This window comes from Sus scrofa, chromosome 12 (genome assembly GCF_054392235.1).
Source record: "Sus scrofa isolate SSC_HxYL_T2T_F1_AM1 chromosome 12, Sscrofa_HxYL_maternal_Yorkshire_Landrace_v2.0, whole genome shotgun sequence".
NCBI lineage: Eukaryota > Metazoa > Chordata > Mammalia > Artiodactyla > Suidae > Sus > Sus scrofa.
The window spans coordinates 55,136,405-56,035,629 of record NC_139394.1 but is presented as its reverse complement, the minus strand read 5'-3'; the positions used below and the strand labels follow the sequence as shown (position 1 = coordinate 56,035,629).

Sequence of the window (899,225 nt, the reverse complement as noted above, 5' to 3'; positions counted from 1 at the left end):
ACCACGTGCCTATTTATCTAAGGCAGAAGCAAAGCAGTAGTACCCACCAGAGGAGAAGTGCGGGTGCGGGCGCCCTCCTGAGGAGGAGCGCGCCAATGGGGGGATTTCACGCACTTTTGCAGGGAAGTTCTTCCAGGTCTTTGTCTCCCTTTGGCCAATTATCTTGCTGTATCTTTCACACCTGCCCAGACCCAGGGCCCCGCCCCTGACCTGCGCGCGCATCTCTGGGCCAAGATGGAGTCAAAAGCAAAGCTTGCGGGCGGGTTACTCAGACGCTGGCCTGGCACCTTCTCCTTTTCTGACCCAGAGGGGGGGTCTCTCAGCGCGTGTGTAGTTGGGGTCTCCCTGACTCTGAGGATGGGGGTACGTGACTTATTTGTTCCGTCCAAGCAGGGCCCAGCCCCTCTTTTGACCCTGTCATTACCGTTTTTTAAGAAGTTTACAGAAGACAGCTGTTACCGAAATGCAGAGACAGAATTTTGGGTGAAGGAGAAAAAAGTAGCTTTATTGCTGGTTTTTGGGGCAACAAATGTGGGGGACTTGTCGGGGTCTGGCCGTGGGCAAGTGGCCCCGCAGGGCTCTCGGCTTGATGGACACTCTGAGGTTTCTCTCCACGTCAGCGTCCCTTTGGGCGAGCAGAGAATTGGAGGACTCTTTCGGAGGCCAGGTCGCTGAGAGTTTCCTGCCTCAGGACTGGGCCCGGAGAAGACCGACTGGCCTACTCGGATGTTGGAACCCTGGGGTGGAAAAGCTGTCGGAAGACAAGGCCGGCCCCAGCCGCTGCCGAGGCTCCATTGGCCTTGGGGGGACTCTTCCTCTCCCTCTGCTCCTGACCACCCGAACTTCAAGGAACCTTTTTGGGAAGAAGAAGACGTAGCGTCTGGGACGTCGCGACACCTCTGCCAGCATGTGGGTAAGTCCCAGGGGCGCCCTCCGAGGCCCCTTGGAGCTTGTCTGTCTGGGGAACTTTTGGTTCCTGTTTGGGGATCTTCCTTTTGGCAGATCCCATCTGCAAGGCGCCGCTTGGACTCAGGTCCCGGGCTTGGCGGGCCCCCTGGACCGCGTCTGTATGGAGGGTTTTCATTTTGGGAGATTCCGTTTGTAATTCCGTGGCTTCTTTTGGACTGGCAAGGATTCGGTTTTGCTTTCAGTTTTGTGCTGAATTAATTCCATCTGATGGTACCCTAGAAGAGATTTTGACAGAGGTTCTAGCCTAGGCCTCGGTTTTGCGAGCTAAGGGAAAACAAAGCCAATATGGGAAACATCTCTGAAATCCCATCAGGCACTTCCCTGGGGAAGATTGCAGGCAACTAGTCAGCTTATAGCTGCAAACCGAAGACTACCAATGCCCTGGTTTGCTTAGTTGAAAGACTGAGGTGTCTGGGCTGAATGTTTAGGTAAGAGGCTGATGTGACACTTTTCCTCAGTTCGGCTGCGTTAATGAGATTCGTGGGGATAAAGGCGGAGGTGTTACATGAGAGCCTTTGCTCTGAAGAAAAGGGACAAGGCTCCTCCCAGCTGGTTCCAGTTTTCTCAGGTGACTGAGAAATTTAACAGGGGTGTTGGAGGCTGGGTCTGCAGCCGTGAAGTGGTCCCATAGGGAAACGCACTCATCAATTAAAGTTTGCTCAACTGGGGACTCGAATGAGAACTGGCCATTCAGGGATCTGAGCACCCGTGGTGTCCTAGATGCCACTGGGAGACCAGAGACAGGTAAGAGAGAGCTGAAGCAACTCCGGGCTAAAAGTCAGAGGAATTAAGCGCTCACGCAGCACACGGGCCCACCACACAATGTCTTGAGTAAACTTTATCCCTGAAAAATTCAACTTTAAAATGGGAAATGGAGTCTCAAAAGAAAAACAATGAATGCCTGAAAGCCAGCCTCCAACACCCCAGCCAGATTTATGTACATAGAAAACTTATACTTGCGAGTATCTACTTACTTAGTAGCAAAAGAAAATTTTTGCTCTAAAAATAGTCAAAATGGGCTCTTTTGTTGCATATGCAGTTATTAGAGAAAGCTAGCTTGGGAAAAAAAAAGGTCTTTTCAGAATTCACCACTCTGACATCCCGACCCCTCGGGGTACTTGGGGACCAGCTCCCCCGCTGATGGACCAGACCAGGTGGCCACAAGCTGGGACCCTTTGTCCCTGGTCTCCTCCTGACGCAGACGACTAGCTAGAGTGCTCCGACCCGGTAAGGGATTTTGTTGAGCTTTCCCCCGTCTTCTCCCAAGCTAGCCTCTTTGCCTCCCTTTGAAACCTTTGAAGACCTAAGATATTTCTGTTTCCCTTTTTATGAGTGCTTGGATCCGAAGGTTCTGTGTCTGGAGGTTTTCTGAGAGACTCCAACCTTGCATTTAAGGGAGTGTCTGATGAAGACGACCATGCCTGTGTGATTTGTACTTTATGTTCTGTGTTGTCATTTGTGATGGCCATTCTGCCTTGTGAACGAGGAGATTCTGGTTCGGTTCCACCACAGAGCCCTCTTGGGTTAATTCTGTCTGATGGGAAAGAGACTAAGAAAAAAAATATTTTAACATTGTATGTCCACAATATTCTTTAGACTCTAGAGAAAGTTAGTTTTGGTGAGACTCTTTTGAAAGTTCTCAAGCTGGTTCTTCTTGCATATACAATTAAAAAAAAAAAAAAAAAAAGCAAGCCTGAGAAAACATCTTTTCAGAATTCTGACCTTGAAGGATTAAGTCCTTGTAGGAGAACTTGCTTTTCTCACACTACTGTGCCTTGAGACCTGGGCCCTCAGGATCACTTATCTAGATCATCTCTAATTCCTGGGACTGAAACAAGGAAAGAAGACTTTTATAAACTAGTGAGTTTTATATTGTAGTATCTGAATCATGATAAAGTTTAGAAAATGGAGCTGTGAGATTTCTGCTTGTGTCTGCGTGTATTACGTATATTTCCTCACCTTTGGATGGTATTAAAATTTGTCAATGAGCTCTAATTAATTGGCTTAAAAATTAAGCACTTATAGAAAATCTCAAAAAATACAGAAGGTAACTGGCTAGAATTAATTTTAGGTTCATGTGAACGGGGAAATATTCGGTATTAAATTAAAATCTAGCAATAAAGCTAAAAGTGTGTTGATCTAATTAATACAGACATGTCTTTAGAGTTATCAGCATTAACTATAATAACTTATTGTACCTAGGTTTAATAGATGTCAAATGAGACACTGAGACATCATTTGCTAAACAAACTAAAGGTATTTAGGAGTATTAATCAATATGCTAGGTACCATCCTGAGATGTTCTCTAAAAGAAAAACACATGTTTTTAGAAGTTATAAAAAACAGTCCATGGTTGTTTTAGAAAAGTAGGATGTGTGTTTTCTATAAAGAAGGAATGAGGAAGGGAATTGCATATTATTAAGGGAAAAGAAAGATAGCCTGTCTTATAGCTTGTTGCTCTGGATGGAAAAATAAGGGACAGATTAATATGGATACCGAAAGTGATGCAAGGTGTGTGGGAAGTGGACACTAAGAAAAGAGTTTTGGGAGTTCCTGTCGTGGCGCAGCGGAAATGAATCCGGCTAGGAGCCACGAGGTTGCAGGTTGGATCCCTGGCTTTGCTCAGTGGGTTACAGATTTGGCGCTCCTGTGAGCTGTGGTGTAGGTCGCAGATGGGGCTCAGCTGACATAGTTGTGGCTGTGGTGTAGGCCGGCAGCTGTAACTCCTATTTGACTCCTAGCCTGGGAACCTCCAGGTTCGGCCCTGAAAAGCACAAAAAAAAGAAAAAAGAGTTTTGTGCATGGTTGGGACTAAGCTTGGAATAAACTTAATTGAGTAAATTAATTTTAAAAGTAACCTGGTGCAAAACTTGAATTTGGCTTCTCTCTGCTAAGACAACAAAGCCTTCTCAGAAGCCTACTTTTTACAACAGACTATGGGATGCTCTTTGCCTTGTGATCTGTGTTTGCTTGAGATCTCTTGTAACTTTGGGAAAAGCATTATCCACAGTGGCCTAATAATAACTCTCTAAAGGAAACAGGACCTGGTCCCAAGGCAGCACTATTGTCTCTGGATTGCTCCTCCGTGGTCTCTGCATCCCCTCCCTTCCCTGATTAGCAACGGCCCTTTGGAATTCAGGAGAGGTGATGGAGGCTGAAGCTTATTCCCTGAAAACAAGGCATGGAGGACACAGCAAGCCTCGTGTGCCCAGCAGTTTACAGGGCCCTGCTCCATTACACCAGCATCAGTTACTTGTTTGTGCCTGTTGTTATTCCATCTTGAAGTATAGATTGGAGGCTGGTTATAATTGTTGGTCCTGGAGCCTCAGGAAGTGTGAACAAGAGGCTGGTTGCAGTTGTCTCTCCTGGAGCCCATGTACCTCTGGCCTCACTCATAATAACCCCAGTCCTATTATGATCCCCGTATTCTGGACCAGGAAAGGGAGGCAACAGAGAAATTAGCTTTCCCCACTTTATACAACCAGTAAGTGGCGGAGCTGGGGTGTGAACCCAGGCAGTCTGACTCTAGCTCTGGGGGCTCATAATTGCTATGCTCTGCAGCCCTCTGTAGGTGAATTTTCCCATTTACCATCGTTCTGGGAAGCTTTTGGGGGGGAGGTTGCTGTTTGTTTGCTTTTCTTTTTCGGGCAGCATCCGTGGCATATGGTAGTTCCCAGGCTAGGGGTTGAGTGGGAGCTATGTCGGGGACATGGACACTATGTTGGGTTCTTAACCCACTGAGCCACAGTGGGAATTCCCGAGCAGGTGTTTCTAATGGGAGGGCAAAGCTGGTGTAAGCTACCAATCTTGTTATTCCCAGGTTGTCTGTTTGCAGGGCTAGTAGGTTGTGGACTGTTTCCAGTGGAGGAATCTCCACCCTTTAATACACCTTCAGTCAAGTCATAGGTGAGGCTTCTGCTGGTGGGGGGACAGGGGGTCCAAGCATGGACAGCTAAGGCAGCCCCCACCCCCCATACTCCCAGGAAGGCTGCCCTGGGGCGAAAGCCTGGATCTGGGCATCTGGAGGAGAGAGATTTCCTGCTGAGGCATTTGTCTGGGCAAAGAGGATGTGAGATGCTCTGAACACAGAGGCTGGGCTGAGGTACCTCTCTGAGATGCTTATCACACAGGTGTTTCAGAACCTGGGTACCTGGCAATACCCCAGGTGATGAAAGCAGTACCCCTGCCTTCTCTTCCTCAAAAGGTCTTCCGACTCTCTTGGAGAACATCTGTGTGTGGTCTCTTCCAGACCTTCAGACACTGCTGGACTTGGCCACTCACTCTCCAGACAAGTTCTCTCTCTCTCTCTCTCTCCCTCCCCCCACCCTCCCCCCTCTCTTGTACCCCTGACATTGGTCCAAGTGGGTTCTTGATGGCTTCTTTGTGTCCCACACCCTCACCCACACACCACCCAGGCTCTTGGACTATTATGACAAGTGCTTTCGATAGGGAAGGAGTAGGAGCGTTACACAGGTAGTTGTAGGAGTCCCAGTAGGGGACCACAGACAGAGGGAAACCTAGGGCACTTCGGGAGGCCACCTGCAAGTTGTTAATCACTCAGGAAAGCCATCAGAACGAAGCAGGCTTGCTTCACTACAAAACCATAAGTAAAAGCATGAGATATGCCTCGGGTCATTGAGTGAAAGATGAAATGGGGCCTGCATTCAAGTTTGGCAAGATAATGATCCTTAGAACCAAGGACAGGCGTTTAAGGGACAGATAACATTCCAAAGGAGGAGACCCTCATGATAGGGAAACTTGAGATGATCCAACATATTTCAACATATGTTACACCCTTGGCTGATTTGAATGAGCACCTGACTGTCATAGTTTGACTCATAGGGTCAAATACTCCCTTACTGGATATGAAGGAGGAGCTAATGATATAAGCCTGATATCTACTCAAAGACTGAGGAAGAAAGGTCTTTTCCCCTCCGCATTTTCCTTGGATTATAAAAATGTAGCTCACCTAATCTTCGGGTCAGTGATTCTTTGTCTGCCTGCGGGGGTGGGGGCTAGACATGTGGGACCAAAGCCAGGGATATTAAGAGCTGAAGAAGCCCTGAGACATCCTTGCTTCCTCCAGGGAGAACTCATTGCCTTGTGATATAAAAAACTATGGACTTGCAAGCTCTGAGGCTGCCAAATTTGCAAGATACCAGCTGAGATTTGATGGTTTCTGCAGGGAGGGGTGTTGGCTGGGGTGGGGGAGGAAAGGGGCAGACACACCTTAGTGGGGGGGGCGTCAAGGAACATGGTCCCACGAAGGCTTGACTTAGCAGCTGCTGGAGACCCTCCCCTCTCCTCTCTTCCTGGCCCCTACACCCTGCCCTTGTAAGACCTTGGAACAATCTCCTAATCCTCACAGTAAAGTATTCCTCGGACACGAGGCAAGGAAGGAGAGACAGGGTGGGGTCTCCTGGCCAAGGGGTCAGGGAGCATCCTTCCTGGGCAGCGGGGGGTGGCGGGGGGGAAGGATGTCTTGTCTGGAATGGCAAGAGGGTCACTGCGTGAGCACAGCCAGATTCCCCAGGCTGGGGACCCACATTTAGCAATGCATCAGCGCATTGCTTCTGGGGACTCCCCATATTTATTTATACAACTTTGTGTATTTTAAAATACATTTTATTGGCGTATAATTGACTTGCAATGTTGTGTTAGTTTCAGGTGTCCAGCAAAGTGAATCAGCCATACCTATGCATATATATCCATTCTTTTTCAGATTCTTTCCCCATAGAGGCTATCACAGAGTGTTGAATAGATTTCCCTGTGCTATAGAGTAGGTCCTTGTTACCTACGATTTTGCATCTGGTAGTGTATGTATGGCAATCCCAACCTCCCAGTCCATCTCTCCCCCCCAACATTTCCCCTTTGGTAATCATAAGTTTGGTTTTGAAGTCTTTGGATCTGTTTCTGTTTTGTGAATAATTTCTTTTGTATCATTTTAAATTAGATTCCACATATTAGTGATTGCATATGGTATTTGTCTTTTTTTGTCTGATCTACTTCACTTGGTATGATAATCTCTCAGTCCATCCATGTTGCTGCAAATGGCATTGTTTTGTCTTTTTTATGGCTGAGTGATATTCCATTATATATATATTTTATTTATCTGTCAGTGGATATTTAGGTTGCTTTTATGTCTTGGCTGTTGTAGATAGTGCTGTGATTAATATTGGAATGCATGTGTTCTTTTGAATTAATGGTTTTCTCTGAGTATATGCGCAGGAGTGGAATTGCTGGATCATACGTAGTTCGGTACTTAATTATTTTTGTGCCATCTCGGCCTCAAACGTCTACATAGCAGCCCTTCTATGGTTTGGGTTCAAGAACCCCAGCCCCCTCCATGGCCCCCATCCTGCAGCCCAGACAGAGTTCAGAGTCTTGGCTCGTACTGCTCAGCCAGGGGCTGGGAATCACATTCCAGATTGGAACGATTTTTTTCCTAACCCTTGTGGAATGCCCAGTTGCTTATTTTTGAGTCTTCTGTGCTCAGTCTTATCCCTCATTTCCAGGAATTGCACTGGCACCCGAGGCTCTTGCAAGCAGCAATTTACTAGAACAAAACTGAGTCCCTAGTCAGATTCAAAAAGCAATGAAATAAATAGAATTGCATTTTTCATTCCGTGTCAGGACGGTGGAGACACACCTAGGCAGGGGCTTAAAAGCACTTTGTGGGCTGTCCTTCTAAAGAGACACTGCTGATCAATTGCTCAGCTGCTTTCATTTAAACCCGGAGCACAGGGGAAGAGATGGAGAACAAAAGCTGCTTTTCTCCTTCCGGGAGTCTCTGAAACCAGCTGTTCCTATTTCTTAAATCTGCAGACCCCCTGCTCCCATCCTCTGAACCTTTCTCCTACTTCTTTTCCTCGGGAAATATTCAGTGGGAAAGGAGCATCTGGAAATGCAGGTTTCCATGGAAAAGAGCAGGCGGGGCTTTGTTCTCATCTCCCATTGATGGAGCCGAGCCTTTGTGAAAGTGGCAGGGAGCTGCTGTCGGGGTCACCAAGTGCCAGGAGCCTCCTCTGCCCTCCAGCTCATTCTCTTTATGCCACACTGTCCTACACGCTGACTTCCCCCAGACCTGGCTTTATTTCAGCGGGCTGCAAAGAACCAGTCCAGGAGCTTTCCCGATAGTTTGCCACGTCTCCAGCCTCTGCTCCATCCCACACGGCACCACTTCTCTCAACTTGCCCAGGAATATAATTTCAGTCCATTTGTGACTCTGGAAGGGGTGGTGGTCAGGCTCTGGCCATGAGCAGGACCACGATGGCCATTTCCTCATTTGGGACCTGTTGAAAAGGGGTTGTGGACATTGTAGGTAATACAGTCCAGCTCCTTCCCTTAGAGGTGAAGACCCACAGGCTCAGATAGACTCAGCTGGCCCAGGGTCACACAGCAAGTGAGACACCACCAGGTCTTCTGGCCCTGGTTTGGTGCTCTGTCCGTTGATCCATGGAAGCCATGATTTGAGCTGGTCCTTCTGAGCCATGTCCTTGGTAGGGAAAGTGGAATGAGATGTCTGGCAGAGCTGAGCTCTGTGGCAGAATGACAAATGGCCCCTGGCATTGCTAGGAAGTGGGTTCTGGGAACAAGGGCAGCCAACAGAGCCATTTATCCACCTCCCAGTCAGCCGTCGGCCAGCAGTGGGGGAAATGAGAGAAAGCAGGGTGGGTATAAAGGCTATGAGCTCTCCTACTCATTACTGCCACTGGGGGTGGACCAGGGCTTCCGACGTGAGGTCTGTCTGTCCTAAAAGCCAGGGCTGGGCCAAGCACATCGTTTTACTTTAAAATTAAAATCCGAGCTTTAAAATTTATGTTAATTGCAACTCTGAGTCTTGAAATTTCGTGTGTGTTCATGTGTATAAAATATATATAAATTTTTAATGGTATAGGATACAGGCTATGATAAGACAGGAATTCTCAGACACTGGCGATAGAAGAATAATTATGTAGAGGACATGTGGCAATTGTCTATGAAAGCCTTACAATATTTATATTCTTTGTCTTAGGAACTCCATTTCTAGAAATACATCCTAAGAAAATGATTCTAGATAGAGACAGAGATGTTTATAGCGGTATTAGATTAGATTCCATCTTAATACTCAGCCATTAAAATACAATGGTAAACTATGGTATATCCATTTGGTAAATTATTATGAATCATTTAAAAGTGATATGAGGAATTCCAATGATAGCAGAAATGCTTATGATATAATGTCAAATGAAAAAAGGCAGGGCATTGTTGTGGAAGTCCTGACTGATTTTTTTTTTTACCTGTTTTTTTTTTTTTTTTTTTGTCTTTTTGCTATTTCTTGGGCCGCTCCCGCGGCATATGGAGGTTCCCAGGCTAGGGGTCCAATCAGAGCTGTAGCCACCGGCCTACGCCAGAGCCACAGCAACGCAGGATCCGAGCCGCGTCTGCAACCTACACCACAGCTCACGGCAACGCCGGATTGTTAACCCACTGAGCAAGGGCAGGGACCGAACCCGCAACCTCATGGTTCCTAGTCGGATTCGTTAACCACTGCGCCACGACGGGAATTCCTCAGTCTCTTTTTAAAATGTGTACATAATATTAGAAAGGTGGGCAAGAAGGAGCCAGATCAGATGTTTACAGCAGTTTTTCTCTGGAAGGAGGCGATTTGGGGTGATTTTAAATACTTTACTAAATTTTTCATGCTGGTCTTGTGTTATTGCATTTTTTTTCTTTTTCTTTTTTTTTCTTTTCCTTTGTCTTTTTAGGGCCGCACCCGCAGCATATGGAGGTTCCCAGGCTAGGTGTCGAATCAGGGCAATGCTGGATCCTTAACCCACTGAGCAAGGCCAGGGATTGAACCCGCAACCTCATGGTTCCTAGTCAGATTCGTTTCTGCTGAGCCATGACGAGAAATCCTATTGAGGTGTTTTTTTTTTTTTTTTTTTTTTTTAATTTTAATTGTAAACATGCAGCAGAGATTGCAGCAGGGCTGGGGCTGAGGTTTGGGTTCTCTGATGGGTGAAGATAGGTGACAGCCTTTTGGATATCAGTTTACCGCCCCCCCCCCCCCATTTCTAGGAAGCCTGCAGTTGTTTGACTGGCATTTGCACATGTCTGGGTGTGTCTGATGACCCTAGGCTGGGGTCCCAAGGTGTCCCCCCCCCACCTCAGATGGCAAGAGGCCATCTATGTCTAGCAAAGTCAATGATACTTAGTAAGAAAGAGGCTCTTCTCAGCAGCTTTGTGGTTGGCGGCTGGTACTTGAAAGTCTGACCTCCCCCTATCTGTTGACCCAGTCACCATGGCAACTTGTGGGCACACTGGAAAGAAAGACGCTATTGTCAAAAAAGAACTCCAGGGGGCCCAAGCAGCCCAGCTGTGGGACCTATTTGGGTGTCCAGCGTCAGTGGAGGGAGAGTGCGTCTTAGCCACTCATCAGAGGTGATGATAAAGCCAGAATTAGGGGACATCAGGGCAGCCTGGGCCTGGGGCAGGGGAGGAGTGGCCAGCCGACTTCTCAGTGGTGCAGCAGAGAGAGGGGGAAGAGCAAGGCGCTGAGCTGGGGACCAGGATCCACTGCAGAGGAGACCATGAGAGCAAGGCAGAGGGAGGGGACTTAGGAAGACGCCTTGGACCGAGATGATGCTGTGCCCAGAGTGGGGAGGTGTGGAGGGGGTGCCCAGCTGGCCACGACCTGTCTTTGTACAGTGAATAGATTTGACAGATCTTAGTGCTTGTGCCATTGCTACTGTCATTGTGCCATGGGATGCAGGTAGGGCATAGCACCGGGGTTCGGGAGAACTGGCTCCTGGGCTGGCTCTGCCCTTGGCCGTCCCTCCCTCTCTCTGCACCTGCCTCCTCCCAGGGCGAGGGGCGGGATGGGTGGGATCCATGTTCTTAGAGACTCTTCCAGTTCGCCCATGGCTCTCCTCTTGCTGCTTTTGAGACTGCTCTGGAGCTAAGCTTCCTGTGTGGATGGAAGAATGAGGCAAGCTGAGAGCAACCCCACCATCTCCTGCGTCTTCTTAATGAGCCCAGCTCTCTCTGTGGGTGTGGAGCAGCCTGGGCCCCATTGGGTGTGGGGGCTGGCCCCCTTCCTGCCCTTCAGGGGCCAGCTCATCTCCAGTGGGCAGTGTAATGCTGACTCTAGGCTAGGCCTCATCCTTAGGGAACTCAAAGCCGCTTTATACTTCAGGGCACTAAGTGGAGTGGGGGCCAGGCAAGTGGGGGCACGGTGGAGGGGAAAGTGTGATCCCAGCTTGGGGGCACAGGGAGACCTTCAGGAGGAAGTAGCAGTGAATCCTGCAAGTTGGGTAGGAGGCAGTCAGAAGAGGGGAAGGCACTAGGCGTCCAGGACTGGAAGTGTGAGGAGGGAGCTGGAAACTCCCTGCTGTCCACCAGGCTGGTGGCAAAGTGCCCTGACCACCCCCTCCCAGGCTGGGGTAGGAATATGGGAAGCTGAGCCCCTGCCTCTCTGGTTTCAAGCCCTGTCCAGCCTGTCTTGGAAAACCAAATGCATTCGTGTCAGGCATCCCCTCCATGGAAGGTGGGCTTTAAAAACACGTTAAGCATCTCATTCCCAAAGCCCTGGACCGTTAACGATGGGCGTCCCTGCAGGGCTGCTGAGTAGTACCCCCTCCACCCCAGCCACCTGGACTTGGCATTGCTCAAAGGAGGTTCCATAAGCCTGGCTTTGTTCAGCCGCAGAGCCAGTGGGGGCCTGGGAGGCCGGCTGAGCCTGTGCAGACAGCTAACTTTGCTGCCCCTGGGTCTGCTTGGAGCTGAGCGAGGGGGGCCCGGCCCTGCCTTTCTGAGTCCTCACATTTCCTACCATCTGTTTAGTCGGACCCCCCTGTTTAAATTCTCCACTTGTCTCTACTTCCACAAAATAATTAGCATCCATTTGTTCCTAGAGCTCGCTTGGCGACATTAGTCATTGTAGGAGCTTTCAGCGTAGCTCACAGAAATTTCCATTTGATGCAAAGTTGAAAATGGCTTTCGTGGGACTCTGCGGGGGCCCCCCTCACTTCTGCTCGCTCCCCAGCATCTGGCGCCTCCGTTTGTTCCCTCCCACCCGTTTCTTTGTTGCCATCTGAGTGATGATGACGGGAGTGGAGGGCACTGTGGTGAGAGGGGACGGTGTCCTTTGGGGACACGGTGGGGAAGGAGACTCATGGGGGGAGGGGACTTGCCAGGGGTGGGAGGAGGGCCGGAGCTCTGATAAGGGAGCAATTTATGCGCTGGGCTGTGGAGGACCTGGCCAGTCCAGCTCCGGCTGCTGCAGAACAGCTCTCGGACATATTTGCTGTACAAAACTAAGTGCTCTCACAGGGCAACTTGCTCCTTGCCTGAGTGGTTCACTGTCCTTGGTTTTTTTATTTTTATTTTTTTGGCCCACGCCTGTAGCATGAAGTTCCAGGAAGTTCCTGGGCCAGGGATCAAACCTGTGACATAATACCTGTGCCATAGTGGCGACCTGAGCCACTGCACTGACAACACGGGATTCTTACCCTGGCTGCTCCACAAAGGACTCCTTTTTCTTTTCTTTTCTTTTTTTTTTTTTTTTTTTTTTGGCTTTTCTTGAGAGTGGTCACTTTCCCTCTCTAAGAACCTGGCTACTCCAGCATAGGCTAATTTCTCTTTTCCTGGGCCTGTGTCCTGGCTCTCCTGTGGGAAGGGAATGTTAGGCAAACAAACAAACAAAAAACCCTGAAATCACACCCATGCTCTCTGGGCTGCAAAACCTGTGCACATACATGGTCTTCCTTGATTCCCCAAACAACCTGTCAGGTGGGCAATAAGGTCGCTCCTGAGACCCAGGGGGATGGAGGCACCTGCTTTGTGATTCTGGACCTCTCTTTGCCCACTTGTGAAATGGCCAGGCTGGACAAGATGCCCTCTGAGAGTCTGACCACATTCGGCCTCTCCCTTCGTGGTGTGTGTTGCGACTGAGGGTTTCATTCCTGTGCTGGTGCTCGGGGTGGACCACGCTGGTGGTTACTAGACGGTGGCAAGCTGCAAGGCATGGTGGGATACTTTGATCCAAGGTGTAGGACAGATCTGCTTCGAACTCTGGTTCGGCTCCTCTTTAGCTGTCACTTGACCTTGGGCAAGTCCCTTGAGTAGAGTGCTCTGTGCTACACAGCAGGTCCCCATTGACCATCCATTCCATACACATGTGCCTGTTCCAAACCCCCAATCCAGCCCCTCCCCCACCTGTCCCCTTTGGTAACCCTAGGTATGCTTTTGAAGTCTGTGTCCATTTCTGTTTTGTAAATAAGCTCATTTGTATCCTTTTATTAGATTTCACATATAACTGCTATCGTACAATGTTTGTCTTTCTCTAAGATCCTTTTTCTGGTCCAAGATCTCATCTAGGATCCCACACTGTTTTTCATAGTCTGTCTAGTCTCCTTTGATCTAGGACAGTTCCTAAGGCTTTCTTTATCTTTCGTGATCTTGATACTTTTACAGAGAACTGAGGAGTTATTTTGTAGACTGTCTCTCGGTTTGGGTTTCACATGTATATCACAGAAATGATGTTTGCTCTACTCATTGCATTATTTGGGGGGGAGTGTGCCTGATGTCACTATATCTTGGGGACATACGAATGGCTGAGGTTTGGGAAACCCTTCCGTAGGCAGAGTCCGTTTGTGGCTCTTCCCTGGTAGCATTTGTGACGTGAATTCCTGTCTGCAGAGCCGTCCCCCAACCCTGGCCTCCCATGGAAGGTGGACCATCCTTGGCCTGTGTCATCACTCACGGTCCAGCTCTGCGGCGGCCCTTGTGGAAAGCGGGGTCTGCCTCCCCACCCCCTGCTCCCTGCGGCTGGTCCTGAATGGTGACTGGGCCAAGACTACTGAGCTTTGATCCCCCTGCTTTCCGAGACACTCTCCTACTGGCTTGGATGAATGGCACCAGACAGCTCTTTGGATTAGATCTTTCCTCGGATGCAGCTTTTTAGGTTAGAAAATAAAGACGTCCCAGGCAGGTGGGAGCCGTGACACCCTCGACAGAGGCGTCTCTGCAGTTTTTCCTTTCAGCCCCCAAGAGATTTTCCCATCTGATCCTGCTCATCATCTGTGGCCAAACTATTGCTTTGTTTGACTTTCTTTCCCTTCATGCCCGGGAACATGTGCTATGAAATCACGAACTCTCTCTCCCTCTGTGATCTGAAGAAACACACTCTTTTGGCCTCTTTCCCACCTGGATTCTCCCTGGAGCTTAGAGGACCTGCTGAGGCCTTGGATCTGCTGCTGGCTCCTGGGCAGCCTGCATTAGTTCAGGTCTTAGATAACAGTGTCCCGAGGCGAAAAGCCAGTTACCCCAAACTATGACTAATTAACAACCCCAGAGGGCTGAGTCTCAGAAGAAAACACCTGACTCTCTCCGGGGTTTGGTTAATGAGAGGATGGCTCCACAGGGTGTGCCTTGGACCATTTCACAGCCTGAAATGGATCCCACCACTCAACTCACATGAATCTGGGCCCCAGCATCACCTCGGCCTAATTTCTGGCTCGCACGCAACTGGTATGCTGTCAAAGCCGACAGACAAGGATGAGAAAGTAGTTAGCTATGATTTTTTGCCCGATTGAGTCATTCCCTCATTTTCCTCTCCTGTGTGCCAAGTCCTGATCTAGGTCCTGGAAATGCGCAGGAGGCTTTGCGGACAGTGTTGTTTGTTTTTTTGCTTTTTAGGGCCGCACCTGTGGCATATGGAAGTTTCCAGGCTAGGAGTTGAATTGGTGCTACAGCTGCCAGCCTACATCACAGCCCCAGCAACGTGGGATCCGAGCCGCATCTGATGCATACACCAGAGCTCAGCATTGACGTCATCGCCAGATCCTTAACCCACTGAGCAGGGCCAGGGATTGAACCCTCAACCTCATGGATCCTAGTAGGTTTGTTAACCACTGGCCCACGAAGGGAACTCCTTTTCGGGCAGTCTCTCAAGTGGAGGAGATCAGGGAGGCAAAGGGGGCACAAGAGAATACGGCTGACTGCTCTAAGGGCGTGATTAACTCAGCAGCTATTTATTGAGTATTTACTATGTGTGGGGCACTGTGTTGGCTGCAGAAGGGGAGCAGAGAATGGGGCATAAATATGACCCCTGCCCTCTCAGCACCTGGAGCTTAGCTGGGAATTCTAGAAAATATCAGTTAAGAAGGAAGAGATTTAAGAGTGTGCTGTGGGAGTGAGAAGGAAGAGCCCCCATTCAGTGTGGGGCTGAAGAATAAATTTCAGGCAGGGACTTGAATGGTGGATAGGAGTCACATGGCTGGGAGACCCAGAGATGGAGGGGGCTGTGTGTTTCAGGCAGGGGCAATAGGACACGCTGCTCAGAGGTGAGACAGCCTGGTGCAATGGAGGAGCTATGGGAAGGTGAAGTTGAAACCCAGAATTCAAGGAGAGTGGAGGGAGGTGAGAGGCTGGGGATGAGGCAGGAAGGGCCTTGTAAATGTGGCTGTTCTGACTCTTTCCAATCAGAAACACTGCAGGGTTTATAGGAGAGTGATGGATTCAGATTTTCATTTCATGTCATTTCATTTTTGTCTTTTTATGGCTGCACCTGTGGCATATGGAAGTTCCCAGGCTATTGGTGGAATTGGAGCTGTAGCCGACAGCAATGCAGGATCCAAGCCTCATCTGCAACCTATACCATAGCTCACAGCAACGCTGGATACTTAACCCACTGAGCAAGGCGAGGGATTGAACCTACATCCTCATGGACACTAGTCAGGTTCATTACCACTGAGCCATGAGAGAAACTCCCCAGATTTTCATTTTGGAGCAGTCAGCCTGGCTGCCTTGTACACGATGGAAAAGAGAAGGCAGGAATGAGGGGAGGGAGAACCATGGTGCAGATACTGCAGAAGACTTGGGATGAGATCATGTGGACTTGGGTGGGATGGAGAAGAGGGAATGGCTGGAGGAGAGGTTTTCAGTACCACCCCCAACCCCAGGAATGACAGCATGGGAAATACACTGAGTCCTGATAGACCCTATACTTTTTTTTTTTTTTGAAACATTCGTATTTCTCTCTGAGGTCAGAATTTGCTCTTTGTGGCAAAGCCACTGTTGTTGATCACACAATGCATTCTAATCAATGGAATTATGGGCAGAAGTGATGTAAGCTGTTTCCAGGACTGGTTTGAACACATCCCACACCACCCTCTAGTCTTCCTGTGGGGTGGTTTTATAAAATGGAAAGAGCCTGGATCCCTGAGTCCCCACTTGGAGGAGAGTCCCAAGGATAACTACCTAGCTTGTTTTAGCTGTGACAGGAACAAGAAACCAACCTGTGTTTGTTTAGTCACTGAGATTTTTTTAAAAAATTGAGTATAGTTGATTTATGATGTTCTATTAGTTTCTGGTATATAGTCAAGTGATTCCATTATATATGTAAAAAATGGAATATATATATATATGATTTTTTCAGATTCTTTTCTATTAGAGGTTATTATAAGATATTGAATATAGTTCCCTGTGCTATATAGTAGGTCCTTGTTTATCTATTATATATGTAGTAGTTTGTATTTGCTAATCCCAAACTCCTAATTTATCTTTCCCCCTGCTTTCCCCTTTAGTAACCATATGTTTGTTTTAAAAATCCGTGAGTCTATTTCAGTTTTGTAAGTAAGTTCATTTGTATCACTTTTTATTTTATTTTTTTGTTTTTTTTTTGCCTTTTCTAGGACCGCTCCCTGGACATATGGAGGTTCCCAGGCTAGGGGTCTAATCGGAGTTCTAGACGCCAGCCTATGCCACAACCACAGCAACGTGGGATTCGTGCCACGTTTGCGACCTACACCACAGCTCATGGCAACACCGGATCCTTAACCCACTGAGCAAGTCCAGGGACCGAACCCGCAACCTCATGGTTCCCCATCAGATTCGTTAACCACTGCGCCACGATGGGAACTTCCCATTTGTATCATTTTTTAGATTCCACATAATAAACAGTGTGAGCTTCTGTCTGACTTCCCTTGGTATGATAATTTCTAAGTCCATCCATGTTGCTGCAAAATGCACTGTGTCATTCTTTTTATGGCTGAGTAATATTCTATTCTATATATATATAATATATATTATTAATATATCATTAATATTCCATTCTATATATAATATATATCATTATATATTATATAAATATATAATAATCTTTATCTATTCATCTTCTTTATTCATTTGTTGATGGACATTTAGGTTGCTTCCATGTCTTGGCTCTTGTAAATAGTGCTGCTATGAGCATTGGGTTGCATGTATCTTTTCAAATTATGCTCTTTTCCATGTATATGCCAAGGAGTGGGATTGCTGGATCACATGGTAACCCTGTTTTTAGTTTTGTAAGGAACCTCCACGCTGCTCTCCATAGTGGCTGTATCAGTTTACATTCCCACCGACAGCGTAGGAGGGTTCTCCTTTTTCCACACCGTCTTCAGCATTTGTTCTTTGTAGATGTTTGAATGATGGCCATTCTGACCAGTAGGAGGTGATACCTCATTGTAGATGTTTCATGTGCATTTCTCCAATAATGAGTGATGCTGAGCACCTTTTCATAAAGTCACTGAGATTTTGAAGTTGTTCATTACAGAAGCTGAGGTTACTTACCAGGCCTACCCTAAACCCACTGGGCGTTCCCAGCTCTCTTCAGCCAGGGAAGAAGGAAGGGTCACATTTGAGGCACAGATGGAATAGGACAAGTTGGGCATCAGTAGGTGGGGAAAGAAGTAAGGGCAGCTGTACAGATGCAGAAATGTATTCACACATAGATATGTGGGACCTCATCAACCAAGCTACCTACACAGGCCTGGAGGATCCTACAGTAAGAATGAGAAAGATAATAATAGAATTCAGGTTCCATTGGTGTCAAGGACTGTGCTAATATTTCATGAAACTGCATGATAATCTACCAGATGGGTACTATTAAGATTTTTTTTTTCAGATGAGAAAACTGGGGCCTGGCAAGGGTGAGGAATTTGCTGAGGCCACACTGAATTGGAATCCAGCATCCTGACCTAGGAGTCTGACCTCTTAGTCACAACACAGAGGCAAAGACACAACAACAGAGGGCCAGGAATGGGGACATGTGTGTGCATGCACGAGCGTACACACACGCGCGCGTGCGCGACGGAGACAGAGTCTTGACTGCCCTTGTCCCTAGCGTGAGGACCATTCCATTTTCGGGAAAGAGATGGCCCGATTGCAGCATGACAAGAACAGAATATTACTTTTAACAAAGACTTACTTTAATGAAATTTGCAGCCGGCTCAGGACATTTTGTTTCTCTCTAGATAACTTCCCGATGCTATCATTTTTGCATGCCCTGTTTATTTCACCTGCTCCGTCTCTCCCTGGCCCATAAAGGAGCCACTGCCAGTGTGTTTGATGTTCCTTAGATATAAATACTCCCTCCCTGAATAACAAATAGGGTGCACCCTTCAGAGGAATTTATGATTCCCCTCTTGTTCTTCTAGTTTCTAAAGGGGGATACATCCCAGAAGGGGATTCTTCCAAGCCAAGGCCTGACATTTCCTCTGCCAACAGGTGGTCTGCTGAGCATGTGGGCTTAGGGGTTCAGATCCTGGGCCTGAGGGGTCACTCAGACTCTGGCCTCGGAAGCACTGGAGTCTCCTGTAGTGGAGAGGTAATTAGCAATGAGCAGCCCTGCCTTGGTATATCTGTGGGTGTGGAAACAGTTCCCGTGGGAAGCGACTGGGCTAAGAGTTTCCAAGTTGGACATGACCTTGAAGATCCCCTCTTCCAACACCCATCAGTTCCAGTGGCTCAGGCTGCAAAACCAAATGATGCAATGCAGCCATTCTATTGTGCTTAAAGATTCTGGGAGTTCCTGTCGTGGTGCAGTGGTTAATGAATCTGACTAGGAACCATGAGGTTGCGGGTTCAGTCCCTGCCCTTGCTCAGTGGGTTAACGATCTGGCGTTGCCGTGAGCTGTGGTGTAGGTTGCAGACGCGGCTCGGATCCCGCGTTGCTGTGGCTGTGGTGTAGGCCGGTGGCTACAGCTCCGATTTGACCCCTAGCCTGGGAACCTCCATATGCCGCGGGAGCGGCCCAAGAAATAGCAAAAAGACAAAAAAAAAAAAAAAAAAAAAAAAGATTCTGTGGGTCAGGAATTTGGACAGGACCTGGCAGCGTTGGTGTATCTCTCCTCCAGGGTGTCTGGGCCTCAGTCAGGCCGGTTTGAAGGCTGGTGGAGGGGGGATGGGTTGCCACTGAGCCTTGGAGTTGTCTTCATTCAGATCTGACCTTGACCCTGGCTGTCATCTGGGCTTTGTACCACAGCACCTATCCTTGGCTTCCCCATGTGGTTTCCTTAGATAGGCTGGTTTGGAGTCACACAGCATGGTGACTGGGCTCCAAGAGTAAGCAAAAGTGGGGTACATGGCACGTATGTCCTAGCCTTGGAGGTCACATGTTGTTACTTTGATCCTACTCCGTGAGCTGAGACAGTCGCATATCTGCCCAGGTCCAAGTTACACACCTGACCTCAGCACCCAGAAGCAGCAAGATTCTGAAGCCATTTTGAGCTTCTAGAATTGTTTCAGCTGTCTTTGGAAAATAGTGTCACACACCACTTTACATGTGAATGAATCCCTTCCCCATAGCCCACACCCTGTGCACATAGCCCCTGCTCCTCTGATGATGAGTTAACTACCTCGACCAGTGAGGAGTCTTTGGTTGTAAGCAACAGAAGCCCATTCTGGCTAACTTAAGCTACAGGGTATTTATTGGCACAAGGTTGGGGATATTGAAGGCTCAGCATCAAGAAAGACCATTGCAACGCCAGAGGCAAAAGAGCAAGGATATCTTGTCTAGGCTCTGCCTGGGTGGGGGGTGGGGGAGTTAAATGAGTCTCAACTCATGTTTGTTTGTTTGTTTCTTTTGTTTTTGCTTTTTAGGCCCACACCCTTGGCATATGGAGGTTCCCAGGCTAGGGGTCCAATCGGAGCTGCAGCTGCCGGCCTATACCACAGTCACCGCAACATGGGATCTGAGTCATGGCTGTGACCTACACCACAGCTCATGGCAACAACGGGTCCTTAACCCACTGAGTGAGGCCAGGGAATTGAACCTGCGTCCTCATGGATACTAGTCAGATTTGTTTCCGCTGAGCCACGATGGGAATTCCCAAAGGCATCTTTGGACACTTTTTGTGACTAAATCAGCAGAAGAGAAATCAACCTCTGGGAATCTCAGTGTATTTAAATTTTGGATCCACCCTCCTTAGTAATGGTTTTCTACCTCTCCAGTCCTCACTCCAAAAAATAATCCCTGGGACGGCTCCTTGCCCGAGTCCTTCACAAATGCTGCAAACAATAAACAAAGGACTGCATCCCGAGGAGGTGAATAATATGCCGACGGGATTGCATTCCACATCAATTCTTGTGTCAGATTTGATTAATTTTGTATCTAGCTTCATTATGTCTCATCCCTCATTTCAAAGGTGTCCTTCAGACGGGACACCGGAGGAGGCAGAGAGGGGAGACTGAGCAGGGGACAAACGGACACAGAAGATTCACGAGTGCCCCCAAAGAGGAGTGATTGGGAAATTTAACACCCTCAGAGTCTCACGGGAGCTCACGGATGAGCTCATTGCTGGCAGTGGGGCATCGCCCAAGCTTGAGTCACGGTGCCCCGGCCGCCACGTGAGAGAGATGGCCACTTTGCACACTATTAATCAGCAGAGTGGCCGGGAAATGCTGACCCACTTAGCTGTGATACCCAAGCAGGTGACATGTCCTGGAGCTGACAGAGTCTGGCCCCAGGGCCCGTGTCTCCAGGCGCGCCGTCTGGGGCTCTGTGATCTCTGCGTGGGTGACCCTGCAGCTGAAGGTAGCAAATCGAGATCCTTGGCCAGGAAGTTGCTTAAATGGGTCAGGGCAAGATTTAACTTTCTGTACACCAGAATTCTGGACCCTCATATATATATATGTTATTTTAAAAAAATATTATTTTCTATCATGGTCTATGCCAGGAAATTGGATATAGTTCCCTGTGCTATACAGGAAGACCTTACTGTCTGTCAGTTGTAAATATAATAGTTTGCATCTATAAAGTCCCAGTCCATCTCACTCCCTCCCCACCCCCTGGCGTGTCTATTTTCCATGTTTGTCAGTCTGTTTCTATTTTGTAGATAGGTTCATTTGTGCCATATTTTAGATTCTACATGTAAAACATAGGGTATTTGTCTTTCTTTTTATGACTTATTTCAGTTAGTATGATAATCTCTAGTTGTATCCATGTTGCTGCAAATGCCATTATTGGTTCTTTTTTATGACTGAATAGTATTCCATGGTATATATTTACCATATCTTCTTAATCTATTCATCTGTTGATGGACATTTAGGTTGTTTCCACATCTTGGCTATTGTGAATAGTGCTGCTACCAGCATAGGGGTGCATGTATCTTTTAGAATTAGAGTTTTGTCCAGATATATGCCCAGGAAAGATACCGCTGGACCATATCGTAGTTCAATATTCAGTTTTCTGAGGTACCTCCATACTCTTTTCCACAGTGGTTGTACCAATTTACATTCCCACCAACAGTGTAGGAGTGAACCCTGATTCTGATCGCAGACTGAGCCCTAATCATGGTCCTGGACTGAACCTCAACCATTACACGTACACAGGCTGAGCCACAATTCTCATCATGGGCTGAGCTCTCATCCTGGTCACAAACTGAGCCCTGATCACAAGAGAACACAGCAAGGGAAGGATTGAGGATGGCTTGGCTCAGGGCACCCCCACTCTGTACTCACAGGTGGGATCCATATCCTTTTGGTGGGATTGAGGGAAAAGAAGAATCAGGGTAACCAGGCCTCCTGCTCATGACCAAAGATAGTGACAACGGCAGCAGCCTGCATTCTCAAGTTTCTGTCTCAGAAAAAGCCACTGTAGTTTCAGGCAGAGCCTGATGAGGTTTTCAGAGCTGCATCTTGTTTCCTTTAGCTTCTAGAGGTTATTGTGTTTTGCAGGAAAATTAACTGGCAATTAAATTTCTGAAAAAGTATCTGAAACTCCTACAAGCTGTGCCTCATTGTTTTGCAAGATTGGGTACACAATGTAATAATTCCATCTGCAAATTAATTTTTTCTCACTTGCAGCTTCTGATGTAACTGCAATGTCATTCATTTAGTTATTCATTCATCCTTTTATTCCATGCACACATTGACTACGTACCTCATGTGAACCCGGCAGCGGGGGGAAGACAGAGGTGGGTCAGACATAGTCTCTGTCCCCCAGGCAGCGCCCTGTCTAGAAGGAAGCCAGAATTTCCTAAGAAATGAAGGTCACAGGAGGCAGAATGTGAGCATCCCATTTGAAGGAGATGGACAGTGCTTTGGATTTCCAGATGGGGAAAATAAATAACTCTTGACTTTGTGTCTGTGGACAAAGAATAAAAAGAAAGCTGAAGATAGGGACTAACATTTTTTTTTCTCCTTTTTAAAGTTGCAATATAGTTGCTGTTGAATATTATATAAGTTAGAATAGAGTGAGTCACCATTTGTAAAGGTTATACTCCATGTAGTTACTATAAAACATTGGCTATATTCCCCATGTTGTACAATATATCCTTACAGCTTAGTTTGTACCTAATAGTTTGTACTTCTTAATCTCTTACCCCTTTATTTCCCCTCCCCTCTTCCTTCTTTCCACTGATGACCACCAATTTGTTCTATCTGTGACACAGTACTTCCAATAAGTTTAAACGGATTCAGTTCATACAAAGCATGCTCTCTGATGATCATGGCATTAAATTAGAAATCAATAATGAAAAGATATTTGGAGAATCCTCAAATGCTTGGAAACTAAATGACATACTTTGAAATAACCCAAAGGTCAAATAGGACATCGAAAGTGTAATTAAAAAGTATTTTGAATTGAATGAACGTGAAAACACATATAACACAACAGCATGCCGCCAAAGCGGAATCAGAGATGTTACAAGAAAATTGCAGAGCAATATTTTTCATGAACCTTGATGCAAAATTTCTAATGGAAATTTTAGCAAATTAGATGGTGAAAAATGAAAAAGACTCACCCTACCAAGTGTTGGTGAGGATATGGAGGAACCGGAACTCTCCTACACTGCTAATGGGGATGTAAAATTGTACGACTACATTGAAAAGCAGTTTGACAATTTCTTTTTTTCTTTTCTTCTTTTTTTTTTTTTTTTTTTTTTGTCTTTTTGCCTTTTCTAGGGCCGCTCCTGCGACATATGGAGGTTCCCAGGCTAGGGGTCAAATCGGAGCTATAGTCACCAGCCTACGCCAGAGCCACAGCAACGTGGGATCTGAGCCGCGTCCGCGACCTACGCCACAGCTCACAGCAACGCCAGGTCCTTAACCCACTGAGCAAGGCCAAGGATCGAACCCACAACCTCATGGTTCCTAGCCGGATTCGTTAACCACTGCACCATGATGGGAACTCTTGACAGTTTCTTAAAATGTTAAATATACTATGTAGTCATTCCATTCCTAGGTATTTACTCAAGAGAAATGAAAGATGATACTCATATAAGAACTGTACATGAATATTCCTAGCAGTTTTGTTTGTAATGGCAAAAAGCTGGAAACAACTCAAACACACCTCAGTGGATGAGTGGTTAAACAAATTGTGGTACATCCATCCAATGAAATACTACTCAGCAATAAAAAGAAACAAATTATCATCAACAACATAGATGAAACTCATGTTGAGTGAAAGAAGGCTGAAAAAAAGAGCATACATTTTATCTGTTCATATGAAATTATAAAAAATACGAGTCATAATGTCAGAAAGCAGATCAGTAGTTGTTTGCAGAGGGGTGGGTGTCGGGGAATAACAAGAGGCAAAGGAAACTTTTGAAGGAGGTGGATGTGTTTATCATCTTGATTGCAGTGATGGTTTCATGGATGTGTGCATACATATGTCACATTGGACACTTTAAATATGGGCAGTTTAGGGAGTTCCCGTCGTGGCGCAGTGGTTAACGAATCCGACTAGGAACCATGAGGTTGCGGGTTCGGTCCCTGCCCTTGCTAAGTGGGTTAACGATCCGGTGTTGCCGTGAGCTGTGGTGTAGGTTGCAGACACGGCTCGGATCCCGCGTTGCTGTGGCTCTGGCGTAGGCCGGTGGCTACAGCTCCGATTCAACCCCTAGCCTGGGAACCTTCATATGCCGCGGGAGCAGCCCAAGAAATAGCAACAACAACAACAACAAAAAGACAAAATACATAAATATGGGCAGTTTATTGAATGTCAATTATGCCTCTAATGAGCTGTTGAAAAAAACCCGATAAAAGATTTCTCTCTTGAGTAGGACTAGAAGGATGAAGAGACCTATGGGACATGTGGTTTGTATGCTGATATATGGTATTTCCAGGACATTTTAAAGGTTGATATGAATGGCATGTTTGGAATTAGGACTGTTGCCTCTGGGGCGGGGGGGTGAGTTCCCAGGGATGTTGGAGCACAGAAAGGAGGTGACTCTAAGTCCCCTTTACTGGGCATCCAGCTCAAAGTCCTTACCCTTGAGGGGGTCTGGATTGGTATTAGCATATTATGCTTGCCCACTGGGGCTTCCCTGCCTCCTGGATATTTAGCTAAACTTGGTTCTCCCCTGTTAATTCATAGCCTGTGAAAGGCCAGGGCTTCCCCCACAATCCTGGAGAAGTCCTAATGGCCTAATCCTCAGCATCCGAGTGTGCAGCCTCCTGCCATCTTGGAGGCAGAGCTCAGCGCCTGTGTTGGGTTCCACAGAAGGTTGCTCAGCACAGACAATTCGAGAGTGTGATGTATTTACTCAAGATCTGAGGTGACTTCCAAGCAGTCTGCCAGGCTCTGCAGGGTCTTCTAACGTTTCTGTTTTATTTATTTCAACTAAAGAATAGTTGATCTACAATGCTGTGCTATTTTGCTCTCCCTCTCTCCTTTCTTCCCTCTCCTCCTCTCTTTTTCAGGATCAACAGTTTCCCTCTCCAGGTTCTCAAGCTCCTTTGAGTCCACTGTGGGAACCCACTTGGAACCCCAGAGTTAGCATGAAGATTATTTTAAGTTGAAGACATTTGAGATTTCACTGAGACAGACAAAACCCCCTTTTTTTTTTTTTTCTTTTTCTTTTTCTTTTTTTGGCTGCTGCATGGCAGAGGGAGTCCTGGGCCAGGAATCAGATTCCATCCATAGTTGTGACCTATGCTGCAGCTGTGGCAATGTGAGATCCTTAATCCACTGTGCTGGGCTGGGAATCGAACCTCCATCCCAGGGCTCCCAAGACACCACTGATCCTGTTGTGCCATAGTGGGAACTCCAGAAAAAAAGGCTTCTTGGAGCTCCCTTTATCTGACTAAGAGCAGCAGCTTCTGGAAAATGGGGCTACCATTAAATCCTCTCTCCTGTGAGAGTTTTATGGTCCTGACAAGGGCCAGCCAGTCAGACCTAGATGGCAAAGATTACCATAAACTCTCTCTCTCTTTTGTTTTTTTTTAATAAACTCATTTGTTTTTCCTAAAGAAACCTGTTTGTACTTCCCACAAGAGCTTTTTTCATCTCTTCCCTTTCCCCTACCAAGTAAGGTACCTAAGCCCCCAGTTCTAATCAATCACCTCTTTGAATTACTTCTCCCTGGGCACTGTGGCTTGCCTGAGGATTACATGTGTAAATAAACTCCTTTCTCATGCTGATCTGTCCCTTGTTTAATTTAATTTGTGTGTCCCCCAAGTATTGACTGTCAGAGGATAGAGGAAAAAGTTTTCCTTGGGATTTCCTGGTGGCCTAATGGTTAAGGATCTGGCATTGCCACTGCTGTGGTGCTGGTTCAATCCCCTGCCTCAGGCATAGCCAAAAAAAATAAATTTTTCCTTCCTTAAGAGATAACTTAACTTCAGCCCTCGCCTCCAGAGTTTCAGCCTCTGTCCCAAGTGGGATTATCCAGAAATTGCCTCCACAAAGATGAGTTTGCTAGACCTATCAGAAATTCTTGTACTAACCACTGAGAGAAAAACGGTATTTCCTTTTATCTGCAGAGGGACATGAAAATCAGGGCTTGCTTGCTTCTTGACTGGTCGGGGGCGGGGATGGGTTAGGATAAACCCAACATATTTAAAAGAATATTCATATATTTAAGTCAACCACTATCCACAGTCTCTTTGGGCTTAAGAAAAATTATTCCTTAAGGAAAGTACAAGAAGGAAATTGCAAAGCTTTTGTCAAAATATTTGGCTGCCCAAACATTCCCGTTTGCTTAACAGAGACAAGTGCAGGGATGCCACCGTATTATCTGTTCTCTGTTTTATGATCCTCCCCCAGATAACAGCCTCTGTTGATATGAGTTGCAATTTGAGAATATCAGAGTTTAAAAAGTAACTAGGAGTTCCTGTCGTGGCGCAGTGGTTAACGAATCCGACTAGGAACCATGAGCTTGCAGGTTTGGTCCCTGCCCTTGCTCAGTGGGTTAACGATCCGGTGTTGCCGTGAGCTGTGGTGTAGGTTGCAGATGCGGCTCAGATCCCGCGTTGCTGTGGCTCTGGCCTAGGCCGGTGGCTACAGCTCCGATTTGACCCCAGCCTGGGAACCTCCATATGCCACAGAAGCGGCCCAAGAAATGGCAAAAAGACAAAAAAAAAAGTAACTATATACACGAGTTAAAGGTGGTAGCTAATGTACGTGCTGCAGCCCCGCTGCCCTGCCGAACTGAACTTCTGAGAAGAGACAGACATAATTATCTTACAACAATATTTGTTCCTTTTTGGGGCCACACCTGCAGCATATGGAAGTTCCCAGGCTAGGGTTGAATTGGAACTGCAGCTGCCAGCCTACACCACAGCCACAGCAACACTGGATTTGAGCTGCATCTGTGCGTATGTTGGCTATCGTGAATAATGCTGTAGTGAACATTGGGTGTGCAAATATCTCTTGAGATACTCTTTTTGTTTTCTTTGCCCAGGAATGGGATCGCTGGATCAGCTGGTATTTCTACTTAAAAAACTTTGAGGAACTAACGTACTGTTTTCCATAGTGGCATCACCAATTTATGTTTCTACTAATGGTATACAAGAGTTTCATTTTCTTTTTTTCTTTTTTTTTTTTGTCTTGTTAGGGCCACACACACAGCATATGGAAGTTCCCAGGCTAGGGGTCAAATCAGAGCTGCTGCTACCAGCCTATGCCACAGCTCGCAGCAACACTGGATCCTTAACCCACTGAGTAAGGCCAGGGATTGAACCCAAGTCCTCATGAATACTAATCAGGTTCGTTACTGCTGAGTCACCAAGGGAACTCCCTTAGGGGTTTCATTTTCTACATATCCTCACCAACACTGTTTATCACTTGTCTTTTTTAAATTTAATTTAATTTATTTATTTATTTTGTGTGTGTTATGTGTTCTTTATTTTTTTAAATATTACTCAATGAATTTATTACATTTATAGTTGTGCAATGATCATCACAACCCAATTTTATAGTATTTCCATCCCAAACCCCCAGCGCATCCCCCCACCCCCGCAAACTGTCTCCTTTGGAGACCATAAGTTTTTCAAAGTCTGTGAGTCAGTATCTGTTCAGCAAAGAAGTTCATTCTGTCCTTTTTTTAGATTCCACATGTAAGTGATAGAATTTGATGTTGATGTCTCATTGTCTGACTGACTTCACTTAGCATGATAATTTCTAAGACCATCCATGTTGCTAAAAATACCATTATTTCATTCTTTTTAATGGCTGAGTAATATTCCACTGTGCATATGTACCACATCTTCTTGATCTTAGGTCATTTCCATGTCTTGGCTGTTGCAAATAGTGCTGCAATGAACATCGGAGTACCTGTGTCTTTGCGAGCCATGGTTTTCTCTGGATAGATGCCCAGGAGTGGGAGTGCTGGATCAAATGGTAGTTCTCTTTTTAGTTTTCTGAGGAATCTCCATACTGTTTTTCACAGTGGTTGCATATCTCTTGTCTTTTTGGTAATAGCCATTCTAACACGTTCGAGGCAATATCTATCTTGTAGTTTTGATTTGCGTTTCCCTGATGATGAGGGATGCTGAGCACATTTTCATACACTTATTGGCCCTTTGTATATCTTTGGGAAAAATGTCTGTTGTAGTCCCTTGCCCATTTTAGAATTAGATGATTTGCTTTTTTTGCTATTGACTTATATGACTTCTTTATATGTTTTGGATATTAACCCCTTATTGGATATATGTGTTACAAATGTTTTCTCCTATCCCGTAGTTGCCTTTTCAGTTAATTGAATGTTTCCTTTGCTGTGTGGAAGTACTTGAGTTTGATGTAGTCTACTTGCTTATTTTAGCTCTTGTTGTCTGTGCTGTTTGTGTTTTCTCCAAGAAATCATTGCCAAGACCTATGTCAAGGATCATTTTCCCTATGTTTTCTTCTTTTATGTAATGATAGTAATTAGCGTTAGAAAAATGTTTTTTGGGGTGTTCCCATTGTAGCACAGTGGAAATGAATCTGACTAGGAACCATGGGATTGCAGATTTGATCCTTGGCCTCACTCATTGGGTTGAGGATCCAGTGTTGCTGTGAGCTGTGGTGTAGGTTGCAGACTCAGCTCTAATCTGGCATTGCTGTGCTGTGGCCATGGCTGGCAGCTGTAGCTCCAATTGGAACCCTAGTTTGGAAACCTCCATAGGCTGTGGGTGCGACCATAAAAAGCAAAAAAAGAAAAGAAAAGAAAAATGTTTTTCAAAAAATCAATTTATTGAGGTATGAACTGTCCTATTTGTACATATTTAATGTGTACAACTCAGTGGGTTTGGGGATAGGTGTACATCTATGAAATCATCACTAGCATCGAGGCCACAAACATGTCCATCACCTCCCAGAGTTTCCTTTCACTCCATTGTTATTATTAAGAAAAATATAAGTTTAAGTAAGTGTGATTAAAAGCTGGGAGTTCCCGTTGTGGCTCAGCAGGTTAAGAACCCGACGTTGTCTCTGTGAGGAATGCAGGTTCAATCCCTGGCCTTACTCAGTGGGTTAAGGATTATGTGTTGCGGAGTTCCTGTCGTGGCACAGTGGTTAACGAATCCTGCTAGGAACCATGAGGTTGCGGGTTCGGTCCCTGCCCTTGCTCAGTGGGTTAACGATCCGGTGTTGCCGTGAGCTGTGGTGTAGGTTGCAAATGCGGCTCGGATCCCGCATTGCTGTGGCTCTGATGTAGGCCGGTGGCTGCAGCTCCTATAGACCCCTAGCCTGGGAACCTCCATATGCCGAGGGAGCGGCCCTAGGAAAGGCAAAAAGGTAAAAAAAAAAAAAAGGATTATGTGTTGTCATGGCTGTGATGTAGGGATGTAGGCCTCAGCAGCAGCTCCAACAATTCAACCCCTAGCCCGGGAACTTGCATATATGGCAGGGGCGGCCGCTGGAAAAAAAAAAAAAAAAGTTAAGAGTACTAGTGGGAGAATAAATAAAATATATACATTCCAAACCTGGAAGAAAAATGAAGCAAATCAGATTTCATCAATTCTACCAAAGCCAGAAAGGGAAAAATAGGAACAATAAAAAAGTGCAGAAGACGCAAAATCATTTGTCAGAAGTAATCATACCAATGTGTTCAATGAACTTATTAAAAGAAAGAGACTCACAGAATTAGTAAAAAAGCTAAAATCCAGATATATGTTGTTTACATGAGAAATTCTTTTTTTATTTTATTTTTTTGTCTTTTCTAGGACCATTCCCGCAGCAAAACTAAAACAGAAATGCAAGCAAAAATTGACAGAGCCTCATATTTTACTCATAAATTGACATAGCAAATAGATAAAAAATAGTTAAGGAAATAGGAAATTTGAGTAGAAAACCCAAACTTTGATTTTGTTAGTTTTGTGCCTAACAGAGAATATAGTTTTCAATTACATTACTTGTAATTATATTTTAGATTAAAAATCAACCCAAGTAGGACCACAAAAGAAATCTCAATAAGTTCTAAAAGGCAGAAGCAGCCTATTTTCACATAGGCTGATTTAAACAGGCTATTTCCATATGCAAAATGAAATAGAATTAGATATGAACATCCAAAAGATAACCAAAGAATATTATATATGTGAAAGTTTTAGAAAACTCTGCACACATTTTGAAATACTCATAGGTTAAAGAAGAAATCGGAATGAAAATCTCTTTATATATTGATAAAAACAATATTGTGGAGCAAAATTTGTGAGTTACAGAAAAAGTAGTATTCTAAGGAAAAAATATAACCATAAATTCTACTTTTATAAAATGAAAGAGCTTAAAATCAAATTAAGCTTTTAGCCTAAGAAGCTAGATAAAGTCCAAATACAAAATAAGACTCCATTCCCTGTTAAAAATTATCTCCTCAGAAGTTTCCTGGTGGCCTAGCGGTTAAGGATCTGGCATTGCCACTGCTGTGGCTCAGGTTACTGATGTTGGGCGGCGGGGTTTGATTCCTGGCCTAACAAATGTTTCTGAGATTCCTAATAAGTCAGGAACGAGCTGAGGTTGCTATCACCTTGACCTCTCAGTGATGTACCTGAGCCTCCTGGTTCAGTGGTCCTCAATTCAGGTCATCTATGAGGATCATGTGGGAGTAAAAATAGTGCACGTGAGCACGTACACACACACACATCTATGAGGATCATGTGGGAGTAAAAATAGTGCACGTGAACACACACACACACACACACACCCCAAATCACAAAACAAGGATCTGAATGGTTTGATTCAGTCAATATGTATCTATCTGTTTGTGGATCTATACACAGTGTTCAGGAAGTGTAGTCATCAAACTGAGAATAGTGATATCTTTGGAGAAAGAGTTTGAAATTAAAGGTCATGGTCAAGGGAACTTTGCTTTATTTTCACTGTTAATTATTCTTAATTACTTGTATAATCAAGAAGATAGAAAAAGAATGTAAGGGAGTTCCCGTCGTGGCACAGTGGAAACGAATCCAACTAGGAACCATGAGGTTGTGGGTTTGATCACTGGTCTCGCTTAGTGGGTTAAGTATCCAGCGTTGCCATGAGCTTGGATCATGGATCTATAGGTTACAGACGTGGCTTGGATCTGGTGTTGCTGTGGTGTAGGCCAGCAGCAACAGCTCTGATTAGATCCCCTTGCCTGGGAACCCCCATATGCTGTGGGTGAGGCTCTAAAAAGGACAAAACACACACACACACAAAGAATGTAAGAAGGTTGGAGCTGAGGTTAAAGATAAAAATGGGCTTGACTTGACATCTGCAGTCAGGGTCTGGTTTCCAGTTCAATCTCTGGATAGCCATTTATGTTCTCTGAAACAGTTGGATGGTGATAACCCATCCACAGAAGAGTTGTCGAGATCATGTAGGACAATTTATGGACAAATGTTTTGTGTATTTTATTGGTGCACACAAGTTGTGATAAACTATAATTATGTCTACATTATATTGTATAATTTATTATATGGTTGTATCACAATGTACCACCATGTAGTTGTAGCACTTTAGAGTGAAAGCAGAGTAGAAGACAAAGAAATGCTAGACTTTGATGTTTGTGAAAGTGCCAAGTAAAGGGCTTGTTATTTCAAAGCTCAAACTCAAAGCCACAAAGTTGAGTTTTAAACAGATGTCACCTGACTCTAAGCTCAAATCTCTTTCCTTGTGACTTAAACATTTTATCTGGTCTGCCCTCCCTTCAGTATTATTTTCATTTTAGGGCTATACCTGCAGCACATGGAAGTTCCTGGGCCAGGGGTCGAATTGCAGCTACTGCTGAGGCCAATGCCACTGCCACGGCCACAGCAACACGGATTCCAGCAGCATTTGCAACCTACGCCACAGCTTGTGGCAACGTTAGATTCTTAAACCGCTGAGCAAGTCAAGGGATTGAAGCCTCGTCCTCACAGGGACAACACATTCTTTTTTTGTTTTTTGTTTCTGCTTTTTAAGGCTGCTCTTGCTGGCATATGGATGTCCCCAGGCTAGGGGTCTAATCAGAGCTACAGCTGCTGGCCTACACCACAGTCACAGCAACGGAGCATCTGAGCTGTGTTTGCAAACTACACCACAGCTCATGGCAACATGGGATCCTTAACCCACTGAACACAGCCAGGGATTGAACCCAAAACCAATGATTCCTATTTGGATTCCTTTCCGGAGTGCCACAACAGGAACTCCAAGAGACAACCCATTCTTAACCTGCTGAGTCACAGTGGGAACTCCCAGTCTAAGTATTATATCACATGTTCACTGACTTGTTTTTCTTTTTCTTTAGGTTTTATTTACCCTTACCACTTGTTATATCAACATTGGAATTTCTTAGATTGCCAGTAAATTGTCATTCATTTAGTACAACACAAAGCTGTTGATTAGTTCATTCGAACCTAGGACCAATTCATCTTTCCTGAAATAGGAGGTTAGATTATTTAATTTATAGATTTATTAGTATCTACAGAAAATATGAATGTTTATTTTGCAAGGCTTAATTAATTATGTCCTTTGTGTTGGACATAATTGTTAATATTTTTCCTGTGAATTTGATATTTAAAAAGTTATCTGGAGTTCCGTTATGGCTCAGTGATTAATGAATTCTGACTAGGAACCATGAGGTTGTGGGTTCGATCCCTGCCCTTGCTCAGTGGGTTAAGGATCCGGCGTTGCCGTGAGCTGTGGTGTAGTTTGCAGATATGGCTTGGATCCGGAAATACTGTGGCTGTGGTGTAGGCTGACAACAATCTGAGCAACAGCTCAGATTTGACCCCTAGCCTGGGAACCTCCATATGCTGTAGGTGCAGTCCTAAAAAGCCGAAAAAATAAAAAATAAAAATAACTAAAGTAAAATAAAAAATTATCTGGAAATAATATGGATTGGATGAGCTTCCAGGATCTGTCTTAAAGAGAGGGATCAGAGTTTGTGATTGGTGGCTGGAAACTGATGCATAGGATGAGTGTAAAATCACAGGGGATGTAGAGGAGCTTAAAATAGAAGACTTTTTGGTCAAATGTCCAGATGCATGAGCTAAGCCCTGTGCATGGAGAATTCAGTCTGGGAGCAAGGAACTTCCACGTTGAGAATTTATTAATCATTATTTACTGAACTTAAAAAATTGCTATTGTCTCACTCTTAGTATTCACAACAGAGCAATTGAGTAAATTAAATGCATCTTCAATGATTCAGAGCTGCTCCTACAGAATTATTACACCTAAATAGTGTGTTTTAATGAACTGTACTTAATTTCAACACAATCAAGTGACCATCTAGGCTGCATCTTCCTCCCACGGGTGAGACTGTCTGGTGACATGTGATTGCCAAAGTCATTCTTTTTTTTTTTTTTTGTCTTTTTTTGCTATTTCTTGGGCCACTTCCGCGGCATATGGAGGTTCCCAGGCTAGGGGTTGAATTGGAGCTGTAGCCACCAGCCCACGCCAGAGACACAGCAACGCAGGATCCGAGCCGCATCTGCAACCTGGATCGCAGCTCACGGCAACGCTGGATCGTTAACCCACTGAGCAAGGGCAGGGACCGAACCCGCAACCTCATGGTTCCTAGTCGGATTCGTTAACCACTGCGCCATGATGGGAACTCCCCAAAGTCATTCTTAAAGCCCCCTCCTGCTCCCATCCTCCTGCTCTCCTACTAAGCCAACCTCAGCATTACTCTTCTTATTTATTATGTAAGGTTCTAGAAGGTGAGTGGGGGCTGGGGCAGGGATGCTGCTAGTGATGCCCAAACTGAGAGATCTTTATCCTGGAGAGAATAAAGGACAAGTCTGGAAACAGTGAACACCAGTCTGTGCTCTCAGGCTGCAGAAATGGGAAGAACAGATTCCTGCCCCTCCCCGTTCTGCTCCTCAGGGATTGAAGTCTGGAGACCTTGAGATCCAAGCCCAGGAATGGGAAGAAAGTAAGGAGATGAAAAGGGCACAGTTCAAAGTCAGCCCGCTTTCATCACCCACCTTTCTGCCCCAGGTAGGAGGCAAATTCATGTCAGACATCTTGGATGGAAAGCCTCCCTTCCCCAGCTCAGCTCAGGCACTGTCTGGCCCAGATGTCTCCCTCATTAATCTGTGGACGGACTCTGCTCTCAGAAGCCAGAGCTGCAAAATCCACTGAAGGCCTTGACAGCTTCTTCTTCCTTTCTCAGGGTTTCTTGCAGGGGCGGGGAGGTTCTCCTGGCAAGGCCAGGAGAAATACCATGACCTTGGCCCATTCTTGGAGCCCCTTCTGCCCATTTTCTGTTAGAGCCTAACCGTACAACTGCTGTTGGCTGGGGTTACAGCTAAGATATCTTATTATTTTCCCTAACACTGATCGTCTTCCAAAATACTGTTTAATTTTATTTATTGTATGTCTCTCTCGCCCTAGAATATAAGCTCCATAGGATCTGCATTTTGATTGTTTTCTTCACCAGTGGATCCCTTGTATCTGTCCCATAAAAATGTATTGGATAAATGGATTGAATGAATGAATACCTACCTATGCTCATTTATTGCCTCACATTTTCACCACTCAGACACCCACCCTCCCCAAACCACTGCATTAACCGAACATAGGTCAGGTGGCAAGGAAAATCAACCCTGAAATCTCAGCAGTTTTCGGGTCTGTTTTTTTGTTATTTTTGTTTTGTTTGTTTTTTATGGATGCACCTTTGGCATATAGAAGTTCTCAGGCTAGGAGGTGAATCAGAGCTGCAGTTGCCAGCCTATACCATAGCCACAGCAACACCAGATACAAGCCACATCTGTGACCTAGGCCACAGCTTGCAGCAATGCAATTCCCTTAACCCACTGGGCAAGGCTAGGGATTGAACCCAAATCCTCATGGAAACTATATCGGGATCTTAATATGCCTTTTTTTTTTTTTTTTTTTTTTTATTCCCTTTTGCTGAGTCATGTGGCAATTCCTCAGTCAGGGACAGAACCTGAGCCACAGCAGTGACCCAAGAGGCTGTAGTGACAATACTGGATCCTTAACCCACTGTACCACAGAGAAATCCTGAAATCTCAGTGGTTTAAAAGAGCTACAGTTTATTTCTCATTCATGCTGCACATCCAACTTTGGTTAGCAAGGGGCAGGGGGTGAATTCGTGCAGTCACTCAGGGACATGAAGTTCCGAGGTCTGGAATGGTTGCGGTCACTGTAGCACCAGGAGAGACAGCTAGAGGGTCACACATTGGCTCTTCCATGCTTTAGCCTATTGAATGGTCACACGAGTCCTGTCCAACTGCGAGAAGAGGCTGAGAGGTATGGAGGTGGAGAGACCATTGGGGGAGCATCACCATGTCTGCACACTCAAGCCGGTTCACTCTTATTTATATACACGCACACTCACCCACACCCATTCACTCCCACTCATGCTCACTCGGACCCAGAGCTGTTTTTACCCACCCCCACACCCCTGTGGGATGCCTAACTCATACCTCACCTGGTCTCCCTACCCACCTTACCTACCATACCTCCATGTTGATTCATAGCCAATCATATCTAAGTCCTCAGACCATAGTTAATTCCCTTTGCTTCTTCCAAAACAAATGGCTCTGTGGCACAGGGGGACCTCTCTAGGTAGAGCAATGGAAGCTGTCTTTTGGGATGTGAGCACTCCTTTTTTTTTTAATCAAAAAATGTCATGGACACATGTTAGCAACAATATTTGTAGTGAATTTTTTAAAAAAATTTATTGGAGGATAGTTGATTTACAAGGTTGTGCTAGTTTTAGGTGTACAGCAAAGTGATTAAGTTATATATATACATGTATCCACTCTTTCAGTTTCTTTCCCATATAGGTTATTACAAAGTATTTAGTAGAGTTCTTTGTGCTATACAAGAGGTCCTTTTTTTCTGCTTTTTTTTTTTTTTTTCTTTGCCTTTTGAGGGCCGCACCCAAGGCATATGGAGGTTCCCAGGCCAGGGGTTGAATCTGAGCTACAGCTGCCAGCCTACACCACAGTCTCAGCTTCATGTGATCCAAGCCGTATCTGCAACCTGCACCACAGCTCACGTCAACGTCAGATCCTTAGCCCACTGGGTCAGGCCAGGGATGGAACCTGTGTCCTCACAGATGCTAGTCAGATTTGTTTCCCCTGAGCTATGATGGGAACTCCTTGTTGGTTATCTCGTTTACTTATTATAGTGTGTATGTGTTAATCCTGAACCCATAATTTCCCCCCTCCCCCCTTATTATAAATTTGTTTTTGAAATCTGTGAGTCAACATCGGTTTTGTAAATAAGTTCATTCATATCATTTTAAGTTAGATTCCCCTTATAAGGGATATCATATGATATTTGTCTTTCTCCCTCTGACTTAGTATGATCATCTCTAGGTCCATCCATGTTGCTGCAAATGGCATAACTGCATTCTCTTTATGGCTGAGTAATATTCCATTGTATATATGCACCACATCTTTATCTATTCCTCTGCTGATGGGCATTTAAGTTGCTTCCATGTCTTGGCTATTGTAAACAGTGCTGCTGTGAACACTGAGGAGCCTGTATGTTTTTGAATTATAGTTTTCTCCGGATATATGCCCTGGAGTGGGATTGCTGGATCATATGGTGACTCTATTTTTAGTTTTTTAAGGAACCTCCATACTGTTCTCCATAGTGTTTGTGCCAATTTATATTCCCACCCACAGTGTAGGAGGGTTCCCTTCAGCAGTATCTGTAGTAATTCTTTTTTTTTTTAACTAGAAATAAATTTAATTCAGATTCACATTTAACTCTGAATTTATTGCACATTTCGTTGAACACTTATTTCATCTACATATATGTATATATTTTTATATTACATATAGTATATATATACAATAGTGTTCTCTAAGTAGTATATACATTTTTAAAAATTAGGAAAACAGCCTTATACTCCCCATTTTATGGATAGAAAATATCTGAGTAATTCTTTTTTTTTGGTCTTTTTGCCATTTCTTGGGCCGCTCCCGTGGCATATGGAGGTTCCCAGGCTAGAGGTCCAATTGAAGCTGCAGCCACCGGCCTACACCAGAGCCACAGCAACGCGGGATCCTAGCCACATCTGCAACCTACACCACAGCTCACGGCAATGCCGGATCGTTAACCCACTGAGCAAGGGCAGGGATCGAACCCACAACCTCATGGTTCCTAGTCGGATTTGTTAACCACTGCACCACAACGGGGACTCCTAAGTAATTCTTGATTGAGCAAACATTTACGTTAACAAAGCTGCCTTGAATTCAGCCCTCTGAGTCATCTGTACCTGCTGGAAACATCATTGCGCACTGATACATAAGCAAACAATTTATCAAGGTTGCAGAAGTTCTTCGAGTACATGCGGACTCAAGGGTCCTTTGCGATATGCCATGGTTTCTGAATTGGAAGCCGCTGAGGTAGAATCTGCTAATGAGCTTGCTGGCCACTGAAGCTGACTTCAGGGCACGAATCCAATGCTTCACTCCAAAAGTGGATGGTGGTTGGTTGTAATCCTCCGTCAAGCAGCCGAAACTTGACTTGAGCCACGTTGCTTGCTCTCTCCTCATGCACAAACACCATTTGCAATACAGACCTCGACTTGCAGCAAATAGAAACTGATATCTAGAAAGTGTGACCCCCACTATCTCCCCTGGTGTGGTCCGCTCACCTCCGGGATTTCATTTAGCATTCGAGGGCGCCAGAAGATGCTAACACTGTGCCGAGAATTTTCTGAAAATGCAAAGGATTCCTTTAGGAAGCCCTGCGAAAGCTGAGAAGAGATTCCACGCCATGTGGGCATGAAGCGTCCAGACAACAAATCCTGGGCTACTGGACTCCCATCGCCTGGGGCTGACTTCATATCTTTCTCCCATTCTCCCTCCCATTCCCCCCCTGTATCACCCAGATCACCTATCTCATCAGTCTTAAGGACTTCTGCCTCTGCCCAAGGCAGTGAAGGATGGTTCTAGAAACCATTACTGCTTCTTAGAAGTTACCAAATCCTCGGTCTGCCCAAGGTTCTTTTGTCAAGAGTTAGGTCAAATTGGTTGTACATGTACTTGTCATGTACAGTGACTCTTGACCATGTGCCCATCTTCAGGCTTGAGCTTTCCCCTTCAGCTGTTGGGCAGCCCACGTGGGGCTGAGTAGGAAGCTGGCCCTTTTGAATGAGCCCTGTGGATGAATGGTTGGGTCAAGGCACCAGGTAGGGCACCTTGGTGGCTGGTCTTCTGGAAGTGGGTGATCCTTGTTCATCCAAGGTCAACTGCCCAGGGCACTGCTCTCTGCACCCAAGCCCCCACATTCACTGCATTGAGTAGAGGCAGTCCGCTTTTCCATTTTCCTCTTGCATGACAATTTCTCCCGCGTGCTCCTGAATGCCAGCAGGCTACGCGGCCCTCTTCAACTTGGCAATGAAGATCCCTACCACATCTTTCCTTCCCCTACAAACTCTTCTCAGTTTCCAGATTTCAAACAAGTCCCTCCCCAGTTTCCAAGTGTGGCTCTGTCTGTACACACTTATTTTTATGTTGTCTGTCTTCTTATTTTTAACATTTTAATTGGGATTTATTTTTTAGAGCAGTTTTAGGTTCACAGTGAAATCAATCAGAAAGCACAGAGAGTTCCCATCTACTCCCCACCCCCACACATGCAGCGTGTCTATCTTTATACCATCGCATAACGTCTATGGATGTGGAGGTGGGGAGGACAGGATGCAGCCTGGGCTGCCATCTTGAGACCAGAAGTGTATCTGTTGCGTGGGAGGAAACCCAGCATCCCTCTGAACAAACACCTGAAGGATTCTTGGATGCAGGTGCTAAGCCTTAGCCTCTGCTAAGTTCCTGGTCACCCTAGGGCATTCCTGAATGTCCTTTCCCTTTTCTCCAACTGAAATTGCCTCTCTGGGGAATCACATCACCTCGCTGGGCTCTTCCTCAGCTTCTTCACTGCCCCAGAATTCCAAGGGGTTAAGGCGTGTGAAACATAATGCTCATTGCTGGGACAATGGGGAAGGTTCTTTCTGAGGGCAGAACAGTAAAGGATGGAACGTCGGTGTTAAGAAAGAATCCTTGAGCACAGAAGTCCCAGGGCTGTTCCTGGATGATAAGGAATATCTGCTCATATCCTGCCTCATTGGGCCCCAGGCTTTGTTACCTTCCTTCCTTCTTCCCTCTGGCCCCATCCCCCAGATCCCCACTTTCCCTGTAGTTCACAGAGAGCCTGTCAGCTGTGTCTTTATCTGGGTCCTGACCTTCCAGGTTACGCACAGAGGGCCTGCGTTTCAAAACCCAATACTCACGGAGGTGTGCTTCTGCACAAAGATGCTCCTCTCTTTTGTCTCTTGAGGGCCACACCCATGGCACATAGAAGTTCCAAGGCTGAGACGAATTGGAGTTGCAGCTGTCAGCCTATGCCACAGCCACAGCAATGCCAGATCTGAGCCGAGTCTGTGATCTGCACTATAGCTCGTGGCAATACTGGATACTTTAACCTACTGAGTGAGGCCAGGGATCAAACCTGCATCCTCATGGATACTAGTAGGACTCAACCCCCCTGAGCCACAATGGGAACTCCTAAAGATGCTTCTCTTTGTGAGAAGAAGTCGTGATCAGCTCTATGTCCTTCTTTCCCTTTGTTTGTGATACTTTGAGCCATAGAGTCACAGAAACTGGGGCTGAGTGAGATTGCAGAGCCCACCTGGTTAAATGCCCCATTTTATGCCTGCAAGACCACCCCCCCACCCCCCTGCATCCCTCCAGCCTCCAGGGTGAGTGGTGGTCCACCTTCTTATGCCATAAGGACAGTTTATGCATCTTCTTGAGCTTCTGCTTCCTAATCTGTAAAAGGGAGACAATAGACGAGTATCTGCCTCCGGCGTTGTCATGGGAATGGGATGAGGTGTCAGAGCCTGGCATGGACTCAGCGTTGCCGGGTACTTGTTCACTATTGCTGTCCCATCTTGGAGCAGATCTGTTGGACCTAAGGAAGCACTCTCACAAAGGGAACTGAAATGTCCTCGAACCTGTTCGTTTCTAGCTAGAACCACCGTGGAGGATGTCTGCCATGGCATGACAGGCTGGGCAGTCGGAGACAAAAGGGCTCCTTCCTGGAACTTCTGTGGGTAACAGTGCCTGTAGTTGGGCACTTTTGATTCTGTAAAACTAGAGCCTTTCTGGGAGATTGGTGGCAGAGGAGAGGCAGGGGCTGGGAGGAGGAGCTCTCTGGGACGTCCAGGGCAAGTGATGTGAGCCTGATGAGGCGCAGGCCTGGGTATCAGCCTTGACTGGATCTCAGTTACATGGCATAACAGGAAGGTGATGCTGCTGGGCCAGGACAGGGCTCCTGAAGGAATCTTTGTGGCCTCCTGACTTGACCTTTGAAAGTGAATTCTGCTTGGCAAATGACATTGGCCACAAAGCTGCTACCGTCACAGGCTGAACCCTGATCTGACCTCTCCATCAGGCCATCCACATGGTGGCTCTTACCTCTAGATGAAAGACCGTTGTCACTCGGAGTCCCTTCCCACCCCTGCCAGGGGCTGATACCACTGACTGTTGGCAGCAGCTCTGAAGCTGGCAGATGGCACACGTCTGCCTCAGAAGGGTTCCCAGTTCCGTTGACAGCTCCCCTAGGATACCACTGATGTTCTTAAGAGGGGCTGTGAAATTCTCAGATAATTCTCAAAATAAAAATTTTAATACATTTTCATTTAAAAATAATAAGTGCTAGACAGAACCAGAAAGTTGGTTGCAGATGGAAGTCAGGCAGTGAAGCCAGTCATCATGGACCACCGCACCTGGGAGGGTGGGCGAGATCCCTATCCTCACAGCCACCCTTTAGGTGCCAGATCCCCAGATCCAGCGGTGGGGACCACCCCCCCAGACCCCATCACACTCCTGTGGTTTGGGGACCTGAGCTCTAAACTCCCTGAAGACAGAGCCTGTCCTTTGTGACTGTTGAGACCTGTTTATTGCAGAGCAGAGGGGCGCAGGGACCCCAGACATAAATATGCCGATGCCCTCCTCCTCCTCCCCTGGTATTCCCCCTCCTTCTCTGCCCCACTCCACTGACATCCCTCTCTTGTCCCCTCCTCCTTTCTCCCCACAGCTCCTTCCTGGCTCAGCCTGCCCCTTGCAATCTTTCTTCCCATAGAACCCTTCCTTCTGTCTTCTTTCCCCTCCTTTAAAGTAGGAGAAACAAGGATTCTGAGGACCAGGCAGAAACGTGCAGATTTTCTGGTCCAAACCCACCCTGCTCTCAGAGCATTTCTCTCCCCTCCCATCACTGTATTTCATTCTCCTGGGCTTCGTCCTTTGTCTGCTTTGACTTCTCTCTGTCCCTGTCCCTATTGCTGAGCCTTGTCCTGCACCTTCCCCCCTCTATCCCCCCCTTTTTCCTCCCCTTCATCTCTGTCTCTGTTACAACCCAGTCTTTGTCCCCACATCCCAGAGGCTCTAAAGCTTTACCTGTCCCTGCCCCTGCTGTCACCTCCTCCATCTCCATCCATATCACCTGTGCTGTCCTTGTCTCCCCCTTTCTGTCTCTCCTAATTCTATCTCTCTGTGTCTATCTCTGGCTTGTCCCTGTTGGTGTTTCATGGGCTTTCTGACTGGGGGGCCTATAGAAGTCATGGGTTTAGCCCTTGTTTCTTAGTCATTTGGGAGACTTTGAGAGTTGGAGGTTTCAGTGACCTCTAGCAGGGTAAGGAGTCAGGTCCTAGGACTTTGGCTCAGTCCTGCAGGTGCCTTTTCATTGTCCCCCATCCCTCCCCACCTCCAGCCACCCCTGGATGGGACCTGCACGGTCATCATTTTTCTCATACTAACTTCCAACATGTTTTATCCCAAGAGATTGGATATAGTTCTCTGTGCTATGTACCGTAGGACCTCATTGCTTATCCATTCTAAATGTAATAGTTTGCTTCTATTAAATCCCAAACTTCCAGTCTATCTCGCTTCCTTCCCCATCCCCCCTTGAGAACATAAGTCTGTTCTCTATGTCTGTTAATCTGTTTCTGCCCTGTAGACAGGTTCATCTATGCCATATTTTAGACTCCACGTATAAGTGACATCATATGATATATGCCTTTCTCTTTCTGACTTACTTCACTTAGTATGAAAATCTCTGGTTGCATCCACGTTGTTGCAAATGGCAAGATTTTATTCTTTTTTATGGCTGAGTAGTATTCCATTGTGTATATGTGCCACGTTTTCTTAATCCATTCATCTGTAGATGGACGTTTAAGTTGTTTCCCTGTCTTGACTATTATGAACAGTGCTGCTGTGAATATAGAGGTACATGTATCTTTTTGAATTACAGTTTTGTCTGGATATATGCCCAGGAGTGGGATTATATAATATCATATGATAGTTCTATATTTAGTTTTCTGAGGAATCTCCATACTATTTCCCACAGTGATTGTACCAATTTACATTCCCACCAGCAGTATGGGGGGGGGTTCCCTTTTCTCCACACCCTCTCTAGCATTTTTTATGTGTAGACTTGTCAATTTATCCTGTCTATTTGTCAGACTAAACTTCACTTCCTCCAAAGGAGCACTAGCACAGAACCTGGGTGTCATGGCATTTTATCAAAGGTGTGGGAGGGATGGAGGGGTGTTATTAAATTGCAACCCTGCATAGCAAACAAGTTTGAATATTGGACATTTCTGGTGTTTGGGGGAGGGAAGTTTCTGTTCAAAATTTTAAAACCTTTTTCATTTTGGAACAGTTTTAGACTTGGAAAAATGCTGCAATAGTAGTACAAAATATTTCCATGAACCTTTAATCCAGATTCCCCAAGTGTTAACATCATACACAGCCACAGTACAATGATAGAAATCAGGTAATTAATACTGATCCAGTGTGGTTATTCAAACCAGAGACCTTATTTAAAATTTCCCAATTGTTCCATGATGTCTTCGGTATGGCCCGGGGCCAATCCAGGATCACATCTTGAATTTGGTGGTCCCACCTGCATAGCCTCTTTTAATTAGTCTCTCTTTGGTGAGCTGTTCTATAAAATGTCCCTTGATTTGGATTTATCTGATGTTTCCTCCTGATTAATTCAGTTTATATATTTTTGGCAAGAATAGCACAAAAGTGACATTAGGTCCTTCTTGGTTCTTCCTCTCAGGAGGCACAGGGTGTTTAGATGTCCCATCGCTACCGATGTCAACTTTGATCCCTTGGGTTTACGTGGTGTCTACCTGGCTTCTCTGCTGTAAAGTTATCATTTTCCCCTTATGGCTTAATAAATATTTTTGGGAGGATAAATATCCTTTGGGAGACTGTAAATATCCTCCTTCTCATCATATTTTTACCCTCTAGCTTTAGTATCCACGAATGATTCTTAACAAAAAAATTTTACTATTACGGTGTTGGTCAAATGGCGATTTTATATTTCCATAGTTCCTTCTATTTTTATGAGTTGGAATTTCATTGAAAGAAAGGGCTTCTCCTGGAATTACCACTATGACACAGAGGGTTAAGGATCGAGTGTTGTCTCTGCAGTGGCTTGGGTTGTTGCTGAAGGTCCGGTTTGATCCCCAGCCTGGTGCAGCGGGTTAAGGATCTGGTGTTGCAGCAGCTATGGTGTAGGTTGCAGCGGCAGCTTGGCTTCGATCTCTAGCCCGGAAATTTCCATATGCCGTGGGTGTATCCAAAAGGAAAAAAAAAAAAAAAAAAAGAAAGGGCTTCCCCTTGTTCATTCATTCGTCTTTTAACCATGTTAGTATTGGCTCATGGACACGTATTATATTTTACAGACTATAATCCATTATGATCATTATTTATCTTTTTCAAGTTATCTTAGATTTGACCATTTTGAGTCTCTTCAAATTAGCACTGATGTCCAATACGTGCTCCACCAGTGTTCGAACATTTCTTTCTGATGATCCCAGGATCGTCTTGTTCTTTTCCTCGCCCAGCTCTGGAGTCAGCTATCCTTCAAGGGGCCTTGGTTTTCTAGAGGATGTTATGCTAAGTGAAATAAGCCAGACACAGGAAACAAATACCATAGTATGCCTGTGCTAGACCTGGTGGTTCCCTCCCCAAAGTCCCTCCATCTGTCGCCCATGGTTGAAATGGCTACATGCAATGACCGTGCTGATTTTAGAGCATTTACCCAACTCTAGTTCCAAGAGTTTTATTTTGATTATTTTTATTCAGTCGCATTCCTAATCTCACTCCTCTTGCTATTGTGTCTTATTCAATAACCCAGGCTTAAGCTCGTCAGTTAAGAGATTAACTCAGGGATGGGCATATGACCCAAAATGGGACATCAGAATGTGAGGAGATGTTTCCCAGGGGGTTATGGGAAAGGAGAGTCCTTACTGGCCTGAGCAATCTGTTGAAAGATAATCTTCCTCTCTCTGGATGTTAGGATATAGAAGGGATACCCAAAACTACTGCAGCCATTTTGCCACCATGAGGAAAGCTGATACCAAAGAAGGCAGAAAGGAGAAATAGAAAGTACCAGGTCCTTGATGACACTGTTTAGCCACTGAATCCAACCAACTCTGAAGTCTCTCTTATGTTAAGAACTTCCAGGTCCTGAGCAAATAAATCCACATGTTGTTTAGTCCAGTTTGACTTGGGTTTCTGAACAAAGATTCCTGAAAGGATCAGGGTCTGCAGAGATTTCTAGTGATTGACTCCTCAATCTCTGCTCTCCACGTGACTCCTCTCTGTCCCATGTATGAGACTCTACTCTGCTGCTGATGCAGCACCAACCTGCGCATGTGGAGGCTTTGGATCAGATGCAAGTAGGTGTTCAAATTCCATCAGTGTCCCTCACAAGCTATGTGGTCTTGGGCAAGTCAACTAACCTCTCTGTTTAAGTTTAATTCCCTGTAAAGTTGGGACCCTCCCACCCCAGATCAATCCCATCTTTCTCAAGGCTCTTGTGAATGAGGCCATGCATAGGAAACCTGGTGCACAGTAGGACCACAGCTATTGTGGCCTCCACTTCCCTCTGCTCCTGCCTCTTCATCACAGAGCATGCCTTCCTGTGCATTGGGCATTAAAGGGGACACTGGCCCCCTGGATGTAGGCCTCTCCAACTTAGGCTCCCAGTGACTTCCTGATAGGAAAACAAATCCCCTTTGCCAGAGAAGATGAACAGCTCAGCCATTTGCTAAAACAAATATTAGCTCAGTGCTGTCTGGGGAGAGCAGACAGCTCTAAGCACTGTTTGTGTTTGTAGCCTTGGAGGTGCTGATGAATATGCCCCTGAGGACAAACACCTTGGGGGGCGGCGAGAGGAGGGGCAGCTGCTCTGGCAAGGTGGTGAGGGGCTCCTGTCTCACCTCCTGTTCCTCCTGCAGGCGTCACTGTCATTTATCTGGCACTGGGGCATTTAACCATCACTGCCCTCTCTTTGTTAGGGCTGGTCCTCCAGCTGCCAGCCTCTCTTCCTGCACCCCCCTACTTGGACCCTGGAGCTGGCTTCACTGGTCAGACTGGCTGTGCATTCAGATAAAACCTGAGAGTTTCAGGGGGATTTGAGCCCCTGCTTATGGTGTTTATGGCACACATGCCAACCTGGGGCTCATACACACTGGTGCCATGTGAGGGTGTGTGACAGCACCCCTCATGTCCCCGCTAGAGACCTGGAACATCCCTCCCCTCGTTGTGACAACCAAAAATGTTGCCACATGTGCTTGGGGAAAGACCTTGCTTTTGTTCAGGCACCACTGTTTGAGCCGAAGGCAGGGGAGAATCTGGAGTTAGCAATATCTTGGCTCAAATTCTGGCCTGAGCACTCACCAACTGTGCTGGTTGGCTGGTTAACCTAACTCCTCTGAGTTTCGATTTGTAACTTGTAAAGTGGGAACAACCACAGTACCTGTTTCATAGGACAGTTGTAAGAGGATGAAGTGAGCTCATTTATGAGGAAGTCCCGCATCCAGTCTCCTTGAGCCTGGATTCTAAACTGCATGAGAGCAGGGATCCTGGCTGGATTGTTCACCGCTGTCTCCAGCACCCTGCACTGAGCCCGTGTACAGGTGGAGCTCAGAAAATGAATGTTGTGCTTTGGGCTGCGCTGGACCACTGAACATCTTTACCGTTATCCTCTTGGCGAATCCCTTTAGTTCCTGGCCTCCCCAGGGGAGGAAATCTTTTCTCCCTCCCATCTGGGTTTTATATACTTTTCCTAAGCTCAGACTTGGCTCTTTGGCCCTCCCCAGGAAACCCTGAGCCTGAAGGAAGGCTCTAGAAAGTCTGCTTTTCCCCTGACCCCTTCTTACCTCTCTTGTCTCAGTTTGCATGACACTTGGGGAGCATCTCTCTCTGAAATCCAATTGCTGATTCCCAGGGCATCCTCCAGATCATGGCTTATTGGCAGAGCAGAGGTGATCGACTGATCTTATGTTCAATGAACGATCACATCTTTTCCCACTCAACTGACTAGTCCCACCCACTAACCAGTTTCCTCTGGATGACTCCTAAGTAATTACCTGCATTTGTGGACTTAAAATCATTTCTGTAATCTAAAAGCTAATTGAAGAAGCATAACTATATCCCCAGAATTATTTCTATCAAAGGAAGAAGGGCATTTCCCTCGAGTGATGTGTGTCTAGACCTGTAGTAGATCTTATGGGGACTGTGGAGGACAAGACAGGCTTCGTTCGCTCTGAAGGGACTGACAAGTAAGTAAGGAAGCCAAGGCTAATAAGGTGACAGTTAAGGACAGCTAAGCGCTAAGCTGATTGCAAGATGTTGTAAGGGGAGAGGGAGAAGCCGTTCAGGTGGCTAGTTTTTCTTATCCTTCTTCTCTACCTGCTCCCCTTCCACTGCCAACGCTGAGATTTAGGCTTCATCATCTCTAACCTGAAATAGTCCAACCAGGTCCAGCTGGTCTTGCTGCTCCCATCTTCATTGACTCTGCCTCCACAGAGCTGCACAGATTTTAGATTTTTCTAAAGTCCTAATATGATTACATCACAGCACGCCTGGAATCTGTTTCAAGTTTATCGTGGTGTTAACGGTAATCATGGAACATTGGAATCAACTGGGGAAAGGGTAAATAAATACTGGTGCTGATGAGGAAATGTTTCACAGCCATTAAAACTCATGTTTTGAAGACTAACTCGAAGCGTAGAAAAATACTTGTACCATGATGAGAAAAAAAATTGGATTCAAAACTCTATGATGCAATACAGAATTAGTAACTGGATATGTATATAATTGCCTGGAATCAAAAGATTGGGATTATAGGTATTTGGATAAAATAACAATGGCTATTTCTAATTGGTAACATACAGAAGATTTTTAATTTCTTCTAGACTATACATTTTAGGAGGTTTAGAGATAATGCATCTGGCTCAGAATTAATTCCCAATGCCAGCAGAGTACCTGGCAGACAGTAGGCACTCAAAACCTTTGCTGAGGGGCATCGAGTATAATTTTTTTTTTCCTAGCTCTGTGGGCCATGGCTCCAACAGCTACTGTTTCACGGTTGAAGCTTTTGGGTTTTCCCAGTGTCCATCCAAATCAAGGGGAGAAAGTCTTTTCTTTTTTCTTCTTCTTTCTTTTTTTTTTTTTAGGGCTGCAACCATGGCAGAGGCATATGGAGGTTCCCAGGCTAGGGGTCAAATCAGAGCTGTAGCCGCCGGCCTACGCCACAGCCACAGCCACACAGGATCCAAGGCACATCTGCAACCTATACCACAGCACACGGCAATGCCAGATCCTTAACCCAGTGAATGAGGCCACACCTTGACATCCAACCCTGACTGCCAACTGAGCCCTGACTCTTATCAAAGACCCACACTCTGGCTATACACTGACCTTTGACCCAGACCCCCAGGCAGGTACCAGGAAAGCTGTCCATGGCTCTTAACTGCATATCTTCTGTAATGTAGTTTAGTTTATTGTAACTGCATTTTCTGCTCCTTTTCTCAGCCTGTCTTAAGGGACTTAAGTATTGTAATTAATTTGCTAAAATTTAGTAACACAGGAAATCCACCATTATGAAGGGAAATGAGCATGGCCAAATTTCCAGCTTTATGAGATCCTGAGTGGCAAGCAATCCAATGATAGTTGTCACCATTTTGATCTCAAGGTAGTTAGTGGTGGAGTTCCCTGGTGGCTCAGCAGCTTAGGGACCTGGCGTTGTCACTGCTGTGGCTTGGGTCATTACTGTGGCGTGGTTTCGATCCCTGGTTCAGGAACTTCTGTATGCCTCAGGCGTGGCAAAAAAAGAGACAGTTAATGGCTTACATAAATGGTACTAGCTAGGCCTGGTTTAAGCTCAAAGTATAAAATAACATTATTTTAGGGTCAACCATATTTTAAGCTGAACATTTATTTATTTCAAATTTTCGTGTATGGTTTGGAGGGGGGTGGGGAAGGCGTGCCTAGACCCTGGGCACAGATGACTGTCAGCCCCGCCTGTTCTGTTAGCGAGAAGAGGTCTCTCAAGCGCAGTTTCTGTGCCAGTTTGTCCTTGGTTACCATAATGATGCTGCCAGAGGAGGATGCTCAGAAGTGAGCATAGGTTAAGCTGGAGGGGTCCCCAAGGCTTGGACCCCTTAGCCCAAGTCCTCACCTCTGTCCTGCCCTGAAGTTTTACAATATCTCAACCTGAGTTTAGCCCTCATCCCGCCTGCAGCCTCAGCTCCTCTGAAAGCTCTGGGATGGAGCCTGGTTCCAGCTAGAAGGGGTCTTAAAGCTTCTCGCCCCTGTGAGAGCAGACAGGGCAGTTCCGTGTTTGCGCCCCAGCTCCACTGCATTCTCCCAGCCTCCGAGAATGCCCCAATTACCAGTACATTGAGAACACTCGAAGAAACTCTCTCTGCATATTAATTCAGCAAGAGCCTGGCATCAGGTAACCCGGGCCCTCGAGTGCCCGCTGCCATTATTTGCTCCGCAGAGCTAGGTAATTTCCTTGCTGGACCTTGGTGGGAAATTGAAAAGCAGGGTCAGCTTCTCCCGCTTTTAATGAGGGCTGGGCTTTCTCCGGTAAATCACTGATCATTACAACAATCTTGTAATTTTATGTCCCAGAATTAGGGGCTGATGATGAAAGAGAACACTGAGGGGCTGCCGTGCGGGTCCAGCTTCTGTAGATCTGGGCATTCTTTTTATCTCCATAATTTATTCCACTGTGACCTTTTCCCTACAGCTTCACTGAGACTTTGCCAATTGCAGCATCTCTTCTTTGGAAAGGGGAGGGCGGCTTCCCCTTGACCTTGGGCAGCGGCCACCCCTCTTGGCTAGTGGGGATTGAGCTGGTGGTGTGTCTGGCCTTTGCACAAAAAGGTTGCACAAGGGGATGGCCCGGGAACTCTCTCCCTTCTGTGTCGCTCCCTCCTGGTCCTGGCTGAAGCCTAAGGCTCTAAGTTCCCTGCTGGGGCGGTTGTCTGCAGGGGCAGAACTCATGTAGCTTCATCAGTACCACAGCAAGACAGCACAAGCCTTGGCCTCTCTGGGCTTAGAAACTCCATTGGGTCCCAAAGCCCATGCCCCTCTGTGGGGGTAGAGCTGTTCGTTTTACCTGCATCCACTCCCCTTTCCTCTGCCACGGCACCCCATTCCACCTCCTCTTCAGTCCTCTTCTTTCAGTTAGGGTGACATCTCCCCCCACTTTCAGGGACAATCTTGGGGCTCAACCCCACTGCCCACCATGTGGCATGCCTCCATCCTTGGTTTTTGACTTATTGAATCTTGAGCAAACTGAGGCTGAGACCCCAGGCCCAGCTTTCTGTGGGCCCTGCTTCAGTGTCAGAAGAGGCTTCATGAGCACAGCATATGAGTGGCTTCTGAGCCAGTTGGTCCTTGGTTACCGTAATGATGCTTCCAGAGGAGGAAGCTCAGAAGTGAGTAAAGGTTAAGCTGGAGGGGGCCGCAAGCCTAGGACCCCTTAGCCTGAGTCCTCACCTCTGTTCTGTCCTGAGTCTCGCAATCTCTGAAGTTGGGCTCAGCCTTCATCCTACTTGTGGACTCAGCTCCCCTGAAGCTCCAGGATCAATCCTGGTTCCAGTGAAAAGGGGCCTTCAAGCTTTCATCCCCTGTTCTGGGACAGTGTCCAGTTCCAACTGCGTGTACCACTTCCTATCAGAATCTTCTGCTGATTTTGTTCCCCATGGTGGTGGCCCCTTCTGGAATCTGATTCCATTACCCCTACGACTTGAGACATGTTTCATCTGATCTCAGATCTCATATGTATTTTAGCTCCTCTGGAAATCTGGAGGCTTTTTGTCCCCTAGTCCTAGTCTGTTCATATTTTGATCTTCTAGTTAATCTTTTGCTGAGTTCAGGTGCCATTACTAGACAGAAGGGGTGTTTGGTAAATAGTAACTGGAGGGATGGGTGGAAAATGGCTTGGTGGAAGAATGGCTGGGTGGCCGGGCAGGGTATATGAAGTGGTGATGGATGGATGATGAGCTGGCAGATGGATACCTAGGTGGGGTTCATTTTGGCAGCAATGATCTTGGCTTGCAGCCCCAGATCCCTTCACGATCAGGCTCCAGTGCTTTGTCCTGGCATTTCTGGTCCAAGCCCACCTGTCCCCTGCTCCTGTCCACCTGCCTTACTTTGCCTGAGGCCCCCAGTCAGCTGCCTGGGGTGTGCTGGCTGGTCTGGCTGGTTTCTGGTCCCTGCCATCCTCAAATTTGGCCTGCCCTGTGCCAGGCACCTCCAGGAGTGCCACTCATGATCAAATCTGGGGAAATGCACGGACGAGGGCCAGCCTGGGGGAGGAGGCGTGGAGCAATGCCCTAAAACGCTGCAAGAGTCTGCCTAGGGCCCACCCGCCATTCTCCATTCTTTTCTCCAGAGGGGCAGGCTCCTTCCCTCTGACAACTTGCTCTGCTTTTTCCTTTATGAAAAAATAATCAAAGCCCAAATGCTGCTGGCAGAATTTCTGAAAGTCGATAGAAAAGAAGCAAAGGAAAGGAGCCAGCCGAGATGGAGATAACGTTCAAGGCCTCTGACTGCGGCGGGCTTAATTAAAACAAATCTTTCAAGCGCAGAATTTGGAAGTTGGCCCCCAGAGGGAATGGAAATCTCTGAGATGGACCTTTTTCCAGAGGTGAGCGGCTGGTGATGCTGGGCTATGCACCACAGGGTCTCCTCCCCCTGCTTCTCCCCAAGCAGGCTGGCTGCTGAGGCAAAGGGCTCGGGTTTCAGATCCTGATCGTTCTTTACCCCTCACCAGGAACCTGGACCCAGGGCTTTGGGGAGGCACAGGGCACAGGCTGCCAAGACCTCGTGAAGCAGGCCGCTCAAGGGCAGGGCCTCGCCTTCCCAAGGCTTCCGAAGGGCTTTCTGGGTCCAAGCCCACATTCCTTTGGAACATTCAGTGCCTGTCCTTCAAGTGTGACTATTACCCGCCCACCTCTTCACCTCCCCCTTAAAACTTGGATCTGGTGTCAGCCTCCTGTGGGGTTTTCTGCCTCTCCTACACCGCTCCTGGCCTTCTTGTTGGCAGCCCCGGGAAAGGACCTGTCTGAAAGGATGTCACTCCTCTGGCTGAAAGTTCTAAGGCTGGGTTGAGGTCCTCAGGAGCCCCTCAGCACCCCCAAGGCAAAGGCAGCAGCATGGAAGAAGCTTGGAGATTTGGCCCTGCCCCACCTCCCCCTGGGAAGCTGAACCTCTGCTGTGGTTTCTCGCCTTTTTTTTTTAAATTTTATTTTATTGAGGTAAATATCACATAACCTAAATGTAGTGACTAACCATTAAAAAATGCACAATTTAGTGGCATTTAGCACAGTCACAGTGTTGTACCACCATCACCTCTATCCAGTTCCAAGACATTTTCATCCGCCCAAAGGGAAACCCCTTCCCCACTGGCGGTCACTCCCCCCCCCCCCCCAGCCCCCGCCTCGCAACCACTAGTCTGCTTTCTGCCTCTTTGGATTTGTCTGTTCTGGACTTTCCATATGTATGTGACCTTTGGTGCCTGGCTTCTTTCATATAAAACAACATTGTTTTTTGTTTTGTTTTTAGGGCTACACCTGCAGCATATGGAAATTCCCAGACTAGGTGTTGAATCGGAGCTACAGCTGCTGGCCTATGCCACAGCTGCACCAGATCTGAGCGGCATCTGTGACCTATGCCACAGCTTGCAGCAATGCCAGATCCTTAACGCACTGAGTGAGGCCAGGGACTGAACCCGCATCCTCGTGGACACAATATCGGGTTCTTGACCCACTGAGTCACAACGGGAACTCGAGAATGTTTTTGAGATTCACCCATGTTCTAACACGTATCAGCACTTCACTCTTTTTTGAGGTTGAGATGCGCTCCACGGTGTGGCTAACCTCATGCTTCCGCTGATGGACATTTGGGTCTCAGAAGTTGCGTTGCAGTGAACACTTTCATACAAGTATTTGGGTCCCTGCTTTTGGCTCTTTGGGGTCTCTATCTAGGAGTGGAACTGCTGGGTTGTTGGGCAGTTCTGTGTTTAACTTTTTGAGGAACCCCCTTGGCCGTGATTTCCTAATGTTGTTGAGACCCCCTGCCCCCATGCCCCTCCACCTCAGTGCCTCCCACCCTGCCATCCCGCCGAATATGCCATCCAGCTCATGCTCCCTTCTTCACCTGAAGAATTTTATTCATCTTTCCAGACTCTGCCCAAATGTAACCTCTGTGGACCCAACCCCTCTGCACTCCACATGCAGACTTAAATGCAGGTGCTCTGGACTCTGGTGCTGGGTGCTGGAACTCGTGTATTGCATTATAGTTTTCTGTCTGTTTGTTCTCCCCTTCTGCCCAAACTGGGTGCCCTTTGGATGCAGGGATCCTGTGTGGGTCAGTGCCCAGACAGGTGCTTTTGAGACTGTTTTCTGCAGAATGAGTGAGTGGGGGTTTGTGTTGGGGGTGCTGGGTGAAGGTCTCTGCAGTCTCCATCCTGGAGGTTGTGGGAGCCTGGGGCTGTGCTCTTGGGGGGGCCCACGGGGCCCCTGAGTGGTTCTGCTCTTGGCAGATCTAACATTTGTGTCCCTTCCTCTTGGATGCAGTGGTTGGAGTCTGGCTGGCTCCACACCTAGAGGCATTGTCACGCCTCGTTAGGTTTGCTTTTGTTGCTACGGCTGAGGTTTCCACCGTTGCTAGGTTGTCTATTGTTTCATATATTTCTCCTCCCCCCACCCCACCCCCCCACCCCCTGGCAAATAATCAGCACTCAATTAAATTCTGAATTTCTCACTGTTTGTTCCAGTTGTCGAGCCCCTTGCGTGAGCAAAGATTGATCGTTCAGTGTTTTCCCTGCACTGAACCGGGAGAGGCGACCGGGTCACCCCTGGTCTTGAGGAGAAAAGTGAGTGAGAGAGAGGAAGACAGACACAGAGGCAGCCACAGGGACAAATGGAGAGATTTGAGAGAGACAGAGAGAGAGGGGAATAGAGAGAGACACGGAGGAAGAGAGAGGCAGAGACACAGACAAAGAGAAAAAATGATTTAGAAAGAGATGCACAGATAAATGAGAGCTGCAGTCAAATATGGACAAAGAGAGAAGGACAGAGAAAAACACACTCACAAAGACAGAGACACACACATAGACAGAACGATAGAGACAGGAAAACACACTTGCAAAGACAGAGAGGTGGGGACAAAAGACAGAGAGACACACAGAGAGAGACAGAGCCAGCGAGCTGGCCAGGAGGAGAAACCTGGAGGGTCGGCCTCCTCCCTCTGGACAGAGAACCAGAGCTGTGCGGGGAGGTGGGCAGGGTGGCCCCATTATCGGGCAAAGAGACAGCAGTGCGGGCCAAGGAAGGCCGCCTGCCTTGCCTCAGAGGGAGACCAGGCTCTGGGAGAAGAAGGGCCACAGGCTCGGACCTCCTTTTCCATCAGAGGCGGGCCTCTGAGGAGGGCTTCGGGCTGGCCAGCAGTGGGCTTTTTCACACGGAGGAGCGGCACTCCATGTTTGTGCCACCCCCTCAGGGGCACAGAGACACGCATGGCTGGGCTGTGAATGAATACGGCGGGGTCCGCGCACCATCGATTTTGGACCAAGCGGGAGCACCCCATAGGAGAAAGGCCAGGGAGCTTGTTCTCTATTAGAAGTCCTACCTAAGGACAAGCAGTGGAGGGCTTATATTGTGCGTTTCTAACAACAATTAAAAAAAAAAAGGGGGAACTGACATGTAGAAGTCCAGTTAAAAATAAAAGGGCAGTGGTCCCGCCTGGGCAGTGGATTGTGGGCTGAGAGGGCGGGAAAAGGTTCTCAAACACCAGGAGGGAGACCCTGGATGGATGGGGGCTTGGGGTGCCCAGAAGGATGAGGAAGACAGATCCAGGTAGAAGCTAAGTTTCCTGCCCTCACCGTGCACCCTCGGGTGTGAATTTTAAACATGTTTAAAACAACAACAACAAAAATCTTAAAATGATGTTTTTGGAGTTCCCGTCGTGGCGCAGTTGTTAACGAATCTGACCAGGAACCATGAGGTTGTGGGTTCAATCCCTTCCCTTGCTCAGTGGGTTAAGGATCTGGCATTGCCGTGAGTTGTGGTGTAGGTTGCAGACTCGGCTTGGATCCCGAGTTGCTGTGGCTGTGGCGTAGGCTGGTGGCCACAGCTCCTATTTGACCCCTAGCCTGGGAACCTCCATATGCTTCAGGTGCGGCCCTAGAAAAGACAAAATAATAATAATAATAATAATAATAATAAATAAATAAAATAGAAGAGAATCCTCTCACAGGAAAAAAAAAACTTCTGCTATCGAAAAACAAGCAAAAAATAAACCAAAATGATTTTTTTTTTTGTCTTTTTAGGGCCCCACTGGTGGCGTATGGAGGTTCCCAGGCCAGGGATTGAATCCAAGCTGTAGCCACTGGTCTACACCACAGCTACAGCAATGCCAGATTCAAGCTGCGTCTGTGACCTACACCACAGCTCACAGCAACACCGGATCCTTAACCCACTGAGCCAGGCCACAGATCGAACTTTCGTTCTCATGGATGCTAGTTGGGTTCGTAAAATGCTGAGCCATGAGGGGAATTCCAAATCAAAATGATTTTTATTTCAGAAGAAAGAAAAAGCAAGGTCCATAGATAACTTCCTTACCCAAGTGAATCTGTGGCATGAAAATATGAACAGTGTTTTAAACAGGTTTTCAGGGGAGTTCCTGTCGTGGCGCAGTGGTTAACGAATCCGACTAGGAACAATGAGGTTGCGGGTTCGATCCCTGCCCTTGCTCAGTGGGTTAATGATCCGGCGTTGCTGTGAGCTGTGGTGTAGGTTGCAGACGCGGCTCGGATCCTGCGTTGCTGTGGCTCTGGTGTAGGCCGGCGGCTATAGCTCTGATTCGACCCCTAGCCTGGGAACCTCCATATGCCGCTGGAGCGGCCCAAGAAATGGCAAAAAGACAAAAAATAAAAATAAAAAAATAAACAGGTTTTCAGGGAAAAGGAGGCACCTGAGTGTGTCTCTTGGTGAATCAAGCAAATAAAACCAACCACCACCTTCCCATAGCTTGGGAAAACCTCCAAGGTGCCCCACCCTGAGATATTCATTAATGTGGGGCCTTGAACCCACTGTCTCGCTTGGGTCCTCAGGGAGTCAGGGGGTCAGTATTTAGAATTTATTTGCCTTCATCAGGATGGCTTGTAACCTTCAGGTTTCCTTCAGCGATGGCCACATTTTGCTATTTTGTCATCCAGAGCTTGCATTTGAAGATTAAAAAAGAAAAAGTACCTTGGTGGGAGGAAAGGGGCGGGAGAGGGGGGAGGGGGAGAGACTGTGTTAGCTGTATCCACATATTATGTAATTCAGCTCTTTAAAAAATGACTCCTGATGCCATTTTATGGGTAAGGACACTGAAGTAACAGGCAGAATCTGAACTTGCGGCTCACATGACTCCACAGCTCCTGCAGTTCCCTCTAAATGGCACTTCTGTAGCTCTTGGGTGGATGGTATTAGATAGGGTTGGATGCAGACTCCAGAGAAAGAGAAGACGGAGGGGCTTGGAGATTTCAGCCTTGGTGGTGGGTCTTTACTCTGAGAGAGGGGAGTCTGGACTCAGAAGGACATCCCAGTGGCCACATGAGCCAGCATCTGGATGCTAGGGTCCTGGCGCCTGGGGATCCTGGGTGTGAGGCTGGGTTGAGTGTCTTCAGAGTAGAGGTGGTCTTTGCAACAGTGGGGTGGGGGGAGGGAGGAGAGACGAGGGAAGGAAGAGGGAAGAGAGCAGAGGAGAGGGGAGATGAAGAGACGCTGTGAGGACCTCAAGGAGGCCCACACCTGGGGTCAGAGGGGGGAGGAGGAGGGAGACAGCAAAGGAGACTGAAGGTGGCCAAAAGACAGGGAGAAGGGCCACAGGAAGAGAAGAAGGTGACCACAGCCAGATGCTGCCGAGTGGGGCGAGGGAGGAGGCAGAAGGACGCCTCTTTTTTTTTTTTTTTTGTCTTTTCTAGGGCCGCTCCCGCGGCATATGGAAGTTCCCAGGCTAGGGGTTGAATCGGAGCTGTAGCTGCCAGCCTATGCCAGAGCCACAGCAACGCAGGATCCGAGCCACATCTGCAACCTACACCACAGCTCACAGCAATGCCGGGTCCTTAACCCACTGAGCAAGGGCAGGGATTGAACCCACAACCTCATGGTTCCTAGTCGGATTCGTTAACCACTGCGCCACGATGGGAACTCCCAGAAGGACGCCTCTTGATTGACCATCATATCGTTGTCATCGTCGTCATTGTCGCTGCCGTAGCAGCATCCAGGGGGTCATTGGCCTTGGGGAGTCGGGAGGAGGGTGCCTGGATGTGAGCTGCCTGGAGCATCCCCTGAGGGTCTCCCATGAGGATTCGAACCAGGGCTGTATAGACAACATCTTTCCGTGCAAGTTATTTTTGCTGTTAACACACGTGGTCGTGCCTGGTAATTATAGGGTAAAGGGAATTAAGAAAGACATAATTTCTCCCCATCAAAGCCTGACTGTTTTACATCTCCACCTCATGCTTGCAGCCAGGCTTTCTGCCTTCACAGGTGCCACTTTGATTTCAGTCACGTAGGAAGGGAATTTGAAACACTTTCAAAGTGATTAAAGAGAGGAAGCTATTGCACATTTGGGCTAAATGCAATAATCACATTAACTGTTTGTGGCCACGGGGCTTTCGGGAGGGGAGTCCTTGCGTTAGCGGGGGGCTGGGGTTGGGGCTGGGGCTGGGGTTGCCATGGCATTGCAGATGCAGGTGGGGGTCTAATCAGAACATTGATTCTTATTATTGCAGCTGTTCTTTGCTGAGTGCTTACCCCTCACCCCACACTCTCCCCTTTAACCTTCACCAAAGCCCCATGACTGGGCATTATCGTCTGTATAATAAGGAAACTCAGGTCCAGAGATGTTCAGTCTCTTGCTTTAGATACACGGCTGGGAAGCGGCTGGGTTTGGATCTGGAGGCGGTCCTGTCCCGTCATTGAAACTGCTCTGTGTTCCACCTCACTGTGTGGGGTCTCTCTGTCCTCCACAGCTTTCCAAGGTGTCGCTTTTTCATTTTCAGCAAAATAGACCTGGACTGAGTGGGTGGGATCTGGTCGCCACCAATGGTTTCCCTGATGCTCCTGGACTTGAGGGAGTTTGCGTGGCTCACCCCTCAGGGAGGGATGAAACAGAGGCTGAAAGTATCGTCTAGAGGAAGGAGGGAGCGAGGCCACTGAATGAAGAGCCAGGGGACCAGGTCGTGATGTGGACCAGAAGAGATGATGTGACAAAGCAACATCTTCTCCTGTGGGATCTCCCCATGGCCACCGTGATGGCATCTCTGAGCCCCAGCTGTGGGTCCCAGGAGCCCCTCTCTCCCCCACATCCTCCCCACGTTGGGATCAAATCCGCATATCTCTCTCCTTCACTGACAAGTCCTAGCACTGATATTTTCCAGAATGAGCAGGAGTTTTGGACCCCATCATAAAGCAACTTCTGTTTTTCCCCTTTAAACCCTCTCTGTGGGCCTGACACCCCTCTGCTCCTGATGAGCTCTCCAGGAAACCCACACTTCTCTGCTAAATTTGGTTCATAAAATATCCTCTGCTATGATGGAGCATGATAATGTGTGAAAATAGAATGTGTACATGTATGTGTAACTGGGTCACCATGCTGTTCAGTAGAAAACAAAAAATTGTATTGGGGAAATAACTTAAAAAATAATAATTTTTTAAAAATTGTGGGAAAAAAATATCCTCTGGAGTTCCCTTGTGGTGCAGTAGTTTGAGGATCCGGTGTGGTCCCTGCAGTGGCTCACTCAGGTCGCTGCTGTGGCAAGGGTTTGATCTCTGGCTGGGGAACTTAAAGTTGCTGTGGGTGTGACCAAAAATATTTACATATGGATATGTCCTCTGTACCTTAGCCCCCAAGACAGTTTCAGTTCAGTAATTAAAATGTCTAGCCTGGGAGTTTTGGTCATGGCTCAGTGGTAACAAACCAGACTAGGATCTGTGAGGACTTGGGTTTAATCCCTGGTCTCGATCAGTGAGTTAAGGATCCAGCGTTGCTGTGGTTGTGGTGTAAGCTGGTGGCTGCAGCTCCAATTTGACCCCTAGCCTGGAACTTCCATATGCTACAGGTGTGGCCCTAAAAAAGACAGGAAAAAAAAAAAAAAAAAAAAAAAAGCCCAGCCTGGAGTAAAACTCAAAGCTACAAACTGCATTTCAAGCTTATAATCGGAAAAAAGAGTTGAGGGAGATTTTCCTCTTTTTGTTTCTCTGTGTTAGTTTCCTACTGCTGCTGTAACAAATGACCAAAAGTTTAGTGGCTTGAAACAACGCAAATGTATTATCTTACAGTTCTGAATTTATGATCTCACAATTCAGACATCTAAAATGGGTTGGTGGGGAGTTCCCATCATGGCTCAGCAGTTAATGAACCTGATGAGTATCCATGAGGACTTGGGTTTGATCCCTGGCCCCTCTCAGTGGGTTAAGAATTTGGCATTGCCATGAGCTGTGGTGTAGGTCGCAGACACAGCTCTGATTCGACCCTTAGCCTGGGAACTTCATATGCTGCAGGTGCGGCCCCAAAAAGACAAATAAATAAATAAATAATTTTAAAAATTAAATAAAATAGGTCGGTGAGACTGCATTCCTGGTGCTGACTCTTGGGGAGAATCCATTTCTTGCCTTTTCCACTTTCTAGAGGCTGCCCTTCCTTGGCTTGTGGCCTCACATCCTGCCAGCCTCTGCCTCCACGGTCACACCTCCTTCTCTCCAGGGTGTGCTTTCCTGACAGCAAATCCTCTAATTTTATCATCATGAATAGGCTGAGATTTTCCCAGATCATCTTTCTGAATAGTTTGTTTCCTCAATCTCTCTCTTTCCCCTTGCCTTGTACTAGAAGCAGCCAGAAGAAACTAGGCTGCACCTTCAACACTTTGCTTGGAAATCGCATCTCAACGTCCACGCTCATCGCTAACAAGTTCTGCTTTCCACACCCTGTAGGACACAATTCAGCTAAGCTGTCTGCCACCAGACAGCAAAGATCCCCTTTCGTGCCGTTTCCAGTAATGTGTTCCTCATTTCCTTCCGAGCCCTCACTGGAAACATCCTTAACATTCGTGTTTCTGCCAACCGTCTGTTCGCGATGATATAAGCGTTCACTAAGAAGATAGAAGTGTCTTACCATGCTCCTCACTTCCTGCTAGACCCTCACTGGCAGAGTCTTTAACACCCATATTTCTACGAACAGTCTGTTCCAGACAATCCTGGCTTCTTCTATCATGCTCTTCAATATTCTTCTACCCTCCGCCCACCATCCAGTTCCAAAGCCCCTTCAGCATTTTTGGGTGTTTGTTGCAGGGGCACTTTACTTCCAGGCACCAAAATCTGTGTCCATCAGAATTCAAACAGAGAAACAGAACCAGGGTTATTGCACAGAATTGGTTCATGGAACTGGGGGGCTGTTGGGCAAGGTTGAAATCTGCAGGGCAGGCCATCAGGAAGAGCAGGGCGAGTTCCCTGGCATGGGCTCTCTGCTCTCTGGAGGTGGACTTTCTTTTCCTTTAGGGAAGTCTCAGCACTGCTCCTAAGGCTTTTAACTGATGGAACCAGGACCACTCAGATTATCTAGGACAGAATCCGTCAAAGTCAACTGATGGTAGAGTTTAATCACATCTACAAAATACCTTCATGGAGGAGCTCCCGTCATGGTGCAGTGGAAATGAATCCAACTAGTATCCATGAGGATGCAGGTTTGATCCCTGGCCTTGCTCAGAGGGTTGGGGATCCAGTGTTTCCATGAGCTGTGGTGGATCCTGTGTTGCTGTGACTGTGGTGTAGGCGGGCAGCTGGAGCTCTGATTTGACCCCTAGCCTGGGAACTTCCATATGCTGCAAGTGTGGCCCTAAAAAGCAAGAAAAGAAAGAAGGAAAGAAGGAAGGAAGGAAGGAAGGAAGAAACCTTCATAGCAACCCCTCGATTAGTACTAGAATAACGGGATTGCTGTCTAGCCAGGCTGGTACCTAACCCAGTCCATCACACTCTCCCACTCTCCCCTCCTCATCCCACCAATGGGATGGGTTAATGAGGCACCTGAGTGGGGTGGGATGGGGCAAGAGAAGAGGGCAGAGGGCAGAAATGGTCCTCATAATTGGTGGGGAAGCTGGCAATTTTTTCCTCTATTGTTGGCTGCTATTTTCAGCTGACCCTTTTCCCCCCAGGTGCTTTTGAGGGCTTTCAGAACCCTGGTACATCAACCTTTTCTGGATAATGCTGCATAGCGTATGGTTCCAAAACTCAGTGGCCTAAAAACCAGCATTTAGTCTGATGGTCATGGGCCTGCGGGTGACTGTGGTCCTGTTAACTGTGCTGGGTTGGTTGTCGGCTCCAGGCTGTGGGTCCGGTTCATGGCTCCTCCATATTCATTCTGGGGCCCAGCTTGAGGGCCACTGTAAAGGAGAGAATAGGAGTTCCCATTGTGGCTCTGGGTTAAAGACCCAAGATATCTCTGTGTAGATGCCGGTTCAGTCCCAGGTCTTGCTCAGTAGGTTAAGGATCCAGCATTGCTGCACACTGTGGCATAGGTCACAGACGTGGCTCGGATCCCACGTGGTTGTGGTGAAGGCCAGCAGCTGCAGCTCCCTTCCATATGCCGAAGGTGCAGCCCTAACATAAATAAATAAATAAAGGAGTGAATAATTGGAGCCGATAATTCATATGTCTCCCTCATACCCAATTCTTTTTTTTTTTATTAATTTTTTTTTTTTTGGTCTTTTTTTGCTATTTTTTGGGCCGCTCCCGCGGCATATGGAGGTTCCCAGGTTAGGGGTTGAATCGGAGCTGTAGCCACCAGCCTACGCCAGAGGCACAGCAACGCAGGATCCGAGCCGCGTCTGCAACCTACACCACAGCTCACGGCAACGCCGGATTGTTAACCCACTGAGCAAGGGCAGGGACCGAACCCGAAACCTCATGGTTCCTAGTCGGATTCGTTAACCACTGCGCCACGACGGGAACTCCCCCTCATACCCAATTCTGTGGGCAGTTATGGCATCCCCTTGGCCTCTGATTCCTGCTGATTTCCTTCCTCATAGACTGACCTTTGTGGTCCCATTGCCCCTCCAGGGGGCTCTCTCCACATCTTTTTTAAGACCTCCTGAGCTGTCTCACCTCAGCTTTCTGTAATGCTGTTGAGGGCCAATTCAGTCGAGCTTCAGCCCTTTAGATTTTTCAGACGCGAATCAGGTGCGCCAGTCCACTGCATCCCCCAAACTCCACAGGGATGCATAGCAGGTAGTCTTGAACCCCTCTCCCTAGCGGCCCCTGTCCCTCTCCGGAGACATCCCTCTGGTCCCCATGCCCAGCCCAGGTTCCATTTATGCAGGAAGGACCAGCTGCCACGTTTGGGGTCATTGGGCTTTTTCCTCCCCTCACAGGCATTTTTTTCTTTCTTGGTCAAGCGTGTCCCCCTAGCTGCCTGCTTTTTGCTGGACGTGGGTGGCATTTGTGTGTAGAGATGAGACATTTCCTGTCAGGTCCACATGCTCCACTGAGCTGGGTGTTGTGAGTGCTGTTCATTAGGGCTGCTTCTTATCTCCGATTCCCTTCAGTGACTGAGGACAGTTGGTTCTGCTGAGGGACCAGAATCTTGGCTTCCACCCCGCCCCTGCCCACCCCAAACCTGAAATGCAGAGGTTTTGGCCACCCGCACCATAAGATTAGGGCAGAAAGTCCTAGCTGGTGGCTGGGTGTGTGTTTTACACCACGTCACTCAGAGAATTAGGTCGGGTAATCACAGGGGTGAATGTGAACACTGATTACATCTGCAGGTACCAGCCGAATGAAATGAAGTGTAACTCTGTAATGTTAGGCAAATTTAAAGGATTGTTATTTCTGCTGGGCCAGACTGATACTTCCCAGCGTCAAAGAGTCACCTCTGAGGTCAAGCCCAAATTGCCTGTTTTATGCTTCTGTGAATCCAAGTACAATGCAAGAATGCTTTCGGCTGAAGAAGCAGGTCCTGCCAACCAGCCATCTGTGCCCCTGTCCTGCTCCCCACTGTTAAGCCCCCTCTGAGTGGTGGCCTGGCCATGGCCCAGCTGGCTAAGTTACGTCTTTCACCCGTGACAGGAGGAGAGGCTGGCCGTACCCCAGGAGGGGGAGGTAGGACTCGGGGGCTTCCCACCCTGCTTCTGAGGAAGACTCAGCAGGGCCTCAGCAGTCTGCAAATGGCCTCACCCTGCCTGAACTGGCCACTCATCCTTCAAGTCCCAGCAAGCGGGGGTTCAGTCCTTGCTGAAGCCTCCGTGCTGACATGGATGTGTCTTTATCTGGGCTACCAGTGTCTGCTTACCTGTGTGCAGTGACCAGAGCCATGTGGTGCTGCAGTAACTTGTAGATTAGAATAAATGTTTCTTCTTCCAAGCTGTGGACCACAGCAGGCCTGGCTCGGGAGTACCTCTGGGTCCCCTGACATAGCAGCGGAGGCTCACCGGATGCAGGGTAAGGAGATGGAGATGAGATGAGAGGCAAAGAAACATCTTTCCCCCTCAGCATCCAAGGGGCCCAACTCAGGGTTCTGGGTGAGGCTGAAACACAGCCGTGTTGCAGGGTTTCTGTGGAGATGCTAGAATGCTGGGTGTTTGGCCATGACTTTGAGGTGATGAACTGGACACTGCTCTTCTCTGCTTCCGGACATTGTGGCATTAGCCCGTCCCATCATAGCTTCACCGGCCTGGTGGCAAAGCCCTCCGCTGGTTCCCCGACTTTCCTGTTGGAACATGGACCACTGGATGGAACATTCTGGCAGAAAAAACTATCAAGTCATTCAAATGATGAGCTGACTCTTGAAAAAAAATTATTTTGACTTCCTCCAGAAGTTCACTGTGTTTTAGCAGTGAGACCTGGGGAAAGTTCCTTTTTCTGCAACATGGGGCCCACAGTGGATCTACCTCATAGGGGAGTAGTGAGAGTTAAAGGGTTAGTACATACAAAGTGTTTAGGAGCAAGCCTGGCACATAGTGAGTGCCAAGTGTCTGCCATGGGTCTCTTTGGAGTTCCTGCTATGGCTCAGCGGTAATGAATCTGACTAGTATCCATGAGGACTCGGGTTCGATCCCTGGGCTCACTCAGTGGGTTAAAGATCCGGTGTTGCCACAAGCTGTGGTGTAGGTAGGTCAGAGACATGGCTCAGATCTGGTGTTGCTGTGGCTGTGGCGTGCCAGGGGCTACAGCTCCGATTCGACCCCTAGCCTAGGAACCTCCATATGCCACGTGTGCTGCCCTAAAAAGCAAAAATAAATAAATAAAAATAAGGAAATGTAGTAAGTCTCTTCATTATCATCATCATCACCATCAGCCTCATCACTGGAGCGGGGTTGTGGGCAATGGGAGAGCACTAAGGGCATCTGAGGAGGGGAAGGGGAGCTGTCCAGATCCGTGATTTACAGAAATTCCTGGATGGCTTTGTCCCCTAGTCTGGTACTGATGCTCCCTCCTCCTCTTTCTTTTCTTTCTTTTTTTTTTTTGGCCACCAGACTGATTCTGAACCAGAGCGATTCATGACAGACATCATCGGGCAGCAGCACGGGGCGGCCTGATGGCTCCAGCCTCTCACAGGCTGCCTCTCTGACAGCAGGCGGGCCGTTAGGGGCTCCCTGGCTTCGGAAAATGCCTCGTTAGCGCATTTAAGCCCTTTGTAGGAGGCACTCCTCTGCTGTAATTGGGCCTTCCCTCTGCTGCACTTGCTGGCCGCAGAACTTATTAGCTGTCAGGCAAGGCTGTGAATTCGTGGAACGGCCAGCAAGACCCATCTTCCACAGGCAGCCCCTTCCCACGAGCACCCAGGGGACTCTGGTGACCCAGGAGGGTGCCCTAGAGTGGAGGAGAAGAGAGGGATTAGGGTTCGAGTTGGGATCGGGGCACATGGCAGAGTGGAGGTCTCAGTTCAGTTCCAACCACGTTGGCTGAATGTCTGTCTAACGCTGCTGTAATGGGTTTGCGGCCAACACGGTTGCCACAAGGCAACAATGACAGTGTCTTTTAGTTCCAGGCTGCCTCTCCCTGGGCGTTTTTTAGAAGGAACGTACTTGGGCTGTGCGTAAGCACGAGGGGAGTCACCTCCTTGGAAAGGGGGCTGGCAGCAGCGGTGGGCTCACAACCCAGCTCAGTGGAGAAAGCTTCCGTGGTTTTGGCACCATGGTGCAGGGAACATTGTAGAGCCCTGTACCTATCCTGGGATCCCAGATTCTGAATTACCAGAGTGGGTTTTTTTTTTTTCTGCTTCTTTATGGATGTTACCTACGTGCCTGAGGGGCCACAAAGCTGACGTAGACCAGATATTTAGGTAAAAAGTATGGGAGGGAATGATGGGAATCTTTGTAAAAAGAGAGTAGAAAAGAACTTGCAAGGAGAGGAAGAGAGAATAGGAAGATCCTGCATGCGCAGGTTTGCCGTGGACCTGCAGACTGAGCGTGGGCAGATGAACAGGATGGCCGAAGCAGAACAAAGGGTGAAGGGCAGTGGATGGCCCCACCACCCTTGGGGGGGTAGAGAGGGGGGCTAGGGGAGTACATGTTTCTAACTAGACTTGTCTGGTGCTCGTTAATCTCTGTCTTCTTCACCTACCCAGCCCTACACCCCAGATCCAGACTCTGCCTGTCTCTGATCTGTTTTGTGCTCCAGGAGGCTGATGCATGGAGAGCATAGAACCCAGAGGTTGCTTGTGGTCCAGCTCCCTGAGGGGTTTGGCCCACGGGGAACTCATAGAAGATTGGAGAACATGGGGAAAGAGAGAGGATGGGGTGTGTCCTCCTCAGACATTCCTTGTTTGGGGCCACATTTCTGGAAATTACTGGATCCCTCCATGTCCTGCCTGGTGGCCTCTTCAATGGCTCCAGCTCTCGCTGGGCTCCAGGAACCTTATTTCCTTCCTCTGCCCCTCTGGGCCCACAAGGGGCAATGCCTTCCCACTGTTGTCAGACTTTGGATAGCTTGCCCTTCTTGCCCATGATGCTAGGAAAAGTCCCTTCCTTTGCATCATCTCAAGTGGGATCTGTGACCAGCTGGGACTTGACTGATACAGGGCTTCCCGTTTGTTGCGTATTGGGCTTGGCTTTGTTCCTCAGACGGCCAGCTGGGGGTGGCTTGCTCTGACCCTGGGGAAGTTCTTGGCCTGATGGAGGGGTAGGGTGGAGGCTGTGTGGGGAAGGAGCGATTCGTGGAGGAGAGCTGGAGGGAGAAATGCTCAATGGGGTTCACACAGCACATCTCAAGAGGGGGCTATGCGATGCTCCTGCTTTGGGCAGGCTCGGTTGTTATAGTGACGATCTTTGTGATAGAGACTAGATCAGAGCTACCCTACGAGAAAGACACAGTTGGCACTGCAGTTTGCCAGTTGGGGGCGCTAGAGGGGGCAGGAGAAGGGAGAAAAGACACAGTCCTCATTTCACCTGAAATCTCTTGGGACACTTCATAATGTGGTCACCTTTCAGCCCAGCTGCCACAGGTGCTAAATGTCCCCCAGGCTGGTTCTCCAGACCCTGGGACCTTCTCCAAAGAACCAGGGGTCTCCTCTCCTCCCACAACTGTGTGGCGAGTTCACTCGTTTTCTTAATTTCTGAAATCGCCTCAACTTGTCGGTGAAGAGCTCCTCAGAAACACCCTTCTCATTACAATGTTAAATTAAAATTTAGTAGACGAGGCACACAGCAGAATAAACTTTCAATTAAAATATACACACTGCAATGGGGAAGGGAGGCGGGTGAGAACTCGCAGGCATCTCTGCCGCTGATGTGCTCGAGATTTAATTTTACTATGACATCTCCTTGGAATTACACCGCTAATTGATCACATTGTGTCTGTCTGTTATTTAAACTTTCAATAAAACGGAGATTAATGGAAGGTGTAATCCTCCCGGGCAGAACAAATATTCCCATTGCTCATGTCAGGTACGGAAATGGAAATGCTCAGCTAACAGCTTTTTGCATTCAATCTGCGAACATGAAGTTAATCATGAAAAATGCAGTGATTCTTTAATTGCTTAAATGAAATTTTTTCTGCCTGCCCCATTTCTCACCCAAAATAGCCGCCCTTGTTGGAGACTGGCGTGAAGTGGCAGAGAGAGACAGAGGCAGGTTTCAGAGGCTGGGGCTCTGGCAGGGGCTGCCTGGGGTGGCCAGTGGCCGGCATCCTGCAGAGCCGTGTGGCTGTCAGGTGGGACTGGGGTGGGAAGGGACAAAACCCCGCCACTGCAGGGGCCAAGGGCACCCCCTGCCAATTTGTGCCTTTGATGAGAGTGTGTGGTAAGACATGGGGAAAGGGTGTGTTTGTATCTGAGACTCCTAAGTGGTGAGTGACAGGTGCTGGAATCTAGAAGGCCACTTAGCTAGAGACCTTCAAGTCAGGTGGGGGACAGGGCAGTGTTGCAGTTAAGAGCCCTCCAGTCCACCACTTGCTAACCAGTGACCTTGGACAAGTCACTTAAATCTTCCATGCTTCTGTTTCCCCTCCTGGAAGTGGGATTGATAAAAATCACTGTCTCTAGAGTTGTAATAAGTGTTGTGATATATGTAAAACACCCAGAATCTGAAAAAGTATACATATAGATGTACATGTCTTCAAATCACTTTGCTGTACACCTGAAACTAATACAATATGGTAAATCAACTATACACCAATTAAAAAAAAAAAAGAATTGGGCCCATCCCATCCTACCTGCCATGTGGGCATTGGCTATAACCATTAGGATGCTCTCAGCTGCTGCTTCTGTCTTTTTCGTGCACCTCTGCCAAGTTCAGTTACATTTAAGCACATACTTCGAAGTCAGAGGTTAGAATCTTGGTTCCCAGATCTTCCACCATCTAGTTGTGTAACCTCTCCAAGCCTCAGTTTTTTTTTTTGTCTTTTGTCTTTTTTGTTGTTGTTGTTGTTGTTGCTATTTTTTGGGCCGCTCCCGCAGCATATGGAGGTTCCCAGGCTAGGGGTCGAATCGGAGCTGTAGCCACCGACCTACGCCAGAGCCACAGCAACGCGGGATCCGAGCCGCGTCTGCAACCTACACCACAGCTCACGGCAACGCCGGATCGTTAACCCACTGAGCAAGGGCAGGGACCGAACCTGCAACTTCATGGTTCCTAGTCGGATTTGCTAACCACTGCGCCACGACGGGAACTCCCTCAGTTTCTTTCATTGTAAATGGGACCTATCTCCTGGGGTTGCTGCAGAGACAAAATATATGTAGAGTGCTTATTTCAGCACCCACATGCAGAAAGCACTCGACAAGCGGGGGCTGTTATAGTTGGGATCATTTTTTCTGTCCAGGCTCTGCAGAATCCAGCCAGCCCCCTTCCTTTGAAGGCTTTAAGCCAAGAGTATGGGACACCCAGACTCAGATTTAGCTGTGATTCGTCTCTCTGTGGATTCTACCTATTTGGATTCCTTAACTGGGTCTGGGTCAGGAGGTCCCACAGCTGAAGCCTGTTCCCTCTGACTCTTGACAGCCCTTCAGATCCTTGAAGCTGGTGCTTCTGTGCCCCTCTGTCTTCTCTTCTCTGGGAGGAGCATTCCCAACTCCTCCAAATGTTCTTCCATCACAGTGGATTCTGGTTATTGATTTCTCTTAAGCCACTTTCATTTGGTCAAGTCTAAATGCCCATGTCCCCTCTGAGAGTGTCAGAAGCTCAGTACCTCACGTGAATCAAAAGTGATAAGAGGAGAGTAAGTGACATGGTCACCTCCCATATTCTGGACTCCATGCTTCTGTTGATGTGACCCAGATGGCACTTATTTCTTGGTAGCTATCTCATACTTCTAATTCAATGAAATAAAAGTTAACTTTTTTTTCCTGAGCTCTTGTCTATACTTGTTGATGCAGAGTCACTTTCTTGCATCCTGTGCTGACACAGCCAGATTTCTGGACTCAAATGTAAGTCTTTACTTTGTTCTTCAGGGACTTTCTTGCCTACTAGACTGCTAGCATTACTTGGGCTGCTAATTCTGACATCCATCATGCAAATGTCATGCTTTTCAAATATTTCAAAGCATAACATTAAACCTCTTCTGCTACAGATGAGAAAAATACGACCTAAATTGAAGAAAAGGGTTTGCTTAGGGGATCCGTATCCTGCGTGGCTTTCTGGGAGCTGAGGGAGGGAAGAGGCTGGGTTGGGTCAGCATCAAACAGGTGAACTTTGACTCATCCTCTCTGCTCTCAGATGTGCTAGTCCCCGTTTTTGTTTCCCCAGAGAACAGACCTTCCAGAGGCTAAGCTTTCAGTCCTCTGGGGGAGTGAAGAAGGGTCTTGGGCTCTAGCTACTGCTTCAGTAGACTTTCAGCCAATGGCTTTGTTTTAATCGCATTTTAACCTCTGTTTTCAGGGGCACAGGGTAGTGATGGTGTCTGATTACTTCTCAGCTTTCCTTACTCCTAATTGAGAATTCAGATGTCTTATTTACAACTCCACCAGCTCTTCCAACTTCTTTCAAGCCTCCAACCTTTTGTGGCAATTGTGTCCTTTCACTTAAAAAACAAAACCAAAAAAATTTATGGGCTTATCCTTAGAGGAAAATCATTTTATGGCTGTTTTAGTGGGTTGTGAAACAGAACAGAACTCAGTGGTCTTTATCCACCATCTTCCATGGGAAGTTTCTTTTTTTTAATTCTTCATTCAAAAGTTTTTTTGGCCATGCCGATGGCATGCAGAAGTTCCCAGGCCAGGGATTGAACCTGAGCCACAGCAGTGACAATACCACATCCTTAACTGCTAAGCCACCAGGGAACTCCCAAGGAAGTTTCCTTTTTAAATCGTATGAGTTTACTGCTGAAAAACTAGAAAATACAGTTCAGAAAAAAGAAGAAAATGCGATCAAAATAATAATGCCTTTGTCTAGGAAAACCAATGTTAATATCGTAGAAGCTGATTCATTTTTTCACATATATGAATTACATATGTATTATGTATATATACAATGATTAGGAATCAATATACTTTTTTTCCATTTTTTTTATTACTCAAATGAATTTATCACATCTGTAGTTGTATAATGATTCATAACAATCTGATTTCACAGGATTTCCATCCCACAGCCCAGGCACATCCTCCCACCCCCCAAACTGTCTCCTCCTCCAAGTTTTTCAATGTTTGTGATCAATATACATTTTTTAAGTTGTTTCCTCACATACCAATATATTGTGAACACATTTCCAAATCACCAAATGTGTTTCTAAAATTATTCTAATGGTCTGTAAAATTTCACAGAATTGTATTTTGGTTCAGTTCTGTATTATTGGACATTTCAGTTCTGTTTCCCAATTTTTTAGACTCATAATAATAAAAACTCTGATGAACAAGCCCATTCCCAAAGCTTTCTGTAATCCGTGTCTATTTTCTTAGGTTAAATTCTTAGAATTGCTACACCAAATGTCTGTTCATTGTAATTCTTTTAATTCTCAGTACCCAGGTGTCCCTGCAAAAGACGACGTGTATTTCATCATCAATACAGCAGAGCCTGGTTTCTTTGCCTTTGCCAACACAGGCATCAGATGTTAAGACACCTCCCATCCAGGGACCCAAATAGTGTATTACTGGTGTTTTGATTTGTGTTTCTTGTATTACTGCTGAGGGCCAGCATCACTTCCTATTCATTGGGGCTTATATTTCTTTTCCAGATAGTCTAGATGGACCACAGAGTGGGTTTAAGATTTTACAGTTACACTCAGAGGTGCAGGAATGTAACTTTCTCCATTTTTTTTATAACTAAGCTTCACTCCTTCCTGGGCTCCCGCATTTCCACTCAGCAGAAACAAAGCAACTTTTGATTCAAAGTAACTCAGTGCTCGGTGGCCTGGAGGTGAAGCATGCCTTCTGGTCCTCTCCCCCATCCCCTTGCAGGAAGTGTGCTTGGTCTCCTTACTACTCTTAGGTGCCTTGGTCTCTGGGTGGCAGCTTCTGTATCTGCTGCTGGTGTCCCCTCCTGTCCTCCTGATGTCCTGCTTGAGGCAGGACATTGCAGAAGGTGCAGAAGCCTGTGAGTTTCTGTTGCAATAACAGTCTTTAGATGCAGGCTGGGGACAGGTCTCTGGGCCACTTGAGAGGGGAGAACAACTCAGGAGGGCTCTCGCTGCCACCACTTCTGTCTGTCCCATTGATGTCACTCCTGTAGGGGGTTGCCAAGGTTCCAGGTAGGTAACATCTGAAGACCCTCTGCCCTTCGCCTTGTTTGGTGGCGAGGGACATTCACTCATGGCTCTCTTGCTTGGTCTCCTTTCTCATTTCTCCTAAGAGTATTTAATTTTCCTTTGGAGTGGAAAAATTGCTCTCGTCTCCTGTCCAGCATCCTTCCAAATCTGTTTTCTTGGCCCTCCAGGCTTTGATCTTTTTTGGTGACATTAAAAACAAAACAAAACTGTTTCTTTTGCAAATCAACAATGCTCCGACTGTTGTTACATGGTGGTATCTATGAGCTCTGTTCTGAAGTTAAAGCTAAGTGATAACTTTTTTTCTAAGCCAGTGGTTCACACCCTTGGGTGCTCGTATGCTCACCCCTGAGCTTTTAAAAATCCTGATGCCTAGGCAGCAGTCCAGAATTCAGACCACCTAGAGGGGTGTCTCGGGCATTTGTATCCTGTATGCTCCGCCCCCCTCCCCGCCTACCGGTGACCCTAGTGTGAACAGAACTGCTGTTCCCAGGCTGTGACAGTTTTCTTCATCCTTGGGGCAAAGGATTTGACCTCTCTGTCCTTGTCCAGGGCTCCAGGCATCTGGGGGACAAAGCTGGGCTCTGCCACTGGAGGATACTGAGAGCTGTCAACAGCTGGGGCTTACACCTGCATCTGTTGGGGGCGGGGCGGAGGCAGAAGAGACCCTCAGCTGAGATCGGAGTCCTTCTCAGCTGGTTTGACAGGCCTGAGATGGAGGCTCTGCAGATGGATCCACACGGGGGGGGGGGGTGGGGGGGGAGAAGATGACTCAGGCCCCCAGGCGGGTGGAACAGGTTGTCATTAACCTGGCCTCAGCCAGTGCTCCAGGGAAAGGCTTTCCTTGTTGTTAGAGCCTGTCAAGGACCAATATGTTACAACATATGTTTTACAGCTTCCTGGGGTCTCTGATAAATCTCCGGAGACTTCTTTATTTGTCTTTTTCACCCCCAAGGTTATGAAGCCAACTGTTACCCTCCGCTTACAGATGTGCAGAGGCAGGGAGCTCATTTCCATTAGAAAGTGGCCTCAGAGGAGGAAAGCTTCTGCAGGAAGCTGGCCCTCCTTCCAGGAGACAAGGTTGCTGGGGGCACAGCAGGTAGTGGTGGGGGGTGGGGCGGAGGCCCTCCTTGGCCATGATTTTCTGCATCCAGACTCAGAACCCCAGAGAGAAGCCTCTTCCCCACAGCGAACCCCCTCAAAGCTTGATAGAAGCTACTTTGTTCTTTCCTTCCCAGCTGCTTACTGTGTGTAAGGCATTTCAGTGGAGCAGTTAGGCACATACCCTGCTCTCAGGGGCGCTGGCCAGGTAGCAGGGGAGGTAGAGCGTATTGATACTCACTTTCATTGCTTCCACCATTTACTGCATGTCAGGTACAGGTGATAGAGATAATAACAGTATTTAAAAAAGCCTCCAACTTGAGCCCCTAATATGGGCCTGGCCCTTTAGAACAGTCTGTATTCCTCACAGGAACTGAATATTTCATGTCTTCCTATTGGAAGTGTGGCCCTGGACCAGTAGCCATGGCATCACCTGAGACCCTGTTCAAAATACAGAATATCAGGCTCAGTCCCAGACCCACTGCATCTGAGGCTGGGTTCTATCAAGATCCCCAGGGGATTTTTGGGCAGGTTGTTACTTACCCCCATTTTACAGACAAGGAAACAGAGGCTCAGTGAGACTTGAGTGACATGTAGAAGACCACAGCGTAGCCAGAAGGCAAGGAGGGATATAAACCTGCATTTGGTTCTGAGACCTGCCAGCTTCCCTCTCGGCAGCGCCGTTCACAGGACTTAAGTGACGTGGGTAGAGGCTAGACCGTGGCACAGCTCGGGAGCTGAGTACTAGAGAAAGGACTCCCTAGATTTCAGATGGAGGGACAGTCAGATGGCTTCCTGGAAGAGAGGGCATTTGAATGAGAAAGGTGGACAGGACCTGAAGAGAAGGGAGTGAGTCTACCTGAGGTGGAGGAAACAGCATGATTACAGACTGGGAGGTGGAGGAGTGAGCATCACTCACCAGAACCTTCCCTTGGTGGCTGCTGCTAAGTGGGTTAAACAAGAGGCCATCAGACTGGGGTGGTTTTCACGCCTGGGCAGTGTATATAAGCAAACTGAAACCGAAGCCTGTTAACTGCCTTGAGGTTAGGCAATCAAAACCTAAGGACAACCAATCACAAACAGCCAACTGGATTTTCCCAAATCAGACAACCCCTTAACTATAGCCAAATCGTCCCCTTGCTTTGCTTCTGTGTCTTCTCAAAAAAGTCTTACTTGTAGCTCCTGTTGGTGGAACGCTGCTATTTTCTATTTGATGCTGCCAGGTTTGAATTGATTTTTGCTAAGATAAACTCTTAAAAATTTATACATGTCTCAGTTTATCTTTAGACACTGTGGTCTCCTAGGTTTAGAAGCAACAAAGGATGAGGCAGGATGGTGGTGATTCAGGAGAACTTGGATTTCCCCTTTGATCTGTGGCTAACCACACAGCTTTCGCTTGGGCTGCAGGATGGTGGCACAGACCTGCTTTGAGAGGTTCCTGGCCCTTGGCCCCTGCTTTTCTGGGTCTGGTGACCCATTTTCTCCCCTGATTCTTTGCCATAGCAGCCCCCTCAACTGCCCATGCGCAGAGAGAGGCTCACATAGCCCTGGTCCGTGGGCACAGAACCCCTCTTCCTGGCAATAACCAGTGGCCCAGTTGGAAGCTTGTCTCCTATCCCTGTTCTCACCTCCCGGCCTCTCCACTCAGCCCAGAACTTGCTGTTGGCTTTCCCCTGACTGGCACATCCTTCTTGTCCTGACTCAAGGTCACCATCTTGGGAAGCCTTGCCTGATCTTCCCAGGCTGGGTTGGGAGCTTCCATTCTGTGATTCTGCAGCCCCTATCCTCCCCACCCCGCTGAGGGGTGTTTGTCACGGGTACCGCAAGCATCTAGTCTCAGTATCCCCACCAGACTCTGGTCCCTCCTCAGTGGCAGGTTCTGGTCTTTCTCCTGTGCTCTCAGCATCCAGGGGAACAACTAACGTAGGAAGTGCTCGGTGAAAAACCATTAGGTTTCTCTGCCTCTTGGTGTCCCAGTGTGGAGAGCTGATGGGAGCATCACCATGGTGGCTTCCATCCCTGCAGCTGTTGCTTTTAAGATACTCTCCTTTCAGCTCCTCACCTCCCACCCACCTCCCAGCCTCTTCATTGTCTCCCCTTTGGCTTTAATGCTTGCGAGACCATCCAGGATAATTAAGAGAAAGAAGTTTTATGCTGTTTATGGGGCTTCGATCAAAGATTTTAATTAACCTACCTTGCTTTAAGCCTTTAAAAGTTCATTCTCCAGGGCTGACCATTTGATAATGGAATTAATGCTTCAAGGCAGAGTGAGGGGAGCGGGGAGGCTCTAACGAGGAGAGCCTAGTGATTGTCTCATTAACTCTTCCCAAGATGGAGAGATTTCAGCACAGCCATAAAAGACTGATCACAATCTGGATGAATGAGATGCTTGGAGTGGTGGTGAGAAGCCCATCCCTGGAGGCATGCTAACAGATGTTAGACAAGCTCCGAGGAGGGATCTTAAAACCGTGAGTCAGTCATTGCATCGCTAATCAGTCTGGGTCACCTTAAGGGACTTACCGGCCCTGGGAGTCATTCTTTCTGTCCCCAGGCTGTGCTAGCGCAAGGCAGGGCAGAACAGCCTCAGCCTGACTTGCAAACACACACCTGTGGCTCTGGTATGAGGCCGGTCCCACATTTCTGCTAAGAAGACGCAAATCAAAGATAGCAAACCCATGCAGCCAAAATCCCTACAAAAATCACCCTTCCAACCAGCCTCCATTGGAGCTGCAGCAAAAGTACTACCTCAGGGATGGGAATCAACAGCGGAGGAAGTGGGACTCACTGAAATGCAGCTTCCCAGGTTCAGAGGGATGTCGGATGGGGCAAAAGCAGGTTTTAAATGAATATCCCCAAGTAATTGTGAGGCCATTTCCTTAGATGGCAGCCCCCCCCCCCCCCCGCCAGGAGACACGTACATGGGTTCAAGAGCTCCCTCCCAGAGCTGACATCCTCCTTGGCTGAGAGGACCTTGAAGGCCCCGGGTTTCTAATCAGGGTCCCCAGTACCCTGACTCTGAGCTCAGCTAAGCCCTGACCAGGAACATAACTGAGTCTCTGGCCACAGAAGGAAACATAGGCGGAGCCTTATCTTGGCCATGTATTTATCCCTAATCCTTACCCACACACCCAGGACCTCAGCCTCAATCCTGACCGCAGTCACTGATTAAGTCCTGATCTCAAACACAGGCTAACCCTTTCCTGGGACCCTCTGCAGACACAGCCCCAGACAGAGTCCCCAGCTCAGCATCTACTCTCACCTCGAGGGGGATGGCGGGGGCGGGGTGATGATTGCACTGTGCAGGTGTCTTCCTCCCCCACCGCTGGCAACTCAGAGGAGAGTCCACGGCCACAGGTGGCCTCTGGGAGGGGTGGCAGAAGGCTCCAGAACTTGGGGCTGCGCTTGACTTTCCAGGCCCTGCCTGGCTTGACATGCAAGGCTGATTACTACACACCACGGCTCCCTCCCTCCCCGAGCGCCTTCTCCAGATCATTGCTTCGCTGATTAATTCCTCAGAACAAAGCGCGGGCACTTCTGTACAGAATGAATGGAAGATCCCAGAGGCCCTTCCCAGGGCTGGCTCCACAGCTTTCCTGAGTGCTTGTTCCGTTGAAGTGTCTGAGGGGCCAGGGGGTTGGTAACTGGACCAGAAAGCAGGTAGCGTTCTGCCTCTGGGATGTCGGGCTTGCTAATTATTGGGAGAGAGTTTCAACCTAGAGCCAGCTTAAGAAAGTGACGCCTGACATTCTGACTGACTGATGTATTGGGTGAAACTGGCGGTAGGTGAAAGTGACCCTTCTTTACAAAGGCAAGGTAAATGCAGCCAGTGTCTTGCCACGAGCATGGCTATCCTCATTGCCACCAGCACCAGCATCACCACCACCGTCGTCATTATAGCGTCTTCCTGGCTCTGTCTGGGAAATGCTTTACCTGGATTATTTCATCTTGAAATTCCAGGAGTAACTTTGTGCAGATGAGTGTCACTATGTCAGGAGAGGCCACGTCACTCCATTGAGTTCAAGACCAGGAAAGCAAATTCCTCAGTGAAACTGTACGTTTCCCATTACCAGACTGAGAAGCATGTAATTTTCATATGATTTCCCTTGTTTCCTTGGCTGCAAGGAAATTCTGGCAGTTCTTTCAGTTGCTGAACCTTTTCTCAGCTGGGAGATTCTCAGTGTACCTTTCCTCTACCCATTTGCCTTTATTTTTTGGTCCCTTCCTTCCAGCTCCGCCCCCCCCCCCCCCGGCCCCAATTTATTTTTATGCCATTTGACTCTATACTACAAAGAAGTATGTGTATAAACAAACTAATATATCAAATATTATTCTAAAGCTAATGTGTTGATTATGTTTGGGTTTTTCTTCCAGTATGGTAGAGTAAGTGCCTAGCAGACCAATCTTCCTTCAGATAAAATATAAAAATCCTTCAGTTTCCTTGTGGCACAGCAGGTTAAGAATCTGGTCTTGTCATGGCAGCGGCTGTGGTGTGGGTTTGATCCCTGGCCCAGGGACTTCCATATGCTATGGGTGTGACCCTCCCCCCCAAAAAAAACCCAAAAAAACCAAAACCCTGAAGGCTCTGAGGAATGAACAAAAGCAGCAGATTGTGTAGGGTCTTTGAAACTGTGATGAACAGGAGGAGAGACCGGGAAGACAGCTGCTAGAAAGTGAGGGAGGATTTCTAGAAATGAGAGAATCTGAGAGGGGAGCCCTGATTCTGCAAATAAATTCGACCGCAAGGCTCTGGCTGATCAGTGTGGCTTGCAGTTAAGGCCAAAAGAACTGAAATGAAAGACACTTTGTGGTTTGAGCCTAACCAAGTTAGATGCCTGTTAAACAGACGTTAACATTTTCTGGAGTAATGTAAAGACTCCAGAGTCTTCAAAACATAATCCACAAAATTTATACCCAATGCAGAATTACTTGACCTATGAAGAGCCAGGAAGATGGGACCTGTTTTCAAAGGAAAACATAATCAGTGGAGGCCCACTTTGAGATTCCCTAGATATTGGAATTCCCAAGCAAAGGCATTAAGGCAACTATTACCATCATGGGAAACGTGTTTATAAATAAATAAAAAAAGGGAAATATACATATTTTTTTTTTCTTTTTCGGCCCTGTCAATGGCCTATGGAAGTTCCCAGGCCAGGGATCGAATTCAAGCTGCAGTTGCAACCTACATCTCAGTTGTGCGATGCTGGATCCTTAACCCACTGCACCATAACGGGGACTCCAGAAAAGGGAAATCTTGGCAAAGGTAGAGAAGCTAGAATAATGAGCCGAATGCAGATTCTAGAACCAAAAAGAAAATAGGTAAAATTAAAAGTTCTCAAGTTCTCATCTGGTGTAGGCCGAGAAGCAGAGGGGCTGGACCTGTCCTCCTCCACTGCAGGTGCTTTGGAGGAGGCAAGGTCCCATTGCCAGGGCTTTGGATGCTCTTCCTTTTTTTTTTTTTTTTTTTTTTTGCTAAGGGCCGCACCTGCAGTATATGAAAGTTTCCTGGCTAAGGGTCAAATTGGAGCTGCAGTGGCTGGCCTACGCCACAGCTACAGCCACTCAGGATCCATGTTGCATCTCTGACCTGCGCTGCAGTTTGCAGCAATGCCAAATCCTTCACTCACTGAAGGAGGCCAGAGATTGAACCTACATCATGGATACTAGTTGTATTCTTTTTTTTTTTTTTGTCTTTTTTGCCTTTTCTTGAGCCACTCCCGTGGCATGTGGAGGTTCCCAGGCTAGGGGTCCAATCGGAGCTGTAGCCACCCGCCTTCGCCACAGCCACAGCAATGCTGGATCTGAGCCGAGTCTGCGACCCACACCACAGCTCACGGCAACGCCGGATCCTTAACCCACTGGGCAAGGCCAGGGATCGAACCCGAAACCTCATGGTTCCTAGTCAGATTCGTTAACCACTGCGCCATGACAGGAACTCCCACTAGTTGTATTCTTAACCTGTTAAGCTACAACGGGAACTCCCTGGATGCTCTTCTAAAGTGCAAGGGGAGTCATAGAAGCTTTTAAGCAGAGGGGTGAAAGGACCTGCGTTAATTGTAAAATTCAGGGAGGTGCAAACTCCCAGAGAAGGTGAGGGGAGGTGGAGCCCAGGGCATTCTGGCCCCTGAGGGGAGAGACATCCTTTACTGAGACAGCAGTGAGGGTCCCCCTTGGGAACCTGGTGGCAGGTTTCGCAAGGGGAGGGGCTTTCTTTGAACCGTTTACTTTTTGTCCTCTGGGAAGAGTGAGGCGCCTGGCTCCCAGGCTGAAACGGGGGTGGGAGGAGGTTAACGAGGAGAAAATGTTGAGGCCCATTTTCTGCAGGGCTCACCTCCCCTGCTCAGCTCCTGTTTGAATTTTGTCCGGTGGCGTGAATCTAAATTATAACTAATCAGTTCATTTAAAGTGATTTTCTCTGGCCAGCTTTTAGCTGCCCCAGTGCTGGCAGACAGAAGTGAAATAATTGAGTTCAATCAGACTGGGGTTTTGCCAGGAGAGCACAGCCCTGAAACGGAGGAAAGAGGAAAGGGCTGGGAGGTGACGTGGGGTGGGGGGAGCTGCAGGAGGGGCGTGATCTGTAGGCCCCAGAATCAGGATGCTGGCTGACATCCTACGGGCAGCAGGTGGCATGTCTGCATGTTCAGGGTGTAGGAGGATGTGCGCCTCAGAGGGAGTCAGGCTTTGGGGACGGTCCTTCCCTTTGGGGGGATTTATGCTCCACAACTGAAAATTCACGTATTTCCACACCATCCTCTTTCCACTCCCTTTCATCCACTAGAAGAGTAGTAAAAAAATACGTGCTTGAACCAGCCCAGCACGCCCTGCTGAATCGCAAAAGCCTATTTTTCCCATCCAAATGTTTTCTGAACTTCCAGATGAGAGAGTGGTTTAATAGCCGTGGAGCAAGGAGATAGCTCATAAGAAGCTAGACTTTGGGGACATTTATTTATCTAATTATATATTTCATAGGTATTATGTTAATACGTTCTTACTTTTATAAGGTTTAAGCTGTACAGAGCAAACCATGGTAAATTAAAATTTCCAGACGTGAGTCAAGGTTTATCGTGCGTTAATGAAAGCTCTTTCCTTGCTGGAGGGTAAAGGGAGGGAGCCAGTCCATACACCCCGGGAGAGACCTACCTTGCTGAGCCAGACACAGACCTCTTCTTCCTCTGGAACCATCATCAGACATGCTCATTAATCACAAATATCAAGTCACGGAGCTGAGAAGTAAAGGATAACAAATCGATTTGGGGCTATGAATTGCATGTTCCAAGCACCAAGGCTTATTCTCTGCCAAGGACCCACTCACGGAGGTGGGGGGCGGTCAACGCACAGAGGCCCACGGCCTCAAAACTCTCAGGAAAGGTCTCCAGCTTGCCCTCAAAGATGCTGAGCATACAGTTTGCTTCCATCTCAGTTTTGGGCAGAAAAATTTCTTCCACATGTGAAAGCCAGCCTTTCTTGGCTCAGTGCTCACCCCCCTTCCCCACAGATAACCACTGTTAACACCTTGACCTCTTTTTTTTTTCCTTTTTTGTGTGTGTGCTATTTGAGGGCTGCACCTGTGGCATATGGATGTTCCCAGGCTAGGGGTCGAATCGGAACTGTAGCTGCCTACACCACAGCCACAGCAATGAGGGGTCCCAGCTGCGTCTGCGACCTATATCACAGCTTGTGACGATGCCAGATCCTTAACCCACTGAGCGAGGCCGGGGATTGAACCTGTGTCCTCATGAATCCTAGTTGGGTTCACTAACTATAGAGCCGCAAAGTGAACTCCATTCACCTCTATTTCTAATGTCCTCCTTGTCCTTTGTGTCCTTTGTGTAGGAGGGTGTATAAATACAAGTGATATCACAGTATACCAATTATTATTACTGTTTTTAGGGCTGTACCTGTGGAAGTTCCTGGGCTAAGGGTTGAACTGGAGCCGCATCTACTGCTTACACCACAACCACAGCAACACTGGATCTGAGCTGCATCTGCCACCTACGCCGCAGCTTGAGGCAACACTGGATCCCTAACGCACTGAGTGAGGCCAGGGATCAGACCCTCATTCTCATGGATACTAGTCGGGTTCTTAACCAGCTAAGTCACAGCAGGAACTCCTGCAAATTATTTTCTTCAACTTGACTTGACTTGATGATATGTCTCGAACATCTTTTGGTACTAGTCCATGAAAGTCCATGGCCTGATTTTAATGTTTGGGGAGAATTCTGTTGTTCCATAATTTATTTAGCTGCTCTCCTATTGACGTACGTTTATGAATCCACTCCTCACCCCCGTACGGTTTTGCTATTACAAACCAGGCTCCAACAGTATCGTTGTATGTATATCTTTTGCACATAGGCCAGGATTTCTTGAGGCTGGGTTTCTAGAAGTGAAATTGCTGGGGTAGGAGTTCCTGTTGTAGCGCAGTGGTGACGAACCTGACTAATATCCATGAGGAGGAGGGTTTGATCCCTGGCCTCGCCCAGTGGGTTAAGGATCCAGCGTTGTCATGAGTTGTGGTGTAGGTCGCAGACATGGCTTGGATCCTGGGTTGCTGTGGCTGTGGTGTAGGCTGGTAGATCCAATTCAACACCTAGCTTGAGAACTTCCATATGCCGTGGGTGTGGGCCTAAAAAGCAAAAAAAGAAAGAAAGAAACTGCTGGGTGAAGGGATGTACATTTAAACACTGGTCGATGATGCCTGATGACTTCCAAGTGACCTCACAGTTGACACTGCCTCCAGCAAGTATCTGAAAGCATCTGTTTCTCTATACTCCTGCTAACATTTGTTATCAGTCTTTTTGATTTTTGGCAATAAAATCAGTGCAAAATCATCTCTCATTATTGTTTTAATTTCCATTGCCCTGGTTACTAGTGGAAGCTGTGTATCTTCGCATGGTTATTGACATTTGTATTTTTCTCCTGTGAATTGCCTATTCATATGCTTTGTCCAATTTTTATTGTGTTGTGTGTCTTTTTTATTGATTTGTATAAGATCTTGATGTATTCTGACTATAAATTCTCTGTGTTAAATGTGTTATGTAAAATGTCTCCTCATTTACTGCTTGTAATTTAACTTTGTACATAAGGTATCATTTTTCCACAAAGTGTTTTAAATTTTATGAGATTAAATATGCTAATCTTTTTATTATGTGGCTTCTGGGCTATGTGTCTTGTTTTGGGAAAATCTTTCCCATATCAAGATTATAGGAATTACTTTGTAGTTTTATTCCATTTTATTCCAATTTCTTATGTGTAGCTTTTTTCTTTTTCTTTTTTTTTTTTTTTTAAGGCTGTACCTGCAGCAGATGGAAGTTCCCAGGTTATGTTGAATCACAGCTGCAGCCATAGCAACACCAGATCTGAGCCAAGCCTGCGACCTACACCACAGCTCATGGCAATGCCCGATCCTTAACCCACTGAGTGAGGCCAGGGATGGAACCCCTGTCCTCATGGATACTATTTGGGTTCATGACCGCTAACTCCCTTCTTAGCTTTTCAAATCGTCCTTGAGCAGGCCCTCTGTGTGTGTGTGTGTGGGGGGGGGGACATCTTCTGACCCCTTTTTCCTAGTTTCTTTTCTCTGAGCATCTTCTGTTCACTTGGGTTCTCTGCCTTGATGTTTGTCTCAACTGATAATGATTAGCACAGAAGTTGCAACCTGGAGGGTTGAGAGAAGAGAATATCCAAAGGGAAAGGCCCTCTGACATTGCTGCTGGTCTCTTTTGTGGGCGAGAATACCTCCAACTTGTCAAGATCTTGGCAGACTAAAGATTACTTTTACATATCTGAAGAGCAAAAATGATCCCCAAGTTACCAGAAGTCCTGGAAATAAAGTCAGTGTTCTTTAATCAGAAGGATGCTTGGGGGAAGGAATTTCAACCTCTCCATCAGCACTAGGGATTTCTGCTCCATCATCCCCAAAAGGTGGTCACTGGACCTCTGCTCACACAGCCCAGGTGATGGAAAGCTCATTACCACTGGAAACAACTCATGTGATTTCTGGGCATCTCCAACAGTGTCCATTTCTTCCATCCACAGAGCCAAGATCAGTTTCCTTTAGGGGGTGCCCATCTGTAGATGAATATTGGGTCACCCACTGGACTACAGAGATTTGGTGAGTGTATAACCCACTCATCAGAATCTTCTTGTCTCCAGACTCAATGGCTCTTTTTAGCACGTGAATTCCAATTCCTCTCTTCTTTTGGAGGGCTCTGCTAGGACTCTATTTTTCAGTCCTGGCCTGACTCGCACAAAATAGGCTGTGGGGAACTTCTCTCTAAATCTGAAATGCCTTTAGAAAGCTGTTCGTGCACGAGTACTTGCCAAGGGCAGACAGGGTGTGTTCCAAACACCTGGGTTCTGGGCAGGGCATACAGATCTAATAACCTGTTGAGAACCGGCTGGTCTGGCTCTGAACCTCTGGGCCAAAACCAATGCCCCATTTGCCATCATCCCTTTCCCGGGCAACTTCTTAGAGAATGTTGGAGCAAAAATAGCCCTTGGAAATAACCTGCTTCAACCTCTTTTTCCATTTGACACGTGGGGAAGACTGAGTCCCAGGGGACAGTTTTGGCCAGTGTCATCCCGTGGAAGAAGAAATTGGAGCCCAAATCTCATGCTTCTCAATTTCAGTGAGATTGCATTTCACCTACAAGACAAATGCTGCAGACATGGAGAATAGACCTGTGGTTGCCAAGGGGGCAGGGGAGGGAGTGGGATGGACAGGGAGTTTGGGGTTAGTAGATAACATCTGTTACATTTCAAATGGATAAGATACGAGGTCCTGCTGTGTAGCACAGGGAACTATGTCCAGTCTCTCGGGATAGATCATGATGGAAGAGAATACAGGAACACATATGACTGGGTCACTTTAGTATACAGCAGAAATCACAACCTTGTAAATCAACTACATTTTAATTTTTTTAAAAAAGGAAAAAAATAGAAATGCTGAAGATCCTATGCGTCTTTGGTTCCAGGGGTCCTCAGAGAGCTTCGTCCCCAAAAATGACCACTTCTGCCCATTGTCTGTGTTTTCCCTGTGTTGATCCTGTGTCTGTGTCCTGAGCTCAGGGGGCACTGCCTTAGCCTTGAGCACTCCCCCCATCCCTGAAAGTCTGGAACACAGCACCTTCCTAACTCATGACCCCACCCCCACCCCACCCCCACCCTGCCAGGGCTTATCATTGCAAAGGTACGATGAAAAGAAAATCTGTTACTATTCAAGCAAATTTGCTAAACAAGCAACTCTTTCAGGGTGACTATTTATTGCTATTTATGATGACAGATTATCTTTCTGATTTCCCCCAGCACATGTCTCCAGAGGAAATTAGATACAGTAGTTTCCTTAAGCAGGACCAGGAGAGGATGTTTCTATAAATACTTAACAACTTGTCAGGGGAGATTACAAATATTGGCACGTCCTTCACAATGTCATGCTGGTTATTGAAGCTGTTGTAAGAAATCAGGATAGTTTATTTTCTTCCTGCTCCAAGGTACTGCTACATTTTTCTGAGGCCAGAGGAGGAGCTTCTAGAGGCAGAAGTGCCAGGACCAGACTCAAGGACAAGATCTTGGCATTCCTCCAGCCTTTCCCAGGAACTCCCAAGAGCCTGGGCTTTGGGGTCAGATGTCTGAGTTCACCAGCTCCACTATTTTCCAGCTCAGGAAACTTGGGCAAATCCCTCCACTGTTCAGAGCCTCCATTTTCTCTTCAAAATGATGACGCTATTTTTGCCTCATCTCACGGTGTTGATGATGGATGACAGTCCCCTGACCTGTGGTTAGTGCTTTACAAATACAGTGCTCGTTCTAGCCTCTTTCTAGTTCACCAAGAGGACCTCCTGCATTAGCAGACAGAGGTGGCTCTAAATCCCATTGTCTTTTGAGGTCCTGTGTCACTTAGGAGAAATTTGACAATGATGAGAATAATAAATACAGCCAATAAATGCTGACATTTCTCAATCTCTTGCCATTGGTCAAGAATGGCTCTAAGGGTGTCCCATGGATTCTGTCACTGAGGAAGGACAAGGTTCTAGTAGCAACATCTTTTACAGAGGAGGAAACCGAGACAGAAAAATGAGTTCAAGGTCACACCCTCAGAAAGGACGGAGTTGCGGAGTTCCCGTCATGGCTCACCGGAAACGAATCCCACTAGGAACCATGAGTTTTCGGGTTCAATTTCTGGCCTCCCTCAGTGGATTAAGGATCCGGCATTGCCCCGAGCTATGGATCCAGATGTGGCTTGGATCCAGTGTTGATATGGCTGCGATGTAGGCCAGTGGCTGTAGCTCCAATTCGATCCCTAACCTGGGAACCTCCATATGCTGCGGGTGTGGTCCTAAAAAAAAAAAAAAGAAAAAAAAAAAAGAAAAGAAAGGATGGAGTTATGATTGGCTTCAGGCACTCAACCACCCAAAGGAAAGGAGGGTCTCTTCTTTCCTTTTTTTTCTTTTTCAGCCCCACCTGCAACATGAAGTTCCCAGGCCAGGCATCCAACCGGCACCACAGCGGCCACCTGAGCCACATAGCAGTAACAACACTGTCTCCTTAACCCCTCCTTTCTAGTAATCTCTCTCTTCAGTACCCTTAGGAATATTTTATTAATCCTATATGACCTAAGTTTAACCATCATGGGTCTAGGTATGGATTTTTTATTTATCCTGCTTAACACTTGGTAGAATTTTGAGATCCGGGGACTCATGGCTTATTTAAGTTCTGTGACATTTTCGGCTGTTATCTCTTAAAGCGCCGATTTCTCTGTTAGCTCTGATCAGACCTACTTTGGGGCTTTTGGAGTCATTTTCCCTGTCTTTCAATGTTGTCTTTCATATTTTTAAATCTTGCATTGCTGTTCGGCTCTGTTCTGTTTGATCTTTGCCTTCTCAATTTCCTCTCTTCCGCTCTGTCGAATTCTTTTCCATTTCTCTATTGCATTTTAAAATTTCATGAACTCTTTTTTTCATTTCTAAGATCTCTAATTGGTTCCTTTTCATACGCACTTCCTTTGTATCTCATCATTTTATTTCTTGTGTTGCGGTTGTGCTTTCTTTCTTGACCTCTGTCAGTCTATTATGATGCTTGTTGCTTAAGTTGGCCTTCTTGGGAGGGCGGGCTGTTTGATCCTTTTTTTCCTTCAAAGGTAAGTGATTTCATTGGCAGAGTTTGTGGTTAGTCTCTCGTGGTGGTGATTCTCCTTGGTTTCTTTGTGCCTCCTGTTTTTGAATTCACCTGCTCGGTCCCTCTGCCCCATCTCCAAGTCATGTCTTCTTGGTAACCAGGTGTGGGGCATCTCAGTGCAATCTTGGATGGACAGGAAGTGGGTTTCTGATCCTTGGCATTCCCTGGGAGGTGTCCTTCTGCCCCTGTGGCCCAGGGACATCGTGTGGTTTTAGTCTCGTTTGCTGCTCTCCAGTGCAGTCCAGTGTTTCTCTTAGGAGTCTTGCTTTTAAAAACTACAGGGGAGTTCCTGTCGTGGCTCAATGAATCTCAATGAATCTGACTAGGAACCACGAGGTTGTGGGTTCGATCCCTGGCCTCACTCAGCGGGTTAAGGATCTGGTGTTGCCGTGAGCTGTAGTGTAGGTCACAGATGCAGCTCGGATCCAGGGGTTGCTCTGGTATGTGCTGGCAGCTACGGCTCTGATTAGACCCCTAGCCTGGGAACCTCCATATGCAGCGGGTGTGGCCCTAGAAAAGGCAAAAAGTTAAAAAACAAAAAACAAACAAAAAACCCCAGATCTTATGGAGTTTCTGTCGTGACAGAGAGGAAACGAATCTGACTAGGAACCATGAGGTTGCAGGTTTGATCCCTGGCCTCACTCAGTGGGTTAACGATTTGGCTTTGCTGTGAGCTTTGGTGTAGGTCACAGACTCAGCTCGGATCTCGCGTTGCTGTGGCTGTGGTGTGGGCCGGTGGCTGTGGCTCGGATTGGACCCCTACCCCGGGAACGTCCATATATTATTCTGTGGCCCTAAAAAGGACAAAAGACAAAAAAATAAAAATAAAACAAAAACTATGGGGATGGGAGTTCCCTTGTGGTGCAGCTGGCTAAGGATCTGGGGTTGTCATTGCAGTGGCTCGGGTAGCTGCCGTGGTGTAGGCATGGCCAAAAACAAACAAACAAACAAACAAACAAACAAAAAAAGAAACTACAGGGATCTCTCTTATTTTTTAGCATGTCTGCGTGCATTTTCCCTTAGCACTAGGAGTTTGGAGCAGAAAGTAGGGGTTTTAGCAGCATCTTAGTCCAACATCTTGAACCAGAAAGCTTCTTTCATTATTACTCTTTACTAAAATGAAATAATGGACATATACAAAAAAGAGCTTATATAATATTGACTATAAAGCATAATAATAAAACATAAACCTGTGAACCTACCCCCGCTAACGGAATAGAACATGACCAGCGTTGTTGAAGCCAATGTAAGTTCCTTCTATACCCTTAGGAATCTCTAAGTCCCTCTCTTTTTCTCCCCCACCCCTAAGTGACCACTCTTGGGTATTTTCTGTTTATCTTTCTCTTGTTTCCCCCTCCATTATTTTTCACCATTTTTTTTTTTTCCTGCAGGGACGTGCCATCATAATATTGGCTTCTTAGAATTGTGCTATGAAGCTCCAAAAATAATCAAAACACATTAACACGTAAATGGACCAACAAATCAATGGAACGGAATAGAGAATTTAGGAACAGACTCAAGTTTGTAAGGGGATGTATTAGACAATAACGGAGGTATTCTAAATCAAGGGCAAAAAAGATGATTTAGTCAATAAATTGGTGTTGGGCAATTTGTTATCACCCTGGAACAAAATACATCTTAGATCCTTATCTTACACCTTACCTAGAAGTGAATCCCTAATGGATGAAAACAAATCTAAATTAGAAAATAGGCCCAAATCATAATAGAACTAAAGGAAAATTTAGGAGAATAATTTTGTAATCTTGGGGTAGGGATACCTTTCTAAGCAATACACAAAAGCTCAAATCTGTGAAGGAAGAGATTTGTATGCTTAACTACACAAACATTTAAACTTTTTGACATAGCCAAAGATGCAAATAAAATCCAAACACAAACACCCAAGAGCTTGATGATAATTGGGTCATCTCTTTGTCCAGGAGCTGGTGTCCACAGTGCCCTTCTGATGAGCCCAGTTATTTTCAGCTGTAATGAGAGATAACGTCCGGGACTCCATTTTTGCTCATAGATGCACAAGCATTTTTTCCCCTAATTATTAAACCGACTACAAAAACTTTTAAATTGGGGGATATTGCCAGTGTTCACAGAGGAAGCCACCCTAACATTCACAGGGGATGACAGGTAGTCAATGAGGAGAAAAAAAACCCCACGCTGGCTCTGCCGATCTGTCTGTTCTTGCTGCACTAAATTACAGAATTAATAGGCTCTTAGAAAAGACTGACACACAGTGACTGTGAGAAAGACAATTAAATGTGGAAACCCACTTTTCTTACCGCCACGAATTTTAACGGGAGGCTTTGAGACTCAATAAATCGCTTTCCTCTTTTTTCTCCCCTGTCCCCTAGGTTCCTCACAAAAGCATCTAGAACACAGAAGAGGTGTCTCCCTCTTGATCCTCTCCAACTCCTCGTTAAGGTTACCTTTCCTTCCAGAAAGTTCCTTTTGAAATAAAGGAGAATTATAAAGACCCTTGTGGTTCTATCCTCTCCCAGATGGTCATCTTGTTCTCATTTTTACCTCTCCCAGGCAACCTAGGACAGATTCATTCATTGATTCACTTGTTTATTCACTTGGCAAATGATCCTTTGATCTTGCTGTCTCTAGGTGCTAAAGCAAGTGGTAGGTCTGAGCTTGATTTGATTCCATCTAAGGGAGAGAGAGAGGGAAGTGGCTGATTATATACCCGGGGTAAGAGGTTCAGAGATGGACGGAAAAGGCGCAGGAACCCCCAGAGGAAGAGTTAGTTCACACCCAGGTACCCACCCTCCTGCCCCCTGTACCCACACCACCCAGAGCATCATGGCCTCTGCAGGTCCTCAGTCCTCACCTGGCATGAAACAGGCACTTGCTAAATGTATCCCGAATTGACTCAACTTGTTAACCTTTCAGCTGAGTCCTCCCAAGGTTAGATATCCAACTCAAATTAGTCTGCACTCTGCCCCAGAGGCTCTCATGATTAATTGCGAAAAAAAATCCCTTTTGAGGGGAAGAGGAGGAATTCTTTTTTTTTTTTTTTTTTTTTTTAAATCCCGATTTTCTCCCAGCTTCAGCTGTTCTGCAGTCAAGCATTTGTCATATTTGAGTCCTTTAACCACTAGTCATTTCTGACTAATACCCGGCAGGCCGACATGGGGTGCGATTTCCAAGATGATAAATGCTTCCCTTCTTATCTTTTGATATCTGGAAGTAGAAAATTTCAAGGAAAAAGGGTTTTACACCAAGACGGCCATAAATCTCATTGTGTTCACAACAGAAGGCTGACCAGAAGAGTTTATTAAATCCGTAAAGGATTTGATGTATATCAAACTGTTACATAAAGTCAATACTTTGGAGAGAAGCAGACAATAAATACTCGGCAAGAGGCAATATTTCCATCGGGGAGAAGGCAATCGCATAAAGATTAGGGGAGCAATTTCAATATGGCCCGTCTCTCTGCTGTAAGGAGACATGTCTTGTTTTCCAGAATGATCACAGGGGAAGGAGCGGGGGGGTGGGGCAGGCAACCTTCCAGACTTGGCTAATCTCGGCATCAAGCCTAAACTGGATGTTGAGGACTGAATACATAGTGTTGTACCCCCTCCCCTCGCATTTGTCTGCTGAAGCCCTGCCCCCCAGGGTGGCTGTATGTGGAGACTGGACCTTTGAGGAGACAAGTTAGGTTAAATGAAGTCATAAGGATGGGGGCTCTGATTCAATGGGATTGGTATCTTTATAAGAAGAGACACCAGGAGTTCTCGTTGTGGCTCAGTGGGTTAAGAACCCAACCCGGATCCATGAGGATGAGGGTATGATCCCTGGCCTCCATCGGTGGGTAAGGATCAGTATTGCCATGAGCTGTGGTGTACATCCCAGACGAGGCTCAGATCTGGTGTTGCTGTGGCTGTGATGTAGGCCAGCAACTGAAGCTCTGATTCGACCCCTAGCCTGAGAACTTCCTTATGCTGTGTGGCCCTAAAAAAAAAAAAGGCAAAAATAAAAATAAAAAAATTTTTAGAAAAAGAGAGAGACACCAGAAGGCTGTCCTTTCCCCACCCTCATACAAAGTGGAGATCATGTGAGCACACCTGGCTCTTGAGGGACAACTGCCTTCACTGGATGAGCACTTGGCTTTCCGGATGGTTATTTCCTCTTGTCTGTATTACGTTCCATTTTTCCACCCACTCTCGGAGTAAGTTGGGGGAGGGGGCAGGGCACGGCTTTGCGTCCCATCTTGGCTGAGACTTCCTTTCCTCCCTGATGCCCCTTTCAAGGCTGCTCCCCTGCAGGCCAGGCTGGCTTACCCATGATTGGAACTCACTGACCCTTCGGGTTCGGAAGCTATTCTTCTAGCTGTCCTTCCCTGGAAACTTGCTGCCCCCACCTAGGTCAGTGCCAGGCAGTGGAGCCCAGGAAGCCACCGCACCAGGGCCACAGGCCGCTCTTCCCCTTCCAGCTCAAGAGACTCTTTCTTACTTGCATGAGGCATCCTTCTAGTCCCAAATTCCACCCACCATCCCCAGCGCACACCCAGGGATGGCTGAGCGTGTGTGTAACATATCTGAGGACTGAACCAGGGAGCAAGGTGCATCTCATCTGATGTCCACTCCCAGGTGTGCCGGCTGTGAAGGGTGGCATCACCAGCTCTTGCTTTTCCACCCTTCATCCTGCCTCACCCCTTCCCCTTGGGGTCCTGTCCTGTCCTCCCCCCAAGGTCTTTGCTGTTAGAATGTTAACCTTAAAAGCAACCCCAGAAGGGAGAGCTGCCAGTTAGTTCAGAGGTTGGACCATGGTGCTAATGAAGGCAAATGATAAACAAAAGGGAGAAAGGACAGCACTGCCCACACTTACAATTCGTGCTTTCAAAGGGAGACTCCCAGGGGCCGGAAATGGGAAGGTGTCCCCGAATTGCTCCACATTGTCAGCGTTTCCGGAGGCCATCTGTGCATGTTAGGATTTCTGGGATGCAAGTAACAGAAAATCCAGCTGGTTAAAGCTGATGTCTTGGCTCTCAATAGAGCGAGTCCTCAGGGGCTTCTTGACAGTGATGTGACGAGGACCCAGCTTCTCTTTTTATTGCCGCCTCCTCCTCCTCTGTGATGGGTTCTTTCTCATAGGCCCCTCCTTTTGTGACACCTGCCCATTGAGAGGACGGTTTGCTCCCTGGTTCATGTTCCCAGCGAAGGAGGCTGTTTTTGCCTCCAACCAGCAAATAAAATCCCTAGGCTTCAGCTGGCTGAACTCACTTAGTGACATACCTCCCAGGGTAGGGAACACAGGGCACCCTGGTGTTGGGTGGCCCCTGGTGATGGGTGGTGGAGGGATTGAGAGCTGGGGATGGAGTCAGCTTCCTCTGAAGCCCCCAGGGTGTGTGTGGGAGGGTAGATGCCCCAGGTTGTCAACCAAGAGAAGGAAGGGTGGTGCTGGAAATCCCCCAAACAGCATATCCAGGGATGGGGATGGGAAGAAAGGGGACGAGGATGTCAGAGGCTACCTCGTCCAACATCCTCGTTTTACAGAAGGGAAAGTAAAGGGTCAGAGAGGAGATGAAAGGGCCCCTGGACTGCAAACAGCAAGCCCATGTTGGAAGAAACCAACGCCTTTCTATGAAAGAGACTTGGGACCCAAGTCTTCCTTTTTTATTTTGCGGGAGTCCTTGGGAAAAAGACCCTGACATAACCACTCCTCGGTCCAGGATAAATGAACACAGAAAATGCTTCAAGAAGGCAGTGCGACTGATAGATTTTATTGATTGGCTCTTCCTTGGGCTTCCCCGGGAAATGCTCCAGTTCCCTCATCTCAGCCCCGTCGACACGGACACGATTGCTTTCATTACAGGAGGGCATTTCCTTGGAATGAAATGTGAAGCGGGGTGCGTTCCACTCTCACCTCGGGCCGGTGTGGTGCCTGGGCTCCAGACAGACATTTCATTATTTCCAAACAAATATCACCTTCCATCAAATATTGGTTTTATATGAAACCAGAGTGATCACGAGCACTTTTTGTCACCAGAGTAAAGAAACAACGAGCAGCCCCGGGGTCATTAGTTTCTTCCCAGAGAAGCAATGATGTGTGGGTGTGTGGGTGTGTAGATGTGGGGTGAGTCAAAGAACAAGGTGAGTTAGATTAGAAAAGCCGTCACCTTTTTATTCTGACTCAATGTTTCTGTCTTTCTCCTGGCAGGTGGGGTCCCAGCCCTTGCTGTCTGTCATCCTATCTGGAGGGAACAGACATGCCAGGAGGTGCGGATTTGGAGTGGGGTCTGGGAGGCAGGTGGGATGGTCTGGGAGTCAGCTTCTTTGTTCCTGGGATCTAAAAGCTTTAAACAGACTTGCTGTGTGTCTCCAGGACACACCTGCCCTCTCTGAATCTCCATTTCCTCTTTGGTAACAGGAGGATAGGAGCCTAAATGGCCTCTAGGGTCCTCTGGCTCTTGTGTTCTATGGCACTGATGACAGCTGACTTGTGGGACTTGTCCCTTTGGTGAGAGCCCCCAGGGCTGAGGAGTGGGCCAGGCTCTAGGAACTTGAGGAGGGGATCTCTGGGGCCACTGAAGCTTCTGACCCCAATCTGGCACCTGTTCATCGTATCTCTGCCACATCTTGATTTTCTTTCAGTCTCCTTCTTAGTATCAGAGAACCACAGCTCTGACCTGGGCTTGCATCCCTCCAGTGACAGGGTGCTCACCACTTTCCATCTATTGTTGGAAAATCTTAGTCTTAGAGAGTCTTATAAAGAGACGATTTCCCTTTGCTGTTTAACCTGCTCTCTGCCAGCGCACAGAGCAAGGATCATTTTCCTCACAAATGACAGCTGTCATGTGATGAAGCATGGGGATCAAGAGTTTTTAGTCTGCCCATCTCCAGACTCAGCAGTCCGGATTCTGAATCATTTATGGACGCAGTCCTGGGACTCTTTATCGTGCTGGTTTGCTTCTTATAAATAACTTATGCAGCTGAAAATGTCCCTTCTTAGGTATGTAAAAATTGACCATAAAGGAAATTTACTACCACTATAGAAAATTTGTTGATTAGGGGATAAGAAAAAAGTCACCAAAGTTCTCATTTTAACCCACTTATTATTCAGATTTTGGTATATGCCTTTCTATCTTTTTCTTGGTCATGTGTCTAAATTTGAGCACTTTTTATCCCTTTCTCCACTTAACATCACATCAGAATTGGTTTTCATATTTCCTCCTAGGCTTTATAGTCATCATTTTGAAAGGACGTGGACTCTTCCATCAATTGAGGTACTAGAATTTTTAAATTCTTTTTCTTTTTTCCTTTTTGGCCACTTCACAGCATATGGGGTTCCTGGGCCAGATCTGAGAGGTATTATAATTTGTGTAACCAATCTCACACTGTTGGACATTTAGATGTTTCTATCTTTATGTTATTATAATGAATGCTGTGGTGGGCATTTTTGCGTGGAGCTTCTTCAAGAAAAATGTCAGTGAGCTGCATCATTGGGTCTGGAGGTTTAGCGTTTTTGGTTTACCACGTACGGCCTCAGTCCTTTGCAGAAGGGTCCCCAGGTGCCCGCAATAGGGAGATCCAGCGTCTAGGCCAAGCTCTGGAGAGAATGGTCTCTGAATGGGCTGGACCCGTGCTGGGCAGTGAAGGATGGTCAGTTCCCTGGTGCTGGACCCTGGGTGTCTAAGGATGGAGACAGTGTCAGATAACGGGTACGAATTTGGGCTTTAGAACCTGAAAGGGCAGGGTTGGACACCAGTCCTGTCATTTACTTCTTGTGTGCTCTTGGGGGATTTACAGAGACTTGATTTCCTCATCTGTAAAATGGGCACAACACTGACCTTCATACCTGCATTTAGCATGGGTACTAGTTTCTGCTTTAACAAATTTCCACAGACTTGATGGCTTTATTTTTTTTTCATTTTTTTTAATACTCAATTTATCACATCTGTAGTTGTATAATGATCATAACAATCTGATTTCACAGGATTTCCATCCCACAGCCCAAGCACATCCCCCCACCCCCCAAACTGTCTCCTCCAGAGACCATAAGTTTTTCATTGTCTGTGAGTCAGCATCTGTTCTGCAAAAAAGTTTCGTCTGTCGTTTTTTCAGATTCCACATGTCAGTGAAAGCATTTGATGTTGGCGCCTCATTGTATGGCTGACTTCACTTAGCATGATAATTTCTAGGTCCATCCATGTTGCAAAAAATGCTGGTATCTCGTTCTTTTTAATGGCTGAGTAATATTCCATTGTGTACATGTACCACATCTTCTTGATACAATCCTCTGTCGATGGACATTTAGGTTGTTTCCATGTCTTGGCTATTGTAAATAGTGCTGCAATGAACGTTGGAGTACATGTGTCTTTGCGCGTCGTGGTTTTCTCTGGATAGATGCCCAGGAGTGGGATTGCTGGATCAAGTGGTAGTTCTATGTTTAGTTTTCTGAGGAATCTCCATACTGCTTTCCACAGTGGTTGCACCAGTTTACAATCCCACCAACAGTGTACTAGTGTTCCTTTTTCTCCACACCCTCTCCAGCACTTATTGTTTGTAGACTTTTGGATGATGGCCCTTCTGGCTGGTGTAAGGTGGTACCTCAGAGTGGTTTTGATTTGCATCTCTCTGATAATGAGTGACGTTGAACATCTTTTCATGTGTTTCTTGGCCATCTGTATGTCTTCTTTGGAGAACTGTCTGTTTAGATCTTCTGCCCATTTTTTGATGGGGTTGTTTGTTTTTTTGGTATGGAGCTGCAGAAGGTGTTTATGAATTTTGGAGATTAATCCCTTGTCAGTTGATTCACTTGCAAAGATTTTCTCCCATTCTGTGTGTTGTCTTTTTGTGTTGTTTAGGGTTTCCTTTGCTGTGCAGAAACTTTGAAGTTTGATTAGATCCCATTTGTTTATTTTTCTTTTTATTGTCAATACTCTGAGAGGTGGATCTGAGAAGATGTTGCTCTCGTTTATGTCAGAGAGTGTTTGGCCTATGTTTTCCTCTAGGAGTTTGATAGTGTCTGGTCTTATATCTAGGTCTTTAATCCATTTGGAGTATATATTTGTTTATGGTGTTAGGGAGTGTTCTAATTTCATTCTTTTCCATGTGGCTGTCCAGTTTTCCCAGCACCACTTATTGAACAAGCTGTCTTTTCTCCATTGTATATTCTTGCCTCCTTTGTCATAGATTAGTTGGCTATAGGTGTGTGGGTTTAATTCTGGGCTTTCTATCCTGTTCCACTGATCTATATTTCTATCTTTGTGCCGGTACCATGCAGTTTTGACGACTGTTGCTTTGCAGTATAGTCGGAAGTCCGGGAGCCTGATTCCTCCAGCTCCATTTTTCTTTTTCAGGATGTCTTTGGCTATTCTGGGTCTTTTGTGCTTCCAAACAAACTTTAAAATATTTTGTTCAAGTTCTGTGAAAAATGTCCTTGGTAATTTGATAGGGATTGCATTGAATCTGTAGATTGCCTTGGGTAGTATAGTCATTTTGATAATGTTAACTGTTCCAATCCACAAGCATGGTATATCTTTCCATCTATTTGTGTCATCTTTGATTTCTTTCATCAGTGGCTTGTAGTTTTCAGAGTATAGGTCTTTTGTTTCTTTAGGTAGGTTTACTCCTAGGTATTTTATTCTTTTGGATGCGATGGTAAACGGGATTGCTTCCCTAATTTCCTTTTCTGCTTTTTCATTGTTAGTATATAGAAACGCTGTCGATTTCTGTGTATTGATTTTGTATCCTGTGACTTTGCCAAATCTGTGGATGAGCTCTAACAGTTTTCTGGTAGAGTCTTTAGGATTCTCTAGGTATAGTATCATGTCATGCAAATAGCGATAGTTTTACTTCTTCCTTTCCAATTTGGATTCCTTTTATTTCTTTTACTTCTCTGATTGCTGTGGCTAGGACTTCCAGAACTATGTTGAAGAGTAGTGGTGAGAGTGGACATCCTTGTCTTGTTCCTGATCTCAGCGGGAATTCTTTCAGCTTTTCACCATTGAGAATGATGTTCGCTGTGGGTTTGTCGCATATGGCCTTTATCATGTTGAGGTAGGTTCCCGTTATGCCCACTTTCTGAAGGGTTTTTATCAGAAATGGGTGTTGGATTTTGTGAAAGGCTTTTTCCGTGTCTATTGAGAGGGATCATATGTTTTTGATTCTTCAGTTTGTTAATGTGGTGTATCATACTGATAGATTTGTGGATATTGAAGAACCCTTGCATCCCTGGGATAAATCCCACTTGATCATGATTTACAATCCTTTTAATGTATTGTTGGATGTGGGTTGCTAGTATTTTGTTGAGGATTTTTGCATCAATGTTCATCAGTGATATTGGCCTGTAGTTTTCTTTTTTTGTGGAGTCTTTGTCTGGTTTTGTTCAGACTTGATGGCTTTAAACAACAGAAAAGGTATTCTAACAAATTTCTGCAGACTTGATGGCTTTAAACAACAGAAAGTATATTGTGTCACAATTCTGGAGGATTTGGTGTTGTCCATGTTCCAGATTTTGGCTATTCCATAAGATGTGTGTAGTGCTATCTCCTTGTTGTTGAATTTACATTTCCCTGATGACATAGTCTATGGAGCATCTTTCTCATGGGTGTATTTGCCACCTTTGTGTCTTCTTTGGTGAGGTGTCTACTAGGGTCTTTGGCCCATATTGTAATTGGGTTGCTTGTTATCTCATTGTTGAGTTTTCGGAGCTCTTTGTATATTTTAGATAACAGTCTTTTATCAGATGTATCTTTTGCAAATATTTTCTCCCAGTCTGTGGCTTGTCTTTTCATTCTCTTGACATGGTCTTTCCGAGCTCATTGTATGTTTTTGGTGTTATAAAGTGAACCACCAAAATAACCAAAATAAGGCTTTCGTCTCAACTACTAAAAGATAAAGGGAAAAGGAAAGACGAAGTGTGTATCAATTTCTCATCTTTTAGAGCCAAAGTAGGCAAGTGAAGGCCCACTGGGGAGATTCTACTTGTCACCGCTTCTCAGTCGCTCTCTTTTTACCACCCTGTGTTGTTGTTGTTTTAAACCACCTGGCTTTGTAAAGTTCTATTGGAATACAGACATGCTCATTCATTTGCTTATTGTCTATGGCTGCTTTCAGGACACCACAGCAGAAGTGAGTAATTGTGGCAGAGACCATAATGGCCTGCAAAGCCTAAAATATTTACTCTCTGGCCCTTTATTTAAAAAAAAAAAAAAAAGGTGTGGTCACTGTTTCAGAGCAAGACCTCAAGACCTCCAAGAAGCAGGAATTAAATGTCATTCATAAGACACTAAAGACAACGACTAGAGTGTTAGAACAGAGTTCATGTACTTGGCATCTCACAAGAAAGAGCGCTTATTCGTCAAGAAAGCAGGGAAGACAATCCATGGAGGAAATGTTGGGCATCAAGAAAGCACTGAAAGCAACACAATCAGGGTAAAATAAGACCCAGAAATATCTACTATTTTAAAGAAAAAAATGGGAGTTCCCGTCGTGGCGCAGTGGTTAACGAATCCGACTAGGAACCATGAGGTTGCGGGTTCGGTCCCTGCCCTTGCTCATTGGGTTATCGATCCGGCGTTGCCGTGAGCTGAGGTGTAGGTTGCAGACGCGGCTCGGATCTTGCGTTGCTGTGGCTCTGGCGTAGGCCGGTGGCTACAGCTCCGATTCAACCCCTAGCCTGGGAACCTCCACATGCCGCGGGAGTGGCCCAAGAAATAGCAACAACAACAACAACAAAAAGACAAAAAAAAAAAAAAAAGAGACAAACGTACTAACTAAAATAAACACTTTGAATATTAAGTTGTATTTAAGAGAGGGATTAAAAGTAAAATGATGCAGGAGTTCTCTTGTGACACAGTGTGATAAGGATCCAGTGTTGTCATAGCAGCTACTTGGTTGCTGCTGTGGCTTGGTTTTGATCCCTGGCTTGGGAACTTCCACAAGCTGAGGGCACTGCCATTAAAAAAAAAAAAAAAAAAAAAAAAAAAAAAAAAAAAAAAGGAAAGAAAAAAAATGTGCAAAAATTAAGAGTTAAAGAAGGAGGGTTGTGGTTAAAATGGCTAGATATGATTTTCTCATCCCCCAGAGACCTACTAAAATGATAGTAAGGGTAAAAAATAAGCATGATGGACAATGTCAAAGAGAGTGAAAATTTAGCTGTGGATGGGAGATTTCAACAAATTTCAAAGAGCTAAGATAATGCAAGGCAGACAAAGTGCAGGAGAGAGTTCAGAAGACAGGGATACAAATTAATTTTTTTTTTGGTCTTTTTTGGCCACCCAGTGGCATATGGAATCCCAGGGCCAGGGATCAGATCTGAGTCACAGCTGTGACCTGCAGTGCTGCTGCAGCAATGCTGGATCCTTAACCCACTGTGCCAGGCTGGGGATCAAACCTGTGTCCTGACCACTGCAGACACACCATCGATCCTCTTGTGCCACACCAGGAACTCCCAGATTAACTTGATTTCTCCTATGTCCTCTAGAACCCAGAGAGACTTGGGATCATGAAACCCTAGTAAACTGAGCAAGAGAACAAGCTGAAAATAGGGATGAATTGAACATCTACAAGTGTGGAAAGAGAAGGAATGGGGTTTAGAAAACTTACTTGGCAGAACTCTTCCAAGATGGGTTCACCTGCTTTGTGCTTGAAATATGGCTCATGCAAACTCTGCCTTATGAGCATTTTTCTCATTTCTTAAGAGGTTCTTCTGCTGCGTTCTTTGGCTATGACTCTTGTTTCTAGGGCAGGGTCTCTTCGTCAGGTCCCCCAGCCTCCCTCAGCCTCATCTGATGGCCATGCTGTGACTTCCTAGGTGGAGCCTTCTGTGCTTTCTCAGGGGTGGGTCCGACATCAGTTATCTGTGTCCCCAACTGCAGAGAATCCACAAACTGCCCTCTAGTCCATCCACAAGCCCAGGCTCAGAAAATTGCATTGTCCAGGCTGCCCCTGGACACTCTAACCTAAAAGCAAAGCTCTCTCCAAATAACTGCTCTCCCCAGATGGATTCCAAATCTCACCTTTCAATCCTATTGCATCCTTACTGTGGTCCCACATCAAACCAGTTTTTGACCATTGAGTTTAAATGGTTTGCATCACACCACATCTCTCATCTTACTTTTGGTATATTTTGATGGAATATCTTGTTTACTCAGCCAAACCCTGCACCTTAGGAGCCTGTTACACAAGAAAGAATGAAAAATCAATGAATTAAAGAATTCAAAGAAGCGAATTAAGCATGCAATTCAAAAAGTTAGGAAAGATCAATCAAATTAATCTAGGTTAGAAAAAAATATATTAGTGAATTAGAAAAAAAAATGCTAGAGCTGATACATAAATTTAAGAAGTAGTTTGTATGGGGGAAGGCAGAAGAAAACTAATAAATCAGTGGGAGATAGCTCAAATTAGAAACAAACAAGAGAAAACACCACTGTTGTAAAATTGAAAAAGATTTTTTTGCAAAAAATTCAGTGGAACTAAATTTGAAAAGATGAGTGAAATAAGATATTTTCCAGGAATTATAAATGATCAAGATTGACTTCATAAGAGATGGAAACATAAATAGACTAAACAATGGAAGAAATTGAGAACATTATTAAAAAGCATCCTTTCCATAAAAGTGCCAGATCCAGATGGTCTCAAAGGTAAATCCTTTCAAATGCTCAAGAAACAGATGAATCTGATACTATTTAAACTCTTCCCGAACCTAGAGAAATAAGGATGGCTCCCAAATTCTTTTTATAAAACTATCATATCATGGATACCAAAATTTGACAAAGTTAGCACAAAAATAGAGAACTTTAGACCAATCTCACTTAGCAAAACCATGAAAAAAAAAAACTAATGGTAGAGATTTCCACAGCCTATTAAAAGAATATGATACCATCTTCAAATAGGATTCTTCCTACAATTCAAAGGCCTTTCATAAGTATGAAATTTATTAATATGATGTATTAATGTATCAAAGGGGAAAACGGTAGAGGACAAGTTCAATTAGATACCCAAAAGGATTTTTAACCCAATTCAAAATTCACTCCTATGTTAAAACAAACTGACTTCACACATGGGACTAGATGGTGTACTTTCCCAGTGTCCATCCACTCCTCCCCTGTCGGGGCAGCCAAGGGTTCGAGTTGTACTGATCCCTACCCTGCTCTAAGAGATGCTCCTTAGGCTCCACTTGGTTAGTTTAATTCCACCCCCACAAAAAATAGTTCAGGATGGAAAATAACTCAGTAAGTCATTTTCTTGACCACAGTGATTGCTTCAAATATGAATAAAGAGTCCTGGGATGGTGCAGTCAGAGTAAACCTCAAGACCTTTTATTTCCTCAAAAGTTGAAGAGACCTTGTCTCTCTACCTGGGTTTTATGATATGCAAAAGTCAGATCTGGAACTGACAGTCATTTTTTTCCTCCAAGAGGAAAGCCAACCAGATAACAAAGTCAGTGTATAGAGGAGGATAAAACTCAGAGAATCACAGAGAAATGAAACTGGAGGCTTGGTCAAACTGTACCTGAAGCTCACAATTACCATTGGGCTGTTTTTATACAAGCTGATAAATTCTCTTTTTTGTTTAAGACAGTTTGAGTGGGTTTTCTATGACTCACAGCCAAAAATATACTGATACAGACCTTTCTTTTTTTGTCTCTTTCTCTCTTTCTCCCTTCCTTCCTTCCTTGACTGCACTTGCAACATATCCTGGGCCACGGATCAAATCTGAGCAGCAGCTATGACTGGTGTGACAGCTGTGGCAACACCAGATCCTTAACCTTCTGCACCACAGCAGGAACTCCATAGATTGATGTTTTCTTAGCATAATTTAAAAAGTTGAGCTCAAATCAAACTAAGGGTGAGAGATTAGAAGCAGTCTCATTACATTCAGGGCACATGAAATGAAAACAGCACCTGCAAAAGATGACCTGGAAAAAACTGGATTTCTGGGAGTCCAGGATCAAAGAAGAATGCATAAAGATGAGGCTAAAAGGGCATGATGGCGCTGGGCACCCTGAAATGAAGAACCCAGAGGAGACAGATGCTTTTTGCTGATTTGCTCAAAGTCAGCTTCTAGGGTCAGAGGACCCTATCTCTTTTCCCTTAGACCAGTGGTCCTTATCTTGGGTTGATTTTACCTCTTAGAGGATGTTTGGCAGTGTTTGAAGACATCTATAGTTGTCACAATTGGGAGAGGTATTACTGGCATCTAGTGGGTGGAGGTCAGAAATGCTCCTAAACGCCTTGCGATGTACAGGGACCCCTCCCCTCTCCCCTCAGCAGGGAATTATCCAGCCCAGAATGTCCCTAGTGCCTAGGCTGGGAAACCCTGCCCTTACCCTCTCAGTTTCACTGCTTTATGTCTGAAGCTCCTCCCATGGGCACCTGGGTGACCTCTGTGTAGCTATGTGTTTCACTGCTGAAGTCAATGAGATGAGACAGAAACAAGAGTCCTGAAAAGCAGGAAGCCAGACATCATTATTTACAAATGACATGACTGTAGAATGCTGATTCCAAGCCAGCCCAGTGAAAGACTGTTAGAAACCACAGGAGAATTCAGCAAAGTGGTGGGTTCCAACATAAACAGTCAAGGAGTTCCCGTTGTGGTGCAGTGGTTAACAAATCCGACTAGGAACCATGAGGTTGTGGGTTCAATCCCTGGCCTTGCTCAGTGGGTTAAGGATCTGGCGTTGCCGTGAGCTGTGGTGTGGGTCGCAGACGTGGCTTGGATCTCGCGTTGCTGTGGCTCTGGTGTAGGCCGGTGGCTACAGCTCCTATTGGACCCGTAGCCTGGGAACCTCTATATGCCATGGGAGTGGCTCAAGAAAAGGCAAAAAACAAAAAACAAAAAACAAAAACATAAACAGTCAAGACCCATAGTTTTGCTCTATGTTAAAAAAAAAAATCCCTTGACACATATTATAAAAAAATCTAGAAAAGTGCAAAACATTTGAATATATCGACATCCTGAGTTGATCCGTATCCCTGTAAAACAAAAAAGCTCTAAATTTAACCACCATTGAGAGACACAGGGAAGGTTGCTTCAGATCAGAAGCAAGTCCTCTGGGTAGTAGTTGTCAGCATTAGAAAGGGGAGTGTGACCTCAAAATGAATTGATCAATGTAATTCCAAGGAAAATTTCACAGAATATTTTTAATCCAATGAAATAAGATCAACATTTATCTGGGGGGGGGGGAACCCTGCAAAAATAGCAGAAAATTCTGAGAAGAAAAGACAGCTGAAGTGGGGCCAGACTGATGAGATACTAAAACATCTGAAACTCAGCAGTGAAAGCAGTTTGATACTGGAGAGTGAGCAGGCAGGTGGAAGAAACAATAGAGAATCCAGAAATAGACTCAGGTACACCAGGGAATTTAGTTTATGGGAAAGGTAGAATTTCATGGGACCATTATCTGAGATAAAAGAAAGCCTTCTTGGAGTTCCTTTGTGGCACGGTGGGTTAAGGATCTGGCATTATCACTGTAGCAGCTTGGATTGCTGCGGTGGTGTGGGTTCGATCCCTAGCCCAGGAACTTCTACATGCCGCAGGCATGGCCAAAAAAAGAGAAAAAATCCTTCTCGGCATTCCCAGGTGGCACAGCAGGTTAAGGATCCAATGTTGTTGATGCCGTGGTGCAGGTTCAATCCCTGGCCCGGGAATCAGGCATGGCCCAAAAAAGAAAACATTCTCCACTTTCCTATCTGCAATTCATGTTTTCAATAAAGGATTCACTTTCAGAATATATAAATAATTCATACAAATCCACATGAAAAATGGAGAGGAACAAAATGGACACAATACTTGAACAGCCACTGGACCAAAGAGGCTGTCCCAACGGCCTATAAGCATTTGAAAATGTGCTCATCTTTATTAGGGAACTGCAGATTAAAACCACCCTGAGATGCCATTACACACCCATCAGCAAGGCTGGAATTTAAGAGACCCGACAATACAAAGTGTCGGTGAAGCTACAGAGCCACCAGAACCCTTAGATGGTGGTGGGCGTGTCCATTTGTGTAGCTTCTCTGGACGGTGCCTTTCTAAACTGTTTGGAAAAACTAAGTGTAAACAAACCCCACACACGGTGACAGAGAAATTCCACTCCTAGATGTATAGCCAACCTCAAGCCCTCAAATGTCCATCAGCACCCGAAAGGATTGACTTTTGGTGATGCTCAGACAATGGCGTATACAGCGGTGGAAAGGAATGAGCTCTAACCGCATATAACAAACATCCTATGGAGTGAAAGAACCATCCCAAACGATCACATTTATGGAACGTGAAGGCATAGGCACAGTAATCTATGAGGACAGATGTCGGGTTACCTTTGGGGAAAAGGAAGGTGTGGCTGGGAGACAAGGGATGGCCTGCTGGGGTTACTGGCAGTGTTCTCTACCTGACGTGGGTGTGTTTCCTTACTGAAAATTCATTATATGTTCAGGTGTGTAGGGGACGAAAAAGTCTTCCTTGACCCTCTTAGGGTCCCTGGCTGGTCAGAAAATTAAACTGACAAGGACAGATGAACAGAAGAAAAGAATACACATTTATGGGCTGTCAGGTGCACCTGACATGGGAGCCTTTGTGAGGAAATGAAGACTCATGGAGACAGAACTGAAGTTCCCATTGTGGCTCAGCAGGTTAAGAACCTGACTAGTATCCGCAAGGATGTGGGTTCGATCCCTGGCCTTACTCAGTGGGTTAAGGATCTGGAGTTGCCATGAGCTGTGGTGCAGGTGGTAGATGCAGCTCGGATCTGGTGTTGCTATGGCGTAGGCTGGCAGCTGTACCTCCAATTCAACCCCTAGCCTGGGGGTATGCCACAGGTGTGGCCCCCAAAAGACGAAAAAATAAAACATTTAAAAAAGAGACAGAACCAAGGATTTTTGTGCTGGGTTGGATAAAGTGTGGGCCATGGGGGAGAGATACGGAGGGAAAGGAGGCTGAGGCCGATGTGGTCAACTGGGGGCCACTTAGTGAGGCCTGGCTTTAGGGTTCTTCTAGATGTCCCTCTGCGAGGATAAGGATGCTCCACGTATGGGGGGATAGGGAGGGCACCTTTCACCTGAAGCCTTTCAGAGAAGAAGGAGGAAGGATGAAGAGGAGGTCAGAGTGATCTTCCAGCTTCTGTCACCTTCTCAAACGCCTTCAGCTTAAAATGCGCCATATGCCAAGGTGCTGTATTTGGAGGTGCTTTTCTGTGTGGGGGCTGTTCATCAATAAGGTTAAAAAAAGGTACAGAAACGTAAAACTTGTTTGAACCAGCTAATGAAGACACCATGCTTTGCTGAAGGCCTGATTTCAGCAGCCTGTCTGTGACTCCCAGCCCCCCACCCCGCTCTGTAACGCTGACCTCGGGATTAAATGAGACAATGGATATGGCAGTGTTTTGCACTCGGTAGAGGGCTTTGGAGTGGTTGTCATCTTTCCTGTGTGTTCCCACTGCTGAGAAGGGCACACGCTGAAGGATGACAACCAGCGCTGGCCGGGCCTGCGGTACCTCTTGTTCTAGTTATTTTATGGAGAATTCTCTCTTTATCATTTAAATCTGCCCTGGCTTTCCTCTCTTCACTGCCTCACTGCTCCACTGCCAAGATGAATTCTTCCCTTAAACAGTGGAAGATGGATGGCCTTCCTGTTCCTTCAGCTGATTAAAATCATTTCCTCTCTGCTGAGAGTCTATTCGTGTGAAACGGTGCTTGTGGTCGCTGGCCTTAGAATCTAGCCCCGTGCACTGGAATTGCAGCCTGTGATGTCTGAACATTCCTCTTGCTGCCAGGCAGCCTTTCATGGACCTCGCAGATGCTCTCTGTGGAGAGGACAGCTGAGCCCCTGGCTCCTCTGCGAAGAGCTGGCTGTGCATGGCACCCCCACTGCGCAGGTGTTAACACACAGTCGTCATAACAACAAGAGCTGCCACTCATCCTGTGCAGGGTCCCGTCAGGTCCTCACAATGACCTTGTGGGGCTAGGTGACACAATCCCCATTTTACAGCTGTGGAAACTGAGGTTTAGAGGCAAGGAGTGACTAAAGCAAAGCCATAGAGTCGCAAGTTGCAGGGAGGAGATTTGAACCTAAGTTTGTTTGACTCCAGAGGCCAGGCTGGTTCATTTACTCAACAAATATTTATGAAGTGCCTGCCATGTGCTGGGGTGCTTGAATAGGTCAGTGAGAAAGCTTCCTGCTCCCATGAGTGTGTACCTTCTATTGGAGGAGACAGACCACCAATAAACATAGTCAGTCATGCCGTGCGCTAGGAGGGCAGATGTTGGGGGAAGAGAGAGTTGAGCTGAATGAGGGGGATCAGGGGTGCTGGAGGGTGGCCGGGGGCATGTCTCAGCTTGCAGCTGGCGTATGGTGGTTGGGGGAGACTTCCTTGAGAAGGTGACATTTGAACACAGTCTTACAGCAGCTGAAGGAATTAGCCGTGTGGCTACCTGGGGAGAGAGTGAGCTGGCCTGAAGGAACACCTGGTACCCAGGCCCTACTGTGAGAGGCTTGGCATGTCTTGGGAGACAGTAAAGAGGCCAGAGTTTGGGAGGGGTCTGTGGTAGGAGGTGAGGTCAGCCTGTAACTGAAGGCCAGGGGCCCTAGAGCCTCGCAGTCCATTGCAAAGACCTTGGCCTTCACTCTGAGCAAAATGGGGGCCTAATGGGGCTGGGGCAGAAGAACGTCGCTGTATGACTGGAGTTTCAAGTGCGGCCTCATGGAGGTGCGTGTTACTAGTGTGGGTGCCACGCACAGTGCAGAACCCCACATCCCTGTGATCAGGGCTAAGGTCTTGGCCACCCCTCTTCCTGTCCTTGGCTTGCTCTCTCTCACATCCCACTTCTGTCCAGCTGCCACTGCTGGCTGGGGTCCTGCTTTGATTCCGGCCTCTTCTCTCTGACTTCCTGCGTTTGGCCCCTTTGGTAGTGCCTCCTGTCCTGGACTAGACTGTCCCTTGACCCGACTGCAGTTGGTCCAAGGAGAACGTGCTTCCTGTCCAGCCCTGGCACCTGGAAGGACTTGAGCACCACCAGCTCATAGGCAGATGACCACAAAGGCCTAGAGGTCAGCCAGCCTGGCCCTGGCAATGCTGGTTGGGATACTGAATTGGGCCAGTGGGACGCAGAGAGACTTCTGGTATCTGACTCCCGGGCAGAGGGAAGGGTGTGAAGTCAGCGGGGATGCTCAGAAGAGCTTGGGGTCAGGGTGGGGTGGAAGTGGGAGGCTCAGGAGAGGGAACCACAAATCGGAGCTGAGGGGCAGTGACCAAACCTGGAGGAGAAGCAGGCATCTCTAGGAAGTGGCCTGAAGTGTCCTCTGAGGCCAGGGAATACTCGGGACACTGGGAGGTACTTGTCACCAGAATTCCATCCACAACCAGGGTCGGGCTCAATTGTACCCAAGGTCCAATGTCAATCCCAGGCCAGGACTTGGAATAGCTCAGTGCAGGAGGGGCCAAGTTTGGGTCTAGGCCTGTGACCACATTGGGGCTCTGTCAGAGTTGGGATATGACCCTCGGCTTCCAGGGGACATTGATTTCCCATGTGTCCCTAGAGGTCTGCTCCTGGGCTCAGCAAGGCTCCTGTCTGCTCTGGTTTCCTGGTTCACCTCTGAGCAAACCAAATGCACAGGGATTTGACCCAGGTGCAGCAGGCATCAGCCTCCCAAAGGAAAGCTGGTCTCCAGCAGGACGCACACTTGCTTCTGGGTCCTTCCAGGTGCAGTGGCCCTGTTCATCTTCTCTAAGGCCTGAACTGTCCCAGCACTTTCACAGGTGAGCTCCCTGAATCTTGAGAACAGTCACTCAGGAGGGGAGGATAAAACTGTCCCCATCTTATGGGCAAGGAAAACCAAGGCCCAGTTCTTTTCTGCAGCCAGGAGTCTATATTCCTTATCATTTGAGGTTGTTCCTACTCTCTTTTGCTTTCGGACCTAGGACACATTTCCTCTTTCACCTGGGGGCTCCGAGGTGAGAAGCCTGATGCAGGCCAGATCTTGTCTCTCCTCAGCCTGGGCCAGCCTGGAAGTCCATTCCTCGAGGGAATTCTGTATTGGCGGGTGGGGGCCACAAAAAAAACGGGCCAAGCAGGCTTTCTCCCTGTGCAGGGAAGCCCTTAGCTCACGCCAGGGAAGTTAGGGCTCGGGGCTGGGAGCAGGTTTTCTTACCTCCAGAGGGGCGGGGGTGACCCTTGGTGAAAGCAGCAGGTGATTGCCCAAGAGAGGGTGGGCATGGGCGCCCAGCATCATCACAGGGTTCTGGGCTGTTAGTGGGGGCAACACCTGGGTTCGCTGTACCATCTGAGAAGAGTGAACCATCTGTCTGCTCTCCTCTTCCTCGAGGGGATATGGCTGCTCACCCCTGCCCGTGTCCTGGGTATATGTGAGAAGGCAATCAGACCCCTTTGCAGAATAACTCAGAGCTTACAAGGGTCCCTGGGACATCTCTCTGCTGCCTCTTCCCTCAACAGAGCCTCCTTCTCTCTCGTCTCCTGGCCCCTTCCCTTTCTTCACCTCAAGACCCCAGCGGAACCGACTTCCGCTGGCAGGAGCGGAGGAGGCAGCTGGCTCCTCCACGTGTGTACAGAACAAAGAGGCCCATTGTTACTCCCTTTCCACCAACAAGAGCTCCTGTCGGGGTCTGACAAATGAGCATGGGCACCCAGAGTGACAGAGATGGATGGGGAGCCCTGCACACGCCTCCCACACACACTGCCCGTCTGTGTATCCTTCCTCTTGGGATCAGGCTAATCAGATGGCCGCTTATGGAGCCATTACTCAGTCATTTAGCTGTGCTGGGGTGTGTGTATGTGTGTGCGGTGTGGGTGTGTATGAGATTTCACCAAGAGGACAATCAGGACCCCTTCCTGGTATTTGCCAGAGGAAGCCACATAAGTCCCATTAGGTGGCGATGGTGATGACAACCCATGGGCTCCAATCAGATTGGAGGACCCCCCACCCCGTTCCTCCCCACCGGCAGGGCTTGAGCTGACTCCATCCACAGTCAGCCCCACTGTGGGGAGGTGTGACCAGCCAGCCCTCTGCTGTGGTCCAGCTGGGCTTGCTGAGCTCCAGGGCACTGGGCACAGAGAAAGGGCTCTTGGATGCTTCCTTGGACACTTGCTGCCATCATTTTAAACTGGGGGTCTTAGGGGGACATGGCCCTTGGTATGCAGACCACTCCCTGGCAAGAGATTCTTTTACGTCTGTGCGGTAATACAGTGTCTGTCTCCAGACCTGTTATTGTATAATAAGACAAGAAAGCTGGGAATAGATACAGAAATGCTAAAAAAAAAAGCTCAGAATCATTTTCGTAACTAGCAAACATGATTTTTAGCTGAGAAACATTTTATTTTCTATTCTGCCATGGTGGATGCAGTGTTCAGGTCTGGGTTCTGGGACTAAAGCTCTTTGCTGTTTAAAGGTAAATGTCACCCAGAGGAGAGGCCACTACAGACTGGGTTGTGATGAGCTGAACTTGGCTCTAATAATAGTGTATGTTTTTGCCTACTTTGCCAGCATCTGTTGTGTGCCAGTTCTGTGCCGGGTATTTCCATGTTGAATAAGGCATATGTTTGAACCAGTCCTTAGGGTTCAGCTGCTCTAACCCTCTCAACATGTTGAAAGTCTCCTCTATACCACCCCCAACAGATAAGCCTAGAAATTTTCCTTAAACCCTTGCATTGGGAGCAACTCATTGCCTCCAAAAGACCATGCGATCTTTTCTTTTTTTTTTTTTTGGTCTTTTTGCCTTTTTCTAGGTTCCCAGGCTAGGGGTCTAATCAGAGCTTCAGCCACTGGCCTACTCCAGAGCCACAGAAACTCGGGATCCAAGCTGTGTCTGTGACCTACACCACAGCTCACAGCAACACCGGATCCTTAACCCACTGAGCAGGGGCAGGGATTGAACCCATGACCTCATGGTTCCTAGTCGGATTCGTTAATCATTGTGCCATGACGGGAACTCCCGTGCAATCTTCTTTTAAGACCCTAAGTATTAAAAAGTGCATTTAATTTGTGGTCATGGTATTGGAGTCAGCACACACTGGAGCCTTCTTGCTCCACTTTTTAAACACATGGCATTTAAATACTAATATAATTTTAAATATAAATGCCATGTAGGGTACAAAGGAAATTTCATTTTCTTTTGCATAGGACCAGGCATATTAAAAACACTGTAATAATTTCTATAGGCTAGAAATTAAATGGAAATACTAGTGTGTAGTGGGTGGAACCCTGACACCCTCAGTGCACTGAGAATGGAGCAGACCTGTGGGCCAGGGATTCACCCACAAAGAAGCAGGAAAATGGGACCCATAGTCAAGGGAAAAACCCCAACTAATAGAAAGTTACCCTGAGATGGCCCAAATATGAGACTTAGCAAGCAAAATCTTCAAAGCAGCTATGTAAATATGTTCAGAAGAGTCAAGGAAAATGTAGTTGTAATGAATCAACAGATGGAGAATTTTAACAGAAAAGGGGAATTAAAGAGAACCAAATGAAGATTCTAGAAATTCTAAAAATTGTAGTAATTGAAAGAAAAAATTCTAGCAGACTTTAACAGCAGACAAGAGGTGACAGAAAAACAGATATGTGAGTGTGAAGACAGATCCCTAGAAATGATCCAGCTGAGAGTTCCCTTCATGGCTCAGCAGATAACAAACCCAAACAGGATCCATGAGGATTAGGGTTCAATCCCTGGCCTCACTCAGTGGGTTAAGGATCTGGCATTGCTGTGGCTATGGTGTAGCCTGGCCAGCTGTGGCTCTGATTTGACCCCTAGCCTGGGAACTTCCATCTGCTGTAGTAGTGACCTTAAGAAAAAAGCAGAACTTCCTTCTGCTGAAGGAAGGAAGGAAGAAAGAGGAAAGAAAGGATCCAGCTGGAGAGAGCAGACAGGAAAATGATTGAAGAAAAATGAACAGAGCCTCAGAAGTGCACAGGCCAATATCGAGTAGTCTAAGATACACATAATAGAAGTTCTAGAAGGAAACTGTAATGAAAATTGGTCAGGAATAATATTTGAAGAAATAAATAGCTGGAAACTTCCCAAATTTGATTTCAAAAAGGAGAAAAGCAGAGACTTATAGTATCAAAAAGTTCAGAGACTCCCAAGAAAAATAAATTCACACTGACCCGAATCATAGTCAGCTAAATGTAGAGAAAATCTTGAAAGGAGCCAGAGGGGGAATAAATGACACATTCTATATAGGGTAACAATAATTAAGACTACCACTGACTTCTTAGAAAGTGTGGGGGCCAAAAGACAAAAGAATAACATCACTCAAGTGATTAATGAAAAAAAAAAACCTGTCAAGCAGTTGAAAACAAGCAGTTGTACTATTTATATGCAGTAGAACATCCTTCAAAAATGAGGATGAGATGGAGCCAGTTTTAGACAAATGAAGACTGAGAAAGAGTTTCGCCAGCAGTTGTGCAGAAGACTTGCTAAAGGGTGTTCTCCAGGCTGAAAAGAAACGATGGGAAGTTACTTGATGAAAACTTCTTTTTTTTTTTGCTTTTTAGGGCTGCACCCGAGGCATATGGAAGTTCTCAGGCTAGGGGCTGAATCAGAGCTACAGCTGCTGGCCTATGCCACAGCAATGCAGGATCCGAGCCACATCTGCAACCTACACCACATCTCACGGCAACACCAGATCCTTAACCCACTGAGAGATCCAGGGATCGAACCTGCGTCCTCATGGATACTAGTTGGATTCGTTTCCGCTGAGCCACGATGCGAACTCCGCTTGATGAAAACTTTCATCGCTAGGAGGGAAAGAGCACCGCTGTTTTCTTCTCGTAATTTTGGAAAGAGATGACTGTTTAAAGCAAAATGATAACATTTTAAGCATCATTTCAAACATATGTAAGAAGTTAAAGACGTGGCAACAAAAGCAGAGAGAAGGGAGGGTGTTATATGCTGACTACATTTGCAAAGTGGGAAACAGCAGAGGGGTGTGAGTGATGCATTACATGGGAGGTGGACAGTGGTTCAGAATTGACTAAGGATGCTTCCGGTCTTTGGAATCCCTGTCCTGGACCCTCCCCTAGAGCTTCCCCTTGGGGGTGGGCAGCTAGCATCCCCTAAAAGGGCTCCCTGGCTGAGATCTGGCCTGGGTCCCTAACATTCAGCTCAGAGGCTGGGCAGGAAGGAGAACCAAATCAGGGTGGCAGGAAGAAAAATCCTCTCAATAGGGCTGGGAGGAATGGGATGAGAAAGGGGCGGAAGAACAGGGGACACAGGTGTTTCTCCCAGCTGTTTGCCGGTGGGCGAAGCATCAAACTGCAAACTGGAATAAGACCGTGAATGGAGAGGCTACTTGGGACCAATCACTTTACATCTGTTAGCTCATTTTATCCTCAGAACATTCAGCCAGGCTAATTGTATGTCCCCATTTTACAGAGGAGGATGGTGGGGGCTCAGGGAAGTTACAGAACTCAAGTTTACCCCAGTTAGTGAGAGGCTCTAAGTACAGAAAGGTCACTGTAGCCGCAGATGGCTGGAAATCTGTCAGGTGGCTGAGCTTCGAGAAGCCAATCTAACTGGATTCCATCAGCCAGGCACGGGTGAGTTATGTGCTATCAGCCCCACTTAGGCTCTGCCCGGGCCTGGAGAGATGTGGGGGGACACTGAGCCCTAGAGATCCAGAAAGGCACTTGTTCTGAGCTGGGCAGGCACACCTGCTTGGGACAAGCTCGTCACGTGGTAGGTCAGCAGCTGCAAGGAGCAGGTAGCACTGAGAGCTGATGAGAAGGCCACCCAAGTTGGCAGCATGCAGAAAGCATCCAGCAAGGCGCCACGCGTTGATTGCTTCTTCTCCTTCTTCTTCTTCAAGCCACTTTGAATATTAGTAAGGACAGACTTTTTTTTTTTTTTTTTTTTGCCACGCCTCAGCATGCGGAAGTTCCTAGGCCAGGGATTGAACCCTGTGCCACAGGATGCTGAAGCTTTAATTGCCAGGCCACCAGGGACCTTCAGGTTGTATCCTTTTTTCTTTCTTTTTTTCCTTTTTTCCTTTTTCAAGGGTGCGCCAGTGGCATAAGGAAGTTCTCAGGCTAGGGGTTGAATTGGAACTGGAGTTGAGGCCTGTGCCACAGACACAGCCACAGCCACACTGGATCTAAGCTGCATTTGTGTCCTGTACTGTAGCTTGTGGCATCACCAGATCCTTAACCCACTGAGCAAGGCCAGGGATCAAACCTGCATCCTCTTAACCCACTGAGCCACATCCAACCCTTTGTGTCACTTGCACACGTACCTCCTCAAGGAGATGTTTTTGTCCTGATTGTGCAGATGAGGGAGCTAAGGCTTAAAGAGGTCAAATTCACTTGTTCTTCATCATTCACAGAATCTGAATTCTCATGGTTCCTGTCCTGTGTGTCTGCCTGCTGCTCACAGCAGGTAGTTTCATGTCCCAGAACCTTTGAGACTCAAGGCCTGGCCAATTCCTATATTTTCAGGGGGTGCCCTCTCTGTGACTGTCTCTGGATTTCCAAGTTTTTCATTCCCAGGCCAAAGGGGAAGGGCCTGCAGAGGGAAGGAGTGCCTTGGGAGGCTGGTACTTTGCCAAGAAGGCCAATGGCCTGGCTGTTAGCCCCAACCCTGCCTGCATCCATCTGTGTGACCTTGGGAGAGCCATCTCTCACCTCTGCTCAGGAGTACCTCCCACCTGCACAGAGAGGGGCTGGGGATCCCTCATCCTGGACCAGGGGTGGGCCAACATCTTCAGTAAGGGCCAGAGAGCAAATCTTTTTTGGTTTTGCAGGCCATGCAATGACTCAATTCTGACTTTGTGGTGGGAAAGCAGCTTTTTGTTTGTAAACAAAGGACGTGACTGTGTCCCAGAAAAACTTTATTGACAAGAAGAGGAAGCAGGTTGGATTTGGCCTGTGGGCCAGAGTTTGTGGTTCTTTGCTTGAGACAACCTCAGGTTTCTGAGTGCTGAAGAGACAGTCTAGGAGGGAAGGCATGCCCGTGAAGCCCAAATTAGCAGCATAGTGTGAAAGGTAGAAATGGTTTAGAGGAGGACGCAGGTACCTCAGGATCTCAGGGATCCTGGGGAACTTTGATGGTTAAACTGGACATCAGTGGGTGACATCTGAGAGGGTCGGGTAGGTGAAGAGAAGAGCACCCTAGGCAGATGGACCAGCATGTGCAAACACTTAGAGGTATGACATTGCATGGTGTCTTAGCAAGAGTTGTGGAATTTGATGGCTGAAGCATGAGGCACAAATGAGATCAAGAAGGATCTAATTGCTGTGCTAAGAAGCATGGGGCTTTTCAGCAAATAATTTTCAGTTATTTAACTCCTCTTCAATGATGAACATTTTTCTTGGAAGGCGTCCACCCTATAACTACTAATCTCAGTAAGGGGTATTGGATATGCAATTTCTTCTAATTACATGGAAATACTGGTTGTTTCTTCTCTGTGGGCGCCGAGGCCCCGGGGGCAGTGATGGATGCCCAGTGTATGCAAAGGGGCCCTGAGCTGAGCAGCTTGATTTGCACCGCCATGGAGCCCGGGGGCTCTGATTTCACACTTTGCCTCAGGCCAGAGTGATTCCACCTGTGTCATTATTACGCTTATCAAGGGATGCTTTGTCTTCTCCTGATCGGCCTAATTGCTCTCCTCATTTGGACAGCCCTGGAGTCATTTAGTAATGAAAATCGCCACATGCTAATATGGCATCAGGAGCTCACCTGCTTGTTGGCATTCGGAGCAGCTCGGAGAGAGGAAGAGGCTCCGCTTGTCATTACAGGTGCAGAGCCTCACCAAGCTGCTCATGTGCAATTACCGTCCAACAGCCTGGAAATTACAGTCCGGTTACAGTGGCTGCTAACGAGGACTAATTGCACCGCCACAGAGCTGCCCTGGACACTTAAAACAAATGGCCGCTGTGGGGACTTGACGATGGGCAGGGAAAATCCCATCTATTCTTGGAACAGAGGGAAAAGCTGATTGGGATTGGGGAGGGTTCATCTGGGGGCTTCTGGGCATTCAAGACTGGTTTCCTCATCAGCATAATCAAGTTAGAGTTCATGAAGACATCTACCCATCCATGCCCCCATCTATTGATGTACCCATCCACCCCCCACAATCCATCCATCTATGCATCCTCTTTCCAGCCATCTTCCTCTGTCTGCTTTTTCATCTGTTAACCCAGCCATGTGTCCATGATTTATCCATCCATCATTCATTCACCCATCTACCTATCCATCCATTTGTCATTCCTTCCATCCACCATACATCCATGCCTTCATCTACCCATGCATTCATCCATCCTCTCCCCACCCATCCACCTATCCATCCTTCATCCATCCACCCATGCATTCATCTATCCATGCATCCATCCCTCCACCCATCCATCCATCCCTCCACCCACCCATTCAGCCATTCATCTGTCCTACTGTTCATCCGTCTGTCATGCAACCATCTACCTCTTCATCCATCCAACAGACTTCTACCAAGCTGTTGCTACGAACAAGGCCTCCCCTTGATGCTATGAGTCAAGGAGGAGTCAGGAGTGATGCTGCAACAAGAAAACGTAATAGGTATCCAATAGTATTTTTGAATAAATAAAAAAGAATGAATATTTTCTCAGTGAAGAAGAGAACATAGTAGAGACTAAGCTAAGTAGGAGGGTAAAGAAAGGGGCAGAGCAGGGGTGAGGACAGAGAAGATACAGAGTGCTGTCTGTCTTATACATGCATGTGAGTCTGTGTTTGAATGTGGTTATTTCATTTCCTTGAGCCTACCCTTAAAAGGGTCGTAAAAATCACTACTCTTAAAATGGGCATAAGAATAGCTGCTACCTCATAGGGTTATTATGTGGACTACCTAAAATACCACACTGAAAGTTCTAGAACAATGTCTAGTACGTGGGAAGCATGTAAAAGCTTGGCCCTTCCACGATTATAATCTGTCTGTGCTGCTTTCCTTGACTCTTTCAGGGGACTTCCCCCTGCTATGGTTACTCCCATCTTTCCTGCCTACCTTACTCCGCCTAGAAAGAGAAAAAGACCATCCTAGGAATGAGAGCATGATGGGAAGGCCCTTGGGGTTTGGGGCATGTTCATTCTTTCCCTTGTGGTTGGAGCCCAGGGACTGAGGGGCAGTGACGAGGGAAGGACAGTAGGGCCAGGGCCACGTCAGTCCTGGAAGAGCTCAGAGCTTTGGGATTTGCTGTGGGGAAGATAGGAAACCATTGAAGGATGTGATGCAAGTGATTTGAAGTTTTAAATTGTTACTCTGGCATGGGGAATTGATTACTGTTAATTGATTATTACTCTACGGGTAATTGATCGGAAGACCATCCGGCCGTAGTGATGGGAGGGCAGGGTCTGAATGGGAACTGGTCCAGGGCTCTCTCCTCGTCCCTGCTGCTGAATCCCTGGCCTCTGGGCTCCCCAGCTTGTTTTCCAACCTGGAACTCAAGGTTAGGGAGGGAATTTTAGAGCTTTGGGTTCCTCTGCCCTGTCAGGATTTGTGCAGGGGTCTGCAGGTGGTGTGTTTTCCACCCCCCCACCCCCCTCCACACACATACACCCTGCTCACACTCACAGAACTCTGCTAAGTGGCCGTTTCAACTGTCCTTATATACTTCCAGTGACAAGCCTCCCTCCTGAGGCTGCTGCTTCTCTGGTCACCTCTGACAAAGCCCTTTATGAGATTAAACGTCGACCTTGCAGATTCTCATTCTCCACCCTCCCCCTACTCCCAAGGGGCCAAGCAGAATTGGTCTCAATGGTGGCCACGGGCTCAGCTCATCTGGGGGCTAAGCGCAGGCTCCATTTGTGGTCAGGGGTCAGTGTGCCGCCAGGTCAGGGCTCATCTGCAGCTGGGCTCAAGGGTGAGGCATTCCCCAGGAGGCGCTGGGGTGGGCCGACTGTTGAACTGGCAGCTCCTGTGCCCCCTGACTCCCGGTAGGCATGCTCTGGCGTGGTCCCCTCCTGCACGAATGCCGGGGTTGCTGTGGGATTTCCACCAACACAATGTGTGGAAGTGATGCTGTGCTGGTTTGCCACTTCTTTTGACAGGCCTGCGGCTGCCTCAGGGATGAGGAGGGACCGGTGGAGCAGGTGGAGAAGCCACCTTGGGCATCCCAGCCCCACGTTTGCCCTCCTTCAAGTGCAGCCACGAGAGTGGCCTCGGCTAGACCACAAAGAGTAGAACCGCCCAGCTGGGCCCATCCACCCTCAGCACTGGGAGAAATACTACACTGGTGTCGTTTTAAGCCACTGCATGCCAGAATGGTTTATAAGCCAGGCAAGCACTTCCTGTCCACTCCAGAGCAAGTCCCCACTGTAGCCAGAAAGTCTGAGTGCTTTTAGCACTGAGTCCCGAGCGACCTCAGGCACATCACAGCTGTCATGGCCTCTGTCCACCATCAATAAAGTGAAGGACTGTCCATGTAAAGACTTCATCTCGTCTAGCTTTTCTCTCATGAGGCCAGGGCATTCTGGATGAGGCAACAGCGCCTCCATTCCCAGGGACCCCCTCTCCATGGGAGGTTTCCCAAACCCCTGGCCTCACTGCCCCCAGAAAATCCTGGTGCCAGACTTTCTGGCCAGTTCACGTGGAATGACACACCTCATCTTCAGCTGTGTTAAATTCACCCAGATGTTCCATGTGGCACCTGGAATGGGGCTGTCCCTTGGGGTGTACACTTGCTAACTGGGTGTGTCAAAGCACAGGCAGCAGAAAACCCACCCCCTCCCTCAGCTTCCTTGTTCCTCCTCTGACTTTGGCAACAAGTGATTCACTTAAAAGGCGAGATGGGAACAGGCAGTGATGTTTGAAGCATCTCTCCCTTGATCACTTAACAGCTCTCTCCCTATTTTATTATGCTATTGGCAAAAAAATTATGATGTTTATGCAAATTATGTTTGTATAGTTATGTCTGAAAGAGTCTGTGGCTCAGGCTTTCCAGCCAATTTCTCTAAATGGGAGCTTTTAAACTTTTCCTTTATCGTCTTCAGAAGATGCTTTTAAAAGAGATTGTATTATGTCAACTTTGGAGGCAGCCAAGGAGGGGGAAGGGAGTCAGCCCGGTGGGGGCTGGGGCCTCAAACTAGAGGAGAGAGAGTCAGAAATCTGGACCTGGGAGTTCCTGTTGTGGCTTTGTGGTTTAAGAACTGGACTAGTATCCATAAGGTTCAATCGATCTCTGGTCTCACTCAGTGGGTTAAGGATCCAGCATTGCTGTGAGCTGTGGTGTAGGTCAAAGACCCATCTCGGATCCCATGTTGCTGTGGCCATGGCTGTGACCGGCAGCTGCAGCTCCAATTTGACCCCTAGCCTGGGAACTTCCATATGTCTTGGGCATGGCCCTAAAAAGCGAAAGAAAGAAAGAAAGGAAGGAAGGGAGGGAGGAAAGGAAGGAAGGAAGGGAGGGAGGAAAGGAAGGAAGGAAGGAAGGAAACTGGACTTCACCTGTGAGACTCCTCAGCGCTATCTCTGGGTTGAGGAAGCCGAGGTCACCTCCACGGCCAGGTGAAGAATCGGCAGACAGAGGCCAGCACAGACAAGCAGAACTTTCTAGAAATCTGAGCCATCCAAGAAGGGAGCAGCCTGCTTTAGGAGGCTTGCAAACCCCAGGAGGGAGAGGACACTGAGATCCAGAGAGGAGAAACATCTTCCCAAGGTCACCCAGCTCTGGGCAGCTGAGATGCAGGCACTGGCAGCTGGGACCAAGCACAGCGGCTGAGAGCTCAGGACACTGGCTGAGGGGCCCATTCCTGGCCAGCGTGTGTGTTGGGCAGGGTGGCGGGAAGGTTCCCATGCTCTCTGAGGCCTTTTCCATGATGCTGAGAGGACATACTGTAGTGGAAGCCTTCCTTGACTGCCAGGCAAGCGGAACACCTCTGATGAGCCTCTTCAATATTTATTTCCCTGAAAGACTCGGACAGTTCTGAAGAGACATAATATTAGGTTTCTTAGAAATTTCCCCCAATACATATTTATCAGGGAAACCTGAATAAGCGAAGAAGGGCTCAGACCTACTTATTTATGGATTCAGTCATCTCCAAGGTGTGGGCTATGTCGCCGTTAACGAGAAGAGATGGTAATTAGATTGCACTTGAGCTGAGCCCCTGCTCCAGGGACGGGATGAGGGACCGTCCTTCACACTGCTTGTCCTTCACGTTTGTGCCCCTGGGGATTAGTGGATCTTAAACTTGGCTGCATATTGGAATCGTCTGGGAAGTTTTCAAAAAATACTGATGCTTGAGTCCTTCTCACCAAAATTCTCATTGAATTTGTTCAGGGGCCGCGTCTGCAGCTGGGACTTTTACAAGCCCCCTGTGTGATCAGTTGTGTAGCAAAGTTTGAGAATCACTGACTTTTTTTTTTTCTTTTTTTCCCCCTGTTTTTAGGGCCACACCTGCAGCAGTTGGGAGTTCCCAGGGCTAGGGTTGAATTGGAGCTTCAGGCCTGCACCACAGCAACGCCAGATCTGAGCAACTTGTGGCAGTGCTGGACCTTTAAGCCCGAATCCTTGAGCCACTGATTGAAGCTATGTATCTATTGAACCCTCATCCTCACGGACGCTATATCAGGTTCTTCACCTGCTGATCCACAACAGGAACCTCCTTTTCTAGTTTTTACCAAAGGTGAGCTGTGCAGGTGGAAGATGAGAGCCCAGGGCTGGGGGTAAGGGTCAAGGCCAGGGGGGCTGACAGAAGGGGTCATAGTTGGTTAAATGCCCTGCTGTGGCTGTCTTGAAATTCTTAATCATTTTGAACAAGAGGACTTGCATTTCATTTTGCATTGGGTCCTGCAAATTACGTGGCTGGTTCCAAGCAGGAAACTTGCTTCTTGCATCATCTCTATCTTTATAACTGACTGGCTGGGTAACATTGGGTAAATCTTTCTTTGTCTCTGGATCTCCAGTTTCCTCTCTAGAATAAAAATCGATCAGCCCCAAGGCTTTCTAATACCTTCTCTGTCCATGTCAGCATGCACATTCACACAGGGCCACCTGAGAAAATAATTGGGGTGTCTTCTGTCAAATATAGTAATAATATGTAATGACTAGTTGTTTCCAAAACCACACATTCTTTGATTGAAATTTGGTGGGGCTCTTCCTCACCATCTCAAATAGCTTTGTGTGCTTAGAACCTACCTAGGGACAAATATGATTACTGAGAATATTCCTGTTCTCATTCCCTTCTTTCTATAGCTGAAGGGAATTCCTGATTTGCCCATTTAGTTTCCTGGCAACCTTGCCTACCAAGCAGCACTCTGCCTTTCCAGCTAGATCCTCTGCTTTTCTAATGCAGAAGGGGACCCAGGTAGAAAGGCTAGGGAAGGCGGGGTGGGGTGGGGTGGGGGAGGCAAATTTGTATTAGAAAGGGCAGAGCTGTTCCCTGGAGAAATGAGAAGGAGAGGGTGGGGTGGGAAGGGAATAGGGAGAATTTTGCTCTGGGATTGAGAATAGGAGAAAGAAAAAGGTATTTGAGGAATAACTGGCAGATATGTGGATATTGAGTGTGGCAGCTGGAGGAGAAAAATTGTGAAGATGCTTTGCCCTGCACTGAGCATATATTGTGTCCTCCTCAAATACATGCGCACACTTCCCCTTTACGGGTTTCTTAAGAGGGTAAGCATGCTTTGCAATTGCTTTCAAGTGTATTTTCCTGTCAGATGGCAGATTTCTTGAACTCATCCCTGTGTGGGGACTGGTCCATTTGGAACCCCAGTTATATTTGGAATACACTGTTAAGCCAGGGCCTGGAAGTGACAGCAGATATGAGCTGGGACATCCTTCATCTCGTGCAGGCATTTGAAAGAATACAGGCATTTTCAAATACTGGCATTTGAAAGAATCATGATCTCTCCTTACTGATGGTCTTGTTCAGCCCCTCCCCACTTTGAACTTTCAAGAGCATTTCTACCAAACCCAATCTTTGCTTATATACTTGTGAAAAGAAATGCAGGATATATATGGAGAAAACTCTAATTTCAAAAGATACCTGCACCCCAATGTTCACAGCAGCCCTATGGACAATAGCCAAGATGTGGAAGCAACCTAAGTGTCCACTGACAGATGAATGGATTAAGTTTTGGTCTATATATGCAGTGGAATATTACTCAGCCATATAGAAGAATGAAATAATGCCATATGTAGCAACATGGAGCTAGAGAGCATGCTAAGGGAAGTAAGTCAGAGAAAGGCAAATATTATATAATATCACTTATATGTGGAATCTAAGAAAATAATACAAATCAACTTACTTACAAAACATAAATAGGAGTTCCCGTCGTGGCGCAGTGGTTAACGAATCCGACTAGGAACCATGAGGTTGCGGGTTCGGTCCCTGCCCTTGCTCAGTGGGTTAACGATCCAGCGTTGCCGTGAGCTGTGGTGTAGGTTGCAGACGCGGCTCGGATCCCGCGTTGCTGTGGCTCTGGCGTAGGCCGGTAGCTACAGCTCCGATTCAACTCCTAGCCTGGGAACCTCCATATGCCGCGGGAGTGGCCCAAGAAATAGCAACAACAACAACAACAACAAAAGACAAAAGACAGAAAGACAAAAAAAAAACATAAATAGACTCACAGACATAGAAAACAAGTTTATGGTTACCCAAGGGGAAAGGTGGGAGAGGGATAAATTAGGAGTTTGGGATGAACAGATACACACTACTGCATATAAAATAGATAAACAACAAGGACCTACTCTATAGCATAGGGAACTGTAGTCAATATCTTGTAATAACCCATAATGGAAAAGAATCTAAAAAACAGTATATATATGTATATGATATATATTCCATTACATATATAATGGAATCACTTTGCTGTATACCTGAAACATGATAATCAACTATACTTTAATTAAAAAAAAAAAGGAATGCAGGAAGGCATTACTTCCAGAGAAAGCTTATTCTAAGTGTATGTAGATAGGTCCTGTGGTTAGAATGTTTGCAGACAGTATCATTGGTGGCATACATTGTTACAGTCTCACCAGATATCACTCTGCTGGGTCTCACCACAATGTAAAATATTCTAATCCTGGAGGAGTACCTGCCATGGCTCAGTGGAAATGAATCTGACTAGTATCCATGAGGACGCAGGTTCGATCCCTGGCCTCACTCAGTGGGTTAAGGATCTCGGCATTGTCATGAGCTGTGGTGCAGGTCACAGACACGGCTCAGATCTCGTGTTGCTGTGGCTGTGGTGCAGACTGGCAGCTGTAGCTCTGATTCGATCCCTAGCCTGGGAACCTCCATATGCCGTGGGTGCGGCCCTAAAAAGGCCAAAAAAAAAAAAAAAATTCTAATCTTTTGAAGAAACAATTCCTCTTCTAGGATAACTGCAACAACTCATACCTCAGAAATAGATACCAAGGAATGGTGACATTGATGCATTAATCGTGATAGTGAAAATTTGAAGCAACGTCAATGTATATTCACAGGGGATTGCCTAAAAATTAGGATCTTTTCATACCTTGGAATTGTATAGATGTGTGTTACAAATGTGGAAAGCTTTCCAGGGCATGTTAAGGGAAAAAGTGCATTGCAGATAATAAGGTATGAATGAAATGACTTGTATACATGTTTTCCCCAATGTCCCAAAGTGGAGTGTTCTATGCAACCTTCCATAAACCAAAATGGCATAAATCAAAGAAGCAATTACCTTAGGATACATCTTGCTAATGGATGCAGAAAGTAAATCAAGATAAAGCACAGATGCTCACAGACATAGTTCAAAGTTATGCTGGCTTGATGCTGAGATGCTGAGTGTGCTTCCCGGGGATGAAGCTTGACCATGCAACTCTTGCTGCTCTGGGTGAGCTGTTATGGCTCACTGCAAAACAAACACTGAAAGCTAGTTTGGCTTTTCATTATTTTGGGTAAAAGTGAAAATCATATTCAGTTTTTTTTTCCCATTAGCAAAAAATGGTTACTAATATAGATATTTCGTCAGAGAAGAGTGGTTTTAAAATGAACCTTCAAAAAAGTGGGGGATACAGGTATACATATTTTTAAAAAACAATAGTGTCATAAGTATACATGAGCAGGAATTAAAGATAGGGAAATTCATAGAAAAATAAAACCCATAACATTGCAGTAGGGAAATGCAAACCAAAACCACAATGAGCTACTACTTCATACCCACAACATTGACTATTCTTGAAAAAACGGAAAATAACAAGTGCTGGTGAAGATGTGGAGAAATTGGAGTCAAATGGTGCAGTCACTTTGGAAAACAGTTTGGCAGTTCCTCCAAAAGGAGCACAAAGAGTTACTATACGATCCAGCAGTTCCACTCTGAGGTGTTGTAGCCACGCAAAGTGAAAACACACACCAAAACTTGTCCAGGAACGTTCATAGCAGCAGCATTGACAATAGCCCCAAAGTCGAAGCAAACCAAATGTTCGTTGGCTGATGACTCTATGAATAAATTGTGGTGTCTGCACAGTGGCATATTATTTAGCACCCCACATAAGTGAAGTACTGATGCATGTTGCAATGTGAATGAAATTAGAAAACATTATGCTAAGTCGAAGAAGCCAGTGGCAAAGGACCACATTTTGTACACTTATATGAAATGTCCAAAACGAGCAAATCAATACAGATGGAAGTTAGATCAAGGTTACTTTGGGCCATGGTTGGAAGGGAAGGTGGGATGGAGAATGACTCCTAGCGGTCTGATGAAAATGTTCTAAATTAGATTGTGGTGATGGTTGCACAATTCTGTGACTATAATAAAAAAACCAAAACACTGACTGGTACACTTTACATGGTATATTGTGTGGCGCGTGAATTATATCTTAATAAACTCTTGTAATAATTGCTAACACCGTTTATATCTGGGGGAGGGTGCTGGGTTCGGAGGGGGGAAGAGAAGCACTTGCCTTGTCCTGGGGATTCATTTCCAGTAGCAAAATAAGATGATCAGCACGTATTCTAGGAGGCCTTTACACAGATGGTTGCTGGATGCCCAGCCCTATGACAAAACAGGCAGTATCAATTCTGTCCCTTTTCTACCTCTGGGGACAACAGCAATTCCTCTGGCGGGGGGGCAATCTGAGGCCTTGTGTGGCCTTATGCATGCAGGGTAACACTGGCTTGTGGCTTCTGGTGGCCAGAAGTGGGCCAGGTGCTCGGGTGCCTTTTCTGATGTAGGAGGAGCTTCACAGATGCTCCAGTGACAGCAGGCAGAGAATAAGCTCTGTTTAGCCCACTCATTTCTGGGGTTCCATGTCCCAGAGGGGGCTGTGAAAAGGGAAGGATTCTGGGCTCAGCAGGGATTTAGTTGGCAAAGACTACAAACTCAGAGGAGATGCTATGTCTTACTGGTGTGATGTAGTTAAAACTCAGAGAGGCCAGATGGGCCCTCCCCGTCCAATGGCAGACAGAGGCAGGGCCCATGGCCAGCAGTGGTCAGTACAGCTCGGCACCTCTGCTGGCAGAAGCCATTAGGATGCCCCCAGCCCTCCACCCACAGAAACCCAGGCCCACCTGGTCTCAACTGCCTGCTTAAAATGGCAGAACCCACAGCACGGCACCTCAGCATACATGCCCCCAAACCCTTGCAACCATGAGAGCACAAAGGTATCCAGTCTACCCCCAAAGGCACAGCAGGACCACCACACATCCAATGCATACAGATGACAGATGCACAAATAGAACAATGCACACACTGAGACGTTACATAACACGAGGTGCAGATGGTCAGACATAAGCAGCAAAGTCCCTTCTGGTTTACCCATCTAGTGGCCAAAGGCCCATCCAAGCACCCCTTTCGACCCCCAGTCCTAGGCAGGCACCCTGGTCTGTGTCACCACCCTTGTCCCTTCTCTTCCCCGGACAGTCCCTGGGACTCACTTTAGCACATGATCCATCCTACTGCTTCGGGACTTTGGGTTTACTCACTCACTTTCCTTACTAGATGCACCATCCTTGGAGGCAGGAGCTGGGCTGAGGTGTGTCTGAGTTCTCAGCACGTTGCAAGTGTCTGGAGAGTGGGACAGGGCTAAGGTGCAATGCTTTAAATGAACGAGTAAATGAATGGAGCAAGCTGCCAAGTGTATTTTTAACAGGGAGAGCATTCAACCTTCAAAGAAATGCAAATGAAAACCAGATTCAATTTTACACCTATTAAATTAGCACAAATTAAGAAATATAATGATCACACTCAGGACTGACCCAGTCGAACCACGGCACACACAGTGTTTGTGGCAGTGTGTAAACTCGTTCCCCTGCTCCAGAGCAATTTGATGATACATATCAAGAGTCCTTAAAAGGCTCACACTCTTGGGTGCAGCGATGCCGCTGCTGGGAATGTATCCAAAGGAAATTACCATGAAGAAGAAGGATATTTACGATTAGGGGACCCTGATTTCAGAATCAAAAATTGGAACACACATTCTTTTTTTTTAAATTCCAAATTTCTGAATGACACTCTTTCATTATCTTTCTGAGTTCAACTAAAGTACTTTATTTGCCTATATATCTTTAAAAAAAATTAATGCCCTACAGTCATATCGGATGATTCTTCAGTGATTTCATTTTTTTAAATTAATTTATTTCATTTATAGTTGTACAGTGATCATCACAACCCAATTTTATAGCATTTCCATCCCATAACCCCAGCGCATCCCTGTCTCCTTTGGAGACCATAAGTTTTTCAAAGTCTGTGAGTCAGTATCTGTTCTGCAAAGAAGTTCATTCTGTCCTTTTTTTCAGATTCCACATGTTAGTGAAAGCATTTGATGTTGGCGCCTCATTGTATGGCTGACTTCACTTAGCATGATAATTTCTAGGTCCATCCATGTTGCTAAAAATGCTGGTATTTCGTTCTTTTTAATGGCTGAGTAATATTCCATTGTGTATATGTACCACATCTTCTGGATCCACTCCTCTGTCATGGACATTTAGGTTGTTTCCATGTCTTGGCTATTGTAAATAGTGCTGCACTGAACATCGGAGTACATGTGTCTTTGTGAGTCGTGGTTTTCTCTGGATAGATGCCCAGGAGTGGGATTGCTGGATCAAATGGGAGTTCTATGTTTAGTTTTCTGAGGAATCTCCATACTGTTTTCCACAATGGTTGCACCAGGGACACACATTCCAACACATCATTTTAGGCAGGTGGGAAGAATACTGCAGAAAACTGAGGACAAATCTGACCTTGACTGAACTGGGACCAGAAATTTTGCAAAAGTATATTCTCCGAGGGCAGGGATCTTGCATGTGTTTATCACTGCTGTGTTCCCAGGTCCTAGAAGGGTGCCTGGTACCCTCTAAGGTGATATCATCAAATAAAATAATCAATAATGGTTGTGTAATATATGCCATAATATATTTAACCATTACAGATGTTATTTGTTTAGCCACCACACATTAAATTTAATGTATATATATCTCACCATTATACACATGTGCTCTGAATAGAATGCTTGATAGCCATATAAAGTGATTATAGAAACAGACTCACAGACATATAGAACAGACTTGGGGTTGCCAAGGAGGAGCGGGGAGGGAGTGGGATGGACGGGGAGTTTGGGGTTAGTAGAAGGAAACCGTTGAATTTAGAAGGGATAAGCAAGAGGTCCTGCTATATAGCACAGGGAACTGTGTCCAGTCTCTTGGGATGGACTCTGATGGAAGATAACATAAGGAAGCGAATGTATCTATATGTATGACGGAGTCACTTTGCTATAGAGTAGAAACTGGCACAACCCTGTAAATCAACTATACTTTAATAAAAAAATAAAAAAATTTATGTGACTATTATGCAGACGTGTTTGAGATACAGTATTATAAAAGAAATAATTTCCGGACTTCCTGTCATGGCTCAGTGGTTAACGAATCCGACTAGGGACCATGAGGTTGCGGGTTTGATCCCTGGCCTTGCTCAGTGAGTTAAGGATCCGGCGTTGCCGTGAGTTATGGTGTAGGTCGCAGACGTGGCTCAGATCCCACGTTGCTGTGGCTCTGGCGTAGACTGGCGGCTACAGCTCCGATTAGCCCCCTAGCCTGGGAACCTCCATATGCCGTGGGAGCAGCCCTAGAAAAGGAAAAAAAAAAAAAAGAAAGAAAAAAGAAATAATTTCCTACTCTGCATGGAAGGACTTAGATGCTAGAGAGGAAGGTCCACTCAGAGACGGGGTTGCGTGTGACCTAGACCCAGGGGTTTGGTAAACTCTGGCCTGCCACCTATTTCTGTACATAAAATTGTGTGGTGACATTTACATATTGCATGTGGCTGCTTTTATGCCACAGAAATGAGTAGCTGGGATTGGAGAAGATGTGGCCCTCAAAGCTGAAAATATGTACTTTCTGACCATAGGAAAAGTTTGCGGACCCCTGGCCTAAATCGAAGAGGGACAGGAAGCTGTGGGCAACCAGCCTTTCCCAGACAGTGAGGCTCTTTAGATAAAGGACTAGAAACATGACAGCAGTAACGGTACCTACTTGTTCATGGAGCATCATCTAGGCGTCGGGCACGGCGTCTCCGACTCAAAGATGTGCTCATTTCACCCTCACGGCCACACATGAAGTAGGCACAGAGGTCAGCCCTGCTGCAGGAGGGGACTTGGAGGTGGGGGAGCTCAGGGGCCCTGCTCAGGGCACAAACCTTGTAAGCAGGGCAGCTGGACTCAAGTCCTCGCCTGTGGGCTTCAGCCCTGTGCTCTGCCGCCTTCAGAAAACCAAGCGTTCTTTTACAACGTGGTGTCTGGAGCTCAGAGGTTGACCCTCTTGCTCAAGGCTGCACGGCCCTCAGGGGTAGAGACAGGATTTAAATTCAGGTCTAAGGGATGGGTGCCAATGCCTCTGGGGAAATGAGGAGCCAGTTCGGGGCAAGGTGGCTGGATCCGTGGTGATGTCACATGAGTGCTCTTCTGCTAGCCTTTGGGACCTGTGGCCTGCAGTTGCCGTCCCATTCCGCGCCGGACTGTCTGAGCTCTGACTTCACTCCTGATCCTCTCTTGGACTTTGGATAAGTTCCTTTCTTCTTGGGGCCTCGGTTTCCCCATCTGCATGACAAGGGGACTAGAATGAGCAGACAGGTTTTTTGGCCTTTTCGGCCAGAGAGCAGGTCTTGAGACCTTGTGAGGGTGGAGGAAATGCAGCCTCTTCCTCCAAGAACGTGGGCAGGCTTTGGGTGATGGTCACCAAGGTGGGAGAAGATACGATCTTCTCCGTTCTCACAGGATCCTGGGATGGGATTGAGGATCCCTGGGGCCTGTAGACCTTTCTGGAAGGGCCAGAGATCTCTGCAGGGTCTAAGGAGGAAGGCAAGGGAGAATTTCGCAGCCAACTGCCAGGAGAGAGTTTTCTTCCCCCTCCAACCATTAGTAAGAGAATATAGAGCATCCAGTAGCAGAGACGGATCAAGAGTGTGGGGTGGGCGAGGGGGGCTTGGCCAGGGAGGGGACTAGGCACCCACATCCAGAGCAAAATTGAAGAGGTCACCAAAAACCCCCAATAATCAAGATAAGCAATATTTTAATGTAATTTAAAAAATCTGGTTGAATGCCCTCAATCCACAGTGAACAAAACATCAACACTTTAAAGGCAAAGAGGCTCTTTGTGTGGCCTACACAATCAGAAGAGATGATTCAGATTAGCCTGCCTGGCTGACACTGCCCCAGCCTGGATTTATGCAGATTGGCGATGGCACCTAAACGAACTGGACCACATAGGACTTTATATACATTCGTGTTACTTTATCATAGGGCTTTTACTAGCTTTTTTCACTTTGTTTAAAGTATGCAAGAATAGTTTGATACGTGCACATTTTTCCTTTGCTTCAGACTTCAGGGCTTGGACCTGGGCTGGAGTCCTGGCATCCTGAGGGTCTTGAGGAGTGAAGAGCATGGGTCGGGGGGGTGGGGGGTGCTGAATAGAAATCGATTCCCACAAGAGGTCCTCTAAGTTTCTCTGTACACATGAATACAGTGTGTTTTCCCAGACGTGTATATATTTTGCTGTGAAGAGTGTTTTGTTTCTAAAAGGTCAATGCATTTGCTTTTGTTTCTTGCAAGTATGTATTTTCTCAGAGGCTGGATACTAAATAATTGACTGCAGTTCTGTGAGAGTCTAAGAGATTATTTCGTTGGCATAAAAATGTCTTGCAGGAGGGTCATGCCACCTGCCCGGGCCGGGCTCAGAGTCTGGGACAGGGCCCTGGGGACTTGGGCACTTCTGCCCCTGATGTGCCTCTGGTCTGGAGTGCCATATGAGCTGGTGGGAGGGTGGGAAAGGCAGTCACATTAGACCAGATTTGCTGTTTTCTGTTTTTGTTTTTCTTTTTCGGGCTTCACCTGTAGCAGGTGGAAGTTCCCAGGCTAGGGGTTGAATTGGAGTTACAGCTGCCAGCCTACGCCACAGGCAAGCTGCATCCATGACCTAGGCTGAAGCTTGTGATAATGCTGAATCCTTAACCCACTGAGTGAGGCCAGTGATCGAACCCATAGCCTCACAGACACTATGTGGGGATCTTAACCCACTGAGCCACAACAGGAACTCTTGAAATTGCTGTTTTCTGCCTCTGTCTGCATCTTCTGGGAAGCCTTACTTATGACACCTGGTGTGACTGGGTTTTGGGAGGGTTGAGTCCTGCTTTGGGAGGAAAGCAGGAATCTCCTTTCTCTCTCAGCCTACTTCCTGGGCCCCCAGCCTCACACGGTCATAGAAGAAGCTGCCCTGGGCCTGCCCTGTGGGGCATGGGTGGTCTCTCACTTCCCTTTACTTGGATTTCTCTCTCTCTTAACTTTAAAATAGTTAAGAAACTTGAAATAAACCTTTAAATTTGCAAAAAGAGTTTGCAATTCTCTGTACAGCAGAAGTCAGCACAACATTGTAAAGCAATTGTACTTTAATTTTTAAAAATTATTAAAAAAAAAAAACAGTTCCCATTGTGGCTCAGCGGAAACGAATCCGACTAGCATCCATGAGGACGCAGGTTCCATCCCTGGCCTCACCCAGTGGGTTAAGGATCTGGCGTTGCCATGAGCTGTGGTGTAGGTCACAGATGCGGCTCGGATCTGGCGTTGCTGTGGCTGTGATGTAGGCTGGCGACTGTAGCCCTAGCCTGGGAACCTCCATGTGCTGCAGTGTGGCCCTAAAAAGACAAAACAAAACTAAACTAAACTAAATTATAAAAAAACAAGTTCTGGCGTTCCCGTCGTGGCGCAGTGGTTAACGAATCCGACTAGGAACCTTGAGGTTGCGGGTTCGATCCCTGCCCTTGCTCAGTGGGTTAACGATTCGGCGTTGCCGTGAGCTGTGGTGTAGGTTGCAGACGCGGCTCGGATCCCGCGTTGCTGTGGCTCTGGCGTAGGCCAGTGGCTGCAGCTCCGATTGGACCCCTAGCCTGGGAACCTCCATATGCCGCGGGAGCGGCCCAAGAAATAGCAACAATAATAACAACAACAACAAAAAAAGACAAAAAAAAAAAAAAAAAACAAGTTCCAAAAGCAGACAAAAAAGAAAGTACAAATTCCCTTATACCTTCACCCAGCTTCCTCAAATATCATCATCTTCCATGTCCATGGCATCAAGATCCAAACCAGGAAACTAGCATCAATGTGATGCAATGCCATGAACTCACCTGCTGACATTATTCACATTTTCCATCGTCTCTGAAAGCTTCACATTGCATTCTGTAGTCATGTCATTTTTGTCTCCACCAGTTTGGAACAATCAAGCCTCAGGTGGTTTTTCAAGACTCAGAAACTTTTGACGAGTACTGGCCTGTTGTGTAGACTGTCCCTCAGTTTGGGTTCGTCTGGTGTTTCCTCAGGATCAATTTTCATTTTGAGCCAAAAAGCCTGCAAAAGTAATACTGTGTCCTTTTCAGGGCCTCCTATCCAGAGGGACACGAGTCAGTGCGTCTTGGCTAAGGTGGCGTCTGCCAGGTTTCTGCTCTTATCTCCCTGTCCTTGACCTGAGCCACACCCTTCCCCTATGGGCACAGCCAGGACAGTGGATCAGAAGGATTGCAACCATAGTCTGTTGTGGCCGCTATCACACAATCCCATGGACAGGCTTATCAGTAACAAACTCTTCTCCCAGTTCCAGAGGCTGGAAAGTCCAAGTTCAAGGTGCCAGCAGATTCAGTGTCGAGTGAGATCCCGCTTCCTTGTTCACAGAAGGAGGATGCTCTTGCTGTGTCCTCATATGGCAGAATGGAGCTCTCGGGGTGGGGGGATCTCTATAGTAAGGGCACTAATCCCATTCATGGGGGCCCCACCCTCATGATGTGATCACCTCCCTGAGGCCCCTACCACCTTAGCGGGGGTAGGTTTCAACATGTGGATTTGTAAGGGGGACACATAAACTATTTCTCATACACATACCCTTCACTTCGGGCTAGCAATCATTCTTCTGTCTGTTCCCTCCTTTGAGCTCACGTTGCTGAGAGGCAGGGGATCACCCTGTTTTTATGACTGGTTTATCCAATCTTTTCAGTTTATTGATAGGAATGGGGGTCTATGGGGTAAGAGGAAAAGAATTCACAGTTTGGGGGTTTCTCCTGTCAACCATGTGCTGGGCATTCATTCTTGAACACTGTCCACATCACGTTTAATCTTTTCAGTGACCATTGGTTATCCTCATTTTATAGAGGATGACAGAGGATGGAAAAATCAGAAAAGCTAAGGTCACATCACCAGGAAACAGACTACACCAGAGTCCAGGCTCGCTCCTTTTCCTTTTGCTACATCTTCAGGGGTGGGCTTTGCTCAGTGTTGCTCAGTGATTCTGTAACCCTGCTGGGTCACAAACCCAAATTCTTGGGTAGCTTCTCTAGAGAAATTTGGGAATGCATGAAATAATGCTTTCTCATAATCTTTGCCACCAGACCGGTGGAACAGGTGTCATTTCCTGTGGAAATATCATCTCTGTTTCATAAAGATGAAACTGATGGTCAGGGAGTTCATATGTGTCACAGCCAAAGTCTCAGCCAGGAAGGGGCAGCCCTGGCATTTTAACCCATGTCGCTCCTCTCCTTTGGAAAGGACTGTGCTGGTACCTGGGCAGGATGGGAGCTCTGAGCCCACAAGGTGGTGAACATCCTTCTGTTTGAAAATAACCAGGTCTCTCAGGGGGTTGCCTGCATCCACAGGTGGTGTCTTACGGGTGATTTTCATGCTTCATAAAAACAGAATTTATATGATTTATAAAACTTTATGTGATTTATAAGACCTGTTAAATATATGAGGTTGCCGGCTGGACTCACAGATTTCCTCTGCTCTCTCTGGTTTAGATAGTTGGCAGTTGGTCTTTTATCAAAGGCTGTTTTGCAGCCAACCCTGGGTCTCAGGATGGTCCCAACCTCGTATGGATGACCTAGCTCCTATTCCCAGGATTGAGCTCAGAGGTGGCCCCACTGGTCCCTAAGCCAGAAACACAGGGCATTTTTCTAGACCTCTCATCTCCCTCATCCCCAGTACTTGATCACCAAGCCCTGTTCTTTGTCCCCCAGACATCTCTGGGTCCTGCCCTTTTCTGTCCATCACTGCTAGTAACAATATTGTTTCTTGCCTTGACCCTTACTTAGGTATCGTGTCTGCATAAAACTCTTCAGCCACTCCCAAGTCACATATAGCATCAAGTCCAAGCCTCCAGGGCTGGTACGCAAGGGCTTTCATTTATAGCCCTGATATTTTCAGCAGTTCTATTCTCTGTCCATCCTCCCCAATGGCATGTCCTACAGCAATAATACATCAAATATACTTTACAACCCCTTCATTGTCTCATCAACCTTGGTTTTTCCAAATGTAGCTGCCTTTCTCTAGAAATGACATCTCAATTTCTGGAGAACTCCTCTTCATCCTTCAAAACCAGTTTCTGTGACACCACTTCTCTCAAGTATTCCTTGACTGACCTTCAGCATAAGCGTCCTCTCCTTTTGCCATGTAGCTTAGTGTATCGTGCACCTCACCGTGATAATCCATTGGCACGTCTGTCTCCTCCATCGTCCATGAGGTCTTTGAGAACAGGGACCAAGTTTCTCTCTCTCTCTTTCCCTTTCCTTCTCTCTCTCCTTTTCTCTTTATTCCCTCTTCTTCCCACCCCGACTCGTTCCCCCCTCCTCTCCTCCCCCTCCTCTTCATCCACCATCCGTCAGATCTTCCCTGAATGTGCTAGGTGTGCAGATCCTCAGAGACGTGATTTCCCAGAAAGACCCTCCCTTCTGTGGAGCTCACACTTTCCTGGGACTGCAGGAGGTAATGGAGAGTCAAGGAAAGCAGGACAGTCATGGGGAGGAGCGGGTGCTCTGGAGAGAACAGAGAGGATTATTGGCATCAAGAGTGAAGTTCAGGGTTGGGTGGGAGCTACCAACTGGGTGATCAGTGAGGTCTGTCCTGAAGAGGAGTTTGAGCTGATACCTGAATGACAAGGGGGATCAGCTATAGAGGAGGGTGGGGTGAGGGGGAACATTCCAGGCAGAGGGAACAGCTCCCTCGAAGGCCCTGAGGTAGGAATGCACTTGGGGCACTGAAGGAATGGTGGCTGGCGTGGCTGGAGAGAAGCGTGCAGGAGAGGTCGGCCGGGCTTTGTGCAGAGAGCAGAGGCCCAGTGAGCAGAAGCTGAATAAAACCAAAATGTAAGCTAAGCTCTAGGCTCACTGTGGAGACTTTGGGCTGGGTGCCCAACTTCACCCGGGCTCTGGTCTCTAACTTGCGCCTCATAGGGTCTCTCATGCAGCCTGAGAACTGTCCTGAAGTCACTCACTCCGTGGACCACCATGTGATGACAGCGGAGGTGACTCAGGAATGAACCAGACTGAATCCTTACTACCCAGGCTCTTATCATTCACTGGGGCATCATGGTCCCCACATGGCCAACAGTGACCCGGGGAAGCAGGGTCCTAGGACTCAACTTCTTTCTGATGAGGCTCTTCCCAGCCACACATTCCCTTCCTCTGCCCTCTCTTTTCCGTGGCCAGGGGTATCTGTGCTCAAGGACTGCCCCAACCCTGGGTTTCTCTGGTGCTCCAGTGACGGCATCCTCAGAGGGGGACTCCTGCCCTGCTGGCAGGGGAAGACAATCCCATCTCCAGCCCATGGCTCACTCTTCCTTCTGCCTTCACTGCTCTTTCTGCTGCCGCCTGCAGGCTTGTTTCCTCTTGTCCATTCGGGCTTTGGCTCAAGTGTCACCTCCTCCCAGAGGCCTTCCTGATTGCACTTTCAGAAGCAACAATACCAATACTCTTCCTGTTATTTCTTGCCCTGACTTCTGTTCCCTACTTATTCACTGACTGATCCACCACCAGATGGCAAACTCCTTGAGGTGAGGGACTTGCCCCTTCTGTTTTCCTCTATTTTATCTCCAGTGTGGAGCCCACAGCAGTGCTTTGAGTGAACGATGGGGCTTTGCTATGCTTTTTCCTTTCTAGTGATTAATATGCATAGATTTCTCTTCAAAGCGCAGATTGTGTCAAACTCACAGAGCGGCCGACGCTGGCGTGGTTCAGAACTCATTATCTTCCAGCTGTAAGTGAAGAGATTCTTGGACAGAGATTTAAGCAAACGTTCAAGTCCCCGCTCTGACCTAGCTCACCTTCCGGTGAGTTCAGAGTCATAAACCATTACTGTCTGTGCAGGCGAGGAGTACCTCGGAAGCCTCTTGGCTCCTGGCACACCCGCCTGGATTAGTAGCTCCATCCCCAGATCTGATGCTGGGCCAGGACTCAGGGAGCCAACACTTCCCTCCGTGAGGCTGCTCTTGGCATCTGCAGTGATGTTCTGTGACCATAGACACACACTCTGAATCAGAGATTCTTTGCTTTTAGAGCCACAAAGAACCAGTGAATGAGAGAGACTGGCCCAGGGTCAGGCTATGCGCTGGCTGGCAGTGTGTGGTCCATAGCCTGGTGGTCCCTAGATGCCTGGCCCAGGGCTGTCCCCTCACTGTGACCTGTCTCTGGCCACCTGGAGACTATTGCCTATCCTTCCCATCCTTAGTGACTCAGTGTCTATTCCAGCCACTTGATAACTGTGGAGCCTCGTGAAATTAACTCATGAGAAATCCCACCCCCCATCGCAAATACCTAAAACAAAATTTAGCATCTTAGCCATTTTTAAGTGTGCAGTTCAAGGGCCTTAAGTATATTCATATTGTGGTGTAATCTTCACCACCATCCATTTCCCAAACTTTTTTCATCGTGCAAAACTGAAACTCTGGAAGTTTTACTCATTCCTTCCTCCAGTGTTAAATGATGATGGTGGGGGGGGGGGTGGCCTCCATGCATACTAATGAGAGTGCGTCGGGCAACCACCGTGGAGTTCAAATCCAGCCGTGGTTCAGCACAGAAGCTCTGGAAATGTTTGTTAAATTTGAATCGGCTGAATTCAAGCATCGGCATTGGTCTAGATGCAGCTTATTAAATAAATCAATCAAATGCTAGAGATTTTTTTTTCCTGAAATTGTTTGGAAGTTATTTTAAAGGCTTACTCTATGAGAATTCCCCAGTGGGCTAGTGGTTAGGACTTGGCACTTTCACCACTATGTTCTGGGTTCAATCCCTGGTCTGGGAACTGAGATACTACATCAAGTTGCTTCATGCTGTGGCCAAAAAAATAAATTAAAAAACAAAGCCTTCTGAAAGGGAATGGATATATGTATATGAAGAACTGATTCACCTTGCTGTACACCTGACACTAATACAAATGGTAAGTCAATTATATGCTAAACTATGCTCCAGTATAATTTAATTAAAACTTAGGTTTATTCTATATAACAACAAAACATGGAAAAAAGTATGGTTCACTCACGTTGCAGCATCAGTACTCTAGTCCTCTTCTTATATTATGGTAAAATATGCATAATGAAGTGTACTTCTTAACCATTTTTTTGGTCATGCCCACAGCATGCAGAAGTTCCTGGGCCAGGGACTGAACCTGAGGCACAGCAGTGACAACATTGGGTCCTTAACCTGCCGAGCCACCAGGGAACTCCTCTTTTAACCATTTTTAAATGAATGGTTGAATGACATTAAATACATTCACAACCATTATCACTGTCTCCAGGACTTTTTCATCTTCCCCAGTGAAATTCTGTCCCCATTAATCAATACTCTTCACTCTCCCTCCCCCTGGCCCCAGGCAACCACCTTTCTACATACAGTCTCTATGAAAATTCATCTCTTTTTATGGCTGAGTGATATTCCATTTTATGGATATACTACATTTGTTTCTCTGTTTGCCCACTGATGGACGTTTGAGTTATTTTCTACCTTTTGACTATTGTAAATAGTGCTGCTGTGAACGTAGGTGTACACGTGTTCTTTTGATGCCACAAAGTGGATAAAACTCAATGACACTGAAGCCAGACACAAAAGGTCACATATTGTATATGTGGTTTGTATATATTGCAGTTTGTACACAATATCCAGAATACGTAAAATGCACCTTAAAAAGGGGGGAAAGCTGTCAGTGCCTCAAGATATTTTCACCAGATGCCAACCCTGAGATCTGCTCAGGTGGTGAAGACCTGAAGCATCAAAAGCTTCAGAGAATATTCATTTAGCTTTGTCCTTGAGAGCTTTGGAGGCTGTGTGCTCTGCTTGCTCTGTACCTGGGGCCAGATGCAGACCAAGTCCTGTGGTGCTTGCTCCCTTGCTGCTGAGCACAGAGCCCCCAGCACTCAGGGGAGAGATGGGGAGGGCTGGAGCAATCAGGAGGGAGGGTCTGGTTCCCCCCAGCTGGTGTACAACCTGCAGCATATGGAAGTCGCCAGCTAGGGGTCAAAGCAGAGCTGCAGCTGCTGGCCTGTGCCACAGCCACAGCAATGCCAGATCAGATCCAAGCGGCATCTGCGACCTACACCACAGGTCATGGCAAGCCCTGATCCTTAACCCACTGAGCAAGGCCAATGGATCCAACCCACATCCTCATGGATACTAGTCAGGCTCATAACCTGCTAAGTCAACAGGATCTTGGGGTTCTGAGCCGCCTCTTCCATCATCCACCTAGTGGACCTAAGGGAGCCACAGTGAAGCTGCAGAAAAGATCTTCCTCTCTGGAGACACACACACTGGGGAAGGGAGCATTGAGGTTCAACCTGGGGCCGGGCTATGGCTCATCCAAAAGCTGAGGCCAGTTTTGCATGTAAGGATTTATCCATCTGTAGGCTTAATCCTTGAAAGTGTAGAACTGCCTCGGGCAAGGAAGATGAAAGCCAGAGGACCCAGAAAGACTTGTGTCTTTCTTCTGAGTGTCTCAGCAGATGGAGCGAGCCAAGATAAGAAAGCAGTAGAAGTCATAGAGACGGCGGGCCTGTGGGAAGCTGCCCTGCCCGGGGGTTTAGTGTTTTATTTGCTGTCAAACACTTCAGGTCCATTAATGACATCTAGATGTTTACCCACTAATTAACAACAGCAGGCAAACTTCTCAGCGGGGGGAACTGGCACCTGGGCAGGGATGGTCTCAGTCCCTGGAGAGAGGGGAACCCTGAAAAGAAAGAGCGCTCCCGTGCGGAGAGTGAGACGTCCTGCAGCATCAGGGCGCTGCGATGGGATGAAATTGCACACCCTCTGGGCAGGATGAGGGTTCAAATCCCCTGCGTGACCTTGGGCATGTGGCTCCTCTCTGAAAATTTCTCATTTCCGATATGGGCCCAGTATCTCTCAGGGTTTTGCCAGGTGGCTGAGCAGCACATGTGAGGAAGCCACAATGGAGTGGCGCATCTGGTGCTCCACAGTGCAGGTCCAGACCTGCCTCGCTTTCTCCTGGGGCCTCCTTTGGATGAACTGATGGCTGTAGTAAGGCCAGTCTTGCTCTGGTGCCTTAGCCCACCCTAAGCTGTGTAATTTGGTACCCCAGTTTGAAGGGTGCAGGGCTGGAGTAAGTGATTCTCTGACCTATAGACCAAATATTCAGGGTACTAGGAAACCTACCACATGGCTCTGGGGGCATGGGGAGAGTGCAGAAACAGGGCAGGAGCCATATGAATCTGAGAGGGCTTCTCGGAAGTGAGATCTGAGCCTCTGAATTCCCAAGGTGTATCCACGTGCATGGGACAGAACTGCCCAAATAGGTCTTGGATCCAAGCAGGCTTGAAGAGAGGCTGAGAATGGGTTCAACAATATGGGTCAAGGTCGCCTGGAAATCAGCACTGAGGAATCTAATTTGCCAGCAACAGCAACCAACTCTAAGCTTCTGGTTGTCAAGGACTCCAAACGGTCTGAGAGTTTGCCTTGTTTGAAAGCTCACAATTTAGTTCGTTATCGTTTCATGTTGGCTTGTGGAAGATGTGAGACTCGTGGATCGTAGACCACAGACTTTATGATTCTCAGCACAGCCAGCAGCTGGAGCTTCCTATTTGCATTGATTCCCCTCAATCCCCAAGTTCATGGGATGCTGTAGAGCAGCGCATGGAGTGGGTTGTGTCACTGTTGAAGAATTTGAGTCTAGGAAACTTAAGTGTTTTATAACCTGCTCAACATTTGCCCCAGAGAGAAACATTCTCATTATTATACTGGACAGCAATCAAATCTTCCCTCTGCCCTGGAGACAGACACTGTATCTTCGAAGGCTAGTTGCAGCACAGACGTGCTTGCAAAGGGAGTCCAAGACAAAAGCTGTCAAGCCCTGATTTGGAAGACCTGCAGAAACACGGGACAGTGATGGGGAACCCTCTCCAGAAACTGGTTTGGCCATAATAAGAGCAGTGTAACCTGCCTTCAGAATCCACGAGTGCCAGGCACTGTTCTGAGTGTTCTACATGCATTCGCTCATTTAATCCTTAGTGGATTCTATTATTATCCTCATTTTATAGATGGGAAAAAAAAGGAGAGTCAGAGAGATGGACCCACAGATGGCAAATCTGGGATCCCCAAGTTCTGAGCTCTATACTGTACAGTATTGTGAGGGGATCAGCCAGCCACTTAGTGGCAGCCTGGTGACCTATTGAGCTGTTTCTATTGTGTGCCCTCCCCAGAATGGACACCTATTTGCAATTTGAGTTTGTTCCTCCCACCTGCCATGCCTGGCCCAGCATGGGTTTACAGAATGACTTCTAAGGCCCATGACATCCAACACAGCACTGGCTTCTATTTAAGAAAGTCCTATTAGAGCAAAGGCACAAAGCCACGTACTGATGCCTGAGAGTCTAGCTGGTTTTATTTTGTACCCCAATTTCAACAGATACGTGTCTTTAAAAACATTCCAGTGGGCCACCATGGAAAAAAGTTTAAACTCTCCCACCAGAGATGAACGGCGCCCAGGCCTCTGCATCCAAAACAAAACAAAAGCAACTCCCAGGTGAAGCTAATGTGTAGCTAAATCTGAGAACCACTGGTTTTGAGATTGATCAGATGAGAGGGGAAGAAAGCAAAATGTGGAAAATGCCTAAAGCCATTAACTTAAAAAAGAGAATATATGGAGTTCCCTTCATGGCTCAGTGAGCTAAAAATATGACTAGTATCTGAGAGGATGCAGGTTCGATCCCTGGCCTTGCTCAGTGGGTTAAGAATCCGGCGTTGCTACAAGCTGGGGTGTAGGTTGCATCTGCAGCTCAAATTCCGAGTTGCTGTGGTGTAGGCCGGCAGCTGCAGCTCAGATTCGACCCCTAGCCTGGGAGCTTCCATATGCCAAGGGTGCAGCCCTAAAAAGACAAAAATAAATAAATAAAAGAGAATATAGGAAGGTGGGGGAGGGGAGGTGCTGGAGGCCAATAATGGGTTCCAAGGAGGGAATATAGCTGAGACAATGTAAGTGAGTAAAAAACCCCGCTCTCCTTGCAGACACAAATGATGGCTGTACTGGATGCTGAGCAGCCATCAGAAGCTTGGACCTCTGACGGGACAGGTTTCACTCTTGTTTATCTGTGGTGGAACTGCTGAATTTGGGCTTTGATAACCTAAATTTTGAACATGTGAAACAGCTACCCTGGCTGTCATTTGTTCCCACTACTCACCTGAAAGCTTACTGTTGCTCCCGTATTGATTTCCCCGGCTCTGGCGGTGACCTCCGTCAGCTCATCATCGTGAAGATGGATGCTAGGCGGCATCCAGCTTTGGGTCTTCTTGGCAGATGTTCTTGCCTGATGGCTCCCTGGAGGGGCTGTATCTGGTTCAGATAAGATAAGAAGCTTCCTGATTCAGCACCAGAAGGAAAGCTACGGCATGGTTTTTGGGAAGCAGTTGGGGGAGGGGGTGGAGGTGATTCACTTAGGAAATAAAAGATTATTTCTTAAGGTCGGTTTAAACTGGCTGATGTGGCCAGAACTGGTGGGGTGGAGATGCCAGGACCAGATGGACTATTTGACCTCTGCAGGAGGTCCGTTCTTAGGGAGCCTGGGAAAGTTCATCTTCTGAAAACAGAGCCACCGTGCCAATGCTGACCATAGTGTCTGTCAGGAAAACCTAAATTCATCAAACAAAAAGCAAAAAAATTTTTGTGGTACAACTGCAGTATCTGGAATAAGGTTTGGGCCCAGCTCACCATGTTGGGGGTCCTTGTTCGGGCTGTTTAAGAGTCTCTATGATGGGGCTGTAGCAGGCTGCACAGGAGCTGTAACTGCCGAAAGCATAGGCTTTGGAATCCCAGTTTCAAATCTTGCCCTTGTTACTCATTAGCTGGTGACATGGGGCAAATTCTTCAGTCGTGCTGGCCCTTAGATTTGTCATCTGTGAAATACGGGTGGTGGTGTTGACAAGACAAATGAGATGATGGCATGGAAGCCCCTGCACACAGCTGGAGCTCATTAAATGTTAGCTATTGTCAAGGACAATGGCTGTTTCCTCTTGCATCCACGTCTCCCTCCCTGGTCTCCCAGCAACAGCTCCAACTGTGTTTGTGGGTTGTCATTGCCTCCATCTCAGCTATGTGTGAGGCTGGGGCGTAAAACACAGCTCAAACCTGTTGGTAGGCTGCATTCTTTAGACGTCAGTGATTGGTTCATGGCTGTCTCCTGACAGAGACAGTGCAATCAGAGAGACCATTAAGATTTTCACGGCTGTGAATATCAAGACAAAGATATCTTTAGCCTTCCCTCGCCCACTGAATTTGAACTTGGAAGTATATGGCCCCAGAAGCTTCTGGTGGTCAATTTTTAGCCACAAGGGAAGAGACCAAATAAGGAGGCAGCACAGAAAGAGCAAAACCGAGACACTAAGAGGGAGAGATTGCTGGTCATATTGTTTGAACCCTGGATCAGTCCATGCCTGATGCTTGATTTCAGATTCTTCTATTCTATGGCAAGGGCTTTTTTGTCTCAGTGAGTCTATTCTGGGTTTTCTGTCACCTGCAAGTGAAAGTGATAGACATGACTTGAAATGTGTTTTCTGGAAGCCATAAAAAAAATTCTTCAAAAAGCCTGAGCCTCTTTTCCTCATTCCTGTCTGGCTGCTAAAGAATTAGCTCCTGGAGTTCCCATCATGGTGCAGTGGAAATGAATCTGACTAGGAACCATGAGGTTGCGGGTTCGATCCCTGGCTTCACTCAGTGGGTTAAGGATCTGGTGTTGCTGTGAGCTGAGGTGTAGGTCACAGACATGGCTCGGATCTGATGTTGCTGTGGCTGTGGTGTAGGCCAGCAGCTGTAGCTCTGATTCAACCCCTAGGGGGTTCAGCTCTAAAAAGAAAAAAAAAAATGAATTAGGTTCCAATTATTGTATTTGACCGATTCCTTTCTTCTTTGCATGGGGTTTCTTGAACCTTATGTGGGTTTGCTGAAAGTCAAAGAAACTGGTCCAGCTACCTATCACTTCAAGAAGAGATGAATTATTTTTGACTAAAAGAGCCTCTGTTACAACAGGAAAATTATAAACCACAGGCAGGGTCCCAGCTGCTCATTTGCTCTCCCAGGTCACTCCCTCACTACAACCCTTGAACAGAAAAAGCTCCCTTGGTTGCCTCTGCTGCTTAGGATCCCCAAACACCTCACAGTGCAGCCAGAAAAGAGACTTGGGAGGCTGGGAGGTAAAGGGACTTTGTCCTCCGGGTTGATCCCAACCTGATCTCTTTGCAGCTTAGCCTGCTATTTTCTGAGTAAAGGAGGCTGACTCCTTGATCTTCAGCTATTGTTTGGTCCAAACAAGTGATGCTGTTGCTTTTCCAAAGTGCTCAGGGACCGTGCCCCTGGCTGCCCGCTGGACTTTGAGTGTACAAGGAAGGTTGGGGTAGGTCACCACCAGGACTACACCTCTGACCGTGTCACCAAAGGAATAGAAGTGAGGGCTTAACTTCAAGAAGTGTCCAAGGAGATCTGGGGGAGCAGGTGGCAGCCTCCTTCTTCTCTGAGAGACTGTCCCTCAAGCTCTTTGGGGGTGAGAGACAGAGAGTTTGTGGAGACCACTCTGATTAAGGCACAGGGAAGGCTGGAAGTGCTCAGCTGGCTATTCACAAGGCGAGGGCCCTGCTGGGGGGGTGTGAGCAGGTGTGAGGGTTGCTCCCAGCACGCCCTGGGATAGGCTTTTGGGATTGCTGCTCAACCTTTTAGAAATTACTGTTCAGAACCCCATTCCTTTGTACTAGAACTTGTGGGTTCTCATCTGGGAGGCTGGCTGCCATGGACTAGGATGGAGGGCGCAGCCTTGGCTCAGGAGACTTGCTAGGAGAGCCCCAGGGCAGCAGCTCTGGTCTCCATGACCTGTGCATGCTGTGCTGGGAGCCAGAGATTCTGGAGATCCAGAGCACAGGCCAGGGATGTGAGGATACACAGGCCCAGAGCGTGCATGCAGCCAGGACCCAGATTCCAGCATGACACCCCCAAAGACTAGATGGCAAGGTGGCCACTGAGACAGAGGCCAGGACAAGCCAGAGCATCCTATTAGGCTCAAAGCCCCCTTATCCTCTTGCAATGAGGGCCTGAAAGCCCCCAAACACCCTTTCCAAGAGAACAGAAGGACGAAACCCGAGAGACGAAGATTGGATCAGAAAGGGACTGGGTTATTCAGCAGAGCCCATCAGACTGTCAGAAACCAAAACACTACTGATTAGAAAATTTAATGTTTGTCTGTTTCTTCTGCTCCCACCCTTGGGTTAGCCTGTGGGATGCAGGATGGCCAGGAAGATTAGACTCATTGAAAAGCAAGAAAGAAGCTGTGTTTTCTTGACACATTTGAGCAAAGTTGGGTCCATCTGTGACCCTGGTATGTTTGTTTAAAATTGTGCAAAATTATTTTTAATTTTTTAAATCACACGATACATTCATTTCTTCTCATGGTGACAGTTCTAACAATACAGTTAACGGAAGGTCCACCTCCCCTCAGCCAGCGCCACCCTTTTCTCTAGCAGTAGCTGCCGTTATTTGGTGGGTATATCCTTTTCGATATATGTAACAATATACACTTTACAAACTCACATAGAAGTGTTTTTGCCCCGAAGCTTTTAACCACTGCCTGTGTCTACAAGACGATTTTTGCCTGAGCTTTGAGACCCTTCACAACCCAGCTCCTGTCTGCCTCTCCCTCTCATCTCCCCATCACTCTCCAGGCACACAGGGACTACTTGCTATTCTAAGAACGTGTCTTGTTCTTTCAACTCTCTTCCCTTTTGCACATGCTGTTCGTTCTTCCTGGAACGAGCTTATCCCCTTTGAGATGTCAAACTTCTTCAAAGTCTGGTCCCAACACCATCTTCTCCTGAAGCTCTTCCGGGCCGCCTACTCCTTTCACCGCGTGTTAGCCAGTAAAAGATATGCAAATGAAGGTGTCTGCCTGAACCCCAGCAAGCTACCTGCTGGCTTAACTGGGTTAACGCTAATTAAAATCACAGGACAGCTAAATTTAATTTTTGACACTTGATAAATGCCAAACATCAATGGATTTTTCATTAACATACTGAATAGCAATGTCTTTATGTCACTGTTATGAAGACACTTTCTTCATTTCTTTGCGGTGGTTAATCTTCTGTGCAGACATCGGAAGGGATTGAATTTCCTGTCTCTCTTGGCTCTTGTCATGTCAGTGGCGTAAAATGATTTGGGAAGAAGTAATTGCCCTGGGCGGTGATGTCCGTTTCGCCTCATTCAGGAGATGCATAAGTGAGATGGTGCAGATGCCACGGGCAGAGGGTGGTGTCCCACCCGTCATTCTCTCCGAAGCAGATGTAAAGGGAAGTGTGGGCCTGGGATGTCAGACCCCATTCCATGATTAGATTTGGGTCCCTTCTGAGTCTCCACAGAGACATACGTTGAATGTGTCAGGTCATATTTTTGCAGCAATCAAGGGCCATCCTGTTGAATTTGACTCAGCCCCCTCTGGGCCCTATATTCATGACCTCTCCGGCTGAGAACAGCAGGTCAATAGAAGCCCACAGAGTGATGAGCAGCAGAGTCCTGAGCATGCAGACCTGCCTGGATGCTGATTCTGGTTGTCTCTCGTCTCCTCGGTCCTTCCTGGATCCACGCTCAGCCAGCTGACACTCATCACATCAGGTGCTTCCTCTGAAGAGGCAGAAGGAGTATTTGGGGATACGGGGTGCCCTCGGAGAGCACACATCGAGAGAAAAGCAATCACGGCATTGGCAGCCCTTTCGGAACGAGCCCAGCAAGTTCAGTGCAAACCTGAGGGTGGCTTGGAGTTATGTTAACAGATGGTGGAGAGAAAGCAGAACACTTCACCTCCCATTTGGTGCCTGTCACCTGGCTGAGCAGACTCATCTTCCCCAGGAAAAGGGTAGTGCAATCACTTTGTTCAGAGGAAATTACAGACTGGGATGAGGGGAGTTTGGCCAAGAGCCTAGTCTCCGGGTGTTTTGCAGAAGGATAGGTAATTTAAAGTCTTTCAGGTAGCAAGGGGTTAAGCCATTATTGGTCCAAGAGGCGGTCATGGCTTCCTGTGGGTACTGATCTCTGGCCCGCCTCCCTGGCCACCCTCCTAATATCCATTTGTGACTGCCTCCACCAACAGGGTATGGCAAAGGTGAGCTGTGTGGTTTGAGAGACTAGGTCATGGACGGGCCATGCATTCATTCCTCCTTTTCCTGGGATACTCACTCTTGGAACTTTACCTGTGTTGCCATGAGGAAGCCCAAAGAGCCAGAAAGGCCCACAGGGACAGCAACTGAGGCCCCTGGCCCGTAGCCTCGGTTGAACCCAGTCATCAGCCAGCAACCACCTGCCAGCCAAGTGTGTGAGCCACTTTTTTTTTTCTTTTTATGGCTGCATCTGTGGCATTTGGAAGTTCCCAGGCTAGGGGTTGACTTGGAGCTGCAGCCACCAGCCTACACCACAGTCATAGCAACATGGGATCTGAGCTGCATCTGTGACCTATGCCACAGCTTGCAGCAATGCTGGATGCTTAAGCCACCAATTGAGGCCAGGGATCAAACCCTCATCCTCATGGATGCTATGTTGGGTTCTTAACCCCCTAAGCCACAAGGGGAACTCCAAGTGAGACATTTTGAAAATTGATCTCCATCCCTCGTGCACGTAAGAGCCAAGCTGGACCGTCTCCACTGAACCCTGTCTGCCTTAACTGCAGATTCCTCAGCTCAACTAAGATTGTGTCAAGCCTTTAAATTTTGAGCTAGTATGAAAACCAGTATTAGATACATGATACATGCCCAAGACCGCAAAGGTAGTAATTCCAGAGCTGGGACTCAGACCTATGTCTTTCTGGCCACAAATCCATACCCTCAGTATTCTACCTGTTTAGAAAATGCTCATCTGTGTCTGGATCATAGGTAGTGATCAATAAAATATTTCCCTCCCTCTCCCCTCTCTGCCCTAGAGGCTCATAGGAGGACATGGTTCTGTGACCCCGTCAGCCTGGCAGGGTGGCTGTGTTCCAGCTTAGGTGCTTCCTCCTGTGAAACCCACCTTATCTTAGGCGAGGCCTCATCTTCTTGAGTTTGGGGAGCAGTTCCTCCAAAGTCAAACAATCCTGCTTTTCTATCCCAACATTAGTGAGCTGGGAAAGCATTTGCCAGCATGCACTTGGTCTCCAGCCAAGTCCTCCGAAGGGCCACCCAGTGTCCATGGCAGAAGTTGGGGGAAAGCTGAATTGCAGGCATGATTGGTGGGTTTGGGGTAGTGTGGATGCGCCAAGGGGCCTCTAATTGTTGTTGTTGTTCTTATTTTTCTGCCCCCTTCTCCTCCTCTTCTTCTTTTTACAAACATATGTTTATTTAGTTTTCTGGTCTAACTCATAGCTCAAAAGGAATCACGTAGGGTGTGTTGAACTTGTGTATATATGGCTGTCTGGGTCACTACGCTGTACAGCAGAAATTGGCACAACATTATAAATCAACGATACTTTAATTTAAAAAAAGATGTCTAGTTAAACACTCTAATTGTTTTTCTGTCGACAAAGGAATCTCCAGCAAAGGATTTTCTTCCACCAGTTCCTACGAGGTCCACGTCTAACCTTTTCCTACAGATTGGAATGATATTTAGTAAAAGCAGAGGAACCAATGGGGATCTGGGCTGAATGGATGCTTATGAGTAGGTGTGATCTCCTGGGCTGTCAGAGCATCCCTGTCTGAGCCCTTACCTTTAAGGGCTTGGCTTGAGCAGTGGGCCAAGTCAACGCATTGGATGGGCACAGGGAGCAGACATACCTCCCCTGGCCAGCTCATCTGTATCACCTACGAGCCAGCCCTCAGCAGGTTGCCTCCCTCGACTTCTGCAAATGCCTGTAGCCTGGGCAGCCTGGATACAAAGAATTAATAATTCATTCTTCCTTTGCTTATCCATCCTCACAGCCACCTATTACTTATCTGTCTGTTTACTAAAGACACGATAGCAAAGTGGTTTATGGTATGGGCTCTGGATCATATTGTCTGGGCTCTGATCCTGTCTTCCCAGCCCACTAGCTCTATCTATGCCTCAGGTCTTCCGTTAAAAGTGGGAAAACATGGTACTGATACCCGCCTTGCAGGGTTGTTATGAGAATCTAATGGAGAAATGTGTCAAACCCTTGCCCTGGCACCTTGTAAATACTCTGTACCTGTCGCAGTTTTGTGATTGTTTGTGGCTGGTGGTTGTTAGTGTGTGGTTGAGGGAAGCTTAGCAGATGGTCTTTGTCAGCTGTAAGCAAAGGTGCTAAGAAAACACAAAGTTTACTTTTCTATTTCCAGAGGGCTCAATTCCCATGGGAAACAAGATGCTTCCTCCGCTGCTGTTTCAATATTGGTTTACGACGTATTATGTACAGTCTGTGTGCTTGTAAACTTGACATCATTTATTTCATCTCCCCAGGTTCCTTTGCAGTACGCTCTCAATAGTCTTATTCCACAGAGCAAGAATCTTGGGCCCAGAGAGGTCAATATCTTTTCCAAATTTGCACAGCTAAGGTGGGGGGGGAGGGGTCACACTGGAGGCTGCCCATGTCCTCGCCATTCCCGGCTCCCCTCGCAAGTGACCCTGGGACCACCCGGGAGGCCACAAAGCCAGCTCAAGTCTGGGGACGTCTCGCAAGGACCTGACCAGGACTCTGCCAGCTTTGAAAATGGCTTCAAAGCCGCGTCTGAGACCCAGGCTCTCCAGGATGCCTTTCAAACAAGGGCCTGCTTCCCGGGACTCCAAACAGCAGGGCTGAGGAAAACCACAGACTTGATTAGCTTCGAAGAACACACTCGAAACCATTTCCTCTCCTTGTTTGAACTATCAAAAGGAACTCTTGGGTTTGAATAGCAACTTCAACTTTCTGCCGGAGTCTGTAAGAAAGAACAGCCTTCATTCAGACGTGGGCTGATTTCATCAGCATTTTTCAATTTCAAATGAGTTTCCCAAAGCTGGTGGCTGCCTTTGGTGGTCAGAGGATGTTTGATGTCCAGGAGTTGGAAGGGTTGCGTCAGACTTGCTGAGAGGGGGAAAGAGCCTTTGTGTCTGGGGCCTCAGGACAGTTTCCAGTTTCCTGCTTCTTCTTCTTCTTTTTTTTTTTTTTTTTTCATTTTTGGACACCCTGTGGCATGTGGAGTTCCTGGGCCAGGGATCAGATCCGAGTTGTAGTTGCAACCAACTCTAAAGCTTGGGCAATGCAGGATCCTTCAACCCACTGTGTCAGGCTGGGGGTGGAACCTACATCCTGGTGCTGCAGAGATGCCACCAGGTCCTGTTGCGCCACAGTGGGAACTCCTCCAGTTTCCTGCTTCTTAAGCAGAGAGGAAGATGGGCAGCTTTCGGGGGGGAGGTAAGAGGGGCCTCTGGGCATGTGGACGAACCAGGTTCTGAAACTTCTGCCCTTCAGGGGTGACCTTGGCAAGGTAAGAACCTGTCTCCCCGGTCCTGGGCTTGGCAGAAACCCCTCACCAAGGGTGAGTGTGGGAAGCTGCACGAGAAAGCAGAAGGCTGGTCTCTTTCGTTTGTTCTGTTACAGCAAGCTGTCCCTGGTGGAGTCAGAGAAAGAGAGAGAAAGGTCACTGAATGTCTGATTCTCAGAGCAGCGCCAAGTTTAAAGATTTTCTGGAGTGGGCCAGAGAGTAGATACTTCCAGGTTTGCAAGACATCAGGCATCCACTGCGCCCGCTCAGCTCTGCCGCTGCAGCAAGAAAGCAGACGCAGATGCTGTGTCAATGAATGAGGATAGCCCTGTTCCAATAAAGCTTCAGCAGACCTTCTATGAATGCCCTGGTTTGTAATTTCATGTAATTTTCACGTCATGAGATAACCACTCTTCTTTTAATTTTTTTGGCCAACCATTTAAAAGTGTGAAAACCCTTCGTGGGTCACATGAGAGCAGGGGGCGGGCTGGATTTGACCCACAGGTGGTGGCCTGCTGACCCCTGAGCCAAATGATGGAAGGGGCTTCCTGTGCCCTGGGCTGGACGGTGCCAGTGGGCTGTCGGAGCAGCTTTTATGGGGCAGAGCAGGAAGGGGGCTCAGAGGAGCAGTGGAGGGAAGCCCATAGCCAAGACAGAAGATAGACAGACACACACGCAAAGAGAGAGAGGGAGAGAGAGATTTCTTGCCTAGAAATGTTTTCTGCAATGGGACATGGTTCTGCTCAAAAAAGGTTTTTTGGGGTCTCTGTGTAGTGGTAAACATCTGGATGCTTAGAATGGGGCATTTTTTAAAAGGAGGGCATAAGAGTTCCCTGGTGGCACAGCAGGTTAAGGATCCAGCATTGTCGCTGCTATGGTTTGGGTTCCATCCCTGGCCAAGGAACTTTTACATGCCATGGGCACATCCAAATTAATAAATAATAAAGGGGGGCATAGTCCTTTTTTTTTTTTAAACCAAAAGATAACCCAGATGTCAAGTGTCTAAATACCCCAGTCTCCTGTCTTTTGAGATGTGAAGGACCAACTCCCAGAAGTCCTGTGTGTGTGATGGAAATCCTGCTGCCCTCTCCAAATCCCCAGGGACCCCTGAAGGGATGGTATCTTCTCCTTTATGGCCTGACTCTCTTAGTTTTTACCCTCCGTCTATTCGTCATCACTTTGCATATAGGACACTATTCCCTTCCCTGCGTTTCTCCCCGGAGCCCATCACCAGAAAGAGTTCCATGTGGCAGGACTCACTGGAAATTTGGCTTTGATATCCTTTGGCCATCCTCATCCCTAGGACTTTTTCACGATCACCGTCCTTCCACACCCCCGTCTTCACCCCAACCCATTGCCCCCCCGAAGGTATTTTGATCTGCAGGGTAGCAGACAGGAGCACAGTGCCCCATAATTAATGTAGGTGGTGTGGGCTGAGTCCATGGAAGGGGACCACAGCTTCCACTAAGGGGACAGAAGAGGACCACGGGTTTCACTAAGTGGGCAGAATATCAGGAAGTCTTCACAGGGGAGGGCCTGTGGGAGGGCTGGGGACACTCTGGAAGGAACACGTGGCAGAGAAGGAAGGGAAAAGAGTATCTGGGCCGAGGGAAGAACTTGAGTCAGGGCTCGTCAGATCCCAAGAAAGGAATCTCCCAACGAATGGATTTCATGGGTCTACTGATCAAACTTTTCTTTTCTTCTCTTCCCTCCAAAGATAAGCTATAATTAGGTTTCTAATCTTTGTGACCCTGGGCTGCTGAAGTATTTCCAATCCATCTTCTTTAAACCATTAATTTCCTTGAAGTGCCAGAACCAATGAAAAATTAAAATATTTTCTGTAACTAGATTTGTAAATTGATGGTAAATGTTTGCTAAATAAAATACTCAAATTGAACATCTCTGCATACTCCTGTAGTTGGTACTTGCAAAATGATCCTTAGATATTCTCCCCAAAGGAATGCCAAAGAAGAGTTTTCCCATGGTAGACCTTTGTAGAAACTTCCTGGCATTCGCTCTCTACTTTCTAGCCATCCTGGTTTCTCTTTGAGGGTCCATGTGGTTTTGGTGAAACTGACTCCACCCACAACTCTGGTTCAGGCACTCGACAGTGTAAGACAATCAACACATTTCGTCCCTCTGGTTTCACTTGAAGGCTGAGCCCCTGAGTGGAGTCTTCTCAGTCAGAGCAAATGTCAGTATCCTGCTTGGGGAGGTTGGGACACCAGCATCCTCTTTATGAACAGGGTTACCCACCTGGATGGCTGCATTCCCAAGGGAAATCAGACTGAGGATGAAACTGAGCCAAGGAAACAGCAGGGAAAATGCATCAGGGCCCTGATGACACCATGGACCACTGGATCAAACTGAGCCTGAAGCCAGCATACCTCTGGACTTTTATTACTATTATTATTATTATACTTGATTTACAATATTCTGTCAATTTCTGCTGTACAGCAAAGTGACCCAGTCATACATTTATATACATCTTTTTTTGGACATTATCCACCATCAACCTCCATCACAAGTTATTAGATTAGTTCTCTGTGCTATACAGTGGGATCACATTGCTTATCCACTCCAAATTCAATAGTTTGCACCTGCTAACCCCAAACTCCCCATCCCTCCCACTCCGTCCCCCTCCCTCTTGACAATCAAGGACTTTTTGGGGTTTGGGGGTTTTTTGTTTTTGTTTTGGTCTTTTGTCTTCTTAGGGCTGCACGCAAGGCATATGGAGGTTCCCAGGCTAGGGGTTGAATCAGAGCTGTAGCTGTTGGCTATGCCATAGCTCACAACCACGCTGAATCCCTAACCCACTAGGGCTTTTTGTTTTGTTGAAACAATAAGTTCCCTTTTTTGTTTAAGCCAAGTTAAATTCGTCTTTCCATTCGGAACTGAGACAATTCTCTAGACTGAACTGGATTTATGTCTGCCCCTTTGTGGAGATCTGTGAGTATGTGAACCCAGAATTTGAGAACGCAGCTGACAGTGTCTCTATCATCCAGATCTTGGGTTCCATCAGTAATAATCTGGATCCATTAAAGTATATTTAGTATTCACATAAAAAGAGAGATTGGCGGTTCAGAGGAGAATCAAAAGCATGGGGGAAGGTTTTTCTTCTGCAGTGATGAGAACTCAGAAGAAAAGCAACTGTGATGTTTTTATTGCATTCGGAATTAGAGCCAAATACACAACTTTCCCGCTGGGCTGTGCCAAGCAAGGTCTGACAGGGAGCGTGTGGAACCAGCTTCGTAAGCCTCAGCGGGGTTAATGAGGGACAGCAGTTTCAGGAACCAACTCTTTAAAGGCTCAGAGAAAGCAGCAATTCTTTCTCCTCTTCAGATTCCAAAAGGAGTATGTGATCATTGCGAAAATTTTAGAAAATGTAGAAAAGTCAAACTAAACTAAAAAGTAGCAAACATCCAAGTCTCCCAACTCAGGTCTGTCTGTCTTTCTGTCTTTCCTTCCTTCCTTCCTTCCTTCCTTCCTTCCTTCCTTCCTTCCTTTCTCTCTCTCTCTCTCTCTCTCTTTTTCAATTTTAAGGGCTGCACTTGTGGCATGTGGAAATTCCCAGGCTAGGAGTCAAATCTGAGTTGCAGCTGCTGGCTTACACCACAGCAACACCAGGTCTGAGCTGCATCTGTGACCAACAACACAGCTCATGGCAACTTAGGATCCTTAACCCACTGAGTGGGGGCCAAGGATCAAACACGAATCATTCTCGGGTATATTAGTTGGGTTTTTTACTGCTGAGCCACAAGGGGAACTCCTATTCTTTCTTTTTTTTATACAATCGTATGTCTTGGGCATTTTGCCACCACAAAATATCCTTGTAATCACTTTCAAGGACTGCACCGTATTTCACCATAGGGATTTTTCTGTACACGATTTTTTCCTTTAGTGGAACATTTAAGCAATTTGCTGTTTGTTTTCTGCTTGAAATTATGTCATGATGAACTTCTTGGAGCAAAAATCCTTTGTCCACATCTCTGATGATACCCTTAGGCTAAATTCCCAGAAGGACAATTACCGGGTCAAAAGATGTGAATATTTTTGAGGTTATTAATACATTTCACCAAATTGCTCCCATTAGCCACGCGTGAGTGCTTATAATGGCAAAAATTCAAAGTGTATCTGTTCTGTGGTCAGAGGTGGGTGAACCAGATAAAAATCAGTTCGATTCAAGAGTTGAGTCATTGACTGAGGATCAGCCCTGTGTAGGCTCTGAGATGTGGGTCACCCGGCAGTCATACCCAACGAGCTGGGAAGCAGACAGGCCGCGGGCAGAATAGCCTCAGGGGAGACAGAGTCACTCCTGGAACTTGACGTGGCCCAGTCTCTCCAAGCTTCATCACAGCCATTCTCTGGAACTTTTTCCTTTCATTCTGCCTCACTCCTAGGTCCTTCTCAAGTTCACCTTCATCTACTGGCTTGTAAACAGCAGTCGTTTCCTTGGTTGTGGCCCCCAGTAATATTTGAGACCTTCTTTGTGGCTCCGCCTACGTCTGTTTGCCCAAGATGTCTACAAAGACTGGTCAATGGCAGAAATCACAAGTGGGTTCCAGGACTGGATGCACCAACTCAGAAAGAAGGTGCCCCCTGCCTCTGGCCTTTGGGCAGCCATGTCTTACCTGGTGCCAGCCTCTCTGGCAAGTGATGGCTTAAATCCCCAGCTGTTAATTTACCAAATCACTGCAAGACCTCATTTCTGTGCCACAGTGCAGGGCAATTGGCAGTGAGTAAGACAGCCTCCTGGCCTCAGGTAGCTCACAGTCTAGGAAGTTGTAGGAAAGTCCATTTACTCACATGTTGCTGCAGAACCAGGCACTGGCGGGCTGGGGTGGGGTTCGGCGGGGGTGGGGGGGCGCTCCAGGTGCATCACTTGGAGCTAAAAAGGCAGGGCTCTGTCTGTGTCTACAAAATGTACTCCAAGTCCTCTCACAGGGCCCTTTGTCTTTGATGATGGCTTTATTCCCGCCTGAGTGACATGTCTGGGTCCACTCACGTGATTTTGACATCTGGCCCTTTCCTGGAGTTCAAGGACTGATCGCCACGGGGCAGGTTTAGGAGAAGGAGAGCAGCATCTGTGAAAGAAGCACAGACTGCAGGGTGGGGCTGGGTGTCCTCACTGAGGGGCCGGCTGGCATCAGAGACCCAAGGCGAGATCAGAATTTCGAATTTCGGGCAGCAGCTGTGGCAGAGGCCCCGCTGGGATTCAGCAGGAGAACAGAATAACTTTGCATAATGAGGGTGAGAGCTGTAAGGAGCAACTGTCAAGTGCTCTCAAAGATTAGCTCTTTTGCCTTTTTCTGCCCTGGCCTCACCTGTTCAAGGTTGGCTGAAGCCCTTGAACCCAGGGGGGAAGCTGGCTAGAGGCGACTGAGGTCTGGGAGGGGCCCTCAACTTGGGCTACGTTGTCTTTCCTAGGGCTGCTCTGACCCACTCACTGCGGGGCAGAGGATTTGGACCCAGTGGAAAAGGAGCAGACACAGGCTGTGGAAATTCGTTCTCTCTTTGTCCTCAGGAAAACCAATTCTTGGGGGCCTCGTTCCTCCAGGCACACAAGCCTTAGTCCTCCTCCGACAGATAGACAGACAGACAGCCCCCAACCGTCCAAGCCGCTGAGAGTCAGAGGAAATCAGGCTCTGGCTCTGCAGAGGGAACAGCCCGCTCATGGCACCTCCTCCATATGGTTTAATAATTTGAGATTTCTTACACGTCTCAAGGGAAGGCTGGAGGGGTTTTGATGCGCTTCCTATGGTTTTTTTCCAGCATGCGTCTCTTCTCATCAATAAAAGATTGGGTTTACTCACTGTGGTAAGCTGAGAGAGAAAAACAGGTGCAGCTATATAATATTTCTCTTTAATTACTGCTTATGAAAAAAAAAAGCACAGGAGTGTGGATATTAATTATTCCATATTGTTAGATCAGGATGAACTACTTACTAATTTTAACTGTGGCTTTTATGTAGAGGCTGTTGCTCAACATCTTATTAATTTGAGTAAATATTAACACAGCTCATACCCCTCCCCCAACCCCCCTCCCCTCCCCTCCCCCGGCTCCCTGACTTTGGCCCCATATCATACATCCTCTCGGCGGGGGGAGGGTGTGGGGTTTCTTTTCTCCTTCTTTGTGTGGTGTTGGGCTTGAGTGTAACAAAGCCTCCTCTAGGAAGGAAAGCTTTTTGATTTCAGGCCTGTCTCCCTCCCTCCATTTTTAGTCAGTCACGGTGCCCTGAGTCTTGTGTCCAAATGCAGGGAAATGCTTCTCTATTCTTAATGCCTATTTCCATGCCCAGCACATCTGCCCTCTGCATCGGTAGCTTCCTGCTCTCTGGTTCCCCCCAGTGAAAGGCACCTTTGGGTGGCCAGTGGCCCAGTGGGCAGATTATCACATATGAGATGGGGGCCAGGAAGCTCTCAAAGGGCCCTCGAGTTGCATCCTCTTGGGCCATAACTTGGAGATTCTGTCCTTAAGCTGCAGAGCCTGGGCAGCAGGGGAAGGGAGAGAAGAGGCTGGGGGCTCTGGTCTTGCACATGCTCAGCAGAAGCCACAAGATGGGGTGGCGTTGCAGGAGGAAGAGGCAGGGGAACCCAAGAGCCTGGAAGCTGGAGGTTGACAGTGGATTGGAGCTCCTGAAACTCACGTCAGGCTCTCTGTCGTGGCAAAGCCAATTACCAACACTTAGTAGTTCAAGACAGCAACCTTTTTATGGGATCTTACAGGTGTGCAGTCACGAATTTGGGCAGGGCTTGCATTCTTCATCTCCATATAGGTTAGTCTTCTGTGGCTAAGGCAGCTTTACTTCCAGGTCTGGCTCCTTGCTAGGGGTGGGGCTGGAAGGTCGGACTCGTCGCGGTGTCTCCCAATAGTTGGGCTTCTTGCGCAATGGTCCAGGGCACCCAAGGAGAAGGTCCCAGAGGCCCCTCTCTTGGGAGAGCAGCAAGATTTCTTCTGACCTAGCCTCAGAGTCCTAGAGCATCACGTCCATCTCCTTCTGCTGGTCCAGCAGGTCACTGAGGCCAGCCAAGTTTTAAGAGGAGGGGAATGACTCCATCTTTCATGAGAAGAGCAGCAAAGACACTGTAGCCATCTGTTTTTTCTTTTTTTCTCACATGCACCTGCAGCATATGGAAATTCCTGGGCCAGAGGTTGAATGGGGTCTGCAGTTGTGGTCTACGCCACAGTCATGGCAACACCAGATCCGAGCCACATTTGTGACCCACATTGCAGCTTGCAGCAATGCTGGATTCTTAACCCACTGAACAAGGCCAGGGATTGAACTCATATCCTCATAGAGACAGCATCAGGTCCCAGCCCTCTGAGCCACAATGGGAACTCCCCTGTAGCCATCTTTAATCTTCCCTAGCCCGTGATTCTGCCCAGGGGCTCACCAGGTCTCTGAGTGATGATAGAAAGTTTCAGAGTCTGATGGCCCGGATTTCAGTGTGGCCATTTTACTCCAAATTTTGCTAACATCTGATCTCAATCACTGATCCTAAGTTTCCTTATCTATGCAATAAAAATAATAGCTCCTGCCCTAAAGGATTATTGGGGCAGTTAAGTAAGATCACGTATGAAAAGGCCTAGAGTTCCTGTTGTGGCTCATCAGTAACAAATCCGACTAGTATCCATGAGGTTGAGGGTTCGATCCTGAGCCCCCGCTCAGTGGGTTAAGGATCAGGCATTGTTGTGAACTGTGGTATAGGTCACGGATGCAGCTCGGATCCCACATTGCCGTGGCTGTGGGGTCGGCTGGCAGCTGCAGCTCTGATTCGACCCCTAGCCTGGAAACTTCCATATGCCTCACTGCGGCCCCAAAAGCCCAGGCCAGGGTCTGGCATCCAGAAGGGACACTATCTGCGAGAGTCTTGCTCTAAAGACAGATGTTCAATGAGGCCAATAATGTGTAAGACTCGGTGAGGTTGTGTGTGTTTATTATCAACATGTAGGTTCAGTCTCGCCTGTGGGTCCCGAAACAGTTTTAGCAGCATTGTAACAATAGAATAGAAAAGGAAAGAACAATAAAGTTGTTGCATCGAGTTGCCTCCAGTGTAAGAGAGGCAAATCGTTTTTTTAGTCATATGTGTGGGAGTGTTTATGTGTGATGTATTTGTATGTATTGGATCATAATGTGAAATATATTGTTTCCCTTTAAAAATATGTTTTCTTCTGAGGCTCATGGTCAAAAATGTTGGAAAGCTAATGAGAGAGTGATTGTGGAGTGTCTTTGCCACCCGCCGTCCACTGTCACTCAAAAGCACAATCCTCACGATGCCCGCTGTATCTGAGAACCTAGGGCTGGTGCAGATGAGGAGCAGCTTGGTAAATATGCAAAGTCCACCAGAATCCTGGCCTCAGGGATACTTGACTGTCAAAATCAACAAAGTCAAAGTTCCTGGCAAGCCCAGCATTTGTCCTGCTGTCAGTTCTGAATGTCATATGTAGCCCTGAAAATTGGATGGATAGAAGCCAGCCTCTCAAAATCCCACCCATCCCTTCCGCTCTTAACCCTCTGAGTGTCCTCAGGATAAAGGGTGGTCTCTGGACCACTCCCCTCAGTACTGAGGAGGAGAAGCTTGAGTTGGATAGGGGTTTAGGGGGAAGTGACCATTGAAGTGGACATGCGTGAAGTTCCCGGTGTGGCGCAGCAGGAACAAATCTGACTAGGAACCGTGAGGTAACTGGTTCCATCCCTGGCCTTGCTCAGTGGGTTAAGGATCAGGTGTTGCCATGAGCTATGGTGTAGGTCACAGACACGGCTCGGCTCCTGTGTTGCTGTGGTTGCGGTTTAGGTCAGCAGCTCTACCTCCGAGTAGACCCCTAGCCTGGGAACCTCCATATGCCGAGAGTGTGGCCCCAAAACAAAAACAACAGCAACAACAACAAAATGGACATGCGCTGTCCTGCTTGCTGAGGACCCTGAACTTCCCCAGAGATCCGCTCTCTCTGATCCCATCCAAGGGAGCTGCCTTAGATGGCTCTGTGCCATAGATGACTGTGTTAGTTGACTTAACTGGCCAATCAGAGCTCTCTCCTGGAGTTGTTTTTTTGTTTGTTTGTTTGTTTGTTTTCTTCCCAGTTTGGGGCCAGAAATTCTTATATCAACCCCTTTCTGGCAGTAGAAACCCTGAGAGGTAAAACTTGAGAGCTGCTGTGTCCAAATTTCCCACTGATGGAGGAAGCCTGTCTACAGGGAGAGGAGACCAAGCCAGCAGACAGAGGGAAGCGTGGAGAGGAAGCAGAACCATCCAGGTGCTGTTTGAGTTCCCAGCTGTGCTTGTTCATAGAGCCGGGCTGCTCCCCATCTTGTTTGCCCGGCCGTTCAATCTCACAGCTCATAGGTCCATCCACACCCTTTTGCCTAAAGTCACTTGGGATGAGTTTCTGTCCCTTAGCACCCAAGAGTCTTTCCTAAAAATCATAAAAGGAGACAAGTTGATGGAACCCAAAAGGAGGATTCTGAACACAGCCTTTTTTCCTAGGCCTGCATTATGTTGCCAACCAAGACTGCCACCCCATCTCTCTCTTCCTGGCCAGGCATCTGCAGGGTGCACAGCCCAAGAACCAGATGCTCATCAGGGAGAGAAGCACCAGCCAACGCGCACACTGGATTCGCCAGCTCACACGCTTCATCCCGACAGGAACAGTCAAGGGCAGCCAGCCTGCCCCCCACGTGGATTCTCCAGGCCCCTTCCATAGTTAAATGCCATGATCTCTACTATGCCAGGGGCTGCCACATCAGGAGCCTTGGATTAAGTGATTTGTCTCCCTCCAACACAGCTGCTCCTGGTTCCTGTCTGACAAATGCAGTTCATTAGGGCTGACAAAGATGAATGTCCTTGTTTATGGAAGCCGGCTAAGTGCTGTTCTCAGGGAGCCAACGGATCTGATCTGAAATCAAGTGTGCACTGAGTTGCCTCCCCAACACTCCCTCTTGGCCACAGGCTTTGGTGGGGACGTCAAGGTCAAGTCTATGCTACTTGCCAAAGGTAGATCCCACAGGAGTTTCATGCTTGGGGTATGATACAAATTTGGCGGCCAATGGCAACCACAATCCCTCCCCATCATCTAAGAGTCAGCCTAATTTTTCAAGGTGGTTGCCCTGTGATGTACCTGCAGGACACACACCAGCCAAGAGACACACATCTGGGCCGCCAACACCCCCTAAGCAACTCCTGTAAGCTGGAGAAGGGGAGAGTGGAGAACCTGGGGACAGTCCGCTTGAGCTGCCATGACAAATCCCGGAGACAGAGTGGCTTAAACAACAAACATGTATTTCTCACACTTCGGAAGGTGGGGAAGTCCAAGATCAAGGGGCTGGCAGCTCTGGTTTGATGAGGATGTACTTCCTCGCAGGTGACCATCTTCTCGTTGTGTCACAAACATGCAGCCCATGGCAGGGGAGAGGGCTGTCTAGGGAGGAAGAAGATGCAGAAGCATAAGCTGGGTAGAGCGGCACCTCCCATGGAGAAGCTGAAAGGATGCTAGCAGCCACCTTCCCTCCTGTCCTCTGACCATGAATCAGTCAACAGTTTCTCGTGGAATTGCTCTAAACTTCAAAGACCCACAGCAATGATCCTCAGCCTGGCTGGGAGGCAAAGTCACCAACTACTCTGGTTTTCAAAGTTTTGGACCATCATCCACAGCAAGAAACACATTCCACATCACAACCCAGATGCACGTGGGATTTCAACAAAGTTTCACCAAACAGCACTTACCTTTACTGAGTGGAATTCATGCTGATATTTTCTATTCTATTCAATTTTATATTTTAAAAAATGCTAGTCAGAGTTCCTGTTGTGGCTCAGCGGTAACGAACCCGACTAGCATCCATGAGGACATGGCTTTGATCCCTGGCCTCGCTCAGTGGATTAGGGATCCGCCGTTGCCGTGAGCTGTGGTGTAGGTCACAGATGCGGCTCGGATCCCGTGTTGCTGTGGCTGTGGTGTAGGCTGGTGTCTACAGCTCCGATTGCACCCTTAGCCTGGGAACCTCCATGTGCTGTGGGTGTGGCCCTAAAAAAAGAAGACAGAAAGACAAAAAAAAAAAAAAGAAAGAAAAGAAAAGAAAATGGAGTTACCATATGATCCAGCAATCCCACTCCTGGGCATATATCCAGAAAAGATGAAAACTCTAATTCAAAAAGATCATGCACCCCAATGTTTATACCAGCCCTATTTATAATAGCCAAGACATGGAAGAAGCATAAATGTCCACAGACAGATGAATGTATAAAGTGTGGTATATATGTACAATGGAATAATACTCAGCCATAAAAGAATGAAATAATGCCATTTGTGGCAACATGGATGGAACCAGAGATTATCATACTAAGTGAAGCCAGACAGTGAAAGACAAATATCATATGATATCACTTATATATGGAAACTAAAAAAATGATACAAATGAACTTATTATAAGACAGAATAGACCCAGAGACGCAGAAAACTAACTTGTGGTTACCAAAGGGTAAAGAGGGAAGAGGGATAAATTGGGAATTTGGGATTAACAGATGGACACTCTCTGTATAAAACAGATAAACCAGGACCAACTGTGTAGCACAGGGAGCTACATTCACTATATAGGCTGTGGATAATTCATCAGGCTTCCTGGGCCCTCAAACACAGCTCCACAGGCCTCTCTAAGCCCCCTCCTTACCCATTTCCTACAACAGAATTCTAAGGCTGGCCAGGTTTCACTAACAAAGCCTGTCATAGGCAGAGCACATCCCGCACGAGGTCTAGCTTGACCAATGGACTCCACTCCAGATTGCTCAGGCTGGTCTGTGGGTCAAGGTCAGAGTTAGGGACTCCTGAGGCTGACCAGAGAGGCCTGAGATAGGAAGAACCAGGGGTGCCTCTTGGCAGAGTCCATGGGGAGAGCAGGGCTAGAGAGCCTCAGAAAGCACACGCCAAACCTCAAAGCCGCCCAGGAACACGGCAGTGGCGGCTGACATGGCCCATGGACTGGGAGAGGCACTCTTAGAGTGAGGACTCGTTAGGAAATGGATGCCCGGAGAGATCAGCTTATCCACAGTTAGGAAGCTGGAAAGTAGAGGGGCTGGGAGGCAAAGCCACAGCTGCCTGGCTCCTGGGCACAGTGGGCACAGCGACACAGAAAGCACCAGGGGCTGGCAAGCCTCAGTATCCCTGCTCACTCTCAGCCCTGGAGTGGGGGCCATCAGGCTGGTCCCCAGCCTGAGGAGGTTGCTGGTCCCCACCAAGTTTGGGAAGGTAAATGATTAATCAAAGGTCATGCTGCATGATTTCAGAAGTAGGCTCGGCCCCACCAGTGGTCCCCCTGAAAGCTGCCTCTCTGCATTGAGCTCCCCTTCCTTCTCATCCTGCCCCGAGGGCTTTCCTCCTTCTTGCTCTATGTTTTATTTATTTATTTTGCTTCTGTTTAAAATTAATTCCACCACACTGAATAACCTTCCCCCACAAGGTTGGAGTTAATCAGCCTGAATTTATTAAGATCTTTACAATTAAATGAGCTCATACCAGGAGGAGGAAAGTTACCTTATTATCCCATTTTAAGAGCTTGAGTAATTTTAGCCCCTAACTTACTGTCGACCCGCGATGACTTCCGTTGTGGTTGCCAATGACTTTGGAGGGCAGTGGACCACAGTCTGCTCCGTGCTTCCCATCCCTGATGTGGGGAGAAGCGTGCTCAGACGCCGAAGTGAGTCACGGAGAGGAGAAACGGAAACCGGGTGCCAGACCCTGTAGGTCCTTGTGTTTTGAAGGAAAAGCCTTTTCCTTTAGCCTCGTGGGCCTCCCCTCAGTCTCAAAAGCCTGACTCAAGAGTTAATGATGAGGAAGTTTTCTTATAGCTAAAAAAACAAAACTAAGTAAAACAGCTGCCATGATGTTACTGCCTTGAGCCACTAACTTCTTACGCATGTTTACTTTCTAGGTAGGGTTATATCCTATCTGGTGTTCAGCTTTTCACAAATAATCTTTTCCTTGCTTAACAGCTTTTGTTTGTTTTTTGTTTTGTTTTGATTTTGTTTTTTTACTAATGGTTACTTTCTAGTTAGGGTTATATTGCAATTAATGTGTTGTTTGCTTTTCAGGGCCATACCCGTGGCATATGGAAGTTCTCAGGCTAGGGGTCCAATCGCAGCTACAGCTGCCAGCCTATGCCACAGTCATAGCACCGTGGGATCTGAGCCACGTCTGTGACCTACACCACATTTCACAGCAACACCGGATCCCCAACCCACTGAGCGAGGCCAGGGATAGACCCAGCACCCTCATGGATATTAGTCAGATTCGTTTCAGCTGCGCCACAAAGGGAATTCTACCCAGTGTCTTTTTTTGTGATGAAAACACCCCCTAACACCCCTTCCCTGTGAGCAGTCTTCATTCCGGAGGGAAGGTCAAGTAAGGATAACCCTGAAGACCACCAGAAACCCTCACAGACTGACGATGCTGGACTCGACGACTCTGAAATGATCTGTGGAAGCAGAATGCTATAGACACTTCATCAATAGCCCTGTCTTCTGAGCTAAACCTGTAAAACCCCTTGCCACCCCCTCTCGAGGCAGGACACCGTTTTGAGGCGTTAGCCTGCTGTGGCCTCCTTCGCTCGGCAAAGCGATAAAGCTGTTCTTTCTGCTTCACCTAAAACTGTGGTGCTGGAGTGCAGAGGCCACATTTTGGCTACAAAACCAAGGCGACAGGAGATGTGGTTCGGCAGGGAGGGAACGTGTCTTAGTTTCAGAGGCAGAACTTGGGCACAAGATGGGACATTAGGAAAGGATGCTGTCCTTCTGACCCTCATCACCTGAGGGAACTGCCCAACTTGCCCTGGACCCCTGCCCCTCCAGCCCCCCTCCAGCTCTCCTTCCTCATGGGAGCCTCTTGCCTACCACCTACAGGATTAGACAGACCCAGATGCCCCGAGGAAGCAACTCGGCTCAGAAATGACCCTGCTGCTGGTCCCAGTTTGACCTAGGCCCCTTGTGTTGTTTGTTCCTGAAGGTCTGATGATCCACCTGTACTCTGGGATACGTACTGAGGTGTAAGAGTCAAGTTCTCTTGTTTTAAGATACCTAGGAAATTAATTCAGGGTCAGTATCCACCCCTCCTCCCCCTGCCCATGCTTCCAGTTCTTACCATGCATGCTCTTGGGTCCCCAGTGTTCTGCTGTGTTTGAATTCTTTTCTGTGGCTTTGGCTGGCTGAATCCTTTTCCATACCAACTTCCAGTTATTAGCGGGCTGATTCTTCTTCTAGGTGCCGAACCCCCATAGTTAACTCCCAGATGACACTGTCCTGTCCTAAAGTGACATACGCAGGAGGTGGACCTCACTGCTGTCACTGGGGTACCCTGCTGCCCTGCACACAGATTCTGTCTGTTAGCCAGTGCTCAAACCAATCCTCCAAAACTCTCAAGACCTTTTCCAGTAGTTGGCCCACAGTTTGACCCTCACTAAGCCTCTTGAGCCATAGGAAGGACAAAAGGCATACTCTAGGCAGTGTGCTCAGGGGAACGCTTAGATCCCAGGCCAGTTCACACTGAGCACCATGAAAGCTGGTCTCTGTCATGTCCCCGCAAGGGTTCATCCAGGCAATGATGTTGAGGAGTAAAGCTCTTAGAACAACACAACTACACAACCACAAGCTATGTACCCTACACTGACTTCAGCTAAAGTCAGGACAGCATCTATAGGAACACCCAGGAACCCTCCCTAACTACTCAGGATCAACGAACCATTGTACCTCACCCACCTTCTCCTCGCAACCCCGTTATCTGTCTGGGGCACAGCTGCACTCTCCCTGGGGCAACTACTCGCTGAATCCTTCCGCCCAGTGGGGCCACTCAGACAACGTTGACTCTTAACATCTTATATATGATTCCTCCTCTCCCTCATGATAATGTTGTTACCCTATGGAGTGGCCCGATGACCAGGCCATCAGGAAGTGGTAGAAAAACAGAGCAGCCTTTTGTGAAATCTTAACCCTCTGTGGGTTAGAATCAATCTTGAATATCTGGGATAATTAGATCATGTCATATTATCCTTTTAATAGATTTTTTGATTCAATGGGTAATATTTTGTTAAATATTTTTGCATCAACAAATTGGTTGGGCCACAGGCCTATAGTTTCATTTTCTTGTAATTTCTTTGATTGGCTTAAGTATTCAGGTAATGCTGGTCTCATAAAATGAGTTGGAACATCTTCCCTTCTCTTTTCTGGAAGAGTTTAAGTTCATGTTCTCTGGTTCTGATGTTCAGGTTATTTACATGCCTACCGATTTTCTGTCTAAAAGTCTTTTGATTGCTGAGAGAGATTTCCCACTATAATTGTGGATTTGTCTATTTTTCCTTACAGTTCTATTAATTTTTGCTTTATTTATTTTGAAGTTCTGTTGTGCATACACATTAAGAATTTTTTTCTTAATTATGTAGTTTCTCTCTCTCTCTCTCTCTCTCTCTCTCTCTCTCTTTTTTTTTTTTTAATTTTTTTTATGGCTGTACCCATGGCGTATGGAAGTTCCTGGTCCAGCAAATGAATGAATCTGAGCCACAACTGCAACCTACACCACAGCAACACGGGATCTTTTAACCCCCTGTGCAAGGCTGGGGATCAAACCGGCACCTCTCCAGTGACCTGAGCCACTGCAGTCAGATTCTTAGCCCACTGTGCCATAACAGGAACTCCTATAGTACCTCTCTTTGTTCTTGGTACTACTCCTTATTCCCAAGTCTACTGGGCTTGCTGTTAATATAGTCATCTTAACTTTCCTTTAATTAGTTTTCATTTGATACAATTTTTCCATTCTTTCCCTTTTACTCTAAAGTGAGTTTTTTAAAAATAAGCGGCACAGAGTTGGATCTTGCTTTTGTTAATCAAACCTGACATTTCTTTTTTCAAGTTGCGTTTCTTAGACCATTTATATTTAATTCAAATATCGATCTAGCTGTATTTGATATACATAATTAAATAGACGATTTTGCTAGTTTTCTCTTTTCTTCTTTAGCTTTTTCAAAACACCTGCTTTTATCCTAAAAACACCTTACATTTAAAATTCCATTTTAGCCTAGAAACAAACATGCAGGAGCTTTGGCTTGAGGAGCGGGAGCCAAACATGAAAGAGAAGGAAGATGTGGAGGGCTTTGTTTCCCAGGCAGTGCTTCACTTGGTAAGCAGCTCTGAACAATCCTATCTTCACATAACAGACTTTACTCTGATCCAGCCTTGATCAAATCAATAACCTTTCACAAGGAATCCGTAGAGCTTGTAATTTTCTGGCAGTGAGCTCATGAGGAAGGAGGAGGTTGTTCTAAAGGGGCCTTGGCACCTTTAGAACAACCTGCATAGGGCTGAGTGCTGATGAAAGAGGCTGAAGCTCACTAAGAACACGGCATTCTTACTTAAATATTACATTGGGCTCAGGAGGAAATAAGCTGAAGGGAAAAAAGGACTCAATAATCTCACTGGCTGTTTGCTATTTGTTACATCTGGGTTTTTTTTGTTGGGGGTGGTGTTCACCTTGTTCCCTTTCTCTGCTTTCTTTGAGATCAGTGGGTATTTTTCATAATTCATTTTTCTCTGCACTATTGGCTTACTCGTTCCATCTCTCTTTCTCGTCTTAATGATTGCTTGAGGTTTATCCTGTACATCTGTAGCTTACCATTTTCGCCTTTTATAGGATCCTGTATTACTTCACAGAATATAAGAACCTACAACAATGTATTTCCATTTCCTCATTCCCATCTTTGGTTTGATGCTATTGTTGACATCTATTTCATTTCTACACATGCTATAAACCCCAGATACATTATGACTTCTTTTGCTTCCACAGTCAATTAGATTTTAAAACAATGTAAAAATCAGTTTTTAAAATGTCATAAAGACGTTTCTCCATATTTTTACACTTTTTGTTATACTTTCTTTGTATAGATCCAGATTTCCATCTGGCATTACACTCCTTATGAAGAATTCCCTTTGAAATGTCTTATAGTGCAAGTCTGCTAGCAATGTGTTTTTTCAGTTTACATTTTTTTTTCTGAGAAGTTTCTATTTTACCTTTGTTTCTCAAAGAAAGTTTTGCTTGATTTGGAATTCTAGGTTGACAACTTTTTCTTTTAAGATGTTAAAGGTGTCACTTTGTTTTCTTTTGGCTTGCATTATTTCTTCCAAGAAGTCTGCTGAATTCTTATATTTGTTTTTCTGTATGTAGTTTTTTTTCCATTTCTATATTCAAGATTACTCTTCTTTTAGATGTTTAAGTTTTGAGCAGTTGACTATGAAATGTCTAGGGGTGTGTGTGTATGTTAGTTTATTCTGCTTATTGTTCTCTGAACTTCTTGCATCTATGGTTTGCTATATTTCATTAATTTTGGAAAATTCTTAGCCATTATCCCTTCAAGTAGCTTCTCCCGTTTTTTTCTCTCTTTTCCTTCTTGGACTCTAATTAAATATATGTTAGACTGTTATATGTTGTCTCACAGTTCTCTATGCTTTCTTGTGTTTTCACTTTGTGTTTCGTTTGGATAATTTCCATTAACTTATATCCAAGTTCACCAATTCTCCCTTGGTTGTATCTACTCTACAAATAAGCCCATCAAATAAGTTCTTCAAAACAGTTTCCACTTCTCTGTTGAAATCTTTCATCAGTTCATGTATCTTCTCTACCTTTCCTTCTTAAGATGCTTTATCATATCAGTCACAGTTTTTTGAAAGCCCCGGGTTGATATCTCCAACATTAGCATCACCTTCGAGTCTGATTCTATTGATTGTTTTATCTCTTGACAAGGGATTATTTATTCTTTCTCTTTGTGTGTGTGTCTCACAATGTTTATTGAATGTCAGACATTGTGTGTAGAAGAAGAGTAGAGGCTGAGGTCAATGATTTTTACTCTTGCAAGTGGGTACATCTTGGAAGTGGGTAGATTTCTTTTTCTTTAGCATCTTCAGTTAGGGGTCAAGTTGATCTAATGAGGAGTTGAGATGGGTTAACGATTTTTGTAGTTATCCTGCCTTTCATATATATCCATATATCCTTCCTTTCACTGCAAACTTCAAATTCCTCCAGAGGTGGACTGCTGTTATCTTATGCTTAGCACCAGGGGCACCAGGAAGGGTTCTGGTCTTCTCGTTTCACCCTCAGCTTTCAGCAGCCCTGTACACCTCCACCATAGGAGTCTTCTCCATACTCTTTCACTTATTCTAGCCAGGAGACTGATGGTGCTATACTCACTGTGAGGCTCATGATGGCACCGCAGCTTTTCTCACTTCTTATATAACTTCAGTCTTAGGCAGACCTTCTGCACCTAGACCTCAGGGATGGGTCCTTATCCATAAATAGTCCTACTCCTCCCCTCTGTGGGAACCAAGTACTGCCTTGTGTCTATGGTTGGTACACTGTCCTTTCCTGTCCCAGCAGTAGCAGACCTGTGCTTTTTTTTTTTTTTTTTCTTTTTACAACCACAGCTGTGGCATATGGAAATTCCCAAGCTAGGGTTCCAACTGGAGCTGCAGTTGTAGGCCCATGCCACAGCTACAGCAATGTCAAATCCGAGCCACATCTGCAGCAATGCAGGTTCCTTAACCCACTGAGCAAGGCCAGGGATTGAACCCACATCCTCATGGATACTATGTGGGGTTCTTAACCCACTGAGCCACAACAGGAACTCTGAGCTATGCTTTGTATCAGAGCAATATTCTGGGCTTGGGAGTGTTTCCTGCCCCTCCCCTATGATCAGGTGGTTTGGCTTCTACCTCTCTCCCCAAAAGAAGACTCATTTCACTTAAGCCTTGGGAGCAGGAGGGTTTTCTTTTATTCCTTCTACTATCTTATGACTTTTGCTTTGGGGGAGAAAAATCTGGAAGAGTCATTGGGATTCTGCATCTATGATGCAGCTGCAGCCCAATGTCACTTGCACGTCTGTGCCACTGCTTTGCATCTTCTCGCACCTCCTGCCCTGCTTCTATTCTTTCTCAGGAGCACACTGCAGATCTTGTGGGAAAGAGCTTGCAAGTGAATGCAAACCTCCTTTGTGTTAGGGGCTCTCAATTTTCTATACTGTCGTGTAAGCCTACATTCAGTCTTCTAGAGTTGATGACAATTTTAGCTAATTTCTTCTTACTTTTCCAGTGGCCACATCCCTTCTTCCCCTTGCCTTCCAAAGGTGAAACATTCCGTGTGGTTGCTCTTCAAAGGAGCTTGCTATGCTTTGTCTCTCAATTCACTTGGCTGCCTTATGAGCTCAGCTCTCTGATGGGCTCAAAAAAAGTTAGGATTTCATAGGTTGTCTGGCCTATTCCCATAATGAGAATGGGAGTGGCTGCTGGGAGGATTTCTATGTTCATTTCTACATTCAAAGTGGAAGGAGAACTTCCTAAACACATCAGTATTCAGTGAACATTTGGGGACATTCAAATGAACATGTGCAGAAAGCAATTGAATATATGGGTCTGGAAAGTGAAAAAAGAGATCGGAACTTGTTCCAGTTTGTCTATGACTGCATAACAAACCACCCAAACCGTAGTAGCCTAAAACACTGTTTGTTTAGCTCATGAATCTGTAATTTTACCAGACTGTGGTGAGGAAGGCTGTCTGTGCTTCATGTAGCATAAGCTTGGTTGGCCAAGGGCTAGAAAATCCACCCTCAGTACAGCTATTCATTTGTGAAGCTGGCAGGTGGGCCCTGACTGTCACCTGGATCTCAGCTAGGTCTGAAGCTTAGGGTTCTCAATTCCTTTCTGTGTGAGCTTCTCCTCATGGTCTTGTCACAGGATGCATGGGCTTCCTCACAGCATGGTGTTGAGTTCCAAGAGCACGCCTCTCAAGAGAATCAGGTGGAAGCTTTTATGACCTTCCCTTGGAGGTCACAGAGCAACAAACCCTCTTGGATTTAAGGGGAGGGAACATGGACTCCTCCTTAGATTGGGAAAAGTGGCAAAATCAAGTTATAAGAAAGGAATGTAGGATGGGAAAGATTGATGGACTGATTTTTGGAAAATATGATCTGCCTTATGACTAGGATTTGGAAGCAGGCTTATGAGGACTGGACGTGTCTCCATATTCGATAATCTACTGGGGAATCTTGGAATCTTCTTTGGCTCACGTGGGAGAAAGTTGGGGACAGAATGGAGTAGATTCTGAGACAATCAGTGCTTTCATAAAGGTCACTTTCAACCCACCAGTTATTGAAGTAAGTGTGAGATGGTGGAGTACACTGGTGCTGGAGGTGGATTGCTTGGGTTTGAATTTCAACTCCACTGTTTATTGCCTGAGTGAATTTGAACAAATCAAATAACCTCTCTGACCTCATTTCTCCTCATCTGTAAAATAGGCTTAATAGTCCCTACTTCCTAGAATTGTTATAGCATCAAATGAGATAATTCACATGAAAAGTTTTAGCTTAGTGCCTGGCATCTATTAAGAGCAAACTATGGGAGTTCCCGTCGTGGCGCAGTGGTTAACGAATCCGACTAGGAACCATGAGGTTGTGGGTTCAATACCTGCCCTTGCTCAGTGGGTTAACCATCCAGCGTTGCCATGAGCTGTGGTGTAGGTCGCAGATGCAGCTCGGATCCCGCGTTGCTGTGGCTCTGGCGTAGGCTGGCAGCTACAGCTCTGATTAGTCCCCTAGCCTGGGAACCACCCATATGCTGCGGGAGCGGCCCAAGAAATGGCAAAAAGACCAAAAAAAAAAAAAAAGAGCAAACTATATGATAACGTGGACTAACACAGAGGAATCCTGATTCACATGGGACACCATAATTTTATGCTGGCCAGTGTTGGAGCTTCCAAATAAAGTCGCACAATTTTGAGTTTTGAATACAAATATCTGAGTACCTACTTCTTGGCCAATAACAATAGAACTTGACATTTTGTGGGCATTTTCTATGCTCCAGCCTTGAAGTTCATTCTATTACCAATACCTAAGGAATTCAGAGGAGAAAATAGATGCTTGGAGAAGATCGTACCCATAGATCCACAGCCAGGAAGTGATGGAGCAGGAGTTCAAGCTGCTGGTCAGAGAAGACAGTCTGACTCTGGTTGGCAAACTTTTCCTTGAACCTAGGAGGACCTGCTGGGGAGAACAAAGACAAGACACCCCTGGTGGTTGGCTCTGAAGATTTCCACCTGTCATTAATTATCAGTCTTAATGCTTCAGGTTGGCAGCCTCAACTGAGAAACGCAGGATTATTCCAAGTTATCACTTTCCTTAATAATGATCAAAAGTCTCCTGCAATGTTCAGTGCGATTCTTTGGAGAGACAATTACTAAGGCATTGAAAGCTGAGAATAATTCATTCTGTGCTAATGATAAAAGCAGAAACTGCCTTAATAAAAAGTTTATCACTTCCAGCTTTAAAATGTTGGAGCCTGCCACTTTTCTTTTATCGCCGTGAGCTTCTTTCAAACGCAGAAAAGATTGTGTGGTCCCACTCTTTGGAGTTGGGGTACAGTGGAGCAAAGAGCGACTGGGTGGTATTTATGGGTTCCTGAAAGGCTTCAGTGTTTGCTTCTAAAGCATGAAGATAGAGCATTTCATTCTCTCAGAGCGTTTGGGATCTCAACCTCTCACTTTGTGTGTTGCTTTGTCCTGTTTTCTCTCATTGTCCCCACGGGCAGGGAGCAATATAAGCCATGGGCAGCATGGGGCCGGAGGTCAGGAGACACAGCTTGGCATCCACCTCTGCCAGTAAACTCTAGGGAGTCGCAGCTTCCTGGTCACACATCAGCACTACCAGAGAGATTATGAGGATCAATTATGTCAACCAGTGGGCACTGAGGTGGTCTTAGGTATTGGGATATGCTACTCAGAAGTTACCCCAGGGGTTCCTATCATGGCTCAGTGGAAACGAATCTGACTAGCATCCATGAGGATGCAGGTTTTATCCCTGGTCTCTCGTTCAGTGGGCTGGGGATCCGGCATTGCCGTGAACTGTCGTGTAGGCTGGCAGCTACAGTTGCAATTCGACCCCTAGCCCGGGGAACTTCCATATGCTGCAGTGCAGCCCTTAAAAAAAAGAAAGTTACCCAGAAAGTGCGATCTTCCATGGAGTAGGGAGGGTTGGGTGCTAACGAAGAGACAGGTGCCAGCAGGTACTGATCCTCTGCCCGCTCTGCTCTCTGCCATTCCACGTGCACTTGGCATTTTTCATGATCACATGACTGAGCGTCAGGCCCTGTGTCAGCCAAAGACCTGCAGGCTGGAAGGAGCTGAGGTGGGGGGGTTCCTGTGACAGCTGCTGGGGGTCTGGAGCTAGTGAACTGGCAGTGGATATCCTCATAGCGGCAACTGATTTAACAGGCAAAGGGTTTTCCCATGTGTCTTTGTAAAAGTCCTGTCCAGAGGAGTGGGGAAGCCTTATGTGAATACATACAATCTAAGCCTCTGGCTCTGACGCAAGCCAGCTCCAGCCTCAGGCTTGTAACTAGGAAGGAGCAGGTAGGAACACCTAGGCCTGACTGTCACCCCAAGATGCACACCCGCGGCCAAGGCCTGGCCTATCTACCTACTTGGTCACAATCACTGTCTTCTAATGTGGCTTATCTTCTGAGAACCCATCTTCTCAGGTGTACACTGGGCTTGACATCAAATTCTCAAGAATCTACAAAGGAGAAAACATAATCACAAATGTGAAAGTGTATTAAAGGACAGAACGCACCTGCAGACCCAAGGGGTTAGTGTTGCATCACTGATGGAGCAAGTAGGCCATCACCATTGGCACCAGGTAGTGGACACCTGTGGGTTTATCAACCCTGCACTTTCTCCCGATTCTCCAGTGACCATTTTGTCTGACCCTACACTGTTTTCTTGGCCACGGTGGCTGAATCCCTAATTCTACCTGTCCCAGCTATAGGCTTTTCCATTGAGTCTGCTACCCTGGTAAAGCAGAGTCATTTCAGCACTGGGCACTGAAGCTGGCCAGTCAGGATTCTTCTCTAGGAATGTGGAAGATATTCTGCCGTAAAAAAAAAAAAGCAAAAAAAAAAAAAAAAAAGCAGAATTTATCCCAGGAGCTACAGAACCCCTAGTGCTTTCTTGGGGCCTAGTGGGCAGAGAGAAAAATGAGGCCAGTGGGCGGAGAGGGGTACAGAGTCCAAGCAGGTGGTATCCCTCTCCCAGTTCCCTTTGGGTCCTAGAACCAGGCATCCCTGCCTAGAGGTTCTGAGAGTTACCCTACGTCCTCTGACAGAAGCCTTTTTACTCAGGATCTGGGGGGGGGGGATGTCCTTCATTTAAAAAAAATTTTTTATTAAAGTATAGTTGATTTACACTCTTCCTTAAATTTCTACTGTACAGAAAAGTGACTCCATCATACACACATTTCCTTTCTTTTTTTCATACTATCTTCCAATCATGTTCCATCCCAAGAAATTGGGCATAGTTCCCCATACTGTACAGTAGGACTCCATTGCTTATCCACTCTAAGTGTAATAGTTTGCTTCTACCAACCCCCAACTCCCCATCCATCCCACTCTCTTCCCCCTCCCCCTGGCAACCATAAGTCTGCTCTCCATGTTTTGCAGATAGGATCATTCATTAAATGCTGGGACAAATCCTATTCAATTGCTATAGGATCAGAGCACATGCATAGCATATTAGTACCTACTAGGTACCAGGTCCTGGCTTTACACATTTTCTTGTAAGCTTCTTTTATACTGTTTAATTGATATTTAACATATGTGCATCATAATATGCATTGTGCACTAATCCTAAACACACACCTGCATGGATTTTTAGGTAGGTATACACCATGTAATCACTAACCACGCCAAGATATGAAAATTTCTAGCCCCCAAGAGTACCTTTGTACCACTTCCCAGTCAATCACAGTCAATTCCAAAACCTCTTTTCTAAGTCTCCCTTATTCTGACTTATCTTAATAAGCATTTTGTAAATGCATCTATATTTTCTTAGGGTTTTTTCTTTAATAAAAAAAATAGTAATAATGTAATCCCCATTAATCCAACTGTCAGATTTGACAGATTGTTCATTGTTTTGCTATATTTGTTTTTTCTCTCGTCCAGGAAGTCATGTGCCTAGGTGTGGATTTACTTTTTTTTTCCTCAAGATTTTCATCAGTTTCAAATTTTTTAATCTGAGGATGCATGCATTTCATCAATTATGGAACATTCTTACTCATTCTTTCTATTTTGTACACTTGTTTTTTTTTTCACCTAATCTTTGTTGGGACCTATAGCACAAGTGGAAAAATTCGCTAGACCAAATATATAGCTCCATAATTTATCACAAATGTATTACAAGTGTATCACCCATGTAGTCACCACCCAGGTCAAGAAATAGAACATTGCTGACACCCCCAGACACTACCTTAGGTCCCTCCCTGACAAAATTAATCACCATCTCGACCTTTAAGGTAATGACTAAAACCCCCAACAAATGCAAGATGCTAATGAAACCAGTTTTGAAAAACAATGAAAGCTTGTATTTCCCCTGATCCTTGTCTGTGGCCCTCGTTTTCACTCCCAAACTATAAAACCACCTCCTATTCTCTCCCCAAGGGGGGCTACAGTCTTTAGGGCATTAGCCTGCCGTGACCCTCCTTTGCTTGGCAAAGCAGTAGAGCTATTTGTTCTCCTTCACCCCAGACTCTGTCTCCGAATTTCCGTTTGGCACCAGTGGACAGAGGCCAAGTTTCAGCAACAGTGCTATATTTTGTGGCTCAAATTGCTCCAGCTCTGGCCCTTGGGAGATCTTTCAGGTGATTCCTGTGTCCCTCTGACATATCTCCATCTTTGTGTATACGGGTGTGTGTATGTTTGTGTGCGTGTCTTTGTGTGTGGAGCACCTCCTTACTCTCCGACACTACAGGATGCCCTAGGCTCATCTTCTGTAGTTCCTGCCCCAGTCCTAGAGTCAGCTGTTTCTCCAAGGAGTCCTGGTTTCTGTTACATGAAAATGGCAGCAGAAACCAAGATCTGGGTGCTGGGTGTGTTTGTTGTTTCGGGGATGTCATTGCTTCTAGGTCCTCTCAGCTGAGAGAAAAGAAAATGTTTTTATGTATGCTCACTTATGTATATATGCATATCTATAAACACTTGTATTTATAGATTTCAGTCTCTGTTAAGCTAAACGTGAGTTCCAATGGATATCTCCGACTCTAATCTGTCACCACATGTATTATTTGAGCCTCCTCTCCTGGTTTATGTTACCTCCCACTGTAACAGCGAGAAGCCTGGCTCCCACCAGCCACCATCCCTGTATGGAATTGTTCAGTTTCCATATACATGTATATTGGTTTCAGGATTGATAGCCCAGAATGACATTATGAAACGAGCTTATGAATAAGTCCTTATGTACAGTTTCTTTTGCCTTTAATCTTACAGACTCCACTCCCTTCCAAAGTTACTTGGGTCAGCATCTCCCCCCCCAACCCATGGTGAGATTGTTTCACACATTTGTAATACATGATTGTCTTGTCACCCTCTGCATTCCATCCTGGAATCCCCTGACTTCCTGTGTGTTTTCCCTTTTAATCTGTAGGCATTCAGATTCATCCTCTGTGCCGTAAGTTTCTGTGGGTTCATAGGGTTCACGTAGTGTCACATGTTCACCATTAAAGTATCCTACAGGATAATTTCACTGCCTTAAAAAATTCCTTGTGTTTCACTCATTCAAACACCCAGCCCCCACCCACAACCCCCCAAATCCCTGACAATCAAGGATACTTTTACTGTCTTTAGTTTTGCCTTTTCCAGAATGTCACATTATTGAAATCATAGAGACTTTTCAGGCTGGCTTCTTCAACTCTGTGATAGGCATTTAAGCTTCATCCGTGTGTTTCATGGCTGGATAGCTCATTCTTTTTTGTTCATGGATAGGAAGCACTCCTTTGTATGGATGTACAGTGGTTGTTTATTCAGTCCCTCATTTACTGAAGAACATCTTGGCTGCTCTGTTTTAGGTAATTAGGATAAAGCTGCTCTAAAGTGCAGGGTTTGGGGTAGACAAACCTTAAAATCAGTCAGGTCAAGAGCTAGGAGGGTGACTGCTACATCTAATAAAACTTTATTTTTGGCATAATTTTAGATTTACAGAGAAGATTCAAAGACAGTACAGAGAATTTTCCTATGTTCTATGCCCAGTTTCTTCCAATATTCACATTTTTTTTATAACCATGATACATTTGTTAAAACTAAGAAATTAACATTGGCACATTATGATTAATTAACCTCTGGATTTTATTTGGATTTTGCCTCTCCGGTCCTTTATCTGTGCCAGGGTCCCTTCTGGGATTGCATGCTATGTTTACTCATCATGTTTTCCCTGCTGACATGAATTCTGACCAGGTTTCTGCTCCCTCTTTCCAATCTACAAAACCCTCCCCACCTCCGACCCCAAACAGACCTAAATTAAATGTTTTCTTTTCCCTCCCTTGCATGCTCTTCATTTTATACCATTGTCTCCATGGCCTAGAAATACAGGCTCATGTCCGTTCCCTCTGCCATAGGCTTGGCACCAAAGAGATTTCTGCCTGGCTCCATGTGGTTTTTGTGCCTCTGGCAGCCAGGCGGGGCGGAGGGATGATGATAAAGGAGAGGAAAGAGGAGGAAAAGTGTGGGAGCTAACATTCCCTACTTTTTCCAACCCAGGGGATGATGTGCCAGGAAGCCAGCACCAGTGCTGTTTCACAAGGGTAGTGAACACCACTCCCTCCCCAACCCAAGGGACAAAAATCTAAATACCTCTAATCCTCTCATCAGTGTTGGCCTTTAATGTGTCATTCTACTTTACGCTGCAAATCTTTGTTGGCAAAGAAGGCGGCTCCACACTGCCTCATGGGTCGTGGGCAGGGCAGAGCTCGCTCAGGACTGGGTGACCTCATGTGGCATGAATATGTTGAAGGAGGGGGCATGTTTGTCACAGTCCTTCCCCTTCCAGGGACGTAGATCCACGTCCTCTCCCGATCCAAGACTTCAAGTGGGTGAGGATTTTGATTAGAGCTGGAAAAAGGGTATCTCTGCCCACTTGTTCTTGAAAGAGAAAAGTGTTTTATCTTTGATGAAACGTAGAAACACCCAGAATCCTCAACTACAGTGCATGGAAATAGATGGCAAATGCAGTGAAAACTGGACCAGGGACGGGAGGATGGTGTGTTGAGTTGCTTCTGCAAATTGACTGTAGCGTCTGGCAAAGTAGGACACTAAGGATCAAAATTCATGACCCCTCACCCAGAAAGGCAAAGGACAAGCTCCAAGGGCTTCTTAAATCCTGGCTTGCATGGTTGTGTGTTGGCGGGGCAGGAGGGTGTCTCTGAAGCAGAACTCCAGAGGGAAAAGGATAAACATTGCCTTGCCAGTGGGCAAGTTTCAAAATGGCAGGGAGACTGTGCGTGACAAGCAGCCCTGAGAAGCTGCAGAGGAATAAAGAATAATCAAGAGACTCCAAAACCAACATGTGACGTACTGGGTGGGGGAAGGGGTAAGGATGCGACTTTGCTGTGAGCCAGGGAGATTTCCTATAGACCCAGAGCTCAGTCATATCCCGGGGAGAGAATTAGTGAGAAAAGTCGAGATGGTGACCCCAAACCCAACTGGCTGACGACACGGAGCTTGCTTGCAGACCCTAAACAGTCCTTTCACACAAGGTCAGCTGAGCAAGAACTACGTCCCTCAAAAGAAGCCAGTATCTGTGCAAAGGAACTTCAGGAATTAGAGAAGCAGGATGGTAATAATCAAGAAATGGATGGAGAACCCCAGAAGGATTCTGCTTTGAAGCAGGTAAAAAAACAGTCAGGTGTTCTCCATACAAAAGCTCAAGGAATAGAAGAAAGCAAGAGGAAGGGATAAAAGTGAGTTGAAAGACATCAGAATGTAATGAAAACAAACAAACCTACCAAAAAAAAAAAAAATGAATCAGGAATAGGAAAACAGAATGAATAGAAGAGAGTGTAAAGGCATGTGCCTGGGCTAATGTCTTATCTCTGCCCCCCCTTAACTGTGTGACCTTTAGCAAGTGACTTCGCCACTCTGTGCCTCAGATCCTTCATTTATAAAATGGGGATAATAATAACATCCATATGATAAAATAGATGCGAGGAAGAATATAACAAATATTTATAGAAGCATAGTTCCTGGCAAATAAGGAGTGCTATACAGTTGTTGTTATCATTATCTTTATTATTATAGACGAAGGTCAAATTAGAATCAGAAATAAGGAGAGAAATTACCAAAAACATAGACTGAAGATTTGGGGGGATAAAATCAAATATGATGAAACGAAAGCAAATATTTAAAAGGATTAGAGGCAAATGTTAGCTATGGCAGGCCAAACAGTGCAGGAAAAAAATTGAATATAAATCTTGGCAAATATATAAATAGATTCAAGGATATACACCTTTTTTTCTGACTGAACTTATTTTTTCTGTTCTGTTTGTTCTTTTTCTTCTTCTTCAATGGCATCAGTAATGAAAATCTCATCCATATCCATGGAGGAAAACTTAGCTAAAATAAAGACTTGAATAGACAAATCGAAAGGATATATTCTGCCCCACTACATATAAAGAGAAAACAACAAAAATGAAGATGTGTCATAGTGATGTTGCTGGACTTCAAAGAAAAGAAAATTGCGATGGATATTCAGGCCAAAAATGCCAAAAACACTGATAAAGAAGAAAATCAGACTGCCCCAAGATTTTGCACAGCATATTCAATGCTCAAAGGCAATGGGACAAAGAAAGCTGCACAGCCTTTGGTAGAAGAAATCAGACAATTTTTACTAGGAAATGCAGTGCTTACAAGGACCCCCAAATCTCAAATGCTTACAAGCACAATAGTTAATTTCCTGCTTATAGCACATCTTGGCCATAGCAGCTCTGGGTTGGCTTATGGCCTCTTCTATATGTATTCTTTTCATTCTAAGTATTTCCTTCATCCTAGTCTCCAGGCTGAAAAGGCACCCCTATTGAGACCTTTCATTTTCATGGAAAAAGAGCAGAAGAATTGGTAGACACACACAATGGCTCTTCAATCTTCTGCACAGAACTGGCCCATGGCTCTTCTACTCACACTTGATTAGCCAAAGTGAGTCACATGACTAATGTGAGCCAGGTTGGGGGGATGGGTCGGGAGACTGAATCCCACCTAAGGTGAGGTACTGCCTGTCACATGGCAGGAGGCCAGGATGTGCAGCTCTCTAATAGAGAGGACAATTCATACTTGATAACTAATACTAATAAAATCTCAGTGTCACCTATGAAGAATTTTATTCCCTGCTAAGCTGTCACTCCAGAAAAAAACAAGAGATGATTATCATTAAATATGCAATGATTCAGAGAATGTAATTATCATAAACTCTTTTCAGACAAAAGTACTTACTATGTATTGTTTTACTATGAAGAAATCACGACAAAGGAGCCAGCGTTAAGCAATGTTTCCATTTAAATTGTGGAGCTGAGACTAAAGGACACTGAGAACCAAAATTAATAGTACACAATGTAAATGTCATGAGCCACGACAGTACAATAAAAATATAAATATAATAAGTTAAACGCAGAATGGAAAACAAAGTGGGAGGGAAAGAAGTATGCAGATTTCCTCATCTTCCAAAACTGGAGCCAAAGGCTGTGATTCAGAGAGATAAAGCAGGTGATGGGTATATAAATACCCTACTGCAAGATAGAAAGATGACTACTTAAAGTATTCAACAACAGGGAATTCCCTGTATGGTTCCAAGGGTTAAGAGCCCGACATGGTGTTCATGACGATGTATGTTCAATCCCTCGCCTCACTCAGTTGGTTAAGGATCTGGCATTGCTGTGAGCTATGGTGTACGTTACAGACTTGGCTTGGATCTAGTGTTGCTGTGGCTGTGGTGTAGGCTGGCAGCTGCAGCTCCAATTGGACCCCTAGCCTGGAACCTCCATATGCTGTGAGTGTAGCCCTAAAAAGACAAAAGACAAAAAATAAAAAGTATTCAACAACTATTGAGTGGTGATCAAAATTGGAAAACGAGGTGAGATGGGAGGAAGTGGGGCTGTGAATCATATTCGCCTTCTCATCACTCACCTAAGAGGTTCCCTTGAAGGAAGATAACCTCAGACTTGTTTAATTAATTAAATTAATCGGTTTTAGGGCCACACCCATGGCATATGGAGGTTCCCAGGCTAGGGGTCAAATCAGAGCTGCAGCTGCCCGCCTACACCACAGCCACAGCAATGCCAATCTGAGTTGCGTCTGTGACCTACACCACAGCTCACAGCAACAGTGGATCCTTAACCCACTGAGCAGGGCCAAGGATCCAACCCACATCCTCATGGATACGAGTTGGGTTTTTTCTTGCCACTGAGCCACGAGGAGAACTCCAACTTCAGGTTTAAAAATTGTCTTGGTCTGGCCTCCCAGGAAGCACAACCTAAGTCAAAGACTTGTGGCATATAAGTTATGATCTCAATCCCAGGAAGTAGAAGTGAAGGACAAAAATGACATAGGGCAGAAGGAAAGCCAATGGGATGTATAATCAGACTGGCTGCCACCGTGTGTGCAAACGGTGCTTGCACCTCCTGGGGCGGCACTCAGTGAAGCCGTATACACTGTATGCCATCAGCTGACTTGTCCTCCCACCTCCTAAACTTCATATGTCAACGTCCTAACCCCAGTACCTCAGGGCTGTATTTGGAGGTAGGGCCTTCAGAGGTAATCCATCTAAAGTGAAGTCATGTGGGGGTGGGGGGGGCGAATCCAGTATGAATGGTGTCCTTATGAGAAGAGGGTTTTAGGACAGACACACAGAAGAATGAGGAGGCAGAGCAAGGACACAGCCTTATGCCAGCCAAGGAGAGAGGCCTCCAAAGAAATCAAACCTGCAGACACTTGAACTTGGACTTCCAGCCTCCAGAAGTGGGATTTTTTTTTTTTTTTTTTTGCAGTTTAAGTACCCCTGTCTGAGGTATTTGTTATGGCAGCCTGAGCAAACTAATGAACTAATGAAACATGTTTCAGGACGTCTGTCCAGGGAGAGAAAGTGGGACTAGTTTATCTACAAATTCCCATTTCTTACTGTTAATGGCTTACGCTGTGGGAATGTAAACAACCTTGTACTTACATGTGGCATGTGTGTGGTCCCCTGATATCCCATGGTGCCACCAGGTTGTACCTGCATGAAGCTGGTTGCTGCAGCAAAGCCTGGACAGAAATAGGTGCAGTCAAGAGGAACTGGGTGGTGAATTGAGGAGAGTCTACAAAGTGAAAACTGGTGCCGCTGAGAAAAACAAGCACAAATCCCAAACATTTCCAGTTACCAGAAGGAAAACCTTGGAAAGAAAAGAAAGAAAACAGCCCTGTCATCCTTTTGACATTCTCACTTTATTTTTAATGCGTCTTTTTGTTTGTTTGTTTTTTAAGACATTTGGTTATACAGCCCAAGAACAAATAGGAATGTCTTATTTGTAATTGCACATAAGATAAATACTCCTGTGAAAGAAAAAGCTTTCAGATGTCTTGAAAAAACAAAGGCAAGTTATACGCTGTAGACAAATGCATCTAAAACCAAGGACCAAAGGCAAATGAAAAATAAAGGATGGATGAGCCCGTATCTGGCAAACACAGCAACAGGGAAATGGGAGTCAAAGTCTCGATATCAGACGAGGTTGAATTTAAGGCAAAAACACTAAATGAAAGCCCAAGAAGAGCCTTTTATATTGTAAAGATTATAGTCCTCAGTGGTCCATCATAAATATTTTAAAATCAAAACATGGCAATCAAATCCTCTTAAAAATTTTTTTTATTATAGTTGATTTACAATGTGCCAATTTCTGCTGTACAGCAAGGTGATTCAGATATATATATATATAAATATATAAAATATATTCTGTTCCATCATGGTCTGTCCCAGGAGATTTATATAGTTCCCTGTGCTCTACAGTGGGACTTGTTGTTTATCCATTCTAAATGTAATAGTTTGCCTCTACTAACCCCAAAGTCTCAGTCCATTCCACTCCCTCCCCCCTCTCCTGGCAATCAAATTCTTAAAAGAAAAACAACAGAAAATGGAAGTAAAATAGAGAAATACAGTAATAGGTAACGTCATTTCTCATAAAAATAAGTGGACCTGAAAAGTAACATAGAGTGAAACTAATCAAGCATAATAATTAAACTGTGTATCGACACCCTAATAATATTAGCATACTCCCCCGACTTGAAGTGTCTGTTGGAACATTTACTATATTGATTGTACGGAATATTAGATCACAGATAACCCTCAAAAGTCCCGAGGGTAGAAATGATAAAATTGACACTCCCTGATTGCAATTTTATAACATCAGAAAATAATAACAATAAAATATAACCATAACAAAACTTCTCACCTAACCCCCCACCTCTCACTCTCATGTTAGAAAATTCAAAGAAAGACAGCAAAATATGTAAATAATAAGATCGATTAAAATGCTATATGTCTGGAGTTCCCGTCGTGGCGCAGTGGTTAACAAATCCGACTAGGAACCATGAGGTTGCGGGTTCGGTCCCTGCCCTTGCTCAGTGGGTCAAGGTTCCGGCGTTGCCGTGAGCTGTGGTGTAGGTCGCAGACGCGGCTCGGATCCTGCGTTGCTGTGGCTCTGGCGTAGGCTGGCAGCTACAGCTCTGATTAGACCCCTGGCCTGGGAACCTCCATATGCCGCGGGAGCGGCCCAAGAAATGGCAAAAAGACAAAAAAAAAAAAAAATGCTATATGTCTAACCTAATGAACTACAACTAGAACAATGAAGAAGATAAGCCACCACCTTAAATACTTAATTATTCATTTAAGAAATGAAAATACATGAATTAAAGGCTCAGCTCCAAAAGTTAGGAGAAACAAGAACAAAAATAAGCTTAAGAAAAGCCATACAAGGAACTGCCAACAATAAGGACAGAAATTAATGAATTAAAAAGAGTAGAACTAATAAATATGAGAGCAGGTACTTCAGGGGGAAAAAGCAATAAAGTAAGTAAACCACCAGCTAACCTAATTAAGGAAATTTTTTAAAAGAGAAGAAGTGTGAATATGTTAAATTAGAAACAAGATTAGGAGAAATTTCCAAAGATAAAATGAGGATACAGGAGTAACGATGGATATAGAGGCAATAAAAATGACGAATTTCCTTGACCGACTCTCCTACAACTACGTTCCTTCCCCCACCTCCACCTCATTTGCATCCAAACGCCCGCATTTATAGTCCACTCTTGTCAGCTCCAATGCTAAAAACTGTTTCAAGAGTCCCAGTTCTGGAGCTGCAGGGAGATCTCCAATCAGAAATGACCCACTTGTTAACTACACACTCCTTTCTCCTCCCGACTTCACTTTCTTCCTCTCTGCTTAGACACAATCCTAACAGCCATCACCTTGCCTTGCTTCCGTGTCCCCTTGTCTAAGGAGACCTCAGGCCCCTTTGACCCAGCCCCCATCTTCTAGGTGCCTCCCCCCAGGCAGCTAACGTTGCTCAGAAGCATCATTCAAAGATGGCCAAGAAAGGTGCGATCCTTGCTCTCTTTAGGGAGTGTGTGTGTATGTGTGTGTGTGGCACCCACACGTTCACATGTATCATTGGAACTCCTGTGGCCTCTCAGGTATGCCCAAGCAGATTACAGAAGCCGCACATGATTTAGGGAAAAATAGATTGATCACAGATGCGGTAATCAGCCTCCAAGATGGTGCCCATGATCCCTGCCTCTTGGCATGATCCATGATCCACGTCCTTGTATAGCCCCTTCCTACATAGCACAGGGGTTAGTCTGTATGACTATTTCAGAGCTAATGATGCTCTATCACTTCTGAAATTAGATTACAAAAGGATTCATAAAGACAATTATGGCTTCCATCTTGAGCACACACACCCCCCTCCCCGCCCCCTGCCAGATTACTCATTCTGGGAGAAGCCAGCTGCCATGTCATAAATGTCCTTATAATGAGGCTCGCATGAGGAGGAAATGAAGCCTAAGTCTAAGTTTGGAAGTGATTCCCCCAGCCTCAGTGAAGCTCCAGATGACAGCAGCCTGGTGAAGAGACTGAGTCAGAAGCACCCAGATAAGCTGCCATCAAGCTCCTGACTCAGAAAATGTGAAGAGACAAATATCTTTGGTTTTAAGCCATTGAGTTCTGGAGGAATTGGTTATGTCGCAATAGAGAAATAATACACAGGAATACTGGACAAGGTTTAGGGGTCCGTGCTGTTCCCTGTGCTACAAGTTGAAGCTCATTTGGGAACACGTAGAAGGCTGAATCCAGAAACACATAGCCATCAGCTGTGATGCAGCATGCCCACATCTGGGCAGTTGTGGGGAGATGAGGGGTCCCCTGTATGTGCTCTGAGGCTGACACTTGCCCCTCAGGTGTTGATGCATGCCACCTGTCTTGTAGTGTCAAGCCCATCCTTGGGGGTAAGCCACACAGCACCTATGCGATGTGGAAGATAAAGCCGGGGTTTAGGAATCCCAGGAACCTGCGACTCTGAATCTGCCATCCTCATTTAGCAGTTGGCAAGTCCTCCTTCAAGCTCTCTGAGTCTGTCATTTCATTTCTACGTTGGGAGTGTTACTACTGACCTTGTGGGATTGACGGGATGATCAAATGGGACAACCTGGGACATGGGAGGTATTCAATGCTAGTTCCAGCCTTGCGTGAAGAGGATTACGTGCCCTTCACCAGATGTACATATACAATCCTCAAAGGGATCGACAATATCTGCTCGTGGTACTGTTTGGAGTGGTGCAGAATAGATGGTCCGAACCAGACATCCCAGAACACAGGGGCATGGAGGGTGGTGAACCAGAAATATAGACGATGTGGATGATGACATGTTGGGGGGTAGCCAGGGGGAGGAGGAGAGTAGGAAGCTAATTCCAGGTGGCATGGCAGAGGCTGGAAGCTTGCAGGAACAGAGCTCCAAGGGGGTTCCAGGCCACAGTCTCAGTCTATCCATCTCCAGTGGGCTCTCTGGGGGGAAAGGATTCAGGTGTATGCTGAGACCTCCAAAGGCAATGTTGAGACTGGATAGTAGAAACTTCAAGAAGAAGATGTCTGCTTCTCAGATGATACTGACCACATGTGAAAGGGGCTAGCTCATAAGGTAGTGAGCACCCTGTCAGTAGGAGTATGCAAGTAGGAACTTGCTTCTGCTTGGTTTGGGGGGTGGGGTGGGTGTTGCTGAGACAACCCCTAGCATGACATGGGTGTTAGGATTTAATGATCTGTAAAGCTTGGCACAGAATTTTTTACATGCAAATCTGAGGCTTTCATTGCTGGTGAGGACCCCAGAGCTATGGGGATGCTGGTGGGGGTGCTTGTGGCTAGACCTATCTGCCAATATTTGATGGGAGGAACCCTAGCACTTCAGAGACTTACTAGTCCCGTCTTGCGGAACAGTCCCCAGTTTACTCTTGAGCGCCCAAGAAATCTTTACCCATATCATCAAGGTCCCTGGCAAGACTGAGACACCCTGGAAAAGGAGAATGCATCCTCGTGAAACAAGCTTCTGGTCTCCAGAGTGTAATTTCTTAAGCCCTGTCTCAGGACACGGGAGGAACTCCAAGTGAGACGAGCCATCAGAGCAGTAGGGAGGCCACCAGGGAGCTTCCAGGACTGGGACAAGGCAGTGATGGAGGTCATGGGACCATGGGACCCTAGGCGAAATGCACTCCAGTTCAATGCCACTCTCAGATTTCCCCAACAAATTATAAAAATTCTAAACCTACAAAACACACACACACACACACACACACACACACACACACACACACACACACACACACACACACACACACACACACACACACACACACACACACACACACACACACACACACACTCTTGCTGATTTCCCATTGCAGCATATCAGGGATACATGCTATTGGTTCATACCATTTTGGTGACTCGGTTGAGGTGGTATCCACTAGCCTCTGCCATTGCACACGTACATTTCCCTTGTGTAATTAACAAGTAACTGTGGGATGATACCTGGAGACTGTGTGAACATCCTGTCCCCCAATATCATTTCACCCAATGGTTTCAGCATCCATGGATGACTCTTGCTTATATAAGTTATTACACCGTTGGTTGCAAGAGGGTGATCGCAGCATGCAAATTTTGAGAGATGTCAGATGATGAGGCTAAGGTCCAGAGGGCTTCAGCTAGGACCCAAGCTTGGATTTTATGATTTAGATTCCTTCCCTTTTCCCTGCCACAGGCCAGACTGCTCCTGAAGCCATATACCTGTGAGCAATGAGGCTTGGCAGTGACCCCACAGGACCAGATGCCAAGGACACCTGGATGTTCAACATCCTACTTCTGGGAGAGGGCTATGGAGAGATACAGCTCTCCTTGGAGACTTAGCCTCCTACAGAGAGACAGTGGGAGAAGGAGTAATGACAGGAGGGCAGATGGATAGTGAGGGATGTCCATGACTCACCAGCGTTGTTGGCCGTGGACCCTTCAGTCTGAAGACTATAATCTTAGACTCTCCATCTGGGCTGGTGAGTCAGAGCTTATTGTCATGGCCAGTACTTTTGATCCCTTCTAACGTCTCTGCTGTCACCTGTCCACACACAGTTTTCCTCTTACCCAGAGGGGTTTATTCCAGATCTGGAGGCCCTCTGGTCAGTATCTCAATGCACTGCCATGTACACGTGTCATGTTGCTGGCAGTTTGTAACTAATAATTCATGACTGGCATTTGCAAAAGATTTCATTTTTTAAAAAAATTAAAATTGGAGAGAATTCAGGGTTATCCCTATAAGAGTCTTACTTGCAAGAAAGATGTGCCTTCTTGCCTGGAAAAGTGGTGAAGTTTTGGCTGTGAGATGAAAATTATACATGACGATTCATTTGTCTTAAGTGTCAAGGGGGAAACATGACCAAGAACTGGCATCTTAGTGAATGGTACCCGGATGCTGATGAGCAGTGGTCAAAACCTCCATGGTACTGACTTCTAAAATATCCTGGGAGAGCTGTGGTAACAAAGACTCCCCCTAGTCTGCCCAGTATCAGGGAAGACGGATCAAAGAAGCAGGCAACTTGGCTGGTAGAGCTGCAGACTTGCAGATCTGAAAAGATAAAGGAGCATGGCCTGAATATAAAAACTGTGGAACTTTCATGGTTCTCAAAATGGATCTTGACTCCTTAAGTGTCTGGGGTCAGGCATGGCTCTTCTGATGGACTCTTTGGATTTCTCTGGTCCCCTAGGTTGCTCAGCTCCTTTGAAGGCCAAGTTAGAAGCCAGGGTGACCAACCATCGTCATTTGCCTGGGACTGACCTGGTTTTGGCACTGAAAGTCTCTCATTCTGGAAAACCCCTCAGTCCCAGGGCAAACCAGGATGGTTGGTCAGCCTGCTTGGCATAGAATCCTGTCCATATCTGAAGAACCCACTTCTCCTTACCTGGGAATTATGTTTCAGGTAGTTGACCTGTGCCAATCTATGGCTTTGCTATGGGGAAGTATGCAAGTCACAATGGGACAGAGGGGGAGATTCTGGCTTGCCTGCAGTCCAGTCCACACTTCATCTACATGGTATCTGGAAAGTTCTCTATGCCTGCATGTTCACACGTAATACAGAGCAGGATGTACTGCAGTCTAATTCTGGACTCCTTTTCTCCAAAGAAATAGCTTTTTATTGAGTTTACAGATGTACTATTGACTCTTCTTTGTCATCATCCTGTATCATTCACTGGTCAGATAGGAAATCCAAAGGGATGAATCAGTGTGGATCAACTATTAGAATTCATAAATGAGTCTTGCAGGTCTGCTGAATTCAAGACCAATAGACATCAACTGTATTTCTCTATACCAGCAACAAACAACCAGAAAAATAAATTTTAAAGTAACATTTCTCATAGCATCAAAACCTATAAAGTGCCTAGAAAATACTTAGAAATAAATCTAATTAAAGATGTGTAAGATGGCCTCTAATACCGGAGATTCTTCAACTTTAATGGGCATCTAAATCACCTGGAGGGTTTATTAAAACACTGATTGGGCCTCAAGTCCAGAGTTTCTGATTCAGTCGGTCTGGGGTGTGGCTTGGAAATTTGCATATTCAACAAGTTGTTAGGTAGGGCTGATGCTATTGGCCTGTGGACCACATTTTTGGAACTACTGTCTTGCTGCTTTTCTCATTCTCCACCAGGCTTGGAGCCCCTGAGTGCTCTGGCTTCAGTCATCACCTCACTTTGCACACTGTCCAAGGCCATATACCCATCCTTGTGCCCTGATGGTTCCAGATCTAAGGAACCCACTTGTCCTTACCTGGAGATCTCTTATCTCCAGCCCAGGTCTCTCTTGGGAGTCCTGAGTCATGTCTCTACCTGTTTCCTGGAGACCTCCACCCCGACTGTGTGACCTCTTCAGACTGTGTGGCCAAACCTCACCTTTGTCTCCCTGAACCTGCTCCTCCCATTAGCATCTGTTTTTTTCCAAGAGATCAACTTCTCCATCCATCCGGTCACCCAGACAAGAAACAGGGACACCAGCTCTGACACCTCCTCTTCCCCAGCCGCTACCTCACTGCTGGGGGAATTGTTTGAGTGGGTGGCTATCCCTGGGGACTGCCACTTTGCCGCTGTATTGAGACTGAGGGTGATAACTAACCATGACTCTGAAAACAGACCCAAGAAACCCCACAAATACAAATCAAAATACAATATCAACTGTACTATCAACAACAGTGGCTTGATGAAATTTTCTTGTGATCACGCTCAACATATACCACTCTTTTTTCCTCCTGAATCTCACTAACCCACCTAATGAGTGCAGAAGTCCCTAGGGAATCCGGGGTGACCATCAGGGGAAGGCCTCCAGGCCCTGAGCCAACTGCACGGAGGAAGCAGGCGGAGGCGAAGGTAGTCTATGAGAAAGACTGGGCAGTTCTCAGCCAGTGATCTTTCATCTCGTCTCTCTGATATAATAAGCTTTTCCTCTTCTTGGAGGAAGGGGGTTGAAAAAATGGGAAAAATTTCCTCCAATCCCATCCCATCCTGGGGAGCTCCCTCTCTCCTTGGAAACACAAGGAGAGAATGATAAACATCCCATTCCACCAAAGCCCTGTGTAATCCTTGAATGATCTGCTCTCCTGCTCTGAGGCTCAGTTTCCCCATCTGCAAATACCAGCCCTTGGAACAAAGGCTGTGAAGGTCTTCCAAGCCTTCAGATTTGATTAGATCCTATGAATATGGAAAGACAGTGCTCCTACAGGTTTTCCAGCTGAGATCCTGAGAGTAATTTGTCATTTAATTACTCCATGAAAAGTTGGCAGCCCAGCCCTCTTCCGGGGCCCAGAGGATGCTCCTGTAAAGATCAATGCAGCTTGCATCCTACTCGGCTGAAAAATAAAAGGAGTCAGAGCACAATACAATGCGGTGTCTGACAAAAACAAAGAGGAAGAGTCGAGTTTCACTCATTCCTTCATCCCTTGTGTGTATATCCTGGGCATCTATTGTGGGCCTTTATTGGGGGTTTGGGTGGCCAGAATCCACGTAGTGCCAGCAGGGTCATTGTATAGCAAGGGAATCAAAGCATGGATACAACTGGCTGTTAACAAAAGCACAAAGAGTGTTCAGAACCAAAAGAAAGAGGAAAAAAGCCCCCAAGCTATAGGGTCAATGCTGGGAGGAGAGGGTAGCTGCTACTTGGTAGGGGTGGAGCAGGAAAGGTTTCTTGGAGAGGGTGGGGTTTTAACAAGGTCCTGGAGATTAGAAGGCATCTGGGCTCGCAAACACTGGCTAAGGAAAGGATTTGCAGGAAGGGAGCAGCATGAGCCAAAAACAGAAGACTGAAAGCGTGGGGTCAGGAAGCTGACCTGCTTGACTTGAACGCAAGGCGTGGCGGGGAAGACATGGGAGGGGTCCAGGTCAGGATACTTCTGTCACTCTGGAAAGTTCCCTGTGTCCATGCCTCTACCTCTGATGTGATTTTGATCATCATAGGTGTTTGCCTTTCCCAGAATTTCATGTAAATGGAATCATACTGTATGATGATTCAGTATTCGACTTATTTCTTTTAGCATATTATAATTTGAGACTTGTCCATGATGCAACATACCTCCATAGATTTTTTAAAAATTATTGCTGTGTAGTATTCCGTTGGATGGCTCTACCACAATTTATCCATTCTCTTGGTGATGGACATTGGGGTTGTTTCTGGGTTTTGACTCCCATGAAAAATCTATGAGCAGGAGTTCCTGTCGTGGCTCAGTGGTAACGAACCCAACAAGTATCCATGAGGATGAGGGTTCGATCCCTGGCCTCACTCAGCAGGTTAAGGACCTGGCATTGCCATGAGCTGTGGTGTCAGTCGCAGACGTGGCTCAGATCTGGTGTTGCTGTGGCTGTGGTGTAGGCTGGCAGCTGCAGCTCCACGTCAACCCTTAGCCTGAGAACTTCCATGTGCTTCACATGCAGCCCTAAAATAAAAGCAAAAAAAAAAAAAAAAATCTATGGAGAGTCATGTGCAAGGATTTTTGTGGACATCTGTTATTTCTCTTGGATAAATATCTGGGAGTGAAATACCAGGTCCTGAAGGTAGATGCATGTTTAATACTTACAGAAACGGTTTTCCAAAGTGAGTCCTGGCCCTTTCTAGCAAGGAAGTTCTTTGTGCCTCCAAAGTAACTGGACAGACACACTTTTAAAAAGAGCAATATTCCCTATTTCTGGGCTCTTCTTATCCCAGGCACCAATGACTAAAGCCTGAAAAAATGTCAAAACAACTCTAAAATTAGCTCTCTTTGCAACCTGCACGTCCAGCTGTTATGCTGAGCACCCAACCTCCCCCAAAAGAGAACTTGCTCTGAGAATATTAAAAATAATTGGTGTTTCATCTTTGAAGATTGCTTCAGCCCAAGCTTCAGTCCCTCCAAAGAGACCTGTCAGGGGTGTGAGTTATAGACAGGGTAGTTCAAGTACAGCTGGTCAGCTCTAAGTGGACACTTTGATTAAGGCTTGAAGACTGAAGCTCTGGTGAGTTGGCTGGGTTGAAGGAGGCCTCTGCTGCCAGCATGAATTTTCGACAGGTCTGATTTTGTACCTGATGCTTATTGTGAGTTCCATCCCAGAGTCTCAGAAGCAGAAATCCCTCTGAGGTTATTGCTAGTTTCCAAAGGGAGATTTGCAGGTCGAAGAAGGGGAGGTTTGGAGAGAAGGATGGCTCTGTCCATGGTTGCCCAGAAAGTTTATAGCCAAGTTGGAGTCGTCTGCCCCATCCCCTCTCCACACTGTCTCTCTTGGGTTGTTCCTCTGCCATAGACCCCAACTCTTCCCCACTGAATAGTCAGTGGATTATTAACTGTGCTAGGACTTAACCCCAGACCCTGTCCCTAATCACAGCTCATTCCCTGTGCATGGATGCTTCTGTCCTTACCTGGAAGCAAGGTCAGGTGGTTGAGGGAGGGCTTGTCTGATGACAGCACAGAGATGGGTCCCACAGAGGCTCTGGTGGGAGAGGGAGCTTGATGCATCTCTGATGCCCCCCAGCCCCCTCAGCTGCAGTCCTTCAGTGAGGACCAACTGGTATTTTCTAGCTCCCTGACTCCCATCCTGGAGGTGGTTCTAGATATCTGGCTTTCCTCAGCCCCAGATGGAAAGAGAGGCAGTTCTCTAATTCTGTAGTTGCAGAGCTGGTGCCAAGAACTCTGCCCTGGCCCCACCCCACCCCCGTGTCCTTCTAGGAATAACAAAAGCCTTGTGCCTGTGACCTGGAACACATATGGATTCTTGGAGGTCCAGCCCCTAAATATATGCCAATGCCTAGTGCAGGCTAAGAGTTGGCGTGGTCCCTCATGAGATGTGTCCTTGTACAGGTGGCGGAGGCAGGGTCTGCTCAGCCAGGGCTGGAGGATGTCCATTTCCTTCCAACATCCTCTCCAATGTGCAGGCATGAGTTTTGTTTTAGTCACCCTGTTGGGAGGGAGGATGGGAAGCGGGTGGCCAGGATGCCTACACATCTTCCTAGATGGAGATCCTAGCAAAGTTCTGCAGGTCCAGTCAAAGAATGTTCTGCTCTGGACTTTTACCTGCCAGGAGGGCTGGTGTCCAGCATGGCACCACTTCCTGGGAAGGACCATCCTTCAAAGACCCCACCCATACCTTTTCCCTCTGTCCTGCTTCCTCCAGCCATCAGGATGGCATCAGATGTTGGTCAGGGTGGAAAGTGGGATCCCTTCTTTACCACTGGTGTTGCAGTCTTGTCTCCATCATTCAAGAATTCTGTTCTAGGTCAGTGATGCCCTTGATAACCTCATCTAGCCCCGTTCTTAGCCCCCAGCTCCACATGGTTCTGTGTGACCCAGTGGGCTGTGGAGGCTTCAGTAAACCACATGCATGACTGGCAAAGCTTCCAATCTTCAGGAGGGGTCTTTATTTGAGGAAAAGCTAGCCGATGGGGTCAGTGGTTTGAGCATGGCGTGGATATTCCTAAGTCATAGATTGCAGCCATGAAAGGGCCAATTTGATTTAGGTCAGTCACAGGCTGTGACCAAGGAAGAGGGTCCTGACTCTGACCAGGCTGAGCTTCCACCCTGACCCTGGCCAAGGAACTAGCAAGGGCAAGTCACAGGGAAGCCATGCTATTGTCATCAGCTCCAGGGACTCATGCAGGCTCTCTCTGATCTGCCCAGCCATCAGTGTCCCTGCAGACCAAGTCATATCTATGACTTCCCAGTGTCTGCCTCCCAAGGTAATTTTATTTTATCCTTTAAGTGAAACCTTGTCATGCATTAGAGTCAGGAAATTATACCCTTCGCTGAGCAGCCTCTGTGCTGAAAGGAAGCCAGGTAACGTGATGAACTGAGGCCAAGAGAGTATTAAAAGTCATGAAGTCACATGAATGCTGGCAGCTGCCATCCTGGGGCTGCCATGGGCACCGCAGGCCCCAAGGGGCTTTATACCAGCCCAAGGGCTGATCCAGAAGGGGTGCACTCTTTAAATTCTGGCTTCTCTGGTTCCTGGGTGGGGTGAGGGCTTATAAGAAGCTTCTGTCAGCAGTGAACGTGGGTACTTGAGCTAGACAATTGTGAATGCTGGGGGCTTCAATGAGCTTAGGGGTGTGCCAGCCCTTCTTGACCCAGAGGACACTCAGATTTGGGGTTGCATCACAAGAAGTGGTGCAATCTCTGGCCAATGACATTGCCAAAGAAATTGGCAGTTTCTGTGGTCAATGGTTAAACACTGGTGCACTTTGGGGGGTCTTTTCAAGCTCTAGGACGTGTCCCTCTAGTGCGGAGTACATGAATTGTAGATGATGAGGGAATGAATGAGTGGGTGAATGAAGCAGAAGAAAGTCAGAGGCGGGAAGATTACTTTGGCAGCCCAGGCAGGTGTGGGTGGAGAAGGAGAGGTGCAGAAGTTCCGAATGGCCCATTCTGCATCACCTCCTGTGGTCAGAGAAGCTCCTGATGACACATAGAGGATGGAGTTCAAACCGTGAGGCCATGCCAGGACGCAAGTTAATTCTTTGTGCCCCAGATTTCAATTTTCTAAATCCTTAACAGGATCAAAGGGCTTTCAGTGTTGCTTTTTTTTTTTTTTTTTTTTTTTGTCCCGTGCCTACACATTTGCTTCCTAAAGAGACAGGAGGACTCAGAGAACAGGGGTCTGGGTCTGAGTAAGGGGGATGGGCAGAAAAATCGTCTTATCCAGCCCCTTCATTGTGCAAGTGGGGAAACTGAGGCTGAAGACATGGCAGGAATTTGTCATTCAGCAAAAGAATGTCCAGAGAGGACCAGGGACTAATGATTGTGGGCTGAGAGCCAGGACGCCTGTGTATGTGTGCATACACACACGCACACACATATCTTGGTAAAATGTTGAGAAGGATCCAGCATTTAAACCCACAGGCAGATGGGTTAAAAGCGGAGGTGGGGAAGAAGATACTCCAAAATTTGTATTCACTCAGTGATATGTTTCACTTTCTGGATTCCAATTCGAGAAATTATCTCATGAGAGAAAGTCATAAGATCATACCTAATAAACTCAAGTCCTCTATTGATTTTTCCTCCTCTTCAACTGGGGCTGTGTTTGGGCTACAGTGTGGTGAAGCAGAAAACAAGAAACAATCCCCTCAACTCCCAGGGCAATAAAATCATCATCAGTTCACTGGGACACATACGTTTGTCCTCAGCAAAGCACAAGTTATTAAGGATCTGTAATGAGTATCCATTGGGCAGGAGCCTGGCTGACAATTTCATTTCCTAGAATTTAGAGGAAAATGCCAGAGAAACTATAGCCTCTTCCTATCATCTTTTCCTTCTTAGTCCCCCTGCGAAGTGTGTCTTGCCCCAGTCCTGTGGTGAGTATGGTGAATCTAGGACTTCCCTTTTTCTACTTCTTGCCTATTGGCCCTGCCTTTGGTTTAAAGTTAATTATATTCATATATATACATGTTCTGAAAAGTATACAAATTACAGATTGACAGTTAAACTCACTTACAATGATCACATCCATATCAGCTCAATGTAGATCAAGAAATAGAATATCAGCCCCCTAAAAACACACTTGTGTCCCTCTCCCCGGGTTAATCTTCTCTAGTGGCAGGTCAATATTCTGGCTCCCAGCTCCACGTTTTAGCCTTTCTGTTTACGTCTGTGCTCCAACTTGAAATTAATTTTTGTGTATGTTGTGAAGCAGGGCTCAACATTCATTTTCCCACTCGGATATCCAGGAGTTGACCCATCACTACTTAATGAGTCGATGGTCCTTCCTCTCCCTCCCACCCCCGCCTCGCCCCCCACTGTGCAGTGCCGTCTTTGTCATAAATGGATTGTGTGTATGTGTACACACACATAGGTGGGCCATTTCAAGTGAGTTCTCTGTTTGCTTATCTTTATGCCATGCTGTGTTAATTACTGTTTGTTCATTTGTTTTTTATTTGTCTTTTCTAGGGCTGCTCCCGCAGCATATGGAGGTTCCCAGGCTAGGTCTAATTGGAGCTGTAGTCGCTGGCCTATACCACAGCCACAGCAACTAGGGATCCAAGCCGTGTCTGCAACCTATATCACAGCTCACGGCAACACCGGATCCTTAACCCACTGAGCAAGGCCAGGGATCAAACCTGCAACCTCATGGTTCCTAGTCAAATTTGTTAACCACTGAGCCACGATGGGAACTCCTGAATTTTCTGTAACTTTTTAATCATAAATGGATATTAAATACTATATGGATTTTTGTGTTGTTGACATAATTACATAAACCTTCTCCTGTATTCCATTTATGTCATGATTTGAGACTGGACTTTAATTGTTAGAAGACTGGCCTGTGCCTGGTTAGCCATTAGTCCTTCCAGGTGACCCTTTAGAGGTCTAACTAAAGGTCTAGGATATTTATGAGAGCCCCTTCTCTCTGACGTAAACTGAATTCCCTTTTTTGTCCCCCAAGCTCTATGAGACCACTGAAAGTTCTCAGTCTATTATTTGTTATTTTATACAATGCTTTGGTTTCTTTTGCCTTTAACCTTATATTAAAAAAGAATTTTATTAAGAACAAGCTAAGGTTCACAGCAAAATTAAGAAGAAGGTAGAAGAGTTCCCACTGGGGCTCAGAGGTTTAAGAACCTGACTAGTATCCATGAAGATATGGGTTCGATCCCCAGCCTTGCTCAGTGGGCTAAGGATCCAGGATTGCTGTGAGCTGTGGTGTAGGTCAAGGATGCAGTTTGGATCTGGTGTTGTGGCTGTGGTGTAGGCTAGAAGCCATAGCCGCAATTTGACCCCTCTCTTGGGAACCTCCATATGCAATGGGTTCAGCCCTAAAAGGACAAAAAAAAAAAAAAAGATGGTAGGAAGATTTCCCATATATCCCCTCCTGCCCCCCACTCCCCACACATACATAGCCTCTCCCACCATCACCGTCCCCCACCAGAGAATATATTTGTTACAATCATAGAACCTTCACTGACACACCATAATCACCACAAATCCATAGTTAACATTCGGGTTCACTCTTGGTGTTGTACATTCTGTGGGTCTGAACCAATGTATAATGATATGCATCCATGGTTATAGCATCATCCAGAGCATTTTCACTCACCCCCCATTCCTCTGTGCTCTGCCTCTTTACCTCTCTCCCACCTCAGCCCCTGGAACCAGGCCTTTATCTTTCTGAACATGTCATGTATCTCCTAGGAAGTTAGGATAAACTCCCAAATGTGAGATTTGCTGACTCTGGAAAGTCTCAATTCTCTCTAACCAACAGTTTGTGGAAGTACTCTTTGATGGGCCCCATGCAAGATTCCAGAACTTTCTACTAACAGGACTCCAGAGAACTTAGTCCCTGAGTTAAAGGGTAGGAATTCAGGCCTTAGGGAAACATTAATAGGCATTTCTCAGAGCCACAGGGATGAGCCTCAGGGATGAGCAGGCCTGAGGGTCAGCAGAGTAGAGGGTTAAATAGAATGCAGACAGCCCCCTCCTCCCTTCTCATCACAAGCTCCCAGAGTCTAGCTGAGACGCCTAAAACAGAATAAATTCATTCAGAGAATAATCAGTTGTCAAATTCAGTTTCGGTGCTTCTGACAGGGCAATTTTTCCTAACTGTATCAGCTTATTTCATTTTTAGATGGCTGCCTGGACACAAACATTTAAACTTGTGTTTATGAATAATTTAAAAGGAAAATCGAGCTTGGTTAGCAGTAATCAGCTCCTCATCAGATTCCCTAATGATGGTTCCTCCTTTCTCATGTCCTTCCCCAGACTCAAGAGAGGTCATCTGCATTTGGACTGTGGCCTCAGTAAACGATGAAATCTGAAACTCTCAGTGGCTTATGGAGGTGGAATGGGGTCGCCTCAGCTGGGCTTTGCTCCTTCCATTAGAATCCTTGAGAGCACAGGATTGGCTCAGTGGGAACCCTGTATGGTCACACAGAGGTCTCCTAGCCTCATGCTAACCTGGTCTTTGTTTATGGAAAGATCTCTGCCCAGAGGGTCAGGTTATATGGCTGCCATACGCATAGCTCCACTGAGCGCCATTGGTATATATAGTTCAATAGAGCCATGCAACCTAACGTCAGACCCCAGAGTATGAGTCCTCAACCAAGTTGCTGGGAAAGTTTTTGCAACCTTCTGGGCATGGAAATACTAGCTGCGTCAACACATTGGAGATGATTAAATGGGCAGGATCTCAACCTAAGTGAGGCACAGTTTGGGGGATGGAATAAGGGTTGGAGAAATGCCCTACTGTCAGTAAAGAGGAGATTTCCAGCCTGGCCAACTGATGTTAACTCTTGAGAAACGATGATCACCCTGGCAGCCAATAGGTGTCAAGATAATGCAGCCGGGGGGTGACAGTGTTTTGATAGAGCCCAGGTAATAGCCACTTAAGAGATGGAATGGATGATGAGAGCAGGACTCTAGCCATAGACACCAGCCCAGACGTGATGACACAATTGACAGAGCCCAGAGCTAAAGTCCAGACTTAAAGGGGGGAACCTTTCAAGCAGCGTGCAAGCAGTGAGCACAAGATGGCCACTGGGCTGTAGGATAAAGTGGTGCTGACTCCCAGTAGACACCAGGATCCAAGGCACCAGCTCCAGGGCTCCAGGTCAGAGAAGGACCAGCATCCTCTGAGCTCCTGCTTTAGGACCCGTCAGGGCCAGAGTGTAATGGAGCCTGAGTGGCCTCAGCAGTGGGAGAGGAGCCAGGTGGCTCTTGGGTGGTGACTGTCAAGCTGGATCAGCGGTTGAAGATGCAGCTCAGATCCTATGTTGCTGTGGCTGTGGTGTAGGCCAGCAGCTGCAGCTCCAATTTGACCCCTAATCTGGGAACTTCCATATACTGCCAGTGCAGCCCTGAAAAGAAAAAAAAAAAGCTTCTGTAACATGGCAAGTGTTAAAAAAAAAAAAAGGTTCCCAGGACTTCAGGGAGAAGCCTTCTATACAGAAAGATTAGAGAAACACTTGAGAGATGAGGTAAGATGTAAGCTGGGTTTTGAAAGAAGAGTAGGAGTTTTCCAAGTGACAAAGAAGGGAAGGGCATTTTCAGATGTGTGCTCCAGAAAGACAGCGGGAAGGGTGCCTTGGAGTGGGAGGCTGGGGGAGCAAGGACCCGGCAAAGGAGCTGATGTGATGTGGTGGTCCAGGCTAGAGGAGCACTAAGACCTGGAAGAGGTGCTGTGAAGGAAGGTGAAGGAAGTGGCTGATGACCTGAAGCTCCTGGGAGGTGAGACCTCTTGGAGTCAGGCATACGCCAAGCAAACGCCGCCCTGAAGACTGTGCGGGCAGCCAGAACTTGAAGCAGAGCCAGGAGGCCTGTTGCTCTTGCTCTGAACCCTGCGCTGTGGGTGGGGACGTGCAGGCGCTGGAAGGAATCTTAGCTGGCGGGAGGGTACTTCATACGTGATCTTAAGTGCATCCTTTATTAAGAGCGATGGTGACACCTCTGCCTCCTTGCTGTGAGTTTGTTTATCTGAGTCTCTTCTCTTCCCTCAAATGGGACATAACACAGAACCACAGTTATTTCTAAAATCCTAAATTGGCTGCTTTTCTCTAGGAAAATGGCCCTTGATTCAATTAATTCCTATCCTGGAGAAGCAGTTAGACATCTGATTGGAAGAGGAGTTAAGGAAGAGATGCCTGCTCCCCTTTTATCTGATTCTTTTATTGTAATCCAATTAGACCAGTATTTATCAAGAGCCCGTTATGGACACAGCTTCAGGCAGGGAGCCACAGACCCCCTGGCATGGAAAGCCCCCACTCTGTGCCCTTCAAGAGCTCCCAATCCAGTGGGAGACACAGGTAAACTCACAGACTAATAAACAGCTCTGGTACCAGACAGTCTGAGTGGAGCGCTGAGGACAGGCCAGACAAGGGCAGAGCGATCAAGGGAGGAAACACTGCCTGGCAGAGAAAAAGACTTGATCAAGGGCTAGGGGGCCGTGAAAGAAGGAATGCTCAGGAAAGAGTAGATTGATTGGTGTTATATGGGATAACTCCCACCACCCAAGACTTCACTGTTTGTGAACATGCTTGTCAACCCACTGTCACATAATCCTTAGACAAGCCTGTGCGTTCATGATACATGGATGGAGAGATGAGACTCAGAGACATGAGTGGTCAAAACAGCAGCTGTCATGTGTCGAGCACTTTGTCTTTGTCTCACGTTCCGTTTGCATATGCCTCGCAGCATTTACTTTAATTCCTGCAGGAATCTCGTGAATGAGATACTGTTATCCCCATTTTGCAGATGGGAAAACTGAGGCTCAGAGAGATCATAGCGGAATTCAGGCTCTGACCTGGATCCTCTGGCTCCAATGTCTGTGTTCCTTTCAAAAGCCCATGTTAGAAGGGCTGAGCCTGGGAAGCAGGTCAAGGCAAATGACCAGGGACTTCAGACATCATTGGGAGGTTTAGGCTCCGTTTGACCTGGAAGTGGCCAAGAGCACCATGGTCCATGAAAACGCATGGACCATGGTTGGAGGTGACTGATCACAATGTGTCTTCCAGACCAATGGGCCCCAGCTTAAGGTCACATCCCTGGTGGAAGTACTGGCCCCTTGCTCGCATCCTCCCAGCACCGTGGCTTTGCCAGGTGGCCAAGGTCTCAGGTCCCGGTTTTCCTTCCCTTGTCTTCTGCCTGCATCCTAGGTGGTTTCAGTGTCCCGTGGTGGAGACTCTCCATTCCCGGAGGATCCTCTCTGCTTCATCCACCATCCATTCCCAGAAGGGCTCCCCTTTGAGAATATCAAACGCCAGGGGCTCACAATTCCTGACCCCAAATTCATTTCCCCATCTTTCCACCAGACCTTTCCTCCTCCCTGGCTATCAGCCCCACGTGGCCACTCAAAGCCAATCAAATCTCCACCCTCAGGCAGTTCACATTTTAGCGGTGCAAACAGGTCATTGTCCAGTTAGGCCAAATATCGAGGCTCTGAAGTCGTGGCATTTCATCATGTTAAAAAAGAAAAATTAAATCCGGGAAAGGGAATCTGAAATATTGCAGGGAGGAAGCTTGAAGTTTTCGAGAGGGTGGCCAGAGAAGCCTTGGACACAGGGTGACTTGAGTGAGTTCTCACGGGGAGTGAGAAGGTGGGTGGCGTGGATGCCAGGCAGGGGTCAGCGAACATGGGGACTTGAGGTAACAGGCAGGAGTCTCCAGGAACAGCTGGCGGCCAGAGGGGGGAGGGAATGGGTGAGAAGGGGAGGTTGGAGACCCGGAGTACAGTGCAATTCTGTCACCCTGAGGGCTTTCTTCTCCCTGGAAGACCTGTCCTTTCCTCTGATTTCCTCTGATGGGGGCCCTTGGATGGTTTTGAGCAGAAAGGTGACATGATCTGACTTTTTAAAAGGGCCACTCTGACCACAGTGGAAAATAAAGATGGGGGCAAGGACAAGTTCAGAGCCTATGGCAATGATCCAAGGGCAACCTAAGCAGGGCTGGGCTTGGACAGGGGCAGGGGGAGGCAAGTGAGCAGATTCTGAACACAGTTTGAAAGTAGAATGGAATGAATTTGCTGACGGGCCAGATGTCGATGGAAGAGAAAGGGAGGAGTCAAGGCTGACACCGAGACACTTGGGCTGAGAAAAGAGCCACCCTTAACAGACTCACAGAGAACAGACTTGTGGTTGCCAGGGGGGCAGGGGAGGGAGTGGGATGGACAGGGAGTTTGGGGTTAGTAGATGCAAATTGTTGCAGTTAGAATGGATAAGCCATGAGGTCCTGCTCTATAGCACAGGGATCTCTACCCAGTTTCTTGGGATAGAACATTATGGAAGATAAGACAAGGAATGTATATATATGTATGACTGGGTCACTTTGCTGTACAGCAGAAATTGGCACGACATTATAAATTAGCTATACTTTGATTTAAAAAATTTAAAAAAGAGAGAGGGATACAGAATGGCCAGCGTAGGAGCTGCATGGGGGGTGTGGGGCACAACAGGGGCTCATTTTGAGATCTACTCCTTATAAGACGATTATTAGTCACCCTGGGTGGTCTTGATTCATCCCTATTCTTTCGCTACCCAGGCTGGAACTCTGTCTTCCTCAGTGTACTGAAGGCCCTGATATGCTGTTCCCTCTGCATAAAATGCCCTTCCATCCCATTCATCCTCCAGCTGCCAGCTCCAAGGCCAGGTCCTCAGCAAGGCAGTGACTCCTCTCCAGCTGTCCCGGCCACTTAAAGGCAGTGTCTTGGATGGCACTATGTTCATTTTGCCCCATACCCCCCTCATCGTTGTAAGTGCTCTCCGTGCCTAAGACTAAAGGCTAAAACACCCAGCTCCCCAAGGGAGCCTCGTCCATTTCTGGCTGCTCAGCGTGGTGTGGAGGTCAAGGAGAAGGACCCCAGAGGCAGACAAATCTGGGCTGGAGCCCCGGATCTGCTACTTAGTAGCTGAGGTCCCTGAAGCCATGTGCTCCACTGCCCTGAGCCTTGGTTTCCCCATCTGTAAAATGGGGATGATCATAGTAGCTTTGTCCCTGGGTTGTCCTGAGGAATAAGTGGATTAATATGTGGAAAGTGCTTGGGCCTGGGCTTAGCACTGTTAATCCTTCAGTAAATGCTAAAATAATGCTAAGAATAAGTTGTGTTCTTCAGGCAGCTTCTCTAGGGACCAGTTTGGAGGGTGGATGGCAGGTCTGGGGGGTCCATGAGGAAGGATGCTGAGTGACTCTCCAGGTGAAAGTGGTGAGGCCAGAGCTGGGGCGGGGGTGGGGTGGATGGCACAAGGGGCTCTTCTTGGGGCAGAATGAGCAGGTGACATTTTGGTCCTGGGTGGTCAAGGAGGGGAGGCATCTTAGATCATCCAGCCCCGTGATCTTTCCAGGCCAGCTTTACAGTCTTCAACAGCTGTGCCCTCTCACTCGGTCAAAGTCATCCAGTGCTGAGATTTTCCTACTGCTGGCGGCAGGAGGCCTGACCTTTCAGCAGTATTTACAGTATTGACCGGCTAATTTTAGACACTCACATCAGCGGGATAACAGGGGAAAAGGCATCCTTGCCAGAGCTGCTGCAATGATGCCCCCGCGAGACAGCATTGCTCACGGGATGAAGCAAGTGTCTTTGGGGTTCTTGCATCAGGTTCAGCCTGGGCACCGGTGTTGTGGGTAGAAATAGCCAGTCATTGGAGGTCGGCCAAGAGAAAGTGCCCCTTAAAAGGTGATGTCTGTTAGGGAGTTCCTGCTGTGGTGCAGTGGGTTAAGAACCCAGTACAATGTCTGTGAGGATACAGGTTCAATCCCTGGCCACGCTCAGTGGATTAAGGATTCGGTGTTGCTGTGAGCTGTGGCGTAATTTGCAGAGGCGGTTCAGATCCAGTGTTGCTGTGGCTGTAGTGTAGTCCAGCAACTGTAGCTCCAATTGGACCCCTAGCCTGGGAACTTCCATATACCTGGGAAATGCAATCCAACTGCAGTGGCTCAGGTCACTGTGAAGGTGCAGGTTCATTCCCCAGCCTTGTGCAGTGGGTTAAAAGATCTGGTGTTGACACAGCTGCAGCAATGGTCACCTCTGTGGTACAGATTCAATCCCTGGCCCAGAAACGTCTGTATGTTGTAGGTGTGGCCATTAAAAAAAAAAAAAAGTGATGACCCTCAGGATTCTGGTCCAGGTTCTCTTCTCACCGGACATCAACTCCAGGTGACCTTACCCACGCCCCTGGCCTCACCTGACTCCTTCAGCCTCTTCTGTCCCCAGGGTGACCCCATTCTCCCCTCAGCAGCTCCTCCCCTAGGGCTCTGTTAAGGCCAGGCTTCAGTTGGAGAGACCCAGACGTGGGACCACAGAGCCTCAGAATGGAGTCACATGGCCAGGTCCAGGTGGGGTGAGGACGAGAGAAATGGATGGTGAGGAGCTGAGCTGGCTCCTTCCTCCTTTGGGTCTCATCTGTCAAACTTCCCTTGGGCAGCGTTTGTATCAGGGAGAGGGTGCACAGTATTTGCACTGGGCGCTTGGCCTATGCTTTTCTCCAGGCCACCCTTACCCAGTCTTGCTCACTGCTCTGCAGACAGTTGCACTGGGTGGGCAAAGCAGGAAGCCAGGTCCTATGGCCCCCAACAAAGGCCATGAGAGGGGCTCAGCTTTGCCCCGGCCACACCATGGCCTCTGGGCTGGGGGCCCATCCATTTCATCGCTGAAAAGCTAAAGGGGTGAAGGGCAGCACGGCCATTTCCTGGAAACAGGTTAGGTCATGGAATGACCCCCACAGGATTTTCTTCCTCCCTCAAAAGGAATAAGATGGGTGAACTCTGATGCTGCGAGTTTGGCAATCACTTTTCCTCCTTCACTGTCGCCAGAAGGAGGTGGCTTTCAGTCTGAATCCTGACCAGCTGGAGCACAGAAGGACACAAAGGGATTCACCTGCAAAGTCGGACCGGAACCGAACTGTGGGGATCTTGCTGTCAAGGTCAAGAGCATGCACTTTCCCCCACGAGGAGTGAAGACTTTTGAGGCAGGGCATGAAGAAGCCAGCCTGAGACCAGCAGGATTGGCAGGAGGTGACTCTGCTGGCCAAGCAGGCAGTGTTTTCATTATCAACCACAAGGACAGCCATCCACGCACTTAAGAGCACTTTGCAGCTTATGATGAACTTCTGTAACTGTTCCTTCATTTGAGCCTTGCAAGAGACACAGCAAGGAATTCATTAATTAGATTCTTAATTCATTCATTCTTTCATTCATCCATCTATTCATTCATTCTGTTAAAAAGCACTTATTTGGAGTTCCCGCTGGGGTGCAGTGGGTTAGGAACCTGACTGCAGTGACTCGGGCAGCACCTGCAACTGGGATTTGATCCCTGGCCTGGAAACTTCCATATGCCATGAGTGTGGCCATTAAAAAAAAATAATAATAAAGCACTTATTAGATGCCAGACAGTACATGGGGCTGATAACTTGGTGTCATTAACCCTTTTCACAGTGAGGAACCTGGGACCCATGAGGTAAAACGTCTCACCTGCTATCTCATCGCTGGAAAGTTGAACTTCTCCTTCTCTTCTCCCAGCTTGGTGCTAGGAGCTCAGCCACAGGCCCACATCTACTGGTGCTGGGAGGAGGTTCCTGCCTTAGGAGCCCACAGTCTCCTGCTCCTAACGATGGATGGAGCATCTTGAAGGAGACCCCAGAGGGAGAAAAACTGATCATCCACAACAAGAGAATGTGACGGCCACATCACCTGGTCCTGATGATACTCTTCACCGGGGGTAAAAATAGGCAGTGATCCCAGGCAACTTGCAGGAAAAAAAGTTGTCACTGGAGCAGATTTCTAGACTCTTTGCAATTGGCTTGCATCACTCAACTGGGGAAGGATTTCTGCTGCAAAAAGATTTTGCTCCGAGATATAGTAAAACCACACTTAAAAATGAAGCGACTTTGGAGTATCCGAAAGGTGAAGGAAGAAATTTTCTGATAAAGTAACAATAATCCCACTCAGGAGGCAGTTGCCATGGTTACCCCCAAAGTCTCTGGGGCTGTTTTGCATTTTGGCTAGAGCTGTTTGCCCAGGGTGAGGCTGGCCGACCAAGATGGCCCGCTGGGCATGGTGAGCTCTGGGGTCCAAACACACTTGTGTTAACTGGAGCCACTGCCCAAAGCACAGGCCACGTTGGGGCCCTCCTCTGCTCTTCACTGGAAGGCGTCAAGCACACTGAGCCCTACATGCCAGCAATAACTGCATAGTGCCCACAATGATGGCAGTCACGAGCAACTCCCCTTTCCGGGCACTGGGATGGGACTAGGCCAGACCCCTTGTGCCATGTGACCCTTACAACCTCGTGGAGGAGGTTTTCTTCTTATGTGACAGGTGAGGCAACTGAAGCTCCCGGAATCTAAGGTACCTCCAGATCTCACAGCAAATGATGGGGCTGGAATTCCAGCACAGGTCACCTGAATCCCGAAGTCCAAGGAGTGTACATGAGCTGCCTTTTCCAACTAAAGGGCTCTGGGACATTGAGGGCAGCCCCCCTCTGCCTCACTCCTCCCAGGGAACATCCTGTAAGAGCCCCATCTTAAAGGGATGCTGAAGATTATTCTCTAGCCAGCGATGTCTCCTTCCCTTACCTGGCCCACATGGGCATCTCAGGATGCTTTGCCAAAGGTCTAGCATGGATGCTGCTGCTCCCAACGTGATGCTCCCAGCCAATGAGCTGCCACCTGGGGAAGGTGTGATCTCCTTGGCTGGCAGAAGATGGGGGATGTGAGCTTAGCTACTGTTGGCTCTCGTGGCTGATGGACCACCAGGTCTAGCTGTGCTTGGTGGGCCAGGATGGATGGATGTCTGGCTGGGCTCACCTGCTCCATCTCACCGGGCCTGGGCCTTCCCTACACCCTCCCCTAAGGGCAGGGGGGCCATGTATCTGGTCTGTATCCTCTGTATTCTAAGTCTATTATACATTAATGCTTTCCAGTCACCTATTTATTCAGTAAACACATAGCAAGTCCCTTAAGGGTGCTGAGCCCTGTGCTGGCCCAGCCTTCAGTGTGCCTTCAACACGTGCAAAGTCTGGATGCAAAACACACAGGCAATTACAAATCCTCATGGTTTCTTTTACAATACAAGGAACCAGAGAAAGCCATAGAGTCCCAGAGACCATGAACTAGCTTTACCTGGGAAGCAAGCAAAGATTTACAAAGAGAGTGACCTTTGATCTGGGAGAGAAAAGCTACAGAAAAGAATGAACACAGTAAGCTTGAAGCTGCTGTCTTTAGAAGGGCTTGCTTACAAGGTTGGTCCTTGTCTGGTGTTGAGGAGCTTGGCTATTGAAATATTTCCTAAGATAAAGCTGCTTGGTTGGGACTAAATTCTACCAAAAAAAAGTGTTTGCAGTGGAATTCTTGCTTTCCTTCTGGGACTCTGCTATTTTGGGAGCTGTGAGACTAAGAATGCCCCTGTGATCAGCCCCTCGTAAAAACTGTACTCTGAGACTCTAACAGGCTTCCCTGGGCGGAAACACTGCATACTTGTGGCTACATTTTCACGGCTGGGGTAGGGAGCATGCTCAGTGTGGTCCCTCGTGGGAGGGAGAGCCGAGGAAGCCAGACCACCTGATGTCCTTCTTCCTTTCACTCTCATGCATCTTTTCACTGTAAGGAACTGTAGATGCGAAGACAACTACACGCTAAGTTCCAAGAGTTCTTCCGGTGATCAGTGGGTAGTCTTGGGGGCCCCTGACACAGGAAAGCCAGAGAGAGAGAGAAAGGGCATTCCAGGCACAGGGAACCACTGATGCAAAGCGTGAAAGGGTGTGGCTCGGGAAGAGACCAGTGTGGTCCACAGGAAATTAGAGGACCGTGGAAGGAACCTGCAAAAGCTGAGGAAACAACCAATGTATGAGAGATCTGGGTATCAGGCCAAAATTGTCTTGATTTTTCCTTTGCTGCACCCACAGCATGCAGGGGTCCCCAGGCCAGGGATTGAACCCCCACAGCAGCAGTGACCCGAGTGACTGTGTAGCAGTGACAATGTTGGATCCTTCACCACTAGGCCACTGGGGAACTCCCAAAGTATCTTGATTTTAAGAACAATGGGAAACTACTAGGCGTACTTAAGGAAGGAAATGACAGTCCAGGCTGTTTCTGCTCACCCATCACTCTAGCAGCCAGCATGTAGGGCTGACTGCGGGGGGGAGGAGGGGGGGAAGAACAGGAGGCTGGGAGGTTATAGAGGAGGCAGCTGCAGTGCTCAACCCAGGTGAGACGTACCGCCTCCTTGCCAGCCTTCCCTCTGTCTTTCCATCTTTCACTCTTGTCCAAGAACTCTGGATGCCTGTCTGAGCCATCCTGATGGAGCAGGCTGCATGTTCTGTTGCTTCTATCCCAGCCTGAAGGAAACTGGTCCAGCCTACCTGTATCTTCGTGCCCCCACCTCCAGGGATGTCCCTGATGGTCTATATGATCTAGCCCAGTAGCTCTCAACTGGGGCAATTTTCCCATCACTATCCCCCTCCCCCCTCCCCCCTCCCCCCGCAAGGGACATTTGGCAATGTCTGGAGATAGTTGCTTGTCACACTGGGGGTGGGTTACTACTGGCATCTAGTGGGTAGAGGCCAGAGATGCTGCTAAGCATCCTACAATGCACGAGGCAGCTCTCTACAACCAAGAGTCATCAGCCCAAGACATCAATAGTGACGATGTCGAGAACCGCTTCTGTGGATAAGCACCAGCCAAGGGAAGTTTTTGCAGCGAGGGAAGCAGTCTGTCATTCTGCACTAGCCAGCGTAACCACGAACCACATGTGGCAACCAAGCCCTTGAAAGGTGGCCAACTGTGACTGAGGAAGGAGATTCAATTTTATCTCCATTTAATCAATTCAGTTTTAATCTTCAAATGGCACCTGTAAGTGATGGCCACTGTATTGAACGGGGCAGGTCTACATTCAGCAGGCTGCCGTGATTCTTTCTTGATTCTCGAGGATAATCTCCTTAGTTTACACTCTCCAGCTCCACAATTTCCCCAGAGCACAGCCCCTGGGAAGAGTGGCTTGGGAAGAGTGGCTTAGAAAGAGGGGCTTTGAGAGAGTTCCTCTTGCGGCTCAGTGGGTTACAAACCAGACATAGTGTTCATGAGGATTCAGGTTTGATCCTTGGCCTTGCTCAGTGGGTTAAAGATCCAGTGTTGCCATGAGCTGTGGTGTAGGTCATAGACGTGGCTTGGACCCCGCGTTGCTATGGCTGTGGAGTAGGCCGGCAACTGCAGCTCTAATTCGACCCCTAGCCTGGGAACCTCCATATGCCACAGGTGTGGCCCTAAAAAGACAAAAAAATTAAAGATTAAGAATAATAATTTCTGCCTAACAAGGCAGGGAGTGTGAACTGGTGACATCTGCTTGTAAACCAGGGTGGTGGCAAGGCGCAGATGTATGTGATGGGTGTGCATGAGTGACCACGGAATGAATAAGCAGGGAAAACCTCCTGACCAAAGCGTTATTCCCATTTTAGAAAGGAGCAAGGTGAAGCCCAGAGAGGTTAAATGACTTGCCCAAAAACACACAGTAGATACATGACAGAATCAAGATTAGGACCCAGGAGTTCCCGTTGTGGCGTAGCAGAAACGAATCCGATTAGTATCCATGAGGATGCAGGTTTGATTCCTGGCCTCTCTCAGTGGGTCAGGGATCTGGCATTGCCATGAGCTGTGGTATAGGTCACAGATACAGCTCAGAACCTGTGTTGCTGTGGCTTTGGTGTAGGCTGGCAGCTGTAGCTCCAATTGGATCCCTAGTCTAGGAATATGCATATGCTGCAGGTGCAGCCCTAAAAAAAGCAAAAAAAAAAAAAAGATTTGGACCCAAACTCCAAACCATCAGCCTCCACCCCCACTTTCTAAACCACTGAGGCGCCTTTAGGAAGGTGTATGCACACCAGACAGGCAGGAGTGGCACAGACCTCCTTCAGTCACTTGTTCAAGGAAGACTCCGATGTTCTGGAGGAATGGGGATAGAGGAGCACAGCATTCTCACAACATTCAAGAAGGGAATGAACACAGGTGCCCTCCCAGTTTTGCATCTGGGGGTGGCCATGCCTCTAATTGGCTTTGGAGATAAAGATGTGGTTGAGCACAGAGACAGGCTATTTACTGCACAGTGGGAAATACCCATTTCTATTTGCATGATCAAAACCCAGTCTGGTGCTCAGGGGAAACTGTGGCTGGCAGAAAAGTGGGGAGCTGGCAGGGACAGCCACTGGGCTGGGCTGGCCAGGGAACCGCTTGGCTTTGAAGTGTTTGCAGAACTTCCTAATTAAAGGACAGACCCACAAGAAAGCAAGTCGAGTGATATTAAGGAATTGGAATCTGGACCACTTCAAATCTTCATGTTGGAAATTCATCCCTTTTCTGGCTCCAAGATGTTGTACTTCGGTATTTTCTTAGATGAATGTGTCTTTACCACCATTATCCGTTTGGGCTCTCCAGAGTTAAAATGCACATCCTGGAGCAAGGCTGTCATATAGGTAGCATATATCTACCAGCTACTATCCTGTACCCAGGACAGCCATCACTAATCAATCAAAACATCATTCCCATGGAGGCTAAACAAAGCTTTACAATTGAGTGGCACTCCAGGCAGCCACTACCAAGTGAATCGGATTGAAATATAAAATAAAATCTGCCATCCTTACATTTACTGTCAGGTGTGTTCTATCAGCCTCTTAGGCGCGGCTTAGAGGACAGGTAGTTCGCCCTTAAAGTAAGCTTGCAAGACCGAAACCATTGTCTCAAATCCCATTTCGATGTTACAGTGTGTCCAATATAAGAGCAGTGGAACCCACCGCCAGAGGACCAGGAAGACTCCAGTTCAGTCTGGCCTTCCAGCTCTCTTGGGTAGTTTCTCTTGGCTTAACCAACTGAGCAACCAAGCCTCTACCTGACTATCTCCAGGGATGGGGAGCTCACTACCTTACAAGGCAGCCTACGTTTTTTGTGGGGAAAGGAGTCAGCTCTAAGCAGTGTCATTTGTAGAATAAGCTGGTCCTGAGTTGGTGTCCTCGTTTGTCCTGTTACAACTGTGTGACCTTGAGCAAGACACATTATGTAAGTGTGGGGAAACCATGCCTGCTTTCGGAAGGTGTGAACTGTAACTGCTAAACAACAACCTGCAGAAAACCTCGTACGTGATTGGTGCACAAAACACGTAGGTGCTTTTCGTTTCTAAATTGTGCCAACATCTGCCTTATTAAAGCTTCCTCTCCTGGTTCCTTGGGGATCCCAGAGTAAGTCTGCCTCCTCCTCCCATGACAGCCTGGCAGATGTTTAAAGACATTTGAAGACAGATTGTCACACCTTCAATTTCTTCAGAAACCTTTTATCTAAGATTCACCTCTTCTGGACTTGCTCTTAGCGGCTGGCCCTATCCAGTTAGCACTGAGCACCCCGGGCAGGCGAGACCCTCACCTCCTTCCTTCTGCACCACAGAGACCTCTTCATTCATTCCTTTGTTCACGCATTCATGCATTCATTCATTTTCTTCTGGGTTCTGAACAAGATGAGCCAACAAAGAATAAAGATGGAGGCCCACACATCTTCGCTTCTGCATCAGCCAGGCTGAAGGGCGTGACTTCCAGTCTGCTGGCTGGACTCAGGCAGGCTGGCCCCCTGCAGGGGGAGAGCAGCACAGCCCCACCCCGACACTGAGCTGGCCCCTCCAGCTCACTTCCAAGAGACAGAGAGGGACCAGAAGAAAGTTCTGGAAGAGTCTTCCATGTGGAAACCAGGCTAGGGGAGAAGGCATTCCCATCTGACACTGTTCTTCCCCTTGGGGACCCAGGATGGGGAGCATGAAGCTGGAGTCACAGAAGGAGCATACATTTCACTCTGTGAAAGCTGCGAATGCCACAGTCAGTAGGCTGGGTTTGCTCAGTCTGGGGACTCCCGTCCAGGTACCTTCTTTTCTTTCCTTCGCATCCTCACCAGGCAGAGGTCAGTAAGAGTCAGGGGGTGCCTGGTCAGCAGACACCTTAGGTGCTGAGAATCAGTGCCCACCAGGCCCTGAATTCAAGGGCTCACCGGCCGTGGAACAGATTCTCTATTATTTGCTTTGATATTAGGATGCGAGTAAATAATTCAGCAGCGTTTCTGCTCTTCCAGCATATTCGACTGCGGCAATTAGCTAAGGTTCTGTTGGGATTGCTTTGTTTCCAGTGTTTCCTGACCTCTGACCCCCGTGAATTTAATTCTGCTCCTCTAATAATTTCTGGGAGTAGAGATTCTGTCGAGTGAGCAGGTTCCCTCCTGCAGAAATCAACTTAAATCCTAAAGCTGTGCACTGCATATTCAGGGAGACTGAGCCCTGCTTTGTTTCAGGCGTGAGCAGGAGGGGCCCTGCAGGACTCACTCTGGAGGCAAACCGGGGAGCCAGGCAAAGCCTTGCCTGAAGGTGCGGGGCTGGAGTGGGGGCAGCTCTCCCTGAGAAGCTTTTGGTTCTAGGACAGGCTCCATCCCTAAATCCCTGCAGGGGACAGAATACCGTGTTGGGGGTTGGAAATGCAAGCCTCTTCCCCTGTCTTTGTTCCATAGCAATTGACGGATGCTCCGGGCACCAGACTGAGTTTGGGTGTAGCCTTTAAGGATCCTTTACGGCTCTTTAGGGAAAAGTAGACAAGTGTGGTAGATGGGGTGGAGGGATTAAGCCTCTTTGGAGTGTGAAATTATCCAATAGTTTGGGCTCCATGGACCCTGGAGAAGCCCACGGGGGCTCTGTGCACAAAAGTTTGAACCTGAATTGGGAACTGTCCAGCCTTCCAGTGTCTAGAACCATATGGACAAGTTAGAGGCTGTTGGATAATACTTTTCAAATTTCTGATGCTGGTCTGTAGAGCGAGAGTGAAGATGATGCCAACACCAAGATTGAAGCAAAAGTAGGAGTTCCTGCTGTGGTACAGTGGGTTAAGGATCCAGTGTTGCCACAGGGGTGGCATAGGTGCCTAGACCAGAAACTTCCAAATGCTGTGGGTGTGGCTGGGGGAAAAAAAAAAAAAAACCCAAAAAGCAGAGGTAAAATGGGGAAGTGGATATATGCTGCCTTCTCCAGTTTATAGGCGAGGCCTTCCTGAAGCTGAGCTACATTCTTGCCCTTGAGGTTCTGTGAGACTCCCCCCTATACTTACAGCCAGTCTTTTTGCCTAAGCCCGCTTGAGCGCGGTCCTGATGCTTGCAAACAGAAGTGTTTGTAAACAATTGTGACAGAGCGCAATCTGTGGGCATTGTAACCGCACAGAAGGGCAGAGGCTGCAGGAGCTCAGGTGGGGGACGCCTCACTCTAGGCGAAGGAGTCAGGCCAGCCAAGGAGGGCTGCGTGAGGGGATCAATATTCATTCACACCCACAAAGGGACAAATAACAGTGACAAACCCTGGGCCAGACACTCTTCTAAGTGCTTCATGAGTATCATCTCTGAGTTAGTTCTTGCAGCAACCTAGGAATCAGGAACAATGGTGAGCTCCTTTTTCAGAAGGGAAAACTAGGGCTTGGAGAGGTTAAGTCGATTGTCTGGAGGTCCTGTAGCCCGGAAATGGTGCTGGAGCTGAGATTTGCCCCCTGGCCTCTGGCTTCGCTCAGCCATTGGGCTAGTGTTGCCTCCTCTGCCCAAGGCACCCCTCCCCAAGTTTTATTCCCTGGACAAGGAACAAGCAGGGCTGGGTGAAGGCTTTTTTATCTATTAAAAAAAAAAAAAAAAAAGGTAGAGAGGAGTGGGAAAGCGTGGTGAATCTGGGCATGATCTCCCACATGATTTGCAGGGTCCAGGGCAAAATGAGAGCACGGGGGCTTCTTGTTCAGAAGTGATTAAGGATTTCAAGACGGCAACAGCAGAGCCTTAAAACAGACGCAGCCCTTCTGGATGCTGGGCCGTCTGGACCTGAGAGTCTCCAGGTCACACTCTCACCAGGGCGGCCTAGGAGTTCCTTCTTGGGGTTCAAAAGGGAGCAGGGTGGGAATTCCCTGGTGGCCTAGCGGTTAAGGATCTGGTATGGTCACTGCTGTGGCGTGGGTTCTATCCCTGGGCCCAGTATCTTTCATATGCCATAGCCCCCCCAAAAGGGAGCAAGATGAGTATTATGGTGTCAGACAAAGGCAGTATGGGCCTTTTGTGCAAGACTAGAGGGTTTGGATTTGATCCTGTAAAGGGTTGACGCGCCAGTAAAGGATTCCAGTGATTCCATCTACGTTTTTGCTGACACAGCTCAGGTCCCACTGTCAGTGCTCACAAGAGAAAAGAGGAGATCATCATTCTCTCAGTAATTCCAACAGGTGTTTGGTGTTTTCTTCACACAGCCTGCCTGGGACTTCTCGACTTCTTGAGAGGATCTGGCCAGGGAAGTTCAGAGGCTGAGGTGGGAAAATACTCATTTAGGGGCTGTCACATCCATTAATGCTGTATTAAAAAAAAATGTCTCAGCTGGAGGAAAATATTTAAATAGAAGTCATTAGTGAGCATATTTCGGAAGCCAGCAGCGCCTAATAAGTCAAAATTGCTTTCCCTAAAAATGAAACCTATTGAAGGTTTTTCAACATCCCCCCCGGGCCCCCCACCTTTCTGAAGTGCTCAATTAGGGTGAAAAAAAAAATCCATAGCTCTCCCTGGATTGAAATTGCTGAAAGGCCGGAGTGCTTTCTGGTTACGCATTGTCCAACCACAGTGATACAAATCAGCCCTTTAAGATAATTTATATCTTAGAGAGGACTTTGGAAATGGGTCCACTCGGAGCTAAAAGCATCGTAAATAAGCCATGTTGGGTGGCTGTGCCGGGTGCAGTGGGAATTCTGGACTGGTCTCCCAGCTTCTCCCCCTCCCCCAGCCCACCTGCTCCATATGGGCCTTCCCCTGCCCCGCAACCAGTGCACACCCATCGTCCTTCTGGAGTTCTGAGCCTCAGGGAGGGGCGGGGATCCGGCCGTGGTCCCACCGAAGGGCAATGGCAGAGCCAGTCCTAGGGCTGGGCCTCCCAACGGCCTCATGTGTTCATTCGTCTCTCACAGGGACTGCATTGTCTGCAGCCAGAGGGCCAGGAGCTGACAGTGAGGAGAGACAGAGACACGGTAGAAAGAGCGGAGTGTTAGGATTAAAACACACCATTTGTGTGTATGCATGCACTAGAGTGTGCATAAGGTGTTGCAGTGCATGCTCGGGCTCACGTGTGCATTGTTGGCATGTGTCTGCACATGCATTCAGGTACATGTGTGCTGCTTGTTTGTGCACGTGTATGTCTGTGTTGGGACTGAGGACTCCTAACCCCACCTGGGGGAGTCAGGTAATTTAATGCCAGGGCTGAGGGTCAAATTTGGGGTGAAGGCTGGCAAAATGTGGATGGCGTGTTTCGCTGGATCAGGACTGGATTGGTGAGAGAGTTCTTACCTGAACTTGCAGAGCTTTGAAGGAGCCCAAGGAGGACAGTGACTGGGCCCAGATTTGCATTTTAGTGATTGTCAATGTCTGTGTATAAGGTGCCATTATTTTTCTGCAGTTTTTCCCTCAGAGACGATTCCTTCCAAAATCTGTTGTGTAACAAACAGGATACTCGTCTAGTTTGTTTCAAAAAGCAGGACTGTTTGGGGAAAGATGTGGTAGCCCCAAACTCCTCAATCTGTTGGTGAAAATGAAAAAAGACAAAGACATTGAACGCATGTGGAGTAATTAATGATTCCTGAGAGCCTGGCCCCAGAATTGCTGGATGTTATCGCAAGCAAACCTTTCAGAGATTTTCTTTAAAAGGCACTGAGCAAGCTTGTTTCTTTGGAGGAGATGGTTCTAATGATGGGTAAAGATAAGCATACCAGCTTGCGGCCAGATGTGGAGGAGCCAGATCTGTCTTTGTAAAAGATGGTTCTGGGGGTGGGGTGGGGGGCTATAGCTGAAGGCAAGGGTCCAAGGTTTGGGGGAGGGAGGTGGGGCTGAGGGAGGGGCCGGCAGGGAGGCACAGGGCTGGCCAGGCCTCAGCTCTGCTCAGGTGGCTCCTGCAGGGACAGGGTTGTCTCTGAAGTGCCGCATTCATTCAGCACTAGCTCTGTCTGCCTACAAATCGAGGTGACAGAGACTTAGTGACTCCTGGCACTTGCTGTCACTTCCCATTTCCCTGCTCCTGAGAGCTTGGTCAGAACTGGGTGGAGGCTGGTCAGAGAGCCTGACGCACACCTGAGCCCTGTCGTCCCTCAGGTGAATGGGGCAGGGGGACCAGGAGGTGGCACTGGGGCCACAAGCCAGGCCTTGCTTGCTGGAACAGCGCTGAAAGGACTTCCTGACCTGGCGGCTCTAAGGGGAGTAGGTGGCCACAGCTATTTGTCATAGACTCAGCCCGAGATGCTGAGGGTCAAACTCATACACACAGAAACAGACAGATCCCTCTCCACACTCCCCACCGTTCGTTGCCACGGTAACGGGCAGGCCTGGATACGATGGTCAGGATGGTCAGGACCCACCATCCCTCTCCCTTCCCCATATCACCGTTTCTGTCCATCAGGGGCATACTCTCCGTGGCTCTCACCCTGGCTCCAGGATAAAGGCTAAATCCCCCAGGTTTTCCTAACACGTTCCAGCCTCCTGCCCGCGCCTGCTCACCAGCCACAGAGAATTTCTCACTTGCTCCTGAGCACTCCAGGTATGTTTGCTGCCCCAGTCTTAGACGACTTGCCCTGCCTTCATACTAAGGTATCTTTGCCTTCCATCCACCAACAATTCTTCTTTGAAGCGTGCTCCACCATCTCTGCTCCTGTTCCTCCAAAACATATTCCTTGCCCTTCTGAGCCGCCGAAACCGGTGAAAGCAGAATCAGCCGGGCCCGTCTGAATTCCACAGACACTCTCTGCATTCCCAGGTCCCCACCAGCATCCCGCCTGTGCCCACAGTCCTCCAGTGCTGCCCCCTTGCAGGCAGAAGTGAGCACCCCAGCCTCAGGTATGGGCGAAGCCACAAGCAGAGGAATCTCCCAGCAGCATTCATTGATTGCTCTTATCTTTCCCTAGCCCTGCCCCATGGGCAGCACTGTCCTAGGTTTTAGGGAAGCAAACTTCATGAACTTAAGCAGGACCTTCAGATTTCAAAGTCTAGTCTCAGAAGAAGACATTAACTCAATAGGACCAATCGAAAACATAATTACAGGGAGTTCCCATTGTGGCTCAGTGGTAACAAACCCAACTAGTATCCATGAGGTTGTGGGTTTGATATCTGGCCTCACTCAGTGTGTTAAGGATCTGGCCTTGCCATGTGCTGTGGTGTAGGTCACAGACTCGGCTTGGATCCCGTGTTGCTATGGCTGTGGTGTAGGCTGGCAGCTGTAGCTCTGATTTGAACCCTAGCCTGGAAACTTCCATATGCCGAGGGTGCAGCATATGGAAAAAATGGAAAAAAAAATAAAAAAGAAAACTTCAAATAGTGAGAACACCTCCAAAGGAAAAGAAGGAAGTAACATAAGGTGGGAGGCACAGGGTGAAGGCTCCCACATGCCTTATTGCCTCTCATTCTCTCTTCTCTCTAGCCCCATTTTTCAGATGAGAAAACTGAGGCTGAGAGGTAAGGGGCATTGCTCAAGGACACGCAGTCACGTGATTAGCAAATGGCACAGTCTATCTGCTGTGATGTGCTGCCAGAGACTGGTGAGCTGCTTTATTCACGGCATTGCCCTTCCTTCTTAGCACCCCTATCCCTCAGCTCCCCTCAGGGAAGGCACATAAAAGGAAGCAGAAGGAACTGGAGGAAACATGAGGGAATGTTTTATTTATCCAAGTGCTTTGCTCTCCATTCCCAAGTATGTCCTGTTACAGAAGAGTTTTCTCTGGATGCCTGGGGCGTCTGGCACTGGGGTACATGTGGGGCAGAGCTGGGAATTCTTTTCCTCTGCAGCTCTTTTCTCTCCTTCTCCCCAGAGGATCCCTCGATCCAGCTCAAGGACCACTAAGACAGTAACAGCTCCCTCTCCCTCCCTTCCATGATCCCCTGGGCTCTGGCAATGACACTGGCCATGTCCTCTGCTAATAGGAACTCAGCAGGCGTCCTTCTCATGGAATTCCATCCTAATCTGAGAGGCAGGACAAACAGGTGTTTGTTGGCCTTGGGATGACTGTGCAAGGGAAAGCAGCCATGGACAGGGTTGGGGGGGATGGACAGGTGGGTAGACCTGGGTCACCAAGTTCAAGTCCATGGGGATAGGGCCCTTTGAGGCCAATCAGACGTGAGCTCCAACCCAGCTTTTCCACTTTCTGGGTATGTCAGTTTGGCTCAGTCATTTAACTCCTCTGAGGCTCAGTTTTCTCGTCTGTAAAATGGAACTAAAAGAGCACATATTTCACAGGGTCGTGAGGAGCATTACATAAAGCGTCATGTGTAAAATGCCTAATAGCTCCCAGCAAAGAATGGATTCTTTCTGCTCACCCTCCACCACCTGTGTGCCCACAACGCCTTAGGTCTATCTGCACGCCCCCAACCCTTCTACCTGCTTTCCACGCACCTGCTTGCTTGCACCCCAACCTTCCAGAAGGCAGAGACTCCAAAACACGGGATTTTTAGAGTTCCACTCACGTGGTTCGCGGACTTGGTTATTAGGACTTTGTGGATCCTCTGCTGGATCCTGGGGGCTCACCACGGGGAAGAAAGAAACCACATAAAATCACGTCAGTGAGCAGGATTGCGTTTTTCTGTACAATATTTTTCTGACAGGTGTCCAGACAGAAAAGTGTCCTCCGTGGGTTCAGACCCAGGCTGCTTCTGTCTTTGTGCTCTGTCCCATGTAGAGGCTTGGCCTGTCATCTCATGGTCTCAGAGTGGCCACTTTACCTTCAGGCACAGCAGTGTTTCAGGTCCTGTCATAGGTATTCCTACAAAGGGGAGGGAGAGGAAAAGGATGGGAAAGAACTAAACCTGTTTCTCTTCAAAATATTTCCAGGAATTGCCGTTGTTGCTCAGTGGTAACGAACCCAACTAGTTATCCATGAAGACGCAGGCTCGATCCCTGGCCTTGCTCAGTGGGTTAAGGTGTTGCAGTGAGCTGTGGTGTAGGTCGCAGATGTGCTGGAGTCCAAGTTGCTGTGGCTGTGGTGTAGGCTGGCAGTCACAGCTTCAATTTGACCCCTAGCCTAGGACCTTCCATATGCTGTAGGTGTGGCCCTAAAAAGACAGAAAAAAAAAAAAATGAAAACAAAGGGTTAATTTCCTTCGACAAAAACATTTATGGAGCCTTTACTGTGCCCACTGTCATTGGCACGCTGGCAGAGGGAAGGGGAGGTGGCCACCTGTGTAAGTGGAAGAATCTGAGGCTCCAGGCAGAGTGCACGGAAGGAGGGCACAGGGCCGGAGGTGGGGACTCTGGGGAGCAGCTTTCCTTCCCCATTGGCCCTTCCTGTGTGGCTGGGACACCTGGGATGAGGGGGGCGCAGGTAATGAGCAAGCCCTGCATTTCAGGTGTGCCTCTGGGAATCAGCCAGCTTTACATTAGGAATGTGACCGTGTGTTTCCTCCAGAATTTCCTTTCCACCACTAGCCGTCTGCCAGCCCCTCGGATGCTGGAATTTCTCCCACGGTGGCCTCTCCCTCTCTCCTCCTTTCCTTGCGTCTCTCCTCAGTCTCTTGGCCTTCGCACACAGAGACTGCATCAACAGTCAAGGATGCCAGTATCTTCGGGAGCTCCTCTAGTCTGAGACGTCCAGTTGTTTGAAATGAGCCCCCTGGACAGTCTATAGGATACCTGGCCCAAACTTCTCAAGACTCGCAAGGTCATGAAACACAAGGAAATTGTCACAGAGCAGAAGAAACTGAGGAGGTGGGATAACAACACACAAGGTGGTACCTTGGAGTGGATCCTGGAACAGAAAGAGGACATTAATGGAAAAACTGGTGAAAGACAAATAGTCTTGAGTCAAGTCAAGAGCCAGGTGCCAATGTGATCTTCTCAGTGTTGATAAAGGTACCCTGGTCATATAAGGAGTTAACAACGGGGAGAACTGAGTGAGAGGTCCCCGGGAATGCTCTGCCGTCTTGGCCACTTTTCTGGAAATCTAAAATTATTCCAAAATAAGAAGTTTAGTAAAGTGAACCCATCTCTTGAATCACTGCCATCTGCTCAAGGTGCTCCAGCAACTTCACTGAGATGACAACTTGCAAGTTCATGGCCTTGGATGAATGACTTACAAGGAAGTTCATAAAGTGGAACAAAGATGAGGTGCTTCCTCTGCTGAGCACACATGCGCACACCAGGCAGGCAGGAGGAGCCAAGCGGGGTCCACTCTCCCACTGTCTCCACCAGAGCCCTCTTGCTGCCCCCGCACCCTTACACTTTCCAGCTGACGCTGAGCCTATAAGTCTTGTGTCTAATCCAACACACTATGCCCTGGGCTGGCGGTCCTTCATAGCTGTCTGTTCCTCAGCCCCAGGCAGTTGCTGCCCCTCTGCAGATGGGAGTGGGTGGGATCAGGCTGTTCTAAACTGAATCCAACAAACCCTTTGCAGGTGCCTGCCACATTAGACCCCACCCCAGGGCCAGTTTGAGTTAACATTGTAACTACCACCCATTGAAAGATTCATCCTTGCTGTCATTTAGTGAATATATACCCTGTGCCAGGAACCCTGCACTAGAAAATAGACACTTTCTCCATTTTGCAGATTAAAATGACATCTGAGAGGGATGAGTTAATTTGCCCAGGTAGAGAAGCAGAACTGACCCCAAAGCACTCTCTTTTCTTTCCCCTTCCTGTCTTCAAGAAAGGCCCTTCAATAACCATGAGATAACCTGCCCACTTTACAGAAAAGCAAATCAGGACACAGAAAGTTTTGTATGAGGCCACACAGCCCATTAGATCGAGCCTGAAAAGGAACTCCCCTGCCCCACCTCGGTATCCAGTATCCTGGTATCCACAGGCACAGCTCCACAGGGGGTACGATTACCATCTGTGTCACTGGCATCAGAGGCAGATTTAAGTCTCTGCAGTACTCTTACCAGAGAGAGGAAGTAAGGAGGCAGCCCAGCAAAGCATCGAAGCCAGTTTCAGGTCTGAGTGCGCAGAGGGGCTGCAGTAAGTCCTAGCACTACAGGGGAAAGCGATGGAGGTAAGAAGAAACTACATCCCCGTCTTTTGAGATGTTGACAAACATTCCCTCTGTCTCTGAAGGATGCTTTGTCCAATGATGCAGGGCTCCCCCAGAAGGGAAAGGCAACCTTCACAGGCTACCCTGGGACAGTCAAGCCCCTATCTCCCTGCCAGGGCACTGATGGAGTGGACAGCTGAGAGCTACGTGGTCACAGGAAAAGAATGCTGCAGGTACTGGAAAGGCACCTGCTCCCCACATCACCACAAGCCCCTGGCAGGTGGACATGTTGCCATCAGCCATCCACAGTCACCCTCTTGGTCTCCCTGCTGGCCGGTGGAATCTGATGGACAGTTGTCAGACAGCTGGAGACAAACACGGATCTGTCTGACCTGAGCAGGGGGAAGCAGTCTCCAATTTCTTGGGAAGAAACGTGGCAACCACTAGGAAACTGCCTGGGTTCACGAAACATATGTCATGCTTGTCACATCGCATTTTTCCAAAAAAAAAAAAAAAACCAATTAATTATTTATTTAATCAATATTTAGTGGGCATACCTATGTGCCAGGAATTAAGCTAGACACTAAGGATACAGTTCTGAATGAGATATTTCCGTAGCTTTGTGAGGGCTGAAATTCTAGCTGTGGGGGCTGGGAGCATCTAGTAGAAGACAAACAATAAATAAATACACAAGGGAATGGTAGGGAATACATTTTATGCAGCCTGGGAACTGGACAGCGAGGCAGGTGCTTCAGCTGAGGCATCTGGGCAGGCCTCTGGGGAGGTGGCATTTGGAGGACAAGAAGGCTCCACAGCCTGTAGATCAAGAGAGCACTGCACAGGTGGCATATCTGGATTGATTTGCCCCAATCAAGAAATGCTAGCTCTTCCTCTCATGTTTACTCAAAGGCACTGTGTGTGTACTCTGTGGCAGACAATGTGTTTACACATTCACTGGGCATTTTATTGGATCCTTGCAAAGACCTGGGAATGGGCACGTTTTCTCTAATTTGCAGATGAAGATGCTGAGGCTCTGAGCAATGATGACTCGCTCAAGGTGAAAGAGCCATCTGGGGCTGGGGTCCGCCCCCTGCCTGGGCTTTTCGTCCTGCTGCCTGTGACTATTCAATGCTGTCTTTGTCAACACAACGCGTACATGTGGGGTAGATGATAAATGACTCGTTAAATGACTATTTTTGAAGGTTGATGACTAAGTGAGCCCCCTGTGGGGGCTGGGGTGACGGTGGAGATCACCATGGTGGTGGCTCAGGCTTGCTCCACAGGTGTCCATTGGTGTCAGCGAGGGCTCAGGCAGCCAGTCATGGTCTCTCCTCTGCCCCAGCCGCCCCTGACCTTGCACCGGTTATGTCGTTACTGGTAATTCCCCCGACACTGTGTTTCATGCTTCCTCGCCTTCACACAGGATGCCTCCTTGGTCTGGAATGGTTCCTGCTCCCTCTGACCCAGATGATGCTCCACTTCTCCTTCAGGAGTGAGCTGAAATGTCACCTCCTCCTTGAAGCCGTCCCCGAATTCCTCCAAACCGATGTCGTGAATCTTTTGGTTTCCTATGCACCATGCGCATATATGGTACACACAGCTAGCTGCCTTCCTGACAGCCATTACCCAGCTAGTTCTTTGCGAACAGAGGAGCAATTCTGACTAAGTGGTGATGTGCCTGAAGGTGTAGCCTCCTCACTGAGCTAGCAGATCTCCTCTTCTGTGCTACGTTATCCCTCTGGGTCTGTTTCCTTGCCAAGTTCTCCATGCAGCAAACTCCTCGAGGGGACTGGCTCTTCTTTTCAGAGTCTCCAGTGTTCAGTGCAAAATCTAACACAAAATGGGTGCCTTTCTCAGTGAACAAATGAAAAGATATATAGATGGATGGATGGATGGATGGATGGATGGATGGATGGATGGATGGATGTGTAAGCCAGCAGGTGACGTGAAGCTTGGAGGGAACGTAAATACTTGGGATGCAATCACTGAGCTCCAAAAAGAGGAGAAGATGGAGGAGTTCCCGTCATGGCTCAGTGGTTAATGAATCCTACTGGGAACCATGAGGTTTCGGGTTTGATCCCTGGCCTTGCTCAGTGGGTTGGGGATCCGGTGTTGCCATGAGCTGTGGTGTTGGTCATAGATGCGACTCGGATCCTGCATTGGTGTGGCTGTGGCATAGGCCGGAAGCAACAGCTCCCACTAGACTCCTAGCCTGGGAACCTCCATATGCTGCGGGTGTGGCCCTAAAAGGACAAAAGACAAAAGACAAAAAAAAAAAAAAAAAAAAAAGACGATGGAGCCAGGAGCTGAGCACAGGAGGTGGGATTGGTCCAAGAGTATAGACCCAGACTAGAGAGGGAGGGAGAGGGACGTTACTCAGCAATAACTGGACGTGTGTCAGCTCCCTCGTGGGAGCACCATAGAAACCCCTGTGATATTAAAATATCTTCCCCTAATTGCTTCTGGGACATGGACAGAGATGGTATGCAAATGCCTATCAAAGAGGCCACGGGTGTTGAGCGGCAGAGGGTGGGACTGGGGTTGGTGGGCTTCTTCATCAGGCCTGGACCAGGTGACTTCTCACACTCTCTTCTCTGTCACCATTGCCACAGAGGAGGACCTGCTCCCAACCCTGAAACACTTCTGGCCATTCAGACACCTTCTAGGTGGTCCAAGCTGCAGGACCCAAGCCCTTCTCCACTGCTTCCTAGATTGTTTAATGCATCTGCTTTGTCAGCATCTCTCGCAGATTCAGCAGGTGCTCCTGTTTCCCACACAGAGGCCTTGGGGTGTGCCCCCGCAGGGCTTTGTAAAGCAGGTATAGTGTGACATGGGGCACAGAAATGGCACAGATGCCCCAAAGCCTTTTTGTACCTTTCCTTGCGGTAGCTCTCCTTCCCTGGTGGCAGCCACTCCTCAACATGAGTCTCCTCTCCCAAGTGGCTGCTGCAGGACAGTGCCTGGCCTCCTCCCAGAGGAGGCAGCTTGAGTTCCCGGGGGCTCTACCTGTTGTAATATGCACACCACCTTCCGGCCTCAGGAACTTCAGCTGCCAAGTGGGCAGGTGAAGGCCCGCACCACCTATCACGAGTTTTAAGTGAGACCACGGGTGTGAAAGAGTTAGGACTAGCTTCGCTGGCACGAGATGTGTGCGGGGCACTGGGCCCATGCTTAGAAGGACTCTGCCCTGAATTTAGTCTTCTGTTCTCATCTCTTGAAATTCTTAATCCTTTTTGAACAAAGGGCCCATTTTGCATGGGGCTCCACAAATTAGGTAGCTGGTTCTGGAGAGGGCTTTGAAAATTGAAACACACTGCAAAAAATGTATAGTGGGTTATTGGTGTTAGTAATAATAGCCACACACACATTCACACTCCCAAAGGGACATGTACAGGGCCTTTTCTGGAAGCCAGTATTGCCCCTCACTGCCTGTGCCCTCTCCCAGTTCTGCCAAGGGTTCCAGCGCTGCTAACCCTTATCCTCAGGAGCTGACTCTGCTGATTTGGGCACTTGACCCGACTAGCTGGGCAAACCCAAGGAAGTCCCTTTCCCCTCTGGGTGACCTCCGTAAAGCGGAGCTCTGACTGGTCCCCAGGCTAATCCTTTCCCTGCCCGCCTGCCCTCCACCTGTTGAAAATGGGCTCCTCTGAGCCTTGCCAAGCAGCGCTGCCCCTAGCGGGAGTCGGAGGCACGGAACTCCCTTTCAGGAAGACTTGGTTACAGCCATGCCTTCCCCACCTGCTCCCGCAGCCTCTGCTGGTCCTCAGCCGCCCGCGTGAGCATCTCAGGAGCTAGCCCTGGGTGAGGACAGGGTCCACCAATGCACCAGACAGGGCAGGGGTGGCACTATGGCTTGGGGACTTCTGGGCAGCAAGAGTCGGGTGTGGAGGGGAAATCCTCAAGGCTGGATCCAGCGCTTATTTTAAAAGGGGATTGTGTCCAGTAGCGTGGTTGTATGTCTGTGTGTCTGTGTCAGCACCCATCCACCTTAGTGTTATGTGTGTGTCTGTGTGTGTACCTGTGGGGCACTGTCTATACAAAAGTGTGTCTATCAGTGGACTCCGGGGTGTGGGTCTGTCACCATAGTTCTTGTGGGGCAGTGTAGCTGGTGGCAGAGCCCTGAGTGTGTAGGCATGGGAGATGTTGTCAGTGTATTTGTCCTGTGGGATAGTGATTCTGTGGGTGACTGTCTCGGACAATGCGTGTGTGCGTGTGCATGCATAAGGACGTGGGTGACAGTGTCTAGCTCTGCATGGGACAGTGATCCAGTGTATGTCTGCCTCTGTGAGTTGGTATCAGGATGCTACAAACTGGGTGGTGTGTACATGTGTGCCCGACACAGTGTCCCAGTTTGTTTCTGAACGATTGGGACAGAACCCAGTGTGTGTGTTGTGTGTGTGCATGTGGGTGTCAGAGTGTCTCTGAAGCACTGGTTCAGTGTGTTTGTATCCATGTGCGCCTGTTCCTGTGTGTTTGGGCAAGTGTGGCAGCGAGCTCCTGTGTGTGGTAGTGCCCAGTGTGTTTGCGTAGACGAGTGTTGGTGTGCGCGCCAATGGATTCGCCTGGTGTGTGAGACTGTTTGTGTGTGTGTAGGTGTCAGCGTCTTTGCACGGCAGCAATGCGTGTCGCCGCGCCCGGGTCGGCTGGTTCCGCGGATTTGGGCTGGGGGTGGGCCACGACCCCTCCCACGGGTGGCGGGCGGCGGGCTGGCCGGCGCCTCTAGGACCCGGCGGCGGCCGGCCGCTGTCCCCGGGCCGCGCGAGTGAGCATGTGCAGAGCCGGGCGCCCGCTAGCCTGCCGCCCGCCACCCGCCGCTTGCCGCCCGCCGCCCGCTTGGCGCCCGCTAGCTCCGTCGCCGCACCTCAGCCCGGACGTCCGCAGCCCAGGGAGCCAGGCGGCGGCGCCCTGTGCCCAGGGCGCGTCCGGCCGCTCCTCGCCGCGGGCCGCCCGGGGACGTGTGGGCGCCGAGGGCGCTTGGGCTCTGAGCACTGCGGGGCTGCGGGCTCGGCGCCCCGGGGAGGCGGGCGCGTGGCCGCCAGAGCGAGTGCCCCAGCCAGCTGCGATCGCGGGGTGAGTGCGGTCCCCGGTGCCCCAGCCGGGACCCCAGCGCGGGCTGCGGGCAGGGTTCCCCCAGCCGCGGGCCAACAAGTTTGTGTAGACGCGGCTGGGAGCGCGGCGGGGCTGCACCTGCTCTGGCTGCGGGGCGCGCGGGCTGGGGGCGCCTTTCGCTGGGCCGGGGCGGCTTTGCTGGGGAGTGTGTGCGCGTGGAAGGTGGTGGGGGGAGGAAGCGCTTCGGAAGGAGCGGGATGGGGCCGGGGTGCGCGAGGCAGTTTCCCAAGCCCCGTACCCCTCCTGGAATCCTCAGAGACCGTCCGTTTCCCCGGAGGGAGTCGCGAATTCAGGCCCCGGGAAGTGGGCGAGGACAGGATTTGGGGTGCGCACTGACTCTCCTTGGAGGAGACGTTTACCCAGCGGCAGCTCGGTCTCGTTTCGCTACCACGCCAGGCTTCCGGTCAGAGGAGGGTTTTCTCCGTCTCTTGGTGAACTTGAACGGAGGCTCGGCAACGGCGAAACGTACGTATTTTGTCCAGAAGATTACCCCAAGAAGAGCTTTGTATCTTTCTAAGTGTAGATGGAGACTCAAGACTAGAGGCTGCTAATTGCTTTTATTTCCGTTTCTCCTGAGAAGCCTCCTGGGGATCCCGTGCCCCAGGGTAACCTCCAGGGTGTCTGTTTTCCTGAGCATCTGTGCCCAGGATTGCTGCCTGCTCCATGCTGGCTCGCCCATGGGGAGGCAGGGTTGGAGAGGGAGCCCTCTGACCCTTCTCTGAGCAGTGGGGAAGGCTGGAGGTAAGAGTTCTAGCCCCCGCAGCCCTGCCCTGGGATCCAGCTGCTGCCCACACTCGCCTGGTCCCCAGCTGCGCCCAAGATGGACAGACTCTGAACTGCACTGTACTTTTCTAACAGGCTTAGATGCTGCCATCCCTGTGGTCCCAGGAACGCATGCTCCAGTTTATGGAGCACCTGGGTTTATCCTGTATTGGAACACCATGGTTGGGATCAGGAGATGAGGGCCTTTTTGTTTTCCCTTCTGAATTGCTTAGATTCTGGGGCACAGGAAGTGAGGGCTGGTGGTGAGGGCAACGCAGGAGGCAGAAAGCTGGCTCGCTCTGCTCTGTCTGCCTGCCTCTACCCGGTGGTCGCAAGTGCTGGAGAGAGGCCAAGGGGGAGGTGTCCCACCAGCGTTCCCTCACCGCCCCAGCTTCCACTCCATATACTTAGCTCTGGCCTACAGTCCCTTGTGGAAGGTGCCCCAAGTGGGCCTCCAGAGCCCAGCGGTTCTATGGGGACCAGCAGCTGTGTTGGTCTCCATGCACACTCACTCAGGGAATCTTGGCAGGCAGCTGGCAGGTGGCTTGAGCCTGTCAGCCTCATCTTCCCCAGGAGAAGCCCCTGGCCCTCACCTGTGGCTGTGTCCTCCTGTCTTCAGCGGGGACCATTTCCACAGTTCCTCTGGAAGAATGCCTTATTTTGGGGTAATGAGATTCCCGCTTTCAGTGGGCCTTGGAGCCCCATGATGTGGTGCTGTCCTGTGGCCTGTGGCATGTCTGGCTGGAAATGAGGAGATGCCAGCATTGGGCAGAAGGCCAGACCCCTGCCCCCTTCTTCCTGTCGGCCTAGGCAGGCAGAAGTGGATATTGGGGACCACCAGTTGATTGGCTGCTGAAGCCTGAGCCTCTGAGTACTGGGGTGGGGAGTGAGTCACAGAGCTCCTTCCCCAGAGTGGCTGCCTGAACAGTCAGCCCCGAGCCTCCAGGCCAGGATCAAACCGTGTTCAAGCAGCACTTCTCAGGAAGCTGTGATTCTCTTTGTAGACACTCGGTCTTGTGTTCCATCTGGCTCAGACTCTGGTCAGCCTTGGTGAGCCCTGTTCCCGGACCCTCCCTCTGGAACCTACAGAGGCCAGGGCAAAGGACTCAGTCCTCAGACCTTCAGGGTCCTTATCCATAGGTTGTGGGTGATGATCAGACCCACTAGCAGGGGCAGAGCTGGGCGGGAGGCAGACCCTGTTCCTCTGGGGAGTGAGCTTGAATGTGACCCTGGACTGCCTTCTCCCTGGGCCTCACAGTCTTGTTGTCACACTAATATCTGTTGGAGGAAGCTTTCACAGTCAGCATGTTGACATATCGTCTGGAAAGTTGTCGGAAGGGTGGCGCTTTTAGAGAACGTGATTGGAGGGGAACTTGGTTCTCCCATGTGGACATGAGACTGGTTGGAAGAATGGGCTAGATTAATTTTGAAAACCTTAAAATACTTTGTGCCTCTTGGTAGCTGTTTAGGCCTCTCTCCTCCACTTTGATTCTTTTTCCTTGCTGCCGGAAAGTCATGCAGTGCCCGAAGGGTTCCGAGGACAGGAAGGCGCAAGGCGTCCTCGACCCCTTCCCACTGCCTAAGCCTCCATCCCGGTGACTGCAGGCACTGGGGCAGAGCCAGAAAAGGGTGGGGCTGACTTTGGCTGGAGACCGCACCTGTTCCCCCAGATTTATCCCAAGTGGGGTTTATTTATCCCACAGTGGGGTTTGGACAACCCTCCAGAGTTTGCCACTTGGTGAGAGAAACATAAACATATGAACAAAATAGGGGTTCTGCTAAAGAGGTGGCTCAGAGAGAGCCTAGAAGGGTCTGTGATGGGCTCTTGCAAGAGTATGTTGGGCTCCAGATCAGCCAGCTAAAAAGGGGGAACTGGCAGGCCCCACCCCCACCCCCACCCCCCTGCCCTGTGCTTTGTCTTTCTTTGCAGCCTGGCCTCTAGCAGGGTGCCTGGGGGGATCACCATTCCTGGAGTTAAACATGACAGAACCCAAAAACCTGAGTTCAGTCTAGCAGTAGCTGTTTGTCTTTGGTCAAGTTAATTTGCCCCCCGTCTGTCTCAAATTCTGTGTCTGTGATGGAGAGGAGGATGATTCTGACTTCTTAGGTTTATGGGAAGATCACTGGTTCATTCATTCGGTGACCTCTCGATTCTTTCAGCACACTTGGGAGAGTGTGAAAGTCCCTTGCAATGTCTTTGCAAGAAGATTTAATTTTATTTATATGAACCCCAGCACTGGTTTGCTGGAGAATTCCACCTGTCCCTGGCTACTGCTCTTTGCGTTCAGTGGAATTTTGACCTTACTATTATGTTTTATACCTTTTTAGCTACATTTCTTATTTTCCACCTTTTTTCTTAAGTTCTGAAGTCCAGAAGGTCAAAAGATTTGCCTCTTCAAAGGGAGGGACCCTACCCCGTCCCATTTCCTGGACCTTGTCCCACCCCAGGGCCCAGCACATCTATATTTAGTGGGTCCTTTGTGCCCTTTCTGAGCCTCCAAGACCCAGAGGCCTGGGACCCTGGGATGAGGGCAGCGTGACCTATAGAATGGGTGGATGGCCAGTGGGCACAGATTTCTGGGGTGTGCCCTGTGCCTCGCCAGGGCACTGACTGTGGCACTGACTGTGTCTACCAAGGGCTCACAGGCTGGGTGGAGAAGTGGGCAGCATGGCTGGGAGCTCATAGGCTGGGTGGAGAAGTGGGCAGCATCGCTAGGAGCTCTGATTCAAGTCAGGACACGATACCCAGAGCATCCAGCCTCGCCATCCAGCGCCAGGGAGCCACTCTGCTCCAGGGATCAGGAAGGCTTCATGGAGGAGGTGGCATTGGAGCTGAGCCTTGGTGGCCACAAAGCATTTCAGAGCCTCAAGGTGGGGCGCAGGCATCCCTTGCTGACCTGAGGGGGACATGAAGCATCACATGCTGGCCAGTGGGGCATAGAGTTTGGGAAGGAAGTTGATGGGGGACTGAACCCGGAAGGGCCACTGAATGCCAGGCTGAGGCACTTGAACTTGGTCATCTGAGTCCTGGGGAGCCATTGCTGGCTGTGGTATTGCCAGTCTTGGTGTTAGAAAGCTCCCTTTGTTATAGTGCTGGGAAGGGCCAGCCTCTTGGAGAGGAGGTGGGGTCCAGATGAGCCTGAGTTGGGCAGAGACACCGGGGACAGCTAATTCAAGGGCGCCGAGCCCTGCTGGAGGCTCCCCCGTGTGGCTTTGCTGGGGTCCCGAGGCTGAGACAACCCCCTATCCGGGCTGCCAGTTGGAAGCCTGGGCTCAGAGCTGCTGGGACCATGAATGCCCATCTCCTTTCTAGGGAGCAACATGTTGGTCCTTGTCCTTTGTCTTTAGGGTTCTCAGCCTATGAGTGAACCACCCTGGATTCCCCCACCCCGGGTCCAAGCCCTCTTTGCAACGGCCCCAGCAGCTGAGGTGCCTCTGGTGGGGCGGCAAGAGTTCGTCTCCCCTCCCCTCCCCTGCCAGTCCTCTCTAGTGGGGGGAGAGTCATGGGGTGGTAGAGTCGCATAACTGAACCCCAGTGGCCACTGGTCAGGCCTGGGCCATCCCTGAGCTCTTTCTCCAGCCCTCAGTTCCCCGGGGGCCACCTCCTGTCCCCTCCCTGTTGCCACCACCCCTCTCCTGCTCAGTGCCTTGGAAACCCCGGTGTGGTGTCATCTATCCAACCCCCCACGCTTCAGGCTCAGCCACTGCTGCTGCCTGGACCCAGATAACCACAAAGTAACAGCTAAGGGCTCCAGTTGTCTGCTCCCTCCCCTGCACCAGGCTCTTGCTCCCTCCCGAGGCCCCCAGAGGGAATTCAGAGTCTCCCGTGCCCCTGCCCCCACCTTTCCTCTGGGAGTGATGCTCTAGTGGCCTCCAGCAGACTACTGGGCAGGGTGCTGGGGGTCCTCCTTTGTCCAGCCTAAGGCTCCCTGCCCAGCCCTGGTGCCCCCACCCCAAGGCCAGAACCTCAGGCCAGGATGGAGCCCCACCCCCCTCTATTGCCCTGAAGCCCTCCATGTGGTTCCCAGATGGGAGGTTTCACATCTTGGGGAAAATGGTCCAGACCGGCAGAGGAGGGGTGGGGCCTGGGAGGCAGGCTACTCACACACAGGGAAGCCCCTGGGAGGTCTGGCTCCAGGGATGCCCTATGAAGCGCCATCTCCGGGAGCTCTGTCCTGGCATGTTTTCTAAAAGGTGCTGGTGGAGGCACACTGAACTGCTTTTAAGAATCAACCTCGCCTGGTGTAAAGCCAAAGCCAGTGTGGGGAGAGAGGCAGGCAGCTTAGTGAGCAGGGGGTGGGCTCTGGGAGGAGGAGACCCAGGTCTGAATCCTGGTTCTGGATCATCTAGCTTTGGCCAAGCTGAGCTTTTGAGACCTGGGGTCTCAAATGGGGGTGATCAGGGCATCTGCCTCAATGGGAGACTTGGGGAGGGGGGTCAGTGAGATGGTGCAGGTGAAATACACGACCCAGCTACAGGTGCTTCATAAATGGTGGCATTGAAAAAGCTAGCGGTTGCTCACAGCTGTCTTAGCCTGGGGGCAGCTTCAAATATGGATGGGGTTCTGGGCCCACCCCAGGGAGCTGGGGGCTAAGAGGATTGAGGGCAGCTCATTTCACCCAGGGCTCAGCTGCTCTAGGCCTCTTGTCCAAGTTTCATTGTTTGCACCCGTAAGTCACGGGCTATGGGTAACTAACAGCTTACTCTTTGATTCGATCCCACAACTCCCTGATTCACTCCCATTTAGCAGATGAGGAGCTTGAGGCTCCGTCCTATGCAGTGACCTGTTCAAAGTGGATTTGTTATAATGGAGGGCCTCCTGGCTTTGGGGTGCAGCCAGTGCAGCTCTGGGGCCATGGTTAGATACCCCCCAGGTGTTGGCTGCTTCTGGTATCCAGCTGCCTCATGGCTTGGCTGTGAACCTTTATACAGATGCTGCTCATGGCCCAGCCCACCCCAGGCCCTTTTCACCTTCAGTCACTCAACAAACATTTATGGGCACTGCCCTGCTGGCTGGGTGCTGGGATGTGTGGATGCGGAGATAAATTGGGGGTGATCTGTGCCCTGGGGGAGAGGAGAGCATGGCAGAGAGTGTGGGACAGATGGCTGGCGAATGTAATATCAGTGGGAAGTGGGGAAGAAGTCTGGGCAGGGACAGGGAGTGGGATGGGGACAGGTTGCTAATTCTTTGGGTGTGTGGGTCCCCTGTCCTGCTCAAGGCAGGTGTTCTGGGCTGGGAATCGGAGTGGCAGCCTGCCTTAGAGGAGGCTGGCTTCATTGAACTCTGGTCTAAAAGGAGCTGTCCCCACCTCCCCAGACCAGGGGTGGCCCCTCTAGGAAGGGGGTGGCTCCAGAGAGGACTTAGTGAAGGGGGGGGTGCTTGGGGAACCCGGGTATGGTCAAATCCCAGGTGTTCAGCCCTGACAACACTGCATCCCACTGCAGTCTACCCTTCTTCATAGCATTTCCCAAGTCCTGTCTACACAATGTGTATGGAATTCAGGCCACATTCTCGGCTTCAAAATTCTGAACTGTTGATCCATTGCCCACCTTTTGGCTCCATCTCATCAGAACCTTTCTTCCCACAGCAGGAGGCCTCTCTCCCCTTTTATTTCAGTTTTATAGGATTTTTTTTTTTTTTCGCTGAGAGAATCCCAGCCTTGTAACCAGAAGCTTTTTGCCAACAGATCTGCAAACCCCTCTTCACAGAATTGCAATACGAGCAGGATAACATGTAAAGCTCAGGCACCCTTGTTAACCTCTGTGCATCCATAAGACCCAAACTGGGGAAGCTGTGTCCTTTGTGTCACGCATTGCTCCGCATCTGCTACATTTCTGGCGAGGCTCCCACAGCTCTGGATAAGTGGAGTTGGAAACTTCATTGTCCTAAGACTCCTCACAGGAATATGTTTCTGATATCAGGATCTGCCTATCAATGTATCTTTTCATTCATTTAAAAAAAAAGTATCAGAAATAGATGGCTGAGCATTTATGCTGCTGGGGGCTGGAATTACCAAGATGCAAAGGATGTGGCTTCTAGCCTGGATTCAGTCACAGTCTTGCAAGGATGACTGACAAATACAGGAACAATTAAAATGATCCTAGGATGGAGTTCCCCTTGTGGCTTAGTCAGTTAAAACCCAACTAGTATCCATGAGGACTTGGGTTTGATCCCTGTCCCTGCTCAGTGTGTTAAGCAGCCGGTGGCAGCATGGGCTGTGGTGAAGGTCGCAGACGTGGCTTGGATCTGGCGTGGCTGTGGCTGTGGCGGAGGCCGGCAGCTGCAGTTCCAGTTTGAACCCTAGCCTGGGAACTTCTGTATTCTGTGGCTGTGGCCCTAAAAAGCCAAACAAGAACAATGATTATCCCAGGCTGGTGAATGCTGGGATGGGGGTTGGCCCAGGCTGTGGGAAGGCAGAGAAATCTACACCAGTGGTGGCAGTCAGGGAGAACTTCTCAGAGGAAGTGAACCTTGGAGGATACACAGGGAGGTATGTGCAAGGCAAGGAGGGAGAAAAAGACAGTGCAGTGTACTCAAAGGTACCAGGGGAGGTATGCTGTGGTCGCTCTGCTGGACCGCGCCGTGTGTGTGTGTGTGTGTGTGTGTGTGTGTACATGCATGTGTCATGGGAAAGCAGAAGGAGAGGCCCTGGCAAGAGAGGAGCTGGCTGGGCTGGATCAGGAAGGGGCCTTGTATGTCATGCTAAGGAGCTTGGAGTTTATCCCCAAAGCCACAGGGAGCTATTGAAAGGGGTTTTAAGCAGGGGAGCGCCATGATCAGATTTGCGTCTTAGGAGGATCACCCTGGCAGCCTGGTGGAGGAGGGATTGGAGGGGCCAAAGCTGGAGGCAGGGAGATCAGTCAGGATTTCTTGGGATTTTCTCTGCGGTTTTTACAAATCTGACGAGGCTGGCCGGGGTGGGCCTGGCGCGCACTGGCTTCAAGAGAAAAGAAAAGCTCTGGAGACCCGTCTGAAATGGCCCCGGACTCAGAGTTTAATTCCACCCTCACTGGAGGATTCCCAGGCCTGCTGCCCCTCCCCCAACCCAAAGGACCCCCACCCTGCCCCCGCCGCTGGATCCCCCTATTCTTGGAAGCCTCAGAGCCCAGCAGCACTCAGCATTTAATTAGGAAGGGTGGTGCTGGTCCGGACCCCCCCCCCAGACCCTGGAATGCCAGGCCACAGGGACCCAAATGTTGTCTTTCCTCTCACACCCAGCCACTGTCCCCAGGGCACAGAGCAGCCATTGAGGGGTTGCTCGGGCCTGGCGGAGGTCCCAGGCCTCGTTAGTTACAGGCACTGGCTTAGTCACGCTCCTAGGAGCCTTTCTACCGGGGACAAGCCCGTCCTTGTGTTAGGGGCAGCCCTCACCCAGCAGCCTGACTTGTGGCAGCTGTGGGACCCTCTGCCAGCCCCTGACAGTGCCCTTCAGAGGCGCCACCAATGGAAACCAAAGGCCAGCGTTGAGAGCTGAGTCCTGGGGAGTGGAGGAGCACCCCAGAAAGGCTGCTCTGAGAGCCCTCCTGCCTTTGCCACGGCAGGTGCCTGGCCCTGGATGCTCTTCTGTTCTGTTGGTTCTGACCTGCTGGCTTCAGGCTACCTGGGAAGACTATGAAAGCCCATTCTCTCCCCAAGCCCTCTCCTATGTTAAAACCAACCCACCTCTGCAGAAGCATTTCCCAAAGATAGCGTGCAGCCCAGTGCACTCTGGGAGTCAGCAGATTGCACGCCCGTATTGAGCGCCAGCTGTATACTCATGTCCTGGGTTGGGTGCACAGGTAGGTGGTGGAGCCTTATTACAGGCTGGGTTACATGGGGATTCAAAGTATAGCCTCTGAATGCAGACTGTTCCAAACCTTGGCTCCTCTGCTATCAGCTGAGAGACTCTGGGGAAGTTACTTTGCCCCTTTGGCCCCTGTTTGCTCATCTATAAGTGGGGATAATACAGCATCTCCCTCGGTGGGTGAGATGATCCATCAAGTGTTTAGCTCAGTGCCTGGTGTGTAGGAAGGATTCAGTACAGCACCGCTGCTGCCATTCCTCTTCCTTACTGCTCTCATTACTGGATCTTCCTCCTGCTCCAGGGTTGAGTATTAGTCCCATTTTACAGATGAGGAAGCTGAGGCCCAGAGAGGTTAAGTAACCCACCTGATGGCACACAGCCATCCAGTGGCAGAGCTGGGATGGGAACCCAGCTGTCCGTCCAGCACTCCTGCAGCACAGCCAGCTCCTTTGCTGAACAGAGAACAGGAGTGTGGGGCTCCTGACCGTGGGGCAGTGGGAAAGGTGGACCCTCCTACTGTATCTGAGCTGTCTTTCTCTTCTCTTCCAGGTTTCTGAGCCAGGAGATGAGAGTAACTAGAGCTCAGGGATGACAAGGTTCTGCAGCTGCGGGGCCCAGAGGCGAGAGATAAATGATGATGTCCTTTGAGCACCCGCTGGAAACTGGGCAGGAGGGACAGTAACCCCAGGAGAGCGTAGGCCTTGCAGGGACGCGGGGATGACGCCTCTGGAGGCCCCAGCCTCCCTCCCGCCTGGGTGGTAGGAGCCTTCCCCGGGCTCCAGCCTGGAGCCCTGCTGCTCAGGGGCATGGCCAAACCTTTCTTTCGACTCCAGAAGTTTCTCCGTCGGACGCAGTTCCTGCTCTTCTTCCTCACGGCCGCCTACCTGATGACCGGCAGCCTGCTGCTGCTGCAGCGGGCCCGCGTGGGCCTCCCGCCTGGCCCCCGGGCGCCCGGTCCCCTGCAGGCCTTGCCTGTGGCCGCCGTGGCGCTGGGTGTGGGCCTGTTGGACAGCCGAGCCCTGCACGATCCCCGGGTCAGCCCAGAGCTGCTGCTTGGCGTGGACGTGCTGCGGGGCCCCCTGGCCAGGCCCCGGCCTGGCCCCCGCTGGCTCCGCAGCCGCAACTCGGAGCTGCGCCAGCTGCGGCGCCGCTGGTTCCACCGCTTCATGGGAGACTCGCAGGGGCCGCCTGCCCTGGGCCCAGAAGCCCCCAGGCCAGCCACCAGCAGCCGAGGTAGGTGCTCAGCCCTGAGGCCCCTTACATATGCAAGCTACTCCCAGGAGCCCCATGTCAGGTCATAGGATCAGTGTCCCCTCTCCCTGGCCCTTGTAGCAGCCTGAGAAGTAGGCACTGCAGGCCCTTGGCCTTCACACACCGTCCCTTCCGTCGGCTCTGCAGAGGAGAAGGGCCTGGGAGGGGAAGCCCTTTGAGTTTTGCTCACCCCCCAGCTCGGCTCACACTTGGCTGGAGGTTGAGATGTGTGAGCATCTTAGAGCCGAGACAGACCTCAGCTTGAATCCTGGCTCAGCCCCAAACTTGTGGCATGACCACGTCACCTAACTTCTCCAGGTCCCTCGGAAATCAAGGTCGAGTTTCCTGCCCCAGGGCTGCAGCAAGGAGTGAATGTGATAACACAGAGCAGCGTTTTGCAAAGTGGGGTCTCAGCCCAGCAGCCTCAGCACCCCCTGGGAGCTTGTCACAAGGGTATATTCTCAGGCTCTCTCGGACTTACCACATCCTAAACTCCAGCAGGCACTGCTTACTTAAGTCCTCACTTAAAGAAGCAATGGAAGGGGCTGCAGTGAAAGCTGAAGAGATTGTGATGAGATTAAACAGGACAGGTTGTCACCCATTGTAGATACACCAGCGGTTTCTGCCCTGAGCCCCCAAGTGGCCTCTATACTCTGGCTGACCCTCCCCAGTGACCACCAAGCCTGGCGTGAAGGGTTAGTGCCTGGTGGAGCAGGACCGGTCAGGTTCTGGTGTTGAATGGTGACAGTTCTGACGGGTTGGTGCCCTCCACAGGTTTTTCAGTATTTGGATAGCTGCCAGGATTGCAGGAAGAATTTGCACCCTGAGGGGCTGTGGTGTCCCCTGGCTGGAGATCTTCAGAGAAAATGGGGAGAGACAGGCACTGGCCCGAGAACCGTCTGGGAGCCCCCTCGCCCTCTGGGGGCTCCTTGGGCCCTGTACAGCCAGGCAGGCCTCGCTGGTGGAAAGTGGCCCACTGGCCAGCCCTTGGGACAGCTGCTGGGGCTGCAGACAAAGAGGGCGTCTCTTTGAGGCCGGGCAGCCCGCCATCCTCCTGCGAGGGGATCCGGCAGCCGCGGAAGCTGCAGGAGGCCCCATCCATCACTGGGCATTTCATTATACCTTGGACAACATCCATAATGGAATAAAATGTCAGTAAGTTTACTGGGGGAAAAATAGTAACTTCTCCATAGCCAGTTTGTTTTTTATTGATAGTAATTTCCAAAGACATTCCAATATCTCCAAAGCCATCGTTAATAGCCTCACGGCCTGTCCATTTTGATGTGCAAATGAACAGATGCGGAGTCACAGACAATAATGCATCGCCTCCATTTCAGCCGAAAGTAATAAATCCTCCTCAGAATATGTCCCCATGCGTCCTGGGAAGTCCTTTCTTTCTTTCTTTTTTTTTTTTTTTTTTTTTTTGCACATTTTCGCCTGTGTCAGGGAGTTAGAAAAACCATTCATTATTTTTCTAGGAAAAGGGGCTCATCTCCTCCAAACAGAGGGGGAAGTGTCTGCATCTCAGGACCTCGCTCCAAACTGAGACAGGGCAAGCCTGCCATGGGTGTCCCCTCCAGCTGGTCATTTCCACCCAAGGGCCAGCCAGTAGCTGGATAGCCACCTCTTGTCTTTGAAGAACCCCAGCCCGACTGCTTGAAACTATTTCTTTCTCTCTTATTAACGTGTTCAACTAATATTTACGGAGCTATCATCACCCTTGGCCCCAGGTTAGAGTGTAGGATCAGAATAATAATAGCTATTACTTATCTGAGCATCTGTTATGTGCCAAGCATTGTTCTGCCTGGATGTACATCTGTTATCTCATTTAATTTAATCTCCAAACAGCCCTATGATGTCAGCGGTGCCATCACCGTTTTAATGAGGAAGGATCTGCATTTCAGGGAAGTAGCGCTGTCTAAAAATGTTTACCATTAATACTGATATATTGCCAATGAAACCAGTCGCCACTGAACCTGTACTCTGTGCATCAGATGCTTTCCATGCTATCTCGTGGAATTCTCACAAGCACTCCATGAGTTCCACGGGACCCCATGCCCATTGAGCAGATGGGAAAGTGGAGGCTCAGAAAAAGGTGGTGACGCGTTCCAGGTCACACAGCCAGATAGTAGTGGAGCCTGGATTTGAATCTAAGTCAGCCTGTTCCCAAAGGTGTGCCCTCCTGCCCCTGCCGCCAGCTTCCCCCCCAAACATCTGCGTGCCGGTCTCAGCCTTCAGGGGTCTTGAGCCCAGGCACTTTTAGAACTTTCTGGTTAATTTCCCATCAACACTGATAAATGTTTCACAACCCCTGAGCCTGTGTTCTGGATGTCTGCTTGAAAGCTGTAATAGAATTTCTTCTTTGCTGAGCAACACACATCAGAAATTTCTCAGATACTAGTTTTTTTCTACTTAGTTGGTGGGCCGAGGAGAATGATTGATGCTCACTTATCTGGGTGAAAGCTCTCTGGCCTTGGTCGTCCTGAGCCTTCGTAAAGAGAGAGGGAGATGCTTGTAGGGCCTGGGTATCTGGGATCCCGAGTAGAGGGGCGGAGCCTGTGTCCACGTACGGATCCTGGGTGTGGCCACGTGTGTGCTTATGGGCATCCCTGGTGACGGTGGCCTGGAGAGGTCCATGGCCACCAAGGGTCAAGACCCTGTGGCAGACATGGAAGCAGGTACCCATGGCTCTCTCTGCAACCCCGGTGTTCTCTAATCTGAGGCCTCCGGGTCTTCAACCATTCCTGGCCCAGCAGGGAGCCCTGACTCCTGCCATCTCGGTCGTCTTCCATGGCCTTGCCTTTCTTGACCTCGGCCTGGGAATGGCAGGTTGTGTAGCCAACAGCCTTGCCCCTCCTTGTCTTTAGGGCTCTCTGCTCCCACTCTCGCGCCCTCACCGGATGTCCACGTGGGGTTTAGCAGCTCTAACCCACCACTGGCATCGTGCCTGACCCTGGTGAGTCCCCAGCTAAGGAGAGGGTGTGTTCCTTGCCCTCAACGAACCTGAAGTTGTGGTACAGAGACAGGACACACAGGTATACCTGATTTTTAACTACAACAGTTAATGACGAGGATCTGGGAGACGGCAAGTGTTTCAGACACTCAGTGTGACAGTCCACAGAAAGGAGAGGCCATAGTGACACGGAAGGAGCCAAGAGGGAACAGAGGGTGGGAGAAATGAGCTTGGGTGGAGAGGGGTCATTGACCATTGGGCAGCGGAGGAAACCGAGGCACAGAATGTTGAAATGATTCAGTCCAGATTGAAGTGTGGTGTTCACACCCGGGAAAACCGCTGTGGATCTGGGCTGCAGAAAATGAGGCCACAGACCCCCTCCTCCAGGTCCCTCAGCAGGTGGCCCTGAGCCTCTGTTTTGGGCCAGGTTCTTGGCAAGAGTCAAAGGCAGTCTCGGCTGATCAGGGAGCCCCTCTCTGGCAGGTGGGATGGTCACTCCCCAAGAAGCCCTCTGGGAGCCGACAGGCTGTGGGGGGGCTTTGGGTGAGCTGAGCACAGCCATTCCCCGGGGGATGGGCATCTTTATCACAGGTGCCCAATCTGGATCTTGGCACAGCTGTCGTGGGTGTATGTTTCCAGCTGGGACCGTGTGGCAGTGTGTTTGCACAGTTCCTTCAGCACGCCGAAGTGCATGTGACATTTACACACTAATGCACTTGTTTAGTACGCAAGGTCTCCAGGGTTTTTGTTTGTTTAATTAGTTTCGTGTTTTGGGCCATGCCTACGGCATGAGGAAGTTCCTGGGCCAGGGATCAAACCTGGAGCAGTGACAACTCCAGATCCTTAACCCACTGAGCCATCAGGGAACTCATCTCCAGGCTTCTCTGGGCATCTCTCTTGGTGTGGCAGGGCAGGGCTGTTATAGGTTCCCACTGGCATGTGCACAGTTGAGTCAACATTGCCGCGGCTTTGTGGAGTCTTGTCCCCCAGTGTCCCTTTCCAGGGATGTGCCTGGACCAGCAGAAAAAAGTTGTATTCTGGCCGATGCCAGGCTCCTGACAGGGTGTCTTGGGGGGACAGTGGCCATGAACTGAGAAAAGGGGCAGGAAGAAAACAGGTGGAAGTGTCCAGAAGCACTTCAGATTGGACCACAGCCTCATCCCTGGGCTTCTCCGGGAAGCGCCTTAGCCAGGGTGGGCCCAGGGCTAGGACCCTGCCTCTTTCAGGGACTTCAGTCTCTGCTGTGCCTCCCCGCCCGCAGGCACATACGTGGGGTGCTTCAGTGACAATGGCCAGGAGAGGACTCTGAAGGGGGCCGTGTTTTTCGACTTGAGAAAGATGACCGTCCCCCACTGCCAGGATGCGTGCGCTGAGCGGTAAGTGTGGGCCCCTGACCGACAAGTCCGCTGGAAATGGGGTTAAGGGTGAGTGCCAGAAAGTGGGAGTGGTGTCCCCTGAGGTGATAGTTCAGCTGCCAGTTGGCTGTCATAGTGTACTTAGAGCTCAAATCATCAGATCCCAGTTGTCAGGAGCAAAGAGGTGGCAGGGGTTATGGAAGGAGCTCTGGGCTGGGTGTCAGGAGACCCATGTTCTTGTCCTGCTGTGCCAGGGACCCCGCCTTATCCTGGCCCCACACCCAGCTGCCGAGCTTTGATCCAGAGCTCTGGGTCAAGGTCGGGACTCACCCCGCCCCGCTCTCCCCGCAGGTCCTACCTTTATGCCGGCTTGGAGGCGGGGGCTGAGTGCTACTGTGGGAACCGGCTCCCAGTGGTGAGCGTCGGGCCAGAGGAGTGTAACCACGAGTGCAAAGGGGAGAAGAGCTCTGTGTGCGGGGGTGTGGGCCGGCTCTCCGTGTACCGCGTGGAGGAGCTGCAGCCCAGCTCGCGGAAGCGTGAGTGTGCCCACCTCCCTGAGCTCTGTCTGTCCCCTGCTCTGCCTCCGCTCCCGCATCCGCAGCCCCTCATCCAAACTACATGGCCCAGAACCCGCGCTTCCCCTTCCTGAAAGGCTCCTGGCGAGGAGTGGGGTTAGGGTCTGCCGAAGGCTGCTTGAGTTCATGACAGGCACATATTTCCTTGTCCCCTGAGGGAGGTCCTGGGCCTGCGTGTGTCTCCCGTGCTGTGTGGCCTCAGGCAGCTTGCTTCCCCTCTCTGAGTTCCAGTCTGTTTTGTAGAGTGCAGAGGCAGACTTCAATTTCTAGCAACAGGGCAGACCAGATGGTCTAAAAGTTTCCTAGCTAGAAAACATCTAGAAATGCTGGGTGAAATTGAACAAATGTTGTTTTAAATGCATGGCTGAACTAACAAGAAAATAAGGAAATCCCTGGCTCCAGGAATGAAGCAGGAACTAGGAATCTCGGTGGCGAGGTGAGGGTCAGAGAGGATGCTGTGAAGCCCTGGGAATCTGCAGGGGGAAGCCGCTGGTCTTGGCAGCCACACGGCGTTAGCATCTATGGAGGACAGAAAAGGAGGCTCTGAGCCTGTCAGGGGAGGGAATTGAATTGAAATCGCTGCATAAAGTCAGATTTTTGAATTTGATTCGATTTGAAGTTTTAGATTAAAAAAAGAACCACCTGCCAGTTCAGAGAGAAAAACTTGTCTGTTTTGACCTGAGGTTCAATTGAAAAGATTTCCTAAGAATTTTTTTTTTTTTTTTTGGGGTTAAGGGCCTTGCCCACAGCCTATGGAAGTTCCCAGGCTAGGGGTTGAATTGGAGCTGTAGCTGCCGGCCTACACCACAGCCACAGCAATGTGGGATCCAAGCCACTTCTGCGACCTGCACCACAGCTCACAGCAACACTGGATCCTTAACCCACTGAGCGAGGCCAGGGATCAAACCCACATCCTCATGGATGCTAATCGGGTTCATTACTGCTGAGCCACAGTGGGAACTCCTTTCTAAAAATTTATAACCTAAGCATTTATAATTGCAGGTTGGTGTTTGTATGAGTGGTGTGGTTCAGATTTATGCTATTTGCTTGGTACTGAAAGCTCTAACGTGAAAACTGGCTCTGCGCCACCTCAGGGGTACCCACAGAGGCAAATGCAAAAATCTCTCTTGGGAGCTGGGCCACCAACCCAGGTGTAAAGAGTTCCCGTGGGTAAATTCTCACTGAAGATGAGTTTACAATTCAGACTTACAGAACTCAGGAGGAATTAATCAACCACGAGGGAGAGTAAGCTAATGGATCAAACAGCAAGACTGAGTCTCCCAGAATTTCACCTGAAAGTGCTATCAGAGATGAGGCGTTCCCATTGTGGCTCACCGGATTGGGAACCTAATGTTGTCTCTGTGAGGACATGGGTTTGATCCCTGGCCTCACTCAGTGGGTTAAGGATCCAGCATTTCGGCAAGCTGTGGCATAGGTTGCAGACGTGGCTCAGATCCAGCATTGCTGTGGCTCTGGTGTAGGCCTGCAGCTGCAGCTCTGAATTGACCCCTAGCCCGGGCACTTCGACATGCTGCAGGCGCAGCCAGAAAAAAACAAAACAACCCCCCCAAACAAAACAAAAAACAGAGATGACACATAGGGTACAATATTCAGTATCTTGTAATAACCTGCAATGGAAAACTATCTGATAACTGAATCACTTTCCTGTATACCTGAAACACTGTAAATTAACTATATTTCCATAAAAAATTTTTTTAAGTAGAGGTGACAACTGAAGGGGGCCCAGCTGGATGCATGCGAAACTCAGTTTGTCTTCATTACAAGACAACAAGCCCTGAATCCACTTAACATAATTACAAAATGCTTTTTTGTAAAATTATGTGGCTGTGTGTATTTGCACCTTTGAGGGGCCGTCCTCTTCCTGAGTGGGAGGAGCCAGGCTGGGGAGGAGTCAGAGCTGGGAGACCACCCCCCAACCCCACCCCTGCCCCCCGCTACTGGCAAGAGTGGGACCTCAGATGGTGGAGGCACAGCCCAGCATCTGGGATCCTCAACTCATGAACTCAACCAACCTCTGGCCGTGGACTGGGGCTCCAGAAGAGCCCTGGTTTCTGGGAGAGCTTTCTTAGTGGCGAGTGAGTTTGCCAGGTGGTACAGAAGCCCAGCTCTGAGAAGCATGGGTGAACCTCAGAGCCAACCCCAGCCACTGTCTGTGGGGTCAGAGTGATGGGGGCAGTGGCTCAGTGCTCAGACCCGCCCAGCTAGGCTGCTGAGGTGCTTCCTGTATTCAGACAGGATGTGTCTGGGAATAAGGGCTCCTCAGATGGGGGGATGGGGACGGGGGGGAGATGCTGACAACACACTCTTTACAGATTCACTAATGAGGCCATTTGCTCATGGACACCTGCTCTGTGCTAGGGTCTTGCCATGGTACATGGACGTCTCAAGTCCCACTCTGTCACCTGGGCATCCACGTGGGCTTTCTGAGGACCCAACTGCTTCAAGGTGGCTTTTTGGACCTTTCATTTTCCTGAATTGTAAAAATATTACCTCCTTCCCCCCTGCCTTGACCCTCACCCTTGCCCGCCAGGAGGATCAGGTCTGTGTGTGGGTTCCAGGCTGCTCTGCCAGCTCCTCCTGCCCGCTCAGCCACTGACTCTTAGTGATCCGTATCTGGCTTCAGAGTGCCTGCTGGTTTAGGGTCAGATGGCCCAATCATTCCCGCCAGCCTCAGATCCCGAGTCCTCTAGACCGGATATCATGGTTCGTGTTGAAATAGTTTAAAAGCCACCCCTTCCGGCAGACCATGGAGCCCATGCGGCTGGCCTTTGCCTGCCCGCTCACCTCTCTTTGTCAAGAGGTGACCAGGTGACCCTGTAGCTGAAATATCAGCTTCTCACTAGCAGGGAGCTCTCAGAAGGAGTGAGACCCATGAATGTGCTCCCGGGGTTGGGACTGGGGGAGGTGCCGAGCAGGTCATCAGTAGCTCCACCCTGGAGGCATCCTTCTGCCCTGAGTGGCCCTGGGGCTCTCGTCTGGGAGCAGGGGGTGTGGAACGGACTGTGCTAGATGACAGCCTCTTCCCCGACTGTCACAGCTCTGAAGTCTAGAGGCAGCTGATGGTCCATCTCCAGCAGTGTCTGGTAGCACTGACCTGTTACAGCTCATGCTGCCCACCCTCCATCTGCCCCACTGCATCCAGCTCCTTCATTCAGTCAGCACTTATTGGGCACCTGCTGTGTGTCAGGGTCAGGGCTGGGTGTGGGCATCCCAGAGGTGAACCAGATGCAGCTTCCCCCTGCCCTGGCTACAGGAGGTGCTCACTGAAACACTCCCCAGCACCCCAGCACCCCAGCCAGCCCACCTGTCCTGCTCACCCTCTCTTGCCACGTGCCCCGCAGTCTGTCTCCCTGGTCCCACCCCCAGCGCAGCTGACCAAGGACCACAGCCCTGTCCATGTCAGTATTTTGTTCTTCTGGAGCCTGGTCATGCCACAGGATAGGACGGAGTTCTGGGAGCCCAGCACGAGCCATCACCACCCCTTACAGAAGTTAGGGCAGGAGGCTGTGGGCAGCATAGCTGCGCCGGGGGCTGGCAGATGGGGGTACGTTGCACCTCAGAACAGCTCTGGCTGCCGGGCATTATGGAGGTGAGGGAGCGGAGTCTCTGAGTCCGAGACATGCCCAGGCTGCTGCCCGAGCCCCTGGCAGTGCCAGGACTTGATCCCAGGCCTGAGGATGCTTGGCCTCGACTGTTTTCCCAGCAGCAGTCTGCTGTCCTCCACCTGTGCCCTGATATCCACAGTTGGCCACGGCCAACTGGATGTTGGTCCTGCTTTGCAGTTTTGCCCAGAGAGAGCCCTCCCACCATGGTGCTGGCTGACAAGGTGTGGCAGGCGGAGAGGACCGGGAGAGATGCTGAGAGCCCAGGAGATGCTGTGTTCAAAGGAGCATGGGCTGAGAGGCAGGGCGCCTCCTGGAGAAACTCTGATGAGTCTGGAAGAAATAGAGCAGTTGGTACTGGAACATTCCAGAAGGTTTGTTCCGCACCAAGGAAGCCAACTAGGAAGCTGGACTTTTCCACCAGAAGGTCTGGAGAACAACTTGGCAGGGGGTTTCGCGTGCACCACGGGCTTGAGGAGTTTCCTGGAATTTGGTGGGAGTTCAAGATCAGAGAGAAAGCAAAGGGTGGTGTGACTTGATGGCACAGCAAGAGACTGTGGCAGAAGTTCAGATTTCCACATCTGCTTTGCTTTGTGTGTGTGTGTGGATAGGACAGAATGTTCCAGAATGGGTCACCTAGTGCAACCTCTAGCAGATAATGGATGCACACTCCAGATTTGTGGAAAGAAGGAGGGAAGGGAGGGAGGGAGGGAGAAAGGACAGGCCTGTCCCCCGAGAGCTGGCGGGAGAAGCAAGATGTGAGTTCAGCAGTTTCAGGCCAGAGGTCCCTCATTGGCGTCCCTGGGAGACCAAGGGTCTGGGGCCCAAGGTTTCTCTCAGGAGCTTGACTTGACTGTAGCCTGTCCGGGCAGTTTGCACCTCTGAATCGAAATCTGCCTCTTCTGAGCATACGTGCACCTGTTCCCAAAGCCACCGTTTCCCCCTGTGACTCCGAACGGCGGCCACCACTTCTCACCAGAACTGCATTTCCTTCTCTGCAGGGAGGACTGTCACGTACCGGGGCTGCTTCCGACTGCCAGGGAATGTCACACATGCCTTCGCCGACTCCCTGGTACAGGCCAACGTGACAGTGGAGACGTGCTCGGGGTTCTGTTCCCAGAAAGTAAGAGCAATTCTGATTTCACAGCCCTGTCCTTTAACCGTCCCGCACGCGTGGTCTCGGAGAGGGGGCAGGGGCCCGGGCCGGGCTGCAGATGTCTGTTCTCAGAGCCTGGGTGGGAGCCGAGGAGGGAGGTGGCGGGCGACTTGGCAGCGTCACAGAGGATGCCAGCAGGGATCCTGCTAGCGCCGTGATCCGAGGCCGGGCGGGGAACCGTCGGTGAAGGTTGTAAAGCTGAAAGAATCCTGCCTTTCCCAACGTGAGCGCTTGGCACGCATGTCAGATGTTAAATTGACTTGGTTTGGAAGCAGGAAGATGCTGGCTTGGGACTTGGGGAAAGCTGATGGATTTTCTGTTATTTGCACTGACAGCCTTGGGCCATGACTCCGATGTCGAGAGCTGTAGTCACTCACGTACCCCTGGCTCAGCCTGGGCTGAGGAGTGGAGTGCGAGCCTGTGCAGGGGCCGGGCTGGGCACCAAGGGCCACTGTCCCTGCATTGCCTGTCAGCTCTAGGGTGGGAAATGTGGGTCAAGGCCAGATGGCACTTGCAAGAGGCAGGACCTGGGTGGGATGTGAAGGGGACCACCAGGCCACCCACAGAGCTTTGCCACCCAGGGCTAGAGTCCTGCGATCTCCAGACTGGGCCAGATGCTGCAGCCCTAGAGATGGGGGTCGGGGGAGGCTGGGGCTTGGGGGCTGCCCTGATGTGCTGGGGTTGATGGGACTGTGATAGGCTGGCAGTGTGACAGACGGGGTAGGAGAGAGGAGGGCCTTGGCAATGGTGATGATGATGGTTAGTTAGCGAAGTAGCTCACAGGTACTGATCATTGATTCCATGCTAGGTACTCTTCCCACTTGACAGGTGTTAACCTGTTTAGTCCTCTGGACAAGCACGTGGGGTAGATGATGTGGTGACCTGCATTTCTGCAGGTGAGGAAACAGAGAACTTGGGCATCTGGCCTGAGGTCACGGAGCCAGGAAGGGGGCAGCCAGGCTTGGACCTCCACCGAGCTCGGTAGCCTGCTGGGGGGGCTGGACACAGAGGAGCCAGCCCCCCACGGGGGGCCCCCACCCACCTGGGAGCCGCCCTCCCTCTGCTTCCCTGCTCTCAGCCCTCTTGAGAGGCTTCTCTTGGGGCGTGTGCATGGGGGGGAGACAAAGCCTTTTTCGTGTGCATTTTCCTCTCGCATAAGCTCAGGCTTTGAAGTGGCTCTCTTAAGTCTCCAGCGTTTCCGGAGCCGAGGCCAAGGCGTCAGGGCCCACTGTCGGGCATCAGGGCTCCCAAAGACCATTTGTCATTTTGCAGGCTTCCTCCCCTCTCCGGGCCTCTGGGGGCTGGAGGGAGTGGAGCTGGAACAGCCAGGGGCAAGCTGCCCGTCTGGGCTTCCTTCCCACCTGCAGTTCAGCGCAGCTCCCTGGAGGCCTCCCCCCACCGGAACCAGAGGAACCCAGCTGGTCCAGCTCTGCTGAAGGCCAGCCTCCCCAGGCAACACACATCCTCCTGTGTGCGGGGCGCCAGTGGTCGCTAGTGAGGGTGGGTGGTCTGAGCCCTGCATGCTGCAGAGCAGCCCCACCCGGAGCGCCTGGCTTTCCATCCCACTCTTGACACCACCACCCGTGCGTTTTATGCCACTGCTCTGGGTGTGACATCAGTGGGGGAGGGGAAAGGTGGGTGAGTGGTTGTGGTCGAGGAGGAGACGACAGGAAAAGAAATGAAAGGGAGTGGCAGCATCATGGCTGGGCGTCTCCGGCGCTTTAAATTATTTTCAATAGCCAACCTGCTCACAGGGATGGACGCAGTACAAAGACACCAAAGGGTGTGGAGGTGACTCAGTACAAAGACACCAAAGTCTTCCTCTCACTCCTGGGTGCTTCCTCGGATGCAGCTGACAGGGCCTGACCTCTGCATCTACTCTCAGAGCGATTCTGAGCATGTTCAAGCGGTGGTTCCTTTGCAGAGTCATGAGGCCTCTGCAAACCCCACCAATGGAATCAAGCCACACACACCACCCTGCCCCGCACTCCTTTCCTGTGACAGCCTTAGAGATTGCTCCACATGGGCACGGAAAGCGCTTTTCCTCCTTTTAGTCCGTTACACGGATGTCCTATAATTTATTTAACCAGCGCCCTGCTGTTAAGCATTTAGATGGTTTCCAGTCTTTTGCTCTTACGACCGAGGCTGCAGTGACTGTCCTGGTTGGTGGGCCGGTGTGTGTCGGTGGTGGACCCCCTGGGTGAAATTCCCAGGAGATGCTGGGTCAAAGGCTCCGTGTCCTTGTCTTGCGGGTGAACTTTGCCAGGGTGCCCTCGGTCAAGGTCAAGGTTGTGTTCATTTGACACCCCCACCCGTGATGTGTGAGACAGGAGCAAGGCACCCTTGTGACTATTCTTTTGGGGAGGATGGCTTCAAAGCCACATAGATGCCTCAGCATTCTGGGGACACCTCCCCTGGGGCGGCCCCCGAGGCCCCCGAGAATTCCGCCTTGTGGTTACAGACACACAGCTTTGTTAAAGGCTTCAAGTCCCCTTCAAGGAGATTAAACCCCAAAGCCTCTGGCTATGACTCATTGTAGGGCCCCTTCCCCCACCTTGATCAGCCTGGTGGAGAAGGAGTGTCACCCGTTCCTCTCCCCACCTCCATGTAACCCGTTCCCCGTGCAAATAAAGTATCCTGCCCGAAGGGAATCAGATCAAATGTGCCCTGTACAGAGATAAAACGACACTCTGCCCTCACGCACAGCGTAGGGGGCTAGAGCGGGAGAAATTGAGCCTCCGCCCAGGTCCGCCTCCGGAGGGTACAAGAACAGTTGTAAAAGGAGTCGAATCCCTTCAACTCCTGTATCCAGCCTTTCTTAGGGACCGGCACAAATCCAGGTTGCTGCAGGCTCGCCTCGGAGCAGGTACCTAAAGATACCTGTGGGCTCTTGGGACCTTCTGCCATCGTGTGTCCTAGGGCTTTGTACCTCTGCCCTTGAGACGCGTTTCAAGGACAGGTGACCTGCTCAGCTCTGGCCAGCAATGCTGAGAACTGTTCAGGTCAGACAGAACAAGGAGAGAGGGCGTCCAGGGTTCTCAGAAACAGCCTTTGCCTGCAGGCGTCAGAATCTGTGCTGGCAGCTCGGCTTCCCTCCTGGCCTCCCGTGTCGTCGGATGCGGCTGGAGCCATGGCCGTTTCCTTGAGTCCCATTGTTCAGGGATCCACAGGGTTTTGCAGCTGTGAGGAACAGGGTCACTATTTCCAGCTTTCAACTTGAAAGCAGGTCTTGCCAGGACACATTTAGTGGGACAGGAGCCAACACATCTGTTGACCCGGAGCATGCCAGCCCCCCTTCCTTCAGTAGAGCTCACCCCTGGGCGGGTGAAGACAGGAGCCAGGGGATTCTGACGCCCCACAGAGTAAGGTCAGAGCCTGGTAGAGGTGCAGGAGGCTTGGGGAGAAGGATGAGATGAGGGCTGGAGGATGTGGGACGGTGTCAAGAGGCAGACAGGCCTGAGGAGCACAGCATAAAACTAGGCAGCAGCTGGGCGTGTGGGGTGGTGGGAGAGTGGCCAGCCTGCCCAGAGTGCAGGGCTCCACGGTGCCGTGGCAGAGGTAGGGCGGGACAGGTTGCAGCGGGCCTGCGGTGCCTGTCTCACAGTCCAGATGCTTTTCAGTGATAAGAGGGAGCTCCAGATGGTGTGGCAGGGAGGTGGGGGTGGGACTGGTGTGGGGCTTCACAGCTCTGCGGTGAGGGGGTGTTCTCTGTGGATTCCTTGGGAGGCCTCAGGGTGGGTGGTCCTCGGGGCACCCCTGGAGATGCCTTGGCCAAATGGCAACCCAAGTCGACCCGTGTCCTGGTCCTGGAATTGGGGGTCCAGGTAGGGCGAGGTTGCTGCCCAGACGTCGTGCTTCCAACAGATGAGCCTTCGGTTCCTTCTCCCTCCTCCTGCCCTGTGGTTGTTGGTGTGAGTCAGACTCAGTCCTTCTGGATGGTTCCCATCAGCTCTCAGGCTCCCAGGGTGAGCTTGGCTGGGGCCCTGACCTCAGCCTAGGGCAGGGTTTCTCATCTTTGCAACTGTTGACATGTCGGGTCAAATAATTGTTTGGAAATCTGTCCGTACATTGTAGCATATTGAGCAGCAGCCCCAGGTTCTACCCGCCGCTGTGCGCCAGCAGTACTTTGCCACTGGGCTGCGGCAACCCAGATCACCTTCAGACATTGCCAGGGGTCCCCTGTGGGGACCTTTTGAGAAGTCCTGTCCCCGCGGGCCAGCAGGACTGCTTTGGCTCAGCCATGCCTAGGCCCTGTTCACAGTCCCCACGCCTCTGAATCAGGATCGTCAGCTGCCTTCTCCAACTTCTTAATGAGGAGCAAGCAGCAACTTCCGGCACCAGCATTGAGGTCTGGGAGATCCAGAATCACTTGGAATTTCAGCTGAGCCTGGCCTGGTCCTGGAGGGAGTCTGGGTTGGGAGACCTATTTGCCGGAATGCTTTTCTCTCTCCTCTCCTGGACGATGAGGGTGAGTGAACAAGGTGAATTTGGGGAGAGGCGGTGGGGGGTGCATCTGGCTGTACGATCCTGGCTGAAGTGCCAAGCACTTCCTCTCCAGAAAGGCTGGTGGCACTAAGGTGGCAGGACATCCCAGTGGCAGCTTCATCTCATGCTAATTTGGCTGCAAGACAAGCTCAAATGTCCCAGGATGGGGAATTGGTTACATTATGCTGCAGCCATACAGTGGACTATAATACAGCCACTGAAAATGTTTTCAAAGACTTTTATGGTGGAAAATGCTCACAGCAGGATGTTAAATGGGGCTGAGCTAAATCAGGGGTGGGGAGCTCCAGGCTTTATTAGAGCTGGGTGGGCAGGGGGCGCCCAGGAGCAGCAGATGCGAGAGGCGGGGCCTGGACGCAGGAGAAGAGCGGAAGCATTCCTTGCTCCATGCCCCAGTTTTGAGCATCATCTGAGGTTTGCTCGTGGCTCCTGATAAAAATCTCTACTGTCTGTGCTACTTAGTTAAAATGGGTCTGGGGAGCTCCTGGCGTGTGCTTTGACAGGGAAAGAACATCGTGAGCCATATCAGCATCTTAATGGTCTGACTCTCTGCCAGCGAGAGGGACTTGACCAATAGAGTGTGTTTTAGACACAGTAAAAACGATCATTTCTAATTTTCTGCGATCGTGTTGGAGATGGAGGAAAGCCTGCTCTTTCTCGGTACCCCAGATCCTGTCACCTCCCTCATTTGGACAGGAGGTGAGAATGAGCTTAGATGTTTGCATTGCTACCACTTGGGATCTGGGGTAATTAATTTTGAAGCCCCGTGTTGGTATGCGAGTAGATAGGCCGTTTGCGGGGGTGGGGCTGATGAGCGAAATCTTAACACCATCTGCGGATAGGTTTCTAATGTGTGAAGTTTCACCAGCAACTATGCCGTGTGATCTGAGGTTTGTTCTTCCGGCAACTGCTAGTGGTTCTGCCCAGAAAGGCATCGGAGGGAAAAAGAGGTGTTATGCTTCCTGCCTGCCCTCTTTTTAGCCTCTTTTGGGTGGACAGGTTCTTCATACAGAATACGAATCACTCGGATGTTTCCCATCGACCTTTCTTCTGAGGCTTTTTCTTTGTCCATTTCCTAGAGGCACCAGCCCGGCTGCCTGGGGGACAGAAAGGCACCTATCAGCTGAGGGCCTGCTTGTTCTCTGCTGGGCGGTGGCTCTGGTCACATCCACTTGGATCTGGATAGATGCACAGGGCACGGAATTGCCTGTCTCATTTGGGTCTGGAAGGGTCTGTTTTTTGTAAATGACTAGTACCTCTGTTTGCTGTCTGGGGCTCCAGTCTGCAAAGAGTCATGGCCCAAGGGGCCCCGGAGGCACTCTGACATTTTCCCCAGACTGTCTTGAGGCAGCGTCTTAGACCTTGGAAGAAGGCTAGTGAGTCAGCTCTTCCCATGGGGAAGAGTGGGTGCAGAGAGATGGACCAGCGGCCCTGCCCCCACCCCATGCATTTAGCTGTCCCCAGACTGGGACCAACCAGTTTGCTGAGAGCCTGCTCTCTGAAAGGCACCTGAATAATAGCAATAGTAATACCAGTAGTAATAGTAGTATTTGACAACCATGGGTGTGAACTACATTTGTCCACTTACATGCACTTTTTTTTCAATAAATCTGTACCACGGTACAGATCATCACCCACTGGGGGAGCTGATGCAGAACCCACAGGTGGAGAACCGCAGACCTGAGGATCCGTGGATTTTGGTATCTGCGGCGGGTCCTGGAAACCATCCCCAGCAGATACCAAGAGAGAACCATATTCCATCCTCGGATCTGCCCTTACATCTGGAGAAATCAAGACTCAGTCCATGAACACTTAAACTCACACCTTCTGGCTCCATAATGAGTAAGCTCTGCTCCTTGGAGTTCCTGCTGTGGTTCAGTGGGTTAAGAACCCAACATAGTGTCCCTGAGGATGCCAGTTTGGTCCCTGGCCTCGCTCAGTGGGTTAAGGATCCAGCGTTTCCGTGAGCTGTGGTGTACGTAGGTCACAGATGTGGCTCGTATCCAGGTTGCTGTGGCTAAGGCCTCAACAGCCGCTTTCATTCAACCCCTAGCCCAGGGCAGGTACAGCTGTTAAAAAAAAAACTCTGTCCCTTTCACAGATGATAAAACCAAGGTTCCCAGCTGCCCAGGAGCTTGTTGACGGTCACACAAGTGGGATTCAAAGCCTGGGATTCCAGATGACAAGCCTTGAGCTGGGTCCACCTCCCGTAGCTGGCCCTCCCAACCACAGCCCGCCGCCTGCAGACAGACTCCAGGGCATCAGGCCAGTGGGAAACACGTGCCTGGTTACAGCATCAGTGGAGGGATGCACATGCAGCCTGATGTTGGCCCAAAAGCGAGAGTCAACCCCTCCCCCTCCCCCAGCTCCCTTTTTGGGGCATCTCCTCTCCTTTTGGTGTCTGGAGTATTCCCTGTTCTGCGTCTGGAGTGAAGGGAGCTGCCCTGGGGTCAAAGCTGACCTCCGTGCTGGTTGCTGGATGTCCTCCCAGATCCACCGCCTTCCTGTGTCCGCCTTCCAGGGGCTGAGTGTGGTGTGTGGCGAGGCCTGGGGCGGGGAGTCTAGAGGTTGATTTCTCCTGTCACCCTAACGGTCAGAGGTCACGGGCTGTCTGCTCCAAGCCTCTGTCTCCCCTTCTGAGACCCGAAGAGTTCTGATCCCTGAGGATTTTGTCGTTCTGGGTAATCCTGGAGATCCTGAGAAAGGTGCCCTCAGGTGCCCTGGCTGCGGACCGAGTGCCTACTCAGATGGCAGCGCCAGCCCCCGCCTGAGCCCCCGTGCAGGACACCCAGGTGCCGGGAACAGAGGGAATTAGGATGAGCTCCCTGTCCCGCCCTCCGACACAGGCCAAGCTGCTCTCTCTTGAGCTCCTCATCTGTTTGAAATAGCCCCACATCCGCGTTCCCGTTTTTCTGCCTTGCTTTCTTGGTTCATTCTCTCTCTCTCTCAACTGGAGCTTGGGGTAGAGGTGTGGGGAGCAGGGAGCTCGGCAGAGAGATAAGATTCATCAATATTTAATTTTTATGGAAATCATGTCTTAGGAATCCCCAAGAGGCTGAAAATTGTTCTGTGTTTTCAGAAGCCAGTGATGTTGCCGAAGAGGTTATGTTGTAAATAAAACCGCATTACTGTCTGCGGCTCTCCTGTTGCGCTGCAAACACCCGGAAACTTGACACTTTAATCCACTCAAGGAAGCCAAAAAGGTTGGGGGGGGGTCACTGGTGGGGGCAGCCTGGCCTCAGCCCTGGGATGTAGATTGTGAGGCCTCAGCATCAGCTGCGCTGTTACCGTTGGGGAGGGAGACAGAGCCAGCCGGCCCTGAGCACAATTCCTTTTTCGTGATATTGGTGAAATGATCTTGTCTGAACAGGAATCCCAGGACAGCAGAGCCCCCTGCGGTCCTATTGTCGAGAAGGGTTTGCTTAGATGGACCAGGCTTGCTTCCCTCACGCCCAGGGCACAAATGAATGACAGAAGGCTCACGTCCACGTCCACAGCCAACAACTCTAGGGGGAGCTGAGATCTGGAAAGGACGTTCACTTATTCATTCATTCATTCATTGATTCATCCATCAAACATTCCGTAAGCATCCACCCCCTTCTGGACACTGTTCTTCGAGAATGCAGCAAAGCACACCCGACACACAAAACCCCTGCTTCTGTGCTCTTGGAAAGAGGCAGATAGTGAACCAGGTAAATAGGTAAAATAGAGAGTAAAAATGTTGAATGGTGGCGAGAACCGTGGAGAAAAATGAAGCAGGGACCTTCCGTCTTTACCCCTGGGAAATGAAAACGTGTATCCACTGAAAGTCTTGTCAAAATATGTTCCGAGCAGCATTATTCATAATAGGTAAAAACTGGAAGCAGCCCAGGGCTCCATCAAGGGAATGAATCCACAGACTGTTATGTCCACACACGGAATAATACTCGGTGATAAAAAGGAGCAGTCTGCTGACACATGAGACAACAGGGGTGGACTTCACAGATACTCTTCTGAAAGAAACCAGACTCACAAAAATATGCGCCACGTGTTTCTATTTATAGGCCATTCTAGAAGAGACGGAGCAAACTCGGACTTTGGGGTGGGGGGGCGGGGTGTGACTGGGAAGGGCCGAGGAAGCTGTGTGTCCTGCTAGGCTGGACGGGACATTCGGGGTCCGAGCATTCCAGGAAGGTAGGTTAGACCAGGAAGCCTGAAGTACAGAGCACAGCGAGGGACTGAGTATACCGGTGACGGCAGAGGGGTGTTTCCACCTGAAATGGGGTGGCCGGGGAGGCCTCAGGGAAGAGGTGACTTGCAGAGAGTGAGGGAGAAAGCCACGAGGGTGGCTGGGGCAGGACATGCCAGGCAGAGGGCACAGCAAGTGCAAAGGCCCTGAGGTGGCAGTGAGACCACAGTGACCATGGACCAGTAAGAGAACTGGTGTTCGTCTACTCTGGCTGCCGTAACAAAGCCCCACAACTGCTGAGTGGCTTAACAACAGAAGTGTCTTTTCTGTCGGTGCTGGAGGCTCTAAGTCCAAGATCAAGGTGTTGGCAGGGTTGGGCTCTTGGGAGCCCTGTCTCTTGGGCCGGCCGATGGCCGCCTCCTCCCTGTGTCGGGCTTCTGCCTGTGTGTCTGGGCCCGGATCTCTTCTGACATGACATCAGTCAGATTGGACGGGGGCCCATCCTGATGGTCCTGTTTTAATTTAATTGCCTCTCTCAAGGCCCTGTCTCCAAATGCAGCCCCATTCTGAGAGATTAGGGTTTAGGGGATCAGCTTATGAATTTGGGGGCCACAGTTCAGCCATAACAGAGAAGTGTGGGGGACACAGACCTGGAGAGCTGTGTGCTCTCCGAGCAGTACCCGGGCTGCTTGCTTCTGATGCTCCTTGTGATGAGGTGTTGCTCTGGGACGAAGCGGGGTGAGGGCTTTGTGGGGGAGGATGGATGTCGAGGGGAGAGGTTCTTGTGGTGGCTTTTCACTAACTGACATCAACAGGAGCACTTGCTTCGAGAAAGCCAGTGGCGTTCTGATCGAGGGTCAGGACACAGACTTGGCTTTCCGCTGAGAAATGACGTGGCGGGCCCAGGTGGGTGGAATCTAGCCAGAGATACTAGTGGGGCTTGTCAGCCTTTTGTCTGCTCCCTGCAAAGCCCAGTGGCCCCAGCTGCCAGAGCTGGATATCACTGCAGTTCTGACAGTGATGGCAGCTGTGCCTGAGGGGGCCCTGGTTCCAAAGTTAGGGCCCTGTGATGGCCACTGAGTCCTCAAAACAATGCTTTTTTTCTTTATGTGTTTGATCAAGACTAAGGACCTCAGATGCTACGGGGGGGGTGGGGGGGCTTCCCACCTTTGCTTGATCCTGAGCTTTTGGGGCCTTGGAGGGGAAGCCAAAGTGAGGAATTCTGGGAACCAAACTCTCAGGTACTCTGAGTGTCTGGCAGATGGTCTGGAGCCCGCCTCTAGTACCGTTTAAAGTCTTCTGAGAAGAGAGGGAGTTGCAGTGTTGACACAGTGGGTTAAGGATCCGGCATTGTCTCTTGGCTCCGGTTTGATCCCTAGCCCAGCAAAGTGGGTTAAGGATCCAGTGTTGCTGCAGCTAAAGCTCGAATTTGATCTCCTGGCCCGGGAACTACCATATGCCACAGATGCAGTCAAAAGTTGTCTTGAGAGAAAAGAATATGGGGATACCTACCACATGCGAGCACTAGGCTGGGCCCTTTTCGCGCATTGACCTCCTTTCAGCTCCCCAGCGCTCTGTGGCGCGAATATTACTGCTCTTGGATGACAGATGAGACAGTCAAAGCAGTTACTGGCCCAAGGTCACACATGTTAAACAGAGTCCGCTGGCCCAAGGTCACACATGTTAAACGGAGACTCAAATTGCATCTGAGTCTGTTGGATGATAAGCCTGGTGCTGTGTCTTCTCCCCAGTGGACCCCCAGAGTGACCGTCTGCCCCAGCCTCCAACCTGGGAGAGATCTGCGCCTCCAGCCTCGTCCGGGAAAGGGGTGGGGACAGGTGTCCTGGTCTCACTGGCCCTCACAGTGCCCAGAGGAGAGAAATGAGATCTCCGACCCTTCCAGGCAGGCCGACCCAAGGAAGAGGTCCATTGTACAGATGGAGAAACTTAAGCTCCAAAAGGGGAGGTGATTTGCCTGGGGTCCCATGGAAGAGTTAAAGGCTTTTCTAAGGCACCAGGGAATGCTGAGCTCTGGAAGCAGGGGGTATGTGTGTGTGTGTGGGGGGGGTAATGTAAGGACAGTGAAAGCATTTTCTCTCCTGTCCTCACGTGGCACCTCACATGTGAGGGGACAGGCCGGGACCCTGGTGGAATTCCTGGTGGAGGCAAAGCTGCCCCTGAGCCTTGAGGAGGGAGGTGGGAGGCAGGGAGAGCTTTCCTGGGGGCTGCAGGGCATCTGGGAGAGCCTCCTGCCTGTGCTTAGGAGAAAGGCCCTCCCCTGGGGGCAGCCTCCCCTCCCCCAGCCTCTACCTCCCCCTCCCCAGTGGGTGACACCATCCATTGTCTTTTCTGAGCACCGAGATCCTCGCTCTGCCAGGCCATGCTTGGAAAACGCTATTGATTTTCTTTTATTTATTTATTTATTTATGAGGTTTTTGCTGTGGGCAAAAAATAAAAAGGTTTGTTCAGCGTTTCCCTTCGCCCGGGAGAAGCCTTCTCCGCCCACTGCCTCCCTCCCTCCCTCCCCAGAGCACACACTCAAAGGCTCCGCTCCTGTCTGCATTGGGGGAGCCTTGCATCTCCTGTCTGCAAGATGCACCAAGAGGCAGAGTTGAAATGGGGCTGAGCGTCCTACCTCCCGCCCTGTGCATAGTAGGTGCTCAAGAAATATGTGTGGGAGAGGTGGGTGGCAGTGGCTGATGGATGGCCTGTTCCTCTGAAAGCGCCTCCTGTGTGCCAGGCCCAGCTCTGGGCATTTGCACCTTTCTCATCTAGTTTTCACAACCAATATGCAAAGTGGTTTTTTTTTTTTGGTTTGCGGTTTTTTTTTTTTTTAGGGCCGCACCCATGGCATATGGAAGTTGCCAGGCTAGGGGTAGAATCGGAGCTACAGCTGCCCGCCTACACCACAGCCACAGCAACACCAGATCCTTAACCCACTGAGGGAAGCCTGGGATGGAACCCACACCCTCATGGATACTGTTAGGACGGCAGAGTGGAGAGAAACAGAGGCTGGAGCAGTGAGATCGCAAGCAGGTTTATCAACCAACAGAGTGGCCGGAGGCACTAAGCAGAGAGAACTCAGGCTCCCGGCTGTTGGGCAGTGGCTTTTTTATAGTTAGGATTACCTGTGATAGGTCTCAGAATCAAAAGGAGAAAGGGGAAGGGGGCTTGGGAAACAGGGAAGGAGGATTTAGGTCATTAAGTGTGAATTTTAACATTCCTTTGACTCTGTTTATTCTGAGGGTTAACAGCACCTTAAATTATCTTGGTCCTGGGCCTTCATCCCCGCTGGAGTCTGTATCCTGTTGGTTTGGTAGCTGTCATCGTGTCTGGAGCCTGGGTGGGATCTTGATGGCATGGTTGTTTTACATCTACCATTTGTTCTCCCTCTAGTTTATGGATTCCACCTGACAGATGCTAGTCAGGCTCATTACCGCTGAGCCACAGTGGGAACTCTGCAAAGTGGGCTTTATTACCCTTGGTGAAATTCAGAGGTTCAGGGTGACCCAGCCTATGAACCCACATTCATATTCAGGCCCAGCTCTCGCCACTGTGTGGTGGGCGCAGCCTCTCCAGAGGGAAACAGGAAAACATCTGTGAAGGACTAACCCGGTCGGGGCCCCTCCGATTTCCGGAAGCCCCCCCCCCCCGCCCCCGCCCCTCGGACTGAGTACCTGGGAGAGCGCTCCACCCTCCTGTCCTGGAGGGCTGCCCTGGAGGGTCTCACCAGCCCTGCCCCTGACCCATAGCAGGATTCAGAACCGGGGGGCAGGTCAGCCTCTTTCCAGAGAGGGCTGCTGGGATCCTACAGTCAGTTGGTAAAGTTGTTGAGCACCAAGCTGCCCTGGGTGGGCTTCTCTGTCCCGCTCAGACCACACAGGTTCACTCACGGGCTCCCCCCCCCACCTGGAGTGCCTGACGACCCCTAGACCTGTTCCAGTCCACCTGCTGGAGTCACTCCTCTGCAATGGCACCGCTTGCTCTGTGCTATGTTTGCCAATTTGTCACCAGCCAGTGGTGAGCTGCTGGAGGGCAGAGGTCCTGTCTCATTGAGCTTTGTCTCCCCTGGGTTTGGGCCCAGAGCCCAGTGCTGGCAGGATGGATGGATACCCGTGCTGATCCCACACAGCTGGCAGGACACCCCACATGCGCCTGGTGCTTGAGCCCTGGGGGACAGGGCCCCTGCCTTCACCTGAGATGCTCCTCTTTCTCTCCTTCCCCGGCAGGAGTTCCCCTTGGCCGTGCTCAGGGGCTGGGAGTGCTACTGTGCTTACCCCACCCCCCAGTTCAACCTGCGGGATGCTGTGGACAGCTCGCTGTGTGGCCAGGAGTCCGAGGCACAGAGGCTCGCAGAGTACTGTGAGGTCTACCAGACCCCCGTGCAAGGTAACTTCCACCCCAGAGGTGGGCAGGTGTGCAGGGCCCTCCTCCCGTGGCTGCCGCAGGCTCTGGCACATGGGCTGGTGGTTTGCACTGAATATGCAGTCCTGGGGTGGGGAGGCAGCTTGGGGGGTGGTCCCGCCTTGGATAAGGGCAATGGGGAGGCCTCTACCATCCCTGGAGGCCAGACACAGTTTAAAGAGACTTGACCTTTATCTGAGTCTCGCTGGGGATGAAGGTGGTTTGAGGAGGAGTGGAGAGGCAGGCTCCAGAGGGACAATGATGGGCAGGGCAGCCCACTGGCCACGGGGGCCTCCCTAAGCCAACCCGGGACCAGTGACCAGTGAGTCTCCCAGGGTTACTGTCACCTTTATCAACACCTACTGTGACCCAGCACAGGCCCTGAGGATCTTACATGCTCCTGCAGCAGCTCTGGGGGAGGAAGGGGAGGCAGACAGCTGACTTGCCTGACATCAGCCTGGCCCTGGTTCATCGTGTGGCATTGTTCTGCCTGCCACACCCACCTGCCTCCCCTGTGGAATCTGGAATATTTGAGCAATGCCAGGAAGGTTCAGCTGTGACCGCTTTGGGGACAGAGTAGGGGTTGGGGGCCCATGGAACGCTATTCCCACCAGACTCACCCTGGGCGGCCTTGTCATCCCTGGGCTCGAGAAAGCCAGTCACAGATTGGAGCAGCCAAGGTCCAGGTGGCAAATCCCTTCCCCTCTTTGGGCCCCAGTTTTCCCATCTGTTAAGTGGGGGTCTTGGATCCGCGGTTCCTGTCTAGGGGGCTCTGAAGGTGAGTCTGAGAGTCACGGTGGAGGGCGGTACTGAGACCTCTGCCGGCCTTGCAGACACCCGGTGCACAGACCGGAGGTTCCTGCCCACCAAATCCAAAGTGTTCGTGGCTCTGTCGAGCTTCCCAGGAGCCGGGAACACGTGGGCGCGGCACCTCATCGAGCACGCCACCGGCTTCTACACAGGGAGCTACTACTTTGACGGAACTCTCTACAACAAAGGTAAGCCGGGGCCACAGGGGAGGGCGGGAGGCAGCTGCCAGCGCCGACTGCCGCCTCTCCAGCCCAGCTCGTCAAGCACTAGAGCCGCACTTCTCAAACACGAATGTGCATAAGCCTCACCTCCAGGGCTTGTTAACATCTTGGTTTGCACCCCTCGCCCCCCGAAGAGAGTCTGATTCAGTTGATCTGAGATGAAGCCTAAGAATTGGCTTTTTTTTTTTCTTTTTACAGTTACACCTGCAGCATATGGAAGTTCCCAGGCTAGGCGCTGAATTGGAGCTGTAGCTGCAGGCCTACACCACAGCCACAGCAATGTGGGATCCTAGCTGCATGTCCGACCTACACCACAGCCACAGTGTACCTGAGCTGCCTCTGTGACCTACGCTGCAATTTACGGCAACTTGGGATCCTTAACCCACTGGGTGAGGCCAGGGATCAAACACACATCCTCATGGATACTAGTCGGGTTCTTAACCTGCTCAGCCACAACAGGAACTCCAGAATTGGCATTTCTAACAAGTTCCCAGGTGAGGCTGGTGCAGCCAACCCTAGACCACGATTTGAGAAAAAATTCACAATATCTGTTGTGGAGTCCAAGGGAAAAAGCCTATGGCTTAGGTTCCCTCTCTGTAAACATTTCTTGAATTTTCAGAACCCTCAATAATTATAGGAAACAGATTCACTTGCTCTTTTTTTTTTTTTTTGAGGCAAGGGTAGCTTATCAAAATACTATTTTTTTAAAATAGGTCTGAAAAATCTTCAAGCGTTTAATGATTTCTAATCTTTCTCTTGTAGAAATAAGAGGCCTCATTATGTCAAGTAAATGAACTTTAAAATGGCTCAAATCTGTGCACTGCTTAAGACTAAGAACCTCAGATAAGCCAAGTGGGATCTATATTTGATGAAATATATTTCCTCTGTTGAGTGTTACAACAATTTCTCTGGGATTCTTTTTTATTTTTTTGGCTGCGCCCAAGGCCTGCAAAACTTCCCGGGCCAGGGATCAAACCCACACTACATCAGTGACCCAAGCCACCGTAGTGACAACGCCAGATCTTTAACCTGCCGTGCCACAAGGGAACTCCTGGAATTCTTAGTTTGGTTTCGGAAAAGAGGATACTATCAGTAACATCCTAGAGAAAACAAAACTTTCTGAGGTTGGCAGTGGGTTCTGCAGTCACCCACAGCAATCTTGGGCTGGTTGGGAAAAAGCCGAGAGTGTCTTTATAACCTGGTTTCATCATCCTTAGAAATCTTGAGTGTTATGGCATCTACAGGTGAAGTGACCAGGTGAAGCACGCTGTATGGCCCCTCTGGCCTGGTCCCCTGGGAACCATCTATTGTATACAGGCTGCAGCTACCCACTCAGTTCATCTGCAAGGCCTTTATCTTATCCCAGCAGCTGGCTGTCTTGGTCTCCAAATGGCTAAGTTGCCCAATGGCTCAGGAGCCAGGTGTCAAGGTTGCTGGCTTGAGTGACACTGTCTCCAAATGGCTTTAGAGGTACCAATGCAGCTTTGAGCCTTGCGGGACTGGTTAGATGCAGCCACTGACCCAGAACAATCTCTGTCTCTCACACATGTGAAATTCTCAGGGGAGCTCAAATGCCAAAATGCCAAACCTGTCATGCGTGAGCGTGGTCTCAGTTGTAAGGAAAAGTGATGGCTGTTGAAATAGGCCAAGGCTTTACAAAAGGCACCCAGGCCTCAGAGTATCAAAGACCAGATCTCATGTTTACTCGGCCCATGGTTTGACTCATTCTTTCCTGGAACTTCCCAGCTGTTTGACAGAATGAATCAAAGACTTTTGGTGTTTGGCCCATGGCAGAGATGAATTTGAAACATGAGTTGAGTGTCAGTAGATGACCTGAGACTTCAAAGAGACTTGCATTTTCCAGGCATCAAAGACTCCCTCGCTGCTCACTGTAGACACACATGCTTCCCAACCATTCATGAAGCAGGGTGTGGGGTGGGACTCGCTGGTGTTTCCAAGAGCCCAGGACAAGCTCATGCACATTTATGGAGTGTGTTCCCAGAGCTGGATGGCATGGGCTATGTTGGGATGTGGCCAGGAGACTAGGTTCAGGGGACATCTTTCCAGGAAGCTTTCTATGACATCCCAAGACATTCCCCAAGTCCCTCTTACTTTTTGTTCCCAGAAGCCCCTATGCTCTGTATTGGGCTATCCTCCTACTGGACTGTACGCTCTAAGTCAGGGTTCAAGTCTTCCCTGTCCCTGATATAAAGTCCAACACAGAACAGGCACACTATCAACTTTGTGGACAAATGTGTGACTCTGCAGGGGTGGGTAGATTTTTATAGATGTGAGATCGGGGCCCTGTTAGAGGACCATGGCATAAGGTCAGGGATAGGGCTTCAGCTCCTGACAGCCCTTGAACCTGATGATGGGGATCCTGCCCTCTCTGTGGAGAGGCGGCAGGTAGACTCCAAGGGCCTCACAGGAACACACAAAGCCATGTGGAGAGAGCCCTGGCTCTGTTGCTGTGGTGCTCTGTGATCTTGAGCAAGTCACCGACCCACTCTGAGCCTCAGTCTCTTCATCTGACTATGCCTGCAGCTGTGGTCAATTCATAGGGTTGTTGGCAATGCTCACGTGAAAGAGCCATGAAGATGCCCAGATGCACATATCTCCCGTGTCTAGAGAGAGGGCAAGGTCAGGCCTCTGCCTCCTGGCCTCTGGGGTCTACGGGAAGTGCCTTGTCTTCTTTCTCTTGCAGACCCCATCTTTCCCCACGTACCATCTCCTGCTCTGTTTCTTGGGTGGGGCCAGCCAGCCAGAGGCTGTCCCAGTGCCCTCTGCTGGGCCCTCAAGGTCAGCTCTCCCTCAGGGGTGTGGGTTAGGACTCAGACTCGTCTGCTGCCATGGCAGTGGGGATCCCACGATGCCTTCCTCCAAGGGCCCCCTCCTTTCTCCTGAGCAGGGTTCAAGGGCGAGAAGGACCACTGGCGGAGCCGGCGCACCATCTGCGTGAAGACCCACGAGAGTGGCAGGAGAGAGATTGAGATGTTCGACTCGGCCATCCTGCTGATCCGGAACCCATACAGGTCTCTGGTGGCTGAATTCAATAGGAAGTGTGCCGGGCACCTGGGCTACGCTGCTGACCGGAACTGGAAAAGCAAAGGTGAGCAGAAAGGGGCCAGCAGGGCGTGGGGCTGCTGACACATACTTACTGAAGTCCTCCTGCATGTCAGGCACTGGGAAAGGCATGAGGACCCAGGCTCAAGGGGTCATGGTCTCTGCCCTCAAGGCATGCACATTCTAGCCTTGGGGCAATGACCTAAAGAGACACAAGTCAGGGCAGAGAGTGATATAAAATTAAGCCGACAGGAATGCAGCTATGTCCAGCAGAGTGGGTGACATGATGGGACAAGGGGCCTGAGGCCAGGCTGGCTTGTGCTCCTGGTGCTGTGTGACCCCAGGTCAGCGAAGGCTGGTTGGTGTCCTCCCCTTTCTCATCACCCTCCTCCTGGACTACCCCCCCCCAGCCATCCCTGCCCCGCCTGCAGACTCCTTGATGAGGCAGGCAGGCTAGATGTGAGCCTCTGTTTTCTCACCTTAAAAACAAAGTTGGTCCCCATCTCATAGGGTCATTGTGAAGATTAGAGAAAGCAGATGCTTCCCACAGCATTGGAGGTGTCTTAATAGCCCAGTAATGGAAATTGGTTTTGTTGGGGTGATTTTTGAAATTTTCACCCTCCCCCCCCCCAAAGAAAAACCCACGTAACTTCTTAATTTGCTAGAAAAGAAACACAGTAGATTCATCTGCACAGTTTGCAGCTGCCCCCATCTGTGGCCTCACTGTATGTCACAGGTTAAACCAGCCATCACACCCGGATGATAAGCATCAATTAGGCATCCCAGTCATGTGGCCGTGTAGCAGGACCCAGGGCAAGACATTCAGCCCGCACAGCATCTGTCTCACCAGGAGGCCCAGCAGCTGTCCCCATGCAGCGCTAGGCCCCCTTACCCAGGCTGGATGTGCAGAGTTGCCAGGGCAGCATCAAGGTGAAGGAGGGTCATCTCAACAGAGATGCCCTGCCTTGGTTGTCTTTAACTCTGCTGTGCCCTGTAGGCCTGAGACCTGGGCTCCCTCTAGCTGGGGATGGTCCAGAGATCAGGGAATCCATAGCCCCTCTGAGAGAACCAGTTCTTGGAACACAGAGTCCCTCTCTCTCTTAACTTGGTATGTTTCCAAGGACACTTCTGAGGGATGTTGGACCTGAGGTCACATCTCCCAGGATGCCTTAGGGCTGATAAAATAACCCTCCCCCCCATGAGGTCACCAAGACGGTCTTCCTCTGTGGGGACCAGGGCGGGCTGGCCCTGGGCAGTGGGCTCTGGAGCATCCTGGCCGCAGGAGGCCAGCAGCGCCGCCGGGACCCAGCTCTGACACCGTTCCCCCTCTCTCCCCGCCCAGAGTGGCCAGACTTTGTCAACAGCTACGCGTCGTGGTGGTCCTCGCACGTTCTGGACTGGCTCAAGTACGGCAAGCGGCTGCTGGTGGTGCACTATGAGGAGCTGCGGCGCAGCCTGGTGCCCACGCTGCGGGAGATGGTGGCCTTCCTCAATGTGTCTGTGAGTGAGGAGCGCCTGCTCTGCGTGGAGAACAACAAGGAGGGCAGCTTCCGGCGGCGCGGCCGGCGCCCGCAGGACCCGGAGCCCTTCACCCCGGAGATGAAGGACTTGATCAACGGCTACATCCGGACCGTGGACCAGGCTCTGCGTGACCACAACTGGGCGGGGCTGCCCCGGGAGTATGTGCCCAGATGATAGGCCCCGCCCTCTGTGCCCTCCCCGCTGGGAGCCACGCCCCCACGGGGCTGCGCACGCTCAGATGCTAGGCGGGGCCTCTCGGGGATCCTTGGATGGAAGCTTCTTTGTCTGGTGTGGCGAGGCCCGCACTGGGGCTGCCTCCCTCCCGTGCAAGGAGATCTGGACCCAAGCCCCAGTCAGGAGGACCCGAAGTCACAGGACAGACGCAAAAGAACACACACTCCTGGCCAGACCCGCCTAGACCTGCCACTCACCCGCTCACAGTGCCCTATCAACGCGCCTAAACCACCACCCTGGGTGTGCCAGGCGCTCCCAGACTCGGAGACGCCAATGTCGATGCAGGCACGCAGACGCCGGGTTATGTGTTCCTAGGGGCTGCCTGTCTGACACACAGACACATGCAGCCCAGGCTCTGGGAGGCTGCAGGTTTCCTGTTTCCAGCCCGGTGCAGACTTGCTGGTCAGGGCACTTGGCTGTGGCATGCTGGGCTCTGAGCAGCAAGGGCCCGGCCTGGAGATGGGCTTGCAGACGGTGGCTGCCGGGCTAGGCACTCCTGCCCGCGCCTCTGCATCCCAGTGTGTGTGGTGTGACGCCAGGCACCGCCAGTTCTGCAGCCCAGCCTCTCCCTTCTCTGCGGATGAGCTGGTGGCCCCACGGGCAGAGTGGAACCGCCCCCCCCCCCCCAACACACACACTCCGACCTCAGGACCAGCTGCAAGCTCTGTGCACCCCTCACCACCCTAATATCAGCGCTCTTGGGAGTAGCAGCTCATTGGCTGGCTTCTTTCTCTGACTGTCCCCGTAAAGCTGGGTATTTGCGCCGTACCACAGAAGCAGAGGGTGAGGAGAGGCTGGGCCTCGGGGGGGCAGATAGGGGGGTGTCGTTGGATCCTAGGGGCCTACTGGTAGGAGGGGGGCTGGGTGTACAGGGGCAGACCCAGGAAGGGTGAGTCTGAGGGTCATGGGCTGATTGTTCCACACATCTTGACAGGTCCCTGCTCTACTTGCGGTCCGTCCTTGGGGTGGTGAGGAAGGAGGTGGCGTGGCCATCAACAAGCCTGGGGAGAGAGGCAGTGGCGGCACCTTCTGCCTGACCTCCTGACCCAGCCCTCTCAGTCCTCTCTTACCCACCCCCTACTCCCTGTCACTGGGCCTCTTTGTCATACCCTGTCTCTCTTTCTGTGGCGTTGACCTCTTTCCCCCTTGTTCATCCAGAAAGGGAAAGGTTGGAGTTCCCTGGTTGTCTAGAAGTTAATGATCCATTGTTGTCACTGCTGAGGCTCAAGTTCGATTCCTGGCCCAAGATCTTCCACAGGCCATGGATGTGACTTAAAAGGGGTGGGGCACTTGCAGGTGGTGAAGCCTGCTGTGTCCAAGCCTACAGGCCTCCTGAGGAGATGGGACACCTGAGGCCCCCTCCCGCTATGGTCTAGAGGGGTGGGGGAGGGGTTGTCACAAATGAGAGAGAAACCCGGTAACAGAGGAGTGTGTGTGCTGTGCGGGCTCAGGGGGTCAGCCTGTGTGCATGGGGTCTTTAGAAAATGCATCACAGGCTATGAAGTGGTCTAGAGGAATCTGCAGAAATTCTTGCAGCAAAGCAGAGGGGAAGGATAACAAAGTAGGTGAATGGATGTGGGGCACGTGTCTGAGTCGGTGCAGCAGGAAGATGGGAGTGGGCAGGTGAGGACGGGAGGAACACAGAAGGGGACTCTCTTATAGCCACTGAGTGCGCAGCCTGGAGGGGCAGAGGTGCTGATGCTAACTGCCTTCTGGGTCACCCTTTGCTTCGTGTCTTGGGAGGGCTGTGGAGAGCTAAGCTGTACACTGACCCCTGCAAGGGAGGAAGGTGGGTGGACTTGAACTTGGGCAGCCCCTGCGCCCCTCTGCAGTTTCTCCAGGCCCAGGGTGACCTCAGCTGGGGTCCACTGGTTTGACCTTCCCTCAGCCTGAGCCAAACACGTCAGGAGGAGAAATCAGGGTGAGGGGTTTAGGAAAGCCGGGGGTGGGAATGTCTGACCTCACCCACAGGGAGTTTCTACGTTGCCTTGGAATTGGGGGCAGAGGTTACCTGTGTCCCAGAGCACAAGCGTCTCAAAGGAGACAGCAGCACTGAGTGATGGAGAAGAAGGAAGCTGGCCTCCTCCGGAGATGAGCTCCCAGCCTCTGGTCCTCACTCTCCTGGCTACCCAGACCATCTCCGGGGCAGACTCAGATGCCAAGGAGGCTGTGGAGAGAAGAGGAGAGGCTGGAGGACTGACAGGGACCACAAACAGGGCATGGCCCCCCTGGGTTTCCCCCCTGCCCCACCCCCAGGGTCAGGAGAACAGCAACACTAGCCCCATCCTCCTGGTAGATAGATGGCTATGTTCCCCGCTGCCTAGATACCTCCTCTCCTTCCAGCTGCAGTGCCACCTGCTCCGATGGCCTTGTAGTTTATGGTGCACCTTAGCCAGGCATGCAGACGAGTGGGATGATGGGATCATCCAAGATGAGTCAGTCCACATGGCAAGGCACCCAGCATTTGGCACTGCTCCCAGACCAGCTTTGGGTGAGGAGATGCTAAGGCCCTGTGAGCTGATGGTTCTCAGCAGCTGTTACCCTGTTCCTGGGATGCACAGGAGGACAATTTCTTTGTCCTTTTGGGAAAATCCACTTATCTCTGCAAGTTGAGTCTCATCTCTAACTCCCAGTTTCCCCGTAAAGAGGATACTGTCCCAACCAGCCAAGGACTACAAGAGGCTCTGGGTGTGACAGATACATCAGGAACAGTCAGGCTAGAACAGGGAAACCCTGCTTGTCTACAGATTCCAACTTTAATAGCAAGGCTGGGGAGTTACACAAACCTATGTTAAAACATGTAATTTTTATGGATTTCAACTTCCATTGTGGATCAATTTGGAAAAACCAAAATATATAATTTCAAAAAACTAAAACTCATTCTGATAGTCCCAGTGATGTGTAAATGAGAGAGAAGAATAGACAGGCTTCTAAACCCTGGGAAGAAAACTGCTTAATTATGTGAGCATCTTATAATGAAGTCTCTTGCAGCTAAAATTAGATTTCGAGTGCATGAATATGCGATAACGTTTGCACACCAGAATGCATTTTTCCCCTTAAAAGTAGCAGGAGCTACTGGGTTCTTAGGGGCCCCCAAGAGGGGAGATGGAATTACTGGGGTTGATTGTGGCTGCAAGAACTCAGCCAAGGTACTGGGGCTAAGGTTTGTTTTCTTTTGGTTGGAAATTTGTCGGATGTGTTTGAAATGTGATGCCTCTGAAGCAGCTCATTAAGGTTTCAGGGGAAGTCGATTGGTCTGAACCCACTCTGAGGACTACTCGATACTGGGCAAGTTGGCCTCAACAAGGTCGAAGTCGAGTGGAGAGGAAATAGTATAGGGTCTGCAGATGGAAGGGGTGGGTCGTGGTCTCAGCTCTGCTCTGCTGTGATCTTAGACAAAACCTTTTCCCTCTCTGGTCTCAGTTTCCCATCTATAAAATGAGAGATGAGCTGGAGGTTGCTGGTCCCATCCCCAACATTCATTCCCCCATTTCCTTTCCCAGCAGCTCCTGATGTCTGTTTGGGGACAGGGGCTTGGGACGTATGATCTGCTGGAATTGTCTCTATCATTATTCCACGTTGGGACCCATGGCCTGGACGAAGCCCACACCACATCCCATCTGTCTGGCTACAGTGAGTTTCCAGGTACAGTCATGTGAACTAAGGCAATGGAGCCAGCGGAATTTCAAAACTTTTCTGGGACTATTGGGTAAAGATACCTTTGACCCACCCTACTGGATGTGAACAAAGAACTAGGTAATTCTGGGTCTTGATGGTGGCCATCTGGGGACCATGGCGGGGAACCACTCCCAACACAAAGCTGACAACTGAAAGGAGAGTCAGGAGGTGGAAGGAGACCAGGCCCTTGGTGACACTGTCAAGGACAGGATCAAGCTCTGCCTGTGATCGGCCCTACTTCTGGATGGTTGTGTTACATCAGCCAGTAAATTCTCTTTGTTGTTTGGGTTGGGTTAAGTTTGGCTTCTCTTAATTACAGCCCAGAGCAGTGTACAAAGGGTTTTGAGTTCTCACATTCTCTGTCTCTATGAAGTAGGTAAAGATGGAGACTCAGAAAAGAATGAGCTATAGGATGAGGAAGTTCTTTGTGCAGGAATGGGGGTGGGTGTGAAATGCTAGTAGGAAGCTGTGTTCTGTCAACCAGGACAAGTAGCATTTTTAAGTCAGTACATGAAGTCACTGAATATCCTTAGAAAATCACTCCTTTCAATTACCCAGCCCAGAACATAAGTTGTCTCATTTAATCCTTAATCAGCGCTATGTTATTTTTTTTTTTCTTTTCACAATTGCACCTGCAGAATATGGAAGTTCTCAGGCTAGGGGTTGAATCAGAGCTGCAGCTGCGGGCCTGCACCACAGCCACAGCAATGCCAGATCTGAGCCACATGTGCAACCTACATCACAGCTTGAGGCAATGCCAGATGCTAAACCCACCAAGGGAGGCCAGGAATTGAACTCACATCCTCACAGACGCTATGTCGGGTTCTGTTTACCATGGTTCTGTTCTATTTCCTGTAACTCCCTTCCTGGAGAAAATAATGTCATGTGGAAGGATGCCTTGATAAGGTACTTGGATTGGGAGTGAGACCTCCTTCAAGGGACATGTTCAAATGACAGCTGATGGGCAGTAAACTGCCTTTGAAGGAGGGTGAGTAGGGTTAACCCTACCACTTTGGTTTTGCTGAGAGAGACATGCAAGCTTGGGGCAGAGCAGAATTGCTACCATTGGCGGAGAAGTGGGGTGATGCCCCTGAGAATTCCTCTTCTCTTTCTTAACCTCTTTAACCCTACTGCTTGCTAAAAACTGGAGGGACAAAGGGAGTTATATGTGGCCCCTAACTTTAAACTCTCCTTGGAAAGTCTAACTATAATCCAGAGGTCTATACAATATGTAGAGAAAGCCAAGAGTCTCAGGAAATCAATGTGAGTCTATCTGTCACCAGTGCTCCTTATTGTGACTGAAGATGGATTTGGGCCACTCCTGAGAACTTGTACGATGCAAAAACATTGCAGAAATCTTGGTTCCTTCCATGGGACCTGTGAGCCCAAATAACAAGCATAATTGCTTATATAAAATAAGGACTCTTGATACCAAACAAATACAACAATTCCAGCTGATGCTGGAAGCATACACATGAGTTGAATGATTTAACTTTCCAAGGTGTCATCAGGACTTGAGATGTTCTTTTCACATGGAGACATCTGCAGAGGCAGGTCTATGGTGTAATGCAATAGCCAGTGATGACCAATAACAGTAAATAGTGTTCTCACAGGTCACAAAGTTCCACAGCCATCACCCTCATGTGCCTCAGTGAGGTGGATCTTATTTCCATTTAGGGGGAAAGAAAACTGAGTTTCTGAGACTGAGCTTCTCCAAGTTCAAATCCTTTATTTTACAGAGGAGAAAAAAAGCCTGGGAATGGGGGCGGGTTTCCTCTGAGGTCAGGCTCTGAGGATGAGTAGGGGAGCTGGGGCCAGAACACAGGCTTATTCCCTGAAACCACCTGATTGCCCCTGTACTGCATTCCTATAAATCTTCAAGAAGTTGCTGGAAATAAGGCAAATGTGCACATTCAGCTCATTTGCAAAAGACCTCATTCATTTCATGGCTAATTCTTTGCCAGAATACCAAAAAGTGAGCACCCAAGTTCAAGGTTAAGGGCCATTTGTCAAGCATCCTTAGTACTTGATGACCTGCTCAGAGGGAATACAACTCTATAAAGGACTGAGATTAGAAAGAAGGACCATAATTGTCAGAGAATAGGAGCCCAGAGTTTTCATCCTAAGTCACAAGCATCCCAGGAAAAAGAAGGGTTCTTCTCTTCCAAGATATTAATAGATAAGCATCTTTATTGGACCCGCACCCAGCAGTGTATGTATGTGTTTGTTTGTGTGTGTGTGTGTGCGCGCACGCAGGTATGGATTCCAGCTGCTGACAGCTGCCCCTTTGAATCACATGCCAGCCATCCCAACCACTACAGGTGATGAGAGCCTGGTCACTTGAGAAGCCAATCTTTGTCAGGCCTCCTCTAAAATGGACAGTGGGAGGCGGAGCAAGACAGTGGAGGAATAAGAGGTTGGGCTCACCCTCTCCCACAAACACATCCAAAAAACACATCTACATGTGAAACGACTCACACAGAACATCAACTGGATGCTGGCAGAAGAACTTAAACCTCCAAAAAGGGCAAGAAACTCTTGACATAACTGGGTGGAACAACAGAAAAACAGAGAGAGAAATGCAATCAGGATGGGACTAGCATTCCCGAGAGGGAGCTGTGAAGGAGAAAAGGAACCCCCCTTTTGGGAAGCCACCTAACTGACGGAAAGATCAGCCGAGCTGAAGGGACCTCAAAGTCGCCGAGAAAAAGGCAGCAGCGGGACTGAAACCAGCAAAGTACAGTGAGAGCCGCACAGATCATCTGAACCACAAGCCTGGACACCACAGCCTGAACTGCTCGGGCGGGGGCTGGGCGCAGAGACCCAGGCTCCGGAGGTCAGTCCCGGGGAGAGGACTGGGGACAGCCTGAGGGGCTGAGGAGCAGGGCGCCACGGGCGGGGGGAGTGGTACGCCATGGGCTGAGGAGGGGAACACCACGGCAGAGGGAACCGGGGAGAAGGTCTGGACCTGCAGGAGGGGCGAGGCACCAGAGTTGGGAAGAGGGAGAGGAGGAGGGGCGGACGCCAGAGGAAACGCCCTACACTGCGGGCTCGCAGAGGGCAGAGCAGCTCTAACACAGGCTATGGGCAGTGAGAAGCCTCTTGCGTGTTTAGGGAGACTGGGCACTTCTGGTGCAGGCTACTGGTGGTAGGCACATCTCGATTGGGCCAAGGCCATCGGGGGGCTAAGTGCCACATGGTGCCTCTTGCACAATCTACAGATGATAGGGACAGACCGCACCGGTCCTCTCAGAGGCCATAGGGAGGTATGGCTTGCCACCATTGGGGGCCTGTGAGTGGGCCCCACCTGTGACCCCAGTCGCCTCAGGGGTTGACACAAAAGAAAAGAAGAGGGCACTGCAACCAATCACCATACGCTGGTGCTCTCACTCCCCTGGGAGCACACTCGCCCTGCTGCTGCCACTGCCAAACACTCTGGGCAGTGCCCGGATGCTTCATCACTGTCCCTTCCCAGGAACCTGCAACTAGGAGCAGCTTATGCAGCACCTCCTCTGGGAGCTAAACAGGACGAGGTGCTTCTGGCACGGTCTACAGGAGGCGGGGGCAAACCACCCCAGGTTGGTTCCAGAGGTGGGAGTGGCTCGCCACCACTGGGGTCCATGAACACATACCACCTGCAGCCCATTCACCTCGAGGGCACCACGGAGGAGGGCAATGTGACCGAGCACCACCTGCTGGTGCTCTCACTCCCTGGGAACACACCCGCCCTCCTGCTGCCACTGCTGAATGCCACGGGCAGTCCCCACACGCCTGATCTCTGTCACTTCCCAGGATCCTATAACTAGGAGCAGCCTGTACAGCACCTCCTATGTGGGCTAAGTGAGACGGGTTGCTTCATGCACCATCTACAGGTGGCAGGGGCAAACCACCACAGTTATCACTGACTCCAGAGATGGTCATGGCCCGCTCCCACTAGGGGTCCCTGAACAGGCACCACCTGCGGTTCCCGTCACCTCAGAGGAGGGCATTGCAATCAAACACAAGCTGCTGTTGCTCCCGCTCCCCTGGGAACTCACGCACCCTGCTGCTGCCACTGCCGAATGCTCTGGCCACCTTGTAGATCTGCCTAGAGCTCATCGCCACTTCCCAGGGCCCTGCAACTAGCAGTGGCCTGTGCCACCTTCCTGCAGGTCCTTGCTGCTGGTGAGAGCCCAGCAACCAGGCACAAACCACTGGCCCTACCCACTGCCTCCTTCTCCCTGAAAACACACTGAGTATTCTGGGAAATGCTGCCCACTCCAAAGAAAGAGACAGCAAATAATCAAACTCCTATGCCAAAAATAAAGAGTAACACCCCTCCCCCCAAATATACAGGGATGCTCTTGCTTAGAAGTAGCCTTACAAGACCACAGTTTGGCTTCCCCAAACTCACAGAAAAAGAAAAGCATAAGCAAGATGAAGAAGCTCAGAAACCATTCCCAGCTAAAGGAACAGAAGGAGTCACCTAAAGCCATCAACAATGAAAGAGACCTCTGCAGTCTGACAGACACTGAGTTTAAAAGGGAGACAGTGAAAATCCTGAAGGAATTAAGGCTGAATATCAAGGAATTAAGAGAAGACACAAACAGGAATGCAGACTCCCTTAGAAAGGAACTAGAAAATGTAAGGAGGAGTCAAGGAAACCTAGAAAACTCATTTGCAGAGATGCAAACTGAGCTAAAGGCAATAAAGACCAGAATGAATAATGCAGAGGAACGAATTAGTGACGTGGAAGACAGAATAACAGAAATCACCCAATCAGGACAGCAGACAGAAACCCAAATGAATAAACATGAAAGCAATATAAGACACCTATGGGATCATATAAAGTGGGCCAAACTACGCAGAATAGGAATTCCAAAAGGAGAAGGAAAAGAAAAAGGGATGGAAAATATATTTGAAGAAATCACGTCTGAAAACGTTCCAAATCTGAAGGATACTGATATCCAGATGCAGGAAGCACAGAAGGCCCCAAACAGGTTGAACCCAAACAGGCCCACACCAAGACATAATAAAAATGGCAAAAGTTAAAGAGAGGATTCTAAAGGCAGCAAGAGAAAAGCAAAGCATTAAATATAAGGGAACCCCCATAAGGCTGTCAGCTAATTTCACTACAGAAACACTACAGGCCAGAAGGGAGTGGCGAGATATATTTAAGGTGCTCAAAGGAAAAAATTTGCAACCTAGACTACTCTAACTAGAAAGAATATCATTTAAAATAGAAGGGGGAAATAAAGAATTTCTCCAACAAACAAAAGCTAAAGAGTACAGCAATACTAAACCCATTCTGAAACAAATACTGAAAGGGCTTCTCTAAATTAAAAAAAAAAAAAAAGAGAGAGAGAGAGAAAAGAAAAAAAGAAGAATTAGGATGGAGGAAACCACAGCTGGAAAGTGATCACTTAAATAAGCCAGCACACAGGTCTAAACATGAAGATGTTCACACAAAAAAAAAAAAAAAAAAGAAGAAGAAAGAAAAAAAAGACATCAAAATCATACAATTTTGTGGGGAGGGAAAGTAAGAAAAGATAATAGATTCTTTTTTTATTTTAATGACACGTTTGAGCCTATGTGACCATCAGGCTAAAGCAAGCAGATATAGGAAAGGGTTAACGTACTTAAAAAACAAGGCAACCACCAATCAAAACCTGACATCACATTCACAAAAACTGAAAAGAAAAGCACTCAAGCATAAAGTAAATGGAAACCATCCAACCAAAAAAAGAAAGGAAGAGAAACACAGAATCCACTGGAAAACAAGGTTTAAAATGGCAATAAATACGTATCTACCAGTAGTCATCTTAAATGTCAAATGGACTGAATGCTCCAATCAACAGACACAGAGTGCAAGATTGGATAAAAAAGCAAAAACCTTCAACCCCTGCTGTCCACAAGAGACTCGCCTTAGGGCAAAGGACACATATAGACTGAAAGTGAGGGGGTGGGAAAAGATATTTCATGCCAATGGACAAGACAGGAAAGCAGGAGCTGCAATCCTCATATCAGACGAAATAGACTTTAAAATGAAGGCCATAAAGAACGACAAAGAAGGACACGATTTAATGGTTAAAGGATCCATTCATGAAGAGGATATTCCAGTCGTCAATATATATGCCCCTAATTAATAGCACCCAGATACCTACAACAAATCCTAACAGACATAAAAGGAGAAATGGATGGGAATACAATCACAGGAGGAGACTTCAACACCCCACTCACATCGATGGACAGATCCTCTCGACAGAAAATCAATACGGCAACAGAGATCCTAAAGGACACAATAGAAAAGGTAGACTTAAGTGACATTTTCAGGACACTACACACAAAAAGTCAGAATATACATTCTTCTCAAATGCACATGGAACATTCTCAGGAACTGATCACATCCCGGGGCACAAAGCAAACCTCAACAAATTTCAGAGTAGAGAAATCATTTCAAGTATCTTCTCTGACCACAATGGCATGAAACTAGAAATCAACCACAGGAAAAGAAATGAGAAAAAAACTTACTACATGGAGACTAAACAACGTGCTACTCAAAAACCCATGGGTCAAGGAGGAAATCAAGAAGGAATTTGAAAAAAATACCTCAACACAAATGATAATGAAGACACAACCACTCCAAAATCTATGGGACGCCACAAAAGCAGGGCTCAGAGGGAAATTCATAGCCAGACAGGCCTTCCTCAAAAAAGAAGAAAAATCTGGAGTTCCCGTCGTGGCGCAGTGGTTAACAAATCCGACTAGGAACCATGAGGTTGCGGGTTCAGTCCCTGCCCTTGCTCAGTGGGTTAACGATCCGGCGTTGCTGTGAGCTGTGGTGTAGGTTGCAGACGCGGCTCGGATCCCGCGTTGCTGTGGCTCTGGTGCAGGCCAGTGGCTACAGCTCCGATTTGACCCCTAGCCTGGGAACCTCCATATGCCGCGGGAGCGGCCCAAGAAATAGCAAAAAGACAAAAAAAAAAAAAAAGAAAGAAAAATCTCAAATTGACAACTTAACCCATCACCTAAATGAATGAGAAAAAGAAGAACAAACACAACCTAAAGGCAGCAGAAGGAAGGAAGGAAATCATAAAGATCAAAGAGGAAATCAATAAAATAGAGATTAAAGAAACAAGGGAAGAAATCAATAAAACCAAATTCATAGAGCTGGTTCCCTTAAAAGGTAAACAAAATTGACAAACCTCTAGCCAGACTCACCAAGAAGAGGAGAGAAAATACCCAAATAAACAAAGTAAGAAATGAAAAAGGAAAAGTCACACAGATACTACAGAAATACAAAAACCCATGAGAGAATACCATGAACAATTGTGTGCTAACAAATTTGACCACCTAGAAGAAATGGACAACTTTCTAGAGACTTACACCCTGCCAAAACCGAACCAAGAAGAAATAGGTCAACTGAACAGACCGATCACTAGAAATACAATTGAATATGTCACAAAAATACTCCCTACAAATTAAAGTCCAGGACCAGATGGCTTCACATACAAATCCTACCACACCTACAAAGAGGAACTTATACCCATCCTCCTTAACCTTTTTCAAAAGGTTGAAGAAGAAGGAACACTTCCAAAGACATTCTGTGTCGCCACCATCACCCTAATTCCAACACCAGCCAAACATACCACCAAAAAAGAAAACCATCGGCCAATATCTCTGATGAATATAGACACAAAAATTCTCAACCAAATTTTAGCCAACCAAATCCAACAACATATAAAACAGATCATACACCACGACCAGGTGGGATTCATCCCAGGTGCACAAGGATGGGTCAACACATGCAAATCAATCAACCTCATACACCACATTCACAAAAGAAAAGTCTATAAACACACACGATCGTCTCAATAGATGCAGAAAAAGCATTTGACAAAGTCCAACATCCATTCATGATCACAACTCTTACCAAAGTCGCTAGAGAGGGAACATACCTCAACAGAATCAAAGCCATTTATGACAAACCCACAGCAAATATAATACTCAATAGAGACAAGCTGAAAGCCGTCTCACTAAAATCTGGAACAAGACAAGGATGCCCACTCTCACCACTCTTATTCAACATAGTACTGGAAGTCCTAGCCACAGCAATCAGACAAACAAAAGAAATAAAAGCCATCCAACTAGGAAGAGAAGAGGTAAAACCGTCACTGTACGCAGACAACATGATCCTACATTTAGAAAACCCTGAGGACTCAACCCAAAAACTACTTGAACTGATCAACAAATTCGGCAAAGTAGCAGGATATAACATTAACATTCAGAAATCAATCACACTTCTGTATACTAACAACGAAATATTAGAGAAGGAATACAAACATACAATACCCTTTAAAATTGCACCCTGAAAAATCAAATACCTGGGAATACACCTGACCCAGGAGGTAAAAGACTTACATGCTGAGAACTATAAAATATTATTCAAGGAAATCAAAGAAGGTACAAAGAAATGGAAAGACATCCCATGCTCATGGTTGGAAAAATCAATATTGTAAACATGGCCATACTACCCAAAGCAATCTACAGATTCAATGCAATCCCTATCAAATTACCCACAACATTTTTCACAGAACTAGAACAATCCAGCCAAACACTCTTATGCGACCACAAAAGACGCAGAATTGCCAAAGCAATTCTGAGGAACAAAAACCAAGCAGGAGGCATAGCTCTCCCAGACTTCGGGTGATATTTCACAGCCACACTCATCAAGACAGTGTGGTACTACTGGTACCAAAACAGACATACGGACCAATGGAACAGAATAGAGAGCCCAGAAATGAACCCAGACACCAATGGTCAAGTAATCTTTGACAAAGGAGGCAAGAACATCAAATGGGGAAAAGACAGTCTTTTCAGCAAGTATTGCTGGGAAACCCGCACAGCTGCACGCAAACCCATGAAACTAGAACACACCCTCATGCCATGCCATGCGCAAAAAGAAACTCAGAATGGCTTAAAGACTGAAACATAAGACAAGACACCATCAAACTCCTGGAAAAGAACATAGGCAAAGCATTCTCTGACACCAACCTTCCAAATGCTTTCTCAGGCCAGTCTCCCAAAGCAACAGACATAAAAGCAAAAGTAAACCCGTGGGACCCAATCAAACGCACAAGCTCTTGCACAGCAAAGGAAACTAAAAAGACAACGTACAGAATAGGAGAAAATAGTGTCAAATGATGCAACTGACAAGGACTTAATCTCTGAAATACACAAGCAATTTATACAACTCAACAGCAAAAAAGCCAACAACCCAACTGAAAAAAAAAAACGGGCAAAAGACCTGAATAGACATTTCTCCAAGGAAGATATATGGATAGCCAACAAGCACATGAAAAAATGCTCAATACCCTGATTATGAGAGAAATCAAATCTAAACTACCATGAGGTACTACCTCACACCAATCAGAATGGCCATCATTAATAAGCCCACAAATAACAAATGCTGGAGGGGGTGTGGAGAAAAGGGAACCCTCCTGCACTGTTGGTGGGAATGTAAGCTGGTACGACCAGTATGGAGAACATTATGGAGGTACCTTAGAAAAACTACACATAGAACTACCATATGACCCAGTGATCCCACTCTTGGGCATATATCTGGACAAAATTTTCCTTAAAAAAGACACGTGCTCCCGCAAGTTCATTGCAGCACTATTCACAATAGCCAAGACATGGAAAATAATCCAAATGTCCACTGACGGATGATTGGATTAGGAGGATGGGGGATATATACACAATGGAATACTACTCAGCCATAAAAAAGAACAAAATAATACCATTTTCAGCAGCATGGATGGAACTTGAGACTCTCATACTGAGTGAATAAGTCAGAGAAAGACAAGTACCATCCGATGCTACTTATATCTGGAATCTAATATATACTACACAAATGAACCTTTCCACAGAAAAGAAAATCATGGACTTGGAGAAAAGACTTGTGGTTGTCACGGGGGAGAAGGGAATGGGATGGACTGGGAGTCTGGGGTTAATACATGCAAACTGTTGCCTTTGGAGTGGATGGGCAATAAGATCCTGCTGTGTAGCACTGGGAACTATTCTAATCACTTCTGATGAATCTATACATGTATGTGTAACCAGGTTAACATGCTGTACAGTAGAAAATTGACACTAAACCAGCTATAATGAAAAAAACTAATAAAAATAAAATAAAATGGATAGTGCCCTAAGAAAAATAAAAATTAAAATTAAAAAAAATAATAAAAAAATAAAATCCTCTTAAAATAGTGTTTATTGCTTTCATTCTTTTTCTTTTTTAATGTGATAATCAACTCACCAATATTTTTCATTCAGTTGAAAAGCTCTATTTACATATGTTTCACTTCACCAGTGAAAGCAGGAACAGTACTGTATTTTGTATTTATCTTTGTAACCTCAGTCCTTAGTGGAGGACCTGGTATCCAAGAGACACAGGAAATATTAGTAGAAAGAAGAGGAAATGCATGAAAATCCTAAATCTTCCAGCTTTTAACGTTTTCCAGGAAAATCACATCTTCCTGGAAAACAATCAATATCTTGCTCTTCCTGTTTGTGAGTTGAGGGGATATTGCCAAAGTTACTTATTGAATTTTTTCATCTCCTGTGTGTTGAGATACTTGGGCACTGGGTCGATCTATAACCATTCAGTGCTACAGGTAAAAAGGATGAAGAAATATGGCAGCCCCCAAATTTCCTGGAGAGTTGTTATGACCTACTTCACAAGTTCTTGTTCAACCATCTGTTCCTGACTTGTCTGCCTTGAGACAGGTGGTTTTTTTCCCTCCTCCAGTTCTGCAGCTCATTCCAGCTCATTCCCTAAAGTTCATTGTTAAACCTTTAGCAAGACATTTTTCTTCTCTTTGAGGACCCACACAGAACACTGACCCTGCCTTTTTCTCCTGAGAGCAATAGCAGAGGGAAAGTGGGTTTGGATGGGTGGCAAGAAAGGGAAGGATGGAGAATATGCTCCTGGACCTGGTCCCACACCCTGGGGCAGGCAGGAAAGGATGCAGCTTGCTCTCCCAGTCCCACTTCCCAGGTAATGGGAAGTAGAGCCTTTCTCTCCAGGGGAAGGGGAAAGGCTGAGAAAAGCAAGGATAGCACAAGGGGAGTCTGTATCCTAGGCAGCCTGGCGCTCCTTGCCCCAGCAGCCTCACACAGTCTAAATTTCATTACATTCATTATCTATCACCATATGACAAATTTTATGCAAACAAACGCAGAGCTTTAAGCCACAACTTTGAACAAACATGGATTAACTCAGTTCTCTGGGTCAGGAATCCAGGCATAGCTTAACTTTGGCTCATGGACTCTCATGAGGCTGCAACCAAGAAGTTGGCCAGGCTGCAGTCTCATCTGAAGTTTCAGCTGGGAGAGGATTCACTTCCAAGTTCACTCACATCATCATTGGCAGGATGCAATTCCCCACAGGCCCTCAGTTTCTGGCTGGCTGTTGGCCAGAGGTCACACTTAGTTCCTTGCCATGGTAGTTTCTTCATAAGGCATCCACAACATGGCAGCCTGACTGTCAAGGTGAGAAGGTGAGAAGAGCTAAAGAGGGTGTGCATTACACAGAAGTCATCGGGTTTTTGGTAACCTAATCTTGGAAGTCACATCCCATCACTTTTATTGTATTGTGTTTGTTCAAAGTAAGTGAGGGGGTTCAGCCTGCATCCAGGGGAAGGGACTATGTAGGGGCGTGAAACCACAAGGTGAGATCGCTTGGGAGCCCTTTCGTAGCTGCCCGTCAGCTCCAGTGGAGGACCTTCTCCTGTTGAGCTGGTGCCCTCACAGTTCACCCTGCTGCTGCCACGGCTTCCGCCAGCCTCTCCCCAGCACAGAAGCACATCACGGCCCTCAGCATCCTCGGCCATGCTTCCCCAGACCCGCAGGATGGCTGGGCTCCTGCCTCCATCATTGCTGATGGTGAGAGACCATTTCCTGCATCTCCTCCCTTATAATCGCCAGCATCACCTCTTAATACCAAGGAGAAGTGCCCCATCCCCACATTCAGCCTGACAGGGAACCATCTGGCAGGAAACCTCTGGCCGGACATCCTAGTGGAGTGACCTGCCTCATGGGCTCACCCACGAAACCAGTTCTTCGCATAATCCATTATTCCCTGTTACGCCCAGGCGCCCCCTGTTCCACAGCCATATTAACCTCCATCCAGTAATTAAGGGCTTGGCTTTCCATGAGAGACCTTAAATGTCACCTTTCTGCCACCTAATACGTCTTTGAATGACACGGCGTCTAATGAGATGTTCAAATATAGAAAACTGAATGACTCCTTGCCTTCGTCGTGACATTTATTCAGCCAGAGTGGCCTGACTAAACCACTACATCACTGACAACTTCCACCTGACCTTGGGTGCTGGAGTGTAATCTTTAAGGAAACTATCCATTTAATCTCCCTCGCCTTATTAGCCTTTAATTACTATGACAAACTTCCAGATGTACAAAGGATGTTAGGATTATAATTCAATTTTCCCTTCAAACGGCCCAGTAGCCAAGGGCAGTGGGACTACCTCTGACACCATCGAGTTTTGGTTGAGGAAGCAGCCTGCACCCGGGTCAGCCTCCAGCCCCTCAGAGCACCAGCCGGGCTTATCCCGACCATAATTCCCGCTCTAAGCATCCTCCTCACTTTTCCCCTCTCTCATCACCGGGCTGAGCTTTGTTTTGCTGCTCAGGATCAGGCCAAGTCATGGGGCTGGGAAGAGGATGTGGAGGCAGAGGATGCCAGCGAAGCCTCAGATCTGAAAGCTGCACAGGACCTTGGATCTCATACATGAACTGTGTCATGTGGATGTTTGATCCCAGAAGAATAGATGGAACTGATCCAGGTGCACCCTCCTCTATGCTCACTCCTTTAAAAACGCACATTCTGTTTTGTGAGTTACTCTGCCATTTTCCCACAGAAATGTGCCGACACCTCTTGCCTGGTCCTGACCCCATAAATCACAGAGCAAGTCCTGCCCACGGTCACCGGTCCTTGGATGTGGAAAATGAGACAACTCAGAGGAGGTGAAAGATCCCCAGACCTGGGATCTGCAGGGCTTGGGCTCTGCAACTGCCTCTGCCATGAACCGTCCATCCATCCATGGAAGACTCGGCCCCCTGCCCTATCCCTCCAGCGTGGCTGTAGAGGTGACATCCGGGTTTAACCTCATGACTGCGTCTTCCTGGCCAGAGTGCACTGGGACCCCTGGCCTGAGCTGGACAGATTGGATTCTCTCCTTTGGTCACTTGCAGTCGAAGCTGAGAGACACCAGCCTGTCTGCCAAGTGTGTGAAATGAAGGCCCAAGAGCGAGAGGTCCACAGAGCAAGGATGCCAGCACGCACAGGGTCTCTGCAGAGACCAGTGGGTGCTGTCACTGTCATGAGAAAAGAAGAACCTAGTGTAAATACCCCAGAGGGAGACCAAGATGCCAGCTGTTAATACCAACATCAAACGACAACCAAAACCCAAGACAAAAGTTGTGCACCTAATCCACTCAGTACTTTCATTTGTCCATATTGTTCTCTAGTCCCTTTCATATGCCAGCTACGCCAGCTTACTTTTTTTTTTTTTTTTTTTTTTTTGTCTTTTTAGGGCCGCACCTGTGGCATATGGAGGTTCCCAGGCTAGAGGTCTAAGCAGAGCTACAGCTGCCGGCCTACACCACAGCCACACCAGATCCAAGATGCATCTGAGACCTACACCACAGCTCACAGCAATGCTGGATCCCTGACCCACTGAGTCAGGCCAGGGATCAAACCCGAGTCCTCATGGTTCCTAGTCAGATTTGCTTCCCCTCTGCCATGATGGGAACTCTCCAGCTTACTTTTTATCTATGTGAACTAATGTAATATGTAGACTTTTACCTTCCTTTTTATTTAGTGTTATATTATGAATATTTTCCCATTTTGCTATAGTCTTTTTTGTATATTTTCCCCCCAATTCCCTTTCTTTTCCACCTTTCCTGTTCTGCCCTTGATATAGTCTTAATAGTGACAGCCTGGTATAATCTGTTCACACCATTCTCTATACTCCTATAAATATATCAAAGCAGGTGTGTGTCTATCTATATCTGTATATTTACATCCATGAATACAGTGAATCTTTTAGTGGAAGATTAAAAGACAGAACAATCTCTGCATTGTAGGATTGCATTTTTGCAAAAACAAATCCAGTTTCATTCCTCTACGAAGGCAGCGTGATATTCTCTAGTAAGGGTCTCCAACACAGAGTATGAGCACCCCACTAGCACGAAGAAAAAAATATTCAAAGTTTTATCCCTATTTCTGTTTTTTTTCTTTTCTTTTCTTTTTTTTTAGGGCCACATCTGTAACAAATGGAATTTCCCAGGCTAGGGGGTGAATAGGAGCTGTAGTGGCCAGCCTTCACCACAGCAATATGAGATCCGAGCTGTATCTGCAACCTATACCACAGCTCATGTCAACACTGGATCCTTAACCCACTGAGTGAGGGCAGGGATCACACCCTTGTCCTCATGGATACTAGTTGGTTTCATAACCTGCTGAGCCACAACAGGAACTCCAACCCCTACTTATTTTTATCTCATCTCTTTAACATTTCTATTTTGTGTTTGTTTATACTACACTTAAGATAGCCCTCGATGCAAATAAATATACATATTTTGGAGGTACGTGCTATAATTAAATGAGCAATCAGAAATACTTAGTGACCACCAAGCTACAGAACCAGGGAACACATTTCCCTCATGATTAGTATACAGGCAATTTCTAGCTGGGGGTATTGCAAACTAGGCTACAAAAAAAATCACTGCACATATGCATTTCTGGTTTTTTTTGTTGTTGTTGTTTGGTTGGTATTTTTTTGGTTTGTTTTTTAGGGCCACACTTGTGGCCCAATTCCCTTTCTTTTCCAACCTAGGGGTCAAATGGGATCTGTTACTGCCAGCCTATACCAGAGCCACAGCAACGCAGAATCCAAGCTGAGTCTGCAACCTACACCACAGCTTATGGCAACGCTGGATCCTTAACACACTAAGTGAGGCCAGGGGTCGAGCCCAAAACCTCATGGTTCCTAGTTGAGTTTGTTTCTGCTGCACCACAATGGGAACTCTTGCGTGTATGCATTTCTACACCAGTGCTTTTTTTTGGGGAGGGGGGGTTTGTCCCAAGGCATGTGGAAGTTCCTGGGTAAGGGGTCAGGGATCAAACCCACACCACAGAAGTAACCAAAACCACAGCAGGGACAATGCCGGATCCTTAACCAGCTGAGCCACCAGGGAACTCCAGAACACGAGTGCTATAGATCTATAGGACAGAGTCCCAAAAGTAGAACTGCTGATTCGAAGGGTGTGCCTACTTAAAATTTTAATCAATACTGGTGGCCTGCTCCCAAAAAAGTCCGTAACAATTCACAGTTCCATCAGCAACATATAAAGTGCTTATTTCCCTGTGTCTCCGTGGACTTTGGAAATGATCACTTTTCCATGTTTGCCAATGCTGCGAATGGGTTGGAAATGACATCCAGTCTTCCAGGGCACCATCATGTCGCATGTAAGTGAGGGCATTGGCCAAGAAGACCTCTAAGCTCCTTTCAGCCCAAGCCTCCATGCTTCCCTAATTATCTGTCTTCAGAGCTCAGCTGCTCCAGCTCTGTCTCTAGTTGCCATTCACTAGCCCTTTGTGACTCCCAGAGGGGTTTATGGAACAGTTGTCAGAAACCAACACATGGAGGGCTGGAAAGCAAGCAAGCTGAATGCCGTCCAGAAGATCATCTTGCCAATACTGTTGGGCTTGTGAAAACCATCTAGGCCAAATCCCTGCGACTTCAGCCAGAACAAATAATAAAAAGCAGTGGGCAATATTTCTAGGATCAGCATATTCATAGTAAATATCTGAAGATCAATGGCTGCACAAAATGCATTTTCCTTGGAGTTTCACTTGTCAAATGGCTTTGTATTAAAAGTACAATTTCAATAAATATTCATGGGGAAATTCATGGATGTGTTTTCTCATTCACAGCTACAATCGGAAAGGTCCTGGGGCGGCGGGGGGAGAGACACAGGACGCTTATTTTCCCCTCTTAGGTGAAAAATACATGATGTGCTTTTGTTTTCTCTGACAACAGACCCACCCTCCTAGGTGGGGAGCTGTGTTTCCCACACCTGCTCCTCTCCAGCCAGTCCTGGGGCAGGTCGCAGCTGGGGCAGAAGAACTGACAGTGGCAGGGGTGGGGGAAGGTGAGGAAGCCTGTGTGCAGAGCCTTTTCGAAGTCCCCAAAGCCCCTTTCAACATCTCCACTTGATGAGAATTTACTGCATACCTGGCCTTATGCTTCAGTCTCCTATACATTCTCCCCCCGAGTCCTCACCATGACCCTGTCAAACAGTCATCATTACTCCCATTTTACAGATGAGGAAACCGAGCCTCAGAAAAGCTAAGCAATTTGTCCCCACGGTTACACAACTAGTTAAGGGTAGAAGAAGGATTCAGGTTCAAGTCCATCTGTGATTTTTTTTTTCCTTTTTTCTTTTTTAGGGCCGCAGCCACAGCATATGGAAGTTCCCAGGCTGAATCAGAGCTGCAGCTGCCAGCCTACACCACTGCCACAGCCGCAGCAACACCAGATCCTTAACCCCCTGATCGGGGGCCAGGGATGGAACCTGCGTCCTCACGGACACTAGTCGGGTTCATTACTGCTGAGCCATAATAGGAACTCCTCTAATGTGCTTTCTGATCAGTCCCTCCATGCCTCAGTGTCCCATCTACAATTCCCCAGGCTACCAGGAGCCTGCTGGGACTGCAGGGATGGGAGGAAGCCAGGTGTGGTACTAGAGGCCATCTTCTTTGCCTCCCCTGCCTCGTGGTCCCTGGCAGGTGCAATCTGGCTGCCTGCTCTGGACAGGAGGCATCCCACAGCCCCTGTGACATCATCCTTCTTGGCCCCTTTGCCTGTGGCAGGAAGCAAACTCACATAGGCAAAGCACTGAAAATCTGGCTGCTTATTCCTGCCAATTTTCTCAGAGTCTCGGCTGAACGTATTTATTTTTATAAGGCAAGTTGTACCCTTGGCAACCATCAGATTCCATTGTTCCCTTGCTTAAGATGCCAGAATCACTTCCCATGGCCGAGAGAATAAAACCCAACGGCCTCCCTCGACGTGGCCTTCAAGGCCCTCTGTGATATTACACTGGCCACGTGACCACCCTCTTCACTGTGGTCATCTTCAAGCAATGCTCAGCCACTCTGGACAGTTAGCTGTCTTTTGCCCGAGGTCATGGTCTTCGATTTCCCTGGAATGTCCTTCTTTCCCCTCTCTGACTATTAGCATCTTAAATACCTTTCAAAGCCTGACTTGAATGGACCTGCCTCCTCCAAGGAGCCTGCTCTGCTCCCCCCGGCAGAGTTCATGAGTCTCACTTCTAGTCCCCACTGTCCCCTTCCATCATCCTGCCACTAACCAGCATTAGCCCCTTTCATAGCTGCCTTTGCAGCTGGGTTGGGAGCCCTTTTAGGGCAGGGGCCAGGCTATTTATCTGTTTCTCCAGCGTCCCACTTGACACCTGGCAAAAACAATGACCACATCAATGACCTAACAGTAGCTAACATTGATGGAGGATTTCAAAGGCAATGTTCCTGAGTCTCTCAGAACAATCTCAGGGTGCAGACTTTCTGTTTACTCCTATGCAACGGAAAAGGAACTGCGGATTCAAAAAACTGTGTGGAAATGAAGGAGCTGAGATTGGAACCTAGGGTGCTCTGATCCCAAGTGAACTGCTCTGACCCCCTGGCTTCATTAGCGGCTCATGAAATGTTTGCTGAATGAATAATCAAACGCATCGATGAGCAAATGAGTAATGAGGGGAACAAAAAAATCACACAAATATAGAAGAATTATCCACTCCATTGACTAAAGCAAGGCATTCCCTAGAATTCAAGCAATGATTAAAAGCATTTTACTCCATCACCCAGTAGCAGCCCCCACTGTGGAAAATTCCATCGACACATCATAGAAGCCACACATATATCTGGTGTTATTCCAGATATATTCCTAAGAGATACAGAGGAGAATGTCTCATCCCCTTGGTGCAGGACAATGCTCTGATGATCCCCAGGAGAATGGGAACTTAGAGCTGCACCCGGCTTAGCAGGGATGGGTGACTCTGGCTTATTCACAGGCCCTCCCACGATCCTCCAGGATGAACACTGGTTTGAAGGCTGCTACACAGTGTCAGGGATCAGTACAGGCAGGGATTGTCTGCAGAACCCAAGAAAGCCAAATGGGCTGTAGGAGAGGAAAGGAAGGGCAGGTGGAGCGCTGCCCCGGCAGAGCTGGCGCCAGGCGGCAGCTGGGCCTTTGCTTGTGGGCAACCACGGGTGCTGGCAGAACGGAGGTCACTGGTGCAGGAATGTGGGAAGAATAACCTATGTCTCAGTCCCAGACATGCCTTGGGTACTGGGTGAGCACATGGCAGACAAGCTTAGCTCAGGGAGGGGCCATATTCACCTGCGGTTCAGCCGGGAGCAAACACACAGACTGCGGCCTGACCCACCTGCCTGCTGGCAGCCCCCAGCCTTCCCGGATGCTCAGAAAAAGGGAGGTGGGCCCTAGAATGTTTCCTGTCCCCCTTTCTCCCCACAAAGGGAAAATTCTGGGAGCACACAGACGTTCAATCACACATGCACATGCACAGAAACACACACACACACACACACTCACTCTCTCTCTCTCTCTCTCTCTCTTTCTCTCTCTCTCTCTGATTGGTCAGGCTTCCAGCACTTCAAAGCAAGAGTCAATTGGTGAATCTTATTTTCTGGAGAGAAATCAGTACATCCTGAAGGCAGCTGAGCTGGATTCCGCCCTCTGAGACACTGCCAATTGGCTTTTCAAAGTCCCTTTTCATCCTGGGTGATTGCCTGGCCTTGCACATGACAGGAAAGTGAACCTAGAGGCCAAGGGTCTGACAGGGGCCAGAAAACAAAGTTGCAGAGCCAAAGGGAACAAGAAGGAAAAGCAAACACATTTCGTAGGGAGGACTGAATTTCCACTTAGAAAACTCACAATAATCTCCTAAGGTGATTTTGGAAACACATGAAAGCATTTTCCTTTCTGAACTTGAAAGGCGAATCCAGAAGCTGTAACTAGTTTCCTGGGAGCTCAAGAATCTGGTCCTCTTTCCATCAGAGCTGGAACCAGTGGCAGTGAGATACATACTCTTTGCCAGAACCACAAGGAATGAGATGTGGGACATCTCATCCAATTGAAATGAATCTATTCACCCATCCACCCATCCATCCATCCACCCAACCATCCAGCCAGCTAGCCCCCCAGCCAGCCTAGGGTCATTTGCTCATATAGTTAACATTTATTATCACCTGTAATGTGTCTATCATTAGCCTGGCCCTGGAGTCTAGGTACCCTGAAAGGACCTGGAGCCCCCATCTTGATTATCCAAGAAGAGGAAGGGATATTAATTACAAAGCCTCATTCAGTTCTAATTCAAACGCAAAACAGACGATAAACCCTCCCTGATGCAAAAAGTCCCTTAAGCTTGAGGACAATGCAGTAGTTAGACTGGGGTCTAGCTTGGGCTGGCTCTCTGGAAAGATCCGCTGATTCAGCATAACCTGTACCACCTGTTAAATGCCCTAGCCGAAGGCCACACGTTCCATCTTTGAAAATCTTTCATTAAGGCTTCGTGATGGAAGGAGGCTGAACAATTATGTAAGAGTGTTTTCTTCTGACAATTTTATAGATATATTTTGAAGGAAGCAAACATATGTCTATTAAACATGGGGAGAATTATCAGTGAATGTTTTTAAATGACCAATAAAAATGAAATTATCATTGCTCATTGTTTTTTATGGATCATAATGTGTGTTTTTTTTTCTTCTGATGGAAATATCCAACAAACTCCCCTCCTAGACGCCGGCCGCTAATTACCCAGTTAGCACACAGTAGTTCAGGCAAGCAGGCTCTCGCCTGTCGTAATTCATCTTCATAAACGTAATTGGCCCAATGAAAGAGATCACAAAATAATTCTGCAAAGAGGAGACAGATTCAATAAAACCTGATTTCACTCTTCTCTTTTTCGAAAGTATAAGCTTGGGAGAGGCGTTTTTAAGAACATCTCAGATTTGTCCCCAGATTTCCACTCCCACCCTCATTTCTTTATTACTGAACGACTTATTAAGGACCTACTCTATTCAAATCATTAGCGACATACTGGAGGAAAGCAAAACTTGATGCAAATCCCCCATGACAAGAAACTGGCCATGAGCTGCAGACAGTAGTAATGGTGACACAGGGGGGACAGGAATAAAAACTCCAGAAGAGGTGCAGAGAGAGGGCTCTGGGAGTTCAGAGGCAAAGCAGTTGCTTCCTGCTGGAAAATCAGGGAAGGCTTCATGGAAGAAGTGGCATTTGCACTGAACTATGAATGATGAAGGGGTGGGAGATGGCGGGGAGGTGAATGGCCATCCTAAGGAACGAAGGCTTGTTCAGACTAACACAGGAGCAATTTCAGTGGAGCGCAGACAGGTGAAGGGCAGAGAAAGGTACTTGGCATGGAAAGGTAGCTTGAAGGTTATTGTGAAGTGGGAGAGGCACCGTGGCGGGGCCCCTTTCTCTCTGCATGTGCAATAGCTATTAAATGGACACAATCAGCAGAGCGCACGTCCCGTGTGCTAGGCCCTGGGCAAGGGCTCTGTGGGTGACTGAGCTGCAAAACCTACCCCCCAAGTTTTACTCAAAAGGGAGGAAAAGAAGTGGGTGTGGCCAGCACTAGCTGAGCTTGGAGGTGGCAGAGGAGGGGGTCACTGTTCAGATGAGGCAGTCAGTTGGCCCCAGATGAGTGCACCATCCATCCAATTCCACATCACAGCAGGCACAGTGAGCAGGAGGCTCTAGCTGTTTCCAAGGCAAAAGATTTTTGGACCATTTACTGCCAAATACTTCTTTTCTCTCTTTCTGGCACCAACACTTCCCTCCTTGAAAATTCAAACAAACCAGGAAGAGACACTGAGAAGAAAGGTTCAGGGAGCTAGGAAGGCATTGCAAATGAGAATCACAAAGTAGAATCCCAGGGAACGGAAATTTCTGGGAGGGAGTGGTTGACAGTGTCACATGGTGTAGAGAATTAAAATAAAAGGAGAGCTGGTGAGTGTCCATTGGATTTAGCATGGAGAAAATCATTGATGAGTTGGCAAGAGTCACATCAGAAAGGTGGGCCTAGGGAGCAGAGGCCAGGTAGTGAGCTGGCCGTGTGGAGAGGAGTCATGCTGCTGACACAGGTGTCAAGTTACCTGCCCAACATCTAACCTCCACTTTGTCTTCTGGTCTCTACTCTCATCAACAGACCTAATCAACCTCAGGAAATTATATGTTACTGACTTGTTTTTGTTTGTTTGTTTTCGTCTTTTGTCTTTTTTAGGGCTGCACCTGTGGCATATGGAGGTTCCCAGGCTAGGGGTCTAACCGGAGCTACAGCTGCTGGCCTACACCACAGCAACACCAGATCTGAGCCTCACCTGTGACCTACACCACATCTCACAGCAATGATGGATCCTTAACCCACTGAGCAAGGCCAGGGATTGAACTAATGGTGGGTCCTAGTCAGATTCGTTTCCACTGAGCCATGATAGGAACTCCTATTACTGCTTTTTTACAGAGTAGATTATGTGCTACCACAACATTTTTATACTGGAGGATCCTTTAGGTGTTTTTTGGAAGTGCCCTGAGCTCAGGAATGCCTATTCTACTGCAGTGGTTCTTACCCTTTCATGAGACTAAAATCTTGACTCAGTGACCTGGATGGAGCATAGGCTTTCCCCATCTCTCTCTACTTCTATCCCATCTGCTCCCAACTTCTGTTTACTCTTTCTGCTTATCACCTCATGATTCTGTTCCCTCCTCTTTACCCCTCTGGCTTCCTTTGCAGTAGACTGAATGTTTGCTTCTACCTCTTCATTGTTTGTAATAACTTTTACTTCCACACCTTTTCCATGACCTCAAGTTCTCTCCACTCCCTGACCTTGAGGCTGACCCCTATGACTTGTTTAGGCCAATCTGATGTTGAGATGTGATGTAATCTAAGGCTTGACATGGGTTCTTGTACAACTGACTGTGCTTCTGATTAACTTCCAGTGATCTACCTGAGAAAATTATATGCTAGGTGATGCTGCCACTTCCAACTGGGCCCCAGAAGGAAGACCTGAGAAAAAGACTTGAATCTAACCTATAGCCTGGAGCTGAACCCACCCTAGATCAGCCAAACTATAATCAACTGCAGATCCAAGACTGTGAAAATCAATACACAGTGTTTTAAGCCACTGAGTTTTGGGGTGATTTGTTATGCAGCATCACTATAGCATTAGCTGACTGATACAACCTCGTTCATTCAAATCCTTTACTCTCACGCCTGAAGTCCAACTGCCATATAGGCTGTTAGATAACCTCAGTCACAATAAGCAAGGAAAAAAATCCCCCTTCAGGGTTTTCAGTATTTCTTCCAGAAGGTTTATGCTTTTATTCATTTTGTTCATACACTCAATAAAAGAAGACTTGTGCTAAGGCTTAGCAAGGGTAATGGGGCAAGTAAGGGATAGCTATAAATTGGAATGAGACTCATTTCATATCCTTAAGTGAGAGTGACAGACTTGGAAGCAAATAATTACATCCCAAGGTGCCAGTCATATTTCTTATCTTAAAGCAAACCAAGTGGAGATAAAATAATCATTCTTGCAAATGCCCTTGTTTATACTTAAAAGCAATTATCTGTGGGTATTTAAAAAATAAAATCTACAGTAATTATGAGTTTGCCTTTTTCTTTTTTACATATCACATGAACCAGTAAGGAAGTGGAACGCAAGACAGCCTTACCATATGTCAATATCAAAATACATTCTCCTTTAAAGTTTGCTTTGCACATCCTTCTGGAAGATGGGGAATGAGATGTACTTGTAAACAGAGAGAAATGATTCACAGGATCATGATTGCTTTTCATCAGCTGCATCAATTATATACAGCAATGGGACTTGGTGAAATGCATTTACAACTTGTTAAAAACACTCCTTGAAACAATTCAGACCTTGTTAAGTCCTGGTGTGCTCAGCCAAGCAGGGGCTGGCAATTGGCAGAACTCAGTTCTCAAATCAAATCCAAGCTGACCTTGGCCAAGAGGAAGGCATGAAGATTCTTTCTGATTTCTCTTACCATTGTCACGAGATGGAAGATGGGGAAGTCAGCTAAGAAATGAGTACAGACTCTTTTTGTGGCCATGCCTGTGGCACACGTAAGTTCCTGGGCCAGGTATGGAACCTGCCACAGCAGTAACCTGAGCCACAGTACTGCAACATCGGATCCTTAACCCACTAAGCCACCAGGGAACTCCCAAGTACAGACTTTTCTTAGGCTGTCAATAACACATCCAATGAGTCATCAGGCCAATTATACTACGTTAGGTGATGGGGCTACAACAATAAAAGAATAAATACATGGGTCCCACCCTTAGATCACTTAGGTTCTCACAGGGGATTATAGATGATTAAGCCACTTCCAGCTCCTCCAGGTCCTATGTAATGTTAAAAAAATTCATCTTCCCAGTCCCTCAATTTCCTCATCCATAAAATTACAAACATAGTAATACATCATGGGATTGTTGTGAGAATTAAATAAGTTAATATATGCTATGGCGGACACAGCCGTTGCCTACCAAAAAAACCCATGATCCCTTGCTTTTTGCTTTTACTATGAGAACCCTAATTTTGTTGGAACAGCAAAGCATCCTGCCAAAATACTCACCTTCCCAAGCCTCCCTTGTAGCTTTGGTGGCTGTGTTCCTCCGTTCTGGCCAGTGAGAAGTAGATATAAGTCCTTCCTGAATAAAAAGACAAAGTTTCATGAGACATTTTTTTTGTTGTTCATTTTCTTGCCAGTTACATATTTATAGAACATCCAACCACCCTGAGACCTGTAGATGAAACCACATGTTTGGGATGATGGAGCAGAAAACAGAAGAAACCTGGTTTCCAAATGATATCCTCGGGCACCTGCGTAAATTCTATTCCACTTATTTCCAGATCGACCACGGGAGGAGTAGTTCTTGCTTAAGCCACTCTTTGGGGCTTTTAGTTCTGCACAGGGGAACACATTCCTAACTGAAAACAAGTGCGCGGCACGCGGGAAGTGTTCAACAAACGCCATTCATCTTCAGAATGTTCTGACCACCCTGATGGAGCTGACAGACCACTTGGGGGGCTTCTAATCCAGACTAGAGGGAAAATCCATGGAGAAAGAGACATCCAAGCGGGACTGAAAGGCTGGGTAGCAGTGCTATCCGCTCTGAATCTGAAAAGTCTTAAAGTCTGAACGTGGACCCTCTTCTCACCTCACTGTCCCCCCACTTCCCAAAGCCTCTGCTTGGGACATTCCAACAGGCTTCTCTGCTTTCTGTCTTTCTGTCCAGACCAACTTCTACAGTTGTTTGCAGAGACATCTTCCTAAAGATTTCTGGTTATTCACACCCCTAAATGACAACCTCTTGAGAGCAACCCTTCCCCTACACAGAGCTTCTCAAAGTTTCCACCAAAGGGCCCCCTAAGCAGCCTGAACCTCATGGAAGCTTCCGCAGGACCTAAAAGGCAGACAATTTATCTGAACTTTTAAAATTCAATCCTGGGAGCAGAGCAAGATGGTGGAGTAAGAGGTCCCGCTCACCTTCTCCCACAAACACATCCAAAAACCTACATGTGAAACGACTCACACAGAACATCAACTGGATGCTGGCAGAAGAACTTAAACCTCCAAAAAGGGCAAGAAACTCTTGACATAACTGGGTGGAACAACAGAAAAACAGAGAGAGAGAGAGAAAAGGAATCAGGACGGGACTAGCATTCCCCGAGAGGCAGCTGTGAAGGAGAAAAGGAACCCACCTTCTGGGAAGCCACCCAACTGACGGAAAGATCAGCCGAGCTGGAGGGACCTCAAAGTCGCCGAGAAAAAGGCAGCAGCGGGACTGAGACCAGCAAGGCAAAGCGAGAACGCACAGATCATCTGAACCACCCGCCCGGACACCACTGCCTGAGCTGCTCGGGCGGCGGCTGGGCGCAGAGACTCAGGCTCCAGAGGTCAGTCCCGGGGAGAGGACTGGGGACAGCCTGAGGGGCTAAGGAGCAGGGCGCCATGGGCGGGGGAGTGGTACACCATGGGGTGAGGAGGGGAACACCAGGCAGAGGGAACCGGGGAGAAGGTCCGGTCCCACAGGAGAGGTAAGGCGGCAAGGCGCCATTGTTGGGGAGGGGAAAGGAGGAGGGGCGGACCCAGAGGAAGTGCCCTGAACCCAAGCTGCGCATGCCCACAGGCTCACAGAGGGCGGGGCGGCTCTGGCGCAAGCTACAGGCTGGAGAAGCCTCTTGCTCCTTTAGGGAAAACTGGGCGCTTCTTGTGCAGGCTACCAGTGGCCAGGCACCTCTCGGGTGGGCTAAGGGCATCAGGGGGCTACGTGTGACGTGGTGCCCCTTGCACAAACTACAGGTGGCAGGGGCACACTGCGATGGCCCTCTCAGAGGCCAGATGGAGGCGTGGTTTGCCACCACTGGGGGCCTGTGAGTGGGCCCCACCTGTGACCCCAATTACCTCACGGGTTGACAAAAAAAAAAAGAGGGCACTGCAATCAAGCACCATACGCTGGTGCTCTCACTCCCCTGGGAACACACCCGCCCTGCAGCCACCACTGCCAAACACTCTGGGTGGCGCCCAGACACATGTCACTGTCCCTTCCCAAGACCCTACAACTAGGAGCAGCTGGGGAAGCACCTCCTGCGTGGGCTAAGTGGGACTGGGGGCTTCTTGCATGGCCTGCAGGTGGCGGGGGCAAACCGCCCCAGTTATCCCTGATTCCAGAGGTGGGCGTGGCCCACCGCCACTGGGGATACCTGAACAAAAATCACTTGCAGCCCCACCACCTCAGAGGGCACCACAGTGAAGGACATTGAGACGGAACACCACCTGTTGTTGCGATCGCTCCCCTGGGAGCACACCCTCCCTGCTGCTGCCACTGCCAAACACTCTGGGCAGTGCTCGGATGCTTCATCACTGTCCCTTCCCAGGAACCTGCAACTAGGAGCAGCTTATGCAGCACCTCCTCTGGGAGCTAAACAGGACGAGGTGCTTCTGGCATGGTCTACAGGAGGCAGGGGCAAACCACTGCAGTTGTCTCTGGCTCCAGAGGTGGGAGTGGCTTGCCACCACTGGGGTCCATGAACACATACCACTTGCAGCCCCATTCACCTCAAGGGCACCACAGAGGAGGGCACTGTGACCGAGCACCACCTGCTGGTGCTCTCACTCCCTGGGAACACACCCGCCCTCCTGCTGCCACTGCTGAATGCCACGGGCAGTCCCCACACGCCTGATCTCTGTCACTTCCCAGGATCCTATAACTAGGAGCAGCCTGTACAGCACCTCCTATGTGGGCTAAGTGAGACGGGTTGCTTCATGCACCATCTACAGGTGGCAGGGGCAAACCACCACAGTTATCACTGACTCCAGAGATGGTCATGGCCCGCTCCCACTAGGGGTCCCTGAACAGGCACCACCTGCGGTTCTCGTCACCTCAGAGGAGGGCATTGCAATCAAACACAAGGTGCTGTTGCTCTCGCTCCCCTGGGAACTCACGCACCCTGCTGCTGCCACTGCCGAATGCTCTGGTCACCTTGTAGATCTGCCTAGAGCTCATTACCATTTCCAAGGGCCCTGCAACTAGCAGTGGCCTGTGCCACCTTCCTGCAGGTCCTTGCTGCTGGTGAGAGCCCAGCAACCAGGCACAAACCACTGGCCCTACCCACTGCCTCCTTCTCCCTGAAAACACACTGAGTATTCTGGGAAATGCTGCCCACTCCAAAGAAAGAGACAGCAAATAATCAAACTCCTATGCCAAAAATAAAGAGTAACACCCCTCCCCCCAAATATACAGGGATGCTCTTGCTTAGAAGTAGCCTTACAAGACCACAGTTTGGCTTCCCCAAACTCACAGAAAAAGAAAAGCATAAGCAAGATGAAGAAGCTCAGAAACCATTCCCAGCTAAAGGAACAGAAGGAGTCACCTAAAGCCATCAACAATGAAAGAGACCTCTGCAGTCTGACAGACACTGAGTTCAAAAGGGAGACAGTGAAAATCCTGAAGGAATTAAGGCTGAATATCAAGGAATTAAGAGAAGACACAAACAGGAATGCAGACTCCCTTAGAAAGGGAGGAGTCTAAAAAATGTAAGGAGGAGTCAAGGAAACCTAGAAAACTCATTTGCAGAGATGCAAACTGAGCTAAAGGCAATAAAGACCAGAATGAATAATGCAGAGGAACGAATTAGTGACGTGGAAGACAGAATAACGGAAATCACCCAATCAGGACAGCAGACAGAAACCCAAATGAATAAACATGAAAGCAATATAAGACACCTATGGGATCATATAAAGTGGGCCAAACTACGCAGAATAGGAATTCCAAAAGGAGAAGGAAAAGAAAAAGGGATGGAAAATATATTTGAAGAAATCACGTCTGAAAACGTTCCAAATCTGAAGGATACTGATATCCAGATGCAGGAAGCACAGAAGGCCCCAAACAGGTTGAACCCAAACAGGCCCACACCAAGACATAATAAAAATGGCAAAAGTTAAAGAGAGGATTCTAAAGGCAGCAAGAGAAAAGCAAAGCATTAAATATAAGGGAACCCCCATAAGGCTGTCAGCTAATTTCACTACAGAAACACTACAGGCCAGAAGGGAGTGGCGAGATATATTTAAGGTGCTCAAAGGAAAAAATTTGCAACCTAGACTACTCTAACTAGAAAGAATATCATTTAAAATAGAAGGGGGAAATAAAGAATTTCTCCAACAAACAAAAGCTAAAGAGTACAGCAATACTAAACCCATTCTGAAACAAATACTGAAAGGGCTTCTCTAAATTAAAAAAAAAAAAAAAAAAAGAGAGAGAGAGAGAAAAGAAAAAAAGAAGAATTAGGATGGAGGAAACCACAATTGGAAAGCAATCACTTAAATAAGCCAGCACACAGGTCTAAACATGAAGATGTTCACACACACAAAAAAAAGAAAAAAGACATCAAAATCATACAATTTTGTGGGGAGGGAAAGTAAGAAAAGATAATAGATTCTTTTTTTATTTTAATGACACGTTTGAGCCTATGTGACCATCAGGCTAAAGCAAGCAGATATAGGAAAGGGTTAACGTACTTAAAAAACAAGGCAACCACCAATCAAAACCTGACATCACATTCACAAAAACTGAAAAGAAAAGCACTCAAGCATAAAGTAAATGGAAACCATCCAACCAAAAAAAGAAAGGAAGAGAAACACAGAATCCACTGGAAAACAAGGTTTAAAATGGCAATAAATACGTATCTACCAATAATCATCTTAAATGTCAATGGACTGAATGCTCCAATCAACAGACACAGAGTGCAAGATTGGATAAAAAAGCAAAAACCTTCAACCCCTGCTGTCCACAAGAGACTCGCCTTAGGGCAAAGGACACATACAGATTGAAAGTGAGGGGATGGGAAAAGATATTTCATGCCAATGGACAAGACAGGAAAGCAGGAGCTGCAATCCTCATATCAGACGAAATAGACTTTAAAATGAAGGCCATAAAGAACGACAAAGAAGGACACGATTTAATGGTTAAAGGATCCATTCATGAAGAGGATAGTCCAGTCGTCAATATATATGCCCCTAATTAATAGGAGCACCCAGATACCTACAACAAATCTTAACAGACATAAAAGGAGAAATGGATGGGAATACAATCACAGCAGGAGACTTCAACACCCCACTCACATCAATGGACAGATCCTCTCCACAGAAAATCAATACGGCAACACAGATCCTAAAGGACACAATAGAAAAGGTAGACTTAAGTGACATTTTCAGGACACTACACACAAAAAGTCAGAATATACATTCTTCTCAAATGCACATGGAACATTCTCAGGAACTGATCACATCCCAGGGCACAAAGCTAACCTCAACAAATTTCAGAGTAGAGAAATCATTTCAAGTATCTTCTCTGACCACAATGGCATGAAACTAGAAATCAACCACAGGAAAAGAAATGAGAAAAAAACTTACTACATGGAGACTAAACAACGTGCTACTCAAAAACCCATGGGTCAACGAGGAAATCAAGAAGGAATTTGAAATGATAATGAAGACACAAATGATAATGAAGACACAAATGATAATGAAGACACAACCACTCCAAAATCTATGGGACGCCACAAAAGCAGGGCTCAGAGGGAAATTCATAGCCAGACAGGCCTTCCTCAAAAAAGAAGAAAAATCTGGAGTTCCCGTCGTGGCGCAGTGGTTAACAAATCCGACTAGGAACCATGAGGTTGCGGGTTCGGTCCCTGCCCTTGCTCAGTGGGTTAACGATCCAGCGTTGCCGTGAGCTGTGGTGTAGGTTGCAGACGCGGCTCGGATCCCGCGTTGCTGTGGCTCTGGTGCAGGCCAGTGGCTACAGCTCCGATTTGACCCCTAGCCTGGGAACCTCCATATGCTGAGGGAGCAGCCCAAGAAATGGCAAAAAGACAAAAAAAAGAAAAAGAAGAAAAATCTCAAATTGACACCTTAACCCATCACCTAAGTGAATGAGAAAAAGAAGAACAAACACAACCTAAAGGCAGCAGAAGGAAGGAAGGAAATCATAAAGATCAAAGAGGAAATCAATAAAATAGAGATTAAAGAAACAAGGGAAGAAATCAATAAAACCAAACTCATAGAGCTGGTTCCCTTAAAAGGTAAACAAAATTGACAAACCTCTAGCCAGACTCACCAAGAAGAGGAGAGAAAATACCCAAATAAACAAAGTAAGAAATGAAAAAGGAGAAGTCATAACAGATATTACAGAAATACAAAAACCCATGAGAGAATACCATGAACAATTGTGTGCTAACAAATTTGACCACCTAGAAGAAATGGACAACTTTCTAGAGACTTACACTCTGCCAAAACCGAACCAAGAAGAAACAGGTCAACTGAACAGACCGATCACTAGAAATACAATTGAATATGTCATAAAAATACTCCCTACAAATTAAAGCCCAGGACCAGATGGCTTCACATACAAATCCTACCACACCTACAAAGAGGAACTTATACCCATCTTCCTTAACCTTTTTCAAAAGGTTGAAGAAGAAGGAACACTTCCAAAGACATTCTGTGTCGCCACCATCACCCTAATTCCAACACCAGCCAAACATACCACCAAAAAAGAAAACCATCGGCCAATATCTCTGATGAATATAGACACAAAAATTCTCAACCAAATTTTAGCCAACCAAATCCAACAACATATAAAACAGATCATACACCACGACCAGGTGGGATTCATCCCAGGTGCACAAGGATGGGTCAACACATGCAAATCAATCAACCTCATACACCACATTCACAAAAGAAAAGTCTATAAACACACACGATCGTCTCAATAGATGCAGAAAAAGCATTTGACAAAGTCCAACATCCATTCATGATCACAACTCTTACCAAAGTCGCTAGAGAGGGAACATACCTCAACAGAATCAAAGCCATTTATGACAAACCCACAGCAAATATAATACTCAATAGAGACAAGCTGAAAGCCGTCTCACTAAAATCTGGAACAAGACAAGGATGCCCACTCTCACCACTCTTATTCAACATAGTACTGGAAGTCCTAGCCACAGCAATCAGACAAACAAAAGAAATAAAAGCCATCCAACTAGGAAGAGAAGAGGTAAAACCGTCACTGTACGCAGACAACATGATCCTACATTTAGAAAACCCTGAGGACTCAACCCAAAAACTACTTGAACTGATCAACAAATTCGGCAAAGTAGCAGGATATAACATTAACATTCAGAAATCAATCACACTTCTGTATACTAACAACGAAATATTAGAGAAGGAATACAAACATACAATACCCTTTAAAATTGCACCCTGAAAAATCAAATACCTGGGAATACACCTGACCCAGGAGGTAAAAGACTTACATGCTGAGAACTATAAAATATTATTCAAGGAAATCAAAGAAGGTACAAAGAAATGGAAAGACATCCCATGCTCATGGTTGGAAAAATCAATATTGTAAACATGGCCATACTACCCAAAGCAATCTACAGATTCAATGCAATCCCTATCAAATTACCCACAACATTTTTCACAGAACTAGAACAATCCAGCCAAACACTCTTATGCGACCACAAAAGACGCAGAATTGCCAAAGCAATTCTGAGGAACAAAAACCAAGCAGGAGGCATAGCTCTCCCAGACTTCGGGTGATATTTCACAGCCACACTCATCAAGACAGTGTGGTACTACTGGTACCAAAACAGACATACGGACCAATGGAACAGAATAGAGAGCCCAGAAATGAACCCAGACACCAATGGTCAAGTAATCTTTGACAAAGGAGGCAAGAACATCAAATGGGGAAAAGACAGTCTTTTCAGCAAGTATTGCTGGGAAACCTGCACAGCTGCACGCAAACCCATGAAACTAGAACACACCCTCATGCCATGCCATGCGCAAAAAGAAACTCAGAATGGCTTAAAGACTGAAACATAAGACAAGACACCATCAAACTCCTGGAAAAGAACATAGGCAAAGCATTCTCTGACACCAACCTTCCAAATGCTTTCTCAGGCCAGTCTCCCAAAGCAACAGACATAAAAGCAAAAGTAAACCCGTGGGACCCAATCAAACGCACAAGCTCTTGCACAGCAAAGGAAACTAAAAAGACAACGTACAGAATAGGAGAAAATAGTGTCAAATGATGCAACTGACAAAGACTTAATCTCTGAAATACACAAGCAATTTATACAACTCAACAGCAAAAAAGCCAACAACCCAACTGAAAAAACGGGCAAAAGACCTGAATAGACATTTCTCCAAGGAAGATATACGGATAGCCAACAAGCACATGAAAAAATGCTCAATACCCTGATTATGAGAGAAATCAAATCTAAACTACCATGAGGTACTACCTCACACCAATCAGAATGGCCATCATTAATAAGCCTACAAATAACAAATGCTGGAGGGGGTGTGGAGAAAAGGGAACCCTCATGCACTGTTGGTGGGAATGTATGCTGGTACGACCAGTATGGAGAACATTATGGAGGTACCTTAGAAAAACTACACATAGAACTACCATAAGACCCAGTGATCCCACTCTTGGGCATATATCTGGACAAAATTTTCCTTAAAAAAGACACGTGCACCCGCAAGTTCATTGTGCACTATTCACAATAGCCAAGACATGGAAACAACCCAAATGTCCACTGACAGATGATTGGATTAGGAAGATGGGGGATATATACACAATGGAATACTACTCAGCCATAAAAAAGAACAAAATAATACCATTTTCAGCAGCATGGATGGAACTTGAGACTCTCATACTGAGTGAATAAGTCAGAGAAAGACAAGTACCATCCGATGTTACTTATATCTGGAATCTAATATATACTACACAAATGAACCTTTCCACAGAAAAGAAAATCATGGACTTGGAGAAGAGACTTGTGGTTGCCACGGGGGAAGGGATGGAGTGGGATGGATTGGGAGCTTGTGGTTAATAGATGCAGACTATTATCTTCGAAATGATTAGCAGTGAGATCCTGCTGTGTGGCACTGGGAACTATGTCTAGTCACTTACGATGGAGCACAATAATGTGAGAAAAAAGAATGTATACATACATGTATGTGTAACTGGGTTACCATGCTGTACAGTAGAAAAGAAATGCATTGGGGAAATTAAAAAATGTAAATAAAATAAAATTCAATCCTAAAAAATCCTGTAGTTCTTGCATTTTTCTTTTGTAATGTATTCTCGTTGCTTTTAATATGCAAATATTTTCACTTACTTCCTAATGGGCTTAATGCATATTCTAGGAAGATGTACCACCTTTAACCTGTGGTTCTGAGTACTGTTGCCTCAAGTCAGCCTCCTTCCACCGCTGAAGAGACAGGCAGAGAGAGAGTTTGGGGTGAAAGAGAAAAGAAATAGCTTTCCTGCTTTATCAGTCCTCAGCGGGTTAATGCCCTGTAGACTGTATACCCTCCCTTGGAAAAGATTAAAACGTGCTTTTATATTTTGGGGAGTGGAAAATAGGGCCACAGATAAGGATCGGGTTAGATGCAAGCTTGTACTCTTCTTCACAGCTGGGGCAGGACTGGTTCTGATGGTCCTGGAACAGAGAAGCCTTCATCAAGTGGTTAACATCTTCCATTTTTTGGGGGGAGGGGGGTCAGTTCTGAGGGAGAACTCAAAGATATTGTCATGTATATTCTTTGCGGAGGAATTAGGACCCTACCCCAAGGTCGGCCTATGGTTTCTTGACTGTTCCTCCCTTGTCTCTGCATCCCCTCCCTTCTGGGATTAACAACTGTTTGAACCTGCCCTTTGGAACCTAGGGGAGGTCAGGGAGGCTGACGCCTATTCCTTACAGGCAACAAGCAGGGGCACAGAAAGGCTTTTGGGCTCAGGAGCCCCACAGGGCCCTGCTGAGTTTCAGTACCTCCTTGTACACTGCTCTACTCCTCAGGGGCCACGCCAGAGCTACTGTCCTGGCATCAAGGTGGTACCTATTTGGCCTCCTGCCTTTCCACATGTCATCCCTTCTTCACCAAATGACCTTCCTCCCTGACTTCCTGGAAAACTCCAAAGCACGCTCCAGTGTTGAACTACCCACCAGGACCTGGTTTGGGCAGTGATTAAAGAGTCTCCAACCTCTAAGGAAACTGTGAATCTGTCAAGCGTAAGGGCTGAATTTTATTCATTCGTGAAAGTTTTCCATGACTATTGTGTAACAAATTATTCCCAAACCTAGAGGCTTAAAATAATCATTTTATTTTGCTCACAATTTTGTGGATCAAAAATTCCAGAAGGGCTCAGCTGGGCAGTTCCTGCTTGGAGTCTCTCAGGTAGTTTGCAGTCACATAGCAGCTGGGGGCCACAGTCATCTGAAAGCTTGACTGGGCTGGAAGGTCCAAGATGGAGCCCTCACGTGGCTGGCGGTTCAGACTGGCTGTTGGCTGGGAGCTCAGATGGTGCTCTCAACTGGAGGGTCTATATGTAGCCTCTCTAGTCAGACTTCCCAAGGTAGTCGGCTTCCCCCAGAACAAAGGTCCTGAGAGACCAGAAGGACGCAGCATACAGCCTCACACGTCAGGCTGTGTCAGGGTCAACCACATCCTATTGGTTACAAGTGAGCCATGGGCTAGCAGAGAGAGGCTCAAGGAGTCAGGAATTAGACTACACCTCTTAATAAGGTCTCATTATAGAAGAAGGAGTGGGATGGAAGCTACTGGGGCAGCAGTCTTTGGCAAATACCATCTGGCATAATAAGCATCTCAGCATTGAGCCCAATTTATGGTGAGCGAATGAATGAATGAATTGAATGGGAGTCTAAGTATTCTGAGAACGGCCACCATCCTCAGGATAAGATTTTGACATCAAAGGGAAGTCAAATCCCTCCCTACTTTCCTGTTCAAAGCCTTCTTTCCTCTCAGACCCACTCTGCCTCTCCCTACCTGAGGGCGAGAGTTGAAGCCAAGAGGTGTAGGAAGAACAGCAGCGAGAGGGAAGGAGGGAAGAGAGAGATGGGAGGAAGGAGAGGGGAGGGGGGTTTCCAGCTCTTGGAAAGGTGAGAAGTAAATTCCCCTCCCTTGGAATTTCCTGCTCCCACCAGCTTCCACTTTTCTGGCCTTCCTCAAGGAGGAAACAACGGTGTGATGGGGATTCATTTTGAATACAGATCAACAGTTGGTAAAAGCTTGACTCTAAATCAAGCTTGATATTCCCTGTGCCCCCACTGGAGTCCCTTCTGCCCTCCTCCCTCAGGATCTCAGCCTCCCCCAGCGCCCCCGCCCCCCCCTTCCCATGAGAACCAAGATGGCTCATCTCCTTGAATCCCTCCCGCGTTAAACCCTGTGGTTTCCCACCAGGGAAAATGGCAGGGTGTCAGCCTCCCGGGGAGAGGCCGCCTGTCATTCAGAGAACTCTCCTTCTCCACAATCTAATATCCCCTCATCTCCCATTACGAGTTCAGTTATGGCAGCCTTCATGGCAGCATAGCAGGTGTCATTAAATAGACATTAAGACCCAACAGGGCATGCTTTACGGGACCATTACCATATGCCTGATGTTTGCTGTGACAAATGGAGATCCAGCCAACCACGCCAGGCAATAATGGGCGGGAAACACCCCCTGGGGTGAGGCAATGTGACTAGAAGATGAGACACTCATTGCTTAATGCCATATACATCCCATCGCGAGACGGCTGCTTCCTCTTTGCTGACGCGGCCTGGGAGTCCAGCTTCGCTCTCGTCTGCCTGGGCTGATAGGGCACTGGGGCCAGGAGAGATGGAGACCACCGTCTGGTCAGCAAGGCCGGCCTGGGCACAGTGCTCCAGGGAACTTTGCCTCCCGATTTCAGGACAAAGGGCTGCATTGGCTCAGTTTCTCCCAAGCTGATTGGTAAACCAGGGGCCAAACAGTGAAAGAAGTGAAGGGAGCTATTATCCTTCTGCTCATCTGAGTAGGAAGTTGACCCTGTCTGAGCACAGAGAACTCACCTTTTAAAAAATTTTTTATTTAAAAAAAATTTTTTTGGCTGCACCCATGGCTTGCACAAGTTCCCAGGCCAGGAACTGAACCTGAGCACAGCCGTGACAACACCCAAGGCATAACCAGTAGCCTACCAGGGGACTCTGGAACTCACCTTTATTTAAACGTCACCTCATGACAGGTGACTGAGCATGGCTAACATGCTCTCTTAGCTGGAGCCTGTGATCTGGGGGCAGCACAGTGTGGGGAGCATGAGCTATGGATTCTGACTTCCCTGGGCCTGAATCCTAGCTGTGCCATCTCACAAAGACACCTTCTTCCCATCTCTGGTACAGAGATACGATGAGAAAGGGAAGGCTCATGGGACGTATTTAGCACAGGGCCTAATGACGCAAACAAAGTTTTCCAAGCCCCCTGCCCGCCCCCCCATTTCTTTTCATTCTGGCTCTCGCATCCTCGGTCTTTTGAGGAATTAAGGGTCTGGGATCCCAGGGCCTCTGGCATGCCTGCTTCTCCCTGGGGAGTGGAGATACCCAAAGCCAGGTGACCTTGCAGATTTGATGCCCTTATAAGATGCCCTCTCATAAGCCTCATACACACACTGTCTGCCTCCTCTGCACCACGTATCAGTGACAGAGCATTGCTGGGGACAGTCCTCAAGCCTACCAACCTGCTGCACTGACCCAGCAGGCCCCTCGCTCCCCCCACCAGCAGGTCCATCTTCCAGCCAGAGCCTGGTAACATTCCAGGTTGACCCCAAAGCCCGTGACACTTTGACAGAAGTTTCATTCGCTATCCCTGCACCCACAGTGTGTCTAGCTCCTCCCACGGCAACTCTTGGGTCCCCTGCCTGCTCTCCTGTCTTCTCCCCTCATTTGTCCTCACCCCACCCACGCCCCCATTCTAGCCCTCCCCCTGGCTGCCTCCTCTCAGCAGCCATCACACTCAGTCCTCCATCCCAAAGGGATCCTTTCTCAACCACTTGCATCCCGTCCTGCAGACTGTTCTACCCTCACTTCCTCTTCAACCTCTTGAAATCTCGCTTCCACCCTGACCACCTCGCTAAAATGACCTTCTCCATCTGGGTTCCCACACCCCCTAGTCAGTCTAACTGCCTTCTCTCCACCCTCATCCACACTGGTGCCTGGACAGTGTCTGAGAGCGTCCGTCACCTCCATTGCCTTTGAATTCTGGGTCACCAATGACAGGTCTTCATCCCAGCTGTCTTCGTGGGCCACCTGTTTTCACCACCAGCTCCCCTTTCTCCCCTAGGCACCCCAGCCCCAGTGCTCCCCAGACTGCAATTTCAGAGCTTTCCCCTCATTTCTCTAAACTCTGTCCTCACAAACCCACAGCGAACATCATTCTCAATGGTGAAAAGCTGAAAGAATTCCCGCTGAGATCAGGAACAAGACAAGGATGTCCACTCTCACCACTACTCTTCAACATAGTTCTGGAAGTCCTAGCCACAGCAATCAGAGAAGTAAAAGAAATAAAAGGAATCCAAATTGGAAAGGAAGAAGTAAAACTATCGCTATTTGCAGATGACATGATACTATACCTAGAGAATCCTAAAGACTCTACCAGAAAACTGTTAGAGCTCATCCACAAATTTGGCAAAGTCGCAGGATACAAAATCAATACACAGAAATCGACAGCGTTTCTATATACTAACAATGAAAAAGCAGAAAAGGAAATTAGGGAAGCAATCCCGTTTACCATTGCATCCAAAAGAATAAAATACCTAGGAGTAAACCTACCTAAAGAAACAAAAGACCTATACTCTGAAAACTACAAGCCACTGATGAAAGAAATGAAAGATGACACAAATAGATGGAAAGATATACCATGCTCATGGATTGGAACAGTTAACATTATCAAAATGACTATACTACCCAAGGCAATCTACAGATTCAATGCAATCCCTATCAAATTACCAAGGACATTTTTCACAGAACTTGAACAAAATATTTTAAAGTTTGTTTGGAAGCACAAAAGACCCAGAATATCCAAAGACATCCTGAAAAAGAAAAATGGAGCTGGAGGAATCAGGCTCCCGGACTTCAGACTATACTGCAAAGCAAGAGTCGTCAAAACTGCATGGTACTGGCACAAAGACGGAAATATATATCAGTGGAACAGGATAGAAAGCCCAGAATTAAACCCACACACCTACAGCCAACTAATCTATGACAAAGGAGGCAAGAATATACAATGGAGAAAGGACAGCTTGTTCAATAAGTGGTGCTGGGAAAACTGGACAGCCACATGGAAAAGAATGAAATTAGAACACTCCCTAACACCATAAACAAAAATAAACTCCAAATGGATTAAAGACCTAGATATAAGACCAGACACTATCAAACTCCTAGAGGAAAACATAGGCCAAACACTCTCTGACATAAACGGGAGTGGCCCAAAGAAATAGCAAAAAGACAAAAAAATAAAAATTAAAAAAATTAAAAAAATAAACGGCAGCAACATCTTCTCAGATCCACCTATCAGAGTATTGACAATAAAAAGAAAAATAAACAAATGGGATCTAATCAAACTTCAAAGTTTCTGCACAGCAAAAGAAACCCTAAACAACACAAAAAGACAACACACAGAATGGGAGAAAATCTTTGCAAGTGAATCAACTGACAAGGGATTAATCTCCAAAATTCATAAACACCTTCTGCAGCTCCATACCAAAAAAACAAACAACCCCATCAAAAAATGGGCAGAAGATCTAAACAGACAGTTCTCCAAAGAAGACATACAGATGGCCAAGAAACACATGAAAAGATGTTCAGCATCACTCATTATGAGAGAAATGCAAATCAAAACCACTCTGCGGTACCACCTTACACCAGCCAGAATGGCCATCATCCAAAAGTCTACAAACAATAAGTGCTGGAGAGGGTGTGGACAAAAAGGAACACTAGCACACTGTTGGTGGGATTGTAAATTGGTGCAACCACTGTGTAAAACAGTATGGCGATTCCTCAGAAAACTAAACATAGAACTCCCATTTGATCCAGCAATCCCACTCGTGGGCATCTATCCAGAGAAAACCACGACGCACAAAGACACATGTACTCCAACGTTCATTGCAGCACTATTTACAATAGCCAAGACATGGAAACAACCTAAATGTCCATCGACAGAGGAGTGGATCCAGAAGCGGTGGTACATATACACAATGGAATATTACTCAGCCATCAAAAAGAATGAAATACCAGCATTTTTAGCAACATGGATGGACCTAGAAACTACCATGCTAAGTGAAGTCAGCCATACAATGAGACACCAACATCAAATGCTTTCACTGACATGTGGAATCTGAAAAAAGGACAGACGGAACTTTTTTGCAGAACAGATGCTGACTCACAGACATTGAAAAACTTATGGTCTCTGGAGGAGACAGTTTGGGGGGTGGGGGGATGTGCTTGGGCTGTGGGATGGAAATCCTGTGAAATCAGATTGTTATGATCATTATACAACTACAGATGTGATAAATTCATTTGAGTAATAAAAAAATTGGAATAAATAAATAAATAAATAAACTCTGTCCTCTCCCTTACCCCCACCCCAACGGCCTAGCCATTGTTCTAGGCTGCTGACTTCTCCACTCTCTTGCCATCCTTGACTTCTTTCCCTAATTCCAGTCTCACATTCCCAGGGGCACATGGGAACAGGTGTCTCATTGGTGTTCGAGTCTGGATGTCCACACTGAGGTCATCTCATTTCTTTTCCAAAACCTGTTCCTCCTCCTGGACCTCATTTGCCTTGATGATGCTCCTGTCCCAGCAAGGGGGAAACGCTGGGATGGCTTCCTGACCTCCCCTTCTCTTCTTTCCTCTCCTTTATTCTTCCGCTGACACCTCTATTACAGAGTCTCTCTCCTGGACCCCATCCTGAGCCTCTCCCTGCGTTGATGACAGGGTGGGGGAGCCTCTCCCTGCGTTGATGACAGGGTGGGAGGATGAACTCAGGAGCTTGGGGCTGTCTGCAGGCATCTTCCAAGTTCCTTCCTTCGGTCTCATCTTTCCAAACCATGTCTTAGGCCAGAACTTTCTGTAGAAACTGAAAGTGAGTATCCCAGTGCTTCTGCTCAGCCCCTCAGACTCTGAGGAGATGGCCCCTGCCTGCCTCTTGAGCCCTATCTTGCCTTTTTCTTTCCAGAACTTTCCAGGTCCAGCCATACCATTCATCCAGGTCTTCCAAAGAGCCAAGTCCATGCCTATCCTGGGGCTTTCTCCCAGGCTGTGCTCTCTCTCCTGAGATCTTCCCCCCGCTGCCCAGTGTGCATCTGGCTGACCCCCACTTCCATTCCTTTGCTGGGGTCTCCTAATCTAAATTGGGTCCCCCTCCATCACTCTCCACTGAAGAACCAGATTTCTTCATCACAGGTGTGACAACTTCTGTTACACACTCAGTGTTTACTTATTGCCAGCCTCCTTCACTTGATGGTAAGCTCCACAAAGTCAGGGACAAGGTCACATTCTTGCTGGAACCACAGTGCCTACCTGGCACAGTGCCCAGCACATAGTAGGCATTCAAGAAGCACTTGATGAATTAACAAAGTAATGAATGAGAGAAACTAGCATCTGTTGACCCAGGTGGTACAAGAAGGAGGAGTTTCATCTCCATGGACCGTCTCTATGGACTCTCCCTGCAGTGTTTAAGTCACAGGCTCTAGAGTGAGATGACTTGGGTTCAAATCTCAGCTCTACTTCTCATCACCTGGATGACCTGATGGAGTGCAACCCTTCCAGCTCTCTGTTTCTACAGATACCAGATAGATTTAACAGGAGCACAGGCATACCTCCTTCTACTGCACTTTGCTTTATTGTGCTCTGCAGACACTACATCTTTTACAGATTGAGATTTTTGTGGCAACCCTGTGTGTATCGGTGCCCTTTTCCAATAGCATTTGCTCACGTCACGTCTCTATGGCACATTTTGGGAATTCTCACACTATTTCAAACTTTGGCATCATTATCTTTGCTACGATGATGTTAATTTATTTTACTCCTGCAAAGATTATGACTGGCTGAAGGCTCAGATGGTACTCAGCATTTTTTTTTTTTAGCAATGAGGTATTTTTTAATTAAGTTACGTACATTTTTTGTTTGTTTGTTTTTTGTTTTCTTCCTTTTTAGGGCTGCACCTGTGCCATGTGGAAGTTCCCAGGCTAGGGGTCAAATTGGAGCTGCAGCTGCCGGCCTATATCACAGCCATAGTAACACTGGATCCGAGCCACATCTGTGACCTATGCTGCAGCTTGTAGCAATGCCAACTCCTTAACCCAATAAGCGAGGCCAGGGATCAAACCTGCATCCTCACAGACACTATGTCGGGTTTTTAACCCTCTGAGCCACAATAGGAACATGGTTGTTGTTGTTGTTGCTGTTGTTGTTTTAAGACATAATGCTATGCCTACATAATAGACTACAATATTGTATAAACCTAACTTTCATACGATCTGGGAGACCAAAAAATTCATGTGACATGTGCTATTCACTATGTTGCAGTGGTCTGGGACCAAACCTGCAATATCTCAGAGGTGTACCTGTATTTAGCATATAGGGTTGTTTGTGAAGATCAGCTGATACATATAAAAAGCTTCGCACTACGGCTGGTGCCTAGTGAGTGGGGTCATTATTATTATCATTATTTTTATTTATTTCTTTATTTTTGTCTTTTTAGGGCCGCCCCCACGACATATTGAGGTTCCTGGAGCTGTAGCTGCCAGCCTACGCCACAGCTCATAGCAACACCGAATCCTTAAGCCACTGAGCAAGGCCGGGGATCGTACCTGTGTCCCCATGGATGCTAGTCAGATTTGTTTTCGCTGAGCCATGACGGGAACTCTGGGTCATGATCATTATTGTTACTATTTTTCTTGATCTGTGAGAAGAACCTATAGACACGTAGACAGGGTTTGCTGGAAAGGTAGAGGAACCAGGAGGAGGTGGTTTACGAAGCTTCTGGAACATGGATTAGGATGGGATACAGAGCAGAGTAGCTGGTGGAAAAGGCGGAAGTTTAGAGCTCTCCTTAAGTCAGATTCATACAGACTCCGAACACCTATGGAATTAATTACTACTCTATTATTGTCTTTTTCTCTATGAGTTACTTTATTAATTGAGATAAAAGTCACATAATATAAAATTAACCATTTTACAGTTCAATTCACTTGCATGTAGTACATTTCACAATATTGCATCACCAACACCTCTATCTAGTGCTAAAACCTTTTCATGATTCCCCAAAGAAGCAATTAAGCGGTGAGAGATTATTTTCACAACTTTCATTGGCTTGTAATTTTAGATTTACGGAAGAGCTGCAACGATGGCTCAGACTCACCTTCCACGTACACTTATCAAACCTGAGAGTTAACATTGACACAAAATTAAAGACTTTTAATGATCATTTTCTTGGGCCACCCCCATGGCACGTGGAAGTTCCCAGGCCAGGGATCAAACCTGTGCCACAGCAGCAACCTAAGCCACAGCAGTGACAATGCCAAATCCTTAACCCACTGCACCATCAGGGAACTCTCTAAACTACAGACTTTGATTGGGATCTCTCCAGGATCTCCACAAATGTCCTTTTTTTCTGTTTCACCATCAAACCCAGGATACCACATTGCATTTGGAGGGATTATTTTTGAGAGCCAAATAGTCAAAATCAAGTCATGACTCCTCAGGTTTGGAATCATTCCTTAGTGAAGTTTTGCATCATTCTGTCCCTGAGTCCCCTGAGGCTCACCTTGACCCAGAGGAGAGGTTTCCATTGGGCCCATCAGCTATGAACCCTTCACATACCACCAAGGGTCTGCAGGGGAGATGAGCACCGTGTCTCCTCTAAGAATCACGTCTAACATGGTCAGCGTTTCCCCTGCACTGATGCCTGGGCACCTTCCCACCCACACTCCACCTTCCCCTGGGCGTCACTCTGGAGAGGCCAGCTGCAAACAACTTGGGAAACTCAATGGCTTAGGCCATCAAGGTACATACCTTACCTGCCTGTCCTGCCCCTCGGGGCTTCTAGCATCTGGCTCCACACTCTCCCCCTTGAGACCTAAGCTTATGGGGCCTTGCTTTCCGGAGATTTGCACGTCTGAAAGGCACTGCTTGTGGGGTTTGCACTAGTATTTATTTATTTTTTTTTTTCTTTTTTCTTTTTAGGACCACATCTGCAGCATGTGGAAGTTTCCAGGCCAGGGACTGAATCAGAGCTACAGCCGCTGGCCTCCCCCACAGCCACAGCAACGCTAGATCCAAACCGCATCTGCGACCTACACCACAGCTCATGGCAACACCAGATCCTTAACCCACGGAGCAAGGCCAAGGATCAAACCCATGTCCTCATGGATACTAGTGGAGTTCTTAACCTGCTGAGCCACAACTCCTGCACCAGCATCTAAATATTGCAGTCCCAACCTGAGACACATCATGTCCACTCAAGCTGCTTGGTCGGAACTAGTCACATAGCTGCATCCACTCAAGCTGCTTGGTTGGAACTAGTCACATAGCTGCATCCAAGCAAAGAGAGCCGGGAAGCATGATGCCTGGAAGTGTGGAGAGTGGACTGTTGGGCAAAGAACCCAAAAGACCGTCTCTCCCAAAGGATGGCAGTGAAAGGTGGGTCTGCAACCTGCCTCCCCAAAGGCAGGTGAGGTGACTTTGGGCTCTGAGGAGCCTGTGTGCCTCCTTTGGGGTCCTGGAACCACTCACGGGGCTGAACTGGGGCAGTTGTGAGGAGGCAGAGGAGAGCGGGCGGGGCCTGGGCAAAGATGAAGAAACCACACTTCTAACCTCAGACGCTCAGCCTGATGCAAGAGACCACATATAGAATCAAATAACCTGGGCCCAGAGCACCGCATAAACCTGAGGAATCCCACCACGCTCCTAAGACAGCGTGTGCCTGTACCACTCAGGCAATTTTTTCCACAGATATTTATCAAGTCCTGACCACACACCAAATCCCACACCTCCTAGAGTCACCTAAGATTTACTGTCTATATGCAGGGCTTGGTGCTTTAATGTATCTAATCCCATCCAATGTGTAGGTGGCAGATATGTAGAGGGTTAAATAGAGGTCCCCCAAATATAGGTTTACATCCTAACTTCCAGAACTTCCAAGTGTAACCTTGGTGGGGTGGGGGGAAGGGTCTTGGAAGAAGGAATTAAATTAAGGATCTCAGCATGAGATCATCCTGGATTATCCGTAAATCCAATGACAAGTGTCCTTATAAGAGAGAAAAGGAGGAGACACACGGGACAGGTCCCTGGAAGATGAGGCAGAGATGGGGAGATGAGCCACAAGCCAGGGAGGCCTGGAGATGCTGGGAGCCGAAAGAGACAAAAGGAGATGCTAAAAAGAGACCTCTCCTCCAGGGTTGTTTTGAGAGTGAAAGGAGTGGGTGAGAGGACCTATGACAGGTTGTCAGAGCCGTGCCAGGGACGAGCAAGCACAAGGACACAGCTCCTGTTATAACCGCATGTCTGCAGAACTCTTGGTTCCCCCTTTTCTCTCTCTCTCTCTCTTTTTTTTTTTTTTCAGACCCGTACCTGTGGCATATGGAGGTTCCCAGGCTAGGGGTCAAATCAGAGCTACAACTGCTGCCCTAAGCCACAGCCACAGCCACGCCAGACCCAAGCTGCATCTTTGACCTATACCACACTTGTGGCAACGGGCCAAATCCTTAATCCCATGAGCAGGGCCAGGGATTGAACCCACGTCCTCATGGATACTTGTCGGGTTCTTCCCCTGCTGAGCCTCCATGGGAAGCCCTCCCGCATTCTCTTGCTCTGTCTCCATCCCCATCCCCTCCAGGCCAGGGCCCCCACCTTCGACACTAATGGCCTTTTGGAACTTACGACACTTCACAATGAGGACTGGTCCATGCACTGCAGGATTTTTCTGGGTTCCCTGGCTTCCACCCATCAGATCACTGTAGCACCACTCCCCTGCCCTTCAAGTCATTAAATATCAAAGTTAGCTCCCTCTTGCCAAACTTGGGAGAGAAAATCACCCCTGGTTGGGAACTGCTGCCTTTCGCACTTGGGCCTCGTGATGGAGCCCTGCTTGCAGCTGGGTTTGGAGACAGATCTGGTTTTCAGGCCTGAAGCTGCGGAACTGTCATGCAGTGACCTTCAGTGAAGGGCTTGAGACCCCCAGAGCCCAGGGCAAGAGAGGCAGGACATTAAGCAAATGGGCCTTCGATGTTGGAGAGCCTTGGAGCCCAAGCTCTAGTCTTGAACTTTTCTGAGCCTCCATTTCCACCCTATAAAATGGGAATCATCACAATATCAGCCTCACATAATGGTTACAGGCATGAAATGAAAAATTCGCTATAAAGAGATCAGTGGAATGCTGGGCAGAGTCAGCATCTGGTCGGTATTGCTTATCACTATTTTCACCCTTATTTTCATCCCAGTCTGGTGAGCTGACCCATAAAGGGATACAAAGGAAAAGCATCTATTCTGAACGGCTGCAAAGGCTCCCCAATCAAATCAGAGCATTCAGTGGCCAGCGGTCATATAAAACACACATGCCCAGGATGGGGGTGGGAGCTGGGTGTGTAATGTGATTTAAAGCGAAGTCTTTCTGGGGCAGAAGGAAAGTGTGAGAGATTTACATTGATGTGACAAAGACTCCCGAAAGCAGCCTGTTCTCCCACGGCCTGAAATGATGATATTCGCTGCTGGCAGACGTAGCTGAATTGGAAAAAGAGAGACTTCGGCCTCTGATTGTCACTTCATCTTCTCCCGTGGCTGTCATCCAAAGGGCTGAAGTGAGAGCCCTCCATGGGGGCGGCTCCCAGCATCTCTGGCCTCCTGATTTTCCCCTTATAAAGTACGATTGATGAGAAATACATAGATTTGGTCATTTCGATGACCAAAGTGTATTTCTCATGTATATTTGGTCTTCATCCACTGTTCCTGGCTCACAGCTCCAGAACACTTGGAATTTCCTAAGTGAGGAGCTTGATAAAGGTTTCTTTTGTTATGTTAATGTAGTGGCTTTTGGACCTCACCTAAGGATGGGGTTGGGTTGCCAGTGGAGCCAACCATTTATTTAGAGTCTTACTGTCAGGGCTCCTGGGAGGGAGAGAGGCTGGAGGCTGGATTAATCACTAATGGTGAATGATTTAATCAATTGTGACTCTTCGAGTTTCTGCTGTGGCTCAACAGGTTAAGAACATGCAGGTTTGATCCTTGCCCTTGCTCAGTGGGTTAAGGATCCGGTGTTGCCACAAGCTGAAGAAGCAGCTCGGACTGGCGTTGCTATGACTATGCCTGTGGCGTAGGCCAGCAGCTGCAGCTCCAATTCGACCTCTAGCCTGGAAAATTCCATATGGTGCAGGTGTGGCCCTAAAAAAGCAAAAAACAAACAAACAAACAAAAAACCCCAAAACAAACAAACAAACAAAAAAACCCTAAACCCCAATCCAAACAACAGCAACAAATATGTGTCTCTTTAATGAAGCCTCCATACAAACCCCAAAGGAAGGGTTGGGAGCTTCTGGGTTGGGGGACATGTGGCCATTTGGGGGCAGTGGTGCCTGGAAAGGGCATAAAAGTTCCACCCCCTTTCTTCATGCCCTGTCCTGTGCATCTCTTCCATCTGGCTGCTCCTGAGTTACAGCCTTTTATCATAAACCAGTAATCTAGTGAGTAAATGTTGCTCTGAGTTCTGTGTCCAGCAAATCAGTCAAACCCAGGAGTAGGTCACGAGACCCTTGGATCTGTAGCCCATCGCTCTGATGCACAGGTAACAGCCTGAACTTGGGTGTCCGAAGTTGGGGCTGGGGGTGGGGCGGCAATTTTGTAGGAATAAAACTCTTAATCTTATCAGCCCTTAACCTGTGGGATCTGATTCCATCTTCAAGTACATAGTGTCTGAACTGGATTGAATTCTTGGACACCAGTAGGATGTCGTTGGTGTGGGGGAAGTCACCCCCACATTGGAAACTGGATCTCAGAAAACCAAAAGACCTCCTCTCCTGCATAAAAGCCTAAGGAAGATGTCGAGAAAAGGGCTCAGACCCTGGAATTGAGGCAGGAGATTGAGGGGGAGGTCCCCAGACTAAGCAACTGGAATCTGTCGCCTATGGACAGATACTTCAAGATAAAGGTTACGGCAGGAGCAAGGAGGAGCAGCGTCCTGCATGGATCAAAGATAAGGGACCATGTAGCTCTCATGCTTGGGGTCAAGGAGACCCCCGGAACTACACATGTGCAGAAAGATTCCTCAGGGGTCAGAGAAGGGAGAGGCACCAGAGCATAGGACATTCTGTCAACTTCCCAGAAGTTGTGCTAGAATCCAGCTTGGCTAAAAGATGCTCGTGCACACAGGGAAGGCCCTGAGTCAGGCTAAACAAGTCAGGCTAAACAACATGGACCCAAGCCCAGACGGAGCAAGATGATTGGCCAGAGGAAGCCCAGAGGGACTGCCTCCAAAGCCCAGAGGGACTGCCTTCTTCTTTCTGTCTGGTCTGTCTGTCTCTCTGTCTTCTGCCCCCTGCCCCCCAGCCTGCCCATGCTTCCTCTGAGCCTCTCTTCTCTCTTAATAAACACTTTATTTGCTTCACTACTCTCCCTCTCTTTGAAATATTTTTTCTCCAAAGGGACAAGGATTGGGGACCTACACCAAGTGGTTAAGGTTCAGCGCTCTCACCCCACAGCCACCTGAGAACAGAATGGAGCCGTTGGAGTTTGAATTGTGCTTCCGCACCTCACTAGCTGAAAAAAATGCCACATGCCACCTGACTCTACAAGAATGAAGTCACTGGCCATGCAGTCTCCGCTGACCCTTAACACCCCCTGAAAGGAGTTCAGGGAGGAGACCAGGAGCTCTATGCTCTGGGAAAACTGGTGGAACCAGTTCCTTTTCTCATCCTGAAGGGATATTGAAAGGGCCCTGCATCCTAGTGCCCAAATGTCCTTTGTGAATTGTGAATCGGAATTGTGACTGGAGGGATTGGCATTTTCTCTGTCCCAGATTCAGGAGTTTTCAGGGATCTGATCCTTACACCTCTTCCCATCTGGAAAGACCTGTCCTTTTCCCAACACAGCAGGCAGGCATGCTGGGCCTTCCACCAACCCCCCCACCTGCCTGCCAGCAGTATGTTTAAACAAGGCTCCTACAAGCCCTGGCCCCGCTGCCAGCAGTCGACCTAGTTTCATTTCAGCTCCCTTAAAAGAAAGCGTTATCCCAGTTCGCTCTGTGTAGTCTGACAAATGTGTCTCTTTATTAGGGTGAACCTGGCCCTTGGAGGCAGAGGAGCAGGTCACGTGCTGGTGAGGTTGCCATGGAAATTATTCACTTTTATTGAATTATTCATTTGTGCAGTCCACCTAGAACGCTCCCCCAAGGCTCAGGGCTGTGACAGACAGACACTTGGACAGAGAGAGGGGTGCCTCTGGCCCCTTCACATTTCGTCGCTGTCTGAGAGCCACCGATGGCAGGACAAAGCAGAGTACTGGGGCCAGAGACCCTGGCCTCCCTCCCCGCTCAGTTCCAGGCAACAGCCATCCCCCAGAGCGACGTCTCATGCAGACTCTCCCTCCAGACTGCCAGGGTTCGAGTCTCCTTTCTCCCACTCCCCCTGTTTTTGCAACTGGAAAAATGGGACTAGAAAGCTGCCGACCTCCCAGGGTTGTTATTACATCTTAGACTTTATATACTTAGACTTTATATAGAGACACACTAAGAATAACTTTAGCTTTTCTTCTTTTCTTGCAAATTGTGTGATCATGGATGTCAGTTTTCCCCATCTGTAAAATGAAGATGCCAGGCCACAAGAGCTCTAAGGAGGCTTCCAGCCCTGATATTTGCAATGGACAGTGGAGCCACATGGCAATTTCTTGCCTGAATTGCTAAGTTTCTGGGGGGACACAAAATCTATGTCTCCCTTTGTCCTCTTCCCAGATGTAGTCACAGGTCAGAGTCATGAAGACCCAAAGGAGCCCAGTTCGAATGTCAAAGTCAAGGCAAGAAGGGTGGGTTCTGCATCCCTTTAACTCCCCTGGGCTAAGCAGTGTCACCTGCAGAGGCTATTGTACCATCACCAGCCTAAGGAACCAGGTCCTTGCTACTAACATCACCACCACTTTCTGCAACCTGCACGGAGCATCCGGGCATATGCTGGTACTGCCTTCAAATAACCGATTCTCAGTAGAATGGGGAAAAAGAAAAAAAAAATGGTATTTTTGGCTTTTGGTGTTCTAGCCTGAGGCCATTTTTTTAAAAAAGTGGCCAACTGCAATGGATGTGTAAAGATATAAATGGAAGAATTATCACAGAAGTATTGGAAGTCATCTAAATGCAGGTCAGTAAGGGAGTAGCTACATACACTGCTAGTTTTTCTCCAATAATTTACCACCTAGACATTAAAAAGAGTGAATCAGATGTATACTTATTGACAAGCCATGATGCATAAGCCACAGGACTGAGCTTGAAAAAAAACAGCAAGTGCAAAAAAAAAAAAAAAAGAAAAAAAAAAAAACCCATTTAAATAAAACCTAAAACATAAATACATATCCCAGATACCTAGGGCCAGCCTACAGCTTCATATCCAGAGAAGGGTGCCTAGAACCCAAATCCACAAACCAGAGAATCCCTCATCCTAATGTTTCTTCGAATTCCCAAAGGACTTTTGTTCACGTGGTTCCCTCTTCCCGCCACCCCCCCCCATCCTTCTGCTGAAATAGCTCAAGTTTGGGACTGTCTTACTGTCTCGTGTCCCAAGTGTAGTTGCACAACATGACGACCCAGATATGGATTCAGTTCCCTCCTATTGTGCTCCCCCAACATCACTCACACTAGACTAGTGTAAGGCTAATGGAAGTTTCTTGAAGGCTTTTCATAGCAACAAAGCAAGCAACTGAAATTCAGTGATTAGGTGTCTCTGTTTTTCAGAAGTACCTTGGCCACTCCCAGGCTCAGGGATTCCAGCCCCCTGCTGGGTTGGGTTTTCCTCCTTTATTTTTCTATTTTCAGCTCTATGGCTCTCTCTAGCTCTTCGTCTTTTTTTTTTGCTTTTTAGGGCCGCATGTGCAGCATATGGAAGTTCCCAGGCTAGGGGTCCAATCGGTGCTACAGCTGCCGGCCTACACCACAGCTCACAGCAACGCCAGATCCTTAACCCACTGAGCGACGCCAGGGATTGAACCCACAACCTCATGGTTCCTAGTTGGATTCATTTCCGCTGCGCCACGACAGGAACTCCTCTCTCCAGCTCTTGAATGGCCCTGGGAGTGTCAAGCTCTTCTCACTTTAGGAAGCAGAGCAGTTCGGTCCTTAGCTGCCCTCTGCCCCCAAATTCGGATCTAGGCCACCCTGGCAAACCCATCAAGAGGCTCAGGGTCAACTCCCAACAGGCCTCTCACTAAACAAAACCACTGTCCTTCAAAAACAGCTGGGGCTATAGATGGCAATGTTTTACATGCACGCGCGCACACAGACACGTGAATAAAGATTAGCCTGGAACCATGTTCATCCAAATATTAACAGTGGTCATTTGGGGGGTGACTTTACTGGCCTATTCTTCTTCTATAAGTATTTTTGTATTACTTTGATTTCCTGACATGAGCACATATGAGGTTCATAGTCTGAGCAGAGAACAGGAAATGCGGTTTTCCTTTGGAGGAAGACAATGTTCTCTGTGACAGGGAAGGCCTGACTCATGTGCTCATCCCTGCCCCCCATCTCCTCCCGCCACCTCCCCCCTGCCCCCCGTAACCCCTGCACATTCATTTTGCATCTTATCTTCCAAAAGCCCTGGGGGTCATCCAGCCATTACCCAGACTTCACTCCTGACCCCTGATCAGACTCCTCTCAGCTCCTTCTTACCTGTCCCAGCCGTGGCACGGAGGCATCAGCTAGCCAACCCCAGGTCTGCCAGGAGCCCAGTCAAAACTGACCTCCCTGCCCCCCACAAACATTCTGAGAACCACCAGAGCAAGGGCCCCAGGCTCACCAGTGAAGGTATTGGCCCCCTCCACCCCATTTCTTTTCTTTTCTTTTTTGGCCACCACGCAACACATGGAATTCCCAGGCCAGGGATCAGATCCAAACTGCAGTTGTGGCCTAGATCCTTTAACCCACTATGCCAGGCCAGGGACTGAACCTGTGTCCTAGTAGCTGCAGAGATGCTACTGATCCAATTGTGCCACAGCAGGAACTCCTCCCCTCTCACCCCATTCCTGCAGAAACTCTTAAACTGAGCCATGCATAGAACAATTGAATTTACCAGGAACAAGGCTCATCGTGGGGGCATCACAGGAGCAGAGCCCCAGTGAAGGGGTACAGATCTGGAGGGACACCCCAGCAGGAAAGGGGGAGGGGCATCCAGAGGTCAAGCGAGCTCACAGGGTCTCCAACATCACACCCTTGCTGACATGCATGGAATTGCTGCTGTTACTGGTGTCCTCTGGGTGAAATGTCACTTCTTGCTGAAGTGACAGGAGATTGGGAATGTTGCCAAGAAACTCATTAAAAAAAAAGCCATCAAGAAGGGAAGATAAAGATTCAACAATTAGGTGTGAAGTTCGAGATCTAGAGGAGGTTTCAGACTTCTGTCTGCCCATCCCTAACCTGGCCAGGATTTCTGCTCAAAGACCTGTCTGAGACTAGCTGAATCATGCAAATTAAAATAGGATTTAAAATCCATCCCCCGTGATACCCAGCCCTGAGCCATCAGCAGTGGGCATTCGATACCCTTTTGTTGAACCAAGTTCTTCTGGAATCACCCTTCCCTCCTTTTAAAAATCACCGTTTATCCAGAGTCTTCTGTGGATCAGGCACTATGCCATGTGCTTTACCCATGTCACAGCCCTGCAAACCATCACACAGGTAAGTGTTATTGCCCACTCTTGTAACAGATGAGGAAACTGTATCCCACAGAGATGAACATAAGTAACTAGCCAAAGGCCCCTTTAGCCCATGAGTCAACTACTGTGGCAATAATGCTTTGTAACAAATGATCTGAAACTCCATCAACAAGCATTTCCTTCTCCCTGGTAGCTGGGGCTCTGCTGGGTTTGCCTCCAGGTTCTGGGCTGGTCTCTTTCAGGAGCCTCTCATCCTCCTGGGATCCGTGGTTACCCAGAACACATGCCCCTGCACCAGACGGTAGAAGAGCAATGTGCCAAGACAAGACATGCAAATACCTAACAGCCCATTGGCAAAACGAAGCCTCATGGCCAAGCCCCACATCAATGAGAAAGGGAAATCTATTTTACCTCTTCTGCTGGGAGCTACTGCACAGTCTAGGGCAGAGGGCATGGGGACATACCTTTGGCGGCAGGAGGGAAGGAACAGAAACAACATAAATCTACCTACGTTGAGAGGTGACGCCGGGCCAAACCCAGATCCTTCAGATGCCAAAACCAACCATCATTCCATCTCTGTCCTCTGTCTCCTCTGCGGACATGGGTGGTTTGGAGGCAGGAGCCTGAAAGAATTAGCAGCCCTTAGGTGGAACGTGGGCAGGGTGCCTGGGGCATCCTGTTGTGCAATCGGTTGCCCTGGAGGAAGAGGGCTGTGGACCTTGGACTTGACCAGGTGGGGAGCCAGGGAGTGGAAACCAGTGCCCTCCGCCAGAGCCAAGTTCAGCAGCTGCACTTGTTCCCTGCCCACCAGGGGCCACTGAAAGTGCTCACTCACCCCCAGCTTCTGAGGAAGAGTGTGCCCCAACATCTGGAACAGTGCCCCTCTATGTCTAGGGGTGACATCCCCCACAATAGTTCGTGCAGTGTCTGAAACTACCAGGGGACAATATCACCACTGTCTGGGACAATTAATTTCCAACATCTAGAGCTCAAGATACCCCTAAGTGGATGTGACAGTCGCAGGGAAGAGCCAGAGTCCCAGGCATGGGGTCTGATGTCCAGTCTCAACCCTGATGCTGATTTGCTCGTTTCTGGGCCTCGAACTCCTTATCTGTAAAAAGGGGGAGAGGTAGGCTGCTGTGTGTGTCTGACAGCTTCCCAGGCCGCATGTTTCCGGGTCCCAGGAAGCCAGTGTGCTGGTGACGATACTCCAGACTCCATGTGTGACTGTGCGGGATCAGTGGGCTCTGTCTGCCTTTTTGTCTCCCTCCAACCTCATTCATCCCTGTCACTCAACAGCCACGACTCCAAGTCTTCGATTCTAGATGAACCCAGGGCAATCGGGAAGAGCAATGACTGGGGAGGGGGGTCTTGCCATTGCTGTCCTTCTGGCTGGGAGCAGGGCTCAGGCTGGATTGTTCGGCCTGACGAGCTCAGAGCAGCCCAGTTCCGGGGCTTCATCCCAGAAGGCCACATCCCTCTTAGAGAGTCGGTGAGGGAAACCAGCGGACGTGTGAGCATGGAAGGGGCAACAAGGCATGGCGGGCAGCAGCAGGGTAGCTCTTGCTGCTTCGGGTGGGAGCCGCAGACCGGCAGCAGCAGCCTCCCGTGAGAGCAAGTTAAAAATGCAGACTCTCAGCCCCACCTCAGAACTCCCAATCCAGAATCTGTCCTCAACAAGATCACTGGGCGATGTGTTGGGCACCTTACGGTTTGAGAAGAGCCGATGACGCAGAGCCCAGACCTGTTCTTTTCCACTCAGATCCCTTTACCATTTTTCCTATTCACAGGCTCCTCCAGTGCCTGCATCCCAGCTGCCCACACCTGCATCTTTACTGGAGGGCTGTCTTTGGGATGCTCCAAGGCCCCTTAGCCTGCCATTCAGAGAGCCAGAAGGACCTGGACATTTACATCCTCTCAGGAGCAGCCCCTTAACCCAGAGTTTGCAGAAGCTTCACAGTTCAGGGAGCCCTTAATGTCTCAGTATTTTTTCACAGCTCTTACTCCAAGGCCAAAAGAACTACCCTGCAGTTCCATCATTAAGTGGTGAGAGCCACACACCAAGTATTTATATCTTAACAAGGTAGTAGCTATTTGAAAATTACAATGTATATAAATTAAAACAAAAATATAATATTCCTGTTTCATTCATCAATAACCATAGTTTCACATCAACGGGACACAGGTGCCTGTTGGGCACTCACAACTTTTCAGTTTGTTTTTTTTGTTTGTTTTTTTTTTTTTTTTTTTTTTTTTGCTTTTTAGGGCTGCACCTGCGGCATGTGGAAGTCCCCAGGCTAGGTATCAAATTGGAGCTGCAGCTGCCAGCCTTCGACACAGCCACACAGGATCCGAGCTGCATCTGCAACCCACACCACAGCTCACAGCAATGCCAGATCCTTAACCCACTGAGTGAGGCCAGGAATGCAGTCTGAATCCTCATAGATACTAGTTGGGTTTATAACCTGCTGAGCCACAATGGGAATTCCCAACTTTTCAGTTCTTAGATAGGACACCACCCCCTCGTTTCCTTTCTCGTGCTGATTTTCACACAGTACCTGCTTTTGATCACAGCTGCCAGTTTCACCTAACAGCCAGTATTGTGAAGATATGATATCAGCCAAAAGAAAGGGCAATCTAACACTGAAACTGCGAACTATGTCAAGTGTGGTGTCTGACAGATGTAGTTGTGTGGTCCTCTAAATTAAAATATCCCAAGGCACTCTGGGTGCCTCAGCACATGGCTTGGGAACCATGGCCTGACTTGGATGGAGTGGGTTGGGGTATACACACCCCAGCTCCCTTGCCCTGACAGCGCCAACCATGAGAAGCGACCTGCACTGTCTGCTCTCGGACGGAACCATTTCCCCTCTGCCGGACTTGGTCTCCATCCTTCTCTTTCTCTGCCCTTCCCCATCTCACATCTGCACTCCACTGTTTTCTCCTGGGAAAGGACATCTCTTTCCCAGGAATCGTCATCTCAAGACCTGCTTCTGGGGAGTTCTCATTGTGGTGCAGTGGAAACAAATTCAACTAAGATCCATAAGGATGTGGGTTTGATCCCTGGCCTCGCTCAGTGGGTTAAGGATCTGGCATTGCCGTGAGCTATGGTGTAGGTCGCAGACATGGCTCACATCCCATGTTGCTGTGACTGTGGCGGAGGCCAGCAGCTGCAGCTCCGATTGGACCCCTAGCCTGGGACCTTCCATATGCTTCGGGTGTGGCCCTAAAAAGCAAAAAAAAAAAAAAAGCTGGTTTTGGAGAACCCAGCCTAAGAGAAAGGTAACCAGGAAGGTGTGTGTGTGTGTGTGTGTGTGTGTGTCTGTTGAGGGGTTGGGGAGTTAGGAGGGAGATGTTATCAACTGGGGAGGCTGTGGGCACCTCACCTTGCTTGGGGGCAGTGATCAAGTCAAGGAAAACTAACGAAGTAGAATTAGCAGCTTCAGTCACTGCCTCGATAGGGCTGCTGAGAAAGTCTCAGGCCAGGCCGAGTTCACCCTTGCATGGAGATGCCACTGACAGTCACCTGCAGACCAAAGCTTAGGGCGGATTTGGGGGACACTCTCAAGTGTATCTTCCCCCAAGTTGAGCTCAAGCCCTGGAATCCTGATTCCAAATAAAGGAGACAGTGGAGCAGGCAAACTTCTCCACCCACTTTTTAAAAAAGGCTCTGTTTAAATGTGCACTTGATGTGCTGTTCCCAGCTTCATTAACCCCCTAATAATTATACTAATTACTGCACACTCTCTGTGTAAGGACGTGTTCAGAAACCCCAGCTCGTGCTTGGCTTCAGACACAGACAATGTGTTCCTCCGGCGCGCAGTGTTGCCGGTACACCCCGCGATGCTGTAGGCAAACAGAGGCCGCACCTGTTGAATGTCATTGCTGGGGTGGCACAGCTTGAGCGGCTGGCAAGCGATCCCAGCGGCAGAGCCACACGCAACTGAGCCCAGATACCCAAGACCGGGGGCCTCATGGCTTTTGTTCTCTGAGGGGCCAGTGAGTAGGAGGGTCATTTGCCGAGGGCCCGTCCTGGGGGAACAGGAGCTGGGCTAATTGTCCTCCCAGCTAACAACTCATTCACTCCCCACAACAATCTTGAGATGTGGCAGCCCCACTTTACAGGCAAGAAATCTGAGGCTCAAATACATCTTTTTATTCATTCACACGTGATGGTTAATTTTATGTGTCAACTTGATTGGGCCATGGGGTGCCCAGGCAGTGGGTCCAGCATTACTCTGGATGTTTCCATGAGGGTGTTTTTATTTTTTTCTTTTTATGGCTGCATGTGTGGCATATGGAAGTTCCCAGGCTAGGGGTCGAATCAGAGCTGCAACTGATGGCCTACACCACAGCCACAGCAACACTGGATCCAAGCTGCCTCTGCAACCTACACCAGTGGTTGCAACGCTGGATCCTTAACCCACTGAGGGAGGCTAGGGACCAAACCTGCATCCTCACAGACACTATGTCAGGTTCATAACCCACTGAGCCACAACGGGAACTCTGTGATGGTGTTTTTAGATGAGATGAACATTTAAACTGGTGGACTTGGGTGAAACAGACCGTCCTCCCTAATGTGTGTGGGCCTCATCCAAGCCACTGAGGCCCTGAACAGAACAAGAGACGATCCTAGCCTCCATCGCTGGGGGGGCTCTGCCCCAAGACCACAGCCAGGAAAAGGCAGAGAAGGACAAGAACCCAAGTCCATGTGTCTCCAGAACCTATGTTTCCCCTGCTGCCACTCCATGCTGCTCCCCGGGGAGGTGGGGGTACTGTGGTGTCAGAAACATGGAACGCTGTCTATTTTGGAGCCCACGCCCTGGGCAACCTGTGCCCCCTACATGTTAAAACGAGCCTACACAACACTGTAAATCAACTATACTTAAAAAAAAAAAAAAAAAAAAAAAGACAAGACACATCCAACTGGAGTTCCCTGGTGGCTCAGTGGGTTAAGGATCCAGTGTTGTTACTGCTGTGGCTCAGGTCACTGCTGTGGCTCGGGTTTGACCCCTGGCCTGGGATCCCCGCTGTGGAATGCAGAGCAGACATGAGCTGTGATTCATGGGCAGTTCCAACGTTTAGGCTGGAACTGGATCCCAAACTGTGACAAAGTGGTGGGGGAGGGGGGGTCCTGCACACACACAGTGAGGGGCTGGGGACAGAAGTGAACTGAGAACCAGGTGGACTGAGTTTTCTGATTCTCCCCTACATCTGGGCCAAGCCAATTAAACAGGGCCTGCTGCCAGTCACACATAGCTGGGGGGAGCCTGGGACAGGATGGGGAATTCTAATGAGCTGTTGGAAATGGGCGGGCATCTGGTTTTGGCCAGGAGGCCCTGGTCTTAGAGACGGCTGTTTGCACCCAGAAACATGCCCTGGGGTCGGGGTGAAGAAGCGATCTCCGCTGAGGCAAACTAAGGCAGGCAAGGCAATGGGAAGAAGGGACAGATTAGAAAAGGCTACCCCTCTGGGCAGACATAGCCTCTTAAGGGCCATATTCGCAAGGGTGCTCCAGGGTAGAAAACATGGCATCCCTTTCTTCTGCAGACACGGAGCCCCGCTGCTGGGTGGGGCGGGCACCTGCACACAGCTTCCTGTGGCCCTCGGCTGGCCACCTCTGTCTAGGATGTTGATAGCAGGACTGCTTTTTCTGCCATTGGGGAACTGGCAACCCCGTGGATGAGAAAAAGCATCTTAGAAAAGGAGCTGAGCTGAGTCCTGGCAAATGAGGAAGAGTCTGACAGGCTGATGGGGCAGGGGCACTGCTGGCCAATGGAACTGCTGGAACGAAGGCTGAGGGGTAGGTAAGTATGTGGCATGTCTGGAAATTGGGAGCAGCCTGTGGCAGGTACAGGGGAGGGCTTGGTGGGAAACTCCTCCCATCTCTTCACTACACTGTCCTCTTCCCGTGTTTTGGGGTGAGGTTCACCTCCCTCCCTAGATGAACACAAGTTCCCAGGATCATGGCCCTACCTCCAAAAGAAGCCATTATACTGCACCCCTCCCCTGAGGCCCCCCAACCCTAGGAGTCAGGAAATAGGTCATGGGATAGGCAGGCCCTGAGTCAGCTTCAATTCAGAATCTGCTTCCATCTCCACCTCCCCAGCAACCTATCTACAGGAAACCATCTAGGACCCAAACTTCAAGCTGTTGAAGAATTATGGAAAACACTCGAGAAACGTCCAGCAATTTCTGGAATGGCACTCCACATCTCAGGAAAAATGTGGACCCCCTGGGGGTGGGGCAAGGAGTCGGGCTGGCCTCCTCCCCTCCACAATGCCCTTGATGATGAATTTGACGCCAGAAAAAAATAAATAAATCAGTGGGTGTGTTTCCCCTCGAGGCTCGGCAACGACAGAATTGTAATGAATGTGAATGTTTCTGGGTTATGTGTTGGAAAATTAGCGCGGGCTTGCATTAATTGAAATTCAGTTCTTTATGTATATCAATTCCCTTTTATCCTTCTGGGATTCGCCACCGCGACAAAGATGCTGAGCAACAGATTAATCCAAGTGTTGTCAGCGACAATGATAAATGGAGGTTTAAAAGCCTACACTGAGATAAATTACTATTAAAACTCAGGCCTCCTCTCCTGGTACGTCTACAGAAGCAAGAATTTGTGAAAATACTGGGTTGCTCTCATTATGGTCACTCCTAGACTTGGGATGGCGGTGTCTCCATCAGTGGGGATTTTTCTTTGCCTTAGTGTTACTGTCCCTTCCAGGTTGGTCTGTCTTCTTCCCACTCTCTGCACTCCCCTAAGCCAGGGGATGCCTTCTGCTCAGATGGCCTCAACGACTAAATCTATCTCAACTGCCCACACATCTATACCTGTCCTCTGAGCATCTGTGCCCTGAACCCAGCTGCCCTTGGCACCTCCTGGGACCTTAGACAGTACAACTGAGAATGAGCGTGGTGTTTCCTCCCCAGCCTTGCTTCTGAGTCTGTGTTCCGCACCATCCACTCAACTGCCCAAGTGGGAAACATCCTCCTGGAGTCCTCCCTCCCTCTCAACCCCCCACCCAATCAGTCACACTTTCCTCCATCCCAGCCCTCTTCTTCCCACCCCAGCTGACTTCCCTGGTTCAGATCCTGAGCAGCTCACCCTGCGGTGTTATAACTGCCTTCTCTGTGGTCTCTCACTGGAGTCTCCTTCCAACAGCCTCCCCAGCCTCCAAATCCAGGCTCTGCCTGGATCACCTCTCTGCCCCTCCACTCCCTGCTGTGGTCTTTCTGGGGACGCCCCCATGGTGCTCAGGGCCAAGTCTAAACTCTGAGGCTCTCCATGGTCCAGCCCCAGCCTCGTGCCACCTGCAGTCTGTCGAGATCCTTGGTGTCTCAGGAACACATCACACGGTTTCTTCTGCCCTCGACTTGGCACCTTTTCCTAGGAATATCTTGTCCATCCCTCTCTGCCAGTTGATGCGAGTCCCTAAACCTCACACTCAAAAGGGATGAACTCTGGCTCTGGCCTCTGAGCACCTGGCCCACTTCTTTTGCAGCATGTGACACACTGGCTTGTGTATTTGCCATCCCTTTCCTAACTTTCTCACCCAACTATAAGCCCTAGGATTTAGGACGTCTGTACCAGGGATATACAGAAGCTGTGCATGAATGGGCCATCTGCACCCAGCCCTGTCTGCGTTTGAGGCCATCGGCTTGCTCTCAGAAAGACCCACGGGCAACAGAGGGACACTGCCCTCCCAGACACTCAGGGGCTTGCCGGTGGCCACAGCGTGACAGCTGAGAACAGCTGAGCCCTGTGACCCCCCAAACCCATGTCCTCCCATCTCAGCTCCAGCATAGCTCCCAGCATCCCGCCCTCACCCTCAGAAGCTGCAGGATTCCCCAAACAGCATCGGGAGCACGTTCTAATAGCACCTCACGGCTGCTGTGGGGAGGGAGACAGCGAGGAGAGGAATGAATTCATATTAGTTTATTCCCAAGATTAACATACTGAAAGCTTCCTTCATTAAAATTGCAGCACTGCAAACACGTCCTGGTAAACTTGGACATGAAAGCTCCTCTCCCAGGGATAAGAAGTTGTTTCGAGATGAAGGCGTTATCTGGCTTGTCGTATCTGATTTTTCAGGCAAAAAAAAAAAAAAAAAAAAAACCCACCTCCATCCCTTTTCCCATCTCCTGTCTTGTTCTCCTTCTCTTTTTCTTCCTCTCTCTGCCTCCCCCCCCACCTCCTGCCTCCTCCCTCTTTTTCACTGCGCCCCAACCCCAGTTGCAATTTCCCAAGTAACAAGGAGAAGACATGGCCTCATAAGTAATCAGCCGCTGCAATTTGGGGGTGAATATTCAATTAGTTCCAGGCCAAGGATTCCTGATCAATATTGCCTTCTGAAGGCAAAACAGTGTAACAAACCCTCTTATTAAGCAATTCTAAGCCATGGTGCTGATACCCATGACTGACGGCTAATCTGCACTTTAATTAATACCTGCCCCTTGGTTAGCTAGAGCCGTGGCTTACCCGGGGAAGGTTTTCAGCTCCCCACCTCCCAATCCTGCTGTTCCCCCTGGGAAACTGGCAGGAACATGGCTATTGTGTGAGGTTGTGATCAAGTCAAAAGCTCAGCCTAACCTAGTCCTTTGGTGCCCAGTCCCAGGGGCTTAGAAACAGAATGACAGACACCGCCCCCCCCGGAATGGAGGGGCCCATGCAGCCCAGATTCAGGAAGGAAAACGACCCACCAGCCCCGCCCCAACACACTCACATTTGACATCTCTACCAAGTGACTGTTCATCATCTACTTGCACACTTTCAGTGATGGGGAGCTCACTACCCCACAAGGGGCCCCATTCTCTCTCTGACCAGCTAGGAGTATGAGTCCCCTCCTGAGAGAGACTCTGCTTTCACTGGTCCTGACTTCGGATGTCAGGTTTGCCAGTCTTTATTTCCCTTCAAATATGCCTGCCACCCCCTACCCTGGCACTTCCAATGGCTCCCAAGGCCTGTGAAATAATCCCAGAGTAGCTGGCATCAAAAGTCCTCCATAGTAATAACAGTAACATCAACGATCAAAATGTGTTGTGTTTACTCTGTGCCAGCCTCATGCCAGTACTTGCTCTGTGTCTTTAAATCCTTGCAGTAGCTGTGAGGATGATACTGCTGCTCTTTCCTGTTTTACAGCCAGGGAAACTGGGGCATGTGGACTTAGGTAACTTCTTCAAGGTTGGGTCACAGATCTAACAAGGCTCCTGGGCAAGCCTTCCCCAACTCTGTCCGTACAGTGTGTCCAACCCCACCCTGGGGTCCTGCCACACCTCAGATGTGATCTGTCACTGCCCTCATTTCTTGGTATCCCCTTGGATGGAAATCTTCTGCACGTCTGCCCCATGTACCCCTCTCAGGCAGGGGCTGGGGGCACCTCATGCATTTTGGAATACCTCGCAGTTAACACAGAGCCCAGCTCTTAGATTGTCTGTGGAAGGAATGAAAGAGTTAAACTCCTATGGAGGCTGCTGTGGCCCAGACTAAAATGCCCCCCCCCAACTAAGATATCAATCAAAGGAGAAGCAAGATGTCAGGGTACCTCTGCAAAGACAACCTGAGTATATATACAGAAGAAAAGGCAAAACAGAGTGTTAGAAAGGGCCCCAGACCACGGGAGGCAAGAGCCCTGGGTTCTCATCCTAGTTCCACCAGACTCCTTACTCCTTATGTGGGCAGGCTGGACTCCCTTCTTCTTGTTGGGTTTGGGTTCCTCATCCACAAGCTTTGGGTTGCATGGATGCTTCTAGATCCTCAGCACTATCAGGACAAGGGTGAGACTTTGACCAGGGCTCCTTAGCTGTGGCTTGGGCAGAGTCTGGTCAGCAACTCCCCAGCCAGCGCTATTGCTGCAGACTGCCCACCTCACCCACCGCTTCCCTATCTCCTGGCTGAAGGATGCCCAGAGGAGCAGTAAGAACAACGGTAATGGCAACAGTAGCCAGAGCTAATCCTCCGTCCACACTTACTATGCACCGGGCATGGTTCTAAGCACCTTACGAGTCCAAGTTCCAAACTGTGGGACTGCCCGGGAGAACCTTTCCAGGGTGGTCTCTCTGACGCTGTCAGCCTGAGGCTGTTACAGAAAGAACCAGCCCCCTCTCTGGGCTGGTGACCTCACTTTTTGATTCACTGAAGAAAAAGAAGCAACCAGACACAACTTCATCATTCCTCATCCCTCCCAAACCTTTGAACCCCCTTGCCTCTGCACCCACTCTCTGAGAGGTGCAGACCGCATCGCATCCTGGGGCTGTGGCCGCCAGCCGTTGGGGGGCAGGGGTGGGAAATTGGAGCCTGAGGTAAGAAGAGAGAGAGGTAAGAAGAGAATCTCTGAAACACACATGCCACAAGGTCTGGCCCGGAGCTAGCATGGTAGGACCAACACTCCAGGCGCTGGAGAAAGTGCCTTCTGGACACTTTCCTCCCAACAGCTTTTGCCTGGGAGGAAACAGAGCGCAGAAGCGTCAGGTCAGTCGGTGAAGAGGTGACAGTTATTTGACTCCAGAACCACCACGTGACCATCCCGATAGACTGGGGGCCGCCCTTCCCTTTCTGACCCACATCGGTGTACTGACGGCGGACTCAGGTCTCCTCACTCCTAGCCCATCACTCTGGCCCCTAGTAGCCCATTACCCTTTTCTGCCCTTTTTCTCCTCAATGCTCAAGCGTCATGAACATCTGACACCAAGCACTGCAGCACGCCCTTGGTGTCCGAGGCCCCGGCTAACGATGATAACCGGACATGTGGTAAGTGGAACATGCCACGTGCAAAGAAGTCTCTGCTGGGGACTCCGAAGGGGACAGAAAGGACATCTGGTTCATCTACTGCCTGTGAGACATGCAGCTGGATGGGTGTGGGACATGCAACCGGATGGGTGTCAGTTGCCTTGGAAATGGAAGCCTCCAAGACGGCTTCCAGTGACCCCGCCTCCAGGCTTCATGCCTTTATTAAGTACACACGTGCATATACGTGTACATGTGCATGTAGGTTGTATCAGGACGGGTCTGGATAACCAACAAAACATATAGAAGTAATGGTGCGTGATGTCTAAGCCTAGATCATAAAAGACCTTGCTTCCGCCTTCCTCTCCCCAGTCTCTCATCCTGTGGGGGTGGTGGGGAGCCAGCTAACACGCTGTGAGGACGCTCAAGCAGCTCTGTGGTGTGGCCCACACGGAAAGCAACCGGAGTCCCTGCAAACAGCCAGCACCAACCTGTCAACTGTGAGGGTGAGTTACCTGGGAAAAGGGACCTCCAGCTCCAGGTGAGCCTTCAGATATGTGACCCTGAGCCAGAACTGTCCAGCTGAGCTGCTCCCAAGCTCTGACCCACAGGAACCATGACAGATCATAAGTGCTTATTGTTTGTTAGGCCATTCATGTTGGGGTCATTTGTTACACAGCCATTGGCAATGAATTTGGCGGGATGGTCCCCCACCTGCACCCCCAGATCAACCTCGTAAAATAGACCTCAGTGGCATCTGCGTTCTGAAGAACTGCTCAGCCAAGCACACACTTGCTGGAGTGCCCATCTTCTTCGGCACTACCCTGCCCACTGGGGAGGCAGCTCCTTCAAGGACTGATACCTGAGGGCACCACCTTCAATGGACCATTTTCATGCCAAAGTAAAGCAGGTAATGCTCCAGCTGTGAAAGGGCCTTTGGGATTCATCTTGGGTCTGGGGTTAAGAAAAACTAGACCACGATCAGGACAAACCTCTCCACATATGATCAGTAAAGACAGGCCGTGCTTCTTAGTGGAAGATGTGACGACCATTTGAGGGGAGGGAGGGAGGGAAGTTGGCTTAGAACAAACATGAACAAATTCAGCCAAGCAGAGGTGCACCGACTCTTCCGAGGAATCAGTTCCTTAGCCAGGATGGGGCCACTTGGTGTCAGACCTGCTATAGAAGGAATGCATTGAGATCTGGCCTGACTTTGGACTTGAGCTTTTGGCTGCTGAGGCCCCGCCACACGTGAGGTGGAGAAACAGCCTCCAGGTACATACAGGCCAAAAGATGCTCTGGCTTCTGAGACCTCCCAGCCTTGGATCCCATACAATTCTCCGGTTGCTTTAGATTCATCGAATCTCGTGTTGCGTCTTGCCAAGTACAACAAGTGTATATTTTTAAGGGGAAATTAATGCATATGTTTCTGATTCATTTTAGGTGGAAATGATCAAAATATTGTGTCTGAAGTAAAGTCATATCCAGAAAAGGCTTCGGGCAGTTTTGCCAGGTTTTTTTATGAATCTCTTTTCAGGACTGGGTTCTGGCCTCACTGTCTGCCAGAGTTTCACTAGTCAGTGCAAACATCACCTCCTCCGAGAAGCCTCTCTGGTGCCCCAGCCATCTGGAGCTTCCTTTCCTTGGAGCATAGCGAGCTCCAAGGCAGGGCCACAGCCTCGGGAACTGCTCTTGTCCCCCGGGTTGCCATCCTGCCAAGTAGACTGTGAGCTGCCCCCAGGGAGGAGCAAGACACCCTCCCCTCTGGGATTTGCCAAGATGTACCTGCCCAGGCTCACCAGGTGCGTATCAGATGAGGCCACACAAGGGAGGCTGGACCAGGAGATGAGGCAGGTGGCGGCCAGGGCATCAGGGCTTTCCCGCTCTCAGGCAGCCCCACCCAGCATCTTTGTGAGTCAGTTTTATAGTTTCTGCTGATTTAGATGACGCCGATCACAATGGCCTTGCCTCTTTCCTTCTTCTGAGGCGCCTTCCTGTTATTCCCCTACAGAAACAAAACAAACCCCAAAACCCAGAGTCATTTCCTGAATGACAAGGGCCGGCTCTCGCAGTCCTGTGTTTTCCTTCCAAAGTCCACGGGTATGTGTTCCGGTTAAGCTCTTAGAGCGGGCTTTCCGTGCAGGGACAACTTGGGGGAGGGCTCAAGAGCATGATGTCTAGGCCAGAGGACGGGGGCCTCGGATGTCCGCTCCAGAAACAGAGAAGGGTTGCTTCTGAAAACCTAGCGGGCATTCTTGGGAGAAGCTGCAGCCTGAGAGGTCAAGGAGAGACTATTTGGGAAGGCGTTTCCTCAGCCACGCTGCCACCTTCCACAGCACTGGGAGGAACCTCGGGGAGTCAGCATCCTGTTTGGAAAGACTGAGGAAGGTCACGCTTGTAGAAACATCTTGCAACTCACACCACACTCTGGGAGCCACAGACCCCCCCGGCTGCATCCAAAAGTCCAGACAGCTCAGCATGTGGATTTCCTTCTTCCTGTGTAACTGTGTGTGCGTGCGTGCGTGCATGTGGGTGTGTGTGTGCGTGTGTTGGGAGAGCAGGATGCACATGTTTACAATAGGAGACACGGGACTCGCAGAAAAAAATTAAGAAGGTCGCATAATCATCACACACAATCAAGCCGGTCTTTTCTGCTCCGCGTTTCCATAGCTGGCATGGCGGACTCAAGACGTTTCTCTTCTGCTTTTCCCATCTCCCGTCGTCATATCATCCTCATTTTTTTGCCATCATGAAGTGCTCACTGGAAATACCATTTTCTGGCAACGTGACAGTCTATGGGCTGGAGGCACCACTGCCAACTTTTGTCTCTTCCCTATGAATGAGCCAGAACTGCTCTTCTTTGTGATGCTGGAAATCATCTTTGTAAGTCTGTGTCTGGATCTCAAATTATTTTCTTTTTTCTTTATTTTGGTCTTTTTTGTCTTTTTAGTGCCGCACTTGTGGCATATGGAGGTTCCCAGGCTAGGGGTCTAATCAGAGCTGTAGCTGCCAGCCTACACCAGAGCCATAGCAATGTGGGATCCAAGCCACATCTGCAACCTACACCACAACTCACGGCAACGCTGAATCCTTAACCCACTGAGCAAGGCCAGGGATGGAACCCGCAACCTCATGGCTCCTGGATGGATTCGTTTCTGCTGCACCACGATGGGTGCACATTATAATGTGAGGGTAGCCCTAACCCTCACATTATTTTCTAATTCCAACCCTAAGGTGACATTCTCAGTTGTGAGTATCTTAGGGCTTCTGGTTCCTATTTCTGAATTCCGCTCCAAAGCCCCAAAGTGACCCCCATCCAGATCTCCTACCCACTGACTTTTCAGGCAAACTTGCCGTTATGCACACCAACTCTTTCTTTGGCAGATGGGGAAACGAAGGCCCACGGAAGAGAGGGCTGAAACCTCCCTCTGGTTCATCAGAGCCTGGTCTCTCCTGAGTCCCTGTGTGTGTGCGGCTGTGTCTTGGAGGGAGAAGAAGCAGGAGGAAGAGGAAGGTGCCACAGAGCCGCTCTTCCTGGAGTCCTTGCTCTTTCTAGAGCACAAGACATGCACTGATGAGACAGAAGCTATAAAAAATAGGCCGTGAGCAGCTGGGCAAGTGTGAGGAGAGAGGGTGCAAGGGTCTGCCCAAGGGGACACAGCCAAAGAGGAAGGGACTGAAGATCTGTCCTTTGGGAGAGCCTAAAGAGGCTGTGGGGGCTCAGTCTAGGGAGGGCAATGCAGACTGGGGCAATCCCAGAAGGCTGCAGGGAGGAGGTGATACATGGGCCAGGCTTTTTAGGAGCTGGGACTGCAGACTGGAGGAAAGTTTAGGAAGAGGGTGTTTGGGGCTCAGGCTGTACATTTTTAAATGCAATTCTAGATTTATGTGAGATTAGGTTACTTATTTATTCTTTTTTTTTTTTTTTTTGTCTTTTTGTCTTTAGTTGTTGTTGTTCTTGTTGTTGCTATTTCTTGGGCCGCTCTCGCGGCATATGGAGGTTCCCAGGCTAGGGGTTGAATCGGAGCTGTAGCCACCGGCCTACGCCAGAGGCACAGCAACGCAGGATCCGAGCCGCGTCTGCGACCTACACCACAGCTCACGGCAACGCCGGATCGTTAACCCACTGAGCAAGGGCAGGGACCGAACCCGCAACCTCATGGTTCCTAGTCGGATTCGTTAACCACTGCGCCACGACGGGAACTCCTACTTATTTATTCTTAAGTGTCACAGGGCTGAAGCCAGTCTAATAAACAGAACCAAGATGTACTATTGCAAGGTAATTCAGTGGGTTGTTGCTTTTTGAACATTTTATACAGAAAAAAAAAAAAAATCTCCAGCCACAATCTGTGCCATACAATCCCCCGTTCAGTCTGCAGGATGCCAGGGGAGCCCCTGACAAGAGAAAAGTGGGGGTTCAGGCCCAGGGAGGAAGGGGACAGCCTGGAGGTGGCGATGGGCAGAGCTTCTCCTTGCAGGACAGGGTGGGAGGTGGGGAGAGATGAGATCTGCAACCACAGAGGGCGTCCCCCCCTCCAGCTCAGCCACTGATTCAGATACCAGGACCCCCCTCTCCCCCAGCCCGGCCTGGAGCTGTTGTCTTTTTTTTTTTTTTTTTTTTGGTCTTTTTTGTCTTTTTGCTATTTCTTGGGCCGCTCCTGCGGCATATGGAGGTTCCCAGGCTAGGGGTCCAATCAGAGCTGTAGCCACGGCCTACGCCAGAGCCACAGCAACGCAGGATCCCAGCCACGTCTGCGACCTACACCACAGCTCACGGCAACGCCAGATCGTCAACCCACTGAGCAAGGGCAGGGATCGAACCCGCAACCTCATGGTTCCTAGTCGGATTCGTTAACCACTGCGCCACGACGGGAACTCCTGGAGCTGTTGTCTTTTGCCTCATTCTTTTTCCTCTTTTCTCCGTGGTGCCAGCAGCCTTTATTGTTGAAAATGGATGTATTTGACTTCAATCGGAGCCCCTGTCAAGCCCTCACCCCCTCCTTTGGTACTTCATTGTCCTCAGGGGGGAGAAATTTATTACGAGCATTATTTTACACAAAATTCCTGAATGTGCTGGAACTCCACAATTCCTGATGCCACCACCGGCTTGGTTTCTGCTCACCACCTGGGGTCACAAAAGACAGAGGAGAAAGATGCCCACTTCTCCCCAAACTGATGCTCCAAGCCCTGATTGGCTAACGACTCGCCATGTGACCTTAAGCCAGCTGCTACACCTCTCTGGGCCTCGGGTTTCCGATCTCTCCAAGGGTCGTTTCATCACAACCTGCTATAATGTTTGTGGTTCATAAAAATAACTGGAATCAAAATATACAAACAACTCATATAACTCAACAACAACAAACAAACAACCCAATTGAAACATGGGCAGAAGACTTAAATAGACATTTCTCCAAAGAAGACACATGGATGGCAAACAGGCACATGAAAAAATGCTCAACGTCACTAATTATTAGAGTTGTGCAAATCAAAACTACCATGAGATGCCACCTCACACCCATTAGAATGGCTTTCACTGATAAGTCTATAAATAACAAATGCTGGAGAGGGTGTGGAGAAAAGGGAACCCTCGTACGCTATTGGTGGGAATGTAAACTGGTATAACCACTATGGAGAACAGTATGGAGACATCTCAGAAAACTGAATATAGAACTACCATATGACCCAGCAATCTCACTCCTGGGCATATATCCAGACAAAACTACAACTCAGAAAGAAACATGAGCGAGCATGTTCACTGCAGCACTATTCACAATGAAGACAACCTAAATATCCATCGACAGATGAATGAATGAAGAAGAGGGGGTACATATTCATAACACAATACCACTCAGCCATAAAAAAGAATGAAGTAACGCCATGTGCAGCAACATGGATGGAACCAGAGATTCTCATACTGAGTGAAGTAATTCAGAAAGAGTTAAATACCATATGATATCACTTATATGTGGAATCTAAAATAGGGCACAGGAGTTCCTGTCGTGGCACAGCAGAAACGAATACAACTAGGAACCATGAGGTGGTGGGTTCTATCCCTGGCCTCACTCAATGGGTTAAGGATCTGTCATTGCTGTGAGCTGTGGGGTAGGTCTCAGATGTGGCTCAGATCCTGCATAGCTGTGGCTGTGGTGTAGGTCAACAGCTGTAGCTCCGATTAGACCCCTAGCCTGGGGACTTCCATATGCCACATGTGTGGCCCTAAAAATACAAAAGACAAAAAAATAAATAAAAATAAATAAATAAATAAAATAGGGCACAAATGAACCTATCTGCAAAACAGAAACAGACTCATAGACACAGAGCACAGATTAGTGGTTGCCAAGGGGAAGAGGGAGGGAGTGGGATGGACTGGGGATCTGGGGTTAGTGGATACAAACTATTACATTTAGAATGGATAAGCAAAAGAGGTCCTAGTGTACAGCACATGGAACTACACCCAGTCTCCTGGAGTAGACCCTGATGGAAAAGAATATAAAAAAGGAATGGATATATGTGTATACATATGACCGAAGCAGCGCATAGTAGGTACTTAGTCAAGTGCATCCATAGGTCTCACCCTCATTCTGTCCATCCATCCATCCATCCATCCATCCATCCATCCATCCATCCATGCATCCATCCAAGCACTGTTGCTGGGTGTCTCCTGTTTGCTGGGTGCAGTGCTAGGCTGGGGCTCCACAGGGAGTAATAAGCGGGATGCACTTGCTCTGATGTATTCTCTTTCTCTCCCTCTCCTGTTCTGACATTCAAGGTTGGCCTTGATTTCCTTCCACCCCCCACCTCCCACCTGACTCGATGCTGCTGTGAGCTCATGGGACAGGCACCCTGGCCTGGCTCTGGCCATCTGGAGGAGGAGGCCTGGCTGCCTCTACACCTGCCTCCCTGGGCAGGGGACTGGGGCAGTCCTAAGGAGGGCCAGGGAGATGATGGCTGAGAATGCTCAAGAGGGTGCTGGGTGGGGCCTGGAGCCCAGGGTCAGGGCCATCCATCAAGGCACACAGAGGCACTCCCGCGCGGTCTGGCCACCACTAACCTGACCAGATCCTACCCCACTCCCACCCCCAGGCTCCAACCCAGCCATCTCTCCACTAGCCCACCCATCCTGTCCTCCCTCAGGGGTGGAGGTGAACATGCAACGAACAGACGTAGGTGAGGTTCTGGAAAGTTTCTGCAGGTAGTGAGCACTGCTGGAAGGCTTACTTTCACTGTTTCAACGTTTAATGCTCAAGGCAGCTGTGCAGAAGCATCATGGCCCTCAGCTTACAGTCGAAGAGACAGGCTGAGCGAGAGAACTAGAGTCACCTGAGGACAAGGGCCAGGGAGAGGGAGGGACTGGGGGCCAAGTCCGACTGGCTGGCAGAGTCTCGCCCTCTCCGGCACTGCGGTGAAGGGTCCAGGTCAGGTGCTTTCAACAAAAGTGTGTTATTGCTGCCCTGAGCTGCTTCGAGCTCCTCCAGTTCGGTGGTTGGCAGGGTGGGGGTGGAGGGGATTGATTCCAACACACACACACAGACACAGACACACATACACACACACACACACACACTCCTGAGAAATCCTCCCTAAACAGCTTCGTGACAGGCTCCGTGGGGACAGGTACCCAGCCTCAGCCATGGCCATGCTCAGGTGGCTCCTGGATGGGGGGCTTCTCTGAAACACGTGGCAGCAGCCCAGGTGGTTCATGCTCAGGTGCCACCATCCAGGACACTGAGCTCAAGGATTTACCAACATCTCTCGTCCCCGCAGCTCAGGCTTAGGTGTCTCTCTGCCCATTTCCCAGACAAGGGGACTGTGGCTCAGAGACGGGGCTTGCCCGGGGAGTGGGTGGCCCAGCCAGGATGAGAACCAGTGTCCTGGGCCCTCCTAGGGGCTCCTCGCTGCTTCCACGTTCTCGATGTCTCAAGGGTCCTGGGAGCTCCCTATAGCCGCAGTCCCTGAGTACTAAAGAATGGGCGCAGGACGACAGCCCTGGGCTCCTTCCGCTGTACTGTCTTCTCCGCCCCAGCCCCTTTGGGACTCCCCCCACCCTCCCATCATGGTTTCCACTCAGGACCCCTGTCAGGCTTTCCTGATGCATCTGTCAGCGCCTGGGCCAGGCAGCCCTACGCAGCCCTGAGCCAGGCCAGCTAAGACCTTCCCTTTACATGCTTATTATTCCCTCCAAAGGTGACTTGGTGACACTGTTCCATGAGGACCCACCTCAAGCTTCAGTTATTTGTGATTTAATGAGGAGCCTTTTAATTATAACATCTGTTGTTTTAATTACCAAAGGAATTATAAATGAGGCTCCCTGGAGGAAGCTGCTGCCACTGGAGCAGAGGCTGGGGAAGAATTCTCCACCTCGGAGGCCCCGCCGGGTCCTTGGCGCAGTGACTGCCACAGAGCGTGACCCGTCACGGAGAGCACTTCATCTTCATTTTAATTAAGCGCTAGGGGTGAGGCAGGCCGCCTCCAGATCCTGAGCAGCCCAGATCCTGGAAGAGACCCTGCAAATGAGGAAGCCTTCAGTTCTGTGCAGACGCAGAAGGCAAAAGACAAACCAGCCATTTTTGCTGATGCGGTTGAGGTACACATCTGTCCCCCAGGAGGGGGCTGGACCTCCCTACAGCCCAGCTGTGTGACCTTTGCCAGATGAGCTGACCTCGCTGGATTCCACTTTCTTCCTGCAGAAAGTGAACGTGCTGTCCTTCCTCCTTCTCTCAAGGAAATGGGTCGTCCCTGACATTCGATTCTGGGTGTAGAGTGTGAGATGTATTCACACCGACCAGAGAGGAAGAACCAGGCGTGGTGTAGGATGCATGCATGTGGGCGGAGGGCTCCAGGTGGGGGAGGAGGTGCAGGCGATGGTGACAATGATGCAGGAGTTCGTGATGGTGGTGACAGTGATACCTGACGTTCCCCTGGTTCCCTCCCCTCCCCCCCATATCCATGTCCTTGCGGTTCTCTATAAAGAGGGTGAGTCCCTTTGCCCCCACTGCATCCAGACAGACCTCGGAATTTGCCATGTTCAGTAGATGGCAGCGTGAAAGACATGCCTGTTCCAAACCTAGGTCTCTGCTGACCTTGCATGTGCCTGCCTTCCCTTTTGCTCCTCCACCATGATGTGAGACCATGGCTGGGCTTGCCTACAGAAGAGAAGAGTCACATAAAGGACAGCCGCGTCACCCTAGTGCCCCCGCCAAGGCCATTCTAGGTTGGCCAACAGCCCACCAGCTGCCAGACATGTGAGGGAGCCCAGCCAAGATCAGCAAAGCCACCTGACCTGCTGCATTTGACCCCAGACACATGAGCTAGAGACTCCTGAGGACTTGTAGTCATTTTAAGCAGCATTATATGGCAATAAATAACAGACTCTTTGAGGTCCCGAAGACATTGAGAAACATATACAGGCAACAAAACATCATTTCTTTTGACCTGGTGAGACTTGTCTGGAGGATGCTACTTGAGAACAAAACCAGGCTTTGTACCCAAAGTAAATGTACCCACCAGCAACTTCCCAGGTGAGCTTATCGCATAAAGAAGAAGAAAAAGACTTGCAGCCATGATCAGGCCAGGGAAGGAAGAGAGGGTGGTTTAGAGAAATTGAGCCTTAACCCACTCTCACAACCAGATAAGACATGTCTTCTCCCTTAGGCAGAGGCAAGGGCAAAAATCACACACCCACACTTCCAGGAGGGCCTTGCTGTTTTCGTTCGCAGGGGCCTGGGCAGAAATGTAGAGAAAAGAAAAAAACAGCTCCTCCTACAGTGATTGTGATGATGGTGGTGGTGACAATGACGCTTTCCATCAGTAGGCTCCACCCCTGAAGTCTCCCAGTTGCTGGTTCCTGCGTCGTTTCAGGCTGGCTGGTCCAAACAGTCAGCAGCCTTCCTGGGCAGACTCTGCTAAGCAAGGCCAGCTTTTCTATCCCAGGGCCACAGGCCTCTTAAAAGTCTCCCAATCACACCAGGGTCCCTTGTACCTCTGCCTCACATGATGCTGCTCTTCGGCCTGGCGTAGCCTCCCCCCATTTCACCCATCTGGAAACTGGTACTCCTCCTTCAAGACTCAGTCTTCCCCGATCCTGCTGGACAGACCTAGGTTCCTCGTGTGCACCCTTCCTGCATCTCTTAATCTGAGCATCATCACACTCTACAGGCATCTGATTAACCTACCTGCCGCTTCAGACCCTTGCAGGCTGAGAATACAATAGACCCAATGGGTTAGGGTTAGGGTTAGGGTTAGGGTTAGGGTTAGGGTTAGGGTTAGACCCAATGGATTAGTCATGCTTCACACTAGACCTTCATAAACCCTTGTTATACTGGTTCAGCCCCTACCTTTCTGTCCAAGCACAGATGGGAAAGGAAGCAGGTGAGCCCCAGGGGTGCACATGGAGGCAGCACAATCTGGAAGATGGATAAAGGTGTGGGTCAGTGGGCTCGGCGACACTGACTTATCAACCAGCCCCTGTATTTCTCTAAGAATAATTTTTTAAACAAAATGTTATTTGAACAGAAAGAAGCAGTCAGGTCTCACTCAACAGGAGACTGACTTCCTGTAGCACATTTTATTAAGACTCATCAGGACTGGAGTTCTCTGCATCCTCCGACTGGGCAGCATGTTCGGGAAGCAGAGTGATTGGGAAATTGAACGCAGCAGCTGCATCCTTTGAAGCTTTTTTGAGCGGCGAGGCCAGCCAATTCCACAGTGTACGTGGCTGGAGAATACCAGATTCACTCCCATCCTAGCTTTCCACCCAAGCAGGGAGAAAGCTCTTCTAATTAGCCCAGTTAGATAAATACTCCTCCACCAGGCTTTTGTCTAGAGAATAGACATTTGCTCATAAACACTGGGATGGAGTGAATGTGTATAAAAAAAACTACTCATCTGCTCAAAGCAGTTTCCAGTATTTAAACACATCTATGCACACATGTGCACAAGCATATACACAGACAGAGCTCTGATGCCACACCACAGGAGGAATTGAAAGGAACTTTAAATAAGGAAAAAATGAAGCCCCTGCTGTGGCGCAGTGGGTTAAGAATCCAACTGCAGCAACCCAGGTCGCTGCAGAGGTGCAGGTTCGATCCCTGGCTGGGCACAGTGGATTCAAAAGATCTGGCATTGCTGCAGCTTTGCCTCAGAGCCGATCCCTGGCCCAGGAACTTCCATAGGCCATGAGTGCAGCCATAAAAAAAAAAAAAAAAAAAAACAGAGAAAAAAGGAACAATTATCGGTGGTGGTAAGACCCACAACATGGTGGGAGATGAGGATCTACAATGTTTGCTTCCCGGGGGATTTCTCCCTCCTGCACGGCTGACCTCACATACCCCTCCCTTCAATGAAAGATGCCCCACTTTATTCAGCAAGTCCCAGCGCAAAAGCCCTTCATGTCTCTTTGGCATGCCTAGAATGAAGCCTTCCTTCTGGGGTGAGATTTACGACTCTTTGTAAGCTGACTTCTACCTGCCCTTCCTCTTCCTCTTCCATCCCATTCATCTTGTGCTGCTGTACTGACGTCATTAACACGGGTCATGGTCATGGCTGTCGTCACCCCCCCCACCCCCAGCACTGGTCAAGTGCTGACTCCTTGACAAGCAGGAGGTTTGCCTCCCTTATCTTCTTTCCCCTTTGCAGTTCATGAGGCAGGCACTTCGATGACCCTCAGCTTGAAGACGAGGCAATAGGGGCTCAGATTGTTGAGGAGACTTGCTCCAGGTTGCACAGCTTGTGGTCAACAGACTCCATCTGGGCCCCTCTGCCTTGACGAACACTGGAATCGGTGGTTTCCCGCCTCCAGCCGCTTCATCTGCCCATCTCCTGCCCCAAAGCCCTGGGAAATGTTTCTCTCTCTGACCTCTGACCACTCCTTCTTCCGTCAAAACTTCCCCAGCTCCACGAATCACATCAGAACCAGTACCACCTGGCTGAATTCCATTCCTCAAAAGAGAGCAAAAGGAGTCTTAGCATAATGCCATGTTCTTCTCCAGAGTGTGAATTCACCTCTGAGAGAATCTCTACGAGCCAGCGCCGCCCCAGGCTCTGTGCCCTGTGCTGTGGGAGTGTACGTGACCTTGAGAAGATCTCAGAATTTCCCTCCAATTGGTACACGGTCATTCTCGGTGCTCTCCCATGGTCAAAATCTCCATCTGTGCACATTTCCTTCTTTTCATTCTGCATATTTCTTATTTGTGCCTTCTCTATTTTCTGAATCAGCCTTATCAAGGTTTCTTTAAGTATCGGCCTTTCTGAGCAATTCACTTTCAGTTTGTTGATGTCTTCATTTTTGTGGATGTGTTATTATGTACTTTATTATTTATTCATTTCTATCATTATCTGTATTATTTCCTTTTTTCTAGTTTGCCATTCTGTTTCTAGATTCTTAAATTGACTGTTTGGGTTGTAAGTTATGTGCAGCTGTTCTGATTTCCTAATAAATGCACTCAAGACTATAAATCAGCCCCTCTAAGAGCCAGTTCAACTATATCAGACAAGCTTGATTATGTAGTGCCTTCCTTATTTTCAATTCAAAATACTTATTAATTTCTGCTGTAAATTTCTTTTTGAACCCGTGGATAATTCCGAAGTGTGTTTTAGTTTCCAAACACCCCACAGATCATCTCTTTGTTGTTGATTACCAATTTAATTGCACGCTGGATGGAGGATCTGTTGATAACGAAAATTCTTTGAAATTTATGGAGACCTCTTTTGTGGTCTAAAACATAGTCTTCTTTCCACATGCATTTGCTATTCATGGGGTTCAAATTTACACTTATATGCATACATGATCATACATTTTCTGAGGAAAAAAATCTGTCAAATACATCCACTATGTATGTTGTTTTGTCAATTTCCCCCCATAGTTATTTCAGATTTTGCATTATCTATTTCAGGGCTAATGCTGGAATCACACAATGAAAAGTCTGTCATTGATACTTTTAATGCCTCTCACTGTGAGTTCATTTTTATCTGACAGTAAATTCTTTTTGCAAATCTATTACTGTTTTATCTCTTTATTTTTAGTATTTTGATATCTTTTGACCTTAGCTCTTAAATAGTACGCAGCTGACTTTTTAAAGCCAAATTTATGAATCTCTTAACTGGTATGTTTAATATGCTTTCATTTATTATAGTTGATGATATATTGACACATTTCTGCTGTCTTATTTTGTTTTATATTTTCCTGGGTTTTTCTTTTTTTCTTTCTCTTTTTGTTTTTGGCATTTTAGGGGTCACACCTGTGGCACAGGAAAGTTCCCAGGCTAGGGGTCAAATCAGAGCTGCAGCTGCCAGCTACACCACAGCCACATCAACTTGGGATCTGAGCTGCATCTGTGACCTATGCTGAGACTGTGGCAATGCCAGACCCTTAACCCACTAAGCAAGGCCACATCTGCACGGAGACTACGTCAGGTTCTTAACCCACTAAGCCACAATGAGAACTCCAAACAATTAAATTTCTTTGCTTTGCACAGTCAAGTTTGTGAATTGATAATGTTTCCTAGTGATAAGGTCGGTCCCCACTCCAAAATTGGGGATCTAGAGATTAAATAATCACAGTCACCCCCAGGAAGCTCCCCTGGCGTTCTCCTCTTGAACATAAACAATTTCACAGGACATCAACAAAAGACAAGGAGACTCTGTGACTTTAAGGCAGAACCAGAACTCTTTCTAATCATGTCGGAACACTGACACAATATGTACATTATCCAAGCCATGAAAATCACTAAATAACCCCGATCCTGGCTAATGTGAGTGACAGCTGTTCCTCTCACCTTAGAGAAAAGAAAGATCAAGATACCAAATCACAGAATTAGCTTCACTTCCAGACAGCATCCAACCCAAAGCAAAGCTCCATTTCTTTGAACCCTGCCCCAAATCTCCTAAGACAAGTCCTCTAAGTCCTTCCTAAAACCCTCTAACTAGGATGCCTCTGGTTCCAAGTAGTGGACATCCCCCTGGCACCTGAGACATGTGGCCTCCTGGTATACCTATGGTCATTGTATAAAGATGCCTGAGTCCCCTGATTGGGTCTAGACCCAAATTCAGACTTAACATATGTAACTGAGAACCTGAGTGAGGGACAACACCTGAGGTTGTACAGATGAGACTCTCAGAGAAGTTAAGCAACTTAACCAAGCCTGCCCAGCTGCTAAGTGGCAGAACCAGGGAGTCAAGCCAATCCCAGAGCAGTCCCATCCCAATGTCCACCCTGGGAACTCTCACGTTGCTATGTGCAAACCGGGTCTGGGCTCTATCCTCTGTGACCTTCCTGAGGGCAAAGGTGCTGACTTTCTCCTAACCCCTCCCCAACCCCCAGCACATGGCAGCATAGACAGGGCTGGGGAAGTCGTTCCGGGAGTACCAAGTAGATGCCTAAAGGCCTTCGTTAATTCCCTGCTCAGGTCTGAGGCCACTCGGGACAGGCCTCTGTTCCCTGGGCTCTGCCTCCCTCCCAGCTTTAGGGACTTTGCAGGGAGTGAATCTACTTGGCTTCCTTCCTGAGAGCCAGCTTCAGGGTCCTGCCGCCCCAGAAAGCTCCAGGTTTCCCTCAGCCAAGTCCTTTTGACATTTTCAATGGTAAAATAAATTTGATTTGCAGAAGCCATGAAGGAACCAGGGCAATGTGATTTCCAAAATGCACTGTGTTATTGGATATGATAAAAGACTGAATGAGTCAGTAAATGTAGCAGTTTAGTAACTGTTAAAAAAAATCAATACCCATGCAGTCTGGGGAGGAAGAGAAGGGAAGGCTGTAATGAGGGACCAGAGGAGGGAGGATTCATGCCTGAACTCATGAATCCACGGCCCCCCTTACTCCGTCACAGACACACACAGACCCATGGACTCACATCTCACACTCCCGCACAGAAACTCACAGACACACCAATGCACACATGAGCACACAACATATACGCCCGTGTCTAGGCATGTTCACCAACAGTAACTGTGATAGGCACCATTTATTGATTCATCAAAATGAGGAGTTCCTGTTGTGGCTCAGCAGGTTAAGAACCCGACATAATGTTTATGAGGATGTGGGTTCGATCCCTGGCTTCACTCAGTGGGTTAAGGATCTGGTGTTGCTAAGGCTGTGGCACAGGCTGGCAGCTGCAGCTCTGATTCCATCTCTAGCCTGAGAACGTCCCTATGCAGCAGGTGCAGTCTTAAAAATAAATAACTAAATAAATAAGCTAGGCCCTGGCGTAGGTGCTCTGCACACCCTTATTTCATTACCATCATACTGATTTACACAACTCCACAAGGTAAGCAGATTATTATTCCCAATTTACAGATGAAGAAACTGAGGCACAGAGATTTTAAGCAACTTGCCCACAGTCATTCCAGCTAGGAAGCCAGGGAGCCAGGATTAGCACCCAGACTGACTTCAGAAGTCTTTTTTTTGGGGGGGGGGCACTTTTCATTCTTTTTTTTTTTAATAGATATAACTGACTTAGAGCAAACATCACAGTTACAAGTGCACTGTTCGATGCATTTTGATACCTGGATACTACGGAATCCTCACCATGATCAAGACCATGAACACATCCATCACCCCTGGAAGCTCCCCAGGTTCCTCTGAAGTCTCTCCCTTCTGTCCCTTCCAGCCCTGCATCCCCGGGCATCCCCTGTTCTGCTCTCTGTCACATCGGTTAGGCTGTATTGTGTAGAATTTTACATAAATGGACGCATAGAAAATGGCCTCTCTCTTGGTTACAGAAACAGTGTTCCCAATGACCACACTAGGGCCTTCCCACAAAGACAGGATTGATAGCGCAGGCACACTCATGCTTGCCCATACAATGTCCCAACCCTCACAAACACCCCACCCCCCATGCACGAGAACACCCTTGCTCTTATGCAAAAGCGTTTTCCAGCAAAGGGACCCAGTTTCTTTCCCCCTTCCAAAGCCCACGTAACCGCTGAGTGTCTGTTCTCTAGATCTTTGCTTATTCAATGAACATGTATGCAGTCCCCATCACTCTATGGTGACCACGCAATCACAATCCCTACCCCAGGGAAGCTAATCCGCCTCCCTAGCTGGTGTAGCCAGCATCATGCCATGGAGCTGGCCAGAGAAGGGATCCCTGGGCACTGCCAGGCTGGGGGAAGAGTCAAAGGGGAAAAGAGAAGACAAGAAACAAAGGTGGGGGGAGGGGGAGAGGAAGAGATTGGGGCCAGAGACAAAGCTCAGATGGGCTTGGCTGCAGGGGAAGCGAGGGTCTTCCCTGAAGAGTGGACAGTGAAGGATGGTCACTGAAATCTGGGAACAGGGGCGTGAGGACGGATAGGGCAGGCCCGCATTGCAGGAGCAGGATCCAAGATCCAGGTGTCCCGGAGCCACAGTGGGGCTGGAGCTCATGGCCAACCAGCTGCCTTAGGGGACAGAAGAGGGGCCCCACCACCTGCGCTCACAATCCACCCTGTACCTCAAGTCTGATTCACCCTGGCTCTCAAGCTGATGCTCACTGAACTCACTCTGAGGGTTTAAAGAGTACTGAGCCCTAAGTCCCATTCCCAGTTTGATTTGTGCTGTTTTGTTTTGTTTGGTGAGGGCAGGAATGACCTGGGCATGAGGGTTTTTAAGAGCTCCCACAGCAATTTTCTAATATTCAGTAATTCATCATGTGCCTCCAGCCTTAGGACAGACATCTCCCCAAAGGCCTCCAGGACACAAGAAAGTCAGAGGTAAGGGTGCTTCTGGAAACGCAGCTGGTTGGGGAGGGGTCTCCAATTCTATCTCTCTAAACATGCCCTAAAAGGACTTTAATTAGATAACCCATGCTGATTACATATCAATGCATTGTTAGAAGAGGCCAGAAGGTTTTATAGGAAATACAATTCATTGTCATGTAATTAAGTGAAATTGGAGCAAGTGATAAGTAACTGGTGAACGATAACTTCCTTATCAATATCAGATATTTAGAGCCCTGCAGATTATTGGACATGTTAAATATTATTTACATTACCTGCTGTTTCTTAAATTTGCAATAACATGTAAGTATAGAGTCTCCACCCCTTCCTTCTGTCATAATGATTATCACTTACATGGGACAACCCATCAGATAAGCTGACAAGTACTGGGTGGGATGAAAGCTGAACTGCCGCCAGAAGTAGAAAATGCTGTTTATTTTCACCTCACCCTCCGGTAGAAAAGCAGAAGTCTAGTCTAATATATCATCTTGGCTAAGCTGAGCTCTTGAGGAGAGACGGCTGCAAAATCCTTCTCACTTTAATTACACTTTACTGTTAATTAATCCAATGACTTTATAATTACCTTGATGCCAACTCCTATGAACCAGATTATTTGAATCACGTTGACCTCCCCTGCCTTGCCGTTGTTTGGATGTGCGGAAATCGGAAATCGGGACGGGGACACTCTTGAGTCTCAGGTGGAGAAAAAGTCATTGATTTTGGCTGCCAAGGTTTGACAAGTATGAGTCTGAATCATTTGAATGTGTCTTTAGGAAGACAGAGGAGGCAGGGCTTGAGCGAGTGTAGAAGAGATTTTATCACGAGAGTAAAGATGTAGGCAGCAGGGTGGCCTGCTGAATGGGATGGAAGGGTCCCACTGAAACCAAATCAACTGGTGATGTTTAAAATGTAAAAATGGGTTCTGTCACCCAAGGACCACAGAATACTGGTGGGACTGCCTCCACCTCAGGGGCTGGCCTTGGGGAGAGGGCTGTCTCGTCTCAGTGAAGTGAGGGACAAGGAGAGGTTCTGGTTAAGAGCGTGACTTCCAACTTTGAGACCTTGGGCAAGCACTTTAAACTCTCTAAGCCTCAGGTTTTGCATCTGTACAAAGGGGAGCGTGATATATCTACTTCACTGGGCTGTGGTGAGGGTTAAAACCCATAGCCCTGTGTGCATGGCAAGAGTTTCATAAAAGATACATAGTAATATTATTTATTCTGCCTTTGCTTTAGCATGATCTTGACCCCGTGTAAAGCCTTCTACTGTGAATTCCATGTAGATATTACTGCTGCCCCCATTTCTTGCTGAGGTTGTTGTTAGGGGCGTGGCACTTTCTTGGCATATTTTTGCCTATCACTTAATTTTTGACTTTTAAAAATCACTTTATTCTAGGTGAGATTCCTTAAACAATACAAAACCAGGCTAGTTTTTAGAACACGACCCACCCGTTCTGCCTTTGTATCAGGGAATGCAGCCAATCCACTCTCAAAGAAACAACTGACCCTTGGTTCATTCCTCTCCTGTTACATTACATTACTATTTATTTTACTTCTTTGCTATTTTCTTCTTCTTTTTTTTCATTAAACAAGATTTGTTTTATTTGGAAATAAAGGGAAATAAAATTATTAGACTATAATATTCTTTTTCTTATCTATGTTGGGAGTCCCAAAACCAATCTCAGGCTCTGTAATCTGCTAGAAGACTTTACTAGTCTTAATAAATCTGTTAGACCCGTGGTTACGGATTATCACATAACACAAGACACAGTTCAAAATCAGCAAAGTGAAAAGGTGCTTGGGGTGAAGGCCAGAGTCAACGCTATTTTCTTGTCCGTTTTCCTGAATTTATCCAGCTTCGGCACGTAACACCTTAATCCAATCTCCCGCCTCCATTATTTTGACAATTCTCTCTTGATTTTGTTCATGACTCTCCTGTCATTACATGCACTGAACACCCTGCATGCTCCTCTTGCTCTATGGAAACGAGATCAGTGATTACTCTGCCCCCTCTCACCACACCTGAGCTCTCTTGGCCCAAAACAAATCCCCCCTCTTTCCCTCTCCCTGATTTCCAGCTCTTTGTATTGAAACTCGGTGTTCTGAGACACTTCTGCATGTTGATCTCATAAGCCATTACGACTACATTCTCAAAAGAGACAATCTTCTAATGCACGTGTATATTTTCAAATTCAAGAGCTAATTTACCTTTAAATCTCAGAAAATCTTTACCTTGTTCTCACCGGCTCTCCTTGAGAGCTCTTATTCCTTTCTTTCTTTCTTTTCTTTTTTTTTTTTTTTTTTTGGCCACACCCACGGCATGTGCAAGTTCCTGGGCCAGGGATGGAACCCGTGCCCCAACAGGAACCCAAGCCACTGGAGTGACATCTTATTCCTTTTTTGTGAAGTCGTCTCCTGGCTTTTGCCCAGATCTACTTCAGGAAGACCCCTGTCCAAGTCTTCCTCCTTCTGGTTTCTGTTCCCAGCATCTGCGGTGACTTTGTTCACAGCTCTGGAGCCTGGTCTGGCTGTCATAGCCATGGAGTGAGGGGCCGAGGGCTTCCATTCCTCTAGGCTGGTAGAGGCTGACCCGGCAGACCTCTGCCAAGACATGAGAAGATGCCTTTCTGCTCCCAAGGGAACTGGGTGCCAGTGGAAGCTCCACGTCCACCCCTAATCTCAGCACCTGCAAGCAACTCCAACTCAAATGGCAAAACAAGGCAAAACGGCTGGAGCAAAACTCAAAGGTAGAAAACAGTTTGCCAACTGGTTATTGGCCAAATGGACCATGTAAATTGGTTCTTGGTAAACTGGTTTGTTTCTCCACAAGATCACTGGCAGTCCAGCCTTGCTCTGGAGAGGGTGTTGAGAGGCCAATGACAAAGAGAGAGGGACAGAGAGATGTTCAGGCGTTATCGTTCCAGAATTCTCCTTGTGTTGCTATTAGAATCTGAATGGGAACACAATATTCCCCCCTATTATGCCAAGTTCAGCATATTTGACTATTTTGGATTACAATTACTTAAGAAACAGCAGGTGCAGGAAGGACATTCTGACCCTCCTTTATCCCCCTAAAAGCAGGAAATAAATCTCCCCCAGGCAAGGTAGCTTTGACGTACCAGGAGGAAGAAAGCCATCCTCATCACCAGAGATGGGGAATTCAGGGCTAAGAAGGCTCTTTAACAAACACTGTTATTTCTTCACTAACTAGCTACCCCAAGCCCCAAGCCCTTTGTTTTGTCAACTCTTCACAGATGTACTGTTTCTTTGTCTAAAAGGCATAAAAGCTGTCTGCTTTGGTCACTTCTTTGAATCGTGTATCTTTGAGGATCCCGTACCTATGAAATTAAATTTGGTTTTTCTCCTGTTAATCTGTCTTAGTTCAAGGTCATTATTAGACCAGCCAAAGAACACAGAAGGGAAGATGGGAAATTCTTCCTCCCCCACAGATCACTTCCGTTTAGACAAGGTGAACTGTACTTGGACACTTAAAGGCATGAGTGAGAATGTGTCCTGATGCTCACATCTGTCAGTCACCTGTCAGGGCTGTCTGAGCCAGCCCCTAACGCAGTGCCAGAAATGGCTAATGAGAAATAAGGTTGCCAGGATTTGGAGTGTATTTGCCAGAACCTGGGAAGCAGCTTGGCTCCCTGATAGGAAGGAGGCTGGCAGATGGGCCATCTCCCCAGGAGAAGGCCAGAGTGGGAAGGACGGAAGACCTCATATGAGAGAAAACTGTGGACCTGGGCTTGACGGGTTGGGGGGTAGGGGTGGAAAGAAGGGCACTCAGCCTCAGCCTGGAGATCAGGTGCAAGAATCAAAGATTATGTTCTCCGTGAGCACATGAATAGGATGATGTCCGGAAGAGTGGTAGGTTTCTGCGTGGCCCCAGGGACAGAGCCAGCTATGGGTGTCGAGGAAGGTGATTCCACCAGCAGAGCTGGCCAGTGATCGACCAGCTTAGGAGGGAGGCTGTTCCCTGTTGTGAAAGGCACGCCAGCCAGACCTGAGAGGTCATCTGATGGGATAGTCATAGTCTCCTGATTCCTAGCGATATAGGCTGTGTTGGTCTGTGCACATGGGTCAGAAAAAGAATTTTCCAGCATAGCCAGGTGAAGAGAAAGAAGAGTTTACTGAGATAAGAGACACTGCTCATGCAGTGGGATGACTTCCTGAGAATCGGGGAGGGCCGACCCTGGGCACATGGTCATGGCCATGGTGGTGTCTGTTTTTGCAGCCCAGAGACAAAGGAGAGAGGGGGGAGGTCTTACAAATACCTGCTGACCTACTCTAGGTTGGGGAAAGGTGGGGTCTTCCAAAACATTTGCTGGTTGGTTGGGGGTGTATAAGGCCCTTATAGAGGTGGGGTAAGGAGTGGGCCACACACCTTTCCTGGTAGGGGCAGGAAGAAGTAGGTCAGGTTGCTCAAGGTGGGGGAGGGGACATTACAATGAGAGGGACTGGATGATGATAAGGGTCTGGTAATTCTTGTCTTGGCCAGAGGCTTTGAGTTCTTTCTCCTTGAAGAGGACTTGAAGTCCCACAGGCTGGGTAATCCAGAGTTCCTACCCACCCCCGGGAGTCTGTAAACCCTTCAGGTGGCTCAGATGTAACGGAGGGAGGGGTCCTGCTTCCTGCCACTGGACACTCACATTCATGAAAACTTAACACACTGAGCTGGGCAGTAGGAGAGCCCTGGTCTTGAAAAAGTTGCAGCACCTCGATATTTGCTGCCAATAATCTTGCATTCGTCTACAGGAGCAAACTTTTCCTTTATTTTAGGAAAATCGCCATGATATGCTTTTTAGCTACACAAATACGTACTGGTTGTTCTTGGGGAGAACCATGAAATCACCATGAACTTGAATATAAATCTTTTAAATAAAGAATGTAAGGGTTCTATTTGGCAGCTGGGACTTTCCCATCCCCTCCCCACTTGGAGGGGGCGGAGAGGGGCAGAAGGAGTAAATGCAGAAGCTATAAGAAAACTTTCTGGTTCCTGCATAAACTCTGCTGCAAAGTGGTGCTGGTTCCTGGGGAAATGTGGGCCCTTTTCTAGGCAGTTCTTTATGGGAGAGGAAGCCTGACTTCAGAGAGAGAATGCTTCACATTTTGCTGGAGGAAAGGCTGGGAAAGGGAACAGGATGGGACGTTTCAAGTGTCCCTGGAATGAAGCTCGTTAAGATGAAGAAATCTGATCCTACTGCTCCCACACACCTGTGGAGTGGGGCTTCCCTTGATGGGAGCGGATAGTCCCACTCTCAGTCATGCTGGGAAGTGATTGGTCCCAGGGCAGGAAGTGGGGAAGAGGGAGGGGCCATCAGATGGAGAGAGAAGCAGCCTCACCTCTCTCTGAGCTGAGCTGAGCTGCCCATTGTCCCGTGGAGAAATTGGAAGCGAAGCAGCCCTTGCTCTGTAGGGTCCCCAGGGAGGGGCTAAGTCCCTGGCATCTTAGGGCAGCTCCCTCTACGGAAGTTAGAATATTTGTAATACTCTTCCCTTTCATGAACCTGGAACCTCCAGGAACATGTAGTTTCTTCTAGGCTGGGCTATAGGGAATCAAGAGAAGGGCTGCCCTGTGCTTGGGTTAGAATTTGAAGTGACCAAAGGATGGAGCACAGGGACAGATGAGAGAGTACCTGGTAGAAAACAGTGGTGCCTGTGGACACCAATGGCCCCCCAGGAGCCATCACAACCAAGAGAGTGGAGGGACAGGAGGGATAGCATTTAAGATGCACCAACTAGCACTGCAGGGTCTCCCAGACATAGAAGGGTCCCACAGGCAGGGGCCTGCAGTTGGTGGGTAACTGGGTATTAATCAAGGTGCGACTCTGTGTTGTTGTCAAGAACAGATGAGGGATCTTGACGTAGCTACTTCACAGCAGCCATGTGAAGTTACATATTACAGCTAAACCCGAACATATTACAGCTAAACCCGAGACTCGGAGATGTGAAGTGATTTGCCCAAGTCACCCAGCCAATAACTGGTAGAGACGAGACATGGGTCCGTATTCCATCCTCTTTCTACTGCCCCCTGGGGCCCTTGCTACAGGCTGGGCTATGGCAGACCCAGCCAATATCCCCCTTAGAAGATGGGCTGGAAGAAAAGCCACCGGGACTTGGAGGCAGAGCTAAAAGGTGCCCAGGATGAAGGGTGGTTAACGGTCAGAAGCCAAATCCAAACCAAAGGGAATCTCATCGGGGAAAGCAGGCTTGGTTGGAAGTGCAGGTTTTAAGCGGAAATAGAAGTTGGAGCCTGTTGCAAGATATGAGGGATAGTTGGAAGGCCAGTTCTTGAACATTCTCAGGAGTAGCTGAGTCCATGACTGGTTCTAAACCCTACTGAGAATGATTGGCTTTGATTCCACAGCCCACTGACCCTTCAGTGATCCCTGCATGAGGTATCCGGGGGCCCCTAGTTAGTTAGAAGCTTATATCCAAGGGGACTAAGTCAGGGACAAGGGCAACTGATAATCCAGTGGAGGTCAGTGCACATTATTGAGTTCTTGTGTGTCCCAGGCCTCATGCTCAGCACTGGGGAAATAAAGAAGTAGCATATGAGGAGCTCCCGCTGTGTCTCAGTGCTTGAGAATCCAATGTAGTGTCCATGAGGATGCAAGTTCGATCCCTGGCCTCACTCAGTGGGCTAAGGATCCAGTGTTTCCGTGAGGTGCAGCATAGGTCACAAACGTGGCTCGGATCCCACATTGCTGTGGCTGTGGCCAGCAGCTGCAGCTCCGATTTGACCGCTGGCCTGGGAACTTCCATTCGCTGCGGGTGCAGCCCCAAAAAAGAAAAAACAAAAAAGAAGTAGCATATGTGAATGATAAGTAAGGTGACAAGAACAAGGTGAGACAGAGGTTTGAACAAAGGTGACCCAGGCCTTTGTGAGCACACAGAGGGCACAGGAGGAGAGGAGTGGGTGCTGCCTCCTTGGCGCCCCCGCAACCCACCCTATTGAAACTCACACACAGGACTGATGATGGGTCCTGCACCAGACCCTGAGCCCTCCAAGGGCAGAGATGCCCTCTGGTTTCTACGCCTGTCCCTCACCATAGGAAAGTGACAGTCATGCACATGGTACACGGTGAGAAAACCACAGGCAGAGCCTGCGTGGTGGGCAGAGATGACGCTAGAGAGAGCTGGGGAGATGGTACAAGCTCCATCGAAAAGGTCCTGCAATTCCAGCATTGGCTAGCAGGTGATGGAGCCACTGGAGCAGGGATGGGGCTTGAGGGCATGGCAGGAGGCAGCTGCGGGGCAGAGACTTCTGCCTGTATCCATCGCCATTGTGTGCCATCTTGCAAAAACAGTAGTGGCTCCAGAGCTGTCCCATCCAAAGTGTTCCCCAGAGTCGGAAGGGAACCCTTGGGGAAGGCAAAGCCGATATAAATCAGAGCTAACCTGTGCCGATCACCAGCTCCCTAAATCAAGAACCTGGCAGGTTTTCTGGGTGAGAATCCATCTTCCTGTCCCTACAGTAAATACCGTAATCCTTTTTCCAGTGTGGTTTAGAGAATGTAACTGCCATGCTCATGATTTATTCGAAAATATTCTGCCAGGTTATGTGAATGAATGGGGAAGTCAACGTGCTTTTAAACAGGGGGTCAGAGCACTTATCAATGGAGTCTGCGATTCCCTCTCAGGGCTGCTCTCTTGAGCAGGCTTCCACCATCCACAGTTGCCCTATAAAGGTGCATCCTGAGGCCAGCCACCTGGACAGAGAGGGACAAGGATCATGGGAACAGAGGGTGAGCAGACCAGGACACCAGAATGACCATTCCCCAGCCAAGAGGGAACAGAGCAGAGGTGACCAAGACTGCCAGGGGCTGGCCATCATCTCTGGCCTTCTTTCTATGGACGTCAAGACAGGGTTTCTTGTTTTAATATATTTCATATATATTTGCTTTGTAGGGCTGCACCCTCAGCATATGGAAGTTTCCAGGCTAGGGGTCGAATTAGAGCTGCAGCTGCCACCTTACACTACAGCCACAGCAATGTGGGATCCGAGCCACCTCTGCAACTTACACCACAGCTCATGGCAACAATGGATCTTCAACTCACTGAGCGAGGCCAGGGAACAAACCCACATCCTCATGGATGCTAGTCAGGTTCATAACTCGCTGAGCACAAGGGGAACTCCCATTTCTCACAATTTTTATTACACAGCTGATACAAGAATACCCTCCCGTCATGCATGAGTCAAACAATGCAGAAGTTTCTAGAGTGAAGTGTAAAATCTCCTTTCAACACCCTCCCTCTCCCTCCACCCCTACACGCCCACTGCTTCCTTCAGAGAAACCACAGTCAAACCATTAGTGACCGTATTCTCTATTCATAAACTCACATACCTGTACCCGTATGTTCATAGCAGCACTATTCACAATTGCCAAGACATGGACACAACCTAAATGTCCATCAACAGATGAATGGCTTAAGAATATGTGGTACATATACACAATGGAATACTACTCAGCCATAAAAAAGAATGAAGTCATGCCATTTGCAAAAACATGGATGCAGCTGAGATTCCCTTATTAAGTAAACTAGACAAATTCCATATGATATCACTTGTATGAGGAATCTAAAATATGGCACAAATGAACCAATCTACAAAATAGAAACAGACTCACAGGCATGGAGAACAGACTTGTGGTTGACAAGAAGGAGGGGGGGAGCGAGTAGGATGAACTGGGAGGGTGAGTTAATAGGTGAAAACGCTTACATTTAAAGGGGATAAGCAATGATGTCCTACTGCATAGCGCAGTGAACTATATTCAATCTCTTGAGATAGAACATGATGGAAGATAATATGAGAAAAAGAATGTACATATATGTATGTCTGGGTCACTTTGTACAGCAGAAATTAGCACAACATTGTAAGCCAACTACACTTTAGTAAAAATAAATAAATATAAATAAATAAATAAACACATGTACCTTTTTTATATAAATGTGTTCACATCATACATAATATTTTATAGATTTATATTACCTCCAGATCTTTTAACCTTTATTTTTTAGACACTGCAATAAACTCAGTAATTAAATGCATTTTGATGCACACATAGGAATTTTCTTTTGGTATAAATTCTTTTTTTTTTTTTTTTGGTCTTTTTGTCTTTTTAGGGCTGTACCCGTGGCATATGAAGGTTCCCAGGCTAGGGGTCGAATCAGAGCTATAGCTGTCAGCCTACACCAGAGCCACAGCAATGTGGGATCCAAGCCATGTCTACGACCTCCACTACAGCTCACGGCAACACCGGATCCTTAATCCACTGAGCGAGGCCAGGGATTGAACCCACGTCCTCATGGATGCTAGTTGAATTCATTAACCACTGAGCCATGAGGGGAGCTCCCAGTATAAATTCTAAATGAGACATTTCTGGTTACAATTTTGACAGGTTCTGCTAAATTGCTCTCCAAATACAGCTTTCCAGTAGGATATAGTGTCTCTTTCAAAATAGTGCCTGTAATGCTTTCATTAATTTTTGCCAAACTGACGGACCAAAAGCCCTTATTGTTGATTTACTCATAGTTGGTTCTTAGGAATGTGGAGCACATGGTCTTGTCTGGTCATTCCTTCACTTAGTTTTCTCTTAAACTGTCCTTTACAGAATTTAGAGATTTTTATCTTTGTCATTTGAATATATTGCAAATATTTCATTTCAATCTATTGCTTGTCTTTTAACTTTGTTGTAACTTCCTTGTTCAGAGATTTTACATTTTTAAAAGAATTCAGATCTAACAGTCTTTTCATTTATGGTTCTGGGTTTTGTGGCTTGCACAGTAAGACTTTTGCCTTCACCAGGGTTATATTTTAGAACTTCTCCTGTATTTTCTTCTAGTATTTTTCTAAGTTTTGGACTCATTCCTTGCCTCCAGCACCTCGGCTCCCTCCCCTGGTGATCCTATTCATGCCCCCACTTCAATCACCACCCTTGGGCTCATAATTCCCTCACGTGTGTCTGTAGTCTTTCCTCTGGGCTTTAGACTTGCATATACACCTGCCTACTTGATATGGCAAAAGTGCCACAAACTCAGCAATCCAAAACTGCACTCACAATTGTTCTTCCCAGTCCTTGACTTCCTGTCCATCTTAGTGAATGGCCCAGAAACCTGGGCCTTGCTCTTTGCACTGCCCTGTCCTTCACAGCCACATCCCACCGAGAATGTGGAATGGGTCTTATTAGTTGCACCTCCTAAACTTACTGCCCCCTGCTCTCTTCCTTCTCCCTCATCACCCCAGCCTGGGCTGCCCCATTTCTTGCCAAGGCTTCTCCATTAACTTGCTAAATCATCTCTCCAGCTTCACTCTTACTTGTTCTAATTCTATCCCCACACAGCAGTCAGATGGACCCTTCCAAAACACAGATATGAATCATGTCACCCTCTTTTTCTCATTAGGATAAAGAAGAAAATCCTCTTGTACAACACGAGTTTGTATGGTCTGGAGAGAGAAGCCTGCTCTTTGTGCCCCAGCCATACAGTCCTTTTCTGCTTCCCTAGCCACGGGGCCTTTGCACATACTGTACCCTCTACTTGTTGCGCTCTCTCCTCTTCCATACCCCACCTCTGTTCCCCAATTAAATTTTTTGTCATTTTTGTCCTTTTTAGGGCTGCACCCATGGTATATGGAGGTTCCCAGGCTAGGGGTCCAATCGGAGCTGTTGTTGCCAGCCTACATCAGAGCCACAGCAATGCCAGATCTGAACCACTTCTGCAACCTACACCACAGCTCACGGCAATGCCGGATTGTTAATCCACTGAGCAAGGCCAGGGATTGAACCTGCAACCCATGGTTCCTAGTCAGATTTGTTTCTGCTGTGCCACGATGGGAACTTCCCCAATTAAATCTTATTCTCCCTTTCTCTTCTCTGTTCAAATGTCACTTCCATGACACCATAATTAAGGCAGGCTCCCAGATTATATTTTCTCATAGTATCACGGATCTTCCTCTCATAACACTCATCCCAGTTTGTGCAGGATATATTTATGTATTTGATTATTTGATGTATGTCTGTCTCCCCCCATAAGACCACTGGGTTCATGGGGACAGGGACAGGACTGTTTGACTCATCACAATGTATGGCATTAGGTGAGTACTCAGAGAGCCTCTGCTGCCAGAATAACTCACTCTCACCTCCAGTATCTCTGCCTGCTCCCTCAGCACCAATGGAAAGGCAAGGCCAGGAATACTCCCTCTTCTGAGATGTAGCAAGAGAAGAGGCCTCGTTTCCTTTTGCAAGAACCCAGTGGGTATCTGATTCCTGTTTCAGGGACACTGGGGAGACAGTGAGGAGACAGGCAAGGCAGAGAAGAGGCAAGACAATGGTTTCTTCAGGGAGAGGTTAGAGCAGAGAGATGATGCTTAGGGATGCACTCGCCTCCCATCTCACGATGAAGTCAGTGGAGAAGATTGTGAGTGCATAGCTGTCAGAGTGGATAGGGAGGGAAGAAAGCATCCGTGGGAGGTCCTGGCAGCTTGTGCTTGAGCAGCAGGCAGAGGCCCTCATGGCTCAGTTCAGCTGGACTGAGCTGAAATGTATGCTTATTCCGGTCTCTTGAGATGGCTACGTGAGCAGCTACAACACACCATGCTTTCAAGTTGGAATGAGCAGGATGAATTAATTAATAAGGAAAGCAAAGAGAGAACAAATACATGCATGCATTCATTTGCACATACTTAACAAACATTTGCTGAGTTTCTTCTCTGGGCCAAGCACTTTTCTAGAGCTAGGAGCAGGTCAGGCTGGTGGGAGCATACATTCTAACAGAGAGAGATAGTCAATAAACAAATAAGTAAGGACAAATATCGTATCATTCCAGGTAGCAATAAGTGCTGTGAAGATTAGGAAGTTTGTTACAAGCCCCATTCGTGTATTAATATGAATCATGAACTGTCCCACCAATACTGTGAAGTAGGCTTTATTATTATCCCCATTTAGGAACAAAGACACAGAATCATGGAGATTTGCCCAAGTTCTCATAGCTGTATTCTGAGAATAATTACACAATAATTAACTATTGTATTCATGAGGGTACACATTGAGCTGTTGTAACAAAAAGGCATCAACAAAGAGTGGCCCAAATGCAATGGAAACCTGTTTCTGTCTTACAACAGCTCAGAGGTAGGCAGGTAGTCCAGGGTCTATGGAAAATTCTGCTCCATAGAATCATTCAGGAACCCTGGATCTTCCCACTTTGTTTCTTTGCCTTCCCACAGGATGTAGTCCTCTCTGTAGGGCCAAAGTTGGCTCAGCTCCATGGCCTCGTTACAGTTTGTGGGATGGGAAAAGAGTGCAAAAGACCAGAGTGAGTGGATATACAAGAGTTTCACACATCATTTCCACACGCACATCTCATCAGCCCACACTTAGCCAGACGGGCTCATCAAGCTGCAACGGAGTCAGAGAAATGCAGCTTCTACCTGGATGGCCGTGTGGCTAGATTAAGTTTGAGAGATAATTCAATTTTTTTTTTTGTCTTTTTTGTTGTTGTTGTTGTTGTTGTTGCTGCTATTTCTTGGGCCGCTCCCGTGGCATATGGAGGTTCCCAGGCTAGGGGCCGAATCGGAGCTGTAGCCACCGGCCTACACCAGAGCCACAGCAATGCGGGATCCGAGCCACGTCTGCAACCTACACCACAGCTCACGGCAACGCCGGATCGTTAACCCACTGAGCAAGGGCAGGGACTGAACCCGCAACCTCATGGTTCCTAGTCGGATTCGTTAACCACTGCGCCACGACGGGAACTCCGATAATTCAATTTTTAAAAGAAATAAGGGAACACTAATAATGGGAGTGAGGGAGGGGGAGAAATTAACATTTCCTTCCCAGTGGACATGCCGAAAGTGAAACCCAGGTAGTCTAGTTTCAGAATAAGGGAAAAGGGAATGAACAATGCGTTTTTTGTTTTTTGTTTGTTTTTGCTGCAGGTACAGCATGTGGAAGTCCCTAGACTAGGAGTTAAATTGGAGCTGCAGCTGCTGGCCTACACCACAACCGCAGTAACGCCAGATCTGAGCCACATCTGTGACCTACACCACAGCTCGCAGCAACACCAGATCCTGAACCCACTGAGTGAGACCAGGGATCAAAGCTGCGTCTTCATGGATACTACTTGGGTTTATTTCCGCTGAGCCACAATAGGAATTCCAACAATATGCTTTTTAATAAAATGTTATCTAAGCAGATAACATTTGATCAGAGACTTGAAAGATGCAAAGGTCTGAGTAAGAGGTTCCAGGACAGAGACCCTTAAGCATGTGCTAGGAATTGCATGGAGACCAGTGAACCTGGGGTATAAGAAGGAGAAAGAGTGTGGTCAGAATTGAAGCCAGACAGGGGAGGGTCTTGTAGTATATGGTCTGGAGTCTGGGAAGCCATGGGAGGATTTTTGAGAAAGAAAGTGATGGAAGTTTGATTGATCTTTTTTCAAAGTTCACACTTGAGCAGAGCCAGGAAAGGTGCAATGCTTCCATTAGAATGCAAGGGGGTACCATTTGGGAGGCTACTGGTGAACATTACGGTATTTAAGACTAGTCAGCTATCCTGGCACCACCCACATTGGGGACCAATGAGTAGCCCTGATGGCAGTAATTGGTCAGGACAAATGCTCCCTTTCCCCATTGGGCCTGGGACTCCCTTCTCCTGCCAAGAGATATTGGGCTTGGAGTTTGGAGTTAACAGATGCAAACCATGACATTTAGAATGGATAGACAAAAGGTCCTATTATATAGCACAAGGAACTATCTCCAATCTCTTGGGATAGACCATGATGGAAAAGAATATTTTTAAAAAAGAATGTGTGTGTGTGTATATACATACACACACACACATATATATACACATATACATATACATACACACATATATATATACATACACATATATACACACACACATATATATACACACACACATATATATATATGACTGAGCCACTTTACTGTATGGCAAAAATTGGCACAATATTGTAAATCAACTATACTTTAATAAAAAAAAAAGATGAAACACTAAAAAGAGAGAGAGAGAGAGCAGCCAGAAGTATTGGCAAAGGAGTCCCCACCATAACCAGTGCCAGGCCCAGGAAGCCTTTTTCACCCTATGAGCATAAGAATCCCCTCTTTCACCCAGAGCCACTGGGGTGGCCAAGGGACCCTACCAAGAGGACCTCACAACAGCATGCAGTTCAGCCCAGGACATCTCTTTGTTCCCACGGGCCTGAAATTCCCTTCTCCACTGAGACACATTCAGTGGCCAGACCTTGAGAAAGCCCTCTTGTCCCCTCAGACATCAAGACCAAAACCCAGTGGGAATAAGCATGACATCAGACAAACTGAACAAACTGAAATAACACAACAAAAGCTCCTAATATTAACCTGCCATTGGAACCATAGCCCACAAAACCAAGCCACAAAAGTCACAAAAGTCAACAGGGTGACTGCTCACTAAATTAAAAAATGATATATGACCCACTGACTTCTGACATAAAAGATGAAATATCCAGTATATAACTAAATATCACCCATCATACCAAGAAAACCAAGAAAATCACAATTTGAATAAGAAAAGACAACCAACTAATACCAACAGTGCAGTAAATCAGAAAGTGGGATTATCTGATTAGAGATTTGGAGCAGCCATCACAAAAATGTTTCAACAAACAATTACAAATTGTCTTGAAACAAATGAGAAAATACAAAATCTTGGCCAAAAAAAAAAGTGATAAAAAAGAACCAAATTGCAATTATAGAACTGAAAACCATAATAACAAAAAAAAATTCTCTGGAGGGGCTCAACACTTGATACAGTCAGTGGATTTGAGGATGGATATGAGAAGAGAGAAAAAATAGACTGAATTAAAAATAAACAGAGTCTCAGAAATTTAGGAGACAATAACAAAAGATCACTAATGTTGTATTTATATTATCAGAGTCCAAGAAAGACAGGAGAGAAAGAGTGGGACTGCAAGATTATCTGAAGAAATAATGACTGAAAACTACCCAAATCTGAAAAAAGGCACAAACTTTTAGGTTCAAGAAGTTGACCAAAATCCAAACAGGAAAAACATGAGGAAGTCCACACCAAGATGTGGCATAGGGAAAAGTGTGGAAACTAAAGACAAAGGGAAGATCTTGAAAGCATCTGAGAGAAATGATGCATCACTTAGGGAGGAATACAAACTCAAAAGACTAGATGTATGGGGTACACATAAAAGAGCCTGAGGAAAGTTCTGGGGTAATGGGTGTTCTCATTATCCTAATGAGACAAGGGTTTTGTGTGTGGGTGTGTATGTATGTATGTCAAGATTTATCAGATCGTGTACTTTCTTTCTTTTTTTTTTTTTTTTTTTTTTTTTGCTTTTAGGGCCGCTCTCACAGCACATGGAAGTTCTCAGGCTAGGGGCTGAATCGGAGCTACAGCCGCCAGCCTACGCCACAGCCACAGCAATGCCAGATCCTTAACCCACTGAACAAGGCCAGGAATCGAACCTGCATCCTCATGGATGCTAGTCAGATTCGTTTCTATTGAGCCACGGCAGGAACTCCAAGATTGTCTACTTTGAATATCTCCTGTTTTATCTCATGCCTCAATAAAGCTGAAATAAAAAGAAAAAAAGAATGAGTATATAAATGAATAAGAGATCAAGATTGGATATATAAATTTCTTTTTCTTTCCTTTTTTTGGCCATGGTGTTCAGCAGCTTGATATGGGATCTCAGTTCCCAGACTAAGGACTGAACCCAGGCTGCAGCAGTGAAAGCACTGAGTCCTAACCACAAGAACCACTAGGGAACTCCCAGGATGTATAAATTTTTAAATGGACGAATGAGGAATGAGGGGGAACTAATGAATGGGTCAGAGGTTGATGGCAAACAGACGACTGAAGGAGTGACCAAATGACGAGGAGCAGGGTGTAAGCGTCCAAGAAGAGGCCAGGCTTGCAGGTCCCAAGTTCAGACTCAGCCACTGTCCTGGGGTTCTGTGGAGTTCCTAAATGCGAGCCCAAATTTGGTTTGAAGCCCAGCACTTCAATTCCCCTTCAGGGGCTCCTGGGTGAACTGGCACTTCCTGAGAAAGGCTATCAGGACACTAAAGTGTCCTCTTAGCTCTGGAGTCTGCAGCAGCCTGTAATTCAGTGAAGAAGAGGCAGCAAGTCCCCCATCCCTCCCAGCACAGGAGAGCAGCTCCAGCCAGTGGCGCTCAGGGAACGTGGACTTGAATATCCTCAAGAAGATCCCAGCCTCCTTCCCCTCCTGTGCTGAGATGCAGGGAATGTGGGCCCGAGAGGTTGTGTGCAATTTAGGAACATGAGAGGTGCTGCAGAGGAGAGGAGCCTAGAACAAGAGGCGGATGAAGAGGAGTACCGAGGACGCAGGGGTGAGGGTGGGGGGAGCTGGACTGGGAGATGACTGCTGGGCGGGGAGCGGCTGGGAGAGAGTAAGCGGAGAGGGTGGGAGGGAGACTTTGAGACGGGGACCAGGACATAAGACGGCCTCTTCCTAAAGCATCGCCGAGCAGTACCTGCCAGGCTGCGCCTCCTCAACCCGCCTGCACCCAAGGCTGGCAGGGATCCAGAGGTACGGCCTGGGGAGGGGATGCTGGCCTTGGCTGAATACCAGGCTTCCTCCTGGGCCACAGCCCAGGAATGGGATTATTCTACAAAATGCTGATTCACTTGGACTCAGGGCTCATTCCAAGGGGCTGTCTGTCCTCTTGCTTGATGTCTGCTGCGGAGTAGGGAGGGAACAACACAGAAGTGCTGGGACAGGGGGCCAAGCCCGAGTGGGGGTTTGTGCTGGCCTAGCATTCAAGTCTCCTTTGTCAGCTCACATGGTCAGCAGACCTCTCTGGGCCTGTTCCTTATCTGTGAAAGAAAGCGTCCTATAATACCTACCCTCCAGGGCTGTCCTAAGTTCTACGGAATAAAGTGCTCCAGAGTGTGACAGACACTCAGTCCCTGAGATGTTAAGTGTTACTTTCCATAGAAAGGGAGGCACAGGCAGGGTCCAGGAGAGCACGGGGAGGCCAGCAGCCAATGCCAGGGTTGAAGCATTTGCAGAGGGAGCTGGTGGGTGAACTGACTAGAAAGATGAGTGGAGGAACAGCTGGAGGGGGCGCAGTTCTGGACGGAGGCCACAGCCCACGTGAGGTTGTCTGGGTGTGTGTACAGAGCAGGGGGGGTCCGTTCCAGGAGCAGGAATGGGAGTCAAGGATGAGGTGGCGCTTATTTTCCAGTCTGAACACCCCTGGAGAGGGTGGGCTGATTTGGGGGCGGGAGGGTGAAGTGTTCCGGCCGAGACAGGCAGGCTGCAGCCCCTGGAGAAAGCGTGGATCACAAGCAAGGCGCTACATGAAACTGGGCAGAGCCGCAGCACTGGGGACTGAGCCGCCACCGCAGAGCGATGCCGGGCCCTCTGCGCTGTTTTGGCGCCTCTGACTGCCCCACTGGGAGATTTTCCTCCGCCAGGCAAGGACCACCGCGGGCCCTGGAGCGGTCCTTGAATAGGCGACATTTTACAGTTCACATTTATTCTGCCGGGGAAGTCAGCCCTCGACGGCGGCGGCGCCCAGGCATGAATCTCGATGTCCACGTGTGAAGAAAATGCAGCCAGTCAGCAGCTGTGAGGGGACCCCAGGGTTTTCATTCACAAAGAGATTTTTCAAGTTTATTAAAATCAATACGATTTTATTACAGTATAAATGAAATGAGGCCCCCCCTAGCTTCTGGGATAACAAACTACACCGCCCCAGCGGCTGGCCTGAACCTGCTCCAGGGAGGGCCCGTCTCTGGTGAGGGAGGGGGGACCGATTCACAGCCAAGGTGGCGGCCAAACACACGTCCAGGGCAACCTTTCTAGCAAAATGCGTCATAGTGGGACACCTCCCCCTATGTCCTCACCAACCTTCGGGAAACCTCTGCAAATCTTGACATAATTCGTGGGGTGAAACTTCTTATGGAAACCAGGGATGGAGTCAGTTTTAGCATTAAGATCAACTCGGGGCTGAGATTTCCTTCCGCAAGAACGAAGAGCACCGGCAATTAAGTGCGTGTGGACGCATACAGTAAAGTGCTGTCCACCTGCTGGTACTTATTCCTTTACCTTACTACTCATAACAGTAGCCACTCAGGCCCTATAAACAGAGTCTTGGAGAAAGAGTGACAGGGGCTACAGTTAATGGTTGAGGTCTGAGGGCAAGCCCACGGAAACAGGGCAGAGGAGGCAACAGAGGATCGCACACAGTAAGAAGGAAAAAAGAAAGGAGAATTCAACTACGCATGCGCGCGCTTTCGAGGCTCTTGGAGTGGGAGGGGCGTGGAGGGGTCGCAGAGGCCAGGCTGCAGCTCCCAGGAAAGCAGGCACAGGGTGGGAGGGGTGGGGTGAACTTCCTTTCAGAGCAGGGCCTTGGGGTCTAGAAAGCTTGGCGCTCAGGGGTGGTCTGCTTCCCCAAGAGAGCTGTGGGCAGTGAGCTCCTGGCTTCGCGTGCAGGCTCCCTGTACTCGTCCTTGCAGATTTGGAGGGGCCTGAGTTTGAGGCAGAAGCTCTACGTTGGGCCTTAGACGCTCCTGTGCTCTAGGGTCAGCAGCTCTGGCCACGTAGCTGAAATGCCCCGCAGCCCCAGTCACCAGCCCATGCTAGTCAGTTTGGGGCCCGCAGTCATAATTTGTCTGGGGGGAATGTCAGGTCCTGCCCTCTGGGGGCTAGTGCTGCTGAGGTGGTAGCTCCCCACCCCCAAGCCTCAGAGCTGCTGAGTGGGAAGCTGCTAGCCTGGTTGTTCACATCCAGGGGGTATAGACACCCTCCTATTTTAGAGAAGCCAAGCCTCATCCAGACTCAAAGGAACTGGGCATCCAGGTTGACTCAAGGAACAGAGACCCCAGCCAGGGAAGGGGGTGTGGTTAGAAAAAAGCCTGTGATGTGGCTCCCACAAGTCTCGAAGGGTGTCCCCCAATTTTTAATATTAAAACAATAACAACCAAGGTGCCTGAAAATGTCCACCCTAATAAAGCTATTTTCATTTTTCTGTATCTCTTTCTGGCCCCTGTCCGTAGAGACACACCTTCTTCCTTCATCACAATGATAACATGTGTGTGACTGTGTATACAGGTGGGGTTCTGGTCCACCTAACAAGACTTAATAAACATTTTCCATGTTTCCCCACAGCTTTTATAATCAAGTTGAATAACCACATAAAATGAAATAGTATAAATGTCCCCTGATTTAAAGAATTCCCCTACCGCTGGGTATATAGGTTACCGCCAGATTTTTATTCTTGAATAATGCCGCACTGAACATCTTCAAAGAGGTGATTTTTTTTCTTTCCAGAGGCAAACTCATAGAGCCAAAGGACATATTTCTGACTCATTGTACACTGTTCCCTTAAAGAGTGGTAGCATTTTTACTATTTCTGAGAGCCACCGAGTTTGCACCCCCACCTATATCCCACACTTGACCCCAACCTCATCATGGTGCCTTGTAAGTGTGCTTAATTCTAACTTATCTAATATTAGATAAATAGGTAACATGTTTAATCAGGGTCATAATATTTTTCTTTTACATACTTTTTCTTTTTTTTTTTTTTAGGGCTGCACCCTTGGCACATGGTGGTTCCCAGGCTAGGGGTCGAACTGAAGCTGTAGCTGCCGGCCTGCACCACAGCCACAGCAATGCCAGATCCGAGCCAAATCTGTGACCTACACCACAGCTCACAGCAATGGCAGATCCTTAACCCACTGAGCGAGACCAGGGATTGAACTTGTGTCCTCATGGTTACTAGTCAGATTCGTTTCCACTGAGCCGCAATGGGAACTTCCTCTTATATAAATTTTAATGAACTATGTATGTGGGATAGCTAACTATCCTATGGGTATTGAAGTTGGTGCAACTACCTTCTCCATCAAGCATTTTCTCATTTCTTTTTTTTTATGTAGAGGAGTTTGTGGGATTTTTTTGGCTGTGCCCATAGCATGCAAAAATTTCCGGGCCTTGGATTGAACCCGAACCACAGCAGGGACCCAAGCTGATGCACTGACAATGCTGGATCCCTAACCTGCTGCACCACAAGAGAACTCCAAGGAGTTTTTATCTTGTTCTTGCTGTTGCCAGTCTTTTCCTTCCCAGTTTCTCCTATTGCTTCAAAGCTGAGAGCAGTCTTTCTTTGTAAAGATAATAAATATTTCATTTTTTTGCTAACTTTTCTCTTTTTTTAAAGTTAGCACATTAATCCATCTGTAGTCTATTTTGGTTTATAAGGGAGAGCTCTAAATTAAAATTCTTCAATGCTATCCGGCTTCCCAATGTCATTCATTTTTAATTATTTTTTAATTATTTTTTTATAAAGTGTTCTAATGACGAACAGGCTAGCCTTATGGCTTGCTCATTTTTTTTTTTTTTTGGAATGTCCTTTGAAACCCTCCTCTGTTCCTTTTTCCAGGCTCTGTTGAGTTCAGAAAAATACTGTTGGGATTGACTGAAGAAGGTAGGTTATGTTTGTAAATTAACCTAAAGCACTGAGACATTTTCACCAGAGCCAATGTGATCATCTTGAAATATATGCTGCCTCTCACCCTGCCCCCACCCCATCAAGTTTGCAATTTTCTTTATAAAGGTCAGGCATATATTATGTTTATTCCTAAGTATGTTAGAGCACTTGTTTCTATTATAAATGGATGTTTTCATTATATTTTCTAGCTATTGCTAGCATTCAGGAAAACCATCAATTCTTATGCTTGTAGCTTGCATTCATCTTCCTCCTTAAACTTAATTCATAAATTTTTACTGATCCTTTTGTATCCACTATCCATGCAAATGTTCTCATGCTGCCCATCCCTGCCCCCAGCTTATTTTATCTTGCCTTTCTGAATTGATGAGGCTGTTCAAAGTTGTTCATCCTCAAGTTCAAGTGAAACTCCCTTAAATCTTTTGAGGAACTTGATAGGATGTCCGTTAACTGGTTCATTAATTATCAGTGTGATGTTAACAGGAGTTCATTTTTGTTCCTAGATTTGAACTTAGCTTATCAGTGCTGATTTTTGGTTTAAATAGGTATGCTTGGAGTTCCCTGGTGGCCTAGGAGTTAAGGATTCGGCATTGTCACTGCTGTGGCTCAGGTTCAGTTCCCGGCCCCGAAACTTCTGCAGGCCATGGGTGAGGTCAAAAAGTTTTTTGTTAATAAAAAAACAAAATAAAATAAAATAGGTATGCTTCATTCTATTGAAGAATCCGTTAACTCTTAAATTATAATTTTAAAAATGTCTGAATGCTAAATTATTTGGAGAGTGACTAGTAAGATGATTTTATGCCTTTCATTTTGGTCTTCATGTTGAATTAATAATGAAATTTGCCCCTAGTGACAGAGCTAGATTTTCAACCCAGGCCTTTCAACTTCCAGCCCCATGTTATTTGATCAAGTCATCATTTTAGGAAGGTATGTTTTCGTTTACGAAGGCTTGAGCATAGCTTCTAGCTGTGTAATGACTAGCAAGCACAGGCGCATAAAAGATGTTTTCAGATAGAATTCTTTCTGCCTTTCCGGGCACCTGGGTTTCAATTGGCAGTCACGAAAGACGCAGTACCAAGCATCTCCAAGAGTGATTCTTCAATTTTAAAAACTTGTAAAGACCAGAGGAGTCACTGAAACTGATGGCGACCTCTCACTGAGAGCCAACGTCCATCTCCAGCCTCCCTCCCTCGGGTGACGTGGTAGTGCCCCCAGAGCCTGCACTCCAGTCCCTTCCAGACTCCTGGTCTGCTCCCCAGACACCCCCACCCACCGCCAGCCTTCCCCATGCAGCAGTCTGCCCCCACTGCACTCTCTCTGGTTGCTTCTTTCTGCTGCGCTGGGGGAGACTTTTGTTCTGCTCCAATTAGCCAGAACAGTTACAGCTTCACTGGGATCTGGGCTGAAAGAGGAGCCCTGCACAGCACCCACACCTCCTGGGCAAACACAGTGCAGCCCCGGGCAGCTAAAGAACCTCTTACTCCAAACCACCCATGAGCCACCTGTTTCCAGGACGGTCCCACGGACCCCTCACTTGACTTTAACGTCAAACCTATGAGGCAGGCAGGCGGAGGTTACAGCTAATATCCCCATTTTACAGATGGAAACTGAAGCACAGAGAAGAAGAAGGCACTGCCTCATACTCACGCAGCTGGGAAATGGCAGGGCACAAATTCCAAAGGAAACCCCACCGTGATTGCCCATCACCTAGTGTTTCCTTTACCACATCACACTGTCTCCCTGCAAGGCAATCTCCTCTCCTCTCAAGCTTGAAATAGAGAATTCAAACATCCAAAACTGAGACAGTTAAGTGTGCATTTGTTTTAAGTAACTCGAAGCTTCCAGGCCTGGGGAATTTGCAGAGGCTGTCTCCCGTCTCAGACTTGGGGGGGGGTGGCAAGGAAAGCTTAGCTGCCCCCTCCACTGTTTTATTTCTCACCTATGGAATTGACTGTTCCTACCCTCTTGGTGATGCAAATGCTGAGCTGAGCAGCGGGTGGGTGTAGGAGGAAAGGGGAGGGTGGCCCAGGCCCTCTCATTGGAAAAGGCATTGGTTCTGCAGGTGGAAAGTGTGTTGGCCCTGCCCCTGGGATGCTCAGGGGAAGCCAGGAGTTCCCGGAACTTCGTTTGTGTGTGGGTCCCAGTTCCTGCGGAGCCAAAGGGAGAGACTCTGGGTGCAGCCCCTGCTCCAGATCCTCTTGGAACAAGACTGGGGCTCAGGGTGGCTGACCAGGGAAGGGGGGCTGGAGAGGGAGCTATTCTGAGCCAAGGGAAGGTGCAGGCATGGCCACCATAGGCTGTCAAGGGAGGCTTTAGGGGGCAGTGAACCTAAGCTGGACTAGGAGGGAGGGGAAGGATGGAGCAGTGGGGAAATTAAGGAAAAAGTGTCAACAACAGCACAGAAGAAGGCCAGAGGGCTGTGGACATCGAGAGTCACATGGAGTGGGGGGTTAAAGCAGCAAGAGTTGGGCCCTGAATGGGCCTAGTTCACACCCTGCCAGAGTGGAGAAGCAACAGCTAAAGGTCACACTGCTAGCTATTGGCAGGATCAGGACCAGTGGCGCCCCACAGTGGCTGGACCATTTGTGCCTGCAGTTCCCCTGGCAGGTTCGGCAGGTCAAGGGCTCTGAGGTACCTGCCCCAGGGAGTCCTGCAGGTGGTTGCCCATCCTGGGGTGGGTGCTGTCCAGGGCAATGAGGAGCCCCAGGACCCTAAGGGCAGAGGAAGTACACCTGGGGATGGTTACAGTAGATAGAAAGGAACAAGCAGAGATAGCAGCCAGCAGGAGCAGATGGCACACCACTGCCCTCCTCCACCACCAGTCGCCACAACAGCATTAACATGTGCTCCATGATTCCTCCTCTAAAAACCCACCATCATTCTTTGGCCCTTCTAGCTCCACCCTATCTCTCTGCCCTGCCCACCCTCCCACAACAAAGCTTAGAAGAATGGTCCCCACTCACTGTTCTCACTTCCGTGCCTCCCTCTCACCCACACTGGTCTGGCTCCCATCCCACCACCCAATGAAACTGGCTTTGACCTTGACCCAGTGTCCCCAGCTGCCATTGCCTACCCTCTGCTTTGTCCTGGCCACACTTCAGGCAGACTTCTTTCTTTCCCTGACCTCTGCTTGGTCCCAAGCCTGAGCAAGCACCCAGAAGAAATGGAATGTTTCCTCCCCTGAGGCCACCCAAACTCCGCCACCTTATCTGTTTCTCCTTGAGAATCCATGACCACAGGGGACTCTTTCCTGTCACACCTCACTGGTCATTTCCCCTCGTTTGTCCAGCTTCCCCTTGAAAGAGTCTGCTTATCTTGGCTGGCTCCCCATACATCCTATGAAAGAAAAAGCCTTTTGCTCTGTGATTTTTGAGATGCTTGCAGATTTCTGAGCCCAGAGCCTTTTCAAATGCAGTAGTCTTTCTTGGTAATAAAGTCTCCCCTCTGGAAGCCCAGCTTTGTTTTTATTTGACATCATGGCTACTAACTGGCCCGAACTGGGCATCCAGTGGAGGGAGAGGCCTCACAGGAGATGCTGCGAGCCTGCAGGGATGGGGAGCAGTCGCAAAGAAGAGATTCTCTTTGACTAGACATGGACATGGAGATCCAGTTGGGTGAAACCCCTTAGGAGTAGACCCAGAAGACCCTGGGGAGCAGACATCCTCACCACTGTGCAGAGGGAAAGACTGAGGCCCTGAGGACACTTGGTTTTTCAGTGACAGAGTCGGGGGCCCCACCTCGTGTTTCCTGACCCTCCCCAGACACATCTGCAAATGAGAGCACAGAGGCGCCAAGGGCCACCTCCTTGTGAATCCACGGGAAGATTTCAGGCACATACAGCTCTTCTGGGCAGAGACAACTCCAGCCTCTGCGGGGAAGAGCCTCAGGGGGACAAGCTCAAGGCTTCCTTGCCTCTCCTGCAACCCCCTCCCCTGCTTAATGCGTGCATTTAGCTATTCTAATTAATGAGCAAACATTCTTTGCAAAACAATGTTTAAACACCTTAGGATTAATTTAATCAAATATTTAATTGCCCTGTAATTAATCATCTAAGCTTAATGAATTAAACCTCCATCTCTGGGAGATGGGTTTATCCCAGTGACTTCTGAAAATAAATATGTGACAGGGCCTTGGGCAATCAGACTTCCTGCTCCTGTTTGGAGTTGCTGGAGGGAGGGGCCCTGTGGAGGGGGGCGGGTTACGGTCTCAGGGTGCCTGTCTCCAGGGGGCAGCCTGAGCTCAGCCTTCATTAGGAGAAGCTGGCAGGCTAAGAGGCAAGACTGGGGACCACATCGTTCTAGGACTGGGGAGGCTGCATAAGTGGATGACTGCAAAGTGATTCTGCTGCCCTCATTGTGTGCCCTCGGGCAACCTGCATCCCTCTGCAAGCCTCAACACCTCCATCTATGAAATGGGGAGCATTCCTAACCTGCCAGTCTCCCTGAGACTCTCAAAAAAGGGATAAAAGGACTTAGTAGACTGTAAAGTCTTATGCACCAGGAAGGGGGCACCAGACACTCCTCGGAACTTGAACTCCCTCTCCACTCCTCAGAGTCCCCCCCAAGCAAGCAGCTTAGCAGGCAGCTTGAGCAGTGATCCAGCCCAGAAGATCCGATCCACTGCCTGCAGCAATGCAGGATGGCAACGGCCACCAATGGAGAGCAACGGAGGAGCTGAAGGTTGACCCCTCTGATTGTGCTGAGACCTGGAAAATTCCCAATTGGGCTGGAAGGAGCCTCAGAGCCCCAGGAGTGAGGGCCCTGATTCTTGATTCTGCCCTTCCCCTAGGATGCTGGATGGAAGACCAGGGCATCTACAGGCTGCAGAGGATGCATCCCAACAAACCAGGACAGAGGAGGTCCCCAAGGACAGAGGCTGATGGTGAGCACTTCTGATGCGCCAGGCCCTGGTCTAAGACTTTACATTCGGTCGCTCATGATGTCCTTACAGGAAGCCCTGTGGTTGTATAGGGTCAGGCTACATCGTGGCCCTTATCATTCCCCACTGATCTTACAAAGGAGGAAACAGAGAATCAGAGGCATTCAGTCACTTGCTCAAAGTCTCCAAGGTAAGAGATGGAGCCAAGATCTGGCTGCAGGGGCGTTCTTAAACCTGCTGCCATCCTGTGTCCCAGGAGAGGTGAAGACTCTCATACAGCTGGAGAGGTAAGCTGTGGGCTGGGGCAGACAGCAGACCAACAGGCAGCTGTGGTGCTTCTCTGACAAGACCCCTCCTCCCGGCCATGGGAGGATGAGCTGGACTCTCCCAGCGGACTGGCAAGAGCTTGGGAGGGTGAGCCAGATGCTGTCCGCACCCATTCCGTGAGCTGGCTGAATGTCTGTCTGTCTCTGGGCCAAGGAAGACATCAGAGGCTGGATTCCTAATTTCCCAGTGCTGCCTTCCTCTGACCAGAGGGGGCCCAGATTCTCTGGAGTGGCATCTGTTAGAACGGAACTGGCCCTCGACAGGCGCGACCTCTGACCCAGCGTCGGAACCTTCAGCTACCAATCGGCAGAGGATTGATGAACTCCAGCCTGACTTGGGAGCTGCCGGGCCAAATGCTTCCCCTGGAGTTATTTATGCCATCCCATTAGCTCAGGAGAGGCAGGATTCATAGAGCCATCATGGCCTAAGAACTCAGTGAAATTAATATACCTGTGACTGAAATACACATGAAGCCTGAGCCACCTCCATTTAATTGGGAAGGGAATGGGGGAAGGGGAGCACCAAGCTCCTGAATAGAAAGAGGAGGTTTCTGGTGAGAGGGGAGAAGGGATATATCCAGGATTCAACCCTTCCTCCCCATCAGCACAGCCCAAATCCTGGTCTTGTTCACACCCCATAAGCCGACGTCATGGTGCCTTTCCTGGTCTCCCAGCCTCTGAGCTCACCCCTCCCAGTCACGGGCCATGAAATTTCAGCACCTGGGACAGAGCAGAGCAACAGGATCTCACTTTCAGGCAGTGCTTTGAAAACCCTTTGGTAAAGTACCTCTGAGAGCAGAACAAAACAATAAGAGCTTGGCACTGCCATCATGAGCGCTGGCTATAGAATCAAATGTTGCTGGTTTAAGTCTGAGCCCCTCGTAGTTGCAACAGCAAAACATGAAGCAATTTGAACAGAGGGACTGGGAGAAAAAACTCAAACATCCTTGCCGCAGAATACTGTGCAGCCATAAAAGAATGGGGATTACCTCTATTGACTGTTATGGAGTGATCTTCAGGATATATTCTTATGTTAAAAAAAAAAACCAAGAGGGAGAATGTGAGGTATTCAATTAAAAAAAAATAAGGTGAAATATAAGTGTATATCTTTGGTTTATATGAAAAATGAAGAAAATGAAAAAATATATCTATTTGCTTCTTTAAGCAAGGAATAAGCCATAAAATATCTTAAAGTGCACCCCAGGGATGGGCAAGGACAGGGTGTGGAGGAGAGGAGAGATAAAAGTCAGGTTTTTTTTTTTTAATCTATCTTGTTTTACTGTTTTTGCTTTGAAACCATGGACCATTTTATATAACTATACAAAAATGATAAAACAAAACTATCATTAACAAAATTAAATCTTAAAAAGTAACCCCTAAAAATATAAAACAGAATGAAACATGAGAGCCTAGCTGGAAGTCCCCTCAGTGACCCATCTACCCGGAAAAGAAGTTATCCAGTGACTTTGATCCACAGTGTACTGACTACATGCCCAGAGCAAGATGGAGACTGAAGACTGACAGAAATGCACACAACCCTCCTACACTGTTGGTGGGAATGTAAATTGGTACTACTATGGAGAACAGTATGGAGGTCCTCAGAAAACTGAATATAGAACGACCATATGATTCAGCAACCCCACTTCTGGGCATATATCCAGACAAAACTACAATTCAGAAAGATACATGCACCCCTATGTTCATAGCAGCACCATTCACAATAGCCACATGGAAATAACCTAAATGTCCATTGACAGATGAATGGATTAGGAAGAGGTAGCACACATATACAATGGAATACTACTCAGACATAAAAAAGAATGAAATCACACCATTTGCAGCAACATGGATAAAACTAGAGATTCTCATACTAAGTGAGGTAAGTCAGAAAGAGAAAAACAAATACCATATGATATCCCTTATATGTGGAATCTAAAATATGGCACAAATGAGCCTATTTACAAAACAGAAACAGACTCATAGATATAAAGAACAGACTTGTGGTTGCCAAGGGGGAAGGAGGAGGGAGTGGGATGGACGGGGAATTTGGGGTTAGTAGATGCAAACTATTCCGTTTAGAATGGATAAGCAATGAGGTCCTGCTGTATAGCACAGGGAACTGTGTCCAGTCTCTTGGGACAGACCACGATGGAAGATAATATAAGAAAGGAAATATATATATATACATGACTGAGTCACTTTGCTATATAGAAGAAATTGGCACAACATTGTCAATCAGCTATACTTTAAAAAATTTAAAAAAAAGAAGTGCAAACAAACAGCAACCCCCGGAACCTTTTCAGTGATCATATTATTGGTGGTAGCATTGGTACTGGTTATACAGAGACTGCCACGTGTGTGGCAGAACAAAAATGTACCCTGCAGCCTGGAAAATGCAGTCAAGGAGGGAAGCTGGTGATGGTGAGGTCCCTTGGTTGCTACCCACGTTTCAGGGATTGATGTCCTTAATTTCTTGATTATCCAGTATCTTGGAAATCATTGTTTCCTCTATTTTGTTTTATCTAGAACAGCTGATGTTCTATCCCCGAGCATCATTTCTGCTCCAACCTCACCTTCTTCCAACCAGAAGGTTGAACCCTGGCTCCTCTGGGCTCTAACTTTCCCTGCCAGAACTCATTAACTCATTCCCTCACTTATTTATTCATTCACTCAACCATTTTCTGAGCATGTGCCCTGTAACAGGAGACCCCGGAAGACAGCAGTCAATACGGTGTGGACTCAAGAGGTGGAGCCTAGCAGCAGAGACCAACAGAAAAATGGAAAATTCCAAGGTGGAGTGATAAGTTCTAAGATCCGAGAAGTCCAGGGGCTCCGGGAGGAAAGAGGGGATTCTGGCCAGTGGGCACTCAGGCAGAGGAGCCCTGTCCTGCTCTTCTTATTCACACCAAGTTCCTTCTTGTTGGCCACATGCATTTAGAATTTGTGCTATGAATGGTCCTCCCAATAAAGAGAAAACCCAACAGTCGCCAAAAATGGCTCAGTGTGGCCTGGACACTTCACAAATTGATTCTAGTCCTTGAGGCAGAATTCCCTACTCTGACTACTCAATTATGATTTTTTCTTTCTTTCTTTTTGGCCCATCCACTGTCTTTGCTAATAGAGTTTTATTGAAATAGCCATGGGTATTCATTTACATTTGTTTATGGCTTCTTCTTCTTCCTCCTCTTCCTCCTCCTCCTCTTCCTCCCCTTCCCCTTCTTCTTTTTTTTTTTTTAGGGCCACACTTGTGGCATATGGAATTTCTCACGCTAGGGGTTGAAATGGGAGCTGCAGCTGCCAGCCTACACCATAGCCATGACAACACCAGATCCAAGTCTCATCTTCAACTGATGCCACAGTTTGCAGCAGTGCTAAATCCCCAACCCACTGGGCAAGGCCAGGGATTGAAGCCGCCATCCTCCCAGACACTATGTCAGGTTCTTAACCCACTGATCCACAATGGGAGCTCCTGTCTATGGCTTCTTTTGACCACAAGGGCAAAGGTGAATAACTGTGACAGAGATCACACAGCTAGCAAAGCCTAGATTATTGACTCTGGCTCCATACAGAAAAACCTGTTCTTGCTTTTTTTTTTTTTTTTTTTTTTTTTGTCTTTAGGGCTGCACCCATGGCATATGGAAGTCCCCAAGCTAGGGATTGAATCAGAGCTGCAGCTGCTAGCCTACACCACAGTCACAGCAACATAGGATCCAAGCCATGTCTGTAACCTACACCACAGCTCACAGCAATGCTGGATCCTTAACCCACCGAGTGAGGCCAAGGACTGAACCTGCATCTTCATGGATACTAGTCAGATTCATTACTGATAAGCCACCACAGGAACTCCCCTATTCCTGCTTTAAATCATGAACACTGAAAGCTAAAGTCTCCTCGAAAGATTTTATGCTGAGATCCTGATCAAAGATCAGGCAACTGTCCCAGGAGGAGGTGGGAGATGTGTCCTGGGTGATTTCTAGTCTGATCTTTATTGCTGGTGACTTTAGGAAAGCCACTCCCCTCTCTGAGCCTCCATTTCCCCACTAGGAAGGAGAAAGGAGTGGTCTAGAAGAGTCCGTACTTTGCCCCAGCTCTGAGCCACTGCGTTGGAGTTTAAGCAGTTCTTTATCCTGTCAGAGGCTCTGTGACCCTGCAGGTGAGGTTTGTGGTCTCAGAGAGGCCTTATCATTACTCTAGTGAGCCCAGGGGAAAGAAGCCATGAGAATTATTAGGGCAAACAAGACCCAGGTAGGCTGAATTATTTCCCCAAGAGGGCACCCTCTGGCATATAGTTTAACATTGGAAGTGACCACCATGCGTACCCAGCAACAAAACATCTGAATGAAAAATGAAGAGCAGAGGTCCTGCCTTGCCTGGCCAAGGCCTAACATCCACGAGTTTCCAAATAAGCACATACTTATCTCCGCTCTTAAGGTCTGAGCACAGCATGGAGTCCTTGGCACCCTAGGCACATTCAACCCTGTGGGGACAAGCCCATTGTCCTACGTGGAGCTCCTGGAAGGATGGAGAATGACAACGAGGTGCAGGGCTCAGAAATAAAGGGGCACTGTGGGGTCTTGGGGCAAAGTTCTCATGTTCTTTGCACCTGTCCTTTGTCCCAAGCAATCAAGATTGATAGGCAAAGTTGCACAATGTCAAGGGAAGACAGAGGCACCGCCCCCCCCCACCCTAGACTCATCATTTACAAGGTTAAAGCAATAGGGACCAGGCCACGATTGGGCCTGAGGGAAAATAAAGCTGCTTGAGACATGAAGGGCCTCAGAAACTTTGACCTCTCATGCCATCTTTGCTGCAAAAGTTACTTAAAAGATATACATCAGTAAAATGAGGAAAGAATAAAAAGAAACAAGGAAAGGAAAGGTATGGAGTAAAGTGATACAACAAATCCAGGGGTCCAATGAGGGGAAAAAACATTCAAGATAATGCAACAGAACTGCAACAATCAATTTAATGTACAAGATTTATCAATTTAATGTACAATCAATTTAATCTACAAGATTTCTACAACAAGCAGACATCTACAAGCAGCAGAAATGTACAAGATTTCTACAACAAACAGAAATCTTGTTTCCAGAAAACAAGATGGAAAGAAGAGAGAAGACATTCTAGGAATTCCTGTGTGGTTGAGCAGGTTGAGAATCCAACTAGTATCCATGAGGATGCGGGTTGGATCCCCTGGGTTATGGATCCAGTGTTGCCGCAAGCTTCAGCGTAAGTCACAGACGAGGCTTGGATCCCACGTTGTTGTGGCTGTGGCGTAGGCCAGCAGCTGCAGTTCCGATTCGCCCCCTAGCCTGTGAACTTCCATATGCCATGGGTATGGTGGTAAAAATAAGAAAAAAGAGAGAGAAGACATTCTAGGCAATGTTTGTAACAAGTGCAAGAGATAAAGAATGTAAAAGCTTGGAATAAAGGAAGAACCCCAACAAATCAATGAGGAAAAGAGAAGTAGGCAGAGGTTATGAAAAGGCAATCAACGCACAGTATGGGAACTATAGATGGCCAAGAGCACAGGATAAGTTATTCAATCTTCTTCATAATCAAAGAAATGCAACCTAAACCAACAGTAAGTTTCCATTCCTTGGCTACTAGATTTTAAAAGTAACCAAAAGTACTGGTTGGGGTGTGGAGAAATGGACATCGCCTTTTGCAGGGCAGGACGAATGGGTGCTGGTTCTTGAAGGACAATCTGTCAGCCTCTCATAAGATTGTAAATGGCTTGGATCTGTCTTCCTCTCACCTTCCCGTCTCTTGATGGTGGTCCAACTTAGCTGGACGCCAGTTGCAAAGATGCCTAGGAAACCAGTTTGTGGGGGTCAAGTCACCCTGCCGTGCAGAACAAGACAGGGATGGGGCACAGATGGGACAGCAGACAGACCGGCAAATGACCAGCTCAGTTGTTTTCACTTGTTTTTGTTTTCACCTATAGCGCTCCTTTGAACTGTCGAGCGTAGGTGGCAGTGGAGCGTGGGAATGCTTATCCATTTTCCTGCGGACGAACACTTAGACGGATTTCTAGCTTGATGCTATTTCAAGCAGAGTTGTGAAAAACCTGCTTGTGTGTGATTCTCCATGTACACATACACATCTCTCTCTAGAATAGATGCCTGGAAATGGACTTGCTGGACTGAGAAGCTTGGAAGGCGAGAAAAAGGGAAAGGAGAATTTCTTCTTCACTCCCCGTGGGCAGAATCTCCAGAAATGGCTGATCCCCTCTGCCCCGTGGCTCCAGCTTCTACCAGGCCCTTCCACGACCCCTGCTCTCACCAGGGGGACCCTGCCTCCTGGACTCTGGTCACACCCCCTCCTCCTCCCTCTGTTGCTGCAGTGACTAACCTCTGGGTCACCTCACCTTTTCCTGCTGCTCTTTCAGCTCTTCCTCCACTTTTGCAGCTCGCTCCCTGTATTAAAATCCCTTTCTTAATGAGCATCTGGCAGGGATTTTGTTTTCCTGGCTGAACCCTGACTGATACACAGACTATGAACAGGAGTTTGGATTTTAGTGTAAGTGCCAAGAATTTTATGCAGAGGAGTGTTGTGATTTAGTGTCTGAACCTAAAACCATTACGTTGGCCGCTGTGTGGAGGTTAACATGGAGGAGGGCGAGTGGAAACAGGGTGCTCTCGTGGGAGGCCGATCCGCTGGTGGTTTGCACGGGGTGGGAGCAAGGGAGTGGGCAGAAATGCAGGTCCTGCAGTGAGTGTATTTTAGTGGGAGATGGATGGGGGAGGGGAGGAAAGGGGTGTCGGGAATGAAGCCCAGATTTCTGGCTTTATTAACTGGATGCTGGGGCTGCTCTTTATGATGGTGGGAAAAATCATTGCCTTCCCCATGGATCCTGAGAATACAAGAATTTTCCTTCACTCGGCACCTACCCTGAGTCAGGTGCCCTCTGTCTTCCCTGCAGGGAGGTAGAAAACTGCATCAGAGGACACCTTTGTAAACCTCACTGAGCTTTTCTTAAAAGAAACAAGGAGAACAAAGAGGAGCGGGAACCACAGCAAGGGCATTTCTGGGGTTTAGCATCTCCCTGCTCTGCTGCTCTGAGGGCAGGATTTGCCACACGAGCTGGCTCAGCTGCATGACGGGAAAAAACTGTACAGTCACCCTATGGCACACCTACTGTGTATCAAGCCCGATGCCGGGTGTTTTATATCTGGTCCCTTTGATTCTCTGAAGTGGGAATCAGCCATCTTAATCCAATTTCCAGAGTCAGAACCAGTGGAAGTCCACTTTAGTCTCATTCATTGCTGGATCTTGCCTTTCAGAAGGCCCACTCAGGGTGGGACCATTACATCATGTTGACAATATAAATTAGACTGATTAGGGGCTGACAACATCGTTAGGAATGATATACTGTTTAGCAGCTGGCATTATTGCCTGTTAAATTTATACATGACGAACTGCTTTTCTATCTCTGCCCAGTGACACCAGGATTTGGCACCAATCCAAGTCATAGGAAATGCCGTGGGGTGAGCCACAGGCCCAGCATTAACTGCCTCCGGGAGGCCGCTCAGACCTCCTGGCCCTGCTGACGTACTGGCCTTTGGTGAAACTGTCAAGTGGGAGAAGACTATCTTCCCACCCTCGGGAACCTGGCCATCTCCCCAGCTCCCAGCCCCGTCTTGGAGAAGTGGTTGTCATACGCAAGAAAGAATACTCAACTTTGCCCTCAAAGGCTGGTTTCTATCTCTGGCTTCATGACTGTAATAAGTTATTTCTTCTCCCTGAGCCCCAGTTTTCTCATATAAGAAGGAAAATTGAGATTACTTAACCTATTTGTATAATGGGAAGGGGGATGGCTCTGCAGATTGAAGGAGCCAGTAGAAATGAAAGCACCTTGCATCAGTCAGTTCTTACTGCATAACAACCAACTGCAACCATCTCAGTATCATAGAACAATTAGCAATTATTTCATTCACATTATCTGTAGGCAAGCCAAGATTGTGTGAGCTAGGCTAGTCTGGGCTGAGTAGTTCTGTTGAAGACTGTGGTTTGGCTACAACTGGCTCCTTGCCATCAGGATGGACTCTGGGTATTTCCTGCATGTTTATTTTTGAGCCCAGGTTGAAAGGGAACCTTCTGTGGGGGAGAGGTTCTTCTCATAATGATGGCAGAAGTGCCCAGTGCAAAGCATATTTCAACTCCTTGCTGTATCATGCCTGTTAGTATTTCAGGTGAGTCACATGGCCAGACCCAAAGCTAAGGAGTAAGGAAGTAAACTTCTATGAAGGTGAGGAAGAGTGAGTGGAAATTTCTAAACAATAATCTGATCTACCAAACACATGCACTCTGCACAGGTGAGAAAGTACTATTTCTTATCATTATTTCTTCAACTTCCCCAAGGACAAAGAAGTCAAAAGTCTGGTTTTCATCTGTGGCTTTAGCTATAGATGTACATCTCGTTACACAACTAGTTGGCTTCAGTTAATCAATCCAACCATCCACTAACCCAGTTGGCTGTGTGGTCGTGTCCAACAGAACCTATCTCCACATGTGCACTGGGCCCTCCGAGTCCTGTCTGTGCCATGTGATGGGCTAGGAAGTAGCCTACGCCAGCCCTTGCAGAACATAGGGTACCAGGGGAAAGCTTTCCTTTTCAGTCCTAAAACTTGCTCCTGCTCAGCTTCCTCAGGCTGGGAGCTCTGCAGCAAAAGCCAATGATACTTACAGAGACCTTTACAGGTAACCAAATGCTTTCATCTTGAAGTTAATTTTTAATCATGCCTATTTTACAGATAAGGAAACTGAGGCTCAGAGACGCCATGCAATAGGACATGAGAAACCTGGGATTTGAACACTGACCTTCCTGATTCTAGAGCTCAGGTTCTCCTTTCCCTCACTCTGTGGACAGGTCTTCTGCTGACCCCATCCTGGCTCTGCCTGATTCCACCAGCACACTCCTAATGTAGTGCTAGGCCTATGTGATGTAGGCCTACTCCTAATGTAATGTAGCCTGGCCACATCCACAAGGGTTTCATTTCTGCCGTTTATGTGAACAGAAATTACTCACTAAAATTTAATTTGGTAAATTTCAATCTTTGTAAGCAGTTAATTCAACGAGGACCCAGCCCAGCCAATCAGCAGTTACTCAAGCTATTTCTGTGCGGCCAGCCTCCCCCCATAACAAAGAACACTCCAGCATCCCAGGCTGTTTTAAATTCACATTCCTTCATTATTATGTCAAGGAAAGTCATTATGTGACTGAAGAAAATGCTTCCTGTCTAGAAAAATAAAACGCAATCTTGTGCGGCGGATTAGCATTTTCTGTCGGGGATTAAATGGGAGCTTTTAAGGAGCATGATTTCTGAATTATGTGGTTTGATGACTGTTAACCACATCGGCTGGAGACAACTATTTATCTAGCCCAGAGCAAGGCAGTTCAATAGATCCATCCGTCTGTCTCAAGGATCCCCTCGAGGCTTCTGCCAGGAACCAGACCACTGGAATCCTCCAGGGTAAGGCAAAGGGTGAGGGGAAGGAGTTTCTTGGGTCTGCACTGATGCCTAGAACACACACAGATCTGCCTGTATGGGTCAGAAATGAGTGGACTTCCTGCAACTGCTGTGTGTGAAAGAAAGAGACAGATTCGATACAAGCCTATTATTCAGTATTTTTAAGACAACAGGGCCATGGGCTTTCAGGGACAGGAAGAATACTTATTCATCTTTGCATCACAGTGCCTAGCATCGTGCCTAGAACTGACCTATAACCATAGCTTTGGAACGGGTTGTCACAAACACTAGTAAGGGAGCAGAGTCATGCAGTGGTAGATGGGCTCTTTCTGGCTTAGTGTCTGTTCTATTCTCAGCTCCTGGACCACTGGCCGGCCCAGAGATGGTACTCAACACATACTTATTGAATCTTGTCTGAATCTTCATTGAGATATGGAGGCAAAGAGTCTCTAGGACAAAGAAACTAGATCCATCTTACAGAAGAAGCCAGGACAAAGGAGGAGTCCTGGGATGACACAGAAGGTGGGAAAGTTGATGTTTTGCCTGAAGATGCAAGAAGGTTCAGCCTTTGTGGCCCGAATGGCCATCCTCAGGCAGGACTGGCCTTGTCCTGGGTAGCTTTGGGGGAAGGAAGGTCATGGCTGATAAGTGAATTTGGAAAGAGAGAGGGAAAGAAATACTTAAGGTAGCTCTCCAAAGGAGGAATGACTTTCCCTAAGAGATGGTGAGCCCTCATGTGTCCGGAGAGACCCGAGTTGGAGGAGAATATTGGAGAAGGAAGGACAGCATCAGACAGAAGATTGAAGTAGGTGCCCTTTAAGGTCCCATAAGAGTCTATGACTCCTAGAGCACATGTGATTGATTTGCTTCTTCTGGTTCGGAGAAAGCTGAATCATGTCCCCTAGGTTAAGGAGGATGCCTGTATGGATCAGAAATGACTGGACTTCCTGCAACTCCTTGACCTTGAAGACCCTGAGATGGAGGTAACCACAGTCAGAACAGTTAAGATGCGGGATCAAGTGTGTGCAGAATCACATGCTGCAATGCTTGGAAAAGGGAAGTGTCGCGGGCACATGGCGGGTGGGGGTGATTTAGGGAAGAGGTCAAGGCTACTGTAGTCCGGAGAAGTGCAGCACAGTCAGGGAGACCTCCCTGGAACTGGTCAGGGTGAGTCGCTGAAACATTCAGGAGGCCCTGGGGAGATGAGACCCCTGAGTCCTGAATGACTGAGCTAACAGTGTGGACCAGCAGGGAAGGGGTTAAAGACGGTCCAGGAGGAGAAAAACCCAAGCAAGACAGGTAGTTAGGAAAGTGCGGTATGTGCGAGGGTAAGAACTGAGACTGGGGGTGAGAGAGCAGACCTCAACCCCAGCTGAAGCAGCACCTGGCTGGGCACCACTTGAGCTGTGATGGAGGCAGCCATGGATTCTGACAGAGGCAGAAGGTGGGATCGAGGTTTGAGAAGCAGACAGATGGTGTTCTTGGACAAGTGAACCCCTGAGCCTTGGTTTCCTTGGCTTTAGCACAGGACTAGAAAAACCTCTCCAGCCCTCTGAGTACTGATGTGAATATTAGTTGGGGTCACGGATGTCGACACAATCTGTAAACTGTGAAGTGTTGTGCACTCACAGGGCAGCCGCTAATTATGGCAGAGTCTCAGAACCGGAGAGTGACAGGGGCTGCCTCCTGAGGCTGGGGCTCTGAGTCAGACCTTGAACTTACCATCAAACTGGAGCAACTTTATCCTTCAATTGAGGGGTAGGTCTGATGGGCCTGGCAATGGTCCCACATGTGAGTGACTGTCCTGGGGTCAAATTCATGCTAGGAGGCTAACGCCCATTCTGCAAGTCTATATTGGAGCAGTGGTGGCAGGTGCTGACCCGAAGACTCACCACAGCTTGCTGGCGAACCATCCCCGATGGCTGCCACGTGGGTGTCGCTTCCACATCTCCCTGGACCCTCATCCCCACCCTTCCTTGGCATCTCATAGCGATGTCACATTTCAAAGCTAACACCAATTCAGTGACTATTCCAGGAGGCAGCCACCTCTCAGTGAATGACTTCTGGCTTTGTCCCATCAGCCCCACCCCTAAATTCTAAACTGATACACTACATTCAATGGTTTACTTGGTGTCACCATGGAGATAAGGATCTCAAACAAATACGAACCAGTGGAGCTTCTGGATTCCCCAATTTTCCAAACCTGCTCCTCTTCTGGTCATTTCCCAAAACTGCCACCCACCCCAGCATCTCTGGACGAGGCCCCCAGGCATCTTCCTTGAGTCTGCTCTTTCCCCACGCCTTCATCCCATCCATGTGAACACCCTGCCAGCTCTACCTCCCAAACATATCCCCAATCTGCCCCCCTTGTGCCAAGTCCCTGATTGGCACTCCGTCCACATCAGCATCCTCTCAGCTGGTAGCGCAGCAGCCTCTGGACCGGACGTCCTGCTTCCTTTCTTGCCTTTTTCAAACCCCTTCCCTTCAAAGTAGCCTGAGGGATCTTTCCAAAGCATACATCAAGTGATGTTTGTTTTCTTAAAACCCTCTGGTGGCTTCCCAGTGCGGGCGGCATAGAAACAAAACTCCTGAGTGGGAGCCAGACTGCACGGGGTCGAGGTGTGACTGGCATTCCAGGACATGAAGACAAAGAGGACAGAAACGCTTGTGAGAAGCATGGCTGGGAAAGCAAAGAGGAGAGCGAGCGAGCTGCAAATGGGCAGAGTGTCAGGAAAGCGCTTCTGTTACTTTAGCAGGGCTCGCTTAGGCATGCTAAAAGCTAAAAGGGAGAAGGGCGGAGGGGAAGGTGACTGATTTATTTAGGTAACGGATGACGCCTGTTCTCAGGAGTACAGACACCACTTGGAGCTCATTTAGATCGTCCTTGATGGCACTTCTGCCCCCAATAAACCTATTTTTGTCAACTCTGAAAACATAAGATAGAGCTTCCTTATTAAAGCCTGCAAGACCCTGCAGGATCCAGCCCTGCCCGCCCCTCCAGCCCTGCCGTGGTGCCCGCTGACCACTAGAGCAGGGGCTGCAGACTTCAGCATGTACACAAATCACCGGGAGAGCTTGTTGGAAGAGATTCCTGCTCCTCCTCCCCCTGGTTCCCTCCTTCTTTGTCTTTCCTTCCTGAACGTTCAGTCCTGAAGCCAGCAGAGCCAGGCAGGCACGGGAAAGGGAGGAGTGGGGAGAGGAGGGCGAGGGGGCACAGTGGCTGCCCTGAACAGGGCATCAGAACCCTAACGGGGTGAGGAGGGAGGCTCTGTGAAATGTCAGCACCCAAGCAGGTGAGGAGGACGCCACCCCAGAGGTGACACACCAGACTGGCAGAGAAAGATACCCATGTGAGGGGGGAGTGACTTGGCAAGGAGCAGAGTGATGGGCCACTGTGGTCGGGGCAGCTGGGCCCCAGCAAAGAGAGAAGGGCATCCCCATAGATGGGTGACGAGATGGGAGAGCCCGAGTGGGGACGGCATCTACACAGCGGTAGGGACAAGAGCCTGAAATGAGGATTCCGAGCCCAAGGAGGATGAGAGGCTGCCAGGGAAGGGCGACGGTGGCAGCTGAGATGGGAGGTTGGTCCCCTTCAGGAGGGTGGATGAAGTAAACATTCAGAACAAGGGAAGCCAGGTGTTATAGGCTGAACTGTGTCCTACCAAAATCCCTATGTTGGGGAGCTCCCTCGTGGCCTAGTGGTTAAGACTCAGTGCTTTCCCCCACTGTGGCCCAGGCTTGATCCCTAGTCTGGGAACTGAGATCCCACATCAAGCCACTGCATGCTATACATCGCCCCCCCCCAAATAAATCCATACACTGAAGTCCTAACCCTCAGACCTCAGAATGTGACCTTGCTTGGAAGCAGGGCTGTTGCAGATGTGGTTAGTTAAGGCCTAAGGTTATCCTGCAGGGGGTGGGCCCTCATCAACATGACTGATAGCCTTACAAGAAGGGGAAATCTGAACACAGACAAGCACACAGGGAGAACCAACACGAACATGAAGACAGAGATTGGGGTGATGCACCTGCAAGCCAAGGAACACCAAAGATGGCCAGCACACCCCCAGAAGCCAGGAGAGAAGCATGGAGCAGACCTTCGCTCATGGCCAACAGACGGAACCAACCCTGTTGACACCTTGACCTGGGAGGCCAACTTCTGGCTCCAGAACCAGCTCCAGAGCTATGAGACAATACATTTCTGTTGTGGGAGCCATTCCGTTTGGGCAGTTTGTTACAACAGCCCTAGGAAACAACAACACGGTGTTTGCCATCACTGGGGAAGGGGGTTCTGGACACCAAAAGGGAGAAAACTAGAATGAACCCTGTGATGTCGAATTTGAACTGCGTGTCTTGATGTGAACTCATGGTTTCCTATTTTTATAGGCAGATATGAATGCAGAAACAAAGATATTTATTGGAATAGCATTTATTTAAATGGAGCTCCCTGGTAGCTCAGTGGGTTAAGGATCTGGCATTATCACTGCTGTGGCTTGGGTGGCTGCTATGGCACAGGTTTGATCCCTGGCCTGGGTACTTCCACATGCCAAAGAAAAAAAATATTTAGAGGTAGAAATAAATGCAAATGTAGTGCATGGTGTGTGTAGTATATGTGTGTGTGTGTGTGTGCTCTTTCATTTATTTCTTAGCTCTTAGATTTTATATATATAATCTTACATATATTTCTTAGCTCTGTCCTCTGAGAAGTCCTTAAAGCTGTGACACTGTAGCAGCAATGAACATATCTAGCATCTTGGTTTCTAAATACCGTTTTCTACTAATTAAAAAAAAAAAAAAAGAAAGAAAGAGTTCCCGTGGTGCAGCAGAAATGAATCCAACTAGGAACCATGAGGTGGAGGGTTTGATCCCTGGCCTTGATCAGTGGGTTAAGGATCCAGCGTTGCTGTGGTGTAGGTCGCAGATGTGGCTCAAATCCTGAGTTGCTGTAGCTGTGGTGCAGGCTGACAGCTGTAGCTCCGGTTTGACCTCTAGCCTGGGAACCTTCATATGCTGTGGGTGTGGCCCTGAAAAGCAGAAAAAAAAAAAAAAGAAAGAAAGAAAATTTTAAAAAAAGAAAGAATTCCCAGGCCTGGGGCAAAGAAGGTATAAGACAAGCCTGGATCTCACACCTGAAGGCAGGCAAGTGCTCAAAGAATGATGGGGACATGTCAAAAGGACCCAAAGGCTCCCACTGGTCAAATATGAGATAATCTGAGTATCAACTGAAGCCTGGAGGTCATTGATTATAATCCACTGAATAAAATGTGAGACCATGAGTTCATATAGAGATATACAAATAAATGATAAATTGAAACTGTGATGAGGAATAAAATAATGACACAATTTCAAAATACCATCCTGTAAAACACTGACTTTTTACAAAGAGGGAAAGAGTAGCTTCATAGCGGAGAAGCCCAGCAGACACCATCTTAAGTCCTCAGCGTGATCATCTCCAGTAACGGGACAAGCTGAAATCACACACCACCAGATAGGATGCAAGAAGAACACTGCAGTGTCACTTCTGTGCTATTCCTGCCAACGACGCATAAACTGAATTTAATCACGAGGAAGCATCAGACAGACCCAAAATAACTGTCTTGTAATCTTCAGAAGTGTCAAGGTCGTGAATGTCAAGGAAAAACTCGAGGACCTTTTCCAGACTAAAGGGACAAGAGAGGGAAATGCAGCATATGCTTTTGAAATAGATCTTTTTGCTTTAAAATACATTATTGGAACAACCGGAGAAATTTGCTGGGGCTCTCCAGCTTAGGTGCATCCATGTGTCATTGTTAATCTCCTCATTTGGATGGCTGTATTGTGACTGCGTGGGCGAGTGTCCTTACTTACAGAAAATATACATTAAAGTATTGAGGCTGATGGGGCATCAGGTCAATGATCTGCTCTCAAATGGTTCGAGAAAACCGAAATGTTGATGCTGTACTTTCTGCTTTTCTGTAAGTGGGATTATTTATTGCAAGGAAAACAAAATAAAGTTTCCTAAAAGCAGATTCCTGGACTCTGCCTCTGGGAGTTCTGATTTAACAGGTCTGGGCTGGGACCAGGACATTTGCATTTTAACCATTTCTCAGGTGATGCTCACGCTGCTGGTCCATGGACCACAGTTTGAGGAGCAAGCCTCTGTATGCTGACCTCCTCTCTATGCCTGGAGTTGCCAGTTTATCATCATCACAGGTCCTCGGCTCCATACCTTTTAGCTGGAAGGCCTTTCTATCAGCTCCTTCTTGTCATCCAGGTCTGAACTCCAATGTCATGATCTCAAGGGGGCTCTTCTTCTGGAGGCTCCAGGGGAAATTTTGTTTCCCTGCCCTTTCCAGATTCTAGAGGCTGCAAAATCTTCCCTGTGCACATTCCTTGGCCTGCAGGCTCTCCCTCCATCTCCAAGGCATCAATGACGCGTCTCTGGGCCTTTCTTCTATAGTCACACCATCCTCTGACCGAGTCTTCTACCTCCCTCCTCCACTTTTAAGGATCCCAGGGTTACACTGGGCCCACGCAGATAGCCGGGGTAATCTCTGATCTTCAGGTCGGCCGACTGAGAACGTCAATTCCATGTGCAGCCTTAATTCTCCTTCACTATGTCACCTAATATGTTTCCAGGTTCTGGGGATTAGGATGTGGACACCTTTAGTGGCCCATTATTCTGCCAACCACGCAATCCAAAGCTCTATCACCACCCAAGATTGTTACTTGCTGAAATTAACTTGTTATGCATCCTTGACTACTTGTTTGTTGACCAAGTCTTTTGACGATCTATCTGGCAGGTCTTAAAGTTCTGACAGCCACATTTCCTGGGTTCAAATCCTGGCTTTCTTACAGGCTAAGGGTGTCATGTTGGATACGCATCATCTCTGAGGCTGGGTTTTCTCATCTCTAGAATGAGAAGAGAAACTGTATCTTCCTTACAGGGTTTCCTTGAGGTTTAAAGGAAACAGTGTGTCTTTAGCAGCCTATCTGATACCTAGTATGTGCTAAATAAATGCTAATTAATATATTGTTCATCTGGCTGAAATCCCTCTTAGAGCAAAGGAGAGAGGCAGGGCTGTCTCATTCAGCGACGGAAGGTTTTTCCTGTCACCAGTGACCTCCCTCTTGACTGAAAAAGGTTTTCTCCTAAGATAAATCTTCCCACCCCTGACCTCTTCTGTGTTAGCCTTCCAGGGCTTCTGTAATAAATTACCACAAACTTAGTGGCTTAAAATAACACAAATTTATTCACTTACAGTTCTGGGGGTCAGATCAGAAGTCTGAAATGTGTCTTCAGGGGCTAAAATCAAGATGTCAGCAGGGCTGGTCCCATCGAAAAGCTCCAGCAGGAAAGCTCTTACTTGTCTCTTCTGGCTGCCGGCACCTTGGCTCTGGACCGTATCACTCAAGTCTGCGTCCATCACCACATCACCTTCTCCCTCTGCTCTCTGTGATCCCCTGCCTCTCTCTTAGAAGGACCCTTGAGATCATGTTGGTCCTGCCCATATAATCCAGGATCATCTCATCATCTCAAAATCCTTACCCTACTCACATCTGCAAAGTCTCTGTGGCCCTAGAAAACGGCATACTCACAGGTGCCAGGGATTAGGATGTGGGCATCTTTGGAGGAAGGCGGACATTATCCAGGGCCTTCCTTGAGGCAGTCTTTCAGGATGGGAAGAAACTGCTGTCTGGTTCAACGCTGCTCCTGGTATCTTTCCTAACTCTGGAACAAGCTGTGTGTGGAAGGGCATGTCCCTTCATCCTTCCTGTCCAAGTTTCCTTCTCTGAAACGGAAGGAGCACATCTACCCTGCAGCATTCTTTGGGACAAATGTCAGGAGCAGGAAACACAAGCGTCTCACAAAGGCTAGAACACAGGGAAAGCCTGCCCCTCCCTCCTTTATGCTGTTAGGAGTCCAAGGCCCCAGGCAGGGCTGAGCATGGCCTCTTCCACAGACAGACCTCTGGCCACTTGCCACCCCTCACTCTCCTCTCTCCCATGGCTTTCATGACAGTGAGGTTCTGTCCTCAGCTTTTCCAAGACACCTTAACCAAGAGAATATGATAGAATGATAGCAATGCTCAGCTTTCACCTTCCTCCAACTGGCCCATCCCCACCTCCCCATATACACAGAGACACACATTTATATCCTTTTGGCTCACCCACTCAGGTGACTGGCTTTGATGGATGTGGAAAGCAGGAAAGAAGCATGTGGAGGAAACTTCTCTGGAGCTCCAGAAAAGAGCTGACCTATTTGAGAAGACCTGTGAATAGATCACGCATCCACACTCCCCACGCCACCACGACTACCCTTTTTCCCCTTTTAGATTTTATCCTAAGGGCCCTGCCTGTCTCCCAGGATTTGAGGGAAAATCAAACTAAGTATTGTTATGTGAGTGCCTTGCACCGGCGAGGTCCCAGGATATGTCAGCCTCACCATCACTATTATTATCTGATCCAAACCAGGCTCAGTGCCTTCCTGTGCAGAAGCACCACCAGCCTGATGGCTCGGGGCTACACAAAGTGGACCTGGACTCTATAGCTCTTGGAAAGGTGGGTTTTCCTCCTCCTTTCATGCATGGGAATCTCTGAAAACCCCTTATCACCATCACCCTTCCAGTCAAACCCATTCATTTGTGCAAAGATACTCTACAAGCCAGGTGAAATTCTAGCTTCTGGACATATAACAAACAGTAGATAATGTACACAGTCTTTCCTCTCATATGGCTCACAGCATAGCCCACCTCTTTGGCTTTTAAGGGGGGGCAGTGGGGTGGGAATATGGGTAGCAACTTTTGCCAGGGATGACTGAGTTCTCTAAGTCTGTTCTCTTCCCTCTATCCTGTGGCTCTTCACTCATTTCAAAGGGTCACAGGACTTTCAAAGTATCTGAAGAAAGTTATGTGCTTACTCCCTTGGAACATGAACAGGCACCCCACCCTTACACACACAGACACACACACACACACCATTTTGCAAATCATTTCTGGGCATCAATGATCCACTGAAGCCCTCTCATGGATCCCAGGTCAGAAACCGCTTCTCTCCATCAGTTCTATTCAATCCAGGCAAACCTCTACCCTCTTCAAACCAGTCTCCCTTCCTCAGAAGCCACAGAATTGATGACTTGAGACATTTCGAGATTGTTAAATAAAGGTGTAATTTCACATCCAGCCCTATGGATGCTCCCAGATGAAAAGGAAAATGACAGATGCTAACTCAGGCAGCCCAAAGGGAAAGAATGCCTCCTTAGACTTGCCAGAGAAAGAAGGGGTGTAAAGCAAAGGCTGTTGGAAACAGCTCTTATTTCTACTTCGTGTAAAAAAAATAATGTTCAAATGAATTGTAATCTCAATGAGCTGAGAATTTTCAATTGTACTTTCTGACATTTAGACTATAATGAGCAGCTTCCTTTGTGAGCCCCTAGCTCCAAGCTGAGCCCGAGGACTCTAAGCTCTAAGCTGGAGCACATACTCAAAATGAGAGTTAAAGCACATCCATGGAAGAGACCATTTTCATCATATGATATGATGGGGGTCCAGGGTTTGGCTCTTCTGTGCTTCAGAAATAAGGATGTCTTTATGTTCAGGGGAAAAAAAAAAAAGTCTGCTACTTCTACCCAATTTTGAATCAGAGCCAACTTTTTAACAGCACCCTTATGCATTAATCTGTGAATAACTGAACATGCACACACTCTTCATTATAACCAGATTCTGAATGTCAACTCTCCAAGCCACATCCCACTTTCTATCCCTTAGTGCCTTGAGTTCCTCAGGCAGCTCAAAAATCAGAGAATCAGCCTTAGAAGTGAGCCAGCTGCTAGCCGTGGTGCTGAAACAAGACTCATTCCTCAGGGCTCCCTGTTGGCTTTTCTCTTTTCTGACCATTGTCTCCTTCACAGAATTACACTAGGTTGCACAAGGCGACTTATTTCTTGCAAGCAGATGTTGTCCAGAATTTCCTCTTGGACTCCTAATCTACCTAGTGCTCTTAAAACTCTCCAGCCCCCTTTCTATTCACACTCCAAAAAGAATTTCGGGGAGTTCCCGTCGTGGAGCAGTGGTTAACGAATCCGACTAGGAACCATGAGGTTGCGGGTTCGGTCCCTGCCCTTGCTCAGTGGGTTAACGCTCGGGCGTTGCCGTGAGCTGTGGTGTAGGTTGCAGACGTGGCTCAGATCCCGAGTTGCTGTGGCTCTGGCGTAGGCCGGAGGCTACAGCTCCGATTAGACCCGTAGTCTGGGAACCTCCATATGCCGTGGGAGCGGCCCAAGAAATAGCAAAAAAGACAAAAAAAAAAAAAAGAATTGCATGTTCCAGCCACACTGCACAACTTGTAATTTCTCCCACACATCAAGCTGCTCTATAGTTCTGGGCCCCTATGTATGCTATTTCTTTAAATATTACACACACACACACACACACACACACACACACGCACGTGCGCACGCGCACGCACACACACACCCCATCCCTTCATTTGGCATAACTGATTACGGATTCATTGAGACTGAGCCTAAATGTCACCTTTAGGAAGCCTTCCTTGATTACCCATGAGCTGAGTTTCCTTTACCTGGAATTCTTACCCTCTACTACTTCAAATGAAATTAATCCTCCTCAACTCTACATCCCCACACTGTCCTGTACTTCCCTCTATTATATCGTGCACCGCTCTCAATTATAATTTTCTTTTTACACACTGCTTTCTCCTCCAAACTCTGATTTTCTTGAAGTCACGGATCCCACTGATATAGCTCCTTGTCCCCAGTACAAGTACAGTGTCTGCCACATATCAAGAACTTAACTACTTGAGAAAAGTATGGGATAACTCTGCATCTCCCCCTAGAATTACAGAAATAGAAACCTCTGGTTGTAATTCTGCCAAGGTTTACACATTATTTTCAAGAAGGGTAAGGCCTGAAGTAGACTTTAAGGCTATTGGATATATACGAAGGGAGGATAAATGAATTTTTTTTTTTTTTTTTTTACTGAAAGCCTGACTTGGAAATGGGGAATGAGTTCTCAGATGAGGCAGAAAATAAAAGTCACCTAAAAAGGAAAAATCTGGGAGTTCCCATTGTGGCGCAGCAGAAATGAATCCAACTAGGAACCATAAGGTTGCTGGTTCAATCCCTGGCCTCACTCAGTGGGTTAAGGATCCGGTGTTGCCATGAGCTGTGATGTAGGTCACAGACACAGCTCGGATCTGGTGTTGCTGTGGCTGTGGCGTAGGTCGGCAGTTATAGCTCTGATTGGACCTCTAGCCTGGGAACCTCCATGTGCCACAGGTGCATCCCTTAAAAAAAGGAAAAAAAATCTGGAAGTTCCCTAGTGGCCTAGTGGTTAAGGACTTGGTGTTGTCACTGCTGAGGTTCAGGTTTGATCCACTGCCTGGGAAATTCTGCATTCTATAGGTTCTGCCAAAGAAAAAAATACAAAATAGTTATTGTTACAGGGGAAAAGCTTTTCCTGGCCCCTGATTCCCAGGTAGGGGGACTGTCTCTAAATGCCCTTGGCCTTTGGAAAAGCCCCAACTCCACTCCCATGAAAGCAGAGTGAACAGTTTGGTGGCAGCATTCATGTTCCACTATTTATCAATTAAATAAATCAAATATCTTGTTGGGGCAATTACTCCCTTTTACCTTTACTTCTCAACCCATACCAGTAGAAGATGTAACTTGGTCTGCAGATTTGATTTTTTTCTCCCAGTTCAGTGGTTCCAAGGTCTAAACTGGAGGTAGGGATTAATAAGCCCTCTTGACTCTACTAAGTTGTCATCATCCTCCAACCTCGCCACTTTTAGTGATATTTTGATATTCCTTGTTCTAATTCTGCCCCTCTCTTTTAGTTCTGAACTCAGCTGAGGGGGAGAGAGGTACTGTTTACCAGCTGTCCTCTCAAAAACTCCAACAGGTACCAACAAGTTTAGTCATTCATCCCACGAATATTTACTGAGCACCTCTGTGCCGAGAACAGTGTTGTGCCCAGGACTTAAGACTACCAGACTAAGATGTGAGATGTTCTCAGTCCTCAAGGAGCTAGCAGACCAGTGGGAGAGATGGAATGAAAGATAAACTACTGAAATACAATGTTATAATTCTGGATGAGCAAAGCATTATGAAAACACAGAGATGAGACAGATTTATTCTGCCTGGAGGAGTAGGGCATGGCTTTGACTGAGAGGGAATGTCTGCGTCAGGTCTTGAAGAATAATTAGGGGTTTTCCATACAAATGAAAGGCTGGAGGCTCTTCCAAGCAGTGCAGAAGTTCAGCCTTTTAAAGTGCACAGCATTTTGAAATATTTTGTGCAACTTCCTGTAATGCAGCGTCAGAGAGAAATGGTTAGAGATAAACGTAGAGAAGAGTTTGGTACTCACTGAGAGGAGTCTTAGATGCCAGGGTAAGGGATCTGGAATTTATCCTAGCACCTGCATGCAAAACGGGCAAAGCATAGAGACAAGGAAGGCTCTGCAATTTATAAAGCATCTGGCCCATTGCCCCAGCAGTCAACTACTTGCAGCCTCTCTTGCGCTCTTCCTGTCATATTAAAGAAGGGGAGCGAAAAAGAAAGGTCTGAGGAGGCTTGTGACCTTGTACAATTACCTCTTTGACAGTGATTTTCTCAGAAGTGTTCTCTTAGCTGGGGCATGTTAATCTTTCTGCAACCATAATCCAGCATTTTATCACAGCACAGATGGAGTGACATGGGCTGAGTATACCTTCTGGACCATAGGACACACTTAGGATGCTGAATACACCCCATTAGATTTGGAGAAGACAGCATAGACATTAGAGAAAAGACAACCTAATTGACTAGAGAACACTGTCTCTAAGAGTTTATCAATTACTGCAACTAAAACTAAAGTCCTCCCAATTCAAATGATCTGAAAGATGTATTGTCTGTGTGGGACATCCAATCCTGGCCTTGGCTTTGGATGCTGGTCTTAAAGCAGAGAGGAAAATAAAGAGAAGGAGTGAAGTGCTGCCCCAGGCATCTGCCCCAACCGCCTTGCTCAGGTCCACAGCGGCCAGGAGCCATTCCCAGAGTTAGTTCCCAGCATGAAATGTCAAGTCCAGAGAAAGGGAACTTCCTTCCCTTGACTTTGGTGAGTGAGGGCTGCCTGAATGGGACTGTGATCACCCTCTCCATCACACATCCAAGGCCCCACATCCTTGAAGATGTACATGGTATACCCCACATCAGGACCAACCCTCAGGGGAAAGCCAGGGAAAAACTAACTCCAAGCACAGCCCTGGGGAACTGAGAAAAGACACAAAGACCAAGGTCATGATCTTAGAGTACTACCAGCCTACAAGGGCTCTCCTTAGGTAGAAGAGGAAAAAGAAGGTGCAGAAGACAGAGTTACTGTCCCCAGGGAACTCAGTCTAGGCAGGGAGGAAGGCTCAAAGGTAAAACCAAGAGAGGAGTGGGTCAGGCTGTTACAATGAAGTAGAATAACAAGCCATGTGTTTGAAGCACAGGGTCCAGTTCCTGCCCTGGCCATCTCTACCCAGGGGGAAAGTTCAGCTTTTCCCTGAGAATTCTTATGACAGAAACAACTTTTCCCTTCTCCACTCCTACAGACTTCTTTGAGCCTATTTCCATGGCTTTTTGGGTCAGCCTCTTTCATTGAATAGTTACCTCCTGGAAGGCAATGACTATGTCAAGAGCCATATCTGGCACATAGTAGGTGCCTGATCATGAAATTTAAGACTAGGGAATGGTGCCTGATCTGTTTCTTCCCTAGATTGGGCTCACTCAGTAGCTTAAGCAACAGGTATTCCAATCCTTTCTCTACAGCTCAGCCTTAAACACAACATTGCTTTCTGTGTTTCTTATAGAGATGCCACCTCAACTACGTTTATGCCATCAGAGAAGTGAAGTGCCAAGAATATCAGTCATATGATCCATGACTCAACAAAGCCTGTTCCCTTGGGGGGCGGGGAGGACATTCCTGTCTCAGATAAAGTAGGTCCTCTGTTGCAAGATCTATTTGAGCTGAACTGACAGGATAGAAAAGCCAGCCACCATCCGAGCATCCTCTCCCTGAGAGCATACTGAGTGCTTACTATGCACCGTGTGCTCTGTTGGATACCACGGTGGGTGAAGAAATGCAAAGATGGAGCTCTGTCCTTGTGGAGCTCATATTCCAGCACTGGAGGTGGGATGTGTGCATGAAGGTTGTGGTACAAGGGATTCATGTAATGCACTGTGGGAATTGCTGTGAAGTGGGCGGCAGCACAGAAGACTTTCTTTAGATGGAACCTTTCATCCTGGACCTCTAAGGATTCTGTTGGCAGAAGGGGATGGGAAACAACTCGTGTAAATTCCATAAGCGTGCCACTAATATGTATTTTCTGGAGCTTATAGCAGACCACTTGGCCCATACAGGTCTGAGATACAGATTCTTCATTCTTAAACAACCCTAGTATCTTCGTCAATTTGCATTCCAAATATTAATTTACATGACACCAGCAACAGGGAAGGTAGGCAGGTAGGAGATGGAGGTTCTAGTCCAAGACACTTATTTACTGTGTGGCTTAAACTTGGATTTTCTCTCTGAACTTCAACCTTCTCACCTCCACGACGTCTAAGTCATGGAGGTGCCAGGAAAACAAGTGAAATGACAGAGGCAAAAACACTTTGCAAACTGGAATTTCAGGTGGGCAGACATCCCTGGCTGCCCACCCACAAGGCCATGGTCAGGTCAATAGGAAGTTCTCTCCATCCTGGGTACCACAGCCCACGGCTGATATCAGGACCTTGCACCTCGTCGTGGGCTCTGGTCAGAGGAAGTACCAAGTGGAGGGATTCTCGTTGGTTCCAGGATTGACTGGACCCCCAAGAATATTTCCTCCAAAGAACGCAGAACTTCTTCTATCAGAGAAGGAAGATTGCTTGTGACATGGAGCCAGTGGGAGTTGTTAAATGCCAAGGAAAGCAGCTGTTTGTTTAATTTTGTTATCTACTTTTCATTCCAAGAAGCTGAAACTGGATACGCACAGTAGGAAGATATTTTTAAATATTCAGATTGAACAGTGGCATTTGAATGAAAACTTTCCCTTGGAGACTTTAACGGATTCCATTTCGTGCCAAAAGAGACACTTGAAGCTTTCTTCTTAAGCTCCTTTTATTCTTTAACTGCTGATTGATTTGGACACCTGAAAAGCATGTGAGCCCATCCTTTAGGCACCAAGAGGACCTCTGTGTGTACTTGCAGACACATCCCCAGGTCAGTATCTCAATGGTCTCCTGTCATCACCATCATCTTTGAGGTCCTCGACACCATCAAGAGCCACCGCTTAGCAAGGACTTCTCCAGGCCAGGCACTGTGATAGGTGGCGCCCAACCTAATTAGGTTACCTCTAACTCCTACAACATCCCTACACTCTAGGCATTCGCTTCTCCCTTTGACCTACAGTTCTGTATTGTTTCTTATTGCTATCGTAACAAAGGACCACTCTCAGTAGCCTAACATGACACAGTCTCATTCTCCTACAGTTCTGGAAGCCAGAAGCCCTAAAATCAAGGCATCAGCAGCGATATATTTCTTCCAGAGGCTCTGGAGGGAAATCCTTTGACAGATGAGCACATGGGACTTGGGATATGCAATGACTTGCCCAGGGTCACACAGCTAGTAAGCGGTAACACTTGGATTCCCCACATGCCCAGCACTGAGGACGATGCTGGTCCATCTCACAGGGGCCATGCTTGTTTGGGGAGGACTCTCCATCCTCTTCACCTCACCTCCTGACTTTCTGATCCCAGCCTTGAATTTCCATCTGGGAACCCCCATTCCCTTGATCTCTCTCCCTGCGGTGGCCTCAGCTCCAGAAGTGATATGTGATGAGGGATGACCAATTGGAGCTTAAATTCCATGAGGCTTCAGTAGAGGCTTCTCGGGAGGAAAAAAGGTCCTTGTGCCCAAAGATGTTATGACACGAGCAAGTAAAGTCGGGAGCTACTGCCCTGGTCTTGCTGCCTCTGAAGTTTATGGCCAAAATCAGCCCAGGAGAAGGCAGAGCTAAGCAATGGAAAGAAAGCAAGCCCTGAATGCAGCTGTACCTGAAACTATATCTGCCCTGGGCTATGTGGTTACTCAAGCCAGGGGACTTTTCTTTGGTTTGGGACAATTGGGGTTAGCTTTCTTGACCACACACAACAGAAACAAATCCTGCTGCTCCACTCTCTCTGAAACCTACAGTTCTGTATTGTTTCTTATTGCTATCGTAACAAAGGACCACTCTCAGTAGCTTAACATGACACAGTCTCATTCTCCTACAGTTCTGGAAGCCAGAAGCCCTAAAATCAAGGCATCAGCAGCAATCTATTTCTTCCAGAGGCTCTGGAGGGAAATCCATTTTCTTGCCTTTTCCAGTGTCTGAAGGCCACCCGCATTCCCTGGCTCATGGCCCCTTCCCCATCTTCACAGTCAGCAGCGCAATATCTCCGAACCCCCTCTTCCCCCCTTTCACGTGTGTGCGTGCGCAATACATACACACACACACGTGCGCATGTGTGTGCGTGTATGCACACAAGCACATACACCTGCCTCTGCTTTCTCCGTCATCTCCTCTGACTTGGACCCTCTGCCTCCTCCCTCTTCTAAGGACCCTTGTAATGACTGGGACCATGCACATAATCCAGGAAAAATCTCTCCTTACTAAAAGCTTTAACTTCATCTTATCTGCAAAGTCCCTTCTGCCCTATGAGCCAACCTATTCACAGGTTTGGGGCATTAGAACACAGACAGCTCTGGGAGGCCATGACTCTGCCCACCAGGTGCCACACCCCATCCAGCATCTCAGTGGGGTGTTGCTATTGAAGGCTCTCAAGATGAGGGCAGTTCCCAAGCCTCGACATTCAGCTCTTGGTCCCTTATAGAGTCCAAGCGGAAGTGCTCAGTGACTGGACCTCAAGCTTGTCAGGACAGCCCCTTAGGAGAGGCCACAGTCGTCAAGGTCATCAGCTCCATCTATGTGACCTTTTGCAGTTCACTGCCCCACTCTGGCCCTCAGTCTCCCTGTGGTTCCAGGTGGGACATGAAATCTGAGGGTCTCGGGGACACGTCCAGCCCTGACCTCCTACCTCCTAAGACATTTAACCAACAGGCAGACAAGAGGGGGCCTGGCCTGCCCCTCATCTGTTAGTGCTGAGAAGAGCTCCCAGTTTCCAGAGGAAGTCATGTGCCCAGGGAGCCGGCAGCAGGAACGATCAAGAAATCCCTCCGCTTACATATTCTAATTAAATCAGCACAAATTTAATTTGGATGTAATTTTTAAAACATGACCCATAAAAATATCCACAAGTACTGCTCTACTGGGCCTCCTGGAAGGAAAGATGCCCCTGAGGGCCAATGAGAGGCCCGTTTTGTGCTTTAATCAATAGGCTCCACCAGAAGACAACGGAAGGGCTTTGGGGGAAACGTGTAGCTCAGGGAGGTGTTTCTACGAAAGGTCACAGGACAAGGTGACATCTAGAGAACCATGCTTTCCTCCCTGACATTTCAAGGCGAAGGAAGGGAGGAGACCAGGATGTGAAAGGTCAACTAGAGTGTGTTGGGATGACGATTCAAGGAGGTCAGAGGTCAAGAGGACACTTGGGGGGGTCAGAGGAGCCAGGGCCTTGGGTCTGAGGCCCATTTAGCCACCCGAGTGGGGCAAGTCTTTAACCCACCCAAGCCTCGGTTTTCTCATCTCTAGAATGGGGAATTCAGACACCAGCCTGGCACACTCACAGAGCGGTTCTAGGACAAAGCTGAATGGAAGCCCTTGGAAATGGTGCAGCCCACTTCACAGGTGAGACAGCATGACAGCATCATCAGCTTCACAGGTGAGAGCACCAGCGCATCATTAGCTCTTTATTAGTGGGGTTTTTTTCCAAAGAGGGCTCCATATATGCCAGAAGTGGCCTCCCGCACTGGTTCAGGGTTGGTGTGTAATGGAGACTGCCCAGGTCAAAAGCCTGGCTCTGTCGCTCACCAGCAGAGGGGCCCTAGACAAGGGCCTCAGTCTCTCGCCCAAGTCTCCTCATCTCAGTCTCTCTGCCTCAATCTCCTCATCTGTGAAACGGAGATGATGAAAGTGGTACCCACTCCTCAGGCGGTTGGGAGGATTTTACAAATGAACACCTATATTGGGCCCTACGCAAAGCTAGTCTGCTGTGGGCATTGGCCATTACCATCAATCTGTCTGCCCGTCAGTTCTGTTTCTCCTCCTGGCTGGCACTGCCCCAATTCAGGCGAGCCATGCCCATGGATGCTCATCTGGACCAGAGTGACCTGCCCTGCTTCCTAAGGCCTCCCCTCCATCCCATCTTCCACATCAGCTGCCAGGTGGATGCTTCCAAGGCCTTCTGCTGCTTCCGTGGCCTTCTGCTGCTTCCGTGGCCTCCTGCTGCTTCCCTGGCCTCCAGCACGGAGCCCACACTGTTGGGTGTGGCTCTCACAGCCCTTAATGACCGGCTCACACACACACCTCCAACTCCATCTCCTCTCCGGCCCACTCCACTCTCCATCCACACGGAGCTTTCTCCTCCCTAAACCCCATGCACTGTACCCCTCCACATCCACAGCTCAGAACGTCTCTCCATCACCCTGAAAATCCCAAGGGACCCTTCAGACTTGATTCCTCCACCTCCCACCTCATTCTCTCCATGAGCGGCCCCAGCCTCGTTTCCCTGTCATGGTCCCCTCCTCTCCTGGTTGAGCAGCATGTCCTGACACCAGCTGCTCACAGGCCTCCACAAGCTCAAGCTGCTGTGAGGGTGGTTTTCTGGGGCGGGAACCACCCCGGACAGGGAACTCTCAGTTCACCGCCCCCCTTTAGTCCTAGAGGCCTGGCAAATAGGAGCCGAAAGACTGAATGACCCTCTCATTCCCAGAGTCCTTCCCAGCTTTTTTTTGTTGTTGTTAATTTAAAGATGCAGGAAAAACAGACAACCAGCAGTCATATACACTTATTTATCCATCACCCAGAAGTGACAATTTGCTAATGCTTTTTGTCTTCTTTTTAAAAAATAATAAGTAATAGTTAAAATAAATAGTAATTACTATATAATAATAAATATAGGTATCGTTATCTGTATTTATATCTCTGTGACACTGCAGTTAGATTCAAGGTCCCTTCTCTCCTCATTCCCAATTCCATCCCCTCTCCTCCTGCCAAGGCAACCACTATCATGAATTGATGTGCACTTTTCCGGTTCAATTCTTAAACTTTAGTGTAGACACAGGAATCCATGATGAGGCGTAGCATTGCTGTGTGTGTTGATTTGCATAAGGGGTAGAATGTTTCACTTACGCCTGCTCCAGTGTTTTCTGCAGCTCCCTTTCTCATTCAACCTGAGATTCGCCCCCATGGCCCCATGAATCTAGCTCTTTGCCGTTAATTGCTCTCAATCTCATTCTATGACCACACTGCACCTTTCTCATGCTCCCCTCCCCTAGTCTGAAACCCAGGTTGTTTCCAATTCTTTTGTCAGGACAACTGATGCTGCAGGAAACATTCCTGCGCACACCTGAGGCTCTCCCCAGGGTAGAAACCGCGATGCGGAACTGCCGGTCTTGGGTCTCGGGTCTCGGGTCAGGCTGCATTTTCAGAGCTGCTGGACGTTGCCAAATGAATTGCTGCCCAAAGCAGATGTGGTAATTCTCACCATCACCACCAATGTCTGACGGTACCCATTTCTCCAGGCCCTCATTTCACGAGTGAGGGAACTGTAACCTGGACCAGAGAATGGACCTGCCCAAGGTTCTGCCTGCAGCCAGTCAGTGCTGAGCTCGAATTAGGATGCAGGCTCTGGACACATGCCCAGGTCTCTGGTGATGACGCTAAGGAAGGCACTCCCAGGAGAGCCATCGCTTTGCTCAGCCAGGGACAAACCTCCCCTTGACCTCTGTCTTACCAGTGTTTTTTCAACCTTGGGAAATGCTCATTGGTTTCTACTTTACTGGGGCGGGGGGAACCCCCTCATAATTACTTACTGGCTAATAATAAGGGTCTTGTATCGTGGAAATGCTGCATACATTTTTCAACAATAAAAATGAAAACATGTTTTTCTTTACTAAAAGGATTTCTGTTCTTCTGCACTTATCACTCCTGGGAAGAAAAATCTGCTGTACCTTGACTCTATTTTATGGCCATCCTGGAGAACTGAGATGCTGTCAACAGAAGCATGAAGAAACTATGGGGATAAAAATTAGACAGAGATAGAGACAGTGATATTCAAATAAATGTTATTATTTGAAATTGGATTTTGTGGCAACAGCGACAGCAGGCAGCACTGGGACTGTGAAGGTCAGACCTTCAGATATTGAGGGCACACCAAGCCCCAGACCAGGAAATTCAGCCTCCAAAGACCTGGTCCTGGCTGCATTCTCCTCCAGGTTGCCTTTATCTGATAACACATCCGTCCACCCAGGAAGGGTCATTGTCCACACAGGGATGGAATCAACAGGGCTGATACCCGGAAATGGACAAGGTGGGGTGGAGAGGAGGTTCCACCAAGGTGGAAGCAGAGAGAAGCCCCGCTGTGACTACTGCTCCACGGCAGGTGTCCCAGCCTGAGGGAGGCCCAAGTTAAGAGGTGGCTGGGAAGATGAGGTGGTTTGAAATTGGGTTGAGATTAAAGCTTTGTTAATACAGAGACGCAGACTTTTTAATAACTTGGGGGTGGGGAGGGTGGAATGAGACCATCAGTTTGTCCCTAGGAGCGAACAGGAAAGCTAAACACCTGCTGAAGGTATCATCTGAGAACAAGAAAGAACTACTCAAGAAGATGAATTCATGGGGCAGGGTTAAATGTTAAATTACCTTCTGCTTGCAGCCTATGGAATCCAGCTCATTCTATACACTGGTTACATGTTGTCAGTTTATGCAACAGTTAAGAGCATGGACTCTAAGCCATTCTGCCCCGGCTAACTAGCTAGGATCTAATCCCATCTCTGCCATTTGTGAGCTGTGTGACCTGAGGCAAGTTACATAACCCCTCTGTGCCTCGTCCACAAAAGGTGGGACCAGCAATAGAATCATGAGGTTTTCGTAACAGGCTAAATTGTAAGGAATTAAGTGGTTATGGGAGAGGCTATCTCACAGTAAGTAACTGACACTATGATTTATCCCTTACAATCCTGTAAATTATAACTATCTCCACTTTACTAAGTATTAGCGATATTAAGTTGCTCAGGGTCACAGAGCTAGTAGATGGTGGTGATGGAACGTGAACTCTGGCCAATCAAAATTCAGATCCTCCTGTTCTTTACATTTAGGTTACACTGCTTCCCCTGTGATCTTGAAAAGATCCAATCTCCCTGAGTGACTCAGTATTCCCGTCGGTAAAGTAAAGGCAAGAATAACTCCTACTTCACAGGATTTATGTGAGATTAAATGAGTTAATACACAGAAAGCATTTAGAACAACCCTAAATAAACAGTATCGATAGCCAGAATCCTGGGGTTCAAATTTCAGCTCTGCTAGCTCTGTGACCTTGGGCAAGTTACTTAACCTCTCTGTGCTTTAGTTCCTCTTTTCTGAAATAGAGATAATGGTGCCTAGTCATATGGTTGACATGAAGTTTGAAGGTGTTAGTGTATATAGAGCACCTAGACTGGTGCCCAGCACACAGCAAAACAGTTCAGAAGTGCCTGAATTGGGGTTCAACTCAGAATTGTTGAATTCTAGAATCTAAAGACATTCTACTGCTCCCCAAAGAATACAATTGTAAAAGGTGCAAAACATGAGAAAGAAACACCCCACTGGCTGAAGAGGAGTCTATGAACACACAGTCAAGGGCAACAGGACACATGTGTCAATCGGTAAGCGACTTGGGAATAGTCTTCACCCCCAAGTGCATGGGCAGGGCTGCTGGCTTGCTGAGGGCCCATGGTGGGCTCCCTGGAATGGTCCCAGGGGACAGAAACCAGGACTGCTGGGTTCCCTTCCTTTCCACAACAAAAAACAGGGCTCCTCTGTCATTGTCTGTAGTCTACGATTTTTGAATTGTTTCTCACTGGAAGCCAAATCTTTTTTGGGTTTTTATTTATTTATTTATTTATTTTGTCTTTTTGTCTTTTTGTCTTTTCTAGGGCTGCTCCCACAGCATATGGAGGTTCCCAGGCTAGGGGTCCAATTGGAGCTGTGGCCACCGGCCTACACCACAGCCACAGCAACGCGGGATCCGAGCCGCGTCTGCAACCTACACCACAGCTCATGGCAACGCTGGATCCCCAACCCACTGAGGGAAGCCAAATCTTTCCATGTTCCTACTCACTGCCAAAGCTGCTGGGGTTTGAGAATAACCAGAAGTGGTGAGTCCCCCACTCCCACCAAGGGCTCCCAGCGCTGCTTGAGAAGGAGGTCAAATGCAGAAGGAACGTCCTAGACCTTTGGATTTGGAGAGCTGGAAGGTGGGAGAGAGGGAAGGGGAGGGGGAAAGGGTGTGTGCGCTTCCCTGCCCGTGGCCGAGGGAATTACGTCAGGGGAGGAGGGCTGGTGCTTCTCAGCAGCTTGACGTCCTGAGCGCTGTCCACGCCTGCCGTGTGCCAGACCTTCCCCAGCCCCTTCAAGTCACCATCTCTTCCTCAGAATCTCCAAGAGCAGGACCCGCTAGTCTCTCCATTTCACAAATCTGGGTGCTACAGCTCAGAAAGGTCAGCTAAGTGCTCAAGATCACAAAGGTGATACGAAGGGGAGCAGAGGCTCGAGCCCAGGTCTACTAGAACCTGGAGCCGGCATTGCATCCACCCTGGAGGCAGAGCGGATTGTAGCTCAGGGTAGACTTGAGCCAGACCGCCTGGGCTTGAAGCCCGAATCTGCTGTTCGCTGCCTGTGTGACCTCAGGCAATTTTCCTCTGTGCCTCCATCTCCTCATCTGTAAAATGAGGATAATGAGAATTCTCACCTCAGGGAGCTGCCATGAAGATTAAACAAGTCAGTGCATAGAGAGTATTGAAAACAGTGCCAGATGTGACACAAGCACAGCCTGTCACTGTGGTCACCCCGAAGGGGGTTTACATCCTGACACGGTTGCTGCAGGACTGAGCCTACTTCCTGAAAACCAAGGAGACCTCGGTTTCTAGCTGAGAGTTCTCCAAGTCTGGCCCCCTGGACAACCGCATCAGCACCTCCTGGGAACTTGTTGGAGCAGCAGAGTCTCAGTCCCCACCCCAGGCTTATGGAATTAGAAACTAGGGGTGGGCCCAGGCATCTGGGTTTTCACGAGCACCCTTCCATCCCCACCCCAGCAACATAGATGCCTGATCCTGTTTGAGAACCACTGGTCTAGGCAACAGGATTTGCTTGGGTTTCTGAGTTGGGCTCGTCTCAGTTCAAACCTGGATTAAGCTCTGTTCCAGTGTGACTTGGGTGAAGTCTGAGCTTTTCTGCTCCTTAGTGATCTTTTATTATTATTATTATTGTTATTATTATTATTTTGCTTTTTAGGGCTGCACCCGGGGCATATGGAATTTCTCAGGCTAGGGCTCTAATCAGAGCTGCAGCTGCTGATCTACACCACAGCCACAGCAACGCAGGATCTGAGCCACGTCTGCGACTGACACCACAGCTCACAGCAACACAGGTCCTTAACCCCACTGAGTGAGGCCTGGGTCAGACCTGCATCCTCATGGATACTAGTCAGGGTTGTTACTGCTGAGCCACAACAGGAACTCCCCTCCGTGATCTTAGAGATTAAACAAGAATCATAATCTTACTCTGAACGTTCTGGTGAGGAGCAAAGAGTATCCAAGTACCTTTTAACCTGTAGGGTGCCACCAAAGGTTATATGCAGCCACACTCCTCTCCAAGCGTCCCCCATAGGTCCCACCTCCCTAGGAGACCCCTACCTGGAAGGAGGCCCAGAGGCTGGGGTGCTGTAGGAAGCGAGATAACCGATAAACGCACATCTGGGCCCCGCCCCATCAACCAGCTCTGGTGGAGGCTGGCCTGGGTCACAGCACGTTGGAAACTGGAGTTAGAGCTCTTGGTCTGGCTTAGCCCCCAGACCCACAGGGGGGTAAAGAGGAGGCACCACGTCAGGATCAGGCAGGAGCATCCTGAGGCCTGGGGAGTCTGGGGAATCTGAGCCCAGGCAGCTTGACTCCTGGCCCCTCATCCCTGGCCAGATTCAGCAGCCCGCCTCCTGACACAGGCCCTTCTTGGGGACACTTTCTGAGTCCTGAGTTCCGACAGCGTGGGCTGGGTGGGGACGGTGGGGGTCCAACAGGGCCCTGGGCAGGCTGCTGGAACCAGTACAGAGATCTCCAGCCAGAGATGGCAGGGCTAGGAAGGCTGCTGTCTGCTGTCTGCTGGCCAGAAGCCACGACTTCTCCCTGCCTCCATGGCTCTGTCTGTCCAACAAGCAGCTCACTTTTGCAAGACTCTGCCACTTCGTGAATCCACCGTCGGCTTCCTAGGCCAACTTTGCTATTTCTTTCTGCCTGCAGGGTTTTGCCAGCCCTGCCGCCTGCCTAGGAGAGGCTTTGAATTGCTGAGGCTCTGAGTAAAGATGGAGCCCCAGGCAAAGCCCCACTCCCCAGGTGGTGGAGAAAGAAGAAGCTGTCTCCTGCCTTCTGCTACTGCTTTGAAGCCCTGACACAGAGGGGCTCCTCCCAAGGCCAGGCCTGCAGCTGAAGGCCGCAGGTCAGAGGTCTCCCAGCTCACTTAGCCCTCCAGAGAAGCAGCGTTGCCTGCACAGCTCAGGCCCCAGCCCTGTAAACTTGAACACAGTTCTCTTCTGATGCTCTAGGCCCGCCCTGTCATTCAACGGTTCACCGCCTCCCAAAGCCCGCATCTCTCTACCATGGACACTTCTGAGTGGGTTGGTTTCGTGTGCCTACAACCTGTGCAACTGCACAGGGGCTGCACTCAGAAGCGCAGTGCTTGGGAGTTCCCATCGTGGCGCAGTAGATACAAATCTGACTAGTTTCCGTGAGGATGCAGGTTTGATCCCTGGCCTCGCTCAGGTTCAGTGGGTTAAGGATCCAGCGTTGCCGTGAGCTGTGGTGTAGGTGGCAGACATGGCTCAGATCCTGAGTTGCTGTGGCTGTGGTGTAGGCCAGCAGCTGCAGCTCCGACTGGGCCCCTAGCCTGGGAACTTCCATATGCTGCTAGTGCGGCCCTATAAAGCAAAAAAAAAGGGGGGGGTATGCTTGGCTTGGTTGCATCATCTTGAAATTCTTAATAATGGGTGGTGGTGGGGGGCTACGCCTATGGATGGGAGAGGGAGGAAGCAGGGCTGGACAGAGGGTGAGGTTGAGCTGCAGCGTCGGCTTCCATGACGGAGCTCTGGAGCCAATATAACCCTTTACGGCTGTGTCACACGGGGGCCAGAAGGCCAGGTCTTTTGCCCTGTGCTGATCATTCCAGAAAGGGGCATGATCTTGGGTGAAGTGGCACTTGGCAGCCGGGCAATCTCTGAATAACAGGCGAGGGCTCTCTGCCTGCAGACACATCCAGCAACCCGGAACACATCCTTCATTTCTGAAGGTGACACATCTCAGCATCCACCACAGGGGCCAGGGACAAGGCTGCGGGTAAGCGGGGAAGCTGATATCCTTGTCAGGCTGTTCTTAAGAGTATCAAGGGGGCTGGAGGAGAGCTGGGGGCAGTCCTTCCCAGTACCCCATTGTGGAGAAAGTGGTATAGACTGCACGTATACTACAAACAAGCACAGGCGTTTTAGACATGCCCAAAGCAAAGCTCTCCCAAGTAGCTATGACTTGTCAGTGTCATTTCTAGGGGGGACCATCTCAGAGTTCTGGCCCTCTTCTCGTCCAAACCACAAATCATTCTTAGGCTGGGGTGATGTCTGGAGACCCCACGGATCATCTGCCAATGACTCTGAACTCAGCAGCCCTGGGGTACAGGACTGAGAGAGATGCTGGCAAAATATCTCTTGTACATATGCATGGGCTCAACTTTAAGTCCAGGCTCCTCTGCTTGCTAGCTGTGTGATGTTGGGCAAGTTACTTGACCTCTCTGAACTCCAATTTCCTCCCCTGTAAAATGAGGGTCACAATACCTGCTCATAGGGCTGTCGGGAGGGCTAAGTGAGATGTGCTTGGCATGGGATGGGTACTCGGGCCATGTTAGTTGTAAAGGGTTAACTGTAGTTAATTGAAAAGGATTCTTTCTCTCCCTGCCCCATATTTTGTTACAGTGTTTGCTGAGCACTTACTGTGTCCCCAGCCCTATCTTAAAAGCTCTCCTGGCAGGTGAAGAGTGTTAAGAATATTGAATCCATCCTCAAAGAGCTCTCAGTGTATAGTGAATACAAAGTAATATCCTGGTGAAATTAGTAACAATAATAATGATAATCTCTTCAACATTTATCATTTAATCTCACAGAAAGCTTGTGCAGAGGTATCTGTAACCCTTTTTATAGTTTTCCAACTGGGAAAACTGAGGCTCAGAGAAGGAAAGGGACTTGCCTGATGTCACACAGCAGATCAGTGGTGATGTTAAGACAGGAACTAGAACTCAGGTCTCTCTGGCCTCAAACCCCATGATCTTGTCAGGGGCACAGGAGATGCTGAGGCTCCCGGGCTTGTCAGTTACTGCAGAGCACTCCTGTGGAGTGAAGCTAAGACCCAAGTGAGTGGGGGAGTCGGGTAGGCTAATCAAGGGCAGCTGCCTGGAAGAGGAGCAATCCAGGCCAAGCCGAGGGAAGGAGGGGCCGAGGAGGTGACCTGTGAGCAGCCACAAGATCTGGGTACTGTCAAACTTGTCGGTGAACTTGGGTATGTCCTTGTCCTCCTCCGAGCCTGAACCTCCCTGTTCTAGGGGAAGATGGGAATAAGCCACTTGGAGGCTCCTTCTAGCTCTGCTTTTCTGGGGCTCTGGGTTCTGAAATGCCCCTGATCTGTAAAGAGGGGCTCCAGAGCCCTCTGTGGGATGGGCTGAGGAAGACAGCCCTGCAGCCTCCCTCTGCCCAGTCCTGCTTCCTCCCTCTCCCTTCCCTAGACGTAGTCCTTCCTAATTAACAGCGTGCAGGCTCAGAGTCTCCTTCCTAGGAAACTCCGCCTGAGACAGCCCTTCCCGAGGCAATGGATATGACCAGAGCAGCCCCCCAAAGCAAAGAGATGTCCCACCTGCCTGGTGGCACCTGCCTGAGCTCAACTCTTAGCCCCTTGAGGCTGAGAAATGAGCGCTGGGTTTGAGGCAGCTGGTCCTGCCTCCCCCACTCACCAGCTGTGAGGCCCAGGCCTGTCCACACCCACCTTGCCTCTCCTGCGGCCCCCTCCCAGCCTGACTTTCAGGGCTCTCGCCAGGATGCTGTGAGGAAGGCAACGGAACACCTTTCGAGCTGGAAAAGGCTGAGCCAACGGGAAAGACTGTTGGAATGAATTTACACTAGCTCCGCCGCCAAGCCAGTCCTGCACTCCCTCCTCTGCTTTCAATTTCTTTCCCCAGCCCATTGCCAGAAGCTTCTCGTGCCTATTTCCCCCCAGAACACCAGCTGCCTGGCAAAGCCCTGTCCCTAACTGCCAGGGAAGGGGAAGTGGCCAGGATTCTTAAACACAGCAGGAGTTTGGTTCCAGGTAAGCTGTGACTTCACACTGGGGCTCAGCCCCCTCTCAGCAGAGCCTTGCCCCCGACCCCCAGCCCTACACACAATGACCCCCAAGCCAGCTCCCCCTCATTCATGACAGACCCCTGGTCACAGCCTGTCCCAGGGAGATGTGGCCCAGACTTGGGATCTTAGCTGATGGCTGAAAAGCTCAGCTCTTAGATGCTGTAGCTGGCTTTCTATAAAAAGTAACCACAAACTTCGTGGCTTAAAACAAGAAACTGACCCTCTTACAACTCTGGAGTCTCAAATCAGGGTGTCAGCAGGATCCTGAAGCTGATCCGTTCCTTGCTTCTTCTCATTTCTGGTGACTTCTCTGGCGTTCCTGGGCCTGAGCCCACCTTCCTCCAATCCCTGCCTCCATCCTCGAATCACCTTCTCTGTGCGTCTGTATGAGATCTCTCTCCATGTCTCTTTTATATGGACCCTCATTTAGATCCCCCAGATCATCCTCAATAAACTCCTCCTTTTGAGATCCTTAAGTCTGGCTCACCAGGTGGTATTCCTGGATTCCTGGCCTTAGCACACAGCATAGTTTGGGGGCGGGGCAACCATTCAACCCACTGCAGGTGTTCCTAGCAGGTCCCAGAGGACTGAAAGGGAGGCGTCGTGCCAGGCAGCTTCTCCATGAGGGAGGACCCTGGTCTGGCCTCTGCTGTAAAAGGTGAGCAGCCCTGGAGATCACTGCCACACCCTCATCCTTGCCCACGCCCACCAGCACCGCGGTGTTCCAGGAGTGCAGCCTACCTCACCCCCTTTGGGGGGCTCGCCTGAGTTTTGATGTTGTTCTAAAGGGGCTGCTTCCTTAGAGGTCTCGCCCAGCTAGGGTGACTGACACACCAATATTTCTGAGGCTTTGCTAGTTTCAGCACTGAACGTCCATAGCCTGGGGACCCCTCGGTCCCGGCAGACCAGGTTGGCTGGTCTTTCCACAACCAGGGAAGTATAGGAGCTGGTCGTTGGAACAAGGGAACCAGGTGTCCTTAGAATCTGCTCCAGCACTGGCTTTGCAGCAGGGATGGCTCAAGGCCACCAGCCCTGGCAGATCCTCCAGCGGAGCAGAAGACTCTGCTTTCCTGGGCCACCTCTCAGGACCTCCTTTCTCGACCAGCTCTGTTCTCACACTCTCGGCATCTGACTTAGAAGCTCCAGGCCTCAATTTTTATCCTGTCTTCTCTGCACCCCTGCCCCCACCCCACCCCTGCCTGGCTTTGATGAGCTCCCTCACTCTCTGTATTAGATCAAGGTGCTGGCAGGGCCATGCTCCCTCTGAAACCTGCTGAGGAATCCTTCTTACCTCTTCCTGACGTCTGATGGTCTGATGGAAATCTCTGACACTCCTTGGTGGGTATATTCTTCACCCTCTTCTCTGCCTTCATCCACAGGGTGTTCTTGCCACATTCAAATTTCCTTTTATAAGTTCGTCTATCAAAGTGAATTAAGGCCCATCCTTATGACCTCTTAACTTGATCATGAGCAAAGGCCCTGTTTCCACAAAAAGAAACCACATCTTCACAGGCACTGGGGGTTTGGACTTCAACCAACTTTGGGGGCGGGGGCTGGGATGAGACACAACTCAACCCATGTCACTCTCTTAGGAATGCTGTGAATCTCACTGTCCCAGTTTAGGGCATTTTTTTGGTTTTGTCCTCTGGGCTTCCACTGCACCTGTTAAGACTCCTCCATGGATCCCCAACCTTCGGATGCTTCTCGGCCAGTGACCACCTGGGCCAGTCTAGCCCTTGTAAAGGAGGATCTGTTTGGTACCATTTGGTGGAGGTACCATTTGGTGGAGCTCCCACTGATGAAGGCTTACTTTCTTCAGAATCAAGAGGTCACCTAATCTTAGCTCCTTGCATTACAGACACCCCCACCCCCTCCAAGGACTCACACACTTTGCACCCTTGATTCAGAGCACCACCACCCCCTTCATCTAGCCAACTCCTGCTCATTCTCATTGTAAATGTCTTCAGGGAAGTCTTTCCTGACTCATTGCCTCCCCCAGACTGAGTTAGGTTCCCCTGCGTTTTTTTTAGTGCTTTTCCTATTTGTAATTAAAGACACATATGTATGATCACGGGTTTAAACAAATGACTTCCTCACTAGGCTGAGACCGATAAAGGCAGAGACAATGCCTGTCTCATTCACCACTCTATCCTGAATGAATACGTAGAAGATGGGCTTCCGATACCTGCTTAAATCCTTCTAGGAATGAAGAACTCACCACCTCCTGAAAAAGCACATCCACCTGTGCTTGGCTCTGACTGTGGACACAGTCACTTCAATTCCATTTTCTTAAGCGGCCCTAGTTTGGCCATAGTGCCATCCTTTCATCTGTATGTATGATGTAGCACCAGCTACAACCAAAGGAGCCCCCATGTGGCCAGGAGAATGAACTAGAAGACGTGCCCAATTTTCTCCCAAGCTTTTTGACCTTCTGGAAGGTCTCACCTTCTGCTTTTACATGTGACCCCAACCCAAGTCATCTGCAAAGACAATGCATTGATGCAAAGATAATAGGTGCACAATTTAGGACTAAAGCAAAAGCACATTCGTTTTCAGAGAAATGCAAATGAAGACAAAAAGGTGATCCTACTTCTCAGCCTCCAAATTTACAAAGATTGATAATGTCTAATGCTGGCCAGGGTGTGAAGAAAGGGACACTCACAAACCCTGTTGGAACTGTAAATTATTTCAACCGTTTTAGAAAGTACTCTAGCTGGATTTATTAAAGCAAAAGATATGGAGCCCCTCTGACCCAAGAGCAACTCTGCTCCTGGGAGTCTCTCCAACTGAAGGAAAAGCACGTGTCCAAAGGCTATATAAGCAATAAGGTTTACTGTAGAATTTTCCATCATAGAAAAAGGAAACTGGAAACTTCATATTCTGTGGAATGAAGCTGATCTATGCGTACTGACTTGCAAAGAGATGTACAAAATACTGAATAGGGAAAAATAATAACAGAGAACCATGTGTGTAGTATGTTTCTGTGTGTCTCTTTTTTGTTTGTTTTGTTTTTTGCTTTTTGTCTTTTATTTAGGGCTGCAGTTGCAGCATATGGAAGTTCCCAGGCTAGGGGTCAAATCAGAGCTACAGCTGCCGGCCGGCCTACACCACAGCTCACAGCAACGCCAGATCCGAGCCTCATCTGTGACCTACACCACAGCTCACGGCAATGCCAGATCCTTAACCCACTGAGCGAGGCCAGGGATCGAACCTTTGTTCTTATGGATGTTAGTGGGATTTGTTACCACTGAGCCACAACGGGGACTCCATTTCTGTCTCATTTTTAAAAAGAAATTATAAATGGAGCCACATAAGTCTGGCCACATCAGGAGATAAGAGTAAAGCTGAGACCTCAGCATGTCAGCACAATGGGCTCTGAGGCACACGGTGGATGACCAGCCGCGGAAAGCCCACTGGCCGCTGACCACTACCTATAGTTAGGGCTCACCCCTCTCAGCCTCCGGTCCAGGCTCAGCCCATGTTGGCCAAGATTAAAGTTCACCTCCTCAAGAAGACCTCACCCCCACCCCCCGCCGCTGGCTGCCCCCAAAGGTGTCTACCCAGGACAAGCTGTTCTTATTCTCTGGGCTGAGGGGTTTAGCCACCACAAAGGTCATTCCCAGATTCTGTGGAAATGGCTCTTGGGCACCATCTTGGATGAAAACCAGATGCAGCCCCTGCAAAGCAGTTCCTTCCCCAAATTCTACCTCAGTCGATGCTGCGTACACACACACACACACACACACACACACACACACACACACACACTCACAGCCCAACACAAAAAACGTGAGTCAACCAGTCATAAGTCATAAGTAGATAAAATGAGTGAACTGACGGAATTTCTTAGCAAGCTGTATGAGAGCCCGAGGCCAGCACGAAAAGACTTGGAGCTTAAAGAATTAACATGCAAACACAATTTCCAGCCTAACGGCTTGTAATCACAATCAATGTCTTTGTGAAAGGGAATGCGGCAGGCACTTCCTAGTCCCTCCAGGCAGCCCTGAGCCTTTGTCACTTGTGCCCCTAACAAAGCACAGAGGCTCCAGTCTCTCAAGTGACTGGCTGACGTGCCTTTATTTTTGTAATGTAAAAAAAATTACGGAAAGACTAGATGGTCTCTGGATGTGACGATTTGGGCTGGTCTTTGTTGTAGAGCATCTTGATGTTTAAAGAATCGCAAGCCTGTGGAAAGGGGGAGGAACACAAAAGTTCCTCGGGCCTCCTTTCCTCAGTGTAAGGAGAGCCCAGGCCCAGGAAGGGAGGGAGGAGAGCAGTCTAACCAATTTCAAAGCAAGTTACTGTTAGCGCTGGGGCTGCCTGTCCGTCTCCTGATAGCCGGGCACTGTTCTTTCCCCACGAGAACGGCAGGCCCCAGCGCTGGCTCTCTGACCGCTGCCTCCCCCACACACTCAGGGAACGGGGAGGGACCAATCCCAGCACGTATCATCCCTACAGTCGGCGCGGGTTCAGAACTTGACCTGCAGGTCAGTCACCTGTGCTTTCCAGCTGCCACCTAGGCTCCTGATATTGTCCAGACATGCCCGGTCATCTCTGGGGCAAGAGTAATAACTGCAGTGAGATGGTTATTGTCACTCTCTCATCACTTCTTCCTCAAGATACAGAAAAGATGCAGAATACGAAAGGAGACCCCTCCTGGGAACTACTGCAGCTGGGCCTGCAGAAAGCCAGCCTCAGCATCAGCCCTCACTCCTCCTTGCTCTGCACCTAGCATTTCAGACAGAGGGCATGAGTAGTAAAACAGACATCCACCCCATGGTACTATCACAGTGCTTTTCAACTTGAATTTAAAAAAAAAAATACAGGTGTCTGGGATCAGGCACCTTCAATTTTTTAAACTTCCTCAGGTGGTTCTGATGGGCAGTCCATGCCATATGCATTCATTACACGGATGCTGGGATTCTCTATTTGCCTGAACTATCTGAATTTCCTCAAACGATGACTCTTGAGTAGGGCCTTGTCTGTAATAGACAATGCTAAATTATACTCAAGTGAAGTTTGTCAGATTGAATTGTTTCAAGGTGGCTGGCTTGGGATGATGTGGGGGTTCCTGCTTCCTTTTGGTGTCTCCCCTAGTCTGGGGTGAGAAGGCCCTGAACTGTATTGGATGTCAGAGCGGGGGACTGGTCTTGGCAGAGGTACACACCACATATCGATTCAACTAAGTCACTCAAACCAACAGCCAATTCCGATCATGAGCAGCTGACCCCACAAACGAACTGAAGACCAGAGGTTCAGGCTCCATGACATTGCTCTGATAATGTTGAACTGGCCACATTCCAAGTGCCAGGCCACTCTGACGGCCCGCCTCTGGACTTTCAGAAGGGCTCCTCCCTAGTAAACCTTTAGTCAAAGCTCATGGTGCATGGAAACTTGGCCACGGTTGAGTTTTCAGCACCCAAGACAGCGTCTGTCACGAGGCACTGCTCTGCTCAGAGCTGCCCAGCTGTGGGGTGGAACACTTAGTGCCCTCCAGCAGCAGGGAGCTCAACCTTTGGCTTCCTTAGCTGCACAAAGAGGGCCACCAAACTCACCCAGACCCTAGAAACAAGGGCCAAGAATCGTGGAAGGTGATTCCTTTGGAACCACATTTGGCCTTGGAGGGTGACATAAACCCGGGCCCTGAGCAGGCAAGGCCCTAGTAATCAGAGGAGGCTCAGGAAACTCCAGCCAATTCTGTCCAGATAGGGTGGCCCCTCAGTACAAAACAACACAAAGGCAATACAAACAGACTTATGTTCTGCTGTCCCCACGGCCTGCAGATACAGGTAGGAAGAAAGATTCAAAATTAACACATTTTTCATACGATCCTTATCTATTTTCAATGACAAAAATAATATATGGTAACAATCAAATCTTAAAGAAGTAGAGAAAGAAAAAGTAAATGTCTCCCCTACCCCAGTAATACCTCTGCAGCCACCGTCACTGTCACCAGGGTGACCATCAACTTGGCAGATGTCCCTTCACACACATCTTCCTCTAAGCTCGTAAGTACAGAGACACATGTCAACCCAAACACACAGATGTGCCAGTTTTCTTTTCTTCTAAAAATGTCATCATGTACTTAGCAAAATTTTTTCAGTGAATATCTTTCTAGACCAAAATACATAGTTCTGAATTGTTCTTTTGAAGAACAGCATATTATTCTGGATGGATAAATATGACCATATATGACTAAAATAGCCTCCTAGACATAGGTGTTTTAGTTAGCATTCTTCAGAGAAACAGGGCCAAGAGAAATTTATTTTAAAGATTGGGCTCATGCAATTGTGGAGGCTGGAGAGTCCAAAATCTACCAGGTTAGGCCCGCAAGTGGGAGATCAAGAAAGAGGAGCAGTTTGAGTCTGAAAAGCATTCTGCTAGCAGAAGTCCTTCTTCATCTGGGAAGGTTGGTCTTTGTCTGTTAAGGCCTTCAACTAATCAGATGTGGCTCACCCACATGCTGGAAGGTCATCAGTCTGTTTTACCTAAAGTCTATTGATTTAAATGCTGTATCTTCAGGAGTTCCTGTTGTGGCCCAGCAGAAATGAACCCGACTAGTATCCATGAGGTTGTAGGTTTGATCCCTGGCCTTGCTGAGGCTCAGTGGGTTAAGGATCCAGCATTGCCATGTGCTGTGGTGTAGGTCGCAGACTCGGCTCAGATCCCGAAATACTGTGGCTGTGGCATAAGCTGGCAGCTACAGCTCTGATTCAACACCTAACATGGGAACTTCCACTTGCAGCAGGTGTGGCCCTAAAAAAGCAAAAAAAGTACAAATTTTTAAAAAATGTTAATAACTTCATGAGTTCCCGTCGTGGCACAGTGATTAATGAATCCGACTGGGAACTATGGGGTTGCGTGTTCAATCCCTTGCCTTGCTCAGTGGGTTAAGGATCCGGCATTGCCGTGAGCTGTGGTGTAGGTCGAAGATGCAGCTTGGATCCCGTGTTGCTGTGGCTCTGGCGTAGGCCGACGGCTACAGCTCCGATTAGACCCCTAGCCTGGAAACCTCCATATGCCGCGGGAGTGGCCCCAGAAAAGGCAAAAAGACAAAAAAATAAAAATAAATAAATAAATAAAATGTTAATTACTTCAAAAAATTACCTTCTCGAAAACATCTAGAACAATATTTGACCGAATATCTGGGTGCCATGGTCTAGACACGTAAAATTAACCATCAAAACAGGCATTCAAACATTTATTGTACCATCGCCATATGGTGAATCCTAAACTAGTAGATTTTAGTTCACATAATTTTATTCAATCTTCACAATAATCCCATGAGATACACAGAATTACTCTATTTTATCCATGGTGAGGTGAGATTCAGAATTCAGAGCTTTCTAACAAAAATCATGAGTTCTGAGGTTCCCATTGTGGCTCAGCAGTTAGTGAACCCAACTAGCATCCCCGAGGACTCTGGTTTGATCCCTGGCCTTGCTCAGTGGGTTAAGAATCCAGCATTGCCGGAGTTCCCATCGTGGCACAGTGGTTAACGAATCCGACTAGGAACCATGAGGTTGAGGGTTCGGTCCCTGCCCTTGCTCAGTGGGTTAAGGATCCGGCGTTGCCGTGAACTGTGGTGTAGGTTGCAGACGCGGCTCGGATCCCGCGTTGCTGTGGCTCTGGCGTAGGCCGGTGGCTACAGCTCCAATTAGACCCCTAGCCTGGGAACCTCCACATGCCGCAGAAGCGGCCCAAAGAAATAGCAAAAAGACCAAAAAAAAAAAAAGAATCCAGCATTGCCATGAGTTGTGGTGTAGGTCGCAGACGTGGCTCAGATCTCGTGTTGCTGTGGCTCTGGCATAGGCCCACGACTACAGCTTGGATTGGACCCATACCCTGGGAACCTCCATATGCCATGGATGCGGCCCTAAAAAGACAAAAAAAAAAAAAAAAAGTTCATGAGTTCTGCCTCACTCTTACTGGCTATGTGAGCCTCAGCTAATTAGCTGACATCTGCCCTCAGCATTCCCCTCTGTAAAATGGGCTTAATAACAGCATTTACCTACAGGGTTGTTAGGAAGATTGAATGAGACTGCAGGGAAAAGTGCCTCATAGTGTGCAGGGCCTGGGTAGATTATAAATATTCACTGAAGACATAGTATTTCTATCATTCTGGTGAAGGAGGCTGGGAGCCCCTTGGACCAAGTGCAGGAGTATTTGCACAGCACGTGGACACAGCAGGTGCACAGACCATTTACAAACCGCTCCCGCCACCCGCAAGCTGGGGAGGCTCCTTAATTAAGCAGCAGCCTGGCCCACCACCTGGCAGTGCCTTTCCATTTCCTGGCCTGAGCTACAGCGTTGCCACAGTTGGCGCTTCACAGAGGAGATCTGAGAAACATTAGCACTCTCTGAAGCCCACGCTCCAGACCCGCTGGGGAGCCCACCTCTCCATCTGCTGTGGGCCCCAAACTGAGCCTGTGCCAAACAGCCCCAGAGTGGGAGTAACTCAGAGACGTTAATTACATCATCTCAGGGTGAGGCCATTGAGCTCCAAGCGGCGCATGGTCCCAGGGAGCGCCTCTTGGGCAGGGCCCAGGCCACTTCTGGGCAGCAGGATGGAGTCTTCCTGGCAGGTTTACCTGGTGGCTACTCTGACCCTACTCCCCCTGTGGCTGGACTTGCCTGGGGGGCCTGGGATACGGAGAAGCCACTGCTATCTGTTCAGACCTGCTGCTTTCAAGCCACCAAGGGCTGGCAGATGCTGGACATGGAGTAAAAGCCTGGGGCACCAAAAAGGACACACTGCCCTGTTGTCCTCCACCTCACACGCACACACAGACCACCCTCATTTAGATGTGAGAACTGAGGTCACCAACTGCTTCAAAATGTGAATTGCTGGGACCAGCAAAGGCACCAATTTCTTCCTGGGCTTGAGAGAGAGAGAGAGAGGGAAGGAGAGAGAGAATGGGATATGAGTCTTGAGAGTGGATGGATTCAGTCAGAACTGGTTTACCAGCCACCCATTCTTGACCTATGTTATATAAAAAGGCTCCACACTGAAGGAAGAGAGGAGAGTTGGAGGGAACAGAAGTGAGTGTGACAGACTGCAGCCAAGTCACCTGCCCCCACCCCAGGGCAGGAGGGGAGAGTGGAAAGAAAGAGGAGGGTTCCCTCTGAAATGGGGGATGGCACTGGAGAAGCGGGGGTGGGGGCTTATGGACAGTCAGCTGGGTAGAGTTTGGGGATTGGAAACCCACAGATGCTTCCCAAACCTGCCAGCCAGGGGAGGCGTGTACTAGAGGCTTGAGAGAGAGCCAGGTTCTCAGGGGTGCAGAACTTGGATCCAAACATCCCAGGGTCCCCAGGTCAGAGCCTCAGAGCGTGGCTGACAGTGGGGGAACGCAGGGGGTAAAATACTGCTCACTGGAGAACTATAGCCTGCCAAAGGAAAGAGGAGCCACTGGCAATATCAAGGGGACTGATCAAGGGGCCCAAGGCTAGCCTGGCACCCACAGCCACAGCCAGCCACAAAGCAGGCACCCCAAGGACACATCTCCCCAGCCCCACCACACCGCCATCACAGAGCAGGTCTTGTCTCATCCCTCCTTGGGGCCAGAGGAGGAGAAGGAGGACAAGGAGTAAGTATAACTGAGCTAGCCATCCCCAGTACCACCCCTAAATACACAAAGAACCTAAGGAAATTTGAACTGGAAGAAATGGAATCATCTGCACTTTACTGGCTGGGCGCTTGGAGTCTGAAAATATATCCAGTTCTAGAAATCAATCACATCACACTTTCCCCACCACCAACGTTATGACCATTAAAATTCTTTACCCATTACATAAATAAACACCAAAAATAAGTACATGACTCCTCATGATAGATTTTTCTCAATGGAGCATTCACAGCAACGCTTTTACCTGTGGCTAGATTCTAGTGTATCTTAGAATAGTCAGAACGACGAGGGGACTATCATGCTAAGAATTTCCGTGCTGGAAGTGGTGGTACTGCCTATAGGGCAAATCTTAGCTCCTATCCTGTGTTGTCATGGAAGGGTTATTTCCTCCCTCAGCCCTGTGCCATATCCTAGTCTGGGTTCCCCCAGAAGCAGACTCTGAGATAAAGGTTTGCAAGCAGGTGGTTTATTTAGGAAGTGATCTTGGGAGACCCTCCTAAGCCTCCTAAGAAGGAGAGGGAAAGTGAGCAGGGGCAAGGAAGAGAATCAATTCGAGAGGCTTTAATGAGCAGGTCCCCACTCCAGGCAGCTGGTCTGCGGCATCCTCCTATCACCCCACCAGGGGCGAGGAATCTGGGTTGTTTCTTTGCCCACTTCTTTTTGTCATTGGCCAGGAGCTGCTATTGGTAGCACTAGCTTCAAGCCCTGCAGGCCGGCCTGCACTTGGGCCGAGCAGAGCATCACGGGTGCCTGCAGTGGCCTGTTGGCTCCTGCAGAAATGTGGAGGGCTGAGCGGGCACATGCATGACACATGTCTGCTACATCAGGCATGCTTATATCTTGCCAGGGTATGAGCCATGTCTAGTCTCCTACATCATGGACCAGACAACTGAAATGTCATGCCTAAACAGTCCATGTAAAAACAATAGTCTTAAAATTGGGAAGGACCATCTATGCACCTGGTCTGACATCCCACCCAGTCCAGGAGATCCTGTTGAACCATCACTCCGAGCAGAAGTCATCTGGCATCTGACTGATCCCAAGAGAGCAGGACCACTCCCTCCCAAGCCCACCTCTCTTGCCATAGAAAGGCAAGACTCTGAGACACTGTTACTTCATCTAAGTTCAGAGTATCTCCACTTGGAACTTACACCTGTTAGCCCAGGCTCTGTCCTCTGTAGCCACACAGAAGAAAATAAAACCAAACCAAACACTTGGCCACCTGTGGTAGGCAGATGAATTATCCCCTAAAGATGTCTACAACCGAATCCCAGAACCTGTGAATGTTCCCTTACATGGTAAAAGGAACTTTGCAGACGTGATTAAGGACCTTGAGGTGGGGAGATGATCCAGGGTTATTCAGAAACGCCCACTGTCATCAAAAGGGACCTTGCAGGGGAAGGAGGGAAGCAGGAGGATGAGAGGAGATGCGAAGATGAAAGAAAAGTCAGAGAGTTAAGACTGCTGCTTTGCAGATAGAATAGGGAAGAAGCCAACGAAAGCCTCTAGAAGCAGAAAAGAAAAGGAAGAGATTCTCCCCTGGAGCCGTCAGAAGCAACACAGCTCTGAGGACACCCTGATCTTAGCCCAGGGAGATTTCTGACCTCTAGAACTGCAATGATAAAGTGATGCTGTTTTAAGCTACTGGGCTTGGAAATTTGTTATCACAGCAACAGGAAGCGAGCACACCATCTTCACGGAGGTCCCTGTGGGAGGTGAAGCCAATGACTATGGTCCCCAATGCAACTATTCTCTTTTCCAACAAAATACAGTTTTCCAACCACTTCTCACAAGACATGATTTCAAGGCTCTTCCCAACCTTGTCCTTCCGCTCCTTAAGCTCTCTAGTGCCCCATGTCTAACATATATCTTCACATGGTGGCCCCAGTAACAGAGGTATGATTCCATGGGTGACCAGCTCAAGTCCAGAGTGGACAAGGATCATGGCCTCCCTGAATCTGCATCATCTGCTTCTCCACAACATTCCTCCTTAATTCAACCCATCGATCCAACCCATCTAAGTCATCTTGGAATCTGACTTCTAGTTAAGGAGCCAAAGCACCGTCCCCTGCAATCCCCTACTGCTCTTCCCTTTCAGGCTCTCCCTGAGCCTGCTGCAGCCGGAGAACCAGCCTCGACAGCGACCCCTTTCCTTGGTACCTTCAGAGACAAGCACAGGTCTCTTGCATTTCAAGAGATTTGCTAGTGATCACTGAGAGGAAACAGAGAGGGAGTAAGAGACCAATGATTATGGGGAAATTAAAGTGGCTCCAGAATCTTACAAAGTCCATGGAGTGCAGCCCCTTCATCTTCCCATGACTTCACTCAAATGACCAAAAAAATAGAAAGATTAGAGCTTGTCTCAGCTTGGGCTGCTATAACCAAAATGCCACAGACTGGGGGGCTCATAAACCACAGAAACGTATTTCTCTTTTTTTTTTTAACTAATGCCTTTATTTTTTATTTATTCATTTATTTTTTGGTCTTTTTGCCATTTCTTGGGCCGCTCCTGCGGCATATGGAGGTTCCCAGGCTAGGGGTCGAATAGGAGCTGTAGCTGCTGGCCTACGCCAGAGCCACAGCAACGCGGGATCCGAGCCGCGCCTGCGACCTACACCACAGCTCACGGTAATGCCGGATCGTTAACCCACTGAGCAAGGGCAGGGACCGAACCCGCAACCTCATGGTTCCTAGTCAGCTTCGTTAACCAGTGCGCCACGACGGGAACTCCAGGAACGTATTTCTCACAGTTCTGGAGGCTGAGAGGTCCAAGATCAAGGCCCCAGCAGATCTGGAGGCTGATGAGAGCTCACTTTCTGACTTCCTGGCTCACAGTTGGCTGTCTTCTCGTCTCGCCTTCACACAGAAGAAGGTGTGAGGGGCACTCCCGGGTCCCTTGTGGGAAGGTCGATCCCATTCATTAGGGCAACGCCCTCATGACCTAATCACCTCCCAAATACACCCTCTCCAAATACTGCCACATTAGGGTTGGGTTTCAACAGAAAGATTTGGTGGGAACATAAGCATTCAGGCCATCGCAACAGCCTGCACTAGACAGTGATGCCAGCAGTGGATGGAAATGTGAAAAAATCCCTGGGAGGTGTGGCACCTTCTCTTGGAATGGATGGAAGGAAAAATGGGCAGTCAAAGAAGAGATCATGATCCATGTAAGAAAAAGATGAGCCCATCTGAGAAGTAGGCGGGAAGTTCTCGCAACAGAACCCAGGAAAATCTCTAAGCTCAAGGCAACAGGGACCTGGAGCGAGGAGCAGGAGGTGGCAGGCCAGCTGGCAGGCGGGGGAAGGGCATGCATGGGCTGCAGGCAGAACAAGCGGCCCAGGATGTTCCAACAATCACTTGATGTGGTCAGACCTGAGTAAGCAGAGAAGGGGTTTAACGAAACAGGATACTGGTGTGGCAGTAAGACTATGTGGATGGGGGCTAACTGTAAATCACCTCACCAAGCATGATTTCAAAAGTCAGAGCACCAAACCCTTAACCCAATACCAGTAGCCCTAATTCACTGGATTTCAATTATTTTTACAGAACCCAAAGTAAGAAATACATTTATAGCATGACCCAGCATATGCATATATACACACATTTCACTTTTTAAGAATTACTTAGTCTTCCTATTTATGTTGCATTCTGATATTTTCTGTTCTGGTCTAGTCTATCTCATTTAAGAAAAAAAAAAAAAAAATGGGCGCTCCCCTCATGGCTTAGTGGATTACAAACCCAATTAGTATCCATGAGGATGCAGATTTGATCTTTGGACTCACTCAGTGGCTTAAGGATCCGGCGCTGCCATGAGCTGTGGTATAGGTCACAGAAGCGGCCCAGATCCCGAGTTGCTGTGGCTGTGGTGTAGCTCGGGAGCTGCAACTCCGATTCAACCCCTAGCCTGGGAACTTCTATATGCCCTAAGAAAACAAAACAAAACAAAACAAAGATATGGGCCACAACCCACTAATATGATTTAATGTAGCTTAGGTCTCCATGGTAACTCCATCACTCTCCATACTCAGACACCTCTAAGATCCAAAGATACCCCTAAGAAGCCAATAGAGGAGGTAGAGGCAGGGGAGAGTCAGAAAGAAGAAAATGCATAGATTTCAAGGACTCTTCCAGAGCCCTAGGAATTCCAGGCACCCCTCGGTGGAAAAAGCATGCCAAGGACACGGGGCTTTGTCATGCATCTGCTAAAAGGGAGGCCCCTACTTGATCTGGTCTCAGCAGATGTGTAAAGAGCTCTGTGCAAATCAAAAAGGAAAACACAAATGCCACAAGAGGAAAAAGGGCCAGAGGCATGAACTGGCGATTCACATAAATGAAGTATGTGTGACAAGGACACAGCTTATTAACTTAAGGATGTTCCCCCCTCCCAGCTCTCTAGAACCACTTCTATCTGCAGGGGTGAGAGAAGTGGGGAGGAAAGGAAACAGCTTTTGAGAAGAGTCTTTTTAAGTTATGAACTAGAGCCCCTTTAATGTTCTTTGAGAGATTCAAGTAAAGCCTGATTCCTTTTTAATTACCTTGGGCTACTTGTCTGTGCTTCTTCGATTAAGCTCCCCCATGCTGGGCCATAAGACCTTGGCTTTCACATGGGTTACCCAGATGAAGAGATGTTTAACCTCTCTTGAGATCAAAGGAATGCAGAATAACATGACAGCGCAAAGCCATTTGAACTCACCAGATTGGAAAAGATTTATCATCATGTCTACACTGGCGGGGTTGTAAATGGCACCCACTTTCCAAAGGGTGACCTGTTGCTATACATCAAAATTTAAATTGCACATGCTCCCTGACTCAGCAGTTCATTCATGCAAACTTACTGAAGGAAATAATTGGAAAAGTGTGAACATATATTTACCAGAAGCTGGAAAGCTGAAAACAAGCGACATGGCCATCACTCTCATTTACCTACCACTCTACGGGGTATCAGACATGAACAGAGCATTTCAAGGCTTCATTTCAGTTAACCCTCATGTCAACTCTACGGGATATGTGTTGTTATGTCCATTGTAGAGCTGGAAAAATTAAGACTCAGTAAGTTTAAATGCCATGTTCAAAGTTACAGCAAGACCGCCTGACAGGCTTGTTTTTGTTTTGTTCTGTTTTAATTTGATGTGTTACAGAGTATTTAACTACAAGGACCTCCTATAGAGATGTTTAAAAGCATTCGTTTAAGCAGCAAGTCTTTGTTGAGTTCCTACTATGTAGCAGTGCTGCTATAGATGCTAAGGACACAAAGGTAACTAAAGCATATGGAAGTTCTTGCCCTCAAGTTGTCTGCAGATAACACTCACCTGGGAAGATGGTGACACTATCATGAAAAATGGGATGGCAGGATAAACAGTAGTACTACTGTGTCTTATCTGATCTACTCCTTCTTTCACTCAACCAATAATTTCTGAGAAGGTCCTCTCTGCCAGGCATTTGCTGGGCCCTTCTCTGGACCGTAAGACTCTCAGGGTCAGGAACTGATTCTTTCAGTCTCCTTGTTCACAGTCGGGCCCAGGGCAGATACAGAACAGGTGCGTTAGTAATGGTTGTTGACTGACTGAGTTGAGCAAAAGAGAGTACGGACCATAAAGGACATCAGGCTTTGGAACAAGAGACTTTCTTTCCTCCCGAAATGTATCTCTTTATTTTTATTACCAAAGTTATGTTCTCCAAAAAAAGGCTCAAATGATTTAGTAGCATAGAAAGTGAAACTCCCCCTACCAAATAACCTCATCCTTTAGGATAAATTCTTGATCCTTTTACATACAACTTTCACACCCCAAACTGTCTCCCCCAGAAAGTTCTCCCTCATTTTTCTCCGTCACGGTACCCTATCTATTCATTTACATGCTTATCCAACTGTGCCATGACTGTATGTTTTATTGGATTACTTGTTCACTATCTGTATCACCCCATGAGAATATAACCTTCACAACCACCTAAAGAACAAAGACACTGAGCTTCATTCCATAGAGTGAATGACAAAGTTTGGAGACTGAGACATAGATTTTTTTTTTTCAACTAAGGAATAGCAAAAGATATTTCTAGTTCCCTCCTTCCTCCCCACCCCTAAGTCTGCTCCTTAAAAACTCTGGATCTGAAGACTGGGGTCTTCACCCTGCAGCACCTCTATCTGAGATGTTCCCCAGAGCTGCAGATACATACAACCATGCTTCCGTGAGATGCAGGGATGTGTGTTTGCTAAAGATGTGAGAGCAAAAGCAATTAAAAAGGCATTAGTTGTGCTTTTGTGTCGACTTATGTTCTTAAAACTAATTATGTATTCATTAAGGCTCCCAGTCTTCATCGAAGGTTTTGTCATATGGAAAGAGTTGATGAACTTGGCTTGTGGGTACGAAATAAAAGGTTTAGCAGAAGCAAACTATGCCTTGGTTTCTGAGGTAACCAGGACCAACTCTCTTATTAAGACCTGTAAACTTGAGGTTAGAAATAAGAATATACATAATTCATGGTTTGATTACCATCCCTTCATTTTTTTTTTCTTTTTAGGGCCGCATCCATGGCATATGGAGGTTCCAGGCTAGGGGTCAAATCGGAGCTGTAGCTGCCAGCCTATACCACAGCCACAGCAATGCAGGATGTGAGCCGTGTCTGTGATCTACACCACAGCTCAGGGCAATGCCAGATCCTTAACCCACTGAGCAAGGCCAGAGATCGAACCAGCATCCTCATGGTTACTAGTCAGGTTCGTTAATCACAAGCCACAATGGGAACTCCAAGATCCACTTCTTTTTTTTTTTTTTTTTTTTAATTGTTATTTCCCCAACACAATTTTTTTTTCCCACTGTACAGCATGGGGACCCAGTTACACATACATGCATACATACATGACAATGGGAGAAAAAAGTTCCACTTCTTGAAGGATGGCGTGCCCCAAAATTTGTAGACACATTGTCAAGACACCCCAGGAAAATAAACCTCCGCAGCTGGCATTTAGGGGTCTTCCAGCCCTATAGCTAACTCCTTGGTCAATATATCTAAAACAAATTCCACCATTTAACATGCCTTCCTCCTATTTATGGAGCACCTGAGCAACTACATATAGCTTATTAACTGTGTATAGCTTCTAGCTATAAATATAAATTGTCTAAACATAAACCGAAATTGTCAACTGGAACACCAGAGACTTAAGGAAAAGAACTTGTAAAAGAGAAGGAATCAACAATATTAAAAAGAAAAACTGATTCCTGGAGATTAGAAATAATTCAGGAAATAGAAGACAAATTAAAAAACAAAAAACAAAAAAGTTAGTACATTTGGGGAGAATATAGATGATACTGCATCTGTTATAAAATAAAATGATTCTACAAAATATAAACAATGAGAGAACAAGAAGGAACACTTTGAAATTAAAAGTATAAGTTTATCACCAGGGAGTTCCCTTCATGGCTCAGGAGTTAATGAACCCAACTAGGATCCATGAGGATGTGGGTTTGATCTCTGGCCTCACTAACTGGGTTAAGGCTCCGGCTGCTGTGAGCTGTGAGCTGTGGTGTAGGTCGCAGATGTGGCTCGGATCCCACACTGTTGTGGCTGTGGTGTAGGCTGGTGGCTGTAACTCCAATTCGACCCGTAGCCTGGGAACCTCCATATGCCACGGGTGTGGCCCTAAAAGCAAAAAAAAAAAAAAAAAAAAAAAAAAAAAAAGTATATCACTGAAAGTATTTTTAAATTTGTAAAAGGATTGTTTTTAAAAGTCAAACCTAATAGCTTAGAAAATATAGCCAAAAAAAGAGACAAACTAAGAGGCATACTGAAGAAATCTGGGAAGTCCAATTGATAATTAATGGAACTCCTAGAAAATGGAGGTAGAACAATATTTTTTGAGAAAACTAGGGATCAGTTTTATCAGATCTAAAGGACATGAGTATCAGAACTGAAGTGTTCACCAAGTGGCCAAGCATAATCAATGAGGAACAGAATAATTAAGAAATTTCAAAGTGTCAAGGATAGAAAGAATGCTCTTTGACCTTCTATTCTAAAGCAGAAGTTGGCAAACCACAGCTCATGCACGAAATCTGGCCCACCAATTGTTTTTGTAAATAAAGTTTTATTGGAACACAGACATACCCAATCATTTGTGTATTGACTGTGGCTGCTTTTATGCTACAACAGTGGAACTGAGCAGTGGCAATGGAAACCATATGGCCCACAAAGTCTAAAATATTTACTCTCCGGCCCTTAACAGAAAATTTTGCTGAACTTTCTTTTGAAGAGAAAGCTTCCAGAAGAAGAAAAGGAGAGAGAAAAACAGTCCACTCACACAAGAACAAAATCAACCTGGCACCAGAAACTTTTTATCAGCATCACTGAATGCCAGAGGACAATGGGGGAAATGCCATCAAGGTGCTAAAGGGAAATAATTTTTATCCTAAAATTCCACACTCAGCTAAAGTATCTATCAAATGCCAGGAGAGTGTAAAGGCATCTTCAGATATTCAAGGACTTGGTAGATTTACTTCCCATGTATCCTTTCTTTGGAAGTTATCTGAGGATGTGCTAGGATAAATGAGGGAGTAAATCATGAAACAGGAAGAGATCCAGGGGATGGTGCTTGGCTAGCCGCTGTGCAATATGCCTAGAAAGCACGAAGTCAAGGTTGGGATAAGAAAGTGGAAATATGGGGATGGGGAGGAATTCGAAAGATTTCATTTGAGCTTTGAGCATCTGGGAAAAAAACTAAGGAGGTAATGTGGGAGGGGAGGAGGGGGGAGGAAGAGGCAACTGCTGGCTGTGGAACTTATGGACCCATAAGCGGCTTTAACCCTGAACTTGTCTGCTGCTGAGGGGATCTGAGACCCCTTGAGTTATGGACCGAAAAATAAGTCTGTTTCCTCAGACAGGAAGACCCCCGACTGGAATGTTCTTTTACCAGGAAAATGTGGTGGTCCGACCACCAAAGGGAGTCACCTCTTGGCTAAAGTTCCTTTCTTTTCTAAAGGGGCCAGACTTGGCTCATCTAGGACTGGAAGCTTGCCAAGCCCTGTGGCGCTCGGGCTGAAGACTTCTGCTTTCCCAGCAAAGGCCCAAACCAGGCTCCCCTGCCTGTGTTGTTGAGAGAAAGGGACATGTGACTACTGTAAACTGCTGGTTTCTAGCTCTGGGGTTCTAAGCTCCATGAGAGCAGCACTAAAGAAGGAATCCAGAATGCTCTGCGGAAGTCCCAGGGCTTGCCTATACCTTCTGCAAATCCTCTGCCCTGGCTCCCACAGGCGCAACCCCCTCCACTAAGCCCCTGCCTTCTAGAACCTCTACAATTCTTAGCTCTTTATGCAAGACAAGGCAAGTCTCCTTCTCTGGGTCTGTGAATGTCCAGTCCTATCCTCAAGCCTATGTTTTCAAAACCTATGACTTCATAAATATTTTTTAGCCAACGTCTATTTATCCTAGAGACAAATTTCACAACCAGCAAGAGTGGATTTATGGCATGTTGTTGAAATCACATTTTTTTTCTCTTTACCAAATTTCCATTTCCCAGGTGAGAACACTGAAATCAAGGAGGTTAAATCACACGCTCAAGGTCACAAGGTTGGGATCAGACCCAGGATTTGGAGCTAGGATTCAAACCCTGAAATGTCTGGCTCGAAAGCCAGGCACCAAGTTTTCCCTTCTCCTTTTATTCCAAAGAGGAGGGGCCCGCTACCGGAATTGTCTTTACCAAGTGCCACTTGAAGCCGAGAGCTCCTATTATCTGCGTGCCTTGGTACACAAGTCCCAGTTTCTGGTAGAGAGAATCTGGCCAGATCAGTTGTGTCTTCTTTTTTCTTTTTTTTTTTTTTTTTCCTTTTGTCTTTTTAGGACCACACCTGCGGCATATGGAGGTTCCCAAGCTAGGGGTCCCATTGGAGCTTCAGCCACTAGCCTATACCGCCGCCACAGCAACACTGGATCCTAGCCGCATCTGTGACCGACACCACAGTCCACGGCAGCACTGGATCCTTAACCCACTGAGAGAGGCAAGGGATTGAACCCGCGACCTCATGGATGCTAGTCAGGTTTGTTAACCACTGAGCCACGATGAGAACTCCCAGTTGTGTCTTCTCAGACCAACCAGCTCTCTCCAGGAGCAGCAGAGACTGCCAGGAAACCACTAGGTCAGGAGGGCAGTGCCTGAGGCAGACAAAAGATCTGAGAGCTACAAGGCAATCCCAAGAGAAGCTCACTAGTGATAAGTAATTTTTATTAGGCAGGATTGGTTGCTTTCATATCGCTGTGTATGCTAACATCTAGAGCCATACAGAATTGTCATCATTTTTCACCAAATGCACTCTGCTTCCCCACCCTGAACAAGCCCCCTCTGGCTCAAGAGCAGAAAATGGAAATGCATTTCCTCTTCCCCTAGGTTCCTGCGTGGGGTGATGACTTGGCAAATAGCCCTGTCACTTTCGGTCATCCGGGACATTTTTCCTACCCAGCAGCTCCTCTTCCCAAACGGACCCAGAGACATTTCTCAAAATGTTCTGCTCAAACAAGCATGTGACAAAACAGCTTGTCAGTTTGTCTCTTTCCTGCCGAAATGAGACCACGATGCCAAAACCCGGTCCTTTATTCATTTAGAAATGATCAGATAATGGAGCGCTGGTTTAATTTTCCGGAGAAAATAAGATGCTTCTTGACTAGCGAAGCTCCCTAGAACCCTGGGAAGAGGCGTAATTACCTTCTTCAGAGTCTGTCCCTTGTGGGTCTCCTAATTAATTGTAAAATATAGATGAGGGGCGTTCAAAAAGTAAGTTTACAAGGTTAATTACTGGTGCAGTATGCGTGGCACAATCTTTGTGTTGGTTGGACAGTTCTGTTGGGCACATCTGGTAGGGGGACTGATGACGATTTCCAAGTCCCTCCACTGTCAAGAGCTTGAGTTGAGAGCAATAGCTGGAAATTCCTTCTACCTTTGACTAGTTTTCGAGGCACACCGGCGTTATCAAGGGAAACTCGTCCTGTTTGTGACTGTGCAAGCCCCTGGCTTAAAATGACTGACTGAGCACTCCTACCTAAGCAAGTCCAGGCACATACAATCACACTTGCCTGTGTGCACACATACAAGTATCTGTATACATATGTGTGTGCACTCACACACAGGCATGTATGCACTCCTGGGTACACACGCATGCATGCATATGTATCACATGCACACACACACACATATATACACACACATGAGCAGATGTTATGCAAAGAATGTCAGCATCAAAGTCCAGAGGACTGGTTCTGATTTTTAGACCTCCTATCATGGATGACAGAAGTGGTACTTGAAGACAGAGCCACCTGAGGGGATATCCTGTGCCTTGACAGCCTCATACTGGGATCAGGAACATTAATATGGGTAGAACTTAGATCCTTCAATGTTCATCTTGTTTTTTGGCTGCACCTGTGGCATATGGAAGTTCCCAGTCTAGGGGTCAAATCTGAGCTGCAGCCGCTGGCCTACACACAGCCACAGCAACACCAGATTCGAGCCACATCTGCAACCTACACTGAAGCTTGCATCAATGCCAGATCCTTAACCCACTGAGCAAGGCCAGGGATCAAAACCACATTCTCGTGGAGATTATGTAGGGCTCTTAACCAGCTGAGCCACAGTGGGAACTCCCATATGTGTTTACCTTTGTGGCAAAGACATATGTACATAGAGCTGGAGGCTGTCTTGTCCTTGTGTGGGGGGGAATGCAGAGGGGACACATAAGGATTGGTTCACTATCAGCAGTCAGATGTTGCATCTCCCCAAGTGCCAGGAGCCTGTGGGAGCACAAGAGCACCAGAGACGATGCCAAAAGAAAACCTTACTTTTCCTTCCTTTCCTGAGAGAGACCCTAATGGCTGGTGAGCACCGAGGGTTACCATGGGGATGACCTGTAACCCAATCAGGTGGCTAAAGGCAAGGGTATCACAACATGGGAGAAAAGAGAGTTTTGGCTTGGGCATGAACCCTTGGGCCACTGCTAGACAGGTGGGACATATTTGCCCCCTCCCCGCATTCCTGCCTCTGCGTGCCCGCTTCCTAGCCCTCCCCAGGCATGGAGATATTGGCCTGGCTGGTCAGAGCCCACGTCTCACTAGCCAGGCAGGGCTGCTGCACCTTAAGAGCAGAAGGGCAGGCTCTCTGCTCCCTCCTCCCCTCCAGCTGTGGGACCCACAGCTGGATAACTATACCCTAGAGGGCATGTCTGAATCAATCACTAGGTAAGGACCGGCTGGAGTCCGTGAGAAGAACACAGGAGAGAGAGCCTGTGCCTCTGTCCATGGTGGTCCAGCGGGCTCACGTGGAGGAGACACTCCAGCCACCCCCTGGAGGAAGAGCTGCTGCCCCAGAAAAGGAAGAGAAAGATGCAAGCAGATCAGAGGGTGAGCAGGTGTGAGGCTCTAAAGACAGGGCATGCTGGGACTGCTGAGTCGTTGGCAGTATTGGGGCTGGACAGGTACAAGGGCTTAAGATGTCAAGGTGAAGAATCTGGACTTCATCTTCCAGGCAATGAGAGGTGTTCAAGCAGAGAAGTGACATAACTCATGCTCTGGGAATTTCAGACCAGTAACAAGGGTGGGGAAAGACGGGGGCAGCGATCAGCAGTGCTGGTGTCCTAAAGGCAATGACAGGGAGGATGAGAACAGGGGATGGTGTGGTGGTGGGGGCGGGGATTAGGAACAGAGATGTTCCAGGACTCGTCAGAGATGTTCACAGGAACTGACTGTTCATGAAAAGGATGGAGAGCAAGAGGTTGAGATGGCTCTGGGTTTGACTAGTGAGGCCTGGGTGGATGGTGATGCACCTACAGGAAGGGATACAGGAGTGGGCAAGAGCATCCACGCACTCCTCAGCCAATGGTTATCAGACTCCCATTCTCTGAAGTTCTCTCTATATCTCCCATCTATGACTTAAAAACAATAGTGACCATATTAAATGGGGCGTCACTCTACATTTGATAAGAAATTTCCATACCTAAACAGCTCTATGAGGTAGGCCCACAGAGGCTCAGAGAGGGCCAGCCAGTAGCCTAGTGTCACACGGCCAAAGAGTGAGAGAGGGCAGTCTTGATCTCTGACTGGCGGTCCCACACTCCTACCATGCCCATCAGAAACTTGGAGATCAGCCTGTCCAGCCCTCTCACAACCCTTCTTTATGACAACTTGTGCTGCAGTAAGGAAACTCCACTTAATTGTTGTTTTTGCTGCCACCATCTCATTTCCTTCTTCCAGAAAGGAGCGCAGCCAGAGAGATTATTTTGACATATTTCCTGAAGACGCTGTTTCTAGAGTGCTTGCCTGATAAAAATGATATATTTATTTGGGACCGCCAAGAGCTTGCTGAAATGAGGAATTTATCTGCATAGCTTTTGTTATTAAAGTGATTCTTCTTGTTTATTTCCTTCTAAGCTACTGATTCCATCTATAATACATGAGTTTCAGGTAATAGAAATTTTTCATGCAAGTAAATATTTTAATAACAACATTACGGTCTTGATTTGGAGTATTCCAGGCAACAGCCTGGCATATTAACAAGCGCTGCACTGGGAGCTAGCTTCTCGTCCATGCTCTGCATCTCTGCATCGGCCTCAGTATCCCTAACTGCAGAATGTGGTGGCTACCATGTACCTTCCCTGATTCACAGGGGCCACTGTTAAGATCAGATGAGGAGTTCCCGTTGTGGCTCAGCAGAAATGAACCCAACTAATATCCATGAGGATGCAGGTTTGATCCCCAGCCCCGCTCAGTAGGTTAAAGATCAGCCATTGCCATGAGCTGTGGTATAGGTCGCACATGCGGCTCAGATCTGGTGTTGCCATGGCTGTGGTGTAGGCCAGCAGCTGTAGCTCCAATTCAACCCATAGCCTGAGAACTTCCATATGCCACACATGCAGCCCTTTGAAAAAACAAAAAAAAAGTTCAGATGAGAGGACAAGTCCAAAGGTTCTGTGAGGGAGGCTTCAGGCTTCACCTCACACATGCATGAACGTGGGGTACTCACTAGGGTACAGACTTGGCCAGGATAACAAAGACACTCAGAAATGCGGCAGCATGAAAACAGTGATTTATTTCTCTCACAAAGGCAGGTGAGAATCCAGAAAGGATAAATGGCTCCAAAGTCATTCAGGGACTCAGGCAGGGCACTCGTCCTCTGTCCTCAACATGGAGCTTCCATCTTTGCATCCAAGTGTCTGCTGCCACTGTTATCATTTCCCAACAAGCAAAATACGGCAAAAGGGAACCAAGGTCTAGTGGCTGTGCCTTTAAGGTGATGACCTAGACAGGTGCGCTTGCCCACTCCCACTCACAACCTATTGGTCCAAATTTAGTCACACGGGTCACCTGGCTTCCCCCAGCAGCAAGGAAGCCTGGGAAATGTAGTTTCTAGCTTGCTGGCCATGTACTCAGCTACTGCTTAGAAGGAGAGAATGGATACTAGGGGGCGCTCAGCATCACAGATCATGTGACCATTCAGGATAATGGTCACAGGTATGAAAATGCCTACCAGATCTTCAGGAAAAGCAAACAAATGGACAGGTGCACAACGGGCCTGCACTCATGCCCCTGCCTCATACACTCATATGTGCATGTACTCACACGTGCACAACTGCAAACAGAAGATAGCTCAGCTAAGCGAAAGAATGAGTGAAACTCAGCATATCTCTTAGCTTTTAAGATGTGCAATGATCCAAGAGAGGTAGTCAAAGGTGGAGCAATCAGGTTGGAAAGAGGTAATGAGTTCAATGTCAATGTTGCCTTCTCAACCCTGGAAGAGGAAGGCCATGTGCAGGACAGTCTGAGGCACACAGAGCAGGAGAACTTGAACAGACTGGACGTGAGAGGGTCACAGAATTGAGGACACACCTCCTATCAGACACAATGCAGGTTTTTTCTGCTCCATCAAGCTGGCAGTCATTCCCTGGTCTTTCCCCAAACAGGGATGTCCTCCCCTCCTTGACCCGCCACCAAAGCATGCTAACACCTTCCTTGGCTGAAGGCCAAACCCTCCAGCCACATACATTGTGTCTGGACTATGCCCGATGTTCCAAACTAGCCGACCCTTGGTCCGGACTAAGTCCCAAGCTCTGACCCCATCCAGGGGTCTCCAAAATATTCTCCAGGGTCTCTTCTATGAACCCAGAAGAGAATGTAGCTAGATGGTGCATCACACATCACGACCCTGCCCTAACCCCAGCCCCAGCCCCAGCCCCAGCCCCGAGCCCATGGTAGGGTCAGAAGACTTCGCAGCATAGCAAGAAATGTCAAGTCTGAAGTGACCATGTGGGGAGAGTTCACAAGCGTGTCACAGACAAGACAGGCTGTGCCTTCAACACACAGGAGACCATCAGAAGGAGTTATAGCTCCTGTGTATTTGGATAGATTTAATCATAATTATTTGTCAAAACCACCTTTTCCTTCACTTTCCTGCTGAAAATGTGCAATTATACAAGTTTACGTTGTAGCTGTCACAGAATCCAATGGCATCACAAAGGAAGAGAAGTTAACCCCCTACTTGTTAGGAAATTTTTAGTTCAATTCTCTAGGAGGAAGTAATTTATTAGATTAATTTTTTGAAATTGCATGGAGACATCGGTCTTGTGACATGCCATATCAGAGTGGCATTATCTGCTATTTTACCACAGGGGACCTGGGATCCATGGCCAGATTGGCTTCTAGTTAAAATGTATTTGCTGAGAAGGTGTCAGGCTGACTGAGGGTTAGGGTTAGGGTTAGGGTTAGGGTTATGGCCAGAACCAAAGCCTAGGACCCACGTTTCTGTTGCCTGGGAGACTTGGGTACTTGGTAAATAATAACATTTATTGGGCACTTTCAGTTGTAGGCGACAGGTGCCCAGCAACTTACCTACATGCAAGCATCATTCCTCACCTGGATCATGGCCATTCTTTCCGTCATCGGTACCCCCTACATCCCACTCTGCCCTTCTTTCATGGTACACCCAGAATGATCCTTCAAAACCCAGATCTGATCTTGTCTTTCCCTCCTTCCAGAGGGCCTCTGCACAAGCTCTTCCCTCTGCCTGGAATCCTTTCGACCCCTCTTCAACTTCCCAGTTACCCTTTGATTTAAGCCCTATTTCACTCAGAGCAGAAACAAAGTTCTACAGTGACCCAAGGGTAGGGTGACCACACAATACATATTGTCCTAACGTGTACACTCTTGAGAGTGAGACGAGGTGCTACTAATAATTATGGCAGACCAAAAAATATAAACATCCCCATCTTGGCTGACCAGAAGGCCACCATGTCTTGGCCTCCTCTACCCTTCTGACCTCTCTGCCTGCCACTTGCTGTCAATTGCTCAGCTCAAGTCCTCTGGCCTCCTTGCCGTTTCTCAACCATGCCAGGCCCATGACCAACTTAAGGCTTTGTGCTGGCTCTTCCCATTGGTTCCTCCCAGAAGTGAGAGGAACAAACTCCTTTACCTCCTTCAAGTCACCTGCTCAAATGTCACGTTCTCAAAGAGGCTCACCCTGCTGTCCTAATGATGACCTCCATCATCTTCTTTCTTAAAGCCACAAATAACAGAGCCAGGTCATAGTAACATTGTAACTATCATCAAACTCATGTCCCAAGCATCTGAAACACTTGCATGGTCACCAATTTGACACACTGATTTATTAACATCGCCCCCGTGCCAGACCTGACATAGATGGCAGCTCCGTAGACCCAGAGTAGAATCCAGACCAAATAGTTCAACACAGAATTCTTTTTTTTTTTTTTTTTTTTTTTTTGCTTTTTAGGGCCACACTTGCAGCATATAAAAGTTCCCAGGCTAGGGGTCTAATCAGAGCTACAGCTGCCAGCCAACACCACAGCCACAGCAACATGGGATCTGAGTGGTGTCTGCAACCTATACCATAGCTTGTGGCAATGCCAGATCCTTAACCCACTGAGTGAGGCCAGGGATCAAACCCACATCCTCATGGTCCTCATGGATACTCAGCCAGGTAGCAAGAGAGGCCAGGTGGCCCCATGCAGATGGAGCGTCCTCCAGCCTGAGAGAAGCCCTGGTGTTCTCCATGCCCAAATAAACTGACCCCTTTATAGTAATCAAGATTCTTTCCATTACGAGAATCAGCAACCCAACTCAAACAAGTATAAACCAAAAAAGCACGGATGGGGAAGGAATCTAATGACTCATGCCATTGGAAGTTCCAGGATTTCACTTGGTTGTAGACTTCGTTGAGCTTAAGGGGTCCAACAGTATCACAGGATACATTCACTCTCTGCTCACTCTGATCCCCGTGCCCGCTCTAGGCTTATATCAGTCTTGAAGGTAGACATACCAGGGAAAGGAGGAGAGAACCTATTTTTTAAGAGTTTTGGCAAAAATCCCAGAGAAAAATCTCACTCGCCCAGTTTGGGTCATATGTCTATGTCTGAACCAATAACTGAGGTGCAGGGCATGAAATACTCTGATTGGCCATCTTGGGTCACATGCTCAGCCTTGGATCTCAGGGAATGGAGTCACCCAAACCGTAAGGTCACCTGAAGCAATCTTGAGCAGTCGAAAAATTATAAGTGGGTTGTGACAGTAATCCAAAAGGAGGTGCTGTGTGGCACTACCCAGAGACATCGGCTCTACGGAGCTCTGAGGTAGGTATCTAAGACTTGACTCTGCCACGCTTTCTATGTATCTGTAAACAAGATATTTTCCTTCTCAGAGCCTTCGATTTCTCAAATGTGATGGGAGGATAAAGAGTCCCAGCAGACCTCCGAGAGTACTGTGAGGATGAAATAAGACTATGAGGGACTGTTCTCTACGAGAGAGGGTTGAGGTGTCCATCATTGGGAAAAGAAGGGAGCAGGGCTTTCCACCTTCCTGAACGACATCTCCAAGCTCCCGGGGGATCTGTGCTGGAATATGGGTTTCTTTTCCACTTACACTCCATGAAAAACAGCTTCATTTCCCACTTTGAGCTCTGGATGCTGTCTCTCCCCCTCCCACTACCTCCACCCCATAGCTGAGAGGCGCCTTCTCTGAGCCCAAAGGACAAGGATTCATCACTCCCATACAGAGTTCACACCATGCAGCCGTGACCTGAACAACACATCCACAATTAGCTAATGTGAATCACTTTCAGCAGAAAATGAAGCATGAAATATGCAAAAATAATGAGCCCTTCACTGAAATTCCAGTAGCTGCTATAGGGTAACCAATTTGAATAGCAGTTGCAATTCCTAGGGAGAAAACCCATTAATAAGGACAATGCTGAAATCATTATTATGGACCCCGGAACTCACTCAATAATTAATTTGGTCGATAAACATGGTATTAATCCTCCCACAGTGTGTAACTTCAGTGAGGCTTTTATTGAAATATCAGGTCCAGTTTTGGATTTCGAAGCTAAAGCAAGTGGGGACATTGGCAATGGCAGGGACACCAACACCAGTGTCAAGCTGAATGACAAGATGTCGAGGAAGGAGCCTGCCTCACGGCCCAGAGAAGATGCCACATCACCAGGGCTCTCAACAGAACAAGAACCCCACTATCAGACACTGGCTCAGATGGCCTGTGCCAAGCACGCGCCAAGCTTTCAGATGACACTCCTTAAGGTCATGGGTTAATTCTGGCTCTTCCCAAACTCATCTGTGGGCAGCTGGGGGCAACACCCCATGTACTTTCAAAGCCTGCTTGGCATTTTCCTTCCTGCCTGAGACCTCCTCTGGATGGCAGAAGGGAGAGATGGAAAGTATCCAACTTTAGAGTCAGATGCAGGTTCAAACCTAGGCTCAGCCTCTTACCAGCTCTTTAACCCTCAGTTTATGGAGGACCCTTTCTTGGTCTACAAATAATAAATGTGCCTGCCCTTTAGGATTTTTATGAAGAATAAAACATAATGTGTTATAGACATAGGAATTTATAAGAACAAATAACTTAATGTATCCAGGTGTTAAGTCCTCAACCATGGGTCTAATTCAGGATAAGAGCTCACTAAATGAGACCCATCATTATTTGTTTATTTCATCAAGGCTGGACCCCCTGGTTCTAGAGACATGCCTCCCATGCAGGTAACAAGTTGCTCTGCCTGCAAGTCAGTTTCTCGTGCACTCTTCAACACCAAAGCTGGGGTTTGCTCCAGATACCAGGGGGCCCCCAGATCCCAGGAATTATTAAGTCTCCTGAGACCCACTGCATTCAGATTATATCTAAAGAGCCATCTTAGGAGTTCCCATCGTGGCACAGTGGAAATGAATCCGACTAGGAACCATGACGTTGTGGGTTTGATCCCTGGCCTCGCTCAGTGGGTTAAGGATCCAGCGTTGCTGTGAGCTGTGGTTGTAGGTTGCAGACGTGGCTTGGATCTGACGTTGCTATGGCTCTGGCATAGGCCATCGGCTACAGCTCCGATTAGACCCCTAGCCTGGGAACTTCCAAATGCTGTGGGTGCGGCCCTAAAAATAAATAAATAAATAAAGAGCCATCTTATGAGATAGTGCCCATGAGCTGACTACTGTTGAAGATGAGTGAGGGGTACACAGGGGTGTGTTCTACCATTCTCTCTAGTTTTGTATACATTTTCCTTGGTTTGTTGTTGTTTTTTTAAAGATCTATCTAAAATGGGTTGAATTGAGTTTCTGAATTCCACAGCGAGGAAGCAATATTGTCAGGCTCACAAACTGGCATTCCTCTTGCCCTTCTGCTGGGGAGGCTACTTATCTTCTGGTTTAAGGCACCAGAACATTCTTGGAGGGACATAGGGCCCTATCGTGAGTGGCAATAACATAAAAAGTAAGCATTCTTTAGGAGATCCAAACACCTTTTTAAAAAAAAAATTTTTTTTTTGGCCATGCCTACAGCATGCAGAAGTTCCCAGGCCATGGATCAAACCCACACCACAGGAGTGACAACAATGGATCCTTAACCCACTGAGCCACCAGGGAACTCCCTCAAACACCTTTACTTTTTTTTTTTTTTTGTCTTTTTGCCATTTCCTGGGCCGCTCCCACGGCACATGGAGGTTCCCAGGCTAGGGGTCCAATCGGAGCTGCAGCCACCGGCCTACACCAGAGCCACAGCAACGTGGGATCCGAGCCGTGTCTGCGACCTACACCACAGCTCACGGCAACGCCGGATCGTCAACCCACCGAGCAAGGGTAGGGATCGAACCCGCAACCTCATGGCTCCCAGACGGATTCGTCAACCACCGCGCCACGACGGGAACGCTGAAACACCTTTACTTTTTAAGAGCACCAAAGATCATAAGTAATTCAAGCAGAACTTCTTAAATGAAACAAATTAACTTTGACATCTGAAATGTAATGAGATTATAATTGATACATTTCCTAATTGTTCCTTGTCCCAGATTATAGGCAGTTTAAGTAACATAATCAGGAATAGAACTCAGGTTTTCTTCTAAACTTGGTACTTTTTCTACAAAAACCATGCATGAAAACAATAATAACAACTACGATAGCAAAAAAACATAGTAACTCACGTTTATTAGTGTTCCGTCTCTGCCGCAACCTCCACTAACCTTTCTAATGCACTGTCTCATTTGCCTCAATCACTCAATCAAACTTTTGAGGAAGATAATATTATTATCCCCATCTTACAAATGAGGGAAGTTAAGCTTAGAGTCATTACATAACTTGCCTAAGGACATACAGCTGGGAATGGTAGGGCTGGGATTCAAGCTGAATCTATCCCACATACATCTACAAGTGCCTCCTCCCCATAGGATTCTACAGCTGAATAATCTCTATTCAACTACAGAATTGGTTCTATAGTTAGTTTGGTTGGCATTTGGTTCTTTTCAATTTTCTCATTCTCACAAATGATGCTACACTGGACATCCCCACACAAGATTTTGCTCTTATATCTTTCTCTGTTCAAATAAAACGGCAAGCAAGGGTCAGGAGGTTTTGCTCATTTTGTTTACTGTTGTATCTCCAGTGCCTAGAATAGAGACTGGCACGATACAGGCTCAATAAATATTTGCTGCGTGAATAATGGATGGAGGAGCAGTTGGCTGGACGGATAGACAGTTGGGTAGACAGGCAGGTCGCCAGGTGGATGGATGATTGCGGGAGAACTTCTCTAGCACAGAGGAACCCTGTCTGTGCTAGAGTCTCCAGGTGTCACTCTCAACAACCACACAGTTTAGGACAGTGGTTCTCAACCATGGCTCCATAGTTGAATCTCCTGGGGTCCTTTTTTTAAAACACTGACACCTGAGTTCCACCTGTAGACATTCGGGTTAATTGGCCTGGGGTGTGGCCTGGCCACTGAGACATTTAAAGCTCCCCCGGGTAATTCAAAGGTGTAGAACCACTGGTTTGGGCAAAATCTGAGGACCACCCTCATCGGAATTGTGGGGGCACTTGTTAAAAATGCCCACCACTGTGTCGCACCCCCCAGACCTATGGAATCCACATCTCTATGGACAGAACCGAGAAACATGAATTCTTAGTGGGCACTCTCAGTGATGCTGACACACAGTAAAGTTAGGAGAACGTTAATCTGTATAAATAGGGGCAGAGAGATTAATTCTGCCAGAGTGAATCAATCTGAACTTTCATTCACAACTCAAGTGTCCAAGAAATATCACATGTCTTTATTTTCTTTAAATCTAATTAAATCCCACTTCAGGACCCCACCCCAACACTGTAGCAGAAATGCCACCCAGAGTCTAAAGGCCCCTCTGCTTGCTGTGGGACTGCCAAGGTCCAGCCCCTTCCAGGTTGGGACACTCACTCCTCCCTCCCCTCAGGGACGCCACAAATGACAGGGAGAAGAGCTGGCTGCAGGCAGCTTCTGCTTTCCATCCTGCAAAAGCTCTAAATCCAAGAAAGCAAGTGGCCTGGAAGCCTTCTTGGAATGAGAAGAGGGAAAATCTTTGTTGTCCTGCTCACATAACTTGGCATTTTTCAGAACAGTCAGGTAGTGTGAATTCGGGCTTCCAACCTAAGACAAGCCAACTACGTCAATCAATGTCCAAGGGAAAATATTTTTTCCCTCCACCTAGTACCAGATTTAAAGACAGGTGAGTTCCCTTGCAGCAAGGTTGGGGGATTACTTTTGGTTCCCTTAACAATGAGAACAAGGGTTTCCTAGTAGACTCCACCTGACCCTGGCCTTTGCCTCCCTGTCCAAATCCAAGTTCAGGTTTATTCAGTTCAGCAAGTACCTTCAGGGCAAAAATCCAAAGAACTGGAGGGGCCCCTGACTTCACTAAGCTTTGGACCTCACTGTTTCTTTCTTCCCAGTTTATTAATGCATTTAAGAGAAAAAAAAATTACATTTTCTCCTGCACTGTTTTCAGAGGGAGAGGAGGTCACAGTACTTAGTGTGCTGTAATGGAGAAGCAGAAGTCAGGGCTGTATAATTTCTACCTTTTGGAATTTGTTGAGATTTCCATTGTAGCCTAGTACACGTCAGTTTTTGTGAATATTTAATGCTGCATATGTGTTTGAAAATAGTATCTATTCATTGACTAAAATCTTTAGATATAAGCACAAATATATATGATCAGTAATAACTATGTTACTAAAATTTTCTATATGCTCACTTATTTTTATCTCCTTGATCGTTTGATTTCAGAGATAAAGAGCTCCCTTCTGGGAGTTCCCTGGGGGTCTAGGGGATAGGATTCAGCACTTTTTACCACTGCTGCAGCCCAGGTTCAATCTCTGGCCTGGAAACTAAGATCCCACATCAAGTACTGCATGCTGCAGCAAAAAAAAAAAAAAAAGAAAAGAAAAGAAAAGAAAAAGCTAAAAGTTTTGTCCTGCATTTTCACTCATTCAGTTTTGTTTACTGTATTTTGAAGCCATGGTATTAAGTAACCAAAGGCTCACAATTGCTATATCTTCTTCAATTGATTGTATCTTCTATTGATACCATTCATCCCTCTTTAATCCCTTTAGTACTTTTTATCTTGAATTATATGTTATCTAATGTCAACACAGAAACACTTGCTTGTTGGTTGTTAGTATTTTCCCAGTACATCTCTTCATATCTCTTTATTTTCCACATCCCTTGTGTCATTTTTGTTCTAGATGGCTCCTTGGAAATAGCACAGAGCTAAATTTTGAAACCCAACCTGATATTTCTCTCAGTAGGTATGTTTGGGTCACTCACAGTTACTTTGGACTGATTCTTGCCATTTTATGTTGTGTTTTCTATTTACTACGCTTTTTTCCTTCCTTCATCCATAGACCACTTCCTACCTGTTATCGAATGAAGCAGGCATCTTTATTACATTATCGCTGCCTGATGTATAGTATTTCCCTTTCTAACATTCTCTTTCAATTCTTTCAGGAAAAACCCTTATATACTCTGTGTTTGTATTATATGATCTATCAACATCTAGAAGGAATGTCTCTGTATTTTCCCCTTGAACAGAACAAAACCCTAAATATTCTTTGCTTCCTTCTACCCCCTCCCTGTCTCTCTCCATATTTATATTCTCTGGGATTTTAATTCTAGACTGCCATTATTTTTAGCAATCAAAGATTATTTATCTTTCACTCTAAATCTTACTAGTTTTTCATACACCATTACTTTGTTTGTTTGTTTGTTTTTGGTCACATCTGCAGCATGTAGAAATTCCCGGACCAGGGATCAAACCTGCACCACAGTAGTGACCTGAGCCATAGCAGTGATGCCAGATCCTTAACCCACTGAGCCACCAGGGAACTCTACACCACTACATCTTGCCACGCAACATCATCTTCAATTCATCTTTGATTTCTCTCAATTTTTTCAGATGGATTATAAGAGGTAATCTTTCTAGACTCTTGCCTATCTGAAAATATCTTATCTTCTAGGGCATTTTAGGCAAGGTTTATAATTCTGCCTTTAAATTATTTTCCCTTGGAACTTGGAACACATGACTCTGTTATTCTTGTAGCTGGTGTGGCCCATCCTTGTTATTTTACAGAGAATTTGTTTCTCTTTGATTTTTTGCCCTTTCTGAAAGGTTTTATGATATTTCTCTTTATCTTCAATGTTAAGAAAATTTTCTTTTTTATGTTAGGCGAAGGCTTTTCTATTATTATTAGAATGTATTTTATTTTTTATATTTCTATTGATTTTTCTTTTCTTCATTATAGCTGGTTTACAGTGTTCTGTCTATTTTCTACTGTACAGCATGGTGACCCAGTTACACATACATGTATAGATTCTTTTTTCTCACATTATCATGCTCCATCATGAGTGACTAGATATAGTTCCCAGTGCTACCCAGCAGGATCTCATTGCTAATCCATTCCAAAGGCAATAGTCTGCATCTACTAACCCCAAGTAAGAAAATTTTCTATTAGTCTGGACTTTCAAGCAATGTTATTCAACATGCTAGGCCCTTTGGCATCTTTCAGTAATGATAATAACAATTATAGCATTAATCTCTGGTACGGAGTTTTATCACAACCCCAGCCTGGTAACACTTTCTACGACACCTAGAAATTTTCTGTGACACTTTCTAGAACCTTTTGTTACACTCATTTTGCAGAAGAGGAAGTTCACTCACACACACACACACACACACACACACACACACACACACACACAATCTTCCTCCAGCCCTGGAAATTATTTTACTATTATTTCTTTTAGAAATTCCTCCATGTCTTCCTCTCTGCCAACTCCTGTTTGTCAGATACTAGGATTTGGAGTCAATCTCAATGTCTGATTCTTTGTCCTGGGTGCCATGTTTTGGGAGCTTAATTGCTGGCCTCACTGAACCCCACTGCAGCTGTACCCCTTCTGAGACTAGGCCCATCTATCAAGGTCCTGGCTCTCAAGTCCAAACACCTGGAGACTGGCGACCAAGGAGGGGCCAAACCTACTCCACATTCAATATCCACCCCAGCAGTTGCCCCCACCCCATGCTCTCCTGCCCACCACTCCCAGCCTTCTGAGTTTGGCACACCCCTACACGTGGCACTACAAATTTCTTCTGCAGCAGCGCTTCTGATCATTCTCTTCCACTTGCTTTCCGCCTTCTAAAGATTTGTTTAAAATAATGTCTGGTCTGCCAAAAGCATGCTTCTTGTTTCCCAGGGCTATTATGAATTGTTTATCCCTTGTCCATGACATCTAAGGATTTGGAGCAGAAAGAAACACAGCTGCTTAGTTCACCATTTGACCCAAGCTCCTCTTGGATGCAAAGAGGCTTCAGTCTCCTTGAGAAGCGAGGACTCACTGAGGAACACGTGTAGAAATGAGATAGACAGGGGTCTCTGACTCGTGGCCAGGCCTCTCAGGATAACAGGCATCATGCCTGGCTGCATCCTGAAGGGTCTAAGAGCTCTTTAAGAACTGGATGGCCCTGGAGTTCCCATTGTGGCTCAGTGGGCTAAGGACCCAACACAAGGCTCCATGAGTATGTGGGTTTGATCCCTGGCCTCACTCAGTGGATTAAGGATCCCCCGCTGCTGTGGCTGTGGCGTAGGCCTCATCAGCAGTTCCAATTCAACCCTCAGCCTGGGACTTCCATATGTCACAGGTACGGCCCTAAAAAGAAAAAAAAAGAAAAAAAAAAAAAAAGGAATGAGCTGGACGACCATCCAGAAATCAAGATCCTATTAGAATCACATCAACCTTCGGCTGTGGAAGTTGGAGAACAGCTCTGAGGCTTCACCACTAACTTTCCCTCTGCTTCCATCCAATGAATTTTTCTGTAATGTGACTTCAAATTTCTAAGAGAAAAAATCTGATTGATCCAGACAGTCACAACTATTCCTGGTGCTCTAACACCTCAGTGGTCACAACCAACCCATAGGCTGACCACCCTGAGATCAACCAGGTTAGGCTTCCATGGTGGGAGTCCTGGACATGGACTGTGGCTGAGGCAGGCCCTCTGAGACCCATCCTGTCCAAAGCCATCCTGAAGGATCGCCCCAGATCTAAACACTGGGGGCCCCTGGGAGTGTCTGCATGCTTGTTAATAAGCCCAACTTGCCTTTATACAAATCATCCAACTGGAAAGAAGAAACGCTCCAGATGGCCACTGGACCTACTTCCCCTGCGAGACCAGCACCTCTACAAGCCCAGGTGGTGAGCCCCATGGTGAGGACTCAGAGGATGGAAGGGAAGGTTTAGGGTCAGAAATACCAGAGGAAGTGCCCCAGGAAGGATGTCACAGCGCTTTTGAAAATACACACACGGGGTGGCTCCCTGGTGCCCCTTCTCTGGGAATTACCCCAGCAAATGGTAGGGGCGTCCCCTTGGCCTTCAGGGTCGTCCCACCCACCCCACCCCCCCGCCAACCACAGATTGGTTGACAGAAAGCGGGAAGGGCACCAAATTCCAAGCTAAGCTAACCAAACTCACTCTCCCCTCCTAGGAATTTGAAACTTAAAAAGAAAACCCTTAACTAATACAGCCCTGGCCATAGACTAACCCCGGACCCGGTCAGAGATTGCTCGATGCTCAGAAGGAAGCTGAACGCTGACCCCAAGAGCATACCTGACCCTCTCTGTTGATCTCAAGAACACACACTCTTGTCACAGTGGCCTTGGCATCAGAGTAGACGTTTTCCCGCACATGACTGGGGACACGTCTTGTTTCCCAAAACAGCAGCCAGTTCAGGCTCTCCTTCCCATGCCCCGAGGGTGACTAATCCCTGTGACTCCCAGTTTCAGCCACACCTGGGCCCAGACCCTGCCCGTGGAGTGCCATCCTGGCCACATTCTCTTGCTGGGGGACCCAATGTCTAGAACAACGGCCACAATCCATCCTTTGATCTGAAGGAGTCTGGCATGAGCCAGCACCAATCCAAGTCACACAGTCGCTCTGCACAGAAATCTAACCTCCTGAAAACGCACCTGATGGTTATGTGGTCATCCAGAAGCCCCTCAGAGCCATCCTCAACACTCTCTTCCGCCTTCCAGGATGCGGTCAAGATCTGCGGACTCAGGCCCCCGAGTGTGTCTGCTGTGACGTCCTTCTCTCCACCCCCCTTCCAGGCAAACCTGCCCCACAGCCGCCTCCCAGGCTGGGATCCCCAGCCCCAGTCTCATTGCCTCCCACCCCGCCCCCCAATCCATCACTCGTGGCAACCAGAGCAAACTTTCCAAAGATCAAATACAACCACATCCCGTCCTGCTTACAACGCATCCGTGGCTTCCCACTGCCCCCAAGATAATGCCCAGCCTCCTGCCATGGATTCCAGGCCTACCTGATCTGGCCTCAGAGCCCCCCGGAGCACCAGCCTGAACCAAAGGAGGGAGAGAATTTACTTCTCACACAGACGTTTCTCCCCAAGTTCTCCTGGGCCTCCATTCAAACCCTTCTATGGGGGAAAAGACGGCTCTATTTCTTTAGAGCCTGTCATTTCATCCAGGGGAGAATGAGGGAGGGTTATAATTATATATATTGCAAATTGAAGCTCTTATTAATCAAAGCATCCCCGAAAATATCAAAAACTTAATGTGACATCTAAGAGCTCTTCTCCCGCTGGCTCCAATGCACATCCAAAAGGAAGCTGACCTTTTCCACAGCCGAATTATAAATGTCAGAATTGCATGGCGCCATCCTTCAATTACTGTCACCTTGAAAGGGAAGAACGCTGGAGGCCTCACACTTAAGTATTTTCAATCACAGATATATTTCAAACACTCTGTCTCCTTGAGAGAGGAGTGCTGGGTTCTGAAACGCTGGCGTAGCCCCCACTGTGGTTTCTGCGCCACGTGCAATGACCCAGAAAGTCAGCAGCTTAAAAGATGATTTGGGGATTGATCAGAACTACACATCTGATCTCCTCCTGTTCCAACAAACTAAAGATTTAATTTGTCTTCAATTGCTATTTCCAGAAGCACCACAGGACAAAGATGCTTCCACCACATTTTATCTCCTAAATACAGATAATTGTGGTTTACTTTTCTTTTTACTAAATCAGGTTTTTATGCTGCAGCTTTAAATAAGAAATTGAAAAGGAAAACTTTCCTTCTGATCGTAGCTCTATTCTTCATTCAAAGTCACCATTGAACAAGAAAGCAGAAAGGGTTGAGTCCAAAGAGTGGAGAAAAGCAATTCCACATCCTAGACTGATGAGCCGCTACGGTATTTATTATACAAACATGTTGAATTAGCATCTTCACACATCACAATAGAATTTCTTCCTCTGGCTCCTGTAACCTATATTTACAGTGGGTTCTTTTCCTTCTGCACTAAATTAACAAGGTATATCATTGGATTTTAGGTATTACAAAACATGGGCAATCAATACCATTCTCCCTCTCTTTAACAGAACATCCTGGGTTTGATTTGAGCTGGGAAGTCTGGCTCCCTCATAAAGAGGACTTACGCAGTCAGTGGGCTTCATCAGAGAGCTTTGCTTCCCTGTGTCTGTTCTCTGCAGACATCCTGTCTGCTTCCAGGTTCAATGGCGTTAGACCCTTGTGGTCATTAGGGCGGTCAGAGCCAAGGACAGCCTGACCCATGAGCCTTACCAGCTAATGGCTGGCCTATATACTGGCCCATTACACTCAGACACTTGGCAGAACTTGTCCCTTCCCTGGGAACCCATTGTTGTCTCTAATTCTCCACCCCCAACCCAGAAAATAGGACACAGTGTAGCTAGATAGGAGGATGCTTTTTAGGAGAAGCAGTCACTGATCCTGGACCAACATTTCAAAGGCAATGTGTTGGTGGAACAATTGTCCAGAGTGCAATGAAAAAACTTTATGGGAAGCAAGACCGTAAACCACACCCAGGAGCAGGGCAGAAAGTAGGGCAACCAACCGTCCTGGTTTACCTAGGACTGAGGATTTTCTCAGGATGCGAGGCTCTCAGCATTAAAACCAAGACGGTCTCAGGTGACCACGATGGTTAGTCATCCTAGACAATGGCAAAGTCTTTGACATGTGCCCCTCCCTGGTCCCACTTGCCCAGACGTTAGAACGTGGCCAGGCTTCTGAGAGGGGGACCAGGAGAATGACCTATTGATGGGAACCTCAGCAATACCCCTGAGAGATAAGCTTTGGTGGGACACTCCCATTGCCCCAAGGGGGGTACAGGATGGGATTACTAAACACACTATGCCAATAGAGGTCTCACTAAAGAATCCTCCACATCTCAGCTCAGGAGCCAAGACAGGGTCAATATCAAGACCAGCAAGGCCAAGATTTGGAAGGTCAGGCTGGTCCTGGTGTCCCTTCTGGGACTTGGTCCCAACTTGTGGTCTTGTCTGTAACTGGAAGCCACTTTCATCCCCATGCAACTGTGTGGCTCTGGATCCCCTACTCTCTGTCTCTCCTGGCTCTGCCCCCATTACCAATGAACTTCCCCTCCCCCTTCCTCCCCGCCTCCTTCCCTCTTCCTCCTCCATCTCCCGCCTCAAGAAACAGCAACTTGAGCAGTCACTGAACCCAAACCCAAAACCTTGGACTCACCTTGAATCCTCCCTTTCTCCCTCTCCTCACATCCACGCTGCAAGCAAATCCTGGTGCTTCTACCTTAATAAAGTACCAAGAATCCAACCACGTCTAAACTCCTCCATGGTCACCATCCTGGTTCACCGCTCATCCGGCCCTTTGCAACGGCCTCGTGACCAACCCCCACCATTACTCTCTCATCAACAGGTCAGCTTCAATGAGTTTTACAAAACATGTCTGATTATTTCACTATTTTGCCCTTGTGGTCAGAAGCCCTCCATGGCTCCTCCTCTCTCTTAGAGTAGAGAGAAGGTGCTTATGACCTGTAGGGCCCCACTGCGTCCTCGGCCTCATCTCCTTCACTCCTTCCATTTCAGACCAGCTGGCCTCCTGGTTTCTTGAACATGCCACACACCTGTCCAAGGACCTCTGCAGGTGCTACCCCCCCACCCCCCGCCTGGAATGGTCTCCCAGGTATGCACATGACCAGCTCCCTCACCACCCAAGGCCTTCCCTGACAATCTATTTAAATTGCGTGTTCTAGGGTCACAACTGCAGTGCGGGTTCAACCCCTGGCCCCAGAACTTTGGCACTCTGAGGGTACAGCCATAGACAAACAAACAAATTAATTAAATTAAATTGCATGTGCCTCCCACCCTAGCATTCCCCATCCCGGTCCCCTGCTTTGTTTATGTTTAAAGCATTTGTTGCCTTCACCGTATAAAAGAAACAATAACATACTAAATATCGTTTTTCTCCTCCCACTAGAATGTAAACTTGACTAGGGCAGAGATTACTTGAAACTTTTTGATCAGTATGTTTATTTCATTTATATTTTTATTTTCCTAACATTTTAGTATGCAAATTTTCAGAAAAGGACTGTTGAAAAAAAAACTGCACAATGAGCATACACACAACCACCACCCAGATTCTACAACTGCTAGTTGGCTCTAGTGCACGTATAACCATCTATCCATCCTTCTCTCTATCCACCCATCGCACCATCTTATTTTTTGATGGATTTCAAAGTAAGTTGCAGATATCAGAGCCTTTCACCCCAAAACACTTTAGAGTGCATGTCAGCAACTAGAATTCAGTATTTACGCACAGTCCTTTTGTTATTTTTTCGGCAGCAAAATTTACATACAGTGAGACATACATTTGAAGCATATCATTCAAGTTTTGACAAACACATACGCCTGTATAACCCAAACCTTTACCAAGATCAGAATATTTCCTCCCCTTAGAAAGTTCCCTCGTGACCTTTCTTTGTCAATCTCCTGAGAGCAGAGAGTTTTATCTGTTTTATTCACCTGCTGTGGTTCCCTAGCCCTTTGATAGGTGTCTGGCACATAACAGGTGTTCAGTAAAGATTTGTGGGATGAATAAATGAATGATCTTTGCAGGGGTGAGATTCACGGAAACTGAGCTTTTGTCCCCTAGACAAGGTAGGGAATGAAGAGATGATTTCAGATGAATTTAAAGAAAATTCCCGAGAGACTACCCAGCTCTGGTAGAAACCGAGTGAGACGGCATGTCTGGATGTCACTGCTGGAACCCCCGCCCCCTCCAACTGTGTGCCCGGAGCAGCAGTTCAGCCTCCTCACCAGCCCATTTCAGGGAGCCCACAAGCACTGGGGTGTGTGTAGCCCTCCCCAACGCAGTGGCAGAGTCGAAAAGACATCTTGGGAGGGGGTTAGCACTGCCTCTAATGACCATCAGTGCCCCCCATCCACCCCAAATATAAACCATAATCATTTTCACATTTTTTGAGATGATGGCTGATTTTTTCTCAATCTTATGCAAAGGATGAGGAAAAAACATTTGGAAAATTATTTTTATTTATCTCAATGGCATACTCATTTTTTTAAGAGTCTCTGCCCTGCAAAGAAAGCCACAAGGTGATGGAGTTCCTGTCATGACTCAGCAGGTTAAGAACACAACATAGTGTCCATGAGGAGCAGTGTCCGGCCTCGCTCAGTGGGTTAAGGATCTGGCATTGCTGTGAGCTGTGGTGTAGGTCACAGATTGCAACTCAGATCCGGCATTGCTGTGGCTGTGGTGTAGGCCAGCAGCTGCAGCTCTGATTTGACCCCTAGCCTGGGAACTTTCCTATGCCACAGGTGTGGCCCTAAAAAGAAAAAAAAGAAAAAAAAAAAAGGAAAGAGAGAGAGAAAGGGAGGAAGGAAGGAAGGCTGGCAGAGCCCTCAAGATGAGTCCCAGCACTACCTTCCCACCAGAAAGGTGGGAGGCACCACAAACAGCAACGGATAGGATGTGGTTAAATAGCAAACATTCACCGAGACACACACACACACACACACACACACACACACACACACACACACACACAGTGTCTAGAAGAGCAGGTTCACAGTGATAAATGGGAGGAGGCCATGTCACATGTCTGTGGGGTCAATGAGAAAGCCGAAGCAGGACAAAGTCCCTTCAATCACAGCTCAAATCCAGGTCAGGGTGATACATGCCCAGAAGAGAACAGAGGAACGTGCGGACCAAGGCAGCGCTGACCGCTCAGGGCCAGGGAGGTGGAGAGGGGTCACTGCCCAGGGCTAAAATACACGGCAGGGGCTCTGCAGAGGGGAGGGCTTGAGAGAAAGAGGGGTGCACCTGGGGGCTGCCCTGATGAGAGCAGAGATGCTGAACCCCGGAAACACAGCCAGTGTGAGCCTTGGGGGAGCCCGAATTTGAAACCATCCCAGCATATGAGGAATTTCAGTTCAGTACAACTCAACAAACATTCACCGGGCATCTCTCTGTGCCAGGCACTGCGGGCAGCCCACCAAGATACATGTGACTGTCTCTAGCTTGGAGAACGCAAGGCAACAATGCCCGGGGGGCTGGGCTCTGATGCACATGGTCCACAGGGCAGCCTGGAGTCGGGCACAGGGAGAAGAGTTAGCAAGCACAGTGGCATCTGGTGCCTGAGGTGGCCCCAAGAAGCCCCCTTTCTCAGGAGGGGTTCTGCTAACACCTCATTGATGCCGGCAGACCCTGTGGTCTATTGCTTGTAGCTGACTGGATGGGTGAGTAAAGTGCCCCCCCCCGCCCCGCCGGCGTGGTTCGGGGCCTTGGTCAATCTCTGGCAGCCCTTTTGGCCCCTGGATCGGTGGCAGTCAGGGTGGGCCCATCAGAGAGCAGACACCCAGGCTGAATGTCAGAATCTCTAGAAGGGAGGAGATGGGGTTACAGGTGGCAAACAGTGACTGTAACTCCTGTCCTCAAGACCCCTCTCTTGAAAGCCCTGCCTGGGTTAAGCTCTTCTGCGTGTGTCCCTCGGTGGACCAGGAACCAGGAGGATGGGGCAAGCCGGCCACGAACTGCAGTCACCTTGTGTGCCCTCCCTCCATCCCCACTGCCATCCCTGTGGTCCAGGGCCTGGTCACCTCCCACCTCTCTTCCTGCAGCCCTCTCCCCCCACTCCCAGAGGGAGGGAACCAGCCTGCTGATGGGAGGGGGTCAGCTCTGGCTGGGAAGACTGTGGGGCTCGGCCTTGGCTATCAGAGACACCCCCAGTTTCTCTGCCTGGCTGTCAATGACCTTGATGGCGCCCGCATGACCAGCCCTACCTCTCCTATGCCAGTCCATGTACACCTGGCCTCTCTCCCAAGCCAGACCCCAGCCTCTACCTTCTGAGGATTTCTTACAGCACTCTGTCTAGACAAGCCTCTCCCATCTCCACTCCTCAGAGGCCACCTCCTCTTGGAAGCCCGCCTGGATTCTGTCCGCTCCCGAGCTGGAGTCACCTCCCTCTCGTAAAGCACCTATCACATTTTCCTCTTGTACCACAGCGGTCTGTACACGGGACTTCCCTTCTCACTGGAGTCCTTGATACTGCTCCACACTCCACACCTCTTACAGGGACTTGTTGATTAAACAAACCTTTTTGTTTTGGCTGCAGTGATACTGGTGCTGCTGAGCTCTCCTGTGACTCACATTTCTCCACAGCCAGCTCTATCCCCAAAGCCCCCCTATTGGCTCCTTGACCGTCCAGGTCTCTCTGACCTCCCCTTCTAGGGCCCTGGGCCATCCCTCCTGTGCTGCAGCTCAGATCACATCAGTTCTGTTGGCAGATGGCTCCAGGAGTGAGTCTGGTTTTATCCAGTAGCTCCGTAAAGCTGCCTGTTTCTTAGTATCTTCACTTCCTCCTGAGCACTTCTGTGTGTGGGGGGGGGGTTGGAGGTTGGGCTTGAAAATACAGCTTTCAGAGTTCCCACCGTGACTCAATGGAAACAAATCTGACTAGCATCCATGAGAACTGTACAGGTTCGATCCCTGGCCTCGCTCAGAGTGTTAAGGATCTGGCATTGCTGTGAGCTGCGGTATAGGTCACAGACACAGCTCGGATCCTGCATTGCTGTGGCTGTGATGTAGGCCAGTGGACAAAAAGCCAAAAAGCCAAAAAGCCAATAAGCCAAAAAGCCAAAAAAAAACAAAAAAAACAAAAAAAACAAAAACAAACAAACAAACAAAAAAACCCAGCTTTCCAGCTTTCAGGGGCCACATTCAATTCGATTTTGTTTGTTAGGGCAGGCTACCCAGAAAGGGACAGAGGTAGTTGCTCTGTAGATAATGCATCTGGGCCAAGGATATCCTTTCCACGGAGCTGTGACAGAGGGGAGTGGAGAATAGCTCGGGCCCACCCGCCAGGCTCGCAAGAGCTGCGCAGCCTGCTTGGCCCCCTGCTCGCAGGGAGCGGGGGGATTTAGGTTTGATGAAATGACATCCCATTAAGTTAATGTTGTTAATTTGAATGTCACTGATTTCATAGTTTGTCATTCTATAATTTGTCCATTTGTTTTGCTTTATAGTCATAAGAGGGCTATAAGCAGAAGGATTTTACTCCAGCCTTCATGTTGGTACATATTTAAGTAACATTAGAGCAGCAATCACTTGAGTCACCATGAAAGTCGGGGAGAATTCTTTGAAAATATATTTTATTTCTTTATTTATTTTATTTTCCCTTTTGAGGGCATATGGAAGTTCCCCAGCTAAGGGTCAAATGCGAGCCGCAGCCACCAGCCCCCACCACAGACACAGCAACCCGGGATCCCAGCCACATCTGCGACCCACACCGCAGCTTGTGGCAAAGCCAGATCCTTAAACCAACAAGCAAAGCCAGGGATGGAACCTGCATCCTCATGGATACTATGTCAGGTTCTTGACCCACTGAGCCACAACAGGAACTCCAAAAATATTTTTATTTTAAAAGAGGATCCAAGTATTGCTTGGGTTGGGGAAGTATTTTATTTGATGTCTCTAAATCCCTCCCAAGGATATTTTTTATTTGATGTCTCTAATCCCTCCCAGGCGACTTTTTTCATGTGAAATCTGGCCGGGGGTGGGGGCGGTTTTCCAGGAGGCCTCTCAAGTTCCCTATGCAATTCAGAGGTTACAAAGCAGACGGCTGGGTGGGGTGGGGGTGTGGGGGGGTGCAGGGGATGTTGCTCTCTGAATCTTCCAACCAGAAACGGCTGGGCCCCAGCTTCTACCCAGTTACAAATCATTGGGACAAAACCATGCGGAAACTTGAGAAAGAGAAACACTTTAAGGCCATCGTTGTGTCCACCATTCTGGGAAAAGATGAGATGTGAAATATCACAGGACAGACTTCTTCCTGCAGAGAAGCCACCCCTAAATGATGGATCCTGGAGGGTGTCCGATGGTGACAGACACAACCATACCAAGAGATGGTATCTCCTTTCTTTTTCACCAGAAGACACTGAGACACTATGAAATTATTACATCTCCAAGCAGAGCAGCCAGTTCATAAGCAAACTCCCCACATCCCATTTATTTTGCACTTTGCTAGATGTTTATATTCTAATTGGCATAAAGGGCAGAGTATAAAGCCGACAGGAAAATCGCAGTAAATTATAAACATGGTAATAAACTACAAGCCTTGAAAGTTAGGTAACATTGAGTCACAAAGCACACCCAAGAATTTATTTCATACACCGCCCTCTTCAGCCTCATCTCTGGCTGCTCCCAGCTCACACCCTACATCCCAGCTCCAGTCTTTAGCTCACTGCAGGGCTTTTGTGTCGCTGCCCTTTCTGCTCAAAACTTTCCCCACTTGCTATGGACTGGTCGAATTACGCTTGTCCTCTCACCCAGCTGAGATGTGGCCTCCTCCAGGAAGCTTTCCCTGACTCACCCCAATGCCCCCCTCCATGCCCCAAGGCACCCTGTGTGTGCCCTCCCCCAGCAGTGACCACAAGGTGGCGCCACGTGGCCTGCATGTCTGTCTCCTGGCCAGGCTGTAGGCTCTGCAGGGGTGGGGCTTATCAAAATGTCACTAAGAAGTGATGAATAAGGTTTCAGAGGAGACCTTCTATCACGAGCGAAGGAGAACAACTGTGTCTTTAAGGTGGCAGCTGTCTCCTCCCTTCCCCACCTCCTTTCCCAGCTGCTGGACACTCTCAGCTTCCTGTTGTGTCCTCATTCCCTGAGCAAGCGGGACCTTCAGGCAACAGGCACTAAAGCAGATTCACTATCCTGACAGGTCAGGCTCCTGGGCACAGACCTCAGATTCTCCCCAATGACCAGATCGAACATCCAGAGCAAACCACTAAGCCCTCGCCTCCACCTAGGAGCCCTCAATGGGTCTAGATGGCAGGTGTGGCGGTGGTGGGGGGCGGGGGAGATAACTGAGACCCGGGGCCACTGACAAATGCCACCAAGTTTGAAGAGGTGGCCTTCCTGGTTCCTTCTCTGATCACTGGCCACCAGCTTCTCAGGAATGGGGTCTAAACAGGATTTTGTCTGCTCAGCTCTGCCAGGACCCCACCTGGAGAACCCACCAGGATGGCTGGGCCTTGCCATCCCCAGATTCCACATCACCCTCTCCACTTCGGCCACCACCTCCTGCGCCTTGGAATTTTATCTGGCAAGATAAGAAATTCTCCCATCCCTCTGCTACCAGACGCTAGGAGACTAGTTCAACTCCAAAGATCAATCCTTAAGGCTATCGGTCAGCAAAACCCTCTCCTCCCACGGGGCAGGTGGAGGTGAGGTCAGGGCCTCACCGGGCAGCCCTCCCCTCCTTGTTTTGCTGTATGTGCCCAAGCCCTTTCTATGACAGTGTAGATAACCTTCAATTCAAACCATAAAAGTTGGTTTCCCTCTGCCTCTCACATTCTACTAGAAAATGAACCATAATTTGAAACACACAGTAAAATGTAATCTTTCCTTTTTAGCACTCAAGCTCCTTCATTTTCAAAGAAAGCCAACGGCTGGCGGCAGCTTGGATTTTGTTTTTTTGCCAATTATACATTTTCCCTCAAAAGCTGCCTGGAGTACAAAAAAGAAGTGAGGGCGTTCACACTCTGAAGATGAATCATCTTCAAAGCTGGCATCGGAACCCCTCATGTTCATAACCCCAGTCTTGAGACAAACGCTCCAGTCATTAACAAGAGCGCATACGACGGGCTAAAGTTACGATGAGCGTTTCTTCACTGCAGTAAAGAATGTCCTCTATTAATGACAACAGCTGTCGGTTTAATAACCCTAGAAAAGATCATTAAATTCCTTCACATTTCCCAGAAACAGATGGAAGAATTGCAGAAAGGTTCAAACATATGGGAAAACATATTGGACTGCAGCAGCTCCAAAGAGTGGCCAGAAATCCGATACTCTAATGGACTGTTCCGCATGGTATTGCCTGTGGGTACCCAATGGGAGCAGGTGTGCTCCATGCCTGGTGGGCGGCCTGGAAACACAGTCAAGAGTGATGCTGAGGCAGGTGAGCCCTTGATGTGCTAGGCTGGACTGGAAAGATGGATGCCTGAGTTGGCGGGTTCTTGTGAAGACTAAGAGGGTAGCTCGTGTCAGCACCCTTGGTCCCACTTTGCTACTTCAGTGATTTCTGGAGGTCCCATCCATTGGCAGAACATGGCACACTCAGTCTCCCATGCCTGTTCTTCTGATCACTGCACACCTACCCTAATATACATAGATGCATCCAGGTCAGCAACAGCCAGCCCAGTGCCCTTGCAGATGAACTCCTGATACCCTGCATCAACAAATTTATTCTGCCAAGGGAACTCCCACATCACAGCCCATCAGTTTGATCTCAAGTCTTTTCTCTGAGTTCAGGGTCAGAGATACCTGTGCACCTTTGGGGCATCCAGGTACAGGAGGGCATTTTAAGAGCTCTGAGTTGGTTTTTCTAAGGATTTGGGTCTGAATCTGTCTACTTGAGAGAAGGAGCAGTAGCCAGGTAGGAAATGTAGAGTTATCCAAAAATTATCTACCAAAAAAAAGGCCACAGGACCTGGTGGTTTTACTGGTGAATTCTTTCATACTTTCCAGGATGCATTAATTCCCATTCTATATAAACTGCTCCTACCATGTAGACAAATATGGAAAACTAAGCTATTCATCCTATGGAGGAAGCATAGTCTTAATAAGACTTAGAATAAAAAGAAAGAAAACTAAAGACAGAGCTTGCTTAGGAAGGTAATCTAAATTCCTATGCAAAAAAGTAAATAAAGATACTTTAAAAAAATAAAAAATAAAATAAATTCCTATGCAAATAGTGGCAAGATGAGTTTAAAATAATATTGATGTATATATAGAGATTAACCTGGCTTGCAAGGATATTTTGATGTTACAAAATTAATTAATATGGAACACATATATAATATTGTTGGATGGAAATATTTCAAAGTGAATAGATTTCTATTTATAGTCTATTCAATATATACTCATCTCCCTCTCTCTCTCTCTCTCTTTTTTTTTTTTTTTTTCGCTTTTTAGGGCCACACATGTGGCATATGGAAGTTCCCAGGGGTCAAATCGAGCTGCAGCTGCAGTCTGCCTACACCACGGCCACAGCAACTCAGGATCTGAGCTGTGTCTGCAAACTACACCACAGCTCACAGCAATGCTGGATCCCCAACCCACTGAGCAAGGCCAGGGATCAAACCCGAATCCTCATGGATACTAGTCAGATTCGTTTCTGCTGAGCCACAACAGGAACTACTCAAATTCACTTATTGGTGTTAGGGGTTGAATTGTGTCCTGCCTAAAAAGATAGGGTGAAGCCCTAACCCATATAGCCTCAGAATGTGACCTTATTTGGAAGTAGGAATAATGAAGATATAATTAGTTACAATGAGGTCATCTTGGAGAAAGGTGGGCCCCTAATCCAATAAGTCTGATGTTCTTATAAGAAGACAGCCATGTGAAGATAGAGACACCTAAGAAGGATGCCATGTGACAATGGAGTCAAGCAGCCACAAGGTACAGAACACCAAAGGTTGCCTGCCAGCAAAGCCCCAGAAGCCAGGAAGAGGCAAAGAAGGATTCCCTTACTGGTTTTAGAGGCAGCACAGGCCTGCCGACACACTAATTCCAGACTTATGACACCCTGAACTACAGGACAATAAATTACCACCCCATTCATGGTAATTTGTTACAGCAGCCCCCGGCAACCTCATACAATTGGTGCCCTGGCAGCCTCATACAATTGGTTTAAATTTGGAATCAGCAGGAGCTCCCGCTGTGGCGCAATGGAATCAGCAGTGTCTTGGGAGCTCTTGGATGTGGGTTCCACCCCGGCCCTGGCACAGTGGATCTGGCGTTGCCTCAGCTGAGGCTTAGTTCACAGCTGTGGCTCCTCAGATCTGATCCCTGACCCAGGAGCTCCATATGCCATGGGACGCCCAAAAAAAAAAGAAAAAAAAAATCAGCAAACTATAGCTTGCAGGCCAAATCCAGCCTACTTTTCTACAACCCTTGAATCATGGTCTTTATATTTCATATTTGCAAAAAAAAAAATAAAATAAAATAAAACAAAATAGGTAGAAATATTGACTATATGTGGCCTACAAAGCCCTGAAATGTTTAGTATTTGGTCTACCTCAAAACAAAGTACACTGACTCCTGGTTTAACACAACTCTAATAAAAATTCCCAAAGGGGAGTTCCCTTCGTGGCGCAGTGGTTAACGAATACGACTAGGAACCATGAGGTTGCGGGTTCGGTCCCTGCCCTTGCTCAGTGGGTTAACGATCCGGCGTTGCCGTGAGCTGTGGTGTAGGTTGCAGACGCGGCTCGGATCCCGCGTTGCTGTGGCTCTGGCGTAGGCTGGTGGCTACAGCTCCGATTCGGCCCCTAGCCTGGGAACCTCCATATGCCGCGGGAGCGGCCCAAGAAATAGCAACAACAACAACAACAAAAGACAGAAAAAAAAAGAAAAAAAAAATTCCCAAAGGACAATCTTAAGCTTATCTGGAAGAAGAAATCAGTGAAATCTTTAGCTAAGAAAACTTCGGGTGAAAAGTGAGTACAGAGAGATTGCACTCCGAGATATTTAAGTATATAAAGTAGATAAATCTACAACTAAAATAGGGAAATCTTGGCATATGGATCAATGAAACAGGATATGTAAACCTGAAAGAGTCCTAGCTGATAATAAAAGGAGATTAATACATGCTATAGGAAGTATCAGAAGCTTACAGAAATACATGCACTGTTTTAATATTGGGGAAAACTTGAATACAGGGAAAATTATTAAATCATTGCATCACACTATTTATCAAAATAAGCTCAAGACTAATTTTTAAAGTTAAATGTAACAAAGAAAACTTTAAAAATCTGGTAGAGAATATTTGTAAACATTAAACTGCTGAACAGGGAAGAATTTTTTAAGCATAAAGCAATGGAAGAAATAGTAAAAAAGGAGAGTTATGGATTTCATGACAACGTTTTCAAACTTCCGTACCTCAAAAGAATCATAAACAAAACTGAAAGGCAAATGACAAGCTGAGAAAAATATCTGACATAATTATGACAGAAAAAAAGGATTAATAACCTTCATATATAAAGAAAGATCAATAAGAAAAATACAAACACTCTGATAGAAAAATGGGCATAAGCCAGCCCCTCACAATTCACAGAGGACATATAATTGGCTGAAGAACACACAAAAATAGTCTATTTCCCTGGTAATAAAAAATGTGCATTTTAAAATGAGATCCCATGCTTAATCTATTTAAATTGGCAACATTTAAAAGGACCCAAAGACTCAAGGTTGGTCAGACTCCAATTAAGGACTTTTACACACTAACAGTGGACGTATACTGTGCAACCTTGCTGGACTGCAATTTCGCAATCCAAGTCTGTTTGTTGCAGCATGTGCTTCTGTAATGAGAATGAGGTCAGATGAAATTGGCAGAAAAGGTAAGGAGGTAAATAGAAGCCAGAGGTTGCATTGGTTCCTATGCAATTCTTCCCAGAAGGTTATATTTTAAGCCACCACGAACTAGCAGCTGAACTCAAAGGACACTCACAGCTGAGCTCAGGAAGCCCTAGGGGGGTCAAGTTCATGCCCACTCACCCATGCTCTTCTCTTCCCCATGGCTGGGTTTAGATGCTTGTTCTGCCTTGAAAGTGCTTATTACGGGGTGATGCTGCCTCTTTAAGCATTTTGTCCTTGTCTCTGTAATTCAGCATCTCATCTCCAATCCTTCCTTACACCCCTTTCCAGCCAGTGATTTTTTGAGGTAACACTGTTGCTTTATTTATTAGAAACTTAATTAATTTTTGAATCAAATTTTTATTAGGATTGTTATTTTTTGTGAGTGTTGCGGTTACAATGTAACATAAATTTTGAGCCATCTGCCTTAACAACCATGGTTTTCCCAGAAGTCATGTCATTTTTTAGTGCACAATTTTGCAGAACACAATATTTTTGGCATTTGATGTGACGTATGTACATATAAATATATCTCACAATATTGTAGAAGAGACTATGATTATCAAAAGCCTCAAAAAATTAACTGGCAACTTCCTTTACAGCAATACACAATTAGGAAAAAAAAAATCAGAGATACAGATAAGAATGTGTGCATGACTGGGTGCATCAAAGAATTATTTATAAAACAGAAAAATTAGAGCTATGGAGATATAAAACAGATATAATACTTGATTAATACCTGATATTCCATCTATACAATGGAATGCATGGGCCATTCAAAATAATCTTTTCAAAGAATGCTTGGAGCAATTCAATTTTCTTTTTTCTTTTTTTTTTTTTTTCCGCTTTTTAGGGCCACACCTGAGGCATATATAGGGTCCCAGGCTAGGAGTCTAATCAGAGCTACAAGCTGCCGGCCTACACCACAGCCATAGCAACGCCAGATCTGAGCTGCATCTTAGACACACACCACAGCTCATGGCAATGATAGATACTTAACCCACTGAGCGAGGCCAGGGATCAAATCCACAACCTCATGGGTTCCTAGTCAGATTCATTTCCACTGCACCACAATGGGAACTCCCAATTTTTCTTTTTTTTTTTTAATCTAGGGCCACACCCATGGCACATGGAGGTTACCAGGCTAGGGGTCTAATCAGAGCTATAGCCACCGGCCTACACCAGAGTCACAGCAACTTGGGATCCAAGCCACATCTTTGACCTACACCACAGCTCATGGCAACGCTGGATCCTTAACCCACTGACCGAGGCCAGGGATCGAACCCCCAACCTCAAGGTTTGTCATTGGATTCATTAACCACTGAGCCACAGTGGGAACTCCCTAATTTTATAATAATAGATCATTAAGAAGGGTAAAAAACAGTCTATAAAATACTGCCACAGAGTACAGTCCAATTTTGTAACATAAATTATTAAATTATGTGTTTATTGTTTAAATGTGGTAAACATATGAATATATACAGAAAAATATAAATAACAGTTATCAATAATAGTGGATGGGATTCAGGGTAAATGCATTAACTACCTCCTTATACTTTTCTACATTTTCTAAGTTTTCTATAATGAGCACTTATTACTCTTACAAAAAAAAATGAACATTATTTTTAAGTAAGTAAAAACTGAATGGCTGTTGTAAGATAAAGGAAGGTGATGAGGCAGGAACAGAGGGAAGAGAGGGAGGGGGAGAGAGGACAGGGCGGGGCGGGGAGAATGAGGCCACCGGCCACCTGCAGTGTGACTCCTGGTTCCAGAGCCCCAGAGCCTGATACAGGCATCTCTCTGCCCCACCTCCACCCCCCACGTCCTCAATTATTACAGACTCTACGCTCACTTGCCTGAACCAGCAACGCCTGATTCTTTGGAACAGTCCCCTCCCCGCTGCCCCACAGGCCACAGGCTGGACTCTCTGACCTTCAGATTGCTCACTTGCCAGGTTCCCAGACCTTCAAGTCAAGCCCTAAACTGCAAAGCTGGCCCCAGCTCAGCTGCAGGCCCGCAGCCAAGACTGTCCCCATCCAGGCCACCTCCTGGCACCCAGGTGATCAGGGCGTGGCCCTGTACCACAGTCACCAGTCGAGAACCAGCCCCCCAACTGAACGCCCACTGCCCACTGGGCCCGTGCAAATGAAGGCTCCTCTGTGACTCCGGGCCCTGACTAGCTGTTGGTACAGCCCCCTAGAGAGGTACAAAACTACTGGCCCGTGTCACCAGACTCCAAATTGTCTTAAGGCCTAACGGGTGGGGGTCATTCGGATGGACCAGGTTCCCCTTTGTCCATATGGGGAAGGGAGGCTGGACCAGATATGCCCTGCCCTGCACCCATGCAGTGATGCCACAGAGCCCTGCCCTCCCACTCAAGGAGGGAAGAAGGGGCGAAACTCAAATAGACAAAGTTGATAGTGGTTTTAATCAGAAATTAACTTGAACCTGACCCCCTTGCTGTACAGTGGGAAAATAAAAAAATAAATAAATAAATAAATAAAAGAAATTAACTTGAGTTTATAAAGAATAACCTGATGGCTTGTTTCTAATAGCAGTGCAGACCTGATTTCCCCTAAAGGGCTCTTTCCTGAGTGGCACTACTAAATGGCTGGATAAATTTTTTTTAATCTATTTAAATGCATTTGAGCTGGCACAAAAGTAAGAAATTTGCAAAATCCTGAAACAAAGGGAAATAAGAAGTCTGGAAAGAAAATGAGTGTTAAAGTCAGCTTTCTCCCTGAGGGTTTCTTTTAAACCCCAGAGACTTTGAAGTTCTTCACTAAAGACCACAGGAGGTTCCGGGGACAGGAGATAAAGCCCAACCACAGCCCAAGGCGGGAGTTCTGATTGAAATTCCTACTTAAAGCTGAGATCCCAAAGGGCTACACATGCAGAAAGTAAGAAACAAAGCAGGATCTCCACAAAGAGACAGCAAGGAAACTCATCTCTCTTGACCCTGGCACTGGTTGAAGGGGGAAATCTTCTTGTAAAGACAAGCTACCTCTTCCACAACTTTGAGATCTAAAAGGCTCTACCTGTAAGGCCCCCAGAACTGCAAGGAGTACTCCCAGGCCCTGCAAACGCGAATAAAAACCCTCTCTGGAGACACTTGACCCCAAATGAGGACTCAAGGATCCTTACACCAACTCAACAACAACAACAACAACAAAAAACTACCCAATTGAAAAATGGCCAGAAGACCTACATAGGCATTTCTCCAAAGAAGACATATGGATGGCCAGCAGGCACCTGAAAAATTGCTCATCAACATCACTCATTATTAGAGCATGCAAATCAACACTAAAATGAGGTACCACCTCATACCAGTCAGAATGGGTGTCATTAATAAGTCTACAAATAAAAAGTGCAAGCGAGGGTGTGGAGAAAAGGAACCCTCTTTCACTGTTGGTGGGAACATCAATTGGTACAACCACTACGGAAAACAGTATGGAGGCTCCTCAGAAAACTAAATATGATTCATATGATTCAGCAATCCCATTCCTGGTCATATATCTGGACAACACTATAATTCAAAAAATACATGCACCCCTATGTTCGTAGCAGCACTATTCACAATAGCCAAGACATGGAAACAACCTACATGTCCATCGACAGAAGAATGGATTAAAAAGATGGAGTACATATACACAATGGAATACTACTAAGCCATAAAAAAGAATGAAATAATGCCATTTGCAGCAACATGGGTGCAACTAGAGAGTCTCATACTAAATGAAGTAAGTCAGAAAGAGAAGACAAACACCATGTGATATCACTTACATGTGGAACCTAAAATATGGCACAGAACCTATCTATAGAACAGAAATAGACTCACAGACAAGGAGAACAGACTTGTGACTGCCGAAGGGGAGGGAGAGAGAGTGGGATGGATGGGGGCTTGGGGTTAATAGATGCAAACCATTGCATTTAGAATGGATAAGCAATGAGGTCCTACTGCATAGCACAGGGAACTATATCTAATCACTTGTGATAGAACATGATGGAAGACAGTATGAGAAAAAGAACGTATATATATATATATACATACATATATATATGACTGGATCACTTTACTGTACAACAGAAATGGACACAACATTGTAAATCAACTATACTTTAATTTTTTTAAATTACCAAAAAAAAGAATCCTTAAAAATAAATGTTGATGGATAGTAGGAGTCAGTGCAGACAGGACCCCTACCTGGTGAGGCTCATGTTATATCAGGGACCTCAGTATGGATATTAAACCTTTGTACAAAAAGGTATAGAAAAGAACTGCGGAGTGCAGCGAGCACTAAGAAGGCACTAAATATCTTAAAGGAAAATGTGGAGATCCTATTACAGACGGGGAGTCTGGAAAGTCACATATAAACTCAAACTGCCCCTCACTCACTGGGTAATGCCAGGGAGGTGCTTTTGCCTTTTTGAGCCTGTTTTCTATCTACAAAGAGAGGATAATAACACCTACCTTACAGGGCTGGGAGATGGAGTAGCAAGAATATACTAAAAGCTCTGAGCATGATGCTTGGTGCTCAATAAGCAGTATTTTGCACTGTGATTATCTACAGATTTCTCAGTTCCCAAGGCCCAGCTGTAGCCCACCTCCTCCAGGAAGCATTCCTGACCACCCAGCCCAACAAACCAACTTCTCCCCCTCTTGGTTCAGACTAGCCCTTTCAGTCTCCCCCCACCCCCGCCCCCCGGTCTAACACCAGACTCCTCACTCTTTTGAAGGCACTGATTCCTCTCCATAAGCTGCTCTTGTCTGCAGAGAAAAGTCTCTGTGAGCACAGACACCTTCCCTCCCCCCAGAGTCCAGGGCTAGGCACACAGTAGGTGCTCCAGGGAGGCAGGAAGGATGGGGCTGGTTCATGGAGAGCTGAAAGTTTGGCTTCGATGACAAAGGCACTAGGGAGCCAGTGAAGGCTCTAGGGGCGGGGGATGATGAAAGGGGTCATTTGGGAGAGGCACTGAGCCACAGATCCACAATATCCCCGCTCTGTTTCCTTCCTTTTTTTCCCGGCTGAGGCCACTGGCAGGGTGATGAATGAGCCAGGGGCTGTGCAATATTAATCACCTTAAAAGCAAACATTCATCTTGGTGCAGGATTTTTACTTTTCTCCTCTAATAATGGATTAAAGCACCCAGATATTAATGGGCCAGATAATTTACATTTTGCTTAAGCAGAAAAAACAAACCGTCAGGCCCTCATGGCAACACCACTTTCCGACAGATTGAGAGATAGGCTGAATAAATCGCTGTAACTAAAACATGCACGTATGCACGCCCGCCCGCCGATACATGACAGTTTGCAAACATTTTGCAACAAGCGCAATATGATTTCTGTACACAAATAATTACCCGTTCCCCTAAAGGATTTTCCTCTCCTCCTTGCCTTCTCAATCACTCAGGGCAATTAAGCCACCAATCTCTGGGCAACATTCCCCTCAGCTCCTGTCCCCAAACTGTGACCTCTGCCCCAAATAAATCAGTCCTGAGCAGAAACAATTCATGGGGGTGCCAGCACCGCCAAGAGACAGCAAGACAGCCATGGCCATTCTCCTCTCCTCCTACCTGCTCTCCTAATTCGGAGCTTGAAAAAGGAGCGGTTTCTTCAAAGGAGAAACCAGAGGGAAACCCTGCGACTTGGTTCTCTTTGTTTGAAAACCAGCCATAGTGGACTGTCTCAGATTCCAGCCCACGGCTGAAATGTTACAATGGGCCAAGTCATGGAGAGCAGACAAGAGAGCTGAGGAGTTATTCTTGCATTGGCACCAACGGGACAGTGTGAACTTGATCAACTCCCTATCATGCCCCAGGCTTCAGTTTCCCCATACGAACAATGAATGCTTGGGGGGTTTTTTTTGGGGGGGGGGTTGTTTGGTAGGTTAGGTTTGTTTTTTTTTGTTTTGTTTTGCTTTTTAGGACCACACCCGCAGCATATGGAGTTTCCCAGACTAGGGGTCAAATCGGAGCTGTAGCTGCCAGCCTACACCACAGCCACAGCAACACAGGATCTGAGCCACGTCTTCTTCGACCTACACCACAGCTCATGGCAACACTGGATCCTTAACCCACTGCGTGAGGCCAGGGATCGAACCTGCACCCTCATGGATACTAGTCAGATTCTTTTCTGCTGCACCACAATAGGAACTCCCTGAGTGCTTGGTTTCGATAACTCTAAACTTTGCCATGTTGTGGCAATAAAACTGTACCAACTCCTGGACTCCAGCAGTCACACAGGACAAGAATGGCAAGCATTAGAGCAAACAGTTAAAAAGAGCACGCACGCTGACGGCCCACTGAGCACGCTCAGCTCCAAGTCAATCAAGTCCCTCGTCTAAGGCAGCAGCGCAGATCCTGCCTCCCTGAGCATGCTCCGTTCTAAAAGAAGGGGACACTACGGAGGCTGAATCATAGGGCAATATCTTAGCCGCTCTCCTTAAGCTCCCCAGAGATGGAAGAGGCATACAATGGGCCCGTGGCAACCAGCTGAATTAAACAAATCAAGCAATCTCAGTTTCATGCAAATAAATTCTCCTCAGCTAATCCTCCCAAAACACAGCAGGGCTTCCTAATCCACCCTCGCACTCATGACACCTGTAGGCATGCAGATTTGAACAACACTAGCCACCAACTTCACCTCATTGACATTTAGAGATCATCCAACAACAGAATTCACATTCCTCTCAGGTATACAAGGAATACTCAACAAGACGGGCCATCTATTCGTCCAGAAAACATGTCTCAAAAAAGTTTTTAAAGATTGAAATCATAAAAATTTATTCTCTGATGTGATGAAAATGAATGTAAAAGTAATAACAGTAAGCCATCTAGAAAGCCACAAAATGTCAGTAAATTAAACAAAACGCTTTTAAACAACCCATGGGTCAGTAAAGACATAATAAGGAGAATTGGAAAATACTTCAAACTGAGCGATAATGAAAGCAAAACTCATCAAAATTTTGGGGCTACAGCTAAAGAAGAGGTTAGAAGAAAATTTTAATGCCTATATTAATAAAGAAAAAAGGCACAAAATCAATGATCTAGGCTTCCATAGATGCAAAGAAAGATGAGCAAATGAAACTCAGTGTAAACAGAAATAAGAGAGAAAATCAATTACATAAAGATTGGACAAACAATAGTGAAAATCAACAGATCCAGAGTTGTTTCTTGAAAAAGATTAATAAAATTGGGAGTTCCCTTTGTGGCACAGTGGAAATGAATCTGACTAGTATCCAAGAGGATGCGGGTTCGATCCTCGGCCTTGCTCAGTGGGTTGGGAATCCAGCGTTGCCATGAGCTGTGGTGTAGGTCACAGACGTGGCTCAGATCCCCTGTTGCTTGGCTGTGGTGTAGGCTGGCAGCTGAAGCTCCGATTTGACTCCTAGCCTGGGAACTTCCATATGCCACAGGTTTTGGCCCTAAAAAAAAATAAAATTCAATTACTGTTCTATGTACTAGCAACAACAACAACAAAAAATTGGAAAACAAAAATGTTTTAAAATAGTCCTTCTCGGAGTTCCCGTCGTGGCGCAGTGGTTAACGAATCCGACTAGGAACCATGAGGTTGCAGGTTCGGTCCCTGCCCTTGCTCAGTGGGTTAACGATCCGGCGTTGCCGTGAGCTGTGGTGTAGGTTGCAGACGCGGCTTGGATCCCGCGTTGCTGTGGCTCTGGCGTAGACCAGTGGCTACAGCTCCGATTGGACCCCTAGCCTGGGAACCTCCATATGCCGCGGGAGCGGCCCAAGAAATAGCAACAACAACAACAACAAAAGACAAAAAAGACCAAAAAAAAAAGTCCTTCTCCACTGAGCGTGGACCAGGGAGTGAGGGAATACAGCACCTGATCCGTCCCCATCTTGCTCAGCTCCACGCTATTTAGGCACCACATTGTGACACGTCACTGTAGATGTGTGTGAATCTTTCTTTGAGTTTATCATCGGGCCTCTTTGGAGAAGGTAAATGAGGGGCGTTTAGGAACAGAGAGGAGTGCTGAGTGGCAGTGGCCCTTTAATAACTGGCAATACCTTCCTCGGAGACGGATTACGGGGCTAAGCATTTTATTTGCGCAGCTGGAGAAATACAAGTTCCAGGCAAGCCGACCTACCATAACAAACAGACCCACGATGTTAATGATGCCAACACAACAGACATTCCTTTCCACCTTGTGTGCCCAGCAAGGTGGTCCTGGCTGGTGACCCTGCTTTGTGCAGTGATTAGATCCCAGTCTCCTTCATCTTATGGTTTCTCCATCCTCCCAGGAGCTTGTTGTCATTTGTTTCCAACAAGGAGATGAAGAAGAAGGAAGCAGAAAAGACACATCTATTTTTTTTTAAGTTTTTGACCCAATGACCTTGGGGCAGATAAAGATTCCTTAGACAGGACACGAAAAGAAAAAACCATCAAAGAAAAAACTTGACAAACTAATGCACTTGTCTGCATTAAAATGAACATGGCCTCCTTTTTCAAAAGACACTATTAACAAAATGAAAACACAAGCCACAGACAGATCATTTTTGGAATCCATACATCTGACAAAGGGCTTGCATCCAGACTACAGAAAGCACTCCTAGAAGCCAGGAATGAGACACTTTTAAATGGGCAAAAGTGTTTTAAATGGTCACAAAAGGAGATATACATATGACCAAGAAGTATGTCAAAGGATGCTTGATAGCACTAGTCATCAAGAAAATGCAAATTAAAACTACAGGGAGATACCATGACACACCTATAGGAATGTTTAACATTAAAAGGATGGACAGTTTCAAGTGTGGGGTGTGGAACAGCAGGAGCTCTCATCTATGGCTGAATGTAGAATGGTACAACCAGCGCGGAAGACAGTCTGGAGGTTTCGTGCAGTTCAACACGCAGTCAGATGACTCGGCAATTCCACTACTCGTCATGCGGCCAAGAGAACAGAAAATACACGTTCACCTGGAGCGTGGACTCAACAGTGCACAGCAGCCTGATCCATGATAGCCCCAAACTACAAACCCACCAAACATCCACCAGCAGGTGATGGGCGAACAAATTATGGCAGATTCATACAATGGATAAAAAACAAAACAAAAAAAGCTATTGCTACACACAGCTTGGACAGATTTCAAAAGATTACGCTAAGCTGAAGTAGCCAGCAGATGACTTCATGTTGTGTGATTCCATTTATATGAAATCTTAGACCATGCAAACCATTCTAAAGCAACAGAAAGCACATCTGTAGTTGCCTGGGGATGGAAGGGGCCTACTGCCGAGGCGAATGAGAAAACCCTGGGAATGATGGAAACGTGACTGTGGTGGTGGTAGGTCTACATTATTCTGATAGTGGGGTATCCATCAAACTGTATGCTTTTAAAGGGTGCCTCTCACCATATGTAAATTATACCTTCATAACATTGATTAAGAAAAGGCAGTCTTCGTCCAGAAAGTGCACACACATCTTTTGCCACATTCTGGTGATTAGAACAATCGATCATAAGGGCCATGCGGCTGCAAGGGAAGCAGGGAAATGTAGTCCCGCTGTGTGCCCAGGAAAAAGAGGAAAATTAGTTTGGGTGAACGGTAACACACCCCGCAACCTGTGACCCAAAAGGTTCCTAGAGACTTCTTCCAAGGCAGATAAGGCAGAGCTGGTCAAAGTTTACAACAAGACAGGAGTAAGGCCTGGGACAGAGAGCTGAGCATAGAGCTATGGGGGTGAAAAGGCAAAGGATGTCTTTGCAGAGAAGGGGACATGGTCAGGAGCCAGACCCGGGATGAGCAAAGCAGGAGGGAAAGAGATAAACAGTGGCACGGGAACAGGAAAGCAGAGGCTGGAGAACTGCTGAGAAGGTCTGCATGGCTGGCCACAGGGTGTCTGGGGAAGATGGGGTGGGCAGCAGAGATTCCTGCATTTGTGGTGAGGGACTAAGCAGTGGGGGTTGCATCCTGCACACCCCGAAAAGCCTGGACAGGTCTGAGGGAAGCTCTGGCTGTTCCCATCCTTCAGCCTTGGAGCTGCTGCGCTCAGAGCTCTCAGCAGCTGCACAACCCTCTCCCACGTAGTGCCAGCACCCAGGAGTGGAGGCAGGTGCCCGCCTGGGGCACAAGCCCAGGGACGGCTGGAAGCAGCCCCCTCCCCTGCAGGGGGCGGGAGAAGTTCCGGCTGTGACTCAGGCTGCTCGCCAGCCGGCGTCACAGGCAGGAAGTCGTGTGGCCGGAGCCCACTCACAAACCCACACCCATCTGAGTCACAGATGCTCAGAGAAGGTACCTGTTGCTCAGGCAACCGAGGCCCCAGCTCTGGGCTTGGAGTCCAGCCTGGTTAACCCCTAACCTGCCAAGTAGGGGGTAATGTGGCCACCAGCTTCTGTCTGTCAAAGCTCTAGACTCACCAGGACTGGCTCTACCTGCCATCCAGCCTGGTCCCCAAAGGGCACCTGGGAGCAGAGTATGTGGCATCTGCCTCACTCTGCTCCTCACTGTCCTACTGAGGAAAGGAAGGCTCAGAAGGGGCCAGGCCTTCATCCAAGGTGACCAGCTAACAAGTGACAGAACTGAGATAGGAGCCCAAGTTCCTGGCTTCTTCCCACACGGTCACTTCATTTATGAGATGCGATGGGGGAGAGCCTAGAACTAATGAAAATAATTAAGGCCTGGAAAAGAATCATTGGTTCCAAAATAAGAAAAGAAAATGGCGAAATCAAATTTAATAAAATACTTCAAGTTTACAGAATAGGACTTGAAGGCTGGCATCACTTAAGAGCTACACTAAGAATGCGTAAAAGGCTTCCTTAAATTTTAAAACAATGTATAGGTTAGCTTTTGTCACCTTGAGGACTCCTCAGTATTCCTGCCAATGTCTGAGAAAGCTTGACTAACACTAAATTAAATTAGTTACTTGTTACCAGATAATTTCAAAAGCAAAATTGTAAATGTCCTTTCAATTTATTTACAGTAAGACAAAAAAAAAAATCCCTATTGCATATGTGATGTGTCATTTATGATGGGAGAAGCTTCCACAAGCAAGGTAGCAAAAGCTCAGTGGAATCTCTACATGCCTCTGACTGTACCACCTTCCCTACCTAAGGATGAAAAGTGGGGAACAGAGAGGGCCAGCCTGGGCTGCCACTCCTTCCTGCACCTCCAGGCAGTGAAGCAAGCTGGTTACGTACCAGCCTCAAAGTGAAGTGGACCTGGAGGGTCCACTGCAAAGCTTCTCCTCTGCCATCAGGCCTGGCAGCTGGCTGGGCTGCAGCCCCCGTCACAGCATCCTCCCAGTCACACCCACACTGTGGTTCCCCCTATCCCACGAAACAGCCGATCCCATTAGTGATAAGGTGCCAGGGAGAAGCCCGATTTCATGTTCCAAGCAGGTTATGCTGATGGAAACAAGATAAAGTCTTCGTGCTGGGTTCTTAGGTGTATCAGGCGCTCTGGGGAATGCTTTCCTCCAGCAAATGGTACCACGTTATTTGCTCTCTGGGCAATAAGAGATTACACTCCTGTGGTCTCTCTGTGAGGTTCCGTAGATGATTTGAAAATGTCTGGCCAGGGAGTCAGTCCTCCTTGGGTGCCCTAGAGGGACTTGGGGGAGCAGACGTGGGGAAGAGAGCAGAGGTCAGGACCTGAAGACAGTAGCACACATCCTGACCCAGTTTATAATTACCCAGTCTCTGCAGGGAGATGTCTCCACCCTTCCTGGCTGCAGGTTCTTCACCTCTAAGGTGTAAGGACGGGAGGAGATTGTCATCTCAAAGTTTCTATTCTAAAAGTTCAAGAGCTTTTGCTTTTCTCTCTGGCCATGTGGCTCCTGCCTTGAGCCTTGACCAAAGCTACCCTAAGCCCCAGGACCACCTCGGTCCTGAGCATACCACCTGCTACAGGGGCTTCCTGGCCCCCTGCCCTCTCCTCCCTCTTCCCCCTCAGCTGGGGCTGCCTGCCTTGTGCTGGTCCCCATCACTCAGACTGTGTGCTTGTGTACTAGCAAACTTGGGGTACCCAAAGTATTTTCAGTGTAAGCACTCTACAACAATAAAATTACATTTGCCCATCCTGTCTCTTGTACTGTTGTCATTTTTTCCCATGTTCGTACATTATAAACCCTATGCTACAATGCTATACTTTTTCCTCAAAGCAGTCATTTGTCTTTTAAAGACCACAAAAGAAGGAAAAAATATTGTTTTTTTATATTTACTGACATTTCACCATTATCAGTGCACTTCATTCTTTCTGTTGTATATGAGTTTCTGTCTGGTAAAATTTTCCTTCATCTTGAAAACCTTCCTTCAGCATTTTGTGAAAACCAGGCCTGCTCATCTTCGGTTTAGCTGAAAATGACTTTATATTGCCTTCATTTTTTTTTTTACATGAAAAGGATATTTTTCACTGGATATAGAATTTTTAGTTGACATAAAAGATGCATTCCATCGTCAGAGGATCTCCATTGTTTTTGATGAGAAGTCAGTTCTCATTTGTATCATTGTTCCCCAGTATGTAAAGTAGTTTTTGTCTTTGATACCAAGTTTCTTCCATTTCTTTGGTTCTGAGTAGTTTGATGATAATGTGCCTAGGTAGCAGTTTTCTTTGTATTTATCCAGCTGTGGTGTTAGCTGAGTTTCCTGGATCTGTAAGTTTATGTTTTCACAAAATTTGTGGAAATCTACAACATTGTTCCTGCCACCCCCGCCTTTTTTTTTTTTGCCCAATCTTCTCTCTCTCCTCCTGAGACTGCAATTCCACATACAATAGGCCACTTGATATTATCTCACAGGTCATGGAGACATGTTCAATTTTATTTCAATTAATCTGTTTTCCCTCTATTCTTTCTATTGGGTAATCTACCTTCAGTTTCACTCACTCTTTCCAATTGCTATTAAGCCCATTAATAAATTTTTCTTTTTTTTACAATGTTTTTAGAACTACCTAATTTAACAAGAAATATTCATTTCAGGTGTTTCTATAATTCATTAGTTGGTACTAAGTCTCTTAAAAGGAGTCTTACATCCTCTTGAAAATTTTAAATTGGCTGTATTGCTTTTAGAGTAACTGCACCATTACGCTAAAACATTTTCAAATCAGTTTGAAATACAAGTAAAATTTTCATTTCAGATATTTTAGTTTTATATCATGGAATTTCCATTTGGTTCTTATTTTTATCTTCTTTCTGCCATTTGTTCATCACTATGATTGAGTCTTCGGAGTTCCCATCATAGCGCAGTAGAAACGAATCTGACTAGGAACCATGAGGTTGCAGGTTCAATCCCTGGCCTTGCTCAGTGGGTTAAGGATCTGGCATTGCCATGAGCTGTGGTGTAGGTCACAGATGTGGTCCAGATCTGATGTTGCTGTGGCTATGGCTGTGGCCAGCAGCTCCAATTGGACCCCTAGCCTGGGAACTTCCATATGCCATGGGTGTGGCCCTCAAAAGCAAAAAAAAAAAAAATGATTGAGTCTCTGTATTATAATTTCAATGGCTTTTTCTTAAAGACTTGTTAGCTACTTTTAACATCGTCATTCTGAAGTCTGTTTCTATTGATTGGTTTTTCTTTTGACAATGGATCACATTTTTTGTTTCTCTGTGTTGAGCAAATTTTAACTGTCTACTGGTCATTGTGTACAACATGTTGTAGAGCCTCTGAATTGTTTTCCATGATGAGTGTTGATTTTTGCTCTATCAGGCAGTTAATTTACTAACTAATCACCTTGACTTCTTAGCTTTATTTTACAGATTATTAAAGCAGGTCTGTTTCAATTACACCCTTAGTCCTAGAGTAAATCCCTAATTCTGGGACATAATCTCCACTCCCATGATATGGCCCTTCTAGGATCCCAGTGGAAAGCCCAAGGGTCTTCCAAGGCTCTCTAACCTCATAGGAGTCAAACTCCAAACTGTCTACCCTATAATCTGCATTCAGTTATTTTAGCCTTGTAGCTATTGCTTTTTGAGGGGCTCCCTGATAGTTTTTCTACACTTGTGCATTTTGGAGACCATCCAAGGATTTGAGGGGAGTATATGCAGATTCAGGAGCCCCACTATGGCATCTTCCTCTCTCAGAGTTTATATTTTCAAACTCTATCCACTCTGTAAGCCCTGAACTCTAAGCCAGCAAGACTGAGTCCCTCCGCCTAAGTCCCAGCCAGCCCATTCTGTAGAGTGACATTAGAAAAAGCCACAAACATGAACATTTCATCCATTGCAGCTCCCTTCTTTTAAAGATGGAATACACTCATCTCTCCATTTGGGGGCACTCTACAGTGTCTTTAAATTGTTATCTTCCACAATTGTCCAGGATTCACAATTATTATCTATAGGAAAGATATTCTCACACTCTCACACAAACTATTCAAGAATGATCAGAACTGGGAATAATCCCAAAGCATCATTTTTTTTGTTTTATAATTGACATTTCTTATATTTCTTTTAAAAGACAATGAAGGTAGCTATGGAAAAATCAGAATTTTATTGGACCTGTTTACACTTATTTTAGATTTGATATTTCTTAAATTTCATGAGGAAAGTCATTGTAAATTTGGCAAAACTTTGGTCCTCTAAAGATCAGAATATGCCTCCGCCTCTCACACCTTCTCAGCCCAAGCCTCCCAGAAGCTGATGCCCATTCTGGCTTGAGTCAGGTGAGATTAAAGGTGGTCCAGTCCCACCATGCTACTCATCCCTGGGCCCTCGTGGTGCTGCTGCTAAAGCCTTGGTCTAGGGTTTTGGTTAATAGCCTCTGCTTTATCCCAATACACAGCCCTCACCATGTATCAGTTCTGGCAACAGGGTCCCATTTCATACCCTTGGGCCCAAACTTTATAAACCATGCCTGCCAGTGTCTATTTCAGAGACATGAATCATGATGCTCCATCCAGCATATAGCAGGTGCTAAATACCTGTTGTTTAATGCGGCCAGTGGTTCTCAACCCTTTTTTGAAAAAGCAAATATTTTGTAGAGTTGCAATCCTACTCCTGGGCATATATCCAGAGAAAATTATAATTCAAAAAGATATATGCACCCCAATGTTCATAGCAGCACTACTGACAATAGCCAAAACATGGAAACAAGCTAAATGTCCACTGACAGATGAATGGATTAAGGAGATGTGGTACATATATAATGGCATACTACTCAGTCATAAAAAAGAACAAAATCATGCCATTTGCAGCAACATGGATGGACCTAGAGATTATCATACTAAGTAAGTCAGAAAAAGAAAAATACCATATGATATCACTTATATGTGGAATCTAAAATATGACACAAATGAACATATTTAAGAAAGAGAAATAGATTCAAGGACTTAGAGAACAGAATTCTCATTGCCAAGGGAGGAGAGGGGTCGGGAAGGGAGGATTGGGAATTTGGGACTGGCAGATACACACTACTATATATAAGACAGATAAGCAACAGGGTCCTACTGTATAGCACAGGGGACAATATCCTGTCATAACCTATATTGGGAAAAATATATACATAACTGTATCACTTTGCTGTATAGCAGAAACTAACACAACACTGCAAATCCACTGTACATCGAAAACAAATTTTTCTTAAGTTCTTTGTATCAGTTAATTGCTGGTAAATAACAAACCACTTCAAAATGGTGGCCGAATGCAAAGCAAATTATTATTTCTCAGGTTTCTATGGGTTGGCTGGAATGTTCCTCTACTGAGCTCATTTGTGAGCCAGCATAAGCTGAAAGGTTGAGTGACCTGCAAGAATTAAAATGGCTTTGCTCACATGTTTGGCAACTGGTCTGGCTGTCAGTTAGGACCCCCAGTAGGCTATACCAGCTTCCCGGCCTAGTGGTTTTAGGATGGTATTCCAAGAGGCTAACACCAGAAACTGCAAAGCATCTTAAGATCTAGCCTTAAAAGTCATATACTATCCCTCTACCATAACTGGTTGATCAAAGCAAGACTCAAGGCCAGCCTGGATTCCAGGACATGAGAAAAAGACTTGCTCTGTTGAATGAGAAGAGTGCTGAGTCACACTGCAAAGGGACATGCATACTTGGATGCAGGATTTTGTGGCCATGAAGAGTCCATCATAGCACCCTTTACTATCCTTACAAAGAAAGCATAGAAAATAGAACAATCTAAACTCAAATTCCTGAAAACTTAAAATAATTCAGTAGGAGTTCCCGTCGTGGCGCAGTGGTTAACGAATCCAACTAGGAACCATGAGGTTGCGGGTTCGGTCCCTGCCCTTGCTCAGTGGGTTAACGATCCGGCGTTGCCGTGAGCTGTGGTGTAGGTTGCAGACGCGGCTCGGATCCCATGTTGCTGTGGCTCTGGCGTAGGCCAGTGGCTACAGCTCCGATTAGACCCCTAGCCTGGGAACCTCCATATGCCGCGGGAGCGGCCCAAGAAATAGCAACAACAACAACAAAAGACAACAAAAGACAAAAAATAATAATAATAATAATAATTCAGTAACCACAGAATAAGGGAGGTATGAGAGGAAAATAATTATAATAAGACAATACAGATTTCAATATGTAAATGTTGGCCATAACTGCCCTAGAAGACACAGTGAAGTCATCAACCTCTTCTATTCATACGCAGATCTCCGCACGCAGAGGCACACACGGGTCTTACACCAGTGACTCAGATATTATGAGCATCATTACCATCAGGAATAATTTCCAAACTGGTGAACAACTGGTGCTCATCTTCAGAACAAAACAAAAAACAAAATCCCCCTTGATTTCCACCACAGTTGCATTCCTGGACTATGTGGTGTAGATTAAAAGCCAGGCGAAAAAGTACTTATGTTCTAGGTTCAGATATGGGTGAACAAGTTTGGCACCTACAAGAAGGTCTGGCTGGACATCAGAAGCCCAACAGAACAAGAGATAATAAGTCATTGAGAACAGGAGTTCCTGTCGTGGCTCAGTGGTTAGCAAATCCGACTAGGAACCATGGGGTGGCAAGTTCGATCCCTGGCCTTGCTCAGTGGGTTAAGGATCTGGCATTGCCATGAGCTGTGGTGTAGGCTGCAGATGTGGCTTGGATCCCGTGTTGCTGTGGCTCTGGTGTAAGCCGGCGGCTACAGCTCTGATTAGACCCCTAGCCTGGGAACCTCCATATGCCGCAGGAGCGGCCCTAGAAATAGCAAAAAGCAAAAAAAAAAAAAAAAAAAAAGTCGTTGAGAACATTATAGGACAACTAGGCACTTCCCACATCTTTGGTCCAATCCAAACCACTTCTAGAGTTACAGGTGCCCCCTGGGGAGGGGTACTGCTGGTTGAGAATCATCAGACTGGGACTATGAGAACAGGGCTATGGACTAGAAACGCACATTATGGAAAGGCCCCTGGTGCATCGTCAGAGGCAAAGCAACACCCAAGAGAACCAGAGGTGTGGTTCTGGAGAAAACGGAAGAGGTACCCAGGAGGTTGATCAAAGCAGGTGCTCCCAGCAGATCATGAAGTAAGTAGCTCTGTGTTTCCCACCCACTTCAGAATCAGGAAAGACCCAGCGATGCAGCCCCTTCGGAGGAGAGTAGGCCAAGCAGCTCATCACATCCATGGTTCTTGGCCTCCATCCTGAGGGAAGCCCCCAACATCTGGCGCTAACCCTGAGGCACTTAATTCCACTGAACTTCAAAGAGGAACAGATTCAGTGCCTCTGGGGAGGGATCCCGGGAGAGGGGGGAAGACCTCAAGATTTTGTTTTTAAGGCTGTGCCCCCCATCTGCCCAAAGCTTTTCTTGAGGAACGAAAGGTGATTACAGCCTGATGTGACAGCGGTAGGTGACATGACTAAGTCCCCAGAGGCAATAGGAGCCAGCCGAGAGCTTCCACGTGTCTGTACGTGGCACCCGCATTTAGAGTATGATCTATGGGTGATGGAGTCATTTCTGTTAATTAAACTCCTTAATGTAATTTCGAGGTAAGAGTGCTTGGCCTGTGTTTCCGACAGTCCCTGGAGGACCGGGAAAGTGGGAGAATATGCCATCTGGCAAAGCACCATGAAACTTAATCACCCGGGGGGGGGTGGAATTCGTGGACAACTGTACTGATGGAGGAGGGAGACGGGGATAGACAAATCGACACAGAATCTGTGCTCCCTTTATCACGATCAAGGTTGAGATCAGAGTTCTGGTCCCCTCTTCACAGCCAATCTGCCCAGCCAGCCAGCCTATGGTAGCATCTGAATCCCCAAAAGGCTGTAGCCCACTCCCACCTCCAGCCCAGCAATGGCTGTTCTCACTCCTGTGTCACTGTGATGGGGCCTTCCCCTCGGCACCTGGGAGTCAGGATCTTCTGATTCTACACAGACACACACACACGCACATCAAACCCCTTGCTCCTCGGGTTGTGCTTGTGTAGGGACCCAGAAGTGCCACCCTAACTCAAGGCCGTGCATCTTTGGAAGGAAATCAATACATAATTATGGGTTCTGTCTGGGCACTGGGGCCCAGAGCCAGACTAATTGAGAATTAGATAAAGTAGACACAGAGTGGTCAAGGCTGGCCAAGCAGACCGCTGGCCAGGGAGGAGCTGGACCCTGAGGCTGTGGCCACCCATTGGGTCCCACAGCCTTTCCTCCTAAAGCTGCTGGGTCCGGGGAGGAGTTCAGGCAGGCCGGGGGCTGACTCCTCGGCTTCTCCCTGCAGAGGATTCACTGCTGCGCCCACAGAGGGTAGGACTCGGGGGCAACCCCCAGGCCTCCACCCTCTCCCTCTCAAATCCCCCCCGCAGGGCACCCGCAGCTCAGATGATCTCCTTAAAGTGTAGATACGACCATGCCACGGATGCACCCACGGCTGAAACGCACCATTTCCCTCCATGGCTTTCATGCATCTTCCAGCCCACATGCAACCTTCCTGCAGACATTTTTAAACACAAGGATAGCAACCTTCCTGGTTTCTCTTCTGCAGCCAGCGTGCCTGCCGTAACTGTCCTGCCAAGTGATACCCAAAAGGACTCTCACTCAACACCCCAGCCCTCATGATCTGAAACAGGCAAAAGTAAACCTCCCTTGAATATTTTCAAAGACCTGAGTGTTCAGGCCGTCAGTGGCCAATAGCCCTCCCGTGGCAGTAAGGGAGCCCACTGGGCCAGGAGCACGGAGGGTGCGTGCGGTGCTACGGGGCTGAAAAGATCCGCCAGAAAAAGCGGGGCAGTCAGACGTCGACCAGAGAGCAAAGCAGAGGAGCCAAAGATCCCTGAGTGAGACCCGGCATCAGGGGGAGGGGAGAGGATGGGACTCAGCAGTGGGGCCAGTGTGGCTGCCTTGGATTCCACACTGACCTTCCCCAGCGACAGATCCTGGCCCCTCCCCGTCAGGATAAGGACCGCATGCGTTCCGCATCCCTCTCCTCCCAGCCACGTGGCGCAGATGCCACGCCCCCCCCCCTCCAAGCTCCTTCTCTGTGGGTACAGGAGACCTGCCCACGTCCAGCCTTCTCCGAAGCCTTGATTTCCCCCAGCCCTTGTAGTCTCAAAGCTCTATTTCATCCCCCAATTCCTCAACTGAGATGGTTCCACAAGGCAGGTTCTTCCACAGCGCTAAGGAATAATTTATAGAAATGATGTTCCTTTAATACAAGCCACATCGAATGCTACAATTTTTACAGCGCAGGACTGAGTAAGGAAGACCGGAGCTCATGGAGAAAAATGAATCTCTCCCAGTGTGGTGTACTCCAAACAATACCACAGCCTTGGGTGGATATCATTTATCCACTTGGAAAGTTGAACTTGGAAGGTAATCCGGCCAAGCCGGCCCCTCATTCCACCCCAGAGCCCTCCGCAGACAAGCTCTTTCGACCGGCTCATAAATATGAGAACCGGAAGAACAAACTCGCTTCTGCAGCTTCTTTGTCTGCTTTTTTTTTTTAATATAATTAAACAGTTAGTAGCTAAATTGCATTGTAATTGATTGCCAAATTGCTTTTTTAATGAGATTTAGACACTAGGAAATAGCTTTTTTTTTTTTTTTTTTTGGCTTCAATATGCCCAAACTGAACTTGGTCATTTTGACAGTGAATTGTCTCCCTGGGCCTTCTCCTCGGCTCTTGTGACTAGGCGAGCAGAGAGGGGGTACCCAGCTGTCTTGGAAAGAGAGGACCAAGCCAGCAGACCCTCCCACCCCCAGTGGAGGGTTCTTTTGCAGCGCCCTCCTCCCAGCACCCTCAGAGCCAATTCTCGCCCTTTCCTGCTCAACCCAAGGCACCTGGAGTGTCAGGGCTGGGGTCCCTAGATTGCCTTGTCCTCCTCATTTTCCAGTGTTTTTGTTTTTTGTTTCTTGGTTTGGTTTTGGTTTGGGGTTTGTTTTGTTTTCGTGCTGCTTGGAAGGAACAGAACATGCAAGGAAGGGCCCTGGGGGAGTTGGGGGCGGGGGGCGGTCACAGCAGTCCCTCTGAAGGAATTCAGAGAGCCAGAGGAGGGGGCCAGAGACAGAGGAAGGGAGAGCCGATGGCCACAGCAAGAAGCTCTGTTTCCATCAGGAAGGGCCTTAAGGCGGGCATAATGTGACCAGGTCTGGAAAGATCTCACTCTGGTTTTCGCGAAGAAAAGAGATTAGAGGGAGGCCCGTGGGGATGTCGGGAAGACAGGCAGGAGGGTTTACAGAGAGGCCAGACGGGCGGTGACGGCCACTGGGACAAGGTGGAGGAGGTGGAGGTGGAGAGAAATGAACAAGTGTGAGAGAGATCCTGTAGGTCAAATGGACAGGACAGGCCGTGATTGGATAGGGCGGGGGATGGACAGGAGGGAGCGAAGGATGGGTCTGTCTGCCCTGGGCCACTGGAGGAGCAGTGACACCATCCGCTGGGCTCCATGTCCCCTCTCCCCCTTCGTACACCCAGCCCCTGCTCCAAGCACCAGCACCCTAACCATGCCTAGCTCTTTAGCGTGGAGGTCATTTAATTCTCATAACAACTCCAGAAGTTAAGTCCATTATGACCCCCATTTAGAGATGGGGGCACAGGCTCAGGGAGGTGAAGGAAGTCGCCTGAGGTCCCCCAGCCAGTAAGTGGCAGACGCGGGGTTCAAACCCGGGCCGTCTGAATCTGTAGCCCACGTTGTCACCCACCCCACACCCTGTCCTGGGTTTAGATCCAGGTCCCAGGAGGCCTCCCTCTCCTACCCGTCTTGTCTCTGAGTGGCTGTGTGGGGCCTTTCTCTCTCTTGGGTATCTTTTCAGTGACTCTTCCTCAATACTTGAGGCAAGTGACTTTTGTCCCTGCCCCTTGCCACCCTGTGGTTGCATCAGAGACCCACAGAAAATGGTTCTGCACAGATTCAAATATAAAAGAAATCTGGAAGCAGTTGCCAACTCAGCACTCCCAGTATAGAACCCCAGCATACTTCCTTTACACGGCATGGGTATTGATTAGAATAACGCTAGACGCTGCTGGATAAACACCAAAAATTTAAGGTCTGAACACAATGAAAAGATCATCTCTCACTCACCAAAGAGTCCAATGTAAGCAGGTGTTCCTGGCTGGCAGACAAATTTCCTCCACATAAGGGACCCTGGTTCCCTCCGTCTTGTGTCATCACCATCCTCCAAGGAAAAGCCGGGCAAACTTTTTCTGTAAAGGGCCAGATGGTAAATATTTTAGGCTCGGTGGGCCAGACTGCACCTGTCACAATTACTGAACTCTGCCAGTGCAGGGAGAAAGTGGGCAAGGGTTATAGATTAAAAAATGGGCATGGCCATGTTCCAATAAAACTTTATTTACAAAAACAAGTAGCAAGTGGGAAGAGCAGTGTTCCAATAAAACTTTACTTACAAAAACAAGTAGCAAATGGGAATGGCCATGTTCCAATAAAGCTTTATTTACAAGAACACACAGCAAGCCAGATTTGGCCCATGGGCCATAGGGTTTGATTACTACTTCCAACTAGTAAAGAGGATAAGGAGCAGACAATGGAACACCTACTTCTTAGGCTCCCTCAGCCAGAAGTGTCCCATGTCACTTCCATGAACACTCAGGTGTCCTTACCTAGATGGAAATGTAGTCCCTGGCGGGGCAATCACTTCCCAGCAACAACACTACACTGTGGAAAGGAAGCGTGGATCTTTGGCGAGTGGCTAGCCATTCCCCTCCGGGAATTTAGTTCAACTGATATTCACCCAGCCTCTACTGCATGGCAGGCTCTGTGCTCCATCTGGGGACTGCTCCAGCACTAAAAGAATCAGAGTCTAGTTTAAACTGAAAAGCGGTTTTTAAGATAAGATTTTAGCTCCCTTTCTGAAGCTTTCAAATGAGAACCCACAATGCCAGGCTGAAAACTGGTCCTACCAAGGAACTGATGGGAGAGCCAGAGAATTGACAGAGGCTTCCCAAAGCAGGAATCATTGTACATATTTAGCACTGAATTCCAGAGCTCAGCACGGGGCCCAGCACACAGAGGGCCCCCAGTACGTGTTGAATGAATCAATGATGGATGGAAGGAGGCAGCCCCTGGCTCACCTGTAGAGCTAGACCCTGGTGGTGTGAGTGGAGCGTGGGGAGGCGGATGAGAGGATACTTCTCATGCTTCACTGGTTTATTATCTGACCCAGAGGATCTTAGCATTGGGTAATGTCAAAATATCAAAGGGGAATCATTTTTCTTCAAATAAAAAGAGTGAAAACTTAGGAGTTCCCATTGTGGCTCAGCAGCTTAAGAACCCAACTCTCTCTGAGGATGCAGGTTCAATCCCTGGCCTTGCTCAGTGGGTTAAGGATCCTATATTGCCACAAACTGCAGCATAGGTCATGGATGCAGCTCAGATCCGGTGTTGCTGTGGCTGTGGTGTAGGCCGGCAGTTGGCAGCTCTGATTCAACCCCCAGCCTAGGAACCCCCATGTGCCACAGATGCAGCCATAAAAAGAAAAAAAATAAATAAAACAATTTTTTTTGTCTTTCTGTCTTTTCTGGGGCCACACCCGTGGCATATGGAGGTTCCCAGGCTAGGGGTCTAATCAGAGCTGTAGCCACCAGCCTACACCATAGCCACAGCCACAGCAACGCGGGATCCAAGCCATGTCTGCAACCTACACCACAGCTCATGGCAACACCAGATCCTTAACCCACTGAGCAAGGCCAGGAATCAAACTGGCAACTTCATGGTTCCTAGTCAGATTCGTTAACCACTGAGCCACAAAGGGAACTCCCAACAATTTTTTTTAAAGAGGAAAAACTTAGATCCATCATGTAGATATTTGGTCTAGAAGAGAAATTCTAATCCTGCCTGAACCAGAAGACCTAACTCTAAGAATTCTGTAAGAATTCCAGCCACCTTTGAATATAATTCTCTACACCTAAGAAAATGCATTCAGGAGTTCCCGTCGTGGCGCAGTGGTTAACGAATCCAACTAGGAACCATGAGGTTGCGGGTTCGGTCCCTGCCCTTGCTCAGTGGGTTAACGATCGGCATTGCCGTGAGCTGTGGTGTAGGTTGCAGACGCAGCTCGGATCCCGCGTTGCTGTGGCTCTGGCGTAGGCCGGTGGCTACAGCTCTGATTCGACCCCTAGCCTGGGAACCTCCATATGCCGCGGGAGCGGCCCAAGAAATAGCAACAACAACAACAACAAAAAGACAAAAAAAAAAAAAAAAAATGCATTCATATCCATGAGCTCATGGGAAGCCTTACATGGTGCAAGATTGACAAAGCAAGCTCCAGGCTCTCCTTTTTACAGATGAGGATACTGAGGGCCCGAAAAGGTGAGGTGGATCCCCAGGGTCACACAGCTAGAAGATTCCCAGAACCAGGTCTGAAGGTCAAGGCTGCTTTGGAAATCAATGAAGGTCTCTCCCTTCTCCTAGCCAACTAAGTACCAATTTCTAGAATTAAACTCATTTTTTAAAAAATGTCATACCAATTTGCATCTTATTTAAAAGAAAAGTGATCCAAAGCATGTGCGTATTTCAAATAACAAGTAGTTTTCATTTTGTAAAGTTTATGCAATAAAATGCCCTGGGGCATGTCTCACAAATGAGATTGGCTTTACACAAAACCAAGAGACAGGGGCTAGGAGACACTCTCTTACTACAAACGCGACCTCTGGCAAGTGACTTCCTCGCTCTGCGTTTATCCTCAGCTATACACCAGGGGCGGGATCAGAGGCTCTCTGACATCCTTCCCTACTCAAAGGAAAACACTGTCATCGGTTATCTCCAGGTCTCAGGCCAACGAGGTCACATTCTCAGTAACCCATTCTGTGACCGTAAGGGGGAGACAAAGGCATTGGGGTTCACTCCAAGGAGGCGGGGGTGATGTCCCTCCAGGTGGCCTCTGGATTTGAGCATCCAGCCAAAGCAAGCTGGGGGCAGGGGAAGATGGGTTGGGTGCAGCTGAGTCCCTGCAGGCACCCATGAGCCGGGACATGCCATCAACTTCTCAGATGCAGGTACAGGCAACCTGCTCTTCCCACCCAGCACTCTGCAAGGACCCTGACCCTGGACGGCATCTGTCTCTCTCTTCCTCTTCAGAAAGTACTGTGATTACGAGCCACTGACATAATAATAACGAGGTTGGAGTGGAGGGCCACAGGCAGCACTGAGGGAAGCCAGGTAGACGTTCCTCCCCAAGAATCCTCCAGGCAGTGGGTGATGGTCCTCTCCACACGTCCTTGGCAGAGCCACCTCGCTGAGAGGGGCACAGAGGAAGCGGGCAAGGACCTGGGCTGCAAGGAATCGCCAAACCAGAGCCCATGCACTGGGAAGGCCACGTTTGACAGAACTTCTCAGGCGTTTGTTCCGAATAGTAATGAGCGGCATGCCGCCGAAGTCAGGATTTGTATTTCTTATTTTTCAAAAGCTGTATTGATGGGAGCAAGCTCACAATACAAACACTGGTGATTGCAATCACTTGCCGTTCCCATGGCAACAGACAAGATTAAAAGGGCAAACAAGGGAGCTGGAACTCGCTTCAGATTAAACTCTCCCGATTTTAATTGCCAGGCAGCACACTAACCCATGGAGTTGCTGGCTCCCTGTTGGGTAGAATGAAAACCTCTTCTTGGTAACTGACTGGGGACCCTCCAAGCCAGCCACCCTGGCCCTCACTACTCCCACCCAGGGCATAAAGCTCAACAAACGTCATCTGATAGATTCTTGATTACCTCCAGTGATGGCGAGCTCATTCCACCACTGGCTGGATATGAGTGCCCAGTAAAGGGACACTTAGCAGCCAAAGGCCTAGTCTCAGGCTGCTGAAACAAGCATGAAGACAAGAGTCAACAAGAGCATGAATTTTAATCAAAGCACTCATCCCACACACTGTGACCTCCTCTAAACCTCACAAGAGTCTGCAGTGGGCACTGCTATTACTCCTACTTGGTGGATGAGGAGACCATGGCTTGGAGAGATGAAGGCCAAGGTCCCACAACTAAAAGTAGCAAAGCCAAGGCTGAAACTCAGACCTGTCTGTCCCCAGAGCCCTCACTTCTCCCCTGAAGAAGGAATCAGCTGGATTTGGAGAGAGTTGCCCGCTGGGGGTGGGCAGGGGTGAGAAAGTGAGGACTTGGCGCCAGCTGGGGTAGAAAGCACCCGCCCTGCCTGCACCAGACTGTGGTCTCTGAGCCTCAGGTACCTCCTGAGAGAAGCTGCGGGCTCAGCCTCTCTCTCTGGCTGTGGCATCAGGGCCATTGCATCCTGGGAGGGGGGGGAGGTTGTCTGTGGTTTCCAGGGCTCTGGCTTGGCCTGGCTCCAGCTTCCTTCTCCTCTGAGCCCCATGTTCCCTCCTCACACAGCTGCCCAGCATGTGATCAGCCTGGTTCAAAGCCATCTCCACAGGCCCAGGAAGAAGCAGATCTTTGGGGAAAAAACAACCCTGAAATAAAGCAATAATGATTCACAAAGAAAATGACAAATATGCCACCCCGGGGCCTCTGGTGTTGCACCGCAAATGAACAAGTTCTGTCCCAAACTTAGCCATTTCGTCACTGATTGACCTCGCAACTATTTATTGTACACTTACTATGTTCTGGGCACTGTGAGAGGCGCTGGAGATTCGAAAGGGGTGAGACCTGGGTCAGCCAGAGTGAGATCAGTGTTGGGAGGGCTGGCAGGTGTAGCACAAATCACACAGAGCAAGGTAAAAGGTGACAAATGCTGCAAAAGTGTCGCGGGCCATCACTGCTGACGCTGAGAGAGAGGAGAGGCTGCTCTCCTCTGGGGGGCTATGGAAGGCTTCTCTTTTTGGCTTCTTAGGGCCACTCCCATGGCATATGGAAGCTCCCAGGCTAGAGACTGAAATGGAGCTACAGCTGCAGGCCTACGCCACAGCCATAGCAACGTGGGATCCGAGTCTCATCTGTAACCTACACCACAGCTCACAGCAATGCCGGATCCTTAATCCACTGAGCGAGACCAGGGATCGAACCCACACCCTCATGGATACTAGTTGGGTTCTTTGTCCCTGAGCCACAACGGGAACTCCTGGAGGGCTTCTTGGAGGAAAGGGCCTTTTCAGTCATTCATTCACTTCCTCATGGAAGTAATGCTTCCTGGGTCCGCACAGACCCTCTGCTAGGGGCTGGGCACATGATTTTCCCTATGGATGGAGCCACCGTCTAGTGGAGAAGAAGATAGCAGATGACCAAACTCAGCCGAAAGTGCCTTGAAGGATAAAATGAGGGCGTCAGGAATGAGCAAGACATTACACTGATGTTGTCTTGAGTGTTCAAGTGAAACTTCCTAAAAGGGGCTGAGAGTAGAATGATAAGAAGGCACTAGAAGGATGGGGGGAGGGGCTGATGGGTGGAGTCTCAGCAAGAAACACACAGTTCTCTCCCTGGGACAGTGGAGGAGCCTGCGCTGAGGGCACCATTTCCGGGCATGTGGGCAGGGTTGGGAAGTCAAGAGGCAGAGCGCAATGAGGGGCCCTGGCCATCTCTGGACCTGAAGGGGAGGAAAGAGTCAGCAGCATCTGCAGAGGGTAACTGCTAGGAGGGCTTCCTGCAGGAACTGCCACCTGCAGCCAAGACACAACCAAGCCAAGGCCCCCGACCTCACCTTCTTCCCACCAGGTGCTCTCTGCCGAGGCCTCCCGCTGGCCACACCCGGCCAGAAGCCAGAAAGCAAGGATCCTCTTGATCTGGCCCCTGTGGTCAACCTTTCAGGGCCTGGAGAGAGTGAGACAAGAGCCAGAGTGGATCTGGAGAAGCAAGAGGAACAGACGGGGTGGGGGGCATAGGGCACGCTGTTCGTAAGCAACAGTCTCTCCCAAACCTGAAATAATCAGAGAACGAGGAGGGAGAAAGAGCCACTGAGAGAGGACAACACATTTTATACAAGCAGAGCAGCTGTAACTGACTCAGGAAATGACAGCGAGCTGGAGGCTCAGTAACCGCAGAGAGAATCCCACTGACAAGCATATGAGCCAGCGTCACAGTGGCCCCAAAAAGTGTTGGAAATTTGAGACACTAGGTGACACTGAGAGCAGCAGTTCAAACCAAAGCTGCAAAGAGGCATTAGCAGGCAGCCTGCTCCCCCAGCCTCCTCCTTCTTCCCCAGCAGCCAGAAGCCCTGCTTCCCCACCCTGGCAGGTTACTAGGGAAAGGGACTGGGCAGCCTCCTGACGCAGGGGTACCAGCACAGCAGAGGGTCAGAGTGGGAAAGTTGACATCCTACATGCCGAGGTCTCCAACTCCACCCCTCTGCTTCTCAGCCAGCAAATAGGTCTCCAAACAGGACTCTGGAGTGCTCCTCTCTGGATAAACGGAAAGACCCCAGCATCTCACAACACTGAATTTGAGAGCCCCCCAAAAGGCAAAGCCCCTGCTTTTTTATTCTATGGAAAAGCCCACAGGCAGGGGCTGAAGCCAACCTTTTAGCGCCTCACTCTTACATACATGTGGGCTGCCAAGAATCTCTAGACATTTGAGCAGAATCCCCAGTATGAGAAAGATCAAAACAGACACAGATGACAAGGGACTCTGATGAAACAGAGCTAATGCAGGGAGCAAAAGGAAAACTTCAAAAACCTTATAATTAATATCCTCAGAGAGATAAAAGAAGGTATTTTCCCCATGAAACAAGAAAGGATCCCTTCAAATGAAGACAAAAAATGAGAAACAGCTCTTAGAAATTATAAAAATATGGAGTTCCTGCTGTGGTGCAACAGGATCAGCAGTGTCTCTGCCGCCCCAGGATTCAGGTTCAATCCCCAACCCAGCGCAGTAGGTTAAAGGATCCAGCACTGCCACAGCTGCGGCATAGGTCGTGACTGCAGCTCAGATCTGATCCCTGGCCCAGAAACTCCATATGCCGTGGGGCAGCCAAAAAAGAAAAAAAATTACAAAAAAATATGATAGCAGTAGCACAAAATTCAGTGGAAAGTTTTGAAAATAAAGTTGAAGAAATATCCCAAAAAGTAAGAAAAGAGATGGTCAATAGGAAATAAAGGATATAAAATTTAGGTATCAATCCGTGAGGTCCAACATTCAGCTGAGAGGAGTTCCAGAAAGAACAGGGGGAAAAAAGGATAGTAAAAAAAATTATAAAAGAAATAACGGGAGAAATGTTATTTAACTAAATGACAGGTGTTTCCAGACCGAATGGCTTACTGAGGACCTAGAACAAGAAAACTCAAAGACCCACCAAGGCACATTGCTATAAAATTTCAAAATGTCAGGAATAAAGAAAAGATCCTAAAAATTTTTAGGAAAGGAAAATAACAGTCACACACAAAGGATGAAGAATAAAAATGGGAATTCCCATTGCGGCTCAGCTGTGGTGTAGGTTACAGATTCGGCTTGGATCCCCCGTTGCTGTGGCTGTGGTGTAAGTCGGTGGCTGCAGCTCCAATTGGACCCTTAGCATGGGAACTTCCATATTACAACTTAAAAAAAAAAAAAAAAAACAATAAAAACGACTTCTCTAAATGTTATGGGTTGAATTGCGCTCCTGCCAAAATTCACGTGCTGAAGGCCTAACCCTTAATACCTTGGAAATGAGATGTTATTTGGAAATAAGTTCACTACGGATATCACTGATTAAGATGAGGTCATACTGGAGGAGAGTGGTCCCCTAGTCCAATATGACTGATGGACTTGAAAAAAGTGAAAATTTGGACACAAACACTCCCACAGGGAGGACACCATGAGAAGATGAAACCAGGTGCTAAGGAATGCCAAAGATTGCTGGAAACCCACCAGAAGCTAGGAGAAAAGCATGGAATGAACTTCTCCCCCCAGCCGTTAGAGGGCACCCACCATGCTGACACCTGGATCTTGGAGTTCCAGCCCCAGAACTGCGCGACACTACCTTTCTGTTGTTTGGGCCACATCTCCTGTGGTACTTTGTTACAGCAGCCTTAGAAAACTAATATAATAGAAACTCAAAGATAATTAGAGACTGACTTCCAAACCTTCTAAATTTCTAACCCAGAAGTCTAGAACCAGCCAAATATCAGTCAAGGATGAAGGTTAAATACATACATTTTCAACCATGCATGATCTCAAAAAAAATTTTTTACCTCCCACGCACCTTTTCTCAGAAAGCTACTAGCTAAAAAAAGACAAAAAAAAAAAAAAAAAATGGAGTTCCCATCGTGGCGCAGTGGTTAACGAATCCGACTAGGAACCATGAGGTTGCGGGTTCGGTCCCTGCCCTTGCTCAGTGGGTTAACGATCCGGTGTTGCCGTGAGCTGTGGTGTAGGTTGCAGACGCGGCTCGGATCCCGCGTTGCTGTGGCTCTGGCGTAGGCCGGTGGCTACAGCTCCAATTCGACCCCTAGCCTGGGAACCTCCATATGCTGCGGGAGCGGCCCAAGAAATAGCTAAAAAAAGACAAAAAAAAAAAGAAAGAAAGCTACTGAAGGATGTTCTCGGCCAAAACAAAGGAGTAAGTCAAAAAAGAGGAAGACAGGCTCCAGAAGACAAGGAACATAACACATAAGAGGCAAAGGGATGTCCCAGGAGAACAACTATATCTTGGAGAGGGTTTGTCCAGGATTGAACTAGTAGGATTAAAAACTAGTCTATCGTGGATCAGTGGAAATGAATCTGACTAGTAACCATGAGGACGCAGGTTCAATCCCTGGCCTCATTCAGTGGGTTAATGATCTGGCATCGCCATGAGCTGTGGTGTAGGTCACAGATGCAGCTCAGATCTAGCGTTGCCGTGACATAGGCCAGCGACTGCCGTACCGATTCAACCCCTACCCTGGGTGCCTATAAAAAGACCAAAAATAAAATAAAATAAAACTGTTCTTAAAAAATGTATATATATATAAGAAAAAGGAAAACTAGTCCAGATTGAAACAGTAGACTAGAGAAGGAATATCACTAAGAGGAAACAATTAAAAACTGATAGACTATCTAATTATTAAGCACTGTGGAAATATTATCAAGAAGGATTACAGTACTGAAGCAGTATTTGGAAAGAGATTCTAAAAGGGACCTAAAAAGCTAAGCAAATCCATTCTTGGACAATTATTTATTAGCACCTCACCTCCTATGGACAAGGCACCATTGCAACACAGGAACCCAACAGCAAAGAAAGTAGATTAAAAAAATGCCTTTATGGAGTTTACATCCCCGTGGAGGAAATGAGACAACAGCAGAAATAAGTGCAGTCCATCACGTGTCAGATGGGGACAGTGCCGTGGGGAGAAATAAAGTGGGAGTGGGGATGCCAGGGTGGGCATGGAGGTTCCACTTGAGAGGGCAGTTGGGGAAGGCCCGCCCTGCTGGAAAAGACCTGAGAGAGATGAGGGGAGAAACCACATGGATCCCTGGGGGAAGCAAAGGCAAAATAAGTGCAAAGGCTCAGTGAGGCGGACACACCCAGCATGTTCAAGGAACACCAACAAGGCTTGTGTCCCTGGAGTGAGTTAAACCCAGGCACCTGTTTTTTAAAAAGGATCATGCCAACTGCGGTGTTGAAACAGACTGATGGAGAACAATGGTGGATGTAGAGAGACCAACGGGGGGCAGGGTGTAAAAATTCAAGTGGGAGGAGCTAATGGTGGGCTGGCACCCTGGCAGAAGGAGGTGGTGAGAGGCAGATTCTGGGGGTTTGCAGGTACAGGTAACAGAATTTGCTGAGATGGGATGTGGAGTGAGAGAAAGAGGAGCATCACAAGCGGTCCGAAGTTCTCAGCTTGAGCTGTTAGAAGATGGACAGGCTGCTCACGGGGACAGGGAAGGTTACAGGTGATGGGTGGGGAGGAGGGGAAAGATAAGGAGCTGGGTTTTAGACACTTGAAGGCTCACAGCTTACAGGATGTCCAAGTGGAGATGTTAAGAAGGTATCTGAATGCAGAGGTCTGGAGTTCAAGGTAGAGGTCTGGGCTAGAGAGAGGAACATCAGTGCATTCCCTTGGGGATTTTTTCTTATTTTATTACAGTTGATTCACAATGTTGTGTCCATTTCTGCTGTACAAAAATGCGACCCAGTCACACACATACATATTCATTGCCTCGTCGTAGCTTCCATCATGTTCTATCACAAGTGATTAGACACAGGACCTGTGCTAATGAGCAGAACGCAGAACCTCATTGTTTACCCATTCTAAATGGAAGAGTTTGCGTCTACTAATCCCAAGTTCCCCGTCCATCCCACTCCCTCCCCTTCCCCCTTGGCACCACAGGTCTGTTTTCCATGTCTGTGATTCTCTGTTCTGTAGATAGGTTCATCTGGGCCATATTTTAGATTCCATATGTAAGTAATATCACATGGTATCTGCTTTCTCTTTCTGACTTCATTTAGTATGAGAATCTCTAGTTGCACCCATGTTGCTGCAAATGGCATGACTTTGTTCTTTTTATGGCCACGTAGAATTCCATTATGTATATGTACCCCCACCTTCTTAATCCATTCATCTGTTGATGGACATTTAGCTTGTTTCTATGTCTTGTCCATCGTGGAATAGTGCTTCTACAAACATACATGTGCATATATCTTTTTGATTTTAGTTTTGTGTGAACATATGTCCAAGAATGGGATTGCTGGGTCATATGCAGTTCTTTTTTTTTTTTTTTGTCTTTTTGCCTTTTCTAGGGCCGCACCCATGGCATATCGAGGTTCCCAGGCTAGGGGTCGAATCAGAGCTACAGCTGCTGGCCTACACCAGAGCCACAGACAGCAATGCGGGATCCGAGCTGCATCTGCCACCTATGCCACAGCTTGTGGCAACACTGGATCCTTAACCCGCTGAGCAAGGTCAGGGATCAAACTCGAAACCTCTTGGTTCTTAGTCGGATTCATTAACCACTGAGCCATGATGGGAACTCCTGTAGTTCTATATTTAGTTTTCTGAGGAACCGCCACACTGCTTTCCATAGTGGTTGTACCAGTTTGCATTCCCACCAACAGTGTGTGTGTGTGGGGGGGTCCCTTTTCTCCACACCCTCTCCAGCATTTGTTATTTGCAGACTTGTTAATGACGGCCATTCTAACCAGTGTGAGGTGGTTCCTCACTGTAGTCCATTCCTGATGGTCAAAGCCACGGAGACCAGATTAGATTCAACGACATATAATGAAGTAGAAACTCAAACGAGGACGTGAAAGGAAGCATCGTCGGACCACACCCCTGGCCTGGCAGCGAATGACATTTCCACAGTCATGATAATACAAACACAAACCACTGATTTATCCAAAACTGTGATTTAACGGTGTTGGGGAGACGGAAGAAGTGAAGGAAGAGCTGGGAAGTGACAGGTGCTTAAGCCCAGGATTCCTAATGGGAAAAAAAACACTGTCTGACATCTAGAAATTCAGACTTAGTCATCAAAGCTATTCCTGGTTCCGAGTAGTCTGGAAATTGCCCTAAAAGAAAGTGCCACCACTGCCCTTCTGCACAGCAGCCCTGTTCAGACCCTTGCTTGGCCAAAACCAGGGGAAGGAAGGGCAGGAAAGCTCCAACTTGATAAATGGCACATTTCTGGAAATGTGATTGTGTGTGCTCAGTAATCATTCAACAAACATGGCTTTCGGCTTTCCTATTTACGTAAATCTGCGTCAAGGTGCTGTGTTTGTTCAATAGCCTGACATCAGCACACAGCTTGAGTAATTAAATCAGAATGAAAGTCTTAGGAGTTCCCGTCGTGGTGCAGTGGTTAACGAATCCGACTAGGAACCATGAGGTTGCGGGTTCGATCCCTGCCCTTGCTCAGTGGGTTAATGATCCGGCGTTGCCGTGAGCTGTGGTGTAGGTTGCAGACGCGGCTCGGATCCCGCGTTGCTGTGGCTCTGGCGTAGGCCAGTGGCTACAGCTCCGATTCAACCCCTAGCCTGGGAACCTCCATATGCCGCGGGAGCAGCCCAAGAAATAGCAACAATAACAACAACAACAACAACAACAACAAAAAGATAAAAGACAAAAGACAAAAAAAAAAAAAAAGAATGAAAGTCTTAAAATGTGTTCTAAAGGACACTTTTATTTTAAACATGCTCTTTCTTCCCTTCCATGTTAACTGCCAGGAAGTTCATTCCTAAAAGAAGTACAGTTTTGCCCGCCTGTAGTTCTGTACTTTTTCAAGGCTACATTGCTTCAGCTAACAAACAACTCTACGGGGGGAAAATAATACTTCAGAACCGTCTGATGCAAAATGCTGCTATGAATTGGACTCTCATTAAGATGAAAGATGATGTGCGGTTTCAGGTTTTATTACTTTAAACCATGGGCTGGATGGATTCTTTTTTCCCTTGGAAGACACACAGCTGTGACTCAGTGAGCCCATCGTGATAATGAACAGGTGACAGATAAACTTGATTCCTTCGGTTCTGTTTTTCAGCTTCTTGTGTTCCTTTAAATAGTTTTATTTAGCAATTTCACTTTTTCTTTACTCAAAACCAGGGTGAGTGTTTCTTTCCTGAGTAGATTTTAATGCAGCTACTGAAGTTTGCATGGGGAAAAAAAAAAAAAACCACTGGTGAAAGATGATCCATTAAAATAAGACTGAACCAAGATTGAAAATCGAGCGCTGATCTTTGTGTATCTTTCCAAAGGCTGTGTTTTTAAATTGGCAATTTAAAAAAGAATAAAATTGGCTGGAATAGTACAGTGCAAGTTGGGCAGTGTCATTATAATTCGAATTAGATGCATTCCCCTGTCTAAGATTTACTTACAGAACAATTTCAATTTTTTAGCGGGAAGAAACTCTTATGGATGAGTCTGATGGTGATTCTGGAATTTCACTTGCCTTGTGGTGGGCGGCAAGAGCAAATCCCATAAAATGTAGAACTGGAGATGAACCATAGTCATTCTTCCTTGCTAACGGCTCGAATTCTTGTGCCCAGAATGCAGTGGAATTTGCTGAGAGAACTAAGGAGCTGTGCTTCTGTTTCTTTATTTCAAAGATCATCAGGAATTAATCTTTCACAATATTGTGGGACTAACTGGATTTTCAGCTGGAGGTGGTGTGATCAGATCTCCCGTAACTTCACCTTCATCTTAGGAGGATGGGTCCTCATTTGGAATTTAACTGGCTTCACTGATCCAGTTCTTGTCAGTGTGCGTGGGAATATATAAATTCCCCAGCAAGGGTCAATATTGAACAGTTTGGAAAGCAAGAAACTCTCAGACATAATGGGTAAAATGTTTTACAGACGATAACGGAGCAATGGAAGATCAAGAATAAAGAGAGAGGGAGGATGAGAGGAAAAGACAAAGAGATGGCAGGTGAACAGAAGCATCCTGGTTACATGGTCCATGGAGCAAGTGGTTTCAGTGACACTCGGGCATCATGGCTCCACAGATAGGAAGGTAATCACGTGAGAGTTTTAGGGGCCAAGCCCAGAAGGGGCCCCCATTCCACCGCCCAGAGCTCAGGCACACAGGCCCATCTAACTGCCAGGGGAAGCGGAAAGCAGGCCAGCTGTGTGTCCGGGGATAAAGGAAATGGCTTTGGTGACTATCCATCCGGTCTGTCACAAGGCTCCTTCCACCTCCACCGTAGTTCTAGGCTCTCAAGCTGCTTTTAACGTTCCCCAGGAATAACAAGTTCAGGTGCTCATCCCGCACGATGGGGGCTCCTGGCGGAGGGAAGAAAGCCTTCAGCGGCTCGCCCAGCTGCCCATCCCCAGCTAACGTGCCCACCCGTTCCAGCAGCCCTCCTGGGAAGCTGGCTCCTGGACACCGCCCAGAACGGTCCCCACCTCAGGCAGTTGTTCTTAAATTAACCAAAACAAGGCAGAGAGGGGAAGAAGCATTTGGAGAGGCAGCTGATGGCTTCATTGAATCAGAGGAAGCCTCTGTGCTGCCGCTCCCCTGCTGCCACACTTTCCCTCCCCGTGGGCCGGAGGGTGTCTTTCATGTTCCTGCCTCAGATCTGAACTCCGGGCTGTTTCTGAGCCCCGGGGGTGGGGCCTTCTGATGCCGACCCCATGAACTGACAGGCCGGCCCTGAGCGGCCAGCCAGAGGTGCCAAGTCTCAGGAAAAGAAAAAGCATTTCTTAGAGACAAAGGCAAAGTTGTCAGCAGGCTGAATACAAAGTCCGGAGATCAGCGTCACTTTTCTTGCTCAGAATTCCCCAAAGGGATCCTGAAAAGTAGCTGTGAAAGAACTGAAGACTCAGTGCTGGCCATGTGCAATATTTATTACAAAAAAGGGATGTCCGTGAAAGGTCGCACCATTCACACTGGCACAAAATATGCACAGGCTCCCCGAGGCTACGTATCCCTCACTCCCACACTGGCAGGAGCTGCCAAGGCGACAAGATGGCTGTGAAAATTCACTCCCACCTAGAGCCAGGCAGCAAGGGTTCTGCCAGAATACAGAGGGCACCTGAACACAGGACTTTCAGGAGGCAAACATAAGGCCAGGACTGCTGGGGAGTAGCCAGAGTGTACATAGAGGTGACCCTGGGGTGACCGCACGCGTAGTGGTCGTAATAAAAGGCAGCCAGCACGGCAACGCACTGTCACGGCCAGCCTTTCTAAGTACCTTATGTGCATTAATAAACATCATCCTCCCAAATACCCAGTGAGGTAGCAACATTCGTAATCTCCCCTGTACAAATAAGGAAACTGCGGCTCAGAGAGGTTAAGTAACGTGCACAACATCACACAGCCAGTAAGTGCTCAACCTGGGCTAGGATTCCAAGCCCACCCAATTCCAGAGGACTTGCTCTTAACCTTCACTCTATGCTGACCTGATGTGGCCCTGGAGAGAACAGGATGGGTGCCACCAATACGACCTCTGAAGGACCCCAGGGAATCATCAGGGCAAATGGACAAGTCATGGTCAGATTTAAATGGACAACCAAACTGATACCAGCCATGTCCCTCCGTCATAGGTAAGAGGACCACTGAGGAACAGTCACCTGAATTGCATCAAAATCACTAGTGTCACCATGAGAGTGGGTGCCTAATGGAGGGAGAGATCCCAGTCTAGCTGCAGGAGGCAGTGACAGCAGGAGGCAGAGCTCTGTGCTGGGTCAAAGAGTGGTTCTGGTTCAAATCCCTGGCCAGGTAACCTTGGACAAGTTATATAACCTCTGCATCCCCCAAATGCCTCAAAGATAAAATGGGCACTGCAGGAGGGGAGGAGCGTGCAAAAACCTCTTCAAAGATTTCTGCAAAGATCACATTACCTGGGCAGGTGTATTGGTCAAAGTAGAGCAGGACTCCAATTGCGCCCTCGCTTTGGGTAACTGGAGGAAAGTTTTTCAAGGGGACTTTATGAAAGTGGGGGCAGGGAATTGTGAAGCCATATGAAAGAGGGCAGCACCCCCCATAAGAGTGGGTGGCCGTCACTACCCTCGGAAGGAGGGGGATGTGGTTAACGAGGCTCCAGAATAAAGTATGGATAATGCCTCCCCCCAAGATGTCCAGGTTCTAATTAATCGCCAGTGTGTAACCACACAGGAACAAAGGGACTTCTCAAATGGTGACCTCGAGGTGGGAAGACGATCCATAATTGCTGGGGTGCACCCGGTGTAATCACAGAAGGCCTTCTAAGGGGGGAGGCAGCAAACCGGAGGGGGTGTTGGGATGACAGAAGCAGGGGCTGGAGTGATTAGGAGCCACTAGCCAAGGCACTTGGAGGCTGGAATAGGGAAGGAAGGAATTCTCCCAGAGGCCCCAGAAGGAACACAACCCTGCCCGACCCTTGATTTTACTCCTCCGAGCCTCATTTCAGAGTTCAGATTCCCAGAGCTGTAAGATGACCGATACACCTGCGGGGCGATTCCTTTCAGCAGTCGCAGGCGATCGGTACAGTGAGAGCTGGGTGCAGAGGGCTGCCCTGCAAACAGTGTGGCCGTCAACCAGACAGGCCATGAAATCCCCCTGGAAAGAAGGCAGAGGAAACAAAACCTTGACCTCACTCTCCTGTGGGGACGAAGTTGGGAAGAACCCAACTGGAAGCCAGAGGGACCCACTGACATACCCACACAGGTCATCTCTGGAGCACAGGGCGCAGAGACAGATCTGAGAGAAAAGAGGAGACCCCTGTGCCACAGGGCTACCTGCAGAAGCCCTGAATTAGCTCACGTGTTGTATAAGAGTCAGGGGCCACGTGGCAGCCCTGAGAAAGAGCAGGATGCCTGCCCTCCAGCTGGGAAATGAGACTCACCCTTAACCCTCAGATCAGAACCAGAGAGATAGACTCAGCTTCCAGGGACAGGGAAGCTTTCAACAATCTAATAGGAGCCAGTCTGCAGGGGCCGTCAACTCAGAGGCCACCAGCCCTCCTCCTGTCTTAACCACCAATCCCAGCCCCGGCTACCCCCTCCCTCATGCCACACACCCTTCAAGGATGAGATTCTGCAGGATGGAGAGGAAAGCCCAGCTGGCCTGGCTTCCTCCCCGCCCCCAGCCTGGGTCTGGCCAACTGATACCATTTGTAGTATTGGTTGGGGACCTTTCAGGCCCTGCCCTAGAAACTAACGTTCACAGGCCAACTTGGCCGAAACAGAGCAGCCTTGCACTAGCCGCTAAGGCAACTGTGCACATGAGGACAAGCTACCCTTCCCTCAAGACACTTTTCTGCCATCTACTGGGCATCTGTAGTAACTGCACACATCCAAGATGACCATGCGGTAAACGCAGGTGGGGGGGGGGGCTGGAATTGTGCAATGAGCAACCTGCACAACTCTAAGTGGCAGCCCACAGCCTTTCACACGACCCTCATCACAACTGGATGATAGTGATGGTGGCCTTCGGGAGTTTGTTATCTGTTTTTCCAGCCCCACCAAACTAGCATCAATGCCCCCCCAGCAAAGACTTCCCAGAACACACTGGGCTCTGCACTGTGGCAGTGAGAGGACATGGGGGACAATACACCATTGGGTTGTGTCTCTATGATGCTCAAGAATGAGAGAAATGGGAGTTCCTGTGGTGGCTCAGTGGTTAAAGAATCCAACTAGGAACCATAGGGTTTTGGGTTCAATCCCTGGCATCGCTCAGTGGGTTAAGGATCCTGCGTTGCCGTGAGCTGTGTGTAGGTTGCAGATGAGGTTTAGATCCTGCACTGCTGTGGCTGTGGTGTGGGCCGGTGGCTACAGCTCCGATTTGACCCCTAGCCTGTGAACCTCCATATGCTGTGGGAGCGGCCCTAGAAATGAAAAAAAAAAAAAAAAAAAAAAAAAAGAATGAGTGAAATGAATTTATGGTGTCCAAGCTCAGAACAGGAGGGGGTGTGTGTTCACTCCAGACTGGTGTCATCAATACATCTGCCACTAATCCATATGGTGACTGAGCACCTGGATTCGGCTGGGCTCAACTGGGATGAGGTGTAAGCACCAAATAAATCTCAAAGACCTAGCATGAGAACTGGAGTGCCAAGTGTCTCGTGAATTGCAAAATGATACTTTTTCTTGACAGACTGGTTAAAATTAACGCCACTGAGTTCCTTTTTTCTTTTTCTTTTTGCTTTTTAGGGCTGCACCCACAGTACATGGAAGTTTCCAAGTTCCCGCCTAGGGGTCGCATCGGAGCTACACCTGCCAGCCTACACCACAGCTACAGCAACGTGGGATCCAAGCTGTGCCTGCAACCTACACCACAGCTCACAGCCACGCTGGATTCCTGACCCAGTGAGTGAAGCCAGGGATCGAATCCGCATCCTTATGGATACTAGTCAGCTTCGTTTCCACTGTGCCATGACAGGAACTCCCCCTTTTTGACTTTTTTAATGTGGCTCCTGGAAGGTCGTCAGTGACTTGCACGATCTTCCTGTTGGACAGAGCTGCCTCTCAGCTCTTCCTGCCCTGGCTCGGAGGGGAAGCTGGTGCCTCAGATATGGGCCTGGGTCATTCTGCAGGAGATCTCAGTGCACTGGGTGTCTGCCTGCTGGCTGAGCCCATCCAACTCTTCCTGAGGGAGCGTCTACCTAGGACATCTGGACAGGTTTGCAGAAGGTCTGGCTTCTTAGGGTACATGGGGGTCACACATAGGGAACAGGATCTTCAAAATTCTCTCTTCTTCCTCCTTTTCCCCCTCTTCCTCTCTTCCCCTCTCTGCACATCCATCTCCTTCCCCTCTCCCTTACCGACTTGCTTCCCTATTTCTAAGGCCACTGCCGACTGCTCCCCAGTGCTTACCAGGGTACCACCTGGGCAGAGACCCCACTGCCTCTGTCTTGGGTGTTTTTCTCCCAACTCTGCAAGGAGCTGGCAGCCTGCCTGAAGTCACGTCCCACCCTGGACCACCAGCCCAGCCTAGGTCCCCTTCCTTTCTAACACGGGGACACCTACGGGCAGCCGGAGCTGGAGGCCAGGGCAGCTAAGCCTGTCAGCCAGGAGGCAGGCAGACCAGAAGCCTCATAAGAAATGCAGGAGAAGAATGCAGCGTGGATGGTTAAAAGACAGGGAGGAGGGAGGAGTTCCCTGGTGGCCTCAGGGTTAAGGACCTGACATTGTCACTGCTGTGGTGCACGTTCAAGCCCTGGCCTGGCTTCTGCATGCCCCAGAAGCGGCCAAAAAGAAAGAAAAGAAGAGAGAGAAAACGGGAAAACTTACTAAAGAGTAAAGGAAAAAACTGGTGAAGCAGGAAGAAAATGCTGGGAGGCAAACTGAGTCACAAATTGTTAAGTGGGCTGGTGGTGAAAATGCTGCCTCCAAGCCAACACCTTTCATCCCAGCCCTGGATCTGTCACAGACTTGGTGTGGTAACCTTGGACGTGTCCCTTCTCATCACCAGCCCTAGGTTTCTCCACCTGCAAAATAAGCTGTTGGGCTAGATGATTTTTGACGGTCTTCACACAGCTAAGCCCCGAGATGCGGGTTTCATCCAGCAATGGACTCCTTCGGCCGCTCTTTCTGAGCTGCGGTGTGTGTGGAGGAGTCCAGATGCTGGGGATGCAGCAGGAAACAAAGCCGATGAAATTTTCTGCCCTCCAGAGACTGTCACACTCTGTGAGAGCTGCCAGCCTTGAGACTTCCGAGGAGAGACAAATGCTCCCCTCCATCTTCAAATGATATTTTTATTGGTGGCAGGAGGAAAGGCGAGATTCTTTGTTCATCAGATTCTCGCACTAATGAGAATACCTGAAGTAATGGAGCAATTGTAATTAGGGCAGCGACTCTGCACGTGCAAGATGGCCATAAATAAGAACGGGGCTTTAGCTAACCTTTCCTTGAAAGCCCTGAGAGGAGAGGGATGGGGGACGAGGCTGAGCAAGGGGCAGCCTCGCCCCAGAAACAGTGGAGGTCAAGGTGGTCCCTTGCTCAGGAGCCAATCAGTCAAGGTGAAATTCAAGACCGAGTCGACCGTGTGAGACACAGGAGGCCAGGGAAGAAGGGTGAAAACCAGGCATCCATGTGGCAGCTGTCAGAGGACTCAAACCTGGGCTGCCATGCTGTCATCACGCCGATGGTGGCCATGGGGAAGCCAGGGCTCCAGCACTTTCCATAGGGAATCTGTTATTTGGGGGAAATGGGAGCCAGGGAAGGCCCGGGTGCTCCCTCCACCCCCAACTCTCTCCACCCACTCCTGCTGCCTGGATCCCATGGGAGCAATGACCTTGCAGGAAATTAAAAGAAAGGCCAGCTCCGCTCTTTCGTCTGGGTCAGCCTCACCGCTGCCACTTACTGTGTGACCTGGGCAAGTGGCATCCCCACCCCAACTCCCCAAGGCTGAGGCTCCTCCGCCAAGTGACACCAGCACTGTCCACCGGGAAGCAGGGAGAAGGGACTCAGAAAGGGGCGCTGATTCGTCCGCAGGGCTCCCGCCAAGCCTCCTACAGAGCCCGCAATGTTGACAGTTGAACTCTTGGCTCAGTGCATCTGACTGACGTTGCCCGGCCATTCCTCGGGGACTGGGCGGTGGCTCTGCCTGTGACAAACAATAACTAGGCATGTGCTCCTATACCCCTCTGCCAGGCCATCAAGTTCAGGACACACACCAAGCCTCAGAAGCCCCTTCGAGCCGAGCCCTTCTCACGGCAGGGGGCTCTGCCACCCACGGGATCCACAGCTCCTGAGAGGGCCGGGGCCCAGCGGGCAGGAGAACGCTGATTCTAGACCCCACTTGTAGCCTCTGGGCCTGAATTCCCTGCCGCCCCACTAACCGTGTGGCCCTGCTCGTTTCTCTGCCCCTTGGCTTCCCTCCCCTCCCTCCAGCCTGGAGGAGACTTGATGGCCTGATCAGCATCTTAGCAGAAAACAGGGGGCCCACTTGAAGGTGCAGCTGCAGAAAATTGAATGAAGGTGCAAGTGTGGGGTACCAGCAAGGAAAAGGGGTCCCCAGGAACTAGCAGGGGTGAAGGACCAGAGGAGGCACTGCTGCTTGGGGGGGACAGTGAGAGCTGTGGCCTGGAAGGGCTCCCTGACCCCAATTGTGACCACAGGTCAAAGACACAGCCCAGCAAGGAGGGAGCGGGAGAAAGAAAGACCCAGCCTGAATCTCCGCACACATACATCTCTGGCTGGTGCCTCCCGTTGGCCAAACCCAACAGGAGGCTGGAAGGCCAGGGAGCTGGGACCTGGCAGCATGGTGAGCCTCTCAGGGGACACAGGAGGCCAGAGAATAGATCTGGGCTCAAAAAGAGACAAGCTGGCTGTGGCAGGCTCCGTAATGGGCCCCAAAGACGCCCACCTCCTAATCTCCAGCACCTGTGAATAGGTTCCTTGGTGGCAGAAGGGACTTTGCACAGTGACTAAGGGTCTGCAGATGGGGAGGTGAGCGGGGATTATCCGGGTGAGCCCAGCATATTCACAAGGGTGCTTATCAGAGGGAGGCAGGTGGGTCACAAACACCCACAGAAGGTGATGATGGAAGTACAGGGACACGGGGAGGGGGAGATGTTGCACAGCTGGCTTTGGAGATGGAGGATGGGGCCACAAGCCAAGGCAGGCAAGGGGCTTCTAGAAGTTGGAAAAGCTAAGGTAACAGCTGCTCCCCTGGAGCCTCCAGCAAGAGCAGGACCTGTTGTCCCATGTTAGGGCTTCTGACCTCCAGACTTGTCATGGAATATACCTGTTCTAAGCCACTGAGTTTGTGGTAATTAGTTACCGCCGAACTAGAAAATTAATACACCTGCACAACACCCAGGGGGTCCCTCTGCTCACTCTCCAGCCCCTGCCACCCTCCCAAGTCCCTCTCTCATCTTGGGTCCACATCAACCCCGGCTAGACTGAGGTTGGGAGGGTGAATGATACCTGAGAGCCTTGGCTGAGCCATAATGATTCTCAGAGGGAGGGAGCAGGCCAGAGGGGGTGTCATGGGGAAGAACAAATCAGACTCCATATTAGATGTTTCTTTAACTTTTATGTTCTATGGCTTTTGCTTCTGGTTATGAATGTTGTCTACAGCCTGAAATGCACAAGCTAGCCCATCCTCAAGGCGCTGACATTTAAGGGTGCAGCACTCTCCCACTCATACAGAGATAAAAAGTTGCAGAACAGAAAATAACATTTGTCCTGTTGGAGGCTTACAGGAATATCACAACCTGAGCTACACAGAGAGCTGTAAGATCAAAGGATTCTGGCACCACCGAATCTGCAACCACACCCCTCCCTCCCCTGGGCTTTAAAGGTGCTTTGCAATTTTTAGAGCATTAAAATTGCATGGGCTCCCAGGTATGGAACACCCTCCTGAGCTCTGCCTAACTGGGGCTGACATGGACCGAAGACCAGAGAGTGATTTGGGAGGGTGGCAGGGGGCTGGAGGGTGGGCAGAGGGACCCCCTTGGGTATGGCAACGTTTCACGGAGTTTGCAGTGTTTGAGCATGACGCCACCTATTCTTCCCACACGGCCCCGCAGTAAACCTTTCTCTTTGCTTGACCGCACCGTGCATACATGCCTGTGCTCTGTAAATGGGTCTGGAGGCCCACACACGCCCCACTCATGTTTGCCCCTCTGACTGCTCCCAAATAAAGCCTACAGACATGCTCTGGGTCGCTATTCTTCTCCTTTCATTTTTTAAAAAATAAAACATACTCACTTATGGACTGTGGTGAGGGAGGCAACATGATGTAGAAATGAAGCCCCTACCCAAAGTCTGGAAACCTGGATGCTACCTCGGGGTCTACCACAGTTTTGAAGTGGGATCTAGAAAATGACTAGTCTTCCCTGAGCCTCAGTTTTCCCATCTGTACAAGAGAATGGGACTGAGGCCCTAGTCTACTGGCACACTGATCCCATGATCCTAAACACTTCCTCCCTGTTGCCAGCCAGCCTGATCCCATGGGGAGGGTGGGGACCCACCATGTTCCCAAGGCCAAAGCTTTCTCTGCCAAATCCAGCCGCTCCGGGACCAGGAACCACAACCTGCTTGTCCTCTGCTGCCCCCTGCTGGCCACAAAAAAGGCTTCCAGCTAGACCCCTAGGAAATAGTCATTTTGGGGAGATGTCCCTACAACCTCCTGTATCCTTCTGCCTAGACCTGGTCAACCAAGACCTCCTTGGAGGCAAAAGAAAGGTCTGGATGGGAAGGCTGGCTGCTGTGGGGCTCAGGGTCATCTCTCTCCACCTCCACGGCACTAGTGCAATGACGTGTGAGATGCCATGGTTTCTGAAAAGTGGTCCTATTATCCCATTTGCTGCCTTTGGATGATGGTAACAAGAGGATTAAGTGCCCCTGTTCTCTCTCCCTCCCTCTCTCTTACACACACACACACACACACACACAAATCACACAAGAGAAGCACACAAATAAGTACAAAATGTGCAGGAGGGAAGCACACAAATAAGTACAAAATTTGCAGGGGGGGAGTCCACTGAGAAGGCGCCAAGAAGGCTGAGCCAGGCAAGAAAAGAGAGACGGTGCAAATACCACGATTTCGAGGCTGTGTAAACCCTGAGGCTGTGTCAAAGGCACATTATGATTTGTGTCCCCCACTTAAAAAGAAAAAACAGGCAATTAGAAACGCTGGGTACAGATGAGGCAGGGGGAGAGCTGACCTAGAGAGTCTTGAACTAAAATGTGGGCTTGACTTGAATTCCACTATGAGAAGGAATTCCTGGGGCTTTTGTAACAAATGCTCAGCTTTGGGGAGGGAAGGGTGTCTCCAGTTGTTTGAGTTCAATGTTCCCCTCAAGGACTAAGGCCAGGATGTCTCCAGGACACTCTCTGGCCCCCAGGCCCTGTCTTGCCTCGGGCTTGCAAATGTCCCAGGCATCAGGAGGGGAGACTTCCACCCAGGATGCCTGGACAGGATCAAGCAGGGTCTGGGGACACATTCAGGCCTCAGCCCGGCTTAGGGGATGGTGGATAAAAGGAGAGCCTTACTGTCCCCAGGAAAAGGGACAGTGGTGGGGACACTGTGCACAGAAAATGGACAGGACAGTGGAGGCTGGGAAGCCTGCAGGCCACAGTTCCTGTCCTCACACAATGCCACTGCCAGGCTCTTCATCAGTTTCTGAGCCACCCCTGAGCCTCTGGCTCTCCACACACCAGCCAGGCCTTTGTTCCAGGGCAGCCAGGAGCCCATGAAGGTCCCCTCTGCTCTTGTCCCCGAGCCTCCACCTGCGCCTCTTCCTCCAGCTCAGGGCCTTCCTTCAGGCTACAGGGCTGCTCGCCCCACTTCTGGCTTCTGAAGGTCAGAATCCCCCTGCCTTTGACCTCCTCCAAAATCTCCTCCTGGGTCTGACAAAACACCTGGCAGCCATCAGAACCAAGCCTGCGTGGACCAGAAATTAACCCTCTTCCCACCACGGTGGGAGGGCTTAAACCTCGCATCCCCTAGTGCCGCAAAAGGGAAGAAGAAGAAGAAAAAAAATCCCCATGTTAAAATAAACACTGCCACTCCTGAAGCCGGGAATATCCCTTCCAGGAGTCACAAATTTGGAACCAGAGTAAAAGAAATGCAATCACATTATACAGTCATATTCATGTAAACGCTGTCTATTGATTTCCAAGTTTCAGAGTCAACCAATGGACAAAACACAGAAGACTTAATTTTGGTGACACACAGAACCTAGATGTTAAGAGCCAGGAAGAGCAAAGGTACAAAGGACTCCCTGGGGGTCGAGGGGAATATGGGAGGGAAGGTCTCAGCACTGCCACCCTCATCCTATACAGATGAGCGTCCTCAGGAGAAAGTTCTGCACAGAGTGTACCAAGGTACAACACTAACCAAGTAGAAAACCAGCACAATTAGAAGGGGAAGGAAAAAGAAATCAGAAGGCCTTAAAGCACTCAATTCACTTTTCACTGACATGGAATAGCTGATTTAAACATATTATTTGGAGACTGAGAGAACTACCAAAAGAGTATAAAAAATCAGGGTCATTAAAATGGCTAGCTCTGGGCTAAGGGATGGGATAGACTGGGCAGGAAATTTCACTTTTATTCCTAAGGTCTTCTGTGCCCTTTTTGCTGTTTTTGTGTTGTTTTGTTTTGTTTAACCTTGATATCAATAAAACATGTTGCCGGCCACATCAGTAAACAAAGGATGCTGCAGCCATCAGTGACTACAGCCACCCCAGACTGACGTGAGCCCTGAGGGAAGCCAGGATGGAGACAAACAGGCTGCCCACTGCCAGCCTTCAGCCACTGCAGCCACTCCCACAGGTGCACCCTGAGGGGATTCAAGGTGGAGGAGGGCAGGATATTGAGCCTAGAGAGTTAAGGTGCAAATCCAGGGAATTATTTCAATGAGCCCAGACTCTCACATCTTCCCATACATAGAAAAACGCTAAATTCATTAACTTGAGCTATCTGGTTTTCTTTCTCTTTCTTTTTTTTGGGGGGGGGGGGCGGCGCAGCCCGGCACAGGGAAGTTCCCAGGCTAGGGGTCCAATCTGAGCTACAGCTGCGGGTCTACGCCACAGTCACACCAGATCCAAGTCGCAACTACGACCTACACCACAGCTCACAGCAACGCTGGATCCTTAACTCACCCAGCAAGGTCAGGGTTTGAACCTGCGTCCTCATGGATATTAGTTGGGTTTGTGACCGCCGAGCCACAACGGGAACTCGCAACTTGGTTTTCTTTAACAGTAATATTTTTTCCCGGCTGCTCTGGCGGCCTGTGGAAGTTTCTGGGGAGGGCTCCAACCCGAGCCACAGCAGCGACCCAGACGCCTGTAGGGACAATGCCGCACCACAAGGGAAGTCCTGACTACCTGGTCCTTGCTGCAAAAACTCCTACGTACCCTGGTTCCTCCCTTACCTCTTCCAAGCGGTCTCTCGCTGGGCTCCAGTCCTCAGTTTGGTCCGCCAAGTAACACACAATTCTCAACTTTCAGGTAGTACACTACTTTTCAGTAACACGTATATTATTTTGATTTTTTAAATTAACCTAAACGTTTAAAATGTGACACCAAAACCCTGGCCAACTGAACCAGAAACGGCCAGGCCGCCTGTCCGCTGCCGTGTGTCGCCGCCTTGCGGCGGGAGCGCAGGGGTCAGGGCGTCGCGGGGCGAGGGGGCGGGGCCGAGGGGGAGGGGCGGGCGGGAGGCCCGGCGCCTGCGCACTAGCCCAGCATGTTCCGGCAGCGCAGGCGCTCTTCCTCCCGCTTCTCCTCCAGCCGGTTCTCCAGCAGCCTCAGCTCTCTCTGCACGGCCTTCCGCATGGACGGCTCCAGCTCCAGCACTTTCTCCAGGTCCGCCTTGGCCTCCGCCTCGTTCCACACTTCAGCGTGAGCCCGGGCCCGCACGTAGTAGGCCTTCACGATGCCTGCAGGGAAGATCCGGCTGGACCCGCTGCCCAGCCCCAGAGGCGGCGTCCGCCTGGCCGCGCTTGACCAGCTTCTGCAACCCTCAACCTTGACCATGATTCTTAACCTCTGAGCCCTTCTCCGCTGTAAAATGCAGATGATAATAACCGCAGCGTCTACTCCCTTTTCTTCCGCAGACCTATCCAAGACCCTGTAACTAATGTTACCTTCACAACTTACTATTTCCTTATAGAAGCTCCCCAAATGGTCCCCTGTCCCTGCCCCTGTCCCTTACGGTCATTAAGAGGATTAAATGAAGTGGCAAAAGCAGAGGATTGAGTGTGTAGAGCACAGTGTTTGATGATGTCAACAGTCTTCAAACATCGCCTGCCTTCACAAGTATTGCCCCATCTGCATGTCACGGATTCTAGAATTTACTTGATATTGTTCTCTATTAATTGCCTCCTTTTTATTTTTTTCTTTTCTTTTTTTCTTTTTTTTTTTTTCTTTTTAGGGCTGCATCCACACCATATGAAGTTTCCCAGGCTAGGGGTTGAAACGGACCTACAGCTGCTGGCCTAAACCATAGCCACAACAACTCGGGATCCAAGCCACGTCTATGACCTACACCACAGCTCAGGGCATCACCGGATCCTTAACCCACTGAGCAGGGCCAGGAATCAAACCCACAACCTCACGGTTCCTAGTCAGATTTGTTTCTGCTGCGCCACGATGGGAACTCTGATTGCCCCCTTTTTAAAAACCTGTTTACTGCTCCACACAGGTTCCAGGAGCTGCTTATGTATTTGTCCCTAATACACCTTCAAATACCTCCCACAATAAGCACCGCTCATCCACCATCTGTGATGCCGTTAGAGGCTTGGGGAGACCCTGCTGGATGGAGGCAATGTTTGATGGCTTGAGAGGATCAGGAGAGAGGGCCACGGAGATCTGGGCTGGAGTCTCTGGGCCACTGGGCAGATTGGACCCCCACCAGCCCCACCCCTCCCAACCTGGGTGGTGCCGGAGGATGTCGCTGGTGTGCTCCAGGACCTCGTAGTACTCCTCCTTCTTCAGCAGACACTGGCAGTAGTTCAGGATCAGGGTGTTGATCATCTTCTCCAGCTTCAGCCACTGCACCTCCCAGGGTTTCTCCTGCCCGGTGGAGGAAGGTCTGTGGCTGCCCCGCCCCCACCCTCCCCACCAAGCCATGGCCAGGGCAGGGCAGCTCCCCCCAGCATCCACCCCACTTCCCATCCCCTGATGGACAGCCCCCCACCTTGGTCTGCAGGTTCCTCAGGCAGACGATGGCTTCCTGGTACTTGGTAGATGCCTCTTCATAGCGGCCCAGCTTGAAGAGCCGGTTCCCTTCTCCGTGGAGGATGGGCACTGCCTGCATCTTCTCATCATTACTCAGGTTCCAGGTCTCCCTCTGGTACTGGCTGGGGGCCTCAACCTGCCCCCAAAACTGACCATCAGTGAGGCAAGGACCCCGGATGCCCAGGCCAAGCAGGGAAGGCCCTTTTCCCTGCAGGGGACCAGAGAAAGTGGACGCTGCCCAGCTCACTGAAGGCAACTCTTCATCTTCCGCAGTGAGGATCCATCGGCAGAAACACGCTTGCCGGCCAAACACATGTAAATGGGAAAAGGAAGCAACAAGTTCCCCAGGGCCTTGCCCTCAGTCAGAGCCTTTGGGCAAAATAAGAAAAGGTACTCTTTTGTCAACACTCTTTACTTCCCATACTCGGAAAACTACCATAATACTCATTTTGTTAAAACAAGACACCCTAGGAGTTCTCGTCGTGGTGCAGTGGTTAACGAATCCGACTAGGAACCATGAGGTTGCAGGTTCGATCCCTGGCCTTGCTCAGTGGGTTAAGCCTCTGGCGTTGCCATGAGCTGTGGTGTAGGTCGCAGACCTGGCTCAGATCCCACATTGCTGTGGCTGTGGTGTAGGCCGGTGGCTACAGCTCAGATTAGACCCCTAGCCTGGGAACCTCCATATGCTGCGGGCGTGGCCCTAGAAAAGGCAAAAAGACAAAAAAAAAAAAAAAAAAAAAAAAAAGACACCTTAATGGAATCTGCTGGAAAATTGTCATTATACGAGGTCTCTAAAAAGCACCTTAGAGGCGATGCCCTTATACAGTGCACAAACCACACAACTGTTCCAGCAGGTCCATAAAGACCCCGGTTGACACAGATCACCCTTGGAGCCCTCTGGCTGATCCTCAGCCTTGGCCATGAGCTGAGCCTTGGCTGTGAGCCCTATTTTGACCCTCTCCCACACCCCACATCCTGTGGCCTGGGGAAGGGGGTGTGGATGGTTCCATGCAGCCTCTCCCACTACTGAAGAAACAGATCAGAATCCCAAAACTCCAGGGACTGGGGCTGAGGATATAATTCACAACTTCTGCAAACAAAAGTGGAAGTAGATAACCCACAGAAATAAATGCCTCCAAGATGAAAACAAGCAACATTTTAGAAAAACGGTCCCCCATGGGCTTTTCTCTTGGAAAAAGCAAAGGACTGGGTTTTTTCTTGTGGGGGAGGTGAGAGGAGGGTCCAGTTCCAATCCTCCTGTGGTTTATGAGCCCTTTCTTATTCTCTAAAGAGGAACTGGGTCATGACCCATGACCCGTGGGACTGGGCCCCCCTCCATGCCCGCTCAGCCCCATTGCTCTCTGTTGCCCCTACCCGCCTTCCACACCCCAGGGTCACACCTGCAGCAGCTCGATCACGAAGATCAGAGGCTGCGGCTCCTTCTGCAGCTCATCCAGGTCCTCGTAGCCCAGTGTGTGGTAGGCGAACATGTTGGCCAACCCACAGGTGTGCACATGCCACTCGGTGGGGTCCTTGCCCTCCGCCACCTGCCGGAGGCTCCGGGACAGCATGGGGTAGACTCCTGTGTGCTGCGGGGAACAGTGGGCAGATGGATGGCATCGGGCTGTCTGCTCAGAGCCAGCTGGGCCCCAAAGAGCCCTGCGCTGCACCCCCCCCCCCACACCACACACACAGCAGAGCTCCTGCTACCTAGCCCCTGGCCTGACCTGTGGCTGTTACCATGTATTGCCCTCACTAATATGCCCCCCAATATGCCCCTCACTAATCTCTGCAGTCGTCTATGTGCCTGGCAGAGCCCTCTACATTTGTTAGCTCCTTTAGTCCTTAAGGTGACCCCACTAGGGAGGCCCTACTATTCTTCCCATCTTGGAGACGTGGGAACGAGAGCTCAGAGAGGTTAAGTGAGATGCTTAAGGTCACACAGCCAGGAAATGACACAGCCAGGATCCAAACCCAGCTCTAGCCACAATGCCAGGCTGCCCCCACCCCGTGGTCGATTCTAACAGGTTTCCCTTCCCAAGGAGACCCTGAGTCCACAAAGCTTGTGACTCGCAAGGAGGGCAGCGTGGAGAGTGGAGGAAGGAGCAGGGCTCTGGGCCCGAGAAGGTTGGCATCCTGATGGTGCTGCTGGTGGGCAGGGAGTCCAGGTCACCGCCCTTCCCTGAGCTCTGGTCCCCTGGGTTGCACTTGTCTGGGAGTGGGGCTGTTGTCGGGGGTTAAATGAGAGGGTGCAGATGCAGGGCCAGCTCATCACAGCCTCACCCAGCACCGGGCGCTGAGGGGGCCACCCTCAGGGTGGAGGAGGGCTAGGAAAATCGGGGACACCCCTCAGGTGGTCTCTGAGAACCCCTCTCAGAGGCTGAATCCTGAGACGGCCCATCTCATGCCCCTTCATGGCAACTCCAGTAAAGACACAGCACTGGGAAAGGGAAGGGACAGGGGCGGCTTGGCTTGGTCCCCAAGTCACCAGCCAGGGGATGAAGGTCATCCTCTCCCCGCCCCCATCAGCCAGGATTAGCCCCGAGGACCTTGGGCTTCTTTGTGAGGGAGATGACCAGATGGCAGTTAAGCTCGTTGAGATTAAGGGTGGATGAAGCAGGGGAGTGGCCCCGAGGAACAGCTTGCTGCGGGGAGGGGGCACGCCCGGCCTCACACAGCAGCCCCCGCCCCCAAGAAAGTCAGCATTTAGCTGCCAACGCCAGGGCCAATAGGCTGCTGGGACATGACCTCAGACCAAGGCTTTGTCCTGCTAGCCTCCTGCCACCCTAGCGCTACCTGGGATGCTGGCCAGCACAGTGGGTTGAGAGGTGCCACCAGGAGTGCGCAGAGATCCAGGAAGAAGGATAGAGCCCGGTTCTGTCTGAGGGGCTACAGCCATCGAGAGGTTGCAAACTGGCCTGCGGGAGGCCACCTTCAGCTCCCAGATTAGATTTGTTTTAGGCTTCGCATAGTAGGGCTTTTGTGTTAGTTAGCTGCCAGCATTTAAACACTGAGAGAGATCACAGGCCAAGGAAGGTTTCCAGTTGTCTCCAAAACTCGGGCCATCCAGCCACACCGGACCTGCCCTCTTTCACACAGCAGGCTACCGGCTGGAGCCGAGGAGCGGCGCCCCGCTGAGGATGAAGCAGAAGCTCTCCAGTCACCCAGGGTCCCTGGACCTCATGGAATTCTAGTTTGCAACCTCTGGCCTCATCAGACTGGGCCCCAGCAGAAAATCCCGCATGGAGACCAGTGTGCTCCCTGGGCGGGGTGGGGGTGGGGAGTGCATTTCAGGGCAGAAGCTCCCAGAACCCCCGACTACCCCTGCCTCCCTGGCTTAGGGAAAGAGAAGAGAGGAAGGAAACCCCCTGCCCTGCAGAGACCTAAACTCCAAGAGAGGACTGTCCAGAGGGCCCTGTGGGGAATGATGAGCAGCAATTGCTAGGGGAAAGCCAGGCCCTCCAAAGTCCTTTGTGAAATAGACCTGATCACCCCAGGGGTTGCTTTGTCTCTCCAAAACTCAGAGTCTTAAGTGGAGAGACATCCCACAGAGAAAGGATTAACCAAATAAAACATGCCAAAAGCTTTTCACACCTCCTGGCTGAGATGCTACTTCTCTTCTGTCTTTTAGCTCTGGTGAACTCCTATTCATCCTTCAATACCCAGCTCAATGTTATCTTCTTAAAGAAGTTCCTCCTGTGACTCTCAGGCAATCAGTTGCTCCCCTCTTGTGATCAGTCTGTCCTCACCTGTTTATTGTGGTACTAGGTGTCCTGCCTTGTACTTGCTTGGGTGTCTGCTCCTCCTCCAGAATTCAAGTTCCTTGAGAGATGTGGGCTTTGCCTGTTTCACTCCTAACACCTAGCACAGGCCAAACGTGGTGCCCACTGTATGTTTTTAGAGAGACATACGGTAGGTGATGGGTAGATGCTTAGTGTTGCGAGAATGGATCATGAATATTGGTTGAAGGGAGGGATGGATAAATTGATGCCTGAGTGAGGTGAATGGATAGAAGAATGGATGGAAAGTGAATATATAGGTAGGTAAGTAACTCTGGAAAGTGTGTGTGTGCATGTGTGTGCGCTTGCTATCCTAGCAACTCTGCACTAGGAGGAGATGTAGGGGGCTGTTGGAAAAACCAGCAATCACTGAGGCATGAAAATTGCCAACCTGATAAATCCAGACAAAACTAGAATTCAAAAAGATACATGCACCAGCATATTCACTGCAGCACAGTTCACAATAGCCAAGACATGGAAACAACCTAAATGTCCATTGACAAATGAATGGATTAAGAAGATGTGGCACATACACTCAGTGGAATACTACTCAGCCATAAAAAAGAACCAAATCATGCCATTTGCAGCAACATGGGTGCAGCCAGAGATTCTCATACAAAGAGAAGTAAGTCAGAAAGAGAAAGAAATACTACATGATATCACTTATATGTGGAATCTAATCTATATATGACACAAATGAACCTATCTACAAAACAGAAACAGACTCACAGACAAAGAGAACAGATTTGTGGTTGCCAAGGGGGAGAGGAGAGGGAGTGGAATGGACGGGGAGTTTGGGGTTAGTAGATACAACTATTCCATTTAGAATGGATAAGCAATGAGGTCCTGCTGTATAGCACAGGGAACTACATCCAGTCTCTCAGGATAGACTCTGATGGAAGAGGATATAAGAAAGAGAATGTATATATCTATGTATGATGTGGTCACTTTGCTGTACAACAGAAATTAGCACAATGTTATAAACCAATTATGCTCTAATAATTTTTTTTTAATTGCCAGCCTGTGAGATGGGCACTGCACTCATGTGACTATGGATTTGGTCAAAAGAACACAGACCCCACAGGAAGGCAAGAGCCATGCCCACGTGACAGGAGCGACAGTAGCTTGTGCTTTCTGCAAACAGCAAATCAATCAACCATCAAGAATTTATTGACAGCCTTCTCTGCACTCAGCTCTCCTGTGTTCGCAAAAATGCATCCTATGAAGAAGGGGTGCTTGTTGGTGACCAGCCTTTGGCTAACACATGGCCCGAACTATAGACCCACGTGGGTCTAAAACAGTTCAGGAGCATCGTAAGCAAAGTCAATGGATGTCATTTTAATCTAACGGAAACCACACCGAAGCTGATTTTCTAAAGACTTGACTTAAAAATAAAACAACTTTTGGGAAAGTTAAAACTTCAGGATAAAGAATAACATAAGGGGAGTTGCCATCATGACTCAGCGATTAACGAACCTGACTAATATCCATGAGGATACGGGTTCAATCCCTGGCCTTGTTCAGTGGGTTAGGGATCCAGCGTTGCCATGAGCTGTGGTGTAGGCGGCAGACATGGCTCAGATCTGGCATTGCTGTGGCTCTGGTGTAGGACGGCGGCTACAGCTCCAACTAGACCCCTAACCTGGGAACCTCTATATGCCTAGGTGCAGCCCCAAGAAGACAAAAAAAAAAAAAAAAATTAACATAAGGACTGGTACAAAGGACAGATGCTCAACGAAAATCTGCTAAGTGAAATTTAACAAATTTCTCTCTCTCTCTCCCCCCCTCGCGCATGGGCAGCTTCTTCAAAAAGTCAGTGGCCCCTGCTGAAATGATGAATCTGGGCATGGGCCATCAAGGCTGCTAACGCTATTGCTTGAAGTCAATGGGGAGCTTGGTCATGGCTGGGTCAGGCTGTCAACACCTGAGCCCCACCAATCAGTCCTAACATGGAGAGAGGTGAGAGGCGAGCAGATGTGCAATGCCTCGCAGTGGGAGGTACGTGGCACAAGCTGCATAAAATACAGGGGAGGGAGGTATGAGGCAGGCAATTCCACGGCAGGGCAACCAGCAAGATCAGAACCTGGGAACTCTCACAAGACAGGCGACCCGGTTCCTTCAACAAACTCATGTCCAGGAAACCAGAGAGTGAAGAGAGAACCCCCAGATCAAAAGAGACTTGACAGACACCTTAACAAAACTCTGTGCAAGGACTTTGTCTAGCTCCTCACTTGAGCGAACCAACCGGAAAGAAAAACGAGGAGACAACTGGAGAAATGTGAACGGTGACTGGAGATTAGATGGCATTGGGAATTATCTGGGGTTTTGATGTAACGGAGGTGGGGAGGGATGGACAGAGGGTTTGGGATTGGCAGGTGCACACTGAGGTACGTGGAATGACTGGCCAACAGGGACCTGCTGCACAGCATGGAGAACGCTACCCGGTATTCTGCGCTCATCTATGTGGGAACTGAATCTGAAAGAGAAGGGATGTGTGCACATGTATCACTGAATCACTCTGCTGCCCGGCAGAAGTTATCCAAACACGGCCAATCAACTACACCTCCATAAAATGTTATGTAAACATGTGATAAGGCTCCTGAGATTATGTCTTTTGATAGCCTTCTTTTAGATGTACAAGTTCTAGTATTTACAGAGGAAATGAGGCAGTGTCTGGAACTGTGTTTTAAGCACATGGAATGAGGACAGAAGGTGGATAGAACCAGACCGGCTGAAGTGAAATTCACTACACTTTGCGTCGACCTGTGTGTAAGTTTGAAAGGTGCCAGAAGAGATGTTTGTTTAAACGTCAGGGAGTTTCGCCATTTCTCCCCGGGCTCCAGGCCAAGGAGACTCCTGGCAGGGTGATTGCCAAGAGTGCTTAAAGGAGGGAACATCCTTGCAGTGTTGCTAGGAGTGGGCAGGACAGCAGAAAAGCAACCAGTGGCCAAAAAGTCTCCAGGATCCACTGATCCTGCATGGAAGTGAGAGTGGCGCACTGGGCCCCGGCCATGACACCTGCTGTCCCAGAAGCAGCCCCTGTTCTTTCGGGGGTGACTCCATCTCCGACTTTAAGGAGGCAGGGTTCTCCCTCCAGAATTTGGTCTTCCTCCCTCCCACTTTCCTGAAACACGGCCGGCCAGCCCCACACATGGACGGGTGAGCCCCGTGGACAGCACATCCCGGGGGCGGGCAGCACGGCCCACTTACGATGGTGTCACACCAGAACTCGGCCACCTCGTTGACCCGCATGGACGCCAGCAGGGTTTCCCAGACCTCCAGCTTGAACATGTTCCCGACGATGATGTGCATGGGATGGCCCGCCTGCTTGCTGTCATCGATCACCGTCCGCTCCTCGTCACATTTCATGGTGCGGAAATGAAAGGTCACCTGGTCGCCAAGAGAGTGGGACCCTGGTCTAAGACCCGCCTCCCGAGGCCCAGCAGAAGCCGCCCCTGTCACCACCGCCCATGGCTGTCTTCCCCCAACCCCAGCCAGACGCCAGAGCATCCCCACCCAGCCTGCACCCCCCCCACCCAAGGGCGAGAAGCCCCCTCCCTCCTCCAGGTCCCCATCTTGCTCTCGCCAGTCCTGTAGGTCAAGTCCAACCTTAAAGGTGCCCTAAATCTGAGGCCTCAGACCCAGACGCTCCATCACCCAGGGAGCCCACTAGAGATTCCCAGACAAACACAGGACCAGAAAATTCCCAAAGCCCCACCCCCACTCCACACTGACGTTTAACTTGCCAAGTATCAAAAATGCCCAGTGAGGAGTTCCCTTTGTGGCTCAGTGGGTTAAGAACCTGACTAGTATCCATGAGAATGCAGGATGGATCCCTGTCCTCACTCAGTAGGTTAAGGATCCAGCATTGTCATAGGTTGCAGTGTAGGTCATGGCTTGGATCCCGCGTTGCTGAGACTGTGGTGTAGGCCAGCAGCTGTGGCTCTGATTCAACCCCTAGCCTGGGAATTTCCATATGCTGCGGGTGTGGCCCTGAAAAGAAAAAAAAAAAAAAATGCCCAGCGAATGGACACCAATTCAGAGCTACCCAGATGCCCTGGGGCAGGACAGGAGGGTTAATTCCAGGAAGGGCCTCCTGGCTGTTTGCTGGCAGAGCTGAAGAAGGCTGCTTGCAGTGCCCTATGGCCCAGCTGGAATGCAGAAGGTTGCCCTGGGGGCTTTTATGCGGGGGTGGGGGGGTGGGGAGGCACTCACTCGGGCTCCAGTGATGAAGTTTGGGAGCTCCCCCGTGCCCCCATGCAGAATAGTTTTCTTGACCCCTTCCACGTTCAGGAGCAGAGCGGCGTCCATGGCTCCAGGTGCAAGGCGCTGTCCAGCCGAGCTGAGATAATCTGCCAGAAGGAAGGCACTGGGGTGGCTGCGAGGTGGGGATTTGCCCTGCAGGGCGGGGTGGGAATGAGAGGAATAAGGTGGGGCCACTCCTCTTGGCCTGGCCTCGGGGCCCCATCCTCTGCTTCTAGGGGATGCAGAGGTCCTGCCTGACAGCCACCCTTACCGCCTCGGCTTCTCTGCTCCCCACCCTGAGCAAGAAGGAGGATGGCTAGAGCTTTCTCCAAGAAGACCCGGCAGCAGGAGTGAGCAGGAGAGGCCTCAGGCCACCTAAGGAGAAAAGAGGTGGGACCAGAAACCCCCTCTCCTCTGCCTGGCCCTGGTCTTAGACTCTTAGTCCCTTAGGACCCCAAGCCTGGGCCCTGAGGCCTTTGCAGTCCTGCTTCCCTCCTTCCAATCTCCCCCTCTTCTCCTCCCCAAGACCTGCCCACCCGAGGATGTAGCATTTTTGTGGGAGGGAAGAGGGGGCAGGTTTCTGGCTCAGGAGAGCGCTGAAAGAGAGTAAGAGATAGGCAGGTTTAGAGGAAGTTGAGGGGTCCCCCACCAGCCCCAAAGGGACTGACTGAGGGCAGTGGACTCTCTCGTGCCCTTAGGAGGATCTCAGCCCTGCGGGCCCTGGAACCCCAGCAGAACTTACTCCACGCATTTCAGGTTTAAAACCGAAAATTCTTATGACGACTTGGTGTTTGGCGCCACCTTGTGGCCAATTCAAGTTCTTACGCCCGGCGTCCCACCACCTGGAAGCTGAGGATTCTGAGCGGCACAAATTTTCTCTTTTTGACCAGAGGCTGACATGTTACAGGGAGAAGGAACACAGGACCCTGCCACAGGGAGAGAACATGGCACTAGCAGCTGGGGACAGCTTCGTTCAAAGGGCTGATCCTACCACTTATTTCCTGACCTTGTGCCCTGGCGTATCTCCCACCTTCACTCCATTTTCCCAACAGAAATGGGAAAATCGGCCTCTCATGCCTCCCTCTATGTGAAAGTCAGAGGCTTCCTTGGAGAGTGAGTGGGATCCACAAACCAAGCACCCCCAAAAGCCTTGACTCCCACGAGGAGTCACTGGCATGCAAGAGGCCAAGACTGGGCCAGCTGGTCCAGCCTGGGGCAGCCTAATTATCCCTCCAGGACCCCTCCCTGAGTGCTCAGAATGCTCCCCCTCAACTCCATCCCTCTCTGTGGGCAGGGAGAAGGGTGGGGTGGGTAGTGCGGAGGTCCTTCTTTTCTGTTGCATTGTCTCTGCAGCCACACAGCCACCTAGAGCTGGCTGCATGCATGGGCAGTAAGATGAATCCTTGGATGGTAAAACCACAAAGACAAATTAAACAGATTCCCCTAAAAGTCAAGGAAGGGAAGATCCAGAGCAGGGGCAGGGGGTTGCTGCTGGGGTCCTGGCCATGTTGTTTCTTCACCCAGATGATGGTTACCTGGGCGTTGACTTTATAAGCATTCACCATACTAGGCATGTTTTAGGCATGTTTGTCAGTGATAGTCACAATGGAATAAAAAGTTGTATTTGTGTCTCACAGTGCTTAAGACGCTCCCTCTGTGTCATCAGCTTCCCTTTGCGGAGGGTCAAGAGGCTCCACATACAGAGATTCGAGACATATCTAGGGTTTGAACTGACAGATTGGCCTGTGGTTGGTTGGGGGGTGGGGGGGCAGGAGAGGAAAAGGATGTTGAAGCTGATGGGGGGAAGGTAGGTTCGGTTTCGCTGCTGAGAAGAATGAGATGCTCAGGCCACGGCCTCTAGACAGACCCCTGGCCTCTGCTTGGGTACCAAACTAACCTCCTAATGGACTACATAAAAATGCAACTCTAATAACTCTGCTCCCCGCTGAAAATTCAGCAAAAGCTTCCCACTGCCGTCAGGATAAATTCTAAGCTCCTTCCCTGGCGGATGGGCCTGCAACCCCTGCCTCTTGCCACTGAGCCCCTGGCTTCTCCATCTAGCCCAGCCTTCCTCTGCTCCTGGAACTTGGCTGAGCCTTGGCCTCCCAACCTTTGCAGTTAGACCCCTCGAATGGAAAACCTCTTCCACCTCGTCCCCCTAACTCGTCAGCTCAAACGCTGTATGCTAAGGGAAACTGCCCCGATCAGCTCCAGGGGGCTCCCCATCCCTTTCACGCCCTCCCATCGCCCCCCAGCACCTCGCATACATGACGTTTTGCACACTGTGATGTCCACTTCTTCCATCACACCGGCAGTTCCATGAGGTCAAGGTAACCGATGGGAGTTCTCCGTCGGACAGAGAGCCCTGGGCAAGGCAGGGCTGGAGGCCCTTCTCTTCCTCCATCCTCCTCCCTGACAGAGGCAAGGATGTCATGAAGCCTCAGCTTGGGACCATGAACTGGAGGCCCAGGGGCCACCACCCCCACCTCCCCTCCACTGGGAGCCTGCTCACCTCAATACATCCTCACTCCACCCTCCATGCAAAGCAGAGAGAGGGAGAGGCTCCTCATTCAGAAGAAATTGTTTCTTCCTCCTCTCGTTGCCATGGAGACCACGATCCTTCACACCATGCTGAGGGAGGGGGGCCGAAAACTCCAAGCAGGGAGGACTCGCAAAGTCACCCCCTCCATCCTGATACTTGATGAGGCTGGGCAATCTAAGGTTAAGAATTCAGGTTTCAAGGTCAGTGCTCCAGGGTTGAAGTTCCAGCTCCGACTCTGGTCCGTCTTGGGCAAGACACCTCACCCTCCTGAATCTGTTCTGTCATCAGGAATGGGAGTAAAAATAGCACCTGCTTCATATAGCTTTGCTGTGAGGATTAAGGAACACTAAAGAAAGGAAACACGCTTAAAGCTATTGTATCTATTGCATTCCTGCCCCTGCTGTAAGTGCCAGGCACGGGACAGGTACAGATGGACAATGGCAACAAGACAATCTAATTGGAGATAATTTGTTTCTAAGCATGGCATCTTCAGTGAGACTTTCCCGCTAAACGTTCAACTTAGTTTCTAGAAAAATAACTCTTCTTTCCCCCTCATATTTCATTGGTAGAGGACATGAATTAAATTCCCTAATTACAATAACGAACTCAGCAAGTGTACAAGATGTGTGGGAACCAGTACTTCCGACGCCTGGGAAACAACTCGACTAGGGGATGAGGTTGAACAGGCGCAACAAAATGGCATTTTTCAAACCGCAGCTCACCACTCTCAGTGAGCCATTGTAAAGGAAGTAGGTTGTCATCAGCATTTTGAAAAATGAAATAGGAAATAAAATATAAAAGCACCTCACATATAGTCAAGTATCATTTTAGGAAACTCTTCAGTTACACAAGTGTGTGTGCTGGGGGCGGGGCTGTCTCACGATGGGTCCTGGGCCCCCAAACATGATGTTCCTAGTGCGAGAACCCCACTTCTAAACGGCGGCTTTTTGAGCCGGTTTGGATGCTAAAGGGAGGGAGAGGTACTCAACTGGGTGGAGGGGAGGGTCCTTGGGACGGGGTGGGGGGCGTACGTATAGGAGGTGGAGAAGCGCACCCTGTCCCCTGGTGCAGGATGGGTTTTCCTGGAGGTTAGCGTGGGTGGCAAGTTTGAGGAACAGAGGGGCAGTGCCTTGTCTCAGGAAGGCAGAGGGTCACGAGGGAAGTTTGAAACAAAACTTCCACAGGAACCCAGGGCTCCGAGCTCCCCGCCCAGGCTCTTTGTGACAAAACCGCCGAAACCTCCAGGGGGATCGGAGGGACCGCTAGGACCCCGGGACCCCGCCTCCGCCCCGCCCAGTCAGACCTACTGGAACCCTTTGTAGTCAAGGAGGGGACCCAGCAGCCCCAGGCCGAGTGTCAGGAGGTGGCGCGGGCGGCTGGATCTGCGCGGAACAAGGATTCTGCAGGCAGCGCGGGCGGGACCCTCAAATACAAAGGGTCTCGCAGCCCTGCCGAGGTCAGGAGGGATGAAAGGGGACCGCCGGGCCAATCCGATAGCAAGATTCACAGTCGCGAGCTCAGGAGCCAATCGGACCCCCGGAGCAGCAGCGAGGCGGGTACGGAGCCAATCATCTGTGAGGAAAGGGCGAGGGGGCGGATCCGCGTGGAGTTTCAAATCGGATGGGTGGGCGAGGAGCAGCTGTGCTCAGCGTCGGGTCAGCGTTGGACGCTGCTGCGTGAGTACCGGCCAGGCGTGGTGGGGCTTCTGTTCAGAAGGGACAGGGAGGGGGGTGGGGAGACACTAGTCAGGACGGGCTCGGCACGTGGGGCTTCTAGGTATAGGCAAGTGGAAATCAGGGTGTCTGGTCAGCCCAGCGGAGCGCGTTGGGTCCGGACGAGCTCGTGAAGAGCCGCTAGTCCTGATCTGGGCCAAGTGCTGAGGCTCGGCGACAGCGGGTCCTGACATCCTCCCTCCCTGCTTGCGGCAGATAAAGGAAAGGGGCAGGGATGAAATGACAGCTGTTTCAGATACTTGCAGCTGGAGATGCCTTTGCTCACAAGCCTTGTTCAGCCTCTGTGGTCTTCTGGGCCTCGCTGAGCCCTCCCTCTCCAGGAAGCATGCTCCTCACTTCACTTGCAGTTGCCAAGTGCCCCACCCCATGGGCTTCCATCCCATCTCTTCCCCTGGGTCTCAGGGTCTCTGTGGAGCCTGGGAATGAGATGGGGGCGTTGCTTTGCTGACCTCCCCTTTGATCCCCTCCCCAGGGTCTGCTGGGCAGGACAGACTCTCGGCCAGGCAGATGTCTTCTCGGTGGCCAAGCGTGGGGGTCTCCATGCGTCGGAGATCTCTCCAGAACCAGGAGCAGCTGGAGGAGAGCGAGGTCCTACAGCCTGCAGTCAGCCACCCGGATACCTCCAGTGGGGCCTTGGGATCCCTCTGCAGACAGTTCCAAAGGAGGCTGCCCCTGAGAGCAGTCAGCCTCAACCTTGGGGCAGGCCCCTCCTGGAAACGCCTGGAAATTCCAGAACCAGGGCAGCAGGGCCTCCAGGCTGCAGCTCGCTCAGCTAAGAACGCCTTGGGTGCCATGTCTCAGGTAAAGCTGACCCTGTCCAGGTATGGAGGGCTTCCTAGAGGCTGGACAATGGCTGCCTCCAAGAATAGAGACACCGAGAATACAGGGACTTGGACTTGCTCCTCGCTGTGTCCCCAGCACTCCCAGTAGTTCCTGGCACATAGTAGGTGCTCAACAAATAGCTGAACAAGTGAATGAAAACGGTGTTATGGAGCAAACAGAGCCTCACAAGACAAGACACTAGAGCTCTATTGTGATAGAAAATGGCAAGCAAATGGTGGGGGAAATACCAAAAAGAATTGCAGTCAGTGAAGGCTTCCCGGAGGTGGTGACTCCAATAGAATTCACCCAGGAAAGGGGAAGGAGGAGTGTACAAGGCAGGTGAAATAGGCTAGGGTTGAGAGAGAGCATGATGCTGAAGAGAACGTTCAGGAACTCAGTCTGGATATGGCTGGAGGACAGAGAGCAAGATGGAACATTACATGGCGAGGGGGACCGGCATGCTGAGTATGTTTAGATGTTCCCAGGAGCGACAGGGAGCCAGTGGGAAGAATTTTCAACAGAGTGGGAATGGGGTCCGGTTAGCCTGTCAGAACTTGTTCTTTAGCTACTTGATGGAATGCGGGTGAGAAGCAGACTCACCCCCAAAGGGGGCCTGGTGGCCGGGCCATACAGAGGAGTGAACAACTTCAAGAACTTCTCAGAAGGTAGATTTGAGAGGATCTGGCATCCAGTGAGACATGTGCCCAGGAAGATGCCACAGGTGTTGCGGGTGACATGTGCCTGGGCCTTCCAAGTGGGTGTATCTCCAAACTGGGGGCCAGCGGTGTGGGGAGGTGTCATCCAGGAAGGCGAGGAGCTGTGAGTGTGGACACGGGGCGGGGGGGCATCTCCCTGGGGTCTGACCGGGAATCTGAAGGTGCAGGAGAGGGAGGCTGTTTCTGGACCCTTTGCGAAATCTCTGAGCCTAAGGCCGGTCCTTGAAAATGATGTCTGGGCAGCAAGGGGGAGGGTGGATTTGAGCGGGGCAGATCGAGGCAGGGAGAGCGATCAGGTCACAGTATCCTGGGGGCAGACGTGGTCTCTGGGCCTCCCCTTTGAGTCTGGGTCAGTCCGTGTCCTGAAAGAGGGTTTAAACTTAGACCAAGCAGACACCCCCCCCCCCCCGCCAGGGCGTTCCTACGGCGACCACGCACTCCTCCTGGGGGGCTCTGGGCTGGGTCCCTGCTGTGGCCCCTTTCACATGGGCTCATCTACATCCCTCACCCTGAGACTAACAGCTTCCTGGACGTGTCGGACCAGCCTGGGGACACTAGGGAATCTCTGCCTTGGCTTGTCCTTGCTGATGGTGCTGTGTACCTGTCACAGAGATTCCAGGAGTCCTGCCACAGCGGCACTAAGTGGCTGGTGGAAACCCAGGTGAAGGCCAGGAGGAGGAAGAGAGGGGCCCAAAAGGGCAGTAGTCCCCTGGCTCGCAGCCTGAGCCACAGGAGCAGCCAGCTGTCCGGGGCCGCCCCTGCCTGCTCCACCCTGGGACCCTGGGACCCTCGGGCCGTCCCTCGGCGGCGGTCCAGGAGAGAGGCCGCCTTCCGGAGCCCCTATTCCTCAGCAGAGCCCCTCTGCTCCCCCAGGTAAGTGGGGTGCTGATTCGCACTGGGGCTCCCTGGAGCCAGGACCACCCTAAGCTGAGTCATACCCGGGGCTCTGGCCCAGCTCTGCGTCCCGAGAGGGGTGGACCTGGGGAGGCCTTTCAAGGCCTTAGCTTCCCATCTGCAAAGGAAGGGGTGAGCTTGACTCTGAGAGAATCACAGTCCCTGGGCTCCTCTGAGCCCAGATGCGAGTTGTGACGCCATCGGAGGGCTGAGGCTCAGTCTCAAGTGGAGAACAGCAGGCCTCACCTGTCCACAAGATCACCTGCTCTTGACCTTGTCTTATGGTCCTTGATCCAGGTGCTCTCTGCCAGCTGCTCCCAGCTGCTCTGATGTCACTTCCTGGAGTGGGGGTCTGGGGTGACGCATTTCCAGCCCACGCCGGTCATCTGCTGGGCCTATACACCAGGCCAACCAGTGACTGACACACTTTTCCTTCTGTTCAGTGAGTCTGACAGTGATCTAGAGCCTGTGGGGGCAGGGATCCAGCATCTCCAGAAACTCTCCCAAGAGCTGGAAGAGGCCATCGTGGCTGAGGAGAGGTGAGCTGGCATGTGGTGCTTCCAAGTGACATGGCCAGGAGGGCCCCCCCTTGAGCCAGGCCTTTTTTTTTAGGCAGGCCTATGGTTCTGGCTCTGCCTTGCTATGTGACCCAATCACCCCTCTCCCTCTCTGAGCCTCTGTCTCCTCATCTGCAACATGCATGGGTCTTTTCCTTGATGAAAGACCTAGATTGGGAGGGTGGTTGAGGACACACCTGGATGTGTGTGGCCCCCGGGCCTTGGGCCCCCGCATTTGTCCATCACACGGGGCTGGGTACCTGGTTCCTGAAAGACCGGCCCTTCCTCCACCACCCCCGTGGCTCCTGTCTGCCCTGCCCGCCCGCGGAACTGGGCAAAGCCACACGTTTGCTGTGAAGTGCCTGGTCTGCCTGCTTAGGAGCCCGTCCTGGGGGCAGGGCCCGGGCCTGGAGCTGCCCTAACTGGGGGCCGTTTGTACGAGGCCGTGATGGGCTCTGAGGTGGGGCCCTGCCGGCGGCTCTGGCTACATGCTGGGTGGGCCATGTCCCCGCCACTATGCCCAGTCTGGTCCCGTCTGGCTCAGGGCTGGGGGTGGGGGTCCCCAGAGCCTGCAGCACCCAATGGCATCTGCTCCTCCCACTTTCTCACCTCTAGTGGCGACATGACTGTTTCTCTCATTCGTGACTGAGGACGGTGCCCTTCAGGTAAGCACCTTTCTCCATGTCGTCCTCCTCCCGGCCCCGCATGAGCACGTAGGCATACTCAGAAGCATGTGAAAGAGCTGAGTCTTTTCTGGGAAAAAACCACAGAGCACGGGCCGCGCAGAGCAGGAAGCCAGCAAGTCTTCCAACCTGCTCGGAGCCAGAGCGCGGACCTCACTGAGCGCATCGCCGACAGCCCACGTGGGGGCCCCAAGCACCGCATGCACCTTTGCGGGGGGGGGGGGGCGGTTGAGGCTGTGGTGCCCCCACTTTCCCCGCCTTGAGCACTGTGCGGGGCACGAGGGAGCTCTTTCTTGTGGGAAACGAGCCACCTGTGACCACCACACCCTCACACCCAGGATCCGCGCCTCCCGTGAGCTCCTGGAGGACCCAGGAGCCAGCAGTACCTCTGGGCTGCTGCAAACAAGGACCTGACTCACAGAGGCCCAGGTGGAGGCTGCTCAGGCTGCCACCCGACCCGCCAGTGACAACCCATCACAGTCTACGACAGGCAGGGGGTATCCTTCATTCTTCTCCCCTTTGGGCTTAGAAACTCATCCCACACATGACCCTTCCGTCACCTCACTGTAACATGAGGTGCGGGCTCCAGGTCATCCCTGAGAGCCCTGAGCTGCCTATGTTCCCAGGGATGGGGTCTGCAAAGAACCAGTCCCCTGTGTCACCAGTGCCAGGACTTGCCGGAGCCCAGCGTCTGGCCCTGCTTCCCACACCAGAGCCCCAGAAGAAGGAAGGAGAGATTTCCAGGCCAGGAGACCCTGGGCCCACGGGTACCTATTTACATTCAGGCACACGGCAGACAGGGTGGGTAGCCCCACTCAGTAGCAATTTCTGCCCTTGGTCAATTATTTAAGAGAGAAACCCGTGTATGACTTTCCTAGATAACAGTGCTTTTTCATAATAAAGACTCTCCTTCTGTATTTGACTCCTCTTGTCACCGTCACCCCCGCCCCCCTGCACTACTCTGGGCACCGGGTCTGTGGTCTGGGACCTGGCTCCGTCTCCCTCTCCCGTCCCCACTCCCAGCCAGCCTGCCCGCAGCTCAGAGAACAGGAGCAACGCAAGAGAAAGGCTTCTCAGCTTAGTGCGGAGCAAAGCACATTTTAAAGGCAAATAGGGTTTTTATTTAAGTGACAACATTTGAGAGAGTTAAAAACCAGCTCACATCAAAATCAAGACCAGTTGTAAAAATCTTTGAACTCCGTAATGCTGTTTTTTTGTCTTGTTAGAAATCTGCTATTTTACATATTCTTTTCTAACGGATTTTGTACAAGGCCGCCATGAGAAAGAATAAACCTTTTTCACCACAGAACCAGCCACCACGAATAGTACTGAGAGTGACACACTTCGGGACAGTCAGACAGACGAGGTCAGACGGGCTGCCACCACTGAGGAAACAAACGGAAAAGGACAGCGGGGGTCCGTGGGTGGGAGTCCCTACGAGCGAGCCGCCCTTCTGTCCCACCCCTCCTTGGTGTCACCTGCCTCTCCTTGTGCCCTGGAGGGTGGGGTCAACTCCTGATTTTTTGTTTGTTTGTTTTCTTCCCAACCACCCTGTTGGTTTTTTCAGCAAAGGGACAAGGACCCAGGCCGGGCCTCCCTGCTTGGACTTAACCCTACTTGGGATTTTTAAGAAGGTTCCCCCAAGCCCGAGGGGGAGGGGGAGGGGAGGTGTTGTTTGGCTGCGCCAGCGAGAACGGGTTTCCAGAGCACTTGGCACCCAGAACCCCCCGGGGGATTCGGCAGGAAAGTTGATTATTTAAGGCGGGGTCAAGCCACAGGCTCCGCAGGCAGGGCGCCCCTCCCGGGCGGGGCTGCCCCTGGGCTGGGTGGGAGTGCCCCTGCCAAACCGCGGCACCGCTCAGGACCCATTTCCACCTGCCTCGGGTGGGGCGGGGGAAGTAGTCCTTTAATAATTCGCACTGTGATTTGTCTGCGGGACACTTCCGAGGTGCAGGTCTGGGCTCCCAAGCGGTAAAAGTACAGTTTAGAAAACCATGAGATCCTGTCTCCCCTCTTTCAGAGGGCCCACCCCTCCCCCAGCCATGTCTGGAAGACTGGGGTGCAAATGCGTTTTTCTTCAGGCCAGCCCCCAGACCAGAGGGCCATTCATCCAAATGCAAGAAAGAGTCTTACTCTTTTTTTTTTTTTTTTTTAAATATATCTGCTGTGGAGCCTAAGAGAGGAGTGAAGATCATTAGAAAAATGCCACAAGGCCAGAAGAGCAGGCCCTGGCTACAGATGCACCCTGAACCCCCAAAAGGGTGAAGGTAGGGGGAGGCAGCAGGTGGGCCCTCTGTTGGCACAGCCATCGGATTGGGAAGAACAAACATGCCACACAAGAAACAAGGAGCTTTGGTCAGGCGGGAAGATCTGTTCTCCAGCTCCTGGGGAGCAGGCACGCCGGGAGCTGGAAGGAGTCTCTAGAAAACAGCCAGAATGAGGGTCACAGAACTGCTCAAGGAGAGGCGGCGACACCCCCTCCAGAGAACAACACAAGTTGGGTCTTTGTTTTTTTCCAACTTAACTGGACGGACAAAGTCAAAGGAACCACTAGCAGAGAAAGTGCATGTTGGTTACAGAGTTGCCGTGAAAGCAGTACTGAAACAAAGTGCGTCTGATCACTGTATAGAACCCCACGTACACACAATCACACCCACCCACCCGAGCTCCCAGGGCGCTGTGTTCACATACCTCACTATACCTTCCGCATCTCAGGTGCCAGGCGTCAGAGCCCCAGTCCGGAGCTCCAGAAGGGAAGGGGTGAGGGCCCCAGCTCTGACCACCTCCCAACCCCAGAACACTGCTCCTCCAGACTCCAAATTCCCCAGGGTCCCTGCATGCTCTCTTGCTCCCAGCCTGGGGTTCTCAGAAAGGGCAGAGGGACTCTAACAGCAGGAGTATCTCATGCGAGTTATTTCATCACTTGAGAGTAATATATCAGTGGCTCCTGCAAAAAGGAGATGGAGTTTCAGAGACCCAAACTTGAGTCCACCCAAGTTCAAATCAGGTCTAGTTCAGAAAGGAGGGAAAAGGTTGGTGTTGAGGGGCTGTGCCCTGCAAGCTGGTGCCAGATGGAGAGCCCAACAGAGGAAATGTTTAAGGACGGATGGCCCTGTTGGGAACCGCCAGGAGGCAGGACCAGAGAGGAAGCTGAGGGTGACCCGCCCTCCCCAACAGATGTGCCAGTAGCTCTGGGCTCAGGTGCAGATGCGGCGCTGGGAGTGGAGCTGGAGCTGGCAGACAGGTCAGGCGCATGTGGCAGGAGCTGGCAGGCTGGAGAAGACACAGTTCTAGTAGAGAGCAGGGGTGGGGGCTAGACACCCCCCCTTCTCTCCCCTCCACCCCCGCCAGCCCCAGCAGGGCCCCGAGTTTGCGCTGTAATTCGCAATAGCAGTGCCAGCCGCCCCCACCAGCAGCCGCCATCGGGTAGGACATTGGCCACATGGGAGCTGCTAGAGGTAGACAGTGAGCAGAAGCAACACGGAGCTGACACAGGTGCCTGCTGTGGATCCAGACATCTGGGCTCTGGGGCAGCCCACCCCGACACAAAGCCCCTGCTGAAAAAGGTGGACCGGCCTCAGTGACAGCCCTGGGAGCACAGAGACGGCCGGGGCAGCCCAACTCCATGGGGGTAGGTCTGGGCCGGGGGTGGAGGAAGAGCAGGAAACCAATGCCCAGGCCAGGGGGCTCAGCAGCAGGAAGGCCTGGGCAGAATTTGGGGGCCCCAAGAGAGCCAAACCCTTTCTACCTCAAGGGACGACCCAAGAGGAGGTTATGGGCACCAAGCCAAGCTGAGTGGCAGGGGTACGGGACGAGAACACGACAGTTTGAGCCAAAATGACGTGAAAGCCCAGAGCTCTGGGGTCTCAGCTGTAGGACTTCCAGGAGCCAAAGGGAGAAATCACTCTGAGCAGAGCTGGGGCGGGGGATGGGGTGGGGAGGGGCAGATCAGGGCCCCGTGGGGATGTCTCTGTCCCTGGGACACTAGGTTTGGACATCAGTGCAAAGCAAACCCCTCCGTGGAGCCGGGACCCCTTTCCAGCCACCCCCACACAAAGGGGCTGCCTTGGAAGTGGTGGGGCAATCGAGGCACCCTCCTGGCCCCCACCCCAGAGCCCCCCTCGCAGTCTGCGGGGAAGGGATAGATCCCTGGGCACTCTGAGGGGTGCTTAGGCCTGAAAAGCCTCAGAGGGCAGAAGTGCAGGACAGCCTAGGAGTCCAAACACTCAGCAATCTCAGCTGGGGAGACCCTTTCCGATTATGGAAAGAAGGCCAAACCCAGAGAGGGCAAGCCACGGGCTCAAGGGCACACAGCCAGCCCAGCTAGGCCAGAGCCCAAGGCCACAGCCTCACAGGGGAGGGCACCAGGCAGGACTCTGGGAAGAGGAATGACTGTCCTTGAAGGCTGCGGGAGAGAGGCGAGGATACTGAGGGCAAGAAATGGGGGACCATGGACAGCTGCGGGAGGACAGGCCGTCAGCACCAGACCCCGCCTCCCAAGGGCCCTGGACAGGCAACTCAGACACAGGATGAGGCCCGGGGACATCCGCTCACTCCCAGAAAGTGGCCACTTCGCCACAGGAAAGCCAGGCCCAAGATGGTGACTCAGGATGCCACAGGGAGGGCGGACCCAAATGCCACTCGCCCCTCCAGCAGACAGCCAAGAAGCTGTGCCTGCCAGCGGCTGTTGATTCCTGGTCTGGGGGCTTCTCCCCTTAGGGCCTGATGGCATGGCCACGGACGCCTGGAGAACTCAGAAAGATGGTCGACTCTGTCCACACTCCAGCTCCGGGCAGGCCTGCCCCCAGGGTCACACAAACATCAACCCTGACTGGGGCTTGCTTTGCAGGCGTGGGGGAGCAGCGGCGGCTGCACTGAGACCCCTGGATCTCATCCCCTCACAGCCCGGGGGAGCCCCCACGGCCGGGCAGGGTCCCTCCCCCCAGCTGATCGGACACTGCTGGACAGACACGGGAGGGAAAAAGCAGGAAAAGGCCTGTGTCTGCCGGGGAGAAGGCAGCCTCTCCCGTCCCACAGGCAGCCCGGGGGGCGCGCCCCCTGCTCTGCGCACAGCCTGGCCCTCAGGGCACCGACTCGAACTTAGGGGGCCCGCGTGCCCAGCTGAGCGCAGGCAGGGGCCGCTCGTGGTCCTTGTCAGACTCGGGCTGGCTCTGGGCCCGCTCGGGCTTAGGGTTGGCGGGCGGGTCGGGCTGCTGCACCGACATGGTCCGGCGCAGGTGGTTGCGCTTCCGCAGGAACTCGGGCTGCGCGTGGAGGCCGAAGCTGCCCTTGCGCAGGATCATGCGCGAGCTGTTCTTCTTGGGGCGCGAGCGGTGGCCGGCCTCCAGCGCGGCCAAGTGCGCGGCGTAGCCCTCGCTCAGGAACTGCGGAGGGGACAGGCGTCAGGCCAGCGGGCGCGGGATGATCTGGCCTCTGCCCCACGCCCACGCCCCAGCATCACCTTTCCTTGGAACACTCCGCTTCTCCGGGACACGGGGAGCTCATTACCATACAAAGGTTCTCCACCCGTCTGTGGACAACTGAGCGCTTCCATCTGTCCCCTGAGTCTCACCAGAGTTTTCTGGACTGCTGACGGGGTGAACCTCTCATCCTTGTTACCTTCACTAAAATTCCCCAAATGTTCAGTCTCTCCCCTCCTCCAGCTTCTAGGGCAGGGAACCTCATTGTTCTCTGGCCCCCACAGCTGCCCTTTCTTGCCAGTCCTTCCCACTGGGGCCGCAGAACCTTGCTACTCAAAGCGTGGGCGGTGGACCAGCAGCACCAGCAGGGCCTGGACCCTTGTTAGGCAGAATCTCAGGCTTAGAAATCTGAATCTGCATTTACCCAAGGTCCCCCTCGCCTCGGGTGGTCTGTGTGCACAGCAGCACTGAGAAGACCTGCCCTAAGGATCCTCTGACTCCGAGGTCCCACCATCCGTGGCCCTCCCCGCTGCTGGTCACTCTCTGGCACCTCCCACTCAACGTGGCCCACAGAGCTCATCACCTTCCCTTCAATGGCCTCCTTCTCACACCAGTAATGGCACCATCCACCTGGCTGCCCAGGCCAGAAACTGGACGCCATCCTTGACTTTCTTTCCCCCCACCCGCAGGTCCAGTCATTCATTACCAAATCCATCCTGCCTTAGAAGTGCCCCTTGGACCTGTCATCCCTCTGCCCTGCCACCACACGGCCACTGCTTCCCTCCCCTTCCACTGATCTGCCTTTGGCTGGCAGTCTGCAGGATCTCTCCACTCCAGGGATGTGGAGTCCCAACCTGGGAAAACACGCAGGCCACCGGGAGGCACGGCCCCTCCTGCTCCCTCCCACATTGCACTCAGCCAGGCTGAGTCACTGGCAGTTCCCAGAATATACATGTCCTCTGCCACCTCCTGACCTTTGCTTTTGCTGCTGCCTCAGTCACAAATGCTCCTCCAGCCTCAGGCCCTTCCTAGACAATTCCTCCAAAACTCCCCAAATCCCTCCAAACTTTGTCCCCAAGCTTGGTGCTAAACAGACTCCTCTCTGGGGCCCCACAAGGCTCTGTCCTCCCTGTCATTCATTCTGGCTCTTGCCACACTGCACTGTCATCACCTGCTAATTCTTCCATCCTCCCACCCCAGATTGGATGATATGACATCTGATTCCACCACAGGTCTCCCCTGCACCCAATGCAGGGCCTGGCCCAAAGATGGTCCCCAGCGGTGTTTGTTGAATGAATGAATGAGCAAATGAAGGAAGGAACAAACAAATGACCGAATGAACAAGGAAGGGAATAAACCGCCTCCTCCGCTCTCCCCCTTTTGCTTGCCCCACCCCCTTCCTTCCCAACCCTCAGCCCCACCTCCACCCACCTGGCACTGGGTTTGGTACTTCTTGGTGGGCCGTCCCACAATGAAGATCTGGGAGGGTGGCAGACCCAGCACACTGTACACTGAGATGTCCTTCGTGGAGCCATAGGCCGCGCTGATTTTGATGAAGCACTGAAACACAGGGTGGCTCATGGGGGGGAGAGGCTGACTCCCACAAAGGAATCCTAGACCCCTCCCCAGGAACACTGCTGGAGGGCCCTCTATCTGCACCCCGACAGATAGAGTCCTGAGGCCTGCAGTCCTGTGTCCACCCTGCATCAGGAGCTGCCCCCTGCAGGGGCCTCCTTCCCGGCCTGCCCCCTGCACCACGGGCCTGTAAGTCACCACCCCGCGTGAGGAGCGCTATCCACGGGTTAGGGACGATGGGGCAAAGTGATCCTTTGTGGACAGGAAACGAAGCTCCGAGTTGACGCAGCCCTGGGCCAGGACCAGAGGCCAGTTCTGTCTGGCCTCTGACTCCTAAGTCTGGGCCATCCACACGTCACCAGTGGCTGGTCATTGGGTCCCAGCCTGGTCCTGGCAGGCCCAGAAGCTTCATTCCAATTCAGAGAACCGCCCAAGCTCCTTCTTGCACCAGTGTCACTTCTGTGTCCTCACCCCCACCCCTGGCTGGATGAACCCCCCCCACCGCCGCCACGGAGGTGCTCACCACCCAGCCGCTCCTCACTCTGAACCCCTCATCAATGCCATCTTCTGTGTCCCCCCCCCACCCTCCTCTGCCCCCAAGTTCACTGGAGGCTGGGGTCCCAAGTCAGAGCTTCCCTTCCTCCCAAGTCCCACCACCGCTGGGATGACTTCTGCCCATGTAGATAACCTACCCACCACCTCCGCCTCTCAGCTTTCTCAAGGTCAGTGGCCGCCCCTCCCAGATGGAACCCAGAAAGCACCCCCCGCCCCCCACCTGACTCTGAATGTCCTCATCCCCGCACTGAGCGCCGCCCCCTCCCAGCCTCACCAGATGCAGAGACAAGAGTTTAGACGTTGGGGTCAGGAGATAAAGGAGGAAAGTGTGCCTCTGAGATCCCGGGCGCGTCCCTAAGCCTCACCTTTCCTTTCTCATCCATCAGTGGGCATCATAATGCAAACTCTTACATTTAGAAAGGATAAGCAATGAGGTCCTGCTGTCGGCACAGGGAATTAGTGTGGTAGAACATGATAGAAGATAATATGAGAAAAAGAAGGTATATATATGCGTAACTGAGTCAGTTTTCTATACAGCAGAAATTGAGAGAACACTGTAAATCAACTACAGTACATTTTTTTCTTCTTCTTCTCATTATTTTTTTTGCTTTTTAGGGCCTCACCCTTGGCATATGGAAGTTCCCAGGCTAGGGGTCGAATCGGAGCTACAGCCACCAGCCTATGCCACAGCCACAGCAACGCCAGATCCAAGCCGCATCTGCAAACTACACCACAGCTCACAGCAACGCCGGACTCTTAACCCACTGAGCGAGGCCAGGGATCAAACCCGAAACCTCGTGGTTCCTTAGATTCATTTCCGCTGCGCCCCAACGGGAACTCCAAAAAAAATTTTTTAAATAATAATACACACCTCGCTGAGCTACAAAAGGACCAGTGAGATGCATGGGAATGTGCTTTGCAAACTGGGCATCATTGGCTTGGACAAATGCGAGGACATGGGGTCAAAGGAGGAGGCTCCCCCCCAGGTTGAAGAAGGGGGAGTGTGAGGGGGAGGCTGGTGGAGGACGCACCCCTCCCCAGTACCCCAGGGCCCTGGACACTCACCTCCTGCACGAGGTTGCGCAGGAAGATGGCCTTCTGCCGCAGCGGGTCGTGCACCAGCCCGTCCGAGAAGAAGATCATGCCCTGTGGGAAGTTGTGCTGGGACAGCCAAGACACCACCCGCTGCTTCTGCATGTCCGGCCGCCCCGTGATGTAGAGGATCATGTAGCCGAGGTCCTGCCAGTGCCTGGCAAGATGGCATTGCAGGGTCCAGCCCGTGCCAGCCACCTGTTGCCCAGCAGCCCACCCCACCTGCTGCCCCCTACCCAGCCAAGAAGCTTGAGGGGCTGTTCCAAGGAATGCTAGGGGACCCAAGAGGGACCCCAAAGTGCACACCCCCAGCCGAGCCCTGTGAGTCCTGGCCATCTCCCCTGATGGCCCACAAACACCAGCCACATGCCCACAGCCCACCTGGTCCCCCCACCCTGGCCCCTCTACTCAGGTCCCCTCCTTCTTGATGCCGCAGTTGTCACTCAAGTTTCTGGAGCCAGAAACAAGCCCCTTGGATTCCTCCCTTTCCCTTCCTCCCTTCTCCAATCGGTGAGCCTTTGATTCTCACAGCAGGATCTTCCCTCCACTCTTTCACTTTAACTCCACTTCGTAGCCTTAGTTCAGGCCCCACCACTCTCCGGGGAGCCCCTTTCCCTCCAGCCCCCCACTGCAATCCAGCCTGGGCCCTGTAACCTCAGGCAGGGTCCTGAATCCCTCAGGCTTTCAGTTTTCCCATCTGTAAGGTGGGGAGAACAACAGCTACTACCTAGGGTTGTCCCAAGAATTTCCAGGGTCTGGGATCGGTCCCGTATGGGGGTTCTGATCACCTGGAGTCCTGGAGTCCAGTTTTCATGCCCATGACTTTTCTCCACCAGACTGTGGGTTTCCTCCAACTAAGAGCTCTCTCTGCATCAGGGCCCAGCACAGAGCCTGGCCCGAGCCAGCCTCAGAAAAGCACGGCGGGAGGCGAGGAAGGAGGGAGGAACTAAACGGTCCCCCTTTTGCTTTTCTATTGGCAGAATCCTTTCTCAGCCCGCTGGGCAGTGGTGGAGCCCTGGGAAGCCGTTTCCAGCCACACCCCCTGCCCTGTCCTAATCTGGCCTCCAGCATCCATCTGCCCTGAATGTGCCCCTCCTGTTCCCCATCCATGGTCTGTTCTTCTCTATCCTGGTCACCTTCTGGGCCTATCAAAATCAGTTCTGTATTTTCTTCTTTTCACCTTTCTGTATGTGCTTATCTTTGTATGATGGCAGGGAATGAAATATTCATGTACATCCATCCTTTAGGAGCTGTCTCAAATGCCGCCTCCCCCAGGAAGCCTGCTCTGCTTTCTCCAATCAGCTGTAATAGCTCCAAGCTCTCAATGAGCACATCTTCCAATGCGATGGCTATGCCCTTGTGTGTGTGCTAGCGAGTCTCGACAGACGGCCCCCCACTGAGCCAGGTGTCCCGTATTCAACCTTTATGTGGTCCCTTCTCCTCGAATCTGGACTCATCCCGCAAGTAGCTTATACTCAATAGAAAGCAGTGGAAAGGACACCACGACTCCCAAAGGTGGGTCATAAGAAGGCTTACAGCTTCGACTTGGGTCTCTAGGAACTAGAGGAGGCCAGTCACCATGGGGGAACCCAGCCACCGGGAACAAAGTCTGACTAGACTGAGGCCACCCAGGCCGGCCACATGAAGCTCCCACATGGACTGAGAGAAGCAGAGACCCCAGCCCAGGAACAAGACACATGAGTTCATCATCCACTGTGAACATTTTAAGAACCTCCAGCTTCAGAGGACTCTCAGCCCAGACTACCATCTGACTGCCACGGCTGGAGGGGCCCCCGTGAGACCCTGAGGAAAATCCAGTCAATCCACAGCACCCTGTGATAGACAGTAAAGTACTCTTAAGTCACCGAGCAGGGAACCTTCTGCCACAGCAACAGGTAATCGGAGCCCACCGATTTGAGCCTGACTGGGATCTGAATGCAAGAGGCCAGGCCTGACTGGCTGCACAGGATGCTCAGACAGCTTTAGAGTAAGTGTGAGTGTTCTGATGAGGGAGGGACGGACGGAGGGACTGAGATCTAGAAGGCAGCAGAGTGTCTCAAGGACCCTCCATAAATTACTCCTGGAGGGAAGCCAGAGACAGTGGAATTCCCGAGGACACTAGACAAACACAGTCCATCTCCCCCAGGGCTTCTGGCCCCTGCCCCAGGGGGCGGGGGACACGTCCCCTGCAGGGAGGAAACACTCACCGGACAACGTCCACTGCCCCCGGCCGGACCTTGGGGTCACTTCCCATGATGGACACACTGGCCGCAAAGGAGCCGTCAATGCTAAAAACCACGCACTCCATGCCCCGGGGCAGCACCGTGAGGTAGCTCATCGCGCAGGTCTGGTCCCCCCTGAAAGGGTCAGGTGTTAGCCTGAAGCCAAGGTTAGCCTGTGGCCGGGATCCGGGCTCAGCTGGGGCCAGGCTGAGGGAGGATCTGAGCAGCATCTCCCGATGCTGTGGCTATGACCTTGTTCATTTTCCTCTCTCCCTATAGACATGGACGGGGCCCAAAAGGCAGGACCCCGAGGACCCCATCTTCTGGACCCACCGGGCTAGAAGGGTCGTGGCATTGCATGAAACTGCCAGGAGGACGTCCCTGGGACTTACCTGACGACCATCTTCACAGGGTAGACGCCGACCCCCAGGCGCCGGGGTCGCGGCACACTGTATGTGATCCGGCCACTGCTGTTGGTGATCTCCGTGTCCAGGTGAACCCAGCGGCCAGAGGACGGCTCTGCCATCACCAGGATGTCCACCTGCAGGCAGAGAAGGGGGCCAGGGGACTCACTGAAGGCTTGGCTTCGGGGCTGGGCCCGGGAGCTCTCTGCCCCGACAGCAGGGCTCGGGGTCCCGCCCGATGCTAGCTCCTGGCGCCCACCAGCCTCTATCTTCCCATTGCAGCCACAGTGGCTTCTTTGAGGCACCCAGGCCATCCTTCACTCCCAGCTCAGCCCCTGACCTGGGCCAGCGTCTCCCTGCTCCATGCTCGCACCTTGTGCAGCCAGGCCCTTGTCCCTTGTGCATGGTGGTACCCGGGGTTGTGGAGGGATGGCCCAGCCCCTGTACCTTCTCTCCGGTCAGAGCCACCATGTCGAGGGGCCCGTACATGAACCGCCCCACCAGGACCTGGGGGCCGTCTTCGGCAGCAATCACATCATTGGCCCGGTGGTTGGCAGTGACATTCTGGAAGGACAGGCACCAGCTCAACCTCTGCAAGGGGTCTTGATCTTGCACTTTCCTTACGTCACCTCAGGATGGGCTGGAGGGATGAGCGCCTGCCGAATCTTGCCTTCCTTCTTATTAATCCTATTAGAATTTCTGAGATGCGTCCCCACAGGACCCACAAGAGAAGCAGACACTTAGACCCTCACATGGTCTCCAAGGAGCACTGGGCTCCTGCAGACCAGCATTCTCCACTCCCTTTTTCTTTTCTTCTTTTTTTTTTTTTTTCTTTTTAGGGCCGCAGCTATGGCATATGGAGGTTCCCAGGCTAGGGGTCCAATCAGAGCTACAACTGCCGGCCAACGCCACAGCCATAGCAATGCTGGACCCGAGCTGCATCTGTGCCCACACCACAACTTGTGGCAACACCAGATCCTTAATCCACTGAGCAAGGCCAGGGATCGAACCCGCATCCTCATGGACACTATGTTGGGTTCTTAACCAGCTGAGCCACAGCAGGGACTCCACAGTCTCCACTCTTGAGCCTCCCCAGAGCCTGGCATCCTTCTAGATTCCCGGGCTGGGAACTCGGTCGCCTTTGCTTCTTCCTCCCGCACACTGGCTCACATCCAGTCGCTGTTTACCAGCCATCTCTGCTGAGTGGGCGATTTACACGTACGAGCGTGGAGAGAACAGTGGAGGCCGGACACCCATCACAGCCATTCCGGGTCCGTTCTTCCCTTGCTGGATTCCCCTCCCCTGACCCCGCTCCAGATTATTCTGGAACAATTCTAGACATCACGTCATTGGTCTGTAACTCTCCCAACATCCCCATCCTTCTTCAGTCTGGTTTTAATTCATTCCACAGCCCAAAGGCAAACACTGGGCCTGGTTTCAAGGTTTCCCTGATCTGGTGACCCTCCCTTTACAGAACCGCCCACCTTGGTGTCTCAGCTCGCGCCCCAGTTACCTCTCGCCTGGATTCTGCTAACTGCATCTTAATGGAGCCTCTTATTCAAAAACAGACCCCAAGACAGATCCACCTTCTTCCTAAAGCACAGAGCTGTTAACCACCAGGGCCCTGGACATGAGGTTCAATCCCCAGCCTGGCATGCAAACCTTGCCTGGGCAACCTTTTGTGTTCCATCTCCTGCTGCTGCCCTTCTAAGCCCCACTGGGTTCTTTCAGGTCAGGCTCTGGGCCTTTGCTCACACTGGCCCTCCCTACTCTCTGTGCCACCCTGGCCCTGTGTCCCCCATATTCCAGCCCATCTACTGTGAACTGACCCAACTTCATCCTCGCCAAGAAGCACCCGTGGACTCCCCAAAGACAGTCTCAGTCTCCTCTGATTCTCACTCCTCTCATTTAATCCGTCTCAAACAATTGCAGGCATTTCATCTGCGCTGGTCCCTGAGCTGGGCTCAGGGGATGCAGAGAGGAACCAGTCATGGACCCTGACCTGGAGACACTCAGTCGCATGGGGGACGCAGGCCCGCTGACAAGGACACCAGCAAGGGAAGAGTTGATTCATGGAAATAAGCACATGGAAAGATGCCATGAAAAGGAATGAAGTGGAGTTCCTGTTGTGGCTCAGTAGGTTAAGAACCCGACTAGTATGCATGAGGATGTGGGTTCAACCCCTGGCCCATCTCAGTGGGTTAAGGATCCAGTGTTGCCACAAGCTGCGGCATAGGTGGCAGATGCAGCTTGGATCTGGAATTGCTGTGGCTGTGGTGTTGGCAGGCTGCTGCAGCTCCGATTCAACCCCTAGCCTGGGAACTTCCATATACCCCAGGTGTGACCATAGCAAGAAAAAAAAAAAAGGAATGAAGTACTGACATAGGCCACAACAGGGATGAACCTTGAAAACATGCTCAGTGAAAGAAACCAGACACAAAGGATAACAAATTGTGTGATTCCATGCTATGAAGTGTCCCGAATAGGCAAGTCTTTGGTGACAGGAAGTAGATGACTGGTTGCTTAGGGTCTGGGAGTACAAGAAGGGGGGAGGGCAGGTAGCTAAAGGGTTAGGGGTTTCTTTCGGAGGTGATGAAAATGTCCTAACATTAACGGTGATGATGGTTGCACACATCTGTGAATATACAAGGATACACTGACCACAGACAACCAGCTCCCCCATCTCACCTACTCCCCACCCCCACCTCCACTGCAACCCTGGGGGCTTCATCTGAGCATGAATCCCAGCACGTGCGAACGCTGAGCTCCGAGGAGCAGACCAAAGCCCTTCCCTGCCGAGCGCATGCCCCGCCCCCAGGGGCAGCCCCACCTCCCCGAGGCCACAGCCGCAACTTACAGGCGCCTCCAATGAGCACCTACCCGCAGCTTGACCTGGGTCCTCTTACGAAGCCACTTCTCGCGAGGGTTGGCGGGGCTCAGGGCCGCGGGGTCCACGCCAGCACTCTCCTTGACGTTCACGCTCTCGTAGCGCATCACCTGATCCACAGTCCAGCAGGACCCGCGTCAGCCGTCTGGCCTCCTCTCCCTCCTTCCCACAGGGTCAGGGCCCTCCAGCCTCCGGGCAGCCAGGCCCTCCCCCAGGCCTCCCCACCTCCCAGCCGGGGACCCCGGGGAGGCTGGGAGCCCCGGGACTGCCTCTCTGCCTACCTGTCCTGACAGCTGGGGCAGAGCGCTGTCTCCCAAACGCTCTGGCCTGGGAGGCGCCTCTGCTCTCCAAACCTAGCAGCCAAGGCGTCGGCCGTGCCCATTCCCCTGCCTTCCCCCCATCACGGTGGGCGAGCCTACCTGAGCCTGTGGAAGGTGGTCCCCTGGTCCCCGCTCACCCACCTCCTCGGGAACACTGCCGAGCAAGCTCCCCTCTCAACTCTGCACCCCTGGTTAGCCCTTCGCTGGGATCACTCTCCTTAGCCTCTAAACACGCCGTCATCGTGCCCACCCCAAAGAAACCTCTCCCCAGGCCCCCTTACCACACCTCTCACATTTCCCTGTTCTCTCGGGCGGCATCGGTCCACGAAGACCTACCCCGCGCTGTGTCTCCACTTGCCCTGCCTCCTCGCCTAACTCCAGGCAGGCTTCTGACCCAGAGGCCCACTGAAGCCCTTCATGCCAAGGCCCCATGACCTCCTGTGACCTCTGTCCTGCTCAACGCAGAGGACCTCCTGTCTGTCCCCTCAAGGGATGTCCTCTTCCATCTCCTTCCGTAGCTCCTCCTCTCCCCCCAGACAGCGCCAGGCTCCTCCCTGAAGGTTCTACCCACGGTAACTCCCTCCCTATGTGAAATTGTGATTTATAATAGGAAATATATACATATTTATTTATATGTACATATATATGTACACACACACACACACACACACATATTTGGTGTTTGTCCAGTTTCTGGCACAAAGATCCTAAAATCCTTGGAACTTCCAAAGTGAGAGGGACCGAAGTGTCTTTGGGTATGTTAATGAGGTGACTCAAGGTGTGGCTAAGGATGGGACTGGTTGCCAGGAGAACCAACCTTGTGATTAGAGGGTTGGAATTTTCTGTCCCACCCCCCATCAGCGCCACCTCCAGGGTGGGAAGAGAGGCTGGAGGTTGCATCAATCCCCAATAGCCAATGACTGAATCAATCCCCAATGGCCAATGACTGAATCAATCACCAATAGCCAGTGACTTAATCAATCATGTCTATGGAATGAAGCCTCCATAAAACCCCAAAAGGAAGGGGTTGGTGAGCACATGGAGCTGTGGGGACAGTGGTGGCCTCCGAGAGGGCACAGAAGCTCCAACTCCCTTCCCTGTATCTTGCCCTATGCATCTCTCCCATCTGGCTATTCCTGAGTGTGATCCTTTTGTGTTTGTTTGCGCCTGCAGCAACCGAAGTTCCTGGGCCAGGGATTAGAGCTCAGCCACAGCAGTGACAACGCTGGATCCCGAACCGCTGAGCCACCAGGGAACTCCCCTGAGTTAAATCCTTTTATAATAAACCAGTCATCTAGAAAGTAAACAGAATTCTGTGAGCCGCCCTAGCAAATTAGTTAAACCCAAGGAGAGGATCGCTGGGACCTCCAGTCTCCTGCCAGGCTGGCAGAGCCCAGGTGAGAACCTGAAGACAGACATGTGGGGGGTGGTGAGTAGAACCGCAGGCCTGAGCCCTTAGCCTGTGGGATCTGCACTATCTCAGGTAGTTAACATCAGGATTGAGTGAAATCACAGGATGCCCAGCTGGAGTCAGACGTGCTTGGTGCCAGGGAGAACCCACCCAGTAGGGCTGGCGTGAGAAGCAGAGTAACCCACCACTGGCATGAAATGCCATCCAAGCTCTGAGGACCCCACGTTTTGATCTCCACGCCTGACGTGTGCCTCAGGCTCCGGACCCCACTCACCTTCCTTCCCCACGTCTAACAGGCACTGCACCTTCCCAGGTCCAGACTCCATGATCCCGCCCCACCGCCCCCGCTCCTCAGCCCCAGGGAACGGCAGCGCCACAGTTACCAGAGTGGAAACCAGGATTCACCGGACTCCTCCCTTCCCTGTCACCACATCCCAAACCCCACAGCTCCTCGGCACCTCCGCCACCGGCTCCTGAGCCCGAGCCACCACCTCAAAGCTGGGCTCCTACGCTTGCCTCTTAAGGGGCCCCGTGCTTCGCACTCTTGCCCTCCAAACAAGCTTCGGGATCTCGCCCTGGCTCAAAACCCTGCGATGGCTTCTTGCCGGACCCAGTACAAAATCCACCTCTGACCTTGGCCATGGAGCCTGCGTATGGTCTGACCCCTGCCCCAGCCACCTCCCCCGCCGCCCTGGCCGTCCCTCAGTCACTGGCTCTCTCTCCACCCTTGTTACCGATGAGCATGCTGAGACCCACAGGAGAAGAGGCACGGGTGACGCCGGTCTCCCAGTTCAAAAAGGGGCGCATTCTCCTGGGGAGGGTCTACTTGTCTAGAAAGTACCATGCCATTGGCCAGAAGCCAGCTCCTTACAAAAACCATCATCAGCCCGTGTCGCCCCCCAAGGGCTGTGCTCCAGTGCCTTCCCGATGCCCCCGGTGACCTCCCTTCCCCGTGGGAGGATGAACCCTCCCGGGAAGGGGCAGCAGTACCTGTCTCAGGATGAAGGCCACCACGTCTGTGGACTCCCAGTAGCTGGCGTGGAAGAGGTGGGGCAGGGCCACGGTGGGGAAGGCTGTGAGGACGTCAGGACAGTACAGCGCGTAGTCGATGCGCTTGGCGCCCCACCACTTGGCTGTGACTGCAGATCCGAGAGGGAGGTGAGGACAGAATGGCCTGCCCAAGGCCTTGACCCAAAGGGCAGGCTGGGACCCAGGGCCCTAGACCCAGGGGTGGACGTGCCACTCGGGGCACAAGTTTGGGGCCAGAGCACTCGGCTCAAAATGAGCTCTGGGAAATGTGCTGCTCCTCCTCCACCTTGGACCAGCCCCAGCCCCCTCGCAGGCCCACCCCTCCTCCAGGACACGTGCTGCAAACAGGTCCTCAGGGTGGGGGCCGCACCCACAGAGACGTGCAGCGTCTCCCCCCAGGACTACTGGTCTGCAGGGTCTCCCGGGAGAACTGAATGTTGGGTAAGGGCCCTAGCTGAGGTCAGAGCTCAGTCGAGTCCTGACAAGGTCCTGGCTCAGTCCAAGGTCAGAGGTCAGGGGCCCTGTCCAGGGTCAGAGGTGAAAGTTTTCTCTGAGGTCAGAGCCCAGTCTGGATTTCCTTTGCCCCTTCTCCTCCGCCCTCAGCAGCCCAGGCAGTGGACCAGCAGGAAGCCACAGGACGGTCCCTCTCCCAAGAATCCAGGCAGGGCCCAAGAGACCCTCACTCACTGCGGGAGGCGCCCACGGGGGCCAGGCTGTCAGAGGACTCCGAGCTTTCGCTGTGGGAGCTGCCTTGGCTCATCCTCCGCCCCAGACGCTGGGACCTCGGGGCCGGAGGGGGCGAGGTGGGGGCATCCAGAAGTGGGGGGCTGCCCCGGGAGCTGCCCTCCAGGAAGAGGGAGCTGTGGGTGTGCAGGGCATCAGCTGGAGGGGGAAGTTCACAGTCAAGGCCGAGTGGGGGCTCTCAAATGGAGCTGCCTGTGCTGTGCCAGCCCTGTGCCAGGCAGGGGGCTGGGCACCCAGGGAGGAGCCGGCCTGGCCTGCTCACTCACCTGCCCAGCAGGCAGCCCATACCTCCCACCACCACAGCCAGATGGGACCGCCTCACCACAATGCACTTCCAATTTCCCAACCATCAAGCCCACCCCCAGTGGAGCTGCCAAGGGTGCCTCTGGGATGCTGCTCCCCAAAGCACCAGCTAAGGTCAAGGGTGACACATGACTCTTCCCTGAGCCACAGAGGACTGTGGCGGAGCCTGGAAATGACTGGGGCCTCCAGCCTGGGAGTGAGGGTGCCCTCTGGGGGCAGGGGGATGCCTTGACCAGAGAGGGACACATTTAAAATGGGGAGGGAGGTGTCAGAGCCCCTTCTGTCCATGGAAGCTCCTGACAAAACAAGACTTTGGAAATTAAGTTTCCATTGGAATGGGGTGGAGGTGAGCTGGGTTTTAATCCTGAATGAGCCACAAGCACAGCAGCCGCCACCCCCCGTCTGGCCTGAACCTCTGGACAAGCTCTGGCTAAACTTCTTGAACTGGACGACGAAGCCAAGGCTCTGATCTCCAAGCCCCTGACTGTGCATCATGGGCTTCCCCTTAGCTCACCCCCAGTCCATAGCAGGCTCACCTCACTTGAGTCCTTGAGGCCACTGGCCCTCCCCTAAACCCACCTGTGGAAGATCCCTCCAACCTCATCCTCCAGCTCTTCTCCACCTGTCCCAATACCTTGGTGGAAGGCTGCCTCTTCCAGGAAGCCCACCAGTATGAGCCACTCTCTGCCTTGTACCTCCAGAGTCCAGGCTGGGCACTGGGAATAGCACTCAGCATGGATCCCCAGACCTACAAGCAGGTCTGACACCTCGAGTAATACGCTAGCAATGACCATGGGTGCTGGTCAGGAGGCAGAGGCCAAAGGTGCCTCATGCAGAGCAGGTGTTCACACAGGTGGGCTGCTTGGGAGGCAGGTGATTCAGCGGTTTTTCTGTTCTCACACCCCCCACTCCCACCCCCACCCCAGAAGCACAGAGACTTTGCTCAGGTGAGTCTAGAGACTGTCAGCTGACAGCTTGGAGGGGCGGGACAGGGAGGGCAGACCTGGGGCTGCCTGGCTGGGGCCCAGTTTACAACTTAGCACACACCCCAAGAGCCTACCAAGGAGGAGGGACTGTCCATCGCCCAGTGGGAACCTCTGGTAGCGGGGCACGCTGACAGGCGGCACCAGGTGGAACTTGGGCTCCAGCAGTGGCTCAAGCCGGGAGGCAGAGGGGTCTGCGCAGTGGAAGAAGCTGTAGACCTGACTGCAGGCAGGACGGATCTGGAAACCTGGGCAAGGGGCAGCGGGTGAGGGGCACACGGGAGAAGCCCCTTAAGCATCTGCTCCCTTGACCCTAGAAGGCTCCCCTGAATGCAGCTTTGAGTAGCCTACTCCTCTGCTCAAGAACCTGCCATGGCTCCCTGCTACCAACAGGATCAAAGCCGTTGTGTTCAGCTTGGCATTCAAGGCCTTGCCAACCTGCCCTACCTAGAAGCACCACTGTAGGCACCCAGCACTGCAGCCACAGTGGACATCGGCCACTCCCCAGCCGGGCTTGCTGCTTTCATTTCTCTGTGCCTTAGCTCAAGCTGCCCCCTCTCCTCGCAGGATGCCCTTCACTATTTCCACTGGCCAAACTCCTTGAAATTCTTCTGCTGTCTCCTGGTTGCTACCTGCTCTACGAACCTAACCCAGGGTCTTCTGGTCGGGATCAGCTGCCCCTTCTTTTAGCCCTGCTCAATTCCTAGGCCTGGCAGTAAGTAGTTCTTGGTTTGTAGGAGCTGGCAGAACACTTCTCTTAGTGACCAGTAGATGTCTCCACTGGGACCTCATCACATCAGTGCACCTCCCTGTCCCTCTTGGTCAGGGGACTGGACGGTCCAGCATCCAGGGAGCCCTAGGTTTCCTTAGCAATGAAAAGGGTGGCCATGGGATTCTGCCTCTTCTCCCCACTGAGAGCAGAGCCCCCCTTTTTATCTGTTCCGTGGTACAGGTTGTTGGTAAGCTTCAGTGAGAAACCCTGATCTGTTGTTCTCCAAGGTGCCTCCAGCCTCTTTTATTCCCAGAGCTGTTGTTAAACCATCTGCTGATGAAAATCACCTCCAGGCATATTTTAGAAGCATTGGAGGAGGAATTTGAGGCCGAGGGATACTTCAAGAGCACCGAGGTGGGACGGGGGATCTGTGGGGGCAGTAAGCCCGACCTGGCTGCAGAGGGTCTGCCTGGGCACTGGGAAAGGAGGGGGTGGGGGCAATAGGGCTTCTCTTCCCAGACAGCATGACAACCGGCCAGTGGGCGCACTAACCAGCCCAGGGCAGGTGACAGGGACAGTGAAACCACCAGGGACTAGCTCACCTTTGCCCCATCTGGGGAAATTGCCCCTCTCTCCCCCCCTCCCCCATCCTCCCTCTTCTTTCCTCGCCTCTCTCTCCATCTACCCCCACTCGGTGACCCTCCCTGCCCTAATTCAAGGCCCGGACACCGTGGCCTAGTGACCCAAAGCCGTCTCGAGCCCCAGTCGCGCCACACCCACCGTCCAGCCCGGGCAGCACAGTCCTCCGCATGGCCAGGACCAGGCCCAGGGGCGAGCCAAAGAGGAAGAAGTCGGACACGTCGAAATCCAGGCGCCCCAGGCTGACCTCAGGGAGCTGGGGCCCCCCGGCCGCAGGCGGCTCGGCCTCGTCCTTCAGCACACTGGAGTGGATGCTGGCCGGCCGTGGCGGGGGTGGGAAGGGGGGAGAGACGGGCACAGGTTAGGGGGGATTGAGCACGTGGGAACGAGTGCTCAGGAGGGCAGCCTGAGGTGCGCACGCAGCACCCAGCCCTCCGTCTCTGGGGCAGGGCTCGGACCTGGAGTCCACCTGCTGGACCCCCACTGCCGGACCACCGCCAACACGAGTTGGCGACCATCTCAGCGTCTGCCACCAAGGTCTGGCTGAGGTAGGGGTCAGCCAACTTTTCCTGTAAAGGGCCATATGGTAAATGGTTCAGACTTTGGGGGCCATCCGGTCTCCATCACATCTACCCAACTCTGCCCCGAGGCACACAGGCAGCCTCAGATGATCCTTGAACAAGCACCTGTGGCTGAGAGCCGCTAAAACTTACTTCATTAAAACAGACCGAGGGAGTTCCCAGTGTGGCTCAGCGGAAACGAATCTGACTAGTATCCATGAGGACAAAGGTTTGATCCCCGGCCTCGCTGAGTATGTTAAGGATCTGGCGCTGCCGTGCGCTGTGGTGTAGGTCGCAGACATGGCTGGGATCCCAAGTTGCTGTGGCTGTGGTGTAGGCCAGCAGCTATAGCTCTGATTGGACCCCTAGCCTGGGAACTTCCACATTCCACAAGACCAAAAAAACAAAAACAAAAACAAAAACAAAAACAGACCAAGCATCTGAAAACCTAAGCCTCCTGTGCACTGGCAGGCCTATCCCATCGTGCTGGTTCTGTGATGGCCACACTGAATTCCTGCCCAGTCCAGCAGAGAAGCCCAGCCTGGCCAGTGTCGAGACCAGCTGGATAGTGTTGGTTCTGCCAGGATTAGGGCTTTTGCTGTAATTCATGTTCCAGGCAACCCGCAGACACAGATGCAAACAGCTTGGTCTCCCCTCCCTCCAACCTGCAGAGAAGGCAGAGCTTGAAGAGAAAAACCTGAGACACAAAAAATTCCAACCATTCCTGTCCCAGGTGCCATTTCCCCAAAGACTGCAAGTTTAAATTTAGGTCGCATTTAACACAGACCCAGAGCGGGCGGGAAAATGGGGGCCTGCATTTAGGTACTGCTCAGGGTTTATGAAATTCCCTGTGGGGGTGTTTCCCATTGTGGCTCAGCGGCTTAATCATCCCACTAGTATCCATGAGGATGCAGGTTTGATCCCCAGCCTTGCTCAGTGGGTTAAGGATCTGCCCTTGTCACAAGCTTCAGTGTGAGTCGCAGATGCGGCTCGGATCCTGCATTGTGGTGGCTATAGTGTAGGCTTGCACCTGCAGCTGTCGATTTGGGCCCAGGCCTGGGAACTTCCAAATGCTGCGGGTGCAGCCCTAAAAAGGAAAAGAAAGAAAAGAGAGGGAGGGAGGGAGGAAGAAAACCCCGCGGGATAGCATGGTCTATGAATCCACTCACTGAAAGAAAACGCCTCTAAAACACTCAAGTTGGAGGAGAAAGGGAATTTTAGAAGTAACAGTCCTCCATGGGTGGGGGTCTGGGCACTTGAATCCGAACCTCCACATTCCCTCTGCCTCTTGCAGCAACAGCATCTTGCAGGGAGGACGGCGACCCTGGTGTTTAGCAATTCATATTTCACGTACAGCGTGGTCCCTAAACACACACCAACTACTTAATTGCCAGAGAAACGGCCATCTGCGCCTACCCCGGAGCGAAGAGCTGGCTGTGCTGGACCAGCTACCGAGAGCCTCCAGTTTCATGTCATTCTCCAAATGTGGGGGTTTCTAAAAGGATTTTTCAAGGATAAGCCAGAAAGGCTGACTTTTACCTTGCAACCTGATTTGAAATGTATCTGCTTTTTCTAAAGAATAATCTTGCAGAGGGGCTTTAAATAGAGACTTCAATATGCAGAGCCTTGGACCTAAGGATTCCTCCTCCAGGAATCCACCTGAGATGGGAATAACCCTAATACACATACATATTTATACACAAAGATGTTAGCGGAATGCTGTTTAACTACAAAGAACTGGGAAAAGCCGAGTGTCCAGGTGCTGGGACTCAGTAAGATGTCGTTCATTCACTCGATAAAATATTATTAAGACGACTTACTGAGTATTTTTAATTATATGGGGGAAAGATCATAAGAGGTTTTTAATTAAGTAAAACTATAGGCAGATCACGTGAAAAATACACTAAAAGGAAAACTCCCAAGTGTCGGCAGTGGTGCGAGGATACGTTTTCCAAGTGTTGTGGTGACCTCATGCTACTTATCATTTAGGTGCAAAAGGAGGAGAGAGGATGGGAGGAGAGAATTGAGGAGACAGGGAAGAAGAAAAGGGCCATCTTTCCCGTTTGGATCTATATTCAATTCAACACCCATTTGAGGAGTTCCCAGGTGGCTCAATGGGTTATGGATCTGGCACTGTCGCTGCAGTGGCATGGGTCATTGCTGTGGCACGGGTTAGATCCCTGGCCCGGGAACTTCTGCATGCTGTGGGCATGGCAAAAAATAAAAATAATAATACCCATTTGAATCCTGAATAAATGTGCAGGAGTCATTTAGCCAGTATTCACTAACTGTCTCTGCTGGAAAGTCAAAGGGTGGACAGTTCCACGGAGGGAGCTTGCTGGCTGGGAATAAAAGTGCACCGGGTGCTGGGCACTGGGAGACCCAAATGCTGACCCCAGCTCACCAGGAATGGCTGTGTGTGACCCCGGGGAAAGTTCCCAACCAACTTGGCCTCCGGAACCCCATCTGAGAACACAATACTAAGAGATAACAAAACACACCCCTACAGCTGTTCTTTCACCAGAATCTTTTTTCTCCTTTTTACAGCTGCACCCATGGCATATGGACGTTTCTGGGGCCGGAGGTCGAATCAGAGCTGCAGCTGCAGGCCTACGCCACAGCCACAGCAATGCCAGATCCGAGCTGCATCTGTGACCTAGGCCCCAGCATGTGGCAATGCAGGATCCTTAACCCAATGAATGAGGCAAGGGATGGAACCTGCGTCCTCCTGGATACTAGTTGGGTTCGTTACCAAGCCACAACAGGAGTTCCCTTCACCAGATTCTTAAAACCATCAGTGAAGGAGGCTGGGCAGCTTCTACCCTTTTGCGGAGACTGACTGTCCCTCTGCTCATGAGGATGGAAGGGGTCAGCGTGCAGAGTCCCAGGTCTCAGCACAGGATGTGCGGGAGGGGCCTTGGTCCCAGCATTTCAGTGCTGGTCTCAGGGCCCCCAGCGAAGGCCTGGGACGTTTGACTGATCCCAGGCCTCCCGGGTGACCCTGGGCAAGGTCTTCTCCCCCGGACGCTTTGCTGGAAGACGGCAGCCACAGGAGGCAGTTACCTTGATAGGAAGGCATGATGCTGGGTGATGGCCTCGCAGTCATAGGTGGAGGAATCGCTCTGTTTCCGAGGCAGAGGCCTCTGGGGCTCCTCGTCCTCCAACACGCTGGAGACATCGATGCTGCTTTTGCTGAGCCGCTTGCTGCCGGCCAGACCACACTCCTCCTCCACCACGACCGGGGTGTCCTTTGGGGCCAGGCCGAGGACAGCAGGGGGACTGCGGTCACAGGAGACTCTGGGGCCTTGCCTCCTCCCCCCAGCACGAATGAACCCCTTTCTTCTAAGACGTGAGAGAAAACACTTTTCCAAATGGAGCGTGGGAGGAGTCGCCGCCGTGGTGCAAGAGGATGGGTGGCCTCTTAGGAGCCCTGGGATGCGGGTCCGATCCCGGACCCAGCTTGGTGAATTAAGGATACAACATTGCCGCAGCTGCGGCCACTGCAGCTCGGATATGACCCCAGGCCCGGGAACTCCACATGCCTCAGGGCGGCCAAAAAACAGAAGGAGTGTGGGAGCCACAGCATGATAGCAGTGGGATTTTAGGCACTGGGCTGTTGCCCAAGTCCAAAGGGCTGGGCAATCTGTCTGGGGACCCAACCCTGAGTCAGCCCTTGCTGGGGCTCAGTTTCCTCACTTGTAACGATAACCTCCTCTCCTCCTGCAGGGCTGGGATACAGGACGTGGTAACCTGGATGCCACCGCACTGCTCCCCTAGGAGAGGCCCCAGGCTCCGGGGAAGACCCGCCCCCGTCCCCACTATCCAGCCGCACCTGGGTGCTGCTGATGCTCCCCTTCCGGCTGCTGCTGCCAGGGCTGTCACCCAAGGGTCCCGAGCTGTAGCAGATGGCGTCGAAGGCCAGGAGGCCCCCCACACAGTCCCCGATGAGACACACCTGCAGGAGGCAGAGCGGGGACTGCAGGTCTGCCCGCCCCTGACCCCCGGCCCACCCAGCCAGAGCGTGGTCCCCTGTCCGGGGGGAACAAGGGCCCCGTCCCAGGGAGGTGCTGAGAGTCCCAATAGGGGGCAGGAAGGTCAGCCTGAGCACAGAAGCAGGCCAGGGTCAGGGGTCAACTTGAGCCAGGGATCGGCCTGGGCTCAGAATCAGAACTCAGATGTTGGCCTCAGTTTTCCTATCTGTAAAATGAGGACAAACCCAAAGATCTCGAAAGCCTCCTGGGAACTCAGAAGCTACAGTTCCAGAGCAGCCAGGTCTAGATCTTTCTGGCAGATCCTAGCCTCTTTCCAGACAAGCAGTGGGACAGGGCGGCAAGAGCAGGCTGTCCTACCTGCCCACTGAAGCCAATCCCGTCAGGGGACTTGAGGAACTCCGCGTACACCTGGTTGGCTCGCTCGATGACAGTGGCGACCGCATCCTGGTACTGCGGGGAGGAGATGGCCAACAGGGGCAGGGCCGCCAGAGGGACGTGGTCCTGGCTGTTGCTGAGACAGCCCTCATCGTGGCTGTAGGGGTTCAGGCTGAGACAGGGGGCCAAGGTGAGCCCAGCCAGGGTCACATGGGGGGCTGGGGGGGTGGTTGGGGCTGCAGATGGGGCAAAGGAGAACAGGTGCTGGCCAGGAATTGGGCCTTTGGCTCTGTGGCTCTTCAGGAGGGCCCAGGCAGGTACCCGTGGAGAGAAAGCACAGGCCGTGTGGTGCGTGGGGGGAGGGACAAGCCTGTGCCAAACTCCCTGTGTGTCTGTCCCATGCCAGCCGTGATGCAGGCCCTGGAGTCTCTTAGGACAGCAGCTCTCTGCTCTCCTCTGCCAAGGACACCCTGACTATGGAGGAAGCCACTGGTGTGGATCAGGGTGGGGACATATCATGGCAGACTTCCTGGAGGAGGTGGGGTTTGAAGTAGGCTCAAAGAAGGGTTTAGGGTAGCTAGAAAGAAGGATACAGGGTGTGCCAGGCATGGAGATCACATGTCAGCCACAGCTTAAAGATGGGCACACAACTGTACACACAAGAGTGCGTGCATCTTTCTGGGGAGAAGTCCCACCCAGAAAGGACTAGAGAGCCTGCCCTATAGGATCCGCCCAAGCAGTGGATGGATGGGCCCGGGCCCCACGCTTCCCTGCTGCCCCCTCTCTGGGCAGCTCAGCCCCATCTGCGACCGGCTCCCAGCTCCCTGCGCCAGCCAGCCCCCACTTGTCCTACCTCGGTCCCCTGGGGCCTTGGACCCAGCTGGCCAGGAGGCACAACAAGGGAGGAACCGCACACCCTCTACCGGGAGCCTGCCCCTCCCCTGCAGTCCAAGCTCAGACGGACCCAGGGCCCAACACTGACCCCACCAGGGACCTGACAGAAACTGGTGACAGTGCCAGGGCTCAGGGTACCGTGGGCAGGTGGCAGAGACCTCCTGGTGTGCAAGGCGGGCCTAACAGCCATTCCTCATCTCCAAAGAACACAAATTAGAGGAAACAGGCCTCGACTGCAGCCGGGAGATTTTAATTAGCTGAGAAAAAGCTCCCCCTCCCAGCAGTGATTAGGGTTGATTGATGGCCTGGCGGAGGAGCTGCAGTGGGGGGAGAGGGACGTGCCTTCCCGCTGTCCCCTCCAGTGGTCGCTGGGCCAATCTGTCTTCCTGTGGATCAGACCTAGGCTGGGTGACCCAGCTCTGGAGGTCAGATGTCCTGGGGGGCGGGGGGGGGTCCTGAGATTGATTACGAAAGAACACAATTAACTCTGACTGCTGGACTGTTGGAGTGTAAAGAACCGAGCCTTCATTCAGCCCAGGGTCCCAAGCCTGCAAGCGCAGGCGCTGGAGCAAGTCAAGATGCAGATTCCGGGGCTCCTCCCCGCTGACTCAGATGCCCCAGGGGGAGGCCTGACAGCCAGTGGTTTAGCAAAAATCACCCCCGGGGATCAGTCTTCTTCCCGACCTGGCTCCTTCCTTCCAACTCCGTGTCCTGGGAACACGGAGAGATCTAGAAGGCAGGAGACATCCCTTTATCTCTCAGAGGGGAGAAGGGAGACCCCTGCATGCTTGCTTCCCATGCTCCCTCCAAACCAGCCGGAAGCTGAGCCCACACCTGACCCACAGCACCTGCTCCAGCCCCCTGGGAGCTGGCACCAGGCTAGTGATCCCTTTCCACCCTCCCCCAGCCCCCCTGCAGAAGCTGTGGAAGGGGAGGGGGGTGGGGGTGGGGACATAGGTGCCATTGGCTCCCTTTCACTCAACTGCAGAACGTGCCTGACCCCAGGCCCAGCCAGTGTCCATAGGGAGGAGTCACAGCTAACCCCACGCCCTGCCAGGCACGTCACACACATGAGCGCCAGCATCCTAGCCGAAACCCAGAAGGGGGTTGTTACCACGATCATCCCCATTTTACAGATGAGGAAACTGAGATGGGGAGCGGTTAAACACCTTCCCCCAGGTCACAGAGCCGAACTCAAATCCAGGCTGGCCAGAGAGCCCACACCATTAGCCAGGTTACAGGGCTCTCAAAGCACACGTCAAAGTCACCTCCTCCAGGAAGCCTTTCCGGCCCTCTCTCTGAGTGTCTGCAGTGCCCTGTGCCACCTCCATCCCAGTACACATCCCTCCTGGCTCTAAGTGCGTGGCTGGAGAGCGAGGCTGCCTGGGCTTGACTCCTGGGTCCATTGGCTGGGTAGCCCCGGGGGAAACTGCTTAACCTCTTAATGCCTCGGCTTCCTTATCTGGGCCAACAAGACCAGGGCCTGCAGCGCACAGGAAGCAGAGCTGGACGCCGGCACCGCCCAGCCCCGGCAGAGGATTCGGTACACAAGTGGCCATCGCTCTGGATGACTTGCCGACCACCTCCCACCTGTGATGCTCATGGTCAGTCAGGGTCTGGCAGGCACCCGCCTACCCTCCTCATCCCCACACGGCAGGGCGGCCCCTCTGCCCAGGCCCCCCCACCAGCCCTGGTCAGTGCCCCCACCAGCCAGTCCCCCCCACCAGCCCCGGCCCCAAACAAGCAGAACAGGACTCACTTGGAGACGAGCGAGAAAGCCTCTGAGCAGATGGCAGGACAGGAGACGAATTTGATGAGGATGTGGCCCAGGGCGGCGGGGAAGTGGGCACGCATGACCTTCTCCAGCACAGAGCTGAAGGTGTGGATGTCAGCCACCTTGCAGGATGGGTCCCCTGAGCCCGTGTCCAGGATGTTCCCCCCGTGCAGCACCAGCAGGAGGACGTGCGTCTTACAGGAGCGCTGCGGGCAGCCTTCCTGAGGGGGACAGGGAGAGACGGGCAGCAGAGAGCAGAGGAAGGGCAGGGCGCACGGAGAAGCAGCCCCCCCCCGGGGGGGGCGGGGGGGGCTGCTCTGACGGCATCTCCTGTGCACTCAGAGAGAGGGGCAAGTCCCTCTGTGCCAGAGTGGGCAGAGTCCCAAGAGACCTTCTTGTTCATATGGGAACTGGAAGCCCAGAGAAGGACAGGGACCAGCACAAGGTCACACAGCAAGTCGAATGAAGAACTGGCTGAAAACCAGGGGGCCTGTCTACCAACCCAGGGCTCTTCCTAACACGCTGACGTGGCAGACGTGGCCCAGACGCCATCAGAAACCCAGCCCACCTCACTGTCTTCGTGGATCTCGATGCTCCCCTGGGCTGGGAACCTCTGCCTCCTCAAGGAAACCCGGTACAGCTCTCCTGCGGGGGAAACAGACACCTCAGCATCTCCTGGCCTCCCCCGAGGCCCCACCAGCACAAGGCCTGGGCTCCACATGCGAGCTGGAAGGACAGCGCCGGGGCTGGGAGGGGGGCAGGGGAGGTCATGCCGCCAGTCCCCCGCCTCCAGCATCAACACCACCCGAAACCTTTCTGCTCCTGAGGAAAGGGAGGCCCGCGGTGTGAGGCCACCACAATCACGGATGCCTCCCCGAGGCCAGGAGTGTCCCAGAAAGGAACCATCCTGGTTTTTTTCACCAGCAATGACAGAGTCATCTGGTGACTCCCGGTTATGGATGGAAACTTGGGTCAAGCATCCCTCAGAAAACAACCAGAGGAGATGAGGAAAAGTTTGTAAAGGCCTGTTTGAAGCTCTCTGAGGCCTTAAATTATGGGACCCCAGTCCAGGGCAGGTGGATCCTCCGAGAAGCCAGGTCAGCATTTGGGACCACACTGCCATCACCCTTGAGCTTTGGGGTGAAGCCGCCACTGCCAGGAATACTTTTGCTGCGGGGCCAGTGACTGAAAGTGGCCTCCTTGGCCAGGCACAATAATAGCCGCTCACAGGAGCTTTCTCACAGACAGCTCTTTGAAGCCCTGATAAGGAGCGTGGTGCTGCCCGGAAGACTAAACGGGAGGGCTTGGGAGGGGCCGGTAGAAAGGAGGAGATGACCAAGCTCCCAGGATCCTTAGTGCTGGAATCCGTCTTGTCTGAGAGGTGCACTTGCCACCAGGAAGGACCCCGGCCCAGACCAAGTACAGGCCGAGCAAGTTGACTGGCCAGAGACAACCCAGAAACTGACCCCATGCCCATAAAACCTGAGGCTGCGATGGAGTTCCCGTTGTGGTGCAGCAGAAACGAATCCGACCAGGAACCATGAGGTTGTGGGTTCAATCCCTGGCCTTGCTCAGTGGGTTAAGGATCCAGCATTGCTGTGAGCTGTTGTGTAGGTTGCAGATGCAGCTCAGATCTGGTGTTGCTGTGGCTGTGGCATAGGCCAGCAGCTGTAGCTCTGATTGGACCCCTAACCTAGGAACCGCCATATGCTGTGGGTGCGGCCCTGAAAAGCAAAAAAAAAAAAAAAAAACCAGAAAACAACAACAACAAAAAAACCTGAGGCCACAAGCCACGTGACAGAATAGCTCTCCCGGGTCCTTCACCTGCTGCTCTCCATCCGGGCGCCCCTTCCCAATAAAGTCTCTTGCTATGTCAGCACATGTGTCTCCTCGGACAATTCATTTCTGAGGGTTAGACAAGAGCCCACTCTTGGGCCCTGGAAGGGGTCCTTCCTGCAACACTTTCCTTGCTTCTCTCAGCTGCCACCTCCCCCCTCCAGGCAGCACTTCTCAGCACCTGGCCTTGCCTGAGCTCTCATTCCTCCAACACAGGGATCCATAAACGACAGTCGTGGACCAAATCTGACCCGCTGCTTGTTTTTTGTAAATAAAGTTTTATTGGGACACAGCCAGCTCTTTCATGTATGCACTGTCTGTGGCTGCTTTTGTACCCGGGGCAGCAGAGGTAAGCAGTTGCCACAGAGTCCTCACAGCCTGCAGAGCCTAAAATAGGTGCTAACTAACCCTTTGCAGAACAGTTTGATCGAACCCCCACATTCCTGAGTGTCACCGCGTTGGACTCTCAAGCAAAGAGAAGCCTCAGAGACGTCCAACTGGCCACGAGGAGGAATCCTCGCCTCTCCTTTCTCCCCGCGAGAAGGACACTATCCTTCTGAATCACACAGCCAGACTACGAACACCTTGTTTGCCTTCAGTGACGGGGAACTCACTCATCTCTTAATGCGGCCAGTTCTAGACAGGATGGCCCTTTCTTCTTCCCCCTCTGCCCCCAGCCCCGGCCACAAGCCTGCAGCACCGATAGCAGTCATATCTGGGGAGGGCCCTTCCAGGGGTTTGTGGGCGAATCTGCCGTAGGTATGGGCGGGAGCCCTGGCCCATGTGTGTCTGAGTCAACATTTCCTCAACCACTGCCAGCCCCAGGGGAGGGCGCATCTGCAAAGAATTCCAAGTGAGAAGCTTTGCTCGGCAGGGAAGTGCATTTCTGAAATAGTCTGTCCTCGAAGACACAACCCTGGTCTGAGGGTAAACGCTTTATGAGCTCAGAGCAGCTGCTCACACGGACAGGAAATCGTTTCCCAGATGATGGAGGGGCTCAGCTTGGAGGAGGAAGAGGAAAATCTGCTTCTGAGCTGGCTCTGCCCCGGCACTTACTAGTGCTCCTCCAGGGGCTTAGACTCTGCTGCCTGATTCCTGGGTTTGGCTGGAAGAGGCCTGGGCTCTGCATTCAGGACAGGATCATAAGGAAAGACATTAGGGAGTTCCTGCTATGGCACAACAGGATCAGCAGCATCTCTGCAGCCCCAGGATACAGGTTTGATCCTCCAGCCTGGCACAGTGGGGTAAAAGATCAGGCACTGCCACAGCTGCAGCTTGGATCTGATTCAGGGCCTGGAAACTTCCATATGCAGTGGGGTGGCCAAAAAAAGAAAGAAAAAAAAAAAAAAAACCACCAGTAAATGGCTTCGTTTTATTGAGCACTTATTATGTCCCAGGCACTATGAGCTTTACAGTACCATCTTATCTAGTCCCCACAGTTACCCTCTGCGGTGTGGTCCTCTTGATGAGAGGACTGAGGCTCACCTGCCCTGGGCCACACAACTAATAAGACTGAGCGCTGCCCCAAACTCAGCAGAAGACAATGCTTGACAAGGCGGCTCCCCTTCCTGGGCTCCCCACTACTGGCCCCCCACCTCCCCTACTTCCAAGTGAAGTAGACACGACAATCCCCTTTCTGCAGGAAAAAAAAACAAAAAAAACACAGGCACACAAATTGATAAGTGGGGCCTTGAAGACTGAAGTCCAAGTCTGCCACCTCAAGACCTCCTCCCACCGCAGGGGACAGCTTACTAGTAGGAATCCCTGCGAGTGTCCAGGAGGGACGCTGAGCGTCATTTCCCCAGGACGAAGCAATCTTGCTTCATGGGGTGTGCAGCTCTGGGGCAGGTGGACCGGGAGCTGGGCAGAGCTGAGCTTGTGAGCAGGAGCCTAGGAGAGATGGCTGGGACCACTGCTGGGGATGGGAGAGACCTAGCTGGAACCACGGACTTTGGAGCCAGAATTTTACCTGAGTACAAACCTTGGCTCTTAGCAGCTGTGTGACCTCAGTTTCCTCATCTGGAATATGGACACAATCACGGTAGCTACCTCGTAGAGTGGTGAGGAGACTAAATGCGTTCACATACGCAAAGTGTTTAGGACAGGGCCTGGGATATAGTAAGGGCTATGTGAGTGTGAGTAGCTTATTATTATTAACCAGGATGCATGCGGGGGTGGAGGGGGCACAGAGCCAAGGCCCACAGCCGACATAATGAGGCTGGAGGCTGATGGGGACATTGCCACCTCCACACTCCTGCCCTGCCCCCAAGTCCTTCCCTGAGCCCTGGCAGCCTCCCCAGCCTCGCTGGGCTGGAAGCCTGCTTGCAGTGTGATTATAGAATTAAATGCTGTGATTGCCACAAATTACCATAGCGAGGCTATAAATAAGTTGCAGGGAAGACATGAGGGTCCTGCCATCTTCCGGGCACCATGCCCTCTGTTCGGTGGGGACTACATCATGCACCCTCACTGACTACCCAGACCGAGAGCACCGCATCCTCGATCGGCCTGTGGCCAGCTCCCCTGGGGCCCACATGATGCTCTGGGCAGCAGCTCCAGGCTGCGTCCTGGACACAAATGAAGCTGAGGCAGTTCCTGGCTCGGTGGGGACAGGAGACTGGCAGGGTTGTCCTCAGCATCCCTCCCCTCTTCCCTAGCCAGGGGGAAGAGGCTGTCGGAAGACCAAGACTGGCTTGACGCACAAAAGCCAGAGATGCTTTGCTCTGGGAGGGGGAGGACGGGAGACCTAGCCCGCCCCTTGAGAGATGACTAACAGGATCAGAGTTTCTCCACCTCTGGTCTTAGCAGAGGCCTCTGCAGACAAGCAGAAAGGCAGCCTAGAAGCTATCTGCCTGTACCTTGCCCACAAGGGTTCTGCTCTTCTTCTTTTTTTTTTTTTTTTGTCTTTTGTTGTTGTTGTTATTGTTGTTGTTGTTGCTATTTCTTGGGCCGCTCCCCGCGGCATATGGAGGTTCCCAGGCTAGGGGCTGAATCGGAGCTGTAGCCACCGGCCTACGCCAGAGCCACAGCAATGTGGGATCCGAGCCGCGTCTGCAACCTACACCACAGCTCACGGCAACGCCGGATCGTTAACCCACTGAGCAAGGGCAGGGACCGAACCCGCAACCTCATGGTTCCTAGTCGGATTCGTTAACCACTGTGCCACCACGGGAACTCCGGGTTCTGCTCTTCTAAGAACCAGACATTCCCACCACAGTGATTGAAGCCGCTCTCTGTGACTCACCCACAAGACACAACTCTTTGACTCTTCCAGATCTTTGCCAGTGCTGAGCCCTCTGCCTGGTGAGCCCTTCCTTCCTCTGCAGACCAGCAAACTTCTATCTATCCTTCAAAACCCTGCTCAATTGTCACCACCTCTGGAAAGCCTTCTCAGATCTACTCAGGCTGTGATGGTTATCTCACGGAGTGCCTGGCTGGGCCTGGCTTATTGCCATGAGATTACTTATCTATTTCCTCATCAGACTGTGGACCCCCCCGAAAACAGAGTTTTTCAGTGGTCAGTACTTAGCATGGCATTTTTGTGAAAACTTATTACAAGCAAAGTTGACAGGTGCCCATGACCTGAAGCATCTCTCTGCCGTCAATCCCCCAGGAGACATCAGGATCGGGGGAACAGCCTACACCGGGAGGCACGTTTCTCCCAGTGGGGTGGCACCAGGGAACCTCTGGGAATTCTAGAGCAGCCTGGCCTGGGCCTTATCATTCTCTCCCTCAAGGCTTTCCCAGAGCCTCTGCTGACGAAAGCTCCTGGCAGGGGGTCCCGGGTGGTGGGCAGCCATATGCCAGGGGCCCCAGGACCTCGTTACAGGTTGCCTGTTTCTCCCCACCTCCTGTTCATGTGTCTTTGCATGACCCTATTCAGGCTGGGTCCCTGCCGTGCCCAGATCTGGGATGGGGTGAACCCACAGCTGTTTTTGTGACAACATTTTGTGACAAGCTTTGCAATGCCTGTTCCCAGCCCCCCTGCCAGCCCTGGCACAGGGACCAGGGGCCCACCCAGCTCCGCATGGCTCCTCCTGCTGGCTGAAGAGTGGCGGCTATTTTTGCTTAATCACAACCTTGGAAAGGCACAAATCGTGATCATTCCTTCTAATTACCGATGTGCCACGCTGCTCTTGAGACAAAAGCCAAGGTCGTCATCCACACAGGTTCGGCGCCCTAAGCAAAACACCACCCGGCGTGACTGAAGAGTCCAACTGCCTCCAGCTCTCCTGCCACCAGCCACTGGGACTCACCAGGCTTAGCTATGGGGGTACCCGCGAGTTAAGCAGACCACCCAATTTTACCCTCCATCCTCCCAGCCCTGCTAGTCGCCCCACCTCTCAGTTACTGCTGGGGTCAACTGAGCAGAGCCGGGCCCAGCCTGGGACCACACGGCACGTCCTGAGATGTACCTGCAAAAAATCGAATCCCTTAGAGCACGTGGAAGCACATGCATGGGCACACACACACACACACACACACACACACGGCTCAGCTACCTAGCTCTGAGGTGGGATGCAGGAGATATACCCGGAAATGTCTGCGAAGAACTACAGCCTCATTCAGCAGCAAGCAGGGGGTTCGGACCATGGCCCCAATCCCCCAGGGAAATCCACACGGAGAAGGACCCACACACAAGGGACAGGCAGAGACAGAGTCCTGGGGATGGGAGGTGAGCACCTCAAGATGAGGGGGTCAGACCTGACTCCCTCTTGAGAGCCAGGCAATCGGAGAGTCCCTGAGCCCAAGCATGCCTGTGAGTTCCAGCCTCTGAGCCCAGCAGAATTAACCCCTGGACCCTAACCGGACCTGCAGGCATGATGGGCAAGTTGCTTGAAGGGACCCAGGAGGAAGGAAGAGAAACTAGGAAACAGCAGGTGGCAAATGTCACCTGGGTTTTCAAAATGGTTGATTCCAAGTAGGGAGCTTAGTGTCAATTTCCAGGCAAGAAGTGGCGCAAATTAATAAACAAGTGTCTGGGGGCCTTAGAAAAGCAGGCAATGGCCCCCGGAGCTCTGACGGGCTCCCTGGAATGTCCCCGGCCAACCCCACCTCATTGCTTGTTGAGTAGGGTCTCTGGGCTGGCAACTTGAGAAAGCATCAGGGGTTTAGGGCATCTGGGGAGGAGGGGACATGGGCAGAATGACAAACCAGATGGGAACCTGCAGCCCTCACAGAGGGTCAAGGAGGGCAAGGTCAGGAATGGGGCTGGGATGCAGACGGGACCACGTGCAGCAGGGAAAAGAAAAGGGCCTTGTTGGATAGTTTAAAACTTTTTTTTGTCTCTTTTAGGGCTGCACCTATAGCATATGGAAGGTCCCAGGCTAGGGGTCAAATTGGAGCTGCAGCTGCCACCCTACACCACAGCTCACAGCAACGCTGGATCCTTAACCCAGTGAGCAAGGCCAGGGATTGAACCTGAATCCTCATGGATGCTAGTCGGGTTCTTAACCTGCTAAGCCACAACGGGAACTCCTAAAACCTTTTTAAAACAGTGAGATCTTTTGTGCAGTGAAATTTTCTTGGGGAAGCTAATTTGTAGAACAGGTGAAAGTGGACAGCTCTGGCTGAAGCAGGTTGGGGGGGCCCAGAGCCCCACTTCCTTACTCCACCCCCACCCCCGCCCCAGGTAGCTGCTAAGGGCTCCAGAGCACAACTCAAAAGCCACAAACGTTGTTCACCCGCCAGACTCCAGGCCACCCTTCTCCTTGGTGCCCCAGCCCCCAGCTTTGTGAAAAGAGCAATCTAGGTGGTGCAGGGCGGGGGAGGGGGGGTTGAAGGCCTGATATTGGAAGGACACACACCAAAATGTTTATAAGAGGTTTTCTCTGGCTGGTGGGACAATGGGTGGTTGTCTTAGACTTTCTACTTTTCTCTATTTCCCAATTTTTCTCTAGCAAACTATATTTCTTTTAGTTTAAAACTATTAATGGGAGTGCCCGTAACGGCTCAGTGGGTTAAGAACCTGACTAATACCCATGAGGATATGGGTTCGATCCCTGGTCTTGCTCAGTGAGTTCAGGATCCGGCATTGCCATGAGCTGTGGTGTAGGTCGCAGACGTGGCTTGGATCTGACATTGCGGTGGCTGGGGTGTAGTCTGGCAGCTGCAGCTCCAATCCAACCTCTAACTTGGGAACTCCCATATGCTGCAGGTGTGGCCCTAAAAAGCAAAACTAAAGACCATTAATGAATACATCAACTGGATAAGCAGTATAAGCATGTGTCGTGTTTACAATAAGGACATTTTCAACAAGGTACAATGCTCTACGCTGCTAAATGCAAACACGGCAGACAAAACAAAATGAAATGTCCTGCCCTCTGGGAGCGGATGGCTAATGAGGGACGACGAAAAGGAAAAGAAGTGCAGTGGGAGGAAAGAACAAACGTGAAACGCGACGAGGGAATCACCGTCCTGCATTTGGATTAAAAATCCATCTTGGAGTTCCCGTCGTGGTGCAGTGGTTAACGAATCCGACTAGGAACCATGAGGTTGCGGGTTTGGTCCCTGCCCTTGCTCAGTGGGTTAACGATCCGGTGTTGCCGTGAGCTGTGGTGTAGGTTGCAGACGCAGCTCAGATCCCGCGTTGCTGTGGCTCTGGCGTAGGCCGGTGGCTACAGCTCCAACTTGACCCCTAGCCTGGGAACCTCCATATGCCGCGGGAGCGGCCCAAAGAAATGGCAAAAAGACAAAAAAAAAAAAAAAAAAAAATCCATCTTGACATCACTTGCCAGTTCCTCTTCCGGTTATTGCCCAAACTTGTGTCAGGGCTGAAAGTACCAAGATGAATCAGATAGATGGCAGGTGCCTTCTAGGGTCTCTCAAGCCCCTAGGGTCACACGATCAAGTCAGGTCACATGCCAAAGACCTAGGTCATATGGCCACGTCCAGTCACAGGACCAAAGGCTTCAGACCACCTGAGCCAGGGTAATGGGACACTAAAGGTAGTCAGCCTCTGAGGCTTTGGGATGAGGAAGGGGCCTTCCCATCCTGCCCCTTCAGCTGGAGCCCAATAACTGGGCAGGAAAGCTGCAGAAGGGTGCCCAGCCTGGGACATGATGGCTGCCTGCAAGTCCCCACTGAGCTGTGCTTGGATCACAGGAGCAGAAGGCAATGTCGGCAGGAATGAGGGTGGGAACAGTTTCTGGAGAGTTCAAAATTCAGCTCAACTAAGGAAATGTCAACAAGGTCCCGGAGGGAGCCAGGCTGGCCCAGAGGCAGGGCATTCTCTCTCCTTTAGGAGGCTATACAAGAGAGCAATGTAAGCAGTCACTTTGCAAGGATGCTGGGGGGACCTAGAGGCTGAGGCCCCTCCTTTGACTCCTAAACCCTTTCAGGGTCAGAAGCCAAATCAAGTCATCCTGGATCCCTGCGGCTAAGGAGGCCAGACCCCCAGGGGCCAGTTAGCTCCCCATAGAGATGCTCATCCCACTATGGCCGGACCCTTGCTAGAGATTGGACCATAGATTCTGCCTCTTAAAAGCCCACTGTGGGCCGCTCCAAGGGAGCTTGGAGACAGCTCCCAGGGGCCACTGCCCTTAGGGGGACCCAGCATGCATGGGGAGTGTCGCCATCTGGAATCAAGCCAGGAAGGTGTCAGATATCCAACCATGAGAGCCGCTCCGGCCCCGCACAGCAAGGCCAGAGGGCTTCGCATCCCCATCCTGGTGACTCCCCTGCACTAAACACCATTCTCCCTCAGATGGGTCTTTAGTTTCTAGTCCTCATCCAGCATCTCAGACAAACTTCACAACGTGCTCTGCCCATTTTACAGATGAGAAAACAGAGGCTGGAAGAGGTTAAGTGATTCATCTCAGGATGGAAGTGAAGGGGTGGGAATTGAACCCAGGTCACCTGGCCAGGGCTCTTTCATCCTCCTGGAGCATCACCCCATGAAGACTGAGATGGGGGGAAGAAAGGGGTGTCCTTGTCACTCTTTTCAATGCTTCTACACCACAGCCCACCTGCAGAGTGATCCCTGGGGGCGGGAAGGAAAAGGGATGGGAGGCTGTTATCAGGAGAATCCGGCCTGAACCATGGAGTCCCACCCACTAAGGAAGCCCCGTCCAGCCCGCCCAGGCCCTGCTAAGAAGTCAGCACAGAAACAAAGGAGCCCACACGGCAGTCCCTTCCAAAGGAACGTGGCCTCCTGGAATGGGGTGGGGCAGGCCCTTACACACATGAAAACCTTAGAACCCCAAGAAAACCCTTAGAAACTCAACCTTAGAACCCTGTGCCTTAAGAACGCTCACTGGAATGACTCTAAAACACCATTTTTCACCTCTCAGATTAGCAATTATCGACACCCAGCTGCCCAGGGTGTGGGAAGCAGCCCTCCTCACCCAGTGCTCCAGTGCAGGTGAAAGCACAAACCAGCACAGCCTCCGCGGAGGGCAGAGTTGATAGGGATGGAGTAGGCGCAGGGAGCTGCAGGAGTCCCGGTGTGGGCCTGCAGAGAGAGAGGGCCACCTAAGGGACATGGGGAGGTCACTGTACGTTAATAACTGCTCAAGAAAGCCATCAGCACAAGGCAGGCTTGCCTGACTAGCGGAGGTGCGAGAATTGCCTCGGGTCCTTGGGAGGGGAAAGGGGTGAGGCCTGCATTCAGGTTCAGACCAAGGGCCGGGGTTTGAGGACCGCCCTTGTGCTGATGTGAATAAGCACCAAGACAGTCCTAGTTTGACCTCATAAGGTCAAATACTCTCTTACCGGATACCAAGGAGGAGCTACTACTCCAAGAAAGAGGAAGAGGCGGTCTTTTCCGACCCCCAGTCCCCTTGGATGATAAAACTGTAGCCCACCGGATCCTCCGGGCAGAGCCTCTCAGAAGCCTCCTCTCTTAATAAATCTATTTCTTGCCTATCACCTTGTCTCTCGCTAAATTCCTTCTGCGTGGAGGCATAAAGAACCAGAACCTCAGTAAGTCCAGACACCGGGTGAGTGAAACCTATGGGTTCAGGTTCCAATCAGGGCTTTGGCTGGGTTTGAGTTCCGGCACATGGGTTCAAGTCTCATTCTGGGGTTCTGGCTAGATTCAGGCCATTTGTGCTGTCTGTTTCAGTTTGGCAAGGTCACTTCAAATCCCAAACACCCTAACCCGGCAATTCCAAGTCCGTGTGCAAAATGACATGGGTCCGACACTAACCACTGCCCACGCTCTTTATAACATGGACAAAGGACAGAAAGCAACCTACGTGCCCACCATTAGGGGCCTGGTTCAAAAAACAAAGCCACAGTGAAATATGACACACTCGTTGCAAAGAATGAAGCCCTCCTGAATGTATTAGACAGTAAAATACTCCTAATATACTATTATCTGAGAAAAGCAAGGTGCAGCATTAAAGGCACTGATGCTACCTACCATCTATGTGGGCTATAAAGATATAGATGAATGAGTATTTACGGAGATGCTCGTGTATGCAGAGAATATCTCTGGAACCTTCTAGAAGAACCTAGGGATAATCAGGGCTTCAGGAAGAGGGACTGGGTGAGGTGGAGGCTGAAGAGGAAGGTACCCTTGTCATCCTCATTCCTTTAGAATTTTATACCTTGTACCTGTGCGACCTACTCAAGAGAGATTTGAAAAATAAGAATTTTTTCAAAGGGCATGTGCTGGGCTGATTTTTTTTTTTTTCTGAGATACCAATTTGTATGTTCTCCCAGCTCTGGCTGTTTGGCCTCTGGGGAGCTTTGCAGCAGAGCCTCCTGGCTCTTGTTTCCAAAAGCCCTTTTGTTCCCAGGAGAAAGCAATTTGAGGAGGCAGAGATTCTCTGAGACTAAAAAGAGGCCCCCCACCCCCAGCCCCAGCCCCGGGGGAGGGGCGGTGCCTCACAGCTCCAGGGACCCTCGCGAGTCCAGGAGGATAGAGAATGACTTTGGGGTGGGGGGTGCTGGCCACCCTGCGCCCCAAGGAGCCCAGCCCCGAGGCCAGGAGCCACAGACCAGGACACGAGGGAGCGGCGGGCTGGGGACCAGAGTCCCACAGTGTCCACGAGTGTGGACAGAAGGCTCTCCCCGTCCACGCTCGTGTGTGCACACACCATTCCCTAATGGGGGCGGGGAGGTCAGGGGAGGCACCCCGGGGGCTTCGGAACCAGGAAAGGGGAAGCCCCTGGAACCACAGAGCGGGGCTCTCTCAGCAGCCCAGCCGATGGATGTGCAGAGGCGGAATCACCAGGTGGCTTAGAGGGAAGTAAAGCAAAGGTGCTTCTTTCACGGGTAAGTCAGTGGACTGGGCAGGAGGGGCTCACGTGCCCCCCAGGCCCACCCTCCACCCTCGCCATGAGACCCCTCCCTGCCAGGTCCCCACAGGCTGTCCTCTCCCATTCCTTTCCTAAAGGTCAGGCTCCTAAAGGGTGGTGGGGTGGGAGGGACAGTGTCTCCAGGCTGCAACCGGGGCTGGGAGTGGCCCAGGGCATCATCCTGTGCCTAGTGGGTTTCCTTAACCTAAGAACCAAGTCCCCCTATTAGACTCTCCTCCCGTCACGCTGCTTGAGAGCCTTCCTTTCCCGCTGCAACACTGACCCCTGACCAAGTCATGACTAGAGTCTAACCACCCTACAGAAATCTCTCCCCTGCCCCTGCACCCAGTGCCTGCAACCTGCGGAAATTCCTGGGCCAGGGATCAAACCTGAGCCATAGCAGCAACCCAAGCCACAGCAGTGGCAATGCAGGATCCTTAACCCCCTGAGCCACTAGGGAACTCCTACCCCACAGAAATCTTATGTCATCAGGCCCCAGTGTCCTCTCCCGTGGCTCCCCCATCCTGACCAAGGCCCCGCGTGGCCTGCCCGCAGGCCCCGCTCTCTGCCTACCTCTCCACCCCCCACCCCACTCTCTCTGAGCTCAACCATGTGGTCTTTCGGACAGTTTTCAAATACTCAGGGTCCCTCTCACCACAGGGCCTTTGCATAGTCCTGTTCCCTACGCCTGGACTCTTCCTCTTACCCCCTGTGCCAACAGAAACCTCAGTGTCCCTTCTTCCTGGGGGCCTTTTTCATTTCCCTCCTCCCCAAAGCCCTGTGACCCTCTGTTTCTTGGGGCTAGTCCTCATGCTTTTAGTTTTGTGGTTATTTCATTTCTGTCTTCCCCACCTCCAGCTCCCAGCTGATCTTTAACGGCTGGAACTGGGTTTGTTTTTGCTCCATTTTTATCCCCAGAGACTATTAAGGTGCTGGCATATAAAAGAGGCTCATTAAATATTTTTCAAACAAACGGACGAATAAACTAATAATCTATTCCCATTTTGCGCCTCTATATGTGTCAGAAGCAGCACACGTCCCCAGCAAAGCACAGACACTGCAGAGACAGACTCACAGAGAGCCTCGTGTAAATGAAGGCAGCAATGCTCTGACACACACACTAATGCACACATACACATATGCTCAGGCACATGTTTCCCTGCGTGCGCACAGGCACACACACACACACACACACACACACACACACACACACAAGTGGACCATGCCAAACACAGGCATACGGGCACACACACAAGAAAAGTGCTCCCAAGGCGGACGTCTGCCACCCTGAGCTCATTAAAGCCAGCTAAATATAGCCCGTCTGCAGCTGTGCTCAGCAAGCTGCCCACACAGGCCAGGAAAAGACACCAGTTACCAGGCAGAGGAGGATGGGGAGACCGCCGTGGTCAGGGGGCTTCAGGCACCATGCCTGTGGGGCTGCTGGGAGGCCGTGGGGTTGAGAGTCCACAGAAGGAGTTGCCCCTTAACGTTCAGAGCTGCTCCACTGGTCCCTGACCCCAGGCAACGGGATGTGAAGTCAAGCTACATCCCCTCGAGAGCGTCCTCACCCCCTCTGTCTCTGGGACAGCCACACGGGTATGTCCGACAGGGTCAAGGAGCCAAGGCTCAGTCTAGGCCTCAGGACTGGAGAAAGGACACAGCCTAGGACAAAGCAGGGCTCCACTGATGCCTAGCGTAGAGGCTTGGTCCGGGATGAAGATGGAGAGTTCGTCTGGGACCAGGATTGGGACTCAGTCTGGGCCATCGGTGGGGACAAAAGAAAGTTCAGAGACCCACTGAGCATCCCGCTCTAACAAGCAGGTGTGGCCACTGGCAGGCCCTCCCCATGCCCAGGGCCCCACTGGCTGCCCCCATCCCTGCCTCTGATGCCTGGGACTGGCCCGGGGAAGCCATTCGACGACCATGAGCATGGGTCACATGGGCAGGTCACGTTGCACTTCACACGGACTGGGGCCAACTCACAGCGCCACACAGTAAGTCCTCGGGTCCCAGAATCTGCACCACCCCTCGCCCCCCGTCAAAGGTGGAGACGAGATCGAGGAAATCTCCCCAACCAGCACTTTTCTGTGCTGTACCCATCCTAGACCCCAGGTTTTGGGGGGGGGGGCTCGTGGAGCTGGCACTTCAAGGGGGTACCTGTGTGACACAGGGAACAATGGTCACCTCCCCAGGTACCTGAGGTGACCAGAAGGGAGACACTTTAGGAAAATGGGCTCTCAGACCAGACATGGGACTGTGCCCTGGAGATGGAGGCACGAAGACACGTGGGTTTGAGCGCCTTCCTTGGAATGTTATCTACCTGAGTCTTCCGAGTCTCAGTGTGATATGGTGGCAATGGCCATAGCCCTTCCCAGCTTCCAGGTAGTCGCGAACATCAGTGCGCAGGGCCCCGCCCACCGCAAAGCTACTGGGGGTGGGGGATGGGGACAGGGAGGCAGACACGGGTCCCCTGGAAGAGTCATGCTCCTCCCTGGAGAGGGACCTGGCAGGCAGAGGAAGAAGGGCTATTGTGCCCACTGAGCCAACAGCCATGGCAACCCCGGCCTCTTCCATGATGATGGAAGTCCTGGCAGGAAAGGGTGGACCCAGCTCCACAAGGGAGTAGGGGGCCGAGACCAGCAGTTCTGAGTCCCAAGGGAATTTCTCTGGAACCCCAAAACCTCCCTACCATCAGCCAGCATCCCCTCCATGGGGATGGATGGACTGCTCAAGCTTTCCAACCAGCTTAAGGGAAAACAGCACGCGGAGTCTGCACAATCCTCTAAAAGTGCGCGCGGAAAGAAGGGGCGAGTGGGTGGGGAAGGCGAGCAGGCAGGTCATGCAGGGGCAAGTCTCATCCTTGATCAGAGAGGAATCACGAGAGGGCACTGGGGGCCATGAGGACAACACTGTCTCCCATGAAGTTCTCTCCAACACCCAGGGGGCAGGACCGGAAGCACGGAAGCTGGTGTGGGAGGATGGATCCATTCAGGAGAGAGAAGGCAGCGCCCTAAGGACAAGGGATGGGGGACAGAGCAGGTGGAAGCACAGCGAGCACTGCTGGGGGAGACAGGATGCTCTCGGGGGTCTGATCTGGCTCTGGAAGGTGGACGAGAAGGAGACGTCTACAAGGACCCCCAGCTGTCTGGCTTGAGTTTGTGGAAGATGGTGCCACTCACCCTGTACAGAACAGGAGTGGGGTTCAACGAGGAGGGAATCAGTCCCCCGAGTCCCTGAACCCAGCACCATGTCAGGTGCCGGAGCACTCGGTACAGATTTGCTGTGCTGTGGAGCAGCCTGACCAGAGCAGAGCAGCAAGACGTGTGGGCAAAAGAAACCAGGAGACAGAGGCAGCAACAGAAAATCAGAGAGCGCTGGAATGTCAGAGCTGGAAGGGGCTCCGTGTACAGACAGCCCCGGAGTGGGCCACAGGCAGGAGCCGGCTGGGCGGCAGGTCGTCGGTATGGGCCAGGTCTCCTGCAGCCTGGCCCCAGACCCTCCCTCTCCTCTGCCGGCACCCTCCCCCACGCCCCACTGGCTTCCTAGGCGTCTTCGAGTCTGATTCCAAAGAGCAAGCACAAGCCAGAGGCTGCGGGCCACCAGGGTGTCTGTGCAGCTGCAGGACGAAGGTGGAGCGAGCCGAAAAGGAGGGAGGATTCCAGGACACACGCGTCCAAGCCCCCACCCATGGTCGCTGCAGATAAGGCCTCACCACCCTGTGCCTGTATGGGCAGGCCTTCCCCACACTCCCAACAACCCCTGTGGCCAGCTCAGAAGGGCTCCGAGGACTCAGACTCTGTGACAATGACAATGCAGCTGGCCACAGGACCAGCAGAGCACGGAAAAGACAGGCTCCGTGAGATGCCAAGATTCAGGCCTCACACCTGCATCAGGTTTCCCAAGGCTCATCTGAAAGTCAAATGAGCAAGAACCATGCAAGGCTTCCTAGGTGCGTGAGGCTCGGCCCTTGGCCCCCTGCGGATGATGTCTCGGCCTCGGCCACTCCAGGAAGCAGAGCAGACCTTACGGTGCTCTGTCCACAACCAGGAAAACTGAGGCCCAGAGACGTAACTTATCCAAAGCAGCACAGAAAGCAAATGACTGTACTGGGCTTCAAACCCAGGCCTGATCGCTGTACAGCTCAGAAAATCCTGGGACAGGTGCTGTAGCTTCTAACGCCTGGTCAGGGCAATCTGTATCACCTTCCACCTCATTTTTAGTGAGGTTTTGAAAACCATGTGGAAAGAGTAAATAAGATAACACACAAGGACATGTAACAGGACATAAAACGTCAGGCGTTGCCATTATTCTGTTTTTAGTCACGGTCGCCGACTTATTTTGCCAATTTGGGATGAAAAACAAGCAAGTCACCAGCAACTACCATCACCATTTCAGAAAAGAAAACATGTCTGAATGCTGTAATGTGTGGAGAGCACAAAATTATGGAATAAAAAGCCGTTCTCTCCATGGAAGGCATTCAACATCAGGGGAAACACATGACAGGGCTGTCGTTTGTCTCGCTGTCAAAAGTATTGGGTTTGTGCTTGGGAATCACTGGCCTTAGTGGCTGTTTCAGCTCCCAAACACTTACTGTTGCAGACTAACAAAATGCTATTCTCTACTGAAGAAGAATATTCCCAAGGAGCAGAACCGGACGGCAACCTTCAGCAACAGCGTTCTGACTAAAATCTGTAACTACGATGTAAAGAAAAAAAAAAAAGACTTTGCTCTCCCTCAACACACATTTTTATCCAGCCGGGTCCACCAGACACCAAACATCTGGTCCATTCATTCGTGTCCGTGGAGGAGGACGCTGTGGTTGGCGTCCAGCCCCGCTGCAGGTGGCCGTGTTTTTCACTTTGAGGCCGCTGCGGTTTCTCTTTCCTAGCCGCCCAGAAGGAGTGATCCGGGCCCGGTTCCTCTCTCACTTTCCCGAGGACCACGATCCTGTGTTAATCATGCCTTCATTTTATGATGTTTTGACATCTGGGTTGGGGAGGGGGCCTAGCCGAGCCTGGGAGAGACGGCCCCTTGCAGGGCAGCATGTGTTAATTCCTAGAGATAACAAACAACTCACCCTAGAACTCGCCTTTCTTACGCAAGCCGACCAATCCTGAGTCCTTACCTCCCATCACCCTCTTTATCTAACTCCCACGGAGCGGGGGCGGGGGGGGGGGCCACGGGGGGGCGCTGCCATAAATCACCCTGGGAGCCAGGTGCCCCAGAACCGGAGGCCACTCCCTGGGGCCCGGAACCCACGACATTATTCAAACCAGCCAGTCCGGAGCTGTTTCTTCTGCCCTGCCTTTTCCAGGGAAAACACAATCCAGGCTCCGGGCCATGCTTTCCCCACGCTCCTTCTTCCTTCTGCCTCCTGACCAGACCTGGTGCTCCCCACCCCACTCATCCCCCCCACCCCCCACCCCGCGCGCCCAGGGAAGTGTAAATAGCAGATTCTTCCATCCACGGCATCCATCTCTCCAGGTCTTCACACAGTCACCTCTATAAATTAAAATGCCCTGGGTACGTTTTAACACACAGTCCACAGTCCCCTCACATCCTGCAAGGACACAGGAGACAGAACTGCCCCCTCTCTGCACTGCCCCTCCCCCTGCCTGGTGCACTGGTGGCCTGAACCTGGCGGAGGGGAGGCACCCTTCTTGGAGACACTCATGTCTCCCAGCCCCCGAGGGGTCTCGTCTATGAACTACCACCGGATGTTAGAAGCATAGACATCTTCTCTGAGGCCTGTGCACCCACTCGGGCCAGGGGAAGCTGGCACTGCAGGTACCCCTCCTGCAGCTGATGGATGGAAGGGCTTGAAGCACCCAAGAAAGGCTTCAGCCTGTGGAAGGGGTGGGCAGTGTGGGCTGAGCCCCCGAACTGCAGCCAGAGATCAAAAGAGCAGGAGAGCAAAGGAAGGAAGGCTCTGGGCCCACCGTCCCCCACAGACACACCTAGACTCCTGTCCCCAGCCCTCACCTCGTGTGAGACTCAACACTGCCAACAGCAAAGACGCAGGCTCAGACAGTGCCCACCAGGTCCGCCCCAGACCCCCAGGGAAGATGTCCTGAGGTCACTGTGTCAGGAATTGACATTTTTACCAAGTGTCTCCTGGGTTTAATCCTGTGCCCAGCCTGCTGAGGAAACACAGACAGAAGGGAACCTGGGAAGCCGGCATCTTTTTTTTTTTTTTTTTTTTTTTAGGGCCGCACCTAAGGCATATGGAGGTTCCCAGACTAGGAGTCAAATCAGAGCTGCAGCTGCCAGGCCTACACCACAGCCACAGTGACGCGAGATTTAATCCGCATCTTCCACCTACACCACAGCTCACAGCAACCCTGGATCCTTAACCCACTGAACAAGGTCAGGGATCAAACCCGAGTCCTCATGGATGCTGATCGGGTTTCGTTAACCACTGAGCCACGACGGGGACTCCAAGAAGCCCGTATCACCCGAAGGATGACAAACTCTTGGGAGGCCCCGCTCTGCAGACACGGCCTCCGAGGGATGGGACCCGAGGATCACAACCCCCGGCACAGCATTGGTTACCACGTCACCAGGTTACCACGCCACCAGCTGGTTCCTGGAAGTTGTGTCACCCCAAAGAGATGGTCTCAAAGGCTCCAGAAGCTTGTTCCCTGTTCCCATCCCCTCTCTGCCCACAAGCAGCCACACGGGAGACCTCCCATGGCTCCCTCTGCTCTGCTGGGCTCAGCCTCCTGGACCCCCAGCCTCAGACCCCTCTCTCTGGCTCCGACCCCTGACCCCCAGCTGCCAGGCATGGGAATTTGGGAACCCCCCCACAGCTCAGCCCATGGGGCTGAGTGGCCCCACCGTCCCATCCTGGGCAGCGGGGAGGACACTGCCACCTGAGCACATGATGGGACCCAGGGCCCAAGAGGAAGAAATGAGTCCTGGAGGCCAGGCTCAACTCACGCTGCTTCTCCTGGAGGATGCTGGATGTGCACGGCGTGCTGCCTTCTCCTGCAGAAGAAGAAGAGAAAGGTGAGCCGACTCCCAGCTCGGAGGCCGCTGTGATCCCCTCTGTTCCTCCTCCCACAGCTGGAGGTGTGCAGAGGGATCCCCCAACCCCTCACGCCTGGCCCCACCCCTGCCACACCCAACTCTCGGCTCTGTACCCTTTATACAAGACAAAGCGGGAGCCCTGACGCCACTGCCCGGGAGGCGTGTTCTGGTCAGCTTTTCACCTCCGCCCACCTGGTGTCATCCTCCTCTATCGCTCCCCTCACCTCTGAAGGTCAGCATCCAACACCACGAACGACTGGAAATCTCTGCCTCTGGTCCAACCTCTCTCCTAAGTCCCTGACCCACATCTCCTGCCACCGCCTGGACGTTAGCTCGTCAGGTAGTGCAAGGGACCCCGACCGCGGAGAGCGTCCTGGAACCGCCCTCTTCCCCAGTCCCCACCTCAGTGAAGGCACCACCTTCGCCCCAGGCCTGGGAAGCGCCATGACCCTTTCCCTGCCTCCTTCCCACGTTCAAGCAGTCACAGAGGGTGGGGTCCCGCCTCCCTCTCCCCTCATTGCTCCCTCCTTCTTCATCAGATACGGACATCCCAGCAGAAGGGGGTTCTGCTGGTCACTGGTGTGTCCCTAGGCCCAGAACAATGCTTCTCAGTCGCTACTTGTTGAAAGAGGAAATGAATGAAACACACACACACACACACACACACACACACACACACACACACACTCCCCAAATACCGAACTCCATCCCATCTCCTTAGACTATTGCAATAGCTCCTTCCTTCTGATGGAAGCTTTTTTTCTGTAATTATGAAATACAAGCTCCTTATGGAAAATTCATAAAGCACCGAAGGCAGCACAGAAAATAAAAAAGATTCCTCGTTATCCCAGGACTGGTCCCATTCGAGGTCTTTCCTTCCAGGCTTTTTGCCGCTCGCATGTTTTGGGCCAGTGGAGGTCACAGCAGCTCTCTGTGGGCAGGGACGACATCATTCATCCCACTATTCCCAACAGACAGATCGATGCTTGGCTCATGGCAGGTGTCAGAGATGATGAAAAAGCACAAAATATACTTTCTGTATTTTAAATTGAAGCATAAATAAATACATAAGGCTACAAAACCTCTGTAAAATCATGCTAACAGGAGTTCCTTCTGTGGTACAGCAGGAGCAGTGGCATCTCTGCAGCACTAGGATGCAGGTTCAATCCCTGGCCCACAGAAGCGGTTAGGGACCCGGTGTTGTGCAGCTACAGCAGAGATCGCAGCTGCAGTGTAGACTGAAACTGAGGCTCAGATCTGATCCCTGGCCTGGGAACTCCATATGCCAGGGGGCAGCCAAAAAAGAAAAAAAAAATCACTCTAACAGCTGTATAATATCTATTGAGAGGGTACATCATGGTTGACTTTTAAAATATCCTATTGGCAGAAAGTTTCAAAATTTCACCATTATAATTAGCGCTACAACAAACAGTTTGATGGTTGAAGTTCTTTCTGCACGTCCTTCTTAAAATACATCCACCGAAGGAGAACTCTGGGTCAAAGGGACCTGTTAAGGCTCCCTCTACTTACTGCCTGACCACTACCCAGCGAGGTGTTCATTCTGATGCACGCGCAGCCACCGCAGAAGGAAGGGCTGCTCTCAACAGACACTCAGCTCCCCGGCATTTACAATGGTCTGGTGGACTCCTCTGCCTCTTCTTTCACCAGATCCATCTTTTGAAAGCTGGCCCGCCCTGGCTACCCTCTTGCTTCAAGCCCTCCAGTGTCCCCATCATCAAACTCTGAGGCTGGCTGGCCCCCACCTCCCTGCCCAGCCCTTTTCCCACCCCTCCCTGCCTCACCTCCGCTCACCAAATCACCTGCACAAGGTTCTGCTCTTCCACCTTCTTGTCCAATGCGCTGCACCCTGCCCGCGGGGCTGAGAACCACCCCTGGGGCCGCCACTTCCGCACTGACTGATTCTTCCTCAAAGGCCTGGTTCTCAGAACCTCTGCCCTCAAAGGTCAGCGCTGGGTCCCGAGGGCCAGCATGGGTCAGGTTCAGCAAAGGCCAGCTCCCTTCCGTCTCGAATGCCTCCTTGAGCCCACCCCACCTGACTAGGAGGCTCAGAAAGGGACCTAAGTGGAGTTCCCGTTGTGGCTCAGCGGGTTAAGAACCTGACTAGTATCCATGAAGATGCAGGTTCGATTCCTGTCCTCGATCAGTGGGGTTAAGGATCTGGCATTGCCATGAGCTGTGGTGTAGGTCGCAGATGCGGCTCAGACCTGGCGTCGCAGTGGCTGTGGTGTAGGCCGATAGCTACAGTTCCAATTCACCCCCTAGCCTGGGAACCTCCATATGCTGCGGGTGTGGCCCTAAAAAGACAAAAAAAGGAAAAAGAAAAGAAAAAAAAGCTGGTAAAAGTACTAAGATACATTTTTTCCCTTTGTTCTCTCTTGATCTGGCCTGGGGTTTTTATTTGCTACTTAATGCTGTGGTCCTTCGTGCACAGGGATACTCAAGGGGTGAGCAATTCCCTCAGAGGCGCCCCGCAGGCCCCGCTCCTCAGCTAAGCACCCAGGCACTTGGGTCACCATCTACCAGCTTCCCCCTCCTGCCAGCTGCTGGACCCAGGCACCGGGCTGTCAGAGAGCAGGAAAACTGGGCCTTGCATCTGTCCTTCCCAGTGGCTACTGCCCCCATCCCCAGCAGGCAGGTGACCCCCAAGAGGATCTAAGCGCCCTACGTCCCTGGATGGGGTGGGTGCAAGGCCTGTTCTGAGTCACCCCCCAGACTGCCAGCCCAGGGTGGAGACAACTGCTCTGTCCTGAGACCGTGGGGCCTGTGCCCCTGACCCCAACCCTCCCTGCACCCAGGCCCCTGCTTTGGGGAAGGACAGAAGCTGTCTATGTGCAGGTGCAGGGAGGAGAGAACTGGGTGGGGCCGGGAGCCAGAGGGCAGGTGAGAGGGAGGCCAGGAGCCCATCCTGGGAGGGGGGGGGGGGCAGTACCATGAACCAAGCTCCCAGCCCCCAGCACCTGCTCCACTGTCCCATCAGGTGGCCCTAACAAAGTACTGATCTGAAGATCAAATTATTCAGAATTGAGAGCATGAAACCCCAAACCCGGGGCCTTTGGGAGCACCGGTCACAGCCCCTGATTACAGCATGTTTCTGGAAAATCTATTCTGTGCCAGACCCTGGGGGAAGGGGAGACGTCCAGTTGAGGGACGAGCCAGTCTGGTCCATCACCTCCCTGTTCTCATGCCAGGTACTGGGAGAGACTCACCTAGATGGTTTAGAAGATGCTGATAGAAAGCAATACTTCATTACCAGCAAGGAAATAGGACCTGGAGCCCAGACAGGATTTAAGTGGCCCTGGCAGGGGAGTGGAGCTGGGGCATTAATGCTGAGGGACCGGGTGGGTGCAGGGGAGGAAAAGTGGAAAGAAGTCAGCAGGGAGTGTCACTGAGATGCCAGCACACAGGACGAACACCCGTGTCCGGTGGGTAGACGGGAGAATGTTAGGAAGGGGGTCGGAGCCGGCCCCTCAGCTGTGTAACAGGAAGGGCGGTCCCTGGGCTGCAGGTGCTCCTGTTAGACCATTGAGATTTTGCATCTCTGCAGAAAAGACCACCTTCAGAGATAAGGAAACTGAGGCTCACAAGGACAGAGTCACTTCCCCCTTGTTTAGATCTGGCCCCTTTCAATGCCCTGCACGTGCTGGAGGCTTTTCCTAGAGCTGGGGATGGCTCAGGCCATGGGCAGTGCTTCCTGAAGTGGGGAGTCAGGGACTGGGGGGTGGGGAGCAGGGGATGGAGAAGGACTGTTGGTAAGGGGGTTTGGGGGAAAGTGTCCAGAGGCAGGAGCCGGCGGCACCTCCTCAAGCCTGGATGCTGGAGCCAGGCATCCCAGGGGCCTGGTGAGGCCACCGACCTGGACAAGAAGGAGCTTGCTGTTTGACAAGGTCAGTGTGGAGCCCGAGCAGCGGGAAGCTGGCCTCCCATGCCGAGCCACCCGCCTGCTCTGGCTTCCCTCGCAGCTGCCAGCAAGCAAGTGTCTTGTAAAGCCGGTTTTCTGATTAGCAGGCTCCCAGGACGAGGGTGATTAGCCAGATGTGCAGCCGCCTCAGCCACTGCCTAAATGAGACCCCACTTGGCCTCAGATTTCCAGGGCCCCTGGGCCTGACTGCCTCTCCTCAGAGGGAGCTCTCTTCAGATGCGGACGCCTCCAGAAAATCCTGCAAATGGGACAGGCTACACAGAGAGGGCTGGGTACCAGGAGGGCAGGACCTCTGTCGCCCACCAATCCCACCTGTCCCAAACGCACACCCCCGCACCTCTGGGCCACATCATCTCCTCCAGGAAGATGCCGCCGTATCCTGCCAGTGGCTTCCTGAGTGATTTTCTATTTCCTCTTTCCAATCCCTTCCAACAAAACATGAGCTCCCCAAGAGCAAGAGAAGCAAAATGTGTGGCCAAGAACGGAAATGCTTTCACCAAACACCTGAAACAGGAAGATGGGGCAGCTGCTGGGGGAGCAATTCAGACAGACTGGAGCTTGGGGGAGAAGGAGTCGGGAATTCTCTTCCTGATCCGCCAAAAAGTGTCTGGGCAGACCCCATGGAGCAGGAAGGGGAGCAGCGGAAGCTCCGTGGTCTCCCAGGCCTCGGGGGCCAGAACCAGGCCCTGGCCAGCCTGGTAGCGCAGCTGGGAAGGAAAGACCTTCATGCTTGCCCCCTGCTCAGGGTGTTCCCCGGACCCTGAGTGTCTGCTGAGCTGCAAGGTCAATATTCACCCTCATTACCTCCCACCCGACCCATCACAATCCCCTCTATGTTCTTCCCCTGGCTCCTCCTAGTATCTTCTATGTTGGCTTCCAGAATGATCTTTCTAAACTGTGGCTTGTTACTCCCACTTCAACTATCCTACAGGTCCCCAGGGCACTCCTGAGAAGGCCCCAGCTCCTCAGCCTGATGTTCAGGCCTTCATCTTCACCCTCCCTGCTCTGATCTCTTTTCTGAGACTTCCCCAACCCCTTGGTCACCCCCCAGTGCCACACCTGGCATCCCAACTCTGCAATGCTCCCCAAATTTCTCTGCCATCTCATACCTCCCTCTGCACCTCTGCACCTGCCCTGCCCTCAGCCTGCCAAACCCTCACCCAGAAAGGCCTCACATCTCGGCTCAAGCTCCACGTCTGATCCCTCTGTATCTTGCCCCCCTCCCCTCTTGTTAGGGTAATTAGCTCACTGGCCTGTAACTGCCCCGCCCCCCAAGTCTGGGAGCCAGTCAATTCTGAGTCCATTTCTGAGTCATCAGTGTGTCCCAGCATTGACCGGCATAGGGTCTGACAGCAAGTAAGTACCGGTATGTGTATCCTGGATGCATAAGTGAGCAAGGGAGGGCCTGGATGCGTGATGAGTCCCCCACTGCTCTGGGTTCAGAAAGAGAGGAAGATCCCCCAGCCAGAAAGGCATGGTTGCAAGCAGAAGGATCAGCACTGCAGGGACAGCCCCAGTATGCTGGGCTCGGCCAGACAGAGCAGGTCGGGGAGGCTGGGCTATGCAGGAGGCTTCCTGGGGACGTGCACAGGATTATGAGAGCTAGACATGAAAGCAGGGGAAAGGCAGGCAGCAAAAGAGCTCAGGTGGGCTTGAGGTCAGCAAGCAGGCCCTGGGCATTTGGCTAGAACAGACCATGAACAGAAGAGGGGAGGTACAGCCCCAGAGGCATGTGTACCAGAGCAGAGGTAACCCTGAGATGGCCAGCTTCAGCAGGGACCCAATAGCCCCTCTATAATACCCCTCATGGTGCCATTCCAGGGCTGTCTCACTCCTGTAGGGATGGGGAACCCAGTGACCCTGGACAATTATAATTGTTAGAAGGAAAGCTAGAACCAAATGGCCTTACATGACAGGCTGGGGACTTTCCTCCCTTCTGTAGGCAACAAAGACCTAGTTGCCAACTCCATAGCAGAATGACGTCATTGGATTTATATTTTAGAAGCATCACAGTAGCACTGGATAAATCTGGCCAACTGGCAACATGATCCAGCCTTTTTCTCCTGCCCCAAATCCCTAGAAAATGATATTAACTCTTTTCTATGAATTAGTCTTTAGTAGCACTATAAAATAGGAAGGGTATCCGAGCAGATCAGAAATTGCGAGACACCCCCAAAAGGCAGGAGGCAGAGCTATCAGATGGATGGAGTTTGTGGGGCCCCATGATTACGAATTTCAAGGTGCCAACAGCAGAGCACAAACTCAAGTGTGAGACCCTGCTGCCTGTGGAGCCTGAGTGACTGCAAAGGTCAAAGAAATGTCCTTCAGAGATGGAACATGATGATGACTCGGGCAGATCTGAATTCAAGTGAGAAGGCAAAATAAAGACATGTTGAGAAATGCAAGGACTTGGAAAATGACATGTCCACAGGTCCTGCCTGAAAGAGCTACCTAAGGCGATGTCCTAGTTACAGAGGAAGTAAAGCCAAGAGGAAGCCATGGCGTTGCAGAAGGAGCAGTCAGAACTACACAAGGAAAAGGGTGAATGTTACCTAACTTAAACCATACCTCAATAGACTTTACTGAGAAGGAGGAGGCGGCGGGGGAGGGGATTACAGCATTACAGTCGGGATCAAACAAGAAAGCCGGGACCATGCTGGCCACTCAGCATCTATCCGGAAATCCGGTGCAATGCAATTTAATAGGAAAAATAAACAAGCAGGGTAAATATTGGCAAGGATATAACTGTCGAGATTTGTAAACACGCTGACACTCTACCTAAAAACACTCAAGAGGGGCAACTGACAAACCATTAGAACTAATAAGAAAATTCAGCCAAGTGGCAGAATTCAAGAGACAAATATTTCAAACACACAGCAGCAAATAATTTATATCCAGAATGTGGGTAAAGAACTCCTAAAAATCAGTAAGAAAAAGACAATTCAGAGTTCCCTTGTGGCTCAGCAGGTTAAGGATCCAGTGTTGTCACTGCCATGGCTATGGTTCCAGCAGGGGCACGGATTTGATACCTGGCCTGGGAATTTCTGCATGCTGTGGGCGAGGCCCAGAAAAAGAAAGAAAGAAAAAGACAATTCAATAGAAGATGAGCCAAAAGCATGATTAAAACACTCAGAAAAAAGAGTTGGTCAGCACATTTATGAAAAGATGATCCCTCTCACTAGCAATCAAGTACAGACAAAACAAAACCAGAATACATCTTCAAGGAGTTCCTGTGTTGCTTAGTGGGTTAAGGATCCAGTGCTGTCACTGCGGTAGCTCCAGTCACTGCTGTGGCAAGGGGTTTGATCCCTGGCCTGGGAACTTGTACCTGCCTTGGGCATGGCCAAAGAGAAAAAGAATATATCTTCACCCATCAATCAGGTACAATTTTAAAGTCTGATAATATCAAGTCTGGTGACATTGTAGGGAAATGGTTAACCTAATCCATGGCTGATACAAATATAAATTAGCACAGTCATTTTTTTTTTTTTTTTTTTTTTAGGGCCTCTCCCACAGCATATGGAGGTTCCCAGGCTAGGGGTAGAAACAGAGCTACAGCTATGGGCCTACACCACAGCCACAGCAAGGCGGGATCTGAGCCATGTCTGCAACCCGCACCACAGCTCATGGCAATGCTGGATCCTTAACCCACTGAAGGAGGCCAAGGATAGAACCCACATCCTTATGGATACTATCAGGTTCATTACTACTGAGCCACAACGGAAACTTCCCGCACAGTCTTTTTTTTTAAGTCCAAACCCATGGTATATGGAAGTTTCCAGGCCAGGGATAGAATCCAAGCCATGGTTGTGACCTGAGCCACAGCTGCGGCAAAGCCAGATCCTTTAACCCACCGTGCCAGGTAAAAGATTGAACCAACATTTCTGCAGCGACCTGAGCTGCTCCAGTGGGATTCTTAACCCACTGTGCATGGTGGGAACTCCTGCACCAACTTCTGAGAAAACTGTTTAGTTGTATCTATTACAAGTTTCAATGCTTATACTCTTAATCTATGTATCATTGTTTTCATAATGAAAAATCCCAATGTCTATCACTACAGAATGGTTAAATAAATTATGGTACATCTATTGTAGAGAATACTACAGTAGGTAAAAAAGAAGAATCAAATTTATGAATACTCATAGGAAAAGCTCTCCTACATCTGATAAAAAAAAAAAAGTTAAGTTGCAACAATGACATCTAATGCAGTCTCTCTAGAGACACCCTAGACAAACTTTAACAAACTCTGAAGTCAGGTATACAATTGAAGAAGTAGACAAGGAAGGATGGTTTATTTGTACTGTTGGTTTATTTGTATTATTACAACACGAATGTATTCAAGAAATAAGATGGTTATTTGTACATCATTGTTCATAGTAGCATTATTCACAATAGCTAGAGGATGAAAATACATCCATCATTAGATGAATGGATAAGGAAAATGTGGTAGACACATACAATGGAATACTATTCAGCCTTAAAAAAGGAAGAGAGTTCTGTTCCAGGTTACAACATGAACAAACCCTGAAGACATGCTAAAGGAAACAAGCCCTGATATAAAAAGACCAACTCTGCGTGATTCTACTTATATGAGGCACCTAGAGTGGTCAAATTCATAGGAACATAATGTCGAATGGCAGTTCCCAGGGCTGGGGGGAGGGGAGATGGGGAGTTACCATTTAATGGGCGCGGAGTTTCAGTCTGAGAGGATGAAAACGTTCTGGAGCTGGGTGGTGGTACCCAACAGTGTGAATCAGTTTAATGCTACTAAACAATACACTTGAAAAGGGTTAAAATGGGAGTTCCCGGTCATGGCGCAGTGGTTAACGAATCCGACTAGGAACCATGAGGTTGCGGGTTCGGTCCCTGCCCTTGCTCAGTGGGTTAACGATCCGGCGTTGCCGTGAGCTGTGGTATAGGTTGCAGATGCGGCTCGGATCTTGCGTTGCTGTGGCTCTGGTGTAGGCCAGGGGCTACACCTTCAATTCAACCCCTAGCCTGGGAACCTCCATATGCCGCGGGAGCGGCCCAAGAAATAGCAAAAAGACAAAAAAAAAAAAAAAAAAAGGGTTAAAGTGGTATATTGATACATTACATATATTTCACCAAATTTTTTTAAAATGTTAAATAAAAATAATAAGAAAAGCAATTGTAAAAATAATAATAGCAACAATAAATAAGGTGGACTGAGCTGATGCTGAAAGATGCCTTTCCAATAAAATACTGGGCAGTAAATTATCCAAAAAATGTAAATATATAACTAAGTTCAAAAGAAAGAATGGATGAAACAAAGAGGGATTAAAACCCACACACAAAAGCAGAAACTGGAAGTTTCAGGTGGATAAAGGCTCCAGGGGGAAAGGCTGAGAAGAGTATTACTGTTAACTCCTCAGATGCCTTCTAGCCTGTGGAAGGTAAGGACCTAGAATAGAGCCGCCTGTGTAGCAGGGATGCTTGAAGGGCTGCTCCATCCATTAAAAAAAAAAAAAAAAAAAAAAAAAAAAAACTTTAAAAAAAAGGAAAAGAAAAACTCCTTTGGGGAAGCAGCAAAAAAAAAAAAAAAAAAAAAAAAAAAAAAAAACATTCACAGCCAGTGGGCAAGGAAAAAGTCACACATGAGTAATTAAACCCCTAAGCCTGTGCCACCTCTGGGTGTGGGGTCTAAATTTATACCACCCCTGTAGAAGGGCAACGCAGAGCTGAACATTTAGCATAGAAAACGTCCAAGATGGGTGAAACACTCAGGCCCTGCGGAAACACAAGACTGGTTTCTAGAAAGGACATTTTCACAACCTGGGGGATGCAAGATCCCCAGAGAAAAGGAAAGGAAAGAGTAGGGGGTTAACCCAGATGAATTTACACAAAAAAATGAAGAGACAAACACCACGAGGTCCAGGTAGCGGCATGTGCATGTACACACACGCACATGCACACATGCACTAGAATTAACCTCCTCAAGACACAGCTACCAGAGCAGCCTGGATGTGCCTCTGCAACACAGGCTCTCAATGAGGAGATCAGAGAGGGGCTACAAAACGTAACTGCGGCTCAGAAGGAAGGAGGTCGGCTCCACTTGGCACTCACAGGGTATGAAGAGGTTTCGGGATGTCCAGGTACACACAAGTTGGAGGCTCCTGACAATGTGAGTCTGAAGCCCGGAGCTGGGGGAGGGAGGTCAGGGCTGGACGCGGACTTGGGGGCCATCACCCGGAGCAGCTGTGATTGGCCAGGGCATGAACCACCAGAGAGGGGTCTCTGGAGTGAGCCCCACCTCAAGGGCAGGAACGTGAAAGGAGGCAGTGGTAGAGCGCTACCCATACCACCAAGTTTGACCACAGCCTTTCCTGGGAAGTGTTTCCCCAGGTTCCCGACTCAGCCTGTCTTATTACATCGTAGCCGTGGCTAGGGTCCTCTTCTTGCTGCTGTGAGCTCCTACAAAGCCCACAAGGCCAGTCTGCTTGATTTCATGTCCCTGCCATCTTGGGTTGAGCCCACGCCGTGGCTCCATAAGTGATTGTGGGGATGAATGAAATTGGCGTGTGTGTTCTGCCGTGTTGTGGGAATTCGCACCATGAATCCACAGGGGACTGAGACTCAGAAGGAGCCAGAAACACAGCTGGTTTCCTTTCTCCCCTACCCTCTTCCTGCCCCCCATTCCATACTGGGAGTAAAAAGCATGAGTTCTCGGACTCAGGCAAGCAACCACCCCTAATCCAGCCTCTCATGAGCTCCACGTAGCACCTGTCAGGACTGCACTTGTGCAGGATCTTTCACTCGTCTCCCCCTCTTCCCCCGTTATAACAACCTGTCACTGAGTGCACTTTGCAAGTTTCAGCTCAGTTAACGCTCACAGCTTGTGTCCCAGCCCCACTTTGCAGATGAAGAAACTGAGGCTCCAAGAGGAGATGTGACTTTGCTGGCCACAAAGCCACAGACTGACAGGGCCAAGGTTCAAACCCAGACCTCTCAGATTCCAAAGCTACGGTTTCAGCCTCTCCGTCGACCTCCCTCTGCTTCCTCCTCCCCTGCCCTCCTGGCTCCCACTGCCTCTCACTCACCACCTCCTTAGCTCACACTGTGTCTGAGTCACACATTCTTTGGCAGACAAGCGGGGGTTGTGATGGGCGGGGATGGCCAGATGGGTAGTGAGTACAAGTCTGGGTTTGTCTTTTCAGAGCTACCAAGCATTGTCCTGGGGAGGCACTTGGAGTCCATGACCCCTCTGGGTCCCCTCCAGGTCCCTGGGGTGAGAGAAAGAGCAGACAAAGGGTCCGTCTGCAAATGTGTGGCTGGGAAGACTGGGAGATTGTCTCTGGACTGGTCTGGGGGGACTAAGCTCAGAGCCCACCCTTTCTGTGAATGGGACGGTGGCTCAGGAGGGCCTTGCTTTTTAAGACTCTGGTTGCTTGGACCTGAATTTGCAGGGGCTCAGAACTGTGCGTAGCCTCAGTCTAGTTAGAGAGCGGAGGCCCTGGATATCAGGAGACTAGTGATCTGAGCCTGATGCTGCCCCCGACTTGGAGGACCTTAGGCAAGATGCAGCTTCTCTGGGCCTTGGGTTCATCATGTGTAAAACAGAACAGTCATCCCAGGCGTGTGCATTTCTCATGACAGGCAGTCTGGTATGGGGAGGGCTCCGAACTAAGGAGGCAGGGATGGGTCTGGGTGAGAAAAGGAACCGACACTGGGGCCAGACAGCCACCACCAAGATGGCCAGACAGCCACCACCAAGATGGCCAGCCCCAAGACGGTCATCCTCTTGGGCTGCGCCAGCATCGTCTCACTGAACACCTCCCGACCGGAGGTACCCAGACCATGACTGAGGAATGATGGGGCCCAGAGAGGAAGGAAGAGAGGAGAAGTAGGAAGAGTGCTATATGGGGTGAGGAGGAGGGATAGAAAGAGCTGGCCTCTGGATAACAAAGACCCTGGATCCTGGAAGGGGTTCTAGCCCCGGCTCTGCTCCTCCCTCCTGTGAGACCTCAATCATGCACGGCCCCTCTCTGAGCCTAGGTTCCCATACGTCATCTCAGACCTTTATGAGCTCCTTGGTTCCACCCTCCACCTGCTTTTTGAAACCTGGCTCCATAGGTTCATTGTCAGGAATGCTTCCTTGAATCCCATCTCCTGCGTCCTTCAAAATTCCGCCCTAACCCCCTTAGGTCTTGACTTACATTGGGTCACACATTACAAAGAAGAAGCCTCAGTTAAATCACCTTTGGCCCCACCTACCAAGCACTTATACATAGTAGGTGCTCCATGAACATTCGGTTAGTGATGCAAGATGGCCAAATGGACAGAACAACAGATGCCTAAAATGATATGCATGCTTTAAGCTTCTGGTCAAAACTCCCTCCCATTAAAAGCCTCTGGATTAACCCCCAGCCGCATTCTTCTTCAACAATTTAACCAAAGGAAGTTATAACCCCAATTGCTGCCCCTCCCCACTGTCCATTTTCAAAGGCTCTATCAGTTGCAACCCTCCCTTAACCAGCAGGTTCCAACACCATAGGCCTGGCAGTCCCAGGAGCTTGGACCCTGTCAGCTGCCCTTAGCTACCTCATGCTGCTGGGTGGTCATCCTATGGACAAAGGAAGCTCTGCTACAGGACACCCTGCGGAAGTCCCCACAAGGGTTTCTGCAGGTCACAGAATTCGGGGGTTGTAGACTCAGGGAGGGGTGGTACCCAGACAGATAGATGACTTCATAGAAAAACCCAAGTTCTAGCATCACTTCATCCATATTGCCATCAGTTCAAAACCCCTGGCCATACTTATATGTACACGCCCAGTCATGAGAGAAGCAGAAGCTCACCTTGAGGCTCCTCCAGTTTCCCCATGGTCTCGATCTGCTCCACCAGGTCATTTGAATTCCACTGGCTCATCCCGATGAGGATGGCGTTCTTTCCTTCAGCCACCTCCTCTGTGGAAAGACGCAGAGATGGGCATGAGCAGGCAGGGCTGTGTAGAGGTTCCTTAACAGGAACCTATAACTCAGGGAGGTTTATTTCTGCCTTTGAGGTGAGGTAGACTTCCGCTATTGAAGGTGTCTAGAGCTACAGACAGGTATAAGGCACCCAGGAATTTTTTTTTCTGGTTACTAAATGGGTTTGTTTTATTCTTTAATTTTTTAATTATAGTTGATTTACAATGTTCTGTCAATTTCTGCTGTACAGCAAAGTGACCCAGTTATCCATATATATACATTCTTTTTCTCATATTATCCTCCATCACGTTCCATCCCAAGTGATTACAGTTTCCTGTGCTCTACAGCAGGATCTCATTGCTTATCCACTCCAAATGCAATAGTTTGCATCTACTAACCCCAAACTCTCAGTCCATCCCACGCTCTCCCCCTTGGCAAGCACTAGTCTGTTCTCCATGTCCATGAGTTTGGCTTTTTTTTTCTTTCTGTAGATAGGTTCATTTGCGCCATATATTAGACCGAGGAATTTTTCATTGCAAGAAGACATTGCTATTGTACCCTACTGGGCCCCCACATGTTACAACAAAAGAAAGTAAGGAAGGGACAGTCATGAGAAAGGCTGAAAACCCACAGAAGGCTCCATTTTTTTGCTGTGCCTGCGGCATGCAGAAGTTGCTGAACCAGCAACCCAACCCAAGCCACAACAGTGACAACACTGAATCCTTAACCACTAGGCCACCAGGAAACTCCTAAGAGTGGTAGTTCTTGAAAGGCAATGTGTCTGGGAAGAAAAAGCAAAGCCTTGCCATTTGGTAGCAGTTTTTCTTTGAGTAAGTTGCTTGGCTTCCCTGAATCTTGGTTTTCCCATCAGTAAAATGGGACTGGAAATGTCTAATCACAGAGTTGTGAGGATTAAATGAGATAATGAATGAGGTCTTGATACATACGGGGGTACTTATACAGATTTTTTATTTTTTTAAGATTAAAGTATAGTTGATTTACAATGTTGTGCCAATCTCTGCCATACAGCAAAGTGACCCAGTCATACATACATATGCATTCTTTTTATATTCTTTTCCACCATGCTCCCTCCCAGGAGACTGGCTATCATTCCCTGTGCTATACAGTAGAACCCTGGTGTTCATCCTTTCGATCTACTAGCCCCAAACTCCCAGTGCCTCCCTCTCCCACCTCCCCCTTGGCAACCACAAGTCTGTTCTCTATGTCCATGGCTCTGTTTCTGTTTTGTAGAGACGATCATCTGTGCCACATTTTAGATGCCGCATAAGTGATATCATATGGTATTTGTCTTTCTCTTTCTGCATAGGGGTGCGTATAAGTGGGAGTTGTTAAGGTTATTTCTTCACATAAGCTGTCATCAGAATTTGAGCAGACCAGGACCTGAATGGGGTGGGAGAAACTCTGGAGTCACTGAGAGAGCAGAAGACGTCTACCTCTGAGCCAGCCTGGAGCTATACGGGACCTGCCCACATCTCAACCTTATGAACCTTTTAAGGCTTCCATTCCCCACTCAGTCCTCCCCTCAACCCTGTCTCTGTCCTTGTGCTTTCCCAGTCTGAGCTTAGAGGAATTGGTGGGGCCACCTAACCACACTGAACACAAGTCCCTGGGTCTGACACACTAGCTACACACATCTGGTTCAGTTCCTTATCCATCCCAGAAAGGGACACTTCCTCAAGGACAAACCCATAGGAACACCCACCGCCCTTAAGGCGACAGGCCTTCCTGGAGAAGAGCTTTGTGCCTTTTCTTATAGACCAGCATTGGTCAAGGGGAATGAGGAGAATTCTCCAGCTCATCACAACCAAGAATAAAGGGGTAAGACCCACTTTGCTGCCAAAGAACTTCACAAAAGCAGGTGGAACCAAGATGGCAGATCTGAAGGTTGGGGAGCTGTCCAGAGTTCTGAATCACTCAAGCTCGGTGATCCAGACCCCATTTCTGGCTGGGACACCTCCTCCTGCCTTATTTGATGTATTAATTTGATCTATTTAAGGACATCAAATCCTTCAATATACAACGAGATTGTTAAAACTGCTTTACAAATATTAATTCACTTAATTCTCATAACAATACTAAAAAGGTACAATTATTATTATCTCCATTTGATAAACAAGGAGACTGAAGCATAAAATAGCTCAGTAACTTGCCCAAGGTCACTGGCTAGAGCCAGGATTTAAACCCAGATAGACTATTTCAAGAGCCCTAAATCCTGCCCTCCTAATGGCCTGTCCTGGACATTCTGTACTGGCTGCCCAAGCACCACACACCCCCACATAATTTCCTGAACCTGTTGTGTTCCATCTGGGCACAGTTTACACCTCTCTGCAGCACTGTATTCTGGGCAGAGCCCTGACCGGGCTCCAGTCCTGAGCTGCTGTGTGTGAGCCTGTGCCTCTACAGATGTCCCTCAACTGCTCCTGTTTTCTTATCTCTTAAATGGGAACAACAACCCTGGTTCCACAACTCTTTGTAGCAGGTTTTCATGAGGACAAATGACAGAGAAAATTCAAACAGGCTACACAAGCCAGAATGCTGTAAACAAATATCAGGGAAGCAGGATCATCAAGGGATTAAGAACTCAATTCTGGTGGTAGATTGACTCTTTCTGATCCTGGGTGCACCAGCTGCTAGTTAGCTGACAATGGACAGTAACTTATGTTTTATGAGCCTCAGTTTCCTCATCTACAAAACGATAACACAGTAACGCCTACATCACAGGATTCCTGTGAGGCTTAATGAGATAATGAAGATAAAGTGTTTCTAAGCAGGACAAGCACACAGTAAGAGCACAGATGTAGATAACAGCACAAGAAGATGACGGTACCATTACCGCCACCACCAGAGCACGTGGTGCTTTGCCCCAACACTCATGCTCACTTTCAGTTATGCTGCTCTTTGCCCCTATGTCATTCTGTCCCAGCTCCAGAGACGGGTCGTCACGGTCTGGCTGTAGCCCACCGTGAGTGTCTCCTGGGTCAGTTACCCAAGCATGCAGTTGTCTGCCTGTTCACTTGACATTCAGTCTACAGTGGTTAGATCCCTGAGCACCTGCTGTATGCAGTGTGAGACACGACCTTCATCCCGGAGGAATTCAGTGTTGTGAACAAACAGAGGAAACTGACACAGACAGATGAGTGAGCTGGGGCTCCTGGTCCAGTGCCAGGTATAGAACAGGTGCTTACACATCTGAGCTCCCACCTTTTCTATAATGCATAACCCCTATCTCAGGGTGCATGTGAGGGCTCCTGGGGTTCTGAGGTCGAGGGGGCCTACTTTTGCACAGCCCTTAGCATCTTTCCCCTCTCCCTAGTTATCCGCGTGACCTGTCTCCATCTTTCCCTCTTGGTCTTCTGTCTGTCTTTCTAGGAAATATATCTCCTCTCAGACGCCCTGGCCTTCCCCTCTGCTTGATGTCTGGCCCTGTCCCTTTGGGCCAGGTCCCTGTCCATTGCTCTCTCTCCTTCCAGATCCTTGTATTTCTGTCTCTTGGCCGCTCTGCCACGTCTGTCCCTCCCTCTGGGCCTCAATGACCGCTACCCTTCGCTCCTGCGCTCTCTTCCCCAGAATCCGCCTCTCTCCTCTCTCTGGGGGATGTGTCCCCTGATCTCTCTTCCTGTCTGGACTTCTCTTTCTCTAGGGGGATGCCCTCAGGATCTTTCCATCTCTGCCAGCCTTTCTTGCTCTCTCTGATCTCTCTCTCCTTCTGGGTCACTGTCTCTCTTTCAACTCTTTGGTTCTCTTGTGGCATGTGTGCGTGCGCACATGCACTCTGTGTGTGTTTATGTGTGTATGTGTGTGTCTCTGTGGGTGTAGGTGTCCTTCTCTCCCAGCCTCCCTCTCCTGCTCTGCTTTCTCGTATTTTCCCTGGCTTCCCCGTGCTCTCTGCCCTCACCCCCATCCCTGTCTTTTCAGCTGCTGTCCTGCCCCCACCCCCACCTCATAGACGAGCTTTCTCGGGTCTCTGGGCCACTACTCTGCCCCTCCTCTCAACACAGCCTTCAAATCTTCATTCTGGCAACAATGGGCTTGTCCCCTGGGTGACAGCAGAAACACACACACAGGAGCAGCAGTCAAGGCAGCTCCTTTTGGGGTCGTTCAGGCAAACCAGGGAGCCGTGAGCCTCAGCCCTGAGCCCCTGCCCACCTTCCCCTCAATGTGATGCAAGCCTCCCAGTAGAGGCCACAAGGCCGTAAAGGGCTTGTTTGGTTATTGTTTGGTTAAATGTCCTACTTATTGATTGTGGTTTCTGACTTCCAGTGACTGCTCCCTGCATGCCAGTTCTCATCCCTGTGACCTCTGATGGGGACAGTTTCTGCATCTACTTCACCGCCACTGAGCCCCAGTCCCTGCCCAGACGAGGTACCAGGCTGAGTCTCACCCACCCACCAGCACCACAACCCTGGCCTTGACCCCAGACTGACTCTGACCCAGACCAAAGCCTTTCTTCCTGCCCTGGGGCCTCAGTGTCTGCTGGACTTCAGGGCGGGGAACCTCCTTGGCCCAGGCCAGGCAGGTTTGGCCTCCAGCTCATGGAGCCGAAGGCTCCATCACCTCTTGCCATCAGCTGGCCCGCCCTCCCTCACTCCTTGCCTCAGGCCCACACACCAAACCTTTCAACGACCTAGATATGCGCTGCACTGGGGCCTGTGAGACACGCGACTGCCAACCTCCCTCCGCTGTTTCTCGCTTGTCCCTCCCCAACCCTCGCTCCATCATACGGACCCTCACTCAGCCCATTTCTAGGAACGTGTGGGACGGCCCCTTGGCATTTGCTTCTCCACTTCCCCTCCTCCAATGAGAGGGAGGGTCAGGGGTCAAGGACACGCCTGGGCTTTGTTCCTTGAGGGGTTCCTTTGCCAGCTTCCCACAGCGACATCCTCCATTCTGCCTACGTGACAAACCCAGAATGGCTGCCTCGCTCCAGAGCAGGGACCCAGGGCCCAGAGGCTCAAGACTCACCCGAGGCCAGACGGTGGCCAGTCAGGGCAACCCTGAGGAGGACCTGGCTGCTCTGACCGCTGACGACCTGCCCCGCTTCCCTCTACTCTCCCCTCCCGCTTTGGGGTTGGACACCTCCTCCCACCCCCCCAGGCCAGACAGTGGGGCAGAGACCTGGGCTGTGCCCCTTATTCGCCGTCTCTAAGATGCGCTGAGTGAGGCCCGCGCTACCTTTCTCTCCTGGTCGCCATGAGAAACCAGAGAGTTTGAGCAATGAGCAGGGTCTCTGTGAAACAGAGTCCAGCCCCTCAGGAGTTCCCGCTGTGGCACAACAGGATTGGTGGCATCTTGAGAGCACTGGGACGCAAGTTGTCCCCAGCCCAGCACAGTGGGTTAAGGATCCCGTGTTGCCAAAGCGACTGTAGCTCAGGTCTGATTCCTGGTCCAGGAATTCCATATGCTGCAGGGGGCCAAAAATTAAAAAAAAAAAAAAGAGGAGTTCCTGTCATGGCTCAGTGGTTAATGAACCTGACTAGTAACCATGAGGTTGCAGGTTCAATCCCTGGCCTCACTAAGTGGGGTAAGGATTCGGCGTTGCTGTGAACTATGGTGTAGGTCACAGACCTGGCTCAGATCTGGTGTTGCTGTGGCTGTGGCTCAGGCTGGGCACTACAGCTCCGATTCAACCCCTAGCCTGGGAACCTCCATATGCCACAGATGGGACCCTAAAAAGAAAAAGAGAAGAGTCCAGCCCCACAAGATCCCAGCCTCCTGCCAGGGGAGGGGAGGGGAGCGTCAGCCCCTGGGGGCACGGAGAGAACAAGATGACAGAGGACGCAGAAGACACAGGCATGCGGCAGAAAGGCTGAAAGGTCCAGCGTCCTGGCCAGAACTCCGCTCCCTCTTCGCAGGGAGGGAGCCCCATGCTTTGCTCTGTCATAAGCTACCCCAGGCCACATGTGCCCCTAAAACAAATCCTGGCTGTACCCCAACTCCGTCCTCATTCTCACCTCCAGCTCTGCCAATATTTTGCTTGCCCCCTGCAACTGTCAGGGCCTGGCCCGCCAGGGCAAACTCACAGCAGGGAGAGGGCATTGTTATTTAGATACTGGAGGCAGCGGGGAGACAGAGGAATCAGAAGAAAAATCCATATTTTCCTTGAAAATAAAGACTGAGCCTGGGCGCTATGACCAACAGGGCCTCACAAAGCCATCTAGGAGTCTCCTGGAATGTTCGGAGCTAAAGCGCCTTCCTGGAAGTCAAGTCCAGCATCTTTGTTTTCTAGATGCAGAGCCGGACGGCTGGCCCAGGGTCACACAGCACTCAGAGGCAGGGCTGGGCCAAGAATTCAGGTCTCCTGCCTGGTGGTTCAAGGCACTTCCCACTAACACTATCTTCCAGCAGTTAAGCTCATGGTAAGATCCTGTTTTTATCTAGACTCTTGGTGGCTCTTAAGACACGTCTAATTGGACTGTGTGGCATCTGAGTAGAAGGTTAAAGTTAAGGATTCACTTGATATTTTCCTAAATGGAGACATACATTTTGCTGCAGAAACAGGTCATGATCTTGACACTTCCAATCACAGCTCAGATAAATTCATCCGATGCCACAGGGGCCGTTCTGGCCCCAACCTTCATCTATCTAGGGATGGCCGTGCCAAAAGACATTTTCATTTTCTCTCTAGAATTGAGCATTCTGTGGCCAGAAACCCTGTGAAATCCAGGCTGTCCTTCCCTGGCCTACTGAGTTCTTCTTAGACACAATTTCAGGTCAGACCACCTGTCACTCAGCAATTTTCTTCACTCGCAATGAGAGCTCAGTCACTAAAGGTCCAGGCATTGTTTCAATTTTATGGGTCCATCCTGCACGGGAGATTCTGAGTTGAGCCTCCAGCCTCCTGGAACAGGGGCAGGGGGACCCAGGGCCAGGGCAGGAAAGCATATCCAGAGGCTTCTGGGTTGGGTCTGCCCTCCTGCACAGCACTGGGCAGGCATCCCCTTGCTCACTCGGCCACCCCAGGCTTCCTTCTCACTTCTCCAGAAAGAGCTTTGCACTGGCTCTTCCCACGGTCCAGCACACTGTTCCCCCAGATCCTCACATGGCTCATGTCTTGTTATTCAGCTCTCAGCTCAAGGCCACATCCTCAGGGGAGCCTCCTACTTGCCCAGTCATTCTAACACAGTCCTTTATGTTATATTGGGGGGGTTCCCCCTTTTTTCAATAGCATTACTGAGCTATAATCAATATTTGATAAACTATATATATTTAAAATGTACATTTTGATTAGTTTTGATATATGTGCACACCCAGGAAGCCATAACCCCAATCAAGATAGTGGACATAGGAGCTTCCATTGTGAGTCAGCAGGTTAAGAACCCAACATAGTGTCTGTGAGGATATGGGATCAATCCCCCGCCTTGCTCGGTGGGTTAAGGATCTGGCGTTGCTGTGAGCTGTGGTGTAGGCCGGCAGCTGCAGCTCTGATTCGACCCCTAGCCTGGGAACCTCCATGTGCTGCAGGTGCAGCCATAAAAAGGGAGAAAAAAAAAAGACAGTGGATATATACCCCTCACCGCCAGAAGTCTTCTCCTGTCCCTTTTGATCCCTCCTCCCCATCCCCAGGCAACCGCTGATCCGCTCCTATTGCCATAGACTCGTTTGCATTTTCTAGAGTTTTCTACAAATGGAATCAGAGGATGCACTCTTTTCCCTCAGGGCGATTACGCTGAGGGTCATCCATTTGTGTGCACCAGCTCCTTCCCTCTTTTTGCCGGGTAATATCGCATGAATAGGGAATACACAGATGTCTTGCAATTTGTTTATTCATTCACCCACTGATGTGCATTTGGGTTGTTTTCACTTTGGGGCTATCATAAATAAAGCTGCCGTGAACATTCAGGGACTCGTCTTTAGGTGGACATATGTTTGCTTTCCTCTCGGGTAAATACCTAGGAGTGGAAAGGTAGTTAACTAGGATTAACTTTTTAAGAAGCTGCAATCTGTTTTCCAAAATGGGCTGTCTCACTGTCCATTCCCACCAGCAGAGTTAAAAGTCCCAATGCCTCGGAGTTCCCGTCGTGGCACAGTGGAAATGAATCCAACTAGGAACCATGAGGTTGCAGGTTCGATCCCTAGCCTCGCTCAGTGGGTTAAGGATCCGGCGTTGCAATGAGCTGTGGTGTAGGTCGCAGATGCAGGTCGGATCTGGTGTTGCTGTGGTTGTGGTTTAGGCCGGCAGCTGTAGCTCTGATTTGACCCCTAGCCTGGGAACTTCCATATGCCGTGGGTGTGGCCCTAAAAAGGAAAAAAAAAAAAGAAAGAAAGAAAGAAAAGAAAGTCCCAGTGCCTCCACATCCTGGTCAGTTGTTTTTTTGGTTTTTTTTTTTTTTTTTTTGGTTTTTTGGGTTTTTTTTTTGGCTTTTTAGGGCCACACTCCCGAAGCATATGGAGGTTCCCAGGCTAGGGGTCAAAATCGGAACCACAGCCCGCCAGATCCTTAATCCACTGAGGAGAGCCAAGGATCAAATCCTCATCCTCATGGATACTAGTCAGGTTCGTTCCCACTGAGCCACTACGAGAACTCCTCGTCAGTTGTCTTAATGAGCCATTCTCATAGGTATGAGGCAGTATCTCATTGTGGCTTCAGTCTGCATTTTCCTTATAACTAATGTTGAGCATATTTTCATTTCTCGCCACCAATCTACCTTCTTTTGGGAGGTGTTTTTCTTTGTGTTACTTTATCTATGGAAATTATCAACAGAACTCGCTTGCTTGTGTACTGGCTTCCCACCCATCACCACTAAACTGTAAGCTCTGTGGAGACTAGGATGGGCTCTACTTGCCCTGTATCCCCTACACCTGCACTAGTCCGTGCACACATGCTCGGGAAATACTTTGAGAGAGTAAATGCATGGGTCTGAATTCCTGCCCCTGCTCTGCCTGACTCTTTGGATCACCCTGAGTGAGTTTCCCAGTTCTCTGGCCTCAGTTTCCCAGCCTGTAAAATGGGGTCTTGAGCTCAAAGAGCTTGAGGGGCCCTCGCTCTGACATGATCAGGGTTTGAGGCATGTCCCCTTAGCCGCCAGGGGTTTCCCTTCACGCTGTGCTCCAACCTTGCCACCCTGGGCCGTGGCTCCCCAGACACCCTTTGACTGTATTGAAAGGGTGAGGAGTGGTGCCTCTTCTGGATCTGGGAGCCCAGATGCCATCCCCCACCAGCAGCACCCATTCAGGGGCACCAGTCAAGCTGCCATGGCCCAGGGAAGTGGCATTTTGCCTGAGGGTTGTTATGAACCCCGATAGCCCCATTCTCCTGCCTGCCTGCCCCCAGGCCCTCCTGTGGCTGGAGGACTCGGGTGCCCCTAGAGCCTAAGAGACTCCCCTTTGCTACTAGACCACTAGCCTTGAGAGTCTTTTGTCCCACCAGGTAAACCCTAGTACCGGGCCAGGGGGCTGGAGCTTAAGGAAGAAAGGGAGTAAGAGGGGTCCTATTTTTAGTAATAAGTCAAAGATAAAGGCCTGACCTGGACACTGATCCTGGGTTCCAGCCCCTGTGCCCCCACCTTGATGTGTGATCTTGAGAGGGTCCTGCCACACTCTGGCCTCTGCTCCTGACACCCAGCATGGTGGCTCCACCCTGGTGGGAGGTGGAACTGCACAGGCAGCAGGATACAGAGACCACGCCGCGGTCAGGGTCAGGGCTCAGCTGGACTGGAGAACAGAAGCAGGGAGATAACCCTTCAGAGCCTGCCCAGAAAGCCAGACACTCATGGCCTGGCCCCCAGCGCTGAGAGGGCAAGCCAGCGTGGACCTGGGCCTGCTCCTGGGAGCAGAAAAGGAGGATGGCTTCACTTCTTACTGCCTGGAGCCATGGAAACATGCAAAGGCCTTGTCTGGAGGGATGGCTCGGAACAGATAGGCGGTAGGGAGCTGGCAACTCAGAACTAAAGAAGGTTCCAGCAGCCTGTGGGCAGATCCTGTGGCTGGGAGCTACAGATGCTCCTGGAGAGGGGACACAGGAGGGGAGGAGATGAGACAAAGAGGGGATGAGAAGGTGGGGCCCCCCCATAGACAGGAGTGAGAGATGAGGCCAATGTGGGACCGGAAAGCGGAGCCGTGAGATGACGGGAGCCAAGGGCAGAACACTGAAGGTCCGCAGAGAGGGGAGCAGGAAGGACCCACAGCTGCTCAAAGGCAAAGCAGGTGCGCAGGGCCCCTTGGGGTGGAGATGGAGCTGACCCACGCCACCCGCAGACGCCGCCCCCAGGGAGCCATCACCGTCATCTGGGAATGCAGAGCCCTGACGAACTGCAAAAATATTTTAAATGAAAATGTTCAAAGCATCAAAATATTGAAGCTGTTGTTGTCACACTGTGGGTTAGTTGCTATGGAGAAAGTCAGCCCCGGCTGCCACTCCAATCAGGTGCCAATAGGAGACAGGAAATAAGCCCCACATGGGTGGGTTTAGGGATGGCATCAGGGAGGGGTTCCTCCATCCAAAGCCAGGAATGGGAGAGGCTCAAGCTAGGACAGCATCCCCCTCACCTGCTCAGCCATGCCTCTCCCCCCCGAAAATCACCTGAACTGGATATGGCCTCCATATGCAGAGGGACAGAGCTGATAGAGAAACTGAGGCCCAAAGAAGGTGAAAGACTTGCCCAAGGTCACAGAACAAGTTGATGGCATGGCAAGCGTCCCGCTCCGGGTCCAGATGTCTTTTCAGCACAGATTCCGTTCAGCCAGGCATTTCAAAGCTGGCCCCGTCCCAGAAGCAAGTCAACCCCCCAAATACGATGACTTCCCCGAGTGAGGCCGAACCAGTCTGGTGAGAACTGGGGACCCTCCTAGGCTGGGGAGAGGGCCACAGGTGCGTCTCACCCACCCCCACACAGCCCAGGCCAGCCTGGCTGGAGGGTCCTCTCTCTCCCAAATCCCAGGCAGACTCTATCCCCCACTGGTCCCCATACCTGCCCTGCACGTCCTCATCTCTGAGCCTTTGCTCAGGCTGATCTCTCTGGTCCAGGTCTGGCAGTGCTTCTTGGTTTCCCATCCTCCATTATTTCAGTAGCATCCCTTGCTATGTCTGCTGTGCTGGCCGTGAACCCAGCACTGGACTGAAGAGCTGAGGTCCTCGCCCTCATCCTCTCTCCCCTTGAACATCAGCAATAATCTCTGTAACCGGTCCCCACCTCCCCTCCAGCTCCCCTCCCCTCAGGGAGCTGATCTTGTGAGTCACCCACTGGGTCACTTGCAGCCTCATCTCTTCTCTCCCCTGCCACACGGGCTTCCTTCAGTTCCTGAAAAGCCGCATCATTCCTGCCTCAGCACCGTCACCCCTGCTGTGTCCTCTAAGACTCTTTCTCCCACTCCTCCTCCAGCCAACTCCCGCAGAGCGGAGGGGACGTTAAGGACCTCCCCACCCTAAATTAAGTACCCCCACCCACGCTCTTCCTATTAACACTGGCACCTTTTACTCCGGGGTATTATTCCCTGTGTGTGACTGTATTTTCCTCTGTGTAATTGTTTGATGTTTGCCTCTCCCACTAGACTCTAAGCTTGATGAGGACAGGGGACACGCCTATCCATTTACTGCAGTATAATGAGAGGCTGAAATATTTTAGGAATTCAGCAAATACCTCAAAGAGCAAATGAATGGATACTGAGCCCCAGTGCTTGGGGAACTCACAGACTGGATGATTATGAAGGCTGGCACTGAAACGTCTGAGCAGAGAGAGATACCCCACAGGGATTCCCCTTCTTGGGGCTTCTGAAAAGGCCACGCAGCCAGTGACGGGAGGATGGGGTTCACTCACCTCTAGCATCAAAGAATTCATCATCAGAGCTCTCCACTGAGTCGCTGAGGACATTTTGAAGGTGCCAGGGGGCACCACCGCCCGGGGGAGGGCCACCTGCCAAAGGGAACACACCTGTTAGCCAAGCTGGAGGCCACATCCTGGCATGAAGGAGCTAAACCCAGACTGCCCCTGGACCAAGGTTTAGTCAGCATCCTGCACGTCCTTGCCCTGCCACATCCAGTGCAGGGAACCTCGTGGAGCCCTCTTGCTGCTATGCTTTTTTAAACCCCAAATCCTAAAGAAAAAAAAGTATCCATTTCGCATACAGGAAAGAAAGTACCCATTTTGCACACAACCAAACCGAGCCCAGAGGTAGTTAAGAGATGTTGCCACAGTGACACAGTATATTAGGAAACATTGGGTAAGTTTTGCTGTGTTAATAAATGATCTTTAAACTGCTTAAAATAGCACTGGTTCATTTCTCACTTACAGGTGGGAGGGGGGTTCTGGACATAGCGATCACTCAAAGGTGCCACCACCTCAGGTCGCCAGCATCTCAAAATGGGACTTGGAGGCCTGCGGAAGCAGGCGAGAAGAGCACAGAAAGTCACGCCCAGTCATAAGTGCGTCTTCCCGCGCTGCACACTGCGCACGCGTCATTGGCCAAAGCAAATCACGTGGCCACGCCCCACTTCAAGAAGGTGGAGGCCGAGAAGAGCAGACAGACACCGCGCCAGGCACGGGTGATGTTTGCTGCCCATATGTGCAGGCCAGTTCAGGATTGCAGCCTCCACAGGAGAAAAAAGCCCCAAACCAAGAGAAGGTGGACCTGAGCTTGAGTTCCGTCCTGTCTCTGCCGCTTGCCACCTGTGCACCCGTTCCCTTTCCATTCTGCAGCCTCAGTTTCCCCAGCTCTGAAATACGGACAGCAATCAGTCCCCAGCTTGAAGGATCAGAAATAACACATGCTCAGTGCCTGTGTCTCAGGAGGCTTGGAAATGTGATCGCTCTTACTATTAATATCTGCGAATGCCAGGACCTGGTGCTGAGGGGTTCAAGGGAGAAGGTGGGAGAGGGCAGGAGAGAACGTGGGTTCTTGCCCTGAACTCAGCCCCAACCCACCTCCTGCCCCAGGACCGGGAGAGGAAGGCCAGAGACAGAGTTGGGTCAGGAGCCTCTCTCCCTGCCCCCCACTCTCAGAGCCCCCTTTACTTAACACACTGAGACCCTCAGGGAACCAGATGGTGCCCAGAGCTCCCAGGAACCTCTCTGCTGCCTGCTCCCTGGGCACATGAAATACTGGGGATTGCTGGCGGGTTATAATCTAACTGCAAAAGTTAAAAAAAAAAAAAGTGTTAAAAAACAATTGACCTAGTAATTTGCCTGAGGAAATAATCAGAGAAGGACACAAAGATGCAAATACATAGTTGATCGTCTCCATGTTCTGGTAATACCAACAAACTGGAAAAAATCCCAGTGTCCATCCACAGGGGGCCAGACATGGGTTCATGGGCAGTCACAGAGGGAATTCTTTGCAACTGACAGAAAAATAAAGCAGCCCCTTATGTATTGACATGGAAAGATGCCCACGGAGTAGGGTCAGGAGGAAGAAAAATGCACGAGGTCCCAGAGCAGTATGTTTCTTTTGACCCCATTTTTGAAAAATACACTTATATCTGCACACTGAGGATCCTTAGAGCATGTTAATTAAGAGCTCAGGCTCTGAAGGTGAAGAGGCCTGGATTCAAACTCAGGCCCTCACCTCCTAGAAGCTGTGTGATGTCAGGGGAGTCCCTTGGCTTCGCTGTGCCTCAGTTTCCTTAGCTATGAAGTGAGGACAGCACATACCATCCCATGAGCTTGTAGTAATGATGAAATAAAAGGTGCCAAAGTGCTAGCACAGGGCCTGGCCCACAGCAAGTGCTCACGGCAGTCGTTAGTACCCAAACTTACTTAGAGAGACATTAAACTGTCTGGAAGGACAGGGCACCAAAACATCCAGAGAGAGTCTCTCTATGCAGTAGCATTTGATAAGAAGAGGCAGGGAGACCAATTTTTACACTACACGTGCAATTTCATATGACTATCAGTTTTATAAATTCATCTTATCGGTTCTAAGAGGTACTTTTTTTCATACTTGAACATCTTTAAAATTGGGATGCATCTTACATGATGGCATGGCATAATTTAGTTGGCATTCTTTTTTTTTCACTTTTTTGGGCATGTGTGGCACATGGAGGTTCCCAGGCTACGGATCTATCAGAGCTCCAGCTGCCAACCTATGCCACAGCCACAGCCACAGCAACATGGGATCCAAGCCATGTCTGTGACCTACATCACAGCTCAGGGCAACACCAGATCCTTAACTCACTGAGCGAGGCCAGGGATTGAACCCTAGCCCTCATGGATACTAGTTGGATTCGTTTCCACTGCGCCACAACAGGAACTCCCTAGTAGGCATTCTTTATTCGTTCTTGGGGTTTAGAAATTAATGATGTATCTGACAATTGATGGCACCCTAGATTCAATGGAAAGTGGTAAAATCACTGTGTGCACAGGGTGCAGCTCCCTCTGTGTGGCCCAGGCCATCTAGTGCCCGTGGGTCTCAGCAACGCCCTACCCCAGTTTCCACATCTGTGCACTGAGCTACCTGGCAGACACTCCCCTGAAACTTTTCAGCTCTGACTCATGTTTGAGGAGCTGACCTGGCACATAGTCAATGCGAATGAACCAGGCACACATCACGAGGCCGTCCTCAAAAAACTTGCTGCAGCCTCAGCTCGCCACACCCCATCCTCCTGCAGGAGTCTGGCCCTGTTCCCTGCCCTGAGCCCAGATCCCAGCCCATAAACGGTTCCTGGAGGGAGAGGCCAGCACAGGTCAGCCCAGGGGCACAGCCCTCCTGCCCCACCCACCACAAACTCCCAAACACACACCCAGCTCCAGCTCCGCGGCTCAGAGCCAAGCAAGAAGCGTGTTGTGCGACCCAGAAAAGGCAGAGGTCACAGGGAGTCACTTTGAGGTGTAAAGCTGGGTCTGCCCCCCACCCCGGTCCCCCTAAGCTTATGATTCTCACCGAGCAGTGTGGACAGCATGTCAGGCTGGTCGGCAGTTTCCCACTCGTGGCCCCTGGGTTTATTAGAGGGGAGTTTGAGAATCCAGATACACCATCACTGAGTGTTTCTAATGCGGATGTGGGACTGTTTCCCAAAGAAAGGTAAGGACATTTCTGCCAACCTCCCCTGCACAAAGAGCATGTGCCTGAGGAAAAGAGGAAAGTTCTAGAATGTGTGCCTCCCTCACCACCCCTACCACACCCCCTTTTGCAGGCCAGAGTCGTTCTAGGTCACTTCAACATTTACAGGTGCGATGGGCGGGACTTCATGGGAGTCCCCGTCAGAGGGGAGAACCAGTCAGCGGGGGAGGCTGCAGGGAGACCAGTTCAGCTCCTTTGGGCGGAAATATCCTCCCAGCCAGAGGTGGGCAGAGAGGGAAGGGGCTTTGGGGGAGGGGGGTCAAAGGGAGCTGCCCATCCCGAAGGGACTCTGTTAGGTGCTGGCAACACCAGGGTGAATAAGAAGGACAGGGTGGGGGTGGGGAGGCAGATCTGGAGCGAGGCAACAGCCAAGGTCACATCTGCATAGAAAGTGCTAGGAAGAGAGGAAAACCGTCCCGTCCTGCCTCCACCTCCCTCCTCCTCCTCCCTCGTGTCTCCTCCAGTGTGATGACGGCCTAGAGGATGGACGGGCATGAACGTGTGGATCTGGACATCCACCCAGGGCTGGTGACGAGGCCCCAGTCATCAAAAGAACTCTGTCGCGATTGGAGTTCTGAACACTGAACCGGCATGTCTCCATCCCGCCCCGTGACCCCTTCACCTGATTGTTGACTCTACAGTTGATTTTCTTTTCAAAGGCATCTTTTATCTGGTTTACTGTCAGCCTCTTTGTTTTCAAAATGCATACCTGCCCTGGCTTTTAAAGACACACTCTAAGTTTGTGTAAACCTGCCACAGTCCCTCCCTCCTCTCAGGCTGCCCAAAACAACCTCGGGAAAGGTGGGTACCTGGGGGGCAGGGGTCGGGGGGTGGGGTCTCATTATCTCCCCTGGTGTAAGAAAGAACCTATAGAAACGGATCATGTTAAGAAGCAGCCAAGCAGCCGTAGGGGAGTTCCTGTCTTGGCTCAGCTGTAAGGAACCCAACTAGTATCCTTGAGGATGCAGGATGGATCCCTGGCCTTGCTTAATAGGTTAAGGACCCGGCGTTGCTGTGGCTGTGATGTAGGCTGGCAGCTGCAGCTCTGATTCGACCCCTAGCCTGGAAACTTCCATATGTACAAGTGCAGCCCTAAAAAGACAGAAAAAAAAAAAAGCAGCAGCAGCAGCAGCAGCCATCACCTAGCTTCTGGGTGGAAGATGTTTCCTTCATTTCTTCCTCCAGTACACAGATTTTTTTCGCAAACGGCAAAGGTCATATTTTCAAAAAGGAAAACAGTGATAGACTATCTGGGAAGGGGTATGAGGGGAAGACTTTTTCAGAAAGATGTCGGGGGAGTGCAGACTTGAATAGTAAGAAAGAGCCAGACATGGTAAGAGCCAGACATGCTAAGCCAGACATGGCCGCATGTGTCTGCACACACAGATCCTGCCACTCACACGGGAGGGACAGGCAGAGGGCAAAGTTACCGTGAGGTTGTCACGTCCAAGGGGCAGAAAGAAGCCCATGTATTTGGAGTCAGCAATGGAGGGGGAAGCAGGTAGAAGAGGGGGCGGGGGAGGAAGTGGGGTCTGACAGGGAGGGGGGTCACTTGCCTGCTGTGCATGGGAACTCAGAACAGCTGGGTTTTAAGATTCCAGCCTCCAGCCAGCGTCTATCTCCTGCCCATTTCAGGAAGAAGGGAACGCAGATGCCCAAAGGGGTCAGGAGGTCCTCCAAGGGGTGTGGGGGGGCACAAGTCAGGTGTGCTGAAGGCCACACCTCGGCTTGAGAAGGTTGGCATCGTGATCCCAGAATAGAGAGGGCAAAGACCCAGAAGCACGGTCTCCTCGCGGGGTCCCTCCCTCCACCTCTCTGCATCTTGTGTGTCCAGTACACAGTCCCAGGCAGAAGAAGGCCAAGGGGTGTTTGGCAAAGAGTGAATGAACAAAAATGATCTGCTAGCTGCTTCACAGGTATTATCTAAAGCAACCCTGACCAGGTATATATCCAGACAAAACTCTAATTCAAAAGATACGTGCACCCCTATGTGCATAGCAGCACAATTCACAATAGCCAAGACATGGACAGCCGAAATGTCCATCGACAGATGAATGGATGAAAAAGCTGCAGTACACATACACAATGCAACTCAGCCATAAAAAAGAAACAATGCCATTTGCAGCAACACGGATGGACCGAGAGATCATCATACTAAGTGAAGTAAGAAAAAGACAAATACTATGATATCACTTACATGTGGAATCTAAAATACTGCACAAATGAACCTATCAGCAAAACAGAAACCAAATCACAGACATGAAGAACAGACTTGTGGTTGCCAAGAGGGAAGTGGGGGGAGGGGGATGGATGCAGAGTTTCAGGTTAGTAGATGCAAACTATTCCATTTAGGATGGATGAGCAGTAAGGTCCTACCATACAGCACAGGAAACTATATCCAGTCTCTTGGGATAGACTGTGATGGAAGATCATATAAGAAAGGGAATGTATATATATGCAGGACTGGGTCACTTTGCTGTACAGCAGAAATTGACACAACACTGCAAATCAATTACATAGTAATAAAAAATTAAAACATAAAGTAACCCTAACCAAGCCCCTTTGGAGCAGGTATCATGAATCCCCACCTTACGGCTCAGGAAATAAAGCTCAGAGAGGTGAAGTTGTTTGTTTGTTTGAGGTCGCAAAGCTAATAAATGTTAGAGGCAAGATTTGGTTTGGGGGTCCTTGTTTTGGTTTGTTTGGTTTTTTTTTTTTTTTTTTTTTTTTTTTTTTTGGCCACACCTGAGGCATACAGAAGTTCCCAGGACAGGAACTGAACCCACACCACAGCATCCACCCCGGCCACAGCATTGGCAATGCCAGATCCTCAACCCACTGAGTCACTGGGGAACTCCTGGAGGCAAGATTTGAACCCAGATCATCTGACTCTGGGGTTCGTGCTCAGCTGTGTGCTCTGTATCAGAGTCAGGGCAAGGGGCCCAGGTCCCCTCCTCTCTCCCCTCCCCCAGGCTGCAGAGTCCCTTCTGCATCCCCAAGGCCCAGCCTACATTCTCAAGCAGACTCTCCTGACCCGCCTTTGTTAACACACCTTCGTTGACACACTCACTCAAAGCTCTAAGGATAAAAGAGAAAGGGGAGGAGTTCCCACCTTGGCGCAGGAACCATGAATCTGACTAGGAACCATGAGGTTGCAGGTTTGACCCCTGGCCTCGCTCAGTGGGTTAAGGATCCGGCATTGCTGTGAGCTGTGGAGTAGGTTGAAGACATGGCTCGGATCCTGTGTTGCTGTGGCTCTGGCGTAGGCTGGTGGTTACAGCTCTGATTGGACCCCTAGTCTGGGAACCTCCATACACTGCAGGTGTGGCCCTAAAAAGACAAAAAAAGCGAGAGAGAGAAAAGGGAATATCCCAACCCTTCTGCAGGCATCCAGGGAAAATAGGAACCTTCGCACTGCAGGGGAGGTACTGACCCACTCCAGCCACCATCAGGTCCAGTGTGGTTTCCTGAACTTTGTCACAGGCCTGGGTCTCCCCAGCATGGCTGCAGCCAGAGGTCGCCCACTTCCCCACTTGGGCGCTGGCTCCCAGGAATGCAGAATAAGCAGAGACAGAAGGAGCCAGCTGTGGGTGCTCTGCCCTGACCCAGGGACCCCAGAGGCTCAGCCCCACCAGAAGGAGCCCAGTCTGAGGGGAAGACATTTCCCTGTGAGGAAAGCCCTGGCGCAGTGAAGTGAGGAGGAGCTATTGGCCGACTCTTCCTGGGCCAGACCTCGGGCCAGATGGTGCCTGGGAGTAAGGAGCTGGGGACAGAGCTGAATGGACTCAATCCCTGCCCCTGGGTGCCAGCCCTGCATGGGGCACAGGACAAAGGAAGAGCAGGCAGCCTGGCTCTGGGCTAAATGCCACACCCACTGTGTCCCATGGTTGTGGACAGAGGCAGAGACCCTGCAGGCTAAAGGGCCCAGGGGCCTTCCTGAGGGAGGAGGCCCAAGCTGAGCCTTTTTTTTCTTTTTTTCTTTTGTCTTTTTAGGGCTGCACCTGCAGCATATGGAGGTTCCCAGGCTAGAGGTCCAATTGGAGCTGTAGCTGCCGGCCTTCACCACGGCCACAGCAATGCAGGATCCGAGGCGCATCTGTGACCTACAATACAGATCACAGCAGATCACACCGGATCCTAACCACTGAGCAAGGCCAGGGATTGAATCCGTGTCCTCATGGATGTTGGTCAGATTCATAACCGCTGAGCCACGACGGGAGCTTCCCCCAAGCTGAGCTTCAATGGAAGCTTGGGCAGGGTTGGCCAGGCCAGGGCAGGGTGGGAGGGAGGAGAAATATGGGTCAAAGCAATCAGACCCTTTCCAAGAGATGCTGGATCTGGAATTTCCTCCTCAAGAGCAAGAAGTCTGAAGTTTCTGTTGTGGCTTAGTGGGTTAAGAACCCAACACAATATCCATGAGGATGCAGGTTCGACCTCTGGCCTTGCTCAGTGTGTTAAGGATCCAGCATTGCTGTGGCTGTGGCGTAGACCAGTAGCTGCAGCTCCGATTCAACCCCATATGCTGCAGGTGTGGCCATAAAAAGGAAAAAAAAAAAACAGGGCAAGAAGTCTGAGCAAGGGAGGGGACATGGGCATCTGCTGTGACACCCATGGCCCCCCTGCAGGTGTTCAAGTAACACCTGCCAATTTGCAGACCTCAAGGGAGTCCCAAGCACCTCTGAAATGGCCAAGGTGGGGTGCCCGGTGCTGAGCCTGCTGCCCTGTGACCATGGCTGCAGCTTTTGTGCCCAGTCCAGCCTGAGGCTCCATCTGAAACCACGGCCTGGCAGGCCGGCTGGATTCAGGCAATCTGTACCTGGGAAGAGGAGGAGGCTGAGGGGGAGGAAAGGGCTTGGCTGCTGGCTCATTCAGACAGGCCCCTTGTCTCCAGTCTGTCCCTGTCTGTCTCCTGTCTCTCTCTCTCTCTCTCACACACACACACACACACACACACACACACACACACACACAAACATACGCGTGTGCGCGTGTGTGCGCATCTGGGTCTAACTCCTGACAATCAATGCTGTGAAATAGTCAGGCTGCCAGACTTCCCATGAGGAGAGGGAGCTTTGTGGCCATGTAGAGCCTGGAGCCCAAATGTGGCCCACACACCCACACAACAGCCATACACACACACACAGAATCACACTTCAGTGCTTCTCGGCTTCGTCCTGGGGTCCTAGGCAGGCGGGGGCTCAAGGCCCACCTCCTCTCTGCCCTCCTCCCAGAGCCCAGCCTTCCTCCTCTCTCACTGTCCCCTCCTGCTCCCACATGGGACTGGTTCAAATCCCAGCTCTGCCCCTTCTCAACAGATGATCTTGATAAACATCACTACATGTCTCTGTGCCTCAGTCTCCTCCTCTGCAAAATGGAGCTAATTATGGTCCTCCCCTAAAGTTGCTAGAGGATTCCAGGAATGAATATTTGAAAAAGGTTTGGCACAGTGCCTGGCGTTCGCTCAGTGCTATAAAAGGGTTTGTTAAATAAAATAAATAAAGCATGATAGTCCCTGGCCCTTTCTTTAGTCCTTTTACATGTGGACGCCCCCAAGGGTGGGTCCCCTCTGCTTTCCCTCGGGTCCCTGGAATGGGAGCCCAGAGGGCAGAGCAGGAAGTGCCCTCCCCACCCTGCCCCCCAACACTCTTGGGGTTGCTCCCAGTGCACAGCTGGCCCTTCTCTCCTCTCTGCTGGTGCAGCTCCCTGGGGCTACCCCTCATCTGCCCCTAAACCTTGAGCTACCTAAGGCTGGGACCCACTCTCTCTCCAAACTCCTCCACCCATCAGTCTGGGTTCCCACTGGGAAGCCCCCTCCTTGTACCATGTTCTTGCCCTCCAAGCCTTTGCTCCTGGAGGTCCTGGTGCCTGAAATGCCCTCGATCCACACCCCAACCCCAATTCCCACTCATGCTTTAAGAATTAGCTGGGAAAAAAAAAAAAAAAAAGGAGTTCCCGTCGTGGCGCAGTGGTTAACGAATCCGACTAGGAACCATGAGGTTGCGGGTTCGGTCCCTGCCCTTGCTCAGTGGGTTAACGATCCGGCGTTGCCGTGAGCTGTGGTGTAGGTTGCAGACGCGGCTCGGATCCCGCGTTGCTGTGGCTCTGGCGTAGGCCGGTGGCTACAGCTCCGATTCGACCCCTAGCCTGGGAACCTCCATATGCCGTGGGAGCGGCCCAAGAAATAGCAACAACAACAACAAAAAAGACAAAAGACAAAAAAAAAAAAAAAAAGAATTAGCTGGGGAGTTCCCTCTGTGGCACAGGGGTTAAGGATCCAGGATTGCTGCGGCTGCGGCATAGGTTGCATCCCTGGCCCAGGAACTTCCATATGCCATAGGTGTGACTGGAAAAAAAAAAAATAGAATTAACTGGAAGCCTTGCTTGACCACAGTGCTTGTCTGGTAACCTGCCTCTTCTGTGCTCCCATTAACATCCTTGGTGCTCATCAGAGCACCAATCTGCAAGCCAGGTCCAGGCCTGCTGCCCCCTGGGCTGTGGTCTCCAAGCGGGGACCTGGTAGGAAGCCTCCCCAGGCCCACAGCCTCTCCCAGCCCAGGGCTGGGCACAGAGAGAGCTCTCGTTATGCTCAGCACGGCCCAGGACTGGGTAATCTCAGGAAGACCCCCTCTGAGGGACGTGTCCCATAGGGAGTGTCCTCAGGCCCCCTCTGTGGGACAGGATGGCTGTGACCAGACCAATCCAGGACCAGCCAGCCCATGTTCAACCTTCAAGGGGCTATGGGCCACCCAGGGAGAAACAAGAGGCCGGGAGAAGCTGCTTCCAGAAAAAGGCATTATTGAAGGAAACCAGTGCTGGTTGGGGGTTGGTTGCTATAGAAACATGTCCTAACTATCTCCCAAACTGCTGTATGCACCACTGATGAGCTTGTGTGCTGGGCTGTTTCAGGGGACATGCCTGGAGCCCCAGAAGGGCCTGTGTGCAGGCTCCCCAGCACCTGGAGCCCAGATCCTAGAGGACTTGGAAGAAATCCAGCATATGGGGCACCCAGATAGCTCCATCAGTTCAGAGGTGGCCTCAAGGATCAAGGCTGAGACTCCAGACTGAAGAATATTCCTGAGACCAGCCATGGCCTGACCTTGACCTCAGCCACAGCCTGAACCTGGAGCTGGCCACAAATTAAGTCACAACCCCCACCACAGAACTAGGACCTGGTCTCAAACCAGCCATGAAGCTGACCACAGGCCAAGCAAACACCAAGCCCTGACCTAGCCACAGCCACACGTTCAGCAACGACTCCAAAAAGCAATGATTCGAGCCAAGGAGATTTGCGGCCTGACTCTGGCTGTAAACGGCACCAAGCGTAATTAGAGGCTGTATCAAATAACTTCAAGGTTGTTTTCACAGCTAACACTAAACTCTGTGCAGCATTTTACACCGCTGCCAGGGATCTGCATGGCCTTCACTTTCTACAGTCCTCACGACAGCCCTGTGAGGTCAGTTCAGGAGGGCTCTGATCCCTGGGCGTGATGTTTATGACAAAAGAAACCTGCCTCCTGTCACGTTCCCTGGACCTGGGCTGGAGTGGGGGTGGGATGAGGGGGATGGGCTGGCGGGGGGACCACCACCCCAGACTCCCGGCAGGACACAGTTGGCCCAACCAGTTGCTTTGGGAAAGATGCGCTTTTTGAAGACCTGCTGGTATCTCAAAAATATGCCACTTAAATACCCATTAATTACCTTATTTAGGAGATAATTAGTGATTAATAGCTTTGGCTATCTATTGTACTTTCATTTGCTCTGCCAATTCAGCTCCCAACACTTCTGAGTTATTTGGAACAATTCTCTCAGGCCCCAGATGTCCCCACTCTGTCCCGCCAGACTCTTGCTCCATAAGGGAGAGGCTTTCTCCTGCCTCTAAAGGGAGCTCCCAGGGCACCTGACAGTTTGCCACTGATGGCTCTGCCACCTGCAGGCTCCTGGGGTGGGGAGGGGAGAGCCCAAAAGATAGGACAGAGGAGGCCCTTCCCATCACCCCAGGACCTACTGTGGGGAGCAAAGACCAGAGACCAGAAGGGACCTGGGCATCCAGCCAGGGCATAGAGCAACCAGGTTGCGGGGTGGTGTCACAGATTCTGCGGAGGATGCTGGGGTCTCCTTCAGAGACCCCCCTGCCTCCATAAGGCAGCCAGCTTCTTGGTAAGGACAACAAAGGCTACCATCAGTGTGAAGCAAGCAGCAGGAGGGGAGCAGCCCCCACCAGTCAGAGCCCATTCTGGGGTTACAACAGAGCAAGGAGGGGACCCGAGATTGCCTCTGCCCCCAGGTTCGGTACCAAATCCCTGGAGGCGGGGCGGCGTAATGCTCTCATCACTGCTCAAGATTACGCTGTACACGAAAGAAACAAAAAAGGATAAACACCCCCCACACACACTGGGCAGTAATGGGAAGGCTGAAAATAGCTCTTTTTTTTACCACCAGGGATGATTCCAGAGTTGCTCAGCTGGGACCAGCCTCACAGGAGGTGGGAAGTGGGGGGGCGAGGTGGGGAGACGGCAGGCCCAAGGGAGTTCTCATCAGGAGGGCAGTGATCTGGACCACTCTGGAGCCATCCGGGAAAGGTCAGAGGTGTAGGTGGGATGGGTGGTCACAGCCACTCCAAACCTCCCAAAGCCAGGCTCCTGGAACAGCTGCAGCCCTGCCAGCTCGCAGCCGGATCCCGCACACCTAGATCCATCCCCGAGGAGGTCAGGAGCGCAGGACGTGCCGTGCTCTGCAAATACTGAGCCGAGCAAACACGGCATAGGCAGCAGACGGCTCAGAAGAGGCCTCTCCGATCCACCAGAACTCAGCGCCCCTCCCAGACAGAGCCCGACGCGTTTCTATTTTTGTTTTCAATCCTTGTTTGGCATCCCTGGCTAAAAGACGGCTACTTACCCTCTCGCCATAATAATGGTCATCTGGGAAGGGGGTACCTCCTTGCCGGCCTCCCCTGCCTCCAGTCTGCAAATAAAACAGGCTGACCCTCGAAAAGGAAGATGGGGGCTCCAGAAGGCGCATGCGCACACAGGCGCTCATGCACACACGAGACCTGGATACCTGGTGAGATCAGCTTGACCCCCGAGAACTCTGGTCTCCAGAGGCCAGTGCACCAGCACCTGCCCTCTGCCTGCCTGGGCCCCACCCCCTGCCCACAGCCACAAAGCCTTCCCCAAGGTCCTGGGCTCATCACACAGAAAGATCACAGCCCAAGCCCCTACGTGCCACCCGCATCCTCAAGCGGAGCCTTGATGCGGCCACACAGCCTGGCCTCAGCCTGAGTGGCGGCCCCATCCTCAAGTGAACCCCACGAATGCAGCCATGGGGAAAGCGTGGAGGAGGCAGGGTGGGGGGGTCCCCGCTGCAGGGGCCTAGCTCTCACCCCGGAGCCCCTGACAGGCAGGAGGTGCCCCTCACGCATACCCCCGTGGGGGCTGGTGGCCACACAGCTGTGCAGGCCCCCGCAGGCAGACGTGGGCCCTGGAGGTGGCATCTACCTCCGGAGTGACTCACTAAGGCTCCCATTCCTTTGCAAAAGGGGGTGCAGTGTAGCATTTTCCTTTGCTTTAGAAAACAAGAATCTTAAGAGAGGGAATGTAAAGAGGGTTGAGGGAGTGGGTGGGGAGCTCAGATCCCATTTGATTTCCAAACTCCTTTGTTATGCACTCTCTCCTCCCCCCACACACACCCCCAGCCCTTCCCCAGGGGCCCTGGCCACCCCCTTGTGCATGTGGCTCCTGCTGCAGATCTGGCAATGGGCTGGGGCCCGAGACCTCCAGGGGGCATGTGCTCTCCAGGTCCTGGTCCCCAGCTCCCTATTTGTCCTCCCACCCCATCCCCACCACCCTTCTGGAAGGGTCCCTGTGAGGTAGGAGATGGGAGGAGGTGAGGGCCCAAAAGGCACAGCAAAGCCAGCAGGGTAGGAGGCCAAGAGGGAGAATCGAGAAGTGTTGGAGTTGGAGCAAACTCAGAGCTTGTCTTGCCTCTGCCACAGCTCTTCGGTCCCCACTCCCCTTTTACACAGGACAAAACTGAGGCTCTAGAGCGGCAGTTCAAGCAAAACCACTGACAGAGCCAAGTCTGCCCTTGGTTACACGGTTGAATGCTGAACCCAAGAGTAGAAAAGACCTAAGTTCTAACTCCAGCTTTGCCTCACTTTATGTGTGATCCTAGAACCAGACACTTAACCTTTCCGGGCCTCAGTTTTCTCATCCATGAAGTGGGAATAACATCGGCCCTACGTCAAAGAGACACTGGCATGCTGTAGGATAGGAACGTCACCATAGGTTGGGAAGCATGCTAAGCGCTGCTACCAAAAAAGGAGCCAGATTATTCCCAGGAGGCTAATCCTTGACCCTCTCCCCCCTTCTTCCAAGCCTAGAATCCTAGAGAATTTCTGGGAGGCATCCAGGTCCTGCCGAGAAGCCCCCAGTCCTCAAAGCCTCGCTGGCCTTGGAAGTTCACACTCTCTGTCCTTGAAGATACCAGAGAAAACCCCTTGGCCTTTCTGGCCTCGGTCTCCCACCTGCATAATGAACAGGCAGGACCCAAAGATCTCCAGGCCTCTTCCAGCTGTGAACTATCTCCGTATAAGATGTCCACGAGGAAAATCACCATACCTTCTGGCCAATCTGACACAGACACAGCTCCAGCAAGGGGGACCCAGCCAGGTCCTCACACATCACTGGACTCCCACATACCAGCCAGGATATGGGGGCCTCCGGCTGGGACAGAGGCTTACGGGCCCAGGGTCACATGCTTGGGTAGGACTCTGTTTGAACTGCACTGTCTCTGACTCATGTAACCACACCACAGCCAGGGCTAAGAGGCAGCAAAGGGTCTCCAGCTGGGGCTTGCTGGGTCCTGCCAGGTCAGCTGCTTGACAGGCAGCTCAGCAGAGAAACCAGAGATCAGCCCAAGCTCCGGCACCTCCCCGAGGACACAGAAGTTGCTGAAGGCTTCCTGGAGGCAGAGTCTAGGAAGGTGTTGAGTTGGGACACTGGCATTTGATTTGGCTCTAGCCTTTTTCTCAGGAATCGTGGAGAAGGTGCATTTGCAACCTCCTTTCAGGTAATGGGAAACACAGCAAAGCCATCCTGGTACCCTAGGCTGGGAGTGTCTGAGTCGTGCCTCAAATCCCCTGGCACCTCCCCAAAGTCCTGAGAATCCCAGGGCTGGTCCCTTTCCCAAGCGTACAAAGGTCCTGTCCTCTGAGAGATGTGGCCACTGGTTCCTACCCCTGGGAGCTGTGAAGCAGGGGGCCCAGGAGAAGGTCTGGCTTTGGGATGGGGAGAAGGCAGCTGACTCAGCAGAACAAAGTCAGAACCAAGACTCTGGAAACACAAGTTCTAAGCCATGCTCTGCCAGCACCTTTTCCTGTGTCCTGGGCAAGTATCTACCTGTCCCCAGGCCTCAGTGTCCCTAGTGGGTGAGGGTTTTAAACATGAGTTTCTGGAAGCTTCCCCCCAGCTCCGCTACAGCAGGATTGGGGTTTTACTGACTTGAATTACTGGGCTGATACACTCCAGTCTGCCAGCTCCTCCCCTCAGAGCAGAGGCCAGCACCTGGGAGCAAATAAACTGGTTTCTCCAGCCTGCAAGGCCCAGCCCTGTGGCCCCAGCCTGGCCTTTCCAGAACCCAAGCGGGTCCCAGAGCCTCTCAGTCGCTGCCTCTGTTTCTGCCTGGCAGGGCCTTCCACTCGCCCCTGCCCCTGGAGCAGGCAGGCACCCCTGCCAACACACTGGGATGCAGAGGAGGGACCAGAGGGGCCTCTGGAGGAAGGCCGGGGCCATGTGGCTGGCAGGAGCCAGCACAAATCCTTCCCAACAAAGACGGCCTGAGAGGCTGGCCTCTCTTGGCCCTCCCAGAAGCAGCCAGAACGACCTGTCAAAACAGCTAAACCTTACCCACCACTCCTGTCTTCAGTGCTCTCCAGGGTTCCCCTCAGCCCTCTGCACCTCCAGGGAGCCAGACAGGAGGTCAGGCCCACCCTTGGGCCCCTCCTGCCCACCCAGCCCCAGCCCCACCCCCACCCCCACCCTCCAGCGGTCCCTCCAGCCGCCCAGCCTGGCTCAAGCCATTACCCACCCAGGGAGGCCTGCCCCTTGCCACCCTCCTGCTCCAATTCTGCCAGCCTTCAAGGCTCAACTTCTAGAGAAATCCAGGCTTCACTGTTTCAAGCTGCCCCTGGCCTCTTCTCGGTCTGCCCGGCACTTGAGGCTGCCCCCAGGGAGCTCTGGATCCTCCCCAGCTCCCGCCCCGCCGCCCTCCTGCTGACTTTCATCCCCCAGGTAGGCCTTTCTCTTCATTCATCCACCTGGCCAAGCACTCGCTCCCTCAGGGCAAGACCAAGGGCTCTCATCCCTCGATGTCTCCCTTAAGACTGGACACGGGGTACCGTAATGATTCTGGTCTTTGTGACTGAACTTTCCCCAGAGATTGGGAACTGGGAGTCACTCATTTGGGACCCACCCTCTGCCATTTATCCAATCCTTCCCAGAACCTGATTACATTTTCTCTTGTACCTGGGTTCTCCTGCACATGAAAGTCTCTTCACTGCCTCCCTTCAACTCCCGTGTGACACGGTTGACACAGCCATGGCTGGCTGCTCAGGCTGTGCACTGCACAAAAGTCCAGGATGCCTTCACTAGACTGCATTGTGATGACTTTGCAGCCACGCACCACGGTGGCCCTGAGGCCCAAACCCCTATCTCTGGTAGGTGGCCCCCCTCGGTCAGTTTTAGACAGAACACCTCAGAGGTTGCAGAGCAGACTCCCTCATTCACTGGCCAGATTCTCACAACCTCCGCTCCTGGCCTTCAGCCTCCCTCAGCTCTAACATCACCTCCTCAGAGTGAAGGCCTGACCATTTCTCAATGACCAATCAGTCTGTCCATCTGTAGTAAATGGCCTTGAATAGCTGCCCCTGTCATGTTCCATCCCCTTCTTGGGTCTCAGTTTCTCTAGCTGTAAAGAGAGGTACTTGGGTCCCTATCTCCAAGGACCCCTTCTGTTCTAAAGCTACACAAACTTTGTCACCGGGGGGCGGGGGGGGATGACCTCCATACACACATGCTGTCTTCAAGCTTAGAAGCCTAAGGAGCCTAGAAGAGCTAAGAAGAGAAGAAGTAATCTGATCTTGCTGGGGTCAATCCCAATGCCTCCTTGGGGTGGCAGCTGAGTGTGGGAGGGAAGAGCCTGGGCGGGTTCGATCCACAGAGGAGGGGAGTCTGTGCTGCCCTGAGGGAAAGGGCCAAGCATGAAATTGCAGCAGAAAAGACAAAATGTTAGAACAGCACGGGGCGCTGATGCTCAAAGCTGAGCAGTTTTTCACCTGTCACTGGAACAAATTCCCACAGACTCTCAGCCTAGAGACTGAAGGACCCACAGATCGAGGTGGAGGGGCCAGGACTGCATCTCCATTCTGTGAAGGGGGGTGACCTAACAGGTAGTGATGGGGGAAATTCATCACTTGGAACCTCACAGTCTGGCTCTGCATCCAGGCTCTGCCCAGACCCTCTGGGCCACCTGGAGGGAGCTGTTTCTCTTTTCCAGTGCTTCAAAAAGGGGAGGGTAACACTTCCTGTCTCCCGGGATGGTTGTGCACGTTGCCTGGTACCTAGTACAAGCAGTTAACTACTACTGTTAACTACTGTTGTGATGACAGCTCCCCCGGCAAGTGATCTGTGCCCGGGCTGTGCACGCACATGCACACACAGGCACACAGAGTGGGGCAGTGGGCGGGACACACACCCTGCCATGTGCCCTAGGGGAGGAACAGGAGTGGGAAGGGACCCAGGGAGACAGCCTTTTCCAGCCTCTCTGGTGTCATCTCCCGGTGCCTCTCTCAGGAGGGGAAAAGGGAGGGAAGTGAGAAAGGGGGTGTTTAGATGTGTTCCACACTTGCCCTGTCTCAAACGACTAGCCCCACCCCAACAGAACTCCTTGGTGACAGAATGGGAATATAGTCTCAGACATCAAAATCACACAGCCAGCATATGTACAGGGGCATCCAGACCCTGGCCAGGGTCAGGGCACCATGAGCACCCTGGGTGACAGTGGGTTTCCACGCAGCCCAGAGGTACCCACCCAAAGGGTGTGCAAGGGTGAACTCTCATTCCATCACTGCCATCGCTTATGGGTAGAGGGTGGGGTCCGTGCCAGACCAACGCCTGGTCCGGGGGGGATGGCATGCCACCTGCCAACGTCACAGGCTGGGTGTGAGTTCATGGCAGATTTACACATGCTAGCTTCCTAAGCCAGCCCTACGGCCACCCTCATTCCCCAGCCCTCCCAAGAGGGCAAATAAGGCTTATAGAGTGCAAATAGGAGCAGAGTCTGCTCCACCTCCTGATCCCATGCTCAGCTCCTGGCCTGGCACAAAGCAGATGTTGGTGAATGAAACGTCTGGCTGAATGAATGAACGAATGACTAACGCCCACTCCCTCACACCACGGGCTACACGGCCTGAATCTGGGGGAGGGCAGAGCCTTGGGGACCCCAGAAGAGGCTCCCGGCTTCAGAGCTCCGCACCTGAGGCTCCGCCGCCCCGGGTCGGGGTGGGGGGAGGGGGCGGGACTGCTCACCAGCCGGTGCCGAGCGGAGCACCCCTCCTTCCCCAGAAGAAATCTGGGTCTCCTGGCTGAGCTGGGGGCGGGGGGATTGTCGCGTCCCGGATAGAGCGAGCTGCAGGACAAGGGGGCGCGTCCTGGTTGGCGCTGGGGGGCGTGGGATGGAGCGGCGGCCGCGGGACCTCGCCTTCGGTCCGTGCGCCCGGTTCTGCCCAGGGCCTCGGGAGGGTGGCGACTGCGCCCCACCGCCGAGCGGGCAGGGGCGCCGCAGACCTGGCTCTTTCTGGCGGGGCGGTAGTAAGGGGACGCGGTGTCCCACGAGGTGACCAGGGGCGCAGGAAGGACGAGGCGCGCGCGGAGCCCCCTCGCCACGCTCCCGCGGGCCGGCCGCGCCGCCGCCCGCTCGGAACCTCCGCCCACCTGCGCCGGGGGCTCACCTGGGCCGGCGGCCCCTCCTCGAGACGCGCGGGTCCCTCCCCCCGCCGGCGGCCCGGCCCTCCCGGCGCCCGCCCTCACCTGCACGGTCCGCCTTGGCCATGGCCCGGGCGGCGGGCTCCGGCGGCGCTGCCCGCGCTCCTCGCGGCTCCCGGCCCGGCCCCGGGCCGCCCAGCCGCCTCCGGCCGCGAGCGGACTCGGAGCGCCGCGCCCCGCGCCCCCGCCCCGCTCGCCGCGGCCGCCGCCACCGCAGCCGCCGCCGCCTCGCCGCTCCCTCCCGCTCCCTTAAAGGCGCCGAGCGGCGGCCGCGCCGGCCCCCCCGCGCCGCCGGGGAGGGACTGACAGAGGTAGGCGCCCAACGCCGCCCCCGTGGGCCCGCACCCCCGCCCCGGGCCGCGGCCGCCGCTCCAACACGCTCCGCTCGGAGCCCCGGACGGGCGCGGAGACGCGGAGATGCTGCGGTCCAGGAGAGGATGGGCACGCGGACCGGGAGTCGGGGGCGAGAAGCTCTGAAACAGGGCGATAGAGAGCGCCCCCCCCGGGGGGGACGCAACACCGATGGGAAGAAGGGGAGAGAAATTCGGAGGACACTCGAGACCCTGGCACCAGGAGAGCGACAGAGAGCAGAGAGGAGGAAGGGAGGAAGGAAGAAGGGGCGCAGGGAGGCTCCCACGAAGCCAAGAGGGAGGTGGCCCCAGGGTTCAAAGATGAAAGGTGGGCCCCTCCATCGGCCCCCACTCCAGGGTATCATTTCTATGATCCAGAACCTGGGTCTGAACTAGTCCCAGAAGGGAAGGATCTCAGTGCTTTAGCTCTAAAAGAACACATAAAACACATGCAAAGCCCACCTGGGATTCCAGGCTGGAGCAGAATTTGGGAAGGCTGGTAGTCTAGCTGTGAGCAGTAGCCCCCTTTGCTCCCCAAACCTGGGAAGCAGCCATCCTAGTAAAAACGCCCAGAGGAGGCTGGGGAGATGGGGGTTGTGGCTTCTGCCTGGTGGCAGCTGGAGATCCACAGTCCAGCCCCGAGAGGAGACAGGAGACGGCCAGTTGTTTTGGTGGTGCCTGGGTGTCCGGAGGCCCCAGGGACCAGCAGTCTTCTCCCTAGCTCAGGGCTGGGCCAGGCCTGTGGGCCTAGCAGATGTCTGACCAGCTTTTGGCAGCTCCCAACATCCCCAGTGCCCGCTGCCTGGCTCCCTGCTGCTGGAAAGGACCAGGAGGTTTTCACCTCCTACCAAGCCCTCCCCAAAAAAGATGCTGTCCTTTCTTCTGAGAAACTGGGAAGGACTTAAGCCCAGTGACAATGTGCAGCCAGGCACCCCACCGCGCTGTCTCCCACCCACCTTCCATGGAAAAAGCCCATCAGGTAATTCTATCCTCCGGCTAGCCATGGGCCCAACTCCAGGGTCCCATTAGCCCTCTATGGAAATGGGTTACCCATGGGGCTAAAAGGGGCCTCAGTGGTCATTTAGCCCAGCAGCCCCTCTGGGGCTTTGTCTCCATCCACAAGACCCCTATCAAGTGGCCCTTCAGCTCCTGGTTTCTTACATCAAGGACAGGGAACTCAGCACTTCAGACACGAGTTCATCCATCTTTGGACAGTGTTGACCGTGAGAAGATTTTCCCTCATTTGAGCTGAAATCTGAAGCTTGTATGGCCCACCTGTGGGCTCTTCTGGTGCCTCCCTCAACAAAACCAAGGGCCCTCTGTCCAAACCCCTAGTGTGGCTTCTGTGAGAGGGACCAACCATCCTGCTTCGCCAGAGACTGGCCTGCTTTTAGCACTGAAAGTCCCCCATCCCGGAAAACCCCTCAGTCTCCAGAGTTCTGGATACCAGACCTAGACAGGGCTGACCAGAGAGCAGGGCTGACCAGCAGACAGGATTTCAGAATTTCCGAGGCTGAAGCCGGAGGTCTCTGCCAGTGTGCCATCCCAGTGTGCCAGCTGGGAGTGTGTGAGTGGATCCCACAGCCTTCCTTCATCACTGGGGCGTGGTGGGAGCCGGGGAGGGCAACGAATGCACAGGTCGTCGGCTTGGGGTTTACATCTGTCACTTAACCCTCAGGCACTCGTTACATAATACCCTCCTGTGTCTTATATTATCCGCAGTTTACAGGGAAGGAAACAGAGGCTGAGAAAGTTCCGGTGCTCATGGTCACAAAGGATTAATTTGCAGCCTGTGTTCCGTCCCTTGTGCCTGGCAGTGCTCCCCCTTCCCTGCAGGCGGGGCACAGTCAGAGGCCTGACTGCCTGGATAATGTCCAGGTTTGGCCACCCAGTCTGTGGGTGCAAGCTGTCACAGGGGAACTGTAAAGCAGCCTCAGCACCCAACACACCAGTCCTGAGACCTCCCCTAGCCCTTGGCTCACAGTGGCAGCAGTGACGAAAGAGTGACCTCCTACTTCCAGGCAGCACCTCGTGTGTGTGTGTGTGTGTGTGTGTGTTCATGCATGTGCACGCGCGTGCAGACAAGCACATCCTGCTCAGGGAAGATGCCCCCTCTTGGGGTGGGCACTGAGACCCTCCCCCACTGCATCCAGTCACCACGAACCCTTGGGAGGGGGTGGGGAGGGCAGATTACAGAAATCATAGCCAGACCCTCCTCCACGCCCCCGACCCCACAGATGGGAGGACAGCGGGCCAGAGATGGAGGGAACCTGCCACATGACAACCCACTTCCAGGCCCCATCCTCGGCTTCTCCGCTTTCAACCTGCCCTGCAGCCCTGGCCCCTGCCTGAAGATCTGTGCTGCTCTGTGGCTCTGGAGTCGGACAGGGAGTGTGGGGCCTGCCCCTGCCCCCAGGGCAGCTTCTGAATGTGCCGGCTGTGACCTGCTGCCAAAGAAGTTCTGGCTCTGCCTTCAGACAGAGCAAACACGTCAGGACTCAAGGCCATTAGATTAACTGGTGGGAGTTCGCTTCCTGCGTCAGAAGAATTGTTCTTAATTAAAGAAAGGAATAACTAGCAATTTAGAAACACTGACCTCGGTGTCCTGCAGGAGAAGGAAGCCAGAGTCAGCCAGTGCTTCCCGGGCCTCCCAGCTCTGCGACAGAGATCGCGTCAGGGTTCCAGACAGGATTCTTTCTCTGGGGCCTGCTGTCCAGGCCCTTTCCTCTGCCCACAGTCTATTCAGATTCTGCCTCCAGAGTGGCCAGCTGCTCCCAGGCTCAGCCAAGGGCTCCGGCCCAGAGAACTGGAAAAAAAAAGCGCAGAGGCCATTGCTGCCTGGGAGAATGTGTGCACAGATGTGGATGGAGCGGGGAGGTCCGGGTGGGGGCGGGAGGAGTGGGAGCTGCCTGGGATGACGCCTCCGCGTGACACACCCGAGGCCTGGATGTCCCTCCTGAGCAGACAGTGTCCGGGCACCTGGAGAGGTAGGTGACCATCGCAGGGAGCCAACACGGCACCCTGGAAAGGCAGCCATGCCAGGTCACACTCATCTCCTTTTTTGGACACTTTGCAGCTGGTGGAGTTCAGTGTTGCTGTGCCCACTGGGCCTGGCACGGCCACTGCCAGCTCTCGATGGTGACTCGTCAACAGCACGGGAGTCAGGAGCAGGACAACAGACTGGTTAAGAGACTTACCCCTGCCCACGGCCCATGGATGCCAGTGAAAGGAGGCCTGGAGCAGGACTAGGGCCAGCTCAAGCCCTGCAGCAAAGGTGCCCATGACAGTGAGTCCCGCTGTCTCTGCTGGTGTCACGTGGCTCTCTCTCACCCTCCCCCTTCCCTCCCCCCAGTGTCTCCTGGCCTGGCTCTACCCTTCTCGGCCCCCTCCTCACGGGTTCCCACACTCTACTAGCTGCCCACTGCCATGAGGACCGCCTCCAATCAAACAAGCAGCTCCAGGATCAGATGCTCTTCTCTGGAACATTACAGAACAGCTGGGAGGGGCTGATTTGTTCTCAGCGTGGCCTTCCTGCCCCAGGCTGCTCCCAATTCTGCCACCACCATCCGGGGCCCTGGACAGAATTGCCTTTCCATCCAGCACTCTTATTCTTCTCCTTGCTGGGAGCTGTGGCTTTTTTAGTCCACCTTCAATCTCAAGAAGGGTTGGGATGCTGCCTGCCCCCCTTCCCGCAGGTGAGGGCCCATCCTCAGCCATTACATTGACAAGCACAGCCTCAACTTCACAGCAGATGCTATAGAGGAGACGCTGGATTGCCAAGGGTCTCATTTGTAACCTCCTGCAGAGGCGGGCCGATTCCTTTAAGATCAACAAACAAGGAGTTCCTGTTGTGGCTCAGTGGGTTAAGAACCCAACATAGTGAACATGAGGATGTGGGTTCCGATCCCTGGCCTCGCTCATTGGTTAGGGATCCAGCGTCGCCACAAACTGCAGCATAGGTCACAGATGGGGCTCAGATCCTGCGTTGCTGTGGCTGTGGTAGGCCAGCAGCTGTGGCTGATTTGACCCCTAGCCTGGGAACTTCCATATGCCGTAGATGCAGCCATAAAAAGAAAACAAAAAAACAGACCAACCAACAAAAAGATCAACAAATGACCCCTGAGGTGAGCCCTAGACCCCCAGCCAGGACATACCCCACCCAGTAGACCAAACTGAGTGATCTGCCTTTATATAGAACACAGTCCCTGCTTTATGCCTACCTACAAGGAGGGACCACAAATTCTAGACGACATGCATGCGCCTGCATCCTCGGCGTTTTCAAAAGATGCTTGGGGACATCTTGCCGAACCTGTTGAACGAGACCTCATATGTTTTACTCGAGGGCTGAGATGAACCGAGGCTCAAGTCTAGATTGTATTTCATCAATTGCTGTTTAGCTCTGTCTCACCGAGTGCAGGTAGACAGGATTTTGGAGAGAGGGTCTGGAGAGGCTGAGGGGAGGTGTTTTAAGAGAAGAGGCGCTTGGGTGGAGGCAGAGAGATGTGGCCGCTGCTCTAAGAAATGTGCTGGTTGAAAAGGCTGCCCAATAGGTTAGCGGCGATTTATCTCCTCCGTCAGCGCTTGCGGTTGGCGCTGTGTTTTGTATTTGTTTGATGTCAAGACTGTTGAGATTGGCCCCAAGCAAGTCCAGTTGTCTTCATGTTATATTTAGATCAAATACAAAGGAGGAATTGGGTGAAAATCGAAAACTCCCTGCAAGAGTGGTCCTTGGAGTCTGCACTCCTGCAAACACCCATCAGCGCCAGGGGCTGGAAACAAGCACATGCCGAAACTCAGACCTCAGCCTCGGTGCCGAGGGCCCCACACACATAACGTTGTTTATTTATGACAGATTTCAGGACTCAGAGAACCAAACATGGGTATAGATGATAAGGCACTAAGGAAATAACAGATCGGCCTGTGCCTCCTGATTACCAGTGCAACTGTATTGACAAGGGCAGGAAGTCACAAACAGATTATGTAATAGATGGTGGCTTTATCGGCACCTAGTAGATTACGTACGCCTGTTATGGCTCTTGTACACCTTGTCTCAGATATGGCTTTCCTCTCAGTCTCCGCTACTTGGCACGGTCCTTGCTCTGGACCCCAGGAAGGTCCCAGCTCTGGCCATACTGGCCAAGTACCAAGGAAACCCAGGATGGCAATGCTGGAAAGTCCTAGGGGAATTATCCATGCCCAAGCCATCTTTATCTTTTTTTTTTTTTTTTTTTTTTCCCCTTCTTTCTATGGCCACACCTACGGCATATGGAAGTTCCTAAGCTAGGGGCTGAATCAGAGCTGTAGCTGCCGGCCTATGCCACAGCCACAGCAACTCTGGGTCGGAGACTCATCTGCAACCTACACCACAGCTCACGGCAATGCTGGATTCTTAACCCTCTGAATGAGGCCAGGGATCGAACCTGCATTCTCATGGATATTAGCTGGGTTCTTAACCTGCTCAGCCACAATGGGAACTCCCATCTTTATCTATTTTGTTTTAGCCTGAGATGCACATAATAGGATATAATATGCCTGCTGTTACCATCCTGCTCCCCAACTCAGGGCTTCTCCACTCAGTCTGGGCAGGGTCTTGGTTCTCTGGTCTCTTTTGTCCTCCTCCCCCAGTCATTCCTCTCCTCCAAATGCTGTATGCTTTTCCCAAAGCTCCTTCTCTTGCCTGAACAGTATACACCTGCATGGGTGTGTTTAAAGCATTACACAGTGGCACCGTGGTTAACCGTCTGCTGCTTACTTTCCCCCCTTAATACTGTTTTCAGATCGGTTCACACTGATATTTGTAGGTTTGGCAGGTTCCTTTCGACCATGATATTTTGTGGTGTGATAAGACCTTGTATTTCCGTATCCCCTCTTGATGGGCATTTCGTCTTCACATCCCCTGGCTACTTACCAAGGCTGCCACAACAAACGTTCCCCTGCACTTCGTGGGTTTCCATGTCGGAGGTTCTCCAGGGCACATACACAGCAGTGGAACTGTGGGGCCATCAGCAACACGCAGATTTCTCTAACTACCACATCTGCAAGCTGCTCTGGAGAGAAAATGACCTGCCAGTGCCTTCATTTGCTGGAGAGTAAGACCAAGGGCCAGAGCAGGAAAGGGACTTGCTCTAGTTTCGAACCCAAGTATCCTGACTTCCAGCCCAGGCTCCATCAGTTCAGAATGCTCCACATTCCCTGTCCCAGGGCTCCTGGCAGCAAGGAGCCAGCAAGGCAGCAGCAGCCTCACTGAGCAGGAAGCTCAGCCTGTGATACAGATTTCATCTCTCTCCTCCAGGTCTGAGCACAGTGGTACCCACCGCACAGCTCCCCCGAAGGTGATGGAGAAGGAGGTGGGCAGTCTGGGCTGAAGTCAGCACAGTTAGGCCTCCTGCTCAGAAGAAATAAACCCTGGCAGCCCTGCAGCCCACATGTGATGGGAACTCCCGCCTCGGACCTGCCCTGCCCTGCTCTCTCTGCAGAGGCCTCATCAGTACTTGTTGATACAGATCTCAAAGTGTATTAGTCTTAACTCCCCAGAGAGGACCCCACACTGCTCGGGGCTCAGGCAGCTGCCCAATGAAAGCCAAGCAGAGTCACTGGTGGGGAGGGAACCCCTAAGAAGAGGTCATTCTGTCCGTCCTTCTGCCTCCAGACTTGGCTAAAACCTCAGACCTCTCTGTTCGGCTAGCTCGGAAGCTCCTCTCACGTCTGCTCCATTTCTCTCCAACTGTAACAACAACACGATAACAATAACAGTAACAGTAATAGATGTTTGCTGGGTGACGACCATGAGCCTGGAGGTTTTAAGCACTTCCTATGCATTACCTCTTTTAACCCTTATAGCAACATAAAGGAAGGGATTATAACCATTCCTATTTCGCAGGTAAGGAAATCGAATCTCAGAGAGGTTAGGTATCTTTCCTTAGGTCACACAGCTGGTTAGCAGTGGACCAAGTATTCCAATCCAAGCTTTCTGACGCCCACGACCCCAGCCTAACTTCTAGAGGAAAGAGGATAAGAAATACCTAAGACAAAAGCAAAGACACAGGACACTGAGAGGCTGCGGCCCTGCAACTGACTCCAAGTGCAGCCTCAGACCGTCCCCCGCCCCGTCTACAATAGATTCACATGCTTCCCAGGGCCTTTGCCGCTGGGCTATGACCCCGTGGTTTTCCAAAGCCCATGTGCAAGGTGCTCTGGCAGGTGGAGAGGCTGAGTCAGCTGGAATCTTCAGGGCACAGATTCTGCAGCCTTGGGGACTTGGCTCAGGCAGAGGCCTCCTGGGGTTTTCGGTGCCCCCATCCTCGAACGGCTCTCTGGGCGGATGCTGCCAGGGGATCTATTCCTATTGGACTCTGAATGCTTCTGGTCAGAATGACTAAAAGGCTGAATTTTACAAGGGTTTTGAAAGTGAATTGACTCCACTTATTAAAGATATACTAGATTACTTGCTGAGTGAAAGGATACTCGGGGGATAGCAGGCCTTTCTCGAAGACAGAAACATCCCTTTCAGAGCCGAGCCGCTCCCGGTAAACCACAGGGAGAGACCTTGCACAGGGCAGGTGCCAATTAAATTACTGCCGGAAAGATCGCAGTCCATCAGGGAAACATTCCGGCCCGGAAGGGCTGCGGGTAAATAAAGAGGGGGTGGTAGAAATTCTCGCTGGTTATTTTATGTAAATTCATTTCTAAAGGCAGGCAGGCAGGAATTCACGGGAAGCCTTGATTTTTTGGTCTTGAAATGTCTGAAGGAGAGAGAGCTGTGAGGCGTGTCTAGTCAGCGATGGGCAGGGCAGACGCTGCTCTTGGTTTCCACACTCGGAGTCCATGGGGAGTGAGTCCTAAGTGGGCTGGTGGGGGGACTTCCTCTAAGCCAATGAGGACCTTGAACAATTGGTAAGGTATCTGGATTCAGGGCCTGCTGGCGTTGGAAGGTCCTCCAACTCACCAGATCCAACTCCAGCTCAGCAGACCCAGCACCTCACTGTACAGATGGGAGTCCCAGAGTGGGTGGATAGGGGGCTCAAAAACAGGGCACGGGGGCAAAGAGTCTCCAGGCTCCTGGCTCAGGGCTCTTTCCTCACACCCTCCTGTGTCCTCTTCTCTCTTTGACACCTCCACCCCTCCCTGCCAGCCAGGAGAGGCGGGGGTGTCGCTGGTGCCCAGGCAGCATTTGCCGGCAGAAGTAATACAAGGTCCAGACAGTGTGCCGCAACAAAGATGCTTCTTTTCCTTTTTTTTTTTTTTTTTTTTTGGATGCGCCTGCAACCATGCCAAAGAAGTTTCTGGACCAGGGATCGAACCCATATCACAGCAGCGACCTGAGCCACAGCAGTGACAACACCAGATCCTTAGCTGCTGCACCACCAGGGAACTCCTGGATGATTCCTACTGGGGCAGGCACAGCCTCAGGCTCTCCTCAGCAAAAGGGAATTTACTGGCAGGCCACTGGGGTCTCAGAGACTTGCAGGGGGGCTTCCAGGACCGGCATGGAGAGCAGAGGATGGAGAGCTTGAAGGTGCACAGCCATCTGGGAGCCAGAACAGTTTGGCCCCAGGGCCACTCCCTGAACCTTGGACACCCCCCGTGGGTTCCAGAGGAACCTCACCTTTGCCCAGTGGTGGGACAGGGAGCTCAGACAGTCTTTCTGTGGGAGGTGGGCTCCTGCGTCCCCAGGACTCTGTCACAAAGGGCCAGGAGTGTCACATATGAGAAACGGCATCATGGGTCCCACATTACTTAGATGTTGGGGGCTGTGTCAAGTCATGGATGACATAGCCCCTGCAAGCCCCAGAAGCTCAATCCTAAAAACCAGCCAAAGTTAAGGGTTCCAGAAACCTCTCAGGAGAGTGCTGCTGTTTAGAGCTGTCTGGGACTGGCCTCCAAGCGCGAGGGTCCTGGTGGGTCCCCTGCAGGAAACTTCAGGAGGAGGGTTAGGTTAACCGCACCAGTACTTGAAGAAGCTCAGTCTGCCCACCATGCTTTTTAGTCCTGGCCACCTGTAAGCAGTATGGTTGTATTTATTTATTTATTTATTTTTGTCTTTTTAGTGGCATATCAAGTTCCCAAGCTAGGGGTTGAATTGGAGCTGCAGCTGCCAGCCTACGCCACAGCCACAGCCACAGCAACACCAGATCATTAACCCGCTGAGTGGGGCCAAGGACTGAACCCGCATCCTCATGGATAGTAGTCGGGTTTGTTGCCGCTGAGCCACCATGGGAACTCCAACGGTATGGTTTTAAATGTTCCAACATTACAATATTTCATACTTGGGAAACAAGAAGAGCTCTGATTTTTCAGAGTTCAAATTGTATCTCAAGCTGTCGAAGGTAAAATTCAACAGCTTGGCCGAAGATGCAGTGAACCTCAACTTGGGAGGTAGATTTCTGCCCTCCTCCCCACGGGTGAGTTATTAGAAATTCCTGGGGTGGGGAAATGAGGCTTTTTTTCATGCATCAGAGGGAGCATGGCCTAAAAATATTAGAGGAAACTGTGATGGAGCCAATGAGCCACAGTTTTGCTGTTGATTTCCTGGGAGACCTGTCCCTGCTCTGCAGAAAAAGGGGTAAAACTCTCCTATGTCCACCTCGGGGTAAGAGATTAGAAAATGCTGTGTGGGGAGTTCCTTTTGTGGCTCAGCAGAAACAAGTCTGACTAGTATCCACAAGGGTGCAGGGTTGATCCCTGGCCTCGCTCAGTGGGTTAAGGATGCCACGTTGCTGTGGCTGTGGTGTAGGCTGGCAGTGTAGCTCTAATTCGACCCCTAGCCTGGGAAGCTCCATATGCCACTTGTGCAGCCCTAAAAAGCACACACACACACACACACAAAAAAAAAAAAAAAAACAGGAAAGAAAGATAATGCTGTGTAACGGGGACAGTGCTGGTATAGACAGTTTCACGGAGAATTAGAGGGGAAGAGGCCAGACCTCAGAATCATTCAGGGCAGACTTCCTTAACCAGGCCTCCAGGCCTGCCTGGACCTAAGGATTGTCAGCCCCCTTCCACGACACTGCAAGTCTGTGTCTGGGCATATGTATATGCGCCTATGTGTAAGTGCACACATGTGTATGTATGTATATGTGTATGTATACTTGTGCACGTGTTTTCTAAGAAAGGGTCCAGAGCTTTTTCCAGATTTTAGTGTTTTTTCCAGTTTTTTAAAAAATTATTTATTTAGTTTTCTTTTTAGGGCCATACCTGTGGCATATGGAAGTTCCCAGGCTAGGGGTCAAATCTGAGCTGCAGCTTCTGACTTACGCCACAGCTGCAGCAACACCAGATCTGACTCACATTCACAGTGATCCTTAACCCACTGATTGAGGCCAGGGATACAACCTGCATCCTTGTGGATACTAATCAGGTTCTTAACCTGCTGAGCCACAGTGGGAATGCCTCCAGATTTTTAAAGGGATCTTGACCCTTCAAAAGAGCAAGGGCTCTTATTTTAGTTTATATGATGGGAATGAGGCCCCCTGAGTTAGTGTGGGGAGTCCAGGGTATGTTTGTGTCTAAAGGCTGTGAGCTAGTAGCTGAGCTAATTAAAAGCTTTGGCAGAGCTCCGCCTGCGTCCCTGTGCCCTCCCACAGCAAGGTGGCCTTCTGCCATGGCTGCCACAGGTCACAGGGGTCTCAGGCCCCAGCCCGGAGTGAGGAGCCGGGCCACCAGGCCTCGCTTCCCTCCCCAGGCAAGACGGCAGTATCAACACTGACAGAAAGGCTGCCACCCCCAAGGCCTGGCCCTGACTGTCCCTGCAAAGACCCCAGGGCTCGGTTGGCCCCGCATCTGTTCCAAACATGCCTGGGATTTCTTTTTGACACTAAAGTAAATGTTGGCTGGAGAGCTGCCTTCGTGGCTGACGGAGGCTGGCTGCTTCTCATTGGCGGGCTGGGAGGAGACTCTGCAGGTCCTTGAGGATCGCCAAGACTCCCCCGTCACACGGAGCAGATATAAAATCCATTATGGAGAGCTAAGAAAGGTGAGGAGGCCGGGCCGAGGACAAGCGAGGGTGCAGCGGCCCGGGGCTGGGGCTCCTCGGCTCCCCCCGCGGCCGCTCTGCCTTCGGTATCTGCCGCTCGGGCCCGCACCTCCGCAGGACCCGCAGTGTTCTCACTTGAATAGTTTGGGCAGCGACTCTGTTTCTCATTCACTATAAAAGTCTGTCCCCGCAGACCTCTCGGCACATTTATTGCGAGGCTGGAATGTATGACGGATTGCAGTTCAGAGGAGGGATTGATTAAATACAGATGGAGCGCTTGGCAGGGGCTTGGGGCTCCCAGTAGACTCCCCCATTTAGACACGGAATAAAGATTAGGAAGCTAGAGCAAGGCCAATCTGGGGCAAATCCTGCTTTCAAGGGAAAGGAGGGGGGACGGAAACTGCTTATTTCTGTTCAAGGGCATCTTCTCCAAGCCGGACAAAAATTCTTTGCTGGGGAGGAGGCACAAGCTGCCGAGGCCACTCCTCGCTGCCTCAGATGCACTCAGTCTCACGCACACTCACTCCCAGTGCGGGCATCTCAGTTCCGGATAAACCCCTCCAGCACCTTAGCCTAATCGCATTATATCCACAAATGCCCTCCCTTCTCAAGAGCTCGATTCTTGCCCTGCAGTTCCCCTTGCCTGGAGCATCTGTCCCCTGCCTCTATAATTGCTAGAGTCTCAATTATCTTTCAAAGGCTCATTCAAAGGCCACCTCCTCCACGAAGACCCCCAAAATTGCAACCCTCACTTGACACAAGTGAATCACTCCTTTTAATACACAGCCACACTTTCCATTGCTTTCCTCTGTTCCACCTGTGTTTTCATTCTGCCTTACGAAGGTCCACACGCTAACTCTGTCTGAATTTCTGTAGCATGCAGTAGACTATGAGTGACTGTAAATGCAAATTGAGATGTCTTGGGGTAGTTCCTGTTGTGGCTCAGTAGGTTAAGAACCCAAAAAGTATTCCACGAGGAATGCGGGTACGATCTCTGGCCTTGCTCAGTGGATTAAGCATTTGGTGTTGCCGTGAGCTGTGGTATAGGTTGTAGATGCGGTTCAGATCCCTCATTGCTGTGATTGCTGTGGCTGTAGCATAGGCTGGTGGCTACAGCTCCAATTGGACCTCTAGCCTGGAAACTTCCATATGCCACAAGTGTGGCCCTAAAAAAAAAAAAAAAAAGAAAAGAAAAGAAAAGAAAAAGCTAGTCTTAAGAAGAAGAAATGCTCCTTTTTGTAGTACACCCCCCTCCAGCTTTGGGTAACATCACCTCGGTTTTCTTCTGGGAAGCTAGCTGCCCCTTCTCCCTGTTCTGTCCATTTGGTTGGGATGCTGTTGATCCATCCTCTTTTCCAGGTAGGCATGTGACTCAGATATGACCAATCAGAGCATGGGGATTAAGTTTGGTACCTGAGATGGGCCAATCAGACCAATGAGCAGTGACCCAGGGGCATTGGCTGGCACTCCTGGGAGGGAGGGGCTGTTCTCTGCTGAGGTTGCCAAGTGGAAAAACGTCAGGCTGGGGCTGCTGGTGCCCATCGTAAGCAGGAATGACTCAACAGGAGGAAGGAGGCAAGGAAAGCACTTTAGAACAAAGCCTCTGAGAAAGCCACAAGGTTCCCCCTTCAAGGTCCTCAGAGATAAACCTAAGAGTGAATATTTATTGAGCACCTACTATGTGCCAAGTGCCATTCTCAGTGTTTGCATGGATTATTTCCCTTAATCCACACAGTAACACTGGGTGGCTACTTCTGTTATCCCCATTTCACAGATCGGGAAACTGAGGCATGGAGGTCCCAGGAGATTTTAACTCACATCCTTAACGGGTCCGTGTTACCACTGGTACACAAGGCAGGGTGGCCATAGTGAGAGAAGAGTGTTTAAAGGCATTTTGTGCATTGTGAAGTGCTGTGTAGATGTGGGATGGGGTTAGACCCCACGTATTCACCTAGCCTCTCCTGCCCCTCAGTCACTCTCTGAGAATGATGCACTGGCTGATCGTGCTTAAGGAGAACCACGTTTCCTCCTGAGCCTGGCCCTGGGGATTGCTCTTTAGGGACCACAAAGGCAGATGGCTACCCTGGTTCTGGTGGCCAGCCTCATCTCCCCAGCTTCCTATGCCATCTTGGAATCCTATCTGCGGGGGGGCCTCCTACGTCATTCAGGCTTAGGGAACCCTGGGCCGTGGTAGATGGTAGAGCCCACGTGTCCAGGATCTGAGAGCTTCTGCCCCCCTGCCCCCAACCTCTATTTTTGGCTGTGCCCACGGCATGTGGAAGTTCCCAGGCCAGGGACCCAAGCCACTGCAATTACAACACTAGATCCTTAACCCACTGTGCCACAAGGGAACTCCCTTCTGCCCGCCTTGACCACACACAGTGTGTCAGAGATGGAAGGCTGCCTGGAATCCTCCCACTTCCAAGTGGGTTGCTGGGCATGGAAAGAAAGAGACTGGGGTCCTAAGGGGCCACCCAGAGAATGGCAGGGATGTTCAATGGGCTTGGCACAGGCACAGTGACCACCTGCAGGGCTCTGCAGCCCACGAGTCGGAAGCCTTAGGCTGACCTCACCCACACTGAAGGGAAGACGGAGGAACAGTGTGTAGGTGGGAGATTCCGGGCAGCCAAATGGAGCAGGAGGAAAATGCACATGCACTAGGAGGTCTGGGGAGGGGGCAGTGAGAAAGCTGGGAGGGGAGGGGATGGGCAGGAGATGAGTGATGCAGGGTGGGAAGCCATCCCCAGAGCGGGGCAGAGGGGGCAGGGGAGGGTTGCCCTGAAAGCAAAAGGGGATAGCGCCTGAGAAGCCAAGGCTGCGACAGAAGGGCTTTGGGAGAGGAGGAATGGCCTCTTCTGGATCCAAGGTGGAAGAGGAGGGGAGGAGCCCCACAGCAGCAGCATCCTTGTCAGGAGAGCCAGAGCTCCGGGAACAAAGAGCAGGAGACTCAGGGGTCTCACGCATTTTGTAGCAGTGGGGCTGGAGGAGGCGGACACCCCCACTGGGGCACTGGGCAGGGGATGGAGGGGGAGGGGACAGATTCCAGGGCAGGAATGGATGGACTCAGCCACAGGAAGGAGTCCAGGCGGGTGGATGGAAAGTCAGCCAGAAAAAATGGTGAGAGGTAGCAGGTTTGGTTTAAGAAAAACCCTTCAGGACTACCAAACAGATGGAGCACAGACAGAGCTAAACTCTAGGATAAAGGGGGTTCATCCCCGAGGGCGGGGGGCAGTCTCGGGGCTCCTTGCCCCAGGCCGAGGCTCAGAGGCCATGCTACAGGCCCTGGGAAGACTGAGAGAGCAGAGCAGGCCTGGTGGCACAGGAACAGGGCCCTGGGCAGGCTGGCAGGAGGGACCTTGGACCAGAGCCCCAGCATGAGGGTGAGGCTCGGCCGCAGCCAGCCCACAGTCATTGTCAGAGCTGCCCCTGCACCAGCGGACCAGTGGACTGAGGTCATCTGGGCCTGAGGGCTGGCCTGGGGCCCACCTGGGACTTCCTGGGGCCTTTACTGAAGACCACAGGCAGCACGCAGGATGGAAAGAAGCCCTTCAGAGCCAGCCTGAACCGTTAGGCTCAACCTAATCAATCAATGGATGCAAGATCTCTTGAACCAACAGAGCTCAATGGGAGAAGCCACTATTCAGGAAGATGGTGATCCCGCCACCGCCTTCCTTCTGCTTCTCAAGAGCGCCAGGAGCTAGGAGCCCTCTGGCCCCCAGACCCCCCCCCCCCCGCCAAAGGGCGCTTCTTCAGTGACCTTTGCATGTGAGCAGACACCCAGTGTACAGGGTTTACAATGAATTCTCCCTCAAGGTTGTAAAACAAAGAGCTCCTCTCAGAAACTACATGGCACCAAAAAGAAAACTGGAAGCTTTCCAACAGGGCTTAGAGCCCCCTCCTCTCCCCTAAGCCCTGGGGGCTTCACTCAGACCCCCACTCCTGCCTTCTGGACCTACCATGCAGAGTTCACGCCTCCACCAGCCCACTCTGCAGAGCAGATAGAGCCCCCATCCCAAACCAGAGCTGATCCCAGGAAAAAGGGAGCCTTCCTTCTCTCATTAACTCAAAAGAATTTACTGAACACCAACTACGTGCTAGGCAGTGGCCTTGCCCTCAAGGACTCAGAGGCAAGCATGTAAACTGGTTAAACCCCTATGGTCCAGTCTGTGAAGCTGGACAGCAGGGTGGGAAATACTTGGGAATTTCAGCACGTCTATCCATCGGAACAGCCTGTGTAACACAGAAATACTACACTTGTGCATTTCTCTGCATTTGAAAATAACACCTGAAAAGTGAGGAGAAAACTGGAGCGGATCAGAGAATGATCTATGCAAGATCAGCCTGTGCTCATGAAAAACAAAAATTCTAGAGGCCCGGCATAGCTGCAAGGCTATCAATAGGAAACTTTATATTTTAAGGATTCAACTTCCCTGTTCAAAAGGAAGTTCTTATCTCCTGTAGTTTATTTTTGCATCTCTGAAGAATGCTTTGGCTGAGGCGGTTCACCGTGGGCCAGGGCTATAAAGCAGACAGCAGACACGGGGGCAGGTGTAAGCCTCACCCAAGAACTCCGAGATGGGGAGGAGCCCCAGCCGGAAGGAGGAACAGGAGAGAAACTGCAAAGATCCACGAACAAAGCAAAGGAGTCTGGATTTGACTCTTCAGCAGATACGAGGTGCTGAGGAAAGGCCTGCTCTGGACAGCGGTGTCCAGGACATGCTGTGCGGGGACAGCAAGAGGCAGGAGGATGCGAGTGGGGGAACTCACAGAACTTCGACAGCCACCTCTATGGGAGCAAGTGACTCCATGGCCACGGCGCTGCTGAATATAGGCTTGTTTGGTCAAGCTACCTCCCCTTTCTGTGCCTCATTTGAGTCATCTGTAAAATGGGAATAATCATAGTATCCACCTCACACAGATATGAGGATTAAATAAATTAATACAGGGAAAGCGTTCAAAGCTAAGCCTGGGACATAGCATGTGCTCAGTAACAGTTAGCTTTTATTATCATTTATTTCCTTCTGTGGGGTGAGGGGTGGCAAATAATCCACTACACTCGTATCAAATATAAACGCATTCTTAGTGGTTTCTGTAAATCACATTTCACTCTGCCTGGAAAATGAAAAGGAGATGCAAATTATTTCCAACAGACATGTACATACTTTAAAATATTGAGTTTATTACAAAAAAAAAAAATCAGCACAGTAAAAACTGCCACACAAATTGTTATCAATGACAGACACTCCTGACAATTCAAGTGTACATACGTAACTCCTTAAATTAAAGACCTTTAATTTCCCTTGAAGTCTTTTAAATTCTGAGGTTGTATAAAATTAAGCAGGAAAGCATTAACATTAAACAAAAATCAATTTTGCACAAGAAAGCGTGATCAAGCATCTTAAGTTATCACCTGAAATACTTGCACTTCAGAGAAAAACCCCAGATGACAAGACTGTAGGTGCTATAAAAAGCTTCACATTATTCCGTGGGGCACCTCACACGTCACTCGCTCTCCACACGTCCTCCGCCAAAGCCTCAGGCAAAAACGCCAGGGAAACTTCTTCCGGGTAGTGGTCTTGTTTTATACCCTCTTCTTCTGAATTCAGGTTCCTTCTTCCTCCCTCCCCGCGGTCTTCACACCGGCCAGGTCTGTTCTCTCCTCCCACACAGGCTCCTTTTTGGTGAAGCTTCTGACCTCAGCCGAGAGGAAAGTGAGCCCTGAACCTCCAAACGGGCCCTGGAGAAGGCTGGCCCTCTCCTGATGTCCTCCAACCTCCTCTGAATCCAGACTGAATTTTTCAGACTAGGTCAACCCACAGCAATAAAAGCCCTGAGGAGCTGAGACTATGAAGAAGCACCTAGGAACTGAGAATTAGAGAAGTGTGTTTATTGTTGTGCACTATTAACTGGTGGCTTCCAGGTTTAACGTCAGAGCAGAGGTTGGCAACATAACGAAGCCCCGTGCTGGACACGCGCCTGCAGCCCAGGATGATGGGCATCCTGAGAGGAAACTGACAAAGAGGGAAACGCGGGCCAGGTGACAGGACCGGGGAGCAGCTGCGCCTGGGCGGGCATCCGTGCCACCTGCGGGGCAACGGCAACTGGACTCCCTGTGTAGAACAGACTATGCATTACCTTTCAACATATTCTGGCCACCAAACAGAGCCAGTGGAGTGGACAGGGTATCTCAGTAGGAAAATCATACATTCAGAAGGTATTACATTGTCATAACCGATTCACATTTCCTGGGCACTGATGAGTATAACACATTCCACCATAAACCACCAGAACCAGGGCTCTGACAGTGAGGAGACGACCTCACTGGCATGTCCTTCCTTTGAGTGAGCAGCGCTTTCTGGGCCTGGATGGGCAGCTGAGGACAACGATGGCCTGGGGCTAAAATGAAGGGTGGGGCCGTCCCTTCTCCAGTCAGTGTGGCAAGAGGGGCCCCGCCTGGGACAGCCTTTATGTAGCCGCCTCCAAGAATTCTGAGGTGAACACGGCTTCTGCATAATCTTCACACACATCCTGAAGTTCAGCAGCCACGGCCCCCAGGGCTTCATCTACCAGCTCGTCTGAAAAGCTGGAAGACAAACAACACAGCTAAAGGTACGCACGGCCAAGTATGGGAGCCACTCTGTCACTCAGCTGAAGAACTTACCAAGCGCCTCCTGAGATTTAAATGGAAACTGCAAAGGCCAAGAAGAGCCAAGATACTTTGACACAAGACCAGCGAGGTGAGAGGCCTTGCTTTCCTGGATAACAAGATGGCGGGGCTCACAGGCCCCAAAGTCGGGCTAGAGGGAGGGGCCCTCACCCGTGGGACGGCTGAAACCAGAGGTGACCGGACACCAACCAGCTGCAACCCAGCCCCGCTGCAGATCCACCTCCCACAGCTGTCCACTTGCCCGACAAGCGAGGCTGGGTCGTGTCCTTTCTCTAAGGGACGGGGCAGGAAACTCCACGTTTCCCTCTCCACACGCACACCCAACGCATCTTCCCCAAACCAAGTAAGTCGCAGACTTGATGTCCCTCAGGCGCACGTCAGTGTCCACGTCCTAAGAACAAGGGCGTTCTCATCAATGTCCCTGACGCAGTTATAAAACACCGATATACTACACTGATCTAGTCTTACCTACAGGCCTTTCCCAAATTTTGGCTAACTGTCCAAAAAGTGTCCTTTAAGAGTAAACCTTCTCTGCACCAGGATCCCGCGCAGGATCCCACGCTGCAGTCGGTGGTCACATCTCTTTAGTCTATTTTTCACCTGGAGTCGTTCTTCAGTCTTCGTCTTTCATGACTGTAATATTTTTCGACGAGTTAAGGTCTTTTTTTTTTTTTAAGAGGTCCCTCACTTTGGGTTTATCCAATGTTTCCGCATGGTCAGGTTCAGGTTCTGCATTTTAGGATCAAACGTCCAGAAGGGATACTGCGTCCCCTCGGTGCATCCATTGATCTCACCATGATGAGTGCTAACTGTGACCCCTTGGTTACGGCGACATCTGCCAGGCTTCTCCCTGGTCCGGGTGTGACTGCCTCTTTGTAAGTCATACATACATGGCGGGGAGATACTTTGAGACTATGTACATATCCTGGTCTCATCGAACTTGCTGCATCAATTATCACAGGGCTGCCGACACTGATTTTGTAATCCCATCGTTCCCTGTCCTTTCCTGGCCAGCCCACACGGAGGAGCTTTCCCTTCTCCTTGACTGTACTTATTTATGTATTTCATTCGTTCATTCATTCTATTGCTTGGCCTTATAGAGTCTTATTTTATTCAATTCTTTTTAATCTGTTTCTACTATTACTGAGTTTGATACTCAAAGTACCACAGACTGGCCAGCAGGAGCCCCTTCACACCAGCTCCCAGGTCCTCTTGACACGTCCCCATCATTCTCTGAACACTTCCTTTCTGGCAAGATGATGTTTCAGGCTCATCTTACATTTTCCCAGCCCGGGTCCTGGAGTCAGCCATTTCTCCAAGGAGTCCTGGTACCTCTTCATGAAGAAGAGTATTTAGAAACCAAACCCTGGGTACTAAGTGTGCCCCTGCTTCTAAATGCTCTCAGCAGAAAAGACTCAGACAGAGAGACAGACACATGAGACCCTCATGTCTGTATCAAAAACCACAACTTCATAATACCCCCCATCCTACTTCAAAACAGGAGACTCATTCTAGCCTCACCCCAGAAACCTGGCTCTCATTATTCACAATATACTTACGTATATTCAATCAATCCTAAAACATAGAGAAAATCATCTTAGAATTGTTAACCCAAGCTGCTGGGTGAAAGAAATCTACCTACTAAAGCTCATACGTGTTTACAGTCTTTCTGTCTTTAGCCAGAGGGTACAGGGTCAAAATACTGCATTCAAAGGCGACTTGGACTAGTTCTTCTCTGTATGTATCCCTGTAGTGTGGTTATTTCTTAGAAATACAGTTAGTTTCCTGTTTCTTTTTGTATTTCAATTTAGGGTCACACTCCCCCGCCCTCGGATCCTTGGTGGTTGGGAGGGAGGTATAGGCAACATCAACATGATTCTAAAAAGTCAGAATTATACCAAAGAAGTAAATGAAGAGAAGCGTCCCGCCCCCTCTACTCCTTCTCCGCCACTCCTGTCCCAGCTGTCCTTCTGTGGCTAATCTGACAATCGCTTGCCTTTTAATGGGTGTGTATTGTTCTTTTTCATTTAATGTATTTCTGATATATTTGAGCTTCTACTACTACAATACGAGGTATGTTCTATTTCCTATTTGTTCTTCTTTTCTGCCTTTTTTAGGATTTTGGGACTTTTTAAAAAAATTACACTCTGTCCTCACTATTAACTTGGATGTTACATACTACTTAGGATACTTCAAGTATAACAATGATATTCTTACCATTTTCCCAGACAATGAAAGGACCTTAGAACACTATTTTATCCTCTTCTCACATATGCTATTGTTATCGTGTATTTCAGATACACACACACATATATATATATATATATCCACACACACCCATAAGACATCAGTTCCTTGTTTTGTATAGTCAACATTCATTTACCTTCATACTGTCTTTTTCTTTCTTTCTTTCTTTTTTGTCTTTTTGCCTTTCCTAGGGCTGCTCCCACAGCACATGGAGGTGCCCAGGCTAGGGGTCTAATTGGAGCTGTAGCCGCCGGTCTACATCACAGCCACAGCAACTCGGGATCTGAGCGGCATCTGCAACCTACACTACAGCTCACGGCAACACCGGATCCTTAACCCACTGAGTAAGGCCAGGGATCGAACCCACAACCTCATGGTTCTAGTCGGATTTGTTAACCACTGAGCCGTGATGGGCACTCCATACTCTATTTCTTAATTCATGCCTTCCTATGTACTTCCGACCTTTCATCTGTGACTGTTTTTGCGCTGCCTGAAAAATATACCCTTTTAATAGTATCTATCGTGAAGGTCTATTGGTAATAAATTTTCTCAGCTTTGTCTGGAATCTTCATTGCCTTCCTTCCTGAAATACATTTCACTGGGCTTAGATCCAGATTGCTAACTTCCTCTTGTAGAACTTTAAAAGAGACGCCAGGTCATCCAGCTTCCACTGTTTGTGTTTCTTTTTTCTTCCTCTGGCTGGTTTTAAGACGTTCTCTTTGTCTTTCATTTTCCAACAATACTACGATATGCTGTGTATGGATTTCTTTTATTTTTCCTGCTTGGAGCCTTTAGAGCTTCTTGAATCTATGTCTGGATACCTTCTGTCACTTGGAAGCCAGCCTTTATCTCTGTGGGTATTGTTTCTGACCCGTTCTCTCGCTCCCTCGCCCTCTGGGACTCTAGCCACATGTACATTAGACCGTGTCCCTTTATCCTCCGTGCCCCTCATCCCCTCTTACTTTCATCCTTTTTTGTGTGTCTCCAAGCACCACCCTGGACATTTTCTTCTGTCCCAAGTCTCTAATTTTTCTTTTGATGAGTCTAATTTACTATTATGCCCATCCAATGAATTGCTCATTTCAGAAATTATATTTTTCAGTTCTAGAATGTTCACGTGGATTTGGTTTACTTCCCAGTTCTCTACCAAAATTCTAAATTGTGTCTTTTCTCTCTATGTACATGGTAGGCAGTTATTCTAGTGTCCATTCTGATGACTCTAATATGTGAGCTGTTGTGGGCTGCATCTTGCTATTGCCATCTCTCTCTGTTGCCTTGCTTTTTTACCATATACCAGACACTGACTTTGAAAACTGTAGAAATAATTTAAATCTTTCTTTCTTTTTTTTTTTTGTCTTTTGTTGTTGTTGCTATTTCTTGGGCCGCTCCCGCGGCATATGGAGGTTCCCAGGCTAGGGGTCGAATCGGAGCTGTAGCCACCAGCCTACAGCCAGAGCCACAGCAACGCAGGATCCGAGCCGCGTCTGCAACCTACACCACAGCTCACGGCAACGCTGGATCGTTAACCCACTGAGCAAGAGCAGGGACCGAACCCGAAACTTCATGGTTCCCAGTCGGATTCGTTAACCACTGCGCCACGACGGGAACTCCGAAATAATTTAAATCTTAAGATGATGTTCTATAACTTCAGAAGAAAGTTAAGTTTGCTTCTTCCTGGTGCCTGGAGCAACAATTTAGAATCGCTTCAATGCAATCTCAGGAAGTGAGATGACGTGGAGCTGAGTGGAGTCCTGAGAGGGCATCCCTGTCATCCGTATTTCGGGGTCCCAATCAGAAGTGAGCAAAGTTCACCGGACCAGCTCCCTACCCTTGGCAAGCGCTGAATTCCCACCTCTGTCCTCTGACCTGAAGAGGCCATGGAAAATGCCACTCATTTTGCCTCCAGAACTGAAAATCCAGTGCCAGACAAGGGCTAACTTCTCTGGGTCTCTGTCTTTTCCAGGATCCTAGCCTAGTTATTCTTCATTATCTAGTTAACTTCCTGGTGCCTTCAAGCACATGTTCTTTCTTATTTATTTTTGCTTTTTAGGGCTGCATCTGCGGCATGTGGAAGTTCCTAGGTTAGAGGCTGAATCGGAGCTGTAGCCTACACCACAGCCACAGCAACTTGAGATCCGAGCCACGTCTGTGATGTACACCACATGGCAACGCCAGATCCTTAACCCACTGAGCAAGGCCAGGAATGGAACCTGTGTCCTCATGGACACTAGTTGAGTTCCTAACCTGCTGAGCCACCACAGGAATTCCTATATGTTTTATTTTAAATCTCAGTTATTCTCAGTGGGAGATGTGGTCCAAATTACCAAGTGCCTCATTACCAGCAGCAGAAGTGATTCCCCTGTTTTCCTGCTTGCTTTACTTTCCATATTCTTATCACGAATTCACCCCCAAACCATGAGAGAAATACAAAGGTGCTACCAACACATCCAGACACACTGGCTAACATACCTGCCCTCTTTAACATTCCCCACCCGGCCTCCAAGCTGGAAACCGTTCCTTCTGGAGCCCTCTGTTCTACTCCCAACTAGACCGGCTGCTGCCCATGCTCACTGAAACATTCTCTTAGAATAGCTTTTGCCATCCTTCTGGAAGTTCCATGTTGGAGTCTTAAGTTTCCTAAATCCTGCCTTCCTCTTTCCAGCACCCTCGTACTGGTGGCACACGCCCTCCGGTAGCTTACTAAGAAAGAGCGCCTTCCCATGCAACTGCATTTTTGGACACATTGCATGCCTTAAACTGTCTTTATGCTACTCTTATTTAATCACTAATTTAGCTGCGCGTGCGGAGTTTTGGGATAAATTTTGGAAATTTGTTCATTTAATGTCTTCCAGCAGGGCTGTTGCTAACAACAACACGCCCTTCTCTTTTCTAATTTTTTGAAGGTGCTCAGTTTTAACTCTCTGGAACCTTCTGTCATCTCCTCCTTACACTGGGATGCCCACAGTTCCTGTGCACAATGACGTGCCATGATGTGTTCTGTTCTATTTATTTATTCATTTATTCACTCACTCATTTGCAGGGGACAACTGGTGAACCCTTTCATTCTAGAGACTAACAGCCCTCTGGGAATTTTTCTCACATATTTCTTCAATAACGTTCCACTCCTCCTTCCCCCTCACATTCTGCAACTCCTATTATTCAGATGTTTTCTCTGTTTTATAGCCTTCAGTGTTGCTGGCAAATGCGGGCTACATTCAAGAAAGAGAATTTCAAATCAGCCTCTTGCTTTCGGACTCCCCTGCACCCATGCCTCTTTGCAAGCACCCAGTGCTTCTCATTCCTCAGTCTTCTAAGGCTCTTCTGCACAAAGCACCTTGGCTCTTGGCTCCGCTCTCATTAGGCACTTGGCTCTCTCTGTTCTGCTAAGTCATTTGCCATTTGTCTAACTGCTTCCTGGCTTCCAAAGTCTCCTCGCTGTTTCGTGTTTGCTGTCGTTTATGGTTTCGTGCCTTTTATTTGGTCTCTGGGGGACACACAGCGGGACGGAGATGCAGGGAGCAGAGGTGATCGCCAGGCCTTCACACGCTCCTTCGCGACCAGACGGCTCCTCATTTGTTCTTCACGCTAGAAATTCTCAAGAGTTTGCTTTCTTTAAAAGCAGTACCTAGGTCTCTCCTTTCACAATCATCCTTTTATTTATATCCAGTTTGTACCATCTACCCCTCTGGATCACCAGGACAGTACTTCTCTTCAGGTAGAAGGAGGAATGGAGACATTAGAAGAAAGGAAAATTCAGCTTATTTCTCCCTCACCCAAGAGACTATCAGATGAAGTCAACTGTTTTTTGGATGCTTTTTCAAGACCTGATCAGCATAATTCTCATTTTTGGAACACTCAAAGAAGAAGCAAAACAGGAGAGATCCAAAACAGAGCTAGAATGTTCAGATGTGCTATTATTCGAGGGTCAAGGACAGGCGAGAACATTCGTGAGGTCCAGGCATACTTTAACAGCTACATCCTCTACGTCTTAGCCTATTATTCCTTGTAGGCTAGAGAGCTTTTCCCTACAGCTACAAAGCAACCATGAACAAAATGTATTGCTAATCAGATGGTAAGAACACACAAGAACAGCCTCCCTTCCTTGGCTTTTTTTGGATTCCCAGTAGGCCAGTTAGTCAAACCAATCTAGACACATTCTGGGCAAATACGAGCATGTGTGTAAACTCAAGTTTACCTACCCTCCTCCCCAGAAAACAAATGTGCACCTCAACCAGCACAATGCATCTCATGCTTTGAAGGGAAGTCTCAAGACTTTGGGCTAAACATGAGGGACTGAGCATACCTGAGAGCTCTGGTCCTACCCCTAAGCACACCAAAATAAAAGGAAACAGATGAGTAAGTACATGAATCTACAAGGAGAAAAAGACAAAAGCAGATTTTAAAAGGCCCAATGTTTTCGGAAGATAAATAGCACATGAAAAAATCAAAACTGACTGAACAGTACCGAGGAAATACAAAGGAAGCTGCACGCATAAGATGTGCAGAGGGAGATGCCAAGGAAAAACAAAACCAGCATCAAGGCTCTGGAAGTAAGAGGACTGGGAACCATGGAGGGAACGAGGTCCTGGGGAGGCGATGAGGACACGGAGTGAGGAGTTAGACTGCTAAGTCCCCACCGTGGCTCCGGACAGCTAAGTGACAAGCCGATCCCTCCCTCGCCCCCACAAGAGAGGGAAGATACAGTCTGCGGAAAAGTATGAAGATAAAGACACTTTTAAGCATGCAAGTCTCAAGAAATGTCCTCTACTACACAAAGCAAGACAGGCTCCGTCAAAGCAAGAGTAAATCGAGAAAAAGGAAAATACGTACATATAGAAAACGAGGGAGTTCCCGTTGTGGCGCAGTGGTTAACGAATCCGACTAGGAACCATGAGGTTGCGGGTTCGATCCCTGCCCTTGCTCAGTGGGTCGAGGATCTGGCGTTGCCGTGAGCTGTAGTGTAGGTTGCAGACGCGGCTCGGATCCCGCGTTGCTGTGGCTCTGGCGTAGGCCGGCGGCTACAGCTCCGATTCGACCCCTAGCCTGGGAACCTCCATATGCCGCGGAAGCGGCCCAAAGAAATAGCAAAAAGACAAAAAAAAAAAAAAAAAAAAGAAAACGAGGACCCTAACCGAGGAGGGAGATGCTCCCCCGAGGGAGGGGATGACGGCAAAGTCCCAGGACAGGAGCCACACTGCAGATGGAGAAGGCGGCTGCGCCAGACCGGGGTGGAAGGAAAGAGCGTCTCAGGAGAAAAAGTGCGGGTGGAGGCAAGAAACAGAGATTAACCAACATAACTGGTCACAAGGAAAACTACGCTGAGAGGAGTTGGCTAGTACAAGGTGAGCGTTAATAAACATGCAAAAGAATAAGCAAATCAAACTTCAATTATGTGCTTCTGGAATAGGTCTGAAACTTGTTCAAGAAAGAAATGTAATCAGAGTTATCACTGAGCTTGGCTCAATGGTGAAACTTATCTGAATGTTTATAACAAAGTGATACTCATGAGGAATTTAAATTGGGGCCTTATTTTATTTTATTTTCTAATAACTTTATGGCTGCACTCACGGCATATGGAAGTTTCCAAGCTAGGGATTGAATCTGAGCCACAGCTGTGACCTAGGTTGCAGCTGCGGCAACACCAGGTCTTTTAACCCCCTTGTTCCAAGCCAGGATCAAACCCGCGTGCCTGGAGTGACCTAAGCCACCACAGTCAAACTCTTAACCCTCTGTGCCACAGTGGGAACTCCTGGGTGCTATTTTTTAAAAATGGATTTACCTGTATCTTTCAATTAATTATTCACATAAAAGAAGGCTAGCCACTCTTCAAATGTTTAGCAGCAGTGGGACTGCTTCCTGACTCCACAAACTCCCCTTCCCCAGGGAGGCAGCCCCAGAAGGTGAAGCCCCCTGACCGTGCAACCGATCTTGTGTGACCGAAGATCTCTAGTCCTAACCTTCTCCTGCCTGGTCCTAATTCGTGTTCTCTGATGCCGGAGCCCACCAGCCTAAGGAGAGGAGGCTGCTCCTTCAGGCGGCATCGCCGGTGCTGCTTCACCATCTCCTCCCCCTGAAGCAAGGCAGGTGGCAGAGAAAGCCCATTCGCTAGCCCCAAAGCACCCACTGGAAGCCCAGGGCAAAAGCCTGGCCTGGGACCTTGGCCAGTCCCGTCTGCAGCCTCGCTAAGTTAACAGGGGGCCCCTGGTCCTGACCAGAGGTGCATGACCTTCTACTGACCTTTCAGCTATCAGCCAGGGGTTGAAGGCGCCCACGGCCTCGTGTGCCACCACCCGGAGGTAGTGCTCAAAGCGGCTGCAGTAGTCACCGATGCTGCGCCACATGCCCGGCGGGACAGAGAGGGCCACCCGGCCCTCCCTCTGCAGAGAGTCTTCTGAAAGGGAGAGAAGGGGAGCCTCTCTTTTCTCCGATCTCTCTTCTGTTCCCACACTTTCATCCAGGGAACTGAGAGCAAACAAAAATGATGAGAGCATTCAAAAGCATCTGCAAGTGGGGGGGGGAGTCCACTATAAACTCACCCCGACAGTCTGATAAGGTTTCCCTCTGTCTTCCTTCTTCACGGGGAACAAAACTCAATGTCCTGTCACCTGTCACCATTTTCCCTTTACACCAGACTAACCCTCCACACAGGAGGAACTTCTGTCCTGCAAATCTTGCAGTGATCATCTGCATAACCCACCTCTGCCAATTCAATGTGTTCTTTTTTTCTTTCTTTTTTTTTTTTTTTTGGTCTTTGTAGGGCAGCACCCGCACCATATGAAGGTTCCCAGGCTAGGGGTCAAATCGGAGCTGTAGCCACCGGCCTATGCCAGAGCCACAGCAACACCAGAACTGAGCCACGTCTGTGAGCTACAACACAACTCTCGGCAATACCGGATCCTCAACCCACTGAGTGAGGCCGGGGATCGAACCTGGGTCCTCATGGATGCTAGTCAGATTTGTTTCTGCTGAGCCAAGATGGGAACTCCAAATATGATGCTTTTTGATTGTAATAACCCACCATAAGTGACTGAAAGGCTCCTTAGGATGCAAGACACTCAAAGCCCGTCTTATAAACACACTAGTTTTCTGAGCCGCCTTGGAGCTAGGCAAGGCTTTGGTCAAAAGAAGAATCTCCCTCATGGTAACTGAAGTTGAATCTAACAACATCAAAGGCAACCAACTACGATGAAACCCAACGAAACCACACAGGCTTGTGACTACTTACGTGCTGTTGCAGGGCCTCTCCAATACAATGTTCACGTCGGGGTCTTTGCGAGCTGCTGTCTTTGTGATCCTGATTGGATGAGGAGAAAGAGGCCTTTCACTTACTGCTGGGATGTTTTGGTCTAGAAAAAGAGAGGCACAAAATGATGGTATATAAAGAAAAGCTGGAGTACCTTTCAGAGCTGTCCTAGCAGCCAGCGGCCTATGAGGAAGACACAGGCACATCTCTTAAGCATGATGGGTTTAGCTAGCAGTGCAATGGGGGAGAAATGCCCTTGTTTTAAACAAAAGGGTGAATTTGGAGTTCCCCAGTTGGCTCAGCAGATTAAGGACCCAGCAATGTCACTGCTGTGCTGGGGTTGCTGCTGTGGAGTGGGTCTGATCCCTGACCCGGGAAACTTTTGCATTCCAGAAAACAAACAAATGAAAAATGAAAAGGGCAACTTGAAAGTTACCAAGAAACAAACCAATGAGGAGTCAGTGTTAAGAAATAAGGAAGTCCTCTAGAAGCTTCTGCCAGCTCTGAGGAAGACTTCCTGAAGAGGTCCAGGCAAAGCCAGGTTCCATTAGGCTCCGGCCCTTCACCCAAGGAGTCTTAAGCAGTTGGGTTTGTTTTTTAACCTTTAAGTGGTTTGATTACTGGAAAAGGAAAAAACCACTCACACCTGAATGCTTAATTAGCTGATTCAATTTGTCTGTGGGCTTTGCTGGAAAAATCTGCATGATGACAGTCAAAACATTACCTTATTAACTATACCTTGCAGGCTTGACAGCTCTTTTGAGTTTTGGATTATTTATCATTTGAAATGCATTTCAAATGTAGAAAGAAAATTGTCTTTCTCTTAGGTAAGGAGCAAGTGTAAGTCAAACAACTTTCTCTGACTCACGTTTATATGTTTGTGATTTTTCACTGTCAAACAGAAATACTGCCTAAGTCAGTTTTTATAAATATTACCCAGAGTACAATCAATTTTCAATTGATTTCAGAAAAGAGAGGATAAGAGATACAGATTCGACACTGACCAATTAAAAAATCACTTTAAATTTGGTTTTGTGATGCATCTGAACATACAATCCCAATGACCAGAAGCAGAGGGTGCTTATGACGATTTCATGATTCTGGAAAATCCAAAAATTCATTTCATTCCTTGGTGCTCTACAGAGCTCCCTTTAAATGCATACTTAGACTCTAGCAGAGTCAGAGGTAGTGACTAATAATTTAAATTGTCCTTGAAAAAGAGAACAGTGAGTCCTTGGTAAGGCTGTCTTCTGCATGATGCAACCTAACTGTGGCCAATGGCCAAACCATCAGTGAAACAGTTGCCCTTCAACACTTCCCTTTCCTCTGCTTCCACATGGAAAGATGCTGAAACGCCCACTGATCCACTAAGCAAGGATGAGAAGGGACCTCCTTGTGCCAGGTCCCTGGTGGGTGCAGTTGGGACACAACTGAATAAGACAAAAAACTCTCTGGCCTCAAAGACCCTGTGGCTCAGTTGGAAGAGATAAGCGCCCCCCCCACCCCGCCACCCAAAGAGCTCTAACGGGGTAGGAGATGCCAGAAGTCTATGGAGTTCATGGGAAGGGAGCAAGTTCTGGTCCAAGAAAGCCGGAAAAGCACTGTACAAGGAGTATCACGTGCACTGGCCCTTGAAGAATGGGTCAACCGTCAAGTGAGGATGAAAACGGAAGCTGGAGTAAGGCTGGAGGAACGAGAGAACAACACGAACAAAGAACAGAGCTTGAAAAATTACAGAAAACAAACGGCACGAATTCTCCTAGTGCTCAGATGGCCCACCTTGCTACCAAAATTTGACACGGAGAATACTTTCCCTAAAACAATCCCCCAAACTCCTACTCTACAAACAGTACATACACCCAAGCTGCTGGGCAGACCTTCCAGACCCGCCATTTCCTTTACTCCTCTTAATACTCAGAGCACAGAAATGTCCTCAGAGGTAATGTTTAACCATGTTCTATTTTCCTCCTTTCTTGAGTAAAGTAGTAGCTGATAAGCATGAGTCAAAGAGAATTTGAGTAACACTTCCCAGCCCCAATTGTGATAGTAGCCTAGCAACTGCAGCCAAAATGCGCATGTAGGAATTTTTAAAAGTGGGAGAGAAAAGTGAAAGTCTCCTCAACAAATGGTGCAAGAACAGATGCATATCCATTGGCGGAAGATGAACCTCGACCTTACCTCAAACCACAGGCCAACCTTATTCGAGATGGCTCATAGGCCTACACATAAAAGCTAAAACCACAGAGCTTCTAGAAGAAAACAAAGGCCTCTCTTCTCGACTTGCGGGCAGGCAAAGGTTTATTAGATCAAACAAAGCAAAGACTATACAAGGAAAAATATGTAGGTTAGATTTTATCAAAATTTTAAATGTATGCTCATAATAAAACACATTTGAGGAAATAAATCCATGAGCTACAGATGGGGGAAAAATATTTGCAAACATGCATCTGAGTAGATGAGCGGCTGCTGGGGCGAGGGGAGGAACGGGGAGTGACTGCTGATGGATGCAGGGCTTCTTTACAGGGTGATGACAATGCTCTGGAATTAGACAGCAATGACGTCTGCACAGTTCTACAAATGTACTAAAACTACTGAATGCTTCATGAGTTTTATGGTATGGGAATTATATCTCAGGAAAGCTATAACATATGTACATATATGACAAAGAACTTGTACCCAGAATGCATAAAGAATTCCTACAACTCAAAAATAAAAAGACAACCCAGTTTTTTTAAGTACACAAAAGATTTAGACACTTCACAAAGGAATATAGACAAATGACTAATAATACTGAAAATGTTCTAAACATCATCCACCAAGGAAATGAAATTAAAGCCACAAAGCAATATCGCTACATGCCCACCGGAATGGTTACAGTGAAAAAGACTGACAACGCGAATGCTGGCAAGGATCTTCAGCAAGAGGAACTCAGTGCAGATGGGAGTGTAAAATGGTACGGCCACTCTGGGGAAAGGTTTGGCAGGTTTTTTTACACCTACCCCATAACGTGGCAAGTCGACTCAGGTATTTATCCAAGAGAAATGAAAACTTAGGTCCATAGAAAGACCGTATATGAATATGCTCACAGTGGATTTATTTCTAAGAGATCAAAACTAGAAATAACCACAGGCAAATGGAGAAATGAGATGTGGTACATGTGTACAATGGAGTACTACTCAGCAATGAAAAGGGATGAACACTGATTCAAAGTGTGGCAGGATGAACAACGGCTCCCCAGGATGTCCGCATTCCAATCCCTGGAACCGGTGACTATGCCCTCTGTGGCAAGAGGGACTTTAAGTTAAGGATCTAGAGATGGGGAGGGTAACCTGAGTCACTGGGCTGGCCCTAAATGTGATCAACATGTCCTCGTGGGCGGGCAGAGGAAGACTTGATGACAGAAGAGGAAGAGGCAGTGGGATAACACAAGTGGCCTGGAGTAACACGGCCACCAGCCAAGGATTGCAGGCAGCCTTAGAAGCTGGAAGAAGGAACCAGCCCTACCAACATCTTGATTTTAGCCCTTTAAGACTCGCTTCAGACCTCTGACCTCTGGGAACTGTAAGAGAATAAACGTGCTTTAAATGACTAAATTTGTGCTTTAACATGCTAAAAACAGTCTGTTACAGCAGCAATAAGAAACAGGCCACAGATAGACCTACAAAACACCATGATAAATGAAACAAGCCTTAGACAAAAGAGTAAATAGGCATATGATTCCGCTTACATGAAATTCTAGAACAGGCAAAACTAATACATGGTTAAAACAGAAAACAAAAAACAGTGATTGCCTGGGTGGCGGGAAGCTCATTGGGAAGGACCCTAGGGAACTTCCTGCCATGATGGTAATCTCCCTTTTGAAAGGAGTTTGGGTAAGAAAGCCCATTTGTTAAAACCTATCGAATAACACAGTGAAGATTTGTGCATTTTATTATATGTAAATTTTATCTCAAAAGGAAAAAGAGCCATAAATACATATCAAACGCTAGTTGCTGATATACAGATTGGGATATTTTATGATGCTCTGTACTGATGCCTGCAACTTACTTTGAAATGCATCCCAAAATAAGATGAATTGACAGATGGACAGAAGACAAGCAGACATATGATAAAGCAAATACAACATGTTAATTATTGAATCTAGAAGATGGGTACATGGGTGTCTACTGCAGAATTTTTTAAAACTTTTCTGTTTGAAATTTTTCAAAAGATAATGTTGGGGGGGAAAGTGGGGGGAACACTCACCTTTTTTTTCTTCCTGCATCCAAAGATGAGGATCGGTATATACAATTTTACTGTATCTTTGGCGAACTGTCTCCTGGTATTTCTTTAAAAAAAAAAAAAAAAAAGTTTAATTTTAATGTGGCAAAAAAAAGTTTCATTACAAACCTGAGCCAGCACAGCAGACCTTTGCTATAGATGCATTGCCAGAAACAAGCATCTCCCAGGCCAGGAAATGATCAGTTCATGAGGTGAAGGTTAAAATAAAATGAAGCAATTAATCTAATTAATGTAATCTAGACCAGCACTGCCCACTAGAACTTGCTATGATGACGGAAATGTTCTATTTTTGCCGTTTCCAATACACTAGCCACTAGCTATTGACCACCTGAAATGTAACATATTTAATCTTAATTAATTTATATTTAAATGGCCACCGGTGGCTAGAGACTACCAATGTGGACACTTTGGGTCTAGACAGTTATCCCCACGAAGGGGGGAATCAGTTACAAGACTAGGATACACTACACATTTTAAAATTTTCACAAACCAACTAAACCTACAGTGTTTCTATCTAGCAGCTAAGCCAAAATGAGATTTAATCACAGTGGAGTTAACAAAAAAAAAAAAAAAAAAAAAAAAATGCTGAAGCAGGAGTCAGGAGACCTGGATTCTCATCCCAGCTCCGGCGGGAATTTTTTTTATGACCTTGGCCGTATCACTTACTCCCTTATTGTGGCTCAATTTCCTGCTCAGAACAATCCAGGAGTTGGTGTGGGTAATGTCTGAAGTCTAAAATTTTCTGAGAAAAGCATTCTAACACAGTATCATGGGAATTAAAGAAGGTAGAGTTATCTGTGATGTGCCGGGATCAGGAGCTAGCAGGACAGAGGAGACAATGGAGCAGCATTTAGAAGCTGAGGGATTCAGAAGCTGATGGTCCCATTTGTGGGACTGGGCTCTGGTCCAGGGGTTTTCGTCTCTCACGTCAATGATGAGTCACATGTCACGTAGTATGTTGATGCTTCATATCTCCTTTGATCCTTAAATACACCCTACTTATTAGAGAGGGTAAGCGACTTTACCAAAGCCATTCCCTTGGCTGGTGGTCCAGTTGGGATTTAAACCCCGGACCAGGTGGCTCTAAAGTTCTAAGCCTCAGAAGCACGAGAGGGAGGTGTGCTCAGCAGAAGGCAGCCCCCACGGGCCGAGCAGAGCTGGCAGCCCCGACCTTACTTCCATTTCCTCCATTCGGAGCATCATGGTCTCCAGATACGGGCTGTCCCTGCTGTCCCCCAAGGTGGCCAAGGTGTCAGACTCCAAGATCTTGGAGTGAGTCACAGCCCAGAGCTCATGAGCAGTATCGTCCAAAAAGTCATCCAGCTGACGAATGTTACTGGGTCCACAGTCAATAGCTGGAGCCTACAAAACAAGGGAAGGGATGCAAAGGCAACACAAAAACAGCTTAAAATGAAGGTTGATCACAGTAAACGTAGTGATCCAACGGGCAGAACCTCGACGCTAAATCTAACCTCCCCTAAGTCGGTAAACAGCAAGAATTTCTACCAGCTATTTAAACACAGCATCAATTAAGTTATATACCACTATTGCCCATGGAAATTATCATTCCCACCTGCTTTACCAGTCGGTAAAGCAAATACCTTCCTTGCGCTACGCTTAGAACGTCCAATGTGCACGTCATGTACTCCAGAGGGTGTATCTACTGTGTTCTCTTTCTGTTCAGGGCTTTGTAGAAACATCTGTTCATGACATCACGAAGTTCACGATTCTTATCTTTGCTTGAAACTTCCTACCTTTAACCTGGAAGAGCTTTACTGGCCTTTCTTGACCTTGTGTTCTTTACACTCGCATTTAGAGCTTGCGAAAGGCATTTTCACATGCATTGTATGTACTTCTTTTGATTGTAATATGTGTCTAGAGTCTGCTCCAAAAGAAGCTTTTACAAAGAATGTCTGCTGGGGACAAGATCTTCTCAGGCTCTGGAATGAGACATTTCTGGAACTAAATCCTGGTTCTGCCCACTGACACACGGCTGCAAGCGTGGGCAAGTTTACTCAGCCTCTCTGGGCCTCAGTTCTCTGGTGTGCAACATGGAAATAATAATCTTACATTTCCGAGTTGTAAGGATTACATGAGCACTTGCATGTCAGAAACTTAGAATGTGGCACAAAGTTAGACAAATGAACGATGTCTACCATAGTAACTTTAAAAACCTTTTAAAGGTTCACAGAAGAAAATATATCAATGCCCAGTCAATATATGAAGAAATGCCCAAGCTTAATCAAAATTAAAGAAATAAAAGTCAGTTAATAACCAATACAATTACCAAAAATACTCGACAAACCAATAATAAAGGTCTAGTTAAGAAAGATGTGTGTGTATTTGTATGTATAATATTTTTCATTTTTAATAAAGACTGGAATATCAAGAATACTATAAGATAAGGAAGGTCCCCAGTGTGCTGATATGGAAAGACTACCAAAATATACTATAAAGAAAGAAGCTGGGTACAGAAGAGCGTACAGTTTCCATTTATGCAGGGGGAAGGAGGGAGAGGTTTAGGTGTTTATATTATACTCTCTGAATTTTGTGAATTTTTAGCCTTGTGCATGTATAACTTTTAATTAAAAAAAACCTCATATACTTTGGAAAAATTATTTGAAATGCAAGTTCAATTAATGACAATAGCAGCAAGAGAAATCTATATGCCTTCTAAGAACGTTTTTCTGGTATCAGAGATCATTTCCTCTGTAAGTAAATGTACTGAGAGCTGTATTTTACTTGTACAGAGCAGCAAATGTCTCCATTTTAGAGGTGAGAATTCTGAGAATTTGTGTTCAAGGTCCCACGGCTGTTAACACAGCAAAATAACTCTCTTTACTTCATCATGCCAACATCACTGGGTTCGTTTTTATTCAGTTATTTATAAACACTGTCTCTTTTTTTGGCCGCTCAAGTTCCCTGACATGCTCAAGTTCCTGGGCCAGGGATCAAACCTGTGCCATAGCTGTAACCAGAGCCATAGCAGTGAAAATGCCGGATCTTTAATCTGCTGAGGCCATGAGGGAACTTCTACAAATACTGACTCTTGATGATACTGCCTGGGAATCTCTTTGCAATGATGCTGATATTTAACAGCAGCCCAAAATACTAAATATGGGATACAGCTACTTTGCTTTTTCAATAATTTGTATTAAAGACCAATTAATGCCTACAGAATGATTCTTATATACAAGGCTGATCATTCCTAGTAATATTCAAACATATATACTTCACTGACAGCATTTATCACTTCATTTTTCTTTCACACTGAAATGCCATATGGAGTTGCCTCCCTAGATTAGACATTAATCGCATTAACTGACCAGGGGAAAAAAGCATCATTTGGTGGCTATGCTTATGTAAAACACTAAGCCATAGCACGCCTGGTCTGCAGAGCTACACGTAGGCTTTCAGCTTCCAGTCTCAGAGGCCTTATCTCACATGAAATTCAGTCACAAAACACTGGTACAATAAAATTACAATCGCAAAAATTACGGAAATATGCCAAAGCCAAACAATTGTTTAATAGTCAGAATAGGTATACACTCTCAAAATCGACTTTCTTCCTGTTCCTGAGGTTGTTGGGCTGGTGGAGCTTCACTCCAACTTCCTTCTGACTCTGAAATCTCACCTGCTCTGCCCGTTACTGGCTCTGAGCATGGACAGGGCTAACTTCTCTCCAGCTCCTCAAGATCCACTGGATGCAGGCTGCGCCTCCCTCCACAGCCCCAAGCCCACGCGGGGCAGGAACATTCCCGCTGACGCTGAACGCAAGTCCTCTGGAGGAAGCGCAGGGGGCGGTGGGGGGGGCACCACATGCTGTGTTTTCACTTTTCTCAAATGTTATCTTTTCTTCCCGGGCCACCTTTTCTCTCTGCCAGGCCAGATACTGGTCCTTATTAGGCACTCAAATATGCTTGCCTAACAATAAACTGACGGCCCTTAGTATAAAGGAAATTAGGCCAGTAATGAGCAAAAGGAGGCTGAATGAGAGGAAATGAGGGCAGCCATTCTTCAGCTGCAGGCCGTCAACATTCAGGGTCACGCAGTGTACCCGCATTCGGTCATCAGGAAGAAAGAGAAAAGCTGCTGACAAAAAATGTCTGTGAGCTGTTTGCAAGGCTCATCTAAGTCATAACATTAAACACGTGCCACAAAAATTAACATGCCAAATATGAAAAATAACCTCCACTCTGGAGTAGGACAGTCTAGCGTTTGCAGAGTAATCTGCCTATCGCTTTTCCTTATAACGGAAAACATTATCGTGCAATAATACCAGCGTCAGCCCTGAATGCCAGCCCCTCACAACACGCACCTCCTCGGCAGGCCGGGCTGTCGCTGCGTTTACTGATGGCTGATTCTTCAAATGAGAATCTGCTTCCAGAGAAGAATTGACTCTCTATTAAAAGAGACAAGCACACTCATGAATTATGAAAATTTACAACCCATGTTAGTCCAAATGAATTCTGCTCCCAGAATAACTTCTGTGTGGAACTGTTCATCAGCTTTGGCTATATTAGGCTTTTTGGGGCAATTCAAAGCACTTTGTCTTCATGAAAATAAATACCATGTGTTGATCTTGGCTCTCTGCCCCTGTTCTTCCTTCAACTTTGTAAACATAGTCGGAGTAGCTGTGTGTTTTTAGGCAATTACTCAACCTCTCTGTTCCAGTTTCCTCAATGATAAAATAAGGAGTTAGACAATGGGGCCTCCGAGAGCCCTCTCAGTTCTACAGTCCTGAGATATCCATGGACTCTAACGATAACCTAACATTTCTAAGACCAAGAGATACAGAAGTTCAGTGGCCTCTTTAGGGACCCAAAATGTCGTTCACTCCACATAAGATTACAGTCCTCATCTGTGGCCTCGTCTTGCCACACAAACAAATGCTTCCATTTACAGGGCAGCTCTATAAGATCTGGCCATAGAATCCAGCTCGCTGCTTAGAGGAGAATGGCACACCTACTGGTGACGCCCTAAATATCATCTCAAAGAAAGTACTGGCTTGTGCGCAGAAGTTGTTCTAACATCTCTCTCCTCTGGAAAAATTGAGCTAATCATTCCAAATCACTGAAGTGAGCGAGCACAGGATTAGTGTGGAAGCAACGAACAGAACACTAACATCACTGAGAGATCCATTTGATTAAGAATGGAAATTGGGAGTTCCCGTCGTGGCTCAGTGGTTAATGAATCCGACTAGGAACCATGAGGTTGTGGGTTTGATTCCTGGCCTTGCTCAGTGGGTTAAGGATCCGGCATTGCTGTGAGCTGTGGTGTAGGTAACAGACACAGCTCGGATCCTGAGTTTCTATGGCCCTGGTGTAGGCCGGCGGCTATAGCACCAATTCGACCCCTAGCCTGGGAACCTCCACATGCCGTGGGTGTGGCCCTAGAAAAAGAAAAAAAAAAAACAGAAATTGCAATTGAAACTCATTCCTCGAACTAAAAATCTCACCTTTCCCAAAAGTGGCACACTCCCTGTCTCCCCCCACCTTTACCCCTCACCCGCAATGGTAGACACATCAGTGGTGTGGGTGCCCAAAAGGGCTCCCTGCCCCTCTGTGCCCACACCACAGAGCACAGGGCAACTGCTGGACAGTTGCTCAGCCTCACAAAGGGTCAGCGTGACCTCTGGAGCAGCTCCTATTCGAGAACTTCCAAAAGGCAAGCACGTGGGATGAACTCATTACCTGGGCCTTGACCAAGAGAGGCTTCAAACGCTCCAGGACTGCCTTCTCCACTTTGTCCGCTAACTGGGTGGCAGAAACACTATTGGGAAATGAGATTGAAAAGTAAAATCCAAAGCAAGAAAATACCCTCTCATGCACATTTACTTACCACCCATGTGCAGGGAAATCCATGACTACCCACATCACGGGGCCTCTCTCGTTTTCATGGCCATACAATCCCTGGGGATCACGATAAAAGCAGATTCTGGTTCGGCTGGTTTGAGGGGGCCTGAGATTCTGCATTTCCAGCACGCTCCAGGTGATGCAACACCATTAGTCCTGAACCCTACTCTGAGGACAAGCGCTGAGATAACATCTGAATACGTGTATTAGGCTCTGAGCCCATTTTGAAAGAATAATGGGCTTTAAACAACTTAAGAGGGCAAAAGACTGAACGAATAAAACTAATTTTATTCTCTCTGAAACCCCACAATAATAGAATTAGATTTAAACTCACAAATCAAGGGGGGAAAATGGTGCTGTAAAGAAGGACAAAAGTGGTAAGTAACTTAGGGATCAGAGAAAGCTGAACTGGCTGGTAACAGGAAAGCCTGAGAGCTACACAATTTGTGCTGCTGCCCAAAGAGGCACAGGACTGCAGCGCCAGGTACACCTAGGCCTGGGGTGAGCTGGGAGGAGGGGCTTAAATACAGAGGACAAGGGTCACATGGTGTTCGAGAAGTTAGATCCCTGGGTCCCGCTCCCTCCTTCCACATCTGGACCCTGCCTCCCTCCAGCTCTGAGAGAAGTCGGCCTGCTCATTCTCTGGAGGGGCCTCTGGACCAGAGACCACAGGTGCCCCACTGAGAAGAAGGGACTTGCGCATGCATGATGAATGCTGAGTGGAAAGCCTCACAGCCTTTCAGCCCAACCCAGCTCCTAGGACACCAGCACCTAGGTCCTTACTTTCCGGGCAGAAGGTAAGACTCTTCTCTGGGATCTCTGGGTGGTTTGACCCATCCCAAAGGAAAGACCTAAAGACCCCTGGGAGGGTCCCTAGCAAACAGTCCACCCAGGTGACCCTAGGGTAAAGCTCAAGGTCCAGCATCCTTTCATCAGAGGAGCCAGAAGAGCCAGATACCCGTTAGGAAAACAATGAATCTTGATCAGCATCTCATAAAGAGAAATTAATTCAAAATGGACCACAGACTGAGAAAACTAAAACTGTTAAGCATTTAGAAGAGAACAGAGACTAGCTTTGAGACTTTAGCACTGGCAATGATTACTTAGTTCACAAAAAAAGACTAACTGTAAAATGGAAAAACTGGTAAGTTGACCTTAATCAAAATTTAAATCTTCTTGAAGTTCCCGTCGTTGCACAGTGGTTAACGAATCTGACTAGGAACCACGAGGTTGTGGGTTCGATCCCTGGCCTTGCTCGGTGGGTTAAGGATCTGGTGTTGCCGTGAGCTGCAGTGTAGGTAGCAGACACGGCTCCGATCCCACATTGCTGTGGCTGTGGTGTAGGCCAGCAGCTACAGCTCTGATTAGACCCCTAGCCTGGGAACCTCCATATGCTGCAGGAGCGGCCCTAGAAAAAGGCAAAAAGACAAAAAAAAAAAATTAAATCTTCTTTCTAGTCATCAAAAGATACCATTAAGAGAATACACAGGCAAGCCATAGCACTGGGGGAAAATACTTGCTGTACATATTCTGACAAGGGTCTAAAGTCCAGAAAGTATTTTTTAAAACTCCTAAAAATCAACAATTAAAAAAAAATAATAATAATGGGCAAAAGACTTGAAGAGACACATTGCAACAGGCACTTTAGAGAGGTTAGGCCCAAACGGTCCGGGTTGGTGGTGAAACAATGGAGACCAACTAGAACAGGCGAGCGTTCACGGACGTCTTCCTCAGAAGCAAAGACATACCTCAGTTTGTGAAGCCTATCTACTTCTTCACTTTTGAGTTCATTCAATTCCTTTGTTCTTTTGGAAGTTTCAGCGTCCAGCCAATCGAGCCTAGAGGATAGTACCAAAGAGTCACCCCAACTCCTCTCAAACCAGCCAGGACTCCCTCCCTGGGGCTCCGGTCTGGGTTCCGCTGCTGGCTGCTTAAGTGACTTCAAAGTACTTCAGACAAGGAGACGGCCAATAAACACGAGAAGTGTGACAACACCACTGAACAATCTCAGTGTATTATGAAAACAGCTAGGTGGTGTAGGAGTTCCTGTTGTGGCTCAGTGGAAACAAATCCGACTAGTATCCATGAGGATATGGGTTCAATCCCTGGCCTCGCTCAGTCCCTGGCCTCGATCAGTGGGTTAAGGATCCAGCGTTGCCATGACCCTAGCCTAGGAACCTCCATATGCTGAAGGTGCAGCCCTAAGAAGCGGAAAAAAAAAAAAAAAAGCTAGGTGATGTATTATAGGCCTGCTTTGTCTTTCTCTCTTCCAGATGTTACCTCTGTTTTTGCATTCTGTCCATTTCTTCATCTTTTAATTCTTCTAATGCCTTCAATCTCTTGGAAGTTTCCACATCAAGCCAAGCGAGTCTAGCAGATAGCACAAAAGAGTCAGGGTGTCATTACCATAGAAACCCACCAGGAGTCAGGATCCCCCAGAGTGTTGATCTTGGCTCCATTAAAGACTCAGGAGGTAACACAGCCTCTGGACCAGTAAAGCTGGTTCCATGTATAAAGACATTTACCCGCAAGCACACTCCTACGTGGTGTGCAGAGCGACAAAAAACTACCCACGAATATTGTCCAGAAAACTAGCCATCTTGGCAATTATGACTCCTTGCTTAGCTGTAAGACAAAGCTGCTGCTGTATCTTCCAGCTCAAAAAAGCAATGGGCTCCCAGGAGGGCCCTAAAGGCAGAGTGAAGTCAAATCGAAACAGAAAGAAAAAGCTAACTCAGAGCAACCTGACTGCATTGGAAGGGCTTGAGGCTTTCAGCTTAGGATATGTGAATAGCTGTCAATGGGCCACCTCCACCCTGGCCTTCCCATAACTCCTAGAACAACTCTAGCCAAATGAATGCAGAGCGTTTTCACTGCTCTCTTGTCATGGAACGGCCTCACCTCATCACCCCCTATTTAAAGCCCACTCCTCAAGCCCTAATTGATTTTCCACCTCCCTCCATGAAGCCTAAATCTATGCAGAGGTATCCTGTGCCCCTTCTGAACTCTCTCAGCTCTTACCCCTTCAGGTCTCGGGGGACACACCAGGTTCCACCTTAAATTATACTTGGTGGCATGTCCTCCCCACTGACTGTAAATAAGCAGGGGCTGGAGTTGTATCTTTTCTGCCCACCCCCCACCCAAAGGTCGCCGTACGGCTCACAACTGTTCCGTATACAAAACAAGCAACTGCTAGATAACAGACATGTACATCCATTTTGAATGAATTAAATAAAGAATAAAAGAGGGATTCACTGTCTAAGCTGCATAAGTTGACGGTAATTTCCATTTTAAATAACCAACTTTATAACACAGGAAAGAAAAGAATTCACTTTAGAATCCAGTGAAAGGGGCCCTTTACTTTTCAAAGATTTGACAAACACCAGCACGAACCTCGCTGCTTCATGCGCGATAGCACCTCTCAGCTGGCTTTCCTCTGGAGCATCTTCTGGCTGGAGAGACTGTTCTTTTGTGGCATCTGTGGGGCTAGATTTCACCTTTAGCCAGGCAGCACTGCAAAAAATGGAAAGCTATACCTTTGTAATCATTCACTTCACATCCTATGAGTCACCAGAATGCCAGCTCAGAGAAGAGAAGAGCATTAAATTAATGGTGATCTGCGAGACAGGGCCCCACACTGGAAGCTGAACGCAAAGCAGTGAGGTCCTCCACACTTCAGCCTCAGTGTCAAAGGAGAGACGTCCTCTTTTGCCTCATAAAACCAGTCACTATTTTAAGTGAAAAAAACAATTGTCAATTACAGAATAATGGGTGAACGTCAACACAACTCTGCTATAATATATAGATTTGGGTCACTAATTCTATCCCAGATAACATAGCAACTTTGTGCCTTTACCAGACCTCATACAGCACTTTGAACCCAGAAGCCTCCTCCCACCCCACCACATGTACATTCTAGAAAACAGTCCATATTTGATCTGCAATATAAACTCTACCCGACTGCTGTTTTTATGAGCTTACCAGCTGAATTCATATCTCTATACTAGCACATATATAAAAAAGTACAGAATTGAGAACAGAGAAATAAAGCAAAAAAAGTGCTACATTATGAGAGGAGAAGAGCTGATTTTAGGAGTTCCCACTGTGGCTCAGTGGTTAACAAATCCGACGAAGAACCACGAGGTTGCAGATTCGATCCCTGACCTCACTCAGTGGGTTAAGGATCCAGCGTTGCCGTGAACTGTGGTGTAGGTTGCAGACTCAGCTTGGATCCCGCATTGCTATGGCTCTGGTGTAGGCTTGGCAGCTACAGCTCCAATTAGACCCCTAGCCTGGGAACCTCCATATGCCGCAGGTGCAGCCCTAGAAAAGGCAAAAAGGCAAAAAGCCAAAAAAAAAAAAAAAAGCTGATTTTAGGGCCCAGCGCTGCTATGTAAGGAAGACGTTAGATTCTCTAGACACTGTCCTCAACTTTAAAGCGGGAGTTGATGGATAAGCACAACCATCCGTTCAGAACCATTCAGAGTCCTCTGGGAACTCCATCCCACCAGGCTTATCACCCTGTCTCCTGGTCGCCTCTGGAAAGCTGGACACTTCAAGTCACCTATCTTCTCGCTCGTTCTCCTCTTCACATTACTGCTTTCTGCTGCTTTCCTTTTACTGTCCGACCTCCTGGTCCTTTCCTCTGTGCTTTTGAGAACCCTGTCCCATGGCACACAAGCTCCCCTTTACTTTTAGTCAATTCCCCAAAGACTACTTCCTCCTACCCGGACTGGCTGCCCCCGTAGGACAATGCCTTCTCCCTGGTCCCATGGACTTGCAGGCCCTCATTCTCCACCTGCTATGAGCAAGGTGACAAGGCTGTAACATCAGCCTAACTGTCCCCTGTGGTCAGGGCATTTGACACTCACCTATGAGATTTTATAATTCATAGTCTCTTGACTTGGAATTAGGATTACTTTTAAATATTTATTTACTCAGCAAAGATTTACTAAGCATCAGGCACTGTACATTCAGATTTAAGGAAGGCACAGTTTCTGGCCTCAAGCAACTGGAATCTACTGAGTGAAGAGACAAGTGAAAGGAAGCCCCTGATCCATCCACCACATGGTGAACATGTCACCAGGGTGCTGGGGTGACCCTTGGCAGGTCACTCTGTTCATAGTCAGGGAGGGAAAGGAGCCAGCAGGCTTCTAGCAGAAACGTCTCATATATCATGCATCCAAATAAGCTTTTCTACTTAATGGGAACTAAGGCTGCTGCTTTATTTGCTCTAAGGAATAGGTCACCTTTGATCTGTGGAGGAAAAATAAAAACACATTCCAAATGGAATTTTCACCTACCATTTAGGAGAGGCCGGTGGGGATGTGGGATTTGGAGGTATCCAGGGAGCCCTGTGGTTTTTCACAGGCTGTTGGTTCATCTTTAATCTGGATGAGACCGTTGTCCGCTGCAATCTGCTTTTGCTGTAAGATTGGGTGGGTCTACTTTTTTCAGCTTTGTGGAGTCCCTGTAAGAGATAAATATGAATTAGAAAGCCAAACGGGGAGTTCCCATCATGGTGCAGTGGTTAACGAATCCGACTAGGAACCATGAGGTTGCGGGTTCGGTCCCTGCCCTTGCTCAGTGGGTTAATGATCCGGCGTTGCCGTGAGCTGTGGTGTAGGTTGCAGACGCGGCTCGGATGAAAGCAGAAAGGCACATGCCAGCTAAGCAGAATGACCTCTGCCAAATGCTGCAGAGAACAAGCTGTCTCACACAGGGGCACAAGGCCCAATCCTGACGTCCCCATGACCCTGCCCCCCTTAAGAGTTTGTTCGGAAAAGACTAAAGATTTGGTCTTAATGCATAATCTATCTGTAACTGGAAAGTAACTGCCAGGATCCTTTTTGTGGGATCACCTGACAGTATGTGGGTCTGCTACAGAAGCCTCTGGGCAGCGTCATCAATGTGAGTGACTACATTAAAGGTATCTAGACTAGGAGGTGGTCTTGTGGCCCATTCTCCACTGGTAGGGCCTTAGCTTAAATTTTAAACAGAAGCTGAACACGTAATGTCCTTTCAAGCCCGCTGGCTCCTAAAGCCATATTGGAAAAGTACTGACCTAAGATGCCTTATGCTATCCAGTGCTTGTTATTTATCAATATTTATCTTAAGCAGAAACCAAATCTTAATCCCCTCAAATTTCACATTTCCAAATCAGAAGCAGAAAAAAACCCTGAATTTTAAAATAGCCTGCCGAAGTTCCTGTTGTGGCGCAGCGGAAATGAATCTGACTAGGAACCATGAGGTTGCGGGTTCAATCCCTGGCCTCGCTCAGTGGGTTAAGGATCTGGCATTGCTGTGAGTTGTGGTGTAGAGTCGCAGACATGGCTTGGATCTGGCGTTGCTGTGGTTCTGGCGTCGGCCGGCAGCAACAGCTCCAATTAGACCCTAGCCTGGGAACCTCCATGTGCTGCAGGTGTGGCCCTCAAAAGACAAAAGACACACACACAAAGAAATAAATAAATTAATTAATTAATTAATAAAAAATAAAATAAAATAGCCTGCCCAATCGAGTCCTTGGTATCAAATTAGCTAGGCTCTTACCGAATCAAGAAAAGAGAGAATGCCTTGTCCTAGCAACATTAAAACTTGCTATTTTTTAATTAAAAAATAAAAACGACCTGCAACTAAGCTAAATCAGCTTATGTTAGTTAGGTAGCTGGACTCAAGAGCCCCGGCACTCAAATCCTGGCTTCGCCGCTTACTGGTCTGTGTGACCTTGGATGATGTCAGGTTAATACAAATGGGCCAAAAAAAAAGAGGAGAGATTTCATACTTGTTGTAGTCTTGCCGCTGCCAGAGTATCTTTCTTCCTAAATGGTGGCACGTTCTCAGTCACAAGCTTCTTTTTCACTGCTCTTGCTTTTGGCAGGGCTAGTGCCTCTTTGAAGCTTGTGTTTGGGTCTAGAATGGATGGGGCTTCTTCCGGAAGGATTTCCGCATCTAATACATCAAGCTCCTTCTCCAACCTCGGGGTCACCGGAAGCTCTACATCATCGGGGTGATGCTTATCTACAAGGAGATTTCAGAAGGACACACAGGCAAACCTTTCAAATCAAGTGAGAATGATTATCTAGAGACAGATAAGCTCTCGATACCCTGTTAAAAATTGAGGTGTTTTGCTGCCAAAGTTGCTCCCGATCCTAGGACTCCTGCTGCAGTTCTACAAGCAGAAACCTACTTGCCATGGCTGACTCCCTGGATCTCACCTCCCGCATCAACTTGTTCAGCCAGTCCCTCGGATCCTAATTCTAAAATATTGCTGCTCCCCCCTTCATTCTGCACTAGCCCGAGGTTGGGTGTGCAATATCCTCTGACCATGGTGACAGCATCTTCTAACAGATCCCTTCTTTATCTTTAATCCCACCTTCTCCTGGCTACCATCATTATTTCCTATACAATTCAAATGTCACTTCTCAAAACCTTCAGTGTGATAGAGAATAAAGTCTAAATTCCACACAAGACATTCAGTCTGCAATGGGAAAGAAAATAAAACCATCTCTCTTTAAAGATGAGACGTTCTCTACAAAGAAAAAAATTCAAGAGAATCTACGGATAAGAAATTACAACTGAGAAGGGGGTTCAGCAAGGTTTTTTGGATAAAAGAAGAACAGACAAAAATTAATATCATTCCCATATATCAAAAAAACTAATTAGAGAAAATGTAAAAGAAAAATATCCCATTAACATTGGTCATAAGGCACTTAGGAAGAAATCTAATGAAAGATGTACAAGACTTTTCCAAAAAAATTCAAAGGTATTTTTAAAGGACATGAAAGAAAATCTGAATTGACCATTTTCATGAATGAAAAAAATGCTGTTAAGATATCAATTCTCTCCAAAGTGATCTATAATTTCAAATGCATATTCAACTAAAATCCCAATTTTTTTTGTGTGTGGATCTAAACAGGCTGATTCTAAAACTCTTAGGAAGGGTAAACTCCCAAGACAGCCCAAATAATTCCGAAGAACAGCAACAAAGTGAGGAGTAGGGCGGGGGTGGGAGTCATTCTCCCAGAGATAAAGTGTTCATGATAAAGCTGAAATAATTAAGGCAGTGTGGGAGTGAGGCAGGAACAGGCAGAAACCAATGAGGCAGTCTGGCTGTGACAAAGGCAGCATGACAAATCAGTGAGCATGAACTGGATTGTTCAATAAATAGTGCTGAAATCATTAGTATCCATAGGTAACAAAAAAAAACAGGATCCTTGCTTCACACTGAACACTTAAATTCTAAACGGAATGAAGACCTAAATGTGAAAGGAAAACTGTAAAGCTTTTAGCAGAAAACAGAGGAGAATATGATTATGATATCAGGACAGAAAAGGCTTTCTTCAAGTTGAATGTAATTATGAACATATTTAATTACACTAAACTACAACTTTCTTTTGACAAAAAAACACCATCAAGTCACAGACAAGATCTTTGTAATACATATAATTAACATAGGCTTAATTTCTGGACTATATAAAGAACGCCTACGAATCTGTAGGAGATGAAAAGGTATCACTAGTAGTCAGAAAAATCTAAATTAAAACTATGAGGTACCATTTCACACCCATGAGATTAGGGGGAAATTTTTAATGTGACAATACTAAGTATAAACAAGGATGGAGAAAAACAATCTGAGCTACTGGTGCAGGAGTAAACAGGCCCAGCTCCTTGAAGATTTGCCCACAGTTCCATCCAAGAGTTTCACTCCGAGCCTAGAGGAACCTACACGTGCACCCGGGAAGACACGAGCACAGACATTCCAAAAGTGGAAACAACCCAAATGTCCATCTCTAAGATCTGAGAACAAACTATGGTACATTCATACAAGGGAAACCTATACAGCAGTTAAATTCATAAATTAGAATTAATGTATCAATATGAACAAGTCTTACAAACCCAAAGGAGGGGGAAGCGAACAGCAGATTAATCCATCTATAAGATCTCATGAATGTGAAATGCAGAGCATATGAAATAATATCTTACATTGTTTAAGGATAGATACATAAGCAGCATAAGCATAAAAACAGGGCAGGTCTATATCTTAATAACAACAGTAACCTCTGCTGGGGGAGGGGAGTAGAATGGGGAGAGAAGTAAAAAAGTGACTTCAGCTTGTAGCTGTCATGTTTCTAAAAAAAATTCTGAAGCAAACAAAGCAAAAATACTAAAATTTGTATAATCTGGGTAATGGATATGCAGACACATAACTACTTTCATTCTTTTTCTACACGTTTTACATAGTTCATTATAGGGAGTTCTCATCGTGGCTCAGTGGTTAACGAATCCGACTAGGAACCATGAGGTTGCAGTTTGATCCCTGGCCTCGCTCAGTGGATTGGAGAGCTGGTGTTGCCATGACCTGCGGTATAGGTTGCAGATGCAGCTCAGATCCCGTGTTGCTGTGGCTGTGGTGTAGGCCAGCAGATACAGCTCCAATTGGACCTCTAGCCTGGGAACCTCCATATGCTGCGAGTATGGCCCTAGAAATGGCAAAAAAAAAAAAAAAAAAAGACAAAAAAAAATAGTTCATTATAAAAGGAAAACTACATTTATTTAGACTACTTTAACAGCAACAGGCCAGGGGCTGGATTCCCCTTGCATCATGTTTTTAATCTGATACTTTCCAAAGCCATGGTAGTTACACAGCAAGGAAGGAAAGAATAAATAAATTGGAAGAAAAGAATGTTTAGACTAAATCCTCAGTCTATAATCTATTTATTAACCCCCAAGTTTACATACGGCAAGGCAACTGACCTCTAGATCCTGATGCCTTTTTGGTTATGATTTGCATAAATCAACATGCAAATGCAGCAGAAGTTCCAGGGGCAGCTGAGTTCGAGGGCCCTACTGCTAGTGGGGAGGAACCATCATCCTTACATCTGACAAGTTACACTTAATGCAATCAACCATGGCAAGACCATTTCAGAAGCTGCTAAAGAAATGCGCCAGCAAACCATTACATAAATCACAAGATCAAATCAGACTCACGCATGTGTCCCAACTGATAAGGGCAAAGAGGGGTGAAACCCAAATGGCTCCCTATGACTTTTCGGGGTTGGGGTGAGGAAGAGGAGACCTGAGGAAGTCAGAATGGAGGACTTAAGTACAGCGAGCTCTAAAACAGAAACTGCAACCTTCTGAAATCCAGATCATAAAGACAAGAATACAAATAAAATAAATAAAAATAGGAGGGCTACCACATCCTTCCCCATGAGCAACCGCATTAAACTTGCCAAGTGGCTGTAACTATAATCACACCTCAGTTTCAATGATGATAATCACACTGACTGTACCATCACCTCTTACATCTGTACCCATTTCCAGTTTCCAACCTTCTCCCCTTTCATACAACAGCCCATTTTCAGTTTCTAACGTAATTCACATTCACATTTGGGACTCAGCATGACACACACAGCAGGAGGGGCAAAGATGACTGCAATTTTTCGGATGAGGAAATGACAGGTGAGTGTTTTACTCAAGGTCACAAGGAGAACAAGCAGCAGAGTCACACCTTCTGACTCTCAGTCCAGGGCTGAGGCCATTCATTCTGCCCTGTCAGGAATCACGGGGCTGTTCAGATAAACACATTTGTCCAGATAACTGAAGCTTGCTCACTTCAGCTAATTCCTAAGAATTATCTAATTTTTTACTTACAACAATTAAGTCAGTCACGCAGGATTAGGAGCACAGACGTACCTGAGAGACACTGCAGGTCGGTTCCAGGCTACCACAATAAAGCAAACGTCACAATAAAGGGAGGGACACAAATTTTTTTGGTTTCCCAGTGCACATAAAAGTTATGTTTACACTACACAATACGTAATCTATTAAGTGAGCAACAGCATTACGTCTTAAAAAACCACATACAGGAGTTCCGCTTGTGACTCAGTGGGTCAAGGACCCAACATTGTCTCTGGGAGGATGTGGGTTTGACCCCTGGCCTCGGTCAGTGTGTTAAGGATCTGGTGTTGCTGCAAGCTGCAGCTTAGGTTGCAGATATGGTTTGGTCCCAGGGTTGCTGTGGTTGTGGTGTAGGGCCCACGTGCAGCTCTGATTCAATCCCTGGCCTGGAAACTTCCATATGCCACAGGTATGGCAACAGAAAGAAAAAAAAAATGCACATACCTTAATTAAAAAATACTTTATCGCTAAAAAATGCTAACACACGGGTTACCACAAACCTTCAATCTGGAAAAACCGCAGTGTCTGTGAAGCACAATAAAGATAATCTGCCTGTGACACCCCCATTCACAGATGAAAAAGTACAGGTTCAGAGAGACTACGTCATCAAGCCAGGATCACAAACTTGGCAGAGGTGGGACCACAGCCAGGTCTTCCGGGTCCCTGCCTTCCCAGGTGGTCCGTTTTCCTGCTTTCCCGCGCCGGTGCCCACAATGAGTTTCAGATTAGCACACTTCCCAGCTTCTCTCTCTGAAGCTGCTTCCGCATCTTTGGCTACTCAGTTATGGGCACCCCTCATCTTTTAGCTCATTTAGGAAACACATCTCTGTGTGCAGGCCTGGAAAGTTCTCCACTTTTTCTCCAGAGTAACACGACTGAGTCCCCAACACCCAGAACTCAAGTGGCTGTGATTTCCTGCTCAGAAGCCTTTTCTTGGTTTATCACACTTCCTCCCAGAGTCTCTCACTGACGTGCCCAACCATGCCAGCCCCCGGGCTACCGCAGAGGATGTGACGGCAGAGAGACGTCATACCTGTCCTGAGGAAAAGGCTGGCAAAGGGCAGCCTTTCGCTTGGAAAGAAGGGGCTCTAGGAGTTCCCGTCGTAGCGCAGTGGTTAACGAATCCAACTAGGAACCATGAGATTGCGGGTTCGGTCCCTGCCCTTGCTCAGTGGGTTAACGATCCGGCGTTGCCGTGAGCTGTGGTGTAGGTTGCAGACATGGCTCGGATCCTGAGTTGCTGTGACTTTGGCGTAGGCTGGTGGCTACAGCTCCGATTCGACCCCTAGCCTGGGAACATCCATATGCTATGGGAGCGGCCCAAAGAAATAGCAAAAAGACAAAAAAAAAAAAAAAAAAAAAGAAGGGGCTCTATTAGCTCTCCCTGCCTACCCATGAAGGGGTGAGAATGCCACACCACAGCGAGTAAATCTCTAACAGTAACTGGGGAAGCCAGGTTTCGTGACATTCATGATAAGGGCAGTGCATTAAGTTACAGAGCTTCCACAGGATTAGCGGCAGGTTGAGAAATAAATCAATGACAACCAGACTGATCTACAACTTCCAGATCAGTAGAGGAAATAAAATGATACAAGAACAACTTGGTAAGTTACAACAGAGAAAAAAGCGGCAAATGGAAAACATAAAGTAAGGTAGAATGAAGTTCAAATGCGTTATTAATCTCAATAGGTTACATATGAAACTCTACAGCAGAGTTAAAAACACCAACAATCAACTATTTACAAGAGACATTCTTAAAATAAAACAGCAAAGAAAGACTGCACATAAAGGGGTGGAACACGTTATTCTAGATAAATGCCAAACAAATTAGGTAGATGAAGCAATATTAGTATCAAACAAAACAGAATCCAAAGTAAATGACATTAAAAAGAGTTATTTAATAATAATAATACATAAAATCCACCAAAAAAGATTTACCAGTCAGGAACTTTTACGCATCTAACAGCACAACTTCAAATTGTACAGGACAAAAATGAAAAGAAACACAGTGAGAAATTTTAGATGTCTCAAGTATCACAAGAAACTTTAACATACCTTTATATCAGTCATCTATAGATCAAGTAAATAAAACCAGAAAACTATAGAAGAAAAAGAAAACAAAAGGAATAAAGATTGGAAAGGAGGAAACAAACCAATGATTATATTCACAGATGACATGACTATATCCATTACAAAACACAAATAATCTACAGATAAATTATTAGAAATAAATTAGCGTGGCAAGGTTGCTAGATACAAGACCAATACATATACCCAAATATACACTAGAAATTAAAGTTTTAAAAAGGCATCATTTATAAGAGTACTGAAAATAGCAATACCAAAGAATAAATCTAATTAAAGATGAACAAAACCACACACACACAAATTACTGAGTGTATTTAAAGACAACCTAAATGAATGAAGGGATATACCCTGCTTGTAGATTGGGAAATTCAATACTATCAAGATACCAATTCCTCACCAAAATTCCAAAAGGTTGTTTGTTGTTGTTCGCAGTGGGGGAATTGGGGAAAAATCAATAAATTCTGATCCTAAAATTTCTATGGAAATACCAAGGGTCAAGATTAGCTGAGATAGTCTGGAAGAAGGACAGACGGCAAAAGCTGTTTTACTAGATCTCAAGCTTTGGAATAATTACATATGACAGCGTACACTAGCATAAGAACCACCAATTAGTTCAGTGGAGAACAGAGGACCCAGAAACTGACTCACACACATGTGGACACTTAATTCATGACAAAAGTGGCACTGTACACCACTGTGGGAAAAAAAGAAAAATTTTAACAAAGAGTGGATCTCCATCTGGAAGAAAACGAAAGTTTTCTAGGAAATAACATAGGAAAATATCTTAACTTTGGCAAAGGGAAACGTTTCTCAATTAGGGTACAAAAACAAAACAAAACAATACAAAAACACCTATAAAGGAAGAGACTACCTCACTGGGTTACAGTGAAATTAAGAATTCTATCCATCGAAAGAGACCACGGCAACATTTAAAAGTCACATCTTATGTCGAAAAGGATACTTACAGGTGACTGAGAAAGGGTCCATAAACAGAGTGATCCTACAAAGAACTACATATCAATTTTAAAAAAGAAAAGAAAAGCGAGAGAGAGAGAGAAAGGAAAAAAGGAACATAAACCAAGAAAGTGAAGGGGTGGGAGGGAGGAGCAGACCGGAGACCAGAAGTGACACTTCACAAAAGACAACCTGTAAACAGTCAATAAATACATGAAAAAGTGCTTGCCACTAATCACCCAGAAGATGTTAACTAAATCCACAATGACAGCCTTACACATCAACCAGGTGGCTAAAATTTTTAAACTTAATAACAAGTGTTGGCAAGGATGTGTAGCAACTGTCCTCATATATGATTTATTGGAATATAAAAGGATAAAACTACTTTGAAAAAAGTCCTTTTTTTTTTTTTTTTTTTAGCTTTTTAGGGCTGCATCTGCAGCATATGGAAGTTCCCAGGCTAGGGGTCAAATCAGAGCTGTGGCCACAGCCACAGCGACATGGGATCCAAGCCCTGTCGGTGACCTGCAACACAGCTCACAGCAATGCCAGATCCTTAACCCACAGAGCGAGGTCAGGGATCAAACCCACATCCTCAAGGATACTAATCGGATTTGTTACCACTGAGCCGTGATGGGAACTTGCCCAAAAAAACCTTTATTACAATTGAACAAATATGCACTCTGATGACCTAACAATTATACTCCTGGTCATAAATCCAACAGAAACACACACACAAGAGACACTTACAAAAACAAACACAGAATAGATAAATGAATGGCCATATATTCAAACAACTGAATACAGCAATGAACACAAACAAATCCCAGCTACACAAACAGAACAGATGAATCTCACAAAATGTTAAGTGGAAGAAGTCAGTCACAAGAAAATACCTATTGTGTGATTCTGTCTTTATAAAGTACCAAATCAGGCAAAATCAAAGGAGAATATTTAAAAATCAGAATGATAGTTAACAGAGGGAATGAGAGGGGACAGAGTTGGAAGAGGAGAGCAGAGAGGGATTTCTAAGTGCTTGCAATGTTCCATTTCTTGACTTGGCTGATGGTCAGACACAAATGTTTGCTGATAACTGAGCTGTAAATCTGTATTTTGCACTCTTTTGGTCTATACATTCCACTTCAATCAAAAAAAGGAAAACTGGAGTTCCCATCATGGCGCAGTGGTTAACGAATCCGACTAGGAACCATGAGGTTGCTGGTTTGATCCCTGGCCTTGCTCAGTGGGTTAACGATCCGGCGTTGCCGTGAGCTGTGGTGTAGGTTGCAGACGCGGCTCGGATCCCGCGTTGCTGTGGCTCTGGCGTAGGCTGGCAGCTACAGCTCTGATTAGACCCCTAGCCTGGGAAACTCCATATTCTGTGACAGTGGCCCAAGAAATGGCAAAAAGACAAAAAAAAAAAAAAAAAAAAAAAAGGAAAACTACTTTACTAGATTTGTCCACACTCAAATATAAGTGGTACATTAAAAATTCAATATTAAAATCTTAAAGCTATTTCAAAACGCTGTCAATGTATATGTCAGTTTAAGAGGAAAAAAAGGAGGAAAAGAAAATCTCTTAGCAAAACAGAAACAGAAGAAAATTTCTTTAACTTCACATGCAGATTTGCCAAAAATCCATAGTCAGCATCATCTATAAAAAAGTATTCCCTTTAAATTGGGAAAGGGGGTGTGTGTACAGAGGGAGTTGTCTACAATTACAGCTATTATTCAATATTATCCTGAATTAAAATCCATTCAGTAAAGCAGAAAGAGATAAAAAGAAAGGTATAAAAATTGCAAAGAGAGGCAAAACAACTTATTTATAGGTGAGCTTGTTTATCTGGAAAAATACATAAAAATGAATATAATCTCTTATTTTGTTAAATGTGAAATATCAGGTATAAGATATATTATTTTATGTTGTCAATAGGAAATTTTTAAATATTATAATTTTAAGATATCGTCAATTTAAGAATGCATCCTAATTTCAGAAACAGTCAAATGCATACCTCAGAACCAATGAAATATAGTCCCATAACAAAGATTTCAGCAAGGTGTCAGATATAAGAGCAATGTACAAATCCAACAGCTCCCATATAAGTAGCAATAACCAATTTCAAAATGTAATTTAAAAAAGAGATCCCATTCACAACAGCAATAAAAATGATAAAATACAAAAACCGGAAAAAAACATGGCAAGAATTTTGGAATTCCTATGTTGGGAATTCCTTTAAGTAGAAAATTATAAAATTCAACTAAAAGGATAGTAAAGGGGTATGAATAAATTGATTATTTCATATTGTAAAGATGTCATTTCTCCCCTAATTAATTTCTGAACTCAATGTAATACCAATGAATCTTCCAGCAGCATCTTTTATGGAACTTGACAAGCTCATTCTAAATTCCTCTGAAGATAAGCAATTATCATCAGCAAAATTTTGAAAAGGAGAACAAAGAGGGAAGAATTGCCTCATAAAATATTAAAATATGTTGGAAAGAATGATGATTTTGCCTACAAAATTACAATCTTCCGTGCCAGAAAAGATACCATAAACAAAATTCAAAATTAAGTGTCTAAAAGAAAATATTTGCAACATATGTAAACCAGAAAAGAATTAAGATCCAAAATATATAAAGAACTTCTAAACATCCATCAGCAAAAGATAGAACCCAGTAGGGAGATGGCAAAGGATACGAACAGATAAATCACAGCCGAGGGAGTAAATACAGCTAAGGAACACACGAAAGAATAATCTTCCCACCAGGAATCAGGGAAATGCAATATAAAACGGTTAAGATACAATTTTCCAACAAGAGACCGAAATTTTTTTTTATTTCATTATATAAAGTACTTGGCAAGGACATGGGGAAATATATACTGATGGTCACTGCTGGTCAATGATAATTTTCAAGGGCAAGTGGACAGTATCTGTTTAAGTGTGCACACCACAGAAATTTGCGATTCCACTTATTGGAGTAATAAGTATTTATTACCTATATAAAAAATACATAGATATCAATCAAATGTGTGTGTATATATGCGTATAAAGATATACATATATACACACAAACACATATATATATATATATATACATATTATTAAAAGGTAAACAAAAAAAACTTTTTAAAAAAAAGTTGGGTTCTAACTTGCAACTCTGCAAGAATTTACTTTGGTTAGCCCACTATGATGCAGGAAAAAGGAATTTTACTTTATCCACCCTCCTCTGTGGAAAAATACTCCTGCCTCCATCCTAAGGAAGCACTTTGGTTGCTGTTCACTGATCCTAGTTCAAGTGCACCTAGGATGTGGACTAGGTTTTAAATCTGAACCTTTTCCCCAGTGTAGCAACTGTTACAGTCCACACAATTTCAAAGAATAAAGTATCCTGCAAAAAACGCTTTAGGACACATACCAGTAAGAAGCTTCTTTGCTACTGGAGGTCGTCTTGTTTCCTGTAGAAATACCTCCTTCGCTACAAGGGGCCTCCTCTCACTCTTTGGGGATGTGCTTCGCCATCTGTCTAAGGCCCTCTGGGTACCAACGGGAAACCTGCTCCGAATTTCACTGAAACATTGCTTCGCCTTTTTCGGTGACAGTTTCTTTTCCAGGAGGGATTCCAAAGCCTGTCATGAAAGAGTCAATCATTCTCTTAGTTTATTCCATAGAAGTCGGAGTTTCAATCACTAAACTGAAAATGGGGACCCCAGAGAAATGTGTTATTAAATGGCTCATCTCTCATTGTTAATGAAATGTCACTTAATTTTATAACTTGGTTATTTAGGACAGCCAATTCATAAAAGGAATGCTGCTGTTCTTTTACATGTTTAGCTCACCAAAACCAACAGCAAAAAAAAGAATATGACTACTTTTAAAAGCATTCAAATTCTAAAATTAAGACTCACCATTTTAAAAACCAACTACAGTCTTCAGAATATAATCCTATATGCTATATAAGCATTTTAAATCTCAATGAAAACCCCATAAATGCAGTCTTTTAAGTGGGCACACAGACTATATTTAATATACATTTTCATAAACTAAAGGAAAAGGGCTGTCCAGTGGCTTTGGTCACTCACCCACCACAAGGGGGGAGATGTGCATTCCTCTTTCTAGGAGAGGCATGACCTCTAACAGGTACCACTCGCTCATCACCAGGATGCAAGGCCCAGTCTCCCTCTGGTCAGTGTATGCTAAGGACAACTGAACATAGCCAGGGACATTTACCTTAAATGGCAACAAGGCAATAGGAAAACAATAAGCTGTCAGACAGTGTAGTATACATCGACCAGAAAGAATACATTTCTTGCACTACTGGATATTTTGAAATGTAAAGGAGATAAACATTATGCTTAAAAAAATATATCATGTTAAGGTACTCTTGCTCAAAATCTGGGAAAGGGATTCTATCTCCAGAGATCCTTTCTAGGATTATCAAGATATGTCCTGTAAATGAAATCATCTGGCCAACAAGTGTTTCTTTTTTTTTTGTTGTTGTTGTTGTTGTTGTTGTTGTTGTTGTTGTTGTTGCTATTTCTTGGGCCACTGTCACAGAATATGGAGGTTCCCAGGCTAGGGGTTGAATCGGAGCTGTAGCCACCGGCCTACGCCAGAGCCACAGCAACGCAGGATCCGAGCCGCGTCTGCAACCTACACCACAGCTCACGGCAACGCCGGATCATTAACCCACTGAGCAAGGGCAGGGACCGAACCCGCAACCTCATGGTTCCTAGTCGGATTCGTTAACCACTGCGCCACGACGGGAACTCCCCAACAAGTGTTTCTTACAGATAAGTTTATAAAGCACTATGTGCCTGGATATGCCATCTAAAGGTCTCCAGTTGACAGTAACATACCCGACTGTAACCAATGCGAATCACAAACATACTTGCTGGGTAATGAAACTGCAAAGGCAGAAGGGGCCTTAAGGATCACCAAAGGCTGGTTACTGGTAGAACCGGCCTGTCACTGAGTCCAGGATTCTCCCCACCACAGCACCCCTTCCTCCGCAGCTCACAGCTTACCTACTACGTCACAGGAACATAAAGGGCATCATTTTATTTGTGAATGAGAACGGGTGGTGCACAGGAAATAACAGTGGCAAGGGACTTGGGAGACACGAGTTGGTCCCCAGCTCTTGAATTATGTCATGTCTCTGACTTTTTTTTTAATCTGAAAAATAGTAGTAATAAAACCTATTGCAAATCACAGCAATGCAGTTAGGAGTGGGTTCATTCCTGGGCCTGGGGTGGTGGCTGAAGGATCCAGTGATGCAGCAGCTGCAGTGTAGGTCACAGCTGCAGCTCGGATTCAATCCCTGGCCAGGGAACTTCCAGATGCCGTGGGTACAGAAAAGAAAGGAAAGGGAGGAATGGAGGGAGGGAGGGAAGGAGGAAGGACTGACTTTATATGAAAATTGGAGTCAAGTTCATACCTCGATTTGTTGCAGGATATCTATAACCACATCAGGAACAGAAGAATCGGCCTCCAACTTGGCAGAACAGAGTGAAAGCTGGCGAATGAGGCTGCCCAGCTCCCTGCACCGAGCAGGAAGTGGGTGCTCCCCTCGGTCGGTAAACTGAGTAACAAACATCTGTAAGGCCCGAATGGCTCCTCGATGGGCAGCTGCCAGCCTGGACACTGCCCAGGACTGGCAATAAATGAGATATGAGAGTTATTTCAATATTCAGAACTTCTAAACAAGTAACCCAACCCTCAAGAACATTTACAGCCAATCTTCTTTCTATATAAGAACTATTTCTATCCTGTGAAATCAGATTGTTATGGTCATTATACAACTACAGATGTGATAAATTCATTTGAGTAATAAAAAATTAAAAAAAGAACTATTTCTACTATGAAAACTTTTTCATAGTAAAGAGAATCGTAAAGTTTAAAGGTTTTCTTTTTTTTCTTTTTTTGGTCTTTTTGCTATTTCTTTGGGCCGCTCCCATGGCATATGGAGGTTCCCAGGCTAGGGGTCGAATCCGAGCTGTAGCCACTGGCCTATGCCAGAGCCACAACAACGCGGGATCCGAGCTGCGTCTGCAACCTACACCACAGCTCATGGCAATGCCAGATCGTTAACCCACTGAGCAAGGGCAGGGACCGAACCCGCAACCTCATGGTTCCCAGTTGGATTCGTTAACCACTGCGCCACGATGGGAACTCCAGGTTTAAAGGTTTTCTAAAGGCAAAGTCTTTTCCCTATTATGCTCAGTTTCTTAGAAGGTGACCCCAAACTCTGAATATTTAAGGTACTTACTCCCTAAGAGGTTTCTACAAGCACTGAAAGCAACATTAGTGCAGAGAACCCACACATAATACTAACAAAACACTGGAAAAGTAGTTTATAAATAATAAGTATTAATCATAATTAAATTGCATCATACCTTCTTAGTGTGTTTAATTTTATGTGGACTCAATTTATCCAATTCTTCCTGGATTTCTTTCACCTGTTTTGTAAAGGGGGAAAAATGAAAACTTCGTACCTTTCCATTGATCTTTTTTGTAGAAGAGGATACATCTTGTCTTGCCCAAATACAATCATTATTAATTCAAGTCACTTGAAAATGAGACAGGCTGTTCATTCACGCACCCTCAAAATAGTTATTGGTTTCCAATTCAAGATGGTGACTAGAGCCCAGGGTTCACCTTCATCCCTCGGTCCCCAATGTAAGAGGAATTTAACATGAAAGAGCAGAGGTGGAGGTGACTCTGGAAAGGTAGGAGGGCCAGACCAGGAAGTTTTCAGTGTCATGCTCAAGAATTCAGCTTTCACCCTCTACATTACAGAGCACCACGAAACCTTTTAAGTACAATCTCTAAGGCAGCAGTGCAGAGTAAGGACTAAAATAATACAGAACAAAATCTAACTCAGGCATTACTTTTTAAATGAAAGAGTCTAGCTTTGGGCTCAGCAATAAGGCTAACATGTGACTCAGAAACACGTTCAAGGCTTACTAATGAGTAAGGCATTAAAGTTCAAACAAACATTTTTTAAAAAATCTACCCACAGAGTTCCCGTCATGGCTCAGTGGTTGAAGAACCCAACTAGGAACTATGAAGTTGAGGGTTTGTTCCCTGGCCTCGCTCAGTGGGTTAGGGATCTGATGTTGCTGTGGTTGTGGTGTAGGCCGGCTGCTATAGCTCCAATTGGACCCCTAGCCTGGGAACCTCCATATGCTGTAGGTACAGCCCCAAAAAGCAATATATATATATATATATATATACACACACACACACACACACACACATATATTTGTGTGTGTTTATGTATAATATTAAAAACATATATATGTATATACCCACAATGTAAAGAATGTAAATATCTGTTTACCAGCCACTAAATGTGTTCTGAAAGACACTTAACACATTCTTTATTCTTAAAGACAAACTATTAACTATCTACTAAGCTTCTAGTACACAATAAACATGAGACAGGTGGGAAACTAACAAGGTCCCTTTCCTCTAAGGCTGCAATTACTGGGGACCAAGAGTTTCTGGGCAACTGATTCACTTAAATCTGTGTGCAAAAAATAAATGCTGTAGTATTTTTTTTTTTTTAAGAAAAAGACACATAGCTTTTAATAGAGTCTCAAGAGTCTATGACCCCAAAAAGTTAAAAAAAAAAATCAATATATTAAGAGCTTGGCCATAAACACATAGTGCACAAACACATAAGGCAGAGGATGAAAAGAAGAATTATTTGTCTGCATGTTCAGGAAATTTAGCCTCACGAACACATTAGAATTCACGTGCAATACTCTGGTGCTGGCATCCCTGAGACAGAAAGAAAACAGGAATTCCCTGAGAAGACAAAAACAAGGTGGGGGGGCCCTCCCTGAATCCCGCACCTGCTGCTGGAGGACGTAGAGCACTCGGGCAGAACGGACAGCCTGCTCCTGCCTCCTGACACGGACCCTCCGCTCTTCATCAGGATCCAAAGCTTCCTCCATGCGATCTGAAAATATCATCCCCCCCAACCCCAAATGGATTATAAATCATATACCAAAACTTAGAAAAACTCCAGTTACTCAAAAGGATAATAAGGTTGAAGATTTCTAGTTTCAAGAAAAAGCATGAGGCTGTCACAGCAAAAAATTTCAGTTTTCATCAGCCAAACGTCTAGGGATCAGCAAGTGGGCGTGTGTACTGACTCAGAGATGGAAGGGGTGTGAAGACGCTGACTAGACAGAGCTACCCTCCAGGCAGGACTTTCCTGAACCAAATCCCACTGGACAGCCTGGTCTGCTGTCAGGCATCTCTTACTAACTTAAAATTCCTTCTATTGAGCCCACATTTATAGTGCTTTCAATTAAAAAAATTACTGGTCTATTTTTATGCCTAGCAAGATTTCTTTCACACGCTCTTATCTTGAACCCAGAAGAGAAAGCCTTGCTCAAATGTATCAAGATCAAGGGCTAAAATTATTTGAGTGTCCAAAGTCTTCGACTATTTGTTGGGAAGCAGACCCTCACACACACTGCGGCTCCGCATTTTCAAATGATTCATTCAAAGAAACTGCTTCTGGAACACTGCCTAAGGGATATGGAGTCTATTCATTCCTTCTCGTCAGTGGTTTTTAAATACATTCATACGAAACAAATTCTTCTGCAAAATTCCAACATGCAAGTCAGATGAAAGCGGTATTTTAACAGTAAAACTGTATTAGATAAATTCCGATTTTAAATATTTACTCACTAAAAAACAGTAAAAACAGTAAGGCTGCTTTGAAGAAAGCAAAAATCTGAAATTAGGAGCTGCCGATACAGATGCAGTGTCCTAGAAGCCTGTAAGCCCAACTGTTTCTCTCTCTTGCTTGGGCTGCACGGCACGGAGGAATCCTGGGTCCACGTACCTAGATGACTGTACGTGCCAACTGGCTCCAGTGGGGCTTCTAATCACTCACCGTGCAGGTGCCTCGAGTCTCCAGAGCTGCCCTGGGCAGCGCGGGGGGCACCTTAGGGCTACTGGGAGGGCAGCTCCCATCGGGGCCACTGTCAGCACTACCAGTCTACAATGAGGTATGTGCAGAAATTCAAAGTAGGCATTGACAGGTTTCCTGCCAATTTACCATTGTCAGGACATTTTCATCATAGCTTACAAACTACTGATTTGTGATAGACTGAAAATGTAAACTAAAACACCAACAAGAACAAAAAGCCACCCAACCCAGACCTTCCCCACTGAGTCTTAGCAGCTCCGCCCTAAAGGTCCCCTGGCTGAGGCTCCATCACCGAGCAGCGGGCCTCGTGGCTCTGCTCCCCTGGGAGCCTGGCTTCTACCAAACTGTGCCATGGAGCCACGCCACAGACCACAGCCGAGAGATGCCAGGAGAAATGAGCCACAATACTTCTGTTAGTCTGATGTAGGGATGTTTTCAAATTGCTCATGATATATTACACAACATACTCTTGATGAAGATCCACCAGAGAAATTTCTTTCCAGCCTCAACTCATGGAATAAGTTTTTCCTTATGGAATTATTTTTTGTTTGTAAAGTCTGCAACTGATCACATTTTCCTCTTTAGCTGACTGTGAGGAAGCTCAGAAACAAATGCCTAATCCATTCCTAATAAATCTGATTTTTCCCTGTGCCAAAACATCTTCATTTACATATTTCTGTTCTATTTTGTTCAATTTGTTCTTGTAAGGCACCTTAAATTCCTTATGTAGTGTGCACACATGAATGTACGCATATACGACCTAACTTTAAAATGGAAAGATGGAGTTCCCTGGTGGCCTGGTGGTTAAGGATTCGGTTGTCACTGATGTGGCTTGGGTTTGATCCCTCGCCCAGGAAATTCCACATACTGTTGGTGTGGCCAAAAAAAAAAAAAAAAGCAAAAGATGATTATAGACTATGTATTATCCTAGAACAGTGTCTCCTTTTGATGCTAACTCCCTATTCCTTGCAGTTTGAAAGCAGGACTTGACTCCCCTACTTGTTAGCTCTGGTAACCCCAAATTTTTCAGGTGGAATACATCTTCTACTCCCCAGGGAAATGCAAGGGGGTAGAGACCACTGAAGAATTGTTGAGAACAGTATATGATTATCATACACCTTCCTTTCTACCCTGCAGTCGCATATTTTATTTGTATATATAACTCCCCTTGTCACTTACTGTGTACTCACCTAAACACTACCTAAGTTAGAACCCGTTTTATCTATAATGTACATGTACTATGCTCTTTTCTGAACAAATTAAAAACAATTAAAAAATAATTTTGCCAGAAGGACTTCTGGATAAAGAAGCAAAACATTCCAGGATAATTTGGACTCTGGTGCCAGGAGACCTAAGGTTCAGACAGCAGGCACGGCAATGACCAAGCGGGGCCCTCAGTCAGTCGATTTACCATATGCAGCCTACAGAAAGGGGGCTGTTTCTGGTGCTTCTGCTGGAGAGAGGGGCTAGGGCAGGGCCAACTCTTCAGAAAAAGACACTAGTCAAACTCAAAGTCCCTCTGTCTTGTCACAAGTGCTCATTCTAGTGACAGAAAGAGAAAATGGCATGTGATGGGGGCGGGGGTGCTTGAACTATACCTTCGCATGGCATCTTTTCAAAGTCATGAGTCCGATTTTTCTCACCTTTTTTAGTTACCTCTTCAATTTTCTGGATGCAACTGCTCAGTTCTTTCTGGAGTCGCTGAACTTCCAACAGGGTTTTGTGCTCGCACAGGCTTTTGTGGTCCCCTGCGGTGGGGGGCTGAAGTCCTGGGTCACGAGTGGGGGGCGAATTTGGCTTGGGGAGCTCCGACTGCCCTGGAGGAGACGTGCACAGGTAGACCGTGGCTCCCGAGCTGGAGATTTCGACTTTGGACGGCTGGCGGCGGCCCTGCCTCTTGGATTCCTTCCTTTCCAGCCTCTGGGCAGACACGTCATGCTTGGCGCGTCCACACTGCTGGGCAACTCGGGGCTGGCTCCCGAGATGACGTTCTTTTATGTGTTCTTCAAGCTGTCTCCGCTTTACATCCCTCTTGGCTAGGTGGACGGCATAGCTAAGTCTCTCTTCTGATATGACAGAAAACGAAACAGAACTGCTTAGGTCAGGACCGTCTCTACACTGATCTGACTCATTGCATGAGTGCTTCAGTTTTTCAATTCTAATTCCATGTGGGCAAGAGTAGCGGATTGCCAAGTTGCTCGAATGTGTAGGAACATTCCTATTAAACTGCAGCTGGTTCTTTAAAAAAATAAATAAAAGTAAGCACACATTAGAAAAACAACATATTGCATAGTTGGTATACGGCTATCACCAAGCTTCACCCACACGGCTATTAGCGCTAGGAGGTACTTTTCTGTCGGGCTGAAAGAATCAGCCACTCCACACCCCCCTGAATTAATCACACACGCGTGGGTCTCCCCTCCAATCACCCGGTCGCTGGTGTGACCAAGAGCACACTGGGGTCCTCCTCACAAACGCCACCAGAAATCTGCAAACAAAACCACCACGTTCCTCAGCTTCTCAGTTCCGGACGTCGGCCCTGTGTCAAAACGTCCGGTTCCTGCAAGCGCCCAAACAAGTCACTACAAGAGCTCCTAAAAATTGCTCCACAGAGGCGCCACACGGAACCTAAGCCACTGACCCTCCTTCTTCAGGTCTTCCCGAGATTTTTCACCTGGTAGGTGAAAATCTTTTAACCTGCACCTAAGCACATCTTGCTGTCCACAAGAGCCACTTACACCTTCTCATGCAGGTTTAAGTTTTTGTCGGTTATAATCATGATAGACATAGGTTTTGTTTTTCACTTCACAAATAGGGGCGTGTTTCATATTCCCAGTTTTCATTATTTTTCACAAATGCATTTTCCAAAATCCAATGAATGGCTTTGTCACGCTTAACCAAACCACAACCTTACTATGAAACATTTAGATTGTTCCAGGTTTTCCACTAATACAAGTATTACTTCAATGACTATTTCCAAGCATTCAGGTTTTTTCCTTTCTTTAAATTATTTCCCTAGGATAAACATCCTGTTCTGGGATTACTGTGTCAGAGGGAGCAGGCAATCCTGTGGCTCTGGACCTGTCAATGGCAGGTAACCAGTTCTAGAAGAGTCCATGCCTACAGATTCAGTGAGGCCTGTGCTGAGGTGCCTGTCCTTGGAGATGGCCTCCCAGCTCACACAGTAAAGGTGCTGATATAATCACGCGGATGAAGAGTCAGTGCAAAATAAACCCATTGTGATAAAACTTAAAGAAAGTATTTTAGATGAAAAAAGTAGAAGTTGTAAGAGAGAAAAGCCATGGTTACCATCTGAAGGGTCCAGAGAATGAGGCATAGTACTTGGAACTTACAGCTTTGCTGGAGAAATCTTCCCCCCAAAGTAAAATAACCTAAAACACCTAGGGGATTTGATGGAAGCTCTAGGGAAAAAATATGACTGAATTCTCTAATCTGGGTGTAGTGAAAGGCTTTCTCATTAGGTCTCAAAATCTATATACAATCAAAGAAGAGAGTGATAAATCTCACTACATTAAAATAAAAAATTCTAAAATTTATGGTTAAAAGACACCATAAACAGGAGTTCCCAGGTGGTGCAGTAGGTTAAGGATCTGGCATTGACACTGCTGTGTCAAGGGTTCTATCCCTAGCCCTGGAACTTCCCTATGCCACAGATGTGGCCAAAAACAAAACAAAACCAAACCAAAAAACCCACCATAAACAAAGTCGAAGAACTGAAAAACTGGAAGAAAAATATTTGTAAATACAAAGAGTTCCCTGTGTATAAAGAAATATTAAAAACGGAGATGAAAAAAGATCAAAAGTCAGTAGAAAATGGTAAAAACAGGATGAAACACAATTAACCACAACAGAAAAAGATATAAATATGGCCCTTAAATATATGAAAAGTTAGTCAAGCTCATAAAAACACAAATTTAAAAAATACCGAGGCAGCAAGAGGTCAGCAAAAGTTAAGAGGTACCAGAGCACAAGCTGCCGGGAGGCTGTGGGAAACAGGCCTCTGTGGGGTGCTGATGGAGGCTCACCTCCGAGAGCGGACGTGGGCAACACCCAACACGCCATGCACACGATTTCCTCTTGACCCAGCAGTCTCACATCTAGGAATTGATCCTGAAGATACATCCCAACAGGAGTTCCCATTGTGGGTCAGCGGGTTAAAACCCAAATGTTATCCATGAGGATGTGCGTTCAATCCCTGGCCTCTCAGTGGGCTGAGATCCAGCGTTGCCGTGAGCTGCGGTGTAGGGTCACAGATACGGCTGGGATCCAGTACTGCCATGGCTGTGGCACAGGCCAGCAGCTGCAGCTCTGATTCAACTCCTGGCCTGGGAACTTTCATATGCCATGGGCGCAGCCATAAAAAGAAAGAAAAAAAAAAGATATACCCCAACAATACATATGCACAGGGTCACACACCACTGCAGTGTTTGTAACTGCAAAGCACTGGAATCAACCAAAATGCCCATGTAGGAGCACGCTGCAAACCATGCTCTATCCACACAGAGGAGAAGATGAGGCTGTAAAGGACGAGGAAGATCCGTGTGAACTCATTCTCAGATATGCTGTTCAGTGAAAAGAGCAAAGTGCAAAAGGAGTACCTGTAATATACCACCCTTGGAAAAAAGGGAGAAATGGAGTTCCCTGGTGGCTCAGCAGGTTAAGGATTTAGCATTGTCACTGCTATGGCTCAGGTTGCTGCAGTGGCGCAGGTTTGATCCCTGGCCCCAGAATTTCCATGTGCCATGGGCACGGCCAAGGGGAAAAAAAAAGAAAAAAAAAAGGAGAGAAATACTTCATGGGAAAATACACATGCGTCTGATTATTTGTGCAAAAAGAAACACAGGAAAGAAAAATCAAAGGCTAATAAGACTGGGTGTCTCCAGGGTGTGCTAAGAATTGGGTGGAAAGGCTGGAGGGAATGGGGGAGGGGATAACACTCCACTGGATGTTCCTTTTTTACAGGTTTGTTTGGAACCACATTCATGCTTCACACAGAGACGGGAAGGGAGAGAAGAAGGGAGGGAGATGAATAAATACAATTCCTAAGGATGAAGGAAAACCCTAAAAATGAACGCTAACAAACCAAAGAGAATTTTCAACAAAAGTGAGGGTTAAAAAAAAATGAACCCAATTAACTTTTGAACACAGGATTTGGACTATATTTCCATTACTCTAGAAAGCTCTCCATCGGGCATTACTCAGTATTAGAAAGTAACAAACTGGAGTTCCCGTTGTGGCGCAGTGGTTCACGAATCCGACTAGGAACCATGAGGTTGCGGGTTCAATCCCTGCCCTTGCTCAGTGGGTTAGGGATCCAGCGTTGCCATGAGCTGTGGTGTAGGTCACAGACGCGGCTTGGATCCTGCGTTGCTGTGGCTCTGGCGTAGGCTGGAAGCTACAGCTCGGATTCGACCCCTAGCCTGGGAACCTCCATATGCCATGACAGTGGCCCAAGAAATGGCAAAAAGACAAAAAAAAAGAAAGTAACAAACTACTGACACATGTGACAATGGGGATGAATCTCAGAAACACCACACCCACTGCAAGAAGCCCCCAGACAAGAGTACATAGTATATGATTCCATTTATATGACGTTCTAGGACACAGAAAACTAATCTACGGTGATACAAATCAGAATAGTGGTGGCCTGTGGGTGAGACTGACTGGGAAGGACACCAGAGGGATTTCTAGAGTAATGGAAATGCTCCGTATCTTGACAGAGGCCATCAGTTATACCTGTGTATACACTTGTCCAAACTCAGCAAATGCACCAAGATGTATACATGTAAATGTATTCACTGCAGATGTAAAATTTACATCAAAAGAAAAAACTGGCAAACAAAGAATGAATTCTAGTGTATGATACACATGCTCAAATACTTAGCGTACTCCCATCGGCCATTTATTTGATATGAGTCCAAAAGGTGGATTGAAGAATGGATTCTAGAGGGATGGATTGACGGATAAATATGCAATGAAACAACTACGGTGAAACAGTGATGGAATCTACGTGGTCACTGTAAAATTCTGTCTGCCCTATGTTTGAAGAATCTCATAAATACAGTGTTGGAGGAAAAGACGTTTTGGGGACAACTGCGTGAAGCTGAATAAAGGCTGGTTATACGATACTACTAGAGAATTATTTTTTATCTGTTTTCCAAGATGTGACAATGGCTAAATCTAAGAGGTGATTTAAAACGTGTTCGTCCTTTTCTTTGTTGGAAATGTTTCCTAACAGAAATCTGAAAAGAGAAACAAAACGAATCTACCTGGGTCTGAAGTTTCCTGGGGTCGTTCCTCTCATCCAGCTGGACACTAGATGCTAGATGATCACAGGTTGAGGCGGGTCTGCCTGGCCCCATCATGTCAGAGGGCGTAGAATAGTGAAAGCTTAGTCATCGGCCAACAGCTCCCCCCTAAAATCATTGCCTAAGAGAAAAGAAAGTGCTTTCAGACCAGCAGTATTCAAACAAAGGGAAAGAATAAGGAAAACACAAGGCTGTGCTCATGGAACGATGTTCTGGCAGTGCCGAGCGACCTCGCGCTGCAGAGCCAAAGCTGAAGGACAGGTAGAGGACAGTTTCTTCCACGGACAAAAGCAGCTACGCTTTTGAAACTTTACCTTCCAAGAGAAGAGGGGGACACACCACCTTAATGACTATCTCTTGAGCCCTTTTCATTCCAAATTTCAAATCTCAAGGGTCGCCAGTGAGACATTATTGCAAGCCCAGAGCTCTGCTCTGATAAACAAGCACTTTCCAGCAGGGGAGGTTTATGGATATACAGCCTACATTAATAAGTCCTAACTACTAGTCAAAAAGCAGCATGCTTTACTCCTCGAGGGAGCCCAAAAGGACCTAACTCTGCAGGACTCTAAGTAAACCTGTGTCAACAGAATACCTAGACTGATGCCAGGAACTGCCGTTACCCAGCTGACTAATCTCTGCACACCTTCAATTTCCCCCCAACTCCCCCCACCCGATATTCACACACAGGGTTTAACAGACAGGAAAGTGTCTTGTAAACGACACACACATCATTGCCTCTCCCTATTCTGAGTGCCTCCGTATAGACACTACTGTCCCTGCACTCAGGTGCTTATCACACAGTTGCTTGTGTTGTCATTTACCTATTTCACAGGTATCTGTCTCATCTTCCCAGCTAGACAAGGTTCCTCGAGGGTAAGGGCCTTGTCTTGCTCTTCTCTGAGATTTCCCACAACACAGTGCTTTGAGCACAGTAGACAATTTAACTCAACATTTGCTGAATTAAGCAGATTTTCCATAAACTGACTAGTTAAATGTTAAATGTAGGGGGAGTCTGTCCTCTCAAAGAATCCCACAGGAACTCAACTGGGAAATTCAGGTTTGAAAAGAAAAGAAAAAAAAAAAAAATCCCTAATTTAAGCTTCTGAATAAACCCACGGATTGCAGACTGGACTTGCTTAAAGACTGCTACATCCGTAGGCATATAAAGACTCCTATTTCTAAGGCTGCAGAGACATGATCAAAAGCGAAGATGGAAGGAGCACACGAGGGAGGCGATCCCAACTGGCTTGACGTCATCACAGTTCAGGGGCTGGAGCCGCAGAATGAAGGAGCCTGCAGAACTGGGGCTAGGACATCTCTGACTTTTATGTGGAGGTCAGTACCTTCCCCCTGGATGCCTAAGGCCTAATGGTCCATTCTCCAACAGGAAAAAGCCAAGTGACCCCCACAGTTCTAGGATACCCCGAGTGATGCTACACACGCACACAGACACAAGCACACATGAAGTCCAGGGACACCCACCCCTAACTGTTCCCCTATTGCAAAGTCCTGGGACACCCCTCTCCTTGCAACCTGTCCCTTTCCCATTGCACCAGGAAACCTATTTGTCACCCCGTATATGGTGAGGCATCTCCATGAACTATCTCCTCATCCTGAGACACCCCTAAGAGCCTGTGCCTTCATCCACAACCCAGGACGAATCCCCCCCAAACTGTTCCCTCCCAAAGAGCCCCAGGACCCCCTCAAGTTGTCCCCTATATATACTACTGGAATGCCCCCCTCAATCTGTCCTCCCCCTCATAAGTTTCTCCCAAATTGTTCCCCCTGACCCTGATTCCAGACCCTCCTCCAGCCTGTCTCCTCCCACCCTGTTGGGCAAGATCCCCGGACCAGCCAATGCCTGTTCCCTCCCTTGACACCAGGGGCACTTCCTCAGCTTCATTCACCCCCACGGCCGTGCCTGCCCTGGACACTCCTGGCACATTCTCATAGTCCGGTTCCTCCCCTTCGCACCTTGGGCAGCTCCATGACCTGGTCCCACGGCCACAGGTGTAAGACACCCCCTCCATCTGGCTCCGCCCCACCAGCCCCAGGACACTTCCACCTCCCGCCTCCCCCGCTGAAGCCCCGGGGCCCTCTATGGACTGTCTCCTCGGCATTCTGAGGCCCGAGACGGCAGCATTCGATCCTTCTTCTGCACACCCAGTCACCCACACTGCGGCAGCCCCACGCCCTGACATGGGAACACCGACAGTTGCAAGCATCCCCAAAGACACAGCCTCAGACATGGCTCCACTGGGTCTCCTTCTCCACAGACCTGCGACACCTTCAGAGGCTGTCTCCCCATCCAGAGGTCCTGGAGCCCTGGCAGGAGCGGGCATCTCAGAAACCTCTCTCCTTCCCCATATACCTGAGCTATCCCCAGAGCCAGCAGCACCCACCAGCGGCCCAGGGGCCCCAGGAGCAGCGGGCACTCCCACCGCCAGGGAAACGCTAGCAGCTGCCGGCATCTCAGCAATCTGTCTTTTTCCCAATAAGCTCAAGAGACCCCCAGAGAGTGTCTCTCCTTGCTCAGGCCCAGGCACCCCCAGGGCTGTGCGCAGGCCCACAGCCATGGATGTTCCTACAGTCTGTTTCCCTCCCACCAAGCCTGAGATGCCCCCGAGGCCCAGATTTTCCCTCATGGGCCCAGGCACCCTGGCAGTGGCAGGCATCCCCATCCTGGTGGGATCCTTGGCATCTGTAGGTCTCCACACTGTCTCTCTCCCTCCCCACAGGCCTGCAACACCTTCGGAACCAGCATCTTCTTGTGCAGGCCTAGGCGCCCAGGCAGCTGTGGACACCCCTGCGGTCACAGGTACTCCTGCCATCTTCTTCCTTCCTGGCAGGTGGGCGAAACCCCCAGAGCCAGTCTCCACCCCTAGAGGACCAGGCACCCTAGGAGCCACGGCGGGCACCTCAGCAGCTGCAGGAACCCTGGCACTCTGTCTCCGTCCCCAAGATGTTGGGATACACTCAGAGCCAGTCTCCTCTCCCACAAGTCCAGGTAACTCAGGAGCCACAGAACCGGGAACCCCCACGGCCTGTCTCCTTCCCCATGATCCTCGGAAAGGCTCAGAACCAGGGTCCTCTCCCACAGGCCACACCTCCTCCGGAGCCACAGGTACCCCTGAAGCCACGGGTATCCTGGCAGGATGAGCCCTGCCCCACAGGTTCATGTCATCCCTGGAGCTGCTTTCCTGACACACAGAGCCAGACACCCACACAGCAGCAGGCACCCTGGCAGGTATGCTTCCAGACCTAGGCGCACCCACAGCTGTGGGCACCCCTGCCGGCGCACACCTGTGCTTGGACACACCTGCTGCCTCTGGCATCCCCACTGTCTCAGGTGACCCCTCAGCCTGTCTCCTCCTGCTCAGACATGAGGCGTCCCCACAGCCGGGCTCTTGATCCACAGACCCAGGTCTCCCTAAAGCTGCAGGCACCAGAGCCGCTTGCTCCCCCATCACCTGACTCCTTTCCCACAGACTCAGGACATTCCCACCGCACATCTCATCCCGGACAACCCCTGGCACTGCATCAGCCACAGGCACCCCCCGAGCCCGCTGCCTAGCCCACAGGCCTGGGACACCACCGAAGCTGGTTGGTTCTTCCACAGCTCCCGGAAGCCCCGCAGCCTGGGACACCCCCACAGGCTGTTCGGTTCCCCAGGCCCTAGGTACTCCCATCACCTGTCCTATATTCATTGGAGCACCCCCGGAACCTGCCTCCTGCTCATCAGGACCAGATACCTCTGCAGTCTGTGTAGCTTCCCATGACCCTGAGTTGCCTCCAGAGCCTGTCTCTACCCACAGAGCCTGTCCCCTTTCCTTGAATCCTGGATCACCCCCATATCTCGCTCCCTCTTCAATAACACAAGGTACCCCTACAGGCTGTCCAGCGCCCCACAGGCCAGGGAGACCCCCAGGGCCTGTCTCCTCTACCGCTTGTCTCCTCCACCATAGGGCTGGGGCACCCACAGAGATAGTTTCCTCCGGTGCAGCCCTGAGGACCCCCATGGCCTCGGGCACCGCGGCAGCCTGCACCCTTCTCCATAAGCCTGGGGTATCCCCGCAGACTGCCTCCTGTGCCAGAGCCCCAGGCACCTGCACTGACTGCTCTCTCCCCCACAGACCCAGAGCGCCCCCATAGCCTAGCTCTCCTTCCACAGACCTGGGTACCTCCACAGCCTTGGGCCACCCCATGGCCCCAGGCACTCCCACAGTCAGTCCTTTTCCCCGAGAGCCTGGGGCAACCCCATAGTCTATCCCTTCTTTGGCCCCAGGTACCCCCACAGCTTGTCCCCTCCCTGGCAGGTTTGGGGCAATCCCAGAACTGGCCTCCATAGCGCCAGGCAAAGCCACAGAGGGTATCCTCACAGGCTGGCCCTGCCCACACACGACTGCAGCCCTCTCACAGCCTGCCCCCAGGCCCAGAGCTATAGCTATTCCTGAGTCCCCGGGGGCTGCCCTACCCTGCCCTTTCACCCAGGGTCCTGTGAGACCACCACGGCTGGTTTCCACCCAGGAAGCCCGGCCAGGAATCCCCCTTTCAAGCAACCCCTCTCCTGCAGGCACAGGATGGAGTTCGACTCTGCTTCCTTCCCCACATCCCGAAGCTGCCCTCATGGCCTGCACCTTCAACCATAGCTCCAGAATGCTCTCGTGCCCCATAGATCCCGGGCGACCTTTTCTCTCACAGCCCCGAGGGCTCCTATAAACCGACTCTTCCTCCTCCCCACTGCCAGTCACCCACACAGAGCCGACAGGCCCCACCACCTGGGGTATCCCTACAGCCCCGTTCACCCATACAGTCCCAGGGTCCCTTGCAGCCTCCATAGAGCCTGCAGTGCCAGGTGTCCCCGCAACCTCGTTCGCCCCGGCGGCCTGGGCTGTCCCCGCTGCTTGTCTTCTCCCCCACTGTCCCCGGCAGTCCTGCAGCCTTTCTGCACTCACACAGCGCGTTTGCCGCACGGAGGACCTCGCCCAGCGCTTCGCTCCACGGCCTCCAGTGGTCCTTGAACCCCATCTCTTCCCCCACGGCCTCCGGACTCCACGCCCAGACCTGCTGGGCCCCACGCAGCGGCCCGGCGTTTCTGCGGCTGGCTCGCCCCCGCGCAGCCCCCGCAGGGCCCCCTGGCCAGCCATCCCGCTCATAGCTCCAGGACGACTCACGCCTTCCCAAGGCAGCTCTGGGGCACTTCCTGTCTTGGCACCAGCTCCCAAGGCGGCTCCCCACACGCACTCACACTCAGCTCTAACCCTCGCAGCCTTCCTCCCTCACAGCCCCCTGCCCCCGCCCTGTCCCGGACGCCCGACTAAAGCCTCAGTAGAAGAAACGAAAATTAGAGCCGACGAGCGGCAGGATCTGCCCCGGGCCCAGGTCTCCTCTTCCCTACGTCTCTGACTCCTAACGCAGCTTCCCAGAATCCCCCCAGCTCTGGCCCGAGCCCACCTGGCCTGGGGCTCGGCGCGGCTACCGGGAAGCGGGCAGGGGGGGCCGCTATTAGGCCTAGCTTCCGGCCGCTCGCCCAGTCGCCATGGCAACAGGCGCAGGGTGGCTTGGGAGCCGTTAAGGCTCCGGAGCCACCTAAGGGTCCAGGGGCAGCGCGGCGGCAGGTTTTGCAGCCACCGCACATGGGGCTAGGGCCGGGACTGGGACCATACTGGGGCAGAATCCGGGGGCTGTGGGCGCAGCCAGCACGGAAAGACCTGAGACGTGAGAGCAGAAAGATGGTGACGAGTTAGGGCCATCGGAGGCACCCGTAGCACCTCAGAGCCTGGCTGGCTCCCTCAAGTCCCCGCCCACCCGGAAACAGCTTCGCTCCGCCCCGCAGGGGATCGGTCCCAGCTGCGGCGTGCGGCCCAAGACACCTCCCGCGGTCCCAGGCCCGCTTTCCCGATGGCCCGCTACGAGGAGGTGAGCGTGTCCGGCTACGAAGAGTTCATACAGGCTGTGAAGCAGCACAATGGCAAGACCATTTTCGCCTACTTTTCCGGTTCTAAGGACGCCGAAGGGAAAAGCTGGTGCCCCGACTGCGTGCAGGGTGAGGCCGGGATTCGGGTCTCCTGCCTAGAGGACCTGGCAGGAAAGCTGAGGCTGTGGCCATTGAGCAGGGTGGAGAAGCGGAGGGAGTCTTGCTCCCGAGTCCCGCAGAGCGATCTGAGCTGTCTTTTGTCTTTTCCAACCCTGTACCCGACTCTCCTATTAAGTCCTTTCCCACCCCGCCAAGAGTGCTCTTCTACCATTCCACTCAGGTAATCTTAGAATCTAGTCCTTTGGAACTTTTAACTTCCTTGATTAGTGTCTTACAGGAGACACGAGGTGGTTTCTTTTGGATGTCAACAAATATGTCTTTCGTTTTTCTGGGCTCCGTGGTGTGGGGACAAATCAGGACTTAAGAGTTGGTCCTTGCTCTTTTAAAGTGGCTCTCAAATCAGAAAACAGCACCTGACTTCTGTTAACCTCCTCAGTTAACTGCAGGTTAAAGTCTGAGTACTTACCAAGCCTGAGGGGAGAGGCGAGAGGGGCACTGTTTATCAGTGCTGATTGTACTGTTGGTGTGTAATTATTTTAATTTTTACCAACTTTTTTTTTTCTTTTAAAGCTGAACCAGTTGTACGAGAGGGGCTGAAGCATACTGTTGAAGGATGTGTGTTCATCTACTGCCAAGTAGGAGAAAGACTTTAGTAAGTGGCCACATGTACTCTATTTCCCAGACCTAGGTAGGAACGGCTTTGGGACTCAGACTCTGAGTTCTAAGGTATAGTCGGATAAGTCAAGCAATCAGAATATATAAAATACAAATTAAAAATCTGAGTGATCATCCAGTTGTATTAGGTAGGGGTAATTCAATGAATTTGCCGTGATGTTCCTTTGGAACTTAATTGTCTTTACATTTATATTTTAGTATATACTCACGTGAAAACTTTGCACAGGGGAGTAAATCATAGAGTCAAGGTCTTTAAAATGTTCACAACAAAAACAATGATTACTAGAAGACTAAATGTAAGAATACATCAAATATTTAGCAGACTGTAAGAAACCAAGTAAATTTTTCATGATCACTTTTCTTTTTTTGAAATAGTTGGAAAGATCCAAATAATGACTTCAGGAAAAAGTTGAAATTAACCGCAGTGCCTACACTACTTAAATATGGAACAGTGAGTATCTTTCTTTAACTGTGCTGGGGATACAATTCACCCTATCAACTCTTTTAACTTGTTCTGGATTCAAATTTGAAAAGACCTTGACATTTCATCCCAAATATCATATTGCTCTTTAGCATGGATTCATAGCACAAAAGCTGTCTATCCCTATGGCCAGTCCCAATAAATTATTAATAATGCAAATATTAGCTCTTTCAGTGCTTTCTTAAAAGCCATTCTTTTTTGTTTGTTTGGCTGGGGTTTTGTTTTTGTTTTTGCATTTTAGTGCTGCACCTGTGGCATATGGGAAGCTCCCAGGCTGGGGATCGAAACGGAGCTACAGCTGCCAGCCACAGCCATGCCAGATCCAAGTCACATTGGATTTCTACACCACAGCTCACAGCAATGCCAGATCCTTAACCAACTGAATGAGGCCAGGGATCGAACCTACATCCTCATGGATCCTAGTCAGGTTTGTTAACCGCTGAGCCACGAAGGGAACTCCCAAGCCATTCTTATTTTTAAATTCGGTAGGCACTGCTGAACAAAGTTGGTTAACATATAATCCCTTAAAAGAGTGCCATCAATGTTGCTTTCTCTTTAATCCATAATTCTTGATGAAAGGGCACCTCTAGTTAAGTCATGACCCTGGAATTCTGAATTGAAGAATTAAGGGAAAGGGGGGACACTGGGCTTGCTGTCTCCTGTTTTAGTCCAGGGAGCCAAGAATTTTAATGATTTACCTTAAAGCAAATACCTTAACTATTTCATAAAATGTGTTACAACTAGTTGATAATTTCTGTTCCAAGATCTGTGTCATTCAAGGCAGAACTCATTCCCCTCCTAATAACATTTTTGTAGTGATGGGTTAAAATAAGACTGTTCTTCTTTTACAGCCTCAAAAACTGGTAGAATCTGAGTGTCTTCAGACCAACCTCGTGGAGATGTTGTTCTCTGAAGAGTAAGATTTGATGATGGCAATTGTGTCTTGATTTCCTGATTTGCTCTAGTATAAAAGAAACTGCACACTTGCTTTGAATTCATGTTAGCAATAAATAAATGATGATTAAAAGAAAAACTGTGTATGTCTAAATAATAGAGAGTACAATTAAAATGCTCATGAACCCTTAGTCTGCTTTAATATATGGATATGTTTGAACTAAGGATAAACTAAGTCTTCAGGAGTAGCAGTAGTAGCCCAAAGGGGAGGATATTATTGGAGATGGGCAGAAATATCTAAAAGCCGCTGATAGTGAAGAAGATAGTTTCCAGACTTCTAAAGAAGTTAGGATCTTTTACTTTAAATTCCATGAACTTACAAAAGAACTGTTATCCTAAAACATCTTTGGCTTTAGAATGTAGAACTTAATCTAACCACTGAAGGATAGCAAGGCACATCTAATCCAGCCCCTGCTTTTGTTTTACAGCTGTCTGATTGTGCGGGATGAGGCAGGTGGCGGAGAGGTCAGAAGCCATACAACCTAGTGGTGGGAGGCCATATAACCTAGCCTTTTAGCCAGTCTCACTGACTATCACCTACTAGCTGTGTAACCACAGGCAAGGTTCCTAACTTGTCTACACCTAAGTGTTCTCCTTTATGAACAAGGACTGTTCTAAGGATAAAATGAGAATGCAACTAAGCACTTAACATAGTGCCTGGTTTGTGGTATCTGCCAAAAAAAAAAAGTTAGCTTTCCCAAATGAGCACAAGTATCTGAGGCACCTCACCTTTGTTATAGTCTAAGGTCGAGAGTCCTATTAGTAATTAACCACAAACACTCCCTGACCTCAATTCTCCCTTAAGGCTCTCCTGCAAAGTAGCTGGTGCTCCAGGTATGCCTCCTGCCCTGCAGAATGTAGGAAATTTATGCAGTTCCTGCTTTGATGTGTAGAGGTCACTGATTCCACTTCTCTCACTCCTTAGAAGGGTGCCGTAGCTGATCTGAGGGGACAGCAAGGTTCCTAGAGACAGATTTGCCCCTGGTCCCACTGTTCATCATGAACAGTTTTGCTTAAACTTTGGGATATTTGGTGGCTCTCCCCTTGCCCCAGCTCCCCAACTCTAAAATTGGTCTGAAGCACCTAACATTTCTACTCTTAGTCAGTTGACTATTAAATACTAATGAAAGCTTACAGATCCACAGAGAAAGAACAATTCTAGTTTAAAAGAAATAATCTATTGAGAATAAAAAATTAGTTCAATTAAATAGCACACTATCGGTTCTGGGTGCTGTCACAATAAAGGTTCGGAGCAAGAGTCTTTTTCTGTCTTCATGTACAAAAGCAATATATACATGTCGTAAGAGCCTGGTCTGGATCAGCTTTTCACTTTCCTGATGTGTTATTTTGCTGTTGCTGCTCTGCCAGGGCTTGCTGAAGGCGCATCCGCTTCCGGGAATAGTGCTGCCAATGCAGAATTTGCTGCTCATCAATGAATTTTGCACATTGAGCATTCACCAGCTCCTTGCGGAAGTGTTCATATTGGAGCAGTTCTAACATGTGTAAACACTGAGGGTACCTGGGGTTAAGTTTATAAGTTAATTATCAACATAATTAAGTCAATAACACCATGCTCTAGTTGTTATTCAAAAACGATCCTGCAGCCTACCATTTCTACGGTATCATTTGTGTTACCATACCAGATGATCCTGCAACCTAACATTAACTTAGTCTATCTTGATAGTACAGTTCTTTTTTTTTTTTTTTTGCTTATACAGAAAAGCTTATCATCAAAAGCCAGCAAAATTTTCAAAAGTGAGCAAACTTAAATTTAGAAAGATTAAATAACTTGCCTAAGACTACACAATAACTGGTAAACAGTCAACATTTGGGGGCAAATCATGCTATTCTATTCCAGTGGTTTTCAAGGTGATAAACATGAACACTATTTATTTTAGTAATTGTGGGTTTAATTAACACCTATTGGTTTTCCATAAATAATGATAAAAAGACAGCTTTTATTTTAAAAGTGAGTCAGTTTCAGAAAGAACTATGCACAAATATTGTATCCTAGTTTTCCATAGGGATATAACAATTTTGAAATTATGTACATATATGCTAAGATTGAGCAAATACATAAGTATGTACACTGTAAATAGCCAAATATCCAGCTCTCAGGAAAGGAATCTCAGATAAGGAAGGGGGGAGGCTAGAAAGAATCCTGTTGTTGAGCTGGAATTGAAAACATCAGTATGAACTGAGTGGCTTTTAACATATAGAGACAGATACAGAAATAGACACATAGACACACACACACACACACACACACACACACACACACACACACACACACACACTGTTCCTTGCTTTACGTGCAGAGAAGGCCTAGAAGCAATGGCACTCCAGTACCAAGAGTACACTGAGTATCCAGGTCGTGGGTTTTAAATAGCATTATCCAGGGTTTGTTGGCATAGCTAACACAGGGAAAGAACAAGATGAGCCTGGAATATATGTAGTGCCAGAAAGGAAAATGCTCTAAAGATTAGGCGGCTATGTCAAAAGTCCTCAAGAGCCAATTTGAAGGGGTTCCCACTGGCTACATCTGGGATCACTAGCATAAGAAAATAAAAAATTACAATCCACAAGATAAAGAATCCATATTGATTTAACCTTTTAAAATGAAGAAAGAAATCAGAAACAAGGAAACGTTCCTTCAAGTGAATTCCAACTAATAAATGAACAGAGAATGATGGAATCAAGAATATCACCACAGGAGGTCCCGTTGTGGCACAGTGGCTAACAAATCCGACTAGGAACCATGAGGTTGCGGGTTTGATCCCTGGCCTCGCTCAGTGGGTTAAGGATCCGGTGTTGCCAGGGGGGTGAGCTGTAGTGTAGGTCGCAGACACAGCTCGGATCCCGCGTTGCTGTGGCTGTGGTGTAGGTCGAGGCTACAGCTCCAATTAGACCCCTAGCCTGGGAACCTCCATATGCTGCAGGTATGGGTGTGAAAAGACAAAAAAAGAAAAAAAAAAGGCATCACCACAGAGGAGTTCCCATCGTGGCTCAATGGTTAACGAACCCAACTAGCATCCATGAGGACTCAGATTCGACCCCCGGCCTCACTCAATGGGTTAAGGATCCAGTGTTGCCATGAGCTGTAGTGTAGGTTGTAGACACAGCTTGGATCCCATGTTGCTGTGGCTGTGGTGTGGGCTGGTGGCTATAACTCCAATTTGACCCTGAGCCTGGGAACCTCCATATGCCGTGGGTGCGGCCCTAAAAAGACAAAAAACAAAGCATGTCACCACAGTAAAAACTGTCTCAAGCAAGTAAGTATCTTCAGTAAATGCTAAAGTTAGTGGGTAAAAGAATGAAATATGAAACAAGAAATTCCTACAGACTCAAAGTATTTCCTCACAAGATACATATTAAATACAAAAGGAAAAATAGTACTTGATATGGATAAAAATAACAGCCACCACCTCAACCAAGTGATCAAAATTAATATCACCAGTCATAGAATGAAGTGACTGCCTGTGACTCCTGACATACCAAGAAGGATATAACATCATTTCTGTGTCACTTATGGAGGGGAAAAAAAAAAGAAGACTTAAAACTCATATTAATGGAGACTAAGAAGACATGACAACAAAATGCAGCATCTGAGCCTAGACTGGATACTACACCAGACACAGGATATTGGTGAGACAGCTGGCAAAATGTGAATGAGGTCTGTTGGTTAGAATATACAGAAATTCTATTATTTCCAGTTGTTTTTAGGTGAAATTATTTCAAGTGGAAGGGTGGGGGTGGGGGTGGGGGTGGGGGTGGGGGTGGGGTAGGGATACCAGTGAGATTACTGCAATAATCCAAGTTAATTTAGAAACAAGTGTTTCATATTAAACTGGTGGAAACTAAAAGGAGCACAAAGAGGCAAAAAAATTTTTTTTCAAATGTGAAACTAAGACATCTAATTAAATATCAGTCTTTGTAATAAAGTACACATATATTTAGGACTATGAAAATTAAACTTACTTTAGATACTTGGCATATTCTGGCTCTTTCCAGTAAAGCAAGTACTTAAGATAATTAACAAAAGCTTTGTCTTTGAAGTAACCTCTTTGGGCAAGAACTGAAAGGCACAAAAAAAAAAAAAATCTGTAGAGCAAACCATCCTTGGACTACTTATTTCTGACTCCTGACATACATAAAGTAAACTTAACATAACATCCCCACCACTAAAAAACACTGAATTCAGGGAGTTCCCATCATGGCTCAGTGGTTAACGAATCCGACTAAGAACCATGAGGTTTCCGGTCCGATCCCTGGCCTCGCACAGTGGGTTAAGGATTTGGCGTTGCCGAGACCTGTGGTGTGGGTCGCAGACACGGCTCGGATCCCGAGTTGCATTGGCTGTGGCGTAGGCCAGGCGGCTACAGCTCCGATTCGACCCCTAGCCTGAGAACCTCCATATGCCATGTGAGCGGCCCAAGAAAATGGCAAAAAGACCAAAAAACAAAAAAAAAAAGACACTGAATTCAAAACACAAGTCCCAGTCTGCTCAATGATAATATATAGCAGTAAAAGTGTAGCAATAATTCCATTCACTTGAGAATGTATAAAAGTAGATAAAGTCATCCCAGGGACTCTGCAGGGGATTGGTTCCAGGAGACTCCACAGATTACCAAAATCCACAGATGCTCAAGTCCCTTATATAAAATGGTATAGTGCGATGACAGTGACAGTACTGTCACCTTCTGTATCTGAGGATTCAACCAACTGCAGTTGAACTGTGGATACCAAGGGCCAACAGTACTATGAATTGCAACTCTTCGGTCAGAAATCATCAATATTTACTCAATTCAACGGGGTACTGCTCAACTTACAATTAAGGTAATTTGGGTTGGCTAAACACTGCACAAATTCCAACTCCAATTGAAACCGAAGTCGATTCCCAGCATCATCTAGGAGAGAAGATATCAAAAATCATCCAAAATAAACGTCACTGAATACTGATTTGTAGAAAGAAAACATCAGTAATAAACCTAATGCTGAAATACACTTCTTCATAAAGAAGGGCATGTGATATTTTCCTAAACTGGGCGTGGGAGGAGAAAAACCTTTCTTAGAAGTCTAAGGAAAGCAAAGCCCTGATTAAAAGGAGTAAGACGTTTCTCTAAACTTAAAGACAAGTCATCAAAGAAAGCAAGAACACACAGGTCAGAATGTTTATGACCCGTGAGCTACCATGTAAGAAATTTAACAGTGATCACTGGGATAGATTAGGGTAACTGTGCCTTAATTTTAATAATGCATTACAAGTAGCTAGGTGATAAAGTTAGTAAACAAAAACAAAGTGAATGCTAAAGCCACCAAGAAAAAGTTCAGAATGCAAGCTGACAGAGGCTACGGCGAGTACACAAGATCAAGAAGCGTGTGCTTAGGTGAGAAGCGTCGTTGGTAGTATAATAACACAAATGTGTCGACGATGTTTTAACTTATGCAAGCTCGTTTGAGACGCAGAAAACAAACCGAAGATTGGTTTAAAATTGAAATTCTCTTTCTCGTTCTCGCCGGAAGCCAGTGGTGCCGGTGTCTGAAGAGCAATGAAAGAAAAAGTGTTGGCCAACAAATTAAACTCTGAAAAGGCCAAACTACCTTCACCCTTCCGACACTAGAAAAGTCCGCGGCCCTCCCGGTCCGAACTCACTCTGCCTGAAAGAAGTCAGGCCTGAAAGGAGAACGCGGGGGAGCAGGAGCGGGGGTTTGGGCCCAGGATAGTTCTACTTGCGAAGACGCGTGGCTCCGAGCGCGACTCACCTGTCTCCATAGCGACGGCGGCGGCCATCACGAGCAAAGACGCTAACCCACAAGCAGCCCAGCACAGCAAACGCCCGGAGCCGCGGGGGACGTGCCGGAAGCCGCCGCTCCCTCTTCCTGCCGCGGGGCAGTGTGGGACGCGAGGGCGGGATCAGCCTCGCGCGGGGGCGGGTGGCTCCGCCCATCCGCCCGCCCGCCCCGGCCCAGCCCAGCCCAGCCCCTCCTCCGCTCGCGGGAGCTCCTGACAGACGAGGGGGCGGTGCGCCCGCTGACCGAGCGCCTGAGGGGCCCGGCCCAGAGTTGCCAAGGAGTTTTCACGTCCCTCCCCACCCCTCAAGGAAACCTTGTCCCCAAGTCCCTGTGTCGTGGCACCCTCGTCTAGCGCTGTACCTGCGTCACACAGGCATGTGACGTCACTCGTCACCCTGTGACGTAACCCGTCGGGGAGCGTGAGGCGGTAAGGCCTCCCGAGGCCCGCTCGGTCCGTTACCCCCGTGGAATGGCCTCACCCCTTCGGGGAAAGCCCTCGCGGCCCCGGGCGGCGGCCGCCCGCTACGAGGAGACGTCGACGGTACGCGTAGAGACCTCGTCCCACCGCGTGGAGACATCCTCCCGCCAGGTGCAGACGTCCTCCCGGCGGGTGGAGACCACCCAGCACTGCAGCGAGGGGCCCTCCGTCTCCCCCTCTGGGAAACGGCTCCCTCGCGTCGTCGAGGTGTCCCAGCACGTGGAAACCTGGCAGCGCACGGAAACAGCCTCCCGCCGCGTCAGGGCCTCGTGCCTGCGGGTGGAGACGACTCTGCACCGCGTAGAGAGCCCGCCGCGGCAGGAGCAGCCGGCAGGCCGCCAGAATGTCCAAAAGGCCCCATGAGATGCTTCCTTCTCCAGGGCCACGACAGGGCCATGGCCCGTGGCCAGTGCAGATCTGCCTCCAGTTCGCAGCCGGCCTGCTGCCAGGTGGACCGATTCCCTTTGGTTTCCTGGAAACAGTCCACAATCCACAAATCAATGTAAGAAAGAGCCAAGCTGTGGTTTCAGGACTCAGCCAACATTCACTGACCCAGCTGCACCTTGGACTATCCTGCCTTTGACCCTGTGAACTGTTTTAACTTGAAACCAGCACAAAAAGTTCCGGGCCCCGGATACTGTATGAATTGAGTCGATGGACAAAGAGGCTCTTTGAACCTCTCAGACAGGTGAGTGTGGGGGTCCTTAAGCCCTGAATGACCTTTGCTGCTTCAAATTTAAGGACAGGGAGCAAGCAGAAATCATGACCAGTGGATTGATTATGTGCCCGCTGAAAACCTGGGGGGCAGGGATCAGACTTTCCTTAATTAGTTAATTCCTTAATTAGTTGGCCTATGTTTATATTTCAAAGCACGCAGTTCTTTTCTTTATGCTGAGCCCTTGTGCATGGTACCCCCCCCCGCCCCCCAGCCACACATGTTTTAACATAGGTCAAGTGCAGTTCAAAATGGAAAATGAAGGTCAACCATCAACAATCAAGAATAATTTTATGGGGGAAAAAACTGTAATTGCAATGTATACATGTAAGGATATCCTGACCCCCTTGCTGTACAGTGGGAAAATTAAAAAAAAAAAAAAAAAAAGAATAATTCTAGAAGGCAAACCTGACCTGTGATTTGAGGAGATGCAGGGGAGGGAGCCTGCATATTGAGCACCGACTCTGTGCTAGGTATTATCCTGGCATTTAAGCTATAGCAGTGAACAAGGTAAACAGGGCCCTGGCTTGGGGGGAGTTCATATTCTAGTGAAAAGGCAAACAACAGGAGTTCCCATCGTGGCGCAGTGGCAGGGAATCTGGAATCCGACTAGGAACCATGAAGTTGCGGGTGCGAACCTTGGCCTCGCTCAGTGGGTTAAGGATCCGGCGTTGCGGTGAGCTATGGTATAGATTGCGGATGCAGCTGAGATCTGGCATGGCTGTGGCTGTGGTGTAGGCCAGTGGCCACAGCTCCAATTAGACCCCTAGCCTGGGACCCTCCATATGCCACAGATGTGGCCCTAAAAAGACAAAAAAAAACCCTCATTTTTCAGGATTTTTGTGGGTTTTTTTCGTTGGGGGTGTGCTGTTGCATGGATATCCATGTGTAGCAGCCTGGTCCCAGGTTCTCATGGGATGGCTGAGGAACAGCTTAATTGATCTGTAACAGTGGTTCTCAGCTGGAAGCAGTTTTGCCTCACAGGGTACTGGAAATATTTTTGTCACAACTATGGGGGTTAGATGCTCTTGACATCGAGTGGGTGGAGTCTAGGGATGTCACTAAACATCCTACAATGCCCAGGGCCCCCCCCACTCCATCCCAAACAACAGAGAATCACTAGGCCCCAACTGTCAATAGTATCAATGTTGAAAAACCCTGAAGATTCTAGTAGCCTGGAAGGCCAGAGCTTGGTCCATTGGGGAAAGCACCCCACTTCATAGCAGATTTGTTGTGGGAAAGGGTTAGAGGTAGTGGCCTCTGGCAAGTGTCAGGGCAGGAGCTTTCAGAGAGGAGGAGACCTTATATCCATGCTTTCAGCAATATGTGATATTTATCCCAGGAGGAAAGGTGGTCCCATCTAGCAGTGGGACTTCATCGTGAGATGGAATACTTGCTGTTAGCCACGTTCCTACATTTAATTACAGGGGAGTACATGGACTGCCCAGGGGAATGTTATAAAACCTCAGAGGCTGGAGTTCCCATCGTGGCTCAGTGGTTAACGAATCCGACTAGGAACCATGAGGTTTTGGGTTCGATCCCTGGCCTCGATCAGTGGGTTAAGGATCTGGCGTTGCCGTGAGCTGTGGTGTAGGTTGCAGACTCGGCTCGGCTCAGATCCGGGGTTACTGTAGCTGTGGTGTAGGCCAGTGGCTACGGCTCTGATTAGACCCCTACCCTGGGAACCTCCATATGCCGAGGAAGCGGCCCTTGAAAAGGCAAAAAAAAAAAAAAAACGCCTCAGAGGCTACTCTAATGCTTCTGCCTCATAAAACCTCTGCTGTAGAATAATAATTAGACTTGGAATTTTAGTCTTTGGTGAGCTTACTCATTCTTCTTAATATGATGGATCATGTGCATTGTATGTATATACTCAGTGTTTTTTATATTTTTTATGGCCATACCTGTGGCATGTGAAGGTTCCTGGGTTAGGGGTCGAATCCGAACTGCAGCTCCCGACCTGCACCACAGCCATAGCAATGCCAGATCATAGCCGCATCTGTGACCTACAGCACAGCTCACTGCAACACCAAATCCTTAACCCACTGAGTGAGGCCAGGGATTGAACCTGCATCCTCATGGATACTAGTCGGGTTCATAATCCACTGAGCCACAACAGGAACTACAGCATTTATGGTACATTTTTAAAGTGTACCGCTTGACATGTTTGACATGTGTATATACCCATAAAATAGTGGTTTTTATATGAAGAAAATAGTTGCTTTTCTTTAACTGTTCCTTTATTAATGTATTCATTAGAAAAGTGATATGTACTAAATATAACAAAATGAAATGATTCAAGATGTATAAAGAAAAATCTAATAATTTGTCATTACTGCTTTCCATTTCCATGCTCTGGAAATAATTCATATCTGCAATCTGGTGCATATCCTTCCAGGTCCTTCTGCATTAAATGCTCCAATCTCCCATCTTAGTAGTACCTGGAAAAATTGTTGGAAGTTTACTATGAAAAAGGCAAAGAATTGATTTCTAGATTGATTCTCTTGGAAGGATATAGGATTCTTTTAGCTTCTTTCTTTTTGTTAAGGACTTTACCTAGATTTTTTTGTTTGTTTTTACAGTCACACCTGCAGCATGTAGAAGTTCCAGGGTTAGGGATCAAATCAGAGCTGCAGCTGCAGGCCTCTGCTACAGCCACAGTAACACAGGAGCTGAGCCCATCTGTGAGCTACACCACACTTTGTGGCAAAGCCAGTTCCTTAACCCAATGAGCAAGGATAAGGATGGAACTCTCTTGTGGCCCGGGTGGGGCGGGGGGTGGGAGGAGTGGGAGGGATTGGGAGCTTGGGGTTATTGGATACAACTTGGAATAGATTTACAATGAGATCCTGCTGAGTAGCATTGAGAACTATGTCTAGATACTTATATTGCAACAGAAAAAGGGTGGGAAAAAATGTATACATGTAAGTGTATCTTGGCCCTCATGCTGTACATCGGAAAAATAAATAAATAAAAAGAAAAAAGGATGGAACTCTCATCCTCACGGATACCTTGTTGGGTTCTTAACCTCATGAGACACAACAGAAACTCCTTACCTAGATTTCTTTATCCCAGTTTCATTTATCCATGTTTCAAAGCTGAAGTCCAAAGAGATAGATACACAGGCAAGAAAATGTTAAAAGAGACAGGAGACATGAAGAAAAAGGACCTGACAAGGTACTTATCATATATACTGTTTTACACATGAGATTCCACAGCTTAAAATGATCCTATATATTTTGTTTTGGATTGGTTTATTTTGGGGAGGGGGGTTGTTATTTGTGTTTTGGCTGCACCCACGGCATGCAGAAGTTCCCTGGCCAGGGATAAACCCACGTAATAGCTGTAACCAGAGCCACAGGAGTGACAACACCAGATCCTTAACCCTCTGAACCATGAGTGAACTCCAATCCTGTATGTTAAAGAGGCTTAGATCAGCCATAGTTTTGAGGTACCTGGTGCCTATGATGAGTGTGTGCTGCGCATACTGTGTGTCATCATCCTTCTTGCTTTATCTGCTCTTGAAAGCTCCAAAGGAGCATAAATGCTTTCATATCTGTGACATGGTATATATTTTTATTTATTTATTTATTTAGTCTTTTTGTCTCTTTAGGCCCGCACTCTTTAGGGCATATGAAGGTTCCCAGGCTAGGGGTCCAGTCGGAGCTGTAGCTGGGCTCTGGTGAGAAGACGGGTACGACTCTCTCCAGAAGTGATAGACTTTGGTCAGGGGCAGCCTGGAGATAAGTTTCTTGTATTTTCTTTTTTGCCTTCTCTGATCAGACTGACCTTCCCATTGACTGAGAAACCAGACCTCGGATAAGTGAATTCACCTCTCTGGGCCTCACCGCCCCCACTGAAAATGACATCTTTGGACTAATCTTTAGATCTGTGACTCCCAGAGTGAGAAATTGCAGACACTGCTGATGTGCAAGATTACTTCAGGAGGTATGAAAACATTTTTTATTTTAATAATTTATTTCAATGTTATTTATATTAGATAAAAAGAAATACAACTACCCTTAAAGTTGTTATTTCACCAGTATTTTACTTCAGCTATGGTGAAATGGTATAAGATGTTTAAATGAATTGATTTAAAAAAAAAATCAGATTCCATAAACAATCGGCCTTGGGTATGGCCCACACTTTGAAGGTGATGTGGAACACACTGGCATTTGGGAAACTAGGTACTAATTTAGTTCCCTAAATGAGTGTTTTTTGAACTTCAGGAGAGAGTCTGGGGCTATGATGTCAATTTATTGGATTATAATCAGCATTTTTCTTTTTTCTTTTATTTATTTATTTTTTTGGTCTTTTTGCTGTTTCTAGGGCCGCTTCTGAGGCATATGGAGGTTTCCAGGCTAGGGGTCTAATCGGAGCTGTAGCCGCTGGCCTACACCAGAGCCACAGCAACATGGGATCCAAGCTGCGTCTGCAACCTACACCACAACTCATGGCAACACTGGATCCTTAACCCACTGAGCAAGGCCAGGGATCGAACCCGCAACCTCATGGTTCTAGTCGGATTTGTTAACCACTGAGCCACGACGGGAACTCCAATATAATCAGCATTTTTCTTATCAATGAAATAAAAATAGAAATGTATAGAATATATCAGAGCATTCACACATCGTAGAGGTAAGAATTGCTTTGTGAAACTTTTGTTTGTTGTCACAGTGTAAAACATGTTCATATCGGGAGTCACTGTCCAGAAAATTGGAGAAACGTGCACCCTCTCAGTGCGTGACCATCTTTGCGTTTGTGCCATGGCAGTCAGTGGACAGCAGAGGTCAGCCAATCCCCACACGGCAGCAAAACTGATCTCAGCCAGAGCAGAAAGCTCAGGAATGCCTAGCAGCACTGAGGCCTGAGGCCAGGCTGGAGGTGACAGCTATTAAGAGAAAATCCAGCTCATTTGCCTTCAGGGGTGACCACTTTTGAGAGAGATGAGAGTTGCACAAGCAGCCTGACTCCCCTGCAGCAGGGCACTCCAGGTGCCTGAGGATGCTTAGGTGTCTAGTGTTTCTCAGACTAAGGCCCTGTGACTCAGGATTGGGCCTTTGCCATGTTCATCTTGGAAAATCAAAGCATCTTCATGTGATGTGTGCCCACACTGATTTAAGGGAAGGTGCACATTTCACACTCCCTTCCAAACGGAGCCTTGATCTTGCAGAGCAGTGAATCCACATTCAGCACGGCTCTCCCCAGGCACTGTCAGAGCACTCGTGCCTTCCTCACGTCTGCCTGAGGTGGATCAGGACACTGGGGCACAGAGGGGTTAAATGGCTTGCCCCTGGTTACCAACTAGGAAGAAGCAGAGCCAAGATTCAAACCCTGCCTGGCTCGTTTTTCTCTTAACCACTAGCTTCTGCTGGCGGGAGAGGGCAAGAGATCCTGCCCGAGTCTCCTCTTGCTGTTCCCATTGTCATATCTAGGGGCCTCTTGGGTCCACATCTTCCCCGACCCTCCTGTAGCATTTCACCCTGAGGACAATCCCCTCCTCAAAATTTTCTCCTCCATTGGTTTCCATGAGCTGCACTGTGGCCCAGTCTTCTTTCACTGAGTCCTCTCCCCACCCCTAAACCTGCAAATGTCGGTGGTCCCCAGAGTTCTTCACTCAGCCTTCTTTTCCCACTGGGCATACCCCACCCACGGTGCCAACTGCTGTCTGAATGCCAGTGACCCCCACCCAGGCCTCTTTCCTGAGGACCTAGCCTGGACTTCGTGCCCTTGATGACCTAGATTCTTCTACTCAAAATGTCCAGAACTGACCCATCTGCCTTCTGTCCTGACTCCACCCATACCTATGGCCATATTCCCAACATGCCTCACCTGTGTTTCCTCAGTGACTGACACCAGCTGCCTGGCAGACATCTGTTACCTCTGACTTCTTGCCATTACACCCACACACAAGTCAGCCCAGTGGATATATGTGCTTTGTCTCTTAAAACCAACCATTGCCCTGATTCAGAGTTTTGTCATCTCTCCACCTGGCTTCCTTTCCTCTCTTCTGATCCATTTCCAACATGCTACCAAAATTATTTTTCTGAAACACATCTCACTCTTTCTTTCCCCGCTTCCTCAAACACTTTCAGTGCTTCTGCACCTCCTATGTTATGCCTGGCCTGGCCTACAGTTCTCTGGCATCTCTGCCACCAGGTCCCTCTAAGCACGCTGTGCTGCAGCTGCTTAGTGCTTGTCCTCCTGAAAGCACACTTTCTGTGACCTGATTCCAGGTCCCTCTGGGACTCCAGCACCACTCCCTGGAGGAACAGGAAGCAGAATGGAAAAATGGTGTGAGGGCGACACACCAGATGTGGTTTGTCCCTTGTCCTTGTCTGACTGAGTGGATACATTTGAATGAGGGTGTGGCACGTACCAGCACCGTCAAACACATTAGTGTGCAGGGCCTGTATCCAGTCCTGAGGCTTTTGACTGAAGGCAGGAGCCTGGCTGTGATGCAGGAGATGCTGTAATTCCCTGGAGCCCAGGAGCCAGCATCACAACCAGGCCAGGCTCCCCACCGCGTCTCCTGTCTCACCTCCTACCACACCCCAACACCTCCAATTCCTTTCCACCATGCTAATGCGAAAATATGCCAGATTTATTCCTGCCCCAGGGCCTTTGTACTTTCCACATGTGCTGCCTAGAATGCTCTTCCCCAGTTGTTTGTTGTGGGTTTTTTGGTTTGTTTTTTTTTGGTTTTTGGGGGTGGGGGGGCTTTAGGGCCACAGGTGTGGCATATGGCAGTTCCCAGGCTATGGATCGAATCGGAGCTTCAACTACTGACCTTTGCCACAGCCACAGCAACACCAGATCCAAGCCTCATCTGCGACCTACACCACAGCTAACGGCAATGTTGGATCCTTAACCCAGTGGGTTAAAGCACTGTGCAAAGCCAGGGATCGAACCTACATCTTCATGGATCCTAGTCGGGTTCGTTACTGCTGAGCCATGACAGGAACTCCATTCCCCAGATTTTTTAAGTGATTTGTCTCTTCATATCATTTAAGTATCAAAATATTGATTCTACTGATTAAATACCTCCTCTTCCTCCCCAATCCTCCGTCACTCTTGCCTCCAACCCTTATTTCACATTTTTCCGTAGCACTTACCACCATGTGAACTTACTTTATTCACCGCTCATTTACTGTCTGTGTTCTCCACTGAAAGGGCAAGGACCCTGACTTGTCACTATATCCCCAGAAGCCTAGCACAGAGCAGGCATGCAATTAAGTGTTTGTGGTACAGATAAATGACTGAATGGTTAGGAAAAATTTCAGAACCCCCAGCAGTTGGCTCAAACTGAGACTTCCACTGGCCTCTGTCAGTCTGGGCAGGATTGGCTGCTGCTGAGCCAAGGTCTTTGGCAGGCTTAGGCATGAGGAACTGGGGGAGGCCTGGACGGCCTCTCACGCTTGCTCTTGGCCCTCTGATGTTCCCTTCTGCCAGGTAAAATCCTGCCTTTCCTCAAGGCCCTGCTCCATTTCCCCCTCCCCAAGGAGCCTTGCCTAGTCCTCCACCTGAGCCCCAACCCCGGGGGTTCTCACTCCCCGACTGCTGCTCCCTCTTTTTACAGCACCCACGTAATTGTCCTTGGAATATTCTCATTGTTCCCTCCTGTCTCCCCCATGAGACTGAAAGCACATCAAGGGCAGGGGCTGTCACAAAACCTCTTTGTGTTTGGTAACTATGCATGGACTGAACAAACAATGTTAGGTTTGTCTGGACACAGGCATGGTCACTGAATGTTCTCAGCCCCTGTGAGGCAGGGCATCCCCTGGCAGAAGCAGGGTACATACATGGGGTGTAGCTTCTCCAGAGCACAATTACGGGCATATTTGGAAAGCCAGAGAGGCTTTAAATAAAGACAAAATTGTTTAGTGACATATGCTCACTCATCTACTACGTGGCCTTTCCCCCTTCTCCTTTTTTATTCACCCATGATTTACTGTGTTCCCACTCAGAGCCAGTTTCTGTGATGGCCACTAGGAGCTAGGGGAAGTTGTAAGCTAGGTGATTCAAGTTCAGAATCAGATCTGACTACTGTCAGGGCAGGCCAGGCAGGGTGACCCCACGACCCCTCCTCCTTTTGCCCTGCGTCATTTATAGTTTGCCTTCACCCCATGGTGCTTCAGCTGGGAATCCATACTTCAGCTGGCTTAAATGAATTGCTGTGCTTGCAAATAGCAAGACCCTTCAGATCCTACAAAATCACTTTATCCCTTCTCTTAAATGAGAATCCAACTCCACCATATCTGTTCTGGTGTGGTTCCTTGGGGTATGACCTTGGAGTGACTCAGCAGACATCACCCAGATTCCTTGGGGCCACCAGAGTGAGCTGGCCAGGTGGGCAGGCTAAGCTGAGCCTGCCTCCCAACAGTCTGAGGTCTGCGGATTAGGCTTCATGGGTGGAGAGCTCCAGACGAGTGGAAGGGCAGGTGCTTTGGGAAAGCATGGGCGTGTATGGCCAGCTGAGAGTGAAGGACTACCGTCAGCAAGGATGGAGCCACCCAGTATCCAGGTGGCTGTTTTATGTAATTACTGCATTTTATATACAGATAGTTTATTTTCTGCTTATTTTCATATACCATAGCCTTGGTATTCCCTATTTGTAAAAAGATTGACAGCAGCCACACTGTAGCATGTTGGACATAATGGATAGCACTGTACTCAGCATCTTTTATGTACAAACTTGTTGTTTTTCTGTTGAATTATTTCCTTGCAACCCATTCCCAGGGGTGGAATTACCATGTGAAAAAGGATGAACATTTTAATAGCTCTAGAGCCATATTGCCCAATCCTTTCCCTAAAAAACTATGCTAATTTACCAGGCCTCAGGCAGTGTATTTAAGCTGGTTTTACTACTGCCTCAAGAGCAGGAGATGCTATCCTTACGTTAATGTGTGCTAATTTAGTAGGTGTGGAGCGTCACACCCGGCTACCCAAGAATGTGCATTTCCCTGATTACAGTGAAGATGAGCAAGCTCTAGGTGCTGGCGACGGCCTTCCTGCTGTGTCGCAGGCTCTGTGTGCCTGCCTCTCTCCACCTCTCTGCCTCTCACTGACTGCATGTCGTCCTCGCTCTTTCAGGCTGTCTGTCTATCTTTCAGCTTCTGAATCCTGTCTTTCTCTGGTTTCTAACTGGGCAGATGCATGGCTGATTCATGGAGGTCCTGGATGAGCCCTGACAAGCTGCTGGCTGGACCCAGACACTAGCCACTGGCCTCTAAGGCCTCCCTCCCCGGTAAACTCAGATGAGGTCCTTCCTTCCAGTGGGGGCTCATCAGGAGCCTCCTCCATCTCCCCAGGTGGCCTCAGCTGGGCTGACCTCCAGAGAAATGGCTGGGAATGACCAGGCCGTCCCTCAGCAACCCCCTCCAGTTATGTGTTCTAGGCTCTCCATCCTCAGGACAGGAACTCCTGGCCATTCTTAAATATTCTGAAAATGTAGAAAATAATAAAGAAGGAAGTGTAATATTGTAGATTCACAAAAAATAACTGCTGTTACATTTCCATCTCAACGTTTTTTCCTGTGGTCACATATATTTTTATTATTTCTGAGGTCATATAGTATGTACAATTTTGTATCTGCTTTATTCACTTTAAGTTAGATTATAAGCATTTCAATATAATGAAATATTCTCCATAAACACCTTTACTTACTGCAGAAGAGTTTTAAGTGGATACACCGTAAATGCTGTCATTATCCAAATGTTGGGCATTTATATTTTTAGTTTTTCAAGAATATAAAAATACACTGAAGTAGACATCTTTTAAATACAAATCTTTGTCCACAATTTGAATTTTCCCATAGATTAAATTCATATTCATAAGGTATAAACATACCTTTAGTCTTTCTATTTTGCTTTGCTGAAAGCTTGAACTGATAACACATGCCAATCTCACCACACAACTGCATGAAGAAATAACTTATTTATTTATTTGTTTGTTTATTTATTTATTTTTGGCTGTGCCTGTGGTATGTGGAAGTTCCCAGGCCAGGGATCGAACCATGCCACAGCAGTGACCCTAGCTGCTGCAGTGACAATGCCAGATCCTTAACCCACTGCTCCAGAAGGTAACTCCCACAAATATTTTTAAAAACATGTACTGATTTGAAATACAGCCTATTAATTCCTTTTAACAGGTAAACTGAGACTCAGTAAGGAAAGGGGGTGTGCCTGGGGTCCCCCCAGGAGTGTGTTATCTCATTCCATCCTTACAACAGTCTATGGTAGTGTGGGAGCCAAGGCCCACAGATGATATAACCCGCCCAGATTCACACTCAGCTCATGTGATGTGGAGCCTGAGTTTAATCCCACGTTCTTGGAACCTAGGGTGCTTCATCTCTGTTCTGTACTTCATCTCTATTCTATAGCTGCTCTTTGTTCCTAGACTTGAGGCTGAAAGGTGGTTTGGGGCCAAGACCTGAAAAATCTCAAGAGTTCGGGTTTGCCCTGTAGACAGAGGGGTGCCATTAATGGGTTCTTAAGCCTCAAGACTGTTGTTTTACGGATATGTTTCTGGCGGCCTAGCTGGGGGAGGCTGGAGACAAAGCCCAGTTGGGAGATGCAGCCTACAGATAATGGGAACAGCACAGAGACCTGCACGGACCCCTGCACACGTGTGCTTGTGGGTTAGGGCCCTGAGCCATCGGGAACATTAAGGGTCTGGGGAGGCCTCCTGCCATGCCCTCCTTGCTGGGCAAGGGCCATTTTTATCTGCCACACGTCAGACAGAACCTGTGCCAACTACCAAAGACTCCACCTCAAATCTAGCAAATAAGAGAGAGGACGGTATGGATTACATTATATTTAAAACAAGCCCACACAATGCCTGTAATTTTTCATTCTGACTCCATAATTATAGCTCAAGACCAGTCAGATCATAGCTATCCCCACACCGACCTGCTGTTGAGACACATTGAATTAAAGGTTTTGCTGCCCCTCCAGATTCTATTTTGGATGCCAAGCACTGGCAGGTAGCTGGCCTTTCACAAGACCCATCCTGGTGGAGCCCCTCCCAGGGCAGCAGGCACGAAGGCCAGGTCAGCACTGGGCTCTCAGAAAGACCACCAATGCTTGTGAGGCTTTGCCAACTGGAGCCTCAGGCCTAAACCGGGGGCCTGGAGAGCTGAGGGAGAGCCATCCTTGGAGCAGGTCGGCCGTGCTTGGTCAGGCCTTTGCACTCTGGATTTCTGAGCTCTGCTCTCCCCTAGACCCTGACCAGGGTCCCAGGGTCAGATAGGCCAAGCCCTGGCTATTGGGCACGGTTGTCACAGATAGGCTGGCATTGCCTAGAGGAAAAGGGGGGAAAGGAGAATCGAAGGAGCATGAGCCAGCCAGGCTTACACAGATGGGCCCTGTGACTAACCAGGCCTGGGCTAATTAAGGCCCCCTCCCAGCCTTGAGCTCCACCAAAGAACACCACCTCTCAGCCCCACAAAGGTGCCTCTGACAGAGCAGGACAGGGGGTGGATCCCTGCCCACAGACCTGGAGCCCCACTTCCCCCTCCTCCACGTGGCCCCACACACCCGTTCCTGCCTCCAGGTAGCCCTGTGGGGGAGATGGACTAGCTCCCATTCATCCATAAACTGCAGAACCGGGCTGTGTCAGAAGCCCTTCACATGTATCACCTGCCAAGTAGGTGTGGCCTACTAGTGTTACAATTTCCACCTTAGACGTGAGGAAAAGGAGCTCAGAAAGGTGAAGTGTGGGGCTCCAGGCCACCCAGCTCATGTGTGAAGGAGTGGGAGCTGGAACCCAATTGTCCAAACTCCCACAGATCACATGGCTCATCCATAGGCAGCTGGCCTGAAACCACCAGGCCTGCTGCCATCTGGGCCTTGGCAGCTTCACAACCCAGCAACTCTCTAAGCACTTGGGCCTAAGAAATCCCAATCCCAGTACCTGTCTTCGCACAGCTCTCCTGCTACACATGGCTTGGCTTTGCCTCAGCCAGCTCCCTGCACAGACCCCTGCTCTCGTGTCCTCACGTAGGACGGACAGTTCCTTCCTCTGCCCTTTGAGCACACACTCCTGCACTTTTCTTTTTTTTTTTTTTTGCTTTTTAGTGCTGCACCCACGGCATATGGAGGTTCCCAGGCTAGGGGTCGAATCAGAGCTACAGCTGCCGGCCTACACCAGAGCCACAGCAATACCAAATCCTTAACTTCCTGAGTGAGGCCGAGGATCGAACTCGCAACCTCATGGTTCCCTGTCAGATTCGTTTCCACTGCGCCACAACGGGAACTCCTGCACTTCTTTTTTAACATTTAATCTTCTTGTCACCATTCACATGACTTTCCAAATAGACTTCTCAGAGCAGGGCCTGTGTCCTATCTCTTTGTTACTAGTTTGACACCTGGCACATAGTGGCTGCTTACTGTTCGTTGCAAGAAAAAAGGAGAGTCTGAAAAACTGTTCATTCTTCAAAACTACACCTAGGATAGGGCCCGGGAAGGCTTTCCTGACTCACACAGTTAACCCCGTCGGGTCCTGTACAGTCAGTAGGGTTGTTTACTTGGGTATACCCTTGGGGGCAGGGACAGAACCTGATTCTTCCCTGTGACCCCATCTCTCAGCACAGGGGTCAGTAAATGTAGCACTGAATTGCTCTTCCCTTCACAGACCCAGGGCACCATGACCTGAACCAGCCAGCTGTCCAAGTTGCCAGGCTTAAACCACTGAGGGCTGGCAGGCCGGGGATGTTTGCTGAGGAAGGGAACACTGAAATAAATCCTAACTTTAAAAAAGAAACACACCCCATAGGTGTTCTATTTATATGACAATCAGCTCTGTTTTTCAGTGACTGCCCTCCTACCTCACCTCCCCAAGGTGGGCCCTACCCTCCCACAAGGCCCTTCTACACCCTACCCGGTAATCATGGCCCTACCTGCCCCTATCCCCACCCCTGTTTGCTCTTTGGGGTTTCCCTCGATTGCAGGGTGAGAGCTTCCAGACAGCCCAGAGGCCTGTCTCATGCCTGGCCCCAGACTCCCTCCCTCCCTCTCTGAACTGCCCTTCTAATCCCTGAGTCCAGAGAAGCAGGCCAGAGTCAGGGCTGATGGCCTGTGGTGTGGGGGAGGGGAAGAGCAAGGGCACGTCCATCTTGCCAGGTGACTGGGTGGCCCTCACTGAGCCAGAGAAGGGCAGATTGACGGCTGGGGCACAGGAGCCAGGCCCTGTTCCTCCCAGGTCTCTGAGGCCAGCAGGACCACACTCCCTAGTTCAGACAAAACTCCTACATGGCACAGTGAGGAGAATGGTCTTTGGAGTGAGGCTCACGGTCCCTGTCCTGGTCCTGGCCCTGCCAGCACCTAGACAGCTCTCCTACCTCCCATCCTCTCAGCCTCAGACCTGTCCCTGGCCAGACAGCTACACCTGCTTGGGTCAGCTGGGGGCCACACCAGAGGCAGAGAAAGCCCAGGGCCGGCCATTCTGGCACTGGGGCCATGTGTGAAAGCTGGCAGGGTGAGAAATTCAGATCGGAGAGCAGCAGCTCCATGCTTCCTGTGTGCTCTCAAGGCTCAAGCTTCGGGCATCTCAGCCCTGGATTTGTGAGCCTCCGTCTGTAGTCTCCCTGCTCACCTCACCTCCTCCATCAGCTCTCTCGCCCTAGAGTCCCATGGCCTTAGGGAGCACCCCACTCTCTGGCAAAGTTCCTGCTCCTCACACAGGGCCAGTTGGGTGAGGGGTACCAGGTGACCCTCAGTATCCTGGCAGCTCCCTCCAGTCTCCAGCCTGATTCTAGGAAGAGACCAGGGCAAGCCTGAGGTGGGAGCTGGGGCTGAGGCTCACCGTCCTGGGAAGCTTCTGAGCCTCCCTCACAGCTCAGCACTCAGGCAGGCACCCAACTAGCCACAACTGCAGTTTCCAGAGAGCCAGGCCTCCCACCGCAGGGACAGTAAACTGAGAGGCACTGGAGCTATAAATGTGAAGTGGTGAACCACAGGACACTGCCGCAGCCCTACAGTGGGCAGGAGCCTGCCTCCCTCCCCGCCTCCCTGCGAGCTACAGGGCCCCCCTGCCAAGCCTCTGAGACAGCCCAGGACTGCCCACCAGCTCCAGCTCCAGCTCCCGCTCTGGGCTCTGAGTAGGGTAGCTGCGCCATCTCCATCCCCAGAACAGTGGAAGGCCCAGCCAGGGGCAGGGCAGGCAGGACACCACACATCACTTTGTAGACCAGTGCCCCTGGTCTCACCTCACAAGCACCATCGTGCTCTATTTTGACTCACACAAGAGAAGGGGGACTGGTAACTTCTGGAGCTTACTGCTTCTAAAGGTCTTACTCCTTCCCTGGGGTGGTAGCAGGTCACGGCTTCAGATCCATTTACAGGCTGCCGTGGGTACAGTCATTGTGGCCTTGGGGCTCATGTGGTCCCAATGGGCATCCTCATTGGCTCTACCAGAAGTGAGACCCTAGGAGTGGCAGCAATGGCTGATGATGTAAGAGCAACCCCCTTTACCAAGTGCCCACCGCATGCCCAGCCCAGAGCTCTCAGACCATGGAAGGGTTATTGTCTCATAGGCAAGAGTCCATAGCTAGAGAGAAGGTTTGGAGCTCAGCTGTGCCTCAGGTCTCCCCATCCCTCCCCGCCCCACACACATCGGGCCTGGGTGGAAGTGCCATGGGAGGGGAAGCAGAGGCCCATCTGGAAGGGTGCAGGGAAACAGAGAAAGGGAAGGCGGTCCCCTCTTTCTCTGTCCTCTCAGAGCCGCCAAAATCAGCCTCTCCTCCAACATCCCTGCTCAGCTGGACAGTCCATCCCTTAGCACGAGTCCCTCTCATTAGGCTAGGGAGCTGACCAGGAAAGGTAAGGTCACCCTCAGCCCCCCAGGAGAGCTCAGAATGAGCCATTGGGTCTCTGGGATTGTGCTGAGCAATATCTCTTCAATGTCCCTTCGCTGGAACCCTTTCAGGGAGGTGGACAGAAATGGATGCCTAGGAAGTACCATCAGCCAAGACAGAGGCCCTCCCAGCAGTCTGTGAGGAAGTGCTCAGGGCTGGGTGGTGGGGAAGAGAGACAGTGAGGGTCCTCTGGACATGACCACAGGCCCAAGGGTGACCAACCAGGCAAGTCCGTGGGGCCTGGCTCTGTGCTGGCAGTCTGGCTCACTACCTTGTGAGTCAGATAGTTCAGCTTTCCAAGGCCACTGATGGGAAAAGACAGGCTGGACAGATGCTTACTGCAAAAAACATTTAGTATTTCTTATTTGTAAGAAACTTTTAAACTTTACAGGAGGATATAAAGGAAAGGCTTAATGTATGGAAAAACACCATTTTGTTGTATAAGATGGGTCAATATTATAAAGATATCATTTCTCATCTAACCTCATCTATAGATCTGTTATGATTCATTCATTCATTCAGTGTTTATGGAGCACCTACTATGTAGCAGGCACGTTTTTAGGCACAGGGAATATAGGAGAGAACAGAAGAGACCAAAAATCCTTGCCCTCATGGGCTTAAATTCTTAAAGAGGGGAGAGAGACAATATAAGTAAATTATATAGTACATTAGATAAAAAATGCAATAGAGAAAAAAAATCAAAGACAGTATAGAGAGTGGGAAGCGGGTGGGGAGTTACAGTTTATAATGGGCCGAGGAGTAGTAACATCTGAGCAGAGATTTAAAGGAGGTGATGGGGCAGGAGTGTACTTTGGATACTATTAGAGCAGCGAGGAGGCCTGTGTAGCTAAATCAGAGCGAGTCAGTGGTTCTCAGACATTTGGTGATGCCTGGAGATATTTTTCATTGTCACAACTGGGGGTGGGGGGGGTGCAGGGTTGCTCTTGGCATCTAATGAATAGAAGCCAGGATCTGCTGGACATCCCACAGTGTACAGACAGCTTCCTACAACAAAGATTTACTTAGTCTGAAATGCCAATTATGCTGAGGTCAAGAAACCCTAGAGAGTGAGGCAGAGTGGTAGGAGAGATAGCCAGAGAGGTAACTGCCAGCCAGGTTTTTATTGGAACTAGAGAAGCTGATTCAGAAATTCTTATGGAAAAATATGTGAGAATAGCTGGGAGCAGGAGGCAGGGAGGATTAAAAAGAAGAATAAACACAGAATTTCATCAGATTGTAACACACACTATATTTTTATGACAAATGACTGAAAGAGTTCTTGGGGAGTTCCCATTGTGGCACAGCAGAAACGAACCCGACTAGTATCCATGAGGATGTGGGTTCGATTCCTGGCCTCAATCAGTGGGTCAAGGGTCTGGCATTGCTTCAAACTGTGGTGTAGGTCGCAGACGCGGCTCGGATCTGGCATTGCTGTGGCTGTGGCGTAGGCCAGCAGCTGCAGCTCCAATTCTAGCCTGGGAATCTCCATGTGCCACAGGTACGGCCCTAAAAATCAAAAAAGGAAAAAAAAAAAAGTTCTTATAAGTGACTAAGAAAAGGGCTTTTTAAGAAACTCTCGAAAAGTAGGAAAAGGGGAGTTTACAATAAAAGATACACAAGTGGATTATAAACATGTGAAAAAATGCTCAACCTTACTTGCAATTTAAAGAAACGAAAATAAAAATCATGAGATAGCATTTTGCAGCTGTCAGAGTAGCAAAGACTGAGAAGTTTGATTATACACGGAGTTACTCGGGCCGTGTGAGAATGTGGTCTCATGCGCAGTCCAGCCTTTTTGGGAAACAGGCTGGCAATATCTGTCCCATATTTCATCCAATATGCCACTCTAGGAGAGTATTCTGCTCACATAGGTTTATAAAGATAGAGGTACAGACATGTTTATCACAGTACACACAAAAGATTGGAAATGACCCAAATGCCCATCAACAGGGGCCTTGTTTATTATATGGTATACACTTACAATGGAACACTATGCAGCTTTTTAAAAAGACTGAGGCTTTCTCCTCGGCACACAACCAAGACAAATGAAAGCATAGGTCCACAAAAAGACTTGTGCAGAGAATTTTAAAACAGCTTTATTCAGATAGCCCTCACCTGGAGCAAACCAAATGTCCATCAAAGGAGAATAAACAAATCGTGACGTGTTCATACCCTGGAACACCACTTAGCAACAGTGACAAAAGTAATGAATAGATACACACAACGGGAGTGAATTTCTAAAGCATTTTGTTAGGCAAAATAAATCAGACACGAGTATGTACTGTATGATTCCACTGACATGAATTTCAACAGGCAAAACCAACCCCTGGTGACAGAAATCAGATAGTGGTTGCTTGAAGAAGGTACAGACTCCTGGAAGGGACAAGAGAAGCTTCTTAAGGTAAGGAGATGGAAGTGGGGTGTTGCTTACATGTTGTATACAGTTGTCTAAATCATTGAATTTTACACTTAAGGTCTGTGCATTTTGCTGAATTTAATCGTATCTCAATTTAAATTTTAACTATTGAATGAGGGGAAAAGGTCGAACTTAATATGTCCTGAAGTGGAATACTCTCCAACTAAATTAAGGAGGAGGAGTGGAAACAAGGGCAGGAAATGTATGTAGTTTACTCCCGGTTTGACAAAGAGGACATGATTCTAGCACCTAAACTTGCAGACGGTCTGCCCTCCGAATCTGTGAGTTCTGCATCTATGGATTCAACCAGTCACCATACAGGACCACGGATTAGGGAGGGTCAACTATGCGAGGCCATTTTACATAGGGAACTTGAGCATCCAAAAATTTTGGTACCCATGGGGGTCCTGAAACCAATTCCCAAAGGCCGAATGTATATGTAGCATTTCTGCAAGCACATGTAAGAAACTATTGGACAGTGGTTGCCCTTCTGGAGGGGCATGGAGGTCTCAAAGGCTGATCCTGGGAGTTCCTGTTGTGGCTCAGTGGTTAACGAACCCGACTAGTATCCATGAAGATGTGGGTTCGATCCATGGCACTGCTCACTGGGTTAAAGATGCAGCATTGCCGTGAACTATGGTGTAGGTCGCAGACGCAGCTTGCAGCTCGGATAACATGTTGCTGTGGCTGTGGTGTGGGACAGCAGCTACAGCTCTGATTCACCCCTTAGCCTGGGAACCTCCATATGCTGCAGGTATAGCCTTAAAAAAAAAAAAAAAAGACAAATGTCGAAATCTGATCCTGGAGGGACAGGTCTCCATACTTTTTTGTGCTATTGGAATTTCTTTCAACTTTTTAGATATAAAAATAGTTAAAATGTCTTGAGTAACAGAGCATTCTGAGATTGAATTGTCCTATTTCTCAACCCCTGGTGGCTGGACGCAGGGACATAAATGCTGCTCTAAGACTGCCAGGAGCAGCCAGTGTCTCTGAGGGTGGAAGTGGGCATTTGCACAAGCATATCCAGGAAGCAGCTGGAAGGCCTTCCTGGGGCAGGGAAGTGAGAACCTGAATCCTGGCTTAGAACACCAAGGGAGATAAACCAGATATCTATCTCATTGCAAGGATTTCAGCCAAAAATGATAAGCTTTCTGTTGAAGAATGAAAAAACCCATCCCATGGTGTGGAAGATTTATATTGATGGGCTATATATCTATAATATATATTAACGTGTAAAAAATTTCCTTAGAAAAGACAAAAAAAAAAAAAAAGGAGTTCCCATCGTGGCGCAGTGGTTAACGAATCCGACTAGGAACCATGAGGTTGCGGGTTCGGTCCCTGCCCTTGCTCAGTGGGTTAACGATCCGGCGTTGCCGTGAGCTGTGGTGTAGGTCGCAGACGCGGCTCAGATCCCGTGTTACTGTGGCTCTGGTGTAGGCCGGTGGCTACAGCTCCGATTCAACCCCTAGCCTGGGAACCTTCATATGCCGCGGGAGCGGCCCAAGAAATAGCAACAACAACAACAACAAAAAAAAGACAAAAAGACAAAAAAAAAAAAAAAATTTCCTTAGTAGGTTGGGAGACAAGCCTTTTAAGAGGATGTGGGACCAAGGGAGAGAGTACCGAGAAGTGGGAGTTCTGCGCTAAGAATAGGACTGCCATATGTAGTTTTTAGCCAGACAGTCCAGCATTTGGTCTTTATTTCCACAAACAAGAACATGCCATCAAGGATCCTACCTGAGAATGTCCATATTCATTTTGAGAATTGGACTCTGTGCTAGTGATCTGACTCCTTGGTTGGAGTCCTGAGCAGAAGTCTCACTACCCATTCTTTTGTGTGTGAGGGATGGTGGGGAGAAGACTTTACCTGTCCCAGGGAAGTGCCCTGCTCACTGGCTTTGCCAGAGGAGGAGGCCCAGGTCTGTCCCTAAGGAAGTTCTCAGGACAGAGGGTTGGGGAAGGATCCCAATTCTGGGATCAAAGGATAAGGAACCTGGAGTGCATAAGATCCTTGTGGAGTCATAAGTGCCTGGGAAAACAGTTCAGGGAGTGATCTTAGGCAGGATTATGTGTTCAGCTAACCTTGGGCCCAAATGTCTGATTCAGGCTAAGAGAGAAATCAGGGTCTTATGTCTTCAAAAGGTGCAAGAGACAAAATATCAATGGGAAAAAGGGCTGGGGGCTTTCAGCAAACGGCTAGGACCCAGATGGGGGCAGGGAGTGGGCCATGGAAGAGACTTTAAGCTGAGACACATGGGGATGGGGCAGGGGCTGCACCTGGCCCAGGCAGGTGACTCTGGAGAAAGGCCCTTACAGGTGCCCTAGCCCAGCCTCTTCCTGATGGAAACTGAGGCCCAGGGAGTAGACTGACTTGCTCTGTATCAGACGTCAGGACTGAGCATGGTCCATGACGCAGACTCCAGCCTCCCAATCCAGCGGTTCTCTGGGAGGAAGGCAGAGGTGAAGCCCTTGACCAGAGAAACTCATCCTCTCTTCCTTCCTAGAAACGTGTTTCTGCTGAACTGCATGGAAAAAGAGAGATGAGTCCTAATTTGTCTCATAATATTCCAGTTCCCCTTTGTCAATGATTGGCCTGAGGGTGGGCATGTGATTTAGTTCTGGTCACTAAGACACAAAGGGAAGCATGCAGAGGTTTCTGAGAAAGATTTTGCTTTCCTAATAAACAGGAGAGATGCATTAGGTGCCATCGTGCCCCCGTCCCTCACACCTTTCTTCCTTGCTGCCTTCAGTGCAGATGTGTATAGCATGAGGGTCAAGCATGACAGTAAAGGCTTGATGCCCTTAAGATGGCAGAGTGGACCATAGGTGGCCCAAGTGAGCTGCTGGACCAGTGCCAGCAACTGTCTTCCTCCAGACTTCTTGTTAAGTAAACATTAAATACCTTTATGGTTTAAGCCACTGTTAGCTAGGTTTTTCTCTCATTTGCAGCCAAATGTAATCCTGATTGGCACTGACCATAAATGTTAGTGCCGCTCCAGCCAACGTCCAGAGAAGTTTAGAAACAGCCTTTGGTCAGCCTCCTCAACCTGGGGTCTGCTCTCCTGAAACCCCACCCAGCTTTCTTTTCATCCCCCAATCAGATAGAATCCCCTCACCCTTACCCCCACCCCACCACATCCTCCCCCATCAGCTGGCCAGTTCTACTCATCCTTCACTGCCCACTTTGGATGACCTTCACTGACCTTGCCATTGCCAGCAGGCGTGGATCTAATTGACCACACTGACCAGTCATTTATTTACCAACCACACTTGTGGTGGCCTGCTGTGGATCCGCCATAGGGCCAGCACTGGACCCAGCGGGCAGTGCAAGTCCTTGGGAGTCCTCACTGATGAGGCAGTCAGCAGCAGCAGTGTAGGGGCTTGATATAGCAGTGGGTCAGTTCTGCCTTGGTGGGGGAGCAGGTAGCCATTTCCATACTGCTGTCTCCAAACAAAGGCTTTGCTTCTTTAGGCAAAGACCAGCCCTGTCTGTCCAAAGACTGACCTGAGCCCATCTCAGAGGAAGCTGCAGAAAGACACTCTTGTTGATGATCCCTGAGCAGGCAGGGCCTTGGGGTGGATATGCAGCTGGCCAGCCACTTTTCCCTACAGGCCCTATAAGGCCAAGGCCCTTAATGGCTAGGAAGCAGCAGTGGACACGGCAGTGGAAGATCTGGACTGGAACCTCAGCTGCCACTAACTGGATGTTTGACTTTGGACACAGTGTGGCCTCTCTGAGCCCCAGAATTAATGAAAGACAGAGGAGGTTAATAACGCCCGCCTATCTCACAGGCTGCTGCAGACAACGAATGAGATAACTAGCAGGTACACCAGAGGCAGGGAGGCCCAGCTCAGTGGAGGTGGGCAGTGAGTAAGTGTTCGCTCATCCCCCTGCCCCCGCCCCCCACCCAGCAGAAAGCCCGAGCCGGAGCCCTGCACCTTCCGTGGGAGACCGATGGGGCGGTCAGGAATCATCCCACCCAGGGAACCAGGTGGTACATGTGTGGTCCTAGGGTTGAGGTTGGGGGTTCCTTGGGTTCCCATGCTTTCTTCTGCTCTGAAAAATACCCTCAGTGGAGCAGCGCAAGAAGGAAAGAAAGTTGGGTTGGCGGCGGGTAGCAGAGTAGGAGTCCCTCGTTTGTCTCTCACAGGAGTTCTAAAGGCTCTTAGGCTGCTCTGGAGTCTTTGCCCATCAATGTCAGGTAGACTGATTCATGAGCAAGGGCCATCTTCAGGGCCCACCCAGCACTAGATGCTCTCAGCAATGCTGTATTAGCAGAGGAAGGCTTTCCCCAGAGGAGCCCACACTCTGCATGGCGAACAAACTCTGAAGGAGCCCTGCTCTTGGCAGTTAACAAGCATCTTCTCTGGACCTGCAGCTGAGGGAGGAACTAGAGTCCCCACCCCAGAGGAGCCATCACTGCCCATACTTGGAATGTGACCCCAGCTGTTTGGGGGCAGGAAAAGCATCTCCCGGAAGAGCCAAACTGACCTCCTGGGAGAAAAGGGCGGATTCCAGCAAATGTCAGCCACACAACAAAGGGCCGTAGGAGCAGAAGGGGGTGCCCCCACGGAGCTGGGAAGGGGTCCAAATTGTCAGTTAAAATGGAGCAGGTTACCAGTGGGGTGCTGTGGGTGGTGTCATTTGAAAGTTATTGGCTCAAATTCCTCGTCCTTTGGTGGTGGCATCCTACTCCTGGGTCCCAGGAGGCTCTGATTCCCAACCTCACTCCAGCAGTGGGAAGCTGCCCAGGACTAGGTGTTCTCATCCTGGGCTGGATTGTCCCTTCCGAGTGACAGGCATGATCTGAGGCAGCCCGAGGTAAGCTGGGAGTCTGGAAGGTTGTTTTTCTCTCAGCTCCCAAGCTGGGATCTGATTCCCATTTAGATGATGAGTGGACACCAGAGCCCAGCCGTGGGGCTAGCTCAAGGCTGAGTGGGGGCAGGACCCTGCTCATCCCAGAGATGACGGCAGGCCCCCAGGAAAGATGAGCGCCAGCAGCCTTGTGGGAGGCTCCCTTTGCTTCCAAGCCTGCCTTCCAGGTGCCTGTCTCCAGCTGTGACACTGGGCATGGAGGAAGATGTGGCCCATTGGTTGGGTCTCTGTGTGCTGTGGACATCATGGGGTCACCTTGGGTCACGAACCCCAAAGCTCTGCTTGGAGGTATACTGGAAGGTCGGGAAGTCCTCAGAAGGGCAGGGGCCGTGGTCGTGGTTGTGCAGTTCTTTCAAAGTCTCAGTGTGAGGTCACATTAGCCCAGTCCGGGAAATTGCCCAAGTCAAACATGACCCGTCCCCAGGTGTTGACAGCCAGAAATACACAGGCAATTCCAATTATGTTCATCACTACTCCTGTTTTCATCTGGAGAAAAACAAGGTTAGAGTCAGCACCCTTGGATCTGCTGGGCTGTCAGAACAAAGGTGAATAAGACGCAGGAATGAGTGCTCTGAGAGGAGGAGACAAAGGCTATTTGCTGGGCCTCCTGTCCCCTGTCCTTGCTCTGTGCTCACCCCACTCCCAGGCAGAACAGTTCATGTCCAGTAAGAATCAGCCTGGACAGGTGGGCTCTCCAGGCTCCCTGGGGCCTTTGGAAAACTGGGCCTCAGGGAGGCGAGGAAGTTATTAGAGGAGCCCAGGTCTGACTCCAGGTCCAGCACTCACCCCAGTGCTTTCAGCCTCCCATAGGCACATGCTGGCTTTCCCAGAACCTCCTACAGCCTTTCCAGTGCCTGCTCTGAGTTCTTTGTATGCTCACTAACCATTGCTTTCAAACCCTGTGGTAGATTTTCCACCAGGGATTGGAATTAAGTTTACAGTCCCTGGTTTCTAAGACCCACCTCTGTGTGAGAACGCTCCATGGAGTCCCAAAGGTACCCAGCAGAGGCTCCGAGATAACTAACACCTGATTGGGCCAAGGGAGGGACCCTCTTTTCTGGCCTCCCCTGCTCTCACACAGTTGCCTCCCCCTCCCTGAGCTGCAGAGCTGCCTGCCTTCTCCCCACACAGAAGTCAAAGCAGAACTGAAGACTTCCTCCTTTGGCTGCATTTGTTCCCAAGGCAGCATCTGTTCCCAGGCAGTGGTGTCTCTGCCCCTCCCTGCTACCATGTCTGCAGACACCTCTACCCATCTCTTTGGCTATCATTAGCACTCCCCCCGCCCAGCCTTGCCCCTCCTGACTGCCCTCATGGGTTCTTGCTAGTTTGTGAGGTCCATCTTGGCCGTGTGGGACCCCCACCCTCACCCTTTCCAAGTGTTCAGCCACTCCCCTGGTGGGAGATCCTGTATCCCACCTCCCAGTTTGGGGAAACAAAACAGTCTGTGAAATACGAGATCATGTCAAAAAAGAAAAGCTGCATATAAATTCAAATAATGAGTTAGGTCTGGACGTTTGGTGGTATTCCCAAACTGTTTGAATCACAGGTCATTAACAAATGGGGCATCCCTCATGACAAAAGCAAGAGAGCTGATAGGATTGAATAAAAGCAGCTGAGTTACCATGTCGGAAACCTTGAGGTGTCCGTAGGAAAACACAATGGCATTAGGTGGGGTGGCCACGGGCAGCATGAAGGCAAAGGATGAGCTCAGGGTACAGGGGATCATGACGTACAGCGGGTTGAGGCCAATGGAACGTGACTGGGGAAAAACACAGCAGCACAGCAACGTCACAGATGCAGAAAACAAAAGCTCCCGGGGACCATCACTCTGAAAAGCATTTCCGTAAAGTGCTATGTGCATTCCCCCCTCTGTGCCTTTGTCCTGCGGGGTGTCCTTTACGCTTTGCCACATCTGGATGACAACTCTGCAGGACCCTGAAGGATAAACCCCTAGGAAACCTTTCTGAACCCCCTCAATTCATTCAACGTATCTTTCCTGGGCACCTACCATATGCCAAAGGCTGCTGGGCACTCCTGCAGCCCACATTTGCACATGTGTCTGTCTGTTCTGCCACAGAGAGAGCCTAGAGGGCAGGGACCAGGTCTCCCATCTGTGTGTGGGCCTCTGTACTGAATGTATGTTTCTGCATATTTTGGGGTAATTTTGCATATTGGAATTTAGTATCCATCTTTTTTAAAATTCAGCCACATCTAACAGTGCTTGGCTTAGAATGGACAGATGCTCATAAATATTTGTTGGAAGAATGAATGACACCATAATTTGTAATATCTGCCAATAACTATCAAAATTGTCACGCAGATCTACATGCACATAAGGGCAGGCACGTATGCAAAGATGTTCAACACAGCATGTAACAGCAAACAGACTCAATGGTCATCCATAGCAGAATGGTTAAATAAAATACAAATACGCAAAAAAGGGAATAGTTTGAAGCTATAAAGAAAAATTGAGGAGTTCCCGTCGTGGTGCAGTGGTTAACAAATCCGACTGGGAATCATGAGGTTGCGGGTTCGGTCCCTGCCCTTGCTCAGTGGGTTAATGATCCGGCGTTGCCGTGAGCTGTGGTGTAGGTCGCAGACACGGCTCGGATCCCGCGTTGCTGTGGCTCTGGTGTAGGGTGGCAGCTACAGCTCCGATTCGACCCCTAGCCTGGGAACCTCCATATGCCGCGGGAGCGGCCCAAGAAATAGCAACAACAAAAAAAGACAAAAAAAAAAAAAGAAAGAAAAATTGAGTAGGTTTTATGTGCTAACACTGGAAAGATCTCCAAGATATATGATTAGATTTTAAAATGGAGGTGCAGAACAGGACCATAGAATGGTACTGTTTGTTTAAAAAGAGAGTGTATGTATCTGTGTAATACATCCAGAAAGATACCTAAGAAGTTAACAGGAGTTGTCTCTAGGGAAGAGGCTAAAGGGTAAAGGCCTGTATACTCTTTGGTATTATGAGACATTTTTAAGCCATGTATATATATATATCACATTTTCAGCTTTGAAAAATTATATGTGTTCCCATTTTATGAAATACCCTTCCAAACTGTTTTTTTAAATGGCTTCATAGTATTACGTTGTATGAATATATGATAATTTATTTCCTCAGCCCCCTACTATTATGGATGTATTTGTATAACAAATAGTTCTGTGATGTGCATCTTTATAATCTTTCCTAAGATATATTCCCAGACATAAAATTCTTTTTTTTTTTACAATTACAAATTTTTTTTATAATGATTTTTAACTTTTCCAATATAGCTGGTCAGACATAAAATTCTTGAAGTCAAGGGGTATGAGCAAGTTTCAGATTATGGTTCCTGTGGGTCTCTGAAAAGGCTGCTCATTACTCTCAGAGTAACTGAGTGGTATCTGTCTGCTTCTTGGTTCCCCCATGGTGTGCACCCCGAGCACGCCTCTGTGAGCCAGCTGAGGGGTCACCACCTTCCCCTTGCCCACAAGTGGATGCTGAGGCAGGAGTGTGAGGCCTGCAGGGAATCTAACTTGGGGCTACTGATTCTAGAAAAGTTTGTTTTCGAAGGCCCTGGCCACCACCTCAGGTGAAGACCTCCATTGATCTGACTTGGGGCTGGAGGTGAAAAAGCCAGGCCTCTGCTCGGGGAGGAAGCCCTCACTAGCGCATGACCAGCATCAGAAGACGCTCCTTGGCATCTTTTCATTCTGAGTACCCTGCTTTGGGGAGGGGGAGACGGGCTGCCTTGCTCTTTCTAACACTTTCATCTTCACTTGGAATGGAAGAAGAAAATCACTTGGCTTTGCTTTTTATACACATGAACACCCTGGCAGCTGAGTGAAAATTTACCAACCTCAGTCCAGTGTCGAGGCCTTTGGAAGTCTGTCTCCCATCTCCAGAATAACAGCTGCAGCCTCTCGCAAGCTTGTTTCGCATCTACAAAGGGTTGTCATAGCCCTCATCCTGCTCGACCCTCAGCCCAAGAGTAAGGGAAAAGAACTTGTGTGACATGTTTGAGGATCCCACAACTTGAACGCAGGTCTTGACTACAGACCCCGGGCTTTTTCTGTACCACCTTGAGGTCAGTACTGCTGTGTGATGAGTGACAGAAGGAAATGCAAGAAAAGATCACAGTAGATCTTCCTGTAAACTCTGCTTTCTTCTCAATCCCAACTCAAAAATCTGCTTGCCCACAGAGCAGAAGTCTTTAGCCTTCACTCAGCACCCCCATCCATCACCACCACAACTTCTCTGGGCTCAGCCCCCACCCATCCCTGAGCCTGCCAACCAAGGCTTCTGGGAGTCTTCAGTCACGCACCCTGCTTCCTTTGTGGAGTCAACTTTGTCTTCCCAGAACATTTTCTCCCCTCTCACCATTCCCAGGCCACAGTTCCTGATGGAGTCTAGCAAGTGGTATCCCTGTGCACTGCAGGCCTCCTGCTCACCCGTGCTGCGTTCTGAGACACCCTCTATCATCCCCCCATGGCATTGGCCCACTTCTCCTTGGTGCAAGCCCTGTCTCCCCAGCTTGAAAAGTAATCAGTTACATTTATAAATAAATTCAGAGCACCTTGTTCTTGCCTAGCACTTTGGTCAGCATGGAGGATACAAAAAAGCAGCAGCACAGCATTGAAGGCAGGCCCAGGGCCCATCAAGGGCACACAGTCCATGCCAGAGCAGGGCTCAGAGACCGGGGTTTCCAAACCCTGGCCAGGTTTGGGCCCCTGATGTCACTGTGTCTCTAGGAACCCAGGATATAGTCACAGGTTGGCAACTTCCTATGAAATGATGGCTAATGGTCATCTCTCCCAGCAGGGTTACTCACCATGGAGGCAAAGATGGGCAGGAACAGGGTAGTGGTGGCCACGTTGCTTGTGCACTCAGTGAGCACAGCGATGAGCGAGGACAAGATCAAGGTGATGGCTGCTGGGGCCACAGCATGCAAGGGCTCCATCTGCTTTCCCATCCATTCTGACAGCCCCGAGTCCTGGGAAACACAGAGAGCTGTCACCGCAGGACTCCTGGCTTACAGTTCCTCCAGGGCCCACAGGGACCTTCATCTTTCTCCAAGGAGCTCAGCCCGTCCTTCACTTCTGATTCTTTCTCTCTGCATACACACCATAGATGATCTCATCCATGCCCACAATACTGGTCTCCATTCTCACTCTGCTGTCACCTAAATCTGTGTTTCCAGCCCGGCTAGTCTGCTGTCTGGATTTCCACTCAGATGTCCCATTAACATGTCAGACTCACATGCCCCAACCTGAATTCATCCTCACTAGCAGCAGAATCTGCTCCCCCTGGGCTTCCCATCTTGGTGACTAGACTCACCTGCTCTCCAAGAGCTGGGGTCATCATGGGGTCTCTGTCCCCCTTATTCCTTATGCCCTGTCGGTCACCATGTCACCCAGAATATCTCATGTCCATCATCTCTTCTCAGTCTCCCACAGTTCTTAAAGCTCAAGGCAGTGATTTGAGCCAGAAGTTGGGAATTTATATTTGGGGCTTTGGGCTGAGAATAGATTGTCCAGGGAGAGAAAGAAAAGTAAACAGAGAAGAGACTAAGGGCAGAACCCTCAGGAACACTCATATTTAAGGAAGAAGAGAGGAGAAGGAGAAGTCAGCAAAGGAGGCAAAGCAGGAATAGAGTTAGAAGGAAACAGGAGAGTGAGGATTTGGGGACCGACGGAGGCGGGGGGTGGGGGTGGTTAAGAAGAAGAAAGAGTGGTCCATGGATCCCAGTGTTCTGAGCCTGTGTTAGGTGAAGGTCATAGAACATCTGCTGGGTCTCCTCTAACCCCTGCTCTGCCTAGACCTCCACTCCAAACACCAGAGAGCTTTTTCCCAAGTGCACATCTGACCACATTACTCTCTGGCCTCAACCCTTCAGTAGCTGCCCACTGCCTTCAGAATAAAGTCCACAATCCCTATCTTCACCTCAGCAAAGTGACTTCTTCAGGTCCCACCAGGCTTATCTCCGGCTATTCCTCAGCTAGATACAACATGATTTTTTCTTTGCTCTGCTTCACTTCTTTCTGAAATGCTCTTCCAGGTATGTCTCCCTCTCTAGAATTGTGAAGTCCTCAAGAACAGGGGCCATATGTCAGTCTCCTCTATATTCCTGTCCCTGACATAACATAGACGTAATGGAAGGTTTGATGAAGAGTGAATGAATGAATCTGAGATGAGTAGATGGAGGGATGACTAGACAGGAGACTAAATGGATGGATTTGTTAATCAAAAAAAAAAAATTATGTACCCTCTGTGTGTCAGGCTCTGTCCTAGGTGCTGAGGAAGCAGCAAAAGCAAGATAGACCAAGTCTGTCAGTTACATTCTATTTCTGGATGAAGGGATGGATGGAGGACAGCAGCACCAAGGGGGCTCCTCCCTCCCTCTGGCTTATTTCTTCCTTATCAGGGATGGGGAGAGGTAAGAAAGCTGCATTTGGGGGCGTTTTCCCCCCAAAGCTATTCCTCTCCTTCTATGGCACTATGTAGCTAGCTAGAGAAATGTTTTAAATGACAACCATATCAACAAAGAGTTCAGCAGGTAGAAGAAACAAAGGTAATGGTTGAAAATATTTACAAAGACCTGAAAGAAAGGTTTACCTGGAATAAGTCAAAGCAGAGGTCATTATTACCAAACCCCACAGCAGACCTCACAGCATTCCCCGCCTCTCTTGCCTAACCAGGGTCCCTCACTCATTTCTGAAATCACTCGAAGAGCACTTTCTCTATGCCAGGCATTGTTCATGGTGCAGGGCTCCACGATAACAAGGCAGAGGCCCTGTCTTCAAGAAATGTAGGTACATGGAGGAGACAGACACAGAAACACAGAGGTGCAGCCCGGGGGGTGCTAGAAGGGAGGGGTGCAGCTCTCCTGGTGAAGGAATGGGCCCTGAGCAGCCCCCAGCTGGAGCAGTTACCTCGCATCCTTTAGCCAGAGCAAAGCCGCCCCCCAGGAGCAGCACGATGCCCCAGGGTACTTTCTCCTGGACCACCTTCCAATTCAGCAGCGGAGGGGGATAAAATGGAGTTTTCCTTTCTAAGAAGAGACAACAAAATACACACATACACAACCCAGAGTAGCATTAGCAAGCAAAAGAGACCTAATCAAGGGGAATAAATGCCTACAAGGACAATGAGTACCCTCTCATATCTATAAATTAGCTAAAATTTACAATAATCACTACATCCATTGCTGGTGAAGATACGGTATGGTAAAGCTATTATATACTCCTGGCAGCATTATAAATTGGTGTCTTTTTGAAAAGCAACTTGCCAATATATGTTAAAACCTTTAAGACATATACTCTTTTAGCCCCAGCACCATCACTCCTAGATTTATCCTAAAGATACACCCTCAAAGAAAAAGCTATATACATGAAAACATTAATTTATAATAATGAAAAATAGCCAGAGTGTTCCCTGACAGGGGAATGGCTACAGCCCCCCGGTACGATATAATGCTGTTCTTAGAGAAAATAAATGTGAAGATTGTGGCAATAGCAGGAAATATTTCTACCATAATCCTAAGCAAAAATATGAAAATAAAGGTCAACAAAGAGGATTGAAATTGTGTATGTGTTGATTATGGACACGTAATACATATAAACTAACAAAGACTGGAAGGAAGAGAGAAACCCCCAAAATATTGATGGCATTGTGGGAAATGTGAAACCTCTTTCTGTTCCTGTAGTAAAATAAATAAGATTTCAAATGTGTAAAAAGCAAGAGAGGAGATTCTATTCCAAACAATACAACGGAAGGCTTGGAAAGCACGCTGTGCCCAGATTTTGTAATGTAGCCAGTCCTTTACAACAGGGTGAGATTCTCCCTCCGGGGCCCGAGGAACCCCATGGAGACCCTTGGCTGCCAGGGCACCAACCCTGAAGAAGGCCGGGCCAGCACAGGAGCCTTACCTTCCTCAGTCTGGCTGCAGAAGTTGAACTTAGGCTTCTCAGAAGGCATGATGAAGAGCAAGCAGGCCACGAAGATGGCCACAGTGGCATCAGAGGTGTAACTGGGTAGGGAAGAGCACATAGGATTAGCCCAGCTGGCTGCAGTGACAGTTATTCAGCAAACCTACTTGGTGTCTGAGTGCTCCTAGGTGAGGACACTGGATGTTCTGAGGAAGGAAGCTGGATCCCCAAAGGTCAAGATCAGAAGGGGTGAGGTGGCCTGAATCCTGGCTGGAAACCAAGACACCCACATTCTTGCCCCGGCTCTGCCACCAACTTTGGGTGACCCTGAGAGGTTCACTTCCCCCTCTCAGCCCGTGTGCCTTCATAGGTGAACTTGATGACTTCTCAGCCAGAGTCTCTGGGGTTCTGGGTTCACCGTGATGACCACAAGGACTTTGGAGCTCCCCCGAGCAGACCTTTTAAATGGAATAAGCAGTAAAAGACAGCTATCTCCCTATCCACGCCTCCTGCCCTTTCTAGGATATGCATGTTCCTCAACCTTTCTTCCATTTCAAACACATAACACCTTAGCCAGGGGAGAAGCTCCACATTCCCCCTTTTGCCAAGTCTCTGTCTAGAGAAGATTCTGGACCCCAGGATGTGTCTTCAGAGGGACTTGTCCGAATCTGAAGAGAGACGAGAAAAGGAAGACAGAAGAACAGAGATTTGGAAACCAGAGCATTGGTTGGTCCCAGCCCAGTAAACTTCTTTCTGTCACACCCCTGGCTGCCCTGCCAGCCTGTTGGAGCAGAGACACCACAGGAGCACATCTGCGGGCTGGTCAGAAAGCCTGGTGAGACGAAAATGAGTCCTAAAACCAACAGAGCACTCCAGAACTGGATGGCAGAAAAGGAGGAGAGCCACAGAGGGCACTGCAGACTGGTCACTTACCTTGTCTTGCCCTCCACCCAGGTGATCGACTGCCAGCCAGGCATGAAGCCGGGGTCCCGGGAGAACCACAGGCCGACCAGCAGGAAGAAGCAGAGCAGGACGTTGACCTCAGCGAAGGAGAGAGGTCCCAGCTTCCTGTACTCCACCCATAGCACCTCTCGCGCAGCCTTTTCTTCACTCTTCCTCTCCAGCCCGCAGCCCCAGGACTCTTTAATACTGGAGAATGCAAAGAAAGAGGACGGTGGTCTGTATTGGTTGGCTCAGGGCTGGCTGAATGGAATCCTAAACATCGTAGCAGAACCTGGTGGAAAGCTGCATAGGTCTGCCTGTCCCCCAGGGGCAGGAGCAAGTCCCATCCTGCTCCCTGTTTGTCATCTGCCTACCTTACTTCACAGGAGGCAGTGGGGCAAAGTCTGTTTCATGTGTCCAGCTATGCCCCAAGGCTCTCCCAGAACTGGAGGGTGCCCCCAGAGGAGACCTGAGATGGCACAGGTGAGGTGGCCAATCTCCCAGGTCTCGGGGACAGTGGAGGTGGGAAGAGAGGATGTCCAGGAGGGTGGGAGGCTGAGCAAGTGGGGAGCAGGGGATGGACAGGAGCACAGGAGGCAGAAATAGGCAGAACTGTCACTGGCTCAGGGGTCCTGACAGGCACCCAGTTGCCTAGAGTCCAGCTGCTCCCGCCATCTGGGGGAGGCAGTGAAAAGTTCTGAAGCCAGCCTAATGTGGGGCCAAGGCTCACTCACATGCTCCCTGTCTTCCTCCTCCATTGGCCCGGAGTGCCTTTGAGGGTAATAGGATGCCAGCCCCCATCATCAGGTGGCTCAAGAGGATGAAAGGAACAAGGACAGGTCCCGGCAGACAGGGTCAGGCAGTAACAGGGTAGGGTGAGTGCTTGCGTTCTGAGGAGCCCAGGTGTAGGATTAGTCTCACCTACTCTGAGACTCTGGGGCTCAGAGGGTGTGGCTACGGCAGGAGGGAAGCCAGCCAGGTCCTGTCTTGGATGGGCTGACTAGGGACCAGTGCCCATTGGCCAGCAAGCCTGCCCTGCAGGACCTCCCCAGAGGAGTGCTAGTATGGGGGGCAGGGAGGGGGAGGGATTCTTGGAGGAATAGGGGGTACCTCAGCCATGGGGAGGGCCTGACCAGGGCCACTGGCACAGGATGCCAACCCCAAGAGTTCCTCTGAGGATTCCAGTCACACGTTCCAACCCTTGTCAGCCTGAAGGTAGTGGGTAAGGCCAAGGGGATTGTCCTAGAGAGCCTTTCCAGTCCCTCCAGGGGCCCATAGGAGTGCCGGGGTTGGTGGAATACATGCTGAGGCACCGAATCCCAAAGCCAGGGCTGGCCGTGAACCAGCTTGGAAAGGGTGAGGGTCATGCTGGGGATGGAGCGTGGCTGGATCAGGGTCACGGGGATGTCCAGATACAGCCTCCAGGGATGTTCAGGGGTTAGGAAAGAATTGGCAGTGGTGGGGACTCAGGTGTGCACAGCCTACCAGGATCTCCGTGCTGGATAAGGGGCAAGGCTATTTGTCCCAAGCGTCACGCCCTGGGGACACCCCCCAAGTCCAGCATGGGGATGCCTCTGTAGGCAGGGGAAGTGAAAGTTTGTGTTCTACCCACCACCAATCTGCTGCCCAGCCCATGTATGATGCTGGCAATGCATCCCAACACCACACCGGTGGCAGACTGGGGGCTGCACCGTTTATGTTGTAAGTGCAATTGTCCAGTGCTGGCCCCCACAGTGGTGCCACCAGGTCTTCAGGACTCTTACGCTAAGCGGTTTTACTCTCATCTTTGAATTAATCTCTCAGGTGACCGCCAGGCTGGCAAGAGGTGCAGGCAAATGGATCCAGCTTTCCTATGGGAGCCCCAGGGGTGAGTGGGTGCAAAGTGTGATTCCTCAGTAGAATGGCCTTCAGTGAGATGCTGAGAACTAGGTGAACATGTTGCTGGAGAGGTAAAGGGACCCTGAGTGCCTCGGCCCTGGCAGGGGTCCAGAAGAACCCTCATCCCTCTCTCAGGGCTTAGCCTTGTGAGCAAAGTTGGATCTAAGCCAGCAGTAATATCCCATGAGTCCTAGGTGGTCCTGGGAGGGTCCTTGGCTGGATGTGGCCTAGAAAGCTGCCCATAAACTCAGAAAGATAATCTGAATTAGGCTGGAAGGAGTAACCTTGGCATTGCTCTCCATGAGTAAGCAGATGAGGGATTCAAATGAGGGCGACAGTAGCAGCATCTCCAGCAGCTGAGACTGGTGCTGGGAGGCATGGAGGTGGGGATCACCAGGTCTCGGTACAGAGCAGGACACAGGGCAGGACGTGGCCTGGGCTGGAGGACATCCCTGCTATTCCCATCTTCAGGCTGAGTACAGAAAGCTGCCTACCCCACCCCAGCCACCACACTCCACATCTGTTTGGCAAAACGGCCCCTGAGCTAGAGTGGCCTGTGAGGAAGGTGTAGGACAGGCGGGAGCCCTGAACCCAGCCAGAGGCAGACTCCAGAAGTCTCCAGGCTCCCTGCCGGCCAAGAAGAGCTAATGGAGGCTGTGCCAGGCTGGGTGAACCATAGCTCTAGTTCTTGGTTGTGAGTTCCTGGGAGCCTGATGTCTACCTCTAGAGGCAGGTAGTGCCCTGTGGTCTTGGGGCCAGGCCAGCTCCCTTCTGCTTGCTCCGCCAGGCTGAGAGGAGTCCACAGCTGGTCCCCCTGACACCCAGTGGTGCCTTGGCCTTGAGGCAGTCAAAGGCAGCAACCTTCAGCCATCCCAAGAGGAGATCGTTATAGACTGGATTTCCCCCCCCCAGATACACATGTTGAAGGCCTACCCCCTAACGTGATGGTGTTAGGAGGAGGGCCTTTAGATGAGGTCTTGAGGGTGGGACCCCACGGTGGGTCGGTGCCTGTATAAGAGGAGGAAATCTCCAGAGCACTCCCACACCAGGCCCTCCATGCGAGGACACAGTGCCAAGGCAAGCACAGAGGGAGCTCTCACTAGGAAACTCTGACACTCTGACACTCTGATCTTGGGCTTCCAGCCTCCAGAACCCAGAAAAGTCAACGCCTGTGGTCTAGGACCCCCTCAGTTGGCTGCTAGGCTGACTGAGACAGGGATGGAGGGTAGTGGGCCAGGGCTCCAGACCCAAACTGCCTGGATTCAGATTCTCAGTCCCATGACTTCCAAGCTGTACAGCCTTCATTGGCCACCTAACCTCTCCCTGCCTTGGTTATCTTATCTGTAAATTGGGACCAATAAGGGTACCTACCTCTCGGGTTGATGGGAAGATTGATTAACATAGGTGGGGTGCTGAAGGTCATGTCTGACACTCAATAAATGTTGGCTGTTGTTATTACCACTGGCCCATGAGGAGACACCGGTGCCCTCCTGCAGCCTGTGACAGGTCTGGGGCAGGTGTGAGAAGCAGGGCCAAGAACTGCAATCAAAACTAAACTATGCAGCCAAGCACCAGTGAGAGCGTCTTCCCTTTCCCGTGGGGCCCGGACACGGGGCAGGGTTGGTGTGTGACAGATGTCTTCTGCAGTCGTGTGGCAGCACTATAGCTGCTTTGATTATGGAAAGAGACTTTTTAATAGCAGTTTTCAAAACAGTTCCTCCTTCAGAAGGAAACTTATCAAAATGTCCCCTTTGCCCAGTAACTCACAGGTGTTCCTGGGCACTTTTGCCTCTCAGCTCTGAGATCTCCTCTCTCTGGCCACATAGGCCTCTTGGTTTCACTGGGCTCAAGCTCCTTTTGAATTAAGGCACAGCGTACACAGCTCACAACTGAGTACTTTCTATTCCAGTGTAAGAGGGTCACCTTCGAGCTGTAGATAAATTTGTGCTTTTAAAAATGACAACATTTTGAGAGTTTCTGTCATGGCTCAGCAGTTAATTTATCTTACTAGCATCCATGAAGACATGGGTTTGATCCCTGGCCTTGCTCAGTGGGTTAAGAATCCGGTGTTGCCATGAGCTGTGGTGTAGGTCACAGACGTAGCTCAGATCATGTGTTGCTGTGGCTGTGGTGTAGGTCAGCAGCCACAGCTCCAATTTGACCCCTAGCCTGGGAACCTCCCTATGCCACAGGTGCAGCCCTAAAAAGCAAATATTAATAATAAATAAATCAATAAAAATGACAACATTTTGAGGTATTTGTCAATCCCTCGTCATGGTTTCTGTACAGTCTGTTTGCTGTCAAGGTTGACTCTTGGGAAATTTTCTTGTGTGCTGGGAAGAGGAGGGTAAACTTTGCAGAAGCTGCGTGCGGCTGGGAACATTAGTAAGCATTCAGTGAATCTGGGATTGGACTGATTGGGATATTATCAAGCAGTGCTGTGACCTGGCCTAATGGACATTTGCAGCCAAGTGGAAGTCTGTCCAGCAGTGTCACTGGCACCAAGAACAAGCTTCTCGTTAACTGCTTTGACTCACGTCAGTGGCACACCTGCTCTTTCTCCCCAGGCCAAGTGCTGGGCTGGGTGCAGGGGTCAGAGAGGACTTACTACCGGCCACAGAGGAGCTCAGGTTGGGAGGGGTGGCCCTGGAGCATGGCACCAAGGCACCAAGGGGCAAGGCATGGAGTGCCTGGGGAAGCCCAGAGCAGCAGGCAGGCACTCCGTCGGAATTGGAACGGGGGTTAGGGCAGGGGGAAGTGTGGCTGAGGAAGCAGTTTCTGAACTGACCTTGAAGACTCAGGAGGTTGGAGGGTAGGAAGACAGGGAATGGCATTTCAGGAAGAGGCAACAGCAGGTGCAAAGGCACAGTGAGCAGCAGGGGTGGCAGGAAGTGGAGGGCAGACTAGCAGGAGATGGGGCTGGGGAAGTAGTCAGGGCCAGACGGGAGGAACTCTAGGCTGGCCTGCTGAGCCTGAGAGGTTTTCTGCAGGGCACAGTTAGACGCTCTATTCTGTAAGAAGCTCAGACTTACTTGAATCTCATATAAATAAACCGTAGCCACAGCCAGGAGAGCAGCAGCATGATCAGCATGTTAGGGAAGGCAAATCCAAACCAAGAGGCGAAGTTCACGATGTCTTTGCTGTCAGGAAACAATCTAAAGGGAGAAACACGGGTCCACATCTCTCCCGGATGCTGAGCTGTGGAGAGTGGGCAGGCTGGACCCTGCGGGCGGAAGATGAGCAGCCGCAGGGCTGAGAGGTGGTCTGGAGCAGGGGCCTCATCCTCCTGAGGTCCAGCCACCCACATCCATCACTCGGCCTTACCCCAGTCAAGCAGGGGCCCCAGAACGTGGCCACACCCAAGATGAGCCTGAGGAATGACCAAGTGACCCTCCTATGGGTCCAGACCCCACTGAGAAGGTCATGAGACTCTCGCAAAAGTCATGGCCTGTCGATCCAGAGAAATACACCTTTGTACACACATCATTTGGCCAATAGCTCCAGGGCGTCCATGGGTACCTCAGAGCCTCCCCAGTGGGCTTCTGCTAGGGAAGGGCCCCCTTAGGAAGCCAAATCTCCAAAGCTTCCCTAAGTGGGAACAGAACACGTTTCCTGGAGCAGGAGGAGGGTCCCTTCCGCCCCCACCCCCAGGCCCTGCTCCCTTTAGCTCAGTGGTGTCGGAGTAGCCACAGAGCTTTTCCCACTCAGCCCAGACAGGCTGCTTTGCCCAAAGGAACTTCGGGAAGAACCATAAGGTTATCACAGAGAACACTCGCAGGAGCAAAGAAGTCTTGCTCGGATCTCAGGTGTCTGCCCGGTCAGGCTGCAGGCCTGCCTTCCCACCTCCCAGCTGCCCTCCCAACCCTGGTCCAGGGTGCTTGTCTGCAGAGGAGGGGCACCTTTATACTTCTCTTCCTTCCCTCTCTGCCCACTGCAATTTGTGCTTACCTTCCTTCTCTAATGCATTCATGTCACCGCTGGAACTCTCCAGGCGTCTGCTATTCTTTGCCCCCTGTGAGCATCTCATAGGCAGGGCCCAGGTTCCTCACACTTCTGTGACCCCCGCCTCACCTGGCACAAGACCAGGCACAGAACTGGGTCCTCAAAGCCTGGGTTCCTCTGTGGCCAAGGCTGGAAGGTTCCAAACCACCCCATGGTCCACCTGGAGCCTCCCAAGGGCACACATCCCCTCAAGGGCAATTAGAGGGGCTATAGTGAATTAGCTGAGTGACCTAACCCCTCACCTTTCCCAGTGTCATAGGACCATAGCCGTTAACGACCAAGGTCATGAAGCAGCTTTGAGGGAAGCGTCTTTAGGGGCATCTGTTTTCTATAGGTTTTAATCAAGGACCCCTCTTCTTGGACTGTGTTGTCATTTCCCATGACTAGCCCTGCATTCAATCCACATTCCCTGTCTGTGCAAGAATCCTGAGCCCAGAGAAGAAAAGAGCAGAAAGCAACCAAGTCTGTAGACATCTGCTCCTGTGCCCTGTGGGGTCCTGAACATGGGCAGGGACCTGGGACACAGAGGCTGCTGGCAGCCCATCCTCCCACCCCTGTGGGGCCCCACCTCCAGGGCCCAGCTGAGGAGGCAAGTGGATAGGTCCCTCCAACCCTGTCACCGCCCCGCCAACATTGTCCCCAAAAGGCATGGCCAGTGACTCACTCTTGCATCTGGCCCAAGAGTACCACGTTGGGTCCTGTCCCGGTCAGGGTGGCAGTGCCTCCAATGCTGGCTGCGTAGCACACGCACAGGGTCATGGCCTTGCATACGTTCTTCCTCTCATGAACCTCCTGCTTCCTCATGGCAGGGCCTTCGAAATTTGCTTGGTTCCCTGCGGCAGGCACACTGCTGTGAGCTGAGCCAGTCCTGGGGGCCACCTGCCCAGCGCCAGCTCCTGACCCTGCTGCTGACCTGAGGATCTGGGCATGCCAACTCTGCCAGCTCCAGCCCTAGGTTTTCTCTCCTAAGACTCCAGCCCCAAACTGTAGTCTGGCCCCATCTGCCTCCCAGGCACTTCTCGCGGCAACCTCAGTCTCTTCAGTGCTCTGTGCATATCCGGCAACTTCACACTCCCTTCTTTCCTGCCTTCATGCTCCTGCTCAAGCCATTCCCTTCATCTGGTGGAGGGGGTGGGGGGCTCCAAACCCATCTCAGATGTCCTCTCCTAGCAAGGCCTCTCCCTTTCCCTCGGTGTCTGGCTTATGACATCCTGTGGCCTCCCCCAAGACAGATGCACTGTTCAAGGGGCCTCTTGACCCTGTCCCACCAGGCTCTGTGAGTCCACACTATGAGTGTGTCTGCTTCATCTCTGTATGCCCAGGACTGGCCCAGGGTCTAGCAGTTGCCATCAGCACAGGCCCCAAGTGGCCCCAAGCTGGGCCCTAGGGAGCAGGTGGTGGACCAGGCAGAGGAAAAGCAGGCACTGACTGACTTCCCTGAGCTCGGAGCCTGGAGGGAAAGCAAAGGAGGGACAACCAACCCCAGTGCCTGTGTGAGTGGAGCGTGGAGGGATTTGGCCTGTTTGAAGAGACCTTCTGAAGATGAGCAGAGGTAGAAAGGAGGAAGGGGCATCCAGAAGGTGCTCAAAAGAAGTGCAAATGAATAACCAAACCAACATGTATTGATTTCTGTGATGGTGGGAAGACAGAGGGTGGGAGCATGCTCTAAGCTCTACTAAAGCAGCTAACTCTTATGCACTAATCACATTCCCAAAACTTAGGAAAGCAGCATTTTCTAAGTATTTCTCTATAAGCCTTTTTAAAGGAGGGCTCCAGGAACCAGGGAGGTGGCCAAAGATTTTGGTGACAGGGAGGAAGGCAAACCCTGCAGCACCCTGGCCAGGGGCTCACCTGGCAGCTCGCCAGCCTTGCCCTTGTCTGCCAGCTCCAGGGCCCCAAGGCTGGCCTCGGTGGCTGTGCTCGTGGCCTCCATCTGCTGCAGCACGGCCTCCACAATGGGCACCATCATGGCCGTGGTGGCCGTGTTGCTGATCCACATGGAGAGAAAGGCCGTGACGCCCATAAAGCCCAGCATCAGCCTGCAGAGGAGGGGCAGGGAGGAAGCCAGAGAATCCCCTACCCCGACTCCCCCCGAAACACTTAGGGAGCCAGGGTTTAGGTCCCGCCCCGCAGGGGTGCCAGGGGCCAGGGCCAAGGCGCTGAGGCCAGTTCAAGGCTGGGTAGTCCAGGAGGGGCTGAGTTTCAGTGCCTTCCCCGCCTCCATCCCTTCCTTCTGCCTCTTGCCCACCAACACAACTGATGTCTCCTCTGCTGGCTACTGGGTCACCCCAGTCATTGTTCTAAGGAGCCTACCGTCTAGCAAAGGAAGCACCAGCATCCGGATGGTGCCGACCCAGTGTGGACCCTGACCTGACCTTGGGTGCCCTGGAGCAGCCCTATGTGTAGATAGCCTCAACCTCCCACTTCTGTCTGGAAGATTCCCACCCACCCTGACCCTGCTTCTCCTGAGTGGAGAAGGGCTGCATGCAGTCAGACTTCAGGAGTAGCAGGAGCCGGGGAGGGGCCTGGGGAAGTGGGACCTCCCTCATGGCTGACACCCTGCCACACCCCTCTCCATTCACACCGCTTGCTGCCCTCCCCTCTGCAGTGGACCAGATCACCAAAGAATACTCAGAAAACATGTTCTCTTTCCATGTAATGCCCCACCCTCCCCTTCTGTCCCACCTGTGCCTGGAAAACGCCTCATGGTCCCTCAAAGCCTGCCAGACAGCATCCCTTCCTTGTGGCCTCCCTCCCAGTTCACACAGTTGGGGCTGACCACACCCTCCTCTGTCTTCTCTGGGATGCGCATCACTGGCTGGATTTGGAGAAACTGTTCCCACGTCTGCTCTTAGACCCTGAGCAGGGAAGATCTGATTCTTCTCCGTGGGTCTCGGACACCGGGCACAAGACCAGGAGCAGAAGGCACTCGGGGAGGACTGGCTGAATGAGACCCACCTCTCTTGGTCCCCATGCCCCTCTGTGGTCAGGCTCATCCCTAGGGCTACTAACTCGCCTGAAGAAGAGTCTGGGGGCTGCACTGTACTGGGGTTTAGCTGGTGTCGGAGCAGTATGACCTCATGGACCCCTAAGTACAAAGACTGCAATCCAGGCTAGGTGCAGGATCAGAGTTAACGTGAATGAGGCTTTGACGTGACGCTCTAAGGCAACCAGGGGGCCTCAACATACAGGTCACCCCCAGGACAGACAGCACCCCAGCAGCTGGAAACCAGGCTTGAAGGAAGAGCCAGACGGCAGGAAGGAGCAGAGAAGCATGTGTGAAATCCTGGATTTGGGGGCAAAAGTGCTCCAGCACATTCCAGAATGAGGCCCACCCACTGATGGAGAAAAGCCAACCACTCAAAGGATCCTAAGAACAGGAATTCTGAGGCCTCACATTTCTAGAAAATGCACTGGTTTTTGATTTGACCCTAAAATTCAATCCCTGAAGGGGCTCGATGCCATGAAGGGTAACAATCACAAAGCCCTCCCTCCACTCAAGGGCGCTGAGGCACAGCATGTGCTTGGGCATCAGCCTCCTGGAGGGTAGGCCAGGGTCTGTGTGTGCTCAGGGCCCAGCATGGCCCTTGACACAAGGACATAGCAGAAGGGATTTACCATGGACTGACCAGCCTGCCTTCCCAGGGCTGGGCTGGGGACACCCCATCATTTAGGGAGCATGCTGTCTCAGAATAAAGTTGCATCCTGAGTTCCCAGTTGAGGGGGCAAAGCCTCGTCACCCAGCCAGGCCCAATCCCTGTGTGACCATCGGCAAACCATTTAACCCCTCTCTGCTCAGATTCCTCATCCGTGGAAAAGAACTTGGGCGGTGGGAATAATCCTCAACTCTCAGAGATGTGGTAAGAGTTAGATGAGCTGGTCAGCAAGCCCCCAGTATCATGCATCCAGTATACCCAGGTGATTGTGCTGTATCAACTCCATGGCTGGGCTGGAATGGCCTCTGACTGCTCCCTTAGCAGTCTAAGGTCTAAGATCTAGATCTAAGAGAGTCTAAAATCTCCCTTAGATTCTGGAGTGGGGTGAGACTACTGAGTGATGTGGGGACAAGGAACTAAACAGCCCCTTTGCAGAGGGAGCAGATGTGCCAGCTTTGGGGGGATGACCTTTCTGCTTCCCCCTGCCCTGGGTAGTTAGTTGAGCCGTCTTTTTCCTGTTTTTCCCACACAACCCCTTGGGGTATCAGGCATGGCTTGATCCCAGCCTCCGTCTACCTTGTTCCCTGTGGAACCCTGCAGCCCCTCCCCCAGGAAGTCTTCTGAACACAAAGGGACTCTCGCTGACCAGTCTCCTCCAGACTCAGAGAACCCTTACCCCCTGTTGCTTACCATTTTCTCCACCCCCCACAACTACCCATGCATCTGGCCTCTCCAGCTAAGATTGTCACATGCTGTCAAGCCCAGGTAAGGCCATGGCCAGCCCCTGCCTGTGGGTGATCTGGTCTGGGCTTGGTGCACTGCAGAGTCCTGCGGCGTAGAGAGAGAAGGCGTAATTACTGTGCAGGCTTGGCCCCCACCCAGAGAAGCGTGCGCAGGGCAATCCTCTTGTGCAGGTTCCAGTGCTCCACAGCCACGGCCACGATGAGGCCGCCCAGGAACAGCATGTTGGTGTCCTTCATGTACTGGAGGCACACCTGGAGGATGGTGGAGGCCCCGTCAGCCCCGGCCCCGCCCACACGCTGCTTGGGCTCAGGACCACCCACGTCCCCAGAGACAGGCAAGCAGACCAGACGCCGACTCCAGGGCAGCTTGGAGTGGGGATGGAGGGACAAGGGGATGTCTATGCCAGGGTATCATCTGGTCCCCCGGGGCCTAGGCAGCTCAGAGGGGTCAGAGAATGAGCTTCCAGGAGAGAAACTGGAAGCCCCCAGATGCTCTGGGCTGCTCACCTGCTTCGAGTCCATAATCTTGAAGAGTGGGAAGAGCAAGGCAGGCATGAGAGCGGTGACAGCCAGAGGGATGACTTCTGTGCACCAGTAAACGGCCATGACAGTGATGACGTAGGCACACCTGACAAACTGTAGAGACAGCCCTGAGGCCCAGTGTGCTGCCACAGCCCCATCTGCCACCCCAGAACACTCAGGTCAGCAGTGGCCCTGACGGTCAGAAGAGGGTGGCTCGTCAGTGGGAACCCCCTGCTCCTCTCAGCACAGCTTTCTGGGTTCAGGACAGTGAGGGGGGGCACAGGACCTGTCATCGAGAGACAGCTGTCCCACTGCCCCTCAGCTGCGCAATCCTGGACATCTCACCTCTCCAAGCTTGGCAGCCACACCTCTCCACAGGGCAGTGAAGAGGAGGAAGACGGGGAGGAAGAGGGGGGAAGAAGGGGAAAAGTGGAAGAAAACACTGTTTTTAATGACCCACTCTAAAAATTAAATCATTTTTTTCAAAGTAGGTGCAATTTTTAGGAAAGTCTTCCCAAAGCACATCCTCAAACTCCTGGGATCTGTTCCTAATTTTCTTCTCAAGAGACTGCTCCACTCCAACTTGCCCAGCCCCCAGAAGTGCATGTTGTGAGCCAGCTCATTCAGAAAATGGCCAGAACTGAGTGTTTTCATTATAATTGAGAACATGGTACTTGGTGTTCATTAGCCTCTCTCTAGTGACAAAAGTCTCAAGCTTTACTGTTCATATTAAATCCTGTGTGAACTATGGAGTCACACTCTTTAGCTACTCAGCCTCTGGGATCTTGGCTCTGGAGTCAGACAGACTCCGGTTCAGGTGAAAGTGCTTGCAGTCCTGGCCCCTTGCTCGGCTGTAGCCCTTGGTCTCATCACTTATTAAAATGTGAAGAGTAACTTTCACCTCCCTGAGGGTTTTTTGTTTCATCAGCATTTTTGCTATAATCATTATTAACCACCCGGACTCTGCCCTCTCCCTCATTCACCCCCTCCTGTTAAATCAGCCACCAGGACCTATAGTCTCTACCCCTTTCTTCTCGGTCACTCCCCTCCCACCTTCACCCAAGGTGCTGCCTTTGCCCAGGCCACCTCTCCCATGGCAGCCCTAGGGCTGTCTTCTAATTCCGTCTCTGTCCCTGTGTCACTCCACACCCCTGCTCCCTCTTTCTCTTTTTGTAAATCCAATAGGATCACTCCCTTATTTAAAAGCCTCCCTTTGCCTTCAGATGTGAAGTGCCTCAGCATGTCTTAGGAGACCCTCTGCGATGGAGCGGGCCCTGTAGACCCCTCCAGCCTCATCTCCTCAACTACTTACACCCTGAGCTCTCAGGACTCCAAAGCTCTGGTGGGAACTGAGGCAGATGTTCCATCTCCCACAACTGCTCTCACACACACCACTCCCTTGGCCTGGAGTGAGTGCTCGGGGCTCAGCTCACAGCCCCTCCCTGCCCCCAATCTGGGTCTGTACCCTTCCTCTGCACCACCGCCCCCCTGCGCCAGAAATTAGCACCCCCCCACACACACACACTGAGCAGTGGGCAGTGGCGGGCAGAACCCATGCCTGCCCATCTCCCCATCCTCAGCGTCCAGCACAGGCTTGACACTCAGGGGACACTCAGCAAATGCTGAGTAAGGAAAAGACCAGCACAGCACAGGCTGTGACAATACCGCTGGGAAAACCATACCTGCATGCAGCCACGGTTTACCATCACCCGAGAGAACACATTATATGCATGAAATATCACCCAAAGACTGAGAAATTCTCTGGATTTGTAGTGACAAAAAAATACATCTTTCTTCAGCAGCCAGTGATCACCCCAGGATACCTCCGTGCTGTCTAATTCTGGGTTTCTCAGCCTCAGCACTGCTGACATTTTGGATTGGATGGTTCTCTACTGGGGGGAAGGGGGATGTCCTGTCCTGCGCATTGTAGGATGTTTAGGAGCATCCCTGACCTCCACCCCTCTAGATGCCAGTGGTACTCTCTCCAGCTGTGGCAACAACAACAACAAAATGTTTCCAAACTTTGCTCCATGTCCCTTGGTTGGGAAGGAGGGGGGAAATCAATGCTGGTTGAAGCCCCTGGGCTCAAGGCAGAACAGCAACATGGTTGGAAGACCAGGCTTTGATAGAGGACAGGCCTGATCAGTGTCTGCTGTCTGCCATCGTCTGACCTTCAGCAGTCACCACTTATCTGGGCCTCAGTGTCAAGGGAACAGGGAAGAGGTAGGAATGACCTGCTGTGGGGCTGAGGCAGGGGCAATAAGGGGTGCGCTGTAGAAAATGAAAAAAACAGTAATACCTTTTTTTTTTTTTTTTTTTTTTTTGGTCTTTGCCTTTTCTAGGGCCACTCCCTCAGCATATGGAGGTTCCCACGCTAGGGGTTGAATCTGAGCTGTAGCCACCTGCCTACGCCACAGCCACAGCCACGCCAGATCTGAGCCACGTCTGTGACCTATACCACAGCTCACAGCAATGCCAGATCCTTAACCCAATGAGAGAGGCCAGGGATCGAACCCGCAACCTCATGGTTCCTAGTCGGATTCATTAACTGCTGAGCCACGACGGGAACCCCTCAACAAAGTTGATAAAATACTCCTCTCAGTCTCAACCCTGATCCCTCTTCCCTGCTTGTTTCAGGGCCTCCTTGTAAATATTGGGTTTAAAAGTACCCATTCTTAGCAGAACAGCACACAGAAAGTGGTTTTTTATTATTTAAACTTAGAAGCGGCAGGTGACACCAATAACCAGTTTTCCCGGCACATGGCCTGGAGGTGCCAAATGTAACCAACCCAGAAGACATAGGCTATCTGCCCCCTCACCTCTATGCCACCGTCAGGAGGCCCAGGAGATGCCCCGTCCCTGAATGATACCAGCCAGCAAACTCAACCCTCCCGCGTCTAAAATGCTGCCAGAGTGTTGTGGAGAGAGCAGAAAGGACAGGTAATCTTAGAGAAGCCCGAGGAGAGGAGGGTGACTGTGCAGAATGAGACGGACTCTACCTGCAGAGAAGAGCCTGGTTCCCTCTGCGTCAGTTCAGAGCCTTCCCTGCAGCTGAGCATGTGGCCGGAAGAGCACTTAAAGCTGAGCTCGCAGCGGACACTGGGACTTAAAAGTCAGCACGCAGCACAGTGCCAAGCACATAGTGGGGCTCAATAAATATGTTAAATGCACAGCTGAAGAAAACCATGGCCCATTATCTGTCTGTTAACCCACTGCCTAATGAGGAAATGTAGCTAAGAGAATACGCTGTGTGCGCGTGTCTTACGGGATTTGAAAATATTTCATTTTTTCTTTATACTTTACAGACTTCCAGAATTTTTTTTTTTACATTTTAATAACACAATGAATGCATTGTTTATTCAATAAAAAGCTATTTTTAAAAAAAGAAAGAACCCAGAGAATGGGCAGAAAAGCAGGGCAGAGATGAAGACAGGGGGGAGCAAGGTGCAGGATAAGAATAAAAGAACTCCTGCAGGAGAGGGCCCGGGGCACTGGCAGAGGGTGACATCCCCTGGGCATCACCGTCCCTCTGGGATGGAGCTGCCCAGACTGCCAAGTCCCCACGGCTTCCCTACTTCTCTACCCCATGCCCTGGGTTTCCTTGCACAACTTTGTGGCCATGGGGTGGGGGTGCGGGCCTCTTCAGTGGTGACCAAAACAGAAGCACAAAGGGAGTTTAAAGAAGACAGGGTTCCAGGCTCCCAGGCACCTGCCCCACTAGGAGGGAAAGCACATGAAGGCAGCCTTCAGAACAGGTTTCACTGATGTCTCCTCCTCCCTTGCCTGATCCTCACTCCCAGGGCAGGATAATGACACCCACGCACAGCCCAAGTTGGGGTCCCATCTCAGGGCCACCTGCATATGTTGAGGGGGTGGGGCAGGAGAAGTTTGGGGTCTTGGCCAGACTCTCCTGGAGCAGGAAGGTCAGCCAAGTTACTATAATTAGTCTAGGGAACATCACTCCCCATCAGCAGAACTAAAATCAACCCCCACCCCCCCCCCACCTAGCTCCCTCCTCAGACGATAACAGCCCTAAATCTCTTTCTGCAGAGAAAATATGGCCCCTCACAGTTGGTATGGCTACTAAAGAGCCACCATAGTTGGCTGCTGTCCTTGGCCCATCCAGGGTCTGTGTGTAGCCCACCCAAGGGCTCCTCCCAGCCTCCCCTTCCCCACCCTAGGAACTGGCATGATTTTTTTGTTGTTGTTACCTAAAGCCAAAAAACCAAGTCAAAATCAAGCCGCCTTGTTCCATTGTACGGAGGAGAGCACCAAGGCCCAGAGAACGCAGGGGTTTGGCTCTGAACACACGCAAGGCTGAGTGAAAAGGTGGAAGTCTGGTTCTCTTGAAGACTGGCTTCCTGATAGCCCAATTCAGCCCCACTCCTCCAGGGCTACCCTCAGAGCATCCCCTAAATAGCTCCTCTGTTTCCCAAAACTGCCTGGGTTGGGGGAGCAGAGGTTTTCTGTCTGGGCTGAGAGTGAAAGGCTGAAAGAGGGAATGAGGAAGGAGCAGCCAGCAGCCACAAAAGGCTTCAAAGGGCTCGGGCCTCTGCCAAACAGGCCTGGCACAGCCCAGCAGGGCCCGGGCCAGGGCTCCCAGCACCGCCCCCACTCTGTGGCCAAGGCCATTCATTCTCTGCCTCCCTCCCGAGCACTAGGAGGCCAGGGCTCGGGACGCTGCTTCCCTGCAACCCTGGGCCGTGCCACCCAAGGCGTGAGTGCTGGGAACATGTCCTGCCTCCTGCCACAGCCACAGCAGGCAGTGAGCAAAAGCAGGCCAACCTGACCTCCCTTTCAGCTGGGAGCAGGATTCTGACTCAGCTGTGGCTCCCCAAGTTTCAGAGCTGGAAAGAAATGTGGATCATAGATTAGGAAACTGAGGCTCAAAGGCCAGAGAGTGGCAAAAACAGCACTCAGGATCCCCTTAGGTGGTGATCTTTTTCTGTAGGTCCCCAATTGACCTCGGAAGTCACTACTGCGGGAAAGTCCTCATTGTCTAAGAGGCGGGAGAAAGAAGGGAAATAAGCACCCAGGCTTCCTGTCGATACAGGTGGCATCTGAGGGGTGCCTGGGAACCAGCTTATGCACTAAGGGGAGATTCTGAGCCTGTGGATGGGTTGTGTGGCTAATTTCTAGGTTTCTGTGCTTGCCAGGACAGTTCTTACCCCTCTGGGATCTGTGAACCCCAAGGTGCATGCCCTTCAGAACTCTTTGCAGGGCACCTCCCATCGCACCCGGAGCTCCCGAGGGTGCGTGCCTCAAGGGAGCCGTGCCCCCCGAGAATCCGTTTGCGCCACCTAATGTTCCCAGGTTCCATGCCCGCTGCTGAGCACCTGGCACCCGGAATCCACGCGGCTGTCCAGAGACGCAACTGACCTTGGCGGGCATCAGAATGATGAGTGGCAGCAGCAGTATCGGGGTGACGAACAAGATCACGAAGGACTTAAACTTGGAGACATAGCTCAGTGCCGAGGCCATCGCGGAGGGAACCTGGCGGGAGAGGCGAGAGGGGCAGCCAGTTTCTTCTCGCGCTTAAGAAGGGGCCGCAGTCCAGGGGGTTGGAGGGGGCGGCGGCAACTCCGCCTCCCACAGTGGGGCCTCCCCGCGGCCCAGGGGCGGGGCCATCCCGCGGGGTCGGTGGGACAAGCCTGCCACCCCCAGCTCTGTCTCCGGGTGGCGGTGGGCGGTGCCTGCGGACTCCAGCGGTTCGGGCGGGATCTCCAGGGGTGGCTTGGTCCCTGGCACCCCCTTGCTTTCCTGCGGTGCCCTAGACAGGCGCGCCGGGGGACGGCCAAGCAGGAGCGATCGGTCATTCAGTCTACCGGCTTGGGCGTGCGACCCCCTTCTGCACCCGCACCTGCTCTTCCTGGGCCCTGCCGGCGTCCCAGGTGAAAGTCCCCACAAGCTGATGGGTCTTTCAGATCCGTCTCCCAGCCTCTCCCTCTTTTTCACCTGGTTACTTCTGCTCCTCGCACCCCCATCACGGAGGGATCTCTGACCCGCCCCGTGCGCAGCGCTCTCGGCTCCCCGGACCTCTGCTTTCCTTGTCACCCTCGGCTTCCTCGCGGCGTCTGCGCTGCTCTGGGCACCGGACTTGTCCCCCAGCGCGCCTTCTCCCACCCAGCGCATCCAGGGCACTCTCCGACGATCGAGGAGGAGGCGAGGCCACTGTCCTCCTCAGTCCTGGCGGCTTTCGTCCTCCAGCGGACACCCGCGCAGCCCGCCGACGTCCGGGTTGCACTTCGTGCTCTGCTTGAAGGGTGAACTGAGCCCCAGCCGCCGCTGACCGAAGCAGCTGCAGCCGTTCTGCAGGGGAAGCGCGGGTCCAGAGGAGGGGACCTAACCAAGGCTACCTTGAGAGGGGCGCTCATTCATTTAGCCCAACGCCTGCCCAAAGTCCTGAGCTCTTCTGTTCTAAGCCTTGTTTTGTGTGCTGAAGATACAAAGGTGCACACATCACCTCGTCACTTTCTTCTTTCCTCCCTTCTCCTCCTCTGCCTGTCTTCTCGTTCTGCAGCTTTCTTTGGGGGACTCCTACCCCTGTTTGTGGTTTAACCACAGTCTGCTCCTTAGTGATTACCACCTTCTGTCTTCAATCCAGCTCTGGTGTCAGGGTCCCCGGTCTCCATATTTCCAACGTTTTCCAGGCTGAATGTGCCTGAGGCCCTAAAACTCAACACATCCTAAATCAAGTTCCCAAGTCTCTGAGACTCAGCGCTTTAAGGAGCCTGCAGTGTCACTGCAGTGGCTCTGATCACTGCTGTAGCAGGAGTTTGATCCCCTGCTGGGGAACTTCTGCATGCTGTGGGTGCTGCCAAAAAAAAAAAAAAAAAAAGTTCCCAAGTCTCTTCCTATGACCTCTACCTAAGGACACGTATTCCCCCAGGCCCTCCTGCATCTGCCTTCCCTCTGTCCTCCCGCTCTGTAATTCTCATTCATCTAACCCTAGGCTTCCTTCCCCTCTCCCCATCCCAGGGCACTTAGCACTGTTTGTACCTAGTTTATTCATTGGCGTGATTTTTATCTGATGTCTGTTTTCTTTATCACCGTAGGCTCAACCAGTACCTTTTACAGTGCCTGATCCAATGTGTGCACTCAGAACTTCATCTCTGGAGCATGTGAATGAATAAGTGGTCAGTGAAAAAGTCAATCAGTAGTCAATCTAGGAAAGAAATGGAAATTTTTATTCAAGTCAACCTGAGGATTATCACCCAGGAAACAGTCTTTCAGAAAACGCTGAGGACTGTTTTGCCTTTTAGAGGTCAAGGCATACGAGTTTTGAGACAAAGGATTATACATCAAAGTAACCTGTTGATGGTTTACATAGTCCAACAAGGCAAGTAGTGGGTTACTTTTTCATAGGATTGGAAAAGGAATGTTAATCTCCTGAGGCGTCACCTTGCTGGCACTAGGAGAAAATTCCCCCTCTCTCTTTCTTTCCCTTCTCTCTGGCCAGTAGGCGCTCTGCGTCTTCTAAGGAGATCTAGTTAATGTATAATGCAGATACACGGTGCACACTAAAGGGGAGGATGTAGTGGCTCAAATCGACAGAGAGAGAATTTTATGTTTAGAATTTGTCTTGTCCTGCATTAAAAATAAATTTATTGCATCAAAGTAAACCATTCCCCTACAATAATGCAACTGCTTTTGTTATCCAGCTGAACAACCCAACCATTCACCCACCCAACGCTCAGCAAAGTCAATCTACTGACACTGGGTTGTGGTGAAGGATGGCGTTTATTGCAGGCACCAAGCAAGGAGAACAGGCAGCTCATGCTCAAAAGACCCAAACTCTCCAGGGAAGAGTTTTAAAGGCAATATTTGGAGTGTAGGTTGCAGGAGCCAAGACTTTGTTCTGATTGGTTTGTGGGTGAGGTAAACAGGTGGTGTTTAGAGACTCTTAATCATCAACCTTCAGGTTCCGAGCAGTCTGGGGTCTGTGTGCTTGTGGTCAGCATGTCTCACCATCCTCCACTAGTGTGGGGGTCTTAGTTCTTGCAGAACAACTCAAAGATAAGTGTCATATTGTAAGGATATCGCTTGAGGAGGAACTAGTACTTGGTTGTATTACTACTGTTTCTTGACTGCTTTTCCTTTGTTTCTTTATTCCCTCACTTCCCTAATTAGTAACGATTTGAGTTTGCTCTTTGGAATTCAGGAAAGGCCTTAGAGACCAAAGTCTTTATTTCTACAAACCAGAAGCGGTCACGGTCACCGAGGGGCCTTTTCACCTGGGAGGGTCCTGCTCTGTTTCAGGCCCTCTTTTCTTTGCTCCTTCTCAATCTTGAGAGGAACAGGGGTGGGACAAGAAAGAGAATAAAGTTTTGGACAGAAAGGTTAGTCATAAACTTGGCAGGGGAGCTCGGTTTTTAGGGGGATTCGATTTCACTCTAAGGGGGATGTACACAGTGAGAGCATGGGCTCTGGAGCTCGATGCATATTCTGGTCCTACCTGATTCTGGCTGTATGCCTTATCCAGTTGCCCTCTCCCAGCTTATAGTTTCACAAATAGCATTGACTGTGATTTCAGAAGGTTGCTTTGAAGATTGTTTGAGTTGGAATTCCCATTGTGGCTCAGTGGAAACAAATTCAATTAGTATCCCTGAGGACAAGGATTTGATCCCTGGCCCCACTCAGTGGGTTGAGGATCCAGCGTTGGTGTGGCTGTGGTGTCGGCCGACAGCTACAGCTCCTATTTGACCCCTAGCCTGGGAACTTCCATATACCACAGGTATGGCCCAAAGAAGACAAAAAAAAAAAAAAAAAAAAAGAGAGAGAGAGAGAGAGAGATTGTTTGAGTTAATACTCAGAGAATGCTTAACTCCTCTGATATATAGTAAGCAATCAGTAAATATTTACTCTTGCAATTATATGCAAAAAACTCTGAGTGGCGGGAACAATGGCGAAGGTTTAACCAAGGAGGTGGCATTTGAGCTGAGACTTCAAGGCCAGGTAAAAATTTACCAGGCAGCAGTGCAGGCTAGTCAAAATCACCATTGAATGAGAAAGTGTTCAAATTGTTGAGAAAAATCCCAAGATATTTCAGGAATACTAGAGAATAAAGTGCAATTTCAACAAAAAAGATAAGAGTTCCCGTCGTGGCTCAGTGATTGATGAATCTGACTAGCATCCACAAGGATGCAGGTTCGATCTCTGGCTTTGCTCAGTGGGTTAAGGATCTGGCATTGCTGTGAGCTGTGGTGTAGGTCTCAGACACAGCTCGGATCCTGTGTTGCTGTGGCTGTGGCTTAGCCAGCGACTACAGCTCCGATCAGACCCCTAGCCTGGGAACCTCCATGTCCCACAAGTGCAGCCCTAAAAAGACAAAAAAAAAAAGAGATAACAAGTGGAAAGACTAAACCAACTTCATGGATAGGAAAATTAAACATTGTAAAGGTATTCATTCCTCTCAAATTGATCTGTAAAATTCATTTAAATTCCAGTTAAAATCTCCATAGAATTTTTATTTGACAAGCTAAATCTAAAGTTCTAATTTTTGCAAGAAGCCGAGAGTTAAGACATTTCTTGGGGTGGGGGGGATTGCCTCAGAATTTGAGATTCAGAAAGTGATAAGTTATTGGTGTAATCATTAGCTATTGGCATTAAGATAGAAAAATAGATCAGTAGCATATAATAAAGAGCCTAGAAATAGACCCACATTTACATGGAAACTTGATATAAAAGGGAAATGGACTAGCCAATGCCTACTGGCAGCTGCTAAACTAATTAGTTTTCAGCAGTAGAGACATTTTTCTCTCACTAAATATGTTAAGCACATAAGAAAATTCGACCATAATATATAATAAATAATTTCTGATTATTTAATCTACAAGTCATTTAATTATTCCCAAGTCTCATCAATTGAAATGGGGATTTAGGGAGTTCCTGATGTGGCTCAGCAGTAGCAAACCCAACTATTATCCATGAGGATGCTGTTTCATTCCCTGGCCTTGCTCAGTTGGCTAAGGATTTGGCATCGCCATGAGCTGTGGTATAGGTTACAGACACGGCCTGGATCTGGCATTGCTGTGGCTGTGGTATAGGTTGGCAGCTTGAGCTCTGATTCGACCCCTAGCCAGAGAACTTCCATATTCTGCAGGCATAGCCCAAAAAAGGCAAAAGAAAAAAGAAAAGAAAGAAGTGGGGATTCAAATGATATGTGCAAATTTGCCCCAAAAATACTGACAAAGTACTGATGAGGATGTGTAGCAACTGGATCCCTCATTCCTTGCTGGTGGGAATGTGAAATTACTAGTACTGACACTCTGAAAAACAGTTTGGCAGTTTCTTATAGAGTTAAACATCTATTTACCATATTCTCCTGGGTATTTATGCTAGGGAAATAAAAACTCATGTTCACACAAAAAATCCACAGGTGAATATTCAGAGCAATTTTATAATAGCCCCAAGCTAAAAACAATCCACATGCCCTTCAGCGAGTAAGTGGTATAGAGGCTGTGCTCCACCCACACGGTGGAATACTACTCAGGGGAGAAAAAAGAACATACTTGGATGGATCTCAAGGGCATTACACTGAGTAAAAAAAAGCCAGTCACAAAAAAATGAGAAAAATTAGAAGGTGGTGGAACAGACCACCCATCACCAAGGGTTAGGGTGAGGGGAGGAGGTGTCTATAAAAGTAACTGAGTAGTTTTTTATTCTAATTGTGGTAATGGACACACTAATCTATCCATATGATAACATTTCATAGAACTACACACATGCGTGCATACACACACATACACAAACACAGTGCATGTAAAAATCATTAAATCCAAATAAGGTCTGTATTTGAGTTGTTAGGACTGCACCAATGTCAATTTCCTGCTTTTAATAACACACTGTGGCTATGTGGAATGCTGAATTGGGGCAATCTGGAGAATGGTATATGGGAAATCTCTGTATTATTTTTGCAATTCCTTGTAAGTCAAACTATGCTAAAATTTAAAAATACTTTTTAAGTTGTAGTAAATTAAAAAAATAAACTTTAAACTAATGAACCCAGTCCCTCCCACTTCATATTTTTACAGTTGATATTGTAGCAAAGAAAATGGTATTACTGATGACATTGTGACTACATAAGACATGCCAGGGAATGCAGCCAGTGAATAGACGTCCTTAGACTTTAGGTACTTTTATTTGAGTCTGTTTGCATGTGTTTGGGCAGGGTGTGTAAGTATTTCTATGGGTAGGACTGCTGCAAGGACTGGTCACTGCTACTAAAAGTAGGCAAAGCTTGTTTCCATATTTTAACTTGGGAACCTGGTTTTATTTGTACACAAGTTTTGGTTGCTAAAAATTCAGGGCCTGATTTGCTTGGAGTATAGGATGTTGCCATTAAAAGAGAACTTTGGTCAGCTTTTGCTAGGTTCAGCTTGCAACAACAAATATTTACTCCAGTGCTGCAAGCTGGCGAAGAGTCTGTGGTTTTCCAGCTCTGCCCCAGGCTGTGGGTAGACTGTGGGCAGTCCCACGCTCTTCTCATTCTGGACTGTGGGTCTGCATCCCTTGGCTCTCTCCTTCCAAGACTCACATCGAGGAAGCAGACACTCAGAACATGCTGTTCTCGAGGCGGAGAGCAGAAGCAAGAGGGCTGGTGGGACTTTGCAGCACCTCTAAAGCTTCTGCTCAGGTACAGCATACATCTCCCTCTTCCATTTGCCAAAGCAAGTCCCATGGCCAAGTCGAAAGTCAATGGGGATGGGGAGTTCCCATCGTGGCTCAGTGGTTAACATATCCGACTAGGAACCATAAGGTTGAGGGTTCGATCCCTGATCCCTGGCCTTGCTCAGCGTGTTGCCGTGAGCTGTGGTGTAGGTCGCAGACATGGCTCGGATCCTGAGTTGCTGTGACTCTGGTGTAGGCCAGCAGCTACAGCTCCAATTTGACCCCTAGCCTGGGAACCCCCATATGCCGAAGTAGTGGCCCAAGAAATGGCAAAAAGACAAAAAAATTAAAAAAGTAAAAAACAAATGAAGTCAATGGGGATGGGAGTGTTCTAAAATTAGTCTGCGATGATGGTTGAGATACCAGAAAGATGATACCGGAATTCGGGTTCTTATTCACGGCAGTCGGAGAATGAACTCCCCAAACACACAGGCAGCAAGCAAGCAAAAGTTTTTATCGAAGGAAAGCAGATAGCTCCCAGGACTGTTGGAAGTGGGGAGAAGAGCCCCCTTTCTCTATTGTCCTATAGGCGTTTTTACCTCTTTAATGTGGGGAGAGGCACCAAATTGGGGTCCAGAAAGATGTGTTTTTCTCCCATTGGCCTTATTCAGTTACCTGTGTCAGTCCTTGTCCAGTTGGGCTTTTGGGGTTGGAAATGTCCTGATAGCTCTGTGGTTTTTGTTTTTGGTCCTTTTCTTTTACGTTCCTCTCATTCCTCTTTTATCAGTTGAGGAGTGGGCTAGAGATTCGCATTTTCTATAGTAAACAAAGTCTGTGGGGAATGCACATTTCTTAGAATAAAACAAGGCCTGTGGAGATGTTACTCCCTGGAGCCCTTAAGCCGCAAATGTTAATCAGTGGCCATATCAAAGAATGCATCGAAGCCCATGCTCCTACACTGACTACCTGGGTTAATATTCTGCCTCAGTTGTACAACTATAAAAGAAAAATAAATAAAGTCAGTGGGGTGGGGAATTGTACTCTGTGGGGAAGGATTGCAGAGGTGGAAAGGGAATTAATATTTGTGCACAAATAATACAACCAAGTACACACGATAAATGGTATTAAGTCCAGGTGGCATTACACTTACATCTTTTAGAAGTGGTGTGTGTGGGAGTTCCTGCGGTGGTGCAGTGGGCTGAGAATCCAACTGCAGCAGCTGACATCGTTGCAGAAACACGGGTTTGATCCCCGGCCTCGGCCAGTAGGTTAAAGGATCCAGCATTGCCACAGCTGTGGCATAGGTCACAGCTGTGGTTCCGATTCAGTCCCTGACCCAGACACTTCCATATATTGTGAGTGTGTTCATTAAAAAAAAAATGTGATGTGTGTGTAAACAGGATCTTACATGAATTATATAAGCTCAGTTTCTTGAGTGACAAGAATTCAGAAGTGAAACAGTTGTTACAGGGGTGTAAGTTAACATAGCTATTCAAATTGGAAAAATGATATCTGACTTTTTTCCCAGAAAGTAAGTCTGATTTGGATGATTACTTTGATAATAAATACTTACTTCGCCAGTTAGGTTATACAGAGAATGCGTCCCATAAGCCAACTGAGCTAAATTTGTAGCTTCAGTATTTTGACACATGTATAGTTAAATCACATGATAACATTGTAACAGATGTACTGAAATTGTAAAGTGTATTGAAATTAATATTCTTATTTTCCCAAGTCCTTTTGAGTACACAGTCTCAAAAGCTGCTTCTAAGTGAAAGATACTTACCATTTGAAAATCCTGTCGACTAAAAAAATACAACCTGAAAGTTGAGAGTTGAGTTTTATTTGGGGTGAAATCGGTACTTAAGCCCGGGAGATAGCACCTCAGGTAGCTCTGAGAAACAGCTCCAGGGAGGTGAGGGGCGGAAGCCAGGATACACAGTTTTTGCAACAATGGGGAGGTAATAGGAACAAAAGATTTACAGATAACCAGATTTATAGAAGATTTACAGAAAACCATTTCTGTGGGAAGACATAAAGGTCTGGGCTTACTGGAATCACTCCTTTGATATGCTCTCCTGAGTTCCCCCAGGGCTCATTGGCCTACCCTTGGGAGTGGCTGTTCTCACAGGTGACCTTGACATCTTTTGTTTTGCCCACTAACTACAGCCCAGGAGGCAGCCTTTCAGAACTATCTGCAAGGGGGAATATCAAGACTTAAGTCATAAAGGGGAAGGGGAGGCGCATGCATCCAGGCACATATTTTACAGAAGTTTTTTGCTGGTCTTGTGAAGGTTACTGCTAGTCACAGACATTAGTCATCATTGACGGATTTTAGGGTTTTTCTAGATATGAGGAGATGCAAGAATCGGGCTCATAAAATCTTAAAATATCTAACTCTCTGAAGGCCCGTTCTTCCAGTTTTCCCAGAGCCCAGAGTGCCAGTCCACCCTGAACTACACTCAGCGGGGGCTGCGGGACGGCAGCTGCAGTGGCTCATGGTTTACTCCATGTAGAGGCTGATGGCAAGTGCCAAACTTCAGTTCACAGTCCTAATAAAGACTTTTTGGTGTTAATTCTTGAAAGTTGAACAAATGACCCTAAAAGTCTAGAGCAGCAAAGCTTTTCTAAGCCAGGTGATTTCCAGTTCTTTGCTGTCAACAAGATTGAGAGAGAGGCAAATTAAGCTGCCATACAACATCCAAAACAATTTTCTATGGCGGATCATTATGTGATTTTTGGTGAATTTGGTGAAATTTGGGGATGTTCATAGAACTAAGAAACTCTGCTCTTTAAAAATCTTCTATTGCTATTTACATGAGCAGAGTTGCTCAGTGCTCACATCTATACTAGAAAATAAGGGTAGAGTTAATGCTGAATCTTGTCCCTACCAAGTAATAAGTAACGTTTATCCATGGCTAACTGACAACAATTCAACCTTACTGAACTGCCTTTGTAATCCAGTTTCGCTTTTTATAGGTAGTAATTATTTATAAAAATCTGTTATATTTTATGTTGCTTTGGTCAAGTGTATGCTATAATTGTCATAACTGAAAGCACAAGAAAAATTTCACTCTTACAGCCTTACTTTCATAAGAAACTTTAAAACATGAGTATTTCAATTTACACACATTTTTATTGTGGAAAAATATGATTGGGAGAGTAATAGAGGACTTCAAATAAAACGTATGTTAAGAGAGACCTTATAAACTAAAAGGAATGGAAATATAAGATAAATGAGAAAAAATGGCTACATAAAATTGTGGTCTGTGAAGGAAAATTTTATTTGACTATTTTTAAAGTGGATAGTGGCATGTATCAAATTGCTGTGATATTTTAGATTCCATTGGATACATGTTGAGAGGTGAGGTAACAATTTTATTTTTACTGGTGTTTATAATAACCAGACATGATAATCTTTGCAAATATCAGCTCGAACTGTATGAAATTGTTAATAGTCAACCATTATCAATCTACAAATATGACAGATTCATATGGCTCAAGCTAATATTTAAACTTATGATAAAAAATTTTAAAGAAAAACTTAAAAATGTGGAAAGAGGTACATAATTATTCCAAAATTACCTTAGGGAGCACATGAGCCAAGGATTTTCAAGACCATTGCCTAGGGAGGAAAAAAATCTCTTGTATATAAAAGAAAGTTATGATAGTAGTGTTGGCAAGAGCAAAAAAAATAGAAAAATCCAATAACAAGAGAATGAATAAATAAACTAGGGTATTTTCATGCCACTTTTTTATATAGCAGGAAAAATGAAGGAATTAGAGATATACACATAAATATGAATGAAGCTTGTAAGTATTTGGTGAAAGAAGTAAGTTACAGAAGAACACAGAGTGATAATGCTTATAAAGTTTTATATGTTTGATATAATACTATATTTTGCTCAAGAATACAAACAGAAATAGTGAAAGTATAAAGACAGAGGGGTAGATAAACGCCAAATTCCATCTGGTTTTAACCTGATGGGAAGGGTGCCTGCGACTACAGAGGAAAATCCAACTGTATCATTTGAACTGAGTATGGATACAGAGACGTTTATCATTTTTTCCTTTAGAGTTTTTAACATATTCCAAATATGGCAGAATAAATGTTTATAACAATCTTAAAGAAGCCTATGTACATTTAACACTAGAAAGGCATTCCTGAGGCTCCAGGTATAAGATAAATGAAAAAAATTTTTCAGACAAAATAAGGATAACTAATGTCCAACTTAATGGAAATGTGGTGCCCAAAGGACATCTTTTTTTCTGGCGTGGGTAGTAGTGGGATATTTAGAGCAGCACAGGGATGAGAAAGGACTGGGTGTTTTTAAGTTTGGCATCTTCTTATCACTATGTATGTAAACGATGTCTCAGTGAAAACAGGAACTTTGATCCCTTTTCCAAATTGATGCTGGGTCCAAAGTTTTGTGCCACGAAATAGTAATAGTGACCTCGACTGGCAAATCTGAAAACACAGATTCCCTGAGTGAGGATTCAAAATTTCCACTTTGCTCTAATTATTCAGTTCCCTTCTTGCTGGATGGCAAGTCCTTTTTTTTTCCCCCTTCTTCTTTTTCAGATACTTCTATCAATAGAAAAGATGAAGATATTTGTTGGCAGGAGTGTCTTCCCATTAGTAAAATATGTACATTTTTATGGCATGTTGCATTTCATTGTTAAAGATGCCATATAGAGTTCTTTTCCTTTGAGTTTAGATACTTTTTAAAGTAAAAAAATAAATAAATAAAGTAAAGTTGTTCAGAATCCCTACATTGCTGACTGTCAGGTGAATGAGGACTGGAAAAGAAGGTCAGTGGAGGAAAAAGCTAGACTGCGGTAGCGTAAAGAGAGAATGGGAGTGAGTGATGCATGGAAGCAAGCAAGATGAGACTTCTCTTCACAGAAGTTTGTGTTCTTAAAAAGTGAGGCATACTTGAAAATCTAGAGTTTCCCAAGAGGTTTTTTGGTTTTTGTTTTTTGTTTTTTGTTTTTGCTTTTTGTCTTTTTAGGGCCTCACCTGTGGTGTATGGAGGGTCCCAGGCTAGGGGTTGAATCTGAGCTGTAGCTGCTCGTCTACACCACAGCCACAGCAACGCTAGACCTGAGCCATGTCTGCAACCTACACCACAGCTCATGGGCAATGCCAGATCCTTAACCCGCTGAGCTAGGCCAGGGATCAAACTTGTGTCGTCATGGATGCCAGTCAAATTCGTTTCTGCGGAGCCACGATGGGAACTCCTCTAAGGAGTTTTTAATTTGTTTATTTTGCTTTTATAATGAAAGAGAAATGCATGCTTTTATAAGCTAGGTGGGAGGCTTCAAGAGGCAATAGAGAGTGAAAAATGAAAAAAAAAAGAAGAAGAAATAGAAATGCTATGGAGAAAAGCTATTGAGAGTTGAATTGCCTTTGATGAAAGGAAGGACCTGCTCTGAGTTGTTAATTTGTTCTTTTGTGAATTAGGATTTAGGATTTTTTTTCTTTATTTTCCTTTTCTTTCTTTCTTTCTTTCTTTCTTTTTTTTTTTTTTTTTTGTCATTAGAAACAGTATCATAATGAAAAGTCTTCAAAAGAACTGACATTAATATGCTCAGAAAGATTTTTTGAAAGAAACTTTCTGGAAGAAGAAAATATGAAAACAGACTATTCAAAGAACAAAGAAGCACTTTTGGAAATTAAAATGTAGTAGCAGAAATTTTAAAAAAATTCAATAGAAATCTTGGAAGGTAAAGGTGAGAAAACCTCTTGAACAATAAAGCAAAAAGAAAAACAGAAGGGAAAAGTAGGAAAGAAAGTATAACAAAAGTAGACTACTGGTTCAGGAGATCCAACATTAAATAACAGGAGTTCTAGAAAGAGAAGCTAGATAAAGTGAGAGGGGAAGAAATAAGCAAAGAAATAATTTAATAAAAATTTCCAGAACTAAAGGTCATTAGTTTTCTGAGCCTTCCAAGTGCAAGAAAAGTCAAAATACTGACAAAAGTGGCATTTAATGTGAAGTTTTAGAGCATTGGAAACAAGAAGAAGAGCCTGTGGATTTCCAAAGAGGAAAAATACAGCATATTTCATAAAAAATCAAGAGCCAGAATGGATTTAAACTCAACAACAACACTGGAAGTTAGAAGACAATGGAGAAATGCCCTTACCTTTCTGAGGGAAAGTGCTTTTCAGCAGAGAATTCTATATTCTGAGGAATAAAAAAAATTTTTTTTAATTAAGGAAAACACCTAACTGAAGGCACTGAAGAGAAAAAATATACTGCCCAACACTTGGAAGAATGCTGACATTAGTTACCATTTGGGACAAGGGCACTAAGCAAGTTTCTATTTTTACAGCTTTTAGTCTAAGGGCAGGCCACCTAAAGCTTCCTAGAAAATCCTCATTCTTTCTGGCCTGAAGGAACAGAGAACAACCACAGCAGCTGGAAAGTGTTGGGGGTATTGCAGAAAGAACAGTGTCAGGGAGATGAGTTAGTTCTGCACATAAACTCTTCTCAAATCCCTGGATGACCCTAAATCACACATAATGAGGCACATTTAGACAATCTAGCTACATATAAAAATTCGAACAGAGATTTGATATTCAGAGTCTTCATTTGGGAGTTCCTGTCATGGCTCAGTGGTTAACCAAACCGACTAGGATCCATAAGGATGTGGCTTAGATCCCCGGCCCCACTCAGTGGGGTAAGGATCTGGCGTTGCCATGAGCTGTGGTGCACGTCGCAGACGAGGCTCAGATCCCGCATTGCTGTGGCTGTGGCTTAAGCCATCAGCTACAGCTCCTATTCGACCCCTAGCCTGGGACCCTCCACTTGCTGCAGGTGTGGCCCTGAAAAGATAAAAGACAAAAAAAGTCTTCATTTGCATCCAATCAGTTAATTGCCTGCTTACAAAATAACTCAGTGCTTTTCAGAGGACTTTAACAGAACCCAGAATCTCTATAGCATAGTAGTCACAATTCCAAGACTCAATCCCAAATAGCCTGACAAGCAAAGAAACAGATAAAGAGGGACTCATTCTCGAAAAATACAATCAATAGAACCCAATTCCAAAATGACCCATATGTAGGAAAGGATTTTAAAATAGCTATTGTAATCATGCTCAAAATCATGAAGAAAAATATGTTTCTGATAAGTAAATAGGAAATCTCAGCAGATAAAACTGTAAAAATAAATAGAAATTCTAAAATTAAAAAATACAGTATCTGAAATTGCAAATTAACAGCAGATAGAAGATGATAGAAGAGTCTGTGAACTTGAGGCTAGATCACTAGAAATTAACCAATCTGAAGAACAGAGAAAAAAAATTTTCAAAAAGAACAGAACCTCGAGTACTTGTGGAGAAATGTCAAGCTGTCTAACATACACTTAGAGTTATAGAAGAAGAGAGAAATGGCAGGGCAGAAAAACTATTTGCCAAAAATAACTGAAAATTTCCAAGATTTGGCAAAAGGCATAAATTTAAAGATACAAGATGCTGGAGTTCCCGTCATGGCGCAGTGGTTAACAAATCCGACTAGAACCATGAGGTTGCTGGTTCAATCCCTGGCCTTGCTCAGTGGGTTAAGGATCTGGTGTTGCCGTCCGTGAGCTGTGGTGTAGGTTGCAGATGCAGCTTGGGTCCCGCATTGCTGTGGCTCTGGCATAGGCCAGCGGCTACAGGTCTGATTCGACCCCTAGCCTGGGAACTTCCATATGCCGCGGGAGCGGCCCCAGAAAAGGCAAAAAAAAAAAAAAAAAAAAAAAAAAAAAAGATACAAGAAGCTTAGCAAATCTCAAGAAAACTCTACCTAGGCAAATCATGGCTGAAAACCAAAAATAAAGAGAAGCTCTTGACATCAGCTGAGAAAAATGGCAGATTACAGGGAAGCAACAATTCAAATGGCCATGGACTTTTCATCAGATACTCTGGAGAGCCGGCAACGTTTTTAATGTAGTGAAAGAAAAAAGAATCTGTCAACCCAGAATTCTATATGCAATGAAAAGCTCCTTCAAGGAGTTCCCATTGTGGCTCAGTGGATTAAGGATGCAATGCAGTCTCTGTGAGGATGTGGGTTTGATTCCCAGCCTTGCTCAGTGGGTGAAGGATGTGGCGTTGCTGCAAGTCACCGTATAGGTTGCAGATGTGGCTCAGATCCAGTATTGCCATGACTGTGGTGTAGGTGTGCAGCTGCAGCTCTGATTCGACCCCTAACCTGGGAACTTTGATATGCTGCAGGTGTAGCTGTTAAACAAAGAAGAAGAAGGAGTTCCCGTCGTGGCGCAGTGGTTAACAAATCCGACTAGACCATGAGGTTGCGGGTTCAATCCCTGGCCTTGCTCAGTGGGTTAAGGATCTGGCATTGCCATGAGCTGTGGTGTAGGTTGCAGACTCTGCTCAGATCCTGCATTGCTGTGGCTCCGGTATAGGCTGGCGGCTACAGCTCCAATTCGACCCCTTGCCTGGGAACCTCCATATGTCATGGGAGCAGCTCAAGAAAAGGCAAAAAGACAAAAAAAAAAAAAAAGAAGAAGAAGCAAAGAAAAGAAAGAAAAGATCTTTGAAGAATTGAGACAAGGGGTTCCCATCATGGTGCAGCGGAAATGAATCCTACTAGGAACCATGAGGTTTCAGGTTCGATCCCTGGCCTCGTTCAGTAGGTTAAGGATCCGGTGTTGCCATGAGCTATGGGGTAGGTCACAGATGAGGCTTGGATCTGGGGTTGCTGTGGCTGTGGTATACGCTGGCGGCTACAGCTCCGATTGGACCCCTAGCCTAGGAACCTCCATGTACCGCTGGTGCAGCCCTAAAAAGACAAGAAAGAAAGAAAGCTGCTAATCCTTCTTTAAAATGAGTGGCTGCTGGAGTTCCCGTCGTGGCGCAGTGGTTAACGAATCCGACTAGGAACCATGAGGTTGCGGGTTCGGTCCCTGCCCTTGCTCAGTGGGTTAACGATCCGGCGTTGCCGTGAGCTGTGGTGTAGGTCGCAGACGCGGCTCGGATCCCGCGTTGCTGTGGCTCTGGCGTAGGCCGGTGGCTACAGCTCCGATTAGACCCCTAGCCTGGGAACCTCCATATGCCGCGGGAGCGGCCCAAGAAATAGCAACAACAACAACAAAAGACAAAAGACAAAAAATAAAATAAAATAAAATAAAATAAAATGAGTGGCTGTTCATCACTCATGCTGTGCCTCTTCATGACATGTGCGCAGTCAGCCTTTTCTGAGAGTAAAACATGCTCAGGGTCTAAATTTTTTCTCTTTCATTTTTCCCACCCAAAAAGTGACAATGAAAGATTTAATGTACATGGTCGTTTGTCCTGTGTCACATGAGATTTGGCAGCACCTAAGATGGCCATGACCGAGGTCTGGGAAATCACCTGTGAGAGGGAGGAAGACCAGAACACTGACCCTGAAATGTCCCTTTGGAGCACTGGAGCAGTGACCATTGGGGTCAAAGAGCGGTGCTGGGATTGCTGATTGAATGGGGATGGGGTGGGGGAAGAAGGTGAGGAGACGCTTTGAGCAGGAAAAGAGCTGAAAATGTGGAAACAGACCCCTGAAGGAAGGGGAGGGAAAGCTCTTGGGACCACAGTTGCAGAATGCCATGGAGCTGCTGTTTCTTGCCCATGAGTTTAATGACGAGGTTCCTCTCCTCTGGATGCCAACTAAGCAGGAGGCGGCAGGGCATCCCCGGACTTTGCAGCCCAGCCAGGCTTGGAGTCTGCCCCAAGCGCAATCATAGATATTCCCAGGCTTGAATTTCGTCCAGAGACTAGTCATTTGATGCAATTGCCTGTGGTCTGAAAAACAAACTCCCACCCAAACATATTGTACTTGGGGAGACTGCAATCTCAGTGATCATGTCTCCAGGGACTCAGGCCCACTCTGACCACAGGATCTTCTGCAGGCATGGCCCACGAAGTGTGCGCAATTCCACCATGTAATTTTTGTCTGGGAAGTGAAATACCTCTGTCCTTACATCACTTTCCTTAGCTTTGCGATCCCTTGAAAGAATATAGCCTGACTGAGATCCCTTCTCAAAGCCAGCTCTGGAAATCACCTTTTAATATTCTCTCCTGTCGTCCATGACCTTGCACAGCTTTCACACACAATTTCTCATTTTATCCTCAAAACAGTGCCTGGAGATATGTATTATTATTCCTGCTTCCTGGACCAGCCCAGAGTTTCTGCTTCCCCTTCCCCCTCCTCCCAGTGAAAGGTAACATTGGGCAGCGCAGCCAAATCACGTCTGAGGGATTGGTTCCCAGTGACAACCCTTACCCCCCTCCCCTGACCCACAGGCCTGACACAAAAGGGGTTGCCGGAAACGCCTGACAGCTGCCAAGCGGGTAGCCACAGTGTCCTGGAGAGGAATCCTGAGCTCACAACAGAGCATTTCACATCTAGCTTTTTTTTTTTTTTTAATGGGGTTGGGGTTGGGGAGGGGTTGGTGACCAGCCAAAGACGGGTGGCAGCATGATGAAATCATGCAAGCCCACAGCACTGATTCATGTCACGTGGGAATGGGGACAGCTTTTGTGCCAACGAGAATGTGCCTGGTTACACACTCCAGCTAAAAATAGTAATGGCTCAGGAGCAGGCATGGTGGTCAAAAAGAAATTTTCTTTCATCTGTGATACTCTGTTTTTAAAGAAAATATATTTCTACATTAGTTGTAGAATTATAAGTTATCTTTAAAATTCAAAAGGAAATGGCCTCTGCTGCTGCTTGGAGAGCCCTGGGTTTCTGGAGTGGGGTGGAGTGGAGTGAGGGTCAGAAGAGATTTCTTCTGCCCTAATTAGCTCACGCCCGCATCCTTCACACTGGTTCAGCTCAGCCAGCTTTTGACAGCCCACTGGTGATCAGCCCAATGCTTCATGGCTTTCAAAGCACACGCATGTGGTCCCTCTGGCAGAAGGAGCCTGACAAAAGAGATGATCAGTCTCAAATCACCTATACCCCTGGTTGGGTGAGGACGAATTGGGATGACAGACAAGCAGAGACAGAACGAGAATCAGAGGCAGAGGAGGTAGGTCCTGTATCAGTGATAACATCAGAGTTGGCCTTGAAGAACTGGTGGAATTTTGCTATGTGAGGAAGGTAGGGTGCAGGGGTTGTGCTGTCCGGAAAGAGGAAACCTCTTGGAAGACAATTAAAATGTAGATGGAAAAATTCATGGTCATTTCCAATTCCACTGCCACGGCCCCCTGGCCCTGATTCCTGTCCTCTAAGACATCTCACCTGTGCAGCCCTCTTTGACTGGCTCCCCTCCATCCTGGGGGAATATCAGCAGGAGGCAATGTGCGTGAAGGCTCAGGTTTTTTTCCAGTATTGTTGAGATTCTCAAAACTGTCCAATGATAGACAGGAGTAGGAAGCAAAGGTCAGAAGGATTATAGAATTTGAAGGGAATCAGGAACCTAACTCAGGTCCCACACCCCCAGCCCATCACCACCAGCTGTCAAATAAGGCAAATGGTGTCTGGCGTAGTAGGTACATAGACCCCAGAGTGAGATCGACCTGGTTTAAATCCCAGCTCTGACATTCACTGTGTGACCCTGAGCAAAGTACTTAACCTCTCTGTGCCTCCATTTCTATAGGTGCAAAATGGGGTTAATAATTCTTACACCAGAGCCGTTAGACAGATTAAAAATGATCTGACGTGGGAGTTCCCTGATGGTTCAGTGGGTTAAGGACCTGGCATTGTCATGCTGTGGCTTGAGTTCAGTCCCTGGCCCCGGAACTTCCACATGCTGCAGGCATGGCCAAAAAGGAAAAAAAAAAAAAAAAAAAAAAAAGATCTTACCTATAAAATGCTTAGCATAATGCCTGGAACACAGAAAATGTTTAAGCATTCATTCGCTGGGTTACCCTCTATCACTGATTTTTATTACCACTCACTGTCTCTCATTTGGTACCAGAATTTTAGAGTCTGGCAGTTGGCTGGAGACTGTTTTCCTTAATCCCATTGTCCTCCTCAGAAAAGCTGCCCTCACTCCATTTGCAGACTTCACAAGAATGCTGTGCCATCGCTCAGTAGGGTGCTTTGACTCTTTCTGGGGTCTGGGAGAGCTCTGCCGACCCCAGGGGATGCAGACTAGAGTAGGACTATTGAGGGGGTGGGAGGGTATGTAAGCAGCCTCCACAGCGTGTCCCCGTATCCTTGAAGAATATCCTGTCTGGCAGGGCATCCCCCTTCTCTTCCTGTGTGCTAGCCTGGGCTGGCCCAGTTCAAGAGCTTGTTTGCATCTTGGCTTGGATGGGCTTTCTTTCAAGCTCACCCACAGAGGGACATGAGAGCTGAGTGCTCACTGCATCCTAGACCTTCTTGGCCTCGCTCCCGGGATCCGGTCCCTTCTAACCCTGACAGGTTCATCCCAGGACAGGGTAATGACCAGGAGGAAGCTCAGAGCCTCCCGGTACTTCCACTCACAGATCCTGGCTCTTGCCTCTGCAGCATCCCAGCCCCATCTTTCTTCCATGAGCGCCAGGGGTCAGTCCCCACTCTTCTGGAGTCTTACGTGAAACACATTTGCCCCGTCCTCTTACTGCTCAGATGGGAGGGAAGGCCAGGGGCCAGGGCTCGAGTCACAGCACTGGGCCTGGAACTCAGAACCAGCCTTTTCCTCCTCCACTGGTGACTTCCAGCTTCTTTCCATGCTAGAGTCGCCTGAGACTTTTCAAAAACTCCCAAGCCCCAGCCACGTGCCACACCAGGGAAGTCATACTGGGCAGGCTTCAGTGGTTTTTGCTCAGTTCCTCAAGTGATTCCAATGTGTAAACAGGTTTGGAAACTGAAGTCTTCACATCCCCAAGAACCCTGATAAACGGCCCCACCCAGGCTAAGTGCCTTGACTAAGGATTACCCATCATACCTCAGTAGTCCTCTCTGGATTTCTGACCTTCTAAACATCAGGAGGGACTTACTCAAGTATTAGTGAAAAACTGCCACATATTGTTCAGCTATTGTGAAGTTATGTAGACAGATCCCTAAAGTTTCAATAAATTAATATTCTTAGACAAATATGCAAAACCACAATCAAAATTCTCCAATAACACACTAATATCTTAGTTGTGCTTATAAACAATAAAGATGAGTATTGAAACTAATTAAAGATGGGTTTGATTTTTTTCCCCTCTTTTGGCCTCCCCAAGGCATATGGAGTTCCCAAGATAGGGATCAGATCCAAGTCTTGCAGCAATGCCAGATGCTTTAACCCACTGTGCTGGATCGGGGATCGAACCTGCATCCTGGTGCTATGGAGACGCTGCCAATCCCATTTTGCCACAGCAGGGTTTTTTATGAATAAAATTCTGGAAAACAGAAATATACATTAAATCCCCTTAAAATGTAACATGAAATATACAAAACAAAATGTTTCTTATGGAGCTACAATTGTTTCCAGAAATTTTTTGGTGGCATGAAGAAGTTCCTGGACCAGGGACTGAACCTGCGCCACAGTAGCCTCCCAAAACAGAAGTGGCAACACCAGATCGTAACCTGCTGAGCCACAAGGGAACTCCAGTTTTCCATTTTTTTCTATTCCCACTGAGCATTTAGATACACCGTTTTATCGTTTTTATTTATCTAGCAGTTGCACCCTGCTTCTTCCTGTGAAAAGAATACAAGTAGACAAACAACTGTTGTATATTAATTTGATTCAATTATGCATACATAATTTTTGCAGAACTTAATTTCTTTGAATCTCAAATTTGGGGGTTAGTCCAGTCATTTATACGTGGGTTGTTGACTTCTTTCAAGTGTCCGCTGAAAGTATTGGTTCTTCCTCGGGAAAAAGCATATACTGAGATGAAAGCAGTTTTGCACAGTTTCTGGGGGCACCTGGACCCCCCCAAATCCCCCAGGTCCCCAGTTCAGTCCATAAAACAAACAAACAAAAAATGAGGAAACAGAAGCCCAGAAGGCTAAAGTGATTCGAGCTGCCAGCTACACTCTCAGGATTCAAACTCCCATGTCCAATCCTCTGGCCATTCTGGGAGGGAGAAGCCTAGGGCCTCTTTACCCGTGTTCAAAGTCTGAACCTGCTGCCTGTTGGCTGGCGATGTGCGTGTGTTCACATCACCCCTCAGTGCATCGGTTTCTGGGTCTGAAGACTTCCCCACTGGCCTGTCCCCTTGTTGGCATTATAGTCATGTTTGCTGTAGTTATTTGCAAGGGGGGAAAGTAGCACTCAGGGACAGGCAGTTGTCTTTGGTCTCCAAGCTGCTACATGATGTGGCTCCAAAGCTGCTGTCCTGGCGCCACCTTCCTGCATTCCCAGTTCCTCCCTGATCTGACCGGCACAAGGATAGCATGCAGGGAAGTCCAGGAGCTGCTCTCAGAAAGCAGCCTTCAAGTTCAACACGGCGAGCCAACTCTCTCCTGCAGAGGAAGGACCAGCGAGAGGACCAGGAGGGAGGGAGAGGTCAGCTTTGTTGGAAGGTGATGGAGAGACCTGGATGCAGTGAGACCAGCCTGGGCGAGGGGAGGAGCGGCTGCCCAGGGGAGGCCTGGCCTCTGGGCACCACCCAAGGGGTCACAGAAACAGCTGGTAGCAGCAGCACAGGCCAAGGAGGGTAGCAGGGGCTGGCTGGGCTGGCTGGGCTGGCCGTGCTACAGAGGGGCTTCCTGGGAGTGTTCAGCCAACGAGTACCTTGGAGCAGCCCTGGGCTGAGAATTCTGAAGCCCCTCCCTTCCTGGGCTGTGGGCCAGATGGCCGGAACACTTTCAGTTTTATTTCTCTGTCTGCGAGAACTGAAACCCAAGAGAGAGACTCCAGAGACCAGAACATGGAAGAAGTCTTCCGGGCGTGCAGGAACTGGTAAGAAGTTGCTTTCCCTAGCGGACAACCTGAGGCTAGCTGATGAGAGGGGCAGACAGGATAAGGCTGTTTCTGAAGTAAGGAGAGAAGGGTCCGTGTGCTCAGGAGGGACGGGGTGGGCCCTGGGGTGGGAAGGATTAAACCCAATAGATGTTAGATGATGAGAGATGGTTCAGCTTGGCTAACATCCCTGAACCCTGCCCCACCCGGATCCTCAGATGTTTTATTTTACTTTATTATTACTATTATTATTTTTTGTCTTTTTAGGGCTGCACCAGCAGTGTATGGAGCTTCCCAGGCTAGGGGTCAAATTGGAGCTGTAGCTGCCAGCCTACATACACCACAGCGCCCGGCAGGGCCAGATACTTAACCCGCTGAGCAAGGCCAGGGATTGAACCTGCATCCTCATGGATGCTAGTCAGATTCGTTTCCACTGAGTCACAACGGGAACTCCCCCATCCTCAGATATTTTAGACTTCTTGGCCAACAGCCAAGCTAACTGTCTCTGCTGGGCTACTCCTGCTTGTCAGACCTTCAGTGCTAATTTGGGGTTCTGGTCATATGCTCCTCAGTCTTTGAAAGAAAGGGACTCACAGAGATTGTCTGAGACCATTCCCAGCCTCACCTTGAGGAAACTGTGGGAACATGGAGATCAGTCTTGTGGTCACCAAGGGGGAGGGGGATGGACTGGGACGGACTGGGGTTTGGGGTTAGTAGATGGAATCTATTACATTTAGAATGGATCAGCAAAGAGGTCCTGCGGTATAGCACAGGGAACTATATCCAATCACTAGTGACACAACGTGATAATATGAGAAAAAGAATGTATATATGTATAACTGGGTCACTTTGCTGTACAGCAGAAATTGATAGAACATTGTAAATCAACTATAATAATTTTTTTAAAAAAAGGGAACTATGGGGCAAGGTGAGGGGACAGAGCAGGGGTCCTGGACCATACCTCTAACTCAGGGGGGACCCAGCCCCTTGAAGCATCTGACTCCAAGCTCCCTACTTGGAGTGGGAACTGGGGTGGAGGGGTCCCTTCCAGGGAGCTTTCTCCAGCAGATCCTCCTGGCTCTTGATGTCTGAACCAGCTCAGGAAGATGAGCTGAGGCCCAAGGCAGGGAGAGCCAAGGGGCAAAGGGGCCAGGCCCAGCCAAGGGGCAAGAATAGAGGAATGGAAGCAGCCTTTGTGCTGCCTGCCTGGGCCTGTGCAGAAGCCAAGAGCTTGCCTTTACCAAGAGGGGTGAGGCCCTGGCTCCTCCCCTCCGGCCACATCCCACGTGTCTGGGGCATGGGTGGGCAACTCCCATCATCCTTTGGGCCTTTGGGGCTGTGTCCTTTCTCCCAAGCTGCCACAAGCAACAGCTGGTTGAAATGCAGGGAGGCATTTCTTGGTGATGAGGAGTATTAAGAAACACTCTGCCCAGAAACTGGGAGGCTCAGAAGCTTGCATTCTTTGGTTTCTCCAAGAAGGGTCTCAGAATCAAGCCTGGAGGCGAGGGACAGGTGGACAGCCTCTCGCTCTCGGGGACGTGGGAAGCTCTCCCTATGGGGATTCTGAAAGTTGGCCTTGCCTTGGCAGGGAGTATGGGCATGGCAGGCCTGTATTTCCAACCAGCAGTGGGCCAAGCAGGAGAACCTTGGAAAACAGACAAAATATTTGAAAGAATATGATATTATTTCATTTTTAAAGGTATAATTGACATAAACTGTATTTATGGTACATTTTTAAAGTGTACCATTTGACATGTTTGACATACATATACACCCATCAAACCATCACCCTGTCGACAGGAATGCAATTTATTTTTTTTAATTTTTTTATTACTCAATGAATTTATTACATTTATAGTTGTACAATGATCATTACACTCCAATTATATAGGATTTCCATCCCACAACCCCAGTGCATCCCCCCACCCCCCAAACTGTCTCCTTTGGTAACCAGAAGTTTTTCAAAGTCTGTGAGTCAGTATCTGTTCAGGAATGCAATTAACTTTCAAGAAGAAAAAAGAGGCATTTTATTCAAGCCCAGGAAGCAGATTCTCAGAAAGCTCTGAAAACAGTTCTGCCTGTTAGGAGTTGAAGGCACAGTCCTATGTATATATTTGAGACAAAGGATCGCACATCAAGATGACATACTGATATTTTACATGAAGTTCACCAAGGATATGTCCCGGTAAGCCGGGAACAAAGCTCAGTTTGTATGAGCAGTGATGACCCCCTACAGAGCTGGGACAGAACACCGTTGTTTTGAGAAGTTACATTGCTAGCATTAGAAGAAAGAAGAAAACTTGATTTCATGGCTGAGCAGGCCCTCCCCTCTTCAAGGCGTTCTGGTTAATGTGGGATACAGATGCACGCTGCACATCGGGCAGGGAGGAGGCCCCAACACACACACACGGAATTTTATGTTTCCTTTTGTTCCCGTCCTGCTTTAAAATAGAAATTTTTTTTTATAATTTTTTTTATTTTCCCACTGTACAGCAAGGGGGTCAGGTTATCCTTACATGTATACACTACATTTTTTCCCCCACTCTTTCTTCTGTTGCAACATGAGTATCTAGACAAAGTTCTCAATGCTATTCAGCAGGATCTCCTTGTAAATCTATTCTAAGTTGTGTCTGATAAGCCCAAGCTCCCGACCCCTCCCACTCCCTCCCCCTCCCATCAGGCAGCTACAAGTCTCTTCTCCAAGTCCATGATTTTCTTTTCTGAGGAGATGTTCATTTGTGGTGGATATTAGATTCCAGTTATAAGTGATATCATATGGTATTTGTCTCTGTCTTTCTGGCTCATTTCACTCAGTATGAGATTCTCTAGTTCCATCCATGTTGCTGCAAATGGCATTATGTCATTCTTTTTTATGGCTGAGTAGTTAAAATAGAAATTTTAATTCATCAATCACAATCAAGATAATGAAGCTATTCGTTACTCCCAAAGTTTCCTCAGGCCCCTTTTTGATCTCTGTCTCCTGCCCCTCGTTGCCCACCCCCTCTCGCCCTGCGCAGTAGTAAGAGCATCGTTATACTTATCTTAGGATTTTGCATTCTTCTGATTTGGGACCAAATGGGGAAGGGGGAAGGTGATATCATCATCATATTTTCAGTGCTTGGGGCCTCAAAAGACTTAATTCAGCAGCCCTGGGTATGAAATAAGGCTCCATGCTTAATTCCATGGAATAAATCTGTTTTTCTTCTCTCTTGGTCCTGTAGCAAAAGAAGTGTGGCCTCTGGCCATTTGGCCCTCCATGAGGCCCACTGCCAGCTGTTCCTGGTCCTCTGCCAGGAGTGCAAGGGGCCAGTCCTTCAGACAGAGATGGAAGAGCACTGCCAGGGTGGGCACAAGCAGGTGAGAAGGCAGGAGCCAGGAACAGGTGGGGGCACAGGGCAGAGTCAGAGCCCAGTCCTCACTGCAGCATATCTCTTGGCTGTGGCTTCCGGGGCACATCACTTGGCCCCTGTGCTCAGCCCTCGCTGCAAAGTGAAAAGGGTAGTTAATTCTGCCTTTCTCCTACTGAACAGAGTCTACCTGGGTCTTCCCATTCCTGATCCTTTCCCTCCAGGTGTATGGGTTCAGGCGAGGCCAGAGGTCCCTGTTTCAGGAAAGGTAGAATGTTCTTTTGAGATGTGTCAAGAGGGGAAGCAGGAAAGGAGAGCTCTAGAAGGCAGTCATGGCCAAGGTCAACCAAAGGCTGACCTTTCTCTCCTGCTGTTTCTGGAGATCCTCAAGCTCAGGCATCTGTTTCAACCCAGAGGGTCCCCCAGCACTCCTTGAACCCAGGACTGGTGCTGCAAGGAGACAGGGAAGCTGATTGCTGTGCCCAGGTGCTCACAGACTCACGCCTGCCACTCGGAGCCAAGGCCCCGTGCTGGGCGGTACTCAGCTTCTCCCTCTGTGTTCAGGTGGGGTGCGCGATGTGTCAGCAGAGCCTGCCGAGGCACTTGCTGGAGATTCACGAGGTAAGTTGTGATTGCATCTTTACCACCAGGCCCCAGAGAAGGAGGAGAGGGGCCAGTGATGAAGATCCCTCCAGCTCTCCCTTCTTGCCCAAGCAGGCCAGGGAAATAAAAGGGAACCAGCCCATCCCAGAGACACGGGGCCTCCCACCCCCAGATGCTGGTCAGAAGGCCTTGCTGAGTTCGATGAGCCCGAGAAAGCTGGTTTTAGTCCCCCAGAGAAATAACCCCATGTCTCCAACACGACTGCCGTGGCTGCAGGCCAGTGACCGTGCCGTCCTGCCTGTCTCTCCACAGACCAAGGAATGCCCAGAGCGCCCGGTCAAGTGCCAGTTCTGTGAGCTGGCCGTGCGCCTCAACAAGCTGGAGATCCATGAGCACCACTGTGGCAGGCAGACAGAGCTCTGCGCAGACTGCGGCCAGCACATCATGCTCCGCGTGCTGGCCCAGCACCGAGATGTGTGTTGGGCTGAGCAGACCCTGCTCTGGAGAGGTGAGCTGGAAGGCAAGGATTGTCAGCTCTCAGCAGGACGGATGAGTGTGTGATGATAGATTCACAGTTTCACATCCGTCTGGCTGTTCTAGTTCCAGGCGCTAGAGTGGCTTCTTTTTTTGGGGGGGGGCTCACTCAGGGCATATGGAGGTTCCCAGGCTGGGGGTCGAATCAGAGCTGTAGCCGCTAGCCTATACCACAGCCACAGGAACCAGATCTGAGCCGGGTCTGTGACCTACACCGCAGCTCGCAGCAACGCTGGATCCTTAACCCACTGAGCGAGGCCAGGGATCAAAGCTGCATCCTCATGGATACTAGTTGGATTCGTTTCTGCTGAGCCATGACGGGAACTCCTAGGGCAGCCTTCTTGTATGTGTTCTGTGGTCTTCAAGTGACTAGTCCAGGGAGACCAAGAGGCCAGGACATGGGAACCTGGGACCCATACACATGAGCGCAGAGGCAATGGGGCCCTACAAAATGGGAGACGTCCTGTGTGCTCCTCCAGCACAGTTCCAGCCTGGCAGAGACCCACCTGCATCCTCTTCCAGGTGAGAAACTTGCATATAGAATGGACGGAGCTCGCTAGAGCAGAAACCAGACAGGACACTCAAGTTCCCTGAGCTTTTTCCACCATGAGCAGCAGACTGAAGGGAACTAGCTGTAACTCCTGACCCTTGGGCCTAAGAGTTATCCACCCAGTTCTCTGGACGCTCTTCACATGGTGTGTTTACACAGAACACGAGCCAGCTGTGTGACAGATCTCTTCACCGCTTGTTTTAGTCACACAGTAACACGTGGAAAGAACCTAAAATCCCTTGGACTGTTAAGTCTCTCCTGGTAAACAATGTCATCAAAATTGGCAAATGAAGAAACGGAATGCTTGAGATTCGTGATCATTTCCAGTACAATGGGGCTTCAACACAGCCAACAAACACAACTGCATCAACACCGCACAGCTTCAACGAGGCTACACAGATAATGTGCAACAACTGTTTGGCTGAGCACAGAACTCAGAGACGGTGAAATGCAAGCGCAATCAGATTGGACAGGACTGGCGTTGCAGTAACGGATCCCTCCGCCTCCCGAGACACGGTCCCGCTCCAGGAAAACGTCTCTTCGTCAGGGCTGTGTGCTGCCCCGAGTGCACTTTTGCAGCTTGAAGGAAACGATGGGGTGATTCCACCAAGGGCTGCTCATGTGGCCAAGGATGCTGGCAGTGCAGGACACTCACGGCAGGCCGAGGACAGTTTATCCTCAGGACTGCAGGTCATGTGGGCAGTTGTGAGACAGTTGGGCTAGCCATTGTCAAGGGCGATCATTTGTGGTGGTGGTGTTGTGCTTTTTCAGGGAAGAAAATTCCAGCTCCTGAAAGCAACATCTGCTGTCATTATTGCAAACACATGATCCCAGGAAATAAGTATTTCCACCACCTGGTGAGTAGAAATTAGTCATTTTCTAATGGTGCCAATAGCTAGTCTGTATTCAAAAAACTGTGATATCAAAGGTAGATCCTGGGTTCCGTTTTACACAGCATGGAAATTAGAGGTTCTCCTAGTTTTGCTTTGTTCAGTAAGCGATGTTGAGAATTGCTTTAGGCTGAAGTAGTATATGTGATTGGTGTCCAGTTGTTGCAGCCCTTCAGGGAGCCTCCCTGACCGGTCCACCTATCCCTGACCAGCTCCGAATGTCTGCAGCCTTCAGGCCTTTTGTTCCTCGGTGGGACCTGCCTTATTATTTTCTGTCTCTATTAGACTGTGAGCTCCCTTGCAAAAGTGGAGGACTTGCTCTATCCTCCCACAGTGAAGCTGATATTAGGGCTGGGTACCAAAAGATACCTCTGTAGAGATGTTGTGATGTGATGTGATTGATGGATTGATAAACTTTGCCTGGGAATATTCCAGACTCCTCCCTCCACTGCCCTAAGCACCTTTTAGGGTCTTAGCCTTGCCAGGTTGCTCCCCTCTTTCACAAGGTGGAGCATTTTCTTTCTAGGGAAACCCACCAAAGCTTCTTTCCAAAAAACTTGCCTCCTTCTCTGTGTTTATCCTTTCTTTACCCTTCAATTCAGAGAACTATGACTATCAGAACTAAAGAGACCGGAGAGATGATCTAGCCCTTTTTGCTTATTGTGAAATTTACCACTAGTGACATTTGGTACATTCACCGTGTTGTGCCACCATCACCACTTCCAGAACATTCCAGAACACTCCAAAACATCACCAGTTCCAGAACATTTTCACCACCCCAAAAAGAAGCCCCCTACTCAGTAAGCAGTCACTCCCTACTCCTCCCTCTTTGCAGCTCAGGGCAACCTCTGATGCTCTCTGTCTCTGTAGATTTGCTTCTCCTGGACACTATATGGATGAATCATATAATACGTGGTCTTATGTGATTGGCTCCTTTCTCTTAGCATAATGTTTTCAAGGTGAATCTATGTTGTAGCATGTGTCACTATTTTATTCCTCTTATGGATTTTTTTGGTCGTATGATGCTTTGTTTACCTGTTCATCTGTAGATAGACATTTTGGGCCTTTCCACCTTTCAGCTCCCTGCTTTTTGAAGTGTGGTCTGTGGACCAGTGGCATAAACATCGCCCTGGGGCTCCTTAGAAATGCAGAATTTCAGGCCCACCCCCTAGAAAGGCTAAATCAGAATGTGCAGCTTCACAAGATCCCTTGAGTTTCAGGTTTGAGAAGCAGAGCCCCCAGCCAAGTGATTCTCAGTCTTAGCTGCGCATTGAAATCACCTATGCATTTGCTTTCCTTACTGATGCTTGTTCTGGTACGCATCAGTGAATGGACCATCCCTGAACGGACCATCAGTGAATGGTCCATGACTTTTGTTTGAATCAGAAGATGCTCAGTGAGCAACAAAACAAGAGTGAAGCTGATTATTCCCCTCAAAATGTCCAGACTGGCAACCAAGGACGCCTACGCTCTTACCTAGGACACTCCTAGACATGGAACTGGATTTGTGGTCAGAAACCCTGCATTTTAGTTCTGCTTTGCCAATCACTGGCTGTGTAACTTCCCTGAGCCTCTTTTCTTCCTTTGAGGAAGAGAGGGATAATGATCTGTCTGTTCTTCATGAGAGGAGAACGTCCATAACCACTCACACCAGAGGTACCTCCTTCTGGGCGAGCATCCATACGCACACATGCTGCTTCCCACTTGTGAACCACGGAGAGGCTTCCTATGTTCCCATCTAAAGGGGACATTGCTCCATGGCTCCAACTCTCCCCCGTCTCTCCCACAACTCAGAGAGGGGAAGTGAAAAAGAGAATCTCAACCTGTTCAGTCCAGTATGTTCTAACATTGGTTATGACAAGTTTTTAAAGGGGTGATTTCACAAATATATTGATGGTGTCATCTTTGACCCTGCATGGAAAGTTTTTCTTCTCTCTATTTCTATCTATTGTTCTCTTTCCCTCTTCTAATTTTATTTATGTATTTATTTATTTATATTTTAGGGTATATGGAGGTTCCCAGGCTAGGGGTTGAATCCGGCCTATGCCACAGCCACAGCAACACCAGATCTGAGCCTCGTCTACGACCTACACCACAGCTCCTGACAACGCCAGATCCTTGACCCACTGAGCAAGGCCAGGGATGGAACTGGCGTCCTCATGGATACTAGTTGGGTTCTGTTAACCGCTGAGCCACGAGGGGAACCCCATCTTTCCCTCTTTTTAAATTTGCAAATAGGGACTGAAGTCTTTTACACCAGGTGTTTTTTTTTGGGGGGTTCTTGGTCTTTCACTTTATATTAGCATGGCCCCCCAAGACAGAAAAAGAGCAAAAAAAAATACTTCTCTTAATCTCATTTTCTGCCAGCTGCCACCTTCTTTCTTCCTCTTTGTAGCAAAATGTTTGAACAAGCCGTCTATACTCATTGCATCCATTTCTTCTCTCATTCTAAAACCTACTCCAGCCTGGCTTTTGTGTCCCCTCCCCCTGACAAAACTGCTCTTGTCAAAATCAACAATGACCTTCAGCTGCTAAAACCTGGTCGGTTCTCAGTTCTCAATTTATGAGGAGCAGTTAATACCAGTATTCATCACTTCCTCTTCTCCACCTCATGATGCGATTCACTCCTTCAGTTCACTCTCTCTTGACTACCAGAATACCATGCTTTCCCGGTGTTCAATTACCTCACTAGTCCCTCCTCTTCTTGCTCCCCAGTCTCTTATTTTGGGGGGTCCTAGAGTTCAGTCTGTGTATTCTCCCCCACCCCCCCTTTTTTTTTTTTTTTTTTTTTTGCATTTTAGGGCTGCGCTTGCCGGCATACAGAGGTTCCCAGGCTAGGGGTCTAATCGGAGCTGCAGCTGTCAGCCTACACCACAACCACAGCAGTACAGGATCCAGGCCGCATCTGCAACCTGCACCACAGCTCACAGCAACACTGGATCCTTAACCACTGATCGAGGCCAGGGATCAAACCTGCCTTCTCATGGATCCTAGTCGGGCTTGTTAACTGCTGAGCCACAAAGGGAACTCTCTGTGTATTCGTCTTTACCTATCCTCACTTCCTCAATAATTTCATCCAATCTTATGATTTTTAAAAGTGTCTTATATAGGCAGACACTCCCATATTTGTATCTTTTTTTTTTTTTTTTTTGTCTTTTTTGCTATTTTTTTGGGCCGCTCCCGCGGCATATGGAGGTTCCCGGGCTAGGGGTCGAATCGGAGCTGTAGCCACTGGCCTACGCCAGAGCCACAGCAACGAAGGATCCAAGCTGCGTCTGCAACCTACACCACAGCTCATGGCAACGCAGGATCTTTAACCCACTGAGCAAGGGCAGGGATCAAACCCGCAACCTCATGGTTCCTAGTCGGATTCGTTAACCACTGCGCCACAACGGGAACTCCCATATTTGTATCTTATTCCAAACTTTACTCCCAAACTCCATACTCAATATCACTGCCTACTCAGCATCTTCACTGGAATGTTTCATAAAAAACCTGTTTAAAATTGTCTCCCAATTTTATCACATTCACTATCCTCCTTAGCGTCTCTATTCTTTTCCATAACATTTATCAACTTCTAACATATTATCTAATTTGCTTATTTATCATAGTCTTTGTTAATCACCTTCTACCACCCCAGTTAAAATATAAACCCCACTGCTCCCCTTCATGCTAACTGCTCTCCAGACACAAATATTCTACTTTTTAATTCTCTGGGCCATTTCTTCTAGTATTTAGTTGCATGTTTTAAAGCACCTTCTTATATTGCTCTTCCTTTTTTTCAATTTTATATATTATCTATTAATTCACAAGGAATTTAGGGATATGGATTTCCCTTACACCACCTATATCATACACACCTCTCCAAGTTTCTTTCTTCCATCCTTCCACTTTATTGAGATCACCCATTCTGGTCAAATCAGTGTTAAATTTGGTTAAATTCAATGTTATGTTATTAATAAGATAATGTTATTAATGTTAAATATTATAAATGGCTATGCCACCCAAACTGTTTATATTCACTTTCTTCTACAACTTTTTGTTCTTCCTGGAGTTAATAGTTGCTTCAGTTTTTCATTTGCGGAGTTCCTGTCATGGCTCAGTGGTAAACGAATCCCACTAGGAACTATGAGGTCTCGGGTTTGATCCCTGGTCTTGATCAGTGGGTTAAGGATCCTGTGTTGCTGTGGCTGTGGTGTAGGCCAGCAGCTGTAGCTCCTATTGGACCCCGAGCCTGGGAACCTCCAAATGCCATGGGTGCAGCCCTAAAAAAAAAAAAAAAAAAAAAAAAAAAAAGACAAAAAAAATTTCATGTGTTTCCCTTTCTAGACACCTATCACTCTATCATCTCTAAAACTTTCTGCCAGGTCTGAGCATTTCCCCCTAAGCACAAACACATCAGGTAGCCCATCCATTTCATTCGGAGGTCTCTTTCTCCTCAGGCCTGATGAGTAACTGTCATTCTGGGAGTTTCTTCTACTCCCTCCAGGGTCGAAGTTCTCTTTCTTGGTTTACTCTTTCTTTGGTAGAGCATATCTTTGAGTAGTTTCTTGAGAAATAAAGCACAGAAGGCTAATTTTTTAGACCGTATACATCAGATGATAGCTTGGATGACTATAGAGTCTATCCACCATCTTAATTTTTTATGGTATTACCAAAATTCTCAAGCAAATACAAAAGTGGGGTGCCATTATAATGAACCCCTATGTATTTATCACCTAGATATATCAGTAATCAAAAGTTTTCAACATTTGCTTCATCTATCCTTTTTTTAGAATTCTTTCTTTTTTATTTTGTTTTATTTTATTTTTTGCTTTTTAGGGCCACACCTGCGGCATACGGAAGTTCCCAGGCCAGGAATCAAATCGGAGCTACAGCTGCTGGCCTACACCACAGCCACAGCAACACAGGATCCAAGCTGCATCTGCAACCCATACCACAGCTCACGGCAATGCTGGATTCCTTAGTGCACTGAGTAAGGCCAGGGATCGAACCTGCATCCTTATGAATACTAGTCAGGTTCATTACCACTGAGCCACAAAGGGAACTCGCTGATCTGCTGTTTTCAAGCCCATCCATTGAGGTTCAGTGTTGGTATTTTTCATTTCTAGAAGTTCTGTTTATCTCTTTTTCAAATTTACCTATTCTTTTTTCCCATAGGATCATATTCTTTTCTCTTTTTGAAATCATTTTTAATTAATTTATTTTACAGTTTCGCTTGTATAGTTCTGTGAGCTGAACTTCTTGGAGACTAATCCTGCTGTGTTCTTTCTGACTCTTACTCAAAGTAGACTGCGTCCTGTGTGTATATTTGAATCATGAGTCTCATATTTGGTGAGACTCTGTGAGAATCCTATAGGATCTAGTTTGGGATTATGTACCCTCCAGAGGTATTTTGTGACTGTTTCTGCCACACATCTCAATTTTTTTTTTTTTTTTGTCTTTTTTGTCTTTTGTCTTATTATGGCAGCACCCATATGGAGGTTCCCAGGCTAGGGATCCAATCAGAGCTGTAGCCTCCGGCCTGCACCACAGCTCACGGCAACACCGGATCCTTAACCCACTGAGCAAGGCCAGGGATCAAACCTGCAACCTCAGTTCCTAGTCGGATTCGTTTCCGATGCACCAAGACCAGAACGTCATACATCTCAGTTTTACGTTAAGCCTTCTGCCTGGGTATTCCCAGACCATGAGGCTTATGTAAATCTGAACCCCCAATACAAGAATGGCATGAGTCTCTGAAATTGAGTTTTCAAGACTGTCAGTTTTGTGTCCCCAGGCTCAATTTCTAGTCCCTTCCTTTTCCAATTAGCCAGTGCTTTTCTCTTAGCCACCATAGTTTAGCCTTCAAGGTTTCTTATTCCCATTCCACACCCTGTGTGGGTGGGACTTTTCTCTCATCCAAGCTCTTAGTAAGGAGACTGACCCAGCATCTCCTCCCAGAGGTCAACACGTGTACTTAACAGGCCAGATCTTCATTCCTAGAACATGGAGCTTGTTTCCTTGCAAAGTCAGCTTCATGAATGTTGTCATATTTTATCCAGCATTTCTAAATGTTCACAGTGGGAAATTATCAGGTTATCTTGCCTATTGTATTGTTCACCCATTGAAGCTGAAGTCATTTTTTAACTTGAGATATGACTCAAAATTGCAGGGTAGATGCTGTCCAGTCTCAGATTCTGTGAAATATTTTCCAACTGGGAAACTAGAAATTCCTCCTTCATCCCTTTCAAGTGAGGCTGCTGAAGATCAAATTTACATAGCAGAGAAAGATGTTCGTCCAAAGATGAAAAATATAAATGGATTTCCCCTTCCTTCGGAAAAGTCAACAAGGCAAGCACCAAGAGGCACAAACAAAACCACAGATCTGCCTTTGAAGTCTGATGGCAAGCTCAGGGCGTCCTCTCCTGCAGAAGATGATGCAGCCTATGACATCCTGAGGGGGTGTTCTCAGTGTGGCATCCTCCTTCCCCTGCCAACCCTAAACCAACATCAGGTACCAGCCTCTGTCCTCTCCTTACTCAGCTGTGAGCCACGTAAAGAAATCCAAGACCTGCAGAATGTCCATAGACATCCCTACCTGCCCTTCCTCTGTGTGTCCCAGTAGCACCTGTCACCTGGTTCTGTGTGTGCATCATCTCCCTCCTCTGAAGGCAGAGCCAGAGCTTTCATCTCTCTATCTTCTGTTCCCAGCCCAAGGACTGACAACAGCAAATGCCCCCAAACTGAGGAGTCAGCGAATGAAGAGGCCGTCCCGTGTAGGGCATCTCCCATGGTCTAGATAAGGCAGCTGAGGCTCAGAGATCAGAACCTTGGTCAAGATCCTCAGTCAGATGTTATCTCGCCTCCAGCAGATCAGGATGTGTAGCCTCAGTAGCCTTATTTTTACACCCTAGATTATTTTCCAATAATAGGAGTCAGCATTAGAGGTAGTTAACCATTATGTGCTAGTTACAATGCAGAGTTCTTTACAAATGGTTAATCATTATAAATAACAGGCAGGTATTTCACCCCTCTCTAACTGATAACAAAACTAGACAGAAAGGTCGAGTAGCCTCCCCAGGATTATATAAGGCACAATCCAGCCTCCTAGAATACTTGTGTATGTAGTTCCAAAGCTTATGCTCTTAAGCCCCAAACAGGATGCCTCACTTAAAAAAAAAAAAACAAAAAAAAAAAACTTCCATTATTTGATGTTTTTTGAAACAGGAAAGTACTAGATACTAGATTTTGCTGTAACCAGTTGACATGATACCATGCAAGCAAATATAAAGCTAATCCTCCCCCACTCCCCGCAACTCTCCGCCCCTCCCCGCCCCTCCCCGGTCCCTGAGATACCAGTGTCAACATCCTGGTCCTTCCAGAGCTTCCCTCTGCTCACACAAACCTGAACAAGCCTCTACTGAGGTTAGATTGCTTCTTTCTCCTCATATATCATCTTCCTGTACTCATCATTCTGCCATTGGCCTTTTCCACTTAATATATGGTGCACATTCCATACAAAAAAAGCAGACCTAAATCTTATTTTTTTCTAACTTCCTTAGGCATCTCTCTATGAACATAAGCACATAATTTTACAAAGCAGGGTGAAATTCACCCTTGTTGGGGGTGTTATTGGTGCCATATTCCCCTGTCTCCTGCACCTTGTAGTTTCCTTCCATATTTCCCTCCATCCTTATACAACAGGGTTGCCCAACTGAGCAAATAAATATTCATTACTCGCAACAAAAATGACTACAAAGGAGTTCCCACTGTGTCTCAGCGGTAACAAACCTGACTAGTATCCATGATGACGCGGGTTCCATCCCTGTCCCTGTCCAGTGGGTTGAGGATCTGGTATTGCGGTGAGCTGAGGTGTAGGTCACAAATGCAGCTCGGATTTGGCATTGCTGTGGCTGTGGCATAAGCTGGCAGCTACAGCTCTGATTCGACCCCTAGCCTGGGAACTTCCATATGCCACAGGTACAGCCCTAAAAAGACAAAAGACAAAAAAAAAAAAAAAGACTGTAAAATAATTGCATGGGGCATACTTACACTAAAAAAAATTAATTTCTCTGAAATTAAAATTTAAGTGGGCACCCTGGGTTTTACCTGGCAACTCTACACACACAGTCCAATTATACACATTTCTTTGCATCTTAATGTTATAATCCATCAATACCCAAGAACATCCTTCCTAGTCAAATGATCCGGGTTTTTTTAATGGCCCCATAAGAGTCTACGTAGGTGTCCTCTAGTCTGTTCATCCACCACCCTGATGAGGACAGGCCTCTATGAAACATTATCCCAAGCCTCCTAGAGACCCCACCTGGCTCACTGGGCCCTACGTCCAGCTACACCATCTATAGCTCAGGGTTCTTGCTCCAGTAACGGGCTACCAAAACTCAGAGATATCTCAGGAACTAACACTTCCCACTTTAAACACACTGAACTTTTTTTATATATGCATTTTTCTAGGGGAAATGCTGGCAGCTAGCTTCATCCAAAGGAAAACAAGTGAGAAGTTCCAGCTAGATTTGGAAAAGAAAAGGTACTGCAGATTTAGAGGAGTTTGTTTTGATACTGGTTTTCCTGCTTACTTTCTGTGCTAGTCTTTGCTTGTGGAAAGAGATGAGTTTTATTCACTGGGTTTCTTACTTGCAGAATAAAAGTTTGAGATTTTAACTATTTTCCTCCTTTTGAACAGAGATGTTGGTTTGCCCAAGAGCTACAGATAAACCAGGAGAAAAACAGGCTCCAGTTCTTCCTGAGATTTCCAATCAAGCATCTAGGCCCCACACAGCCTGGACACCCAGGGGAACCCAGCTTTGTCCCTGAAGAATAAAAAGGCCCTCCTGGGAAGCTTGTTCTCCACATTCTTTAGATTGTTCGCGGGTTTTCCAGAGGGAGGGATGGCGGCGGCTAGGACAGCAGCATGAGGCAGTACACAAGGAACGGGGAGCGGCAGAAAAGAAGCAAGGGAGGAAGAGAGAAAAAGAGGCTGGGTGGCAGGTGAAGCCCTGATAGGTGCCAGTGAAAGCTGCTGGCAGGGAGAGTAGCTGGGAGACACCTTAGAAATGCAGCCCACCTCTTGGCAAAAGGGCACACCCCTACCTTTCTGTCTGGCTTGTGGGCAACAGCCTCTACCAGGGAGGGAAGGGCCCAGAATAATGGATGGTTAAGTGCGCTCCACTCTTCTGAAACTGGAAAGGTGGGTCATTTCTCAGGCTTTGTCCCTTAGGCTAAGTCAGGTTTGCTTAAGGCTTTCCCTTTGCAGGGGGTGGGGGGCCTCTAAGGAGGGGTCGTGGTGGTAGAAGCGTGGCAGAGCTCTCAGCAGTGGTTTCCCAAAGAGAAACCTACATGTTTGGTCCCCAGGACTGGGCAGGACCCCAGGTCTGGGGCAGGACCCCAGGTCTGGGGCAGGACAGGATAGGCAGTGACTGAGCGGGCCAGAGCCCAGCGTCCAGGGCAGAACCTCTTCCTCGCGTGAGGAGGGACGGGCAGGGGGCGTGGGGCCGATCCTCTGTCTCTTGGTCCAGGCCAGGGCGCCTTCCGGAGTAGTCTACGCGGAGACCTGCCTTGCCCCCTGTGAGCACGATCTCCTTAGCTGGCACCCGCAGGTTTGGGCCCCGCGGCCGTGAGGATGAGCAGAGCCCCGTGGCTGGCGGCGCGTCACAAAAGCGGCAGGTCACTCCGTCTTTGGCCTCGGGAGGGGCCGGGCGAGGACGGGGGCAGGCGGCGTTGGCGGCGTTGCAGAGGCGGCGGCGCGGTGGGAGCAGGCCGGCGCTCGAGGTCCCTGCAGCCGGAGCAGCGGGGCGCAAAGAGCGGGTAACCGGCGGCAAGGGCTCCGAGGCGCTGGGCGGGCGTGCGGGGCGCCGGGGTGGCAGCGTGGGTTGGCCACCCTGAGAGGGGCCTCCCCGAGGTCCGAGGTCCGTGCGGGAAGGGGTGGACTGCCCTCCTCACCCGCCTCCTCTAGGCATCTTCCCCGCCGCTTCCTCTCCCCGGGTGATCAGACATCCAGGTTTCCTTCCAGGGTTGGTAGCTGTGTGACGTGGTGAACCCAGCCTCGGATCGAGCTTCCTTAAGCTAGGTTCGAATTCTGCCTCCCCACGCCGTCCCATGAGGCCACTTTTCTAACCTCCAACACCTCTGTTCCCCCATTTGTGAAATGGGTGCATCTGTTCCTTCCACACAGGGATGTTACAGAAGCACCTTGGCACCACTCTCTGATGGCACCAAACACTCGCATAACATTTACTATGTGCCGGAGTTCCCGTCGTGGCTCAGTGGTTAACGAATCCGACTAGGAACCATGAGGTTGCCGGTTCGATCCCTGGCCTTGCTCAGTGTGTTAAGGACCTGGCGTTGCCGTGAGCTGTGGTGTAGGTCGCAGACGCGGCTCAGATCCTGCGTTGCTGTGGCTCTGGTGTAGGCCGGCGTCTACAGCTCTGATTCGACCCCTAGCCTGGGAACCTCCATATGTCGCACGTGCGGCCCTAGAAAAGGCAAAAAGATAAAAAAAAAAAAAAAATTTACTGTGTGCCGGACACTGTTCTCGAGCTTTCCATACATCAGCCCACTTAATTCCCCCAACACTAGGAGAAAGGTACTGTCATTACTCCCATTTACAAATGTGGAAACTGAGACACTGAAATTAATTAATTTGTCCAAGGTCACATATGGAAGCTGATGGAACCAGGACCTCACCTACTAAACTACACTGCTTCCTGGGGGAGAGGGGAGGTTCCGGATAATGATGTGACCTTTGGAGGACTTGCAACACCTTTCTCAGCCCACCGAAGATGTTCTTCCAACCCCACCCAATGGCTTAAAGTGTCTGATAAGTCTTCTGACCTGTGACCTTGCTGGGGCAAAGGGCTTCAGTCAGCTTTCAAGCAGATTTCGCCTTTCTTGGGCACCTCTTCGGGGCCTTGCTCCGGGCTAAGCGCTGTGGAGTCCCCTGTGTATATGTGAATGAAGACACAGCCTTATTTATCTTTGTTTGTTAAATGTTTAATTGCCTCCTCTAAAGAATGAGGCTGCTTCTAGTCTCAAGGAGTGTGTGGCTTTCGCCAGAGAGGAAGGCTTAGACACCGATTATACACTAAGATGGACACTGAGAGAGGGGACAGAGAGGGGGGCAGGCTGAACCCACAAGAGCCCTGTGGGAGCCCCGTGTGGAAGTCTGGTTGGAAGATGGGGAGCCAGCTGGAGGCCGGAGCCAAACTGTTCAGTAGGTAAGGACAGGGTAGTGAGGAAAAGGCATAGGGAGGACCCAAAAGTAAGTCCCTACAGGAGCTCACTTGAGGACACTAACTGCCACTGTGGTGTCAAGGCAGGGAGAGGAGCCGAAAGAGGCCTGGGGGTCCATCCCAGGGGGAGCGGATAGGAAGAAGGTGAGGACCCACTGCAGGGTCCACTCAGACGACAGATGCAGTGTGAGGCATATGCAGAAACACGATGCTGCAGACGGTGAACGCACATTTGGCAAGTGCACGCACACCAGCAATGAGAAGCATGTCAAACACAATGGAAAGTTGCCTGTGGTGGGGAGCAATGGAATAGGACATAGCGTCAAAAGGGAATGAATGAGTAAATAAAATCAAAGGTCTTGCACAGACAAATGTCTGTCCTGAACTGAAAAATAAGATTAACTTGTCCCTCTGCACCCAAGGCCTGGAAAGTGGAGGTAGGAAAAAAGTACAAGAGAAAGAGTAAGAAAGCCCAGGTCCAGGAGTACCCATCGTGGTGCAGTGGAAACGAATCTGACTAGGAACTATGAGGTTGCGGGTTTGGTCCCTGCCCTTGCTCAGTGAGTTAAGGATCCGGCGTTGCCATGAGCTGTGGTGTAGGTTGCAGATGCAACTTGGATCTGGCGTTGCTGTGGCTGTGGTGTAGGATGGCAGCTGTAGCTCTCATTCGACCCCTAGCCTGGGAATCTCCATATGCCTAGGGTGTGGCCCTAAAAAGCAAAAAAAAAAAAAAAAAAAAAGAAAAAGAAAAGAAAAGAAAGCCCACGTCTAGCCTGGGCCCTGTACTAACTTGCTGTGTGACCACAGGCAAGCCTCTCCACCTCTCTGTGCCTAGCTTCCATCTGGTTGGTTTGGTTTTTTTTTTTTAAAGATCAATTCTCAGATCTCTTCTAGCCGAGTTTTTATGAGTCATGATGAATAATCTTGGGTTACTTGGTAAAGAAGCCAGTAAAAGTTTTATGGCTTTCATTATTTTATTTTATTATTGTGTATATATTGTTTGATTAGTTAGGTAGGGCTCAAACCTTAAAAAATGGGGGTTGGGGAGAGGTAAAGAAAAGAAGGGGAGTTCTCAGGCAGGGAAAACACTGAAGACAAAGCCATGAAGATTACCGCAGATGGCTGTGAAGAGTCTGACCGAGGGCTCTGTATCCAGTGGGGTCTTAGCCCAGCCCTCCCCTGGGACTCCCAAGCCTGGCTGTGGGTTCCACCTGCATTTCAACAGCCAAGTCAGAAACCTTCTAGTCCTCCCAGTTCTGTGTTCACCAGTGACCGAATCATGTCCACCAAAGAACTCACACCTCCTGTTGCGCCCCTGGTTCCAGGCTTCAAGCCTGGACTTTGCTCCAGACCATCCTTCCTCCACTCCCCCAGAGGACCTTTTCTTTACCTCAAGGCTGACCACATCACCTCTGGACATGTGATCCTTCAACCTGCCCTGACCTCCACTGAAGTTCTCCACCCCTGCTCCGCTGCTGTACCTTTTGAACATAAACACAGCCATCAGTAGTCTGGTTCAACATGGTGATTCTCCTCCAGAGGTGTCAGAATTCCAAAGTCTTGGGGAGAGAGGACAGTGGGAATCCCTGGCCCCTAGGACACAGCCTTTATCACATTCAGGGCATCTTAAATGATGCCCTTGAACCAGCACCTTCCACTGCTCCAGCTCCAGTTCCATCACTCCCTGCCCCTTACAGGTTAAGCTCCAAACAAGGTTTTGTTCTCTGAATGTGACGTATCACGTATGCTCGAAGTTCCGCGGTTTTGCCCATCTTGTTCTCTCTGATCAGAACATATCAGTTCCACCATCACCAACCTGTCTCCCTTGCAAATCCCTCTCACCCTGCAAAACCTAACTCAGATGCCCCCTCTTCCAGGCAGCCCTTTCTACTTCCTCCTTACCCAGACAGAACCAATTATTCCGTTTGTGCCGCCCTGCGCCATGAATATGCCTGACCCTTTCCACTTCGCCCACCGTGTTGTAACTGAGTCCTGACCTGTGTTCCTGACAGACCCCTGCTGGGCTGTGAATCCTTGCAGGTGTGCACCATATGGTGGATTTATCGTTGCACCCCCTGCAGCAGCATAGAACCTACACATGGGCCATGGAGCAAGCTCATTCCATTGGGTTTAATATGTGTTTGGCAGGTAATGGTTCTTCCTTTTTACTCCCTACAGAAAACAAGTGATTGCTTTTCTTTCCTCATTTTTGGAAGCCCCACCTACCACGCAGCTGCTGTGGACATCCCGGTTCCATAATGGACGAAGAAGGCCAACTGCTGCAGCCTCAAGACCAGAGCTGCTGGGCCACTCTGCCTGATGTGTGTCTGCGTCGTGTTTTCTGGTGGCTAGGAGACAGGGACAGGTCCAGGGCGGCCCTCGTCTGCAGAAAATGGAACCAGATAATGTATTCAGCTGACCTCTGGCGATACAGGACCATCACGTTCAGTGGAAGACCTTCCAGGGTACACGCGTCTGAATTCGAGTCGGCTCTTTGGTATGTCAAGAAATTTGGTCGTTATCTGGAGCACCTGGAGATCAAATTCCTGAATCCTTACAATGCTGTCCTGACCAAGAAGTTCCAGGTCACCATGCGAGGCCTTCTCTCGTGTCTGGGCAAGAGTAACAACCGTCTCAGATCTCTGTCCATCCAGCACCTGGAACTGGACCGCCTGGTCTGGAGGAACAGCATCCGGAGCTCATTCATGAAAAGCTTGAGCTTCTTCTTGAAGAAAATGGGCAAACACCTGGATTATCTCAACCTGAAAGGGGCCAGGCTCACCGTGGAGCAGGGCTGCCACGTCCTCAACTCCCTGAGCTACTTAAGGAACGAGAGCGTGGTGTCGGAGCTCAACATCGAGGACTACTTCAGCCACCACCTCGCCGTCTACAGCAGCCCCCAGTTCAACAAGACCATGGCCACGTTCCGCAGCCTGGCGTCCTTGACCCTCAACTACAACTGCATCTCCGACGAGCTGCTGGAGAACTTGTGTGAGAACAATGCCAGCACCCTCTGGACCATGAACATCAAGTGCCACGTTCATGACCCCCACGGGCAGGTCATCTGGGGCATGTCCTGGGCCAAGCTGGCCAGGCACGCCACCAACCTGAAGGTCAACTTCTTCTTCGAACGAGTCATGAAGTACGAGCGCTTGGCCCGAATCCTCCTGCAGGAGATTCCGGTCAGGAGCATCAGTCTGAGAAGCTGCTATTTCAGCGACCCAGATTGGTCCATGAGGCCCACCCTGACGGAGCTCCTGCCCACCTTCCGGCACACTCTGCAGGTAGGTGTGGCCTGAGGGCCTGGGGACTTGTGATGCGTGGCTGCCGCTCAGGTCACCGCCGCCTGCTCTTGGCTAGGCTCATGCAGTCTCACCCACTCTCAAGTTGAGGTTTTGGGAAATGTCTCCAGACTAAGCCTCTCCCCTATCCTGTAAGACCACAGCAGAGGACAAAAGCTGCTGCTCACTTCCTATGTGTAGAACCAATTCCTGGCTGGCTATCAGCCAAGGAAAGCTCCCGTGCCCCTGGTTCAGGGCCGTGAGGTCCCAGCATGAAGGTGCCTCTACAGGTAAGCACCTCTTCTACCCGCCCACCTGGTCACAGCAGTCTGCCCACACAGGACTCGGTATGACTCTGAACCAGGCAGAAAGCCACATTTGACCCAAGTTAGTGATGAGCTCAGAGCTGTAGGCTGTTCTATAATCTGGCAGCTCCCCACCTATAAAATTGGGATTTTTTTTTTTTCTTTTTTTGTCTTTTTGCCATTTCTTGGACCACTCCCGCGGCATGTGGAGGTTCCCAGGCTAGGGGTCGAACTGGAGCTGTAGCCACTGGCCTACACCAGAGCCACAGCAACGTGGGATCCGAGCCGTGTCTGTGACCCACACCACAGCTCATGGCAATGCCAGATCCTTAACCCACTGAGCAAGGCCAGGAATCGAACCCGCAACCTCATGGTTCCTAGTCGGATTCATTAACCACTGAGCCACAACGGGAACTCCCAAAATTGGGATCATTTTGTCCCTCGAGAGGACCTGTGAGATTGATGCTCAGAGGTCTAAATACCACAGCTAACAGTGAGGGGTTCCAGAGTGCTCAGAGCTCATTGATACCCACACGGGCAGGCAGACGTCATCACTGCCTATGGTGCTGCAGAGAACCTGGAGTTCCGGGGGCTGCCGGCGGTCACCCGGCTAGTCCACCACAGCACCTTGGCCTCCGGACTCTAGATACACTGCCTCCAGACTCCACGTTTGCAAGGAACTCACCTTCACTCCCAAGTCCTTTCCTCCAACAATTGCGGGTCCGGTTAGCCCTTCAAACACCACGGCCCCCAGGCTGAAGCCGGGTGGTGACAGTGTTATGAAAAGGTGCGGCCAGTTCTGGCATCTTTGCCCACACCCGTCTTCCCTCTGGTGCTTTCCTAGAAACTGACTTTCGAGTTTAACAACAACCATGAGTCTCTGGACGAGGAGCTGCACCTCCTCATCTTGTCCTGCAGGAAGCTGTTTTACTTCAAAATCTGGGCCTTCCTTGATGTTAAGTTTGTGGAGAGGATCCTGAAGAGTCAGGAAGAAGGCCAGTGTGCCCTGCGCACACTCAAGGTAAGAGCCCCCCCCGGGGGGGCAGTTCCTCGGGGATCGGGCAAGGGCGGTGGGGCCCCAGGGCGGCAGGCGTGCAGCCACCATGCTTCAGCTTGAGATGAAGGTCAGGGATGAGGCAGGTCATCGGCGGGGGCGCGGGGGGCGGGGGGACATCTCACAAGTTTATTCACTGGAAATGAACAACTTCATGGACAGGAATCTGGAGTTTTCACCCTTAGCAGTTGGGTTTGGGCTTTTCTTAATTTTGCCAACCGTTGTATGTGGACATCATCTGGATTATCTTCAGTGCCTGGGTGATAGGGTCACTGTGTGTGTGTGTGTGTGTGTGTCTGTCTGTCTGTCTGTCTGTCTCTATCGGCACAGGTGAGAATTTACACAAACAGATATGAGACGAATGAAGAGGACAGAACACTGCGGGAAATTTACAGGAAGTACAGAAAGATGATCGACTCAGAGCTCAACTATTTTGTCATCGCTTACCCCATGATGTGACAAGCGCCCTCCCGCTCTCTGGAGGAAGAGAGCCAGGAGCACTCTGAAGGTGACAATCCAGTCCTCAGAGAACGACCCCTGGGGCACCCCCTACCCTCACCCCTTTTTCTTCTCTCTCTCCTTGTTGCCAGTTTCACACCAACATGGCACCCCAGCTTCTACTGGGACACTGGTCATGTGGAGATCCCGACTGACTTTAAAGTGCTGTCTTTCCCAGCTCTCCAGGGGTGGTTTCTCTCTTTGTCATTTAGTTTTGTTTTTTGACCCTCACTCAGCCGCAGAGCTGAAAGCCCAAAGCCGCTCGGAGCAGCAGCATCTTACGCGGGGACCCTGACTCTGGCTGACCTCGCTCGCTAAAAGGTGTAATTAGCCAGGGAGCAGATAGAGCTGAGTTTTCCACTCACTGACAGCGTCAGTTCAGAAACACTTTCTATCCTGGCTGACCTTCACCTCAGAGCCTCCTGACACCAGACGCTGGCCCAGGCCTGACCTCAGATGAATGAAATCCACCAGTATGTCCTCAAATGAAGCAGGAAAAACCCCATGTTTAGCAGGAGCCTGCTCAGAGCTGGAGGAGACCAGCCCATAATTAATCCATGTTGTGGACTCAGATCACCTGCATCTGCTCTCCTGGTGTCTCCTCTGTTCCCGTCTAGGCGGCGTACTGTCTAGCCTCCTGCCAACGTTCAGTCCTCCGGTGGGGCTGAACCAGAAGTGGCCACTACACTCAAATTCACAAAGAATCTGTAACATCCTGGGGAGATGCTCCTAGGGCAGTGCCAAGTGAAAAACGCAGGACACAAAACTACATTTAGTAAAACCACAGATACTTTTTTTTTTTTTTCTTTTTACGGCTGTACCTGCGGCATATGGAAGTTCCCGGGCTAGGGGTCCATTCTGAGCTGAGGCTGCCGGCCTGCACCACAGCCACAGCAACGCCAGATCCCAGCTGTATCTGCAACCTAAGCCAAAGCTTCAGCAATGCCAGATCCTTAACCACTGAACAAGACCAGGACTCAAACCCGAACCCTCCCTGCGCTTATGTCAGGTTCTTAACCCGCTGAGCCTCAGTGGGAATTCCCAGTTGCTTTTTTAAGTGTAGAAGAGATACACCAGAAATATTAATTGTTATCTCTGGGTGGTGGAATTATGGGTGATTTTCTTTTCCTTTTTATGTCTTGCTCTATTTCTCAAATTTTCTACAGTGCCCACGTGTTGTTTTTATAGTCATGGGGAAATCTCGTGTGTTTTAAACGGGGAGTAATGATAAATTCTTGAGCCCAGGCTATCGATATGTATTGCTTCTGGTCTTTTGAGATTTTTGTGCATATAGTTGCATATAGGGTTTTTTTTTTCAATAAATATAAATAAAATCTCAGAATACTTTTGACAAGTGTCTCATTTCAGATTTTATCTCCTCTTTTGTGTGCTTATGCCATATAGTGTGTTTGTACCATATTTATGCTTAGCTTTTTGGGTCTTTGTTAAAGTTCATGTTTATCCACTCCTTTTCCATTTTCACGGCCATTCCACATGCGCTGTCTCATCTGAACGTCCCTGCAGTGCTGTCGGGTGGTATGAATCCTGTTTCATGAACATTCAGAAAAGATTGGCATTGGCAAGGGGTGTAGGGTCCCCCCATCTTGTTACCATACTTAGGTTTGGCTGCTTGTCACTCAAGAGCCCAATACTGAGAGACAAGTGTGGGGTAAAAGGAAAAGTCAGCTTTATCGAGGTAGCTGGCAATCTTGGGGAGAAGGTAGTCTCATATCCCAAAGAACCATCTCCCTTGTCGATCAAGAAGGGGCAAGAGCTTTTAAAGGGGATTTTTAGGGGTGCACGGGTGGGGGGGTGCCCTGTGTGCACAACGGCATGGTCCGCTCAGTCAGTCATCTTGAAATTGGTCGTGAAGTGGTCTGATCAGCCCCATCTTGATTTTTTTTTTCTTTTTTTTGGCTTTTTAGAGCCGCACCTGTGCCATATAGAAGTTCCCAGGCTAGGGGTCGAATTGGAGCTACAGCTGCCGGCCTACCCCACAGCCAGAGCAACGCAGGATCCGAGCCATGTCTGCAGCCCACACCACAGTTCATGGCAATGCTGGATCCTTAACCCACTGAGCAAGGCCAGGGATCAAACCCGAAACCTCATGATTACTAGTCAGATTTGTTTCCCTTGCACCACAGGGGGAACTCCCTAATTGTTTTAAATACGGTTAATCTTTAATTCCAGTGTCAATTGATTTGTTTCCATTTCTGTGGGGCCAGTTCTTGGAATTGTGTAAGATGGAGCCACTCATGTCACAGCTGGTCATCACGCAAGTGACTTCTTCCACCTTGAGGGGGGTTTCAGTATCAGTGAAACAGCTCGAAAGACATGGCTCAGAATATTCTCTCTCGCTCTTGAGGGAGAACTAACGGTCCTTAACTCTATTTAATGGTTAAACTTACGATTTTGTCTTTGACTGTTTTCCTTTGTTTCTGCATTTTCTCACTTCTCTGATTAAATTCATTCTTTGGCTCAAGTTTTTCTACAGACAGGAGGCAGGCGGAGGACATGGGTGGGAGTGGGGTGGGGTCCTGTCCTGGGAAGGCCCCCTAGGGTCCTGCTGGGTTGCAGTCAGCGGGGAGCTCCCCAGGTCTGATGGAAGAAGACCCCAAAGTGCCTTGTTTGCTGAAACCAGAAGGGCCCTTGGGAGCCCCCTAGTGCCTGTGGACCAGCGAGGAGGCTGCCTGCTCGAAGGGAAAGGGGAGCCTCAGCTGGAACCCAGACCATGTGGAGATTGATCCACTGATTGATTGGTATAATGATTTATTCATAGTGTGGGCCAGTTCTGGTTGGTTTCCTTTCGTCCCCCAGCACAGACTCTTAAGTGTAGGGGACTCTTTCACAGAAAACATGTTTACATAGGTAATATTTTTTTGTTGTTTTTTGTTTTTTTAGGACCACACCTGCAGCATATGGAGGTTCCCAGGCTAGGGGTCCAAACGGAGCCGTAGCTGCTGGCCCATACCACAGCCACAGCAACGCGGGATCCGAGCCGCCTCTGCAACCTACACCACAGCTCGCAGCAACGTTGGATCCTTAACCCACTGAGCAAGGCCAGGGATTGAACCTACAACCTCATGGTTCCTAGTCGGATTCGTTTCCACTGCGCCACAAGGGGAACTCCCCATAGGTAATATTTTTATCAACATTTTTTCGTTAAAAGTGTATTCATTTTACAGGTGTTCGAATCTCGAGCAGACAGCTAATAGCAGACAGCTGGGTTCTCATCCGGGCCTCTGTGGGCTGTTGTAGCATCACGTGCCCTGGAGCCTCTGAAAAACCCCAGAGAGAAGGAGGGTAAAAAAAGTCACATAAGGTCTTGCTATTTATTAGTGGATCTCTCGAAAAAAGGTCTCAAGAACCCTCAAAGATTCCCCTGACCACCCAGAGAACGACCATACAGGCTTTCCTGTTCCGGAGGAATGGAAGCAGAATCAAGCCCAGGAGAGTCCTAGTGGGAAAGAGCATGCGAGGCTTCTGAAGCTGTGGACTGTTAACAGGTATTCACTTTTTCAATTACGCCTTTGGAGCGCCGTAGCCAGTGGAAGCACAGACCTGTGTCCTCTCTGGGTGACAGCTTATGCACGCCTGTTCTCCAGCTCAGGGCAAGAGTCTGGGGCCGGGGGAATGGGTGGGGGGCGGCTGCTGCCATACCGCTGGCCTGGCTGAGGGTCCGCGAAGAGCATGAGGGTCTTTGCAAAAGCACCCAGGACAACCTGGCTCGTCCTGGCTCATCCTGTCTCGTGTTTATGAGCAGGAAACGCGTTCTGACTCCCAGATGCCTCCTCTTAGCTGTCAGTGGAGCTGACGAAGCCCTGGCCACAAAGTTAGCTCTGAAAATTTCCGAGCCCAGGAGGAAAGTAGGGCTGTGATCAAACTGAGTTGTAGATTTGCTGTTACCCCAAGCAAATTGACAATGAAAGGGCAGTTTTCTGTTTTTGGAAAGATTCAGGGATGGACCTCCAACCCTCTGGTTGGAAGGGCCCTGGGGCCTGGGTTCCTGGTCCGCCATTTAGGCCGCTCATTTGTATGACCCTGAGTTCTTTGTCCTGGCCAGGCCTTCATTTCTGCTGTTTGTCAAATGAGAGAAGCTGGACCATGTATTGCTAAGTCCCTGAAACACAAATAGTGCTGGGATGGCGTGTGCGACACTGAACCTGGTGTGAATGGCCACATTCCTGGGCCCCAAAGCGCCTGGGCTTCTGAGTCAGGCTGCCCCGGTCTGAGGCCTGACCTGCCGCTCACTTGCTGTGTGACCTTGGGCAAGCATTTCCTGTCCCAGGAGTTAGCAGCTCTCCATGTACGTGGAAAAATAATACTTAATAGTGAGGAATTAATGACTTCACACATGTAAAAAAATACAGAAGCCTGTCCCTCCAGTGTTCAAGAGCTATTGGTTTTCATCTTGTTTAATAAATGAGGGAACAGACTCCAAAAAGAGGGATGGTCACTTGCCCAAGTCGTACAGCCTGTTAATGGCAGAACCAATGCAATAGTTTCCTGATAACTGACCCAGGACTTCCCCTCCCCACCCCCGAGACAATAAAATGGGAGGAATCCAGGTCACCTCCCTTTCCCCACCCAGGGTCTGCCAGACAGATAAACTGATCGCTGCGGGAGTATTTAGTACCTGCTAGGTACTAATTTACAGTTTCATTTAATCCTCACTGTAGCTCTCCGGAAGGTAGAAACTGTTATCCCTCTTTTAGAGATAAGGGAACGGGCTTAGCAAGAGGAACCTGCCCACGATCACACACTTAGGAAGCTCTGGAAGGAAGCCTCAAATCCAATCCATTGCCACAGCCATTCTCTTAATTACTACACGATGCCTCCCCCTGCAGGAAGATTTGGAGTCAATTATCCTGGGACTCCATTTAGCACAAGACTGTTGAGAAGAGAGGATCAATGAAAACATTTCCTTTACTCAGTGTAGCTGAGAAGTGCTGCTGTGTAAAACGGAACTCTCTTAAGAACCAGGTATTTTGAGTAAAATAGATGGATATGAATCCATCTTTATGATGTTTGTAGGATGGCAGATGTCATTATTTCAAAAAAACGAAAAACAAAAACCCCATCACCAACGGTAACTTGATGGGAACAATCTTTTCCAAACACAAAATATTCTTCTTCTTGGGAGAGATACTTGGCCCAAACAGCTATTCCAGAGAGAAGACCTACGGAAAATCTGATGTGCAGCTGGAAGCCACGGAATCTTAGTTCATTGCCAATATCACACAGGGAGAGAAAATTGCCTGCCTTTCCTGGGTTGTGGTTAGAAAATTAATCTGATTCCTATTGCTCTACATTTGTAAAAGTGCAGATTTTAAAAACTATGATGAAAGATAATATGAGAAAAAAAATGTATATATGTATGTGTGTGTGTGTGTGTGTGCGTGTGTCTGGGTCAGTGCTGTACAGCAGAAATTAACACAATATTGTAAATCAGCTATACTTTAATTTTAAAAAATAGAAGAAAAAAAACCCCACTATCTAGACACAGCTACACCCACCCAGAAAATCTCAAACGCTCAGGTGGTGTAAGCCCCTTGAGAGCATAAGACGTGTTTGTCCACTCTATATACATACATATACGCAGTAAAGCGAAACAAGGCACACAGACATAAAGACAATGGCCAATCTTGCCTCCCTACAAACAGAACTCTTTTCCCCCCACCTCAAACCAGCGCTCAGACACAGTGTGTGCTGTTCAGTGAGGTGGTGTGGCCATTCCCCTCCAAATAAACTATTTTGTATGAATCTTAAAAGGTATTTATAAAGTATCTTTTTGTTTACTACCTCTCCTTTTGACATAGAGCAGGCACTTCAGAACATCTCAAAAGACTAGATATTTCACAAGAGTACTTAGTACTGTCAACTATATATACAGTAGTGAGGAATTAAATGCCCATACAGAGCAGGGGTTATAATAGGGACCTGTCTTCTAAACATGACCAGTCTGGCACAGGAGCTTCTTCCACCTCCATGTCTACTACTCTGTGTCCACTAACGCACTGAACAGACGTGGACATGGGTCACTCCTGATGTCGCCTCTAGAGATGGTCTAACGATTCCATTTCAAAAAGTCATTTCCAGGAGTTCCCGTCGTGACGCAGTGGTTAACGAATCCGACTAGGAACCATGAGGTTGCGGGTTCGGTCCCTGCCCTTGTTCAGTGGGTTAACAATCCGGCGTTGCCGTGGGCTGTGGTGTAGGTTGCAGACGCGGCTCGGATCCCGCGTTGCTATGGCTCTGGCGTAGGCCGGTGGCTATGGCTCCGATTCGACCCCTAGCCTGGGAACCTCCATATGCCGCAGGGGCGGCCCAAGAAATAGCAAAAAGACAAAAAAAAAACCAAAAAGTCATTTCCAGAAGACATGTCTTTCCTATTTTTTTTTTTTCTCCAAAACAAATGGGAAAGTTCCCGTTGTGGCTCAGCAATAACGAACCCAACTAGTAACCATGAAATGTGGCTTCGATCCCTGGCCTCGATCCGTGGGTTAAGGACCTGGCATTGCCGTGAGCTTATTTGACTCTAGCCTGGGAACCTCCTGATGCCGCGGGTGTGGCTCTGAAAAAACAAGCAAGCCAAGGGGCCTTTACAAGATGGGTGATTTTCTAAGTATCCTTAGTAGCAAACTCTTTACATCTAGAAGGCCTAGATATAGCAAGTTTTCTTTTGAAAAGCTGGGAAGCTGAGAGCAGCTTTTTCATATTATATACACAGACCTTCTATAAACAGCCAATAAATCTAGCCAAAGGGTGGTGGGCACTTCCTGCTGGCCGAACGTGGTCACTCTACCATTTCTGAGACCGAGGTCTGGTAGAAACGACGAGCAACGGCCCGAGGGCCCACGACCCTTCCACCCCGAGTCGGCTGGAGTTCTGTTACCCAGTCAAGGCCTTTGTCTGATGTTGCCTGGTCCAAGCAACACCTGTCGTTGACCGGGATTCTGCTCACCTGCTGGGCCCGTTAAGGTGTCTGGATGAAGGGAGGTCTCATCCGGTTGGGAGAGAGCGCTCCCCCCAGGTCTGGGATCTGCATGGCTCCTAGGCCAGGGAGTAGCTGAGTGGTCATCCACGTAGACCAGCCTTCTTGGGCCCACAAGCTTCTAATGGCCTCATCAGCTAGCGGTCAGGGTGGGGGTCTTTGTCTGAGCCTCCAGCTTTGGGCCAAGAGATCAGGCAATTGGTGAGATCCAGCTAGGAGGTGGGGGCCAGAGAGAAGCCTGAGCCTAGTCAGTGGGCAGCCTGGCCCTGGCCCCCAGGTCATCCACCAGCCCACAGCCCAAGAACCAGGAAGGCCCTAGGGGAGAAGGTCTTTTCACCATGCTGTCTGCAGGAACTCCAAATTGTAAACCTCTCTTGCTGGATGGGAGAGCTCTTTCTAAGAGTTGGAGCCTGTGATCCCCGCCACCCCTGGCCCAGATCACCTGGTGCACACCCCTGCTGCTTCCCAGGCCTCAGTTTTCCCATCTGTACAGTGAGGATGGTAGATACCATAAATGGTTTTCAAACGGTGCTCCCTGGGGTCCCCTGGGGGACATGCTGTGAGAGACTGTGGATGAGGCTCTGTTCCCAGACAGCCTGCTTGGGCCAGAGCCCTCCCTCCTGTTTTTAATCACAATTCTCCCATAAGATTGTTTGACAAAGCACACATGTGGCCTAAGCGCGGCCAGTTAGATAATTGGCCTCAGGTCTTTTCATCTGTATGAGTGACTTCAGTATTTGGAGATGAGAATCATGGACCGATTTGACCCTATCAAGAGACATCGCCATGCTCCTGGCTTCTTGATCTTTTAGGGCAGGTTTTGTGAACCAGGACACTCTCCTGAACCACAGAATACAGAAAATGATTGAGAGTTTCCCTCGTTCTTCCAAAAACTTTTGCCTTTCTCCTCCTTCCTACCTGGAATTCGGACTCTAGACTCAGACCATGGGAATGGAAGAGCTACACAAGGTTGAGGTGGTAAGAAGCTAAGAGGAGCCTTGGCTTGGCAGACTTTTCAACCAGCTGTATTAGTGCCCAACTGGATAGCTTTATTTCTTTTTTTTTTTTTTTTTTTTTTTTTTTTTTTTTTTTTTTTGGTCTTTTTGCCTTTTCTAGGGCTTCTCCTGTGGCATATGGAGGTTCCCAGGCTAGGGGTCTAATCGGAGCTCTAGCCGCTGGCCTACGCCAGAGCCACAGTAATGCGGGATCCAGGCCGCGTCTGCAACCTACACCACAGCTCACGGCAACACTGGGTCCTTAACCCACTGATCAAGGCCAGGGATTGAACCCAAAACCTCATGGTTCCTAGTTGGATTCCTTAACCACTGGGCCACGATGGGAACTCCTGTATAGCTTTATCTCTAAAAAATGATTTATAATTTATACACAATATTATATCACATTCAGGTATACAATGTAGTGATTCGATATATTTTTTATGTTATGAAAGGATCGCGTAAGTCTAGTTACCATATGTGAACATAGAGTTGTTTCAGTGTTATTGACTATATTCCCTATATTACCTCTCCATGAACTATTATTTATTTTATGGCTGGGAATTTCTTTCTCTTAATCCTCCTCACTTATTTCACCCACCTCCCTACTCTTCTCCCCTCTGGCAATCACCCATTTGTTCTCTATCGATGAGTCTGCTTTGTTTTGTTTGTTTCGTTTTTTAGTTTCCAAATTATACATGGAATAACATATTTGTCCTTCTCTGACTTATTTCACCTAGCATAATACCCTCTAGGTATCTGCAAGAGGCAAGATTTCATTCTTTTTTATGACTAATACTCCATTGTATATACACCAAATCTTTATCCATTCATTCATCTATTGATGGACACTTAGGTTGCCTCCATATCTTGGCTATTATAAATAATGCTGCAGCGAATGTAGGGGTGCATATATCTTTATTTTCATTTATCTTATGAAGTATAGTTGATTTACAATGTACATCTTCTTGACTTTGTGTTTCATTTTCTTCTGGTAAATACCCAAAAGTGGAATTGCTGGATCACATGGTAGTTCTATGTTTAATTTTTTGAGGAACATCTGTTTTCCACAGTGGCTGCATCAATTTACATTCCCACCAACAGTGCACAGAAGTTACCTTCCCACCACATCCTCACCAACACTTGTTTTTTGTCTTTATAATAGCCTTTCTAACAGGTGTGAGGTGGTATCTCATTGTGGTTTTGATTTGCATGTCTCCCCGATGACTGAGATGTTGAGCATCTTTTCATGCGTCGGTTGGCCATCAGTATGTCTTCTTGGAAAAATATCTGTTCCGGTCCTCGGCCCATTTTTTAATCAGGTTGTTTATATTTTTTTGCTATTGAGTTGTATGACTTCTTTATATATCTTGGACCCAACCCTTCATTGGATATATTGTTTGCAAATATCTTCTCCCATAGACTGTATGTCTTTTAATTTCTTATCATATGAGAAAAATAACCCCCCTATCTGTGTAGTGTGAAATTGATCAAATAGAAGACACAGGGTGCCATCGAAAGGAAACTTGATTTTTATCTCCTAATCTCCATTCAAACTTGTTCTGTGGGGATGGTTCATCATTACCCCTTCTGAAAATTTTTTTTTTTAATTTTTTGGATGCAACTTTATTTTTAAATTTTTTTAAGATTTATTTTTTCCGTTATAGCCAGTCTTCTGAATTGAATACAGGGAAGGCCCAAGTCTTTTCTGAACACTCCCCATTGGCCAAAAATTCCTGGGTCACTTCAAGTTTATAAAAGTACCATGTTGGTAATTGCGATTTTGAAAACCATACAGAGTGGTCAAATTCATGGAGATGGAGGTTAGAAAAGCGCTTGCCAGGGGTGAGGAGTCAAGGATAATGGGGAGTTATTGCTTAGCAGGCATGGGGTTTCAGCTGGGGGTGATGAAAAGCTTCTGGGGGTGGATGCACAACCATGTAAGTGTACTTGGTACCACTGAATCACACATTTTATTTATTTATTTTTTGTCTTTTTGCCTTTTCTAGGGCTGCTCCCTCAGCATATAGAGGTTCCCAGGCTAGGTGTCTAATAGGAGCTGTAGCCTCCGGCCTACGCCAGAGGCACAGCAATGCGGGTTCTGAGGTACGTCTGTGACCTACACCACAGCTCACGGCAACACCAGATCCTTAACCCACTGAGCAAGGCCAGGGATCGAACCCACAACCTCGTGGTTCCTAGTTGGATTTGTTAACCACTGAGCCACGATGGGAGCTCCTGAATCACACATTTTAAAATGGTAAGTTTTATGTTATATATATTTTATCACAATAAAAAATGCAAAAAAGGTGCAGGCCAAAAAAAACCCTTAAAGTTTATCCGAGGTTAAAAACGTCACCCTTGCAACCTCCCAATCTGTCTAGGGTAGACAGCATGCAGCAGGGAAAACGTATGTATGAGTGTGTGTGGGTGATGAATGCCTGTTTCCCCCCGACTCCCACTGCTCGCCCACCTTCCGACCTCTTCCTGGCTCACTCACGGGCTGCTTTTGCTTCCTCCACAGCTGCAGTGCAGGAGAGAGAAGAGGAAAGGGGCAAGAAAGTCTTACTCTGACTAGTACTGTGTGAGCTGTCACACGATCTCCCTGGGCTTGGCATGTGTGGAAAGCTGACGCTTCATCTAGTGGGGCTCTTCTGTAAGTTCTCCCCCACCCTCTAGCGCACGCCATGATCGAGGTGTCTCATCCACAAGTCTCCCCTTGGTCTGACTGGCAGCCGACCTCTTTCCTCGGCTCACCTTCCAACTAGGCGTCAGCTTCTTGCTGCTCAGCCTCAGCCTCCCTCCAGGTGGCGCTCTTGGACAGGTTTTATTACCGCTCTGTGCTGGTCTTGCCCTTTCCTGTGGCTCAAGTCTGGTCCACAGGGAAACAGTCATCTTTTCTCCCAACAGATCTTAGGCGAACCAGTTTCCAGTGCAGCAAATTGCCTTCCCCTTGCCATCAAAACCACTGCTGGGCAGAAACTCTGTCGTGCCATCTATTTTAAAAGTCAGGTTCATCGAGGTATAGTTTACATGAAGTAAAAATTCAGCAATTTTACTATATATCTCCATTTACCAACATCACAATCAGGATATAAAGAACATTTCCCTCGACTAAAAAGGGTCATTGTGCCCTTTGCCTCACCTCTTACCTTGGGCCTTTAGCAATCACCAGTGTGGGCTCTGTCCTTCTGTTTGCTTTCACCGAGGGAATCCTGTATTGAGGCTTTATAGCTTATAAATGGAATCATACAGCATCTATTCACTCATATTTGACTTCTTTCACTTACCGTAAAGCTTTTGAGAAACATTCGTGCTGCAGCATGCGTTACTGTTTTTTTCTTTTTATTGCTGATTAGTGTTCACTGTATCTAAATACTACAATTTATTCACTCATTGCCGGAATCGGGTTGTTTCCAATGAATCATTATGAATAGAGCTGCTATAAATATTTGTGTACAAGTCTTTGTGTAGATATATGCTTTGATTCTTCTTAAGTAAATACCTAAGAGTGGGATCTCTGGGTCATATGGTAAGTGTATAGTTAACTTGATTAAAAAAAAAACTATCAAATTATTTTCCAAAGCAACTGCACCATTTTGCATTCCCACCAGCAGTGAATGAAATTTCCAGTTGCTCCACACCCTTGGCAACACTTAGTATTGTCAGTTTAAAAAATTTTAGCCACCCTGGGGTGTGGGTATTGTGGTATCCTATGTGGGGCTTTTTTTTTTTTTTTTTTCAGTGTGGCAGTACTTTTAATGTTGTGTACATCAAATTACAGTGAATAGATGACTATAAACAAGATGCCGCCTCTCTGGTTTTATGAACAACACACTGCATTACAGTAAACCCAGTTCATGTTCCACCATCAGGTGTGGTCCTCCCATGAATTCGCTTTGTGATGTCATTAAAAATATCTTCAAATCCAATAACCTCATCATTACCCCTCAAAATATCCAGTTAGAACTCAGAAGAAATAGAATATGCCTGAACCTGCTGCCTTGCTTTGAATTCCATTTATAATTTTAGTGGGACAAATAGGCCTTAGATGTTTCTCAATGTGGAAAAATTCGTTTTATCTTGGTTGAGCTGAAAATTTTTTTTTATAATTCAAGAGGGTGACTGGGCAAAAATTCATTTTTCACACAAGAAGAATCTTTTGAAAGAAGATCATGGCTTTCAAAGATCCACTTGCTGAAATTTCAGTAACTAGAATACTGTCCTTTAGCTGAGATCAAGTCCTACTTGCTCTGCACACGGCCTCTCAGCACCTTCCTTTACAGTCAGCTGGCCCCAAACTCACTTCTGTCTCATGCGGCTTTAATTTGCATTTCACTGAGGTCTAATGATATTAAACGTTTTATTTGCTTATTATCCAGTCATGTATCTTCTTTAGTGAACATTTAGTCTGTTCAAATCTTTCACCCACTAAAAAAAAATAAGGTATCTTTCATTGAATTTTAAGAATCTTTTGTACATTCTAGATACAGATCTTTTACTGAATATACGTGTATTGCAAATGTTTTCTCCCAGTCAGTGGCTTGCATTTTCACTTTCTTAGTGACATCTTTTGAAGACCAGAATTTTTATTTTTGATAAAGTTCTATTTATCATCTTGCTTTAGTTTCCTATCTAAGAAATTCTTGCCTAATGCAGGATCACAAAGTTTTTTTTTTTTTTTTTTTTCTTTTTAGGGCCACACCCACAGTATACAGGGGTTCCCAGGCTAGGGGTCGAATTGGAGCTGAAGCTCCCTGCCTACACCACAGCCACAGCAGTGCTGGATCCTAGACTCATCTGCGACCTACACCACAGCTCACGGCAGCTTGAGATCCTTAACCTACTGAGCAAAGCCAGGGATCAAACCTGCAACCTCATGGTTCCTAGTCGGATTCGTTAACCACTGAGCCACAACGGGAGCTCCGAGTTTCACTTTTTTTTATCCAAGCTGTATGCCTTCCCCCCCACCCCTTGCCTTATTGCACTTGCTAAGGCGTCCAGCACAATTGTGAATAGAAGAGGTGAGATAACATAACCAATTTGTTTTCTCCCCTAATCTTAGAAAGGAAATATTCAGCCTTTTATGTTAAAGTATGATGTTCCTTGTAGGTTTATCTTGGCTGCCCTTTGTAAGGTTGAGAACGTTCCTTTCTGTTCCTAGTTTGCTAAGGATTTCTTTTTTTTCAATCATTACTGGATGCTGCATTTTTTGTCAAATGCTCTTTCTGCATTTATTAAGATAATCCTGTAGTTCCCATCATAGCTCAGCGGAAACAAACCTGACTAGCATCCATTAGGATGCAGGTTCTATCCCTGGCCTCAGTCCTGGGCTAAGGATCTGGTGTTGCTGTGGTTGTGGTGCAGGCCAGCAGCAGTAGCTGTGACTGGACCCCTAGCCTGGGAAACTCCATATGCCACAGGTGCGGCCCTAAAAAAACAAAAGACCCCCCCCAAAAAAAATATATGTATATACACACATATATATAATCCTGTAGTCCTTATTTGCATTGTTAATTCAGATTATATTGATTAATTTTCAAATGTTAAAGCCAGCCTGCATTCCTGGGATAAACCCCTTCTGGCCATGATGCCTTATTTTGTTATATATTACTGAATTTGATGTGCTAAATTTTTGTTACAGATTTTGAACCTATGTGCCTAAAGGATAGTGTTATATAATTTTGTTATAATGTTCTTAGCTGGTTTTGGTGTCAGGAAAAACCAGGCTAGGAATTGGCCTTATAGAATGGGTCAGGAAGTATTTCCTTCTCTACTAGTTTCTGGAAGAGTTTGTGCATAAATTTTAGCATTTCTTCCTTAAATGTTTGATAGTATTCATAAGTGAAATTATTTGTGCCTGGAGTGTCACGGGGGTTATTTGTTTGTTTGGTTTTGTGGGGAAGGTTTAGCTATTCTTTTTGAGTGAACGTTGATACCTTGTATCTTTCAAGGAGTTTATACATTTCATCTAAGGAGTTTATACAAGGAGTTTATACATTTCATGTCTGTAGGATCTGTAGAAATGTCCTCTTTTTCATTGCTGATAGTTTGTGTCTGTCATTTCTTTTTTTTTTTTTTTAAATCAATCTGCCTATAGTCCCCCACCCTCATCCCTGGGCCCTGCTCCATTTTATAGATTATTTCAAACAATCAGCTTTTGAATTAATTTCTGGCATAATTGACTTTACTGTTCTTTCTGTTTTCTACCCAATTAAACTCTGCTCTTGTATTCATTATTTTCTTCTGTTTATTTCCTTGCATTTATCCTCCATAATCCCATCCAGTGTATATTTCATTTTGAATATTGTGTATTTAAGCTTAAGAAGTTCCATTTTGGTCTCTTCTGTATATTTTCTATTTTTCTCCTCATCATGTCCAAATTTTCCTTGATTTTATTTTTAAGATTTCAAATAGCTGTTTTAAAGACCTTATCAACTAATTCCCTTATCTCTGTCATTTCTACATGTGTTAATCGTGATTGGTTTTTTTCTTAGGTTTGGGTCAGATTTTTCTGTTTCATTGCATGTCTTGTGATTTTCTAATGGGGGGGCTGAATATTGTGAATTATATGCTGTTGAATTTTATGTATTTCACTGTGTTCCTTCAAAGAATGTTGGATTTTGTTCTGGCAGGCAGTTAACTAACTAACTTGTGACTTAGATTATCCTTTCAGGCTGCTGCTTTTTTTTTTTTTTTTTTTTTTTTTCTTCCTTCAATGTTATGGTCACACCTGCAGCATATGGAAGATCCTGTACCAGGGATTGAATCCAAGCTGCAGCTGCAGCAACACCAGATCCTTTAACCTACTGGGCTGGGCTGGGCATCAAACCCGCACCCCGCTGTGGCCCAAGCCACCAAGCAGTCAAATTCTTAACCCCCTGTGCCATGGCGGGAACTCCTCAGGCTTCTTTTTATGCTTTGCAGGCGACCTTTATCCTGGGACTAACTGGCCCAACTACTAAGGCATGGTCCTTATTCCCATCCCCACCAGTTACTGGTTGGGGATTTAACTGTAATACGTTTAAAGGATGCCACACCATCTGATATACAGAGACATTGAGAAAGGATTCCCAGTCAATGAACACATCCATCACCTCACATAGCTACCTTTTATGTTTGTGTGGGAGAAAGCGTGCAACTTGCTAAGAGAGTAAAGACACAATACTGTGTTATCAACTGCAGTCGCCATGGGATACGTTAGCTCCTCAGAACTTGTCCATCTCACAACTGAATATTTGTACCCTTTTACCAACTCTCCCCATCTCTCTAGCCCCTGGCAGCCACCATGCTACTCTCTGTTTCTATGAGTTTGACTTTTTTTTGGAGAGGAAGGGGTTTCTACCTGTAAGTGATATCATGCAGTATTTCTTCCTCTGTCTGCTTATTTCACTTAGCATAATGCCCTCCAGGTTCATCCATGAATCTGCAAATGGCAGGATTTCCTGCTTTCTAAAGGCTGAATAATATTCCGGTGTGTGTGTGTATGTGTGTAATTTTCTTTATCCATTCATTTGTTGACAGACACCCAGGTTCATTCTTATATCTTGGCTATCGTGAATAATGGTCCAGTGAACATGGGAATACAGTTATCTCTTAGAGATAGTGACTATATTTCCTTCGGATACATACCCAGAAATGAAACTGCTGGATCATATATAGGCCTGTACCTTCAGCATACTCAAGTTCCCAGGCTAGGAATCAAATCAGAGCTGCAGCTGCCAGCCTATATCTCAGCCACAGCAACAGCAACACGGAATCTGAGCCACGTCTGTGACCCCCACCACAGCTCACGGCAATGCCGATTCCCAACCCACTGAGTAAGGCCAGGGATCAAACCCACCCTCATGGATACTAGTCAGATTCATTTCCACTGCACCACAGTACGAACTCCAGTTTTCTTTTGTCTTTTTTGCTTTTTTGTTTTTTGTCCTTTTTGTCCTTTTAGGGCCAACATATGGAGGTTCCCAGGCTAGGGGTCTAATCAGGGTTGTTGCTGCCGGCCTACACCAGAGCCACAGCAATGCAGGATCAGAGCCGCATCTGCGACCTACACCACAGCTCATGGCAATGCCAGATCCTTAACCCACTTAGCGAGGCCAGGGATCAAACCTGCAACCTCACGGTTTCTAGTCGGATTCATTTCCACTGCGCCACTAGGGGAACTCCTGTTTTGTCTTTTTAATAATAGACATCCTAGGAGTTCCCTTCGTGGCTCAGTGGTTAACGAATCTGACTAGAAACCGTGAGGTTGCGGGTTGGCCGGCGGCTACAGCTCTGGGAACCTCCACATGCCACAGGAGCGGCCCTAGAAAAGGCAAAAAGGCAAAACGACCAAAAAAAAAAAAAAAAAAAAAAAGGCATCATAACAGGTATGAGATGATACTCTTTGTGGATTTGACTTGCATTTCTCTGATCATTAGTGATGTCAAGCATCTTTTCATATGGGTCATTTGTGTGCCTTCTTTGGGAAAAATTTCTATTCAGGTCCTTTGCCCATTTTATAACTGGATTATTGGGGGATTTTTTGGCTGTTGTATTTATTCCTTATCTTTTTTTAATATATTAACCTCTTATCAGATATGTGGTTTGCAAATATTTTCTCCCAGCCCCTGGGTGACCTTTCATTTTGTTGAAATGCATGACCCATCTGAAGACTCTCTCCCGTGCTTGGTGTATTATGAGGTCTCTCCATTCTGACTGGTGGAAACAGGGACTATTCCTACTCCTGTGTGAGCCCCAGAAATGTCTGGCCTTCTCTTGTATGGCGGTTCTTCCCCTTACCTTGGGTAGTTGCCTCTCACACAAGAGCACATCAATTCTTAGTCCGGTCCTCCAGGAGCCCCCTCTGTAGACATCTGGAGCCCTTTCTCTAGGAGTCTCCTTCCTCCTTGGTACTTAGCCTTGACCTCTGAGCGCCAGGCTTTGCTTCCTCACCTTGGTGAGGTGCGGGGCTCTCTCTGGGATTCCCCCTCCCTGTGCTGGGGTCTGAAGTCGCCTCCAGGCTTTGAGCTGGGACATTCACATCGTCTGTTTCTCTTCTCACAGGGGCCACAGTCCTGGGCTACCTGTGGTTCAATGTCTGATATAAAGTACGTATGAAATATTCTCTCTAGATTTCTGTTTACAGTGGGAGAGGGCAATTCCCAAGGCAGTTTGTCTCTTTTTTCGGTCTTTTTGCCTTTTCTAGGGCCGCTCCCGCGGCATATGGAGTTTCCCAGGCTAGAGGTCCAATCGGAGCTCTAGCCACCCGCCTACGCCACAGCCATAGCAACGTGGGCTCCGAGCTGCATCTGCGACCTACACCACAGCTCACAGCAACGCCAGATCCTTAATCCACTGAGCAAGGCGAGGGATTGAACCTGCAACCTCATGGTTCCTATCGGATTCATTAACCACTGAGCCACGACGGGAACTCCGAGGCAGTTCGTCTTTTATAGGTGGAAGTGGGAGCCCCTTTATTAGATTTTCAAGGCACGAATCAGAGCCCAGTCTCCTATGTTCTTTAAGATACTGAGGATCCCTCTTTCATCCTTAGCTGTACCCCTAGTTCCTGGATCAGTCTACAGCAGACTGACTGACTGACTGACGCATATGCAACCTTCTGAGTCGTGGGGTGAATGACAAGCATACCGCACCCCTTCACCATTGCTGGGTGTGGGGGTTGGTGTGGGACTCATGCACAGGTCTCTCCAAAGAAGGCCTACCTCTAAGTTTTTAACTTGCTTATAGCCTCTCCAGCCTTTTCTGTGAGCCCAAAGGGGTCGGCCGGCTAAGGGTCACAAAACTGGTTCTCAGCTGCCTCTTTGCAAGTCCTGCTTTGGTGGTCTCACCTCACTCTGGAGTGTGGGAGTCATGGGCACCCGTTGTCCTGGATTCTAGTCAATACTGGGTGCTGAGGGTGTAAAAAGACCGAGTGTCTGGGAGGGTAGGAAGGGACTAGGGCAGCTGTATGAAATAGAACTGGGGACAGTTTGGGTATTTGAGCTGCTAGAGAGAGACTGGGAAGGGACAGAACTGGGGAGATGGGAGGAGCTGAGATTCCAAACAGGAGGGAGTAAGAGCGGCAGCTGGGGCGTGCGGGGAAGTGGAGGGAAGAGGTAAAGTGGGAGAGCCTGTAAGAGCCCTGGTTGGTCGGCTGGGCGAGTCACCAGGACGTTAGGGTCTGGAGTAGACCTGGAGAACTGGCAGTGACATTCGGGGGCTGGGAGGAGCTGGAGGCGCTGGGAAGAAAAGGGAGTTAAGGAGTTCCCCTCGTGGCGCAGTGGGTAACGAATCCGACCAGGAACCATGAAGTTGCGGTTCGATCCCTGGCCTTGCTCAGCGGGTTAAGGATCTGGCGTTGCCGTGAGCTGTGGTGTAGGTCGCAGACTCGGGTCAGATCCCCCGTTGCTGTGGCTCTGGCGTAGGCCAGTGGCTACAGCTCCAATTCGACCCCTAACCTGGGAACCTCCATATGCCGTGGGAGTGGCCCTAGAAAAGGCAAAAAGACAAAAAAAAAAAAAAAAAAAAAAAGGAAAGAAAAAGGGGAGGTAATATAAAGGATGGGGTGAGGTGTGGGAGGGATGGCCGCAGAGAGCTTGGGAGAAAAGTGGGAGTTTCCGAGCGACACAGGCGGGGCTGAGAGAGACACTCCTTCATCCAGAGGTTAAAACTCCCCACTGTGATTAATAGATTTCTCAACTGCTCCTGGTAGTTCTGCCAGTTTTGGCGTTCCTGCTTCAGGGCTGCGTTAGGTGCACGCCTTACTGCAACCCCCACCTCCTTTCTGGCCCGGTTAAAATCCACCTTCCACGTGGCAGTACAGCAAATCAGGTCCTCCTCTGGCTTGAGACCTTCCAGAGCCGCCCAACCTCTCAAGGCCCCGCCCCTCCAGGCCCCGCCCCTACCAGGCCCCGCCCCTACCAGGCCCCCGCCCCCAAGCGGCCCTACCCCACACACCCCGTGGCCCTCCTCTCTGTCCTCAAGCCTCTGCCCACCCCTGTGCTGCCCTCCAGTCTCACTGTCAGCACTCCAAACTGGACCCAAGCTCAGGCTCTTTTGCTCCTGCTGGTGCTTCCACCTAGAATGTTCTTTCCTACACAGGTCTTACTTTTCAGGTCTGGACACAGTTTTCACCTTCAGACAGGCCTTCTCAGATCCCTTCACCCACCCACCCCAGATACAGCAGCCCCCACCTCAGTACAGACGCTGTGACCCACAGGACCCAAGTTCATCTTCCTCACGGCACTGACCAGCGACTGTCACCATGTGGCTGCACCATTGGTGTGCGTGCTGACTGCCTCCTCTAGAATGTAAGCTTCTGCAGGGCGGGCTGCTGCCGCCTTGTTCATTGCTATATTTCCTGTATCTGGAGCTGGGGCTAGAAAATGGGAGGGTTTGATAAATGACCATGACCATTGATTGGCTATTGATGGACACATTCATTCACATTCCTGTTCATAGCGGCAGTATCGGGATAGCCATGGAGTAGGAGCTCCCGTTGTGGCTCAGCAATAATGAACCTGACTAGTATCCACAAGGATGTGGGTTGATCCCTGGCCTTGCTCAGTGGGTTCAGAATCTGGCGTTGCTGTGGCTGTGGTGTAGGCCGGAAGCTGGAGCTCCAATTTGACCCCTACCCTGGGAACTTCCATGTGCCACAGATGAGGCCCTAAAAAGACAAAACAAACAAACAAACAAAAAAACCAGCTGTGGAGTAGAAGCAACCCAAGTGTCCACGGGTGGAGAACGGATAAGCAAAATGTGGTGCATGCATACAATAGAATATTTTTCGGCCTTAAAAAAGAAGGAAATTCTGACATGCTGTATAACATGAAGACCCTTGAAGACTTGTGCTAAATTAGCCAATCACAAAAAGACAAATGATTCCAATTATACTACTTAGGGTCGTCAAATTCCAATTCAGAGACAGAAAATAAAATGGTGATTTCTAGGAGTTCCCCTTGTGGCTCAGCTGTAACGAACCTGACTTGTATCTATGAGAACACAGGTTCCATCACTGGCCTCACTCAGTGGGTTAAGGATCTGGGGTTGCTGTGAGCTGTGGTGCAGGCCGGCAGCTGTCTGACTCGACCCCTAGCCTGGGAACTTCCTTATGCCATGGGTGTGGCCCTAAAAAGCAAAAAAAAAAAAAAAAAGGTTGTTTCCAGGGGCTAGGGAGGCGGTTATTGTCATTGTTTCATGGGTACAGAGTTTGAGTTTTGCAAGAGGCAAGGATTGTGGGGATGGAAGGTGCCAATGATTGCACAACAATATGAATTTCCTTAGCGCCGCTCAACTGTACACTTAGAAATGGTTAAGATGGTAAATTTTGTTATGGGTTTTGTGTTACAATAAAAAAGAACATGATTGACATTCATGACTGCTGGATCTTATTAATGGATTTTTCATTTTATTAGTATGAAATATCCATCTTAATGCATTTTTTTCTGAATTTTATTTCATATGACATCACTGTTGCCACACCAGCTTTCCTGTTTGTTTTGTTCTTGCCTGGGAAGGACATTTTTGTCCATCCTTCACATGTCAACACTGTAGTTGCTTTTAAGGTGTGTCCCTTGTTAACAGACTATGACTGGAGTTTATCTATTCTAAAAGCCTTAGTTTTCTTAATGGGTAAATTTAAACCATTTAAGTGTATTCTAATGTCTATATTTGGACTTACTTTGATATTTTGTATTTTCTATTATTTTTTTTTTTGGTTTTTATGTCCATCATAAAATGTGCATGCACATTGTTTATATATATATATGTATAATTTAAAGAATGAGATAGTTTCCTTTGAGGTTTGTTTAGAAAAGAGCTGTATATTGTTCCTTTCTTTCTGTTTCCTCTTCCTCACAGGTAGTCATTTTCTTATTTCCTTTGTGGCTGTTTTTTTTCAAATATTTATTCTTGTATTTCTTTTTTATGGCCGCGCCTATGGCATGCAGAAGTTCCCAGGCCAGGGATCAAACCCGCACCGCAGCAGTGGCCCAAACTGCAGCAGTGACAATGCTGGATCCTTAACCCTCTGACCCACCAGGGAACTCCTATTCCTGTATTTCTAAATGCTATGTTTGTGTTATTCCTTCCTCATTATTAAACTGTCTTGCAGCTTCAACCTGCCCTCTATATTTTGCTCTGCCAGACAATGGAGTATCATTCAGCCATAAAAAGGGATGAAGGATCCCAGGCATGTTGCATGCCACATGGAAGAAGCCAGCCATGTGAGACTACATGTTATGTGATATCATATTTGTGAAATGTCCAGAATGGGTAGATCCATAGAGATAGACAGTAGAATAGGGGAACGGCTGCTAACAGGTACAGAGTTTCTGCTTGGAGTGATGAAAGGGTTTTGGAATTAGATAGTTGGTGATGGTTGCACATCCTTGTAATATATTAAAAACCACTGACTTTTATCATTTCAATATTTTCCTTGTGGATATGAACTTCATCTTCAATATTATCTTTCAATATTTTTACCTTCAGCATTTTCTTAATGTATGGGAACTATATCTCAGGAAACAAACTGTCTTCGTTTCTGCGATCCTTCTGGAGAAGATAAGAACCTTGTGTCTTGGCTCGGAGTCTTCGTGAAAGCAAAGCTTGTGATCGGACCCGTGTGTTGGAAGGTTGATCTGGGAGGTCACGGCAAGAAGCTGGAGGGAGGGGCCAGGAGAGTGACAGATACAGAAAAAGACACTGTGAGTGTATCCTGAGGTCTCTGCTGGGGGCAGTTTGGGCTCAGTTCCAGTGGGGACCTTCTAGGGAGCCTATAGAAGGCTTCTCAAAATTGTCCATGGGAAGAGCTAGTGGGAGAGGCACTCATCCATCAGCTCCCCATTCCCCCCATTGAGGGCTGCCTCTGCAGGAGTTAACTCCAGAAACCCCGGGACAGAAAGTGAAACCCACTTCGAGGTGAGAGCCTGGCATCTGGAGCCCCCCCGGGAAGAGCTGGCTGCAGCTGTGGCTGAACTCGGAGGAGAGGCCAAGAGGATGTGAGTGAGGGCACAGCAGCATCTGTACAGGCTACTCTTGCCGGCCCGCCCCTGCCCGCATGCTCTCCCATGCCCTTTCCCACATTCTTGTGATCCAAAATTGTAGGACCAGGCACTAAACATGATCACATTAGTGGTGCTTGCTTGTTTATTTATTTATATTTTGCTTTTTAGGGCTGCCCCCACGGCACATGGAGGTGCCCAGGCTAGGGGGTCGAATCAGAACTGTAGCCGCTGGCCTACACCAAAGCCACAGCAACACGGAATCTGAGCCTCGTCCGCTCATGGCAACACCGGATCCTTAACCCACTGTGTGAGGCCAGGGATCGAACCCCCGTCCTCACGGATGCCAGTCAGATTCGTTTCCACTGTGCCACGACAGGCACTCCAGTCATGCTTATTTAGACTCGTCAATATATGTAGCTCATTATATCTTATTTCAACCCATTGCTTCTTTCTAGGTTCCTTTTTTTTTCTTTTAAGTGATGTCTGAAAATGTACATGGTCTGCTGTTGCTCTTAAATGTTACTGTGTTCACAGCTCTAGGTTTCAGCTTCGTTATCCCTTTGGAAAGATTATCATCTTCTGGCTTCCAGGATTGCTAATGAATGCTCTGAGGTCATTCTGCTTCCTTGTTTTCCAGTACTAGAATTTTTTTTTTCTTGGTCCTTGATGTTCTGAAGTTTTACTAAAATGTGAAACTAATATAATTTTTTGTTTTTTTTGTTTACCATGCTTGCCATGGGGTGAGATTTTTCCTAATCCAAGAATGTATGGTTTCTTTTTCATTTCTGGAAAATCCTCACCCATGACCTCTTGAGCAATTTCTCTCCATCACTCTATGTTCTAATACATCCATTTATATTCTCCTTGTATCTGATTTTTTTCTTTCATATTTTCCGTCTCATCTCTTGATCTCTTCATGCTGTATTCTTGGAGATGTCCTTAACTTAATCTTCCAGTTCATTTTGCTTCTCTCCAGTTCTATGCAGTCAAGATAGTCAGCTCACCTTTTCAGTTTTTTATTTTCTGTAATTTTAATTTCCCACATATCTAATGGACTCTATCATTTGTCCTAGTCTTATTTCACAACCTCCTTTTTTTGGGGGGGGTTCATGGTTGCCATTCCTTTGGTTTCTTTGAGGACCCCAAAGATACCTACTTTAAAGGGTTTCCAGGAATTCCCTTGTGGCACAGCAGGTTAAGGATCCAATATTTTCACTGCAGTGGCTCAGAGCCCTGCTGTGGCGCAGGTTTGATCCATGGCCCAGGAATTTCCACGTGCCACAGATGGTGGGAAAGAAAAGAAAGGCTTTTCCAATTGCTCTAAAACTTTGTTTTCTCAGCTATCGGACCTTGCATTTACGAAGTTTGTTGGCCTCCTCAGTGCTCTGTGATTTATGGTTGTGAGGTTATCTGGAGATTCTGTAAAACCCAAGGCCATCTGCTAGTGGCCGCCACTTGGTGTGTAGCTGGCTGAGCTCCAGACCACGGCTTTCTCAGAAGTGTCTGCTGTGGGCCTCCGGCTCATGTGAGTGACACGTTTCTGGGACAGTCCCTTTGAGCCTAGCGGCTCTGCTGAGGGCCCCACCACAGGCATGTGGCTTTGCTTTTCGCCACAGCCTTAAAGGATGGACATAGCTGCTCTGGTCTGTCATCACCAACTGGCCATCCAGATTCCAACACCAGCCAAGCTCGGGTCCTGACCTGGCTTAGCGTTTACACCAGGCCCACACCCTGCATGTCCAGCCCTGCTCTTTTCCCAGCCCCTGGGGACAGCCAGCCTCAGCCCCTTATCTCCCTGCAGCCTCCTGTCTTCTTTCTTTTGAGAAGCAGTCTCTGTTTCTTGTCTCCAAACACGTCCCTCTCATTAATTTTTAACAATCTCACGTCTGTGTGTTTGGAGCAGGAGGAGAGGGTTTCAACCGTCATCAACCAGAAGCAATGTGACTTCTCCACATGTGACACATCTGCTGCAGTTAATGAAATGTGGTTCCACAAGCAGAACTGTAGAAATGCACACACCCAGAGCCGTATGTCACTCCTGGCCTTGAATTAAAACTACTCACCTCTGGCTTGTTTGGACCTGCTGGTGACCAGGTTCTGGTGCAGCCTGAGGCAGCAGGATAAAGGTGAAAGCAACCTGTAATTTTTATTCAGAGTCAGGTTTGAAGCAAGTATGCATATTTATTAATTTTATTTAACCGATGGATGATAGGTAGGGAGCTAGAGAGCTAGAGAGGGTGCTTGCTATGTGCCAGACATAGAGCCTTTGTAAGGGCTTTACAAACATGATCTAATGTAATGCTTATAACAATCCCAGGACACAGATGCTATTATTATAATCCCCATTTTACAGATAAGAAAACTGAGGTTCGGAGTTCCCGTCATGGCTCGGGGAGATGAATCTAACTGGCATCTGTGAGGACACAGGTCTGATCCCTTGCCTCACTCAGTGGGTTAAGGATCTGGCATTGCCATGAGCTGTGGAGTAGGTCACAGATGCAGCTCAGATTCCACATTGCTATGGCTGTGGCATAGGCCAGAGACTACAGCTCCAATTCGACCCCTAGCCTGGGAACCTCCATATGCCACAGATGTGGCCCTAAAAAGACAGGACAAGAAAAGAAAACTGAGGTACAAAGATGAGTGAGCCATGGCTAAGATGCATCTGCAGAGTCCTGTGCTCTGAGCCGTGCATGCCCCTGTGTGTGTGTGTGTGTGTGTGTGTGTGTGTGACATGTGGCTCTAGCTCGCACATGGGAATAGGGGGCGTGAAGTCACACTCTGGCTGTGCAGTGACTTTCCACAACTGGGAGTGGAAGGAGGAAGGGGTGGCAGATCACAGGGATCTGGCCCACTGACACGGGCCTCCTGTCTCAGAGCAGCTCTTCCCGCTTCCTCCCTGCCTGCTCACGTGGCCTGGGGGCTACCTAGGTCTGGCTCAGGCACAGCAGCCAGAGGCACCAGGGAGGCCTGGCCTGGCTCCAGCCGTGACAGTGGGTTCTGTCCTCTCCCATCCTCTCCTACCCCAGCCCCAGCATCAGGAAGAATCTGTAAGGACTGGGGGCTGGAGGTGGGCGAGGGATGTGAAAACGGTTCCTTCCTTAGAAGAAAGGGTGAACACACCACTCCATGGTTATTCTTCATGTCCAGGGAAGCAGAAAAATGGAAGAAGAGCCAGGAATAAAGACTGAGGGAAGAACAAACAACACAGGGCCACACAGAATTATGGAGAGTCTAGACATGAAGGTGCAAAGATAGACACAGACACAGATGTGGAAGACAGAGAAACACGTGCCTGGAGGGTGTCTGAGATGGAAGCTGCTGGAAAATGGGGTGGGGGAGGCAGAACTGATGGGGGTGGTAGTGCAGAGAGCCAAGCCCCTGAGGCCCTGAGAGATGGGGGTCCTCAGGGAGTCTGGGACAGAAGGGCCCGGAGCTAGGGGTTCCTGACCTGTCAGTGCAGGCCTGCATCTGACGGTGGGGCTGGGCTGGAGCAGGTGTGCGGAAGTGTGTTCAGTCCCCTCCCTGGGCTGCGGTCCTGGTGTCCATGGAGCTGGGGACAGGTGCCCTGTCTTTCCGTGCTCTCCTCCTGAACAGCATCAGCTGGCCCAACCCCCCATCCCAGCCAGTGTCAGGTTCCAGGCTGTTCTCTGGAGGAACTTTGATCTGGAAAGAATGAGAGTGACCGAGCTGGCTGCTGCCCAGGGCTCTGCCATGTCACTGAGACCTGGCCTGGGCTGCCCTTGCCACCTTCCCGCCCACTGGGACACTAGGCAGTCACTCCAGGGCTCAGGAAACACAGAAGGGGGTTTTCCTGCTTTCCTCCCCCCGCCACCCCCACCCTGTTCTCTCCCCCTCCGTTGGCTGTTCCATCACTGGTTCCCACACTCATTGGCCTGGCGCCTCTCTCCCTACCTCATTCATTCAACTGGCATATTGGTTGATGGGGCTGGGGGCTGAGCAATGGGGCAGAGGGATGAGTCAGGCAGGGCCCTGCCTTTCAGAAGCCCCAAACGGAGATCACTACTCAAGAGAGACAGGGGAGCTCCCCTTGTGGCACAGGAGAAACAAGTCTGACTAGTATCCATGAGGATGCGGGCTTGATCCCTGGCCTTGCTCAGTGGGTTGGGGATCCAGTGTTGCTGTGAGGAGCTGTGGTGTAGGTCGCAGACGCGGCTTGGGTCCTGCATTGCTGTGTCTGTGGTGTGTAGGCCAGCAACTGTTGCTCCAATTCGACCCCTAGCCTAGGAACTTCCATATGCTGTGGGCACAGCCCCCAAAAAGCACACACACACACACACACACCCGCCCCTGGGCAGGAGAGAAGGGCTGTATCCCAGTGGGCATGATGGCCGGCAGATGGAGGTGGGGAGTGCTGACAGGCCTCGTCAGGGATGGCTTCCCAGAGGAGGTGGCCTTTAAACTGGGCTCTGAAGATCTGAAGGAGCAGGAGTTTGTCAGACAGGATGGCAAGTCGAAGGGAGGCTTCGGGCAGCAGGACCAGTGCAGCCATCATGGCAGAAATGGGAGCGTTTGTGCATTTTGCTGGCAGGGCCTTAAATGGCACCCTAAGGCATTCGCGTGTTGGTGGAGCACATCCATGGGTCAGGAGGACAGTTTTGTGAGAGAAAGGAGACCCTGGGGCCTTGCAGGAGAGGTGGCAGCCTGGTGGGCCTGGATGCTGATCTCACCCTCCAGGCCTTAAGGATGGGTCAGGCCCCTTGGAAACCTCCTATACCTGCTCCCGTCCCAGGGCGTCTCCACAGCACTTGCGGGGAAGCCCAACTTGTCTGTGGGCCGCAAAAGGCTCCAGAGGGTCCTGAGTGCAGGCCCTAACCCAGCCCCCTGCCTGGGCCTGGCTGCCCCACCCCCCTGCTCCCTCTGAGTGACACAGCCTTTTGCTGGGCTGAAAGTGGACACTGCCGGGCCCCTGGGGAAGGCCTGGTGAGCTCCAGCCCTGGAGCTCTGGCTCCTCTTGTCCTGGAGGCCATTGAGCCAGGCCCTATAAATAGCTGGGGGGTGGGGAGGGGAGGCAGGCAGGGCTGGAGGGGGCAGGCGTGGGGTGGGAAGTCAGCAAGGGCAGGGAGGAAGGAGAATAAGTCCAGGGTCCGAGGCCCAGTTCTGTCCCTGATGACGGACACTCATCCTGCTGGGTCTCGGGGTCCTCTAGGTGGGGACAGCCAGGCTGGCAGAGCGGAGAGTGTACACATGCAGAGTCGGTGGCTCTAAGAGGACAGGAGGGGCCCCTCCTCCTTCCCAGGTGGCTTTCAGAGTCACAGGGGTCAGGATATTAGCTGGGAGGGCCCTAGGCTGTGCCTGGCCTGCCCCAGAGACTGCTTCCCTGGTCCCCACAGCCCAGGACAGGCTATGGTAGGGTGCTGGCTCTTCCAGGACCTCGGTTTCCCCTCTTGACTCTGCAGTTCCCCAGGTGGGGGCAGGGAGCTGGGCTGAGTCAGCGGAGACCTTTCCAGGCCTTGGGGCCAGCACTTAGGGGCTGGGACCCGAGGGGGAGGCTCCTGGAAGTGGAAAATGTGAGCCCCACAGCCTTATCTGGGCTGGAAGCAGCTGTCTCCACTCCACCCTCGGCAGCCCCTGCCTTTGCGAGGAGGAGGAGGCCGGCCCCTCCCTGGGGGATGTGTGCTGCTTATTCTCTGGGTAGCCTAGGACTCAGTGGGCCCCGTGGGAAATTCCTCCTCCACTGGATCAAGAGGGCCTAAGGCCCCCTCCCCAGATCAGGCCACCCATATAATCCTTTTTTTTTTTTTTTTTTTTTTTTGTCTTTTTAGGGCCGCAACCCAAGGCATATGGTAGTTCCCAGGCTAGGGGTCAAATCGGAGCTACGGCTGCCAGCCTACGCCACAGCCACAGCAACACTGGATCCTTAACCCTCTGAGTGGGGCCAGGAATCAAACCCATGTCCTCATGGAACTCGTTGGGTTCATTACCACTGAGGCACAAAGGAAACTCCCTTTTTTTTTAATCTGGTGTTTTTAGGGCCACACCCTTAGCACATGGAAGTGCCCAGGCTAGGGGTCATATCGGAGCTGCAACTGCCAGTCTACACCACAGCCACAGCAATGCAGAATCTGAGCCGCATTTGTGACCTACACCACTGCTCTTGGCAACGCCGGATCCTTAACCCCCTGAGTGAGGCCAGGGATCAAGAATAGTAGTCCGGTTCTTAACCCGCTGAGTCACAATGGCACTTCACCACCCTTAGAATCTTATATTCAGGTCTCTGCAGAGCACCAGGATCTGTGCCTTCTAGAGACAAGACTTCCAGGTCTGGTTACAGAGGCAGTCAGAAATGGGGCGCGTGACATGCGTGGTCAGGCACACACAATGCTACACACACAAACACTGATACACTAAGCATATGTAGACACTGAATATACACAGGCATGCGCACACCCTGTGCTGACACAGGGACTGCAGGCGTGCATACACATGTATCTAGAACTACATTCACCATTTATGAGCAAATGCACAAAAATCTCTCCTGTCACCGGGGATGCTTTAAAATGTGCCCACGCCCCGCACGCCCCATATCCGTGCAGGTGTGTGTGCAGGTGCTATAGACTGGAACTCCCACATCTTCCCACATCTTCCCTACACACCGACACGCCCACCCAGGTACAGGCAAGCATGATACAGGCACAGACACGTCCTCAGATACACAGGAGAAAGACGAGCACGACAAATTTACATGTGTCCGACAGCCTGGCCCTGGCATGGAATTTAAAGGGGGGTTTGGTGGAGGGCAGTTGGCATGACCCAGGGGGCAGGATTCTCTTCTGTCCTCCCTCCGCAAGGCCCCAGGTTCCAGGGCGGGCCCCAGTGGCTCCATGTCAGGCAGGCAGAGCCCCGTGTGCCCCCTCTGGCAGGAGATGAGGCCCAGGAGTGCCCAGGCCGGCCCTCCTCAGGCTCCTGCACAGCCTCCACCCACTCCTGCCTCCCTACTTCACACTCCTCTTGGCTCCTGAACCCAGCAACCTGGCAGGAAAAGATAAACGCCAGCCCTGCGTCCACACCCCTATGGATCTCATAACAAGGCAGTGGTTTCCAGGGCAGAGTCTGGATTTCAGGATTTGGGAGGAGGGGCGGGGGATGGTACATTTGCCAGAGGCATCCAGCCCGGACTGTGCGTCTCCACTGAGTCCTTGTTTGCCTGCTCCCTTTGGACGCCTACAGCTGGGGGCCCCGAGGGGTCGGGTACCACGGCCTTCACACACCTTCCAGGTTACAAAGCGGATCTGCCAAGCCTGTGGGCCTCCCCAGCAAGCTGAGGGCTGGGTGGAGGGCGTGGCAGGGCCAATCGGGGCCTGATAGATAATGGGTCTGGTCTGGCCTGGCCCATGACCTTCCAACCTCAGCCCTTCCTGCCAGAGGGGCTTGGACGCGGGTGAGGTGACCAATGAAGTCGGCAGCTGCCCTTGACTCAGTGCAAAGGCTGCCATGACCTTGGTGGCCAGCCCTGCGTAGCACCTGTGAGCCTGGAAGGCTCACCCTGACCTCTAAGGCACCCTCTCCGTGACCTGTCTTAGCGCTGGGTCCACAAGTCCTGTTGGTTCCACTGACTCTCCAATGAGTTCCCCTTGCCCAGGCATTCAATCACACGGTGTTTAGGGAGCGCTTTCTGAAGGCAGGTGCCTCTTCCAGTGTGGGGCTGGCTGAACACCTGAGACAGAGAGACAGCCCCTGCTCTCCAAGGATGAGGTCCGACCCGGGCTTGCAAGTGTGTGTATGCACCTCGCCCATGCGTGGGGACCAGGGTGCAGAAGGTGGAGGGGTGGCCCCAGGCAGGCATGCCCAGGATCGCAGAGGACGACACCAGCCCACTTCTTATGTCCTTTCCCCACCCCATAAGCCCCAAGTGCCTTCTCAGAACCTGTGGAGTCTGGGGAATGGGTAGAGCCTTTAGGGCCAAGGTGGGAAAACAGAGAGGGTTTGAGCTGGAGGTGGAGGAGCAGGAGTCATCAGTATGGATGGGGGTGGGTGATACCCCCCAGAAAGGGTTTGTGGGTGAAGGGGGGTCAGGCCCAGCTCAGAGCCTTGAGGACCACGGATAAGAGGTGAGTGAAAGAGCAGTCACTCAGGAAGTCACTGGGGAGGAACAGGTGAGGTGGGAGGGGGTCAGGAGAGACAGGAGGAGACTGGTCCTCCGGGGCTCCCGCCAGAGAGCCATGGGGGTGGAGCAGTTCCAGGGGCCCAAGCCTCCGGGCAAGCTGGGGGCAGGAGGTGCTGCCCAGACTTGGCTGGATTTGATGTTGCCCCCAAGGGGTGCCGGGACTCGAGCCATCCCTGGCTTCTGGTGCTGTCTTTGCACACGTACCTGGCTATGTGGCCTCAGGCCTGTCCCTCTCCCTCCTGAAGCCTCAGTTTCCCCATGTCAGGTCCCTGACTCCATGGTTTTGGCTTGGCAAGATTTGATTTCATGAGGTGACTGGCAGGGGAAGGCTTGTCCCACATCTCACCCCCGAGCCCAGCACCGGAGCAGATCACGGAACCATCGGAGCTGGGGAGGGAGCTGGAAGGGCAGGTGCCAGAGCCCCCGGGACTCAGCGGGAGGTCCACCTCGCTAGCCTGCTGACGTCAGGGCTGGTGAATGTGTAAGGAGTTCAGCCGGGTCCATCAACCCTTGTCTCCCCCACAGTCTGGTCCTGGGCAGGAGCTGAGCAGGGGGAGGGGGGAGGAGGAGCCCTGAGGGGGTGGTGAGAAGAGGCCCTGGGGTGAGCAGCTGCCTCCCCACAATGGTATGGAGCCAGGTTTTGGGAGGCGCTGGTCTTCAGTGCCCGCCCCCCAGGATACCCACCCCAGGGTGGCCCGCTCCTCCCTCCCTCCTTCCCTCTCTGCCCTCTGCCCCTCTTCCTCCCACTCCTCGTTCATCTCTCCCCTCCTAGGCTCATCTCCAGCTACTGAGTCAGTGGTCCAACTGCTGAGGGAGAGGAGCCAAGGGGGATGGTTTGACTCTGGTTCTGTCTGCCCAGAACTCACCATGAGCCCCATCTCTGCCCTTGACAACTGCAGCCCCAGATGGAGCCCTGCCTGCCCCAGGCAGCCCCTCCCAGGTGCCATCATGGCGGATCAGGAGGGACCAGATAACCCACCTGAACTGGGAGAGTGTGGATGGCTCCTGGTCAGCCAGTCTCTAGAGTCCATCACCCATTAGGATTCCCACCCTAGAGACCTGGCCAGCCTGCCTTCTGGAGGCTGGGAGAGAAGGCTGGACCCATGCCCATCCCCACTCCCACCTATGCCGTCCTTCCAGGCCCAAGCCCAGGTGCACGTCGGCTGTGGGGCCAGGAACTAAGCTGTCCAGTCCCTCCCAGTCTTTCCTGCCTGATCTTTCCTCTGGTCCTGCAAAGGAAGGGGCTGGGCTTTTCTGGCTGGGACCAGGGTCTCTGAACTCCAGGCTCCCGTGCTCAGTCCTCGGGGAGCTCTGAGTGGTACTTGGGGCAGAAGCTGCTGCCTCTCTCCTAGTCTCAATCTGATTCTACCCAGAGGGACTTCCTGTCGTGGCACAGCGGTAATGAACCTGACTAGTACCCGTGAGGATGCAGGTTCAATCCCCTGGCCTCACTCAGTGGCTTAAGGGTCTTGCGTTGCTGTGAGCTGTGGTATAGGTCACAGACATGGCTTGGATCTGTGCCATGAGCTGTGGTGTAGGCCGGCAGCTGTAGCTCTGATTCGACCCCTAGCCTGGGAGCCTCCATGTGCCTTGGGTGCGGCCCTAAAAAGAAAAAGAAGGAAAAAAAAAAAGATTCTACCCAGAGAAAGAATGCAGGGAGCAGCTTGGCTCACCCTGTCCACACGGCTGCTTGGAACACACACACACACCATGCACGCCTTTTGGCACTTGACTTTCTCATGAAATAATTGCTGGAAGACTCCTTGGATTAGGTAACCCAGCGTTCCTTCCTGTCCCCACAGTGGAGGGGGAAAGGGGAGATCAGTGCTCAGCATCTGTTAGGCTGATCCACTCCTTTGGGGCAGGGCGGGCCAGTCAGAGAGGTCTGTGGCTGCACACACCTTTGGAAGCCTAGCGCGACAGGAACTAGCGTTTTCAGACCTCTCATTCCTCATCTGGCTGTGCCCGCCCAGCCACCTGGCCTCCTTCCAGTGAACCAAACCTGGGAAGGAGAAGGTTATTTAAGAAAGGCTTTTTTTTTTTTTTTTTTTTTCTGCACAAAGGGTAGGATGTTCCCATTTTTATTTTAAATCAATTTTACAATATAGTGGGAACAAACAACAACATCTTTGATGTTGACATCATCCTATCCTTCTGAAGCAACAGCTGTTTTCACTCCTCTTTCTTGTGATGATTGGGGGGGGTGGAAAGGAGGAATATCTGGGATCAGGCACAAAGGGACTGTTAGGAGGTAACTGAGTAGGAACCTTGGTCTGTGGATGGTGGCCAGGAATGGAGGCTCTAATGTAGGGAAGGAGGCATTAGTCCCAGGGTCGCTGATCCTAGGATCTGGAGATTTGGGCCCTAAGCACGCCTTCTCCTCTGTGTCCAACTCATGGGTCCCCTAAGAGAGGGCTCTTGGTAAGCCCAGAAACACTGTGACCACTGGCAGGAAGGTGGCAGAGATCTTGCTACACAAAGTGGGGCTGGGAGGGGAGTGCAGCATTAATTGCAGCGAGACAGCGGGACTTCACCACCTGTCTCCTTCTCCCTAAGGTCTTGTAACAGGTGCAAGAAATTCCAGGCAAAGATCCACAGGTGGGTATGTGCTCATGGGGGCCGTGCTGGTGGCGTAGGGGGGCAGTGACGGGCACAGGCTGCGGGTCAGGGTGACAGTTCTGGAGATTACTCCTGCTGCTCTCAGATCTCCCTGAGCAGTAGGGCGTCCCTACCCTACTGGAGGGAGAGCGCCGAGGGAAAGCACAACCCAAGTTCGCGGTCCCTGAAGTCAACCGCAGCCCCTCCCCCAGACCTCCAAGGTCAAGGGGGGGGATCGACCTGGGCACTCCCCCTGCGGCTCCGCCCCGCGAGAGAGCACAGGTAGTAGAGTTCTTCTCTCCAGCCACAGGGGACCCCCCGGGGACACCCCTCCCTCCCCCCCCCGCCTCCATTTCACAGCACCCGGCGGGTCAACGGGGCTGGGGCTGTTCCCGAGCCGCCTGGCCCCGCCCACGCGGCCCCGCCCACGAGCGGCGCCCAGTCCCCGGGCTCGCGGGGCCCGCCCCGCCCCCCGTCCGCCCCTCTCGGCGCCCCTCGGGCCAAACCGGCCCCGGGCTGCCAGTCGCTGCACGGAGCTGTGGAGCTCGACTGCGTTTCCCGGACCAGACCCGCTCTCCCGGAGACCCGTGCCCCCTGCCCGGCCATGGAGCCTGCCCCCGACGCCGAGGAGGCGCGCACCGTGCGCGAGGCGCTGGGCCGCTACGAGGCGGCGCTGGAGGGCGCGGTGCGCGCGCTACACGAGGACATGCAGGGGCTGCAGCGCGGCGTGGAGCAGCGCGTGGCCGAGGCGCTGCGCCTGGCCGGGCCGCTGGCGCGTACGGTGGCCGAACTGCAGCGCGACAACCAGCGGCTACAGGCGCAGCTCGAGCGCTTGACGCGCCAGGTGGAAGCTTTGGGCTTGGCGACCGGGATGGCCCCCACGCCCGGCACGCCCAGCCCTCCGCCCGCGCCCAGTGTCCCGGACCGCGCGCCCCGCCTGGGCACTGCGCGCTTCGCCAGCCACGCCACCTTCTCGCTGTCCGGCCGCAGCCAGGTGAGCCTTGAGAAGCGCAGGCGCGGGAGGAGGGCGTCTCCCCTGCCGGGTCCCCTGCCACTCCTAGGTCCCCCAGTGCGTGCGCCTTCGGGGCTGAGGGCTACCCGCCACCCGCCGCTGCGACTCAGTCGTGGGGGTCCAGCCACCATCCAGAGAAGCGCCAGCTTAGCCTGCCCGCTGCACCTGTCTCGGGCCCCCTCCCTTCTTTGCATCAGGGTCCTGTTTGCCCCGAGTTCTACCCGCCTGTTGCCACTGTCCTTTGGCAGTAAGGGCTTGGGTGCTGAAGTGCAGCCCCTTGACTGTTCAACACCAACCAGGGCCTGGCTGGTGTGTTGAAATGGTCAGCAACTCCCCCCCAAACCCCCGGCTCCATTGCGGTGCCCCGAGTGTTGCCGCTTCACTGAGGCCTGACGGGCGGTGGGGTTATTGATTAACCCAGGTTGAGAACTCCAGCCCCTGGGGGGAGGGCGGGGGTGGATGGGGGGGGGGATGCGGTTTGTTGGGGTGCACCAGGGCATTTGGGAACTCGCAGGGGGTAAAGCCTTACCATAAGGGGAAGGGATGGGGGAACCATGGGGAGCCAGCCCGGAGCAGTCTAAATTTCTGGGGTCAATGAACGGCCGCATGGGGGTGGGGCAGATGCTGGTGTGGACCAGTCACTCCCTTGAGCGTGGGCCTCCTGGAGTGGCAGGTTAGAATGTTCCCATGGGGTGTGCAGTGGCCCTTAGGTGGGATCTTCCACCCTGCCCAGGCATGTGCTGCGGGGTTGGGTTTCCAGGGTCTGAATAGTCTGCACCTGCTCTCCCTCCTTGGTTCAGTCCATTAGGCATTCAGATGTCTTATGTGGGCTGGGCTGCACCTCCAAGAGCCTGGAAGAGAGGGATCAGATTTGCTCCTGGAGGCCCGAGACCCAGTAGTACCAACAGTCGGGGCAGCCAGAGCGGATGTTCTGCCCCAAACACGATTGTCCCATCCTAGTGGGTGCCCCGGGCTGGTTTTATGCTGGAAGCCTAGGACCTGCTGCTGCTCGTACAAGAAGTGGTGTGTGGACTGTGCCTGGAGTCTCAGGCTGAAAGGACTGTGTGTGGAGGGGGGAGCTGTGCAGGCCCCCAGTGCTGGGCCAGGGGGCCAGGCATTGCCCAGGGGGTAGGATAAGTTCTTAAACACGCTGGTGGGAGAGTGCGCCCTGCATGACCCACGGCTCCGTGTGAACTGTCTAGAAATATGGATACACTTAATTCTGCCCCAGGAGCAGGACCACTGCTTGGTCATGGTATAAAATCACCACTGTGAGCTCACACGTGCCTCATAAACTGTGTCATCGGCTGTTTCTGAGGTTTTATCTTAACACGCATTTGCTCCTTGTTTGCTCATGGAAGCAGCTGTCCATGTTTTAGAAAAAACAGTCCCAGACTCCTATATGAACATGTACGTGAATCCGTACACACATGTGAGAGCAGTCTGTCCCGTCGCCCAGGTTTTTTCAGTGGGAATTGGCCACTAGTCATGTGGGGTGAGCGAGTCCTCTTGGTTGTGGGGGTGGTGGGTGAGAGGCACCGGGCAGGGGAGGGAAGGGCTCTCTTGGTATCCAGCAAGCTCCCTCAAGGATGGATGGAGGGCTGGAGGGTGGCTGGAGACAGAGTAACTTCACTGTGACGGTCCACGGAGAGAGGACGGCCGTAGATGGGGTGCTGGGGGTGGAGGGAGGGCCGGGGCCACCTTGGAGGCCAGGTGAGGTCGTCTTTGGATGTGAGCGGGTAGGCAGAGGGCACGGCCCTGCAGGAGGACTCCTGGGTCACAGATCTGGTGACCTCCCGGATCTGGAGATGCCGGGTCCGTTTGGGTTGTGTAGAGGGTAAGGGGCTGTGGGACATCCAGGGGAAGCGGTCCCAGATCTGACGCAGTCACGGATTGGTGTTCTGAGAGTGGCCAAGGCTGGAGGTTAGGGAGACATCAGGGCAGAGCTGGCAGTTGAAGCCCTAGAGTGGGTGGGGTCTTTGGGGTGGCCGTGCAGAAAGAGAAGGTGAGGCCAGAGCTCGGGACAGAGGCCGAATTGCCGCCAGGGAGCTCGGAGGCCCTGGGAGGCCCAGTCTTAGACATTGAGAGAGGGGAGTCCTTCTGGAAGAAGGTGGGGGTCAGCCGGGATGCTGCAGCCTGATGGGGGATGAGGATGGAGTTGGGGGTAGGATCTGGACTTTAGAAAAGCCTGAAGGGAGGGGGAGATGTAAGTGTAACTGAGCACTGGGGGTGGAGGGTGGTCGAGGTCACCAGTGGGGTCAGAGGCTCCCCCTGCCTGACCAAAGGCACTGGTCCCCACTTCTCCTGCAGCCCACCTCTCAGCACCAACCCTGGCTCCCAGCCAGTTGCTGGCAGGGAGGGGTGCTGTGCAGAGGCACATCTTTGCTCGTGGGCTGTGACCGGCAGCTCGCGATCAGGTGCTTGGTCATAGACAAGGAACCGGGGCCCCAGGGCAAGACCGGACAGTGTCACAGCTGGGCACTGGGGCTGTCTTGCCTCTCATACTCCTGCGTGTGCGTCACTAGGGCATCTGGGCGTGAGGCTCTTATCCATGCAGGAGAGCCAGCGGTGGCGGTGGTCAGGCAGCTGGCCAGCTGGTGTTACACTGCCCCCCTCTGCTCCAGGCCATGAGACCTAGAGACCCTCTGTTGAAACCCTTTTGCTTCCTGCCATTTCAAACGGGACTGCGAGGGTCGGAGGCGGGTCGTATTCCGTGTGTACACAGGCCCTAACTCAATGCAGAGCTGATCTGGTATCCACTTGTGAGTGCACAAACCTTGACCTTGCTTGGTAGTGAGTAGCCAGGGAGGCTCTGGGAGGAGGGGGAGGGCAGAGCCGTAGGCCGGGTGCCATCAGAAAGGACACCCAGTAGGAGGCCTGAGACCCTGGAGCATGCAGGAGCTGCTTTGGGTGCATTTGCTATAAAGCCTTGGGGACTTTCCTCGTATTGAAGGGTGGTTGGTGCAGCCCCATTGGGCCCCTGCGCTGAGCGGTCTGGGGAGTTATAATAGCGACAGCAGCCCAGTCCGTTTCTAAGAGTGTCCACAGAGCCACGGCTGTGGTCTGGCTGGGGCCCTGCAGGGGATGGCAGCAGCTTGAGGCCAGGCCTGGCCCAGGAGGCTGTGCCAGAGCTGGTCCCTGGAAATGGCCTCAGTTGATTCAGAGCCACTGGGTCCCCATGTCAGAGCCAGTGGAGCCCCTCAGAAGTGACTGCCAGGAGCGGCATCGAGGTCCAAAGTGAAAGAAACCAGACTGGCCTTATCTGCCTTCCTTTCCCAGACACTGTGTGATAAGAAAGTTAATCGCTGTGGGGAGAAGTTTGGATTGAGTCTTTAAAACCTTGGTGTGAGCAAGGAGGAGGAGGGCAGGGCAGCTGGCTTAGGGGCTCAGGATGGGGTTCTAGCCACATATGGGCTGTGCAGGGCACGCCAGCGTGCTCCCCTGTCCACACGCCAGCCCAGGTCGGGTCAGAAGCACCGAGAATGGCTGGACTATTATTCCTGCCCTCACAACAGTGTTGAAAAACCTCCCCAGGAAGAGGGCCCCTGAAATCAGACCCCCCCACACCTCTCCCCCAGCATTCCCGGCCTGGGCTCCCCTTCTTCAAACAAAGCCCAGATCTCGGGGGTGCTAGAGCTGGCTCCCCAGGACCAGTCTCATCCCCAGGGCCCTCGGTGACTTCTGCCCTGACCCCAGCACACAGAGGTCCCCTCGGCTCCCTTCCCTGTGGCTAAAGCAGGCAGCACCCACCAAAGGAAGACCACTGGGGGTGCGTGCCGGGGGTCCCATGGGTGGGCTTGGGCATCCTGGCCTGGCTCTGCAGTTGAGGGGCTCAGGTCCCGCAGGAATAATTACCCCACCCTCCCCTGCCCCACCCCCTCATCTGGCTAAGACGGGGGGTCTGGCTTCACAAATTCGTCTGGAGTTGTCCTTTGCCTTTGGAAGGCATGAGTGCTTTGTGGACAGAGCCCTGGGCTGGGGTAAGAGACCCAAGCCTTAACCCTGCTGCTGCCTTGAGTCAGGGGGTGAAGTTAGGGGAGACCCCACCCCCAAAGCTTGGGTGACGACTGGGTTGGAGGCCAGCCTCCCAATAGCCCCTTGGTCTGAGGCGTGGGCAGAGCCCTTTCCTTGGCTGGGCAGCGGTTCCCAGCTAGAGTGAATTAGTCCTATCCCCTTGCCCTCCTGCTTTGCTGGGAGACCCCTTGGCAGGAATCCAGCTGGCCCAGCACCCACTTCCTGTCTGAGTGTGACATCTTGTCCTCTGGGGCATCATGGGGGCGTGGGGCTGCAGCATCTAGGGGGCCCCCTAGAGAGACCACATTCCTGGGAAAGGTTTCACCATCACCTGAGGCCTCCAGGCCCCTACCTAGACCTGTAGAACCCGTTGGACCAGAGTAGGGTGGGGGGAGACACAGAGCCCCCACAGCTGAGGGCCCTGGAGACAAGCAGAAACTGGGGTTCAGGATGGACTGGCTGTCTCTCCTCCTGCTGCTGCACTGGCTTCAGGTTAGGCTCTAGGGGTGCCCCCGACTCTCGGGTGCCAGGACACGCCCCAATTGTTCCTGTGAGTGGGCCTGGCCCCTCTTGCTCCATCCTCCTGAATGGGACGTTGAGGGGTCACCTCCTCTCCAAGCCTAGGCTCCAGTCCTGTCCTCTCCCACATCGCCAGGGTCCCCGCCCCACGGAGGGTCCCCTCGCTCTGCTGGAGCTGTTCTCTTAGCCTGTAAACGTTTTCTACATCTTCCATCTGGAAGAGCCCCTCAAACCCCTTGCCCGCCCCTTGGGGCTGAAGTTACTGCGTTGTCTCCATCTCTCTGGGCTTCTCCTCACGCTGTCTCCTGCCCCCACCCCCACCAAGGACCTCTTTTTTCGCTAAATCCAATGGACCTTTTTATCTTGGCCTTCTTTTCCTGGCCCCGAGGCCGCCTTCGGAGCCACTGACACGCCTGCCTCCTCCATGCGCGTCCACCTGCCTTTCTCAGCATCCGTCTGGTTTTCTTCCTCCCCCTCTGGCCGCTGCTGCTTATTTCCTCTGCAAATGTGGTGCCCTTCCCAGGCCCCGCCAGCCCCCTCCCAGCTCTGCCTCTGCTGTGCTCTGGATGCGAGCCCCTAGTTCGTCTGTGGTTTGACCATCCTTCCACTTAAATTTGAGACTCAAATGTCCAGCTACCTCCTGACCTCAACTGCCTGATGCCCCAGAGGCACCTTACACTCATCCTGTCCCCAATTGAAGTCTTCTTTTCCCATCAACCCCACCCCCCGATGTCACCCAGGCCCAAAGCCAGGCTTGGAAGAGGTACACGTCCCCCTCCCTCCAACGTCCACTTACTCCCCCTAAACCTCAGAGTCCTTTTTGTCCTTCACTCTGTCACTGCCCCATCTCTCCTCCCTGGGTCCCCAGTGAGGCCTTGTGAGGTGACTGGCCATCTGGCCACCCCCGTCTCTGCCACTGTCTCACTGGCTTCTGGAGGATGCTCATAAAACGCAGAGCTGATGACCTTCCGTTCCTTCTTGTCCAAGGAGTCAAGTCCAAGTTCTTGAGGCTGGCACCTTGGGCTGTGTGGTGCTTCTCCAGCCACCAGATCAAAATGGTGCTTTGATGTCCATCCGCTTTGGCAGACGCTGGTCACTCTTCTGGGAATGGCTTCTACCCCCCATCCACCTGGCTTCCCCTAGACTGACTCAGCCACCCCTCCCCCGGGAGGCCCTCCCTGACCCGCTGGGCTGGCTGAAGTTGGTCTTAGGCACGCACTCCTGCTGGGTTGGCACCTTCTGCTCGCGGTCCTGGCTCCCCTACAGACTGATCCCCCATGGCGAGGTGGACACCTCTTGCAATGGTTGCAGTGACAAGCTAAGCTGTTGGAGGCCAGGACAGGGCCTTTGTCACCTGGGAAGCTGGTCGACCTGGGGGCTGGTCTGGAGGTGTCTCAGGAGAGGTACAGCCAACCTCTCAAGCCACCCATCGTGGGCTCTTTGTAGAGCCCCTGATAGGGGGCCGCCTCTGTCCCCTTCTTGCCAGGCAGCCCCCACCAGCCTCACAGATGCCCTGGGCCCTCCAGCCTCCCTCCCTGTGAGAAGGTCAGGGCCAAGGTTGAGGAGAACATCCCTCCTGGCCACAAACCTCAGCCGTTTGTCACTGTGTAACCTTGGACAGCACATGTCCCCTCTCTGCATTCTCAGCGCCCATCTGTATAATGGTGTGGCAGCAGCCACCTGGGGAGACAGAAGCAAGTAGGGTTAAGTGGCATGCTCAGAAAAAGGGCCTGACGCTTGGCCCTTGATCTCAAATGGTAGAGGCTTAGCAAAGCCTGGTCCCTTATCTCAAACAGGGAAGCTGAGACCCAGAGAGGGCAAGACCTGGCCCAGGTCACACACAGCCAGGATGCCAGGTGCCCCTGCTGGCCCTTGGTCTTGGCTCTCGCTGTGCAGTGCACCCGCCCCCTTCACTGCTGCAGCCCAGAGGGGATGGGGGCGCCACGTGAAGCCAGGCAGGCCCCTGAACTCTGGACATCCAGGCAAATCTTGCGACCCTGCAGCCAATGAAAAGGCCTCAGCGTGAGGGCTCCAGGGCCCCTTGTTGGCCCAGAAGGACCTTTTATCGCTGGGTTTGGGCTGCTCTCATACAGGCAGCCCCTCGCACAAGCAGGGCCCAGGCTCTTCCAACCCCAGGCATCTGGTCCAGCCTAGGGCAGGGGGTTGGGCCACCTCACACACTCTTTTGAACTCCCAGTCTTGACCTTTGTCCCTGTATTTTGGGGGGTCTGGGATGAACCCAGTGGAGGTGTTTGCTTCCCAGGAGCTCAGCTGCTGGGGCTGCGTCCACCTCAGCTTCCTAAGTGACCTTGGCCCATCATTGTACCTCCCAGGGGCTGTATCTCTGAAAGCTGAGTGTTGGTTGCCCTGCCAGAACCAGGAGGGGCCTGGGGGAGTGACTTGGGGGACAGGCAGCTGGCCCCCGCGGACTGGACCTCCGTGGTGTTTGTCTCTCCACAGAGCGTGGATCAACATGACGAGGCCAGTGGGTCTGAGACCAGAAGGACCTCAAACTCGTGCATCTTCGAGAATGGGCACCAGCCTGGGGCAGGTAGGGGCTGAGGGCAGAGCCGGCCCAGCTGGGTAGATTTGGGATCAGGGCCTCGGTCATGCATCTGCGCCCGGCCATCCTTTGCCTGGGACAGGGGACTCGAACCCGAACCCCAGTGAGTGGAGAGACAGCCAGGAGAGCAGCCTCATTCAGTGTGCAGTAGACTTCTAAACACAGAGGGAGATGAGCGATCTCAGCAGATCGTGAGCTTCCCCGTTTCTGGAGGAAGCAAGCAGGGGCTGAGGAATCAGCCAAGCCCTGAGCAGAGAAGGAAGTGGACTGATTGGCAAATGTCCATGAGAGAAAGTTGGCGCCAGTGTCAGCTCTGGTTGGAGCCACCAGGCGTCCCCAGTAGGAGGAGGAAGTCAGGGAGGCCTTCCTGGAGGAGGTGGAAAGGGGGCTCACAGAGGCCAGAGTCCTCCTGGGAAGGTCTGAGGCCCCTATCGATGCCATGGCTGACACCCCACCCCATCACATGTTCCAGGTCTTGGTGATGGACCCCCAGAGGCTCCCCAAACCATCCCAGCACCAGAGCCCCCCAAGCCTCGCCCCGTGAGCCTGTCCTTGCGCCTGCCTCACCAGCCAGTCACGGCCGTCACGCGCGTCTCCGAGAGGTTCTCTGGGGAGACCTCGGCCACAGCTCTCTCGGCCACGTCTGCTGCCAAACTGGGGAGCCCCAGCGAGGCCACCACACCCTGGACTCCCAGTCCCAGTGGTAGGAGCAGGAGGCTGTGGCCTCAGAGTGGGAGGGAGGGCAGGGGTGGTTGGCAGGAGCCCAGCACCGCCTCCCCCAACCTGTCACCGGGACCCCCTCCCTGGCTCTGCTCCATCAAATGGGGCCCATCTTCCCTGACTCCTCTCACACAGATGCTGTAGCATCATCCCCCATGGAACATGACTGGATTTTACTGCAGGTCGAGGCTGTGGTTAGAAGGCGGTCTCCTACCCCACACAGCTTGGCCTGGTCCCCTGGGCCTGTGGTCGGGACTCAGGGGTGTGTCCCGGGGTAGGGCTGTGGGGGCTTCCAGAAGGAGGGTCCAGAAACAGAGAGTTTGAGGGAGATGCAGCACAGGAGGCCCTGGGCTCTGTGCTCTGAAAAGGCGGTGAGAACATTTTAAAAGACCACTTTTTGGGGCCGGGCGGGGGGAGTTCCCGTTGTGGCTCAGAGGATTAAGAACCTGACATAGTGTCTGCAAGGATGTGGATTCGATCCCTGACCTCACCCAGTGGGTTAAGGAAGCTGTGGCATAGGTCACAGATGCAGCTCAGATCTGTCGTTGCTGTGGCTGTGGCGTAGGCCGGCAACTGCAGCTCCGGTTTGATCCCCAGCCTGGGAACTTCCATATGCCATGGGTGCAGCTGTATTTTTGGCTGCGCCCACGGCATACAAAAATTCCCAGGCCAGAGATCGAACCGGAGCTACAGCAGTGACAACACTGGATCCTTAACTGCTAGGCCACCAGGGAACTCCTAAAAGACCTCTTTTATGTCATTGCTCTGTGTTCCTGGCAGCCGTTCTCCTCAGCTGTTGGCCGAGGCAGGGCCAGCTTATCCCCGGGGTCCTGCCTGTGCCCCGAGTGATGCTGGGTAAACGGGGCCGGGTCAGACGAAGGGAGGTAGGGAGGGGGCAGTGGCGGCCCTCCCTGAGCCCAGGGTTTCCTATTTCTCTCCCTCCCTTTGTCCGACAGAGAAGAATTCTTCCCTCTCAAGGTCTTTGTCCACGCTGACAGCCAGCAGGAACAACGACAGGTGAGTCAGGGCCCCTGTCATCACTCCCCAGGCAGCGTTTGGGCTTCTCCTTGGGCCCAGGCTGCCCAGGCCCCTGCAGGAAGCTCCCAGGCTGACTCTCCTTGGCGCAAGGATCACCTCCTTGCCTTCATCCGTCCTGGCTGGGGCCCCGCCGCCAAGCCCAGTGCTTCCTGCCCGTGGCTGAGAAGGTCCCTGGAGAGGCCCCTGGGCTGGGGCAGGTCTGCCAGGGCCACCCTGTGGTCCCAAGCTGCCTCCTGGCCTGTGGTTGTCCCCATGCTCCACCAGGCCCACTGAACTGTGATCGGAGCAGGGGCTGGGGGTGAGAGCTGGCTTGGAGAGTTGTGACTTTCTGGTGAACTGTATGATGGGGGAACAGAGGGGATCTTTTTTAATGGTGGGGAGGAGGCCCGGTCCTAGTGGGCCTGGTTCTGGGTACACCTCCTGCAAGGAGCGGGGCCCCTGCCTGTCCCAGGCATTGACACCTGCCAGGGGGTGATTATGGCCAGAGAGGGGGCCCACCACCGGCCAGGCCTGCTGTGGACAACAGCTCTGTTCAGAAGACCTGCAGAACCAGTTGGGCACTGGAGCAAGGGGTCCTTCCTCTCGGCCTGCAGCCCCACTCGGCAGAGTAGGGTCGGGGACCCGGGGCCTCTCTGAGCTAGTGACGGTCCATCTACGTTCCTGACTTGGCAGTTCCCTCCACAGCAGCCCACCTCTGGTGACGCCGCCCCAGTCGCCCCCATCCCCGCAGCCGCCAGCCACGACGCAGGCCCATCGGCAGGGGGAGCGTCGCCGGGAGCTGGTGAGGTCGCAGACTCTGCCCCGAACGTCGGGGGCACAGGCCCGGAAGGCGTTGTTTGAGAAATGGGAGCAGGATACAGCGGGCAAGTACGGATGCTCTCACCACATCTGCCCCCGCAACCCAGATCAGCCTGAGCCCCCAGAGTAGATCAGAACCCAGACTAGGGTCTGGCAGGCACAGCAAGGCCAGCCCTGTCCTGCTCCCCCAGGGCCATGCCCTCAGAGGTGGCCTCCAGGACAAGACACAGGATCGGGCTGACGACGGGGCGGGCTGAGGGACAAGTGGTCCCTGTGGTAGGGAGGAGAGGCTGTGGGGCAGGGAGCCAGGCCAAGCCTGATGAGAGCCCAGCCCCCTCCCCCTCGTCCCCAAGCGGCCCCGGACGCCCTCACACCCACCTTCCCCACCCAGCTAGAGACGTCGTTTTCGGGGTATGACTGGGGAGACCAGAGGACAGTCGCCGGGACTCCCAGCAGGAGCTGGGAGGTGACACAGCAAGACCCAGGGGTCCGCTGGCCCCCATCACAGCTCAACCCCCCCTCGTGCTAGAGAGGGGCCCCCCTTTGCACATTGATCCAGCCCTCCTGTCAGTGGGTAGTATTGATGCCTCTGGCGTGTAGGGTGCCGCCCAGGCCTATGATGTAGCGACCCCTCCCCCAGCCCCAGCTCCCAAAGCTCTGACTTGAGTGACAGGCACAGACCCAGGAAGTGTCCCACTGACCCAGAAAACCTGATCGTGGCCGTTAAGGCGTCTCCCTGGGGCCCAGGGAAGGGAACCCCCTCTCCAGGCTAGGAAAGACCCATGGGGGCAGCCCCAAAGGGAGGCCCAGAGGAGGGGTGGGAAGATGGAAGTGCGGAGGGCATTCCAGGCAGAGGACAAGGTCATAGTCCATGCGGGCTCAGGTCCACTGCCCCAGGCTCGCCAGTGCGAGAATAAACAGGAGGCTGGAGGGGGGCGAGTCCTGCCAGACTCCATCATGGGCAGCCGTGCCCTGGGATGCAGGGCTCATGCCTGGATATGGGTGTGGGGTCAGGTTGTGTGCTACCTGGAGGAGCAGGGCAGGGGCGTGTTCTCGGAGAAGAGGGCAGCCAAGGGGCAGCCCCCAGCCCCCAGCCCCCAGCAGGCCTGCCCTCTCTCTGCAGGGGGCGGAGTGAGACCCGGGCAAAGCTGAAGCGCTCGCAGAGCTTCGGGGTGGCCAGTGCCAGCAGCATCAAGCAGATCCTGCTCGAGTGGTGCCGCAGCAAGACGCTCGGCTACCAGGTGAGCCAGGCCCGGCCCGGGACCCCCGCCAGAGGCTGGAGCAGGCATCACCCTCCCTTCCTCCCCATTCATTCTCATTCCCCTGGCCAGGCAGGGACCCTAGGCTGGGGCGGAGGGCTAGGAGCCCCAGAGACTCTGCCCTCCCAGGCTGTCTCCAGCGGCCAGCAGCTGGTGCTCGGAGTCCCGGGAATCCCATGCTGGGGCCTGAGCAGACTGTCTGGTGCACCCAACGGGGTGAGGCTGGCGATCAGGGCTTGTTGCTGAGCTGGGTGAATGGGGCGGCGGGGGGACAGTGGGAAAGGGCTGGGAGGCCCTGCGTGAGGGGTTGTATCCGGCGGGGAAGCTGAGACGGGCACCGTACCCCCTCACCTCCCTGCGTTGGCCTCACAGCACGTGGACCTGCAGAACTTCTCCTCCAGCTGGAGTGACGGCATGGCCTTCTGCGCCCTGGTGCACTCCTTCTTCCCCGACGCCTTCGACTACAACGCCCTGAGCCCCACGCAGCGGCGGCAGAACTTCGAGCTGGCCTTCACCATGGCCGAGTGAGTATGCGTGTGGTGGTCCCACCGGCCCGGCCCAGTTCTCCCTGGTGTTGAGCACGGAGGCGGGTGGGCTGGGAGCAGCCGTCCGCAGAGCTGGGAGCCTTGAGGGCTGCCCCCCGCCCCCCCACCCCACCCCGCCTGTCGCCTCCTGTGCAGATGGAGAGGCTGGCCAGGAGTGGGGTTTGCCTGGACCACCTGGCACTCAGTGGTATAGCCGGGCTTTCCTCTTTTCATGCACCTGCCCAGAGGCTGGCAAGACCAGCCACAGACAGGGCGTGCGGGGCAGTGGAACAGGGTCCCCCAGGGCCCTGTGCCTGTCCTCCAGGCTGGTGGAGAGATGTGGTTGCTTGGGTGAGTCCCAGCTGCTGATGAGCAGGACACGGAATAATAGCTTCCTGGGGGACATGGCAAACTTCTCCAGTAGGTAGATGTTGCTTCTCTATATATCATTCTAGTATTTGTATGGAATTGCCTGCCTTCTTAAGACCCGCTCATGGGGGAAGATGGGAGGTGGCGTGGGTTATTCTGGGGTCAGGAGGCTCTCAGAGCCTCCTGGGATTGGTTATAGGCTGAGGGCTACCCCTGGGCATCAAGAGGGTGGCAGAAATGGATGTATCACTCAGGGCCCTGGGGGAAGCATTCACACTGAGTAAGGGAGGTGAGGTTAACAAAGGAATTCCTTGCAGGAGTGTGGGTAGGAGCGAGGGGTGAGCCAGGGGTGGAGAATAGCTCTATGGAGAAGGCGGGCTGATGGGAGCTGTGCTTTGGGGACAGGGCGTGTGACCGGTTCACAGTGACCTGGCAGGGAGGGAGCTGAGGGAGTAAATGCTCTGCCCTCACCAGGGCCTCCTGTGAGCTGAACAGAAGCTGAAGGGCAGGGGAGCCTCGCTGTGGCCTGTCACCGCCCCCACCCCATACACACAGGGCGGGCACGGGGCAGAGATGGGGGTGTTAAGGGCTGCCTGCGGCTGAGCTTCATGGCATTAAGGGGAAGGCAGGAAGGCCTCCCCAAAGCTGCATTTCCCGTCTTTGTGCCTGGTGGGGTGAGCCACCCCTGTCGGCGCGTGCCTGACTTCCTTCGCATCTTGTTTGTAGCCCCGATGCCTGAGACGCGGAGCCGTTCTCAGGTGCTGGTTGAGTTATAGGAGCCTCCCTGCAGCCTCGCCCCCCACCCCAATTCTGTCCTACGCCGCAGCCAGGCCCGGGAAGGGGTTGGCGCTCACAGGGGTTGGCGCCCCGTCCTTGGTACCGCCAGCCTCGCCCATCTGTCTCGCTCTGCCGGCAGAAGGGGGACCGGGACCGAGGCTCAGAGCAGCTTGGCCTGAGCTGTGGGAGGACTGGTATCCCCCCCTGTCTCCGTGGACGTGCTGGACCCTTGGCCCCCTTGGGGTCAGAAGAATTCCTTGTATACTTTAAAAGCCTTCTCTTTCTTGGCTGCTTGGGATTAGCTGTCATCCTAATTGCAGAAACAGCTTAGGATGGAGTGTGTTATACAACCAGTTCCAGACGCCGGTGAAGTCGAGCCAAGTGTAACGGCCCGATGCTGGGGAGGGGGCGCCTCCCCCAGGAGGAGGCCCAGATGCCTGGAAGCCTAGAAAGGGTGACTGTCAAAAAAGCAGGCTGTCACCAAGTGTAGGGCCAGGGCTTGACGTGGGCACCCTGAGCCCCAGCCGGCTGGGCGAGGCCACGCTCGGCTGACAGAGGTTTTCTCCATCAAGTCCACTGGGCCAAGTGGTGCCAGCTCAGTCCCTGGTTGCCTTGGTCACCCTCAGCCCTGGGCCAGGCTGGCTGCGGCAGGGAGAGGGGGGCCCTGAGCCCCTGGGTGGTGGCCCTGCACTCGAGCTTGCCGGGAGCACAGCTTCTCTTGGCATCCAGAGCCGGAGCAATCCGTGGCCATGCTTTCCCAGCACGAGGTTTGAGCTCACGGATTTCTCCAGACACCAAACAGATGTTTCTCCTATCCCCGATCTGGGGGCAGGAGGGGGCGCCCGCCTGCCTGCTCAAGTTATGCCTCCCTCCTGCCTGCCCAGAGCAGACGTCGTGGACGTCAGGGTGAAAATTTGGCCCTGCAGCCCCAAGGCCTGAGCTTGCTCCCAGCCCTGGGAAAGGGAGGGTGGTCCCCAGGCCCCTGAGATGAGTTCTTGCTTTTCTACTGACTGCAGGGGGCAGGGAGGGGCGCCCACAGCAGGCCCGTGTGGGAGCTCAGCTCTGAGTCTGGGAAGGTGCCTTGCGCCTGAGTCCTCCAGGAGGTTAGCGCACAGGTACATGGGGGAGAGGCCTGGGACTCGGGGCCTGCCTGCCTCAGCCTCCTGGGCCTCAGCAGCGTGGCTCATCTGGTTTCTTGGACAATAAGCAGGTTCAAAAAGCTGTAAAGAAAGTACAGGGACACCTATACGAAGATACTGGCTACCAGTGTTGGGTTGGTTTTTTTTTTTTTTTTTTTTTTTTTTTGGCTTTTTATTGCCGCGCCCGCGGCATAAGGAGGTTTCCAGGCTAGGGGTCCAATCAGAGCTGCAGTTGCCAGCAACAGCCACAGCCGTGAGCCTGCTGCAAGCCAGGTCTGCAACCTAAACCACAGTTCACAGCAACGCCGGATCCTTAACTCACTGAGCGAGGCCCAGGAATGAACCTGCGTCCTCATGGATATTAGTCGGGTTCGTTAACTGCTGAGCTGGGATGGAAACTTCAGGCTACCCGCCCGTGTCTTAACAGTCCTGAGGTTTGCCAGCAAAAGCCAGGCAGACCCTGGGGGGGTGGGGGGGGCTGTTGCGTGGAGAGCCAGACAGCAGGACGGAAGGAGACCGAAGGTGTGAGTGGGCAGCGTGGGGTGCCCGGAGCCTGGGCTCTGATGAAGGCACAGCCTTTGAAAAGGGAAAGAGGACACAGACAGAGGCCCCAAACCTTAGGTTCACTTCACATCAAAAAGGAGTTGTTCCCAGACCCTTTCGTGAGCAAGGGCCTTCAAAGCACAGAGCCCGAGTCGGGAAACTGTGGAGTCGGAGTGGTTTGTGCTGTTCCTCCCAACTGCCCCCCCCCCCCATTAATTTATGGTCCTGAAGATTCCCCGGGGGCCTAATCTGTGTGAGCGATGCGGTGTTGACAGCAGAGGGAGCTCCCCTTGTTGGACAGGTGTGCAGGGCTTGGAAAGCGGGAGGACCAGCCCGCATTCGGGGAGCCTGACCCTCTGCACCCTTCTCCCCACTTCCCCAGGCTGAGGGCAGGCCGGGGGTGGCCGGGCAGCTGCGGCTCCCGCCTGCCCCATGGGGAATGTATCCTGCTCTCAGGTTACAACGCAGCAGAAGGAGCTTCAGGCTATTTGTAGAGCTCATGTGTCTCCAAAACCAGATAGGAGACTCCCCCGGGCCCTGGCATCCCGGGCTGCATTTAGAGAAGGCTTAACCAAATAAAAATAACCCTGCAGCTACCCCCTCCAACCACCTCCAGGCCAGCCGTGCAGGTCACCATAGGGAATAGAGGAGAAAACCCTCCAACCCCCTTTAGCCGCACACAAGGGAGGGCGACGTAAACTCATTTCCAACTGGTAGTAGGCAAACGCCAGCTCGGGTTCTTGCCCTGCGGTGACCTTTGAAATCATTTGCACTTTCTCCTTTGGGCAGTTATTCCGTGCTGTTGGCATCGTTTCAAACAAGCTGGTATGATTTTCACAAAAGCAGTTTTGTTTTCATTGAAAAGGCCGTCGGGGCCTCTCGTATTTTGGGACCAGACTGTTTTTTGAAACGTCAGTGTTGATCCTCATTTTCCTTTTCTCATCTCACAAGCAGTGTCCACAGCTTCTAGGAATCTTGTCATTATCACCGTGGCTGGGTGGAGTGGGGTGGGGTCCCCTGGTGGTTTGCTGGGGAAGCCAGCACCTGGCCCACGGCTTCCTATCTGGGGGTGGGAGGGAGATGCCAAGGTCAGGCCTTAGCGTCCATCCTGACAGCCACCCTGGGCGGGGGCAGGGCTGTCATCCCGGCCCTGGGAGGGTGACGCCACCTCTAGTGTGAAGAAAGGGGCAGGCAGCCTCTTCTCTCTGTGCAGGTTAGACACCATGTGGAATGAGCCAGCAATTCCATGAAGAGGGCTAGAGAAAAGCCAGAACCAGCTCGGGGGAGAGGGTCCCTGGTATCCTTTGGGGGCTGTGGGGTGCAGGAACCAGACATAGCCAGTTTCAGGGAGAGACATGGATGTGCAGGTTCCTTTCTAACAAGTAAAGGGCTCTTCAGTGGGGGGAAAATATTAGGTTGAGAAATAGCCTTGTGGGGCCAACAGGTAGAATGTACCAAGCGGCCAGAAGGCCCAAGAGACGTGGTGAGGGCAAATGTCTCATGGCCAGAGCCACGTGCAGAGGGATGGGAACTGTCCCTGGAGGAAATTAGGGCCCCCGCCCTGGACCAGGAGGTGAGCAGGAAGAGGCAAGGCCTTCCCCCAATGGCTGGTACTGGCGAGAGGGTGTTTATTTTTTATTTTCTGCTTTTTAGGCCTGCACCCGCAGCATATGGAACTACCCAGGCTAGGGGTCAGATCAGAGCTACAGCTGCCGGCCTACACCACAGCCACAGCAACGCTGGAGTCTTAACCCACTGGGCGAGGCCAGGGATCGAACCTTCGTCCTCGTGGATGCTAGTCAGGTTTGTAACCTGTTGAGCCACAAGGGGAACTCCCAAGCAGCTGTTTAGAAAGTGACATTGCAGTTCTCTTCCAAGGTGGAGGTTTAGGGTTCTGATGCTGCCCTCATATTCTGGGGGATTGCCAAGGCCACTGCTATCGGAATGAAACCTGGGCACTTGTGCAGAGCTGGGAGCTTCTGAAGGCAGCCCTGGGAGAGAAGGGGGAGGGAGGGAGCTCCCCGTGCGCTGCGGATATCAGATGCTACCTGAAAGCTGGCGGAGGTGAACTCAGGCCCTGGCCTCCCCAGGAACTCGGAGTTTGAATCCTCCTCGACTATCAACAAAGCACCTTTGTGTGCGCAGCCTTGTCGGAGCACTGGCTTCTCTGACACAGCCCTGCCCAGCCCGTCCTGGGAGCCAGGGTGCCTGTTCATCCGGCCAGAACCACTCGCCACCCCACAAAGCTGTTGGACTCCCTTGCAGGCCGCCTGCTCCAGACCAAGGGGGGAGGAGGCCGTGGGACTCAGGGCGGATCGTGTCTCACCCTCACTGTGGTTTCTGATAGGAGGCTTGGGGTCAAGCCAGCAGCACAGGTGGGGCCGTGCTAGTGTTACGGCGCTTGCCTTTGGAACACGCAGGCCAGGAGCCGGTGGAGACTGGTAGCAGTTGCTTGGGGTACAAGGCGTGTGTCAACACACCACCTCCCAGCAAGAACAAGGCCCACGGGGAGCAGAGGTGGGAGGCTGATTTTCTATCAAGGAAATGGCATGGAAAAATGAAGTGATGGGCAGATCCAAACCCGCATACTTAGAGTTCCCACTGGACCACCTTACCCTGATGATCTACTCTGCTGTTTCGATCGAAGCATGATGATAAAATCAGCAATAGTACGGAGCTCCCTGGTGGCTCGGTGGGTTAGAGATCCAGCTTTGCCACTGCTATGGCATGGATTCAATCCCTGGCCCTGGAAATTCTGCATTCCATGAGTGTGGCAAAAACAAATCAAAACACCCTGTATAGCACAGGGAACTGTATCCAATCTCTTGGGATAGAACAGGATGGAATATGAGAAGAAGAATGTATATATACGTATGGTTGGGTCACTTTGCTGTACAGCAGCAATTGACACAATGTACATCAACTATACATTAATTTAAAAAAATCTCAGGTCAGGAAAAACAACAACCAGCAACAGTAGTCATTGCCAATGTTAACTGAGCTCCTTCTGCGTCCCACACACCCTTCCAGCGGGTTTGCGTAGCTCATGAATCCTCCCTCCCACACCCCTGCCCTGTGAAGTGGCTGTTATTCTGGGGGCGGCGGGGGGGGGGGGGAACCCGAGGGGCCCCCCCCCGGAAGTTAAGTGTCCTGCTAGGAAGGATGGAGCTGGTGGACGTGACCCTCGTGCACTTACAGAGATGGGGGCAAAGAGATGGGGGACCCCAGAACTACAAGAGACCACACAGCCGTGGAAGGAAGGACACTGATGATTGGACCAAGTGCTGTCATTTGGGGCCTTTTGCTTTGGCCTGATAAGGTCAGACAGGCCACATCTTGAGCCCAGGGGGAGCAGCATTGCTGGGCTTTGCAGAGAACCCCTGCTTTTACTTCCCAGGGCAGCGCTAAGATGCCCAGTGCTGTGTCCCATAAAGACAAATGCTCATCTCCCCGCCTCCACGAGACCTTGAATCCCGGACCTTCAATGCCCCCTCCCATCTGGGAACAGAGGAGGGAACAGTTTTGTTTTTTCCCAGCCCCAGTGAAAGGCCCCAGTTTGCACAGCATCTCCACTGGCAGGCCACAAGTTAAACCAGCATTTCCCAGAGCATGAGGCCCAGGGCCCTTTGGGGGCGGGGAAGGGGTGGGGGGTTGCATGCCTCACAAGATGGGTTTTTAAGCAGTTTTAAAATTTGAGTTGTGACCCTCGAGTAGATAATAAAATCAGTCTAGTGCTCATGACCAGCATTTGGGGAAAAAAAAAAAAAAAAGCGGGGAGATAAACAGATGAAATATAGAGAAAATATGAGCTGTAGAAAGGGTTGGCATTTTTGTGAAACTTTATTTCCACGTATATGTATTTGTGTGCTGACTCAGGATGAAAACGCTGTGGGTCATGGTTTAAAAAAAAAAATTAAATCCAGTGATCTAGGCCTACAGGTGAATTTATTTTTCACTTCATTTTATACTTGTTTTTAGTCTCGGCCGATTTTCTGTATCCTGCTGATATACATTGGATTTTTTTCAGTGAAATTTAATTTTGGAACTCAGTTTCTATTAATAAAACCAGTCTTTTGATGCATACAGATCTGATGAATAAAATGACATTTTTAGGAGCCCTTAATTTAGGGAAACCTGAAAGTGCAATTGAATTTCACTGAAGATTTAAAGTCGGTCTGGTTAAGGAGAAACACGAGTCGTGAGGGTGGTTCTTGGATGTGGGATCTCGGGAACCACGGTGTGAGGCTAAGCCACCCGAGAGGCTCTTCGGGGGTTTTGTGAATTCTCTGCTGGGGACCCTGGGAGCCCCCAGCTCTGGCCGGAGTGCCATCCTTGGGCAGGGCAGGCTTCTGATGGGGCTTCTGTGTTTCAGGAACCTGGCCAACTGCGAGCGCCTCATTGAGGTGGAGGACATGATGCTGATGGGCCGAAAGCCGGACCCCATGTGTGTCTTCACTTACGTCCAGTCTCTGTACAACCACCTGCGTCGCTTTGAGTGAAGCCCCTTGGGGCTGGAGAGCCAACCCCCGCACCAGGAGACCACGGGGCTGCCTGTGTAACCGAGTCATGATCCCCCTGCCCCCAAGAGTTGCATTCGGGTGTGAGAGCGCGTTTGGCCTGTGCCCTGTGGCTGCGCTCCCCGTTACCCATGGATAGGACTGCTGAGCTGCTGAGCTGCGCTCCCACGCAAGGAAATGTTACCAGAGAGAGACATTGGTGCTAAGAAATTCCTTTAAAAAAAAAAAAAAAAAAAAGCTCGTCGATAGATTCCAGAAGGCTGAATCACACGGTTCCCTCTGCTGAACTGGATCCAGTGGCTTTACAGGGTTGCGTTGATTACCAAGTGGTGTTTTGGTTTGGTTTGGTTTTTGTAATCAAAATACCCAGCGTTTTCTACTTCCTCCCACTATCGTAGGTTCCTTTCCTCCCTCCCTCTGGGCCACTGCCAGGAAACAGAGACGCTTAATCAGCAGCTTGACAAAGAACACCGAAGTCTTGGGAAGAAACCTTTTAATCACTCCCAGGTCCTGGGCAGCAGATGACCTTCAAGTCACCTCGGCTCTCTGGGGAGATGGGAAGGCTCTCGCCTGGTCCCAGAGTGTTCCTGTCCTTCCCAGGGGGCCCCACAAGGGTTTGGCTAAGAATAGGCGCTCGGGAGTTAACCCTTTTAGGGAAGGACTGGCCCTTGGTGCTGCGAGGTCGTTTTTATTCACAGCTCTCTTTTTTAGGGGATTTGCTACAGATATTTATAAGAAGTAATTCCATCTGTATGTACCATTGACCGTTTGTACATAAAAAGCTGTGTGTCACACCTCGCTTGGGATTTGTTCTTTCTGTTGGGGAGATGGAGGGGAGGGGGGCGGCTGGGAATAAGATTGCACACACCTGCCAAATGAAAATCCACTTAAATCCCCACCTTAACTGTTTCTGTGCCAAAAATCGCCACCCAGAAAGTTGAAAAGCCCATTTGCTGTTTCTGCATTTGCCAGGCAGTCCCCCATCTCCGTGTCATCGAAGGCGTGAGGGACGCAAAGTTCCCCACACAGTTCTGTCCCTCAGAGGCTGACTGACAGATCAGGGATCAGCAGTGGGTGGTCCCACACGGGGCAGGTGGGGGAGCCCATCAAGGGGCACTGGTTTGTCTCCACAGCCGTTGGATGGTATTCTTTTCTTTGCATGAGTTTGGATTCTATAAAACCCACAGTCATTAGCTTTTTTTTTTTTTTTAACTTTTTAAGGGCCGCACCTGCAGCATAAGGAGGCTAGGGGTCAGAGAGAAGGTGCAGCTGCCGACCTAACCCACGGCCACAGCAACATGGCACCCGAGCCACATCTGTGACCTGCACCACAGCTGACGGCAATGCCGGATCCTTAATCCACTGAGCAAAGCCAGGGATGGAACCCTCGTCCTCATGGATACTAGTTGGATTCATTTCCGCTGAGCCACGACGGGAACTCCCACACTGCCTTGTTCTTATTCAAGCAGCATTTTCTAATTGGTATGGATTTCAGCCTGGAACTTAGAAAACTTCCTTTTAAGGAGGAATGTGTGTTCTCCGCTCAGGCAGTGGGTTCTAAGCACTCGCCTCGGTGTGCCTTGTGTTGGGGGACAGAGCTCTGTGGGGGTGACGGGAGGAGCAACGCGACAGGGCCCTTTGGGGGTGAGCGGTTGTCTCAGCAGACCTGTCTGCAGTCTTGTTCAATCTTAGGGATTCTCCCACAGGGAGAACCACCCGCTTTCCAGCTCTTTCGTCTCCTTGAGGCTGGGGAAGGTGAGCCTTATTATTATCAGAGAGACAGCGCCTGGCCTGTTTTCATACTGAAGCTTAGGATTCCAAACCTCAAGCCAGTCTGGGAACACAGGGACTCTACAAAAAGCATGCCTATATGTTACTGAGTCTTAGCACATGTTAAACAGAACTCTCCCGAACCGCAGACGTGGCCTTGCACCTCTGCATATAAAACAGAGCAGATCCTGCTGGAGTAAGGAACAGCCCCTCAAACGTCATGTCCTTCAGGTCTCACATTCAAAATAATTTCTAAGTTTTATGGCTGCACCTGCAGCACATTGACGTTCCCAGGGTGAGGGCTCGAATCCGAGTCACAGCTTCGATCAATGCTGCAGCTGCAGCACCGCGGGATCCTTTAACCCACTGGGCTAGCTAGGCCAGAGATCGAACTCAAGCCTCTGCAGCAACCCGAGCCACTGCCGTTGGATTCTTAACCCACTGCGCCACAGCGGGAACTCCCAGACTGAGTATTTTTAAAGTAGGTTCTGTGATGTTCTTGTCTGCGGTTTGGGGGGAGGGGATTTAGGGGGTGTTAAGCCTGATTACCTTTAAGACAAAGCTAAGGGTTCCGGGGTGGGGGCTGGGGGGGTGAGGATGCAAGCAGGCCCCACAATCTCAAGACCTTTGGAAGCCATCGTTTGAGCTCAGGGTTACATGAAAGTTCCCATTCGTGAAATTGGGTTTCAAGTCTCCTTTGACCATGGTACAAATAGTTTCACATGTTTCCTGCCCCCGCCTCAGAGAGTAACTTCTCAGAGCTGCTTGTAAGAGTCTTCTGCTTTTCCAGATAGATTCCTTCACCTGGATTTTGTTAACACATATGAGGTCTGACCACATTGGCTTGTGCGTTTCCGCAAAGTGAACATTTCACCAGAGCCAAGAGGGTTTTTAAGCTTTTCTGACAGCTGATGGAGATTTTTCAGGGCAAGGGAGAGCGTATCGGGCAGGGCTTTCCGAATATGATCTTGTGCTTGTTGGTTAGAGGAGAACGTTCAGGCCAGGTGTTTGGGGAACAGGCTGTTAAGGCCAATGGATTTCGCAAATGTGTTCGAAGCCGAAACCGTCTCAGCTTTCCCTGTTGCAGGGGTCAGCGCGCTCTGACTGGAGGAAGAAGCATGAGGGGGTATTTTATTTTCTGCCATCGCAGGTCTGCATGACTCCAGACAATGGGACGTCAGACAAAAAAAGCTGTGTAAGTTGGGTGGTTTGCGGGGGGACATCCAAGCAACCCAGCCTGCACCAGCCCTGGGTTCTCAAACTCAGTGACAGGGGACAACGCGTTCTGATGAATCCATTATAATCCGTTGAGATGGCCAATTCGATTCCTCTTGGTTCCCTTCTCCGAGCCCTGCTCTGACATCCCCCCATCACCCGCGTCTGCGGAATGATGGATGTTCTCGGGATTATTATCCATTTTATCTCCCCCGCTTTTAAGATCAGGGCTGGGCTTGCTTTTCCAGCCTTTGATCTCTTATCTCTTGGTTCTTGGACTTGCTTTGACAGCAGACAGCCCCCATCGTCCTTTGAAAGAGCCCAGTAAAAATGCCTGGGCCTGCCTCCTCCCTAGACAGCACCAAACAAGAAGAAACACCTGGGAAGGATGGGGCCAAGAATACTCTGCTCTGTGGGGTATCCAGGTGGCCTCTGTGGGTACAAGAAAGAGCTGTCGGAAGCCCTGAATCAGTAGCACAGGTGATAGGGTGGTGACGCCCGAGAGATGACTAACAGTGTTTGGCTCTGTCTTGACTCTCGACCTTGAGTTGATTCGGCTGTCACGTAGGCAACGGGGAAAATGTGTATTTTTTGCAAACCCAGCTTTTAATCACAGGTAGTAAGTGTCCTTAATGTGTTTGATATCTCAGCGGTATGTGCATGGTTGGACCCCTCTTCCTGGCCTCCGTGACCTCATTCTCAGGCTCCCCCCCCACCACCTGTCTGGCTGTTTCTTCTCAGACTCCGCCACGGCCTCTCCCTCTATCCATCAGTCCCCCGTGTTGTGTCTTATGTTCTGTGCTCTGTCTTCTATATCAAGAGTTCATAACCCAGGACTGGATGTCTGAATTGAGTGGTTTACTTTCCTCTCGCCTCTGAAACTGGCTCCTTCTCCAGTGTCGACTACCTCAGCAAACAGCAGCGCGATCCCTACCCATTGTCCATGCCAGGGACCTGAAAGCCACCTTGCCCCTGCCGCACAAAGTCCCCTGCTTCCTATCATGCGTTGTGAACCAGGCATTTGCAAAACCCTTGCCAGTGGAGCCTCCAGATTTCCATTGAATGTCTTGTTTTTTAAACAGTATGTAATGATTTTCATTTCTTCTATTATAGTTGGTTTGCAGTGTTCTGTCAATTTTCTCCCATACAGCAAAGTGACCCAGCCACACACACATACAAATATATATACATTCACATTATCCTGCTCCATCCCAAGTGAGTAGATATAGCTCCCAGTGCTATACAACAGGATCTCATTGCTTATCCATTGCAAGTGCAATAGTTTGCATCTATTACTCCCAGATTCCCAGTCCATCCCATTCCATCCCCCTCCCCCTTGGCAACCACAAGTCTGTTCTCCAATCCATGAGTCTATTCTGTGGAAAGGTTCATTTGTGCCATATATTCGATTCCACGTGCAAGTGATATCATATGGTATGTCTTTCTCTTTCTGACTTACTTAATGTGAGAGTCTCTAGTCCCATCCACGATGCTGCCAATGGCATTCTTTTGTTCTTTCTTATGGCCGAGTAGCATGAGTGGGTGTCTGGGGCCCCACTGTACTGTTGTCTGTTTCCTCCCGCGTAGATTCAGGTGAAACACATATGACCTGAATACAGCCCAGGCGATGGATGTTTCCGCGGCACCACATCGGGACCACAGGCTGCGGGTTTATTGGCCCTGGGAGGGTAGCCAGCGTGGTGAAGGGGTCCACCAGACCTCTCTCTCCATTGCGTTCCCTCTGCCTGTAACAGGTTAGAAATCTGCAGGTGATGCTCTTGAAACTATGTGGGTACCCTGCTCCCCGGCACCTTGAGGATTAGCAATGGATGATTTTGGCCTGAATCTGTGGTTATACTGGCAGCTGAAAAGGGTGAACTTTTTTTTCAATGGGCATATCGTTGATTTGTAACGTTGTGTTTGTTTCCGGTGTAGAGCAAAATAATTCATAGATATATATGTATGTATTTGTTTTTCTCAGAAAAAGCTGCAAAACCTACCCCCTATGTACCTTTCTTTTTTGGTTTTAATTGACAGGTGAGATTGTTTCCTAGAGCTCCTCCTTATCTTTAAAAGACGGCAGCGTGGCCCTCCGCTGTGCAGATCGTTTGCCGTTTATTCAACCAGTCTCCTGCGTAAGGGCATCTAGGTTCTCTCTGGATGTTTTGCTATTTCAAGCAGCGAGCAGCCTTGTGCATGTGCTGCTTTGCGTTTGTGGGGGTGCATCTTCGGGATGAAATCCCAGAAATGAGGTTACGGGGTTAAAGGCTCCATACCTGCTTCGTTAGATGTTGTCGACGTCCCCTGCCTACTGGTGGGGTTTGCTGTCCCTCCGGGATGAGTTCTTCCCAACCCACTGTTTCCCCAAGCGAGTGCTGTCCATCCTCAGAACTTTTGTCAGGCTCACAGCTGACAGATGGTATCAGTATAATTCCAACTCACATTTCACTTTTGAGTAAAGATAAGCATATTCTCATGTTTACGGGCCATTGGTATATCTCTTTCTACGGGAGTTCTCTGTTCAAGTCTTTTGTCCACTTTTTATCTTTTTCCTCCTTGATATATTTTTTTAAATTTTTCCCCTTGATTTTTTTTTTTTTTTCTTTTTAGGGCCACACCTGCAACATATGGAGGTTCCCAGGCTAGGGGTCGAATAGGAGCTACAGCTGCCAGCCTATGTCACAACCACAGCAACGCCAGATCCAAGCTGCGTCTGCAACCTGCAGCACAGCTTATGGCTACACTGGATTCTTAACCCACTGAGTGAGGCCAGGGATCGAACCTGCATCCTCATGGATACTAGTCAGGTTCTAGTCAACGGAAACTCCCTCCCCCTTGATTTTTTTTTTTTTTTAAGCCTTTCCCATGGCACGTGGATGTTCCTGAGCCAGGGATTGAATGCAAGCCACAATGGTGACAACACCAAATCCTTAACCACTAGGCCACCAAGGAACTCCTCCCCTTTGATTTTTTTTTTTTTTCCTGCTGTACAGCACGGGGACCAAGTTACACATACATGTATACATACTTTTTCTCCCATTGTTGTGTTGCGATGTAAGTATCTAGACAGAGTTCTCAGTGCTACACAGCAGGATCTCATTGTAAATCCATTCCAAGAGCAATAGTTTGCCTCCGTGAACCCCATGCTCCCACTCCCTCCCTTTCCCCCGGGGGCAGCCACAAGTCTATTCTCTAAGTCTATTATTTAAGAGCTCTTTATATGAAGAGTTCTCTCCTTTTTAAAATTTTATTAAATTTTTTAATTAAATTTTATTAAAAATTTAATACTATATTTTTAATATGGTTTTGAAAGTTACTTTCCATTTGTAATTATTACAAAACGTTGGCTATGCTCGCCATATTATATAACATACAATATGTAGCTTATTTTGTACCTGAGAGTTTGTACATCTTACTCCCCAGCCCCTAAGTTGCCCCCTCCTTCCCTCTCCCCACTGGTAACCACTAGTTTGTTGTTTATATCTGGGAGTCTGCTTTTTTTGGGTTATATTCACTAGTTTGTTGTATTTTTTTTAGATTCCACAGATAAGCGCTATCACACAGTATTTGTCTCTGTCTGATATATTTTGCTTCACATAATACCCTCCCCGTTCACCCATGTGGCTGCAAACAAAATTTTGTTCTTTTTTAGGGCTTAGTATTCCCTTGCATATATGTACTGCATCTTCTTGATCCATTCATCTGTGGGTGGACACCTGGGTTGCGTCTCTAGCTTGGCTGCTGTGAATAGAGCTGCGGTGAACCCTGGGGTTCTGGATCTCGAGTCCAGCCTCCTCCGTCCATTCTGCCAGGTAACCTCATGCATCTTCCTTCTCACTTGGATTAGGACAGTTACGTCCTAAAACTGGCTTCCAGGCCTCCATTCTTGGCTTTCTCCAAGCCATTCTCTACCCTTGGCCCCCAGAGTGCTCTCTCGTCTTCAAATGCAGCTCTGATTGCATCACTGCCCCCACTGAATGGATTCTCCTCACCCTTAGGATAAGCAATTGCCTAAGGAGGCTTTGAAGACCACCTAACCTCGCCCCCTCTCCCCTTTGCCCTTGTCCCTCCATCCTGTTCACCTGAATCTCTCCTACTTCAGGCTCAGAGCTCAGTCTAAACCTCACTTCTCCCAGGAGGCCTTCGTTGACAACCCTCCCCCATCTCTGTCCCTGGAGCACCACTCACCTCTCTTGGTTTTTGTATATTGGTTTGTTTGTTGTCTTTTAGGGCTGTACCCACGGCATATAGAGTTTCCTAGGCTAGGAGTCAAATTGGGGCTATAGCCACCAGCCTACACCACAGCTCACAGCAATGCCGGATCCTTAACCCACTGAGTGAGGCCAGTGTCCTCATGGATGCTAGTCAAATTTGTTAACCACTCAGCCACGACAGGAACTCCCCTACCACTCTTGTTTTATCACTAGCCACAAGCACCAGGAGGGCAGAAAGGGTGCCTAGGGCCACAAGAGCCTGACACCCAGTAGGTGTTCCATGAGTACTTTTTTGAATGAATGGCCAGTGCTGCAGATGGACAGGTGCTCTGTGCTGGATGAGCACAGGAGGAACAGGCCTAATGAATCATTTGTTCTGCACTCGAAGACCTGACCCAGGTTTCTAAAGGTTCAGTGCTTGCTTTCAGAATTAACCGGCAGGTGCTGCTACATCTCCTTCCAGCTGGACATTCTGATCCGAGTTGCTTCAGTTCCAATTGCCAGAGACTCTTGAGCACCAGGGGGAGGAACAGAGTTAGGCGTTTGTTATTGAGCAGATGTTGATAAATGAAGCTGAAGGTGACAAGCTGTAACTGAGCTTCTCCAGGCTTGACTGAACCGGCCATCGGTTAAAAGGTTCAGATTTCAGCCCCCGAAGTGCAGCGTCACTGTCTTGGATGGGGGATGGCAATCGGTGTCGCCGGGAGTCCATCCTGAAGGGCTCTGTCCCTTTAGTCCTTATCACAGGACTGGAAAGAAAGTCAGATTTGGTGAAAACAGAGAAGCGCTGAGAATACACCAAGGTACTTAGCTCCGACGGTCCGAAAGCAATGCTGGGGAAGGGCAAGCAGACCCCCCGCCCCGCTCCTGGCTCTAGGGCCCCAGAAGGACCCCCCAGGGCAGCAGCTTCCAGTGACTAAAACCCCGCCTGCAGCAGAGTACAGGATGGGATCCATCCTCGCATAGTGAAGCCCATGGCATTGACCACACCGCATGCGGCAGAAGCCCTGCTGCCGAGGACACTGCAGTGTCCTGAGCTGCTCAGTTTGTCCACCGAGCCCCCAGGGGCAGAGGCGGAGCTGTGGGTCCCGCTGTTCCCACCTCCATCCTGGCCTCAGACAGAGTTTGCACGCAGTAGGTGCTCAGGGGACTCTGTTGACCTGCCACTACCACTCCGCTGTCATAGTTGCCACGACATTGCACGTGGGCAAATCCAGGGGACACCAGCGACTTTGTCCCTCAATAAGGGCTTTGGTGTAACCAGAGCGGGATCTGGGCGAAACTAACCAGGGATCAGGGGCTAGTGAGCCCCGTGGGAGGTCCTCTGTCGTGAAGGGGTACCTGATTGACAAGAGTCTTGCCTCCCACTGTCCCCATTCTCTCTCCTCCCCGACCTCCCCACCCCCCCAGCAGGGCTGGGCTCTCACACACCAGGCCTGCCCCCGAGAGGGACCCATTCCGCAGAGAAAAACCCACAGTTCTGCCCAGAACTGTGCCCCTTGCCCGGCTCGCTGCAGGCTTCCTCTGGGCCTAGGAATTCCATTCCAAAGGAGATCTACTTGTTTCTTTCTGTTACTTTATCCAGCAGGCTTACGCTGACCCGAGGAGGGTGACTAAGGGGAAAGGGAATATTTGCAGCCAGGGGCCATCGCAGTTGCTGTATCAAGTATCTTTTGGGGCAGTGGATTTCATGACAGGTGTGTTTTTATTCAGGAAAAATAATGCACTTAATTTAGAGGGAGTTCTTCTTCCCTTCCAAGAATATTCCCTCACCCTCTCCCCTGCCCCCATCCCACCCGCCCCGTGTGAGCCCGGATGATGGCAGCCACCGCGTTTATCGCCGAGACACCATCGCGCCATACACCGGAAGACCTAGCTTCCAGTCTCTGTCTTTCGGTGACTAGGTGAACTCACTGAGCCACAGTCACAGCTTTCTCCTCTTTCAAATAGATGCCAGCCTTGCCCCCATCAGCGTGGAAGGGCTGGGGAGGGGGTTTTAGTGAGATGACCTGAGACTTGGGATGCTGCAGGGGTCCTCGCTGGAACCCCATGGCAGGAAGGGGGACCCAGGTTGGTCTCAGCTCACTTTTGGGCCAGACACATGAAGGAGAAGGCACAGAGTGGAAAGGGAGCTGGGTTGGGGTATTTTCTAAAATTGCCCTTGCCCAATGGATTGGTTATTTTTTTTTCTCCTAGACATTTAAAAAAGTGATTTGAGTGAAACAAAATGTACATCCTTTAGAAAACTTTTATCAAAGTAATACATGCACATAGGCTTAAAAGACAAATGGTGCTAAAAGACATGGAAAAACACCAGCCCCCTTCCCCTTCCGCACATTCGCAGTCTTGCTCCCTGGAAGGAACTATCCTTAGTGTTCCTTCTTCTCCGTATTTCCCTTTGCATTTATCCTCACTTTTTTTTTTTTTTTTTTTTGCTTTTTAGGGCCACGCCCACGGCATATGGAGTTTCCCAGGCTAGGGGTCTAATTGGAGCTGTAGCCACCAGCCTGCGCCACAGGCACAGCAACATGGGATCCAAGCTGCGTCTGCGACCTGCACCACAGCTCAAGGCAACCCCGGATCCTTAACCCACTGAGCCAGGCCAGGATTCGAACCCGCAACCTCATGGATGCTAGTCAGATTCTCTTCGGCTGCGCCACAATGGGAACGCCTCTCCTCACATTTCTAATTGACACTGTTTCATTCTTCTCTCCTCTCTGGATCTGCCCTTTGTACACCCCCGTCAACGTCCCTCAGCGAGAAGGTGCCCCTCCCACATCGCAACTCCACCCCTCTCTCCCAGCAACACTCCCGCCCCAATGGGGTCACATCACAAGTTTGGGTTAAACCAGTGGTCAATGCTCTGTTTGTTATGACTATGCACATAGTGTCTTAAGACCTCAGGCAGAATTATCCTGCTAATGTGTGAGTCAGATCACGTCCCTTCTCAGCAGCAGCTCCCCTTTCAGCCAGTGTGAAAGCCAGGGTCCTTACGGTGGCCGACAGTCCCTTTACATCCGGGTCCCTCTTGCCTCCCCGACCTCATTCCTGAGTCTTCTCCCCTCCCTAGATCTGCTCCAGCCCTGCTCTTCCCGCTAGTCCTAAGTGCAATAGGCTTACTCCAGCCGTAGGCCCTTTGCACAATGCATCCTTTTCCTTTATTTCCTGGAATTAATCACTACATTTTGTTGTTTTTATTTGCTTAGCATTCTATATACCAATTGCTAGTTTTTTCCTCCCCAAGTGCTTCAGTGTTTTGGATACTATTTTTGGATACTGGATGCTATTTTTGGATACTGGATACTATTTGGATACTGGGTACTATTTTTTTTTCATTGTGGTTTGTTATAGGATATTGAATATAGTTCCCTGTGCTATCCAACAGAACCTTGTTGATCCATTCTATATATAATAGTTTGTCTCTGCTAGTCCCAAACTCCCAATCCATCCCTCCCCGCCCTCCTGCCCCAGGGGAACCACAAGTCTGTTCTCTGTGTCTGTGAGTCTGTTTCTCTTTTGTGGATAAGTTCATTTGTGTCATATTTTAGATTCTGTCTTTAAGTGATATCACGTGGTATTTGTCTTTCCCTTTCTGCTTACTTTGTTTAGTATGATAATTTCTAGGTCTATCCTTGTTACTGTGGATGGTATTATTTCAGTATTTTTCTGGCTGAGTCGTATTCCATTGTATATATGTACTGCGTCTGGATACCATTTTCTATGTCCTCAAACATGTCATTGTCTTTTATTCCTTGGGTGTCTCCATCCCGGTCCCCTCTCAACTGGTTTTCACTGTCATCCTGGCATTTGCTTTCACTGTCCTCCTGTATTGAATCCCATGAGTGCTAATTCCACATCTCTCTTAGTTTCCTTCCTTGTTCGGTTGACGCACATCCTGCAGTAGCTGTTTCAGAGACGATATATGTGTGAGGTTAAATTAAGTCCTTGCATGTTTGAAATGTTTTATTCCACTTTCATACTTCATTGGTCATCTGGTTACAAGTATTCTAGGCTGAAACTCATTCTCACACAGAAGTTTGAAGGCATTGCTCCATGATGTGCTAACTTCTTTGTGGGTATTTAGAAATCTAATGCCATCCTGGAACCTTTTTTTTTTTTTTTTTTTTTTTTTTTTTGCTTCTAGAAGCTTTGAAAATCTTTTCTTTTCTCAGGATCTTCTGAAATTTGTGCTGATGAATCTTGGTGTGAGCCTTTATTTATTGTGTCAGACACTCAGTGGGGCCTTTCAATCTGGAGACTCATGTCCTTCAGTTCTGGGAAATATTATTTTTGCTAGAATTTCCTTCCTTCCATTTCTCTCTTCCCCTGTTCTCTTTTGAATTCCTATTAGTTGAAAATTGGACTTCCTAGACTGGTCCTCAGTCTTATCTGTCCTCAAAGTATTATTATTATTTTTCAATCTCTTTGTCTTTTTGTTCTATTTTATCTCCTAAACTTTCTTTAAGCATTTTCTTCTTACTCTCCTTTTAAAATATTTCCAAAATCTTGGAGCTCTCTTGTGGCACAGCAGGTTGAGGATCCGGCATTGCCACTGCAGTGGCTTGTGTTGCTCCTGTGGCATAGGTTCAGTCCCTGGCTCTGGAACTTCCACATGCTGTGGATGTGACCAAAAAAATATATATTTCCAAAATCTCATTCTTTTTTTTCTCATTAATCACTCTAAAAATAACACCCAACTCTATCTCTCCTTTTTTTTTTTTTTTTTTTTTTGTCTTTTGTCTTTTTAGGGCTGCACCTGCAGCTCGTTTTCAAAAGCAGGAGAGGGGAGTTCCTGTTGTGGCTCCGCAGTAACAAACCCAACTAGGATCGTGAGGTTGTGGGTTAAATCCCTGGCCCTGCTCAGTGGGTTAAGGATCCAGCACTGCCATGAGCTGTGGTGTGGGTCACAGACACAGCTTGGATCCCGTGTTGCTGGGCTGTGGTGTAGGCCGGCAGCTGCAGCTCCGATTCAACCCCTAGCCTGGGGACTTCCATATGCTGCAGGTGCGGCCCTGAAACGCAAAACAAACAAAAACAAAAAAGCAGGAGGAGGAATGTCATCACCCCCTACACGTGTCATTTCGCCCCCTGATTCTCATGCTATGCCTCATTCTCACTTTCTGTAGACCTCGTGCCTCCGAGTCCCCAGAACACAAGAGCTTCCTTTTGCTTGTTGGCCTCCTTGTTTGCAGAGACCCAGCGAGGGATCCCCAGTTCCACCAAGTCAGCCACCATCCTCCCCATCTTCCACATGGGCGTGGAACTCTCTTATCCATGTCTTCTCTGCTCCCACTCTCTCCCTTACAGGTTATGTGTATATATTTTTTTCCTCTGCTGCCGTCCTAGGGAGGCGTTGGGAGTGGGAAGTCTGCCATCTGCCATGCTTCCTGGGAAGTGGGTTGCATTCCAGTAACAAAATTGGCTGTATTCCTTAAAGATAAGGGAGGGCAGCTAAAATACCCAGTCAGTGGGCAGGATGTGCCTTCTCGCCTGTAAGCCACACATGCCTTCCACGAGGGGCCAGCCATCAAATTCCCCAATGGTGGACTCGCCTCCTAGAGCTCTTATGAAGATTCAGCCAACTAAGGCGAGTAAAACACACAGTGCCTGGCATTTGAACACTAAAGTGCAATTACTCTTATCATTTCGAATGAACTTGACTGAGGGCTCTAACTTCTAACGCTCCTATTCTGTGCCCTTTCTTTTGAGCTTCTCCCGGGAGGTCCACCAGCTCCTGGGTCTTGGGGCTCTGGGTTTCGAAGAGACGAGGGGAGATGCTGGTCTCGGTTGTGCATAACTGGTATATACAGGGCACGCAGCTCAACCCAGAATGTTCTTGGTTCTTGACATGAACCCATCTCTTTGCAAACACAGATATTTTGTCTTTCTCCTCAGCCCTCTTCTAAAGTTTTCTTCTATGTATTCCTAAAAAAAGGACACAATGAACTTCTTTGCAGATCAGATACTGACTCACAGACTTTGAAAAACTCATGGTTTCCAAATGAGACAGGTTGGGAGGTGGGGGGATGCACTGGGGTTTGGGGTGGATATGCTATAAAATTGGGTTGTGATGATCATTTTACAAGTATAAATGTAATAAATTCTTTGAGTAATTTAAAAAAATCTTCCATGTATTCCTGCGCAAACGCATCTTTTTTCTCTTTTGTACATTTTATTGAAGCATAGTTGATTTACAATGTTGCATTAATTTCTGCTGTACAGCAAAGTGATTAGTTACACATATACGTCTTCTTTTTCATGTTCCTTTCCCTTACGGTTTATCACAGGATATTGACTAGAGTTCCTTGTGCGCTACAGTAAGACCTTTGGTTTATCTATCCACATTTAATAGTTTACATCTGTCTGTTCCAAACTCCCACTCCATTCCTTCCTCCGCACCCCCTTTCCCCCTGGCAACCACAAGTCTGTTCCCCTTGTCTATGAGTCTGTTTTTGTTTCATAAATACGTTGATTTGGGTCATATTTTAGATTCCACATATTAGTGATATCATATGGTATTTGTCTTTCTTTCTGACTTACTTCACTTAGTATGGTACTCTCTATCTCACGTTGCTGCAAATGGCTTTTTTTTTCATTCTTTTTACGATTGAGTAATATTCCATGGTACAGATATATCATATCTTCTTTATCCATTCATCTGTTGATGGACGTTTAGCTTGTTTCCACGTCTTGGCTGTTGTAAATAGTGCTGCCATGAACACAGGGGTGCATGTTATCTTTTCAAATTACAGTTTTGCCTGGGTGTATGCCCAGGAGTGGGATGGCTGGATCCTATGACAACTCTGTTTTTAGTTTTTTGAGAAATGATACATATCGTTTTCATCATTAGAGTCACTCTTTAATTTGTAAGAAAGAGACCCTGGTCCCAGTTCTGTCTTTGCCACAGATTGCCTGGAAATAGCTCAATCGTGGCATCTAGATTCAGTCAGCCCGGTTTGAATGCCAGCTCTGCCACTGATTTGTGGTGTCATCAGTAAGCACTCAGTCTTCCATGGGCTTAGTCTCCGCATCTGCCCAAGTGGTAATAATAGGACGTAACTCATAGCACTGCTGCGGGGATTAAAGAGATAATCCATGTGAAGCTCCCAGCCTAGCACACAGTGTTCAAAAAAAAAGCTAGCTACTATGGCTCTTCTTATCGTTCCCCTTTTAAGCCCTCGCACAAACTTTGTTGCTCTGAGCACAGCTGGAGATGAGTTTCTTAGGGGTTTGAAGCTTTTCAAATGGCTGAGGCAGAGGAAATGTGATCTTGATTATGTTTGTAGCTTCTACTAGACCACATAGCAACAGAACAACATAGCAACTAGAGAAAGCAGTTCCGTTGTGTTCAAGTCAGTCAACTTGCTTTTTTTTTTTTTTTTTCTTTTTTTGGTGTCATTCTGACATTTTTTTAAAAAAACTGCTTGAGAGGAGTTCCTGTCATGGTTCACTGGTTAACGAATCCGACTAGGAACCCTGAAGGTGTGGGTTTGATCCCTGGCCTCGCTCAGTGCGTTAAAGATCCAGCATTGCTATGAGCCGTGGTGTAGGTTGCAGATGCGGCTCGGATCCCGCGTTGCTGCGGCTCTGGCGTAGCCCGGGGGCTGCAGCTTCGATTACAAATTACAGTTTGTAATTACAAACTGTAATTACAAATTACAGTTTGTTCCCTAGCCTGGGAACCTCCCTATGCCGCAGGTGCAGCCCTAGAAAAGACAACAACAACAACAAAAAAACTGCTTGAGTAGTTTTCATGTCATAGAGACAAAGCTCCTCGGATAGAAATGGTACTTGATTTTTCTGTCTGCTCAGGGCAGTTCTCATCACAAATTTAGAAGGAATCATAAACTCCTTCCCTCCGTTCTCTTGAGCCTCTTTTATAAACTACTTACCAGATTGTTGCCACAGTGCCCTCTAGTGGAACGTAATGATTTCCTTGAGTTGGGTTGCTTAGATTTTCTTAGTTCTTGTCTATTTTTTCTTTTTTAATTGAAGTACAGTTGATTTACGATGTCTCAGGTATACATCAAAATGTTCAAATATATATATATAATATATATATACTTTTTCCGACTCTTTTCCATTATGGGTTATTAGAAGATGCTGGATATAGTTTCCTGGGCTGCAGAGCAGATCTTTGCTGTTTACCTATTTTATATATGGTAGTGCGTATCCCATTTATTATTTATTATTCATAGTATTAGGATAATTTGAAGATATGGCTTATCCACATATTTCACAACACTTTAAAAAATTACTTAACGATTTAATTTTCAATCCTTTTGAACTGTGAGACTTGGTTTTCACCATCTAAGATTCTGCCTTCATCCAGAGCTGTGCCACCTGCTGGGCACATACGTCCTGACTCCTGTGGTCCCTCTGGGTTCAGAGCGGTGCTCGGAAATTAGTCCACAGCAGTTCTGGGGTGGTGGGGACAGCAGGCCTCACAGAGCAGGGGCCCATTGCTCTGCATGGAGTGGGGGAGGGGGGTGCAGTTAGAACTCAAAGAACCTGCCCACAATCACCCATTTGTGCCAGTTCCTGTGCAGCTTCTCCCCAGTGGGATGTGCTGATGATCCTGAAGGCGATCTGAATATGCCACCCCCAAATATGCTGCATAAGGATTATTTTGAGCTGAACGTAGCTGAGAAACAACAGGTGCAGGAAAAGTCCTCTGCCCTCCCCTTTTCTACCTAAAAGTAGGGCATAAATTTCCTGTGAGGAAGGTGCCCCTCTGTATCAGGAGGAGGAAACTAACTCTTATCACCGGAGCTTCAGGTCACACGGAGGTCCATCTGCATAAACAGACCTTACTAAAATAACTCCTATATTCCACTAGTTTCCCCATACATCCCCTGGCCACTTTCCCAGAATTTACCCCCTCTAGAAACCCAAAGCTCTTTTTCTCTTGTCTAGTCACTTCTCCACAATGTATTGCTCTTTATTAAAATGGTATCTAAGCCCCAAGTCTAGCTGCTGCTTTGAATTTTCACTTCTTTTTTGGTGATGTCCCCAGGCACCCCAAAATATTAACATCAGTCAAAATTGTATGCTTTTTCAGAAGTGAGGGTGATCTGGCTGCAATATCTGTCACCCCGTTGATCGCCAGGGTTGACTGGGCTGATCTAGCTGGCTAGGCGGGTGTCCCATTCGTCCCTCACCGCTCCATGTGCGTCCGCCCCAAAGCTGCATGCTCGGTCGAAAATGACAACATCCCCGATAGAGGAGGCTCATTCTTCGGTCAAGGGTATAGGAGTAGCTGTGCTCCCCTGCTAGAACCTCCAAACAAGCTTTCAGAATTGTATGCTTTTTCTTCTTCTAATTGCTGTTGGTTTAATTTGCATGTCCCCAGACACTGAACCTAAGAGGATGCAGGAACCATTTTTCCTTTCCTACGATCCTAAGTGTGGAGACAATTGTGAAAAGAGCAGGCGGTGGGTTAGCACCCTTGGCTCCACCCCCCAGGGAGCATCTTGCAGCCGCTTTGACTCTTGAACTTTTCTACCTTATCCAATTCAACACCTTCAGCCGCTGTGCCTAACAAATGGCTAAAGGCAAGAAACCAACCACACCAAGAACCCAGGGCACACTTGGCCCTACCTCATCTTGACTTTCAAGGGGCTCGGTGTGCTCTGTGAAATGTTAATCCTCCAGGGTGAAATCCAAGCTAGTTTATCCTCAGAGCTACCAGAGCCAGTAGTGACGGTGAGCAATGAAGCACTAAATTTCTTCTCCTAAAGTACAAAGGATCCATTCACCAAACTCACTGTTGCAGCACAAAAAGCTATTCTTGTATCAGATCAACAAAGGGAACTGGTCCAAGTGCAAAGACAATTTGAGGCTTATGTTCTGTTTCCTGTGGAAAAGTGAAACCCAAGAGAAGCGCACTGGTTGGACAGAACAGGCCCCACCAAGGTGCAGCATTTCTTGAACTGAAGTTCTGATCCAGCAGGTTTGTGGTGGGGCCTCGGAATCCATACTTTAACAAGCACCCCAGGGGGGTTCTCTAGCCACGTATTGGAGGGTCGCCCACATTCTGAGAAATACTCGGTGGTGTCTGCCAAGATTTAATAGCAGATGCCATTAAAACTATCAGGAGCACAAGGCCATGACAATATAGTAAAAGAATAAGTATAATTACTTTTTCCAAGGTTTGGCTCAGTTGGACTTTGCTTGGCCCACATAAATGCTAGTAGATAGGTATTTATAAACAATAAACTTATGTTTAGCATCCTGAACTATATATAGTTGGTCTTTTTAGGGCTGCACCCGTGGCACATGGATGTCTACTCAATGTGCTGATTCACTTTGCTATAAACCTAAAGTTAATACAACACTGTAAATCAACTATACCCCAATAAAGTTTTTAAAAAATTTTAAATGAAAGTAAGGAGTTCCGGAGTTCCCGTCGTGGCGCAGTGGTTAATGAATCCGACTAGGAACCATGAGGTTGCGGGTTCGATCCCTGCCCTTGCTCAGTGGGTTAGCGATCCGGCGTTGCTGTGAGCTGTGGTGTAGGTTGCAGACGCGGCTCGGATCCCGCGTTGCTGTGGCTCTGGTGTAGGCCAGTGGCTACAGCTCCGACTGGAACCCTAGCCTGGGAATCTCCATATGCCGAGGGAGCGGCCCAAGACCAAGAAATAGCAAAAAGAGCAAAAAAAAAAAAAAAAAAAAAAAAAAAGAAAGTAAGGAGTTCCCATTGTGGCTCAGTGGAAATGAATCTGACTAGTATCCATGAGAATGCAGGTTCAATCCCTGGCCTCACTCAGTGGGTTAAGGATCTGGTGTTGCCCTGAGCTGTGCGGATCCTGTGTTGCTGTGGCTGTGGCATAGGCTAGCCTGGGAACCTCCATATGCCATGGGTATGGACCCGAAAAGACAAAAAAAAAAAAAGTTAAAAAATTAAATAAAAATAAAAGATTTTTGAAGTGTAAACACTAAAAAAAAAAAACCCTGTTATTTCTATACACTAATAATGAACAGAGAAATTAAGAAAATAACCCCATATAATTGCATCGAAAAGAACAGAATGCCTAGAAATAAATTTAACTAAGCAGGTGAAGTACATGTATATTGAAAACTGCAAGCGATTGAAGAAGACACAAACAAAAAGATATTTTATGCTCATGGATTGAAGAATTAATATTGTCAAAATATCCATACTACCTAAAGCAATATACCGATTCAATGAAATCCCAGTCAAAAATTCCAATGGCATTTTTCACAGAAATAGAACAAACAATCCTAAAATTTTTATGGACCCATAAGAAACCCCAAATAGCTAAAGCAATCCTGAGAAAGAAGAATAAGGCTGAAGGCATCACATTCCCTGATTTCAAACTATATGGCAAAGCTATAGTAATTAAAGAAGTATGGTATTGGCATAAAAACAGACACATAGATCAATGGAAAAGAATAGAGAGCCCAGAAATAAACCCACATATATTGGTCAATTAATTTATGACAAAGGAGCTAAAAATAAACATTGAAGAAAGAACAGTCACTTCAATAAATTATGTTGGGGAAACTGGACAGCTTGCAAAAGAAGGAAACCGTACCACTGTCTTACATCATACAGAAAACTAACTCAAAATATGCTGAAGACTTGGATGAAAGACCTGAAACCATAAAACTCCTAGAAGAAAAACATAGGCAATAAACTCCTTGACATTGCTCATGGTGATGATTTTTTGAATCTGACACCAAAAGCAAAAGCAACAAAAGCAAAAATACCAAGTGAAACTACATCAGACTAAAAACCTTCTACATAGCAGAGAAAACCATCAACCAAATGAAGAGGCAACCCACTGAATGAAAGAACATATTTGCAAATCATGTTGTTGTTGTTTTTTTCCCACTGTACAGCAAGGGGATCTAGTTATCCTTACATGTATACATTTTTTCCCCACCCTTTGTTCTGTTGCAACATGAGTATCTAGACATAGTTCTCAATGCTACTCAGCAGGATCTCCTTGTAAATCTATTCTAAATTGTGTCTGATAACCTCAAGCTCCCGATCCCTCCCACTCCCTCCCCCTCCCATCAGGCAGCCACAAGTCTATTTTACAAGTCCATGATTTTCTTTTCTGTGGAGAAGTTCATTTGTGCTGGATAATAGATTCCAGTTATAAGTGATATCATATGGTATTTGTCTTCATCTTTCTGGCTCATTTCACTCAGTATGAGACTCTCTAGTTCTATCCATGTTGCTGCAAGTGGCATTATGTCATTCTTTTTTATGGCTGAGTAGTATTCCATTGTGTATATTATATATACCACATCTTCCTAATCCAATCATCTGTTGATGGACATTTGGGTTGTTTCCATGTCCTGGCTATTGTGAATAGTGCTGCAATGAACATGCGGGTGCATGTGTCTCTTTTAAGTAGAGTTTTGTCCAGATATATGCCCAAGAGTGGGATTGCAGGATCATATGGAAGTTCTATGTATAGATTTCTAAGGTATCTCCAAACTATTCTCCATAGTGGCTGTACCAGTTTACATTCCCACCAACAGTGCAGGAGGGTTCCCTTTTCTCCACAGCCCCTCCAGCACTTGTTATTTGTGGACTTATTAATGATGGCCATTCTGACTGGTGTGAGGTGGTATCTCATGGTTGTTTTGATTTGCATATCTCCTATAATCACCGATGTTGAGCATTTTTTCATGTGTTTGCTGGCCATCTGTATATCTTCCTTGGAGGACAGTCTATTCAGGTCTTTTGCCCATTTTTCCATTGATTATTGGCTTTTTTGCTGTTGGGTTGTATAAGTTGTTTATATATTCTAGAGATTAAGCCCTTGTCCGTTGCATCATTTGAAACTATTTTCTCCCATTCTGTATGTTGTCTTTTTGTTTTCTTTTGGATTTCTTTTGCTGTGCAAAAGCTTTTCAGTTTGATGAGGTCCCATGGGTTTATTTTTGCTCTAATTTCTATTGCTTTGGGAGACTGACCTGAGAAAATATTCATGATGTTGATGTCAGAGAGTGTTTTGCCTATGTTCTCTTCTAGGAGTTTGAAGGTGTCCTATCTTATATTTAAGTCTTTTAGCCATTTTGAGTTTATTTTTGTGCATGGTGTGAGGGTGTATTCTAATTTCATTGCTTTGCCTGCAGCTGTTCAGGTTTCCGAGCAATGCTTGCTGAATAGACTTTCTTTTTCCCATTTTATGTTCTTGCCTCCCTTGTCAAAGATTAATTGACCATAAGTATCAGGGTTTATTCAAATTATGTTTTTGACAAGAGGCTAATATCCAAAATATAAAAAGAACTCATACAACTCAAAAGCAAAAGAGAAAATCAATTAAAAATGGGCAGAGGATATGAATAGACATTTCTCTCTCTTTTTTTGGCCACACCTGCAGCATTCAGAAGCTCCTAGGCCAAGGATGGAACCTGCACCACAGCAGTGGCCCAAGCCACTGCAGTGGCAACACAAGATCCTTAACCCACTACGCCACAGGAGAAGTCCATGAATAAACATTTCCCCAAAGAAAACATACAGATACTCTACTTCATGAATCATCAGGGAAATGCAAATCAAAACCACAATGAGGTAACACTTCACACCTGTTAGAATGGCTGTTCTCAAAAAAACAACAAATAACAGGTGTTGGCAAGAATGTGGAGAAAGGTAACCCTTCTGTACTGTTGGTGGGAATGTAAATTGGTGTAGTCACTATGGAAAACAGTATGGAGGTTCCTCAAAAAACTAAAAATAGAACTACTACGTGATCCAACAATTTTACTTCTGGGTATTTATCCAAAGAAAACAAAAACACTAATTCAAAAAGATATAAGCACCCCTATGTTTATTGCAGCATTATTTATTATAGCCAAGATATGCAAGCAACCTAATTGTCTATAGATGGATGAACAGATAAGTAAAATGAGACATACACAGAATGGAATATTATTCAGCCATAAAAAAGAACAAAATCTTGCCACTTGTGACAACACGGGTGGACCTTGAGGACGTTATGCTAAGGGAAATAGGTCAGACAAAAAAAATAAATAATGCATGATCTCTCTTACATATGGAATCTAAAAAATTAACTTAAAAAAAGAAGAAACCGAGCTCATAGACACAAAGACTAGATTGGGGATTGCCAGAGGCGAGGAGAGGGGTAGGAGAAATAACGGAATGGTTTTTGAATTTTAAAAAGAACAAAAGAGCCCTGCCCTCAAAAAGCAAACACTTTAATAGGAAGAAAGAAAAAAGAATAATAAACATACCAAGCATATTATCTAGTAGGAAGGAAGGTTAAGTAGGATGGGGTTAAAGGGCAGGATAAGGAAGATGGTGCGGATTGAAACAGGGGTCAAGAGAGGTTTTGCTGTAAAAGTGGACATGCACTTGAAGGCCGGAGCGAGAGAAGCCTGCAGATCGCTGGGAGCCCCAAATCCTCCTCCTCTCCTTCCTGGACGGTGCTGGATGGTGCTGCAGCCACAACTCCATGCCTTCAGTAAGCAGTTCATTAAGCAAAAGGGAAGGAGGCATGCGTTTCTAATCCCAATTATTTAAAAATGACCAATGACAGAGGTTTAGTCATTCACTTATCTCCAATGCCTAGCAGTGTGTGAGGATTCAATTAATATGTATGTGTCGAATCAATCAATTCAACTATAATCAATAACTTTTAAAATTGAAGAGAATGTGGAGTTCCCTTTGTGTTCAGTGGAAATGAATCTGACTAGCATCCCCGAGGATGAAGGTTCGATCCCTGGCCTCCCTCAGTGGGTTAAGGATCTGGCGTTGCCGTGAGCTGTGGTGTGGGTCGCAGATGCGGCTCAGATACCATGTTGCTGTGGCTGTGGCATCAGCCGATTCAACCCCTAGCCTGAGAATGTCCACGTGCCTCAGGTGCGGCCCTAAAAAGACAAAAAACAAAACAAAACAAAACAAAAAACATAAAATTGAAGAGAATCAAAGACACCCCACATAACGTCTCCATAAGTACTAAACTTGATACAAACTGTATAGATAAATAGATCCGAGGCTTTTTAAAGATGTAAACATGTCACTCATAAGATAACCAGAATATGACTTAAGTTTTGAATTTTCCCTCCCAGGCCTTGTCTGTATGCCTCACTTACCATAGGTATGACTTAGTGTTCTGTAATCACAAACACACAATTTAAAAACTAGATATACTCATCATTTATGCAATTAACAGTTAATTGACACACAATTTTTATTATGCAATACTAATTTTAAAATATCTCAAGGAGATGTTCCCATCGTGGCGCAATGGAAACGAATCCGACTAGGAACCATGAGGTTGCGGGTTCGATCCCTGGCCTCACTCAGTGGGTTAAGGATCTGGCATTGCTGTAGCTGTGGTGTAGGCCAGCAGCTACAGCTCCAATCTGACCCCTAGCCTGGGCAGAATTTTCATCTTTTGATAACTGGAACTCACAAATGTATAATAATCTTTTAAAAAATCTTTATAATTAAATTGACTCTTGGTAGGTAAGCAAAAGCAATCATAAAAAGAGAATCTGTTTCCTATAGCTTTTTCTCTGGTTAAAAAGGAAAGAATCACTACATTTGGTCATTTACTGTAAAGAAACGGTAAATCAAATTTCCACTTTGGTGAAGCCATTACATCATCTTCATTTGTCATGATTCCCTTGAAATTTTGGTTCCTAATAACTTCCTTCCTCCCTCCCTTTCTCCCTCTCTCCCTCTCTTTCTCTCTTTCTTTCTCCCTCTCCCTCTCTCCCACCCATGCCCACCACATGCAAAAGCTCCTGGGCCAGGGATTGTATCCACACCACAGCAATGATCTGAGCCACAGCAGTGACGACTCTGGATCCTTAACTGGTTAGGCCACCAGGGAGCTCTCCTAATAACCATTTCTTACTATCACAGTCTCAGAAGAAGTCCAGGCATAAAAACAAATAGAAATTTGTAGTTTTCATCACTCTCACCAGTTAGGCACTTGCGTTTCGGGAAGACTACATTATTTACACATTCACTTAACAAGTCCCTTTCTGCTCTCCGTGGCTGGCATGTTTCAGAATGGGCAGCGAGGGAGCAGCCTCTGGAATCAGACCTGAGTTCAAATCCAGCTCAGGCTCATGCCAGTTTTGTGATCTTGGTCAGATTACTTGTTTGTCTGCATCTCAATTTCCTCATCTGTAGAAAATGGACACAATACTCCCTCACAAAGCACATTATGGATTAAACTAATGTACACACAGCGCTCTGACATGGGAGACACACAGGACATGTTTGATGCCCTTTTTCTTTAAGGTGCCTGATGTCTTGACATACTCGGAGGAACATTCATTTACAAGGTCGGAGGATATGGTGTCACAACAGCAGATACCAGAGGCCAGTAGTTCCCAGGCAGCACTTCAGATACCAGCATCAACCGAAACCTTTTTAAAAAAGTTCTTTTTAGCAATACTCAACAGGGTAGGGGTGCGGTATCTGAGTATAGTATGTACTTATTTCCTAATTAAATAGGTAATACACGCTGATGACTAAAAACTTAAATGATGGAAAGTGATGTGCAATGAAAAGGGAATTGCCCCCCCCCGCCCCGTTCCCAGCCCCTGGCCCCTAGTCCCCTGCCACGGGGCATTCATTTGTTCCAAAGACATGTCTCATTTTCTCTATCTTTTTTCTCTGTGTTCTTCAGATTGGATAATTTCTATTCTAAGTTCATTGATTTTTTTTTTCATTTACATTTTGCTGTAAGCCCATGCAGTGATTTTATGTTTCTGATACTGTGGGGTTTTTGTTGTTGTTGTTGTTTTAGTACTAGGACTCAATCATTTGGTTATTTTTTTTCTAATAGTTTCTATTTCTTGATGATATTTATTATTTATTCATTCACTATGAATAATTTTCCTTGATCACCGGTTCTTATCCCATGATCTAGTCTCCTTATCCATTAAAAAATCTTTTTCCAGGAGTTCCCGTTGTGGCTCAGTAGGTTAAGAACCTGACACAGTGTCTGTGAGGTCTGTGAGCAAGTGCCTAGCGCAGTGGGTTAAGGATCCGGCGTTGCTGAAAGCTGTGGTGTAGGCCTGCAGCTGTAGCTCCAATTTGACTCCTGGCCCGGAAACTTCCACATGTTGCAGATGTGGCTATAAAGAGAAAAAAGAATTTTTTTCCATGTCTATCTATCCTATATAGATAGCATTTCCTATCCACCTAGAGAATGAAGAATTAGACCTGGGATGCTGGAATAAATAATGTAGGCTCCTGGAGTTCCCATCGTGGTGCAGTGGAAAAGAATCAGACTAGGAACCATGAGGTTGTGGGTTTGATCCTTGGCCTCGCTCAGTGGGTTAAGGATCTGGTGTTGCGGTGAGCTGTGGTGTAGGCCGGCAGCAACAGCTCCGATTAGACCACTAGCCTGGGAACCTCCATATGCCGTGGGTTCGGCCCTAAAAAAAGACAGAAGACATAATAATAATAATTAGTGTAGGCTCCTGAGTCCACTAGCTGAGAGAAGGCAGGTCTCTCCTGGCCACTCACTGCATCAGGGGAAACACATTTCCTCTGCCTGGGGGAAAAGGAAGCAGAATTGCTAAAACCATGCCCAAGAAAATAATTTCTTCTGAAATGATTCCATTATCTATTCGTCATAGGAAAGTATTTAACATCTAATTAGTGTATATTAAAGTCACTGAAAATTGCTTTCAAGATGAAATGAGGCCAAAACTGAGAAGAGTGTCTAGAACAAAATAACCACTCATAAGCTTTTTTTATAAATGAATGAATGCCAAAAAAATTTAAAATAAATTATTTAACTGAATTGTATTTCCTAGTAAAAATACCAGAACCTTCCAAGAAAAGTAATGTCTGAGGGATTTTTTTTCCATGTAGATTTTATATTTAACACATTTAATAAAGAATAGGAGTTCCCATCATGGCGCAATGGTTAACGAATCCCACTAGGAACCATGAGGTTGCGGGTTCGATCCCTGGCTTTGCTCAGTGGGTTAAGGATCCGGTGTTGCCATGAGCTGTGGTGTAGGTGGCAGACGCGGCTCGGATCCCGTGTTGCTGTGGCTGTGGCGTAGGCCAGTGGCTACAGCTCTGATGGGACCCCTAGCCTGGGAACCTCCATATGCCACAGGAGCGGCCCAAGAAATGGCAAAAAAAAAAAAAAAAAATCCACACCATGGCAGAGTATGTCTGGATATTGTAGTTACGTTTGTTCTTTATGATGAAATTATCAGACATATCAACAAGATCTCAAGATCCAGTTTCTGAGAAAGGAAGATGGGAAGGGGTACAGGTTCAAGCAGGGACTTCTACAAAAGCTTGAAAATCACCTGATCCTGGGAGTTGTAAAAGATATTTTATTTGATTAATTTTTTTGGCCATGGTGTGCTTGACTGGGGACCTCGGTTCCCTGACCAGGGATTGAATCTGGGCTGTGATGGTGAAAGCACTGAGTCTGTTATAACTGCTGGACCACCAGGGAACTCCTGAGATATTTGATTGATTGGTTGATTGATTGATTGTCTTTTTAGGGCTACACCTGCAGCACAGGGAGGTTCGCAGGCTAGGGGTCAAATCGGAGCTATAGCTGCCAGCCTATGCCACGGCCACAGCAACACCAGATGCGAGCTGCATCTGTGACTTACACCACAGCTCGCAACAAAATTCTTCAAGATCTTAGAAAGCATGTGATTTGAGTATAATTTTTTTTTTTTTTTTTGGTCTTTTTGCTATTTCTTTGGGCCGCTCCCGCGGCATATGGAGGTTCCCAGGCTAGGGGTCGAATCGGAGCTTAGCCACCGGCCTACGCCAGAGCCACAGCAACGTGGGATCCGAGCCGCGTCTGCAACCTACACCACAGCTCACGCAACACCACAGCTCACGGCAACGCCGGATCGCCAACCCACTGAGCAAGGGCAGGGATCGAACCCGCGACCTCATGGTTCCTAGTCGGATTCGTCAACCACTGCGCCACGGCGGGAACTCCCGTGATTTGAGTATAATTTTTAAAAGTTGTCCTTCGTGATTACCTATTTGGGGCTTGTGAAAACCAGGAAAGGATGCTATCGTGTTGTCCTTTTATCCTAATGCTCCTCTCATTCTCATGGACATTTCCCAGTGTGGCCACGCCCTCCGACTAGTGAGATTTTTACGGAGGCTTCCTCACACGGGCATGATCAATTACCAACTTGATTTCTAGTTCCTCTCCCCTCTGTAGAGAAACTGGGGGTGGGGCTGAAAATGCCAAGCTTCCAATCACGGCGTGTGTGGTCTACAAACCATGCCATGTGACCAGGAGGGACCAACTTCTTCGGCTTAGTGACCAGCCGCCATCCAGGAGCCCATCCAGAGTTGCCTCATTAGAACGAAAGCTGCTCCTAGTGTTCTTATCACTCAGGAAATTCCAAGGAGCCCTGTGAGGATAAAGACTAAAAATATATTTATTATAAATCACCACATCACCGTATTCTTTCCCCCTCTTTTTTAGACACTTGATAGCATGCAGTACCGACCTTCTGCACAATGGTATTTATTGTTGTTTGGGTTTTTTTTTTTTTCATTTAATATTACCCCTTGGGGATTATTTCATTTGGCTGTACAAGGACTTTCTTGTTTTTTACAGCCTGATAGTTTATGATTACAAGCCTGTACCGTAGTTTATTTAATAAGCCCCTTATTGGTGGGCATTGGAAGTTGTTTCTAGTCTTTTTCCATTATCAACGATGCTGCAGAGAGTACCATGCTACCTGCAGGCATCATTTTAAAGCCCTCTCATAGCTGCTTTCTTTCTTACCTTTGATTACTTCGGCCTTGTTTCTGGAGAACCTATCAAGCAAGCCCTGAATATTTGAACATGTTCAACTTCCTATTTGATTGACTAGAAATCAGCCAGGAGCAAGCCTTCTAAGACTGATCAAATGTATACTGATTCTGGAGTTCCCATTGTGGCACAGAGGAAACAAATCTGAGCTGGAATCTTGAGGTTTTGTGTTCGATCCCTGGCCTCACTCGGTGGGTTAAGGATCTGGCATTGCCAAGAGTTGTGGTGCAGGTTGCAAATGCGGCTCAGATCTGGCATTGCTGTGGCTGTGGTGTAGGCCGGCAGCTGTAGCTCCCATTAGACCCCTAGCCTGGGAACCTCCATATGCAGCCCTAAAAAAAAAAAATACATAAAAAAAAAAATACAATTCCCTGGGTGTTTCTAAAACAAAACCCTTAAAGACTTGAAACAAAAATAGGAGTTCCTACTGTGGCACAGAGGCTTAAGGATCTGGTGTTGCCACAGCTGTGGCATAGGTCGCAGCTGTGACTTGGATTTGATCTCTGGCCCAGGAACTTCCATGTGCCATGGGTACAGCCAAAAAAAAAAAAAAGTACTTCCTGTCATGCCTCAGCCGAAACAAATCCAGCTAACATCCATAAGGACACGGGTTCGATCCCTGGACTCACTCAGTGGGCATTGCTGTGAGCTGTGGTGTAGGTTGCAGATGTGGTTCGGATCCCATGTGGCTGTGGCTGTGGTGCAGGCCAGCAGCTGTGGCTCCGATTTGACCCTTAACCTGGGAACTTCCATATGCTTCAGGTTCAGCCCTAAAAAAGAAAAAAAAAAAAAGTTTCATAAAAATTCATCCAGCAATCTTCAAGAGGAAAGACCATTGATCTTCCTCAAGGTCCAACTGCCGAGGCACTGCCAAGATTCAGATGCGATCCAGGAGCCCAGACTCCAGGGACGGACAGCCTGGAAACAGGGATCCTGCCCAGGATGTTGTTGGCTGGGGGCGCAGCCCACAGGAGAGCTCCCAGAGGCAGAAGGGGGCACACGCTGACCCCTCACGTGGCTTGCCTTTCCTTTGGAGATCCGTGTAGCACGTGGGAAAGACATAGCATGGCCCCTTGGCTCAGATTCCAGAAGGCAAATGTGGGCGAGATGTCTCGCCACATTCAGAAGAGGTCTCAGTCGAGCCTCTGGCATTGCACATTGAAAAGGCCACTTTGGACCACCCTAGAGATGACCCGCCTGAGGGCAGTGCTCGGATAATGGACACAGTGGTTAAATTACAGAATCTGGAGTCAGGTCCTTAAAGCCTCTTTGTTTTTCCCCCAAGACAACTAATAAGGGGTGGAGCTGGGATTCCAGATATAGTACCATATCAGCTTCAGTATCTATTAGGCCGCAGCTGCAGCTCTGATTTGACCCCTAGCCTGACCCCTCAAACTTCCATATGCAGCGGGCGCAGCCATAAAAAGAAGAAAAAAATTAGCTGCATGATAGAGAAAATCCTGCAATAAGTTTTAAATGATATTATTTTCCAGACACACAGAGCCTTGGATTTTTTCAAAACTCTGCTGAATAAACCCTTCCTAATCAAAGCACCTTTCAGATGTAGTTCAAAAATACGACGAAAGCTGGTTTTAGTCCGAGGTCTGCAAAATGTTGTTTGGCTCCAATGAGCTAAATGGACACATAACATGTGTAATATATGACAGATTTGATGTATGTATTTTGATGACTTTTTCTAACAGTTTAAAATAAAAGCCAAACGTTTTGCGAAACCAGTGAAACATCTATGCCAACCCCTGGAGTTCTGGGCTTCTGCAGTGCCCTCTCGTTTTACCAATGAGGAAACTGAGGACCAGAGAGGGGAAGCAGCTTGCTCAAGGGGTCACTGGCATCACCCCTAAGTGCCTGCCCCTCAGCCTCTCCTGGGCAGTTCATCTTCAGCTCTGCAAAGGGCCACAGTTGAGTTAATGGTGCTGCAATCAATAGCTCTTGTTCTGCATATTTTCATGCTATAACGTTATTCTAGGAAATTTCCATTAAAATAATCAACACCTGCTGGTATGGGAGTATTACATATAATTTGGGACTGTAGGTAAACTGAAACAAGTTAGGAAGAAAGGGTATAATGAAAGTTGGAAATTTTAGAAGTCAGGGACTGCACCGCCTGGTTTTTCTTTGTTTGTTTTTTAGGGCTGCACCCACGGTGTATGGAAGTTCCCAGGCTAGGGATTGAATCGGAGCCGTAGCTGCCAGCCTATACCACAGCCATAGCAACGCCGGGTTCTTAACCCACTGAGCGAGTCCAGGGATTGAACCCTCATCTTCATGGATACGAGTTGGATTTGTTACTGCTGAGCCACAATGGGAACTCTTCTTCTTTATCTTTGAATAATGAAATTTCACCAGAATAGGATGTATTAATATAGGTGGACATATAATGTGTGTATTACGTGTGTGTGTGCGTGTGTGTGTGTGAGAGAGAGAGAGAGAGAGAATTATTTCGGATGGGTCTTTCAATCTCAAGACTTGACTCTTAAATTCTGTATGATATCACTTATATGTGGAATCTAAAAGAAAAAATCCAAAAAAACAAAAAAACTAATGAATATAACAAAAAAGAAGCAGACTCACCCATACAGAGAACTAACTAGTGGTTAGTTAGTGGCAGGGGAGGGGCAAAGAGGGATGGGGGGATGGGAGGCACAAACTATTGGGTGTAATATTGGCTCAAGGAATGACTATAGAACACCAGGGTATAGCCAATATTTTGTAATAACGGTAAGTGGAAAGTAACCTTTTAAAATTGTATTAAGTTTTTTTGGCGTTCCTGCTGTGGCAGAATGGGATCAGTGGTGTCTCTGGAGCTCTGGGACGAAGGTTCAGGCCCTGCCTGGCACATTGGGTTAAGGATCTGGCATTGCCCCGGCTGTGCCCTACCTAGGTCACAAAGTGTGGCTTGAATCTGATCCCTGGCTTGGGAACTCCATATGCTGTGGGTGCAGCTAAGGAAGAAAGAAAGAAAGGGAGGAAAGAAGGAAGGGAGGAAGGAGAAAAAGAAAGAAAGAGAGAGAGAGAGAGAGAAAGAAAGAAAGAAAGAAAGAAAGAAAGAGAGAGAGAGAGAGAGAAAGAAAGAAAGAAAGAAAAAGGAAGAAGGAGAAAAAGGAAGAGGGAGAGAGAGAAGGAGGGAGAGAGAGAAGGAGGGAGGGAGTGGGGGGGGGGAGAAAATTGTATTCAATTTTTTTTGCTTGATTAACTTAAATAAAGTCTTTAGCTCCAGGACATTTTCCCTTTCTCTTTCCTTCACCTTCTATTCTTCATTTTCCCCCTTTCTGGAAGTTCCACTTGACAAATATTAAACCTCTTGGGTCTATCCTCTTGGACTTAATTTTTCTCCTGTATTTTCCATCTCCCAGTGGACACGTGACGGGGGTGTGTGGGGGGGTGGCACCTCCTCCCCACACCTGCCCTCAGAGTTGCCCATTCAGGCCTCTCAGTTTCTCCAAAGGAAACGCATTGCATCTATTTAAAATCAACTTGGGTGTGTGTTCCCGTTGTGGCGCAGTGGAAATGAATCCAACTAGGAACCATGAGGTTGCAGGTTCGATCCCTGGCCTCGCTCAGTGGGTTAAGGATCTGGTGTTGCCGTGAGCTGTGGTGTAGGTCGCAGACGTGGCTCAGATTGGCATTGCTGTGGCTGTGGCTGGCAGCTGTAGCTCCAATTAGGCCCCTAGCTTGGGAACCTCCATATGCCAAGAGTGTGGCCCTAAAAAGCAAAAAAAAAAAAAAAAAAAAAAAAAAATCAACTTGGTTTTCCAATTAAAACCTTTCAGTTCCAGGGACGAAGTGTCAAGAGGTAAGTAGGTGTAAATATACATTTATATGTATATATATGCCACATCTTTTTTATCCATTTCTCTGTCAGTGGACATTTAGGTTGCTTCTGTGTTTTGTCTATTCTAAGTAACGCTGCAGTGAACACTAGGCTGCATGTATCTTTCCGAATTATGGTTTTTCTCCTGATAGATGTCCAGGAGTGGGATTGCAGGATCATATGGTAGTTCTCTTTCCAGTTTTTCGAGGAGCCTCCATACTGTTTTCCATAGTGGTTGTACCAGTTTACATTCCCAGTAACTTCCCTTTTCTCCACACCCTCTCCAGCACTTATTATTTATAGAACTTTTGATGATGGCTATTCTGAAAGGAGTGATACCTCTTTGTAGTTCTGCTTGGCATTTCTCTAATAATTAGTGATGTTGAGCATGTTTTCCTGTGCTTTTTGGCCATCTGTATGCCTTCTTTGGAGAAATGTCTATTTAGATCTTCTGCCCATTTTTTGATTAGGTTGTTTGTTTTTTGTGATATTGAGCTGCATGAACTATTTGTCTATTTTGGAGATTAATCCCTTGTTGGTTGCTTTGTTTGCAAATGTTTTCTCCAATTCTACAGGTTGTCTTTTCGTTTTGTTTACAGTTTCCTTTATTGTGCAAAAGCTTGTAAATTTAATTAGGTCCTGTTTATATTTGTTTTCATTTTCATTACTCCAGGAGGTGGATCCAAAAAGATATGGCTGTGATTTATGTCAAAGAGTGTTCTGCCTATGTTTTCCTCCAAGAGTTTTATAGTATAGTATAGTCTTACATTTATGTCTTTCATCCGTCTTGAGTTTATTTTGGTGTGTGGTGTTTGAGGATGTTCTAATTTCTTTCTTTTACATGTCACTGTCTAGTTTTCCCAGCACCACTTATTGAAGAGACTCTTTTCTCCGTTGTATGTTCTTGCCTCCACCGTCCTAGATTCACTGACCGTAAGTGCGTGGGTATAAAGTCTTCTTTTGAAATAATTATGCCTACAAGTAGAAATGAGCGTATTTTAAGAAAAATATCAAAATAATTTTATAAGTGGTAAATGTCAATGGATATGTCAAAAATGAAGAAGTTGGTACTAGGATGACAAGTTTTGGAAGCATAGTTTTATTCTAACCAACAACAACAACAAAAAAATCTCAAAATCACTTCAAACTTCAGTGCACCTTGCCTGCCTGTTTCTGCTTTGAATGTAACTTTTGGTTGCATGTTTCTGAGTTTGGCAAATTCTAAGCCCTGAGCTGCGTATCTGCTTTACATTCTATTACTCCCTACCTATATACTGATGCCAGACACACTGAGTAATCATTAATAATAAGCTGTTCCATATGTCCTCTATTGGACTCATTCTTTTGCTGGTCTATGTTGGTGCAAACTAAGATTTTTCTTTTGCAAATGTTTTCAAATACTTGCAATTACACTTAAACTCCAGAATAAATAGTTGAAGGAGAGTTATTTTCTTCTTTTTAAAGTATGTCAAGAGATGCTAAAGCATCCAAGTTAGGCCTTTCAGAGGTCAGAACCAGCAGAGGAAAGTCCACTTGGCTGGACTCAACTATAAGCATGAACTTCAGTGAGAGTTTCAAGGTTTTTCTATCCCTCTCCAACCCGTGGAGTAGGGGCAGGGGATTTAACTTGTATAGGGATGAAAAATACAATGGTTACCTTCGATCATAATTAATATTGCAAATTTCATGTACTTTGGCCAATTTCCAACAGGTCCAAGAAATTTCCCCTTCTTTATTTAAACTGAGGTGAGGGAACCCCAGGGTCAGGGCCTCCAAAGGAAAAGACAAGGGCCATTCAGGGTTGGCTCGCTCTATGAGGACGCCGCCTCTTTTTTTTGGTCTTTTTAGGGCCGCACCCATGGCATATGGAGGTTCCGTGGCACATGGAGGTTCCCTGGCCAGGGGTCCAATCGGAGCTGTAGTCGCCCCCTGCTAAGCCACAGGTACAGCAACGCTAGATCCAAGCAGCGTCTGCGACCTACACCACAGCTCAAGGCAACGCCGGATCCTTAACCCACTGAACGAGGCCAGGGATCGAACCTGCAACCTCATAGTTCCTAGTCGAATTCGTTTCCGCTGTGCCACGACAGGAACCTCTTTTCTTTTCTTTCTCTCTCTCTCTCTTTTTTTTTTTTTTTTTTTTTCCTTCTTTAGGTGTCCTTGGAATGGGGCTGGGACTCCGGCCGGTTCCTGCAGGACGGCCTTCCCCCAGGTCCGCCGAGTGGGGAACCCGGGCTCCAAGCCCTGAATAGCCAAGTGTAGCCAAGACCCGCGAATCTCCCGCTGGGTTGTGGGTGGTGGCAAGGATACCTTGCTCCTTAAGTCGCCGCTGCTCTGAGGTGCAAGGAATATGAATATGCAACACGAGCTCCTCCGCTGGCCAATGAACAGGCGGTGTGTTTAATATTCATAACACTAACATAGATCTCGCGATATGTTAGGGAGGCGGGCTTCACGAGGCAAAGCCTCCTCTAATTGGTTGCCCTTTAGGAGAGGTTGACTTCGATTGACTGGTGTAAAGGGTGTCGAGGAAAGTTTGCCATTTGGGCGCGAGATTTGAACATCCATTTTCTGTTTCAGGCTATCCGGGGGAGGACACAGGTCTGCAATCTGCATTACGTCCCCCACAGTATAATTCCTTTATTTTCTACATATTAGTGCTTTACCAGTATTACAGCCATAAAGAACATGTTCCATCACCGTACTCTTAGTTTGGGAAATAAAATCTACTACTAGCTCTGGGTCCAGTCCCCGCCCCCAGCTGGAGACGGCCGTCGGTCCGCTGAGGGGCAGGCCCGGGGTGCAAGAACGAGCACCTCCTTCTACCTCCTCCTCTTAACCCCCTCGCGGCCGCGGGAACCCCAGGAATCCCTTCCCCCGGGTTTGCGGCTTAGTGGTCCCGGGCCAGCCCAACCCCGCTGTACACCTGGGGAGTCCAAGGTGACCCAGTCCTCAGCAGGGAAAAGGCTAGTCGCAGTTCCTGACTCCCAGCTTGGGGGTTTGGTCGCTGTCTCCTGTTTGGTGTCCCGAGTCTTCCGGCCCTAGCGCTCCCAGGCAACAACCCTCTACCTCCAGCGGGGGAGGGTGGGGGTAAGGAAACTCAGAACTCGCGCCTGCGCAGAGCCTTCCGGTAATACAGCCTCGTTGCAGACCCCGCCCCCTTTGCCCTGTTGACGTGTCGCCGGTTGCCATGGAGACTGCGCTGTTTACCTCCCAGTTCTGCAAGAGCCCGGAGCTCCAGTTGGGGTAAGGAGATCCCATCCTGAAACTATCGTAGTACTTTGTGGTGCTGAGGTAAGTAAACCCTGGTTCCACCCCACCAACTGTGAAGGGTAGCCCTCAGACCTACCCAAAGTCTGTGCCCACTGGAATCAGCCAGAATTTAGGTTTAATTTCGACCTCATTTAGCTCTAATTTCAATTTTTCTGGGAGCTCCTCAGACTTATCCAAGAATCCTGGGTTAAATGTTGAGCCCCACACTCAGACAACCTCAGCAGAGGCCATAGGAAGGGCTGGATTAGGAGAACCTGAGTTGTCAGAGGTGGCCGGGTGGCCTGGGGTGCAGCCCGGTCAAGATCTGACTCCAGTTTCATCCTTGTATGCTTGAAGAACTTTAGAAAGGTCCAGAAGCCTTTAGGGGCAGGAGCTGATTTTTTTTTTTTTTTTTTTGTGGGTGTTTTGTTTTTGTTTTTGTGCTTTTTAGGGCTGCTCCCACAGCATATGGAGGTTCCCAAGCTAGGGGTCTAATCAGAGCCCCAGCCACCGGCCTACACCACAGCCACAGCAACGCAGGTTCCCTAACCCACTGAGCGAGGCCAGGGATAGAACCCACAACCTCACGGTCCCCCGTCAGATTAGTTTCCGCTGCTCCTCGTCGGGAACTCCAGGCGTCCCGATTTCCTGAGTGGGGATGTGGGTGGAGGCATATTTTAGCCCCATCTGGGGAAGGCGGCCCTCACAGTCAGAGCTGATGCAGATGAAGTGGGGAGAAGTTCCTCTTTCTATTGCTGCTGGCAGTTGCCTGCTGCCTCCCAGTGTGTTCCTCTTGTTTTCTCCTTTTCTTTGCTCTGGGAAGGTTTTGTTTCTTTCAAGTTCTGGGTAGGCTCAACAGGCAATTCCTAATGAACCTGAGCACTGCCCTTTGACCTAGCACTTCTAATGAATCATAAAAAGGAGTTCCCGTCGTGGCTCAGAGGTTAACAAATCTGACTAGCATCCATGAGGACGCAGGTTCAATCCCTGGCCTCGCTCAGTGGGTTAAGGATCCACTACTGCCATGAGCTTTGGTGTAGATCAAAGACACAGTTTTGATCCTGCGTTGCTGTGGCTGTGGCTGGCGGCTGCAGCTCTGATTCGACCCCCAGTCTGGGAATCTCCATATGCTGCGGGCATGGCCCTAAAAAGCAAAGGAAAAAAAAAAATACATGCATGTGTTCACCAAAGAACACTTCTGAGAATATTGATAGCCTTCTCATGATAGCCCCAAACTGGAAACCTAAATATCCATAAACAGAAAAGAGAGAGAGATTTTGGTATATTCAGAATATATACTATACAATATATACTGCACTGTAATGAGAATGAACCAAGCTATAACTATATGAATAATACTGATAAATTTCTTACAATGTTGAACAAAAAGAAGTCAGATACAAAAGACCACAGAGTGATTTCATTTACATTAAGTTCAAAAATACAAAAACTAACATATAGCGTTAAAAGTTGGAATAGTGGTTACGGTGTGGGTGTGGGGGTGAAGAATAGTGACCAGAGAGTTCTCATGGTGGCTCAGTGGGTTAAGAACCTGACATAGTGTCCAGGAGGATACAGGTTCCATCCTTGGCCTCACTCAGAGTGTTAAGGATCCAGCATTGGTACAAGCGGCAGCGTGGGTCACAGATAGGGCTCAGATCCAGCGTTGCTATGGCTGTGATGTAGGTGGCAGCTGCAGCTCAGATTCAACTTCTAGCCCAGGAACTTCCATATACCACAGGTACAGCCCTAAAAAAAAAAAAAAAAAAAAAAAGAGTGGCCAGAAAGAGGCAGGAGGTACTGCTAAAACTTGTTTCTTAATCCGGGTGCTGGCTATCCAGAGGTTCTCATTTTGTGTACAGGTTATGGTTTGTGCACTTTTGGGCATGCCATGTCACGCTGTAACAACAACTGACATTTAAAAAACTTGCTTTCTGTAAGTCTGAAAAAAAAAAAATTCTGCTTTTGGTCAGGACATTGGAAACCTCAAATGGCCAAATTACTGCAACCTCCGCCCAAGTTCTTGCCCTCAGAGTGGCACATTGCTAACAAGAACCACTACCACCGAGCAGAGGCCCAAAGGTCACGCTCCGAACGCCTGGTGGCAGAAAGTCAGAGGCTTGTGGATGAAATCGAAAAGACCACAAGAAAATCTCAAAGCGATGTGAACAAGAAACTAGGTAAGAAGACACACTTGGCCTATTTGTGAGCACATTTGGATGATACTGTGGACGGATGGTGACACTGTCACTTGCACTTCATGTTCAGGAGTGGCAGTGTAGTATCTTGAAATAGGAGGGAGAAACAGGTGTACTCTCCAGGTTCTGTCTTTAAGTTCCCTGCCCTAAGTTAGATCCATGATAACCCAGTCTGATTTTCAGCCACCTGTCATTCATTCTTTTATCGATTTGATACATATCTGCTGAGCATCTAAGAAATGGACCAAGCACAGGGACTATCACAGGGATGACCAGAGTCTCTGTTTTTTAGGGGCTCCTGGATTGAGGAGGAGAAAAATACAAAAATCACTAAGCAGACAATAACTGGATAGGTGCTGGGGAGAGGGTGCAAAAGTAGGGGTGAGGAAGGCCCTTGAGAGTTGGAAAAAACTTCCTAGAGAGGAATATTTGAGATGAGTCTTAAAGAAAGAGTAATGCCGGCGTTCCCGTTATGGCACAGCGGAAACAAATCTGACTAGGAACCATGAGGTTGCGGTTCGATCCCTCGCCTTGCTCAGTGGGTTAAGGATCTGGCATTGCCGTGAGCTGTGGTGTAGGTTGCAGATACGGCTCTGATCTGGCATTGCTGTGGCTGTGGTGTAGGCTGGCAGCTGCAGCTGTGATTAGACCCCCTAGCCTGGGAACCTCCATATGCCGAGGGTGCAGCCCTAAAAAGACAAAAAGACCAGAAAAAAAAAAAAAAAAAGAGTAATGCTGTCTTGACAGTTCCATTCCTACAAACGTGATTTAAAAGTTGGTGTGCTTTAATCAGCAAAACAAGAATAAACATAAAACCTTCCAAATGCCAAACCCAACAGTCTGTCAGGGTTGGGCAGGCAACACAGGAGTTTGGATAAACCCCCTTGTGGCAAATGGGAGTGGTGGTGACTACAGGCACCTGGAGAATGCATTCTCCATCTAAGCAGGGAGCAGCTACTCGATTTCAACCCTTTTTTTTTTTCCAAAAAGAATATGGGCCTGGTATTGCCAAACTGCCTGATTTTTTCTCTTTTTTTAAAGAAAATGTGAGCGTTCCCTTTGGACACTCAGTGTCCATAAGGGTTCGGGTTTGATCCCTGACCTTGCTCAATGGGTTAAGGATCCGGCGTTGCCGTGAGCTATGGTGTAGGTTGCAGGTGCAGTTCGGATCCCATGTTGCTGTGGCTGTGGCGTAGGCTGGCGGCTGTAGCTCTGATTTGACTTCTAGCCTGAGAACTTCCATATGCCACAGGTGCAGCCCTAAAAAGCCAAAAAGAAAGAAAAAGAGAGAGAGAGAGAGAGAGAGAGAGAGAGAGAGAGAGAGAGAGAGAGAGAGAGAGAGAGAGAGAGAAGAAAGAAAGAGAAAGGAAAAGAAAAGAAAAGAAAATCTGGGGAGTTCCCATTGTGGCTGAACAGGTTAAGAACCCGAATAGTATCCATGAGTATGCAGGTTGGATCCCTGGCCTCGAGCAGTGGGTTAAAAATCCAGCATTGCCGCAAGTGCAGCATAGGTCACAGATGCAGCTTGGATTCGACCCCTAGCCTGGGAACTTCCGTATGCTACAGGTGCGGCCCTGAAAAGTTAAAAAATAAATAAATAAAATTTGGAAAGATAGAATTATCCACTTTTTAAATGCTGGCAATTGTGGTGTATTTTTTTTTCTTTTCTTTTTCTTTTTTTTTTTTTAGGGCCACACCTGTAGCATATGGAAGTTCCCAGGACAGGGGTTGAATCAGAGCTGCAGCCACAGGCCTAGGCCACAGCCATAGCAATGTGGGATCCGAGCCACATCTATGACCTACACCACAGCTTGCTGCAACACTGGATACTTAACCCACTGAGCAAGGCCAGGGATCAAACCCACATCTTCACGGATGCTAGTTGGGTTCTTAACCCACTGAGCCACAGTGGGAGCTCCAATTGTGATGTATTTATAACAATAGGCAGAAAGAACAAACACATCTATAGATAAAACCTAGTCTAAGGGCTGCTAGTTTTCTGGCCTCCAATAAACCAAAGCTTTATTCAGGCCTGCAAAGTTAGATGTTAGGCTTCTCCTGATAAGTTGATCCTTATACCTGATACCAGCCTATACCAAGCAGACCTGTCCTAAATAATTGTGTAGATAGGTAGGTATTTGAAATGAGGATGCACCATTCATTTTTCACAATAATCATGTTTTAATAGGCATGAGAAGAAAGTTTTTAAGGTCTGAGTTGATTTCATTGATTCATTGACTCATTATAAAATTAGCCATTGCAGTGGCATTAAAAAACATCAAATATCTAGGAATAAACCTGACAAAAGACAGGTAAGAATTCTGTACTGAAAATGATGAACTGATATTGAAAGAGGTTGAAGAAATTCTAAATAAATGCAGGGATAGATTAGCTAATAGATTGGAAGAGAGTGTTTTAAAGATTCGATTCTCTTCATATTAATCTGTAGATTCGATGCAAAGTCAATGAAAATCTCGCAAGTTTTTGTGGTGAAATTGGCAAACAGCTTCTAAAATTCGCATAGAAATGCAAAGGGGCAAGAATGGACATAGCTTTCTTGAAACAGAACTAAGCTGGAAGGCTTTCACTGAGGATTTAAGGCTTACTATAAAGTTATAATAAGGAACACAGTGAGGTATAGTCAGAGACAGAGCAATATTGACCAATGGAATATAGTAGGGTCTAGAAGCAAACCCACACATATACAATACATTGGACTGTATTAAAATGAAGAATCTTTGGAGTTCCCTTGTGGTGCAGTGGGTTAAGGATCCAGCCTTGCCACTGCAGAGGCTCAGGTTGCTGCTGTGGCATGAGTTTGATCCCTGGTCCAGGAACTTCCACATGCTACATGGCCAAAAAATAATAATACAATAAAATGAAGGAATTTGTTTATTAAAAAGACTTCATTGGCGCTCCCATCGTGGCTCAGTGGTTAACGAATCCGACTAGGAACCATGAGGTTTCGAGTTCGATCCCTCACCTTGCTCAGTGGGTTAAGGATCCAGCCTTGCTGTGAGCTGTGGTGTAGGTTGCAGACTCGGCTTGGATCCTGCTTGCTGTGGCTGTGGCGTAGGCCGGCGGCTACAGCTCTGATTAGACCCCTAGCCTGGGAACCTCCATATGCCGCGGGAGTGGCCCTAAAAATGGCAAAAAGACAGGGAAAAAAAAAAAAGTCTTCATTAAGAAACTGAAAAAGCAGGACCTCCCATCATGGCTCAGCAGTAACGAATCCGACTAGGAACCATGAGGTGGCGGGTTCAATCCCTGGTCTCACTCCATGCGTTAAGGATCTGGCGTTTCCGTGAGCTGTGGTGTAGGTTGCAGATGCGGCTTGAATCCCACATTGCTATGGCTGTGGTGTAGGCTGGCAGCTGTAGCTCCGATTCGACACCTAGCCTGCCACAGGTGTGGCCCTAAAAAGCAAAAAAAAAAAAAAAAAAAACTGAAAAAACAAACCACAAAATAGGAGAGAATAGTCATAACATACATACCTGACAAAGGATTTGCATCCAGATTTATATATAAAGAACTTTTAAAAATAAAGAAGAAAGAGGCAGAAAACTCAATACAAAAAATGGGTAAAAAACTTGACAGACACCTAACAAGTGAGGAAATCTAGTGCACGAGGAAGATAGAATTCAGGTTAAAAAGGCAAGTAAGTGAAATTATTCCAAATTGTTCTCTTGGACTAAGACAATGTCAGTAAATAGGGAGAAATGGGGCAGATTCGAATCGTATTTTGAAGACAGAACCAGCAGGACAGGCTGAAGGACTGGGATGGGGCACAGAGGTGTCGCAGGGCTACGCTCTCTCTGAAGGCTTTACGGGGAGATTCTGATCCATGTCTTCCTCTTAGTTTCAACTGTCGCTTGTAAATGTCAGCATTCTTTGACTTGTGATACTATTTGGCTTTTCCAATATATATACATTCATATTCTGATAGAATAAAAGTTATTAAAAACAGTGGGCATTGAAGTCGATGTGTAGAATGATATTCGGATGAATTTGATATTGCATGTAAGAAGAAATCTTTCTTTCCTTCTTTCCTCCCCTCCTTCCCTCTCTCCCTGCCCCCCCCTCCAATAAACACTTACAAAAAGACATTAAAATGCCTCAAGGAGCGCTGCTCTAAGAAGAAAAGAAAATATCTCAGGTAGTTTTACAATAGTCTGATTCAAGTTTCCAATCCAAGAGTTGGTTGCCCAGGAATTAGATTCACCCTGGTGTAACTTCTCTGTGTGGTTCAGAACAGAGGCTTGAGGAAGTCAGGTTCTGGAAGAAGGAGTTAGATGACAAACTCGAGCAGCTGGTGTCCGCAACCGAAGACCTGCTCATATATCAGACCAGATTGGAGAAAGCGCTCGAAAGCCTTAAAGAGCCCCTGCACATCACTGAGAAGTGTCTGGAATACAGGTAGGAGGCAGTGAATGCTCTCTAATGAATCACCTGTCATGAAAAATGAACCGCTGGGTAGTAGAGCCTGAAATTCTCTGGGGAGGCCTCTGGTGCGGGGCAGCAGAAGGAGCCGTGGATGAATTCATGTCTCACTTCTGCCCTTGACCAACTGAAGTGTCAGTTAGGACTAAGTCTGGCTGCGGGTCATCAGAAAAATGAGCAGAATAACCTTGAACTTAACCAAGTTCGTTTCCTTCTCTCTCACATTTAAGGAATCTGGAGATAGGTCAGGGTTGGCATGGTGGACCAGTGTCAGGCTTGCAGGCCTTTTCTGTCTCGTTTGGTCCATGTGCGTGGCTTTGACTCCCAAGGCTACCCCATGATTCAAGATGGCAGCTGGAGCTCCAGCCCTTATGCCTACATTCCAGCGAGTAGGAGTAATTACGGTTTGGTATCCCCCATTTCAACCTGCACTCCATTGACCAGAGCTTAGTCACACGGCCACACCAATGCAAACTGGGGAAAGGGAGTCTTTCTTTGGCACAGGTAGAGCAGATAGAGTTACTAGAGGACAACAAGACTGCTCCCCTCCACAGAGCCACGTGGAAGCACTTTGCAAACCAGAGAGCACTCTACAAACATGCCTCCTGGAAGTCCCATGAGTAGGGTCATCCTCTCTGCTCTGGGGTGATGCTGATTTCCAGACCTGATCCCCATCGCAGCCCTTGCCGGAGCCCCCTGCTGCCAGCATAGCCCCCTCTGTTCAAGAGCATCCTCCATTCTGGTTATTTTCTTTCTCTTTCTTTCTTTTTTTTTTTTTGGCCCGAAGCATATGGAAGTTCCCAGGCCAGGGATCAAACCCGCACCACAGCAGCCACCCAAGCCACTGCAGTGACAATGCCAGATCGTCAAACCACTGCGCCCCAGGAGAACCCCCATTCTAGCTACGGAGTTAACTTTCCCCAGGGCAGATCTTCACAGGTGACTCCCACGCTTAAAACCCTTTCCTTACATCCCTACGCCCTAACACCTTCCAAAACGAGGTTCCTCACAGGTGGGGCCCCCGTGACCCCAGCAGTGGGTGTGCTTAGGGGCACTGAGCTGCTTGCAGTTTCCCACATGCATCGTGGCTCAGTCCACGCTGTTCCTCCTTCCCAGAAAGCCCTGTCACCTCAGTGAGCTTAGGCGGGCAACGATCCCCCAGCCAGGCTGAGAGAGTCTGTGAAGCAAAGGTTAGTAGTAGCAGATCAAAGAGGCCAACATCGGTTGGCTGGAGCCTGCACCTAAGGGTGACTAGGATGTAGAGGTTGCTGAGTGGACTGAGCACTTGCTGTTCTGTGCCAGGTCCTCTGCTGGCTGCTTTCGTTCCTTGCACAAACCAGGGACGTACTAATAGTTACCCCCATTTCACAGAAGAGGAAACCAAGGCGCAGATAAGTATTCAGTGAGCCTGAGGCCACACAGCAGGAGAGGGGTGGAGCCTTCCACACACTGTCACGTGAGCAGATGGAAAAGAACAAATATATGGCAGTGACGGATCAATTTTGGGAGTAAGCGGTTAAAAGCAGGTGCAATGCCCAGTTCTAGGACATGGGGTGAGTTAACCTCTGTGAAACTCCCTTTGCTCACCTGTACTTGAAAGGTTATGTGAGAATGAATATTCATATGAAGAGCTCAGCTCGTGGCTCAGCAGAGACAAATCTGATATCCATGAGGACGCAGGTTTGATCCCTGGCTGTAATCAGCAGGTTAAGGATCCGGCATTGCCGTGACCTGTGGTGTAGGTTGCAGACCCAGCTGGGATCCTGCCTTCCTGGGGCCGTGGCGCAGGCCAGTGGCTACAGCTCTGATACCACCCCTAGCCTGGGAACCTCCATATGCTGCAGAACCTCTGTGTGTCCAGATAATTTTAAAAGTTGGCAAATTTCAAGTTGCCTCCCTCCGCTCATGGGATGACTGACCGACCACCTTTGTCCCGGTCAGGGAGAAGCGAGTTGGCATCGACCTGGTGCGTGATGAAGTGGAGCAGGAGCTGATCAAGGAGGCCGAGGTCATCCAGGGGGTGAGGGCACTGCTGACGCGCACCCTGGAGGAGACGGCCGAGCAGATCAGGTAGGCTGTCGGGGGTCTGCCCTCGTGTCTTCACCGACCGTATCTTAAAAAGGCAGCAACCACCCAGGCCGTGCCCCACGGCACAGAAGCAGTGGGGTTTAACATCCTACCAGCTCTTTTCCAACCTACAAGGTGGCACAGGGAACACTCAGGATGAGACCTGGACCACCTCTCGTGCGTGACAGTCGCCCTCTGGTGGTGGGTCGGGAGGGAGCTGGAGTACAAACTGGAGGACAATGGAGCCAGTTCTCCCCGGGTGGACCTCGCAAATAGGATGCCACAGCGGTGACATGGGAAAATGTCGCAGTTGGAGGGAGGACTTGAAGTTCAGGCTTGCACACGTTCATTTGTCACCAAGTACCTAATGGGGTGTGTGTGTGTGTGTGTGTGTGTGTGTGTGTGTGTGTGTGTGTGTGTTTGGGGGAATGGGAAGGTGGGAGGAAGGGCCTCCTTCCTGCACTAGGCCAGCTTTAGCTCCGTTTTGCAGGGTCTCCCCAGAGCCTGGGGTAGGTGCCCGCGGGGCTTTGCAGAGGGAGAAATCCAGCTTGGCTTCTCCCTTCAGGCTGAACCGCTCTGCCAAGTACAGTCTTGAGAAGGACCTGAGGGACAAGTTCACGGCCCTGACCATTGACGATATCTGCTTCTCACTCAATAACAACTCACCCAACATCCGCTATTCTGAGAACGCTGTGAGGATTGAACCGAAGTGAGTGGGTCTCTGCCGGCCCGGCCATGCTGTGTGACATCCCAGTGCTCCTGGGACAGGTAGCAGGACCTAGGACGTCCCCCTGACCATAGGCTGCAAGCTGGGAAGAAACAGGCTTAGGGCAAAGGCTGGCGCTGAGTGGTGACAACCCTGACACAGGGCCGAGGGGTGCCTCGGTACCTCGTGTATCACATTCCTTCCAGTCAGCATTATGCTAAGATCCCCCAGTGTGGCATAAAGCAATTCCTTTTCAAGCCAGCAGTGTATGCATTTGTTTGTTTTCAGTATGGACTCCTGTTCTCCTGTTTTATTCAGTGTGTTGTAATCTGGCACTATTATGATTTATTTTGATACTTAAATTGCCCCTACCTGTATGATTTCGACCAAGTCGCTCCCATCTTCCTGAGCCTCAGTTTTCCTCATCTGTCAAATGGGGGTACGAAAGTTACTAAGCTCACTAAGCCACTGCAAGGATTAAATGAGACGCTGTCCGGAAGGTGCCAGCCCAGCGCGTGCCGCAGAGTGAGTGGGTTTCCCCAAAGTGACAGCTATTGCCGCTGGCCACTGCTCCCTCTGCCTAGAGCTGGGGAAATATTCTAGTGCTTCTGATGGCGGAGGGAGGCTTGGCTGCTTGGTTTCCAGTAGCTTGTCCCCTTCCCCCCGCCCAGCCCAAATGCACTGTGGCTGAATGCACGGGTTGTCTTCCAGCTCTGTGAGCCTGGAGGACTGGCTGGACTTCTCCAGCACCAACGTGGAGAAGGCTGACAGGCAGAGGAACAACTCGATGACACTGAAGGCCCTGGTGGACCGCATCTTGTCCCAGACGGCCAGCGACCTGCAAAGGCAGTGTGACGTGGTGGACACCGCGTTCAGGAATGGGCTGAAGGAGACCAAGGATGCCAGGGACAAGCTGGCTGCTCATCTGGCCAAGGTGAGCTCCCGGGAGGGACCATGGACCAGCCTGTGCAGAAGGTTTCACCCCGGAAACCTAGCATGGCCTCTGGGCTTGTGACCCTGGGCGACCTAAGGAGTAAAGTCCCCCACCTCGCTCCATCTTAGCAGCAGGCTCTGGGTGCAGGGGGCCTGGACTCGGCCCCACTCCAGGCCTCCTGTGTCATTGCTGCAGAGCACAGGCTGTCTGCCTACACTGGGCCTAGTTCCTGCTCCTGCGAGATATTCTTAGACATTCTTTATGACTCAGAAGTTCCATGAGTTGAATGCAACCAATTCCTCCAAACTCAGCTGCCACCCTGGTCTGGCCGATTGTCTGTCCTTCCCAGTTATCCAGCTGAGTGCTGGTAAACTGGCTCCGGCGGGGAGGGTGGAGAAGGCAGTGGGGACTGGGAGGGGGAAGGCCCTGATTTGTAGAAGTTGCAGATTTCTGTAGCATAAATACTTCTACTATGGTCGGTTTCAAGTTGCCCATTAAACACTGGTCTGGTGGAATTCCACAATATCTAACAATCAGCCCAGTAAGCCAGCTCTAGCCCTCCTCCTGCACCAGCAAGGACCCTGGATCCTGAGCCTCTAGGCCCACCCCACAGGCTAAGCTCAGGGACACTGAGTAGAGTCCAGCAGAACAAGAGCTGAACTGGGACTGAAGATCTGGGGGCCCAAGTTCCAGTCCTGCCACAGACCAGCTGAGGGACGTAGGCAGGTGAGCTTGTACCTCAGCGGGAACATCGGGTCAGTTACAGCTACCCCATGTGGCCACTGATGGCATCTCACTGATGGTGAAACAGACACAGAGGGCAGAAGGGACCCCAGGTGGCAGGTGCACTGCTGGCAGCTTGGGATTAGAGCCTTGTCCCCCCGCGGCCTTCCCACCTTGCCTTCCGTGAACCCAGAGTCCCCCTGTCAGAAAAGGTCTCTGCGATGAGCAGAGCAAACCACAATGTCATCGGGTGTCATACTGCAATGTTCAGCCAAACGACAGGGAGAAGAGGCTGCAAGTGAGTGTGCAGAGCCCGGAGCCAGACAGGCCGGCTTTGACTTGCGACTTCAGCACTTGCTGTACGATCTTAGGGAGGCTACTTAATGTTTTGTGTGCTTTTGAGATGGTCAGTCAAGCACAGCCACGAGGAGGAGGGAGGCTCAGGAAAAACGAGGTTTATTGGAAATTCCCTGGGGGTCTAGTGGTTAGGATTTGGCCTTTTCACCGCTGTGGCCTGGGCTCAATCCCTGGTCTGGGACCTGACACATCCAGCTGCTTCAAAAAACAATCAACCTTTTTTAAAATGTATTATATTCACAGGTCCTAGTGGCAGGAGGCGGGGCTCCCCAGGCCAGGCCACCGGGGCAGACAGCAGGGTGCTCAGGAGGCAGAGAGTGGGAATGCGGGGAAGGGGCAGGCCACAGCCTTTCCTGGGGCAGGCAAGGCAAGGCCGGGGAGTCGTTTGGGATCTGCTACTGTGTGCCTAGCCTCAGTGGGCTGTGGGCTGTGGCATGGTCCCCAGTTGCCTGGCACCCGGCCCTGGGATGCTCGAGGAAGAGGAAGATGGTCACCTGAGCTGAAAGGGCACATGGCAGGGAGGTCTCTGGGCTGGTGAGTCTTCATATCCCAGGCTGCTCGGGCTGGGTCCTCTGCCATCTCTAAGAATCAGGGAGCCCAGGGAGGGGCAGCCTCCCCACAGCCAGACAGGTTTTCTTAGGTGTCAAAGCATCATAATATACAGAAAGTTTAAAACATTTCCAATCCACTGTTCCTTAGTTTCCTCCTTAATAAATAATAAGGACAGCAACAGCCCTCACCTCCGAGAGTTGGTAAGGGTAAAATTCGACAACCCAGACAAAATATTTAGAACAGGAGTTCCCACTGTGGCACGGTGCGTTAAGAACCTGACTGCAGTGGCTTGGGTCGCTGTGGAGGTGCAGTTTTGATTTCCAGCCCAGGATCCAGCATTGCTTCAGCTGTGGTGTAAGTCACAGCTGTGGCTGGGATTCAATCCCTGGCCTGGGGAACTTGTACATGCTGTGAATGCAGCCATAAAAAAAAAAAAAAAAAAAAAGAAAAAGAAATTTAGAAGTTCCTGTTGTAGCTCTGCAGTAACAAACCCGACTAGTATCCATGAGGATGCAGGTTCAATCCCTGGCCTCACTCAGTGGATTATGGATCCAGCATTGCCATGAGCTTTGGTGTAGGTACCAGATGCAGCTTGGATCCCACGTTGCTGTGGCTGTGGTGCAGGCTGACAGCTCCAGCTCCAATATGACCCCTAGCCTGGGAACTTCCATGTGCTACATGTGCAGCCCTAAAAAGCCAAAAAAAAAAAAAAATTATAACAATGCCTGGCCCATATCCATTTTATATGTGTACACACCTATGTATATATGTTTATATAATTTTTATATATAGTCAATATAATAATCAATGAAAATTGGCAGCTGCTGTTGATGATAATAATGATGACCTTGAACACAGCCAAGGAATAGTCAAGTGGCTTCCTGGTGGAGTAAGAACTAAGTCCAGGGAGTTCCTGTCGTGGCGCAGTGGTTAACGAATCCGACTAGGAACCATGAGGTTGCGGGTTCAGTCCCTGCCCTTGCTCAGTGGGTTAACGATCCAGCGTTGCCGTGAGCTGTGGTGTAGGTTGCAGACTCGGCTCGGATCCCGCATTGCTGTGGCTCTGGCGTAGGCCGGTGGCTACAGCTCCGATTCGACCCCTAGCCTGGGAACTTCCATATGCCGCGGGAGCGGCCCAGGAAATAGCAACAACAACAAAAGACAAAAAGACAAAAGACAATAAAAAAAAAAAAAAAAAAAAAAAAAAGAACTAAGTCCAGGCATGGAGAGTTCCCTGGTGGCCAATGGTTAAAGATCCGGTGTTGTCACTACTGTGGCTCAGGTCACTGCTGTGGTGCTGGTTCAGTCCCTGGCCCAGAAACTTCGTATGCCATGGGCACAGCTGAAAAGAAAGAGGTTGGAACCAAATTAAGAAGAGGCAAGAAGCTGGTCTTTGCAGGGGCCTGTGAGAAGCCCTGTCCTGCTGGGGGAGACCCTGGCAGGAGCTGGGAGCTGTCTGGCGGAGGCCTTGGAGGCCACATCTAAAATGAACACCCCAAGTGGTCTGGACAGGCTGGAACAATGGACTAAAACAGACCAGGCGAGACTTGCTGCCCCATCCGGAGACGCTGACCAAGGCTCCATGAGAAAAGGCTCTACCTGGTCGTCATCTGGCTGGAAGCCTCTGTGGTCAAGAGGCAGAAAACTGAGGCGAGCACCTCCAAATTAAAGGGTAGGGTAGCCCCCGTTTTGATTTCAATAACACCATTGTTTCCTTATTGAATGAAACCTATTTTGACCCCAGTAAGACTTAGAATTAGTACCACAGTGTTTAAGATAAACTAACCAAGGGTTTCAATTACCTTAATGAGTCAGCAGACTTTTTCCATAAAGGGTCAGTTAGTAAAATAGTTTAGGTTTTGTGGACCAAGAGGCAAAATCAAAGATAGTACATAGGTATTAATATAATAAGAGAGAAAACAAATTTCCACACATTCTTCATCAACAAAATTAAAAATAGGGAGTTCCCATCATGGCTCACTGTAAATGAATCTGACCAGCATCCATGAAGATGCGGGTTCGATCCCTGGCCTCGTTCAGTGGGTTAAGGATCCAGCATTGCCGTGAGCCGTGGTGTTGGTCACAGACATGGCTCAGATCCTGCGTTGCTGTGGCTGTGGTATAGGCTGACGCCTACACCCCCGATTAGATCCCAAGCCTGGGAACCTCCATATGTCTCAAGTGCAGCCCTAAAAAGACAAAAAAAAAAATTAAAAATATAATAACCGGGGAGTTCCCATTGTGGCTTAGTGGGTTCAGAACCCAATTGGTATCCAGGAGGACATGGGTTCCATCCCTGGCCTCAATCAATGGGTGAAGGATCTGGCGTGTGGTGTAGGTAACAGATACAGCTCAGATCTGGCGTGGCTGTGGCTGAGGCGTAGGCTGGCAGCCGCAGCTCTAATTCTACCCCTAGCTTGGGAACTTCTATATGCCATACCTACAACCCTAAAAAGGCAAAAAAAAAAAAAAAATACATTTAAAAAAAATCTATTGCAAATATTCATCTGCTAATGCTGATCTGTAATGAGATTTTATATATTTCATCTTTGAAACCGTTCCTTCGTTCAGATAAGTACTGCCACAAACAGATAACCGTCTTGGAGCAGACAATTTTAATTGAACACTTTCGCCTGGAAGGCATCCACAGATTCCCGTTAGACTGTTCTCCTGATATCCGCCTTGTCATACGTCATTACATTTCAGATTAATCACTCCCTGTGGAAGCGTAGTTAGAGGCTCTTAAGTGCATAGTTAAGTGGATTTTGAAGAATGGAAATTTGCTTTGAGTTTCCAAAAAACCCTTCTGCAGCTTGGAGAAATACTTCTGCAAATGTGTGTGGGAATGGAGGTCTTGCTTCATGTTTTAGCGGTGATGGCGGTGGTGGTTTTTTATGTTTTTCTATCTTACTGGAGTATAGTTGACTTACAATATCGTGTTAGTTTCAGGGGGTCAGCAAAGTGAATCAGTTATACACATACATCCACCCATTCCTTTTCAGATGCTTTTCCCACACGGGTTATTATACAGTATTGCGTAGATTTCCTTTGCGACACAGTAGGTCCTTGTTACGTATCTATTTTATCAACAGTAGTGTATCTGGGTTGATCCCAACCTCCTCATTTTTCCCTCCCCACAGTGTTTCCCCTTTGGGAACCATAAGTTTGATTTTGAAAACTTTGCCTGTTTCTGGTTTCTGAATAAGTTCTTTGGTATCTTTGGGTTTTTTGTTTGTTTGTTTGTCTTTTTGCCATTTCTTGGGCCGCTCCCGCGGCATATGGAGGTTCCCATCCTAGGGGTCCAATCGGAGCTGTAGCCACTGGCCTACATCAGAGCCACCGCAACACGGGATCCAAGCCTCGTCTGCAACCTACACCACAGCTCACGGCAACGCTGGATCCTTAACCCACTGAGCAAGGCCAGGGATCGAACCTTATGGCACCCATGGCAACCTCATGGTTCCTAGTCGGATTCGTTAACCACAGGAACTCCTGAATCATTTTTGTTAGATTCCACATGTGAGTGATCTCATATATTTGCCTTTCTCTGTTGGACTTAGTGTGATTGTTTCTAGGTCCATACATTTTGCTGCAAATGGCATTATTTTGTTCTTCTTTATGGCTGAGTACTATTCCATTGTATATATGTAGGTTGCTTCTGCATCTTTGGGCAGCACAGAAAGAGGATAAAGCAGTTTGATATTACTTGTGGCTCAAGTCATGTTAGTTGTTGAAATAACTTTAGTGCAGTCAGTGTTTGAAGGGCCTGTCTTGCCCTGTGATTTTAGGTTGATTCACTAAGAATTATTTTACAGTGTGCAACAAAAGCTCATTTCCAAAGCCACTCAGTGTTTGATAACAGTGGTTGAGGGTGGTTGTACTTGTTCAGAAAAATTTCAGTCTTGGCCCTGAGCTAAAATAAATCACAGAAACGTTTCACCACTGCTAAACCATGGTACCAGGCAAGTCGGGAAAACCAGCTTCTACCTCTGACGAAAATTCTCAGAACCGATGATGGTCAAGTCCATGAAAGCTAATGAAGTTCATTGACACTGCTGGTTCAATACCACATGACGGATCCAAGTATTTTCTGCAAAGCCCTTCCTGATGTGCAACATAATCAATAGCCAACCACAGGCAGTATTTAAATAGCTTACGTTTCCACAGGCTCTAAATATGTTCAGCTACACCTTCTTGTGCTCAACACAGAGAGGTACCATCATCAGCTCTCTCTCTTCTCAGCAGGTTCCACTTCAGGTTGTATTGACCTTGTGCTTGCTTCTCAATGTTTTGAAAATATCTTTGCCTGTATTCTTTCATGCACCCATTCATAGAGGCTCATTCTTTCATCACTTCCAACCCCGCCTTGACCTTGAATGAACAACCCTGAACAGAGTTTGAACAGTAGCGGAACCCCCAGTTCAGGAAGAGCCTAGGAAACCATCCAACGTCGTGCGCTTTGGTTTGCGTGCTTTTAACTGACTCTCGATGTTCCTCCGAAGGTCCTTCACTCCTCAAGTAGCTCTTCAGGCAGAAAGACCAATAGTCTGAAAATAATTTCTATCCTCTGGAGCCCCTTCCTCAGCTGCTGCAAATCAATCACAATTTCATTAAGTCACCATCGAGTAACTGGTGTTCCTTCCTTGGAAAACCCATGAGCCACTTGGAACCTTATTTTGATGACAGCCTCATTTTCATTTTTGTGAAGAAGTTCTGCGGGGATGAGATCCTAAGTTTCTAATGTTTCTGGCCGTCGCTCCCTGGTGAGTTGGGAGTCTTGCAGGGAATGCTTAGTCCGGTCCTGCTGTCTCCTTCAGCACAACCATGGTGTCGTGGCACCACAAACGCAGTGCTTTGCTACCCAAGAGATGAACAAAACCGACCCTTCGCTGTACCTGACAACTACAACACACGAAGCCCATTCTTCTTGTCTTGACATGATGGGCATGCATTGGCGATAAAAAATAAAGCAAGATGCCACCATATGGTGACACATAAACACTCGGAAAGCTGTCAAGTTATGACCATGTCACTCGGACCGGCCTTCCTCTAGACAGCAGTGCAAAGCAATGAGAGTAAAACACACAGTCTGTTACAACGTCCCAACTCTGCCCTTGCAGTTCAAAAAGCAGACGTGTAAATGAATGAACACGGCTGTGTTCCAACAAAACTTTAGTAATAGACCCTAAAAATGTGAACTTGATATAATTTTACAAGATACAACATGTTATTCTTCGTTCGATCTTTTTTCCAACCATTTAAAAATGCAAAAACCTCTCTTTGAAGAGAATGTAAAGAGAAATATTTGATAAAGGACCGTTACTCAAAATATACAAAGAACCCTTAAAACTCACAGTCAGAAAACAAACAGCCCACTTATAAACTAGGCCAGGAGTTCCCATCGTGGCTCAGCAGAAACAAATCCAACTATGAACCATCAGGTCGCATGTTCCATCCCTGGCCTCGCTCAGTGGGTTAAAGGATCTGGCATTGCCATGAGCTGTGGTGTAGTTTGCAGATGCAGCTCGGATCTGGCGTGGCTGTGGCTGTGGTGTAGGCCAACAGCTGTAGCTCCGATTAGAGCTCTAGCCTGGGAACCTCCATATGCCATGGGTGTGGCCCCAAAAAGCAAAAAAAAAAAAAAAAAATGGCAAAAGTGAGAGTTCCCACTGTGTGGAGGCGGATTAGGGATCTGGGTTGTCACTGTAGCAGCGGGCATTGCTTCTGAGGCTCGGATTTGATCCCTGGCCCAGAAACTTCCATATGCCAAGGGTGCAGCCAAAAAAAAAAAAAAAAAACCTGGGTAAAAGATCTGAACAGACACCTCACCAAAGAAGCATATGGCAATGAAGCATATGAAAAGATGCTGAACATCATACCTCATTAGGGACTGAAATTAAAACAAGATACCACCACATACCTACAGATAATCTAAAACAGGGAGTTCCCTTTGTGGCTCAATGGTTAACGATCCCGACTAGGATCCATTAGGATGCAGATTCAATCCCTGGCCTCACTCAGTGGGTTAAAGATCTGGCGTTGCTGTGAGCTGTGGTGTAGGCTGCAGACACGGCTCAGATCCCCAGTGGCTGTGGCTGTGACATAGGCCAGCGGTTGTAGCTCTGATTCGACCCCCAGCCCAGCAACTTCCCTACACCTTGGGTTCAGCCCTAAAAAGCGAAAAAAAAAAAAAAAAGAAAGAAAGAAAATCTAAGACATTGACACATCAAATGCTGGCAGGGAACTGTCATTGCTGGTGGGAAAAGCAAAATGGTACAGCCACTTTGGAAGACAGTCTGACAGTTTCTTACAAAACTAAACATATAATTCAGCAATCTCCCTCCTTGGTATTTACCCAAATGTGCTGAAAATGTATGTCCACACAAAAATCTGCATGTGAATGTTTATAGCAGCTTTCTTCATAATCGCTGAAACTTGGAAGCAACCAAGTTCTCCTTCAATAGGTAAAGTTTATCCAAACCGCTGTAACCATACAACGGAATATTATTCGATGATAAAAAGGAGCAATCAAGCCACACAAAGACATGGAGGAAATTTACATGCATATTACTCATGAAAGAGACCAATCATAAATTCGTACTGTATGACTCATACTGATTGATTCCAACTATATGACATTCTTGAAACGGCAACACTATGGCGAGAGTAGAAAGGTTACTGGTGGCCAGAGCTTCAAAGGGGGGCTGAGTGAATGAGGGACGAAAAGGAGGAGCACAGAGTATCTGGGGGGCAGTGGAACCTATTCTGTATGATAATCTTTTTTTTTTTTTTCCCACTGTACAGCAAGGGGGTCAGGTTATCCTTACATGTATACATTGCAGTTACAGTTATTTCGCCCACCCTTTCTTCTGTTGCGACATGAGTATCTAGACATAGTTCTCAATGCTATTCAGCAGGATCTCCTTGTAAATCTATTCTAGGTTGTGTCTGATAAGCCCAAGCTCCCGATCCCTCCCACTCCCTCCCTGTATGATAATCTGATGGCAGATACTTGAATGCCTTTGTCAAGACCTGCAAAATGTATACCACAAAGAGTGAATCCTAATATTAACTGTGGACTTTAGGTAATGAATGCGAGTTGTTAATAATGCGAGGAAACTGTGGGAGGGGAGATAAGGTATATGGGAATATGGTATATGCTCACTTTTGTTATAAATCTAAAACTACCGCAAAAAGGAACGTCTATTCATTTAGAAAAAAATTCCTGTTTCCCAGTCTGTACAAAAACAGGTAGCAGACTGGATTCGACTCAGAGGACATAGTTTACTGACTCCTGATCTAACCCATAGTGTCAGTCATTTTGTTTTAAAGAGTCTGTGTATTTTGGGTATTTTAAAGTATTTGTAAAATACTTAAAATATGATCTGATTTTTTAAAATTATACCTTAAGTATATTTAATTAAAAAATTAGGAGTTCCATCGTGGCACAGTGGAAATGAAGCCGACTAGGAACCATGAGGTTGCAGAGTTGATCCTTGGCCTCGCTCAGTGGGTTAAGGATCCAGTGCTGCCGTGGGCTGTGGTGCAGGTCGCAGGTGCAGCTTGGATCTGGTGTTGCTGTGGCTGTGGTGTAGGCCGGCAGCTGTAGCTCCGATTTGACTCCTAGCCTGGGAACCTGCATGTGCTACAGGTGTGGCCCTAAAAAGACAAAAAGACCCCCCCCCCAAAAAAAAGAGTTAACTTAGCCTTATCATATTAAGTTGAAATTTTGAGTTTGAAGTTAGTGTTAGGAGTTCCCTGGTGGCCTAGCAGGTTAAGGTTCTGGCATTGCCACTATTGTGGCTCAGGCCACTGCTGTGACATAAGTTTTATCCCTGGCCCAGAAACTTCCACATGCCACAGGATGGCCAAAAAAGAAACAAGTTTTAGTGTTAAAACATTTCAGAACCTAAGATTAATCATTTCTAATAGTTTACTAGATTGACAAGATATTTTAAAGAATTCCAGGAGTTCCTGTCATGGCTCAGTGGTCATGAACCCGACTAGTATCCTTGAGGACCTGGGTTCGATTCCTGGCCTCGCTCAGTGGGTTAAGGATCCAGCATTGCTGTGAGCTGTGGTGTAAGTCGCAGATGCAGCTCGGATCCCAAGTTGCTGTGGCTGTGGTGTAGGCCAGCAGCTACAGCTCCAATTTGACCCCTAGGCTAGGAACTTCCCTATGCTGCAGATGCAGCCCCCCCCCAAAAAAAAAAACCTCCAGAAGGCCTTAGGACAATTCAAGTATTTGTAAAAGTTATATATCAAATTCTAAATTGTTTTAAACAAATGTTCAAAGGATTTTAACTGAGTTTGGTGGGAGCAACTATTAATCAAAATCAATTTAAAATATTAACGTATGGAGTTCCCATCGTGGCTCAGTGGTTAACGAATCCGGCTAGGAACCATGAGGTTGCGGGTTCGATCCCTGACCTTGCTCAGTGGGTTAAGGATCCGGCGTTGCCATGAGCTATGGTGTGGGTCGCAGACGTGGCTCGGATCTGGTGTTGCTGTGGCTCTGGTGTAGGCCGGTGGCTACAGCTCTGATTCAACTCCTAGCCTGGAAACCTCCATATGCTGCAAGTGTGGCCCTAAAAAGCAAAAAAAAGACCAAAAAAAAGAAATTCTTCTGTTTTTGTGTGTAAAAAAATATTGTTGTTATATTAACAAGAAAAAAGAATTCTTATATTTTAGAAACATATACTCAAGTATTTATTTAAGGCTGAAATGATATAATATCTGAGATTTCCTTTAAAATAAGCTGATGGCAGGGGTGCAGAGAAGGCATTATAGATAAAATAAGATTGGCAGTGTATTGACCATTGCTTAAATTGATGATGGGTCCATAAGGCTCACTGTACCATCTGCTTTCACCTATGTTTGGAAATTCCCATGGTGCAACATTAAAAAAAAAAAGTGTAATGATGAAATAAAATTTTCAACTAGTTAAATATGACCAGAGTAACTTCTAAGGAATCTTTTCTTTGCACAAAGCCACCAAAGAGACCTACAAGATTCAGATTAAACTGCTCACATGCGGAAGTTCTCGGGCCAGGGATCAAACCCACACTGCAGCAGTCACCAGAGCCATGCCAGATTCTTAACCTGCTGAGCCATCAGGGAAGTCCATAAACTTCCCCCTCTTTCTTCAGGCTTTTAGGGGGCAGGTCTGGTACAAATGGGTGGATTGATGAGAAAATAGGCAGCTTTCAAAGGGACTTTGCACCAAGGCAAATGGGCTGCCTCCAGCCTTTGCTGAGGGGCTTCTCCAGGGAATCCACTTATTTGGGGAGGAGATGAGGCAACCATGGCCCCTCGTGTTCCTTCCACATGTGAAGTTGCAAGGTTGGGGGAGGTACTTTGCCCACCAGCAATCACGGCTGTAGGGAGGGGAGATCAGACCCGTTCTGGGGCCCTGCCTGGGTCAGAAGTTGAGGTCCGCTCTTCCTAACTTCCTGAGTGTCTGCTGTTGCGTTTTTGAGGAACACAGCCTGGCCTCACCCACCCTCATCCCCTCGTCCCTTCTGTAAGGTCATGGAAGAGATTGCCTCCCAGGAAAAGAACATGACTGTTCTTGAAAAAGCCATCCTTGATCAAGAGGGGCCTGCCAAGGTGGCTCACACTCGCCTGGAGACCAGGACCCATCGGCCCAACGTGGAGCTGTGTCGCGATGTGGCACAGTATAGGCTCATCAAGGAGGTTGATGAGATCGCTTACAACGTTGCAAGGTAGGCAGAGGGCTGCTGGGGCTCCATTTGAACCCCGATTGTGGAGTTCCCATCATGGCGCAGCGGAAACGAATCTGACTAGGAACCACGAGGTCACAGGTTCGATTCCTGGCCTCCCTCAGTGGGTTAAGGATCCAGCATTGCCATGAGCTGTGGTGTAGGTCGCAGACGAGGCTCAGGCTCGGATCTGGCGTTGCTGTGGCTGTAGCATAGGCCGGTAGCAACAGCTCTGATTAGACCCCTAGCCTGGGGGGTGCGGCCCTAAAAAGACCAAAAAAAAAAAAAAAAAAAAAACCCAGATTGTGAGCCAGGCTCAGCAGTGTCAACATGGGCCAAGCAGGCTAGGCACAAGGACCTGTGCATCTGTGATGTTTGAGGGGTTCCTTTATAAAGAGCAGTCCCTCCTACCTCCAGCCAATCGCTGCCCTGCAGGGACTGGATCCCAGGGTTTAAATTTTTCTAAAGTTCACATCCCGAGGTTTAGGTTAAAATCTACAGTTTTAAGCCTGTGCAGTTCATGGCTGGATCTGCCTTGTGAATCTGGCCCGCAGCCACCAATTTGAAATCTCTGTCTTAAGAGAACGAGGGCGAAGACACAGCAGTTTGGGTTCTGCATGGAGTACAGAAAGAGCGATAAATTACTAATTCCCTTGTGTTCCCTTGTGTTCTTCCTGTTCTCGTAGGTTAAAGGAAACGCTGGCGCAGGCTCAAGCAGAGCTGAAAGGCCTGAATCGCAGGCAGCTCGCCCTGCAGGAGGAGATCCAGGTCAAGGAGAACAGCATCTACATCGACGAGGTGCTGTGCGTCCACATGCGGCGGTCCATCCCTCCGCGCGACGGGGACGACCGCGGGCAGTGGGCCGGGGGGCTCCGGCCCGACGCTGTCTGCTGAAAGCAGGATGCCCACCAAGCCATTCCCATTAAACCGCGTCCTGAACCAGGAGCGCAGAACTCTCCTTTCAGGTTCCCGCCAGAAACTCTGGGCGGGGGTTCCCAAGCCCGAGCTGTGGGTGCAAGGCTCTATCCTGCTGCTGCTGCTGCTGCTGCTGCAGTGGCCGTTGAACAGGTAACCCCATGAATTAGCACGGGCCAGTCTTGTATCAATGGACTTCAGGCCTGGGGGAGGGGCCCAAGACTTTTTCGTTCCGATTCATTTCAATTCGGGAGTTGGGCGGGACCCCCCTATTCGGACCAACGCCCACCTTACCCACAAGAGGGCGTGCGAACGCCTCTCCTGGTCCCAAGATTCCCTTCCCTGGAAAACAGCGCAGCGGTGGCTGCTTTAGACCCCCTCCGGTACGCGGGAAGCAAGTTCAGGTCATAGGGAACTTAGTAGAGAGAGAAGCCGCCCTGGGTCAGGAGTCCCCTGAAGTCTTCCCAGCACCTGCAGGCGTCTCTCTGGGCCCCGTTCTCGCGGCTGAAACAGGTAGGCTGCGACCCGGGGCCCTTTACCAGAATGCCTGCTCCTCGGCAAAGGTTTCCTTGAGCAACGGAAAACAGTGAAGCTATAAGGGGCTAAAAATAACAGCACGTAGGCAGAGTCGCGGCAATTATGAATGATACGGTACAGAAAGGCCACAAACCAAGTGCCACGTCTGAGGTGCCAGGAGCAAAAACAGGGTACTGTGAGTGATCCCCAAACAGCACACCACCAAGGGGGTAGGCAGACCGCCTAAGCCGCCCCTCTGGCCCAACCTATGAACCCACCCCTGTTCTCATCCTCATTTAAGGAACCAGCTGGTGCCCCCTGTGGGGAGTGAGCAAAGGCACCTGTTACTTGTTTTCACTCCTGCTGCTGGTCGGGTCCCAATAAAGCCTTGCCTGGATATCTTGTGTGGCCTTTTATCAATTTCTATTGACTAAAGAGCCAAAGGCCTTTAACAAAATGAATAGGAAGGGGAGTTCCCGCTGTGGCTCCATGGGTAAGGACCCAGTGATATTTCTGTAAGGATACAGGTTGGATCCCTGGCCTCAATCAGTGGGTTAAGGAGCCCTCATTGCTGTAAGGGTCAGCGTGGGCTGCAGCGGCAGCTCTGATTAGACCCCCATCCCAGGAACTTCCATATGCTGCAGTCCAGCAGTTAAAAAAAAAAAAAAATGAAGAGGAAGGATAGGGCCTGAGGGCCGTCCAGCTCTTAGGAAGTCAGTCCTGGTGGGAGGGGTTGAGGAGCAGGTGAGCCAGGCGGCCGTTTTCTGGGGTCATGGTGTTACCCATTCAGGTCCTTGGACTCTTTGGTTTATAGAAATTGATAAGAGGCCAGACAAGGAATTCACGGCTTCACTGGGACTCAAGCTGCAGCAGGAGGGAACAAAACAAGTCACAGGTGCCCTTGCTGGCTCTCCAGGGGGCGTGAGCTGGTTCCTCCGATGGGGGAACAACAGGGCCGGGTCCCTGGGTTGGGCCGGGGGTGGGGCTTGGGTGGTGCCTTACATGGGGGTCCTGCCCAGACCCTGCTTTTGCTCCTGGCACCTCAAAATGCCCGTCGGCTGGTGGCCTTTCTGTACTTCATCATTCCTAAATGCCCCACTCATATGTGTGGTTATTGTAATTGTTATTTCCCCAATACAGTTTTTTTTGCTACTGCACAGCGTGGCGACCCAGTCACACATACATGTGTACATTCTTTTTTCGCCCATCATCATGCTCCATCATAAGTGACTAGACAGAGTTCCCAGTGCTACCCAGCAGCATCTCAGGGCTAACCCGTTCCAAAGGCAATAGTCTGCATCGATTAACCCCAAGCTCCCCATCCATCCTGCTCCCTCCCCCTCCCCCTTGGCAACCGCAAGTCTCTTCTCCAAGTCCATGATTTTCTTTTCTGTGGAAAGCCTCCTTTGTGCCGTATGCAGTTACTTTTAGTCCCTGATGGTTTTTCTGTTGCCGGAGGAGATAGTTGTCCAGGCACAAGCATTCCGGTAAAGGGCCCCCGGTCCCAGCCTGTTTGAAGGAGGTATGAGAGGGGACGTCTCTGGTTCCCAGGGCGGGGCAGGGCTCAGCGGGCACCAGTGGACCCGCGTGTCAGCTGTGGCGGTGGGTGGCTCTGGCGGGAGGACCTGTGAGTGACCCTGAGGAGGCTGGAGGCATTGGTACCAACAGGGCAGGGGTGGCGACGGCTTACAGAGGGTGCTCCGACCGCGTTCTGAACCCAGTGACCAGAGCCTCAGGATTGGCAGCCTGGGGAAGAGGGAGGCAACCGTGCTGGGCTCCGGAGGTCCCGCCGCCGAGGGACCTGTCACACCACTGCCTGGAAAGGATTTCTGGGTTTTGTTTCCTTTCCTGAATGTAAACGCAGTATGAGTTTGGTGTTGGTTTTCAGACCAGGTAGCAATCATTCTTTTTTTTTTTTTTTTTTTTTTTGGCCACGCTCATGGCCTGTGGAACTTCCCAGGCCAGAGATTGAACCTGGGCCACAGCAGTAACCAGAGCCACAGCAGTGACAACGCCAGATCCTTAACCCACTGAGCCACCAGAGGATTCCTGTAGCATCTTTTTCTTAATACTCAAATAACAGTAAAAGAAAAGAACTACTCCCATTCTTGCCACAGATTCAAGTCAGTGGCTAAGCATTTGGGTTCCAGAGTCAGGCATAGCTGGTGGTCCTGTCACACCCACCTCCTGGGGCTCCTGCGGGATTGCGTCTGATCACCTGTGATCGGTCTCAGGGGGCAGCAAGCAGAGAAGGGACAGAAGCCGGATAGTCTGGGTGGCCGGGGCTCGGTGACTGCTTAGACCTAATCCAGAGCAGGGGAGGGAGAGTTTCTGGCTTGGGGAACAGGGTGAATGGTGGCACCTTTTGCCGAGAGGCAAGGTGGGAGGAGGGGGGCTGCTGCCCCGAGGGCGGCGGTGGGGGCATGGAGGGAAGGCGCTCCCCGTTGAGAATGAGGACCCTCTGGTGGGGAGAGAGGTCCAGCTGCAACCAGAGAGCTGGGGGACATCTGAAGAAAGGCCGTGATGCAAACCAGGGGATGTGCGGGCATTTCAAGCGCTCGGAGACGGGGTCTGGGCTTGAGGCCCAGAAAACACCAGTGCATCCCGGTTGAGCAAAGAGCCAGACCAGCAGGCAGACTGAGATAGAACATCCGAGGGGCTAAAGGAAGTCAAGAAAGCATGGTGTCACAGAGGCCCAGACAGCAGATGCAAGGCACTGGTGGTCAGCGGCTCACATGCTCCAGCGTCAGCTAAGAAAGGAAGAGCATCCTTGAGATTTGGCAGCTAGGCAGTCACCAAGGACCCTTTGCCAAAGGCAATTTCAGTAGAGTGTTTGAGGCAGAAGTCAAGAAGTGTAGATGCTTATTTTTCTTTCTTTCTTTCTTTCTTTTTTTTTTTTTTTTTGTCTTTTGTCTTTTTAGAGCCACACCTGTGGCATATGGAGGTTCCCAGGCTAGGGGTTTGATTGGAGCTGTTGCTGCTGGCCTACACCACAGCTCACAGCAACGCCAGATCCGTAACCCACTGAGCAAGGCCAGGGATCGAACCCGAAACCTCATGGTTCCTAGTTGGATTCATTCCCCCAGCGCCATGACAGGAACTCCAGTGCTTATTTTTTAAAGATGCTCATCTCAGGATGTGCTTTGAAAAGAAAATTGCTAACTCCTGCTCGCTGCTGGTACATATTCTGCCCCAAGCACTAAGGCACGGAGAGGTGGGAGCAGAAATAGTGCAACATGGGAGTTCCCTGGTAGCCTCGCAGTTAAGGATTCAGCATTGTCACTGCTGTGGTGAGGGCTTGAGGCTGGGCCCTGGGCCTTCCTCATGCCATGAGTGTGACCAAAAAAAAAAAAAAATTGTGAAACATCTCTTTTATTACACAGGAGTCTGCGGTCAACAGCATAAGATGCCATGTTGATTTTTTTCAACTTGGCCTATAGCCTTGAAAAATCAGTGTGTCTTGGAAGTCATAAACCTTGAAGCTATGCCTGCAGACTTTGAAAAGTAACTAGTCCAACTCCATCATTGCACATTTGGGAAAACTGAAGCCCCGTGGGGAAGTAGTAGAATGCTAGACCCAACTGCCCTCCAGCTAATAAAGTCTCAGTCGCACCTACTGCTGTTCACCTTTGCAGGTAAACACCTGATAAAGTTATCACAGAGAACCAGATACTGACTGGGTTGGAGCCCTGTTAATGCATTGTGGCCCTGGCATAGTCTCGAAATCCTCAAAGAAGAACTTTTTTTTGGCCTTTTTTTAGGGCCTCACCTGCAGCTTATGGAGGTTCCCAGGCTAGGGGTCGAAACGGAGCTGTAGCCACTGGCCTACACCACGGCTACAGCAACGCCAGGTTGGAGCTGAGTCTGTGACCTACACCACAGCTCACGGCAATGCGGGATCCTTAACCCACTGAGTGAGGCCAGGGATTGAACCTGTGTCTTCATGGATACTAGTGAGATTCGTTTTCTCTGAGCCAGGACAGGAACTCCAAAAGACCACTTCTTTCCCTTTTTTTTTTTTTTTTTTTTTTGCCTCTTTAGAGTCGCACCCTCGGCACATGGAGGGAGGTTCCCAGGCTAGGGGTGGAACTGGAGCTGGAGCTGCCAGCCTACACCACAGCCACAGCAACGAGGGATCCAAGCCACATCTGTGATCTACACCACAGCTCACAGATCCTTAACCCACCGAGCAAGGGCAGGGATCAAACCTGAAACCTCACGGTTCCTAGTCAGGTTTGTTTCTGCTGCGCCACGACGGGAACGCCTCCAGGAGATCACGCCTTCACAAACCACTTCCCATCACCTTCCTTAGACCGTAAGTGGCACTCGAATAGCAGCTCTCAATTAGGTACAAAGACTCTTTAACGGGGGGAATGAGCGTGTCTCAAATTGACAGAGGCAGTTACAATTGAGGAAAGGGTGCCTCTACCCTAACAGAGGTTAACCCGTCAGTAACAAGCCAACTCAAAGAACACCTGCTTCTCAAACCGGTAAGTACACTGTTCCCTCTCTACTCCCTGATGCCATGGAAACTCCTCGGGTTTCAGAGCCCCTGAGGTTTAAATAAATGTCATCTGTGAGTACCAAGGGGTGAAAGGTGTTATTACCAACCCAAACTTGGTTCCGCTCACCTGCATACAGCAAAGTCCCTCTATTGACAGCAGTTTGTCATGAAGGACGGTGCAGCTTTTATTGCAGATGTCAAGCAACGGAACCAGGCAGCTGGTGCCTAAAAGGCCCCAAATCCCCGAAGGCATTCAGGGAAAGGTTTCTAACCACCCGGTGAGGGAGGGGTTGCAGGGTGGGTGAGCCGCTCAGGGACACTCTTCTGATTGGTTGGTGGTGAGGTAATCAGGAGTCAGCATCCTTGACCTGGTGGCTTCCAAGCCCTCTGGGGTCTGAGTGCTCACGAGCAGCATAGTTACCCTCCTCCCCTCGACGGGAAGTTTCCGCTTCCTGCTGTTTTCAGTATCTGCAAAACAGCTCAAAGGACGAGGCTCAGACCCTCATCTTCCGACCTTGAAGAGGAACTACAGGTCCGTGACTTTGTTAATGGTTAAACTATGATTATTTTGTCTGGCTTGACCGGTTTCCTTTCTTTCTGCATTTTCTCACTCCTCTGATTAAAATCACTCTGTAGGGAGTTCCCATCGTGGCTCAGTGGTTAACGAATCCAACTAGGAACCACGAGGTTGTGGGTTCGATCCCTGGCCTTGCTCAGTGGCCTAGCTGTGGCGTAGGTCGCAGACACGGCTCAGATCTGGTGTTGCTGTGGCTCTGGCGTAGGCCGGCGGCTACAGCTCCGATTCAGTCCCTAGCCTGGGAACCTCCATGTGCCGCAGGAGCGGCCCAAGAAAATTACAAAAAAAAAAAAAAAGACAAAAATTAATAAAATAAAATAAAATTACTCTGTAACTCTGGGAAGCCCTAGGAGACTGAAGTTTTTCGACAGACAAGAGGCAGGCAGACGATGCGGGGGTGGCGGGGCAGGAGTCTGTTCCAGGAGGGTCCCGTACTGTCCCCCCAACCCGTTCCCCTGTTGGGTCTCGGGGCGCTGAGTCTTTGACAGTAGATCACTCCGTCTGAGAATCTTTTTACATCACTCACTTCTGAAACCTTAGAGATTTCCTCAGAAGGTTCTGAGGTTTTCAAACCCACATCATCATAGATACTATGTGGGTTCTTAGCCCACTGAGCCACAACAGGAACTCAAGTTGTTTTTATTTATTTTTATTTTTCAGCCACACACATGGCACATGGAAGTTCTCAGGCCAGGGATCGAATGAGCTGGAGCCTCGACCTATGCCATAGCAGCAGCAATGTGGGATCCTTAACCCATTGTGTCACAGAGGGAACTCCAAACAACCAACTCTTTCTATGAGATGCCCGGGTATAGCACCTTTCTTGGCTTTAAGCTCCCAGAAGTTTTTTGTTAAGCTTGCTCCATGAAGAACCTTAACTAGGGCGTTCCCCTAGTGGCGCAGTAGAAACGAATCCGACTAGGAACCATGAGGTTGCAGGTTCAATCTCTGGCCTCACTCAGTGGGTTAAGGGTCTGGCATTGCCATGAGCTGTGGTGTAGGTCGCAGAGGCGGCTTGGATCCCAAGTTGCTATGGCTGTGGCTGTGGCTGTGGCGTAGGCCGGCAGCTGTAGCTCCGATTCAACCCCTAGCCTGGGAACCTTCACATGCGGCCAGTGTGGCCCTAAAATAGGAAAAAGAAAAAAACCCAAAAACACCTTAATTAGGGTAGTTCCTGTTGTGGCTCATTGGGTTAAGGACACAACAATGCCTCTGTGAGGATGTGGGTTCAATCCCTGGCCTTGTTCAGTGGGTTAAGGATCCAGAGTTGCCACAAGCTGCAGCATAGGCAACAGATACTACTTGGATCCAGTGTTGCCCTGGCTGTGGCATAGGTCCCAGCTGAAGCTACAATTCAGCCCCCAGCCCAGGAAGTTTCATACGCCACAGGTGCAGCCAAAAAAAAAAAAAAAAAGAAAATTTTAAAAAGAATCTTAACTAGGAGTTCCCTGGGGGCTCAGTGGGTTAAGGATCAGGCATTGTCAGTGCTGTGACTTGAGTTGGATTCCTCGCCCTGGGAATTTCCACATGCTGCTGGCATGGCCAAAAAATGAACTTTGGGAGTTCCTGTTGTAGCTCAACAGAAAAAAATCTGACTAGTATCCAAGAAGATGCAGGTTCGATCCCTGGCCTTGCTCAGTGGGTTAAGTATCTGGCTTTGCAGTGAGCTGTGGTGTAGGTCATAGACATGGCTCGGATCCAGAGTTGCTGTAGCTGTGGTGCAGGCTGGCAGCTACTGCTCTGATTCAACCCCTAGCCTGGGAACCTCCATATGCTGCAGGTGCAGCCCTAAAAAAAGACAAAACAAAACAAAACAAAAAAGAACCTTAATTTATATACCTTGAAGGAACGACTGAGTGGCCCTGCTGGGACCAGAGAACACAAGAGGACACAGCTTCTGAAAGGCAAGAGGTCTCTCTGTAAGCAACAAGGTGGCTTCTGGCTCATATTCAAATTCCTGCACGTGTTCCTTCTCAGAGACTGTCCGCCCCCTCCTGGTGACTCAGCGCATTTGCACCACCCGGCTGACTGGGTCGGGAGTGAGCAGCTAACAGAAGGCAGGGCAATGAGCCCCTCTCCTGAGGATCTGGATTTGGGACCAGGAGATTTCAGTTCCATCCGGCTGAGGCGCTCTTGAGTAGAGGAGAGGCAGGCTTTAGAGGGTAGGTGACAGCTGCTGTCTATCATGTGAACAGCCAATTTGCAACTAGAGAAAAAGTGGAAAGAGCTCCCTGAAGCTTCCCCCTCCCTCGGCTCCAGGCAGTTTTTGAGGCCCTCACGTGCTGTGAGACACTCCAGCATCCTTCCGCTGCATCCTCTTTCTGCTCGCTGATGCCTGGTGGTTTTTCTGTGGCTGCTCCCCAGGTGAGCTGGAACTCAGAGGCCACACCGCGTGACTGAACCAGCGAGCTGAGAGGGCTGGGTGATTAAAGGGAGTTACCCCTGAGTGGGATCTTGGAGAAGCAGATGTTTGCTGGAGCTGCAGCTGCCAAATGACACCACAGCTGCAGCAACGCTGGATCTTTAACCCACTGTCCCAGGCTGAGGACCAAAGTGGCGCCTCTGCAGTGACCTAAGCCCCTGCCATGGGATTCTTAACTCACCGAGCCACAGTGGGAACTCCAGATCTTACCATCTCAAAACTGAAAAGGACTTGTTACATAGCCTTCTAAGACCAGTATACCATTGGTAATCCCAACAATTATGACAACAGTTAACGTGTTGTATGCTTATAGTAAGTTATTTACATAAACTGCTACTACCCTTCTTTATAGGTGGGGAAATTAAGGCTTGGAGGGGTCGCACAGACAGGATTCAGACCCAAGCAGGCTGACTCTAGCACATGCCCTCCTAAAACCATTATGCCCCATCATTTAGTAGCAAAGAGAGATTTTTAGATGGAAAACAGGGCACAGAGTTAATGACTCGTTCAGAGTGATTCAGTCCCAGATTTAAGCTCAGTTTTCCAAATCAGACCTGCAACATTGATTTGGGGGGATTTCCTGTCGTGGTGCAGCAGAAACAAATCCGAATAGGAAGCTCGAGGTTGAGGGTTCGATCCCTGGCCTCGCTCAGTGGCTTAAGCATCTGGCATTGCCGTGAGCTGTGGTATAGGTCGCAAACGCGGCTTGGATCTGGCGTTGCTGTGGCTGTGGTGTAGGCCGGCAGCTGTAGCTCTGATTCAACCCCTAGCCTGAGAACTTCCACATGCCCTGGTGCAGCCCTAAAAAGACAAAAGACAAAAACAAAAAACCTTGATTTTGGGAAGTCCGTTTCCTGTGGTGACCTCTCTCCAAGTCCCTTCTCCCCTGAAGATGCCCTGCCCTCTTCCCTTCCTGCTGGTGGCCCAGGCTGCTCTCCCTAGAAGGTCGCCCGCTATGGGGGGCTTCCTCTGACTGCTGGCCTTGTCCAGGCAGGAGCCGCCCTCGTACAGCGCGCTGTGTGCTACTGCCATCTAGTGGTCATGGAGGTTTTCCCTCGATCAGCCTCTAGTATTTGAACACAAGGCCACTTCTCTCCAGGACCCTCTGCAACGAGGTGGGAAGGACTAACTCCCCAGTAGAAAATCTGGATGCTCTTAGGAAGGAGTGTAGAGGGTAGGCGGCTGTAAACTTGACAAACCAACTACAGTAAGTAACGTCAAAGATAAATAAGGCTCCCAACACCGAAGACTGGTACCCAGAGGCAACTGGAACTCAACAGAGATCAAAACAGTGAATGAAGAACGAGATGCTGCCAGAAGAGGACACAGATGCTTCATGATTCAGGCCTCTGGCTTTTTTTTTTTTTTCTTTGCAGCAGGCATGTGTTAGTTCCAGGGCCAGGGATTGAACCTGTGCCACTGTGCCACAGCAGCAACCCAAGCCACAGCAGTGACAATGCCAGATCCTTACCCCGTGGTGCCACCAGGGAACTCTTGGGTCTTCTGCTTTAGAAATACGCAGAAAAGAAATTGACCAAGAAATGACCTCTTACTGGAGTTGAATTCCCCAATTCTAGGTC

The 899,225-nt window shown here is 49.0% G+C and overlaps 16 protein-coding genes, 3 long non-coding RNA genes and 1 pseudogene across 80 annotated transcripts; 12 read left to right on the top strand and 8 right to left on the bottom strand.

Moving 5' to 3' along the window:
- The first annotated feature begins 214 nt into the window (after positions 1-214).
- Positions 215-216,285, top strand: LOC146398358 (uncharacterized). Of its 2 annotated transcripts, none has more exons than XR_014821669.1 (4): positions 215-913; positions 90,855-90,913; positions 91,872-91,920; positions 213,652-216,285. It is a non-coding gene; the product is annotated as an uncharacterized LOC146398358 (long non-coding RNA). The 2 variants fall into 2 exon arrangements; XR_014821668.1 differs by lacking the exon at positions 213,652-216,285 and adding an exon at positions 144,728-147,628.
- Positions 216,286-219,308: 3,023 nt separating this feature from the next.
- On the top strand, positions 219,309-229,456 carry LOC146398357 (uncharacterized). The gene is made up of 4 exons (XM_084983013.1): positions 219,309-219,338; positions 219,704-220,180; positions 220,476-220,684; positions 229,315-229,456. The coding sequence occupies exons 1-4, from the start codon at positions 219,309-219,311 to the stop codon at positions 229,355-229,357; spliced, it is 759 nt and encodes a 252-aa protein (XP_084839139.1). The 3' UTR covers positions 229,358-229,456.
- WSCD1 (WSC domain containing 1) lies at positions 229,315-262,577 on the top strand. Of its 4 annotated transcripts, XM_005669148.4 has the most exons (8): positions 229,315-229,998; positions 234,231-234,345; positions 234,676-234,860; positions 239,524-239,645; positions 252,579-252,738; positions 253,587-253,751; positions 256,693-256,893; positions 258,190-262,577. In XM_005669148.4, exons 1-8 carry the CDS (start codon positions 229,572-229,574, stop codon positions 258,540-258,542), a joined length of 1,728 nt encoding a protein of 575 aa, XP_005669205.1. In that variant the 5' UTR covers positions 229,315-229,571; the 3' UTR covers positions 258,543-262,577. The 4 variants fall into 4 exon arrangements, with proteins under 4 accessions (XP_005669205.1, XP_084841669.1, XP_084841668.1 ...); XM_084985544.1 differs by lacking the exons at positions 229,315-229,998; positions 234,231-234,345; positions 234,676-234,860 and adding exons at positions 237,233-237,365; positions 238,703-238,949; XM_084985542.1 differs by lacking the exons at positions 229,315-229,998; positions 234,231-234,345; positions 234,676-234,860 and adding an exon at positions 237,075-238,949.
- LOC146398355 (uncharacterized) lies at positions 254,645-500,742 on the bottom strand. 3 transcript variants are annotated; one of them, XM_084985733.1, is made up of 6 exons: positions 500,501-500,742; positions 475,468-475,589; positions 334,781-334,849; positions 314,232-314,343; positions 286,061-286,136; positions 254,645-260,769 (listed from the first exon to the last, which is right to left on the bottom strand). In XM_084985733.1, exons 2-6 carry the CDS (start codon positions 475,520-475,522, stop codon positions 260,728-260,730), a joined length of 354 nt encoding a protein of 117 aa, XP_084841859.1. In that variant the 5' UTR covers positions 475,523-475,589; positions 500,501-500,742; the 3' UTR covers positions 254,645-260,727. The 3 variants fall into 3 exon arrangements, 1 of the variants encoding a protein (XP_084841859.1); XR_014821618.1 differs by lacking the exons at positions 334,781-334,849; positions 475,468-475,589; positions 500,501-500,742 and adding an exon at positions 326,246-326,344; XR_014821617.1 differs by lacking the exons at positions 314,232-314,343; positions 334,781-334,849; positions 475,468-475,589; positions 500,501-500,742 and adding an exon at positions 287,191-287,559.
- LOC146398356 (uncharacterized) lies at positions 262,665-266,685 on the top strand. The gene is made up of 2 exons (XR_014821701.1): positions 262,665-265,240; positions 266,432-266,685. It is a non-coding gene; the product is annotated as an uncharacterized LOC146398356 (long non-coding RNA).
- Positions 499,215-514,305, bottom strand: AIPL1 (aryl hydrocarbon receptor interacting protein like 1). Of its 10 annotated transcripts, none has more exons than XM_084985667.1 (10): positions 514,177-514,305; positions 512,844-513,047; positions 512,590-512,743; positions 511,074-511,257; positions 510,302-510,438; positions 509,297-509,476; positions 503,708-503,896; positions 502,267-502,443; positions 502,001-502,142; positions 499,215-501,007 (listed from the first exon to the last, which is right to left on the bottom strand). In XM_084985667.1, exons 5-10 carry the CDS (start codon positions 510,395-510,397, stop codon positions 500,805-500,807), a joined length of 987 nt encoding a protein of 328 aa, XP_084841793.1. In that variant the 5' UTR covers positions 510,398-510,438; positions 511,074-511,257; positions 512,590-512,743; positions 512,844-513,047; positions 514,177-514,305; the 3' UTR covers positions 499,215-500,804. The 10 variants fall into 10 exon arrangements, with proteins under 10 accessions (XP_084841793.1, XP_084841788.1, XP_084841787.1 ...); XM_084985662.1 differs by having other exon boundaries at positions 510,302-510,484; positions 512,599-512,743; XM_084985661.1 differs by having other exon boundaries at positions 510,302-510,484; positions 514,181-514,305.
- Positions 514,306-514,314: 9 nt separating this feature from the next.
- Positions 514,315-519,195, top strand: PIMREG (PICALM interacting mitotic regulator). 3 transcript variants are annotated; one of them, XM_084985729.1, is made up of 6 exons: positions 514,336-514,429; positions 515,079-515,407; positions 516,755-517,017; positions 517,482-517,577; positions 518,211-518,260; positions 518,617-519,195. In XM_084985729.1, the coding sequence occupies exons 2-5, from the start codon at positions 515,114-515,116 to the stop codon at positions 518,242-518,244; spliced, it is 687 nt and encodes a 228-aa protein (XP_084841855.1). In that variant the 5' UTR covers positions 514,336-514,429; positions 515,079-515,113; the 3' UTR covers positions 518,245-518,260; positions 518,617-519,195. The 3 variants fall into 3 exon arrangements, with proteins under 3 accessions (XP_084841854.1, XP_084841855.1, XP_003131926.3); XM_003131878.5 differs by lacking the exon at positions 514,336-514,429 and adding an exon at positions 514,479-514,549; XM_084985728.1 differs by having other exon boundaries at positions 514,315-514,429; positions 518,211-519,195.
- A 181-nt stretch (positions 519,196-519,376) lies between these two features.
- On the bottom strand, positions 519,377-611,988 carry PITPNM3 (PITPNM family member 3). Of its 3 annotated transcripts, XM_013981242.3 has the most exons (21): positions 611,741-611,988; positions 611,140-611,349; positions 589,918-590,013; positions 578,033-578,140; positions 565,189-565,236; positions 546,738-546,814; positions 546,155-546,390; positions 543,484-543,673; positions 542,967-543,089; positions 542,198-542,382; positions 538,716-538,888; positions 537,301-537,471; positions 535,881-536,075; positions 535,155-535,303; positions 532,427-532,543; positions 529,994-530,110; positions 529,535-529,683; positions 529,128-529,277; positions 526,894-527,077; positions 525,130-525,258; positions 519,377-523,662 (listed from the first exon to the last, which is right to left on the bottom strand). In XM_013981242.3, exons 4-21 carry the CDS (start codon positions 578,100-578,102, stop codon positions 523,360-523,362), a joined length of 2,766 nt encoding a protein of 921 aa, XP_013836696.1. In that variant the 5' UTR covers positions 578,103-578,140; positions 589,918-590,013; positions 611,140-611,349; positions 611,741-611,988; the 3' UTR covers positions 519,377-523,359. The 3 variants fall into 3 exon arrangements, with proteins under 3 accessions (XP_013836696.1, XP_020923375.1, XP_084841603.1); XM_021067716.2 differs by lacking the exons at positions 611,140-611,349; positions 611,741-611,988 and adding an exon at positions 608,239-608,434; XM_084985477.1 differs by lacking the exons at positions 519,377-523,662; positions 611,140-611,349; positions 611,741-611,988 and adding exons at positions 526,452-526,553; positions 608,239-608,434.
- Positions 611,989-624,674: 12,686 nt separating this feature from the next.
- Positions 624,675-680,314, bottom strand: KIAA0753 (KIAA0753 ortholog). 10 transcript variants are annotated; one of them, XR_014821517.1, is made up of 19 exons: positions 675,629-675,767; positions 674,769-674,928; positions 670,122-670,716; positions 667,388-667,494; positions 665,924-665,986; positions 664,966-665,181; positions 662,947-663,157; positions 652,590-652,825; positions 651,112-651,278; positions 649,202-649,338; positions 648,089-648,178; positions 647,557-647,646; positions 645,647-645,725; positions 644,272-644,355; positions 641,125-641,315; positions 639,918-639,999; positions 635,655-635,775; positions 634,667-634,891; positions 624,675-626,098 (listed from the first exon to the last, which is right to left on the bottom strand). XR_014821517.1 is itself a non-coding variant. In XM_084985479.1 (19 exons), exons 2-19 carry the CDS (start codon positions 674,862-674,864, stop codon positions 625,981-625,983), a joined length of 2,892 nt encoding a protein of 963 aa, XP_084841605.1. In that variant the 5' UTR covers positions 674,865-674,928; positions 680,262-680,314; the 3' UTR covers positions 624,675-625,980. The 10 variants fall into 10 exon arrangements, 7 of the variants coding, with proteins under 7 accessions (XP_084841605.1, XP_084841604.1, XP_005669198.1 ...); XR_014821516.1 differs by having other exon boundaries at positions 641,130-641,315; XM_084985479.1 differs by lacking the exon at positions 675,629-675,767 and adding an exon at positions 680,262-680,314 and having other exon boundaries at positions 635,655-635,777; positions 639,919-639,999; positions 649,202-649,321.
- Positions 676,414-680,314, bottom strand: LOC146398354 (uncharacterized). Of its 2 annotated transcripts, XM_084985396.1 has the most exons (2): positions 679,400-680,314; positions 676,414-678,885 (listed from the first exon to the last, which is right to left on the bottom strand). In XM_084985396.1, the coding sequence occupies exons 1-2, from the start codon at positions 679,452-679,454 to the stop codon at positions 676,532-676,534; spliced, it is 2,409 nt and encodes an 802-aa protein (XP_084841522.1). In that variant the 5' UTR covers positions 679,455-680,314; the 3' UTR covers positions 676,414-676,531. The 2 variants fall into 2 exon arrangements, with proteins under 2 accessions (XP_084841522.1, XP_084841521.1); XM_084985395.1 differs by having other exon boundaries at positions 676,415-680,109.
- A 315-nt stretch (positions 680,315-680,629) lies between these two features.
- Positions 680,630-683,033, top strand: TXNDC17 (thioredoxin domain containing 17). Its single transcript, XM_003131877.5, has 4 exons — positions 680,630-680,853; positions 681,415-681,496; positions 681,895-681,970; positions 682,852-683,033. The coding sequence occupies exons 1-4, from the start codon at positions 680,709-680,711 to the stop codon at positions 682,918-682,920; spliced, it is 372 nt and encodes a 123-aa protein (XP_003131925.1). The 5' UTR covers positions 680,630-680,708; the 3' UTR covers positions 682,921-683,033.
- Positions 683,034-683,229: 196 nt separating this feature from the next.
- On the bottom strand, positions 683,230-688,823 carry MED31 (mediator complex subunit 31). The gene is made up of 4 exons (XM_003358216.5): positions 688,718-688,823; positions 687,784-687,861; positions 686,933-687,029; positions 683,230-684,473 (listed from the first exon to the last, which is right to left on the bottom strand). The coding sequence occupies exons 1-4, from the start codon at positions 688,743-688,745 to the stop codon at positions 684,281-684,283; spliced, it is 396 nt and encodes a 131-aa protein (XP_003358264.1). The 5' UTR covers positions 688,746-688,823; the 3' UTR covers positions 683,230-684,280.
- A 345-nt stretch (positions 688,824-689,168) lies between these two features.
- C12H17orf100 (chromosome 12 C17orf100 homolog) lies at positions 689,169-752,490 on the top strand. 14 transcript variants are annotated; one of them, XM_084985748.1, is made up of 6 exons: positions 689,169-689,913; positions 693,724-693,888; positions 707,108-707,195; positions 715,643-716,156; positions 718,349-718,505; positions 738,796-739,362. In XM_084985748.1, the coding sequence occupies exon 1, from the start codon at positions 689,217-689,219 to the stop codon at positions 689,586-689,588; it is 372 nt and encodes a 123-aa protein (XP_084841874.1). In that variant the 5' UTR covers positions 689,169-689,216; the 3' UTR covers positions 689,589-689,913; positions 693,724-693,888; positions 707,108-707,195; positions 715,643-716,156; positions 718,349-718,505; positions 738,796-739,362. The 14 variants fall into 14 exon arrangements, with proteins under 14 accessions (XP_084841874.1, XP_084841877.1, XP_084841875.1 ...); XM_084985751.1 differs by lacking the exon at positions 738,796-739,362 and adding an exon at positions 720,952-725,059 and having other exon boundaries at positions 715,909-716,156; XM_084985749.1 differs by lacking the exons at positions 715,643-716,156; positions 718,349-718,505; positions 738,796-739,362 and adding exons at positions 748,894-750,146; positions 751,030-751,112.
- On the top strand, positions 689,169-781,783 carry FBXO39 (F-box protein 39). Of its 8 annotated transcripts, XM_084985618.1 has the most exons (7): positions 758,087-758,151; positions 761,373-761,508; positions 762,063-762,119; positions 762,414-762,609; positions 777,485-778,590; positions 779,737-779,913; positions 780,277-781,783. In XM_084985618.1, exons 5-7 carry the CDS (start codon positions 777,565-777,567, stop codon positions 780,403-780,405), a joined length of 1,332 nt encoding a protein of 443 aa, XP_084841744.1. In that variant the 5' UTR covers positions 758,087-758,151; positions 761,373-761,508; positions 762,063-762,119; positions 762,414-762,609; positions 777,485-777,564; the 3' UTR covers positions 780,406-781,783. The 8 variants fall into 8 exon arrangements, with proteins under 8 accessions (XP_013836691.1, XP_020923372.1, XP_084841747.1 ...); XM_013981237.3 differs by lacking the exons at positions 758,087-758,151; positions 761,373-761,508; positions 762,063-762,119; positions 762,414-762,609 and adding exons at positions 689,169-689,913; positions 693,724-693,888; positions 707,108-707,195 and having other exon boundaries at positions 777,523-778,590; XM_021067713.2 differs by lacking the exons at positions 758,087-758,151; positions 761,373-761,508; positions 762,063-762,119; positions 762,414-762,609 and adding exons at positions 689,169-689,913; positions 693,724-693,888; positions 707,108-707,195.
- SLC13A5 (solute carrier family 13 member 5) lies at positions 706,866-738,143 on the bottom strand. Of its 4 annotated transcripts, XM_013981236.3 has the most exons (13): positions 737,696-738,143; positions 737,120-737,233; positions 731,726-731,854; positions 731,334-731,470; positions 728,671-728,858; positions 727,484-727,652; positions 725,850-725,972; positions 720,931-721,146; positions 719,998-720,098; positions 719,002-719,120; positions 716,901-717,062; positions 713,708-713,845; positions 706,866-712,572 (listed from the first exon to the last, which is right to left on the bottom strand). In XM_013981236.3, the coding sequence occupies exons 1-13, from the start codon at positions 737,870-737,872 to the stop codon at positions 712,447-712,449; spliced, it is 1,899 nt and encodes a 632-aa protein (XP_013836690.3). In that variant the 5' UTR covers positions 737,873-738,143; the 3' UTR covers positions 706,866-712,446. The 4 variants fall into 4 exon arrangements, with proteins under 4 accessions (XP_013836690.3, XP_084841655.1, XP_084841656.1 ...); XM_084985528.1 differs by lacking the exons at positions 706,866-712,572; positions 713,708-713,845 and adding an exon at positions 715,868-716,011 and having other exon boundaries at positions 737,696-738,042; XM_084985529.1 differs by lacking the exons at positions 731,334-731,470; positions 737,696-738,143.
- On the top strand, positions 758,087-772,916 carry XAF1 (XIAP associated factor 1). Of its 2 annotated transcripts, XM_013981239.3 has the most exons (8): positions 758,087-758,151; positions 761,373-761,508; positions 762,063-762,119; positions 762,414-762,609; positions 763,957-764,042; positions 770,230-770,571; positions 772,533-772,605; positions 772,762-772,916. In XM_013981239.3, exons 1-7 carry the CDS (start codon positions 758,120-758,122, stop codon positions 772,587-772,589), a joined length of 906 nt encoding a protein of 301 aa, XP_013836693.2. In that variant the 5' UTR covers positions 758,087-758,119; the 3' UTR covers positions 772,590-772,605; positions 772,762-772,916. The 2 variants fall into 2 exon arrangements, with proteins under 2 accessions (XP_013836693.2, XP_084841829.1); XM_084985703.1 differs by lacking the exon at positions 770,230-770,571.
- A 6,373-nt stretch (positions 781,784-788,156) lies between the features above and the next one.
- LOC110256096 (uncharacterized) lies at positions 788,157-804,786 on the top strand. Its single transcript, XR_014821686.1, has 4 exons — positions 788,157-788,416; positions 799,519-799,727; positions 801,533-801,644; positions 801,910-804,786. It is a non-coding gene; the product is annotated as an uncharacterized LOC110256096 (long non-coding RNA).
- LOC100523921 (proteasome maturation protein pseudogene) lies at positions 792,276-798,290 on the bottom strand (annotated as a pseudogene).
- An 8,866-nt stretch (positions 804,787-813,652) lies between the features above and the next one.
- Positions 813,653-833,733, top strand: SMTNL2 (smoothelin like 2). Of its 6 annotated transcripts, none has more exons than XM_003131889.6 (8): positions 813,653-814,144; positions 821,156-821,246; positions 821,731-821,961; positions 822,935-822,995; positions 823,704-823,883; positions 824,938-825,055; positions 825,446-825,597; positions 832,798-833,733. In XM_003131889.6, the coding sequence occupies exons 1-8, from the start codon at positions 813,755-813,757 to the stop codon at positions 832,922-832,924; spliced, it is 1,350 nt and encodes a 449-aa protein (XP_003131937.2). In that variant the 5' UTR covers positions 813,653-813,754; the 3' UTR covers positions 832,925-833,733. The 6 variants fall into 6 exon arrangements, with proteins under 6 accessions (XP_003131937.2, XP_005669192.1, XP_013836688.1 ...); XM_005669135.4 differs by having other exon boundaries at positions 823,701-823,883; XM_013981234.3 differs by having other exon boundaries at positions 823,689-823,883.
- A 2,068-nt stretch (positions 833,734-835,801) lies between these two features.
- TEKT1 (tektin 1) lies at positions 835,802-890,536 on the top strand. 4 transcript variants are annotated; one of them, XM_005669134.4, is made up of 10 exons: positions 835,802-835,907; positions 864,616-864,693; positions 866,911-867,006; positions 868,986-869,192; positions 873,461-873,626; positions 875,592-875,720; positions 876,283-876,426; positions 877,135-877,357; positions 888,518-888,714; positions 889,398-889,656. In XM_005669134.4, the coding sequence occupies exons 4-10, from the start codon at positions 869,003-869,005 to the stop codon at positions 889,603-889,605; spliced, it is 1,257 nt and encodes a 418-aa protein (XP_005669191.2). In that variant the 5' UTR covers positions 835,802-835,907; positions 864,616-864,693; positions 866,911-867,006; positions 868,986-869,002; the 3' UTR covers positions 889,606-889,656. The 4 variants fall into 4 exon arrangements, 3 of the variants coding, with proteins under 3 accessions (XP_005669191.2, XP_020923368.1, XP_003131920.4); XM_021067709.2 differs by lacking the exons at positions 835,802-835,907; positions 864,616-864,693 and adding an exon at positions 866,259-866,361; XM_003131872.7 differs by lacking the exons at positions 835,802-835,907; positions 864,616-864,693 and having other exon boundaries at positions 867,000-867,054; positions 889,398-890,536.
- Positions 890,537-899,225: the final 8,689 nt, after the last annotated feature.

Coding starts and splice junctions, on each gene's coding strand:
- MED31 (XM_003358216.5), bottom strand. CDS start 688,745: ATGGCCGCCGCCGTCGCTATGGAGACAG. Junction 687,862..688,717: donor CGCCGTCGCTATGGAGACAG/GTGAGTCGCGCT, acceptor CTTCTCTCCTAG/ATGATGCTGGGAATCGACTT. Junction 684,474..686,932: donor GAATATGCCAAGTATCTAAA/GTAAGTTTAATT, acceptor ACTTAACCCCAG/GTACCCTCAGTGTTTACACA.
- PITPNM3 (XM_021067716.2), bottom strand. CDS start 608,260: ATGGCCAAGGCGGACCGTGCAG. Junction 532,544..535,154: donor TGGCCTTCATCCTGAGACAG/GTACTGCTGCCC, acceptor ACTGTGGATCAG/GTGATGCGCTACGAGAGCGT. Junction 529,278..529,534: donor CCTGTGAAGATGGTCGTCAG/GTAAGTCCCAGG, acceptor TGACCCTTTCAG/GGGGGACCAGACCTGCGCGA.
- PIMREG (XM_084985728.1), top strand. CDS start 515,114: ATGTCTTCTCGGTGGCCAAGCGTGGGGGTCTCCATGCGTCGGAGATCT. Junction 517,018..517,481: donor GAGCCCCTCTGCTCCCCCAG/GTAAGTGGGGTG, acceptor CCTTCTGTTCAG/TGAGTCTGACAGTGATCTAG. Junction 517,578..518,210: donor GCCATCGTGGCTGAGGAGAG/GTGAGCTGGCAT, acceptor TCTCACCTCTAG/TGGCGACATGACTGTTTCTC.
- SLC13A5 (XM_013981236.3), bottom strand. CDS start 737,872: ATGCGCTGGGTGGGAGAAGGCGCGCTGGGGGACAAGTCCGGTGCCCAG. Junction 727,653..728,670: donor CAAGGCTGGCGAGCTGCCAG/GTGAGCCCCTGG, acceptor TGCCTGCCGCAG/GGAACCAAGCAAATTTCGAA. Junction 719,121..719,997: donor CTGCAGCCAGACTGAGGAAG/GTAAGGCTCCTG, acceptor GTCTCTTCTTAG/AAAGGAAAACTCCATTTTAT.
- FBXO39 (XM_084985621.1), top strand. CDS start 777,565: ATGGACGAAGAAGGCCAACTGCTGCAGCCTCAAGACCAGAGCTGCTGG. Junction 778,591..779,736: donor CCTTCCGGCACACTCTGCAG/GTAGGTGTGGCC, acceptor GTGCTTTCCTAG/AAACTGACTTTCGAGTTTAA. Junction 779,914..780,276: donor GTGCCCTGCGCACACTCAAG/GTAAGAGCCCCC, acceptor CTATCGGCACAG/GTGAGAATTTACACAAACAG.
- LOC146398355 (XM_084985733.1), bottom strand. CDS start 475,522: ATGTGGAGGAAATTTGTCTGCCAGCCAGGAACACCTGCTTACATTGGA. Junction 334,850..475,467: donor TGCTTACATTGGACTCTTTG/GTGAGTGAGAGA, acceptor TCCATCTTCCAG/ATTGTGCTGCCTCCATGTGC. Junction 314,344..334,780: donor ATCTGTGCTTGGACAGAAAG/GTAGGGGCTGAA, acceptor TAATTCTTTCAG/GCTCCTGCCTCCAAACCACC.
- TEKT1 (XM_003131872.7), top strand. CDS start 869,003: ATGGCCAAATTACTGCAACCTCCGCCCAAGTTCTTGCCCTCAGAGTGG. Junction 869,193..873,460: donor CGATGTGAACAAGAAACTAG/GTAAGAAGACAC, acceptor TGTGTGGTTCAG/AACAGAGGCTTGAGGAAGTC. Junction 873,627..875,591: donor GAGAAGTGTCTGGAATACAG/GTAGGAGGCAGT, acceptor TGTCCCGGTCAG/GGAGAAGCGAGTTGGCATCG.
- LOC146398354 (XM_084985395.1), bottom strand. CDS start 679,963: ATGAGCGGGATGGCTGGCCAGGGGGCCCTGCGGGGGCTGCGCGGGGGC.
- AIPL1 (XM_084985660.1), bottom strand. Junction 502,444..503,707: donor TCGTGATCGAGCTGCTGCAG/GTGTGACCCTGG, acceptor TTTTGGGGGCAG/GTTGAGGCCCCCAGCCAGTA. Junction 502,143..502,266: donor TGAGGAACCTGCAGACCAAG/GTGGGGGGCTGT, acceptor TCCACCGGGCAG/GAGAAACCCTGGGAGGTGCA.
- KIAA0753 (XM_084985479.1), bottom strand. CDS start 674,864: ATGATGGGGCCAGGCAGACCCGCCTCAACCTGTGATCATCTAGCATCT. Junction 663,158..664,965: donor ATATCCTGCAACAAATCGAG/GTATGAACTTGA, acceptor CTTTCATGACAG/GCTTTGGAATCCCTCCTGGA. Junction 648,179..649,201: donor ATCGCGCATGAAGCAGCGAG/GTTCGTGCTGGT, acceptor GCTATCTGCTAG/ACTCGCTTGGCTTGATGTGG.
- C12H17orf100 (XM_084985752.1), top strand. CDS start 689,217: ATGGCCTCACCCCTTCGGGGAAAGCCCTCGCGGCCCCGGGCGGCGGCC.
- XAF1 (XM_013981239.3), top strand. CDS start 758,120: ATGGAAGAAGTCTTCCGGGCGTGCAGGAACTG. Junction 762,610..763,956: donor GCAGACCCTGCTCTGGAGAG/GTGAGCTGGAAG, acceptor GTGCTTTTTCAG/GGAAGAAAATTCCAGCTCCT. Junction 764,043..770,229: donor ATAAGTATTTCCACCACCTG/GTGAGTAGAAAT, acceptor TCAAAATTGCAG/GGTAGATGCTGTCCAGTCTC.
- WSCD1 (XM_005669148.4), top strand. CDS start 229,572: ATGGCCAAACCTTTCTTTCGACTCCAGAAGTTTCTCCGTCGGACGCAG. Junction 239,646..252,578: donor CGGGGTTCTGTTCCCAGAAA/GTAAGAGCAATT, acceptor CTTCCCCGGCAG/GAGTTCCCCTTGGCCGTGCT. Junction 252,739..253,586: donor CTACCAGACCCCCGTGCAAG/GTAACTTCCACC, acceptor CCGGCCTTGCAG/ACACCCGGTGCACAGACCGG.
- SMTNL2 (XM_013981234.3), top strand. CDS start 813,755: ATGGAGCCTGCCCCCGACGCCGAGGAGGCGCGCACCGTGCGCGAGGCG. Junction 814,145..821,155: donor CGCTGTCCGGCCGCAGCCAG/GTGAGCCTTGAG, acceptor GTCTCTCCACAG/AGCGTGGATCAACATGACGA. Junction 822,996..823,688: donor GCCAGCAGGAACAACGACAG/GTGAGTCAGGGC, acceptor CTGACTTGGCAG/TTCCCTCCACAGCAGCCCAC.
- TXNDC17 (XM_003131877.5), top strand. CDS start 680,709: ATGGCCCGCTACGAGGAGGTGAGCGTGTCCGGCTACGAAGAGTTCATA. Junction 681,497..681,894: donor CAAGTAGGAGAAAGACTTTA/GTAAGTGGCCAC, acceptor TTTTTGAAATAG/TTGGAAAGATCCAAATAATG. Junction 681,971..682,851: donor CACTACTTAAATATGGAACA/GTGAGTATCTTT, acceptor CTTCTTTTACAG/CCTCAAAAACTGGTAGAATC.
- LOC146398357 (XM_084983013.1), top strand. CDS start 219,309: ATGCGTGTGTGCGTGTGCATGCATAAGGAC. Junction 219,339..219,703: donor GCGTGTGCATGCATAAGGAC/GTGGGTGACAGT, acceptor GTGTGTGTGTAG/GTGTCAGCGTCTTTGCACGG. Junction 220,685..229,314: donor AGGCTCGGCAACGGCGAAAC/GTACGTATTTTG, acceptor CTTCTCTTCCAG/GTTTCTGAGCCAGGAGATGA.